At 42.4% G+C, this 911377-nt stretch overlaps 3 protein-coding genes, 2 long non-coding RNA genes and 1 other non-coding gene across 11 annotated transcripts; 3 read left to right on the forward strand and 3 right to left on the reverse strand.

The window, feature by feature from the left end:
* The first annotated feature begins 57635 nt into the window (after positions 1-57635).
* Positions 57636-365060, forward strand: JARID2 (jumonji and AT-rich interaction domain containing 2). The gene is made up of 18 exons (XM_077810603.1): positions 57636-58310; positions 184888-185023; positions 230874-231015; positions 276883-277052; positions 298521-298697; positions 309991-310220; positions 317022-318039; positions 322463-322956; positions 328458-328550; positions 329111-329229; positions 329424-329494; positions 338334-338448; positions 348114-348219; positions 352246-352428; positions 357828-357958; positions 360053-360236; positions 362943-363050; positions 364253-365060. The coding sequence occupies exons 1-18, from the start codon at positions 58266-58268 to the stop codon at positions 364424-364426; spliced, it is 3696 nt and encodes a 1231-aa protein (XP_077666729.1). The 5' UTR covers positions 57636-58265; the 3' UTR covers positions 364427-365060.
* LOC144261252 (uncharacterized) lies at positions 87656-106951 on the reverse strand. Its single transcript, XR_013345191.1, has 3 exons — positions 106805-106951; positions 92239-92397; positions 87656-92118 (listed from the first exon to the last, which is right to left on the reverse strand). It is a non-coding gene; the product is annotated as an uncharacterized LOC144261252 (long non-coding RNA).
* Positions 356529-548048, reverse strand: DTNBP1 (dystrobrevin binding protein 1). 5 transcript variants are annotated; one of them, XM_077810604.1, is made up of 11 exons: positions 547857-548048; positions 544485-544535; positions 538128-538178; positions 512094-512154; positions 506889-507021; positions 472793-472925; positions 456465-456487; positions 377714-377869; positions 375099-375242; positions 367352-367561; positions 356529-356758 (listed from the first exon to the last, which is right to left on the reverse strand). In XM_077810604.1, exons 1-11 carry the CDS (start codon positions 547910-547912, stop codon positions 356694-356696), a joined length of 1083 nt encoding a protein of 360 aa, XP_077666730.1. In that variant the 5' UTR covers positions 547913-548048; the 3' UTR covers positions 356529-356693. The 5 variants fall into 5 exon arrangements, with proteins under 5 accessions (XP_077666730.1, XP_077666733.1, XP_077666732.1 ...); XM_077810607.1 differs by lacking the exon at positions 356529-356758 and adding an exon at positions 360232-363241 and having other exon boundaries at positions 547857-548045; XM_077810606.1 differs by lacking the exon at positions 356529-356758 and adding an exon at positions 363524-363558 and having other exon boundaries at positions 547857-548046.
* Positions 548049-809503: 261455 nt separating this feature from the next.
* On the forward strand, positions 809504-830471 carry MYLIP (myosin regulatory light chain interacting protein). 2 transcript variants are annotated; one of them, XM_077810611.1, is made up of 7 exons: positions 809504-809789; positions 811480-811670; positions 825482-825667; positions 826520-826717; positions 827224-827388; positions 828025-828445; positions 828989-830471. In XM_077810611.1, the coding sequence occupies exons 1-7, from the start codon at positions 809688-809690 to the stop codon at positions 829076-829078; spliced, it is 1353 nt and encodes a 450-aa protein (XP_077666737.1). In that variant the 5' UTR covers positions 809504-809687; the 3' UTR covers positions 829079-830471. The 2 variants fall into 2 exon arrangements, with proteins under 2 accessions (XP_077666737.1, XP_077666738.1); XM_077810612.1 differs by lacking the exon at positions 809504-809789 and adding an exon at positions 811296-811334.
* On the reverse strand, positions 817051-828025 carry LOC144261258 (uncharacterized). The gene is made up of 2 exons (XR_013345193.1): positions 827424-828025; positions 817051-822097 (listed from the first exon to the last, which is right to left on the reverse strand). It is a non-coding gene; the product is annotated as an uncharacterized LOC144261258 (long non-coding RNA).
* A 5032-nt stretch (positions 830472-835503) lies between the features above and the next one.
* Positions 835504-835585, forward strand: TRNAS-AGA (transfer RNA serine (anticodon AGA)). The gene has a single exon. It is a non-coding gene; the product is annotated as a tRNA-Ser (tRNA).
* The last annotated feature ends 75792 nt before the right edge of the window (positions 835586-911377 follow it).

Consider the following 911377-nt stretch of genomic DNA (forward strand, 5'->3'; position numbering starts at 1 on the left):
CTGTAAATGACAGTGCACTAAAAGTAAAGGAACACCAGGAATTTCTCAGGCTGCCATAAAAATGATCCAGATACTGAAAGAACACAATACTGACTCTTCCAACACCGGAAAACTGAGAAGTCTTAAAAAAATAGGTCCTGATGTTCTGTTATACAAATTGACTTCCTGATTTTAAAATATTAAGATAAAGTTCAGTTCTTAGGCAGGTATTCAAGGGCATGACATGAACAATTTAAAGGTATTTCAGTTCTAATTTCTTTGTGTGTCATTGTGCTGTTTCCAATTCTAGATATTCTATCTGAGTGTGACAAAATAGGAAAGTGACATTTTTGCTCTGATTATCCGTGACATGTGTCTCCTACTTCTGATTTACATAGGCCCTATTCATAAGACATGATTAATAGCCAACTAGTACTGTCAAAAAGCACATAAATCTGGACATCTATGTAACTGACACACTGCTCGTCTCACAGACACATGCAGCTCTGTCTTATACATCTGATCCCAAATGGGCGTATGCTGGAGCTGATTATGCAATACAGCTGCTGACTGGGACAATCTGGAGGTTAGGTTACTGATGGCACACTGTTAGATGGTGCAGGAAGCAGTGTCCTTCCCAGCCTGTCTGAGACAGGCATGATTAAGTGTTAAATACCTTCTAAATTAACACGCACCACCACAGATGAGCCCTTAGTAACTTAACAGGATAGGAAACCAGCTCCCCAGTTTACTGTATTCTCATTTACAACTACCTTCTTGAACAGAACTGGGAAGCTTCTTAAAAGCAATACCATAGACAGGTCTATTCACTATGGCCTGATGCAGCAAAGCACTTAAGCCCATGCTTAATTTACATCGATGGGGCTTAACTTGCTTGAAATTTATGCACTGTGCCACACGAAATTCTCCTTCCATTTTCATCATTCACAAGAGGCATGAGTTTTTACCTCAAAACACAGAACATGGGTAGATGTGTGCACTACCACTTGGAATATTCAAATGGCATTGAATTAAATGGCAAAAAACAGTTTGTTAATGCAGAGTTAAGACTGCCTGGCGATAGTTTGTGCCCTTCCAGAATCTTGAATTCAGCAAAACTGGAGTAACTAGGAAGAGATGTGATTGTGATGTGAGGAGATCTGGCAATGACTTTGAGGAGCATCATAGATCTCTGATATAAAGACACCTCGAAGGTCAACCTCAAAACAAGCAAAACAGACATTAAAACCTAGGAACTCGTTGCACTGGACAAACCCAGATGGAGAGGTCTGTCCCATGAGTCTGTGTCTGCTTTTGAGGAGTGGCATGTGAGGTCTCTGCAGAAGAAGAGAGCATGTTATAAGGCCAGTGCCTCAAACCCTCCCCCCAACAATGACTCCACTTGCAAGACATGCAACTGCATTTGCAAATCCAGCATTGGATTTGCTTCCCATGTGTGAAGCCATAAAAACAAATAAACCCAGAGCCAGGGGTGAAAGTAACTTAAAGGACTTACCGGTACGCCAGAGTCCTGAGCCGGGGGGCAGGGTCTTGACCGGAAGGTGCATGGCCTCAATCGGAAGAGGTTTTCAATCTCAATCAAGGTTTAAAGGGCCCAGGCTCGATTTAAAGGGCCCGGGGCTCCAGCTGCGGTAGCGGCGGCTGGGAGCCCCAGGCCCTTTAAATCACTGTGGGAGCTACCAGCAGCAGAGGTGGCTGGGAGCCCCAGAGCTCATGGCTACCGCAGTGGAGCCTTGGACCCTTTAAATCACCACCGGAACCCCACCGCCACTACCCCAGGGCTCCCACAGCAGGGCTTGGGCTGCGATTTAAAGGGCCCAGTGCTCCGGCCACTGCCGGGAGCCCCAAGCCCTTTAAATCGCCGGCCTGGGGAAGCTGGTCTGGTACAGCACACCAGCTCTTGCCGGTATGCCATACTGGCCCGTACCAGCTTACTTTCACCTCTGCCCAGAGCTCAAGTCAATACTTGAAAGCAAGAGAAGAGATTCTAGTTCTCACCTGTGTGCAGTTGATATACTACTCTAGCTAGATAGAAATAAAATAATAATAATAATAGACCTAGGCTGTGACCATCTCTGCACTACAAAGTTTGATCAACACCAGTTGTACCGGCATACAGCCAACAACTTTTGTGTATTGCTCAGACGCATGCAGATTTAGGTGCTGGCATCAGCACGGCACATACTCACAAGTAGTTATGTTGATGGAAAGTGCGGTCTACCATGGGTAGGTATCCAAGTGTGCCCTGTGCTGCCAGCAGGTTCAATGTCTTGTGGGACATTTTCATAATGCTTTATGGGATACCAGCAATTCGCCCAGGGATGTCCCACATATACCACTTTTCAGTCTGTGCAATTTCTCTGGGGGAAGCATTGACCTCAGAGCCATATTCTAATGCCCATTGCACAGTTCGCCTGTATTTGCACAACTTGAATGAATACTATTACAACTGGGCGTGTGAGGAGGAAGAAGAGATGTTCAAGCATGATAACTGGATGCTGATGGACAAAAACAAAAATGCCAGATTGCTGCGGGCATTCATGGAGCAGCTCCACACGGTGGAACGCTACTTCTATGTCCGAGAAACGAGTATCGATTGGTGAAATTGCACTGTAATGAAGGTGAGGGATGACGAACAGTGGCTACAGAACTTTCGGATGCAAAAGGCCACATTCCTGGATCTATGTGTTGAGCTCACTCAGCACTCCAGCATGGGGACACCAGAATGAGGGCTCCATTGGCAGTAAAGAAGCAAATGGCAATCATGCTCTGGAAGCGTGCATCACCAGATTGCTATCAGTCAGTGGCTAATCAGTCTGGAGTTTGAAAATCCAGTGGGGAACACTGCATCCAAGTGTATAAGGCCATTAAGCATATCCTGTTCCACAGGACTGAGACTCTCAGCAATGTGCAGGAAATAGTAGATGGATTTACAGCAGTGGGGTTCCCAAACTGCAGTGGCGGTGATAGACAGGCTGAATGTCCCTGTTCTGGCACCATCCCACCTTGCCCGTGAGTACATAAACCAAAAGGGGTAACCTTCCATCCTTATGCAAGCCCTATTGGATCACCGTGAAACTTCACTGATATTAATGTGGGTTGGTCAGGGAAGGTGTATGGCGCTTACGTCTTTAAGAACAGAGGACTTTTCCAAAAACTGCATGCAGGGACATTCTTCTCTGACAGGTACATTACCCCATTAGCAATGTTGAAATGCCAAGAGTAATTCTGGGGAACCCAGCCTATTGCTTGCTCGTGAAACTATATACCTGCCACCTCAACAGCACCAGAGAAAGATTAAACTACTTGCTCAGCAGGTGTATTAGGACTGTTGAATGTGTTTTTGATAGATTAAAGAGTTGCTGGTGGTGTTTATAGATCAGACTGGATCTCAGCAAGGCAAACATCTCCATCATTAGAGCTGCATATTTTGTATTGCATAATATCTGTGAAGGGGGAAAGGCTACAGGCAGGGTGGAGGGGTTAGGAGGACTGGCTTTCTGCTGAGTGTGAACAGCCAGACACAAGGGCTATCATTACAGCCTCTCTGCCCCCACTTTCGATCTGACCAAGGAATACTGGCAGAACCTCCCACTCCTTAATCCTGGGAAAAGACCATCATCCATACACCCATGGGTAAAGTTAGTGTAGAGCATCTACAGCTACTACCTATGGGTCAGATATTCTGGCTGGTGACTGACCATGCATCCCTAGGATGGCTACAGTCCATGAAAGACCACAACTCCTGAATCATGTGGTGGTACTTGTCTCTGCACTTATACTGCTTTGAAGTATTACATAAAACCAGCAGAGATCATAAAAATGCAGACTTCTTTTCATGAGACCAGGGGAGGGACCTGTCATCACAACTCTTCCCAGCAACTCTGGAGCTGAGGGGGTGGGTGTGTGATAGGGTTTGTAGACTCCACCACACTAAACCAGAGCAAGACACGGAGCAGTACTTGGCCAGAGAGATCCCACCCTGCAACAGCTGCAGCGCATGTCCTAGATGGCAGGACAGTTTAAAAAGGGCATTGGTAGCCCAGTAAGAGGGGAAAAGGAGTTACAGGCTGCACCAGGAAGGGAGGCGGATGCCTGGAACTGTGGGCAGAGTGACTGACGCCTTGGTAAAGCCATTCTGGGAGCAGTGATGCATAGCCCCCCACAACCCACTTTGAAGCGGAGAAGACAGGAGATGCCCCAAAGAATGATACTTTGTCAACTAAAACTGTGACTACGCCCCAAATGGGGGCGGCCCAGTCTCCAGTGACCTGGGAAGGCGGGGGGGGAGTGTAAATAGGGGTGTACCAATGAGTGGTTTGGAAAGTGTAACACTCCTTTAGGGCTCTGGGTCAGGACCTGGTGGAATGGGTGGGCCTGTGTCCCCATCCTGTAATCCCTCTCCCCTCTGTTGTGAAAGAACCCCAACGAGGGAAGAGGGGACACACAGGTGAGTCTGAGGCCTGCCTGTACAACCCAGACAGGCCCCTTCCAGCGCAACCAGACTGTAAAGAACTGTTAAGCCACTGCCTGACCACTAGACCAGCTGGCTATCGGACTGACCTGCTACAGAGCATTTGAGACCTGGTGCGATGATCTGAGCCCTCATTTGAGCTCTATCCATATGTGGGGAAATTTTTTTGCCAGAATGTGTCAAGTTCAAGAAAAGCTGTTTTTCCCCCTGGCGCTATAGCTCAGGAATGCCTTGGTCAAATGGCTCCACATTTTGGATCACTGACCACACCCCAGACCGCCATGAAGCACACCAAATTTCAAGGCACTCTAACTAACCACACGGATTTTAGCACACTTAGAACATTTGAGCTTTAAAGAAAGCTTATTTTAAGCCTAACAGAATAAATCTCAAACATGCTTTTCAGGAACCGTATCGCTAAATACTTTGCATGCATTATTTTGTCCCCCATGCAGCCTAATGAAAAATTGTTTCTAAGTAAAAGTTTATTTTTCTAAGTTGAAAGAGCAAGGTTCAACAACTGTTAATTCCATGAGCCTTACACCTATTTTCACTACTGCATAAAAACAAATTGATTTTAGTGATAAACTTAATATTAATTAAGAGAGTTTTGAAAGTAAAAGTTACACATGTTCCTCAATGGAATCAAGGCACATTCCATTATTTATTTAGTATGAACAGTTTTATTATAAAGAAATGGGTATACCCCTGTTCTGTATATTTTTGTAATACTTGGGGGTTAATCTTTTAGTGTTTATGAGACTAAGAGTACTCACAGCAGCCTGTGTGGGTAGAAGCTGTTCTCATTTGCTCAGGAAGGATTGCCAGTGCACCTCATTCCTGACCAGCATTCCCTGATACATAATCTTTAGACTTCTCCTGATTAAAAATTATGAACTGTGTAAAAAATTGCTGTTTTTTTTAAAAGGAGACTAGGCTGAGACCCAACAAATGTATGCTACTTGTGACCTAGAGTCATATTTAAATCCTAACGTCCAGCTTTGTCTAGTTTTTAAACCATTTTTCCACATAGCTTTTGATCTTAAAAAGTCTCTCTTCCAAAAAAATACAAACCAAAACCCTCTGTTACAGTAATCATTAGTTGTGTAAGGCCTATCTGCGATGCCTTGTTTGTTACATACAATTAATACAGCATGTAAGTAAATGTAATTCAAATCCAATAATTGGATAGGGCACCAGAGTGGGAGGCACGAGATCTAGGTTCTAATCCCAGTTTTGTCATCGACTTGCTGTGCTCTGGGCAAATCGCTTCATCTCTCTGTATGTCAGTTTCCCAATCTACAAAATGGCGATAATAATCTTTACTCACCTTTGTAAAGCTCGTTGAGATCTACGGGTGATAATAATATGTATGTGCTAATTATTACTGCTGTTAATATAAATACACTATTCTTTGGCAAGTCATAAAAAGACATATGGAGAAAACTTATTAGACAAATATTTCCATCAACTCATAACAACAACGTGAATGGTGTTTATTTCAGAGTGGTGGAAGGTATATTTTCTCATCCTTTTAAAAACAACATGTATATAAAAATAGATTACAGTAAGTCCCCAGTGAAGCAATTCATTGCATTTATTACTATTTTACAAGATAGTGTGCTTCTCCTGGCAGGATATTGATTGAGCTACCTAAAATGTCATTTACAGCAGGCTATTTATCTGATGATGTTTCTATCACACTGAAATTCCTATCTCTAAGCCCTTTTTCTTCTCCAAGTAGAAAAATTATTTTGCAGACAAAACTGGAAGTTTCTCAGTGTTTTAAGGAAAGGGATTTGACATGTCTTTCCTTTAATGTAAAATTATTATTTTTTTAGCATTTGATTGCCTATGTTAACACTAGGTTTCAGAGTAACAGCCGTCTTAGTCTGTATTCGCAAAAAGAAAAGGAGTATTTGTGGCACCTTAGAGACTAACCAATTTATTTGAGCATAAGCTTTCGTGAGCTACAGCTCACTTCATCGGATGCATTGAGCAATGAAGATAAAATATTGAAGAGCTGCTAACTAAGTGAGCACTGTCCATCCTGTATTGAATGAGGCGGGGTCCTGTGGAAAAAACATTTGTGAACATGTTATTAAAGACTGTATCATTATGCATATGCACAAGGAGACCGAATTAAGGTTGCATGGGCAACCTTAGGCAATCCTAATTTTTGAATGCTTGACTGCATCCGATGCATCCGATGAAGTGAGCTGTAGCTCACGAAAGCTTATGCTCAAATAAATTGGTTAGTCTCTAAGGTGCCACAAGTACTCCTTTTCTTTTTATGTTAACACTAGAGAGAGATCTAACTAATTCTATATAGTATATTACCTGAAAAAATACATTGAAAACATTAAGGTTGCAAAGTCAAGCATTCAAAAATTAGGATTGCCTAAGGTTGCCCATGCAACCTTAATTTGGTCTCCTTGTGCATATGCATAATGATACAGTCTTTAATAACATGTTCACAAATGTTTTTTCCACAGGACCCCTGCCTCATTCAATACAGGATGGACAGTACTCACTTAGTTAGCAGCTCTTCGATATTTTATCTTCATTGCTCAATGTGTAGCCGCATATCTTATTTACTGCACACTATTCAAACTCTGCTCTGAGATGTAATTATTCATTTCCTCATGGGTTTTTTTATGGTGCTCATCATTATAGTATCTGAGAGCTTCACAAACACTGATTAATTAATCTTCACATCATCCCTGTGAGACTGGGCGGGGGGGGGGGAGTATATCCCCATTTTACAGTTGCGGAATAGAGGCACACAGAAATTAGGTTAAAAAGTGTCCTTTAATGTTGAGTGCAAAATTTGAGGCTTAGGACCTGATTTTTCAGAGTACTTAGCATTAAAGAGCACTTTGTATGTTCAACACACAGCTCCCAATGACTTCAAGTGCAGCTGTGAGTGCTAAGAACTTCTGCAAATGCTAGGGTCTCAAGTTGGACACCTAGAAAAGTAGGAACACACAACTCGTGAAAAGTTTGGTTTGGGACAGGAACTCTGTTGCAGAGGCAGGTATAGAATTCAGTTCTCCAGAGCAATATTAATCTTCCTTAACCCTGAGACCATTCTTTCTCTTCCTGCAATCCTTTGCTTTGTTCACCACACACTTTACAACTTCTGCAAAAATTTGAGCAATGGGTCCTACAGACAGCCTCCTTCACTACATAACCTTGATTCATCCTCAACATACAGACCATTTTCTGCACTGAATGTGGCAGGGGCCCTATGGAAAAAACAGTATGTGATTGTGCAATTTAAAACTGTATCATAATGCATATACTTAAGGAGACTGAATTAAAGTTGCAAGGCAGCCACTGGGATATACACTTTGACAGTGGGTTTACAGATATTTTTTGACAGCGAAGGAATGGTGAAACTCAGAAGTCTTGCTCACCATTCCAGGTTCTGGAAGGGAGAGTGCTCTCATGGGCACAGAAGCTTCTGCCCCATCCCTCCAGCCTGTGCCAGTCCATTCCCCTGCCCCATACTTACTCATTGTCCCAGTCTCTGCCCTCCTTGGCTCTTCATTCCATTTCCAGTCTCCTCACCCAGCCAGTCCTAGTCTCCCTGCCCTTCCCTCCCATGTTTCTCAGCCGGTCTCAGTCATCCCAGACACAATGGCTCCTACTCCTCTCACTCTCTCCTGTTTCCATCCCTATGCTCTCATGCCCAGTCTCCTTGCCTTACAAGTTCCAGTCTCTCCCGCCGCCAGCTCGCAGTTCCACTCAGACTCCCCCACAAGCTCCTGGTCCCAAGCTACTCAGTCTACTTCCACCAGCCCACATCCAGCTCATTTCCGCTGCATTTGAGTCAACCAGCTTCCTCCTCCATGCTGTCTGGGAGCTGGTATGAGGAGCACTGAGAATACAGGAGAGGCAGACATCCTTCCTACTCTCAGTTCCTGTGCCTAGGGCCACAGTGGCCCTCAGCATCCAGAAGGAGCAATTGCAGGGAAAGTCCTGCTCAAACTCAGCATCCCTGTGATGGAGTATGCTCAGTACAGATGGAATATTTGGACAATTTAGCTGCTAAATTCCAACAAGTCTCTACTGAACATGTGTGAATTGAGACTTTTCAAAGGCTCATAACTTGGCCAAATTTATGGGTAGTTTTTCACAAAAATGGCAAAAGGCATATCCCTGACACCAGGGCAATCCCCCTGCCAGTTTCAAATTTCAGCTCCAAAGCATGGAGTTGCTAGAGCTTCTCAGTGAAACAGCTGTAAAAAATTCTTAAATGCAAGCAAAACCATGTATTTTTTTTCCTAACTTTGTTCTCAAAAATAGCAAAGCCATATCTGCTGAAACGTTGCCAAAAAATTCAGCCGGAGGCAGACTACTGGCATGGAAACTTGCAGCCTAAATGGTATGTGTTTGGCAAAGTTATAAGCAACTGAAGAGAGAATCCTATAATGAGAAATGTCGGACAACCTTAACCATAGATGGCACCACGAGCTCCACCTCTAATTAATACCTCCTGTTACAGGACTGTCTGTTGCTCAGGATGAGGGTAGCCAGTGCAACAATGCTGTGGCTACATACCACAAAGTAGCCAGTCTGCACAACATTAAGGGGCCCCATTCAAGTCCAAGGCCTTTGATGATGTGAAACAAACCATAGAATAAGTGTTCAAAACCAAAGCAGCATACCTAATGCAGCACAGAAACAAAAATAAGAAGTCTAACAGCTAAAGGAAATAAAACAGATCAATAACATTTTCCGTTCCACAAAAAGAAAAGGAGTACTTGTGGCACCTTAGAGACTAACAAATTCATCTGAGCATAAGCTCACTTCCTTTCCACAATCCTGCATATGGACAGCCAAGCCAAAGTGAGCAAGCATATGGAAGACAGAAATGGGAACCTCACTTGTAAATGATTCCTTCCTTTTGTCTGGCTTGCTAGCCCAAATGAACCTTGTTGCAGAGCTGAAAGTAAGAGCCGGTACGCCCCTTACCGGGACCGGCTTTCCCAGAGGGCAATTTAAAGCCCTGGGGTAGCGGCGGCGGGGCTGCGGTGGGGATTTAAAGGGCCCCGGAGGTCCAGCTGCCGCTACTGCCCCGGGGCCCTTTAAATCCCCGATGGAGTCCGGCCACCGCTACCCCAGGGCTCAGGCAGCAGGGCTCAGGCGGGGATTTAAAGGGCTCGGGGCTCTAGCAGCTGCTACCACAGCGGAGCCCCAGGCCCTTTAAAGCTCTGCCAGAGCCCAGAGCCCCCCAGGGTAGCGGAGGCAGCCGGGAGCCCCCAGGGCTCCTTAGTGATTTAAAGGGCCCGGGGCTCCGCTGCGGTAGCGGCAGCTGGAGCCCTGGGCCCTTTAAATCACCCCCAAGCCCCGGGGCTCCCAGCCGTCTCTGCAGCTGGTAGCTCAGGGGTGATTTAAAGGGCCCTGGGCTCCCAGCCGCCTCTACCGCCTCTGCAGCTGGACCCCTGGCCCTTTAAATCAAGATGTAAAGGGCCTGGGGATTTAAGGTCCTGCCTCTTCCGGCTGAGGCCACGCCCCCTGCTCAGGACTCCGGCATACTGGTAAGTCCTCTAACTTACTTTCACCCCTGCCTTGTTGTGACCATAAAACAGCCTCCTGTCGCCTCGGCAAGTGGTTGCTAGATATATCCCTATATGATCGCCAGCACTCACTCCCAAACACATCTTCCAGTGGCTGCTGTTGGTTGGGTGGCCACACAACAATCTCTCCTTCACAGGAGGACCATGCAGTTGTCCATGCTATGTGTGACACATAAAGAACATGACTGCTATATGCACATTTCTCTTCCCGCAAACCATGTCCCCCCCTTTCTCACAGTGCTGACACTGACAGCTGACTTCTCTCAACATTAGCCTCATTATCTGTCTTTGAACTATATGTGTAAATTAATGTTCCACCCCAGTGCGTTTATTCAATAAATTAGAATGTAATACAGTGTCACAAAGTTCTAAAAAATTCTAGAGGCTTTGAAAGACTGTGTAATATATTTTTGCACTTAGCAGGACTATAAAAAATACATTTGTTAATAATTATTTTATTTTTCCCAGTAGTAATTGGGGGAAGCACATAAACAATTAAGTATTGTTATAGAAATTCAAACCAAAAGATTCAACTTCTTAGGGTTTCTCCTGCCCTCACTCCCCTCCCCCTCCCAGCTCCTTTTTAAACCAGAAAAATATATTTTGGCACTCATTTATGTTTTCAACATTGCCCTGACAACTGTTCTTAAAAAGCACAGTGAAAGGGATGCTTTTAATTACAAACACTAATAAAATACGGTAACACTCTATTTTTCTGTGCTAGGGAACTGCTAAGTAATAGGAATTTGCATGACAACGTTCTATTATGCTGGCACATGCAAAACTTAGGAACAATCATTCTTTCTAGTTTGACAACACTTAAAAGAGAAACACTGCTTCTGCCTTTCTCTAGGCTAGGATACTTTAGGTCTCACACAAGATGAACACTATCATTCAGCCGTGTCAATTGGAAAACAGGTATTTAATGTTGGGTTCTCTTAAACAGAGACATTTGGGTAGCAGCTTTAGTATGTGAACAAAAGGTCACTGAGGCCTTGACTACAGGTTTCAGATATATTTCACTTGAGATGCCTCTACCAGTAAGTTGCCATAGCATTTTGAATCCTCATTTTTATATCTAAATGTCTATTAGCCTATCAAATAATTTACAAAAGTCCCGAATCCCATACCCATATATCTGATTGAAAATAACACCTAACTTGGGTGCCTAAGGATAGGCTTGTAAACCATTAACTAGTAGTGACCTAATTTTCACAGAGGCTGAACACCAGCAGCTCCCATTGACTCCAAAAAATGGTGGGGGCTCAGCTTCAACAGAGAATCAGGCCACATTTGTTTAAGTACCTAAATATGGATTTAAGTGTCTAATTTTAGGCATTCAAGTTTCAAAATGCCATTTCACTCTATACTTACCTTAAAACATGATAAAAGGAAATTTCCCTATGTTCATTTCATGTAAGATATTCCATATTACACTGCACTGTACTTTCAATCTAGATTTCACAGTAAAATATAAATAAAATATTACCACTTTAGTGCTAAGCATAGAACGAGTGGTCAGGAGGGTTAAGTTCTAGTGTCAGCTCTTCTGTAAACTTGCTTTGTGAATGCCGGTAAACCACTTACTCTCTCTGTTCCACGGTTTCTGCATCTGCAAAATGATTGTTACAAGGCTTAATTAATATTTGCAATGTTTATTAAGTGCTCTGAGATCCTCTCATTCGGGTTACAAAGAGCTACAAAATATTATTACCAAGGTTACTTTGATTGTAAGCTTTTTGGAGCAGAGATTACCTTTCTGTTCTGTGTTTACACAGCACTTAGCACAACGGTGCTGGGCCCATGACTGAGGTGCTTAGGCACTATCACAATACAAATAATAATAATTCAGAAATATTTCAACCAACGTACATTACCAACATTCACTTAATCAGGAAGGCTCTCTGACTAGCCCTGGTGGATTAGATATTCTAAAAGAATCCTGAATTAAATGATTACAAAAGTTATAGATGAATACTTTTGTACCAGATATAATGCCAAACACAGAGTAAAATTCCTCACACAGCTCAACTAGTGAACTTTTCAGACCTGGCCTGCAGCGTCCTACAACATTAGGGCCAAATTTTGGCCTGGATGGAAGTTTTGGGCTTCCCTTGAACACAGATGGACACCTACACCAAAAGTGTGTGGTAATTTCAAGAAGAGAGCAGAGATGAACTCCTTTTCACTTGTGACCCAATTCTGAAGTTGAACTTAGGTCTCCATTTTTAAAAGTCAATGTACTAAACTTCCCATCCTTAGTCACTGCAGCTGTTCTCAATTATAAATTTAGATAATGCACTTCCATCTTCCTCAGCTGTTTATCTGCTGCTCCTTCTTTAAAGTGTACTTCTATTGTGGAAAGTAATGACAGGTTTCAGAGTAACAGCCGAGTTAGTCTGTATTTGCAAAAAGAAAAGGAGTACTTATGGCACCTTAGAGACTAACCAATTTATTTGAGCATAAGCTTTTGTGAGCTACAGCTCACTTCATCGGATGCTTGCATACTTGAATCCGATGAAGTGAGCTGTAGCTCACGAAAGCTTATGCTCAAATAAATTGGTTAGTCTCTAAGGTGCCACAAGTACTCCTTTTCTTTTTGTGGAAAGTAACTATATAAAAAGAGCACCTTGTAACTCGATAGACATGATTCCTTGTCTGTATTTGGAGTCATATTGGCTTATTTTACTGACTAAAATGCTGACTACTATGAGTACTGCACAGCTAATACAGCTATGGGAAACGGAACTAGATTCTCTTCTGCCTCATCCACTGTCAGTCGAATTGTTAGGTAAATTGCGACTGCAGAACCTCTATTGCTGATGACATGTAAACAAGAAAAATCCCAGTTTGATTTCAAGATTCCAGGTTGAGTTGGCAGGACTAGCGTTAGGAAAAAAAAAAACTTTACTCGTCATTTGAGTAGATTTGATCTGGAAGTCATTAAGACAGAGTCCAACAATGCCATTTGTACAAAATCACTTTTCAGAGTCAAATAACACATTTGAAAGTGTCTGTCAGTTCTCTGTGTTCAATAACACATGGACACCCTCCCTAAAGTGCTGCAGGTGTTGTTGTTTTGGTGTTCTTTTGTGCAATGTACAGTCTGGGGCATAAGAGCAGCTTTCCCTTGCATGGATACATTATCTGGAAGATTAAAGTGCTTGGCTGCTCACTGACAGCTGAGAGTGCTCCATTCAACTGAAATGAAGGTAAATTTTGTTTTATTTTGATTTCATATTCTCTATGTTCTGAATCCAGCATTGCCTGAGGTACCCACCTGCCAGAAGCACCATTAGTGTTTTAGTAAGATAGCGTAAAATTATTGAAATAAGAGATGGAAAAGACCTATAAAATCATCCTGGCCGCTCCCTGGCAATGCAGATTATTCCTTATAGTGTATTTTCAGCCTTTGTCCAGTCTAGTTTTAAAGGACTCAAGTGATGGCATTTCCTCCACTTCCTTTGGATGATTATTCTAGTTTAGCAGCTCTCAATGGAAAGTCATTTTTCCTGATACTCTGTTTAAATTTTCTTTAGTTCATGTTTATACAGTAGAAACCTCAGAGGTACGAACACCTCGGGGATGGAGTTTGTTCGTAACTCTGAAATGTTCCATAACTCTGAACAAAACGTTATGATTGTTCTGTCAAAAGTTTACAACTGACCATTGACTTTGCTTTCAAACTTTACTATGCAGAAGAAAAATGCTGGTTTTAACCAACTTAACTAAAATGAAACAAGCACAGAAAGCTTCCTTACCTTGTCAAATTTTTTTTTTTAAACTTTCCCCCTTTTTTTTTTTTTTTTTAGTAGTTTACATTTCATACAGCATTGTACTATATTTACTCTTTTTTTGTGAGGGGGCGGGGTGTCTCTTCTGTTACCTGATTGTGTACTTCTGGTTCCAAATGAGGTATGTGGTTGACCAGTCAGTTAGTAACTCTGGTGTTCATAAAAAGAAGTTTATTTGTTAGTCTCTAAGGTACCACAAGTCCTCCTTTTCTTTTTGTGGATAGACTAACACGGCTGCTACTCTGGTATTCATGACTCTGAGGTTCTACTGTATTGTGTTGGTTGCTGATTTAAATCCTGCCACAGACATATGGCTCACAAATTAACACTTCTTGCAATAAAAGAAGAATTATATAGTCTCAGAGTGAAGAGATGGACAAAATACTGTGTCGTAATTCAGAGGTTTAGATTTGTTACCATACAGTGCATGTAACAGATGTCCCTGGAGCAGCTTACTTTTCTGCTCTGTCTAGTTTGGGTTGCACCATAATTGACTTGGGCGGGTATGCAATGTTTTATGCTTCTCAGCTGCAGACACCAAACCTTGGGGCAGGGAGCTAGGAAACATAATACATATCTTGCTATCCGGTGTTGTGTAAAACTGGATTGACAGAACAAACAGTTTTAACGTTTGACTTTCAGAAAGGGTGGAAGAAGAGACTTACTGTAACAAATTGATAGCTATGACATTAGCAATGAAAGTTTCTGGTTTTTAGGACCAAATGGCTTGGAGGTTTCCTTAAAGAGATAATGGATATTTTTCATTTGAGAAATGAAAAATAAATCTATTTATCTGCTTTAAATTGTAGCAGTCACAATCCTGTATTTCCCATTTTCTATTTGTACAGTATTTGGAGGCAGGTAGTTACTGCACCAAGATGTCATATGCTTGTTACAATTCCCCACACAAAAAACACATGTGGCTATGAATTTGGCCCCACATCTCTCTTACCAATTTAAAATTTGTATTACTGTAGTATCTAGGCTCTACATTAAGAAATTAACAAACATATGTATCCTAATAGTTAATAATAAAACAAATGTTTTTCACTGATAATACTTATAACCAACTGCAAAAAGTTGGGCAATGTACTGTCAGCATGCAACTAGCATGCCAGCTTTTATCATCACTGTGTAATACCACAGAGAAGGTGGATAGCTGATGGTCGTATATAAGGAGCATTTGCAGTCTTAGGTAAAGCCTGCCTCTGCAGCTACGTAATAAAGGGAATTCATATTTATTCCTGGATTAACTCTGCTGAAGTCCATGGTACCCCAGGAATTAATCTGGGCAAATGAGAGACTACGTAAAGCAGGTTACCCAGTTAACAATCGATGATGACAACAATATCACCCAAATACATGAAAAGGGCTCAGAGAAATGAATTAATTTCCTATCTGTTAAAAAAAAGTATTATCTTTATTTTCCTACTAGAACCATAAATATGCAAGTCAAACTCCACCTATTATTGGAGGTTAATGAATGGGTTAATGCAAGGTGATATGGTGTGGTTTTGTTGTGGATAAAGCATGTAGAGTGTCAGAACCCGTTGTTATTGTGATCAGACCTGCAGAGAACTCGATGTCTGTCCTGTTGAGAAAGGCCTGTGACAAATCTGCTACTAATATGTTATTACTCTGTTAAATTCATTATATTTGCCGATATCAAGTTATATGCTTACGGTCAGCCTGGATTCACAGCAGTCATGCACTGCCACATCATGTAGGAGTAGGAGACTTGAGTTTGGGAACATTTTCAGGACTCCTGCTCTCAAAATTTGAAATATAGGAACGCTAACAACATTGCTGCTCCTCGAGCTAAGTGAAATTCAGAATTTCCATCCGGTGGGAAATTCCAATATTTCAACATTCGTTTTTGTCCAAAATTGGCAGTTGACTCAACATTAAACTGCATTACTGTAACGTGGTGCATTACCTCTTGAGAGTTATAGTTTGGGAGTCTGATGCCCACATTCTCACCTGTGGGCAGAGCCCCCTGGCCCTACTATACCTCCCATGATGCATCCGTAGCCATGAGACTCCCATGATGCACTGTGCAGGTTGATCAGAGGGGTGTTGGCATTGCATCTAGGAAGACGCAGTTCTCCAGGGAGCCCAGTCTGTAGGAAAGACGGGAGGCCAGAATTATAACTCCCATGAGGGAATGTGACATCACAGGGAAATATAGTTTAATGTTGAACTGACTTGAAACTACATGTTTCAGGTCAGTTCAACAAAATGAAATATTCCGATTCAGGTCAAACCACCCCAAAATGAAATACTTAATTTAAATTTTCCCAACATCAAAATCAAATCTTTTTGGCAAAATTTAAGTTTTCCTGTGGATTTTGCAGAAACAATTGGAAAGTCATTCTGACAAACATTCTTGACCTGCTCTAGCTCCTACAACTACACTTGCAGGAAAAATCCATGGAAGAATATCGGTAATTGCGATCTTGATGAAGGCTGTAGGGTATTTCTCCACTAGCCCTTTTTGGGAAATCTCCACTGATGCAAATGAAAGGGAGCACAAAAAGGGGCCAGGAGTCCTCCTTTCCAGACACTGAACAAATGGTGCCCAGGAGCAGTTGCCATCAGTAGAGAGATAAGAGGTTAGAAGTGAAGGAAAAAAGCTGCTAGAATAAGAAGGTAAACTCATAGGTGACTCCTCAAAAAAATTACTATTGTTGAATATGCGGATCCAGGATTATTTTAAGTTTCCCTTTTCTGCAGCACATTGAGCGTTGCCCTGGTGCTGAGAAGTAAGAATTTTACTTAAACCTTATCAACAATCAGAAAAAGTGATCGTCCACTATTCAGGTGGATCCTTTCCTCAAAAAGGACATATGCTATTATCCCCATGGCAATAAGTGGTCCAATTATCAGTGTAGTTTGTATTGGCCCTTAGTCCTGAGAAATTCAGAGGCATGCCCATGAAGAAATCAAATGTACAAGAAAGGAACCTTCCTATGGCTTAATGGCTTGGTAACATTCTCTCTTACAAATTAAGATTTTCTAATCATTTGTGAGTGTTGCAGTGTAGCAGTCTTTTGATTCTCCTACTAGGAACACAGGTTGGGGGTGGGGAAGGTACTTATGCTCAAGATCCCATTATCTTATCCATACTGGGAAGACTAAATTCAAGTAGTTCCTTCCACAGCTTCCTACTACTGAATGCAGATGCTACTGTGAAGCTGTTTAGCCTGTTTATATTTGATGTGTGTTCTCATGCTCTTGCAACACCGGACATACAGTGAATGAACCCAGGCTTGTAAAACTCAGTGACTCACTGTTCATCATTTAAGAAATAGTCTCGCCAGTTCAGAAATTCAAGGTAGGACTGTATTTTTGGAAAAGTGAACGTATGCCCTATTTTTTCTGCTTTATGATATTTATATTGCAGGTGAGCTTGAGCCACAAAGTTTGGATTATGATTCTGTCTCCAAAAGTTTGGGGCGTAGTCTGAATTAATTTTTAAGTTATATAGGCATTGTGTGCACATGTGAACCTGTGTGTATTATCAAAGTGTCAGCAGAGGTTGCATTCAGATTATCACATAAAAACTAACATCCCTCTGTCTCTCTCATTCTAATGACTGAATTCAATCTCCAAATGTGGCACAATAACATTTCATGGGTCAGTCGCATTTTATTTGCGCCTTTTTTGATTAAAATATTTCCTGGCTATTGCAAAGGAAACGTTTTAAAAGGCTTCCTTTTTGAAAATTTGCCAGTTGCCTCACATACCTGTGGACTTCTATGTCAAAAACTCAGTCCCCCAAACTCCGTACTTCACATGCACATTGTGATACCATCTCAGGCATAAGCCACTTTTGTCATTTTATTGCGTTTAGTTAGGAGAACTGGCTGAACTATGCAAAGCTTAGCTGATGGAACTGCTCAGACTCACCAGCTACTGCCATTTTCTGAAACTGCCAACCTACTTCCCGGTCTCACCAGCTCTGCTCAACACAAGGAGCCTACGGAACCAGGAAGACAGGCTGCAGAGTGTGGGCTCTGGGGGATCTCTTAAGTCGCGCTGAGGATTGTGGGATGAGCAGGTATATGGATGGGGCAGTTCTGTAATCTATTGCTTATCTTCTTTACTCATTGTATGTGGCACCAAAGACATAGCATAAAAATACTCAGCAAACTTTGAAAATCTTTAAAACTTAACTCTTCCTCCTGATTCATTACATTACATTAACAAAATCAGGAAATCTCGTTAGTCAGTTAAAAGGCAGAGCTTTTTCTTACTGTAGGAGTTCCTGTATTGGTTTTGGTACAGATCCAACAGGTTAAGGAATAGAATATTGGCCTAGTATAAATTGGATCCACTCCAGCATCAGCTCTGGCAATGCTGAATAACATGCAGTATCCCAGACAAAGAATCCTTGCAAGGCAATGACTGTAGTTCTTTTGACTCCATCCACACTGAATTTTCTGTTTAAAACTCATTTCTCAAAGAAAGTACTAATAGTTGAAAAATCTAATGTAGATGGGGGCCTTAAATAATAGGTTATGACACAGCAGACCAAGGAGACTATGCTTACAGGAGGTGACATGTTTATAGTTTGACCAATTACTCCCACAGGAGTGCCTGATCATTCTGGAAATATAACCAACAGGGGGAAAAAAGGTATGTTGTGTAAGACTGTAATTGTATGTCTACGCAGCAATTAAACACCTGTGGCTGGCCTGTGCCAGCTGACTCAGACTCATGGGGCTCAGGCTTTGAGGCTGTAAAACTGCTGTGTAGACATTAAGGCTGTAGCCCAAACGTCTACACTGCAATTTTACAGACCTGTAGCCCAATTCAGCTGACATGGGGCCATTTTCAGGTGTTTAATAGCAGTATAGATGGGTCTAAATGACATGTTAGATGGGTTCATTGAGAAATGCTTTCAGAAGCAAACAGCAATAGGAATCTACAAACCAAACATTTTTGACTTCTACTTCTAATTCTGTATTCTTCTGTGTCTCTGATGAAAGCTCAGTTCTGAGTAGAGTAAGAAAAGTCTATTGATAAATCTAATGCATCTTTTGGAGTATGATGCTCTTGAATTTTCAGACTAAGGCAGTTCTGCTCAAACTCTAAAGTTCCCCTTCACAAGTCAGCTCTTTCTAATCTTAGACAAGCAGATTGTTTAGAGCAGTGGTTCTAAACCTGGGGTATCAGAGTAGCAGCTGTGTTAGTCTCTAAGGCGCCACAAGTCCTCCTTTTCTTTTTGGGGATACAGACTAACATTTATTTGAGCATAAGCTTTCGTGAGCTACAGCTCACTTCATCGGATGCAACTGATGAAGTGGGCTGCATCTCACAAAAGCTTTTGCTCAAATAAATGTGTTCATCTCTAAGGTGCCACAAGTACTCCTGTTCTTTTAACCACGTCTTCCAGGGGTACATCAACTCATCTAGATATTTGCCTAGTTTTACAACAGGCTACATAAAAAGCACTAGCAAACTCAGTACAAACTAAAATTTCATACAGACAAGGAATTGTTTATATTGCTCTCTATACTATACACTGAAATGTAAGTACAATATTTATATTCCAATTGATTTATTTTATAATTATATGGTAAAAATGAGAAAGCAAGGAATTTTTCAGTAATAGTGTGCTGTGATACAAAATCAGACATAAAAATACGAAGGTAAGCAAGTAGTTTTTAAATGAGGTAAAACCTGGGGTTACAAAGACAAATCAGACTCCTGAAAGGGGTACAGCAGTCTGGAAAAGTTGAGAACCACTGGTTTAGAGCACTATCTGGGTCTCTAGGTTAACTTTTGTTTGTTTTTTGTTTTACAGGATTCCTAGGCATCCTGGGTGTATGGTTTCCCTTCTCCACTTAGCTCTAAGCAGCACTTATGCCAAGAGAGTTATTAACCTCTTCTCTGAGGATCTAAACAGGGTTAAACAGCACTGTGGTAAACATGTCTGTGCCAGGTCTACACAAACACTCCAGCTGTTGCTAGCCCAGGTGGAGTTGCACTGGTGTTACAGCAAAAGTAGGAGAATTCCCTAAAATCCTCAGTGTGAAGGCAACCCTAGAAGAATGGTCATTTTTACACTGAGGAAAAATGATATCCCAGACCCTATTCAGACTCTTCTCTTACCGGATTTACTATGGAGCAAGATTGGAGTGAGTGCTCCTTTGGCATGTTCCCCAACAGGAAGCAGCATAAAAGGAAGAATTCTTATTAATAAAATGCCACTTATTGTGTCTTTCAGATAAAAATACAAGAGAACTCTTCACCTAATTAGTCTATACATGCAATACTCCAGAGGTGGACAATCCCATCTACATACCAGCTCTTTCTCCAGCTATATAGGCTGAAATCCTTGCCCCATTGAAGTCAGTGGGATCCAGGATTACATCCATTGTGTTTTCATGCAGACAGGAGCCCTGAGGCCTCACTTGCCATCAGCCCAATCTCTTAAGAGCCACACTACTGGTAGAGTTCACCAACTATCTCTTTTCCCACCAGCTTTTCTGGGGGGGCCTACTAATTTTCTCTTTCAGTAGGTCTTCCAAGTTTCTATTAGTAGTATCTTATTATAGACAGCATTACTGAAGGGCGTAGCCTTTTACAGTCAGGTAAGGACAGTGTTCATGCCCCAAGGAGTTTACATGTAAGTTAGACACATCACACAGGGTATGCCTACACTGCAACCAAAGGTGAGACTGCAGCTCGGGTAGGCATATCCATGCTAGCTTTAATTTAGCTACCACGGCAGTGCAGTGCAGTGAAGAAGCAATGGCACAGACCTCGGCATGGGCTAACAATGATAGCATGTAACCAGGGTTCTGTGCTGAAGCCCGTGGCAGTGCTCCTGTGTCTTCACTGCCATTTTTAGCAAATAGATTAAAGCTAGCATGGGTATGCCTACCTCAGCTGCAATCACACCTGCGAATACCTCCAGCAAAGGGAATGGGGTTAAAGGAGGAATGAAGTTTACACAAAATGAGGTTTTGGGTTACCCATTTTTGAAGGGTAGATAACATGTTCAATTACTATCCAACATCTTAACTCTCCCACTTCTGTCCCTTCCTGTGCTTTTTCCCCTGCCCCAGCTTGCACCTCTTTTCTTCTGCTTTCCTTTAGCTTTTCCTCTTGCCCTTTCCAGTTCCCCTCTTTCTCGCAAGAAAGACTGAATCTGGAGCCAGATTCACCTCTGCAAGTGCAGAGAGATGCAGTGTGTCTCTCTCTGCATATTTACTGAATCTCCCTGCACCAAAATCTGAAAAGAACACCTTTCCTACTTATCTGTTTCATCCATTCCTGTGGGTCTTATATCACCACATGCAAAGTTTCTGTTATGTCAGAGTTAAACACACAGGAAAAACTGCAGGATATAGCATTCTCTGTGTTCTAACAACAACGTAAAACTTTGTCAAGTGGCTACAAAAGTTCTTATAAACTCTCAGGAACTGTGTTCCAATGCAATACTGATAGATTGAAAATACTGAGCCAAAAAATCAGTGCTGGCATGAGCACACGCAACTCCATTGAAGTCAAAGGAATTGTACCCATTCACACGAGGTCTGAACTTGGCTCAGTTTTAAAAAAAGATACTTTCAGTTAACTTACATCGTGTGAACTCCTGAAGGAACTCCCTTGGTTCTCTTCACATTTTAAAGTAATTTACAGGTTAGATTTAGGTCCAATCTACTACTGGAAATTCACACTAGTGTAACCACACTGATGCTGTTTCACCAACACAGACCCTAAATGAGATGTACTGCAATAGTGCAAAGTGGAGTTTACCTCAATGCAGTATACTTCAGTCATTTTAAGCCACACCCCTGCAACCCCGACCTGGGGTATTCTATCTGCTACCCAAGATCCATAAACCTGGAAATCCTGGACGCCCCATCATCTCAGGCATTGGCACCCTGACAGCAGGATTGTCTGGCTATGTAGACTCCCTCCTCAGGCCCTACGCTACCAGCACTCCCAGCTATCTTCAAGACACCACTGACTTCCTGAGGAAACTACAATCCATTGGTGGTCTTCCTGAAAACACCATCCTGGCCACTATGGATGCAGAAGCCCTCTACACCAACATTACACACAAAGATGGACTACAAGCCGTCAAGAACACTATCCCCGATAATGTCACGGCTAACCTGGTGGCTGAACTTTGTGACTTTGTCCTCATGCATAACTATTTCACATTTGGGAACAATGTATACCTTCAAATGAGCGGCACTGCTATGGGTACCCACATGGCCCCAGAGCATGCCAACATTTTTATGGCTGACTTAGAACAACGCTTCCTTAGCTTTTGTCCCCTAATGCCCCTACCCTACTTGCGCTACATTGATGATATCTTCATCATCTGGACCCATGGAAAAGAAGCCCTTGAGGAATTCCACCATGATTTCAACAATTTCCATCCCACCATCAACCTCAGCCTGGACCAGTCCACACAAGAGATCCACTTCCTGGACACTACAGTGCTAATAAGCAATGGTCACATAACCACCCTGGAAACCTACTGACCGCTATTCCTACCTACATGCCTCCAGCTTTCACCCTGACCACACCACACGATCCATAGTCTACAGCCAAGCTCTATGATACAACTCCAACCCCTCAGACAGAGACAAACACCTACAAGATCTCTAAAAAAGAAAAGGAGTACTTGTGGCACCTTAGAGACTAACCAATTTATTTGAGCATGAGCTTTCGTGAGCTACAGCTCACTTCATCAGATGCATAGCGTGGAAACTGCAGCAGACTTTATATATACACAGAGAATATGAAACAATACCTCCTCCCACCCCACTGTCCTGCTGGTAATAGCTTATCTAAAGTAATCATCAGGTTAGGCCATTTCCAGCACAAATCCAGGTTTTCTCACCCTCCAGCCCCCGACACAAATTCACTCTCCTGCTGGTGATAGCCCATCCAAAGTGACAACTCTTTACACAATGTGCATGATAATGAAGTTAGGCCATTTCCTGCACAAATCCAGGTTCTCTCACTCCCTCACCCCCCTCCAAAAACCCACCCCCATACACACACAGACTCACTCTCCTGCTGGTAATAGCTCATCCAAACTGACCACTCTCCAAGTTTAAATCCAAGTTAAACCAGAACATCTGGGGGGGGGGGTAGGAAAAAACAAGAGGAAATAGGCTACCTTGCATAATGACTTAGCCACTCCCAGTCTCTATTTAAGCCTAAATTAATAGTATCCAATTTGCAAATGAATTCCAATTCAGCAGTTTCTCGCTGGAGTCTGGATTTGAAGTTTTTTTGTTTTAAGATAGCGACCTTCATGTCTGTGATTGCGTGACCAGAGAGATTATAACATTCATAAACCAGTCGGAGAACACTTCAATCTCTCTGGTCACGCAATCACAGACATGAAAGTCGCTATCTTAAAACAAAAAAACTTCAAATCCAGACTCCAGCGAGAAACTGCTGAATTGGAATTCATTTGCAAATTGGATACTATTAATTTAGGCTTAAATAGAGACTGGGAGTGGCTAAGTCATTATGCAAGGTAGCCTATTTCCTCTTGTTTTTTCCTACCCCCACCCCCAGATGTTCTGGTTTAACTTGGATTTAAACTTGGAGAGTGGTCAGTTTGGATGAGCTATTACCAGCAGGAGAGTGAGTCTGTGTGTGTATGGGGGTGGGTTTTTGGAGGGGGGTGAGGGAGTGAGAGAACCTGAATTTGTGCAGGAAATGGCCTAACTTCATTATCATGCACATTGTGTAAAGAGTTGTCACTTTGGATGGGCTATCACCAGCAGGAGAGTGAATTTGTGTGGGGGGGTGGAGGGTGAGAAAACCTGGATTTGTGCTGGAAATGGCCTAACCTGATGATTACTTTAGATAAACTATTACCAGCAGGACAGTGGGGTGGGAGGAGGTATTGTTTCATATTCTCTGTGTATATATAAAGTCTGCTGCAGTTTCCACGGTATGCATCTGATGAAGTGAGCTGTAGCTCACGAAAGCTCATGCTCAAATAAATTGGTTAGTCTCTAAGGTGCCACAAGTACTCCTTTTCTTTTTGCGAATACAGACTAACACGGCTGTTACTCTGAAACCTACAAGATCTCTATCAAGCATTCTTACAACTACAATACCCGCCTGCTGAAGTGAAGAAACAAATGGACAGAGCCAGAAGAGTACCCAGAAGTCACCTGCTACAGGACAGGCCCAACAAAGAAAATAACAGAATGCCCCTAGCCATCACCTTCAGGCCCCAACTAAAACCCCTCCAACACATCAAGGATCTACAACCTATCCTGAAGGACGACCCATCACTCTCACAGATCTTGGGAGACAGGCCAGTCCCTGCTTACAGACAGCCCCCCAACCTGAAGCAAATACTCACCAGCAACCACACAACAGAACCACTAACCCAGGAACCTATCCTTGCAACAAAGCCCGTTACTAACTGTGTCCACATACCTCTTCAGGGAACACCATAATAGGGCCTAATCACATCAGCCACACTATCAGAGGCTCGTTCACCTGCACATCTACCAATGTGATATATGCCATCATGTGCCAGCAATGCCCCTCTGCCATGTACATTGGTCAAACTGGACAGTCTCTACATAAAAGAATAAATGGACACAAATCAGATGTCAAGAATTATAACATTCATAAACCAGTCGGAGAACACTTCAATCTCTTTGGTCACTCGATTACAGACCTCAGAGTTGCAATTCTTCAACAAAAAAACTTCAAAAAACACAGACTCCAAGGAGAGAGACTGCTGAATTGGAATTAATTTGCAAACTGGATACAATTAACTTAGGCTTGAATAGAGATTGGGAGTGGATGTTTATTCCCCCCCTTCACCCCTCAATGTTCTTCAGATGTTCTTGTCAACTGCTGGAAATGGCCCACCTTGATTATCACTACAAAAGGTCCGTCCCCATCCCGCCAGTAATAGCTCACCTTAAGTGATCACTCTCTTGTTACAGTGTGTATGGTAACACCCATTGTTTCTCTATGTATATAAATCTCCCCACTTGTATTTTCCACTGAATGCATCCGATTAAGTGAGCTGTAGCTCACGAAAGCTTATGCTCAAATAGATTTGTTAGTCTCTAAGGTGCCACAAGTACTCCTTTTCTTTTTACCTATAGGAGACATGCTTTGGGCCAATGCAGTACATCTACGTTAGAGGTTTGCATTCATGTAACATTTGCTTTGTCTCCATTTCCCAAAAAGTTGTTTTTACTGTGAAATAATTTACAACAGGATAGCTAATGTGTTAAATCTTACAAGGCACTGTAATTTTCGCCAAACTACACCATGGAAATTCAGCTACTGGCAGTGTTGACCTCACCTAGTTAAAAACTCCAGGTACTTTGTCTTCACTAGGATTTTAAAGTGAGATTGCTAACATTCATTATCCCATTGTAAAAATAAACCACATTTCTGCAATGAAGACAAAGCCACTGATGTAGTGGTGATAATTTCCCTAACATAGTTTCTTATCTGAGCACCTGGAATGTGCACTTCTAGCTCTAGAGGGAAAAAGCATTGGGACTCCATAATTCACTGAATGATCCTTAATCAGCCACCAATATTAGGTGTTAATAACGCTAATCAAGGGGCTACTTAACCTGACTACTAACACAAAGATATATCTGCCACAGCTACTGAACAATACATTTGCCAATTACACTAATTAAAACTAATCCCTTGTAGGCCAAGGAGAACAGAGCAAATCCATGTGGAAAACCAAGTGTCTATACTCCACCACCCAGAATCACATTAAAGAAGGGGTGGGCAGTAAAATGATCCTAAACCAGTGAATTTTTGTCAGAAAGTAAACTCTCCTAAAAATTCTGGAACTTTGAAATCTTGAATTTGTTAGTGTGTACATTTGGATCTAATCGATCCTGTCACTGCATTCTAAATAGTACAATACTATAGTAAAACAGATGCGAACACAAAATACTAGGGCCACTGAGCCTTATTAAAGACACTGAACATGACAATTATTTATTTAGTTGACATTCAAACTATTATTGTCCAAGATTAAAATGTTTTAACTGAAAGCAGAATAGTTGGTAAATCTCCTACATGGGCTAGAGGGATTTTTTTCTCTCTCGCTTTAAAAGAGCTTAAAGAAATCTCATCTATAAATTTTTTAGGCGCTAAAGGGGTAAATTTTTAATGAGCAGCAAAGTTTTCAGCCACACAACTCCTACCTAGTTTAATTGGAGGAAACTGGTTAAAACTACATACCCTGATTTAAAAGGTGAACCTTTCACATTCTAGAGTTAACAATAGAATGTTTAGCTCTTGCCTTGCAAATGCTCCCTAACACACTACAAAATAAAATAAAATAAGAACACAATTTGTATCTACTTTAAGTACAAAATGGTTCACCCCCATAAGTGTTTTATTTAACAGACTTGCTATTTCCAGATTAACTCTCCACTGCACTCTTTTCTGGAGGTTGGGGATGGAGTGGAAGTCATCTACCAAAAACATCAGCACCACTAGGGACAGGAACTTAGACCCTGATCCTGTACTAAGATCTGATAGCATAGACCCCTGTGTCAATCTCTATTTTGGTCAGACCCTATGGGCATGCCTACATGGCAGTAAAACACCTGCAGCTGGCCCATGTCAATTGATGCAGACTCCCAGGGCTTTAGCTGCAGAGCTATAAAATTGCAATGTAGATGTCTGGGCTTGCGCTGGAATCCAGGCTCTCGGACCCTCCCCCCTTGCAAGGTGTTTTATTGCAGTGTAGATACACCCTATGGGCCTCAGGCCCTTGGTCTGTGGAACGGAAGGATACAGCAGTGTTGAGAAGTGACCAAGTTCAGCCTGAGGGGAGGGAGCAAGGGTGTATAACCCCCAATTACCCTTCCATGGATGGAGGGACATTAAACAAGCTTCGAAGGTTGCTATGTTAAGGCCTGTTTGCCAGAGGGAGAGCTACAGTCAAATATCTCTTTTAGGGAGGGGAGGAATCAAATGGAAATAAAATGGAAGGTATTTTAGATGTTCATCTCCCCATATACACACACACACACACAAATACCTTGTAGGGATCCCACAAACTCACTAAAGGAAATACTCAAAACACTTAAGGTTTAAACCTATGTTTAACTGCATGGAGCACTTTCCTTCAAGCTACATACCAGAACCTGGTTGTGTCTACATATATAGTAAAGACTTTGGAGCCAAACTGTGTAACTAGTGAAATTGATGTAAGTATTAATGTTACTGAGTTGGATCCACCTACACTAAGTCTGAATCTGAACCATAAATTTAGTTGGGAATGTGGGAAATCTTTCTTTTGTGGGTTTAATGCAGACCTTTAACATTCTCTTAATGTAGTTTTGTTAGGTAAATTATTTATTAACCAGGTTTCAGAGTAGCAGCCGTGTTAGTCTGTATTCGCAAAAAGAAAAGGAGTACTTGTGGCACTTTAGAGACTAACCAATTTATTTGAGCATAAGCTTTTGTGAGCTACAGCTCACTTCATTGGATGCATTAACCAGATACTCCCATTGATCAACACACGGAATTCCCACTGACGTCGATGGAACTTTTGAGTGCAAATCAATAGCAGGATTTAAAGGGATATTCTTCCTTTGATGCATGTATGTAACTCCCATTAAGAAGTAATATTCTAGAAAAGAGATGGCATAATTTGGGGGAGACGGGAGACTATTTAAAATAGGTTAGGGAATTTAAGACCGTTTCTTTCTTGTAGTTAAGCCAGCTCCTTTGCGTTTGCACTGGGTAACAAAAAGGAGATGCTTTGCAGTATAAGCCTCTGAATCCTTTACTTAATCATGACATTTCATGAAGAAACTATTGGGGGGGAAAAATCTGCTTCTTCGTAAGACTGATAAAAAAAAAGATGGAATCTTCCTTACTAATTCCTAACATTCCCCATCTGCTTGTGCACATCACAACATTGAATTGTGCATTGGAAATCAATTAGATAGGGTTAGAAATAAAAGCATGTGTCCTTTCATAGACACTTATATACACGAAAAAGAGACTAAGGTCTGGTCTATACTACTAAGTCAGGTAGACATAAACTGCATTGTGTTGACCCAGTTGTGTATGTGTCTACACTTAAATATGTCTCCCACTGATATAAGTGTCCCATTACAGCAACACAGTAACATCTCCTCCCTGAATGTTGTAGAGCCATGGCTGATATACTAGGTGCCACGTTACCTATGTCAGCCCTAACAGTCCTCCAGCAGTTGTCCCACCATGCCTAACACTGACCAACGTGGTCACATTTGTGAGCGCCACTGCCCAGCGGTTATGGAGACCAGAAGTCCCCCACTATTTAAAATCCTGAGAATTTTTGAACTGCAATTTCCTGATTGCACAGCTTGGCAAACACATCTAGCAGCTCTCCATTGTTGCATGCAACTGTCCAGCTGACTATGCCAACTACATGCTCCAGATGCTCTCTGGCTTGAAGTAGACAAGAGATATAGGATCTGGGCCTTGGGGGAAAAGAGGCTGTGCCGCTATGGACCAGCCACAGAAAAGTGGACATCTACAAGCAGATGGCATGAGGGTTGCAGGAGAGGGGGTATGACAGAGATCGGCAGCAGTTAGGCATGGAAGCAAAGGAACAGTGGCAGGAACATCAGTGGCAGGGAGACCAACAGTCAATCGGGTGCTGAGACACAGATCTGCTGCTTTTACAAAGAGACACCGCCACCATGGATACTTCTCAGGAATCAGAGAAACAGACCCCTGCCATGAATGCCCGGGAGGGTGAAAGCAGCCCCCTGCCCGTGTCCCCACTCCTGGGCCTCTTGCCCAGGACAGGTGGAGGGACCCAGGCTCTGCATGCATCTCTCCCCAACCTGGCTCCAACCGGGGGGCGGGGCCTCGGAGCCGCAGCCTAGCCATGATAAGAGCGGGCAGGAAGCTGTAGGGAGCCGGTGCAGACCCTCCACATGCCTGAGGTGCGTCCGACGAGAGCAGCCCCGACCCCACACCCACTGCAGGTGGAGGGTCCGCGTGGCTACCCACAGCTCCCTGTGCAGCTCTTACCATGGCTGGGCTGTGGCTCCGAAGTGCCCCCCTTCAGCCAGAGCCAGGTCAGGGAGAGCCACAAGGGCAGCTGTGGGGAGCAGGCATGGACGCTCCACCTCCACCTGCCCTGAGCCGGGCGGGGAGCCCAGCAGGCTCGGGCCGGAGACTTGTGGACCTACAGGTTCAACAGTCATGGGCTCACCTCCCTTTGCAGGCCATGAAGAACTCCATTTTAGCACCTTCCTACACCCCTGCCCTTGACATTCCACATGGCGTCAGAGGTCACATCCCTACCACTACCACTCCACACTAGGGGGCATTAAGGACAACCACAGTTTCATGTACATTGACCTGTGAGAGCTACAGTTGTACATGTAGCCAAAATGGATATGAATGCTCTTTCCCTTTGTTAAGTTCTGTTCTGTTCATTAAGTTTTTAATGAATTTGCTTTTAAATTGCCCAGATTTTTCTTTGCACTGGTTTTGTTACTCTCTAAAAAAAAAATCTATTCTTTGGAAAATAATCTAGTTCACAACACATCTAGTAGAATGCTTAGTGGTACTGAAAGCAACCCCTTCCTTGTTATTGTACAATGTGACAACTCCTAGGATCAGTGACAATCTGTAAATTATTATAAGATGTTCAGCAAGCACCACTAAAGTAATAGGTGCATTGACAGTATTATATTCATAGATGTAAACCAAGCACCACACAATTCCTAACATTCCCCAAAACTGCAGAAAGAAGGTGGAGCAGTTCATCACAATGTATTACTGTGGCTTGCTGTTAAAGTGCTTTTTCAAGGCCTCCTTCAGCTGTACAGCTCCGCTTTGAACACTTCTACTAGTCCTTGAGTCTGGCTCTTCAAACTTAGCAGACAGCTGCTCCATCTCTGCCCTCCCCGGAGGTGGCACTTTTTCCCCCACAGAGATTATGCAGGACACAGCAGGCAGCTATAACCATTATGATATTTTTCTCACAGACCCAATTTTGTGAGCAAACTAATGCCACTGTCCCATCTGTCTACCAAAGCACATTAAACAGCCATTCTGTACCTCCTTGGTGCTCTCAAGGTGTCTGGTGTACGGCTTCATGAGCCAGGGGAGCAAAGGGTAGTCCCCCAAGATCACTATTGGCATTTCAACATCACCAATGATAATTTGCTCCTCTGGAAAGAAAGTCCCTGCTTGTAGCTTTCTGAACAGTCCAGTGTTCTTAAAGATATGAGCGTCATACACCTTCCCTAATCAGACAACACTGATGTCGGTGAAGCATCCCTGAAGAGCCACCAACACTTGCATAATCATAGAAAAGAAGCCCTTCCTGTTGATATACTTTGGGGCAAGTTGGGCTGGTGTCTGGCAAACCCGCAGCCAGACCAAGGCTGCTCACTGTGCTGCCATGACTCACCCCTCCAACACAACCTGCAGTGACTCAGCCCTCAGGCATGCTGCAGCATCCTATCCCTGAGCAGGGTCTGGGTCAGATGACCACCAGGCACAGGTATTTCACTGACCCTGCATCTGCAAGTTAGTCTGTGTAACAACACTACTTAGCCAGAAACGCCTCCTGCTGCTGCAGTGTCAGACTCCCTAGGCTTCCAGCCTGCCCTTGATCTGGTTTCTGTTCCAGCCCCATCCTTGCCAGAGCCTTGTCCATACCCAGCTCTGACCCACTCTAGCCCTGCATCCACCTCCTGACCCTCAGACTGACTCCAACCTGGCTTTAACCTTTGGCCTGCATCTGGACTCCGACTACTGTAGTGTTTTGGCTTGCCTACAAACTCCGATATTGGTTCTTACCCACAGCCTGTCCCTGGGCCCCAGTTTCAGCACTGCCCTTGACCCAGTCCCCACCCCACATCCAGTTTTGACCACTGCTCCAACCACCAGACCTGACTGCCTGGAACCAGAGCCTGACAGCTGGTGCCAAAATAGGGATATGCGCGCCATTTATCACTCCACAGCAGTTTGGGAACCTCACTGCTGCAAATCGTTCCAATACGTTCTGCACATTGCCGAGAATCGCAGTCTATGTAGCAGGCGATGATCAATTGCCCTGCACGCTTACATGACAACGGCTTCCACAGTGGATTTTCAACTCCGAACTGATTTCATGCTGACAGGTAGCTATCCAGCATTGCAAGTTTCCACAGTGCAATTGCTACTTGCTTCTCCACTGTCAGTGCAGCTCTCATTTTGGGGTCCATGTGCTGGAGGGCTGGAGCAAAAATTAGGCGTTATGAATGACATTATGGGATGGGGACAGTTGCATGCTGGGAACTTGACCTTTTCTTCCCAGTCACTCCTGCACAACTTGTTTCTGCCCTACGATATACTGCCAAAACTTCTGAAAAGTTAGTGCACTGAACGGTGACAAGATGCACACTGGGATACCTTCCCATGGTGCACTGCACTGTGCATCTGCACTAGCACTCCTGGTGACTATACACAGCATCGACACAAGGAACCAAGCGTGCATGCACAATATAGTAACTGCGGCAGTTTTATGCTGATGTAACTTGTGTTGGTGTAGTGTAGACATTGCCTATGAAAGTTTGTTGGTTTGAGCTGGATGTTACATGTTATTTAATAAGGGAAAAATACCATGGTGACAGTTGCAGGGCTAGCTGCACCTCTGTCCTCTTTCTGGTCTCTCAGAGTTCATTCGCATGTCTGGCTTTGTAACTTTACCTTACCCAGCATGGAATTCTGCAATTCTCTCAACTTTTAGATCAGGTGCTGGGTTGCAGTAGTGCCCTGTATATCAGCTGGGTTTTTCCAGCAGGTCTGTCTGAGTTCAGGTACCTAAGGTTCCTCTCTTCTGGAGTCTGTGACCAGTGCTGTATAGTACAGCTGGCCAGGAATTTTCTGTCAGAATGATTTTCCTTCAGACAATTATTCTGAGCTCCACAGCTCCCCTGCAGCCTGTCAGGCAGGTTGCTGCACAGCCAGGGCTACCAGAGTCCCCAACTCCTTGGCAGCCATCGAGGTGGGCAGCTGAGAATTCTGGGCAATGTATTTAAACTTGGAAACATCAAGATGTTCCCCACTGCAGGAACATTTTCATGTTTCCAAAATAAATTATTGCATCATTTCAGTTCCATGACAAATTCAGTTGTTGGTTTTCCTGAAAACTTTAATTTTTTTTGTGGGAATGAAATTTTGTTTTCCTGACAGCTCTAGGATACAGTGACGAGAAAGCATTTTTAAGAAGAAAAGCATTGTTTTCAATAGTTGGAACAAAGCAGTTAGAGAAAAAATATTTTAAAATAACAAACATGACTATCTTACAGAAAAGCTTACTATCCCCTATGGTAAGCTAGACAGGCCAAACTTCTTCAGACACTCCAGTGAACGCCTGCCTCAGTCTGGTTCCCCCAAACAACTCCCCCCACCTCTTGAGAGAGGATCCCTTTTAATCCTGCCAGAGTTCCTTTATTCTTGTGAATTGTCAGGCTTTCACCCTTCTCTTCCAAACTAGTCTTTTAGGCTCGGAAGGAGATCAAGACAGCATCCTCAGAGCCAAGGGTCCAGGCACTGTCTCTTAACAACTCTCAAGTGTTTGCTAAGGTGTGGCATATCTTGAGCCATTATTTTCCATTTTGCTTGTTTGTCCTGACAGCCCCCTAATAAATGAAACCATTATATTCATAGAGCAAACATTCCCCTAGCCAGGTCAACATGCAATGTTCGTAAATTATTACAGAGCCATTTCTGTCACAACCTCATATGTCAAAAAAATATTAAATCACAAGGGAATTGCGAAGGTTTTCTTACTCCCATATTAGCTAGAATAATGTCAGACAGGGCCAAGTCTAGTTTGACATTTTTATGTCTTTAAAGAAAGCATTACTTGGAGGCTGGTTAGATTCCAACTAGCGTTAATGTCAATGACTGGTCCGAGTAACAAAAATAAGAAATGTATGTGCTAAGTTGAAACTCTATTGTTCACCTACCAAGTGAATATTACCCACGTATGGCAGTACATATGGTATGCAAGATGATCTGAAATGTGACTACTTCCCCTATCCAGACACAGTGGAGTTGGTTAAGAAGAACATTTCATCTTTTAATATTGAATTGTCTTGCTTTTGTAGGCTAAAGTCAGACCCCTGCAGTTATAGAACATGGAGGTGATGGTTTCATGATTTAAGAGCACTGGAACTATAAGTTCAAACATGGAACGGCTAATTCAGCTACTTAAGATTTCTAAGATAAAATGTATTGCAGTTTGAGTCTTTTGGCTTAGATATTAAGAACTGAGGTTTTACCTGCTCCGCTTGGATGCGGAAGACTTGATTTTCATAAAGCTGAAGCCTTAACTTTATGCACAACGACAATATTTACAAAAGAAAGTCATTTTCATAAAGCTCTTATGGTACTTTTCATAAGGTTGCTCCAGTGACCTAGGCCAAAAATTTCCCCTCCCCAGCATCAGAGGTACCGAAAGGTAGCTGCATTTTTGTGGAGCTGAATGTATATTGTTTGTGAAATGCTTTGGAACCCTAACCTGTGTTGTGCCATGTTTTGATTATTAAATTTCTTCAGTGAAAGAGAGGTGTGTATGACTAACTTGGCAAAGCAAAAGTAATCTAAAGCATTAAAACAAAAATTATATATTTCCTGACATTGTATGGGTATCTCAGGCTTATAATAAGAAACATCTGATTTTTAATCTGAATTTTAATCAATTTGGTATCAGATCATGTGTTATTTCCAACTAAGTTTTGTGTTGCTGTTGATAGCAATATATATACAATTTAGGAATATGCTGACAAAACCTTATTATATCTTATAATAGCATTTACTTTATTACAAGATCAACAAAGAAAGAAAATATTGATATTTCAATGTAAATTTAGATTTATCCATATTCAGGAATAACTATTTTAGCATTTTCTTCTTTCTGAGATATTGGATTTTCATGAGAGCTTTGCAAAATTTGGATGTATGTCTCTTTTATCTCTATGATTGTTTCACACAAAGTGATATTTTTATGCTATCAGGTAGTATGTTTATGGAAAATTCATCCTAACTTGACAAGTACTGTCAAGTATATTTCTCTTGGAAATTGCCTACAGTGGGGTTTTGTTTTTTTTTGGTCAAGGATCATTTCACTTTGACAAATTGTAATCACTTCCCGCTATATTGTGGCATCTACCTTTGGTTTGTCTGTTTGCCAGTATTTTACTAGTGATGGTGTTGTTTTTAAATCTAAATATAATATATTTTTTAAAATCCTGTTTTTAAAAACAAAAGCTCAAACTTCTGGTACTGTGGTTAAACTTTGTATACACAATTTTAGCCCTGAGTGAATTTGTATAGCTGTGTTTAATCCCTTTGAGAAAGAGGATGAGTCTATTGCACAGGTGCTACCAGACCACATTACATAATGGACATAAACTGTGTGATGATTTGCATAAATGCAGTTCTCAGCTGAACTGGTTCCTGCTTAGATTTTAGGCAGGGAAAACAAGGATGCTGCAGAACACAATAAAGAATCTTACAAACAGTCCTTACAACAACAACCAGGGCAGTGGCAGCTTAAAAGATCAGCCTGGTCTGGCCAGATGCCCATGATGCCATGACACCACTGAACCACTGCAATAGGAGTATTTTATGGCCTGCCACTAAGGAGACTGACTGGTTTCTTTCTGAATATTAATTGTTTTATTATAATGTTAAACTTTTTTTTTAAATCTGTGATTAAATTCCTGTACAGTACCGTGCCACCACGTTTAAGTAAACTACATTTTCAACTGTTCAGAGAGTTTCTCTATCATGTGTCTAAGAAGGGCCTAGGAGACTTCTTAGTAAGAGATTAAAACTTCCCTCATCCACCATGCTATGGCAATGACACCATGTCACCTATGGAAACTATTGGGAGCCTCTTGGTGTGACTGGTAAGAGAGGCCACTAATAGGGGCTTCTCCATGTCCATCAGTTGGGTTAAACTGGGGAGCTGTCAGGTCAAGAATACCCAAGTATGCCACTCTAAAGGAAGTCCAGTAGTTAGGGCACAAGTCTAGGGCTTGGGAGACCTGGATTAAATTCCTTGCTCTGCTACAGACTTCATGTGAGAGGTTGGTCTCATAGATGCTTAGTATCACTATGCCTCAGTTACCCATCTGTAAACCTTGCAGGATGTTGTTAGGATAAATACAGTGAAGAGCGTGAGGTGCTCAGATACTAGAGTAATGGAGGCTTGATAACGTGTCTAAGATAGACACTGACAGACCTGATCACAGCTGCCAGGAGCAGATGGGACAGACCAGATCCATCTGGACAGACATTTGAGTTTGTGGGGGAAAAGGGGAGACCCCTCTTTAAGAGACCAACCTTGAGCTGTTTTATAAAATAACATTCATGCAGGAAGGTAAGTTGAGTCTGTACTCAAACTACTTCTTATTGTGACATTCGAGTGACAACACTATCCTCCTGAACAACCTGCAGGTCCAGAGGAAGGGACTGCGAAATTTGATGGGGCGGGGGGAACAGTATTGATGAAGACAATTAAAATTCCAAAATGGCATAAAGCAGGGGTATTTAAGTGATTAGAAACTATGAGTGCTATTGAAACACAGACATGTAAGATAGGAAGTGTAAAAGAAAGACAGACATTTCGTGGTGGAGAATGGAGTAGGAGAGGCAGATATGAGGAAAAAATATAATCTCCGCTTCTGAAGCTTGGGGTCATGTGAGGTTTTTGGAGTCACAAGAAGGTATCAGTTTGAAGAGTATAAGGCCAAAAGGTTTAGGATACGTCTGGAGAACAAGTAGCAGCATTAGTACTGCCATCTACAATGTTTTCCTTTCAAATAAAACTTTTTGGCTTATTGCCAAACAGCCCATTGTTTATTACCAATTATTTTATTTTACTTTATTGCCAAACATCTGTGGTTATAGCTGAAGTGGCTGGAGGGTTAACACCAATTGCTCTGTGCAGGGGGTAATCAAGTGGCCAACACACAGTCCCTTCATTTACAATATAGCAGAAAAATCATGTAACATTATAAAAAGGGATGTTCTATGATGTACACACACTTCTCCCAAGAGCATTATCTGACTGTTTTGAGGAAGCTAAAGGCCTTTCCCATACTAAAATTAATTCATTTCTGCTTTTACACTGATTCTCAAGAATAATTATAAAGACAGCCTCCCAATGCCAGTTTCAAATGTGTTAAGTTTTCAGAAGTATTTTTTTTTTTAATTGAATCATGATTAATAGCAGCCACAGGCTAGTCATACCAAAAAGGCAAGTTCTCACATTCTGTGATGATAAAGCATTTCATCAGTTTGGAAGAAAGAAAAGAACTACTACCCACAGAGTTGCCACATCACATTATCTGTGCGTTGCTGAACGTTCAAAATCCCACAGCATCCCCAACAGTGATGCGTTACACAAAACAACATTAGAAGTCATTGAAGTGTCAGACAGTGATTTCATCGTGTGTCAGGCCTCCTACTAAAAAAAGTGATTCATCTTTTCAGTGCTGACACCTCAAAGAGTTATTAAGGAAGAAAAGAAATTCATAAACTTTAAATTGAGAAGTGTACTGATATTTTACTCCCAGATAAAGAAAGGGTTATGCAGGTAGTGAGAATGTAGTGGATTCCTCATAGTATTAACCCTTTGTTCTTTTAAAGTATAGTTCTAACTTTGAAAAGTGACTCTAAAAAAGCAGCATCAAGGGGTTTATTGAGATGTTTATTACATCTCAGTGGCTTTCAGATCAATTGTGCTCAATTTACAAGTAAAGATATAGTGTTTTGTGTTTTTTTTTTAAACCACCAGCCTTGAAACTCAAATTGGAATGGGAGAGTCAGGCTGTGTTTTCTGGTTTGTGTACTACCACCAGTAATAAAGATTATGTAGGTCAAAGTCAGCCCTTACAATCTATTCATTGATTACAATCCAACCCCCACTGAAGGCAATAGGAGCCTTACCACTGATTTTAATGGAAACTGGATTGGGAGAGAATTTGACCTCCTAATATGAATTACATAACCTTTCTTTGGTGTTGCATGAGCCAGAACAGAATGCATCTCACCTCCATCTCCCATTTAATACTCACTCTGCAGTGTTAACAGGACTAAAAAATAAGTCAAACTTATTTTTGTCGGGAGAAAGGAGCCTGGATATACACAGAGGAAAGTTTTTAACAGGAGTTTAAAAAGGAGTTTAACAGGATGGTACCATTTTTACCTAGTCACTTTTTCTTATCGTAACTGCACTTTACAGCTAAACTGACTCATTTATAAAATTCTTTTAAAATTTAAATTAGGTCAAGCTATAATGTTATCATCTTTGGGCCTAAAAGTGACACACATCAAGACAAGAATTTTATCCCAACTATTCCTTTTGCTGGAGGGAGAAGAATCAGGTTAGAATGGTAAACTGCCTCTAACACTAGTCATGCTATCAGTAGACTAGATTGGGCTGGCCTGAAAACTGTAGCAAATGCAAGGCCCAAACCCACAGGGTCCAATTCAGGTATTTATCTTGCTGGTGCCTTGATCCGAATGTGAATTCCAGAGATAATACTGTGTTGAATTTAATAGTTGAAGAAAATAAAGTATAAAAGATAATTACCTAAGTTCATATAATAAACCTGTCTGTCCATATTGCATTCCCCCACACAATTTCAATAGTATTAATTGGGCCATCTTGAGTATAAATGAGGTCCAGTCTCTCCATCATTTCTGATTTAGCATGACCTCTTCACTTGGAGCAGTGGAATGTAAGATGTAATATAAGCCAATGAGGATTTGTATTTAGGAACATTTGCATGGCTTTAGGGTAGAATGAAAGGATGATCAAAAAGAAAATAGCTAATGCTTAAAACATTTTACCATAAAATCATATTCTCTTTCCCCCATGTTAAATCAGGTAGAAAGTATGATAACATTAAAGCCTGATCTAATTTAAATAGATTATTTTCTTGCAAATGTTACAACAATTATATCCATCATTTGCCCCCTCTTCTGCACACAGTCTTAATACTCCATTATATCTAGGTACAAAAAAACATTAAAAGGTAAAATGTTATTTTGCAACAGTTGGTAAAAATTGCTCTGAAATCATTATGGGAGTTTGCACAGCAAACAAAATTCTCATGAATGAGTGGGGTTCCATCCACCGCCTCCACTGCCAGCCTAGGGTTCCGTCCACCGGTCCCGCTGCCTATCTAAGGTTCCGTCCACGTAAACATAAAATGTATCAGTGGCACATGAAACCTTAAATTACAGTGAATAAATGAAGACTTAGCACACCACTTCTGAAAGGTTGCCAACCCCTGGTGTAGAGAATTCCAATATTTAACACGTCTCCACATTCACACATTTCCCTACAGGAGTACTAATCCCTTTTGGAGGGGATAGTTCAAGATTTATTATTTGTATTGTAGTGGTGAAAAATAAGCAGGACCTCACTGTGGTAGGCACCGTACAAACATAGAACAAAGAGATGGTCCCTGACCTGGAAGCCTTACAATCTAAAATTAGCTGATCTGAATTTTAAAAACCATTCTCTATGGTATGCAAGCGGAGTCATTTCATGGCACAGATAGGTAAACTGACATATTATTTTTACGATCACATATCTTATTACTGGATATATAACTAGGTTACAAGGACAGGTATTTTTAAAATTTACAGGTCATAGTGGAAAGTAGGGTTTTTAATCCGAGTTTCAAGATGACTTTTTAAATTAAATAGAACACAAATATTTGTTCTAAAAACATGGCTATGGAGCAAATGCTGTGTCATCCTGCTCTCTCAGTTGCAGAGGGCTGTGACTATAGCAGAACTGATGCAGTTCCACTGAACAGAGGAAGAGGCAGAATGCCAGAAGTCTGCACATGGGCCTGCAGAGCTGCGCATTTAAAAGCGACCCCAAATCAAGAATAATCTGATCAGTATGCTACACTCATCTCTTCATGCTAAGACGACTTGAAAAAACAAGTTTCTATTGTGAATGGTTATCCATCTACAGACTTAAAACAAAACAATTTTAAAAAATGGGGTTACTCTTATGCTGCATTCCCCATAAGACAATAGTAGAGAACCATTGTCACAGGCATCAGAGAGAGAGAGAGCACACACGCAAACGATCTAGTCTAGTGGCCAAAGTAAAGAGGAGGAATGGAGTTTGCTGTTGGGCAGAAAGGAGCTGGAACCACCGTGGCCTTGAAAGAAAGCAAACAGCATCTTTCAAAGATAACTATTTGTTCACAGATTGCACAGCAGAAGACATTATGTAATCTGGCTGGCTAGCATCCTTTACCAAGTGTGACAAAGTTCCTGCTCTACCTTGGCGGGTCTTGCACTTATTGGCAGATTTGCTTGCCTTGGAGCTTCACAGCAGCCCTCAGCTTGGCCATTTTTCTGAATCCACAGTCAAAGTTGACTCCTCTTGTGTCGGACCAGAGGTTGGGAGGTTTGCAGGGGGAACCCAGGCACACCCTCTACTCCGGGTTCCTGCCCAGGGCCCTGTGGAATGCAGTTGTCTAGAGTGCTTCCTAGAACAGCTGTGCAACAGCTGCAACTCCCTAGGCTACTTCCCCATGGCCTCCTCCCAACACCTTCTTTATCCTCACCATAGGACCTTCCTCCTGGTGTCTGATAATGCTTGTACATGTCAGTCCTCCAACAGTCCATGTTCTCACTCCTAGTACCTCTTACTCCCAGCTCCTACTTCTCTCTCACACACACCACAAACTGAAGTGAGCTCCTTTTTAAAATCCAGGTGCCCTGATTAGCCTGCCTTCATTGATTCTAGCAACTTCTTGATTGGCTGCAGGTGTTCTAATCAGCCTGTCTTAATTGGCTCCAGAAGGTTCCTGATTGTTGTGAAACCTTCCCTGTTATCTTAGCCAGGGAAAAGGGACCTGGTTAATCAGGGACCAATAACTCTCCCTTTAATTGCTCTCCTGCAGGCCTCTGGCTTGGAGGGAGAGAGCTGCTTCTCCTGCTCCTGCAGGCTCTCCCAGCTGCTCCCCTGGCTGGGTCAGACACCATCCCCGTTCTCTACTACCTGGTTGCTGACCAGCTGCTAGACCCCTCCACCTTTGGGTGTTGCTACTGCTCCAACTGCAGCCCCTTGGGGGGGGGGGGGAGGTGCCTGCTGGCCTGAAGGGGGGAGTGAGGGGCCCCAGCTGTTGCTGTTGTGGATACCACCACCTGAGAGGGGTCCTTTCTGCCTGCCTGGACCACCACCTGAAGTTCCTGGAGCTGCTGCTGTGGAGGTTACTGCCTGGAGCTGCTGAAGCCCTGAGGAGGAGAAGAAGAGGACCATCTACCGGTAGGGGAGCACCAAGAGACTTTGCAGACCACTGTGGAGGGGGCCTTAAGACTGAGTATCTTTCAAACTGTGATCTTGTGGTGGGGGTCTTGACTGTGTTTGTAGGGACACAGTTTGTGGTGTGGAGCTGCCCCCCGATCCATCTGTATATCCTCCCCAACCCCTATCACTACCACCACCGCTGCCCCCTCCACCACCCTCACTGGCTGTTTACTATCTGCCTCAGCTCCTGCTTGTGGACTCAGCTGCTTGCTTGGCTTGCCACGCCCTGATTCCACCTTTTAGGCCAGAAGCAGCAGCCAGCCTAAACAGACTCTTTATGCAAGCGCATGTGCCCCCCCCCCCCCCCCCGGACTGCCCACCTCACAGCTTTTTCCCCTTGCTACCTGCCCCCTTTGCCCCAGCCCCCTTACTAGCTTCAGTTTGTTTGCCCTGCCCATATTTCCTCTACAGCCTTTGTTTGCTCCGCCCCAGCCTTTGAAGCTAGCCCCTTGGTTTCCCTGCCCTAACTCCAGCCCGCTCAGCCCCTTGCTCCGTGTGCCCATGCGCCCTCCCATGCGCTTGTGCCACTCCCCATTTTAGTTTAAACCCTCTTCACTGCACCCCCAATGCTGTTGTATCCCCCCCCCCTTAGTGCAGCTAGAGGAGCCGGAATTCCACCCCGTGTCGGCGACTGACCCCTAACCCCTGTTTTGTCCCCTCATCCAGCCCACCCCTTTTGTTGCCATCCTCCCCTGCCCGCAGCCTAGTGGGGAGGAGTGGTCAACCTGCTTTCCCTTTCCCCTTCTGGTGTCTCCCCTTCCCTCCCCACTCACGATGGCAGTGGACGAGACGGGTGGGGCCCCTCCATCAGCCCCAGGTACCCCTCCCCCGCCTGCCCCTCCGTCACCCCCCCAAGCCTCTACCTCCGCTGCTGAACCACCTGCCACCGCACCCACGGTGACCTCTGCTGCTGCCACGTCCCTCCCCCCCTCAGATTCTGGGGGAGCCCCCCCAGCTGGTGGAAAAGGCCAGGGGAAGAAGATGGGGAAGGGCCCCGCTAAAAAGACCAGGCCCTCCATGGCAGGGGCTGCTCCCACTGCCGCGGCCCTACCACCGGCCGCGGCGTCCCTCCCTGCTGTTCCCTCCACTAGCTCTGTGGGTGTCCCTCCCCCGGCTCCCAGGGCGTACGCCCAGGTGGCAGCAGCCCCCCCGCCTGCCGCTACGTTATCTCTCCCGCCCACTGCTGCCGCTACCATCTATAGCGGCCGGGGCCCCTTTCCCACCATGACCAGAAAGCACGGCGTCCGTTGCCTCCTGGTGCCCGCCTCGCCCCACTTGGAGACGTACGTGCTGGCGTTGGCGACGGCGGTGGGGCCCACGGCCATTGTGGCGACCTCCAAAATGTACGGAAAGTTCGTCTTATTCTTAGCATCGGAGGCCGCCGTCCAGGAGGTGGTGGAGAAGGGCCTGGCAGAGGGGGTGGTGTTCGTTTCCCTGGAGCCGCTAGAGGACCTGGGCGTCCGCCTGGTCCTGACCTCCATCCCTCCCTTTCTTCCCAATGCCGCCCTGTTACCCGCCCCCTCTACCCTGCGGAAACCCATCTCTGTCCTGAGCCCTCTCCCATTGGGCTGCAAAGACCCCGCACTCCATCACATCCTCTCGTTCTGCCAGCAAGTGCAGCTTCAACTGCTGCTGGCGGCACGTGATGGAGAGGCGCTCGAGGGGTCCTTCCTGGTTCCCTACCAGGGGGCCCATTACCGGGTGCATTACTCTACAGGGGAGGCCCGGTGCTACCTCTGCCAGGCAATGGGGCACATCCGGAGGGACTGCCCCTTGGCCCGGCAAGGAGGGGCATCCGGGACCCCCGAGCACCGGCAGGGCACCGGCCCTGTCATTGCCTGCACCCCTAGCTGCCCGGCCCCCGTAGCCACCCCTCCTCCTTCCCAGTCTACCACTACTCCCGCTCGGGCCCAAGGGACACCTCCCCCACTATGCCCAGACAAGCCGGAGAGCCCCGCCCCCGCTGCTTGCAATCTGGTGGGGCCTGTGGAGGAGGGTGCAGCAGGGACACCGCTGGGCATGGGAGAGGGCCCGCCCCAGGGGGAATCCTCCCTCCCTCATGCTGCCTCACCGTTACCCCCCCCGAGTCCCTGAGCCATCGCCTCTGCCCCCTGACACGACCCCTGCTAGCCAGCCCCCGGATGATGCCATGGAGGGGTGGGCCCTAGTCCAGGGAAAGTGGGGCAAGCGGAAGGCTCGAGCTCCACTCCTCCCATCTGATGCAGAGGCCCTCTGGAAGACCAGGAAGGGCGGCACCGATGCCGAGCCTTCCGCCTTGCCCTCGAGTGTATTCCATCCACTGGTGCCGGCTGGGGAAGACGTGGCAGCACCGGGAAGGTCGTATCTCCCCTTCACGGGAGTCCCTCCCCTCCGAGACCCCCGAGGGAGCCCCTTCTGCCCTGGTACCATCCGAAGCCCCTGTGAGCCCTGAGGCAACCGTCAGGTGCCAGCGGGAAGAACTCCGGGGTGGCAGAAAGCGATCTCCCCTCCATATACGAGGAGATCGAGGCCCTGGGTCTGACCCCGGTCACCCAGGGGAAGGACGACCCTATGCCAGCAGGCCTCGATCTGGGTGACCTCACTCCAGCCCCCCTTTTCCCATGCTCACTCCCCCTAACCATTGCTTCCGCTCCCACCTCCGAGGAGCCCCTGGACTCCTCCATCAACCCGGCTGCAGACCATCGAGCCTGTTAAGGCGACAGCCAGTGCCACGGGGCCAGGACCCGAGCCACCAGGGGCACCCCTCGTGGGTGTGGAGCAAGCGACTTCCTTCCCGGGCAGGGGCCCTACAGAAGATAGTCCACCTCCTGATGCCGTGGACCCACACAAATGAGGGGTCATTCTTGTCAGTTGCCAGCTTGTGCAGATCAAGGAGCCTTATTGCCGAAGAAGGGGGACCTCTGCGATTTACGAAATTGTTGTCCCATCTCACTCCTCAGCACGGTCTACAAAAGTCGTGGCAAAAGCAATCTTGCTGCGGCTAGGGTCCGTGCTGGTGGACGTGGTCCACCCAGACCAGACCTATGCTGTCCCAGGCCGCAGCATTTTTGACAACCTATATCTGGTCCGGGACCTTTTGGAACTCGGGTGTAGGGATGGTCTGTCGTTCGCTCCCTTGGATCAAGAGAAGGCATTCGACATGGTGGATCATGGGTATCTCCTGAACACTCTGCGAGCGTTTGCCTTCAAACCCCAGTTTATGGGTTTTCTCCGGGAGCTGTACACCTCCGCAGAGTGTCTGGTCAGGCTCAACTGGACCCTGACCGAACCGGTCAGCTTTGGGTGAGGAGTATGGCAGGGGGGCCCCCTCTCAGGCCAGCTGTATGCTCTGGCGATCGAGCCCTTCCTCTGTCTCCTCCACAGGAGGTTGGCGGGGTTGGTGCTGTGGGAGCCGGAGCTGTGGCTGGTCCTGTCGGCGTACGCCATGCTTCTCGTGGTCCAGGACCTGGGCGACTTGGCCATCTATTCGGCAGCCTCCTCCGCCCAGGTCAACTGGGTCAAGAGCTCTGGCCTGGTGGTCGGGGACGGCTGGCAGGCGAGCTCCCTCCCACCTGCGCTTCAGGCAATCTGGTAGAGCGCGGGTCCACTGCTCTATCTTGGCGTTTACCTTTCTGCCACGCATCCCTCTCCGCCAGAGAACTTTTAGATTTAGAGGGTGGGGTGATAGAGCGGCTCTGGAAATGGACAGGACTACTCCAGTGCCTCTCCCTTCAAGGGAGAGCGCTGGTGCTTAATCAACTAGTCCTGTCCATGTTCTGGTACCGGCTCAACACTCTGGTCCCAGCCCTGGGTTTCCTGGCCAACATCTGGACATCGATTCTGGAGTTCTTTTGGTCAGGACTGCACTGGGTCCCTGCAGGGGTTCTCCATCTACCCCTGGAGGAGGGAGGGCAGGGCCTGAGATGTCTGCACATTCAGGTCCATGTCTTCCGCCTCCAGGCCCTGCAGAGGCTCCTTTATGGTGCAGGTTGTCCGGCGTGGAGCATATTGGCGCACGCCTTCCTGCGCCGCTTCCGAGGGCTCCGGATACGACCGGCAGCTCCTTTATCTCCATCCAAGAGGTCTTCCGCGAGACCTCTGTGCTGCCGGTCTTCTACCAGGACCTCCTCCGGACCTGGAAACTGCTTTCAACGACCAGGTCCGTGGCGGCCACTGTGGGAGCAGATCTCCTCACAGAGCCCCTGCTACACAATCCCCAACTCCGTGTGCAGGTGGCGGAGTCCCGCTCGGTGCACCAGAGGTTGGTCCTGGCGGAAGTCACGAGGGTTGGAGACCTCCTGGACTACGACCGGAGAGACTGGCTGGATCCCCTGACGCTTGCTCGGCGCATGGGGCTCTCTAGCCCTCGTACCCCCGGCGCGTACTTCAGGAGGTTAAGGCCGCCTTGACCCCCGCTGCTCGGGCTTATGTCAACCGAGCCTTGCGCGAGGGTGTACCCCACCCATCCTCTACCCCAGGCCCACCGGACCTTTCCATTGAGCCCCTACCCTGCCGATCCAAACAAACCCCTCACCCTTTCACTGCAAGCTGGCTGCATGAACTGCAGCCGGTCAGTCTTCAAATCACACCACGGAATTATTTATAAACACTCACACTTCACACCCTTCACGCCCACACCCTGGTGTCCCACCCCGATACAAAGTGGCGGGACCTCCTGCCACCCTTGGAGGGTGAGCAACCTCGGTGGGCCAGCCTGTATTCCACCTTGGTCCCGAGGCCCATCAGGGACATGAGTTGGCGGCTCCTTCACGGAGCTGTGAGCACAGGTGTGTTTCTGACACGGTTTACCCCCATCCCGGATACTTGCCCTTTTTGTAATGTGAGGGAAACCCTGGCGCGCGTATATCTAGAGTGTGCCAGATTGCAGCCCCTTTTCCGGCTCCTCACCTATACTTTATTACACTTTTGGTTGCACTTTTCCCCTCCCCTTCTTATTTATACGCTCCCTCTCCACGGCCCCACAAAGTCACGGGATCTCCTGGTCAACCTCCTCCTGGCCCTAGCTAAAATGGCCATCTATAAAACCAGAGTGAGGAAGCTGGTCGATGGAGTCTCCTGTGACTGTGGGGCGTATTTCCGATCCTCTGTCCATTCACGTATCTGGGCAGAGTTCCTCTGGGCAGTGTCCACTGACTCCCTTGACGCCATTGAGGAGCAGTGGGCGCTGTCTGGGGTTCTCTGCTCTGAGTCCCCATCCGGTTCCCTTCGTTTGACCCTTTGACCACATGTTCCTGTTATTTCATTAGTTGTCCCCCGTATTTATTTGGTGTCCAGGTCCTGTGGATCCCCCTCTTAGGCTGGGGGGGATCCTTTAGCACTTCCCAGATCCCAATAGGATTACTCTCCTATAGCCATCTGGCCCAACCCTGTCACACAAAGTACTGAGTAGAGTGCCTTTTTGGCACATTGTGTCTGCACCAGTGAAGGAGGCAAGTCTGAAACTATACCCAAATCCCTCAAAGCGTTATAATTGTTCTGCTGTGACTTTGCTGGGCTGGCCTTCTCTCTTTTGTTTTAATTTTCATTTGGCTTTCATTGCTACCTTCTTATGCCCAATATCCTAGTCTACACCACTTGATAGTGAAGATTCAAATTTATTTTAAAGAGGATCTCTGTGCCAGCCTATATTTTACAATCAGTGAACAAGCTCAAGGAAGCAAGGTTCCTAAAATATCCAGACTTTTTTATATTTTCACCCTTTCTTCAGTAAAGCATTTCAGAGAATAAGTCTTACCGATTCTCGTAAAACTTGAAAGTGCTAACCTGAATATCTTGATAGCAGCAGATAATGTCCTCAGAAGCAGCTGGACTCTCACCTTAGCCTCTGACACTGAGGCACTGCACCAGCATCAACTGTTTTAATACCTTAACGTGACAGAAGAAATAACATGAGCTGAACAAAAATTATAGTATGATTTCTAGCAAAATAAATTTGAGTGCATTATCAACAGACATTTTAAAAGCCATACATACAAGTGGATAGCAATCACAAAGGCTCTTAAGCAAAGTAAACAGTCATGGGATAAGAGGGAAGGTTCTCTCAGGGACTGGTAACTGGTTAAAAGATAGGAAACAAAGGGTAGAAATAAATGGCCAGTTTTCAGAATGGAGAGAGGTAAATAATGGTGTTCCCCAGGTGTCCGTACTGGGCCCAGTCCTATATGTCATATTCATAAATGATCTGGTAAAAGAGGTAAACAATGAGGTGGCAAAATATATAGACGATACAAAATTACTGGGGATAGTTATGTCCCAGGCAGACTGCGAAGAGCTACAAAAGGATCTCTCAAAACTGGGTGACTGGGCAACAAAATGGCAGATGAAATTCAGTGTTGATAAATGCAACGTAATGCTCATTGGAAAGCATAATCCCAACTATACATATAAAATCATGGCGTCTAAATTAGCTGTTACCACTCAAGAAAGAGATCTTGGAGTCATTGTGGATAGTTCTCTGAAAAATCTACTCAATGTGTAGTGGCGGTCAAAAAAGCGAACAGAATGTTGGGAATCATTAAGAAAGGGATAGATAATAAGACAGAAAATATCATATTGCCTCTATATAATCCATGGTACGCCCACATCTTGAATACTGTGTGCAGATGTGGTCCCTTCATCTCAAAAGAGATATATTGGAAAAGGTTCAGAAAAGGGCAACAAAAATTATTAGGGGTATGGAATGGCTGCCGTATAAGGAGAAATTAATAAAACTGGGACTTTTCAGGTTGGAAAAGAGACTACTTTCAGGGGATATGATAGAGGTCTATAAAATCATGACTGGTGTGGAGAAAGTAAATAAGGAAGTATTTATTTCTTCTCATAACACAAGAACTAGAGGCCACCAAATGAAATTAATAGGCAGCAGGTTTAAAACAAACAAAAGGAAGTATTTTTTCATACAACGCACAGTCAACCTGTGGAACTCGTAGCCAGAGGATGTTGTGAAGGCCAAAACTATAACAGGGTTCAAAAACAAACTAGATAAATTCATGGAGGATAGGTCCATCAATGGCTATTAGCCAGGACGGGCAGGGATGGTGTGCCTAGCCTCTGTTTGCCAGAAGCTGAGAATGGGCGACAGGGGATGGATCACTTGATGATTACCTGTTCTGTTCATTCTTTCTGGGGCACATGGCATTGGCCCCTGTTGGAAGACAGAATACTGGGCTAGATGGAGTTTTGGTCTGATTCAGTATGGCTGTTCTTATGTAAGCCAGTACATTTAAGAGTTTGGTTAATGTAATGGAAACTGCCATTGGTATGTATTATAATCAGGTACCAGCGGCAAAAGTTAAACTTACACCCAAGTTTACAGACCACAGGAGCTAAGTACATATTAACAAGATCAATGCTTTCCTTACATCATTTACATATAGACCCTGATCCCTACCTATCAATTCCCAACTTAATGTCTTGATCCTGCTAGGTGTTGAACTCCCTCAATTCCCAATGAAGTTAATGGGAGCTGAGGGTGTTCAGCACTTGGCAGCATCAGGCCTTAAATGAGCAGCTGACACAAACAATTCCTTGTTTGGCAAACCTCATGATGACTAAAACAGCCATTTGTTCCATTTGGTCTTTTCAACAGAAGCCCCCACAATCTGAGTGTACAGGCTTATATTTGTGTATAAAATTGATCGTTTATTAAAACATTTCATAGCCTCCACTGCACTAGGTATGTATTACACCCTATTGCACATAAGCTTGTCCTTCAAAATTTCTTAACTTTATCTTTAGATACAACATAAAGGCATTATGAAGGCTAACTGTAGGCTAGCACCCGTGGACGCAATGCTAGTAGATGCAATGCTAGTAAAAGTACCCGCAGCAGTTCCAAGTAGACTTTATTTCAGCAAAGAAGTCTCCCTCATTTTAAATTGAACAATTATTATTCTGTTGCATGTGAACTACTATCCCTAGATGAATTATCTAATCATAAGGTAGAAAATGAAAGGTTGAGGGCTTCATTGCATAGCATACACTACTGTATCTTGGAAAACATGACTACTGCTATAACCCCTTAGGCATGAGAGAAGTAGAACTTCCTTGCATCAGTTCTTATAAGAATATCAGATATATGAATAACAAGTTGTAGTTTAGCAGCTTTCCCCATAACTTTTTTTGCTTTATAGTTTGTAAAATATATGTAGTACAGTTATAAATCTCATGTAACATAATAAACTTTATATGTATACATATTACACACAGAAAACTATATTGAAAGAATGTTAAGGTTGCAAAGTCAGGCACTCAAAAATTAGGAAATGACAGAATTTAGATTGCCTGGGCAACCTTAATTTGCCTCCTTTGTGCATATGTATTATGACACAGTCTTTAATTGCATGATCACATACTATTTTTTTCCCTTCTTGTGCTCATTCACTGCACAAGAAGGCCCTGCTCTGGAGAGGAATCAGGGTTCTAAAGTGAAAGAGGCTGTAGTCTCCAGGGCAACATTCACCTGTTTTAACCATGAGATCATGCTATTCTTTCTGTAGTCCTCAGCAAGTTTGTGTGTAGATAAAGCCCAAATGGAGAATTTCCTGTCCTCAAAGGTCCTTCATTCTCCCCTTTTGAAGTCTCCTCAAAGGTCTTTCTTTCTCTACTTTTTGAAGTCTGAACAGTTAGTTGCCTTTCTGAAACTGTAGTTCTACCTTTATCCTTTCTTGATTCCTCAAGACAGAAGGCCATCAGGGACAAAACATACAGTGAGGTTATGCCCACAGTCTAGACAACAAACTCGAATGAGATCTTAAAGTAACTGAGAAAATGTTGACGTTATAGAAGCCTGAATACAAAGATGGCTGCCAAAAGGGCTGTTAAACTATTAGTCTCAAAGAAGAAATTGTCTCTGCTTGTTGCCTAGCAAAGTTCTGTCCTCCCGAACACGAAACAAAAATGTATGAATCATGAATGGTGTGGTATAAAGGTTTTACCAGCATGAGTTTGGGATGTTAGAGTTACTCACAGGTGAGTTATGCTGGCCACCCCACACAAGTGCTATTAAAACACTTATCCCACAGCATGCCATCATGTACTCTGTATGTCATGTTACAGAAAAACTACGATAGGAATATTTTAGAGTTTAAAAAAAGTTGGGGCTTTATTTCTTAAACCCTATACCTGTAAACCTAGTTGCCTTAGTTATAATGAATTCAGCTACACAGAACTGAGAGAAAGCCATTAAAACCTCTAAAAATGACCAAAAATAGTTTTTCTAAGCCTAAAAAGTCACAATTTTCATATCTGGTGTTTTGGGACCTCCCAGGGTTAGAAGTGAATGTACCCCAGTGGGAATCTGGAAAACCACCTTTTCCAATTATCTAAAGTTCTTGTCTCTAGCCTTACAGGAGCTTGAGATATCAGACTTTAAAGTTACATCTATTTTAGGTATAGAAAACCCATTCATTTTGGGCAGCCATAATTTGGGGAAAATATGCTACATTTTGGGGATAGGTATCCAGAAGTCATTTGTATGAAGTGGTAATCGGCCATCTGTTCACAAACAATCACAGATTACCCTGGATACAAGGTTCCTTTTATGGCTAGGAAAATCTGGCATCAGGCCCTTTGTTTCAAGGCTGGTGAGTTATCACATGAATTCAGCCCATGTTCTTTCTGCCTCTCCTGTACTGGTTATACCAGTTTTATATTGTAGGAGAAACCAGAAAATGACTGCTTGGGTTTGTAGCTCATCTGACTGTGTTGCTATATATACCATGACCCTATCCATTGGCTCACTGAAAAATCGTGCCCCAGAACTTTAAGGGCACCAGTAAATATTTTGCCTATTTGCCTTCCAAGTTCAAAGACACATCAGAGCACATGACCCAGGCTGAAAAATGAAATGAAGCACTTCCATAGATGAGGTGGACAAGGCTTTCTTCAGGCAACTAACAAAAGTTACTAGATCACAAACCCTGGTTCTCATGGGGGACTTCAATCACCCTGATATCTACTAGGAGAGCTATACAGCAGTGCACAGACAATCCAGGAAGTTTTTGGAAAGTGTAGGGGACAATTTCCTGATGAAAGTCCTGGATGAACCAACTGGGGCAGAGTTCTTCTTGACCTGCTGCTCACAAACAGGGAAGAATTAGTAGGGGAAGCAAAAGTGGATGGGAACCTGGGAGGGAGTGACCATGAGATGGCCGAGTTCAGGATCCTGACACAAGGAAGAAAGGAGAACAGCAGAATACGGACCCTGGACTTCAGAAAAGCAGATTTTTGACTCCCTCAGGGAACCGATGGGCAGGATCCCCTGGGAGAATAACATGGGGGGAAGGAGTCCGGGAGAGCTGGCTGTATTTTAAAGAATCCTTATCGAGGTTGCAGGAACAAATCATCCCGATGCGTAGAAAGAACAGTAAATATGGTAGGCGACCAGCTTGGCTTAACAGTGAAATCCTTGGTGATCTTAAACACAAAAAAGAAGCTTACAAGAAGTGGAAGATTGGACAAATGACCAGAGAGGAGTATAAAAATATTGCTCAGGCATGCAGGAGTGAAATCAGGAAGGCCAAATCACATGTGGCGTTGCAGCTAGCAAGGGGTGTTAAGAGTAACAAGAAAGGTTTCTGCAGGTACTGTGTGTTACCAACAAGGAGGTGGTCAAGGAAAATGTGGGCCCCTTACTGAATGGGGGAGGCAACCTAGTGACAGAAGATGTGGAAAAAGCTAATGTACTCAATGCTTTTTTGCCTCTGTCTTCACGAACAAGGTCCGCTCCCAGACTACTGCACTGGGCAGCACAGTAAGGGAAGGAGGTGACCAGGCCTCTGTGGAGAAAGAAGTAGCTCAGGACTATTTAGAAAAGCTGGATGAGCACAAGTCCATGGGGCCGGATACACTGCGTCCGAGGGTGCTAAAGGAGTTGGCAGATGTGATTGCAGAGCCATTGGCCATTATCTTTGAAAACTCATGGTGAGCGGGAGAGGACCTGGATGACTGGAAAAAGGCTAATATAGTGCCCATCTTTAAAAAAGGGAAGGAGGAGGATCCAGGGGACTACAGGCCAGTCAGCCTCACCTCAGTCCCTGGAAAAATCATGGAGCAGGTCTTCAAGGGATCAATTTTGAAGCACTTAGAGGAGAGAAAAGTGATCAGGAACAGTCAGCATGGATTCACCAAGGGCAAGTCATGCCTGATTAACCTAATTGCCTTCTATAATGAGATAACTGGCTCTGTGGATGAGGAGAAAGTGGTGGACATGTTATTCCTTGACTTTAGCAAAGCTTTTGATACAGTCTCCCACAATATTCTTGCCAGCAAGTTAAAGAAGTATGGGCTGGATGAATGGACTATAAGGTGGATAGAAAGTTGGCTAGATCATCGGGCTCAACGGGTAGTGATCAACGGCTCCATGTCTAGTTGGTGGCTGGTATAAAGCGCAGTGCCCCCAGGATCGGTCCTGGGAATGGTTTTGTTCAATATCTTCATTAATGATGTGGAGGATGGCATAGGTTGAACCCTCAGCAAGTTTACAGATGATACTAAACTAGGAGGAGTGGTAGATATGCTGAAGGGTAGGGATAGGATACAGAGGGACCTAGACAAATTAGAGATTGGGCCAAAAGAAATCTGATGAGGTTCAACAAGGACAAGTACAGAGTCCTGCACTTAGGATGGAAGAATCCCATGCACTGCTACAGATTAGGAACCGAGTGGATAGGCAGCAATTCTGCAGAAAAAGACCTAGGAGTTACGGTGGACGAGAAGCTGGATATGAGTCAACAGGGTACTCTTGTTGCCAAGAAGGCTAATGGCATTTGGGGCTGTATAAGTAGGAGCATTGCCAGCAGATCAAGGGACGTGATCGTTCCCCTCTATTTGGCATTGGTGAGGCCTCATCTGGAGTACTGTGTCCAGTTTTGGGCCCCACACTACAAGAAGGATGTGGAAAAATTGGAAAGAGTCCAGTGGTGGGCAACAAAAATGATTAGGGGGCTGAAGCACATGATTTATGAGGAGAGGCTGAGGGAACTGGGATTATTTCATCTGCAGACTGAGGGGGGATTTGATAGCTGCTTTCAGCTACCTGAAAGGGAGTTCCAAAGAGGATGGATGTAGACTGTTCTCATTGTTATCAGATGACAGAACAAGGAATAATGGTCTCAAGTTGCAGTGGGGGAGGTTTAGGTTGGATATTAGGAAAAACTTTTTCACAAGGAGGGTGGTGAAGCACGGGAATGGGTTACCTAGGGTGGTGGTGGAATCTCCTTCCTTAGAGGTTTTTAGGGTCTGGCTTGACAAAACCCTGGCTGGGATAATTTAGTTGGGAATTGGTCCTGCTTTTAGCAGGGGGTTGGACTAGATGACTCCTGAGGTCCCTTCCAACCCTGATATTCTATGTCAGCTATGAATAATTCTCTTTTGTAAAGAGGCCATGGATCTTTTTCTAGAGTCTTTGAAATAGATTCTGTCCATGCCAGGGCTGCCCTCCTGCATCAATTGGCTGTAGAGGTACCATTGAAGTTTCTGCTTAGTGAAGAATCGACTCACCTCTCAACAGGATCCTTGGATATAAAACTGTTCTATGCGGAAATAATCCTATTTCACTATGGAAGAAAGAGCTACATCTGCCTCAAAGGTAACCAGATAATATTGGTTTTGCTTTACATTATAAAAATGTGTTGCCTGCCTACTCAAGCACTTAGATTTTGTGGGAAATTCCCATTTAGATCTCGTTGGATTCTCCCATATCAAGTAGAGAGGAGTATCTGGACCTAGTTTTGACCCAGAGAGAAAATATTTTGTTGTTTTCCTCTCTTGCTCTGGGGACTGAAAGCCTCATGTAAGCACTGTCTCAAAACAGCCTAGAGCAAAGAGCTCATCTCGTACCTGCCTCCCTCAGGCCTCTGGCTCCAGTTCAGAAAGCTGTCCTTCCAACAGAGGACTTCAAGACTCACATTGCTTACTATATTTGACATGCTCTCTTTTTTTCTCTCAAAGCTACTGTGCCTGGAATTATCAGGTACAGAAGAGTCCAAGGAGCATAAGGGTCTTCTCCTTTTGTATCTTGTCTTTCAAGAGACTAGTGCCATTTAAAGGTCACATCCTTCAGAGAGTGGAGCTTATGCCCTGCCAGTGATTGACAGATCTGGTTCTGCCACCAAGGTTGCAAGCAATAGTTGAAACCCAGTGTAGAACATACTGATCTTGCTGAAGAAGAAACTCAACTTTCAGATTTCTGCATAATTGGAAGTCATAAAAATAGCTTATGAAAAATAGATTTGATCTAGAAATCAATGAGACACAAACATGGGACTCCACAATGCCATTTTTTGTCACTTTTCAAACACCTCCAAGGCAGAATAATTTGATGGTAGCTAGGACTAAGCTCACTATCAAGTTAAGGCATCCATGGGAGCCCCTGATCAAATTGCGTGGCAGCCACTAATGTCAATAGCAGTTCAAACCAACTGCATGATATTGACTACACAGTCACTGTATCAGTGTTTAATAAATCATTTTTGTAAAACAATCTACTTTAAGTATTTATAGCAAGTCAGTCAGCACAGTACTGAGGTGGTGAAACACAGTGGGATAAGAAGGGCAGGATTCCAGGACCACAAGGGGTGAGTTCTTGTGTGACTTCCCCCACAACAAATCGTGAGAACACAAGCAAGGATCTTCAGCAACAACAGCCCAATCTCTACTAACTGATCTAAAAGAGAAACAGCAATAGCATGCTCTTATCTGTTATGTGGAATAGCCACTAGCAGGAAACATGACACCTTGAGCCAAAGTGAAACATCTGCCCAAAAAGCATTCTGAAGGTGGAAAAAAGGGTTTTTGCTAATTTCTATTGTACAAAAAAAGGCCTGATATGTTTGTTTCAAAAATGTTTTACTTCTCGTTAACTTAAAAATATCAGGAATGTCAAGCCTGATTTTACTGGATGTCTCCTTGGAGGATACAGGGACAGGGAAGAAGAGCTTTTATAGTCCTTAACTGCAGAGGCAGGATAGTGGATTTTTGATAAGTGTTTTTTCTTAAGTATTTCTTAGGCACTTGAGTTAAATAAAAAATTAAACCGTTCTGAGAGAAATCACTAGTATATCAGTTAATCAGATTGTACTTGCTTGTTCCTGGTAATGCAACAATTCTACTATTTTTCCAGTCATCATTAGAGCCTTCCAAGAAAAACACAGTAGGTGAGACCAGAATTTGTGAAGTAAAGCACAAGCAGAAAAAAACATTTATTTAAAAAACAACAAACAAAAAAAAACATTGCAGGCCTGCTGTATACATAATGAAGAACCAAAAGCAGGAGTTTTAGCCCACCTCCAACATAAAAACAAATGATATTCAAGTGATGAGTAACTAGCCAGCTGATGAGTGTATTTCCAATTTAGGATGAAGCGTGGTAAAATGAAGCTATCACTCCATTTGTGTATATGAATACTATAAATAATTCTATGATAAATAATTCCCAAGACTATAACAGGGCTCAAAAAAGAACTAGATAAATTCATGGAGGATAGATCCATCAATGGCTATTAGCCAGGATGGGCAGGGATGGTGTCCCTAACCTCTGTTTGCAGAAGCTATGACTGGATGACAGGGGATGGATCACTTGATTACCTGTTCTGTTCATTCCCTCTGGGGCACCTGGCATTGGCCACTGTCAGAAGATAGGATACTGGGCTAGATGGACCTTTGGTCTGACCCAATGTGGTCGTTCTTATGTGGTTTTCTACAGCTCTTCACAATGGGACTTAAAAATGTAATTTTATTATTATTACAGCTTTTATCACAGAGTTGATGTTTCATAAATATATAAGTAATCACTTTAGTAATTTTAATAAATTTGATATTTTACAAAGTTGAGAACCAAAACTTAAAAAAAAAGTTTAAAATGTGTCAGATTAGAGAAACCCTGAAATAAATAGCAACAAAATATGGAAAAACATGAAGGGAAGATTAGGATATTAAAAAGTAACTTTGCTTTTCATTTAATATTTTAAATGCAGTTTGTGCACTAATTCTACAGGATGTGAGCACAATGTTCTCTCTTTAAGAGAGGAAGGATGGTTTTGTGGGTAAAGCATATGACTAGGAGTCATAAGATCGGGGTTCTATTCCTAGCTCTCCCATAGCCTTTATATGACATTGAGCAAAAAAGTCATTTAACCTCTTTGTACTGATGTTTCCATATCTTTAAGGTGAAGATATTACCTCAGAGGAATGATGTAAGACTAAATTACAATTTGGGAAGTGTGCCAATATCTTCATTTGGAAGATGTTATAAATGTAAAGTATATTATTTGGTTGCATGGAAATGGAGAAACAGCCACTGGTTTGAATACAGAATTAGTAATGGGAAACATCATCCAAAGTCCTCCACAGTCTTATGACATCAGGAAATGTCACTCAAATTTCTCTATCTCCCCGATTTTCATATGAAAACTGAAATAATTCTCTGTGACTGAGGTGTTATATTTGAAAATGTAAGCTCTCTTATCACTGTTTTCCTCCCCCTTCCCTTTTATAAAGAAATTAAGCTATTTGAGCAACGCCAACCACACACACACACTTAAATGTGGTTTTAGTAATTTCCTAGCTTGTATACATTACCATGTCCATTTATTTTTATAATTAAATCAGCTGACCATTTGATTATTGTGTATAAACAAGGGAAAAACACCAAAACATTTTGGAAAAAGCAAAAGGCACAATAATTGAATGCAGACTGAGGAGATTAAAACATCACATACAATGATCTACAGTAAATGTTGCATTTATGAGAGTGTTTGTTTTCATTACTGGGAAATATTTTACCTTGATCAAACATTACAAATTGCAATGGCAAGCAAATCCTCATCTTTGCAGCACACATTGGCACCAGCAAAAGTAGGGCGGTTTTAAAAATCTATCAAGCTATAGGATTATGGTGTGTGTTATTTTACTAGTCCTGCTGTCGCTGCCTAGGAGTTTCAGCTCTTCAGACTAATCCAGTGCAGAAGCAGGGATTTTGCAGCATTATGGGGGGAGGGAAGGGGAGTGACCTTAGAATACCTTGGAGACATATTGAGTAAGTTTTATATAAACCAGGCACGTTGTCCTGAGGTGACACTCACTGAAAAGCTAAGCAGGCTCCCAATAACTAGATGGAAAGCAAGAGGTCCCTTTACACCACAAGATAATTTAAGTAAATTTCATTTCTTACTGCAGTATCCTAACCCAGTCCAGGCACCTTAATCCTCATTCTTCCCTCAGAATGCCTCCCTCTCCCCCCTGTGCCTCTTTCCTCCCCCTAATTTGTAGCCTCCCATTTTCCACCCAATATCATATGGCTCCCCTGTCAGCCATAGCCTACCAAGGAAAAGTGGGCGGGACCTGTCTCGCCCTTCTTTTCCCCCCATCTCCACGAAAGACATCCCCCTCCCACTGCCTCTTAACCAAACATGCTCCCCATCCGTTTCCTCCTCCCTTCCAAGGTCTCCCACTTAAAGGGTATTTTGGAGTCTTCCCACTGCTCCACCCCGACTTTCCAATGACAAGCGCGCCCCTGGCACCACTGCAATCCCCCAGTAAAAGCTGCCCGGCACCTTCTCCCCACAGCCTCCCACTAGGACGGGTCCTGGCTTCCCCCAACCTGTGTCACTCCTTCCCGCCGCACGCTCTCCGAGTATTGCAGCTTCCTCCGCCATACACGGGACCCCGCCCCCTGGCCAGCCCCAGCCGCTGGAGCCCCCCCCCCGTGCGAGGCGCGAGGCCCGAGCATCCTTCCCCCGCAGCAGCCCCAGCTCCTGCGCCGGCCAACGTTCCACGGCTCGCGCCCCTCTCTCCGCGCTCCAGCCTCTATCGAACCCCCGTCCGCCGAGAGCGGGGGAGGAGGGAGAGAGGGGCCTGGCGGACAATCTCCGCCCCGCAGGCAACCAACCAAACAGCCCCGGCGCCCAAGGCGAGGGGCGGAGCAGCTGATGGCACTCGACGGCAGCGTCAGGTCCCTGCCGCGCGGGGCAGGCTGGGAATTGTAGTTTCTCCTCTCCCAGCCGTAGCCATTTTGTGGTGGAGGGAACTACAACTTTCCCAGAGCCCAAGGGATCATTCCAAGGGGGCACGCGGAGTCCCCGCGGCGCGTTGGCCGGCGAGGCCCGGTGCTGATCGCCCGGCGCGTGGGATGTGAGGGGACGAGCGGCTCGCGGGGCAGGAGGATAATTCAAGAGCTTTGCAGACAGGGCAAGGGGGGGGGGGCGAGTGAGCGTGCCGCACGCTAGGGATCATCACCCAATTCACCCTCTCCGCTCCCTCTCAGGGGACGGCGGCCGCGGCTCGCCAGAGGCCGGGTTTGAATGCGAAAGGGAGGCCGAGGTGTCTGACATTTGCCCTGCACGAGGCACTCCGCTGGGCGGGCTGCGGCTGCTGAATGCAGCTCGGTGGGGGCTTGCGGCCGGGGGCCCGGGTGCGAATTGAGGCCAAGCCCTAACCGAGAGATTTAAAAAAAAAAAAAAAAAAATTCAGGTCCATTTAAAGTTGCTGCCGGAGCGCGGCTCTCATTGGTTAGGGGAGAGCTGGAGGAGCAGGGACACACACAGTGCGTGCAGCCTTCACTGCTGCTGCGCTGCTGCTAGAGAAGCTGCTGCTGCTGCTGGAGTTGTCTCTGCTGCTTTCCCTTGCTGCAGCAGCACAAACGTGACTTCCAACATTTTTATTTATCTTCTCCTTTCAGTCCCTTTCCTTTTGCAAGATGTAACTACAGCTCAGACACTAAGGACGTACAGATCGCTTAGGTGGCTTGGGAAAGAGAAAAGGGGATATCAAGGGCGTCGTTTTCTGTGTTAGGGAGAAAATTTCCATTATGAATGTTTCTGCAAAGTGATTTTTTTTTGTTTGCTTCGCATTCGTCCTTCTTTTTTTTTCCATTCCCCATATCTCGGATTTATTGGAAAGAAAATCACGTTGTGAGGAAAGAAAGTCGGATTACAAGATACTACTACAAACAAAAACTGGATTTTGGGGGGGTATTTTAACAAAAAATTGTTGCGGCTTTACTTCATGAAGCAATTGTCCCCTTTTGCAATCAGAATTTGGATACCAGAATGAGTAAAGAAAGACCCAAGAGGAATATAATTCAAAAGAAATACGTAAGTGGTTATAACATATATCATTTAACTCCCAGTTTTAGGAAATGGCAGTGAATGTCAAGTTTATAGCTAATCCTGCAGCTATAAAGGTTTGAAACAAATGACTAGTAATACTGATTTTTATTTTCCTTAGGTGTGGGGGAGTTTCAAAAACCCTTTTAAATTCTAAAACCTTCTGCCCAGTTTAGTTATAAAGCCAGATTTGTGTAGCGATACCTCAAGTGAATAAATGTATTGACCTCAAATGACACAATCATAATCTAGTTTTAGATGAAAGGCAGGGAGCTCAAGGGGGGGCTGCTGCGATAATGTTACTAAACTGCTTTTTCATTTGGATTTATGAATAATGCACTTTACATGCAAAATAACATGTTTTATATGTGTGTATTTATAGTCCTGTTTGGTGAAGACACTATGGTTGTTGAAAGCCTTTTAAGTTGAAATCGAATGTCTGGTTATGGCGAGCTTGTTTCTTGCACTACCACATCAAATGTAATATATGTGATCGTTTGCTTATCTGGCTTGCAATAGAAACCAAACCAGTCGGGGATCATGTTACAGGGAATGCGTTTGTTAGGATTGACTTTAATAACAGGAAAATGGCTTGGTTTAGTTTAAAAATGCATGATGGTGTCTCGAAATGCTTGAAGAATATGGTATAGTTCAGGCTGTACACCTATTTTATACAACTGCTTAACCAGACGCTTGAAATAGTCAAACCCTTTAAACATATACGTTTGCAGGGATAGTTGATTTTTGGTCCTGCTTCAGCTATATTTTGATTGGCATAAGGCGAGTCTTTAAGTTTGGAAAAACGGAGGGGATTCGTCAGATATGCAGCAGAACTAATAATTATTTTTATCTGCATGTTAAAAATAAAATATTTCATTTTGTTCAGAAAATGCTTACTTCAAGATATGAGATGCAACACTTTTAAAGAAAAAAGTTGTAGAATATGCTGTATTATCATTTCTGGCTTTTTTCCGTGAGGGGTGTATATATGTATTTTTTTTGGGGGGGGGGTGACCTTCGGGACCCTTTTTGCCTTGTTTTAAAATAGATTTAATAAAAGGTAAATTGACTTAAGATGCCTATTTCTATCGATGTTTGTCTCTTCTCTTTAAAATATAATTTAGAGAAACGAGGGGTTAGGAAAAAATTAAAAACTTAAAGGTATTCTGCACCGAATTTACGAATTAAAAATACATCCGCATTGCAGAGGAATTGGGAGTCTGAAGCGGACTAGTTTAAAGTATTGCATCGAAACAGGAACATTGTCTAGAAAGTCTAACGAAACATGTAAGACGTGCACGTTTCCCAGGCAGTGAAACAAAGCAGAATGGGGGAAGAATTTGTAGTGTTTAATTAAAATAAAATAACCTATATTTTAAAGCCACACCACGTCTGTACGAGTGAACAATAGAATCTTCCTCTGGTTTTGCCTATCGTGCTTGTTAAAGAATTAATAAAACTACTGTCACCCCCACTCTTGCCCAACAGGCAAGGTATGAAAGAGACCTGTGAGCATGGTAGGGAGACAATGTATCCTGTGTTCACAAGTTTAACTTCGGAATGGAGGGAAATAGCTTTTGGGGAGGGGGCAAGGGAGTGCAGGTTACTGTGTTCCTCTGTGTGGGGAGCGGGGAATGTGTGGGTTGCTGCACTATTGCAGTGAGTAGCAGGCACAGACACAAGCATGGCTGCGGCGGCGGCGGCTGCTGCTGCTGCTTTGGGCTGGCCTGGTCGATTTCCCATGCATCCTCTCGAGCAGCGGCAACAGGTTAAGCGGAATGTCATTACGAGACCCCGGGTTCCCGGCCACTCAGCCCAGTCAGTGCCAGGTTCTTGTTGTTGTTCTGTGACGTCACAAAGGGAAGGGCCTGGGCTCGGTGGAATCTTCGTCTCATCAATGTTCTGATTTCCCCCTCCCCCTCCTCTGTGACGTCAAATGTGAGGCGGGCCGCTTAGGCTGGGGAAGAGGGGGAGTCACGAGGGCACTGGCTGCTGCTACTGGGGAGGATGTAGCTCTGGCACCCAGCACTGTTCTCTCCTCTTACCAGGTGAGCAGGTGTAGCAAGCATTGCATACACAGCAACTTCTATCAACCTCTTTCTCCCTTCCTATTAAGTGGAGTCTGAGCCTGTTTAATTTGGTTCAGAGGAGGGAGCTAATCTACCTCATCTTTAGGTAGGAGGTACACTTCCCTGATGCCCTTTAAGAAGAAAGGGTTAGTCATTCTATTTTTCCTACGTGGTATAACTTGATATGGTAAAGTAGAGGCACTCCTGTGTGGGTTGGTGGCACAGGGGGTGAAGTTGTACCAACAGAGCATGGCACCTTTCTTTTTTTTCTGAAACCTCTTCAAGTATTGCAGTGTCATAGTAGAGCATCCTGGGCAGCATCTTTCCTTTAATACACACACATGTGCACCCACTCAAGTCTTTTGTCTGCATGTTTCAGTCCCAGGCATGGTCACTCACACCCCAGATTTGAACCACAGCTCTCAGAAAGGGCCTCCAGTTCCTGGCATTTTGTAAAGACTTTATTTAAAAATATAAAAAAGTGAGTTTTGCCTTTGATAGTGCGCACTCTATCTTTTTTCCATTTAGCTAATCTCACACAGCTTGTCCACCTGAACTCCCTCCCTCAGAGGGACACAGTTGGTTTTATTTCATGTAAAACCGTTCAGGCACTTCACAAAAATTTTAAGTCTGATCCACATGCTAATTGCTTTGGAGGTTTTGCTATTTTAGGGACACTGGAACATTTGTGTTTTCAGCTCATAGTTACTCAAATAAATCAATCACTATGCTAAGCAATCTCTGATCTGTCTATGGAGGAGCTGGCTTGTAAGGGATTATGTGACGTTCCCATAGTGGAGTATAATGATGGTCTTCCTAGTGTCATAAATTGCCTATATTGCTGGCTACATATGATGTTTTACTGCAAGGATGAATTTGAAGTAAGATATGATGTTCCTACACTCGTCGGTGACACAAGGAGACAGGTCAACTAATTGTCCAGTCCAAAAAAAAAATAAAGTACTGTTTTGTAGGCTACTTAGCTCTGGTCTTCAGATAACCACAAAGACTGCCACAATGTAACTAGAGTCTGTTGCTGAATGCTGAAAAGTAATTGTCTGAAATGTACCCTAAAAACAAAGACTCACACAGCACAGTGTTAAGGCTATTGCCTTGAGGCTTAACTTGCTGTTACGCAAATAATCATCATAACCAAAAGTTTATTTAAACCTCTGATGTATTACACTGGGAGGTGTTAATCCAAGAAAAAGGAAACTTGTGTGTCTTATTTTTAAAATGTTTTCACTTAATTTTTAAAAACCATACTGATTCATACAAATTTATCTATCATCTCTTCACCCTCCTCCCCCTCAAACATCTTTAAATATCAAATATTACTTTTTGGCTCAAACCTCAGAAAACTGACAGCATTGTAAAGTATCAGCTGTGAAGCCAGATTCTGTTCAGTGTGCACTGGGAATTAATAGTTCTTAAATCAGAAGCTTTGAAGTCTTAAATATAATTTCATAAGTTCATTTTTCTATCCTTTTTTGTGATGTCTTATAGTAAATCCAGTGGTCATCGTGGTTTAGTTTTTGAAGTAACAGACCTTTATTACTGTAACGAAATACCTGTGTAGTTCTGCCATGGTAACAGATGGTGAAATATAATTAAGTAGTAATGACACCACTGTCTCCTTGTGTGATTTGTGTGTCTGTCCTTGCAGGGGTAAAAGTGACACACTCCACATAAGGACAGCCTAGGTTTGTCAAATCAGGGGTTCAAAGCCTAAAGAAAATTAGTAGATTCTAGAGGTCTGAAAAGACATTGATGTTTTTGAGTAATGCTTTGGACTGTGTAATCATACAATATCCTTGTGACATCAATAGGAAAAAAAATTGCTTCATACATCCTTGAAACGTAGCCTTCTCTGGGATGGAACGTGGCAACTGCATCATAATGCACAACAACAGTATATAGTAGTTTCGGAAGCACGATATACCAGAGCCAACGGAAACTGCACTGGGGAATTTATTTAGGAAAAATGTATCTCTGGTGGATTTTGGTAACGCCTGTTGCCGTTGCCCTTGCCATCCTTGCACTCAAGTGCTATCAGTTTTCTAATTTTCAAAATTAGATGGGGCCTCTGTGTCCTCTTGGAAGAGATACAGTGCTTGATTTGGCACTGATGAGGAGGAAGACAGTGCTACTTTCTGAATTACTGACACCATAATCTTCCAATGAAAGGAGGGGCAGAGCTGCTCTGTCCTGGTTGAGCCATGTAGTCCTGGGGGATAGCTTTAACAAATAAGGGGAGTTCAGTTCTTATGTTGTCTTAGCTCTTATTTTAGGGGTGAGGAATAAGCTCCTCCATCAGTCTACTACAGATAGTGCTTTTACATGCCTGGCTGGGATTCTGATTTATTTATTTATTAAATATTTCTTTCAAGGGCTAGATATAATCTTGTAAGGACTCTGTTGTCAGCCCTAAGGGCCCTTGGCTAGCATTGTGGAGAAACTGCTGTTAAGTACCCTGTGCTACAGGTATTCCACTTTCCCTGCTGGGCTCTCTTTGTCTCAAGGCCTCTTAAGTTTGGTCAGGACAAAGATTTATTACAGCATCTTTCTCCACAAAATAACACACACTTTTCTTGTGAAGATTTGTAGCTAAAGCTTGAAGGGTGCAACTCCATGGAAAAACTTTCACTATTCAGATGATCTGGTTAAGTCTGGGCTCCTTCCTGAGCTCTGTTAGTTCCCTTGAAATGCTTAATGCAAACCTCTGCTTCATGGCCACACCACAGCTCTTCTAGGTCTGCAGGCTTTGGGGCCTTTATTCCTTACTGGCCAGGTGAGTAGGCTGCTGGTATTGCATATGAGAAAGGGGAAGGCAGAGCTGAAGAACTACTTGGGATCTCTGGATAAGGCCAGGAGGTGATCTAGGCTTTTCCTTGGGCTGAGTTTACATCAACAAATGTCAGATAAAATAATGTAATTATTCAGCATTGTGTGAAAATTGGCTACAACATGTGTAATTCAGAGAGCTAAGGATCTAGTGGTGTACCTAACAAGCATATGACTTATCAGTGCTTACCTTTTCTTGTTGCTGTGAATAATGTCTAGAAGAGTTGTCTATTATTGATGGGAGGGATGGGGGGAGTGGCCTCTTACTTCAACCAGCTTCATGGGCTAGAAACAAAAAGTGTATAATTTTATACAATATGTTCCAGAATTACTGATACTAAATTAAGACAATAGCAAATGGTTCCTAATTGTTTTAGTGTTCATTGGGTGCTTTCACTGTTGTAGTGAGGCTTAACAGGCCTACTAAGCTAGCATTCTAGGTATAACCTCCATTTTTTTCTAAAAGGAACAGAATAATACTTAGCACTCTGGATGTTAAAGCTTGGTACAAACATTAACTGATCCTTGCAATGAGAGAGGTAAGATTTGTCCCCATTTTATTGTTGCAAGACCTAGGTCTAAATGACTCAACTAAAACAGCACAGCCCTCAAGAGAACAGACTAAACTAATATCCAGTGTTTCTGGATTCTAGTACCATACTCATTCTGCTTGATTACAATGTCTAACTATGGTAGACAGCATCAGCTGTAAAAGAAGTACAGGTACTTCACATCATTTAGAGTTGCAGCCCCATTGCACTGTATGTTAGAGGAACACTTTTTCAGCATAATCTAAAGAAATAATGAAGTCTGTATTTAAGAATTTGCACTCTTTCTGTGTTTATTTGAATAGAGATCTGATATCTTGCAGATGATGGAGATAATTTCTTATGTTGATTACTCAATGGAGGGAGTACTTAATTAAGCAGATCTCTCTCATACCGAAGAGCAAAAGGGACTCTGCAAGATTAAAATTCGGATTTTGGCGTTCTGTTTGCACATGTTGCTAATACGGTCCAATTTATATGAAACTGAGAGTGGTGGGAGGGAAATCTATTCAGTGTTTGTTGTTGTAAGGCTTCTTTTTATTTCATTTGGCTTGGACACTGAAGAGATTCTAGTCATTTTCGGCTTTTCTTATGCACTAGAACAGTATTACAGTATTTGGTTTGCAATAATGCAGAGGAAGGCTAAGATGAAACTGCAAACAGAGAGAGAAACATGTTTTGCTTCTCTATGATCAGGAGCCAGTGTTTTGTGCAGATGTGGAGAATAAATGCATTGCAGCAGAATCTAATTTTGCATTTAAAACAAGTATTTAATTTTTTTGAGGCCTGATGGTTGTGAAAAAACCTATCCAAATGTAAACAAAGTTTAACTGATACGCTGTCTGAATGAGAGTGCAGACAGCCAGAAACAATAGCTCTGGTGGATTTGATTGACTTTCTTAATCTAAAGGGGATGTTAACTTTCAAGTCTAGTAATACAAATTTCTGTGTTGTCAAACCTGAACAGCCTCCATATATTCCGAGGTATCAAGAGCCCCAAATATCCCTAGCCAACTGCCCAAACCTTCAGCTTTTCTGAAAATGTTTGATTCATCTATTTGTTTTCAACACAATTCTGTAGCACATAACACTTAAAATTTAGAGACCGTGTAAAATAAATTGAACTTAATATCAAATGATTAAATACCAGGGAATAATGTACTTATCACTCACTTTCATATTTAATTTGATTAAAAACCACAATTAAAAAATGATGTGACGCTCCCACAGTATCTGCAAAGTGTTCAGAATGTTTTCTGTAACACTTAGGTCCAGTTTGCTATGGAGTACATGGTGCTTAATTTAAGGTATATAAAGAAGGTACATAAAATATCTAGGGTTCCCTTAGATCTTTTCTGAGGTGTTGCTGATTTGTCACCTTTAGGGGTATTGAGTATAGTCTTCCCTGTTTTTGCTACAGAGAACTAGAGAATATTATTGGGAGCTTTCTTGGTTCTCATTTGAGCAGGCAGATGTATTTCAATCTTTCATAAAAATGTCTCTTTTTAAACATTTGTAGGTTCAAATAAGTTTTAAACCATCTGATTGAAAAGCTCTTCTTTCAGTTGCTCAGGTTTCACTCTTTCCTCTCTTGTAATGATGTTCTGCTAGTTCATGTTGAGGGTTTTCATCTAAAAATAGAGCAGTTGACACCTGGTATTTCCCGGTGTGGAGGTGGCAGTAGGGGAGGGGAATGGAATAAAACTTCTTTTAAAACAGGAGTGAACATTCACATATTTATTTTCAGGATGCTTATGCTAAAAGCTTGGACACGTTTTCCTCTTGTTCTTCACTTTAATATGCAGATGAAGAGTCTGATCCTCTGAACACTTATGCTTAAAGTTCCTTATGTGTGTTGACTTGATGTAAATCGAACTATTCACAAGTAAAATGAATCATGCACATAAGTGTCGGCAGGATTGGGACCCAAGGATTGGAGCCAAACGTGCTCTGAAACCACCACATTTCCCATTGACTTCAGTGGGGAACTTGGATGGTCAGAAACTCTTAAGATCAGGCCTACAAACATTTTTAAAAATCTTTTTAAATAGTTCCTGAAAAAATTCTAGCTAGTATTAGGAGCTTGGCTTTTGAAAAGCTAAATGTAGTACCTAAATGTACTGCTTGCATGTGCATAAGAAGCACAGATGTACCATTTAGCCAAGAACTGCATTTGGAAAAGCTCTGCTACTCTTTCCACCCTAAAAATAAGGAATTAGCTCCTGTACTTTGATTTCTCTCTGGTCATCCTTCCCGTTCTCCTCCTGAAATTTTATTGATTCACTTTCTTTCCTCTTCTTTCTTAATCCTGTGCTCAACCTTTCTTTCAACTCTCCACTAGAGATCAGGCCTGTAGAATGAAACCAATATCTAGTCAGTTCCAGTTTAGTGCCTGATGGATCACAAACTGGGTGTGCAGTCAGATTGTTTGGCAGTGATAAATATTGCATGGGGAAGTGTGGGAGTACCACAGATAATTTTTTTAATTTCCTTATTAGACTGGTGACTTGAGTGACTCTAACTTACTATATTTTTAACCTTCCAAAATGCGTCTCTTCATAATGTTTCTGGTCTTTTCTGCCTGGATTCTTGTGATCCTTTCTGGCAGATACTCTTTTTCCTCAAATTGTTCTGTAAAAGGGTAGCTTTGAATGTGAGATCATTAATGAAGTGGTGTTGTATCTGTGTGTCTCAGGCTAGTAGAGAGACAACAAGGTGGATGAGGTAATATCTTTTATTGGACCAACTTTTGTTGGTGAGAGAGGCGAGCTTAAAAGACACAGATACAACACCACTTCATTAATGATCTCGCATCCAAAGCTACCTTTGGATGTGAGATCTGAGACTATTACCTCTGAGAGACAGATTACCTCTATCTCTCAGACCATTAATGGGTCATTTCTACTTTCTAATAATAAAATAAATCTCACTGGAAAGTCATGTCATGTTGCAAAGCCCTAACAATGTTGTGCTTTACCATGTCCCTAATTTCTGCTTTTTATTCTTCAAATATGTCTTGCTAGTCTGACCTCTTTTGGATGGTGTGATGGTTGCAGAAGATGGAATATTTAGTTCAAACAAATCGATGATACAATTATTTTTGCATACAGAAAAATCCATGGGCGTTCTCATCCTGCAGTAATCTACTAAATTTAGAATAACTATACAAACTTTCATTTTTATCTTTTGTTGCAGATCAGTTTTCCAATCCTATCATTCTTTCTTAATTTGAGAATACAGGCTTTCAAACTAATCAACTGTTTTAACTGACCTCTGGAAAGATGTATCTATGCATGAGCATTGTTTTACTATACAGGTTTTCAGTGAAAATCATTTTAACTTTGTTCTTTTACACAAATTGGTATGTGTAGAATAAATACGCACTTGCTGGTATTTCTATTTAATCCAGAACAGAGTGCTGTGCACACCTTTTATTTATGTATTTATTTTTTAATAGCCTACTCTTCTCTGGCCAACACCCAGACTATTTGAAGAGGTGGGGGACAGGGATCCAGGGAGGTACAAGAGAATCCCCCCTTTTGAGAATCTGAGCTTCCCTAGCACCTCCATGGGCACTGATATGGTATGCTGTTCTGCTCCTGGATTTTGCTGAGGAGCTGACTTTTTTGTACTGGCCTTTCGACCTGGCTTTTCTCCCCTAAAGCTGACTGTGGGAAGGGAAGGGCTGTCTTCTCTCCCCTTCCTATTTTTCTGCGTGTGTGTTTTTTCTTCTTCCCCTCCCATGGAATCATGCCTTGCAAGCTCTGGTATGGCTCAGTTTTGGGTAAATTCTACTTTTGTGCTGGGTGAACTTGACTCTGTCAGCAGGAATCTTGCCAGTTTCACTGTGATGTTATGGGCCCTACTGCAAGTGTGTGCTCACTATTTGCAGGCATTAAATTCCTTCCTTCCCCTTTTCAGAGAATTAAGATATGTGAAAAAACAGAAGTGTATTGCCAATCTAGGGCCATGTCAGCATACAGCCACCACAGTTACTAAACCGCTTGTGTGTGTGTGTGCGCGTGCATTCTTGTCATGGTGCGCGTCCTCATCAAGAGCGCTTGTATTGATTGTATTATCAGCATGGGGTGTTGTGGAACGGCTCCTGAAAGCCAGTAACAGTTAACTTAAGCAATACTGTGTCTAGATTCTAGACATACACTGCGTTGAGCTAGTTACATCGACCATGACTCTATGGCACTTGGAGAGGTGCTGTTACTAAATCGACGTAGAGAGGCACTCGTGGGTGGGAGCCAAATTTAAGTGAAGAGGCTTCCACAGCTAGATCAAAGCAGGGCAGTTTATGTTGACGTAACCATGTGGTGTAGACCAGGCCTGAGTAATTAAGAGTTTGTACCTGAGTGTGGTGGCAGCCTATCTTAAGAATACAGAAGGGAACCTGAGAGAGTTGAAGTGCAGCACTGTAATGAATCCCACACAACATTGAATTATTTTTGACAACACGACTGCTAAAATTTAAAAGGTGTCTGTGAATCTTGGACACGCGTTTGCTCAATGTTTAACCCTATTAAATGATTGTACTTTTTATTGGTTTTCATACCTGCTGTCTTAACTCTAAATGTGCTTTTCTGAAACTAGTAACCCATAGTCCCAAGAAGTTTTTACTCTAGAAGTAGCATTTAGGTTTCAAAGATGATGTGACTTAAACCAGCTTATATATTAGTGTCTCTTTATAAGATGGTTGATTTGGCAAAGTGTATGTTTTAAAATGCATTACTTTCAGTTTGTCCCAACATTCCTCCCGCTGTCCCGACACATCAAATTGTAAGCCAAATTTCTCAGCTCTGGAGAGTCAAGATTGCACACACACCTCATAATACAAGTTTCCAGGTCTGCTTGTATGCCAGATCAATTAACTCTTCTTAGCACAACTAGAAGTGGAATAGAATTGCATATGCTTCCGTTTCAAGGGTACAAAACTCAGGCCAAACTTTGAGTTTGGAAAACTCCAAGCCAAATGAAAAGAGAGCATTTTCTGATATTGGTTGTAAAGCTGTCCACTGGTCTGGCACATACCTCTTAACTGCAGTTCCTTTTTGGTAGAGGAACGATACCAAACTAAGGGACTTGAAGTGAATTTTCACCAGATAAATGTGAGTTGAAAGGGTTGCAGTGGGGAGGAAAGACTAAGTGTGTGTGTGTGTGTGTGTCTGTCTGTCTGTCTGTCTGTCTCTCCCTCTCTCTCCAGGTATAGTGATGGTGATAAAACTCTCATGGCTCATTAGACATCTGGAATTTCTATTGGATGACTAAAATATAAAGCAGAAGTTAACCTGTTCAGTTAGTAGTGCTTTTAATAAATGATTGGAAGAAATAAGAGTCTGTCTACTACTGAGACTGTTTCTTAGATTTGAAAATTTTTCACTGTGCATTGTTTGCTTATAGTTATTAAACATAGTGGGTACGTGGTATATATGTAAGAGAAAAGGCTTTGTACTACTTTAAACCTGGAGAAAACCCCTATAGATGGGATGTCCCCTTATCTGACTGACTAACATTTATTTCTTTCATGTAACAAATCATATATTGATTGTCATAGCTGGCAAGTCATTCCGAACTTGGCTTTTCCTTCTTTCAAAGATTTACCGTTAATACTGTATCTTGATTAAAGCCACAGCTAAATAAATGAGGAAAGGCAGACTTTGTTTAAAAATAAAAAAAGAATTTTAAATAGATGGAGAAAGACATGATGTCAGACAGTGCATGGCTTTAGGAATTTTCCTGCCCGTGGTGGGTTTCAGTATGTGAGCCTCCGGGTATGTCTACACTGCAGTGAAACATCCTTGGATGGCCCATGTCAGCTGACTTGGGCTCAGGCTGCAGGGCTGTGAAATTGCAGTGTTGACGTTTGGGCTTGGACTGGAGCCTGTGTGTGTGTGAGAGAGAGAGAGCGAAATAGTTATTGTAACAATTTCAGTATCAAGATTTCTGAGGGAGGGAGGATGGCCTTGTGGCTTCTTTAGTCTGGCTGGTGTAGAGCAGCAACTACAATTTCACGTGAAGGTGATCGAGCCAAATGGCTACATCAGGAGTAGCAGATTTTATTGCAGTAATGCCTCCTTCATATTTATAAACTGGGCAGTAGGTAGTGGTGATAAGTTTGCAAAGGCCCAGAAATAGGAGTTGGGAAAATGATTTCCATTTTCTGTCCTACCAGATCTTCTGCTGATCATGTTTTACATTGGTTATTTGCCTTGATTTCAACTATTTTACCTATGCTAGTGCTATTTTGGAGGGAAGTAGCTCTTATGCAGCCTCCTTGGTCCACAGTACCCTCTCCAAGGGAGGAAGAGGGGCTACTGCAAGAGCACCTGCTTCCTTTTTTTCTCCAAGCCTGAAAGGAAAGCAAGGAGCAGTGGCTGCAACTCACTTTTGGGGGCAGTGGCACTGGGAAAAAGCATAGCTGAAGGAGAAAAAAGAGTACATTTGTGTTCATTCCCATCCTTCAAGTGTGGCTCAAGAATTGTAAGGTGGTAATATAATCCCCCCCGCTTCCCCAGTTTGCATCTTTGCATGATACCATGTAGAATTAGGCAAATACTGCTAAATTTTTTTGGTCAATCCTTGTTCACTTTATTTAAAAGTATGGATTTGCTGTGGCCATGTTCACCCTTTTCATGTTCATTTTGTGAACATTTGTGCAGTTTAGTTCCTTTGATATGAATGATCAGGGAAAGTGGATTTCATAGCCACGTAACTAAGGATTCACAGAAATCATGTTTTAGATACACATGTCCAAACATTAATTTATGCATTCATCCAGTCAGGAAACAAACAAACAAAAAATCATGTGAATTTACCTGACTATTCCAAGTGCATGGATAGTTATGATTAATGGGCTTGGAACACTCAGTCCATCAACAGAGGAAATTTAAAATTCACAAAAATTTGAACATGGTTTTTAAGGACAAACTTAAGGAAATTGCAGTCTGCTCATGGATATTCTACAAGTAGAAAGAGGCTAAATTATTAGTGACAAATAGAGCGCCAGAGCGGAATGAACACTTTTAATTAGAAGTGTTAATATTTGATGCATACATTCTGTGTACCTGTCCTATTCTGCCCGCATATTGGTATTTAGAAACACCTATCTCTTCAGACAGAAGTCTCCATTTTGGTGCTTTTTCTGTTGAAAGACATCTTTTGGCGAAAACATGGCAGTTTGCCAGAAGACTGAATATTTGTAAGAGAAAAGGTACAATTGTTACTGGGTTTTTTGTTTATGCCCTTAGCCAAAGGAATATACTACAACATATGTATTTAATCTTTTTAATTTTAATGAAATTTTAAACTGAAACTAGAAAATGTATTATGTAACAAACTTAAGTCCAGTTTTATCTGTCTTAAACCCATGATGGGGTGTGTATTAAAGTGGTCTTTTTCCATGTCAAATAGTTTCTATATCATTACTGCTGACAGGTCTAATTGTGATACGCACAGTTCAAACGTAAAGCATAAAGAGAGTATGCTCTAAATAGAAAAGACAGAGGACAAGGTACAGGAATTGATTGACCTCGTCCAGGGTCACATAGGATATGTCTGTGCTGCATTACAAAACCTGCGCAGGGAGTCTCAGAGACTGGGACTGCAGACTCCGGCTTGCAGGATAGCGCTAAAAACAGTTGCGTAAACGTTCAGACTCAGGCTCAGAATCCCACCCCTCTCCCCAGGTTTCAAAGCCTGAACTCCCCCCTGAGTCCAAATTTCTACACAGCTGTTTTTAGAGCTGTAGCATGAGCCCGAGTCTGTAGACCCAGGCTCTGACACTTGCTGGTGTGGTTTTAAAATACAGTGTAAGCGTACCCATCGAAGATCATTTGGCTGAGATGTGAATAAAACCAAGGTTTGCAATGCTCAGTCCAGTGTCCCCTCTCCTAGGCCATGCTGGCTGTCAGTGAATTTATTTTACATGATTCTCCTGTCTGGTACTTCATGATGTGTTTAGTATGAAAGTAAACAATAACTGCATGCAATTCTAGTGCAGAAAATTCTATTCTTTTTGAGTGTTTTTTTTAAAGTATATTAAACGTTTATTCAGTTTAATTTATGTTATGTTATGGAACTTGGCTTAATGCTTTGAAAATGGGATGACAGTTGATTTCTGGTTTTCATGTGAGGATATAAGAACATCTGTTAGTTCAGTTTCTGAACCTTCTTTGCTCCTCCACATGTGCACCTCAAATTTCAGGTTGTGTCACTAGTGTCCTCTTGTTTTCCATGGAACCTTCCAGAACTTTGGGCATCTGTGAGTCTTAAGTGTACTTTATCAAAAAACTTATGTATTAACTTTTTGATAGTTTTATTATATAGTACACAAAGGAAATTACAGGTGATATTTCCTTTGTTACAGATAGTGAACTGAATTATTTCTGTTCATCATGTCCTTTTTAGAGCAAATAGATCTCATCCTCTCATGCCTAGCTTTTATTAATAGGTTGGAAGAAGAACAAGCTTTCCTGCTTTTTCAACTCCTGATTGGCTTCTTAAGTTTTAATAAACTAGTCATTGAATTGAATTGCTTGAATACACTGAGATATTCTCTCTGCACCTGTGGAAGAAGCTACTGCTGTCAAAAGATGGTTTAGCAGTTCAACAAACTTTGGTTCCAGATTCTTAGCCGGACTTCCACCAGTTTGACTTTTTTAAAAATGTGGCAGCAAACAAGTACTGCTGAATATTATTTTTTGTTTAACTTTAAATGATTTTAATAGCTTAGCCCTTAATATAAATTATATACCAATTTAAAATTAAGTGTTAAATTGACATTTTAAAATCTGTATTTTAATTTAAAAAATAAATAAGATTTTTATCTACCCAGCTGTTGGGATCTGCTTGCTCATTCCAACAGCACTAACAGCAGCTTTGTTGAATTCTTGTATTTTTGTGTCCTGCTCCCCCTTCTGGAATATTGTGGAATTGACTACATGGATCACGGGTTCAGCGCCTCTGCTGTAGAGATCAGGAGCTTGCTTTCTTTGTTTGGAGAGCTTTTTTTCCTATAATCATATTCCTTTCTCTTGGCTCTCTGGCTGCATGTACTTGTGCAATATCGTATCCTGGTTCAATGTGTGAACTAAAGGGTCTCCTACGGGAACTAAAGTCCCTGTGGGGGTAATTAATGCAAATCACCAGGGCAAATAACAGGTCTGTGGAAGTTCCACCCCCTGGGGAAATAGAATATACTAGTTTGACCTGGTTCAAGAGACCTGGCAAACAGAGAACTTGAAATGGTATCAAGGGACTGCCCTGACAGAGAGAGAGAAATTGCTCACACTCAATCAAAGAACTGACATGAAACTGTGACCGAGAGAGAGGTGTGTGAAGGTCCTGAAGTACTTTAATCCTATCAGGGTTGGTGGGTGACAGTTGGTAAGCTATACATCTGCAGTATGTTGCTTATTGCTTTGATGTTTTCTCTGTAATGCTTTTGGTGTGAATAAATAGTTCTTTACTCAATGAAATGATCACTAGTTAGCTCTGTCACTTGACCCTCTTAGACTTATTATCAGGGCTTCTGAAACTGTTCACAATAAATAAAAGCTCCCTCAAATGTGGCTTTGAATCTTTCCATCTGTCTCAGTGCTACTATGATTTGCATGGTTATGGCTCTTGCTGCACTTTGCCCAGCCTGTTTCGCCATTTCTTCATGCAAGGAGGTCTCTGTAGAGAGCTAGTGAATGTTTCCATAGTGGTATGACCTTTACAATCTTGACGGTATAGGTCTCCACCTTCTTGAGATAAAAACCCCCAAACTAGAGCTGTTTTCTGCATTTACATGCTTTGAGTTTACTTCAAGCTATAGCACACAAGTCCTTCAGTCACACAAGTGGAGCCTGAACGTAATGCTACAAGGCCTGGTCACCCTTTCAACCCTTGGCTAATGCCTCTTCTATTTAAAGGTAAGCTTTCTTTTATCAAGTATCTTTATGAGGAGATTAAATTGCTTAGAAATGGTTTCACTACAACATGTACATTTACAGTTCTTTCTGGATAAAGTAGTACAAAGACCTACTCTACTCCATACCAGAAAAGAACACCAGGTTTCACCCAAACCATTCCATTTCCTTGACATCATTTTTTCCTAGTTGTAAATGTCCCCTGGAAATACTAAATGCTCTGCACGTGGAACTTAATCATCTATCTTTGACCATGGAAAAGACTGAATGTTTCTTTCCTTCTTTATGGCAGTCACAAGAACGGAATATAATAAGGTCGGTTGCTCATTGGCTTATTTCAGAGTAGCCACCGTGTTAGTCTGTATTTGCAAAAAGAAAAGGAGGACTTGTGGCACCTTAGAGACTAACCAATTTATTTGAGCATAAGCTTTCGTGAGCTACAGCTCACTTCAAAGGGCTTATGTCAGCCATCTTTTGGGTAAACCCTCTGAAGGGCACCCTACCATCTCCTGCAAGAGATGCTTCCACATCCAATGTGGAATTACAGCTTCTGTAAAATTGGTTTTACTGAGCAGTACTGGGTTGTCCATTCACTTGATCACCAACTGTTATAAAATTGACAATTTACCATGGGAGGGGCCAGTACCCAATCTGCTCTTATTTCATGGTAGCCAAGCAAAGTGTGTGGTCGGAGTGGGGGAGGGGAGAAGTCCAAAATCTATTTTATATATTTTTGATTGTTTTGTTTTTCCTTTCAGACCCATCCACTTTCACACACACAGCCCAGCCCCCAGTTTTTGGTACTTCTAGAAGCAATGGCCTGTGAGCCAAAATGTCATGTTTGAAAGGAATTTTAAAAAGCCTTTCCTGTAACTTTGGTTTCTCCTAATGTGACATTCACTTTTCTGGCCAGACCCTGCATTGAGGGGAAATATGAAAAATGCAAGACTTTTTTACTTTCCCTTTCTTTATTTCTGCTAGACATGTTTCTATCTCCTGAATTAATTGCCTGTTTCCAGATTGTCCCTTTTGGGTTTTTTCCCCCATGGTTTTTCATCAGTTGTCTATATAGGTCTTCTAATTCCTCATCCTTGCAAGCCATCATCTGGAGGATCCATGTGATCAGTTCAGTAACATGCCAGGGGTGAGGGAAATAAGGGAAAGAGGGAGGGAGACAGATAACTAAGAAAAGCTGCCTTTGTACAGTGTGAAATGGGTAAGCACATCATAGCTGTAATGCCAAGAACAATGGTTGCCTTACAATTGGAAAGCACGATTATGTGTTTAAAAAAAAAAATCCAAGAACTAATTTTGAGCATCAGTGTGACAGCACGTTGAATTCTTCTTGCAGTTTTACCCAACCCATCTTTTTTAGCATAGTTGGGTGTTCATGCACAATTACATATTTGCATAGCTCTTTCAGTCCTTGAAAACCTGTACACATACTAAACCTCATAGTGCTCCTGTAAGCTAGCTAAATATCCTCAGTTATAGATGGAGAAATACATGCAAAGGTAAATTGAGTTGCACAAGGTCACAGTGAGTCCCTGGCAGAACCACAAGTAGAATGTGAAATTCCTGGCTCCCAGGCAGATGGTCCATCTAATAGAACACTGTGTGGACAGCTTCCTTTGGATCTCTCGAACTTCATTTTTAAGAGTGGTATTTGGTAAGATGGAAGAATAGGATACTCTCTTACTTGAGTTGCTGTAAATTTCTAAAACAATAAATATTTTGTGTGAGAACTTGTTCTTCCACATAATTCACAACCCTTCTCTCATCACACACGTACACTATCTACTGGTCGACTGTGAAAAATCTACGTCAGTCAATATCTTGCTGATTGTTACTATTTAATGCTGTAAGCCCTCTGGCTTAATGCCAAAAGAATCTCTTAACGATGGTGTTAATCATGGGGCTCCCATACTTTTGATTACTTACAAGAGTCTCCATTCCAAACTGCCTCTGATCTCAAGGTCAGTAACTCTGAGGGTCCTGACAGACAATTATATTAAACGTTTTGTTTTCTTTGTGAACTTGTTTCGTGAATTTTGTTTTTTCTCAGCATTTTAATAGGGGATATTTTTAAACTTTTTTTTCAGTAAAACCGTGTATGGCTATTATCCTTTTACCTAAGAACCGTCAATTAAAATCAATATGGGATCCATATTTTTAAATGTTATATTATTTTAAATGTGTTAACATTGCTTTTTAGAGCTAATTTTATAAGACATTTCTATCTCAATTTTTAATGTAATGCAGAATATTTCACAATAATACCTAGGTTAACAATGATAGTCTTGCTGTATTGTGCAAAAAAGGCTTCTGTTCAGACCCAGCTGGGTTTCAGGCTTAATTCATTGCTCTATGGTGGGATCACCACAGCTGCTGTGGGGCCTTTACAAATGCAAAAAAGCTGTCAGTGTTTGTTTCATCAGATGCATAAGTGATGAGGCCAAGTTGAGGAATCCATTCCAGTGTGCAGTGTGCATGTTTTAGACATTGTTTTCAGAATTAGTGTTTTAGAGTTCTTTAAAATATTTGGCACATACTATGCTTTAAAGCAAACAAATCTTAGGAATAGGACCAGTTTAAGGTTAGTCTACTTCAGACTTTCAACAACACTTAACTTGAGTTTATAAAAATGTTATGGTGTACCTGACTTTTGCTCCCAAGCAATACAATTGCCCCCATTCTCCCCCCCCCCCCCAAGGTGTTTGTTTGGATTTTAATTGTTGCAAAGAAGCAAAAGTTTAAAATATTTTAAAAGCTTTAATTTTTATATTTATATATATTTTTAACCATAGTATGGACAAGATGCTCTATAAGTCATATTACCAGTCTCTCTTGGGTCTCCACAAGTCACTGCCACCTTTTTTCCTTTGGCAGACAGAGACTGAACAGAGCTCCTTCTAGCCAGTTAAGGAGTAATGTTGGTTAATTGGCTTCAGAGGTTGCTGTTTAACATGGCAAGCCATGCCCCCGTACCTAGGGGCTTACCGTACTGCCCCTGCACCACTTCCATTTCCATTTGGTTGAGACAGTGGGAATATATTCCAGACTAGACTTCAAGCTTCCTCGCATTCAGCACTCACAGGAACATATACAACAGGTCTCCCCATCCTAACGTTGCCAAGCCTCCAGGATTCTCCTGGAGTTTCCAATAATTAAAGATTAATCTTTAATTAAAGACTGTTGTGATGAAACCTGTAGGAATACATCCAACCCAAATTGGCAACCCTGTCCCATCCTGGAACTAGTACAGTCCCTTCTTTAGAGAACTGTGGTAAATGCAAATGGGCAAAGGCAAGTAGGGAGATAAGGGGAGACCCAGTGAGGGGGAAGGGGAGGAAAAGATGCACAGTAAGGCCTCGTCTATGCTACAAAGTTCTGTGGACGTGAGCTGCTTTGTGTTGACCCTAGTGGTGCATATGTCTATCCTTAAATTTGTCTCCCACCAATGTAAGTGCCCTGCTACGGTGACTCAGTAATACCACTTTTCCAAGTGGCATTCATTTATGGTCAAAGTGCTGAGGTTGATACATCTTGAGCAAAGACACTGTGTAATTAGGTCAATCCTAACAGTGCTCCAGCAGCTGTCCCACAGTGCCTGATGCTGACTGCTCTGGTTACAGTTGTGAACTCCGTTGGTCTCCATGACCCCTAGGCAGAAGGCTCCCCTCCCCTGTAAACTCCATGATTTTTTGAAATGTCTCTTCCTGATGGCTGTGCTTGGCAAGTACACCGAGCAGCTCTCCCTTGTTGTGTGTAGCTGCCCAGCTGACCATACCAGCTACATGCTCCAAATGCTCTCTGGCTTGGATTAGACAGACAATATTGGATCTCGTGGGCCTGTGGGGGGAAGAGTCTGTGCAAGCACAGCTACAGACCAACTGTAGAAACATGGACATCAATGAGCAGATTGCACAGGAGATGGAGGAGGAGGAGGAGGAGGAGGGGTATGGCGGGCCAGCCGCAGTGCCGTGTGACGGGGAAGGAACTGTGTCAGGCATGCGAGAAGGCCAGGGAAGCCAACAGTTGATCTGGCGCTGATGTAAAAGAGGCCTTTCATACTTGGCGGAGACACCATCACCGCACCACAGACCATCTTGGATACTTCTGAGGAGCCCAAGCCACAGGCCCCTGGCGTGACCAGCAAGGGATGAGATGGAGGAGGAAGAGGAGTCGGGTGGGAGACGTGTGACTGGGCGGTTCAGCTGTGTCATGAGCCAGGATCTGTTTGAGGCGCCACTGCAGTCCTGTCAGTCCCAGCAGGAGCCCCGATGCAGGGAAAGGAAACTCGGGTGAGTGTTTTTAAATTTATTTCCCATTAAAATGATGTAGCAATGGTGCCCCTCTCCCAGTTTAACAGGGTACAGCTATCGACTTTTTCATTAATGTACATGTACTAGAAGAGGCAGCAGTACAACAAAGAGAGGTAGTGTTCTGATCTGCTTTTCACTCCTCTGTAGAGTTAGGTAAGGAGAGGCTATGCCGAGAAATTTATTTATGTACACAGGGATGTTCCTCGAATTCTCTTGAGAGATCTCCATTAAAACTTTCTTGGAGGTTTACTCTGCAATCCTCTCCTGAGGGTTTCTGGGAATGGCAGCCTTATTTTTTCCTTCACTATAGACACTTTCCCATGCCAGTCTGTAATTACTGTAATTGTGCTGGCCAAAGTTCCACAGGCTAGCAGCCTACGGGCCCAGGAGGCTTCGGGATGGCAGCAGCAGCTATGCTCTCTGTGCTCTTGTTACCCTCAGGAGTGAGAGAGTGGCTAAAATCACCACTGCTTGTAGAAAATGGTCCCAGTGCCCGGTGTTGATAGTTTCTTGCAACTGAGCAATTCCTTTCTCATTTCCCACACCCTTGGTGGGCCATACTCACTCTGGCTGGAGCTGTGAGTGGCGCTGTCCACAAGCACTCTGATGCAGAAGTGCCAATACGCCTGTCTTTTTAAAAAACTTTAGGGAAGCAAGGGAAGGGAGTTCTGAATCTTAACTTTTACTTGCCACTGTGACTATACTGAGAATGATACCTCTCTGTTTTATCTGCAGCTGCTGCTATGACAGCCTTGAGGATCTCTCCCTCCACACCCGCGGATCGCCTGAGCCAGATAAGGAGGAGAAAGAAGAGGACTTGGGATGACATGTTTGATGACATCCTGCAAAAGACAGTGCTGCATAGACTGTGAGCACAGGGCCTGGAGGGTGTACTTTGCGGTCTTCCTGAAGAAGGAAAGAGCAGACAGGAGAGAGGCCCAGGAGTCCCAGCAGGAAAAGTAGAGGGAGACGTAGCAGAATATAATTGGGCACATCTGTCAGCAAAAACAGATGCTGGAGACTCTTGCGGATCTACAGGCTCAACAGTCATGAGCTCCCCTCCCTTTCTAATCCACGGAAGACTTCATTACAGAACCTCCCTGCATCCACCCCACCCCATTCCATGTGGCATCGGGGCTGCATCGTTGCCCCTATCCCTAACCCTGCACACCAGGGGACATTTAAGAACAGCCACAGCTTCTCGCACACTGACCTGTGAAAACCACAGTTACTGTATGTGTAGCTAAAAAGGACATAAATGTTCTTTCCCCTTATTAAGCTCTATTCCATTAGTTTATTTTTTTAATGTATTTGCTTTTAAATTGCACAGATTAGTTTTTTCACTGATTTTTTTTTACTCAAAAATCGATTTGGAAAATAATTCATCTTTATTAATTCATGACATACAGATTCATAGACTTTAAGGTCAGAAGGCATTTAGTCTGACCTCTTGCATGTTGCAGGCCACACAACCTCACCCATTCCTGTAATAGACCTCTAACCTCTGGCTGAGTTAATGAAATCCTCAAATCATGGTTTAAAGACTTCAAGATACAGAGGATTCACCATTTACACTAGTTTTAAACGGCAAGTGGCCCGTACCCCGTGCTGCAGATGTAGACGAAAAACACCCAGGCTCTGCAGAGTGCCTAGCAATTCTGAAAGGTCCCACTTCTTTGTTACTGTACAGTGTGACACAACTCAAAGATGTACATCGAGCACCACTCAATTTCTAACAGGCCCCAAAACAGAAGGGCCAGACAGAGCACAGAACTCTGCAGTTCATTTCTGTGGCTCACTGTTAAAGTGCTCTTTCAAAGCCTCCCTGAGCTGTATAGTTCTGCATTGAGCTTTTCTAATATCCCTTGTGTCTGGCTCTTTGCATTCATCAGACAGCCACTCCACCTCTGCTTTCCACCCAGATGGCACTTTTCTCCCTCTTTCTTTCACAGATATTATGCAGGATGCAGCAGGTAGCTATAACTATTGAGTCTTTTTTTTTTTTTTCCACTGAGAGCCAATCTTGTGAGTAAACAACGTCATCATCCCTTCAATCTACCAAAGTGCTTTTAAATGTCATTCTGCACCTGCTAGGTCAGTAGCTGAATCTTTCTTTGGTGCTTTCGAAGTGGCTAGTGTACAGATGCTGCATTCCTCAGGATCACTGTTGGCATTTTAACATTGCCAATGGTAATTCACTGGCCAGGAAATAAATTCCCTGCTTGTAGCTTTCTGAACAGTCTTGTGTTCTTAAAGATGTAAATGTCATGAACTTTCCCTGATCAGGCAATACTGATGTTGGTGAAGCATTCCCAGTGATCAACCAACTCTTGCATAACCCTAGAAAAATATCCCTTTGTGGTGATGTACTTCGTGACAAGGTGGTCTGATGCCAAAATAAGGATATGCTTCACCGCAGTTTGGGAACCCCACTGCTGCAAATCAATCCACTATGTCCTGCATGTTGCTAAGAGTCACAGTCCTGCCTAGCAGGAGACGATTAATGGTGCTGTACGTTTGCATTACAGTGGCCCCCACAGTGGATGTTCCAACTCCAGAACGATTTTCCACTAACAGTAGCAATCTGGTGTTGCAGCTTTCCGCAGTGCAATCACTGCTCACCTCTCCACTGTCAGTGCAGCTTCCATTTTGGTTTCCCCACGCTGGAGGGTTGGGGTTTGCTCAGCACACAGATCCAGGAATGTGGCCTTGCGCGTCCAAAAATTCTACAGCCACTGCTTGTCATCCCAGTCCTACATTACGATGCAGTTCCCACCAGTCAGTGCCCATTTCTCATGCCTGGAAGTGGTGCTCCAGAATCTGCAGGTGCTCTGTGAATGCCACCGACAACCTTGAATTGATTCCTGCCATGTCCCACAGCGGTCTGTTCTCCATGATATTGTCATGTTCCTTGCTGATTTGGTGGTTCTTGTGGCTCTGTAAATACCAGAAGATCATACATGCTGGGCTGGCAAGGCTGATAAGAATAGTGCAGAGCTGTACAGGCTCCGTGCTGCTGTCAGAGATGGCAAACAGTGAGATGGCCACATGAGAGTGGAATTTTTAAAAAGTCACTAAAATTGTGGGATATAGATGACATTATGCGATGGAGACAGTTTCATGCTGGAAAGTTGACCCCCTCGCTCCCAGTCACCCATGAGCAACTTGTTTCTGCCCACTATGCATTGCCAAAAGTTCCCAAGAGACCGTGCACTGAATAGTGATGGGTTGCGCACTGGGATACTTACCCATGGTGCACTGCACTGTGTGTCGACACAAGCACTCCTGGTAAGTAAGTGCAGCGCCAATGCAAGAAGCCGCTTATGCACTTGCATAAGCAATATACTAACTGCAGCGGCTTTATGGCGACCTAACTTGTCGACCAAAGTTTATAGTATAGTTGTGGCCTGAGGATTGGGTTTTCAAAAGAACCTGAGAGTCATGCATCATAATCCTTTTGATATTGAGTGGTTATCAAACTGCCTTAGACTCCAACCAAAACCGCAGCCAAAAAGTAGTAAGGCTTATTAATATTATGTATTTTAAATGTGTCTACATTTCAGTTGATGTCTTAAGGGCTGTTTTCTACGGATGGAATTCATACAAACTTTTGACAAAAAATGACTCTTCTCGCAGGGGAAAAAGTGCAAATGAAGCTGGCAGTAAATATTTGGAATTTTGGGCCTTCTCACTATCTTCAGGTAACACACTCTAAGTCTTATGAGGCATTGGTATTACCTACAGTGCACATGAATTTAACTTCATTGTGTAGAAATATGGGGCGAGATGCCATACTTATGCTGCTACTATTAATGCCATTGTTAGTGACATGGCTAAAACCAAGCACATGAATAGACTATTTTTAAAAAACAAAGGTTCCCATGATTTATTGTTTTCAGTGGCTCAGAACATTATTTCTAAATGTAGAGTTTGTTTAAAAAGATTCTAGTAAGAGTCTCACAAGACTGTGGCTATATATAACAAAATAAATCCAATATATGTATGGAACCGTTTGCATCTGTTTTTTGTATCAGGAAGCTTAAAACAAAAGTCTCAGAATATGTTACCAGGACATAGAGCTGAATTGTTCTGTTTACTAATAAACTAATTTACAAAAAAACCCAACCCGTGCTTGGGGCACTCTACAAGATAATACAAACAAATTAAAATAACAGCAAATGACTACATCAAAATGTAAACAAATAAAAGCTAACAAGTTTCATATGAACAAAAAAAAAGGAGAGGGGGGTGGGCAGTGAAAGAGAGGAATGATAAGGAAGAGTAATAAATATTTGTCTAAATCTTGCTTCTTGCAAAAAGCTTACTGTGATAGAATCTGAGATGACTGATGCACTAAGCTGCGTGGCTAATAATACACAGAGGGGGACAGGAGGAGACCAAAAGACAAGAAATCAGACTTGAAATTCCAGGGTCTTTTGTATTTCACAGTACCATTGAAGGACCAGGGTTATTGTAATGGGGGTGTGGGGCAGGGAAAGCAGGTGCTAGCTGTCCACCATAGTACTACTTTGCTGAGCATCAAAAGAGGACTTCCTAGTGTATTGTCCTTCTGAAACTGATTTAAATAAAGTTGATATTTAACACTGTTTCAAATGTTTTTTAAAATTAAAAATGGTGTATCTGGGAAATGTGTTAACTTTCCTGACATTAATTTACTTGAAATGCTGTCTTTAAGGGATCTGTTCAGTGATATCAGACTTGATCTAAAATCCCAGCTGGATGCAAATGTACCCTGTAATATTTATAATAAGTTACATAAGTGGATCTCTCTGGATATTTATTTCATGCTCATCACTTTAGGATAGTATTTGATGGCTGCTGTTGCTCACAATATCTAAAAACCTGGTGAAATCCTGGCTCTATTGCAGTAAATAGCTAACCTCCAGTTGATTTCTGTGCAGAGCCTGGATTTCATCCCTGAAGCTTTATAACAGATTTTCCACCTAGGGCCTGATCCACAGTCTATTAAAGTCAATGGACAGATGCCCCGTAACTTCAGAGGGCTTTGGATCAGGCCCTTAGAACTGTGGTATAGCTTAATAAAGGCCTACATAGATTTTCCTTCTGGTGTCTTAGAACATTACCAGTGTTAAAGCAGAAAAATGTATCTGTCAGAGCAACCGATGGCTCCATGCAAACTCTCACTTAAAGCTGTAAAATAGTTTTGTGGTCATTAGCTTTCTAAACTATGTAAATACTTAATTATTGCAGTTTTTAATATAGTGTTGACAGTTATGAAACTGAAATTGAGAATGGCCATAACATTTCGGGATAGAGTGGGTAAAGTACAGAGACTGATCACACTGCTTTGGCAGTGTAACAGAATCAAGAGGCTTGGTTGTTTCACCCACCTTAGAAAAGTACAATAAAATAAAAATGATAATATACTTAACTGTTTAATTTTTCTTCAGACAAATTGTTCTCAGTTGATTGGCTTCTCTAATTGTTGATCTTTTGATAGGGCTCAAAAGTGATAAAGTAGGTCAGTTACCGGCTGAGGTTCACTTAACCCTTCCTACACCAGAGAATTAAAAACTGGTACTCGTACTACCATAGTTTTAACTAATAGTGGTAAAAATGCTGGAAGGTGCTGGAGCTGTGCCTACTCTAGGGCTCCAGCCCATGAGAATATATATATGGGGTGAAACCCCCTTTTGACTTGAATGGGGTAAGATTTCATTTACACAATATTATTTTGTAAGTTTCACTGATGAACACAGTTGAATCTTCTCACAGGGCTCTTCCTTACAGATTTCTCGGAATCCAGATGAAACTCTGTTTATCACTCTTGGGTTAAATCTTCATGTTATAATTCCTTGTTACAACCAACCTTCAATGATAGGTTTTTAGATTTTTCTTTTAGCTTTAAATCAATCTGTTTACTGTTACCACATCAAAATTGAGCATATGGGCAAAGAAAATAGACTGGTCACTCTGTTTCTGTTTCCCATGCACTTACATAATGCTGCAATATTTGAGTTACATTTTCCACACAGGAGTATTAAAAAAGACCAAATTATTTTCTGAGAATTACTTTAAAACTTCATGGCTTTGTATAACCTTGTTTTTATAAAACATAAATTATTAGCCCAAATCAATCAGAGAGTTTCCTTATTAGCCCTTAAACTGCCAGCGCTTTGCAGAATGATGCTGATGAGGAAAACACTTACAGATTGCATATAGTCCTTGATGTAAATTATATTAAGAACTGTTTAATAACAATGTTCCAGCCATAAGCAACTATTATGATTAATACCTTATAACAAATATAAAGTGTTTAAACTCTGAATGAGAAAGAGCCTTTGTTTCTATTAAGAAGTCAGCTTTAGATTTGTAAATACTTGCAGGGCTTGTCTTCATGGGGGTATCCAGTAATGTTAATCCAAATTCATTTTGGAAGTGAATTAAACTAAACCAAATTAAAACTGTGTTAATTGTGAATGAGGGTGTTCACATGAGAGTTATATGCAATTTAATCATCTTCAAATACATGTCCTTAATTAATTTGGATTAATTTTCCTGGTTGACCCATTGTAGACAAGCCCTCATTCTCTATTTAACACTTCTGTCAACATCAAACACTGAAGCGTGTTAAGAAATACAGTGTCACGAATACACTGGTGTTTTACCTTGTATGAAGTGTCACTTAATAAACGAGATGGCCACTGCTTAACAGAAGAGTCAGAAAAGCCAATTTTAATTTAATTTGACAATATAGCTCAGTTTCAATCAGAGAGAGGTGTGCTACTTAATCGCTGGACCTCTAGCAGTGGTGGAGCAAAATGGTTGGAGTCATCCTTTTAAGCTTACTTCATCAGTCCTGCTAGGATAAATAGGGGGTAGTAGTGGGGGGCGAGGGGGGGGGGGGGAACTGCAGTATATTTTGTATATGGAATTGAAAAAACTTTGCTCTGAAAAGCAGGTGGCTAGTAATTAATATTATATTGCAAAGTTCTGTTGGAAGGATGGATTCTGGTCTATGGATGCTATGGTAATGAGGTACCAATATAAGAAATTTAAATAAGGAAGTGGAGGCAACATAGCGAGATTAGAAGGTGACGGCGGCACGAAGCATGTGAAACATCTTGGACTCCTTTCCTTGGCACACATTTGCCTTTTCTTTCTCCCACCCTCATCTGCTTGCTTAATTCTCCATTACGTAATTTTAACATAGGAGAGCTGCTTCCTGTGCTTTAGCTGGCAGAAAGTTCATTCACATGCAGCTGCAAAGTTGGTGTTTCCTTTTCACAGTTTTCTCACTTTAAAGACCTTGAGAACCACAAAACATTCTGTTGCCTCCACCTCCTTATTTAATTGAAGCATAGTTTAATTAAAGGAAGTTGGAGTTGGAGCCTCTTTGTTAGCTGGGTCATCTTACTTAAACAGGTAACTTAACCAGTTGGACTGCAAAGTGGAAAATGCAAGTGATTGTGTAGCTACATTAAGAAAATTTTAATTTGGTTTTTCATCTGTATTTATTCTCAAGGCATATCCTCCAGGCTATCTTAATGAACTCAATCTAGAGGTGGGCAGAAGCACATCTTATCACTTGACAGCCAGGAAGATGGCATGCTATGACTGGCAGACATATCTTGAGCTTGTGTAATTGTCTGATCTTGTCATATGATGACAAATGAAGTGATGATTGTATTCAACAACAAAAAAGTTCAAAGTAGCAGGAAGGCTCTGAATAAATCCACTTGACAGTTTGTCAGCATGGGTTTTTGTTTTTTAGTTTGAATAAATGCAATTTTAGGAAAAAAAACAAAAGTACAACTGTGTAAATTTATAGACAGACTGTCAGTCAGAATTTTTAGCCTAACTTGGAATTTACTTACAGTTGTGGGAGCCAAGTCCCTTCAACAGTAGGTTTAAAAAAAACCCAAACCAAACTTCAGTTCTTAACATCATCCAGGTGAGTACGTCCCAAAAGTTTGGTAACTAAAGCTTTGTACACTGGCAAGTGAAAGAGAGAACTTTTGTTGTTCAGAGGTGTTAAAAAACACCTCCACAAAAGACAAAAGTTTTGTCGATGACAAGCACTGGTGTGAACAACGCTAACACCACTCATTGGGGGTGGAAGTTTTTTGCTCTCCTGCCAACAAATAGAGGCTACGCTGCGTGCCTTTTAGCAGCACAGCTGTAGTGGCACAGCTGTGTCGTTAAAAGCTGCGTTGTGTAGACATAGCCTGACTTTTGTATGTTAGCAGTCAAAGTCTGATTTGCACAATGAGCTTATTTAAAGAGAGATATAACAAGGAAGAGGGTATGCAGAAAAATGAAAACCGGGCTGAACATAGTCTTGATTTCAGGCAAATCTGTCTGAAAAAAAAATTCCCTTTTTTCTTCCATTCATCTGTCCACTTTACTGCCTGCTCATATAGATAAATTCCATAAAAGTTTTACTCTTAGCTTTATTTTATTCAAATGGTAAAATGGGGCAGGTTGAGTAAGAGAAGTTTTATGAAAGAGATTGCATTTCTCTTCCTGATCTAATAATGAAAAACAAGTAGTGTATATAAAGGGAAATAATTTATTTTTAACTTTTGTGTATATTGAACTGTTGCCAAAGAGAATTCCTTTTCTGAAATTGTGAGGTATAGGAAAACTGTTTTTCATGTAGTGTCTGGAACTATATGCAGTACAATGATATTTTGGAGGTTTACTTCAGCATTGTGTTGCATCAAAACAGCTGCAAAGTGTAGGGCCAGAAGCTGAATTTTTCAGAGGAAGTGAGGCAACTCATGAGTGTGGTTACCAGTTAACCATGGAAAAAAGAATCTAAAATTCCTTCCCACCTTTTGCTGCTTAAAGTACCACAAATCTGCATTCGGTCATTTTGGGGCACTTACTGTAAAGAAATAGCTGTGAAAGATGCTGATGACAGTGTTAATTAAAACTTGCATCCTTTGCAATTTTTATATCTTGATATAGGAGAAAAGATTTTCAGCACATAATCACAATCTGTGCTATAGCAGGGAGACAATACAGAATCCCTTCCTTCGCACTTTTCATCCATATTCTCTCTGGATAATTGGTTCAATCCTGGGTTCTCCTATTGGCTTTCTAGGCTCTACACTTTAAATGCCAATGGTGTATTCTGAACAAAAGATAACACGTCTAGGGCAGCTGCCCTGGAGCTCAGAAATGCATTGGGGTGTGTGGTGTTTGTTTTTGTTTTTGCAATAAGCAAACACAGTTGGACTTTTAGAATTCACATTTCAAAAGTTAGTTAACACTATTGTTACGATTGACTCCTAATTGTGACTTTTCTTTTCCTAATGCCGAAGCACTCCTCCTCTCAGGGTTCCCTGCCCACTCTGAACTCTAGGGTACAGATGTGGGGACCTGCATGAAAGACCCCCTAAGCATATTTCTACCATCTTAGGTTCAAACTTCCCCAAGGCACAAAGTCTTTGCCCTTGGATTAAGTAAATGCTGCAACCACCAAGTGATTTAACAACCAATCAGGGAAAGGACCACTTGGAGTTCCTATTTCCCCAAAATATCCCCCCAAGCCCTTACACCCCCTTTCCTGGGGGGCTTGAGAATAAACAAGATGAGCACAGACCAGCTTTGGATTTTTAAGACCCAAAAAATGCAATCCAATTCTTAAAAAACAGAACTTTATTAGGAGAACAAAAAAAGATAAGAGAACAACTCTGTAAGATCAGAATGGAAGATAATCTTACAGGCAGTCAGATTCAAAACATAGAGAATCTCTCTAGGCAAAACCTTAAGTTACAAAAAGACACAAAAACAGGAATACACATTTCTTCCAGCACAGTGAATTTCACAAGCCAAAACAAAGAAAACCGAACGCATTTTCTAGCTAGATTACTTTCCAGCTTTACAGGAGTTGGAGGGCTTGCATCCTTGTTCTTTCCCCGGCAAAGGTATCACACAGACAGACAAAAGCCTTTTCCCCCCCGCCTCCAGATTTGAAAGTATCTTGTCCCCTCATTGTTCATTTTGGCACAGGTGCCAGCCAGGTTACCTGAGCTTCTTAACCCTTTACAGATAAAAGGACTTTGCTTCTGGCCAGGAGGGATTTTTATAGCACTGTATACAGAAAGGTGATTACCCTTCCCTTTATATTTATGACACCTCCTGTTACTGGTTTCTTTTTTTCTTTTTCCTGGTGTGTGATATGAAATGCCAAAAGAGTTGCTAGTAATTTTAGTCTCCGATTTAAAAAATATATATTTTATTTTAAGGCAGTTGGGTTTTTCAGTTTGAATTGTGACAGTGGTTTTGTCATTGGTTTAACTGGTGGAAAAATTGCATTTTGCATGGGTCCCTTTCATTAGGTGGGTACAGCTGGGACTCTGATTTTCAGTGAAAATGCATTCACTTGAAATTATAGTCAGAGGTGTGACTAAGAATGGCACTGGTGTATTACCTAAACCTCAGCCTGTACTTTATCGTTTGAGTATCATTTGATTACTCTTTTATTCCTCTTGGCACTTTGAAGCAGCACAACTAAGGCCATGCCTACACTGGAAAGTGTTAGCAAACTTGTTAACTATCATGTTAAATATGGCTTAGTTCCTGTCCACACTAGGTGCTATGACCAGCCATCATGTTTTTGAATATGACCGTGTTTGTCCATAACAAGGGTGAAACCATGTCTGACATTTTAAAATGTGTTAACATGATACTTTCCCAGGGAAGATGTAGTGCGAGGGAGCTGGGTTCCGTTTTGGATAACATCATTTTTGTTAGAACGATTAACTAACTTCAGTTGCAGAACTGACACTGCAGAAAAACCAGCATGACTTGAAGATTCTAGACCAAGTTAGCAGTGTTGGCAGCTATGAAAAACATCTTGTTATTTTCCAAATTGAACATGGTTTTCATCTGGAAGTCCTTGGAGAACCAATAAACATGGAGCTCGAAAGCGTTTGTCACTTTTCAGAATAGAAAAGTACTTCGAGGAATACAGATTGCGTTTCCCCTCCCTTCTTTCCACCCTTCCCCCAAAATAATAATTTAGTAATAAAAGGATTGAGGATAGTTGTATGCCAAAATGCAGTGAGTGACTGCAATCTCGGACATTAGTTGTTGGGGTTTTTTGTAACTGTTTTGCATCTTAGTTGTAGCAGAAAACTTACTATCCAATTCTATTTAAAATGATTTGGTAACTATATCAGGGCACAAAGGAAGGGAAACATTTTAAAGTACATAGCTGTTGCCAGTGGTAGAAAAGCCTAATATAACACTACTTCATCTCCTTGTGGTGTTAGTCTGTCAGAATGGGATGACAGTAGTTGGTCTTGATAGATGGTTTGTTTTTTTTAAAGGTGTGAAGAAAGAGCCTCTTATTTTACAAATGGAAAACTCAAGATCTGTGCTAATGGCCCATCTCTACTAGGGCGATCTGTATAAGAGTAATATCTGTCAGTTACACTACCAGGCTGGTCTACATGAGAAAGTTGCACTGGTAGAGCTTAACATATGAATTGAAAGCAGTGCAAAATGGTGTGTGAACAGTCTTCTTTTGGTATTAGGCCTGGTCTACATTTGAAATGTAGATCAGCTTAGTTTTGGCACATGGGGGTGTGAAAAGTACACATTCCTGAGCACTGTAGCTATGCGGACCTAATTCCTGATGTAGACATGGCTAGGTCGATGGAAGAATGTTTCTGTCAGCCTAGCTACTGATGTGTGGGGAGGTGGAGCTCCTTCAGTGACTGAAAACCCCCTTCCGTTGCTGTACGAAGCATGTCTGCTGCAGTGCTATATCACCATAGCTGTGCTTCTGTACCACCCGCAGTGCAGACAAGCATGTCTGCTGCAGTGCTATATCGCCATAGCTGTGCTTCTGTACCACCCGTAGTGCAGACATGGCCTAAGAGTGACTTACTCAAGTCTAGTTAAACTTGTTGCTAATCAATTTAAGATAATCCAAAGTAAACCAAGTTTATGCCAGAATAAGAGCATCCACTCTGCACCTTGTAGGGGTTTAACTAGATCTGTTTTAAAGTTAATACATGTTATCAGTACAACTCTGCTGTATAAACAGGCCCCAAACATCCCCCCTCATTTATTGTGATAAGGTAACTTCTCAGGTTTAAGTGCTTCATTTGTTAATGACAAATACCTTTTCTAGATGGTAAAGGCATTAAAGGTGCCTGGTAAATTTCTAAGATTGTATTGATTTAAAGATTATTGAAATAATCCATTTGCCTTGCTTTAAGATTTGTGTTCCCACATGCTCAGTTTTCAAAATTTAAAACTAAAAAGTCTAATCCAGAAACTTTAGCAAAATGTGGACTTAAACACCAAAAGCCTAATAACCCCATTAATTGAATGTAAGTAGTTGCCATTGAAGCTGATGGCTATGATTGCGACCCAGAGGGCTAGTTTAAATTACTCCTTTTTCATTAACGTGGTGAGACACTGAGAAACAAAGATAAACTGAATTTTTCTCTTTTTCCCCTTCCAAGAAAAGAGTACACTATTGGTTTAATCTTGTGTCATATTACTATTACTGCAGTAGGACCCCTAGTCATGGATCAGGATCCCATTGTGCTAGGTGCCGTACAAACAGAGAACAATAAGATGGTCCCTGCCTCAAAGAGCTTAAAATCTAAGTATAAGGCAAGAGATGACAATTGGGTATAAACACGGGAGCACAAGGAACCAATGAGACAATGGAAGGATTCAAAGAGAGGGTGACATAATCAAAGGGATGGGCTAGGAAAAGGATCTTGCAATCTGGGCTACGTCTAAGTCTTCCCAATTCTTTCAATGTGAAATCTCTGTAAATATGGCCTATCTTATCAATCCACACAGCTATCTTCTCTAAGCTCTCATCTTACAGAGTCTCAGTTTTTGTAACGTCCTTTCCTCAGGCCTTAACAAATGAAGTCTTTCTCCACACGTACCCATTCAGAATGTTTCTGCAAAGATAGGTTTCAGAGTGGTAGCTGTGTTAGTCTGTATCAGCAAAAAGAACGAGGAGCACTTGTGGCACCTTAGAGTCTAACAAATTTATTTGAGCATAAGCTTTCGGGGGCTAAAACCCACTTTATCGGATGCATGCAGTGGAAAGTACAGTAGGAAGATATATACGTATATACACAGAGAACATGGAAAAAATGGGTGTTGTCATACACTCTATAACAAGAGTGATCAATTAAGGTGAGCTGTTATCAGCAGGAGAAAAAACCTTTTGTAGTAATAATCAGGATAGCCCATTTCCAACAGTTGATAAGAAGGTGAGAGTAACAGTGGCTGGGGGGGAGAAATAAGCATGGGGAAATAGTTTTACTTTGTGTAATGACCCATCCACTCTGTCTTTATTCAAGCCTACTATAATGGTGTCCAGTTTGCAAATTAATTCCAATTCAGCAGTCTCTCATTGGAGTCTGTTTTTTGAAGTTTTTGTTGTTATAATATTGCGATTTTTAGGTCTGTAATCGAGTGACCAGAGAGATTGAAATGTTCTCCGACTTGTTTTTGAATGTTATAATTCTTGACATCTGATTTGTGTCCGTTCATTTTTTTTACGTAGAGACTGTCCGGTTTGGTCAATGTACATGGCAAAGGCGCATTGCTGGCACATGATGGCATATATCACATCATTAGACCCCGGACCTTGCACATCCCATGCTTCTGTGGCTTCAGAATGTGCTGTAGGAGTTCTGGAATCGCAGTTTTAAAAAAAACCACCTGTTTCTAACCCATATAGTTGGAAAAATGAGCAGAGTGCAAACAAGTGGATTGGTGCCTTCCTGAATCTGCAGACATGATGCTATGTGCACAATAGCCTTCCATCAGGTGCCAATAGAAGAGCAATAAACTCAAGTATGGAAATATTAGAAGAGCAGTGGTGGCAATCCTAGAATTACTCCTATACCCAGATCAGTTCTCCTCTGTCTCAGCCATTGGGCCTCTGTATGGTAGCAGAATGACTCTTGACAGGACATAATCTTTCAGAACTTGACTTGGTAGAGAGGTAAACCACTTCTTTGGTATTCATTCCTTATAGAATGCTGTAGCTTCAAAGTGACTTGTATGTATCAACAAAGCTTCTTAATGCCTACTTTGCTATGTTACTGATGGACCTGGAAAATTAGAGACCAAGCGTAAGTGGGTTGCCCTAGATCTCAAAGTAACTATATAGCAGAGACAAATTAGACCGTGGGAGTTCTTGGCTGTGTGCTAAAGCCATTAGAAAGAATTACCTGTATTTGTAATTAAGGCAGTGTCTTCTATTAGAAAGTGATTGCATGTGTGACTCCATTTATGCTAGTTTCACAGCATATTCCAAGAGTATGTCTAGACAGCTGCTGGGAGGTGTGATTCACAGCTCTGCCATGTACATTGGCCAAACTGGACAGTCTCTACGCAAAAGAATAAATGAACACAAATCAGACGTCAAGAATTATAACATTCAAAAACCAGTGGGAGAACATTTAAACTTTCCTGGACACTCAATTACAGAGTGGCAATTCTTCAGCAAAAAAACTTCAAAAACAGACTCCAATGAAAGACTGCTGAATTGGAATTAATTTGCAAACTGGACACCATTAAATTAGGCTTGAATAAAGACTGGGAGTGGAGGAATCATTACACTAACTAAAACTATTTCCTCATACTAATTTTCCCCCTACTGTTACTCACACCTTCTTGTCAACTGTTTGAAATGGGCCATCCTGATTATCATTACAAAAGTTTTTTTTTTTTTCTCTCTTGCTGATGATAGCCCACCTTAATCGATTGGTCTCGTTAAGAGTTGGTATGGCAACCCCCATTTTTTCTGTGTGTGTGTGTGTGTGTGTGTATACATCTTCCTACTGTATTTTCCATTGCATGCATCTGATGAAGTGGGCTTTAGCCCACAAAAGCTTATGCTCAAATAAAATTGTTAGTCTCTAACGTGCCACAAGTACTTCTCGTTCTTACAGCTCACATAGGCATTCAAGCACTAGCTCTGCTCGAGTTAGTGCACTAAAAATAGCAGCGTAGCTGAGGTGGAATAGGCTGTTGCTTGGGCTAGTCATCTGAGTAAACTCCTGCTCAACCCATGGGTGCATACTCAAGCAGCTATCCTAAGCCACCGCCTGTGCTGTCATGGCCACACTACTATTTTTAGCATGCTCTTCCCCTGAACCTGGGTCCACCTACATGTGTCCAAAGTAGTGTAGGTATGACTTGTTGCTCCTCGGCATAGTTCTCCACATTGGGGGTGCAAGCTGTACTCCTGGATCAAAACACCACTTAATGGCTGATAAGTAGAACCATCACTGGTATTTTTCTCTAGTTTAACCTCAGAATGCTGGATTGAGTGACTAGGGGGAATAAACTGGAATGTGTCTTTTGCAGAGCTGCTCCCTCAAATGTGTATGTATTACTTTTTCTAGTACAGTGTGTAAAGTTTTACGTTGCAAGGAAGAATGAAGTGAGCACAAACATACGGTTGTTCATTTGCAGAACTTTAATAGCATTAAAGAGAAGTGAGGGGCAGGGGACTTCAGTGATTCTGACTATAGTCTGCCAGAGAAAATGTTGGCTCAGTATCCGTTGTGGTAATACAGTGTTTCCCTAATTTTGTTTTGAGTTAAACTAAAGCAGGGCCAAGATGAGAACTTTAATTTCTCTCTTTCTACCTCCAGTTCCAAAACACTTCAGCTTCCCCCAGTTTTCCGCTCCCCCTACTAATATTGAAAAACAGTGAGCTGTAAAAAACAGTGGGCTGGTAGAAACTATCGAGGCTTCATCAAACACTCTTGTGGCAATCCGATTTCTAGTCAGTTTGTCAGTGGTGTAGATAGTGGTGCCTGAGCAGAAGGATTTTGCAGTTGTATATGGGACCTGCTAATATTGTGGTAAGGTATCAGTTTAATGCATATTATTTGGTGTGAAGAATGTGCTGGCATTAGTATCTGCCTCGCTGATATTTCACATCTGGATTTACTTCTGGATTTGCAGGAATGAATTCAGAATGTCTGAATTTATGGCTTGGAGGCTCCACTTTTTTTAAAAAAAAAATATAAATATGGAAACTGTTACTAGGAAGCTTCTGATATACATTGGGCAACTGAATTAATGAAGATGCTTCACTCCAAAATGTGTGAACGTGCATGCATAAGTTTAAAATATCTAATTCCCTTTGTCAGTTTTGAAATTGGAGGGAGAAGTATCTCTTCACTAAATAAAAGGAATTCCAGGATTTTAGAGGGAAATTCTTACTGCTGAGGATGGTAGGTTGTTTTTTTGTTTTTGTTTTTTTTAAGGCTACCAGCCTCTACCTTAAAACATCAGCTCTATTCCTGCTCCCCTCCTCTTCAGCCAATTTAAAACCGTGATTAGAGTGAGTGGCTTGACAAATTCTGACAATCCTGTTCCAGTATCATTTTCACAGCTCATTGTGGCTAAGTTGGGTGTTGGAGGGATTTTGGTGTAGGGAGAAAGGAAGAGAGTGAACACAAAATGTTTCAGATCTGGGAGCAGAGGGGAGATGGAGAAGAGAAAATAGAAAAGCAACTGCTTGATCTTAGGGTAAGAATTATAGTTGGTTTTTAGTTAACAATCCAATTAACTATACTCATTTAATTAGATTGGAACCCCAAACATAGAAACACACTTTTGAATTCCCTCTTTCACACTGTGTGGCAGGAGCGAGGATGAAGACATATTTGATGCATATACTAGAGTAGCAGGTATGCCTTTGAAAATGAAAACCCTAGTTCAGGTGTCTAAATATGGATTTAGGAGCACAGTTTTAGGTGTCCACATTTGAAAATATTGGCCGTGGTCCTTTTAAAGAAAGCTTTTTGTAAAAATAGGACTTTTTTAAAAACCTGGTGGTCTTGTAATTACCAGTTCCGGTAATTACACTTACTTACCTAAGTTTTCTCTAATTTCAGTTGGTTTTAGGGCCAGATCCTCAGCTAGTGTAAATTGGCATTTGGACTCTAACACTGACATGCCATATTACATCCTCTGAGGGTCTGCCTCATGATATTCTTCACTTTCAGTCCTTAACATATCAAGTAGTGTCACTATGCAGCTAAAAAGCTGCTACATTGTAGAGATCTGAGTGATTTATGGGTGTGTAAAAAAGTTTATGAAGCACTTTTGGGATCATTTATGATGAAGGATAATATATAAATTAAATTTACCAAAACTTTTAGCTTAGCATCAGTAAAATTTTACTGTTTAAAAATCAATTAAGTGTAGCAGAAAGGATTAATAGTTGGGTTTTCTCTTCTGTAGTGTTGGTTAATTTATATGCTCCTTCCCAGTAAAGCATGCCCATTCTACGTCTGTTAGTTTGGTCTTCTGCCTCTCTTTAAGAATTTTGTTTGGAGACAGTATTAGTCATGGGAACCTCTGTTTTCCACATGTCTATACACCACTTATGAAAAGGCAATCACTGCAACTCATAAATATGTGCTCTGTACCTCGAAAGACATGTAAAACGTATTTAAGCTATAAGGCTATATAAACATCAAGCAGTTCTGATGACGACATGCAAACCACCAGGGAGGAGGTTGGCCTGATCTCTTCAGAACCTAGAAATATTTGCATAGTCTTGTTGTTCAGCTATTTTTTTAAAATGTAATTTAATTTAATGAAAAAATTAAACAAGAGAATCGCTTTCTTGAGTTGTGTAATAAAGTAGCATCCTGCCTTGTGGTCTCTCTCGGTGGGATAAGAGACCCTCTGTCCAGTTTCTTGGGTTAGGGTCTGATTCTCCACTCCTTTTCAGCTGGTGTGATCATTTTCACCTGTGCAAAGTGGGTGTAAATGATGACTAAGGGTGCAAGGAACAGAGAATCGGGTCCTCCATCTGCTGCAAATGCCTTCCTGTGAATTTTAGCTCCCTTGAGTCTGTTTCTAGAATTGGAGCTTGGTTCTGCTGGAACTAAAAATTGACTTGTTTTGTGGTATTTGTATTTGCTTTGGAATGCAAGTAGTTAAACCCTTTTTTGTAAAAGGGACTGTATCACTAAAAATAGCAGCCATTATACTCTGCAGTGCACCTCTCTCTGAGCAGCGTGCACCAATGAACCTGTGCACTGGAACTGGTTTTGGGAGGAAGAGCAATGTTGGACAGCATAGGGAATGAAAGGTGGACACTGTTAGGCTAAAATAAATTATTTGTGGTACAAACAAGACCAAAGATTATTAAAAGAAAAATGTTAAAAATCTAACTTCTCATCCTTTTATGATTGTTTTGCTGAGCTTGGACAACAATGATGGACAGATGAGTTGCACCTGTGTTTCTAATCTTCTTCAGGTTTTTGTACACGAACGCAATGCTGTATTATTTGCATTGCAAACAGCACAGTGGATTTTTTTTTTTTTTTTTTTTTGGTAAACTTCAACAGAAGCAGGGCAAATCCTCTTCCCTGATCCCCATTCTGATCATCATGGGAACATCAGCATTGTCCACTCCAAATATATTTTTTTAAAAGGCAGCCTCCAAATAATTATAAGATTAGTTTTAAAAATCCATGATTTTGAAGTTCTTCATATTTACTTTCTGACTCTTGAGGCTTTGGGTACATTCGGGTCACGTTTTCAAGCTTTTCAAGCAACCATGAGGGCTAGAAATGTATGTGTTTATCTGTATGCACGTATCAGATATTTTAAACAGAAGAGGTTCTCATGTATTTACAGGACTCTAGGAACTGAGGCTTTAAAGAAAACACAAATATCATGACTCTCAAAAAAGTCACGAGCTGATAACACTTGGAACATGGCTATTTGCTTGCGGTTATACAAAGGCATATTCTCTCACAATGTGAATTTGGGGCAATGTTTGGCCTGACTATCCCTCTCTGAGCCTTCTTGTGCTGAAAAGTGCAACTGAATATTTAATTTTCCCCTGACCACAACTACCAGAGACCTGCAAAGTTATTTCAACAACATTTCACCCAAAAATTGTCCTTCTAACCTAATTCTGCACATTATCAGACTATGGTGAGAGTGATGTTTCTGTTTTTTTTTTTTTTTTTTTAAGTTAATTAAATTGGACTGCATTTGAACCGCATTGACTTTAGCCTTCCTCCAGATCATTGCAAGAGTCTGGTTGGACGATTTTCAACTATTGTATTGTATTGTGTTTTGAGGAATATTAAGTCAAAGTTCAAATCTCCTCTACTGTTTAGAATAGGATCTGCCCTTTGAAGATAGCTGCTTAGTTCATCACTTGACAAACATAGCTTAAATGGGTTGCATATTCCTGCTTTTAAAAGTGTCCTCTCTTGTGTGTACCACAAATGGTTGATCTGTTAGCTGATAGTAATGACTATTGGTGACTTCTAATTTGTGGAATTGGGGGTGCAGTGCATACAATCAAATAGTAGTGGAAAATCAGCAAACTAGGAAACTTACAGTCTAGCAGGAGTTGTAAAGGAGAAGTTGTAGTGAAAGTCTGTTGTAACACTTTTTGGGTTGGCTATCTCCCGAGTAGAGTCTGACCCCTTTGCGACCTTTCTGGGGGTTCTGAGTGTACATTTCTTTCCAGGTTGCATGAGTAAGGCAGGATCTTTCCTTCTGTGAGTGTTCTACCTTAATAAAATCTTTCCATTGTTGTCTAGCCCTGCTGAGTGTGTTTCCTTGCTGATCTAAGATCTGCTTTTAAAAAGACTTTAGAGCTTGCCAGAATAAAACCTCCGTAAGCAGAAGTTGGGGAAATAGTCGATCTTGTAAAACTAGCTTTGGGCAAAAGAGGCTGTTTTACAGTGACTTCCTTCCCACCACCTTTAACTTAAAACTTCAATTATGAAAGTTTTTAAACCATAATTTGCTAAAAGAAAAACCTGCTTCCAAATACAGTAATCTGGGTCAAAAATTGTATGTATGTATTTATTTCCTTCCTATTTGTAACCATGTTTTTTCTCCAATGAAATGTAAACAAATCCTAGATGTAAAATTCTTTGGGAGTAAATGTTGCTGAGTATCATACTCCATAAATCCTGTCTACAGAGAAAAGGAGTTAAAGCAAAGGGTGACTATAATAGCCCTAAGGAACTAAAAACAGTGAGTACCTTCCAATGGAAGTTTTTTATCTTGTAATACAAAGGACAAATTACCATCCATCCCCTAAATAGAAGCAAAGCTTTTTTGGTTTTGGCATTAAATGAAGATAGTGCAATCAAGAGGAAGTGGCTACAGAAAGATGAGTTGTGAATCTGCTGAAGGTGGCTAGCTATACAGCTATTTTCAGCTAATTCTTTGCACTTAGTTTTCATTTTTATTAAACACTAAAGGTATATTTAGTGATCACTAAGGTGGTTCTTTATAAAAAGGCTGTTCCATGCTTAAGTAATAGGGTTTGGTGATGAAAAATGAGTGCTATCCATCTAAACATTATTGTGTTCTTTCCCCCTAGCCAGAACACATAGGGGACCTCTGGTCTTCTGAGGGTTTAATTTCTATTTTTGGAATACATACCCAACATGGCAAAGCCACATCAGTCTGGCTTTTGATTTTTGTTAGGTGGGGTTGTTTTTTGGGGGAACCATGAGTGAGTAAAAGTGTGAGTGAATTTAATACTTATGAAGGGAAAAGACTTGTAGAGAATGGCTTGAGGCAAATTTATTGTAGCCAGGTGTTGAGCAAGCTTCACTACAGGTGCACACACCTTCTTACCTCTAACCTTCAGCATTCCACATGAGCTTGTACTAGGTATCTTTTTGATTAGAGATTGCTGATCATGTCCCATTTCTCCCCCATCTATTCCAAAGTACTTGCAAATATCATCTGAAAGTCTATTGGGAGAACAGTTTAATGACTACAGTCTGGACCTGCAGAGTAACTTCGGACACTTAACCTTTAAAGTTTTTTGTGTGAAATTTACTGCAATGTTTATCTTCCCTCGCTGAGTCCTATCCCCGTGGCAAGGTAAAGAGTAAATTACCAAGGTAAATTAACATAGGCTGGCAAGCAGGAAGTAATGGGTTGGGGGATCACATGGCCAATTAGAATGATATGTGGGAATCATTTGGATTTTAATAAAAGAAAAACAAACTCAGGCACAGAAACTATTTGCAATAGTTTTATTTAACTTAAAAAACCAAGAAACCCACTACATTCGATTGTCATCACTAGAATAACTTTGCTTGTATGCAGTATTGCAGTCTCCCACCTTTCCTCTATTTTTGTCGTCTTAGATTTTAATCTCTTCAAGACAGAGATTCTCTTCCTCCTTTGTTTGTTTGGAAAGCATCTGGCATATTTTGGGCACTTTTTGTATTTCTAAACAATTAATAGTAAGATTATTTCAAAGAACAACTAATAAAACACTTTTTTTTTTTTTAAACTACTACTTAAAATGTCAGAGAATGTCCTTTTCCTGCTTAAGTAAAGGTACAACCAAACTCCATAAGCTGATTTGTCTGTTGGAGCAGATGAGGTTATTCATGGAACCCTAATCCTCCATAAGTAAGTAATATACTTTTGATGATGTCCTCAAAAGGCTCCTGCTCTTGTGCATAAAATGGAACGTCTGCAGTTTAGCAGCTGAATGTGTTTGACTCTGTTCCCACAATTTCATGTCAAAAAGCGAAACCAATCCCCATAACACACAACCCCAAAGGAGTAGTAAAGCATTACATTAAAATGCATTAGGAAACCTTCAGTGTGCACCAGAAGGATCTACGTGGCCCAATTAATGTCCAACATGTTTGTGCGCTGTGGAAATTGTACGCCCATAGTGCACATTACCCTGCTGTGTAGACAAATCTTTAGCTGTGTTTCCTTCTGAAGGCTTATCCCACAGTTTTGAGAACAGGTCCCAGACTGACTCTGGGAGATTCTGAAAGGCCACCTGTGCAGGGTTGGAGAATAGTGGAAGGACTGTTTGAACCATTAGTGCTATTACACAAGTGACCTCCATGCACACTGGCAACTAAATGGAGTTTGGCATGCACCCATATAGCTTGGAGCCCTTTTGTGTGTGGATTGGATGCATTTTACAAGCCTGTTAGGAGGCTATTCTTAGAAGAAGCTAAAGTGCCATTACTTCATTGAGTAAGAGATGTTGTTTTTAAAAAAAAAAAAAAAAAAAAAAGCTGTCCTACATTGTTCACACGAAAGCAGTGGTTCTCAACCGGGGTACGTAAAAGTCTTCCAGGGGGTATATCAGCTCATCTAGATATTTGCCTAGTTTTACAAAAGGCTACATAAAAAGTGCCAGTGAAGTCAGTACAAACGGAAATTTGATACAGACAATGACTTGTTTATACTGCTGTGTATGCTATACACTCTTAAATGTAAGTACAATATTTTATATTTCAACTGATTTATATCTATATGGTAAAAATGAGAAAGTAAGCAATTTTTCAGTAATAGTGTGTTGTGACACTTCTGTATTTTTATGTCTGATTTTGTAAGCAAGTAGTTTTTAAATTATGTGAAACTTAGGGGTACGCAAAACAAATCTGAAAGGGGTACAGTAGTGTGGAAAGGTTGAGAGCCACTGTACTAGAGCTCAGTTTGTTACACAGTTTGGCCTTCTCCAATGCTGGTTAGCAAAGTCACTCTTTTTCCTTTGAAGCATCTCCCCCCACCCCCTCCAAAAAAACAACAAACAACCCCAAAACAAAAACAACTTTCTGTTGGATAGCCTTCTGTTTGCTTGGTTTATGTTCTAGTGGGACAAAATAGCTGTAGGTATTTTCTTGAAACGTCTGCTTAGTGGATTGTAATCTGTTCTCCTGAAGTTGCTTCCTGGGCCTAAAGCTGGAAAGAATAAAAATAACAAAACTACTTTCAACCTGAACTGTACTGACTCTGTGGGCAAGCACATAGCCACAGCAAGTTTATATGTAAGAAATGTACTACTTATTCTCTTAGGAAGCACATGAATGAAATGACTGGATGTGACTAGGCTGGCTTTCTTCTTGAGCTTCCAACTTGAACTGGAATTCTGCAGTTCAGGGTGAAACTGAAGCTTGTCTGAAAGCTACTTCAGGGCCTTTAAAATCTGAAGTGTCTCTAAACTTTAAAAAAAAAACCCTTGTCCCTGTGAACAGACTATTAGTCCGTCATGTGTGTTGGTCTGTCTTGTCTGTATGTGTACAAATATTTAAATACTTTTACTTTGTTGTCTTCAAAACTGGATTTTCTTGGACCTGTGCTATAATTGTGTGTGGATTGTACTACTTTCCCTCCTCCCTATGCCTTCATTCCTCTGTGGGTAGGGGGGTGTAGAGGTGAAATCTTGATTTTGATGCCTTTGTCAATTTAATTTGTAAAACCTGCTGCTTAAGTGGGGATTTTATTAGTTGTTTAAATTAGTCTAAAACTCTTGAACAATAAATAATAATTTGAATGTCCAGTATGTCATTTAAAAATATATATGAAGCCTTGCTCTGAAATGCAATTTGCTTTTTTTACACATTTGCCCTGTGCCCACTTTGGAATGAATTTGACAACTGTGGTCGGAAGTATTTGTTGCTTTTTACTAATATTCAGTTACAACACGAAAAGAAATGCAAAGAAATTCTAATCCTCTAGGAACATTTTATCCTTCTGCATCTGCCATTTGGTCAATAGATCAACTATGTAGCTTAAATTTTTTTAAAAAATGTTTGTCTATGTGACTATATACAATCTTTTTGGCTTCCCATTCCTTCCATCCCTGCTCTATTTTCTTTCTAATATTGAAGCTTCTATTCAGTGTTCTGAAGACAAGGCATGTCATGGAATTCCTTTTAATGATACTGCTGTAGTATAGTCAATGCCTGTGAGATAGCTGCTCCCAATCGGCTCAGCAAGAATTTGTGTGAGGAGGCTTTTATGGGAGGGGCATGGCTTACCATAGTGACTTAAATCCAGGGCTGGCTTCACCTTCTGACAGTTTTGATTAATTGATGATTGATCAAGGAATCCTGGGTTTGAAAATCCTATTTGGAGAGGTTCTGGTTGTACTTGGCTCCATGTGAGCCATAAACTATGCCACTAATTCAGTCACAACACAAGGTTCTTTTTAACTGCTTACAGACAGGAGAGTAATGACAACATTTGAAAATACAGATAGTTCATTTCAAGTTATGAATGAAATTTATGAGCCAATTATGGAGTAGCGGAGTGTTTGAAAGACTAAGCAGCCACGTGTTCTCACTGCCAGTTTGTTTTTGTGCTGTGGAATCAATCCTCCCTGAAGCTCTTGTTAATACAGGATCCCATAACCATATCGGAGTCCGACAGTACCTCCTGTAACTAACATAACAAAGTCCACATGCTCAGCTTCGGACTGTTTTGAAGAAAGACTGATGCTACCCAGGCCTACAAACTCATTGCTAAAGGACCGTTCACAGTAACGGGGCAAGTAGCGTGTGTGTCATAAATATAAAGGGAAGGGTAAACACCTTTAAATCCCTCCTGGCCAGAGGAAAAACCCTTTCACCTGTAAAGGGTTAAGAAGCTAAGATAACCTTGCTGGCACCTGACCAAAATGACCAATGAGGAGACAAGATACTTTCAAATCGGGACGGGGGGGAAAAAAGGGTTCTCTCTGTCTGTGTGATGCTTTTGCCAGGACCAGAGCAGGAATGCAGGTCAGAACTCCTGTAAAGAGTTAGTAAGCAATCTAGTTAGATATGCGTTAGATTCTGTTTTGTTTAAATGGCTGATAAAATAAGTTGTGCTGAATGGAATATATATTCCTGTTTTTGTGTCTTTTTGTAACTTAAGGTTTTGCCTAGAGGGATTCTCTATGTTTTGAATCTGATTACCCTGTAAGGTATTTACCATCCTGATTTTACAGAGGTGATTCTTTTACTTTTTCTTTAACTAAAATTCTTCTTTTAAGAATCTGATTGCTTTTTCCTTGTTCTTAAGATCCAAGGGTTTGGGTCTGTGTTCACCTATGCAAATTGGTGAGGATTTTTATCAAGCCTTCCCCAGGAAAGGGGGTGTAGGGCTTGGGGGGATATTTTGGGCGGGAGACATTTCCGAGTGGGCACTTCCCCTGTTCTTCGTGTAACACTTTGGTGGTGGAAGTGTTTAATCTAAGCTGGTAAGAATAAGCTTGGGGGGTCTTTCATGCAGGTCCCCACATCTGTACACTAGAGTTCAGAGTGGGGAAGGAACCTTGACTGTGTGTAACAAACAAAATAGGGTAGAAGTCTTTACATCTGTAATATCAATTGACTTGTCTCATGAGCTGTAGCTGTGACATGAATCTTGAAGACTGGAATAAGGTGTGAGTTTGATATTAGACTAGTCTTCAAACGTAGATTGAACATTGAATTCTAATTTCGCTATCCCAAATCAGAATGTTACCTTCTTTTTAAAAAAATTAAAAGCATGGGGTGTTTTTGTTGTGAGGCGCAAGAACAGAAATATATTGTAATGCTGGTAAATCCCTCCTGTTGAGGAGTCTGACAAGCTATTGAGATATTAAGTGAGAGGGACTTCACAGTGGACATTTTGGGCTTCTGTGAGTTTACATTTGTAGTTAGAAATTTCTCATTTAAATCTTTATAAGATGGATCATTATCAAGTGTTATGTTTTCGCATGTTAAGAATCTTGATTTAAAGGATGAGAGTTGATAAAATTTTCTCTACTGGTGCCATTAAAACTTATTTCTGTGATATGTACAAATAGCCATCTAAAATTAATGCCTTCATCTTGCTCGTCACTTGTCCTTCAGGGCTGTATTTTTCCACACAACATTAGTGTGTGAATTTGGATAGGAAAGGGAAAACCCCAAAACCCAATTAATGCAACATTAAAGTTCTGACTTTCACTTGGTCATGAATCCGGAATTCAGCAGTACTGCTTCTAGAGCAACCTTACCTATGTCCCATTGAGTGTAAGCTGAGTAGTAAACCATGTTGCAGTTTCTTTTAAGCTTGTAATGAAAAACGCCACTGTAATGCATCTGATGATTGTAGTGGGCCAGAAATACTTTAGAAATACTTACTGTTACCTTCCTGACTCCTCTGCACTTTAAAAATTTCTATTATAAGAGCCCATTTTACATAATTCTTATTAAATAAAAAATACCGGCAGGTTAAGAAATGCTATTCAGCCAACTGGAAGAGGTTTCATAGAAGACAAAATAGCAGCTGAAGTCTTGTGCATCAAATAAGGTTGACCTTGTGATTTCTGTAAGATTTGAGGCAGGGGAATGGAATTGGGTTGATCCACATGCTATGTGTTACTAGAGGTAATTACCCCTCAGTTGCACCACATCCCATATTCTGTAATTCTCTCTCACAGTGAATCTCCATAAGCACGGAGCCCAAAGCGGTTGTGTTTGTGTCAAAGATGGTTAAACTTGATCAAGTGGATGGAGATTGTCAGTTTGGTAAAAATAGTTTCAGTGCAGTGAGAATAAAATCCACTTTCCAATGGTTTTAAAAAAATAATTAGAGGATAAACAGCAAACAGCTTAATCCAGGAGTTAAAAGGGAGGAGGAGAAACCAGGATTGTGAAGTATGGATTAAAGCAGGGGTGGGCAAACTGTTTGGCCCGAGGGCCACATATGGGAATAGAAATTGTAGAGCGGGCCATGAATGCTCACAAAATTGGGGTTGGGGTGCAGGAGGGGGTGAGGGCTCTGGGGTGGGGCCAGAAATGAGGAGTTTAGGGTATGGGAGGGGGGCTCTAGGCTGGGGGGGGTGAGGGCTTCAGTTGGGGGGGGTTCTGGGATGGGGCTGAGGATGAGGAGTTTAGGGTGTAGGAGGGTGCTCTGGGCTGGGACTGAGGGGTTTGGAGGGCAAGAAGGGAATCAAGGCTGGGGAAGGGGGTTGGGGAGTGGCTCAGGTACCTCAGGCGGCTCCCAGAAGCAGTGGCCAAGGCCCCCTACTGGCTCCTATGTGGAACTGCGGCCAGGCGGCTGAGTGCTGCCCCGTCTGCGGGTGCCACAACTGCAGCTCCCATAGGCCGCAGTTCCCAGCCAGTTGAAGCTGCGGGGGCAACATTTGGGTCAGGGGCAGCATGCAGAGTGGAGCCCCCTGGCTGCCCCTTCGCATAGGAGCCAGAGTGGGGCCATGCTGCTGCTTCTGGGAGCCCTGTGGAGCGGCCCCCAACCCTGCTCCCCGGCTAGAGCACTGGACTGGGGCAAGCCCCAGACCCCACTCCTCAGAAGGAGCTTGAGGGCCGGATTGAAACGGCTGGAGGGCCAGATCCGGCCCAGGGGCTGTACTTTGCTCACCCCTAGATTAAAGGATACTTTTTTGGCTAGGTGCAACAAAAGTGCACGTGAAAATTGAAGGAAGGTAGCCTGTGGACAGCAAGGCAGAGGATAAAGGAGAAGAAACTGAGGGATTGGGTCTGAAGAGAGACACTCTGGATGCCAGAGTAGAGCTGGTCAAATAGTGGGACAGAATTTGTATGAAAACCTAGTCCCTTGTTTTGTCAGAATTCAAAACCTGGACATTTAATTTCAGAATTTTAATTACCTGCTTGTGTGCGCTGTCCTGTATGTCACCTTCCCTAAACCATTAGACAGTGGTTTGAGAGGGAGGAAAAGTTCCTGTCATATAGCAACCTATGTGTTTTCCCCACACCCTTTCTTGGAGAGATTAGAGGCAAAGAACTTGCATAGCATGAAATGGGGCTAAAATAAGTGAGAGAATTGCAGAATTCTGGGGGGTATGGTAGGATTGAGGGATAGTTATGTCTAGTGAGAGAGAAGATTAAGACTGTGGGCACTTTTTAGGTTTTTAGAAATTATCACACTGTGGCTTGGTCTTCACTGCTAAAAAAGGTAGGTATGTTTTTACCTTGGGGTAACTAATGCATGTGGAGCTTTTTGTGAGGTAAAAACACAGCTAAAACCAGTTTAGTTTAGTTTTACCATGAGGTAAACTCACTGAGATCAACCCTGGGAGGGCGAATAGAACTGTTTGCCTCGCAGTGAAACTAAATGCTTGGTCTTCACTGCATCTGCACCTCAGGATAGCTCTTTGTGGTTAGTTACCATGAGGTAAATGACATCGACATAGTATCGAGTTCTCCTGAGTGTTTCATTTGAGGCTTACTCAGAACTTCATTTATAAGGTCAGGTAATTCCTGGTTTAAAATGAGGGCATTTAAAAAAACAAAACATGCAACTGAAATTCTGTAGCCCTATGGTATTCTAATAGCAGATGGGTTGACTGATTACTAACTGGATTTCCCCTCTGTTCTTTACAGCACTTTATAAATGCTGAATTTTTTGCAAGGTGGAATTTGTTTTATAACTTGAATTTTTTTTGTGTATTTTTGAATTCTTAAAATTGTGACATTCCTCCTACTCTAGTTTACAGTACGGAAGAATGTCACCCTCATCAGATGCAATATTTTCAACAGTGTGCACATAATACTCAAAAAGGATATTAAAAGCTCAAATGGGAGTCTTCAGACAAAGGTTTAATATACTGTATCTGCTTGATCATAAGCCGGTTCATTTATAATCCAACCCCCCCCCCACAAAAGATGGATAAGTAAAAATTGGCAAATTTTTATGGCCTATTCATAAGCCAACCTTATAATTCAGGGGGTGGCAAACTTTGGATCCCAGCCCATCGAGATAAGTTGCTGACGGGCCGAGACAGTTTGTTTACCTCAAACATCCGCAGGCACGGAGGTAAACCTAAGTAAACAAAATGTCCTGGCCCGCCAGCGGCTTACCCTGACAGGCTGGGACAGCAACTGGTGGGGAAATTTGCAGGGGGAGAAGCTGGGGGTCAGGGGAGTAACCCCTGTGACCACCCCCGCCACATGACCCCTCCCCACCCCACCCCATCCCTAGCCCGGGACCCCCACTCTCTCCCCATTCCATCCCTTGCCACCTTACCTAGGGCAGGCCAGGGTGGATGTCTCTGGCCTGGCCGGAGCTGCTCCAGCAGGCTGGGCAGTGCAGCCGCAGCCTGCCAGCCCCGGAGCTGCTGCAGCTGCTTTGGAGGCTGTGGGGAGAGCAGCGTGGCCAGAAGCGGAGAGACTCTGGCCCCGCCTCTTCACTTCTGGCTCTGCTGGCTGTGCTGCCTCTCCTTGCCCTCTCTATTTGGGGGAGGGGAAGGGGCTGTGTCCCACCTCTCCCCCTCTCTGTACCCATTCATAAGCCCACCCCCTTTTCTGATGCTTCCCTTTTTTTACTAAACAAATTCGGCTTATGAACGAGTATATATGGTAAATGTTCTTGCCAGGTTATTCTGTCATTAGTTCTTTATGAATCTTGGTCAGTTCAGTCTTCCATGCAAATACTTGTTTGGGCTTCGTTAGGCTGAGTGAAAACTAGAAAGCACTTGCAGGCCAGTCTCAGAACACAAAGCATGCCTGCTGGTTCTGCTTGACAAATCCCAACTGAGTATCCATCAGTTGAGAGGGATAGACCTGGGAACAACAAAATGGTCATTCCTTTCTTCGCTCACCTTGTGACCACTTCTGGGGACTCTTTGCTGCTTGTCTGTCTGGATGTGTTCTTGTAGAACTCTTCTTTCCACAGAGAGTCATTGTGTTTCTGGAATTAGTCTCCCCTGCTCACCCAAATGTCTTTGAAAAATTAATCTAATCTAGTTACAATATGAGTAGTCCCTTTTGTTTCCATATTGGTTGGTTCTCTGGAATTGAAATTACAGGTTCAGAAATCTCTTCCCTTGGAAAACATACTTCTGATGCATCCTAGTTTCTCTAAGCACTGGGTCTCCACTAACAGCTTTTTGCTAATATTATTCAATGTTGTCCCCTTTTTCTTTTAAAAATATGAAATTTTACCATTTTAGGTCTTGTATAAAAATACTTGTGAATTTTAGACTTTCAGAGTTTGCTGAAAATCTTTGTTTTTATGTTCTTGAACAAAATTCTTTACTTACTGTTTTACCAATATGTCCTTTCTATTATCCTAATTTTATTCCCCTTCTCCCCACCCCATCTTCTTTCCCAGTTTCGCCTGATATGTTACTGATTTTACCTGTTTGTAGACAAGTATCTGATTTCTAATTGTTGTTAGTGTTGATGCTCATTTTTGCACTCTGCAGAAAAGCATCAGTTTAGAAGCACCCTCTCTTTCTTGCACTTCTCTTAAATTTCCCTTCAATCAGGGAAAGACTGGTCTCTCTTCACCAATGTAATTGATGACAATACCTGATACTGAAGTAGTATTCCTGAGTGTCTTTGGCTTCAGTTTGGGTACTTTGTGGTTCTGGTCTAGAAACATTTATTATAATTGTAATTTGTATATTCTCTGTGGTGCCTACCCACAGCCTCAACCGTTTAGCTCCAGATTAGGCCATCTCCGTTCCTTTTGGGCTTTAGCCAGCTCTTTGGTGTATGATAGTAAAGCTCGTTGTGACCTACACTGAGACCACTCCCTGGTCCTAGGTCCCAGTCCTTAGATCAGACTCTGGGACTGCAGTGTCCATGCAGTAGCAGCACGCATCCCTCTTCCTGAAGCTCACACTGTGCCGTTTCCTCTTGAGTGGCATCCCCATCTGTCAGTGGCAGGAGGGCTGGTGGCAGGGAGTCAGGGCTGGGAATTTCTGTCAGCCCTCTAGCCAGTTAGGGCTTTTTGGGAGGCCAAAAGATCAACTCTTCTCCTCTGCTTGCCCCCTAACTGATCAGTGTTCACGGTGCAGGGCTGGCCCTTTCACAGCACTGCTGCTTACGTATGAATTGGCAGGGTAGATGGAGGGGTGCCATAAGGAGACTAGTTTTCTCCAGTTGTTAGCAGCAGAGGGTGAGCAGATCAAAGGTGAAGGGAGGGAAAAGTAAGCTTCTCTTGTGTGCCCACATGAAAAGGTATTAAAGGTAGTAATAATACCTAGCTTTTACATGATGCTTTTCATCAGCAGATCTCAAAGGAACTCAGTATTCATTAGCCCCACTTTACAGATGAGGAGACTGAGGCACAGAGAGAAGTGATTTGCCTAAGGCCGTCCAGAAGAGCAGCAGTAGAACCAGAAATAAAACCCAGGTCTCCCGAGACCCAATCCAGTGCTCTGTTCACTAGACCTTGTCATGTATCCCTGTGTGTGAATTTAAATTTGTTAAGCCAACTGATTGGTGACAGTAAAACAGTTTTCCCCAGTCTTCGTTTAGTAACTGGCAGAAGGAAGAAAGTAGTTGTTGACTAAGAATAAACAAATTTCAAGCATTCCTAGACTGGGAAACCTGCTTAGCTTTCCAAAATCGTTCTCCTTGGTGCTCCGCTAAAAGCGTAATTGGCTGACATTTTGCATGTGAGAGATTTACTCTACTGGCCCACATTCAGTTATTTTGTGTAAATGTTTTTGTGGGATTTATAAAATACCTCTCCAGACCATGTATATGTGTGTAAACTCTGGACCATTTCTTTTGAGAGAGTAATAACTAGTATTAGCTGTTGTGGCTTTGGCATGGAGGAAGATTTAATGAGGAATTCAGTTTACACTTTTAGTTAACCTCATGAGGATTTTGTTGGTTAAAAACTAAATATCTGCTTTTTCTGTCATACAGCTGTAACAAGGAGCTTGGCTTTCCTATGATTCTGAAAGAGGATGCATGCTTTAATATTAAATGTTTGAAATAATTAATGTAACTTTTCTTAACGATTGCAGAAGTGTTCAGATTCTATGCTAGATCTTGCATGAGTAGTCAGCTTTAGTTGAAAAGAAAATTTAGCCAATATCTGTTCTAGATTATATTTACCTTGATAGATAAATAGTAGCAAGAGGCATTTTGAAATATAGTTATTTTAAAATTCATGCTATTACTACACATCCCTGCTATACCCAGATGAAACATTTTGCAGATGGATATTGCAAGTAAATAAAATATTGCTGATTCCAAGTGTCATTGATCTTTATTTTTGTGCCAGTGAGCTGGGATGATGTGGTAGATTAGATTAGTTTTGGGGAGGAAGAACAATAATCTCAGCGAGAGTAACTTTTTTTCTTAAGCTTTTTGGTTACTTTCAGAAGCACATCCATTGATAATCAGTGTTTAATAGAAAGGAAGATCCGAACTGAAGTATCAATGGAATGCAGATAATTTCCGTTGTGGTTCTCCAAAGTGCACTTCCTTGTTCTGTTCTTAGTGTATGGCAATTCGCATTTTCATTCAAGGTTTAATATTCTTTGGAGCTTTTCCTTGGAAAGGACTGTGCACATTTAACCCAGCTGGTGCAAAAAGATCCACATCATATTAACCGTGAAATCTGCAGGTCAGTTTTGGAATTTCAGAATTGTGTGTAACTTGTACCTTGCTAACCAGTTTGGATTCTTTTGCTCGGTGTAAGTTTCCCTTCCTCAGGCTCCTTCTGGAAATTGCCATATGCTTTCAGATGAGAATCAGTTTTGTACCACTACATGACTTCATGTAATAATGTGAACAGGTATCAGTTTTTTTTAAGGTGGACTCTCTTGTTGCTGATTAAATAGGATATATTTTCTTGAAAATTTGGGCCTCTCAGTGACTTCATATGAGATTATATTGTTCCGACTTCTGGATTCAAGATCCTTAATCAAAACTGGCATTTTATTTGAGTAATGTAGTCTTAAACTCAAAACTCAAATGATTGGAAGAATGCTTAAAACCAGCAAGTGTTTTCCAGTATTCACTGTAGCACTCAGTCTCTTGGGCTCACCTGTTGCTAACAGAAGGAGAGAGAACAAAATTATGTGATTCCAGGATGCATTCTGATGTCTGGTCGTTGTAAATGTTTTGTTTTTTAAATCTTTCTTCTCCTACTTTTTCCCTGACTCTCAAGATGGGGATAAGTTTAGAAGTTATTTTAATTCTGAATTATCTATTTCAGACAAATAAGTCTCAAATTTTGTAATGACTACATTTGCTATCTACAATGGTGCATGATTTGGGTGGCTCTGAATTGAGCAATGGATTGACTTTTTTAGGTTCCTCTAGTTTTTACTATTTTAATGTTCAATTTTGGATGAGTTGCCAGCTGGACTTTCCATGGTGTTTTATCTTCTGTGTCACCAAACTCTTCTTCTTTTATGTTGGTTATATTCACAGACTTGCTATATCGTTTTCTGTACTGCTTTGTCTTCTGCCCTGTTGCTGAAATCTTTATAATGTTTCTGAGAAGATTTTTTTTTTTAATTTTTTTTCCTCCTTTTTGTCTATCTTGCAGAATATAGTGGCTTATTAAATGTTTCCTGTATCTTAAAGGGAACTAAGGTTAAAGCTGTCTGTAAAATTTTGGGGCTGTTTCTTTATCTATTTGCATAAAGCATTATAAAAACAAATGTATGCAACTGTTAATATCCCATTTATGATGTCAGTGCAAAGAAAACTTATTAAGTTACACTACTTGTTTTTTAAAAACTTCAGAATCAAACAAGTGTCAATATAGAAAGAATCCAGTATCCTGTAACCCCAAATATTCTAATCCCTGTTATGAATTTTGGCTTTTGGACAAATTTATGAACTTTTACACAATTTTACAAAAATGCAGTGTTCCCCATAATCTCAGCAATAAGGGTTTAACCATGCTAAAGGTTCTTATCAAGGTGGATCAGGAACGTGAAATTATATGTAGTTGTGGAGAGTGGCTGTCTCCTGTTTTACCAGATGCAAAAGCCGATTCCATCCAAATAATGACAACTTCCTTGGCAGAGAGATTTCAGAGTAGCAGCCGTGTTAGTCTGTGTTTGCAGAAAGAAAAGGAGTACTAGTGGCACCTTAGAGACTAACCAATTTATTTGAGCATAAGCATAGCTCATGAAAGCTCATGCGTAAATAAACTGGTTAGTCTCTGAGGTGCCACCAGTACTCCTTTTCTTTTGGCAGAGAGAGGGGAAGCTGCAGAATTCTGCTACTCAGGGTGGCGCTCTGATCACCTTTGTATGGTTTCTTTAAAGACTACTTTTTTTTAAACACTGTATTTCACCAGCGCTTCCCTGTGGTGGTAGTGCAATGCAAGTACTGTGTAAAGCCTTGAACTACTAGACAGCCATCAATCCTAAATCTGTGTATTGGAAATGCAGGAATAATTTGTTTGGGGTAGGGTTTTTTGCATCTTAGTACATTAATTCATGGCGGCTCTCCTGTTAAATCATGATTAAATGTTTATTCAGGGGTCTTAATCAGTTAGATTAAAAGTTAATGGTTTATGCTGCATGCCAGTAGTATATGTCAAAGATTCAAATTCTATTCCAAGACTAGAAAAAAAGCTTTTTTCTTTTTCTTTTCGTTTTTTGGCCTTCCTCTACAGCATGGGGCACAGGACACTTGCAGGTTTAAACTAGTGTAAATGGTGGATTCTCTATAATTTGAAGTCTTTAAACCATGATTTGAGGACTTCAGTAGCTCAACCAGGGGTTAAGGGTCTATTACAGGAGTGGGTGTGTGAGGTTCTGTGGCCTACAATGTGCAAGAAGGTCAGACTACATGATCATGATAGTCCCGTCTAGCCTTAAAGTCTGAGAGTCTACAATGGTAATGTTTCCTGAATTAGTTTAATGTGGTGGTGCTGCAAGAATGTTAGCCAGGAAAGGAATCAACTGAGGAAAGTGAAGTCTCAGTAGGAGAGATGGCAGAAGAAGACTCTATCCTTGCTCATGATTAAGGCTACATTTTAGTCACGGGTATTTTTAGGAAAAGTCATGGACAGATCACGGGCAGTAAACAAAAATTCATGGCTGGTAACCTGTCCTTACCCCTGACTAAGTATTGGGGAGGGGTATGGCCCGGAGGGTGCCGCGGGTGCTCGGGGGGTGGGGGGGCGTTGGGGCTGGCAGGCTCACTACCCGGCTCCACAGCTCCCCGGAAGCGGCTATGTCCCTTGGCTCCTAGGTAGAGGTGTGGCTGGGCAGCTCTGTACGCTTCCTCCTCCCCGGAACTGTGGCCAATGGGAGCTGTGGGGGTGGTGCCTGCAGGCGGTGGCAGTGTGCAGAGCCCCCTGGCTGCACCTTTCCCTAGGAGCTGAGGGATGTCATTGCTTCTGGGGAGCCCCCCTGAGGTAAGCATCACCTAGAGCCCTCAGCCCCTTCTGCGATCCAGTCCTGAGCCCCCCCACCCAAACTCCTCCTGCTGCTGGGGGCGGGGTGGTGGCTGGCTGCTGCAGAAGTCACCTCTGTGACAAACTTGCAGCCTTACTTGTGATAGACTTTGCTGCCTGTCAGTTGAAGAGGAAAGAAGAAAGCTGTCAGTCAAAAATAGATCAGCTGAAATGTAGCAAAACCAATTAACAAATGTGTCTTTCTGTCTTAGCAAGATGGCCACTGCAAGCACTAGGCATAAATGCCAGTTATAATTAGTCATCCAGTTCTCCATGTGCCTGTCTGTCTGTGGCCTAGCTCTGCATGCTACTCCGCCATACCTTCAGTGGCTTTTCAGCCTCGGAGCAGTCCAACTATACCGTCAGCCAACCTATGCCAGTAGATGATGCAAATAGTTGCAATATGCAGAAAAAGCTAAGCCTAAATTTTGTTCCTGTTTGTTAGAGTATGATTAAAATCTGACTCTGTAGAGCACCCTTTTTCCTCTTATATCTCTGATCCCAAAGGATACTGAAGTTCTCAATAGGGTCCCTTAATGTGCCATTGGAATGGAACTGACAGATGTTTACATTAGAGATCAGCAGCACTGCGCAACAGTTTAGCTCAGAAAATTAATGTATCTGAGGCTGTATTTACATTAGAGAATTGAACCATTGTCAACTGAAACTGTGGAGGAAATTAGGTAGACGGAATGTAACTATAACAGTTTTTAAAAATCCACCCAGAAAATGGGTTAATTCCCCTCTACTTTTTAAAAATACCATTGGATCTTTGATGACAAGAAAACAAAGCTGCCATTTTTACATGTGGTATGAAAGGATAGCACGATGTCCCCAAGAGAGAATGTTGAGATGCTGGTTCAATTCTGACTCGCAGGGAAGAATGCCACCTATGGAAAGTACTGCACACTCCTGCAGCACCTACAGTCTGTTTTTTCCATTCCAGAACTGATCAGGCCTGACCCTGCTCATGAGCTGTGTCAAGATCACAGCCCAAGAGGGTGGCAATATCTGCAAGCTGTATATAAGTGACCCTTCAAAATTAGAGCCCATCTCTACGTCTTCTCTGAATATGGGTAATATGGTCTATAGGCATTATTGGAGGAGTGTGTGTGCACGCATGGGGTAATATAGAATATGATCTTGGAGAAACCCAGAAGGGTTGCACTGAATATTATGGAATAACATGCTGTGAACCAACAATATCTAGGAGAAGGAAAACTGATTTCAAACGAGGGCACACGGAGCTCTCTTAGCCTCTTCAGGCAAGTCTTTCTAGCAGAAAGAAAACCTGATTTCAAACTCGAGTGGTCCAAGCTTGTGAGTCTTAGAAGGAAAGTTGACTAGGGTGGACCCACTGATACCTGTTGCCAGCAGTATTACTTTGTGGTCTCGAAGTAGCTGTATTAAATGAAACTGACATCAAAAAGCTGGAGGCAGTCGAGCGAAAGTTCCTCGAAAGAGGGTGGGTGTAAAGTGGAATGATCTTAAAACAATTAGGAAGTTAGAAGGAGAGTAGGATGTGAAATCAGGGTATGGGGTTGGCTACAGTTAAAAAGATTGTGATGCTGGGGACGCTGCAGAAGACAGATGATAGGATGCCAAAGAAGAAAATGCAAACACAATCAAGTCCAACCTAGAGGCTGACCATTGACTAGAAGATGATGGGACGTTATATGGAGGAACATGACTAGACTAGACTTAATGGAGGAGCAAGCCATAGACAGGAACAAACAGTGATGCTGTACTGCTCCCCATGTCTGCAAAGATGTTCCAGGCTGAAAAGAAGTGTGACAACTGGAGAACCTTTCCTAAAGGCCTAATGGAGAGATTCAGCTGGAAATAGAGTGGGAGAGCAAGAGTCCTGATTTCCTTCTGCACTTCTGTTTGCTGAGCATTAGACTAGAATGTATCTGTACTGAAGATGTGCTTGTTTTGTCCCTACCTGTTGCAGAGCAGTGTTTACCCCAGTCTGGAAATGTGACATTGAGGACTTAATAATTTTCTAAATTTATTTGATGCTACCCTGAACAAACATTTACATCGGGTTTTGTTTTTTAGATTTCAGCAAGAGACTCAAAGTCTAAGTATTTCAAATTGAGTAGTGTAATAGCTGAGGACTATACTTCTTCACTACAGTTGAGCAAATGGTCTGAACAGTTCTGCCTGCTGGGGGTGTGTGCGCGCGTACGTGTGTGAGAGAGAGAGAGAGAGAGAGAGCGAGCGAATGCACATGTAGGCATGTTATACTAGGAATTTCTGTTAACACTCTCCATGAATGGATCTGAATGTGTTTTGCAAAGATGAATTAATTCTTACAACATTCTAGTCAGGCAGGGAAGACTGTGATCTTATTTTTATAGATAATGAATCAGGCACAGAGTGTATTGCCCCAAGTCCTACACAGTCTGTGGAAGAGCTGGGGAGTACACTTTAGGGCTCCTGATTCTCTGGTTCTGAGCTTTCACTACAAGATCCTCTTTCCAGAGGTAGGTTTAGCCCTGTCAAACATATTCCTCATTCAGTAATGTCATTTCAGCCACACAGTAATGTTGTGGAAAGCTGTGTGATGGGATAATCAGTTGATCTTTTGTTCTGTGATATATGGTAAAGTTAGGATGGGGAGTTATGTAAAACACACAATGGCTTTCTGCATGGTTGGCAGGTAACATTGCAAATAGCAAATCTGTCACTATAGAAAATAAAATTTGCTATTCCCACCCTTTTTTTCCCCCCCCCAATATGTATCTATAAAAGGGAGTGAGGTGAACAATGTTTTTGCCTGAATAAATTCCAGCATTTCACACAGGGTGCTAATTGTTGACCATGGCACTTGTTACAGTTAGCAAATTTGTTTGTGTCTGTGTTCTCGTTCTCGTTCTCTCTCTCTCTCTCTCTCTCTCTCACCCCCCGCCCTTGCCCACTTCCACTCCAAAGGTTCCTGAAATACACTGTGAACAGTGTCTTGTCTTGGATTATGGTGACTCAGCACTGAACAAAAAGTATTAGCAGTAAAAGTAAAAGCAGGCCTAGGGAAGCAATAAAACATTGCATGGCTTCACGTTTATAATATTCTTGCAGAACTTTTTTAAAAAATAAATAATTAAAAGCTGTAAAGAGAGTGACATCCTCTTTTAAAATCTGCTGTCAAAACAGAAATGAAACATACAATCAAACAAAACCAAACTCTATATATGTAACAATGACCGAAGTTGTCCACAGTGTGTGGTCCATGGAGTTGAAGTAGCTTCTGTTTAATTTATAATATGCACAAACTCTGCAGAGTGCACTTTTTAAAGGGGAAACAGAAAGAAAAGCTCTGTTGAAGGAAGAGGATAAGAAGCAAATTGACAGTGTGTTTATTACACAGTGTGTAACTTAACAAACCGCTTCATTTTTCTTAGTGGTCCAGACTTGTCACTTCCATTTGGCAAAGTCTGAAAGCAGTTGTTACTGGCTTCCCCCCAACCCCTGCTCAACTTTTACATACATTTGGTGTCAGATCTTTGTTATTGAGAGACAAATAAATATTGTTTTAATTGACTGGCCGTATTTGGTCTTTCTCTGAAATGTGAAGAGTGTAGTGCAGGATTTCCAGGAGATAGAGGGTGGGTGGGTGAGAGAGAGAGAACCCACCTAATTGTACCTCAGATGTTTAAAGCACTTTTCTTATTCAATACCTCTCTTTATTCCACAGAAAGGACTGCAACAACTAATGGGTTACCAGTCATGTAGATGGAAACGACGGTTAGAACCTTTTCAGTTAAGAGTCTGAAAAATTGAGTGTAATGGTGTTGGGAATGAGCGAGAGAAATAAAACATGAATTAAGTTCTGGTACTTTCCTGATTAGGACCATCACTCCAGGGAGTAGTTAAATTCATGTTATCATATTTTCATAGTTGGATATTGCTTGTTAGGGACCCTTCACAGCTGGTGTAATTCTGGGAAACAGCCTCCTTTCCTTTCTGCTTACAGGCATAATTATTTGGTGCTCACTTGGCAGCAGGCTGGGCACCCTGTCATTTTAAAACTTTTTTCAGTGCTGTGCACTGAGCAGCACCAGTTGAGCAGCCTGAGGGAAACCTGCTGCTTACCTGCTTCAGGACATCTGCTCCAATGTTGTCCTGAATGGCCTTTCACAGTCTGCCTTCAGAGCTGAATCTCCTAACCAAAAGCATTGTAGTGTAAACTGCCAGTCTTGCTTGACCCCTGCATTTCTCTTAGAAATATTGCAAGGGATGTATGTGGGGAAGAGAGGCAGACACCAAGACCCACTTGGGATCAGCACATTGTATCCTGATGGTAGGCTCCTTTTTCCTTCATGTATCCATCTGCCCCCAAGAATCCCCTGTGCCCTTCGGGGCTTTGGAGCTGTGCTCCAGCTCCACTCCAGCTCCAGGCAAAAACCTGCAGCTCCACTGCTCTGGATTTGCTGTGCGCTCCAGCTCCAGGCTCTGCTCCAAAGCTCTGTTTCCCTTCACCCCTGCATAAGGGTACTCTCCCCATTAACAGGGTTGCAATCCCATGCTCTGGATATCCCTAAACCTCAAATTGTCAGAAGCTGACACTGGATGACAGGAGATGGATCACTCATAGTTGTTCTCTTCTGAAGCACCTGGCGTCGGCCACTGTTGGAAGACAGGATACTGGGCTAGATGGACCATTGGTCTGTATGGACCAAGATGGACCAGTATAGCCATTCTTATGTTCCCTTTTAAGCATCTGAGACAAAAGTTTCCAAATATGCCAGTGGCTAAGTGTCAGCCATGTGGGTTCTGGAAGCCGTTAAGCTGTCTTTTTTTTTTTTTTTTTTTTTTTATTTTTTAAATCTGTTTGAACTTTTCTATTTGATTCTAAGAGAGTTCAGATTTACACTTCCACCCTATCCCATTCTGGGATTTGCTTTGATACTAAACTCCCTGTATCAGTGGTGATTTGCGCTGGTGCCTTGCATAATTCCTTAATTAAGAGTTCAAGTTTTCTGCTGCATATGCTGTACCCTCCGGCCTGGAAGACCGATGACCTTTCTTTTCCTATGGAAAGAGTTGAAGATGTATATTCTTTGCCTCCCTTCCTTTTACTAGCAAGGCAGTTAGGAAGATCAGAGTGTACAATATATCTGTGACTTACCATTCCTTTCTTTTAGCCATTGGTTCCCTGATTTTACTAGTGTCCATTTGGAACCCCTTGCCTCTTCCAGTACTCAAAGATCTCTGCAAGGTCTTTAGTTCCCCTGGGAGCTTCAGACATTTCATTTAATGGCTTAGAACCTGAGATCATGAGCCTCTTCAGCTGGCAAATATACTGAAGTCTAGGAAAGCCTCTTCTTAAAGAATGTAGTGAAAAACATTGAAAGGCTGGTTCTTTTGGTGTGTAGGCATAGACTTAAATTCATGTGGATGACATTAAACTTTATAATTTGCCTTGGCAGCCTTCTCTGAGGCCTGATTTATTCAAACATATTGGCACTGTATGTTGTTAACCTGTGACTTTTCTTTATCCATCTTGCTACTTCATTCTCCTGTTTCCTAGTTTTTTTAATCTAAACAGCAGAATAAATTTAAAAAATTGGGTTTGTGCCCGGTTTGCTTCATGATTGTGAAGAGACTTGTACCTATTTCCGCCCCCTCCCCCCAATTTTCCCCAGCACCTTTATTCTTGGGTGTTATACTTGTTTTTGCCTTTTTTTTTTTTTTTTTTAATCTTCAGAAATATCAGGAATATCAAGCTGATTCTTCATCAGTTTTGCTGCAGGGTCCCTTGGAAGGGATTCAATGACGGAGAGTGCCATACTTTTATTGAAAGAGTCATGGTGCTTCATCTTTAACAAAGACCTCTTTATTCCCAAGTGTTCATTAAATATTGCAGTTAAATAAGTGTACAAAAAGGAAGCATGTAGAGTTTTCAACAGTCTAACTAAAACCCTTTGCCTTCTATTATTCAATTTTTAGTCTCTCTCTTGTGACGGTATTTTAATAAATATTTGATCACTTTTCCAGGGTAAAGACCTGAAATTCTGATATGAAACCCTCCCCTCCCAATCCAGAATGTTTTGTAACCAGATTTCTTTCTAGACCATAAAGAAATGAAGGGCACAAACCCAACTCAGCTGTCCAGAAGAGCCCTTCTGGGAAAGGATCTGTTCCTTCAATTACTTCAGGGCAAAATGGTTTTCTGAACAGCTCCTGGATTTGTCCCTACAAGAACATGGACTTTCATCCAGACCCACAACAATTCTTCCATCTCTGCCCTAGTTCTAAGCAAGCTGTCTGCCTCTGTAAAGCAGGGCTTATTGCGGGCTGCATGCGCCTCATGGGGTTATTTCCTGTGGCCTGCCATGCTCCCCCTGCGCGCGCCCCCCCCAAGTTATTTTTTGCGGGCAGCCAAGCTCCCCCTCTTCACAGAGCGCTGCATCCCCGCTCCTCTGCCTATCTCCAGGTGCTTCCCGCTGCCAAACAGCTGTTTGGCAGCACTTAGCGCTTTCCAGGAGTGGGGGGAGGAGCGGGGAGCCACATGCTCAGGGGAGGAGGCAGGGTGGGGATTTGGGGAAGGGATTGGAATGGGGGCGGGGAAGGGGTGGGAAGAGGCGGGGAAGGGGGGTAGGGCCTCATGGAAAGGGTGGAGTGGGGTCAGGGCCGGAGGCAGGGAGGCCTGTTAGTGATGCAGCCCTCCTCATGTGGCCCTCGTGGTGATTTGAGTTTGAGATCCCTGGTTTATATAATCTGAATATTAAAAGGACTGTTCCACTCTATTTGCATAACTTCAGATAATGGGAAGAGTACTGTTCTTTGCACTATTTTGGGACTGAAAATTGTATATTTATAGAAGCTGTACTAATTATTCGAATACACTTCTAGTTTGTTTTGTGGGTATCTGGTCTATTTACCATTGGTGTGTGGTTCTTCAATGCTTGCTCCTCCCCGCAGAGAAGTTCCCAAAAGAGTGGATGGTGTATGAGAGAGTGAGGTTTCAGTGTGAAGAAGAGGAAGATGTGGTGCAGGGGGAGAATGGTTTTTAATTTCTTACCTTTTTTAGTTTTGGTTTCTCCTAGTGATAACGCTTATTGATATGGACACACTCGTAAGTTGTACTGTGACTAAGGGCTTGTCTACACTACAGGCTATGTTAGTATAACTTATGTCGCCAACCCCCCGAGCGATGTAAGTTGAACTGACTTAAGCGCTGGTGTAGCCAGTGCAATGTCAGCAGGAGAATGACAGGTAAGAAATTCTAAAATTATTTTTTCAGTGTGCGACGCCTGTGGCTCATGTAGCAGGATAAGGACTCCTCTTCTACAGAGGTACTCACGTTCCAGCTCACCCAGACCATACAATGGACATACCAATTCTTTGAACCTGTAGAAATACAAAAACTGAAGTGGTGCAGTAGTCTAATTTAGGGCCAAATTCTACTGTTAGACTGATGCAAATCTGTAATAAAGCCTTGTAAGTTAATGGAGTTACTTCACTTTTAAGCTGCTGTAACAGAGAGGAGAAATTAGTCCGGAGAGTGTTCAGCACGATATGAAACGGGAGTGCCATGAAAGAAATGTGATATCAGTTGCATTGTTAGCCACCTGATCAGGCATCCCTCTACTATTGACGCTAGAGAAGTTGACTTTTTTATAAAGCTGATAAATATAGGCCTTCTATGAAAGCAACTTTTCCAGTCACATCATCCAAACCCGATTTTAACTCTTGCTGTGGGAACAATAAGGCTAGATCTTGTGATCATGTCCTAATAAGTATAAATTGTAGGTTCACTTAGAAGTGATTGTACACTTCATTTTCTGACCAATGAAGTAATATTTGTCTCAGATAAAATGCCCAACCTCTTTGTATCCTCAGCCCAACTTCTATAAGAGTACAGTAATATACCCAAGTAGCCAATTAATTAGATATCTTCAGTTTAATTTTCTAAAACCACATATGTGAATGAGACCAGAAAAATCTAGACCTACGAAGTCAATGGGTGATATATTGGGGATGAACACAGGTCAGTATGCTTGTGGGCTTCCTTCATTTTGGTGAAACATTAACTCTTTATTGAAGTAAATTACAAAGTTTTTTGAATTAAGATTTTACAAGAGGCAAGAGTGGAAAGAATGTGAGTGTTGATAAAATTTACAGTAGCATTGTATGCCTCACACTATGATAAAATCAGTCACTTCCTCTGATTGTGAGGCGTCTGAGCGGCCGAATTACTGGTTCCATATTGGTGGCGATGTTGCTTATGGCTTCAGCAGGATGTAGTATCTGAAGGGTCATTCAAATGAAATGTGTTTTCATTGCCTTGTGAGTTTTTTTAAATATTTTATTTCTGTGAATGAAGTTATCCATAACCTCATCCCAAAATGGAATTTTGTTTTTGCTTTGCTTTTAGAAAGCTTTCAGACCCGTTGGTGGGGTTGGAGATGGGAGGTTATTTCAAATTTGACAGGCAAGTCTGGTGTCCTAGACATGCTAGTCTTGAATAAATTAGAATAATTTATTTAAAAAAAACAAAACAAAACAACCCCGAAAATGAAAAAAGGAATATCAACTTTGCATGGCTAGCATGTAATTTTTGAGTTTCTAATTTTAGAAGATGTGTGGTTTACAATTTTAATGATACTTGAGGTTAGTTAAAATTTGTCATTTTGAAATTTTTTTTACAAAAAAATTTCCTCTTAAAAAAAAAAATCACAAAAATGTATAACTTTTGTTTCAATTCTTTTGCAGAAAATACTTGCCATTTTCTGACCAGCTCCCTTTAGCACATCTTCAAATCTTCAGAATGATTTACAAACTTCCATTTCTTAATCTGCCCTTGTGAGCTATGAAAATAGTGTTAATCTTTTTCGCTGTTGTTGAGATGGAGAAGTGATTTCCCCAAGGCCATTCAGTAAATCAGTGGCAGAATCAAGATTAAACCTCTACAGTTTCTGCCTTTCTGTCTTGTGTGCAACCCCAGGATGCCTCTTTTCCAATAGGAAACTCCATTCTGGTCATGCTCAGCACATCATCATGATTACAGCTGGTGGAAAAATGGGGGTGGGGGAATCCAAGATATTTCCTGTGGAAAATATCTGTATCAAAATATCAATATGTTCAATCATTTATACTCTGGATTTTTAGTTTTCATTTTCAGTTGTTTATAACAACTTGTTTAATATATCTGAAGGAATTTGTTTGACATTCTTTCTTCCTTGAAGAGTAAATCAATGGCAAGTTTAAAGACAAGACCAGTCTTTTAAAAATTGAGTTATGCACATGCAAAGAAGACTTCCTCCATTTTAAAAATAGGCATACAAAATGGTTTTCACATTCAGACAGTTGCTAACTTCAACACTGACAGAAACCTCATCCTGAAAGGAAAGCTTTTTATAGTCACCATGTGAGAGAATATAAATAGGGCTTTAGGTTGGAGACCTCTTTCATCCTGTGTCTGGAATGATTGGGACGACATTTATGCATGTCGTGGAATTGCTGAGTTTGTGGCGTAGGTTCTTTTGGATTTGAGAGAGCCAATTAACTGAAACATAGTTAGTAGTTTAAAATACAGTGATGCAATTTACATTTTTATTTAGATACATTTTTTATCCTTTTTTGGGGTATTAAACCAACAAGGCCCTAAGTTTAAACGTAATTATTGCTATTCATCTTTTTAAACTGTGCTCCAGAAAATATTTCACATTAGTATTATTAGAATTGGAAAAAGTTATATTTTTTTCCAGCACTCTAGTTGGTTTAAAAACTTTTCCTACTGTGAAAAACTTATCTCTCTAGTGAGGGATAAAATATGACATTTGTGATGAAAGCACAAGCTTTACAAGTCCATGTAACCATATTTTGTTTTTAATTGAATTAAAATAATTGTGTGGCTTCTAATTTTATTTACTTTTAAACATCAAAGCACAAAACTTACTCAGTAATATCTAATGGCTTGGGTTCATAATATTACTCTCCGAGTTAGAAAGGGAAGTTACAGGAAGAAATTACTGTAGCAAAAATGAAAATACTTTTTGTTTTGTTAGTGTCTAGGTATTGACAATAGACTTAATGGCACAAATAAGGGTTACTGTGCAGGTAGGACCTTGTGGAAGCCCCAGAATCTAGGGACCAATGTTTACAAAAACCTGATGTTGAATGTAAGCTATACTGGCCTGGTATGCGCTAGAAATGTTATACTGGTATAACTGTGCCCATGTCTACACTGTGGGCACTACAGTCTCATAATATTCTGGTGTAACCCCCTAGTGTAGACACAACTAGAGCAACGGAAGGATCCACCTCCCTGAGCAACAGTAGGTATGTCAACGTAAGCATTCTAACTGCGTCTACACTGGGGGTTAGGTCAGCATTGCTGCGTGCTGAGGGGTATGGATCTTTCACACCCCTGAGTGCTATAGCTGTGTCAACCTAGGTTTTAGGTCTAGACCAGGTCTGTCAGTTAGGAGTGTGTGGGGGTTTTTTTGTTTTGTTTTTTAAACTGATATAAGTCCTAGTGTGGATGAAGTTTTATACTGGGGTTAAGCTGCTTTATACTGGTATAGTTTATTTTGCTTTCCAAACCAGAATATGCTAAACCAGTCAGTATAAATTTATGCTGGTATAACAGTCCACCCATTATGGTGTAGAGCAGTGGTTCTCAAAACCGGTCCGCTGCTTGTTCAGGGAAAGCTCCTAGCGGGCCAGACCGGTTTGTTTACCTGCCGCATCCTCAGGTTCAGCCGATCGCGGCTCCCATTGGCCGCGGTTCGCTGCTCCAGGCCAATGGGGGCTGCGGGAAAGGGGCCAGCACATTCTTTGGCCCGTGCCGCTTCCCACAGGCCCCGTTGACCTGGAGCTGCGAACCGCGGCCAGTGGGAGCCGCGATCGGCTGAACCTGCGGATGCGGCAGGTAAACAAACCGGTCCGGCCTGCCAGGGGCTTTCCCTGAACAAGTGGCAGACTGGCTTTGAGAACTGCTGGTGTAGAGGCTAGAGAGACAAAACACATGCAGAGCAGGTTCTTGGAACATCCTGTGTATTTACCAAGAGCTTTCATTAAAGTTCCTCGCCCCCACCCCCACCCCTCCCTTTAAATGCCAAAGTGACTTAAAGTGAGAGTGCTGCTTCAGTAGTTATGCACCATCAAGGTACAGATGCTGTTGCTGGGAAATGAAGACGTACTGAGAAACGACACTATCATGAATCTTTCATATTTGTAATTTAAAAACACAAAACAAATTTTATATATATATATTTTTTTTTCTTTTTCCTGCAATGTTTCACATGTAATAACTTTAATGGGAAGAAGGTTGACCTTATTTCTCTTTAAAGCATCCTGTAGCAAGCCAGTCTCATGATGATTATAAAGTCATAAACTGTAGCAGCTTCATTAGAAACAATCTGTTTTAAAAGGGAATCGGGCAGGAGGTAGGAAGCAATGCCTAGTGAGATTCCTAAATTGCTCAGGATGTTGTAAACACAAGTACCTTCTTTTGATCTTGTGAAGGGTCGTTGAGATGTAGTAGTTTGACCCAAGGATGTTAGAGGGAAGTGGCAAAAATCATAGTTTCCGTCCTACCTCCCATTTCACCCGCATTTCCATTTATTTTTGCCTGCGGCTGGCATTAAGAAGGTGTAGGGAAGCAGCCCAGACAAGCTTTCCTTTTGGCTCTTATCAGTAGTGAATTAGAAAATTTGTTTGTACTTTTGGTCTGTTTCACCAGATGACATGGCGTCGTCTTGTTAAGCTAGCAAGCAAACTCTCTTTAAATACAACATGTCATAGCTGAGGAAGGAAAAAACACACGAATAACAGGAGAAGCTGAAAAAGGAGATAATACTACAAGATTGACATTTTTTGTGTGTGTTATGAAGAAATGTATTCTAGCTATTTTATCAGTATAGCTGAGATAGGCAAACCTGACATCTCAGAGGGGTGTGTGTGTGTGTAACTAAAGATAAAGATATAACACATGTATATTCAACATTTCTTTAAAATTTGTGTGTTGACTCCCTGCTCTTTCTTCTCTTTCTTGCAAACGCTTTGAGAAGACAAGCATTTGAAGGGTTTAAATTAGGCTGAAACAGGAGAGAGAGAAAGAGGGACTTCTTAGCTTCAGTTGTGCTGTTGATTTTTGCTGAAGCTTTTCAACCTGATAACTACTTCCATTAATTCACACCACCCAAAACCTAAACATATTGTTAGTCTCTGCAGGCCCTCAGTAAAGAAACCATTGGTCTTAGTATTTCCCAAAATCAACATAGTGGTAACTGTCCATAGGTGAGAGCGTGAAAACTCATTCATTGGAGGAGTTCTTAGTTTGTTTTCAGGGAAGCGGGGTAGTCAAATCGAGTAGTGTTTTGGGAATATGCCTTAATGCAATGTATCCTGTGACTGTTACGGCTATTTTCTGTCAGACCTTAAGAAACTGTCTCCACTCGTTAAAACTATTGTTCTCTTTGCTTTAAAGAGTTTGCATTTATGATTTAATGCATAATGCATGGAAAGAAGTCCTTCCTGCAATAGGACTACTGATATTGTGTCTAATATCAGTAGCATTTTATATACCTGCTAGGCAATATACATCATCTTCAAAGATACTGTTGGTCCTTCATTGTATCCTACTGAATTTGAGGTTCTGGTGATGCAACCAAGAGGAGTAACTACCTTTTTGTTAGCGATCTTTCATGCTAATTCTGCTTGCTAGACCTTTGCACTGGCCCAGTGCTTGCTTGCTTTAGGTCTTACAGCATTCAGCATGATTCAGGACACAATACACAAAGGAGAAATGTCTTGTGTGGGAACTTGGTGCCTGTTAACATCTTGCAGAAACAATGCTGATGGCATTCATTTTTCTTTTCATGCAGAAAGCCCATGGAACTCCTCTGATTCAATACTTAGATTAGTGGCTTCAGAGTTATCCTGTGAAGAGGGCCCAGTTCCATTTTGAACTTTAACTGTGGACCTGGGTATAAATTTAGGATGACCTGCTCTTTGAAGTCCCCAGGAAAGCATTCAGTGATGTCAATGGGAAGCTTGCATAGAAATCTAGGGTGGAATATGGTTTTAAGTAGTGGTTAAACTTTTAGTTGTTCAGTATCTTATTGTCACATTGTGTCATTTGGTGAGGAAAATATGCTCCCTTTTTTTCGGTCCATCACTGTTTCTGTTTTTATTTATTTATTTTTCTCCATCCTCTGCTCTGCTTCTTTCCTTTCCCCTCTCCTTTGTGAGTCTCATCTGTTCTTTCCTATGCAATTCCTTCCCTACAGGAACTCTCATTTCCTTCCTGGGAGATTCAGTTCCACTCCCTTCCCCATTTCATTTACTAAAGTAATCAGCAAATGCTCACATTTAGCATGTCATCATTTGGTTTAATTCACAAATTAAATTAATTGGGGGGAGATGTGGCATAATGGTCCAGGAAACTGAAACTTCGCAGTCAGTTTCAGGCTGTCTGCAGACTTGAAGAGACCTCTGCATCATTTGCACTCAAGTTTTCAAGGTTATCTTGACTTGGCAACTTGCAAGGGGTAGAAATTTCTTTCTCTCTTTTAATAATTAAAGAAGAAAACCACTTCTGAATTTCTGTGCTCCGAGGAGAATGTGGGACTAAACAGAATGCATGGATAGATCAAACAGATGGAGTGTTAGATGGGTCTGGTTTAGAGACTATGATGACAGGTAGTATTAAAAGGGTCACTCCATGTGTCAGTGGCAGAACCTGGATTAAAACTTGGAACTTCCCACCCCGGTGCTCATTTCTCCAGTCATGCTGTCTCACAGCGACGGAAGATTTGGGGGTTTGCATATTAAGGATTTGCAGACTAACTTTTCCCCCTTGTGTTAACAGTATTGGATGGCCTCCCCACTAGTGGGGCAAACTGCGATGTTTGAGCCGTTCATTTTGCAAATATATACACTGATCACAGGCCATTCATATAGAATTATTCTGTGCAAAAATCATGTGTTCCTACTTACTTATCTTCTTAGCGTGTGCACAACGTGCCTGAGGTAGCACATGACCAAGATTCATCACCAAATTTGGTCCCTGGTTGGATCATTCGCTTCCCTGGCCCATATGGATGTTATAAATACATATGAATCTATGCCTGTAATGATCCATAGGTATTTATAGCAAACATGGGAAGTACCATTCACACATTCATGCCTATCTACCATGGAAATATTTTCACATTTTCTTAGGTTTGTAAACTCTAAAAAAAATTGACATTAGCTTAATCTGTGTGCATAAAAGAATGGGAGCAAAGGCTAGGAAAACGCTCTTGATAATTTACTAGAAAAATATATATAATGTGATATGGAGGCAATGTTTTGAAGAAAGTTTGATTTTGAAAGCTACTGTACTTTTACCCGTCTGGTGTGCATTATGATGTGGCTGCTAAACAACATGAAACTATGTAGCTAATGACATGAAATGTTTCCTACTTTGATCTAATCAGAAGTCTGTCTTGAGCTGCTGGTTTAGATCTTCATCAGAAAAGAATATAGGAAACAAGTACTTAGTATTTCTCTGGCAGTTAGCCTCATAAGCTCCATTATTGCTTTTTACATGGATCAAATGAGGTCAGTGGAATGAGCTTCCTGCATGAAGTCTTAGAAGTCAAAGTTAACATCTCAGTTTATAGATCTCTAATTTGAAAATTAACATGGAAAGTAATCTAGAACCTGGGTAGAAAGGTGAATATGAAAAGCAATAGAATAGTTGCTTTAAGATTGTGGTATTAAATAAAACAGTTGTCTGGATTGCTTTGAACTAAAATAATTATTAGTGGCATTTTCAAGATTTGAGATTATGATAGACTATTAGAACTAGAGACGTATGAGCTGATGTTCTGTTTGCTGCCACTTTTATCATTTTGAAATTATCTCAAATTTGACCTAGTTTGTATTGTCATATTTTGAGGATAAGAGAGATCAGTTCAGCCTTGATCAGAAGAAATGTATAACGTGTGGGGGGGGGCGGGGTGTGTGTGTGTGAGAGAGAGAGAAAATTGCATCTCTCTCTCTCTCTCTGTTTACATAAATCTATACCTTTTTAAAGCCTAACAATGCAAGGTATGTTGTAGGAGACCATAGGATTCTCTACTGTTTTGCATCTTTAAAAATAGCTACATTCCTAATCAGCTAAACGTGATCATACAGTTCAGTTGCAAAGCTGCAGGGGTACAGTATTAGAATGATGGAATTAAGATATTTTATAGGTTTTAGTTAGTTTTGAGTTCACAGTCACTTCAGAGCACGTGACCATCTTCCAAGAAACCTGATGAACTTGAATCCACTATACAAAAAAGTGTTTGAGAAAACCTGATGATGTGTTTTTGTCACTGTAGTATTTATACATCAAAGTTAGGGAAGAAGTCAAGCTAGCTGAAGAGAAGGACGCAGGTAAAGTGGGAGGGGGGGAAGCATCTGTGTTCTCTAGCTGGCAGATAGAAGGGACTGTCTCTGTGTAGAAGAGAGTTGCTGTAATATGAGGTCTTTTGTGTGAAGAGGTGGGAGGAAGGACTGTAAGAAATAAGTATGACAGTGTTGCCAACTCCCACGATATTAGGTGGTTTTCTTATCGCCCTAGCTGGAATTATGTTGTTTATGTGAAAATCTCAGCTTTCATTTTTGAAAAAGTAGGCTTCTAATCTTTGTGGTTGTGAAGAAGAAAGCTCGGAAATGCTCAAAAACCAGATGGCAAATAAGAAGACATCACCCTATTTTTTCTCTCTCTGTGACTTTTAAGCAAATCTCATTGGCAGGAGGGGGTGGGGGGGAAGCTCGTGCTTTTGGTATGCTTTGAGTTGGCAAAACTGGTGTAAATAGCATAAAATCCAAATCGGAAAGAGACACAACAGAAAAGAGAAACACTCTCTATATACTATAGTGGTGTGGGAATAAAAATGGTTTCAGTCTCTTATTTCCTTACCTAAAGATAGCCTAGCACTTGCTGCTGAGGATTGTGGTTTTCTGATGAGCGATTTTTAAGAAACAAGGACATGAAAAACTGAGAGGATATTGTCTTCTGTCTCTGAATGGAGAGATACTATCACTTTCATTTACACTAGTTTAAATTTTAATTAAACTCAAGCGAAAAAGCACTGTTGACTAGACTAGAGCAAAATCCAGGCAGAGGCAGGAGTGGGAGGGAATGGTACGTGTAGAAGATAAGGAAACAATATTTAATTCTATTCAAGTCTGTGGTTTAAATGTTTATATTCTGAAATTCTTCAATGAAACCCAGTTTCAACTGGAGTGTATTTCTCAATGATTTACAACGTCAATAAGTCAAAACGGAGAAAGGAAATAAAATTAAAATGGTGAGGAAAATATCCAGTAATGAAGGGAAGGAGAATTATAACCACTCGTATCATTCCGTATTTTCTCTGCACTAGTTTGGATGACTGGGTTAGGAGACATGTGCAAGCAAATGTTCTTTAATTTTTGTTTTGGTAATTCCTTCTCTACACCCCTGACTTTCTGTCATATGTGGCTCCAACCTCTGATTTATATGCATGGCTGCTTGCAATTATTGCTGCAGGGGGCCTAGGGAAGTCTCCGGGAGGCACATCAGCTGGCAGTGACCATGCACAATACAGCAAATGATGTAGTGTGGGAGCTTGTCTGAGGCTTGATGCGTCTGCAGATATGGTTTAGAGGGATAATTGACAGCATGCCTTATTCAATACAAAGAACAATGTTTAAGCATGATTGCAGTGATGTGCTGAAATAAACTCTTGTTATGATTATGCTGCTACATTCTTGGCAGACTTATTGTAAACCACAGTGTGTGTTTTGGTGTGTACGTGGCTTTCTTTTCTTTTTCTTTCGGGTAAGCAGATTAGTTAATGTCTGCCTTTCGTGAGCAGAAGCTTTCACCCTTAATATTAGTGTAAAACTGTATTCAAGCTGTCTATATTCTGTGAAGGTCAAACTACCATTTTGATTTCATTGTATTGCATTAGGAGTTTGTACCGGAGTTCTGCAATAGCAGTGTGGCTAAAACTCCTTTGCAGAGAGTGAATGTGTTTTCCTCTTACTTTGTTTCAGTCAAAGCTATTGTAATGTTTGTGGCGTTTCTGAGAGAGGGCTTGGCATTGCCCCATTACCCCCCATTTAGAAGTGTTAATGCTTATGTGCATCTTATTACATATTCAACTCTGAAAGCAGCAAAGGAGAAGTAGAATGTGCACCTCTCTCCTGTCCCTCATTAGGATACTGTGCCTCCATTTTAATGGGTAATGAAATCTTGCCTATCAGACCTTAGCGAAATGGGATGTAGTGAAATTTAATCTCCAATAGCCTCTTACCTGAGGCCTGATGTTCTAAAGGAGAATTCTAATCAGTGTTCCAAGAATTAAATATATGGTGTGACAAATAGACAACAGTTTTTCTTTTCTGCCCCGTCTCCCACCCTCTTTAATAGGGCTACTTTCATGTTATCCACTAAATGAACCTTTCTCAGACTGCTTTAACATTCACCATATGGTTCCAAAACCAAATTAGAACAGTACATTGTTTTAATTATTTTCCACTTGTGTGGTCAGGAGGTTATTTGGTCTGGTGAGCTATATACTTCAGGCCCTTTTTCTCATTAATACCGCCTTGTGCACATCCTGCACAAGTACAGGAATGGGTAGGTTATCCACTTGGGTGGCCAGCTCTTGATATGACATAGTGGCCAGTATTTACAGTTACAAGAGGAAACTTCTGTGACTTACTCTGTATTTTTTCCAGTAATGTTAATTATTTTAATAAATTTCAGCTCCACTCTAAGAATAAAGTTTTGCTAAAATGTATGTTGAAAGATTCTGTTATAAAAAACTAAATTTTGGTCACTTTAAGTTTATAAGTGGTATTTATTAAGGAGCCTGTTTTCTCATTCCAAGGAACCCCAAGGCAACTCTTCTGGTTCTGAAAACTGATAAGCTTACAAAAAATGCAAAACTTGATGTGGGTAAAATCTACATAGATGAAATGGGACATTGCCTTATCAATTTTTGAGGGTGGAGAACCAGTTTTCATTGTAACACAATGCAAATACTTGGAGTTGAAAAATGGAAGCTGGAGATATCGTAACTAAACATTTCATGTGACTTTAAGTTTAATGCATCTTTCCACAGGAGCACTGATGAGGTAAACAAATCAACTAATGACATGCAGTCGGAGCCCCTACTAATCTAACTGAATATATTGCAGCTTTAAAAATACTGTCCTTCATGTTAACTAGTGATGTCTTTTCTAATTGTTGACATGCTCTTCATTTCAAAAACCAGCCAGCAGTCACCAGTGGGGCTGGCCGCTGGGCAGTACAGAAACGTGGACAGGACATTATTTTGTTGCAGACTTATTCCTCCCCTGACCTTCAAAATTACAGAAAACAAACCCGAGGGGAAATATTAATACTAGAAGAAACAGACGGTAATTAAGGACACAGCATTTTGAACTTTGACTGGGATTTTGAAGCTGTGTCTGCTTCAAGATACTGCTGTAGAAGTAGCAGTCACCTTAAAGAGCTTGTCTGTAGCTTTAGAGATACAGCATAACTGAAATGTTGACAGGAACATTTTAAGAGGATGAAAGGAATTCACGTCGGGGCTTAGGGAGAGACCTGTTGCACCTGAGAGCAAGAATAGCAGGTCTTGGCATTATATCAACTTGACTTGCCTCCAAGTCACTACAGAACAGTAAATATACGGTGGCAGTAATTTGAAAATTTCATAATTCCTTCAAGTATGTCTGTAGAACTTATTTTATCTAGGTGCCGAATGTAGTAATAAAGCACAGAATTTTGTATGTCTGTAAACCAGGCGACGCCAATTATGGGACATGTTACTAAAGATGAGATCTTGACTCTAATTAATAGGTGTATTCCTAGGAAGGTGGTATTATTTGCTTATATTACAGTAGCGCCTAGGAGACCTAGGCGTGAACTGGACCTAGTTGTGCTAGGTGCTATATGACCACAGAACACAGTCCCTGTCCCAAGGAGCTTACAATCTTAACTGCAGCTCCTAAGCATTATCCGTGTTGGAAATATGGAAGAAAAAAGACACAATCAGTAGCACAGAGTAATATGAAAAAACTGAGTAACTTCTGTGTCTTGGACAAGTGTCTGAGTCCTTTAAGGGCCTAGATTATTGACATGTGTAACGGTTAGCAGCCCAAGAAAGGGGTTCAGGCTTCTATATATTTGGTTCCTGGTCAAGGCTGTGCAGTTTGGTAGATTTCAGAGTAACAGCCATGTTAGTCTGTATTCGCAAAAAGAAAAGGAGTACTTGTGGCACCTTAGAGACTAACCAATTTATTTGAGCATGAGCTTTCGTGAGCTACAGCTCACTTCATCTGATGAAGTGAGCTGTAGCTCACGAAAGCTCATGCTCAAATAAATTGGTTAGTCTCTAAGGTGCCACAAGTACTCCTTTTCAGTTTGGTAGAGTAGTTCTACTTTCTACTCAGGTATGAGGGAGTGTATAACACACAGTGATCTTCTTAAAACTGAAATTCTTCTTGAATTTTTTTGTAGCTTTGAGGGGTTTTTTAATAATTCTGTATACTCTTAAAAACATGGATAGCTTTCCCAAATTATTTTGTGTTTGTTTTCTCTTCACTGACTTTTTCTCTCTTCTCTTTTTTCTGGCAGTTACTGTTGAAATGGGCCAGTGTCATAGTGCAGGCTGCCCCAGCATGAACTCCTTGCGGTTAGGCAGGGTGCCACTGTTGAAGTCTGCCTTGATTTCTCTTCACCTGGTATATAAAGAATTCCATGCAGCCTTCAAGTGTGAAGGACCATGGTCTTTGGCAGGTCTCATTTATTTGACCGACAATCCACCACAAAGCACAAAAAAAACCTTCATCCCAGCTTCCTAGACGAGAGACTGACTTGATCCCAGGATACCCGTTTCCTTTTGTGTCCACTATTTGCTGTCCTCTTTCAGAGGCAGGGGAGCTCTGTCAAGGGCAGAGTTTGTGGTTTGTGGAGCTCTGTCAAGGGCAGCTCTTCCTTGGGATAGCTTGTAGTTCCTGGCAGGCTGGGCTTCCTGCCACTGTTTGGGGACTCTCCCTGCTGAGGCCTGGCGCTGTTGGGCGTCTTCCAACTAACTGAATGTCAGCTCTCCGTCTAGAATTCTCTTATCTCTAAGAGCTGCCCATGCATTTATCTCATGTGATTCAATGATAAAATTCTTCTGGGAAGTTTTGACAAGTCATAAGTTTCGTGCTTTCCTAGGTGACCAGGTCAGCAGGACATACACTCTCAACGATGGCCTACTATAAAAATCCAGTTTTGGAACAGATTCTGTTTGGTATCCACACCAACGAGTTTCCCTGAATATACAGATGGAAATTTGTCTATGCAGATGACATTGTTCTGACAACCGAGCCACGTGACCTATTGACCATAGAACGAATCCTGACCAAGGACCTTAAAACCATGGAAGAATATTTCTTACGTTCACAGCTAAAACCAAACCCCACCATAGACGTGGGCAGACTGAGATCCTGATTCCCCATAAAAGGCCAGTTGTCCTGTGACATCCAGATTTTGAGTTTTTATTGTTATTAATTATTTATTTTTTTTGCTTGCAAAATATACACTACCTTGCCAAGAAAAAGGCCATAGCTAGGAGGGAGGTTGATATACATATCTGTATTAGACTGTAAAGCTTGATTTGCTGTTTAAGTTGTGGATTCACATGGAATCCTTCAGATAACTACTTTGAAGGGTTTCTGTTTTCTTTGGATCTGTTTGAGACATATCTACATGTTCCTATTACTTCGTCCAACCAATATTCTAATTTTGCTTCTTGAACGAACAGTGCCAATACTAAGATTTCCCACCGAGTTTAGCTGTGGTTGTGAGAGCTTTTAATGAGTTGGTTCATCCTTGCAGCAGCACACAGGAGTGAAGTATTTATCCATCCCTATCTCAATAACTGGCAGTGCCAGAAAGTCTAGAAATGCACAGTGAACGTTTCCAGCCATTCCCCCCCTCCCACTGTTATGTAGTAACTGACCATTCACAATCACTCTAAACTATTTTCTGCTGGCATCTCAACCTTGACTTGGCCTATCTGCCTGGTAGGTTGTTCCAATTATACTGTTGGTTGCATAGTTGTGACTCTGTGAGCCATTTGTAAGATGCATAGTGTAGGTTTTAAAAGTAGTAGGATATTTGAGTCCTGGTGCTGCACTCCTCTAGGCAGTCATGAAACTCATTCACCTCATTGTGAGCAGGATCAGGTCCATAATGTTCAGTACATTAATTCTTGTAGCGGTTGAGGGAAAAACTATTCGTGTATAAGGCACTGGAATATTTGAAGTTTTTATACAAGACTGTGAGTGTGCATTAGTCTGTTGCATTTATGATTTCTATGCAGTAAACCAGTGGCTCTCAACCTTTCCAGACTACTGTACCTCTTTCAGGAGTCTGATTTGTTGTGTGTACCCCCCAAGTTTCACCTCACTTAAAAACTACTTGCTTCTAAAATCTGACCTAAAAATAAGTGTCACAGCACACAATTACTGAAAAATTGCTTACTTTCTCATTTTTATCATATAATTATAAAATCAATTTGAATATAAATATTGTACTTACATTTCCGTGTTTAGTATATAGAACAGTATAAACAAGTCACTGTATGAAATTTTAGTTTATACTGACTTCACTAATGCTTTTTATGTAGCCTGTTGTAAAACTAGGCAAATATCTACATGAGTTGATGTACCCCCTGGAAGACCTCTGCATATCCCCAGGAGTACATGTACCTCTGGTTGAGAACCACTGTAGGTAAACAACTAATATATTGTTTGATAATGAAGTATAGAGTGTGAGTGTGTGTGTGTGTGTATAACATATAAATTACTTTTATTTTCAATCCTCTGTGCTACTTTGCTCAGGTTAGCTAATAAATCAGCATTACAGATCATGACCTGTGCTTTCAGTTTTAAGGTATTAAAAAATATATATAATATAATTGGCCACACTACAAGTAACTCAGAATACTAAACCAGAACACTTGAAAAATATTTGTTTACTACTTGCTGTATTTCTGGTTACTTTCTATGTTTCATTTAGGTGGACAATGAAATAGTCTGTTTCATTTCTTCACCAGGTTCTCTTTCATGTAGTCACACACCAGGACAATCTCACTATATTTGGTCAGAAAACATAGCACCGGAATGTTTTTCAATTAAAAACAAACAAAAAGAACCCCAACTTTTATTGGTTTTAAATTCTGTAAAATATTAATTTTCCCTAGAACTCAGTTTTGAGGTCAAATTTGAACTGAACTTTCAAAATCCAGATTAAAAATTTAACTACAAAATTTTGACATTTTTGAAACCAATATAGTTAAAGATTATGAACTTTTAAGTATTCAAAAAAATTAAACTACAAATATTTTTGTTCTTGTAGGTGTGACGTGAGCAAAACAGCAGCTTAGTTTTGCTTTTGGCCTGAAATACTATGTGACAAGTTCAGCCTAAACATTCCCCTTCACCCTCAGTGGAGATCATAAAGCCTTGAAAATACAATTTCTTATGAGGAAACTCTGGCACAATGTTCACTTTATTGCTACTACTAGTCACTCTGCTGTAATATTTAAAAATCCTGGTTGCCCTGTTGCTTTGTTTGCTTTGTAAATACAGCTTTGCTTAGTTTGCTTGAAGATTGACCCTTTGTGCCCTCTGCAATTGGGTTCTTAAGAGTAGAAGCACACATCTTGTTCTGGCTTTTTTATTGTATGCAAAAGAATAGGAACAGGTGCCTTCGTTTAAGGTTTTAAATGAGAGAGATTGTTTTTGTCTGCATAGTTTTCCATTGCCTAAATCTTTGGAGATTTTTGGTTATGTAGTAAAATTTGTTTTGAGCTTTTGTAGTGTTTGCAGTCAATAGCATTTTTTAAAATATTTCTTGATAGATTACTTGGAAGCTAAAACATCTCATGAACGTGCTTTATTTTTTGTTTTTAAATTAGTGAAACTTTCAAAAGGAGGAGATTTTATTAAGTGGCACAGACAAGAAATATATATTTTTGGCAGGTTGAGAAATGGATTGATTGTTGCACACACAACTGAATGGGTTTCTAGATTCCCCCCCCCCCCCCGACTGGGTAGCTGTTACAGCAAAACATCTTACAAATACATAAATTGACAAGACAGATTCAGAGTGTGTCTTATTTTTTTCCTAACAAGACTCCTTTCACAGTTGTGCAGTTGTTGTGAAGTCTTTTACGGTACTCGGTAAAAACAGAAGAGTTTTAAAATAAATTAAAATATTTTCTTTTCTTTCTAAGCATGTGGGTGTGTGAAACACTGCATGCGTGATGTTGATCAGAGTGAGGTTTCAAGATTTTTGGGCTCCTTCCCTCCCTCCCTGCTCAGATACAAGTGTGTTCTGTTATAGGATCCATTCAGTCTGAGATCAAGCCTAGATCTTATCTTTTAAGTCTGTTACCCTTTCCCTTCAGGGCAAAGCCAATCATTCACCTTACAAATCCTCTAAATCTTCTGAGGTGTTTTCTTTGTCTGAGTTTCTTAAAGAGTTTGAGTAATCTCAGTAAGAGATGTCTGATAACCCAGAGAGCCTCCTTTTGTTTGTATTTTTATTTGGTTAAACTCTTTCCTCTTTCTTGAGGGCTTAGCCTTGGTAGGTTCAGGAACCTATTGTTTTAGTTTTATTTGTTCACTCGTTTAAAGAAAAACATGGTGAATTTTATGTACTAGAATGTAAAACCGATATAATAGCTTTCTCCACATGAATGCTGAGGTACAGTGGCTGAGTGTTTAAGGTGCTCGGCTACAATCCTGAAGATTGTGTGTTTTGAGTCTTGATCTCGCACTGAAGGACAACCTGAAGGCAGAGATTCACCTAGCTGCAGAAATGGTACCTGATCCATCGGGGTAGGGCAGCCAAAAGTGATAGTATGTGATGCTGGCCACATCACTCCCTTGGGTACCGTTGGTTGTGAAAGTGACTTGCCTTAACTGCATCTGTTGCCTGAGCTATTGGCTTGGGGAAACTTTGACTTCAAGTGAATAAAAAAATTGTTTTGGCAGACCATTTTAACAATATTGATAAAGCTGCCTAGAAAATGTCAGTTATGTTTCATTGTTTTGAGAGGGGCAATCTATCTCTCACTCCCCTCCCCCCGTTATTTTTTAAAAAACTCTCCTCAAAGCACTTATATAACTAGTGTATGGTCTTATAATTCTTATTGCTCTTTATGTTTAATTCTCGCATTGAGTCTCATTCTAAAAAAAAAGTTGAAATATCTGTTTAAACGTCCATTGCTATGCTGATTTGCCACTCCACTCCAACCCTCTCCCACCGTATCCCTGCTTGTCTTTCTGCTCTCTCATTGGATGTCTTAACATCTAGCTTTGAAACTTATGATCCAGACTTCAGAGTAACAGCCGTGTTAGTCTGTATTCACACAAAGAAAAGGAGTACTTGTGGCACCTTAGAGACTAACCAATTTATTTGAGCATAAGCTTTTGTGATCTACAGCTCACTTCATCAGATGCATACTGTGGAAAGTACAGAAGATCTTTTTATACACACAATCCATGAAAAAATGGGTGTTTACCACTACAAAAGGTTTTCTCTCCCCCCACCCCACTCTCCTGCTGGTAATAGCTTATCTAAAGCAATCACTCTCCTTACAATGTGTATGATAATCAAGTTGGGCCATTTCCAGCACAAATCTGAGTCTGAGGCCCTAGGTACACTACAACTTGGTGCTCCCTGTGGCTCAGGTGCTGCTCCCCCCCCCCCATTTTGAATGGTATTACAGAAATGCCTCCCCCCCCTCCTCCGAGAGAAGCAAGGGTTATGGAATTAGGACCCCTTTCCCCTCCCCTCCCCTCCCTTTGGGTTGTAGGAGCCACCCAGAGTAGTTGGTCTTGGAGTTAACACCCCTTGGATGCACGAGGCGGTTCACACTTCTCAGACTTCTTTTCTCAGTGTGTCTGCAGACTCAGGCAGACATAACTACGGATTATGCTGGCTTTATGTTCAGAAGTTTTTCTTCACAACCATGACGGCTCAAAACTTTATTTTAAATGAAAACTGAGACTCTCTGGTGTCATTATGTGATGCCAGGAACTCCGGCAGTAGGTATAGGCCTATAGTACCTATGGCTTAATTGGCCCCTGACCCCTACTCTCTGATCCTCCGAAGACACTGGCTGTCAAACATCAGTACATCAAATCTTACTACAAAACTTCTAGTGCATGGTAGCAGTATTCACATAGCCACCAAAGGCGGAAGCTGGTGCACTATAAATTATTCTAGTGGTTAATTACCCTCAATGTTAAAAATTTAAGCCATATTTCCAGTCTGAATTTGTCTAGCTTCAGCTTGCATCCATTGGATCATTTTATATCTTGCTCTGCTAAACTGAAAAGCCCATTGTTAAATATTTGTTCCCCATGTTGATACATATAGGCTGTAATCAAGTCACCCCTTAACCTTTTCTTTGTTAGATTCCGAAAGCTCAGTCTATTTAGCTTATCACTACAAGGCATATTTTCATGGCTCTCCTCTGAACCCTCTCCAATTTATCAACATCCTTCTTCAGTTGTGGGCACCAGAGCTGGATAAAGTATTCCAGCTGTGGCTGCACTAGTGCCAAACATAGAGGTGAAATAACCTCTCTTCTCCTACTCAACATCCCCCTGTTTATACACCCCAGGGTCACATTTGCTATTTTGGCTGCAACATCACATTGGGAGCTCATGTTCAGCTGATTATCCACCACAACCCCCACATTTTTTCAGTCACTGCTTCCTAGGATAAAGTCCCCCACCGTGTAAGTATGGACTAAAGTCTTCATTCCTAACTTGGACTGTAAGTTCTTTGGGGTAAGGACTCTTTCTTTCTGCATGTTCATACAGTACCCAGCATAATAGGCTCCAGTTCTCATTTGGGTTCTGGGCTGTACTGTAATGAGAACATATCTCTAATAGTGATCAGGGATAAATACTGACCAGGTAGACATTTTGTTAAGTGAAGATGAATTTTATTCTTTTGCTTCTAAGCAAGAATACATTCATTTTGCTGACTGGATATGATCTCATAAGTTTCCAAGTATTTCTGTAATAAGTCGGTGTCTAAGAAGCTTGTCAAAGTATGAGACTCATTTCCTTAAATGTGGGATTAAAATGACACTTTCACCACTCTGATGTGTGTTGGAGAGTTCTGTAGTGTTTGAAAGAGGTGCTCAGCCTGTATGTAGAGAGAAACAACTTTAGTGACCACCAACTCTACTGATGTTTTAAATTACAGTTGCAGTAGTATTTACATTAAAACTGTTTTCAATGGCATATAACTTCTCTCAAAACGTACCTTTTTGAGGCTCAAGTTTTTTCTTCAGAGTTTAGTCCCAAAGGAAGTCAGTTCAGTAATTTTTAATCTTGACGTGTGAAAAAAGTGATTTACATACTAAGAGAATTGTTCACACTTTCTCTGTTCATAGCTCACTGAGTTTGTGCTTAAAATCTTAAGCTTGTCAGGAGGTAAATATTCAATGAGGAATTTGTACTTTAAGCTTGGAAAAATTTGCCAAGAGATGTTACGAATGACTGAAAATTTTACACTGTTACTGTATTTGCCCTTAATATCAAGTGTTCATGGAGAGCAGGTGTGTGTGTGTGTGTGTGTGTGAGGATATGTGCACAGAAATCTTCATCTTAAGGACTCTCCCAACATCCATTCAATCATGCTGATCCTTACACAGTCTCCTTAATCTTGTCTCTTCTCCTGACACGCTATCTTAGAAGCTGAGGAGGAACTGTGTCCATTTTGAATAGGTTGGAATTTCTGGTTCCCCGTTGGTTCCTCCAGTCTGAACAGGTGTAAGAACTACCAGATAAGCTTATCTTTAGTGTTTCGTGGTCACCTGAGGCAGTCTTTCCAAAAGTAGGTAGTAAGTGACTTGATTCAGAGCAACAGTTGAAAACAGCAAACCCCACTTCCTTCCCCTGAAATATTGCACAGGGGTAAAATAAGAATTTTCTTGGGTCTTCTGTCCCAGAACTCTACGTTGTAGTCTGAACTGGTAAGCGTTAGAGCTAGTATAAGGCTACTGATGCAAAATGTTTTAGTCATCAGAAGACTTCTGAGCGAGCCATGGAAGCATAACAAAGTGCCCTGACCTTGTCAGTATTGCAGCTCTGAAGCTATACAACTCATCCTCATGATATATGGACTGAATATAGTAATGTACCTTGGGACATCATGCTGTAATTGTTCTTGTGATTCTCCCTCAGTTTGATGCTCTTCTTCCTCGAGCCAGGTTCTCCTCACTGCTTGGGGAGAAAAGATTTTGGGGGTTCTGAGGGCAGAGGAGCTCATAGTGATGCCTTGTTGCTACTCCGGTTTGTTCGTTTTGCTCCTGATGATTTTGTGTGGATAGAAGCAATATAAGGCACGTTGTTTTTGCTCTTCCTGAGATGAATGAAGAACAAGGATGAGCAACAGGATCTGTGGATCCTGGTGAGTGAGCGAGTGGTTTGAGAGCTGTGAATTGAGCACCATAGGTGTAGCCTGTCAGAAACACTACCATGCCCACTCTTCTTGTGCCAGCCCCCCAAATTGAGATGCATAGAATTCTCTCTGCTATAAACTCAATCATGAGCAAGGATATCTTGCTGTGAGTGAAAATTCTGAAAATGTCTTGTTTTCAACTTTTGTTAGCATGCTATGACATCCATTGGGCTATATATGTCTATGTAATAGCGTCTAGTATTAAGCAGAGATCCGTTTAGTAATATCTTGTTTGTTTCTCCTTTTACACGTTTAGTGGGGTAAATTCAATTTTAAGTGTTGGTAGTGGATTATAGGCACAGTGAGCTAATGTTCTATCCGCACTGTATGTATGAGATTGGTAACTTTCAAATGTGCCTCCTTCAAGAATGCGAATGGATAGTGTTTTTGGTCAACTTGAACGCAAGTTGTGCGTAGGCTACCAACATTTTCCTTTTGCGGCCTGATAATTATTTGTTTCCAATCAGTGCAGAGTGCCTGCTAGAATCTCTGTAAGTGAGTAAACAAATTTAAAATGATGCACAACAATCTAATTTTCATGATGTCAGAATATATTGCATCAAAAACTACCCATCTCAAATAAAATCCTCCCTCCTCAATCCATCCCCAGAATATTCTGGATAAAAAGATGTGCATTGCAAAATGTTCAGAAAACCAACAATATCTGACTGAAATTTGCTTCCTTCAATTAGTGGGGTAGAGTCAAGGACTTTGCATGGAAAATGTTTTTCACCCAGAGTCAGATGTGGAAGCCTAGGTAAAGATTCTCAGCTTGAGTAGTTGATGAAGATTGGCATTTTCAGGACCCAAGCCATGAAGAGCCTTTAAATTAAAACCAGCATTGTGGATTGCACCTGGCATGAGATGGAAGTCAGTGCGATTTATTCAGCACATGGTTAGCATGTTTTCTGTACCAATAACTCAAAATAAGCAGGTAGTTCATTCCTTTTTACACAAGCTGAGGGTTTCAGAGTTCAGTTTTTCCCTTCAGCCTCCATTATATGAGCACTTGTAAAACATTGTTGCAAACAATGAATAAATGTGTTGTGTCCCGATCCCTGTTAAATTTACTCGTGAGTATTTGGGAATGTGTATGTGCCCAGCTAAATCAGCTATTTGGACTAATGTTAACATGGCTAAAAGAACAAAGCTTTTATGTTAGAAAAGTATCTCCAAGATGGCTTGTTTGTTTTCAAATTGCAGTCAACTGAGTGTTTTATGTCAGATCATGTTATCTGGAGGTCCAGCTGATAGAGAGAGAGCGAGAGAGAGCTATAGGCTTTGTGTAAGTAACCTACTAGCTGGTGAGATCCCTTGTGATTGTTTGTTTAATGTGGTGTTGGGAGGCAAAATGTGGTTACTTTTGTATATTAGTCTTGCAATAAGTAATGTTCTATTGTCATTTTAAATACTGACATTTTGGAATTTAACTTTATGCCTTGTCATTTGGCCCTCCAATATTTAGCAGACGTTTCTCTGAGTTAATGTTGCTCCTCAGTTATCTTTGACAGTAGCAGAGTCTGTTTAACATCAGAGGGTTTAGACTAATGTTCATTGATCTTGCCAGGGAGGACATGGACTTCCTGAGCTTACTAGGCAACACAGGCCTGCAAATTGTTGCATTAACAAACCAATTAATTAATAAGTAGGAAATTGATGCAAGCCCTGAGGCAGTATGCAGGATACTGTATTCTTATGTTTTAAAAATAGATGCTGCTTTTATACATAACATGAGGTATTCTGCATATGGACAAAGTCTGAATCCAGAAACTATTTTTACTCTTGTGATACATAATCAGGGCATTTGAGCTAATTATCACTGATAAAGATGGGCCGGGGAGAGCTGTTCTGGGCAAGTACCCATAGTGTTTCTTTCATAATTATTGCAGGATTTTCAAAGGCAATAGTTTAACAGATAGGGAAATTTGTACTGGCTCAAGAGAAACTGAATTGTTGCATTTTTTTTCTGCAGTTTAACTGGTTGCAAAGCTGCTGTCACTTTTAATTTGCTTTCTTATGTTAAATCATGACTTTAAAAACACGGCAGATAACTATCATACAAAAGTGGATAGATATTTGGGAGAGACGGCATCAGTGACGGGCAGCATCTTATGAAGTCTAGAGTGGTTCTCTCTCTCTCCGAAAGGTTCTGGGAGAGAAGTGGCTCTTGGATTCCAATCAGGGTGCTGTCTTTGGACCTTCGTTGGTGGCTGAATTTTTCATATCCTGCCTGTGGCTGATAAAGCAACTACCGTCACTCACTCCTCGCCCCCAGCTGCTAGAGGGAAATCAAACTCTCTGTCTCACTGTGTATCTTCACTCAGTCTTCTGATTTTGGAGGTAGAGAGTATTTGGGTGGGAAAGGAGGCATAGTATCAGTCACAGGTTCAATATCAAATTTGGTGCTCTGATGTTGTTTTTGCAACTCTTAAGTGTTTGGGATTGGACCTTTATTCTGTGACCCAGAACACCTAAATATCCCATGTCCTTTTATGACGTACGGACATCATGCCTCCTTGAAAATTGGAAAAACAGATGGAGACCCTTGGAATAACAAATAGTTCTTAATTGGTTGTTAGCATGACTTGACGAAACTTCCGCTGCAATATTAAGGAACCTGTGGTTTCTTTCCACAGAGAAAATGTCTAACTGATAAGAATCTTTCAACGGTGGGAGATAAACCAGCTAAGTTTATAGTCTACTTTCCTTTCCCACATCCCTGACACTTATTTTATTTGTAATAGCTACATACAGCTCAGTGGTTGACTTCTTCTGCTTACTGTTTATATTTTTTTTTCCAGTTATGCTAGCATTTGTTTGTAATTAATGGAGAATTCTGAGACACTTCTGTAGTGCTAAAGCTCTTCCACCCCCCAGTTAACTCAATTATTAAGTCAGATATTACACCTTAAAAGAGAGACTGTTCAGATTATGGATCTGGATGCATACTTACATTTTTTCCCTTTTATATAACCTGAACTGGAAGGATAGAAGTGTTGGAGGAAGAAGAATACAAAGGTTGTTTGCTGCTAGAGCAATGTCATGACCATGAGTACAGATGTGTATGTTTGCAGAATAAATTTCTCAGCTGAGATTAAATTCAGGAGCCCCTGGTGCCTGTGTGTTTGAGCTGTTGCTAGAACTTTTTGCATTTAGGAAACATTGCAAAACCTTCTTACGAAGTAAAGGCCTTTTTGAAGAATGACAACTGCAAAAAGGAAGCTCCCCCCCCCCACTCTAACCAGTCAAATCACTACCTAAACACCCATTTAAAAAAAAAAACAAAAACAAAAGACCCTATCCCAAGCAGAGCTTTTATTCCAAAAAGAGAGAAGTGCAAGAGATTCCATAAAATCCTCTAGGGACCTCATTATTGCTAATGAGTTTGTGGAAGGTATTCTGATATTATGGTGATGGGTGGCAGTTTAAAACCCTTAGCTAGAACCGTTTGCAATACAATTAAGTTTTGGTGTGTCACTTGCAACTACATTAGAAAAGTCTGGGTGATGGGGAGGAAAGATCTTGAGGGGAAAAATGTATGAGTCCTGTGGGTGTACTGAGAAAGACAATAAGTGAATACTGAAAGCTGTTGCGGGAGACAGGGGGAGCTGGAATGGGGAAATGCCTTCTTTACTCTTCCCTTTTCCTCCACTCTTCCCCACACCATTTCCAATTGTGTCTGTAATTGATCACTTAGCACTGGGCTAGGAGAGCTTTGCCTTAGGCAACTAGCATCTGAGAGGGAAAGTCAGTAGTGTGTGTGTGTGTATATATATACAAATTACAACAGAAACATTTAAAATATGAGGAGGCTTGCAGAACTTAATTTAGAAATGTCCTGGGCAAAGTTAGAATAGGATTTCCTACTTTTTCTAAATAAGGGGGCCACTTTACAGTTAACACTACTAGTGATAAATGTTAGACTGGTCTGTATTAATGCTCTAATCTGATTTTGCCCCATTAATTTTTAAACTAGCAGCGGAGGTCATTAAATCACAAGTCTCCCTTTTTGTTCTAAATGCTTGCATCTCCATGTTCTTTTAGCTTTCTGAGATTCTGGCTCTAATTAGAGTGGTGATGTGGTTCATGGCTTGTCAAGCAGATTAACGTGCATTTAAAATTTTTTTTCTTCTTCCCCCTCGGCCCTTTGCTTGTCTTCCTGGCTTTTTTGGTTGTTGCTGCACCTGTATACAAAGTGGTGTGAAAAGGTTTTAGCTCCCACTGTGCAGGCTTGGGAGAAGTGTAAAGAGGGGTACAAGAGGGAATCTAACACAAATCTTTCTTCACAGAATGTCACATAAATTCCAGCTTCCCTCTGAATTTGCATCAGTTGAGTGACAGATACATGCTTTTCTTGCTGTCTTTTTAGCCATTTTGGAAATGAAAGGTTTTAAAAACTAATGATTTAAAAAATCATCTCTGTATTTTTCTGATTAAATTAGAATTTGCTAATTCTTATTGCAGTGGTGCATAACTTTTGCAGAACCAGGGGCTGGATTGGCAAGTTGCCAGGAAGCCTGTGGGCTTCTATTTGCATGTAAATTTACATAGGATTTTAATTGGAGATAAATGAACATTTTTTTTAAATTTTATAGAACACTTCAAGTGTACACAGTGCTTTTTACACACACACATCCACATCCACACCCATCTTTCTCTCATTTTGAGCAGTGTCTTAGTCCGGATCCGGTCCAAACAAAGGACCCCAACAAACCAGTTGTGTTCTCCTCACTTTGAGTCCATGAGTATCCTGCTGGCCCAGGTATATAGATGCTATCTTAATTCATCCCTGCTCGTGAGGGGCTGTAGTGGAAGAACTATCTATAGCAACAGTTCTCAGACTTCATTGCATAGCGACCTCCCTTCTGACAACAAAAATTACTACCCGAACCCAGAAGTGGGGACCGAAGTCTAAGCTTGTTGCCCTGCCCTGCGCTGCGGTGCCAAAGCACAAGCCCCACTGCCCTGGGTTGGGGGGGCCAAAGCCAAAGCCCAAGGGCTTCAGTCCCGGGCAGGGGTCGTGTAACCTGATCCCTGCTGCCCAGGGCTGAAGGTGTTGGGCTTTGGTTTCGTCCTGAGGCGGTAGGGCTCGGGCTTTAGCCCTGGGCCCCAGCAAGTCTGGTTTGCAACCCACTTTGGGGTCCAGACCCATAGTTTGAGAACCCCTTCTATAGGAAGAATCTACTGCTTCTCAGAAACCAGTTTCACATTGAGGTGGCCACACATATCAACTGTTTTTGTTGTTGTCCATCAACATTTTTTAGCACCCACCCTTGAGCTCTCTACTTCCCATCTATACACAGCTTTCACCACGAATGGGCTGCTTCAGTGAGATTCTGAAGCTGAGGACTACATGTTGTAGACCAACTAAATTTTTTCTTGACTGTCTTCTGTGATCCACAGCCATAAAGAGCTGGATGGGCAGCACTTTGGAAGATAAAATGAATTGTTGAGTAATGTAAGGTAATGCCTGTTAGAAGCAATAATCTGAGCAAGGCATACAGACTGCTGGTTTATAAGTTAACTGTAACCACTCAGAAAACAGAGATGGGCATCACTGAGCTCAGCTCACTGAAAACCTCTGTGCATCAGCAGTCAAAAAAAAAAAAAAAATGTTAGATGTATGCAGAAGGGAATAGAGAACAATTTTGAAGATATTCTGATGCAATTTTATAAATCAGTGGTATGCCCTCATTTGTAAAACTCTGTTCAGTTTTGTTCAGTTAGTCTCAAAAAGGATTTTGTTGAAATAAAGGGGGGCCCAGAAATGATGAAAATGAGTAGATGGCTGGAAACCCTTCCATGTGAAAACTGACCGAACAGATTGGGATGGGATTTTTAAAAGCACCTAAATTACATAAGTATATATATCACCGCTCATATGCTGCTGTTAGTCTGAGCTAGAGCATATACTGCATATACTATATATCTATATGTCACACACACCTTCTCCTTCTCTTCAGGCAGAAATAATAACGTTCTTCCATGTACATGGAAAAAGAAAACGTGGTGTGGTACAAAAGTATCATCATGCTGGAGACGGATATGTGTGAAACCCGTTATAAAACAAACACCCTCTGGTTCACATTTTCTATGCCAACTGCACCCTGTGAATATATAATATTTGGTCTAAATTTTAGATGCTTAACGCTGCAGCCTTCTTGTATCCTTTTGAAACTCTTCTAACTTTTCTTCAGCATGTATCTAAGGCCTGGCCTATTTCTGGAAGAGGTCTCAGATCCTACAGAAGCTTTATGAACTGGCCATATTCAACACAACTTCTACACTCTTGCTGGTTATGTCAGAATTAATAGCCAACCTGAAAAACCGGTAACATTGTGATGGAATGTGCTAGTGTTCCTATTTCAGAAGTGAATAAATACTGAAATAGGATGACTTATGTCTTTAAAAAAGGCAAACTTAAGCTAGTGGCTGCTGAGATCTAATGAGCAAACATCCAACAAAGCCTCACTGTTGTGGAGAAAAATATTAAACATTTACCAGCAAGGGAAATTGCTTTACCTTTTATTCTAACATCTCCAAAGCATCTTGGTCAGTTCACCCCAAATATGTCACCATACATCTCCCTGTTTTGCTAGCTAATTTGTAGCCCTCCAAAATACTTTTTCTGAAGACTTCAGTGGGGAAGCAAAACGTCTCTTTATTACAGAAAGGCTGTTTGGAACATGAAGTACAGAAAAACTTTTGTCTGTCTCAAGTACCATAGATTGAAAGGTTACTGACCATAGTAAAGTAACATGAGTGTGTGGGGGGCAGTATGTTTATCACTTATAATCCAACCTTGCTCCCATGAAGATATTGGAAAACGGCTGTTAGCTTCAGCAGGTATATAGGATCGAGACCGTAGAATGACTTCAGCCTTCACTGGAAATCGACTTAAGAACCTAATTATACAGATAATGAAGATTTGTTTCCTTCCTTTTGACCTTTTTGGGCAGAGTGAGACAAACCCAGTCCTTCTAACATGGATACGAGGGCTGTAATATTTTAATATGGGATAAGAACAGCCATTCTGGGTCAGACCAAAGGTCCCTCTAGCCCAGTATCCTGTCTTCTGACAGTGGTCAATGCCAGCTGCCCCATAGGGAATGAACAGAACTGGTAATCATCAAGTGATCCATTCCTTGTCACCCATTCCCAGCTTCTGGCAAACAGAGGCTAGGGACACCATCCCTGTCATGGACCTATCCTCCATTAATTTATCTAATTCTTTTTTGAGCCCTGTTATAGTCTTGGCCTTCACAACATCCTCTGGCAAGGAGTTTCACAGGTTGACTGTATGTTGTATGGAAATAATACTTCCTTTTGTTTGTTTTAAACCTGCTGCCTATTAATTTCATTTGGTGACCCCTGATTCTTTTGTTATGAGAAGGAGTAAATAATACTTCCTTATTTACTTTCTCCACACCAGTGATGATTTTATAGACCTATATCATATCTCCCCTTACTTGTCTTTTTTCCAAGCTGAAAAGCTCCAGTCTTATTAATCTCTCCTTATATGGCAGCCATTCCATACCCCTAATCATTTTTGGTGCCCTTTTCTGAACCTTCATTAAATGGTCTCTTTCCATCTGTCACTTGGAATACATTCTAATAAACTTGCTTTAGCACTAAAGAAAGTAACTTCAGTGTATTAATTTTAATTTGACTTCATTCTTTAATTTGATTTTGATTTCGGTCTTTGATTCTATATATAACCTTATTCTCAGCAATCATTTTACTGAAAATTGCCTTTAATTCTTATAGTACTGAGTAATATTTGACTTTTTTTTCTTTTCAAGGCTGGTGGATTAGCAAATAGCTACTCATCAACATGCAGCTTGTAGAACACAGTGTACCTTTTTGTTTTCAGAGATCTTTCTTCTCCCACTAGTGTAATACTTTTGTTTGCTAGCACTGTGAGATGTCCATGTGCTATCAGATTTCTTTTTGTTCTGTTTAGTGAAATATTGACAGTTTTTTGGTTTTAGCTTTTATTATTATTATTATTATTATTATTATTAATTATTTATTCTTCATAGAAGATATGGTTGATTAAAGATTAGTCACATGTTGCTCATCTGTGTGTGTTCTTTTTCTGTATTGTATTGGTTCCATGCTGGGCTAGGCCGTGCTACATATCTGAAAGGACTTCTAGTTAGTGAGAGTGAAGAGCTTCTCCCCCCCCCCCCCCCGACTCTCTTGAAAATGTGTGTGGTTTCTTTAATGTAGTTATTTTATTGAACAGTTTTATATACAGTTCATACATGTGTATTATGTGTTTACTTATGAAAAATTTTTTTGTAATGCATTCCAGAAGGGGAAAGAAATAGCTAGAAATGCATTCAAGTTGAAATATTCTTTTCCCTGGGGACTTTCATTGCCACTGATGTAATTCTTTCTCTGTGTTTTGCCACTATTACATGTTTGTCTTTTTTAAAAGCAGATTGTTTCCATTATGTTCTGCATTTTTAAAGACCAATCCCAAAATGTTTGTTTTAAGCTGAATGCTAAGTGTCCCAAACCTTCTGAAACCTAATCAAGATTGTTTCAACAATCTCAGGTTTTTTTCAGTCTTTTTTACCAAACTTGTGTGTGTGTGTGTTTTTTAAAACTTCTTGCTGTACTTTAGCAACTTAGTATGGGCTGTGGTAAATTTTCCATCAGGTGAAGTCTTTAAATTGAGATTGGATGATTTTCTCAAAGTTATGCTGTAGTTTAGACATGAGTTTATTCAGCATGGGGCAGGAATTACTGGGTGAAATTCTATGGCCTACTATGTTATGCCAGGAGGTCAGATTAGAAAGTCTTTTCTGGACTTAAAAGTGTATGAAAGTATGAACATCTGTGGAGCAAACTGCGGTACTTCAGCCTGAATCCGCTTTTGGGAAGAATAATAAAAACATCAAACCTGGCAGATTCTTTATCCTTTTTATTTAAATTTAAAAAAAAAAAATCCTGAGCTCTTCCAGATTTCAGCATCATGTTGCAGCTCTGAAGAAAGTGCAACTGGGTAGAGATGAGAAGCAGCTGTAGTAGAAGTGGGTTGGAAAGTCTAGCCTAGCTAATCATAGTATATTCCCCATTGAGTTCTAGCTTTAAAGTATGTTTACTACTGCTTTCAAGTTAAATGTAAACATAATGTATGTTGTATGCATCTTTGGGGAAGATAATACTCCATAGTTGACAAATATGGGATGCAAATGTTAATTATTGCTTTAAAAAGTAATTTTTATCTATTTAGAAATTTTTTATTTTCTTGCCTCTTTCTAATAGCTTAGAATATTAAAACTGAAAAATAAAAATATTTATCTCCTCCTTTTTTTACTTCTTCATTTCCCTGCATTTGGACAATGAAAATAGATTAATTAGGTCCTTTTCAGTTCTCATTTAGGGCACAATGCTGTAAGATCTTATTTAAAAATACTGGAGGAGAATATTTTTAAAGCCATCTCACCATAGCATCCTATATTTCCTTGAACAAAAAGTTTCATGAAAATGTTTTGGGGCAGTTTGCAAAACATCTTTAAAACCTAAGATTTGAGTGTAAACTATCATCAGGGTATGTTTACCATGAGCCAGTGAAAGAAACCATGGGGAGATGTATTGTATGGAGGCATTTACAATTTAATCCAGACTTACTAATTAATAGGTCTTCTTTTTAGGAGAGAGAGAACATTTAATGGGATTTCCCTCATGTCTTGCTGTAACCTGATTTAGGAGGTTTACTACAATTTTACTTTTCTGGTTTGACCTTGCAGTTAGTGTTTCAACATTAACATTCCAAGAAACTACCCTCATGTTAGGATTTTTGGCTTTCTGGCTTAGAGACACTGCAGTATGATTGGCCCAGTTGATTTGTTGACCGGAAAGTTTGAAATGGGAGTCTCTGGTGACCCCAACATCAGGCCATTGCAGAAGAAGGAAGATAGAAGGTGAAGAAATTTAAGGATTGGCTTTTAGTGCTTTTTATAAAGTGGCATCTGAAGGTGTACTAAACCAGAAAAAAAGTGCTAAATACAGCTCATTTTGAGAAGAAAGTTAGCACTAACTCCAGATGGCTGTACTTTTAACTTTCTTGTGCCCAGTCAAGTAAGCCAGATTTTTCTGCTTAATTCCTTGTGAAAGCAGAACAGTTGGGTCAACTAGAGGGTTGGTGCAGGGGAACTGGGAGATGAATAATTTTATTTGTTGGAAAATATTCCTTTTCTATTTCTAGCAAGCTATTCAGCCTAGTGGTAAAGCAAAAATGTAAAAGCTCTCATTAAAAAAGCAAGGCTGGATTTTGGCATTGTGAGCTTTAAAAATGTAGTTTTGGCTAAAGTTAGTTTATATGTTCTGGCTTGCTGACATGAGAGTAGCTCCTGGAAAACAGCTGAATGAAAGGAAGGATACCATAAAGGGAAATTAAACTTGTGAAGAAAATGCCAACATTTTATTCTTTAAACTGCAGCTCTGTATCAACTAAACAATGAAAAAATACAAGTGTCTCAAAAAGCAATTTTCAACTTCCATCTCTGGTTTTAATCTTATGCATCCTTCTGTGTTTTTTGCCAACAGCTAGAGAACTGCAAAGTACTAAAGTGTGTGCAGGCTTTCCAGGGATTGTAATAATATTTTAACAGAGCTCTACTGACAGGATGATGATATTCACCAAGACAAAAAACATAAAGGGGTTCCTTCTACTGAACCCCCCTTTCCCCTTTTTTCCCTCTCCCGTGCACTTCCCAAGGGACTAGAGGAAATGCTACTTTTGGATGTGAAAATGTGATGTCATGGCATAGCTATATGTAATGCTACTGAGCATCAGTGGGAGCAATTAAGATACAATATGTTGTGAGCAGTGAATCTTTACAGATGCATTCGCAACACCTGTTCCTTGCTTCGCCCTCCTGTGGGTAGTCATGCATCTGGTTATAAAACAAAAGTGTCATCTCTAAAATGTGATTATAGTTCTCTAACTTCATACTTCTGTCATTTTGAAAAAAAATCAGTAGTACTGAGCAGCAAAAGTATTAGAAATAAGAAAAAAAAATATTATTCTGAACCTACTCTGCTCTTTTCTGCTTCCTTGTAGAGCTTTTACCAAGAATCTTCCCCAACTACTTCTAATCTGCTTCCTGCTAAAGTATTGAAGAAGCAGAGCACAGTATTGCAAACATCAAACATTCAAAAATCATGTCAGGACTCCAAAATTGCTTTAATATCATGGGGAAAAATCTGCCCCTATTGAAATCAATGGGAGTTTTGCCATGGACCTTAAAAAAATATTAAATACATTTTAAAAGTGGTAGAATTTTTTTTATTTGTCTTCTAATTTTTGAGTCTTTTAGGATTCCGGTTTTACATTTTTTTTTCTCTGCAACTGGGATGACAAGAACTTTTTTTTTTAAATGTAAGCTGAGATTTGCATGTGATTGCACGATTTCAGGAGCTGAATCTGTAAAAAAAATCATTATTTGGGATTAAAATTGTGAGAGTTGGCAATTCTGTACATGTGTTATTATAAATAATTGTGCAGTGATGCAAGAAAACTTTCAGTTAAGGCTATACATGAATTTCTCTACATGACTCCTCTTGCTTTCAGGTATATTTTTACAATTAAATGCCTACGGGCTGCTTGAAAATTGTACTCCTAGAATACAGGTGGCAGAAGTAGTATCTGGCCACATGAGCTCCAATTTTTTTCCCTAATCATGCTGTCAAATAGTCCAGTATTTGGGTTAAAAATCGCTTTAAACTAAAAGTATAGTGTCTACCTACTAGCGCAAACAGTAACATCAATCACATTTGCAGACACACTCTCTGTAACTTTTCTCACTGCTTACTCAACTCTGACTCCTCTTGTACATTTTGGCCTACTCCTACTCCATTTAGTCACTTTGATGACATAGGCCCGTAGACTCAGGTGAGAACCAATCTACGTTTTATTTACAGCCAAGGTAGAGGATTTGGGAGACAACCATGTTGTAACCTATCCCGCACAACATAGTTCCAATCTGTATTGTAGACATGACCTTAAATGTGTGCTCTAAATTTGAGGTTTGTTACAGGACATGACTAAGATCCCATCTACACTACAGATTGTGTTGTGTTACAGATAGTAAAAGAAAGGATGTTGAGTGAAAGGCTAAGCTCAGCCAGTCAGCAATATCAAGACTGCTTGAAAGATCTCCTGGGGCGTGAATTGGTCTTGTTTTTTGCCTAGAAGTGGTTCTGGTTTCTTTCAGAACCAGGAGAAGCTGGTTTATTCATGGCCTAGATAGTCAGTAAAAGGTGACTTAGAATCATAGAATATCAGGGTTGGAAGGGACGTCAGGAGGTCATCTAGTCCAACCCCCTGCTCAAAGCAGGGCCAATCCCCAATTAAATCATCCCAGCCAGGGCTTTGTCAAGCCTGACCTTAAAAACTTCTAAGGAAGGAGATTCTACCACCTCCCTAGGTAATGCATTCCAGTGTTTCACCACCCTCCTAGTGAAAAAGTTTTTCCTAATATCCAACCTAAACCTCCCACACTGCAACTTGAGACCATTACTCCTTGTCCTGTCCTCTTCTACTACTGAGAATAGTCTAGAACCATCATCTTTGGAACCACCTCTCAGGTAGTTGAAAGCAGCTATCAAATCCCCCCTCATTCTTCTCTTCTGCAGACTAAACAATCTCAGTTCCCTCAGCCTCTCCTCATAAGTCATGTGTTCCAGACCCCTAATCATTTTTGTTGCCCTTCGCTGGACTCTCTCCAATTTATCCACATCCTTCTTGTAGTGTGGGGCCCAAAACTGCTCACAGTACTCCAGATGAGGCCTCCCCAATGTCGAATAGAGGGGAACGATCACGTCCCTCGATCTGCTGGCTATGCCCCTACTTATACATCCCAAAATGCCATTGGCCTTCTTGGCAACAAGGGCACACTGTTGACTCATATCCAGCTTCTCGTCCACTGTAACCCCTAGGTCCTTTTCCGCAGAACTGCTGCCTAGCCATTCGGTCCCTAGTCTGTAGCGGTGCATTGGGTTCTTCCGTCCTAAGTGCAGGACCCTGCACTTATCCTTGTTGAACCTCATCAGATTTCTTTTGGCCCAATCCTCCAATTTGTCTAGGCCCCTCTGTATCCTATCCCTGCCCTCCAGCATATCTACCACTCCTCCTAGTTTAGTATCATCCGCAAATTTGCTGAGAGTGCAATCCACACCATCCTCCAGATCATTTATGAAGATATTGAACAAAACCGGCCCCAGGACCGACCCTTGGGGCACTCCACTTGATACCGGCTGCCAACTAGACATGCAGCCATTGCTCACTACCCGTTGAGCCCGACAATCTAGCCAACTTTCTACCCACCTTATAGTGCATTCATCCAGCCCATACTTCTTTAACTTGCTGACAAGAATACTGTGGGAGACCGTGTCAAAAGCTTTGCTAAAGTCAAGAAACAATTCATCCGCTGCTTTCCCTTCATCCACAGAACCAGTAATCTCATCATAGAAGGCAATTAGATTAGTCAGGCATGACCTTCCCTTGGTGAATCCATGCTGACTGTTCCTGATCACTTTCCTCTCGTGTAAGTGCTTCAGGATTGATTCCTTGAGGACCTGCTCCATGATTTTCCAGGGACTGAGGTGAGGCTGACTGGCCTGTAGTTCCCAGGATCCTCCTTCTTCCCTTTTTTAAAGATGGGCACTACATTAGCCTTTTTCCAGTCATCCGGGACTTCCCCCGTTCGCCACAGGTTTTCAAAGATAATGGCCAATGGCTCTGCAATCACAGCCGCCAATTCCTTTAGCACTCTCGGATGCAACGCGTCCGGCCCCATGGACTTATGCACGTCCAGCTTTTCTAAATAGTCCCTAACCACCTCTTTCTGCACAGAGGGCTGGCCACCTACTCCTCATGCTGTGATGCCCAGCGCAGCAGTCTGGGAGCTGACCTTGTTAGTGAAGACAGAGGCAAAAAAAGCATTGAGTACATTAGCTTTTTCCACATCCTCTGTCACTAGGTTGCTTCCCTCATTCAGTAAGGGGCCCACATTTTCCTTGGCTTTCTTCTTGTTGCCAACATACCTGAAGAAACCCTTCTTGTTACTCTTAACGTCTCTTGCTAGCTGCAACTCCAGGTGTGATTTGGCCCTCCTGATTTCATTCCTACATGCCTGAGCAATATTTTTATACTCTTCCCTGGTCATTTGTCCAATCTTCCACTTCTTGTAAGCTTCTTTTTTGTGTTTAAGATCCTCAAGGATTTCACTGTTAAGCCAAGCTGGTTGCCTGCCATATTTACTATTCTTTCAACACATCGGGATGGTTTGTCCCTGTAACCTCAATAGGGATTCCTTGAAATACAGCCAGCTCTCCTGGACTCCTTTCCCCTTCATGTTATTCCCCCAGGGGATCCTACCCATCAGTTCCCTGAGGGAGTCGAAGTCTGCTTTCCTGAAGTCCAGGGTCCGTATTCTGCTGCTTACCTTTCTTCCCTGTGTCAGGATCCTGAACTCAACCAACTCATGGTCACTGCCTCCCAGGTTCCCATCCACTTTTGCTTCCCCCACTAATTCTTCCCGGTTTGTGAGCAACAGGTCAAGAAAAGCTCCCCCCAGTTGGCTCCTCTAGCACTTGCACCAGGAAATTGTCCCCTACATTTTCCGAAAACTTCCTGGATTGTCTATGCACCGCTGTAGTGCTCTCCCAGCAGATATCAGGAAGATTAAAGTCGCCCATGAGAACCAGGGTGTGTGATCTAGTTGCTTCTGTGAGTTGCCGGAAGAAAGCCTCATCCGCCTCATTCCCCTGGTCCGGTGGTCTATAGCAGACTCCCACCACTACATTACTCTTGTTGCTCACACTTCTAAACTTAATCCAGAGACACTCGGATTTTTCTGCAGTTTCATACTGGAGCTCTGAGCAGTCATACTTCTCCCTTACATACAGTGCTACTCCCCCACTTTTTCTGCCCTGCCTGTCCTTCCTGAACAGTTTATAGCCATCCATGACAGTACTCCAGTCATGTGAGTTATCCCACCAAGTCTCTTATTCCAATCACGTCATAATTCCTTGACATCACCAGGACCTCCAGTTCTCCCTGCTTGTTTCCCAGGCTTTGTGCATTTGTATATAGGCACTTGAGATAACCTGCTGATCGCCCCTCATCCTCAGTATGAGGCAGGAGCCCTCCCCTCAAAGACGTTCCTGCCTGTGCTTCCTCCCGTTATCCCGCTTTCCCACTTACCTCAGGGCTTTGGTCTTCTTCCCCCAGTGAACCTAGTTTAAAGCCCTCCTTACTAGGTTAGCCAGCCTGCTCGCAAAGATGCTCTTCCCTCTCTTCATTAGGTGGACCTCGTCTCTGCCCAGCACTCCTCCTTCATGGAACGCCATCCCATGGTCAAAGAATCCAAAGCCTTCTCTCTGACATCACCTGCGTAGCCATTCGTTGACTTCCACGATTCTACAGTCCCTACCCTGGCCTTTTCCTTCCACAGGGAGGATGGATGAGGACACCACTTGCACCTCAAACTCCTTTATCCTTCTTCCTAGAGCCACGTAGTCCGCAGTGATCCGCTCAAGGTCATTCTTGGCAGTATCATTGGTGCCCACGTGGAGAAGCAGGAAGGGGTAGCGATCCGAGGGCTTGATGAGTCTCGGCAGTCTCTCCGTCACATCGCGAATCTTAAACCCTGGCAAGCAGCAGACTTCTCTGTTTTTCCGGTCAGGGTGGCAGATAGATGACTCAGTCCCCCTGAGGAGAGAGTCCCCGACCACCACCACCACCCACCTCCCTCTCTTGGGAGTGGTGGTCGTGGAACCCCCCAACCTCAGGACAGTGCATCTCATGCCTTCCAACCAGTGGAGTCTCCTTCTGCTTTCTCCCCCCAGACGTATCATCTGGTCCACTCTCCACAATGGTACCTGTGGAGAGAACATGAAAAATGTTACTTACCTGTGTCCGCGTTGCTGGTACCCGGGCATTCCCCCTTCTTCTTCTGGAGGTCACATGTTGCCAAGCTTCTTCACTGGCCTCTTGGCTCTGCTGTGCAACCTGCTCTAAATCTTTAGAGCTTTGTGCCCGTAGAAGCATATCCTGACTTTTATCCAGAAAATCCTCAGATTCTCGTATGCAACGCAGGGTTGATATCTGTTGCTCCAGACCTTTGATCTTCTCTTCCAATATGGATACTAGCTTGCACTTTGTACAGACAAAGTCACTTCTGTCCTGTGGAAGAAAGACAAACATGGCACATCCAGTGCAGGTCACAATAGCTGAACACCCCCCCCCCCTTCCATATCACCTTCCTACTATGAGCTTCCTCAGAGAAGTTGGCAAGATGTAAGCCTCACTGGGCTCACTCCAGGCGAACTCCCAGGCAAACTCCTGCTGTGTGCTGCTCTGCTGTTCCCCGCTGCTCAGCTGATTCACGGAGCTCTGGCTATTTTTAAACAGCCAGGCTTCCCTGAAACAGACAGCCCCAATACCCGCCCCCTGCAGGCTACCACCCAATCAGGCACTCGCTCAGGCTTTCAAACTGCCCTCCCAGCAGACACACGCTCGGATACTCACTCAGCAAACACGCACTAGGATACTCACCAATCCCAGGCAAACTCGTGCTGTGTGCTGCTCTTCCCCAACCATTTGTTTGGTCTAGTCGTACCTGTGAATTTGATTCTTTAATGTCATTAGGCAAGTTGCTGAACACCTTACCTTTTTTCTGTCTGTGTTTGTGTTTACTCCACTGTGTCCGTGTCTACATCTTGGGAAGAATGGGATAATGGCTGCAATGTGGCCTTTTGGATTGTCAGCTGTGACCTTTTTCAAAAAATATAAGATGGATCTACCTGCCGTGTGTAGGCAGAGTGTGCCTTTACATTAGTCAGTGCCAATAGATAGGAATCCCTTCAATATGGACTCTTTTGAATGTATTTGGAGGAATTACTTTGATGGTGGTTCTACCTCTGATTCTGGTTTCTGTCCTTCATCTGTAACAGTTTGCAAAGCCTTCCAATTCAGCTTGAGGGTTTGGATCAGGGCTCTGAACATTTCCTAACTAGCTGTTTTTAGGCCATATTCTGAAAGTGATGAGACTCTCTCTCCTTAATGAGTGTTTTTTTTCATTGGAGTCATTCTTTCGGTCTTATTTCTTAATTTTCCTTCTCTTTTATTTTTCATGAAGTGACAGCAAGATCTCCTAGATTAAGGTAAACAGTGGAAGTAGAGATCACCACCAGTGCTTCAAATTACGTTGGTGACAATGCCTTCCTGCATTAAATTTACAGGGCAAAGATTAGGTAGAATGGTAGAATATTCCTTTAATCTAGATTGGTATGGGTGAGGTACAGGAAACATCATCACTGCTAGGAACAAGAGTTTTTTCAGTTTGTTTTTATTACTTTAGAAACAGGTTGTCTGTATATTGCTGTGTAACTATAGGGACACTTTTTTTTTTTTTTTTTTTTTTAGGGTGGCAAATCTGTTTTAGGTCTTTGTATGTATTAATCAATACAAATAAAGTGGTCCTATGTCTTTCAGAAATTTACTCAATTTCCCCCCCTTAGTTTGCACAGCTTCCTTGCAGTAAGCAGCAGCCAAACACCAATTTTGGCAGTTGTTAGTTGGATTTAAATGCTGGTTCTCCTTGAATGTCCCTTTACTTTCCCTTCAGTTTTGAAAATCTTCGGGAGGACAGTCCTGCAAGGAAGGAATCTCCTGTATTACTATCTCAGGAATTGTCCAAGAGGCAGTAACGCTAATGCTAATCCTTGCTTGTTCAGTTCTGCTTCTGCATATGGAACTCCGGTCGGAACAGCAGAGTAAAACCAGACAGTATCATGCTGGTTTCACTTTACAGCTGCTTGGGAAACTTTATGGACAGGAGTGAAAGATGGTGAGAAGAGGGTAATGGGAAGGAACGAGCATGATCTTTAAATAAAAGGTGCGAGATGAAAAACGCGTACCTTTTCTTTAGAATTCAGCCTGTCTGAGTTTCCTCTTGGCCACTATTTTGAAGTCCTAATTAATTGGTTTGGTAACGAGAAATTCAAATATCCCTTTGCTAAATGTGAAATAGGTGCAGAGTAAAAAAACAAGGACATGTTCATTAAACCCCTGCAATAATACACTTTCTAGTCTACTTTTATGTAGTGGATAGTAAGAAAAATTTTGTGGTCAAAACAGTGGTGAATTGTCTCTCCCTACTTTATTTCAGTATAGCTTTCAATTAGAGTTGGTTGGAAAACGAAAACCTACTTTTGAACCAAAAAAAAATATATATTTTTTTCATTTTGAAGTGTTTGAAACTCTTCAGGTTCTGTTTTTATAAAATGTATTGCAATATTAAAAACTATTTAGGAATGTATGTAAAGTTATTTTGATGATGTTTTTGATAATGCTTTTGAAAACAATTTGGCTCAGGAGAAGTAAAAGCACAGCACTTCTCGGCAAAAAAAAATCCGTTATTTCCATAAAAGTCTCATTTTCAAAACAGGTCATTTTTTAATAACCAAATAATTTTTTGTAGAGAAATTTCAACCAATTTTGCTTTCAGTGCTGCAACTGGAGGTATGAAATTCTGTAAGTCAGTACAGGGAAGGGAAGTCCCACTGTTTTGAATAGGTTCTAAGTTATTTGGAAAACTGCTATGTTTTGAGACTGGGTGTGTAAATGTATCCACCACCCCTACACTTTCTAAGCTATTCTTCCAACTGTGTGTCTATGATCAATAGAATTCAGCTTCTGCTATAGGGACCCACACTAAGAGAGACCTGTTAAAATGAGCCTACAAGTTGCTTGGGGGAAGGCTATAAAAATGAGATCCACCACCTTCTCTAAAGCCTTGAGATATATTTGTAAATGGGCAATAATACTTCTATTGCCTTTCAACAAAGAGCTGTATAGTAAACAGGCCTGTGTGTCTGATCATTGCTAAATCTTGCCACTACTTCCTGTATGATGTTTCTAAGCTCTGGCCTTTCTTCTTTGTCCACACTTATAAAACTCTGTTCAGGGCCTTCATGATTTTACACTGTGACTACTGCTGTCTCCTTTCTGGCCTTGACAAATGCCATCTTGCTCCATTTAAAGCAATTCAAAACACAGCTACAAAGATAATTGTCCTGACTCATTTCTCCAACTATGCTATCCCGTCATATTCCTCCATTTGCCACTATCCACTTTATCAAACATGAACTGTCTTCATTTATAAAGCCCTTCACTCAGATCCCCATTCTGCCTATCACTTACATGCTATCAAGCTGTAGCCCTGCCTCCCCTGCTTCACTGCGGATGCTAGCATTTATCAGCTGTTGATCCAGTTTTTCGAGAAAAAGATTTTCTCCCATATTACTCCTTATGCCTGAGAGGAGCTCCCTGTGAGAATCTGCAAAGCCACCATGTTATCCTCCTTTTAAATTGCCTCTTAAAACTCACCTTTGTTGTGATGCCCATAAAACACTTGGAGTGCAGTGAACACTGCTTATTATGCTAATCATAATTGTTTCTATTGGTACGTGGTGCTCCCGCACTTCTCCTACCTGTCTGTTGTATCGGCCTCTTATCTCACATCTATTTCAGTTGTACACAGTTTGGGGAAGGGACCATTTCCCCCACTGTTTGCCTTGTGAAGGGCTAAGTTTTAAGCCTAACCTAGACTCAGACCCATTGGACTAGAGCCCAAGAGGATCAAGTCATTTTCTGACCCAACCTCCCCCTCCTCCCCAAGAGAGTCATCACCGCTGTCTCCTGCCATTGGCATCTCCTCTCCTCTTCTTGCCCTCCTAAAATGCTACCCCTGGACGTTGTTTTGTATTGTTATAGTAAAAAGAAAAGGAGTACTCGTGGCACCTTAGAGACCAACAAATTTATTTGAGCATAAGCTTTTGTGAGCTACAGCTCACTTCATCGGATGCTGTAGCTCAGGAAAGCTTATGCTCAAATAAATTTGTTAGTCTCTAAGGTGCCACAAGTACTCCTTTTCTTTTTGCGAATACAGACTAACACTGCTGCTACTCTGAAACCTATTGTTATAGTGTGTATTCTGGGTATGCTTGAAGACAGGAAAATATTTTCAAGATGGGAAATGTTTATTTTAAAGTAACTAGCTTGTTGGTTTGTGTCTGCAGTAAATTGTCTGAAATCGAACAACATAACACTGCAAGTCTGTCAACGTGTCAGTCTGACTTTTTGAGAAATCCCTCCCATTTCTTATGTCAACAAAACGTCTGTTTAGACACTGTAAACTGAGAGAAACGTTTTCTAAAAACATGAAATCCTGGTTGTGTTATGAAGGCTTTCAAAATTTCCATAATGCGGCGAAGCTTCCTGTAAATATAAATGACTTTCATTGTGCCTCTGAGAGCAGGAGACGAGTTCTGATCTACAAATCCTACTCCCACTTGCCATTTCTTTTGTTCAGTACATTGAAATTGAACTAGTGCCTCCATCCCTTCCCTAGTGAAAACTGAGTTTAAAGAAAATTGGTTGATAAGATTTCTTTAGTCTCCCTGACACCATAGGTATTTTTGTGTGTGGTATTGTGCAATTTGCAGTTTTGTGTTAATTGAGCTATATGGGAAAGCCGCCATTAAAAGAGCATGCCTTAATAGCAATTATGAAATCCTCCTGGACAACAGCATTTAAGAGGAAACTTGTTGTAATGGTTCTTGTGTTCTACAAGTGTCAAGCTAATCTTACTCCTGTATTCTGTTTATATGCACTATCATTCTGGCTTTATGACACATTGTTTTAATTTTCTATTTCTATCAGGACTTCAGAGCAATATGCAAAACCTATTTCTTTGAGCTTTAATCCCTCCTGCCCACTTCCTCCCCCACCCCCAAAACTCCAGATTTTAATTTTTTTTTCTTTAAAAAAACAAAACATGTAAAATGCACTCCAGCAGTCACTGTTGACAGTGAGGGGGGAGAAGAAAGAGATGAGTATATCTTTGTGTGCTCTTCATAATTTTGGGGTGTGTTCAGACACAGTGGCGATTGTGTCTTATAGGAAACCTAGATAAAGGGACTATTTGACACAAGTTTTGCACAAAGAAAAGGAGTACTTGTGGCACCTTACTAACAAATTTATTTGAGCATAAGCTTTCGTGAGCTACAGCTCACTTCATCGGATGCGTGCAGTGCAAAATACAGTGGGGAGATTTTATATACACAAAGAACATGAAACAATGGGTGTTATCATGCACACTGTAACCAGAGTGATCAGGTAAGGTGAGCTATTACCAGCAGGAGAGAAATAAAACCTTTTGTAGTGATGATCAAGGTGGGCCATTTCCAGCAGTTGACAAGAACGTGTGAGGAACAGTGGGGGGTAGGAGGGTGGGTAGTTTTACTTTGTGTAATGACCCATCCACTCCCAGTCTTTATTCAAGCCTAAGTTAATGGTGTCCAGTTTGCAAATTAATTTCAATTCAGCAGGCTCTCGTTGGAGTCTGTGTTTGAAGTTTTTTTGTTGAAGAATTGCCACTTTTAGGTCTGTAATTGAGTGACCAAAGAGATTGAAGTGTTCTCCCACTGGTTTTTGAATGTTATAATTCTTGACGTCTGATTTGTGTCCATTTATTCTTTTACGTAGAGATTTTGTACAGTAAACAAATACCTGTATGGTGGAAGGAAGGGAGAGAAACTTAAGATGTGTAAAATACATGTTTCGAGAAGCAAAGTTTTGAAACTACTCAGGCATTTGGATTCTATGGTGATGAACATGATACAAACTTAGCTGTGCTCTTTCTATTCTGTGTGAGGGAGAAAACCCTGGACCAGGGTAGTCTGTGGGCCAAATCCAGACTGCCAGATGCTTTTGAACAGACCCTGAAAATCTTTTTATTTACTTATTATCATTATTGTTGTTTATTTTCTCTGGAGTCTGGACCTTGACCAACAAGTTTGGACCTAGACAAAAATAATGGACTTAATTATTAATAATTAAGGCATTTTGCCCAGGACAAGGTTTTTAGTAATGTTTGCAGCAAAAATGGCTGGTGCAGATTTGGGGTTGCATATAGGGAGTTATCAAATCACAAGAGTAGGTTTGCAAATATTTATAACTGTTTCTAAGTACCATATTTGAGAGGTCAAAATGTCAAGGCAAGAGAATTATTTAGAACGGTGCAGGCAGGTATCGCTAAAACTGAAAAGATGAAATGAAAAGGGAAAATTCTGAATGAGTGTTGGAAAAATGTTCAGAATTTAGATTGATCAGGATGTTGCATGGTTTCCCAAAGGGAAACAGAGGAAGCCCCTGCATCTGGGGTATTTAAAACTATACTGGATAAAACACAAGAACATGTACTATAGAGAACAATTTTATGTTGGCAGGGGATGAACGAAATGACTTAATGCCCTCTCTCATCTCTAATTTCTGTGATTGATTCTACAAACAAAGGTGTACTCTCCGGACACGTTCCCCCTCTGCCGGACATGTGCAACATTTATGTAAGCATGCTGTTGTGCATTTGTGTAGCAAGAACAATTATGAATGCTGCCATTGGCAAGGATGCTCAAATAAATTTGTTAGTCTCTAAGGTGCCACAAGTACTCCTTTTCTTTTTGTGGGGAGTGAGATACTTGCGGCTGCTCTAGAGCTTGATTTATGTTGCATTCGTAACTGGACCCTTTGTGCTCTGTTGAGGAGGGAAAAAGTTGGTCAAGTGCCCTGAGATATGGGGGCTGAGATGAGAGGATTTAACCTGTGCTCATGGTAATCAGGGAGAGTAGGAGTAAGGCAACTATTGAGAAGCGGAGAGAAGGGGGATAATTGGCTGCTTCTGAATGCAGTGTATAAGATTAAAGTGTTACAACACATGATATTTAATACCTTTTTTTATTAGGTCATAATATATGAACTCTGTGTAAAATACATCTTTTATTAGTCTCTCACTTGGTGATATAGCAACCACAGAAACCATTACCAATTCTTCATATATATTGAATGCTATTTCTTTTAGCGAGTGGAAGGAAAAAAGTACACGTAATTTTCCAGGGGGAATTCATGAGCCTGGTTCTGGTAAACCAGTAAGTAAACAAATGGCCTCCATTTTTATTGCTCCAATACAGCAGCTAGCCACCAATGAAATAACTAGCATAAATGGAGGGGGGGGGGAGAGACTTATTTGATTGGTTAAAACAGTGGCTCTCAGCCTTTCCAGACTACTGTACCCCTTTCAGGAGTCTGATTTGTCTTGCTAACCCCCAAGTTTTAAAAACTACTTGCTTACAAAATCGGACATAAAAATACAAAAGTTTCACAGCACATTTTGTTACTGAAAAATTACTGACTTTCTCATTTTTACCATATAATTATAAAATAAATCAACTGGAATATAAATATTGTACTTCTATTTCAATGTATACTATGTAGAGCACTATAAATAAATCCATAGTTTGTATGAAATTTTAGTTTGTACTGACTTCACTAGTGCTTTTTATGTAGCCTATTGTAAAACTAGGCAAATATCTAGATGAGCTTATGTACCCCCGGAAAACTCCTGCGTACCCCTGGTTGCTAACCACTGTTTTAGGGAGACAAAGCAGCGTCAGAGGGAATCCTATTGTATCATAGCTGAGTGGAGATGTTCTTACCTAGGCAGTTTGGGGCTAATGCTGAGGGTTTTCTTTGTCCCTTAGGACTTAATGCTTATTCCACCAGGAGGCTTCTAAAATAATGTGTGTGCTGTTCTTTAAAAGATAGCATGGTAGAAGCCTACTAGTCGCAGCTCTTCAGTATGTGTCCACCTCCTCACCCTTCCAGAAAACCAACACTTTGGTGACAAAATGGTTACTTTGTGGATTATATTAGGTCAAATGTTGTGTAGACTTCTGCAAATCTGCTTGTTGGCATCTTCTACGTGGCTTTTATTAAGCACTACAAATTAAATGTTTTGGTATCTGTGAAAGCTTCACTTGGTAGGGAGATGTACTGCAGGCTCTAATGCTTGAACCAGTTTCCCTATGTCAGTGGTTCCCAAACTTTAACAGCCCGCGAATCCCTTTCACTAAATTGAGAAATCTCGTGAACCCCCTTCCAAAAATGAATATTTCCAGGGATTTAAGTTTAAATTTCCTCCGCACTCCCCGGGGCTCCTGCTGCTGGACCCAGTTGACTGCCCTGGTCAACTGAGCTTGGGCTGCAGGGCCCGCTCTCTCTGGGGTTTGGGCTGCCAGCCCCGCACGGAGTGCTGCGGTTTGGACGGACGGCTTCCCTGCTCACAGGGGCAGGGCTTGGGCTGCCAGCCCCAACTGCCCTGCCCCGCTCTCCCTGGGGCTCGGGCTGTCTGCCCTGCCACTGGGTCCCACCTGCTGCCTCCAATGCCCAGGGTCCTCTGGCCGCCATTAGTGAAATTTTTCTGGTGAACCCCCCTGTAAGGTTCTGTGAACCCCCAGGGGTTCGCGAACCCCAGTTTGGGAACCACTGCCCTAGAGCCTCTCTAGCTGTTCTCTTTGCTTCTCTTTGCTAATCTTGTCATCTGTTCCTTGCTCCAGACCCTTTCCTCACTCTGTGTGTTTACATCTTCCTACTTAACCATACTGTGTACTCTCTGAGGGCAATATCAATACGGTAATGTTCAAAGATAAAAGTAGTTCCTGAGATTGTGGTATTTTTGCCTAAAGCAAAAGGCTCACAGCAGACATTTCCCCCTTCTTTGCTATTTTCCTCAGATGCGTTCAATTTTTGTCTGATTTGGAGATGTTTTTGTTCTTTCCTTACCTGTTTGAGGCAAGACATGCTTTTTTCACATTATTAGCAATTTTCAAGGGAGAGAGAGGACATGCTCTAGGACCCCACTTAGTGCATCCAGCCTTTGTGGGTGTGGGGCTTTCTTTTGACCCCTGTTTTTCCTTTTATTATTTCTTTTGCTCATCCCCCAAGCAGAAGCAGCTTTCAGAATGACCAAGGTCAGGAGCTCTCTGTAACATGAATAGCAGCAGGCTCTGAGACCTCTTTCCTTCTTGTGGGGTGGACTCTGAGATGTTGCAGTTTTGTACTTGGGTATTTTTGAGCTGTCCAAAAGTGGGCAGATATGATAAGAAACTTGAGAGGAAAAAGATTACAGCACTTCTTCAGTAAGCTTTCTGTGGGGATTGGTAGTTCTTCTGGCTATATAGTACAGCCTGGAGAAGCTCTGAGAGAGTAAACGTCCAGGGAAGGAAGTAACCAATATGCTATTAAAAAATTAATTCCTGGGAAGTAACATTTACTAATGGGAAATATAGATTAAGTTTTGTGGTGGCAGAGTGCTTGCTGTCATTCAAGGCTTTTATTGTATATACATCTAAATTATTAATGCATTGGTAAACTTAAAAGAGAGGGGTGACGGGTTACAGAGTGAGACACAATGCTGTCTTGAGAGAGTGCTATTCTGAGGCTTGATCCTGCAAGTTGCTCCACGTGATCAGACCTCTCTGGCTGTTCAGAGCTCCATTGATTTTTTCAGTGAGACCATGTGTGGAGTAAGAGACTGCAAGCGGCATTATATTAATGAAAGCTGGATTAAAGGTCATGCAGAAGTGCCCTATATTGTCCAGTCTCAGTTTCCTTGAAAGTTTCAGATGGCTGTCAAAGGCTAAATACAAATTTTGCTTTTCTTTTTGGGTTGAGGGGAAAGGAGCGTATGTTGCTTTGGAACAGAAATGTCAGATATCCTTGGTGAGCAAGATTTTTGTAGTAACAAATACAGAATATTTGTAGGTGCTTTTTATTTTCTGGTATAATACTATTCAGATTTATAATCAGAGGGATCTTCTGGCTAACTTCTATTTGTACTTTGTTTTCCAACTTCCCAAACATTTAAAAAACTAGTCAAGCTATAAATTGGTAAGTAAGCTTAAAATCTTGTTTCCAAATGAGGAGGATGTCTGTGAAAGGAAAAATGTTTAATCTGCTTTCACCCTTACCATTTTCTAAACTTAAAGTAAACATGAAGAAGTTAAGTGAATTTCTGTTAAGCAGTTTACTTTGCTTTCTTATCACATACTGAGCAGACAATCAATGGCATATTTCCAACTGGCAGGGCTGTTGAAAGGTAGCATGCAACTTCAGCTCTTTTTTTCTTTTCAAACTTACGATTGTGCAAGTCTAAACTCACTGGAGAGTAAATATTCATTCAGTACACAAAATGAAGAGTAAATCTGCAAATTGGATTGAGAGAGTAAACAGTATCACACTACAGTTTTTTTTGTTTTTTGTTTTTTTTAAACAGCAGGTGCAGTAGGCATACAGATTTTCAAAGCTGATGCGTTACTCGCATAGGTATTGACTGTCTGTTTGTTGGAGTTCCTTTTCACCTTTTTCATTTTAGCTCAGTAGGTGCTGCTGATCGATTTTTCTGACATGCAGATGGAAAAATATTTAACTTCAATTTGATTGCATTCATTTGTATAAGAAGGGGGAAACCGTATTTACTGCCTGTTAGTGGTTTATTTTTAGTTTTCATGTAAAATATTTTTAAGGTGTTTGCGTCTGATGATGATTCTTTGTGCTTTCACAGCACTTTAAATCTTGATACTGCATGTACAAAAATTAGCTACTTCTCACAATATTCCTCTGAGATAGGTAAGGAAATATTGACCGCTTAATCTAACCCCAGTGAAGTCATTGGCAAAACTCTAGTTGATTGTCAGTAGAGACAGGATTTCATGCAGTCCCCCTTAAATTAGGGCTGAATTCTGCCCCTAGTTATATCAATGGAACTCCATTCTGCTCGGTGGGAATGCCCAGATGTAACTGGGAATAGAATTCGGTCTATAAGGGATAGGCGAACAACCATTAATTGAATTGTTCAAGTCTATGCTACAAGTTTAGCTTTAGAACTTGAAAGTTCCTGGCTTTCCCATCCTATGATGTACCACTGGGAACATCCTACATTGCCTGCAGTCCTTTGACATACTGGGAATGCTCAAGAGGGGTAAAACAAAGGTAAAATAATAGAGCATTGGTAGCACAATGGAGTCAGTCATGTCATTTGAGCCTAAATTATGGCATTGCTAATTATAGGCTCAGGCACTTGTCTTGTAACTGACTCTGCATGGGCGGATACGTTTCCATGTGGAGCCCCATTTAAGTTAATGGAGCTCCATGCAGAATCAATTGCAGGATCAGGACCTAAAGAGCTACTTTTTAAAGATGTAAGATTGCATACATTGCTCATTTGGCTTGTGAACTGTTGTTGTTCATGTTCAAGTGCACTAGTAACTTCTTGCAAAGTATGCCACTATGTACCCCTATATATCCAAAAGGAACACTTAAAGGGACAATGACAACTTCAAAAGTGCCTTTCATCAGAAAATTTTGTATATGCTATACTCTTGGTGGGTAAAAGTATGTGGGACAGAGCAGGAAAGATCCATCTCAGAGGTATGGCTGTATATACAGTTCACAGAGGTGATGCAACTGTTTGAATTTGATTAATGGAAGAGGAGGAGGTGCTTGCTGAGATATGATGCAGTCTTAATGATATTTGTGCAAGGTTTGGGAGCAAACAGTCTTGATATGAGCTAGCAGTTTTATGATTATGCACTGTGCTTTTATGATTATAATCTGACATTGAACTCATGCTTAAGGAGTAGAAAGGCTTTGAGGAATACAGGAGCATGGGCATACCAGTAAATCTCCTTTTGAGTAGTGTGCTAGTTAATTTGAATTATATACATCTTGGATGGTTCACTGACATTGTTGGATTCACTTGTAGGGAAGCAATCTATTTTCAGTTCACATTGTCACAGAGCAGAACTAATATTTAATCTTCATTATGGTATTTGAAGCATAGAGGGGAAACATTCCATACAACTTCAGCAGAAAAAGTGATTTGTCTGTTAAAAGGGTGTGGGGAATGGAAGTTTGAACTATAGAGAATAAACCTACAGTACATAGTATGAAATCACTGCCTGGATCCTAAAAATCCATCTCTGTATTTCCACTGTAAATCCCAGCTACAAAAACCTACTGGTTTTGTTTGTTTTTCTGTTAGGTTTTGCTAGTCCATAATTTAATAGAACAACTTTCTGTGACAGTGTACCGGGCATTTGCTGCCCCCTAGTTTTAGACCTCCAGTATCTACCTACAAAGGCCACTCAGGATCAGTGGCTGGGGAAACCAAGGAGAATTGGTCCTCCAGCAGTAGGAGGACTGGAAGCAGGCCAAAGCTAGTCAGGACCCAGCAGGCAAAATAAAAAAGGTGGAACTGGGACAGGAGGAAGGATCTCTTATCTTAACCTGCCTGGTCTGATCAAGGACCTACCTCTGAACTGCACCTTTTTGGTTGAGCCAGCAAAGGATTGTTTTATGTTATAGAATTTAACTCTCTGGGGGCCAACCTGAGTTAAATATTAGTTTGCTGCTATAAAATGAAGGCAAGTTGGCTTTGTGAGAGATTCCACTGGCTCAAGTGAACTCGTGACACCTTCATCATCCTAAATACTAGAACCTGAATGATCAAATAATGAATGGTCTCTTTCCTGTGGCCCTGCATAGACTTTTTTTTTTTTTTTTGGGGGGGGGGGTCCTGAGATTTGATCAGGATTGGGTTAGGTATTTCTTAGTTGATGGTTCCTGGCTGCAGAAATTTCCCCAGCAGAAGGCCAATCAAAATCCCTCAGTGGCTTCCGTTAGCCTATGATGAGAGTCCTACTTTATTTAAGTTGGCCTTTATATTTTTTTTTATAATGCCCACTACCACTATACTGTCTTAGAGCTTACTAGATGGGAATGCATCCCTGTGTATGGAGGAGGGGGGAATTTTCAGGGGTACTGGGTTTGCCATGTTTAATACTTTTCATTACTGTCTGCTGTGTATTGTATTTGGCTGTTGCTTCTTGGATTTGTAATGTTTTATATTTGATTTCTGCCGTACGGGGTATAAACAAACCTGTTCAAAAGGCATCTTTTGCGCTGCGATTCTGTGGGGATGGGAGGCATTATAAAACCCTAAAATAGATCCAAAAATGAATTAAATAGTTAAAACCCTGATATTTAGTGCACTGAGAAAATTAAAATTAATATCAGGATTGAATGTGGATTGCTCTAACAGAAAAAGAATACAACTGTGCAAATATCTAATTGTAATGGAGTAAATGGATCCAATCCTGCAATCCTTACTCACTTGAGGAGCTCCTCTGAAATTGGAGGGATTAGTTGGGTGATTTATGGCTGGAATTGGGCCCTCATAGATTATGTACTACACATCAGTATCCAAAGAGTGGAATTTTATATAGCTGATATAACCGAGCACATTAAGGTTATTGTGACAACAGTAATGTGGATCCTGTGATGATGGGCACTATAGGAAAACCTGAAATAAACTAACTCAGTTTTTCTTGTGTTTTATTTTGACTTAGAAAGCCTAACACAAAAACTAGCCAACCAAAAACAAACACACACCTGTAAGGTCTTTAACATGTTGTTCTTTCACTTTGCACCATGTGGTTCATAATATATTTGTGGATTTTTAAATGCCTGTAGCTTGAAAATAGCAATGCTTAGACTGCAGTTTGACTTTTGACAGCAGTTGCATAATTCATTAAATCTTAGAAGCTTGAGAGTTATAGCTGTGATGCCATTTACAACTTTTATGGAAAAGCTCTTAAGTTTGTGAAATGTTTAAATATTTGAAGTGCATTATGTTTGTAGTTTGATATAATCTGAAGCCCTCTCTATGGGAAAAAAAAAAAAGACTTTGAAAATCACCCCCCTTTAAAATGTGGGGAATTCCAACAGGAGTTGAAGCAAGTCTCATCTTCATCTTTGTGCTTTACTGCTCAATTTAAGGTAAAAGTATTTGTAAGTGCTAAAATGTCAGTTAGTGCACTTGAAAGCATAATGGTTATCTTTGATGTGCCTCTGATAACTTTGGTAAAGTTTAAAAGTTTCCATTGATCAGCTAGAGATGGAGAAAGGAGAGTAGAAGAATGATAAACAAACCAGTTCTTGTAAAGCTGAGAAATTTGTTTTGCATTTTGTGGTCTTTATAGACACTTAACTCACTCCAAAAGCAGGGTTGGAAATAATAATTTTTTTTAGACATTTTGTATTAGGTTTACTTCTCAATATTCTGAAAGAGCAGAGTTGGTTAAAAAATGCAGCAAAAAGTTCATGCATTTTTAAAAAAATTTTCATTGACATTTGAAATTTTCCAAAAGGCATGCCTAGTCCATAATAAGCTGGTTGAAAAATCTTCATGGAGATGTCTTTTTATTTTTTTTACCAACTCTACCAAATAGCTACATTTTGTGAACTATCTGTGCACTAAAATGTCTTTCCATGCAGATAGAAGAACCTGTTCCCTTCAGAAAGCTCCACGCTTTTTCTAATTTTTCTTTTTAAAAAAGGTGTCATCACTGATTTCATCACTTCAGCTGCCTCAGTGATACCTGTGGCTTTCAGCTACTCCTGCTTCCATTGTTTTAAAATATATTGATCACTGCAGATCACATATGGCAATGCCTAGTAAGAGGAGCTGCATATGCATTTGTCAGCTTTTTAAACATCTAATAGCATGACTCTGTACCTTAGTATATTTTGAAGTACTTAGCTTTAGCATACCTAGTAAGGTGCCGTGAATGCAGTACTCGGTATGTGCCTTTATAACTTTTTAGCCTGAATTAATTGGGGTAGATGCTCTGCTGTACTTCTGGAAGTTATTGGACAGATACACTGAATAGTCGCTAGGTGACAAACTGTGGAGCAGATGCCTTTTTATTTAGTTATGAGTTTTCCTGGAACACTGCATGACAGTGTCTTGCCTATTGGAAAGTTATTGAAAGTCAGAACACAAATTTGAAAGTAGAGACCATACCTCTTTGCTGTTGGTGTGTGCAAGCCCTTATCTCCTGAAAGACTGTAAGGGTATGTCTATACAGTGCAAAAAAAGTGGCAGTGAGTTGCAGAACCTGGGTCAACTGGCTTGGGCTCATGGTGCTTGAACTACAGGGCTGTAAAAAGCAGTATTAAACGTTCAGGTTCGGGCTGGAGCCTGGGCTCGGAGCCTGGTCTCTGAGCCCTCCCCGTCACTAGGTTTCAGAGTCCAGGATCAGCCATCGTGTTCACACAGTTGTTTGTAGTCCTGCAGTTCAAGCTCCTCAAGCCGAAGTCAGTTGACCAAGGCTCCACCTTGTTGGTTTTTTTGTTTGTTTGTTTTCTTTGCTGTGTAGACACATCCTTAGCCTCCTCCAGACATAAGGCCTGGTCTTCACACAGAGAGTGCACTAACCTAAGCAGTTCAGTTAAGTATGTATGTTAAATTAGTGTGAGTGGTTCATGTTGATTTAACTTAATTGGGTTTATTACCAGCCCTATGTTAAGCCGTTTAGTCCTGTTTTAAAGACTGTTCAGCTACCTGGGAACATGTACAAGGAACTAAGTTGCCCACAAGAACTCCGTTGGTTACCAAATTAACTAATTAAATATTAACACTCTTAAACCAGTGTAAGAATGTCCACACAAGGAGGTTGCATCAGTTTAACTGCATCAGTTTAGAAAACAGTTTAGTTAAATTGGTGAAAATTTGAAGTGTAGACAGGCCTAAAAGTCTTGAGAGGGGAAGATGTATCCGAAGTAGTCTCAGAATGGTTTAGTTCACCCCTGTAATTATCTATAGTAGGAGCAAAAGTAGGGGGGAGGGATAGCTCAGTGGTTTGAGCATTAGCCTGCTAAACCCAGGGTTGTGAGTTCAATCCTTGAGGGGGCCATTTAGGGATCTGGGGCAAAAATTGGGGATTAGTCCTGCTTTGAGCAGGGGGTTGGACTAGATGACCTCCTGAGGTCCCTTCCAACCCTGATATTCTATGATAAGAAGGCTTTTACCTCATCTTAATCCTGGTGACTTCCTGAATGAGAGAGATCCTGTGGACTAATTGGAAGGCGAGAAGCCTAAGCCTAGAAATGTTTGACAAGGGAAGGGATTTCTTGTGGCTGAGTTAGGCTGACTCTGCAAAAGTTTCGTTGGCATAGCTGTGTTGGTTAGGGGTGTGGGGAAAAAAAAATCATACCCCTAACCAACATAGCTGGGCTGGCAAAAGCCCTAGTGTAGACACAATTATCACGGCAAAAAAGTCCTTTTGCCTATTTAACATGTTGTATTTGGGGACCTGATATAACCTGTACTGGCTTTTTTGGTATAGACAAAGCCTTAGTTTTCTTGTTCATGTTCCTACATAGTTGAATGTCCTTAAAAACAGAGAGAAATTATTAACCATAGGGCTGGTCTACTCTAGAAGTGTTGTACTTGTGAATAGATTTAGTTTCACTGGTGCAACTTCTCTAATGTTGCCCAGCCCTCGAAGATGTCCAATATCCCTGATCTGATCCGCAGTGGCCTTACAGGCGCTGTGAAGTGCCTAGTGCATCTTTAGGTCCCTTTAAAATAATGACTAGCAAGAACAGTGGAGAAGATGCATTTAAATGGACTTCCAAGCCATTTTAATTTTTGTTGTGGTCTGTTATTGCTGTAATTATACTGCTGCTTTTGGCACATGACAAAGGTTACAACTTCATGAGTTAAGGGTCAGGCATTCTATTCTGAGGGTTCTTCAGTCTGACGGTAATTGCATGCAGCAAGTTTGGGTTGAGTTCAGGAAAGCTCACACCTACGATTTGTAAAACCTCTGAAATGTAAAGATCACTTTTTATTGTGGTTGTTAGCATAGTTGCATACTGTGTGTGTGGCTTGAAAACTATAAGAAATCAGAGCTGAATCCAAATGAAATTCATTAGGAACAAGATGCTTGAGCTTAATTATCTGGAGCTACTTTATACGCTTTCCCGCTGCATTCTATGTACTGTGTGCAGAGATGTGCTCAGTGAAGAGCTTTAATTAGAGCACAAAGGCCGAGAGAATATGTAGAATGTGGAATCTCCCAGTTCCAAGCAGCAGTTTTTAACTGGAGAGGCAAAGCATTCTTGATCTTTCCTTCCTTCCTGCTTTATTCGTGGGCTGTACCATTTAACCACAAGGGTGGAGGGCTATGGATGTCACAGCACATGTGGCTGCCTTGACTGCTGGCTCAGATGTCCCACCTTCCCCAAGTGCAAAGAGCTGAATTGGCAGCTCCCCAGCAGATTTTTATAAAGACTCTGTTGGTGGCCAGAGAGTCACACTGTCAGAGTTGTTACATAATAAATGATTTTTCAACAGGTCACAATCCGATTTCAGCTGTAGTATTTTAATAGTCTGTAATCAAAGACCAGTCCGCATTATTTTATGGTGTTTCATAGAAGTCATATTTGCTGTGTATGAGTGTGTGCTGTCAGTTTCATTTTAATTTGATTACTCTCTCTATTTTGGAACTGTTGCTTTTCATTTCATTATTTTGCTTCAGTACTGGGAGGGAGGGAGAAGAGAAATGTATGTGTGTGCAGGACCCACATTTGCAGATAAAGTGACTGACCATCCTGTATTTTAGGGGACATTCTTGATTTAAAGACAAATGTCCTGTAACCCAAATCCAATAAGCTTTTGATCAGATATAAACTGGTTTCAAGCAATAATCCTGTAAAAGACTGACACTGTGCTAAAAGTGATTTTTTTTCATATGAATAGTATTGTGGGGTGGTATCCTTAAAAAAAATAAAAAAATAAAGAAGCTCTCATTTATATTTATCGTACAGCTTTATTTCCTGACATGTAGGTCATTCTAGGTTTTGGTGGGTGGTTATCCTTTAGTATTGTGGTGGAATTAAGAATATAAAAAGGAGTATTTTTCCATCTGAATACAATGATGTATACAGGGTTTAAAGGCAGTTTGAATGAAAACAGCCATACTGTTTTGAAATTTTATTTTTTAAAGTATTAGACATCAGAGTGACTTTAATCTCTTGAATTCCTTCTGTACTGCTTTCACTGCCATTAAGGTTACAGTAATGTTGTCATCCTATCTTGCTTTTCTGTCTCTCCCTCCCATCTACTGGCCACTGGAAAAAAAAACCCAAAAACTTCTTTTGAGACTCGTTTGTGTGTGTTGCTTTGTTTAAGTTGAAGTCTGAACTCCTTCCTTCTGGGTGCAAAATGATCATTAAATTGTAAATGCATTTTTAGTATGTCATAGCATCCAGGCAAACTATGGCCAGATGAAAGACACATCTGAAGTTCTGTTCTAATTTGATAAATGAAAACTTCAAAACTGATGTTAGTGTAAATTAATTTGGGTTTACTATTTCTTCAAATATTTACCTTGGTAGACCAACAAGAACAACAGTTATAGAATCATAGAATATCAGGGTTGGAAGGGACCTTAGGAGGTCATCTAGTCCAACCCCCTGCTCAAAGCAGGACCAATCTTCCATTTTTATCCCAGATCCCTAAATGGCCCCCTCAAGGATTGAACTCACAACCCTGGGTTTAGCAGGCCAATGCTCAAACCACTGAGCTATTCCCCCCCCCCCCCCACATGTTTTTGTATACTTTCCTAGATGTTCTACTTTCCTAGATTTGCAAAACCATTGCTGAGGGCACTGAATGTTTATAAAAGAATGAGTTACCCATGGAGCCAGTACTAAATGGATTTTTAACATTTTAAGGCCAAAATTTTTTAAAATGTCTAATGATTTTGGGTACCTCAGTTTTGGGGTGCCTATTTTGAGAAACTTTTTTTTCTTTTTTTAAAAGAGAGGTCTGACTTTTATATGAAATGCAACTGGAGTTGCCCCCTGAAAACGGGGCTGCTTCAAGGTATTTCAGGGTAGGCACCCAAAAATTTGATGTGCCCAAAATCACTAGTAACTTGTACTTAGAAAAAGGTTTTCAAATATATTATTCCCCTCCATCACTGTATGGTTATGTGCACAAGATTAAGTAAATCAGACTCAAACCTTCTTAAGTTCTTTCGTTACACAAAACCATGTGGCGTTTTATCTGCCATGCAGCTCATGTGTGAGACCTGAGAGAGAGAGATGTACTTTGAAGCACCTATATATTCTCTGGGGCCATGTTTACACTACCATGGCACTGCTATGATGCTGCAGCTGAGCAGTTGTAACACTAGTGTAGATGCTTCTTACATCGGTGGAAGGGGCCTTTCCGTCGATGTAGTTAATCCACCTTTTCAAGAGCTGATAGCTAGTTTGACAGAAGACTCTGGTGTGTCGACATCAGAGGCTAGATCAACTTAACTACAGCCTTCCAGCCACAACGTTTTTCACAGTCCTGAGCGACCAAGTTAGGTCAATCTTAATTTTTAAGTGTAGAGCAGGACCAAGAGTGTAGGTTGCCAGGAATGGGAAATTGTAGTAGAAAAGATGTGAAGTAGTGTTCCCTCTTAGTAGCCTTGTGTGGGCAGACAGAAGGGAAGATTTTTGTTTTCCCTTTTTCCCCCTCTTCACCAATCATGAAAAGAGGGTTCTCCTCCAAATTAACCCCATACCTAGTCTACAAGAGCTGCCTCGTACCAGAAGGTCTTAAAGGAAAAATTGACAGGAAATTTTCTAGGGTGGGGGAGGGGGAATCTAAATACCTAAAGCACTAAATGCTAATCATACTACTAATAGAGAGAATTCCCTCCATGCTAGCCAACACATATTACACCTGATGTAAACACAGTTTAAAACCTTTTAAACCAGAGGTGGGCAAGCTACAGCCCGCGGGTTGGATCCAGCCCGCAAGCCTTTTTAAGCCAACCAGTGAGCTGCAGCTGGGGCACTGGTTCGGGAGCTGCTCCATGTGGCTCAGCCCCACTCTGGCGCTCCAGCTGGGGTGCTCAGTCGGGGTCCGCTCCAGATGGCTCCTGGAAGCCGCGACATGGCCCCGCTCTGGCTCCTGGGCTCTCCAATGGGAGCTGCGGCGGTAGTGCCTGCGGACTGGGCAGCGTGCAGAGTTGCCTGACTGTACCTCCGCATAGGAGCTGGAGAAGGGACATGCTTCTGCTTCCAGGAGCTGCTTGAGGTAAACGCTACTCGGAGCCTGCACCCCTGAGCCTCTCCCCATGCCCCTGCCCTGATTTCCTCCCCTCCCCCCCCACTCTCCAAACCCCTTGATCCTAGCCCGGAGCACCCTCCTGCACCCCTAACTCCTCATCCCCAGCCCCACCCCGAAACTTGCACCCCCAACGAGAGCCCCCACCCTCTCCTGCACCCCAACCCCAATTTTGTGAGCCTTCGTGGCCCGCCATACAATTTCTATTCGCAGATGTGGCCCTGAGGCCAAAAAGTTTGCCCCTGTTTTAAACAATGGCAGTTGGCCATGAATGACTGTAGCTGCTTGTCATAGAATACATAAGCCATTTTTAATGTTAGACTGTCTGTTAGGTGCAAAGTCATATTTGACAATGTGCTAGGTCACAATAAAAAATGTTAGCTATTTTCCTACATTAGACAGGATGTTAGGTTTCTGAGCAGGCAGAAATCTGTATTCATAAAGCCTTATCAATCTTCATCAATTTAACTCTTTCAGAAGGCTTTACTTTTTTGCACTGTATTTCTATAAAAAGTTTGTTTTAAATGAGCAACCCTTGCATCCTCTGGATAGTTAAACTTGCTAAAAATAAGTTAAATATTCAGTATGAGTTTTATTCAGAGAGTTTGGTAGAAACTAGTAAACAATAAAAATTAGGGATAACGCCTTGCAAACTGAATATAGCTCTATTTAAGCATAATATATAGCACTTAACTATAGAAAATCTAGACTGAATGATTGCTACTAGAATGTGTTGAAAGTTTCACTTTAAATAGCTGTGTTGTAGAATAATGAAAAGCTCTAAAAAGCCTGGCTTCACATACCTGTGCTGTAGATGTAACTTCTCTTGCTAGTCTGAGCTGAGCACAGTGGTTTATTGGGCGTGAGGACGGAACTAAGCTTTCATGTCCAGAAGTTGTTACTCCAGAAGAGGGTTTAGGGACATTGGTTGGACAGTAAGGGGAGTTTTATGCTGTACATGGAGGATTGATCTCCAGGGTTGTCAATTTGCAATATTTCACAAACCCCGATCTTACAATAAAAATGAAAGAGTAAAATTATATACTTTTTATATATGTATTGCAAATATATATAAAAACTGAAAACAGTGAAGGCCTCTAACTTGAATTAAGCAGAGAAACAGGGCATGTAAAGTAGCAGACTTTCCCATGACAATCTCTGTGCTGTATGAACGTTACCGAATTCACTCACAACACACCTGAACAAAAGCGTTATAGTCCGATTACACACATGGAAAATCTGAAGCACAGTGAAGTTATATAACTTGCCCAAAGTTGCACAGAAACTTAGTGGCAGAGTTGGGAATAGAAGCAAAGTTTAACTCTTAGACCATCCTTCCCCTTTTGTTTTTCAAATGTGTAATTGCTGTCCTCGCTGCGTCTTTGTTAAAATTTGTCACAGGGTTCCATTTATTTAGTAAACAAATACTTCAGTTTCAGTCCCCTAATGAGGGGGAAAAAGTGTGTTGGCATCCAGTCGTTCTCCCAAAAAATTCACTCTACTATTCATGCCGAAGGCAGATTCTTTCATATTTTAGCCAGCAAGAAAACCATCTTTTAAATAGATCTCGTTCAAAAATATCTCTGAGGAAAGGACCGAAACTTGTGGCGTATTTTTCCCATTACTTCAGACTGACCTTCTTATCTTTGGGAGGACCCCCTTGGGACTACCATACTATGAAAGCATATTCATTTAATGCAGTGGGTGCCATGGTAATCTTTACCAACTTCTGGGTCCTGCGCTAGGCTTTTTTTGTTTGATTGGATTTGTTTATTGTTTTGCTGATTGCCACTTGGCATGAAAAATGGGGTCAAGAAGTGCTTGCTGGGGAAAGACCCAAGAGAACTGGAAATATGCCAGACATACTGAGTCATAACCTACGTGTCTATAACTATCCTTGTACCTTACAAAGTCCTGACTCTTTAAATAAAGCCATCCTTGCAGTTAAACTATTTCTGTAAAGTAAAACAAATAGCCTTCTGTGTTGTGTGCATTTGCCCTTGCTTCAGCTGCTTTTTTACCATATGAACTATTTACTAAAGGCTAGGCCGAGCCTGAGAATGTGGTATCTGTTGAATGAATACAGAAGCAAAAGTAATAGTGCTTTTGGTGCTTGTAAAGTAGTAGCATTCAAAAGCGTGAAACTCAACCCTGTACTGAGGGCCTGTGCACCACTTCAGTTCTCAAAATGGAGCTTAAGTGGTGCATAGTCCTTGTGCAGGACCTCTGCACAGGGTTGAGTTTCACCCACAGTGAACAAATTGTAAGCTCTGGTTGCATAGTGAGGTGCAGAGTGGCACAGGTAAAGAATTTAAAATAAAACCACTTTAAAATGATTTGTATATGACAATAGTTTGTCACTTAGCTTCAAAAACAGTGAGTATGAAATTTTACAAATAAAGAAAAATTTACAAACTAGTTACCTTGGAACAGGGTTGTCCTTGGTACATTTAGCAGAGCTCAGAGTTCTACAGAAGCTTGCTACTTATCTCTGGCTGGTAGAGGGTTGTGTGCCAAATCATAGGGAATGATGTATTTTCTTCTTCCATATTGTATTCAGCAATCTGCCACTAGCAGGCACTTTGGTATCTGATGTTTAGATACTACATGTGTGATGCCAAGCCTCCCGAAACTGTTTAACAGATGAGGAAAATAAATTAATTTTTTTGTAACAATTTAAAAGAAATTCTGCAATTAGCATTTTAACTCTGTGATCTGTTGGGACTTGAACTACTTCAGTTATAAATAAAATTAACTATATATTATAAGGTCAGAAGCACTGTTCCCTTTAAGCTGTGCATGTGTGCGCACGCACAGATCCTAAACCCCGCACACATGGTGAAACACCGTGCACACAAAAATTTGCACAGAAGAAATTTTTTGTGCATGCGTGCTGTCAAAAATTAGAGGAACATTGGTCAGAAGGAAACATTGTGATCATCTAGCCTGACCTCCTGATTAACACGAGCCATAGGATTTGCACCTATTTAATTTTTGTTTGAAACAGAGCATTTTTTTTTTTAACATCATCATCCAAACTTCATTATTGGAAATTTTAAAATCGAGGATCCAGCACAATCCTTGGTACATTGTTCCAATGGTTGGCTACCCTCCATGTTAAAACATTTACACCTTATTTCTAGTCTAAATTTGACTAGGTTCAGCTTCCAGCCATTACATCTTGAACATTTTTGTCTGCTAGATCTCTTATCACATTTCTGTTTCTGTTACTTTTAGACTCTGATCAAGTCAACCTTTAGCCATAGCTTTGACAAGATAACTAAATTGAGCTCCTTGAGTCTTTCACTATAAGGCATTCCAAAATGGTTTTTAATGCACATGTACGCTATTTTGTCAGGTGAGTTTAACTAACCCAATTAACTGGTAGCATACAAAGTGAGACATTCGGCAAGTCTTTCTTCACTGATGTTATGAGGCAAAGTTCTGACCTGTGCAATTATAACTAAATGTGTCAAGAGTTGGAATTTGCTAGCTGAAAGAATGCAGTTGGGTTCCAGGTCAGCTGCTTTCTCCCTCCGGTCTGCTTTTATATTGGATGCCTGAGGGGAAATGTAGCTTATGATGATGATATATTTTTATTGCTTTTTTAGGATATGGAGATGTGCAACCATGATTATTGGCAATGGCTTGGTCTCTTATTTTGCTGTTCTTGGAGGATACTGTATTGGTGAAATTGAAGTCTTTACTGAAGTGGGGTGGCTGCTTTGTTGTGGCCTTCTCATATTGCAGTGTGGGTAGGACTCTGGGTGGGTGGAAGTTCTGGTTGTGGAGACATCCTCCTTCTGGGGCATATAAATAGCAAGTGCCACTATTGTGGTGTGAAGATTAAGCCAGCATGATTCGTCTTGGTTCTACAGTTACACAAAGGAGAAGATTGCTCTGTAATAATGTGAAATGTAATCTTACAGCTTTAAGAAAAGGAGTACTTGTGGCACCTTAGAGACTAACGAATTGATTTGAGCATGAGCTTTCGTGAGCTACACCTCACTTCATCGGATGCATCCGATGAAGTGAGCTGTAGTTCACGAAAGCTCATGCTCAAATCAATTGGTTAGTCTCTAAGGTGGCACGAGTACTCCTTTTCTTTTTGCAAATACAGACTAACACGGCTGCTACTCTGAAACTTACAGCTTTAGTGGTTGCAGAGAGCTATAGTTGTTGCTAATTTTTGGGACCCCTTTGTTCTCTGATGGAACTACTGCTCATCAGGTCCTTCAACAGGTGTGAGGTTCCCAGAGAATGTTCTGTGGTAAGGCTGTGGCTGCCAACTTAAAAACAATAACAAACAAATTTCACTGTGCGATGGCACTATGTCTTGGTGAAAATTCTACCAGGGCCTCTTTTGGGTCTATAGTACTTTGTAGGAGGAGAAGGATAAAACCGTTGATCTACATGTTTTAGTAGCTTTAAAAAAGTGAATTGTTTAAACCTAAGTAAAGTAGGTTAGACATGCCTCTCTCTTCAGATTTTCCTTTACTACCTCCTCTTGAATTGTGTCTGTAACTGAGATGTTCCGGAGAATATACTGTACATTTCATAGGTCACTCACTCAGTTGCACTCTGCTCTCTGATCAGTGTGTGCCAGGAATATTTTAAAGGTCACTGTCAGCAAATTTCACTTTGCGGGTGTCAAGGTTCCTCCCCCACTCTGAACTCTAGGGTACAGATGTGGGGACCTGCATGAAAAACCTCCTAAGCTTATCTTTACCAGCTTAGGTCAAAACTTCCCCAAGGTACAAAGTATTCCACCCGTGGTCCTTGGAATGGCCGCTACCACCACCAAACTAATACTGGTTACTGGGGAAGAGCTGTTTGGACGCGTCTTTCCCCCCAAAATACTTCCCAAAACCCTGCACCCCACTTCCTGGACAAGGTTTGGTAAAAAGCCTCACCAATTTGCCTAGGTGACTACAGACCCAGACCCTTGGATCTTAAGAACAATGAACAATCCTCCCAACACTTGCACACCCCCTTTCCTGGGAAATGTTGGATAAAAAGCCTCACCAATTTGCATAGGTGACCACAGACCCAAACCCTTGGATCTGAGAACAATGAAAAAACATTCAGTTTTTTACAAGAAGACTTTTAATAGAAAATAGAAGTAAATAGAAATGAAGAAATCCCCCCTGTAAAATCAGGATGGTAGATATCTTACAGGGTAATTAGATTCAAAAACATAGAGAACCCCTCTAGGCAAAACCTTAAGTTACAAAAAAGATACACAGACAGAAATAGTTATTCTATTCAGCACAATTCTTTTCTCAGCCATTTAAAGAAATCATAATCTAACACATACCTAGCTAGATTACTTACTAAAAGTTCTAAGACTCCATTCCTGGTCTATCCCTGGCCAAGCACAGCATACAGACAGACACAGACCCTTTGTTTCTCTCCCTCCTCCCAGCTTTTGAAAGTATCTTGTCCCCTCATTGGTCATTTTGGTCAGGTGCCAGCGAGGTTACCTTTAGCTTCTTAACCCTTTACAGGTGAGAGGAGCTTTCCCCTGGCCAGGAGGGATTTCAAAGGGGTTTACCCTTCCCTTTATATTTATGACAGCGGGTATTGGAACAAAATATGCTGCCATGTTCTTTCAGTGGTAGTCAGTTTCCATATCATGGTTAAGTGGATTTCAGTAGGATTTCTTGAATTTAGAAAAGCTGCATTTGTAACTGCCAGGATCAGTACAGGCCCTTGCTGTAGTTTCCAAGTGAATTTCAGGACTCCAGGGGCATTACAATTGCTGGGGTGGGGGTAGGAGGGAGAAGTGGAAGCCAAGCAGTTTTTACCAGTGGTTTCTCCATTACGGTCGGTGGATCTAAGAAAAAGGCACCAGGGAGTTCCTTGACTTATTTATGAATTCTTATTTGTTTCGTATCTGTAGTTTAAACAAAATATATAACCGTGTAGGGTGATAAAGTTTTTGTTGTTTCTTGTTTGGATGACCCATGTAACTCGACCATGGCATCACAACTCATAGGTAATGTCCTCAGGCCATATTTGAAGTACCATTTTAGAGCACATCACATTTTTCCTTGCCCCAGTCATCTGTGTAGCCTCATGTACAAATACCAATTTAACATTTTTAAGGAAACAGTAGACTCTTCATGTTATAAACACTAAATTGATAAACTCAGACAAATGCATTAGATGTTTGTTGTCAACATTGTTCTATATCAGAAGCGGTCCCTACTGTAGTTTACTTTCAGTATGTGTTGGTGTGTCAGAAAAATACAACTGACAATCCTGCTAATCTTTATTAAAATTACGTATAGCGTGGAAACCTCCAATTTGATTACTGTCTTCACTCTGCCAGTTCTGGTCATGCCTAGTAGGGGAGAGGAGAAAAGTGTGGACTGAATTTGTATTGGTAGGAAAATGGCAAACTGAAATTCAATTTATGTAAACATCTGTTGTCGGGGCAATTGAGATCACCATTCTCTTTAAAGTACTTGCCTAGAGAATTTTTCCATAAATGTTTCAGTTCAATTACAAAGTCCTGCTTTCTTGGCTTGAAGTTCCATATATTCCAAAAGCTATCTGGGCATAGTTCTGTGTTTGTTTGTAGTATAGTAGCATGTCCCTAGTGTGAGAGGAACATCCTGCTGTCAGGATGCTAACTTTTTTCACTGTAGTCATTGTTTGGCCTTCATATATGTATATTTTGGTCAAGTAATCAGTCAGGCAATTGGGAGGAAAAGATGTATGCTTAGCATTCAACAGGCTCCTCCCAGCCTCAAATAACTCACTGGTGTAGCTAAGAAAAGGTGTTGATAGTCCCCCTAAAATAAGTTTATTTTAAAAAAGTTAATGCTGTTGGCCGCTTCTCTCACACAATGTAAACCCTATTGCCCTCTGGAGTGGATCATTGATAGTGGTGTTTTGGTTTCTCAGTGAAGTGTGGCAGTGCAGTGGGGTATGCTTGCGTAAACAAGGGCTCTCCAGAAAACTCTAATCTTCCCACTTGGCAGGGACACAGCCCTTGAGGAATTCTAGGGCTAGAAACCATAAATTATGATTGTAAAAATCCTGAGACCACAACAGGGAAGCTAGAGCGTAAGAAAATGAGATGCAGCAAGACTTACCTTACTTCTACATATGCCCTTAGAACAATTTTCTAACTACACTGATTAGAATGCTAAAAGCTTAAGGGAAATAATTTTGCAGGGCACTAATCTTTTTAACTAAAGCAGCTATCAAATATTACATACGCCAGTATTCCTTTTTGTAATACAGTATTTGTCTCCTAAAAGTCACTTAGAAAGCAATATGCTCCACAGGCCAAATTCCACGTTGCTCTACTCTAATATTAAACCACAGTAACTTCATTGTAGTCAAATGTATTGTACGACTATAATCCAGATACACTGCTATGCCAGTGAGCAGTTGATATTGCATCAGTATATAAAATATTGAAGCACATAAATGACAACATGTTACGTTGGTACACTGTATTTACTTAAATGTTTTCTGCAGCTCAGTTCAGTGTTGTTTCTACTTTTACCGGTCTCTGAGAATGGGGGAATATTTCCTGACTGTGATAAATTTCTCTGTGCAGTAGGGTTCATTATAGGGATTTAAAAATAAATTGTACTTCTTCTATAGTACTTGATATTGGCTATTGCTAGGAGCAGAATAATGGATTAGATGGACTAATGGTTTGATTTCCATGTTCCTGTCATGTGTTAATGCCTCTGATGTTCAAATTATATGGGGTTTGCATGCTACACAGTTTATTCTTTATAATTTCTTTGTCTAGATCAGGGGCGGGCAAACTTTTTGGCTCGAGGGCCACATCGGGGTTGTGAAATGGTATGGAGGGCCAGGTAGAGAAGGCTGTGCCTCCGCAAACAGCCTGGCCCCCGCCCCCTATCCACTTCCCGCCCCCTGACTGCCCCCCTCAGAACCTCCGACCCATCCAACCCCACCCCCTATGCAACCCCCCCCCGTCCCTTGACTACCTCAACCCCTATCCAACCCCCCCTGCTCCCTGACAGGCCCCCTGGGACCCCCAACCCATTCAACAACCCCCCCATCCACTCCTTGTCCCGACCGCCCCCTCCCGGGACCCCCAACCCCCCCGCTCCCTGTTGCCCCCCCCACCCCAGGACCCCTCGGGATTCCAGCACCTATCCAACCCCCTGCCTGAACCTCCGCTCCATCCAACCGCCCCATGCCCCCTGGGACCTCCTGCCCCATATCCAACCCCCCCCGCCCCCTTACCATGCTGTTCAGAGCAGCAGGACCGGCTTATTGGAAAGCCTGGGAGGTGGGCGGGCGCAAGCCACGCTGCCCGTGTGGTGGTGTACCTGCGGGGGAGAGGGGCCGGGGGCTAGCCTCCCTGACTGGGAGCTCAGGGGCCGGGCAAGATGGTCCCGTGGGCCGGATGTGGCCTGCGGGCCATAGTTTGCCCACCTCTGGTCTAGATAGAGGATATCTTTTGAATGCATTTGTTTAGATCCTTCCAGTAAATGTTTCCTTTCCATTATTATTTTCTCTAGGATGACAGTGATGGGATTCCATGGTCAGAAGAGAGGGTGGTACGAAAGGTCCTTTACTTATCTCTAAAGGAATTCAAAAATGCACAGAAGAGGCAACATGGTGACGGCATCAATGGGAGTCTCAAGACTGTGAATGGTAAGTCTCTTCTCTTTGGTTCAACTGGAAGAGTTCTGTCATTTTAAGTGTAATGCTAGTTTTTGGAAGCAAGATGACAATACACAGGTTGGCAAACACATTGTCCTTTTGATCTGCACAGTTCAGGAGAACTTGGTTTTTGAATGCTTAAGGGGTTCACTTTACCTCTACAACAAACGGTGTAGACCCAGGGCGCCATAAAAGCGGGATACTGAGGCCATGTCTATGCTACAAACTTTGGTCAACACAAGTTGTGTCTGCATACGGCTGCCAAAGTTAGCATATTTCTCATGCGCGTGCTTTCTTGGCTGCTTGTGTCAGTGCTGCACGTACTCACAGAAATGCTTGTCAATGCCAGGTGTGGTGCACCATGGGCACTGTGCCATGTGCCACCATCTGACACAATGCCTCTTGGAAATGTTCACAAATTGTTGTGGGGCAGAAATGAGTTGCACAGGGATCTTTGGGGGCTATGGGTCAAGTTCCCATCATGCAACTGTCTTCACCCCATAATGGAGGCAGGTGGGCAGAAGTGGGAGGGGAGGTGAAAATAAAGAAAAGTTGCTGAGATTGGTAAGAGTTTATTTTTCATCTTTTTTGTTAAGCCCTTTGGCCACTGAAGGAATGATTTCAGTCTTTCAGTACTCTTGCTCTCTCTACTTGAGTATGAAAGATGTGATGCCTTCAGAGGAGAGTATAAAATTTGGCTTTTCTGGGCTCATTCAGTGATACACGATCCTTCCTTAAATAGGCTTTATCATGCTGGGTTGAAAATGGAAAATGACTGACAGTGTTCAAGTTTCTGGGCAAGTTTGTGTTTCTCTCTTCACTGACAAAAGCTGGTGGGTTTCTTTGTAGAGGCGAAGTGCAGATGCTTGTCAGCATATGAATAACTGTACATGCGCTAATACATTAAAGCAGCAACTGGGTGCTTACTTGGTGGATTATTCATATTTGAACGCAGCTTCCATTTGTAAGGCACAAGGCAGATACTAGTGGAATGCCTAGATGGATGGATAGATACAGTCTGTGTATGTTTAAGTTATTGCGTCAGATAAACAACTATAGCCTCTCCAGGCGACTAAGGAATACCTTCTGACTGCTGAGGTCAGTAATAATATCAAATACTAATCTGAAGGGAAGGGTCACTCTAGCTTTAGCCACAAGCCACTAATAAGCTTGAAGGTGTATGCAAAACAGCGTTGGCTTTCTTTTTTCTCCAGCACCTCTGCTACATTGATCTTCTGTCAAGCATGATTTTTTTTTTTTTTGAAAAGTTTCTTATTCCATTGTGGGGGTTTTCTTTAGTCAAAGCAAAAAAAAAAAAAAAAAAAACCACTCTAGGCGTGAAGCACAGTAATTGTGCATTAGAACGCTTTGATGGTGTGCCAGGTTACAGGATGACTGGGGGTTGTATGGTGTCTGGTTTCTCCAAAGACAGCCGAGATGAAAACTGAGTTGTCTGGGAATGCTCTTTCAATGCAGGTACCAGACATGGAGTATGCCATCGGCTATGTCATTGCCAGAGAGGACTAGGTCTTCAGAATATCCCTCACTACTCTGGTATTCTATAATGTAATCCCCCTCTCCACACACATGGGTGACTAAAGGTATGTCTACACTGCAGCTGGAGTGATCCTTTCCAGCTCAGATAGACATATGCAACCGAGCTTTGATTGAGCTTGCATGCTTAAAAGAGCAGTGTAGCTACAGTAGCGCCGGTGGTAGCAGGAGCTAGCCACACAAGTACGTACCTAGGGTCTTGGACAGCATGGTACTCTGGTGGCTAGCCCATGCTCCCACCCATGTCATTGTGGTTATGGTGCTATTTCTAGTGTTCTAGTTTGATGAAACCTGGTGGATGTTCATCTGCTGGAGCTGGAAATTGAAACTTCAGGTGAAGTATAGATATGCTCTACTTTTTTTCTGAGCCAGAAGGGCTTCCTTTCTAATTCCTTTCTGTAAATGAAATGTTTCACTAGGTGTCCAGTTGCAGAGCTGTTGCATTTAAGGAAGACCACTGACCTTCACTGGATCTGTTTAACCCTCATTTAAAAGAAGGGTGAGGTTTTGTGAAAGGGAGAAATGGTCTGATATGGAGGAAAAGACCATTAAGAAATGTTCATCACTCTCCGTTTTTTTTTAAAAAAACGGCTACGTACATTAATTTTAGATTTAAAACTTACTATGTGGGGAATAAGGAAATAAGAACATGAGAATGGCCATACTGGGTCAGACCAAAGGTCCAACCAGCCCAGTATTCTGTCTATTGACAGTGGCCAATGCCAGGTGCCCCAGAGGGAGTGAACCTAACAGGTAATGATCAGGTGATCTCCTCCTGCCATCCGTCTCCACCCTCTGACAAACAGAGGCTAGGGACACTATTCCTTATCCATCCTGGCTAATAGCCATTAATGGACTTAACCTCCATGAATTTATCTAGTTCTCTTTTAAACCCTGTTATAGTCCTAGCCTTCACAACCTCCTCAGGCAAGGAGTTCCACAGGTTGACTGTGCACTGAGTGAAGAAGAACTTCCTTTTATTTGTTTTAAACCTGCTATCATTAATTTCACTTAGTGGCCCCTAGTTCTTATATTATGGGAACAAGTAAATAACTTTTCCTTACTCACTTTCTCCACACCACTCATGATTTTATATACCTCTATCATATCCCCCCTTAGACTCCTCTTTTCCAAGCTGAAAAGTCCTAGCCTCTTTAATCTCTCCTCATATGGGACCCATTCCAAACCCCTATTTTTTTTTTTTTTGTTGCCCTTTTCTGAACCTTTTCTAATGCCAGTATATCTTTTTTGAGATGAGGGAACCACATCTGTATGCAGTATTCAAGATGTGCGTGTACTATGGATTTATATAAGGGCTATAAGATATTCTCCATCTTATTCTCTATCCCTTTTTTAATGATTCCTAACATCCTGTTTGCTTTTTTGACTGCAGATCATACTTAATTTTCACCAGGTTACTATTCAGTGGTGAGAAAATGTTGTGACTGTGTTGGAAAGAAATGTTGTGATAGGGATAAACCTTGGAACCCCTTTTGAGAGTTGATTGGGCTTGCTCAAGAGTTGTGTGGCATAGGTCCTATATGGGACAGAATTTGGTGGTACTACTTTTTATATGCATGAGACAGAATTTTCAATCTTGGGGACCATAAGTCAGGGACCTAAACGAGGTCTTGATTTTACAGAGGTGTTGAACACTGTCTGCTCCTGATGACTTCAATGGGAACCTTTCTTCAATGGGAGCTACACGTATTCAACATTCATAGAAAGGAGGCCCCTTATTAAGTGCCTGAATGTTGTTTTATATACTTAAATTCGAGAGAGACTGTCCTCACTCCATGGTATTGCTCTTACCATGTGTTGCAGGCAGTGGAGATCATCCTCCAGCAAACTGCAAAGTCAGGTAGGTATCTGGAAGCAGAAAAAGGCTCTGATACCATGAGATCAAGGTCTACGCTCATTACAGAGCAACTGATTGTCATCAAGGACTTCTAGGTATTCAGAATTCCATCACAGGTAGATGAGAGGACCCCAAGTTAGATTATCGTATCCATGGTGCCAATGTCCAGATTGGCAGGAGATTTCCCATTATCTCCCCTGCTTTTTAGAAATATGATGGGATGGCAACCTGTAGTGTATTTTTATGCCTAGTAAGTTCTGTATGATGGAAGAAGGGGCAAATGAAACATTCAATAACCTCATGCAGCCACTGTTTCTAAAACTTTTTTTTATGGATTACAAATAGTCACAAACAAGCCCTCAAAAAGAATTAAAATGAGCGTGAGCTGTAGTATATGTACTGTTTTGGCAGCTGGAACCATTTACAGCACCATTTTAGCTGACTGTGTGAAAAGCAGATCCAGTAGAAATGGCCCCATCTATGGGAGCCTATATCTGCAGTAAGGCTTGTATTGGTTCTACCTAGAGGAGACTGACACACAATTAACTGGGCTATGTATGTATAATAGAAGACTCTCTCTTAAATGAAAACATTGACGTAATTATTTTTGTTTAAAATAGTCTTTAAAATACTGAAAGCTGAATTGTATTAACTCCTCTACCCTGTCCCTATATCACTGATAAAGAAATCATAGTGGATAGTTATTTCTAAAACAGACCTTGCTTTTTAAATTTATTGCAGAATCTCTGGTGTTTGTCTGGTCCTGGTTAGTGTTCAGTAGTTTCCTTAAGGACTGCCTAACTCTTCATACCTTTTTCTTTAGCTCATTTTTTTGTCCCTGTTAGTAATTAGTTTCAAAAATTATTTTGTACACTTAGCGTTTGCCTTCGTGCCCAACACTCCCCTCCACCAATACTTAACCAGTGGGCTTTTTAGAGGGAAGGATGTAGGAAGCTGATGAAATATACTGTATCAGTATGTTTACACTGACTCTAAATATTCAGAGTATAGAATGACCCACTATCCTTTTGGTATAATATGCCTTTTGTTCACTAGGTTCTCTTCCAACATGTGGGAACAAAAAATCAGAAGAGGATGTTTCTATAAGTTGTCAGGAAACCCTTTGTAGAACTAAATGGGATACTTTATCTCAGATTATAGTAATGAGTTTGCACACTGGAAAACCCAAAGGAGACCTGTACTGTGATTTTGATTTATTATTGCCTGTCATTTGAATTAAGATTTTAATAATAGAGACTGGTGTGTTTGGGATTGAGATACCAGTTTTTAGTAGTCGTCTTTTAAGAGGAAAACTAGTTCTCATTGAAATAGTTTTCTTACATAGCTTTAAATGTGAAATATGGCTATAAAAGAAAAAAAGATTTAACTATTGCTTGCATTGTGTTTACAAGAGTAAATCCGGAACCCTTAAGAGTAGCTCATGAACCAAGTTTTGATGACCTTTTACAATCCTATTTTTAGATTTTTTTTTTTGTTTTGTTTTGTTTATGGTAGCATTACCTTCAAAAACGATAAAAATGCAAAGAATTTTTTTCTGTTAAGACTATCAGTAATAATATACTATAAAGATGATGAGGTAGTCATTTTGCAGACAGCAGAAATACTCCAATGTTCATAAAATTGTCAGTAACCTTAGGTTTGTCCCATAAAGCTGATGAATGAAATCGACTACAAATATGCTAGCCCAATATATTCTCCCAAACTTGTGTAGAAACCTGACCTAGCTGATGAATTTGTAAGCATGAGGATAAGTTCTAGTTAGTGTTGGGCTGGGGGATTCAAAACTTTCATATATTTTTCTCTTTAAATCTTCAGTCTGCTTCTTGATTTACTGAATGTACTATGCCTGCTGTTCCGGTGGATTATTCATTTTTCTCCTCTTTACATATGTGGTTGTTAAACGAGCTCTGCCCCAAAGAGCTTACTTTTTGTGCATGTGTGCATTTGTACAGCACCTAACACAAAGAGGTCCTGGTCCAGTCGGGTTCCTAGTTGCTACAGTAATACAAATAGTAACAATCAATATTTAAATTTAAATGAAAATACAACATAATACATAATACAACACACTTAAGAACGATAAGGCCATTGCGGAGAAACTAAATGAATTTTTCACGTCAGTCTTTATGGTGGAGGATGTGAGGAAGATTCCCAAGCCTGAGCCATTCTTTTTAGGTGACAAATCTGAGGAACTGTCCCAGATCGAGGTGTCATTAGTGGAGGTTTTAGAAAAATTGGTAAACTAAACAGCAATAAGTCACCAGATGGTATTCACCCAAGAGTTCTGAAGGAACTCAAATGTGAAATTGCAGGACTGTAACCTATCATTTAAATCTGTAACCTATCATTTAAATCAGCTTCTGTACCAAATGACTGGAGGATAGCTAATGTGATGCCGGTTTTTAAAAAGGGCTCCAGCGCTAACCCCGGCAATTACAGGCCATTAAGCCTGACTTCAGTACCAGGCAAGCTGGTTGAACCTACGGGAAAGAACAAAATTGTCAGATGCATAGATGAAGATAATTTGTTGGGGAATAGTCAACATGATTTTTGTAAAGGGAAATAGTTTCTCACCAAGCTACTAGAATTCTTTGAGGGGGTCAACAAGGGAGATCCAGTGGATATAGTGTATTTAGATTTTCTGAAAGCCTTTGACAAGGTCCCTCACCAAAGGCTCTTAAGCAAAGTAAGCAATCATGGGATAAGAGGAAACGTTCTCTAATGAATTGGTAACTGGTTTAAAAGATAGGAAACAGTTTACAGAATGGAGAGAGGTAAATAGTGGTGTCCCCCAGGGGTCTGTAATGGGTCCAGTCCTATTTAGCATATTCATAAATGATCTGGAAAAGGGGGTAAAGAGTGAAGTGGCAAAATTTGGAGATGATACAAAACTACTCAGGATAGTTAAGTCCCAAGAAGACTGCAAAGAACTACAGAAGGATCTCTCAAAACTGGGTGACTGGGCAACAAAATGGCAGATGAACTTTAATGTTGATAAATGCAAAGTAATGCACATTTGAAAACATAATCCCAACTATACATATAAAATGATGGTGTCTAAATTAGCTGTTACCACTCAAGAAAGAGATCTTGGAGTCACTGAGTCAGATAGTTCTCTGAAAACATCCACTCAGTGTGCAGCGGCAGTCAAAAAAGCAAACAGAATGTTGGGAATCATTAAGAAAGGGATAGATAATAAGACAGAAAATATCATATTGCCTCTATATAATCCATGGTCCGCCCACATCTTGAATACTGCGTGCAGATGTGGTCGCCCCATCTCAAAAAAGGTATATTGGACTTGGAAAAGGTTCAGAAAAGGGCAACAAGAATGATTAGGGGCATGGAACGGCTGCCATATGAGGAGAGATTAATAAGACTCAGACTTTTCAGCTTGGAAAAAGGGACGACTTAAGGGAGGATATGATATAGGTCTATAAAATCATGATTGGTGTGGAGAAAGTAAATAAGGAAGTGTTATTTTCTCCTTCTCATAATAAAAGAACTAGGGGCCACCAAATAAAATTAACAGGCAGCAGGTTTAAAACAAAAAAAAAGGAAGTATTTTTTTCACACAACACACAGTCGACCTGTGGAACTCCTTGCCAGAGGATGTTGTGAAGGCCAAGACTATAGCAGGTTTCAAAAAAGAAATAGATAAATTCATGGAGGATAGGTCCCTCAATGGCTATTAGCCAGGACAGGCAGGGATGGTGTCCCTAGCCTCTGTTTGCCAGAAGCTGGGAATGGGCTACAGAGGATGGATCATTTGATGATTACCTGTTCTGTTCGTTCCCTCTGAGGCACTTGGCATTGGCCACTGTTGGAAAACAGGATACTGGGCTAGATGGAGCATCGGTCTGACCCAGTATGGCCATTCTTATAATTAATGCCCAAACCTAACTGAAGTGCATTGGTACTTCAGTATAACTCACTATCAGCCAATTAGACAATGAAGTATATCAGTCTAGAATATTATGTGTTTTCTACCTCCATATCTGTCCAACTGCCAGGTCCAAAAAACAGGATACGTAAATAGTTTAGAGTTACAAATCATTTGGGATGCACTTATTTCTGACAGATATCTTTTATGTAGAATCTGTGTGTACTACCTCTGCAAACACAACAAAGGTATTATGATAAAGGTGAAGTAGAATCCTACTCTGTATGTATTAGGATTCTTTGGGGGCAGTCTCTTAAGACATTATGCTGCCCAATAAGGGTTACTTCTTTTACTGGTTTCTAAATTAACTATGCATGTTCAAAGAGAGAATATTTACCAAGGCTGTCAAGTGATTAAAAAAATTAATTGCACTGTTAAACAATAATAGAATACCATTTATTTAAATATTTTTGGATGTTTTCTACTTTTTTCAAATATATTGAGTTCAATTACAACACAGAATACAAAGTGTACAGTGCTCACTTAATATTTATTTTTTTATTACAAATATTTGCACTGTAACCAACATAAGAAATTGTATTTTCAGTTCACCTTGTACAAGTATTGTAGTGCAATCTCTTTCATCGTGAAAGTTGAATTCATAAATATAGAATTAAGTAAAAAACAAACAAACCTGCATTCAGGAATAAAACCATGTCAAACTTCAGAGCCTACAAGTCCACTCAGTCCTACTTCTGGTTCAGCCAATGCTTAGAGAAACGAGTTTGTTTACATTTACGGGAGATAATGCTGCCAGTCTTATTTACAGTGTCATCTGAAAGTGAGAACAGGTGTTCGCATGGCACTGTTGTAGCCGGCGTTTCAAGATATTTACGTGCCAGATGCACTAAAGATTCATATGTCCCTTCGTGCTTCAATCACTATTCCAGAGGACATGCTTCCATGCTGATAATGTGTTGTGCTCGATAACTATCCAAAGCAGTTCGGACCGATGCAGGTTCATTTTCATCATCTGAGTCAGATGCCACCAGCAGAAGGTTGATATTTTCTTTTTTTGGTTGGGCGGGTTCTGTAATTTCCACATTGGAGTGTTGCTCTTTCAAGACTTCTGAAAGCATACTCCACACTTCGTCCCTCTCAGATTTTGGAAGGCACTTCAGATTCTTAAACCTTGGGTCGAGTGCTGTAGCTATCTTTAGAAATCTCACATTGGTACCTTCTTTGCATTTTGTCAAATCTGCAGTGAAAGTGTTCTTAAAACGAACAACAGCATGTGCTGGGTCATCATCCGAGACTGCTATAACATGAACTATATGGCAGAATGCAGGGAAAACAGAGCAGGAGACATACAGTTCTCCCCCAAGGAGTTGTCACAAATTTAATTAACACAATTTTTTTTTTAACGAGCATGATCAGCATGGAAGCGTCCTCTGGAATGGTGGCCAAAGCATGATGGGGCATAGGAATGTTTAGCAGATCTGGACTGTAAATACCTTGCAATGCCAGATACAAAAGTGCCATGTGAATGCCTGGTCTCACTTTCAGATGACATTGTAAATAAGAAGCCAGCAGCACTATCTGCCGTAAAAGTAAACAAACTTGTTTCTCTTGGCATTGGCTGAACAAGAAGTAGGACTGAGTGGACTTGTAGGCTCTAAAGTTTTACATTGTTTTATTCTTGAATGCAGGTTTATTTGTTTTTTACAAAATTCTATATTTGTAAGTTCAACTTTTCACGATGAAGAGATTGCACTACAATACTTGTATTAGGTGAACTGAAAATACGATTTCTTTTGTTCGTTACAATGCAAATATTTGAAATCAAAAATAAATATGCACTTTAGACTTTTTGTATTTTTAAAGTAAGCACTTTAGACTTTTACTTTTATTTTATTTTTATTACTTTTATTTTTACTTTACTTTACTCTTTTTACTGACTTTTACTTTTATTTTACTTTACTTTTATTTTACTTTACTTTTACTTTTATTTTAAAGTAAGCACTTTGGACTTTTTGTATTTTGTGTTCTAATTGAAATCAATATATTTGAAAATTTAGAAAAATATCCAAAATATTTAATAAATTTAAATTGGTATTCCATTGTTTAACAATGCAATTAAAACGGATTAATAACTATTCATTTTTTTAATTGCTACACCTCTACCCCGATATAACGCAGTCCTTGGGAGCCAAAAAACTTACTGCATTATAGGTGAAACCGTGTTATATTGAACTTGCTTTGGCCTCGAGCATTCCTGTTATTAATGGTCACTTTCCGCCCCCTGACTGACCCCCTCAGAACCCCCGAACCATCCAACCTCGCCCTGCTCCTTGTCCCCGACTGCTCCCTCCAGAGACATCCCCTCCATCCCTAATCACCCCCAGGACCCCACCCCCCACCCAACCTCTGTGTCCCCTGACTGCCCTGACCCCTATCCACACCCCTGCCCCCTGACAGGCGCCCCGGGACTCCCATCCCCTATCCAATGCCCCTGTTCCCCGTCCCCTGACCGCCCCGCCCCCAGAACCTCCGAACCATCCAACCCCCCTGTCCCTTTACTGCCCCCCGAGACCCTCTGCCCCACATCCAACCCCCCAGCCTGGCACCCTTAACACACCGCTCAGAACAGTTTGTCAGAGCCAGACACGCTGACGTGCTGATCTGCCGGAGCGCGCAGCCCCTCTCTCCAGAGCGCTGCTTTACTGCGTTATATCTGAATTAGTGTTATATTGGGTCACGTTATATCGGGGTAGAGGTGTATTAATTTTTTAATCACGATTAATTTTTTGTTAATCATGTGAGTCAACTGTGATTAATAGACAGCTCTAATATTTACCATTAGGAAATTCATTACAGTAACAATATTTCAAGATCCTAATCTAATGAATAATAGTTAACAGTGCAGTTCTACTCTGAACCGTGTTTTTGTTTTTATTTTTAAGAAATTATGCTGGTTCCCATTTTTCTCTCACTGACTGATATATCACACCTTTTCAGTTTAAATATGCAATTATTTTTCTAACTGACAATCTCTGAACACTTAGACTGGGCTCTGAGAATCAAGATGGTTTTTTTTCTACTTTATCCATCATCACCAGTTTTATAAAGATCCTACAGGCCAAACTATGCCCTCAGAGACACCTGCACAATGTCACTGTGTGCAAATGATGCCCTCTTTGCAACTTCATTTTTGTGTGGTGACAGTACAAGGAAATGAGAGGAACTTTTTTTTTTTTTTTTTTAAGACCACCAATCCCCCAGTTCACCCCCCCAACACACACACGCATCTAAAAGATATAGAAAACACTGTGACTCATTGCCTTGTTGCATCTCTTTCTAACTTTGAAACATTGTACAGACCTTTGAAAATAGCTGCTCAGTATGTTAAATAAAAATAAAAAATAACCTCAGTATGTTTATAGTCAGTGACTCTAAAAATATCACTTTGCTGCAATTATCCACTGCCAACTATGGAAGATGGAGGGTGGGGAAGATGATGTATAAATTGTAAAGTTCTAAGATCTTGAAGTAAAGGGTAACCAGAAACAATCAGTGCAGTTCACTGCATATAGATAATACTTCCTTTGTTTATTAAATCAATTTAGTTTGAAATGCAAAACATATTTTGATAAACTCTTTTTTCCTTCTGTACTGAGCACATCTAAGGTAGTTTTATTTAACCATTTTAAAATGCTGGGTTGTGCATTGTTAACTGAATTTTAAGTTTCATTCAGATAGAGCTTGACAAATCTCAAGTAAAAAATTAATCATTTCGTAAAATAAGAAATGCATCATTAACCATTTTCTAACATAGTAAAAATTTAAAAATTAAGGAACTGTTCAATGTAAATTAAGCTACATAATTGCTAAAATAAAAGTGTGTAGATCTAGTGTATCCTCCTCGTTAGTAAAAGGAAGCACCAAAGGTGATCTCTAGGTACAAATCAACATGTTTTAATGATTACCAATCAACGAGATTCAACCTTTCTTTAGGAAAATAACAGGAAAGTACAAATGCAAAACAAGATTAAAATGGACAATTTAAATCAAGGTTTCCTGCTTGTTGGTTTAAATCAGGATTAAAACCGGTGGTTTAAATTGCTTGGATTTAAATCAATCAATCCACCGTTGCCCACAACAGAAAACAAAAGTGTATTCCAGATTCAGGGTAATATCTGCTTCAGTTTACTGCCTAAAACATTTTTGTTGGATGCTTTCAGCAGCACAGGCCTCTGTAGTCTAGGGAAGAGCAAATAATATTATGTTCTGCCTCCTGTAGCAATAAAATTGCCAGCTAAATTCAGCCTGTGGAATCTTTTTATAGCTGATGTGTGTAGCAGAAATAACACAACTTACATTTTCAGCTATGTGGTAGAGCTTGGAGTACTGTCGGAAATCTTATTCTCCATCAATTTCTGTATTTTATGTGCTTGTTTTAGAAATCAAAACAAGATTTTACTACTTCTGTAGATTTGCTTTTCTGACTACTGTCATACTGTCCATTCAGTTCTGTATCTAAATATGGACAGGTTTAGCGTACCTTGAATTAATCCTACAAAGATGTTTGACAGCATATATATAATTGCTAGATAATCTGACTAGGTACTCTTCTTGTTATAAAACTCAACACCTTGGTCTGAAAAATGCTCGTTCCTTTGGTGGGCGGATAGGTCTGTTTTATACAGATTGTAGGTGGCCAGATTTCCTCAGGATATTGAAAATCAGAAAGATCTGCTTAGAGCAGCAGTCTTCAAAATATGACAACTTGGGATCTACGGAATGCTTTCTGATGTAGTGTAGAGAACTGGCTGGTCCCATGGTGCTGGCTGCTTTTCCTTATTCCCAGGTGCTAAATTGCGTTAAAAGAAGCCAAAATTACAGTTAATGCTTAATAAAGTAAACAATTGCCGTAGGGGTGTTACGGGATTGCTAATGGGAGAGGAGGTGGTCCACAACAGACTCTATTTAGTAAGCTGCAGTTCACACTATGAAAAAGGTTTGACGACCCCTGCTTTAGTATATGGGGAAAATGTGGGGATCAGGGCAGCAAGATAGGAGGAGTATGTTACGTTGAACAAATATGTGGAAACTCCTTTTCTTTAAAAAATAATAATAAAAAAAGGGCCGGGGGGGGGGCGGGCGCCATGGGGGATTTTAGTCTCTTTTGTTCCCCTGATAAATTGACAAGCCCAAGAGACTGATTAGAGCCAGCTGAATACTAATTTTTAGTAATCTTTATTAAAATCTTCATATAACAGAGAAAAGGTTTTGGGCTGGCACAATGGAATTCTATTCGGGCTGTTGATTAATCGCAGTTAACGTGTGCGATTAACTCAGTTTTTTTAATCGCAATTAAAAAAACTATCTCGATTAATCACAGGTTTAATTGCACTGTTAAACAGAATACCAATTGAAATTTATTAAATATTTTGGATGTTTCTACATTTTCATATATATCTTGTATTCTGTATTGTAATTGAAATCCGTGTATATTTTGATTACAAATATTTGCACTGTAAAAATGATAAACAGAAGAAATAGTATTTTTCAATTCACTTAATACAAGTACTGTAGTGCAATCTTTGTCCTGAAAGTGCAACTTACAAATGTAGATTATTTTTGTTACATAACTGCACTCAAAAACAAAACTATATAAAACTTCAGAGCCTACGAGTCCACTCAGTCCTACTTCTTGCTCAGCCAATCGCTAAAACAAACAAGTTTGTTTACATTTAGGGAAGATAATGCTGCCTGCTCTGTACTTACAGTGTCACCAGAAAGTGAGAACAGGCATTTGCATGGCACTTTTGTAGCCAGCATTGCAAGGTATTTATGTGCCAGATATGCTAAACATTCACATGCCACTTCATGCTTCAGCCACCATTCTAGAGGACATGCTTCCATGAAGTTTGTTAAAAAAATAATGCGTTAATTAAATTTGTGACTGAACTTTTTGGGGAAGGATTGTACATCCCCTGCTCTGTTTTACCCACATTCTGCCATATATTGCAAGTTATTGCAGTCTTGGATGATGACCCAGCACATGTTGTTCGTTTTAAGAACACTTTTTCACTGCAGATTTGACAAAATGCACCAATGTGAGATTTCTAAAGATAGCCACAGCACTCGACCCAAGATTTAAGAATCTGAAGTGCCTTCCAAAATCTGAGAGGGACGAGATGTGGAGCATGCTTTCAGAAGAGCAACACTCCGATGAGGAAACTACAGAACCCGAACCACCAAAAAGGAAAATCAACCTTCTGCTGGTGGCATCTGACTCAGGTAATGAAAATGAACATGCGTCGGTCTGCACTGCTGTGGATGGTTTTCGAGGAGAACCCGTCATCACCATGGACACATGTCCCCTGAAATGGTGGTTGAAGCAAGAAGGGACATATGAATCTTTAGCGCATCTGGCACATAAATATCTTGCAATGCCGGCTACAACAGTGCCATGCGAACGGCTGTTCTCACTTTCAGGTGACACTGTAAATAAGAAGCTGGCAGCATTATCTCCTGTAAATGTAAACAAACTTGTTTCTCTAAGGATTGACTGAACAAGAAGTAGGACTGAGTGAACTTGCAGGCTCTAAAATTTTTACATTGTTTTATTTTTGAATGCAGTTTTTTTTGTAAGTTCAACTTTCATGATAAAGAGATTGCAAAACAGTACTTGTATGAGGTGAATTGAAAAATACTATTTCTTTTGTCTTTTTATAGAGCAAAAACAAATATAAAATGAGCACTGTATACTTTGTACTCTGTGTTGTAATTGAAATCAATATATTTGAAAATGTAGAAAACATGCACAAATATTTAAATAAATGGTATTCTCTTGTTTAACACTGTGATTAATTGCGGTTAATTTTTTTAATCACTTGACAACTCTAAATTATATACCAAATTTTATGTCAATTTTGTACTCCAACCTTTGACAAGAGTACTGTTGATACCCTACTGGCCATCCAAGTGCTCCAGTGCCAATGCTCTAATCTGCAGGACACAAAACAAAGGACATAATGGATAAGAGAATAGGATGAAAGATGGGCAGGAAAATAGAGTACATTCTTTTACTAGGGTAAACACAACAAAACACAAAATAAAATAAACCTAGCAAGTAAATTCAAATATTTTGAGTCTGATTATACCTGAGCTTGTTTGATACAATTTTAGAAAGTACCTTAGACAGTCTAAAGGAAAATGTATTTTGTGAAACTGTGTGTACCAAAATGTAAACATTTTACACACACATATGCACTCCTTATATACATGATTAACTATGATTGAGCTTTTTTTATTGTGAGATTAGGTTTTTTTCCCCCTCTTCCCTTCTCTCTCTCCCTAGCGTTTTTGCACATGCTACACTTCATGCAGTATTTCCAGGCTATGGAAAAATAAATAAATTTTCAACCTAAAAAGTTCTTAAATTCCAGGCTTCTCCCCGTCTGCTCCCACCCCCTTTTAAATGGAGTATTTTAGAAATGGATGACTATATACGAGTGTTAAAATAGTCTGTTGATTGAACAGAATATTCTCAGTCATTAGGCTGTGTTTAATCAGTGCAGATGTCATGTATGCTATAAACCTGTGCAAGTCCAACACATGTAGTAAGGTGGTTTTATAAAAAAAGTACAATTTAGTGACAGATGGTTATAGCTCTACAGATGGGCACAATGAGGATTATTGCAAGTTTCCTGACACAACTACCAACACACTTTATTCCTGACCTTGAAGTTCCCTTTACTACCTGTACTCCCTATTTTTGAGCTTCTTTGGAGCAGAGATTGCCAATCAACAAAGACTATGTGATGCTTTCTGTGACATGAACTAAAGTCTGAGTACTACAGTAGATTGATACTGCTAAACTCAATTCAGCAACTAATCCACATTTGAAGCTTGGATTTCTGTTGTGACAGGCTGGAGAATTAGTAACACTGTGAATGGCCGGCTACCTGCTGGAGTAACTGGTTGTGTAAGGAATAGTAATTTTCATTTTACTATTCACTAAATAATTAATCCACATTCTGAACTAATTACTCCATTTTTAAAAACTATTCAAAATAGTCATTTTAGATTAATTCATTTTGGCCCTTTGTGATAATGAGACCTTATTTTCCCAGTGCTTGGGAGTGAGTACTATATAGCCAAGTTCTAAATGCGAGAAAATAAACATGGAATAGGAGATGTTTAATCTTAGTGTTATGAACTACACCAGTATAATACACGTGCATGCAGTTTTGTCTTTATTGTATGGCTCAGATCCCAGATCAAAGACCAATGAGGTGTCCATTTCAAGGATTTGTTGATCAGGCTATCATTTTTGGCATTCTTAATTATCTACATTTTCATATTTTTTTCATTTTAAGTGAATTTAGTATTTGTGAAAGGTATCTAGTTAATAGCACTGTACACTAAAGTCTTTCATTTATGCACACAACAGGATACAGTATTGGTGGGGCAGTGCAAGATCCAGCACACTGTCTTGTCCATGTGTCCCAGATATGTCTGGAGTGACTGATTTCTAGGCCTTGAGAGTAGTTGAATTTCCCTGGTTATCAATTCTTTTGCTTCCATGTCAAGATTGTCATTAAAGGTCTAATCGCAGTTAGGGCTGTGTGATGTTGAGACCTGTCTACTAAGAAGATAGTTCATTCCACGTAAGCCAATGAATGGACAACGTTCATTTCTTACTTTGCTCAGAATTTCCCATGCTTTGTTCAGTATCAGTTTATGAAAGACTCCACTTCTTAAGTAGGTTTTTTTCTTGTGTTCTCTAGTCTGGCTACGTGCTAAATGGAAAAAGTGGAGAGTTGGAAGAAGCTCAGCAGGAACATTCCTCTTAGAATCCCACAGAGGAAGGAGCTGGCAAAGATGGACCCTGTGCCTATTATGATTGGGAAGCCAGGAGCTGAAAGCCAGTCATTCAGGTTCCGGCTTTCTCCCAAAGGATTTGGCCCAATCATCCTTTCTAACTTATGCCCTTTCTGATGCTGGGACCACACCACCTATTCTGTCAGTTATTCCCACACCTTTCTTCCATCACTGAGCTTTAGTCACAGCTGGCCTTTTGAATCCTCTAAGTCTTTCGGCCCCCGGGGTCTCCACACAAGCAGAAGGCAGAGAGGTAAATCCAAGCATGACTTGCTTCAACTCATCCAGTTCCCTTCAAAAGTAGACCTTTTAATAGGCTGCCTCAGAGACAGACGATGTCTTCCAGATGTCTTAAATGGAGAGACATTCATTTCCTGAGTCTCAGTCTAGTACTCTATCCCCTAGGCCTCACTGCCTAATAATAAGTCTTCTGTTCCAGTCTTCTGTCTAGGAGTAACTGCTCCTAATTCATGATTGCTCAGCCCATCTCCTCGGTCCTCTCTGCCCCAAAAGTAAGAGCCCTCTATCTGGAGCTTGCTTTCTCTCTTTGTGTTTTCACTCCAGCCCTTCCGATAGGATATTGCTGGCAGGTGTTACAAAGTGGGTCCATTGAATACCTTCCTTCCTGGTGGGGTATGGCTTGTTTACCCTATCACATCTGACTTAGATTAAAAACAAAACAAAACTCTCTCTCTGCCTATTACACATACAAAATGCTATTTTTTTATTTTTTTTTGCGCAAAGTCAAGCATTCAGAAGTTGGGAAATGCCACAATGAAGTTTGTCTATCCGTTCAAACTTCTTTTGGCACCTTTATGTGCATGCTAATGAAAAAGTTTTTAAATACAGGATCACATACTCTCTCCCCCCTGAGGATCCTTGCCTTATTCAGAGTGGACGGTGCTCACTTAATGAGCAGCTATTTATGATTTGGTTTTCTCCTTGTTCAGTGCATGCCCCTGGGCCTTATTTACTGCACACTGTTCAAGCCCTGCTCCAAAGACCGAATTACTTCCTCATGGGCTTTTCTGTAGTGCTCATCTCTGTAGTATCTGAGTGCCTCACAAATAAGTGAATTTATTTTCAGAACACTCTTGTGAGATGAGGGGGGTATTATTATTTCCATTTTACAGATGGGGAACTGAGGCGCAGAGAAATGATGGTCAAAGTAACTATTAATTGTGGATGCCCAGTGTGAGATTCTGAGGACCAGATTTTTTCAGCGTATTTATCGTTATATAGCACTTTATATGTTCAAAGCACAGCTCCTATTTCATTTAGTTACAGCTGGAGTGCTCAAGGTTTCACGTCAGACACCCAATAAATGAGGAATACACAATTAGTTACCATTTGAAAAGTTTGGTTTAAGTGACCTGCCCAGCATCACATAGGAACTCTTTCTCTTCCTACCATCCCCAGCCTCATTCACTGCACATCTCCTTCACAACCCTGATTCATCCCCAGAGCAGGTCCATCTTGTGCGCTGCATGAGGCAGGGGTCCTGTAGAAAAAATAGTATGTGATCATGTAATTGGATTAGATCATATTGCACATTCACAAAGGAGTGGAGTTAAATTTGCACAGCTAGTCCCAACCTCTGCTCTTGGCTCCCAGTCTCCTTGCCATGCCAAATGCCAGTCCCTCCTCATTTCCCGAAGGGTTTATGAAAGTGCTGGTAGCGTAAATAGCAGCTCTGAGACAGGAAAGGGTCTGTATCTGTGCCTTCTTGGGTGACCTCCTTATCCAATTCTCTTCATAGACAGCATTGCCAGTAAAGGTGCTGCAGAACCACAGTATTGTGACAGTCAGTTAATGCCACTGACCCTGCCTTCATACCAAAGATTAACTTCAGCCTCCATAAAGCATAAACTAAATGGTCCTTCCATCCTTCTGCATTACTGATTGCACCCAAAGTGAAGTGGTGGCATACTTGGATGTACACAGAGCTGTTAAAAGTATATAGTCACCCCACAGCTCAGTTTAGAAAGACGCATGCTTTTTTTTGTGCTTTATCATCCAGCGTCAAAGGGAAAGAAGTCTTCAAAATCTTCCACTTCCAGGTGGCTAACCTATTGTATCTCAGCAGTGTAAAAATCAAAAAATATAAATCCAGCCTCCAAAATCAGAGCTTACTCCCTCAGAATTATGGCAGCTTCCTGAGGAAAAGATCATATGCCTCATACAAGGAAAGTTGTAAAGCAGCCACCTGCTCCTCTGTTCCTACTTCTTCTAAATTCTACAAGCTGGACATTGTCGTCATCATCTGATGTTGCCTTCATTAGATGGGTGTTCCTTGCAGTAGTGTCCCAGTAACTGTTAGGAAAGGATTATCTCTTTTCACGTCTGTAGGTAACTCTCTATAGTTACCCTCCCAAGTGGATATAGCTATGAAAATCGCAATGTCCTGGATCTATAGACTGAATTGTAAGAAAGAATAGGGAAATATATCCATGTGTTACCTGAAAAATTCTTTTCTAGTAGTAACGAGATCCACAGATCCTATCCACCCTGAATGAGCAGTTAATGAGGGAAAAATGTGGGATTATTTATTGGCACTCCATTTGTTATCATTGAATTCTTTGCTCTGCAGGAATATTGTTCTACTTCTCCTTATCAGTATAGAGTGGTTAGATATTTCCTGAGTTGTGGAAAGGCCTCAACTGACAGTTTCTCCAAGATGGAGCCACGCCTCCCCTCCAGCCACTGATTGGTGGGTTTGGTTTGCCACCAAGGCTACACAGAGCAGAGATCTAATGTTGTGCATCTATGGAAATTTTCAGATTAAGGAACAGTTAAAATTTCCTGTTCCACACAACCGAGGCACAGCAGGATGGTCATGGAGAGCTTAGGACAGTTTCTCTCTCTCTATCTGTGTTCACAGTTCAGGTGACTGGACCTGGATCCAGAACAATCTGCAGCAGCCCAGCAGTTGTAAGGAAAGTCTTGCACAGCCTTGCTAAAATCTAAAGTCTCCAGTGTGAGCATTTGCAAATTGTGATTTTTTTTTGGTTGGTTGCTCTTCAAAGTGATTTGGCCAAATGGTTTCCAGTCAGCTTATGTCAGTATTCTAAGTAGTCAAAGTAATTATTACAGTAAATTTAGAGAACTTCAAGGAAATGGTGCAAATACTGAGGTAACAGTATCTGTTTATTTGGGTAAAACTGACAGTTTTTTGAGTACCACCGTGCTGTCTGTGTCTGTCTGTCTGTCTGTGTCTCTCCCCTCCCCCTCCCGCCCCCTTTCCAGGCATTGGTACCACAGTTTGTTCTATTTCTGACTCTGCATGAAAAAATAGAATTATACACTATGCTTGACTAAGAAAATAAGAGCTGGTACATTCCTCCCTTTCTCCAGCACTGCAACTGGTCTGAAAATTCTCCACCCTCTCATTTTAATTTCAGCTCCCTTTTCTGCCATGGAAATGCAGTTAAAAACAGGATCATGGGGTACTGAAATAAAATGTACTCACCCTTAAGGGTTGCCTTCCTTCGTTGTCGTCCCACTCTTTCTCCCACCCCCCTCCATTCCCAAATTTCTTTTTTTATTTCTTGTTTCATCATTTTCAGTCCCTCACTGAAACTGGAGATTGTACATTGTGGCACGGTCAGGTGAGCCCTCTCTCCTGCTGAAGAAGATAAAGTTTCATGCAGTTCATCAGCTGGGGACCAGTCGTCTGGTGGAAACCTTTTTCGCAGCCCTGGTAGAACTCCCCCTGCTGTGTTTGAATCCTGCACACTTGACCTGTGTTCTCTTAAGCTTGCTTTGACCTGAGTAGACTGCCTCAGTGTCTCTCTTTGGCATACGTCCTGGGCAGAGAGACTGTTATCCTTTCATGGAAGTGGGACCAGGCCCCCAAGACCAGTGCTCACCCCTAAAGACACCCCAGTTGCTCGAGACACTTTCCCAGAACATCAACCTTGTTGGCAATATGATTTACCACTTACCTCTCCAGGCACATGTGGTAGTTGAAACACTGTAACACATCAGCTTTGCAAACGTTTTTAACAAAATTAATCTTTACTTTAGCTACAGCAAGTAATATAATAAAAGACCTATACATGTTTCTCTGCCAGTTTCCTCACGAGAGATAAGTGGTCTTTAGGATCAGGTCAGAGTCTTTTAAGAAACCCAAGATCCTTCCTATTTCCCTTCGCTCCTGCACATCGTGTCTCTTCCAGTACATTGAGTCTCTTCTCATTCCTGCAGCCAGCCTTCTACTTTTCTTCCCTCCCATTCTGTTTAAATTGCCTGGTGAGAGATCTTTTCCTTCCTAACCTCCAGTTCCCATTGTCAGCTGACCCCTGTAAGCATCATCAGGTGACTAAAGTGATCTTTTAATTACCTAAAGAACTACTTTTCTTGATCTGATCACCTCCTTTGTCTGAGGGGCTTCCATTTAAATAGATGACGATCAGGGTTTAATAACCTTCTATTGCTAGCCCTGTGTCACCACGTTGTGGAATTTTTGTCCAACATTGAGGTAAAAAGATAAGAGGAGGCAAATAAGTCCCTCATTCAAAATGGAGTTTGTAGCCACAGATACAGAGTCCCCACTGTCAGAGTCCACGAGTTGAACAGACAGATTCCCCAAATCGTCACACCTTAAACTGTGCATCAGTGTTTCTGTCCATAGGACATCCATGTATACACTGAAGAATTTTAGGAAAAACCGATCAGGTCTAACTAACCTGCACAGTGGTCAATATACTGAAAGTTGCTGGAGCTTTGGTACAATAGGTCTCCCACTGCTGCTAACACCAGTTTAGCTGAACTCATTGGTGAGCTACCAGACTTCCTCTCTCCCCTCCACCCCCCCCTAAAATTCCCTAATGAAGTCAAGGACTGTATTTGAGACTGTCAGTTACAACTGTGTTGAAGCACTAGGACTACCCCCCACTGCTGATGTGCAACAGATGCTGCTGAATCAGTTCTGAATACATTCAGAGCTGTTTCAGAAACTGCCTAAAACAGGCGTGGGCAAACTTTTTGGCTCGAGGGCCACATCAGGGTTGCGAAACAGTATGGAGGGCTGAGTAGGGAAGGCTGTGCCTCAGCAAACAGCCTGCTCCAACGCGCCCCCCCCCCCCCTTTGTCACTTGACCGCCCCCTCCTGGGACCCTCGTGACTAACTGCCCCCCCCCCGGACCCCACCCCCTATCCAACCCCGCTGCTCCCTGTCTCCTGACCGCTGCCCTCCCCCCGAACCTCCGCACCATTCAACCACCTCCTGTCCTCTGACTGCCCCCCGGGACCTCCTGCTCCTTATCCAAGCCCCACCCCTTACCATGCAGCTCAGAGCAGCAGGACAGGCTTATTGGAAAGCCTCGGGAGGTGGGCGGGCGCAAGCTGTGCTGCCTGCGCGGTGGCGTGGCTGCGGGGAGGGGCTGGGAGCTCAGGGCCTGGGCAAGACGGTCCCGCAGGCCGGATGTGGCCCACGGGCCATAGTTTGCCCACCTCTGGCCTAAAGCCTGTTTGAGTTTCAGAAACATCAGAGCAGAGCTTGGTTCTGACTTGGAAATAAGTTTTCAGCACCAATTTAGCTGCACCTGTTGCTGACAATGGACATCAGCAACAACATTTATATCCCTTAGGGCTGTTTTCCTGTTAAATATATTAAGGAATTTCATCTTAAAATTGTTTATAAGACTGATGATGTGTAAAATAGTTCTAAGAAAAATTCCCTTTCTATGCTACAAAATTATGATTAACACCCTCTTTCTGTGTGCTTCTTTTTCCCATGGATTTTACCCCTTCTCATTTTCTGTTATTGATGTCATCTTTTCTTTTCATCAGAAATGGGTGGATTCATTCTCACTTCTGTTTTTTTGCCTTTTCCCATTTCCTAGTATTCCTGTTCAATCTCTCTTTCTAAGTTTTGGCATGTCTCCTCTCTTCGTGTGTTGACTGTTCTCCCTTCCCCCCTTAAATATACGGTCTGCTTACGTAATTTTACCAAACTTCATGGGGCGTTCCATGCTATCTGGGACACACTGTTACAGCCTTGCAGATTGTAGGCTTTATGCAAATTTCTGAATCATCCTACCTAAGTGAGAACAGGCTGGTCTTAAAATTTGGAGAGAGTCTATAATAAGCACACGTAACATGTTGGCAAGAAGCATCAGCTTGTTTTACCAGCTCAGTTGGAGCACTGACTGTACATTAATTCTCTAATTTACAATTAACTGTATTAGTTCCTTACAGAAAAATGAAATTTATTATCAAATACTGCTTATTTTTGAAATCTCAAAGAAACATAAGGGCGTAAAAGCTTAGTTCTATTATGCTTTTTCCCTTCAGAAGCAATCCCTATCTCAACAATCTAACCTACATTCTCTTTTTACCCTTTCCAAGAGACTGGGTGTGGATTTAAAGTCCCAGAAGGGAGGTTATTTATTTATTTGCATGTATTAACACATGAAGTTTGGCGAAAAGGTAGTGCAGCCTTCATGTCTTCAGTAATTATACACTTTCTTCCTTGTAGGTTGTAGAAATAGTTAATACCAAGAAAAAATGAAATTGAAAAAGTGATGTGCACCCTCATTCCTGTGCAAATTTACTACTTTCACGTAGTCATCTGCTGCCAAATTCTGCTGCTGGTCCTGCATTTCAGAAAAAGAAAACATAATAGTCCCTCCTGAATTCCCTTCCCGTTTACATCCTGCTTTCCAGTTGGGATCCGGTAATTCTTTTTATTTTTTCTCTTTAGTGGCAGGCATTTGGCACTCTTGAGTGTTTGCCTTTTTGTGTGTGTGGTTTTTTTTTTAAAGTTGGTGTTCACATTCATTTTTGCACTTTTTGTAACTATATTTTTCATAAGCTCCTTTACACATATGGAGTTAAGTCTTGGCCTTTGCTGCATGGTACACAGGGGACAGGTGAAGAAAATATCTTCTCTTCCCCACCCCCCATTCCCTGTCCTCAGCCTTTGCCACTAGAGCTCTCAAATTACAGGATCCTGAGGGACTGGAGGCACTTCAGCTGACTCAGGCTATCTATTCCACTAAATCCCTCGGTCAGGCAGTGTTCCACCGGAGGTGGGGACATAGAGAGAGAGACAGAATGACTCCCCATGCAGATACCGTGTAGCCTAGGGAGGATTCACTGATCTGTTTGAGGATCAGAAAAACATGCTGGGGACCTGAAGGTCCAAGGCTTAAACCTTGCTGGTCACCCATGTGGGGAATGATTGTGACTGCACACACTGGAATTTTTTTTTCCAGATTTTTAAAAATAAAACTGGTTTAGTTACTTCACACTGGAAGAAAACCTACATTAAAAATGTTTGATATTTAAAAATCAATTGTAATCAGTCACTTTTATGGCACAATATAGAACAAACTACCACCGTTCCACAGCTGTCATTTACTTGCTTGTGTTACACACTGCCTGGTTTAAAGGTTGAGAGGTTTGCTTTAAATTCTAACCTAACGCTCAAGGATTAATTTACCATGCTGACTGGTACCACCACTGCACTTATGGGTTATGACCCGGTTTCCGACCACTTTGCATCGACTCTGAGGGTATTTAGCACGTGCTGGCCATGGAAATATGTTGTTGTTTTTTCAAAACGTATTGTGGCCCAGGAATGGTGTGGCTTCCAACGTGATCCATCCACTCCTGTGCCCAAAGAATGGCTCTTGTATCCACTGCATGTCCAGCACCCCTCTTTCCTCCTCATCCTGCCACATGTGGGTTCCACTGATAAGAACAGAGTTTTCTCCTACCTGGGTGATACTCACATTACTCAGTGACTTTAACCATATATTTATGTACACAGAACTTTAACTAATTCCTCTTCTGTAGGATGACTGGCTCAGTAGGTCTGCATAACATTTTGAATATGTGAAGTGGTATACATGGTAAGCGCTCAGTATTAACATGTAAGCAATCTTTCACCTGGTCTGTATTACGGGGTTGGGGATCGATCTAAGTTAAGTAACTTCAGCTACATGAATAACGTAGCTGAAGTCGATGTACTTAGATCTACTTACCGTGGTGTCTTCACTGCAGTAAGTCGACGGGAGAGTGCTCGGCAGTTGATTTATCACGTCCTGACTAGATGCGATAAATTGACCCCTGCTGGATCGATTGCTGCCTGTTGATCCAGTGGGTAATGTAGACAAGCCCTTTGTAACTCCGTTTGGGTCACTGGGGTAGTGCTTTGAGGCTACACAGTGATTGCATTGTGATAGATTAAAATGGGACTGTGTGGAGTCCAAACGCAGTTTGCCTTGACTGATTGTTCCCCCTACCCCCCATATCCCGCTGCCCTGGTTTCCTTAGCAGTTTTAAAATGTACAGATGTACAGAAAACCTCCAGTTTTTGTTTCTCGATTTTTCCTTTAGTGTCTTGTAATTTGCTAGAACAGTTGGGTTTTATAGATTTATTTGAATACCAACTACACACATTTGAGCCTAAATCCATTGTTTCAAAAGCAATAATAAAAAGGCAAAATTTAACATACACACACACGTTTTAATGTTTCATTTATTGTTTGCATCCTGCATTTCCACTCTGTAACCATATGCGCAAAAAAATCACTTACGCTGTTGCTATCCACAAACGTGAAGTGAACTAAGTGTAACAGGCTGTAATTTACAGTGTTTTGCATGAATGGGAGGTGAATTCCGCTGAAAGTCCTTTTATGGAAACCTTGCTATTTTCAGGTTTTTTGGTTTTAGGAAAATAATCACCAGTTTTTAAATGACAACTGATAGTATGTTATCTGTCTTGTTTGTTTAATCAAAAAGCCAGAATCCTTAAATACACACTACTGGCTCTACTGACAAGTTATGCCCATGGCATCTATTAAGTAAGCAAGCATTTTAATTTAATGTATTTTACCTCCCCATCTCTCCTGAAAACAAACACAAAAACGCTTTTTAACATCAGTGGAATATTTTAGGTCAGTGGGATTTCTTTAAATCCTTGGGGGAGAGGAGGAGGAAATCTCTTCAGGACTACTTTCTCTAGTGTCCGATTTTCAAATTGTTGGCCCCCTACCCCGAACCCTAATCTGGTTCATCTGTGGAGATCTCGCTAAAGGAGAGGTGAGAGTTAGATTAAGCAGTTGGCCACAATTCCTACAAATAGAGATGAAAATTGCTTGGCAAATGAGGAACGCTTCCTTTAAAAGCTGTAACATCAATGGCAGTGTGTATGCATGTACTTCAGAGGATTTTATTAATCTATATAAGGATAAGTTGGATCCACTAAGGAAAATCGGAGCACTCTGTACACACATTCCTTCTTCAAATCTTTGGCAATCAGTTGCAGTTTATATTTATATTATCCAAAACCTTTGCCTTTAAGCATGTCACTCTTGGTTCGACCTATACCTGTTTCCCATGATGAGATTCTCAAAGATTAACTGCCACTGAGCTTTGGCTTCTCTTGCTTTGTTTCCTCGTCTGCTCTCAAGTCACTGATCACATTATTATCAAATGACACTGCAGTGCTGAAGCCAATCTCGGAGAACACTGGACCTCCCAGCTATAAATTTCTTTTCTGGTGTGTTCTTTGAATTGCACGTGCCCAGCAGGTAGACAACTGCAGTGCATTAAAAAGACATCAGACACAAGCCCCTCCCACTACTGTCAGAATCAAGTATGAGATGTACAAGGATTCTCACCTTAGGCAAAGGCTTAACTCTAAAATAGAGGTAACATCTCTCAACACTTGTGAGTGTGTGTGTGTGTGGTAGCACAATTCTTTATCTTGTCAGGCTTTCATATTGTAGTTGTGATTTCAGTACATCGTGGCTGGCTGAAAACACTTCAGTCTCAAAGTCATGTGTCATGTATATTGATTTCCCCCCCCCCCCCCGATCATTCTCCAAATAAATTACACGGGGGGGCGGGGGGGCTGAGGGAAAACTAGCATGAGAACTTACCAGCCCAGACCTGAAATCTACTTGTGTGACCTTTAACCATGATGATAAGAAATTTATATATATTTTACTGGACTATCTTTATTAAAAAAACAAACAACCCCCCACCCCAAACAGTTGTTCACAGTAGAAAAGAAAGTGAACACAATTTTGCAAGGCTACATGATCAGATTGATAATTTTCAGGATGCTCTTAAGCATGTCCTTTCCTATGACATCAAAAATCTACTAAACCCTATGTTGCATGATTATATAATGATGTAAGAACAAATGCTGTGCAAAAACCCATTGTCAACTTGGCAAAGGTATATATGAAACCAGTGATGTGGGAGAAAATTCCAAAAGTTTGGATGAACATCCTGAATTTTGGATGGTTATGTGGTGTTTCCAATCACCCCTTGTTTGACCAGCCCTGCCTGCCTTCTACCTGCTGTCACCTTGTGGGAAGCCTTGATGGTTGGATGAAGACATTATCTAAAATAGTATTAAGAAATTATTGAGGAAAACAAGAGAGAAAGGTTGTCTGGGTTTTGCAGAGGAAAGCGAAGGTGCCTGGTGGAAAAAAAATTGGGAGACTTCTACATAGAAAGCAGTATAAAAGAAGGCTTAAAACAAATCAGTAAAGAAGGATATCCAAAAAGAGATGATGAAAATGCAAGACTGGACAGGAGATGATAGGTTTGGGAATCATTCTCATCGAGCTGGTGGCTGAAATTATTGCGTTGACTACATATGCCTAAATATGTATATCTATAGGTGGCACGGGGTTAAAAAGGGGAGGAGAGGAAGATGAAAGGTCACTCTCTATTGAGAGGTTAGGAGGAGGAGATGTTAAATGGAGTAGTCAGCTAATTAGGAGGCCATAGAAAGTGGAGGAGAGTGATCAAGTATGTCAAAGAGCGAATAACTTACGGGAAAAACTTCAGTCCCTTCAACTGCAATTTTGTGGTTTTGGTTGAGTGGAGAGGGAGAACCAGTGTTGTAGGGATTCTAGTAGAGAGTTGGAAGATGGTAAGTATAGACAACAGGAGACAAGCTAAGATACTCAGCATTTAGCTGTGAATCTATGGAGTTTTATGTATGTTAACCACCATAGTAAATACACTTCTATCGGTTTACTTTTTGTAACTTGTGAGATAAGGGTATGCTTGAATGGTTCTGTTATTTTTACTGATGCCCTTTTTAAAAATTAAGGATAGTCTTTATTTTGGAAGATGGAGGCAAGCTGCAAAAAGAAAAGGAGTACTAGTGGCACCTTAAAGACTAACCAATTTGTTTGAGCATAAGCTTTCATGAGCTACAGCTCACTTCATCGGATGCAAATAGTGCAGTTGCAGGTAATTCAGTTAAGTCTACTGTTTGATTTCCAGCACTGGCATTGTCTACAAAGCAGTTCTTCTGTAGTTGAGGAGCAGTTGCTGCCTCTGAAGGAGGGAAATTAATGCCTCTGCTCTGGATAGTTGTTTCTGCCAAGTGAAATACTCGCTGTGAAGGAGTGGCTGTTACATTCGTCCTGAGAAAAGTTGCCTTTACAACCTAGGAAGATAGAATAAATGTGGCATTATAGACAAAAGGCTGGCTTCATGCTTCAGGAAATCAATGACTAAAAAAACTTTATTGAGAAACACACGAAACACTCACAACATGCCTCCTTTCTTTACTCCTGTTTGTTAGGAGAGTTTAGCATGCTGGCCTGCTTGTCGAGTGGCAACACAGAATTGGGGTTCAAAACTGATTTGTAAGCGCCCCCTCTGGCAGGGAATTAGAAACTTTACACTGTGCAAAATATACTCATCCCTTGATGTATGTAGGCGGGAGCCATGTGTCTGGCAATGAGCCATTCTTCCTCCCAGCCAGTGCAAGCAGTTATGTTTATAGTTCAGTTCGAGGGAGCCACATCCAACTCTCCTTAGAGAGAAGGGTGGGGTCATTACATAGCCTTCAAGGACTTTGCAAAGGAGGTTAACCAGGCTCGGAGGCCCTTTCCAGGTGGAGAGGGAAGGGGAATTCTCGTATCTAGAAAAGTTTTTGTGCATCCCCTGTTTTCTCTCCCTCTTTTTCACCGTTTATTTTGAAGATAATTATTTAGAAATAAATATAGCTCAATTTCTAAGATTAGTGAGAAATCGAATGAAAAATAATAATTGTTCTAAAGTTAGAGCAATAAACCTCATGGGTTCATAATTCAAACATTTGGTAGAAAGTAGTACGTCAAGAAAAATAACACACCACATGTTTCCACTAAATGCTACAATTAACCATAAAGGTTTGCTGAATACACTTTTAGGGTATGTCTACACTACGGAATAAGGTCGAATTTATAGAAGTCGGTTTTTTAGAAATCGGTTTTATATATTCGAGTGTGTGTGTCCCCACAGAAAATGCTCTAAGTGCATTAAGTGCATTAACTCGGCGGAGCGCTTCCACAGTACCGAGGCTAGAGTCGACTTCCGGAGCGTTGCACTGTGGGTAGGTATCCCACAGTTCCCGCAGTCTCCGCTGCCCATTGGAATTCTGGGTTGAGATCCCAATGCCTGATGGGGCTAAAACATTGTCGCGGGTGGTTCTGGGTACATATCGTCAGGCCCCCGTTCCCTCCCTCTCTCCGTGAAAACAAGGGCAGACAATCGTTTCGTGCCTTTTTTCCTGAGTTACCTGTGCAGACGCCATACCACGGCAAGCATGGAGCCCGCTCATGTAACCGTCACCCTATGACTCCTGGGTGCTGGCAGACGCGGTACGGCATTGCTACACAGTAGCAGCAACCCCTTGCCTTGTGGCAGCAGACAGTACAGTACGACTGGTAGCCATCATCGTCATGTCCGAGGTGCTCCTGGCCACGTCGGCTGGGAGCGCCTGGGCAGACATGGGCGCAGGGACTAAATTTGGAGTGACTTGACCAGGTCATTCTCTTTAGTCCTGCAGTCAGTCCTATTGAACCGTCTTATGGTGAGCGGGCAGGCGATACGGACTGCTAGCAGTCGTACTGTACCATCTTCTGCCAGGCAGGAAAGAGATGAGGATGGCTAGCAGTCGTACTGTACCATCTTCTGCTAGGCAGGCAAGAGATGAGGATGGCTAGCAGTCCTTCTGCACCGTCTGCTGCCAGCCAAAGATGTAAAAGATAGATGGAGTGGATCAAAACAAGAAATAGACCAGATTTGTTCTGTATTCATTTGCTTCCCCCTCTCCCCCGTCTAGGGGACTCATTCTTCTAGGTCACACTGCAGTCACTCACAGAGAAGGTGCAGCGAGATAAATCTAGCCATGTATCAATCAGAGGCCAGGCTAACCTTCCTGTTCCAATAAGAACGATAACTTAGGTGCACCATTTCCTATTGGAACCCTCCGTGAAGTCCTACCTGAAATACTCCTTGATGTAAAGACACCCCCTTTGTTGATTTTAGCTCCCTGAAGCCAACCCTGCAAGCCGTGTCCTCAGTCGCCCCTCCCTGCATCAGAGCAACGGCAAACAATTGGGCATCTGAGAGTGCTGTCCAGAGCAGTCATAATGGAGCACTCTGATGGGGCTAAAACATTGTCACAGGTTGTTCTGGGTACATATCATCAGGCCCCCGTTTCCTCCCTCCCTCCATGAAAGCAAGGGCAGACAATCGTTTTGCGCCTTTTTTCCTGAGTTACCTGTGCAGACGCCATACCATGGTAAGCATGGAGCCCGCTCATGTAACCGTCACCCTATGTCTCCTGGGTGCTGGCAGACGCGGTACGGCTTTGCTACACAGTAGCAGCAACCCATTGCCTTCTGGCAGCAGACGATGCAATATGACAGGTAGTCGTCCTCGTCATGTCCAAGGTGCTCCTGGCCACGTCGTCTGGGAGCGCCTGGGCAGACATGGGCGCAGGGACTAAATTTGGAGTGACTTGACCAGGTCATTCTCTTTAGTCCTGCAGTCAGTCCTATTGAACCGTCTTATGGTGAGCAGACAGGCGATACGGACTGCTAGCAGTCGTACTGTACCATCTTCTGCCAGGCAGGCAGGAGATGAGGATTGCTAGCAGTCGTATTGTACCATCTTCTGCCAGGCAGGCAAGAGATGAGGATGGCTAGCAGTCGTACTGTACCATCTTCTGCCGAGCAGCAATGAGATGTGGATGGCATGCAGTCCTTCTGCACCGTCTGCTGCCAGCCAAAGATGTAAAAGATAGATGGAGTGGATCAAAACAAGAAATAGACCAGATTTGTTCTGTATTCATTTGCTTCCCCCTCTCCCCCGTCTAGAGGACTCATTCTTCTAGGTCACACTGCAGTCACTCACAGAGAAGGTGCAGCGAGGTAAATCTAGCCATGTATCAATCAGAGGCCAGGCTAACCTTCTTGTTCCAATAAGAACAATAACTTAGGTGCACCATTTCTTATTGGAACCCTCCGTGAAGTCCTGCCTGAAATACTCCTTGATGTAAAGACACCCCCTTTGTTGATTTTAGCTCCCTGAAGCCAACCCTGTAAGCCATGTCGTCAGTCGCCCCTCCCTCCGTCAGAGCAACGGTAGACAATCATTCCGCGCCTTTTTTCTGTGCGGACACCATACCAAGGCAAGCATGGAGGCCACTCAGCTCACTTTGGCAATTAGGAGCACATTAAACACCACACGCATTATCCAGCAGTATATGCAGCACCAGAACTTGGCAAAGCGATACCGGGCGAGGCGGCAATGTCAGCGCGGTCACGTGAGTGATCAGGACATGGACACAAATTTCTCTGAAAGCATGGGCCCTGCTAATGCATGCATCATGGTGCTAATGGGGCAGGTTCATGCTGTGGAACGCCGATTCTGGGCTCGGGAAACAAGCACAGACTGGTGGGACCGCATAGTGTTGCAGGTGTGGGACGATTCCCAGTGGCTGCGAAACTTTCGCATGCGTAAGGGCACTTTCATTGAACTTTGTGACTTGCTTTCCGCTGCCCTGAGGCACATGAATACCAAGATAAGAGCAGCCCTCACAGTTGAGAAGTGAGTGGCGATAGCCCTGTGGAAGCTTGCAACGCCAGACAGCTACCGGTCAGTTGGGAATCAATTTGGAGGGGGCAAATCTACTGTGGGGGCTGCTGTGATGCAAGTAGCCCACACAATCAAAGATCTGCTGATATCAAGGGTAGTAACCCTGGGAAATGTGCAGGTCATAGTGGATGGCTTTGCTGCAATGGGATTCCCTAACTGTGGTGGGGCCATAGACGGAACCCATATCCCTATCTTGGCACCGGAGCACCAAGCCAGCGAGTACATAAACCGCAAGGGGTACTTTTCGATAGTGCTGCAAGCTCTGGTGGATCACAAGGGACGTTTCACCAACATCAGCGTGGGATGGCCGGGAAAGGTACATGACGCTCGCATCTTCAGGAACTGTGGTCTGTTTCAAAAGCTGCAGGAAGGGACTTTATTCCCAGACCAGAAAATAACTGTTGGGGATGTTGAAATGCCTATAGTTATCCTTGGGGACCCAGCCTACCCCTTAATGCCATGGCTCATGAAGCCGTACACAGGCAGCCTGGACAGTAGTCAGGAGCTGTTCAACTACAGGCTGAGCAAGTGCAGAATGGTGGTAGAATGTGCATTTGGACATTTAAAGGCGCGCTGGCGCAGTTTACTGACTCGCTTAGACCTCAGCAAAACCAATATTCCCACTGTTATTACTGCTTGCTGTGTGCTCCACAATATCTGTGAGAGTAAGGGGGAGACGTTTATGGCGGGTTGGGAGGTTGAGGCAAATCGCCTGGCTGCTGGTTACGCGCAGCCAGACACCAGGGTGGTTAGAAGAGCACAGGAGGGCGCGGTACGCATCAGAGAAGCTTTGAAAACCAGTTTCATGACTGGCCAGGCTACGGTGTGAAAGTTCTGTTTGTTTCTCCTTGATGAAACCCTCCGCCCCTTGGTTCACTCTACTTCCCTGTAAGCTAACCACCCGCCCCTCCTCCCTTCAATCACCGCTTGCAGAGGCAATAAAGTCATTGTTGCTTCACATTCATGCATTCTTTATTCATTCATCACACAAATAGGGGGATGACTACCAAGGTAGCCAAGGAGGGGTGGTGGAGGAGGGAAGGAAAATGCCACACAGCACTGTAAAAGTTTACAACTTTAAAATTTATTCAATGACAGCCTTCTTTTTTTTTTGGGCAATCCTCTGTGGGGGAGTGGCTGGTTGGCCGGAGGCCCCCCCACCGCGTTCTCGGGCGTCTGGGTGTGGAGGCTATGGAACTTGGGGAGGAGGGTGGTTGGTTACACAGGGGCTGTAGTGGCAGTCTGTGCTCCAGCTGCCTTTGCTGCAGCTCAACCATGCACTGGAGCATACTGGTTTGGTCCTCCCAGCAGCCTCAGCATTGAATCCTGCCTCCTCTCATCACGCTGCCGCCACATTTGAGCTTCAGCCCTCTCTTCAGCCCGCCACCTCTCCTCCCGGTCATTTTGTGCTTTCCTGCACTCTGACATTATTTGCCTCCACGCATTCGTCTGTGCTCTGTCAGTGTGGGAGGACAGCATGAGCTCAGAGAACATTTCATTGCGAGTGCGTTTTTTTTTCTTTCTAAGCTTCACTAGCCTCTGGGAAGGAGAAGATCCTGTGCTTATTGAAACACATGCAGCTGGTGGAGAAAAAAAAAGGGACAGCGGTATTTAAAAAGACACATTTTATAAAACAGTGGCTACACTCTTTCAGGGTAAACCTTGCTGTTAACATTACATACATAGCACATGTGCTTTTGTTACAAGGTCACATTCCCTCCCCCCCCCCCCACTGCGTGGCTACCCCTTCAACCTTCCCCCCTCCCTGTGGCTAACAGCGGGGAACATTTCTGTTTAGCCATAGGCAAACAGCCCAGCAGGAATGGGCTCCTCTGAGTGTCCCCTGAAGAAAAGCACTCTATTTCAACCAGGTGACCATGAATTATATCTCACTCTCCTGAGGATAACACAGAGAGATAAAGAACGGATGTTGTTTGAATGCCAGCAAACATACACTGCAATGCTTTGTTCTACAATGATTCCCGAGTACGTGTTACTGGCCTGGAGTGGTAAAGTGTCTTACCATGAAGGACGCAATAAGGCTGCCCTCCCCAGAAACCTTTTGCAAAGGCTTTAGGAGTACATCTAGGAGAACCGCGAATGCCAGGGCAAAGTAATCCTTTCACATGCTTGCTTTTAAACCATGTATAGTATTTTAAAAGGTACACTCACCGGAGGTCCCTTCTCCGCCTGCTGGGTCCAGGAGGCAGCGTTGGGTGGGTTCGGGGGGTACTGGCTCCAGGTCCAGGGTGAGAAACAGTTCCTGGCTGTCGGGAAAACCGGTTTGTCCGCTTGCTTGCTGTGAGCTATCTACAACCTCCTCCTCATCATCATCTTCTTCGTCCCCAAAACCTGCTTCCATATTGCCTCCATCTCCATTGAAGGAGTCAAACAACATGGCTGGGGTAGTGGTGGCTGAACCCCGTAAAATGGCATGCAGCTCATCATAGAAGCGGCATGTTTGGGGCTCTGACCCGGAGCGGCCGTTCGCTTCTCTGGTTTTCTGGTAGGCTTGCCTCAGCTCCTTCAGTTTCATGCGGCACTGCTTCGGGTCCCTGTTATGGCCTCTGTCCTTCATGCCCTGGGAGATTTTGACAAAGGTTTTGGCATTTCGAAAACTGGAACGGAGTTCTGATAGCACGGATTCCTCTCCCTAAACAGCGATCAGATCCCGTACCTCCTGTTCGGTCCATGCTGGAGCTCTTTTGCGATTCTGGGACTCCATCATGGTCACCTGTGCTGATGAGCTCTGCATGGTCACCTGCAGCTTGCCACGCTGGCCAAACAGGAAATGAGATTTAAAAGTTTGTGGTTCTTTTCCTGTCTTCCTGGCCAGTGCATCTGAGTTGAGAGCGCTGTCCAGAGCGGTCACAATGGAGCACTCTGGGATAGCTCCCGGAGGCCAATACCATCGAATTGTGTCCACAGTACCCCAAATTCGAGCCGGCAAGGTCGATTTAAGCGCTAATCCACTTGTCAGGGGTGGAGTAAGGAAATCGATTTTAGGAGCCCTTTAAGTCGAAATAAAGGGCTTCATTGTGTGGACAGGTGCAGGTTTACATCGATTTAACACTGCTAAATTCGACCTAAAGTCCTAGTGTAGACCAGGGCTCACTTTGTCAACAGATTACCTGAAGAAGTTTTAAAATTAATTAGAACTGTTCCCCTCAAATGTCAGTTGCATTGGCAGCAATTTGAGTCCTCTTGTGTGGAACATTTAACCCACCACTTTCTAGGACAGAGTAGAATTTCTATGCAAGCCTTTTATTTTTTGGTCTTCAACTGAAAACTCATATAACAAAATATCTGCAATTAAGAGGCTTTTAAATCGATATTCATACATTCATTGTGGGGGAGGGTCAGCACTACATTACTGGGTCATGTGTTACTACAGTAAGGGTGATCTTCAAAGCATGTGTCACATTGGAAAAACATCTCTTCAGTCTGTCTGGAGAGCTGCCCATGCTCTTGGCAAAAAAAAAAAAAAAAAAAAATAAAAACCATGAAAGACAAATCCTCAATGAAACACATTACAATATCAAATGAGGCTATACAATTGGAAATATGTCATTCAGCATTTGCCTGTCATGGCTTCTTTGTTTTGTCTCACACAGGCAGAATTACAGATAATTAAATGGAGAATAACCTCCCCAAAAGGTCTTTCTGACACCTTTGCCCTCTTTTTCAAAGTGTATTCTGTTGCTAGGGTTCTTTGTTTCTGATCCTGAGCTAATGCTTTGCTAGCTTTCTTCCTTCTCCCCTAATATATATTTGTGTCTATATCTATATCCTTTTGTTTTGAGTCTTCTGTTATTAATTTAACCTGGCATACTTCTTGAAATATATAATTTTGGATACCTTCTCTTGCTACAGATGATTCTCTTACACATCATATTAACTTGTATTGCTGAACTGGTCTGCTGCAGTCTTTCTGCTGTGCTAAATCTGCACTTCTTGGTGCCAATTCTGCACAGCCAGAGCAGAGAATTGCAAGTAGCTTTACCCTTGCAGAGATACAGCTCTGAGGAGGACTATTCCAGTGGCCTTTCAGATGAAAGCTCTTGGCCTTCTCTGAAATGCCAAGGACACATTTTTCTAATCTATGAAGATGGTTCTTGTTGGAGAAATTGGCCTTTTTGATTTTTGTCTGTTGAGATAAGTGTAGCCCTATTTGTAGAACCCATCATCACTTATCTATAAGAAATGTTTGAGACTGCTACTTTGTTGTAGCTCCCCAGGTTGGTACAGCTATGCTGTTTGGAAATGATAGGGCCTGTAAATGGTCCTTAGAAATCTGCCACTACTAAGAAATGCCCCCCCGTAACCGTTATGCATTTGGGTTTCATCTGTAGCATAAGGGTTTTGATGTGTTCAGGCATTTTCTTCTCAAGGCTATAAAATATTCATCCCTAGTGGTTAGGCATTGTGTACCCTATTTTTTTACCTGCTCATTCATTTGCTTGCTTCCTCTAGTCGTTAGACTCCTGCTTACTTTGTAGTGTGTCTTCTACTGACTTCCCAAGTCCCTTACTTTGTAGTGTGTCTTCTACTGACTTCCCAAGTCCCTTTTCACTGCCACTTATGGAGAAGCATTTAGTTACTTTGTCCCCATGGAATAGCAGTTGTCCAGAGATACATTTTATTTATAGGCTCTACTATTCCACATGGCACCTAAAAACAGCCATGATGTCTTAGATTTTGCTGATCTGTTTTAGTTCCTCCATCAGGGGATGGATATTTGAGAATCAGATGTGTTCTGCCGTTGGCTACCAGTCCTTAATGGTAACTTATTCTGTTACATCAGTAGTTTTCAACCTTTTTTTCTTTTGCAGACCCCTAAAATTTTTTTGAATACGGGTCCCTTTGGAAATCTTACACGTGGTCTGCGGACCCCTAGGGGTTTGTGGACCACAGGTGGAAAACCACTGTGTTACAATGTTAAGCTAGTTCAGGTGAGGCTAAAAGCAACTTTTAAGGAACCAGTGTGTAAAATAACTGACTAAACCCCGAGACTGCTAGTAAATGATAACCAGTTGGCAAGTATGAGTTATAGATTAAATGGAACTGTAAAAGTAACCTGCAAAGGGGAAAATTTGTCCTTATTTGTGCTACTTCATGATGTATAAAGAAGGTCTGAAATACTTTTTTACTTTAGATGTATTGGGATATCAGGTCCTCTCTGCCAGCTCATGTCTGCTTCCTGTTCTGTAAATTGGAAGCTCTCTCAGCCCTTGACTTTAAGGATTTGGGGTGCTGAATCAACAACACATACCTTTTCCCTGAAACGTTGGTTAGGAGTTTGAGTTAAAATGTTGAAGAAATATTAAACACTATGGGTAAAAATGCCTTTCCCTCTCAGTGGTCTTACTCGCCTGTTACTTGTGATGCCATCCTACTAGTCCTCCAGTCATCCACAAAATTGTCCAGCAAAATCAGGCTAAAGAGGAGCTGGTGTTTCTAATTTAAAAAACAAGCAGAATTTATTTTTCAAAAAAGAAAAAAACCTCATTCAGGCCTCTGAGTATTTTTGTTTCTTTATCAGATGTTAAAACCACTTATTTTTCTGTTGCATATATACCTTAACTGCAAGGGATAAAACCTACGTGTCTACTGTGACCTGGCTTTTTGTATGCGTTCATGTGCGCGTGAATAGTTATGAATAAAATATGCATTTAACGCAATTGCCAGTTTGTTTGTTTGTTATAAATAGGAGGTGTAGCAAGAGTTGTCTTCATTGGAGGACAGATGTTCTTGGGCATAGCTACAAATCAAAAAGACATTTGTTGATTCTGGGCAATGTAATACCATTCTGTCCAGCCAGAAGACCAACGTGAGATACAAACCAGTTAGGTATTTTCAGACTTGGAGATTCAAAGTTCCTTGCCCTTCCTCCCACCACCAAAGCGGGGGGTAGACATTTGTAATGAGTAGCTGCTACCTTTCCTTTAGAGGCCTCACTGTTCTCTGAAGCTTACTGGCTGGTGTAGGCCTCGGCCCAAAAGAAAGATGGGGTACTCGCCATTCCAGGATGAAATGTGGGTGTAGGCTAATCACAACAACTAAGATGTATTTCAACAGTGGCAATAAGAAGTATTGGGCGCATTTCCCCACCAATATATATATTAAAAAAAATCAGTGTTTTAATCATTTATGATACTGTAAAAATGCGCTGTGGTTCCACGTGGCCTGTGAGCCTGTTAAAGGTTTATGAAGGTTTGAAGGGTATATCTCCACTTCAGTTAGACACCCGTGGCTAGTCTGTGCCAGCTGACTCAGGCTCGTGGGGTTGGGTTGTGGGGCTGTTTCACTGCAGAGTAGACTTCTGGGCTCAGGTTGAAGCTTGGCTGTAGGACCCTGTGAGATGATGGGCTGGAATCAGAGCTCTGGGATTCTATCACCTCACAGGGTCCTACAGCCAGGCTCCAACCTGAGCCCAGAAGTCAGCTGGTGCGAGCCAGCCACAGGCGTCTAATTGCAGCATAGACATACCCTAAATGGCCTGGTACCTGCTTGTCACAAAAGCTGCCCCCATCCTGATTCCGTGTGGCCACGGTTGCAGTCAGTGGAGGCACTGTAGTTGGAGCTTCCTGCGTCTAAAAGAGAGGGAACAGCTGGCAGGGTTTTCTCTGTGAGTTCCTATTAGCTTTGGGTCTTGCATCCCTCTATCCTACTTGATTCGCAAGAGCCCAAGATTACTCTAGATCTTCCAGACTTGCTGCAGGGCTCTTTTCTTTGCCCCTACCTGTGAGGAAATGGGAAGGCTCTGTTGTGAGATCCTAAATATCTTGATCATGTTTTTTTGCTGCTGCCTTATTGCCAGCTGTTGTGGGTTTGTTGGTTAAAGGTTGGAAGAAGTTATTGGAGTGGTCTATTTTATGATTGTGTGCCTAAGAATTGTTGAGGAGTGCCTATGCCAAGGGATAGGTGCCCCTTTTAATAGGTTTGTGTATAAATCTAATGAAATAAAACTATGGATTTAGGGAAGAGAGTTTCTGGATGCCGAACTACAGCTATTGGGGTGGTAGAATGTGTTTTTCTTCAAATGTTGTTCTGTTCTCTCACCCCTACCCCACAGCCAGACTCCCGCCGCTCCCCCTTTCACCCAGTAAGGCTCAGGCCTACCATGCATACTAGGAGGCTGGAATATTTTTCCTTACCTTTGGTTGCAGAGGTCCATGGATTACTGATACTAATACTTCTCAGATGCTGATCAATTTAACGCGCAAAAAATTCTAAACAAATGTTTAATCTTGATGTTGAAACAAAGAAATTATTTAATTTCACTTACTCCAACCCACCTATTGGCACCCTCTGTGTTCATGTACAAAATGTAACACATAATATATACAACCTATATAATGAAATCACAAGAATGTCTTTGTTGGGTTGCTCAATCCTATAACAGTCTTGGCTGGGGGTAAACAGCTTCCCTCAACCTGCTTTATTAACCTAATTGTCTTTGGTGAGCTCTTCTTTTGACAGGCTGACAAAAACATCTTATGCTGTAATGTCATTCATGCTTGGCTTCCATAGTAATGATGTATATCTACATATAAAAGCACTGTTCTTTTCATTTATGAAAACTGTAAAGGTTATTTGCTAACAGTTTTTGGCATAACAATACTACTGCATGCATACGCATATCATATGCATATGCGTGCCATAATCAACTTAATGTCCAGTGGCTTGTCATCTGAAAAGTCTGGGTACCATTCGGTACTCTTATGGTGGCAACACGGAGCCTGGGGGTGGCATAGATGTTGACTTTAAACAAAAACCTTCAGAATGAGGCATAATTGCAGGATACTGTTGTAGCTTTCGATTATCACCGGAGGCTAGGAGAGCATTTTGTTCACTGTGAAGTCGATGATAAATACACTAGACACAAGGACAGGATTTTATCCCAGAGAAAAATGTGTTTTTTAAAATGGTTATTTCTTTGAAAGCATAGTTTTTCAGTCTCTAAGACAATCATGGGCCTTCTTTTTTTAAGCTTGTTTGTTTAATACATAATGTGATACCGTGTCATGGTGTCACAAGGCAACTGATGGCATTTGCTTAATAAAACTAAATTATCATTTGTTCATAGATATGCAACAGCTAAATACAGTAGCTCTCTGTACAATACACTTATTAGTGAAGACTATAATAAATATTTTAGAGAGCTTGGAATATTTTCACTTGGCATTAAAGGGTTCATGATTTTTTAACCTGCCTACCAGATCTATGGTAATAAATGGTCACGTGCACATAAGGGCTATTTGTTTTTGGTAGCTGTGGGCCTTTAGAGTAAGGGAGAATGAGATCCTTATTCTGATCACATTTCAGTTACATCTGTTTGTCTTACACTAATGGAAAAGAGAAGAGATCTGTTCAATAAAGATAATTTACAGCAAGTAAACTTGTGGGTGAAACTAGCTCATAGTAAGCTGATAAGTGAAGTGTGTCTCAGGCTGAAAAAACAAAGCCAAATAATTTAGACTCCCAAATTTTTTGACTGGTCTTTAATTTTTTTTTGAGGGAAATATCAACTTAATGTAAATATAGAGTCTATTATATAAAATATGTATTTTTAATCCTCAGTAGTTTACTAATAGGTTATAGTTTCATAATAACTGTTTCTCCAAATTGTATATCTGGGACTCATTTTTGGCCTCATACAATGCAATTCACATGTGAGTCAGTTTTAGTTGTATGTACCTACAGTAATCTGAGGTCAGAAATGGGCCCCTTGGGGTACACTTAAGAGTTTAACTTGAGTATATTCTATGTTCAGATGGACGTAGTTATGTGATAACAGTAATTTGTTTGTTTATTGACTTGAATATTCACATTTGTAGCATTACTGTCATACTAAGCTTTTTATATGCAGTTTTCCTGTAAGTGATGATGAAAAGAGAATGAAGTAAATTTGACTCTTCTTCTTTCCAGGTGACTTACGGTACACTTCTCAAACCGCACAGCTAAAATCCTGGACAGCTATTGTATCCGACAGATCAATAGGGCCCTGAGCTGTGCCTTCAAAATCTGTTGTGTATTTAGAATTACAATACTATTATATGACTGTGGAATAATGTACTGTGGTTAGAAAGTTTCATTGTATCTAAACTCTCCCCTCCCCCAATACTTGTAACTCTGATATTTAATTAAAAAAAAAAAAATCCTACGCTGGAGACGAGGCCTCACGACCAGCCTCGGTTATTTTCAGTTTGTATTGTTCAGTTATGAATGCACAAAAAGGGCTTAAAATGTCTTTACAAGAGAGAGTATGTGTGCTTGTGTGAGCAAGAAATATGAGGATACTATTTTATAATTTTTCATATTCTAGAGCCGAGCCAGACAGCAGGACTGTAATCTCCTCTTTCCAGAGTGTTAACTGTTCACCCCATATTGAAGATTATGAATATAATTGTGGCAAAATTTCCCCATGTCACAATTGTCTAGGTCAATTTATGCTCTTAATATATTTGGCATGCATTCTATGTTGTTGACTGTTGTTAATGCTATATCACAATCGCTCTTGTCAGCTGCTTGTGACCGCAGGCACTGGGCTGGAAACACACATGCATCTATTTCAGCCTTCCAAGCTTTCTCAGTGCAATGAAGTGAAGTGTGCAGAAATCTTTACTATGTCACTGTCCTGTTGTGTGAGAGAATGGGAAACTTTACTTCCAGATGCCTTATTTGAAGTAGGATGAGAGAGGCATGTAGAGTGTTTTGGAAACATTATAAAAATCCCTTCTCAAAAGCACTTTTTAGGCTAGCATTCTGCCACTACGAACTATTTGGATGTGTCCATGCCTGCTTCAGTGCCCAGTCACTTTAGTGATGAAAAATATGTGAAAGATTATAATCTTAAATGCATTTTAAAAACAAAATCCAAATTCTTCCGATACTTTTCCCCATTTCACATTGGTTTGTCACTGAACTGATTTCACCCCTACTCCTCAACCCTTCTGATCTGAAATGCTTATTTGTGGTCTCTATATAAATTAGGCCTTATCTATTACTAGAAAAGCACAATGGTTTAACTAGATTGATTTCTGAAACGAATCCAGTTAAAATGTTGCAAATCCCTCGTGTAGACTCACTTAAGCTGCTTTAACCCTTGCTTATACTGAGCACTAAGAAAGGGTCTGGCGGTCACTGTAGACAGCTTGATGAAGACCTCCACTCAATGTGGCATTGCAAAATAATTGTGGCAGGCTCGAACATCAAGACCAGCCACATTCAAAAGAATGGATAGATGTGCCAAGTCCCTCCTGAGGACTTTGAGGATTTCTAATCACATCCTGTGCTAGCATCACTCATGATAGATATGCTTGAGGGGCAACTGATTGCTTAAACTTTCATGCAGGTTGCATCTGACACTGCTGCATGCTCCCTGGCCATGTCTGTGGTGATGCGAAGCTCCTCCAGGCTCCAGTCATTGGGGTTACTGAGGGATGTTCAAACAGTTATGGAGGATCTTCCCTTCAAGCTCTGTGACCTCTTCAACTCTAAGACGAATGAGGCCCTTGGTTTGTTAAAAGACTCTCTGGCTATCATGGGCTTTTTGGACTTGTACACTTCAGCCCCAAGGAAAAAGCAAGCCAGGCCTCATAGTTGCTTCAGACAGTGCCCTCTGCCCTCAGTACTGTAAGCCATAGGGGGAACTGGAACCAGAAAGGAATTTGAGCTGGTGATCCTCCTGCCACTTCCTCAGCTGCTATGCACTCCGGATCTTCCTCTTAGCAGCAGGTTTAACACCACTGAGAGTCTGGCAAAACCTATAGAGGGTCTATGCCCATTCTCCCTCACCCCCTTTTTTTTGGCAACTCTTTTTTGGTCTTTTTTTAAGAGGCCTGGGTGGGAATCAACAAGAACCAATGCATCTTACTTTGTCAGCAAACGGTATTGCATACAGCTTTAGGTCCTTTCTAACCCCCCCTCCCCCAATCCCCCTTTCCCCATCGCTCCTCAGGAACTCTTCTGACATGATACTGTTGAAATAGGAGCCCCTTTTGTAACTCGGAGCAGTGGAAAAAGTGCCCTTGGAGTTCAGGGGCAAGGGGTTCTACTCTCATAATTTTCTAATCTTGAAGAAGAAAGGGTATTGGTGCCTTCAGGGCTTCAACAAGTTCATCTGTCATTTCAGATTCAGGATCATGAGTCAGGTCTCTGTAATCCCCTCAACTCTGGTTTGTGGCACTCAACCTTGAAGAGGCCTATTTCCACCTGTTTGTACGCTCAGCATACCTGAAATACCTCAGATTCCTGGTAGGAGAGACTCACTACCAAGACAGGGTCCTGCCCTTTGGTCTTTAAGTGTGTGGCTGTTGTGGTAGCATAAGTGGGATGGCAAGGCATCCAGGTCTACCTGTACCTTGACAGTTGGCTCATCTGAGGGAAATAATCATAGCAAGTGACTAGCTCCATTCACATAATTCACAAGGCTCTTTGCTATTCTGGGCCTCAAATAAACAGAAAAATCCACCTTTGCTCCAACTCACAGCATAAATTTAATAGAGGATGGATTAAGTTTGAGGTCAGTGAAAACTTATCTCCCAGAAAAAAAGATTCCAGACTATAGTGGACCTTGTCAATCAGCCACCTGCAGGCTCGTCCAAAGACCTTGAGTGTGCCTCGTGCAGGCTTGGCTCTGAGATTGCAAGAACAGAAATTAGAAGAGGAGAAAAAAGTGCATCCTTTTTGTGTAAACTGATACAGAAATCACCAAGAGGCAATGAACTCCACAATACCACCGTTAAAGCAATTTTTCAAACAGAACTGTATTTGAGTGTTTTCCTTCTGCACTTTGCTAGGAGTATATTATCTTTTCCTGACAGTTGTGGACCGTGCCACAGTCCTCTATGCCTTTTGTCACTTTCAGACCGGATCACTGTATATTTAAGGAGATGCAGAATGTGATGGTCAGTTTACTTAGCAGTTTTATACTTCAGCTATAGCTGCTCTGGCTTTGATTCATTTCCGGTTTTAATTCAAGGTGTTTTGTTTACATTCACGAACATTGGGTTTTTTTTTTAATGATAAAGAACATTGTATAAATGGGGTTTGTTGGAATAATAGGAGAACTAATTTTTTTTTTTTCTAGTAGGGAAACATATAGTCACCTTCCAAATACAATAATGGTTTGGCAGGGTGGGAGGATGAATGGAAAGCACCTTCCAAATGCAAGTGAGTTGACAGCCCAGGAGGTGATTTTCTTGACTCCAACACTTCAGGTTGCTGGTATTGACATACGGCATCTCTCCAGAATAAATATTACTTTTGGAAAAACTAGCTGAATTCTTTCGTAATGGTTAACTTACTGAAAATAGGGCCCCAAATGATATGTTTAGTTTAGACTTCTCTGGAGTTTACAGACTGTAAATTTTATCATTCGCATTTTAAAAGTTAAAATGCAAAGCAAAAACTGAAACTGAGTTAAAGCCACACTTCTGTGCTGAATGTCTCCAGTGAGGATATTGTGCATGTAAATAACATCTAATTAAGGTTTTAAAATATTTTCTCCTCCATGTGACATCCTCTTGAATCTTCCTGAAGGGAGCCCAAAATGCATCATTTTTTGACATCACAAATGCTATAGAAGTTTCATGCCAGAAATCTCATTGCAACTCATTTGTTGATGTCCTTCAGTTTGAGACCTTCAGTGACTCAGGAAACATTTAAGGGGATTTATTAACAAAAGGGAAGTGAAAACTTAAACACAGTTGTTTAACTTATTTCTGTGTTGTGTCTGCAGTGCAGACTAGTTAGTGAGGGTATTAAACACATCTTAAGCTTAACTCTATTAAATTTTTTCTGGTACTCTGTTTTTTTTTCTTTTTTTAATCTTACTTTATTTTTCCCTACAGTGAAATTCAGGCTTCTGTTTTTATAAGGGATGTTAAAAAGTAGTGTTTAAAAATAACACACACACCTACCTACCTGCAGCTCTCCAACTGTAGCCACCATGTATTTGCTTTTGACTCCAAGTCAAGAGAAATGTAGTGCAATCTAAAAAAGTAATGACTAAGTACAGACTTTGAAGACAAGGCAGGTGGTGGTATAAGGGAGCCCTTGAATTAGGTTGTTTTGAAAGGGCCAGCTAGAGCTGCTAGAGTGGAGTCAAAAGAAAAGGAGTACTTGTGGCACCTTAGAGACTAAAGTCCCAAAATGTTTGAGAATGTAATAAGAGATGATGTGTCGTACCAGCTCACAGTGTCAATGGGAGCACTGAATAAATGGGCAGAAGAGAACTGAGGGCCTTTTCCCATCTCAGTACCTGTTGGTATACAGCAGGCTGTGTGGGGATGAAAGTTCCTTTCTGATAGTCTATTTACTTTCAGAAGCTGCTTTGTAGATGTGCATAGTTGAACACTAGGGAGTGTGATCACTGTATTGATAGTGCTGCACAATGCTTTCCCGGCAATGGCAGTGTCAAATGGACTATGATCATACAATGTTTGTGATTGGTTTTGAACTGTTGTTACTAGGTAACCATTAGTGCTGCTACACGGTATGCAGATTGCTGCTGCTTGGCATGCCTTGGAGGGAGACAAACAGAGATTCAAGCAGGAGGCTAAAATGAAATTGGGGAAAGGGTGGTTAGAGAGACTGAGGGAAGAGAGTGCAACTAGCAGTTGCCTGGTGGAGACACATCTCTGACACAAAACTGCTCATGCCATCTGCAGGAGTATTTCGTTGGCTTGGAAAAAGCAGTGGTATTCTCACAGTCAAAACTGGAATTTCTGCAGTGATCAATTCTTAAAGCCTTACCTAAATATTGAAAAAATAGCTGTCGCTAGTTTAATAACCCAAAGCGTGAATGGTTGTAGTGTGCTGCTGTGCTACTGGTGCTTCTCAGCCTCACGTCTTAGGTTAAATCATGTTGTCCTTATGTGAGTAAGATGAGCAAAATTTGGTTATTAGTCTATATATGTAGGGCTAAATGCCCTTTTCCACCTATGTTGCTCTGCTGCCTAGGGTGCTCCTCAAGTGGAGATAGGAAGTCACAGAGGGGGAAGGTGGTTGTGGTATATTCACTCCTATTTTGTGTAGCTTTGTCTCATCACCCGCAGCCACTGTAGCTGAGTGGGACTTGGCTAGGCAAATAGGAGAGTCAAGGGAAACAGACCTTATGTTATCACACCTTTGGGACTTACAATGGTTAACACATCATAAATTGCAATGGTTGGAAGCAGCAGAATGAAGAGGAGAAATAGAAATTGTCCACATAATTTATTTTTATATTGATGCAGAGCTTTATGCAAATGACCCCTATTAATGCCAGATACAGTAACTTATATAAATTCTGTAACACAGAGATGAAATTATGCTGATAAAATTATGCCATTTTTAAGGGATGGGAAAAGATTTTCAGTGTGACCCCCAAGCACTTTTCTTGACCCTTTGTACGCTGATTTGTAATGGACGTTTGCAGTTCTCCACTAAGCTAAATATCTGCAGATTCATCAGTTTCTAACTGGAATACGTGTTCTGTTCATTCCTTCTGGGGCATCTGGCACTGTCCACTGTTGGAAGACAGGATACTGGGCTAGATGGACCTTTAGTCTGACCCAGTAGTGCCGTTCTTATTACCAGGGATGCTCATTTTTGCAAGGAAAGAGTTTTGGAGCCTTGTATTTGCTCTTGGTATCCTGTGTGAACTTTCTCCTGGCCTGTTCAGTATTATTAATGCATATTTTGAACATTCTGTACTGTTTGTCTCACCCTTACAGGACTTCTCACTAATGGCCCATCGAAGGGATTAGGACCAGGATCAGAACAGTCAGAGAACGAGAAGGACGATGCATCGCAAGTGTCCTCAACTAGCAATGATGTTAGTTCTTCAGATTTTGAAGAAGGACCGTCAAGGAAAAGGTTAGTGGCGTTCACAGTTGCCAACTTTCACACAGTAAGTAAGCACCCCGATTTTCACAAGAAGCCAAAAATCAAGCTAATCCCATTTCAAAACAAGGCCAAAACAATCCAATCCCTAAGAACTCCAACACTCTGACTAGATCCCCCCGGCATGCAGTCTGGGACTGTGGTGGGCTCAGTATGCACCCCTGACTTTTTCTTTCTTCCCTCCCCAACCCCCGCCCGCCCTGCCAGGAGCGGATCCCCCCCCCCCCCCTCCAAAAAAAAGCTACAAGCCAAAAACTAACCAAAAAGCAACTCCCAAGCCAATTAAGCCAAAACCAAGCCCAATTTCTGTGTTTTTTTCAAGATGTTTGGCATGTCTGGTGGTGGTTAAGAACTCAAATAATTTTTTAAGAGTAGCATTGAACGTATGCCAAAATCTCCCATACCATAAACAGATTTTCGGGCGTAGAGTGTTTCATACAGCTATAGGGATAAGTTTGCATTTTGGGTTCATTGTCCTGCATCCTTTACAAAGTGGGTGTTCTGTAGTTTAGCAGCGGAAAACATGGGAATGTCGCTGTCATTTTACTGCAGTTGTGTGATTGTTAAATGAAATCTTTACTCGGTATTTTTGGGTCTGTCAATGTAAATGTCTGTGTATTAGTTTACTGGATCCAGATAATGTAATTTCAACAAACAAGATACATTTGTGTCATTAAATTAGAATTACCTTTAGATTTGCTTTGAAAGTTAAAATGGTTACATGTTAAAGAGGTTTAAAATAAATGAGGCCTCAGAATACTAGCTGTATAGTGAGCCTCACTATAAAGATGTAGGTTATTGTCTGTAAATATTACTCTGGGCTAATGCTCTGGCAATCTGGCTCCTATTCCTTAGAAATCAGTTATGAAGTCTCTGTTGAACTCTCATTATGCTACAATCTTGGCCAATTCCTAAACGTGTAAAATGTAGGTTAAAATTGCAGGGTTTAAGCCAATTTTTTGTAGAAAATATGCTGAAAGTGCAGGCAGAGGTCAGGGTTTTTTCCCCCTCTTGTATAAAGAAAGAAATAAAATTGTCTGACTGAAAAATGTCTTATAAATAAGGTTTTGGCAAAATTTGACTTCTATTTTTTGTAATTTCAATGGATAGTACCAATTTTTATTTTTAAACGTATTTTATCGGTTTTATTTTTCTCAGTTGTGTGTAATTATGGGTTTTAAGCATTTTATTTTTATTGATTTGAATTTTCACCGTTTTGGGAAACAAAAGGGGATCGGGTTAGGGCAACACTGACTGCGTGTTCCCAGCGCTGTCAAGGGGCGCAAGTCACCTGGGTGCAAGATGAGTGGGTGGGTCGCTGTGGTCCTGGTCTGGCAAAGCAGAGACTCCCAGCTAGGGCCACAAGGAGCAGGATGATCCCTGAATGCAGGTGAGGTCGTCCCTCTGCTGAATGGCTCCTGCCCAGGGATGGCTCCCAGCCATTGAGTGAGAGAGCAGGACTGTAACAGCAGGCTGCAGAGAGCTCCCTGGGTGACAGTGGGGCTGTTGACCCTGGATCCCTGCAGCCAGTAGGTGCAGGGGAGGCTGCACTTGATGACTGTCGTTGATAGATATTTTTTTTTCATATTTCTGCATGTCAAGTGAAATCAACATTTACTGAGGGCTAACTATTTAAATGTATAAGCCTTCTTATAAATCCCCTGCTCCCCCCTGCAAAAAAACCACACCAGAATAACCCCCCCCAAAGCAAAATGGATTTAAAAATAAATATCTACTTAAAACACAAAACAGACTTTTTCACATTTCTGTTTCCTAGGTAACCTCAAAATTAGTTTGGGAATTTCTGGGGAAGTCCGAGAAAGGGGGTAAAGAGAATGGTCCCCCCAAAATTAAATGAGCAAAGTTTGCCTTTGGATATGCATGCGTGCTCCTGTATATGTCTCAGGACAAAATCTGCATTTAGTATTTTGTATAGATAGAAATGTTGCAAGGGCAAGTTGCACCATAGAAGTGTGGAAGGTAACCTGCAAAGGAGAAACGAATTAGCTATGTTCCGTTTTCCCTTTTTTATGTGAGGTATAAAGAAGGCTTGAAAGTCTTTCTGCTTAGAAATTTAAGTATTGTTTATCATATTTTTCCTGGGAGACTCAGCGTGTGATTCAGGAACTAGTGGAATTGTGACATCACAGGGACTGAGGAAGTAAAACTGGACGGGTGGGTGGTAATGGGGTTTTTAGAAATAGCATTCAAAACTTTTTTTTTTTAAAATACCTATTTAATTCAAACACGAGATAGATATACTGGGAGGAGGTCTTTGTTAATGGTGCAACACCACCACTGTTAAGGGATGTGAAAGTCCCCACTCCAATTTTTTGGGCCTCCAAGGAACAAAAATAAGTAACTTGATACTTTTGAGATTAAAAAAAAAAAAAGCCAAGCTGAAAAATCCCTAATTTTTGGGCTTTTGTGGAAGTGGGAGAAACATTTCAGTTTTACTTCACTTATCATAGAGAAGCATGAGAACAAAAAAAAAAACCACCACCACCAATCCTTTTTGCCTGTGGAATTCCCCTTTATATAGAACCTTCCTGTTTTATGTATTTCTCACACACTTTTTTTTTTTTGGTCTACTTTCCGACTCCCTCTCTGTGCGTTTGTCTGCCTTCTGATTTTGCCCTTCTGTTCTGTGCTGCTTTTTCTCTGTATTCTCCCTTCCCCCAACTACCACATTCTTTGCCCTCTTTTCTATTTCTCTATCCCCTTTTCTCCATTTAATATTTTATATTATATCTGGTACCATTTTGTTCCTCTGCTTCTGAGCTGATGACATTTAGGAAATTATACCCCCCAGTGGCCAAACTTCTCAGTGTTCCTTTTCAGCTTTGAACAAGACTGATGGCCTGTTGCCAGCTGAGATATGCATTTAAACGATGAACATGCCAAAGTCAGACTATCCACAATTTTCTCACTCCCATAATTAGAATGTGCATTGTTCTTCGTCTTTGAGAAATGCCACACGTTATGACGAGCAGCATACACAATGGAACAAATTTAAATGTTTGCATAGATAGAGAAGTATACACCCTTGGGACCTGTGCTATTTAATAAAGTAGGCTTAGTGTCTGGTAGCACTGTTTTGAACTATGTATATATGTAAATCACTATTTATCGTGTGTGTGTGTGTTGCAAGGGGAGGGAGGTTTTGGGAAACTTGAACCCATCTTCTATACAGTGAAAGATAACTTGTATAGCCTGTTCTCTTGTCTTATTTAATGATATATAGAGAAGAGGAATTTGGATGGCTATTCAAAATAAATACGGACAGATATAAGATTTCGTGGTTATGTAGTTTAGTAAGCGAAGAAGTCTAACTGAATTTCAATTCAAATTTATCTGTTAAAGGATTCTTCTTTTCCCATCACACCCCAATCCGAATGCTTTTACAACTCTTTATTGTTTATTTTGCATTTCTTACTGAAGTTGAAATAGTCTTTGTTACCTGAACCTGCACTGGGCTTGTTGATAGTTCAGGCTATATTTGGCAATGCTTTGTATTCCAGCCAGTGTTTATACATAAGGTATACAAGGGAGAGTAACTGTTTAGAAAATGGAGCACTGCTTCACTTGGCTAACCTCAGGCTTTTGGCCAAATTTTTCTGAGGACTTCTTCAGAAATGTCAGGCCTGGGCTGTGCTGAAACTGCAGTCATGAAAGCATGACATGAAATGGAATAGAAAAGTGCAGTTGATCCTTTTAATTTAGGCTACCAAGAAGACAGTTGTAGAGATGCACTACTGTTTGGATTTGATTGATGATCGTAGGGGTAATTGAAATGAAGGTTTGGAAGTAATTTTTGGATTTCTTCTAGTCAGTCCCCTGGCTGATGCAGGACCAAGTTCATCTCTGACAGGTGTTTGTCTCACTTGTTCTTAAAAATCTTTAATGATGAGAATTCCACAACCTCCTTTGGAAATCTATTCCAATACTTAACAATTCTGATAGAACATTTTCCCTAATATCTAAACTAAATTTCCTTTGCTGGGGATTACTTCTTGTCCTACCTTCAGTGGACATGTAGAACAATTGATCACTGTCCTTTTTATAACCGCCTTTAACATATTTGAGGACTGTTATCAAGTCCCTCCTCAGTCATCTTTTCTCGAGACTAATCAGGCCCAGTTTTTTAAACTTGCCTAATAGGTCAGGTTTTCTAAACCTTTTATCTTTTTTTTTTTTTTTTTTTTTTTTTTAAATCTGCTCTCCTGTGGACTCTCCAATTTGTCTATATTTTTCCTTAAGTGTGGCACCCAGAATTGGACACAGTACTCCGGCTGAGGCCTCACCAGTGCTGAGTAGAATGGTACAGTTATTAGCCTTTTCACAACTGCATCACTCGGAATGTCCAAGACTCTGAGTTACCTTGTTATGAGGGAGTCTTTCTTGTGGAGCTGGGTGTCAGCGTCTGTACACCACTGGCCTTTCAACTGCTTAAGCATTCTCCTCAGGACTCTGCTGGTCCTGCTTTGCTTTGCAGGTTTACATGAGGTGCATCCCAATCCCTGATCCCTCCTAAAGAGTGTTTCCCTGTAGAGTCCAGGCCCTGTCAGTGGGCGCACTCAGAAATGATCAGGGAAGCTGTCTCCCAAACAGACAGTGTACATGCGACTGGAAGGTTACAACTCAGGTTTCCAGCTTTGCTTAATCTGACAGCACTGAGATGTATTCATAATATTACAAGAATGTTGTAAGCTCATTAACAAAGGTAGAGATTTAAGAGCGAATGAGTAAAGATAATGGAAACAGAAATGGTTACAAATAAAACAAAAGTATAACACACTCTCCAGAGACTAAAACTTAACAGGTTACAATCCTTGTCTAAAGCAGCCTGATCTCACCCAAACCTTTTCTTGCGGTGTTTCAAATTAAATTGGTTGAGATCCCTGTTTTCATTGGCAAAACTGCACTGCCTGGTTACCCCTTCAACTACAAGATAAAAGAGGAGTTCTGGTACCTTGTTCTTATCCCCCAAAGTCCATTCTTTTTGCCTCCAGAGTCAGGATGCTTTTCCCTGTTGAGTTCAGATCCCTCTGTCAACCTGTTTTTCCTGTGGACATTACTTACAAATGGGACTTACTTTGTGTTGGTTTTACAATGTTTAATATGCATGGGAGACAAGGCCGATAGGTGATTTCCCCATCCCTTTTGTCTGGCAAAACCTGCTTGTCTACCTTGCCAGGGACACAGATTCTAAATGTATTTTCAATACATACATACAACTTCTTAAACATCACCCATACACACATCCCACAGTGATTAGGTGCATCAACTTCCACTAGAAGTAAGCTTCCACTAGACACCTTATACAACCCTTTGTGCATAAATTATTGAAAGCAGTGTTTTAAGTGTAGTGAGTTTGTCAGGCTGGATATGAGTTGGTGTAACAACAGTGAACCCTTTGTCATTTGGCATGGAGGGTTTTTTAGGATTACAATCACATTGTTGAGTGATATTTAATTTGTGATCCACTGTAACCCCCAGATCCTTTTCAGCAGTACTATCGTCTAGCCAGTTATTCCCCATTTTGTAGTTGTGCATTTGATTTTTCCTTCCCAAGTATAGTAATTTGCACTTGTCTTTATTTAATTTCATCTTGTTGATTTCAGACCAGTTCTCCAATTCGTCAGGGTTATTTTGAATTCTAATCCTGTCCTCTAAAGTACTTGCAACCCCTCCCGGTTTGGTGTCATCAGCAAATTTATAAGCATACTCTCTCCTCTACCCAAGTCATTAATGAAAATACTGAATAGTACCTGACTCAGGACAGACCCCTGCAGGATCCCTCTAGATGCACCCTCCCATTTCCACAGCAAATCATTGATAACTACTCTTTCAGTTTTGTCCAACCAGTTGTGCACCCACATTATAGTAATTTAATCTAGTCCGTATCTTTCTAGTTTGCTTATGAGAATGTCACGTGGGATTGTGTGAAAACATTTGCTAAAATGAAGATAAATCCCTTCTACAACTTCTTCCCTATCCACTAAGCCAGTAACACTGTCAAAGAAATTATGTTGGTTTGACATGATTTGTTCTTGACAAAATCACGCTGGCTAGTATTTATCACCTTGTTGTCCTCTAGGTGTTTACAAACTGGTTGGATAATAATTTGTTCCAGTATCTGTCCATGTCATCAAGTTAGGATTGGGGTCCTCTTTGTTCCCCCTTTTAAAGGTAGGTACCATATTTGCCATTTTCCATTCCTCTGAGACCTTAACTGTTCTCTGAGTTCTTGAAGATAATTGCTAATGGTTACAAGATTGGTTCAGCTAGTTCCTTACGTATCATACGGTGAATTTCATCAGGCCCTGCCGACTTAAATACATCTAACTTGTCTAAATATTCTTTAACCTGTTCTTTCCCTATTTTGGCTTGTTTTCCTTCCCCGTTGTTGTTAATATTGTTTTAAGCATCTGGTCACCGTTAACTTTTTTAGTGAAGACTGAAGCAAAATAGGCATTAAATACATCAGCCTTCTTGATATCATCCTTTTTTAGCTCTTCTACCAGCTAAGTAATGGACATACATTTTTCTTCACCTTTCTCTTGTTCCTAATATTTTTCTAAAACCTCTTTTTATTGTCTTCTGTGTCCCTTGCTAGGTATAACTCACTTTGTACCTTAGCTTTTGTAATTTCACCCTTACATGCATGTGCTAGTCTTTTGCACTCATCCTTAGGAATTTGTCCACATTTCCACTTTTTGTAGGATTTCTTTTTATTTGTTTGGGGTTATTAAAGATCTCCTAATGGAACCATATTGATCTCTTACTATTTTTTCCTTCGCATTGGGATGGTAGGCTGTTGTGCCATAAATATTGTTTTTGAGAAACTACTAGCTCTCATGGACTCCTTTTCTCAGATTTTCTACCTATGGAACCTAAGCTGTTAGTTTTCAAAGTTTGTCTCCTTTTTTTGAAGTCCATTGTTCTTATTCTTCTGCTCTCACTCCTTCCTTTCCTTAGAATCAGGAAGCCTAACATTTCATGATGACTTTCATTTAAAAATTTTACGTGTGTGTATGTATGTGAGTATGAGTATACACACACACACACACACACATACACTCACACTCCATATTTTTCATATGGCAGAGAGAAACTCCATGTGTATGTGTGTGAGCTCTGCTTTTCATTTTCCAGTTGTAAGTGGGCATGAGCATTTCCCAGATGATGTTGTTACACTGTGTTCATATAGTGGAAATTGTTTCTGCTAAAATTTATTTTGGAAAGATTAGGAAATGGATTTTTCCTGCAAGGATGAATAGGAGAGAAGGCCAATCACATTGCTGCTAAGAAATGAAAATGAAAACAGAAATCCTGCTTGAAAGAGCTACTGAGTCGAGCTTACCCTACGACAAAATGAAAGAGGGACATCATGAAGGCTATCATCTAAAACAGTAAAATGACTCCAACTGAGCATTTTTTAGGACTTATCTACACAGTAAAGTTTCACAAGTTATATTAGTGTAACACTGCTCTCTGCGCCGTCCCTCCCTGCTCCCCATGTGGACACTGATTCTTGCATAAGGGAGACTCTCTTCCTCCCCCGCACCCAACCCCAGCTTATTTTAAACACTTTTCCAAGCAACATAAACAAAAAAGCCACATTGGGGGTGGGAGTGGAGGTCGAGTTTACCAGTATAACTACCTCGATTTAAACTTGATTGATTTTCCTCAACAATATTAACCCAACTAGCCTTTGAAGTTGCTGCCTCAGTAAGGTAGCTAACATCTTGGCTGCAGATTGGTTGGAGAGTTTTCTACAAAACCAAGTTAACAGGGAAGCAGAGAAAATTGTCTTTACAATAAACCAGCAGAGGGCCCCCCCCACCCCAACGTGTGTCTTCTGTAGTAAAAATAGCAAAACTTGTGGAAAAGCACTAAAAATGCACAACTTCTAATTTTTTTAAGATACACTTTTTCAATGTCCCAGCTTGATGGTGGTAGGAAGGGAAGGAAATATTTGTAATACGGGATTTATTCTTTAAATCAGATTTCTTTTTTCAATTGACTTTTTAATTTACATTACATATGGTGTATCTTTTAAAAATCTATTTAAAATTAAATTTCAAATGTTAAGGCCTAAAATTATTTTAATTGCATAAAATAATTTAAAATAAATACAAAAATTATATTAAACAGTACGTTTGTTGCCAAGTTCAAACCACTGAATTGGTGGAAGTCACTGGCTAGGGACCTGAAACTAGAGATTGTTAAAGTAATAAACCAGTTTTTGACAGTAGTAGCCTTTTCTGCCAGTTCAGGGAGAATATTTTCTTCATTTCACTTTATTCAACTTATTCACTTCAGTAACTAGTTCACTCAAAGTTAATAAATGAATTGTGAGTTGAAAAAGCAGGAAAGCCTTTTTTCCCCTCTTCCAATCTTTGAATAAAAACTAGATATGAGAGGATCAGATCTATTAGTTCTAAAATCTTGACAAACATGATAACCAGAAACAATCAGTTCAATACACTAATTACAGATAACACCGCCCTTGTTTAGTAATTCAATTAGTTATAATGCAAAAATTCCCCACCTATGTATCTAGCACATTTAAGGTAGGTTTAGTTAATTAAAAAATTTAAAATGCTGTTTTTGTGTATTTTTATTGAATTTTAGTTCCAATCTATATAGCGCTTAACTCGTATCACAAGTAAAAAATTAATAATCATCTAGTAAATAAGAAATACATCTTTCACCATTTTCTCATAAAAATGTAAAAACTAAAAATCTGGATAAATGTAAGTTAAGCTGTATAATTTCTTAAATAAATGTCTATTGATGTAGTGTATCCTCCTGATTAGTGAAAAGAAGCACCACATTTAGTATATGGGCTACATTTAGTTACAAAACAACATATTTTAGTGGTTACCAGCGGATGAGAATCAACCTTTCTTTAGGAAAATAACTAAAAAGTACAAATGCTAAACACAATTAAGATGGATTATTTAAATCAAGGTTTCCTTCTTGCTGATTTAAATAATGTTTTAAAACCAATGATTTAAATCAACTTGATTTTAAATCAGTTCACCTTGGTAAAGCTTTACTCATAAGGTTTCTGGATCAGTCCAACCACTGGAAATCTAATTTATAGAAGAATAAGAACATGGGACCATGCTTTCAAAATATGGTCACTTTTGCATGTGGTGATCACTTCAGTTTACTTGAGAATGTTTGTGTGTTTGTTTATTAAATTTGCTAAATTTCCACATGTAAACGTCGTCATTTTTGTCTCAAAATGCAGACAAGCAACTGAATTGTGTGTGCCAAGAGAGGCTGGGTTGAGGCCGTTTTGAAAAACTTGGCCCGTATTGTATTTTATTTTAAAGTAATCTCTAAGTACTTAGAAGTCTTTATGATCTTCATTATTATGACATCTGGCTTAACTTGCATAGTTTTTGTTGGTCTTGCCAGCAAATATATGTTTGGTTTCTTGTGTATGTTATTAAAGGGACCACTTGCATGAGGATATTTCAGTTTACTTCTAGTAATAGCAGTGTCACTTTCCAAATGTATATGAATAAATAGGTGCCAAAATTTTTCTACCATTTTGGAAGCAAAAATATGGCCATAAAGTATTGCTTTTGTTCTTGTATTTGCTAGGATTTTTGTTAAATGTTTTAAAATGCTGTGTTAAAAACACCAAATCTGTTGTTTACTGGGTTGCATTCCAGTACCCATGTGAGCAGAAGCAATCTTAGCCTGTTTCAGACCATCTCCACCAATAAAATGAAACCCTGGCAAATGACTAAAAGACAGTAAAATTTTGAGACCATCCATCTGTTGTGGTGGACAGTGCTTGCAGATTGAAGACCTAGAAGTCCTAAAAAAGCTACTCATTAAAGGATAATCACTGCTTTTTTTATCACCAAAGGAGAAGAAAATAACTTGCATCAGGTTTTGAATGCTCTTACATGGATGAGTGTCTAATTTCAGGCAATGCTGTGATCCTCAGTTGAGGAGGTTAACAGTATTGTTCAAAGTAGTGTGAGCCATCATGCTGGATGTCTTCAGATTGTTTAAAGATAGCTTTAGGAATTTGTCTGCTGTCAGTGAATAGCAGTGCACAGCGATGACTGTACACTTTCTAGGAACAGTAGCTCTACTTCATTCAGAAAGGCTGCATGCAGAGCAAGTTTGGTATAAACAGCACATTTATCCTCTGGTTTTTGGAGTTAGCATCTTGCTTGTTCTATGTTAGTAATCAGGTGGCTGTTCATTTATTTGGCCCAAGTAAAACATATTTGTAGAAAATTTTCAAATGTATAAATGCATTTATTTTTTATTGTGCAGCACTATTAATAAAACATATTTTTTGAATTCGCAAATTCTAGTTGTAACAAAATTAATCCACATTTAGTAGGCATTTTTAAGATTTTAGTTCTTCTTTCAAATACTTACATAATTGAGATTCTTTCTCTTTCTTTCATTATGAACAAGTAAATTCTTGTTTGTGGGGAGTGGGAAGAAATTAGAAGTATGGTTGGGAAACTTGAACCTGAGGTCCTGGGGAGGATAGCTAAACGTGACAGCAGTCTCAACTTTCACGCCCCATTGCATTTCCAGTAGGGAATATTTTTTTGTATATTAAGTTCTGCAAGTTGCACTCTCCAATCCGTGCTTGTAATTTCAGTTGGTTGACATGGCAGCGATGATTGTGCATGCTGGTTTATGAGACAATCTTGACTAGTCACCATATTGAATGTTAAAATGAATCACAGGAAGAGTAGAGCGGCTAGGGCACCGGACCCTACTTGTGTGTGCGCTTAGTTTCTCATATACAGATGTGATCTCATGACACTGGCCTCGTTGTAGTTAATGGTCTGTATGCACACTCTCTAAGGGCATGGATACACTGGAAACTTCAAAGCACTGTCACAGGAGCGCTCCCGCAGCAGCACTTTGAAGTGCGAGTGTGGTCGTGTGCGAACGCTGAGAGTGCGCTCTTCCAGCGCTCCTGGTAATCCAGCTCCACTAGCACTTTAAAGCGCTCTGACTTGCTGCGCTCGGGAGGGGGGTGATTTTTCACACCCCCGAGCCAGGAAGTTAGAACGCTATAAAATGTAAGTATAGCCAAGCCCTTAAGCAGACTTCACTGGAGAAGTGAAATGAAATTGTGGTTTGAGGGATCAGGAGGGGAGGGGTTTATGTGTGTAATGCAAGTGCGCAAGGAGTCAACCTGGTTTTCTTCATTTCTTTGTGACTTACAAAGCTTTTCATTTACATAGCACCTTTCCTCTGATAATCTCAAAGCACTTCAGTCAATTGAGCCTGTAAGAGTAGGTAAGTATGTATGCATTGTTCTCCTTGTTTAGAAGGTTTTATTTTCTCTTAACAGCTGATGGGTTTGTATTTAAATACTTAGCTTGTTATAAGAAACAATTCAATTTGTCAGAGTAATATGGATGAGCTTTTGGGATAAACTGTGTTCGTAGTTAAGGAGGAACAGCTTCTTTAGTGCATGGCTATTAACACCATACACACAAACCATAAATGAGGGTTAATCCTGTTCAAGTGTCTGTCATAATTGATGTGGAATGTAGAGAATAATAAATAACGGGCAGTGATGTAATAGGGCTCAGTTACAGAAGGGAGGGAATATTCATAATACCGCAGACGTTCCCCTTTTTCTGTATAATGAATAATTTATTCACTAGTGGAAACAAAGTACAATGTATTTTTGTTCACCTGTTGCTCACTGCCATGTACTGTAATCCTGTTTATAGACCAGGTGCTTCAGTTACCCACCTCTAATTTTGAGAGGGTTATGCAAAGTTGCATTAGTTGTTTGCTTAGTGAGGGAACAACTGCATTTATCCATGCTAGAAAGGGGAATGGAGACTAGAGTGTTTAGATACAAATAGTTTTTTTTTTTTCCCCTGGAAATCCTGAAATAGATAGAATTTATTTAATGTAGTGCATATATATTAAAATAACAAATTGTGTAAATAAAACAATTGGCTATTGGGCTGGATTTGCACTAGGATGATTAAAGGAGAGGAGAATATGCCTTACAGTGATAGACTCAAGGAGCTCAATCTGTTTATTCACAAAGAGAAAGTTAAGGGGTGGCTTGATTTCTCAGGAGAAAAATATTTGATAATAGATAGTTCTTCAATGTAAGACAAAGACATAATAAGATCTAATAGTTGGGAATTGAAACTAGACAAATTCAGACTAGAAATAAGGCTAAATTTTTGTTTAACAGTGAGGATAATAACCATTGGAACAATTTAAGGCTTATGGTGAATTCTCTATCACTGGCATTTATTTTTAAAATTAAGATTGGGTGTTTTTACAAGAGACATGCTCTAGTTCAAACAAATAAATTAAGGAAAGTTGTGTGATATGTTATGCAGGAGGTCAGACTAAATGATCACAGTGGTCTCTTCTGGATTAAAAATCTATGGATTTGTGAATCATAGGATATAAGAACTATAACTGTTGTCTTCTTTGAACTTGCTTACCTCTCCCCAGTCCATTTTCTGTGCAAAAGCCTGAGAGAGCACAGATATATTTTGCAGCGTGCCTGCAATGTTGCCATCTTACGCTCAGTCAGATCAAACTTAGGTTGGTGGTTGAGAAAAGGAGCCAAAGGTGTTCCTTCAAGTATGTGTCGGTGTGGATCCCACTGCAGAAGTGTGCGCACCTCATGCTCTTGAGATCAGAATCTTTTGAATAGCTGTGTATGTTGCCCTTTGCCAGAGCATAAAGAGCAGACCCTCTTTCAGTTCTTTCTTACTGCCTATGGCAGCTAGATGCAACCTAGAGTATATCTGACTTGCTTCTTGAGTGCTTCAACAACTGTTTTCACAAAAACTAGTGAAGAACTTTATCATCTCCACCCTTTTGAATTGGATGCTCCCCCCAAAAAGAGAGAAGAATAACTCTTTGGCATTACCCTTTCCTCTCTCTCTCCCCGCCCCCCCAATATCTCCCGTACAATGGGGTGAGGCAGTTTGCAGAAACCCCCGTGCTTCACGGTGGACTCTGTGGCGGGTTCGGTAACAGAGACCCCCCGGGACTGTTACCTGACGTGCTGGAACTACCTCTGAGCCTGTTTTCCCTGCTAGCTTGGGACTCCAGAACCCTGCCTTGTTTAGCCAGACACACTAACCTGCTGCAACACAGACCCAGGTCTGGTCCACGCCCCCAAAGCTGCAGACTTTAACCAAAAACTGCTCAGCAGGTCACTTATCTCCAGCACCCGGACACCCAGTTCCTAATTGGATCCAAACCCCAAATAAATCCATTTTACTCTCTATAAAGTTTATACAGGGTAAACTCATAAATTGTCCGCCCCCTACAACACTGATAGATAGATTTGCACAGCTGTTTGCTCCCCCCAGGTATTAATCACTTACTCTGGGTTTACTAATAAACAAAAATGATTTTATGAAGTGTAAAAAGTAGGATTTAAGTGGTTTCAAGTAATAACAGACAGAACAAAGTAAGTCACCAAGCAAAACCACGCAAGCCCAAGCCTAATACATTAAGAAACTGATTGCAGGTAAAATCTCAGCCCCAGAGATGCCCCAGTAAGCTTCTTTCACACACTAGACTCCTTCCTAGTCTGGGCCCAATCCTTTCCCCGGTACAGTCCTTGTTAGTTTCAGTAGATGTCTTAGGGGAAAAACAGGGGTGTTCTCATGACTGGCAGCCCCCTTTGTTCCACCCCCTTTTATAGCTTTGGCACAAGGCGGGAATCTTTTCTCTTTGGATCCCCACCCTTCCTTCTAAATGGAAAAGCACCAGGTTTAAGATGGGTTCCAATATCTTGTGACATGTTCACATGTCTTGTGAGACCCCAGCCTCCACTCTTCCAGGGCTGGCCCGCAAGTACCCAGGAAGGTTTGCAAGTAAACAGAGCCATTTACAGGTCATTGATTCTGAAGCACTCTTAATGGCTTCCACTTGATATGTTTACGTCAGTAATACAGGTTTAGATCTTATTCTCCTAACTCCAGACGTAGAAATAATGCATGCAAACAAATGGGATGAACACCTTCAGTAGATCATAAGCTTTGTAATGATACCTTACAAGAGACCTTTTGCATAAAGCATATTCCAGTTACATCATATTCACACTCATAAGCATATTTCCATAAAACATTATGGAGTGCAAGGTCACAGACACTTCAGCTGTTAGGGGTCAAACCCTGCCTGTCCTGTAGTTGTCTCATTCCCCTTACAGATGGAAATAACTGAAGTCTTTTCTGAGTGGAGAAAGCCACATCCCAGACAGGTGCTCTGTGCATTGATCTTTCCTTCTTGAAGGCTTGTGGGTCCAGGGACACTTGGCACAAGTTACATCTCCTAGTGCAGTCCATGTGGGTTACTTCCGACCCTGGTACATGCCAACAGCCTGATTAGAGCCAAAGAAATTGTCATTGGCCAACGTTTCTTTGAGCAGACACCATACTCTGGAGTTCAGAGAGAAGAAGGCATTGAAGAATGTGCCAAAAACATCAGTGCCAACAACCTCAACGCCATGGGCTTCATTGCGGACTACCTTGGCACTAGTTATCTTGGTAATGACCCCAACAGATCTGGCATTGCACCCCCAACACCAAAGGATAACTCGGTCTCCAAAAGACAAGGCTGGATGAAACACAAACATGGCTCTGAGAACCGTGTGACCACCCCACAAAGAGTACTCCAAAAGGCATTCCTCCAAGGGCAAAACCTTCAAACTACTATATGTGAAAGAAAACATAGAATCAAATGAAGTAAAAATCTTAAATGAATCCACATGTTCCATAGAATCTTTAGGGATAGTAATTCCATGCTCTAATAAGAATATAACAGTAGTGATCTATTATCGACCACCTGACCAGGACAGTGATAGTGATGATTAGAGCGGCTATCAAAATAAAGAACTCAATAATAGTGGGGGATTTCAATTATCCCCATATTGACTGGGTACATGTCACCTCAGGATGAAATGCAGAGACAAAATTTCTTGATACTTTAAATGACTGCTTCTCAGAGAGCTAGTACAGAAACCCACAAGGGGAGAGACCAGTTCTCGATCTAGTCCTGAGTAGAGCTCAGGATCTGGTCCAAGAGGTAACTATAACAGGACTGCTTGGAAATAGTGACCATAATGTAACAACATTTAACATTCCCGTGGTGGGAAGAACACCTCAGCAGCCCAACACTGTGGCATTTAATTTCAGAAAGGGGAACTATGTAAAAATGAGGAGGTTAGTTAAACAGAAATTAAAAGGTACAGTGACTAGAGTGAAATCCCTGCAAGCTGCATGGACACTTTTCAAAGACACTATAATAGAGGCCCAACTTAAATGTATACCCCAAATTAAAAAAAACAGTAAAAGAACTAAAAAAGAGCCACTGTGGCTTGACAACCATGTAAAAGAAGCAGTGAGAGATAAAAAGGCATCTTTTAAAAAGTGGAAGTCAGTTTCTAGTGAGGGAAATAGAAAGGAGCATAAACACTGCCAAATTAAGTGTAAAAATTTAATGAGAAAAGCCAAAAAGGAGTTTGAAGAACAGCTAGCCAAAAACTCAAAAGATAACAAAAGAATGTTTAAGTACATCAGAAGCAGGAAGCCTGCTAAACAACCAGTGGGGCCCCTGGACAATCGAGATAGAAAAGGAGCACTTAAAGACGACAAAGTCATTGGGAAGAAACCAAATGAATTCTTTGCTTCAGTCTTCACGGCTGAGGATGTTAGGGAGATTCCCAAACCTGAGCCGTCCTTTGTAGGTGACAAATCAGAGGAATTGTCACAGATTGAAGTGTCATTAGAGGTGGTTTTGGAATTAATTGATAAACTTAACAGTAACTAGTCACCGGGACCAGATGGCATTCACCCAAGAGTTCTGAAAGAACTCAAATGTGAAATTGCGGAACTATTAACTATGATTTGTAACCTGTCCTTTAAATCAGCTTCTGTACCTAATGACTGAAAGATAGCTAATGTAACGCCAGTATTTAAAAAGGGCTCTAGAGGTGATCCCGGCAATTACAAACGGGTAAGTCTAACGTCAGTACCGGGCAAATTAATTGAAACAAAAGTAAAGAATAAAATTGTCAGACACACAGAAGAACATAAATTGTTGGGCAAAAGTCAATATGGCTTCTGTAGAGGGAAATCATGTCTTACTAATGTTAGAGTTCTTTGAAGGGGTCAACAAACGTGGACAAGGGGGATCCAGTGGACATAGTATACTTAGAGGTCCAGAAAGCCTTCGACAAGGTAACTCACCCAAGGCTCTTACGTAAATTAAGTTGTCATAGGATAAGAGAGAAGATCCTTTCATCGATTGAGAACTGGTTAAAAGACAGGGAACACAGGGTAGGAATAAATGGTAAATTTTCAGAATGGAGAGGGGTAACTAGTCGTGTTCCTCAAGGGTCAGTCCTATGACCAATCCTATTCAACTTATTCATAAATGATCTGGAGAAAGGGGTAAATAGTGAGGTGGCAAAGTTTGCAGACAATACTGAACTGCTCAAGATAGTTAAGACCAAAGCAGACTGTGAAGAACTTCAAGAAGATCTCACAAAACTAAGTTATTGGGCAACAAAATGGCAAATGAAATTTAATGTGGATAAATGTAAAGTAATGCACATTGGAAAAAATAACCCCAAGTGTACATAAAATATGATGGGGGCTAATTTAGCTACAACTAATCAGGAAAAAGATCTTGGAGTCATCGTGTATAGTTCTCTGAAGACGTCCACACAGTGCACAGTGGCAGTCAAAAAAGCAAACAGGATGTTAGGAATCATTAAAAAAAGGATAGAGAATAAGATGGAGAATATCTTATTGCCCTTATATAAATCCATGGTACGCCCACATCTTGAATACTGAGTACAGATGTGGTTCCCTCATCTCAAAAAAGATTTACTGGCATTAGAAAAGGTTCAGAGAAGGGCCACTAAAATGATTAGGGGCTTGGAACAGGTCCCATATGAGGAAAGATTAAAGAGGCTAGAACTTTTCAGCTTGAAAAAGAGGAGTCTAAGGGGGGATATGATAGAGGTATATAAAATCATGAGTGGTGTGGAGATAGTGAGTAAGGAAAAGTTATTTACTTGTTCCCATAATATAAGAACTAGGGGCCACCAACTGAAATTAATGGGCAGCAGGTTTAAAACAAATAAAAGGAAGCTCTTCTTCACTCCAGTGCACAGTCAACCTGTGGAACTCCTTGCCTAAGGCGGTTGTGAAGGCTAGGACTATAACAGGGTTTAAAAGAGAACTGGATAAATTAATGGAGGTTAAGTCCATTAAGGGCTATTAGCCAGGATGGGTAAGGAATGGTGTCCCTAGCTTCTGTTTGTCAGAGGGTGGAGATGGATGGCAGGAGAGAGATCACTTGATCATTACCATCACTCCCACTGGGGCACCTGGCATTGGCCACTGTCGGCAGACAGGATACTGGGCTGGATGGACCTTTGGTCTGACCCAATATGGTCATTCTTATGTTCTTTCTTATGGCTCAAAAATTGAAAGAGATGAGCTGATCCCTTGGTGTGGTGCACGGGGCTGAAGGCCTGTGCTGACCTTGATACTGACACCAGCACTGGTAGCCAAGCCTGTCAAGAGTCTGAGTTATGCCTCGAGGGAAGAATTAGAGATGTCCTCTACACCAGGGGTGGGCAAACTATGGCCTATGGGCCGGATCCAGCACCACCTCCCTGGGGCCCCGGTGGGCGGGGGGAAGGAGAAAAGAGGGGTCTGTGCGTTGCCCTTGCTTCCAGGCACTCCCCCTGCAACACCCGCCGCACAGCTCCCATTGGCCGGGAACGGGAGCTTTGGGGAAGGTACCTGGAGATGTGGCAAGGTTGCATATAATATAATTTTCACTGTAATTTCACTAGGGGGCCCCATCATGGATCCAGGAGCCCATTGTGCTAGGCACAATATACCTACTCAGTGGAAAAAAGGATCTCAGCTCTAAAGAGTTCCAAGCTCCTGCTTGGTTTTAAAAATTATTTGAAGATCATCTTTTTATAGTGTATATTAGTCGAAGACTATTGATTTTTTATTTTTTTGTGTCTGGGGTGGAAGCTACTTGGTGTTTGTGCGAACAATACGTAGTTGGCATGTACTTTCCATTTGGAAGAGGGGACATGAACTTTTGCTGATTCACGAAAAATCATTTTAGTGAGTTAGGCTTTTGGTATCAGAGAACAATTGTGCAGTAACGTTGCAAAAGCTTTTAATGAAAGGAGGTTGAAACTATGGGAACTGCTCTTAAGTGACTGGGCTGATAATGAAGTTAAGAGCGGGAAAGGGCCCTGGCTAGATTAGAGATTTAGAATCTATCCACACCAATGACTTTATAGCTTACAGGGAAAGATTATTTTTATTTATTTTTTTAAACTCTGATTCAGAGCCAGAATGATAATGTAAACGTCCGTCATGGAATCTCATCAGGTTTTAAATCCCTAGTGTCTGGTATTAATATAAACATCTGTCAAGGTTCCTCCCCCACTCTGAACTCTAGGGTACAGATGTGGGGACCTGCATGAAAAACCTCCTAAGCTTATCTTTACCAGCTTAGGTCAAAACTTCCCCAAGGTACAAAATATTCCACCCGTTGTCCTTGGACTGGCCGCTACCACCACCAAACTAATACTGGTTACTGGGGAAGAGCTGTTTGGACGCGTCCTTCCCCCCAAAATACTTCCCAAAACCTTGCACCCCACTTCCTGGACAAGGTTTGGTAAAAAGCCTGACCAATTTGCCTAGGTGACTACAGACCCAGACCCTTGGATCTTAAGAACAATGAACAATCCTCCCAACACTTGCACCCCCCCTTTCCTGGGAAATGTTGGATAAAAAGCCTCACCAATTTGCATAGGTGACCACAGACCCAAACCCTTGGATCTGAGAACAATGAAAAAGCATTCAGTTTCTTACAAGAAGACTTTTAATAAAAAATAGAAGTAAATAGAAATAAAGAAATCCCCCCTGTAAAATCAGGATGGTAGATATCTTACAGGGTAATTAGATTCAAAAACATAGAGAACCCCTCTAGGCAAAACCTTAAGTTACAAAAAAGATACACAGACAGAAATAGTTATTCTATTCAGCACAATTCTTTTCTCAGCCATTTAAAGAAATCATAATCTAACACATACCTAGCTAGATTACTTACTAAAAGTTCTAAGACTCCATTCCTGGTCTATCCCTGGCAAAGACCAGCATACAGACAGACACAGACCCTTTGTTTCTCTCCCTCCTCCCAGCTTTTGAAAGTATCTTGTCTCCTCATTGGTCATTTTGGTCAGGTGCCAGCGAGGTTACCTTTAGCTTCTTAACCCTTTACAGGTGAGAGGAGCTTTCCCCTGGCCAGGAGGGATTTCAAAGGGGTTTACCCTTCCCTTTATATTTATGACAACATCATTTTGGAGTTGAAAATAAATGGCCCAATCTCAGCTGGTATAATGCTTCAGTTCTCAGTTTTGTTGAGAGAGTCTGGCTAATGGTTTATGTCTAAGAACACTATTTCCTAATGGAAGCTTAGTGAAGTTTTTGTCATTTTACTGTGAACGCCTTTCCCTACTTTATGGTATGTTTATTGATAAATCATTTATACCATCAGTGGTCATGCTTTGTATTGTTTTTACTGTGTGTTCTACTTCACCTTCTTCTCTCCATGTATTTTTTACTTTGATTTAAATAAGCTGAGACTTTGGGGAATCATCACCTGTGTGGCCTCCAGTTCACCACCCTCTGTTGGTATTTTATGTTATGGATCAGCATCTGCTGATAGCATCCTTACTTCTATCTCCCCTGCAAGTTCTGCCTTGTATCCTTCGCTGTTACCATGGAGACTGCTAGCTACTATTCTTGCTCCTCCTTCTCCTCTTCTCCCTGCTACCAGAGCTCCTGCAGCAGTTATCTTCCTTTTCATTAATGTCGTCATTTTTGTAGAAATCTTGTTTTCCAGCGTCCTTACAATTGAAAAATGTTGTTACATGGCCACAGTTTACTCTGTTTATATTTCTGAAATGGTATAGATACGCATTTTTGTAGCACACAGAATTTTTGGTTATGAGGTGGAGGTCCTTAGGTGGAGGGATATTTTCTTAACTATTAGCTGATTTTGATATGTGTTAATGGCTGAGTTACTTACTAGAGTTATATTTTTTGTAATGTGAATTGACTGGTATATTTACCAAAAGAAAAAAAATGTCAGTGTGTTAAAACCCAAGATAGCCCCTAGAATTGAGATTTGTTTTAAAATGACAACGTTTGGAATTTGGTTTAAAGATGCCCTTGTGCAAATTAAATTTTTCATATGAAGAGAAGAAAAAAGAGCCAACTCTGTTTTATCCTTTTAAGTTTGAGAATGCTTGTTGCACAATGCATCACCATTTAGATAGCTCTTTGTACACGGCTTTGTATTTTCAAACTTTTTGGCATGTGGACACTGTCTTCTTTGCCTGCTTTCCTGACCTGAATAGGGTAGTTTAATTTGTGTGGGTACACAGATCATGTGTGCTTATTTTATGTCCATACTCCCTAGTCTTGGGCAATGGTGTTGCACTTGACGAAGTCAGCACTTGGTCTACTGACATTTTGAGGGAAGGCTGTAGAAGCTTGCTCAGGGTATCCACACTAGCCATCTCCCAGTAAAATGGTCTACCATTGTCATCACTACAATAAATGCTGATGATATGATAGCTATGAAGTTGGTGGATGCTGGCACCTTGTTTCACTAGCAGCTTCATACGGGTGCAGTTGCACTGTTACTGTAATATAAGTACTGGGGTTTCTAGTGTGGATAAACCTTGGCAATGTGAATGTGGGTTCCCCATTGTGAGCTGGAACTTTTGCCCACTAAAAGCCGTAATGAAGTATCTGCCCAATGATGTGGCACCCAAGTCCTCTGCCACATGTTTCCATTAAAATCTGTCTCATGTCTGGTTTTTACCTTCATTGATGCTGGCTAATAATATTGGGAGAAGGCAAGTCTGGCTACAAGTAGGTCTCTCAGGATTCTTGGTAGCTGTTGCATTGCCATTGCAATTGAGACCTATTCCTCAGATGCACAATTGCTTGTCTAAAACAGCTTGCATAAAGTCTTTGCTTCTCTACAAAAGAAAAAGGACACTAAACTATCACACACACCTTGCATAAAGTGTGTCAGTCTTTTCCAAATTTAGATTGTGTTCCAGATTGTGTTATCCTTACTGAAGCTGTGCCTTACTGAAGGTCCTGCTCAGCCTGAGTTAGGGTAGCAGAATCTGTCCTTTTGTTCTTTACTCAGTGCTACCGTGTGATTCTATCAGTTTAACTTTCTGAAGGGTAGTAGTAGATCTCAGGAGTGATTGCAAGTTATGTTGGGTTTCTGTTTCCATTATTAGAACTACACTGTGGAACTTTTTCTTCATCTCTTGGTTCATTTCTTTTGCTTTTTGCTCTTTACTCATCTCATTGTGTTTTGTATGTTTTTCTCTTAATCTGCTCATTTTAAGAAATTTAACTGCTCTCTTGTTATTTCTAGCTTCTCTTTCTCTGTATCTCTCTCCGTTGTGCATGATCTTCAGACTTCAAACCTTCGGACTGACTGCTACCATAGCTTATCTGTTTGGGTTGTTACATACTGCTTCAAGGCAAAAAGAGTTCAGCCCAGTCTCCCTGCTTGGGTATGCAGCTGCATGCTAATCACCCAACCTTCACAAAACATTCCAAGGTGACTAGCCCAAAGATTCATCTTACTTACTACAAGGGAGGGAGTGTGCTGGGCTTGGGAAGAGGGGGCAGGGTAGTAGATGGCTTGTTACTGTGGTTCTTCTGAGCTCTGGTTCACCTCCATCCTCTTTTTCCCCCAGGGCTGAGCTGTGATGTTTGAAAACTGCTCTGTCACAACACTCACTCCCTCTGATTTTTAACTCGCAAAATTCCAGTTTGCAAGTGGATTTGTCATGTATTGCTGATTCTTTCAGCCTGCTAGTAGAATGTAAAAAGAAAAGGAGTATTTGTGGCACCTTAGAGACCAACAAATTTATTCTATTGAGCTACAGCTCACAAAAGCTTATGCTCAAATAAATTCGTTAGTCTCTAAGGTGCCACAAGTACTCCTTTTCTTTTTGCGAATACAGACTAATACAGCTGCTGCTCTGAAACCTAGTAGAAAGTGTTAATATAATACAGTCTATCTTCATAAACCATGTGTTTATATGCTGACATTTAAAGGCATTTTCAGGTTTTAGGCGAGGCCTTACAGTAGGGCAGGCAGCTACACTTCAGGATATGGGCAAGTTTACAGAACTTGGTGCGTGCTTGGTATTGTGATCTTCTCTGCCCCCAGCGAGTGCTTTCTTACAAGACCCTTATGATTTCTGCTCCTTTGCTCAGTAACATGTCTTCTAGATTTGTTAGATGGAGTCCTGGAGCAGCATAATTATTGAAGTGGTGGTTGGAGGAGGCATGTCTCATCCACAATGATCTCTTTTCAGGAAGTGGAATGTTTGATCAACTGAGGCAACTTTCTGTGTGGGAGCTCAGGGGAAGTGTTTCTATCAATATATTTGCCAGAGGATAAATCCATTCATCCGCCCAACAGGTGTTGGGATTATTTTGTGTTCGAGGAAGGTAGCCATCTCAAAGGGATTTATTACAGAATGAAATTTCCCCACAGTTGCGTGCCCTCCCTCCACCTCTTCCCCCCTCCCCCCCCCCCCCAAAAAGGTGCGGGGGAGGTGTCAAGAAAACATTCCCTTGTACTGGGTTCTGGATTTTTCTCAGTATTGGCTGAGACAGGGAGAAAACTTTTATCTCCTTTTTCTCCCCCTCTCTGGGTGAGCACCCTATGGGTTCAGATTTCCACTGTTAGTATGCTGGGAATGGTGGTAGAAAGATACCCCTAGGATTATATCCTCTAATGGTTCACTTCCTTGGGGCTGTAATTTGGCGTTTATTTGTTTTGTTTCTTGGGTCATGTTGTTGTGGCTCTAGACCATCCCATCTATCATACTTGAGTTTTTTGTCTGGGCTCCACTGGGAAGTATCTGTTTGGTTTCCCAATATTTGCCTTAATTCATCCAATCAAAACTAGAACTTGTGGCATTTCTTGCGATTCAGATCAGCTCTTCAGTTTTGGTTAGAAAGGACTTGAGGTGAGGGAAAGGGAGAAGATAGAAGAAGAAATCCACTTGTCTTACCTGTCTGATGCTATTGCCAGTGAAGGATTCTAAAACTATATTTAGCTTGGTGAATTTGGTGCTCTACATTTTTGAGACATACGGGAGTTCTTTATCCTCGGAAGGCTGTACTTTATTCCATCAATTTAAAAAAAAAAAATCACAGATTTCCTTATCCCTCTCACTGTCTAATAAATAGCTACTAACCCGATACCTGAAGTACTAATTTAGAAGGTTCTGCAGTTGTAAATCATATATACCGTAGAACCCTTTAAAAGGTGGGGGTGGGGAAACCCACACACAAAAAATCCCTAAGCTAACTTGAGCCCCCTAACTATTTTAATGATTATGAAAATAAAAAGCTCCAAACGCTGCTGGGAAAAGCACCATGCCACAGTGGTTACTCTTAAAATTTGAAAAAAAGAAGGATTTATGTGAATATTTCAAATACATTAGAAAGGTTGATGAGACATGAAGTAGGAGTCCCAAGTACTGGTGGTGGTCAACAACAACAAATCTCACCAGCTGTAACATCTGAAATGCTCTTGGGAATTCTTCACTGGGGTGAGATGGCTCTTTATTGGCAATTGCTAGTATCAGTAGTCTTTTCAGGATATCTAAATCAGCTGCACTGTGCTGATGCAGTAAAAAAAAAAATCTGTAATTACAATTTTCAGCTGCACTTCACCAGCTTAATAGGCTGATGTTTGAGTTGCATATCATGGGTCAGCACAAATGCTTATCCGGGGAATGGATTATGCATTGACGCTCATGAGGATTTTAGCAGGTACTGAGGTGCCAGGAAGTGCCAACCTTTCCGAATGTATGTAGTATTCTGACCATCATTGATTCTTTCTATTATACACTCACAAGTTAGTTGGCCCTGTTCTACAGTCACTGTAAAAGATACTGCTGAATGCGTAGTGACAGCTTGCATGTTATCATTGCATTACAGAAATGTAATCTGCTCATTGCTCTGGAAATGTCATTATGCAATACAGCGTGGTATTTCACATTCTCTGTACAGGTAGCATCACGCTGAAAGAGTGTATAGCACCAAGTTGGGTATTTTAGAATAAACTTTGCATTACTTAATGATACATGATAAATTCAGTAAGATGTGTTCCATCACTTCAGATGTTTAGCTTTTCTGGCCTCATACAATGAACATCTCCAGGGATGAGTTTCATTCTTCAGAACCCATTATTATAAACAGCTATAAGCATACACAATATTAAGAAGAACAGGATATTTAAGCTTGAGAAATGCCATGCAGTAAAAGTTAGGATTTTTGCATATTGCAGGAAATAATGAGCACACAAAAACTGGTGATGCTCCTGTCAGATTGTAGCATTAAATAAAACCATATGTCCTACTAATATCTGTGCCCATGGTAAACCAATCACCAACTGGAGATATGCCAGGTCTTCATACTGCACATGGTAGGCAGCATTTTTGGTCCTCAGATTCCTCTTTCTATTAAAATTCTGACCACTCTTCTTCAGGCTCTCTTATAGACAGTTGCAATTTGTGTGGAGAATTTCCTTATGTTAAAAGGAATAAAAAAAATGACTGGCTCTTTTTATGGGACTGGTGATACAAAGCCCTGGACAATTATACTGTATGAGTGAAGAGTTCTGTTCTAAGCAGTGAACGCCTGATTGTCCATTACATTCCAGCCCTATGCATTGCTTTGGAACCCCATGGGCTGTAGAGGCTCTATATGTATATGTAAGTTATTCCAATGTCCCAAGCCATATACTTTGGTATAATTGTCTGTTCCAGTTATTCTCTGTGTTTTGGGCTGGGACAATTGAAATGGTGGAAAAAATCATCCCTCAACCCAACATATGTCACATTCATGGAAAGGAATAACGGGAGGTTTTGGGCACTTGGGTTACATGATGATATGAGGAGGTATGATGGTAGATTTAGGATAGGTCGGGGGAGTGGTGGCTGGAAGCTGGAGCTGGATTGAAAGACTAGGTAATAGAGTAGAGGGAGTCTCTGATGGCGACTGGGAACAGGGCTGTGTTTGGTGCTGGTGGTAGGGGCTGGCTGGTGGGGTTGCTTCTCTTCTCTATCCTCCCTTCCTCACTGAATGCTCTGTAAGCAGAAGGATATGAGGAGAGTGAACGCTTCACTGTGTGTTTGGGTTGGGGCAGGAGAGAGGAAAGAAGGGGCAGGGCATCTGCAGGAGTAGAGCCAAATTGCAGCGCGGTGGAACCCTATGTTCTGTTTAAATCAGTGTGTCCCGTCCACCCACCTTCACTCAAATTTGGATTAGCCGACCCTCTGTCATGACAGAGGCCAGATCTGAGTGGTGCCGCTACCCCACATGCTCATATCCAATGGCTGGGAGCCCCCTGGAGAGGGATGTGCTATGCAAGTGCACCGAGTGCAGATTGGTTAATCTGGGCCTGAGCAGGAGTGAAGACAGAATGAGTTGTTGCTTCCTTTCTCTCCCCTAGCTCTTGCTAACAAACACAGGATTATGCAGGATTTTTTTTGCTTGGTGGAGGCGATGTGACCCACTGAGAGCATCCTAGCACCCCACCTGAGCATCTCATTCCATGAGCTGAGAAACACTGGGTCTGTTCCTTTGATTGGCTATTCTTAGTATTATGAAACTTTACCTTATGTCTAGCCTACATTTTCTTTATTTAGCTCGTACCTTTGTTCAGCTGTGTTCTGAGACTCCATTTGTATTGTTATCTTAAAGGTAATTATAGACTGATAATCTCTCCCTTAGTCTTCTTTTCTAGAGTCTGTAAATTTAGTTCCCTTAGTTTCTCTTCACATGTCTTGTCTAGGAATGTGACAAATCTGAGGGGTGGGACGGAGGTTAAGAGGGAGGAAGGTGGTACTGTCTACTAGATTTTCCTCCCTGTTTTTGCTGAATGGAAGATATTAAACGGGGATCATTTTAATACTGGTGGACCCCAGTTTTTTATACCCAGGCCCCTTCTACAAAGCAGCTATCTAGAACAATCTGATGTACAAACAGAATGATGCTTTGCTCTAGTGTTGATCCAAAGAGAGAATGTTCTGCCCGATTGATTTACATCTGACAGGGTAGAGAGCCCTGGTGCTGCTGTACCTTGCTAAAGGGCCTTGAGAATTTCCTACTCTCAGCTGTGGATGGGAGATTTGAGTACTGAGAACCAGCCCAGATTGTCTGACCACAGAGTGTTGAAAAATTTGACACCTAGTAGCATAAGGGTGAATTCCAATATCTAGAGGTAGGTACAGAAACAAGGATGGGGACCCTGTACCAGTGAGGTCCAGGGATGATGACTTGGTGAGATGCAGGTTGTGTTCCCTCACCCCGCAACATCCTCAGCTGCTGGTAAGAAGAGGGCTTGAATTTCTGCCACGTTGCAGTTCGTGGACCCTGCTTGCGTTTTTTGGCGGGAGGAACATCAGACTTATCTATTTGCCAGAGAGGGCCAGTGTGTTGTCTTTATAAATGTGAAGGTCAACAGGGAAAAAGCTTTGTGTTAGAGCCCCCTGACCTCTGTGAAGCTGGGGAGACTGACCATTCTCTTTCTAATTCACTCTTCTGCTGCCTGACAAAGCTATGAGCAACAAGAGACTTGTTGCTGTCAGTCTGCAGACTTAGGACAATGCCACTGCATCAGATAAGCACTGGTTCATATCTGGACAGTTTTCTTTACAGCAAAGAGCTAAACCTTAAATTAAGAAAAGAAACCTCACATTCCACGGATGTGAGGGTGTCTGATCCTCTTCCTGTACTAACTATGGGTGGAGGAGCGGTTGTGTGTTGTTTTTTTAAACTTGCTGGTGTGTGTGTGTACGAGAGAGAGAGAGAGACATAACTGTGGTATTATTTCACTTAATACTCAAATGAGTACTTCAGGATTTATTTCTGTATTCCTGTTCAAATCAGCTATTTACTCTCTCTTTTTGCACTATTAGCTTCTGTTCCTTATGTATTGTCAAATTTTTCCCTATCCTTCTGAAACTCTGGGGACCAGAACTGTACACCCTGTTCTAACTGTGATTGCAATATGACTGTAAAGAGCATCACTGTTACTGTCCTAGTTCTTTCCAGTGCATCTTGTCTGGACTTGTAGATTTATGTAAGAAGGCCATCTCACTGTTGCAGAATGTAGCTGCCTACCTCATAAGTGGGGAAAAGGCAATGATGAGGACATACAATTATCGATGAGTGTCATCTGCAAAATTCAGGGCTAGATATTGAACCCTTCACAAAGTTGATACAGGTTTTTAATATAGATCTTTAGGGGCCAAAGGTATATTTGTATTCAGGTTTGAACTCTGAATCACCACCTTCTCCAGAGTACAGGAGTGTTCATATCTGGAGTTTTGGTTCAGGCCCATATCTAACTTAAAACTGGTGTTCAAGTCTCTGCCCTGAAAGAGCAGTCATCTGAGAGACCACTGTTAACTGCTACAGTGGCTGTAGAGGAAATCTGGGATGCAAGATGTTTTTGCAGTTAATTCTGGACTTAATGACTCAGGATCTTGGGCGGCCGGGGTTTCTCAGGGCTTGTTTACACACAGTTGCATAAGTTAAGATGTGATTTTTTTTTTTTAAAGCAACTTAATTAAACCAATGCTAAAGGCTGTGTGGACATTTTATTTTGGTTTAGTTTAAGTTGACGAACACAGGTTTTAGCTAAACCAAAATGCATCACTCTTCAAACAAAATAAGAGTATCCACACAGGCATTTCCACTGGTTTAACTAATTTATGGAATTAAATTGGTGCAAGTTTGTTTTCGTGTAGACAAGGCCTCGAGAAAAGCCTTTCCTGCTCTGGCTTTTGACACTTTCTTTCCTTGGCAATGGCAGGATGAAAGATGATTTATTTTTTTTAATTGGCTTTGTTTACTGTATTCATCTCCTCTAGTTATTAACATCTCGGTGCAAACTAACAGCTGTCAGTTATGTTGTCCACTGTGGTTGTCTTTGTAGTTTGATAATTTTTTGTACTGCATTCCTAGTAGCTAAGCCTATAGATAATGTTATATAAATCATATGCAGTATAGACAGTACTCATTTTTTTCATGAGATACTCACCATTTTTACTTACCCTTTGCCCAGTGGTTGGCTAATCTGCCTAATTCCTTAACGAGACTTTTGTATTGTCTCAATATTATCTTTTCTCATTGGAAAATGGTGTAAAACTGTCAGCCATTTTGGAATCCCACACTTAGCTTGCTTGCTATTCTGGTTCCTGTAGTGCTTCTGGTTTTTTTTCTTGAGCCTCTTCTCTTTTTCTGATTATATTTATAGAACTTTCTTTGATTTCCCTAGTGAGCATTACTTCACTTTACCTTTTTGCCCCGATCTTTGGCAGCCGGCTTTCCACTGTTCATTTCAATCTCCTCTGTTTTGCATTTTCGCTCTCCGGTTTTTTGCTGTATTGGGTTTTCACAAACTTTTGTCTTCTAGCTGCATGGGTTTTTAAGCGTGGACTAAACTAAGATTAATTTAAAGCCCCAATCCTCTTTCTGTGGATGAAAATGAAAACACTTGAACTTCTGCACATAGTTTAGAGAGACTGTTCTATCGCTACCATAGCCTTACTAGTGTTAGCTACTTACTTAACATGAGTAACATTACTTAATTGTAACATTACTTAATTGTCTGTACTGTTACAAGCGATGGTGTCACATTTGTGTGGGATCAAGCTGAACATAACACTAGCAGTTATAGAACACCTTTTATATTCAAAACACTGTACAAACACTAACTAATTAAGCCACAAAACATCACTCTGAGAGAGATTGGTATGTGTTATCATTTTACAGATGAGGAAACAGAGACAAAAAGGTGAAATGACTTGCTCAAAGAGACACAGCAAGTCAGTGCAAATTAGAACTGAGGCCTTCCTGGTTCTCAGCCTTGGCTTATTGCTTCAGACCTCGCACTCAAAACTGTCTGTGTATTGGGAAGAAGCAAACAGTGTGAATTAAACAGAAGATACCAAAGGGTCATTGGACCCCTTTAGAAACTGGGTTTTTCTGTTGAGATCTTCCCCCATGTTAGTAGCATAAAGCTGCTGAGTAAATTTTGCTGACTGCCTATCGCAGGTGCAGGTTGTTAACTCCACCTGGATTTCAGAGATGGACATGACCATCTGGTCAGAAAGTACTATGGGCTGGGCAGAAACCGCAAACTCCTGTAAGGAAACTGGTTAAATATACAAGCTTGTAGAGAAAGCTTAAGCTGGGCTTTATATTCTGTTATTAAGTGAGTTACCCCCATCCTTCTGGTTTTGTTTTATTGGTAGATTTGACCAATGTATGTAGTAGACTGTTTGGATGAAGATGGTCATAGGGCCTTAATGTAGTCCTTTAGTGGAATATCCTCTTGTGGGAACATAATAGATGTCTGGAGCAGTGTGAGCAGCAGCGTGTATACAGATCACATGCCAGATTGATTTACAAATGGCTGTGGGGTAAGAAGATAGGGACACTTTGCTGATCTGATCTAGTGCTGGGAGTATGTTGTTTCTGAGCATCCTGAAGATGGATTTCTCTTTAAACTAAATGAAGCCATTAGAATATGTTTAGACAAGTGGAGTCACTGTAAGTGACCCTAACTTTGCCACATGTCCTTGAAAATTAGAAATGCCATTGTTGCTGTTGCTCAGCTGAGCTGGTGAAATTGATAGGCTAGCTGAGCACAGCTGTATCTGATGGACCACTCCAAATGGGCCTGTTGGTACCCTGTCTTCTTCCACCTAGTGAGTCCCTTCTGGTGGACATAGAACCCATTCTGATTCCTAACAGGGTGGTGAGTGGCAGGCTTACAGGCAGCAGCTCAGCTGCATGTTTCATTGTCTGTAGGAAGTACCTGGACCAGCAGCCATACTTTTCCTCTTTCTTCTTGCACTAGAGATAAAAATTTATTTGACAGAACACAGTATATAAGGGAACCTGTTTCTGGGGAAGGAGAGCAGAAACCAAGGACTAAGCCTTTGTCTTCACTGCCAAAAAAGGTGTTTGTGTTGCCTTGGGATAACTAAAGCACATTAGTTATCCGGCTGTTAAATCCTAGTGGAGACAAGGCATATTAATTTTCCCGCTGTTAAAAACCCACTTTTTGCAGTGATTATATAGGCTAAGAGTAAATAGTGGGAAGGTGAATCAGTGATTCTTTACCCCAGCTGACATAACCTTCCTGTGCATAGATCTTCACAAAGACACAAACTTTCTCCATCTGCCTGACGAGCATATTGGTTTTTACTTTGAAAAATCTGGTCACCATAAGCACTCAAAAAGTGCTTTACACACACATTTCAGTATTTTGCCGGTATTTCTGCATAAGAAGCAGAATGGAGACTTGCTTCAAGGAAGAAACAAGCATCCAATTGTTACTATTGCAGGTAAGGAATGAAAGTCTACAAGATGACTGTGGATGGTGATGGCATAGGATAGATTGCCGTAGTTTCCATACATATCATTAGTTTCTGACTACTTTATCCACCAGTGAGGGAGAACAGGAGAGCCTGTTCAGTCAGCCTAGCCATCCTCATAGAGCAGGGGTGGCCAACCTGTGGCTCCGGAGCCACCTGCGGCTCTTCAGAAGTTAATATACAGCTCCTTGTACCGGCACCGACTCCGGGGCTGGAGCTACAGGCGCCAACTTTACAATGTGCCGGGGGGTGCTCACTGCTCTACCCCTGGCTCTGCCCCAGGCCCTGCCCCCACTCTACCCCTTCCCGCCCCCTCCCCTGAGCCTTCTATGCCCTTGCTTCCCCCCCCCTCCCCCCGCCTCCTGCATGCCACAAAACAGCTGATCGGGAGGGAGGGGGAGGCCCTGATTGGCGGGGCTGCCGGTGGGTAGGAGGCACTGGGAGCTTGTGGGGGGTGGGGGAGCTGAGGGGGGGCTGCTGATGTATTACTGTGGCTCTTTGGCAATGTACACTGTTAAATTCTGTCTCCTCAGGCTCAGGTTGGCCACCCCTGTCCTAGAGCTTAATGTGTTTCAAAGGGAAAGTGCAGGGGAAATGGCCTCTTTTCTTTCCAGGATAGCTTGGCTGGTGGTGGGATGTGTCATAGCTTGAAAAGAGGCATAAAAAGAGTTAATTTGACAACTGACTGCATCTGCCCCGATTGACTTGCAAGAATGGGCTGTTCCAGTCTGAGGGATGAAATGGGGAAAAGGGTAGCAATCCCAAGAAAAGATTTAATAAAAGTGACTACTCTGGCGTAAGAGAAGAAGGGTGACCAACCATAGAAGGTGACGTGCTAAAATTTGGCTTTCGGTATCAGATTTGTACAAGGATAATATTGGTTTATTTGTTGATGCTGATTTCATAGCCCACTTCTGTTTTTTTTCGTTTGTTTATAATCTTCTTTGGCAAGATTGTGAATGTGATTGGTGGGTCTTTGCTGCTTATCAGAATAAAAAATATGCAGCCGATACAATGTGTATTGTGTCTGTCTTTAGTTTTCTTTTACTGCGGCATTAGCCATTTTAGCTTCATAAAGGAATGTTTTAAAAAAAAAAAAAAAAAGTACTGGTAGCCAGATGGTAGTAAAGATTTCAAAAGGCGCAATGTACGATGCAGGTTTCTGGTTTCTCGTGTGCTTAGACTGCAAGCAGCCACCTTCACAAGAGGTTAAAGTGCCCTGAACCAGACTGACCTTGTGACTCTTATCACTTCCTGCAGGGAAAAAAGGAAAATTTACTCAAAACAGTTGGGATTAATTAATGAAGAATGTAATTAAACAGGAAATATTTCAACCCTTCAGATGGTGGATGAAATGAACTGTCCACATGATTATCTCTGGCAGCCTGGCTTATATTTGTTGATTTTGGGGAATGTGGTAAAAGAGGTGTTTGGGATTAGCTACTGAAGAAGAAAGAAAGTAGTCATCTGTATGGAGGGAAAAGTCTGTTCAGGGAATATAAGAAATTGGTTTTACAAGCTCCAGTGTTCTGATCATGTACCCTCTGCTTTGTTAGCAGGCCAAATTGTTAGGGCATGATAGATATTGCACTAACGTTGGGCGCTTCTGATATCTTCTGTATTATCTAGCATCTCGTTCACTCCACAGCTTGAATCTCTGGTACAACTATTCTGGAGAGGAAATGTGATCCCAGGATGGTATTGAATCTGTACTGAGAATTCACATTCCAGGGAGAATGCTGAAGCATTGATATGCTTGAGAATGTCATGAGAGCATCTGACAGCCCAGACCATTTAGTTTTGTTTAATTTCTTCTGGTTAAGAGGAACCTGCTTTCAGCATGCAGGCTTTCCAAGCATCCATCACGCATGTGAGAGTGCTGAAAATGACAATAGAAGAGTAGCTCAGTTAGAAGTGTTTGTTGTGCTAAGATTAGCATGTTGGCCTTGGAGTAATTAAATGGAAAAAATCAGTGAAGTAATTTTCATAAAGGTTGATAGCAGTGCTTTGATTGACTGAAACATTCTTTACTGAGTGATCAATTAATTTCTTAATTCCTCCTCCTCCTCCTATACCAGTGCATACAGTAGGCCATTGACAATACCTTGCCAGTAGCTGGAGACTGGGCAAGTGAGCTTCTGAGTTAAAACTTCCTTCTCAGATAGAAGGGACTTGCCAGTTCAGAATCCTCCATTGTTTGTCTCCAGCAGGTGGAATGATGCTGTTGTCCGAAAAAGAAATATATACCTCTCACTTTTTTACAGAAGAAGGGTGTCCACAATTTTAAAATTCATTGAGGTACCTGTCAGTGATTATTTAAAAAAAAACCAAAAACAAAAAACCAAACAAAAGCAAAACCGTGCAGGTTTTTTCCCCCTGGACAGGTGTTTTCCAAAGAGAAACCTCACATTCTGTGGATGTGACAGCGTCTGATCCTCCTGCTGTACTAACCCTGGGTGAATGAGTGATTGTGTTATTTTTTTAAACGTACGTGTGTGTGTGTGTGTGTGAGAGAGAGAGAGAGAGAGAATGTAGGGAGACATGACTGTAGTATTATTTCACTTAATGCTGAAATGCGTACTTCAGGGTTTCTGGTATTCCTGTGCAAATCAGCTATTTATCTCTTTTTGCATTCTGTTAGCTACTGTTCTTTATGTATTACGTTTTTCTCTGTCCTTCTGAAACTCTGGGGACTAGAACTGTACACCCTGTTCTAACTGTGATTGCACTATGGCTATAAAGAGCATCACTGTTACTGGCCTAGTTTCTTTTCAGTGCATCTTGTCTGGACTTGTAGATTTATGTAAGAAGGCCATCTCGCTGTTGCAGAATGTAGCTGCCTGCCTCATAAGTGAGGAAGGTGATGAATATGTACAATTATAGATGGGTATCATCTGCAAAATGCAGATCTAGATATTGAACCTAGGTGAATCTTTAGCAGCTCTAGAGCTTCCATTCCTGAGTGGTATGAGACTGTTGTAGTTGGTGCCCCAACATGGCAGACCCAACAGGCCTAAGACAACTTCCAGAAGATGTGCCCACTGCACAACCCTCAACTCAGACGAGCAGGGCAGGGTTGGTTTACCTAAATTGAGAAGGGGATGCAGACAGACATATTTTCTCAATTTAGGTACATATATGGGGGTGGGGGGGAAGGGAAGAAGAGTATCATAGAATTTCAGGGTTGGAAGGGACCTCAGGAGGTCATCTAGTCCAACCCCCTGCTCAAAGCAGGACCAATCTCCAACTAAATCATCCCAGCCAGGTTCATTTAGGGAGTGCAAAGAAGTGGACCAGTGCAGTAACTCCTATTGTAGCTTTGTCTCAGCTTTCTTGGATTGTATAGTCAGCCCTGTGCCTTCCTTGATTTCACAAGCTATTTCTAAGGCCCCCTGTGGTAGACACATGATAAACTTCTTGATATGCACATGACAGCAGATGCTTACCATGCACTTAGAGCCCTCTCCAGAACAGCCCTGCCACATAAATCCTTAAATATGCAATTAAAAACAAAAACAACCTCTTGGCCCGTCTCTCTGGGTTACAACTCATAACTAAGGTCAGTGTTAGTTACACTATCAGATTCAAAATGAGGCTACTCCAAAGTGAGAGAATTCCAGGATTTGTCACAGGACAAGGAAGGCTTTGCCCCACCGGCCTATGACATTTCGAAGGATCTCTTCTGCCATCTGTTGTTGTTTACAGGTCACCACAGGGCCTTATGGAGGAGAGGGAATTACTGTCTAACTCCATGTTTTTGTTACATGACAGCTCTTGAACAAAGGTGTTTCTGATCTGTCTTGTCAAGCATGCTTTACATTTACCCTGTTTTATATATTGCTGAATGTTAATCCAGCAATCTCCAGTGAGATCTGATACTGGATAAATCAGTGTAGTTCGGGTGCTGTAGCCTCTACTTTTTTGTGGTCAGAAAATTTGCTCAGAAGTTTTTAATTTAATTCTAGGAGTCATGGGAGTCGCATTTAGTGTTGAGTACGTATGTACAACAAATCAGTTGTGGTTTTAACTAGAGCCATTTATCAGATGGGGTAAGATCATTTACCCTTCATTTGATCACATTTTCAGACACCTTTTTCCATCATTTTATTCCTGAAGACATTTTTAAAGACTTGTGATAGTAATTATTTCCCTTTAAAAAGTAAAATAAAACATGGCCCTTTTGTGCTGTAAGGTTTAGAGCAAAAAATAGAATTCAGTAAGCCTTTTTTGTTGATATTCAGGTACTAACGGGAGGTAGTCAGAATACTTCACTTTGGAGCATTAATTTAAAACTGAAGGGTGTTTAAATTGTGCAACCAATTGTTAGGCTATGTGGACTAGCTTAAAAAAAAGGGTTTAGGGCAAAGTAGGGGAAGGATACTTGTGGGGAAAAAGCTACAGGGATATGTGGAAAACAAAAGGTAAGAATTTCTAAATTGGTTACCTGTTAAAATTTACTTTTAAGGTTTTATATACTTTAAATCATTGTAAACTTATGCTCCAAAATACAACAAAAAATCTTCTTCTCAGTAAATAAATATATGTTGTAAATACTATGTCTTCTTTTACATAGATATTATGGGGCTAGATTGTGATTCCAGGTTACATGCTTTTGCAAGTCAATAACAAAGAGTAACAGCCCCATATTTTTCTCTACGTGGGCTATCTGCACCTTGGATGTGCAGGTGGATAGGATTGAGCTGGGTTCATGCCTTCTTACTTCCTCTCCTAAGCAAGTAGTGGGGAGGGACAGGAAATGGTTGGAACTTTGGTTTTATCACCATCTACTTGCTGGCCAGAACTGCCGAGTCAAGATGGTGATGGTGGAAAAGGGTGTAGTAGTTTACTGCTGGTAATTAATTGCTATCCCTTGGGAGCAAGAAGGAAGCAGGACAGGAAATGTGACTCAAAGGAAGGCCTCAGGGCTTGTGTTCACTGCTTTAAAAAAAAAAGCTGTGTTTTACCTCAGTGCACGAGTTATCACAAGGTAAAAAACACAGCAAAGACCAAACATTTGAGTTTTAGCAAGAGAGAAAACTTGCTGAGGTTGTGCCTTTTCCCCTGCCTAGTGACGACCTCTGTGAATTTACTCACATAAAACTGAAGTGCATTGTCTTCACTATGTTTTTACCTCAGGATGGCTCATGCACATTAGTTATCCTGAGGTTAAAAACAGCTTTTTTTTAGCCGTGAAGACAAGCCCTCAAGTCATCCTGCCAGCCGCAGTTATTCTTAGGCAGGAATGCACAGGTCTGTGACTAAAGTTAAAATCTAGTCCAGTGGTTGTCAAACTGTGGGTCGTGACCCCATTTTAGACTTAGACTTGCTGGGGTCTGGGTCCGAGCCCAATTGCCCAGGGCCGAAGCAGTGACGGGGCTTATATTACAGGCCCTGCCTGGGTTTGAAGCCTAAGTTCCCTCTAAGCTGGGCGGCTGCGCAGCAGTCTGTCAAGGGCTGTGCAGGCGGAGAGAGGTTCGTCTCCCCCTGGCCCTGGAGCTGCTGCGGTGAGAGAGGGCTGGGGCGAATCCTCTCTCCTCCCTGCAGCCCCGGGGCAGCCTGCACCGCAAACGCCTCATCCCTAACCCTACCCCAGAGCCTGCACCCCCAGCCAGAGCCCGAACCCCACCCATACCCCACCTCTCTGCCCCAGCCCTGAGCCTTCTCCCACACCCCAAACCCCTCGTTCCCAGCCCTACCCCAGAGCCTGCACCCCTGCCTGAGCCCCCTACCATACTCCAAACCCCTCGGCCCCACCCCATCACACATCACCTCCATATTGGTGCACATAACAAAATTCATTCCGCACATGGATATAAAAAATTAGAGGGAACATTGGCTGAATCCTGTGGGTGCTTCAGCTCCCCCCCACCTTCCACCCCTGGCCCAGGGAAGTGGGTCTTGGGCTTTGCCCCCAACCCCCCGGGTCATGTAGTAATTTTTGTTGTCATAAGAGGGTTGCGATGCAATGAAGTTTTGAGAACCCCTGATTAGCCCACAGTGATTGGAGTTCTATAACAAACTAAGATACATGTAGCTAGAACATTGTTTAGATAGTGTTATTAAGCTAAGTAAAATTGTACAAATGTGCTTTCACAAGAAAAGCAGACCAAGCTGTCTTGTATGCATGTTAAATAGCATTTTTTGTTTTTTCAGATAGTCTTAAAACATAAGATCTAACCTCATGGATTAATTAGAGTGAAAGTATGTCTCTTCCATGATCATTGGCAGTAGTGAAGATTGTTTTGTGGCAGAGGATTCACTGCCAGTGTAAGTCCCTGCTTTCCTGTGCTGCTAACGCTCTGAAAAAATGACCCTTTGTGCTGAGTGTCTCATGCTTGTTCTCAGACAGGGGGTGAGTCTTTTTGGAAAATGTATAAAATTCCATTTGGCCACTTGTGTGTGTGAAAGGCCGTAAGAAATTTTCTAGTTGTCTTATGAAGAATGATACCTCCACCAGCACGTTTATTGCACTTGCCATGGACTTTGCCCACCATATGCACAAGTACATTTAAAATGCTTGATTTAATTTAAGATAGCATATGATTTTCAAGTACTTAATTTCTGTGTGGTAGATTTGAAACTATTTTAAACCGCATACAGAGGTTCAAGGTTCTAGATACATTCAGGCTTCATTATAAAGTATCTGAAGAATCTCACTGGCAGGTGCACGTACTCTTAGGTACACAGGGTCACTTGCTAAAGTATCTTTGCATAAATGAATGTTCTGCACTAGTTTGACTCTCACATTGTATGCTGAAACAAACTTAAGGGTGTCATTTGTGTCTCACTTGATGGGTGTGAAGGACAGTGCAATTCCGGTCTGAACTGGAGCAACAGCAGGTAAAGATCACAGAAGACTCTTTTGCTAAATGAGCAAAAGGTCAGATTAAGGAATGAAATAGAAACAGGCACATAGACAAACACAGAAATTATAAGTGTCTTTATATAATATGATAAACTCAAAAACAGGTGAACTAGAATGTCTAGCTGTGGAAGGGACCCTTGATATAATAAACATTACTGAAACTTGTTGGAATAATAAAAATCAATGGGATATTTTAATGCCTGACTATAAATTATACAGGAATGTCAGATTAGGATGAAGAGGTGGAGAGGCAGTGCTAGACTTAAAAGATTCCATAGAATCTAGTGAGGTGACACAGTTGGATCTGTATGGCTGCAAATCCCAAGCTGTAATAATACAAGTATGCTGCTAGGTCTCCAGACTACTACCCTCCAGATCAAGAAAAGAATATTGAGTGTGTAATACTGAGAGAGATCAAAGAGGCAGCCAAGTCTAACAAAGCAGTAATGACAGGGGACCTCAACTATCTACACATAAACTTGTCAAGTATCACAATGGAACAAAGTGTGGGGAAGCAATTTCTTGACACCTTAAATGATTGCTTCTTGTAACAGCTAGACTAAGAGCACACAAGAGGAGAGGCTATTCTTTATTTAATCCTAAATAACAGCACAGAAGTTAGTTCAAGAGGTAAAGGCAGCTGACCCACTAAGCAATAGTTACTATAATGTAATAAAATTCAAAATTCAGTGTTCACAATAATATAGTAATGGTCCCAGGAGGGAGGAAAGGTAACAAAAACTAACACAGTGACAGTATACTTCAGAAAGCCAGAGAAGTAAAATCCTTATATTTGCCATGGTTGTTACTTACACACAACCTTGGAAGGCAAGTATGCCCCCGAACAGAAAGGGAAGTAGGAAAACAAGAATTAAACCAGTGTGGTTAAATGGGATAGTTCAAGAGGTTATTTGAGACAAAGAAGGAACCTTCAAAATTTGGAACTCTAACCCTAGCGAAGCTAATAATAAGGAGCATAAACTACAGTGGACAATAGGCAAGAAGGAAATTAGGAAGGCTAAAATGGAATTCAAAGAAGAAGTAGCTAAGGGTATAAAACAAACAGCAAGAGACTATTTAAGTGTGTGTATCACAGACTTCCTGCTTCTGAAAGAATAGGTGAGTCTTCTGGATCACCATAGGTTAAAGAAAGCAATTAAGGGAGACAAGGATTTTGCTGGGAAACTAAATCATTTCTTTACATCACTGTTCGCCCTAGAGGATGTTAGAGATATATCTATCCTTGCCCTGACCGACTATTTTCTGGTATTAAAAAATTAAGTAAGATTGAACATTTGTATGGATTTGAAACTATTTATTTTTGAAGGGCTATAAAACCTCATGCTTCCAGGCTCAAGGACTGACCGTAACTGTTAGGGGTCATGAGAAGACTCTCCTGGGGAGCACATTTTTACATATCTGCCTACTTTGGGCTTTCTTGTGTCGTCTTATGGAACAGCAAGCCACTGTTGGTGCCAGGATACTGGACTAAATGGACCACAGGTCTGGTCCAATATGACAATTTCTCTCTTCCTGTGAACTATCTTACAAGGGTTAGTTCCTGTGTTGAAGCATAGTGGTGCTAATTATACTCCAGTGTCTGATTCCTTTAAAATTATTGTTTGGGCTTCAGCCCACCAAACCTCTTTGGTCTTGAGATGTCCATGTGTGACGGTAATCTTTTTCAGTCTCTGAATGTTCTGTCAATTTGAATATAATCCAGTATAGTAATGGCAACCCCGTTCTCCAGCCTAAGCATTATGCGGTATCTACACTTTGCTTTCTAGTAGGAGTTAAGGAGTGGTAAACTGAATGCAGGATAAGTCTCTCTGAAAAATGTGGAACTAAAAGTAACCTACTGATAATTTAAGTAACTTCCTGACAAAAGCGTTTTGCATGGTAGTCCACTATTGAGAGCTTACTGTTTGTATTAAGTTTTGGTTTTATTTTCTTATATTTGTGAAGTAATTTTTAAGGTATCTTAAACAACTTGTTTTCTAGGTAACCGAGTGCATGGGGTAATCTAGAATACTAAAATTAACAGAGTTGTATTAATAACTTGGACCTTACTTGGCAGAGAAAGTAAGCGTCTTGTTTAGTGAGTGTCGTCTTACTCGATTGAGAGTAGCAGCCGTGTTAGTCTGTATTCGCAAAAAGAAAAGGTGTACTTGTGGCACCTTAGAGACTAACCAATTTATTTGAGCATAAGCTTTCGTGAGCTACAGCTCACTTCATCGGATGCTGTTTCTCACAAAAGCTTATGCTTAAATAAATTGGTTAGTCTCTAAGGGGCCACAAGTACTCCTTTTCGTCTTGTCTACACTACCAAAAAAATGGCGCTAGGAGACCCTATTGGGGAAAAAAGAAAGTTTTAAAAGTACCTTTAGCTAGTTCAGTCTTGGAACTGTAGTGCGCATGGGTTATAATTTGCTTAAAAGGCTTATTTATAGAATAATTCTAGACTAGAACAGTTTTTCATAAAATTTTTTACCACAAACCAGGACCGCACTTGATAAGAAAACCATGTCAACTAAATTAATTTTTTTAAAATATTTTCCTAACATGGCCTTCTTTTGTAGCATAGATGCAGTCTTAAAGAAAAAAAACATCTGGGTGTTTTGTAATTGTTACTTTTCATTTTTCTATTTACATAAATTTTACACAGTGCTTATTATTATTATTATTATTTATTATTTTATTTTGAGGATTTTCCCTTTTTTCACCCACCGAAGCCCTTTTTGTAGGAGTATTTGCCAACGCTGTAGTGTGTCTATTTTGGGCTAGAGTGGAGAGGGTAATTATTTTGGAAATAGAAACAGCATTTTTTCTTTTCTTTTTTTAAATAGGCTTTTCAGTTAGTTGGCAAACCAACAAGAGCTTGTTCCTCTAACCATTCAAAGAGGGCAACCATGTTGGTCACTTGGTATTTGCCAGATACAAAATGTCTTGCTCTGGAGTGAACAGACCACCCATTCTGTCTTTGTTTAGAATTGGTATGTAATCTAAATAATTGGATTTACTACTTTAAGGTTTTTCATATTAGAAAGTTAAGTTAATAAGATTAAATAAATTAATAAAATTAAAATTAAGTCAATAAGGGAACAGCTGCATGTTACCAGTACTTTGAATTATATAGCACATTTTGGTTTTCCCTGGGCCATGTTCTGAGACTTTGTCCTTCGGTAAACTGTGAAACTGAGGCAGAAATCTGATTTTAAACATCGAATCAAAAATTTAACCTAGAAACTGCAATTGTACAGTACTAAAACTGCATGATAGACTAAACATCTAGTTATTAGTCACTATGTTGCACACATTGGCTAGTTGTATACTTCCACATATCACAACTGAAGCCTGTGGAATTAGTGCCAGTCCATCTACTATCGGCAGTTACTTCGGAAGCCCCACAGAGGAAAAAAGCTGGGGGGGTGGGTTTTTTTTTTTTTTATTCACTTCATTGAAGTGAATTGGCCAGGCTTTTAGTTAATAAAACTTGACATTTCAGACACTGAGAGTCTGGTTCCCTGGCCAAGAGGTAGTGCACTGCAGGTGTGAGAACAAAGCAAGAGAGAACAGGGAATACATCAGAAGTGGTGCTAAATCATTTATATCAAGAAGGGAGAGAATGAAGGAAGAGCAGTTGTTGAGACTTTTTGTCATTGTATGATCAAGTGTGCCATCTCACCTCCTCTGGTAATAATAAAGTCATGGTGTGTCTTGAAGGTGGACTGGAGGAAGATTTTTCTGTCGTAAATTTCATAACTAGATTGGAATACCTCTGCTGAGGTTGGACTGTTGTGGGGTGGAGAGACATTTTTACTACCCGGTGGCTGGGTGAGGTTGGAAAAATGTAGCATTGAAGGGGTGGTCAGAATATGAGGAAAGTGTGTGCACTGGAGTGGAACAGGTGGGAAAGGAATGGTGCAAAATATACATGTCAAGACATTTTGAAAAGTACTTTTAATTTACTAATTCAATAGACATTCGTATTTAGGCTAAATATACTGGTTATTGCCCACTCCCTTTTCAGCACCCCATGGACTGAGAACATTACTTTGCTCCTGGGATGTGATGGACTGAGTAGGGACACACTCTGACTCAAACCTCATGTGATGGTACAGTGTGTTGCAAATAACCAGATGTTTACCCTTTATATTCAGGATTGTCCATTAAATCTTACGATAGGCTTCAAATGTGCATTTCTTGGATTTCTGTTCAGTTACCCGTAGTATTACATCTTATCTAAATCTTTTTGGTTGGGGTAGACTTAAACAGGTAAATTCAACAAGAATTTGCCCAATTTGGTGTATAGAGTATTTCCAACAGCATGGTTGGGAGATTATGAAGTACATTTTTGGGGGAAATCACTCTGCTACAGCAGCAAGCAAGGTTCTTTTCCCTATTAAATTTAATGGTCTGCTTTTTGGATACATTTTGTGCAGAAGAGAATCCATAACAAAGCATTACTTGTGGCTGCATATGTGCTTTTGGTGATAGAAACGTAACTAGTTGAAATTAAAATCCCATTTATCCTGTGCAAGAGCTCTCTAGTCTGCATGAATGCAGAGGGGATGGCATTCTGCATTTACAAACTGAATGAATTTTTGGGACAGGTGTATTGGTGTACAGAAGCGCTTTCTTTTTAAAGGACCATTGTTCCTAGATACAAGGAATATGAATGTTCAATTAGTCTGTTTCAGTTCAAGAATCATAAGCACGGTTGTAATAATAAGCAGTATATGAGCCCCTGAGGAGGTGGAAATAAGCAAGCAGTATATGTCTATCAGGAATTTAGCAGAGTCTTTTGGTCACGATGAAGTATAATTTTCTTTATGGGCAATTGTGTGAGACTATAGGGACAACAAATTTAGAGGAATTGTTAACAATTCATTTTCTGTCATTATTAGAGGGTATATATAACACTGTTATTTTTTCAGTGTTTTAGCTAGGCAATTGGCCCTTCGCTTGAGAGAACACACATTGTGCATAGTATCCATCACAAAGCTTTTGATGGTAAAACGATGAAGTATGTGGATGATACTTCTACTGCTCTTTTGGTGTTAATATACATGTATGTTTGGAGAACAGCTTAAGCCTGGCAAGGTATTTTAACTCTGAAATTTCTAGGCTTTGTAGATTTAAGGCAGATCTTGAAGTTCTTGGGAGGAAAAAATCCTGCTTTCCTCCAATCCCATGTATAGCTTTTCTATGCAGACAGATTTCAGAGTCTCTCTCGACTATGCTACCTGTAAGTCCCTAACAGTTCTCCTAAGGTATTGTTTACTAGATATTTTTAGGATCACATATATAAATGCTGCTCTTTGGCACTTAGTTCTGTGATATGGTTTCTAAATGCCATCTCTTTCCTTAGCAAAAACTTGGTACAGGTTTGAATGGCTGGATGGCAGAGTTTTAATAGTTGTGAAAATGGAGAAGGTTGCAGATTACTGGTTTTACCCTCACTAATTGATTGTCTTTTACATCTAAATTTTTGTCATCGTTGTACTTCAATGTGTATAATTTGATCAGAGAATCACAATGATTGTTGGCAATACAATGACAAACCTGGATTATTCTGTGGCAGTATTTGTTACAGATCTCAAATTCATATTAGATAAATATTGTATTAGTAGAACTAGTAATCAATGTAAAGTTGCCTTCTCTCTCCTCTAAAAATTGATATTTTAGGTCTTTTTATCATCTTTTTCCAGCCATGCCACTAACAGCCATCTATAGGTTAGCTGGCTTTTTTTTCTTTTTTATTTGAAGACAGGAATTTTAAACTAGCTTTTATAAAGTTATAAATTATAAAGATTGTGAGTTGTTAATGTCTAACTATCCGAATAACATTTGGATTTTTGACTTCTATGAAGCCCTTTTATTCTGTACTGTGTTCTCTCTGTCAAGCTCTTGGAATGCTTGGAAATCTGGGTTGACGGGGGCTCAGTTCAGGAAAGAACTTAATTCCCACTCACTTCCATAAGACTTGAGTGCTGTGCAGTATCAGGGTCAAAGTGAGGCACACAATTGTTCCCCTCCAGTTAACTGCCCTGCACAGGGGTATTTTTCCTAGAACAAATTTCTGCTCTAAATTATTTATTATTATTGCAAGTGAGTACCCATGAGAATCATTGAATCAGTGAGTTTTCTCATTTGTGATATGAGTCCCAAGTCCACTTCGCTTGTCTTCAGTCATCTCAGCCAAATTAGATGATTAGGGCCCTACCAAATTCACAGCCATGAAAAATGCATCATGGACCGTGAAATCTGGTTTCCCCCTGTGAAATCTGGTCTTGTGCTTTTACCATATACTATGCAGATTTCATGGGGGAGACTAGTATTTCTCAAATTGGGGGTCCTGACCAGAAAGGGGATTGTGCGGGGGTGGGGGGTGTGAGGGAGAGGGAGGTTATTTTAGCGGGGGTCGCAGTATTGCCACCCTTATCTCTATGCTACCTTCAGAGCTGGGCGCCCAGTGAGCTGGGGGCTGTTGGCTGGGCACCCAGCTTTGAAGGCAGTGTTCTGCAGGCAGCAATGCAGAAGTAAGGATGGCAATAACATACCATGCCATCCTTACTTCTGCGCTGGTGCTGGCAGTGGCTCTGCCTTCAGAGCTGGGCTCCCGGCCATCAGCCACCGCTCTTCAGCTGCCCAGCTCTGAAGGCAGTGTCACTGCCAGCAGAAGCGCTGAAGTAAGGGTAGCAGGACTACAAACCCCCCTACAATACCGTTGTGACCACTGCACAACTCCTTTTTGGGTCAGGACCCGTACTGTAGCTCACGAAAGCTCATGCTCAAATAAATTGGTTAGTCTCTAAGGTGCCACAAGTCCTCCTTTTCTTTTTGCAAATACAGACTAACACGGCTGTTACTCTGAAACAATTCCAACACTGAAATTTCAGATTTAAATAGCTGAAATCATGAAATTTATTATTTTTGAAATCCTATGACTGTGAAATTGACCAAAATAGATCGTGAATTTGGTAGAGCCCTATAGATGACACATACCCAAGATTAATCCAGGAAGTACAGCTAGTTACAGAGGGCAAGCAACAAGATAACCTTGTTCTGCCTTTCCCTGTTCTTCGTTCTTGCTAATGCAGACTTGCAAAATTGTCCTTGAATATTTACAGCCCAAGTACAAAATCTACTTGCTTGCTCTTTACCAGGCTGCTGACAGTTGGAAATAAAACTTGATATTTTACTTGCCGGTCAAAAATAAAATGCTTTCCTTGAGGCTTTGCAAAACTGCAATTATGGATGTTCAACAATACAACTGAAGTATGTGTTGATGCTCCTGGATTAAACTTTTGTGATTTCTGTCACTCTCCATTTTGTGCAGTGTAGTTGTAGCCATGTCTGCCCCAGGATAATATCTTTTATTGGACCAACTTCTACACAGAGCTCTTCTTCAGGTCTGGGAAAGGTATTCCCAGCATCACAGCAAAATGCAAGGTGTAGTGGACTGCAGCTCACTAACCCTCTCTTTTTGTCCTATGACTGCAGAGGTGTTAACAGGCCACTCCACATGAATGATCCCTTAGAATATGTGCTAACTAGTTATGCTAAACAATCTGTTCCACCTTGCATTTTGCTGTGACATGGGGAGTATCTTTCCCAGACCTGAAGAAGAGCTCTGTGTCTCAAAAGCTTGTCTCTCTCCAAAAGATATTGGATCTATTTTGGACCTCACCCACTTTATCTCTAATAGTCAGTTTTAGTGAATTGGAATAAGTTAAGAAACTTTAATTTAAAAATGTTCAGTGATAAATTAAGCAAAATGTTAACTAGGGTAGAACCAAAGTAACAAAAGTATTTGTACCTTTTTAAGAAAGGTTTTCATGAAGGAAAAATAGCAGATATTAGTTGGTGTAATTTAATGATAAGGAAGTGGGTGAAAATGTTTGGAAAATATAGTATGCTTGTCACGCTTATGGGTGAAAAATTCCTGGTTTGCTACAGTGACTTAGTGTAAGCTAGGTAAAAATCACCTGGAAATTCTTAATTAGCCTTACTTACAGTTTGCATGGCAACTTCCACCTTCTCTGTTAGTGTATATATCTATATCTATATCTTCTTACTCTGTTCCATTCTATGCATCTGATGAAGTGGGCTACAACCCACAAAAGCTTATGTTCTAATAAATTTGTTAATCTCTAAGGTGCCACAAGTACTCCTGTTCTTTTTTTAAGATTGCAACAGATACTTTAAAATAACTGCGGTAAAACAAACTTTCTCTCAAACTCAATAAATCCTAATTGTTACACTCCAAAAATGTGGACTAAACACAACTAAGGAAGATGTTATTGGTAATAGATTGATTTATTCTGCTCTTTTCACAGTGAATTGTTAAATTTAAGTCTGTATTCTCGGTTCTGCCTAATACGCATGTGGTGTTCTCTTGTTTTCACAGGCCAAGGCTGCAAGCACAAAGGAAGTTTGCCCAATCCCAGCCAAACAGTCCCAGCACAACTCCAGTAAAGATAGTGGAACCGTTGTTACCCCCTCCAGCTACTCAGATTTCTGACCTCTCCAAAAGGAAGCCCAAGACAGAAGATTTCCTTACATTTCTCTGCCTTCGAGGTAGGAATTTTACAGCAGCCTAAGGGAACAACCTGTAGTTCGGAGAACAAGCTGCAGTATCACACAGTACAGTCTATCTGAACGCAGTGGTGCTGCACTTGAACATATTGCACACATTTCCACCCAGTAGTCTAACTGTAGATACAGTAGAGTAGCGTTTTACTTCATCAATATAAAGATTATAGAATTAGGCCAATGATAGAGCTAATGGAAATTACTTTTATGCTTAGCACTCTTTCTCCTTGTCCTTCCCTATCTCTCAATTATATCTGATTGTATAAACTGAGGCCCTGCTTAACCCTCACAAGTACCTCTTTATTTCCACTAGGAGTGGAAATCTAGCTGGTTATTCCCTTTCTCTACATATGGAGTGTTCATTAACTGCTTTTCACCCTACCAGCTAAATCCCAGAGCAACAAGCTTTATCTGACTAGAAGAAAAGGTTGATTTTGGTTTTGGCTTTGAATAAGAAAAATCTGTTTATTCAGTGGGATAACTGATCCATGTTCACTATCTCACTGTAAAACCATAGTGGAAACTCATCGGTAGGTCTAACCATGAGGTAGGTAGATATGGTGAACCTCCTAGCTAGCCTCACTGAAAAAACACAGTTTTTTGACAGTGAAAAGAGAACCTTTGAATGACATACTGATAATTCTGTCTTGATAAAACCAGAGACTCGCTTTGAGTGCTGTACCTCACTGCTAGGTCACACTTAGGCTTCCCCCAGGGTGGGATTTTTCATCCCCTCTTCCTCCCCCCAGCAGAAGCCTCCTGTTCAATATCTTGATTGTGGCATTAGACCTGCATTATAGCCATTATTCCTTCATCTGAGAGTGCTTGGACTGCCATAGGTCCCTTTATAGCTAGATGGTGCTCATATTTAATGTGCCAGAGGGGTTGCTGTTGCCATTGCCCCGTGCTCTTCACTACTTTTGAAGTAGGGGCCACTTTGGCAAAAAGCCTTAAATGTAAGAGCCACATGGGGTGGGGCCGAGGGGTTCGGAGTGTGAGAGGTGGTCCAGGGTAGAGTGCGGGGGTGAGGGGTTCAGGGTAAAGGAGGGCGCTCAGGGCTGGGGCAGAGGGTTGGGGTGCAGGGGCGAGGGCTCTGGGGTGGGGCTGGTGATGAGGGGCTAGGTGTGCAGGAGGGGCTCAGGGCTGGGATACGGAGGGGGGTGAGGGCTGCAGGGTGGGGTCGGGGGTGAGGGGTTTAGGGTGCAGGAAGGGGCTCAGGGCATGGGAAGAGGGCTGGGATGCGGAGGGGGGTGAGGGCTCTGGCTGGGGGTGCAGGCTCTGGGGTGGGGCTGAGGATGAGGAGTTTGGGGTCCAGGCAGGCTGCCCCAGGGCTGGGGCCAGAGGACTTCCACCAGCCCTCTCCCTGCCGGCAGCAGCTAGCTCTGGGAAAGGGGCCTCTCTCCCCGCTGCCGGTAGGCATCACGGGAGATCCGGGGCGGGGGAGAGGCCCACAGCAGCCCTGCAAGCCCCATCTTGCTCCCCTCCACAGTTCCCTCCCACCCCAAACTCTCTCTTCTCCAGGTCCCTACTTCACGATTGTTCATACCTTGCTGTGTGGCCACGCAGCTTAGAGGGAATTTAGGGAGCCGCACTTAGGGTCGAGGGGGACACCACTGTCTCGCGGGACTTGCAGTGAAGAACACTGCCATTGCCTTTTCCTTCCTGTAGCCTGGTTGAAGGCCTTCATTACAGATAGTGCCGGCCCTGCTGGCAGAATCCTAACGCAATGGACTTAATCCCCTGAGGTTTGCTACATTTGCCTCGTTTCTCAGTTACTACTACCACTTTGCAGATTCCTATTGCTTCTCTTACAGCACAGTTCTCTTGGAATACAACTGCTCAGCATCAATCATAGCTGCCTGCCTTGGTTTTTCTCCTCCTAGTTCAGCATGGTTGAATTTTCCTACGCTTATGTATTCTGCTGCTAATGGCTTGAAACCAGGCTGCCAAGTTGTCTATCTTGACTCTCTCATCCAGTATGTAGAGTTCTCTTGTAATCCAGGATAGGGATGGAAGGTTATTTATTTTTATATATATGGATTGTGAAAAGTAGCATCCAGTGGAGACTAAAATGCAGACTCAATCCCTTTCTACATTTCTGTGGATTAGATCTAATTTGCTGTGTGGTAATTTGCTCTGTCTGTTGGCAGCATGCTGCTGAAGTGCTCAGGGCCAATTGACGCATTCTGTTTGTGGGAAAGTTCAGCTAATAAGTGTGTGCACATGGGTGCATTTGTACATATATATTTTCTTCTCTTTATTAAATATGTATTGTTAAATCTCTTAAGGCCCTCACACCTATGGAGAGGCGACTTGAAAAGGGGGGAGACTTTACCCCCAGCAATCTGACTTGAATAATGCAATATGAGATACAGGTATCTTCTCCTGATCCAATGCTTCATGCAGCAAGATTTTTCTCTTAATAGTGAACATTTGGATCTGGTATCTGTAATTTTCTTCTAATAGATGTTCTTCTGTAAAGTAATAGAAGTTTTATAAAGTTGTTGAAAGTCTGCGGTCAGTTCCAGATTTCTTCAAGATCCAGAAATATGGATGTTTTTCAAACAATATGTGCATGTTAACAAAAGGTTATATGTAGATTCCCTCCCCCAGGAAGTAATAGATAAAAATAAAGTATTAGGATAAAAAATAAACAGTACACAGTTCCATTGTCACTGTATAGGGTCTGAGAACAACACACAGGGACTCTGGGGGAAGGCACTGCATTGGATTGCCTTAAACAGGGACATGTTGGGGGAAGGAGCCTAGGGCAGGAGAGGGTGGGCCATAGTGCGTGTCAGTATGTCCATTCTGGCTTGTGCTTCGAGCCACAGGGAGCACTGGGGAGTATGCCATAATTTAGAGGAGCCAAGCTCCTCTGAATTATGCTGGGGCCATTGCAGTAGGGTACAAATTCTGTGCTGTGCCTGCAGGAGACAACAGACTCCTGGAGGCAGAGCATCAAATGTGGCCCTTAATGCATATTTTACACCTTAATTTTCACCAGACTTTTATATATATATTTATTTTGTATTTATTTTTCACACCTATAATATAAAAAGTTACAGGGAGAAGAGATTGGACAAAGTTTATACAAAGGAACTTCACCCAATATGTGCAAGTAGCAGTGGTGGAGAAACTTTAAAGATTCCCCCCAGATTAAGCCTTTGTTTCCAAAGAAAACACCGTTGACCTCCAGTGGGAAGTCGGGAAACTTAGACTAGTTGGTGATTGTACTTTTTATATTTTTTTCCTAATAAAATCTTTCCTAAAATGACACTGATGGTTAAAATTCTTGCATTTAAAAAAAAAGAAATCTTACCTGTTACACTAATAACCAGAGTTTTCTGTGATTAAAAAAACCCCAAATTATCCAATTAACCCCGTCCCCCCAATAAAAAAGTGTTTTTCTGCGATTGAAATGAAAGTTTGAACTCTAGTTTCCCTAGCCATAATATATATAGATTTCAGTTGAACATAATGTTTTATTGATATATTTACAATTTTTAAGCAAGTTTGAAGCCTGCCACTGCCATCAATCATTATAATAAAATAAAATTAATAGAATGGTCCAATCACAGTGCATTGGTTCTTTACTGTTGTCAGTGGCCTTGCTGTTTCTGCCTCTTGTTTTCGTTCCTTTTCATCCAGTTTGTTTGGAGCTTTGCATGTGTTCTACAATTGTCTGCCTTCAAACATAATCTTCAGGACAGCGCGTTACCATCAACATGAAATTTGTCCACGCCAAACTCAGTGACATGGTCTTTAGGGGTGATAAAGTTTTCGGCATCTCTTCATAACTTTAATTACTCACAGCTGGAGTCTGAAGTGAACTTTGAGATGCATTAAAACACAAATCCGTACACGCTGTTGAGTAACCTCTCTATATATATGCCCAAAGCAGTTTATTGGAGTATGTTTAGCTGTGCAAGTTTAAAGCCCATTAAAAAATCAACCACAAGAGGGGTAGGTCGCATTCATTGAATAAGTGACACCCTATACTTTCAGTAAAATTTAGCTAATAGTTAAGATATGTACTTATTTTTTTCGCAGAATATAGAAACTAAAGATTCTCTGTAAAAATGCAAATTCTGCATTTTTTTTACATTTTTCAGAGTTGCAAATGGATTGCAAGGATCTCTGCTACTAACACAAGGATTATTGAATCTAAAATTTAAAAAATTATATCAATTCCTCACCTTTCTCATTTTATGCAATCTTACTTATTACATTTTGCTCAACATGGGCAATAATGACAGAATGGAAATAAAATTGAAGTCCATCTGTCAGTTTCTGATTAGTTTAAGTTTGTTGGATCTCAAACTCCAGGCTGCAGTATTCTGCAAATGAATAAGGTTCTGCAAGAGAACATTGTTTGTTTAAAAATAACTTCCTTTATTGTTTTTAAAAAAAATGTTGATAGCCAGCCTTAGTTAAAAGCATGGTGTAGAAAACGTCATTCTTAAGCCTTAATGGAGAAGAGAATGTCCCTTTAACATCTGGTAACCACAGTTTAAAAAAAATTTAAAAACTGACATTTTCTTCACATCTTGCATTGTGATCCACAATTTCCTCCCCCCCCCCATCTCTTTCCATCCCCAGCTCTCTTTAACACAGTCCATCCCCATCCTTCAGCACATGCAACATTTTAAGATGGATTTTTATTCTGGTGATTGTTAAGCAGTAAAGAACATTTGAAGTTGATTTTAAACTGCTGGCTAGAACCATGAGACACAGAAGAATAAAAAGCCTGTCTTGTCTATGTTTGAAGCAACTTTCTCTCTTCTAATGTTAATCTGATTTAATCATGTTGTTAGAGTTGAAAAGTGGGTAAAAACTATAGGTGGTGAACCCAATACCCTTTATAAATGGAGGAAAAATTCCAGTCAGATCTTCAGATCAGTTTGATTCGGTCTTTCTCTTGCTTGCACCCGATCGCTCACACTAAGCAAGCATAACAAGACTTTTTTCTTTATCAGTGCAATCACTTATTAAACACCAAGAGGCAAATTTTCAAAAATTTTCATGTGGGGTTTCAAGTCTGTAGCTTCAGTTGTTACTAAGAGCTGTGCTGCTAAATCCCCACCCAATTCTTTTACAGTTTACCCTAGTATTGTAAAACACTGAAATTCATGGCAATTTATAGGTTTAGCAGTGATGTAATTGTTGGTAACATAGTATCACGAGGCACATATAGAACATTTGTTCAGGTCTTTGAAAACTGTGCAGCGGGTCAGTTAATGAGACAGTCCTGCAGGGTGATCCACTCGTGCAGTGCCCTGTTGATTTCAGTGGGACTCTGTCACTTTGCAGGATTGGGAACTAGTTTGGCTGATAAGTCAGTAGTATGAGCTTTGATATCTGCTCAGTGATGGTATCTGCTCAGTGACAGCTTGAAAACTACAATGTGATACTATGTGGAGAGTAAATTTTTTCCTAAATCTTCTTGTTGAAAACAGAGTATAAATGTATGGCACTGTATAAATGTTTGATACGTATGTTACAACAATCACTCATTCTGAGAAAGGTACCACGTGGGCTAATTAGGCCAGTTTCACAGCAGTGGAGTTTTACACACTTCTGGTGGGCCTCAAAGTGTTGCTGTTCTGTTGGCTGTAGAGCATATTTGGAATAAATTGTACACTATGTCTCGTGTATTTCATAAAGCAGTGGGGAAATGAAGGGACTCTATTGGGTGTCCTGCTCAAATTCCTTTTTCAGATGGTATACAAAATATCAGACCTTGATGATAAAGTCCATGAGGACCTAGAGATTTGTATCCCTTCATAAAAGTGTTACAGTCTTTTAAAGTATTGAACAAATGCTCATATAAAGTGAATCTTCCCTGCCAATAGCAGCTAATGAACTAGCTTTGTTTCTCTGTAGGTGACTTCAGGGAGATACACTGAGCTTTGTAAACTTACAGCTAATACAGACTAACACGGCTGCTACTCTGAAACCTGTCATCTGTACTTTGTGAAACGAACATTTATACCACGCTTTCCCCTGAAAGTACAGTAATTTAAAAATTCCACTAAGAGCAAGATCTTCACTCTTCCCTTGAGGAGGGAAGGTTTTCTTTATGGCTTTTAACATCCAAAAATGTAGCTGGAAAGTCTAATTTAATTCCAGGAACATAGAATATTATATACAGGCTGTTGGTGGAAGACAGTGAGACTCCACAAAGGGCGAAGAGGCCCATGCTTAGAGATCCCTTTGTAGGACTGGGATCTATATTACTTTGGGTTCTTCTTTATTTCTCTGAAAGTTTGTGATCCTAATTATTCTTTTTAAACATGCTCTAATTTAAGTGAGGAGAGAATTTATTAATTCCTGCTCGTTTTCGTTAGCACAAATTGTGAGGGCTGTGGACACTTCTGAAATTACTATTCATTGATTTTTCAAACTCTTCACTTCAAAATGGGTATTAATGGGCATTTTAAATTTTGTTTTGTTTTAAAAAAGTCATCTAACTAAGACAAAAAACTTTAACAATTAATAGTATTTTCAAAGTATTTAGAATACAACATTGACCAGGCTTGGCAGAATTCCCATTCCTTTATTATTTTTAGTTTTTAACTCATGCCCCAGAATTTCCAACATGAGAAGGAATCGAATAGTGCAAATACATCTGAAGTGTTTGCCTGCAGTGTTCTTATCTTTAAATAGCTTCTTTGAAGGAGCGCATGTGCCCTTTGCCAGAGGCATAATTAGTATCTTTCAGTAGTTCATGTGGAGAGGAACGTGTCATCTTTATGCTGTAGTACAATAGCCTGTACTTTTACTGTATTTTCTGTGACTGAGATCACATTATTCCTAATAGCTTCTGTTTTTAAGTGGCCTTTACCCACCTACAATTATTTACAGGTTAAAAATGTTAATGGAGCAATAGAAGTTAGGGAGTTGGTTCTCTTTCTACTCCACCTCCATCCTTCAGGGGTGATGAGTTCTTCAGGGGAGGTGGGAGTAGCAAAGATGATGATTAGTAGCCAACATTAGAAAGCTTTCCTAGGGTCAGTTTGCAAAATAAGCTGGAGATCTGGGAACTAGGTTTTTATTGATTTTTAGGGATTCCTAAATAGAGGCATCTCAGTAATTAAGGCCTCAAAATACAGCTTTCAGTCTGTGCTAACAGAACTTCTGCCCTCTCATAACCCAAAACACACAATTCTTCACTCTTTCAAGTGATTTAACAATTTCATCAACTTTAAAATGCTGCAGTGTTGCGAAAACATGTGCAAACAGCAAACTCCACTGTCACTGCAGCAAAGATATGCATATTTTTCCAAACTTTGGCACCTTTCACCATTCCAGTGACCCTGTCCTCCAGAGACAACCCGTACCTGCTGATGGGGGTGGCGGAGGGAGAACATAATTCAAAGACACAGCTCAAGTCCACACCCCCACCTCCTTACCCTCAGTCTCCCTTCCCAGAAAGCAGCAGCATCTCCATGGAGCTCCCAGCTGTTGCTTCTACCTCTGCCCACGGGGAGCAGCTCACCAGCTCCGGTAGCTATCCCACAGGGAGGGGCCCCAGCCACATCATGTGACCTGGCAGAAGTCTGGGGGCACACATGACCCCGGGTGCCTCCCCCGGCCATGTGTTGCCTCTGCTGTCCTCGCACAATCATCCCACCCTTAAATAGGCTATGGGGCAGGTGTCACGTTTTGGGGTGCAATTGAGACCAGTAAGAGGTTGTGTCACTGTTAGTGCTTGAACATTGAGTGCCACTATGCTGTTGTAGCTCCCTGTGTGGACACTCCAGCCAGCATACACGTGTGCACTGGGTGTCTGTGTGTTAAGCAGCCTTGGTTCAGCAACTCTTGACTCCATCAGTCTGCCTGTCACATCACAGCCATGCTCTGGTCTCCTCCACCCTTGCTTGCTAGTAGCCAAGTGTCCCAAACACACCCAGAGTCCTGAATTTCCGCAAAATAGTCTGCCGTGAAATGTTCAGTAATAAGACCCGTTGCTCCTTTAAAGAGACAAAAGCACAGCAGCGTGTGGCTTTAACTGGAGTTTTTAATAATCACTGCAATTCAAATACAGCACTTGGTTGATTTAGAATAGAAGCAAAACCAGTGTATTTAATCAAAAAGAGAGATTTTAAGTAAATTCAGATTTAAGGGTTAAAGTCAAATGATTACAAACAAAAGTGAAAAAATGAATCTAACGGTCTAAAACTTAATCTAGCAAGATAGTCTTCGTTCAAGATGGTTTCTCTCTCTCTCCCACAGTCTTCTTTCCAGCTTTTTAATGATCAGGACCCAACACACAGCTCAAATAGCTTGGTCTCTTTGTCCCCTTAAGGTGAAGGGTGACTTCGGGTTCTTTACCCCTCCCTTTGACAATTGAATAAGCCTTTGAAATGTATTCTTCTGAAGGTTACCCCCAGATAAAGTTCATTAGTTCATGCTGCGTAAAGGAGCCACAAGGTTTGGAAGATCAGGCTTCTTGATTGTTCCTCTCCTGCTGTTGGTTTTTACTATGCAAATTGTCTCTTCCTGCTGCAATCTCCAATATGAATGAATAGCCCATTGAATCTGGGCCACACCTGGTTTGAGGTATTGGCCTCTTTCCACTGTCTGGAGAAAACTTAGCAATTGCCCATCTTTTAGTCACAGATTTTAAAGCATAACATTAGTAAATATCCATAATTTCACATACAGCATTGTTACATATATTTTACAATAGTATTATTGATCAGTGTGGAGTTAGTTTTCAAATGATATCTCACAAGGCGTATTTTGTACAAAAATTATTCCAGTAGTATGTAGGGTGTGAACACAAGGGTGCCTAAGGTCACAACTGGGTGGATTGATTTAAATCAAGGTGGTTTAAATCAGCAACTTAAATTGTGATTTAAATCAAGTGGAAAGTCTCAGTTTAAATAATTGATTTTCATAAACTTTCCATTTGTTTCTTGGTTACTTTCTAAAGAAAGGTGCATTCTCATTAATTGATATATAGCCATTAAAACCTGTTAATTTACAATTAAACAGAGCCTTTACATTAGATTTGGTACCATCTGTTTGTTACCTAGGAGGGTACACTATAACTATGTACATATATTTAAGCAATTATATTGCTTCATATTTTCAGATGCTGATTGTACATTTTTAGTATGTTCAGGTAGGGAGAAGCTTTAAAACAAGAGTATGAGACCAGGGAGATGGGAGGGGGAAGGGTTTATGGATGATCCTCATGAGATACATGATAGTATTTCCTGGAGTCAGAGGCTGGGTCCCAACAGCTGTGATGACTTGGACAGTCTCTTTTACCTGGGTACACAGCCCCTGGGTCTCCCACAGGATCAAGCCCTTAATACAGTAGATTACCTATTGTGCCATATTTATAAAGATTGACCTCAAAAGTTAGATGTTTTCCCCCGATTCTTTCTTTATGTAGAAAAGCAACCTTTAAAACCAGATTTTTAATAGAAGCTCTGGGATTCAGCATATTCATTTTTTTATTTAAGTGTTTGAAGAGATTATAGTACATTTTTAGAGCTTAACATAGTTTATATTAAATTCAGATTTCATTTAAAACAAGCTTAGGTTAAAAAAAGAAAAACTTATCTAAATAAAACAAAAGATGATTAACAATTAAATTTTTTTTGAAGAAATTTTTTTTATTCACTCTGCTGTGGCATACCCCTTTAACTGTTGTCATTTTCCTGGGTAGAAAATGTGGTGGCCTGCTGTCTCTATCCTCTGCTATCTTAACAGGGCATATCTTCTCTTTGTGTGTCATAACATTTTTAAACTACCCCCCTCATAGACTTTAAGGTCAGAAGGGACCATCATGATAATCTAGTCTGACCTCCTGCACAATGCAGGCCACAGAACCTCGCCACTTCTGAAATAGATCCCTAACCTCTGGCTGAGTTACTAAAGTCTCCAGGTCATGGTTTAAAGACTACAAGTTACAGAGAATTTGCCATTTACACTACTTTAAACCTGCAAGTGACCCATGCCCCAGGCTGCAGAGGAAAGCGAAAACCCCCCAGAGTCTCTGCCAATCTGACCTGGGGGCACATTCATTCCCGACCCCAAATATGGCGATCAGTTAGACCCTGAGGGCAAGATCTCCAGCCAGACACTTGAGAAAATAATTCTCTGTAGTAACTCCGAGCCCTCCCCATATAGTGTCCCATCACCAGCTATTAGATATATTTGCTGCTAGCAGTTGCGGATCGGCTACTTGCCATTGTAAGCAGTCTCATCATACCATCCTCTCCATAAACATATCCAGCTCAGTCTTGAAGCTAGTCGGGTTTTTTTTGCCCCCACTGCTCCCCTTGGAAGGCTGTTCCAGTACTTCGCTCCTCTGATTAGAGACCTTCATCTAATTTTGAGCCTAAACTTGTTGATGGCCTGTTTATATACATTTGTTCTTGTGTCCACACTGGCTCTTAACTTAAATAACGCTTCTCCTTCCCTGGTATTTATCCCTGATATATTTATAGAGAGCAATCCTATCTCCCCTCAGCCTTCTTTTGGTTAGGCTAAACAAGCCAAGCTCTTTGAGTCTCCTCTAATAATAAGGTAGGTTTTCCATTCCTTGGATCATCCTAGCAGCGCTTCTCTGCACCTGTTCTAGTTTGAATTAATCTTTCTTAAACATGGGAGTCCAGAACTGCACACAGTATTCCAGATGAGGTTTCACCATATCTTACGTAATGGTACTAACACTTCCCTGTCTCTTCTGAAAATACTTGGCCTGATGCATTCTAGGACTGCATTAGTCTTTTTCACAGCTGCATCACATTGGTGGTTCATAGTCATCCTGTGATCAACCCACATACCGAGGTCTTTCTCCTCCTCTGTCACTTCCAACTTCAGTCTCTTACGAACTACATAAGAACTATACAAACAGGTTAAAGAAAGCCAAACAAGATAATTCCAATCAAATAGCAGATTTATCAATATAGTTATGAAAGGAGGGCATTAAAATGCTGACACTTTGGGAGGAGAAGTTTAATTGCTTCATAACCTTGATTAGTTTAATTCTAAAATACAAGAAATTGCAACATGAAGACTTGAGGTAGTTTTACAAAAAACTGGAAGGCAATTTTCATAGCTGGTTTTCAGTACTAAATGATTTGGGCATTTGAAGTTGAGCTTTTGGCATGACAAGAAATCATAAGACTTAATCCCATATCTTTTGTGCAAGCTTTGAAGTGAACATATTTTAATTGCTTGAACCATTCCATTAATGATATTACATTTGTATATAACACCTTTCATCCCAGTGAATCCTAAAGCCCTTTTCAAAATTAAGACTAATACACAGTGCTCTGCCATAGATAGAGCTTTTCTCTTATGTAGTATGAAAAATAAATATATGTTGTATATGGGATCACTTCACCCACCGGTAAAATATGGTGCTGTGCATTAACAGTGGTTTAGGACAGGAATTGAAGAATAAAGCATTAATTTATGCTGTAATGGTAGAGGTTTAAAAACTTACAAAGCACACACTAGCCAAAAGAGCATATACAAGATAATGGAGGAAACCATAGTAGTGAGGTATGAGTGATGAAAGTCTTCTGACCTCCCTCCTTCCGCAGTCGATAGGTCTTCTGCTAGGATGCTGTCCTTGAACCTGGTGTGCGGACCTCTATCTTTCATACCAACTTCTGGCTAGAAGATGTTTGATAAATTGGAAATGCAGCTAGAAGGCAGAAGGAACTTTCTATTTTTTTTCTCTACTCTGTAGCCTCCGGAGTGCTGCAGAGGAATCAAGATTCTTCTCCCTTATGCTGCCCCCCTGACCTCCACTCACAGGAATGACTCCAGTGCCTGCTTCTGCTGCTGTTCCTATATTGCTGCAGCAGCGTGAAATTGACTTGATTCTGGTAAAGCGGCGACTGGTCTTCCGGGTTCTCCTCGTGTCTGTACCACTGACTCACTGCAGGACTATAGGCAAGCCAATTAGATTTTCGAGACCGATTTGTAAAATGGGGATAACATTTCAGTACTTTATACAGGTATTGATGTCACTGTGGTTTTGGCCTTTGTAAGCAAATATCGGTGAGCCCTCTGATTTTTGTAATTCTAGAAATGTTATGGCTATTTTTTACTTTAATTTTAAAGAAACAAAAAATCTGTCCCGTCATGTGATGACAAACCTGAAAATGCAAACCAGGTTCTCGGGTTTGATGTCTATTGTCAATGTGAAAATGTTAGGAACTATAGCAATTATTCACAACCCCCATTCCATGTCCATCCTTCCACATGCCATATGTGCTGCTACTAATGGAGCTAGGGCTAGTGCAAACTCCCTCCTGGCTGCCAGCCTGCAGCTGGAGATCGCTCTTCTGCAGAGCAGCAAAAGTAACCTCTGACCACAAAGAGGAATAGCTTAGTAGTGTAAGAAGCATGGTCTGGTGGAATAAGTACAAGAATGAGTTCTAATTCTAAACTAATCGTAGTTCTGAGACTAGTTCCCTCTATTGCTTTTGATACGGTAAAGTCAATTTATTCATTCTGCCTTAGCTTCCCTATTTTTAAAATGGGAGGTAATGTACCTGCATGGGTTCTGTGATGAGTAGCTAGTTAATGTTCATATAAGTGCTGAATGCTAGAGTGGGGAGGAAGAACTATGGAAAGACCGGGGGACTTGTAGAAGAGAATGCGGGAAGTAAAGGAATACAGGAACGGAGAGCAAAGAAAAAGACAAGGTATGAAGGGGAGAGCAAGGGGAAGATCTAACAGCCGGTAGGGTGAGTTGTTTTATCTCCACCACTGAAGAGTGGGAATGCTAGTGTATACAAGGAGCTGACAGCATTTTAACCATGTGTTGTAAAAGGGAAACAATAGGAGGAAATTTGATGCTATTTTTCAAAGAGAAGGAGGAGAACAATAAATAGAAACGAGGATGGTAGGTTATACTAGCAAGGGTCTTGCATACGTGTGGCATGGGTTAGAACATTTCAATGTATGTTCCTCTCTTATTGTATTTCCTTGGTTGACATTGTATAACCTGAGTTTTGAGAACATACATACTACTAAGATAACCAACAAAGGATTTTATTGAAAATTGAGCCTGTGCCCTCCCTATTTCCTTTGTTATATAGTAAAGGCATACAGATTAGACAACATATGGTTAAAATGCTGTCAGCTTACAGTTGCCAGGTGTCCAGTTTTCGACTGGAAAGTCAAGTCGAAAAGGCAACCTAGCAGTGTCCGGTCAGGCACTAAAAGTCTGGTTACCTGCAGTAACCAGTCTCTGCCACGGGGGTGTGTGGAAGAGCAGGAGCTGCTGCTGCAGCCTGGAGGAGCAGTGGAGCACTCAGGAACAGCTCCAGCGGAGAGAGGTACCGGCGGCTCCCTTGTTCTGCCCCAAGCATGGCTCTCCTTGCCGCACTCATCCCCACCCCCAGAGCGTGGCTCTCCCTTTCCCGCCCTGCCCCAGTTACTCATCCCCGGAGACCAGCTCTCTCTCTCTCTCTCCCTCTCTCTCTCTCTCCAACATCCTGCCCCAGACACCCCTACACCTGTAGAGCCCTGCTCAGCTGGCAGGGGGACAGGGGTGGAGACGGCAGCAAGCGATGGGGGGGGGGCCCTCCTCGGAAGGGGCAGAACAGGTTCCAGCACTCAGTGCCCATGAGGACATTGGCCCGCACTATGTCTGCTCCTTGCATGCACTAGCATTTCTACTCTTCAGTGGTGGAGCTGAAACAATGGTAGCAATGATGGGAAGTTTTTAGGGGTTGGGGAAAAGCTAGTGTAGACAAGTCTGCATCGTCTTGCAGGGCAGACAAAATCTGAAAAGCTCTTTTTAAAAAGAAAAAAAAAAAAGCTTCCTTCCTATGTTATAACAAAGAAAAAGATAACACAAGCTTCATTTTTGTTTTGTTGGTAAGTCACCTGTATTGCTGGCTACTCTGGAGTCACTAGTTAAATAACCTACAGTTCATGAGAAAGTAAAATCTTCTGGCAGCCAAGGATCTAGTAAATTATCAGAATCCCAACATTTCTGTTGAGTTGTCCCTTGGAGGGAAAAATGCTGGCAACTGTGCATGCTTTTGAACCAGGCACAAGCAGCTGCTCTGCACGTCTGCCATGAGAGAGGCTGATGATGGAACAAAGATTCCTCCTGTATAAAATAGCCAGTTAGTATTTGTGGAAGGGTCAGGGAGAGCAGTCTTGGTGGCACTCCAGCTGAAGTCCAAATCCTGTTCATAGTGATCTGATCACAATGGAAGGAGTGTTCCGTTTTTGTGTGCGTGCGTGAAAGAGAGAGAGAGAAATTGCTCAACTCTAGGTGTTGGAGCAAAATTGCTCAATTGCTTTGAGATCGTCAGATAAGAAATCTTGTATAAGTCCCCCTATTTATTTTTTGCCATCCACTATCCTGCTACCTACCTTGTCTCTGTGTTTGTCTCATCTACCAGAAAGATGAAAATTATTTTTGTTCTGAAAATTCCCATTGATCTCCAGCTTTCCCTTTCCCCTTCCCCCCAAAGGATAAACAATTGTCCCATGCTCCACTACCTTCACAAGCTGCTTTAAAAGGAAAAAAGGAGAAATTGGGCTGTATGTCATAGCTATAACACCAGGCAGTTCATGGTCCAGTGATGATGGAGGGAGTATGATTTGAAGGGCAGTGTGTATATGTGCTCCTTGCCTCGCTTGCACACTTTGGATATACGCTTCTCCAAGCTATTCAGGCACCAGAGAACTCTCTGTCCCACTTGATTATTCCTGCATGTGGAATTAAATAAATGAAATATAGTTGCTCTCCCCATTAGAGGTTACATATCTGATTTCTCAGTAAGGCTCCATTATGCCACCCTCACAGTATAAAAGGGCCATAAAATGTGGGTATAAATTAAGTTTACTCCTCCTTTAAGGACCATTTACGCTGCCTGCCAGAGCAGCATAAAGGGGCCTTATTATAAATGAGAATTTGGCCCTCTGTATTTAGCACAGAGGTGCAGGCATGTCAGCCCTATTCAGAAGGCAAGATTTTCCACCTGTATGCCGCCCCAAAATGGGGCCTTATGTCAAAGGCAGGAAAAAACCAAACCTTCACAAAAGGCCAGTAGTGTAGTATTTGGCATGCCACATATTTATTGGGTCAGGCTTAAGGCGCACATACCTTGACCTGCCTCATTCTTAAATCACTGTGACGGCTTAAATTGTTTTACTGTTTTTCAAAAGCACAGCTGGGCTATGTTTAATTATTCGAAGAAATAAGAGAAGGGGGCTTAGGGGGAGTCTGTGTAAATAATTGAGGAAGAAGAATCCAATTTTACAAAAACCGCAGCCCAAATTAGAGAGAAGGTTGTTGGATTGAAATGATTTCTGTTGTGGTTGTAACATATCACAATCTGATTTCTGTCCAGATGAAAACATTTGGTTTGCACTTCAGTAAACATTGCAGAAACACTGCCAGCTAATTTTGAAGAGTAACAAAATACTGCTTTTGGCAAAACAGAGACTCTTTCCATACTCCTGAGTCCGTAGCTCTGACCCAAATTCATGGGGTTTTTTTCCAACTTTGTTAATGCTCTTATATAATCTGAGACAAAAATGCCTGTAATTTCACAGGGAACAGTATCTTTTATTTTGAGGGGAGGGGAATTGAACATTTGACAAATCAGAAATGTTAATACTCACATTTGTCTTTTAAACTTGCCAGAAAGAGAGTATCATTTGTTCTATTGCATCAGCCACTTTCTTCTGAAAGGTAGGTGTGTGCAAGTAGTGTAGGTAGCTGCCAGAGTTCAAAACCCCCTACTTACATATGCACATTGAATTATATGCAAGTCGAAGGGTATGTCTTCACTAGCAACAGTAAAGCACTGGTGTGCGCTTTAACGTGGCTGTGTAGTCGCGGCACCAGTGCTGGGTCTCCCGGTACTGTAAAAAAAACCCCACCCCCACGAGGGGAGTAACTACCAGCGCAGGGAGCGCGGCTCCCAGCACTGGTGCACTGTCTACACTGCCACTTCACAGCTCTGAAACTTGCAGCGGGTGGGGTGGGAGGGGTTCACACCCCTGAGCGAGAAAGTTGCAGCGCTGTAAAGTGGCAGTGTAGACGAGGCCTAAGTTTTGCACATGAAAAAATGTGCACATTGTTTTGAACATTTTGCTCTGCAGATTATTAAAGGAAATCCTTCAATTTAAAAATCCCACTTCCATCTGACTTTTTTTATTCCTGTTATACAAATAACACTTATGACTCTAATTGAAAGAGATTAAACAACAATTAGCTTCTTTACTTGTGTATTAGGCAACACTTTGTGTATAGTCAGTTTCCTTGTTTCCCCTATATAGTCAGTTTCCTTTGTGTAGATCTTTCACAGAACATCGGAGAAGAGGAAAACACTTACAAGAAAGAGAGAAACGTAATTGTGAAACCACAGATGTTGGCAGATTACCTGAAAATACATTTAGCGCATTTTTAATAAAAGAACCGGAAGAGATGAGTTCAAAATTAGCTGTTACCACTGAAGAAAGAGACCTTGGAGTCACTGTGAAAACTTCACCTCAATGCACAGTAGTGGTCAAAAAGGCTGACAAAATGCTAGGAACTATTGGGGAAGGGATAGAAAATAAGACTGAAAATATCATAATGCCACTATATAAATCCATGGTGTGCGCACACTTTGAATACTGTGTCCAGTTCTGTTCACCCCATCTCTGAAAGGATATAGTGGACCTGGAAAAGGTTCAGAGAAGGACAACAAAGATGATCAAGGATACGGACCAACTTCCATCTAAGGAAAGACTAAAAAGTTAAGGGCTGATCATCTTAGAAAGGAATGACTACGTAGGAATATGATAGAGGTCTATAAAATCATGAATGGTGTAAAAAGTGAATAGAGAAATGTTATTTTTTCCTCACCAAACAAAAACCAGGGGTCACCCAATGAAGGTAATAGGCAGTAGGTTTAATACAAAGAAGAGAGAGTAATTTTTCACACAATGCACAATTAATGTGAGGAGCTCGTTGCCATGGGGTGTTGTGATGGCCAAAAGTATAAATAGGCTAAAAAAAGAACTAGATAAATTAATAGAGGATAGGTTCACTGGTGGCTCTTAGGCCAAAATGGTCAAGGATTCAGACCCATGCTTGGAGCAACCCTAAATCTCTGATTGTCAGAAGCCGAGAAGAGAAGATGGGTGGATCACTCCAATTGCCTCTTGTGGATGAGACATTTTGAAAGATACATTTTAGTCATTTAAGTTTCTGTCACGCATATTGTTCCAGTGGAAACCTGAAAACAGCAAACCCATGGCTCATCTTCACAAGGACAAAAGGTGTGTTCTGAACTCAAGTTAGTTAACGCAAGGTGAAATCCTAGTGAAGACAAGGCAATTGTTATTTTCCCAGTAATTAGCAGATTGAATTAAAGACAGCTCTCCCACAAAGGAAGATTATGTCTGCAGGACTCCATATTTGGCCAGGCAGAGAGATTGTGCAGCAGAGTTTAGTACTGGGAAATATTTTGGTTTAAGAGTGGTTTATCTCTTTGAACTGATTCCTGATATACTCAACTGAAGTAACCTGATTTAAATTGGAATAAGAGGGGTCACATAGCCTTTTGTACATGTTTAACTACACTGATTTTAAATCACACCTTTAAGTCAAACCAGGACAACCTTAGGTGTAGAAAAGTCCATGTTTCCTCGGCTATACAGAACCTGAATGTTTAATGTAAACTGGAAGCAGGAAAAAACCCCAACCCTTCCTAAATTAAAAATAAAAATCCTTCTCCAGCCTTCTCTATACATAAAAAAAAAAATCTAAAAAGTGCATAATTTCTTTTATTTGCAGGTTACCTTAATAAATCTCTGGTGAAAGGTGGGAGAGAACACTAGGTTTTCTGTGATGCATTATACTTCAGACTTGCTAGATTAGTGAAGTGAGAATTAGTGCAATTCTACTGTATCATTGGAAACTGCTAGTCTAATTTCCCTGGGCTTGAAATATACTCCCCAACCAGTCCCAGCTGTCAGAGGAATGTGGTTTAACCCTTGTTGTTCACAGTTTGCAACAGAAAATAATTTAAAAAGTATTCCAACTAGAGATGGCATGTTTATGGAATGAATGGGGCCAAGAAAGATGGCTATAGCTATGCTCTCAACTGGGTTAACCCTTCCCTCCCTTTTAGAGCAAATTCATACTCTACTGTAATGGGCTTTGAGCTGAAGTGGGGTATTATTGCTGTTATGTTATCAACACTGCTAGGTGCTGTCCTTGCATATAGTTAGACTTAATTTCTTCCCCGAAGAAGAGTTTGCCTGTTCTGCAGTCAGAGGGAGAAAACGCACAGTAAATGTGGGACTGATCCATAACCTATGGCTCCAGATCCAAAATTGCTAAAAGCTTGAGGTGCATGTGGATATGGGTATTCATATTCAGCCACCCGTGTGGGGTTGTTGGTTTTTTTTTTAAATATGCATTATTTATTTATTTTTGTTGGTATCAGTTAATTTTTTTTTTTTTTAAATTTAAAAGCTGTCTTTGCTAATTGACTTTCTTTAAGTATTCTCCTTCTTCTGAAATTTTACAGGCTTCATAGCTTGGTGTGTTTTGAGCATTAAATTGAATCAATGAAGGCAACAGCTATCAAATTTTTGAAAACTGGCATCTTAGAATGTAGAGTAACTTTGTTTTCCTGCCAGGTTTTGTGTAGCATTGACATAGTGATGGCATCAGGCTAGTGGTCCTAGAAACTGATTCATAGAGTGAGTTACCACAACATGCAGAGCCAATAATTTTTGGATCCACATTGCAGACTGGTGTGAAGGGAAGAGAAAGGGAAATGTCTCTTTCATTCAGAACTATCCTAGGGTTATTGCTTTCTTGAGACAGTTACTGCAGAAGAGTTGGGCCAGTCCAAAAGGAATTGTTTATTTCCCTCCCAGCACCTCTTATCTTCTTCAGATGATTGTTTATGGTGTGACAGAAAGTTCCTGTCTTGCAGAAAAATGCCCTATTAATTTTTTGTTACCTGCTTCAATTTTCATGCCTTCCAACACATCTGGAATCCTGTTTTTGCTGATCCTCATTCTGTAGAAATGTGATGGTTAGCGTGTGCAATAGACCAGTTGTGTGTGTGTGTGTAACATATTATAATCTCTTTGCAGAGAAAAGCACCATCCTGTGCTGGGTGTTGCTGGTCCTACCTACCCCATGCTGATGGCCCAGTAAGTGGTATCAGGAGACACACTGGCTGCCACCAGGCAGGGCTTTGGCTCTTGCTTCTAATGGCATCCTCAGATGTAAGGAAGAGATGGCATCATCTGTGCTGTCTCCAGTCTAGCAGATATCTATGAGCAAATCACCATGCCCACCAGAATAGATGGGGAGCCGCATGTATATAGTGATGAAGTGGAGAGGAGATGTTTGGGTGGGAGGTGAGGAGACAGGTGTATAGGGGGAGTGAGGGCAAGCTGAAGTGAGCAGCTCAACCCACATAACTGCTTCCGTCTGTATGGTCCTATGTAGCAGCCTTTGACCTCAGGCTCTTCCCCTGGCTACAGGTCTTGATCCACTGCCAAGAGGATACCCTAGCTGTGCCTCACCCTCTCACCCCCTTTTTCTCATGTTAGGGGTAAGGGTGCTGGGGAGGGAGAGAGGTAGCTGCTTGGTGCCCTCCCACAGCAGATCCAAGGGTTGCTAAATAAGTTGAGGACAGAGACTGCTACGTGTGTTCAAAGCCCCGGTGTCTTCAGTGCGGTCAGTCCTGGCATCTTGACAGCCACACTCACCTGCTCCACCTTTCCCCCACATGAGCAGCTACTCCCTGCCTCTCAGCCTCTCGTCTGTTTTGGGGAGAGGGGTGATTCTTCTTTGGCTTCTGCCAGAAATGTTTGTGGCGGATACAGGTGGCAGGCCCCCTACAGCTCCTCTTAGGGCTACTGGTGCTGGTAGTAGCAGGTGTTTCTTGCTGCTGTTCCAACCCTGATGATGACATAGTTAGGTGAGGCCCAGCAGGGGAAATAGGGTTTCTTCCTAGAAAACAAGTTGTCTTCATGACCGCAGAGCAGCCAAACCTCAAAATATATTTTTACTTCTGAGAGACCAAGGTTGTAGTGCTAATCACTGTGATCCTCAGCATGAGGTTGATGTTTCCAGCCACTCTTTCCAAGGCGTGTCAGATACTTTGTATAGGTTTGTTATCCCCTTCCAGTATAATATGTGTAGTGAGAAACACTTTCCTGATGTCCAGTTGAACCAGGAATCATTAAACCCAAGGATTAACTTGAATGAACTGTAGGTCTTTATAACAATGCATCATTTAGATAGTACAGAAACTGTACGTGGCATCTTACAGCAAGTCACAACAAATGAACAACAAGGCACCAAAAATATTAAACAGCATAATAGCGGCTCCAAAGCGTTTACAGTCAAAAGGGTTTGCAAAGGGGCTCTGACCAAATGGTGAACTACTTTTTGCAGCTCTGCAGAACTTCCCACTCTTATTTAGCAGTAGGACAATAGTGCATTAATGAGCTCCATTTCCATGGAGATTTCTTCTTTTTGGAACACCAATAAACCTTTGTGTGCATAACTGCATAGAATAGTCCTTGGGCATCTGTCCCTGCTGGGGACTCTCTCATCTCAAGGTCACACCTCTAACATGTGAGATGGGAGGTTGTTCTTTAGGTGTCAGTAGTATTTAGTAGCTAGTTTATAATACAAAGAGGGAGACAATCCTGTATCCTTGAGTAGTGCAGGAAAACCCATGCACTCACATTACAGATAGAAAGGAAATGCTGTGACAGGGTATTCATTTAAAATCTAATCTTGGCTTGTTATTCACTGCACTTTTTATTTCTCATATGTCTCTAACTGAATGGCACATTTAAAAATATTTGTCCTTTTGTGTGCAAGTCAAATGAGATGGCACATCTTATGACATAAAGGAGATCTGGGACGGAGCATAGCCAGAGAACTGGGCAATGGGCAGAGAATCAGGACATCTTGATTCTATTCCAGCCTCTACCATTGACTTGCTGGGTGAACTTAGGCCAGTTACTTGGACCTCTTTGTGCCTTGTTTCTTTTCTATCTGTAGAATGGAGACAATAACCCATCAGTGCAAAGTGCTTTGAGATCTATAGCTGGAAAGCACTATAGATACTAAGTAGTATTACTTTAAAGTGTTCCTGGGCTATAGATTAGTTTATCCATACTGTCTTTGGCCCCAGTTCAGCAAAGCATTTAAGCACATGCTTTTAGGAAGATTTATTTATTTATTTATTTATTTTATTTTTATTTTTTGGTGGTTTAACTTAATAATGGAGTCTGGAAGTGTGGCCTTTGTATACATCCCTTTTGTAATAGCATTACCAAAACTGAAGGCATGCATTAGTCTGACCGCCTCTCTTTCCGCTATGTTTAACACTAAATTAGGTTGTGAATAATGCTGGTAGCTCAGAGGAATAATGGAATGACATTAATGAGCCTTTTCTTCATAATGATCAGGTTCTCCAGCCCTGCCCAGCAACATGGTTTATTTTGGAAGCTCTCAGGACGAGGAGGAGGATGAAGAAGAGGACGAGGAGACAGAGGATACAAAGGCAGCCACAAACAATGCTTCATCTTCATGCCAGTCAACCCCCAGGAAAGGAAAAACACATAAGCACGTTCCAAATGGGCATGGTAGGTCCTAAATCATTCTGTCTGTCTTCCTGCAGCGTACAGTTGAGAAGAGAAGGTGGGGGTTGCGGGGGACGCTGCTTTGTAAAGAATTCTAAGAACTGAATTATACTCTCAGCCCTGCAGTGACTTCACATCTGGGAGAAAACTGATACTGTCCATACCATGAAAATGGTTCGCATCTTCCCTTTTATCCAGCTTCTGTCTAGAGGCTGCAATTCTGTCTGTCTGTGGGAGAAATACAAATGAGCAGCCAGGGAGCTGGTTAGAGCTACATGGTGAAAACAGTTTTGCTAATCCCTGATGCTGTTATTTGGCATTTCCTCGGTGCCTTTACTTAGATATTTAGTCTGGAATAATTTAATGTTGTTGAAATTAAATATAAAAACCAAAATCAATAAATGCTACCAAAATATATCCAAGAGATAGCATTTTAATTTCGGATGTGTTGGCTAGCACATTTGCCGCTGAGTTTCTAAGCTGCAGTGTTAGCCTTGTCAGTAACATAGGACTTCACCTCTACACACTTCATTTTTTTTTGCATGTCATCAGAGTTGCATTAGTTGCAACCTAATTTCTTCATATGGTTGTCAGTCATATCCAGATAAACTAATCAGCGTGTGTCTCCACAACATGTACTCAACACCTACTAACCTCAGGACTAAGCCTACTAGCCAGGGTGAAAAGAACCTGAGGTGTCATGTCCCACTACTACTAAAGCCCACATGGTCCAATTGACATCAGCATCACCCTATATTAAAGGCTGTTCACCACAATAAACAAAATTCTGTATTCCCCATTCCCTTCCACAATATCTCTTCGCTATGAAGAGTTGGTCTGCAACGTCTGCCGGATCCTTTCCCCTCCTCTCTGCAGAAGGGCACAGACTCCTTGTCATAGCCGGCTTTCCAGGGAAGATAGAAGTGGCCATTGCTGGGTTCTTTGCTCTTTCTTCCTTCCGAGGAAAACACTAGGAGATCCAGGCTTCCCCCACTTCCTGCTGCCTCATTCCCATTTTACACAAGAGTTTTCTTTATGAGGAACAGTTTGTAGGATCAAAGGTATTATTATTGCCCCTTTTTGACCCAAGCAGATAGTCAAAGTTCAGGGGATTGGGGATGTTCCAGCTGGAAGTAGAAATTGATGCAATCTGATTTATAAGGAATGTACAGAATTTTGCTTCTCCAAAAGCAGGAGGAATCAAGAACAAAAGGAACAATTTTGTAGCTTGCCACCCAAGCCTCTTTAGCTCGCATCAGACCCAAAAATCTTCTTTCTAGCTGTTTTCCAGGGTCACACGATGCTTACAGGCTGATTCTTGGTTTTCTTGCTTTTTGCCTTTCTGTCTGTCTGTCTCTCCTCCTGTGTGTTCTCAGTTTCTGCGTTTTCTGCCTTCCTTCATGCATACATCCACCCACCTGGTCACAAAATCAGAGGAAACTCTCCTCTCCTCTCTTGTTTCTGCCCGCTGCCCCGCACTAGTTTCTGGGTATACTCTATTAGGCCTTTTTTTAGGTGTGGCACTTTGTTTCTTACCCTTCACTTAAAATGGTTATAAGTTTATTTCTCTGTTTTGGGGCCAGTTGCACAGAAATAGAAGGAAAGAGGATACCTGGCAATACTACAATTCACAAGTTTTTAGCAACAATTTTAGTGTTGTAAAAGGCCTGAACCTTTGATTGTAGGATCCAAACTTTATATCTTGCATCAAAGTCCAGTATTAACAAGTACAGAATTGTGCATAGCGCAAATGAGACTCTCAGCTCTGTAAGATGCAGGGCTTTAAATGCATGGTGCATATGTTGTGCCAAAAGGGTTCCTGTATGTTAGCACATTTTCTTTGAGAATGCCCTGAAGTGCAGCCACTTTGAAATTAGCTTGAAACCAGACACACCTGAACCCTCAGTTGGGGGTAAAGTGTTAATTATTTTCACCCTTAATAATGACTTGATACTCTTCATCACTAATCAGAGTCAGTATAAGTGAGGCTTATGCATTAATAGTTATGCTGAAGACCTTTGTATAGTACATGAGGGATTATGTGAAATGTTTTGTCAAAGGTGATGAAACATAATCTTCCCCCAGAAGGTACTTTGTGTATTAAAAGCTACCTTGTTTGAGAGTACCTTAAGTTTTCAGTGTCTGTCATATTTGTTGCTGGTTTGTGTATGTCTGTTTCAAATGAGACCACAGGCAAAAGCAGATGGGAATGGCTGCCCCAATTGAGGTTAATCTGGCGCGAGAGTCAATTTTTAATGGATTTAAGTCTTTTGTTTTTACAGTACTATGTGTAGACAAACACTGTAGGCCTCAAAAATGTTAAACATTTGCTATGACATAAAGCAGAAAAGGTTCAAAGATTGATTAGTGTCATTAGATAGTGTCAGATAATTGCTTCCTAATAAATACAGGAGGCACATTAAATTTCCAGGATGACATGATCATTTACCCTATGATTGTACTGGCCTGTAGCAGTTATATGATGTGTTGCTGGAGTACTCGGTTCTTACAAACTATTTGTACATGTTTTTGTAAGCTGTGGAGTCTTTTGTTCAGTGGTGTTGCCTAAGTAGAAAATACACACATTAAAAACTTTTATACATGTGAATTAGCTTCTCTCCTCCTACCTTGCTGCAGTATTACATATATTGTTATATTCCCACTTGCTTGGTATTTCCAGCACACTCTGAATTTCTAGCTATGATATAGAGTAGGAAAATGTATAGGGAGACAAGTGTTCTACCCCCCCACGCCCCTCCCCAAAAAACCCCCAAACAAACAAAAAAGCAAAAACAAAACAAAAAAAACCCCTTCATGCTAGAGTGGAGAGAGAAATATGCAGTAGTGTGATGGGCATTGTCCCTGACGCAATATCAAAGTGCAGGCAGCAATAATTTTGTGGTTAAACTGTTTTCTGAGAGATTGGTGCAGTTGCCACAAGGGAAAATGGTGGAGCTGTGCTTTTAAATATTGGTACCACTTTACTGCTACATTGCAACTGGTTAGGGGAGAGTCTAGCAGATGTTAAAATGAGTTTTCAGCAGCCCCTGTTAAAGACTTGGATGATGATAGTGGAGTTTTTTTCAGGCTTTTTGTCTTGGTCAGACGTTAATATTTGGTTGAAGGGAGTTGATATCTTCTGTCCTTTGTACAGTTTCAGATGTATTTTGTGGAGTAATTTGTCACCATACACACCAGATTTAGTTTGTCTACTAAAGAACTGTTAGTATTGTTTATGGGAACTTCAAATACTTTTGCTTTTTAAATTATTTTCGAATGTGGAGCAAGCAAGACGAGCCAGACAAGAGAGCAGATTGGTCAAAATGAGCATAGCAGCATTTCCTCTAAAGGAGCGAATTTGTAGTTGCTTGTGAACAGTAACATAGAATAAAAGTGATAATTCTTGTAAATAGCATGTTCATGGACTACAGCACAAACAAGTGTTACGTGTAATTTGTGAAATTTCTACCAAATTGAACAACAAAAATACCCATGACTTTCCCCTCTCCATTGTGTGGATCTTTGTGGGGAGAAGATGTTTTGAGTAAGCCCTAAAGTTAAATGTGGCATTGAGCTCCCAGTCAGAGTGATTTTAATTGCTTTAGGATTCATACGAAGGTTAAAATGGTGAAAGCTAGAAACTAATCAGTTGAATCACTTGGTTTCCACTCTGCAGCTGACTTCAAAGACTATCTTACCAGCTAAGAGACTGTATGAATCTTTACTGAGAATAAAAAAATCTTTGCTGTTATAGTATTTTAAAATGGTTAAAATAGATGTATGGAATGTGCATCAATGGTCTCTCTATTCTTTTAAAATCATGTGGTTGCCTTTTAACTTCAAGCTTCCTGATACATATTATAGAATTTTGTGGTGAATTTCAGCATTAATTTATGGAAAACAGAAGAGTCTCTGTGTTGCAGTGGTTAGAACAGAAGTTTTGGAGACTGGATTTTAATCTCAGCTCAACCATTCACTCATTTTGACCTTGAGCACATACCTCCGTAATTGCCAATGCCTAGATGTGCAGTGTGTTTAAAATGTCTGCAAACTTCCCAAAATGGGAGAATCACAATAATTATCTTGTAGCAGACTAAGAAGCTTAAAGTGATGATTGGCTAATTTCTTCAGATGTGAAGATTTCAGGATTCCGTATTTCTGACATCAACTAAAAAAATTGTCAAAACCAGAGAATTGTGAATGTGGAGCTACCTTACCTGAGACGGTCACTTTTGCTCTCAATATGCTTTAGTCGTCCAAACTCGACTTTTCTCCATTAAAAACTGTTTCCTTGGCCAGTGTAAACTGGGCCTAACTGTATCTGAAATAGTTATAAGCCATGTTCTGAAATGTATCTAGAACATCATTTGTAAAACTTTTACTATAGGGCTTTTGCCTTTGTTGGGCAGAGGAGGAAAAACCCATTCTTGGAAGGGCCACATTTAAAAACCTTTCTGGAAAATACGTTTTTACTCTTAACGTAGATTGGGCCTTCAGATAAAGCAAGGAGACAGTACTACAAAGACTATGTTGGATTTTACTGCATCCTGCTTCTTTTAAAAAAAAAAAAAAAAAAAGGAAAGAAAAACACTTCAGTTCTCAATTTGCAATGGGTAATTTAGCAAAATGATTCTCAGTACATATATAGTCTTGTAGTAACAAATTCCCTATAAGAGATCAGGGGGTGCTTAATACTCTTCATTTCAATGAATCACTCAGTGTATTGTTCATGTGAGCTATGCCATAAGTAGCATCTCTTATGAATGTCAGTGTTTTTGAATGTTTGCATGGGAAGGAATCCTGAATGTGTGGTTGAATGCAAATTTTATGCTACTCAGTTTTGTTTGCATTGAATTTGATATTTCGGGGTATATGCATGAGCTACAACTTCTATCACATCCAACTGGATTTGTCTTGGCAAGGAAAAAAAAAAACATAGAAGCATATCTGTTGTCCCCTGCTACAGTATAGAACAAGAATATTTTAGAGGCACGGTGCTAGCCTAGAAAGTGAGTTGCCAATTATTTGTGAGATTTGCAGCCTTTTGTTGAAATATCATAGAACCACTAATTGTTGCAATAAACATTTTTGCACATGTAATTTTTCTGCAAAAATATTTGTAACATGAAAATTACCAGTTCTGCAGTTATTTGCATATCTAAATATGCAAATTAGACAACCCATTTTGGGACTCTTGAGGCTTTTCAGTAGCTGAGATACATGACCTGAAGAAAAGAATAGGGGAGCCTGAAACTGAAAAAGAACGGACTTGAAATCTGAGTGAAAGACTTGTTACCTCAAATGGGGTAGTGTTATATGGACTAACTGCTCAGTGAGAGACTCTTTTGACGTCTGTTGGTCATGATAGATAGGTGAGTTGAATAGCGAGATAGGTGCTAGAATAGGATAAAACTCTGCATTTTAGCTTGAAGATTTGAAAAACAAAAATATTTTACATTGATAACATTCCTCCCTCTCCCCCACCTCATACTTGTTTACACATAGTTTTGAACTACATAATTGGCTGCAAGAAACTTCCAGCATAATCCACTACAGCTGCCTTTTAACCTGTAGAATACAGCAAGAAATCTTACCATGGAGTTGTGCACCTACAATTTAGATAAAGTTGAACTAGGGTTGAGGTACATGTACAACAATGCCATCCTATTTTATTCAGTTTAGTACCCGATGATGTAATACCCCATCAAACCGAAATAGAAGAATTTGTGGGGTCAGAAAGTGAGTTTGTGAGAAATGCTCAGTACAACTTTGAACATATATGGCACCTAAAGAGAACTGGTGAAAAAAATTTAAAATATTCAGATTTGGGTGAATATCCCACATCTCTAGTTCATGCGGGAGGGAAAAACCTTTTACAATTGTTTGGGTCCTTTAAGGCTGTTTGGGAGCCAAATGAATGTTTTCAGACACACTGACTTAAAAATAAATTGCTGCAAGAGAAAGAGATGTCTTTGTATAATAATGCAGAGTTAATACGAGGCAGTCAATTGATATTTATTAGCATTATGTTTGGGGAGAGATGTATGTAACGACATGAGATGTGCATCTGAATATCTAGCTCAAGTTCAGGAAATTGCTGAGGTTCCCTTTTCCTCTCCAAAATAAAACTTCTCCTTTTTACCCCTCTTCCCCTCCTGATTTTATACATATAATTATTATTTATTAAATACAGTTTTATTAATGTGTAGATTAATTTTATTAATGCAGCACAGGCTTTGCTGTAGCTTGCCTTATCGTCAAAATACCAGTGCATAGGAAAATCTGCCACATGTAGGTTTCCCACCAATCATCCCAATACATTCATACAGTATCTCAAGTGTAAAAATAGGGTAGGATAAGCCCAAGGAGTGTTTGTGAGGGAAAGCTCTATACGCAGAGCCAGCTGCAGCATGAACCTAACTAGTTAGTGTTTTAAATATTTATAAGACTGAGTTTAGCTATCATCATATACAGTACAAAACAGTTCTTGGACTGGTGGTTGGATATGGCTTAGCAAACTTGGGTATGTGTTAGTTTTTAAGGACTTTTCTTACAAAAAGTGTTGCAAAAAATGCAGTAAATTTTTAAAATTCAATAAGGGGCAATTTCTTCCTCTAATGTAATTTATCTCTAGTACTGAGAAGAACCGAGGCCTTGTCTGTAATGGGGTTTTGAGCCACCATTGTCTTGGTGCCAGTCAAACCCCAAGTGTGGACACAGTTTACACCAGTGCAGGGCAATTTGTAGTGGGGCAGGTTATCCTAGTTTCAAACACAACAGCCAAAAGTCGTCATTATCTGAACTTTTCTGTGATTACCTATGCTCAGAATACCAACATGAGAGCTAAACCAGGGGAAGCTGTGCTGGTACAAATCATGCTTCACCTGTGAAAATCATGTCTACCCTAAGGGTCTTCACCGCTGCTGCTATAAAGGTTTTTAATATTGCTTGGGGGTAGTTCTCTCTCGTACTTGCCTTTTAACTAAAGTCTCTTTTAGGAGTACAGACCTGCTTGCTTATAGTAGTATAATAATTAAAGACTCCAAAAGGTTTTTCCTTTAATTGTGTTTTTTAGAAAATAACTTCAAGACTGAAACCTTTTTCTTCTGTCCTTTCAGTCGGGAGTACACTTAGTAAGAAAACTGCTATAAGAAAAGCAGAAATTTGGCTAGCATGAAGATGAGAGTATTTCTGGAAAGACAGACACTGTCACTGTAATGAATAAATATGTATATTCAGTTTTGTTTAGATAAGCTATAAAGGTGTGAAATTCCAACTTTCTCAAAACAGCCAGCCAGCTACCAGGAATTAGTAGCTGGTTTGTTTTAAATCAGAATTAGTCTCAGTAGTATTTCAGTTTTCTTTTTCTTAGGCAAGTGCATGTTGCTTTCTTCTAGTCAAAGACACTTTGGCGATATGATTTTTCCCTTTCTTAATTATTTTTCTCATCTGGTGATACTTTTATAATTTCATAGAAATGACCTTTTGTCAGCACTCCAGGCCTGAGTCTAATTTCATTTGTGCTGATTTAAACTGGTGTAACTGCATTAACTTGAATGGATTTACTTCTCACTTTCACTTGGATGAGATCAGAATGAGGATTTTTATGATTATTATAAATGCTTGATTTTCTGTAGCGTTAAAACCTAATTTAACTTTGAGAAGTTTGTATACAAATATGTATATTTACTTGTACTCATTATTAGAGTAGTGTTTTATATATGGGCACAATACCAGTTCTAAGTGTTGTTCAAAGATATGAATAGTGATCTTTAAAGAGGCTGATACCAATTATTGTTTTAATTAGGGACGGTATGATGAACTGCGTTGCATCCAGTTTTCTCTTTTTTCTATTATGGTTTCAGGGTTTAAGCTTTTCCTGTGAGAATGAATATATTTTTCCTCTCTCCTACTTCTCCCTCTCCTGCTTTCAAGAATCTTACAAATTAAGACAAAAGATAATTACTCAGAAGGATAAAACTGGCAAGGTTCCCATGACACTTAAAATTAATGATCTGTTGAGTACAAAATATACTTTCTCTTGTTCACACTTTATATGTATGTATGTGTGTGTGTATATATATATAAAAGCACACAATTTGATTTTTTTGGCTATGTTTTTTGTTTAGTAATTTGCAGATATAAAATGGCAACAGGATACAGAAAATTTATCCTTTGACTTACGGTTCTGTCTGTGCAGAACCATTTATACAGTAAACCCAATTTGTTCCCACTGAGTAAAAATGCACTTACATCCAGCGAGGAAATACATTTTTAACAAAGTTAAAAATTCATCATTTGTATGTAGTGCATCTTATTAAAAAACCCCAGTATTTTTGCAAAATTCTCTTCAGTTAATTATATGTTTTTATAGTGCCTTCCATCTGATCTTAGAGCTCTTTACAAGTAAGAATAAATTTATCCTCCTAACACCTCCTAAGAGATAAGGATGTATTTTCACCCCTGTTTAACAAATTGGGACATTAAGGCACAGAGTCTGGGGGACTCGCCCAAAATCACACAGGAAGTTCAAGGCAGGAAGTTCTTGGCTCTGTCGAAGTCCGTGACAAAACTTGCAGTGACTTCAGTGGCAGCAGGATTTCATCTCAGATCTTGTGTGTCTCAGTCTGATGCTGCTAATCCTGAGATCATCCTTTCTATATTTTTTGGCATAACAGTAGCTTCCACTTGCTCTGTGCCTCAGGAAATGGGAGGTGCAGAGGATGTAAGAATGAAGTTACCTAGCTGACTTCAAACTTTTACGTTCATCTTCTTAAATGTTATCACCACAACCCAATTGGTAAATAATCCAAATAACCACTTCATTCGTGACATATTGAACATGTGCTGGGGGCAAAGGGAGAGCAGTCAGTATTGAGGCAGTCTAGATCTAGAAGCACATCATTCTGTCCACTAAGGGTGTGTTTTTGTTGTTTCTTTAAAGTAACAGAAAACATGAGTAGGTGGATCTGAAATCTCCGTCCTGGATCTAATGGAAAGCATGGCAAGCGTGCATCATGTTTACTGAGGAGAAAATGCTGGTAGTGCAGCTTTCAATTTGAGGAGAAGCATTTCATTTAATTCACACAGGCAACTGTTTCAAACAGATAACACTAGTAGGTAGGGGTGTGCGCCCAGAATCTCTTATCAAATATGTTCAAAATAGTGTCTTTGTGTTAAAGCAATTAATTTTCTCATCTCATTAGTACCTTTTCTTTCTTAATCAAGGAAACTTTTTTTATTTGCAGCATGTTTGCTCTAAGAAAACACCTTAAAGGGAAATTGTTGAGTCAGTTTGGCTCAATAGACTTTTTTGTTGTTTGGTTACTAGAATATTCTCCAAAGGAACACTTCCATAATTTTTAAAAATTCCACTAAAAACACCATTCTCCTGTAGTGTTTGTAATCCCAACAGTGTAACTCCAGAAAACTAATTAGAAACTGACTATAAATAGGGTGACCATATTTCTCTATGCTGAATACCGGACACCTGGTAAAATTACTCGTATACAAGCGAGTTCAACGGCAATCAATCAGAACTATGCAGTACAGATGTTCAAATTAACATCAAGTTGACTGAGCCCCTGTTAAAAAAGAAATACTGCACAGTTGGATTGTTTTTATTTACCTTATCTTTAAGGCTATAGGGGTCACACAGGGACTGGTGACACCCCCCCCCCCCCCGCCCACACACACCCCCCACACGCAGTGGGAGAGGTGACACACACCCATACTCCTCTGTCAAAGGGGTGTGTGTGTCCGACTGACCCTCCCCTTTCTGCCTGGTGCTCTCTGACCTCCATGCCTGGCTGGGCCCCCAGGACGGACCTGTCTCTCCTGGTACCTGGTGTTGCGTTTTCCTGAAGCAACATGTGTGGGGGCACACAGGGTCATATGCCCCCCTTCCCAGATTTCTGCCAGGGCTCACACCAGAATGTGGCCAGTAGCCCCCCCCCCCCCCCGCCGCTGCCCCCGGAAGCTTGTCACTTCCTGCCCACACAGTGATGAAAGGCAGCTAATACCTCCAGGCTGCTGCTGGCCACTGACATAACCCAGCCGCAGTGCAGGGAGGAAGGGGTTAAACCCTAAGAATTAGGGTTGCCAGCCCTCCAGGATTGCCCTGAAGTCTCCAGGAATTAAAGATTAATCTTTAATTAAAGATCATGTCATGTGATGAAACCTCCAGGAATACATCCAACCAAAATTGGCAATCCTACTAAGAATGCATTGTTCAGCAGGGCCCAGGGAGCCTGACTGCAGGGGCTTCAGTAAACCCAGCCACAGAATTGATGCAGCAGGGAGGGTGTCTAGGGGACTGAGCAGTCCCACGCTCCATGGGGGCAGGACGCAGGGTGGATGTGTGTGTGAAGAGGGTGCTAAGCCTCTGCCCCAGGAGCTGCTGTGGAACCTGCAGGTTCAGTGTATGAACAGGCTGGAAATCACTATCGCTCCCCCCGCCCTCTCCCTGGCACTCCCGAGCTTAGCTGATGGGCTGAGAGGCTTCCCTGTGCCAGCACTTTGTGGGGCTTTGGCACATGCAGGGCTTGGCTCCTCCTAGCCAGCGCCCCAGGCTGGAGGGTCTTGGGCTTTCCCAAGTGCTGGCCGTGAATGGGATAGGGGGTGGGGCCTTGGTGGCTGAGAGCCAGCAAGCAGTGGGGGCTGCACTGATGGACCAGCAGGGGGAGCGGCCAGCTCCACGCGCTGCATGATTACCCTGCCACCAGCCTTGCACATCCACCCCCTTGGTCAGTCACTGGACTTACCGCTGGTGGGCAGGGTTCCGGCCAGCAGCAGGACCCATCAGTCCTGATGTGGGGGAGGAGCAGAAAATACAGGACAATTTGCCCATTTTTAAGAAAAAGTTAGGACACCTGCAGGAGGGCTTAAATATGGGACTGTCCCTTTAAAAACGGGACGTCTGGTCACCCTAACTATAAACAAATGTGAAATTTGCTGGTCTGTGTTTGTTCAGACAATGAAAACAGGAACATACCTGGTGACTGTTAATTTAAATGTTAAATTCTGTCTGTTTTTGATAATTTAAGGTCCTGGCTATTTTCAGGAAATCTGTTTTTATAGGTACACAGAATATAACCTGGCAGTCCCTCTAGTTTTCTATTTGTCTTTATTTTGATTTGTATATAACGAGGCACCTACTAAACATCTAATGCTGACAATAGCTTGTTTTCTTTTACATCTTTTTAAACGAAGAAGCTGGTTTCAAATATATTTTGTCTTTTTTTCCCCCTCACACCCAACCCCCATCTCTCCACTACTTTCCCTTCTCACTTCCCAGTCTTCAGTGGGTCCAGCAAATCAACGAAGGAAAAAGAAACTACCCATAAACACAAAAGCAAAGAGACCACACCGGGGAAGGAGAGGAACAGTGAACACAAGGCTGAGAGCAGAAAAGACCAGGCTGCTGCTAATCACCATCCTACTACAAATACTGGCTCCTCAACAAAAGGGTTCACTGCTAACAACCACCACACTCTTCATAGATCGGCTCAGGACTTAAGGAAACAGGTAATGTGTTGTACTCTCATTTGGGCACATGCAATGCATGTGCTCATAAAGTGCTAACCCTAGTACGCCACCCCCCCACTGAGGTAACTTTGGAATCTTTAACATGTGGTATGAAGAAAAACAGGGAGTTGACTTTGAGTGTGAGAGAAGTGAGAGAGAGGAAAAAAACATTACATAAATGGACAGACCCCCATTGCAATACAATACACATTATTACCACACCTTCACATTACATGAGGGCATACGTAGGTTATTCACATTTGTTTTTTATGAAAACTGTCCGGCACCCTTGTTGGTCTCTCTGCTGATATTGCCAAGGTTGGCTGAACACAGAGAATGACCTTTTATTTCTACAGGTGATCCTCAAACAGGTTATGTTTGAGAGTCATTGGCATTGCAGGGAAGCTCGTATTATCACTGTTTGTTGTATTTTACTTGGCCAATAGAAACTCAGGAGTCTACTGAGAGACTACTTGGAGCTCTTGGAAACTTATCTTCCCCTTACGTGCATCCTAATATGATATTCCAAACTGTCCCCGCTCTCAGTGGCAGTACCGCCGAAGTCTTCATATGGCAGCAGGTTTGTTGACTTTCACTCTGCTGGAGAAGTTTTAAAGGACCAATGGCCTCGTGGTTGTGGCTTGCCACTGACTGGCATTCAAAGAGGAAGTGTTTCCATCCGTTTTTTGGCAGTTGGGGCAGGAACTCCTAAAACAGCAATTTTCAAGTAATGTTTCTTAAATTATTTAAAAACCCAGCTCAGTGCCCTGTTAAATCCTTCCACTGGTTGCCGTATGTAAATTAATCCAGTCTAAGGCTTGTTGAAGGTGGTGCATGGGATGAGAGGAGTGCAGCAGGGGGAATTTGCTGCTCTTTTGGCTTAGTTTCTCTTTTCTTAATGGTTAGTTCTGCAACATGCCATTTCAGAGAGAGTTTGTTGGAGCATACAGGCTTTCCCTCTGGATAGGCTGGCCTCCCATAGAGCTACAGTCTGGATTTTGCATGGCCCTTCAGGCCTTGGATGGGCACCTGCTAGGTTGGGCCATTAGATATTGAAAACAGCAGAAGGCAAAACACTGTATCCCGTGCCAAGAAAATACCTGCTTAGTGCAATGCTATGATAAGGTTCCAGTCCCTCTTAAATTGCCTCCACTGGCTCCCTTTTGCCTCCTGAATCAAATTCAAGTTCTTCATTATTGCTTTTAAGGCTCTCCACAATGTATATCCCTCCTACCTTTGCTCCTGTTCCTCCCCATCACACTTTTTGCTCATTCTTGACTGAATGCCCCCTTCTGTCCTTTGCCTTCTTCCATGTGGCTCTCTATAACCTCTCTGTACTCCTCTCCACCTAAGTCCCTTTTCAAAGCTCACTGCTTTGAGGCGTAAGCTATAGTGTTTATATGTATTAAAACGAAACATGTGCCTTTGTAACCCTTAAGATGCTTGAGCTAGGCTGCAAGCCAACTGTATGATCATTTTGTGTTCACCCTTGTCTTCCAGCTCTGACACTCGTATTGCCTTCCCCCCCACACATACACCACCCCTGTGCTGTCATATTTTGTTATTTTTACATTAATTTAGCTTATAATTTCTTTGGGGCAGGCTTAGTCTTTATCTTTTTGCATAGCACCATGCATATCTAATGCTATATACAAGTAATAAAAGAAAAGCTAAGGGATGATCTGTAAATGTGCTGCATAAGATACATATTTCAATTTGGAATATGCTTTTAAGCTTTGATCTTACTTGCTATGAATGAACACTTGAATACTTACACTTATTATCAAAATTGGATAATAGCAGTACGAACTAGATACATAGTGACAGATTATTTAATCTTTGTACAATACAAACATCTAGTTAATATTTTGTGGTTATAGTAAACCTTTTGTAATACATGAATAGCATTTGTTTTTGAACCACAATAATCATAGCTAAAATCAGATTTGTATAGTACAGAATTTGAGCACTATAGGATTCTGACCAGGAAATCCTTTTTCTGTCTTTCTCTAATAGGGATTTTGGCATATGTAACCTTTAGCAGTATAAAACGAAATTAGCAATAGTGTCAGCTATTCCTAAAGTACACTGTTGTTACTGGGGAAAGTAACTCTGATTCTGAGATTGCCAAACAGCAGATTATGTGCACAGATACATTTGTATTTCACTTTTTACTATCTATCCTATGCTATTTAGCGGATATAAGTGAAATAACTTCCTCCAGAATTCCAATTTAAATTTAAATTGGGCAGTTGTGTGCATTCACAATATTAGAGTCTTTGTCATGCTACAATAAGAAAGACACAGATACTAAAAATGATCCTCCTGTATTCCTCTACTGTTCATAGTGCTATGCAAACATAAAGTAATCTGCCTCAAATATAGTGATCATCTTAAAACTCAAGAAAATAAAAAGGGCTCAAAGTGGAGACAGTTTTTGTAAGCTTAAAATTAAATCGGTAAAAAAACCCTTAATTTTCATTCCACAACCCAATACTAGGAAAAAAAACCTGGCTCCCTATTTTTATGGATCTGCTGATAACTTGACTGTTACTAACTGAGCTATTGTAAAAGGGCTAGTTACTCATATATGGTGATTTAACCTGTTGCAAAACACTAACCTTGCCAGTTAGTGGGGACACCATTAAATTTCTGATTCTGATAAGTCTTTGTTGAATTCTTTAGTGTTCTCCAAAAAGAGGAGAGTTGTTTCATTAGGATGCCAGCCACAGGACCATTCTATTTTTGGCATGTTTTTGCTGGTGGTGACGGCAAGGGATGCTGAGGGGGTTAGTTGTCCTACAGGAAACAAAGGTAGAGAGCATCATAGACCCACAAATGTTTCTCTTTCTCTCTCTTTCTCTCTGGTGTGCAGTTGCTCTTGTCAACTGCACTCTCTCTGCCTTGCTGTCTTCCCCCAACCTCCCCCACAACTCCAAAGGAATTGTAGGGAGAGGAAATCTAGTTCAATAGGGCCCTCTGTTGGTCTAATAGGATAATTTAGCTCCGCAAAACTCCAACTCTGTACCAATGCAAATGAATGAATAAACAAATGAGAAAGCTTGAAGTCTTATGGGGCTCAAACAATTACAATTATGTATTTTTTCTAATAAGCTATGTTTTGTTTTTAGAGAAAGAGAGAGAGTGTGTGTGAGGATTGATCCTAGGTGCTGTGTAGCGGCATGTGTACACCAATGTACATCTAACAAACAGTCTTGAAGGAATACTTAAACTCTTTAATTAAAAAAAAAAGTGAGGAGAGACACTATGGCAGTGGTTCTCAAACTTTTGTGCTGGTGACCCCTTTCACATAGCACGCCTCTGAGTGCGGACCGCCTCCCGCCCTTGTTTTTAATCTGTAAATTAAAAACACTTTTTATATATTTAACACCATTATAAATGCTGGAGGCACGGAAGGGTTTGGGGTGGAGGCTGACCGCTTGTGACCCGCCATGTAATAACCTCGTAACACCCCTAAAGGGTCCCGACTCCCAATTTGAGACCCCCTGCACTATGGAATCCATTGGATTCTGCATCCGTTGATGGCTCCTCTGTGAAGACCAGAAGATATTGCTGCAAGACTGTGGGATGGCCCCATACAGTTTAACATTAAAAGAGCCAGCAAAATTCCATGTGGTAGGAGAGTACTTTGGTTGGTACCATGAATAAGAGTGGTGTGAAGACAAATAAATAAATAAATATCAACTAAAACCGAGAGGGTAGCTGAAAACTAGAGACAAGTGTATTTGTATGCCTGATTTCACTGTTAGCACACAACTTTAACGAGTGATAAAGGCTATTGTCAATCACTTTGTTACTACCTGAATTAAATTGACTTCTTTCTTATGTGCTCAGTATAAGCACTGCTGCGGGATGGAGCTGTGTCACTAGACCCCATGTGGTGAACCTGAGCAGCTGGGAGTGCGGTCAATTTATTAGGCTGACTCTCTGTGTGTGTATGTTTGGTTTGGCGGTTATTGGGGGGAGACATATCAACTGTAGAAAGGTAAGAAAATGCCTACCACAATTATTTTGTTTTCTTTGGTACCAAACATCTGTTGGATCCTGAGAGACAAATACAGGCAAAGGAAGCTTAGGTGGGTGCTAGCCAGACAGAATTTCACGTTTGCCAATGTGAAACCCTGAATCCACCAAACACTTTGTTAATGGCTATGACCACGTTCTTTGTTTCATTTGTTTCCAGTTGAAGAAGCTTGTTGCAGCCTAATACAGTTTGAAGCATGGTCTATTCTGGACCATAAATATTTCTGTATGTAAATACGCCAGGTGCATGCTCTTTCTACATATGGGAGGTAGCTGTGGGCTTCTTGGGAGGGAGGACAGAAGAGTAAATGAAGCATCTCAAAACCATAATGTTGTAGCTAATCTAAAAAAACGACAGGTCGGAGGAAATTCTCAAGTTCTCTTTAGCCTTATAGGGTTGTCTTACTGCTGGGGAATCTAGAAGAGAAATATATATTCAAATGTAGAATACACTGGTACAGGTATAATGTTGAAAGCATACTGAACCATCTTTGAAATAACTTTGTAGGGAGAACCGGGATTTAAAACATTATGCTCATAAGGTACGGTGGAAGGTTAGTTAGCATTAGTCAGATGAACCCCTTCAGCTTCATAACTGGCTCTGAGAGATCTATGTTCTTGCCATGCCGAAGCATTATAATGGCACTAACTGGTTACAGTAAGTTGCAGTTTTCATAATAAATGCAATTTTCCGGGGATTTATATCTTGGCAGTTTTAATTCTGGCCTAAAACTCGTAAAGGAGTTCAATGTTTTTTTGCCTTTGGGAAGGGAAATGTTTTAGGTGTCTTATCAAAGTTGTCAGGATCCCTCCATTCTCCCTCCATCTGTTTTTCTGAGGCCATGTGTCACAGTTACCCTCCTACATGATTGCCTGGGATTTCCTTTGAAGCCTCTACTAAGTAAAAAAAAAAAAAAAAAAAAAAAAAAAAAGGCCAGAAGGGGATGCTCAGGGTACACCCTGACCGTCAGGGGCTGCCCCTATAGCTCTCCCAGTCACAGCTCATCCAGGGAGCGAGAAACCAAAAAGACTCTTACCCAGGTCTCATGTTCAGCACTTCCCAGGTCGTGGGGCAGGCTCGCAAATGCATTTTTAATTTTAATTGTAAATTAAATGGTTAATTTTTAATATACAATATAAACCCCCATTTATCTAGAACGCTCACAGGGAAACCTGAAACCATCAGGTAAACAGGTCTTCCTTAGAAGAGTCTGGCTTTGGTTTCTCTAACTGTTGGAACCATGTGCAGAGGAGAATGCTGGCTAGTTTTAAAAGGGCACCATTCAAGCTCCCAACCTGGAGAACAGCGGAGAAACTGTGTGAAGAGTGTGTGTATATATATGTGTGTGTGTGTGTGTGTGTATATATATGTGTGTATATATATGTACAGTACAATCCAGGGTACATAACTAAGAGGGAGGGCTTGTCTTCTAGAGGCTAGAGCAGCAGAATGGGAGTCAGAACTCCTAGGTTCTCCTTACCATTCTGCTGATTTCACTGTGTGACCTCAGCAGGTCATTTAACCTTTTCTGTGTCTCAGTATATCCAGTAGTAAAATGTGAATAATAATACTTGTCTTTATTGCAGTGGGATTATGAAGTTTAATTACTTGAAAATGGTTTTGAAATACTTGGAAGGGCATTTATAGAGGTGCAAGGTATTAACTGAGTTTGGGTTAAGCATGGTTATACAGTATGAATACCCATTGTCAGTACGTATATAGAAGGTCTGGACTTTGGATATTTGGGGTGGGTTTTGCATTCTCATAAACTGCTGATGCCCAGTTAATGATAAGAATTTAAGTCTGCAGTGTTTAAACTTGGCTTCCTAAACTTAGTTACTTAAATAGAAGTGACCTGGTTTTCAGAAGTTCCCTTGGAAGCCAGCGATCACTGTCCATGCTCAGCACTTCTGATGATTAGGCTGTTACTTTTAGTTTCCTAACTGGGTTTAGATGCATAACTTAAAGCACTTGAGTTGGATAATATGATGTAATAAAATATACTGTATAGAAGTAAAACTGCCCAGATATAAAACTTAAACAAGTATCTGCATGTATCAGAACTACTGTACAAACTCCTATTCTGTATTCACAACTTTAATAGAGTGCCTCCCGAAACTCAGTATACATGATAGACTGGATCCTTCATGGCCATCCTGATCTGTCGGGTACATAGTGTTTCAGAAATACAGACAAACAGATGTTTGTGTTTTGAATATAAATTTCAGATTTGTAGATTTATAAATTTCATATCCGTGAAGGAGAGGAGTGGGTGGGTATTCTGTGCACCTTCCATTGATGTTAACCAGCCATGTACATCTCAGTAGTTATAGTAGATACAGTAGAGTGGTTAGTTCTTTTTAGTTATAGACTTAAGCATCCATCCTCATGATGTTATCTGGGACTTTACAGTAGATAAGGAATGGGGTAGTGTTCTTAACTAGAGCTGCATGAGTCGGTGATCCTCTCCTTAAGGCAGAGGTACCTGCCTCATACTCTGTGACAGCGGGCTTGACTTTATTTGTTTTCAGTTCTGGTTTTATTTTAAAAAGTGTCCAGATCCTGCCCTTCTCTGGATGAAACCTGTGATATGCAGATTGCCCTAAGGGGGCCATATCTTGCAGACCTCACTTAGGAGTCAGGTGTGCATGATTTGGTTCTCTGTGGGTGTCTCCATTCAAATAGTCTTTTATTAATTAGTTTTTGTTTTCTCTTTTCTTCCTTCTGCTTCCTCCACAATACTTCTGGCTTCCCAGGTTTCTAAGGTCAACGGAATCACTCGAATGTCATCTCCAGGTGCAAATGCAGCCAGTGCCAAAAAGATGAGAGAAGTCAGACCTTCACCATCCAAAACTGTGAAGTACACTGCAACAGTGACAAAGGGAACCGTCACATACACCAAAGCCAAGAAAGAACTGGTCAAGGAAACCAAACTAAATCACCACAAACCCAGTTCACCTGTTCACCATACAATCTCAGGGAAAACAGAAAGTAGCAATGCAAAAACCCGCAAACAGGTGCTATCCCTTGGAGCGTCCAAGTCTAATAATATCGCTGTTAATGGTGTCAAGGTCAATGGCAAGTTGAACCAAAAGGCATGCACTAAGGAGGTGGGGAGACAGTTGAGGGAGGGGCTGCGCAATTCTAAGAGGAGGCTGGAAGAGACAAATCACATAGAGAAAATACAGTCACCCACCAAGAAAATGAAAGGGGCGGTCAGCTTGACAGAAGCTGCGAGCAAAAAGGCAGCTGTGGAAAAGCCCTTGCTGAATGGACATGTGAAAAAGGAAATGCCAGAGAAGATTCTGGAAAGAAATAGGCCGAAAAGAGCCACTGCTGGAAAGAATACTCCAGGGAAACAAGCACATGGTAAAACTGAAAATGCCTCCTGTGAAAATCATTCTACCTCTGAAACTGAGTCCTTGCACAAGCCACACGACTCAACAGGAAAGCACGAAAAGGGTAGTAGCAAGTCTGGGTGGGCAATGATGGATGAGATTCCCATCCTTCGGCCCTCCACAAAGGAGTTCCATGACCCGTTGATATACATTGAGTCAGTCCGAGCTCAGGTAGAGAAGTATGGGATGTGTAGGGTGATTCCTCCTGCAGACTGGAGACCTGAGTGCAAGCTGAATGATGAGATGAGGTTTGTGACACAGATTCAGCACATACACAAGCTCAGCAGGCGCTGGGGACCCAACGTGCAGCGGCTGGCCTGCATCAAGAAGCACCTCAAATCTCAGGGCATTACCATGGATGAGCTCCCACTCATCGGTAAGGGCTGTGGCTCCTGCTGGTCTTTTGCTTCAGTTTATAAGCCTTGTGTAGTAAATTTTGTGCTTCATTTGATTTTGTGATTAATTGAATCCCTGTGAAACTGCAGGATGCTGGATTTTCCTCTGTTTATTCATAGACCAGGTGCCGTGCAGGTGGGTATAGTGCAGGCTTCTCCATGCTGATTCACTTAAGCACGTTAATACTGCCTAATTCTTCATTGATTTTATCTAGGGCAAAAGGCTACATAGGTCTCTCTATTCAAATTTCAAGACCCTCTCTTTTCTCCCCACTTACTTATAAAACTAATAAATATAAATATTAAGATTCTTGATCTAAAGTTACACTGGAAGTTTTTAGGAGTCTTCTGTTTACAGTTTATGGAGTGCTGCTAAACTAGAAAATGAATCTGACTTTTCCCATCTCCAGAATTCCTTTCAAAAGCTTTTAACAAAAAACAAACAAACACAAAACAAAACAAAAAAATCAACCAACCCAACCAAAAAAAAAGGTCGTTTGAACTGACTTCTGTTTGGTTATCCAGACACTTAAGATCACAAATTTCTAGTGACCTGCAGACATTTAACAACCATTAAGTGTCAAGAATAGGCAGTAAAATGTGGTTCATTGCAAAATGGCGGTTTCATTATTTCTCCCAGCAGGTAGCTGCCATGGCTAATGCCTGAGTGAGAATTGTTTATTTAAACGAATTCTTGGTTTATAGTCTGCTGTCAGATATGACATAAGTAATAGAAAGGTGACAATGGCTTGTAAAGAACATATATGCTAGTTAAGGAAAACATTTTAATCTTTAGGAAAATTATCTTTAAATCTGCTTTTTCTAAGCAGCCTAGAAAATATAATAAATTTATCTTGGTTGCTTCAAATTTTTATTTAACATTTCATTTTTAGTAACTTCTAACCAAGTTATAATTCGGAGACCTTTAACAGTACAACTTCAGGCACTGCTTTTGTGGCTGAGGCATTATTCCCTGGGAGGCAGCTATGCACATTACTTTGTTTAAAGACCTCTCCTTTCTTTCTACCTCAAGTGTACACAACATTTTTTTCTCTGTTAAAACTTTATTTCAGTTTTCACAACATAAATACGTGAAAAAGCAAGAAAACAAAAGAATTCAGACATTGCAAGATTATAATATTAACCAAGAACACCTCTGTAATGTGCAGTACAATATATCAGCAGGATTTAAGAAAAAGGAGAAAAGATTAGTATTCTACAGTACAATCCCTGAAGAAAAGTAGGATTGCTGTAATATTAGGTTGTGAGATCAAATGCTCGAAAGTTCAGGGAATTCCAAAAGTTAAGATTACTCTAGCAGCATTAAATTGATCCTTTGGCATGTCTGATATCTGTAATGGTTGTATGTTAATAACAAGGAGTATTAAATTCACGTTAGATTGGCAAGGGAAAGAGGAAAATACAACATGTGCAGTATGGCAGTGTTAACACTCCTGATGCAACATTAACTTTTTGATTATATTTCCTGGCTCTTGTGTACCTGATCTCACAGCTTTATGATTATGTTATTATTAATCTTTTCACATTTAATTTCCTATGTATTTTAAGTTTCAAATTAAAACAAAACGTTGAGGAGAAGGGGAAGAGAAATCTGAAGGTAATCAGAGCACACAGATTAAAAATATATTGGCTTCAGCAGTAGAGACTTTAAATTCTTTGAGATAACAAGTGTGCGCACACGCATATTCCTGCTGTAAGGACCAAATCCCATTTCCACTGAAGATCATTGAGTTTTGCCATTGACTTCAGTGGGGCCAGGATTTGGCTGTAAATGCACGCCTGAAAATTTGTTTACATTTTTTTCCACTGAGCTTGCTCAGTATTGCAGTTTTCAAATAATCCCAACATTGTCAAATCAAAACAATTTTTTAAAAAACAGTCAGAGGAGAGTCCTTAGTAACCCGTGCCAAGTTTCCAATTTCAGCCATTTGCGATGAGCCCTTTTAAAAAGAAAAAAGGGGTTAAATTTTTTTCCATCAAACTTAAAATATATATTAACCCGCAGGCAGAGGCCAGCCTCTTTGGAAGTTTCACCCTAAAAATGAATGTTTCAGAAAGTTATGGCCCTGTGAAATGGAATTGTAACTGAAACCATTTAACAATCTTTAATGAGGGCAGGTGTTATGAAGCACCCACAGCAGTACAGCATACGTACTCAGTGAGAGAACTCCAGCTCTGACATTCTAAAGTAGCTTCCATCTTGTTGTGCTTGAGAACATTACATTTTTAAGCAGGTGATGAAGTGTTTTGAGATTGGTGATTTAAACAGAGCGTGCAGATATTTATGTTGTATTACAAAACCATTTAATATGAAACTGAGCCACTCATCTTTTAGAACTGAAGGGATGTTACTCAGCTTCATACAGGCCATATACCTTCCATTAGTTTGTCAACGGTGTGCATGAGCAAAAAAGCTGTGTGTTGCTTGAGTGCTATTTTTTGTGAAGGATTAAATGTAACAGAACAAAAACCTCTCAAATTTGTTTCCTTTCTCCTGTGGTGTTGCTCTCACCACCCCTCTCCTTGTAGGTGGAAGTTGCACTACTTTAACTAGGAATGGTTGCTAGATAGGACATACTTTTTCTGCCCTTTGACCTACCGTAGAGCTTTGTCACATATTTGGAAAGTCGTTGCCTATTGTTTCAGCACCAGTACTGAAAGCATACTCCTGGGGTCTAGCCACGGGCATTCTGGTCATCTAACCAGTGATGCGCTATCAACATTTTAATAAGGGACTCTCCCAAAAATGGTCTGCCTCCGTTGCAGCACTGTTTAAAAACTGCACAAAAATTTTCCATGTGTCTCCAGGCTTCTCAGCCTCGTCACTGAATTTGCCTCGAAGGAAGGAGCTGAAGGGTAGGGAAAAACTGTCAAGGAAGAGAATGGAGGAGATAAGAAATCTGAGGACAGCTATGAAATACTGTAAGACAGTATAGCTAATTTGCGGGAGATGCACGCATACAGCTCAGATGCTATACTAAAGGGCATAGTAGAAGAATCTGAACAGGACAGACGGTTGACTGGGCTTGAGAGGAGGTAGCTATCATCACAGCAGTGGAGGAGTCATTTAGAATGATGATACTTCTTTCTGTTTTACAGTACTGTTTCCAAGCCATATTAAATTCACATTAGAGACTGCTAATCCTTAATGTTTCTCAGGATGGAAAGAGGAGATAAGGATGACTTGGGAGCAATGTTGATGACAGTAATGTTGTGGTTTTAGTTTTTCCTATAGCAGTTGTCCTTATTTATGGGCAGTTTTTGGTCAGTTTGTGAACCTTTTTCTGTTGATGATTAATTCTGTCCTTTGACTAAATGTGATACTGAGGTTTTCTTTAAAATTTTTACTTTTGGATGGAAAGTTTATCATTAATTTGACTGTCTTTATGCTAGAATTTAAAAGCTTTTGTATAGTCTGTTTTTTTTCTTTGATTGAAGTTTCCCAGAAAGTAATGAATAATTCTCCTGATGATCTTCCAGTTTCCAAAAACTAATACACAGTGTAAAATGCAAATGACCATCTTCACTAAATTACTAGAGGATGCCACTCCGTGGACCCATCTGGAGCTTTTTACTTTAGATCAGTCACATTTCGTCTGTTTGAGTTGACAGAAACATGTTTGTGATGCTTATGGAGATGTGAATCTCCATTTTCCTCAGTTTGTTGTCCTGGTTTTTCCCTTGTTTTTGTTTACTTATGTACAAAAATGGTTTGTTAATGTTTGTCTTATATAATGCTTCATATTTTGAAAATGTTGTACAGATGTTAAAAACTCTGCACTACACCTATATAAAGCTGGTTGGGAATTTTTTTTGCCAGAAATGCTGATTCACCGAAACCAAAACTTTTTGTGGAAACTCAGTTTTGACTAGAAGTTCACTGGGAAGGTTTCTGAGTGGATTAAATTTCAGGGAGGGCTGGGGGTGGGGTGGGATAGAGATTGGGAGGCATGACCTCAGAATAGCTTGGTATCATTAGGGTATTCACCTTTAATATGGGAGACCTATATTCAAGTCCCTGCTCTTAATCAGGCAGAGTTGGAGCTTGATTTTGTCAGGTGGCAACTGAACCCAAAAGGGAGGCCAAAAGTAGCTGTGGGGAAGGTTAGTGAAAATATGATCCACTTAATAATCTTGGCAATCCGAGTATCTTAGTCAGAACTTGGGCACTTTAAAAATGGAAACACTGACTGTTTGACTGTTCTATTCTGTTTTGGTATCTGCATTACTGAGGATTTTGAGAAAATAGAGTGTCCCACCTGAACAGAATCTGATATTATATAAGTAGTAAAGAAATGTTGAATGCAGTCTGCCAAAATTTTTCCTAACTGTTTCCTGTGTTTCCCTCTTCCCTCCCCACCACCCCACACACACGGACTCCAGGAGGCTGTGAGCTAGATTTGGCCTGCTTTTTCCAGCTGATCAATGAAATGGGCGGCATGCAGCAAGTGACTGACCTCAAGAAATGGAACAAGCTGGCAGATATGCTACGAATCCCCAGAACTGCGCAGGACAGGCTAGCAAAGCTGCAGGAAGCCTATTGCCAGTACTTGCTCTCCTATGACTCCCTCTCCTCTGAGGAGCACAAGAAACTAGAGAAGGAAGTCCTGCTGGAAAAGGAGATCTTAGAGAAGAGGAAAGGTCCTTTGGAGGGACACTCAGAAAATGCCTATAAGTTCCATTCCTTGCCCCGGTTCGAGCCCAAAAATGGACTCATCAATGGCGTGGTTCACAAAAACGGCTTCCGTAACAAGTTGAAAGAAGTTGATATCCCATTGAAAACAGGCAGGCGGCGACTCTTCGCTCAGGAAAAGGAGATCGAGAAGGAGGAGGAGGAGAAGGGAGTTCTTAGCGACTTACATAAGTGTATATATAAGGTAGTAAAGACCACTTCTGTTGATTTTCTTCAGTGAAAGCATTGACACGGATGTTCTCTGTGCTGCACTGTGGTGAGACCCAGCTGGAGTCAGCCAGTGGGCCACAGTGTTTTTCCAGCGTCAATGGCTGGATTATTAATTGCTGCAGGCAGTTTGATGAGGGGGTATTAACTCCATCCTGATTTTACTGCAGCTTGACAAACTAGAAAATGTTATTTTTGTGGATGTGCTACATAGAACACTAGTCCCCCTCCATCTATGGAGTTGGCTCTTTGTAAGAAATACTCTAAGCAATTATCCTAGCAGACACAACATTTATTTTCATTTTTTAGTGACGTTTAAAGTAACGTTCTGCTCTCTCACGCCTGTTTCTTGCCAGTTGCTCAATGAGCAGAGTACCACTCCCTTGATAGAGCCATCAAAACTAATGTAGCTAAAAATACACACGATTTAGAAAGTGCAAATTGAAATGCAAACAATATTTTCAACCATGATGCCAAATTTTGCTAAGCACAAATGGTCATAATGCTTGTTCCTCCAGCACATTTAAAATCCGTTTACAAAGGATTGTTGTCTCTTTCATTGTATTTTATTGGCAGCCTTCCACTATTGAGCAAGAATTGGCATCACAACTTGCAGTGTACTTTTTAGTTCGATTGAATTATTTAGCAGTGCTGAGAGTGAGATATACAGTACTTACTGTCTGCGGCCAATAAGCTGCTATACCACTCCTCCCTCCCCAGTCTCTCTCCTGTCACTATGAAATGAAAACAGATAGCATTCCCAGTGTTACTGTCCGAAGTAGTTTTTGTTAAGCTATTTAGAGACTGACTAAGCTCATGAATTGCATTTAAGAAAGTTCATTCACATTTCTTCTGCACAGCAATGCATTAGAATTTGTCAGATGAAGAGCGTACTATTCTGGGGCTCCCTTGTCACTCCCGTGTTAAAACAAACTGTTAATGATGTTTCTATCACATTAAAAGATACAAGCCTTATCTAATGGCAGCTACATTAATGATATTCCCTGTGCATAGTTAAAAGGCCTTTTTTGTACTTAATATCTTGAATTTAATAATAAATGAAACATACTGATCTTCACATACAAAACACCACCCCACTGCTTGCCAGTATAAAGTCCCCAAGTTACATTTTAGAGGGAGATGAGAGATCATACACAAAAAGAGTGAGTCTGTGCAGAGAAATATCTTAATCAGCCATTACCTGAACACTGTAATAATAAGCCTGAACCTGCTAAGTTCTGATTGCCTCATGCAAAGTGCTAAACGCTCTTAAACTCTCATTGACATGCTTTCAGAACGTTGTGGAAGGCTCTCAGGACTTCGCAATGTCAGACCCAGTATAGAATCATAGAAATGTAGGACTGGAAGGGAGCTTGAGAAGGCATTAAGTCCTTCCCCCAGCACTGTGCCATGACCAATTATAGGTTTAATAAATGTACTTTTAAAATGTACATGTGATTTAGCACGTAAACAATTAAATATTAGTGAACTTCAGGGCTGACATGATTCATGCTACCCCCATCTACCAAAAGCAGTCAAGATACAAGAACCAAACCAGACCATGAAGTCTTGAATTACAGAGTGGTACTATAGAGAACATTGCAACGTGTTTTCTGCTTACAGCCAAACTTGCAATCCTCCTGAAAACCACACACACAGTCAGACTCAAACCTGTTTGAAAATTGGTATGGGCCAGGGTAGAATATATGATACACATTTGAGAATGTTTGCTCAAGGGGTTCCAGAGACACAGCCCCCCAAAATATGACCTCCTAGCCTTAAACTCTGGCTCTGTTACTAAAATCACAACACGTCTTGTATCTTTCTGTACAGAGGTAGGGGAAAAAACATGCAGTGAGAACTGGTGTCTAGCATCGAGAACAAGCTCTAAAAGTTAACTCTCATTTTTGTTTTTAAGATTATATTTTGCTCTTGACTCTGCAGAATGAACAGCTGCCCTGCTGTGAGTCAAGTGTGGCTCCGAGCCACAGTGTGCAGATTCCTTAGCTGAGCTGTACTATTTATGGATTAGAGCTAAGGTTGTGTGGTTTCATTATGAATGAAACAGCACTTTAACTGCAGATCCCCTGGCTTGCATAAGTGTGTTTTCTGGGGGGGGAAGGGGGGTGGCATTTCTTATCACACTAACATTCTTTTGGGGATATGTGAGAAGACCTTAAGTGAATATTTCCTAATATTTGAGTTTTGAAGCCTTATGTTCCAGAAGGGTATAGGGATAGGAAGGTCCTATTGTGTGACAGCAACCTTAGCTCAACTTTAAGAAAGGTTTTTGTAAATGAATAGATTAGGGCTGGAAAGGACCATTGTGTTCATTGGTCATTGCCTACATTACACAGGTCATAGAATTTTACCCGGTAATTCCTGCATCAAGTCTAATATCTTGTGGTTGTATTGGGGCATATTTTTAGGAAGAGACCACCAGTTTTCCAGTACAGTTCTCACCAATGCCATATACAGAAGTACTAAAATATTTTGATAAAATACTTGAATAGTCATTGGGCCAGAGAGAGAGAGAGGGTGTGACTCTGTTGCCTGGTGACTTGAGAGGTGGGAGAACCCAGGGTTTGAGTCCCTGCTCTAATGACTAATTATTTATACAAAGTGAAACTGCTTCAGCAGGAGATATTGATACCCCCATCCCAGAATAGCCAACAGTCTGGTGGTTAGGGCACTCACCTGGGAGGAAGAGACTGGGTTCCAGTCCCTGCTCTAGAGCTGGGATCAAACTTGGGTTTCCCAAACCACCACTACCTCTTCCTTCGCATGCCTAACTCCCCTGGCGAGTCTAGCAGGAAAAAAATCTGGGTTTGGATGTTTTGTTTGGATAATGACAAAACAATTAGTTTAAACTAAAACAATTAATTAAAAATGGCACAAACTCATGAAATGTTTGGTTGACCTGAATTTGGGTTTTTCAGCAAAAAAAAAAAATGTCTGAAAAATTTCATCTAGCCGTAGTCTGGGCACTCCTGACCTGAGTTCATTTTCAGGACTCTTACCTTTCTCTTTTCTCTCCTTAATAGTAATGTAGGTAGAATGAAGTATCACAATATAATTTTGCCATTCAGCTATTCTTCTGTTAAGGCTCTTTACTGCTTCAAAGATTTTGCTTAATACTTCTAAGTTCCTAGAGGATCCTTAGTATCAACTGTTCAGATCTTCTCAGGGGCCTCAAAAGGTGTTTTGCACTTCAGTAATAATTTTGTATTGTGAGTCTATTTTCAGCCAGCTCCATTTTAGAGTGCAAAGCCTTAAAATATTTTCTCTTAATGATCCTCAAGAAAATATTGTCATATTTTTCATGTAGAAAGCTCATCAGCCTTTATATATTTTGTGACTTTTGGGCCGAGGTGGAGGATATGAAATTTTTTGATTGAGAAAATCAAGAACTTCAATCTTTTTAATAATTCTGTCCACTATTGTATGTAGGTTTCTTCCCTATGATAGGGCAGCCGCCCATCTCAGAATTTGGAGGACATAGTTAATTTTGGAGGATCAGTCCTGAATCCTATTCTCTTTTGTATGACAAAGTGGCAGGCAAACCATCTTAAACCTAAAAAGCTTCTATAGAGCATTCATTAGCAGCTTGTCATCAGGGAAGTATATGTACAAGTTTGAAGACTGTAGGAGCAGAGTGATTTGAGGATTTGTTTTCAAAGCCTGCCTCAATAAAAGATTCACAAGGGCAGTAAAAGATGAAGGAAATTGCTCATTGTATCACAGACCATCCAACTTAGAGGTTTATGAGAGTCTGGGGCCCTGGGCATTTTACAGACTTCTTGTAGCAGCTAATTGCCCTGCATTCAGTTTAAAACCAAACAAAAACAAAATGTTAGGACCATTGATGTTTTAGCAACAGACTTAGTCTCTTATAGGAAAAAGAAAACAACAACAAACTTCTGTGTAATTGTCCCTGGTTTACTCTTGGGTAGAGTTCTTGCTCAAAGTAAGCAGAAATACAGTCTTAGCAATTTAGCAGATCATGTTTCACCATTTAAAAAAATAAAAACAAAATAATCCAACTAATTAAATGTTCATTTACCAGAAGTTTAGATCTAGAGGGGGTGTGGGGTTGGTTCTTAGGTTTTCCTTTATTTTTTGAGAGGAAGAGGGTTGGCAAATGGTGAGGGAAGGTAATTTGGTGTCAGAGGAAAGAGAGAGGTAGATATGGGGACAAGGGATAGACTTCATGTTTGTAAAGCAGGAATTCCTTTTTAACTTCCTTTTTAACATTTCTCTTGTACATAGCCTGGCCTAGTACAACTGGTACATATCACAGTGGCTAGACCAAAATATTGCAAGGTTTGGTGGCAGGGTGCTGTCATCCTTCACATCCCTTAGCTTTCAAAGTTATTTTCTTAGTTTAGAGTGATGGAAGAACTTGAAACCTAAATAGAGGCTGCATTTTCACCAGAGGGTATAGGCAGGTTCCAATATCCCCAAGCCTTAAAGGGGGGGCATGTTTCCTGTCTCCACACGGTCTCTTTTCTTGTAAGCCTTTAACTTGGTCTCAGATAATACTAACATAAAAACACTTTTAAGGCTTATTTTACACATTTCCAAATTTTAAACTTTGGATCATACACTGAGAACTTGACCACCGTATTTTACTGAGATCTTTGGCAACCTGGTTGCAGATATACAAAGGGCTGGTGCTATGTCTTCCTTATGGATCTCTCTTAGATTGAAAATGTGTTTATTATTATATGTGTGTGTGAGCATCTAATATATAAGAATAATATACATGTAAAAGAATATTCAGAAGTTTGCTAAGTGTTGTATAGAACAAAAATAAGACAGTTCCTTGTCCCAACCAGCTTACAATCTAAAGGACATCATGCAGACAAAGTAGTGGAGGAAGGAAGCAATACACATTTTATTATTTTGCTTTTGTAAACCCCCTGCCCCTCCATACCAATCCCTGGTCTTCATAATATTGTTATTGAACCATGCCTTGCTGCCTTGTCGTTGTTGTTGTTGTACATGCAATTACTGAATATAAAGTGTAACTTAGCTCCGAGTCATCCTTTTTGTGTCCTCCTGTTCTCCATATAGTGCATGTTCTATCATGAACAGCATCTGTTTGCACAGAAAAATAGGTTAAATGAGGTTAAAACACTTTTCCTAAAAAGAGAGACCTTAAAAATGGAAACTGACTTGGTGGAAGTTTTAAAATGACATCTGCATAGGCTCACTTGCTGTATCAGCTGCTGCTTGCCATGATAAAAGCTGGAGTTCCCTACTGCTTTTAATGGCATTTGAGATACTTGCTTCAGGAAGAAATGTATATTAGATCAATGGACTCTGTTGTACCTATTCTTAGAGAACATTCTGTCCCTTCCCCTCTCCTGGTCTTGGGCTGAGGAAGGTAAGGTTTGCACAGTAAATAACACTGGAGGTGGGGGGCGAAGGTACCATTTTTATTTTCACTTTTAATCGTGCTCTCTTGATTCACAGGGTAGGTCTGTTTCTTTAACAACCTTTTACCGGACGGCAAGAAACATCATGAACATGTGCTTCAGCAAGGAGCCTTCGGTAGCTGAAATAGAGGTGAGGGGCAAGAGAGCACTTAGGGATGGGAAATCTTTCCCTATGGAGGATTTAGGGATGGCTCTGCAAAGTTAAATCACAAAGTGGCACAGTAGCCTGCTTGAAGGTGTCTGATGCAGGAAGAGAATGAAGATGTTGTCTCTGCTCTTCCTTTTGACATTACTTAATATCTTCAATAAAGGCACTGACAAGTTAAAGACAGGCAGGAGGGCTGGCTGGTTTTGTGGTTGAAGCACCAGCATGGGAGTCAGGGGATTGGAGTTCTGTTCTTGTCTCTGCGAAAGTCTTCCTGTGTGAGTTTGCACAAGTCACTTAACCGCTCTGTGTCTCAGTTTTCCCCATCTGTAAAATGGAAATAAACAGTCTTCAAAAGGGATGTTAAGTCTTAATTCATTGTTATTTTTAAAGTTCTGTATATCTGTCTCTAAGAGGAGATGTTTTGTTGGAGCAACACTGAGTGTATCAGTGGACTGTAACCTTCTGTTGATTGGTGAACATTTAAAGGAATTTTCTCACTGTCCGTTGGACTAAAAATTTACTACTGCCTTCTTCTGCTATAGCAAGAGTACTGGAGGTTAGTGGAACAGAAGGATTGCCATGTAGCAGTGCACTGTGGGAAAGTGGATACCAACACACATGGGAGCGGCTTTCCTGTTGGAAAATCTGAACCATTCTCAAGGTAAAGTTAGATAAATAATCTGGATTTTTATGGTATTTTGCCTCTTATGCTACAGTTATTCTATTCAGCACAGAATCCATATAAGACTATAGGTCAAAACAATTACTACAAATGTTTGAGATGAGGAGCAACTTTAAGACCAGTTTGTTTTTAATGCGGACGCATAATAATGTGTGTATCACTTCATTCAACAGGCATGGGTGGAACCTTACAGTCCTTCCTAATAATACAGGATCCATCCTGCGACATCTTGGTGCTGTGCCTGGTAAGTAGATCCCCCCCCAGCGTTCTGTGTGGTATTAGGAGTCAACAATTTTGGCAGTATCTGGAGTGGGCAGAATCAATTCTGTTTTGCTTTTTGTTCTGTGCAATTTTTACTGGAGAAGGCCACGTGTGTATCCACTGTTTAAAATTACAGAGGTGCAAGTGGTATTGTACATTTTAATGATTGGCATTGTCATGGCTACTGGGCGAACTGTGCCTTAGACCCCATTCTGTCTCTCTCGAGTGCCCACCTTACATGGTAAGCCTGGCTTTCTGCACCTCACTCTGGGTGGAATCATGCAGCCCAACCACTCTTAGATTGGCTTTGTGGGCTGCAGCCCCTTGGTTTCTAACCATGTTAATGACAGAGGCCCAATTTGGTTTTGACATGTGAGAGTTTCACTTGGGGGAGCCTGTCACAGCATATGTTTCCAGTGACACAGAAACAGCGTCTGCAAAACAAAGTATTATTTATTCATTCCTCAAAGGTACAAAGCATGTAGAGCAGAGAGTAAAACAATAAAAGGCCTACACTTATGCCTTAAACTTTCCTTGGCTGCTTGTGTAGGTACCTCTCAGCCCAGCTAATTCCCTCTGTAGCAGGGAGAAGCACACTGCCCTGTTGTAGCATGTTCCCCGTCTCTGTGCCTCAATCTGTCTGTCAGCTTTCCCCGACATATCTTGAAGAGCAACCTCTCTTGGCTCAGCAATCCCCTTCTCCCATCCCTTTTCTAGGGTCTCTGAGATTTAGGACTCTCTAGGGTTCCAATCTTTTCGCCTTGGGAAGAGCAACCCATTCCAGCCAGGAGGGAGCCAGACAAGGGGTATTCTGCAATTGATAGATTCCGCGCTTCAGAGCCGTCTCTTTGCCATTGTTTTGCTTCCTGGTTGTTTTCCCCTTTACAACTGCCTTTGATTTAACTCCTGGCCTTCAGGCAGGATAGTGTCACCCAGATAAACTGAGGGTCATATGATATCTATAAAAAACAATGCAAATGTGTCCCAGTTCTCCACAGGGATACCCAAAAAGCCTCCACTTGTTGCAGTATTTATAAGCATATTGGGTGGGGACATGATTTCCAATTTATCCTCAATCTGTTCTTTGAAATGGGCACTTTTCCTAGATCTAGAAAGGTGCTGATTTGTTTTCTAACCCATATGGATGGACATTGCCTTGGAGTATTTTGTGTTTCAAGGCATAAAAAGCGATCTGTACGTTTAGAATTGATGAACAGTTGGGGTGATATACCTGTGGGCATTTACTTCTCCTTGTAATGTCCCTTTTAGTTATTACTTGTACATCTGTGTCAACGTTTTGCCTCAGAGTGATGAATGATTGAGATATTGCTTCCGTATTTATAGAATCTAGAACGCAGTGCTGGGTAAAATAATGACAAAATTTACTGTGAATATTCATTAGGACTTCATTCAAGTTTTAGTGGTTTAAAAAAAAGTGCACTGAAAGCAGAATTCACAATCACATATACAAATATCCGTGTTGGAGTACTATCACAGTCAGAGAACAAATACAGTTTCAAGTGACTTATTTGACCTATCAAAACTAACCTTGAATTTTGGGTATTGATGATCAATCCATAAAGTAGAAAATTAAAAAAGATATTTGAGTAACTAATAAATTCAAGGCCATTGCTATCGCCTGGTAGATATTTTATGAGCTGAAAGAGTCTAAATTTGTTTAATCTATTATTCTTTGTGAATTATTCACTCTGCTCTGGTAGAGACAGAAAATTTTTCTTCAAGATGCGTTGTCCATATATATTCCGCTCTTGGTGCACATGTGCCCAGTACTCAAGTCTGGATTCTCTTGGCCAGCAGTGTCTATTGAGGTCGTGCTTCTGATGGAGGATGTAAAGAGTAGGACAGCCCCAGCTGCCTCTTGCTTCCTTCTTACCTCCTTTGGCTATGAATTGGAACTTAGTGTCCAAGTCTCTTTGCTCCACTGTGAACTATGTAAATAGTTAATGATTAGCTTTAGTGTTAGTATTTGATCTCATTTCTTTTCTTCCCTTTTTGTAAGGAAACTGGTTTCTGCTTGCCTGGGAGGGTAAGGGGGATCACTCTCTCTGGGTCTGGCTACACTGCACCGAGAGGTGTTATTGCAGCAGGGGTGGCATGCCCATGCTAGCTTTACTCTTGCTAGCACAGCTAAAAATAGCAGTGAAGGTATGGCGACATGGGCTGCAGCATGAGCTAGCAATCCAAGTATGGTCCCCAGTGGGCTTGTACAGCTCATGTTGCCACATCTCCACTGTTATTTTTAGCGGCCTAGATTTAAGGGTATGCCTATGTGTGCTGCAGTCACCCCTCGGACTGCAGTGTAGACATACACTATGACTGAACAATCCAGCCTTCAAAAGCTGCCCTTTGTGCAAGGCTGTCATGCCCCTAATTGATGGGCACACCAGATGAATATTGTGTCTGGTAAGGGGCACATTACAGAGAGATGTGCCATCTGTAGATCCTTTTCAAAGAGAACCCAGAGAGCTAGGGAGTCTTGCTTAATAAAGACATTTCTTTTGGAGAAATCTGTGTTCCTTCTCAGGCTCCAGGATGCTCAGGGCGGAAACCTCTGAGCAGTCATCAGCTACTCATGGGGCTGAAGTTCCTGTTTCTAAAGGTTATTTCTCCTTGTCTGGTAAAATGTCAGGTGATGGAAGAAAGACCACAAGGTTCATAAAGAAAAGAGATAGAGATTGCTCCTCACCAGGTCCTTCACATTAAGAGCCACAAATTGTTTCTAGTCTCAGAGGTCAAGGGTGACACAGGCCCCAAAACGGTCCCACTGGCACCCATTCAGGCACAAGTCTACATGCCCCAGGAATGTCTTTTGTCGTACTGCATAAATGCCTGGTTCTGACTCCTCAGCATCAAGGCTCCTGGTTCCAATGCAGTCTACTTAATTTGACTTCAGTGCTAACATATGCACTACCAAAATCCAATACAGCGTCTAAAGACGTGTTGGTCTCCTTGACACCAAATTCCCCACTACTAGTGGTGGGGAAGGTGCCTCCTCCAAGAACCAACAGCTGTCCTGACACTGGTGCTGCATACATCTACAGTACCAGCCAAAGCACGTTCCGTGGGGGCTTCCAGCACACCAGTTGGTACAGCTCCTGTTCTGGAGGAATATGCTGCATTTTCCTACTCTGAAACCACTAGGGGACGTTTCACGAGGTTGTTCCTTTTCTAGGTATTCAGAATAGTTCACACCTGAGAGAATGTCACGGGTTGCTTCCTATTACCACAGACACAGAAGTTCAAGAAGGGATATTATTCTTTGATACCCTATCCCTTGATTATCTGCCACTTTTGCCTACCAGCACTGTTGGCCTTATAGGGCTCCAAGGGAAATGCATCATGCTAAAAGGCCTGCGTCAACATGGGGCATTACAACTAGACCAACTGCTCCACTACCTGCAGAACAGACTGGTCAAGGCTCAGATGAGGAGACCCAGACAGAAGACCATCCTGCCCTAGTCCATATATCCTCATCATCACTGGATGAGGTGGAAGTTACTGAGTGATTAGCTTCCACCCCAGATGTCTACAAGACATTCCACGACCAACAATGAAGAGAGCAGACCATTGCTACTAAGTTCCCGTCCAGGGACTTGAACAATTTTTGACAAATCCTACATCGGGTTCATTAGCGGTTACAAAAGGTCTCGGGAATCAGCAAAAATCAACACCAATGACCGGTAACCCAAAAAATTAGATGTATTTGAAGAAAAGAATTCTTCAACATTTAGCCTCCAAATGAGAATCATCATCATCCCAAAGCTTGTTGGGATTCTATGACCAAATTTATAGACAAGTTTCCCCAAGACCACGTATTATCATAGTTGAGAGTCAGCTCATGGCATGTATATCCCTACAGGCAGCCCTGCATGCTGCAGATACAGCCTCTAGAGCAGGGGTTCTGAACCTTTTTCTTTCTGAGGCCCCCCTCAACATGCTAGAAAAACTCTGGGGCCCAGCAGGGGGCCATCCGGACCAGAGGTGGGACCCTGGGGCATAGGCGTAGTTTGACTTCTATTTGGGGGATGGTGGGGAAGGGCCAGCAGGGCTTGGGCCATCTCTGCCCAGCAGGGTCCAGGGAGGGAGTGCCACGTCCAGCCCCCTGACTCACCTTATCAGGCCACTCACCTGTTCGGGGCTGTGTGCCGGTAGCTACTGCCCGAGGGATCTGCTGGGTCCGGAGCTGCCTGGGCAGCTCTGACTGGCTGCATGAGCAGTCAAAGGAGGCTGGGAGCTGAGGAGCAGACGCAACCCCAGGCACCAGCAGCAGATGGGGAAAAGCCGTGGCTGCCCACTCCATGGCACCATCAGTCAGAGGAGCAGTTGCCCCTCATTGCCTGGCTCTGTCTTCCTGCCTCGGATCTGGCCAGAGGGTGGGGCATGAGGGAGAGGAGGAGGTTTAGGGGCTGGGAGGGTGGAGCTGCCCCCAGGACTACCCCACTCTGGTTCAGGCACTGCAGCTTGGGGGACAACACTCTTGTGCCCCTCAACTCCGCCCATCGGCTCAAAATTTCTGTCCATGGCAGCGGGGCTTCAGCCCTGCCGCTCCTGGCTTCAGGGGGATGGAGGAGCTCGGGGTTTCAGCCCCACACTGCTCCTGGCTGCAGGAGAGTTGTGGGGCTTGGGGTTTCAGCCCTGCACTGCTCCCGGCTTCGGCCCCACGAGGGGTGCTGGGGCTGGGGCTCATGGCTTCAGCCCCACGCTGCTCCCGGCTGCAGGGGACGTTAGAGGGCTCGGGGTTTCAGCCCTGCGCTGTTCCTGGCTTCAGCCCCACGGGGGGTGTTGGAACTCTGGGCTTCAGCCCTGTGCTGCTCCCCTCTTCAGCCCCATGGGGGGCACTGGATTTCAGTGGTGGGGCTCTGCAGCCCCCCTGAAAGGGCTCGTGGACCCCTGGTTGAGAACTGCTGCTCTAGATTATAGCCACCTCAATTGCTATAAGGAGATTCTCCTGGCGCCACAATTCAGGGATCCTTAAAGAAGCTCAAATAGCAGTTGAGGATCTCCCCTTTGAGGAATTTGAACTTGTTAGTGTGAAAACAGATGAGACCTAAAGGCCTCGTATGCCACACTGAGATTTTAATGCTAACCATGATAGAGGCAATCCTTTTACCCTTAATACAGGCAGCCTGGAAACACCTAGGAAATGTCTGAAATTTCCCAGAAGGAAGTCATCAGGATCCACATCACCCTCTCTGCTGATCAACCTCAGTCGACATGAAGGCAGAAGATTTGACTTCTTGATCTAAAGCAAACCCCTTTGGCTCTTCCAATTATATCCCCTTCATTTGGGAATAATTTATTTCATGAATGGGTCCTGGAGCACCAGCAAAATCGACCGCTGGGGTCTTGGAAACTGAAACGTTATTCCATCCAGTTCCAGACCCTCCCCAACCCGCCTTTCTCATCCCTATTCAGGGACCCCTCTCATTGAAAGCGTGCTATATCAGAAGGTGCAGTCACTTCTCAGTCTTGGAGCAATGGAAGAAATTCATCAAGAACACAAGGGAAAGGGATTTTACTCTCATTATTGTCTGATTCCCAAAAAGAAAGGCAGTGGGCAACCCATTCTGAACCTCAGACAGTTGAACACCTTCATCTGCAAGCTCAAGTTCAGGATGGTGACTCTGGCCTCTGTAATTCCATGCTTAGATCAGAATAACCGGTACATAGCTCTCGACTTCCCGGACGCTTACTTTCATATAGCTATCCCACCTGCCCACAGAAGATATCTCAGGTTTCACGTGGGCAATTGCCACTAGTAGCAAAGGTCATCACCATTCAGCCTACCAACAGCATGAAGGATATTCATAAAATGGTTGCTGGTGGTGGCCACTTACCTCAGGAGACAGGTAGTCCAAGTTTCCCATATTTTGATGACTAGCTCATTCATGAGAAGGTGCGCCAGCAAGTAATAGACTTCATTTAACAGACTCTGCAACTGTTCGCCTCTCTAGGCCTTAAAGTAAACAAAAAGAAGTCAATACGGACTCCAACACAAAAAATAGAATTTATTGCAGTCATGCTGGTCTCCCTAACGGTGATGGCTTGTCTACCACCAGAGAGTCCAAGTCATATTAGACCTATCTGTCGACCTTCATGTTTACCACAGGATATCAGTGAGAACTTTTTTGACTGCTGGGACACATGACCCTTGCAACTTTGTAATTCAGCCTGCCAGACTTCTGTTGCATGCAAGGGTGTTTGAGATCTGTATTATGTATCAGCTAAGCTAACATTACCTGTCCATCCTAATACATGTTCCACCAGAAGTCCTGTCATTAAATTGGTGGAAGGGGCCCTTCAAAGTCTGCAATGGGACAACCATTCTCCCCTTCACTACCATCAAAAACATTGGTGACAGATTCCTTTACTTTAGCATGGAAAGCCCATTTAGACGATCACAAACACAAGCCACATGGACTCCTCAGGAAGCAAGTCTCCACACAAATGTCCTGGAGTTAATAGCCATTTTATGTAAACAAGCATTGGGGCATAAGGTCTACTCCTTCATATTAAGAGGGTGTACATCTTTGGAACTTTTGTATCCATCATGAAATTACTCTGAAGGCTGTTCCTCTCCCAGAAATACAGAATGTGCTGGCAGATCACCTTAGTGAGCAGTTTTCAGACACCCGTTACAGGTTGATAGATTACACTTGAGAGAGAGGTCTTATGTTGTCGTCATTCCAGCATACACCTCTTTGCCAAAAGAGCAAAAAGGAAATGTCAAAATTTCTGGTTTGGACGGTGACTAAGTCAGGGGTCATTGCCTGATGCATCTCTAATTTCACGGTCATCAGGTCTCCTATGTGCTTACCCTCCAATTCTGTTCATCCCCAATGCTTTCAGGAAGCTCAGATGGGACTCTGCCATAATGATCATGGTAGCTCCAGCATGACCAAGACAGTTCTGGTATCAGGCCTGAAGAATCTCTCCATTCAACCGTCAATACACATAGCCCTCCAACCAGAGGTCATAATATGGAGGCACAGCCAAGTCCATCATCCCATATTCCCTACACTTCACAGCATAAATACTGGCTGACTGACTTCAGTAGATATAAGCTGCTCATCTGCAGTACAAAGTGTCCCTGTCCACAGCAGAAAAGACTCTACCAGACATACTTATGCTGCTAAATTGAAGAGATTCATGATCTGGTCATAACACCACCAGTTATCACCATCTCAAGCAAAGATTCTAGACAGACTGGAATTTATCTCCTGAATTTAAAGAACTCTGGACTATCTGTGAACTTGTTAAGGGGTCATCTAGCAACCATCTCAGCTCTCCACTGTCCATTGCAAGTGGCTTCTACATTCTCACACCCCACAGTGGCCAGATTCTTGTGAAAGTTAGAGAACCACCCCCTTCTTGGGATCTAATTGTTCTCAGAGGGTTAATAGGCCCACCTCTTGGACCTTTCAACACAAGTTCTTTTTCATCTTTCCATAAAACCAGCCTTCCTGGTAGTGATAACATCAGCCAGAAGAGAGGGGGAGATACAGGCATTGATGTCAGGGCCCCCATATCTATCTGCCTTTCATTTAAATCACGTTATTCTCCTGCCTCTATTTTTCTCTCTCCAAAATACATTAAAATAAAGCAAAAATAACGAGGAATCCTTGTGGCACCATAGAGACTAACAAATTTATTTGGGCATAAGCTTTCATGGGCTGGAACCCACTTCATCAGATGCATGGAGTGAAAATACAGGAGCAGGTATTAATACATGAAAGGATGGAGGTTGCTTTACTAAGTGTACCTGCTCCTGTATTTTCACTCCATGCATCTGATGAAGTGGGTTCTAGCCCACGAAAGCTTATGTCCAGATAAATTTATTAGTCTCTAAGGTGCCACAAGGACTAATCGTTATTTTTGCTGATACAGACTAACATGGCTACCACTCTGAAACCTATTGAAATAAAGTGAGGCGAAGCTGCACACTCTAGATGTCCGAAGGGAGTTTTAATTCTCTATAGACAGAACTAAGCCATTTAGAGTATCCCCTTGATTTTTCATAATCTGTGGAGAGAGGATTAAAGGACAAGCTATTTCAAACAAAGACTTTGATACAAACTTCTATAGACTGGTAAATATAGCTCTATCAAGGAAGGTCACAGGTCACTCAAGTAGAGTGCAAGCAACCTCAGTTGCTTCTTTGAGAAACATTCCCATCCTAGACGTTTGTAGGGCAGCTGTTTGGGAGTTCAGTGTGTACATTTACCCAGCATTAATCTATCATGGAAGTGAGAATTTTGGCTATCATACACTCATTTTTTAGGTAGACTGCAGCACCCATCTCCACAGATCTAGATCACTTTTTGTGAGTTATCAACAGTGCAATATATATGGAAAAGCAGTTGGCTTACTTATAGTAACTGCTTCTTTGAGATGTTCTCCATATATAATTTCACAACCTGTCCTTGTTTCCTGCTACTACAAAGTCTGATAATATCTGGATCCTGTATTGATGAAGGAACTGAGGGGTGGGTAGGGCTGACCTTGGTGGGAGGCACAAAGACATTCAGGGTGCAGGCATGGCCCCAACAAACACTGCTGGTCAGGATAATTCAGACTCAAGTGCATTGGATGCATGCGCACCAAGAGTAGACTCTATATGGACAACATATCTCAAAGAACCACAGTTACTGTAATGTTAGTGACCATTTCATTTAAAACTCCTGAGTCAACTCAATGGAGAAGCAGGCTTTTCAGCTGAAATGCGCTCCAAAACTGTCTTTTATTTATTTTTAATTGACATTCTAATCCATTAAAGTTTATTTTTAATTCCTGTATTTTAGGAGTGACAATTCCTTGGCTAAGTATTGGCATGGTCTTTTCTACCTCATGCTGGTCTCGAGACCAAAATCACCTTCCATACATTGACTACTTACACACTGGTGCTGATTGCATTTGGTGAGTATCCCTGCGGTTTGTCCCATTACTTGGAGCCCCAATGGCTCTCGGTAGGAAGATTAGAAGCTACTGCAGTACGGCTACTGCATTTTGCCTGAATAATTCACATCAGGAAATGAAGTTTCTGTGATTACAAATTTAATGGGAAAGTCTATCAAATTTCTTGAGAAATGGTATGGTATAAACTAAGTGAAAAACCCCTTCTAAAGGAAAGGGGTTTAATATTTCTTCTATTCTCTGTTTTAGGCTATTTAGCAGCAACCCATTTCTGCCTTGTGTAGATTTCACTCTGCAGAATGTTTCTGAGTACCTGGAATCTAAATGACAGCTAGTCAAGGCAGGATTTCCTTAAACTGATGTGTAGAGAGAGTTATTCAAGCCAGCTATATATTCTCATTTTTAAGGTGATTGATCCCATCTTTCTGCTAAACTGTCCCCATTCTTCAACTTAACAAGATAACTTGAGACTCTGTAGGTACCAAACCACATATACCATATATACTCGATCATAAGCCAGTTTGTTTATAAGCTGACCCCTCCAAGATGGATAAGTACAAATGGTAGAAACTGTATGACCCTTTCATAAGCCGACCCTATATTTCAGGGGTTGGCAAGCTTCGGCTCCCGGCCCGTCAGGGTAAGCCGCTGGTGGGTAAGGACATTTTGTTAACCTGGAGCATTCGCAGGCACGGAGCCCCTCAGCTCCCAGTGGCTGCAGTTTGCCATTCCCAGCCAATGGGAGCTGCGGGAAATGGTGCTATTTCTCGCAGCTCCCATTGGCTGGGAACAGCAAACCGCAGCCACAGGGAACTGAGGGGCTCCATGCCTGCAGATGCTCCAGGTAAACAAAACAACAATGTATTAGATATTCAATTCAGTGATTTCATAGAGTTTAAAATCATCAGATTTTGGTGTAGACCCATTTATAAGCCGACCCCCGCTCTTTGATGCTTCACTTTTTTACCAAAAATATTCGGCTTATGAACGAGTATATACGGTATATTTTTAATTTGTACCCAGTGATACCTGCCTTTGAAGCCACATCCTTCTAACATTTTGATGTGGATGGTTGCGAGTCTGTAACTTCTTATAGCCACATTTTGTGTTTTGTGGACACCTGTTGCAAATAGGTTTAAAACATGCTCACACATCTGCTTGGAGGTGACTGCTGCTTACTGTAGTCATTACACAATATTGCTCAGATTGTAATGGAAATACAACAGCTGATAGTGAAATCACTGGAAGCAGATGGTGCCAGAATTTAATATACTTACCTGTGTCATTCCTGTAGTACGATCTTATCCTGAAAGGATCTGCTCTACAATAAGAACAGTATAAGCAGCTAAGCTTGTAGACCTTGAGTAAACAAAAATATCATAAAGTAATTAAGAAACCCCTTGATTATAACACTTTAATGCATGGAGGCTGAATTATAATGGCTAATGATGCCTGGCACATACCACACACAGTACTTTAAAATGCTTTATAAGATTTCAAGAAAACCAAACATACAGAGATGTTTAGTTACCCTCTTAATTACTAATTAAAATTATTTAAACTCTTATCAGTATTAATGATGCTAAGCTTGAGTTGTGGTTCTGTGCCAAGTTGTGTGAATACAGGTAAATGCCTTATGTCACAGCTAAATTCCCTAACAGGATTTGGTCCCCATTGTCCTAGGAACAAACTTAGAATAAGAGGCTGTCCATGTGATGAAGAGCTTACAGTCAGTCTAAGACAAGACAGATCCATAACTGGGGAAAGAGACAATATACAATCAGAGTGAATTGTAATGGCTTGCAAATGTCATGTGAATTCTATTAATTTTATAAAAATATTTTTTGGGGGGAGGGGAGATGGGAGAGGAGGTTGGTTTTCACATTTTATTATAGGCAGAGCTGGAGGGGCACACTCTACAGTTAAGGTTGCCTAAGACACTGTTTTTGGTTGTGTATAACTTTACCAGACTTTAACTGTTTGGCCTGATATTTTCCATGCTAGCTGTCAGCCCCAAGCTAAATTTCTTTGGAAAGTTTCAGCAATAGCAATGAAGGTGCTTCCAAGAATCAGATTAGGGAAAAGTACATTGTTTTGCAAGCGTTAAAAAAAAAAAAAAAAAAAGAAAAGAACAAAAATCTTACATTCTCCTATTTTTTCTAGAAGCTCTAGCACCTCCATGCTTTTAGCAGTGATTTCATATTTGGCAGGGCGTGACCCTAGTGTCAGGGATGTGCCTGTTGCTGTTCCCATGAAAATCCACCCACCTTTCGCTGAGTTGTAAGCCTCTGAAAATTGCCATTTGTACATGCTCAGTAGAGAGATGGAGACTGACAATTTAAATTCCATCCACACTGAACGTGCTCCAGGCCTAGGCTGAGGACTTTACCTGCAATTGCTGCTCCTAGCCACCAGGGGCTGTTGTGGCACCAGATATAAAAACTGAGAGCAGAGGTGTGTCTCTCCTGTGCTCTCAGTTCACCTCCTTCTACCATGGTCCCCAAATTTTTTTCAATGGTGTCTTTCCCCCTCCCCGGTCTGCGTCCCCTCACCCCCGCAGCCAGGTGGGGGAATGAGTCTGGTCAGGGAGAGGGAGCTGTGCTCTGGGGGAGGGGTGCTGCTGGTAGATCTCTTGCCGGAGCCGTCCTTGCCGGAGCCGTCTCCAGGCTCCTGCAGCTCTTCCCGCTCCCTCCCCTGATGGCGGAGGCCAGTTACTGTGGGTAACTGGGCTTTTAGTGTCTGGTCAGCAATGTTGACCGGTCACTGCCGTCCCTTCTGGTCGAAAGCCAGACACCTGGCAACCCTAAGCCAGGGCCACAGCTGGGAGCCAAGACCAGGAGGGGAGCCGTGGCTGGGACTGAGCCTAGGGCCAGAGCAGGGCTGGGTGGCACTCCCTCCCCACCTCCTGGGGAGCTGGCCCAGGTCCACCTCAATCCCCCACCCTGGATGTTCCTCTGTGCCACTTTGGGGGGGGGGTGTACCCCACAGTTTGGGAACCACTGTCCTACTGGCACCCAGCTAGTATTGAGGAGAAGGGAGTACCCTAACTCAGATGCTGAGTGGTGAAGAACAGAGTTGGGGTGGTGAAAACTGGCTGTGGGGGTGGATAGAAGCCAGGGCCAGCCCCTCAGTGTTTTGCCATGAGGGGGAAAAAACCCTTTTGGTGCTCTCCCTCTGTTACCAGATGTGCCCCTTACTTTGGCATATGCGCATTTATTAGGGTTACTCTTCTGGGGGAAGGGGGTGTCTGTAATTCCATTAATGTACTGCTTATGTCACTTGTGTGTTCATATGGAGCTCCACTCTTTCCTTCTGCAAGTCCCCTCCCAGTGGAGCTATACTGCAGGACCTAGGTTCATCAGGACTGGGCTCCTCCAGCCCTAGAACCAGATGAACACACACACACATTAACAGAGCAAGTCTGAGCAGACCAGGTCAATCAGCACTCTCAAGCCAACCCCCATATATGTCCCTGTACTCAATGGGCTGGGTCAAGCAGCACTGTCAAGCTGTCACCCTTATGTGCCCCTGGTCTCAATAGGCTGGGTCAAACAGCACTTTCAGCTGCCCCCCCTTTATATGCCACAGGTTTAACATGTCCCTATCCCCACTTTCACATCACAATTGTACTAGTAGTAACCCACTTGATGAGCAAACCCCACAGTATTTTTGGGTGCTATAGGAATCTTTAGCTTAGGTAAAAGAAGCATTGCTGCAGAGTAAATGAGGGAAGCTAAAACCACAAAAGAGTAAAGTTCAGAGAGAGAGAGAGAGAGAAGCAACCAGCTTAACCATAAAAGTTATTTATTGAATAATAGGGATAACTACACAAGGAGAGCTAAACCAACATAACATATATTATTAAAGGTTAATACCTGAGGTAGAAAGGAAAACAGAGAGAGAGCAAGAGATCAAGGGGGGAGGGATAGCTCAATGGTTTGAGCATTGGCCTGCTAAACCCAGGGTTGTGAGTTCAGTCCTTGAGGGGGTCACTTAGGGATCTGGGGCAGAAATTGGGGACTGGCCCTGCTTTGAGCAGGGGGTTGGACTAGATGACTTCCTGAGGTCCCTTCCAACCCTGATATTCTATGATTCTATGAAAGAAAAGGATCTCACCACTCCCTGAAGCATGAACTGGTCAGGGTTCCGGTGATGGTGGTAGCTCAGGGTCCTGAGTGCAGGAGACAGGCAGAGCCCCCAGCACGATCAGTGAGGAGATTGGAGTCCCAGTGGAACGGATGCTGTGTTTGGGTTCATGCATCAGAGCACTGACTGGTGGGTGAGTAGGGATTTTTGTAGAGAAAATACAATGGAGAACACTAGATTTGTTTATAGGTAAACTGATGACTCTTGGGTTTTCTTTAGGATAGACAATAGGAGCTAATCACTCTTGGCCATGGGTGGTGTTCTTCCAGGGAGCCCACAGTGCAGCTAGGCTGCTTCAGTATTTTGGGTATCAATCAAGGATTTATTAGTAGAATTGGTTTGATAATTGCTGAGCTGGGTGTGTGCAGACATAGGTTCATTAACATCTGGAGCAGAGATCCCCCATGATGCAATGCTTCCCTGCTTTTCTGGTCCCAGAGTTCAGTGCAGTTCTGTTCACCATTCTGAATGCAAATGGGGATGTCTCCCTGTCCCATCTTTCATGCAGATGAGGCGAGGGGAGTTGTCTCTGTTCTTCATTCTGTATGCTAATAGAGATGTCTTAATCTCCTCACCCTTGTGAGGAGGGGTCTAGGTGTGTCTACCAACGCCCTTCACTGCTTTCTACAAGCCTTTTCTCTGATCGGTTTTGGTTCAAGCAGACACTGAGGGTGGTGGTGTGTGTCTTTCATCAGTCAGACAGGCTAGATATTGTGCCCTAGTTCCCCCAAACAACCCAACTGACTGGTATCACCCCTCTTCCCCAATAAAAAAAATAGCCATGTGGATCAATGGAGCGAAAAAAAGTGTTAGGAGCAGTGGGAACGGAGACAGAAGGGGACAGGCTTTGTGTATGTGTGTGTGTGGTGGGGGCGGGAAAGAGGGAATATTGTAGGGAACACAGACAAAAGGGGACAGGGGAAGGCTGGGACAGATGGTTTGGTTGCTCCTAAACCATGCTTCCCTCAACAGTCTGGTAGGGAACCCAAGATTCCTCTGTCCCACCATTCCTCTGCTACCAGCAAATATCTGTGAAACCCACTGGCAAAGTGCTCTCCTCCTGTGCTGGTCCAAATAAAGGATAATAGTCTCCAACTGCTCTGAGTTACTCTGTTAGGCCAAGGGACAAAGGTCTGTGCAGTGGATCTAAAGGTTCCAACCCTGCTGATGAATCATGTGATGGAATTAGGTTTTTTTCAGGGCTTTTTTTTTTTTTTTTTTTAAGTAGAATATTGAACTGTGATGCTTCCCAAGGTTGCTGGGAGGCAAATTAAGGTTGCACGGATAACTAAATTTTGGCACTTCCTAATTTTTGAGTGTTTAACTTTGAAATCTTAACACTCTTTTACTTTAGTATTTTTTATTTAATCTTACATGTATGTTTATATCTGTGTATTATAGGGCATGGGTGGGTGACGAAAGGCACGAAGGATTAGCGAAAAGGAAAAACACAGGGAAAAAGAATGGTGGGGGAAGAGGTATGGGGGATAGGTGGGATGGATAGAGAGGAGCATGAAGGGCAGTTGGAGTGAGGCTGAACTGAAGAGACTGTGAGGGAGTGAGTGGGAAGAGGTTGGAAGCAGCAGCCTATTGTTGGCAGGGAAATCTTTTCAGAATAAAGTCTATAGAAAGCGGTCTGACATAATCAGTATCCAAAGGTTCCTACTGAAACTGCTTTGGTAGCAGCTCTTGCTAGCGTGTTTCTGGCTGCCTACACCCTGGAGTTTTCTTTCCTTTCTTGAGCCTACATGGTCGAGAGCAGGGTTGGGTTGTATGGGGCTTAATGTCCCATGCACGGTTCTGGGTCCAGAAGCAGTGATGGGGAAGTGTATAGTCTCAGGTGGGTCTCATCTTTCTCTCTCCTTTCCAACATGGTGCTGCAGTTGAAATATGGCCCCTAGCTGACTACAGTATGTTTCTAAACACATTCCAGGTAAGATTGGGTCAGTTCAGAAATCTGGTGACAGAAATTTGGAACCCAAGCTTGATTCCTTTTGCACCCTGGCTAGCTCTCTAAAGATCCTTCTGTCTTCTGAACTAGTGTCACTGAACAACTATGAAAGCTGTGACTAGAGGAATGGCTGCAAAAGACACAGGACCTCTGACAGTTAAAAGAAGAAAAGGGGAGGAACAGTGTTTGAGCGAGAGAGAATAAGAACATGTTCTCCTTTAGACTGACTTGGAAGATGGGGGTAGAAGTAAACAGCACATACAAAATGAGAGATGCACACGAGATCCCAAATCAGTAAGAGAATATACACGTAGGCTCCATTTTACTGAAACATGAGTTCAAGATTTTGTTTTCAACCACGAAACAGTTGCCCATTTCACAAACACCTAGTGTCACAAGGGAAACAAGAAATGTCAGTAGGAAAATTACTCCTTTAAAAATAAACATCTAGCTGAAGAGAAGACAAGAGCTGAATGATTTTAAAAACCCTCTCTTCCCCTCAACTCATGTGCACCGTAGCCCACTCCAGCTTACTCTAAACAGCAGTACCTGGGTTTACTATGGAAAACACTCTGACACTCTAGGCCTTCCATTTCATAGAAGGAATCGAGGTGTTGCAGATACATATTTGTATTCGCGTCCACAAATGAATTCCTACTGAGCTCTTTATAAAGCAGCTCCAAGCAATAGTGGTGGATCACAGGGATGAGACTGCTTTTTGTCCTGCACACCTTCCCTTGCCGAGAGTTGCATGATAAAATATTGGCAAATTTCACATTTTCAAAGGAAACTAATGTCATCTGTTAGTGACCCTAAAATCAGTATTGCTCAGCATTCCTCAGATGCTGAGAACATAATTATCAGATAGAAAACATAGCGTTGTCCCACCGGGATCTGTACTGAGACCAGTACTGTTCAATGTATTCATAAGTGATCTCAAAGATGGGATAAACAGTGAGGTGGCAAAATTTGAAGATGATACAAAATTACTCAAGATCGTTAAGTCCAAAGCAGATGTTACAAAGGGATGTCACAAAACTGGGTGACTGGGCAACAAAATAGCAGATGAAATTCAATGTTGATAAATTCAAAGTAATGCTTATTGGAAAACCTAACCCAACTGTACATACAAAATGATGGGGTCTAAAAAAGCTGTTACCACTCAAGAAAGAGATCTTGGAGTCGTGAATACTTCTCTGAAAAGATCCACTCATTGTACAGTGGCAGTCAAAAAAAAGCTAACAATGTTAGGAAAGGGATAGATAATCAGACAGTAACTATCATGATGCCACTATATAAATCCATAGTATGCCCTCACCCTGAATACAGCGTGCAGTTCTGGTTGCCCCATCTCAAAAAAAGATACATTAGAAATGGAAAAGGTGCAGAGAAGGACAAATCAGCTGATTAAGGATGGGGAACAGCTTCCATGTGAGGAGAGATTAAAAAGACTGGGACTGTTCAGCTCAGAAAAGAGACAGTTAAGAGGGGGATATGTTATGGGGTCTATAAAATTATGAATGGTGTGAAGAAAGTGAATGAGAAAGTGTTATTTACCCCTTCACATAACACAAGAACCAGCAATCACCCAATGAAACTAACAGGCAACAGGTTTGAAACAAACATAAGGAAGTACTTCTTCTCAAACACAGTCAACCTGTGGAACTCTCTGCCAGGGGATGTTGTGAAGGCCAAAATTATAACAGAGTTCAAAAAAGATCAGTTCATAGAGGATAGGTCCATCAATGGCTATTAGCGAGGATGGTCAGGGATGCCTCCCCATATTCTGGGTATCTCTAAACCTCTGATTGTCAGATGCTGTGAGTGGGTGACGGGATGGATCACTAGATGATTGCTCTGTTCTGTTCATTCCCTTTGAAGCATCTGGCATTGGCTGCTGTCAGAAGACAGGGTACTGGGCTAGATGGACTATTGGTCTGATCCCATATAGCCATTCTTATAGGAAACAAACCCTGCACCAAGGGCTTTTTTGCCCAGAAGAAATTGGAGAGCATATAGCTGAAATCTCATAGTTGAATGGTAAACCCGCACGGACTTTGCTCTCCTCCCCCCCGACCCCCGTTTAAGGCACTGCAGTGAAGGAAAATTGGATCTTTTAAAAATCATCCATTTTTGAGCTTGTCTCCTTCACCACAGGTGTTTCAACTTTCATGCATTTAATTTCATTGATCACATTTCCTGCATCTCTCTCACAGCTTTAATTTCAGTTTTGCCTGGGAGTTTTTGTGGGTGGGGAGATTGGGTATTCCTAATACTCTTTTAAATGGCAGGAAAGCCATGCTTCTTTGGAAGGAGAGGGAAGGAGAGGTTGTGGTAGGCATGCCTTGGTAAATTTCTATAGTGGTGCGCCAAGACAGCTGTCTGTTATACCAAACATAATTTTCACTATTATCTTGTCCATCTCCCTGTTTGTTTTCCACCTGTTCTTTTTTGTGTTACACTAAGATTGTAAACTCCTTGAAGTAGGAGCTGGCCTTTTATTACATGTATATGGTGCATAGCATGAGGGGGCATTGATTGTGAACCCTGGGTGCTACTGCAATATAATGATCATGATAATACTGATAAGTGTTTCTCTTCTACATTTCTTTCCCCTCTCCCCATGCAGTGTATGTGTCTCTACTTCTACTTCCCTTCCAGTCTTTATTCATAAGCCAGATCACACCTATACAGCCTGCACAGTGGCAGTTCCCCAGCTGCATAAAACTTAGCTAAGATATCCCTAGAGTGTTTCATGCCACTTCTGCTTGGGAAAGCGCTAATGGCCATGAGCACAGATGGGACTGTGCGTAATTTTTCCACTTTGGTGGCTAGCAAAATATGGGAGGAGCTGAGAGAATATGGGATGCCTGTAATTCAGCACCCAGTTTAAACCTCTCTTCCTGTGCTGCCTGCTGTGTTTTAGGCATTTGATGGCTTCTGTTGCAGGGAAAAGGAGGAAAGGTGAACTTGAGACTTGTCAAGTAAGTGAAGGAAGATGATCTTGGAATATTTTGCTTTTATTAATCCAATATTTCTAATGTAAGTTCCAATATCTGTATTCTGTTACTGATTTGGGACCATGAACGTTTGTTTTTATTAAAGAAAAAAAATGTGGCTTACATTGTAAGTTGGTTTAAGCATATGTAACAAATATAGTCATTCAAAGTAAGGCTTAGTGTGACTGTATGCAGTGTAGGTGCTGAGTAGATGACAACCTGATCGCTGATATCCTGGCTACTGTAGATGTCAGGATGTTACTGATTCTCTCCTCTCTGATTTTGTAGAGTAATGAGTTGTCACATGTTCTGCTTTGGGGATAGTTGGTAATCATTTCAACCTTTTCTTTTCCTTTGACTATAGTAAATACTATAGGGTTGAGTCCAAATAAATAACTTCCCATGAATCTGAAGTATCTTGCCAAAACAGCTGGGGGGGCTGTTTTAATTTTTTTCCACTTGCTTTTCACTTTGGAGTGGATTTGGTCAATCCTTCCCTTTACTGAACAAGTTGGGGAATACCATTTACTACATAGTAAATGCTCTTTCTATTTTCTCTTTTAAACAAACAGGTATTGCATTCCTGCTGCGGAAGAGAACAAACTTGATGATGTGGTACATACCCTGCTGCAAGCCAATGGCACTCCAGGGCTGGAAATGCTTGAAAGCAATGTAATGGTAAGTTGAATTTTGTTTTGTATCTGTGAGAATCCAATGCTAATCAGAAGGGTGGTTTTTTTAATTCACAAATGTTATTGCTTTTGATTTTAAAAAGAAAAACGTTGCCAGTAAAGTCTGGACCCTTGCCACCTGCAGCAGCATTTACCACACAATATTTCCAGTATTTTCCAATTCTACAGAATGCTGAAATAAAGGTTAACCGTGCATGGCAGTAAATGCCCGTTCTTTTCAAAAGTACCCACAATCCATGTAAACATGTAAAATATACATATTTCCAACATTTTTATGAATGACGTCTCCGTCATGGCAGATGAGTCCCTGTTGTCTTTTGTCCCTGATGTCCGTCATGGATATGAGATGATTAGGGGTACTTACAGTTCAGCTCCTTTGTTTACTTCCTGTTTTCTGTATGCAGTGGTGCAGTAGCTGTGTCGATCCCAGGATAAGAGAGAGACAAGGTGGGACCAACTTCTGTTGATGAGCGAGACAAGCTTTTGAATTTACAAGCTTGTCTCTCTCACTTACAGAAGTTGATCCAATAAAATATATAACCTCCGTTGTCTCTCTAACTTCCTATTTTAAGCATTTAAAAATGAAAATTTAATAGGCTTTTTTTCCTGGGTGCTTTGTCAAAAAAGCAGTTAAAAAAAAAAAAAAAGCGAACCATCTTTATGGATAGAAATTCCGTGCTTGACTAATAAGATTAGAGGAGTAGGGATATACGATCGACCGCCTGACCAGAATAACGACTATGAAATGCTCAGGGAGATTAGAGAGGCTACAAAAATGTTAAAAACCCAGTAAAAATGGGGGATTTCAACTGTCCCTATATTGACTGGGTACATGTCACCTCAGGACGGGATGCAGATGAAATTTCTTGACACCTTAAATAACTGCTTCTTGGAATCCACAAGAGGAGAAGCAATTCTTGATTTAGTCCTAAGTGGCACACAGGATCTGGTTCAAGGGGTGAATATAGCTGAACCGCTGGTTAACAGCGACTATAATATAAATAAATTTGACATCCCCGGAGGTGGGGGGGGTTATACCCAAGAAGCCCACCACAGTAGCATTTAATTTCAGAAAGGGGAACTACACAAAAATAAAGAAGCTAGTTAACCAGAAATTAAAAGGTACAGTCCCAAAAGTGAAGTGTCTGCAAGATGCATGGAAACTTTTTGAAAACACCATAATAGAGGCTCAAATTAAATGCATACCCCAAATTAAAAAACATAAAGGACAAAAAAAGTGCTACCATGGCTAAACAGAGGAAAATAAGTGGTTAGAGGCAAAAAAGCATCCCTTAAAAATTGGAAGTTAAATCGTATTGAGGAAAATAGAAAGGCGCATAGTCCAGTGTAAAAGTATAATTAGGCAGGCCAAAAAAGAATTTGAAGAGCAACTAGCCAAAGAGTAAGAGGAAAAAAATGTTTTAAGTACCTCAGAAGCAGGAAGTCTGCTAAACAATCAGTGTGGCCACTGGACAATTAAGGTGCTAAAGGAGTACTCAAGGACGATAAGGCCATTGCAGGGAAACTAAATTAATTCTTTGCATCAATCTCCTCTACAGAGGATGTGAGGGAGATTCCCACATCCGAGTCATTCTTTTTAGGTGACAAATCTGAGGAACTGTCTCAGATTGAGGTGTCATTAGAGGAGGTTTTCAAAGAAACTGATAAATTAAACAGTGATAAGTCATCAGGAGCAGATGGTATTCACCCAAAAGTTCAGAAGGAACTCAAATATGAAATTGCAGAACTACTAATTGTGGTGTGTAACCTATCGGTTAAATCAGCTTCTGATCCAGTGGATATAGTGTACGCAGGCTTTCAGAAAGCCTTTCACAAGGTCCTGCACAAAGGCTCTTAAGCAAAAGAAGCAGTCATGGGATAAGAGGGAAGGTCCTCTCATGGATCAGTAAGTGGTTAAAAGGAAGGAAACAAAGGGTACGAATAAATGGTCAGTTTTCAGAGTGGAGAGAGGTAAATAATGGTGGTGGTAAATACTGGAACCAGACCTGTTCAACATACTCAGAAATGATCTGGAAAAAGGGGTAAACAGTGAGGTGACAAAATTTGCAGCTGATACAAAATTACTCAAGATAGTTAAATCCCAGGCAGACTGCGAAAAGCTACGAAGGGATCTCACAAATCTGGGTGACTGAGCAACAAAGTGGCAGATGAAATTCAATGTTGATAGAAGCAAAGTAATTCTTATTAGAAAACATAATCCCAACTGTACATACAAAATGATGGGGTCTAAATTAGCTGTTACCACTCAGTAAAGAGATCTTGGAGTCAGTGTTGATAGTTCTCTGCAAACATCTACTCAGTGTGCAGGGGCAGTCAAAAAAAGATGATAATGTTAGGAACCATTAGAAAAGGGATAGATAACAAGACAGAAAATATAATGCCTCTATATAAATCCATGGTACACCTACACTTAGAATATGCCGTGCAGATCCAGACACCCCATCTCAAAAAATATATATTGGAATTGGAAAATGTACAGAGAAGGGCAAGTAAAATGATTAGGGGTGTGGAACAGGTTCCATATGAGGAGAGATTAAAAAGACTGGGACTTTCTAGCTCGGAAAAGAGATAATTAAGGGATATGATAGAGGTCTATAAATTCTTGACTGGTGTGGAAAAAGTGAATAAAGAAATGCTATTTACTCCTTCACATAACACAAGAACCAGGAGGTCACCCAATGAAATCAGTAGGCAACAGGTTTAAAACAAACAAAAGGAAGTACTACTTCAAACAATGCACAGTCAACCAGTAGTACTCTCTGCCAGGGATGTTGTGAAGGCCAAAAGTATAACAGGGTTCAAAAAAGGTTTCAGAGTAACAGCCGTGTTAGTCTGTATTCGCAAAAAGAAAAGGAGTACTTGTGGCACCTTACAGACTAACCAATTTATTTGAGCATAAGCTTTCGTGAGCTACAGCTCACTTCATCGGATGCATCGAAAGCTTATGCTCAAATAAATTGGTTAGTCTCTAGGGTTCAAAAAAGAATTAGGTAAGTTCATGGAGGATAGGTCCATCAACGGCCATTAACCAGGATGGTCAGGAAGGCAACCCCATGCCCTAGGTATCCATAGCTTCTGACTGCCAGAAGTTGGGAGTGGATGATGGGGATGGATCACTCAATGATTACCTGTTCTGTTCATTCTCTCCGAGACATCTGGCATTGGCCACTGTCAGAAGACAGGATACTTGGCTATGTGGACCACTGGTCTGACCTAGTGTGGCCATTCTTATGTTGTATTAAAAAGCTACGTTTTTGAGGATGTAAGTTACGCTGACCTGGAGCTCTGTGCCAATCTTAAATTTTTGGCCATTCATTAATAGGGAACTTTGATGTTGTAAAACTGGGAAAACACAGGTGAGGAGTAGTAGGTTAATTTTTGGTGTTTTTCAGGTGTGTTGATATTTTCTAGGCCTTGTTTATTGAAACCAGGAATTCTGTGTAATAGTAAATTCCTTAAACTGTTCTTAGCTTTCAGTGTTTAACATGTCTTACCTACCATGCATGTAATATAATATGCTTTTAGATGCTAAATATATTTTATATATAAAATAGATCTGCTTAGACCTTGAACTGCAGATTTATTCTGTGACCGTCTTTAGAATGGCTTAGTTACTTTAACAAAGGGAACTGTATTTCTGTAAAGAAAAACTAGTGGCACGAAGTACCAAACCTGCTAGTTATTTGTTTTAAATCACACCATGTTTTCATGTAATGCGGATGAAGGTGTTGGCAATTGACATTTTAAAAGCGGTACTTTCAGATAAAGCCCTCACTGTTGGAACTGTACCCTCACCCCCAGTACTTGACATTCTGGACACTGGAAATTCCGTGTTTCATATTGGGCATGGTGGAGAAGGTAAAATTAATGAGATGTCAGTATTACATGTGATCACCCTTCCACAGCAAGCAATGCATGGTGGTGCCCAATGAAGAGGGGATCTAACTGTAAGAAGGATTCAAACTTTTCCTCATATTTTTATTCTCTCTAGATCTCCCCAGAGGTCTTATGCAAAGAGGGGATCAAGGTGCATCGTACTGTACAGCAGAGTGGGCAGTTTGTGGTCTGTTTTCCAGGATCCTTTGTGTCTAAAGTGTGTTGTGGCTACAGTGTTTCTGAAACAGTGCACTTTGCTACCACCCAGTGGACAAGTATGGGTTTTAAAACTGCCAAGGTAAGGTGAAATATGGGAGTTTAAAATGGGTTCATAACCCTGTCGATATCTTTAAAAAGTCAGCAAATCAAGCATTCCGGCATGCGTAGTACACAGTGATGTAACTCCAGAGGATTTGCAGATTATTTTAAAATATCTATTTCTGACATTTGTGGGACACTAAAATTATATCTTCACTCCAGAAAAGAATCCTAAATTAATATGTGGTAACCAAAGACTGTGTAGGTCTGAAAATGGCATAAGTTTAGTTTGGAGTTAGAGTTGTAGTCATTCACAAGGACACTTTGGAAAATTCCTAATGAGCTGTCAACAATATATTATATTATGCTTACTAGATTTGTTTCAGGCAACTTGTCCAAGGACAATTTGAATCTCAAATATAAAGATCTGATTAAAATATGGCTAATTTGGGGGATGAGGAGTAGGCAAAATCAATTAGTTTTTACAGCTACATTATGTCTGTCTGTCTGTCTGAGCGACCCTTTGTCAGCAACTAGCTGCTGATCTGATTTGACTTGAATTTAAAATTCTTAGGCAGACTGACCAACCCATCTGACCTGAAGCTGAAAGTAAAACTAGCTTCCTGCATCCTTTTCATACCTCTGAGTGACATGCCATTGAACTGCGGAAACAAATAGCTGACGTGCACGCCCAGCATGCTGCTTAGCTAAATTTCTCCTTGGCCTCCATGCAGTCAGTTTTGGGGGGCAAGAATGTTTTTTACTAATTACCTCCTTCCCTGAAATGCAACATCAGCTGCACATGTACTTTGGTGGCATTTACAGATAAGCCAGGACAGATTTTCATTTTCAGCCTCAAGTCAAATGGTCAGTACGCTCAGCATTTTTAATTTGAGAACAGCAGCATGACGATCAGACAGTAAGTTTCATTTGTCCAGACCAGGTTTGAGTTCTTTTGTGTTCTCGGTAAGTAGTATTCTTCCAAGTCTGTTTTACATTAAACAGATTTTTAAAGTAACATAGTGGTAAGATCAAAGCCGTGTTGCATTTTTTTGATGTGGATGGAATAGGATCCTGATTTTACCCTTTATATCCTTTAGTGACTGTTATAAACTCTACATACAAAGAGTCTTCCTAAGCGTGCGTTTGACTGTCAGTTGTGAAAGAGCCAGTGTCCTAAAGGATAGGGATTCTTACTTAGGGATGACTGAAAATCTCTGCTTGGTGTCCCAGAATCTGAAGAACAGTTTCTTTTGATTAACGAGATTGGCACTGGATGAATATAACTTGATTGAAAATTCAACAGATTCTAACTGTGATAACCTACCTTGGATTCTGATGTTATATCTTTCACAAGCTTTAAAAGAATCTAGATATATAGTTATATCAAAATATAACCTTGGCAACCTCTATTCCTCTTCTCTCTCCCCTCCCCCCCCCTTCAAACCATGCTACCTTCTCAACTCCCCTTTAAGCCCTGGAAATTCCTCCTTGGTTCCTTCACTTTGAGGAAAGATACTTTCAAAGACCGACTTTGTGCTTTTTAGAGCTCTGTTATGTAGGCATCCAAATTCCTCCTTCAGGTAGTTAATGATTTGACTGACAGCCATATGCATGTCTAGTCTTCTTACAATTCTGGACAATAACATTGATAGTTTGTCATCTGCTTTGATTACATGTTGACTTTGCTCTAATTATTAGCTGTTGTGATTTTATTTTATATGTATTGCACTGTATAGTGTTGCTCGCTTGTTCCATGTTATATTTTGGCTTGACTCCTCAGAGATTTCTTTTCTAAGGAAATCTGAAATTCCAGATTAGGAATTGGATTGTCATGTTTGACTAATCTGACTGCTGTTGTGAACCTGAGATAACAATCAGTGTCCTTCTCTGAACTAGCAGATTGCATTTAAGGAAATTTTGGCACAGACAGAGAAGAGTCTATTAGAAATTTTTGTCAGATGGGCTGACGAAGTATTTAAAGTCCAGCCCTTCATCTTGTAACATTCCTGTGTTGCAAACCACGCATTTTTGGGCTGATACTTCAGCAACGATCTGTGGAACTGTCATTCCATCAGACGCAGATCAATTACAACTTCTGATGGTTCTATCTTATCGTTCTCCTCTTTCCAATTTAAATGTAGCCTCCCAGACTGAGGCTACTGCAGTCTTACCCTTGAACCTGCCATTTTGAACCAACTACTACCTTTCCACTCAAATATGTTTCACAGGGTGAACAGATATTGCCAGTAGCTAAATAACAAAACATTTAATACTTTCTCCTCCAATGTCCAGCAGAGAAAAATCTGTCAGCTTCTCTGTCACCACAGAGAGGAACTCAATCAGCTCACGAAGGGTATGTCTACACTACAAGTGCCACAGTGGCACAGCTGCAGCATAACAGCTATGTCACTGTAGCCCAGACCCTTAGTGCTGGAAGGGGTTCTTCAGTCACTCAAGCAAATCCACCTACTTGAGAGGCAGTAGCTAGGTTGATGGAAGAATTCTTCTGTTGACTTAGCTGTGTTTACAGTGGGGTCAGCCTAGCTGCATCACAGAGGACGCAACATTTTTCACAGCCATGAGCTATGTGAATAGGCCTAAGAAAATCCAAGATGCATCTGAACGACCTATATGCCATTCCTACCCACCCACTCATCCCAACTGCACTTTGACTCCAGCACAGAGAACCTGGTTTAACAAACATTTTTCTCTTCACTTGCATTGTGTGACCATTTTGGCGTTTCCATGTTCACTTAAGATATCCCAGATAGTAAGTCTTACTTTAACCAGGCAATCTGCGATATTTGATCTGTCACAGAATGGTGCATTGTGGGGTACTTTCAGTGAGAGAGAAAGTACCAAGAGCATTTGCTTAGGAGGGTAGGACAGAGAAGGATAATTTTCAAAATGAAATTAACCTGTATTTTCTTATTGCCCCATAGATTGGCTAGTGATGACATTCAGAGAACAGGGTTTAATTCTAACAGGTTTTTTTTGACATTCAGCTAACAGGGTTTTAATTCTAACAGGTATTTTTGACATTCAGCTAACAGGGTTTAATTCTCTTTCCATTTTTGTTTTGCAGTCTCCTTTAAGCTATGCCTTCTTGGCCTAGATCATGCCAACTTTGTTACGGTATATCTTAAAAATGTTGTTCTGTCACTCTCTGTTTATGAAAGAGATTCTCTGAAGACAGTGAAAAACCCCCAAACATTCCCTTATTGCAAAATGGAAAAGGAAATTTGCCTGTACTGAGATACGGAAAAGATTTAGCCATCAAATGGCAACTTCCAATTAGCCTTCTGATCACAGATTCATCACAAGACATTCTCATACTCAGTAACATTAGAACTCCTGTCAACTTTGTGATTTGATATAGCACTCCTCTTCTACTTCTGGGGCAATTCTGCGCCCCCAAAAAATAAATAAATAAAAAATCTGCGCACAATACTTTCAAATTCTGCATATTTTATTTCTCAAAATAATCCCACCCGTTTCAATTCTTTTTGGTCATTTATTTCAAAATACCTTCAACTAGTATGTCTGTAACAATACAGACAATGAAAAAGATTCAAAAAATGTTTTTTGAGACATAGATTCTTTACTAGGCAAATTAATACAGAACTCTGGAGTAATGATTCATTTAAACTACAATACGGAACCATATTTCCTGCACCTCTCAGAAGCAAAGGCTTGGGGGAGTGAGATGTAAGGGAGAAGTTGAGGGAGAGGGAAGTATATTGCTGGGAAGGAGCCTGGGTGTGAAAAGTATGGAACAGGTTTTTTATCAGGGCAGAGAACGACTGTTAAGGAGCTTCCTGCATTCAGACCTTGGCTGAGGCCTCTCCCATTGGCTGAGGCACATCTGCCCCTGCATGCCCATATGTCTGTGCTCCCCATCCATGTGTCCCTCCACCCCCACTCAGACACCCATTCCCCCATCCCCATGTGTCCCTTCACCCCTTCCCCCTGTCCCCAAGTGTCTTTGTGCCCCCATTCAGCCACCCTCTTCCCCCTGTAGCTCTGCACCTCCCTCCCACTTTGCCCATGTGGCCCTGCACCTCCATTCCCATTCAGCCCCTGTCCCAGTCTGTCCTACCCCACTAGCTCCTATGAGCCCCCGTCTGACCCCCATCCCCATAGCCCCTGTCTCCTGGCCAGGCTGGCACTGCAAAGAAGGCAGGCTCTTTCTCTTCCCTAGCTGGTTGGGAGCTGCTGCTGTGCTCTACCACCACAGTGCCCTCTGGTGGGAAAAAGGCGGAACTGCAGAGCTTACTATCTGCTGGGAGCAGCTGCTGTGTTCTAGTGCCATAGTGTCCTCTGGTGGGCAAAAGGGGGAACAGCAGCAACATTCCAGAAGCTTCTTTCTGTGCAAAAAATTAAAAATATGCACAGCTCATTAATATATGCATGTGCAATGGTGGTACTCTTTGTTCATCATTCTGCTACCTACCTGACTTCCTATTCATTATTTTGTATTTATTATTTCTTAAATGCCAACAATATGTTTGATGCTGTAAGAGACTCAAAACTAAGCCAGACCCTGCCCAAAAAGACAGAAATGGGGAATACTGACCGTCCTGGGGAGCTCAAAGGAAGGAATATTTAAGTGATTGGTTTGGTTCACTTCTAGTCGACATTGCAGAACAAATGAGTCTTTAGGAGGGAATACAGAGAGGTTGTTGGCTTGATGAACCAATATGGATTATGCATTATTCTGTCATAGGGGTCCCAATCCAGATCCTAGTGAGGTCAATAAAAAGACTCCCATTGATTTCAGGAGGTAGTATTGTGATTTGTTTCTCTGTCTTTCTTTTCCTCAGTTTCTTGACATCTATACCTACTGTCCTTCCTGCTAATTGAATATGATTGTCTGTCTCTAAAAAGATGTGTGCTTGAAATATGGGGAAAGCCAGTTGGCACTGGAGTATCTGCCAAATATTTATTAAATATTTTATTTATCTGAATGAATTTGTCCTAGATGGACTTTGTCTGACGTACTTGTTTCAGTATTAGATTTCACAATAAAGTACTCATAAATTTAAGGAAAAAATCAGTAACAAAAGATCTTAGAAGACTGACTTCTTAGCTGTAAAGAGCATTATGTTTTACTGAGACTTTTCTTGTCTCAATGGCTTGTATTGGTGAGCATTAATTTGAAGGTATATAAAACTCTCTCTGTAGGGAACACACTCCATGGCACCTTTGTAGCACGTTTGTTTCTCTGCCTTAGCCAGGTTTAGGCTTCAGTGTTTTGTTCTGTCACATTGCTTAACCTAGATCAGATGCAGGAAGTCATAATTCACAGCTCTTTAACAGGAAACATATAGCTTTAAAAAAAGATAAAAATCTAACTTTGTTCTGCATTAAATTTATCCAAATTATTTTTTTCATTTAATTTTACTCAAGAACTAACTTGGAAATCTGTTAACTCAGGAAATGAAGCGACGACGTATAGCCAAACCGTTTTCAATGGAAAAGTTGCTGTATCAGATTGCAACGGCAGAAGCAAAAAAGGAAAATGGACCGACTCTCACTACAATATCAGCACTTCTTGGAGAGCTCAGGTAACAGAACAAGGAGTCTGTTTCACGTACCCTGTGTTTCACAGAGAAACTCTGAAGATGACACAGTTTAAGTAACAATCTGAGTCAAATCTAGCAGTCACTGACCCAGCAAACCTGCTTGAGTACAGCCAGGTGTAGAAGAAACTTCCTTGGCTGTATTTGATGCCAGAGTGCCAGTGGTTAGGATAACTTGCTGTAAAATAACATGCCTTTTGTAGCATCAAAGGGTTTCTATAGTACAGCTATAGAGTATTTTTACATAGGGCAAACCAAGAGCTTCTGTACTGGTGGCAATGTGTCATGCACTAGCAGTTGGATGGGAATAACTTCAAACTCCTTTTTTCTCCCGACAGTGATTAAGGAACCATACTTAGGGTTTCTCTTGAGGTAGGAAGGTTTACGAAGGGGGGAAAAGGAAACGTGATACCATGTCAGCTGGCTTCCGATGTAATGATCTTCTCTTTTGTTCCCTACCATGTAGCATCGCTACCTATCTTTCAAGTTTGTGACAACTGGGTAGTGCTGGTCGTAGTACATCGAGTAATCAAGATGTCTGGAATCTACAAATTGTATTTAACAAACTAATATTAATATGTCACTGGAAATTTTCCAGATTAAGGGGGAAAAAAAACCCCATACACAATTATTTGTATTAGTGTTCAGAGTGAATTACAAGAGGAAAATTTATTTTCAGGTGTGCTAGAACACGCTACCTGAAGCCAGTTCCCCAGTGGGACTAATAGCATCCACATGCATTTTTTTTTCCTTGAAGGGAAGAAAGTCTGCAATTGTGCAATGAGGAACAAAAATGTTAGTGCTTGCTGTTGAAATGCCATGTTGACTGTTATCAGAGTGGTTCTCAAACTTGTTCATATTCTGGATAACTTCTTGAGGTCGGGATCCTCTGGAGGATCTTGGTCATTCCTGTGCCTGCTTATGTGAAAAACAAAACAAAACTCTCGCAGCTCTGTTTAATCTGCAGCTGCGAGCAAGTTTCCCAGCCTGCGTAGACAGAGTAGCCCTACTTCTGCTTGAGCTAGCATGCTAAAGACAGCAGTGTGGATGTTGTGGCTCAGGCAGCAGCTTGGGCTCTCAAACCCACTTGATCCCCTGGGGCTGAGCTTGGGTTACTAGCCCGAGTCTCCGCTGGAGTTGCAACGTTCACAGTACTAGTCACAGCATGCCAGTTCAAGTGAAGCTAGCACAAATCTGTCTATCCAGCTGGGAGGCATGTTCCTAGCTCCAGTGTAGAAAAACCTAGCGTCTCCTGTTTGTCCTGGTTCTGGGCCTCTTGCTGCCTCCTCTGATTGCTCAATCTTCCCATTTGTTTAGCTTGGCCTCTGCCCCTTCCCCACCCCAATATCTTAGCTCTCTCTGAACCTGTGCTTAGTGTCTTCTCCCTCCCAGCTGCTAAGCTCATTCCAGACCTCCTCTCCTCACTCAAGCACAGCTCAGACCCACCCTCTGCTGTCTTCTAATGCCGCACAGCTCAGCGTAGGAGGTGTTGCACGCCTTCTTTTACACACAGTCTTCATTCCAAATGCGGTCTCCCTTCTCTTTCCCCTGGATGTACAGCAAGATCTTTGTCTTTCAGCACAAGAACTGGGCCTGCTCCCCCTTTCCTTCCTGAAGGGCTGGAGCTCCCTGGGTCATCTCCACCTCCTGGTGAAGGTAGCTATGCTGCTCCTCCTGGCAGTAGTGGCTCTTTCCTCATGGTGGCTCTTGGCAACTTCAGGAAGGGCAGGCATGTTAGCTGCTACTCCTGGCTCTTCACATGAGCCAGCAGCTCCCTTCTAGACTTTCAGGCAGTGCTCTGCTGTCTCAAGGATCTATGTATCGGTTTGAGAACCACTGGTTTGATACAATGGTTGCTGTTAAAATCTCTGACTGCAAAAGCACCTCCAGTCTTACTGTGATGTTGGCTGCATTTCCCGTACCAGGTCTAGGGAATAGCACCAACACTGAGATGACGCAAACGGTTTGGCTTTGTGTGATTAAGGTTTCAATGGCGATCATTGTATGAGATCTCCTGAGCATAGCTTTGCAGTGTTGCATGGGAGGTGCCAGCTTGCTAACTTCATAAAATATTCACAGGGACACAGAACTGAGGCAGCGGCGGCAGCTTTATGAGGCAGGCCTCCATTCTTCAGCCCGCTATGGGAGCCACGACAGCAGTAGCTCGGGGGTGGATGGAAAGAAAAAGCCTCGAAAGTGGTTGCAGTTAGAGACGTCGGAGAGGAGGTGTCAGATTTGCCAGCACCTATGTTACCTTTCTATGGTGAGGAAAACCCTTAGTATGCCTATAGCACTACTGACTCAGTAAACATTGCTTCAGCCTGGTTTCTATTAAACTGTAAGCGTTAGACAAACAGACACAATGGGCTTCTCTTCATGGTACATTAGTTTGCACTAGAGGGGTGCAAATTTTAGTGCACACTAGCATGTTGCATGCTAACTGGCCCATGTGGACCCTGCTGGTATGCGCTGAAAGTTCCCGACTGCACATTACTATAGTCCTGTTTCAAACACTACTGTGTTAACATGCATTATGGAACTTTTTGTCACTCCATCAGATTTGCCATGTACAAGTTAATGCACAACATGCCAGTGCGCCCTAGAATTTATATCGCTTGTGTGTGGACTAACACACAATGTAGCCCAGCAGCTGCAAAATCATACACTACAATACCAAGAGTCACACTCAAAAAAAGGTCTAGATTTCATTTTCCTAGAAAGAATTTGAATTGGGGGTTGCTAACTAATCCCTGGTGAACAAAGGGTAAACCTCAGCTCGGCTTCCTCCTCCTTGACTGAGTCAGCAAGAGAGGTTGACTATCTGTGTTAGGATAAAACTCAGTATTGCCAAGCAAGTATTCAAAAATCATGTGATTGGCTAAAAAAAACGAGGTTTTTAAAAAATAAATGTAGGGGTTTGGAGCCCTTAGGGTGCATTCATGTCACATTCTCAAGTTTTTCTCCGCAACTCCGAGAGCGATAAACTTAAGGTGGTGATGATGGTTTTTAAATTAAGCTGTGTTTCTCATGTAATCACCTGATTCCAGGAGGTAGGACTTAAAGAAAATCACTAAATAGTGCCAAACGTCCACACTATGGGTCCTAGGACTGGGCTGAACCCCAGATCTGAGCAAGTTTTCTGTTTCTCCTCCTTCCTTGTTTGGATTGGTTTCTTTGAAGGAAATTAAACAGCCTGTTGCTGTTAAAAATGAGCTTTCCTAGGCTGAACATGTTGGATTTTTAAACTCCCTCTGGACAAGGACTGGTTATGTCTGGTGGGCTAAACCGTGTTAAGCAGAGTTAGCCTGAACTGGCTTTATTCTGCTCTGAAAAATTACCATGCAAAAAATTACTCTCTCAGCAGATCTCCCATATTCCACCTCAGTAGCTCAGTTGAACAACAGAAATATATATTCTTTGGGTAGCACCTGTATAGCCAGTAATTCTGAGAGAGAGCGCGACTGATTAAACTCTTAATTCAGGGGTCAGCAACAGAATCTTTGTGAACTAAGTTCCAATTACAGGGCCAGAGTCTTGACTCATTTAAGCCAGTGAGGTTGTGTAAGTAAGGGAAGAGTTTGTCTTGCAGAATCTTTATTAATTTAATTAAGAACCCAGCTGATTTTCAGATGCCAGCAGGGCTAGCAGTTGTACAGTGATAGTTTTATTTTCAAACTGAGCAACTTCTATCTGAACTTGGAGAGAGACAGCAAATAGGGAACCCTAGGGTGCTGTTTTTTAGTTATTTTTCAGAGTAGAACCACAGTGTTTAAAAGCAGTCCCCAATTTTATCCCCATTCAAGACATGGTTTGAATTAATGGTAGAACTACTGTTCAAAGGAATTGCCTTGCAAGAAATTGTGACAATTAAATGTAAGATGCTGACAGAGCTGTGTACTCACAGTATATAGCTTGTGTCTGTTCATTATTACTGCTGGTTTTTTCTTATGTATATTATTTAGACTGCTAGTAGTATGCAAAATGCAGTAGGTACTTTTTCCTTCATCTTTAGCTCATCCCATCCTTCATATTAATCTCTTGCTTATCCTTCTGCCTCTGGCATGCAATATAGTAACGAAGGGCTGTGCTGCCCTCAGAGCCTTGTCAAGGCAGCTCAGCTCCTAACAGTATCTTAAAATTCTGTGGCACCTTTCATCCAGAGAGATTCCATAGAAACTTGCAACAATATCCTGTATTCAGCAATACCTCTGCCACCCCTGGGCAGAATACATCTGTAGTTTAACACCACAAAGCATTAGTATCCTAGGGTTTAAGATAGGACATGAACATTGCTGTATCCTGTTGGAACTGCAAGGGGAATTTAAGTAGCTTCAATGTAAACACACACTGGAATTTGTAAAGAATTTCATGGCAGCCCCCTCTTGGGAGAAGGGCTCTAGTGTAGCTAAACCCCTCAGATGGCCAGGTCTTCTGTTATGCTTCATCTCAAAGACTGGCACCTGCCACGGACCAGTATCCGTTAATGCTGAAATGGGGCACTGGGTGAGCAGGGCAGTTGAAGTGGAGGGGTCTCATTCAAACGCTGAGCAGGCCTTGGGTTATGATGAGCTCATATCTCAAGGTGGTTTAGCACCAGGTGCACCTGTGAACATTTTTTTTCTCAGCAGTGGATGCAGCAAATCACTCGGACTTGTATTCTTTCCCTGGAACCAGGGAGATTCATTAACCTCCTCGTCTTCTTACAGACCTGGTATTTGTCCACGATGATGGCTAAATACTCAAATAAATACTTAGTTGGGAAGGGAAGAGAAGAAAGTCAGCACAGACTTTGTCCTTGTATTAATTCGGCTATCCCACCTACTCCAGTCACTTAGCACAAGTTCTTCTAGTCTCCCTCTCTCCTCCTGCTCGCCACCCCAGAAAAAAACCCTATTTTGGGTATACCACGTGTGTGAGATGTGACTGTGATTTGAATCATATTAATGTTTTCTATCTGTATTTTTGTTAGGTCGTACAGGAGAATGAAAATGTTGTCTTCTGCCTGGAATGTGCCCTCCGGCATGTGGAAAAACAGAAGACGTGTCGGGGACTGAAAATGATGTATCGTTATGACGAGGTCTGTACAATATAGTTTGCATTCTTGAGGTTGGTGATGCCAGATGACCTCCAGAGTTGGATATTTGAGCCTAGACTTATTTCCTGGCTCCTGCCTAGTCTGACAGAGGCTCCAAGTACTCAGGAGAACTTGCATGCAATTTCTGGTACAGCAGGAATATGCTTATTGTTGGCATTTTGGCCATCAAAACACTATAAGTAAAAAGAGAAAATACAAGATCACATCAGTTAGGAGAGCTGTAAGTCGTCACCTATAAAGGCAGAGAGTATTCGGGGGCAGGTGTTTATTGGGTTGGGAACCTTGTAAATTATAATGTACTTTTGTTTGTCAGTTTACAGTAACTTCAATACAAGCTCTCACTAAATTAAAGTAAATTTTGACTTACCATGAGGCCAGCCTGAAACTTTACTGGTAATCTTGTAGTGTTGGTGGATGGAGTCACAGTAGTGATTTGAGGCAAATTAGAAACCAAATCAGCACAATGCGATTCAGTAGTTTAGGTGTGATCCTGGAGAACAGAAGATTAACAATGGCAGCAGCAGAGCAGAGAGGCTGCTGGACGGGGGGTGTGGGGGGTGTGTGTTTTGGGAGCTGTACTTGTTCACACATCAAGAAGTAGTAGTTTGTTGTTAGCAGGACCTGTGGGTGGCAGGAGCAGCTCTGTGTAATCAGTCTTTCAGTGTCTGAAGCATTTTGAGACTCTGACCTTTCAGCTGTTTCTAACACATGGCTAGGGCTGCAGATTCAGCACTGTGATGAAAATATCATGGGGTAGCGTAACTTCAAATATGAGTGAGTAATCCTGTCCCAATGAGGGGACTGGAGAGTGAGCCTGCTGTGGTGGTTCCTGACCTGTGGGTCTGGCCTCAGCTCCCCATTCCAGGCATTGCACCCTGGGGCGCAGTGCTACTCATGTCTCTTTCTTTAGTCTTGTTGCCAGATGCTCGACAAACTACTGTATTTATAGTTTGGCATTTTGTGCAGTGTCTCCTTTTTCATTTTCAGACTATTGTCTTTAAATTTGGTGAGCAGCTGAGCAGCCACTAGGATCATTTGAGAACCTTCTCAACCCTTACAGTTCTACGACTACTGAACAGAACATCCCTGCCAGGATTCTGTTAATAGGGTTGCTTTTAAAACTGGTATCTTAGGCAGCTGGGAAAAAAGATACTAACTCTGTTGTTTTTTCCCTCTCTGAACAGGAACAAATAATCAGTCTAGTCAATCTCTGTGGGAAAGTCTCTGGTAAAAATGGCAACATCGAGAACTGTATCAGCAAGCCTACACCAAAAAGAGGACCTCGTAAGAGAGCAACAGTCGACGTGCCATCATCTAGGCTTTCATCCTCCAGTTCATCCAAAAGTGCTTCAAGTTAATCCTGAAGATGCCAACACTCATTTTGTCGATTTATATATATTTTTTTGTAATTATTATACCATAGTTTGGAGTACTTGCTGTAGAATACAAGCTGTCTTTGCACTAGCTCTAAAGAAGATTTTCTTCTGGTTTTAGAGAACTAATTTTGTTTTAGCATTAAACTGTTGAATTTTTTTTGTACTTAGGATAGTTATATACAGCAGTCAAATTTTTTTAAACTGCTGTATGTTCACTGTTTTAAAACCGGCAAGGGGGCTGATAAAATATTAATTTGTACTGTCCCTATGGCTGAAAAAAGCCTTTTTTGGTAACTGTGAAAAAAGGCTTTTAACCCATTTTTGAATAGGTTAAAGTTTGATGTGTTTTATAATTTGTTCTCCAGTCATGTGAGCAGATTTTCTAGAGAGAAAAGGGATAGGAACAAAACTTGAAAGAAATTGCTTTACTTTTGGCTGTCTTTTATTCTGTCACAGGCAAGATGAGTTTTGTAATTTTTTAAATTGGAGAATACACACTTTCTTTGGGAGGTTATGGCAGCTGAAGATGGACTTTGTTTCCTAACCATAAGCAAAATGAGGAGATTCGGAGTAAATATGTTCTCTTTTACCAGCACATCACTATGCATCTGTTTGAGGGAGGGAGGGAGGGTGGGGGGGTGGGTGTGGGGGAGAGATGGAAAAAAAGACTGCCTGCCTTGAGGGAGTCAAATGAGGGAAAACTGTGCCTGATTTCATTAGGAAATCCATTCTGTTATTTTTTGGTGCTGTTGGCTACTTTATCAAAAACCCTTCAATAGCATCCTTTAAAAAATAAAAGTGATTGAAGCCATAAGTGCTTCTTTGTCATAGATGTGCAATCTTTCTAACATTCCATTTCCATTCCACTGCTGTTTTCCCCATCTCTACACAGTCAGCATTAATTTTTTGTTTTGAATTTTTCATTATATGATCACATTTAGAGCCACTAGCAGGTCTGCATATTTCTTTTGAATGTGAAAATGCATTTGCTCTCATCTTGTCTATTTTTTCTCTTCATAGTGTAACAAAAAAAAAATCACATCTTTTGTATATATGCCTGTAAATTGTTTTAAATACTTGAGCCTTTTCTTGGGGTGGGGGGTGGGGTGGTATAGAGACAAGATGAAGAAAAGCCTTACGTTTCACTTTCTTCATCGGTTGGATTGGATGCTTACAGGGTTTTTCTTGTAACATTTATAAGTGCTGCTTACATCACTGAACAACAACAAAAAATAATAATGGAGTAGCTGTTGCCCTTTTCTGGTTGTGTGTACAGTATGTGTGGAATAAAAAAGGGAAAATGTTTTCACAAACTGTTTTGTTTCATAATTGAATTCAACAATACCGTAGCTACCCATATTGCACTGAGCTTGCCAGTGGTGACTGTCAGGAAAGTCCTATAATACAATTTGTTGGTTGTTGTTGCAGAAGACTGAACTGTTTTGGAATATTTAACAATAACATAAACAGAGTCAAGTGTTTTTTAAATGTGGTTGTCTGGTTTTTATGGCCTTGCTGTGTACTTTTCCCTCTTGACAGTAAACTTCTGACAATGGCTTACAGTTTGACATTTAATTTATTAGCGCTGCTCTGCTCTCTTTCCTTGTAAGGAAAGACTTCATGTTGTTTATTGCCAGTTTTTGTTTACTTTTCAGGTTTGTACTACAAGGTTTAATAAAAACAAAACTTTTTTTGGACACTTTGTCTGTCTTCTGGGAGGTGAGTGAGTGAAATGAGCTATTTCTTTAAGAAGGGGTTAAACTTTTATTCTCATATTCATTAAATTGAAATAAGTTAACTTATCATGCAGAAGATTGTTTCCAGATTTAATTTCCACAGTGCTAAGACAGGAAACACTCTACCAAAAAGCAAGCAAAACAGCTGAATCCTTAGGAAACTGGCCAGTTCCCAGTGGGCTGGATGTGGGGACTACCTCTTTCCAAGCCACTAACTACCAGGAAGGAGAGTCTTTTGGAAGGTAATATCTGTCTGTTGCCAGTCACCTTTTATTTTTAGCTTCCTCAGGCTAGATTTCCCTGTCCCTCAGTGCAGGAGCAGCTTCATATTGATATGAGGCTTCTTAGGCCTCAAGGAGGGCAGATACACCCAGCTGTTTATGTGGACCTCATACAAACTTTGAGTTAAGTTACAGTGCAGTCATTTTTTTCCCCCTGTTATCAAGATGTGGTCAAACTGAAGTTACTGTAGAACAGCAGATTTAGCAAAAAAGCAAAAGCTGCATGCTTAGGTTTTCTAATCATTAAATGATTCTCCCAAAATACCCATTATAAAATGAACTTGCAGAAAAGGTTTTGGTATAAGTAGGAAGACAAGGCTGGGATAGAAATACTTTATTTAAAAAAAGGAGCATGCTTATAACAATGCTAAGATGGCTGCTCCAGCAGAAGGGTAAGATTTCAATGTGCAACTCCCATCCCTTGGTAAGTATTTATTTCATTTGTAGCTAAAGTTATCCTCAAATTCAAAACAGTGGGGGTGCGGATGCTGCCGCATCAATGTTTTAGGCAGTATGTAAGGTGAATCTTCTATATTCAGCTACATAGCTCAAACATGCAGATAAGGAACATTGTGAGATCAGTGTTAAGGAATTTAAAGATTAGTCAAAGTATGCAATCTCCCTGTTAGTTCTATATACAGTATATACAAAGCTTGACTGCTCCAAAAACCCTCAAAACTGTAATAAAGTGAGTGGTTTAGGCAATTAAAAAAAATATCCACGACTGGCAATATTATAGACTAATAATGATCTGGCTTTCATGATTAGTTAACTAATTTCTACACCATGGGTGAGTGCTTTGTTCATGTAAAAGTCAAACATTCTTAGAGGATATGGTGCTAGGATTCAAACAGTCTGAGAGTCACTTTCATCACTGACGTCTGAAGTACCTTTTCTTTCACTATTTACAGCAGCAAGGGCAGTATCCACTTGAACTTCCTCCTCATCAGACTGGATAACAGGAGACTCTCCTACTTCACTGGTATCCTGGCTGGCAGAGTCAGTCCAGATTGATGATGATGAAGACAATTTTTGCCTTAATTCAGACTGTCTTGGAACCTGAAGGCTTATTTCATTCTGACAGGTTTTGGATTCAGGCCCTTCAAAAAGTAAGGAAAGGAAAAAAAACAAACCCATTAAATCCATCTATTGAGCCGTAGTCTGTATGATATTGACGGGGGCTGATTATGCTGTTCTTAATGTTAAAATGGATCACTGTTCAGCAGGGTGGTTAACATGTCAGCCTGGATGTACTAGCACAGAGCCATTAATGCAATGACTGACAAGCCAACTGGTGGTCCACAACTGAGGCATTTTACACATCCACTCTATGGACTGCACTTCTCCATTTGTTTCCAGTGTACTTTAAGATAGAGAGTTTGGTCTGTAAAGCTCAAAGTGGTTTGAGTCCTAGCACCTTTAGAAATTAATTCTCCCCGTCTAAATCATGCAGATAATTTAGATCAAGTAGGGAGACTAAGCAAGAGTCACAGCTGAACTTTGTGCTGGTTGCTGGTGATGACCCTTCAATTCTCCCTGTAACGGTTAGTGATTCTGATATTTGCTTTGGTATATGTGACCAAAGCCAATTCAGATTTCTGCTTCTACTGCAAAACAATTTACTCACTGTTTGTATTGCATTAGCAGGAAGAGGCCACAACCAAGGGTTTATCTACACTGGAACACTAATTCTGAATAGCTTTGAAATGAATTAAAAGGGGCCTTAATTTGGTTTGAATGTCAAAACAGGAGTTTAATGCAGTTTATATTCACAGCTTTAGTTCATTCAGATTAGCTTTTTTGAGTATTCCTGTGTAGCCCAAACCTAGGATGAGAGCCTCCTTATACTAAAGACAGTCTCTGCCCCAAAATGCTCATAAGACAAAGGATGAAAGAAAGACCGTAGTATTCACACATAGGGAATTAAGATTCATCCACGGTGTCAGAGGAAGTCTTTGAGATCTGGGTTTGATTACCAGCTTTGCCAGTCTCATGCTTAACAAAGCTATCCTTCCTCTCCACCCCTTCCTACAGAGAGGGGTTTTTTGAGCTGACAATTTTTAAAGTCTGCAGCAGAATTTCACCATTTAATACTTCAAGCTCCCCAAGGTAAAGCCTTAGCTGCAGTTATCTGTAAGTCTCCAGTAGATGGTTAAGGACAACTCAGTAAGTTAAATAAGAAAAGAGGGATAGAACAAGGAAGGTTGACAGATAGTTATTGTGGAAGAGCTCTCTTCCAAGGGGCAAGAGGAGGGTTGTAGGATGGGAAGTGTTGCTTGGGGGCTAAAGTACATGATTAGGCTCTCCAAATTTTAATGTAATAGTGTATGTTGGTCCCAAGCAACACTCTAAAGGGAGGTGGAAGAGAGAGAGGAGAAGTGCTGTTAATTGTTTTGTCACATGTCTGAGTCAATCTCCCATTGTCCTCAAATAATGCTCTGTGTTTTACGGGAACGTTTTAGTATAACCCACTTAACAGTAACTGAACTGCAAACCCATGAGTTTGTTTTACTTTTTGGAATGAAGTGGACTAGTACAGCAAAACTAATCTTCTAAAGCAGGAGTTCTCCAACTTCATGGCACCGCCCCTTCTGACAACAAAAATTACTACATGAACCTGAGCCCTGCCACCTTGCATGGGGGGCCAAAGTGGAAACCCAAGGGCTACAGCCCTGGGCAGAGGCAGAGAGCCTGTAACCTGAGCCCTGCTACCCAAGGCTTTGGCTTTGACCACAGGCCCCAGCAACTCTAACACCAGCCCTGCTGACCCTATTAAAATGGAGCTGGGGGCCCCTGAGACCTGCTGTTCTAAAGCTGTACACAAATGCACTTTCCTCCTGTACATAGCCAAATTTCCCATAGCTGTAACTCAAATCAGAGGTAGCAAGGACCAAAAAAGTAATGAAAACATGTTAACCAAGACAAAATCATCCAGTTAGTACATGTGTATTTTGTAGTAGAAGAGGGGAAAAATTCAGTGTCCAACTAGTTCAAATACAAAAGCAAAACACACCCCCACCCCCTACATGTAAAATTCCATACAGACAGACAATTCTGGAAGGAAGGAAGGAATTAATTATAGGAGATGGTAGAATGAGGACTTTAGTTTAAAATGGTGCAGTGTGCTCACATTCCAAGGCTAGAAAGTGTCCTTCCACATATTGCTCAAGCTCAGTAGGCACTAAACTGCTCTAAGGTTGATTCTTGCTGTCTCAGCTAGTCTCACAGAATTAAGTTAACACAACCAAAGAATAAGAAAATACATTACATAACAGTAGCACGAGGAGGCTGCAACAGAGAAGTGGAGTCTATTTTGCTAGGCACTAGGGCAGAGACTGTCTCTCTGTACAAAAAGCTTGCACTCCAGACAAAGGGTGGGAAGGGAAATGGTGGCACAAAGAGGGGAAGTGACTTATCACAAAGCAGGTCAATGGCAGACCCAAGAATAGAACCCAGATCTCTATAGTCCCAGGCCAATATCCTATCCCTTAGACCACGCTGCCTCTCCATGCAATATAATTTTGCTTATTTGTCTGTGCACAAGCTGACTTAGGAAGCTAATAACTGAATATGTAAAGAAAAACTGGAAAAATTTGCACTCAGTATGCACTAAGTTCTGGAACAGGCTCCTAACAGAACTCGTGCGGGCAAACAATTTAGTTTTAAGAGAGCATGTAGCCCATCAAGCTAGCTTTAGCATTTTAGTTTGCTTATCAGTAACACAAAGAACCTACAGGTTGCATCCTATAAGGCATTAGCTGAGGCCTATGAACTCTGGCACAGATATGTGGCCAAAAGGTCAGCTTGAGTTTTGGGGAATTGGGAATAGTGTGCTTAAGGGGGAGATTCTGTACAAAACAATACCAGGTAACTACAGGAACAATGAACTTGGCTATTTTATTATAGATACCTTGGCAGATGCTTAACCACAAACTTGCCTTGGTAACAAATTGATGTATATGTCAATAAGCTAAAATCATTAATATACTAACTAACCTATAGGATAAGGCAGGTGAGGAAGTTAAACATTAACAAGGAAGATGGACATTTGTATGAATATTTATGACAGACCTTAGGCCCTCTAATAGGCCAGACTACGCTGTCAGGCAGAATCTGTACCATGGGACTCATTTGCCATGCCAGGGACACAGCAGGACCACCAAATCCCCAAGAAAGGGGGTGAGTATATGCGAGGAATGGTACAAGATACTAGTTTAACTCTATTTTTGCCACCTTTTATGTGGTTTGGAGCATGCATGTCTTTCCTAATTGTGTTAAAATAAGTGGTTAAAGCTTTGCGTTGCCCTCCACGTGAGTGTCATCATTGTTCACACAGATTCCCAACCAGCTATTGAATTTGATAAACTTGATTCTGGGACTAGAGTTCTACCACCCCCAGCTCTTCTAATTGGAAACCAATAATAGAATCAGTAACCCCTAAAGACAAATGTATGAGTGCAATTGTAGGACAGGGTAGTTTGGGATGATGGGGGGCAGGGCTCAGCAGCCCTGAGGGTTCCTTTGCTTCTGGTTTGTCTGATGTTGGGTGTCTGGTTCTTGCTCCTATGCTCAGAATCTAACTGATCGCTCTATGTGGGAGTCAAGAAGGAATTTCTGCACCTTCCAGGGATACAAAATGTGTTAGTGGATCATCTCAGCAGATCCTTCTCCAACCACAAATGGTCCATTTGCCTGGATATTGTGAGAGACTTTTTCCAGAGGAGGGGAACTCTACAGATAGACCTATGTGCGACAAAGTACAATAGGAAGTGTCCACAGTTCTGCTCTTTTCACAGTCATCAGCTGGGCTTACTCACAGATACGTTCCTTCTTCCCTGGAAGGACCATCTTTTCTATGCATTTCCACCCATTCTGCTCGCGCACAAGGTCCGATATGGCAACAGGGTGAATATCCTGGCCTAGGCAGATGATCTGGCCCTCATTTCAGACAGAGAGTCTCCAACAAACACTCGATGTCACCAGCTGGGCTGCCAACTGGATGGGGCTCCACTTCAATGCTAGGAAATGTGCATCCCGCATATTGACAGCAGTAGAAGGGACTCAGTCCAGGCGACGCCGTTCCAGATCCAAGGTGAACCCATGATCTTCCTGGATGATGGGCACGCCCACAGGTTTCCGCATCCAGCAGACACCTGAGGATACCATTGCTGAGATCCTGCCAAGATCAACTGTTCCCGACTGGCACCATGATGGCAGATTAGTGCCTTGAACACCTTCCTAATCCCCCATATTTCATTTGTTCTGAGGGGATCTGCCATGGTGAAGGTACCTCTGAACAAGGTGGACAACACCATCAGGCAGCTAGTGAAGAAGTGGATGTTTCTTCCCCAGAGCAACAGCAATGAACTGGTGTACATGTCACACAGGAAGGGCCATGCCAACGTCCCTCGAGTGCTCTGCATGATGTCATCTGGAAGCGAATCATCACAAACCTGAGTGGCTCCCTGGCAGTTGAATTTGGGAGAGACTTTGCTTCGCTCTGGACTTATCCCTGCAATGCTACGCAATGATTGGAGAAACATATCGGCTGCCACTGGACTTGGTGCGAGGAACGCCAGGAGCTGGGAGTCCTGGTGCCACAAGTGAAAAATGCAGAGCACACAATCATCACTCTGACAGCTAGAACCATGCTGGAGAGGACCCTGAAGGATGCCATCCCCTGGCAGTACATGGAAAACCTGAAATGGAAGCCAGACCAGGGGAAGGCCTTCAAGGTAACATGCAAGTGGGACACCAGCAACCACTTCCTCCTCGGGGGCAGCTTCACCCAATTTGCCGACTCGAAGTTCATCTACAGGCCCAGCTCAACTGTGTCCCGCTGAACTGAGCCATCTGCCATGGGAATCAGGACAAGTGATACAGGAAGTGCGGCTATGCTAATGAGACGCTACCCCACATCTTTGTGTAGTGGCAAGCCCCATTCCAGAGCCCGGCAGCTGCACCACAATGCCATCCAAGATCGCCTTGTTAGAGCCATCCCACCACCTGTAGGGAAGGTGGCTGTGACCCCTGCCATCCCCGGAACAGATAACCAACTGTGACCGGACATCACCAACAAGGACTAGAAGAAGATAGTCATGGCGGATGTCATAGTTCCCCTTGAAAACAGGACCCCGGCCTTCCACGATGTCTGATCTCGAAAGCTGGGACACCTTGAGAGCTAGGGGTTATGAGGTTCAAACTCACATGCTCATCATCGGAGCCCTGGGCCCATGGGAACCCAGTAACGAGCGAATGTTGCAAGAATGCAGAATTGGTCAGCACTGTGCTCGACTGATGTGGCAACTCATGGTGTCAGACACCATCAGGTGGTCGAGGGACAACTATCTATAACACATCACCGGACATCAGCAATAACAAGAGAGATGAGCTCGAGTGCCATTGAGAAACAAAGTCAGGAAAGTAACTGACATACTTCCCTGATGGATTGTATTTTCTAAGGGTCAACCTATCCTAAATTCTCGAATACTGAAGGGCAATCTTCACTCATTGCTATATTTGCATTCCACAAGCTATTCTTAGTATAACCTTTCTGAGTGAGGTACCTGTCAATTGGATGCTAATACTTTAACTGTATCACTGAATTTATTAACCTTAACTTGGGATACTGCAGATTATGTACTCTATGTATCTTATGACTTTCAAACCAACCTTTTTACTTTTGAATAATCTAAGCACTGTATCCAGATGTACAGACACCCTTTCTTTACCCTGCGTATTAGAGAATGTTAGTTAGCTTTAACTTTTTTTTAAATCTGTAAGTAATTCCAATTCCAACTGTGACAAAATGTTAATAAATGCACAGACTAGATGACACTTTAAAACACAACCCTCTGAATTAAGTTTCAGCAATAAGAATTTAGACACTTCATGCTAACCAAAGGAAGTAACAGTCTTATGGGAGTAAGTGTTTTTCATATCCAGGGAATACAACTAATCTTGACAGGAGAATTAACTCCAGGAAATTTCACACACACCCCCTTCCTCCAATACATTTGTGACAAACTTACTCTAAAGTAGAGGGTGGTTTCAGACCATCTTTTACTTTCACTATCAATACATTAAGTAAAACACTTTCTTTCCTCTGAAAATGCAGGTTGAATAGCATTAGGTTTAAAGTCAGTTATTTTTGACACCACTTTTCCTAAAAACTTCTGGCTTTGATTTTTTTTTTTCTTTTTTTTGGAGGAAGGAATTTTGGTGAGAACAAAAATTTTGCAGCCTGTAGGACAAAATTTTAATGTACAGCAACTACTTGAGGTGACCAAGTATCTATAATCTCCTGCAACCAACAGCTAGACTGCTCAGGCATGCTACAGTAAGAGGTCCCCGTACATCTCCATATATCAAGGTATGTTAAATCACACTATCTTAATATATTTAAAAAATTCACAAAGGATATAAAATAATGTAATTGCTTTAGAACAGGGATTCTCAAATTTCATTGCACCACGACCCCCTTCTGACAACAAAAATTATTACATGGGGTTGGGGAGGGAGAAACAAAGCCTGAGCCTACCCGAGCCCTGCCGCCTCTAGCAGGGGAGCCACAGCCCAAGCCCCACCACCCAGGGCAGTGGGGCTCAGGCTTCAACTTTGGCCCCGAGCCTCAGCAAGTCTAACATGAGCCCTGGTGACCCCATTAAAACAGGGTCGTGACCCACAGTTTGAGAACCGCTGCTTTGGAATACCAAGTCAGTACCTGAAAGCGAAGAGAAACTGAGTGAGTTTTGATTTAAGGGGAGGAATGGCAGCATTCCTCAGTTTTTAAGAGAAAAAAGTTTACAGCACTACCTGTAACATGGCTCAGATAAACATGAATCAAAGAAATATATTTTATAAGCTACTTACTCTCTGAATAAATAAAACCAGAGTACAAGTTGAACAGAGTACCAGGTCATATAAAGTAATTCTGAATGTCTCAGTCCTACTGTAAGTTATTCTCTTCAAATTAGTAAAGTAACATACCTGAATACACCAGTGCACAGAAACTCCAGAAAAGCAATCATTTAATGCTGAGTTCCAGCCCAAATATCTCCCTGTGAGCCTTGACAGAGACTACATCTTTGAGCAACTTTTGTGATGAAAGTGGTCATGGCTTGCTTCAAAATGACAAAATTCAAGACTAATTATGGGAAAAGTATTCTACTTAAAAAAAAAAAAAAAAAAAAAGCTTAATTACCACAAAGAAATTCAACAATAACAGCTTTTAACAGCTTTAAGTTCAATGGGTTTATATATATATAATTAAAATGCCAATTGACCACTTTTTATATATATATATATATATATATATATATGTGTGTATATATATATATATATAAAGTCAAAGATCCTGTAAAGTAGATTCTTTTCTCACCCTAAAAAACAAAAATGTACAAGTCATCTAACCCCAAGACACACAGAGGGATGTCTAGGGCCAGAGGAAAAAAAAGGTCTCCTGGAAAATCAAGCAGCTTTGCAGTAAGCTCTTATGTATTTCTGTAGGAAATACTAACCTTTAGAGAACAGATACAGTATGAAACACTATACATTCTAGATTAGAGTCCTAGTGATTTATTAGTGCAAGCACAACTAGATAATTTACAAGGCATGCCCTAACTGTTCATTTCATACCCAACATGGGAGATAGTATGCTATCGTCCTCTCCTCCTGAGTTCAAGAAGACATCCAGTGCTTCTTGGTCAGACATGTCCATCAGGTCCATCTGTTCTAGCATGTCCACATTCACCTCCATGGAAGACATACTTCCTATTGGCTCTGCAGCAACAAACAATATAAGTGAATTGACAATGCAGCGCATGTTCTACGCAAAGACCATCAGCTTTGTAATGTTTCAGAGTAACAGCCGTGTTAGTCTGTATTCGCAAAAAGAAAAGGAGGACTTGTGGCACCTTAGAGACTAACCAATTTATTTGAGCATAAGCTTTTGTGAGCTACAGCTCCGGACGCATTCAGTGGAAAATACAGTGAGGAGATTTATATGCACACAGAACATGAAAAAATGGGTGTTATCATACACATTGTAAGGAGAGTGATCACCCAAGATGTTATTACAAAGGCTTCCACAATTGCCACATTACTGTACTGCATCCTTGACTATTAAACAGCTATTCTCAAAACGTAAATATTGACATACATTGACAAACAAGGAAACTTGATTATTGACAGGAAACAGCTTTGGTAATCACTTAGAAAGACAAAACAACAAGGTATGATCTTGGTAACAATACAGGTTACTGTATTTATAGCTTTTTGATATGAATTATAAATAGCTTCTCAGAGGCAGTCTCGGAACCTACAAAAGCAGGATAGACTTCTTTGTTTCTTGCTCTCATTGTTTTAGAACAGGCTGCCCTCATTATCTTTGCAAAAAGGTATTTTATTAGTATTAATATTTGTATTACTAGCACCCAGAAGCTGGGGGGACAACGCAGCATGGATCAGCATTCATATCACACTCCCCCTCAGTACCCGGCCCAAACTGGGGAAGCTAATGATCCAACCAATGGACCAAACTCTGTGATGAATCCTGGTCAAATGCCACCTGAGGCACGTTGCGCATATGCTGAGAAGAAGAAAAAAAAAAGACAACTCAGAAGCCACAATAAGGATCAGTGTCCTGTCATGCAGGTGCTATAGGAATGCCTGTGAAGAGACAGACCTGCCCAAAGGTGCTTACTAATCCAACCCTTTTCTTCTTCCGGTGTCACAACTCTATTCCCCAGCTGCACGTTTAACAAAAACCTCTCAAGAAAGAAAAAGTACAAGACTGGACAAAGTATTAACACACAGGAGTTGTGAAAATGCAAGGAAGAGTTGTAATTCTCAAAAGGCAGGTGTTCTTTCTTCCCATTTAACCCACCCGTGTGATCAGTGGTAGCAGACAGTAGTGCAGAGCCTAAACCAAGGTTGGCGATACTTACTGACTCTCCGAGCTGCATATAACAATCTTCAGAAGTTCAAGAGCTGGGGCAAGCCTGCCGGGGCTCGGGGCTTCAGCCCTGTGGGTAAGGGGGGTCTCAGGGCTTCAGCCCTGCGCGAGGTGTCTGCCCAGGCTTGGGGACTTCAAACCCACTCCTACTGAAGCCCTGAGACCCAACAGGTGTGCCCCACAGATTTTTGCCAGGATTTGCTGACCTAGCTCAGTCACATGGTGCTGCTGAGCCCACTCCCTGCACAGAAGCTGCTGGAGCCAGCAAGCTGGGAGCTGCAGAGAGCCACTCCTTTTGCTGCTGCCTCTCTCCACGGAGCTAAAGCAGCAGCCCCTCCCTGCAGCTCCCATTCCATGCAGCACTCACAGGGAGGGCGTGACTCAAGCTGTTGGGGGGGGGGGGGGGGACCTTTAAATTGTGTGTCCCCCCCAACTCCGCCCCACTGTCAGGAGGAACCAGTCATCTCTGGCAGAAATCCCTAGCCCCACCACCCCGCTGGAGGGCAAAAGCCTCACTTTCCTCCCATCCAGTCTGGTAGGTGGAGAAAAGGGGGGTGGGGCTCTGCAAGCCACATTTTAACTGTGAAAGAGCCACATGCAGCTTGCAAACTGTTGTTTGGCCACCCCAACCTAGACAAATGTCCAATGTATTGTCCCATATGGAGACTTCACACCATTAAAGACAAATGCAAACTTCCGATTAGTAATAAACATATTTAAAAATGTACAAGTACTTTCAGTTGCCCCCAAAAGAAGCTTGTTTTGACTCTGCCACAATTATAGTACTTCAAATATCAAAGATTAGTAATGACTAAAATGATCATTTTATAGCTTTCATATGAACTCTTATTTACCTTTTGTTTTGCAGTAAAACTGACTATATAACAGGTAAGCCAAAGAAATACCTTAAGTATGCATATTACTAAAAGTCTCAAACAATGCTAATGTCAGTGTGCAAATGGAGATGCAACCCTACTCCTTCCTCTGATTACTTTATTTTCCAAGTACAGGATATATCCCTGTCTTTCACACCTGCAGCATAGTAAAATACTGTACTCAGCAATAATTATGTTCTTCCTTGACTAGCGCTGGTACTGCATTATAAAACAAAGATAAACATAAAAAGATATACCCATTTCTCTCCGATAACATACTGCATTGCTGTGTTTACTTACTGTGCACTTTACTAATAAAAGTGTCAAAATAAAACCAAGTGCAAAAGGAAACCAAAACAATCCTCTCACTAGCCTTCTAGTTGTGGGTCTATGGATTAAGTGGGGGATATTTCAAAACTTGCCTCTTCTCTCCGCTATCTGCAGGTATCCTGTAGAAAGGTATTGCTCCATATCCTGCTGGAAGGCTTCTTCAAAGAACTTCTGACGCTCCTTTAGCTTCATCTGCTGGGTATGTTCCATATCCAAAACCTTCTGGGCATGCTCAGCATCTAGCTCAGCTGAGGACCAACAATAAAAAAGAGTATACACCATTAAAAATATAGAAACATCTGTAAGTTTGCTTTTAACATGACTTATCAGAATCACACCAACAAATTATGTTAGTATATCTTCTCAATCATACACACTTGTATTTAATATAGTGTGAATACACAAAAAAGAGACCTCCTCTCCTTGACACATTATGTCTCACTTTTAGGCTATTTGTAAAGAAAAGTACACATTTCTCATTCAACCCAACAGTTCAAATTCTATGTACCTCATCTGACACACAACTGATCACTCATCACAGTGACTGAATTCTAAGACCCATGGATAAATTAAGATTGGATTACACAGGTCTGAATCTCTATGTACAGTAATGTATAAGGGCAATAATGATAAGATGTTATAGCATCATTTCTGCACTTCCTGAGTATTGGAGATAGTCTGCTTTCAAAATCATACCTCATCACTCCCATAAGGCAAATATGGTATACTATGAGATAATATAACCGGATGCCCCAATATTAAATGGATATAACTCCGTATTTCTTGGAATGAATAAACTGAAACACTTATTGATATAGACTTCAAATAATGACAGTGTCAGAATATTGCTGAGTAAAATTAGCAATGATGATGTTATTATGCATATTTAATAAATAAACTCAAGATTCTAGTCTTCATTTTTGTGTCTGTAGAGCACAGTTGAAACAAAGTTTCGCACTTTGAAACTTCAAGGTAATGATACCACATCAAATAAACTGTCAGCTATTCCCCATTCTAACAGGATAAGAAAGTACACTTCTTATAATTCTCAACAAAAACTTAGTTCAGATACTCATGGTTGAGATAATACATCATCATATTAGTAATGTAATTGAAAAGAAAAATTAAAGGTTTAAAGGCTGGACACTCAAAGTCAGATTCCTGCACCAACCTTGGAGAAATCATATAGGAGATCCAGAAAATTAATCCTACTTGTCACCAGTGCTCTAAGTGTGCTCAAGATTTGGAACAAATGGAAGAGGAATGCTTGAAACCTCCCAAGTTTTCAGACATATAGCTGCTTTGAAGGATACATCTAAGAAAGATACATGAGACACGCCATGAACAAAGGCAGTTTAACATGCCTTTCTGTGCAACCATGGAGAACCTTCATGTAGCAAAACCCCTGTGGTTCCACTAAACACAGAGTGGGTCAGAATATGAAGAACCTATGAAGATGTACAGATCCTGTGTACTATGGAGCCAAACTACATGAAGGCTCCCTGTGTGCCACAGTGCATTGTGTATCTGTAGGAGAGGGCAATGGACTACATTGCACGGAGCAATTCCCTTGGGCATGCTGTGAGTGCAAGTGGTGCATAGTCCATCATATGGCTGAAGTAGCGATTACAGAGTGCAACTGCTGCCACTGAACGGTCAACTGCGGAAAAAGTTTGTGATTCTGGCTGTGTACAGCAGCCAGGATTTAAGTATTTGAGAATTCATACCTCAATTGTTTCAGGTTACACTTCTGCAGTATGGGTTCAGGTGAACAAAATGGAACATTGTCGACAACATTTGAGAGGTTATTCACAACCATAAGGGTTGGAAATGTAATTTGTTTTTTAAATAAAAAACAGATTCTGCAGAAACTGTTGGATGAGCTCCCTACACTCCAGGAAATTTTTCTGTTTATTAGTGCATGAATTTGTCAAGTCCGAGCTATCAGGATAGCAGAAAGCATGGGGGTAGAGTGGTGTCTAGCATCTGTTAGGAGGGTGCTTAGAGTACAGTGGGATGGCTGTCTTGCAGTATGATGGTGGATGAGGAAAAGGTGCTCCCCGGGACTGTGTACAGAACCAAAACCAGAAATTTGTAATTTTCCTAACATTAGTAAGAAGGATCTAGCGAAGGGTCAAATATTAGTCCCAGATGCATTAGATTTGGTTTGGTTTGTAACAGAAGTTTGTAAGCTAGTATGTAAAGTTTTAGCAGGGCAGTTAGTGTCTGATCTGCTTTAAAAGTAAAAGAGGATGAGGTTGTAAAGGAAATATTTTAAATTACAGGTAAAGATGTGAGGAGATACAAGGGCAGAGTTAAAGTACATGCAGGAAAACTATAAGATAGCTTTGATTTAACTGAAGTGTTTTTTTTTAAAATAACATTCTATTGTCTTTATGACAAATATAACATAATTAAGCTAGAATGTCAAGGTTCTTTGTCTTGAAATTTCCTCTCTCTTAAATAGAAAATTTCATAAATGTGGAAAGTGCTGTGCCAGCTCTTGCCCAGTCTGTAGGTGTCATCTGAGCACTTACAAACTCATAGCTGGAAACTAAACCAGCTCTTCTGTACATTAGATTTGTTCAAAACAGGTATTAGTCTTATAAGAATGTATCAAGTGTTTAGACTCTGAAATGCTTGTAAATTGCTCCAGGCATTAATCTCCCTGGTCATGCCTGTATTCCATGCTATAAAGAAATATTAAAATTTTGCTTTATAACTTTGAAAAGTTTGCTCTGAACCTGTGAACTCAGGCATGAAAATTGTCCCTCCTCCCCATTCAGGGGATTAAAGATTAAACGGCCTGTTAAGGAACATCACAATACAAAGGATTGGTGAATGGCCCTATCAATACCTTGGAAATGCTACATGCAAGGGAGCTCATGTACTGGACGGCTAAATAAAACAGATAAAATAGGGTCACAAGAAAAATTTTCATCTCTTTGCTGTTTGAACTCACAGGGCCAGAGACACTAAACTAAGGCAGAGTTCCCCAGGGGTTACCCCTGGGTCTGCCATGAAAGACATTTTCGAACAACACATTACTACATCTCTGTCATCTTGCTGGCGTTAACCTGTAAATAACTCTCTCACTTCTTATTCCTAATTAATAAACTTTTATTTAGTTTATTACAGGACTGGCTACACGCATTGTCTTCGGTGTGAGATGTAAGATACAAATTGATCTGGGGCAAGTGACTGGTCTCTTGGGACTGGGAACAACCTGAATATTTTGTTATTTTTGGTGCAACCTGAATATTGCATGACCATTTATCACTAAGACCAGCTTGTCTGGGTGGCAAGATAGACTGGAGAGCCTAAGGGAACTGTCTGTGACTCTATACTGGATTGGTGAAATCTAATTATAGAACATACCGCCAGTTTGGGGTGTTTGCTGTTTTTGACAGCTTGCCCTGAGGTAGGCACTCACGGTCATGAGCCAGTCCAGACAGCATGACAAGCACATTGAAAGTGCTAAATTTTTCCATTCTTTAGGATTATTTACCTATGCCCATCAATATTAGGACTTTAGTGAGGACTTCAGCTATTTTAGGCAGAGTTTATAACTTCTTTGAGGGTGCTCTAGCCATTTTAATGGTAATTATAGAGACCACTACAACATACACACTGTGTAATACTTATCATACCCCTTGGTATCAGCATTCACTGTTCTAGAGTGTTAGCAATACATTTAGTAACTGAAAATGCAAACATCTGGATCAAGGTGATTAACTGATACTAATGACTGTGAGAAGCACCACAACAGAATTCAGGGATCTTACACATCTTATTGGAGAAAATGTCAGGAGACGGATGCGGACTTTTCTAATATATAATCAGTTGACTGTTTCAGGGTAGCTATAATCAGCTACTTTAATATTTAAAGCTACAAAACCAGAGCTCTGGTTCACTTACTAAAAGCCTTCTAAAGATGCATTTCCTTCTATGATGGAAGTAGTAAATCAACAAAAATTTCTCCCCTACAGAATCCTGCATATTCCCTCCTTTGTGTTTCCCAATCTTCTGGCAACCATCTTAGAGGATACTTATCTTAAAGTAACTGGAGGTGTTTGAGATGCCTTGGTCTACACCGTAGGTGTGTGTGCCCCACACACAGACCCAGAATCTTTGAGCCAGCAGTGTCTATTGGGACTGTGCATTCAGCCTGAATGCCCCCAAATCCCATCCAATGGGCAGAGCAGCAGCAACTGCCACTCAGATCCTTCACAAATACAGATATCCAGGTAAAGAACTTTGTACTGAGAACAGGTCATAGGATCCATGTGGACAAAGGCATCTTGAGAAAAAAAAAACATGTTACTTGACTGCATAGTAACCGTTGTTCTTCAAGGTGTGTTGTGAACATATATATTCCATTGCAGGTGTAGTGCACCCAATGCATATGAATGAGACACTTGTCAGCACTATCATTAGGCAGCACATGTGCCCATGCTCTCCTCGTGCAACTGTTTGAGGGCATAAAAGGGATGTGTCTGCCATTTCCCTCTCCATTCCTTTGCATCACTATCTAATGTCTGAAGTAGTGGGGAGGTGGAAGAGTAATGGAATGCGTATGTGCACAAAATCTCAAAGAACCACCATTACTGTATAGGTAAGTAACAGGTTTTATTCCTTTGCATGATGGTGTATATAAATTGCACTCCAGGTGTTAGGGATGAGGGGTTCAAGGTGTGGGAGGGGTCTCAGGGTTAGTGATGAGGGTTGGGTGCAGGGGCTGAGGGCTCCATCAGGGGGTGAAGGCTCTGGAGTGGGGCTGGGGATGAGAGGTTTGGGGTGCAGGCTCTGGAGTGGGGAGAAAGGACTCCCCCCAGCCCCCTCACCACAGCAGCCTGGGACCAGGAGAGAGGCACCTCTCCCCGACAACTTCAGTGGGGCTGGGCTAGGCCGAGGGAGGGGTTCCTCTCCCCCAGGTGTGGCAAATCTGGGACAGGTCCGTGTTGGGACCAGGGGAGGGGGACCTCTCCCTGCCCCAGCCCTGAGCCCCTGCATGGGGCTTAATACGCGGCCACACAGTTTAGAGGGAATTTAGCTGTGTGTGAGAGAGAGACACGGACAGTGTGTGCGCACGCTGGCTGCTGGGGAAAGCCATACACTCTCTTCCAGACACTCACTGAAAGCACTCCTGCTCTGTTCTGAGGCCTATTGTCTCCCCTTCCCCACTTTGCAGAGATAGGGTACATGGGCGGGGGAGGGGACTGACTGTGTGAGCTGGTTGCTGGGGAAATCTGAGAAACAGTGAGAAAAGAAAGGCATTCAGCCACACACCAGTCAGACCTCAGCAGCTCTGAGTCCTCCTGAGCCAGGCTGTCCCCTCTGCCCTGCTCTGTGAAGATGGGGCACAGGGGTGGGGGGACGAGGACACCCTGACATCAGCACCCTCCTCCCTCCCTGCTCTGCACAGCCAGCAGGAGGGTCCTGGTTTCCGGAAGCAGCTGCAGGACGGAGCAACATGTGGGAAGGAGCACCTGAACACGCACTGCCGGCTGGGCGTGCTCGAATCTCTCCTGCGTGGCCACCCAAGCGCGTAGCTTACAGGGACCACAGGTTACCACCACCATGCACTTGATGAAAAACCCTTGGGGCTGACGACAGCCTAAAGGGAAAAACTGTGTAGTCATAATGCATGTTGCCTCCCATGAAACAAAGGTACTTCCTGTGGTCTGAATGTACAGCCACATTGAAATACATGAGCAAATTGAGGGCAGCATACCTACCTCCAATCTCCAAGGAAGGGATAACAGAAGCAAAGATGAACATCTTGAACTTGATTCTCTTGATGAAATCATTCAACTTTCTTAGATCTAAAATTGGACATCTACATGATTTCTTTAGGACCAGGAAGTAAACCTTCCCCACCCCCCTCCGTGTTGATAAAGAACCTCTTCTATTGTTCCCCATTACAGGGGAGAGAGTATACTTTTTGAAGCAATACAGTCTTGTGAGATGGGTCTCTGGAAGGGGACGGGGAAGGTGGATTTGGAAAAGGAAGGGAAGTGAACTGGTAACGTATTCCGTCATTATTGTGCTGAATGCCCACTTATCTGATGTGATTTTATTTTTTCCAAGCACAGCAAAAGAGTGATAGGTATCTTCGAAAGGGAGGAGATAATGGTCAGTGTGCTATCCTCGAATGAGCAGTCAAAAATGACTGCTTGGAAATTGAAGTAGTTTGGTGAGAAAGGTCTGTTGTAGATTAAGTCAACTGGTGACAGCGAGATCTACTGTCGGATGGGGGGGAGGGATGAATGACCCTCAGCTAGCAGGTGGTAGGCAAAAACAGTGGTCAAATGTACCTTAGTAGAACTGACTGAAAGTCCTGAATGTTTTAGAGGCAAACAACATAGAGAAGCAAATAGAAGGCTCTGAGAGTTGAATATGCCTCTGAGTAGATCACAAAAGTCCATTTAGCCTTATATGTCTATCTTGCAGAGCAGGGGTCGGCAACCTATGGCACGCGAGCCAATTTTTAATGGCACGCTGCTGTCTGCCAGACCCCGGCAGACAGCAGCGTGCTGTTAAAATTCCTGCCCGGCCTGGCCCGTTCTTCCCCCCCTGCCCACCGCTCTCTCCTTGCAGGACAGGCAAGCTTCCCCCTCCCCCCGCCTCTTCCCCCAGTGTGCTAGATTCCTGGCCCTCCTTCTCTCCCTCCCTGCAGCCAATCAGCTGATGGCCCTTGCTATGGAGGGGGAGAGGGAAAAGCGGAACTGCAGCACGCTCTCTGCTCTGGGGACCTTGGGGAGGGGGGTGGAATCAGGGTATATCCCCTCTAGCTTCCTGCCGTGAGGCCGCTCAGGGCAGGGGGCTAGGAGCACCCCCACGACCCCAGCCCACACCCCCAGCCCTCTGCCCTGACTCCTGAACCCCCACACCCCCAGCTCAGATAGTTGGTAACTATCTCTGAGGTGTTCTAGACTATTGCCATTTTTGATGCATGCTTTGTCCTCAATAAAACAAGGATTTTTGAGTGGAAGCACTCGTGTGTTCCAATCATTTAACAGATGGAGGTGCTGTGTCCCCCACTGATTTATTTCCTGACACTGCTGTGAAAACAGATTAGTTACCACATCTTTGGGTTCAGATAACCCTGGGTAATACAACTGCTACCATAAAGCTTCCATGAACAGAATTTAAGAACTAATCTCCCTGCCATCAGATATAGGTACGCTGGGTCTGGCTGTAACACTGCACCTTGGTTCTGTGAAATGATGTTTGGAAGTGGAAGACATGCAGACTGAAAAGTGCAGCAGGTTGGAGAACCAAAAGTGATGCCCCATCACTACCCGAGCCTTGTCCTGACATGTCTTCTTGAGGACTCTGAGAATTACTGGAGTGAGGGGGAAAAGTATGTAAGCAGCACCTTTTCCCACTGAAACCAGAAATATAGCTGCCAGAGAGCCCAGACTCACTCCTCCTTGGTAGCAAAATACAGGGAACCTCTTGTTCAGATCACTGGCAAGCAGATATCTTAAAGGTAACCCCCATTCCAGAAAACTTGATCTAAAACAGAGTCCTTCAGTTCTCACTCATGGGTGATGGAAGCCTTTCTATTTAGGTGATCTGCCAAATTGTTCTGGGCTATTAAGTTGATACAATGAAGAATACACAATTTCCATAAATTGCTTCTTGACGTAAGGGGGAAGATCTTGCACCCCCCTCAGTTTATATAGTGCATCACCACTGTATTATTATTAAAATCTGGGTATTGGTGTCCCAAAGCAAGGCTGGAATGCCTTGCAGACTCAACAAACAGCTCTCAGTTCAAACATATCTATGTATAAGCAAGGCCCTGAATCCGGACATTTTCTAAATGAGCACCAGAGCCTTACTTGGATTTGTCTGTTACAAGAGTCCTTCTGGGTAGTGGTGGTGGGTGAAAGAACACTGACAGACCTGAAAGGGGTTTGTCCACCAACACAGAGATGTCAGCACCCTTAGAAGATCAGGGAATCCATGCTTTGTCTGACTGGTTGATAAACCAAACAATCATTGTCGAGAGGACAGAGATGCTGTTGTGTATGCAGTTATGCAAGTACAAGCTGTCATATGATCCAGAAAGCTAGGGCGGATTTTCATTGAAGTTTTGGTTGGTAGCAGAGGTTAGAAGTGATGATGAGTCATCATGAAAAACTTCTCCAGAGGAAGATATGCTTTTGCCAATAAAGAGTCCTATCTTGCACTTATAAATTATCAGTTCAGTAGGGGGTGAGTAAATTTTTCTTGATTTATCTTGAGACTCAGGCAGGACAAAAATTGAATGTGTGTGTGAACATCTGACAACTTGGTGATAAGTGTTTTCCCAAATCAAGTAGTCATTGAGACAGGGATTTACATGAAGACCTTGTCTTCTCAGGTGAGCAACCACCACTGAAAGGCATTTGGTAAATACCCTCATGGCTGTTGAGACTGAAAGGTAGGACTCTGAATTAGTAAGGATGTTCACTGATCATGAAATGTAAAAAACTTCCTGTGAGCTGGACGGATTGCCACATGGAAGTAAGGGTCCTGCAAGTCAAGAGTTGCAAACCACTTCATGCGGAATTTGTTGATTATGTCTGAGGGCCAATATAGGATGCTGACCTTTATTTTTTTTGAATGAGGAAGTAGTGGGAATAGAACTCCTTGCCACACAATTCTGGAGGTACCATCTCAATCACACCCTACTGAAGAAGAAAATCTATTTCCACCTGCAGCAGACTATTGTGAGAAGGGTCCCTGAGGGAGCTGTGATATCTCATCACATTGGGGAAATTGTACTTATCCAGAAAAGTCTTATAATTAACTATCTGAATTCACAGACTAGCTGAAGAATATACTTTTCTTCCTTGATGCCCCTTTGGGGGTCTACTCGGGAGGACTAGCCTACTTAAGATTTTTCATGGGCAGCTGCTACTACTAAAGACCCAGTAACAGGGCTGAAAAGAAATGTTTTAACTCCTTAGGATGAACTTAGTAATTACAGTCCGCTTTTTTAGTTGTGGCTGCAATAGGTACAGAGGTTTGCCACAAATCTTAAGATGAATTGACGATACCCTCAATGACTGATATGGCCAAGTGGCCTTGGCACCCTGGATCCAGAATGTCGAATAGTTTGAGACCTTGCCTGAATGACTTGGAGGGGTATCTCTGAGGTCTCCACCGTAATTTTGAGAGATACTGAAAGCCCTTAAAATTAATTGTGGAAGGAGCAGATGGTTTTACAGCTTCACATGGATAAAGAAGAAATAGCCAAGGGAATGCATTGATCCTCATATTCCTCTATCAACATCTTTCTCTTCAGTATGAGACTCATGCTAGAATTCTCCTGGATCAGACACTGGTAAGATGATTGCATTGTTTCAGATAGTTCCTTAGGAGGATGAGATCTATTCCTACCTGTGGACCTAGAGGAATAAGAAGCAGGAAAATGATAAGGGTACTACAATACCCAATATTTCAGGAATAGCAAAGCCACAGGGTAGAAACCAAAGGGCCTGAAACCTTTCAGAAGTGTGGGACCTATCACCAGAAAGGCTCCTTCTTAGGAACTAGACTAGGACAATGGCTTCTACTGTCATGAGCCGATGAATATGCAGAAAAGTAGAACTCCTACAATGGTGGTGCAACTATCTCAGGGATGCAACAGACTGAGGAGAGCCAGATTCTAGTCTCTGAAAAACAGACATTGGTATCACAGATGATGCATGCAGAGCAATTTTCTTAACAAAAGAAACTTGGAACCTGTAGATATTTGAGAAACATTCAAGAGAGCAGACTCTGGTTTGAAAATGATCATCATGTCCACAGATGCTCTCCTGTGTTGAGAGAAACCTCATTACTGAAGTGGACAATACCAAAATCAACCGTACTGATATGGTCGTCTCAGAAGTATAGGTCTTCTTACCACTACACCATACCAAAGTATCTGTAGCAGTACTCATGTCATCGGTATTGAAAAAGTGGTCTGATCACCAAAGATCATCTATGTGGTACTGCAGCAGAACAAGCTTCCATAGCTTCTGAAGACACTGTGATAAATTGGGGCGGGGGGAAATGGCTTGGAGACAGAGTGATGAGTCTTACATCTCTTTTTAGACTACTTGATTTGGGAAAACACTTATCACCAAGTTGTCAGATGTTCACAACTGGGACGGTGACCAGTGCTAAGTGCCATCAGAAGATCTCTGTTCCTTCCTACTGCAGGCAGCAGGAATTGCTGACTAACTCAAGGATGACTGAAGAGAAGGGTCAGCATATTTTTGAGACGCGTAAGGTCTCAGAGCCAGAAGACCTGGTAGCTTCCAGAGTAAACTTGCTTTAAGACAGAAGACTGGTTTTGAGAAGGGACTGGAGAATCATTCATAGTCTTTTCCATCAGAAACATTTTAAAATGAGCATCACAAGCTCTTGACACATGCTTTGAAAAGGATTTGCAGACTCAGGGGTTAGTTTTTTGTTGTTGCCACTGCCAATGGGCACTAAATAAAATTTATAATTACTAAAAATAGTAACACTATCTTAACACTATATAGGAAACTACAGAGAAGCAGATGTATACTGTAGTCTGTCACACTGCGTTGGGTGGTAAAAAGGAACCAATTGGGGCTGCTCTACCCTTTATACTCTCAGGAGGGAGCATTCACAGCCCCAACGGACACTGCTGACTAAAAGACTCTGGGTTTACACACAGGGGGTGCACACATCTGCAGTGGAATCTGTGTGGACACAGCTCGAAGAAGAATACAAACTTTTATAGGGTGCCAAGCTCAGTATAAGTCCCTAATGAAAACCATTACTTGAGAGTTTAAGGTCAGAAGGGACCACCAGATATCTCGTCTGACCTCCTGTTATATAAAGTAAAGAATCAACTGACAGCAGCAATTTTTTTTTTTTTTTAAAGTAGTCCCCCTTTACATAAGGCTACTATCCAAACAAAATAGAGGTCGTCTTTTAGCCAGGCAGAGATATCAGAGTGCAGTGCCTTGTGTCAAGGTCATGATGTGTATACTGAAACAACCAAGTTATGACAGCAGCTGACAGTTATAAAAATGGAATGAAATGCCACCTATCCACAAAAATGTCTGTCAATAAGCTGAAACCATTTTTTTAGAATGAGACTCAGGAGTAAAATATTAAAGTTTTCATTTAAATCACCATCTCTTCGTTGCCAGTAGGGTATAGTCATCAGATACTTCCAGTACAAATTTCTTACTCTTATCCTGAGTTATAAGCAATTACTAATTCTGTTGTGCATGATGCAGAAATGTCACTGAATTGTAATTCTGAAGGCATTTGGGCATGAGCTTTCATGGGCTAAAAACCATTTCATCGGATGAAGTAGGTTTTAGCCCACAAAAGCTTATGCCCAAATAAATTTGTTAGTCTCTAAGGTGCCACAAGTACTCCTTGTTTTTTTTGCTGATACAGACTAAGACAGCTACCACTCTGAAACCTATAATAAGTCTGATCTCTAAGCACAATTACTGAGAGTTTACATGAAAAACCTTCTGACATGATTTCACGCTTCTGCCAGTTACAATAAAAATCACCTAGGCTAAGCAAAAGGAAACTGCTGCACCAAAGATTTCTGTTTGTTTTCAATAACACTAGCGATGCATGAAAACACTCAGCAAATCTGAAGCAACAGAAAACAAATGCATTGTTCCTTTCCAAAGACATTTTGAGTCACATTTTGCATCTTCTGACTATGTGTTATATAAAGGCAATTTATAACAGAGTTGAGTACAGCTGACATCCACCTTTCAAAGTCTTATAAAGAGAAAAATATAGGCCACATATTGCCATAGATGAATTCCCAATGATGTTTGACACATGCTTCTTAAGGCATTATGGTTTTTTTTCCTCCACTCTAAAAGAAAAGAGTGCTTTAGAATTAGAATTCCCCAGCAATACTTCTATGTACAGAGAAACAAGATGGTACAAAATGCGAATTCATAATTAGATCCAGGCCTATAGGAATCATCAGTTTAGAAGAGAGGCACACGATTAACAGTGCGATTTTATTATCTAGTATGACACTCATGTTTATGGTTCTTTTTTAATTTGCATTTCTAATATCCTTTAGCATTCAGAACATATGGTTGCACTTCCACTACAAGTTGAATTTTTTTTGTAGCCAAGGCTTTCAGGATTGTTTTCTGTTTCATACTTTCCTTACAACTGAGCGCCATTCCTAAAAATTACAATCCATATCCCAGTGCTTTGAAGAGTTCAAGCTTGAAATGAGTAGGAAGCACAAACATACCATACAGCTACTTATCCATTTACTGGGAGATCAAATGCATCTTTTTTTATGATACCGTAAGTCTGATTACTAAAAGTTATTCCTATATCCATATCTGCAACATGGCAGCCCAGTGCTCTATGAAACCAATAAATGTCCTTAACATTTCTGACTTCAATTTGTAAAAAAAATCCCTATGTGAACAACAATGACCAGAAAAACAGACTAAAAGTGTTGACTTCAGAGAGTGTAGCAACTGAAAATTCACTAAAAGATATGTTGCTGAGGTTGCCAATATGCCTCCTCTTATCCCTAACAGGGAAGTGAAAAAGGTCAAGCTATCAAAATGGTAGAATTACCCATAATAATGCAGAAAAGGCAGAAGTGTTTAATAAATATCTGTTCTGTATTGGGGGGGAAACAGATGATATAGTTTCATCATAACACACTTTCCATTCCACTAGTATCTCTGGAAGATGCATTTCACTGACTCTTGCAGAAGTTATAGCAATCAAAAGGTGTCTTTTAGGAAAGAAGAGAAAATGAGCAAGTTGCTAATGTCTCAGACTGAGAACCCAGGAAAGCAGCCAGGACAGTACTGAGGTCCCATAATGGGACCAGCTCCTTTACTGCTGGAAACAGAAAGACATCACCTTTCAGAAATCTTGCTACCCTGGAATCTGGGAAGACCGACCTCCCTTGGATTGGGAAGGTGGAATGCCAAGATTGTCACCAAGTAAACCCTCAATGAGCTAAAAGCGAGACCGGAGGACTTCAAATGTAGCAAATAGTCCAAGATGTCCTGAACCTGAGTCAACATGGGTCTAAGTCCCTTCCATGTTGCCCAAATTGAAAAACACTTCCACTTAGCCAAATTAGTAGACCTAGTAGACCAGGGTGGATAAAAATTGATTTTTTTAAAGCAGATTTTAAAAAAATCTTATAATTAATTAAATAAAAAAATCCAATTTATTTTTTTCTTTTAAAAAATAAACCTTTTTAAAATGAAATCTGAATTTAATACAAAATACATTAAGGCTTAAACTTATTGTAACCTCTTAAAACAGTTAAATAAAAAAGAAATATATTGAATCCATGAGCCTCTATCAAAACTTCAAGTTAAAGTTGGAGGCTGCTTTTTTAAATAAAGAATCAGTGGAAAAACATCAACTTTCGAGGTCAAGCATTATAAATATGGCTTAATAGGTTGGAGAACCAACACGGTCTTGACCAAACCAAGGCAATGAGAATTAGTTTGGCATGGTTCAACTTCAGCTTGAGGATTATCTGAGGAATGAGGAGAATGATGGGAATGCATACATCTGGGCCCCTCCCCAGTTCAGATGGAAAGCATCAGTTAGAGACCCTGGACTGAGTCCTGCTTGAGAACAAAATTGATGGTATTTCCTGTTGTCCTTTGTTGCAAATAGGTCAACTGACAGGATGCCCCATTCCATGAAGATGGACCTGACTATAATATTCTTCAGAGACCATTGGTGGTTCTCAGAGAAAGCCTGCTGAGATGATCGGCCAACTGAGAGCCCAGTGAGTGAGAGGCTGGGGACAGGATGTCCTCTTTAATGCAAAAGTGCCAAAACCTCATCACTTCCTGGCAGAGCTTGCTGGAGTGAGCTCTGCTTGTCATGTTCACAAAATACATTGCAGTGGTGTTGCTGGCAGGAATATGAACCCATTCCCTCAATCTAGTCCTGAAAGAGCATTTTCAGTATCTGTTGAGCCTAAGCTCCAGGAGATTGATACAAAAGGATGCTTTGTATTCCAAAGACAAACCCTGAACCTTTAACCTCGCTTGATGTGCTCCCAAACCTATTGTGGAGGCATCAATGACTACACGCCTGGTTGGCAGAGAGTGAACAACTGGAACATCCTGACATACATTGTTCTGTTCCACTCACTGCACAAGGGAGTCAAATATCTCTAGTGGCACTTGAACAACACTGCCTACTGACTGGCAACTCAGGTGATAAACTAACTTCAATCATGACAGAAGAGGACGAAGACACGTCGCATGCTGGACCACATACATGAATGAAGTCATATGACCTAGCAACTTCTGGCGTATCTGGACCAGGGTCAAAGATTTAGACCGAAGGTACAGACAAGCATCAAATAGTCTAGAATCATTCATGTGGAAGAGAAGCTCTAGAACTCAGAGTCTAGTAGAGCACCAGTGAACTTGATTTTTTGCACAGGAATCAGTGTTGTCTTTGTATTGTTTCAAATCAACCCTAGACAATGAAAGGGTTGCAATGTGAAAACTGAACTTGTTTTTTAGCTGTGCTCCTCACTAGGTACTGGAAAACAAATTCCCTTCCTCCTGAGTTAAGCTGCTACCACCATCATGCATTTGGTAAAGACATGTGGGGTAATGACATACTGAAGGGGAAAACTGTATATGATAATGCTGATTGCTGACTAATAGTCTCAAACTTCCCATGGCATGGGAGAATCATCCCATAGAAGCAGGCACCTTGGAGATTAAAGACACCAGTTTCATTATGATTTAAGGTAGAAAGAATCGTAGCTAGGACGATTGTTCAGAATCTCATCTATTTGATGTATGTGATGAGGCTGCAAAGACTGAGAATAGGTCTGACACCGCCCTTGGACTTGGGGACCAGGGAGTGCTGAGAGTAGAATCCCTTTCCCCAGTGCTGTAGGGGAACTTCTTACGGCTTACTTGAGGAACTACAGAGGGACTGCAGAAGAACCAGTGACTCAGAGGAGGGGCCCCAGAAAAGGGATGGGATATGGAGTGTATGGCCTAATTCAATCTCACAATATTTAAGAACAACTTGACTGAGGATATCAAACCCCAAACGTTGTAGAAGTCAGACAGCTTGTCCCCAAACAGAGGGGAAATGGTGTGAATGCTGATGAGGGTCAAACTCATTGCTTTCCAGCAGCTTATGAAGGATGAGCTGGCTGATTAAAGCTAGACTCTGAAGGCCTTCTCCTATAAGACTTATGCCTTCTTTTGGAGAAGTCTTGCTGCCTTGTAGAGTAACAAGGTTAACTGAAGTACCGTTGGAAATACTGAAGGGACTGCTGCTGATTTTTTTGCCTCCAATGATGGCATATTTTAATTACTGGGGTATAAAGCCCTAAGAACTGTAATGTGACCCTGAACTCCTCAAATGAATGTAAAGTCTCATCTGCCTTTTCAGAGAACAGAGCATCCACCAAACAGCAAGTCCTCTACAGCTGCTATATATCTGGAGCAATACCAGAATTCTGCAGCCAATATACCCTCATCATCACCATCGTTGAGGCCATGAGCCTTGACAATATGTCCACTGCATCCAAGTGCTGACTGGAGCCACAATGTGGCCTTCTGCCAGAAAAACCTTAAACTCTGCCCTTTTAATACATCTAGGACCAAAGAACGTAGGCCATGCTTAAAGGATGAGGGGAGGGTGTCTCTCCTGGAAAGTAGTGACTATGAAACAAGATTATGGTGGATAATCAACTGAATGTAAACTCCCAGCGTGATGCTATGGACAGAAGAGCTAATGTGATCCTGGGATGTATAAACAGGGAAATCCTGAATAGGAGTAGAGAGGTTATTTCACTTGTGTATTTGGCACTGGCGCAACTGCTGCTGGAATACTGTGTCCAGTTCTGGTGTCCACAATGCAAGAAGGCTGTTGATTAACTGGGGAGGATTCAGAGAAGAGCTAGGAGAATGATTAAAGGATTGGAAGCCATGCCTTACAGTGATAGACTCAAGGGGCTTTTAACAAAGAGAAGGTTAAGGGAGACTTGATTACAGTCGAAGGGTATGTCTACACAGCAAAGAAAAATCCATGCCTGGCCTTGACTGAGCTAAGTCCCTCCCCCAAATATTTAGAAGATGGGATCAACATTCGAAAAGAGAATGCCATTGTTTAGGACTAGAAGGAGATTTTTATAGGACAAATACTCATTCTCTTTACATTTCCATACTCTGAAGAAATTGAAAAATGGAAAACAAATTCACAGAAAACAACTACATAGAAATCACTGTTCACACATGTCTCTGTTCCTCTCCGATAATGTGGATAAAATATTTCTCGCATTCATCAAGGAAGTTAGATCCTGTTTCCTTGAAACAATGTGTTTAAAAACAGCATGATTTTTCTCCCACCACACTGGTTCCTACCACAGCAAAACACTGAACATGAAAATTCACAGGCGGATTCAGTAATCCAGCTGTGAAACATCAACATACACTGTAATGGTTCATATACTGAGAAATAACATCAGACACAAATACTAATTTAATCTTCTTTCAATACACTTATAGACCTGTAACTAATTCAATTCATAGCACATTCCCTTTGCAACACCGAACTATTTGAGAGTTTTGAACCCACAGTTCAAAAGCTACAAGTAAGTGCTCCATCCCTTCAGCACAGCTAAACAAAATCATATAAAGTGTTCAAGAACCAGCTGTTTCATTAAAACATCTTGCTCTGAAATGAAATGACATGGTAACAGTCATGTAGAACAGTGGAAATTTTCCCATTCACAACACTTTTCAAGGAGACTTTGGAATATGTCTTTCTCCCAGTCCTGTTCTGTTCTGCAGTACAATGGCCATAATGTAGTATGAGAAAAGAACTTGCAATATGTTTTAAGTTGTTCATCTTCCAGTGGGCACAAACATCTACCTGTGGCTTTTTCCACCTGAAAGTGGAACACACAAAAATAAAGGGAGAAAGATGATCATTCACAGAAAGTCTATAAAATGTTGCAGAGGAATCAACGTGGCCTGAACAACTGGCACCAAGTAGTTAAGCAGTGTTTAATCAGATTGTAAGTCAGTGTTAAATTTTAAACTCTGACAGAAGCTACCAAATAAGAATGTGATTCTGTATGCCAAAAAGTGCATGCACCAAAAGGAAATGCATGGGCCAATAAGAAAGCTGGTCCTGATCAAGCCTAACCATCATCTGTATTGTATAGCTTTCACCACACAGATCCACAGAAGTGGATCATGAACTGCAATAGCTTTGTGTTGGGGGAACTTACTTCTGAAGATACATGGAGAACCCTCCTCCTGATTTACTTGGAAAGCAATCCACAGTATCTGGTCACTCTTATACCCCTTCCACGTGAGCAGCCTTCACACTGCTTTTCCTATTTCACACTGGAACTAGCCTCAAGAGGGTATGGCTTGATAAAGGGAACACAAGAAAGGCTACATAGAACAAGGTTTAAAGTTTTAGTGGCAGTCCTACCTAAGATGGGCCAGTGCACAGCTTCGAAGCTATTAATATATATCAAACGGTCACTGATTTTTTTCCTTATTAAAAAATCAACAGAGGCCCCCAAATTAAAGCGATTCCCTGACAAAAGTCACTAAACTGAAGTTAAGAACGTAAATATATATTTAATGGAATATAATTTGAAAACCATAATAGATTTAAAAAACATGACTAAAATGTATCTGGAACACAGGTAATCACAGTTAAGATTATATTAACAAAATTCAGCAGTAATGAAATACAAATTTACTATACCCCAAAACACCGTAACTCTCCTCTTAAAATGTGAAGGATTTATACCTATTTTTATATTTGTAAATTAACTACAACATCACCTTTTAAACTGACTAAAACATCTTTCATTTATGACAGCCTCAGTTGGGTCATGGAGTCTATCATAGTTGGAAACAAATCACTGGCAAGTGTCTCAGAGAAACAATTCTGATGTCACAGAAGGCATATTCAGAAATGGGTAATTTCTTTAGTACATGATCACAGTTAGAGGGGCACTGACAACAGCCAGTATGAGAACAGTGAGAGATGACTGACTTGAAAGGAGTAGTTGCAGTTACAGATCGTAAGGCCTGGTCTATACCTACAACATAGGTCAACCTATCTACATTGGTTTGGGATGTGAAAAATTCTCACCCCCGAGACACACAGTTAAGCCAACCAAATCCACAGCATAGACACCGCATGTTCGAAAGAAGAATTTTTCCGTCATCCTAGCTATCGCCTCTCAAGGGGAATGGATTAAGGACAGAGATGGAACCTTCTGTTGCTGTAGCAAGTGTCTACCGGCATAGCTGTAGTGCTACATAGTCACAGACTATGTTTACACTTACAAACGCTGCTGCAGCTGCGCTGCTGTAGCCCTTCAGTGCAGACACTCAACTACTGCCCTGGGAGGGGTTCTCCCATTGCTGTAGTTAATCCACCTTCCCCAAAGGTGGTAGCTAGGTCAATAGAAGCTATCTGGGTTTGAGTAAAACTTTTCTTCCACACAAGTCAGCTTTCAAATACAACAGAATCATGGCATGAAATCACAAATCAGTGTTCATATCAACCAGCTATTATAGCACCTATTGAGTCACACATATAAGAATGATTACTTCGCTATAAGATTAAATAAAAGAACCAAGAAATTCTCTTCCCAATAGTCTCTTCTTAGATACAGTAAAACCTCACAAATTTGTACTCATGATTGGAAGATGCATGGATCACCCAAGTAAAACAATCTAGGAAAGTACGTCTGAAAATGTTTTATAACAAGTATACATTTAGTCTCATTTATTTATACTTGGTAGTATACTACAGTAAAAGCTGTTTTATCCGGCACTTCACCAACCAAAAGCTATATAAATCAGTATTTCTGATCTTCATTGAAATGCTGGTTTATAGTCCGGTTCGTGCAGGGCAGGCAGGGGGTCAGGGCACAGCAGATGATGTTGAGCCTGGGGCTCTGGGAGGGAGTTTGGGTGCGGGAGGGGGGCTTGTGACACAGGAGGAGGTGCGGGGTGCCTGATCCAGGGGCCGCTCACCTCCAGCAGCTCCCTGTAAGCGGTGACCTGTTCTGGCTGCTCCTAGGCAGAGGTATGGCAGGTGGCTCTGCACCCTGCCCAGAGAACTAGCAATGCAGCTCCCATTGGCTGGAATTACCTATTATACCTTTGTGAGAAGTGGAATGAGAAAAATGGTTTGTGTCAGAGCTTTATTGGGTTTGTGGATTAGTGCCCAAAGGTTCTCCTGTACTGAGTATAAGTGGTAACAAATAAACAAGTGAAAGATACATGATTAAATTACAAGGAGCTGTAAAATAAAATATAGTTTAAAATTTATGTTCAAATGTTTAAAATCTGGTATTCTTCTCTTCTCAAATATCAGCCTCCTTGCCAAAGGAAAAACACTAAGGAAGGGCATACCCATTTGTACTGGAAAAAACGATATGCAAATTAGAGATATACTGAACACTTTCAAAAGGCCTCAAATTCACTTCCAGGTGAAGAAATATTCTACCATTTCACAAGCAAATCTCAATTATTGATTGCCTAAAGTTCTTTAAAAACAGTTTAAAATGTAAATTCCTACACGTAAAACTAGAGTTTCTATATTTACTTCTCGTCTTCAGAGATGCTTATTAGTGCAGAATTATGCCAGATAATCTCCTTCCCATTCTTCCCAATAAGTTAGTATCCAGAGCAATAATTCTTAACATCTTCTTACTAGACAAGCTGTCAGAAATTATCATCTTGCGATTGTGCTGTTATTAACATGTGCAAAACAAAAGGGAAAACAAAACAAAAGAGGAACAGGACAGTGCAGTAAAGGTACTGATCAGCTGCATAGAGAGTCTCTCTAAATTACCAGGCAAGCAACACTAAGAAATTCACTTACCTTGAGAACTTGAAAGAAACAGACTGTTCATTGGAGATGTTTGCTAGTCACCAGAATGAGTCTAACCAAGTCCCAGAACACACACCTCAAAACAACTGCCTTTGTGTACCAAGATTTCAAATTTTTAAAAGCAGCTGGAGGAAAAGCAACTTCCTAATACACCACAGGAAATACTACTTTAGAGTCACATGAAAGTCTATAGTCTGGCTTTTTCTGTTGACTTCCAGGAAGTTATTAGAATTTAGAGACACGAATGATATGCTCTGCAGAACAGCAAACATCTGAACCTGGTTTTAAAAGACTGAAATAACTAGTCTAATACACAATCAGACAAGCCTAAAAAAACCCTACATTCCCTCGCACAATTTTAAAGCACTAACAGTTTACAGACAATTTTATGTTGTTTGTAAGCCAATTAAAGAAGCATGCTGTATTCAGATTTGCTTTTGTTGCAGAAACTTTCCTGATTTTTTCCTTCCTTGCATTTAGAGGGTCAGGATAAAAAAAAAAAAAGACCTTGCTGAGGTAGAGCACACTAGCCTCCTACTGTACATGATAGGAAAACACCTAGGCTGTGGATTGATGTTTAGCAGCTGCTGTCTGCTCCCAGAACCTTATGGACACTTTTGATGGTTAATACAAAAGCTATACAGCAATTACACACAGACGATCTGTCACAAACCAACAGTACCCAGTCTTGAGATTTCCTTCCCCTGCATAAAAAGACTACTTCCTGTCTTGTCCAAATGCAGTTTGTTGTTTACTGCAAAAAATCAGACAAAAATATTACAGAAAAATACCATTAACGTGGCACATATTCTTTACTTTGTTTTCCGCAAGTCCAAAAGTATACGTGGCTGGAGGCTCATCTCTAGAAGCATGACTTTAGAAATCCCATGTTTCAGAAAGCAGTAAAAACATTTTTGGTTATTTTAGTTACCACTAAGGCAGTCTCAACTTTGAATACATTTGTCTTCACCTTGAATTAAGAGAGTTAATCAAGAAGAGCAGACAATTTTTCATTTGTCTGCAAACCCGTTGCTAATGTGAAACTGTGCTTAAGAATGGGCACTAGCTTACTATAGTTAATATAGCTACTGTACCATACCATAAATACAGATATTACTTCAAGATGTAGCTAGGCACCTGCTTTACTACTTTAGTATGTATAGCATACTATATGTCCTTCACAAGATATATTAACATCATACAAGCACCAGCAGAAGCATCCCCTCTCCCCAGCCTACATTAGGCTTGTTCCAGAGTACCAAGCCCCAACAAAAATACCCACCTTCCTCTCTGAGGCTAGGAATCTACTGTGGGTAGCTTTTAGCTTCCTAAGAGGGAAATCAGAAATACACTGGACCCTTGCTAGAACACACTTCTATATACCGTGAATTCACATATAATGTGGTCGTGGCCATGGATCCCAAATTTAATTACTTTAATTGTAATTCATTTTAACGCAGTACCGCGCATGGATCCCTAATCCCGCGTTCTCGTAAGGGTCTGGTGTAGTAGTAATGACTTCATTAGGAGCTGAGGCGCACTGGGCACACTCCAGGCCCCCACTTCTGCCCCACTAAATGAACAAACCCATTCCAGGTCACCTTGCCTCTGCTGACTCATTACCTTCAGACCCTTTTATATATGATGTTATTAGCAATTTTAACTGAAAATTGCACAGTATATCACCACTTTGTTCAATTCCAGCCATACCCCAACCGCAGCATTTGCCATACACCTCTTCATGTGAGCTTTTCTTCCACTCTTCACCTATTACTTTACCACAACTATGCCATCTCTCCCTTCCCTCCTGCTTTAAACTCTTCTTCAACCACCTCATCTTGCCCAACTCCCCACAAAAATATATTGCTTCCTACCATTGTGGGTGATAAGAGCTAGCTACTCATTATTATCATTTATACAGAACCAGTGCACACACCATTAAACAAGACAGATAAGGAGAAAGTAAAAGTGTTATGCAATTTAATTCCTTGGGGGCAGGGACAGTTATTTGTTCAGCACTTGGCACACTTTGGGCACTGGATAAATTAATGGATAGTACTAGATATATGGCTCTTTGGATGTACTCTGTGCACTTTGCTACTCTTTACAAAATGAAAAGGAGAGGTTCAATACCAGATAGCAGAAAATACCGATACAGTATGAAATTACAGACATTTAGAATTATTTAGGAAGACAGTATGGAACAGGGGAATGAGAATGCTGTTGAGAAATAGGAACACCTGAATTCTAATTCCAGATCTGCTACTGGCTCACTGTGAGGCCCTGGGGAAGTCACTTTCCTCTGCTTCCATTTCCCAGCTTTAAATTAGGGATAATACTTACTTCAAAAGTCGCTTTGAGTATTAAGGTTTATTCAGCACTTTGCATATTCAAAGTGTTAAGTACCATCACTTTTGAATTCACCAACAGCTATCCTCAGACTCCTATTAAAAAAAGACAACTAGAGATCATAAGAAGGAATTCTGCAGTAGAATTTCTGTTCACTGAAAACTAGGAGTCTGTTTCCCAGAATGGCAGATGCTGGAGACACCACAATAGAGAAATCCTGACCTTAACCTCTCTCCTGAGATTAGAGAATTTATTTTTGTGAACCTAAAATCACAGCTGCTTCAGGTGTGCCGCTAGACACCAGGCAAAAGGCTGTGATTTTGAGGGGAAGGGAGAAAGCGAAAGTTTATAAAAACTGATCATTTTCACTTCCCCCTGCCACCTGTGTCCTTTTCCAATTTCTGGAAAGCTGAGAAAAGGTGGCAAGGGAAAACCTAATAATGACTGAGATCTCTCCAGTAAAAGCAAGTAACTTGAAAACAGAAAGTCAAGCATCTGAAATATCAGGTTTATTTACTGGCTCACAACAAATGTATTAATCTAGCTACTATATTATAGCAATGTTAATTCTGTCAGAAAACTGAAAATCATTTATTCTTATGAACAATATGAACAAGTCTGGCAACTTTAAGAATAAATTTTATACCCAGTCCATTTACAAGGACAATCTGGCTGTAAAATCTGTCCATGCAGACATACAGTACTCTAATATTATAAAGCAATATAAAACAACAATCAGCATTTTCCATCCTTATAAGTTGAATTTTTGCTCAATAACTTTTTGTTTTTCCTGCTCTGGAATTGGAATATACTGAAATGGAGATTGCTGTTATGGGGTGATGCAAATCTTAAAGTTGATAAAGCTCAGAGATCATCAGATAAAAGGCATTATTTATATTAGAAATCATTAAAATTCAATATTTGTTGGCCACTTCCTTTCTGTTACCACAGATGATAGCTTCTATTCAAAGTATATGTTTAAATATGTAATTGTCAGGAGCACTATTTGGTGAACTGTTGGCAAATGCTAACTTTTGTTACCACTGTATGAACAAGAAATAAACATGGCCTTTCTTGCCTTATTCTGTATTTTCTCCCAAACCACATCTGTACGTCCTCTTGCAATTACTGTCGTAAAGAACGCACAGCAGAACCAGGCCACTCAATATTGGGCTAAGTTTTCTCTCTTCTGAAGGATAATACTCCCAAAAGCTGTGTCAATACTAGTGAGATATATTCATTTTTAATACCATTTATCTAATATTATTCTGTATATACACAGCAAGGTATTTAAGGAGAATTATCAAAAATAAATTTGATTTGAATTAACAAATGGTCAGAAAATTTGCAGGTGTAACAGATACATTCTTTGTCTATTAGCTTCTAAAGAAAGTTTTCTCCCTCCACACGTATCCTATATTACCCATGTCTTCCATTACATAAGTGGAATATGAATCACAATAAATGTCCAAAGGAGGAATAATTTCCTGAATTTAAAAAATATATATATCATCATATGCAGCATAACCTTTATGGTCCATGAGGTAGCCTCAGATCTGGTCAGAAGTCTTTTAGGGCATTTGAGGACTAATTTGATCAAATGTTTAATTCTGCTGAAGCTGAACTTAAAGCAACCATGGAGAAGACACCACTGTAATTTGTTTCTACTATTTCCTGTTGATTATCTCAAAGCATGCAGTGCAACAGTTTTTCCAAATACAAAAAAACCTCCACTAAAAAGGAATTTTATTTTCCAATCACATTTGCCAATTTTTTCTGTTATGTAAGTATCAACATCTCTGGAAAAAAAAAAAGTTTTGTTTGCAGAATAACCCAAAATGATAACCAAAGCAGAGAAACTCCTGGTGAGTATCTACCTAGTGGGGTAGATGGTAGATGCACTCCAATGGCTTGCTACAGGATGAATACTGAGAAAGCACTCTTCGGGGTCTGTTGCACAGTCTTTTCTAAGCCTTGGTCTACACTAGGAGTTGAGGTTGAATTAGCAGCATTAAATAGATTTAACCCTGCACCCGTCCACACAGCGAAGCCCTTTTTTTTGACTTAAAGGGCTCTTAAAATTGATTTCTTTACTCCACCCCCGACAAGGGGATTAGCACTGAAATCGGCCTTGCTGGGTCGAATTTGGGGGTACCGTGGACACAATTAGACGGTATTGGCTGCCGGGAGCTATCCCAGAATGCTCCATTGTGACCACTCTGGACAGCAGTCTCAACTCAGATGCACTGGCCAGGTAGACAGGAAAAGGGCCGCAAACTTTTGAATTTCAATTTCCTGTTTGGCCAGCGTGGCAAGCTGCAGGTGACCATGCAGAGCTCATCAGCAGAGGTGACCATGATGGAGTCCCAGAATCACAAAAGAGCTCCAGCATGGACCAAACAGGAGGTACAGGATCTGATCGCTGTATGGGGAGAGGAATCCGTGCTATCAGAACTCCGTTCCAGTTTTCGAAATGCCAAAACCTTTGTCAAAATCTCCCAGGGGATGAAGGACAGAGGCCCGAAGCAGTGCCACATGAAACTTAAAGAGCTGAGGCAAGCCTACCAGAAAACCAGAGGGGCGAACGGCTGCTCCAGGTCAGAGCCCAAAACATGCCACTTCTATGATGAGCTGCATGCCATTTTAGGGGGTTCAGCCACCACTACCCCAACCGTGTTGTTTGACTCCTTCAACGGAAATGGAGGCAACACGGAAGCAGGTTTTGGGGATGAGGAAGACGATGATGATGAGGTTGTAGATAGCTCACAGCAAGCAAGCGGAGAAACCGGTTTTCCCGACAGCCAGGAACTGTTTCTCATCCTGGACCTGGAGCCAGTACCCCCCCGAACCAACCCAAGGCTGCCTCCCAGACCCGCCAGGTGGAGAAGGGACCTCTGGTGAGTGTACCTTTTAAAATACTATGCACAGTTTAAAAGCAAGAATGTTTAATGACTAATTTGCCCTGGCATTCGCAGCTCTCCTGGATGTACTCCCAAACCCTTTGCAAAAGGTTTCTGTGGAGGGCAGCCTTACTCCATCCACCACGGTAGGACACTTTACCACTCCAGGCCAGTAGCACGTACTCGGGAACCACTGTAGAACAAAGCATTGCAGTGTATGTTTGCTGGCATTCAAACAACATCCGTTTTTTCTCTCTTTGTGTTATCCTCAGGAGAGTGATATCATTCATGGTCACCTGGTTGAAATAGGGTGCTTTTCTTAAGGGGACATTCAGAGGTGCCCATTCCTGCTGGGCTGTTTGCCTGTAGCTGAACAGAAATGTTCCCCGCTGTTAGCCCCGGGGAGTGGGGAGGGTGGAGGGGCTAGCCACGCAGTGGGGGGAGGCAAAATGTGAACTTGGAATGAAAGCATGTGCTATGTATGTAATGTTAACAGCAAGGCTTACCATGAAAGAGCGTACCCGCTGTTCTATAAAATGTGTCTTTTTAAATACCACTATCCCTTTTTTTTCCTCCACCAGCTGCATGTGTTTCAAGGATCACAGGATCTTCTCCTTCCCAGAGGCTAGCGAAGATTAGAAGGCGAAAAAAATGCACTCGCGATGAAATGTTCTCTGAGCTCATGTTGTCCTCCCGCACTGACAAAGCACAGACGAATGCGTGGAGGCAGACAACGTCAGAGTGCAGGAAAACACAAAATGACCGGGAGGAGAGGTGGCGGGCTGAAGAGAGTAAGTGGTGGGCTGAAGAGAGAGCTGAAACTGAAAGGTGGCGGCAGCGTGATAAGAGGAGGCAGGATTCAATGCTGAGGCTGCTGGAGGATCAAACTAATATGCTCCAGCGTATGGTTGAGCTGCAGGAAAGGCAGCAGGAGTACAGACCGCCTCTACAGCCCCTGTGTAACCAACCGCCCTCCTCCCCAAGTTCCATAGCCTCCTCACCCAGACGCCCAAGAATGCAGCGGCCACCTAGCCACTCCACTCCAGAGGATTGCCCAAGCAACAGAAGGCTGGCATTCAATAAGTTTTAAACTTTTAAAGTGCTGTGTGGCCTTGTCCTTCCCTCCTCCACCACCCCTCCTGAGCTACCTTGGTAGCTATCCCCCTATTTGTGTGACGAATTAATGAAGAATGCATGAATGTGAAGCAACAATGACTTTATTGCCTCTGCAAGCGGTGATCGAAGGGAGGAGGGGAGGGTGGTTAGCTTACCGGAAAGTAGGGTGAACCAAGGGGCAGGGGGTTTCATCAAGGAGAAACTAACAGAACTTTCATACTGTAGCCTGGCCAGTCATGAAACTGGTTTTCAAAGCTTCTCTGATGCGCACCGCGCCCTCCTGTGCTCTTCTAATCGCCCTGGTGTCTGGGTGCACGTAACCAGCAGCCAGGCGATTTGCCTCAACCTCCCACCCTGCCACAAATGTCTCCCCCTTACTCTCACAGGTATTGTGGAGCGCACAGCAAGCAGTAATAACAGTGAGAATATTGGTTTCACTAAGGTCTAACTGAGTCAGTAAACTGCGCCAGCGCGCCTTTAAACGTCCAAATGCACATTCTACCACCATTCTGCACTTGCTCAGCCTGTAGTTGAACAGCTCCTGACTACTGTCCAGGCTGCCTGTGTATGGCTTCATGAGCCATGGCATTAAGGGGTAGGCTGGGTCCCCAAGGATAACTATAGGCATTTCAACATCCCCAACAGTTATTTTCTGGTCTGGGAATAAAGTCCCTTCCTGCAGCTTTTGAAACAGACCAGAGTTCCTGAAGATGCGAGCGTCATGTACCTTTCCTGGGCATCCCACATTGATGTTGGTGAAATGTCCCTTGTGATAAACCAGTGCCTGCAGCACTATTGAAAAGTACCCCTTGTGGTTTATGTACTTGCCAGCTTGGTGCTCCGGTGCCAAGATAGGGATACGGGTTCCCTCTATTGCCTCACCACAGTTAGGGAATCCCACTGCAGCAAAGCCATCCACTGTGACCTGCACATTTCCCAGCGTCACTACCCTTGATATCAGCAGATCTTTGATTGCGTTGACTACTTGCATCACAGCAGCCCCCACAGTAGATTTGCCCACTCCAAATTGATTCCTGACTGACCGGTAGCTGTCTGGCGTTGCAAGCTTCCACAGGGCTATTGCCACTTGCTTCTCAACTGTGAGGGCTGCTCTCATCTTGGTATTCTTGCGCCTCAGGGCAGAGGAAAGCAAGTCACAAAGATCCATGAAAGTGCCCTTACACATGCAAAAGTTTCGCAGCCACCGGGAATCGTCCCACACCTGCAACACTATGAAGTCCCACCAGTCTGTGCTTGTTTCCCGCGCCCAGAATCAGCATTCCACCGCATGAACCTGCCCCATTAGCACCATGATGCCCACATTGCCAGGGACTGTGCTTTGAGAGAAGTCTGTGTCCATGTCCTCATCGCTCTCGTCACCACGCTGACGTAGCCTACCTCGCCCAGTTTCGCTTTGCCAGGTTCTGGTGCTGCATATACTGCTGGATAATGCGTGTTGTGTTTAATATGCTCCTAATCGCCAAAGTGATCTGAGTGGGCTCCATGCTTGCCGTGGTATGGCATCTGCACAGAAAAAAGGAGCGGAACGATTGTCTGCCGTTGCCCTGACAGAGGGAGGGGCGACTGACGACATGGCTTACAGGCTTGGCTTACAGGGAATTAAAAAATCAACAAAGGGGGTGGCTTTGCGAGAAACAGAATGGCCCCCTCAAGGACATAACTCAAAACCTCAAGGATAGAACTCAAAACTGGGTTTAGCAGGCCGTTGATTTCACGGAGGAAATCATAGTCATCTCCTGGGTGCTCGGCAGAAGACGGTGCAGTATGACTGCTGACCATCGTCTTCTGCTGGCTGCTGATTAAAAGACAGTGCACTGCCGATAGGACTCAATTGCCATGAGACGAAACTTAAAAGGGAAATGACCTGGCTGAGTCACTCCCATGTTTGCCCAGGCGCCCCTGACCTCATCGAGGTTGGTTAAAAGAGCACCCAGGACTACATCGACGACGGCTACCAGTCATACTGCACTGTCTGCTGCCAAAAGGCAATTAACTGCTGCTGTGTAGCAATGCAGTACCACGTCTGCCAGCACCCAGGAGACATACGGTGACGGTTAGCTGAGCGGGCTCCATGCTTGCCGTGGTATGGCGTCTGCACAGGTAACTCAAGAAAAAAGGCGCAAAACAATTGTCTGCCCTTGCTTTCACGGAAGGGGGGAGGGAAGGAGGGCCTGACGATATGTACCCAGAACCACCCGCAACAATGTTTTAGCCCCATCAGACACTGGGATTTCTACCCAAAATTCAAATAGGTGGCGGAGACTGCGGGAATTGTGGGATAGCTACCCACAGTGCAACGCTCCGGAAGTTGACGGTTGCCTCGGTACTGTGGACACACTCCACTGACTACATGCACTTAGAGCATTTGTGTGGGGGGACACACAATCAACTGTATAAAAACGCTTTCTACAAAACCAACTTCTATAAATTTGACCTAATTTTGTAGTGTAGACATAGCCTCAGGAGAGATATTAACAAAACTTTGGCTTCAAGCACACAATTCTTGTGTGACTAATTACAAACTGTGGGAGTGATCAAGGGTTATAAAAACAGCCCAAGACATAATGAATACATACACAAATATTTTGACCAATAAAGAAAGCCACCAAGATCTTTCAAGCTCCTCTTTCCTCTAGTACTAATTCAAACTCACAGTTATCAGGGCTACAGCTGTATATAGACATAAGCACCTACTACCTCATTATTTACTTAGCCTAAACTTTACTGTCCAAAGAGACTTCTTCCAGAGTCTCAATGCTGCAAAATTTGTATTCCAAACGCTATAGTGGAGCATTTATGTTTGAAGTTTTAAAAGTTGCCACTGGAATTTAAAAAATAAAATCAACAAACATTTCAATTGATCTTAAGTACTGAAAATTAGTTGCCAAACTTAAATCAACTTTAAGTTCTTGGCATAGGACTCACGATTTCATGTATGTTTGGACAGCGTCTAGAACAGTGTCCTGATGCTAACTGAACACTACCACAATACAATTAGTTATTTTTAAAAATGGAAAGAGGAGAGAAGGAAAAAAAACAAAAAACTATGAGCTCTCTAGGACAGAGATAGTTCAGACACCCATGCTTGAGGCAAAGGATAAAAACCTGTTAACTATTGTGTCCATTCCATATTTAATATAGTGAAACAAAACAGAAAATGTATATTCTATTTGGTTCTAAACTGGAAACTACATTTTGATAACTTAAAACCAGTAGATTTCAGTGATTTTTTTGAGACAGACTGCCTTCTAAAACTTGTTTCTTCTAAACAGAATTATTATTAATATAATTAAGCAAGCGAGTTATGATGCATAGTGGTACTTATGAGTTGAGCCACTGAGGTGATATTTTGGTGTTTAAGGTGAACACCTGGGTTCAGAAAGGGATTGACAGTTTTTTAATGACCCAGTATGCACATTCTAATACAAATCAAAACACAACACAATCAAAACAGTCAGCAACAAGAATTCCCAAATCCTCATTTACCAAGAAAATTATACAATAGTTGAAAGATGAAACATAAATGCACAATGAAATTTTTGCTTATCCCCTTCATGTGATATGAAATAGAGTATGTACAATGTAGTCTCCATTTTAATAACAGCCCCAAATTTGTAAATCTGCAGAACAGCATACAATAATGAATGAACCTTCTATATCTTTCAGCACCTTGCAAATGCACATTTTAAACAGCAAGGGAAACTATTAGGAAAGTCCACAATGCACAATCAGTATTTGACAGCAGAGGTTGTTTCCAACCATCTTTTCTGCTTCATTTGAATAGCAGTACTAAAGTAATCATGAAGCCATTTCACAAACTTGTTTTTAACTGTCTAAAGATGGAAAGCATGGAATCTTCAATAGCTGTGGCAATTAACCACAAGATCGCTTTCGTGGTTGTCAGTAGCGGCTTCCAGGTACAAGTTAAGACCAGTAGGGCACGGATTTCACTCTGGAAGTCAATGGGAGTTTTACCACTGACTTCAACAGAGCCTGAATTTCTTCCCTAGAAAATATGTTTGGTGTACACAACATGTTGAGACTAAATAAAACAAGTTCTACATCCAGGGCTGTGTAGGGGCTGCTATTGTCAAGTGCATATTGGTTGCTATGTTTGCCTACTCTGCCCATGCACTACTAATATGAAATTTACTGCTTTATAAAGAACTTTGGAATAACTTAAGTATGAAAGGTGCTACATAAAACTAAATTTTGTTCTTATTTAATTTCTTTCTGCTTTAGGTAAGTATGCAGGCACTGAAATATGACAGGGAACTGCTTCTATAAATCAAGCCTGAGAATAAACAAAAACATGCTTTTCTTCAGTTTCAGGAAACGGGTTCTTTGGTATAACTATCAAGTGGCCAGTGCCACATGGCCTGTGATGAAAAAAGGGAATGTAGATTACTACTCTGTTTCAACAGATACAAGTCTCATATTGTTTGCTTAATTTAGGTTTTCATGTACAGTAACACTTTACAGGAACTGTCACATGCAGTACAATTTTGTAAACAGAACAAGTGATGTAGAATATCTCTGAAACAGATAAGTATTTTTTCCTGAAGAGATTAGTCAGTCAGTTTCCTCTTTCACTCTTGTCAAGGCATAAGATTTTGACAAATATAGGTGATAATTTTTGATTTATTTGAAATAAGATCCTATGGTATAACTGTGGTTGCTAATTTTATTGATATTTCTAGGAAGATATTGAGGAGACACAAGATCTTCCATCTCTAGGTCACTAATTCAAATCTAGCCAATGTCAAGAGTGTTCAGTTACTGCTAACAGCCAAGAGCTTACTTTTAGAATTAGCTTCACAAGGTCCTATAGTGATATCAGGCACAGCCAAACAACAGTATGTACTATGATTACCAAGTAACAACTCAAGTGACATTTAGTCTTCTACAGGAAGACCCAAGAGTGTCAGAACATAACCTGCAAAAGGAGTAAGCTATTCACCTCTCTATGGCACTAGCACAGACAACCATGAATCATTCAACAATCTAGAAGTGTACACAATCCCACCCTCATCATACACAGCATATCCATTACAATAAACCTAGTTATGAAAAAAATCCACATTTATTTCCAAATAGAGGGTAAGTAGTACAGGAAAAAGCTTTGTTATCCAGTATGTTGGGGGAATGGGAGGTGCCGGTTAGTAAAAAATTCCGGTTAATTAAGAGTTATACTTACCAATGGAGGGAGTTTGGGTGCAGGAGAGGGCTCAGGGCTGGAGTGCGAGAGGGGGTGTGGGGCACTGGCTCTGGGAGGGAGTTTGGGTGCGGGATAGGGCTCGTGGCAGGGAGTTGGGGTGCGGGAGGGGTGTTGGATCCGGGTGGCTCCCCACGAGCGGCGACATCTCTCTATTGCTCCTAGGCGGAGGCGCAGCCAAGCGTCTCTGCACACTGCCTCCACCCAGAGGAGCTGCCCTGCAGCTCCCACTAGCTGTGGTTCCCGTCCAATGGGAGCTGCTGAGCAAGCTCTCAGGGCCGGGCAGGGGCAGCGCAAGGAGCCCCCGTGGCCATTCATCCACCTAGGACAGAGGTGGGCAAACTACAGCCCATGGGACTGTCCTGCCCGGCCCTTGAGCTCCTGGCCAGGGAGGCTACCCCCCAGCCCCACCCCTACTGTCACCCCTGCCCCACAGTTATGCCGTCGCATGGGCAGCACAGCTGGCTCTGTCAGAGCAGCAGGGCTGCGAGCTCCTTCCACTCTGAGTGACATGGTAAGGGGTGGGGGCAGCGGGTAAGGAGTCCGGGGCGGGGGGGCAGTCAGGGGACAGTTGGATGGGGGTGGAGGTTCTGGGGCAGTCAGGGGTCGGGGAACAGGGGCGTTGGATAGGGCGTGGGAGTCCCAGGGGGCTGTCAGGGGGCAGGGGTGTGAACAGGGAGGGTTGGATGGGGCTGGGGTCCTGGGGGCGTGTCAGGGGTTGGGGGTGTGGATAGGGGTCAGGGCCGTCAGGAGAGAGGGAGCGGGGGGGTGTCCCGGGGGGGCAGTTAGGGGCAGGGGGTGCCGGGAGGGGGCAGTCAGGGGACAAGGAGTGGGGAAGGGGGTGTTGGATGGGTCAGAGGTTCTGAGGGGGACAGTCAGGGGGTGGGAAGTGGGTTAGGGCGGATAGGGGGTGGGGGCCAGGCCATTTCAGGGGGCACAGCCTTCCCTACCCGGCCCTCCATACAGTTTCACTCCCCGATGTGGCCCTCAGGCCAAAAAGTTTGCCCACCCCTGGCCTAGGAGCAGCAGGGACATGTTGCCGCTTCCAGGGAGCCACGCAGAGCCAGCCAGGGAGCCTGCCAGCCCCGCGCCAACCGGACTTTTAATGGCCTGGTCAGCAGTGCTGACAGGAGCCGCCAGGATCCCTTTTTGACCAGGCATTCAGCTAAAAAAAACGGACACCTGGCAATCCCACTGAAGATTTGTACTGGGAGATATCAGAAAAGCCGGTTTCTAGAGCTTTACAGTTGGTAAAGTGCCAGATAACACAGCTTTTACTGTACATGGAAATTCCCCCATTCTTTTCTGCAGTAAAATGTGAACAGTTCCTATTTGCTAGTATAATTAACTACCTTATGACAGCAATCTCAGTAAGGGGTGTTAAGTGTGGAACTCACTTGTTCTTCCATATTCCAGATTAGGTGATCTTCAGAATATGCTGCAAGATGCATCTGTTTTCCCAGGCTTTTCACAAGGCTGGGGGGAGAGCTGACTGAGTTTTAGAGATGGAGAAAAAGTGTTGTGTAGGCTACAGATCCTTTATCGTCTTTGATCTTTTGAGTCATTTTAACTTTTGTGATAAAATTTGTGGGGGAAAACACACTATAATCTAATGTTAAAGATACAATGAAGTCACTAAATATAATAATGAAATTAAAGATCTTCACGATATCTGAAGTAAAAGATTAATCATTTTTATTTCCACAGCAATTTCTCATTTTCCACTATGAAATGATATTCTAGCCACACAGAGTAACAAAAGTTAGATGAAAAAAGGCACTGTTTAGACAGGATGCAAATATGCAGTACTTGTGGTTTCTTTATTGCATAGTTGTAAGGGATATATGACCCTTTACATAGTTTTCAAAACACAAGCAGAGTCTGTGCAAAACAAATGTAGTAACACAAAGTGAGATATAAAAATTATTTATAGCTGCATGGCAATTTTATTTTATGTAGTTCTAAGAGATGATGAGGTTAAATTAGTGGTCCACAATTTAAATTTTGCCTACCATGTCATTAAAAAGATTCTGTCATGGGCCAGATCCCTTAGTAACACCCCAATCCCACTCTCCTGGGTTTTCTGATTTATCTTGTTAAGCAGTCATGGACAGGTCAGTGAACTACAGTTTGAGAACAACTGGCCTTAATCATTTAAAATTAATCAAGATTGGAAACCTACATAATGCTATATGTCATTAGTTAATTTTAACTTCTCCAAAAGTGCCTTGGATGAACAGGAAGAACCTATTTAGGGAGAAATATTTGTGGAAGTTCTTTTAAAGAAGAGTACTTTGAAAGATAAGCAATTTTGGCATTGGAAGACAGTTATCTCTGGAGTTCTGAACTACAATGTGGAAAAAAGCAGGTTTATAATTGTAAATGTTAGAGATGGCAGAAACATTCATTATTACATAATCAAATCCATCCTAATGCCCATTCAACAGTATTCTGTTCCCAACAGTATAATTCTCCATTATTTTGTCTAGTCTAGTATTAAGTGTCTTCAAGAACAGACTTTGAAAGACAATCTACAAAACGGAAGAAAAAAAAACAGAGCGTGTGCCCTTTACTTTCTTCAGTGTATAAATTAAGCCAGAAAAGGATTTATTTTGCTTCTAAAACAAACATTTTTTCCTGCCATTTTTTTTATTAGATGTAACAGGACTATTAGGACCTTTTTTGAAGCAGAACCCAGAGATCTCAGATATACCTGGTAAACTTTCTTGGTCCTTCACCAAAGATGTGATGAGGGTATTGAGTCTAGCAAAGATATCTTTTCTCTGAAGTGTTTCTCATGTATTCATATTAACCATGGAAAAAACATAAATGAGCATTTTTTAAACTATTAATAAAAATCACTTCTTACCTCCAAATCAGGGTTCACTTGCATGCATGGAATCTCTAATGATAAAACTCTACCAGTGTTCTAGTGTTCATATTATCTTCAAGGAAAGAAGGTAGCTAAGAGTGAATTTCTAATAGGAAAAAGAACTGAGGACAGATACCTATCATTTTTCAGGACTGCTTTTTAAATCATAAAAAGAAGCAGAGGTCAAAATCTTTTCCCTGTAGCAGGTCACCTGTAACAGAATTATGTAACAACTTTTCAAATCTTCATTCAGAAAAGTTGCACCAGTTTAACTAAATCTATTTTTTAATTAGAGACTGGCTTAACCAGTACAAAGCACTCATGTGGACACACTTTAAATCATTTTAACCCTGTCTTAAATTGGTTTAGCTTGTGTCAGTAGTGAATTAAGATTAAACCAATTTAGCCAGTCAAACTGCTTTAAGTATGTCTACAGTACTTAGTCTGTACCAGTTTAACTAAATGGATTTAAATTCGATTTAGCTAAAACCATGCACGTTTTCTAACGTAAACAAGCCTCGGCTTTTGACAGCTTGAGAAAACAGCACTGAAACAACTAAATCTGTTATTAGGTCATGTGAATCCCTTTATTTAATATCTGCCCCTTATTGAGGCGAATCTTGCGTGGTTTAATGCCAATAATCTTGTCTGTACTCCTGCAAAATAACATGTTCCCCTATTGCATTAAAAGCAATGTGAAATTCACTAGGAACTATCACAGTCCGAATGAATTTCACACTGCTGGCAGAACCGTGGAACAATTACTACTGTGAAAAAATATGGGGGATTGTATAGACAACATATTTCTCTCAAGTTGCTGGTGTATGGCCAGAACAAGAAATGAACAAGATGATATAAAGGGAAAAGAAATGGAAACAGAGGAGAGACCTTGAATGCTTCAAAAAAGAGGTGGGAGTGAATCAGGGGTAGAAATTTAGGAAGCTGAGAATTTTTTAGTATTGCATACTGGAGATCATGTAAATTAGGAATGTGGATCTATTAGGTTATTCTTTCAACTGACCATTGAAAACTTATTATTTTTAAAATTTTGTCTTCATAACATTAGATTGGAAGACCTGTTTTGGGGCTATATTTAAGCGCTCTCTCTGGAGAATCAACCTGAAGGGTACCTGTGTTCTGATGCTACCTACTTCTTAAGGATCCCACTTTCATACCTTAGGTCAGCAGCCAATCATGGTTTTTGTGGTGTATTCTGGGATGTAGAATTCACTCGTCCCCCCGACATCTGTGTAAGTCAATTTCAACCCATTTTTAAACAGTTAAAACAAAATTTCTCCTCAAAGTATTTTTAGTTGGATTAATGTTAAGTCCATGTATAATCTTTTCCTTATTCCTCTCATGGTTTTTAGGTCCCTCTAATTTTCTCCTTTAGATTTTACCTTTTAAAGTATATTACTGTTAAGTATTTTGACATTAAGTAGTCCAAAGTATCAAACCGCACAATATCCATTTGGCTTTACTGGCTGTAAGAAAGAGGGTATAAAACAAATCTCAGTTAAGCAACTGCTTAGCTGAGTGCTCATACCACCTTTCTTAGGGTTCTTTTAATTTTGATTGCTTAACTAAAGAGAAGGACTTAAGAGATGAGATTTGTTTTATAACATTTTATTAAATATCCTTAACAGCAGCAACTATAGGATATAAGAGAGGAAGAAAACAGTACTGGACTATGATTTGGCTAACAAACTAGGAAATTTGTCAATATCTTGCAGAATCAAATCACACAACCAGAACAGAAAATAATACTTATCTGCAATCAGTACCTTGGGAAAGTGACTTTGTTTAGATTTTTGACTAAAAGTCTCTCAGAATAGGGCCTAACTTGTGCCAAATCATTATCAACTCCAGTGTTGCTCACACAACAGAGGGGGGGAAAATAAAGCTAAAGCATAAGACAATTTGGTCAATTACTTACATGCCAATTCTCCAAGGCCTTCTTCCCAATGGATGTATAATAGTCAACCTTTTTAACCTACTTCCCCACAAATTACGTTAGCCGAGGATCAGACTAAACACTCCCATCTAACAAACTCCTGTTACAGACTGTATAGATTTAGTGCAGTTCAAGGCTTGTACACTTGGTCTGTTTTGCCTATATGCATATAGAACTTGAAACACAGCACGAAGCCATTTACTATGGCACATACATGTACTGTTCTACAATCTTAGCTAACAGTAACTTGTTCAAAGCTACTTTACAACAATCTTGATCAGCACCTGTTACAAAACAAGAACACACACTGTAACTTTGTGACAATCTTTAAAGCCCATACACAAGCAAGTACATTTCCTTTCTAATTAGGTGTCAAACCAACCAGATAGCATTCTTTGACAGAGTAACAAGCCTTGTGGATAGAGGAAAAATGGTAGATGTGGTATATCTTGACTTTTGTAAGGCTTTTGATACTGTCTCTCATGACTGTCTCAAACAAATTAGGGAAATACAAACCCAGATGGAATTACTATAAGGTGGGTGTGTAACTGGTTAGAAAACCATTCCCAGAGAGCAGTTATCAGTGGTTCACAGTCAAGCTGGAAGGGCACTGAGTGGGGTCCCACAGGGATGTGTTCTGGGTCCAGTTCTGGTCAATCTTCATCAGTGATTTAGATAATGGCACAGAGAGTACACTTGTAAAGTCTGTGGACAATACCAAGCTGGGAAGGAATCGCACATTCGAAAAAAGGAATTTGGTTGCACATTCGAAAAAACTTTCCTGTGAGGGTAGTTAAGCACTAGAATAAATTGCCTAGGGAGATTGTGGAATCTCCATCATTGAAGATTTTTAAGAGCAGATTAGACAAACACCTGTCAGGGATGGTCTAGATCATACTTAGTCCTGCCATGAGTGCAGGGGACTGGACTAGATGACCTCTCAAGGTCCCTTCCAGTCCTAGAATTCTATGATTAGCTGTCCCCACCTTAAAGTAAGTCTACCCTGCATACTCCTTTCAGCAGTATGTAGCGTATATACAATACATGACCCCCCAGGATGGGTACAGACAGCAGTGCAGTGAGGCACGGGTTAGGCAAATAAAGACACACCTGAACCCTGTGGGTACATACCCCACATGGCTCTCTACTCGCTCAAGCAGTGCCTCCCTTGTCCACAATGTTATTTTTAGCAGCATATGTCCCACTGATTCCCTGCTGCTGGAGTCTCTCCCCACTGCACAGAAAGGCTTTGGCAGGGGGGAGGCAGCGGGGAAAAGCTCCAGCTGCTCCCGGCCACCAGAGCCTTCTCCCACTACCTCCCTCTGCCAGAGCCTTTCACTGACACATGTAGCTATACACGGCAGCATGGATGCAGCCTGCTTTTCACTACAGCACGTAACTGCACATATCCTAGACAGCACCAGAAGTGGTGTGCAGTGTAGATGTAGCCTAAGTGGGACCAGGCAGTAGGGGGCTCAGGGCAGTCCTATTTGCTCCAAAATGTATTCTTTCATAATACTACAGAAACTTGTAAGAACTTTTCAACTAATCATTATGAATAGCAACTACGTACATGAGGCATTACATAAACAAACAGATTCTTCATGTAAGCTTCTCAATAGTTTGACATCAAATGTATGAACAATGACACACAAAATATACTTCTATCACCATACTGCTGTCCCAAACAGATTCATGAAAATCAGATCAGCAGATATGTCCCTCAGAAAAAAGGAATTATGTGGTATGACAAATGTTTTCTCCAAGTCAGGCAGGTCCACTTACGCTATATACGTGGATGGTAAGCCAGCAGCAAAAAGACTAAAGAAAGGTATGTGAGGAAATTATTAATTTAAAAATTACATAGGTTATAAAGAACAAATAAAATAAACAGCTTCCATTGAGTTGGCGATTTTTCTGCCAAAGGTTTAATTAGCAAATGCATGGAAGGTGAACTCATTTTTTTTTGAAAATTTGAAGTACTGAAGATAAGCCAGCTTGCACAACTCATCTACCAAGGCCTATGATCTATAAAAATTATGTGAAATTCTTGCAGGAATTCCATGTGCCATATGCGCTTCCCATGGAGAGTAAGGATGGTTTTGTGACTGACGCTGGACTGGAACCTGGAAGATCTGGTTTCTAACACAACTATGACACATTCGCCTGTGTAACCTTCAAGGAATCTCTGTAACTTATCTATAAAATGAGGATACTATTTTCCTACTCAGGGGTGTTGAAAAGATAAAAAATGTTGACAATCATTCTTTAGTGAAAGGTTGCAAATAAAAACTTGTTCATGATGTGGCCATGTTTTCATAAGGACCGTCTCATGACCATCCCAGCTTCTATTCATGAGCTCATATCCCCACCATGGCAACTAGAGCAACAGCTTATATGGAAGAATATAAAGAATAAGAAAAGTATTTTTTTATGTTATTGGCTTTAGGTGCAAAACACTTTTTTTAAAAGAATTACTCACACCATCCACTGCTGCTCTGAATTTAAATTTCTCCCTTATCTATCTTCTCTCAGCTGGAACCCCCACTATCAAGAACCATAAGGCTAGTTAACTTTATGCAGATCACTGGGAAGTGGTCCAAGAATTACATGTGGGAACCTCTGTTAGATTACTCTGCTGCATGGGTAGGTTGAGAACTGCCAATTGGTTAGCCTACTCTAGTGTCTGCACAGAGAGCCAAAGGAGGTGGGGGAAAAAAGTCAGGCTACAGGTCTTCTGATTTATCTCTTCCTACATGATTCCAGTTATTTGGATGGTTCATTGATACTGGAAGGTTGGTGATATAATATATATATAATATATAGACTAGAGAACTCTGCTGTGTTGCTGTGAAAAAGCCAGTGTTCGATGTGGTGAAAGGCAAGTTTGACTAGGGTTAGGGAAAATATCAGAAGGCATGCAGATTTGACTTGCCAGATACTCAGGCACCCCTAAAAAGGAGATCTAATGACTGAAAATCTAATTTATTTAAAGTTCCCAGCAGTTTATAAGAGAAAATCATCACTCCCAAGCTTCCTGTTTTGGAGAACAGCAAACCTAACACTACCCTCTAATAGAGGCAGTGAACTGGAGTCAGAGTGTGGTGGTATAACTGTACACCAAGGAGAGTCTCATCTAAAAACCCTACAGCCTCAGTTGTTTCCATTGCCGTGAGATGGGCAACAGTTAGATGACCTGACCAACAGAATTAAAAATTAGCCTAATAACTAGTCCTCAGTTAGTGGCCTGTGGTTAAATGAGCTGGTGAAAGTGGATAGATGCCCACATTAAAAAACCCACAGTAGTAGGAAGAGAGCCTGAGACATAAGCCCTTGTATCAGAGGCCTAGTATGAGGCAGGACCTGCTCACAGAACCTGGCAAGAACAGGGCTGAATGCATAAATACACATTCCTAAGAAGTGTTAAGCACAGAGTACTCATGCAAACACATCCTGACATCAAGTGGTACCGGAACACACCAATATCAAGGATGGTACAAAAACATTCCCCAAGGATAACAGGAACACACTGACCCCTCTTAAAAGATAAAGTCAGGATGACAGTACGTAATAGAGATGTTCTTAACAGACCAACACATACAAGGTGATGGGTAATAACTAGCCACATCAGGGGGTAGTAACTATGTCAGAGGCAGTACTAATTTGTTTGTATCCAGGTATAAAGATGTATCTCAGAGGGAGTATGTTTGTCCATCCGAGGGGGGAATGGAAAGTCCCGCCATTCATTGAGCTGCATCCATTGTCACAGGCATACATGTTTTAGTATCCTCGTAGAGTCTGCCAGATGCTATGACCATGCTTTGTCAACAATAAACCTGGCCGGGTGCCTTTGTACCTTAACAGATCTTGTGGCTATTGGGCAGTTTGCTCAAGGTCTGCTGTTGTCGCAGACGTGGGGCAGCACACAGAGAGAACACACACACAGCCAAACATCTAACCACATCCACCACTATAACTGGCATGTTTGCAGTCACTATCAGTAGAGAAGACAAGGAATGAGTGAGCATGGGGACTGAACTGCCCCCTCATTAGAGCTGATATCTCCAGGTCAGAGCTGGGGCTTATTGATGAGGCAGTACACACATTTCATTTGCACTTTCACTGTCCATATTGGGATTATTCTGTTAATAAATATAGGACTCATTCCCCAGACTGTTAACCTGCACAAAATTCTTAAGTCAGGGACAAAATAACAAAAAAAAAAACCACACAACAAACCAAGATGGTCATTCTTTAGTTATTGTATAGATCGGATTTATAGGGTTTTTGTTAAAGACCAACAAGTAGCTAAAGCCTAAATGACCTACTGTAAAAAAAAAAAAAAAACCTGTTACATGGAAAATATTCCTTTGGTTATAACACACTCTTTTCTTATTTATAAAACTTAGCATTGTGAATGAGAAACTGAGGCTTCCCCAAAGCACAATCAGCACTGTTAGGAAAAAACATACTTGTCAATGTGCAATCAAAATATGGTTTCCAGCCAGCCAGAGTCTAAAGCTGACCTTCTGAGGGCTTGGCTACACTTGTGAGTTACAGCGCAATAAAGGCGCCCCGGGAGCACTAGCTCACTACCCGTCCACACTGGCAAGGCACGTAGAGTGTTCTGACCCCACAGCTAGAGCGCAGCTGGTACTGCACCTCGGCAAGTTGAACAACATTTGCTGTGCCGCAGCACCAGTGTGAACGAGGTGTTGCTTTACAGCGCTCTGATCAGCCTCCGGAAAAGTCCCATAATCCCCTTAAGTCAAGTGTCAGAGTAACAGCCGTGTTAGTCTGTATTCGCAAAAAGAAAAGGAGTACTTGTGGCACCTTAGAGACTAACCAATTTATTTGAGCATGAGCTTTCGTGAGCTACAGCTCACTTCATCAGATACATCTGATGAAGTGAGCTGTAGCTCACGAAAGCTCATGCTCAAATAAATTGGTTAGTCTCTAAGGTGCCACAAGTACTCCTTTTCTTTTTAAGTCAAGTGGCCACTCTTATCATTGTTTGGAATCGGCTGTAGGAATGCGGAAATGCCCGTTGAAAGCTGTTTCTGACAGCCGGCTGGCTGCTTATCTCCTCCGAGACAAAGCAACCATCACTGTGGAATGCTGGGGAGGGGGGAGGGGGTCTGCTGCTGTCTGAACTTAAAAGACAGCATGCTGACATGCTCTCAGCCCCGCCCTGCCCCCAGAAACACACTCTCTCCCCCCACATAAACACAACACACTGTCACACTCCACCCCACCCCCTATTTGAAAAGCACATTGCAGCCACTTGCATGCTACGATAGCTTCCCATAACGTGTCGCTCCCAATGCCACTGCAAGTACCACAAATGTGGCCACACCAGTGTGCTTGAAGCTGTCAGCATGGACAGACTGCAGCGCTTTCCCTACTGCGCTCTACGAAGGCTGGTTTAACTCAAAGCGCTCTACATCTGCAAGTGTAGCCGTGCCGTGAGTTTTTAAATTACAGGCGTGCAAAGTGAAGCGTATTATGTTGTCACACCAAATCTGTCTCCATTCCTTTGGAGATGTTAGCTCAGTCACCCTCATGTAATTCTACCTCACTGACCGGGAAGGGCAGTGATAGATAACTTACAGTACCACTGCTTATGGGCTTTAATGCAATGTTCTGGCACTCCTCCAAGACTGTGGAATGAGAGGGAGACAGCACTAAAGATTTCCTTACAGCTGGTGACATCAGAGATCACAAGGATCTTCACTGACCTTTTTTACAAGTGCTTATAGACATTGACAACTTTCACTTACAGTTAAAAAAAAAAAAAGCATTTCCACAAAACAAGACTGCATTCTACATAATTTTTATACTTACCTCAGTTGTCTATGCACTCTTTTCAGATCCAGTGAATAGTGTAAAACAAATCTACCTTTTACTTATTTATTATCTATATTACAGGGGTGCCCAGAGAGCATAAAGAAAATCACGGCCCCTAGGCATTAAGATTTCTATGATTTGTTTAAAAGAAAAAAGAAAAGCATTTGAGAATAATTATTAAATGTCAAAATATTGTAGGTATAGTTGAGTATTAATAAAGAACAGAGAGTGAGAAATCAAACCATTGAGGAACAAGAAGAGAAAAAAGGCACTACCACTGGAATGGTCATGTCACATATTGCTGCAGTTCCCAGTGCATAACTGAAGTATAATGAGCTGGACAGGATACAGGGCATGGTCACAATTTATAAAGAACATGTTAGAAACCAGTTAAGGATACCAGAGGAACTTTAAATTTTCTTTTAAAAAAATGCAGCATAACATTGTGATTACATAAATGCAATTTGCATTAAATATACATCCTATATAAACACAAAATATTACACAATACACGTAAAAAGAGCAATAAAGAAGATATACACAACAGCAATGTCTGCCTTTCGAATCTAATGGGAACTGGGATTTAGATTCAATGCCCTATGTATTCTATGACAAGGTGAATTTAAAATTCTGTGGCAAGACCATTTGTTTGTGTGGCATACCAGTATTGCATCCAGATAACCTAACAGAGAGAATTTCAAAAAATAAGGTATTAACTGAATTAAATATGAAAATTAACATTCAGTAGAATAGTCATTTTTTAGATTAAATTCAACTTTATACTATCCCCAAATCTTTATTTAAAAAAAATTCCTGCAGAATTTCATATTTAAAATGCATTATAGAAGTTGTTAGTGGGGAAGCTAGATCTTTTGACAGCTGGGAAAAGGGCATTTGTTACCTAGGTTTCTAGCCCTCAGAAGGGTGAGGAACAGCTTCCCAATAGGAGTTCTGGAGGCAAACAACTTAATTAAGAGACAGAGTTAGACAAATTTATAAGTGCATTTGTATGACATGCTGCTTGTGATGGTAGGGGGGCTCACTTCAGTTCCTAAAAGTTCATACTTCAGAGTTTCATCTGGTCACCTGCAGGAATCAGGAAGGGATTCCACCCCCTTCCCCAAACATATTCTCGTTTGTTTTTCATCTCCTTCTGAAGCATCAGGGATGGCCATGGCTGGAGATGAAATGGAAGCATTCTCTTTCAGGTGCTTTGCTGGCTGGTTCTCTCTCACATGCTCAGCGTCTAACTGATCATCATAAGTGGGGTTGGAAAAAGAATTTTTCCCCAGGCAGACTGGCTGTGACTTTGGGTTTCTTCGCCTTCATCTGCAGCACCTGGGTGTGGTCACTTGACAGGATCACCTGGTTATCTCTCACTTAAATCATACTCTTTCATTGTGGGGGCCACAGACACAGGTATGGTATTGCTAACCCTGTATACCTAAAGCAGCAGTGTGGACACGTATATCTGTGGACACCGTGTTATACCCATGTCCAGCACAGCATATTATATACTCTTGGGCACAGGTATGGGAAGCACAAGGGAGCATAAACTCCATCCAGTTCTAAGGTACATGCCCCAGTGTAGACATAGCCTGTAAGGGACGCATCTATCACTACAGTCGTAGATAGGAACAGGGGAGTAAACGTGACTCCACAACACACATTGGGGGGGGGTTCTACTAATTTAAAGAGTCTAGAACCTCTTAAGGGATCAATACTAATTTGCCGAGACGTGGAGGTGTAAACATTTCTCAGCCAAGCCTGGAAGCAATGAAGGTCAACCTGGCATACAGTGTTACGAAGATACAGGCTGTCTTAAGACCCAGGAGCTGCAAATACATTCCGTTGTTTGTGGGCTCATTTGAACCTGAGAAATTAGAGTTTATCAATATGATAAATCTGTCCATGGGTAAGTGAGCCTTACATGTCATGGTTTCTATGATGGCTCCCATAAACTCTATGTGTTGGACTGGCATCAAAGTGGACTTCTCTGTTGTGTTCAAGTCCTATCATTCTGAACAGAGCTATGGCTTTTCTGACTGCAGAGTGACCTTTGATGTGAGAGGGAGCCTTGAGAAGCCAATCATTGAAGTAGGGGAGATGACTATTCATCATTCACACAGTTGAACAGCTACCAGTGTCAGAACCGTCAAAGACTCTAGGGGTGGTACAGAGTCCAAAGGGGAGCAGTCATTATTAGAAGAGTTTCTGACAGACTATGAAATGTAGAAATCTCTCATAAACTGGTGCTTTGTGATATAAAAAATACACATGAACCAGCCCTCTGGATCTGGAAATGGTATTAAAGATGTCAGTGTCACCATCCTGAACTTTTGTGTTTTGACTAAAGTATTTAACATCTTGAGACCCAAGACTGGTCTCCCTCCACGCTTCTTTATGGGAACCAGAAAGCAATTGGAATAGAGCCCCTTCCCTCTGTATTGGGTAGGTACAGGTTCTATGGCTTCTATACAGAAAAGAACAGAACTTACTGACTCAGCAGATGTTCATAAGATGGGTCCCTGAAATGGGATGGGGAAGGAGGTGAAATTGATGGAGTAGCCCAACGTTATGACCTTCAAACCCATTTGTCAGAAATAACTTGTTCCCAGGACCATCAAAAACATGAGAGAGAGTCCCCAAAAGCCAGGAGAGGGAGGCAGGAAAACACTGCTTTGGGTCTGGCTAGAGGGATTGTCCTCAAACAAGACATTCAAACAGATGCTTGGCTGAAGATCAAGTTTGTGTAGTTGCTGCAGTGGAAGTGAAATGTCTCTTCTTTTTGGAACTTGGGTTTCTTCTTTAGAGGTTCTGGTAACCTATGGTAGACGGGGAACTCAACAACTTGATCCCTCTGTGCTTTGTGACCTGCTGAATTTCTTTTTGTTTGCCAGGGTATAAATACTGAGAGATAAAAGGATAAAACTTGAATCCTTCTGAGTGTGTAAGAACTCATCAGTGGACTTGCTAAATACTTTGGATCTGTCAAAGGGACATCCCTCAACAGCATTCTGAACCTTTCTTGGGACTCCTGATGATCATAGCCAAGACATATGACCCATAATTAAGGCTATGATTTTGTCACAGAGACCTCTGTGACTTCAGCCATGACGGCTAGGAGCTGTAGGGTCCTGCCGCCTCCCACAGAGACAGGGAGTTGCAGGGTACCCCTGCCACCTGAGCTACCGCCGGCGGCAGAGGGATCCCCGCAGCTGCCTGGTGGGCGGCAGAGGGATCCCCACAGCTCCCTGGCCCTGGTGAACAGTAGGGGGATGCCCGCAGCTCTCCGGCCCCAGTGGGCAGCAGGGGGATTCCCGCAGCCCCCCGCCTCTGGCGGGTGTCAGGGGATCCCCTGCAGCGCCAAGCCATGGGTGGAATGGGACCCTGGAACTCCAAGCTAGCCCATGCAGCTGCCCAGCAGCTTCCCATTTTGTCATGGATATTTTTAGTAAGAGTCAGGGACAGGTCATGGGCTTCTGTGATTTTTTCTTTATTGCCTGTGACTTTTACTAAACATATCCGTGACAAAATCTTATCCTTACCCATTATAATCGCTGCTCACAGAGAGTAATGCTAAGTCAGCTGCATCCAGGGATGCTTGCAGCAAAATCCTTGCTAACAATTGCTCCTTGTTGCTCTCATTGTTCTTCAGGCAAATGATTAACTTCCCATAATTAGGTAGTTATTTTTACCATTAGAGCTTGATAATTGGTGATTCTAAATTACAGTAATGCAGAAAAAGAATTCTCTGAAGCTAAACAAGTCTAATCATGTCATCTAGTCATTTCTAGTCATCATGAGGGGTGGATCTAGAAGGTGCAGCCTGTTTTGTTTGTTGACCACATCAATGACCAAGGAGGCTAGGTGTACATACAGGAACTCTGAGCCTTAGAAGGAATGTAGTACTTCTTATCCACTCTCTTGCAGGCAGGGTATGGTAGCTGGAGTTTGCCAAATTGCCTTTGCAGGTTCAAGTAGAGCCTCATCGATAGGCAGGGTTAACCTCCCAGAGGCTGCAACATAAGTAACATCAATCAATTTGTATTGAGTCACATGAATCTCTTCCAAGAGGAATTTGAAGGGCTATCTGCAATTCTTTTCATGAGATCCAGAAATTTGTTTAAAATTGTTCATTTATGAGGAGAGAGGAGTTTAGCTTTCTCATCAGCCCTTCTTTCTCCTGATCCTTGAAAGACTCCTCCTGAGAGGTTACGGATGTGAACAAGCTGGAGAAGTAAGAGGTTGTTTTATTTCACACTTGCCCTGGATGTAGCTCAGAGCTCTGAAGAAGTGCTCTCTATAGGCAGCCCATGATCCCAGAATGACCAGTCTGGCGGGTCATAAGGATAAGAGGGGGCACCCATGAATGCTTAGACCAGAAGAAGTGTAGAATGACCCATGTATGTCTATGCCATGATGATTCCCTTATGGAAAGGTTTTGATAAAGGCAGCTCTGGACTCATAACTGAGCAAGCCTTGAACACAGATTTAAGTCAGAGAAGCACCTTCATCATAGTTGGGGGGAGAGGGGGAGATGATGGTGGAGCTGAGCTAGGGAGTCTGCCCATTTGAGTGGGTACCCAAGAGCATGTCTGCACTGGGAAATCACATTACAGATTAGAACCAAGTTTCCACTATTATCAGTCTTTCAGTATCCATCAGTAAGAGGTGACTCTGGCTCCTCCAAAACAATCAAGTCTTTCCAAAGTCTAAGCTCCTCCAGTATCAGGGGAAGTTGAGCAGGAACCTGGTGAGGTTCAAGACTTGGAAGGTGGTGGTACAGCGATTGACCCTGACTTTGACAGTACCGGTCTGACAGGTTGTGGTATAGTTTTGGGTATTGCCGGTAGTGCAGGATCCACTGGCGTTGAAGACAGTACCAGTCTAGTTAATACAGAGTGCTTAGAATTTCTAGCTGTGTAGGTGGTACTGAGACTAGCTTAGGTACAAGTGATGGTGGGTACTGTGAGCCTTAGAGGCACGTGGTGCTTTCACAAGACTTTTAGTTCAGGGAGACCTTGGACCCTCAGCTGTACTCTTTTTAGGATGTGACTTCTCAGCACTAACTTCTTTTTGAGGGGATCCAGAACTCATCTTTCTAGAATTCTTAGAATTGTCCCCCACAGACTTATTGGTGAGTAGGCTTATTAGAGGAGTGGGCTGCAGAGGTGGTCAACTGGGTTCTCTGGTTATCAGAAAGTCCCAATGTATGCGTGGAGGTACCTGGGCCTGAAAGACTGAGGGAGTGCTCCATCGTAAGAGTCTCAACTTTATCTCCTCGTTCCTTCTAGATCTACTCTTCAACCTGGAGCAAATCCTACACTTAGAACGGACATTGGTGCCCCCTAAAGAATGGAGACAGTGACCATCATTAAACTGGAATAGGCTCCCAACAAGCTGGGCAACCCTTAAACTCCGAGGATCTAGGCATAGCCTAAAGGAGAAAAAAATTAATTCCTTCAAATAAAAGTAGAAACCCTCCATGAAAGGAAGAAGGGAAGACAAAAAGTCTCCCAAAGAAATCCCTAAAAACTAACAAAAACAAAGGGAAGCTAAATAAAAACCTAACTAAACTACTAAAACTACAGAAAATCTAACTCTAAAGCAGACTAGTTAAAGAAGCAGACAGTACAAGTCACTGTCTCAGGCTGAGGAAGTTGAGAAGGAATTAAGGGAGGTCTGTCAGACACTGCCCTATATAACCTCAGTATGGGGCTCAAGGATACCTAGGAAAGGTGGGTGGACGCAACAGGTACCATTATCAGAAGTCTCAGATCAAAGGCGCATGCACTCTGGAAGTGGAGCATCTAGAAGGACAGTACTCAAAAAAGAATGTATGGTCCTCCGCTTTCTTTTCATTGCTTCCTGTTGCACTTCAGATAAGGTTCAGAACTCAATGTTCACACTTTTCAACTGCGTGATGAGGAGGATGGCATGTTAGCAATTTCAGACAACGTTCGAACGTGTCACACACCAATTTTACATTTGCCACCAAAATGCAGGATACAGAAATGGCCCGTTTACAAAGATTTCCATTGGTCATTTTTGCCTCAGTGGCAGAGGAACTCAACTGTTTCAGCTACACGGACAATTGACCAGACTGTTGAAGGTGGCTGGCTTCAGTTTAAATACTCTCACAGTGTATAGACTGACCCTGGAGGGTAATTTTGCGCTGTTTGTGGGGGAAGGCAGCACCAGCTTGTCTAGTAAAGAACTGAAATGGCAGCATCAGCCAGAGTCTGCAAAATCAGTTGCATAAATGGGAAGATCATTTCAAGATGCGCCTCAACCATTTGTCACCCGCAATCCCTCCTCTGCTCAAACAAGGACAGGAAGTTCCAGCAGAGACACCTTCCTTCAATCAAGAAGAGATCTGGATCGTAGACCATAATGTTAAAGTCTGGGAAGACACCCTGGTTTGTACTATCCAAGAGATGCTGAAGATAGGTGAGAGTATTGTTGTCTCCCATAGCTGCATAGGCGTCTCCAAATAATCTGGCACACAAATTATATCCTTGATGACTGGAATAAGGGTGTTATTCTGCTTCTGTTCAAAAAAGGGTGATAAAGCTGAATGTAGTAACTATAGGGGCATTACATTATTGTTGGTCCTAAGAAAAGTCATCACTTCCACATTAATGTCTTGAATCAACAATGCACTTTATGGCAAAGGCTGGGATATTCAGTTTTAGATCTGATCATTCCGCTCTCAGCCTGAGAGGATGGTTGAATTTAGTAAATGGATGCACCACTTTTATAGACTTCCTATCAGGCCTTTGATTCAGTGCATCAAGAAAGTTTTGGGGATCTGATGAGACTACTCAGCATCCTTGGGAAGACAGTGTCATTGACAGAAGAGCTCTATAATGGAACAGAAAGCTGTGCTTGAGTCAGTGGTAGACACATGGCCTGGTTCTCTATTTCCATGGGAGTTTCGTGAGTTGGTGTTGTGTCACCACTGTTACTAACCATTAGCATTGATTGTTTAATGGATAAGCTTGAGAAGGCAGCTACTGGTAAAGTTGACGTGAATACCATTCTACTTCGAGATCTCAAGAATGCTGATGACATTGTCTTATTGGTGAACGATCTAAATTTGGTGAATCACTGCAACTGATGGCAGGTCTGGTCAGGCAAAAAGCAGCACATATGGGCTGGTTATTAATCTGAATACAACTAAGATCCTGGCCATTACCATCAAGTAGCCTATAGCCCTGTCCAGACATGACACGTAGCACAATGGCAACTATCAAATACTTTGGAAGCTTCATAATAGTGCTGCAGAATGCTTGAAAGACAAGGAGACTCTCAGCAGCAGGTGTTATGTTTTAGGATCTTCAGTGACCTCTGTGGGGATGTTGGGACATCAAGCCTGTTATGAAACTGAGGATCTACAGAACCATATTTATGTGAGTGCTGAGATAAGCTGAAGAACAACAGACTGACATTTTTGATTCTCATCACCTCTGTCAGCTGCTCCATATTAAGTCGTAGGACAAGATCAGATATGAGAATACTGAAAGCTGAACCGGGCAACCACCTACATCAGCACTGGTTCAGTTTTGGCAGCATGTTTACCAAGGAATGCCACTACAGAGCTGGTATTCATTTGGTCGCCAAAAGCTTAGGTGTCATATCGTCATTGATGGACATAAACTAAATATTTAGCCAGACCACCTTAAGGATCCACCTAGAGATCGATCCAGGTGGCACTCAATCTGCAAAGAGGCTGCATTCCTTTGGGATGTGCCATAATGATGATGATGACAAAAACCCTTAAATCTATAAAACATTTTAAGGCGATGTTTTGCTGCTTAATGTTTGTAATAATGTATACTTCTTTTCCATTTGAAAACTTCAGCTTTCACATTAGTAGCACGTACACCCAAAATTTTGCTTTTCAGAAGTTTCTTCTCATAGCACTTTTACTAGTACATTTAACATACTTTTAAACTATAGGCGGGTCTTTTTCAATCTGCCATACAAACCCATTAGTTGGTCTTCACGGAGTTTGGTATTTTCTATGACAGCTTATGCATGCCCTTTTTATCCCACTCCTTGTGGGACTGAACCCCTGTGACAAAAAAGTGCACATCCAGAATAAAAACACTGGGCCCGATTCTTCAGTTCATCAAAGTTCACTTTGCACCATAAACATAAAGCACCCAGACAATTCCTTTGAAGAATCCCCACCATACAAGAGGAATCTCTGCCATCTCTTGTGACAGAACTCTACCGGCTGGTGCAGTTGGGACAGGAGAGGGAAGGGTGAGGAGAATGTCAGTCAAGGATAGGCACAGACATCGTCTCATGAGTCTTTCTACAGTCAATTCCTCACTGGTGTGTCAGTCCCTCAGGGGCATGAGAACCAGGGAGCCACAATCAGCTCCCTGTCAGTTACCACTATTCACTATACCTGACTTATATTTGGGTATAGTGGAAGACCATGCCCTATATGTGTAGTGACAAACATCATACCTAACCATGTACTAACTATAATAAATTTAAAAAAAAAATCAAAAATGCAGCAAGCACTCTGGATATGGATAGGAGGTCCCCAACCCACATCGGCCTCTGGAAAGGAAGGAACTGAGCCATTTGGTACCCCACAGACCTTTTGTAACCCCACTCAGACAGTCCCAAGGGGCACTGCTTTCCACAAATGTCATCAAACTAAGCAGCACCAGAAGACCGAAGCACACGAAAAATGGAGCTATGCAATTACCAACTCTAAAAACGGCTGATTCTAAAACTTACAGCTGTATTGTATATCTCCATCAATAAAACGGAAGGTTTATGTTACAATAAATGCGAGATCGAGTCTTAGCCAGGGGTTTGCAAACTGTAATTCATAGGCCACCGGTGGTCCATAATAAGCTTATCACATATTGTAGACCCCTCTTCTTTTCCACCTATTTCACTGAAAAGACAACTAAAGATACAATATAACTTTGTATATAATTGCTGTAGTTTCCACATGGATGTTATTTGATTGACACAGAGGGGATATATCTACAAAGCTCTCTGTTAAGATGTGGTCCATGCGATGAACACATTGCCTACGTCTGAATGATGTTTTTAGCACTGGCTGTCAACAGCTCTATCATCATCCAAACATCATCACTTCTATTTTATTTAAATCGAGACTAGACAGCTAGTTCTTGATCAACTCCCAATCTGAATTACACACTGGGAAAGTCAAAACAGCAATATGTAAAAATAAACCATAGAGCTGAGTGTCATTTTGTCTTAATGTAGTGTAGATGACAATCTACTGAACTCCTCAAGTTTTTTTAAACAAAGAACAGACATAATAGAAGCAAGGACTTCAACTAGTCAAAATTATCATTGGTTGTTCTTAACTTTGTTCAACATTTATCTCCCACTATAATATTTACATATAATACAGTAAAAACCATGTAATTCAGACATGTCTACAATGCTACAGTCATGCACATTATGGGGTGAAATTTCTAAAGCGTACTAACTTGAGGCACATTAATCGATCTATGTAGACCCAGCTGGTACACACTACAATTCTCTGGTGCACTTTAACATTGTACTGTTTTTTAAAGCATTATGTTAACACACACTAGAGAATTTGTGTGTGCACCAGCAGGGTCTACACAGCCCAATTAGTGCGCAACATGATAGTGTGCTTTAGAAATCACACCCCATTATGGGTGAAGGTGCGCTATGTAGGCAAGTTCTCAGAAAGATTAATATTAGGGCAGTTAATTGCAGTTAACTCATGCGATTAACTCAAAAAAATAATTGCGATAAAATTAATGGCAATTAATCGCAGTTTTAATCGCACTGTTAAACAATAGAATACCAATTAAAATTTATTAAATATTTTGGACGTTTTTCTACATTTTCATATATGTAGTATTCTGTGTTGTAACTGAAATCAAAGTGTATATTATTTTTTATTACAAATATTTTCACTGTAACAACGACAAACAAAAGACATAGTATTTTTCAATTCACCTCATATAACTACTGTAGTGCAATCTCTTTATTGTGAAAGTGTAACTCACCAATGTAGATTTATTTATTGTTACATAACTTCACTCAAAAACAAAATGTAAAACTTCAGAGCCTGCAAGTCCACTCAGTCCTACTTCTTGTTCAGCCAATTCCTAAGAGAAACAAGGTTGTTTACATTTACAGGAGATAATACTGCCCTCTTCTTATTTACAATGTCACCTGAAACTGAAAACAGGTATTCGCATGGCACTTTTGTAGCCAGCGTTGCAAGGTATTTACATGCCAGATATGCTAAATATTCGGCTACCATTTCAGAGGACATACTTCCATGCTGATGACGCTCTTAAAAAAAATATTGCATTAATTAAATTTATGACTGAACTCCTTCGGGGAGAATAGTATGTCCCCTGCTCTGTTTTACCAGCATTCTGCCATATATTTCATGTTGTAGCAGTCTAGGATGATGACCCAGCGCATGTTGTTCATTTTAAGAATACTTTCACAGCAGATTTGACAAAACGCGAAGAAAGTACCAATGAGAGATTTCTAAAAATATCTACAGCACTCAACCCAACGTTTAAGAATCTGAAGTGCCTTCCAAAATCTGAGAGGGATGAGGTGTGGAGCATGCTTTCAGAAGTCTTAAAAGAGCAACACCCTGATGCGGAAACTACAGAACCCAAACCATCAAAAAAGAAAATCAACCTTCTGTTGGTGGCATCTGACTCAGATGATGAAAATGAACATGCATCAGTCTGCACTGCTTTGGATTGTTATCAAGCAGAACCCACCATCAGCATGGGTGCATATCCCCTGGAACGGTGGTTGAAGCATGAAGGGACATATGAATCTTTAGCACATCTGGCACGTAAACATCTTGCAACGCTGACTACAACAGTGCCATGAGAATGCCTGTTCTCACTTTCAGGTGACATTGCAAACAAGAAGTGGGCAGCATTATCTCCTAAAAATGTAAACAAACTTGTTTATCTGAGTGATTGGCTGAACAAGAAGTAGGACTGAGTGGACTTGGAGGCTCTAAAATTTTACATTGTTTTATTTTTGAATGCAGGTTTTTTTGTACATAATTCTACATTTGTAAGTTCACCTTTCATGATAAAGAGATTGCACTACAGTACTTGTATTAGGTGAACTGAAAAATACTATTTTTTTTTTTTTTTTTTTACAGTACAAATACTTGTAATTGAAAATAAGTATAAAGTGAGCACTGTACACTTCGTATTCTGTGTTGTAACTGAAATCAGTATATTCGAAAATGTAGAAAACATCCAATATATTTAAATAAATGGTATTCTATTAGTGTTCAACAGTATGATTAATCACAATTTACTTTTTTATCATGCAATTGATGTGTTTTTAAAAACACATCAATAGTTTTTATTTAAGTATTTCATTTTTAAAGGCATCCATATTCACTTCTGGAAACTATGCTTTCACTGTGTTCATTTGTGTAACTATTCAGTACAGATTAATAAACAGTAAAATGTAGTATTCTAACCAAACACCTATGGATAGGGACTGTATTTGTACATATATGGAGCTTAAATAAGTAGTAACATCTGGACATTTAAGACTATATATGTGATAAGACATGTAACTGAAAAACTCTCTACCAGAAATATGCATTTAATTCTATTTAGTGAATATTACAATACCTATAAGTAAATTAAAATCAGAATTAAATTAAAATAAAATCAGAATTCCCACACACCTCAACGGTCTCTCCTTTAATCCACATAAATGGACATAGATAAGAACAAGTAGTTAACTAACAGATGGGAACCATGGATCATGATGACTAAGGCTATGATTTGGTTGCGGAAGTCACGGAATCCATGACTTCAGCCCACAGCAGCTGGGAACTGCAGGCTACTCCCACCTCCCATGGTGACTGGGAGCTTCATGGTACCCCTGCTGCCTGGAGTGGTGGGGGTCCCCCACAGCTCCCCAGTCCACGCAGGCAGCAGAGGATCCCAGGCAGCTCCTCACCTGCTGCCGATGGTGGAATCCCCCACAGCTCCCCAGCCGCCATAGGCGGGGGTCCCTCCCAGCTCCCAGCCACAGCAGGGTAGAGTGCTGGACTCTCCTCCCACCCCTTTTTTGTCATGGACATTTTTAGTAAAAGTCAGGGACAGGACACGGCTTCCCTAAATTTTTGTAAATTGCCCGTGACCTCTCCGTGACTTTTACTAAAAATGTCCATAACAAAATCGTAGCCTTAATCATGACGACCTATTTTGAGATCATGCTGAAAGGAATATATGAAAGGAATAGTTCATGTTTAAGAACTACTACTGCAGCATTTAACATAAACACACAGTACTTCTATCTCAGTGTGATGTAGGCATAAGAACTGTTCTGTACTTTTACAGTGCCACTATAAACATATCAGGCACCACCCTGGGGCTCATACAGATAAATGTATATTTTAATTGTTAGGTACACTGTTGCTCTGGAGCTCCATATCAGACTGAACAAACATGCACTCACAGGTTTAATTTTCTAAAAACAAAAGTAAGCAAACCAATACAAAGAATATTGCATTAGTTAATTATAATGGTTAAAAATGAATTTTAAATATTCATTTTACCATGATGCGTTCACATAGTCAGTTACAATAACCTACAATTTAATGTATTTCAGCCTTGCAAAATGTTACTTGCAATCTTACCACAGGCAAATAGTTTAACAGATAGATAAAAATATTCCTTTTACCCCCTATTAACTTCAATCATCATAAAAGGTGGGCTAGTAGTTTTTTATGAAAATGTAACAGCCCAATCAGAGTTTTGCAAGGGTCGTGTATTTGTACTTCACCTCTTACTACCAATAGGTTTTGGAACATAACGTGAGAAAAAACAAACAAGCACCCCTTAGAGACCACAGGGTGCTTAAACGTCATTTCCAAAATAAATACAATACTGCCATAAAGGGGTTTCTATTTCCTTTTCCAAGAGGGTTGTGGAGGAATTTGATAATGCTTGGGACTGCATGTCAGTAATGCATTGAGATTTCATATTCTAGTCCTTGGAGAATCTTCAATTTAGTTTTCAATTGTTTAGCCCAAGTAGGTACAAAGATAGCAATCCTGAGTTTCAGGATAATATTATCTAGGAAGGAAGGAATTGCAGGAAGATTGAAATTGGAATTTTGATTTCAATTACAACACAAAATACAAAGTGTACAGTGCTCACTTTATATTGTTATTTTTTATTACAAATACTTGCACTGTAAAAAACAATCAAAATTTCCAATTCATCTCAGACAAGTACTGAATGCAATCTTTTTATCGAGAAAGTGTAACTTACAAATTCAGATGTTTTTTTTTTTACATAACTGCACTCCGAAATAAAACAATGTAAAACTTTAGAGTCTACAAATCCACCCAGTCCTACTTCTTCGTTAGCCAATCACTCAGACAAACAAGGTTGGTTACAATTTGCAGGAGATAATGATGTCCGCTTCTTGTTTACAATGTCACCTGAAAGCGAGAACTGGCATTCGCATGGCACTGTTGTAGCTGACATTGAAAGATATTTATGTGCCAGATGCGCTGAAGATTCATATGTCCCTTCACACTTCAACCACCATTCCAGAGGACATGCTTCCATGCTGATGATGGGTTCTACTTGATAACAATCCAAAGCAGTGCAGACTGATTCATGTTCATTTTCATCATCTGAGTCAGATGCCACCAGCAGAAGGTTGATTTTCTTTTTTGGTGGTTTGGGTTCTGTAGTTTCTGAGAGTGCTGTTCTTTTAAGACTTCTGAAAGAATACTCCACACCTCATCCCTCAGATTTTGGAAGACACTTCAGATTCTTAAACCTTGGGTTGAGTGCTGTAGCTATTTTTAGAAACCTCACATTGGTACCTTCTTTGCATTTTGTCAAATCTGCTGTGAAAGTGTTCTTAAAATGAACATGTGCTGGGTTATCATCAGAGACAGCTATAATATGAAATATATGCAGAACGCGGGTAAAACAGAACAGGACCCATACAATTCTCCCCCCAAGGAGTACAGTCACAAATTTAATTAATGCAATTTTTTTAACGAGCATCATCAACATGGAAGCATGTCCTCTGGAATGGTAGCTGAAGCATGGAAAGGGCATACGAATGTTTAGCATATCTGGCATGTAAATATCTTGCAACACCAGCTACAGAAGTGCCATGTGAACGTCTGTCTGCAGTTTCAGGTGATACTGTAAATAAGAAGCAGGCAGCAGTATCTCCCGTTAATATAAAGAAACTTGTTTGTCTTAGTGATGGCAGAATAAGAAGTAGGACTGAGTGAACTTGTAGGCTCTAAAGCTTTACAGTGTTTTGTTTTTGAGTGCAGTTATGTAACCAAAAAAAATCTGAATTTGTAAGTTACACTTTCACAATAAAGAGATTGCACTTCAGTACCTGTGTGAGGTAAACTGAAAAATACCATCTTTTGTTTATCACTTTTACAATGCATATATTTGTAATAAAAAATAATATAAAGTGAGCATTGTGCACTTTGTATTCTTTGTTGTAATTGAAATCTCTCCTCAGGGGGACTGAGTCATCTATCTGCCACCCCAACCGGGAAAACTGAGAAGTCTGCTACTTGCCAGGAGCTACAGTTCGCGATGTGACGGAAAGACTGCCGAGACTCATCAAGCCCTCAGATCGCTACCCCTTCCTGCTTCTTCACATGGGCACCAATGATACTGCCAAGAATGACCTTGAGCGGATCACTGAGGACTATGTGGCTCTGGGAAGAAGGATAAAGGAGTTTGAGGGGCAAGTGGTCTTCTCGTCCATCCTCCCCATGGAAGGAAAAGGCCTGGGTAGAGACCGTCGAATCGTGGAAGTCAACGAATGGCAACGCAGATGGTGTTGGAGAGAAGGCTTTGGATTCTTTGACCATGGGATGGTGTTCCAAGAAGGAGTGCTAGGCAGAGACGGGCTCCACCTAACGAAGAGAGGGAAGGGCATCTTTGCAAGCAGGCTGGCTAACCTAGTGAGGAGGGCTTTAAACTAGGTTCACCGGGCGAAGGAGACCAAAGCCCTGACGTAAGTGGGGACGTGGGATACTGGGAGGAAGCACGAGCAGGAGTGCGTGAGAGGGGAGGGCTCCAGCCTCTTACTGAGAAAGAGAGGTGATCAGCAGGTTACCTCAAGTGCCTATATACAAATGCACGAAGCCTGGGAAACAAGCAGGGAGAACTGGAAGTCCTGGCACAGTCAAGGAATTATGATGTGATTGGAATAACAGACTTGGTGGGATAACTCACATGACTGGAGTACTGTCATGGATGGATATAAGCTGTTCAGGAAGGACAGGAAGGGCAGAAAAGGTGGGGGAGTTGCACTGTATGTAAGGGAGCAGTATGACTGCTCAGAGCTCAGAGTATGAAACTGCAGAAAAACCTGACAGTCTCTGGATTAAGTTTAGAAGTGTGAGCAACAAGGGTGATGTCGTGGTGGGAGTCTACTATAGACCACAAGACCAGAAGGATGAGGTGGACGACGCTTTCTTCCGGCAACTCGCAGAAGTTACTAGATCGCAGGCCCTGGTTCTCATGGGAGACTTCAATCACCCTGATATCTGCTGGGAGAGCAATACAGCAGTGCACAGGCAATCCAGGAAGTTTTTGGAAAATGTAGGGGACAATTTCCTGGTGCAAGTGCTGGAGGAACCAACTAGGGGCAGAGCTCTTCTTGACCTGCTGCTCACAAACAGGGAAGAATTAGTAGGGGAAGCAAAAGTGGATGGGAACCTGGGAGGCAGTGACCATGATATGGTCGAGTTCAGGATCCTAACACAAGGAAGAAAGGAGAGCAGCAGAATAAAGATCCTGGACTTCAGAAAACCAGACTTTGACTCCCTTAGGGAACTGATGGACAGGATCCCCTGGGAGAATAACATGAGGGGGAAAGGAGTCCAGGAGAGCCGGCTGTATTTTAAAGAATCCTTATTGACGTTACAGGGACGAACCATCCCGATGTGTAAAAAGAATAGTAAATAGGGCAGGTGACCAGGTTGGCTTAACAGTGAAATCCTTGCTGCTCTTAAATACAAAAAAGAAGTTTACAAGAAGTGGAAGATTGGACAAATGACCAGGGAGGAGTATAAAAATATTGCTCGGGCTTGCAGGAGTGAAATCAGGAAGGCCAAATCACACCGGGAGTTGCAGCTAGCAAGAGATGTTAAGAGTAACAAGAAGGGTTTCTTCAGGTATGTTAGCAACAAGAAGAAAGTCAAGGAAAGTGTGAATGAGAACGAATGAGAAAGGCAACCTCGTGACAGAGGATGTGGAAAAAGCTAATGTACTCAATGCTTTTTTTGCCTCTGTCTTCATGAACAAGGTCAGCTCCCAGACTACTGCACTTAGCAGCAGAGCATGGGGAGGAGGTGACCAGCCCTCTGTGGAGAAAGAAGTGGTTCGGGACTATTTAGAAAAGCTGGACGTGCACAAGTCCATCGGGCCGGATGCGTTGCATCCGAGAGTGCTAAAGGAGTTGGCGGATGTGATTGCAGAGCCATTGGCCATTATCTTTGAAAACTCATGGCGATCGGGGGAGGTCCCAGATGACTGGAAAAAGACTAATGTAGTGCCCATCTTTAAAAAAGGGAAGAAGGAGGATCCTGGGAACTATAGGCCAGTCAGCCTTACCTCAGTCCCCGGAAAAATCATGGAGCAGGTCCTCAAGGAATCAATCCTGAAGCACTTACATGAGAGGAAAGAGATCAGGAACAGTCAGCATGGATTCACCAAGGGCAAGTCATGCCTGACTAATCTAATTGCCTTCTATGACGAGATAACTGGCTCTGCAGATGAAGGCAAAGCAGTGGACATGTTGTTCCTTGACTTTAGCAAAGCTTTCGACACGGTCTCCCACAGTATTCTTGCCAGCAAGTTAAAGAAGTATGGGCTGGATGAATGCACTATAAGGTGGATAGAAAGCTGGCTAGATTGTCGGGCTCAACGGGTAGTGATCAATGGCTCCATGTCTAGTTGGCAGCCGGTATCAAGTGGAGTGCCCCAAGGGTCGGTCCTCGGGCCAGTTTTGTTCAATATCTTCATTAATGATCTGGAGGATGGTGTGGATTGCATCCTCAGCAAGTTTGCAGATGACACTAAACTGGGAGGAGTGGTAGATATGTTGGAGGGTAGGGATAGGATACAGAGGGACCTAGACAAATTAGAGGATTGGGCCAAAAGAAATCTGATGAGGTTCAACAAGGACAAGTGCAGAGTCCTGCACTTAGGATGGAAGAATCCAGTGCACCGCTACAGACTAGGGACCGAATGGCTCGGCAACAGTTCTGCAGAAAAGGACCTAGGGGTTACAGTGGACGAGAAGCTGGGTATGAGTCAACAGTGTGCCCTTGTTGCCAAAAAGGGCAATGGCATTTTGGGATGTATAAGTAGGGGCATTGCCAGCAGATCGAGGGACGTGATCGTTCCCCTCTATTCAACATTGGTGAGGCCTCATCTGGAGTACTGTGTCTAGTTTTGGGCCCCACACTACAAGAAGGATGTGGAAAAATTGGAAAACATCCAGCACAGGGCAACAAAAATGATTAGGGGACTGGAACACATGACTTACGAAGAGAGGCTGAGGGAACTGGGGATGTTTAGTCTTCAGAAAAGAAGAATGAGGAGGGATTTGATAGCTGCTTTCAACTACCTGAAAGGGGGTTCCAAAGAGGATGGCTCTAGACTGTTCTCAGTGGTAGCACATGACAGAACAAGGAGTAGCATATGACAGGACAACAACAATGGTCTCAAGTTGCAGTGGGGGAGATTTAGGTTGGATATTAGGAAAAACTTTTTCACTAGGAGGGTGGTGAAACACTGGAATGTGTTACCTAGGGAGGTGGTGGAATCTCCTTCCCTAGAAGTTTTTAAGGTCAGACTTGACAAAGCCCTGGCTGGGATGATTTAGTCGGGGATCGGTCCTGCTTTGAGCAGGGGGTTGGACTAGATGACCTCCTGAGGTCCCTTCCAACCCTGATATTCTATGATTCTATGAAATCAATATTGAAAATGTAGAAAAACATACACAAATATTTAATAAATTTCAATTGATATTCTATTGTTGTAAGTGTGATTAATAGCCATTAATGTTTTTAATAGCGATTAATTTCTTTGAGTTAATCGCATAAGTTAACTGCGATTAATTGACAGCCCTATATAATGCATATGCTTTTGTTAACCTGGCACCATTATGAATGCATAGCTGCTATGATAAGCAGTTCATGTAATGACACATGGGGTAAATTCTGCCATCTTGAAATGAGTGAACAGTCAACTGTCATCTTTAAGTTTAGAGAAAAGCAATGTATCCCAAAGAGCAAAATATTTCCTGTCAACCTGAATTTGAATAAATTTACCATTGCCACATTAGCAGTTTAAGAACAAATAATTTTCTGCAATAAGGCTAAACATCAAGTTTAGCATTCATGTAGCATACGTATCAAGCCAATTCTACTGGTTATATTTACAATCCATCGAGATAGGAGTCTGATAAAAGCATTGCCTTTTGTCTAACAGGTGTTATTTTTAAAAAATATCAGTTTGATGCCTAGGGCTGAAAGACATTGGCGAACTAATGCAAAAATGCAAAATATTCCAGTTGAACAAAATAAATCCAGTCAACAGCAGATTAAAAGAATCAATAACGTAAAAATAACCAGTGCTGATATCTGGTTTGTTTTGATTTTCAAATCACTAATTTACAAATCCCAATTTAGTTAAAACTATTCACCAGCATAAAATGACTCGTCGTGATTTACAATGTTATTTCATATGGCACACAAACAGCTCACATTAAACTGCTTTATGTTAAAAAAATGCAACTGAACTAAAGGTTAGCATTTGAACTAAGTGTTAGCATTACAAAGCTGCATCTAGGGAAATTGATTCATTACTACTACACTTGGCAGTCTATCTTCTCTCTAATATTAATGCATTCCTAGAAAAAGGTCTATGTGATGAATTTAAACCACTGAGTGGTAATACAGACTTTGATAACAGTGAAACCCCTTACATATCCATGCATTTGTGCTCTTTCATTAATCTTGATTCATGCATGCTGCCTCATGAATATTACTTTGTTAATAATACAAAGGAACAGACGACATTCCTGTGAAAATAGACATTCTTTACGACCCCATTTCATTCTGTTTTGCCAAATCAAGTTGATATCTAACCCTTCATTCACAGCAGAAGCATTATAAGACAAGCTATGGTACTGCAATACAATTTATTAACTGATCTAACTTTAATTTTGTTTTGTATCTGAATTAGCTTTGAACACGAGCTTGACTGATGATAAAAATTAAAATAAAAGCTGCACCTACAGGAACTCCTTTGATTATTCTCGGTGGCTCCTGGAGATGACATGGCAGTGAAAAATTAGCAAGTAAACAGAAGCACAGTGCTGGTCAAGTGAAACATCCAGTTATGAAGCAGCTCCACTGATGTGCATCTTCAATGATGCAGAACAAAGCGATGTTAGAAGCCTGTTTTTCCCAAAGAATAGTATCGAGCCTGACAATTTTCAGTTTGGTCACTCATACACAGATACACATACATCGACACTTTAACTCACTGCCTTTCCAAAACCTTAATGCAAGCTGTCAGGAGCCGTGGTGTACCAGGATGCGAGCATGTATTTGGGAACATACCACATGCTGTTAAAGAAAGGGGTAGTAAGAACAGTGTGACACTACAGATTTTTTCAATCCAACAACATATAATTTACACTGTGCATTTTTTTGATCGAGATAATCACATTTTGAAGCAAGACAGTGCTTAAAAGGATTTCTGCTATGTTTTGTATCAAACATTTATGTAGCCCTCCCCTCCAAATTTTTGCTAAATGTGTCAGCTCAAAAATCTTACACACCAGATTCTATACTATAGTCTTAGTTCAGATCTAAAATATTTAAAATGATTTGTGAACTTTAACATGATTTGTGAACAAATGAGAACGAGACTTCTGCAATGAAAAAGGTACTTATGCATTACAAATCCAAGTTACCATTAGATTGCATGTGTACTAAATATAAAGCTAACGTTTCTCCTTATTCTTAAGTACACAAACAACAAATTTACAATAAAATGAACCTTTTCCCTCCCCCAAATGTTGTATCAGTGAAGCCTACAATTTTCAGGATTTTTAAAAAATCAAATCTAAAAGGTTTGTTTAAAAAAAGGTTTTTACTGTAAACAAACATTTCTTTTAAAATTATTCCATTCTTTATTTTGAATACAGGCATATAATTACTTCCTCAGTTTAAGAGCCCCGGAATACTTAATGACGCCATGAATCAAAACAGGAATAACCACTTAAAAAGTCCCTAAATATACTGTAGGTTTAGATAAAAGAACTCTGATGTTTTCTAAAAGTCACAATTTAAAAAGAAAAGTATATATTTTTAAAATACTGTATATTTGTAAAAGCCTCTTGATGAACACTTGTGTAACTCCCTTTTTGCCTATGAGTCTATATTTTTAATTTTTTTCAAAACCATTATTAAATGAAAATCAAGCCTATGAAAAAACCCTAGTTTTCTCTCACTGAGAGGCTGAAGATAATATATACAATCATTTTTTGGAAGACTCAAAATTACTGAGAGTGATCTTACAGGATATTCAGTTTGGACTTTAATATGTAAAAGGGAGAAGTTAAGGACAGAGTTGCAGACTTAAGTGAAATTCCATTTTTGTCTCCATTTCAGCTATCCAAGTTTAACATTTTTAAAATATTAACATTTTTGAAATGTTACGTTTTCTGTAATAATTCCATAAGATTAGACTTACATCGCCAGGACAATATTCCAGCTTGGAATTTAAAAATTGACTAGTTTTCCCTGACAAATATTATTAATATTTTACCCATCAGTCCAAACAAAATGAACCCTGACAAGATTAGAACACTGCAAGGCTGATTGACACGGAGGGCCAAATTCTGCCCAAAGTTACTTCTGTGCAATCCTCTGAAGTCAATGGGAGTTGCAAATGCATATCCAAAAACTATCTGGCCCTTAGCAATGACACTACTAGTCTTGAATTTGCTGCAATATGTGTACAGATGTGAACTTTGACAGAACAAGACTGGACTACATGGAATTAGTTGCAAATATAGGAAGACTACCCACTGAATGCCTTTAACAAAAACAACAAAAATCCAACTGCTGGGAGAATCAGTTAGTCCCAAAAACCACATTGTAACATATAACATAGCATCAAAAAGTAGAACAAAAAGTTTATTGCACGAAAACAAAGTTCTCTAGCAAAATTTAAATGAAGCAAAGCTTAAAAAATGAATACAAGCCTGTTTTGAGTCCGAGATAACTAAAGAAACTTCTTCAAGCTAAGGTCTCCAATGCCTAAGCTTTCCAATAATCTCCAAACTACTAAAACTGATTACTTGCATACAAATTTCATGTGGCAGCCACCACATAATACTGCTGAAATAAAATCACAATAGACGGAACACTGATGAAATAAAGCTGTATGTTCAGATAACACCTACACAAGCAGAAGCATCATAAATCACAAATATTAAATTATACTGAAGCCAACCAGCATTATACCAAAGTATCTAAGTGTTTAAACTTGAATATGATAAGAGAGGCTTGGCAAAAAAATACCTTTCAGTAATTTTTTAAACTGAAATTTGCACAAGTATTAATCCCAAGGAAGTCTGACAATTCAGTATGTCCCAGATGACTGGAAAAAGGCTAACGTAGTGCCAATCTTTAAAAAAGGGAAGGAGGAGGATCCTGGGAACTACAGGCCAGTCAGCCTCACCTCAGTCCCTGGAAAAATCATGGAGCAGGTCCTCAAGGAATCAATCCTGAAGCACTTACATGAGAGGAAAGTGATCACGAACAGTCAGCATGGATTCACCAAGGGAAGGTCATGCCTGACTAATTGCCTTCTATGACGAGATTACTGGTTCTGTGGATGAACGGAAAGCAGTGGATGTATTGTTTCTTGACTTTAGCAAAGCTTTCGACACTGTCTCCCACAGTATTCTTGTCAGCAAGTTAAAGAAGTATGGGCTGGATGAATGCACTATAAGGTGGGTAGAAAGTTGGCTAGATTGTTGGGCTCAACGGGTAGTGATCAATGGCTCCATGTCTAGGTGGCAGCCGGTGTCAAGTGGAGTGCCCCAAGGGTCGGTCATGGGGCCGGTTTTGTTCAATATCTTCATAAATGATCTGGAGGATGGTGTGGATTGCACTCTCAGCAAATTTGCTGATGATACTAAACTGGGAGGAGTGGTAGATACGCTGGAGGGTAGGGATAGGATACAGAGGGACCTAGACAAATTGGAGGATTGGGCCAAAAGAAATCTGATGAGGTTCAATAAGGATAAGTGCAGGGTCCTGCACTTAGGACGGAAGAACCCAATGCACAGCTACAGACTAGGGACTGAATGGCTAGGCAGCAGTTCTGCGGAAAAGGACCTAGGGGTGACAGTGGATGAGAAGCTGGATATGAGTTAGCAGTGTGCCCTTGTTGCCAAGAAGGCCAATGGCATTTTGGGATGTATAAGTAAGGGCATAGTGAGCAGATCGAGGGACGTGATCGTTCCCCTCTATTCAACATTGGTGAGGCCTCATCTGGAGTACTGTGTCTAGTTTTGGGCCCCACATTACAAGAAGGATGTGGATAAATTGGAGAGAGTCCAGTGGAGGGGAACAAAAATGATTAGGGATCTGGAACACATGACTTATGAGGAGAGGCTGAGGGAACTGGGATTGTTTAGTCTGCAGGAGAGAAGAATGAGGGGGGATTTGATAGCTGCTTTCAACTACTTGAGAGGTGGTTCCAGAGAGGATGGTTCTAGACTATTCTCAGTGGTAGAAGAGGACAGGACAAGGAGTAATGGTCTCAAGTTGCAGTGGGGGAGGTTTAGGTTGGATATTAGGAAAAACTTTTTCACTAGGAGGGTGGTGAAACACTGGAATGCGGTACCTAGGGAGGTGGTAGAATCTCCTTCCTTAGAAGTTTTTAAGGTCAGGCTTGACAAAGCCCTGGCTGGGATGATTTAATTGAGGATTGGTCCTGCTTTGAGCAGGGGGTTGGACTAGATGACCTCCTGAGGTCCCTTCCAACCCTGATAGTCTATGATTCTATGTGTCCCTGACTTCTATGAAATCTCCCATTGTATCCCTTTCCATCTCTAAAATTTCATTTTTCCTTGAAACACTGAAACTCACATTTACAACTATCAAAATAAGATCTGTAAATGCTTTAAGACAAAATAACTGCAAATGCAAAAAAGTATTTCTAAAGGCAGAAAACCTTTGTTTAGCAAAATGGAAATGTAGTGCAAGAAAATATACACAGCAAGAAAATATACACAGCAGTTCCTTCAACGCTGTCAGATGTAAACAGCGTTCTATTCATCATGTAAACAGACATATAATTTGGAAATTCTAGTCATGCACCAATTAAACAAATCTATGTCTAGCTGTCTTGAAGATCTTGAAAATAAAAGTATCCTCATGTGACATCTGACACTGAGCTTGGGGGGAGAGGTAGATACGCTGGAGGGGATAGGGTCCAGAATGACAGACAAATTGAAGGATTGGTCCAAAAGAAATCTGATGAGGTTCAACAACGACAAGTGCAGAGTCCTGCACTTAGGACGGAACAACCCCATGCACTGCTACAGGCTGGGGAGCGACTGGCTAAGCAGCAGTTCTGCGGAAAAGGTCCCGGGGATTACAGTGGATGAGAAGCTGGATATGAGTTAACAGTGTGCCCTTGTTGCCAAGAAGGCTAACAGCATATTGGGCTGCATTAGTAGGAGCACTGTCAGCAGATTGAGGGAAGTGCTTATTCTCCTCTAGTTGGCACTGGTGAGGCCACATCTGGAGTACTGCATCCAGTTTTGGGCCCCCCACTACAGAAAGGATGTGGATAAATTGGAGAGAGTCCAGCAGAGGGCAATAAAAATTATTAGGGGGCTAGGGCACGGCACATGACTTATGAGGAGAGGCTGAGGGAACTCGGCTTATTCAGTCTGAAGAAGAGAAGAGATTTGATAGCAACCTTCAACTACCCGAAGGGGTGCCAAACAGGATGGAGCTAGGGGGTTCTCAGTGGTGGCAGATGACAGAACAAGGAGCAATAGTCTCAAGTTGCAGTGGGGAAGGTCTAGGTTGGATATTAGGAAACAGTGTTTCACTAGGAGGGTGAAACACTGGAATGGGTTACCTAGGGATGTGGTGGTGGAATCTCCATCCTTAGAGGTTTTTAAGGCCTGTCTTGACAAAGCCCTAGCTGGGATGATTTAGTTGGGGTTGGACTAGATGACCTCCTAAGGTCTCTTCCAACCCTAATCTTCTATGATTCTATGTGACTGATTATATATTTACTGTTGTAATCTTCCCCACAGTTATAGTATTTGATCTACCACATACTCTTTTGATATTGCCTCAAGCCTTAAGCTTGTTCCTGGACTACAACAAATCTTTTATACAAAACACATTTTCATGCCATCTTAGCTTTTATTTAAGCAATATCAGTTTCCCAACTCTACTCTGTGAGATGCCAGACTAAGATGCCTTCTTAGATCTGTACTATAAGGTTCAAAAGGACAAATCCATTTGCTGGATCTCACTTCCTTAAAGCATTTAAATAAAAATTGTTCAGAAAACTCAAGTAGTACTAATGGCTGAATAAATTACAACTGCAGACCAAAAACTAGTAAAGAATTAGAAAAAAAACTAAATTTGAAGCTCATTACAGAATCTATGTGAGATCTATGTATAATACATGGACACATTTATGCTATCACACTATCTAACTTTATTAGATTTACTATTAATAGCGTGACTTACACCCATAAGGTGAACTACAAGTTTACTGAACTTCAGAGTTAGGTACTGAATTCCAGAACACTTGGTAAACTAAATTTCAGGACTCTAAATTTAAAATATTTGTAGTTTTTCAGATCTCCAAATGTACAAAAGTGATCACTGGTTACTCTGTTAGAGCACCATACAGCAGGGGTAGGTAGGTCCATTACATAGTCAGTCAGTGACATCACAACCACTACTGAACATCACTACAGTTTGAAGACTAATTTATTTGGGATAAAGAAAATATGGTTCCACGATAGATTTTTTTTAAAAAAGAACCTAGGAACTTAAATACTAAAATTTAAGAACATTAAAGTTGCAAACTAAAGTACTCAAAAGAGAAAAAGCCAGAATTAAGGTGGACCTTAATTTTACCCACTTGTATGCATGAACTATGATGCAGTCTTTAATTAAACAACTACATATTTGTTCCACAGAAAGAACAGTTACTTTGCAGTAACTGTGGTTCTCCAAGATGTGGTCCACAGGTTTTCCATTTTGGGGGCACATACACCTCATGAGCTCAAGGCTGGAATTGTTTAAAGTATCAGCATCTGTTGGGTCCATGCCCATGCACTTTCCAGTGCCCAATAGCCAAATGTATAAAAGGCAGAGCAGCTGCAACCACTCTCCAGAATTCAAACTGGCAAGGGCTCCAAAATAGTGGCTAAGGAGGAGGGCTCATGAAATACATGTAGACAACAAGAACCACAGTTACAACAGGGTAAGTAACTATTCTCTCTTTTTCTAGAGATATCCCATACACATTCCACTCCCGGTGACTCTCAAGCAATAACTCGTACTGGATGGTGGGTGCTCTGATCTATTGGATTAGTAACTGCAGGATAGTTCTAGCACAGCAGGTGTCAGATTTGCAACCCTCTATGAATGAATACTGCTAAGCAAAGGTGTGAACTAAACGCCAAGGACCAGCTTTACAAACCTCTGAAATTGGGACACCTTAGAGAGATGCAGCAGAGGCTGCCTGGGCTCTCATGGAATGAGCCCTAACTTGCCCAGGCAGGTCAAAGTGAGCCAGCTCATAGAATGTCTTAATACAGTCAGACACTCATTTTGATGGTCTCTGAATAGAAATAAGTTGCCCCCTCATTCTGTTAGCAAATTTTAGGAACAGCCTAGGAGAATGCCAGCTTCTTTCCGTTCAGATAGTACGAGAGGCACGTAACTAGACCCAGGGTATGAAGCCTAGCTTCTCTCTGAGTAGTGAGAGGCTTAGAGAAGGAAACAGGTAGGTGAATCATCTGATTAAGAAAGTCAGGAACCTCGAGGGAGGTCTCAGTCATTTTGGCTTTCTGCAATACTGTGTAGGGAATAGAACTAAATAAATATTAGACAAAAAAATAGTGTTTTGGTCAAACCATGAGTAAATTTCTCTTGAGTTCACCAACAGTTTCAACTAAACCGAAAAATCAAAATGTTTAGCAAATACTGATTCTGAACAGTTTGATTCAACATTTCCAAAACAATTCAATTTTTTGAACTACATTCACAAAACAGCTAGGGCGGAAGTGGTACTCACTTTCCTTATATCATTTAACTCACTGGCACTCTCCTGAAATGTGAGACCTGGGTTCTATACCCCCATCACCTAATGCGGAGAAGGAATCGATATGAAATTGGATCTCCCCCATTGCAGGAGTGTGCCCTGGACCCTGGCTATGGGATAATCTGGCCTGGGTCTTAATAGCTCCTGCTGAAGCTGTTCCATTATATTTGTTTATAAATAAATTGTCACCGGAGTCAGGGACTTGAATTTGGGTCTCCCAAATCCTAGCTGAGTACTCTAACCACCAGGCCAGAAAGTCATCTTCCCTCTCCCTGGCCTAATGACTATTCATTGTCATTCATAGAGGAAATTCATAATCATTAGGAGTGGCATATGTTCAGTACCTCTGAAAGTTATGCCTTTAATAGCTGAAGAAAGCATTTTATAAAATGATGTGAATCGTATTTCGAGGTGGTACAACAACCAAATATTTTGCAACATCTGATCTTCATGAATCAGAACTGTTAAGAATTAGCCCATATAAAACAGTTAGACTTTTGCCTCTTCTTTTCCTGAGTGCTATCTGCTTCACTTTGTGATGTGCACTCTTCCCTGTCACCCTTTTGTTTCTTACTTACAAGCAGATGGGCCACATTATTATGTAAACAATGTGTCTTATTAAACATATATCCTACTATCTGAGAAACTGAGGCCTTAGCTCCATTAGATCTACCAGTAATGGGATCCTGGATTATGAAAGGATCATTGTAGTTAAGTTAGCCAGTGTGCCTTACACCCACACACACCCTTGGCAGCAGAGACACAGTAGGTTGAGAGACCTGAAGTTACGTATTAATACATGGAGGCACGTGGGTGCTTTGTTAAAAGCTTTTAAAAGCAAACAAACACCACCTATTAATTATTTCCTACTGCCACAGAAGACTCAATGAATACCAGGTTTCAGTGCAGCTGAATGATGCAAAAAGCCATTGGCAATGACTATAATGGATTTGTGCTTTATAGAGCAATGATTACTTTCCCCACATTCCCTCAAGTCAATATCAGTAACAATGCTTCTGTGTCTCAGAAATGGCTGCAAACATGTTCTAGTCAAAATATAAAAATATATAGCTAACCTGAATGAATTAGTTTAAAAGATTTATTAACCTTAATGCTTGGAATCTTTTTGAGCCCTTTTAGTGACTAGCAGGGGCTGCTGTCACACAGAGTCTGGGAGGGTTGAAAGAGGAAAGCTAGAATGTGTTTTAGGGACAGTACACAGGAATCCCCAGAAATAAAGGGAACAAAGCCACTCTTCCAGCCAAATCAATATACACTGTTTAATACCAGTAAGAATAAAGAGAAGGAAAAACTCAGTGTTTCAGTTGGGTTCAAACTTTAAAAGGCAATTATGTAAGGTGATGAGTCCACCTCATGATAGATTCCAGCCAATTCACAAGCCAGGAACTGATCTGGTGACTCTCAGGACCGGTATATAAGCACCACAGGAGGAACAGCAACTCAGTCTGCTCAATATCATTCCAGGGGTTGGAACTCTCTCCTGCTTGACATTGGCAACAGACTCCCAACCTTGCTCTTGCTCCCTCCCTGTTCTTGGTCATGCTCCAATTCTGCTCTGGACTCCTGATTCTGGCTCTGACCCCTAGGCCCAGCTGCCACAGCTCCAACCACAAGGCACAATCACTCCATCACAGTTTCTGACAAATTATATGGTATTACTGTAACTCGCTTCATTTATTTGAAGGTAATACCTTCAATAAGTTGGAAATGCTAGTGGATTCATTGACTTATCAATATTGCAAAAAATATGATCAAAACTTAGTTCAAGTCCCTTTGTTATGACATCTGGTAAACTATGGAAAATCTCTATTATAGATTTATTAATTGTTGCTCCGTACTTTGATGAAAAATAAGAATTTGTTGTTCTGATTAAACTCTTTATCTTGGCTATAAGAATGTTTACTGATTAGGACTTTCATAACATTTATATTCTTCTTTAATGACCTTAACAGAAGGGCATTTAGAAATAGGTTCCTGAGCATAAGCATGTGGAGAGTCACTGCTTTCAAGTGCTCACCTCCAGAGCTGTATGCAAATGCTGTGGTTGTCTAGAAGGGTGCAGTTTTAAAAACAGATTTGAGACAGCAGTGAGGCTTGTTCCATCTGTTGCTTCATGAACTGGATCCCTGTTCTCTTATTCTTGCCAACAACTAGTGTTTTCTTCTTCTTAAACATGCAGTCACCTTAGTTTATACATTGAATTCATATTTCCTGTGCTTGGGTGTTTTGACCCTCTGAATACAGCTTACCTGAATTCCTAGAGGCACAAGTTTGCTTTGTGTAAAAACCGATCAATTCTGTACAATTCATACAGGCTTCAGGAACTGATTACCTGTCGTGAACTTTTGGTAGGCAAGTTAGTTCGAGTATCGGCAGAAAAATTAGGCCCCAGTTTTAGTACAAACTTTAAGGAAGCCATCAGCATTTACAATGAATTGTGTCGAGTATTTTCATTATTTCTTTTACCAGTTTATTTTCTAAGGAAAATTAAATCTTGTTTTTAAATATAAATTTTATTTATAGGTATCAGAAGCACACACAAAAACAAGAGCAACATGTTACTAAAAAGCATAAACACAGAGCTTAAAAACCTTTTAAATTACTGTGTTCTTTTTCAACAATTATCTCTCCACTCTTGGACACTCCATGAGCTTGGAATCTTTAGCAAGCAGTATCAATCTGTGTAGGCATGCACTTTTACCCATACATAATATGCTCTAGACAGGAGTATAGCTCACAACTGCTCTTCAATTCTTTGACTGCTAAAATAAAAACCTTGGATATACTAGTGGTGCCCCTTATCAACTTCTGTTAGTTTTTGGTCTTTGTTTACCTAGCTTAAAATTTTTACCATTTGACACCCTCCCACACCACCCAATGAACAAAAAACAAACTGTCTTGTACCTCGCATAGTTACAATTGAGTTCTGACAACTGACACCCCGTTGGGATGTTCCTCTCTTTCTTCATAACCCACTAATGCAGATACATTTTGTCTTCTTCTGGATTATTTTGGTCTGAAAATAGCAAACAATGGGTATGTCTACACTGGAAACTTCAAAGCACTGCTGCAGGAACACTCCCGTGGCAGCACTTTGAAGTGTGAGTGTGGTCGCGCGTGAGTGCTGGGAGAGAGCTCTCCCAGTGCTCCTGGTAATCCACTTCTACGAGGGGATTAGCTCCAAGCGCTCGGAGCCTGTCTACACTAACAGTTTCAACCGCTCAGACTTGCTGCACTCAGGGGGGTGATTTTTCACACCCCTGAGCCAGCAAATTAGAGCGCTATAAAATGTAAATGAAGACATACCCAATGTCAGAAAGCTTTTAAACCCCTGTAAATTGTGGCCACACTGCCCATTTAAAATAAAAAAAATACAGTTCACTCCTTTTATAAGAATCACATTTGTCCTAGATTATTTGATTCTTATAAGTGGCTGATTCTTACAAGTGCAGCATAGGTTACTATAGGAATGATTTTGTCCCAGTGGTTTTGATCACTATAGGCAGTTGATTCTTACAATCAGTGATTCTTATAAATGGAGTGGACTGCACAAAGTGTATGTGTGAAGGGCACAGTATGGAGAGATAGTCTATACCTCTTTCCTTCACTGCCATGACCCAGAGAAAAACCTGAGAGAGCTGCCTCAAATTCCTGTACATTGAAGAGGACTATTAGTGCCCAGTCAACCAATTCAATCATCAAGTATCTGGGGCCATCAATATAAAAGTGTGCAGTGATGCTCAAAGTCAATGGTAAGCACCCAAAGTAGTACATCAAAAGCTTATTAGAGGCTTTAGTGGAAAAGCAATGTACAAAGCTTGGTCCCAGGCCCTGCTAGGAATGCACAGGGCACATTCAGCATGGTCTTCTCAGCATCAAGATGGTCTCCAAAGGAGACCTGTCAATATAATAAAGCAGAGTCCTAGATATACCTATTGTGTGTATAATTTATTTTCTCCCAATACCAAATGTGGTTTTGGGAAGTCAAGTAGGTTAATGGTTTGGTTCAGATGAATTACTGGAACCATTTTGCGGATGAATTTTGGGTGCGGTCTTGGCACCACCTTGGTCCTATGGATTGTTGATTATGGAGGTTTGGCCAAAAGCACCTGAAGCTCACCCACTCATTCTTCCGGCTGAAGCGACCATGACTAGTGGCTTGTCAACACAGAGCACGGCAAGCAGGGTGTGAATCTACAGCCACTAGCTTGCCGTACACTAATTGCCTGTGTGGACCCTACTACCATGCACTAGAAGTTCCACAGCACACTTTGACATACTCGCAGTACAGAACTTTTAGCATGCAGCAGCATGTCCACATGGCCAGTTTGTGCACCACAAGCTAGTGTGCTGTAGATTCACACCCTTGCTTGTCACGCACTAATTCTCTGTGTAGAAAAGCTCTAGGAAGTTTGTCTTCAGAGTGAAGTGGTTCAAGGAGATTTCTGAAAGAGGGGCTTGATGAATCTCAGAAGGACTCTATTGAGGTCCATGGCAGGAAGAGACTTGTGGGTAAATATGTAGGAACCCTCTAAGAAACATCTATACCATACAGTGAGAAAAGACTGAGCAGGACTACAAAGACAGGTAACTAGGTGAAATTGCTGGAGACATATTTTGATTTAGAGCTGAGCAAAAAAACTGGCCCGTTTGAAGTGCTGTAGTTTGTCCAGAATCTTTGATATCGAGGCTTGGACTGGACCACAGCCCTTAGTGGGCTGCCCATATTGAAAGCTATTTACACTCTGTAAAGAAAGAGTGCATTCTCTGGTAGATATTTTCCTGCTTTGTATCAGAATTTTCTAGAGCTGTACGGAACAGTTCTTGTCCACTGCACTTAGCCACCCAACAGCTACACTAAAAGGTGGAGTGACTTTGGATCTGCATGGAGTATCTGGTAGTGATGCTGAGATCACATCCAATCAGACTGGGAACTGGATGGGTGGCTAAATAGACCTCTATAGTACATCCATCAGCCACAGTGCTCTCTGCCATTACAAAGCTACCAGAATGACCATGGCTTTGTCTCTATTTATTTTGGAAATCATCCTGGGAAACGGGAATTGGCGGGAAGGCATACAGCAAACTTTTGTTCCATTGTAGGAAGAAAGCATTTGGTAGCAACCGTGGACTCAGACCTCCTCTGGAACAAAAGTTTGACATTTTTGGATTGTTCTCAATGCCAAATAAGTCTACTGAGGGGGATTCACCCTGATGGAATGTGACTTTCATGATGGATCTGTGCAAGGACCATTTGTGACTGGTCATTGACTGTCTGCTCAGGAAGTCTGCTAAATTGTTGCTTACTCCAGTGAGGTGAAGGGCCATCAATGTCACCCCATTCTGATGGCACCAAATTCCAGAATGATTCCCAGGCAGAGGGGTAAGGAACAGACATTCCCTTTCTTATGTAGCGCATGACTGTCGTGTAGTCCAGGAACATCTACATTATCAAGTTTTGGAGAACAGGTAGGAACAACATACTGGTAACTCTGATGGCTACAAGCTCTTGGACATTAATTTGTAGCTTCACGTAGCTTGGAGACCAGGTTCCTTGGATCTGTAGATAGTCCAAGGGATCTCTCCAACTTGTCCCTGACACATCTATGATTAGTGTCTTTGTCAGGAAGGGAAGTGAAAAAAGGGAATGCCTTTATGCATGGTTGGGAGTTCTAACCACCAAATCAGTTCAGCAGTGATGTGACTTAGTACTAGGATCTTCTGTCTACTGGGTGTTTACCAGAGAATTGATTCTGAGCCAAAGTTTGAAGGGGCCACAGATAAAGTCTACCAAGTGACATGTATGTATATGCCAACACATTAGGTCATGCTAGACTGCAAAGTATGTTCATACCATTATAGGTAGCTCTGATGTCAACTGAAGTAAGAGTCCTTGTACCTGGAATCTGTCGTTAGGAAAATATGCTCCTTTTGATTTGGAGTCAATCCAAATTCTTCTGAACTTCACCATCTGAAATGGGGTGAGTACATTTTTATAGTTCACTGAGAGGGCTAGTCAGATAAATAGAAACAGAGTGCTGCCCTAGCTCACCAATATCGCCATTGTGACCTGTCTCCGATCAGCCAGTCACTCAAGTAGAGGTAGATGTGAATGCTTTATCTCCTCAGGTGCAGTACTATCCTGTGTGGCTTTTCATGGAGACCCTCGGTGCCATGGAGAAGCCGAATGGCAACACCTTGTACTGAAAGTGATTGGATCCCACCACAAATTGCAAATACTTCCCATGGGCTATGTGGACCACTATATGAAAATATGCCTCCTGGAACTCGAGAGCCACAAACCAGTCTTGAGCCTGAAGAGATGGAATGATGGAGACAAGAGCTGCCATCCTGAATCTGAAGGGTGCATATATTTGTTTAGTCTCCTCTGGTCTAGGATAGGAAGAAGACCCCCTTTTTTCTTTGGGATAAGGAAGTACCATGAAGAAATCTCTTCACCTGTACTCCTGTGGAACCCTTTACAACTCTTAGATGAAACAATGAAGCCACTTCTTTTCATAACAGACTTTTGTGTAAGAAGAGTACCTGAACAGGGACAGGGAAGGGATAATGATAGGTGATTATATCCAACATCCATTTGTCCAAGGTGACAACAGATCACATCCAACAGAACAGGACATGGTGGCTTCCAATGGTAGGTGCTGGCTCCTGATCGGCTCGGATGTGGCTCCTGCAATTCCTGTCAAATCTGCCATCTGGCTGATGGGGCAGTGTTTGTGACAGAGGAGGTGGATGAAAGACATCTCCTCTGATACTATAACATTGTTGGTAAGCCAGTTGTTTGCCCTGGGAGTAATGATGTACCCATTAGCTTTGTTGGGGCTGATATTTATAGCACTTCTTGTAGGACAGTGTATAGATTCCTAGGGATCTCAGGGTGGCCCTCAAGTCCTTTATGGAATAGTGTGCTTCATCAGCCCTTGAGCTGAATAGCTCCAACCCCTTGAATGGGAGGTACATTGTGCCTCCCTTGGTTTCCTCAAAGTACCCTCAATTTTGATGCGGTTTTCTTCCCTGCCTTCCTCTCTCATTGGACTCCACTGGTGTCTGCCTAAAGGAACACTTGCTAAAGAATACTCCTGGGTTCCTTGGAGGTTGATCTTGATGTCTCCTCCAAGTCTGAAATGATGCACATTGGCTGCTCGAGCAGGTGTAGTTTGATCTGTATGTCCCATGCCTTGAGAGTTCTTGATGAGACGGTTTATGCATCTCACACTTATCATGGAAATGACTTTCCCTAGATAGAAAAAGCATCAACTATGCCCCTTGACCAGGGGGATGAGCATGTTGCATGTCAGGCAGGCCTTAAACCTGGAAGGCAAGGGGGGGAAGAAGGTGGAAGGGAGTCTTACCTGTTGTCTCTTGCCCCCCCCCACCCTTTTTTTTTGAATGCCCAAATTAAAAAATTGGCACAAATAAGTCAGTAAAGAAAGATTTCTTAAAAAAAAAACAAAACAAAACAAAAAAACCTAGTGTGGAAAGTAAGTTTGAAGCTCAAGAAAAATATCAGTTGAACACCTGTCAGGTTGCATATCAATTCGATAAGAGGAAACTGAGAGAAGGCTGCAGCCACTCCATCCTTTATGCCCTCACATAAGAGGGCACAAGAAGGTACAGAACATATGCATAGTTCAACAGACACTTACCCAAAACAAATCCAATTCTGCACACTACGCACACATCCACCTACTGTGGGATTGACACTGACACATATTTGAAGAAAAATGTTTCACCCAACACTGGCACATATTCGAAGAAAAATATTTCATCCCTGGTTATATTTGAGTTAGTTCAGGGTTTATTTTACTATTGAAAAATATCATTTACATCATTTATGACATTTATATACCACCACTTTCAAAATATAAAAAGTTTGTTTTACAAACTGATCGTCAAAGTAACTCTGTTTTACAGATGGGAAAGCAAAGTAGTAAAGTGATGTATCCAGGGCTGCACAGCAAGTCACTGGAAAAAAGCTTAGAATCTTCCGGAACTCAGAATTCTTTCCTCCATGGTATTCTGTTTTACATGGGCATGTTAGCATTGGTTTGAAAATAAATTCTTACCCCTTGCCTAGAACAAACTATATACTGATGAAAATCATTATACAAAGGATAAAAAGTACAATACCACTCGTACTGCTTGTATGCCTCAAAATAAAACGAGGGAATAATACATATACTGATATAGACAGCAAGATTACATAAAGTTTGCCAAAAGGCATTTACAGCTGTTGAAGACATAACAGAAGCTGATCTTGCCTGGCTTCCATAGCATGAATGAGGATTCACAGAAACAGGGATAAAGACACTTTTTGCTATTTCAATGACCAAATCAAAATTAATCTAGCTGTACTAGCTATTCAAGTAAAAGTTTGTTTTTCCTTATCTACAGTAAACATTAACTAAGAAAAATATTTAAGAATCATGCCTCTTTGTATCAAAATGAAAAATTATTCAAAGTTCATTTGTTGTGCCTGCATCTGCCTTTTCATTAGGCCCATATGGCAAACTAGTCTGAAGAGTAATGTAATAAATGCAACTGCAAATATGAATGTCTCTCAATTCAGTCAGTTAAATCATTTGCACTCTATGCACCTGAAAGCACCAGAGACCTCCAGAGACCACATGGCCAAGCTAAGCAAGCAGCTACAGGCAACTCTTGAGTTTCACAGACTGACTCCAGAAGTCACTAAGGCAGGGGTCCCCAATGCAATGGTGCCCGCCAGGCAGTTGTGTGCACCTGCAGGACACCGCACCACCAAAGAACCGCCTGCCGAAATGACACCGAGAAGCATTGCCGTTTCTCGGCAGCATTTCGGTGGGGACACTTCTTGCCGCTGCCGCTTCTCGGAGGCATTTCGGCGGCAGGGTGTCTGGCACCTGCCACAGTCGTCTGGGAATAGGAATATGCTATTCCCACAGAAAGGTTGGGGACCACTGCACTAAGGTATCAACACAAATAAGGAGGATTGCATTTTTCAGCCTATAAAGGAACACTTAGTACCATAAAACTAACTGCACTACCTTGGAACAGAATCAACTTTGCATTGTCTGGCTATCTACTCAGTCTTTCTGTCAAACCAATTAAAAGAATTGTACTACAGAGCTGCAGACACAGGTGACACTGCATCTGATGAAGTGGGTTTTAGACCACGAAAGCTTATGCCCAAATAAACTGGTTAGCCTCTAAGGTGCCATAAGTACTCCTCGTTGTTTTTGCTGATACAGACTAACACGGCTACCACTCTGAAACCTTTACATAATCTGTCACTTACTGTCTGGTAATGTTAACTTGATTGTTTTTCTTTTTTTAGCATTATATAATAATAAAATAAGCTAATGAACCAAACAGGCAAATACAGTAAATTCTGTAGAAATTTTCAGCTATATTTTAAATTGCACAAGCTAACATGCATGAATCAAACTTCACTAACCTTTGTAATATACATGAGATGAAAAATCTCAACTCACACTTGTGTTTTACCTAGATCAAAAGGGTACAGCTAACTTTTAAACTGACCTCACATTGAAAATTCTTAAGTAGCAAATTATAAATTTAAATATAAGGTTTATTAAAACCATGAACACCAAAATCCTCTGCCAACCCACTACCGTGGCAAAGCACTGTCACACTACATAAAATTCCCAACCCCTTTGTATTATGTTGGACTGACATATAGTACATTCTTGCTTTAAAACAAACCCAAATGGGAGTAAGGAAGAAAAAATAAGCTGTCTAAAAAACCCACATATTCCTCTCTCTGAGATAGTATAATACAGTGCAAACTATTAGACTTCTGCATAGCTGTTTCTAGATAGTGCCCATGGCACATGTCAAAAACCAATACAAGCTGAAAACGACATAATGACTACCCTATGACCTGATGTCTTTCACTTCTAGATAATCTTTCAGGAGAGAGTTAGACCAGGTATGGGATCTTTGAAATTTAGCATTTCCCTCACAATACCCATAGAAGAAAGTCCCATCTGTATTTCTATAGCATTTACTACTATCCTAAAGATGTCAGTAGCAGAAACAGATAGTGACAGAGTAACAAAACACTGTTTGTGACATAAGATGAACAACATTATCCAATGTAAAATATTGAGAAAATCGCAGCAACTTTAAAGTGTAGAATTAAAAAGAGAAGTTACCTTTGAAGGTTTCAAGTTCTTTCCTGTAGAAGAGAGAAAGCAGAATAGAACGTCTCAGATTAAAAACAGATATGTTGCATAAATTCAAACTGCAACTGGGATTATCTATGATGATTTGCAATGGTTTAAAATGTATGAAAAGGTGAACTGAAGGATTTGATTATTGTGACATTTTTAGAAACTTGGTTAATGGAAACTTCTAGCTGCATGTACAGAGCTTGAAGAATTGCTTTCCTGGAGCAAGTAACTGATATCAACTTCTTTAGAACTGAGCTATCACATATTTCAAATATATATTACATATTTATATCTATTCTCACTGTTTCTAGATCATCTGGTTGCAAAGATAACATGAATATGAACTGAGCATTATCAATTAATAAATGAAGGCTTTTTAAATCCACTGACAGACACTAAGACATCCCTGCTGCCTCTCAGAGCTTTGTCAAGCTGTAGCAGAGTGAAAACTGACCACTGTCTTGTCAGTTTTCAGGACTGACATTCAAAACCCTATGGTTAGCAGTGAAAGACAAAAATCTGGTAAATTTTACTGTGCTACTTGAGCAAACTCCAGATGTAGCACAGCTTGATTTGGAGTTATTTACCAGAGGAGGAGGATTCATATATGTGGAAGGAATAGTGACACCACAAAACTCTGCAACCTGAAAGAAGGAAGACAGGTAGAGCAGCAGACACACCCACTCACCCCTTCGTACACATGCACTTTCCTTTCTGCCTGAAGGCATTACAGTGAGGTGAGCAAGAATAATTTAACATTTTTTCTTCCTTCTAGCACCTAGGGGAGAATTAAAGGGGTTGTGTCTTGGAATTATTATTTATGTAGGGTATTACAACACTAATTTAACCATAAATTCCTTTATTACATTCAAAGGCCAAATGGTATTTATACAATTGTTCTAAACATTCCTAAAAAAATCTAAATAATAAGCAATTTACTACATCCAAACAGTAACAAAACATTTTTTAAGCATTTGATCAAGATACTTACATATGGGCTAAGCCCCAGGGTGCTTAGACTCATATTAGTCGGCTCCAACATGGTCAGGCATATATTAGCAATGAATCCTTTAAGAGTTTACTTTTTTATACCCTTTAACAAACAAGTGATGTCATTGACAATTACTGATTTCAGCTAAAAACCAATTTGAAACAGTTCATGCTTATTTCCAGTCTCAATCTAGGTAAGATTTATAATCTCCTTTCTCCCCACAGCCATTTTTCCTTATCTTTTCCACTCCTTCTTGCTGACCAATATTTTCCTCTTTGCACCTTGGTTCACATAGGCCCTAATTTTTGAGATAACATTGCTATGTGGGATGGGAAGAGCCATAATGGCTCATTTTAAGACAGATTCTCTTGTCATAATGAAAGCCCTCTGCAGTTACCCCTATTGGTCAGAGGCCTTCCTTTTAGAAACTTCCTTTTATTTCACTACTTATTCTTTGAACCAGACATCCACCCTACTTCATTCCCTCCAGCCTTACAAAGTCATTACTTTCAGGGCCTTTCTTTACAATACATTTCTTTAACCAAACTTAAGACACCTTTAATTCTTTAATTTTATATTTACTCTACAGAGTGAGTACTCAATTTGTCCATATCCAGCTCCACGTAATAGGTATATGATAAATTTGGAGACCGAAGCCAAGTCACGGTAGTAAGCTTATGTGGGGAAGGGGAAAGTTGAAGTTGTCACATGTGGTTTGTTATATCAAAGTTCTTTTCTGTGGCCAGTCACTTTTATTGTTCACCTATTTTTGCAGTTTAAGCCAAGATTCTGTTAAGACACTTGTAGATTATTATTTTTTAAATATTGGGCAATGTATAAGGCCCTTCTTAATTTGTGATACTGCAGAAATTGTGGATCCCGCAACATTCGGCTTCCACCACAATTCTGATTAGCTTCCTATGCACAGTCCATAATTTTGCATACATTTTGAGGTTCGCAACACACACATTTCCGCCCCCCCCAATTAGTAGAGTAGAACCCTATTTATATGAGCGGATAGCAGCTTCAGCTCCTGCTGTCAGCCCCACACACGGCAGGGCTCCTGCTGTCAGCCTCATGCATTAATGATTTTAAAACAGTTGCAGCAAAATGTCTGGTTATCAAAAAAAATTAGCAGGCATAACACAATACTTGAGTGTTTATATTGTTCCAGCAAATTTTTCTTAAAAACAAATTCCACCATTAATAAAGGTCCATTATTAATTTTCTGCAATTTTCCACCTCTTGTCCGCAACTCAGCCGCAATTAGACAATCATCCTGCAATTCAAGTAGAGCCTTAGCCATGTACTTATTCTTATTTAACTCTATAGTTCGACACTTTTCCAGAATTTACAGTTGTGATCTCAATTTCAACTCTAGTTCATCGATAACTTCTATTGTATACGTCACAGGATGCAGAAAAGAGAGCATTTGATTCTTTATCCATCCCTCATGACAACTAATTAACTCAAATACCTACCTGTAAGATATGACACATTGAGAGATGGAGGTTTGCTTTAATCTCAAGGTCTCTTTCCCCTTGGATGGATTCCTGAAGCACAGCTCATCTTGCCTGTCTAGGGAAACCTGGAAAGTGGCAGTAGCGTAAGCTTGACATACTCCTGATTAAGGCTGTGAGTATGTCACAGAGGTCACGGATTCTGAGAGTTTCCGGGACCTTCGCAGAAGCTGGTGTGGCTGGCCTGGGGGCCGACCGAGCAGCTTGGTCACCCTGGGCCAGCCGCACCAGCCACTGCCCCAACCCCAGCAGCAGCAGGAGATTGGGTGTGGGAGGAGGTTCAGGGCTGGGGCAAGGGCTTGGGCAGGAGGGGGGTGGTGGCTCTGGGTGGCACTTACCTGGGGGTCTCCCCAAAAGTGGTGACATGTCCCTTGGCTCCTAGGTGGAGATGTGGCCAGGTGGTTCTGCGCACTGCCTCCGCCCGCAGGCACCGCCACCGCAGCTCCCATTGGCCGTGGTTCCAATGGGCAATGGGCAGAGGCATCACGCAGAACCCCCTGGCTGCACTTCTGTCTAGGAGTTAAAGGACATGTTGCCACTTCCAGAGAGCCTCACAGGTAAGGAGCCTGCCAGCCCCACATACACACCCCGCAGCAGCAGTGGTCCTAGGCAGCACGCCACCCCATCTACCCTCCCAGAGCACCCAAGATTTAGTCAGAGGTATATAGTACAAGTCATGGACAGGTCACGGGCCGTGAATTTTTGTTTACTGCCCAAGACCTGTCCATTACTTTTACTAAAAATACCTGTGACTAAAATGTAGCCTTACTTCTGATAAGCACTCAGTAGGCTTTATTTTTTTTTTAATTTAAAATATAGATAAAATGTTCATAGGCTAAATGCACACTTAAAATAGTATATTTGAGATGTGTAATTTTTGGCAATGCAACTCAAATATCCTTTTTAAAGTTATGCAGTAGCTTTTAACTCAGATTCCAAAAGTAATAAAAATAATTACTTTCTTACATTTGATGTAAGAGCTCAGTGTGAAATGGTATATAGCTGCAGCATTAAAACATTGCGAGCAAGCATAAATTTTATTATTCAAGAACTACGTTGCTAGGAAGCAAGACTGTATTGGTAGGACCTATCAAACTGATATTCTTGAGCTAAATTTCCAAAGATTTTCTTTATAGATAAGCTTATTATGTACATTAGGCAAGAGAACAGCTCACATCTTTAATGGGATTCATAGATTCATAGATTCATAGATATTTAGGTCAGAAGGGACCATTATGATCATCTAGTCTGACCTCCTGCACAACGCAGGCCACAGAATTTCACCCACCACTCCTACAAAAAAAAAACCTCACACCTATATCTGTGCTATTGAAGTCCTCAAATTGTAGTTTAAAGACCTCAAGGAGCAGAGAATCCTCCAGCAAGTGACCCGTGCCCCATGCTACAGAGGAAGGCGAAAAACCTCCAGGGCCTCTTCCAATCTGCCCTGGAGGAAAATTCCTTCCTGACCCCAAATATGGCGATCAGCTAAACCCTGAGCATATGGGCAAGATTCATCAGCCAGATACTACAGAAAATTCTTTCCCAGGTAACTTGGATCTTACCCCATCTAAAACCCATCACAGGCCATTGGGCCTATTTACCATGAATATTTAATTACCAAAACCATGTTATCCCATCATACCATCTCCTCCATAAACTTATCGAGTTTAATCTTAAAGCAAGATAGATCTTTTGCCCCCACTACTTCCCTCGGAAGGCTATTCCAAAACTTCACTCCTCTGATGGTTAGAAACCTTCGTCTAATTTCTAATCTAAATTTCCTAGTGGCCAGTTTATATCCATTTGTTCTTGTGTCCACATTGGTACTGAGTTTAAATAATTCCTCTCCCTCTCTGGTATTTATCCCTCTGATATATTTATAGAGAGCAATCATATCTCCCCTCAGCCTTCTTTTAGTTAGGCTAAACAAGCCAAGCTCCCTGAGTCTCCTTTCATAAGACAAGTTTTCCATTCCTTGGATCATCCTAGTAGCCCTTCTCTGTACCTGTTCCAGTTTGAATTCATCCTTCTTAAACATGGGAGACCAGAACTGCACACAGTACTCCAGGTGAGGTCTCACCAGTGCCTTATATAACGGTACTAAAACCTCCTTATCCCTACTGGAAATACCTCTCCTGATGCATCCCAAGACGACATTAGCTTTTTTCACAGCCATATCACATTGGCAGCTCATAGTCATCCTATGATCAACCAATACTCCAAGGTCCTTTTCCTCCTCCGTTACTTCTAGTTGATGCGTCCCTAGCTTATAACTAAAATTCTTGTTATTAATCCCTAAATGCATGACCTTACACTTCTCACTATTAAATTTCATCCTATTCCTATTACTCCAGTTTACAAGGTCATCCAGATCCTCCTGTACGGTATCCCTGTCCTTCTCTAAATTAGCAATACCTCCCAGCTTTGTATCATCTGCAAACTTTATTAGCACACTCCCACTTTTTGTGCCCAGGTCAGTAATAAAAAGATTAAATAAGATTGGTCCCAAAACCGATCCCTGAGGAACTCCACTGGTAACCTCCCTCCAACTTGACAGTTCACCTTTCAGTAGGACCCGTTGTAGTCTCCCCTTTAACCAATTCCCTATCCACCTTTCAATATTCCTATTGATGCCCATCTTATCCAATTTAACTAATAATTCCCCATGTGGCACCGTATCAAACGCCTTACTAAAATCTAAGTAAATTAGATCCACTGCGTTTCCTTTATCTAAAAAATCTGTTACTTTCTCAAAGAAGGAGATCAGGTTGGTTTGGCACGATCTACCTTTTGTAAAACCATGTTGTATTTTGTCCCATTTACCATTGACTTCAATGTCCTTAACTACCTTCTCCTTCAAAATTTTTTCCAAGACCTTGCATACTACAGATGTCAAACTAACAGGCCTATAATTACTTGGATCACTTTTTTTCCCTTTCTTAAAAATAGGAACTATGTTAGCAATCCTCCAATCATACGGTACAACCCCTGAGTTTACAGATTCATTAAAAATTCTTGCTAATGGGCTTGCAATTTCTTGTGCCAATTCTTTTAATATTCTTGGATGAAGATTATCTGGGCCCCCCGATTTAGTCCCATTAAGCTGTTTGAGTTTCGCTTCTACCTCTGATATGGTGATGTCTACCTCCATATCCTCATTCCCATTTATCATGCTACCATTATCCCTAAGATCCTCTTTAGTCTTATTAAAGACTGAGGCAAAGTATTTGTTTAGATATTGGGCCATGCCTAGATTATCCTTGACCTCCACTCCATCCTCAGTTTTTAGCGGTCCCACTTCTTCTTTCTTTGTTTTCTTCCTATTTATATGACTATAGAACCTTTTACTATTGGTTTTAATTCCCTTTGCAAGGTCCAACTCTACTTGACTTTTAGCCTGTCTCACTTTATCCCTACATATTCTGACCTCAATAAGGTAGCTTGCCTTACTGATCCCTCCCTTCTTCCACTCCCTATATGCTTTCTGCTTTTTCTTAATTACCTCTCTAAGATGCTTGCTCATCCAGCTTGGTCTACAACTCCTGCCTATGAATTTTTTCCCCTTTCTTGGGATGCAGGCTTCCGATAGCTTCTGCAGCTTTAATTTAAAATAATCCCAGGCCTCCTCTACCTTTAAACCCATAAATTCTTCAGTCCAATCCACTTCCCTAACTAATTTCCTTAATTTTTGAAAGTCAGCCCTTTTGAAATCAAAAACCTTAGTTGCAGATTTATTTTTGTTAATCCTTCCATTCAGTTTGAACTGAATTAGCTCATGATCACTTGAGCCAAGATTATCCCCTACAACCATTTCCTCTATGAGGTCCTCATTACTCACCAAGACCAAATCTAAAGGGATATATCAGGCATCAGGGGAATAATGTTAAAACAATATTAAAACAGATTGCAGAAACACAATCTAATATTCTGCTCACATCACAAAGATGGCACAAACATTAGAAAGTTATGGAAAACTTTGGAGAACCTCTGGGTCTATTTTTAGTTCACAAGTCAAAACTGATTTCTCCAAACTGAAAAAATCCACTTACTTTTCCTCCCCCACACCCCAAACACTAGAAAAATATTTTGGAAAAATCCCAGTAAGTTTTATGAGGATGTGATTCACTTTATATTTATTGCTTCAAAGGTGCACATATATTGTTCTAAACAAAAAGCTTGCAGTTTTGTAAGTAAAACAGATCACCAATTGAGTCCCCAGTCTACTAACTTGCTAGACCTACTACTCTTTTGTATGCGCCTTTGGTAAATGTATCACTAATCTGTTTGCTTTCTTAGGAACTATGCTATTATGAAATTTCAACCAAACAAATTTGAATGTGCTGAATCCTACTCATGTTGAGTGGGCTGGACAGAAATGCAGATCTCTTAAAAATGGACAAAATTCTGAATTAATCTGTCCTGCTTTCAATGATTTTACTTCCACAATTTTTCTGTCACTTTGATGCAGTGAAATGTGATGCAGTCTCCATAATTTTCTCTGTGTTCTTGAATGACAATATTTGCAGCATGGATCATAGCATTCTGCAGGGTTTTTTCCACATCCAGAAGCAATAGAACTGAGTAGAAATACTTTTTTCCCCCTGTATCTGTACTTGTAACCTTTCTTAGGTAAACTTCCATGTTGAACTGACAATCTTGCATTCATATCAATATGGTTTCTTTTAGTTCTTGTTTTAATTCGCCCCTCTCCTGCAGCTGCAACCTATAGTTTAAATCTGTAGGAATACATGGAGGGCAAAATGCTTCTATCATTTTCTTTAAATTGCCAAGTTGAGGGCAGTATTATAATAGTAGCAGTTTTCATTTGTTTTTAATAGATTGATTACCAGTTGATCTTTGCCATCTTTGTGTGTAGAGAAACAAAAATTGCTCCTTAATTAACTGATGTGACAAGCTGCTGAAAAGACTGGTATAGGGAGTTTTGAATTATTTTTATGGATACGTTTTAAATACAGCCATCAAACATGTCTCCTCCCTTGCAGAACCATTAATCTCCTATCTTCTACTTCACTAGACAAAAAAATTTATATTTGACTTGAAGAATCAAAACAACTATTTTCTGTACCTTGTGGGAGAATAGATTAACATGAATCCTTTTCTGCTACATACATCTTAATGATATGTAAAATTTACTTTAGAGAGTTGTTTTAATTACTTCAGTCCATTCCATCTCGCTTATTAATGTAAGCACTTCAAAGTGAAATTTGAGCTAAAAAGAAAATAAGACCCCCTGGGGAAAAAAAACAAGAGCCCACTGTGTTCTTCTTGGAGAAAAAAACAAAATGGGTTTTCACAATCCTGTCTAATATTCTTCATAATTACATAAATACATAATTTAGTGACTCTGTCCCAATAAGGCATCACAAAAGTGATCTGAAAGGCTGTATATCTGACAACATATGAGATGGAGCCCTCTCTATTGCAATTGATATCACTAGGACCTGACTCAGGGAATGCAGTTCCCTGCACTACATAAGCTGTTAACTTTTCCTGCCACAGCAGGAAAGATGCAGCATCTTCAGAATTTTATCTTGGATCGCGATAAGCAAGTGACGGAAAATATTTTTAAAATAAAACTGCAGAGAAGGAATCTATAACTTGTCTAAACACACGTGTGTTATGAATTTCGAGTTGCAAACAATATTTTGTATATACTTGCTTGTAAACACTTCAGCTTAGCTTTCAACTTAATGGCAATATGATGAACTGTGACTTTTTACTTGTCACAGGAGCATTTGTTCATTGGTTCCCACTTACTAGTTACACAGTTCACACAGAGTTAATTCATTCTTACCATTCATGTGTGACTCGTAATTTCTCTCTCTTTTTTTTTTTAATTACTCTTTCATTGCTACCTACTCTTTCCCCGAAGACAAAATAGTGAAATGTCAGTTGTGCCTGCTGGCACTATAGTATAGAACTTGATGTTCTTCTTTAAGTATGTGTCCCTCTATAGATACGCACGCATCTCATGCGTGAGAGATCAGGCTATTTTGAATAGCAGTGTCTGTCAGGTCCACAAATGCACCACGTGCCTCCTTGTGTTTCCACATAAGCATATAGAGGGTGGAGTGGTCACATCTCTCCCTCAGTTTCCTCTTACTGCCTGTGGCAGTGAGAAGGAACCTGGTGTGTGGGTGCGCACAAGCTACTTCATACACATGCACCCTGAGTGTCCTTGTGTCCTGCACCAAACACATAAAAGGGTAGATTGGGCCACCTGCCACTCAGTTTCCTCCCCACTGAAGAATCCTGGGTGGTAAAGGACTTTTAGGTAGGAGGGGTGGAGGGTGGATCATGGAATCTGCATACAGAAAATATCTGAAAGAACTACAGTTACTAAACAGGTAAGAAACTTTCCTTTCTCCTTTGAGTGATTGTCCATATGCACATTCCATTTATGGTGACTCCCAAGCAGTGGACCATTCTAATGGAGGTGGAAGCTCAAGAAAACAGAGAATGCAGAATAGCCTTCCTAAATACAGCATCTGATCTGGAGGCTTCAATAATAGCACAATGCTTTGTAAATGTGTGGATAGCTAGAACTCCACTTGACTGCTTTACATATGTCCATAACAAATGTTTTTCAACAATGCTGCTGAGGCTGCCTGAGCTCTGGTGGAGTGAGCTCAGAGAAATAAGAGGATCCACCTTAGCCAACTCAAAGCAGGCTCTCACACAGTTAGATATCCATCTCAACAGTCTCCAAGGTGAGTTGGGTTTGCCTTTCATCCTCTCCAGGATGGAAAAGTCTGGGTGAAGATCAAAGTTATTCATCTGAAATGTACTGGGAGGGACCACAGCTTTGTCAGGGGATAACTAGGACAGTAGAACCCAATACATTAACTGAATGAGATAGGATATCCCTGGTAAATCCTCAGGTTGGAGGGAAATCTAAGCTGGCTGTTGCTCAGAAGCAGCCTGGGTGACTGAGTGTGACATTACACAGGGTATACAATCGCCACATCAGCGAACTCCCAGTCCCAGACTTTCCCCCAGACATGTGCACCTTGTACTGCCCAGTACCCTCCTGGACAATACAAGCTCATATAAAATCCGTCATTTATTAACAGAAAATGATATGCACAAATCTTATCTTGTTTGCCCAAACACTTCAATCCAAACACACAAGGTTAGATAAAACACAACAAATTTATTAACTACAGAAAGATATATTTTTAAGTGACTACAAGTAATGAGGCATATAATTCAGAACTGGTTACCAAGAAATAAAAGGTAAAATGCAATTAACACCTAATTTAACAAGTCAAGTCAATCAAAGCAAAGGTCTCTCTCACCACATGTTCCAGCAGTCTTACTAGCTGAACCTCTTTTAGTCAATCACTCCCCCCACCTTCCAACTACCCCAGTGCAACACTGCTTCCTTTCTTCTTCAGGTGTTGATAATGCCATGGGTAGAGAGCAAGGCAGAGACTATCTGGGACATCTGTCCTCTCCTCGTATAGCCCTTTCTCTTGCACAAGAATCATCTCCAGATGATGTTCAGGAAGTCTGTGGGGCCAGGAAACCTTAAGTTGCTTCTTTGTCAAAATGTAGCTTTTTTTTTGCCCCCACCCTCTCTCTTGCCGAAGAGTGGCCACTTACTCAGGCATTGGTCCATTTGAACTTGTTGACACCTGGCTGAGGCATTGGCTAGCCTTTTGTCTCCGTGGAACTTGTTTGTGACTGCCTTCCAGAACATGTTGGAACATGTGTTGGTAATATTATACAGTGGAATCTTATCTTTACCTACAATGTTGCCACACATTTTATCAGGACAATAATGATCAGCAAATCACAGTATGCTTTGTACAATATTTAATATGGTCTTGTAAAAGGGGTGGACAGAGGGGTACAGACGGTCACACTGAGCTATACATCAAGAAGCTCTAGAAGGCACAGGTCTGTCCAGGTAATCTTCCCTTCCATGAGGTCAATGGCCCCCAACAAGGCTATACAGGTATTGAGGGGTAAATGCCTGGTGGCCATGGACCAGAACCAAGGTCTATGCCCAGCTTAGTGAACACCACATCTGTTGAGAGACCAGTCTCTAGATCCACTACCTAAGACAGAAGAAAGTGGAGAAGACGTGGATGGGGAGTACATGTGGGAGCATCCCTTTTCTTACTACGATTCGATGCTGCTGGAAGATGACAAAGAGAAGGAGCACTCCAACTTGACTGGTGGGGAAGTAGATATAGGCATGGACTGTAGAGCCGTGGAGATACTTGGTACTGCAGTGAGAGTGATCTGGTGCCATAAGAGACACCACATGTGAACAACAATGGCAATGCTGTTTCCTTGCAAGACACTGAGATCTGTCAGTGCCATGAACATCACTGCTATAGAGGGCTCACCAGCTGGGTGAATCCTCTGCTAACTGTGCTGATTTGACCAGTGGTGGAGGCAGTACCAACATAGCAAAGTGGGAAGACGAAGATACTGCACTTGAAGATTTCTCAGCATTTTGTTTTGGTGTCAAGGACTCAGTACGGTGAAGGGGTCGAGCTTCAGAAGTCAAAACCCAGGGCCACAAAGTCTCAGAGGCAGAATGGTGCAGGGAAGCCATTTTTATTTTTGAGGATACCTTAATCCAGGGATTTACCTCTAGAAGAGTGGTTCTCAAACTTTTGTAGTGGTGACCCCTTTCACACAGCAAGCCTCTGAGTGTGACCCCCGTTATAAATTAAAAACAGGTTTTTTTAAAAAAAATATTTAACATTATAATAAATGCTGGAGGTGAAGCGGGGTTTGGGGTGGAGGCTGACAGCTCGCAACCCCCAGATAATAACCTTGCAACCCCCTGAGGGGTCATGACCCCCAGTTTGAGAACCCCTTCTCTAGAACTACCTAATCCCTGTACCTTCCTTCTCAACAGCTTTTTGACTGACCTACTAGAGCCTGAAGTAGGGGAATCATGTCTGGGGATGTGTAGTGGTGGCTCGGGCAGGAGGCCAGGCAGGGGGAGCAGCAGGATTGTCATATGCCCCAGAGCCTGAAGCAGGCCTCACCGGATTTGCTACTGAGCTTCTCTACCTTTGCGGTCCTGGCAGTGAAAGACTTATAAATGGCACATTTCCCAGGAACGTACGATTCCCCCAAGCAAAATCAGAATTTTAAATATCCATCATTAAGTTTTAAATAGCACAATCACAAGGTGAAAATAATAAAACAATCCTAATAAAAACTATCAAAATGCCAATAGGCAACAATTACTACTATTCTATTTGCAACTTGAGAAAAAATGCCAACAGTTCATTGACAGCAAGCCACTCTGCCTTGAAGCCAAGCGGTGATGAGAGAAACAGAGGATGTTTCACCCTGCTTCACCCTTTTGGCTAAAAGACTCAGAATGTTGGTGCATGACGCACGCACACACCATAAGACGAATGTGTATATGGACAATCACTTGAAGAACTAGCCGTTACCATAACCACCATGCACCACATACCACAAAACATATCTCTAAACGTTAAAGTTAAGGTTAACGGCCTTCTATCACAACCCCCCCTTTACCAAACTTCTCATTCCCAACTCATATCCCAACTTCAGTAAAGGGATATGCGGAGAAGGGCAGATTAAGGGGGGACCGAGTTACGTTTTCCTTGACTACAATTACCATGTACCAGGAAGGATGAGATGATTTAACTTTTCATCTCCTTATTTTTGTGGGTTTATGTCAGATATGGTATGTGTGTAGCAACTTGAACGGCTTCACAGCTAAGTTTTTATATATCAGTTATAATGGTAATGCTATATTAACAGACTTCTGATCAGAAAAAGGATAATGTGTATACCATATTGAAAGAGATTAGAGAAACAATTAAGCCTAATAACAGCAACAAAGCTCACGAGTGAGCAAATTAAAAATCAGACTCTGCATAGTGGCTATTTAAGCATATTATGGTTACAGAAAATATGCCTAGCTATAAAACAAAGAATAAAGCAGGAAAATGAGAAAAAAACAGAATGGTTAAATAGCAAGATAAAAAAGTTATTCAAGCCAAAAGAGATCCTTCAGAAAATGAAAATCCAACCCTCATGAAGCCAAAAAAGTATAATCTACAGCACAAAATATAAGATGGCTATTAGGAAGTAGAGGATGGAAACTGATGTACAAATAGCCAAAGTCAAAAACAAACAAGAAATTCTTTAAGTATATCAGAAACAAGAAGCCTGTGAGAGAATTAGAAATCTACCTTGGAAACAAATTTCACTTTTCAAGTCTATTATGTTTAAAAACAATTTACATCTTAGTTAAATGGAGCTGTTTCTTTAAAATATCCCCAGACAGAGGAGAAATAGTCCTTCCAAAGATTACAGTAATATTAAATGCTCAGCTCCCAAAAAAGATTACCCTACCAACAATAAACGCAGAATTTTAGATTTGTACTAATCAAGAATACCTTCCTTCCTTCAGCTTTCTGCTGGCTCTGTTCTTAAAGCATGTATTGACATTAGAGAACAAGAAGCCTACCTGTTTTTCAAAGGACTTCAAGAGCAACAGTCCTGTCAATTTCAAACCCCAGACAATTAATATCTTTGAAACCAAATATGGAACAGCACAACACGCATACGTTCTCAACTGCAGGAAATTTAGAGACGGCTCCAAATTTTGTTGTTCATCGGTCACTCAGCCTAGCAGCTGTGACACGATGTTTAATTGTACGTGTTATATTAGCCCCACCTGATTTTGGAAAAACAGGCTAGTGAACTATCGAACAAAATTTTTTTTTAAATAAAAATGTGCAAATCAACAAAGTGTGTGGTTGTTAGACTACCACTATCTGGAACCAGTAATACAAGATTAATGTGAGCAAAACCTTTGAAGCTTTCTTATTCCTGACACTGTTACCTCCTTGTCATCTGAAATTTACCTACTGATTTCTTTTAGGTTTTTCTATATGGTTATTTCTGGTTGTTTTATTGCATTATTATTCATTTTGCACCAGGATCCAATTGTACAAAGGGCTGTACAAACACAGACCGTTCCTGTCCTCTCTTAGGCCTTGAACCTACAGCTTGTTGCATGCAGGTATATTCCTGTGCCCACATGGAATCAACTGGAGGACCAGGGCCTAAACAGACAAAACAGTTATAATTTAAAATCAAAACTTCAGAGGGCAATGCTCTGATTAATTTATCAGGCTCTGAAATGCATTATAATTAAGGCTACGTTTAAGTCACGGAGGTCATGGAAGTCACGAGACCTCCGTGATATTCTCTGCTTCAGCCCCAGGGGCTGCAGGACTCAAGCTGGCAGCCAGCAGGGTCCTGGCAGGGTTCCAGAGACAGCAGTGACAGGGGGCCCCCTGCAAGGTTCCAGCGACAGGTGACAGACTCCTCAGCGTCCCGCGGGGGGTGGGGAGATGCCTTGGGCAAGTGGCTGGGGGAAATATGGTCACCCTGCAGCTTCTAGCTGCCCTGGGCAGAGGGAGAACCCCACAGGTCCCAGCCAGGGGAAATCATGGAACCGCAGCAGCAAAAGTCACAGACAAGTCAGGGCTTCTGTGAATTTTTGTTTATTGCCCGTGACCTGTCTGTGACTTTTACTAAAAATAACCATGACAAAATCTTAGCCATAATTACAATCAAACATTTAAGCATCTTGTTGGAGTAGTAAACTTCGAAACAGTGACTCAACACACAATGGCAAAACATAAGTCATCTGACATGGACTAGATAAAGAAGTCTATTTCTGAGAGACAGTTCTCCCATAACTACTGTGAAATGAATTTTAATGGTTTAATGTTGACCTAAAGCATTATTTCTTTCCATTCTAAATTTTATAACAGGGTGGGATCTTCCAAAACACTACACTATGCATAAGGCAACTAATCATTTAAAAATGGCATACATTATTCATCGGGCATAATCTATTATTTTTTATTTTTTTTGGCTTTGACTACACCTGACCAAATAACTAACATCATTCAATCAATTTAGTATTAGTATGCCAAGCTAGTTAAGCTATTTATAGAACTGACAACTGCTTAGCAAACTTAATAGATATTTTGACACTTAGCAAAATAAATTACTTCCACCAAAGAGATTTCTTTGAAAAATACCTGCATGCCTCAACACATATACTGAATAAAATCCTCTCAGAATGCTTCAGAAGGATTAATACACTTAACTGGATTCAATAATCTACTTCTTTACATACAAGATTTTAAATAGTTGTGTGGCAAATTAACTAGTATCTAGGAATTGGTAGACTGCCATTGTACAGCACTATACTTGCACCAAGCAGGGTGGTGATAAAAACTGAGTCCACTATTGGGTAATAATATCCCAGCAGAGAAAAATATAGGGTTGTCAATGAATTGCAGTTAACTCAAGCAATTAACGCAACACAAATTAACTAGATTTAAAAAAATCAGTCATAATTAATCGCACTGTTTAATAACAGAATACCAATTTAGAACTATAAATATTTTTGAAAGTTTTCCAAATTTCTCAAAATCAAAACAATGTAAAATTTTAGAGCCTACAAGTCCACTCAGTTCTACTTCTTGTTTAGCCAATCGCTCAGAGAAAACAAGTTTGTTTACATTTATGGGAGATCATGCTTTCTGCTTCTTATTTATAATGTCACCTGAAAGTGAGAACAGGTATTTGCATGACACTGTTGTAGCTGAGGTTGCAAGGTATTTATGTGCCAGATATGTTAAACATTCATATTCCCCTTCACGCTTCAACCACCATTCCATTTGTGACTGAACTCCTTGGGGGAGAATTGTATGTCTCCTGCTCCGTGGTTTTACCCACATTCTGCCATATATTTCACGTTATGGCAGTCTTGGATGACGAGCCAGCATATGCTGTTCAATTTAAGAACACTTCCACTACAGATTTGAAAAAAGGCAAAGAAGGTACCAATATGAGATTTCTAAAGATAGCTACGGCACTCGACCCGAGATTTAGGAATCTGAAGTGCCTTGAAAATCTGAGATGGATGAGGTGTGGAACATGCTCTCATAAGTCTTAAAATAGCAACACTCCAACGTGGAAAGTACAGCACCCAAACCACCAAAAAAGAAAATCAACTGTCTGTTGGTGGTTTCTGACTCAAATGATGAAAATGAACATGCATCGGTGTGCACTGCTTTTGGTCGTTATTGAGCAGAACCCTCATCAGCATGGAAACATGTCCTCTGGAATGGTGGTCGAAGTTTTACATTGTTTTGTTTTTGAGCGCTGTTAAGTAAAAAAAAAATATCTACATTTGTAAGTTGCACTTTCACAATAAAGAGATTGTACTACAGTAATTGTAGGAGGTGAAATGAAATATATTATCTTTTTTACAGTGAAAATATTTGTAATTAAAAATAATATAAAGGAAGCACTGTACACTTTGTATTATGTTGTAACTGAAATCAATATACTTTAAAATGTAGAAAACATTCAAAAATATTTAAATAAATGGTATTCCATTATTAACTGCATTTAAAATTGCAATTAATCACAACTATTTTTTAAATCTCACGATTGTGATTAATGATTTTAATCATTTGACAGCCCTAGAAAAATGATGCTCTTGTTCTTCAGGCACGGGTCTGGGAATCAGAAGATCTGGGCTCAGTTCCTGAGTAGATCACATCAACTCTCACAGATAACCCTGACGTTTACAAATTATTTGACAACAAAATGGACCACATTCTATGAAGCGGAAAAGCACCAAGATCATTTTACATTGAGAATTAAAGGTTTATAAACTAATGGCTTGATAGTTATTTTTATGTTACTATTCATAGCATTTGTAGTTTAGTTACCTTTTTGTTTTCCTGTAGTTTTCCAGCTGTAGTGTCTGCATATGTTTGTACCTTTCCAACTCACACTGTCCACATAGGTCTTCAAGCAGCAACAGATGATTTTCCATTTCCTTAAAGTTCACCTCTAGCTGGGCTGCAAGAAAAAACAAGTAAATATTAGCCAAGCTTCATATATACGAAAGATATACAACGTCTTTTTCCCAGAAACAGTGAGCCAGAGGCAAGTATTAAAATTGCTTAATATGGTAAAATTATGCACACATTTGCATTTATCCTCTTTTTTTGGGTCAAATTCCAGTTCAGGTAAACAAGAGAGGCACAATAGGTATTATAACCATGGTTCAGTTGCCCCTTGTGGTCAGACACCAGGCTGCTGTACTGGATTCAACCTTTGGATTCCATGTACTTTTAAGCCTACTGAGTCTTAGCAGCATCTACACACTGCCTTAGTCCAGCCTCTCAGGCATGCTCCGAGGGTCCAGATTCTTGGGATGTGGTACCCCACAGCCCACATGAACATGCCCCAAGACCATGCTACCCCTCCAAAGACTCCCCAGTAGTTTAATCATGCCCTATCAGAGCTCCACCGCATAGGCACTCCTATTTACAGTTTAATTTATTGTGGACCTTGTGACAGCTAAACCAAATGGAATACACACAGACTTTGCAAAGAAACTTCTAAACCAGAATTTATTTATTAGACAAAGCACAAAAGTTACAAATCCCACTCCATGTACTCAGTATTCTTTTCTTGTTCAACAGATGGCCCACAACAGCCTCAGACTTGAGAAGATCTGGCGCTTGAAGTTCTGGCCTCTTGTCAGGTGATCTCAAATCTGCCAGTTCAGCCTTGGGTTCCAAAGTGAGAAAACTAATTCCTCTGGATTCCAGCAAACCTAACATACTAGGATGGACACATTTGAATGAAGGACTATCAAAGTTGAAGACTCTTGCTGGCTTTCCCATTGCTAGCCCCTCTGTGAGGTGAAAGGATTTATTCTAACACCTCCAGGATGAAGGCTACACTGCAGAAGTGAAGATACAGTATACGTTACAATCAAAATGAAGCTCACAGAACAGAATGGAGTTTGTAGATAGCATGTTTCTGTATCAATTTGCCACAATGGGTAAACTGGCTGCTGACCAGTCCTCCCAATCCTGGAGACAAAGAAACCTGTATGTGACGGGAGATGAGGACAGAGACAACTAAAGCAGCATTGAACTCCAGCAACCTAATGTAGATCCTAATCATTTTTCCCCTTTACTCTGGGATCTCTGAGGGCTGCAGTAACCCTCATGCAACAACAAGCAGCAAGGAAGAGCGCAGAGAAGTGGTTCAAAGGTGAAATCTGCCTGTGTTTTGGATGCTCAGGAGAAAGGCTCATCAGGCTGAAAAAGCATCCCTGTCATCTTGTCTAGCTGACAGCTTCATTTTGGCTGTGTTGAGCTGGGAACTATCTTGGGCTATACAAGCTTTTCAATTTTCTAAGCTGTCACTCAATCAGAAATTTCAAATCCCAATGCCCACTAAGAGAGCAGGGAACTATCATTTCACAAACAACTCACAAGCTTACCAATATGGTAGCCAGACTCTGTGGAATTCAGCATGGTTTCTGCCCTGACCAGGGAGCATGGGAGGGCAGCCACTGGCTCTACACAGCAGTCTTAAAGAAGGAATCTCAGGATTCATCTAGGCACCTTTCAAGCTCAGAAGCATTGCTGAGCTACTGAAGTTTTCCACACTGCTGATGTTATGAGGACCAGGAATTGATAACTTTGTAAAGAAAACTGCTTTCTTTCAATTACTTGTTTGTATGTACGTACATTAGTTTTTGAATCTTGCTTGATTAGGAAGACAATTAAAAACTTTAAACGTGTTTTCTGGAAAAATGTTTTCACTCTTCGTCCTAAAAGATTAATATTGTTGAATATTTGTCTACCACACTCTACGCTAATACATCTCTATGCTTCACAAATCTTGGTGTATGCTTTTAAATTAAAGTAGTTTGAAACTGTATTTCTGTGCATCTGTAGGCTCCATCAATGAGCTTTGACAGTAATACACCTCAAAATTAAAAGAAACTAGAAATAAAAAACAGTATTTATGAAGGGCAGTGTTTTGTGAAGCATGCAGTGTACCACCCTGCAGCAGCGTACCACCCTGCAGCAGCACCCCTGGGAACAGGGGTGAAGGAGTGGACTGCATACAGGCCTCTCCGTTGTTCTCTGGAGCCTCAGCTTTCCTTTCACAAAGAAGTTAGTCTCTAGTTATGGTTGCAAAGAAAACCATGAAAACATGACCCAAGTGTCATTGATGCCTGTCTCACTTTGCAAAGCGCCTCAAACAATAGCTCTGAAGTGTCAACTGCTCCATTCCTTTCCATGGCTTCTAATGACAGTACTTTAAAGGTCACTATGGTTAAATCATTCACTGCTCTAAGCATGGAAGAAAGCCGAGTATTAAGAGGATCTACATAATCTTCTCTTAGGCCATGTTTAACCATACAAAATTATGTTAACCTAACTTTCATCAGCATACAGCCCCCAGTTATAAAAATCACACTTGTGTCAGCAGCATGTGTCTTCACCAGGAGCACTTGTACTGATTGTGTTGTCAGTGTGGCGCATTGTGGGACAGCTCCTGAAGACCAGTAACAGTTGACATAAGCAACACAATGTCTACACTGACACTGCATAAACCTAATTACATCAACTATGACTCTACACCGCTTGGGGATGTGGTGTTACTAAATCAGCGTAGAGAGGCACTTACATTGGTGAGAGCCAAATTTAAGTGGAGACACTTCCACAGATAGGTCAATGCAAAGCTGTTTACGTCAACCTAACCCTGTAGTGCAGACTAGGCCTGAGTGACTGATCATTTTGGTTTAACACCATGTGGCAGGAATGAAGGGGGAGATGCAGTTAGTTTCATTTTCTTGGAGAGATTCAGCTTTCCAAAGTTTGGTAAACGTTAGTGTGGGGTGTTGAAAGTTTTCTGCTGCTTGTTTGGAAAGTGCTGCAAAATAATTATTTCCAGCTCTGTCATCGTTCAAAATAACATCCTGAATTTATGGCAAGGTTAACTTTATGATACTTCACATCATAACATGATCTTTTGTTTGCACAGCATGACGCTATGCTACGTTTAAGGCTGGGATAGCACATCCATTCTTAACCGCCATTTTTAGTAATTTAATTTCTCCAGAGGTTTTAGACTGATTTGTTTAGTTTGTTGTCACAGCTCAGAATCTCTTTTGTTTGGAAAGTCTGATAAAAATCTGTTGAGCCATTTGCGTGCATAATACACAGAGCCTATTTGGTATACATTATGACTCACACCTAAGTGTTGTTATGACTAATCCATATTAGTCCAAATTATGTTAGGTTTTCAAAATTCTAAAATTTTCATTTTTTATAACGTGATATATTTATACAAATCACACCAACATTTAGAGCTTTGCAAAGGACTACTTTTAAAAATAAATTAAAGTACTACCCCTTTACGCAGATTAAGATGTACTGATATTACTAAAGTATTTATACAACAATACCAACAAAACCTGGCTATAAAGGTCTAGAAAAGCCACTATCACTTGGCAATAGCAAAGATATTTTTAAAAATGGCTACTTACCTGTACAGTAAATTTGAGATGTCTTACACTTATATGATTCCGCTGTAGGTGTGCGCACGCATGTCCAATGCACTCGAGTTGGAGACTTTTGCCAGCAGTGCCAGCAGGTGGCACACATGCCCCACCACTCTTGTGCACAGAGCCTAGAGTATAAAGGGGTATTGCCTACACCTCTCTGTTTCTTCACAGCACCCTCCAACAAATATCAAAAGTAGCGGGAAAGGTAGGAGGGACACAGAATGTACATGTACGAAACATCTCAAAGAATAGTTACTGTAGAGGTAAGTAACCACTCTTCTCCTTCAGCTGACTATGCACAAATACATTCTATGTTAGGTGACTCACCAACAGTTTCCTTGCAGGTAGTGGGACTTCAAATTATTTGAAGGACTGCAACACAGACTTGCCAAAGATCACTTCTTCCCAGGACGCTTTATTAATTGCATAGCATTTGGAAAAGGTTTGCACCATGCTGATGCTTTGCAAAGGTCTACAATAGGTATGTTGCTCAAAAAGGCTGCCCAGGTGGAATGGGCAGTCATCCTGGGGTAAAGACAGACCTTTGCTACATCATAGCTAAGCTTGATACAGTCAGAAATCCAACGGGATAATATGCTGAGCTGTAATAGGCTGCCCTTTAATCCTTTCTGCATAGGCTAAAATAAAGTCCAGGAGAAGAGCTAAAAGACTTTGTGCAGTCTAGGTGAAAGGATAGAGCCCTCCAGACACCCAAGGTATGACGCTTTTCTTCAGCCTTGCTAGAAAGAACACTGGAAGATGGATGGTTTAATTGAGGTGGAATACCAAAACAACTTTAGGCATAAAGTAAGGGTGCGGCCTAAGAGAGACCTTGTCTTTATAGAAAATCATGAAGGGAGGTGGGGGCGGGGGGGGGGCAAGGGGGGGAGGCCAGCTAGTACTGCTAGTACTTCAGCTACTCTGAAGCTCTAACACCCTCCTTGCAGAGGTAATTGCTAGTAGAAATGCTATTTTCATTGATAGCAATAATAAGGATTCTGTTGCCAAAGATTCAAAAGGGGGAACCCATTAAAAGTTGCAATACTAAATTCAGATTCCAGGGATCTACTGAATCAGACATAGAAAGGTAAACATGAGTAAGTCCCTTTACAAATCTTGATACCAAGGAATGTGAAAAAAAAAAACCCATTCCTCAGTGGGTGTAACACATCCAAAAATGGCTGCTAGATGGACTCTCGAACTGATGGAAAGACCAGATTTCTAATGCAGCAAGTAGTCCAATATGTCTGACCTCTGTGCAATTTGGTGATGAGTGATGAGATTCAGCCCAGACTGAAAACCTTTCCCATTTTGCTACATAAGTAACTCAGGTGAAGACCTTTGTGCTGTTAATCAAAATGGCCCAGAAATCTTGAGGGCAGACTTTTTTCCACATTCCTCAACCAGAGATCATCCAAGCCATGAGGTGAAGAAACTGTCAACTGGCGTGCAGTGACTAGCTCTGGCTTTGAGACAAGAGATCCTCAACCAAAGGCAGAGCTATAGCTGGTCAAACAGAGCTGATGTAGTACTGTTTTGGCCAGTCAAACTACGAGGATTAAGATTGCCTCGTCTCTTCTTAGCCTCCTGATTACCCTCACAAGTAAGAGAACTAGAGGGAATGCAGCAGATTACTCAACCAGGGAAGAAGCAAGCACCTATCATGGAGTCAGGGCTGTGACTAAGTTTAGAAGTGTGAGCACCAAGAGTGATGTCGTGGTGGGAGTCTGCTATAGACCACCGGACCAGGGGGATGAGGTGGACGAGGCTTTCTTCCGGCAAGTCGCAGAAGCTACTAGATTGCACGCCCTGGTTCTCATGGGAGACTTCAATCACCCTGATATCTGCTGGGAGAGCAATACAGCGGTGCACAGACAATCCAGGAAGTTTTTGGAAAATGTAGGGGACAATTTCCTGGTGCAAGTGCTGGAGGAACCAACTAGAGGCAGAGCTCTTCTTGACCTGCTGCTCACAAACAGGGAAGAATTAGTAAGGGAAGCTAAAGTGGATGGGAACCATGAGATGGTCAAGTTCAGGATCCTGACACAAGGAGGAAAGGAAAGCAGCAGAATACGGACCCTGGACTTCAGAAAAGCAGACTTTGACTCCCTCAGGGAACTGATGGACAGGATCCCCTGGGAGAATAACATGAGGGGGAAAGGAGTCCAGGAGAGCTGGCTGTATTTTAAAGAATCTTTATTGACGTTACAGGGAAAAACCATCCCGATGTGTAGAAAGAATAGTAAATATGGCAGGGGGCCAGCTTGGCTTCACAGTGAAATCCTAGCTGATCTTAAACACAAAAAAGAAGCTTACAAGAAGTGGAAGATTGGACAAATGACCAGGGAGGAGTATAAAAATATTGCTCAGGCATGCAGGAGTGAAATCAGGAAGACCAAATCACACCTGGAGTTGCAGCTAGCAAGAGATGTTAAGAGTAACAAGAAGGGTTTCTTCAGGTATGTTAGCAACAAGAAGAAAGTCCAGGAAAGTGTGGGCCCCTTACTGAATGAGGGAGGCAACCTAGTGACAGAGGATGTGGAAAAAGCTAATGTACTCAATGCTTTTTTTGCCTCTGTCTTCATGAACAAGGTCAGCTCCCAGACTACTGCACTGGGCAGCACAGCATAGGGAGGAGGTGACCAGCCCTCTGTGGAGAAAGAAGTGGTTCGGGACTATTTAGAAAAGCTGGACGTGCACAAGCCCATGGGGCCGGATGCGTTGCATCCGAGAGTACTAAAGGAGTTGGCGGATGTGATTGCAGAGCCATTGGCCATTATCTTTGAAAACTCATAGCGATCGGGGGAGGTCCTGGACAACTGGAAAAAGGCTAATGTAGTGCCCATCTTTAAAAAAAGGGAAGAAGGAGGATCCTGGGAACTATAGGCCAGTCAGCCTCACCTCAGTTCCCGGAAAAATCATGGAGCCGGTCCTCAAGGAATCAATTTGGAAGCACTTAGAGGAGAGAAAAGTGATCAGGAACAGTCAGCATGGATTCACCAAGGGCAAGTCATGCCTGACTAATCTAATTGCCTTCTATGACGAGATAACTGGCTCTGTGGATGAGGGGAAAGCCGTGGATGTGGTGTTCCTTGACTTTAGCAAAGCTTTTGACACAGTCTCCTATACTAAACTTGCTGACAAGAAAAAAGTAGAGGCTGGATGAATCAACTATAAGGTGGGTAGAAAACTGGCTAGATTGTCGGGCTCAACGGGTAGCGATCAATGGCTCCATGTCTAATTGGCAGCCGGTATCAAGTGGAGTGCCCCAAGGGTCGGTCCTGGGGCCGGTTTTGTTCAATATCTTCATTAATGATCTGGAGGATGGTGTGGATTGCACCCTCAGCAAGTTTTCCGATGACACTAAACTGGGAGGAGAGGTAGATACGCTGGAGGGTAGGGATAGGATACAGAGGGACCTAGACAAATTGGAGGATTGGGCCAAAAGAAGTCTGATGAAGTTCAACAAGGACAAGTGCAGAGTCCTGCACTTAGGACGGAAGAATCCCATGCACTGCTACAGACTAGGAACTGAATGGCTAGGCAGCAGTTCTGCAGAAAAGGACCTAGGGGTTACAGTGGACGAGAAGCTGGATATGAGTCAACAGTGTGCCCTTGTTGCCAAGAAGGCCAATGGCATTTTGGGATGTATAAATAGGGGCACTGCCAGCAGATCGAGGGATGTGATCGTTCCCCTCTATTCGACATTGGTGAGGCCTCATCTGGAGTACTGTGTCCAGTTTTGGGCCCCACACTACAAGAAGGATGTGGAAAAATTGGAAAACATCCAGCAGAGGGCAACAAAAATTATTAGGGGACTGGAACACATGACTTACGAGGAGAGGCTGAGGGAACTGGGATTGTTTAATCTACAGAAGAGAAGAATGAGGGGAGATTTGATAGCTGCTTTCAATTACATGAAAGGGGGTTCCAAAGAGGATGGATCTAGACTGTTCTCAGTGGTAGCGGAGGACAGGACAAGGAGTAATGGTCTCAAGTTGCAGGGCGGGGGAGAGTTACGTTGGATATTAGGAAAAACTTTTTCACTAGGAGGGTGGTGAAACACTGGAATGTGTTACCTAGGGAGGTGGTGGAATCTCCTTCCTTAGAAGTTTTTAAGATCAGGCTTGACAAAGCCCTGGCTGGGATGATTTAATTGGGGATCAGTCCTGCTTTGAGCAGGGGGTTGGACTAGATGACCTCCTGAGGTCCCTTCCAACCCTGATAGTTTATAATTCTATGACTTGCCCTGAAGCAGAACTGTGAACATATGTTGTTCAGGATGGTTGCAAAAGAGGGCTACTACCAGGTACCCTCACAGACAAAAAATCTCTTGCAGCATCTCCTCCTTTCCTGACCACTCATCATGATCTACAAAGTGTCTGCTTAGGGATTCCACTATACTGTTTATCGCTCCTGGGAGGTAAAATTCCTTTAGTGATATGTCGTTCTTTCATGCAAAAGTTCAACCAACTAATTTTTGCCATGAAGTGATCCACTTGCAGATCTTGCACCTCCCTGCTTGTTCAGATAAAACACAGCAGCGTGTTGTAAGAAAGAACTTGAAATCACCTGATTCCTGATGATGGTAATGAAATCTCACAGGCACAAACAATGCTTCAAAGCTTCAATACATTTATATGGAGGGAAGACTCTTGTGATGTCCATAGTCCGTGAGCCTAAAAAGTTGCCACAGATGGGCAGCCTAGCTCATGATGGATGCATCTGTTACAAGAGTCATTGTTGGCTCTGGTGGTAAGAGCCCATTTGCAGATGTTCCCAGGATCTATCCATCAATTCAGGTGCACCTGAAGCACCTGTGCAGGTGAGCAAATCAGCATGTCCAGAGAGCATGTGCTTGGACGGTATACTGAGTGAAGCCAGGCCTGCAGACATCTGAGGTGAAGTCTGGCATGCTGAACACATGGACGCCTCAGGCCATATGCCCCAAAAGCTGAAGGCAAGAATGCACTGCTGTCCATGGGTCAGATTTGGGGTTTTCACACAGGAAGACTGAAACCTGTCCATTGGAAGGAAAACCCTCATGGGCACGGTGTCCAGTTCTGTTCCTACAAAATTAATTTGTTGTATTGACAGTAATGTCAGTTTCTCTACATTCAACTTTAGCCCCAGATGAGAACAGATCTCTAATAGGGATGCTGGTTTGTACACTTCTGTTTGACATTCCTTGCACTAATCAATGATCCAGGCAGGAAAATATGTGCACTCCAAAATGATGCATATGGGCCGTTCCTACTGTCATAAGCTTGAACGCCCTCAGTGCTGAGGACAGACCGATGGGTAGCACGGTGTATTGGCAGTGCATGTTCCTAACTATAAATCAAACACTTCCTGTGGCTTGAATGTACTATCACATAAGTCACTGAAGAAAAACTAGGTGAGGTAACCTTGCCTTTACTGTGCTGAGCACCCACTGGTCAGACTCTACCTCTGTAAAAGAGAAATGCCATAACAATTTGGGGTTCACCTAGACCAATAAAGGATTGTACCACTGCCTGTCATGTAACCCCAGGTGCTTCTGTGGAGTGCAGCTTTGGCTCAGAGCCCTGACACAAGCAGCATGTTCACAGTACAATGGCATCACCCTGACTTCACCAGCTTGGTTACTTCTTGCAGGGTGACACCAACAGCCCTTCCCATCCCCCTTGTAGTCTCCAGTCCCTCTCACTGGATCCTCACAAAAGTCATCAAGTTCGCTGCCTTCGAAAAGACAGAATGCACACCAGCATGTTCGTTTACTCAGGATTTTATCCTGTAGTTCAATATACAGCAGTGAAATGGTTTTGTAAAACTAAAAGAAGTTTATCAACAGAAAAAACGGTTACTCACCTTCTCCTTACCACTGTTCTTCGAGATGTGTTGTTAATGTCCATTCCAATTAGGCGTGTGCGTGCGCGCACAGCAACTGAAATTTTTTTCCCACAGCAGCATTCATCAGGTTAGCGTGGGCGCCCATTTGAGTTGCGCCTTCATGACTCTCAATCTAGAGCCCTGCCGACTCCGACACTGCCCCAGTTCCTTCTTGCCAGCTACTCCAACAGGGGTAGGAGGATGGGTATTGGAATGGACACAAACAACACATCTCGAAGAACAAAAAAGTTATGAGAAGGTGAGTAACCATTTTTTCTGAGAGTGCTTGTTTGTGTCCATTCCAATTAGGGGACTCCCAAGCCTAAAGTTCTGGAGGCAGGGTCGGAGTTGACTACTGATAGGAATACTGCTCTAGTGAAGGTCACATTGTCTTTGGCCTGCCGGGTGATCGCATAATGCGCAGTGAACATGTGTATGAAGGGCCACGACGCCACCCTGCATATTTCCTGGGTGGGAACCTGTGCCAAGAATGCCATTGAGGAAGCCTGCGCTCTGGTGGAGTGCCCTGTGAGAGGAGCACACTCAGATGCAGGACGTGAGCTACGATGAAATTCGTTGGGAGGAGACTTGGAGACCTTTCATCCTGTCTGCCACAGTTACAAAGAGTTTAATAGACTTCCGGAACAGCTTCGTTCTCTCAACGTAGAAAGCTAGTGCTCTGTGAACATCCAATGAGTCCAGCCTGTGCTCCCTGCTCCTTGAATGTAGTTTAGGATTGAACACTGGGAGGAAAACATCCTGGTTGATATGGAATTGAGAAACTCCTTCAAGAGAAAAGCTGGATGTGGTCTGAGTTGAACCCTGTCCTAATAGAACACTGTGTAGGAAGGCTCTGATGTCAGGACCTTGAGCTCAGACACCCTCCTGGCTGAGGTTATCGCCATCAGAAATGCCACCTTGTACGAGATATAGAGCAGGGAACATGTCACGAGTGGGAGAGAAGGAACTGCTGGAAGTCTTCAGGGTATCCTTCACCTGAGGAGACAAAGAAACCACAAACTTTGGGTTCTGTGATGGACCCTGTCTAAAAAAAATTCCTGCATCTTGACAGGAGGTTAGACTAGATGACCCTTGTGGTCCCTTGTAGCCCTATGATTCTAAAGACTGGTCAGCCATGCTGGAAGAATGGCTGTGGTTAGACTACTTTGAACAAAAGACTAGTTTAAATTGGATTTTAGTCTTAGAATCCTGTTTTTACTTTTGCTTGTAACCATTTCTAGCCCTATTCTTTCTACTTGGTATCACTGAAATCTAGGTGGTTCTTAGAGTGCTTGTTCATGTGCATTCCAATTAGGGGTGTGTGCTCGCGTGTGCATGCATGGAAGCTGGAAATTTTTTTAACATAGCAGCATCCGTCAGGTCGGCCCGGATGCCCCTGGAGTCGTGCCCTCACGGCACTCTAATATAGAGGCTTGCCGCCTCCCCTCCCACCATTCCTTCTTTCTGCCAGTGATGGTTAGCTGGAACATCCCATAGCCCTTGCTTTAGTAAGTGCCTTTTTCTGTTACCCATTTATCTTTAGTTATTAGTTGTTATAGTTAGTTTGTTGGGGTTCCCTCCCTTCAGATCTCTGGAGCCGTGGTATGCTGCGGTCCCTGGGGTTCAAAAAGTGTAAGGTCTGTACTAAGCGCATGCCAAAAAGTGACCAACACACTGCATGTTTATGGTGCCTAGGTGAGGGTCACCAAAAGGACCGTTGCAGAATTCGCGACAAGTACCATCCCAGAACTTTGAAAGAGAGGGAACAGCGGCTCAAAGTTCTGCTCGTGGAGGCAGCTCTTTGTCCCCATTCAGACCCGGGACCTGTGGAGCCCACGCCCAGCACCTCCTTGTTGGTGCAGAGCACCCCGGCGCCATCATCCAGGGAACTGGTGCCGAGAAATGACTCTCTTCCTGAGACTCTTGGCACCTTCATGGCTCCTCCCGCATCCATTCGGCAGCAAGGCACTGATCTCAATCACTGGTGCCTCAGAGGAAAAAGAAGCCAGAGACAGATTGTTCTCCCATGGCTAAATCTAAGGAGCCGGCAACTGAGAGACCCCAGCTGGGCCACAGCTCCATGTCGCCTGTGAGGGCCATGTTGACTCCTGCCCCAGAAGGGCAGTTGAGTCCGGCCCCACCCCGCTCACCAGACCTCAGGAGTCAGCAGCTTCAGCTCCCATCAACTCTGGAGGCGTTTAATACGGCTCAGGACTTGTTGCGCCTCTCAGTGCTGTTCTCACCTCCAAGGAGGGATGCACTACCGGCGTCAATAGCACCGGTCCGCCCTGCAGTACAGTCAAGAGGAAAACCAGCTATGCTGTCCCGGCGCTCACCTTCCCCACAGTGCCCTCTGATACCGGTCATTCGGAAACGAGAGCCCAGTCGGTCCCCTAGCTCCCAATGCTCAGTGTCTTGCAGTGCAGCGCCTCTGTGGTCTTCCTTTTTGGAGACCTTGGAGTCGGAATCCAACTCCTATCACGCCAGCTCAACCAGGAGCAAGAGGTCCAGGTCACGGCAGGAGAGACTAGTTTACCTGGCACCGTGGCCCCTGCAGTGGTAGAACTTGGCGTAGTGGCCTTTCTAGAGGCCCTGGGCCTTCCGTCAGAACCAGGGATGGAGCCAAGGGTCGCACTGGGCAGCAACATAGGTAGCCTCAGCTACTTTTGTTCCGCCTTCCGCCCCTCAGGGTCCTGCAGCCCTGGCGATCTCCCAGCCACCACAGCCAGCTATTGAGGCACCACCGCCAGCTCAATTGGCACCAGAACCGATGACACCGATAGTGCTGACATCTGCACCAATGCCTACAGCCCCAACATGGGTGTCCTCTGTCCCGGCACCTATGGGAACAACACCGTGTGGGTCGGCTCCAGCCTGGGATCCCCAGGAGTCGTGGAACCCTTTGGGTGCCGAGGGGAGGGAACAGCCACCCTTTTTGGGCGCCTTCTTCCTCTTCCTCGCCAGATGAGGCACTAGCAGGCACTGCTATAGCCTCAGCTCTGGAGCATAACAGGGTGTTGCAGCAGTTGATAATCGAAGACACAGATCCCATGGTGGACATCCTAGCGCCCTCCGGAACCGCACGCATTGGCCTCGCTCTCATCAAAACTATATCTGTCACAACCAAAACTTTATGGCAGACCCCAGCCTCATTGTCCCGCACAGCTAAGCGCAATGAAAGTTGCTACTTTGTACCATCGAGCATCTGTATTCGCACCCACTGTCTGATTCTCTGGTCGTGGACGCAGCTAACCAGCGCGAGCAGCAGGGCTATCAAGGACCCTCCCCTAAGAACAGGGAAGTGAAAAGACTCAACCTTCTTGGTAAAAAGGTCTATTCTATGGGCAGGTTGCAGCGCCACATTTCAAACCAGCAGGCCCTTGTTAGCAGGTACTGCTATAATACATGTGGAGCAATGGAAAATTTGCAAAGCTGCAGCCATAACACTTCCGTGCCGAGTTCTCGGCCTTGGTTGAGGAGGGCAAGCTCATCTCCTGAGCTTCCCTGCAGGCAGAGCTAGACAGAGCTGATGCTGCCTCCAGGGTGATGGCTACAGGGGTGGGCAGGAGAAGGGGCTCTTGGCTCCAAGTTTCACGTCTGCCATGTGAGGTCCAGCAGACTATACAGGACCTCCCCTTTGAGGGTGTGACTGATTTCTGAAAAGATGGATAAAAGGCTTCATAGCTTAAAAGACTCAAGAGCCACCCTCAAATCGCTGGGCCTCCATACTCCCGCCACACAGCGGAAACATGTCAAACCACAACCTCCTCTGTGGTTCTACCAACAATGGAACCAGCAGGCCAGTTCCCGGAGGAGGAATAGGAGCAGCAGGAAAAGGCCGCACCCGTCCTCAGGCCAGGGCTCTAGCCAATCCAAACAAGCTCCCTGGCCCCAAACTGACCTTTTGAAAGTGCAGTCGAGGACGGCGCACCAGAACAAAAACTGGATCTACCCTGCCTTATCTTTTCATCCCGACTATCTCCTTTCTACCGTGCATGGTCTCCTATCACTTCGTACCGCTGGATGCTCCGCACGGTAGAGAGGGGATACTCCATCCAATTCTGTGCCCTCCTGCTCTTCCACCCCCCCTTCCCCGCCCCTCTTCAGGTACCCCTCTCATGAGCAACTCCTTATATAAGAGGTGCACTCGCTACTTTTGCTAGGGGCAGTGGAAGAGGTTTCTGAGGAGCAGAAGGGCAAGGGTTTCTATTTCCGGTATTCCCATGCCCTGAGAACTCAACAAGTTCATGAAGAAGCTCAAGTTCTGCATTGTGTCTTTGGCCTCCATCATCCCTTCACTGGATCCAGGAGACTGGTATGCCGCCCTTTACTTGAAGGACATGTATTTTCCCATAGCAATAACTCTGCCCCACAGAAAATACCTCAGGTTTATGGTGAACAACCACCACTATCAGTTCACAGTCCTCCCATTCGGCCTGTCAGCGGAACCTAGAGTGTTTACCAAGTGCATGGCGGTCATGGCCACATTCCTGCGCAGGTGGAAGGTGCAGGTGTTCCCGTACCTTGACGACTGGCTCATCAAGGGCCACTCCAGGGCTCAAGTGGAGGCACAGGTCGACTTCATAAGAGTGACGTTGGACAATCTGGACCGTCTTCTGAACATGGGGAAATTGACGTTGTCTCCAGTTCAGCAGATAGAATTTATAGGGGCGGTGTCGGACTCGACCCAGGCCAGGGTGTACCTCCAAGCCCTCAGCAACATCATTCGAAGTCTCAGGCAGTTCCCCACCACTATAGCAAGGAACTGCCTGAAACTTCTAGGACACATGGCAGCCTGTACCTATGTGGTGCAACATGCCAGGCTCAGACTTCAGCCTCTTCAGCTGTGGCTAGTGTCAGTGTATCGGCCAGCTTGGGACAAGTTGGACAGGGTCGTAACCCTGCCCCACCAGGTTCTCAACTCCCGCCTGTGGTGGCTCGACCTACAGGTAGTATTTGCAGGGGTCTCCTTCTCCAGCCATCAGCCGTCTCCATCCCTAGTGATGGCTGCATCAGCACCGGGCTGGGGAGCACATCTGGGGGCCCTCAGGACTCAAGGCCTCTGGTCTGGGGCAGAGCTCGCTCTCCACATCAATCTCAGAAAGCTGAGCGCGTTGCACCTGGCATGCCAGACTTTCCGTACCCACTTATCAGGGAAACATGTATTGGTAATGATAGACAACACCACGGCGATGTTCTATATTAACAAACAGCGGTGCACGCTCCTCTGCCCTGTGCCAGGAAGCCCTCGTGTCGTGGGACTTCTGCGTAAAGCATTCAATACACCTTCAAGCATTGTACCTCCCAGGGGTACAGAACAAGTCGGTGGACTATCTCAGCAGGTCGTTCCATGGCCACGAGTAGTCCTTACGTCTGGTTGTCGCAAACTCCATCTTCCATCAGTGGGGTTTTCCCCAGATAGTCTTGTTTGCCACACAGGAAGTGTTAGCAGTTTTTCTCCTTCCTGAGTCCCAGTCTGGGTTCCATCGCAAATGCATTCCTCCTCCCATGGGGAGACTACCTCCTTTACGCGTTCCCACCCATTCCGCTCGTTCACAAGGTACTCCTCAAGATACGGAGAGAACAAGCTTCGGTGATATTGACAGCTCCAACCTGGCCCCACCAGTACTGGTACACATCACTCCTGCAAACGTCCGTGGAAGCTCCAGTCACCTTGGCCCTCTTCCCGGACCTGTTGACCCAGCACCACGGTCATCTCCAGCAGCCGAACCTCAAGTCACTACACCCAGTCAGACAAGTCCTTCTTGGCAGTAGAAAGCCCTCCACCAGGGTTACCTACCTAGCCAAGTGGAAGAGATTCTCAATCTGGTCAACATAACATGGTTCGTCACCCACTCTTGCCTCTATACCGTGTATATTGGACTACATTCTCCACCTTAAGCAGCAAGGGCTGTCCATGTCTTCAGTAAGGGTTCGCTATCTCGGCCTTCCATCCAGGTGCTGAGAACTGGTTGGTCTTTGCCAACCCTATGGTTAGCTGTTTCCTCAAGGGTCTTGACAGGCTATACCCATGTCCGACAGCCAGTCCCAGTCTGGGACATCAATCTGGTCCTTTCCAGGTTGACGGGGCCACCCTTTGAACCACTCACGACATGCTCCGTGCTCGCTCTCTCTCTCTCTCTCTCTCTCTCACATACAAGGTGGCATTTCTGGCGGCAATAACCTCAGCCAAGAGGGTGTCTGAGCTCAAGGCCCTGACATCAGAGCCTTCCTACACAGTATTCTATTTGGACAGGGTTCAACTCAGAACCATGGCCATGTCTACACTACAAACGCATGTCGAAACAAGTTCTAACTGCGGTGTTGTATGCTGATGTAACATTGCTTGTGCATATCTATATTTGGCTCCGCGTGCCGGCGGTACACAAGCTCACCAGGAGTGCTTGTATCAATGCAGAGCGCAGTGCCCCATGAGTAGGTATCTTACTGTGCTACTCACCCCCATCCAGTACGCTGTCTTTTGGGGAATTTTGACAATGCACAATATGGCTGAAACGAGTCATGGAGGGGTGACTGGGAGCATGGAGTCAATTCCCAGTTTGCAATTGTCTCCATCCCATAATGTTATCTGCATCCCGTCATTTTTGCATTCTTTTTCAAAATCCCACAAACCTGCACAGCCATCCTCGCTCTCCACCATCTCCAACAGAAGCATGCACAGCTCCGCACTATTGTCATGAGCACTGCAAGCACAGGAGCATTTGCAGATCCACAAGAACCACCAAATAAGTGGGGAAACATGATGATTCCTTGGAGGACAGACTGCTGTGGGACATGAGTACCAATTCAAGGCTGTTGGTGGTATTCATGGAGCAGCTGCAGATGGAGCACCACTTCTGGCCCAAGAAACAAGCACTGACTGGTGGGATTGCATCATAATGCAGCTTTGGGATGACAAGCAGTGGCTGCAGAGCTTTCAGATGTGCAAAGCCACATTCTTGAATCTGTGTGCTAAGCTCACCCCAGCCCTCCAATGAAGGGACACCAAAATGAAAGCTGCACTGACAGTGGAGAAGCAAGTGGCAATTACACTGTGGAAATCTGCAATGCCAGATTGCTACTAGTCAGTTAGGAATCAATTTGGGAGTCAGGAAATCCAGTGCAGGGGCCACTGTAATGAAAGTGTACAGGGCTCTCAATCATCTCCTGCTATGCAGAACTGAGACTCTTGGCAATATGCAGGACATAGCAGATGGATTTGCAGCAATGGGGTTCCCAAACTGCAGAGAAGCTAATGACGACTCACATCTCTCTATTTTGGCACAAGACCACCTTGCCACTAAGTACATCAACAGAAATGGCTACTTTTTCTATGGTATGCAAGTACTGATGGATCATTGGGGATGCTTACTGACATCAATGTGCGCTGGTCAGGGAAGGTGCATGGTAAATGCATCTTTAAGAACACAGGACTGTTTAGAAAGCTGCTAGCAAGGACTTTCCTTCCCAACTGGCAGATTACCATGGGAAATGCTAAAATGCCAATAGTGATCATGGGCGACCCAGCCTACCAGTTTCACTCATTTTGGTAATTTATTTCAAAATACCTGTCAGTAAGTAGATTATGGACTGCACAGAAGCCTTACGTTTAAGGAGCACTCAAAATCCTAAATATTATTTTTAAAGGTATTCATTATTAAACCAAGCATTTGTACAAATATTTGGGAGTCAGGATCTCTCTCACTCACTCCCACACACCCTTTTTGATCCAGGAGAAAAAAATCTTGCACCGTTCCGTTTGGTGTGCGTCCTCCAGACACCTGGGACAAGAGCTATGGGGACTGCACATTGGCATGGGCTTGTAGCAGATTCTGCAAGGTTTAAAGTCTTGGGATCGAGACATGCCACAAACTCCAAGGTGGAACAGGAATGCTGCGGTGGGGGAGGAAAAACCCCACCTCTACACCACTAACTTTTAAACTATACAACTGTTAAACTATATACACAAAGCTACTAGGAGAACTAGGGGAGAACTTGCAAGAGCAAGCCACCGCAGTTCTAACGACCGTCACTGGTGCTAAGAAGGAACTGAAGAGGCGCCGGGACAGCAGGATCATATATTCACCACCATGGAAGAGCTAAGCCAGGGGGCTCCACAGCTGACCAGACGGGTGCTGCTAAGGAAACAACTTTCCAACGACTGTGCACAGAGTGTGCACACACCTAACTGGAATCGACATGAGCAATCACTCGAAGAAGTAGTTAAAATTCATGGGAATGATGTACATGAAGTGCCTAGCTTGAGTGTTTGTATGTGACCTGAACATACAATTTCGAACTTCACATACCAATACAAAATTGTATAACAGTAAAACCTCATTAATCCACACATTTTATAATACTGTAATAAGTGACCAACCATACCACCTAGCAAAAATTTCACAGAGACGTGATTAAAATATTCTTCTATTTCTAGAAAATCTTTAATATTTTGTGAAAATAAGCATTTACAGTACTAGCTCATGAAGTATAATGAACCATAATTCTCAAAATAAATCACAGAAAACTGATGTACTAACTTGCTTTTTAAATAACTGTTCACTTACTAATTTGCAAAATTCACCAACACACAACAGGTCTCCCACAGTGTAATCTAGAGTGAGGTACTATTTTACTAGTATTCTTCCTATTTTAAAAGAGGAGGAAATCATGTAATAAAATCAAGCAATTTAAAAAAGAGAAAGGGTGAAAACTAGAGTTCAGCAAAAGCCAACCGTTTCTGAGCAGCAGTATTTGAGTAGCCTCTAGTGGGAGCCTGGGAAAACACAACTTGTTTACTTGCTTGAAGAACAGGGATATATGTTTTAATCCTAATTAGAGCTCTGTAGAGGACAACAATTCAGTTTTACAGCAACTTTCAAGGTTTTGAAATTTGTATACATTCCACATTGTAAGAAAAGCAAAACCTTTTGACTATTTTCACAAAAACATAATTGAGAGAAGAACTCTATAGCTGAGTGGTTAGGTCGCTGGTCTGGGATTAGAGCTTGCTGGGAATTTTTCAACACCACTCTACCTTTCTGATGAGACAAGCTTCAGAGGAGAGAGAATAGGTGAACTTTTAACAGGGCCAGAAACTCCAAGAACAGGTCTGCGGGATCACTAACTCTTGCCTTGCCAATTCTTCAATACCTTGAAAGCCAGAAGAATTTGAAGGAAGGCATGAAGGAGCTTTTTCTTCAGTGTAAATGAAGTTATTTACCACCTTCTTAGAATGAGCAGCAGTATTTAGGCAGCACTGAATACTGGTTCAGGATAGGTTCCTGTGGCACTATGGTGTGTGTTGGGAGTTTGAAAGGAGGTTCTTGTTACATTTAAATCAGTCTAAGAACCAAGACTTCAAGGTTAACGAGGAGGTGATTATTGCCATGGCCTAATCCTTCACAATCTTTTTTGCCATCTTTACTCTCATGTGGGAAAGGCATAAAGGCATTTTAGCCCATGTCTGAGATAAATGAAACATACCCTGTGTTTTCAAGCATCTCTTCATGTAGTACCTATTTTGGTTTTCCAACTGGACTCGGATGCAAATATGTTCATCAGTTGACTTCCAATATGACCTTTGATGCAGTAAAAGGCTAGGGGAACAAAACTACATTTCCAGTCATAAGCATGTCATACTGACTCAGTTAACTGTGAATTTCCTTTTTGGTGTAGAGCATTGAAGAGTAAAGTGAAAGCTTCTGCCCAGAAAATGAATACGGCTATTTCCCAAAGCAGTGCTGATGGTTTTCTGCCTTCCTAGCAGCTATGTACATACCAAGTTTCTGAAAAAGAATTTGTTAGAAATGTATAAGTGAGCCTGATGGTCCACAGGATGAGACAGGTTATAATTAAGGCTAAGATTGTGTCATGAATATTTTTACTAAAAGTCAGGGACAGGTCACAGGCTTCATGAGTTTTCCTTTATTGCCCAAGATCTGTCCATGACTTTTACTAAAAATATCCATGATAAAATAGGATGGGACTGGGCAGCTGAGCACTCTGGGGCCCTCATCACCTGTGGGGGCTCAGAGCTCCAGGGTCCCCCTGTCCCCCCCCAGCAGCAGGGAGCTGTGGGAATCCCCCTGCTATGGTGGCCAGGGACCCCTTCCCACCAACCCATGGTGCCAGGGAACTGCGGCATACCCTACCCCTGTGGTGGCTGGGAGCTGCTGGATACCCCCACTGTCCTTTGCAACTGGGAGCTTGGGGGCCTGCTGCCTCAGGCAGCGGGGGTACCTCACAGCTCCCTGCCACTACAGCTCTCAGCCGCCGAGGCTGAAGTCACAGAGGTCTTTGGAAGTCATGGATTCCATGACTTCCAGAACCTCCATGACAAAATCATAGCCTTCATTAAAATCCATGTGTCCTCTCCAAGTCCCATTGCTCTGTATTGACTGACAAGCTTCTCTGAACTCATCAGGTAGCTGTTAAACATTCAGAACAAATTCACCAAGATGCTAGTACAAGATCTGGATCAAGATCTCTATCTACTGATTCGCTGCAATTGCTGGCAGGAACCAAACAAAGAATTGTGCTGGGTATCCACACAAGACCCATTAGCCCAGGAGTAGAATCCGGTTTTATATCTTAGCAGAGGTGTTCTATCACTTGACAAATCAGACACTATCTTCTTCCCTCTCTCTTCTGAGATAAAGAATGTCTTGAATGCCAATTTAAATGCAGAGTTTTCAGAGGGCTGTAATTAGCTCATCCTCTTGTTTGCCCAAAGCCTTGTTTCTGACAGCTGTTAGTGTTGGCTGCTGGGCCCTGTATAATATGATGAAAGGAATACACTCTCCCCTTGTCTGATAACTTTTTCATTTGCAGGGGAGAGGTGATATGTCATTTGTGAATACCCAAGTAGAAGATACAAGTCCAAATGTGGAGTACTCTTGGGGGGCAGGCAGGGGAAGAGAGACAGAAAAATAAATGTAGGGTTGGAAAGGACCTTGAGAAGTCATCCAGTGCAGCCCCCTGTGCTGAAGCAGGACCAAGTAGAGCAAGACTATATTTGACTGGTGTTCATCCAGCCTGTTCTTAAAAGCTTCCATTAATAGGGATTCCACAGCTCTCTTGGAGACCTACTTCAGAGCTTAACTACCCCTACAGTTAGAAAGCTTTCCCTAATATCTAACCAAATCAGCAGCAGGGGAGATTTAAGCAAATTTCTTCTTGTCCTACCTTTACTGGACATGGAGAACAATTGATCACCATTCTCTTTGTAACACTCCTTAACATATTTGAAGACTTATGTCCCCTCTCGGTCTTCTTTCTGAAGATAAACATGTCCTGTTTTTCTCTCTTTCCTCATAGCACAGTTGTTCTAAATCTTTTATCATTTTTGTTGCTCTCCTCTGGACTCTCTTCCATTTGTCCTCATCTTTAATAATGTGCGGCACTCAGAACTGGACAAAGTACTCCAACTGAGGCCTCACCACTTCCAAGTAGAGAGGGACAATTATCTCCTGTATCTTACATGACACTCCTGTTAATATACCCCAAAATATTAGCTTTTTTGCAACTGAAATCATTCCTTACTCATTCAAAATGTGATTCACTGTAACCTTCAGATTCTTTTCAGCAGTACTAATGTCTAGTGAATTATTCCCTATTTTGTAATTGTGCATTTGATTTTTCCTTCCCAACTGAAGAACTCTGCAGTTGTCATTATTGAATTTCATCTTGTTGATTTCAGACCAAATTCTCCAATTTGTCAAGGTTGTTTTGAATTCTAATCCTGTCCTCTAAAGTCCTTGCAAGCTCAGAGTCACCTGAAAATTTTATGAGCATATTCTCCACTCCATTATCCAAGTCATTAATGAAAATATTGACTAGTACTGGATGCAGGACTGATCTCTGTGGATATCATTAGATATATCCTCTCAGTTGGACAGCGAACCATTGATAACTGCTCTTTGAGAACAATCTTTCATAGAATCATAGAATATCAGGGTTGGAAGGGACCTCAGGAGGTCATCTAGTCCAACCCCCTGCTCAAAGCAGGTCGAATCCCCAACTAAATCATCCCAGCCAGGGCTTTGTCAAGCCTGACCTTAAAAACTTCTAAGGAAGGAGATTCCACCATCTCCCTAGGTAAAGCATTCCAGTGTTTCACCACCCTCCTAGTGAAATAGTGTTTCCTAATATCCAACCTAAACCTCCCCCACTGCAACTTGAGACCATTACTCCTTGTCCTGTCCTCTTCTACCACTGAGAACAGTCTAGAGCCATCCTCTCTGGAACCCCCTTTCAGGTAGCTGAAAGCAGCTATCAAATCCCCCCTCATTCTTCTCTTCTGAAGAATAAACATCCCCAGTTCCCTCAGCCTCTCCTCATAACTCATGTGTTCCAGTCCCTTAATCATTTTTGTTGCCCTCCGCTGGACTCTTTCCAATTTTTCCACATCCTTCTTGTAGCATGGGGCCCAAAACTGGACACAGTACTCCAGATGAGGCCTCACCAATGTCAAATAGAGGGGAACGATCACGTCCCTTGATCTGCTAGCAATGCCCCTACTTATACATCCCAAAATTGGCCATTGGCCTTCTTGGCAATAAGGGCACACTGTTGACTCATATCCAGCTTCTCGTCCACTGTAACCCCTAGGTCCTTTTCTGCAGAACTGCTGCCTAGCCATTCGGTCCCTAGTCTGTAACGGAGCATGGGATTCTTCCGTTCTAAGTGCAGGACTCTGCACTTGTCCTTGTTGAACCTCATCAGATTTCTTTTGGCCCAATCCTCTAATTTGTCTAGGTCCCTCTGTATCCTATCCCTACCCTCCAGGGTATCTACCACTCCTCCCAGGTTAGTGTCATCTGCAAACTTGCTGAAGGTGCAATCCACACCATCCTCCAGATCATTAATGAAGATATTGAACAAAACCATTCCCAGGACCGACCCTTGGGGTACTCCGCTTGATACCGGCTGCCAACTAGACATGGAGCCATTGATCGCTACCCGTTGAGCCCGACAATCTAGCCAGTTTTCTATTCACCTTATCATCCATTTATCCAGCCCATACTACTTTAACTTACTGGCAAGAATACTGTGGGAGACTGTGTCAAAAGCTTTGCTTAAGTCAAGGAACAACACGTCCATGGTTTTCCCCTCATCCGCAGAGCCAATTATCTCGTCATAGAAGGCAATTAGATTAGTCAGGCATGACTTGCCCTTGGTGAATCCATGCTGACTGTTCCTGATCACTTTCCTCTCCTCTAACTGCTTCCAAATTGATTCCTTGAGGACCTGCTCCATGATTTTTCCAGGGACTGAGGTGAGACTGACTGGCCTATAGTTCCCAGGATCCTCCTTCTTCCCTTTTTTAAAGATAGGCACTACATTAACCTTTTTCCAGTCGTCCAGGACCTCCCCCGATCGCTATGAGTTTTCAAAGATAATGGCCAATGGCTCTGCAATCACATCCGCCAACTCCTTTAGCACTCTTGGATACAACGCATCCGGCCCGATGGACTTGTGCACGTCCAGCTTTTCTAAATAGTCCCGAACCACTTCTTTCTCCACAGAGGGCTGGTCACCTCCTCCCCATGCTCTGCTGCCCAGTGCAGCAGTCTGGGAGCTGACCTTGTTCATGAAGACAGAGGCAAAAAAAGCATTGAGTACATTAGCTTTTTCCATGTCCTCTGTCACTAGGTTGCCTCCCTCGTTCAGTAAGGGGCCCACACTTTCCTGGACTTTCTTCTTGTTGCTAACATACCTGAAGAAACCCTTCTTGTTACTCTTAACATCTCTTGCTAGCTGCAACTCCAGGTGTGATTTGGCCTTCCTGATTTCACTCCTGCATGCCTGAGCAATATATTTGTACTCATCCCTGGTCATTTGTCCAATCTTCTACTTCTTGTAAGCTTCTTTTTTGTGTTCAAGATCAGCAAGGATTTCACTGTGAAGCCAAGCTGGCTCCCTGCCATATTTACTATTCTTTCTACACATCGGGATGGTTTTTCCCTGTAACGTCAATAAGGATTCTTTAAAATACAGCCAGCTCTCCTGGACTCCTTTCCCCTTCATGTTATTCTCCCAGGGGATCCTGTCCATCAGATCCCTGAGGTTGTCAAAGTCTGCTTTTCTGAAATCCAGGGTCTGTATTCTGCTGCTCTCCTTTCTTCCCTATGTCAGGATCCTGAACTCAACCATCTCATGGTCACTGCCTCCCAGGTTCCCATCCACTTTTGCTTCCGCTACTAATTCTTCCCTGTTTGTGAGCAGCAGGTCAAGAAGAGCTCTGCCTCTAGTTGGCTCCTCCAGCACCTGCACCAGAAAATTGTCCCCTACACTTTCCAAAAACTTCCTGGATTGTCTGTGCACCGCTGTATTGCTCTCCCAGCAGATATCAGGGTGATTGAAGTCTCCCATGAGAACCAGGGCCTGCGATCTAGTAGCTTCTGCGACTTGCCGGAAGAAAGCCTCGTCTGCCTCATCCCCCTGGTCCGGTGGTCTATAGCAGACTCCCACCACGACATCACCCTTGTTGCTCACGCTTCTAAACTTAATCCAGAAACACTCAGGTTTTTCTGCAGTTTCATTCCGGAGCTCTGAGCAGTCATACTGCTCTTACATACAATGCAACTCCCCCATCTTTTCTGCCCTGCCTGAACAGTTTATATCCATCCATGACAGTACTCTGGTCATGTGAGTTATCCCACCAAGTCTCTGTTATTCCAATCACATCATAATTCCTTGACTGTGCCAGGACTTCTAGTTCTCCCTGCTTGTTTCCCAGGCTTCGTGCATTTGTGTATAGGCACTTGAAATAACTTGCTGTTTGTCCTGTTTTCTTAGTATGAGGCAGGAGCCCTCCCCTTTTGCGTTCTCCTGCTCGTGCTTCCTCCCAGTATCCCACGTCCCCACTTACATCAGGGCATTGGTCTCCTTCCCCCAGTGAACCTAGTTGAAAGCCCTCCTCACTAGGTTAGCCAGCCTGCATGCGAAGATGCCCTTCCCTCTCTTCGTTAGGTGGAGCCCGTCTCTGCCTAGCACTCCTCCTTCTTAGAACATCATCCCATGGTCAAAGAATCCAAAGCCTTCGCTCCGACACCACCTGCGTTGCCATTCGTTGACTTCCACGATTCGACAGTCTCTACCCAGGCCTTTTCCTTCCATGGGGAGGAAGGACAAAAACACCACTTGTGCCTCAAATGCCTTTATCCTTCTTCCCAGAGCCACGTAGTCTGCAGTGATCCGCTCAAGGTCATTCTTGGCAGTATCATTGGTGCCCACGTGGAGAAGCAGGAAGGGGTAGCGATCCGAGGGGCTTGATGAGTCTTGGCAGTCTCTCCGTCACATCATGAATCCTAGCTCCTGGCAAGCAGCAGACTTCTCACTTTTCCCAGTTGGGGCGGCATATAGATGACTCAGTCCCCCTGAGCAGAGAGTCCCCGACCACCACCACTCGCCGCCTCCTCTTCTTCTTTCAAACAGTTGTGCACCTTCCTTACAGTAATTTTACCTAGATTGCATTTTCCTAAATTGCTGAGGAGAATGTCATGTGGGACTGTGCCAAAAGTATTACTAAAAATCAAGATAGATCACATCTACTGCTTCCCTGATTTACTAGGCCAGTAACCCTGCCAAAGGAGGAAATCAGGTTGATTTGGCATCATTTGTTCTTGACAAATCCATGCTGGCTATTCTTTATAACTAAGGATACGATTTAGTCATGGATTCCATGACTTTACTAGACCTCTGACTTCAGCTTCAGCTATCAGGAATGGGGGCGGAGCTGCGGCTGTGCATCCCCAACCCATGCGTTCTGCTGGGGCTGTGTGCCCCCAACCCACAGCTTTGGCCAGAGCCTAGGCTGTGCAAACCCTCACCTGGCGGTGGGGCTCCCAGTCCCCTCCATGGGGCTCCAGTTGTTATTCGTTCCCCACATCCTCTCTCCCCCCATTATTTTTAGTAAAAGTCAGACAGATCACGGCTCCCATGTATTTTTATTACCTGCAACCTGTTCGTGACTTTTACTAAAAATAACCATGACAAAATCTTAACCTTACTTATAACCCTATTGTCCTTTAGGTACTTACAAAATAATTTGTTCCTCTATCTTTCCAAAGGTCAAATATCAAAGTTAAACTGACTGACCTATAATTTCCCAGGTCCTCTTCGTTGCCCTTTTTAAAGATAAGTGCTATGTTTGTCCTTCTCCAGTCCTCTAGGACCTTACCCATCCTCCACGAATTACCAAAAATAATTGCTAGTGGTTCCAAGTTTGCTTCAACTTGTTCCTTAAGTACCCTAGGATGAATTTCATCAGGCCCTGAAAAAATGAATACATCTAAACTTATCTAAACATTCTTTAACCTGTTCTTTTCCTATTTTGACTAGTGTTCCTTCCTCCTTATTAATGTTGTATTGTATATCCGGTCACCATTAACCCTCTTTTGGGAAAACTGATGCAAAATAGGCATTGAACACCTCATCCTTCTTGATGTCACCAGTTATTAGCTCTCTTTCCCCACTACACTTTCCTTCATCTTCCTCTTGCTCCTCATGTATTTGTAGAACCTCTTCTTATTGTGTTCATGGCCCTTGCTAGGTATAAATCATTTTATCGTTTAGCTTTTCTGATTTTGTCCTTACATGCTTGTGCTATTCTTTTGTAATTAGCCTTAGCAATTCATCTGTGTTTCCACTTTTTGATTTTCAGGTCATTAAAGAGCTCCTGGTAGAACCTGTGACGCTGTGCATAAGAAAGATGACCATTTGTATCATTGTTGCTACCACTGTTATACAATGAAACAAAACTTGTACAATGTCATGTAAGGTGTCAATTGAAAAGTTTCAGAGTAACAGCCGTGTTAGCCTGTATTTGCAAAAAGAAAAGGAGGACTTGTGGCACCTTAGAGACTAACCAATTTATTTGAGCACAAGCTTTCGTGAGCTACAGCTCTCTTCATCGGATGCAAGTGAGCTGTAGCTCACCAAAGCTTATGCTCAAATAAATTGGTTAGTCTCTAAGGTGCCAAAGTACTCCTTTTCTAATTGAAAAGTTATGATTTGCTAAGTATGATTATCCTGTTTATATGCATGTATCATCTCTGTACCTGAAGATATGAATATTGGCTATGTACATGTATCTTAAAAATGTGTTGTATTCCTGGGTGACAACCCCAGGCAGAATTTACATTAGGGCTAGACAGCTACCTGTTGATGGCCTATCAAGGACACTCCACTCTCACAATGGACCGTTGAAGAAACTCATCCTGTTCAGCTAGCTCTTCCTGAGGATGTCTCAGTCAGCAAGCAAGCAATGACCACCCCGTGATTCAGCAAAACATGTAAGGGCATGTGATGTGCTCATGTGACCATGGACTCCATCTTGGGCCAGTAACTTTCCACATACAGGAGCTGTGGGCTTTGCTTGGGACAATAAATTTCCATGCACATGGCCAAGGATATAAAAAGACCTCTGAGACACCTCCATGTTGCTTCTTCCCTGCTCTAATTCTCTGGACTGAATTTACAACAAAAAGGAGAATCTTGAACTACGGACTGAGGTCCTTTCAATCTTTTGGAAGTTACCAGAGAGACTTTTGCAAGCCAGCAGTCTATTCCACCACTGCTGCAAACCTGATATAAGGACTTTGTAATCATTTGTATGTATATGATCTATCATTTATAACTTTTATATTATTAATAAATCTTTAGTTAGTTACTAAGAATTGACTGACAGTTTGATATTTGGATAAAATCTGAGATCTGGGGATGTGTGTCTGATCCTTTGGGATTAGAAAGAACACCACATATAGTGAAACAGATTTATAATAACCTCTCACTATATTAGATTTGGTTGTCGGATCAGAGCCAAGGGCTGGAATACCAAACGGGACTGTTTGGCTTCAGGTTAACTAGTGCGCTGGAGAAGCTCTTTTGTTATTTGCTTGGTGAATCAACTTATAGAGTAAATCACCAGCTTTGGGGATGGTCTGCCCTATTACTTGCAATCTGCCCTGAGTGTAGCATTCTCAGTATGGCCCATCCGAGGCACCTGGTCACAGAGCCATACTGGCCTCCTACAATTCTTCCTTTAGTTCCTTTGCATTGGAATAGGTTGCAGTTGTATGTTTAATACAGTCTCCTTGAAAAATTGGCAGCTCTCCTGAATTCCTTCATCCCTTCAATTTTCTTCACAGGGGACTTGATCTGCTAAGTCCCTCAGTTTGTTTAAATCTGCTTTTTTGAAGTGCATTTTCCTTACTCTACTGCTCTCACGCCTTCCTTTCCTTACAATTATGAAATCCACATAATGTCATAATCACTTTTACCCAAATGCTTATTGTAGCAGAAGCTAAGGACTCAATGGGTGACACGTCCTGATTACATTTTCAGCGAATCTCCAGGACATTATTTGTATACTTTGAAGTTTTGGAAGTTAATGCTGTAATGGACTGCATTTGCACCAAGAATACCGATTTCATTATGGGCTGCCTGCCATTGTTTCTCTCTGCATTACAAAAAAAATCTTGTGCCCTTATCAAAATCTGTCTCTCCACAGAACTGGTTCCATAATTCTCACAGGTAGGATATGGATTATTTTACCCTTTGTCTTCTGATGCTACCAAGATCTTGCTGATGTGTTGGTTTATTTTAGTTTATTTTGAGGAAAGGGTAAACTTGTACCTAAGACAATGAGTGAGTTCAATAGTACATCTAAGCTTGCCAGAATTCTATTTTTTTAAATAATTCTGATGGATAGTATTGATGTTTCTTTAAGCATATTTTCCAACTTTTAACCATTTACAACTGCACAAAGTTATGGCTTTTAAGGATTTTTTCCCTATTTTCATCTATTTACATTTTCACAGTTGTAGGAAATTATGGGGGGGAGGAATCAGACAATTTAATGACTGTAAATGTTGAGATTTAAAAAGGTAGAAGATTGATAACTGTTCACACACACATTGTCAACACATCAAAATATACCAAATAAATATCTTTAAACTTTAATAAGTTCCCAATCAGCATTCTTTCTTCGCCTATATGTAAATTTAGACTATCATTGGAAATATTTTGTCAGTTTGTGTGTATGGTGAAATGAACATTTACTGCCATTTACCAACAAAAATCTAATCCTTCAAAGCCTAACATAGACTTCCTTGATTACCTCAACCACCCATTTGCTGAGGTGGTTCACTCTCAGATGGGGGTGCACCCTGAAACACCTCTCAGAGGGATGGAATCAGCCTAGAACTGAGAAACTAAAAACAAAAACACAAGTTGGAGTTGGATTGTTTTCTAAAGAATCCCAACCTTGGTCTTCCAACTCTCAAAACAGAATGGCCTCCTCCTAATTTGTGATCTCAATACTGGAACCTGGATGATTAAATTCTTCAAAGGGAACATCTGCTGATATAAGATAATTTGAAGAGTCTCTCTCCCTAGAATGAGGGAGGGACTTATTCTAATCTAAAGATTCAATGACTGCTTTGTCTGTATGCTCACCTTACCAAAAAAGTACACCTCAGGCACATCTTTGAAAGTTATGAATAATAGCAAATCAGTCAGATGCAGCATTAGCCCTGAAAAAGCTGCTAGGAAAATCTAGTTTAAAATGGATTTTATGTATTTTTTAATTTTTGAGCACTCTCACAATTGTCTCCTAGATGAGGACAGACCTGCACAATAAGAGATTGCAGCCAATACTCAGCACTGAGGCTGCTGTATCCAAGTTTAGTCTGTTCAATGATTTCACTCTCTTGTCCATGTGTTTGGCAGGAATACTCCCTCAGCTGGTATGATTAGGCCTTTTACTAATGAAGCTGCAGGCTTCACCTTAGCCAGAGTAATGAAGACCTTTTAGTCCTTAGGTACCAATATGTCTTCATAGGGATTTCCCACTCCCCCTTAATTACACCCTAATAAACCAGGTAAGGAAGAATTAGATAGCATTCCTTCAACTTTTCAGGATATTTTATTAATGCTTCATTTTCTAAAAACATAAGCACGTATGAAGTTAGTCGTAGATTGTGCTTAATTCTGAGAAGCTTAATTAAGAGTCTCAGGTATCTCACTCAAAATCCCAGCTCTAGAGATTCAACCTTCTCTTTAGAAGATCTAGAGGGGAGACTCACATGAGAGGTTTTAAGATATTGCGCTGCCCCTTTAAGAGCAAAATGTGAGCAACTGCCTTCACCAGTCCTTGTGACAAATCCTTGAGAGCAGAGGGAAAGCACATTACCAGGGAGATCAAAAAAGAATCTGCAGAAACATCCTGCATGTCTGCCCCCTAAGGAAAACAGTAGTCACACTGGGCTAGATCCACAAAGGGACTAGGGAGACAAGGCGGGTGAGATAGGATCAGGTGCCCTGCCACCCAGTGGAATCAATCCTCAGCCCCACATTAGGTGCCCAGGCTTCCTATACAATGCATAGGCAGTTAGGCACCTAAAAAACAAGAGAGTCATAAAAGCCTGCACACAGAGCAAGGACGTGCCCAAGCTGGCCAGTAGGAAGTGTCAAGGAAAGGGGTGCAAACAAAGCCCTGCCCCTGAAACTCAGTTAGGTGCTTATCCCCGCTTGGAATTCACAGCTGTGAACCCTCCCCTGGAATTAGGCACCTACACCAGGTTAGCCCTTTTGCAAAGAGGGGTGGTGGCGGTGCGCCCTTCCCACCCCCCACCCCCCCATACCTAATAGTTCAGTGGTTAAAGCACTCACCCGGGTGGTGGGGGATATCCCCACTCGGCCTAATTTGGAGCAAAGACTTGAACTCATGTTTCCTAGGTAATTTCCCTAACCACTGGACTGTAAAGCAGTTCTGGGGTGGGTATCTCAGTCTCCCCTTTTGAAGCTATTTTACTTTGCATGAAATACTTAAATACTCCTTGGAGCAAGGACTGCAACCTGGGTATCCTGAGAAAGTGTGCTAATCACTAGGCTATAGAATCACTCTCTCTCTCACCCAATGAATATTTAAATATTTTATACAGAGAGGAGGTAGATCCATCTCACAGAGAAGGAGGTCTGAATCACTTCACCTCATGCTACCGGCTGCTGGGTCCAGGCTGAGTGGGGCGTGACAACACAAAATGAGGAGGGAGCCGGAGCCAGAGGAAACAAATGACTCACTAGTATTAGAAAGGTTGTGGGAGTTGGCACCTTTTATGGCAACTACGGCTTTGTAAGAAAGACAGTTTGTGAGAAGGGGGATATTTTGTAGCCTTTTCAACCATCTCAGCACAGAACTTGCTTATGTGCTGGCTGGAAGCAGGAATTTCTTTCTCCAAGTGTGTCTGTTGAGTTTTGAGGAGAAAACCCTTGAAGACAATGAAGAAAAAGTTAAAGTTAATCTTTTACAAATCCTGTAAAGGCTCTGCTACAAAGGGAGACATTTCATCTGTGTGCCATTTGGAGGCAAAGAATTCTGAAGCGTTCTTCCTGAGAAACAGTCCTATGCTCAGAGCACAGATACGGTCAGCCTGCCCCTGGAGATGGGGAATGCCCACTGTGAAGACTGACATGGAGGCTACTGAGAATGATTCAGTTCTAAATACCCATAAACTCTGAAATACAAGACAGTGATAAGTGATACTTGCTCTAATTTACAAGATGAAAGAAATATATAGTATAAACCTCTAGGAGGCAGAAGAGTTAGCCTACAGAGTGCAGTTCATAAGTGTATAATTTTAAAGCTTTCAGCTATATATTCTAAAGCAAAATATACAAGAAAGCTGTGATAGAACTAAATTTAGTACATTTTAAAGAGTAAAGAATACTGTCGGTATTGTAACATTTACTAAGACCCTCTAATTCTCCCTCTACTGAAAGCAGCCTATCAGATGTTCTTAATATGGCACTGATTTGAAAGCTGAAGCAAACAGTTTACAACAGTGATTCTACTTTTCAAAAACACTGAAAATCATAATTCTCTCAAATACAAATACAAACAGCATATATTCTAGTATACAGTTCTCCTAATTCATAGAATATGTGAGTGTGCTCCAGTGGGCACAGTATTCTGCCCCCCCTTCTGTCCTGTGCCATCCAATCCGTCCCTGTCCCACTCCTGACCCATGGATTCTCATCCCAATCCCATTTTCTTCATTTAGCCAATCCCAGTTTCCACTCCCCAGGTTTCCCATTCCGGTCCCAGCCTCCTTGCCCAGCAGTCCTAAATTTCACTCATCCAGACTACAGTAACTCCTCGCTTAATATTGTAGTTATGTTCTTGAAAAATGCGACTTTAAATGAAATGATGTTAAGCGAATCCAATTTTCCCATAAGAATTAATGTAAATAGGGGAGGTTAGGTTCCACGCACATTTTTTTCACCAGACAAAAGACATTATATACATATTGTGACAGGGTCGGGCCAGATGGCTACAGGAGAGTGACAGAAGGCAGATACAATTAGCCCCAGATTAAGCAGGTCCCTTTTCCCTTGGTAAAGTAACAGGGGCAGTTCCAGAACAATCAGGAGCTGGTTGGAACCAATGAAGGCAGGCAGGCTAATTAGGACACCTGGAGCCAATTAAGAAGCTGCTAGAATCAATTAAGACAGGCAGGCTAATCAGGGCACCTGGTTTAAAAAGGACCTCACTTCAGTCAGTGAGGAGTGCGCAAGTAGCTGAGAGTGAGAGGACATGCTGTTGGAGGTCTGAGGAATACAAACACTACCTGGCATCAGGAGGAAGGTCCTGTGGTGAGGATAAAGAAGGTGTTGGGAGGAGGCCATGGGGAAGTAGCCCAGAGAGTTGTAACAGTCACACAGCTGTTACAAGAAACACAGTAGACAGCTGTGATCCACAGGGCCCTGGATTGGAACCTGGAGTACAGGGAGGTTCCGGGTTCCCGCCATCCCCCTCCCCCATATTGGATATAAGAGGAGTTGACCTGGACCATGAGTCCCACCAGAGGGGAAGGTCCCTGGTCTGTCCTCTGACCCACTAGGTGGATCAGCAGAGACCGCGGGGATTGTTCTACTTCCTTTTCCCCATGCTGGCCAGTGATGAGGTTAGCTGAGCGAATGGCAGGTTTGAGCCACTAGCAAAACTACTGGGCTGCCATGAACCTCTGAGGTGAGCAAATCCACCAATAAGCGCAGGACCTACCAAGGCAAAGGAGGAACTTTGTCACAATATACAGTATAAGTTTTAAACAAGTTCTAATCAGAGGATTGTCTGGGGACCTGCTCATGAGCTCCCTGAGCTTCACTAAAGCAACCGTGTTGATATCGGGTGGGATATTTCCCAGGGAATGCCTTGCTGCTAAATGATGAACTAGCACTCAGCTGAGCCCTCAAGGGTTAACACATTGATGTTAATGTAACCTCACACTCTACAAGGCAGCACCAAGGGAGGAGATACAATAGAACAGCAGCTGCAAACACTTCCCTGGGGAAACAGAACAGGATGATGAACCCACGTTATACACGCACCACTCCCTCCTCCGGACAGTGCATGCATGGCTGCACAGGTGTTGACTTACCGAAGTGCACGGGGGGTGGTGGGGGGGCGGGAGGGAGTGCGCTCAACCCTCAGATCTGCCCCAGGCCCGCCCCCACTCCACCCCCTCCCCCAAGCACATCCTCTCTCCTCCCCCCAGCCTCCTGACCACCCGTGAAACAGCTGATTGCTGCAGAGAGGAGGTGTGGGGAGGGAGGGGGAGGTGCTGATCCAAGGGGCCGCCGGAGGGGCGGAAAGCACTGGAGTGTGGTGGAGGGGAGCTGATGGGGAATGTGGGGGCTGCCAGCCCACCCTGCTTCCAAGCCCTCACAGCCAAACAATGTTATAAGGAAACAGTGCGAAACTTTAAATGAGTATATTCTCTCATCGATCAGGGACGTAACAATGAAACAACGTTAACCAGGACGACATTAAGTGAGGAGTTACTGTACTTGTCCCAGTTCCCCACCCCAATCCCATTGTCCAAACCACCCCAAATCTCCTTCCCCATCTCCTTAACCAAGTTGTGTTTCCCCCACCATTACACCATGTTCTCTATACCCACTGGCTTCCAATCCTAATCTCCCACCCCAGGCTCCCTTGCATCTCAGTTCCAATCCCCATGTGTCCCCCCTAGCTACTTGTCCCAGTCTCTTTGCCCAGCCAGTCTCAGTTCATCCCACACCCCAGCTTCTCGTCAGATGTGTTTCCCCTCGCCTCCACAGGTCCTCAGTACCAATCTCTCTTCCCACCCCCAGTTCCTCAGCCAATCTCTCAGTCTCCACCCCTCCCACACACACACACCTATTGGGTCCTAGTTCCCACCTCCACCCTATTTCTCTCTCTGGCTCCCAGTCCCATTCTCCTTGCCAGATTAGGCGATTCTCTCGCAGAAATGCAATTTACAGATAAATTATCTAGGAGTGTTCAATAATTGAATACACTCATATTATGTATGATAACCAGCTAGTTTTCAGGCAACTGTTACGAACATGTAAGCATTTAAGCAACAGAGACAGACATTCTATAAAACAGAGAAATCATCTACTAGAGTAAAAATAGCTTTATAATTATATAAATATAATTCACAGAACAGCTGAATTATTGTCAGTCCTATGCCCTTTACAATGCCCTTTACACCTGTTAAAAAACACATCACACAACTTACCCAGATTTGCTGTCATAGACTCCAGATCTCCTAAAAACCCTGGAATTTGCTGAAGTTGTTCCTGCAGCTCTATTAGACTACTCCTCTTCTTCTCCCAGTGTGCAGAAAGCATCACAACTTCGCTATCCACGAGCTGTAATATTTACAACCAATGACAAAACTTAGTTTGTATTTACTTGCAAAATAGTGATTATTAATTCATGAACTTCAGCTTTTGAGCATCTTGATTGATTTTTATAATCCATGCATCCACAAAGCCTATGACTAGAGCAATGAACTTTCACTGCTGAGAGAGATGGTCACAGTATGCTTTTGTACAGATTGAGGGGGGGTGGGGTTAAAAATGTTTAAGTTCAATATGCACTAAAAGGAAGTCTCCATAAAATGTAGCCTTTGCTATTCATGATCAAGTATTTATTTCTATTTATTTCAGGAGTAAATATTTATAAAAAACAGCTTCTCTGTGAAGATTCTGGCCCTCCTCTCCCCCAAGTTTAAGGTCTTAAGTATCTGAATACCCTGTCCTTCAAGGCAGAGTGATTTAAATCAGCAAGCAGGAAACTGTTTTAAATCATCTTTTGTCATCTTTTTATGTTTGTACATTTTAGTTATTTTTGATCCTCAATGATTGGTAAACATTAAAACATGTTGATCTGTTACTAAATACAGCCTTTACACTAAATTATGCTTCATTTTTCTTAACCAGGAAAATTGCTTAAATCAATCTGTATAGATTAAGTATACTATAGAGCTTTACATACATTTATTCAGATGCTTAATTTTTTAAATTTTTATGACGTTAGGAAAAGGTGAATGATGCATTTCTTATTTACTAGATAAATGAAAAAACAAACAATATCAACGTCTACTTGGATGGAAATTAAAATTAAATTAAAATGGACAAAAACAGCTTTTAAAAATTTTGTTTATTAGTTTACTCCTAGCAAATTCTGCGCCACTGTAGGCATACAGAAACATGTCCCCCCGCAGACTCTCTTTCACACAGAAAACTGGTTTTTGTGGGGAAACAAAGAAAAGCTGCACTTGTGCTCACTCACCTATCCCCAGCAGTGGGGATGCATGTGTTTGGGTACCCAGAGCAGCTGGGGGAGAGGTAAGTCACTGCAGGAGTGTGGTCTGGGGATGCCCCGACTGCCCAGGGACATTAGTCCCAGCTGGGCAGGGTGAAGAAGGGGAGAAGGATGACAGAGAGAGAGTTCCCCCCCTCTGCCTGGATCAGCCGGGGCTGGGTCAGATCAACCCCCCCGCAGAAACCTCCCACAGCTACAGGAAGCTCTGCAAAGTGGGATGGGGGCAGGGCTTGGCAGGAGGTATCTGGGTGTAGGGGGTGAGGCTCGGCTGGGGGTGGGTCCAGATGCACAAAGGTTAGACAGAGGGAGCAGCTCCCTGTACAATGACCCCTTCCCCCCACCTCCTGGCCCCATCGCTCCTCAGCCATAGGTAAAGGAATCACTGTGCAGGGAGCTGCTCCCCTATTCACCCAATGCCCATGCATCTGCTCTCCCCCCCGCCAAGCCTCCCCCCTCCACAAACCTGGAACCCCTCCCCTGCATCGGAAACCTCTGCACCCAGAACCCCAGACCCCCCCCAGCCTCACCCCCTGCATCAGGAACCCCCTGCACCCCACTGAGCCCCAACCAGCTACACCCTGGCCCACACCCCACCAAGCCCCAATCCCCCAGCACCTAGACACCCCGCTGAGCCCTAACCACTGCCCCTGGACACTTCAGTCCCATTCCCCCTGCACCTAAAACCCCCAACAAGCCACTGTGCCTCCAGATCCCCCCCCCAGAGTTGCCAGCACACAGACTCCACCACACAGAAACCCAATACTCGAGGGACTTCAGTGCCAAAAAATTAAAAATTTTAAAATTCTGCAGACCATTTTCAATTATTTGGTAATTTATTTCAATATACTTGTCAGGAAATAATTGAAAATGGTATGATTATATTGTGTTATTTTGACAAATGAAGTATGCAGAATTTGAAAATATTGTGTGTAGAATTTTTATTTCTTGGTGCACAATTCCCTCAGGAGTATTAAGTTAAATAAAACTACCCTAAATGTGCTTAATACATAAGAAAAGGTTTATCAAAACATGTTCTGCTTTTAAAACTGAATTATTAAGCAAAGGGAGAATTATCTATATTAAGTGAATTGAACAGAATGTTTCTGGTCACCACATCCTTCAAAATTTTAGGACTAGTTGATCTCATTCTCCCTCACCTAGTTTTTATATATAGATTGGAATTTTCCCTGCTTTTTCAACTCCAACTGGTTTCTTAACTCTGAATGAACTAGACGAGTAAACCAAAAGGAGGAGAATATTCTTCTACAGGTGTAGAGACAAGCTACTGCTATCAAAAGCTGTTTTAGCTCTTAAACTCGGATTAGCCAGTGATTTTACCTAGTGCAGTAGTAAACTTTCTTTAAAAACTTAGCAAACGTGCTATTTAGTATTATTTTTATTTACTCTACATTTAAATAGATTATAAATTTAGGCCTTAACAACTGTCAAAATTTCAGGTTTATTTTTTAAAAATAAACCTGTATTTAATTTAAACTTTAAAAATCTGATATTTGTTTATTTTTTTAAAACATTAATTTTTATCTGCCCTGCTGCCCTTACAATTAAGGACGGAGAGCTCTCAATTCACATCTCTGGGTCCTCTGAAGAAGCCCTCAAGGAAAGAAACATGAAATTCCAGACATTTTTACGGTTAAAAAAATATGCAGCTCTAAAGTGGTGGGGTTTTGTTTGTTTTTTTTTTTAAGTCCTTCAGACCTCTTTAAACATTGTAAAGGAAAAGAGGGCACAAAATAATATCCAACTGCTATCACATCATCTTTAAAATATAAACAATATAATTCTCTGTGAACACAACTGTTGGAATTAATATTTGAAATGAATATGGGAAACCACCAAACACTAATTTAATCATAAGTTCCTTTATTACATTCAGAGGCCAAATGGTACTTATGCAATAACGCTAAACATGCCTAAAAAGCCTAAATAATATGCAACGTACTACATCCAAACAGTAAGCAAACACGTTTAAGTATCTTGATCAAGATACTTACAAACTCAGGCTAAACTCAGGGTGCTTAAACCCATATTGATTGGCTCCAACATGGTCAGGCAGATATAAGCAATGAACCCTTTAAGACTTTACTTTTTATACCGTTACCAAACAAGTGATGTCACTGCCAATTACTGACTTCAGCTAAAAAACAATTTGAAACAGTTCACCCTTATTTCCAGTCTTAATCCAGATAAGCTTTACAACCTCCTTTCTTCCCAAGGCCTTTCCTCCCCTCCTTTTTGCCATGCAACAGTTTCCCATTGCAACTGGGTTCACAAAGGCTTTAACACTGGTGTGTGGGTTGGGGAAGGGCCGTGTTGGCTCATGTTAAGATTCTCTTTGTTTGATTTAAAACCATCTTCAGTCACCCCTATTGATCAGAGGCTCTCTTTTTAGAAACTTCCCCTTATCTTATTATTCTTTGAACCAGACATCCTCCCTATTTTATTCCTGCTGGCCTTGTAGTTCATTGTTTTCAAGGCCTTCCTTCTACCTGCTAGTCAGGACTTTTCTTTACAACACATATATATTTCCTTAACCAACCTTAAGCTAACTTTAATTTTATACTTCTCCTACAAAAGGATTCTCAGTACTGGATACAGGGTTTTATCTAGAGGGGAAAATATCATTTAAATATGAAGTTGTAAGCTGGAAATGTAACCTAAATTAATAAAACACTCTTCCAGCACTCTATACTTAAGGAAAATAAATACAATAAAGCAACAAATCTTTCTTCACATATTACAGTCATGTGGAAAAATGTGAAAAACTTCAGGCATGACAGCTCAAAAATGGTCAAAGCAATTTTACAGAGCAGTGGGGGTAAACCTTTGACAGTAGATGATTGGACTCTAAGACCAAAGAGGTTCCTTCCAGTCTTATATTCTAAATATCAACATTTATAACGATCTTAACCATTTTGCAACAATTTAATCTTATAATGTTACAAGCCTGATTTAGTCTTTACTAATTGTAAGATATTTATAATTTCACATACATGATGCTTGGAGAATAATAGCTCATATTTAAGTTTGTAGATGCTTGTTTTATTAAATTAAGTGTTTAGCCTAATTAAATAAATTCCTAGGCGAAAACTGTTTCCCCCCCAAAAATGAGTGACAAGGAGAAAAGCTCCAAAAATACCTTCCCCTTTGTTAAGGGATAGGAAGATCATCTTCTTCTAGGATTTCAAAGAGAAGCAGTGAATAGCAACAGATTTATCAAGGCTACATACCTTTGTCTACACATACAGCAGCACGTAGAATACAGGGACAACAAGTGTAGCTACACGCTGCAGTGAAAGGCTCTGGCAGCAGGAAGACAACAGGGCACTACACTGCCAAAAATATCAGTGTATATGCGTGAGGCACTGCTTAGAAATGTCGAGAGCTCGTGAACGGTATATATCGTGGGGGATCAGGCATGTATGGCACTCTATTTCATAAGGCACGCCTCACTGTATATACTGCAATTATACCCCAGCTAGCTGGGCATGCAGTGTCTGTACATTACATGCTGCCACAAGTGAAGATGTACCTTAAGTCACCCATCTGGTATAGTGAGGAGTTTTTAAATCTGAAGCAACAGACTTTGTAGGAATTTTGGAAATTCTGCTTCAACAACTACCACCTGCTAAATACAACAGAACCTCAAAGTTACGAACACCAGAGTTACAAACTGACCAGTCAACCACACACCTCATTTGGAACTGGAAGCACACAATCAGGCACCAGCAGAGACCCAAAAAAAGCAAATACAGCACAATACTATGTTAAATGTAAATTACTAGAAAGAAAGGGAAAGCAGCATTTTTCTTCTGCATAGTAAAGTTTCAAAGCTGTATTAAGTCAATATTCAGTTGTAAACTTTTGAAAGAACCACCCTAATGTTTTGTTCAGAGCTACAAACAACCTCCATTCCTGAGGTCTTCGTAACTGAGGTTCTACTGTACAGGATTAATCAAGTAAAAACAGTCAAGTCCAATTTAACAATTATCCAACTGTAATGTAATTTGAATCATTTATCAAATTTGATTAGAATTTTTTTTAAAAAGTTTCACAGCTCTTCAGATATTTTAACAGATGTAATTTTTTTTCTTACCTCTCCAGCTTTTGCACATTCCTTAGCTCCTTTGTGAAGGGCTGCCCAAGTGTCTTCATACCTGAACAGAATAAAAATTAAAACTTTGGTGGTTATGCTTACCATAAATTCAGTCCCAACTCAAAACAAACATTATGAATGTTGGTGTTTCATCTTATCTGTGTATTTCTAAATGCAAGTTTCACATTAGTAGCGTATTTGTCCCAGTTGAAAACTTTGCATTTGCTGCTTAGTGCTCCATGGATTTCCTAAACTGCTAATTAACCTGCTAATTAACACAGCCAAGTAATATCTTCAAAACTGTACAGAAAACGAGACAACTAAAAACACTAGTCCCATGAGGAAAGCAATAAAATACTTAACATTAAAGATCTTATAATTGCATATAACAAAAATAGCATTCTGAATAGGATATTTATTTTCTTAAAAAGTATATTTGCCTATGGAATCTGCACTCAGAATACATACATCCATGTAAACTTTTACTGGAACACCGAGTAAGACCATTGACCCCAGAGTTATCTAAGAAGCTTTTCATCCATACAGTGACTGTTTATTACAATGCCAGGTGCACTTCCAGATGCTGCAAATATAAACTATTATTTTGATTATTTACAGTAGCACCTAAAGGATTGAGGCCCCACTATAAGAAGTTATTTTGGGCTGATACATCTAAGATATACAAGTATGTGTAAAATACATCAGAATGAATTATGGAAGTGCAATATGCGTTTGCATAGGCCAGGGTGGATTGATTTATATGGGGCAGGCAAACTTTTTGGCCTGAGGGCCACATCGGGTTTCGGAAATTGTATGGAGGGCCGGTTAGGGGAGGCTGTGCCCCAACCCCCTATCCTCCTCCCCTTGCTTCTCTCCGGCCCCGACCCCCCCCCCCCCCCCCGGGACTCCAGCCCCATCCAAACCCCCCCACTGCCTGTCCCCTGACTGCCCCCAGAATCCCTGCCCCTGAGTGCCCCCCACCACCCCATCCAACCCCCCTCCTTCCGACTGCCCCCCGGGACCCCTGCCCCCATTCAACCCCCCCCGTTCCCCGACCCCATCCACACCCCCGTTCCCTGACCAACACCCTGAACTCCCCTGCCCTCTATCCAACCCCCCTGCTCCCTGCCCCCTTCCCGCGCAGCACAGAGCACCGGTGGTTGGCAGCGCTACAGCCGCATCGCCCAGAGCATTGCCCAGCCACCCAGAGCATTGCACTGGTGTAGCTGGACCATATGAATTGGAACCATAAACTCACTGAACATTAAATCCCACCAAATGAGGGTAAATCCATCCTCATCATCATATCCACTCATTATACTGCACACCTGAACATAGCCATTATATGAACAACATAACTCCATATCTCAATGTCTGTACTTTGACCGTTAAACTTTAACCCCCAATCGGGGACATTGCAGATTAGGTATTCCTTACACCACCCGTTCCTAAACCGAATTTCGCACCCCTTGATAATCTGTACCTTATTCCCTAATAACCAGAAACTTCTATGCTTAAACTCTGTACCGTTTTCTTTTTACTTCAACATCTTAATAACATTATTAAATTACTCTCCGTAACTGCTACCAGTAGCACATTCCTACGCAGAGCAGTTTAATACACTACACCGCCAGCATGTCGTGCCGAGGCTCCGGGGGAGGGGCCGGGGGCTAGCCTCCTGGGCCAGGAGCTGGGCAAGAGGGTCCCGTGGGCCGGATGTGGCCCATGGGCCGTAGTTTGCCCATCTCTGATTTAAATCCAAGTGATTTAAATCACCAACTTTAATCATGATTTAAATCACACAGCAAGAAATCTTGATTTGTATTTTAGTTATTTACTCAAGAGGTCAATTCTCATTGGTTGGTAACCATTAAGCCGTGTTGATTTGCAGCAAAATATACCCTTTACACTAAATTTGGTTCTTTTTGCTAACCAGGAGGAGACACTATAGCTATACACTTATTTAAGCTGTTAATATACCTCATTTATTCAGATTCCTAATTTTTTACACTTTTTTATTATTGTAAGTGGTGAATTATGCACATTTCTTATTAACTCTTTGGAATTTTCCTCTCCATACACACACTTGTGATTTGTGTCAAGCTGCAACACGATGAAGATTAGAATTCAATTAAAATGCATAAACACAGCATTTTTTAATGATTTAACAAAAGTAATTTAGATATGCTGGACACCTAAGAAAAAAGTTTAACACATTTTGCATTTAAAACTAATCAGTGTATTAAACAAAGGAAGTATTTGTAATAGTGAACTGAGCTGACAGTGACTAGAAACAAGGGCCCAAAGGCACAAACACACTTAGGCACCTCAGTCTGGGTTTAGGCACCACTGTGATTCATAAAACTTCCACATACCCCTGTAGGTGCCTAAACTCACAATGTCTAAATTTTCAGGGGAAGAAAGTTCCAAGCTTCCACTGCCTCGCTCTAGGTACCCAGATGCCTAACTCCTGCCTAAGCCCCAGAGCAATGCATGAATGGGGGAAGAGAGGCATTTGCCTGCCTATCTCACATGGGAAACCTCATCCAGTAGGTGATCTCAAAGGCCATTACTAGATCAGGTCCCATTCAAAACCTGGTTGGAGAACGACTAGTTCCAGAAGAATCTATGCGTAAGGTTGGCATGGAAGAAAGAAAGAAAGTGTTTTTGGAAGAAGTGAACATATAGGCAAAACAACTAGCATAATTGGTGAGGCATAGCAGGGGACATGAAAAAGTACAAAAGCAGGTCAGTAAGAAGGACCTACATTACAAAGGAACTTGAAATGGTAAGTACCAGAAGCCTGTACACAGTCTACTGGAGAAGGGAAATCCAGCAGAACTCTATATTGCAGGGGTGGCCAAACTGTGGCTCACGAACCATATGTGGCTCTTTTACAGTTAAAATGTGGCTCGCAGAGCCTTCCACATTCTCCCATTCTCCACCTACCAGAGCTCAGCACCTCTGCCTGCCAGATAAGGGTGGTGGGATAAGGGCTTCTGCCCAGAAGGGAGAGGGGGTCTTGAGGCTTCAGCAGCAGTAGGGCTGAAGCCCTGAGCCCCAGCTCTCGAACTTCTGAAGATTGTCGTGTGCAACTTGGAGGGTCAGTAAATTTGGCCACCCCTGATATATTGCAATGTGGTTTTGGCACTAAGCATTAGAAATTGTCACCCTGACACATACCAATGTTTTTGAAAGATGCCCGTTTCAGACTTATACATTCAGAAACGAAAGCGTACAAAGATTAACCACTTTTCATACACTAGCCACTACTTCTATTTCAATAGAGAAAATGTTGTCACACTGGGCCCTGGTCTACACTACAAGTTTAGGTTGAATTTAGCAGCATTAGATCGATTTAACCCTCCACGTGTCCACACGACAAATTTGGGGTAGTGTGGACGCAATTCGACGGTACTGCCTACGGGAGCTATCCCGGAGTGCTCCATTGTGACCTCTCTGGACATCACTTTCAACTCAGATGCACTAGCCAGATACACAGGAACTTTTGAATTTCATTTCCTGTTTGGCCAGCGTGGCAAGCTCATCAGCACAGGTGACCATGCAGTCCCAGAATCGCAAAAGAGCTCCAGCATGGACTGAACAGGAGGTACTGGATCTGATCACTGTATGGGGAGACGGATCCGTTCTATCAGAACTCCGTTCCAAAAGACAAAATGCCAATTTATTTGCCAAAATCTCCAAGGGCATGATGGGACAGAGGCTACAACAGGGACCTGCAGCACTGCCTTGTGAAAATTAAGGAGCTCAGGAAAGCCTACCAAAAAACCAAAGAGGCAAACAGCCGCTCCGGTCAGAGGCCCAGACATGCCGCTTCTATGATGAGCTGCATGCAATTCTAGGGAGCGCCCCTACTACTACCCCACCCCTGTCAGTGGACACCTGCAAGGGGGGAGTCTCACGCAACAGGCATGAGGATTCTGGGGATGAGGAGAAGGATAGCACACAGCAGGCAATAGGAGAAACCATTCTCCCCAACAGCAAGGAACTGTTTATGACCCTGGAGCCAATACCCTCACAACCCTCCCAAAGCAGGCTCTCGGACCATGAAGCCAGAGAAGGCACCTCTGGTGAGTGTACCTTTGTAACTATAATACATGGTATAAAAGCAAGCATGTTTAATGATTAATTTGTCCTGAAGACTTGGGATGCATTCACAGCCAATGTAGCCCCTCCTTTTAAATGGCTAACCCAACAGGTGCTTGGTATGTGAAAGGAGGGTGCTGCTGTTTGAAACCATTTCCACACATTATGAAGGTTGAAAAAGCCAAAAGACTGCGGCTTACCATGGCTGCCTGCAAGCCGAATTCTGTTGCCCAGCCCTGTATGTGTGATCTCACACCAAACCAGCAGGCCTTCAATGTAAGGAACAAAATGCGACCTTGTACCAAAAGTACATGTGCTGTGTAACGTTAACAGCTTGATTCACCATGAAAGAGTCTACCCATTGTTCTCTAAAATGTGTCTCTTTAAATACTACTCACTTTTTTCCTCCCACAGCTGCAAATGTTTCAACTCTCCCTCTATTATCTCCATCCTAGAGGCTAGCGCAGATAAGGTGGTGAAAAAAAACACACTTGCGATGAAGTGTTCTCAGCTCATGCAGTCCTCCCACACTGAAAGAGCTCAGCAGAATGCTTGGAGGCAAACAATGTCAGAGTCCAGGAAAGCAGAAAATGAACGCAAGGACACAAGGGACGAGCAAGATGAGAGGAGGCAGAATGCAATGCTGAGGCTACTGGGGGATCAAACTGATATGCTCCAGTGTCTGGTGGAGCTGCAGGAGCACAGACAGCCCCTGCAGCCCGTGTAACCGCCCACCCTTCTCCCCAAGTTCCATAGCCTCCTCACCCAGATGCCCAAGAACATACGGGGGGGAGGGGAGGCGGCAGGCGGGTGCCTCTGGGCACCCTACCACTCCACCCCAGAGGACTGCTCAAGCAACAGAAGGCTGGCATTAAATAAGTTCTGAAGTGCAGTGTGGCCTTGTCCTTCCCTCCTCCCCTCATCCACCACCCCACCCGGTGCTTCCCTCCTCACCCACCCCTCCCAGGCTACCTTGGCAGTTATCCCCCTATTTGTGTGATGAATTAATAAAGAATGCATGATTTCAAAACAATGACTTTATTGCCTCTGCAAGCAGTGATCGAAGAGGGGAGGGCAGTTGGCTTACAGGGAAGTAGAGTGAACCAAGGGGCGGGTTTTCATCAAGGAGAAAAACAGAACTGTCACACTGTAGATTCGCCAGTCACAAAACTGATTTTCAAAGTTTCTCTGATGCGCAGGGTGCCCTGGGGTGCTCTTCTAATTGCCCTGGTGTCTGGCTGTATGTAATCAGCGGCCAGACCATTTGCCTCAACCTCCCACCCCGCCATAAACGTCTCCCCCTTACTCTCACAGAGATTGTGGAGCACACAGCAAGCAGCAATAACAATGGGAATATTAGTTTTGCTGAGGTCTAGCCAAGTCAGTAAACTGCGCCAGCGCGCTTTTAAACGTCCAAATGCACATTCTACCACCATTCTGCACTTGCTCAGCCTATAGTTGAACAGCTCCAGGGTGTTCAACTATACTGTCCAGGGTGCCAGTGTATGGCTTCATGAGCCAGGGCATTAAGGGGTAGGCTGGGTCCCCAAGGATACCTATAGGCATTTCAACATTCCCCATCAATTATTTTCTGGTCTGGGAAGTAAGTCCCTTCCTGCAGCTGTTCAAACAGACCAGAGTTCTTGAAGATGCGAGCGTCATGTACCTTTCCCGGCCATCCCACACTGAGGTCATTTAAACGCCCCTTGTGATCCAACAGTGCCTGCAGCACCATTGAAAAGTACCCCTTGTGGTTTACGTACTGGCTGCCAAGGTGGCCCGGTCCCAAGATAGGGATCTGCGTTCCGTCTATCGCCCCACCACAGTTAGGGAATCCCATTGCAACAAAGCCATCCACTATGACCTGCACATTTCCCAGAGTCATTACCCTTGACAGCAGCAGCTCAGTGATTGCGTTGGCTACTTGGATCACAGCAGCTCCCACAGTAGATTTGCCCACTCCAAATTGATTCCCGACTGACCGGTAGCTGTCTGGCATTGCAAGCTTCCAGAGGGCTATCGCCACTCGCTTCTCAACTATGAGGGCTGCTCTCATCTTGGTATTCTTGCACTTCAGGGCAGGGGAAAGCAAGTCACAAAGTTCCATGAAAGTGCCCTTACGCATGCAAAAGTTTCACAGCCACTGGAAATCATCCCAGATCTGCAACACTATGCGGTCCCACCAGGCTGTGCTTGTTTCCTGGACCCAGAATTGGCATTCCACAGCATGAGCCTGCCCCATTGCCAGCAGGATGTCCAAATGGCCAGGGCCCGTGCTTTGAGAGAAGTCCTCATCACTCTCGTCACCGCGCTGCCATCGCCTTCTCGCCTGCTTTTGCAGTTTCTGGTTCTGCACATATTGCAGGATAATACGCAAGGTGTTTACAATGCTCATAACTGCCGCAGTGATCTGAGCGGGCTCCATGCTTGTCATGGTATGGCGTCTGCAGGAGAGGAGAGTTGCAGCAGAAGCAGTGGCTAAAGATGGATGCCATGAGAATAGATATTTACAGAGAACGACGAGCGGACCTGTGAGATGGATTCAGGAGAGCAAGAGAGCAGAGTTGCAGCAGAAGTGGTGGAGGACGAGTTAGCACCGCGCACATTTCCCGAGGAAGAACACACATACCCGGGAGCCCATGGCAGACAACATTGAGAAATTCACTATTGAGACAATAGCAGCAGAGCCGAGTTGCAGTGGAAGCGGTGCATGACAACGGTTAGCAGCACCCAGGAGGACCAGAATGGATCCCGCGAGCTGCAGCAGAAGCAGTGGATGACGATGGCCAGCAGACCTACTGCACCGTCTGCTGCCAGCAGCACCCAGGACACAACAGCAGCAGTGTCAGTGAGCTGGGCTGAGAGGGCTGCACGCTTGTCATGGTATGGCGTCTGCATGGAAAAAAGGCGCGAAACGATTGTCTGCCGTTGCTTTCACGGAGAGAGAGGCGACTGACTACATGTACCCAAAACCATCCCCGACAATGTTTTTGCCCCATCAGGCATTGGGAGCTTAACCCAAAATTCCAATGGGCAGCGGAGACTGTGGGAACTGTGGGATAGCTACCCACAGTGTACTGCTCCATAAGTCTATGCTAGTCACGACAGTGAGGACGCACTCTGCTGACTTAATACGCTTAGTGTGGACATACGCAATCAACTGTATAAAATCAATTTCCAAAAATCATCTTCTATAATATTGACCTAATTTCATAGTGTGGACATATCCTTGGACTACTTAAACATAGGCCAGATGAATGCAATGTCGTTTTCACTCCCATTTCAGAAACTGTGCAGACCAATGTTGACATACATTTTGTGTCTGGCATGTACTAGACACAAACTCAGCCATCAAACAATATCAAAACAAAGCTTTGAAAAATAAAACAGTTGAACAAAGACCACTAGCAATTTATGAATTTGGCAAAAGCTTCCAAGAAAATACATGAGCGAGGGGGAAAAAAAGGCAATAAAAAGCTTCTAGAAACATTATGTGAATAAAACAGGAAAGCCTTATGAAACTGTAACAAAATACTTTAACACCCTTTCATATGGAGACCACTTGACCCTCCAGCAGGAAGACAGATTAATTGGTTAGAGGTAATAAACTCCAGAGGTTACAAAGTGGTAAAATATAAATGGCACCTAAATTAAATAAAGGCCACTCACCAGAAACTGTAGTTCTTAGAATATTGCTTCTGCATACTCACACAAGATATGTTTCTCCATTACCAATGAACTTATGGTACTTTAGAGTGCACACTAGGTACGTACACACACACACACACACACGTGTCCCCTCTCAAGTCTGAACATGCAGATCCAAAGCTATAAGAGGAATGAAGGTCATTCTGCTAGGGCTAAGGTGGTTTCAATGGTGTGTTTCCATAACTTCCCTAATTTGGAGATTTGTACTTTTTCTAGCTGGAGTTCTATGCATATATTTTATTCAGTACTAATCTCAATTTGGAATCTGGATCTGATCCTCATTTTGGCATTGCAGTTGTGCAAGTACTGCACATACCTTCCTAAGGGTCTTACTCTTTGGTGAACTTGTATAAGCAAGATTATGCTTATGCAGCAGCAATTCAGGTAATTTACCGGTAACTGAATGCTGAACAGAAATAGTAGTCCCTCTATTTTTATCCTGCAGTGTTACAAAAAGTTTGAGGAACTTTTTAAATCCCCTGGCTTAGTCAAGGGAAAAAAAAAAAAACAAAAACACTAGAAGGGTTTGGTATTCTCCCACCCAAACACACACATATAGGAAGTATGGAGCCTATCTTCTCCCAAGACAGATTCTGGGGAAAAGGGTAGGAAATTAATGGCCTGTTTAATGACAAACTCAGTTACCACTAACTGGAACCAGGTTTCAGAATACCACTTCAGACCTAGAGGAAGAGAAGAGACTCAAGAGACACTGTAGGCTAATTTAAAGCTTTCACAAAAAGCTTTTTATTTTTAAAGCAAAGTAGTTTTTACAGGGATTTGTAAAGCAACTTCTAATAAGTTTCTTAAAGTAGTTTTGAAAGATGGCATGAGCGCCTTATGAAAAAAGGGTCACTTATATAACGGGGACCAAAGAAACTAGATTAAAGAGATATCAACTTGAAAAATCACATCCAACATTTTTCTACCTATTCTTACAAGCACCACCTAATGTAAACAGGACAGAAAAATAACTATAACAAAAACAAATGAACTGCATTTTAGCTGGTTCGCTTTCATAAGTTTTTATAAACGCCCCAATTAATAAGTAAAAAGAAAGCAATCATTCCATTTTAATTTCTCAGATATTGGTATTAATTTTATTCAGAAGTTCATTAATTTAGTGAAATGGATTTTGACCAATTTCATTATGATTGGACAGTAATGGAAATACAGCATGGAGGTAGTAACTAGGAAGGATTGGACAAACAAGCAGAGAATTTTAAATGGCAGTATAAATATGTGTGTGTGTCTTTCCTTGAGTTATGGCTTGATTCAGTAGATTTCAACTGTAATTATTCAGGATTATTAAACTCATGATCAATGGATGAGAACATTTATATTTTAAATTTGAGAAATCTTAGTCTGAATAAGAATACATCATACCCTTTTAAATGGCTTCAACATATAAAGCAAAAAATAAGCAGTAGTATGCAAAAAGGCAATTTTAAGTGGTTGAGTGTCAAGTAATTCTATTCTAAAAATAACTACAAGTTTATACTATAGACTCCAGAAACAAGAAATGACAGAGCAGACCTCACTGCCAATGTAGGGATGTGACTGCTATTTCAGTCACATGGGGTACTTCCTATGCCTTAGGGCAGGGGTGGCCAACCTGTGGCTCCGGAGCCACCTGCGGCTCTTCAGAAGTCAATATGCGACTCCTTGTATCGGCACCGACTCTGGGACTGGAGCTACAGGCGCCAACTTTCCAATGTGCCGGGGGGGAAGGCGGGGCTCACTGCTCTACCCCTGGCTCTGTCACAGGCCCTGCCCCCACTCCACCCCTTCTTGCCCCCTCCCCTCAGCCTGCAGTGCCCTCGCTCCCCCCCCCTCCCTCCCCCACCGAGCCTCCTGCACACCACGAAATAACTACTCTGCGGGGCTGCCGGTGGGCGGGAGGAGCTGGGAGGGAGGAGCTGATGGGGGCTGCTGACGTATTACCGTGGCTCTTTGGCAATGTACATTGGTAAACTCTGGCTCCTTCTCAGGCGCAGGTTCACCACCCCTGCCTTAGGGGACATCATCATAACCAATGATGAGCTGCCAAAATCTTAACTGGTTCCCTCCTCACCCCACAAGGGGGTCGTGGCCCACCCCTGCCCCCCGGGACTCCTGCCCCATCCAACCCCCCACGTTCCTTGACGTGCGCCCCCGCCCCATCTACCCCCCTCCCCTGTCTGCTCCCAGAACCGGGCAGGAGGGTCTCGTGGGCCACTGCAGTGGGTGTCTGCCCCGCCCCTAAGAGCCAGAGGGACCTGCCGAGGGCCAGGTGGGGAGTCCCGGTGGTGCTTACCTGGGGCAGCTCCCAGGAAGCATCTAGCAGCTCCCTCTGGTTTCTCAGGGCGGGGTAGCATAGCTAGGGAGGGAGCAGGGGGAGCGGCAGCTCCCCCCACTGATCACATCAAAAATGGCGCCTTAGGCACTGACTTCATGGGTGCTCTGGGGCTGGAGCAACCACAGGGAAAATTTGGTGGGTGCAGAGCACGCATCGGCAGCTCCCTGCCCCGTGCCCGGCCCCAGCTCACCTCTGCTCCGCCTCCACAAGCGGTGGCTTCACGCTCAGGCCCAGGGAGGCGGAGTTGAGCTGGGGAGGGGAGCCGTTCCCCTGCGTGCCACCCCCCCCCCCCGGTTACCTGCTGTGGTCCAGGCGGCCTCCTCGCGCCCTCCCACCCCAGCTCCCCTCCGGCTCCCTGGGCCTGAGCACGAAGCACCGCTTGCTTCTCAGCCCTCCCAGGCTTCCTGCGCGAACAGCTGAAGCTCCAGCTCACCACTGATAACTAATTATTAGAGAAAGGAAAAGAAAAAGTTACAATACCTCAACAGAACAAAAACAATGATTGTTTCAGTTGCAATCCCTTCCATATGTCTCTCTGTGGAGACCTTTCAACAGAAATTATATCTTTGAGTGTGGGTCCACCTCTGACAGGGACTCTCTTCGAGGAAAGTTAAAACCAAAGTCTATTATTCCCAAAACCAGTAGAGAGCTCTGTCTAGTGAATCATAAATAATAAACTTTATAGATGGGTAAAAAGAACTTTCAGAAAGCCTTTGAGAAAGTCCCTCACCAAAGGCTCTTAAGCAAAGTAAGGGATAAGAGGGAAGGTCCTCTCATTGATCAGTAACCGGTTAAAAGATAGTAAACAAAAAGAGTAGAAATAAATGGTCAGTTTCAGAATGGATAGAGCTTAATAGCGGGGTCCCCCAAGGATCTGTTCTGGAACCAGTGCTGTTAAACATATTCATAAATGATCTGGAAAAAGGGTTAAACAGTGAGGTAGCAAAGTTTGTACAATGCAAAATTATTTCTGATAGTTAAGTCCAAAACTGACCGTGAAGAGTTACAAAGATGTGACAAATGGGCACAATCCAGACTAAAAGGGGGCTGCATCACCCCTCCCCTACAACCCTGGATACCTTACAATGCCTCACTTTAGTGGCTCCCATCTGAGCCACTCACAGCCTTCAAGCATGTAAGCCACACCCTGAGTGTCTATGTGTAACTGCACCTTGTTAGCTAAACCCTGGCTCTCACTAGACTTGGTTGTACTATAGGGTGACCCAACACTCCAGTCCCAGACCTTCCCAAGAAGCATATATCCTGTACTGCCCACCCCTTTCCTGGAAAGTACAAATATAGTAAGTCTGTTATTCCTTTACGGGAATAATATGGCAATTTATTACCTTAAATAGTCACCCAGACACTTCAACTTAAACACACTGTATTAGATCAAACAGTAAAACACAGGCCTGTATAGAAAACTGCAAGCAGGGACTTTCTTTCCAGACCAGAAGATTCCATGTAGAAATGCCCATAGTGATCCTGAGACCCAGCCTACCCCTTACTCCCATGGCTCATGAAGCCTTACCCCATAATCCTTGACAGCAGCAAGGAGCACTGCAACAGGATCAGCCAGTGCAGAATGACCACTGAATGTGCTTCTGGCAGATTAAAGGGTCACTGGCACTGCCTTTTTGACAGGTTAGACCTCAATGAGGAAAATATTCCTATGGTCACAGCAACATGCTGTGATCTGCATAACATTTGTGAAGCTGGGGGGGGGGCGGGCGGAGTTTCTACAGGGTTGGAGCATTGTGGTGGATCATCTGGCAGCTGATTTTGAGCAGCCAGATACCAAGGCTATTAGAGGAGTTCAACATGGCGGGGGTGGACCTATTTGAATAAGGTAGGCTTTGAAGCAGCATTTTGACAGCCCCAGTAATGTGTTTTTCGTTAATATATTCAGTCAGGCATTGTTTACTTGCTACTTTGAATGACCCTTATAATGATTGCTGCCTGAGCGTTAACTGTACTCTGCAAATGTGCCAATTGCCATGGTGTATGGATTTCAGCAGCAACCACGATATGTAGGACATAAATAAAGAATCATATTTCTAAGACTAAATATTTATTAAACAGTAATACACAGATTTCCATTTTTTACAAAGGACATGACATTGAGGAGCACTCTCAAATGAGGCTCTCACAGCTATGTGCAAGTCAAGCTGGCATTATGAAACATCTCCCTAGGGGTGGAGTGCAAAGGGTACTGCGACAGGCTGGAAACATAGGGGAAATTTTGGAAGGGCACGGAATGCAGTTCTGTATGGGCTGCTGCGGGAGTCGAGCATGGTTGTGTTCTGACTGCAGTGAAATCAGGGACCTCAGCATCTCTGTTTGGTCCTCCATCAGATTTATCATCCACTCCTGCCTGCCCAGTCTCCTCTCCTGGCTATCAACTCCGAGTTTTTACACTGATTGTCTCTCTCCATGCTCTGTGCTCACTATCTGCAGTATCAGATGATAGCAGCATTTCTCTAACCATGACCACCTTACTCCTCCTCATTTGCCTCCTTTATCTGACAGAGGTGCTCTGATGGTATATATGCGGCGGCCTTCAAGGCCACATCTGCAAAAGAAACAATACACTGAGGCAGGTTTCAGAGTAACAGCCGTGTTAGTCTGTATTGGCAAAAAGAAAAGAAGACTAACCAATTTATTTAAGCATAAGCTTTCATGAGCTACAGCTCACTTCATCGGATGCATACTGTGGAAAGTATAGAAGATCTTTTATACACACAAAGCATGAACAAATACCTCCCCCCACCCCACTCTCCTGCTGGCAATAACTTATCTAAAGTGATCACTCTCCTTACAATGTGTATGATAATCAAGGTGGGCCATTTCCAGCGCAAATCCAGGTTTTCTCACCCCCCCCCCCCCCCCAACACACACACAAACCCACTCTCCTGCTGGTAATAGCTTATCTAAAGTGACCACACTCCTTACAATGTGTATGATAATCAAGGTGGGCCATTTCCAGCACAAATCCAGGGTTTAACAAGAACGTCGGGGGGGGGGGGTAGGAAAAAACAAGGGGAAATAGGTTACCTTGCATAATGACTTAGCCACTCCCAGTCTCTATTCAAGCCTAAGTTAACTAGACAAGCTATTTACAACACACATTTCGCTTCTCTACAAAAGAAAAAGGACACTAAACTTTCTAAACTCTACATGCCACAAGGGGCCACAGCAGTGGTTCCCTCAACCCACCCAGCAATATTGTTAACCTATCCAACTATACTCTCAGCCCAGCAGAAGCAGCTGTCCTATCTCGGGGCCTCTCCTTCTGCCCCTCCACCCCCACGAATATGATACAGTTCTGTGGTGACCTAGAATCCTATTTTCGACATCTCTGACTCAAGGAATATTTCCAACACACCTCTGAACAACATACTAATCCACAGAGACCTCCCTACCAACACTACAAACAGAAGGATTCTAGATGGACTCCTCCTGAAGGTCGAAACAGCAGACTGGACTTCTACATAGCCCTGGTCTATACTAGAACTTTAGGTCGAATTTAGCAGCGTTAAATCGATGTAAACCTGCACCCGTCCACACGATGAAGTCCTTTAGTTTGACTTAAAGGGGTCTTAAAATCGATTTCTTTACTCCACCCCGACAAGTGGATTAGCGCTTAAATCGGCCTTGCCGGGTTGAATTTGGGGTACTATGGACACAATTTGACGGTATTGGCCTCCAGGAGCTATCCCAGAGTGCTCCATTGTGACCACTCTGGACAGCGCTCTCAACTCAGATGCACTGGCCAGGTAGACAGGAAAAGAACTGCGAACTTTTGAATCTCATTTCCTGTTTGGCCAGCGTGGCAAGCTGCAGGTGACCATGCAGAGCTCATCAGCACAGGTGACCATGATGGAGTCCCAGAATCGCAAAAGAGCTCCAGCATGGACTGAACGGGAGGTATGGGATCTGATCGCTGTATGGGGAGAGGAATCCGTGCTATCAGAACTCCGTTCCAGTTTTCGAAATGCCAAAACCTTTGTCAAAATCTCCCAGGGCATGAAGGACAGAGGCCATAACAGGGACCAGAAGCAGTGCCGCGTGAAACTTAAGGAGCTGAGGCAAGCCTACCAGAAAACCAAAGGGGCGAACGGCCACTCCAGGTCAGAGCCCCAAACATGCCGCTTCTATGATGAGCTGCATGCCATTTTAGGGGGTTCAGCCACCACTACCCCAGCCGTGTTGTTTGACTCCTTCAACGGAGATGGAGGCAACACGGAAGCAGGTTTTGGGGACGAAGAAGAAGAAGAAGAAGAGGAGGAGGTTGTAGATAGCTCACAGCAAGCAAGCGGAGAAACCAGTTTTCCTGACAGCCAGGAACTGTTTCTCACCCTGGACCTGGAGCCAGTACCCCCCAAACCCACCCAAGGCTGCCTCCTAGACCCAGCAGGCGGAGACGGGACCTTCGGTGAGTGTACCTTTTAAAATACTATACATGGTTTAAAAGCAAGCATGTGAAAGGATTACTTTGCCCTGGCATTCGCGGCTCTCCTGGATGTACTCCCAAAGCCTTTGCAAAAGGTTTCTGGGGAGGGCAGCCTTATTGCGTCCTTCATGGTAGGACACTTTACCACTCCAGGCTAGTAACACGCACTTGGGAATCATTGTACAACAAAGCATTGCAGTGTATGTTTGCTGGCGTTCAAACAACATCCGTTCTTTATCTCTCTGTGTTATCCTCAGGAGAGTGAGATATCATTCATGGTCTCCTGGTTGAATCAGGGTGCTTTTCTTCAGGGGACACTCAGAGGAGCTCGTTCCTGCTGAGCTGTTTGCCTGTGGCTGAACAGAAATGTTCCCCGCTGTTAGCCACAGGGAGGGGGGAGGGTTGAGGGGGTAGCCACACAGTGGCGGGAGGCAAAATGCAACCTTGTAACGAAAGCACATGTCCTATGTATGTAATGTTAAAAGCAAGGTTTACCCTGAAAGACTGTAGCCACTATTTTATAAAATGTGTCTTTTTAAATACCGCTGTCCCTTTTTTTTCCTCCACCAGCTGCATGTGTTTCAATGATCACAGGATCTTCTCCTTCCCAGAGGCTAGTGAAGATTAGAAAGAAAAAAAACCGCACTCGTGATGAAATGTTCTCTGAGCTCATGCTGTCCTCCCACACTGATGGAGCACAGACAAATGCGTGGATGCAAATAATGTCAGAGTGCAGGAAAGCACAAAATGACCGGGAGGAGAGGTGGCGGGCTGAAGAGAGGGCTGAAGCTCAAATGTGGTGGCAGCATGATGAGAGGAGGCAGGATTCAATGCTGAGGCTGCTGGAGGATCAAACCAGTATGCTCCAGTGTATGGTTGAGCGGCAGCAAAGGCAGCTGCAGCACAGACTGCCACTACAGCCCCTGTGTAACCAACCACCCTCCTCCCCAAGTTCCATAGCCTCCACACCCAGACGCCCAAGAATGCGGTGGGGGGGGCCACCGGCCAACCAGCCACTCCGCCACAGAGGATTGCCCAAAAAAAAGAAGGCTGGCATTCAATAAATTTTAAAGTTGCAAACTTTTAAAGTGCTGTGTGGCATTTTCCTTCCCTCCTCCACCACCCCTCCTGGGCTACCTTGGTAGTCATCCCCCTATTTGTGTGATGAATGAATAAAGAATGCATGAATGTGAAGCAACAATGACTTTATTGCCTCTGCAAGCGGTGATCGAAGGGAGGAGGGGAGGGTGGTTAGCTTACAGGGAAGTAGAGTGAACCAAGGGGCGGGGGGTTTCATCAAGGAGAAACAAACAGAACTTTCACACTGTAGCCTGGCCAGTCATGAAACTGGTTTACAAAGCTTCTCTGATGCGTACCGCGCCCTCCTGTGCTCTTCTAACCGCCCTGGTGTCTGGCTGCGCGTAACCAGCAGCCAGGCGATTTGCCTCAACCTCCCACCCCGCCATAAAAACGTCTCCCCCTTACTCTCACAGAGATTGTGGAGCACACAGCAAGCAGTAATAACAGTGGGAATATTGGTTTCGCTGAGGTCTAAGTGAGTCAGTAAACTGCGCCAGCGCGCCTTTAAACATCCAAATGCACATTCTACCACCATTCTGCACTTGCTCAGCCTGTAGTTGAACAGCTCCTGACTACTGTCCAGGCTGCCTGTGTACGGCTTCATGAGCCATGGCATTAAGGGGTAGGCTGGGTCCCCAAGGATAACTATAGGCATTTCAACATCCCCAACAGTTATTTTCTGGACTGGGAATAAAGTCCCTTCCTGCAGCTTTTGAAACAGACCACAGTTCCTGAAGATGCGAGCATCATGCACCTTTCCCAGCCATCCCACGTTGATGTTGGTAAAATGTCCCTTGTGATCCACCAGGGCTTGCAGCACTATTGAAAAGTACCCCTTGCGGTTTATGTACTCGCTGGCTTGGTGCTCCGGTGCCAAGATAGGGATATGGGTTCCGTCTATGGCCCCACCACAGTTAGGGAATCCCATTGCAGCAAAGCCATCCACTATGACCTGCACATTTCCCAGGGTCACTACCCTTGATATCAGCAGATCTTTGATTGCGTGGGCTGCTTGCATCACAGCAGCCCCAACAGTAGACTTGCCCACTCCAAATTGATTCCCGACTGACCGGTAGCTGTCTGGCGTTGCAAGCTTCCACAGGGCTATTGCCACTCGCTTCTCAACTGTGAGGGCTGCTCTTATCTTGGTATTCATGCGCTTCAGGGCATGGGAAAGGAAGTCACAAAGTTCCATGAAAGTGCCCTTACGCATGCGAAAGTTTCGCAGCCACTGGGAATCGTCCCACACCTGCAACACTATGCGGTCCCACCAGTCTGTGCTTGTTTCCCGAGCCCAGAATCGGCGTTCCACAGCATGAACCTGCCCCATTAGCACCATGATGCATGCATTGGCAGGGCCCATGCTTTCAGAGAAATCTGTGTACATGTCCTGATCACTCACGTGACCGCGCTGATGTCGCCTCCTCACCCGGTATCTCTCTGCCAGGTTCTGGTGCTGCATATACTGCTGGATAATGCGTGTGGTGTTTAATGTGCTCCTAATTGCCAAAGTGAGCTGAGCGGCCTCCATGCTTGCCTTGGTATGGCGTCCACACAGAAAAAAGTTGTGGAACGATTGTCTGCCGTTGCTCTGACGGAGGGAGGGGCGACTGACGACATGGCTTACAGGGTTGGCTTCAGGGAGCTAAAATCAACAAAGGGGGTGGCTTTACATCAAGGAGTATTTCAGGCAGGACTTCACGGAGGGTTCCAATAAGAAATGGTGCACCTAAGTAATTGTTCTTATTGGAACAAGGAGGTTAGTCTGGCCTCTGATTGATACATGGCTAGATTTACCTTGCTGCACCTTCTCTGTGAGTGATTGCTCATTCTAGAGGAATGAGCCCCCTAAACGGGGGGGGGGGGGAAAGCAAATGAGTACAAAACAAATCTGGTCTATTTCTTGTTTTGATCCACTCCATCTATCTTTTATATCTTTGGGTGGCAGCAGACGGTGCAGAAGGACTGCATGCCATCCACATCTCATGGCTGCCCAGCAGAAGATGATGCAATAGGACTGCTAGCAATCCATATCGCCTGCCTGCTCACCATAAGATGGTTCAATAGGACTGACTGCAGGACTAAAGAGAATGACCTGGTCAAGTCACTCCAAATTTAGTCCCCGCGCCCATGTCTGCCCAGGCGCTCCTGGCCAATGTGGCCAGGAGCACCTCGGACATGACGATGACGGCTACCAGTCATATTGCACCGTCAGCTGTCAGAAGGCAAGGGGTTGCTGCTACTGTGTAGCAATGCAGTACCGCATCTGCCAGCACCCAGGAGACATAGAGTGACGGTTACCTGAGCGGGCTACATGCTTGCCATGGTATGGCGTCTGCACAGATAACTCAGGAAAAAAGGCGCGAAACGATTGTCTGCCCTTGCTTTCACGGAGGGAGGGAGGGAACGGGGGCCTGATGATATGTACCCAGAACCACCCGCGACAATGTTTTAGCCCCATCAGGCATTGGGATCTCAACCCAGAATTCCAATGGGCAGCGGAGACTGCGGGATAGCTACCCACAGTGCAACACTCCAGAAGTCGACGCTTGCCTCAGTACTGTGGAAGCACTCCGCCAAGTTAATGCACTTAATGCACTTACAGCATTTTCTGTGGGGACACACACACTCGAATATATAAAACAAGTTTCTAAAAAAACTACTTCTATAAATACGACCTTATTCTGTAGTGTAGACATACCCATAGAGTGCTTCCGCCAACATGCACGGGCTGAAATTTTGGAAAAGCAGCATCACTTGCCCCATAACCTCAGCTGTGCAAAACACAATGCCATCCACAGCCTCAGAAACAACTCTGACATCATAATCAAAAAGGCTGACAAAGGAGGTGCTGTTGTCATCATGAATAGGTCGGAATATGAACAAGAGGCTGCTCGGCAGCTCTCCAACACCACTTTCTACAAGCCATTACCCTATGATCCCGCTGAGAGTTACCAAAAGAAACTACAGCATTTGCTCAAGAAACTCCCTGAAAAAGCACAAGATCAAATCCGCACAGACACACCCCTGGAACCCCGACCTGGGATATTCAATCTACTACCCAAGATCCATAAACCTGGAAATCCTGGGTGCCCCATCATCTCAGGCATTGGCATCCTGACAGCAGGACTGTCTGGCTATGTAGACTCCCTCTTCAGGCCCTAGGCTACCAGCACTCCCAGCTACCTTCGAGACACCACTGACTTCCTGAGGAAACTACAATCCATTGGTGATCTTTCTGATAACACCATCCTGGCCACTGTGGATGTAGAAGCCCTCTACACCAACATTCCACACAAAGATGGACTACAAGCCGTCAAGAACACTATCCCCAATAATGTCACGGCTAACCTGGTGGCTGAACTTTGTGACTTTGTCCTCACCCATAACTATTTCACATTTGGGGACAACGTATACCTTCAGATCAGCGGCACTGCTATGGGTACCCGCATGGCCCCACAGTATGCCAACATTTTTATGGCTGAATTAGAACAACGCTTCCTCAGCTCTCGTCCCCTAACGCCCCTACTCTACTTGTGCTATATTGATGACATCTTCATCATCTGGACCCATGGAAAAGAAGCCCTTGAGGAATTCCACCATGATTTCAACAATTTCCATCCCACCATCAACCTCAGCCTGGTCCAGTCCACACAAGAGATCCACTTCCTGGACACTACAGTGCTAATAAACAATGGTCACATAAACACCACCCTATACCGGAAACCTACTGACCGCTATTCCTACCTACATGCCTCCAGCTTTCACCCTGACCACACCACACGATCCATCGTCTACAGCCAAGCTCTGCAATACAACCGCATTTGCTCCAACCCCTCAGACAGAGACAAACACCTACAAGATCTCTATCAAGCATTCTTACAACTACAATACCCACCTGCTGAAGTGAAGAAACAGATTGATAGAGCCAAAAGAGTTCCCAGAAGTCACCTACTACAGGACAGGCCTAACAAAGAAAATAACAGAACGCCTCTAGCCGTCACCTTCAGCCCCCAACTAAAACCCCTCCAACACATTGTTAAGGATCTACAACCTATCCTGAAGGATGACCCAACACTCTCACAAATCCTGGGAGACAGGCCAGTCCTTGCCTACAGACAGCCCCCCAACCTGAAGCAAATACTCACCAGCAACCACATACCACACAACAGAACCACTAACCCAGGAACCTATCCTTGCAACAAAGCCCGTTGCCAACTGTGCCCACATATCTATTCAGGGGACACCATCACAGGGCCTAAGAACATCAGCCACACTATCAGAGGCTCGTTCACCTGCACATCCACCAATGTGATATATGCCATCATGTGCCAGCAATGCCCCTCTGCCATGTTGGTCAAACTGGACAGTCTCTACGTAAAAGAATAAATGGACACAAATCAGATGTCAAGAATTATAACATTCTTAAACCAGTCGGAGAACACTTCAATCTCTCTGGTCACGCGATTACAGACATGAAAGTTGCAATTCTTCAACGAAAAAACTTCAAATCCAGACTTCAGCGAGATACTGTTGAATTGGAATTCATTTGCAAATTGGATACAATTAACTTAGGCTTGAATAGAGACTGGGAGTGGCTAAGTCATTATGCAAGGTAACCTATTTCCCCTTGTTTTTTCCTACCCCCCTCTTCCCCCAGACGTTCTTGTTAAACCCTGGATTTGTGCTGGAAATGGCCCACCTTGATTTTCATACGCATTGTAAGGAGAGTAATCACTTTAGATAAGCTATTATCAGCAGGAGAGTGGGTTTGGGTGTGTGGTTGGGGGTGGGGGGTGAGAAAACCTGGATTTGCGCTGGAAATGGCCCAACTTGATTGTCATACTCATTGTAAGGAGAGTGATCACTTTAGATAAGCTATTGCCAGCAGGAGAGTGGGGTGGGGGGAGGTATTTGTTCATGCTTTGTGTGTATAAAAGATCTTCTACACTTTCCACACTGTGCATCCGATGAAGTGAGCTGTAGCTCACGAAAGCTTATACACAGAGGCAGTATTGTGAGTGCACTCAGTCTTGAATCATAAAAGTTACATACTCCTTGTCATGAATATAGGGGGAAGGGTAGCAACCTTTATATATCCTTGGCAACTGTACTGTATTTCTTTATCTGTAAAGGGTTAAGCAGTTCAAATAACCAAGTTGGCACCTGACCGGAAGGACCAATGTGAAAAGAAGATACTTTCAAATCTGGAGAGGAAGGATTTGTTGTTTGTTCTGTGGGTTGTTCCCTCTCCGAACAGAGGGAGAAGCCAAGCAGGTACAATATCTCCTGAAAATATACCTGGAATAATCCATCTAAAACTACAGAAACTGTGAGTAGGGAAAGGAAATGCGTTCGGTTATCTTTTGTTTTGGCTTGTGAATTTTCCTATGCTACAGGGGTAGTTTCATTCCTGTTTTTGTAACTGTGAAGCTGAGCTCAAAGGGGAATCCTCCGTTTTAAATCTTATTACCCTGTAAAGTTGCCTTCCATCCTGATTCTGCAGGTGTGATTCTTTTACTTTTTTCTTTATAAATAAAATTCTTCTTTTAAAAACCTGATTGATTTCAGTGTCCTGAAGACAAAGGGTCTCATCTGAGCTCACATTGCTAAGGCAATTGGTTGGTAGTTTATTCTCAAGCCTCCCCAGGAAAGGGGGTGAAGGAGTTTGGGGGGACAGGGATTCCAAGTCACCCTTCCCTGAATATTTTGTGTAAATCACTTGGTAGTGGCAGCAATATCAGCCTAAGGAATTAGTGCCTTAGAGAAGTTTTAACCTAAGCTGGTAAAATATAAGCTTATGGGGTCTTTCATGTGGGTCCCCACATCTGTACCCCAGAGTTCAGAGTGTGGGATGGTGAACCCTGACACTCCTCTTTCTCACTTTCCCTTGGCAAGCACACAGCACGGCGAGAGCCCTTAACATACTGAGTTCAGCCTGTGGGGGAAGAGGCAAGCTTGGACCAAGGGTCTGGGTCAGAAGGGGATCTCTACAAGCACGTAGGGACACTATTCTGAATACACCATTTTCCACAGGCAGGGGTGATTGAAGCGGATATCTCACAACTGAGGTATCAGACGATGCAAAGGTACATCTCCTGTATGCGTCCAGCTTCAGACCAGGCTGTGCTGCTTTGGTTCCTGCAGAAATAATTGCTGACTGGCACAGCAAACTTTCCTACAATGGGAAAAGAAACACAACAGCTCTGTCAAGGAACCTTCAGCAGAGGATTGCTGAGTACCTCCAGGAAAGTTTCACAGAGTTCTCTATGGAGGATTCCTGGGACATCCCGGTGTGCATTAAACTGTGTAGCTGTACAGGGGACTTAGAAGCAGATGCAAACCATCCTAGGGTTATTTTCTATCCATTATCCCGCTTCTACCATATAACAAAATAAAGGAGAGCTCCACCTCATGTCACCATGCAGTATAAAATCAAAATGAATACTTACCGGAAATCCCCTCTCCTGCTTCAGGCATGCTACAGCCAGAGTGCTGGGATTGGACAGACCCCTCCAGAGTCAAAAAGAGGCCCTGGCTCGCCATGCCACCGGATGACCCTGTCCAACACCCTCCTCCATTTCCTCTTCCATCACTTCATCCTCAGAGTTGACTTCGCTGGCCACAGCCTCCAGTCCCCCGAAAGCATCCATAAGGTTCTTGGTGATGGAGTAGTGGTCACCACCGAGGATGGCATGCAGCTCCTTGTAAAAGTGGCATGTCTTCCACACTGCACCAGAGCAACATTTGGCCTCCCTTGCCTTCTAAAACACCTGCCTTAGCTCCTTAATCTTAACACACTATCTCCATGTCCTTTTCGTGTCCCTTCTGCCCCTGTCATTAGCAATCTGCTTGTACATATCAAAGTTCTTGCAGCTGAAGAAGCACTGCGACTGCACAGCCTCTTCACCCCACAGACCCAGCAGATCCAACTACTCCTATGTACTCCAGGTGGGAGTGTGTTTCCTGCAGAAAGCCGCCATGATCAGATAGGAAGATGCTATGTGAGCTCTCCATGCTGAACAAACAGTAAGTGAATTTTCAGAAATACCCAGGGCTGTAAAGGGTAGAGTGCAAGCCTATTTACATGACTGCAGGGCAGCGGAGCTGAAACTGCTGACCAGAGCGGTGATGATGGGCATTACGGGACACCTCCTGGAGGCCACTTATGGAGACATAAGCAAGCACAGTATCTACACTAACACTATCGCACTAACTTCATCATTAAAAGCTCTATGCCACTCATCAAGGTGGTTTTATTATGTCTGTGTAGCAGGAAAATTAAATAGGCGGGGGGAGGAACGTTGCAGTATGTACACCTCCACTGTTTCACTGACAAAAGCTGACTTTTGTCAACAGAACTGTATAGTGTAGACAAGGCCTTATCTGCAAAGCAAACTCTCTCACCACAAGATCCAGCAGATTACTGACCAAACTTTCAGGTCAGGACCTCAGTTGCCAACTTTCATGTGGTAAATGAGAACCTGACTTTCACAATAAGCCAAAAATCAAGTTAACCCCATTTCAAAACAAGGCCAAAACAAGCCAATCCCTAAAAACCCCACCACGCTATGTAACTAGATCCCCCAGCTTGCAATCTGGGACTGTGGTGGGCCCGCTGTGCACCCCTGATGCTCTCCCACATTTTGCCAGGAGCCAATCAAAAAAAAGAAGCAACAAGCCAAAAAACTATCCAACAAGCAACTCACAAGCCAATTAAGACAAAAACAAGCCCAACTTCTATTACCAACATGTGAATTATTCAGTTTACCAACACTCTTATATTTGACCCAACTTACCACAAACTTTTAGACATATATGACTGAAATGGAATTAGATGTTACCTAACGGATTTCCACAGGAACATGTTTTGCAATTGACAGAAACAGATTTTCAATTTTGGAAGTAGAATCACAAGTGACTTAATTAGCACAGCTGGAGCAGGGCGGGGGGGAACAAACCACTAATTCATATAGCCAGGGGCCGAATCATGTATTCCTTGTGCAGCTTACCTTCTATTGCCATAGGACAATGCATTAGGTAATAGTACCATCTGCTTAACTACCTGCTCCAGAACTCAACTTATTAAACCTGGCATAAACACATACTGATACACGCAAAAATAGTTTAGGTATTTCATATGCTTCTTCTGCACATATTTCTTTGGACTAAATCAGTTTGATCTCCAAGAAAAACAGTTATGTATATAAGGACTTCTTTTTTATATTACCTACCTCACAGAAGAAATATCCATTCATATAATTCAATTTTTTATATGTAACATTTCAAATCATTTTTATAAGATTCTTTCATTATCATCTCAAGAAGAAAACCAGTGCTAAATCAGTGCCAACACAATAGTTATACAACAAAGTATTTATAATCATGGGTCATCTCAACAGTCAGTAAGGGAAAATATGAGCTCCAGAGAGATCCAAGTCAAAGGAATGAGTACTCAATACAAGCCAAAAAATATTCAAAGCAAAACCTGCCTAAAGCAACTATAGAAAAAGAAGCCTAACAGGAAGACCAGAGACTGGGAAATAATGTGGACAATGGGAGTCTGAGATTTCATCTGAAGTTAAAGCACACTTTGGAGGCATCCATACCAGAATTACAGCTTTAAAAGCAAAATATGAAATCCTAGACTTGTGAATGATAGTTTGTTTTGCAGGGAAAAACCCCTCTACAGACACACAAAAAGGTAGAGACTCCACATGTGTTCTCTTATGAAGCCTATGTTGCTAAACAAAGATTATGGGAAACCAAAGAAGAGTTAGTATCAGATTATCTCCTCGCAATGCCTGGAGCTACTGTGGTCTTAGAGAGAAGCTGGTCGTGAATTGGATGCAGCAGACAACCCAGATAACTGAGAGTCGCAGGTACAAATTCTATAAAAAATTCTAAATAAATATATGTTGAAGTTCAATATTCTTGTACGCCTTAAGTCCAGAAAAGGGAAGGAAAGTTTAACAGTCAAGCAGTCAGTGCTTGTAGGAGAGTCTAAAGCAACTTCAAATTTACATAACAAAAAAGCATAAGCAGCTCCGGCAGGCTGTTTTACGAATCAAGAGAACATCTGACTGCAGCTGCAAATGCCATAGATCTTAATGAGACAAAGTGGATGAGGTAATATCCTTCATTGGACCAGCTTCTGTTGGTGACAAAGACAAGCTTACAAAGCTCTTCTTCAGGTCAGCAAAAATAACCTGAAGAAGAACTCTGTGTAGACCTGAAAGCTTGTATTTGTCACCAACAGAAGCTAGTCCAATGAAAGATATTACCTCACCCACCTTGCCTCTCTAATATCTTGGGACCAACACAGCTACAACACTGCATAGATCTGAATGACGTTCAACGGAATCAACTAAGAACACATCAAGAAACATCCAAGTGAAGTCATTTTGCAAGATTTATGCTCCAATATTGTGGTGTGTCAAAAGAGCAGACCACATGATATTTTAGAAAATGAATGTGAGTACATCAAAGAAAACAAACTAGATAGCACAATAACTCGATGTAATGTTGATTGTTTTTCTGGAAGCAAGAGGGTTTGGGGACAACAGAACAGTGTTCTTATTGCACTTGATCAAATTAAAAAAATCAACATCGATCCATTCTTTCCTCCAATCCAATAAGCAAATAAAAGAGTAATATTTTCTTTAACATTTAAGTTTAAAAATCTCTTCAAAATTAGCGAGTACCACCACAGGTGGGAGGTGAGTTTATTATACTATGAAGCCAGATGACCCTAATCTACTTAAATGCAAGCTGGGTGGCTTTTGTATTAATCAAGTATAGCCTGCCCCAGCACAGAGATCAGTTGGGCTTCAGCGGCATGAAAAACTGGATAGTTGTATAATTATCACACTCTAAGTATATAATATTCTATGGATAACTATATAATATATGCAAAGATATACATTAGAACAACTGCAGGATTCGGAATGTAGTAGAAATAAAGGTTGCAAAATCAAACTCTCAATAATTAGGAAATGCTAAAATTAAGGTTGTCTGGGCAGCCTAATTTTAGAAGATTATTTTATAACATTATGTAACCTAATTACATGATCACATACTATATTCCCCCACCCCACAGTATTCCTGCCTCACTCAGTGCACAGGATGAACAGTGCTCTGGGTTTGAGGCAGCTGTTCAATGTATCTATCCTCATCATTAAATTAATAGCCCCTGACTTCTTTACTGCACACCATTCAAAACCTGCAATCAATACAGAGTTTTCATTTTCTTATGATCTTATTTACTACTTGTTCCCCCTATAATATTTTGATTAGAGAAACAAACCATGGGGAAAAGAAATATTAGTATGAAAATGGAAGGACATACCTGCTGAGCAATTCCAATCCAGCAGAAAACTTTGGCAAATACTGAACAGCCCTGTAAACAGAATAATAAAACCACAGAAGTTAAAAATGGAAGAGAATAAGGTCAACCAATCCATCTCCTTGTCAGTACAGAATTATTCACTGCCATCTCCATTTGCTACCATTTTGTCTGGTCTCGTTCAAAACATATGACGCAATCTACTTTACAAGAATATAAAAATACAAAACCACTACATTTCACTGTCAAGCTGATATCCACCTACGTTTTCCCTTTTTCGCTTATTATTGCATTAGACCCCTTAACTTTGCTTTATTCTTGGTGTTCATTAGAAACAGACAGACAATGTACAAGGCAATTTTTTGCAGATGCATTGGCAAGAAAGACATTGCATCTAATACTAACTTTAAGAGTAGATTATGAAATCATGATTACAATGATGTTTAACTACTTTTGAATTAATATGCTGACACTAATCATTAAAGCCCAAAGGTTTTGCATTTAATGCACTCTACATTAAAACTGTGGTAGCTACAAAATTGAAAGAATCTTTGCCAGCCCATAATCTAATATTTCCTATGTTGGTCAGAGCTAATATACATACACACCAATAGGTATTACATGCACAATATTAACATTTGTGTGTGTGTGCATGGGGAGGGGAATCATGCTAAACTGTACTATGCTTATTCTTGCTCACTTATGCCAAGACATGTATCCCACAATGCGCTGGGACAAATCTCTCTCAGCACATGGCTCAGGCAAATACAAAAACTGCCAAAAACTAGGTGAATGAGTTTTATGAAACAAAGGTATAATGCGGTACATTATTTCCTTGTAAGGTGTATGAATGCTTTGCATTAAGGAGTATTTTCATACCCCTCAATGTTTGGAAGGTAATAAACAAAACAAAAGACGGGAAAGTACAGGAATGCACCAATGACAAAGCTGGCACAAGATGGTTAGTTAAACTTTAAGTGACATGAACAGTGAGTGCTGCGCAGCTTATAAACAGCTATCCTATAAAAAGATGGCTAGCTTAAGTGGCATTTGGGAAGCACATCTTCTGTGGAAGGTGAACTGAACAAGCTGCAAGACTGAGCTTCCTGGGAAAAACCAATGTACTCTCTCTTTCCTTCCTGTACTGCATTGCTTTGTCTTTAAATGATAAATCTGGCTTAGCTTGGTTATTTGGTTTCTTGAATATTTTTAATATTGAACTGCAAGTACAGTCAATTAGTCGGCTATAACTCTTAGTCAATAAGTATAATTTATGAGCAAGAATAAACTTAAATATAAAAACAATGTTAGTTAAAATGCTTCTACCACATATTAAATATTAGTAAGACTTTATAAATATATTGTACTACATCTAGGGCTGTCAAGCAATTAAAAAAATTCATCATGATTAACTGCACTTTTAAATAGCATATCATTTTTTAAAAATATTTATGGAGGTTTTCTACATTTTCAAATATAATCATTTGAATTACAACACAGAATGCAAAGTATACCGTGCTCACTTTATATTTATTTTGATTACAAATATTTGCACTGTAAAAAACAAAAATAGTATTTTCAGTTCACCTAATACAAGTACTGTAGTGCAATCTCTTGATCATGAAAGTTGAACTTACAAATGTAGAATTATGTATAAAAAAACCTGCCTTCAAAAATAAAACAATGTAAAACTTTAGACCCTACAAGTCCACTCAGTCCTGCTGCTTGTTCAGCCTATCGCTAAGAGAAAGAAGTTTGTTTACCTTTGCGGAAGATAATGCTTCCTGCCTCTTGTTTACAATGTCACCTGAAAATGAGAACAGGCATTTGCATAGCACTGTTGTAGTCAGCATCGCAAGGTATTTACGTGCCAGATGTGCTAAAGAGTCATATGTGCCTTCATGCTTCAGCCACCATTCCAGAGGACATGCTGATGACGGGTTCTGCTCGAAAACCATACAAAGCAGTGTGGACCGATGCATGTTCATTTTCATCATCTGAGTCAGATGCTACCTGCAGAAGGTTGATTTTCTTTTTTGGTGGTTTGGGTTCTGTAGTTTCCGCATCAGAGTGTTGCTCTTTTAAGACTTCTGAAAGCACGCTCTATACCTCATCCCTCTCACATTTTGGAAGGCACTTCAGATTCTTAAATCTTGGGTCGAGTGCTGTAGCTATCTTTAGAAATTTCACTTTGGTATCTTCTTTGCGTTTTGTCAAATTTGTAGTGAAAGTGTTCTTAAAATAAACGTGTGCTGGGTCATCATCTAAGACTGCTATAACATGAAATATATGGCAGAACGTGGGTAAAACAGAGCAGGAGACATACAATTCTCCCCCAAGGAGTTCAGTCACAAATTTAATTAATGCTTTTTCTTTTTTTTTTTTTTTTAAACAAGCAGCATCAGCATGGAAGCATGTCCTCTAGAACGATGGCCGAAGCATGAAGAGGCATATAAATTTTTAACGCATATGGCACGTAAATATCTTGCAATGTCAGCTACAACAGTGCCATGCAAACACCTGTTCTCACTATGCATCCGATGAAGTGAGCTGTAGCTCACGAAAGATTATGCTCAAATAAATTGGTTAGTCTCTAAGGTGTGCCACAACCTTTTCTTTTTTCAGTTGACACTGTAATTAAGAAGTGGGCAGCATTATCTCCCGTAAATGTAAACAAATTTGTTTGTCTTAGCGATTGGCTGAACAAGCAGTAGGACTGAGTGGACTTGTAGGCTCTAACGTTTTACATTATTTTGTTTTTGAGTGCAGTTATGCAACAAAAAAACTACATTTGTAAACTGCACTTTCATGATAAAGAGATTGCACTGCAGTACTTGTATAAGGTGAACTGAAAAATACTATTTCTTTTATCAGTTTTACAGTGCAAATATTTGTAATAAAAAATAACATGAGCATTGTACACTTGGTATTCTGTGTTGTAATTGAAATCAATATATTTTAAAATTTAGAAAAAATCCAAAAATAGTTAATAAATTTCCATTGGTATTCTATTATTTATCATTAAGATTAATCACAATTTATTTTTTTATTCACTATTAATTTTTTTGAGTTAATCAAGTGAGTTAACTGCAATTAAATCGACAGCCCTAACCACACCAAGACTTTCCTCACTTCAGACTCCTGAAAGACCCTCAGAACGGAGTGAAACTGCAATTATATCAACTGTTTGAATGATGGTGTATGTGATATAAATAATATGACTCAACAGTTGTTCATTAGTCAGACTCACAGATTAGGCTAAGTTATGTTTGGTTCAGAACCTGGTCAGTGGAGAGGAAGCAAATGTGGTTTAAAGCCACCTTTGTGTTCACCTAGTCTGAGGCTAGAGGCGAAACTAACCCAGTGTTTCCCAAAAAGTGGGTCCTGACCTCATGTCACAGGAAGGATCTAGCAGGAAGCAGTGTGGGAAGTGGAATCTGAGCAGCAGCAGCACAGAGGAAATGGGCGGAGCCAACGAGTTGTCAATGAGCAGCCTCGTAGTGACACAGGCTCAGCAGCAGAAAGAGAGGGGCCAGCTGGGGCTGCAGGAGGGGGCAGGGCTGGGATAGCCAGAATAAGGGAGCTAGGGGAAGCTGAGCACCAGACTTGGACTAAGAAGAAGGCTGAAGAGTGAAAGGGAGAGCACACTGTGTTGCAGGGCTGGGAAGGGAGAAGACAGCAGGGGCTGGAGGGCTGAGAAGAGGAGGAACAGAGGGGTAGGATGGCAAGGGGTGGCAAAGGGGTAATGGTAGGTCCCCAAAAAAAGAAAAAATGCAGGTGCTGGGTCACCTTAGTAAAAAGTTTGGGAAGCAGTGCTCTAACCTATTGCTCGCTGCAACAGCCCTCTAACATATTCTGTCAGCCAAGAATCACTAGCACACAAGGATCTCCGGTCACACCTCCACAATCTCAATAATTAAAGGCCTGTGTTTTTCACAAAGGCAAAACAACATGAAATAAAACAAAAATCAAAGTAAAAAAAGGAAAAAAAATGGAAAAAAAGCATTGCGCAAGTTTGGCCTGCCCACCCTATCATGACAGGAGCCACTACCCCACCTCACTGCCCTCCACCCAACGGCTCCCAGCCTTCCAGGAAGCAGAACCTGCCACCCCCTACCAACGGCCATCCAGCCCCCACTTCCCATCAAGGGACTTCCGCCCGCTGATGCAGGGCAGGACTCTACCCTGCCACCATCCCAAGGGCTTCCCACCCACCCCCAGGGGGACAGAACCCAACTGCTGCCCTCCCTCAAGGGTCTCTCACTAAGACCTAACTGTCACACCTCCCAAGGGCCTCTCACCCACCCTGGAGCAGAGCTATATAAGCAGAGATAGGGGAAGGGTTCCTGGTACTAATTGGGAAGCTGGAGCTCAGTGGGGAAGGGGAAGTAGAAGAGGGGTGTCTGGGGCTAATGGAGACTAGGGGGTTTGACATTCAATGGGAGAGAGAGACTATATAAGGGGAAATGGGAGCACCCCAGGGAAGAGGACGGGGGAAGGAAGCAGGAGGGGTTGGGAAGATCTCATGGGGTTTGAGACATTGAGTGAGGATGGACATGGGGAGGTTATCAGGAGGCTTCAGCACAGGGTACATCTAGGTAAAATGACGCGGTGTAGATAAACTCGGATTTATGGCCACTGTTTTTATTTATAGTTATCTGGGGTAATTTATTAATGTAAATGTAATAAAGAAATAAAACATTTTAATAGATAAACAAAATAAGAAATTTCTGAAAAATAAAAAGAATTTCACAGGACTCTACCAATAATTCCGTATCACTGCAACACAAACTCTACAAAGCAGGACTAGAAAGGAATAAAAGAGAGCCAGTTATGCCATTCAGGCAACTTATGCAATATAGCTATGCAAGGGGACTCATCAGCTGCCCTTTCAAAGCAGTTCTCTGTCCCCCCCAACCTTTGACACACAGGAGCAGCACAAACAGGATGGAGGATTCAGACCCTAGTCTTCATGAACTTTCGCTGTACAGAGTTCATGTTAGCATATCAACAACAGAGCCTACAGAATCAATGGCATTACTTCAATATGCCACCTGCATTAAAACATTATTTATTTGTATTACTACAGCACCTATGAGCAATACATATGCACAGCAGGGAGTTTCCTAAAATTACTAATTCAGCCTTCTCTCAATAAAATATTTTAGCCTTGGCCTACATTATGGGCAATTGCAACTTTTTAGTTATAAAAGACTGATCTTCCAAAAGTTAACAACTTCTGAATTGCAAAAATGTAGTGATCAGTTTAATTTATTTAAAATTGCTCTGGATTTTTTGTTTGGGTTTTTCTGTTATTTTAAAAAGGAAATAAATGTCTGTAACACCACTTTCTGGATGAAAGCACATATACAATGCTTCACAGCAAATCATATTTGAGACATTGTATATAACTATAGCAAAATTAACAAGAGTACTTGTGGCACCTTAGAGATTAACAAATTTATTAGTCTCTAAGGTGCCACAAGTACTCTTGTTCTTTTTGCGGATACAAAATAACACAGCTGCTACTCTGAAACCTATAGCAAAACTGTACTTTTCTACAGTTGAATATTGTACAAAGATGACATTTATTCATGTTGAAAACAGAACGACATTTTACAATGCTGACTTCAGAAACATTATAACCAATGCCATTTTCAGCTATGCTGCAGAATGATTTAAGATTTCTCTTCTGAAGTTACCATCCCTTTATCACCGATATTTTTTAAGCAAAGAAAGGCTCTTATTTCTGTTCTTACACTTAAAAAATACCTCATAACATAGGAAGAACGATTGTAGTACACCTCTACCCAGCTATAACGCTGTCCTTGGGAGCCAACAAATCTTACTGCATTATAGGTGAAACCGCATTATATCGAACTTGCTTTGATCCACCGGAGTGTGCAGCTCCCCGTCCTGCCATCCGGAGCACTGCTTTACTGCGTTATATCCAAATTCATGTTATGTCGGGTCGCGTTATATCGGGGTAGAGGTGTACTTAAGAGTCACATGGAGAAAGATAATAAATTCAAGTGTCATATAAATGTTTTGGGCAGTGATACTGTTTAATTTACTATATTATAAAGGACAATATACTTTAGTTACAGCAAACATCAAACTTTAAACTGAGTGCTGAGCACCAAAAAACGGCTAATTTTAAAAAGTGGGAACTAGAGTGTTCTATTAAACCATAAGTTTCAGGTACTCCGATCAATAGAGCAGCATATTCTTCATCAAAATTTCAGTGTTATGTAAAATACTATGTAAATAGTTTTGCCAAAGTATATTAGCTATGTTTAAACAATGTTTTCATAAGTAAAGACATAAGACAAAACTGTATATTTGAGCATACAGAAGTACCTCTGCTTGCTTATTTTTGCTTCTCTTGATTTGTCACCCAAAGTCTTCAACCTAGAATTCAAAACAAAAGCATCAGGCCTTTGCTAACTACCACAATAGAAAAAATGCTTGACACAATAGGTGCCTAGGGTGCATCTTAAGGATTATAAATGTCAATTTTGCTTTAGTTTATTTGGAAGCGAGATCCGTTTCCCCATTTATTGTATTTTTCAAGACTATTACATTAAGTGATTTTTCCATGAACTGTATTCCACCTTTCTTCTCTCACACAGTACTGTACAGACAGCTGCATATTGGATTTTCAAATGTACCTAATATGATTTAGGAGTACAAGCCCCATGTACGCATCTACACAGTGACTTCCGCTCCTGAATCACTTGCATCTTGTCTACACAGGAATGTTTTATCAGTTACACAGGTATAAAACCCTGTGTGGAAACTCTTATAGGACTAAGTGTGACTATTTTTTGGTTTAGCTTAAACCCTTCCCAAGCAACATATGTAAAACCAAAGAAACCCATTTATTCTGGTATAAGAGTTTCCACAGAGGATCTTATATCAGGATAAAAATTTCTGCACCAGGGCAGGGAGTTTATACCGGTTCAACTCTATCAATTTATACTTCAGAAGTTATATCATAAAAACTTTCTTATGCAGCCAAGGTCTTAGGCGTGTTTGAAAATTCCCACTCCCCCATGTCAACAAAACTTCTTTGGGAAATTTCCCACCATTGCATTACCACTAGTACAACTGCATCATTGTTTTTGGTAGTAAAATCCCTCAGGCGCTTCAACTGCAAGTAAAGCAATACCTACAGACCAAAAAGATAGGGACTTCTCACCCTTCCAACAATGGTGCAAATTTATAATCCTCTAAATCAGTGGTTCTCAAGGGTTGCAATCCCATTTTAATAGGATTGCAAGGGCTGGCATTAGACTTACTGGGGCCAAAGCCCTTGGGCTTCTGCTTTACCCTCCCTCCCACACACACACTGGGCGGTGGGACTCATGCAGACTCAGGCTTCAGTCCCCCATCCTGGAGTCATGTACTAATTTTTCCTTGTCAGAAGGGGGTCGCGATGCAACGAAGTTTGAGAACCCCTCCTCTAAATTCAAGTGTCAGTATAAGAACAAAGGATAACATTTTTCAAACACACCTGGATCCATTTTCAAAAGAGACTGAGGGTAAGACTACGCCTGGTCTACACTACACGGCTAGCGCAACGTAAGCTGCCTTGCATCAATCTAGCTATAGAACTGTCCTCACTTAAATTTGGCTCCCACTGACTTAAGTGCCTCTATATGCCAATTTACTAACTCCACCTCCCCAAGCATCATAGAGTCATGGTCAATGTAATTAGGCCGATGCAGTGTCAATGTAGACACTGCATTGCTTATGTCGACTGATAACTGGCTTTCAAGACCTGTTCCACAATGCCCCACACTGACAATACAATCAATACAAATACTCCTGGTGAGTACATGCACCACCTACACAAGTTTCAGAGTAACAGCCGTGTCAGTCTGTATTCGCAAAAAGAAAAGGAATACTTGTGGCACCTTAGAGACTAACCAATTTATTTGAGCATAAGCTTTCGTGAGCTACAGCTCACTTCATTGGATGCATCAATGAAGTGAGCTGTAGCTCACGAAAGCTTATGCTCAAATAAATTGGTTAGTCTCTAAGGTGCCACAAGTACTCCTTTTCTTTTTGCACCTACACAAGGAGGGAAGTCTGCACATAGACAAGCAATTTAATAATTGCGGGGGCTGTCTGCCAGCGTAAGTTAGGTTAACATAATTTTGTACCTTAGACATGACCTATGCTACGGAGACCATACCACCAGAGCTATGCCGGCATAGCCCCATAGTGAAAATGCAGAAGAGCTTTTTTTCCCTATCAGTGTAGGAACACCACCTCTCCAACAGAGGACAGAAGCCCCCTTCTGTTGACATAGCTGCATCTACATGTGGTGTTACCTCAGTGCAGCTATGTCATCAGGTTGTATAGTGTAAATCAAGCCTTAGGCTCCTACATCCCACTGACTTTCAATGAGATTTATTTATCAGATCCCTAAGTGGCTGGACAAGTCCACAGGAAGCAGCCATAAGTCAGAAACCACTGCAAATAATAAAGTTCTAGAAAGTGGGTGGGGGAACATTATCTTTTGGTAAGTGGGATCTTTCTCCTGTAAATACAAGGATGTGGGGCAAATTAAACTGAAGCTCAGATTTCTACTTTTGGTTTTCCCTTCCCACTCCTAAAGTGTGGGTGGAGCCATTCCTTCCTTCCCGCCTCCTCCCCTCACATGACAGTTACCCCTTCTACAGGCAGCGACGCTAACGAGCTTTTAGCGAGGTGTGTAAACTCCAGGGCCGCCAATCAAATCGCTACTTTGGTCCAGGAAGTTTTGCTGGTCAGTTCTTTCAAACCATGTTTACCACACGCCAACACGTCTCCATTCCCGTTTCCCCCACTCCCTACAACGCGAACACGACCAAACGCCAGAGTTACCCCGCGCCCGCTCCCCCGGCGCCTCCAACCACTTCTCACCGCCTCCCGTTTCAGTCTATTAGCGTTGCAAGCCCCGTGCCCGTGGGCGGCGGTCGGGGGTTATGAAGGGCCGGGGGCGCCCCAGGTGACAGGTCTGCATCAGCGCCTTGGGGCGGTGCCGGGGAGGCACAGCCCGGAACTAGGGGCGCTGGGGCCCCTTCCCTTGGGCCCTACCGCTCTCCAGGAAGCGGCCTTTTCCGAGAGCAGCGGTTCCCAACCGGAGCCTCCGCAGCTGCCCGGAAGTTTCCCGAGGCTGCAACCGGTGCCGCAAGGCAGGGGCGGCTCTACCAATTTCGCCGCCCCAAGCAGCCGCCGGAGGACACGGCCGGCCGCCCCCCGTTCTCAATGCCGCCCCACGCACCTGCTTGGAAAGCGGGTGCCTGGAGCCGGCCCTGGCCGCAGGGATAGCCACAGCCAGCGCCCTCTCCCCCACACAGCGCGGGGAGGGGGGGGGCTCCGCGGCCGCCCCGGGTCACAGCCTGGGCATGGGACACTGGCTCCCCCCGGGGTCTGGGCGGGCCCCTAGGAGCAGTGGGGCAGAGACCGGGACATGGGGCTAACGATGGCTGAAACTTTCGGTTTTGAGCCACTGTCCGGATTTCAGCCTGTAACCGCCCGGGGGGGGGGGGGGGGGGGCTGCGACCCTGCCGGACGGGGCAACGTGCCCCCGAGTCCCGCCCGGCCTCACGCGCGCCCCCCCCCCCCCCCCCGACCTCACGCGCGCCCCCGAGTACCGTTCTCCCCGGCGGGGACTTGGAAGAACTTTCTCCCTCCGGGGCTCCGCGCGCGGAGGGGAGGGGCCAGGCCGGCGCGACTCACCCCGAGGTGAGGTCTTGCTGCACGCTCAGCAGCCGCTCGCGCAGAGTCTCAAACATCTTTCCCTCGCCTGCCGGCCGCCCCACCTCCGCGCGCGCGCGCGCCTCCTCCCTGCCGCCCCTCACTCTGCAGCACGAGCGCCGCACGGAGCGGAGCGGGGGTGGAGCCTCCTACCTCCGCGCGCAGAGGGGGAGGGGAAAAAGGCGTCTCTCGTGCGGCTATTGTTACCGCCCCATTCCGGCGACGGAGGCCCCGCCCCGGAGCCGTTGATGTTCCCTCCCCTTCCGCCGCCGCGCAGTGATGTCATGACGTAGGTCAAGGACCGCGACGAGGCTGCTGCCTTCTGCTTTTCCCCGCCGACCTGTGCGCGCGGTCTCCCTCTCGCGGGCGGGAACTCGAGGCCTCCGCGCCTGTACGGGGCGCCTCGCGCGGGAGCGCAGTCGCTGGGATGGACGCGGGCGGTGGGTGGAGCCGTGGTGTTGGCGGCCTGTGATACCCCGGAGGCCCCTGGGTGATCTGGTGGTCCCAAGTTCTGGCCTTAGACTCTGTTCCTCTGTGGCCCCTGCCATGGTGTCCCACCGTTACCACAGCCGCGCGAGCCCTTTGGAAGTGCTGGGTCTGTGGTAATGCCGTTCTACCTGCTCCCGGTGCTCTCCGCGGTCATCCGGGATGTGTCTGGTGCTGCCTGGTTGGGAAACAGCTAACTACAGTGCAGCCTGAGGAGGCTGGAGTCCCAGCATGTTATGCTCCATCTGGATGCAGCATGTTGGGACACGTGATCTCTCTGTAGTACATCGCTCTTAATGAAGATGGGAACAGGCTGCGTTTTAAAGTACCATGGGCCATAAATGGGGTACAGATTGCACTTTGGGTGTGTCCTTCAAAACAGACTGAGGAGCTGGCTGGACTCCTTTTTGAAGGAGCAAGAGAAAATGGCAGTGGGGAACTGTGACAGATGGTACAGCCTGGGACTGCTGTGCTGCCTTAACTCTCCAATTGAGGCTGTCTCTTACAATGCTGTGCTAGTGACAAGCAGCAAAACTCTCCAGGTGCTGTGATCCCTCAGCCAACAACATGCAGGGACACACCCAGCTAAATTGTATGAATGCATGACAAGCCACTTGTGAACTATTCAGAAGGAGACACCAGCAAATCTCCCCAGCCTTGCACCCCAGAAATGTACTATCTTACACTGATCGAGACCTTCTCTTGAACAATGCAAGTTCATTAATTAGTTCACTACTTCGTGAAAGGATAGTGGCCATACATTGGCTTTTGTAATCTGAGTGGATTCCTCAAGCACTTTAGACAAACTCACTTGTAAGGATAAAACATTCAAATAAGTTTATTAACTACAGATAGATTTTAAGTGATTATAAGTGGTAGGCATAGAGGTCAAAGATGATTACATAAATAAAAAAATAGCAGTCTAAACTCTACACCTTCAGACTAAATAAGATTTGAATCAAGCAGTTTCTCACCCTGCTACGTGTTGTAAGTAGTTCACAGTTCTTAATACACTGGCTGAATTCCTTGCTCAGCCTGTGCCCCGTCTCTCCACTGCAAGGTCTTTTTTTCCAAACATTCTTGTCTTTGGAGTATGTGGGAGAGGAGAGAGGCCCTGGGCTGATGTCACAGACTCCAATTTATACTGCCTTATCCATGTGCATGGAAAAATACTGTCTTAAACATAGTCAGGTGTCATATGTTGTATGTGCCCTGCTGAGACTCTGGGCCTCCATTGTTCATGTCTTTTGGAGGGGTCCCTTGGGAGAGTGGATTTTACCTAATGGGCCATCAACCTTGGCTAGTCCTAATGTAAATCTGTCTTGGGGGGGTTAGTTGCTTAGTTGCTCCTTTGTTGCCCCTGAAAGGCCAGCTCTGGGCATACCCCAGAATCACAACATTTCAGCAACACACATATAGCAAAACTTCATAACTTCACATAGAATGATAACACAACAGGATAGTAATGTTCAACAGATCATGACTTCTCAAATGATATCTCACTAGGCATACTTTCTATAAAACATATCATAACCATATCACAGTGGTGAATATTCGGGTTCCAGGGTGGTATTTTGAGATACAGTGTCACTGGAATGATACATTGTTTTCTTGCTGAAGATGATTTTGTTCACCCATCCTTTTTAAAAATGGGCAGTACTAAAGAAGCAGTGGGATTGGTGTATTCAGCAGCCAGTTACCCAAACAATTACAAAATAAAGATCCCCACACATTGGCAGAATGCCATCTTCCCCTTCAAATCAAACCACCAAAGAAAATAATATCAACTATCATTTTTATCATTTATATATAGCACAATAGTATGCCAATACTGCAAACATTTATGCACATATGTCACTTTACTACCCTGAGTAGTTGGACTACTCACAAAATAATTAAGCATATGCATAAGGATCAGGGCCTAGATAATCCTAGCACAGAAAGAATAAAAAAAGTCTGTTCCCTGAGACATTTATAACCTACATTAAAAAAAAAAATCCACTGTAAAAATACCAACTGGCCAGGAAATAGTGACATTAATGAGACTCAATGTTTATGACGAGATAACTCGCTCTGTGGATGAGGGGAAAGCGGTGGATGTGTTGTTCCTTGACTTTAGCAAAGCTTTTGACACAGTATTCTTGCCAGCAAGTTAAAGAAGTATGGGCTGGATGAATGGACTATAAGGTGGATAGAAAGCTGGCTAGATTGTCGGGCTCAACGGGTAGTGATTAATGGCTCCATGTCTAGTTGGCAGCCGGTATCAAGTGGAGTGCCCCAAGGGTCGGTCCTTGGGCCAGTTTTGTTCAATATCTTCATAAATGATCTGGAGGATGGTGTGGATTGCACCCTCAGCAAGTTTGCAGATGACACTAAACTGGGAGGAGAGGTAGATAGGCTGGAGGGTAGGGATAGGATACAGAGGGACCTAGACAAATTGGAGGATTGGGCCAAAAGGAATCTGATGAGGTTCAACAAGGACAAGTGCAGAGTCCTGCACTTAGGACGGAAGAATCCCATGCACCGCTACAGACTAGGGTCCGAATGGCTCGGCAGCAGTTCTGCAGAAAAGGACCTAGGGGTTACAGTGGACGAGAAGCTGGATATGAGTCAACAGTGTGCCCTTATTGCCAAGAAGGCCAATGGCATTTTGGGATGTATAAGTAGGGGCATTGCCAGCAGATCGAGGGACGTGATCGTTCCCCTCTATTCAACATTGGTGAGGCCTCATCTGGAGTACTGTGTCCAGTTTTGGGCCCCACACTACAAGAAGGATGTGGAAAAATTGGAAAGAGTCCAGCGGAGGGCAACAAAAATGATTAGGGATCTGGAACACATGACTTGTGAGGAGAGGCTGAGGGAACTGGGATTGTTTAGTCTGCGGAAGAGAAGAATGAGGGGGGATTTGATAGCTGCTTTCAACTACCTGAAAGGGGGTTCCAAAGAGGATGGCTCTAGACTGTTCTCAGTGGTAGCTGATGACAGAACAAGGAGTAATGGTCTCAAGTTGCAGTGGGGGAGGTTTAGGTTGGATATTAGGAAAAACTTTTTCACTAGGAGGGTGGTGAAACACTGGAATGCGTTACCTAGGGAGGTGGTGGAATCTCCTTCCTTAGATATTTTTAAGGTCAGGCTTGACAAAGCCCTGGCTGGGATGATTTAGTTGGGGATTGGTCCTGCTTTGAGCAGGGGGTTGGACTAGATGACCTCCTGCAGTCCCTTCCAACCTTGATATTCTATGGCTCAGTATTTTTTTAGCAGTTGTGAATCGAAGATATGACATAGGGCCTGAACTTATAAAACCTGTGAAGTGCAAAGGGCTGCCAGAAGTTCACAGAATTTATAACTTGTGTTGGCCTGTCTGTTTAGAATGTAGCCAAATAGATTTCTGCCATTGTGCCATATTCAATTTAGTGTTTATGGATGACAGAACAATGTCTCAGCTTGGTTGCAGAAATTGTTGGCAACCTGAGGCAAGCAGGGCATTACCTTGCTCTGGTTTAAACACAAGCTCTCATTTTACAATGAAGGCTTAATTTTAAATCTTAAAGTCCAAAAATGTTTTAATTTAGGGAAATAAGGTTAGAAATCTAAATAGATATTTGGTCACATATAAATGTGATTTGATTGTCAGAGATGCAGAGCACCTACAGTACCCACTGATTTCAGAAATTATTTGGGGAAAGCAATCAGTATGTGCTTATCTCTACATTCAACTGTGGTGAGATGCCCACTTGCATGTTACACTAACCAGTCACCTGCAAGTTTCTGACATCAGTCTTTGAAGCTGTTATGAAATCTTTGGTACTTGGGTGTACCTTAGGCAAGTCACTTCACCTCCTGCTGTCTCACTTTCCCCATCCTTAAAATAGAGATGATGATATTGACCTCTTTTGTAAAGTGCTTGAGATCTGCAAAAGAAAAATGCTACATAAGAGCTAGATGTTATTATTAATAGACTTCTGATATATGCTTACTAAATATTGTGTATGACTTCTGCATGAACTTCCCTTTTCTTTATATTGTCTATGAATACTAGAGAATTATGGCTAGGATTTTGAAAAGGGCCTAACGGATTTGAGTGTTTACCTCCTTTAGGCTCTTTTCAAAATTGTAGCCTAAACCATAGGTAATTGAACAGGTGGAATAATACCAGCTTTAGGAGCGACAGTATTATGTCTCCGACCGTATTATGTCTCCACACTGCCCGTGCTCATTCAGTTTAAGTTTTGCTTCTTGTTCTAGAAGGACTATGATTCCATATAACATGACAGCCCCACATTCACACAGTTCAAGGCTGGACTTCCGTAGTCGGTGCTGTTGTCATAGTAATATGTACTGTGCTGCAGGGATTTGTGAACTGGATGGCCAATGTGTCATAGATTGAGGGATTTGGGATAGTGGGATTTCCAGACTAAGCAGGAGTGATAGATGGAACGCATGACTCCCAACAAGACTAGGTGTACATTGTGCCAATTTCCTAGACATTTGCATAGGCTGGCCAGGTAAATTTCATGATGCAGAATGTAGACTAGACAGGCAATCAAAGCAGTGACTGGGACATTGTGGAAAGATAATGAAAGGATTATTTGCGCTGGTAGGGCTATTATGCCAGCAGTCTCCATTCACAACAGAATTGTGTGGGGGAGACTGACATGTTGGAGGATCTCACAATGGTTAGCCTTTCTCAAAGCAAGCCTAATACAAATGGTAGTTGTAACTGCTGTGCACCATTGGGAGTACTTCTGTGTATGGATGCATTACAGGTATGTTGGAGGGACTGTATGGTGCAAAGCACCCCTAATTTCTTTAATGTAGACAAGGCATATGAGCCTGATTGGCCAGTGCCTTGCACTGTGTGTAGTCAGACCCCTATTCAAAGGGCTTGAGAAATACTACCATTCTGACTTGGTAGCATTTTACCCCCACTTTGCACAGATGGCAGTATCTACTCAAGATTCAAGGTGATGGGAAATCAGGTTATATATCCATTGGTTGTTACAGGTTACTGTATAATAGAAGGAGATATTTTAACTCGGTTATCAGGTTGTCTACTAAATTAACAACTGTTTTCAGTTATAGGTAAGTCTACAATTTAGTCATGGGTATTTTTAGTAAAAATCACAGACAGGTCACAAGCAATAACCAGAAAGTCACGGGCAATGACCTCTCTGTGACTTTTACTAAAAATACCGCTAATTAATTCTTAGGTGCTGAGGGTGGCCGGGTGCTCCAGCGAATGCTGCTGCTCCTCAGGGTGCAGGGCAGCCCGGGGCCCTGCCGCCGCTGCTGCTCCTGGGATGCGTGGGGGGCAGCCCAGGGCCCCACTGCTGCTGCTTCTTCTGGGTGGGGGGGCAACCCATGGCCTCACTGCTGCTGCTGCTGCTCCAGGCGGGGGCGGCCCAGAGTCCCACCACCACTGCTGCTCCTGCAGGCTGGGAGTGGCATGGGTTGTCGCTGCTGCTCCAGGGCAGCGCCCAGGACCAGTTGCCTGGGGTCGCCAGAGCAGTGGCCAGTGCAGCTGGCCCCGGGGCCGCCCCAGCTGCTTGGGCGGTCCTGGGGTCAGTTGCACCAGCTGCTGCACCTGCGGAAGTCCCAGAAGGCCACAGAATCCGTGACCTCCATGAAAGACTCGCAGCCTTAATTATAAGTGATTAAACTAATCTTTCAGACAGTTTAATTTAAATGGAATCAATCCTTTTCAGGACAATAGGTCACTCTTTCTGGATGACTATGATCAGGGTGGCAATTTCATAAAGTAAATGTTATCTTTTACCCATGTGTTTTCAATTAATATGTACCAGTATTACTTTGGGCGTGATTCTGCAACTGCTATGAGCATACAACTTTCATTGTATTCAGTTGGAGCTATCCACAATGAGGTGCTGTAGAATTTGGATCTTAAAGTTGTTAAATAACCTTTCTAATCCTGTTCTGGCACAAGTATATTGTTTCTGTTCACATTTTGTAAATAGGTATGTCATTCTGGTATGATATGATTATAAAATTTTCTTTTGTGGAATAACTCTAGTATCAGTAAAGCACCATAATCCAAGTGCAATAGTATTGACTATTACAGAGATTCTCAAACTTCATTGCACTGTGACCCTCTTCTGATAACAAAGTTACTACATGACCCCAGGAGGGGTGCGGAGCCCGAGCCCCACCATCCTAGGTGTGGGAGAGAGGGGGCCGCCGCCCCAGCCCCACTGCCCCAGGTGGGATGGAGAGGGTGTCACAGCCTGAGCCATGCAACCCTAGGTGGGGCTGGAGCTAGGGCTTTAGCTTCAGCCCTGGGTCCCAGCAACTCTAATGCTGGCCCTGGTAACCCCATTAAAATCGGGTTGCAACCTACTTTGGGGTCCTTGCTGCTTTGAGAACTACTGAACTATTCAAGATATCTAGTGGCAAGGAGACAGCAGAGGAATAACAATACCACTGAACAAGTGTTTCTCAGCATTTTGAGGTTGGCTACTCTTTATTCAAAGTCAAACATTTTTGCAAACTCCTTACATTTGCTGTAAAAGTAAATAATGTGTCAGTGATACAATGACAATCCTATATAATTTATTTGTGTTTGTGTTTCAAGAGGTTGACAGAGAATACTTGGCCTTAAGAGGTGAGGGGAGTGGAAGAATGAGATTTTGCTTCAGATTGTAATACAATTTCAACACCTTGTGACCCTATAATCCCTCTGGGTGTGGCAATCCACCAAGTGAGAAATACTGAACTAAATCCAGAAATAAAGGTCTAGATTCTGGGTGCTGGTCTAGCAGTGAGAAAGCGGCTGTAAAGCCAATAAAACTGGCCCCTTTGGATTGGTTGGATGATATAGAGACATGCTCATGGGGCTCCTGTGCCACCCTCATTCCAGGCCCTCAAGTGAAGGGGATACAGCAATAAGAAAGGCAAATTTCCAGCTGCTGGAATAGCCTGCTAGGGTCATGAGCAGCCAGATAGGGACCAGATAGATTCCCACTCAGCTCTAGGATAGGAGTGGCATAAAAGGTGGTTAAAAGATACCACTGCCCCAACAGTCTGGTGGCAAATGTAGTTTGCCCATATCAGATGATCTGGCCCAACGTGTATCATCACCGTTACATCTGCATGATCTGAATCCAGTTTGTAAATTTTGTCTTTCCAAATTAGATCCTGCTTGGCAAAATGGTAAATAAAAAATTCAAAGGCAAGCTTAAAAAAAGCAAAGCAACTGAGTTTAAAAGGACACTGTCAGGTAAAATCTGCCCTGTACTTCTGGAAGCAGAAGGGAACTGAAACAATTGGGTTTCTGTTGTGTGGATACAGAAGGGTGGAGATTCAACTCCACAAACTCTCCCCCAGGCCAGAAACTCCTCCACTGGATTTCTGTGGACTTTGTTCTCCGTAGGGTTTTGGGAGGAAGCAGACCAGCCAATCTGCATGGCATGCTCCCTGTCGATTTCCGAGCAGAAATCCAGATGAGTAATAATGCTCGTTGGGGAAACATGAATGCTCAGACATCTCTCTATAGCTGCTACAGTATAACTGGAGGAGGAGTGAGCCAATGGCAGCACAGTTCCTGTATGAGTCTTATGGCAAAGCCAGCGGGATGCCTGTTTGAAGGCACAAAGCTTCCATAAACCATCTGAGAGATCTACTACTTTAGGGGATTGTTTTTGCTGTCTTATTTTTTTTTGCAGCAGTAAGGGAAACTCGGCTTCCACAATGGAATGGTGATCAGTGAATTCAGAATATCTTGTCCCTGCCTGGGGAAAACCTTCAGTGTTGCAAATTTATAGTGAGTGATGCAACGTTGGCCCCTGCAGCAAGCAGTCTTGCAATGATGTGAAAAGTTCCAGCCTGCATGTGATTTTGGAGAAGCAAAATCAGAAAGCAGCCCATCCCATACATGCACCCACAGAGAGCCCTGCAGCTTAGGAGAAGGTCTGCTAAACTGCAAGATGAGAGACCTTGTGTTCTAGTCCCATTTTTTCCATGATTGCTGTTAGTGTTTTTTGGTGTGCTTCATCATTATTAGCTGGGGGTTAGTCCTATACTCACGGGTGGGAAATAACTGTCATTCATCCATTTCACAGATAAGACAACTGAGAGTTTAGGAACTAAGAATGTAGGCCATACTTACAGGATGGGGGACTTTATCCTGGGAAGCAGTAACTCTGAAGAAGAGTTGGGGGTCATGGTGAATAATCAGCTGAACATGAGCTCCCAGTGCAATGCTGCAGCCAAAAAGGCTCATGCAATCCTTGCATGCATAAGCAGGGGAATCTCGAATAGGAGTAGAGAGGTTATTGTATTTGGCACTGATGTGACTGCTTCTGGAACAGTATGTCCAGTTCTGGTGTCCACGGTTCAAGAAGGATGTTAATAAATTGGAGGGGGTTCAGAGAAGAGCCTCAAGAATGATTAAAGGATTAGAAAACATGCCTTAAAGCAATAGACTCAAGGAGATTTAGCTTAACAAATAGAAGATTAAGGGGTGACCTGATCACATTCTATAAGTACCTGAATGGGGAACAGACATTTGATAATGGGCTCTTCAATCTAGCAGACAGATAGAAGATGATCCAGTGACTAGAAGTTGAAGCTAGACAAATTCAGACTGGAAATAACGCATACATTTTTAACCGTGAGGGAATTAAGCATTTGAAAAATTTACCAATAATTGTGGCAGATTCTCCATCACTGGCAATGTTTAAAGCAAAACTGGATGTTTTTGTAAGAGATACACACTCGGAATTATTTTGGGGGAGTTCTGTGTAATATAAGAGATTAGACTAGATGATCACAATGGTCCCTTCTGGCCTTGGACTCTATACACAGTGTCAGTTCGGAGTAGAATCCAGGCCATTAACATAATAGCTAAGACTCATGCACTTTGCCACACATGCTTTCAGAAGGAACATGCCAAATTAGGTGCTTTTGTTACCCACACTAACACAGTGTAACTGTGTCAACACCAAGCAACTACACCACTTATAGAGGTTTATGACTCTCCTAGTACTTCTCTGCTAAGAGGTGTGGTTCTTTATTTGATGTGATAGAGGCCTATGCTTTTGTGCCCAGAGATTGAACAAGGTTCAGTCCCCACAGGTTATCCAGAAAGGGGTGGTATTATATTTAACTCTACTGTCTGTAACTACTATTCTGCAATCTGGTTCCAGAGCTATCAGTAGAAACCAAAAATCATGATGCCCAGCATTCCACTACTCTCTCACAAATGATTATATTTGGCAAAGTGCTTGTTGTGTCTCCCTGCATGTGCTGATCGACAGAGGATAATAGCATGCTTTCTCTCCTCTCCTCCCACCCCCATACATCTTTTTTGTTCTAATGGAAGAGGTCTACAATCTTTCAGTCAGAATGATCGCTATTAACTCGTGCTGCTTTTCCTACACCTAGAAGTAGCACAGCCACACCCAGGGGACCCTCTAAAAGTACAGCTGGCGAGACCTAATAGCAAAATAGAGACAAGTGGCATTGCACCTACACAGAGGCCCTTTACCTCCTATAGCTCCTGAGAGAGGAATGATGTTAGGATGCTAGCCTAGGACTCAAGAGATTTGGCTTCAAGTTCTTGGTGTCCCAGACTTCTTGTATGACCTTGGGTAAGTCACTTAGTTTGTCTGTGCCTCAATTCCCTGCTGACTCTGTAAAATCAGATAATAGTACTTCCTATCTGACAAGAGGATGTGAGGATAGTACTTTAAAAGCTTTTGAGGTGCTGTGAAATTTTGAGGATCACCCAGACCAGTAAGGGGTTCTGTCACCATCTGCCCTGTAACCTTGGGTGCCTTAATGCTATGCTGCTATGGCTCAGAGCCAGGAAACCAGTAGCCAGCCCAAAAGAATAAAAGTCTTACCCTGGATGACACCAGCCTAGTTACTCCTTGCAGGGTGACACCAACAGCCCTTCCAATCTTGACGCTTCCCAAATCTGCCTCCCCTGAGTTCTAAACTCTTAGACACTTGGATTTTTCCCCTCTGGTTCATCACCCCCAAAGGAATGAAACCTATTCCCCAGGTTATCAGTTCACTTTGGGACACACATTCCACACTGTTTGCACAGCAACCTGTTTGGGGTAAAGATAAACAAAAAGTTTATTTAATAAAAAAATAATAGATTCAAAAATAAAATAGTAAGGAAAAACAAACACAAGTTACACAGAAAATAGAGAAAGACGCAATCTCAGGCTTTAAACTTCTATATTAGCTAAATTCGTTTTTCTGATACCAGTTACTTTTTGCCTTGGAACAGTTTCCCCCAGCATACCCTCATGCTCTCATAGAGGGACCCCAGTGTTTCACGGATGGCACCCCACTTAGATGCTGGACCTTTGTTTCTGGATAAAAAAACCTGTTTTGCCTCCTTGGTCTGTTTACAGTCTCCAAAACGTAATATCAGAAAGTATCCATAATTTCACAGACAGCATCAGTACATACATTTCACAGTGATTAATGACCAGCATGTTGTTACTTTTCAAGTAATATATTACAAGACACATTTCAAATAAATGTCACAGTATGTTAGGTGTATTGAACGGGTCAGACCAGCTGAGTTTTACTGTTATATTCCAGGGCGCTCCTTGTTGTCTGACTGGGTTACTCTCAGGTCACAATTCAGATTCCAGTAATGTGTGGGCCATGTAAGCACTTATGATAGACAAAGATGTTCAAAGATGTAGGTAAAGATGTTCAGGGTTCCCCCAAGTTAAAGGAGGTGCTTTTGCAACAGTAGGGCAAACATCTCATATGCATCCAATGGAAGGGTGCAATTTGAAATTCACAGAATTGCCTCTGTTCTGATCAGGAGCTATGGCAATAGTGTATTGTACTATTAGGGAGAGCATTTTGAGCGTTTTTAATGGCTTTCCATTTTGTATTTCTGAGTTTTCAACTCCAAGGACTATTTCAGAGTTACAAACCTGAATCTGTCGTAGCCTGATTAAATTTTTAATAGCAGCACAAACCTCACCTAGTGCTGACAAATCTTGTAGTTTAATCCCGTGTCACAATTTAGTGGTGTTTTTTCTTAAACCCTTAGCTCTCAAAGTCAGAAAATTGCATCAAAATCTTGGCTTTAATATTTTAAAAATGTAAATATCTAGCTTTCAGGGTTGCAGAGAAAAACTTGAAAGTTTTAAGCCTAATCATTCCAAAACTAGAAAGCAAATGAAAAGAACCCATTTTTTTAAAATATAATTTAAATCAGCCTCATGATTTTTTGGGGCCTGACTCTGATTTTTCAATGTTTGGAATTACCACTGGTGCACTCCCCCAAAAGTTTTTAGTTTTAGAGAAGCATGCTATACATTTTAACTTCCCTTCAGAATTACAATTTTTTCAGCATTTTTAGGTGGTATAATTTCCGTGGATGGTAGCTTTATAGGTGTGTGAGTAAATCTATCTGAATTTTATATTGCATTTCAGATTTCAGGCCATAGCACCGCTTTTGGTACAGAATAAACAAATGTTATATATTGACAAACTTATCAGGTGCTGTTATGATGTTGAGCACTTTCTCACATTTATCATTAAAACTAATGTGTTTTTCTTAAACAGTGCCTTTTTTGTAAATTGCTCTAATAATTCTTTTCTTTACAGATTATGAAATAACATTAATTGTATTTCTATTGGGTTTTTTATTTTCTCTAATATTTCCTCCTAGTTTCATTTTCTCTTTCCCTGGGAATAATTCTTCGGGTGAAAATATCTTAGACATAATGTAGATATGAGAGGTGAGATTCATATATATGCTTACCTTTTTAATCCTATTCCACACTCTGAGGACTAAATTTTCAGAGGTGTTGACTATTTGCATGTCCCACTGATATTGACCTAGTGGTTGAATTATGATTTTTCTTTCTGGTAAGCAACCTAAATTAAATTGCTTAATGTAGTTAGGTGATAAACACTTTATTCTTGTCAAACAGCTAAGGCCACTAGGGGGCAGTGTGAGGGAAAAAAAACAAAAGAATACTTATCAGAAAAAAACACAATGTATTGTGATAAACTCAGGACAGAGGGCTGCATGGGGGGGTGAGGGGGGAGGGTAGAAAACAGTCCCAGAAGGTTAAAAGGCCCTCCTCCCTATCAACTGAGGAGGGGTGACTACAGGTCAATCAAGATCAGCTGAGAAGGGGTTACCAGAGATCAATTAGGATCTGCTGAGAGGGAGTTACCTGAGATCAATTAAGATCATCTGATTCCAACTAAGGGCTGCCTGAGACCTTTTTAAACCTTCCCCTAATGGGAGAAAAGGGAGAGAGAAGGAGTCAAGCTGCTTGTAGGCAAGTAACAGTAAGAGAGCAAGCCTCACCAAGAGGGGGGGAGGCATTCCGTCCCATAAGGAAGAAAAACAAGCCCAAAAGACTGTCTGAGAGAAGGATGGACTACCCCTGTGCAGCCAAGAGGGACTGTTTTACCCCAAGCCCATCTCACCCAGGCTAAAAACAGCTGTGGCTGGTGAGACCGAGAAGGTGCCTTGTCCCAATATCTGGAAGCAGCTAAAGGTTACTTGCAATATATCAAGTGCTATTCTTGCAGTATTGCACCAGAAAACCACATTGAAGAACTCCCTTTTATTTCAATCATTGTGGTACTGGGTGCCTCGTATATAGAATAAAGAGTGTAATAGCCACACCATCCTTAAGTCAGTCTTGAGCCAGAGCATCCCTTCTATACATTCATGCAGTATTCCTTCCATAAGCAGCTCTCCCTTGCTTGTGTAGAAGAAAGAAACCGCTGTAGAACCATTCCCCACCAACTTCTTGGTACCACAGATACCTTTCCATTGATGCCATAGAGGAAAGGGGCTCCATGAGTTTTCGGTGAGAGGGAGATGATTTCTAGTGTTAGCAGAGTCAGGATGAGCTCCACCCTGACATCTGGTGGTGAGTTGTAGCAAGTTGTGGAAAAGAACTTCAGGGGCTGATCTCATTTGCATAGGCACACCCACCCCGCCTAGAATGAGCCCATAGCTGGCCAAATGGTCACTTTGGCTGCTGTGGGATCCCCAGTTTCTCTGTTATTGGGGCAGGAAGAATAAATTATTATCCTGATTATATGAATCAAGGACAGTGGAACTGTACTTGGCCTTTTGTTATGATGGAGGGACTCGCCATCAACTAAGTAGCACTCGCTAGGCAAGGGACCTGGGTTCCAAAACTCAGCGAATTGAGAGAGGCTGGGGACAGGTGTAACTTAGATAATATTTTTACTTCACAGTCCAAGAGACACAGACAAGGTTTTCATCTTGAGGCCAAAAGAACAAAAGCATCAAGACACTTGATCATGGCCTTTGATAGGCCAAGAGACTACCAACAATTGATCTTAGCCTTACATGCTAATTGCACTTCCTCCTCTCTTCACTGTGGAATATCAGAGCTAATTTTGATTCCATTAGGAGTCTAGTTACAGGCTGCTGAGCTGAATTCGTTTTGGGCCAATGGTGCATCAGCACTGAGGCTCCCCTACTACAAGCTGAAATCACAAAAGAGCTAAACTTACTGAGAGCTGAAATCACTAAGTGTTGTGTTAAGTAGTGGGGGAGCCTGAAGATATATTGTGGAGCAGTTTGCGGGATGGCTGGAGTGGGTCATGGGGGAGGCTGGCAGAGCAGAGCGATTCGTGGGCCAGCTGGTGGAGCGGAGCCAAGCCCCGCCCCATGGAGAGGTGGGGCAATCGACTTTGGACCACATAAGGTGCCCCTTAACCCCCTCCCCGCATCTCCACCCAGGTTGGAAGGTAAAACTCTGCAATTAAACTTTCGAACTCTAGTGCTGCACTGACCAGGGGCAGAGACTTTTGGGTTGTTGGACTCAAGAACCAAAGGGAAAGGACACGCCCCAGTTTGCTTGGGTTGGGTTTTTTGCTCATGGGTTGTGTTATGAATTCTGTTGGTGGTGTTTCCCCAACATAATGCCACATTGTTTCTCTCTGTTATTAAAAGGCTTTTGCTACACTCAGATGCTGTGCTTGCAATAGGGGAAGTATTGCCTCTTAGAGGCGCCCAGCGGGGGTGGTATATATTTGTCCCAGGTCACTGGGTGGGGGCTCGAGCCGGTTTGCATTGTGTTATTGGAATGGATCCCCTAGATACTGAACCCAGCCCTTGTTGCTGCCACCTCTGACGGGCAGAAGGGTTACATTTTTGGGGGCTCGTCCGGGATCCCTGGATCAGTACCCCTCACAAGCACCTGTTGAGTGATCCACTACATTGGGAAACAATTTATATTTTGTTTTGTTTGTGTTTATATTTAGAGGAAAGTACTGTTTGTATAATGGCTAATATGTCAGGTTTGTTGGGCCTCGGCTCAGCAGCTTCTAGTTTAGAGACTGCAGCCTTTGCCGATGATTGGACAAAAGCACTGAGGCAAACCCTGGAAAAGGTTGTGCTGTCCTATGCTGCGTCAAACTCTTGTCATAAATTAAGGTTATTTGCTGGGGAGGAGGAGTTTGAACGCTAGTTAGAGCATACCACTGAAATGCTGCAAGAGTGGGCCGTACCAGATGCAGAAAAACAAAGATGCCTAATAGAGAGCCTTGGCAGCCCAGCACTGGATGTGATTCGCACCCTGAAGCTCATTGACCCTGGGGTCAGTGTGAAGGACTGCCTAGAGGCCCTTGAACACACCTTTGGGAGCGTAGAGGGCCCTGAAGACAGCTACTGTAAGTTCCTTAATTCCCGACAGCAAAGGGGTGAGAAGGCTTCAGCCTATATACAGAGGCTGGAGAGACTGCTTCAGAGAGCTGTCATGAGGGGAGCAGTGACTGCTGAGCAGATGGATCGGACCAGACTGGCTCAAATTGTAAGAGGAACTCAGTATCAGAACCCGATTCTACTTCATCTCCGGCTAAGAGAACAACAGGAACATCCCCCAAGTTACTCCCAGCTGATAAAAGAGGTCACAGAGGAGGAAGAAAGGCAGGCTGCCAGTGAGTTTTGGGAAGCCCAAACATCGGAGCCAGCCAGCACCACACCACTGCAAATGGCCAGTGTACTGATGGTGAGCACCAGAGAGGAACTTGCCCAACAAATGCAGGTCCTAACAGAACGGATAGCTGAGCTGCAAAGCACCATTGACCGAGTTAAGACTTCCATGAATAAGGAGCCTCAAACTGTGGCGATGGAGAAGTCAACATTTAGAGCCACCGTCCCACCCAGGCGAAGGGGGAAAGGACAATTCTTCTGCTACCGATGTGGTCAGGATGGACACAGTGCTGCCAAGTGCCGTAATGAAGAAAATCCCTCCTTAGCGTATGGAAAGCTGAGGATCAGTTGGGAGAGATCCGGTAGCTGCCAGAGGGTCTGAGGATGGGGACCACCTGCAGGATTTGAAGATTCCCCCAGAAAAGACTGTCCAGCTGGGATCCCCGCAGGACTGATAGGGCCTTGAGCAGAGGTCACGGTGATAATTGAAGGGGTGGAGTGTAAAGCAGTGCTTGATACTGGATCTCAAGTGACTATTATATTTCAGTCATTCTACCAACAGATGCTTAGGCACCTGCCTATACAGCCACTGACTAGCCTTGGTCTATGTGGGCTCAGCATGGATGAATTCCCCCTACCAAGGGTATGTCATAGTGCACCTGGAATTCCCAGAGGAGGTGGCTACGGTAAGAGAAGAGGTAGACACAGCTGCCTTAATATGCCCTGATCCTAAAGGGACCTTTGATGTGTCTGTGCTGATAGGGACCAACTCCAGTCTCTTCAAGGTATGCGTGGATTACTGCAGAAGACGGGCTGGGGACCAGTACCTGAATACCCTGATGATCCATACGCTTTGTGCTGAAGCCTATAGGAAAATTGAGAGTGCTAAAAGGGAGACATCTGAGCTACAGATTGGGGCATTGAAGTACGCAGGCGCAACCCCCTTAGTAGCGCCTGCAAGGACGGAGCAAGAAGTGCTTGTCATGAGTACCTGGCTGAAAGGCAGTAAACGGACGTTAGCAATGATAGAGCAGCTGATGGGAGGATAGCTCCCTGAAGGAGTGCTGGTCCCCAGTGGAGTCATAACCCTACCTGCTGAAGCCCAAGAAAGGGTGACTATACTGACTGCTAATGAAAGGAGTCGTGCTGTTGCTGTGAAGCGAGGACAAAAGATAGCAGACCTCTTTGAGCCTGAGTCGATTATAAAACCCCAGTGTGCAACTCAAGTTCCGGCAATAGACCCAGCAAAGTTTGACTTTGGAGATTCACCAGAGTCCGGGGAGTAGAAAGATCGCCTGAGGAAGAAACTTTGTGAAAGATCCAAAGTGTTCTCACTGCATGAGTGGGATGTGGGATGTGCAAAAGGAGTAGAGCACAACATCAGACTACATGACTCTCGTCCTTTCAGGGAGAGATCCAGGAAGACTGCTCTCTCTGAGATGGAAGATGTGCGACATCATCTTCAGGAGCTGGCTGTGAATGGCATCATTACAGAGTCCCGCAGCCCATACGCCTCGCCCATTGTGGTGGTCCGTAAAAAGAATGGGAAAATCCGGATGTGTATTGACTACTGCACCCTAAACAGCCGTACTGTGGTTGTCCAGGATGCCTTATTTCAGAGTAACAGCCGTGTTAGTCTGTATTCGCAAAAAGAAAAGGAGTACTTGTGGCACCTTAGAGACTAACCAATTTATTTGACCATAAGCTTTCGTGAGCTACAGCTCACTTCATCGGATGATCTGATGAAGTGAGCTGTAGCTCACAAAAGCTTATGCTCAAATAAATTGGTTAGTCTCTAAGGTGCCACAAGTACTCCTTTTCTTTTTTCAGGATGCCTTGGACTGTTTGTTGGGAAGCCAGTGGCTCTCTGTGTTGGGTCTTCGAAGTGGATACTACCAGATCCCTCTGGGAGAAGAAGATAAGGAGAAGACAGCCTTCATCTGCCCATTAGCGTTTTATCAGTTTGAATGCATGCCTCAAGGGATTTCTGGAGCACCTGCCACATTTCAACGTCTCATGGAGAAAGTTGTGGGAGACATGAATTTACTACAAGCGTTAGTTTATTTGGATGACCTGATTGTGTTTGGAAGAACCTTAGAGGAGCATGAAGAAAGACTTCTTAAAGTGCTTGACAGGTTGGAGGATTATGGTCTGAAGCTTTCAATTGACAAATGCCAGTTCTGCAGAACCTCAGTGAAGTATGTGGGTCACATCGTGTCCCAAGAGGGTGTGAGTACTGATCCCGATAAAATAGAAGCACTCACTACAGGGCCATGTTCAAGTAACTACGGAGAACTCAAGACATTTCTTGGATTTAGTGGCTACTACCACAGATTTGTGAAAAACTATGCTACGATTGTAAAGCCTCTGAATGATCTTACCAGGGGATACCAGTCCAGCAAGAACAAATCTAAGACCCAGAATAAGGGGAGGTCCCCAAAGCCTCCTGTGCAGAGACACTATGGCCCCTTCGAACCATTTGGGCCATGGTGGGATGAGAGATGTGAAAGGGCTTTTCGAGAAATCATTACTTGCCTAACTCATGCTCCAGTCCCAGTCTTTGCTGACCCAAGCAAACTGTTTATCCTGCATACTGATGCCAGTTTGGAGGGTCTGGGAGCAGTCCTGTACCAGGAAGTAGAAGGCAAATGTAAACCTGTAGCCTTTGCCAGCCTAGGATTGTCTGATAGTGAAACTCGCTATCCCACCCACAAGCTGGAATTCTTGGCCTTGAAATGGGCCATCACCGAGAAGTTTTGAGACTACTTGTATGGTGCTCAGTTCCAGGTGTGGACAGACAACAATCCACTGATTTATGTGTTAACAAGTGCTAAGGTGGATGCTACAGGGCAGAGATGGGTGGCCACCTTGGCTTGCTATGAGTTCAGCATTCAATACCCATCAGGGAGAAGCAATGTAGATGCAGGTGCATTGTCCAGGCGTCTGCAGGCACCAGAAGTTGCTGTGATATCCACAGATGGAGTGAGAACTATTTGCAGTGAGAGTCACCGAGAGCCAGAGGCCCATGAGAGCCTTCATGGATGTGTTGCAGAAGCTTTGGGCCTGCCCCCTGAAAGCGTGCCTTCTGCTTCAGTCAACTATATTGCATTGGACCAATCTCCCTTGCCCATGCTCAATGCAGCTGACTGGCAAGAAGCCCAGCTGCAAGATATTGACATTCGTGATACACTACTTGCCAAAAGGGAGGGGCGAAGCCCAGATGTGGTTGTCCCACCTAACTCAGAGGGTAAACTACTATTAAGAGAATGGATCAAACTAAAACTGATTCAGGGAGTGCTACACTGAATGACCATCGACCCTTTACAAAAGCAACAAGCACTGCCAAAAAGAGTACAGAGCCCTGACCATGAGGGCCCTGCATGATGACTTTGGACATTTAGGGATGGAGAGGACCCTGGAACTTATTTGTAGTAGGTTCTATTGGCCCTGGATGGCTGAAGATGTTCTCAAGAAATGTGAGTCTTGCGCTCGATGTATTCAAAGGATAACTCTGCCCACAAGGGCTGCATATCTCAAGAACATCACCAGCAACAAACCTTTGGAACTGGTATGCATTGATTTCTTGTCTTTAGAGGTAGACAGGAGGAATGTTGGGAACGTTCTAGTAGTGACTGACCATTTTACACAGTATGCGCAGGCATATCCCACACATGATCAGAGGGCCACCACTGTTGCTCGGGTATTGTGGGACAAATATTTCTCAGTCTATGGATTCCCAGCCCGGATACACTTGGATCAGAGGCGGGACTTTGAGAGTCACCTTCTGAAGGAGGTGCTGAGGGTAGCGGGAATTAAAAAGTCTAGGACAACGCCTTATCACCCGCAAGGTGATCCTCAGCCAGAGAGGTTCAACTGAACCCTATTAGATATGTTGGGGACTTTGCGACCAGAGTAGAAGGCAACCTGGAGCCAACATGTCACATTTCTGGTGCATGCCTACAATGCCATGCTCCGGGACGAGAGAACGATGCTCCGGGAGTCACCCCATATCTCTTGATGTTTGGGCGAGAACCAAGATTACCCATAGACTTGTGCTTTGGGGTATCAGAGGATGGAGATAGCTATGAAACTCATCAGCAATATATATCCCGACTATGGGAAAAGCTACGGGATGCTTATCACTTAGCTTCATCTGTGGCTCGGAAGAATGCAGACCGCAAGAAACATCGATATGATGCTAGGGTACGTTTGTAGGAGCTCCAGCCGGGGGACAGAGTTCTGCTGCAAAATTTGGGTATTGCTGGCAAACACAAGATAGCTGACAGATGGAAGGCAATACCTTACTTGGTGATGGAAAAGCTGGGAGACCTGCCGGTCTACAAGATCAAACCTGAAGAGGGTCCAGGGCCAATAAAGACAGTGCACAGAAACCTTTTGCTCCCTGTGGGGGAATTGGTAGGCACCCCTTATGAGATGGGCCGCAACAGGGCAACCGGGCAGGATAAAGGTGCTAGACCAAAGCCACCATCCAACATGGACAGCCGGCCCCTATGCAGCACATCTGTGAGTGAGTCTGAGGAGGAAGACACAACCATGGTGTATCCTGGAATGGAGACAAGATTTCAGTCTCCATCAGCTGAAACTAAAGAGAGTTCCCCCTCTTCCGCCCTAAACCCCATGGCGGAATTATTTAGGCCCATTTCTAACACCCCTGTGCCGCTGATGGGACCCCCATGTGATGACACACACAGGTTGGACAGTGGAGACACACAGGTAGAGGATGTCTTGGACCCTCCAGTGTTAGAACTAGCAGTGCAGGGGCCTACGCCAGTAGCCGAGGGACCCTCGAAAGAAACCTCTCCATCCGTCGCTCAAGAGGATGTCCCTCCTACCACAGCAACAGAGATTCTCAATAGATGAGATAGGGCGATAAGAGCAGTAAAACGGTTAACTTATGATGCACCTGGGGTGACTAGTGAGGAGCCAATACATTTAGCACACAGGCTTGTGGAAGCTAAAGTGGGCTTCCTGAGGCCCTTTGGAGGAAACCAATGAGTTGGTATAAAGGGAGTGTGATTTGTCGGGATGACAAATTCTCGGCTGGGAGGAGAATGTAAGCAGAGTCAGGATGAGCTCCACCCCGACATCTGGTGGTGAGTTGTGGCAAGTTGTGGAAAAGAACTTCAGGGACTGATCTCATTTGCATAGGCACGTCCACCCCGCCTAGCATGAGCCCATAGCTGCCCAAATGAGCACTAGTGAGCAGCCATAGGAGGACTCAACCTGTGGCAGTATGACTTCAACTGGAGCCAAGCTGCCACAGATAGGGAGGACAAAAATCACAGTGTTGCAGGGAGCAGGTGTCCAGACAGCTTCTGCCTCTGTTCCTCTTGAAATGTCCTTCAACTTGGATCCCCAGGGCACCTGTAGGTGATCTCTTCTCATCAGCAGGCTGCACAAATCCAAAAGAGAGTGAAGGGGGGGAGAATGTTGTCATAAGAAAATCAGGGAAATGTATTAAATGAGTGGGTACTGAACAGTAATAACTAAACTGGTAGTAATTCATGAATTTGTCTCTGCATCTGTCAGTTCTGTTGTTTATATTATAAAGTGTAATCACTTAAGTGAATGTTACATCATTTGGCTTTTATGGCATCCTAGACTACAAACATCTTCCATAAATGCCCTGGGACTGTTACCAGAGTAGAAGACATGCCGTGAAGAACAGGGTGTTCTGCGTAGAGTAAAATACATATTTTCCCCAGCACTTAATGATTTATCTTAAACTGTTCTATTTTACTTTAACCTTCTCCCACCCCTCCTTCCGCCACCAATAACAGCCCAAGTCCTGCTCCCATGGAATTCAGAAACATGGTTCAATGGGAGCAGGCCCACAGCTTTTGAAGGATAAATGAAAACTGAGTCAGTTTTACTGTTCAGAGACAATTATTGCAACCAATTAGATCAATTTTAGTTTTATGTACAGAGATGTTTGTTATCCAAGTGAATTCTAAAGGGGATCATGATAGAAGAAAGTAACTTCCCCCTTCACTGTTAACATAGCATTTTTCTAGGTTTGTGTTTGGTATTAAGCTGCTAATTGGCTGACTTCATCTTACATTAGCTCAGGGTCTTGTTTTTAAAAACAAGATCTCAGTCATCCGTCAGTGTCTTTTTTGTGACAAATATCCTCTCATGAGTGAATTTTAATTGCCGTTTTTGCCATGAAACCCTCCCCGTCTTTGCTATTTTCTTACTTAAGGGAATTTCTATTGAGCTATTGTGGTGGACTGCCTAGCATTTGATTATTATTGTTGATTGTGGAGTTGTGAGCTTTGCACTGTTTAGCTTTTTAAAATAGAATTCTGGGTCCTCAGTTTGTACAGGTCTGCTGCTTACCACTCCATTATGCAGGGAATCTAATCCACTTATGCTGTAAGAAGCTTGGAGACTTTATTTCATATCATTCAAACGGAATTATGCTCAATAAATAAAGCAACACGATCAAAAAATAGTCAGCAACTCTCATATTGTAGCAGGACTTGATCACAATGTTTGTCAATTTAATCTTTCTTGCAACAATTCAGAATTACATTACTAGCTCTTGTGAAAGTAAACTTGTCCTCTTGAAAAGCACTCAGTATTCCAAGTTACAGAGTCAACTTGAAGAGGAACATGGGGAGTTATACATACAAGTGATTTAAAGAGATCTCTGCTCCATTTTTTTTAAAAGTAAATTTTATTTATATGTCACCTCTCATTCCAGGCCCTCAGAGTGCTTTGCATAGATCAGTAAGCATTGTACAGAAGGAAAAAAAAAAAGAGATACAAAGAAGGTCAGGCTAAACTGTTCAAATTTGAGTGCCTATATTTAAGGCACCTAAATAAATGGCCTGATTTGAAGTCAATGGGAGCTGTGGGAGTCTAGCATCTCTGAAAATTGGGCCATTTTATTTAGGTGCCTACTTTTGGATTTAAGTGCCTAACTCTAGGCACTTAAGTTTGAACATTTTGGCCTAAATGTCCAAAGTGTCACAGTGAAAGTGTGAAGTAGGAATGGGCCAGTCCTTGTGATGAAATACTGCAGTGAACTCTAGTGTCATCAGCTCTGGTTGTGTAGGTTTCCTGTATGGTTTCTGCTTTCCAAATAGGAGGCAGAATGGGTTAGTGGTATTCAGGCAAAAGCTCTGCCAAGAAAGGCATGGTAACTAATGAACAGTTTCAAATTCATTCCTGAACTCAGTATCAGAGAAATAGCAGCTGATGGTACATTAATGACAGAGGAGGGTAACAGATGGTAGCTTACCTTGAGAACAAAAAAACCTGAAAAACCACTTAAAAATGTCCTCCAGATCTTACTCACAATTAATACGTAGACTTTTCTAATTCAGTCAACAGCCTTTCAACAGCTCCAGGGGTGTCATACATCCTTTTTAATGTGAAAAAGTGATAAAAATAATACTAGACCAGAGTTACTATATTCCCAGTAAATGAAGAGTTTGGATTCTTTAGAAAGCATTGTCCAAGTTTCCCAGGTATCACTCACTCACTGGCAGTATGCTTCAGCCAAGTTACACAAATGCATTTACCTCCATCTTCTTGTTTATTTTTCATCATAACTCTTATTGTATATATATATAGCAATATTATTATATAGCAGGAATATTGGTGTGTGCTGGTCACTTAATCCATCTGTTTGTAGTGCAGCCACTTGTCATCTTTCAAGCACCTTATCAAGAACTGCACTGATATGACAATGTTTTTAATGCTGTTCTATAGGACAACTCCAACAAGGTGGTAGGGAGATATGAGGTCACTACTCAGCCCTATGGACTGCTGTCAGATCATCATGCCAGAGTGGAATTTTTCTGTCATGAAGGTTTCTAGCTGAGATAGATTTAAACTGTGCCATTCTTTATTTTTACTGTGGATGGCTGGGCTGAAAATTAGGTCCTTAGTTTTTTAGACATTCTTGTTATGGCATTGTTTATGTCAGGCACGGTTTTCTTGCTTCCTAAAAACCTACGATCTCTGGTAGCACTTTGAATTGATCTCATTCAGTATCAGTCTTGAGATTTTCAAAAGAATTCTGAATATTAGTGAATGAAGATTAAATACAAATGAACATGAAGAGTTTTAGCTAAAAGTTCATCAATAACTCAGGTTTATTGCATAATTAGAGACACTATTTTGACAAAGTTTCTAACCTTGAACATTCATATTGGTCCAAATGACCACCACCTATTCAGGTGTCAGTGCTTTACAAAAGATGGAAGCACTCTTTACATAAATATTTTTATCAAACAGGTTGTGAAATCTAGCCCCATTTAAAAACAAACAGTTTGAATTTTCCTTTCTGTCTGGGAGATGCACAGTTTAGTTTCTCTGACTAGCAACTGATATAATTACATTCTTTCTGATATTTGGCATCTATACTGAAGAGAAGGAAAAAATCCTACTCAGCTAATTTATACTGGAAACACTAATTGAGCTTATCACAAAATATACTTAGTGTTGTTGCTTGATCTATTGGTTGTGTGTTAATTATATTGATTACTTAAGAATTCCCAATTAACAGTCTGAGATTTGGTAGGTTCTCATCCAAGATCAGGCCCAGTGTTAAAATTACTGTTAAGAGGAGAACCCTGACGGGCATGGCTGCAATGCTCACACTTCGGAAGAGCCTTCTGCATTTGCATTAGTTTTATTAATACAGTTAGTAAAGTTACAAACACTTTAACCCAGCAAGGAAGGTGGAGATAATAGAACATGAGCATCTTAGCATCCATATACTCAAATCATCCCTTGCAGAAAAACCTTAAGTGTTAGTCATCATCCTCATCACCGGTGGCCATCATCCTGGCATCTTTCAAGGCACAGAGGCCAGGATACAACATTTATGTTGTGTTACACTGATGCCACTATGCCTAATGCATATTCAGTAGGGGTTTCAGCCCCTTTTCCTTATTTGAACTTCCACACCTCACTAATGTTAGGGTGCCCTTTTCCCATAGGTTACTAGGCCTTTTACCTCAAGCTTATTAGCATATACATTAGTTAGTTAACATGGCACTCTTGTGGTAGGAATATCAACAGATGTCCAAACTTAATATCTCATACTGATATAAACTATCATCTTGTGGTTACCTGTCAGAAGTTTCAGTATTACAGCATTCTATCTTGTGATCTCTTATGATCTAGGGTTACTCTTGGTTAGCTGAGTATACTAAGGCTTTTTAGGCCTTACTTAATTTAGCTACACTATTGTTTTACAGGCTGAGGGTTGTGGGGCTCCTTGCCTAAGTTAAGGCAGTAATATCTATGATTTACTTAGCAAATACTTACATCTATAGGCTGTACTTTTCAGCTATTGTAAGATTGGTAGCTAAATCTTTCTCTCTTCCAGCTTGTAAGTAAGTATCCATTATGTTTTCCTTTTCTTTTTATGGCTATGACGACACATTCACCTTATATAGTATATCACTGAACCTGCAGTCCTATCTCAGGCAAAACTCCCACTGACACTGATCTCAATGGGAGCTGTGACAGTGTAAAGACAGGGCCGTGTCTATCTAGAAGCTTTCAAGAAAGCCAAAATTAGAACTGATAATAGAGCACAAACTATAAGAAATACTAACACAAACCAGCTTCTTGGTGTTCTCTGCTATAGTGGTTTGACTATCACAGCTAAACTGGAGATATGAAATATACTAGCTTTAATGTAGCTTGGCTGATGGACAAGTAATGCTGAAAGTTGTAGCCTGCTATCAGTTTCTATATTCAGAGGGGAAAGCATTTTGAAGACAAGCTGGTTGAATGAACAAAAATATCTAATGGGCTGACTCAACACATTGGGCCAGATCCTGAGCTAGTAGTTTACTGTCATAGCTCCACTGAAGTCAATGGAATTACAGTAATGTACCCCAGCTGCAATCTGGCCCATTATTTCCACTTACCTGTAGTTCCTCATACTGCATGTTCTCAGAAGTGGTGTCTCCGTTGCTGACATCTCATTAAATCATGCAATTTAATTTAATTATATTAAGACTAAGAGGGCTCCTAGTGATTGGGTTAAAGTCACATTCTTGCTAGCATCCAAAACTAAGCAAATCTGGTCTCCCCATGGAAACCAGATAATTTGTAATGCTTATTTTATGTTTTTTAATCAAACTCATCTCCCTTAATAAGATCTATAATTATTAAGCAGGAAGGCATAACGAGATTGGTTGATTAGAATGCAAGGAGCATAGTCAAGTACTTTTAATTCCCCAGGGAGGAAGCTCTCCGATGATGGCCAGAGTCGTCTTAGAGCGGCTATACTGCTATTTTTAAACACCTTTATTTTGAAAGAATTGTGTTTATGGGAGATAAAATTTTTAGTTTGGAATGCTTAATAGCTTTTTGTCATTGCTTTTGCATTCTTTTGGTATTAATGTTTGCCTCCAGAATTAAAAGAATGAAAATCTTCTTGTAAATATCCCATGTTAATTGGATCAATGTCTCCGATGTTTCTGACTGCAGTTTATGGGCCCAATCCTGCAAATCTTTACTGAGATGATTATTCTCACTGACTTCAATGGCTCTGTTTACATGAATATGGTTTGGAATATCAGATCCCAAATTCCTTTCATCCCCTTCTCAATTTTTGCATGAAGGGCTACTTTTTATCATGCAAACCCGGGTGGTACTTTATTACTGACTTCAGGAACTTAGTCTGAAATTTAGATCCCATGAGGAGTTTGCAGCATTGGCAGTTAAAACTAATACATTTGTGTGAACTGAGCAAATTGCCACAATAGAAATAAGAAAAGGAGTACTTGTGGCACCTTAGAGACTAACCTATTTATTTGAGCATAAGCTTTCGTGAGCTACAGCTCACTTCATCAGATGCAGCCGATGAAGTGAGCTGTAGCTCACGAAAGCTTATGCTCAATCCGATGAAGTGAGCTGTAGTTCACGAAAGCTTATGCTCAAATTAACAGGTTAGTCTCTAAGGTGCCACAAGTACTCCTTTTCTTTTTGCAAATACAGACTAACACGGCTGTTACTCTGAAACCTGTCACAATAGAAATAGAACCTCAACTGTCATCATGACAGAGGGCCTGGCATCTATCAATAATTGTTATTTAATGGAATAAAATTAATGTGAAAATTGCATTATGGATATCCATCATCTTTATGTCCAAATACAAAGAGACATTGAAGAGATCTAAGCTAGCAAGCCAGGGTCTGTCTGCTCAGTCAAGCAATGAAACGTGAAAGGAGGTTAATTAGCATCCTCTCACCTCAAGGATGTAAAACATTTAAATGCATCTATTGTGTCTATCAAGGGAGGGTTAACAGACACCTAGGCATTGCATACCACCTTGAATGGATTAGGAAACATCACTTTGTGGGGGAAAGAAAGGCTGTCTGATTGGATAATGAACCAGAACAAGTGGATAAACATGTTTAGTGAAAGATGCTATTTACAATAAACTGTATGAACTCCCTTGATCATCAATGGACTTCTCATTTACCACATGTGGAAGGACTGATGTGGGTGGGGGGAGATGAGTGATATGGGACAGCGGATATGTCTACACTGCAATTAGAAGTGTGATTTGCAGCTTGCGTAGGCCTACCTGCACTAGCTTTAATCTAGCTAGCTCACTAAATAGCAGGAAAGATGTAAGGGTGTGGGCTTAGAAACAGAAATATGCACCCAGAATTCCAGGCAGGCTTGTACAGCCTGTGCGGCAGTCATGCCACCTCTTCTTCAGTGCTATTTTTCGGTTAAACTTCATGCGGGTATTTCTACCCACGTTGAAATCACATCTCTCAGCTGCAGTGTTGACATGCACTCTCTCCTGTGTCCTAGGGTGTCTTGGACAGTCTGGCCAAAAGAAACAGTGAAGAATTGATTTCTAGGAATATAATGCACTCTTTTACTTTAGCTGTAACTAAACCTATTTTAAGGAGACTGCTTCCTTAAGTAACTTCTTGCAGGCAGTACCAAGATAGCAAAACCCCTCTAAGGAGAGCTAATGACTGGAACCTCACCCCACTCAGGGTATTCAAACTGAAAGGCACAAACTAAAAGAATCCTCTCTTCCCAGCAAGTGTGTTGTGAGCAGAGGTATGGTTCTGGTGGGCATAGTGGGGAAGATGTCAAGGGATGAATTCCTGTAGTATCCATTGTGCTGGGCACTGTACAAATGCAGAGTACTAGACAGTCCCAGCCCTGAAGAGTTAAGAGTCTAAAGACAAGACAGACAGTGGTTAGGGGGAAGGGACATGACACCAGCAGAATGACTGTTACAATGGGAATGTTAGTGCCATGCTTCTGCCCTCCCCTCACCACCACCCCAGGGTTTGGTTTTGTTTATATAAATTCAAGTGGGGTTATGTTAGGAGGGGATTAGTTAAATAGAAGGACAAAGGAAGGTGAGAGAAGATGGAGGGTTAGAGAAGAGGGGGCAGGTAGAATAAGGCTGAAGTGAAGAGACTTCAAGTGAGGAGCAAGAGCAAATTTGCAGCAGTCAGTCACCACAGAGGACAGACTGTCCAGATACAAACTTTAGACAGCAGCCTAATGAACATCATCATCAGGGTCCCTGCTGCTGAGATTGCTCCTGCCATCTTGAACCAGGCCCAAGAGCATGGGTGGTGGGTGAACCCCACATTCAGGGAAGTTAGCCTGCTGCTCCTCCCTTCCACCTGAGGCCCTGTCCCCCAAGTCTCTCCTCCTCCCCATGGCCTGAGCCCCGAACCCCGCACAGCCTGAGCTGTACTGGCCTGAGCCTCCCCAGCTGGCCCAACCCCGGCCGGAACAACTCCCACGGGCTGTCCCGGCAAGCCCCTGACTGATCTGAGTCCTTGCCGGCTTCGGGGTAGGGGGATGGAACATGGGTACGGCCCAAGGCTAAGCCTTCCCTGGCCTAGGATACGCGCCACCCCTGCCCAAGAGAACCGAGTTTGAGGGGTGAAGTCTGTGGTCAGTGATGAGTATGCAAGGAGAAAGCGCACACAACAAGAGGAAAAAAAAATCTGTTTATTTTCTGATTAGAAGAAGACTATCACTTGGTCTACGCTACAGAGTTAAATCGACGTAAGGCAGCTTACATCAACCTAACTATGGAGGCATCTACGCTACATTGTTCCTCCTGCCACTTTAACTTGGCAAGAGGCATAACGCTTAGATCAATGCAGTTAGGGCAATGCTGTGTCAGTGTAGACACTGTATTGCTTACATTGACCTAAGTGGCCTCCAGGAGAAGTCCCACAATGCTCTGGTCACTGTTTTGAACTCCGCTGTCTGGCAGCCAGGTACACGCCCCTCCCCTTTTAAAGGGCTTGGAATTTTTTTAATTGCTCTTCCTGTTTCCTTGGCATGGAGAGCTAACATAGCAACTGCCCAGCTGACTGTGCTGGCTCCATGCAGCAAACGTGCTCCTGCCTGGAGTACATGGGAGGAGGGGGATCTCCTGGTTCTGTGGGGAGAGGAAGCTGTGCAGGCACAGCTTGGACCCAGCCATAGGATCGTCGACATCTAGGGCCAGATCCCTCAGGGCATGGAGAAGGGGCACGACAGGGACATGCAGCAGTGCCATGTGAAAAATCAAGGCGCTCCGGTAGGTGTACCACAAGGCAAGAGGCAAATAGTCGCCCTAGACATGCCAGTTTTACAAGGAGCTGCAACCTCACCTCCATTGCCAAGTGCTCGGTGGATCCTTTGGGGTAGCTGGAGTCACATGCCACCACAGTGAACCCTGAGGACAAGGTGCTGGACAAGGAAGAGAAGAAGTAGGAGTATGTGGGACAGCAGATCAGGGAATCCAGTGGTGTGGCAAGCCAGGACCTGTTTTTGACTGCTGAGCAGTTGAGCCACACCCAGGAGACCAGCACTGATGAGTCTGATGCACAGAAGGAACTTGAGACAAGTATTGAGATTGCTTCAGTACTGCAGGGACACATCTATTGTACTTTTTTAAATCAGGCCAGAAGTAATGGTGAAATAACCAATAGAGGTACAGTTGCTCTCTGCTTCTCATTCCCCTGAACAGCTAGGCAGAGGGGGCCCTGCAGAACAGTTTGTTTACATGCACTGGGATATCCCAGGAATCCTCAGTAGAGATATCTAGAGGCTTGTCTATACCATGCAGCTTTTAGCAACAAAGCTGTGTCAACACAGCCTTGTCGGTAAAAGTCAGCGTGTGTAAACACTCTTTGGTGGCACTTTTGCCAAGAAAATACTTCCAGCCCCGTGAACGGCATTAGCTTTGTCGGCAGGAGAGTGCTGCCACTTGTGTCGGCAAAACTTTTGTCTTTTGCGAGGACGCTTTAAGTACCCGTGAAAGACAAAAGATTTGTTGACAACTTTGCAGCATAGACATACCCTAGGAAGGTTTCCTGGATGTAGTCTGCAATCTTCTGCCAACGGTTTCTGGGGAGAGTTGCCTTGTTTCTTCCGCTATGGTAGGACACTTTGCCACACCACTCAGCACTTCAGCAGGCAGACAACTGGTGCCTCCCACTACGGCGGGGGGGTGGGGGTGGGCACAACACCAGCTAAAGGGGAGGACATGTGACCTCCCCACGTGATTCCACCCCGCCCCCAGCCTGGGGCCCCTGCACTCTCCCTGTCCCCTCCCCATCCCACATTACCTGGGGAGGTGTGCTGTCATGTTCAGCTGCTCTCCCTAGCAGCTAGGCCCTGGAGCCACTCCTGGATGCATCTTGGTATCAGCAGCTGCCTGGGAGAGTGCCTGGCTGCGGCGGCAGCAAGCTGCCTCCCTCCTGGGCTTGGCTTCCAGGACAGTGGCTGAGTGAGTCGAAGCCCCCCCACCCCAGCATGCTCAGGATCTGCTCCTGTCCCCAGAAGCTGAGCCTGGGCCGCGGGGGGGGGGGGGGGGGGGCAGCCTGCTGAGAGAGCAGCACTCACTACCCAGGCTAGACTTCTGGGGACAGGAGCTGACTTTGAGCATGCGAGGGGTGGGGGCTCTGGCTCACTTTGCACCTGTCCTGGAAGCCCAGGACAGGAGGGAGGCAGCTTGCTGCTGCCACACCCAGGCACTCTCCCAATCAGCTGCTGCTCTGCACCAGGCAGCATGGCTCTAGCCCCACCTCTTCCCTTATGGCTCTTTGCAGGTTCTGTTATTGTTTTTGCTTTTTTGGTTGCCTTTTTTTTTAAAAAAAAAAAAGAGAGACTTGCTAGCTACTAAGTCTGCTGTTGTGGAAAGTATCAGTTTTCACAGCCTCCCAGCTAGCTGCAGGGTGTAGGGAGAGGCTGAGAGCAGTGAGTGGGGGCATGGCCTTGGCTCAAAGAGGCAGGACAGGGGGCTAGTCTCCCCAAGGGGAAGCTTCACCCTCCGCCCATGAGCATAGCGATTGGTTTCACCCACATTGTTATTGTGGCATTTAGTGCACTGGATGAGGTAGACCACATGCTGTGGTAGAAATGTGTAGGATCCATGCATCTTGAAAGGTGTGTTGGAGGGTGAGACGATTGTGATCGTTGTAGCAGTGGAGATGTCTGCAGGTTTTGCATCTGTTGTTCTGGCAAGGTCTGGTGGCAGCTTACATTACCTTTCCTAGACTCAAAGAGCCCTGTGTGTCTTAAAAGTTTGTTTCTCTCACCAAACGAAGCTGGTCCAGTAAAAGATTCTTACTCACCTTGTCCCACATCAATATCCTAGATGTTTGACTTCCTCCTCTGCCTGCTGCTATGTCCCCCTTCCTTTTGCTATCCACCACCCCTATTTATATCACCTCTTTTTCCGGCATGGTGTCCTGATTTTTATTCAATTGTCTTCAGAAGGTATTGTTAATAATCAAAGGTATCTCGCTATCATTTACATATATTACACACTGCCTTAAAAAACAGTGCTGAAGCAGGTAGCACAAAGAATTCTAAGGTGTCAGACCCAAAGGGGCTTGTTGTACATGAATTAGTGGAAACATCTTGTGGAAGGGATCCATTAAGTACACATGCATCCACCAGGGAAGACCAATTTGGGAAGTTGCCATGACAATCCTGGGATTATTTTGACACTCTCAGAAGCCTCCTTTTTATAGTCTGCCTATATTTCAAAAATAATTTTATCAATAAATCCCTGAAAGGGTCTTTGAAACTGAAATACAGTACTCTAATTACTGCATCATAGAAAAGGAATGTACAGATCCCTTAAAGTACTCCTTTATGTTCCAATATTTCTGCTGATGGAAGCCCGTGAATTCAGTCTCCTCCTGTAGGTTACAACTGTTTGCCAGCAGTCACATTTGCACCAGATCAACCTTCGTAAAAATGCATATTGTCAGGGATAAAATCCCCTACTCAGAGGATGTAATAATTCACTGGCAACTGTGATTAATTCTGCTTGTTACTTTAGAAAACATCTATTTCTTCTATGGTAAAAAAAGTAAAAATCCTTCTCTTAAGTTTTATTACATTTTGCAATAAGCAAATCTTCTGGATGATATAAGTTAACATACTGTGCATCTTTTTCTGCATGATCCAATTCTATTTAACTGGCTTTGACTCTGCTCAGGACTTTTGTAAAATTGGAAGATTATTTAATGTCAAAGATTTCAAAAATTCAGTGGCTAGGATGCTTTGTAATCTCTTCATGCACAGAAAATGCATTTGATAAAATCAAATAGAGCTACTTTCTTAAACAAAAATCTTTTTAGCCCGGATAAACATTTCCACCATGTTACATTTTCATATGATTCTCTTAAAGTGATAACAAATGGTCTTATCTACATAAGAGACTTATGGCTGCCCTTTCTGTATTTTTCTTTTTGCAGCCAGTGAACTAATTTCTAGACCTACTGGAGAAAAAAAATGACAATACAGTGAAAATTCAAAATTTTTAGAGTAGATGTGGGGTTTTTTTTTAGTTTTAGCAAGGCTTTAGTCTTGAAAATAGAATGTTTCTATTTAGCAATAGATGTTTTTAAGCCATTTACAGAGGATTTTTTTAAACTAATTATACACTAATATTGTTAGGATGATCAAGTTTTATGTAGACTTCTAGCTTCCGGTAAATATTTGATTGACATGATTGGTGTCAATTATGCAGTGGAATGATAAATCAATGCAGTACAGTGATTCCTAGCTACAAGCTATACAGGAACATTAAGCTGCAGGTGAATATCTAAGAATAGCTTATTATCTTCAAAAGAGACCATAGATGCTACCCAACGAACATTATAGTAGAAGTGACCACAGGAATGACAACTGAAGAGTTAGGTTTAATTTCCTAAATAATAATGATCCTTTAGAGCAAACTAATTATTTTAAAAGAAAATATTTTAAAAACCAAGCAAGTGATCAACAGTCAACTGAAGGGTAAATAAAAAAACAAAAACAAAAAACCCACCTAAACACCTCAGAGTGCCAATTTCTGATCTCAGATATTTCAGTGTAAATCCAGACTAACTCCTTTTAAGGTATTAAAGTTACTTCAGATTTACATTGCTTTAACCTAGGAGTGGACAAACTATGGCCTGTGGGCTGGATTCAGCCCACCAGCCATTTTAATCTAGCCCTCGAGCTCCCGCTGGGGAGCAGGGTTGGGGGCCGCTCCACAGCTCCCAGAAGCAGCGGTATGACCCTCCTCTGGCTCCTATGCCTAGGGGCAGCCAGGGGGCTCTGCTCTGCACACTGCCCCCACCCCAAGCACCGCCCCCACATCTCCCATTGGTCAGGAGCTGCAGGGGCTGTGCCTCTGGATGGGGCAGCGTGTAGGAGCCAGAGAAGGGACATGCCGCTGCTTCCGGGAGCCACTTGAGGTAAGTGCTGCGCAGAGCCTGAACCCCTGAGCCTCCCCCCATGCCCCAACCCCAGCCCTGATCCCCCTCCCACCCTCCAAACCCATCAGCCTGGAGCACCCTCCTGTACCCCAAACCTCTCATCCCCAGCCCACACACCCAGAGCCCTCATGCCCCAAACCCCTGCCTCAGCCCTGATCCCCCTTCTGTCCACCAAATCCCTCAGTCCCAGCCCGGAGCACCCTCCTACATTCCAAACTCCTTGTCCCCAGCCCCACCCCAGAGCCTGCACCCCCAGCCAGAGTCATCACCCCCTCCTGCACCCCAACCCCAATTTTGTGAGTATTCATGGCCTCCTATACAATTTCTATTCCCAGATGTGGCCCTTGGGCCAAAAAGTTTGCCCACCCCTGCTATAACCAGCATTTTATCTGGAGGCTTGTGAGGGGGTTGGGCCTCACCACCACAGTGCCTCCCACTGGCACATCTGGGAATTAGCTCTGTACCTTGCAGAGTGCCCTCTGCCGGTGGTGTCCTGTCTGTCGTCTGCTTTGCCGGTATCCAGACTCATGTTGCTCCCTGCTCAACAATGTCCACTTCAGGACACTGCCCTCCGGCAGTGCCCCCAGTCCATCTTTACCCCCTTCCAGAGCAGGGGGTTAACAGCAGTCTTCCAACTCATCCCTTCTGCAGTGGCCAACCAGAGCCCCCAAAGTCTAGCCCCTCTGCTCAAGGACTGGTTGCAGTCTGTCACAGCCACTCCTCCACAGCCAGGTGCAGTACAAGGGGGAAGGACCCAGGCCTGCCCACTGCTCTAGGTCCCAACCCAGGGACCCTCTAGTGGCAGCCTCTCCACCCTCCTTCTCTCCCCTCATCTGTCAGTCCTCCCTGCAACACTTCCCCTCTGACCCCTTGCACCCTCTAGGCCCTTCTGGTCAGGGCCCTCAGTCTGACAGGTGTCAGGCTGGAGCTCTCCTCTACTCCCCTGAGCCTGCGCTGTCTGAGGTGCTGGTCTCCTTAGGTCAGGAGACAGACCTTCCCCTATGAAAAGTTGAGAGAGACTCCCTGCATTGCTCCTGGACAGCCTTTATATAGGGCCCAGCCTGGCCCTGATTGGCTGCCCTCTGCTTGGCACCGATTGGTTCCCCCACAGGCCCTCTCTGATTGGCTGCCATTCCACGCAGCCGCTCTGGCCTGTTGTAGCCCAATCTTGCCTGGGGGTGGGGCATTGCCCCACCACAAGGCTATTTAATGAACTGTGTTAGAGTCAGAAGGTGTGTTATTTGTAGCAAAATAAAGCTAAAAACATAATAGAAGAACACCACTTATTCTCTGTAGAGTCAGTGCAAAGTGCTAAGCGCTGCGGGGAAGAAGAGTCAGACCTATAGAGTGCAAACATGGACTGTTGAAATGTGCACACTGTAGAAGTTTATTTATGTAATTCATACCCAATTTCCCCCTCCCACTGAAACTCTAAGGCCAGGTCTATACTAAAACTGTTGCCAGGAAAAGAATATTATTTCTATCCTAGCAAAAGCCCAAGGATAGACTCGGTTATATCAGCATAAAAGTGCTTTTGCAAGTATAACTTATTTTGTTCAGGAAACAGACATATGCTATACTAGGTAAATCAGTCTTGCTGGGATAAGCTACAACAGGAGGGTTTGGCGGTACAGCTGTACTAGCGTAGATATACTGGCAAAGTTACTGCATGTACCCCATCTATGCTGAAGCAAGTTTTTTTAATGGCATCATTATATCTTTGTTGTCCATCCTTAAAATCACCATATGGTGTCAATAAATAATTTCATGGAGTGCTTGCTATCCCCTACAGCATAAATAAGCCCAGAATTAACTAAGGATAATTAAGCCAATCACAAGCATATTGGAAACACATGTTTAACAATTAGAACATGAGCTGCAAGCCAAGTATCTGGCAGTTGCCTGATTGCTGACAAGAGCTGGGATATTTCATAAATGCATTGCTAATAATTCTAGCATCACAAAGCTGCATAGTCTTATTGTGAAAAATGACTCATGAGTGTATATCTGTTTGAAATGCATTATGGGAAAGGTTTCTCCTTATAAAGGAATGTAGCAAGATATTTCACTTCATTATATGGAGGATAATAGTATTAGGTGTAAAGTGGACTGTTTTATTGAGTTACAATGCAATATTGGATGGTAACATTTCTTTCTGTAAGGATTACATAGAAGAGAAAAGGCAAGAGAAGAGGTAGCTCCAGACTGTCTGTGTAAAAATCTACATCCCTTATTCTCTCAGACCCCATTTGTCCTATTAAACTTGGTCTGTTACCTGTGTATTCCTATGCTGCCACCAACAGAGACCAACGATGCAAAACACTTATAGCTCAGTTAAGGAAATAACATTCAAATCCCTTCTGCACCTTCTAGAAGAAATTCAGAGATGTGTAAGGAGTGTAAGTTACATGTTGATGAATGGTCTTAAACTGGTCTCAGGTGATATTTAAATTACACATTGAGGTACCAGAAGTATTATACCATCTTAGACTCTTCTCTGAATTTGCCCCAACACTGGTATGTGGAGGCGTGGGAAGTTTTAGGACTGTCTAAAGTACATAGCAGATGGTATTCAAGAAACGCATAAGGCATCTGGATCCCAATACCAGACTCATCTCTGAGAGACTTTACTAGCTACTGGAAAATCTCCGTACTATCAAAGAGGCATGGGGGCGGGAATTGCTGTTGCCTAGAGAATACACCAAAGATCTGCCTTGGCTCTTCTGTCCAGATGGAAGCACTAGATGTGTGTGTGTTATTTACCCTTTATGCAATTAGCCTTTAACCTAGCCCTTTGTTGCACTTGCTTTACTGCTTTTGTTCATTAATATGATATACTGAAATCAGTGGAATTTTAGAGAGTAGCACCTAATATGGTACATTAAAACAACGAGGAGTCCAGTGGCACCTTAATGCTGAAGAAGCGGTTTTTTACCCACAAAAGCTTATGTACAAATAAATCTGTTAGTCTTTAAGGTGCCACCGGACTCCTCATTGGTTTTGTGGATACAGACTAACACAGCTACCCCTCTGATACTTGAATATGGTACACTGAGCACCATAATGGATGCATTCTGGTTGAATTACTTAGAACGTTCACCAGAAGTCATACAATTAAAGGTAATCTTTGTTTACTTTATTTCTTCTCATCCTGAACACAAAAAGAATCTTGGGTGCTAGAGTTATGTGAAAAAATACATATAATTGGCCAGACCAATGAAAATTCACATTTTTGCTAGCAACAGAGCTATGGAGAAAGGGAGTTTGTTTTTCACTAGGGAATTGACCATTCTACCCAGCCAGAATGCTAGCCAATGCCCAAAATTTGCAGTTCCCATAGTCAGAGGCTTGAAAGACTTTACTTGGGAGCCTCACACCTGGATATTATTGTCTACTTAAACACTATTAAAACAAAAACTGAATTCTTCAACAATCTGACTTTCATGAGCATCACCAATGAAAATCTGCCCAAAATAGATACCCTGCTGTGCAAATGAACAGAGGATTGCTACATCAGCATGGCAGCTTCCCCCCATGGTGTATGAGGTCATGCAGGGAATCCATACATAAAACTGTTCAAATAGATAAAGGGCACATGGGCAAAGATGCATTCCTTCAGATGAGAACCTGGCTGGGGAGTGTAAGAGATTAAGAAACATGGTCTCTGAATGAAAAGGACACAAAAATCTTTCCAAATCTAGATCGAAGAAACTATGCAGTGCACATGGGAGGACAAACAGAAGTCTAGCAAGAGATAAAATACTCCTTTCTGGTCGCCAAAGAATGGAGAATAGCAGCAAAAATTAGATGACCTGGCAAGCAGGTCACTCTAGAATTGCACATCTATGGAATTCTAAAAAACTACATGCCTGGCTCAGATACTATGATGAGGACAGTATAAGAACCTGTATATAGACTAGACTAGAAATGGCTTCATAATCTGCATGGGGAGTTTCGGATTTCAATTATTTCTGGACATGCCGGAGCTAAATGTTTGCAGAATGTTAGTACATTTCAAACAGTTATTAACACAGCTCATTCTCTCATAATGCCATTTCAAAGAGGCTTGACTAATCACTCTATGGAGAAAAGAGCCTCTAATGACCAGTGTGACCAAAAACCAACAGTGATTCATGGTGTTGCAGGGCACTCCCCATTATCATATCATTAGTGACACTATGTCAACAAAACATGAAGTGGTCTCAATGAACACTAGAACAGGGTTACACTTCCCTTTTTGATTTTGCTCCTTTCATTCTTGTTGTTGCAAGTAAGTAGTGAATTGTGGTATGGATTTAACTTTTTCTCTCAGACACCAACGATTTCAGTATTTTGCTGTCAACCAGTAGTTCACTGAATCATTTAGTTACAGTCAACTATTTTGTTAAGTTTCTTTTTGTAATGTAATATTGCAATAATCTTGCAACATGAGCTCCCTTTGGCATGTTTGCATATAGACTAATAATGTTTATGTACAATCATCTGCTATTGACAGCTATAATAATAATGATCTCTCAATTATGAGAAAATGGAGGGAGAAAATCAAAGGCTAAGCCAGCTTTACACCATTCCTGCTCCACCCACCCTGCATGAAATAATGTGTTTTTCCTTTCTCAGTACGAGTAGTCAGAATTTGTGGAATTCTATGGCTTTTATAGCCCAGATTCTGCATCAAACATTTCCAGGGTTTTGTGGCTCTATTTTTCAGTCTAATTTGTTTGCCAAATCTTGGCTAAAGTAATGCTTAATGTTTCAGCAATCTAAGCATGCATGCATTATGCTGACTAGAGATGAGCCAAGAGCAAACTTCACATCTAAACGCTCCTGAGCTTTAAGAAAATTTGGTTTTGTATTCAAGCTTCATGGGCCTGATTCTCCTCTCTTCAACAGAGTTACTCCTGATTTGAACAAAGAAGAGAGTCAGGTCCTTGTTGGAGCTCAGGACCATCTCTAAGGTCTTGTCTACAGTACAGAGTTTTGAAGACAAAAGTCAGCTTTCGTTGACAAAATAGTGGAGGTGTACACACTACAATGCTTCTTCCGCCAACAAAACTCTCAAGTTTTGCCGACAAAATAAAATCACCTCAACTGGAGGTATAGAGCTTTTTTGGAAAAGTTATATTAACAAAGTGTCAGTGTAGACACCGCACTTGGTTATGTTGCTATAAATGGCCTCCAGATGTCCCACGATGCCCATCCTGACCGTTCTAGTCAGCAGTTCGGACTCCTCTGCCCCTCACCCAGGTACACAGGCTTCTGCCCCTCCCCCTTTAAAGGCCTGAGAATTTTTGAAATTCCACTTCCTGTTTGCTCAGCATGGACAACTCCCATCTCATCTTCCCAGCTGACAGTGGCTCCATGCAGCAAACAGTCTCCCAGTTGGAGCACATCTGAGTTGTTGACTCTGCTGGCACTGTGGGGAAAGGAGGCTGTACAGTCCCAGCTCTGCTGCAGCCATAGGAACTTCGATACCTACGGTCAAATTTCTCATGGGATGTTGGATAGGGCTACAAACGGAACACGCATCAGTGTGGTTCAAAGATACGAATGGGACACACATTCGTGCCATGCAAAGAAAGAAGTTGAGGCAATCTGGTGTTGCATTGAAGACCTGTCGGTTATATAAGGAGCTGGACGCCATCCTCGGGAGCGACCTGACCTTCCCTGTCAAGAGCCCTGTGGATACTTCAGCAGGGCTGGAGACAGCTGACAGTGGACTGAACCCTGAGGACGAAGTCATGGACAAAGATCAAGTTGAGGACGATGTGGAGCCCACAGCAGAGTCGTCTGGTGGTGCAATGAGTCAGGACCTCTTTTCCGCTCTGGAGGGGTCTAGCCCATCCCAGCAGTCCATCTCTGGTGTGCATGATTCAGGAGAGGAAGCTCTCATAAGTGTACTTTTTGAGTTGATGCTGCTCAGTTATATGAGGTAGGGCTGTCCTTCTAGAAGTAGGTGAAGGGACAGAAATGCACATGCAAACACAGCTCGTCTTGTACTTCACATTCCCCTGTGCAGCTAAGCAGTGTGGTGGAACAGTGTGTTAATGCACACCGAGATTTCACGGAAATCCTCCAGAGATATCTCTAGGGGAAAAAGAAAAACAAATCCCTTTCCTGGAGGTACTCACCAATCCTCTACCACAGGTTCCTTGGCAGAGCTGCGTTGTTCCTTCCCCCATTGTAGAAACTTTTCCATGCCACTCTGCAATCACCTGTGCAGGGACAAAAACAGCATGCAGGCGAGCAGCATAGGGACCTTGTCTGAAGCTGCACACATGTAGGAAATGCACCCTTGCATCCTCATTTACCCTCAGGAGTGAGATATTGGCTTCAACGACCCCTGCCTGTGGAAACTGGTGGGAGAATTTATAATATTGTCCCTAGTTGCCTACAGTGATTTCCTTAAAAAAACACTGATATCCTTTGCCTAATCTTGAGTGCCCACCCTGCGTTAAACTCACCATGTTTAGAATGTTCACTGAGCTCTGTGCTTGCCAAGGGACAGTGAGAAACTGATTTGTATTTTTAAAAAGGTGCATTTTACTATAATGATTCGATACTGTGCATGCACTAACAATCATGGCTATCTATTGTTTCTTCTGCTTCTCTGGATGTGGCCTTCAGGGGAACCACCTACATGCTGGCGGAGTGCCTCTGCCAGTTAAGGAAGCGACCAAGGAGGAGCAAGGAGGGCAAGTTTCAAGAGGTGCTCCAATCTTCAGAGGTCGAAAGACAAGTACACAGGGTGTGCAGAGCGACTTTAAAGGAAAATTATAAATTAGAAGGCAGGACAGAAAGGAGAGCCAGGAGTGAATTTTAATGGGCCAGGAGCGGATAAAAGCAATGGAGAAGCAAGAAGAGATGTTGAAGTCCCTAATCACACTGCAGGCTGAATTCATGCGTGCTCGGCCCCCCGTGCAGCCAATACAGAACTGCTTTCCATGCCCTGCCCAAACTCCTCCCACAGATTCCTTGTAACTTCCCAGCCTGTCTCGGTACTCCCTTCACTCCACCCCTTTGGACAGCTTCCAAAATGATAGCTGGACTTACATACAGCTATGAGAGCCTACGCTGCCCTTCATTATTTCCCTTCCCACCAAGCTTTTTGTGTATGTTGTTAATAGGTATTTAATTAAAAAAGCACTCTGAAAGATAACCAATATTTGTCTTTGTCTCTTGTCTGTGGTTGCTGCTAGAATTAATACACAGTGGTAATCTGAACATTCGCTGAGTACAAATCACAGTCAGGAATCAAAGTTTTCATGCAAGGTGGCAAGTTAAAGCATGCCAGAGTGCTGTATAGAAAGACATTACTGGAGTTCATTGTCAGAATGGTGCCTCAAAGCTTCCCTAATTTGAATAGTCCTCCCATTGTGCCCCTCTAATAGCCCTGGTATCTGGCTGCTCAAAATCAAGCACCAGGTGATCTGCTTCTGCGCTCCACCTGGGGGGAAACTTTTCACCCTTAGCCTCACAAATATTATGGAGTGCACAGCAGGCTGCTATAACCACGGTAATATTTTCTTAATTTAGGTCTAACCTACCATAAAGGCAGCGCCAGTGTGCTTTTAATCTGCCACAAGCACATTCTACAGTCATTCTGCACCTGCTCAGCCTATTGTTGCAGCGCTCCTTGCTGCTGTCCAGGTTTCCCATGTAAGGCTTCATGAGCCATGGAATTAAGGGGTACGCCAGATCTCCTAGGATGACTATGGGTATTTCAACATTCCCCACTAGAATCTTCTGGTCTGCAAAGAAAGTCCCTGCTTGCAGCTTTCTGTACAGGCCAGTGTTCCTGAAGATGTGCGAGTCATACACCCTCTTGGACCACCCTCCGTTGGGGTCAGTGAAACGGCCACAGTGATCCACAAGTACCTGCAATATCATAGAGAAATATCCCCTTCCTATTGATGTACTCCCTCACAAGATGGTCGGGGCCCAAAATTGGAATATGCACCACCTATCGCCCCACTGCAGTTAGGGAATCGTATTGCCACAAAGCCATCCACTAGTTCATGCACATTGCCATTGTCAGTCCTTTGTAGCAGGATGCAATTAATGGCTCTGCACACTTGCGTTAATGCAGCCCCTTCGGTGGACTTCCTGACTCCAAACTGATTTGCGACTGAACAGTAGCTGTCTGGGGTTACCAGCTTCCACACAGCAATCACCATGAGCTTCTCTTCTGAGAAGGCAGTTCTCCTTTTGGTGTCCTTGCGCTGCAGGTCTGGGTCGAGCTCAGCACACAGGAAGGTGGCTTTCCACATCCAAAAGTTCTGCAGCCACTGCTTGTCATCCCAGACCTGCATAATGGTACAATCCCACCACTGAGTGCCCAGTAGTGACGGTCCATGGTGTGCAGCTACTCCATGAATGCCAAAAGTAATCTGGTGTTGTTTCCTTCTCTAGCACAGAGGAAGGTCAGGCAACTCTGATTCCTGTTCAGCTTGGGTGCTCATGATATACTGCACAATCAACCACGATGTGTTCATAACAATGACCACAACAGTAGAGAGCAGTGCAGGATCCATTCTTTCAGACAGAGATGGCAGGTGCACAGTAAACAGGGGTTGTTGAAAAATACCAAGAAATGCAGTTGGAAACCCATGGAATGATGGGACAGAAAAAACTGCATCATGGGACATTGGGCCCACACCCAGGATGCACTGCAATCCATTCCACCTTCCCACAACTCCTAGCAACAGAAGGTGGTAACACAGTAAAAGCTACCCACAGTGCACTGCTCTCACTATTAATGCTCGAGCACCAACAGGAGTGTTTTGTGAACACACACATGTGATATTATTATACCGGTTTTTGATTGTCGGCGTAACTTGCCTTGACAAAACTCTGTAATGCAGACAAGACATCAGTCTGATGGTCTTATTCTGTCATGGATGTAAGAGAAGTATTTCTCTAGCACGCAGAAAGTATTCCACCACAATACTGAAGTTTCAGGGCATTACAGCATTACAACATAGGATAAAGGGAAGGAATTTGCATCCTTTCTTGTTCTATCAGTTGACCCTCCCTTTTTTTGTTCTAGGATCAAATGTGAAAGGGTTCTTAGTGTAAATGAGAATTAAATGTGTGTATAAAATCAGTGTGCATATACTGATTTGTTCACCTTCTTCTGACGTATGGATTCTGAGACAAAAATCAATAAATTAGATATTGGGTAAGTGATATAGTCACAGCATCATCATCCCAAGACATCAAGTGCATCCACCCACCATTGATATGATAAACAGGGCAGATGGCATGTTGTTTGTTCTTGAGCCCCACAGGGGCATGATGGGGGAGCTCAAGAAGCCCCTGTTTTATGCATATAAATTAGATAGGCTCACACATGTTGTGGCTGTAATTAAGGAGCCTGTTGAAAATTAAGCCCACTCATCTGTAGCAAAAACTAGATCATTTTGTTCTTAAGGAAAAGGCATATGGTGGAATTCTTAATATTTGAAATTATTAATATTGATATGGGAAACCACCAAACATTAATTTAACCTTTACTAAATCCAAAGACCAAATGGTGTTTAAACAATTGCTCTAGACATGCCTAAAAAGCCTAAATAATAAGCAATTTACTTCAGCAAATACAGTAGCAAAACATTTATAAGCATTTGATCAACTTACTTACAAATGGGCTAAATGCAGGGGTGCTGAGACCCATATTGGTCAGCTCCAGTGAAGTCAAGCATATATTAGCAATGAACCCTTTACTTTGTATACCCTTTAATAAACAAGTGATGTCATTGCCAATTACTGACTTCAGCTAAAAGCCAATTTGAGACAGTTCACCCTTATTTCCAGTCTTAATCCAGGTAAGCTTTTACAACCGCCTTTCTTCCCAAAATACTTCCTCCCCTCCTTCTTGTTGCTCAGCAGTTTTTCCATGGTACCTGGGTTCACATGGGATTTAACACTAGTGGGGGTGGTTGGGAAGGGCCATGTTGGCTTATTTTAAGACAGTATTTAAAAAGAAGGCCTCTGACGGTTATGGGTGACTGCAAATGGTTTTTAATAAAACAAAGAGAAACTTCCCCTTATTTCATTAGTTATTTTTGAACCAGACAGCCTTCCTACTTTATTCCATCTAGCCTTATAACTTATTTTCAAGGCCTTCATTCTACTTTCAGTCAGGGCCTTTCTTTACAACACATATTTTTCTTCAGCTAACACTAATTCTTTAATTTCATGTTTATCCTACAGCATACTTTTAAAGTTATCCTCACTTGACTTAATTTTGATTGGTTCTTTATATAGCTTGTAACTCTTCTTTGGTCCTGTAAAGGATTGGGGCCCATCTTATCATGTCCTTCTCCTGCCAGACCAGGTTTTGCTGTTGCTGAGCCAGCTCACTCCCTGAGGCAATTCTGTCTGAGCTCTCTTAAGGAATCCAGGGGAGCAGCATCCAGCAGGGCTAGTTGATTTTTTAAAGCCTTTTTAACAAAAGGAATTGAAGACTCACAGACTCTTCCTTCAAAGGCTGTGTAGGCCAAGTAGTCCTTTGCCCAAATCTGCCCCTCATACCAGTAACTTCAGCAACCCTACCTTTCTTGGCTCAAGCCTCAGCAGTGAAGGACTTCACACAACCTCCCATGCTATCAGAGGCTCGTTCACCTGCACATCTACCAATGTGATATATGCCATCATGTGCCAGCAATGCCCCTCTGCCAAGTACATTGGCCAAACTGGACAGTCTCTACGTAAAAGAATAAATGGACACAAATCAGACATCAAGAATTATAACATTCAAAAACCAGTTGGAGAACACTTCAATCTCTTTGGTCACTCGATTACAGACCTAAAAGTTGCTATTCTTCAACAAAAAAACTTCAAAAACAGAATCCAACGAGAGACTGCTGAATTGGAATTAATTTGCAAACTGGATACAATTAATTTAGGCTTGAATAAAGACTGGGAGTGGATGGGTCATTACACAAAGTAAAATTATTTCCCCATGTTTATTCCCCCCCCCCATTCCTCAGACATTCTTGTCAACTGCTGGAAATGGCCCACCTTGATTATCACTACAAAAGGTCATCCCCCCCACCGCTCTCCTGCTGGTAATAGCTCACCTTAAGTGATCACTCTCGTTACAGTGTGTATGGTAACACCCATTGTTTCACGTTCTCTATGTATATAAATCTCCCCACTGTATTGTTCACTTAATGCATCCGATGAAGTGAGCTGTAGCTCACAAAAGCTTATGCTCAAATACATTTGTTAGTCTCTAAGGTGCCACAAGTACTCCTTTTCTTTTTCCGAATACAGACTAACACGGCTGCTACTCTGAAACCTCCCTTCTGTCTATTTGGTTTCTGTAGCATTCCTCATTGCAGTAGCAGACCATTAGGAGCACAGCACACCTTAGCCTCTGGAGGGTGTTGCAATCTCCCCCCCTCCATCTCCTGTTGTCCTCTTTTATAAGGGTCAGCTAATTAATGTCCAGCTCTTTCTCAGGTACAGCAGGTGGGGCTAACCAGCCAGCCAGCTTCAGGCTCCTGACCCCAGAGGAATGGTATCCTTTACACCTTCATAGCTCTGTTCTATATTTCTGCCACTTCAGATCAATTTTTCCTGATTCTAAGACATGAATCTCTAGTCCTGATAAGAAAACACTGGAACTGCCTTAGCCGTTTCATGGCTAGATGATTATGAATCAGTACAGAGATGTCTGGCAGCAGCAGTAACTACAAACTGGTGCATTCAAAGGACTATTTAGCATGAACTGCTTCATGCAGCTACTAAAATACAAATGATCTACAGTCCAGAAATAATCTACAAACCGGTGCATTCAAAGGACTATTTAGCATGAACTGCTTCATGCAGCTACTAAAATACAAATGATCTACAGTCTCTGAATAATATGAGAGAAACTTTCAGAACTGTGCACTTTTACAGGGTTGCCAAGTGTCACAAATACAACATGACATACATTTGGCAGCCCTGTCTCACCTCCTTACAGATCCCCTTGGATATCACACTTCTACCAGGACTTCAAGGTTTGCTCTGCATTATTTCCTTTACCCTCTAGCCTCTCTCTCTGTGGCATCTGTTCTGAGGTTGCAAGAGGGTTTCTCTGCCTCCACTCTTGTCCTTTGCCCCCCACCCTACCCCAGCTGGCTTCTGGCCAGATGAGCAGCTGGCAAGAGCATGAAAGAGTTGATTGCATCAGTGGCACAGCAGGACAACAGCCCAGAGCAGGCTCAGAAAAAGCACCAGGAGTCCCCTATTCTCCCACTGTATGGAGTAGATATCATTGTTATGTACGGATGTGGGGTGTGGCTGCAGAAAGCGTCCTTCCTTTTCGGAAGACAGAGATTGGAGGGCGCAGAACAGACTGGCAGGCTGCAGTTTACAGCAGGCTTTTGCTGTGTTATTTAATGTTTACATTTTGAAAATATAGTTTAAATACAAACTCTCCAGGTCTTAATAAGACCAGCACATGCTCCATCTGCCCCAGGCACCCTCCACCAAGCCCCTCACTCAGCTGTCCAAGGTGACCGCTCCCTAGCACACTGACCCCTCAACTGTTGCAGATACCTTCCTCCACCCATGAATCCCTGTAACTCCCCAACCAGCCAACTGTCCTTGACCTCTCCACCCATCCAGCTTCCTCAGGAAACCCATCCCCTTTTCCTATGTAGCCCAACACAAGCCTCACATTCAGCCTGCTGCCCCAGTCACCTTTCTCCAGCCAGCCCATACCAACCAACCCTTATCCAGCCAGTTGTCTCAGACAGCTGTTACAAAGTCCTCCCTCTTCTTTCTGGAGATGGGGTCCCTGTGTGTATAGGTGAACAGTCTCATCACTTTTTTCTGGGGAGTGCCTCGGATCCCATTGCTCAGCGACTTTCATCTATGAAAAATATCATACATGAAGCTGCTCAAAACTTAGCAGTTATGTTACAATATGACATACTATATGCCAAATGGCTTAGAGCGCAGTAAGCTGCAGCTTCACTGTCAATGCTAATGTATTGTTACAAAATAAAAAGCACACTATGGTAAAAATATTCTCTCAGGAGTGATATGTATCTGATGCCTGGTACAGGGCCAAAACATGCACATCTGTTATTGCAAAGCAGGATACCAGCTCTGGGAAAACATCATTTAAGATAAAATATGATAAACCTATGAAGATCCCTCAATAATTCTTTGTGCTGTGGGGTTGCAAACAACCTGAGTATCAATAATGCAAGATACAGAGGGGAAATTGCCAGGTGACTGATCAAACCAGGACTTCAAGTTCAGCTTCTTCCAATGGCAATAAACAAATATGGGAATGAGCATTACTTTAGAATGGGATATCTTGTTTCTGATCCCATGACTATAGACATTATCGCCTTTTGCTACAAATGGAAATAGAAAATGAAGACAGTAGCAGTATCAACCTCTTCTGACAAACAGTACAGAGAACCTTTAATTGCTGTGGATGTGTTCCAGTGAGGGCGGACCAGGTAGCAGGCTTGGGGTTCAACTTTATTTCATGCAATTCACTTAAAACCAAATCATAGAATCATAGAATCATAGAATATCAGGGTTGGAAGGGACCCCTGAAGGTCATCTAGTCCAACCCCCTGCTCGAAGCAGGACCAATTCCCAGTTAAATCATCCCAGCCAGGGCTTTGTCAAGCCTGACCTTAAAAACTTCTAAGGAAGGAGATTCCACCACCTCCCTAGGCAACGCATTCCAGTGTTTCACCACCCTCTTAGTGAAAAAGTTTTTCCTAATATCCAATCTAAACCTCCCCCACTGCAACTTGAGGCCATTACTCCTCGTTCTGTCATCTGCTACCATTGAGAACAGTCTAGAGCCATCCTCTTTGGAACCCCCTTTCAGGTAGTTGAAAGCAGCTATCAAATCCCCCCTCATTCTTCTCTTCTGCAGGCTAAACAATCCCAGCTCCCTCAGCCTCTCCTCATAAGTCATGTGTTCTAGACCCCTAATCATTTTTGTTGCCCTTCGCTGGACTCTCTCCAATTTATCCACATCCTTCTTGTAGTGTGGGGCCCAAAACTGGACACAGTACTCCAGATGAGGCCTCACCAATGTCGAATAGAGGGGGACGATCACGTCCCTCGATCTGCTCGCTATGCCCCTACGTATACATCCCAAAATGCCATTGGCCTTCTTGGCAACAAGGGCACACTGCTGACTCATATCCAGCTTCTCGTCCACTGTCACCCCTAGGTCCTTTTCCGCAGAACTGCTGCCTAGCCATTCGGTCCCTAGTCTGTAGCGGTGCATTGGATTCTTCCGTCCTAAGTGCAGGACCCTGCACTTATCCTTATTGAACCTCATCAGATTTCTTTTGGCCCAATCCTCCAATTTGTCTAGGTCCTTCTGTATCCTATCCCTCCCCTCCAGCGTATCTACCACTCCTCCCAGTTTAGTATCGTCCGCAAATTTGCTGAGAGTGCAATCCACACCATCCTCCAGATCATTTATGAAGATATTGAACAAAACCGGCCCCAGGACCGACCCCTGGGGCACTCCACTTGACACCGGCTGCCAACTAGACATGGAGCCATTGATCACTACCCACTACAAATGACTGAACAGGACACAGATAACCTTTGCCTAAACTAGATGCTGTCCAGTCCTGAGTGGGAAAGCATCCAAAGAACTGTTTTGTGATGCTATGATGTAAATACGGTCACAGTTTCCTCATACAAGCCCCAAAGCCATATGGTCTGACACGCAGTGCTGCCAACTCTCATAATTTTATTGAAACTCTTTATATACAGTGTTTTCCTTAAAGCTCCAGCTCCTGGAGTAAAATGACTATGGCAGAATCTCAACTTTCTTTTTTTTTTTTCTTTCTTTTTTTTTTAATAAAAGACAATTTCTAGCCCTCATGGTTAGATAGAAAAATTTGAAAACATGCCCCAAGTGCACCCTAAAGGCTCAGAAGCCAGAAGGCAAAGGAAAAGAGCCTAAATTTATTTAAAGAAACATAATTTTTAAAGCCAATCTCATGATTTTTGAGCCTTTTTCATAATTTTTGAGCGCTTAGGTTAGCAATATGCCACTATATTCTACTAAACCCTTTACCATACCTCATATTTGAGCCATCCTGCAGGAAAATCTCCATCTGTGCTTGGTCAAATTTATCCTTTGCTCTTTAAGAATTATTTGTTCTGACTGTCTCTCTTCCCCATGTCCTCTGTATCTTTGAAGGTTTAAATCTCCCGCTCCCAGGCAATTCTGGACAATTCCACTAAAACCATGATTGAGGAAAGTAGGTAATTGTGTGATACAGGAAAGAAATGGGATTTTTAAAAAAAAGTGCGCAAAACTAATCATAATCCACTGAACCAGCATATAGTTAGCAAGGTGGAAAACATCACTTCTGGGCCACAGTTTCAGAGATGAAAAAGATTCTTCCTATACTTGTGGCTCCTATAAAGCTTCCCATGTCCCAAGCTAATTGCAGGGAATTAGGCCTATCTGTGAAACAAACCAAATGCTAATTCCTTTGATGAGTACTCACTCCTCCTAGCCCATGGCCAATCCTATCTCCTAATGACTCCAGCAAATAGATTCCTGCCAGAGGGCTAGAAAATGTTCTCTCCTCTCCAGTTGCAGAGCCAAATATCTCTTACTGATGTCTGTAACTGATCAACCAGAGCTGCTCTCACCAGCAATCCAACAGTTCACTTATGAGAGGAATCCTAGGTAGCACTCCTGCCAGTGGATAAAATTCTGTTATCAGTGTCATGAGTTCAATAGGACTTGTGCTCCTAAATCACTTAAGTGCTTTTGAAATCACCACCACGTGTGCAACTTCACTGTTGCTTATATTACATATTGAATTATGTGTAGTTGCCATTTTGGGACGTCACTGAGGGTGATGCTAGTTCCAATAGGACATAGTGACTCACAGGAGATGTGTTGAATATAGACTATTTACAGTATTATTAGGTATTTAAAAGGCACCTATCACCAAGGTATCTAAGAAGGCTACATCATAGCCAAGATGAACTACATCTTAGCCAAGTTGGATGTCTGCGTATGCTGCACTGTGGTTGCTGGCTCCTTATAAAAAAGTAGTTTAAAGGGTGTGAAATTAACATGTAGAAACAGTTGACTGCAGACTATAAGTTCTTTGAGAGAATGTAACTTTAGCAACCTTCTTTACTCCACTGTCCCTTTCTCTAACTGCTGTGAGTGCTGGATGGGATGAGTTCAGGAGAGTTTCCTTCACCATCACACCACAGCTCTCTAGATCCCATTGATCATTCTCAAATAGGTCTCTGTGGGTTTTTTTAAAGAGTGATGGTTATGTAGTATCGCTCAACGGTGATCAGAGTATCAGGCATACCTGTGTAGATACGATTATTGATATTATGATTATTCATATTAGTGTAGACTAATTCATACAAGTTTTATTTGTCTGATTTTGTTTTTGTTTTTTTCTTTATGCTCTCAGTAAATCATTTATGTAAACCATGTGCATTTGACCTATTAGGGTTCTTCCTCCTGTGGTTAGGGATGCAGTTAACAGTGTCTCAGATTTTGCTGTCAGTTATTGTTTGCATTGGTAACATACAAACACTTCTTCATATATCCAGACCAGACATGGGGCGTCTTTTCCAAAAAGTTCCAGCTTGTCTATTTACAGTGTAAACCCATCCTCTTGTCTCATGAACAATAGTCCTTTCTGAATTTCATTTTTATGCTTTCTTCTGGTTTTCTGCTCCTGAGAAGAGAGACACAAAAGGCAAGGTGAGCAAACCATGCCAAGATCCCTATTCAGTCAATGTGTGACATGAAGGCCCATGGTTACTGTGATGCTGGCAGACCACTGAATACTGACCAATGCATAACCGGAAACCAGTATGGCTCACCTGTGCATTGGTATTGTTAAATTAGATGTTAAGTTTATAAGAATGTGTTTACTGTTTAAACTTTATGAAATGCTTGTAGGATGCTGCATGTGTCACGCTGTCAGGAGTGGCTCTTGACTGTGAGTGCCTACCTCCTGGCAGACACCCCCAACTGGTGGTGTGTTCTATAATTAGATTTCACCAAGCCAGTAATAAATGTGAACTCCTGATTCACTATAACAGTCTTACCATGGAGTCACCGACAGCCCCTTAGATTCTCCAAGCTATCTTGCCACCCAGACAAACTGACCTTAGTGATAAATGGTCACTTGCACCAAAAATCACACCACATTTGGGTTGCTTCCTGTCCCAAGAGACCAGTCACTTACCACCAGATCAATTGGCACCCTAGAGCTTACACCAAAGATGTAGTGTATTAAATTGCTCCCCGTAGAAATCTGCTACTTACGGTGTAGTACTTACGGCTGCCAGTCCTGGTGCTCCATAAGTAGCACATTCCTACGGGGAGCAATTTAATACACTACACCCTGCGGCTCTCGCAGCGGCGCTGCCAGCAGGAGTTCGCAGCCCTGCTGCCCAGAGCGCTGGCGGCATGGCAAGCTGAGGCTACGGTGGAGGCGTCGGGGGCTCAAGGGCCGGGCAGGATGGGCCCATGGGCCAGATGTGGCCCACAGGCCATAGTTTGCCCACCTCTGATCTAAATCCTAAGAGTGACAGAGTTGTAGTGATCTGTCAATTTAAAGTGTCTTTCAGGGCAGACACAGGAGGCTGTCCCTGGGGATCTCTGACTTCAGTTTAGAGTCTCTGGCCCTTCAGAGTTCAAACAGCCGAAAAAGATGGAACATTGTCCTATGACTTTGTTTTATTTCCTTCATTCAGCTTCCAAGCCTACAGGACAAGCTTCTTGATGTTTCTTGATGGCCCATCTGATTTTGATAGTCCATCCAGATGGACGGGGATGGGGAGAGGGAAGGACAATTCTCCTGCCTGGATTCACAAGTTCAGAGCAAACATTTTTAAAGTTATAAAGCAAAACTTACCTATTTTCTTATAGCATGGAATACCGACATTATAAGTGAGATTAATCCATGCAGCAATTTATGAGCATTTCTGAGCATTAGCAGTAGCAATTTATGAGCATTAGTATTTTTAAAATAGTAATACCTATTTTGAACATAACTAACATACAGGTGACCTGGTCTGGTCTCCAGCTACGAGTTTGTCAATTCTTAGCTAATGTCTGCAGCCTTGGCAAGAGGTGACATCTGGCCTGCCACTGTTACACCAGGTATCTGAACTGAGAGCAGAGAGCCTGTCTCTCCTGCGCTCTCAGTGACCCACCCCTCCATCCTGCTGGGCCCAGATGAGGAAGTACCTGATTTAAATGTAGAGACTAGGGGGCAGGGGTGAGTAGATTGAAAGAAAGAGGCTAAGGGGTCCTGGAAGCTGGGAGGAGGTGAAAGAAAATGGCATTTGGAGTTGAGGTGAGGGCAGAGACTGGGCCCGGCTGGGCAAGGAGACTTGCAGCCAAAGAGGAGACTGGGACTGAGAACCTGTGGGGTGGGTGGAAGTAGGGTGATCAGATGTCCCTATTTTATAGGGACAGTCCTGATATTTGGGGCTTTTTCTTATATAGGCACCTATTACCCTCCTCCCCCGTCCCGATTTTTCATACTTGCTGTCTGGTCACCCTAGGTGGAAGGAGGTGAAGGGGAATGGGGGACAGATCTGATGAAGAGCTGTGGTTCAGAAGGAGAACTGAGACTAGCTGGAGAGACTGAAAGAAGGAGCCAGGACTGGAGATATAGGCGCATTGAGATTGGTTGAAGAGCCTGGGGAGTTATATTAGTACAGGAGGCCAGGATGTGGGAGAGAGACAAATCAGTTGAGGAAATGGGAGGGGAACAACTGGGACTGACTGGGCTAGGAGACTGACCCCAAAGCCAGTGCTGAGACCTCCCAAGCCTCTGTAGCCGCTTTGCACATTTCCCCAGATTCCCCCTTCACGTGTGCTCTCTTCCCTTTCTGGTTTAGCCCCTCTGGGATCACAGAACCAGTAAAGTGAGGAACCACAGACTTTGCAAAGGAACTTCTTAAACACACACACACTTTACTTTTGGACAGCACAAGAGAGTCACACATCTGTGCAAAACAATAAACACTTGACCTCAATCCCCTCTCCAAACCCTCAGTATTCCTGAGAACCATTGGATTTTGGTCAGTGTCCTGGGATTCTTGGGGTACCTAGCATAGGAGAGGTTTCAAAGGAGCAGCCGTGTTAGTCTGTATCCGCAAAAAGAAAAGGAGTACTTGTGGCACCTTAGAGACTAACAAATTTATTTGAGCAAAAGCTTTTGTGACCTACAGTGAAGTGAGCATGATACTTTAAAAAGCAGTCTGTGATACCTTTTCTTTGAGGCCTAGGACAGTTGGATTGTGAAGTTCTACACTCCCAGGAAGGGAGCCAGATAAGAAGTCTGTGTCTGGGAGCCCCGCAGCTTGAAGCAGTGGCTGGACTCTGCACAGACCCCACATGTCTTGGATGTATGTTGGATTCAGAGGTTAGGTCCATTTAACGCAGTCTGGTGACTGTCCACTAGAGGGACTCAGTCTGTGACAACATCCACATGTATGCAGTATAGATGTAGCTCTGTCTGCCCCAGGATATTAGAGACACAAGGTGGGTGAGGTAATATCGTTTATTGGAACGACTTCTGTTGATGAGAGAGAGAAGCTTTCAAGCTGCACAGAGCTCTTCTTCAGGTCCGGGAAAGGTACTCCTTGGGTCACAGTGAAATGCAAGGTGGAAGATTTCGGAATAACCGCCGTGTTAGTCTGTATTCGCAAAAAGAAAAGGAGTACTTGTGGCACCTTAGAAACTAACCAATTTATTTGAGCATAAGCTTTCGTGAGCTACAGCTCACTTCATCGGATGATGGAAGATTGTTTAGCATAAAGTAGTTAGCACATATATATGATAAGCAATCTGTTCCACCTTGCATTTTGCTGTGATGCTGGGAGTACCTTTCCCAGACCTGAAGAAGAGCTTCATGCATCTTGAAAGCTTCTCTCTCTCATCAACAGAAGTCGTTCCAATAAAAAATATTACCTCATCCACCTTATCTCTGTAATATCTGCATGTGTTAGAGTCAGCTGGGTGACAGACAATCCTTCCTCTCTAGGGAGGTGGAGCTAAGGGAAATGGAGAAAAAGGAAAAGCTTCTAGTAGGATTGTGCCTGAACTTAGAACAGAGAGGTAAGGAATATAAGGGGCTGGGGCCAGGTCTGGGAACCAACACAGAAAACTGAGCCTGTCGACACTAGCTGTGCAGTGAGTTTGTTAGCAGGTGACTCCCACATGTGATTCATAACCTCATGACTGACACTGCTATTAAGCATGTTTTTTTACCCCAAATGAGAGTCAGGCTGGATGCCTTTTTCCTCTTCTGCAGAAGGGAGTAGGTGTGCTGTGCCTGGGGGCTGAACAAACTCCCAGCCACTAACTGTCTTCAGCATTTTCACCAACGATCTGGAAGTCAATATCAAATCACAGCTGGTGACATCTGCAGTGGGCACAAAGATTGATATTGTGGTAAATAATGATGGGGACAGTACAGCCCATTCAAACAAAACACATTTAAAGCAAATGAACTGTCATATTCTAGGCACAAAGAATATAGGCCAGACTGACCGAATAGAGGACTCTATCCTGGAAAGCAGTGACTCTGGAAACGATCTGAGGCTATAGAGGACATGGAACTTCACATGAGCTCCCAGTGTGATGCTGTGTCACAAAGGGCTAGTGCAATCCTTGGATGTATAAAGAGGGGTGTAGTGAGGAGTAGAAGGGACGTAATTTCTCTTCTGTATATAGCACTGGTGAGATGGCTACTGGAATACTCTGTACGGTTCTGGTGTCCACGTTTTAAAAGAGATGTTGAAAAATTGTAGAGCGTGCATAAAAGAACCATAAGAATCATTTGAGAGCCCGAGAATGTGGCTTAAAGTGAGATATTTAAGGAGCTCAATCTTATGTAGCTATAGAAGAAGATTGAGAGGTGATTTGATTACAGTGTAGAAGTACCTTTATGGAGAGAAAATAACAAGTACCAAAGTGCTCTTCAGTCTAGCTGAGAAAGACATAACAAGAACCAACGGCTGTCAGCTGAAGCCAGAGAAATTCAAATTAGAAGCAAGGAACCAATTTTTAGCAGTGAGAGTGATTAATCACCGGAACAAGTTACCAAGGGAAGTGGTGGATTCTCTGTTTCCTCATGTCCTCACCTCACAACTGGATGTCTTTCAGGAAGGTGTGTTTTAGTGAAACACAAGCTGTTGGGTTTAATATGGGAGTAAGAGTGTGAAACTTCATGGCCTGTGAGATAGAGGCCGGATTAGGAGATCTAATGGCCTAAAAATCTATGAATCTATGAAAAACTCATTGTGAGATGAGGAACATCTGCTGTTTTACTGTTTAGCCTGCTTGCTCCCCAGAATTAATAGTGAGCAAGTGGGGAGATTTGGGGGAGCAGCTGAGCCATCCAAAGGGGCTGGCCAGGGGCAGATATCAGCCCTGCAAGGGAGGGGTGGGTGTGGCAGTGACTTCACAAGGGCCTTTGAAAGGAACTCAGCCTATTGGGCAAAGGTGGTGAGCAGGCTGTGACCTCACAGAGCTCCCTTGACATCAGACATGCAGTACAGGGGGGCAGGGCAGGGGGAACCTCAGAGACCCCTATAGCCTTGCTGCAGCAAGCCTCCTTCTCACGGTCTCTCCTGGAGGACTAAGAGATGATTTGTGTTCATGCACCTGAGTGCTAAGGAGGAGCTTCTCTGGGAGTTTTCTCCTTGCTGTCTTGATTTTGTAGAAAGCAGACATCCCCTGTGTAGAAGGTAAGATTATCAGTGAGGGTTGGAACATGTTCAGTCTGATCCAAACATTGCCAGCCGAGTACTAGGCTCAGAAAACACAAGGTAAGTTGGCAGAAAAATGTCCCACCTAGGAATCCACCCCTTAATAACTGGTTAACTAATAGGTCTCAAAATGTAATTGTAAATGAGGTATCATTATCGAGCAGGTGTCTTTCTAGCAGGGTCGTGCAGGGATCGGGTCTTGGCCCTGTGCTATGTAACATTTTGATCAGTGACTTGGAAGCAAATATACAATCATCACTGTAAAATCTGCAGATGACAGAAAGATTGGGGGAGTGGTAAATAACAAACAGGACATGTCACTGACACAGAGCCATCTGGACTGCTTGGTAAGCTGAGCACAAGCAAACAACATGCATTTTAGTATGTCCAAATGTAAAGTTATACCTCTCGGAACAAAAAATATAGGCTATATGTACAAGATGGGGGACTCTATCCTGGGAGACAGTAACCCTGAAAAAGACTTGGGGTCATGTTTGCTAATCAGCTGAGCATGAGCTCCCAGTGGGACACTGTGGCCAAAAGGGCAAATGTGATCCTTGGACCCATACATAGCAAAATCACAGGTAGAATTAGACAGGTTATATATCTTTGTATTTGGTACTGATGCAACCACTACTGGAATATTGTGTCCAGTTCTGGTATCTACAATTTTAGACGGATGCCAATAAATTTGAGAGAGTTCAGAGAAGAGCCACAAAAATGATTAAAGGATTAGAAAACATGCCTTATATTGATAGACTCAAGGAGCTCAATCTATTGATCTTAACAAAGAGAAGGTTAAGGGATGAGCATAAGGGAACAAATATGTGTTATGGGCTCTTCACTTTAGCAAACACAGGTATAAGAAGATCTAATGGCTGCAAGTTGAAGCTAGACAAATTCAGACTGGAAATAAGGTGAACATTTTTAACTGACAGGGTTTGGAACAATTTACCCAGGGTTGTGATGGATCCTCTATAATTGGCATTTTTAAAATCAAGATGAGATGTTTTTCTAAAAAATCTGCTCTAATTCAAGCAGGAATTATTTTGAGTGAAGTTCTATGGCCCATGTAATACAGAAGGGCAGACTAGATGATCAGAGCAGATCTTTCTGGCCTTGGAATCTATGATTCACTGGGGTGTTTGGAATTTGTCCCTTTTTGCTTGCCTTTACTTTTCTTTTCTCTTTTCTTGTTCCATTTCTCTCTGCTGCTCTTCTTCCTGAGCAGGGTGGGGCTGTTTTCTAGTTGTCATTGTAAGAGGCCCTCACAAAGAGATGGGGCTAGAATTTTGTGCTGATAGTGATCTCCCCCAAAATGACCTCCTGTGGTGACTAAGGCTGTCTTTTGCCCATCTGTTCAATTGCTCAGCTTCCAGCCCTTGAGAGTCTCCATGCTGATTGGTTGAGCTTGGGGTTCTTACTGAGTTAATAGGGAGGAGACCCAGGTCACTGCTGGCTGAGTGCAGTGAGGCCTAACGCTCAGTTCAATGGCATTTCTTTGTCTGTCTGTAACATGATAATTTTTGAAGACTCCGTTAAATTGATTCCAAAATTTCTAGGCATCAGTGGGAAGAACCTTGTTGATTTTGGTGACAATTGGAAAACAGCAACACCAGAAAAGCCTGATTTCCACACCGTGCCCATTAAATTGGTGCTGTAGGCAGAGGCGCTTTGTGACACCAGAGTTAACTCAGCCAGTCAGTGCTAACTTTCTCCAGTTGATTTGCATAATTCAACCCCATTGGTTAAAATGAGTCAGCAAATGAACCTGCAGGTTTCAATGGGAGAGATGACCAACGCAGGCAGCAGGGTTAGGATTTAAGATCAAGGTTATTGGAGTGAATGAGTGATGGGTGGGTTGCTGAGTCACAATGCTACTGCTCAGGCTTCTCTGCCTGCAGAGCCACATGGGCAGTGACTGTCAAGGGGAAGTTTTTGTTGATCTGAAACATATAAAACGCGAAGAACAGAAGAGGAATGGCTTAGATGATTTGACAATAAAATGTAGGGGTTTTTGGTATTATCAGGTCCAACTGCTACTGGTTCAGGGATGGAAACTGGGCCTACATAAACAAACAAGTGTCCAACCCTCTAGTTAGCCTCTTTTAAGATCGAGTAAATAATTTTCAACAAATTATTGATATGATGAATTTTGCTGTCTTCTCTCCTATAATTGAATATGAGCAGTTTATGATTCTCTTGAAAGTAGTAGTTCTTCTAAAATCAGGGTGAATAAAAATGATTTTAAAAAAAAAGCCACAAAAAGGATTTTAAAAAAATTTCAATTATTTTTATTTAAATTAAAAACAGGGTTTTTTTTAAAAACCAGACTATCAGGGATTAAATTTGAAATTATGACAGCCTGTGTTAGTGTTTAAACTTGCTATAGTTTAGTCCATGTTTGCTGTGCAGTTTTAATGGAGGTCAAACCACTGAATTTGTGGAAGTCATTGGCTAAGCACCGGGAACCAGAGTTTGTTGAAATGGTAAAACCAGCTTTTGACAGCAGTAGCCTCTTCTGCAGGCACAGAAAGAATATTTTCTTCATTTCATTGTATTCAGCTAATTGAGTTCAAGGACAAGTTCATTCAAATTTCAGATACTGATTGGGAATTGAGAAAGCAGGAAAGCTACTTTTCCTCTTCCAATCTATGAATAAATACTACATGTTGGGGGAATCAGATCTACTAGTTCCAAAATCTGAGAGATACAATACCCAGAAACAATCAGTTCAATTCACTAACTGCAAATACCTCCTTACATCAGTTAGATTTAAATGAAAAACACGTTTCAGAAAACTTTTTTGTTATTCTCTATTCAGCAAATTTAAGGTAGTTTCATTTAATTAATAAACATATTGAAAATGCTCTCTCTGTGCATTTTTGAGAGTATTTGAATTTCCATCCAAACAGAGCTTGGACAAATCAGAAGTAAAAAAAATCATCATAATCTAGGAAATAAATGCATCATTTGCCATTTTCCAACATAATAAAAATGTAAAAATTAGACTGAAGAAATGTAAATTACTCCATATAACTGCTTAAATAAATGTGCTTAGATATAGTTTACCATCATAGTTAGCAAAAGAAAAAGCACCAAATTTAGTGTAAAGATGATATTTAGTTGCAAATCAACATTTTTAATAGTTATCAACTAATGAGAATCAACCTATCATTAGGAAAATAACTGAAAAGTATAACTGTAAAACATGATTAAAATAAATGGTTTAAATCAATGCACCCTGATGTCTAGTTCTGGGATTCTGAATTTTGGAGGCCAGACTGAGACCCTCATTCACTAGGAACAACCAAGAACTAAGTAACACATTCTAGTGCTGTTAGCAGCCAAGCCTCTAAAGCCAAGTAACAATTGAGGGCAGTAGGAGACTGAGGGACACTGAGAATTTCCAACCGTTGATTCCAAACCCAAAGATGTGACATTGGCTTTGGATGGGGGAGAAGCAGGAAATCACTAGGGATTCTTGCCCCAAACAACAATCACCCATTGTCCTTTTGAGCTCAAATGTGTTTAATACTCCTGACCTACTTAAATCACACTACTTCTAAGAGTTAGAGAAGTGTCTCTATCCTGAACAGAGGAGGTGAAAATAGAGGTAAGAAGCAAGAGGTGGTTACACAGCAACGCCGTGGCAGAGCCAGAAAGAAAAGCATAAGAAAAAACATTTATCAAAACTGAGTTCTTAAACAAAGGAAATATTGTCTGTTGTTAGTGAACTGAATTGATACATTCTGGTCACCATGTCCTTCAAGAGGTATGAACTGGTAGATCTCATCCCCTCACACCTCATTTTTATTCATAGATTGAAGGAAGAAAACAAGTTTGCCTGCTTGGTCAATTCCCCATGGATTTCTGAAATTCACTGAATTTGTCATTGAACTGAACTAGTTGAATAAACTGAAATGAAGAAAATATTCTTTCTGCACTTTCAAAGGAGGCTACTGCTGTCTGAAGCTGTTTTAGCACTTCAAGTAATTCTGGTTCTAGGTGCTTCAGTGGTTTGACTGTCCTTAAAACTTGGCAGTAAACATGTACTACTTAATAATGGTTTTTTTCCCCTATTCTCTTTACATTATTTTAGGAGATTAAAATAAGATTAGGGTTTAACATAGGTTGTCAATTTCAAATTTAATTTTAAGCAGGTTTAGTTTAACAAACAAACCTGTGGTTAATTTAATTTAAAAAATCCAGTTCATATTTTAAAAATAATCTATTTTTAATCCATCTGCCTAGGGATTGAAAAGCCTCCTAGCTCATCTCCCAATCCAGGAAGGGCTGATCCTCCTCAACCTAAGGTCTAAGGCTGGGTTCCTCACTCTGTACTGGGCTGAACTGAAAGCCCAGATCTAAATTCTAGGAATTTGGATCTGACCTTTAATGGTCCAATGCTGCATAGCACTTACAGACCGGCTTTTTCTGGTTAAATCTCACAGCGCTTTACAATATTGGGTAAGTATTATGTACCCATTTTACTGATGGGGACTGAAACATAGAGAGGGGGAATGGCTCGGCCAAGGTCTCATAATCAATAGGAAAACTACCAGTGAAAGCCAGGAGTCCTGACTCCCAATACCCATCCTCATGTACTGCAGCAGGCCACACTCCCTGTCAAAGCCAGGGAGACTGGGAATAGGGTCCTGCTTGCAATTGTCAGCTCTGGAAGGGAGTCTTCCTCTAGTGGTTAGTTCAGGAGCCTGGACACAGGACTCCTGGATTCCATCCCTGGTTCTGTCACTGACTCCCAGTGCGACCCTGAGGCAGTGACTTCCCCTGCCCAGGCCAGTTTTCGGTCAGTGGCGTTGGGGTCCCTCCCCTACAGCCCAGGGCTTGTCAGGCTTCAGGAATGTGTGTAAAGTGCTAGGAGACCTTGAGATGAGAGGCATCCTACGCCTGCAGTAGGTCAGTGTTTTGGACCCCCGGCTGTTGACATGAGTTTATCCATCCCTTGGCAATAAAACATCATCTTGTTTTCACAGCCACTATCGGTCTCTCGGTTTCTACACCCTGCCCTGCCGGCAGGGAATTGTGCTGCCCAGTGCAGCACCTTTTCCAGCTCCAAGGAGCGAGGAAGAGGGCAAGGGAGAGACCTTGCCCTGAGCATCTGCCACCGAGCTCTACGCCGTCCAGAGCAAGTGAGTGGCACACATAGTTTGTCCTCAGAGGCTTCCCTGTTCTGCTTGGGGAGGGGCAGAAATGGGAGTTGGGGGGAAATCTCCTCCAATGAAACGAGATTTCCTAACACAGCCCCCTGCAGTTCTGGACCTGGGCAGCATGTTTCCTGCAGGGTGTTCTTCAGAATCATCTCTAGTATGGTGGAAATAGCCCAGCAATAGGGCTCCCAGCCCTTCCCTTGTATGAAACTGTTCCCCAGGCTGAGAGTCTCTGGGGGAGCCAGACCCTGCCAGCTGCTGAACACCCACAACCCCAATCAATGAAATCAGTGGGAACTTGGTGGGGGGAGGATTATGCCTCATATGACTGGGACTTGGTGAACTTTAGCTGGGGAACAGTCCCCAGGGCAGGCTCAGACTCCTTCCCGGGTTCTGTTCTTTCTCTAGCCTGGCAGGGAGTGTGGCCTGGGGTGGAGGTTAGCAGGGCGGAGCTGCTTGTCCAAACTAATTGAAAACCCCACTGCTCTGAAAGGATGAGGCTCCCCGGATGCAACAGTGCCTCAGTGGTGAGGGGGAACTTTGGGAGCAGCCTGTTCTGTGAGCTCCTGCCCGTGTGTAGATTGCAGTCCCTGTACCCCATGGTGGGGTGTGTGGTGAGGGGGAGTTGTCCCAGCGGAGGAGAGGTGGAGGGGAGCAGGAAGGCCTGTTAGTGAGAGGCTGTCTTGAACCCAGACTCAAGGCTGCTCCCCACTCAGTTCCCGGATGGAGAGGCTCAGGCAGATGCTGGGGAAGAAGGCTGTGAAGGTGGCTCCAGGGCCAGTGGGAAGCTGCTGCCGGCTGCCCCAGGAGGAGAGTGGCCCCTCTGTCCCCACTGGCGGGGAGGCAGGTTCTGGCCTGTCCAAGAGGTGGAAGTGCCTGGTGTTCTGGAGGAGGAAGACACCAGCTCCGAGAGCAGGCCCTGAGGCACCTTCTGGGCCAACATGGAGGTGGCCCAGGGTGCAGCTGTGCGGGAGGGACCCAGTACAGGGCGGGAGCCGGGCAAAGCGGCTCTGGGGCTTCCTCTCCAGGAAGCAGAGGAGCCAGGAGCCCAGCCCCAGGGCCCAGCAGGAGCCATTCCCCTGCCTGGCCACTGGAGAGCCCGCAGCCTCCCCAGAGCAGGAGATGGGCGACCCCGGCTCTAGCACCAGCAGCTCCGCCTACTCCCAAGGGGCCAGCAGCACCTCATAGGAGTGTGAGAGGGCTGAGGCTGAAGGCTCCCCCATGGCAGGTGAGGGGAGAGCCAGGGGAAGGGAGGAGGATGGGGGGGATGGACTAGTAACACCCAGACCCCATTGGTTCACCAAGGCATCAGCCCTGAGCCACGTGAGACTCACTGACACCAGTGGGAGTGGCACAGCCACGCCCTGTGCAGGGCATTCAGGGCGGAGTTGGGGAAGCTTCAGTTTCCCGGGCCCCTGATGATGATGGGGCATGGCCTGACTGCTATGGGGTCCTGAGGCAGATGGGGCTAAGGGCGTCTCTGTGGGGGGTGGGAGGGCCCTCTCTGCCATGGGGCTCCTTACAGAGGAGGACAGAACATTTAAGCCTTCTCTCTTCACTGCACCCCTCAGCAACACCAGGAGTCGTCCTCTCTCCTTCTTTCCCTGGTGCAGGGAACCCCTGTGTCCAGCTGGAGGGGGATGAGGATGAGGACATGCCCCCAGAAGAAGCTGCCATCAGGGTCATCCAGAAACATCTGCAGGGCAGAGAAGAGGTACAAAAATCCCCCTGCGGAGCTGGCGCCGAGTCTGTCCTGCCCCTTGCACCATCCCCACCCCAGAAAACCCATAACCCCCTTATGGGGGCACTTCTCCCATGTTATCTGGGACCTCCAAGAGGGTGTGTTTGTCCCACAAAGGCCAGGGTCTCCTCCCGCCACAGACACTGCCAGTTACAATCCCTGCCTGTGCGGGAGGACACTGTGGTTTTGTTGACCAACACAGGAGCTAGAATTAACAATGGCCAGGAGTCTCAGTCTCAGGTTCGCCTCCCTTCCTGTATCTATCACTGGGGGTTTGTGTTCCCAGATATGAGTCAGACAGGATAAAGGTACAACCAGATTTATTAATGGGGTGGCAAGGATTCCCCAGGTAACAAGGTGAGACGGATAATAAAACAAGGCAGGCTGCATCAATAGGGATCTATATACGAGGATTAAAATGAGAATGACACTACCATCTCTGGCAGCTTGATCTGATGGTGTCTTCTCCTTTTCAGGATGGCTGCTGTCGTCAGACGTCACCGGTATGGTGCTCTGCTCTTGTTCAATGTTGATAACAGTCGGCTGCGTACTTGTGTTCTCTCTATGTGCTGCCCCGGCTCTGCAGATTGCTGGCACAGCAGACCATGAGAGAACCCCCGATGACCACAGACTCCGATAAGGTACAAAGGCACCCGGCCAGGTTTATTGTCAAACGAAGCACAGTAACAGTTTCCCGCAGACTCTACAGGACATACTACGAATATGTGCCCCCTGACAATGGACACAGCTCAGTCAGTGGCGGGACATTCCACTGCCCCCTAGGCTGGACCAAGACACCGCCCCAGGGATACATTCTTATACACAGATACAAACCAGTTACACATCACTCCTGACTTATCGAGGTATAACCCCTCTGCGTATTGGGGTGCTGCCTCTCTTGGGGTACATGTTGGTTCGAAGAAACAAGTCTATCCATCATATTATTCTTTTGACCCTGTCTTTTGGGATGGGTCAGCCTGTTCCTCATTATTTCTGTGGATTGTGTTTGTACCGGACTGTTCTGGTGCCATCCTTATCCATGTTTATCCTATTAGTGCTTGATACCCTTTAGATATGGGTATCTAATTTAGATACCAATTAGCAGCCTTCCTCTTGCCAACTTTTGTGAGCAGGGCCTCCTTCTGGCTCACAGCTTAACTTTGCTTTATGTTAGAAAAGTCTTGACCATTCCTTTGGTTCAGGCCTCAGGCCTCATACCAGGCCTCTGATACCAAGGGTTTATGTTTCAGGGCCTCATTTTACTACAGATGCAGCGCGACAGGACGGCTGGATTCCTCAGATGGAGACAGGACCTCCAGGCAGAACCAGATGAATGTCTTCTCAGGTAAGATGGAAGTATTCAGGTAATTAAATCCCTCCCCTTCCTGCGTTGTCGTGCGTGGGACAAGTGATCACTATAGGAGATGGATCAGGTGCGTGCAGGTAAGTATACTCCCTACTTAAGATGACCCTTGTGGAGTGAATGGCCTACCCTATTAACCCTCAGCCACTTGCTCTGCCCCAAACAGACAGCAACAAGACTCTGCCACTCAGGTGGGCAGCCCCGATCTAATCTGAGCACCGCCCTTATATAGACATAGGGTTGCTAGGCAGATTAGCCAATGACAGTAACCATCTTTTCCCACCTAAACATAAAAAGGCGCCAAATTCAGAGAGAGCAGGGGACCAGAAGGGCTTACAAAATGGATGTCTAGTTGTCCTTTAGAGGATCCAAGATGGCCTTAGGATTTTTAACTCTACAGTTTTGGGAAGGGGGGGGCTTTTCCTGTTCTCCCCCACGGAGGACTTGAGCCCTGGAGCTGGTTTGGGTGGGGCGGGGAGGCCCCTAGCTAACCGGCTCTCTCTCCCCCAGCCCCACTCCTAGTGGGTGCGGGACAGGGCCAAGCAGCTCCGCTTCCTGCACGCTATCCCCACTCTGTGCTTCTCCACACAAAAGCAGGGGCAGGACACCCTGGAGCTGCACTGCTCCAGAGTGGCCCTTGTGGAGAGCACTGCGGTGAGTGAGACCCGGTGCCCGGGCCCGTGCCGGGAGGGAACTGGACATGGGCCAGTGGGGGGAGATAGTGGGGCTGGAGGGGGCAGCAGAGGGCAGGGATTCCTGGGGCTGAGGACTGGGGAGCAGGGAAGGGGGAAATTCTGGCACTGATCCGGAACTGGCAGCGGGGGGGATGGTAGGGCCGGAGGGGTGCCTGAGGAGAGGGAGGAATGTGGGGGTTGAGCTGGAGAGGGGGACAGAGGGGTTAGTTTGATGGGAGGGAGGAAAGGGGAGTCAAGGTGGGGGGGGAGGGGTTATGCTGGCTGTGTCTGCTGCACAGTTTGGCCTCCTCGCTGGGAAGTGCCTGTGGGGCCTGAATCTCACCCGCTGCTTTGTCCCCTTTGGGTCTCCCAGGAGTTGATTGAAGACCTCCCCCTGGAGTCTGAGCCAAGCTCCATCCTCTCCAGCTCTGTGGCTGCAGTTTGCAACCTCAGGTACCAGAACCCTCCTGCCCAGCTGCCCTGTCCCTGGTGCTGTTCAGGCCCAGAGCCGGGAGTCACAGATCCTCCCCCTCCTAGGTCACCCCAATTGTGGCCGAAGGGGTGGGAATGTTCACTCTTTCCTGGCTGGGTGGTTGATTTCACTCCAGTAACTTTATAGGGGCCCTAGGGAGAGGATCACTGGGGTACGGGGTTATATAAGAGGGGCAGCCAGGTCCAGTGGTGAGATCAGGGGAACGGGCCCTGTTCTAGCCCTCCCACTGACTGGCTGTATGACTTCAGCTAGCTCACTGCGCTTCTTGGCACCCCTGTTTCTGTTTTTGCTGGCCTGTGCCTATTTCCCTGACATTTCACGTCCCATGGTAGTTCCAGCGCCACTCTCGTGCTCTAAAGTCTAAGACAGGCTCCTCTCTCCTGCCAGCAAACTGAAGCCGCCTCTTGAGCTGGAATCACACCTCCTGCAGGCTGTCCTGTACAGCGTTTTTACCATGGGCACAGGGAAGGACACCGCTCACTTCCAGGTAGGTCATCATCCTACTTCTCTATCCCAGGAGCCTGTGGTCCCTGCTCCCTTGGTTTGGTGGAGCTGCTGAGAATAGAGGAGGGGTGAGCAGAGCTGGGAACAGGCCTGGGCTTAACAAAATGGCAAGGAGGGCCCCTTCCCTCCAGAGGGGATTGCGTTACCCTCTGTGGCTGATCCTGGCCTTCCCTCCTCATTCTCAGCTCTGCTGCCTGGACTCTGCCCGGGCCCCTAGCTCCCATCCATAGCAGTGTGGCTGTTCCATACCCTGCTGCATACCAAGCCCTCTGCAGAGAACTGCTAAGGGCAAAGACTGAAGAGCCAGATGTCTGTGGTGTTTAGGCCGAGGGAGAGCTATTGAAGGGGCAGCAGCAGCTTGGAAAAGAGGTTTCCACTATAAAAAATAAAGTCCTGTTGAAGTTTGTTAGTACCTTGCCTGGCTACTACAACAGTGTCATCCTGCCATGAACTCTTGCTAAGTGTCTCTGGAGTGATAGGAATGGAAGAGGCCAGGATGCATCTTTGGGGTCTTGCCAGGGCTCCCCAGAGAACCCTCCTAATCATCTCCTGAATGCTGTAGCCCCAGATCCCATGACTGTCCGGCACTCCCTCCTCTTGCAGGCTCTTCACAAGGCCTATGCAGACAGCCTGGACATTATGCTGAGGAGCCTGCTCACAGAAACCCTTACCACGGACAAGCTGCAGCACCTCTTGGAGGTGAGCACAAGAGAAGGGTCTGGGTGGAATTTCATCTTAACTCCATGGGAGGGCTGCAAAGGAGAGACTGGAAGAGCCACATGTCCATTGTGTCCTCCCAGGTGGGACCCAGCGGGCCAGACTTTGCCAGAACTGTCAGTGCAGTGCAATGTCGGGGCCCTTCCGCCTTTGCGGGGACAGAGGGAAGGAGCTGGGACTGTAAGCCAGAGCTCTGCATGGTTCTGTTAAGCACTAACAGTGGGCACCAGGCCTGGTTGGGGACTGAGAGCCTCAAACCACTGTGAGACCCAGGACATGGGCCTCTCAGAAAAGTCACTGGCTCCTTTCTACTGAGACCCTGAGATACAGAAGGATTCTTAGGACAGAACAGCTGATTCCCTATGGACACGACAATTCCTGGAGGGATTCTCCTCACAGTCACCCCCTCTATCGTACCAATGCCATTGCAGCTGGGGAGGAGCTAGAGCATGTGACTTGATCGTGATGTGCTATTCATGGATCAGGGGTTCAGAGAGGGTGGGACCAGCCCCAAGACCGAACATTGTCCCAATCTGGAGAGACAATGACAGCTTGTGACCAGCAGGACATGGACAGCGTCCTGGATGCAAGAACCCCCTTTTAAAGCTCTGTGATGAACACAATGTCTCAGCCCCATGGGGAGGGGAAGCTCATTTGTAGAGGCTGTGCATCTGCCCACTGACCCTCACCTGCCTCCTTCTCCCACAGCACATCAATTTCTGGATGCACTCCAGAGTGACACAAGAGAGAGCCAGGTCCATACGGAGCAGCGCTGCCCTACTCTGATACACCACCTGCCTCCCAGGATTTGATGTAAGTGACCTTTGACCCCCCTGCATAGGCAGGGCTGGCCTCTGACAAACTGGGAGATTTGCAGCTGCAGGGGTTCTAGATTGAGAGGGCCCCTGTGGGGAGGCAGAGTCAAAACTGAGAATCAACTATGCTTCAGTCAAGTTCCTTTTCTCCTGGCTAACTGGTTCCCCTAGGTCCGTAAGGGGCTGTTCTCCATAGCCCACGGGCTGGCAGATTTGTGCCTGGCCTCAGGGCCTTTGTTATTCTGGAGCTGCTGGCGAGTGAGTCCTCATAGAGAGCCCCTCCCCTGGTCCCTTTGCTCAAAGCTCCTTTGGGGGCAGAGAGAATGAGGGCTGTAGCTCTAGTTCCTGTCCCCCAGCACTTCCTATAGAAGGAGTGGGAGGAGAGAGACTCCTGGCCCAGGGGAGATGAAGAGCCGAAGGTAGAATATTGTGAATTCCCCTCTCCTCCTCCTTCCATCAGAGCTCATCTGACTTCTCCAAGGTGGGGTATCTTGTGGCACAGCTGGGTCTCTATATCACTGACCCAGCATGTAACATCATCTGCAATCCAAGGAGGGGATTTACAGGCTCTACCAGCTACGGCTGCAGAAGAGGGGTAAGAAACCCAGCTGGGAAATGGGACGCTGTAGAAACAAGCCCCTAGGAGACTAACTCCAGTGGGCCATTGGGACCCCTGTAGAACTAAGAGTTCTCCTTTTAGACCAATCCTAGCTGGGCAGAGGGATGCCAATAGAAACAAGGTCCCTCCTTTGAGACTGACCCCAGCTGGGCAATGGGACCTGTATGGAAAAGTAGCGCTCCTTGGAGACTCACTCCACTGGGCAATGGAACTCTATAGAAGAAGCCCCCTCCTCTGAGGCCGACCCCAGTTTAAATGATGAATTCATAAGCGATGAGTGTGAAAGTGCCAAGGAAATTGGCTCTTTTATCTCACAGGGCACAGCTGAGCTGCCATGGGGCTGCCAGCTGGTGAGGGAGCAGGAATGGAGGTATTGAGACACATGGAAAGTAAGAGCCCAGACTGAGGGCAGGGGCAGGAGTGGGGACCACAGAGGAAGGATAGAAAGCTTTGCAGGATTTCACCAGCTGGGTACCTAGGGCCAGATCCTGACTTCAGTGGATGTGGCGGGTTCTCAGCATTAGACACCTTCATTAGCAGGGACCCACTCCCAGAGCCCAAAGACTGTAATGGTCACATGATTTCTGTGATGAATGGAACAAATCCCCCTCCAGATACTAAACCACCTGATGGGGACCCTACTATTCCATTGGGGCATAGATACTGCGAAGGCCCCAGTCAGTGTGCACCCAGCAATGGGAACAAAAGGAATCAAGCACTGAAACCAGAATGCCAACCTCACAAATGTGTCTTTCTCTCCCAGGGCTGAACATCAGAGATGCCAAAGAGCTGTGGTATTGGGATGGGCTCCAGGACACCAAGCACCTTGGCTATAGAAATATGGCCAGAGTGGGGGAGGTAAGGTCTCTCAGCTGATACATTACAGCAGCTCAGGTGTGGAACTGTCTCCCCCTGCAGTGTGACAAGAGGCTGTGACAAGAGCCTGCTGTGTGTTTCCAGCTGACAGAGTTCAGCTGGGAGAGACTGAGGATCCTGGTTCGGAGCCTTCCTAACGGCCCTGGTTTGGGGTGATACATGGATCCATTTCTACGTGGCATAAAAGGAATCCCCTGGGGCATTGAGTTAATGCAGGATTGTATCTCGAGGGATCTGGCTCCACTCACTGTCTCCCTGGCTGACACCCGAATGTCTGAGAGGGGAGCCACTGGGTCAGTGAGTTGGGAAGCTCACACCCAGTTATTGCCAGACCAGACCCTTGTTGGATTCCCTGCTCCTTGTGGAAGCACGGGAAGGTGTGGGATTTGCCCAGCACCATTGCAAATCAGGAAGCAGAACCTGCCCCTGCCCAGGGAGTTTGGTCAGGGACACTGAGCTCCTACCCTGGCCTGCATTACTGCACCATACGTAAGGCTCGTGGGAATGTTGGTGGCATGGGGAATGGGACATGAGTGAGCTCGGAAAGCCCCATCCCTCTAGCTTGTGAGCTCCAGGAGATATCGCTGCTGGAAGCAGTAGCGGGTCCTGTGTAGTCTTTGTGAGCTACATTCCAGACTGCACCAGGCTTGTGCACATTGACACATTCCCAGCATATCATGGCTCCTGAGGTGAATCCTGAGCTATTAGAGGCCTCAGTGCCTGCGACCTCTTACTAAAGGGGAATCCCTGGGCCATGGGACCCCAAAGGTCCTCCAGGGAAATTAGCTGCCTTGGCTGCAGCAGGACTCTTACCTTCCACGTGAGCCACTAAGGGATTTGGGCAATCTACCAAGAGCTCAGGTGCTGTTGGTTTTAGGTCTTCGGTGAGATCTTCTCAGAAGACCAGAGAAGATCCTTGCTGCAGGCGGTGCTGCTGGCCATCCACGACCCCCGGCTACGTGTCAGCCAGGCTGGGCTGGTTCTAGCCTTCTCCATTGTGGGGGAAGCTGGGCAGCTGATAGGGGATGAGGTAACCACAGAAGGATTAATCTAGCTTCGGGGAAGGACCCAGGGCCTTTCACCTCTCGGCCAGGAAAAGTCACTCCCGTCCCATCCCCATTTGCTGGCCAGGGAGCAAGGAGGTGAATGAGTCATTGCAGGTGCCATTCTTAGAGATGAATTCAACTCCATGCACAGGGTAGAGCCAGCTTGTCCCCTGAGCAGCTCAAAGCAGTTCAGACCCAGCTCTCCAGCCAGGCTATTTATTTACAGGCATCACATCAACAGGACAAGCTGCCATCGCTCATGCTAGGGTTGGGAAACTCCCCTGGAAACCAGGGCCATCCCTAGCCATTTTGGTGCCCTATGCAGCCCCCCTGCAGGGTGTGTGTGTGGCCCCAGGCCTCCGTGGCGGGGGGCAGGCGCAGGCTTGGGGGGCAAGGGGGAACCACCCCCCAGCATGAGCCGGCGGAGCAGGGTGGAGCAGAGCGGGCTGGGGCCGGGTCGGTCCAATTCCCACCTCCTGGTGAGTGCAGGGTGGGCCCGACCCTGCACTCATGGGGCGGTGGGAAGTGGAGTGACCCAGCCCCAGCCCACTCAGCTCTGCTTCCCTGGCTCCCAGCTTTGGGGCTTGGGAGGCAGGGGGGAACTGGCCCCCAGCACTCACTGGCAGTGTGGCTGGGAGCCGGCGGTGTGGAGCAGGCTGGGGCTGGGTCACTGCACTTACCACCGCCCAGTGAGTGTGGGTTGCCTGACCCCTGCTGCAGTCCTCAGGGGAAGGGGTGGAGTGGGGACAGGGCTGGGGCGCAGCTTCACTCTACAAGGGTGGCAGTGGGGTTGGAGGTCACTAGAGAGGAGACAAGAATCCATCTGGGGATTGGGTGGGGGAATCCGTCCCTCAGACATGGGGTGGGGCTGGGCGGAAATTTTGGTGACCTCAGGTGCCATTAATACCCCTGAAGCTGGAGTGCGCGCGGTGTTTTGACATGTGCCCGGGGTTTAAGATCTGTGTGCTCGCGTACACACACACACAGCTTAGAGGGAACAGTGCTCCCCATCCTCCTTTTCCTTGGCCTTACTCTCTCTGCCATGGCTCTACGCTCTCCCTGCCTGGCCTGACACAGAAGGGCCTGCATGTTAGTACCAGGGCCCATGTCCCCCCCTGGAGCTCAGAAAGCTCCACACTACAGCAGGGGAATGGTTGTGTGCCCCATCTGCACCACTGTCTGACCTGGGGCTGCTGTGGCTGGGCCCTCACCAAGTATCCTGAGAGAGAGCCACACCCACCAATCCAGCTGCAGGTGAGGGGAGGGGCTCCCTCCCAGCTGCTCTGGGCTCATGCCTGCCCCTGGTTGCTGTGGGTTGGAGCTGCTAATGAGGAGACTTTCTGGACACAAGCTGGGAGAGGGAACTGCAGCTCCCTGGGAGAGGGAACTGCAGGCCTTTTCTGCTGCTCATTGGAGCCTCCACTCCCTCACAAGGGGCAGGGAAGGACCCCCCCCACAACACTTTTACCACTCCTAAGAGCTAGGGCAATGACTCCCTCTCCCCAGAGCAAGGGCAAAGGTCTCCCACCCCGCCCATCAGTCCATCCCCCATGCCAAGGGATCAGAGGATGAGTCCGACCTCAGGGAGCCAGAGCTAGAATGCCACCTCCCTCTCACCACCAAACCCCGCCCCCACCCCGTGGGGCTATGGCCTGTCTGGTTACTGTCCCTGCCCCATGTCTAGAGGCCAGTTTAGGAAGCCTCTGGCTGTCAGGGCCCAGCCCAGGACAACAGGCTTGGTTTATTACAGTGAGAACATCTGTAGAACCAGAGTTTCTCATCAGTAATCATTGCAGTCTGGGAGAGGTGGCCTGACGTGGAGCCCCTCCCCTGTGGTCACTGCTCAGACAATCCCATGGCCCATGTCACCCATGAAATTGTGAATGTCTGAGCCTCCCACCACCCACATGGTATCTGAACCCCTCCCAGCCAGGAACGTAACTCCCCCCAAGCACCCTGGGGCAGGAAATGATCCTCCCCATCGGACAGGGGAGGACTAAGACCCAGAGGAAGGGCTGTGACCCAGGTCACATAAACCTGGGTGTAGATATAGGAATTCGACTGGGTCCCAGGCTAGTGCCTTCCCCCCAGGGGCAGCTTCACTTTCTGCCCTTTATTCTCCCCTCCTTCTAGGGGCTCTCTGAGTGTGAAATGAACAGGAGCTAGGGATGGAGGTGTGGTCCCTGGCACATAGCCTGGGTGGGAGCTCCCCCAGCCCTGGATCCCAGCCCAGGGACAAAGACATTTTGTCATCATGCTGTCCTTCTTTTATTCCTAGGAAGAGAGTCTCCAGGTGAGGATTTGTGGGACTGGAACCCAGATCTGCAGGTCTCCCTCCATGTGGGCACTGCTTGGAAGTACCAGGAAGTTATCTGGGCAACAAGGCAGATCCCTGCCCGTCTGCTGAGCCAGTCCCCACCTTGATCCTGGTTCATGCCTCCGTGCACCACTCTGCCCTGCCCTCCAGTTCCTGGCTATTGACTTTGGCTTGACCCTCGGCTGCGGTCTCTGGCTACTGACCTTGGCATGACCCTTGGCTCTAGATGTTGGCTGTGAACTCTTGCTCTGTATTGTCCTTGCCGCCCTCTAGCCTCACTCCAGCCCCACCACCAACTCACTCCAGCCTTGTCTCCTACTCCTGATCCTCATCAGTCCCTTGGACTCTGACTACCTGGCTTTGAATTTCTGCCTGTGTCTGGACTCTGGCTTGATATCAGCTTGGTTTATCTTTGGACTCTAACCACCCAGCTTTGACCACTGGCCTGCACCTGGACTCGGGCTCCAGTTCTGATTCTGGTTTGTCTATGGACTCTGATCTTGATTTTGACTTTGCCCTGTCCCTGGATCTTGATTCCTGCACCATCCTTCACCCAGGTCCGAACCTATGCCTAGCTGGGACTTTTGCTTGAAGCAGTAGGCCTAATTATAGGAAGCAGAGCCTGACACCAGGTGGTGCAACTTTTTGCAGAAAACAGGCCCTTCGCTAGTAAGTGGCCCGTACACAAAAGGGGACACATCACACCAGGTGTGAACGAAGGCCTTGCTAACTGAGCTTGGCCCTGGGGTTCCCCTACCTGAGTGGTTTGATGGAAATGACTGAAAATGTGGGGGTTTCTTAACTAGCCTCTGCCCCTGGACCTACCCCACCCATCAGGCTAAGGGGGGATTGGTAACTAGTGTATTGACCAGTGAGGTGCTAGACTGGGCCTCACCTCTACTCAAACTGAATTTGCTGGCACTAATATGCTGGAGCACCTTCCTGTGTTTGGCTGAAGCTCTCCTGCCAAAATTCTTGCAGGCACATAGGCCAGCCGTCTCCTATACCATGCACTTTTGATGGCTTGTGGCCAATGCCGAGTGGACCCAGATGGCCCAGTTTTATCATTTCCGCTGGGCACTCAGTGAAGAGGTCAAGGAGGAGTTAGCCTGACTAGAAGCCCTCTTGGGCCTGTACAGCTTCATTGACCTGGTCAACCACATTGAGAACTGCCATCGCGAGCGCAGGGAGGAAGAGAAGAGGGTGCTACAGAGCCGCCTTGGCCTGGCTCTGCACTAACACCCTTGAGCTCATCCCCTGAACCTGAAGTCAGCGCAATAACTTGTTCTTCTACTATGATAAGTCAGGGCACGCACTCACTTGCTGCCTGTCATGGACCCCAGCCCGAAAAGTATCAGGAAATGAACAAGGCCAAGTCTTCATGGAAATCCAGGTCCATCAGGGCCCTCATTGCATCTTCAAGTTCCAATTCAGTTGTGCATCTCCAGAGAAACACAACAAGTGGCATTGCAGTGGGCACTTATTGATTCTGGGGCTGCGGACAATTTCATAAATTTCGAGACAGCCCAAGATCTGCAAATCCTTGTCCTGCAGAAGTCACATCAGATGTTGTGGGAACCATTGACAAGACCCTCCTGTCCTCAGGACTGGTGACTCAGGTAATGGTGCCCCTGCAAGCAGTAACCCAGGTACACAAAGAAGTGCTAACGTTCACTGTGATGTGTTCCCCACATTTTGGTGGGCTCACCTGATTAGCATGACAGGACCCCCATGTTCTCTGGCAAACCCAGAAGACCAGCTTTTCCTCCAAGCAGGCCTATCTCCATAGCAACAGCAACAAGTTCCTTGTCCAAGAGACCCATTGCCAGACAGTGGTGAGTCCACCCCTGTGTGTACCAGGGCTCACAGCAACTGGCTGCAGTGATCCATTCTTGGGTCTGACACCCCACATTCCTGGTAAGTACCAGGATTATTTGGACATATTCAAAAATAAAATGTGGACACATTGTCTCTGCACTGAGACCATGACTGCCCTATTGATCTACAATTTTGGGCAACAGTTCCCTTTGGCCATATTTACGCAATGTCCGAACCAGAACTGGTGGCTCTCTCTGCATGTACTCAAGAGAAACAGTCCAAAGGGTTTATTCGCCATTCAGCGTTTCCCACAGGGCCTCCGGCCCTCTTTGAAAAGAAGGAAGTGGGACTCTTACTCTGTGTAGACTACCAGGCTCTGACCAAAATGGCAGTTTGGAACCATGGATTTCATTGTAGAACTCCCTGAATCAAATGGTCACACGGTACAACTGATTATCATAGATCAACTGACCAAGATGGCAGGCTTCAACCGCTGTGACCGCGTACCTTTGGCTGAAAGCACAGATCAGCTCCAAATTTGAAAACCAGAATGCCAACCTCAACTCTTTTTGCTAACGATAGATTAACCCCTGATTTCGGCCCACACTACCAATGACCTCTCCGAACTTGCCGGACAACAACCTGGTTCTATGAATTCACCACATTCAAGAAGAACTAAGGGAGCACCTCGAGGACACTAGGAAGGACTTCAAATAGTATGCAGACTGCCATGACAGGAGCGGTCTTCTCAATAGAGAAACTCTTTGCTGAATGGAGGTACTGAGCCCTTGGCACTGACCGAATCCCTAAGCCCTCTCTGTGGCACTAGTTCCTGCCCCATTCCCCTTCCTTGACCTTCTGATCCCATCCTCCTCCACTGGCTATAGGGAGCAAACTCTCGGTCCTTTTCCTCACCCTGGCACAGTCCACCCCCAGCTTGTCCGAGCCGAGCTCCTCGCTGACAATGGGAATGTCCTCCCCTCACTCCCTGGGAGGGAGGAAACTGTTATCCCTATTTTACAGGCAGGGAATGAAGGTGATGAAGTGACCCCCTCCGAGGCCACACTTACAAACATGAGGTAGCTCCAGTAGCGTAGCCAGGGTGGGAGCGGGGGGAGCAGTTGCTCCCCCTCTGAGCACAAGTGGCGCCTTTTTAATTTAAAGGCGCCTTTTTAAATTTTTACCCACCCGGTGGCGCTCCGGGTCTTCGGCAGCAGGGGCCTTCATGCGCTCCGGGTCCTCGGCGGCATTTTGGCAGCGGGGGCCTTCAGCGGGGGCCTTCAGTGAGTACAAGCGGGTGGCACTTTTATGTCCACTGCCCCTGTTCGCTCCACCTAGCTACACCACTGGGTAGATCTGGGAACTGGATTGTGTTCCACTCTAGTGCCTTCTTCATAGGGGCAGGTTCACTTCCTGCCCTTCATTTTCCCTTCCCCTCTGGGATCTTCTTCTATGGGGTCTCCAAACAGGAAATGAACAGGAGCTTCCTCCCCTCTCTGTCTTCCAGGCTAAGGGATCTGTCCCTGCCTCCTACATCAATCAATGTAGCTTGCAGCTGGCCCAGCTTGGGGACCAATGACCTCATCCTGTCAAACCAAGAAGAGCCAGCTCTCAGTGATGCTTAGGTAGAAAACCCTACTCCCCTCATGGAGGTAGGAACCACTCACTCATCTGGGTAATTGCAGCTCTTGGGACAAAGATCAAGTTCCTGTTACATAGCCTGGCTTACAGCATCCCTTATCCCTGGATCCCAGCCCTGGGACTCAGACGTTGTTCTCATTGTGCTATGTTGATTTTATTCCTAGGAAAAGCATCTCCGAAGGAGGTATATAAGGATCCTGGACTCTATTGCCTGCAAGAAGCTGCAGTCACCTTCACAGGTAGAGGTCACTGTCATTCATACAATTTCAGCACTGCCCTTTCTGCTCTCCAGCTCTGCTCCCTCCAGCAGGACAGAGACACCCCTTAACTCCAAGAGTCCTGATTTCCTGCTATTCCAGAGGCTGAGGGCTTGTATTGCCCGCACTCCCACCATCAGATACTTTTCCTATGGGAATCTCACTAGAGCAGAGAAGCAATCTCCTCTTCTCTTAGAACCAGTCTGCTCAGTAAATCCATCCACACTGGCCTCATCTTAGCTGCTTTGTTTATCCAAGATGAGGAGTATCTTTTGAAAACCCTTACTGTGGGGTGGAGCAGGGGAGACTGGAGCTCCAGCAGATTCCCCTGAAGAACACCACCCTGTCTTTCTGTGGTCAGGGCAGGACTCACCGTCCGTCATGAAGGTTAAGACCGGATGGGAGTTGATGGATTGACCTTGATATGTCATGTCCTTGGGTGGATGAGGGACCTACATCACAGAGGTGGACAGCAGCAGATGTTCCACACATGGCCAGGAATGGGCTAAACAACCTACAATGATAGGTAAGTAAAACCATGGCCACATATAGACACCACGGGCATTGGTGGGGATTGAACCAGGGCCCTTCAGCACAAGCCCCTCTCACTCAAGCTAAAGGGGTCACTCTAGGAGTGTAGAAGAGCTACAGGGTCTGTCTGATGGAATGAATAGAAAGGGGAGCCTGAGCTGAGATTGCTGGGCCCTTCCCGGTAGCAGGGGATGCTGTGGGACAAAGTGACAGTAAGATGGGAGTGGGATGGGAGGAGGGGATGACTGAGGTGGAGATGTTGGCACAGGGAGGTGTTTGCACAGGGGGCTTTGGAGGTGCGAAGGAGAAGTCTGAACTGGACATGGAAAAAGGGCAGCCAGAGCCAGACTTGGGGAAGTGGGAAAGACAGCATCAGGAGAGGAAGATCATGTCAGCAGCTGCAGTTTGGATGGCTGGGAGAGGGAAACTGGGGAAGTCACCAGAACATGATCTGGAGTCTTGTCAGTAGGAAGAGCCTGGATACACATCAAAGAAATCAGCCCCGTTTTAACAGAGGGACAGACAGAGATGGAGCAGTGGAGAGTTCCCCTAGAAAGGAGGCTGATTACGACTCTGTTCTGGTTCTAAGTCCTGTGCTTGGACCACACTCCAGTGCAACAGTCCGTAAATTAATGTCCCACCTGAACAACAACCAGCCAGTGCTTCAGCATCCTGGCCTGGAGAAGAAAACTGACAATCTTGCAGGAGATTCCTCAGGTCAGTGTGAACCAAGGCTGGTGGCCTGTTGGAGAGTCTGTCTGACACATTTGGGAAGCAGCCTCTTAGAAATGGCTGCTCCACGTAAGGGCATGGGGATTGCAAAACCCCTCCAATGCACAGAGCTCTGACTAACAAGACTTGTATTCTGTCACTAGAGTACTGATGGCAGAGACCAGCCTGCTTCCCCTGTGGTCTGGGCCACGGTGTTCTGCACGGAGGAACTGCTTCTTTCTCTGCAGGCTGCAGGGATCTGAAATTGTTTGCAGCCCCTGCTGTTGCTGTACCCTGGAGAAGGTGTATTTGTCTGGCACTGTATTTGGGGTACCAGGGCTAGATACTGCTGACCTTATTCGCTGTTGTGACAGCGGTCAATGGCAGTTCCTCTGGAATCTTATGGATCCCACACAGTCTCTCAAAGGTGGACAGGGACTTTTCTATGCAGCCAGTCTCTTGATAAATTGGGCAGGCTTTCTCCTGCTCCCTGCTGTTAAGAAGGGATGTACTCAGAGTCTGAAAGTGCTGCTTCAGTACTTTGAGCTGCAATGCATGAGTTCTCTCCTCAGTTGCGCTGCTCTATGCATTTTTTGTTAGGCTTCCTCCTCCATTTCACTGTTGGCTTTGACTGCTGCCATACATTCCATGCATCGTTGCTGGGCACTTGCCTCAGTTTCCCTGATCTGCAACTCCACCATCATTATTATATCATGTTCATGTTCTTTCTGGGCTTCCAGGTGTTGTAGCCTGGCCAGTTTCCCTGAAATGTTCAGGGATGCAGGACCCTTGGATGCCTGGTCATAGCTCATGAGCAAAGTTCTCAGTTCCTGATCTGAGGCTTTCCTCTTAAATGATAATTCCCTTTGCGAGCACAAATGCTCAAGGTCTTTTGTCCCAAGACCCTCATAGGACTGTGATTCACTCATTGTGACTAATCTTTAACCCTTAAACACTCTCAGTATCAAATTAAAACTTTTGAAAAGCATTGGGTTTTGATCTTTAAAACCAATTGACCTGTTGCATGCGAATCCTGCCAAGACTATGCCAATTGCTACACAGTCTGCAGTGGCTCATGACTGTGAATGCCTACCTCAGGGCAGACACCCCCAACTGGTGTTATGTTCTATAATTAGATTTCACCAAGCCAGTAACAAATGTGAACTCCTGGTTTACTATAATAGTCTTACTGTGGAGTCACCGACAGCCCCTTAGATTCTCCAAGCTATCTTGCCAAACAAACTGGGCTTAATGATAAATGGTCACTTGCACCAAAAATCATACCACATTTGGGTTGCTTCCAGTCCCAAGAGACAAGTCTCTTTCCCCCAGATTAATTGGCACCCTAGATTTTACACCAAAGACAATGCCTGTAGCCAATCCTGCAATAAACCATCTAAAGGTTTATTAACTAGGAAAAAGGACTAAGAGTTATTTATAGGTCAAAGCAAGCAAACATATACACACAAATGAGTTACCATCTAAATCCTAAAAGTGACAGAGCTGTAGTGATCTGTCAGTTCAAAGTGTCTTTCAAGGCAGACACAGGAGGCTGTCCCTGGGGATCTCTGACTGCAGTTTAGAGTCTCTGGCCCTTCAGAGTTCAAACAGCCAAAAAGATGGAAAATTTTCCTATGGCTTTGTTTTATTTCCTTCATTCAGCTTCCAAGCCTACAGGACAAGATTCCTGATGTTTCTTGATGGCCCATCTGATTTTGATAGTCCATCTGGATGGGTGGGGAGGGGGAGAGGGAAGGACAAGTCTCCTGCCTGGATTCACAAGTTCAGAGCAAACATTTTTAAAGTTATAAAGCAAAATTTACATATTTTCTTATAGCATGGAATACCGACATTACAAGTGAGATTAATTTATGAGCATTTCATAGAGTCTAATTGCTAAATATATTCTTATAAGACTAATACCTATTTTGAGCAAAACTAACATACAGGTGACCCGATCTGGTCTCCTGCTATGAGTTTATCAGTTCCTAGCTAATGGCTGCAGCCTGGGCAAGAGCTGGTATCTGATCTGAGAGTGTCACAGAGCATATTAATCTTACTTATTTTGTCTGTATCCCAAGTTATAAGGTAATATTTAAGTGTTTGGTAATGATAAAATTATTTGCTCTGAAACTGTAAACCGAGTCAGGAGAGAAGCATTATTAAGTGTGAAATGCTAGTTTACCACAAGATATGTCATCTCTCTCCAAAAAAAGAAGGCCCATAGACACCAGACAAGCCATTGTGGAACATGGACCAAAGACATTGATTGCTTCCCCCCCACCCCCACCATACCCATGAAGAGAAATCCAATGCAGTCATCCCATGAGCTTGAACTCTGGGAGGATGGGAATAGAAATCTTGTCAAGAAGAAATTGTTATCTCTATGCTGCTTGAACACTGAGGGACAAAGATTTCTAAGCATAAGGAAGAGTTCCCCAGCTGTTTAGCCTGGGTCAGCCCTAAACGGCATATAGAGCTTCCACATTACAGCAGCTTCTATTTTGTTTTTGGGACCTAAGGCTGTAGCTGATTTGTGTGTGTATGTTTACCTGCTTTAACCTGTAAACAACGCTCTTATTTCCCCCCTAGTTAATACATCTTTTGTTCGTTTATTATTGGATTGACTACAAGTGTTGTCTTTGGTGACAGATCTAGGGTGCAATTGACCTGGGGTAAGTGACGGGGAGTAACCTGAATATTTTGATTTTTTGGTATAAGGGACCATCTATCACAAAGGCAAGCTTGCCTGGGTGGCAAGATAGATCAGAGTACAAAAGGGGACTGTCTGTGACTCCATGTTAAGGCTGTTGTAGTGCGTAAGGAGTTCACACTTGACACTTGGCTGGCGAAATCTAAGTATAGAATTCACAACCAGTTTGGGGTTTGTGCCCTGATTCTTCACAGTCTGCCCTGAGCTTGGTACTCCCGCTCATGCGCCATTCTAGATAGCTTGACAGTTATTGAGAGAGTGTTGTGTTGACATGACATTGTGATTGACATCTGCCCAGAATCTCCAAGACACCTGGCAATGGCTGGGGAATAGCAAATTCATAATAGATATACATATTCTTGGCAAGATCTTCACAGTATGATCCTCTCTCTCCTTCCTTATATCCTTTAATGAGTAGGAAATGGTCAATGTAGACAGGATTAAATCATCATCACTGGGCATCAGCATTAGAATTCCTTTGAGATGAATGGAACTATTCATCTTCCCAGAGCTATTGTTTCAGGCTCTCTGCCAAGTCAGGAGGATAGGACACCATTAGTTGCTCTCTGTTCACATTCTGAAGGTATGTTTTTGTTGTTTGTTTGCTCACTTTTTGTTTTTTTGTTTGTAACCATAAAGACTAGAGACTTACCTTTTTGGTTTTTACTGAAAGCTGAGCTTTTGGAGAATGAGATGGCAGCTCAGAGAAGGTGAGAACATGTTGTACCCCTGCATTCTTTCTTCCCCAGGCTCAATCCCTAGTTTGTTCTGGTCAAGATGGCCTTGAGAGAGGCTCATCCCAAACTCTTGACATGAATCTTCTTTCCATGACAAATAAAATTCAACTGTAAAAACAAGGCTAGTTGGGACAGGCCCCTCTCAGTTGCCAAATGGATTCTGTTTATACTCCCTGGGCCTTTTTCTGTCAGCTCACATCTGTCACTTGTACTTCTGTGTACAGCACTGTGTGTACTCTGAGCTGTGCACTTTGCTGTATTTTATTAATGAGAAAAATTGCTGAGGGCACAGGATGTTTTCCTTTCTGATGGACAATAACATATATCAGAATTTTGGTCCAGTTTCATGTATGATTTTGTGTTACCTTGGTGACCCAGGGCAAAGGCAGCATAAAATGATCTGTGATCAAAAGATGAAATATTCTCCCAGAAGGTTCAACATCTTTATCCAATAGACCACATCTCATTCAGTTCTAACTGACATATTACATTGTTATGTAATATTTGGCTCTGTTTCAATAGTGCTTTTTGTTTCAATAGTTAATACACTATTAAAAATGACAAGACGTATTGTTCCAGTGGTTGCAGGAAACAGCTTTCAAGTGAACAGCACAACTGGTCTGGGGACCAGACCTGCCTGTCTTGTTCAAGTTGCACAGAACTCTTTTTGTTTTACAGGCAAAGACAGCCTTTACCTGACAATGAGGAAGTAACAAACAAGAAGATATGCATTAGGCATGGAGTTCTCTCACATTTTCAAGGTATGGACCATATCTTAATAGAGAGATTGCCTTCCATTCACAGTCACACAACATCCATGTGACAACTACAGCAGTGGCTTACATGGAAAAGTAGTTTTTTGATGTATGCAGGTGTATTTATCTGTCAGCATGATATGGTTTTTCCCCCCTTTTTGAAAAATATCAATCAGCTGTTCTTCTTTTGATCTTCATTTAATCTCCTTCTCCGATCCATCCTTTCCCCCGTCTCCTCTGCACATATTTCAATGTCCAGTCCTCCTCTCACGCTGAGCGTGCTCCTCGATCACAAAGTCTATTAGGCACACTGATTTCAAAGGTTGTTTGAAACTTTCATTACACAATCTAATTCAATGTACCCTATGGAAGTTGGTTTATCAGGAGTTTACTGTAAGCACACGATGTACAAACTTTATTTTCGAGCTGTGTCTTTGTTATAAATATGTTGTTATATGCTGATTTATAGGAAGATCAAAACAATACAATGCAACTATATTTTATACTGAATCTGTCATGCAGGGCATATCCCAAAATGCCTCTTGGAGCTACATAGTGCAAGACAGTATTGGGTATACATTACAGAACGCAGTGATGTAAAGACATTCTATGGTGAATGAATTAAAGTATTCAAGCATAAGGCCAATAACAGATGGAAGATGGAAATTAAGAGTTATAAGCCGGGAAGAAAATATATATTTTCAACTGAGATTTGAAAAGAGATGGAGAATTGATGAGGTGGAAAGATGGAGACAGTCTGTTCCACATGGCAGGAACTTAAGATGAGAAGGTGCTTGCACTATTAGTGGCAAGAAATAACAAGGAGGCTCGTGCTAGACCACAGAGGGAGGGAACAGAAAGAGGAGAGGAATCAGACCCATATGGAATGCTAGAGACAGTCCATGGAGAATGGTTTGCAAAGCCAGGAGGACGAGAGAACAGCTCTGAGTTGGATCCTGAATTGCATGGCAAGCTAATGGAGCATTCTGAGGATAGAAAGTCTGCAACACTTTGCAGTTACTGGAGTCTGGAGAGCTGAGCTTAGGGAGGTTATTGAGAAAGGACCCGCAATAGTTAAGCAGAGAGGAGATTAAGATGTGGATGAATATTTCAGCAGAGGTGGTGCTAAAGAAATGGCATGCACAGGTGATGTTGCAGGAGTGATGATACACAGGTTTTTCGAATTTGGGATTAGATCCTGTCCTCTACTTTACTACTGCACAACAGGAGGAAAAAGAGCATAGAGAGACTTGTGCCCCACCCCCTTGCAAACAGCAAGACAGGATCTCTCCCTATTGCTAAAAGAACATTAGGTGGGGAGACTGGCTACTATACTGGCCTGTTCAGTGTGGCCCTAAGATGGAATTGTCTGCTGGCTCAGAAACTATATCCAGGCCTCCAGCTAGCTAGCACCTAGGTTGTAGACAGCAACATTTGCTTGCCAGTGGCACATAATCCTCCTTTTCAGATAGCCAAGTTCTCCCTACCATGTGTCCCTCTGGAGCCACACTCTGGAATCCTTTCCTGCTCAGTACAATTGCTTAGGAGGGAATGCAAGTGCCAGCATCTTTGCTATCCCTTGCAGCACTAGCCAGGCTAGAATTTGGACTAGTAGAAGTGTGAGTTCAGGGTCAAGGATAATGCTAAATTTCTAGACAGTGAAGGCAAATGGGTGAGCTGAGTTTCACAGAGAGGTCGAGAATATATTGTTTGAAGATGCTTCTCTTGTAACTGATGTAGTCTGTATGGAACTTCAGAGTAATGACAAATATATGAAGTGAGCTAAGCTGAGTAATTTCCTTTTAAATAATGCCTAAGGAAATACACACAATAGTATTTTTTTAAAATAGTTTTGATGAAAGTTAAAAAAAAAAGCATTGTTTTTATACAGTCAGAAAAATATCTTTAACAGAGCCGTGTAGAATGCAGGCACTTAAATGGGAGTATATTGTTTGTGAATGATAGTACAGTATCTTTGAATAGGATATTGGAATATAATATGTAGGATTTTACTCTTTTAGCCAAGTGAATGTTCTGTGTGTTTGCATTGCACCTAGCACAATGGGGTCATGGCCTATGACTGGCACTACAATAATACAAATAATAAATAAGAATAAGAATAATAGAGTAAAAAGGAGCAACTGGTGAATATTGAGTGAACCATGATGAGAGGTGGATAGAAGTGTAATGGAATAAGGGAGATCTAGCACTACTGATTGTCCCTTAGTTACTAATAAAAGAAAAGTGGATTTTTAAAATGTGGATCTTGCTCTTGGCATCAGTTTATGTAAATAGCTGTTGTGGGAAAATTTAAGCTTGACATAAATTCAGCCATTGTGTGTGTCCAGCCATTGCTAGCTGAAAACCAAATACCACATAGTTAGAAATAATTCGTTAGGACTCTGAGAGGCAAGGCCGTATAGCTGCGTGATTGCAGTTTTACTAATCAGAATGGGAGGATGGGACAGAAAGGTAATGTGCCATAAAAATGGAAGGGAGTGTGGAGATAGGTGACCTTGGTTTAACTGTCCCTGACATATATGCTTTATTGTTGTTATGACTAGAAATACTAGAAATGCTTTGCTGATAAGGAATAATGAGCAATTTGCTGAAACTAGGAGAACTGTTGTCCCACGAGGGCAATGATCCCCAAACTTTTTCCATCATGCCCCCCCTTACCCAAAATGGAACCTGTCTGCCCCCACCCATGGGAACTGGCTTGGGAGTGGGGCTGTGGTCGGGGGCTGGGAACCGGGCTGGGAGCTTGGGGCCACTGGGGCTGAAGGCTAGGCCAGAGCAGAGCTGGGGGCAGAGCAGGGGTGGGGAGGATTAGGGCCCAACTGTTTGGGGACCACTGCACTACAGGATACTACGAGTGACTTCTAGTGAGTCACATGAGTTACCTGCTTTATTTAAGTTAGCTATAAAAGATGAGGTAAAAGAATACACTTTGGAACAGTCGGAGGGAACTTTTCTTCAGGCAAGGAGCTGACACCTAAACTCCCCAGAAGCTGGATGGAAGGAGGGTCCCCAGAAGCTTGGCTGTTGATCAGTCAAAACCATCTCAGACTTGGGTAACTATAGTTTGGGGTGCTCTGAATCTATTGCTATAGCACATATGTGTGTGTGCTTGTGACCTAATAAAAAGTAGTTTTAGGTAAAAGCAGTCTGGTTTGTATCAATCATTTATTAGATGGAGGAGCTGTGTCCCCATTAATTTATTCCTGATGCCCCCTGGAAAAAAACCCGTTAAGTTATCACTGCTTTGGGCTCTGAAACCCCTGGGTAACATAGCCACTGATTCATTGTGTAATGAGTGTCCAGGTGAGCACAAGTGACATTTTTTTTCACAATTTGGCCTTTATCTCACTGTGTTCTCTTGCCTATGAATTTGTATCTGGTGTACAGTAATCCAGGGTAAATTACAGCAGGGTCAGATTTGGACAAGGTTAATTGCTGAGTCACTGAATTTTTCTAAACCTGAGTTAAGTTCTGAAGCTGAGCTGGGGCTAACAAGCTCTTCTGGACTCAGCCAGCACTAACCAGGTACAGCTGTAAGGCTTGCTCTCCCTGGAGTGGGGATGGAGGTGGGGAGCTTAATAAGGGAAAGCCTGCCATAGGAAGGGGTGATAAACAGGAAGAAGACTGCTGTACCTCAGGGTATATCTACACTTAAAATGCTACAGTGGCACAGCTGCGCTGCATTTGAGTTTCAATGTAGACACTTCCTACGCGGATGGGAGGGATTCTCCTGTTGGTGTAGGTTATCCACCTTCCCTGAGAGGTGGTAACTAGGTCGATGGAATTCTTTTGTCAACCTAGTGCTATCTATGCTGGGGGTTAGGTCATCTTACCTATGCTGCCCAGGGGTGTGGATTTTTCAGGCTCCTGAGCAATGTAGTTAAGCCAACTTTTCTAGTGTAGACCAGGCCACAGAGCCTGCTGACTGCAGAGGCAGATCAGCAAAGAGGGAGGCAGTCGCAGACCTCACCCCCCTGAGATTGTGCAGAGCAGGTATAAAGTAGAGTGACCCAAGAGGAGGGGCTGGAGGCAGACCCTAATCCTGATTAGAGACACTGTACCTGCTGACAGGCCAAGCCCCAAAGGGGCGACCCAAAAGACTGCCTAAGAGACAGACCACCTTTGCCTTTCTTTACTTTTACTCTGATTTCTGCCCCCACCCCCAGGGAAAGAGAGAAAGAGAAGACTTCTATTTTTTGCTTGTTTGTTTGGAGAGTCCCTTGTGTGCTACAAACATAAGGCTGGAACTAGGGGTGCTGGGGGTGGTGCTGCACTCCCTGGCTGGACATGGTTGCCATTATATACAGGATTTACAGTTTGATTCAGTGGATCTCAGCACCCCCACTATAAAAATTGTTCCATCACGCCTGGCTACAGATGGGGGAAGGACCTTGTAAACAACTCAAATTGTAGTTTGGTTGGAGCTCTGGGGAGCCCCCAATCCCCTACAATCATATTTCAGTCAGTGGTGATTTCATTTCTTCCAAAAAAAAAGATCAGGACAGCAAAAGTTTACAGCTCATGTGTGTTGTCAGCATGGCCTATGCTTAAAACATAGGTTGACAAAGCTACGGTGCTCAGGGGTGCGAAAAATCCAGCGTAGATGAATCGAGATCAACGTAACAATGCTTCCATTGGTATAGCTACCATCGCTCAGGAAGATGGAGTTCCAACAGCGATGGTAAAACTGCTTCGGTAGCTGTAGGTGTCTCTACACAATGAGATTACAACGGCATAGTTATGGGGCTGTAGCGCCCGTAGTGTAGACATGGTCAGTGACCCTCATACTGGGTATGAGCAGCCAAGAGGGAGTGAGATGGGGAACTTACCACCGTCAGGATCTTGCTTGTAACTTCACAACTCCAAGCAGCAATAAGAAATGCAAATCAAATGTATTCCATTCATCCTCTCTCACTCAGGTGCCTCTTTTTTTGCCTTGAAAGAGCACCCAATTCACCCAACTGCTTTCACTTTCCTGCAAGGCAACAGCATTCTTTTGTCTAGGTTTGCATAGTAAATTTTAATGCATTCATGCTCTTACCGGCTGGCTCCTATATCCGCAGGCCCTGGTTAGCTAGGCAATCAGTCTTCTTCATTTACTTCCTTTTCTTAGAAGAAATGGCTTGCAGATTGGCAGGTGAGTAATTGTGGCCTCTATCAACCTGGCACATTGTTAAGCTAGTGGCTAACAAATAGAACTGTAAAGCTATCATCCTACCCATTGTGAACCTCTCAGTGAAAGTGGTTTGCATGACAGCTTATACTCCTCAGTGATTATCCTATTCATGGGAAGATATTCAGATAATATCAATCATCTTCAAAGGGAACAATTTACTTTTAAAATGTGTCAGTGCCTTAGGGGGGAAAAACTTTTCTCCATTGATATTAGCAAACAGCATTTCTATATGCTCAGAATGTTTTTTCTGCCAAAAGGCAAATAGATTGAAGAGACCGTGTATGTAACTTCTTAAAATGGCCTTTAATTGTCAATCTTTCTTTTGTTGAACTCAGTGGTAATTACTTTTGGGGGGAAAATCTTGAACTTAATGAAACAGTGATAGGATTGCTCAGGTTTCAGAGTAGCAGCTGTGTTAGTCTGAATCCACAAAAAGAACAGGAGTACTTGTGGCACCTTAGAGATTAACAAATTTATTTGAGCATAAGCTTTCGTGAGCTACAGCTCACTTCATTGTTTTTTCATGAAGTTGATAGATTTCTACTCCATACGGCTAAATTCAGTGCCTTGCATAATGACAGGTTTCAGAGTAGCAGCCATGTTAGTCTGTATCCTCAAAAAGAACAGGAGTGCTTATGGCACCTTAGAGACTAACAAATTTATTTGAGCATAAGCTTTTGTGAGCTACAGCGCAGGTTACTGTGCATCTTTCTGGGTCACAGAGATGCTTTTTTTAAAGCCCATGAATACTAGCATTATTTAGATCCACTATTCAACACAGAAGGATGTCTTGATAGCTATAATTTTAGTCTTTTTTGTCTGGATTAATTGTATATTTTTTACTCAGAATATATTAATCCATGGAATGATAGAAGACCCTATTCAATCCTAAATCTATCCATCTGCTAGGGAAGAATTGTTCCTTACAATATGTTCTCACCTTCTTTTATCCAGTCTCTTTTAAAATGTCCCAAAATATTAGGTTTCCCCACTCACCTTTGGAGACTATTCCACAGACTAAAGCTCTGATCCTGAAAACACTTATCACATCCTTGATTTTTATGCACACATGTAGACCCATTGAAATCAACAAAACTACTCACATGTATAAAGCTAAGTATGTCTCCCTGACCTTGAAGATCTTAGAATCTAATGGCCAAATCCTGCAAGATGTTGAGCATCTCCTGAGAGGTGCTCAGAACCCTCAGGAATTTTCTGGGATCTGAGGGTATGGACAGAGTTTGGGAAATGGGATGTGATCAAAAGTGAGTGAATGAACAGTGTAGTGTGGGGTATATCACAGTAGTTCCATGATCATCTTCTATTCTGTTGGGGGTGTTTTAGTCATTAAAGGCTTGATCAAACATTCACTGAAGTCAATGAGTGTTGGACTGAATTCTAATTAGTTAACACTCTTAAAGGGGGCATTTGTATGGCATTTCGAAGAAGTATGCTTCTCGGGAAGGATGGAAGCGGGAGAAGGCTGGGAAACAGTGCACTGGGTCAGCGAAGAGGATCCAGGACTAGTATTTACATATAGGAAGGCCTGTAGGCCCTAGGGATTCATATGTGAAAAGTCGAGACGAGAGTGAGAAAGAGAGACACAAAAAAGACTTAGTCATGTAGTTTGAGCTGAGTCCAAGGGTTGAATTATGTTGCGCAGTGCTGAGCACTCTGTGGATTCTCATCAAATAATAAGCCATTGTTTGGATGAGATCTGGCTGTATATATTTATATATGTATGTTAACTATTGTCTAATTTTTATCTTGTGCTTTAAGCTGTCATTAGAATGGGACGGAATCTGCTGTGTGAATAAGAAATGTGATTGTGATTTCATACAGGCTGCCTCTCTGCAGCAGAAAAAAGAAAAAATTAGCTTGAATTTTAATAACTATTTGAAGGCTTTCTTTAAGTGGACAGAGTCCCCTGCTGAGCAAATCACATTGTGATTGCATTCCCAGAAACCTGAAAGATGATCATGGAGTCAAAGAAAACCTACACGGGGAAAAAAATAATCACTGGTATTATCGGAACTCCAGCTGCCAGGATCAATTAAGGAGACTTACCTTGAGAAGCAGAGAAAGCTGCAGGAGGGAAAGATCAGATTTGTAAAATGTAAAGGTTTTGAGGAGCAAATACAAAGTATGTATACTGTAGTAGGGCTACTTGCCAATGTAGGGCCAACTTATGTTTAGTCCTGACCAGATAAACAGGGGATTCCAGGAAGCCTTCCCCCTCTCGAACCCCTGCACAGGAACCAAGCACAGTCTGGCTGTGGAATGCAGGTACCATGCTGTGTTAGTGCCGCCAAAGGCATCGGCCGCTCTGAAGGAAGTGGAGAGAGCTGAGTCGTGGGGGGTCCATGCTCCCCAGGTCCTGCATCTATTAGCTGGTTGGGGGCAAAGTTATGGTGAGGGGGCTCAGCTATTTAAAGCGTGGTTGAGCTACTACTGCAGCCTATGCTCTCCTGGAGCCCCAGGAGGTAGCATTGCCACTTGCCAGGTGTCCAGTTTTCAACTGAACACCCGGTCAAAAAGGGACCCTCTGCAGCCCTCCCCAGCCTGGTGAAAATGAGCAAGTGAGTGAGGGTGGAGAGAGCGAGCGACAGAGGGAGGGGGGAAGGTGGAGTGAGTGGGTAGGGCCTCGGACGTTTTTGGCGGGGCAAGGGTGTTCGGTTTTGTTCAGTCAGAAAGTTGGCATTCCTACCAGGAGGAATTGTGAGTAGCTTTCACTGCAGGAACTTCCCTCCCTCAGTGAAGAGCTGTGCCTTGAAAGCTCAGTCTAGCCTTGTTGTTCTCACAAAGGCACAGCTCTGCACTGTGTGTGTCTGATGGGCAGGATGGGACAGGAGAGGCCAGGAAGTGAGTTGACTTAGCCAGAATTCCACCTGAGGCTCTCAGGGAGCACACATTGGATTCCATACAGTTTCTGAAGGAAAGAGGATGGGGGCAGAGATGGGCCCTGTTACACTTACCTTTACACTTACAAAGTCATAACAATAATAGAGATAGTAATGAAATCATTCTGGGTCAGGGCTTAATGTGCATATATGTTTCAGATGCATGCTAGTGATCTTATTAGAGCTTTAAAAGTCTGTAAAAGACTTTACCTCAGCAAGTTCCATGCTCATTTAAACCCCTGGTTTATCATTATAAAGTGTATTAACTTTCCCATGTTTAATGCTTATTTCTGTCCTGAGAGAGAGCAACAAACAATACATCACAAATGGGTTCCCTGGGAAATATGGATAAGTGGAAGCAGGACACCATTTACACTTGCAGCTGATTGTTTTTAAAAAAGCTGTTCTGAAGTTCAAAAGGTGAAAGGCCATATTTGGTAATCTTCTGCCTTTTATCATAGGGTTTTTTTTTCTTTATTCTGAACAAAATGGAATTACTGAGATCTTTTGACCATCATTAGGCAGTTTCACCCTCTAGAAGAGTCAAATAGGAAAGTAAAAGGCAGCAATACTTACCCAGAATCATCTTTGTTTACTAGTTCCTTGGAATAGCTTCAAGAATGCTAGCCCAGTGCAGGCATCTAATGAATGCTGCCTACTGTATATACCGTATAGGTGATTCACCCATCTATGACACTGAATCACATTGCTGTAACAAAATGTTTCTTCCTGCTTTTTAAGAAATGGGCTAATGGCAATAGTTAGTGGCAAGACAGGCAGTTGCTGTGCACTGTTCTTTCCCCACAGATACTTTTCCCACAAAACACATGGTATTCCAGACTTGGGCATCTCCTGATCATATGCTAACCATATTCCATTTTGGAATAATAAATATTGATTTTTCTGATGTTGACAAATGCCTGCAGAGGACTGGAATTAATGTTAATTTCTGCGATCTAATCCAGATTTGAACCCAAGGGAAAAACTAGTGTATGTATAGTGCTACAGTACCTAGCCTTTTTCACTAAATTATTCTCAGATAAACTTTTTCAATTAGCTTTGACTTAATTCAGTCCTTAACTATTCATATTTGGGTGCCTAGAGTACAGGAGCCATATAAAAGTGGTGTGGTTTTTCAGGCTGTTGAGCAGTTGCATGTCCCTTTGGCCTAATGAGCACACCCTCTATGACAATAACACAGCACAGCTTCTCTATAAATCTAGTCCCAGCATCCATGGAATTTGCTTGTTACAGAAATGTGTCATGGCAGGGGGCAGGGAAAGGTTGTAATGAAATGTAGTATATCTAGGACTCTGAGCCAGGGTGGTGTGTGCTATACTAAAATTGCCTTGCAGGAGGTACAGCAATTCTGTGCAGAGAATTGGAGCAATTTCTGAGTTAAAAGTTTTACTTTACAGCACTTTCTCCATGTGAAATTAAGCTCTTAACAAAAAAAAAAGCAGGCATGCTGTAAAGTTAACACTTATGACTGATGCATGATTAATGATCCCCTAAAGGCACTGAGAGAGAAAATTACCTCCTTCCTTCATTTAAGGACATTATTAGAAGACTCAGTGAGTTCAAAGCTCATGAAAGAATGTTAAGAGACTGAATCAGGCTTTAAAAAAAAATCAAGATAAATTATTTGCTCAGCATTTCAAGGGCAAGTTTCCTTTAATGTACTGGCAGAAGAAAACTTCTCCACACACTGTTACACACTATTCATTTTTTTACTCTATCTTATCAATTATGATTTACTTGCCTATGTAACGTTCTCACTGTGTACCAAATGGGCCATAATTTTGAATAGATGGGAACTAAATCTGCATTTTAGTATTATATCTTGGGACCTTAAGTGTGAGAACCACCATGTCCTGCTGACACTTGCAAAGATAACACAACATGCTGGAAAAATATTGTGTAAGGTAAGCACTATTTGCAATATCAATATCTTCTCCCCCCCCCCCCCAGCAGTTCACAGAATAATAGAATCCACATCAGATAGTGACTTAAATGTTTTGCAGAGAGAGGGAGAAAAGGAAAATAACTTTAAATGCGGCTAATTATATTTCCTTTGTCTTACCTTTGTAGGGCTTAACAGCAGCTTTGCCATGAGTCCTCGGTATGGGACAGGGTCGTGTTTCACTGCTTCAGAAGCAGATCAGGAAACCAAAGAGTCTTAATCTGCCTCTGGATCCCTATGCTCTGTGAGGTACATTGCCTATGCTGACACTATCCCTGGCACTGCATACGTCCCTTGAGTTGTGTGGAGTGGGGCAGAGGGTCTGTTCAGTCTCCACCCCTTCCTGCCCACATGTGTGCAGTAGATGTAGCACCCCCATCCCCCTGTCCACAAAACTATCCAAGAGATAGGGTAGCAGGTTTGGTTGTCATTTTACAGTATAATTGTCAGCCTGGCTTGATTTTTGCAAAACCAACTGGTTCAGAACAGTGTCATATTTTATCAGAACATTTAAAGTTTGGGGCATTAAGACAAATGATCCCAACTATTCTGCATCTCTGCCTCAGATCAAAAACTCAGAACCTTTAGAATGAAACATTGTAAAGTCCCAAGAGATCTATTCTCATCTCAGTTGCAGTAATTTACAAGTTTAACTTCCATCAGCATTAACAGGAGCTATGAGCACAAAACCTCACATGCTGAGATGACAAACAATATGCCCTTTTATCTGTGGTTGGCCACAATGGACTTCCAGCATGTCTCTGCCACACCATAGTGACTTGACTTTTGTAAAGATAAATCTGTGAGCTACTTTGAAGAGTTAGAGTAACACATTTGCACTCGCTGCCCGAGTTTCCCATTTAATTGCGTTTAAAAAAAAATTTCTACCAGCAAAATAGCATTAGTAATTTATGTTCCATTAAATCCCTCCAAAAAAACTCTTAGGCTCTGTCTTCACTGCTTAAAAAAAAAAACAAAAAAAAAACCCCTGAGTTCTTTACCATGGAATAACTAACAAGCATTAGCTATTCTGCTGTAAAATCTCAAAGTAAGTTGGGCGAGATCAATCATGGGCAGGACAGAGAGAGTGCTGACCTTGCCTAGCTACCTCATGGTAGAAACTGCTAGTGCTATTTAGAATTAAGCAGCAAGGTAATTAACATGTGAAAATTATCTATGTACAACCCCCCGCCCCTTTGTGACAATGAAGACAAAAATGTAGTGATTCATTAATGCTCCCAGGTAGGGTGACCAGATGTCCTGATTTTACAGGGACAGTCCCAATACTCGGGGCTTTGTCTTATGTAGGCACCTATTATCCCCCACCCTCTATCCTGATTTTTCACGCTCGCTATCTGGTCACCTACTCCCAGGTTACATTTAAAGCCATTTTAAGAAAGAAGTGTCATACTTCACAAGGAAAACTGTCACATGGTAGCTTGTGACCCACCTCCCAAGGTACAGTGTAAACTATGATGGTATGAATCATTCATCTGAGGCTGACACTGAAGTAAGATTAAAAAAAAACATGTATTAGAAGTTAGTTGAGGGAAATTGCTGGTTCAGGGGATTGACAGTGCAATAGTGAGATATAGAACCGTACAGCTTTAACTTTTCAGTCTGTGGTTAAAACAGCTCCATAGCTGCTGCAGAGAGATGCTTCACATTAGAGGCCTTGCCTACACCAAAGGTTTGTATACATTTACCAATTTACCAAAAGAGCTATTCTGGAATCATTATTCAGCTTGTTCTACTTTGGAGCCAGACAAATACTTATTTGTGAGCATGCATTTTGAGAAGTTGATCGAGAATACTTGACCTTGAAGGGAAAGGGTGAGTGAAGGAGTGAGATTTTTCTTGACTTCACATTGTAATAATATTTTCAATACCTCACAACCCCCTGATTGCCTTTTGTGGCCACCCAGTCGAGAAACACTGAGCTAAATTGCTCCTATTTTAAAAATAAGCGAGGCTTACAGACACAGACATGGGATTTTGAGCCGTAATGCACAATGATAATTCCCTATTCCACCTGTCCTTAAGACTTCAGATGAGGATACCTTTTCCCATTAGTTTTTGAAATGTGCACACACCGTTTGTGAGGGCCTCCATTTTGTGTGCAGAAACATAGGCTTTGGCACCTGGGAACTGTTAATGTTTTCCATACACCTTCAGTCTGATTGACTTATTTTAGATTTAGGGAAATAGCAAATCAAGAGAGAACAAAATTTAAAGTGCATGAGAGAGCACAGTAGATGTCTCCTCTGTAACCATGCTGCAGCAACTCTCCTTCACAAAATAGCAGCTGCCTCAAAGTTACCTCTGCAATAGGCAGGAAGACTCCTCTCTGTTTAAAAGTGTAGCATGCAGCGGAATGACCGTATCTACCTTCAGTCACATAGCTGCCTTCACCATGCAGAAGGGACGCACTTGTAGATGGAGGGACCCACTTATAATTTAGCTCAAAGTGTTTAATGTGTATCGCTAGAGTGATTGCCTTATCACCACTAAAAGCTATATCAGATCCCATCTTTGTTTCATTACAAACAGAGCCTCTTGTAGGATGACCAGATGTCCCAATTTTATAGGGACAGTCCCGATATTCTGGACTTTGTCTGAAATAGGCGCCTATTACCTCCCCTCGCCTGTCCTGATTTTTCCCACTTCCTATCTGGTCACCCTTGCTTCTTGTTTATATAAAAAGTAATCATTAGTTTATTTAAATGTTGTTAGTGATGGACTTCATAGGGTTATTTTTTAGAGTTGTACACATACTCCATGCAGAGTCTGTGAAAGGGCTAACCTCTCTCTCTCTCTCTCTCTCTCTCCTCTGTGGGTATTAAGGCTGTCAGAGCAGCTGAGAATAGCCATGTTTTTGGCCATGTTCCTGGTGAAAGATGTGAGGGTAGACTGGCATAGAGCCATTCTGGCAGCTCCCCTTATGGCAGGAGTATTCACTAGAGGCCATTACTGCTGCCTTTGTGCTACAACAATGGTGTAAAAAGTCTGGGGCAGAATGGAGAATCAGAGCCAGTGGGGAGGGGCGCGGGGGGAGGGGAGAGAGGCAGGTCCACATTGAAGATGAGAAGGTGTTCTTTTTTTTCACAAGGAGATCATATGAATAACATTCAGTTCAGCAAGTATTACCCACCCTTTTCCCTAGTATATCTGTGGTCCGATTGATTCATATAAAAGAACTATTTGACATAATTCTTTGGGTTAAATTATAGGAAAGATGCAGAGGTGGATTAGAGGTTTGCGGGGCCCTGGGCCAGAGCAAGTGGGGGCCCCTCTCCACCCCTTCTGCCTGCAGTCTCCCCCTCGCGCCCCCCGCCCCCAGTGTTCCTGCTGGGGAAATGGGGTCGGGGCACGGTTGCTTGCCCCACTCCATCCAACCTATGCTCCTGCAAGGGAGTGGGGCAATCCTCTGTGCCCCGACCCCACTCCCCAGCAGGAGTGCCAGGCAGGTGGAGCAGGTCGGGCTGCGGGAGCGCTCCTTTTTCCGGGGCCTGTCAATTGGCCAGGGTCCCTGGGCATGAGCCCCATTGGCCAGTTGCTAATCCACCACTGAAGATGCAGAGTGTATGACTGGCATGAGAAAAAGGCCCATACAGTATCAGATTCTTAGTTCCCAGTGTTGTTTAATGTATTACCATTAGCTATATATAATGGGGAATGCTTGGCACAAAAAATTAACACATTAGCCTTTCACCCCAGAGACCTGCTAGATTCAAGACCCGAGCCACTTGTAAGTGAGAAGAGTTTGGTGGCTTCATCTTATTCTCCTCTTGACATTTGTCCACCTTACAAAATAGCTACACAATTTTACCTGCCTGACTGGTAAAGAGGGTCAGAGGACAGATTATGGGGTATTGGCCGCGCAGCGTGGACAGCATCTGTGCATGGTATGCCTGGCTCTAGTCAGTTCTGTTAGTCCCTCAATTTCCTGAGTGCTAAATTCAGATCCTTAGCTGGCATAAATCAGTGTAGCTCAATTGAAATTAATGGTGCCTGTCAAGGTTCCTTCCCCACTCTGAACGCTAGGGTACAGATGTGGGGACCTGCATGAAAAACCTCCTAAGCTTATCTTTACCAGCTTAGGTCAAAACTTCCCCAAGGTACAAAATATTTCACCCTTTGTCCTTGGATTGGCCGCTACCACCACCAAACAAATACTGGTTACTGGGGAAGAGCTGTTTGGAAATGTCTTTCCCCCCAAAATACTTCCCAAAACCTTGCACCCCACTTCCTGGACAAGGTTTGGTAAAAAGCCTCACCAATTTGCCTAGGTGACTACAGACCCAGACCCTTGGATCTTAAGAACAATGAACAATCCTCCCAACACTTGCACACACACCCCTTTCCTGGGGAATGTTGGATGAAAAGCCTCACCAATTTGCATAGGTGACCACAGACCCAAACCCTTGGATCTGAGAACAATGAAAAAGCATTCAGTTTTCTTACAAGAAGACTTTTAATAGAGATAGAAGTAAATAGAAGTAAAGAAATCCCCCCTGTAACATCAGGATGGTAGATACCTTACAGGGTAATTAGATTCAAAACATAGAGAACCCCTCTAGGCAAAACCTTAAGTTATAAAAAGATACACAGACAGAAATAGTTATTCTATTCAGCACAATTCTTTTCTCAGCCATTTAAAGAAATCATAATCTAACACATACCTAGCTAGATTACTTACTAAAAGTTCTAAGACTCCATTCCTGGTCTATCCCCGGCAAAGCAGCCTATAGACAGACAGACCAGACCCCTTGTTTCTCTCCCTCCTCCCAGCTTTTGAAAGTATCTTGTCTCCTCATTGGTCATTTTGGTCAGGTGCCAGTGAGGTTACCTTTAGCTTCTTAACCCTTTACAGGTGAGAGGATTTTTTTCTCTGGCCAATAGGGATTTTAAAGGGGTTTACCCTTCCCTTTATATTTATGACAGTGCCAATTTGCACCAGCTGAGGATTTGGCCCTATGATTTTAAGATGTAATAGCATTAACATCATCATCTATTACTTAGATGTACATTTAATTGTGCCAAAAGAACAATATTCCTCTAAGGACTAACCATTTTGAAAGCATGTTTTCAGAGATGGAGAGGCATCTCTTCCCATCTGCTAGGAAGAAAATAAGCTAAATTGTGTAAATTTGCATCCATTATTAGAGGTACTATTTTTCATAATCGTGCTCTATTATATTATATAAAGAACAAATTACATTAATCTGGCAGGGCACTGTACTGCATTGACTCTCATTCAGGGCTTTACAAAGACTGCACACAATTATGTGTGTTGTAGATGGTACTTAAATATTAACAGTCTACAAAATCCATTTGGAAGTATTTTAAAGATGAGCCTTTGAGATGTTCTTTTTCAAGCTTTTGACAGCAAAAGGAAGCCAAAATGTGGAGATGTGGAGATGGGACTCTTGACACAAATAGGGCCCAATACCTCCACAGCACTGAGTATGGTAAAGTCTACAAAAATGCAATGCAAGGAGCTCCTGCAGGAGCAGGCCTTCAGAACTAGATTAAATTTTTAAAATCACAAACATGAGCATTTTAATTTGCAGGATAGCAGTAAGTATTCAGACATTCCTAAACCAGGGATATGCAGTATCTCTGCTTTTCGTTTATAACCTGTCAATGGTGTTTATGCACATGGAGGATTGTTACAGGGAAAAGGAAGGTTGTGGGTTGTTTTTTCTCCCAGCTTTGATATTTGCATGATTGTCAGAGCTGAGTGGATCCTAGATCTCCTCTAAAGCAGAATTAGGAGCATGTTTTTCTTACAATAATGCTCCCTTGTTTTTTTGTTTTGTTTTTCGCTTCTGAGGTTCTGATTCACTGACTCCACACAGAAAACATTTGAAACTGCTGCTGAGCTAGCCCTAGTTGTAGCTATTCATTATATACCGGTATGCCTGTAGATTTGTTTTGGAAGGAAAGAGGGAGAACTGAAGCACATACTATCTCTTGCATGTAGTGCATAATCATAAATTAACCTAGGGGAAATATCATCCAAGGTCTAACATTAACATACTTCAGTGCCTAGGATTAAAACAACTAGCCTGAGAAGAAATTAAAATGATCAACTTGAAATGAGAAATACCATTACCTAAAGCTAAAAGAGATGGGGGGGGGGGTGTTTCATTCTCCTCTTGTGTACCAGTGTAAATCATGAATAACTTTATGGGAGTTACTGGTATAAATTGTAATGGAGAGGAGAATCAGGCCCATACTATTCAATACTGTCCTGAGTAGTCAATGAGAATTTTGTCAAAGACATCATGGGAGCAGGATTGGGGCCACACTATGGATTAAATTTTCCAAGGTTGTGTGCCACTAAATTGGGGGAAGGGGGGAATCAGTCCTACACTTCAGACTATGGAGGAGCTGCAAAGCTTCTCTGCATAGCCTACACCAGCCCAGTGGCTGAAGTTACCTCTGAGCTATTACCCACCTCCTACACCATGAAGGAGAATATGTATAACTGTGGATTCTCCAGCTCATCCCAGTATCCTCTTTGGCCTGTCCTTGCCAGACACCCCTTCCATCCTCTCCCACTGCTATGCAGGGAGCTTGTGTACTGCAGGGCCATACATCCATGCCATACAGATAGTACGTGTTGCCTATGTGCGCCTCCCCACCGATTGTTCCTCTTTTGCAAAGTCCTGTTTCCCTCTGGGCCTGTTGGTGGAAGTGGGTGGATTTGCCCCTTAGAATTAGACCACAGCTTTGGTCTGCACAGCAGTGTACAGGGCATGCCAGTCTAGTTCTGGACACATTCTACTTTCATCTGTGAGGAAGGCAGTCTTTTTCAGTATCCTTTGTTTGTTCTAAAATGCCCAAACATCTGTGATTAGATGAAACATCCTCCCATGAAACATCTTCCTCTGAACCATGGCATTTGGCTACTTCACACTTTAATTATTCTAGACTGACAAACACAACAGGAGGATTCCGGAGGCTACTCAGTGGAATTAACAATGAGCTCTATGAATTCATAAAAGAAACAACCAGGCTGATAAGAGCTGGGGTATTAATCAGTTTAAATGGCATTTAGCACATGATCCTTTAACTGAAATGATGCATTGTGGCATAACATATTCCATTCCTGACTTTCCGTTAACTTTCATATGACCTATTTCTTTACTTCCTGAGAGGTTCATCTCTCTGAGAACCTCACAGGACAAAATAATATTTTCTTTATCTCTCTGCAAAACTGATATTTGAATCAGGTGACTCACTTCGTGTTAAAAGCAATATGCTAAAGGTGTTAATACCGCTTCATTTCCCCCCCCATCCCATTTCTCTTAAATTTTCTTCTATTTTTCTGTCTTCCTTTCTCAGCCCTCCTTCTTTTGAAGCCTTGCATCTCTCACAAGGGAGGAAAAGCTGTGCAGTTGTCATTCTTCACAGTGCTTCCCTGTTTGGCTGATTAGAATAGGAGAGTTAACTTGCACTTGTTAATTTGGAGAAACAATAGAAAGCAAGTAACACATATAACACAGTTTTTGGTAGGTCTTAAAAAGGATACAATACCTTAAAAAATGTTTAGCATACTCCAGTCATTATAACCAACAGCTGTCAGGACCACAAAAATAAAAGTATCTTGCCTTTGTCCTTGATTCCTATTTTAAATCCAGTGGGATTACAATTTGCTGTCTTTAAGTAAATATTTTTAGATTAATTTCACAATGCTTTGCTAGTCTAATCATCCTTAAGTGAATGGGAACTCTGCCTGAGAAACCCTACAGGAAGTTCCTGTTGAAACATCTCATCTGGTTCCTACAGTTTCCGGTTAACAATGAGTGGTCACCATGTGCCGTCAGTTTTAAAGCGGAACTCCCAGAGTCCTGCATAAAAAATAATGATAGCCATAGGATTTGGAGCAGACTAATGGATTTTTCTGCTGGTTCCTGGGGCTATTGGTATCCCTCCGAAATCAGTAGAGATCAGTAGAAACCAGTGTAGACCAGCTTGAAGCGGTCTAATGGAGGATGTATATTTCCACTAGGAAAGGCCTGGAAAGCTGGGCCTACCCTACAGCTCTTCAAGGCAAGAACATATTCAAGGCAAGGACCTGGTTGTTTTGTTATGTAACACAATGTGTACATCTATGACACTATTGTAATTAACAATAATTTAGTACATTGATATGTTCGTCTGTATTTCTTAAAGAAAAGAAGCCAGTCTGGCTCTTTTATTTGCCACATAGATTATGCACTGTTGCCATCAATGAGGCAGTGACTCTGAGATTAGAGTTTGCAGATACCTTTCTGATTAATTTACTGAGTCTGCAGTAGAGTCCGAAAGCTAATATGATAGGTCCTACATAAAAACTGTCATTTAAAAAAATGAGGGTTTTTTTCCCCCCTCAGAATAATATTTAAAGTGACAGGACATTTCCCAACAGTTTACCTCAGTTTTAAGGTAGGCCATGTTCAAATGTGAAAGTGTTTCTTTGAAAAGAAACAAATATTTGTTTAGTCAGGTTGACTTTAGATTGGTTTAAGGTTACAGAAAAAAATTATGTTATACTTCCAAAATGAAAATCAAGCTGTATGCAGTAATAGTACAGTGTCTGTTATACTATTGAGATCTGTGCTTGAACAAATAAATGTAGATGAGGCTCAGTAGAAAATCATGTATAGTGTGACAGGAACAAGGAAAGGGCCAATGGATTATGCAGAACTCATTTGATTTATTTCATAGTTCACTGGGTTTTCTTTCCTTTCACTAAACTACACTTAAATCTGCTGTATTGCCCCCGTCCTGGGAATATAGCTTACCATACCTTAAACAGCACACCTTTCGCACACATTTTGTCACTGTAAATTGTTATCTAATGTCTCATTAAGAGAAAAGCTGGCTGATTACCCTTGGTTGTGATGGTTTTTATGAGCTAATGGAAAGATGACATTGCTATGTCAAATATTGTACTGTGTATTCCAGTCCTCCCAACGTGTTTCAGAAGAAGGATTAATTGTATCCTCTGTAACCTTTCCCCCATCTGCTGCCCAGGAAGCAATCAATTTAAATCCCCAAATTTAAGTAAAACAAAGAATAGTGGTCTGTGGTTGCTAGCAGATTTTCTTTATCATGGCCTTCATTTTCTAGTATTCCTTCCTTCCGCCAGTAATCTCACAGACACTGAGATAGAAGGAGTGTCCTTCATTTCCTCCCTCCATCATCTCTACTGTATTTTACTGTACCATAGACTCCGTCATAGTATCTCACAAGACTGGAATATAGCTGAGTGCTGCTGTTTTAATTTTGCACACCCAAGCTGAGGAGGCTCTATGGGTTAGTTTCTATCCTCTTCTCTACTAGTGCACAAAGTGTAGGAAGCCCTTTCCCTATGTACAAACAGCAGAGCAGCATCTCTCCTCAGTGGTTAGAACTGCTAGGAGAGCAAGCCAACTGCTGCACTCCCAGGAGGAGATGGTTTGTCCATAAGGGGAGTGCCACACCCGTATGTATTTGTGTGCCATGGCAATTGCTGGGAGTAGATGGGTGGTGAGACAGGTATGGTAATTTCCTGCAATATCCTGGATCTTATTGAATTAAGTTTAAGTGTCGTGGGAGTTCATTGTATTAAAAATGCAAATGTGTATTATGGGATTTAATGTAATGTTTCTAGGGAGCTGACTAATTAAGCCTTTGGAAATGTTTTGAACTTCAAAGGACTATTTGAAACATTGTGAAACTTTTAAAATTAATTGGGTTTCCCAGGAATTCCCGGGATGGGTATGCAAATGGGACTCAGGTTATGCAAGAACTCAGCCTTTCGAAGCTCTTCCCTGGGGAGGGGAACTTTTGTCTGGCTGTATTTCTGTTTAGGGTCACTTCAAAGTACCAGACTGGTTAAAGGAGTGACTCACTGTGTCATGAGAGTGTGTGTGTGTGTGTGTGTGTGTGTGTGTGTTCCGAGTGAAAGCTGTTATGATCCTGTGACCACACAAACATCTCCAGGTGGGGTTTGAAGGATTATTCACTGGCCAGAGCCCTTAGTGGAGAGGGCATGATCTCTGGTAAACTGATTAGCAGGCATGTAGGTTCTTTATTGCCTTAGTCTGTTTTCTCTGTAATGTTTTCCCTTAAAGATTAAATGTGCTTGCTTGGGAGGAGCTGCGTGGTAACTTAACTGTGGGAATTACACTGTCTACTGTGTCTGAGGAGAAAAGCAAAGCAGGCCTGCTTAGGCAATCTGACTTTGCTGGTGGATTCACAGTGGAGGCAGCCAGCTGTGCTGCTTGGAGTTACCCTGGTCAGGAGGGAGAGAAATGTGGGTCTCAGCCCAAGAGAGGTGACCACTAAGGAACCTTGGGCCTAGAGTGGGTGACCTTGCTGGACTTTAGAGGGGGAATATAGGTGCAGTTATCCTGGACTGTGACTGGTGGGATTAAGGACAGTGTGTGAAGAAACAAGCACTTCATGGAGATGCTATGGGCTTTGTATCTTTTTGGCCAAAATTCCCCATGGATCCTCAAGCTTGAGACGTTCCTGTGGATCTTTTGCTCCCCACAAGGGAAAAAAATCCTTCCTTCTGGGAGAAATGTGTCAGAACTTTGTGAGCTAAAACTGAACCAGTATTGCTACTCTCCACCCCCTTCCAGGCATTTGGTTTGAAAGGGATCAGTTTAAGCTTAGGGTAATGTTATCCATATTATTCTGTAATTGAATACATCAACACATTCAGAAGATGTATATCCTTTTACTGCTTTAGGCCCCACATATCCCATTAACTAATCACTCTTACCATTTTGCCATGAGTCCAGTAGAATTAAAACAATTTTTTGATGGATTATTCTCAAAATCCAAGGTGGGAGATGAACACAAGCGCATACGGCATCTGATTTCCCATTGAGGCATTCATTTTAATTTCCCTTCTCCGTGCTATCAGTCTACAATGGGTCCTGAGCAAAGGAAATTATATACTAAAGCCACAATAGATGTCACAAGACCCAGGATTGCTATATATTTCAAAATTAGTGGCTCTTCTAGTATTACCTGCTGGTTTAGACCCATAGTTAAGAAAATGCAATCCTTAATTGCAGAAACTTACACCAATGTGAACAGTTCAACATGTACTGAAGCACAGCAACAGTGACATTCTGCGAGGACTCTACGATGGCCTACATTCCAAAGAGCCCCTTTGTATCCAGTCCTTCCAACAAATCACTCATCTATTTTTAGAACAGGATTTGTTTCTTCTGGCAATCAGGGAATTGGTAAATGCTTCATTTTCAATGCTTTGCTTAACAGATCTAGACTTCTCTTGCATGTTTAAATGTACTTGATTGAGATTAAGTGAAAAGATAGTTTCTTCTCACGTGTGCCACAAGGAGATGAGATACAGAGTGGCCGGTGAAAAAAGGGGCAGATCACAAGAGCAAATTTTGCTTGTTGGTAGTTTTCATTTTTTTAAGTGTAGCTGTATATGTATTATATATCATATGTACATAGGAAGGTACAGGGTGGGTATTTGGTACAACAGAGGTGTAGTGTATAACTGTCTGTTGCCCATCCCTACACCGCTGCTTGCATAATTTTGCAGAGGAAATACTACATTCGGGGAAAAGAAGGAATGTTCTTGTAGTGGGATTGGTTAAAAAAATTATAGAAGCTGCTTAGAGAGCTGGAATGTTAGGCTGAATGAAAGGGCAGGAGGGTGCTTTGTGGTTGTGAAACTTTGTGAGGAGCTGATTTCCTTTGTGTGACATAACTAGGGTGACCATATTTCTCTATGCTGAATATGGGACACCTGGTAAAATTACTCATATTCAAGCGAGTTCAACTGCAATCAATCAGTGATGGACCCGCCTCTCCTGGTACCTAGCGCCATGTCTTCCCGAGCCAACCCAGTTTTCTGCCAAGGTTCACATCAGAATGTGGCCAGCAGCAGCCTTTCGGCACTGTGCGGGAGGGAAGGGATGGGAGCTGCTTCCAGCCGCAGGGGAGGAGGAGGTCGGGAAGGGATGACCTGGCCTGTGTCTTGGCAGAGCTCATCTCTTCCCCTGCTCCCCCATGGCAGGAAGCAGCTTGTCTTTTCCTGCCTGCACAGTAACGAAAGGCAGCTAACACCTCCAGGCTGCTGCTGGCCACAAACATAACCCAGCCCCCTCCTGTCTCCTGGCTACAGCACGGGCAGGAAGGGGTTAAGCCCTAAGGATGCATTGTGCACCAGGGCCCAGGGAACCTGACTGCAGGGGCTTCCACAAACCCAGCCAGAGAGGTGGCTCAGCAGGGGAGGGTACCAAGGGGACAGAGCAGCCCCGTGTTCCTTGGACCAGGATTCAGGGCAGGGGTGGTGGTGAAGAGGGTGCAAAGCCCCTGCCTGGGGGTCTGCTGTGGAGCCTGCAGGTCAAGGCATGAACAGGCTGGAAATTGCTTCCCCCCTGCCACTCCAGAGCTTAGCTGAGGGGCAGAGAGGATTCCTCATGCCAGCGCAGTGCGGGTCTTTGGCACACACAGAGCTTGGCTCCTCCTGGCCAGTGCCCCGGTCTGGAAGTTCTTGGGCTTTCCTGGAGTGCCGGCCCAGCCAGAGGCAGTGGGGGAAGGAAGGAGTCTGCCAGCCAGTCTGTTTGGTGAGCTGAGCGCTCCGACCAGGGGCTGGTTCACTGCACAGCATTGGGAGCAGGACACGCCCCCCCGGGGGGATATGGAGGAGCAGCTGGGCTGCAGCAGGGGTGAAGGGACAAAACAGGGAGAGGAGAGTGAGAGGGGGAGCATGTAAAGGGCCAATGGGTGGGCAGCAGAGGCGACACATAACGGAACGCTACCTGATGCCTGCCAGCACTCACCGGCTGCCTTAGCTCACAGCCACTGCCAGCCGGAAACAGGACGGGGGAAAGGCCCTGCTGGCCGAGAGCCAGCACGCAGTGGGGTCTGTGCTGACAGACCAGCAGGGGGAACGGCCGGACCCGTGCCCTGCAGCTTTGCCCTGCCGCCAGCCTTGCACATCCACCCCCATTGTTGGCCACTGAACACCCCTCCCACTCACCGCTGGTGGGCAGGCAGCTAGCGAGCAGGGATCTGACCAGCAGCACGACCTGCCAGTACTGATGGCAGAGAGGGTGATGGTAGGGAGAGACAGAAAATAAGGGACAATTTGTCCATTTTTAAGAAAAAGTCGAGAAACCTGCAGGAGGGCTTAAATACGGGACTGTCCCTTTAAAAAGGGGACATCTGGTCACGCTAAACAAAGTACTTTCATTTATTTTACTTTTTGGCTCAACTGGTTGACAGTGTCCCATTTAACGCGTGAATTTCCATTATAAACAGTACACTATAAACTCCACTAAATTTTTTAGTCTACCATGTAAAATGTAATTAGGTACTTTAAGTCTCACCTTTCTCACTGAGAGCTCTTGGGTTAGTATGGAGAAATATCTTCTCTGCCCCAAAGGTTCTCTAATATTGGTTTCCACAGGGTTCTGTTCTGTCACACCTCCTGCCAATGTGTTATATGGGGCCATTGTTCTCATTAAGTTGTGAGGATAGGACAAGAAGCAATGGGTTTAAATTGCAGCAAGGGAGGTTGAGGTTGGACACTAGGAAACACTGTCTGGGTGGTTAAGCACTGGAACAAATTGCCTAAGGGGATTGTGGATTCTCTGTCTTTGGAGTTTTTTTAAGAACAGGTTAGACAAACACCTGTCAGAGATGGTCTGGTTATTACCTACTCCTGTCTTGAGTGCAGGAGCCTGGACTAGATGACCTCTCGAGGTCCCTTCTAGTCCTACATTTCTATAATTAAGAAGAGGAGTGAGAAGAAAAGGAGTACTTGTGGCACCTTAGAGACTAACCAATTTATTTGAGCATCAGCTTTCATGAGCTACAGCTCACTTCATCGGATGCATAAAGTGGAAAATACAATGAAGATGTTTTTATACGTACAGACCATGAAAAAAAGTGAGGATGTTTTTATACACACATGAAAAAATGGGTGTTTATCACTACAGAAGGTTTTCTCTCCCTCCCCCCCACTCTCCTGCTGGTAATAGCTTATATTGGTTAGTCTCTAAGGTGCCACAAGTACTCCTTTTCTTCTGCAATGCAGTTGAATTACTTGCCCAGTTTCTGACAGAGATGGGATGTAGATGGGGGCTGAGACTCACTCCTGATAAGGGTGAGATGCTGCTTATGTGGTAGTGGAAGCATACGTTGGCGATAGCAGTCCCCTGAATGCAGAATTATGCCAACTGGTTTTTACTCAGGTTTTCTGCCTGCAGGTCTTGTTTGATCCTTAGTTGCTGCAGGATGTAAGGTAACAATGGCTGACATCCTTTCATCCTTTGTAGCCAGAAAGAAGATGGCAGCCTTTTCTTTCCAATTCAGAGCTCATAACAATCATTCGTGTTTTTGGTGGTCATAAAGCTAGCTTACTGAGTGTGCTCTACCAATCGAAAACATCTTATTCATTGTAATCCCAGAAAAATTGACGTGGAGTCATTGAGACAAACAAGGACCCCTGAATGCAATTTTTCCAGTCTCTTTTGAGACTAGTCTATCCAGTGTTGTACAAATAACAGACCTTTAATATTAACTGTTTCCTTGTCCCTGGCTGATATGTTATGTTGTTTAGAATCTAACTTCTCAGCTGGTGTGAGCTCACCTCATTAAGGGTGCTTGTTATTTTAATCTTTACTTATACTATTAATGTCTGTTTAAATTGTGAGAAAAAATGGAAGAAGTGAAAAGGTTTTACTGAGCTGTGCATTTGAAGACAGGAGAGCTACTGAAGATTTAGGCCGGGTTTGCACTTAAAATTTAGGTGAACATAGCTACTTTGGTTAGGGGTGTGAAAAATCCATATCCCTGAGTGATGTAGCTATATCAAACTAGCTCCCAGTGTAGATGTACCCAGATTGATGAAAGAATGCTTGTATGGACCTATGTTTGGGGAAGTGGTGTTTCTACAGTGATGGAAAAACCTCCTCCATTGGGTAAGCTGAGTTTATGCTCCTGGTTTATGTCAGCACAGCTATGGTGCCTTAGTTAAGCCTGTATGGTCCTAGTAGTATAGACAAGGCCATCGTCTTACCATAAAATTATACCCAGAGCAGTGCAATTAAGTTCTAGACTAATGCCTAAATAACTACTAAATCACCACCCACGACCATCTGCCTCCCCATAATTATCAACAGAAGCTACAGCTACCACCATCTTTGGTAGACTGCTAGATTTTCATCCTCGTGTCTTTAAAACCACCTTTGAAAACCAAATTTTCATCTTCAAAGCGGTCCTGCAAATTTCTGTATTTCATCCCTATATCTCATGCATTTCCTGCCTCTGTAGCCATTCAGATATTGCTCCTCCTCATCAGCTTGCCCCTTTTGCCAGGTGCAAAGAGCATTGCTATTCAATGTTCTTTATCTTCTTAATTGCATCTTGCACTTTCAGCTTTTCTGCCTCAGATATCTTAAGTATTAATCACTTCATAGTCACTTGTGCTAATCTGAACTTCTCTATCTTCTTATCTCTGTCATCAACAAAGCAACATGCAATGATTTAAATATCTGAATGCAGGCAGGTCTGCTGCTTTTTTTTTACTGTATCAGAATCTTTCTCCAAAGTCCACCACCCCACTCTCAATGTTCTGTTCATTTCTTCTATACAGCTGTCCTTCGTTGTGCTAAGTTGCTGTGAAAGTAGAATGAATTATATTGAAATTATAATTCATTAAAGAAATGCTACTTGAAGGGTTTGGTGAAATATAGTTGTCAGGAAGAGAAACATTAAGGAATGTGAGACAATGGGTCCTCAAACTAATTAACTTAGAGCTCCTACTGAGCTAGGAGATTGGTAAATGTTAGTATGCTAATCAGATATGTATGTATATTTGTCAGTTTCTGCTTCCTTTTGTCTCTCATGTTAAATTGGCTTTGGCTTATTTGTATAAATAAGTTAACTTGAGCCTCAGAGAGGGGCTCACATATCTGGGTGCATTGGCAAAGCACTTTGCTAATAAACAGAGTGGTCTGACAAATTATGTGAGTCCTGAATCTGACTTTGACAATTTGGAGGTCCCACTGAGATGGCAACCGTCTTCACTGGGGCCGTGTGACTCCTGACTGTTCTTAGGACGGCCGTGGCAAGCCGGCACTTGGGCATTTGGCCCGAGCGGTCCTCCTCCAGAACGGAAGGGTGCATGACCACAGTGAAGTCAACGCCATCGAACCTATTGGTTCTCGCTCTGTTCTGGTAGGGATCCCGGGATCTGACATCAGGAATCTGGTCAGGTAATTATTTCTGTGTTTTGTCCGGACTGAGGACTGTCTTGTCTCTGTGTCTATCCGTCCTCCCTGTGGTGTGTTTGAGTCTGGGCGCAGTCTCCGTCCGGGGATCAGCTGACCAAAGGGTTCCTGTCCCCACGGTCTGAGTGAGTGAAATCTGCACAATCGCAGCCGCATCACGCCTTGGGTAAAACCCTTGGTGTGAAAGCAAGGGCGATTGAGGCAGTAGCCTGTGGGCTCCTTTTGTGTGTTGCACCGGGCATCGCTCTGATGAACCTGACTTTCCTTCTTGTGTGATTAGTGTGTAAAGTCCTCCTGTATGGGTAACCAGACGTCTAAGTCGGGACAGTTCCCTAAAGGAACGCCGGCTCATTTTATGTATTTTAGGAAAGGTCCGGACTCCTGTAAATTTCTGGAAAAATGGTCTAGGCTAACTCAGGAGAATCCCAAAATTCAGTGAAAATAAATAAATTCAGTGAAAATAAAAATTCAGTGGCCACTGTTAGGATCTTGGGACAAAGACCGAGTAGATAAGACAAACTCGGCCAACCTAAAACTAAATTGGCTAAAGGAGAGGTTAATTGTTTCATGCAGTGGTGGGAAGAGGTAAATCATAGGTGGACAGAATCAAAACTTGCCTCTATCAAAGATTCTGGCTTCTGTCCCACCAGATGCAACTCATTTTACTATTGTTGATTTGTGCTCTGCTTTCTTTTCTGTCCTGGTTCACCCTGACTCCCAGTTCCTGTTTGCCTTTTCTTACAAGGGGCAAAAGTACACATGGACCACACTGCCCCAGGGGTATACTGAAAGCCCGTCATATTTTTCCCAAGCATTAGCATGAGACCTTGCTGACCTTGTTTTCCTGTCCAGGTCCACACTAGTCCAATATGTAGATGATCTACTCCTCTGTTCCCCTTCATTGTCTGCCTGTGAAACTGACTCTTCAGTGCTCCTTACTGCCCTAGCAAATAAGGGTCACAAAGCTTCTCGCTCTAAACTACAACTCTGTCAAGCTTCTGTCACATACCTTGGTTTTCTCCTCTCCCAGGGTTCCCGTGCACTTTATCCCACCTGCGTCCAAGCTATCCTTAGCTTTCCCCGACCCCGCTCCCCACGCCAGGTCCGGAAGTTTTTAGGCATGGCTGGATTTTGCAGACAATGGATTCCCCAGTATGCCTCCCTTGCAAAATCTCTCCAGGAACTCACTCGATTCTCTGTGCCTGACCCTATGCCGTGGCCCCTGAGGCCAATTCTGCCTTTGTTTCCCTCAAACAGGGTTTGGCTTCTGCCCCTGCTTTAGGGCTGCCTGACTATTCTAAGCCTTTTAGTGCACGGTGGTTTGTGGCAGAAAAGGGTATCTTTTCTGCCACAAACAATCTGGGTGTGCACTTGGAGTTCTCACTCAGATGCATAGAGAAAAGAACCGCCCAGTGGCTTATTTCTCTGCCACTTTAGACCCTGTTGCCCAAGCCTTACCCTCCTGCCTGCAAGCTGTGGCTGCTGCAGCACGCCTAGTCAAAATGTCTGATTTCCTTGTTCTCCACTCTCCTCTTACCCTCCTGGTCCCTCACTGACCTCACCCTGCTCCAAGACTCTGCCCCAGAAACCGAGAAAGAATCCTGGGTTGCCCAAGGTTGCTCTCTACATCCCTATTCTTTTTGGCGCTCGCCTACTGGCGCCTTTGTAGCCCCCTTTTCACTCCACCCGTCTCTGGCCGCCCTGCTACATGGTGTTTTGCATGTCGGAAAGGAGGGGATGTTCTCTACTGTAACTAAAACAGAATGGTGGGCCCCCCATTTTAGCCCTTTTGCAGCCCGCCACTGGGCAGCCTGTACCATTTGCCAAAGCCATAATATTGGTAAACCTGTAAAAGTGGCCCAGGGGTTCTGGGGTCTGCCTCAAGCACCGTTCTTGCATTGGCAACTTGATTTTGTACAAATGCCTAAGTGTCAACAATATGAATTTATATTGGTTATGGTATGTTTATTCTCTGGTTGGATTGAAGCCTTTCCTTGTCGCAAGGCTGACTCACTGTCTGTTGCCAAATGTTTGTTAAATCATATTATGCCTGCCAAGGGAATTCCTGCTACTCTGTCCAGTGATCGGGGTACACATTTTACTGGACAACTTGTCAACACCTGGACCGTATATTGCATATCAAACACCTGTTGCACTGTCCCTACCACCCACAGAGTGCAGGTGCAGTTGAAAGACGAAATGGTGTACTTAAGAATAAGCTTGCTAAAATTTGTGACTCTACAGGATTAAGCTGGCCAGTAGCCTTACCATTAGCCCTTATGGACATGAGATCCACTCCATCCCAAAGGCATAAATTAAGTCCCTTTGAAATTGTTATGGGACGCCCTATGCGAGCTATGACTACCATTACTCCTGTTCCAGATTTGAACTTGACTCACAGTGCGCTCCTTCAGTATTGCAAGGGACTAATGCAAGCTGTAAGTCACTTCCATTCACAGGTTCGAGCTGCCTGGCCCACGGAATCCACCTCCGACACTTGCCACAACCTCGAGCCAGGTGATTGGGTCTACGTACGGCGCCATCATCGAAAGCACACCTTGGAGCCCCGGTGGAAGGGTCCTCATCAGGTACTGCTTACTACACAGACGGCTGTTAAACTATCTGGCATCACAGCATGGATACATGCTTCACGGTGTAAGAAGGCACCATCCCCAGAGAACCAGTCATCACCTCAGGACAACGCAGAGTCAATTTTGACTCCAGAAGAAGATGTAGAGGAACAGTCTGCAATACCTTACAATCTACGCTCTCGTAAGGGTTGCTAGAAGCAGACGCTGTTCCTTGGCTGCTGGTATCTTATGGTCTGGGGAGACCATGATGACAATTCTTTTATCCAGCAGCAGGTGTGGATAGCTCAGACCCTTAATATTTCTAATTGCTGAGTCTGCAGCCACATCCCAGCCCACTCTCAAACTGGTGTTCCTGTCCTGGCTATCCCACTCAAGTCCCCAGACCTCACTGGAGGGCCTCGTCCATTTAACAAAATATGGAACAGCAATGACACTTGAGAAGCGGTGGGAATAAATGCATCTAAATGGATAAGTGTGGTGGAGGGAAAAGGTCATTGGTGTTGGGTGTGTAATGGGACAGGGCTGGATCTGGGGAAAAGCCGTTGCCTTCAGCATATTGTGGCCAATGGTGTGTGGGATTATTCAAACAAAACTAAAAAGTGGCGGGCCGGGTATGGAGATATGAATTTTTTTTTCTCAACCTGAGATCAAACAGAGAAATCAATCTCATGTTCCCCCTATAGTAACCTTAGTGAAAACAATACAATCTTTCAATGTCATGCAAATAACACCACTCCTCATAAGGAGAATTACCCTGTACCCTTTGGGGGATACTACTCCTCCTTTGCAAACACCTATATGACAAATGGATGCAACCGACCCTTCCTGGGCTTAATAGGCCATCACTGGGTGTGTGGGACCAGAGCTTATACCGCACTACCAGCTAATTGGTCAGGAATCTGTTATCCCGCCCGACTCTTCCCACAATTCCGAGTGCTAGGAACCTTCCCTCGAGAACGCCTCTGCAAATTCAGGCAAAAAAGAAGGGACTTAACAGATGCCCAATGGTATGTAAATAACATAAGCCCCTTAACCTGGGAAGAGGCCATTGGCAGTTCCTTCATACCATTAGGGGGAGTAATACACCATGCAAAAAGGCTCCTAAGGTTACAAGCAGTAGTTGAAATAATGGCAAATGAAACCGGAGAAAGTTTAAGAGCCCTGGCCAAAGGAACAGGGGCAATCCGACAGATGGCCCTCCAAAACCATCAGGCATTGGACATAGTTCTGGCAGCAAAAAGAGGGACTTGTGCTCTCATTGGAAAAGACTGCTGTGTGTATATACCAGACAACACCAATGAGGTAATAGATCATGCTAGCCACTTAGAACAGATCGCATATCTTCCCCACGAAGAGCCAAGTTCTTTATGGAAGTGGCTAAGTAACCTTTTCAATTTCTCTGGCATAGGAAACTGGTTGTTTCAGGGAGCCCTAACTCTCCTGTTTGGAATCCTAATAATTTTTGTATGTTTTCAGTTACTTTCCTGTTGTATCCAAAATTGTGTCAGGCATGCTACACAGATAGCTGCCCCAAACCAGAGTGCTAATTTGATGATTTTAAATATCACTGATGAACAAAGAGATAAAGAACGATTAATATGTGGAACCCAGTCATTGCTGGTCATTGCGTAGCTTGACCAAAAGGAGGGATTGTGAAAGTAGAATGAATTATATTGAAATTATAATTCATTAAAGAAATGCTACTTGAAGGGTTTGGTGAAATATAGTTGTCAGGAAGAGAAACATTGAGGAGTGTGAGACAATGGGTCCTCAAACTAATTAACTTAGAGCTCCTACTGAGCTAGGAGATTGGTAAATGTTAGTATGCAAATAAGATATGTATGTATATTTGTCAGTTTCTGCTTCCTTTTGTCTCTTATGTTAAATTGGCTTTGGCTTATTTGTATAAATAAGTTAACTTGAGCCTCAGAGAGGGGCTCACATATCTGGGTGCATTGGCAAAACGCTTTGCTAATAAACAGAGTGGTCTGACAAATTATGTGAGTCCTGAATCTGACTTTGACATTGCCCCAGAAGGACATATTCATCAACATTTTTCATGGAATTACCAACAACCTCTAAATTAATGTGTATCAACGCTCTATAAGGCCTTCTGATATCTTGTTAATCTTATTTTCATGTTCCTGTCTCTCCTGAAACAGTTATCATCTCCTGCCCTATTCACTTAAATATTTGTTAGCAAAAATTCAGTTTGTGTTTTTTCTTTATGACACATGGTTTCTAAGCCAACCACATAGCAAAAAGAGCAACTTTAGCTGTTATCGGCAGCTCTGGCTGGAGTGGCAGCTTGCTGGATGGGTCTGCTCTAACTTTTATGTAGCTATTGAAAAGGTTAGAATTGTCAGATCAGAAATGTGAGTGAGACTGGAATGAGCATAGTACGGTGCTGTAGTAGCCTTTGGAGAAACAGACTTGCAGACTGCATTAAAAAGATCAGAAAGACTCCTGGAAGTTATTAAGATTATGACTGTACAGACTAATAAATTGGCTAGTCTACATGTTTACCATTGCCGTATATATACTGGGTAGAATGAGAACTGCTTAACTATGTCTTAGGTCCTTGGCTACCAGCAGATACCAGATTTTCTTTTAGCTCAGGTGGCAGGAGGCTGTGTTTTTGGAGCAGGAAGATCTGAGCTTTATCTCCACGGTCACCAGGAAGTTCTAAATGCTCATGGTATGCAGAACATTAATAACTGAACTCTTAGGTAACCATGGTCTTCTTATAATATTAACACTAACACACGCAGGCATAGATTCACATGCCTTCAGATGACTGGTGAAGGTTCTTTACATTGAAAAGGAATTTTGCCCTGCCTCCAACTTTTGCTTAGTTACTTGGTACTTTTCAACATGATTCATGTGGAACCAACTTCACAGATGTCTTCTGCTTGACACCTTATGTATTCAGTGTTCCTATTGGTATGTTCCAGGTCAACTACAGCATTGTTTTGACAGAGCCTATTCTATGGAATTTAGGCTGAAACCTCAAAGGCCATTCTTGAAACCTATGACAAAGCTATTCCTGTAGCTGACATAAGGGGGCATGTCTTCATTTTGCCCTTCCCCCCCTCCCCTCCTTGAAATGCTAGTGGTCAACCAGTTCTAATGGTATGTCTAAAAAGTGCTTGGTGTCAGAGTTATATCATAACCAAAATGTGATGTCTAAATACTTGGTGACCAAATGGCTTAAGGACATGGAATCTGGAGCTTTTCCTCTCTCAGTCAAACAGATTCAATGAGAGTAGGTCAGCAGTGCCTGAAAGTGATCTTCTAACTGTTCAGTTACCTCTATCTGAAATTAGTTGGTGATTTCAGTCCCTTTCCTAATGAACAGGTGTTCACAAAAAGCACCATCGCAGCTGGCACTAACTGGTGTCCTTGAATGAGCTTTGAGGCTGAAAAACACTCTCACCCCTTAAAATGATCTAATCAGTACAGGGCTGAAGCACATTGGTGGGGCAGTGTGAGGAAGCTTGTGCTGCTCATGCTGTAGCTATTTTATGGATAAACAAATGGCTTCATTCTCAGTGACTCTCATGTTGGTACTTTTCAAGAGCCCTATAATACATGAAAAAACCCTCACCTGGAAATGTAATAGTGCAGTATAATGCAAGAGGCACTCATGTAAATACGCACAAATTATTATGCATCCTGCTCTTAAAAGATCAATAGATAACCCACTGCTACCTTATGGCTTTTATACTCTGCTCCTACATTACTACAGTGCCTTTCTAGGCTGCACAGCATGACATAGACAGCATTGTCTGGCTACACTTGAAAAGCAAAATATGATGTGCATGTTTATATGCCTCACACACATACCATATATACACATATAAAAGGAGACATTCCGAAATACATTAACCCAGAATGATTATAAAAATCTGGGCCTGATTGTGACTTTAGTGTAAGCTGCACTGCCACAGGAGTAGCCCTGGGAGGCATTGTGCCTCAAAGATACACCTCTGAATCACATTGCCCTTCTTGTTTCTTCCTTGCTGCTGAGGGGTAGAGAGTTACTGCTTCCCTATACCTAACATTGGGATAGGCCAGCAGTAAATTACTACCCATCCCATGCTGGCTCAGCTATTCTAGCTGGTAAGAGGTTCGGAGCCAAGGCTCACTCAGTCATCCACGAAGTACATTATTATTGTTTAGTGTTTATATTACAATAGCATCCTGTGATCTTATTCAGAATTGTGGCCCCCATCATGAAAGCTGCTGTGCAAACACAAAAACAGTCCCTGTCCCGAAGAGCTGGCCAAGAAACCATGCAAACTATTATCATGAATTATTTGTATTGCAGTGACACTTAAAGGTTCCAGTCAGGGATTTGGCCCCATTGTGTTAGGTGCTGTACACACACAATAAATCACAAAAAGAATATCCATTCTCACTTATTACATAGGAAAAAGGCCCCTGCCTTTGTGACAGCAGGTAACAAGAGTTGTTCAGGTATTCAACCCAGGCAGGCACTGCTAATGATATGGAGTTGTGTGGTCAAAAACTGTTGATCCCATTTCAGTTATTTTTCTTCCAATAATGTTAGTAATTTTACTTTGCTGCAGTAATGTATCATGCTTCATGTGTCAGCCCTGTTCAAAAGATAGATCTAATTGCATTACTAATGTTGTGTGAGAACGCATATCCAGTCTGTTCTGGCTCAATGTGGAAAGATGCAAAACTTGAAACTGTGGTGAACCACTTATTAGTTCAGTAACGATAGCACTGATCCTGATGTGGTATTTGTTTACTTATTTTCATAGTGAGTCTGGGGCATTCATCTGAAATATGACTCACACTTGGATTTCCTAAATAGCAGAAGAGACTAAAGGGGGTCAATGGTATCTACTTAATATCCAAGTAAATGCTTCTGTTTTTCCTGAATTAAGGAGATAAGGGTACTAAATTGATGAGTGGATGAGGCTAAGAAGTGTGTTTGCTAAATTCCTGAGCAAAAGAACTCCAGAGTAGTAATAACCATTGTTCAAAGGTGGGTTTTTAATTAATTATACTTTCATTTTATGTAGAGTGTCTGATCTGAGGCTCTGAAACTGCTGTACAAAAACTAAACCACAGTACCCATGTGAGGTAGGTGAGTATCACAGAATGCCCCATATTATGAATGGGTGAATTAAGTGAGGTTAAGGACAATTAGCCTCACAGTGAGGTTAAGGACAATTTATTTCAATGGCGGTTGCCTAAAATTAGGCACCTAAATCTATATTTAGGCATCTAAATAAAATAAGTGGCCTCCTTATTAGAAGCTTGTGCTAATGTCAGTTGGGAGCTGTGAATGTTGGCACCTCTGAACACCAAGCCACTTTTATTTAGGGATCTACACAAAGACTGAAGTACATAATGTTTAGGCACCCTAAGTTTGGCGATTTTGGCTTTGGAGTCCTGCACAGAGTGCACCAGAAGCTGATGACAGAATTTGAATCAAACTCAAAGAGTCATCACACCTGTTCTAACCACTAGATAATACAGCCTCCCTTGAGCAAAATGTTCACACGGTCTTTACTCCTTTTGGATGCTGGAGTTCTTATGGTCCCACATTAGCTCTCATATAGATGCCTGCAACTCCTTCTGAAGTCTGAGACTAGAGCTGGGCCATGTTTATAAAGTAAAGCAGTTCTTATCTGCAACATGTCAAAGAGGATTTATGAGTAACTGTAGAATTATGTGCAAGAAGAACTATGCAAATACAATAATGGCACTTCAACTATTTTTAATGCTTTGAGAGAAATTATCAGTCCTACTGGCATTCCCCATTTTAAGCATAAGGAACATCTCTTAAACAGGTACAATCTTTCAAAAGGGAGGGAACTCGATAAATATGACTACTGTATGGTATGTTTCCTATGAACAGAAGAGCAACAATAAAAGTAGCACATTCTGAAAAGTTCTGTATTAGAAAAGACAGAAAAGCCCTTTTCCTATTGAATTAAATTTCTCACACAAATATTCTTTCTGTGGCAGATGGTAGTGTTATCTAAAGAAATACTCCTGCTTAACCAATATATATGCCTGGAAGAGACAAACTGCTTCATACTCCCCTGTGGCGGGTGTTTTAGAATTGGTTTTAAGACTACCCATGTAAGATGCAAATGTATTTAAATTTTTTGCAAACTCTCAAAAATATGGGTCATATTTACAGAATGTATGCTCTGTACAAAAGGTTATGTGAAAAAAATAGCCTGCCTGTCTCATTTCTAAAGGAGGACACATCTCAGTTGTGAATCTCTTCTTATATAACTGATGTTCAAACTCACATGTCACAGCCAGTGCTGAGACAGAGATACACGCCATCTGCTTCCTAGTATTGTATCCACTTTGTTCTGTTTATCTGGAGTCAGTGGTTTCACCCTTAGTAGAAATCTACAGATGTACATAGTGGATCTGATCCTGCCGTTCTTGCTTGGACAAAGCACTCTATTGAAGTGAGTGGGGGGAGGGGGGTTGTACCAGAGTGGGGTTATTTAGCACCTGGCCCCATATTTCATGAGAAGATGGCCAAATCTGCCAAACTTGCATGTCTAAATTTAGGCTTGTATATAACACCATATTTAACCACCTATGTAAATGGCTTGGTTTTTTTTTTTTCCTAAAGAACTGAGCACCTGCAGCTCCCGCTGAAATCAATGGGCTATGTAGAGGCTTTAGATGTAGAGGAACACAGGAATTGCCATCCATGTAGTCCAGAATCCTGTCTTTGACAGTTGTCAGTGCCCGATGCATCAGAGGAAGTGACATGAAACCTTGCGTTAGGGAGGCATGCCTCCCTGTGTTAGGTCTCCTCCTAATCTCTATTAGTTAGACATTCTCTTAAACACTGAAGCATGAGGTTTAATCTTTCTCTGGAATGACTATTATAACTCTGGGTATTCTTGTTACCCATAGACATGTTCAATCACTTTTTGATTCTCATTATGTTTTTGGCATCAACAGTATCCTGTGGCCAGGAGTTCCACAATCTAATTCCCTTGTGTGAAAAAGTGAACTCCCTCTAATTTTGCAATATGCTTTTCTGAGCTAGGGTGAGCAACAGAGCTGCTTGGAATTTTTTTTGATGGAATTTTTTTTTGTCAAAAAATACCATTTTGCCAAAACCTAAATGTTTTGTGGAAACCACTGTTTCAATAATTTTTTTTTCTCATTTCCATGCTATAAGAGTGGGAACCCAGAATACCCAACAGAGATAGAGATCTCAGAATAGCCAATGGGCTGGTGGCTAGGGTGTTCCTCTAAGATGTGGAAGACTCAGCATTTAGTCCCTGCTCTGAATCCCCCACATCCCAGGTGAATGCCCTAATCACCAGGCTATTAACTATTCTGGGGTGCCATGTCTCTCTTAAATTTCAAAAGGTCTAATTTTCATCCCACTTTGAGGTTTCGAAATTTGTGTTTATTCCAGTGTTTTATCAAGCTTAATGGTTATTTTTCTGGCCAGTCCTAGTGAGGAGTACTGTATACAGTATTCCAGATGTTGTCACCTCATTGAGTAATAGAACGGCATTGTAATAAGTTCTATACTAATCTCCACCGCTTTCCTTAGGCATCCAATCTTTTGTTTGTTTATTTTTACCACAGCTGCACATTGTAGATAGTTCAAGGAAGAGCTTGGTTTAGTGAGGCCCTTGTCCCTTCCCTGAGTTGACACAGTTAATTTAGAACCTTGTAAAGTGTATGAGCAGTTTATCTTTTTCACGCCAATGTGCATTACTTTGACATTATGTTGTCCCTCATGATACCCAGGTTTGAAGAACTTGGCCTTAGTTTTCCTCATACCTGAATATGAGAACAGAGGGCTTTAGTCACCAGTGAAGAAAAGTACAGAAACTGCATAGAGATTGAAACTCCCCATCTCTCTTCTCAGAACAAGTGCATAAATAGATTTTAAAATACAATATTAAATACCACTACTTTGCTCTTTTGAGACACTAGTAGGAGCAGAATTCTGTAATATGTGATCATTTGACATGTAGACACACTATATATCTGGAAGATATGAGGGTGGATTTTTCAAGTGCTCAGCACTCACCCGTAGGGCTAGCACCCAACATGTACCCAGTGTGTTAGAGCTCTTCATATAGTCTTGCCACTTCTAAATGGGGGCTCTGCCTGTTTGAAAATCTGACCTCAGCAGTGGGGGCCAAGACCTTCTGAAAATTCCAGCCATACAACTTTGAAAAACAATCTTGTTCTCTTAAATTCCACATCTTTAGGCAAAGACGTTATGGGGCATCATATCCAATAAACCATTTTATAGAAGCTTAGTTCTGCTTTCAAAAAACACTGGTTTCAACCTCAAAGCTGTCTTGTGCCTGCCTGCCTGCATTCCTATGCAAGTATCAGATGCCATAGAAAAATCAATTTGCATGATAAAAAATAGTTCTCCTCAGCAGAACAAATTTGTTTGGTCCAAACATATGAGAGATGCTATAGCAACCCCATATATCCCATATTATTGGCTGTCCTTTGCAGGAATCATGTGGTTCATGCCACCATACCATCTAACCCAAGAGTTCAAAAGCACCCTTTGTCATTTTGTAAGACATTAACATAAGCCTATTAAAATGCAAAAGTGTTACATTAACATCAGGTATATGCCCTTGTGTAGTGCTTTTAAGGCAGCTGGTAAACTATTCAATATTATGTTTGCAGTTGTGGTGTAGCTGTGTTGGCCCCAGGATATTAGACAGACAAGGTGGGTGAGGTAATGTGTTTTATTGGACCAACTTCTGTTTGTGAAAGAGACAAGTTTTTGAGCTACACTGAGCTCTTCTTCAGAACAGAAGTTGGCCCAGTAAATGATGTTACCTCAGCCACACTGTCTATTCAGTACTATGATAGACATAGTCCACCTAGCACACCAAGCCTCTGATTAGCTCTGGAATATATTTTGAGACGTCATCAAGATCAACACATGGCTTTAAAGGCACCATTTTAATTTTTTTTAGTGAAAAGGTAGAAAAATCAATGAGCTCACATTCCTAGAGCTCATAATAGAGCATAGTCAATACCAGGTCCAGATGGCATGGCCTAGAGGCAAAAGCGTGTGCCATGCAGTCGTGCTTACAGCAACAATTAGCAGAACAGAATTTCCAGTAAGAGATTCCAGCATAAGGCCCTATACCTGAGTGTCAGACATTATTTGTCAGTCACTGAATTAATAAAAACATGTAGTCCAGAGGAGCTCCTAGAATTGAAGTGACAAATAATCACAATCTCTGCAATATCTAGTAATCATTAAGGCATACCCCGTCGCCTTTTAGTGACTTTATAAAAAACACCTTGGGAGTTGTGCAGTCATTTTATATCTTCTACAATAAACTGCCATCAGGTAACACTGCTCAGCCTGGTAATTAGAAACACTACCTACTGGACCTGCTGTGCTGACCTGCTCATCTGAACAGAAGGTACATTAGCATTAATTTTGCCTACATACCAACCAGACTGATTGTCCCAGCATGGAAACAAGTGTTTCACATACAACAGTGCTTAATGAGTGATTTCCCAGTACAAATCATGTCTAGACACTTCTTGTTGCAGTGGACCCAAAAATTATAATTCTTTCCTGCTGTTGGAGATTCTGTGGGAGCAGGCAAATGAGCATCATGTCTAAAGTCCTCCTTAGCATACGTATCCATGCCCACCTGCACTTTAAACAGAGACAAAGGGATGGCCTCCGGCCTATCAAATGTTTCTATAATGTCCCCATCGCTATGGTTTCAGAATATCTTACAAAATGTAAATACGCTATGTGAGTAGTCTACACAGAGAATTGATTTTCCCCTTTCCAGGCCACATGTCTGGAGGCAGATAGGGTTCTTTAGATAAAAATTGTACACCTTATTTCCAGTCTTAATTTGTCTAGCTTCATCTTTCAGTCATTGGATCATGTTATTCCTTTCTCTGCTAGACTGAAGAGCCCATTATTGAATATTTGTTCCCTGGGTAGCGACTGTAGACTGCAATCAAGTCACATTTTTCCTTCTCTTTGTTAAACTAAGCAGATTGAGCTCCCTGGAGTCTATTGCTGTAAGGCATTCTTTCCAAGCCTTTAATCATTCTCGTGGCTCTTTTGTAAACCCTCTCCAATTTATCAAGATCTTTCTTGAACTGCAAACTCCAGAACTGGGCACAGTATTCCAGCAGCAGTTGCACCAGTGCCAAATAAAGAAGTAAAATAGTGTCTCTAATCCTACTCAGGATTCCTCTGTTTATGTATCCAAGGATTGCATTAGCCCTTTCGGCCACACTTTTGCTCATTTTCAGCTGACTACCCAACACAAACTCCAAATCTTTTTTGGAGTCATTTTCTAAGATAAAATACCCCATCCGTAAGTATGGCTACATTCTTTGCTCCTGGAGGTATACTATTTCACATTTGGGGACAACGTATACCTTCAAATCAGCAGCACTGCTATGGGTACGCGCATGGCCCCACAGTATGCCAACATTTTTATGGCTGGCTTAGAACAACGCTTCCTCAGCTCTCGTCCCCTAAAGCCCCTACTCTACTTGCGCTACATTGATGACATCTTGAAAAAGAAGCCCTTGAGGAATTCCACCATGATTTCAACAATTTCCATCCCACCATCAATCTCAGCCTGGACCAGTCCACACAAGAGATCCAGTTCTTGGACAATATGGTGCTAATAAGCGATGGTCACATAAACACCACCCTATACCGGAAACTTACTGACCGCTATTCCTACCTACATGCCTCCAGCTTTCATCCAGACCACACCACACAATCCATTGTCTACAGCCAAGCTCTACAATTCAACTGTATTTGCTCCAACTCCTCAGAGAGAGACAAACACCTACAAGATCTCTATCAAGCATTCTTACAACTACAATACCCACCTGATGAAGTGAAGAAACAGATTGACAGAAGAGTACCCAGAAGTCACCTATTACAGGACAGGCCCAACAAAGAAAATAACAGAATGCCACTCGCCATCACCTTCAGCCCCCAACTAAAACGCATCATCAAGGATCTACAACCTATCCTGAAGGACGACCTATCACACTCACAGATCTTGGGAGACAGGCCAGTCCTTGCTTACAGACAGCCCCCCAACCTGAAGCAAATACTCACCAGCAACCACACACCACACAACAGAACCACTAACCCAGGAACCTATCCTTGCAACAAAGCCCGTTGCCAACTGTGTCCACATATCTATTCAGGGGACACCATCATAGGGCCTAATCACATCAGCCACACTATCAGAGGCTCATTCACATGCACATCTACCAATGTATTATATGCCATCATGTGCCAGCAATGCCCCTCTGCCATGTACATTGGTCAAACTGGACAGTCTCTATGTAAAAGAATAAATGGACACAAATCAGACGTCAAGAATTATAACATTCAAAAACCAGTCGGAGAACACTTCAATCTCTTTGGTCACTGGATTACAGACCTAAAAGTTGCAATTCTTCAGCAAAAAAACTTGAAAAACAGACTCCAACGAGAGACTGCTGAATTGGAATTAATTTGCAAACTGGATACAATTAACTTAGGCTTGAATAGAGACTGAGAGTGGATGGGTCATTACACAAAGTAAAACGATTTCCCCTTGTTTATTCCACCCCCTAACCCCCACTGTTCCTCAGACATTCTTGTCAACTGCTGGAAATGGCCCACCTTGATTATCACTACAAAAGGTTCCCCCCCCAGCTCTCCTGCTGGTAATAGCTCACCTGAGGTGATCACTCTCGTTACAGTGTGTATGGGAACACCCATTGTTTCATGTTCTCTATGTATATAGATCTCCCCACTGTATTTTCCACTGAATGCATCCGATGAAGTGAGCTGTAGCTCACGAAAGCTTATACTCAAATAAATTTGTTAGCCTCTAAGGTGCACAAGTACTCCTTTTCTATTTACATTTAGCTGTATTAAAATGCATAGTTTGCTTGTGGCCAGCTTACTAAGCTATCTAGATTGTTCTGTATTAATCATGTGTCCTTTTCATTATTACCACTCCAATTTTTGTGTCATCTGCAAACATTATATGTGATGATTTTATGTTTTCTCCTGGGTCACAGATAAAAATGTTAAATATCATAGGGCCAAGAACAGATACCTGCAGGAACCCCACCAGAAACACACCCACTCAGTGATGAATCCGAAGACCTGTGTCTCATACATCTTTCCATTCCTTTGGACCAGCTGGATACCTTGAGAGATGTCTTACAGTTTCCACATTGAGGACCTAGTATTGATTGGAAACTTCTAGATGAGTAGAATTCCTCCTGGTCTTTTTCCCTCTGGTGGCTACAGCCTGCCCATCCTTGTCCATTTATAGCTGTGAAACATACTGCAGTGACCTCTTGCCTCTCATGGTTATGCCTTGCCTGGCCACCTCAGTGACTTCTTCTCTCTCCTACTCCTTTGTGGCCATCTCCTGTTTTCCTTGAACCTGGGACTGATTGTTTCCCAAACCTGGTTGACTAAGAACTCCTCAGCTTCCTTGATTCTCATTAACATCTCTACTTGCCCTTCCAATCCAAGAATCTTTTCCTCCAACACAGCCACCAACTTGCACTTCATGCACAGGAAGTCCTTTCTTACACATGGGAATGCTTAAACTAACACTTGCTTTAGAATGTCATCCACCCTTCTTGGTGCATCTTGCCTGCTCTCAGATCAGTGCATGTGGAGGAGGCCATGCTACTGCTTCCTTCCTGTACTCTCCTCCCCAACCCACAGTCACCTTTGGGAGGATGTGTACCCTTGAGGGTGAAGAGAAGGAGCAATTCCTCGTTTTAATTGTTAAATTCTCAGTGGGCTGTACGGATGGCGAGGGGGTCTTATGGAAGGATTGAGGTCATTGTCCGATGTAGTTGACAATGTATCTCTTGCTTGGTGTTTTTGTCGAGTGGTTCTTTTGTGCTCTCCACTAATTTGGAGGCAATGGAGTTGGGCCGTACTTTCGAGGTACGATATTCCATTGGATTAGTGGCTCTCAGATGTTGTAGTTAGGCCCACGCATGGCGATTAGAGTGTGTGAAGTTCAGACCTTCAACAGACTCAATCCACTGCTGGCGTCTGGCTGAGTCTAGAGACTCTAATAGAGGCTTTGCAACCTGTGGTCTGCCCGACTAGTTGTACTGCTGGTGCAGATCCTGGATCTCTTTTGTCCAGTGGGGCATGTATTTTTCCCAGAAGCTCTGGGGATACTTTTCTTGGTGGCGGCAGTAAGAAGGCCAACGAAGTGGTTGAATGTCACATGATGTTGTTGCAGGGATTCAGATCACCATTACCATGACCCCACTTCAACCTTTCTCAGAGTGGAGCTGGATCGCACACTAACCTTCCATCACCATCTGAAGAAGGGAGCTGCCAAGATGAAGACAAAAGTCTATCTGGTCCAGAAACTGGCAAGCACAAGCTGGGGAGCATCAGCAGCAGGGTTACAGACATCAGCGATGGCCCTTGTGTACTCCATAGCTGAGTACTGTGCACTGGTATGGGCCAGAAGTAGCTATGTTCAACTTGTTGATGTTCAACTGAACACTGCAATGTGGTGCATCACTGGAACCCTCAAGTCGATCCCAACACCTTGACTGCCAGTACTGTCGCACATTGCTCCCCCATCCATTTGCCACGATGCCACAACCCTTCAGGAATTCCAGAGGATCATGGAAAATGAACATCTTTCCAGCCATCAGGACCTGAGCAATGTCTCTCACCACCGCGTGAAGTCGTGTAAGCCCTTTTGGACCCACGCATTTAACCTTCAACAATGCAACTTCAACCTTCATGAAGTTTGGAAAGCCAAATGGAGTTCACAAGAAGTCACAAATAAACACTTTGTGAAAGACCTGATGCAGAAGATCCCTGGCTTCAATCTCCCACGAAGTTCATGGGCAACCCTAAATCGCATCCACACAAACCATGGCAGATGTGGATACTTGCTGCACAAATGGAAAATTAAAGACTCTCCAGAGCGTGACGGTGGTCACCAGAACAGACCATGGAACATATAACAACTCAATGCCCAATTCACAAATATGAAGGAGGCATCGCAGCGATACGCTCTGCTACTCCAGATGGAATTATCTGACTTAGCCATCTGAATGTAAAATTATAGTTGTTGCTATATCTACGTCAGCCACGTGAAGAATAATAATGAACTGTGTAGTGTATAGGAACTGGATAACATCCTTTTAAATAGTTTAGTAGCCGTCTAATAGGCCTCCCTGTCTTCTATTACAGAAGCAACCAGAACCAGTTAAAAACATGGTTATTTGCTGTGCTAATTTGGTTTCCTCATATTTTTAATGTTGTGTAAAGAGCTGGTGTAATCCATGTGCCTAATAGGGAGATATCTCTTTAAGAGACTCATTGTGGGGAGGTAAGAGCGAGTTGTGTCTGAGTCATTGTTGCTAGGCAGATATAGCACTCCACATCAAGAAGCTTCTGGAATTGGACGTGGTAGTTTTGGGTATGCTCCAATAGGTTCCCTGTTGCTGAGGTCAGACTCCATGAGGGCAAGCAGTCAGGGTAGCTGCTTTACGAAGGGCCATGTGTCCTGTGTGAGTTGGGAGAAGCTGAGCCCTGGAGCAGAAAGCAGGCTATTGTCTCCACCTCTGAAGCATTTTTCAGCAGTTTTCTTTAAATTTATACACCTGTGACTTAACTGAGTAGTTGGTTAATTAGTTAACTGACTGGCTAGCAGTGATTTCAGCAGAGGAAGAGTCTGCATGGATTCCAACTGAAGATTCCTACAAGCAAGTGGAGGGAAGATGTTGTTTTAGACTCAGCAAACTGTATAGATTTGGTGATCAAAGACTCTAACTGAGACTTACGTGAACTAAACGTAAGCTTTTGGGGACTAAGTTTCTTCTCACTGTGTTTCACTGGGGACTGAACTGTTCAGATTTTAATTTGTTTTCTTTATTTATGTTTATGTATAACTGTGAAGATAATGTCTGTGGATTATAAAATAGCCATGTCATGCTGTAAAAATTAGATTATTATTTGTTTCTTTATCATATGATTTTATAAAGTTATTTAATTAAATTAATTTCTTTAGTTCCTTTTGGGACTTGAATGTGGGGAAGTTGACCCTGTACAGTCTTTACTGAAAATCCTTAGAGACTGAACTCTGGGTCTCCAACTACTTTTCTATGGGAGTTGTGGGGTTTTTTAGGCACTGGAGAAGGGCAATGAAGTGAACTCTAGCCCACCCAAAGATTACCCTAGTACACAACAGGCTGGGACTGAGCTATATGTCAAAGACCACTTATTACTCTGTGATCCAAACTTCCTGAGAAAGCTTCAGTACTCAGGGACAATGAAACTTTCAATGAATAGGGGAAGCCTAATGCAAGCAGGAGACAGAGCCTTCTCACTGGCTGGCCCACAACTGTGGAACTTTTAGCCAGAAGAGCTGAGGATGACAATGAACCTGTTTATAGAACAAATTCCACAACTTACTATTTTGACATATCCTTCCCATAATGAACCGATTCACCTACTCCATCACAACCATTGTCATGCCCCCATTCTACCTGCTCTGAGGGCTATTGTGACACCCTGTACTCCATGTGACACCCTGTACCCCACATTCATCACTTTTATATGATTATGATATATTTAGTACAATGTATGCCTTGCATGGTATCATTTGAAAACTCATAATCTGCTGAACATTATTATCCTGGTAAAATGTGCGTGGCAACTTTGTATGTAAAGTTATGAGACCCTAAAGTATGACAATGATTTTACTGTAGCATGTTACAAAGTTAGAAGAACAGGCTCAAATGAGTTTTTCAGAGACAAAGACAGACTTGCACGCTAGCAGGCTGCTAAAGAGTCATTACTTCTTTAATCAGAGATTAACCAGTAGGGGAGTTGTAAACAAAATATTTACAATTCACCCAAAGGACAGCTGGCAGAACATGTATGCAATGGAACTGCTGACTCCATGTTCCAGCAAATATATTTCCAGTACAAAGGTCAGAGTATAAGAAGGAGAGACAGTGACCTACTCCCCACCTCTCCTCCCTCAGCTCTACTCACAGATATGAGATCGCTTGAAAGACAATAGGAGCATCATTGGATTGGGGGGAGTTGTCGTCACTGAAAGGCTTTCCAGTTAGTATGGACTGCTGAAAATTTTGGGGTAAGAGAAATCTATTTGCTTTTAAATCTTATTTAGCTTAGTAAAGTTTAGGAAATAGTTTTGTGGTTTTATCCTTTTATTTCTTGTGTAACCAATTCTGACTTTTATGCCTTTATCACTCATAATCACTTAAAATCTTTCTTTCTCTAGTTCATAAACTTGTTATATTCCTTTATCTAATCCAGGGTGTATTTGGATTGAATGGGACTTGGGGACTCCACTTGAGACAACAAGGCTGGTCCATATAAACATTACTCTTTGTTGGAATGTTGGACTAGTATGAGCTTATACTGCACAGGGTTTTACTGAGCAGTAAAAGGTGCCCATTTCTGGGGTACAAGGCTGATGTTGGGGAATTTGTTAGTGTTACCCTTTATATAGTTCATGAGTGGCTGGGAGAGCATTTGTGTAACTTTGCTAGGAGTGACTTTCCATGCTAATGGCTGTGTGTGAGCAGAGCCTAGAGAGGCTGCATGTTACTAACAAAGCAGGATAAAAGTCATCCTGAGCTGGAGAATTAACACAGCCGTTCAACAGTCCAGATTGTACCCTGGAGAATGTCACAGCTATACTGGGACAGACTGTTCAAAAAAAGCTCAGCACCCAATGTGCTGTTCTCTTCTGATAATCTTGCCATAAGTGTCACAAATGGAGTCGAGCAATTTGGTGCTCAACTTATACCTTCCTCTGAAAATGCTCTGCTGGCATGAGCCCACTTGCACCTGTTACTGCAGTGGCAAGTGCCTGATATTGTGGGCACAAAATCTTTGAAAATGTGGTCCTCTGAAGGCCAGTCCAAAAGGTACACAGATAATTTCTAATTGTGCTCCTGAGGCAATGGGACAAGATAACTGGGGTTTTATGGACTACGTTACAGAAGTGATGATAAAAACAGATGAGTTTATTAAGACAGAGTGAATCCCTGATGACATCTAAGTCTAATTAAGCCAGGGTACTCAGCTTAATGATTTTGTTGTAGAAGAGGTAACTGTTTTGGAATTGAATACATTTAGGGCAGCTCTTTTGGAAGAGGATATTGTACTTAGGGGTGCTATTTCCAGGGCCTATAATAACAAACACTTTCATTTAAAAGACTATGCTATTTTAAACCATTCTGAAATCCCTCCAGCTGTTCAATGTTGCTATCCTGAAAGGTTTTGAAGGAGCAAGATAAGCTAAGGAAAACAAGGGTCTTCATAACGGCCAAGGGAGTCTGTTTGTAGCTTGGAATAAATATGCAATTCTAACAGTAATCATCCTGACCAGTGAGAATGGGCAACACTCATAAGAGTTCCATGCTTAAAAATAAGTAAATAACAGAAACCTTTCTCTTAGTCTCGTTGAGAATCGGTGACAGAAGTGCTCTAAGGTTATTGCACTAGGGTGACAGCTTTTATGTACTTCTTTTTGATGTAGCCCATGCATTTTAAAATCGAAAATATTGCAACTGGTACTTTCCACTGAAGTCTGGCGCTTTTCTTTTGGATTCAGAGTTGATTTTCTCACCTCTCTCATCGGGGTGCAGTGTTCCTCTTTGCATGCAACTATGATGAGCCATATTTGAGGTTTATTTGATGTACTTTCTCTGAACAGAGCTTAGTAGTCCAAGGGATATATTGTTTTGTCAATTAAACATTGCTCCTCTGACTTAACTGACACCACACAAACAACCTTCCTTACACTCTTTCCTTCAGCACTGCAGTGATCGGTTGCTTGCTGCTCGAAACTCATGTATTGGTAATATCTTACTACCCAGTTCTTCACCACAATCTATTCAGGTAAGTCTGTAGTCAGAGGTGGCAAGAAAAAAACCTTGAAATTCTCAGTGAGTCACATTCAGAATTAGCATTAAAGGGTGCAGCTTCAATGACTGTTTGATGTCATTCAGTATAATTTAAATCAGCCCAAACTATTTAGGATTGGTGCACATGAAAACGTAAAATAGAAACCTGAGGCAGGGGGGATGATGGAAACCATATTATTAAATGTTTACTTTCATTAACTGGGAATACAGAGTGCTAGGTGTCAGCACTTGAAAGTAGGCTGGCAAAGGGAGGACGCTGGAGCCCCTTCCCCCAGTTCTGACTGGTAGGACAGAGGTAAGGGGAGCCACAGAGCTCCTTGGTTGGAATGTCCTATATGCAACAGCTACTTGTCTGGGCATGGGCAGTGGTTGGCACAACTTTGCATGTGCATGGCTCATGGAAGTTTCTTCCTGGAATCCCTTCCTAGAAAGGTGTTGGCAGCAGGAGCCCAGCGCATTTTAAAAGTCAGATTTTTCAGAACTGCAGACGTACAACTACATGGACAAATACATGCAGAGTTGTGCTCTTAACTGGCATTTTCACTTTTGTTGTTTTTATTCTGGTTTCACAGTGTGTATTTTCCAATTAAACTACAAACATGTATGCATTTTTACATCCAGAAGAGTCTGAGCACAGGACTGGAAATCTGACCCTTAATGGTGAAAGAGAGGTAAATATATGAAGCAGACAGCTGATAATGAAACCTCCTGGGCCCTACTTAAACATTAATGCCGCCTTTTAAAAAATAAATATACAAAATTAATAACTGGCTTTGCTTTAGCCAAGTCCTATTTACTACATTTGCCGTATAACTGTATATCCATCACTTTATAGTTTCCAGTGCATCAATGGAAAAGTGGCATCTTTCTATCACATTCTTTGCTTCACTATAAGATTGCATTGGATATGCCAGATCACAGATGCAATCTTAAACACCACAAGCAGACTTTGTGGAATCATATATACAACAATAACATAATCAAGATTCTATGAACAGCAAGCAAATACCTTATCTGGTACAACCCTTTTTTCCAAACCATCAGGGCATCTCTAAGTGGACCATGTACAAGGGAATGAATATTTAATTGCAGTGCATGATATTTACATATTCTGTTACCTATAAATGTCACACACACAAAGTTATTGGAAAGGGGCATAATCATATTTCAAAAGTTTGGCCTATCTTAGAAGAGAGACGTAACCATAACTACGTCATAAAGAAATAGTCAAACTTATTAACTCAGAGGGTCATATTGGCCGCTTGCCAGAAGCCCAACGACTGCACCTGATTTGCATATATATTTGCAAAATTTTATAATCTAATTTTTTTCTCAGATTAGTGTCTTGTTTGCTAGATGAATAGAAATTCCATGTTCAACAGCATCAGAAAGCTGCAGTTGGTCAATTTTGCCCTCATCCTGCAGCTACAGTGCGGGGATAGCCCCAGGCTGTATTTTAGGAACCCATAACTATATTTCCTCTGTCCCCTGCAGCATGATGGTCACAGTATTACCTGACTCTATTGCTATCAATCATAACCAGAACATTTTTCCAGATCAGGATGGATTGTGTGGCAAAGATTTGTTCAGACATTCAGTAAGTGTGTGCAGGATAGTCATTTCAATACCAGTTCTAATCCAGTGTTCTCATTACTTTAAAACACAATGAAGAGAAGAAAGCCATGGCAAATCTCTGAGCTACTCAGTGACACAGGGGATGGAATGGTTGTGTTATTTCATTATCTGTTTTCTCAGACAACATCCACTGGAAACCTGTCCAAAACCATTTTCCTTATGGGTGACACCTCAGGATGTCTCATAGTGTTTGAAGCACTCATTAAGTCAGAGGTTCTATTCCACCCTCTCAAATGATTTTTCTGTATTATAGATTACTAAGGCTGTATCTAGGGGCAGAGCTTTCATTAACAATGGACACAGCCCTTCTAACTTTGAATTTGTTGCAGGACTGGTGCAGGAATATTTTTGTCTGGATGCCAGACCGAGTGGAACACCATCTCCAATGAATGCCACAACTTTTGCTACTGCTTGCAATCTGCACTGTGAAGAGAATGAAGGTAATCAAATTTACAAATGGTGCAATCCATTTCCTCTTTGAGACACAATCTTTGAGCAAAGAGGGCAGTAGAAAGCCCTCCTTTAAGGTCTGAGGAAACATCTTTTTCAAAGACGTTGACAGAATCTCTTAAAAACAAATAACCCCTTTTTGGAAATCTATCGGTCCAGCTGCCTCCCAAGTATTTTCTATGTGGTTGCACCATTGCCTACAAATTACAAATTGTGACATCCCCCCACTCCCACTTTAAATGCAGAAAAGAAAGAGAGAGAGAGAGACGTTACTGGGGAGATGCGTCATTATGTTTCTTTCTGCCCTGGGAAACTGGTGCGATAGACTCCATTGTCTTACATACCAAACCCTGAGGAGGACACTAAAGCCCATATCCTCAAATTTCAATGGGCGCTAGCCCCCTAAATGCCTTTAAGGATCTGGGCCTACGTGACTTGTGTTACTTATTGCAGTATGCTGAAGAAATTTGAAAACTCATCACCTGCTTTTCATCAACATATTTATATCATTTTGGGCACATGCTTATAGCAATTGCTATGAACTACATTAAATATGACTCTTTATCTTTCTCTGATATCAGCTCCATCTGCTTGACCTCATCTCATCCATATTCATTGTTGCCTTTAAATGCTTCTCAATAGCCTTTAGGTAGAAGGCACAGATAAAAAAGTTCTCCATGATCATGAAATGCATGATAAGGTATTGCATAGTTAATTGTTGTTTCTTAAGGACTCTCCAGGAAGGAAAAGCAGTGAATTGTACATTCCTGAGTAGAGAAAGAACAGCTGCAAAAACTTGAAGAGAAGCTGATTCCCCTTGCTGTCTGCTTTTACTACTGCATTTTTTAAGAAGCAGCATTAATTTGACATTCAAGGACCGATGTCTTTTTTGAGTATAAAGCATCTGTGTGACCCATGGATATAGCAAGAAGAATTATATAGTGTAATGAAATGATATAATCATTATAATATCGTACTTAATTTTATAGCACTTATGCTCTTCAAAGTGTAACCTTGGCGCCCTTGAGGGAACAAACTCAGGATATGGGGTGCGCATTACCTACCGAGGGCCCAGGTCATCCTGCTAGTCTGGATCTCCCTGCTGTACTCATGACTCCTCCCACTAGTTATCTGGATTATTCAAAATGATACTCCAATGGCAGTGCTTCCTGGGAAATAATGGGTAATCCATCCTACCACGGCATACTGTGCTCATGTCATAACTAAGTACAGAGTTCTCAAATTACCAAGTAACTCCAATAAACTATATAGAAACAACAGAAATTATAAACACAAAAATTGTAAAGAACAAGTTATACTAAATAAATATATATGAATGTGGCTAGGTTGCTTTAAGTACAGATATATATATATATATATATATATATAGGGGGCGGGGTACCATAAACTTTTTTTCTCTCTCTTTTGGTCATCTAACACAACCACCGCAAAGTCTCCCTGACTCTAATTGTTAACTCAGCCCTCTAACATGTCTGTCCCCACTCGAGGTCCCTGTTGGTGGTGCACTTGTGGATGCTGCAGGCACTGTGGTCTGGTGTCTGTCTTATCTGAGGGATCTGATGATCCATGGACCAGTCTGCTTCTCAGAAGTAGCTTTTCAGCTCCAAGGGAACACTCCTCACACTGGGGTAACAAGCTTAGATATAAGCTTTCCGCTTTTCCTCCTGGTTGAGGTAACTGTTGGTGATCAGGCTGCAGGCTGAGGCAGCTGAAGTAGCTGGCTGAACTGTCCTTCGGGCAGTCACTTCCTTCTCCCTGGCATCTGGTCTCTGGGGTAAAGAACCCAACAGATCTCCCCTCTTTGGGGACATCTGGGGCTGCTACATTAGTTACCTGTCTCCAGTCTCTTTTCTTGCAGGAGGGTTGACTGTCAACAGGGCAGCAGCTCTGTTGGGATGCAGTCTTTGGCCCTGGCAGGGCCCACATAAGTTTCACAGCTCCACTTAGGGTAAGAGGTGTTGGGGAGGTTACAAAAGCAATTTAATGCTATTTATTAATGCTCACCATAATGTTATGAGGAAGAGAGAGAGTTACAAACAGGGAAAATGAGGCAGAGTGATTTGCCCAAGGATACAAAGGAAGTCACTTTCAGAGCTGGAACTAGAAATGAAGAATTCCTTGCCACTAGACCTATTTTTAGACAAATAGAAAAGCAATGCCTTCCTCTGATAGTCTGCAGATGTTGTGGATCGCTGGCTAGCTATGATGGTTTCAAAGAGCAAGAGGGAAGGATGAAATGAGGGCACATAGCAATCCCTTCTAAAATATGGAAGCCTACATCTATTTGCCCATATCAAGCAAAGCATTTAAGTACACAATTAACTTTAAGCTTGCGAGTAGTCCTATTGACAAGATTTTTGTAAGTCCCTGAATTAAGTTTAAACTAAGTTCTATCATATAGGCATGCAGCTTGTACTTTAAAATATATATGTTTCTCGTGTGAAAGGTGAACTGGTCATGTGACAGTGGGGCCTTTCCATTAATTTTTACTAGTTATTGAATATTAGAATATGCTGCAGATGCTGCTCTGGAATATCAGTTTAAACTTACACTCACATCTAATCATACTTCACAAACACATTATCATTGCATTCTAGTGCGGTATAGCTGCTCTCTGACAGAAGTTGTGGGTCAAATCCCATGTCTGCATTTAGGCTCATAACAATGCTGACAAGAAACTTTCACCACTTGAAGTGCTATCCTGTGGAAGAGATGATAACTCATGGTCTCTGGAAGTGGCAGATACAAGTTAAGGACCAAATTCTGCTCTGACTTGTCCTTGGCTTCCAGAACACCATTGAAATCATACTCTGACCCTAATGCTCTCCAGCCAATCATATGATGTCCCCAGTCTTGGGCCCAGGCCTGAGAGTCCCCAGGTAGCTGCCACATCCTGGCCACCATGAGCTAAGAAGCTACTAGGGCTATAGCCCTTGCCAAGACACCACCCACAGCAGCTCTGATTGGAGGATTGCCCAGCTCCATGATTGGTCGAACTACACTATTTAAGCCCGAAAGAGGCAGTTTGTTTGAGCAACAAGGTAATTTCATGTTGTGGCTGCTCTGGACCCTGCTTGTGCCTGCCTCCTGCACCCAATCCTGCTCTGCTCTGGCCTTAACCCTGCCTTTGCTCCTGTTCCCACCTGTGCCTGCTCCATGCTTGATCTTTGCCTCTCCTCCTGCCTTTATGCCTTGCATCCAATCCTCAGTGACCAGGCCTGGCTCTGACCTCAGCCTCTGACTTCTGATCCTGACTCTGGCTTGACCCCTGGCTCTGGCATTTGGCATCTGACCACTGCTCTGACCTTAAGCTTTGATTCCTGGTTCTGACTCTGGCTTGGCTCCTGGCTCTGGTAACTGGCAGCTGACTCTGGAGCTGACCCTTGGCTTTGTTCTGCAACCTGGATGCCTGCTCTGCTCCCTAGACCTGACTCCTACTCTATTAGGCCAGATCACCTACATTCCAGTCCATAACAATTCCCTTGCCTGTGCTATTGTCCTATATTAGGTCTTTGATCTTGTCTAACTCTTCAGGATGTGGAACATGTTTCACTCCGAGTCTGATCTTGCTGCCGTTGAAGTCAGTGGAACAACTCCTGGTGACTACAGTGGGAGCAAGATTGGGCCCTATGTAAGTTACCAGACCAGTACAGATGACTGATAATAAACAGAGATATAATTAACAACAGTGGTACTTTTCAGAATGAAAAGGGGATAATTATGGTGCTCTGGCTAGGATAACTGCACTCCATAAAAACAATTCTAATATCTTGGGCAGAGGGTGTGAGAGCTACTGTGAGTGTATAATGGTAGCTGTGTTTTCCTGTGCAGTCATTGCATTATTATGGCCAGATTCTAGAACTAGAACTCCATAATTCTGTGCCACTAGTCTGTTGCACTGCAGTAAATACAGAGGAGCCCAACTGCCAAAAGTGGAGTTCCTTGGGATTTGCACTGGAGCAGATAAGGTCAGAATCTGGCCCCTAGTATTTATCCCTTTGAGGTCTCTCCATTTATCATGGGCTTTCTATAGAACCCATCACCTTAGTACCCAAGTGTACAGGCCCTGAATGTGCTACAGCTCAGAGCTTTATGATAAGCATGGCATTTATTTAATTATGATCAATAAAAAAGAAATACATCCTGCAGAAAAGTCCAGAGGGCAGTGGTAGCTGCCCATCTACTGGGCTTGCAAAATTGTTTGTTTTAAGCTATACGTAAAATAGCATATAAGAGAAAAAAATGTCCTATTTTTTTCCTTTGAGCTAGCATGGTTGCTGGATTCCACATTAGCAGGCATCAGCCAAGGTAGCATCAGTTATGTGCTGTACTGTGCTGTACCTCTAGGAAGCATTTTGGATTGTAAAACAATGATTGAACTTGTCTGTTGATTGTGCCTAATGCTGGTGCTCAGCCATTCAAAATAAGTGATGCCTCTTGTAACAAGCTGCAAAGTGGAAAGGAATGGTTTAATCATGCTGCCATGCCTCTCAGCAAGGATGCCATAATGAAACATTGACTTTATCCCTCTTTCAGTGTAAATAAAACTCATCAGACTGCATTACTTATTTTTTTCTGAATTGCTCCCAAAATAACATTCTTTTCCTCCTCCTCCTCCTCCTCCTCCTCCAAAAGTATGAGAACCTTTGTGACTGGGCAGCCTCTCTGCTTCACTCAGGAACTGACAGAAAAAACAAATGTCTGCTTTAAGGACAGGTCTACACTAGAAGCCCTACCTCAGAGCAGCTGTGCCGCTGTAGCGCGTCTGGTGAAGGCGCTCTATGCCCACAGGAGAGCGCTCTCCCCTCAGCATAATGACTCCACCTCCATGAGAGGTGGCAGCTATGTTGGTGGGAGAGCATCTCCCGCCAACATTGCGCTGGTGTGGACAGCGCTTATGTCTCTGTAACTTGCATCACTCAGGGGGCATCTTTTTCACTCAGCAACTGCTCCCTTTCTGACTGACAAGATTCCATCTTCATGATCACTCTCCTTCCCTCTTTCTGCAAAGCTTACTGTCCCTTGCCTCTGCCCCATCCATCCACTCACACCTGCCATGGCCTTCAAACTATCAACACCTCTTGCGTCTCTGCAGATCTGAGCCCCCTCATTCCCGCTTGCTCCTCCTTGGCTGCCGAAGATTCCCAGGTTGATTCTCTCAGTTCCACTTTCTCCTCCACCCTTATTCACCACACTGTCCATTTCACTAGCTTCCAAACTCAGCTCATGCCTTGCTCCTGCTTCCTGTCCTCTTACTTCTGTGCCCCTGAATGCCTGCAGAAAAGGGAACTGAGGGGCCAGGCAGACTTTCTGCACTAAACATCTTTGTCTTTTCAAATCTTCCTCATGCAACAGTCCTCCTATTCCCAGCAAGTCCCAGGCCAGCTACTCACAATGACTGTTTGTGACCTTTAGTTCCCTCCTCAATCCTTCTCGCTCGCCATTCTCTTTCCTAGTCTGTCGTAGCATTTACTGACTTCAAGTGGAAGGTTGAAATGAACTAGTCTGAGCTTCTAGCAATTTACGTTCTTCCTTCCATGGCTCTCTCTCTTCCCCATAGCCTTTGTTCCCAGACTCTGATTCCACTTGGCCCTTGACCACCATGTCCTCTCAGCTACTAAGTAGCTGTGCACTTACCCTTCCCAGAAAGGTCAGCATGATTAAACCATTCCCTTCTTCTCCCTCTTCTCTCACTACTGCCTCCTTCTATTCAGTTCACAAGCATGCTATAGCAATCCCCATCCTTAAATAAATAAAATAAAAACAACAGCCAAAAAGCCTCAAACCCAGTGACTCCCTTGCGACTATCCTATCTTCCTTTCCTCTCTAAGTTCCTTTAATGGGCCACAGCTGCTGTAACCTCCTTCCCTCTGGCTTCCTAGATGCCCACATTATTCCCCACAGGCCCATCAAAAATGCAGCTGCCAAAATGTTCTTCCTTGACCGCCAATCAGATCATGTCACTCCTCTCATTAAATCCACAGTCTATGAAGATTAAGTGTCTCAACCTAACATGTCATCCAGCCTATATCGCTGATCCTGTGTCCTGACAGCAATGCAACCCCACCGACCTATTCACTTCTTTCTCCCACTCCCATTGCTGGATCTTCTTACATGCTGCCTCATGACTACCCAACCACAGTGCACCTCTGTCGTCTCATTCAAATTCATCCTCTGCACTCACTGCCTCAGGGCCCTCAAACACTAGGCCATATCAGTCCTCTGCCCTCCCCACCCTGTTATTAGTTACAGGGGAGTGAAAGATGGAGGAAAAAGTGGATGTTTAAAGGAAAATGGGTAACAAATTTTACCTTGCCACCTTCTCTGGGTCTCCACAGAGTCTTTCAGTTTGTATGCTCCTTAGGGTATACGTGTGTTTACATGTCTTGTGCAGCGCCAAACACATTGTTAGTGTTTAACAAATGATTAATGGTAATAAAAATAAAAGGCTCTGTTCCCTCCACTTGGTTAATGGGAATTGCTCATATACAGTGGCTGTGTAATCAGGCTCCCATCTCAGCAGTCTGTTGTCAGAGCGACTCTCCCCTGTGAGCAGCAGTGAATGACTATGTATTAATAATGAGCTACGAGATGCTTGAGATTTTCATCTCCTAATTAATTAGAAAAAGCCAAAGGAAATTAATGTAAGTAATTCTTGTCTGAAGTGTGGCTAAGCTGGCAGTTTGGTGCACTCTCTATTCTTTTTGCTTAACCTTGTGCTGTGTAGTATACATGGTTAGTAGTGCAAGGAGCGGGGGATGGAGGTGTAGATGACATGGGAAACTTAGTGCAATTCCTGGGAGATGCTGATGATGTTACTGAGAGTTCGGTGCTCAGTAGGTGCCTGAACCTGCACCTTCGATGTTAGTGGGAGTTTTGCCATTTGCTTCAATGGAAGCAAGCCCTGAGCTCTGCACCTCTCGGGATTTGACCCTCAGGTTCTGAACCTGTGAGGTACTTGGCACCCTCAGCAGTTGACGTCCATGGGAACGGGGAAACTTAGCAACTTGCAGGACTGCGCCTCTAATGAACAATTCCGTCTCCAATAGTTTTGGTAAGATGGTTTGCAAAAGACTCTGTTTGAGTGAAATGAACATGTTGCTTCTCAGAAACAAATCATTCCAAGTAGAGGTAGGCCAGAACTTCGTAACCTCACTCCTTTCGATTTCAGGGCACAGTGGGAATTGCCTTAAGGTCAGATCCAAAGACAGAAGGTGCTTATTTTCCACCTGTGGATTTTAACACAAGATTACAGAACAAGATAGCAGAAGTATCATATAATAGCAGATCGGATGAGATTTCCATCATTCTTCCTCATGAGACCATCTTGCAAGCTTAAGATACTACCAAACTGAAACCTTAGTGTGAACATTTTTAGTTCCAATACAGTGATCTTTAGTGGGCTTTCATCAATCACAGCTTGCTCTGCCATCTCTTTGGGCAATAGCTAATTTCCCCTGCATTTCTGAAGGACACTGGGAGTTATTCATAATACAAGAAGGGAGAACGACTCGTCTGAAATGGCCACAGAGATTGGTCTGATTCTTCATTGTCATGCACCTTGTGTAGCCTTTTACACCAGTTTAAAGTCAGTGCAAAGCACTCACATTCTGTTCTTCTAGTTCTTTTAGGGTTCAGTTTGTTAATGCCATCTGCAGTGTTCACGTGTTGACTGAGCTCACATCAGCATCAGAGAGGGTCTGATATCTGAAAGTGATTTCCGTTAGCTTTGATCATGTTGTATGGTATCTCACTCCAATGAGAGGGGCAAAAACAAATTAGGGAATAATGTCTAATTGTAAAACCTATTACACTATCAAAGGGAGAGTGAAAGCCTTTTTTCTGCTGCAGCTCTTTTCAAAAATCAAAAGCTGATACGTTGTTACTTAGGCTGGTGAGTGAATTTTCTACAATCTCTCACATATGAACTCCCCCTGAGATGCTGAACATGTACTTTTACTGATAGATATTAGCATGTTTTGCTTCCCACTCACAGGGCCTATTGGGGATAGTTGCATAACACTGCAGGCAAACTGAAGAGAATGAGAGAGAGCAGTACTTGGAGAGCACAGGCTGTTTACAACCTTACAACGGGCAGAGGTAAAGCAAAGGAACTCTAAACTAGTTACAGGAAAAGAGTTTTAAGATGATCAGGGTGCTGAAATGGAACTGATAATAAAAGTTGCCTATCTGTACCCTGTGAGCTGATTAGCTCAGTCAGAGTATACTGTGTTACAATTAGCATCTGAAGTTTATTCATCTGTAAACAGGCAAAGACAATGGTCTCCGTGGGAGGCTTAACTGGAAGAATCATCCTTCTTCTGTCCAGTTTATAACTTAGTTGCCTATTAAAGGGTCTGATCCTGTGAGAGAGCTGAGCCTTTCCTGCAACGTGCTGAAGCCACTGAAAGTTGAGGGTACTCAGCACCTGATAGGAGTGAGAGCTACTGTTATAGTGTTCTCTGCTGAGTGTGGCATTCTGCAGTGCAAGGAAATCATTTCCTGATGACTAGAGCTGGTTGGGAATTTTTCATCAAAAGGTTTTGGTTCTTTTTGACAGAAGATGCCAGTTCATTGAAACTGAAACTTTTCATGGAAATGTAACTGCTTTGATGGGAAAGTTTCTTTCTCAGTTCCAGGATGGAACTGGGGGTGGAAAGATCAACCTATCCCAGAATAGCCATTAGCTTGAGGGCCTGGGCACTCACCTGGTATGTGAAAGACGGAGGTTGAAGTACCAGCTCTGCCTGATTCAGAGCAGGGGCTTGAGCCTGGGTCTCCCCTATCCCAGGTGAGTTCCCCGACACACACAGTCATTCTCATTTTCTCTCTCTGGCCCACTGAATGGGATGTGGGAAACAGGTTCAAGTCCCTGCTCTGAATCAGGCAGAGCAATGGCTTGAGCCTTTGGGTCTCCCACATGCCAGGCGAATGGTCTAACTACTAGGCTATTGACTATTCAGGTGGGTGTGTTTGGGGGAGGGGAATACCTCTCTCTGGCTATTATGGAAAACGTGTGTTTCTCTCTCATTTTTTTGTGAAAAATTTCAAAATGTTTTGTTCCAATGCAGAGCAAAAACATCTCTAAACCTTGACATTTTTTTGTGTGAAATGGAATTCTTGTTTTCTGGCTAGCCCTATTGATAACCAACTTAAAATCATGTTATTGGGCAGGATTCAATAACTACTGAAGCGATAAAATTGGTATTAAATGCAGACTGTTAATGCAGTTCTAAGATTATCAATTTAAACACACCCAAGTCAGGAAATGAATACATTAAAGACCTATACTAATAGTAATGTGCCCATATAGCATATGCAGTGTTGATCACGTTTAGAGATATGTCTAACTAGTAAGCGAAAATAAAATGAATGGTGGTGAATTACTCAAACCTTTCTCACATATATGCATTTAAATTTATAATCTTAATATTGCTCTTACATAATGTTTTTGCATTTAATTTCCTCTTCTGAAAAATGAAAACCTGAGTGTAACTCTGACTTTACTGTATGTCTTATTGCTAGGGAAAGCATTCATAAAGCTGAGGAGGAGTACTTGTGGCACCTTAGAGACTAACAAATTTATCTGAGCGTAAGCTTTCGTGAGCTACAGCTCATGAAAGCTTATGCTCAAATAAATTTGTTAGTCTCTAAAGTGTCACAAGTACTCCTGTTCTTTTTGTGGATATAGACTAACACGGCTGCTACTCTGAAATAAAGCTGAGGGATACCCAAATTTTCCCCCATTGAAGGCTGCACTAACAATTTGCCAGGAGTCAAAAAACAAAACAAAAAGCAACCCCACTCCCCAACGAATATGCATAAAATGAACAGATGCAGCCACCTTTATCTTTCAGTCTGTGGGATGGCTTAGGGGACTGCAGGTCCCAGCATGCTGTGTTCCATTCTGAATGCTTAGAGTGTGCATTCTAGGATCTGTAGCATTCAGGGACAGCATCTCCATATCAGAGCTGAGGGTAGCCATGGTCAACATTGTAGAACTCATTGAGCTTCTCCTTAACAAAGTGAACAACTAAGGGCTAGATACCTTCATGTCGAAGGGGATGACTGAGGACAAGATTCTGTTCTGACTTTTTATTCTTCAGAAACATACCGTGAAATTTAGCCTATTTTTTTCCTTCCTTAGTTTGCTTCCTTGTTCCAGCATCTACTGAGACTAATGAATTCCCTTCATGCATTTATACTTATATCTTTAAGGTATTATATACTGCAGTTATGGCCCCTTGAGTTTTCTCTTCTCTAGATTATGTAAATATAGCGCCCATAGTCATCCCTCTGGTTGTATAGTTTATTTTCCAATACTGGTACGCTCTTTGTTAGACATTACTTTGTCTCTGGTTTTTCTTTTACCTTCCCACATACTATCCCATGGGCAGTGTTGTCAGGGCTTATGTCATTGTTACCGCCTTAATTGTATATGTGACCATCCAATATATATGGTACATTGGATAATAGCACTTTAAAAATTTGGCAATGGCATCACATTGAATGCTTGCTTTGAGTTGCCTAGCATTAGCCCTGAATAAGATACATTACAAAATAAGTAGACCACCACTTTTTAATCTTTTGGAAGCTCTCTAATGAATTTGTTAAAAATTCTTCACTTCTACCACCCTCTGTCTCTCTTTTCTATTTAGACAGTAAGTCCTGTCACTTACTACGTGTTTACACACCTGCCAGCACAATGAGCTCCCAGTCATTGTTGGGGTCTGTCATAGGGTGTACAGCCCTCGTGCTATCCCAACCACTAAAGGGTTAAGAGAGAGAGAGCTACCACCTCAGCTGGGGCTGATTGGTGGCCCTGCAGCAGCTGAGGAGATAAAAAGGCTTTCAAGAAGACTGAGGAACACCTGAGAGCAGCAGCCTCCAGCAATGGGCTGGCAGGAAGCCCTTGAAGGACAAAGTAGTCTGAGCCTAAGTTCTCTCTAAGCTGCACAGCTGGGCAACCATGCAGCAGGCTATCAAGGGCCATGCTGACAGGGAGAGGCACCTCTTCCCCAGCCCCGGGCTGCTGCTGTGAGAAAGGGCTAAGGGGAGCCTTATATCGCTGCTGCAGCCCCGGGGCAGCCTGCACCCCAACCCCATCATCCCTAGCCCCACCCCAGAGCCTGCACCCCCAGCCAGAGCCCTCACCCCCCACACACCTCAACCCTCTGCCACAGCCCTGAGCCCCCTCCCACACTCCGAACCCCTTGGCCCTACCCCTGCCACACATCTCCTCCATATTGGCGCACAGAACAAAATTAATTCGGTACATGGATGTAAACAATTAGAGGGAACATTGAGCCCCAAGAGGCTGGAGACTGTTGACTTTTCAGTAGGGTTACCGGCCTCCAGACTCTGTACCACTCCAAGAGGGGAGAGGCTATTAATGATCCAGCTGAGGTTGGAGTCTTAGCATGGAACTCCTGGACCCAGGGCTAAAAATGGTGATTTGCTGAATAAAGGGAACACTAAAGCAGACTGTCCCTGATACTCTGTGCAACTGTGAAGGGGAGACAGATACTGAACGCAGCCCTAGGCAGAGTCTGTAGGTGCTGCTTTAATACAAATATATAATAATATGTGAAGGTAGAGATACCTGAAAATCAAAGCCAGGTGAAAAACATCAGAGTGTCGGAGAAATGGGTGAAAGACCAAAATCTCATCCATTTTCTTTGTGGGTAACTCATTTTTTACAGCTGTACATTCCCAACCTGCTGTTGCTATAACAGAGTGAGAACTGAAGGTGCTAATGATCTGAACTGGTGCTGATTTCCCTGAGCCATATGTGAGAGCAGCAATGCAGGTTCATCAATCTGCTGCAGTAGCTATGAAAGCTCATTTTAATTATTTAATCCACTCACCCAATGAGATCTCAGAATTATTAAACGTTTGCCCAGATACCTTCTTAGAATATTTTTTCCAGACCAAGTTTTCCCTTCTGTGCAATTGGCATTTCTCACACATACACGTGTTCCCTAATCTCTCCATCCACTAGTACATTTCCCTTTCTTCTAGAACCTCTTGCAAATCACAAGTCCCCCACAAATATCAAGTGCAGCCTTTTCAAGGCTGAACACAGATGCCTCTTAATGCCCTAACTGATATCTACCCTGGCCTTAAATGCTCCTGGATTTATAGGGATGTCCCTTAATTTTCCAAAGTTATCTATGCTGTGATACAAACTGTTTAATGAAACAGAAGAATATCACATATTTCAGCTATCTGTTCATTTTTCTTTTAGAATTACACTTTTAAAAGCTATTTTTTATCAGTTTTGGCATATCCCCAGCTCCGATTCTCCTCTATTTGGACTTTTCCCTCCCGTAAACATACCATATCAAGGAAAGGATATACAAATCTTAGGGCTCTGGAAGTGGAGGACCACGGCTATAATCTCAAGTCTTTATGAAAATCCACCAGTCACTCACATTCCTTTTTAATCACTCCTTTCTCTCACCAGTCATGTGAAACATTCAGACTAACAGGTCAATTTCCTTGTCCTTCTAGCTAAACCATGCTCAGATCCCACATCTCATATGCAATCAGGTGATCTCCCAGCCCATAATGCATTGTGGATGGAAGCACCAGACTCCTTTGGATCTGTGCTCACAAATGGGAAAGACTCATGAAACCAAACCTCTATAAGGAGTGTTAGCTCCAGGACGTTCTCAGTCCCAACCTCTCTGAAGGACTGCATTTCATCATATTGATCTCAGATCCTCTGAATAGCCATACTAGACTATTGATCTCTGCTTCCAAAATGGGAAACTTGTGACCATTGGGATAGTCACTATAGAATTTTACATCTTTCTTTCTTTCTTTTTTATTTTTCTAGTGCACTGGGCTCTCGTACTTTTCGAGAAAGCTGAGAGATAGAGAGATCCTTCTAGCACCCAGCCTTGGCAATGTGTATATAATTCCAGTGTGAATTTTTCAAAAGAACATTTAGACATGTACCAAGTCGATCCAACTCTAAATTTTTCAATAAAGACCGAAGTAGGTGCATGCTAATTAAGGGTTAGGCCCTTATCTATTAAAGTCTTTTGTACCCAAAAATATACTCACAAATACGTGTTTCTCACACATGAACAGAACAAATTGACGAGACATACGCTGACATGCAATGAGGCTGTTATCTCATTGAAGGACACAATAAAATCACTGGAGCACTCTAGGGGTTAATGCTGGCACATGAGCTCTGCGACTTCCATGTGGCACGAGGGCTCTGGTTACTACCACCAGTGTCGGGTCTGTGTTGGGTAAGGTGGGAAAGCAACTGGCCCCTCTCTTTGGGCTCTCCTTCTCCTGGCCAGGGGGGTGGTGCAAGGGCAGCTGCATGCTCTGCTCCTGCCAGCTGCCTCCACCCTTGCAATGCTGTCTGTGCTGAGGTCTGGAGTACCAAGGAATCGCAGCACCTCTCACTCCCCAGTGCCACCACCACAACTCCACGGCCAGGAGGCAGAGAGCCGACCTCCAGGGCAAGAGGTGGCAGTGGGAGCTCAGTTTCAGAGGCAAGGGTCGGGTTGGAAAATGTCTTGAATCGCTTAGGCTCATGTTAGATGGGCTTGGGTCTGGATCAAGCCTAAAGATTAGGCCCGAGCAGACCTCTACTGAGTGGGAGGAGGGGGTCTCCTCTGTTCCTTCCCAGAGTGAGTGTGGCAAAGAGGGATGGGAGCTGCAGAGCTGCTGTCCTGTTACTCCCAGCAGGGGAGAAGGGAGGGAGCAGAGCTGCCACGAAAAAAGCTTCTGGGCTTTTCCTGCTATCCCCACCCCTCCTGTAGGAATAGTGTCTGTGCCTAAGGGGAGGGTGGGAACCTCTGCCAGCCTCCTGCAGCAGCCCTGATAGCCTGCTCTTCCCTAGGAAGCAGGGCAAGTGGGGAAAGCATCCAACCAGAGGGGCTTTCCACAGGTGGTATTAATATGTGCACCCCTCAGTGACCTGGCTCACTGCTTAGATATGTTATTTTCCAGGTCTGCAGCCCCTTGCCACCTGGTGCAGTTCAAGCACTGTGTTAGCAGCACTGGAAATACCATAGGGCCATTGTTACTTTCTTCAGACGAAGAGGAAAACCTCCTGTGTATCTGTTTCTGAGAAGAAAGTGAAGTCTGAAATGTGGAATAAAGAGTGCCACCCACATAGGGCTTCCCAGAACTAGTGACTCCAAAAGCTGCATGTTGCAGAGATGGCAAAATTCTTCTGAAGGGAGAGCCAAATTCCCCTTGTTTGTGCTGTTACAGACTTCGGCTGGTCCTCCCTGGGGAAGTTTGCTTCTACAATGCATTACTTCTGGCACTTAAACGCCTTCTGGATTCAGTGAAATTGAGGCATGGACTCCCATTTCTGGAAAGAAGAGGGTAGTGTTAAAAGACACTTAATTCAACAATCCATATTCTTAAGGTAACCCTAGAATTTGATGGTTTACTTAGCATTACAGTCATGGTGTGGGTATCTCTTGAAAATAGTCCTCTCTAAAGCCATCTGTATAGCTGAACCAGCACTCCCACTAATAAACTGTTTCATTTTTAGTTGTGTATTATATATCCCATGTACAGAGATACTGTGTCATATTATTGAGCAGCTGGAGGCAAGAAAAAACAGTCTGGGATTTTTCTGCTGAAATCTGCTAGTAGTTCTGCCTATTTACAAACAGACAGGCTTGACAAGACTGATTGACACATCAAAAATTAAATATCACAACTTGGATAATGTTTAGGTCCTCCTACAGTTCCCATCAATTGTTCCAGTTACTATGATTACATTACAGTAATGCTCATGAAGAGCTATACTTAGAAATATTGGGTGAAATTGAGCAAAAGAACACCTAGGATCAATATCAGGACAAATTCTCAGCCATGAGGCCTATTAAACTGTATAGAAAAGTAGTTGGCAGCCTTATTACTTGTGTTATTTGAAATGACTGGAGAGAGCACTTGAGCACTGTTGTAGGGAATAATCTTCTGCTGCCAGCTGGGAAAGACTATATGGTGTAACTTCTATGTCCTAAATCCTCCGACTTCCTTCTTCAGCAAGCTTGGGTAGCCAGGCTTGAGGCAAGTGGGCTTTGTGAGAAATGGCAGAGGACCCTCCCTCCCCAAGTCACTGAATGGCAGTGGAAATGCTTCACGGCTGTTAGAAGCCACAGAAGCTTCCACTACTTCTGCCTCCTTGCAGTGCAAGAGACAAGGCCCATTGGCTCCATTTCTGCTCATCAACTTACGGCCTCTTCTCCCTCAAACCATGCTGCACAGACTAGACATCGGGGCTATGCAGGCCCCAGAAATCCGGATATGGTACATGCAGTGGTGTTACATCAGTTGTGTGGTTCTGTTGCGTGTGAACTGTCCTCAGCCTCAGAGGAGGGGGCAGGACTTGTTCATGCGATTCTGTAATTCATTGCTTTGCCCAGTTCCATTTTAAATGACTTGAGCACTGAGGCTTCCACTGCTTCCCTTAGGAAATTATTTTGCAGTGTAACAGACGGCTAGGACATTTTGCCTGATATTATCTGGCTTTAATTTTCCTTTGGTCAACTTCATCCTATTAATTCTAGTTATAACAATTCCTTTGTCTCTTTGGATTTTACATCCTCTAAATACTTTTTGATGGTTATTGTAGCCTCCACTTAGTTGCAATGTGTCATTATATAGTTCTTTCTTCTTGCAAACTATATGTTGCTATTAATATTGGGTGTAATTGTACATTTGCACTTTGAAAATAATAAAATTATATTTAATGTAGCCGGTAGTAAATTGGGAATTGATTGAAAACTAGAACAACACTCCTAAAGATAAGACAAGAACCCCATGCTTGCCATAAATGACAGGCATCTCCTTACATTTACACTGGTCTTACATTAGTGTAACTCCAGTAACTGTGGCATTAATTCAGATTTACAATGGTGTAGACAAGAGGAGAATAAAACCCTGATCCTTCAAATACTTACACATGTTCTTAAGGTCAAGCAGATGAGTAATTCCACTGCATGTTCTTTGGGTGCGTGTTCTTTCAAATGTGGATGTATAGCATGGTACCTTCCACTGATGAGCTTGACTGCTTCATGGCTACTACACAGATTGTAAATTGTAGCTGTTATTAGACAGCAGTGGTAGCTATGTTGACTAATTTTTTTTAAATTTCCTCCTTTCCCTCTAATGTATGTGTTTGATATGGAAAAAAATAACAGAAAAATTACACACAAACAAAAATTAGTCTTGCTTGGACATAGTTGAAATTGCGGGGAAGGGAATTCACAGCTCAAGAAAATGGGTTTCTCTGCTATATGGCTACTTGAGCCATCCCTGCCTTCAAAACATCACCGTACATTTTCATCACTTCTGCATGCTTTCCCTGCCTCCCCCACCCCCTTCCGTCTTTTATGGCCAAAGAGCTGTGTGTGTGTTGTGCTCGAGAATGACTTCTGCCTTTCAATTAGTTAGTGGCAAAAACTTGACTTCCCTTTTGCCATGGCATGGGTGCTAGTGAAGGTAAAATGTCTTCAGCAATTTCTCTATGTCAGGGCTACCCCCAGAATTTTCCCAGCCAAGGACCCCACTGGGGTCCTGTCTGTAACACTAAGCTTCTTAGTTCAAAAGGGGGCATTGATATTTGGAGTCCATACAGGTGGCAACTCTGATTTAAAACTGAAAGAGGCTGCACTGTAGAATTCACTGAGCTGCCTTTGGTCAGACCTGCACCCTGACCATAGAATCTCAGGGTTGGAAGGGACCTCAGGAGGTCATCTATCATGCAATCGATGGGATTTAAGCATATACTCAAAGTTAAACATGTGTAAGTGCTGACCTGAGTCAGGGCCTTTGTTTGCAATTAATGTCTCTGAACCTGTCCAGCTCAGTACAAATACAAATACTAATCTTTGTCTCTGTGGTTTTCGTTTGTCAGAGGCATATAAGAAGAAAAATGAACAAGAACTGGCAAGAGCCAGCAGGATTTGTGCTCAGAGTTACAGGACAGTACATTTACCAAGGATTGGAATAGAAGAGTACAGCTTGCTCAGGAGGGACAGGCAGGGAAAAAAGAGAGGAGGTGTTGCCTTATATATTAAAAATGTATACACTTGGACTGAGACTGAGATGTAAATAAGAGACAGACGTGTTGAAAGTCTCTTGGTAAGGCTAAAAGGGTAAAAACAAGGGTGATGTCATGGTAGGGGGTCTACTAGATACCACCTAACCAGGAAGAGGTGGCGTGGAGGAGGCTTTTTTTAAACAACTAACACAATCATCCAAAGCACAGGACTTGGTGGTCCTGGGGGACTTCAACTACCCAGGCATCTGCTGGGAAAATAACACAGCCGGGCACAGATTATCCAACAAGTTTTTAGAATGTATTGGTGACAATTTTTTTATTTCAGAAGGTGGAGAAAGCTACTAAGGGAGAGGCTGTTCTCAATTTGATTTTGACAAATATGGAAGAGCTGGTTGAGAATTTGGACATCGAAGGCAGCTTAGGTGAAAGTGATCATGAAATGGTAAAGTTCATGATTCTAAGGAATGGTAGCAGGGAAAACAGCACAATAAAGATAATGGATGTCAAGAAGGCAGACTTTAGCAAACTCAAGGAGTTGGTAGGTAAGATCCCATGGGAAGCAAGTCTAAGGGGGAAAAGAGTTCAAGAGAGTTGGCAGTTTTTCAAAGAGACATTATTAAGGAAATGCATAGGAAAGATAGGAAGTATGGCAAGAGACCAGCCTGGGTTAACCAGGAGATCTTCAATGGCCTGAAACTCAAAAAAGTGTCCTACAAAAAGTGGAAACTAGGTCAAATTACAAAGGATGAATATAAACATATAACATAAGCATGTAAGCACAAAATTAGAAAGGCCAAGGCACAAAATGAGATTAAACTAGCTAGAGACATAAAGGTGTTGGTCCCAAGGGGGCGAGGGCATGGGTGGGCTCAGGTACACTCAGTGAAGCCACTCCAGGTGCATAAGTATAACCGGTTTTATTACCAAAGTATAATAGATAATATAATAATATAATATAATATAATAATATAAAAGACTGGGAACCCTCCCAGTCTTCATGCATTACTAAATACGTGCTTTCCAGCAACCAAGCAAGCAAGCCAGCAAGAATCAATGCTTACACCCCTTCTGCTACGGACTGTCCCGGACCCTTCTGCCTTGTCCTTGAGGGCTCGTAGTGTAGGGACAGGATTTTATAATTGTACTATAAGAATAGAGGTACTAATGTGTGTCTTGATTTCATTTTACCAGCCACCCTTTTTGAATAGCAGAAAGGAATAACCCTCTGGGACATTGGTAGGAATGCATCTGACAGACTGCCAGTGTCTGTGCTGATGTTAAGGCAGGGACAGACCAAAACAATCCTTATGACTGTTTATGGTCACCCTTTTGTTTTAGGATAAGTTATAATGTCTATTATGGTTTCCTATATGTATTACAAATTAGGCACTCTAGTTAAATATACATTTCTTTGTTTTAAGGTTTAGTGAGTAAAAGACAGGATCTTGTATTGTGTCTATGTTAATTAGATTAAAGGAATGTTAAAGGCCTGAGCCACAATGTAAACTGTTTTGACCACAAGATATTAGTGAAATTTAATTTACAATGTATTCTGCTGAATATAAATACTACTGTCCTCTCTGTGAGAGATTGTTTGTGTGAATGAGGAATGCATGCATCAGGAAAAGGTAAGGTGTAAAACTCATCACAAATGTCCAGATGGTCAAGAAAAAGTGACAGGTTTCAGAGTAACAGCCGTGTTAGTCTGTATTCGCAAAAAGAAAAGGAGTACTTGTGGCACCTTAGAGACTAACCAATTTATTTGAGCATAAGCTTTCGTGAGCTACAGCTCACTTCATCGGATGCATACTGTGGAAAGTGTAGAAGATCTTTTTATACACACAAAGCATGAAAAAATACATCCCCCCACCCCACTCTCCTGCTGGTAATAGCTTATCTAAAGTGACCACTCTCCTTACAATGTGTATAATAATCAAGGTGGGCCATTTCCAGCACAAATCCATTCACCTGCACAACCACCAATGTGATATATGCCATCATGTGCCAGCAATGCCCCTCTGCCATGTACATTGGTCAAACTGGACAGTCTCTACGTAAAAGAATAAATGGACACAAATCAGATGTCAAGAATTATAACATTCATAAACCAGTCGGAGAACACTTCAGTCTCTCTGGTCACACGATTACAGACATGAAAGTTGCGATATTACAACAGAAAAACTTCAAATCCAGACTCCAGCGAGAGACTGCTGAATTGGAATTCATTTGCAAATTGGATACAATTAACTTAGGCTTGAATAGAGACTGGGAGTGGCTAAGTCATTATGCAAGGTAACCTATTTCCCCTTGTTTTCCAACCCCCCCCCCCTCCTTCCTCAGACGTTCTTGTTAAACCCTGGATTTGTGCTGGAAATGGCCCACCTTGATTATCATACACATTGTAAGGAGAGTGGTCACTTTAGATAAGCTATTACCAGCAGGAGAGTGGGTTTGTGTGGGGAGGAGGTGGGGGGGGGGAGAAAACCTGGATTTGTGCTGGAAACGGCCCAACTTGATTATCATACACATTGTAAGGAGAGTGATCACTTTAGATAAGCTGTTACCAGCAGGAGAGTGGGGTGGGGGGATGTATTTTTTCATGCTTTGTGTGTATAAAAAGATCTTCTACACTTTCCACAGTATGCATCTGATGAAGTGAGCTGTAGCTCACGAAAGCTTGTGCTCAAATAAATTGGTTAGTCTCTAAGGTGCCACAAGTCCTCCTTTTCTTTTTAAGAAAAAGTGAGAGACTTGGAAACAGCAGGAGACAATCAGAAAATATCCATTGTATCCATGCTAAACATGTTAGCAGCATTGATGACCTCAGAGGTGAGGCAGGCACCCCCGAAGGCGAGACAACAAATAGGAGATAACGATAGGAAGCCCAACAATAACCAAATGATAACAGCAGAAAACCCCAAGATTAACACCACTTAAGGACTAATGATTACAGAATGACATTGAAAAATGCATGGACTCAAATGGGAATTTACAACTATAAAGATGGGGTGTTTTGCCATGGAACTCTGGGTTCAGTCCTGCAAAGCCTCGGAGCATCGGATTGCGACCGACAGAACCCAGCTCCTCACTTGTGTTCAACCTAACTGGCCATTAGATTGACTCGAGCTACAACAGACTGGTAACTATAAAAACATCAACTGGCAGGACTGTGTGCATGGTGTGTATGTGTGTGTGACTGAAAAGCATATGCTAACTGTTGTATTTTCAATAAATATGGCGTATTTGCCTTCTCTCTTATAAAAGATCCCGTGTGCTTTGTATAGCATAACAGTAGCAGGCGCTGCTCCAGCCTGGGGAATTTCCTGGGAACCAACAAGGCCAGGGTCCGCAGGTGAGACTGTTCGTCTAAAGCAATTCTCATAGCTGCTTTTAATCATCACCTTCTTCTAAGGGCGGGGGGCATATTCACCCACAAGCAGGCTCTGGCAGGAAACACTGCTGTTTTCTATTCCCACACTTCAGTCTCAGGCCTTCCTTATCTCTTCACTTGTTTATCCAGCCAAGTGGCTGCAAGCCAGCTTGGTCGATCAAAGCCAGTTCACTACTAGCTGTCCCCAAACCATGCTGTAACAACAGCCCAAGGTAACTTGCGGTCAGCCCCAACAAAAGAGTAACAAGAAGAGATGCTACAAATACATTAGAATCAAGAGGAAGACCAAGGACAGGGTAGGCCCAATACTCAATGAGGAGACAAAAACAGAAAATGTGGAAATGGCAGAAATGCTAAATGACTTTTCTGTTTCAGTTTTCACCAGAAAGGTTAGTAACAATTAGACACCCAACATAGTGAATGCCAGTGAAATTAGGTAGGATCAGAAGCTAAAATAGGGAAAGAACAAGTTAAAAATTACTTAGACAAATTAGATATCTTCAAATCACCAGGGCCTGATGAAATACATCCTAGAATACTCAAGGAGCTGACTCAGGAGATATATGAGTCATTAGCGATTATCTTTGAAAAGTCATGGAAGAAGGGAGAGATTCCAGAGGATTGAAAATGGCACTATTTTTGTCCATATATAAAAAAGAGGAAATAAGGACAACCCTGGGAATTACAGACCAGTCTGCTTAACTTCAGTACCCGGAAAGATAATGAAGCAAATAATTAAGCAATCAATTTGCAAACACCTAGAAGATAATAAGGTGATAAGTAACAGTCAGCATGGATTTGTCAAGAACAAATTGTGTCAAACCAACCGAATAGCTTTCTTTGACAGTGTAACAAGCCTTGTGCATTGCGGGGAAGCATAGATGTGGTATATCTTGACTTTAGTAAGGCTTTTAATGCTGTCTCACATGACCTCATAAACTAGGGAAATACAACATCCTAGATGGAGCTACTATAAGGTGAGTGCATAACTGATTGGAAAACCATTCCCAGAAAGTAGTTATCAGAGGTTCACAGTCAAGCTGGAAGGACATATTGAGTGGGTCCCACAGGGATCTGTTCTGGGTCCAGTTCAGTTCAATATCTTCATCAGTGATTTAGATAATGGCATAGAGAGTATACTTATGAAGTTTACAGATTATACCAAGCTGGGAGGGGTTGCAAGTTCTTTGGAGGATAGGATTATAATTCAAAATTATCTGGACAAACTGGAGAAGTGGCCCAAAGTAAATAGGATGAAATTCAATAAGAACAAATTCAAAGTACTCCACTTAGGAAGGAACAACTTAGGAAGCACACATACAAAATGGGAAATGACTATCTAGGAAGAAGTATTGCAGAAAGGGATCTGGGGGTCATAGTGGATCACAAGCTAAAGATGAGTCAACAGTGTAACGCTACTGCAAAAACAAACAAACATCACTTTGTTTGTATTAGCAGGAGTGTTGTAGGCAACACACGAGAAGTCATTCTTCTGCTCTACTGTGCACTGATTAGGCCTCAACAGGAGTATTGTGTCCAGTTGTGGGCGCCACATATCAGGAAGGATGTGGACAAATCTTTCAAAGATGTGGCAAAATACAGAGAAGAGCAACAAAAATGATTAAAGGTCTGGAAAACATGATCTATGAGGGAAGATTGAAAAAAAGTGGGTTTGTTTAATCTGGAGAAGAGAAGACTGAGAGGGGATTTGATAACAGTTTTCAAGTACATAAAAGGTTGTTACAAGGAGGAGGGAGAAAAATTGTTCTCCTTAATCTCTGAGGATAGGACAAGAAGCAATGGGTTTAAATTGCAGAAAGGGCAATTTATGTTGGACATTAGGAAGAGCTTCCTAACTGTCAGGGTGGTTAAGCACTGGAATAAATTGCCTAGGGAGGTTGTGGAATCTCCATCACTGGAGATTTTTAGGAGCAGGTTAGACAAACACCTGTCAGGGATGGGCTATATAATACTTAGTCCTGCCATGAGTCCAGGGCATCTGACTGGATGACCTCTCAAGGTCCCTGCCAGTCCTATGATTCTATTAGGGGATTTTCAAACTCCTCTCTGGAAGACTTCTTTCCATCCCAGTCATTGGCTGTCTTCCTCCTTGCTCTCATCTTCCTTCCACTCCTGAAATCTTGTTCTATCTGCAAACTGAAGGTATGCCGTGAACCATGGTGTCCTGTTAGTCACTGCTCCACTCAGGCCTTCTCAAGCCATTGAACATGGATCCCCAAAATGCTGCCTTCAGCCGCATGTGGCTGCATATGTCCTTTTCGTTACATTTTATTTAATCAAATGCTTTGGATAAAGAATGATTTTCTTTGCTCACTGTTTATTACTATTTCACCTTCCTTGAAATGAGAACTCACTAGAAGCACCTTGGGAAGGGGAAAGTTCTTTAGTTTTGCTGGAGCTGACCCAGCCAGGCTGTGCAATGTACCTTAGAGCAGCATTTGACCCAAGGTCTGTAAATAGCTCTGTATTATTGGCTGAAATGCTAGTTTGTAACATGGAACAACAAATGCTCTGCAGTGAACCACAGCTGAGAGTCTATTCCCTGCAGCACGAGAAGTACACTGCAGGGACTACTATTCCTGTTATATGCCGTGGTGGAAGCATAGGAGCGTCATAAGGTTTTGCTATGTCAGGGCATCAGCCCTCTTGACTTTGAAAGGACCTAAAAATAGGTGCATTTCATCAGCACCAGCTCTTCAGACTGAAAGAGGCAGAAGCTAATTTGATATTTTTTTCTATTCTACTGAGACTTTCCAAAGCCATTAACCTTCTTGGTTTTTTTCGTTAGTTGTTGCTGTGTTCTATATTTGCAGCACTGCTTTTGTTAGTGTTACAGTTCTTAGTTTCTGTATCCTGTGTCTGAATTTATATGAAATGTCTCCCAGTCCTTCTCCATTTCCTGGGTGAGGGCCTCATCTTGCCCCCCCTTGAAGTCAAAGGAAATAGTCTTATTTATTTCAATGATGCATGATTAAGCCCTTAATATGAATGGACCTATAAACCCTTTCTCATCCATTCCTGAGCCTTGAAATATGAAATATCACTTCAGTCTCAGAAAGAATTTTGATAACACTGATACTAATAATATTTACCAACCTTTTCACATAGGGTGTGTGTTTGTGTTTATAAACACTGTCATTCTGAAAAGCTATGCACACATAAACTGTAGGACTATGCATAATATGCATCCCCTGCATGACTGTTAGGCCACTCTTAAGCAAGTGTACAGATATGGTCATTCTTCATATCTGTCCTCCTAAATGTAGGGTTAATGTGCTCCAGGTTCCCGGGTCAATGTTGATGACACTACAAGAACTATTTGATTGACTCCTGTCTTTGAGATGTTGAATATGGAAATCTTTCAATCTCAGTCACAGGTTTGGTAATATTTGCAGTTGATACGTGCACACATAACACTTCAGTTCATTTTAATAACATTTTATTGGCAGAACACATTAAGCAAAAGTGGCCAAAGTGTAAAAAGAAACACAATGTTTGGGTCTTGGCCAGAGGTAGATACAATATATGAAACATCTACCCAGGACAGAACTTCCCAGTTTGTAGGAGTTAACACACACATGAGTTGTTTACGGTGACCAAGTTTTGTTGTAAATATTAACACAAAAGACCTAAAATCCCTGATGATTGCCTGAGATGCTCTCAGCTCACTCTTATTCATTCTCTGTGTCTTTAGATATAATTTTAACAGAGGTCTCCTTATTGGAGATGTGCATTTCCTATTGTCCCAGGGTTTCATTAGCAAACCCCAAAGACCACTCCTTCCAGATTTCACTGCAGTGGGGCCCCTCTCCTCTCCTGGTTCCCAAAAACAGCTTTCAGAGTGCCCAACTTGAGACACTTTAAAAGGGTGAGGGTGGTTGCTCAGCTCTCTCTGAAAATCAGACCCCTTCAAGGCATATCAAGTTGGACACCCTGAATTACTAGTCGCTTTTGGAATTCTTGACCTAAAACCTTTTGACTGATAAATATTATAAGATTATATATGATGAGCCCTGTTCTTTCATGCCTGCATCATTAGACACATCTGTGGAATTCCTCCAAGACTGAGCAGTGTTGTGCAGGTGGAATACTTTACGATAGGCCTCCATATTCAAAGACAAAATTTAGCAGCAGAACTGAAAAGTGCACGTCTTGTAGCTGTTCTAATTCACAATGTAAAAGGAAAGACTCCAACTACAGCAATCTGACATGACTGTAGTACATTTCTCGGAGGCTTTTCTCTGACTTCAGAAGAAAAGGTCTTCTGTAATTACAGTATGAACACATGGGAAAACCACTCGATTGTAGCATTGCAAGTCTGGCATATAAACTATTCCACCAGCAGCAAAAGTGCTTCATAATTTTTTGTTACAGGGACAAAGCTGAGGTGGTTTGGCTCAGTCTAATTCTTCCTGGAGAGTGAAGGCCAAAAGCCATATTATAGAGAGAGGCAACTAGAACATTAAAACTCAAGAGAACAATTTTACAGCCATTTGGCTTCTGCTCTCAGATAACAGCCAGTTGGCTTTCTGCAACAACCTTTGGATCATAAACAAAGACAGTAAGAGTAAGTCAACATATCATTACATGAATGTAATTTCTTCCACAAACCTCTCCATCCCTTCATAAAAAATGCCCTTAGGTCTGGAAAACACTTCCTGAACTGATTCTTGAGGCTACTGTCTTGTTCATATATCATCTCAAGACAAATTGACAGAAATTGAATGAAATTCAATAGTACCAAGTGCAAACTCATGTAATTAAGTAATAAGAATTTCGTCTACAAACTGCGGGGGGCTCATAAGATGGAAGTGAGATAGCAGAAAGAGACCTGGGTGTGTGGATCACAGGATGACAGGATGACTATGAGCCACCAGTATGATCTGGCTGTGAAAAAGGCAAATGCAATCCTAGGATGTAGTAGGAGATGCATTTCCAGTAGAGACAGAGAAGTACTGTATTAATGACATTGTACAAGGCATTGGTGACACCTCACTTGGAATATTGTGTACAATTCTGGTCACCCATGTTCAAGTAGTATTAATTTAAACTTGAACAGGTGCAGAGAGCTACTAGGAGGATTGGGGGAATGGAGAGGAGAGTGGAAGAACTTGTCTTGATTAGTCTTGCAAAAAGAAGTCTGAGAAGGAACATGATTACGCTGTATAAATGCATTAGGAGGATAAATACCAGGAAGGGTGAAGAACTATTTAAGCTAAAGAACAATGTTTGTACAAGAATAAATGGATATAAACTGTCCATGAACAAATTGAGGCTGGAAATTAGAAGGTTTCTAACCACCAGAAGGGTAAGGTTATGGAACAGCTTCCCAACAAGGGTTGTGAGGACAAATAACAATTAATTTTAAGAGCGAGCCGGACAAACATCTGAGTGCAATTGTATGATGTGGTTGTTTTGGGGGCGGGGGCGGGGGGGGGAGGCTGAAGTGGCGTTCAACAGCCCTGGTTTATATCTCATGTTATGGTTCATAGCTTATGTTCCTAAAACTTCCATTTTAGAGTTTCACCTAGCCACTGGCAGGGGTCAGGATTTTTTCCTCCCAGTGTATGATGGGAGGTTGATTTGTTCTTTCCCCCCTTCCTCTGAAGGATGAGGAACGGCCACAACTGGAGATGGGCTGCTAGGTGGGGTGGGCCAGGGTTCTGAGGTGGCACTGAGTAGTCTCTCTCTCAGGTTGGCCAGCCGGCTGTTCTTGCTCACGTGCTCATGGTCTAACTGATTGCCATACACGGTATGGGAAGGAATTTCCCCCCAGGTCAAATTGGCAGTGACCTTGAGGGTTTTTGTCTTCCTATGCAGTGTTTACATGCAGGTCACTTGCTAAGATTATTTGGGTATGTCTCACATGATCATTTCCCTCTCATTGCTGTGGCCTTAAGCCCTGGCCCACCTTTGTCCCTTCTGTGCTCTGCCTGTGGCACATAATAGTCTAGTTTCCTGTGCATCTCATTTCAGTTGTTAGGTTTAGTGTGAGGTTGTTGGTGGCCTGTGATAAATAGAGGGTCAGACTGGATGATCTAGTGGTCTCTTCTGGCCTTAGACTCTATGACACCTATAAGAAATTAACCAATTAGTGATGGTGAAGTTCAGGGGCTGGTTGGTAATAACCACTTGTCTTCTTAGGCTCAAGTCTTCTAAGACTTTGTGCATATACACACTGTGGGTGGGTCCATTGGCTTCAAATGAGAAATAACAATTAAAACTATAAACTTCCCTGTTGGGAGAAGGCTGCAGGTTCCACGCAGCTTCTCCTCTTTAGGGAGATGGTCCAGTCTGAGGAGCTGCTAGACCAGGTAACAGATGGTGCTTTCACAAGCCTTTTTCTCATATGAACATCTTATGGTCCCAATTGCTGGGGCCAGTGGCTACAGTGCTGGGCATGTGAACACCACATTCCGAGGATACTCTCCTTCCCACATAAGACATAATTCTCCCTGTCGAAGGACAAAGGTGGAGAAGGGAGAAATGCTTGCACCTTCAAGCACAGTCCTGATTTGGGAAAGATGAGTCTGATAAATCAAAATACCATCTTGTGTAACTGCACTGGTGAGTATGCATTACAAGTTCCCCTCTGTGTCGGATGTGCAGGGGATGTGAGGCCTAGCTCTGCAGAGGTATTTAGGCACCTAACTACTAATGATTTCAATGGGAGTTAGGCACCTAAATACCGTTGAGGTTCTGGGCTTCAGTCTATTGCAGCCCCAGCATGAGCGCTTTCACTCTTTCACTCTAGCTGGAGGATATATCTTTAGTTCTGGAGGCCTGTGAATCAATGCCTAGTGTGTTGGCCAATATGGTGGCCATCACACCTGCATCATCTGTCAATTTCAATATTTGTGTGATCATGAGTAAAGCATAGGATGACGGGACTCCTTACTACCAGAGATTAAATTGAGAGAAATGTATAGGGTAAGATGAGCCCATTAGCGTTTTCTCCTGCAGAAAGTAGGCTGAAACAGTTCTGAAACATTCTTAGCAGAATAATGTATCTGAAGAGCTGCTTATTGCAAGGTATTACTCAAATCCTCTTTTGCTGAGACACAGAATGAAAAGAAAGTGAGAAGAAAAATCAACAAAGTGGGCTGTCTTTGAGTTGAAGTGGAAAAGATATACAGGAATGGGGCAGGGGGTAAAAATAACCCCATTTATTTTGCAACCCGTAGAAACAGCTACAGCTAAGTAGAGAAAACTAGATTGAAAGGTGGGTACTCTTGTTGGGAATCTAGACCTGTGCTGCTCTGTCTTTGGCCATGGTCCAGAAGCGTACATGGTCTGGCTGAAATGATACAATGCACATTATTGTTGTTTATCTAGCATCATAGGTGACACATACTGTCAGAAGATGAGGTCTATGATCTGAGAAGCTTACACTCTAAGTTAGACAGGTACAACACAGCGTTTAATGGTAAGGCCGAACAAAGGAGCAGATAGCTTTCCACTGCTAATCCCTAATTCAGTGCTACCTGAAAGAAGCCAGTGTTGAACAGGAACCCAAAGATGGCAGGAAGAAAGACAGTGGGAGGAGTCAAAGGAAGGGCTGTGGCACAGGGAGAGAGTAGAAAGGACGAGAGGGAAGGGGAAGGAATGAGAGCTGAGTTTCGGCAGAGCTGTGTACTGCCTTGGTGAAATCAGACCGTGAGCTTCACGTGGAAGATGTCAGGAAGCCACTAAAGGGATTCAGTGGTTGGAGAAGGTGGACTGCAGAATTTAAGCAGCAGGATTTTCTGTTCCACTGGATGTTTTCTTATGAAACACTATTTTCAAAGCACACAGACTGGAAGGGGCAGGAAGCGGGAAAAAGTAGTCGGTCTGTATTCACCCAGCCCCAACAGAAAGCAGGCGATAGGGCCTCAGAGATGGAAGGATTGCCTGGAAGAGGGTGCGGGGAATGGCTCAGTGGCATAAGCTGCCTGCAAACCCCCACTCCACAAAGGGGCCCTAGAACTGGTTGGTGCTGCCCACAAAGTGGATGAGGTCAGCTTGGCGTGAGCCGAGTCAAGCTGCTCAGTAGGGGATTTGATTCAGAACGTCTCTTATGGAGATCCAGAAGGTTCCCTGCCTAGGTGCCAAGGAGGGCAGCAGTGCTGAATCCCCACTGTGCACAGCTGCTACTCAGTGCACAGAGAGGGGTTGTATAATGTTTGCCCTCTGCACTGGGGGAGGTGCCTCTGGCCCATTTGTTTCAAAAGTAGTAGGACAACAGAATCTGCTTAGTAGCACTGGGCCAAAATTTGTCTGTGTTGAACTGAGTTAAATGTAATTACTCCTGGGGAGCATTTGGCCCATTAGGCAGCTCTCTGAGAGATTGTGTCATAATTAAGCAAACTTCCTGTCCGTGCACATCCCGAGGTACATGAAATGCACCATCCCTGAGAAAGAGCATACTACACGGTCTATAAGGGACAAGGAGAAAACCATCTGTCTTTGATTGCGGGGTGGGGAGGCTCAGTTAGAGTAGCCTTGCTTCACCTACCCCCTACACTGTATTGTTCTTCAATCTATGGTTACAAACACCTCAGGTGATTTTCTTGTTGGATACAACCTCATAAGAACACTTTGAACAAGTCCCGAATATTGTGCACAGGTGATCACTTGTCTATTCACATATAGTTTCCTTTGCAGGTGAACAGAAGAAGTAGGGCCAGGTTTTTATGTGGCATCAGGGAAACCTTTCGGTTTACACTTCATGGATGGACAGTACAAACTGGCAGAACAAAACGCATAGAACAGAGGCTTTGAGATGGCAACACTGACACTCCATGTGGACTGAGTTTACCGATTAATTAAACAGGAGCTTTACTTCTAAATTGGCTGCAGCTGGAGGACATAAGGCGTGCTAAGAAAAGGGAAGCATTACCACAGAGGCAGGGCTTGAAACAGACCAGGATGGAAATGGTAGGCTGACTTGCTCCCTGCTGTATTGTTTGCTGGGCATGTGGGAAATTTTTGGTTTGCTGTTCTGGAAGTTCATCAGCAGGACACAGAGTGACAATCTGTAGGTGCTCCCAGAACTGTGAGTTACTGCATTACCCCTCTCAGCTGCAGCAAGGGAAAATTTTACTACTGCTAAGCTGTGTGACAGCTCCCTGATGCACCAGCTTGTCTGCCTTCCTATCAAACCCTTCAGGACTCTGCCAGTCCAAACCTTGCCTTGAAGCTAACAAAGAGTGAACCTCAACTTCCAAGTACCCCAGAAACCTCTCCCTGCAGTGTCCAGCCCCCTTACTAGACATTCACAGCAGTTAAGTTGGTTGCTTAATGAGACATGCAGTGCAACCTGTTAGCTTAACTGAGGTAAATACCCCTTCTCTTCAGTTAGCGCACTGAAGCGGTTTATAATAAAACCAGTTTATTTAACAAAGGGCCATAGGATTAAGTGATGGCAAATATAAGGAGTAAAGATAGAAAGGGTTGCAAGCATCTGAAGAAGTGGTGTGTTTTTTTTACCGATGAAAGCTTATACCCAAATAAATCTGTCAGTCTTTAAGCGGCCACCAGACTCCTCGTTAGTCATAACCATGGCCACACTCTTCTGCACAGGACAAATCTGTGACAGAGTGATGCCTGCCCTGTTCAGTTAACTTTCCTGGGTTTTTCTGCCCTTTCCTATTTGCTTTACAAGCCCTTTACCTAAGACCAAATAGGTCCTAAGAGACAGGTATCCAGTAGCAAGCCATTGCTGGACATCATCAGCTTAGGGACGCTTGGGGTTTATTCCAGAGAGTGCAAGTCACAGGCCCTTTAAAGGGCACGGTCTTATGTGGAATCAGATGGCCAAACTCCAAGCCTTGGCTGGGGAAGATGTGTTGATAAGATGGTTCATCTAATAACAGATATGAGGAGCACTAGGCAGAGAGAGCGAGCTGTATTTGACTTACAATTATATAGGAGAAGGGAGTCAGTAGCAGCAGCTAGTGGCATAATATATTTATCTTCCTCAAGAACAATGCCTTCTAAAGCTGTCAGGGTTCCCTCCCCACTCTGAACTCTAGGGTATCAATGTGGAGACCTGCATGAAAGACCCCCAAGCTTATTTCTACCAGCTCAGGTTAAAAGCTTTCCCAAGGCACAAATTCTTCCTGTTTCCTTGGACGGGATTGCTGCCACCACCAAGTGAGTTAGACAAAGATTCATGAAAAGGACCACTTGGAGTTCCTGTTTCCCCCAAAATATCCCCCCAAGCCCCTTCATGCCCTTTCCTGGGAAGGCTTGAGAATAATATACCAACCAAATAGGTAAACAAGATGAGCACAGACAAGGCCCTTGAATTTTTAGGACACTAAAAACCAATCAGGTTTTTAAAAACAGAACTTTATTATAAAGAAAAAGTAAAAGAAGCACCTCTGTAAAATCAGGATGGAAGATAATTTTACAGGGTAATAAGATTTAAGACACAGAGGATTCCCCTCTAGGCAAAACTTTAAAGTTACAGAAAACAGGAATAAACCTCCCTCTTAGCATAGGGAAAATTCACAAGCTAAAATAAAAGGTAATCTAATGCATTTCCTTGCTTTACTTACAACTTTTGTAATCTAGATGCTTATTTCAGGTAGGGTTTTAGGAGAGGCTTTTTTTTTTCTGCCCTGGTCTCTCTCTGTCCTGGAGAGAACAACAAAAGACACAAACAAAAAACCTCCCCCCACAGATTTGAAAGGATCTTCTTCCCTTATTGGTCCTTTTGGTCAGGTGCTAACCAGGTTATTTGAGCTTCTTAACCGCTTACAGGTAAAGGAGGCATTTTATGCTACCCTTAGCTGTATGTTTATGACAAAAGCCCAGTTTTTTTTTGTTGTTTCCTTTTCTGCTCTTCTTCTCTTTCCTCTGTCTTGGCCTGGAGGATCAGCTGTTGATACTTCATCTGGGAAACTGACACCTAAAACCTTCCTCCTCACCAAAGAACCCAACTCTATCTGAGTAATTTTGAATTGGCAGTAGCAATTTGTAAAATCGCATCCCATTAGTGAATCATAACTCATTTTGGGGATCTACTGTATTTTCTACAAACCTTCTCTTGCTGGGAACAGATAGGTAATTTACACCCTTTTCCTCAGTGTTCACAGCTGCCAAAGGAAATACTGCTGCTTCTGGAAAGGAAGTATGGACATACACAAAATACCCACATACGTTCCCTCTGCATCCCCTGCTCATGATGAAAGCCCTTCCAGTCTGGGTTGATCAAAAGTTTGGAATGTGGAAAGCATTTAGAGAGAATCTCTTCCTTCCAGGGCCTTTGGCGCTCACTGCTCACAAGTTCAAATCCAGCTGGGTTGACAGTCACCATCTGAAGATGATTTGGTGTTTTATGTCAAATGAATTTGGTGGGACCTATCCATTTCTCAATGGACAGCTATTCCCCAATCACCACCACTACCGGCATTAAATGGCACAGAAGGTGACAGTTTCAGCAGAGAGTCTAAGGAGGGGATAGGTCCTTCATATAGTTCCTCCAGGTCTCCTTGAGGTACATTGACTGTTGCCTGTATGGTACCTATTCTATGGATAAATGGAAGGCTTTTGTTTCCAGTGCTGTCATTCCTAGTACCTGTCATCAGAACTAAATTTACTTCTGTTTTCAGGTATGTTTTGGAAACCGTTTACATCTTTCACTGCACTCATGATCATATTAGAACAGGTATTAATTCTTTGGGTAGAGTGTTGGATCTTTCTTTCATTCGTTTGTTTTCCATTCAGTCTGACATGGTGATATAGCATTCTTCTAATGTAGCAACCAGCAGATGAAATAAGTTTCTCCCTTTGGAGACTACTGTTGTTTAAGTGGTTCATCCTAAGCATTTATTTGTCTGGCTCTGAATAAGGGATGGAGAATCTGGCCCTGAATAAATGTTACATTGTAAGGAAATAGGAATATGTAAGTAAAGCATGTGGCTGTACTGTTGTTTACAATGTACTTTCACAAAAAGTTCAGAATGTCTTTTAGTCTCGGATTACTGCATGAATGACCAGCATTATTTGAACAGTTTTGGATTTAAGCGTTTTAAAAATCAGGATAAAACCATCCATCCACCAACATAATCCTATTTACAGCATTAAGAACCTACTGCATGCAGGAGAACAAATTTCAGCTGACAAAATCTTCAAACATAAGGAAATGGCTTTAACATTTTGTGCATTAGAAAGGGAAGAGAAAAGAGATTATGGCAGCTAAATTATAACACTTGCATTTTGAATCATTTAAACCGCTTTAGGCATGTGGCTGTATTTTTCAGGAGTTTGTTTGTTTTTCTTTTTTTGTACCCACTGGAATAAAACTTTAAAACAGTTACAGTAAAACAGCCCTAATTAAACTATCAGGATGGTTTTGTTAAAGGTTAATGGCATAGTGTGGCTCATGTTAAAGGCCTAAATTACTATATGGGGACCAGTGATTTTGGGACCCCCAACGTGAGACACCTTAATGGGGCTTGATTGTCAGAGGTGATCAGCTCAAGTTGCACCCCAAATTAACTAGTTACGTTCAATAATGTGTAGACCATCATGTCTAATAATAACCAAAAACATGCACTGCATCTATTGTGTGCTTCATTCTCTTATTGGTAAATAAGACAACAAAATTAGAACATTTAGAAATGTTTTAAAAATTAATGAATAAACATAGGATAATTTCACTATTTTTGAATTTGTCAGTTACTATTAGAGTACTAAATATGAGCATGAAAGTGTTACTGAAGACCAAATCCGGGTCATTTGCCCAGAACTTTTATGTAAATAAAGAAAGGTTTCAGAGTAGCAGCCGTGTTAGTCTGTATCCGCAAAAAGAACAGGAGGACTTGTGGCACCTTAGAGACTAACCAATTTATTAGAGCATAAGCTTTTGTGTAGCCCACGAAAGCTTATGCTCTAATAAATTTGTTAGTCTCTAAGGTGCCGCAAGTCCTCCTGTTCTTTTTATGTAAATAAAGAGTTCCACAGCTAAAAACTTCCCTTGACTTTACTACCCATTCTCCTCTTCAACTCACTATGTGGCTTATATGCCTCCATCACCATAATGTCCATGTGCCTTATAATATTTATCCTTACAGCATCCTGTGAGGTAGGGAAATGCTATAATTGCTATTCTACAGAGGGGGAAACTGAGGGGTAGAGAAATTAAGTGATTTGTTCAAGTTCACACAGGAAGCCTGTAGTGGAGCAAGGAACTGAACCCAAGTCTCTAGCGTCCCAAGGTAGTGCCCTAACCACTGGACCACCCTAACCTTCCCTATTAGGGAAATCTTGGGGAAGCCACTGAAATAGGGAATAAAGGGGTTTTAGGGCTCTGGAAGGAGAAGCAGAAAGTATCTGTGCCAGTCAGAGAGGTACAAATGGGATTCCTCCAACTCCCAGTTATGGGCATAAGTCACAGGGGCGGTGCCTCAACTGATGTATGTGAGTTATGGCAGTTTAAACCAGCTAAGGATTTGCCTCAGGGAGTTCAGATTAAGATCTGACCGTTCAAGTCTGGTGGGGAAGTTTGAGTTCTGAATCAGCTCAAGAAGTTTGGGTTTAAATCCAAATTAGAGCTTCTCAAAAGCTTGGAGGTGAGCGTTAGGTCTGAAGTGGAATGACAGATCCAGTCTGCAGGGGTTTTGGTCTCACAGTTACATGGGTTGGTTGGGGGTAGGGCAGGGACATAATCCAAATCCTATCTAATCTAATCTAATCTATCCAGGTTTGTGCAATGACACCCATCACCAGAGTGGCTGAGCACCTTCCAAAGACTTACCTACAATATTTGTTTTTGGAGTTTAAGTCCTTCACTGTGGAATAACTGTTAAGATAGGTCAATATGCAGGCCAAATGACCTTCAGGAAGTATGTCTTAAATTTGGAATTTGGTTGTATCAGTATGTTAAAGTAGTCTTTAGGCTTGCACAGCATCTCCAGGTGTTCTGACCAGTTCTCACTAGAACCATTAGCCCTTACCTCCAGTTGGCAGAATTGGTATAAGTATCTGAATAGAAGGGAAAAATGTAGGGTGAGAAGAAAGTAAGTTTCCCATGTGCTTGTGTTTAAAGTGAAATCATTTAAGCACGAGAAATGCCCTCAGATTCCTTCCTCTAGCCTTTTCCTTTCCTCTGAGATTAATAAATAAAACAAAGGCTACAGAGGAACATTTGTATTTTCCAGGTTAATTTTTATTTTGTTTTATCCAGGGAGGCAGATGCACATAGTCTGACAGGAGGCATTAAGCTCAATTAACTTTTTTCACTTCACAGACTTCTTCCCCTTGAAGTGAAAGACTTTAAAAGGGGGCAGGGAGAGGGAGTGAGTCTTTTATGGCAATCCTAGTAAACACTTGTGCTCAGGGCACTTCCTGTGTTTCACATCAAAGGAAAGAGTCACCCTTCATTAAAGGTAAAAGACAGATTATTACAGGATCTAATTTATCTTTTGATTCCAGCAGATAACACACTTATGTTACCATGCTTAGCTGCTGTGCAGCTCCCCAGGGCAAAGAAAGAGAGACCACAGGGTGGTTAATAGTAATGCAGAAATCCCAATCAGTTGAAAAGTCTGTCAAGCAAGCATCCAAAAATTCAGAAGCTCTTTAGACTGGAAGTTGCACAAGAAGAGGCTCCCCTGGGAGATATTTGGAACTTCCCACTTTTCATCTGAGGCAAAACCAGAAAGCTCAGGAAAAATGTAAACAAACAGATTCTAAGCAAACTTTTTTGAAACATGAAAAAGGTCCAAGTTCATCCATTTAGTGTAAAATGAACCTTATTTATTACAGACCAGTTCTTTCATTTGTAATGGTAACACAAGAGTTTTGATGGGAGCAGAAAGGGAAAGTTTACTCCTATGAAAGAACTCCCATTTAGGTCCCGATCCTACCAACTGAAGTCAGTTAGGAAGACTGGGTTTGTAACAGGTGTGAAGGGAAAATAATGGACTGTTTCCAACCTTCAAGCACCTTCTTGAAGAGGTATCTTCTGATTAAAAAGGAAGATTATTTCTGGGGAAGTTGGTATGTTACTTAATCCAGATTCAGATGGTCCTATTCTGTCCTCAATCATATGTATTGAACCTCAGTGCCTTCAGTGTTGAGGCATATGTGTGTAACTGTGTGTAGCATGAATGGCTGGAAGATCTCATAATTGAGGCATTGGAGTGTGACTCAGGAGCTCTGGGTTCATTTCCCTGATCTGACACAGATGTTCTGTTTGACCTTAGGCAAGTTACCTAATTCCTTGGTGTGTCAGTTCCCTATCTTTAAAATGGGGATACTACTACTTCCCTATCTTATAGGAGTGATGTAGGATAACTTCAGCGTTTGTGTGGTGCTCAAAAGCTGTAGAGATTGGTCTGTAGAAAAGCCTGTAAAATGAATATATCACAACCCAGTCACAGTAAGGCTAGATAAACAGAAGAATACCTTCAAGTCTTGTATGTCTTATATAAAGAATGGAAGGCTGAGGAGTATGCTATTAATTTAAATTTGAATTATCCCAACCAAAATTGCATTGGAGAGTGTCTCTTTGCCACAGATCAAATTAATGTTGCCATGGGAACCAAGATGTAATCTCTATTATAGGGCATAGTGCAGATTCTAGGGTGAAAATGTTGGCTCTTGAAGTCTACTGAATGCTGAAGACGAGGCAAGAAAATACATTTTATTTATGACCCCAGGGGGGCACTCAAAATTCTGCAAAAATATTTTTGCATACAGTTTGCATTTTTGTAATGGAAAAACCTAGGGTCTCTATAAATAAGTCCAGGATACCAAGACCTTTCATGTTTCAGGTCAGGCAGGGTTACTTTTAGAAATGTATTTGGAAACTGAAGCATTTTTTTAAAAAAATCAGCTTATAAGTCTAGTGAATTGACCATACTGTTCTACTGAGGTCTTTTTTTTCTACTTTAATGATTTTTTTTCATGTTTAACAGGCTCTCCACATTTTAGTTCATGCACCATTAATGTAATCAAATAATTACACTGATTTTAAAAATCCACTCCAAGCAGCCAATAGTCTGTGACAACTACTAACTGAAGTTTCAAGGTTGTTGTAAAAATCATAGACTTATAGAAATGTGAGTCTGGAAGGGATCTCAAGAGGTCATCAAATCCAGCGCCCTGTGTTAAGGCAGGACCAAGTATACCTCAGACAATCCCTGACAGGTGTTTGTGTAACCTGTTCTTTAAAATCTCCAATGACAGAGATTCCACAACCTCCCTTGGAAGCATAGTCCAATGCTTAACTATCCTTATGGTTAAAAGGTTGTTCCTAATATCTAACCCAAATCTCCCTTGCTGCAAATTAAGCCCGTTACTTCTTGTCCTACCTTCAGTGGACATGGAGAACAATTGATCATTGTCCTGTTTATAACAGCCCTTAACATGTTTGAAGACTGTCAGGATCTCCCCTTGGTCGTCTTTTCTCAAATCTACACATGCCCAATTTTTAAAAATCTTTTCCTCATAAGCTCAGATTTTCCTGAACCTTTTGTCATTTTTGTTGCTCTCCTCTGGACTCACTCCAATTTGTCCACATATTTTTTTAAAGTGTGGTGCCCACAGTACTCCAGCTGAGGCCTCACCAGCGCCAGGCAGAACGGGACAATTACCTACTTTATCTTACATACAACACTCCTGTTAATACACCTCAGAATGAGATTAGCCTTTTTTCACAACTGTATCACATTTTTAGCTACTTCAGTTTTGTGATCCCTTATAATCCTCAGGGCCTTTACAGTAGTACTACTGCCTACCAGTTATTCCACAGTTTGTAGTAGTTCATTTAATCCCCTCCCTCCCGTGAAGACCTTTGCAATTGTCTTTATTGAATTTAACCTTGTTCATTTCAGATCATTTCTCCAATTTGTCAAGGTTGTTTTGAATTCTAATCCTGCCCTCCAGAGTGCTTGCAACCCCTTGCAGCATGGTGTCATCGGTAAATTTTTTAAGCATACATCTCCATTCCGTTATCCAAGTCATTAATGAAAATATTGAATAGTACTGGAGGCAGAACTGACCCCCCTGTGGGGCCCCACTAGATACTTCCTCCCAGTTTGACAGTGAGCCATTGATAACTACTCTTTGAGTATGGTCTTTCAAACAGTTTCGCATCCACCTTATAGTAAATTCGTCTGGATCACATTTCCCTAGTTTCATAGGCGCCAACTCTGTGGGTGCTCCAGGGCTAGAGCACCCACAGGGAAAAATTAGTGGGTGCTCTGCACCCACTGGCAGCCAAGCTCCTCTCCTCACCCCCCCTCACCTCCTCCTCCACCTCCTCCCCTGAGTGCACTGCATCCCAGCTCCTCTGCCTACCTCCTAGCGCTTGCCACTGCCAAACAGCTGTAGCAAGCTCCGGGAGGGAGCGGGGAGAGGCGGGAACATGGCACGCTCAGGGGAGGAGATGGGGAAGAGGTGGGGCGGGGATTTGGGGAAGGAGTCCAATAGGGGCAGGGAGGGGGTGGAATTGGGGCAGGGACTTTGGGGAAGGGGTTGAAATGGGGGCGGGGCAGGGGTGGAGTTGGGGTGGGGCCAAGGGGAGTGGGGGTTAAGCACCCACCGATGCCATTAGAAGCCGGTGCCTATGCCTAGTTTGCTTATGAGAATGTCATGTTGGGTTGTTAGCCTTGTTAAAAGCAAGATATATCAGCTATACAGCTTCTCCCCTATCCATTAGGCCAGTAATCCTATCAGAAAAGGAAATTAGGTTGGTTTGGTATGATTTGTTCTTGATAAATCCATGCTGGCTATGTTTTATACTCTATCATCCTCCAGGTGCTTACAAATTGGTTGTTTGTTAATTTGTTGCAGTATCTTTCCAGGTAGCGAACGTAGGCTCAGTGGTCTATAATTCCCTGGGTCCTCTCTGTTTCCCTTTTTAAAGATAGGTACTATATTTGCCCTTTTCCAGTCCTCTGGAACCTCATCCATCCTCCATGAGTTCTCAAAGGTAATCGCTAATGCTTCCAAGATTGCTTCACCTTGTTCTGTAAGTACCCTAGGGAATTCCATCAAGCCCCTCCAACCTGAATACATCTAACTTATCTAAATATTCTTCAACCTGTTCTTTTCCTGTTTTAGCTTGTGTTCCTTCCCCTTTGTTATTAATATTAAGTCTGGTCACAATTTACCTTTTTAGTGAAGACTGAAGCAAAATAGGCATTAAACATGTCAGTTTTCTTGACGTAGTCTGTTGTTAGCTCTCCTTTCTCGCTAAACAGTGGACCTACACTTTTCAACATTTTTCTCTTGCTTGTAACGTATTTAAAGAACCTCCTCTAATTGCCTTTTATGTCTCTTGCTAGGTGTAACTTGTTTTGTGCCTTAGCGTTTCTGATTTTGTCCCTAGATGCTTTGCTATTCTTCTGTGCTCATCCTTAGCAATTTGTCTCTGTTTCCAATTTTTGTAGGATTCCTTTTTGATTTTCAGGTCATTGAAGACCACCTGATAGAGTCCTATTGTCTCTTACTATTCTTCCTATCTTTCCTTCACTTTGGGATAGTTTCCTGTTCCACCTTTAATAGCGTCACTTTGAGAAACTACCCACTCTTCTGTTTCCTTTTTCCCTTTGATTTTCTTCCCACAGGACCTTGCCTACCAGTTCTCTCAATTTGTTAAAGTCTGCTCTTTTTAAGCCCATTGTCCTTATTCTGCTGCTTTCACTTCTTTCCTTCTTTTTCTCTTTTGAATGATAGAATCTATCATTTCATGATCACTTTCACCAAAATTGCCTTCCACTTTCAGATTCGCAACCAATTCCTCCCTGTTAGTCAGAATTAAGTCTAAAATGGCTGTCCCTCTCTGATTACTTCCTTCCCCTTCTGATACAAACAGTTGTTTTCAATACATTCTAAGAATTGATTGGACATTTTGTGTTTTGACATATTATTCTTCCAACAGATGTCTTGGTAGTTAGAGTCCCCTATTACTACCAGGTCTTGTGATTTGGATATTTCATTACATTGCCTGGGTTCAATGGGTCCTGCTGTTCATCCTGTGATCTTGCCTTCTTTGAAGCATCTTCAGATGCCAGCCATCCCTGCTATCCAGTTGGAATTCTCTTCTTTCTCCTGTTATTGCCCCAGTTTTGACCTGATCCTGTGTCCCTGTTCATCTGCCCACCCAGGAGGACCTCTGGCATCTATGTCCTCCAGGTTGAAGAGTGATGTTCCACAGATTCCTTTGTGCCTAATCCACTGCTCCCACAGCACTTTTGAAGTTCTGTGTCAACAATTGTTTAGATACCAGAGGTTCTGGAAGTATGAGAGTATTTGGACTGGAAGGTAGTCTAAACCTAAGACAAGAATGCCAACTATAGCTGGGATTCAGGATAGATACAGGAACTGAACTGGTAGGATGGGAACATACTTCACCTGTGGAGGAACAGATGAATGATGAAAACTCAGCAAAGAGGGAAGGATTATTGACTTAAATGAAGTCCGGGACACCAGGAAATCCCAATAAACTTGGCTGTGGGGTCTCCAGAAGTGACTAAGATACCTTCTGTCCTATAGGTGGTGTCAAGTAATCTAATAAAGGCAATTCAAGCTGGGGGGAAAGTCCATAAATAGCCCTTCAAATGCTGTTTTGTGATCTTGACATTCCATCTGAACCTTCTTTAATGAGGCCAAGTTAGGAACTTTTGATTCAATGTCTGAGCTGGAATGCCTTGAATAAAATTGTTTTTTTTTCTCTCCACAGCCTCATACAAGCCTGATTATTCCACTAGAGATGATGTGAGACCAGTCCCGGAAATATGTTTTGAGCTTATTGAAAGGCTTTCTTAAAACTGGCACATACAAGCAATGATCAATGAGTGCCTGGCACCAGTACACTGAACCACATTGTGCCAGGCATAATAATTATTGTTGACTGAATACTTATAGCATTAAGCAATGGTTCATTTAATTAAAAAAAAAAAAGGGGGCTTTGGAAAATACTTTAAAGCGGAGGTGGTAAGTAAAATACTGTACAACAAATATCATCTAAGCTTTGACTTAACATAAATCTGTCATTTCAAAAGGATGAGAGCCAGTGATAAAAGGCAGTTAATTAGGTATGGGACTTGTATGAAGAGTTCTGTACGGAATTGGCAAATAAACCCAATGGGTTTCGCTCGTGTAATCTTGTACATTTTTTTTCCTTAAGAAAGAGGAAAGTTTCAGTAGCCAGAGTGGTTCAGAATTGCATCAAATAACTGTGCATGAATGTGCCTGACATTGGCCCTTGCATACTACAGTGGTGGGTGCATTAGGAATATATCGATAAACAGACACCTTTTGCATTTGTTCCAGGAGCTCAGATAATTAAGTAGCAATAGTACAGTATTCTTTCACTGCAGGAGGTCTCCATTTTACTAACATTTCTGCTAACCATTCTTAGTTTTTGCTATTTTTTTTGCTGATGCATTCTTTTCTAATTCCATTTGAGAACCTGTTGTTGATGAGATTAATGGTTCAGCATCTCTGAGACACTTGTTTAAGATGTGGACAGAATTATATATCAGCCATGCACATCTGTGCTCTACAGTTTAAAATCACCCTTTGTTGAGAGACACAGAAGGAGAAAGAACTGCCTGGAATACACTTTAAGATGCTAGTGAGCAGCTTTGTAACCTTCCCCCTGGCATTTAGTAGTTGTCATTTAAAAAGCAGCTTTTACTGATTTGCACGATTTGAGTGTATTGTGGTATTGTCCTTTCTAAGTGTAGCTGTCAAACAGTGTATGGCAATAAGAAGTACATTTTAATGACCATCATGCACAGAAAGATAGATTTTAAGTGATTACAAGAAATAAAGTATAAAAGTCAGAATTGGTTACAAGAAAACAAAAGTAAAATGCAACTAATGCCTAACTTAACAAAACTAAGTGAATTCAAGTCAAAGGTCTCTCTCACCACATGTCTCATCATCTTACTGGCTGATCTTTCAGGATCTCTTCCCCCAGTCCAATGCTGCTTCCTTTGTTCTTCAGGTGGTGTTGATGATGTGGGTAGAGAGAAAGGGAGAGATGATTTGAGGCACCTCCTCTCTCTGTACAGTTCTCTTTGTGAGTCCTCTACAGCCAAGGTTCAGGAGACAGATGGTAGGCTGAAGGGGTTTGGGCTCTTGGGTGGGTGTGATAGTCTGTACCCCCATATTCACCTGTTTCATACCGACTATGATAAATCTTATACACAGTATGCCTTGTGAGGTATCACCACAATTTGCTGATCATTACTGTCCTGGTAAAATATGTGCGGCAACATTGTATGTATAGTAGAATCCTATAACCATATGGTATTTCTAGACATAATGGAGGGGCTGGGGGAGGAAGCCACAGACCAGTTCCTCAGACAAAAGGCTAGTCAGTGCCTCAGCCAGGTGTCAACAAGATCAAATGAGCCATCACTTACTTAAGTGGCTATTCTTTGGCAGGAAAGAGGGTGTGGGAGAAAAATCTACATCTTGACAAAGGAACAGCTTTGTACAAGATTTATCATAGTCAGTATGAAACAGGTGAATATGGGGGTACAGACTATCACACCCACCCAAAAGCCCAAACCCCTGTAGCCTACTATCTCCTCAACCCTCCTCTTCTTTTTATCTGCAACCCACAAAATGGCTTGAAACCTATCCAATAACCCAAATTTCACAATATTCTACACCTGCAAGGGATTGTGGGACATGGGAGCCACAGGATAATTTTTCAGCCACTCTGTGAGTTGCAGACTAAATCAAGTTGAGAATCCCTGTTGAAAGCTAAACATAGAATTGAGACAACCATAGCCTAGTCCCTGTTGACTGCTTGAAGAAGATTTCCTTTCTGCTCAAATAGCAAAGCTGACTATAGATTATAAGAGTTCCTTCCAGTTCAATTCCTATTTGTGATAATGTGTATATAGTTTGTCCAGTTACCAGATTGGACTGAGTCTGCTGAATGGGTAGATTTGGCCTACTGTCTGTCCATAAATTAGCAAGTGCAATTTATTGTATTTGACTGAAAGCTATACAGGCAACAAGTTTTCAATGGAAAAAAGCTACAGCAATAAACATATGCTACCTGGCCACTGCTCAGTTACAAATTACTGGGAGTCTTTAATACATTCAGTAGACTGACATGTTTTTCTTCTATTAATAAGGTCATAACACATGTTTTGCTGTGGAGAGGGGAGTCACCTCCCTAACCAGATCAGTGTAATTGAGTTGTCTGGTCTTCCTTTCTCTCTGTTCTGTATACGGTAAAACATCCCAAAGCACACTGGCATGTGTGTTACTGTTGCTGCTGAGTGTGCATGTCCTCCAGGTACTCTGCTCTGTTGGTTAAGGCAGCGGCTGCCTAGATTTTCCCAGAATTCACTGACTAAAAACATGGTTAGACAGCATGACAGGTGTTTGGCGGATGGTTGTGTTGTGAAATAAGCTCCACTACATTTGTTTTAATTTAATCAGAGGATGTCACGGATGGTTTATAAATATGGTTGTTATGACTTAGGCGCAAAATGACAGCTGCACTGATAGTTCTTGATTTGTGTCACACACACACACCAGTTTTATACCAATCCCTATTGACTTCAACGGAATTAATTCTGAATTAAATCTGTATAGGGCCACAAAAATTGCATGACTTTAACTATATAATTTTCTAAATCAATTTTGTTAAATTAGTGGAACTCCTCCCTTCTGTTAAATTGGTTTAAGAATGGCTCGTATTGATGTAGCTTGATTCATTAAAATAATTTGAGTGTCCACACTAAACGAGTTGCATCAATTTAACTAAATTGATTTAGAATATGATTTGCTTATAACGGTGCAATTACCGAGTGTAGACCAGCCTTAAGTGAGTGGAGAATTGGGCCCATGTTGTTGATGAGGCCTTAATCAATGAGCATGTAGCCTGACTGCAGGATCTGGGCCTGGGATATTTTTGGCATATTCTTTTGTTATTGTTTTGCACATTTTCATATTTTTATATAGAAGATATGAGTAGGAGGAATGATCTAGGAACAGTAGTACAGTAACAGTAGTAGTAATTTTAATTGATTAAAATAGATATGATTTTTCAACATTTGTTTTCATCCCAAATTGGGACAAAAAGTCAAAATATAAACATTCGTAACAAACTGCGTTTTTTCCCCCAAAAAATTATTTGGAAACATTGAAATGAAACATTTCATTCTGGTTTATTGAACTGAATTAAAACATTTAGTTTTTGAGTTAGTTTGATATTAAACTCCATCTGCCTCTGTGCCTCATGGGAGTTGTAGTTTGGGTGCTTCATGCTCCTACTCTCCCCTATGGACCAGGCTCCCTGGCTGGACTACATGATGCACCCTCTGTCATGTGGCCCCCCACCCCCACATAATATGGCATGTAGCTTGGTCAGAGGTGAGACCACAGTACATCACTGGAGATTGTGGTCTGATGAAGAAGCGCAAATCAAGAGCAGAGAGAGGATGACGTTATGGAGGAGAGAAAGTTTACAACCTGATAACCTTACAGTAAATCCCACTAGCAGATGTTCAGTTCCATAACATGTAAGACCAGAACCCTTAGGTAACAAGAAGCCCAGCCAAGGAGGTGCAAATTGAAATAGTCAAAGAGACAAGCAGCAGCCTAATATCTGTTCCATCTCCCTAAAAACGGAGGTGAAAGGGAGATGGCTCAGCAGCCCTATAGGAAAGCCCGGAAGTAGACAAACAGCCCATGTAGCCCAGCCCAGCCCTAGTCCCTCCAAAACAAAGCATCACTTCGCCCTCTGTGACACAATCATCATTAATTATCATTATTTGTATGTGGTTTATTGGGACAAATCACACACTCTGCCAGTATTTCTGGGTACATTCATCCAGTTATGGAATGCTGCATGGCAGCATGTGACCTTGCTCAGTCCCCAGTCACCGAGTGACAAGTAGCGAAGAAGTGGAAGAGAGAGAAACCTTTTTTGATTAAAATAATTCACGCATTTACATTTGTAATACAATGGTGGTAATTGGATGGCTACTCTATCTCAGTGCAGGGATTGGATCATTACTGAGGAAAAATAAACTACAAGCTTTGGGCCTCATAGTTAGTCCCCTTGGAAACTAGATTATTGCCTTGTGAAATAGAGCACTCCCATTATCCGCTAAATAGTTTCAATTATTGTGCTTAACAACTTAGCAACAAAAGATGTATTGTCCACAATGCCACGTATGATTTAGCTTGATCATTTAAAGGGGACACACACACTTTTTTTTTTTAAATTTCAGTCAATAGCCTACACTCCAGCAATACATTTAGATAAGACCCCAAAAATGAGGAGAAGGGCATTCAGCATGTTATTACTATAACCTGTGTATAGTATATGTGTATATGTAACCTGTGTATTAGTATAACCTGTGTTTTAGACCATTTTTTTAAAGTACTCACTGCCCTAAGTGATCACCCCATAGTATCCCCAGGCAGCATCAGATTTCCTGTATTAAAGATTTGGTTCAAAGCTCACTGAAGTCAATGAAATGGCACATGGATTTCAGTGGGCTTTGGATCAGGCCATCTCTCCAACATGATCAGAGATCACTGAATTGTCCAGATACAGCATCACTCTATACCAGGAGACCAGAGTTGGATTTCAGTGTTCATAAAGCACAGGTATACACACAGCTGGTACACAGGGAACTTCATGCACTGCATCTATCTGGAAATTTATTTTCAGATTTTATATTAAAACACCAGACAGCAGTTAAAAAGAATAAACTTCCCATTTTTGTCTCACCTCCCTCCAGGGTAACTGGTGTGGTGAGCAATTATTTTCAACACAAATGACCTTGTATTTAGTTTTTAAAAGTAAGTATGTGTATTTCAAGCATTTGATAACAGTAAAAGCATTTCAGTTATCACTAGGGTTATTTGTCATTTCTATTGCTGTGGTGCTTAAAGGCTCCCATCAGGATTGGGGGCCCCTTGTGTTAGACATTGTACAAACACAGAGGAAGACACAATCCTTGCCCCCAAAGAGCTCCAATCTAATTTCTAAGTGTTTTTAAAACCATAGCATAAATTTTGTTATCACGTAAGTACAATTCAACCTTTTGTGGAATACCCTTCAGCTTTTCAAGTAAAATTCAGCTTTGTTACGGATCTCTCCCTTAAGAGCTGTCAGTCTCCCAAGTTTAACTTTAGTTAAAAACATAAGAAGAAAAGCCAAGTATGTTTAAAAGCTTAGAATACATTGCATTCACCTGTTAGACTGCCTTTTAAGGGGGATTGAGTTCACATCGCTACAGCTGAGGGAATACTGTATTGAAAAGCCACCATTTCTGTGTTAAATAGCAGCAACACATTATATACTCCTGTGGGAATTCTGCATCACTACACATACACAGAATTCATGGCTCCTGCATATTTTTTTGCTTACCTGCAGAAAAATGACTTTTGATGGGGAAGCAAAGGGAAGCCACAAGAGTGGCCATGCACCCACTCCCAGGCAGTGAAGACAGGTCAGTCTGGGTACCCAGAGCAGCCAGTAAAGATGTAAATCACCACCTTGTGGAAGGGGGATGGGTAGTCATGTGTGTGAGAGAGACACTCTGTCCCTCTCACTTGCTATTGCAGCACGCTTAGTGTGGAGGGAAAGGGCTTTGGGGCATTTCTGAAGAAGTATGCTTGGGGCAGGCTCTGTTCCCTCTGGCAGAGGAGAATGTAGCAGCCTGCCTGCTTAGTGAATTGTTCCCATTATTCTTAGTGAATTTCCCCAGGAGTATAAAACAGGTGTGTAAATTTTAAGGCTCCTTTACATTGCCAGGCTGGTGTAAAGGAGCCTAATCGTAAAGGACAGTATGCCTTATAAATGCTTATAGTGCTTTAATGGCTAGAACTGGTCTAAATTTTTGGACTGAAAAAATCTCCTGTCAGAATGTGCTCCATGAACTGTTGCTACTGACCTTTTTGGAGATGGTCAGCAGCCAGTATAAACTGTGAGTTTGAGTCCCCTGTCCTCACTTGCTCTTCAGGTGCCTATGATGTAACACGGAGAATCTGGCTGCATATATTGGTTGACTAATAATTAGAAGTAAAGGGTCAATACTAGCTACATTACTATTAGATAGAGGGGGTTTGGTGCTTTCCTCCAATGCTCCCCACTCCCATTTTCCATCATTGTATTGTAGTTTAAATAAATTATCAAAATAATTGAAACTAGCTGGATTAGGTTGCATTATTTTGACAAAAAATGCAGAATTTTGCAGAATTTTTAATTTTTTGGTGCAGAATCAGGGTGGATTTGATTTAAATCAAATTGATTTAAATCACTACTCAGGAAGTATCAATTAATCATGGATTTCTACATAAAAGTGCATTCTTGTTGGTTGTCATAACCTTAATACATATTCTTCACAACTCAGAGATAGACGTAGGTTTCATTTTTAGAAGGTACACACTATACATAGTTAAATGAAATATTAAAAAAAAAAACAACCAAAATTAAGTCCACTATGTCAGCCAGGTGAACATGAGAAATTTGAGTTAGCTGCAGAAGCCAATATTTTAGTGGTCTTCACCTTCATTTTCCTGTTTGTTAATAATCTGGAAAAGAAAAATAAGCTTTCCTGCTTTTTCAGGTCCCAAACGATTTCTCAATTTGGAATGAATTAATCCAAAGGAAGAAAATATTCTTTTTACATAGGCAGAAGAAGCTACTGTTGTTAAAAGTGAGATTATCACTTCAACAGTCTCTGAATCCAAGTGCTTAAGTGACTTCCACCAGTTTCATTGGTGTGACTTTCTTTAAAACATCTGCAGCAAACATATTTCTTGAATGGTTCTTATTCCCAAACTTGGTCTCTTTTATGGCCTGCTGCCATTATAGGTTTTCCTTTCTATTGAGAGAATGGTATGGTAGATCTCAAATCAATGAAGGCTACACTCAGAAAGACCTCAAGACTTCTGGAATATGCTGCTCAAACAGTTTCACTTTTGTTTCTACTGCCTGTCCCTCCCTTCTCACATTTGTCTCCAGACTTCTTCTCCTTGTCCAGATCTATTCCACCCCCAACAATCTTCTATTCATTGAACATTTTGAAACTTTGCATTTTTAGAGAGAGGTAAGGGATTGACTCTGTACACAAATTTGCAGAGGGACAATAGGGTTGAGGTCTGTTATTTCTCATCTCTATATATTATTTATTTTAAAATATTTTTGTTGTTAACAAGCATGTTATCTCTGGAGACACAAATCCACAGTTTGAGAACTGCAAAACTAAGCATCTCTGATGGTACCTTCTAGACTGAGCACTGAGTCCCATTGGGTAGATAGAAAGATTAACCTAAATAATCTATACAGAAGCCCCTGGAACCCCATAAAATTGGGTCCCTAATCCATGATCTATTGGAACTCATTTACAAAACTTTTCTTAACATTACATGAATATATTGTCTCATAGTATAGAATTAGAATTTATAATCCCTATTCCATGATGAGATATCTTTGAGCTATAATGTATCTTTATCTTTAGATAGGTTTTTTCCTCAAAAATCCCATTTAAATGTAAAAAATCCAATTTTTTTTATTTTTTAAAAAAAATCATTGATTTTTATCCACCCTGCACAGAATTCCCCCAGGATTAATTATATCTGTACCACCTTGCAAAATCTGTTGTGTGATTCAACATTTCTACTACTTCCCTTTCCATTTCCAGCTGCGCTTGTAAAATGTTGACAGTTACTTCATCTGAGGTGTGGCTTGTCTCCCCTCACTGTCCTATCTCACCTTCTTCCTTTGGAGTTGTGGTGTGAATGAGCTAGGTTTGGGAATGGGGAAGAGGAAGGTTGATGTATGTTTTGGTTACTATAATCTGTCTTCTGAGCAGCTTTCACCCAGAACTGATAGATCTCTCCTACAGATGGAGAGAAGACATTGTGGGTGTAGCTTTCAACATATCCAGAGATATCAACAAATGATAAGTCTTTTTCTTCAATTTACTCATCTTTGGTAAGATCTAATTACACAGCTCTGACCACCATCAACAATAAAGCACCCAAGTGCAGCCCAGAAAAGCTTTGAACTATTGACTTTCCAAGATGAATGTAGTTCATTTAGCTGCTTTGAGAGAAGCTTTTGTTTGGTTTGTACAGGATACATCAACTCCCCATTAAGTCATCTTCTCTTTAGTGGATTGACTAACTTGTCTGGATGCTTGTCCAATCCTGCCCTTCCCTACCCATCCAGATGGGATGCTGTGGCTACCAGAATTCATGAGTTAAACTGGGCCAAAAGAGTTCAGTTGGAGAAATGCTGACCTGGCAAGATACTTCTCTTGGATAGCTCAATCTAGTGCAAGAATCAGTGTGTGTATATAAAATATTGTAATATCAGGGATGTCCAAATGAATAATACAAGACCAGATTGTTTAAAAATATAACAAACTTTTTAATGCATCCAGGGTCTTACCACTGCAGTGCCTGCCTTCCAGAACTGGTGACGGGCAGCACCAACCATCAGTTTATTTGAATTCAATTCTCCCAGACTCTCTCTCAATTTACAGCCACCTGTAACCCAGCTAACTGGAGAAGGAGTAGCTCAATACAATATGATGGAGTATCTCAAACACCTGGTCTTACTTTAACTGAATAGTGGCACCCATTTTTGTCTTTCTCTTAACGCAAATATTCCTGAAAGAGCAATTGTAGTGTCTGAACATTAAGCAATTACATTTTCCCTTGGCTCTATTATTTTACCACTGTTTTGTTAAATTGTTCCTATAGAGGCTGAAAGTGTTCCCCAGGATAATCATGACATGCCCAGGAGTAAGGACGGTTGGGTTACTTCTCTGTTGATTATCTTTGAAAATTCTTGGCTATATTTCTGAAACTGATGTTCCCCATTCACTAGAATCCACTACAGGTGACATAAAAATTTTCCATTAAAATGCAGATAGTGCATGTTGCCTTCCACAGCTGAGTTCTTTGTAGCAAGTATATTTCTTGGTGCATAAAAATCTACCTTTACAGATTAAATCATCTTTTAATGATGCGGATGACAGAGTAATATTAGGAAGAAGAATATGATATGGAGAAGAATTAATCTGGTATAATATTCACCTAACAATCCTGATCTTCAGTTATTTTGGTTTTATGGTGGTGTTGTTTTAAGCAGAATACTTTCCCCTTCTAAGTTCTCACATAGGGAAACATTATTTTGGGTGAAGATTTTAGTTGTGTCTTAGATGCTCATTTGGATCAGTTTGCCCATCTTTACATCAAAGAAGGCTATCTGAGAAGTTTGGTAATAGCCCTTTCTCTGGTTGATGGCTAGGACATTATTACAACCTAAGGATCAAACTACATTTACTTTTTCTACATCCCGCAATTCAGATTCCACGGTATTTTTTCTTAACTACATCATTAGTAGAACATGTTTTATCAGCTCATATCATTTGGGCCCTACCCATTTCAGTCCTTACTATAGTTGTCAGAATACTTTCCATGGTTTTAGCTACACATTTGAAGTCTCTTTGCCCATTCAGAGAAAACTGATACATTGGATTTGTCTTGGGTAGTTTTGATCACAGAGAAGGTCTTTTGATATTGTGGAGTGGGGCTATAATATTATTTACTAGTCTGTCATCTTAGGGCACAAATGTTTAAGTGATTCTACATCTTTTATGTATCCCCAAAGCTGCAGTACTAACTTATGTTGTGCACTGAGTATTTTACACTGGGAAGAGAAATAACGTGGGGATACGCTCTTTCCTCCCTTCTGTTTGTCTTGGTTCTCAATTCTCTTGTTGAAGTCATAGTTTTATCTTTGTCTCTGAAGTGGCAGAATGTATGCATTGGAGGTGGATGGTAAGTTAGTTTAGTTTTCTTTTGTCAAACCCAAAGAGACTACTAACTCTGTCTAATTTATTTTACTGAATGTTTTGGTTTTTTCTCTGGGTTCAAGATTAATTTTGAGAAGTCTGCAGTTCTTCCTCTTGGGCTGTTTAAACTCACCCGATGGTAATCAGGGAGACCACATAGTTCAGTGGATAGGACATTAGGAGAGCTGGATAGTATTCCTGGTTTTCCCACTGAACTACTGTGTGACCTTAGATTGGTTACTTTGACCCAGATCCATTAAGGTACTTATGCACCTAAATCTCAGACTTAAGTACCCAAGTCCCAGTTTTAGCCTAAACTGTGATCCACAAAATCTCCACTTGGCTGAAGCCTAACCATGTAACCTAAACTCACTCAGTGCCTAATTTTCCAGGGTGAAAGTTCCCTACATGTTTCTGCCTCTGAGCATGCACACTGCTGACTCCCTTAGGTGTCTGGCCACCTATCTCCCACCCAAGCTCCAGAGAAATTCATAAACCCTGGGAAGATAGATGCTCCACCACCTTAAAGAGTCGTTGGGCCAAAGAGAGAATGACTCTGCAGCCTGGTGGTTAGGGCACCCACCTGGGAAGTGGGAGATCCAAGGTCCAGTGCTCCAGTGGCTCTTTTTAATTATTTATACACAGTGGAACAGCTTCAACAGGAGAGACTGAGGAAATCCCACCTCAGAATGTCCCATAGTCAGTGGCTACAGCACCCTTCTGAGAGCTGAGAGACCCCTGCTCAAATCCTTTCAAATTCCCACTAAGGCGGAGGTGGGAATTAAACCTGGGTCTCCCACATCCCAGGGGAGTGCTGTAACCACTGGGCTAAAAGTTATAAGTTGGGTGGTGGTGGCAGCATCACCACCGCTGCCTCCTCTAGCTGTTTTGTGTGGAGTGAGGCAGGTACCTAATTCCTTCTCACAAGAAATGGCCTAAGTGCCTAAGCTGCCTGACTCCAGCAGAGGAGTTCCTAGTTGTGGATCACTAATCAGAGATAGGTGCCTCCCTGCAGCCTAGCTTTGGGTGCCCAGCTCCCTGAGAGGAATGGGGCTCAGGACATTCTCTGGTTGGCATCTCCTATTCACTAGTTCCGGCAGCTTGCTGCCTAGCGTGCTAACGTTTGTGGATCACATTCTCTCAGGTACTTGTCTTTCCCCATCTCATTGTGTAGGGAGCTGACGTGCCTAACTCAGGCTGTGAGAGTTGCAGTGTTGTTCCAGTGATTTTTGCAGCACCTATAAGTTAGGTCTTTCAACACGTAAGTCCCTTTGTAGCTCTGGGTCTTCACCTCTGTGTGCCTCTATTTCCCCATCTATAAAATGGGGATAATGACACTTAAATTCTTTTGTGAAGTGCCTTGACATTTATGGTTAGAAAGTGCTATAACTTATTAGCCGATGTACAGGAATACCAGTTATCTTGGTGACTGGATGCCTAATGGAATCTCTGATCTGTATGAGAGAAACATTCTTCCTTCAGTTAACAAAATCAGGGTTCGCTGGTCCAGACAATTGCAGCTCCCTTACACTGATGTCTCACTAACAGTTATATCCCATATACTATATATTTCATAAATGTTTCCAGTCATGCCGTTCAAATTCATGATACTCAAATTTCATTTAAAAGGCCAAAACAGCATGTACAAGGTTGTCCACCCAGTGCAAATGGGATCTGGGAATCCCTGCCATGAATCAGCATAATTTAGTTTGTCAGGTGCAAATCATTTGGGATATTTTGATGTAGAGAATTATTCCTTGGCAAGATCAAAAAGTGTTTTTCTCTTTTAATATGGCAAATACTCTTGATTCTTTGGATGTTGCCTTCAAAGTAACTGTTGGGGAAGAGAATAAGACATTTATTGTACATTACTTCGCTGCTCAGAAGCAAACTTAGTTCCAAGGGTTTACCCAAGCCTGTGAATTTTGACACACCAGAACAGTTGCTAGTGGTTGATCTCAGGGATGGTTTCATATTGGGAAACTTTACTGTCCATCTTGTGCAGTTGTTTTAGTGTGTAAATCCCCTTTGGACCCCATGGAACTTCTGGCTGGCCATTTATAATTTACAAAGTTTGTTTCCTGAGAGTCTCATTTTCTGTGGCACAGAAAACAACCCTGATAAACTGGATAAAGATATCTCAAAACATTGTTCCCATGCTGAAAATCAATGTTTTGGGAATTCTGTACATGGAAAAGAAAAACAAGCAAGAATGAAAAATTAAATCAACACTTCCTGGGCTCTGCAGGACCATTTCTGAACTTTCTGCCTGGAAGAACTCAAAAGATGGTGGATTCAGGCATGACTGAATTAGCCTTTGAATTATCGCACCCCACATAATCCATAGCAAGTTTCCAGGAACATAGAGAGAGGTTTCTGACTCCTGAAGGAGACAGGATGGAAATGAAATTTTCTCTTTTTAAAATTGCTTTTGGGTGAGGGGGATTAGAAACACTCACACTGTATCACATGAGAGTTTCTCTGCTTACAATGATAAAAAGAGTGTTTTGTTTGACAGGTTACCTTGCTGTTTTACATGTATGTCCTTGATCCTTTCGCTACTCAAAGTGAATCTTGAATATGTTTGTTACATGTACTAATTTATACCAATGAAATAGTGTTTAAAAAATCCCCATTTGTGGATGCAAATAAGCATGTGCAAATGTAGTCTTGAACTTGATATAGACCTAATCTGCAAAGTTTGAATCCAAAGCTCTCCAGAGTTTGGGAATCTTGAATCTGAAGTTATGGTTCAGATCCCTCTCCATTTTTTACACACAGACTGATGTATTTACAACATTTGCTGGGGCAATTAGAGAAGCCTGCTGAGAATTTGGTCTGGTGTATTCCCCAGCCTTTACTGAACTATGAAAAGAAATAGAGTTCTTGCAATCAAACACCTCCTGAAGCCAATTTGGACTCCACTCTTAGAGAAGCATGACAGAACATTTCTAGTGATCAGTCAGAAGATTCTAAAAAGTAATAATGCGGAGGATATGCCCTCTTACACTTTTCACAAATTAGCAGAAAACTGGCAGAAACTTTGGTCTCATAATTCCAGAAGGACACAAGCACACAGAATGTCTCTTGGAGTGAACGGGCTAAGTTAATTCTATGGAAGTTCAAGGTCTAACTAGTTCACCTGTAGACATTAACATTTCGCAGGACATAAGTGTATTGCTTCAATTCCTGGGTTAAAGAGGGTGCTTTCTCCTGATTTATTTGGTTTGTGTTTAAACATTGGCTTCTTTCCACAGACTTGCAAGTAGCTCTCTGAGTTGCAGGAAATCAGGATTAACTGCTTCACTGCTGCCCAGAATGCCAGGTAGTGCTTGGGCCAACGCATGGAATAGCTGTAGAAAATAGCTGCACAATGTACAGTGGAACACCAGATATAAGTAGTTAAAAGTCCTGGAAACCAGACACCAGTTTCACATGGGTGACAGTTCTGCTGATTCTTTGTAAGATCCTACTGTTCTCTCTTGTACCATTCCAAAGCTAATAACCTGTGATTTATTGTATACCAGCTCAGCTCCCGGGGTGCAGCCTGGCTGCCTTTCATCAAATTGCTAATGAATACTGCCCTTAAAGTTATTGGAGATCATTCTAGTGTAGGGGGATTCTCTGCTGATCTAAACCTGGCAATCACCACTACCACTCTGTTTATTTTGCAGGGAGCATGGTCAGCACTTCCCAAGGCTGTGCAGGTACTAGCTGTTACATCAGTCCCCGGGGGTGTTGGCAGATGGCGTAACTCACAGCAGCCTTCAGACTGCTCTGTATTTGGCTGTGGAACTAGCTTTGCAGGCAGCTCACCCAGGATTGGGAGAGCTCAAAAGCCACCCATATGCTTGCCCTCCTAAACTGCGCTATTTGCCTCTTGTCCACAGTCAAGAAACCAGGTCACTAGGTCAATTCACATTGAAGAACGTTTTCCAGTGACTCATTTCCACAGCAAATTAAAAATATACAGATTAGGCTGAACATTTATAAAATATAGAGGGGTGCTTGAACAATTTGTATAGCGGGGGTGCTGAGAGCCATTGAACCAAACTGTAAATCCTGTATATGATGGAAACCATTTCAAACTAGGGGGTGCGGCAGCACCATTCATTCCAGCACCCATGAAAATATATTGCTTTTAGTTTGTTTATATAGATTCAAGAGGTCAATATGCCTCTATGACAAGATTGATGTGTCTCTGAGCTCCCAATCTGACTCCTACAAAAGTCAATACTTTCACTGATGTCAATGGAATAAGGACCAGCTTCTCACTTTAGTAAACACAATAAATACATGGAGGGGTCGATTTCTGCCTTCCTGTTCAGGTGCTCAATTCTTGTTGATTTCAGAGACTGTTGCATGCCTGTATCTGAGGGCAGAATTCTGCCCTATAATGTAGGGAAACCTTACAATATTTTGGCTTGCAAAGCCCAGGGCAACAAGAGCAGCCTGTTCATGCAATCACCCACACTGGAACAACTTCATACTCTGAGCCCGCTTGTGGCTGCGCTGAGCACTTCTTGCTTATCTGTTAATTGCTTTGACCTTTTTGTTTACTTCATAGTCAGGAATTTCAGAATTTGCTACACTAAATTGACCTTAAGATTGAAGCATTATACAAACATTGACTTAACCTTTTCTGTTACTGTCAATATTTCCAGTCTATACATATGCATGTCCTATCACACTGGCAAAACCTGAGTTATGCTTGAAACTAATGCCCTTTATTTGGTTCGGTTATGTAGTGCAGATTCAAAAGCACCCACTTGAATGTCTTTAATAAAATGCCTAACTCCTATTAAAAAGGAGTGTTTCCAGAGGATGACAGACCAAAAGTCTGTCCTATTTTAGAAGAACCTTCCCTTCTCTTACAGCATTTTTCTCACCTCAGCTTTCTCTCTCATTCTTAAAAAATCTATTAGTATGCAGGTACAAACGGTAACACCATTTGAACAGTGTACAACTCTGTTTGATCCCAGCTACTGCTATCCACTAAACAGGAGTCACTAGATGTTCTAATTAACCCATGTTTAGCCTTTTAGTTGCAGAATTAATATAGTGCTCAAAGTGCATCTCTAACAGATATAGTTGGACGCTATACAGACATTTACATGCTAGAGTGGAGCATATTGTAGAAACTAAGACTGCTAGATGGTTCACGGTATGCATAGCTGCATTCTGTAACAACCCACTGATTAGTGGGTACAGGGGAGGAAGAAAATAATTGAGAAACCCTAGAATAAATATCTTTGAAAGACCTAATTTTATAACTGAAATGACAAAACCATTATTTTATAACTGCTCTTTATGGTTTCTATTTATTCCACCAAGGTCTGAATTTCTACCTTATTCCCTGTGGATTTTGTTATACCAGTTACTACTTATAGGTATTATTTGTAAAGTGCTTTGGGGTCCCTGGAGTTTGAAAGGTGCTGTGTAAAACAAAATTTGAGTCTACTTGTTTGGTCTGGAGAGCAATCCAGCAAGGTGATGGCTAAAGAGCTGTTTACGTACCGACTCCACTTAATATCATTTTTGGACTCACTTCAGGTTCAGCATAGTTCCAGAGTACTCTGTGCCTAATTTTTGTCGTGGGAAACAATTGAAAAACTTTCCCATCTATAATTTACATAATTTCTCCCTGTATTAAAGAGAACATTTTCAAAGGCATTTGGATCAAAATTTGACTTACTACTCCATGCAGTTCTTGAAACCTGTTGTTTCCCCCGTAAAACCTGAATGTTTCATTTTTTAAAATGCTTGCAGCCTAGCATGAGCAAACATGGGTGTGTGCGCACATGATGGAAGGGGGAAAATATCAGTAAAGAAAAAATACTTTGGTTTCAGACTTCCAAGTTTATAAGGAATGAAACGAAGGCTTGATGAAGATTGGTAGAGAACAGTTTTACTTTCCCATAGTTATGATGATCCCCTTTTCCCCACCTGACTTTCAAGAGCCAGGAAGGCCCATGGAGTTTCTGGGCTTAAAATAGATTTAGCTGGAAAGTTTGCTTCGCTTCCTACTCTTCTAACATCATGCCTGTCTTGGAAGGGACTATGCCTTCTTATGTGGTTGGAGCTCATTATAAGTGCTTTTGCAATACAGATAATATCCAGACATTGTGACATGGTCCATACCTGCCTGCAGGAGTTGAAATGAAAAAGGACCCAATGACTTAGATCAGTAGTTGTTAACGCACCTCACTTCTTAACATGGGAAATTATTTTAACTTTACTTGCCAGCAAATATTGTTTTCTTTGTTTTATTTTCTCACAGGCTGCCAGGGAGAAGGACTGCTGTCCCCTGCAAATTCCTTTTATGGTTCGTAGCCTAAAATATTTAATTCTGTGTGCCATTTCTGTGTACGTTGAAACAAAATGGGAGAATTTGGATCTGAAAGTGAAACTCCGTTGGTCAGTTCCAAGTTCCATTCAGACACAGTAGAGACTCTGGTCTTGTCTTCACTGCTACACAAGGTGTATATTTTACAACAGGGTAACTATGCCTGTGAACTATCTTGATGTGACAACACTGCAAAGACTTACCATGAGGTAAACTCACCAGGGTCAACTATTGGAAGGGATATAGGGCTTACAGTAAAACTACAGTGCCTGGTCTTCAGTGTGTTTTTACCTCAGGATAGTTCATGCATGTTAGTTTCCCTGAGGTAAAAAACACAGCTTTTTTTAAGCAGTGAAGACAAGTCCTGAAGCTCAGTTTGTGAGGTAAAGGGGGCCGGGAACACTGTAAAGAGAACAAGTCCCTCATATTGTTCTGCAGCCTCTTAGCTGAGGAGGAAGCAGCTTTCATGGGCTCTAAACAAATCCCCATCCAGCTGTCTTCAGGCAAGGAAGAGCTTGGGCCCTTGAGAGAGGAAAACTCCTCTGATGAGGATGAGGGACTTGGGGAGGGAAGCTCTCCAATAAAGAGAAACATGCACAAAAATGATGTCCATGCTAATCTGTATAGTAGAGGAAGTTTAAGTGCTGCCACTTTGTTTAAAAAAATAAAATAAAATAAAAAAGCCATGAATCAACCCTTTTAACTTAAATCTTCTAGATTTTTCTCAAAAAAATAATGTCCCTTTCACTGAAGCTCCAAACCTTCCCATTTGATTCAGTTTGATGCATTCGGTCTCTATAGAAACAGCAGCTTAGGCAGGTGTTTTTTCACACCCCTGAGCGAGAAAGTTGAAAAGTCATTTTAACCCTTTAGAATATTTTTACTTGACTTTCAATAAGCTTTGAAACCAAGTTGATCTTGAAGAGCCACTTTTAAAAACAATAAAAATCCAGACCAAATCAAAACTCAAATAGGTATTCCCAGAAAGTATGTTTTTTCCTTCAAGCTCTTGGTTAAATTTTTCTTATAAAGTAATGGTACCCTTGCCTGATGTAGCTCCAACCCTCCGGGCATCCCACATATAAGCCATTCTTCTATGCGTCGTGTGGATAATATGCATTCTGACTCACATATAAAAGATTAATGACAGAATTAGTTCTGTCTGTATGAGGATTTTATAAGGAATCGGGCCTTTCCCGTATAAACTGTGGAAATTGTATACCAACAGCGAGCCACTGAGATCCATTAGTTGCTAAGATGAATGAACAGTAGTAAGAAGACAATAGCATGCTGGGGACCAGGTCTTATGGGAGGCAGTTCTAACTAATGCAGTTCTTCAGCTTCCATTACATTACCTGCCAGCTATCTCGATGGTGTCATGCTAAGCCCAGCTCATGGTTTTCTACCCAATCTATATGCAGAGGGATGACAACAGTGGCTGAGGTCTGTTTGCAATTTACATCTTTTTACAAGCTGTTTCCTAAACAAGCCTGTGGCTGCTATGTGTATTCATCCAAAACTTTGCTAAACTACATGCGTTTGCCTTTGCTGTGAAAGAACATGATCGCTTCTGGAAAAAGTTTGGCAGGGGCATGATAATCTCTGCACTAGTATAAATATTTTTAAACATTTAGCAAACTTGAGAAGGCAGCATGGAGCAGTGGGTAGAATGCTGCACTAGGCCTCAGAAGATCTGGGTGCTATTCCCATTTCTGCCACTGATTTGCTGTATGACCTTGGGCAAATCATTTCACCTTTCTGCGCCTTTGTTTCCCCTCCCATCCTTTGTGCCAATTTAGATTGTAAGATCTTCAGGGCAGATTGCTGATTTAGAGTGTAAGGTCTTCAGGGCAGAAACAACTGTCTCTTGCTATAAGTTTGTACAGTACCTAGGCACCTCTAGGCACTAATAAAATACACATAATAACAGCAACCTGTTAGTCAAAGCAATACAGAATGACTTCAAAACTGGACTTGGCAAAGCACTAGAAAACATACCAGGCCCAATTCTGTGTTTGCTGTTCCTAATAACTTTAATGGGAGCTGAGTGTGCCTCTCCGGGGCAGAATTTAGCTCACTGTATGAAACAAGTCTGCATTCTGCAGTCGTAGTTAATCTTCTACATGTGAGTCAGAGTATAAAGTGGCATCTTTTGATAAGCCTGTATTGTATCTATTTGAATCTAGTATTTCCCAGTAGGGAGTAAAGGTATGCCAAACACTTCTAGGAAGCATCAGACTAATCTGAATCTGTGCCAATCCCCCTTTCTCATTCAATGCTACTTTTGCTTTTTTAGGGGAAGCACAAGAATTGCCCTAGAAGGAAGGGTGCCATGCCTCATTCAATCCTCACCATTCCAGTACAGCTCCCATCATTCCTAGGCCCACAAACGGGTTCCCAGTACTCCTTTCCCTCCTCATGAGACTACTACTGCTTTAACCGTTTCCATCTTTTTCCTATTAAAAAAAAACGTGTTATTGCTATTGCTCCTGGTCCCAGTCTACAGTCAGTGAATTGGTGCACAGGCAAAGGGATGTGATGTGCAACCCCTCAAACTACAGCTCCATATTACCAGCTCTGTTCTCGCTTGTCTTCAGAAGACATAGTTTCCTTCTAGAGGTGGTGGGTTGGGGGAATAACTTACTATTAAATGGAATAGGGTTTCAATCTCTGATAGGATGATGATTCTCCTAGGACTCAGACATGTTGAGCAACAGTCCCAAATGTATCCTGAAAAGGGTCATAGATAACCCTGCCACTAGAAATATGTTCCAGTTTAGTAACATTTTATGTCTTTCCATTTGAGGAGCTCCCTGTCTTGGAGGCTGGGAAATAAATAAGATTTTCCTCTGCTAAAGGATTTAGTGAAAAAAAACAGGTCAATGAAAGTTCATTAATACCCATTTCTGCTCACCATGCCCACAAGATATTGACCAAAGTGTTCAGAGTCTGTAATAAGTGTTCAACCTTTTCCAAATTCTATTGGGATAAGTGAGCCCTCAAAAATGTCAACACCTGTCAGACCAACGCTGCAATAGATGAACCAAGTGAATGAGGAGTTTATAGCAAACCACCCATATGGAAATCTCAGTTAGGATGCCCTTTCATTAGAATATGAGGCAATGGACATAACTACCTTTCTCTGCAGTGCAGAATGTAATGCTAGAGGAATTCTTGATAAAAACTAGAGCCAAAATTGCTAATGAATTCTATTTTAAACTGAGATTAGTTCTGGTGGGAGGTAGTATTTCAGTGAGGCAGGTTTTAGCAAAACATGTTGAACTAACAAGAAATAACTTGGAAACATGGCACTGATGTTGCTATCATATAGCCTGGTTGTATATTCAGTCTTGCTTGTTGCAACTGGTTCCTGTCTTTGTGTGGCAGAGAGTCTGTGGGAGCAAACAGGACATGTGGCATTGTGACCTTCAGGATATTATGGTGACTTTTAAACAGCCTACAAAAGCTTAATCCTTTACAGCACAGTAGGAAGGATCCTATTTTGCTCTAGTGGGGAGAGGTGACGCAAAACGAGCTGGCTTGACAGCCCTGGAGACTGAAATACTCTGTGTAGTCACTGAAGAAATATGGCATATTTAATAGCAGTAGAAGCTGCCTCACGTTGTACCCTGCCAACATGTCTTAGTTCTGTTCTGCAGAGAATGCCTCCAGAGATGAGAGGATAATTCCAATCCTATTTAGCCATTCACCTTGTTGTCAGACGCTACCAGTGTGGTGCTCTGCTCGTGTTCGGTGATAACAGTCGGCTGCGTGTGTGTTTCCTCTGTGTGCTGTCCCAGCTCTGCGCAGATAGCTAACACAGCAGACCCTGAGAGAACCCCCAATGACCACAGACTCTAGTAAGGTACAAAGGCACGTCGGCCAGGTTTATTGCTCAAACGAAGCACAGTGATAGTTCCCTATAGACTCTACAGGGCATACAATGAATTTGTGCTCCCCTGGCAATGGACTCAGTTCAGTCAGTGGCAGGACTTTCCACTGCCCCCTAGGCCGGCCAAAGACACCACGCCAGGGATGCGTTCTTATACACAGGTACAAACAAGTTACATAACGCTCCTGACGTATTGAGGTGCAACCCCTTTACGTAACTATGCACCACCCTTCTACGTAGCGAGGCGCTGCCTCTCACCTTGTACGTGTTGGTTTGAACAAAACAACTCTATCCGTCATACTAGCCTCTTGACCCTGTCCTTGTTATCTATGTGGACGGTATAAGAATGTTCTTGTACCATTTGTATACAGTTCTGGTATCCAATACGCTTTAGATATATGTTTGTGCAACAGCATATGTTTATGCAACATCAGCCTTTTCCTTGCCAGCTTCTGTGAGCAGGGCCTGCCTCTGGCTCGCAGCTTAACTTTGCTTTATGTTAGCAAAATCTTGACCATTACTTTAGCTTGGGCCTTAGGTCTCCTACTGGGCCTCTGATACCAGGATTTATGTTTCAGGGCTTCATCTTACTAAACACCTCTGTGCTGACTCTTTTACTCTGATGCCAATTAGTGCCAATTATGCAGGTGGATTGGTGATGTGGACAGCTGGTCACTAACAACTGAACTGGGGTCATCAACTCATTTCATATGGGACACCAATAATAAAGGCCCAGCAGGAAATCCCTGCCCTATAAATGATGCTAAGAAGAAAAATTTAAGAAGAAGCTTGGCTAAAAGCAAAGCCCAGGAAATATAGTGTCAAGCAGGCTATTCAGGGAAAGTGTCTGAGATCTGTGTAAAAATGCAGGAAAGACTCAACCAAAATCTAGAATGGTTTGAGAAATGTGTCCTAATTATAATCTGAATACAGAGAAATTTTGTGGATGTTCAACATCCAAACCCAGAGCAGGACCTGAATTTTGAAAATGGCTTCTAAAGGGCCAGATTCAACTATTGCCACATTTTTGTCAAGTGGTAAAGCTTCATCTGAGTCTTGAGTTTATAACTCAAGCTCAGCAAGACAATAGTATATTTTCTCTGTGTGTTTTAAACAGTTTTGAAGGAACAAACACTTTTAAATTCTTCAAGCTGATCAGCTATTTTTGACTTCCAGTAGAAATAGTACAGCCACTTTTCAAATGTAGAATTCTTTTGGTTGGTTTATTTGTTACTAGTGCATATAATGGATATTTTATCCTTCTCTTGACACACACGAAAAGCAACGTCTGTATTCAGATCATTCTTGTGATCTAAGTAAACCCATAAAAGCAAGAAATTAAGGCTTCAGCCCCCTCTTTAAGGTCCAGGCCAACAAAGAATTTAATATTTAACTTTAAGCACATGAATAGTCCTGTATAGTTCAAAGGGAATGATCTTCTGCTTAAAAATAAGCACATGCTTAAGTGTTTCTCTCAGTCTGGGTCTAACTCACTCCACTTCACTCACTGTTTATTACAAAACACACAGCGCACGCTTGTGTCTGGTCCTGTATGAGTGTGAAAGAGAAGGAGGGGAACCTTCCCTCCAAATCCATTCCACCTTTGCACAAGGACCACAAGCCATCAGTCTTTTCACTTTCCTAAGTGAAAAGATTGCTCCGCACTAGTGCTGCCGGGGTCTGTAACCAAAAGGGGTGAATGGGGAACACCATCCCCATGCAAGAAGGCAAGGGGGTCACTGGTATCTGATAGTGAGTTTCAGCTGGCCTGACCATTCAACATTCCCCAACTCACTACTGTCATAACCTGTATCTAAAAAGTGCCAAGTAAGGTGTCAATAGAAAGCTAATACCATACTGATCATTAATATTATTGCATGGTGTATGTATGCAGGACAAAATCAAAATTACAAACTACACAGCTTATCACTTTAACTGGAGTTAACTAACACTTTAATTCAAACACAGCCTGGGTTGGTTTAGATTAAAAATACACTTGTTTTACTAACAAAAGGAGATAGGATTTTAGGTGGGTTCAAGTATGAAGGATAGAGTTAGAAATGGTTACATGCAAATAAAAGCGAAAAACACATTCTAGAGGCTAAGACTTAACAAAACTACAGTCTTGGTCCAAGGTAAGATTTTTTTACCACACTACCTTCCAGCAAGATGGCTGACCACCCCTTTGTGTTCTTAGGTGAAAGATCTCTGGGGGGGTTCTTTGCTCCTCTCTTCTATAGTCCAGTGAACCTTTAAAATGGATTCTTCCGAAGGCCAGGGTGAACTGCATTCAAGCTGTGAGGAAGGAGACCTGGTGAAGGAAGTTCTATGCTGGTGTTTGCTAAAATGCAAATGGATCTGTTGCTGCAATCTCCTCCTCCTGCTGTGATGCTGAGTTATCTCCTCCCCTTGTTAGCTTGATGATTTTGTTTACCTCTTCTGTAAAGGCATCCCCATTGTCTCTTAGTGTACAATGAAATTACCTTCAAGGTGCACAGTTCAAGAGGACACCCAGGGTATATAATGTTACACTGTGCAGATAAACAACATTTGTCCTTAATTTGACCCAATGCATTATATTGCAGGAGAGTTGTACAATTAGTCTTATGTCTAGGGACCCCTGCTATACCTACAATAGGGCTAATTATCCAATACAGCTGCAATAGACTACAGCGGGTCAAATTAGGGAAAGAATTTCAGACAAAAGTTTGAGTTTAATATAATCAGACCCTGAGTTTAATTTTTTTCCCACAAATAAAACAAAATACAAATACTCCATTGATACGCCCTGGGGAGCCCATGATTTTGACATCATGTCAATCACCTCATTTGCATTTTGTTGAATCCTGTGAATTATTTTTATTAACATTCACTTCTGGTTTCTTCAGAGTCAGTGTTTACTCTGAATGCTTTTTACTAATAGCACTGAAATCAGTATTCAGAATTCATAATAGGCAATGAATTAACTGGGTTTGTGTGCTTATATCATTCAGTGTAAAATTGCTGAAGAAGATGTTAGAATGAATTGTGTCAATATGTATACACAATAGCATGCATTTAGCAAAATGGTTAGTAAAACTCTTTATGGAAAATACACACTGCAAATATATTGTAAATACTGTTTGATCTCCAATACACTAAACACTCTAGTGATCTTTGGAGTCTTTCTAGAAAAGACTTTTTAAATAATACACTTTCTTCAACCTTTAGTTTGTCATGATGTCCTGGACCCTGATTTTGCAAATGTTTAAGCACATGCTTAACTTTAAACATCTGACTAGTCCCAGATAAGTCAATGGGACTGATCACATGCTTAGAGGTATGCACATGCTTAAGCATCTGCATGATTGATCCCTGATCCTGCAAAAATTGCATCATAAACTCCTAAAAGGAAAAAGAAAGGAGGATTATAATGAAAATATTGATTCTTAACTCTGGCAGTGCTATAATAAAATGATTTGTGACAGATTTGGTCTTCAGATAATTGTTGCAGGTCCTTCTGAAATGAATGGCAGCAATGCTCGTGCATCAGAGGGCAGAGTCTTTCTGTTGTTCATTCCTACTGTGCTTGTGTTTAGATATATTTTGATCAATAATCCTTGTGAACGTGAGTCCTGGATGCAGAAATGATTGTCTAGTTAAGATTAAATTTAAATCTAATTTGTCTGCCTTCCACATTGTAAAATTACCTGGATGCTTCTTGTTTTTGTTCCTGTGTAATCAGATTATTATTTGAAGTTCATTCCGTCACAATTGATTTGCCCTATATTGTATTAAATTAGTGTGATGTACAAGCTTCTAATGTCTTATGATGCTTTTTCCCCAGTGCTACCCTCAATCATTAAGTCAGTATCTTGATGTGAAAATGTTATACAAAGTCACACTTGGAATTGCTGCTGGTTGTATGCAAATAAAGAGAGCATCCTATGGTGTAAATGGACAAATCAGACACAGTTTTAGTCAGTGTTCGAAATGATGCTATAGCATATTTTATTTCTCATTATAGCTGCAGCTTTGAATAGCTCTTTAAAAAAATAAGCCTTCTCCAACACCTCATCTCTCATCAGCAGCGCTAGGATCCCTTCTGCAGATGCTGTGAACCTAGGATTGATTTTCATCATCAATATTCCAATGCAAAATAAAAATCAATGCATAACATAAATCCTGGATTTGGTGCATTATGCGAGGAATCCCATTCTAGTGATGCTAAAGGGAGATCAGGTGCTGGACCTGAAATTTTCTATTTAAATAGTAATTCAGTATCAAGCCCTGATGACGGTTGGATTGGTCAAAACATCAGCTACAATGATTAATGAAACAGTGTGAAGCAGTAAATGTAAGAAAACCTTCTCCTAACTATGCTTTGAATTTGCGAGGTTCATTCTAGTTATTGGAATGGAGTGCTGGAGCTGCAGATGCTAAATAGAATGCTTTATGATTTGTATAACTGATTTGTCTATAGAGCCCCAGGCCATCTTTCATTGCACCCTATTATAGATTTTTAAATGGCCGTATTAGAAGTATTTGGAAGTGGATGACTCAGGGACCTGAAAATGACATAATGTGCTTTTATCTCTAGGTCACTGATCTCGAGCCAGCGAGCAGCTGGCAGGGCAACTGATGCCAGAGGAAGCACTTGGACATCAGAGTGAGCAAAGTGCCCCCACCCCCTGCAGGGTGGGAGGTGAACTCATGCAGATGCACCTCTGAACTCTGGGTCTTCACTGACCAAGGACAACAGCTGTGAATGGGGTGCGGTGGAGGGAGAAGGGAAGGGCATGTTAAAGGAACTTTTGGTTGATGGACATCAAAACCCTGAGGCAAAATGACACTGCCCAACGTACTCTGGGGTGGGTCTTTTGCTCATGGCTTTATGTTTATGAATCCTGCTTACGGCATTTTCCCAAATTAACGAAGGGTGACTTCCCTCCTTTCATTAAAAGTTTATTTTCTACACTCAGACTCTGTGCTTGTGAGAGGGGAAGTATTGCCTTTCAGAGGCACCCAGGGGGTGATGTGTAATTGTCCCAGATTACTGGGTAGGGGCTCAAGCTGGTTCTGTGTTGTATTGTTGAAAAGAAACCCTAGATATTGAACCTGGCCTTTGTTGCTGCCAACTCCAACCAGCAGAAGGATTGCATTTCATTAGCTGTAATAGTTTGTTTTATGTCAAGAGCACACAAAGCGTGTAGTAAACTCCAGTGGCCTGCTCTGAAGTGAGGCTAATTGTTTAGCCTCAGCTCTCCTTTGGACTCTGTGCTGACACTTAAAAAATTGCTACAGCATATAACAGTAATGGTGCAAAAACCTGGAGTAAATCCAGTATAAGGAGTATTGTTTTCCCCATTACTGAAGATTTCACTATATGTTATTATTGGGGGGGAAAGTATTTTCTGTGAGAAATTTAGAAAGGAGCAACGGGGGGGAAAATGCTGAAGTTTCCCAATAAAAAAGAATGGTCACATACCTTCCAGTAACTGAGATGTGGTGTCCACCTGAATTCCACTCTTGGTGTGCATGCACCCCATGAGTACAAGATCAAAATCTTTTGGCCAATAGAAACAACTGGACCACGTCTGCACCCTGGATGCCTTGCGCCTCTCACAACGGCCATGTAGGGCAGAGTAGGCCCAACCATCCCTCATTTCCTTCACCAGGACAGAATCCAGGTGGTATAGAACCCCAGAGTAGCTGGGAACCTTGGGGAAAAAAATTGTGGGTTATAGTCATATGTGGAGGGTCTTTGTCTACAGTGGCTTTGTGACTGGTCTGATTTCTCTTAGGGGCTGGCCTATAGATTCCCAAATAACAAACAGTGGCTCCTGAACCTTTCAGAGAGTGCACGATTTCATTGGGTCTTACATTAAATAGGTCACAACCTTAGAATTGGAGGTCCTCACTTGTTCTCTGGACCTCCTCCAGTATTCCTGATGACTGTAGCCATGGAGTCGTGTGCATGGTGAGTGAGGTGACCACTGGGCATGCTGCAGTATCCGATGCATCGAATGTAGCCTGTAGAGAAGAGAAGGCGTAAGGAGCCTTCTTCCACTGTGCCCCTCTGCAGGAACCAGCCACAGAATAACTGGCAAGCACAGGAACTGTGCGTGGCAATGGCTCCCAGCATTGTTAGCCTCCCCAGAAGAGAGAGAGCTAGTCAGTGAGCCCCTGGTTCTGCCCCAGCTGAACCTGGCCAAGCACAGAGGAGAGCACTTGGTACTCCCCAGGAATCCCCAGAAGGAATGATGTCTGAAACATAAGCACCGACGCTGTGGGTGCTCAGGGGCTGGAACACCCACAGGGAAAAAATAGTGGGTGCTGAGCAGCCACCGGTGGCCCTGCTGTTCAGCTCCTCCCCCTCCCACCCACTGGTGGGCCCCACCGATCAGCTTCTCTCCTCCACCCCAGTGCCTTGCCAATCAGCTCCTCCCCCTCCCCCCAGCACCTCCTGCCCACTGATGATCAGCTGTTCGCAGTGTACAGGAGGCGCTGGGAGGAGCAGGGGCAGTAAGAGGTGAAGCAAGGGCTGGATGGGCTCAGGGAAGAGAGCAGAATGGGGTGGGAAGAGGCAGGGAGCAGGAAGAGGCAGGGAGGGGATGGGGTCTTGGGGGAAGGGGTGGAATGGGGACAGGGACTGTGGCAGAGCGGGGCTTAGCACCCATGGGAAAACCAGGAAATTGGCACCTCTGATCTGAGATCCCCAGAATTCTTCCACCAAGCTCCCTCAGCACTAGGGCAGCCCTCTGCACCTGCCTCCAGTGCAGCCTGTGGCTTTCAGTTACCGTCCAGCTCCATACTATTAAATTAGTGGAAGTGGCTTGAAAGCATGAGGCCAGGATAGCGGTAATTTTCTCTGGCTTCCTTACATCACAAGAAAAAATATAAGTGATTGCTGTTCCTTATTTCACTCCACTGCTCTTTGTGGATTTTTCTTTTTTTCAAGTCTCTGCTGAAAATGGTCTTTGAAGAAGTTTATTATATCTCTTATAATCAGTATTGTACTGAAGTCTTCCTGGAACTACAAAGCGTAGGTGCTTGAACTGAAAAACATTCAGGCAGTGTAATAATGATTTTCTTTGCTTTTGTGTACTGGAGGGTGAGAGGTCCTTGCTATTTACCCCTGGGCTGAGGTTTCTCCTATTTATTTGCTTTCCAAATGGCAAGGATGCATGCACTACATCAGCAGGGTCTTATGCATGCTAAATATGAATTATTTTTGTTTTAAAATGCCTCCAGTTGTCTTTGTGTTAGCAGCAGACAGTTCAAATGAATGTATTCCTTGCTGAATGGAAAAATGAACTTAATTCTCCTAAAAGTATGTATTTACATGAGTGGTTTGAAGATTTTATTTGTAATTGGGAGTTTATTTCCATGGATAAACCAACTTCTTCACTGAAGGATAAATAGTGGGATTATGTGGCTATTCTTCTAATAAATTGACAAGTGTCAATCATTAGTAAAAAAAGTCAAGTGTCGTTGTCCCTCTCACACACATATATCTAGCAGATGTTTTGATATGTCTAAACAGCACTATTCTATATGAATTGCATGGCTCCATTTATGGGCACTTGCACTGTTCCCCTCTGTCTGGTCTCCCCAGTAAGTTTTGAAATACAATGAGCTTCACCATGCCCTGAGACCATATTTCCAACACTCTGCTGTGTACCCAAATAACCGGGCTAGGCATATCTGTCCGTAAGGCACGCATTCTCTAAAGGTTATAATGTCTCCAAGGGTGCTCCTTAAACATGACACAGACCAAAGGTTCTTTCTTTATAGCATTTATTATATAGTTACAGTTTGTATAAGGCAAGATCAGGCAACAGAGAACATTAAAAGAAAAGCAAAATAGATACAGTAAGCAATCTCTTTGGTTCATGTGATGAATAGGATGGATGGAATTACAAGTAGCAAATAACTCTTAAAAGAATCCCATTACCATCATGGTCTTTCTGAGTATGTGACTATGGTTTCCCTTTGTTTTCTCTGATCAGCTTGGGCCGTTTCCATTGTTGCCTTTGAGGACTTATGTATTAGAGTTCTTTGAAGGGGTCAACAAACATGTGGACAAGGGGGATCCAATGGACATAGTGTACTTAGATTTCCAGAAAGCCTTTGACAAGGCTTTTACGTACATTAAGTTGTCATGTCATGGGATAAGAGGGAAGATCCTTTCATGGACTGAGAACTGGTTAAAAGACAGGGAACAAAGGGTAGGAATAAATGGTAAATTTTCAGAATGGAGAGGGGTAACTAGTGGTGCTCCCCAAGGGTCAGTCCTATGACCAGTCCTATTCAACTTATTCATAAATGATCTGGAGAAAGGGGTAAACAGTGAGGTGGCAAAGTTTGCAGATGATACTAAACTGCTCAAGATCGTTAAGACCAAAGCAGACTGTGAAGAACTTCAAAAAGATCTCACAAAACTAAGTGACTGGGCAACAAACTGGCACATGAAATTTAATGTGGATAAATGTAAAGTAATGACCTTGGAAAAAATAACCCCAAGTGTACATACAATATGATGGGGGCTAATTTAGCTACAACTAATCAGGAAAGAGATCTTGTAGTCATCATGGATAGTTCTCTGAAGATGTCCACGCAGTGTGCAGCGGCATTCAAAAAAGCAAACAGGATGTTAGGAATCATTAAAAAAGGACAGAGAATAAGACAGAGAATATCTTATTGCCCTTATATAAATCCATGGTACGTCCACATCTTGAATACTGAGTACGGATGTGGTCCCCTCATCTCAAAAAAGATATACTGGTATTTGAAAAGATTCAGAAAAGGACAACCAAAATGATTAGGGGTTTGGAACGGGTCCCATATGAGGAGAGATTAAAGAGGCTAAGACTTTTCAGCTTGGAAAAGAGGAGACTAAGGGGGGATATGATAGAGGTATATAAAATCATGAGTAGTGTGGAGAAAGTGAATAAGGAAAAGTTATTTACTTGTTCCCATAATATAAGAACTAGGGGCCACCAAATGAAATTAATGGGCAGCAGGTTTAAAACAAATAAAAGGAAGTTCTTCTTTACACAGCTCACAGTCAACCTGTGGAACTCATTGCCTGAGGTGGTTGTGAAGTCTAGGACTATAATAGGTTTAAAAGAGAACTGGATAAATTCATGGAGGTTAAGTCCATTAATGGCTATTAGCCAGGATGGGTAAGGAATGGTGTCCCTAGCCTCTGTTTGTCAGAGGGTGGAGATGGATGGCAGGAGAGAGATCACATGATCATTACCTGTTAAGTTCATTCCCTCTGGGGCACCTGGCATTGGCCACTGTCAGTAGACAGGATACTGGGCTGAAAGGGCCTTTGGTCTGACCCCGTATGGCCGTTCTTATGAGGGCTCAAGGCTGCAAAGACATTGTCACCCTGATCCAGCAAAGCACTTAAGTACATGCTTAACTTTGAGCACAGGCGTAGTCCTTCTGAAGTCCCAATGGGACTGATCATGTGCTAGAGTATTTTTCTGGACTGGGGCCTGAGTGCTCAGCTCCTTGCAGGACCAAGCGCTTAACCTCTCTGTGCTTCAGTTTCTTCACCTGTAAAACATTTCACAGGGGTGTTGTGAGGCTAAAGTCATGAACATTTGTGAAGCACTTTGAGATGGTAGCACTATAGATCTGCAATGTATTCTTATTATTTATTAGTAAGGATCAAATTCGTACCTAGGGCCTCTTCAATGGCTCACTTCAAGATTGGGTGAGAAGGCCCAACTGACAAGGTCATGTGCATAGTAGCGGTCCCATCATGAGAGCACTTTCTTCACTCTTCTCAGACACTTGGGTGCTATTAAAGGTTTTCTTAGACAATTTTCAGTAGAGGTTCTGGGCAATTATAACCTGGTTATAGGCTTTCCTTGCGGTTCAGTTTGTTGTCAAATTCTATTACAATGAAAACCCTTTGAACCAGCAATTCAGGTGAGTCAAGCAGAAACCACCATGCAACTAAATTTCCCCTAGTTTACTGAAGCAAATAGGTTTAAAATTTCATTTCTCATCTCCAAATCTAAAATATCATCTGAAGAAGAGGAAACCCAATAATAATACTGGCTGAATCTGATTCTCAGCCTATTTCCCTATTCCTACTGTAGCTATCCAAAATAATTTTCTGCTCCCACAAAATGTGGGAGAGGAGGCATTTTAAAGGATTCCTGTCAATTTTGTTGGTCAGTGTGGCAGTGTATTGAATGCAGGGCCAATCAGAGGGGGCCCAGGAGGGCCATTTGGCCTGGGTCTCAAGCTCAAAGTGGGCCTCAAATTCAGACACATGTTAATTTTTTGGCATTTGATAAGTTTTGCAACTTGTTTTTATGTGCATCCCTATCGGACCAAAGTGTGACACACACTCTCAGCTTAGAGCTACAAATTTAAGCAAATAAGAGATGTGATTTGGTAAAAGCCTTAATTTTTTTGCACAGAAAAAGGCTAGAAAAGCATTTGTTAAATAAAAAAATATTCAAATTATGTCTCGCTCTTTTTTGGTGCCTTATTTCGTTTTCATGTGTTGTTTTTTATTTTTATTATGGCTAGGGGCCTCAAAAGCTGGAAGTGGCCCGAGCCTCTCTGGACCTCTGAGAGGGACTGATTGCATGTAGGGTCTTATAGGCATTAATGCAATAAAATGTTAATGTTTTTATATCTTTAGTTTTGATTGTTTTTATAGGTTGTATCCAGAAGATAAGAAAGTGGTAATTACGATTAAGGAAGTTTATTATACTTTCTTATTTTGTTAGATGGCTCTGATTCAGCAGTCATCTATATGTCTGATCTATGCAATAGAAATACAGGGCCAAATTCTGCATGCATTGAAGTGCATGGGAGTGTTTTTGCCATTGACTTTGGGAGGAGCAGAAATGGGCCCCAAATGGTTTATTTTAAAGAAGTTGTTAACCTATATTTAAAAACCTGAGCTTTATTCAAACTTGTAAATCACTTTGCTTTAACTTCTGCATAAAATAGATTAGAGTTAATGAAGTCTGATCCCCCTTATGGATTAGCATGAGTAACATAATTACACATTAACAGAGAAGTATGTATGGTCCTAGAGTTACTGGCTATCATTAAGGACAAGTAGTACAGGGAGATTCAGGAAATAGCAGCAGGTTTTATAAATGCATTAGAGAACTTATACTTTTGAGCTTTTTCCCCAAGATTTTTCTGGAAAGGCCTCTAAATGCAAATAGCCAATATTGTATTAAAATGTGTGGGCCATGCTTAGCTTAGCAGTTATACATATTCAGAAAAAGAAGCTTAAGGAAATTGACCTGACAAAAGTGAATGTTGATCTAGTCTAAATGATGACTTGTTATAGAAAAACAGCAGCCAAAGCTGTGATCTGAATGGTACTTTTTAGAAATGCTCTTTAATTGTGTTGGGTCTTTGACCTGGTTCAAAAGGGGAATAGAAAAACATCTTGCTTACATCTTCCCAAATATTTTGATAATTTTTCAAAAGCTTATGCTATCTACCAGGCCCTCTACCTGTTCCAATTGCAATCCATAGCAAAAGTCCCATTGGCTTCAACTGAAGAAGGATCAGATGCTAAAAATGGATGACGTTGTGAGGGGTTTGGTCACAGAGACCCCCTTGGGACTGTCACCTGACGTGCTGGAATTACCTCTCAGCCCATTTTCCCTGCCAGCTTGGGACTTCCAGAACCCTGCCTTGTTGAGCCAGACATTCTAGCCTGCTGCAACACAGACCCAGGTCTGATCCACACCCCCAAAGCTGCAGGCTTTAAGTGAAAACAGCTCGGCAGGGCACCTAGCTCCAGCACCCAGACACCCAGCTCCCAATGGGATTCAAACCCCAACTAAATCCGTTTTACTCTGTATAAAGCTTATACAGGGTAAACTCATAAATTGTTTGCCCTCTGATAGAGAGATATGCACAGCTGTTTGCTCCCACAGGTATTAATCACTTACTCTGGGTTTAATAAGAACCAAAAGCGGCAAAGAGTCCTGTGGCACCTTATAGACTAACATGCTCCAATACGTCTAAGCTTTCGTGGGTGAATATCCACTTCGTCGGATGCATCCAACAAAGTGGGTATTCACCCATGAAATCTTATACTCCAATAATCTGTTAGTCTATAAGGTGCCACAGGACTCTTTGCCGCTTTTACAGATCCAGACTAACACGGCTACCCCTCTGATACTTAATAAACAAAAGTGATTTTATTAAGTAGAAAAAGTAGGATTTAAGTGGTTTCAAGTGATAACAGACAGAACAAAATAAGTCACCAAGCAAAATAAAGCAAAAACACGCAAGCCTAAGCCTAATACATTAAGAAACTGATTGATTGCAGGTAAAATCTCACCCTCAGAAATGTTCCAATAAGCTTCTTTCACAGTCTAGACTCCTTCCTAGTCTGGGTGCAATCCTTTCCCCTGGTACAGTCCTTGTTAGTTACAGCAGACATCTTAGATGGAAAGCAGGGGTGTTCTCATGACTGGCCACCCCCTTTGTTCCACTCCCTTTTATAGCTTTGGCACAAGGTGGGAATCTTTTGTCTCTCTGTGTCCCCACCCCTCTTTCTAAATGGAAAAGTACCAGATTTAAGATGGATTCCAGTATCATGTGACATGGTCACATGTCCTGTGAGACCTCATTCTTTATTACCCACAGGCTGGCCCACATGTACACAGGAAGGCTTGCAGGTAAATAAACCATCTACAACCAATTGTCCTAGCCAATGGGAGCCATCAAGATTCTAAACCACAATCCCAGTTCCCTCAGCCTCTCCTCATAAGTCATGTGTTCCAGTCCCCTAATCATTTTTGTTGCCCTCCGCTGGACTCTTTCCAATTTTTCCACATCCTTCTTGTAGTGTGGGGCCCAAAATTGGACACAGTACTCCAGATGAGGCCTCGCCAATGTCGAATAGAGGGGAATGATCATGTCCCTCGATCTGCTGGCAATGCCCCTACTTATACAGCCCAAAATGCCATTAGCCTTCTTGGCATCAAGGGCACACTGTTGACTCATACCCAGCTTCTCGTCCACTGTAACCCCGAGGTCCTTTTCTGCAGAATTGCTGCCTAGCCATTCGGTCCCTAGTCTGTAGCAGTGCATGAGATTCTTCCATCCTAAGTGCAGGATTCTGCACTTGTCTTTGCTGAACCTCATCAGATTTCTTTTGGCCCAATCCTCTAATTTGTCTAGGTCCCTCTGTATCCTATCCCTACCCTCCAGCGTATCTACCACTCCTCCCAGTTTAGTGTCATCTGCAAACTTGCTGAGGGCCATCCTCCAGATCATTAATATGTTTCCATAAAACATATGGAGTGCAATGTCACAGATGTATTATAATGTAAACTGCAAATAGCAGTGGACAAGATTAACTGAGGTGAAAGTATATAAAAGAAAATCCAGTAACAACATTCAAGCATCATAGATGTGAAGATTTTGGCTAAACATCCTTTTTTAGGAGCTAGGATAAAACCCAAATACATTGAGGTTTACATGAACCACTCACTCTTCAAAGGACAGACTTCACACCAACTTCTAATGCTAATGAATTTTTCTCTGCAGCTATTTCCTACCAACCCATATTTGAGCTGGCTGGCCTTCATGTGAAATAGAAATCCCTTGAAATTTCAATGCTTTTCACAGCCATATGACAGTTCCATTTCTGCTTGACCCCTCAGGGCTATTTGGGGGCTTTAATTAGAAAGATTTCCTACTGTTGTAGTGCTCTTTTTCTTTTTAAAATGATTATCGCAGGAAAAGTGGCTGGCTTACACAATTCATAAGATTGCTGACAGCTTGTTCATCTCAGAACGTTCCTGGGAAAGGGTCACTTTCCAAACAGATACTTGGGGAAATGGAGAAAGAGACAGGGGCTCAGATTATCTGATGATGGTAAACAGTGTGTATATATAGCCCAGTATATACACTGTCCCTTTGTTCTGCAATATACCATTCTTCCTCCTAAACATTCTGGGCCAAATCCTGATCTCATTTACCAAGTGGAGATTTACACTATCTCCTTAATCTTCAGTGAAATTTACTCCAGATTTATGTTGGTGCAACTGAAATCAGAATCTGGCCCATTGATTTGTCTGTCAATTGTGCTCGTCTACAGATAGAAAGATTTTTTTTCTAGCTGCCAGATCAGCAAATTCAAACTGGGTTCTGAGGACAAAGTTGGGTCCTTTACTTCCCATGCATCATTAGCTACAGTAAAGATTTGGCAGGCCAGTATTTTATGTCAATGACACCTGTGCAACTCCAATGGGTTGGAACATAATGGAACATAATAAGCCACTCTTATTAAAGACCTGGGCATCATTTTAGACAGCTCAATGAAAAACTACGGCTCAATGTGCAGCTATGGTCGCAAAGCAATCAAGATATTGGGATCCATGAGGAATAGGATGGAGAATAAGATGTCTTCCAATTTTTCCCCACACTGTTTGCCCACCCTAGAAATTCCACTAAACAATTTGCCGTGAGCAGAGATAACAGTAAGGTGCTCTTTGGTTCTTTGTGAGCCTCACTTTGGCTAGTACAGAATTCCTGCATTTCAGTCCCTGCAAACGGTCTCTCACCGCCTGTTTGGGGGTACAATTTAAAGGAAGTCTCATTTTAGGAAACTGTAGTATAATTTTACCACTTGACTGCTGATAAATGAATGCTCTAGGTATACATGGCAGCAAATCTTTTGTGCTGCTGCACTTAGCAGGTATGGCCCTGCATGTCATTGATTTTGTATCAGCAGTACAGTCAAGGAGTTACAAGATAGGACCTGCTGTAAAGGGTCTATTGATATGAGATGATAATTTATACAAGTCCATTGCTTCAGAGAACTTGGATAACTTGGGTTAGCAACACAGATTTCTCTCACTCCTGCTTTCTCTCTCTCTGTCCCACACTCAGATGTTGGTGATCTTATTGATCAGCATTAATTCAGACAGTCTGCATAGTGGAGTTGTTTTCATGTCCGGGATTGGTCATGTGAGGATCTGAGTTAGGGGCAAAGACTGGGCATCAATTCCCTTCTCCCACCAGGCATAATTAACAAGGAGAATTAAAAAACCTGGACCAGAAGTTAATCAATCAGGTCTCTAACACAGAAAGGTAATCAATCACCTAAAAGCCTTTGAAAAATGAGGCAGATTTACATCCAGCTCCTTTCAAGCTGACACCTACCATATCACTTGACTGACAGCTGAGAGTCCGCATCCGTCTAATTTGTGTCTAGCCAGAGGTATAGGACTTGCAGCCTGGTTCTTCTCTGGAAAGTTGTCTCTTACCCCCAGTTCAGCACTCCTGGGCATTCAGGCCCTGCAGCATTCAGTCACTAAAAGGCTGGAAAAACACCGTAAGTGGTTGTTTTATATATTTCAGCTCTCATGGAGATAATTGTGACATCTTGTGGACTGTATCTTTTAAAATTCCTTCTCAATAGCACAAGAAGCAGCCTTATCATTTTGATAATCTGAGCATTGTGGTGTATTGAGGATGGTGTTGGAAGCGAAGGGGGGTGCTTCTTCCCTGTCTCTGCTCCTAGGCTACAGGGCTCTAGTAGCAAAACATGGGAGCAGAGCCAGCTTGAAAAGAGCCAGCTTAAAGCAAGGTGAGATGAATTGTGCCTCTCTGGTTCAGGCAGCAGCCTGTTTGGGAGTTCTTCTGTGTTTCTGAATCATCAGAAATTTAGTGTTATGTTGCAACATTCTAGTAAGAGTATTTTATGTTTCTATCTGTTTGCATCGTGTGATACATAACCGTCATTAAGGGACATTGTTTCAGGGCAGAGCATAACGCTTGAGTGATGGCTGCTACCTCAGCCTATGCACCAGGGATTGAACCATGGACCCTCAAAGTCTGAGGATCTCCAGTTGAAGCTAGAGAGGTGGGCTCTGTAGGAGTGGTCTACAACAGAGGTTCTCAACCTTTTTCTTTCGGAGCCTCCCCCGTGCTATAAAAATTCCATGGCCCAGCTGTGCTATAACAACTGTTTCTCTGCATATAAAAGCCAGGGATGGAGTTAGGGGGTAGCAAGCAGGGCAATTGCCCAGGGCTCCACATCACAGGGGGACCCATGAAGCTAAAGTTGCTCAGGCTTTGGCTTCAGCCCCAGGTGGTGGGGCTTGGGGCCCCAGGGTTCAGCCCCGTGCAGTGGGGCTTCGGCTTTTCTGACCTGGACCCTAGAGAGTCTTATGCTGGCATACTTGGCAGACCCCCTGAAACCTGCTTGCGGTCCCCGAGGAGGCTCTACATCCCTGATTGAGAATCACTGGTCTACAACAGCCTCCCATGGCATATGTAACATGGTGACCAGTAGCTTTAGGGTTGCCAACCCTCCAGGATTGTCCTGGAATCTCTAGGAATTTAATATTAATCTTTAATTAAAGATTATGTTGTGATAAAACCTCCAGGAATATATGCAACCAAAACTGGCATCCCTATGCTTTAAACCTGCAGGTCCCCTATTACTGTTTGGAGAGTGTTAAATCTATCTTTTTCTGTGCCACGTTGAAAGTTTCCCCTATTTGTATTTTCTCCTGTTCTGAAATTATTCACAATAATAATAATAATAATAAATTAATAATTAAAAGACTCTTCTTTGGCAAAGCAGAAATGTTTAATATGTGAAACACATTTTAATTATCCTGCAGCAGACAAATGCCAAAACATGACCTGCTTAATAATGAGGAGGGAAATCGGATAAGTGATGTTCTGTGTGATCTGCATGTTACATTTGTTCATGTGATAAGAGCTAGAGCTGACTTACATTGTCAGGGCCAGCTATGTAAATATAAGACTGCAATGGCCAAGGGAGCCAAGATACAAGCGGTGGGGAAAAGCAAGAGCGAGAACACAATGTGTTCTGGATGCTACAGGGTAAGATGGAGCTGTGCAATGAATCAAAAAAGCTTGTGCTGTTAAACCACCCTAATCCTGCTTTTGTGGAATATCTTTTTGTTACATGAGACTGAAATTAAATATTCATAATTAAAGATGGTCATATGATTCTTGGAAAAAACAGTTGATTTACCCTCTGTGCAAACCTAGCCAATCACATCATCTCTGGAGAATACCTACAGGAGGGCAGGGAAACTCAGTGGCGTTGGCTCAATGACATTTGTACATCTGACAGATGGGGTTTGCTCCGTCCCTCCCCATCCAGAGTGGGAAGAGGACATGATCTAGGCAAGCTATAGAAGAGATAGCAGAGGCATGCAGCAGTGCCAGGGACTCTATTGAGGTAGATCTAACATATCTGCTGGGTTTAGAGAGGGCAGGAGGGAAGAAAAGAAAAGGTTACTCCTTGTCTGCCATTCCCATCTCCCATGGCAGCACAGCTCAAACCTTTGAAATAAGGCTGGTGTCGGTGTTTCCCCAAAAGGATTAATGGTGGTGTCCGCACAACCTCTTGCATTTGTAAGTAAGTTTGGCCTGGGTCAGTTCTCTGAATTTTTTTTTGTGTCTGGCACATCAGCAGAGAGCTCTTGAGCATAGCTCTTGTAGTAGATCTGATCAGTAAATAACCCTGGATTTGCAAACACTTTTCTTATACGGTCATCCATAGAGAGAGCCTAGTTGTGTTGAGACCAAACCCGGGCAATAGGTGTGACACAGGAAGTGTGCCAACTGCACCTCTTACCCCTCCTGGTGAGCGCACACCCTTCCAGGTCTCAGTCCTTGAGCTGTCACCTGGATCAGGGCAGAATCATACAATTTCCCCATTCTCAGACAGGGCTCTGGATGGCAGTCTCCTCCTTCAAGGAAAGTACTATCTATTGAAACAAGAGCATCTCAGAGAAAACATATCTTAAAAACAATAAAACACCCTGTATGCAATGCCTGCTTTTCCTGAAGGCTTACTGTTTTCTGGATCTAGAAAGGCAGAACTCCTTCAGACTCCTTCATAGAGCATGTCGGTCAGCTTGACTTCTGGACAAAACTCATTGACAATTGACCCCCTCATCTTTTCTTGAGAAGCTCTTTTAAACTATATACTTTCTTTTTGTTCTCTAGTTGCCAGCATGGCAAAACTGCTGTTACTTCAGCCTGAAGCCTGGAAGGATATCATTGTCTTGTAATTGTCACCCCAAGTGTTTTGTTGGGGGTTGCTTATCTGTGGAGCAATTGTATTGCCTTCCTGTTTTATCTTCTCACAGAGCCCTGTTATAAACGCATAGACTTAAAGGCCAAAAAGGACCATGATGATCATCTAGTTTGACCTCCTACACATTGCAGGCCACAGAACCTCACCCACACATATTCTTGTAATAGACTCATCACCTCTGACTGAGTTACTGAAGTCCTCAAATCATGATTTAAAGATTTCATGTTACTAAGAATCCATCATTAAGGCAGACCAATATACTCATACCAATATGTAATAACTTGCCCACACTGACTGGATCATATACAAGGTTCATAAAATGGTTACATCTCAATATTCTTAGATTGTTGCATGGGAACTCCTACTGTATTCATAGCATTATTACATATCTCCACTTATGATATAAGGTTTCTGTCACCTCATTACTTAAACTACAGACGAGCTTGACATTGAGTGTCATTTAACCCATTCACAATGTTCAGCCACAGATCATGAAATCATTTCTCCCTCTTTTTCACTTTCTTTTATGAAGCTAGAATTTTTCACTGATGTGGTTCTGGAGCAAAATATGACTGAAGTACTTGCAGAAGTTCCTGGTCTGTGTAAAAAGTTTTGCTCATCATCAGGAGCATGTGTACAATCTGGTTTTCCTGGTGTGACATTTGTGTCTATAAAACTATGATTGAGGATATTCACTGCTCATTCAAATGACCTATAGGGACCTGTCATATCTGCCATTCTAGTGTTTCTTATTTAAGTCACTACTGCTAGAGGGGAACTCATCCATAGCCAGTGTAAAGAGTATAGGATCCCTTACTGAAAGAGTCAATTTCCCTTCTGAGAGTGGAAGTTAGAAGCTTCTCCTTTCTGGTGCTAAACCTCTTTGCATCCCTTTCCAGCAAGCAAAACTCTTGGGAAGAAATTGTTGGTGCCCCAGGAGAAAGAAAGGTTTGAATGGAATCTTTATTAGTTTGCACATACGATGTATTAAAGTGGTTGCTATTTCATTTGTTATTTCTAAATAAAATGTATGTAAACAGGTTTATTTTTGTTTAATCTATCCTGTACTTATGGAGAATTTGTCGTTACTCAAACTAGTCACCATAACTTATACAGTGCAGCAAGAAGAGTGAAACTTTCAAAGGTTAATCAGTCAGTAGGACTGAGCAGATCTCTGATCTCCTCTTACTATGTCCTTCACAGCAATGTTGCAGTGGAGAGCTACTTGCGCTACGTGGCCTTTCTTCTCCCCATCCCAGAGATACCTAGCAACCAGCCCCCACCCATTACCTTGTACTTAGTTTCATGCCCTGAATAAACAGAGCTAGTCTAGACTTTCTCCCTTCAACTCCTTTGCCTGTCTCTGAATCAGAACCAGACAATAATTACTTGGTAGAAAAGTGAACTATCATTACTGTGTTTCTTCATTAGTTAGGACAGTATTTCTAGTGACACTCCCTCATTAGCTGTCTGAACAGAGATGGAACAAGGCATTTCTATCTTAAATTTAGAAAAAATGTGTTATGTGACGCGATCCATAGCGTGCCTTTAAACTCAGTTCTTAGGGCCTGATCCTGATCCTAGTTTCCTGAGACTGGCTTCAACAGGAGCAAAAATAGAAGGCAAAGTGGGCCCTAGACCAAGATTTACAAAAATAGCATTGTAATTTGGGGTGCCTCAGTTTTTGGGTGCCTGAGCAGAAACATCTTAAAAGTTGAGGCATCTTTGCAGAAGTTGGGTGCTCAGGACTTTCTGCAAATCAACCCCCTTTAAGGCATCTCAAGCGGGGCACACAAATAATCATGAATCACTTTTAAAAATCTTAGCCATAGTCTTTGTTTTAAGTCATATTTATTTTCAGTTGCTGATTATGCTTTAAGTTTCACATCAGACTATGCAAAGAATTTTTCCTTATTGGTATATGGTAACCGTACCTACATGGAACGGAAACTAATATACATGATAAGTTGTAGCTACACAGAGTTTTGGTTTAATAAATACCATATGAATAAAAAGGGCCAGAGACAATCTTTGATCTTTGTGCAGAGTTCTCTTTGCTAGTTGGAGGTCCATACTAACCAGTTGCTCTTTCAGGTTATTTGGTAGGTCCTATAGTAATTACTGTGAAGCCTAGTGTATGTTCTGCTGAAGAACACATACAAAATAAAACTTTAAAAAATGTTTTGTTTAGTGTACAACATAAAATGTACTTACCCTGCCACAGCAGAGGTCTATTATGTACTTAACTAGATAACCATTACCACGTCAAAAAGAAAAGGAGGACTTGTGGCACCTTAGAGACTAATAAATTTATTCAGTGGAAATGAAATTCACTGAATGCATCCGATGAAGTAAGCTGTAGCTCACGAAAGCTTATGCTCAGATAAATTTGTTAGTCTCTAAGGTGCCACAAGTCCTCCTTTTCTTTTTGTGGATACAGACTAACATGGCTGCTACTCTGAAACCTGTCATTACCAGGTCAGTTAGATGTTCTTACAAGATATTTGTGACCTGTAGGATGATAATACTTCGCACTTCCACAGAGCTTTTCATCTAAGGAGCTCAAAGTGCTTTATATGCATGAAGTAAGTTATCCTCACAACAGCCCTGAGTAAAGTATTATTTCTCTGTAGATGGAGAAACTGAGGTACAGAGCGGGTCAGGATCCATACCTAACATCAGGCAGCTACTAATTGGCAGATTCAAAAATACAACTTAGGGTTCCTCACTGCAGGCCCCTTCCCGAATAACTGAATACATCTTACTGTTAACCTCTAAGAAAAGGTTGAAATGTTTTTCTTTGTCTCTTGTCTTTTTCCTGTCTGCTGATCAGTACCACTGAGCTGGAAAAAATGTGAATGCTACTGGACAGCATGAATGAACTAACTTGTCCCTGGTGTGGTGAGCACATTTCCTAGTGAGATAGATTCTGCAAAGCTTTCCTGAGCTTCCAGTACCATTTCTCCCAGCTGCAACCTACTTGAACACTTGATTGCATGCAGCTTTTTTTTCACTGTTTCTGTTTGGAGGAGTACAAAGAATTCTTGTTGTTTTTAGCACGACTGCCAGAGGCTGGGGGATTTGCAATACAGGCCTCTAGAGTTTAAATAAGAATGCACCAAAATAACAGGGATGGTTTTAGAGTTTCTGGAGAGCTGTCCACAAGCAGAAAGAGTCTTTGACAGTTTACACTGTTAATGTGTCTTGATTTGCTGTGCAAATCCAATGAAACTGTTAGTGAGTATAAACTGTAAAGAAAATACTCAAAGGAAAGTGCAGATGAAATCAGTGTCTGCCTGTTGGGACTGCTGCCACCTCTGCATCTGACCACTATTTACTTAGTTCTTTTAAAAAAAAAAAATCTGAATCCTTTCCAGCCCTACCATTTCAAAATAACTCAGCTTTATGCACAGTAATCGGGGCACCAGACAAGGATCCTGTGAATCTTGCTCTGCTTTCAGACAGCCCCAGGAATACAAATACACTCCTCACTCTCTAGCTACATTTTGGTTGACATGAAACAGAGATGGCCCGATTCCCTTCTGGTGCCTGTCAATAACCATTGTTGGTGCAGAAAGATCTTCTTAGGTTCTCAAGCCGTACTCTGAGCTGATGCGCTGAAGGAGAGAAGCTGACAGTTTGACAGGGGACAGCTTTATTTACAGAATGCTGCCCGGCTAAAATGGTTGAACTGCACTATATGATGTGCACTTTGTTTGGACAAAAAGATGAAAAGTTATAACAGGCTGCGCATACTGATTGCTATTTTACGGACTTTTCTATGCTACTCATCATCCTAGTAACTGGCCGTCACCTATATATTAAGGAATTTCTCAATTCTTGCTGCACTTCTGTGCAGTAGAGAAATATAATTAATCCCTACTTTACACATGGAGAATTAGGCACAGAGCAAGTACATGACTTTTGTAAGGCCACATAGAATATTTGGGGCCAAGCCCAGATTTTATAAGTCCAGTCCTTAAGCACAAGACTGTCCTGCCTCCTAAACTGATCTGTTAGAACATATGTTCTCTGTCTACTGACTTCAGTGAGAACAAGATCAGATCCTAAATAGGCTCTTATTTTGCCCCTCCTACTTCAGCTATCTGGGGCTCAGTTAGCACTGCTGCCCGGGTCGTTATTTGGTTGTTGTTCCCATGTACATGGCACCAGTCATTTGGATGTGGTGAAAACCATTTGTCCTGACTTTTTTGCACTGTTTTTTGTTATTGTTAATGAATTTTCCAGAATGTGAATTTTGCCATTTTTCCCCTCATAAGCGAGAGCAAACTTCTCTGAAAACTAATCGATACATGGCCCCATTTAGAGAGAGAGCAGGTCTGGATGTCCATTCTAAGCTCAGAGTTCTGTGAATGCGGTATGAGTACAGGCTGCTTAGAATTCTGGCTCTGCAGAGCTAACCTAGGTAGCAGCATTAAAAAGGGACATTGGGTACAGGGATAACCTTGAAAAAAAAAAAAAGAGAGAGAATATTTATATCAAAGCAATTGACTTTGTTTTCCTCAGATCCACAGCATTCAGATCCAGATCCAAACTTTCTCAAAGTTAAGGCTAGTCAGAGCCAAAGTTTTGCCATAGGTCTTTATAGCACTACCAGTCCGTGATGTCTTTTGGATTAATTTTGGATTTGGTCTCAAATTTCCCCACAGTTTAGGAGTGTTCTGATCTTGGCTTTTGGTTTGGGACCATGTCTTCCCACAGCTGACCATATTGTCATGCTGCATACTGAATTAAGATTTTTCCCTTACGGTGCCCAGTTTTTCATTTTGCATTTTCCCACAATGAAAATTGCGGTCCTCTATGATTTCACACTTTAATATCATGGAACTTAGTGGGGTGCTTTAAAAACAGCAGTATATAATCAAAAGGGAGGAGATTGTGATCTGTGTGAAAGGTGGGGAAATGAAGCCTTGTTTAAACAAAAATATTTTTCATCATTTTTCTAACCGCTTTGTATAATTAATACAATTATACAAAAGAAAACAGATGGAATTTTTATCCCTTTTGAAAATAATTCTTGGGGAGGGAGGCACTCTGGGAGAAAAGGAGAGGCCTGTGGATGTTGGCTAATGGGCCTAAGGAAGGAATGCCCTGTTGGGAACCCTTTTTCCTCTTTTGATTTGCACACTCAGTGTCCACAACTTTTTCTTTGCTGTTGCTTTCTGCTATTTCCAGGGGCAATTGGTTAACAGTGACAGTAGAGACCAGGACTGAGAAGTTTGTGGCACAAAGCCAGATCAGCTCTATGCAGGCCAGCTATGGGTAGGTAAATGTGGACAGATGAGGAGGGTAAGGTTGTCTGATTGCTCGGCAAGAAAGCTAGGGACAGCTTTGGAAGCTTTGGAAGACCAAGAGGGAACACGGGCATGAGGGGAGGTACTGAAGATGAGCATACGTATATCTGCTATCTTGATACAGCATGCAGATGGTGACATCTTAGTGTTCCAAGGGTTAAGTGTGAGATAACTGAACCATTTGCTCAGTATGGAAACCGAGTTCAGTGGCATGTTTACTGGGATTAAACTAAACTGATATGGTAAAAGATTATTAAATCATGTAGCAGTTCATCATAGAAGGAACCCCAATAAACAGTATTTTTAAAGTGCTTTAAATCATATTGTTGTAGCCTGGTCATATTTATGAACCAGAAGAGACTCTTGCTGGTACTGCTTGGCTGTTAAACATGTGAAAGAACAGCCTGTTTCTGTCCAGTTGAGTAATGCCTTTGCACTGGAAACAATACAATACTAAGCCTGAGCACAAATTCCAGATTCGCTTGCTTTCTAATTGCCATCTGAAATTTTACAGAGAGTAGCAGCAATAAAATATTTAAGGGACTATCTTGACACCTTGCTTTCATTCACAAGTTCGCATTTTCCTTAGTCATATATCTCCAGTGTATCTTTTCCCACCCCTTCAGGCAAAGCATCAAACACTGTCTTTCTTATGCTTTCGATTCACTCCCATGTTTCACCAGCCTCTGCCAGCAGAAATCCAAAGCTGCAGGACCCTGGTGGCTTACATTATACACATACCACAGTGGAAGTTCACAGTGGAACAACCCTGCTTCGTTAAGAGGTCTTCAGATGGAAAGCACAACTCCAAAACTGGATGGTACTCACTGGGGAGGGGAATGGCCAGAGCACCAAAGAACGATTTTCATTCAGGGCATCTGCCGGGCATTGCTCCTATGCATCCCAAATCACTTTAAGGCTGCCTTCCCTTGGCAGAACTCCAGGGTGCATGTACCACTGTCTTTGCCCAGGAATGAATCGCCTTCCTCTTTTGGGCACAGCTGAGTCTGCTGGCACGGGGGGATGCAGTTTGTATTCCCTCTGTCATCAGCGTTGACTCAACTCCAGCAGTCTATTCAGCAAATTATCTCCAGCATATGCTGGAAGTGTCACCATCGACTTTAGCTTAAAAGACTAACATTGAGCTCCTCCCAAATCCTCTTCACTTCCAAATTTTTTCCATTACTGTCTCCAAGCCTCACAACCCATGTATCATTTTTAATTTCACGCCTTCTCCCTGCACACACACACACACACCTACTTCTGGCTTCCAAAATATGTATGAGCATGCACACAACTGGAATTGTGTGTGCACGCAGCTTTCTGGGCTTGCAGTACCTTTGTGTACATGTCTGTGCACATTTTATGGGGGCAACTAAGGTGCTTATGTTAGAAAATATGGCCCACAGTGTTCTGTGGCCATTGGACTCACTGATATAATAATAGAAAGCTTGCTTTCTTCCTTGAAGTCAATTACCTAGTTCATTAGTGAAGAAACAAAAAATCTGAAGGTTCACCGTTTCTCCCAATGAGGAAAAAAGATTATTGCCAAGAAAAACTCACATACAAATCAGACTGTATGTTATAATGTTACAAGCAACATAAGGTTGGATCTATTTAAATCAATGGAGATTGCGGGTGTTCAGTTCCTTCAAGATCAGGCCATGAAAAGCAAGATTTGGAAACTATCATAATTTAACATTTGACATCATGGCCCAATCATGTCAATATGATAAAGTTGACACATTTTCTGTCCATCCTACTTACAGCTCTGTCTTTTTAAAGCCAAATATAGTAATTGTTTCCCCTCTTTGAGATAGCATATCATTTTAAAATAAATTTCTAACTTGCAAATTTTAAATTCCCGTTTTAGCTATTTATTAATAAGATAGTGTCAAGACATTTAGACCCCAAATGTAACTGCAGCTTGAAAAATCTTATTGAAGCTAGAAACGTGTTTCTTATTATAGATTTATAAACAGAGATCTGTATACACAAATTAATTTGTTCATGTGGCCTCTGAGTGCATATGTATATAGATACATATACAAATACATACATATCCATATCTATAGATAGATGTAGAAAAACACGACATTAAAAGAATATGAAGGTTGCAAAGACAAGCACTCAGAAGTCAGAAAATGTTTATTGTCACAAAGGACTAGATTACGGCATTTATGCCACAACCGTGTATCAAGGTCAAAGCAGAGCTGCACTGCCCCAGGACAAGTCTGGGGGAGATTATGGCTCAGGCATGACACAGTCTCTCCAAGGATTTCTTCGTGTGTACAAGGGGATGTGTAATCTGTTCCATCCATAGACTGTTGCCTTGTGTGCCAGTCCCATTCCGTGGACTGGTGCAGTGGGAAGTAAGGCCATGATCCCCTCCTTTCCATCCTATTTTCAGCTTCTTGCCCCCTAGCCCGATAGCAAGAGGGAGCCATCCTTGTGCTCTCTGGAGTGCGGGGACTGCTATTATGGGTGGTCCTCACACAATTGTGCAAAGGCTGGGGCGAGGCTCATTGCATGCTCTTGCACACCCACACAAGGGCAGATGACAACCCTGGGCCCTAGCAGAGATGTCTCTCTCTTCCCCTGCATTTCTGTGCAAAGGAGATATAAAAGACATATGGTAACCGTCAAACCTGAGCTTGAATTCTTGTTGCCTTTTACACTCTGAAAGGTTTTAACCAGCTCTGCCCATTCTCCCTTTGCTAATAAATGACTCCTACAGCTCTGCTGTTCTGCTGCAATTCATCAGTTCCATGGAGTGTAGCCTGAAAGCATCCCTTCGTTGTCATCCTAAATCTGCAGTGCAGTTTGGCCTTCTGTGTGTGATGTTCTCTGGGATACCTGCAAGAGCATTCCTAAATCATGATCTACAAGCATAAAATAGCTTTGAGGGCCTGCTCGAACCATGCTGCACTTGGTTGCATAATTGTGGATCAGTGTTTTTCTAGAATATGCAGCTCTACCTAAGCACCTTTCCCACTAGCAGCTGTAATTAATGATCAGTGCGCCTGTAGGTAATGTTGTCTAGAAGAGATGCAACATGTGTTTTGTAACGTGAGATCCAGGTTGGTTAGTGCTGTTCAAATCAATACCATCTACAGTGTATACACCTTTTAAAGAAGGACTGTTTGGCATTTGTCACTTCTTCACAGCAAATCATCTCTTGGAGTCAGGTTAGAACAGGGAGTAAAGGCAGAAGCAGTCCTGGCTCTGCTACTGACTTGCAGTTTGAGCTTGTCTATGCCTCAGGTTTGCCATCCTTAAAATGGGTATAATAACTAAGTGCAAAGATAGAAGTGCAGTACGGCTTTATTGGCACCTTTGCTTAGAGTTCTATGCTCTAGTGGTGTAGCAGCTTCCCCAGCTGGACCAAGGAAGAAAAGCCAGGTGAATCTTTGCTTTTGGCAAAACATGCTGGTCTTTTCCTTTTGTGTCCTTGAGTTTTTTGTGGGAGACAAGCTTGGTACATTCTAATGAGTTGAGCAATACTTTGAGCATTTTGCACTAACAGTTGCCTCCAGTGGTATCAAAAATCGAAAATTACTTACCTTGTGCCTCTGCTTCTGTGAAGCTATCATCTTGTGGGATACTCACTCCAGGGTCTTAAATCCTTAGCACAAAAGCGGAAGAAGTCCCTAGTTCTTTTGGGTTTTTTTTGTTTTTTACCCTTGAGACCAGTGGTATTAGGGTGAAATGCTACCAAACGTTTAGCTATGTTCCTCTTAATAACAGCATTGCCCTGAGAACTGGTGTGAAAAGAAAAAAGTCCCTGGTGGGACTTTCTAAGGGCCACAGTGTGCTGTAGTATCTTAAGGTCTTTTTGACATTAAGCATATGGAGAAGGGCCTTGCAGGAAGGGCAAGTAGGTCTGAGAAGAATTTTGGCAGGATAGTAAGTTTATTGAAGTAGAACGCTGATACCGTCATAGAGAACCATCCCAAATGTGCACAAAGGCAGTATGGCTGATGGAAATAAGTGTCTAGAAATGGAAATTACCTAAGGTGGAAGAAAAACTTAGAGCTTAATGTGCTCAAATCAGGAGGACAGGCTAATTTCCATATCAGAATTCTGACATATGAGATTGCTAGTCCGGTATCAAGGATTTTTAATGTATCTATCTATTTGTGGATAGTACCATATGACTGCTAACATTGTACCTGCATTTAAGAAAAGGAAAAAAAGTAATCTGGGCAAATACATATCTGTTAGCCTGACCTCAGTAGTATGGAAGGCTTTAGAACAAATTGTGAAGGAAAGAGTAATTAAATTTATGGAGGTAAATGGGATGGAATATAATACGGGTTTACCAAAGATAGATCATGCCAGCCTAACTTGATTTCCTTTTTTGAGAAAATAACTGATTTTTTAGATAAGGGAAGTGCAGTAGATCTAACAAACTTGGACTTCAGTAAAGCATTTGACATGGTACCACATGTGAAATTATTAGCTAAATTAGGGAAGATGGAGATCAGTACAAGAATTGTTTCAGAGTAGCAGCCCGTGTTAGTCTGTATTCGCATTTTTTCATGGTCTGTGTGTATAAAACATCCTCACTGCATTTTCCACTTTATGCATCCGATGAAGTGAGCTGTAGCTCACAAAAGCTTATGCTCAAATAAATTGGTTAGTCTCTAAGGTGCCACAAGTACAAGAATTGTAAGGTGGATAAGGGACTGGCTAAAAGGGAGAAGCCAACGGTTGTGCTGAAAGGTAAATAATTGGACTTGAGGGAGGTTACTAGCGGAGTTCCTCGAGGATCGGTCTTGGGATATTTACTAATGACCTTGGCACAAACAGTAGGAGTGTGCCAATGAAATGTATTGATGATACAAAGTTGGGAGGTATCATCTCTACAGAGGAGGATCGGAATATTACACAGGAAGATCTGGATGACCCTGAAGCCCATAATGACAGAAATGGGATAAAATTCAATGGTACAAAATGCAAGGTCAGGCACTTAGGGTCTAATAAGAATTTCTGCTACTAGCTGAGGATTCAGCAGCTGGAAACGACAGAAGAGGAGAGAGACCTTGGTGTGTGGGTCGATCACAGGATGACTATGTGATGTGGCTGTGAAAAAGGCAAATAAGATTCTAGGATGTATCAGGCAAGGCATTCTCAGTAGCAGCCCACGAGTAAAAATATACAGAGGACGCTCAAAGAGGCACAATCAGTTTAATAATTTTTTTATTTCTGTTGTCCATGACTTTCAACCAGAAGTGAGGGGACAACAAATTTGTATGGAATATAAGTAACTTTGGCCCAGAATTCAAAGGATTTTAGGGTCCTAACTTTCATTGATTTCACTGGATGTTAGGAACCTAAATACCTTTGGAGATCTGGGCCTTTGGGACTAAAATGACATCCCTACAAATGAAGTACTGAGTGGGTATGCTGTGAAGTGAAGACAATATCACCAGAAAAATTATTTTCTCTGTTGGAAACCTAATCTCATAGAGATTAAGTGGTTCAGAAGGAGCTTTCATTAGCTCTATCAAGACCCCCATTAATATTCCAAGACATAGGTTTCTTAATGGGAATGTCCAGAAGGGTCTAGCTGTGCATGAACCTGGCAATAAGAGGCTGCAGAATCTACTGGTCTGCTTTCAACTAATTCGTGCTAGGCCGAGAGAGCTGCCAAATATACCTGGCATTAGTCTTTACATAAGACTCAAACCAATGAAAAAAGTAGTCATTGTGGACTACTTTGGAATGGACAATGCTTTGCAGTGCTGAGAGAAGCCTATCTGTAGTCATTCCATTCTTCTAATCTGGTGAGAGCCTACCTAGTCCTTTGGTTGGAATAGTTTCACTCCAAAGAGCACTCATCCTGGAATTTAGCCCATAAGGTGCCTTTCACTAAGGCACAAGATTTTAACAGAGAGGGTAATTAACATTTAGAACAACTTACCAAGGGTTGTGGTGGATTCTCCATCACTGGTAATCTTTAAATCAAGGTTGGATTTTTTTTTCTAAAAGAGATGCTCTAGTTCAACCACAGCTAATGGACTTGAAGCAGGAATTAAGTCAGGGAAGTCCTAGGGTGTATGTTATACAGCAGGTCAGACTAGATGATCATAGTGCTGTCTTCTAACTTTGGAATCTACACATCTCTGACATTTATGAAAGAAAGCTTGAAGCGAGCCTGTGCTTTCCTTTGGGCCAAGGCATGAAGCACATCTGAATGGAGCACTGAACCAGGGAATGGCCATTTCCTAGACAGATGAAGCAGCAAATATGGTCATCTGATTTCAGCTTCTAGGGAGGCAGGATGCACACTGTTTAAAGGTGGATTTCTTATCTGGATCAATCATTATGCTTTCAATGTCATGGCCCAACATCCAACTATGGACAAAGAATCCTCCTTGCAAATTACTAAGGCAGATTGCATCCTATTAAAATCTGTTGGCACTCAAAGTGTATCCAAATGTATGAACTTTAAGTCAATAATGTCTTTTTCTTAACTAGAAAAGGAGTACTTGTGGCACCTTAGAGACTAACAAATTTATTTGAGCATAAGCTTTTGTGAGTTACAGCTCACTTCATCGGATGCATTCAGTGGAAAATACAGTGGGGAGATTTATATACATAGAGAACATGAAACAATGGGTGTTACCATACACACTGTAACCAGGGTGATCACTTAAGGTGAGCTATTACCAGCAGGAGAGCCGGGGGGGGGAGCGGGGGGGACCTTTTTTGGTGATAATCAAGGTGGGCCATTTCCAGCAGTTGATAAGAACGTCTGAGGAACAGTGTGGGGGGGAAATAGTTTTACTTTGTGTAATGACCCATCCATTCCCAGACTCTATTCAAGCCTAAGTTAATTGTACCCAGTTTGCAAATTAATTCCAATTCAGCAGTCTCTCTTTGGAGCCTGTTTTTGAAGATTTTTTGTTGAAGTATTGCCACAAGGTATACATTGTCCCCAAATGTGAAATAGTTAGGGGTGAGGACAAAGTTCAGCCACCAGGTTTGCCGTGACATTATCGGGGATATTGTTCCTGACGGCTTGTAGTCCATCTTTATGTGGAATGTTGGTGTAGAGGGCTTCTACATCCATAGTGGTCAGGATGGTGTTTTCAGGAAGATCACCGATGGATTGTAGTTTCCTCAGGAAGACAGTGGTGTCTCGAAGATAGCTGGGAGTGCTGGTAGCGTAGGACCTGAGGAGGAAGTCTACATAGCCAGACAATCCTGCTGTCAGGGTGCCAATGCCTGAGATGATGGGGCATCCAGGATTTGCAGGTTTATGGAACTTGGGTAGCAGATAGAATACCCCAGGTCGGGGTTCCAGGGGTGTGTCTGTGCGGATTTGTTCTTGTGCTTTTTCAGGGAGTTTCTTGAGCAAATGATGTAGTTTCTTTTGGTAACCCTCTGGGGGATCAGAGGGTAATGGCTTGTAGAAAGTGGTGCTGGAGAGCTGCCAAGCAGCCTCTTGTTCATGTTCCAACTTATTCATGATGACGACAGCACCTCCTTTGTCAGCCTTTTTGATTATGTCAGAGTTGTTTCTGAGGCTGTGGATGGCATTGTGTTCTGCACAGCTGAGGTTAGGGGGCAAGTGATGCTGCTATTCCACAATTTCAGCCCGTGCACGTCAGTGGAAGCACTCTATGTAGAAGTCCAGTCTGTTGTTTCGACCTTCAGGAGGAGTCCACCCGGAATCCTTCTTTTTGTAGTCTTGGCAGGAAGCTCTCTGTGGGTTAGTATGTTGTTCAGAGGTGTGTTGGAAATATTCCTTGCGTCGGATGCATCAAAAATAGGATTCTAGGTCACCACAGAACTGTATCATGTTCGTGGGGGTGGAGGGATAGAAGGAGAGAACCCGAGATAGGACAGATTCTTCTGCTGGGCTAAGAGTGTAGTTGGATAGATGAACAATATTGCTGGGTGGGTTAAGGGAACCACTGTTGTGGCCCTTTGTGGCATGTAGTAGTTTAGATAGTTTAGTGTCCTTTTTCTTTTGTAGAGAAGCAAAACGTGTGTTGTAAATGGCTTGTCTAGTTTTTGTAAAGTCCAGCCACGAGGAAGTTTGTGTGGAAGGTTGTTTTTTTATGAGAGTATCCAGTTTTGAGAGCTCATTCTTAATCTTTCCCTGTTTGCTGTAGAGGATGTTGATCAGGTGGTTCCTCAGTTTCCACATAAAGATGGACTACAAGCCGTCAGGAACAGTATTCCTGATAATGTCAAGGCAAACCTGGTGGCTGAACTTTGTGACTTTGTCCTCACCCATAACTATTTCACATTTGGGGACAATGTATACCTTCAAATCAGCGGCACTGCTATGGGTATCCACATGGCCCCACAGTATGCCAACTTCAAAAACAGGCTCCAAAGAGAGACTGCTGAATTGGAATTAATTTGCAAACTGGATACAATTAACTTAGGCTTGAAGAGACTGGGAGTGGATGGGTCATTACACAAAGTAAAACTATTTCCCCATGTTTATTCCACCCCATCCCCCACTGTTCCTCAGACGTTCTTGTCAACTGCTGGAAATGGCCCCTACCTTGATTATCACTACAAAAGGTTCTCCACACCCCCCCCCCCCGTTCTCCTGCTGGTAATAGCTCACCTTAAGTGATCACTCTCCTTACAGTGTGTATGGTAACACCCATTGTTTCATGTTCTCTATGTATATAAATCTCCCCACTGTATTTTCCACTAAATGCATCAGATGTAGTGAGCTGTAGCTCACGAAAGCTTATGCTCAGATAAATTTGTTAGTCTCTAAGGTGCCACAAGTCCTCCTTTTCTTTTTGCGAATACAGACTAACATGGCTGCTACTCTGAAACCTACAATTTTTCCTTAACTAGTTTACAATAATCTGAAGAGATATTTGCACATAGTGAAAAAAGAAAATATATCCCTTCTGTGTTTTTTCAAAAAGTATATGTCAGAACAGGGCACTTACGTCCTTTCAGTACCCTTCAGTCTTTTATTGTTTTCTTTTTCAGTACAAACAAAAGGGTTTGTTTTATGGGGAAGCAAGGAACTGAACCTGCTTCTACAGCGTCGCAGGCTAGTTCCCTAACCAAGGGAAGTCATTTAATCTTTCTGTGCCTTAGTTTCCCATCTGTGCAGTAGGGATCATAGTGTCATGCTGTCTGGAGTGGTTCATGACTGTGAGTGCCTACCTCAGGGCAGACTGTCAAAAAGTAGGGCAGACACCCCAAACTGGTGGTCTGTTCTATAATTAGATTTCATCAAACCAGTAACAAATATGAACTCCTGAAGCACTATACCAGTCTTACCATAGAGTCACAGACAGTCACCTTGGGCACTCCAGTCTATCTGGCCACCCAGGCAAGCTGGACTTAGTGATGAATGGCCACTTACACCAAAAATCACAAAATATTCAGGTTGCTTCCAGTCCAAAGAGACCTATCACTCACCCTAGATCAATTTGATCTCATACCGGAAACAATGCTGGTAGCCAATCCCATAGTAAACTAACTAAGGATTTATTAATTAGGATAAAGAAATGAGTTATTTACAGGTGAAAGCAGGCAACATATAAGTACGAACGAGTTACAGTCTATGGTTCCAAAAGGTGACAGAGATGTATTAATCTCTCCACTGAATGTCTTTTAGGGCTAACCCTAGCTTGACCTTGGGGATCTCTGCTTTAGTTTCTTAGCTCCAGCCCTTGTGAGTCCAAACAGCAAAGATATAACTATTTCTTCTTGTGAACATCTTTATAAGCCCTTCCCCCAGAGTTCAAATCGATGGGATGAGCAGGAGCATACGTAATTTCTTCATGGCTGGATGGGGCAATCAACAAAGTTTTTGTCTTACAAAGGCCCATTTAGTTTTGATAGCCCTTCTTGATGGGTGTGGGGAACCACCCCTTCTATCTGAGTTCACAAGCTTAGAGCAGGCATTTTTACAATTCTAAAGCAAAACTTTCATATTACCTTACAGCGCGGGATACAAACATAACAAGTAAGAATAATGCATGCAGCAACTTACAAGCATTTTATAGCGTCTAAGCACTAAACGTATCCTTACAAGTCTAACACCTATCTCGAACAATACTAACAGACAGGTGAGCTGGTCTGGTTTCCAGCTATGAATTTGTCTGTGCTCAGCTGACACCTACAGACTTGGCAAGAGCTTGCTCCTGGTCTGCCAGCATCACATATAGTACTTACCATCGTCACAGAGATGTTTTGATGAGAAATACATTACAGATTGTAAGGCACTCAGGTACTGTGATAATGGGGACCATATAAGAACCTTAGATAGACAGATGGTTGTTATATATGAAAACTGAAGATATTAAAGGTTTTCATGCCTTGCTTTGGAGTTCACACACACCTTTTTATATATATTTTCACATGTAAAGCCCAACAGTACTTCAAGTTCTGTTTACCGGTGATCTTACATCAATTGTGATTTAAAGCTGTACTTCCATAAAGATTTAAAGAAAGAAATCCAAAAGCTGATATAGACCGTATCTTATACATAGTTTACAGTGTCTGTAAGCCAGGCCTCTGATCCTCGCCGCAGTGTTAGGATCCCACAGTCTCTAAAATAAACACATGTAAGGAAAAATCTTGACAGGCTGTCCAAAGCCTCTGTGCCACAGGAATACTTTAGAGTACAGTGGGCAGGAGAGGGGGTGTTGTGGTTTGTCATTCATTTTGATGGACTGCCGAGCAATGGAGCAGTCAACAATTCAGCACTCCAAGTATCAAAAAGTTCTTTGTGATCCAACTGTTTCCATTGTGGTTCTCATCCTTTGGTGACTCTAAGGAAGAGGGGTGAGGGGGAAAGGAAATCAAGAACTGAATGGCATCCTCTGACTATGCATTATTATAAATCCCACATATGGCCTGGAGTGTGGTGGATAGGGGGCAGGTCTTGCTAGATTCCTTTCTCATCTCTAATAATATCTTATCTGATAGGAGAGAAAATGCAAGTAATATTATGTGAGGCACAGTTTTGGGAAAGGGCTTGATGAATTTTTAGTTACCATAATCTTTAAGCAAAGTGGCAGCTGAATTTCTAACTGCTCTGTGGTACGTTCTCTCTCTTTCTGTCTCTGTGGTTAAAGTATATGGGAAACCTTTAAACTGCTATGCTTAGTAAGACATGTTCTAAAGGTAAGCAATCTTGACATGTTATTCTTTTGAGCTAGGTGCAGTTTTCTATCTACCCTACTATGAACTCTTGCTTGTGAGCATTAGCGCAAAGTCTGTTGTCGTGATCGGGTTGAGGCTCAAACCTGACCTTTGGGCAATTGCTTAGCAGGTTTCTACATTGCTCTTTCCTCCCCTGCATGAAAATTACAGCAGCCCTTGAAGTGATGCCTTTCACATCACTGCTAGCAAAGCTAGTCAACTACAAATTTTCCTTCTTTACAAAAATATTCAAAAATAATGAATTCTAATGTAGGGTATCAGTGCTAAACAAAGAAACAGACTTCCCAAAACAGCTGGGTAAATAATGGTGGAGTTTTGTTGTTGTTGTTTGTTTTGGGTTTTTTTTGTTCATTGGCAATTTCAAAAAATTAAAAGAAATGCTTTGGACTGAAAACAAATTTTTTTGACAAATTGAAAAGTTAAAAACAATTGTTTCAGGTCAAACTAAATATTTTGTTTTGACAAAATGTAAGCCTTTCATTTCAATTTTGATCATTCTTACACTTTAAAAATTATAACATTAAAGAAAATTTGGAAACAAAGTTGTCAACAAAAAGAATTGTTTTGAAAATGTCAAAATAAAATATTCAGATTTTTTTTTTTCAAAACGAACAATTAGGGAAAGTAACACAAATTCACAAACCACGGTAGCAGAGGTGATTCTGCATTTTTTGCCAAAAAAGTTTCAGCCAAAAAATGTCACCCAGTTCCACTCCCTAATCCGTTGTATTATACTATTATGTTGATTACCAGTTGAAGGCAGGTTTCAAGGGTGGTCTAGTTCATGGCTGTATATTTAAGAATTGTCAGTTAGCTCTTAGAATACGGGATGGGAACTTCATTCTGATGGAAGTGTGTCTAAATCAGAATAATTAGATACTAGGAATCCTAGGTTTAAAAACTTTCATTAAAATAAGTAACCAAGAGACCACTTACATAACCACATACAATAATGCAGATTTATTACTCTAAGGCCAAATCAGATGAAATCAGTGGGACTTGCATCTGTCTGAGAATAGAATTGCCCATAAGGTTTAGGTTTGAGGATGAAATCCTGGCTCTAGTGAAATCAGTGGCAGACTTCCTTTTGACTTCAGTAGTGCTCAGATTTCACCATAGGTCTTGAATGAGATCTGTGAAATTCATTTTGGTTTGCCAGATTCCATGTGATTCATTTTTCTCCTGTTCACTTCCCGTAGACTTTGCCCCCATCCAAGTTTCACTTTGAGTTTCAGATCTGGATGAACAAAAACAAAACAAAACTCAGCCAAAACTGCCACGTATTTCCTGGTTTGGGAAAAACAATGTGAAGCTCTGATGTTTCATATGTTTTCAATCCCAAATCAAAACCATGGCTCAAGGTTTGCTTGATATTTTCCCCCATACTTTTAATTGAACCACCAAGATGTGCACATGTTTAAAATAAGTAATATCGGGACTTTATTTCTGTAACACTTCCTTCCCTAGAGTTTGTTACCCCCTCTCATTTTGTAAAGTCTAAAAATCAGATAGTAGGGGGAGATTTTCAAAGGAAATTTAGGTGACCAACTTTCAATATGAGTTAAGCATCTAATTCCTCTCTGTGCCTTTGAAAATCTCCCCCATAATCCTTCAAAACAGGTCATGTATCTGTTTTTGTTTGGGCTGTGAAGCACCTAACACAGTATCAGGCTGTAAAATAGCAATAGAAGAATGAATAACTTGTATTTTGATCACCCCAAAGTTCAGTGCTCCTGGATTTCTGGGCTTTGGTAATTGTTTGTATTCCCCACACGGTGTGCTAAATGCTATACAGACAAATATGGAGACAAGGTTCCTGACCCATCACTGCATCCCTCACCCTGCACCCTCATCCCCCCATCACTGCATACCTCCCCATCCCATCCCCCCTGCATCCCCATCCCCCTGTTATTGCATCCCTCCGCACCCACTCCCATCCCCCCATCACTGCATCCCTCCCCATCCGAACCTCCCCGCACTCCCATTCCCCCATCATTGCATCACTCCTGGTCCTATCCCCCATCCCCCCGTCACTGCATCCCTCCCCATCCCAACCCCCCCCCCGCACCTCCATCCTCCCATCACTTCATCCCTCCCCATCCAACCCCCCTGCACCCCCATCCCCCTGTCACTGCATCCCTCCCTGTCCCAACCCCCCCACACCTCCATCCCTCTATCATTGCATCCCTCCCTGTCCCACCCCCCACACCCCCATTATTGCATCTCTCCCCGTCCCAACCCACCCGCACCCCCATCCCCCTCACTGCTTTCCTCCCTGTCCCACCCCCCAACCCCCATCCCCCGTCACTGCATCCCTCCTTGTCCCAACTCCCCTGAACCCCCTTCCCCCATCATTGTATCCCTCCCCATCCCACCCCCCACCCTCCTCACTGCATCCCTCCCCGCCCCAACCCCCCCCATCCCTCCGTCATTTGGAAGACTCAGAAATATCTGACAACTTAAAAACATGTCCCTCAAGACAAAACTGAACGTGTACAAAGCAATTGTTATCGCCATCACAACATATAACAGTGAGTCATGGCAATTTACCAAGAAAGATACACAAAAGCTGGATGCATTTCATCACAAATGTCTGAGAAGAATATTGGGAATAACCTATAGAGATAGGAAGACAAATGAAGAAATCAGAAAAATTTCTGGACAAGGCGCCCTCTCACAAATAATCTACAAAAGAAGAGATCAGTGGCTGGGACATGCTGAGAATGGAAAAAGAACACTTACCAAATACCACCCTTGAATGGAAGCCAGAAAATGCAAGAAGAAAGAGAGGAAGACTGCGAATAACATGGAAATGAACAGTTCTGAACAACATCAAGCGCCTCAACATGAAATGGGAAGATTTGCAGAGAAGGGCAGTGGACAGGCAAGGATGGCAAATGTGGGTAGCCCAATGTGCAGCAAAGCATGGGATAGACTAAGGTCTAAGGTTAGGACTGGACAAAGTGTCTTCATGCTTGATTTTTTTTCTTCAGCCCACTATAAAGATGGGGGCATTTGTAAAAACTCAGATCTGGATTCAGACTTTGACTGCCCTGAATGTTTGGGGGTGTAAGTGTAACCCACACACCTGCTGCGTGTGGTGTTCTGTCCCATCCAGTGAGACCACTGAGAGAGAGATAAAATGAGTCTGCTCTACAGCCTTAGCTAACAGGCAGTTGGCTTTTAGCTCATGCAGTAGAGGCTCATGCACTAAGCTCCAGAGGTCCCGAGTTTGATCCCACCCGCCACTGACCAGGGTCTGTCGGTGTTACATAGCATCTGGCAGTTGAGGCCCTGATCCTGCAGGGAGCTTCTTACATATGAACTCTTCTATCTGCAATGAGTTCATTTGCAGGATCCGATATGCAGATTGGCCCCATCTTTAGCATTGGGTTTCATCACAAAAGATTTGCACAGTTTCCCCTGGTCACCACAAAAGTCTAATCCTCCTGCTTTTTACCTTGTGGAAACTAATTGCGATTTAAAAAAAAAATTCTGATCAATTTTTAAAGCTAGAGAAGTAGTCTGTCATCTTAGCCTTGAGAGTGTGAATAGACAGAAAATAGCTTCAGACCCGCTAGATCACAAAAGCAAAATGAAAAATTACTTCCGCTAACATTTCCTGTTGTGAACCTAACTGAAGGGATATTTCATTTTTTATTCCCCATAAAAACATATATTTTAAAAAATATTAAAATCAGCTTATTTTGTAAGACTTCTTTTTCAGATTCATACCTTTCATATTTCAACAATAAATCTTTAACTTTCTATACAGTATTTTATTATCCTAAATTATTCACCTAATAAACTATTGCCACTGTAGTTCAGAGGATGATCAATGCTTTGATAAGGCATCGCTACTTTTTCATATTGTTTAGAAATATAAGTGATGAAAATTAATCTGTACTTGATGCCATAAATACAAGTCTTTTAAGTGAAAAATCAGCTCCAGCATGACATGAACCGACAGTTCTCTCTACACCAGTCACGTTCACCTATATCTTCTTTAGGGTCCGTAACCAAGCAAAACCAAACAAATAAGAGGGGTACACAATGCTGTCCCATGAATGGAATTAAATTGGGTTAAAGATAAATACAAAGTCTTCAGAATTCAAACATGGTGTTCCCTAATTCGTACCAGGATATAAGCGCATACTTATTGTCATGAAATTCACACTCAGTTTGTTACAGTATGTTTAGCTACACCACAATGAGCGTTCATCAAGCATTTTGCAATCTGATTCTACAGACCTCTTGTGCACACAAAAATTCCATTGAGCTCCAAGTGGACAACAATGGTAAGATTGGATTTTTTGGCAACTGTACATTCAAGTGTGTTGGAATAATAAACATAATTATGTAGCAATAATTTATTAACAAAAATCAGGCAAATTAATGAATATTACTTAAGTATAGGAAAAGGAAAAAAGCCAGGGATTTTATCACTGTGTTGTTCCACCTCCTCTCTCCTCCTGGATGAGCCTTAAAACCGTAGTTCTCAGCACCTGTGGGAATTAAAGATCCTATAGTATTTTTTGTGAGAGTAGTGGTGTTAACTCTGCTATATTGGCCAAGTTCCAATTCTACCAATTACATTTGACCTATCTAAATTTCCTTTATAGTTTCTATTGGGGAAAAAATGTGTTTAGTTTCTAAACTCATCTGATATGGTATGGAGTGTTGTAAAGCAGTGTAAAACAGTTGCACACTTCATCCAGAGGTGACTGAATTTCAGAGGTGGGTAAAAATACCTGAAGTATGTATAGTTTGTACAACAATTTAAATGTGCAATGTAATATCATGATTTCCCCTTATCCAGCACACCAAGTAAAGTGATACTTTTCTTCTATGTGATCCTGAGAGGGATGAGATTTGTACAAATCATAATGGCTCAAATCCTCTCTTCTAAGTGTCAAAAATGCATGTAGATGAGAGATCAGTAGAACCTTCTTCTTCTGGCCCCAAAGTGGCAGGTACCCTGGTGATTTGCTACCCAGATAAAACTCCCCTATCTACCTCCTTAGTGCTGAGGAAGCTGAGCCTTCTGAAGAAGAGGGATAGGTTGCATAAGAGGGGCTGGAGCTGCAAAGTAAGCTTTATATATTGTTTTAGCCAGTGATACAGGGCAGCAAGCCCTGTCCACATCTCACTGGCTTTCTCACTGTGGGTTTTTCCACTAACTGCAGCCATGAAAATGACATGCTTCTACCAATGTGGCCTTGGAGGCTTTGTGATCCAAGAAATCAGATTCTCTCTTGATTTGTTAAATTCAATCTATTTGGCAGCCTTTAATTCTGTGTCTCACTTTTCACCACTTATCAGGTTCAATATTCTTTTGTATATGTGAAACACTTAGGTGGCAGTTGAGATGAAGAATAATTGCAGCCATCCAATGTGACAGCACAATAGAGATATGCCAGATAGTTATCCAGTGGTTATCCATATAGAAATTTGATTTAAAGATCACACTTATTTAAAAAGTACAATGTTATTGCTTTAATTAGAGTTCACAGCAGACATAAAGTGTCACTGCTGCAACAGCAATTACTGTAGCTAGTTGGCTATTCTAGGTATTTAGAGGAAATATGGTTTACTAGCAAGAGCGAGCATTTTCTCTGGGATAAAGCACAGGCCTAACAAAGAAGATATCCGGGTTTTACTTGCAGTTTTGCCACTGACTTGCCTTGTGAACTTGCGTAAATCAGGTAGCCTCTCTGTGTCTCAGTTTCCCCATCAGTAAAATGAGGTTAATAGTACATTCCCTACTTCATAGGGATGTTCTAAGTCTGTATATAAACCTCTTAGAGATTGTTAGGGTGTGAGATGCTATAGAAGTACAAAATATTAATACACAATATGAGTAATCCTCTTCTCTGCCTCTTCAACTGCTGCTGCTGCCTTTTGAACAGCTCATGTTGAGGAATAGGATTGTGACATTCTTATTTCTTTTTTCCCTTGTCATCTTCTTGGGTTTGCTATCCTTGGGAACTGAATGGCAAATTGTTACCATTTCAAAGGTATCATGCCTCCATTTCTTCTTCTGACCTCCATCTTCCTCCATGTCATTGTCCTCAATTCATTTGCATTGTGGTTGAAATGAAATTACTAGACACATGATGTTATGTCTGCCATTTGCAGACAGAGCACCTGGCTATAGCAATTACATAAGGCAGAGTGTACAGATTTTAAGTAGTTATTTTAGAAACTGACTTTTTAAAAATATGATTCATTCTCTTCAAATTGTGGTTATTTTCCAGATAGTAATCATAACTGACTATGGATAAGAGATGTTTGATCCCAAAAATGTTTTCATTTAGACCTATCATAGAATCATAGAATAACAGAGTTGGAAGGGATCTCTGGAGGCCATCTAGTCCAACCCCCTGCCCAGAGCAGGACCATCCCAACTAAATCATCCCAGCCAGGGCTTTGTCAAGCCTGACCTTAAAAACTTCTAAGGAAGGGGATTCTACCACCTCCCTAGGTAACGCATTCCAGTGTTTTACCACCTTCCTAGTGAAAAAGTTTTTCCTAATATCCAACCTAAACCTCCCCCACTGCAACTTGAGACCATTACTCCTTGTCCTGTCATCTGCTATCACTGAGAATAGTCTAGATCCATCCTCTTTGGATCCACCTTTCAGGTAGTTAAAAGCAGCTATCAAATCCCCCCGCATTCTTCTCTTCCGTAGACTAAACAATCCCAGTTCCCTCAGCCTCTCCTCATAACTCATGTGTTCCAGTCCCCTAATCATTTTTGTTGCCCTTCGCTGGACTCTCTCCAATTTCTCCACATCCTTCTTGTAGTGTGGGGCCCAAAACTGGACACAGTACTCCAGTTGAGGTGTCAAATAGAGGGGAACGATCACGTCCCTCGATCTGCTGGCAATGCCCCTTCTTATACTCCCCAAAATGCCATTGGCCTTCTTGGCAAGAAGGGCACACTGTTGACTCATATCCAGCTTCTCGTCCACTGTCAGCCCTAGGTCCTTCTCTGAAGAACTGCTGCCTAGCCATTCGGTCCCTAGTCTGTAGCGGTGCATTGGATTCTTCCGTCCTAAGTGCAGGACTCTGCACTTGTCCTTGTTGAACCTCATCAGATTTCTTTTGGCCCAATCCTCCAATTTGTCTAGGTCCCTCTGTATCCTATCCCTACCCACCAGCATATCTACCACTCCTCCCAGTTTAGTGTCATCCGCAAACTTGCTGAGGGTGCAATCCACACCATCCTCCAGATCATTAATGAAGATATTGAACAAAACCGGCCCCAGGTCCGACCCTTGGGGCACTCCGCTAGATACCGGCTGCCAACTAGACATGGAGCCATTGATCACTACCCGTTGAGCCCAACAATCTAGCCAACTTTCTACCCACCTTGTAGTGCATCCATCCAGCCCATACTTCTTTGACTTGCTGACAAGAATACTGTGGGACACTGTGTCAAAAGCTTTGCTAAAGTCAAGGAATAACATGTCCACTGCTTTCCCTTCATCCACAGAACCAGTTATCTCATCATAGAAGGCAATTAGATTAGTCAGGCATGACTTTCCCTTGGTGAATCCATACTGACTGTTCCTGATCACTTTCCTCTCGTCTAAGTGCTTCAGAACTGATTCCTTGAGGACATGCTCCATGATTTTTCAGGGGACTGAGGTGAGGCTGACCGGCCTGTAGTTCCCAGGATCATCCTTCTTCCCTTTTTTAAAGATGCGCACTACATTAGCCTTTTTCTAATCCTCCGGGACTTCCCCCGATCACCATGAGTTTTCAAAGATAATGGCCAATGGCTCTGCAATCACATCCGCCAATTCCTTTAGCACTCTCAGATGCAACGTATCCAGCCCCATGGACTTGTGCACGTCCAGTTTTTCTAAATAGTCCCGAACCACTTCTTCCTTCACAGAGGGCTGGCCACCTCCTCCCCATGCTGTGCTGCCCAGTGCAGTAGTCTGGGAGCTGACCTTGCTCGTGAAGACAGAGGCAAAAAAAGCATTGAGTACATTAGCTTTTTCCACATCCTCTGTCACTAGGTTGCCTCCCTCATTTAGTAAGGGGCCACACTTTCCTTGGCTTTCTTCTTATTGCCAACATACGTGAAAAAAGAAAAGGAGTACTTGTGGCACCTTAGAGACTAACCAATTTATTTGAGCATAAGCTTTCGTGAGCTACAGCTCACTTTATCGGATGCATACTGTGGAAACTATAGAAGATCTTTTTATACACACAAAGCATGAAAAAATGGATGTTTACCACTACAAAAGGTTTTCTCTCCCCCCACCCCACTCTCCTGCTGGTAATAGCTTATCTAAAGTGATCACTCTCCTTACAATGTGTATGATAATCAAGGTGGGCCATTTCCAGCACAAATCCAGGATTTAATAAGAACGTCGGGGGGGGGGGTAGAGGGGGTTGGAAAAAACAAGGGGAAATAGGTTACCTTGCATAATGACTTAGCCACTCCCAGTCTCTATTCAAGCCTAAGTTAATTGTATCCAATTTGCAAACGAATTCCAATTCAACAGTCTCTCACTGGAGTCTGGTTTTGAAGTTTTTTTGTTGTAATATCACAACTTTCATGTCTGTAATCGCGTGGCCAGAGAGATTGAAGTGTTCTCCGACTGGTTTATGAATGTTATAATTCTTGACATCTGATTTGTGTCCATTTATTCTTTTACGTAGAGACTGTCCAGTTTGACCAATGTACATGGCAGAGGGGCATTGCTGGCACATGATGACATATATCACACTGGTGGATGTGCAGGTGAACAAGCCTCTGATAGTGTGGCTGATGTTATTAGGCCCTGTGATGGTGTCCCCTGAATAGATATGTGGGCACAGTTGGCAACGGGCTTTGTTGCAAGGATAGGTTCCTGGTGGTTCTGTTGTGTGGTATGTGGTTGCTGGTGAGTATTTGCTTCAGGTTGGGGGGCTGTCTGTAGGCAAGGATTGGCCTGTCTCCCAAGATTTGTGAGAGTGTTGAGTCATCCTTCAGGATAGGTTGTAGATCCTTAATAATGCGTTGGAGGGGTTTTAGTTGGGGGCTGAAGGTGACGGCTAGTGGCGTTCTGTTATTTTCTTTGTTAGGCCTGTCCTGTAGTGGGTGACTTCTGGGAACTCTTCTGGCTCTATCAATCTGTTTCTTCACTTCCGCAGGTGGGTATTGTAGTTGTAAGAATGCTTGATAGAGATCTTGTAGGTGTTTGTCTCTGTCTGAGGGGTTGGAGCAAATGCGAAGCAGAGCTTGGCTGTAGACGATGGATCATGTGGTGTGGTCAGGGTGAAAGCTGGAGGCACGTAGGTAGGAATAGTGGTCAGTAGGTTTCCGGTATAGGGTGGTGTTTATGTGACCATCGTTTATTAGCACTGTAGTGTCCAGGAAGTGGATCTCTTGTGTGGACTGGTCCAGGCTGAGGTTGATGGTGGGATGGAAATTGTTGAAATCATGATGGAATTCCTCAAGGGCTTCTTTTCCATGGGTCTAGATGATGAAGATGTCATCAATATAGCGTAAGTAGACTAGGGGCGTTAGGGGATGAGAGCTGATTGGATACAATTAACTTAGGCTTGAATAGAGACTGGGAGTGACTAAGTCATTATGCAAAGTAACCTATTTCCCCTTGTTTTTTCCTCCCCCCGACGTTCTTGTTAAACCCTGGATTTGTGCTGGAAATGGCCCACCTTGATTATCATACACATTGTAAGGAGAGTGATCACTTTAGATAAGCTATTACCAGCAGGAGAGTGGGGTGGGGGGAGAGAAAACCTTTTGTAGTGGTAAACACCCATTTTTTCATGCTTTGTGTATATAAAAAGATCTTCTATACTTTCCACAGTATGCATCCGATGAAGTGAGCTGTAGCTCACGAAAGCTTATGCTCAAATAAATTGGTTAGTCTCTAAGGTGCCACAAGTACTCCTTTTCTTTTTGCGAATACAGACTAACACGGCTGTTACATTGAAACATACCTGAAGAAACCCTTCTTGTTACTCTTAACATCCCTCGCTAGCTGCAACTCCAGGTGTGATTTAGCCTTCCTGATTCCATTCCTATATGCCCGAGCAATATTTATATACTCATCCCTGGTCATTTGTCCAATCTTCCACTTCTTGTAAGCCTCTTTTTTGTCTTTATGATCAGCAAGGATTTCACTGTTAAGCCAAGCTGGTCGCCTGCCATATTTACTATTCTTTCTACACATCGGGATGGTTTGTCCCTGTAACCTCAATAAGGATTCTTTAAAATACAGCCAGCTCTCCTGAACTCCTTTCCCCCTCATGTTATTCTCCCAGGGGATCTTGCCCATCAGTTCCCTGAGGGAGTCAAAGTCTGCTTTTCTGAAGTCCAGGGTCCATATTCTGCTGCTTTCCTTTCTTCCTTGTGTCAGGATCCTGAACTCGACCATCTCATGGTCACTGCCTCCCAGGTTCCCATCCACTTTTGCTTCACCTACTAATTCTTCCCGGTTTATGAGCAGCAGGTCAAGAAGAGCTCCGCCCCTAGTTGGTTCCTCCAGCACTTACACCAGGAAATTGTCCCCTACAGTTTCCAAAAACTTCCTGGATTGTCTGTGCACCGCTGTATTGCTCTCCCAGCAGATATCAGGATGATTGAAGTCGCCCATGAGAACCAGGGCGTGCGATCTAGTAGCTTCTGCGACTTGCCGGAAGAAAGCCTCGTCCACCTCATCCCCCTGGTCCGGTGGTCTATAGCAGACTCCCACCACGACATCACCCTTGTTGCTCAGGCTTCTAAACTTAATCCAGAGACTCCCTGGTTTTTCTGCAGTTTCATACTTGAGCTCTGAGCAGTCATACTGCTTCCATACATACAGTGCAACTCCCCCACCTTTTCTGGCCTCCCTGTCCTTCCTGAACAGTTTATACCCATCCATGACAGTACTCCAGTCATGCGAGTTATCCCACCAAGTCTCCGTTATTCCAATCACATCAAAATTCCCTGACTTTGCCAGGACCTCCAGTTCTCCCTGCTTGTTTCCCAGGCTTTGTGCATTTGTATATAGGCACTTGAGATAACCCGCTGATCGCCCCTTGTTCTCAGTATGAGGCAGGAGCCCTCCCCTCTCACACGCTCCTGCTCGTGCTTCCTCCCGATATCCCGCTTCCCCACTTACCTCAGGGCTTTGGTCTCCTTCCCCCAGTGAACCTAGTTTAAAGCCCTCCTCACTAGGTTAGCCAGCCTGCTCGCGTGGGGTTTTATCATTTCATTTTTGATTACTTCATGGTACACTGCACCCTCCATAATATGAAATACTGTACTCTAAAGCCTGAATTTTATTTTATAAAACAAAACCAGTGATGTTACGTGACATAACTAATATTAATGCAGTGTTAAGGTTGATAAATTAAGCACTGCAAAGTCAAGAAATTCCAAAATTTATTTCTACCCCAATGTTAAGTTGACCACATTGCATATTCTGTATATTTTATATACAATAGTTTTAATAATAAAGGATAATATGTGAAAATTTACATCTAACAAACATAGCATTGTTTATTGCACATGTGAAGGAACTCTTTGGTGCTGTTAATAATCCACTAGGGTTTTTCCACTCTGATAACAATCACACCCAAGTTATTCATAAGAATATCTTGGTAACATAATCCAACAAATTCTTCCTTACAAATTCTTCCTTATAATGAGACATTATCACTAGAGAGCATTTAAAACATTATGGGCCAGACTTCGATCTCAGTTACAGCATTGTATATCATTGGAGATACTCCAGAAGTAGATTGTCATAGCTGAGATTAAAATATGGTTTACTGCACGTCTCTACAGTTGCACAAGGAAAACAGTAATAGAAAATATATATATTACACACTCACTCTCCCCCATATATGGTTGAAATACCATTCCAATAGAATTCTCCGTTTTTGAATTATTTTACTATGAATGGATTTCTCAACATGAACACTGCACTAACATTAGTTTTTTGCATTTATTTTCCCCTTGGTTTCTTTTAAAAACAAACAACATTAAGAAAAATCACTACTAAATTGCTTTGAAGATGCCCCAATGAGGTTGAAACATTTTGGATTAAATCCTCGTTAGCTAAAATTGACATTGTTTCATTTATGCCACTGACTTCAGTGAAGATCTACTAATTTACACTAGCTGAAGTTCTAGAGAATGATTAATAATAAGAATACTTTGTACTTTGGTAGTGTCTTCTATCTTAAGATCCCAAATTGGTTGTCAAGCATTCTCTGTCTGGAATCACTGAATTAACTGGGGAACTCACAAACAACTGTAGTTCAAGACAATTAAAATCATATTCAGGTGTGGAGGACATAAATCTCATGATACACTTTTCCACAAATGCAGTGTAAAGGTGACAGATGACCAGATGTCTCAAACCACGTGTCTCTGAACAATGCCCTCAACCCATGTAAGTCATATTGGAATTGAAAAGCAACTGGTATACACAACACTCTGGCTCATTGAAGAGAAATTGAGAACTATGTGGAAAGTGGAAACTGTTGTCAAGATACAATATTCCTATGGGACACACACCAGATGTTTCGTACTCCTGATGTCCAAGCTCCCGATTTGGACTGATAGGTTAGTAAAAAGAAGACAATCACGAATATTTTCCCCATTTATCATGTCATTCTCCGTTTTCATGCAGCATATGAACTGTCCTTTCAATCCCTAACTCTCTGCAGGATGTTTATATGGTTATATCTCTTATCTCTTTTCATGTCATATTGTTCTATCTTTTTCCCCCTGTCATAATCCATAACAATTTCTCTGTCTCAGATATTTCCCTTCTTTTTCTCCCCCATATTGTTTGATATCTCCCACTATAACACCAAAATTATTTTTCTTCTGAATATTACACTCCTTCCAGTTTGCTGCACAGTCTGAAAACAGAATTTGACCCCAAACCTTACTTTTCTCAAGTAGCATTTTACTTATCCAGTGTAGTTGTTATTATTCAGCTCTTTGGCCTTCACATCAGTTTAACTCCTCTGTCTTCATATGCATGACTTGCACTGTATTATGGACTCAAATTCAAGCCAGCACTAGTGACTCATCTTTTAATTTATGTTTTAAATGGATATTTTGAGAGGAGAGTTTAAGGAGCTTTCTTCACCAATAAGCCCCAGGGCCAGGATTGAATATAATCACAGTCCTGATGACTGCATGCAAAGACTTAGGGCTAGATTCACAAAGACGACCCTCCCCACCCCATCATAGTTAATAGCCCAGTGGTGAGTGTACTCACCTGAGATCAAATTCCTGTTTACGGGCAGAGACTTGAACCTAGGTGTCCCACACTCCAGGTTGGTGCCTGAACTTCCGGACTCTTGGGTATTCTAGGGCTTTCTCCATCTCGCCAGTTGAAGCGGCTCCACCTTGTATTATTATATATTAATTGGGTCACAGAGAAAGCATGAGTGAGAAGAACTCTCTAACGTGGAGGTTCGGGCACTCACGCAGGGTGGGGGAGGATCAGGTTCAAGTCCCTGCTCCAATTGAGATTGTTGTCCTTTTTTTTTGACCTGAGCAGCTAATCAAAGTTTGGGGCCCTGGAGATGTTCCAGCTGGAAGTAGAAGTTGATGGAGTCTGGTATTTTCTTGGATGCCATCTTGTTTATTTACAATGATTGTACAAAGTCCTGCTTCTCCAAATGCAGGAGGAACCAAAAACAAAAGAAGCAGCTTCTTAGCTTATACCCCAAGCCTATTTAGCTAACAGACTCCAAAGCTACTGCTTGGCTTTCTTGCTTTTTGCTTCTGCTTGTCTGTGTCCTCTGCTTCTGTGTGTTCTTTTATCCATTCACACACGCAGACTACTCAGCATAAGCCCTTCACCCACACAGTCCAGTCTCCTGAGTGGGTTTTCAACCCCCTTTTGTCTTAGGAGGGGAGCTTGTGATAACTCATCTGGACAGTTATGTTAGCTGAAGGTTCTTCACATGCAGTCTTAAGGAGGTTTGTGATCCATGCACTCACCAGTACCTTTCAGCACAATGATACTTCATTATTTACACAAAGTGGAGCAGCTCCAATGGAGAGATTGAGAGCAACCGACCCCAGAAAGCTCAATAGCCTGGTGGTTAGAGCATTCACCTAGAATATAGAAAATCTGGCTTCCAGTCCCTCCTTCAAATCAGGTAGAGTGGGGTTTCGAACATGCCAGGAGAGGAGAGAAGAGGCACCTGCAGCCATTTGCACTGTGCATACCATTGGCAGGGCATATCATTGCCAAGTTATAAGTGTTGGGCTCTCCCAAAGGCAGTGACGAGGAGAAGCAACATTAGCTGTCCCACTGCCCACAGGTTTGGCCTCCACAGCCCCTCCATCATGACAAGGGAGGATATGGGGCTGAAATTGAGTGAGTGGTGTTGTGACCTGTTGCACAGAGGTCACAGTCCTGGGGAGCCTTGGGGATACCATGGGAAAAATTGCTGGGGGTGTCCCCCTCCCCCAGGATATTGCCCAAACCACAGGACTGTTGGGTTTTCTGGGGCATGCGCACCAACCAGATTCCTCACCTGCTAGCCCCCAGCTGTTCTGTGCAGAGTAGGCATGTTCAGAGTTCTTCTACCAGGGGAATGCCTACTTTGAGAATCCCACAGGGGCTGAAGTGTGAGCGAGGGCTCCAAGCGACTCGTTAGCTGCAGGGGTGGCATGGGGACTTAGGTGGCTTTTGCAGGCCTACCTGCAGAAACTTGGATACATATGAGGCTTCCCAGTACAGATATAATTGGGGCCATATAGGCTATACCTTCCAATGATGCACCAGAGATAGTACAGATATTTCGGTCTGGGGACAGAAATGGGTAACAGTGACATCTCTTTCCAGAATGTTAAACAAAAGACTCTCAACTTGTTTAAGTCCCAAGTTCTGGTAGATGAGTTTTGTATATATATTGAGTAAAATTACCACCATTAAAGTTTTAATGAAGAAAAAAAAAAGAGTGGCAACATCTGTATTTGTAAAGCACCTAGAATATTGGGGTCCTGGTCCATGACTAGAGTTCCTAGACATTACATTAAAAAATTATTTATTATTTGTATTAAAGGCTGGCAGTTTAGTATCAAGCATTTTATAATCTGTAGGTTGCTCTGCTTGGCAGGAAATAGAGTAGGAGACAGGATGGGAGGAATGCAACACCCTCTGGAAGTCTGAGGGGCCAGGTACGGTTGCCAACTTTCTACTTGCAAAAAAATGAACACCCTTGCCCCCTGCCACGCCCCTTCTCTGAGGCCCCGCCCCTCCACTCCATCCCCTTCACTCCCTCTGTAGCTTGCTCTCCCCACCCTCACTCACTCGCTCATTTTCACCGGGCTGGGGCAGGGGGTTAGGGTCCAGGGGGGCTGAGGGCTCCGGCTGGGGGTGCGGGCTCTGGTGTGGGGCCAGGGATGAGGGATTTGGGGAGCAGGAGGGGGCTCTGGGCTGGGACTGAGGGATTCAGAGTGCAGGAGGGGGCTCTCAGCTGGGGCAGGGTGTTGGGGTGTGGGTGGGGGTGTGGGCTCTGGGGTGGGGCTGGGGATGAGAGGTATGGGGTGCTCTGGGTTTGGACTGAGAGTTTTGGAGGGCGGGAGGGTGACTGAACATAAGAACAGCCATACTGGGTCAGACCAAAGGTCCATCTAGCCCAGTATCCTGTCTTCTGACAGTGGCCAATGCCAGGTGCCCCAGAAGGAATGAACAGAACAGGTAATCATCAAGTGATCCATCCCCTCTCACCCATTCCCAGCTTCTGGCAAACAGAGGCTAGGGACACCATCCCTGCCCATCCTGGCTAATAGTCATTGATGGACCTACCCTCCATGAATTTATCTAGTTCTTTTTTTAACCTTGCTATAGTCTTGGCCTTCACAACATCCTCTGGCAAGGAGTTCCACAGGTTGAATGTGCATTGTGTGAAAAAATACTTCCGTTTGTTTGTTTTAAACCTGCTACCTATTAATTTTATTTGGTGACCCTTAGTTCTTGTGTTATGAGAAGGAGTAAATAACACTTCCTTATTTATTTTCTCCACACCACTCATAATGTTATAGACCTCTATCAGATCCACTCTTAGTCATCTTTTTTCCTAGCCGAAAAGTCCCAGTCTTATTAATCTCTCCTCATGTGGCAGCCATTCCATACCCCTAACTTTTTGTTGCCCTTTCTGAACCTTTTTCCAATTCCAATATATCTTTTTTGAAATGAGGTGACCACATCTGTACGCAGTATTCAAGATGTGGGCATACCATGGATTTATATAGAGGCAATATGATATTTTCTGTCTTATTATCTATCCCTTTCTTAATGATTCCCAACATTCTGTTTGCTTTTTAGACTTCGCTGCACATTGAGTGGATGTTTTCAGAGAACAATCCACAATGACTCCAAGATCTCTTTCTTGAGTGGTAACAGCTAATTTAGACACCATCATTTTATATGTATAGTTGGGATTATGCTTTCCAATGTGCATTATGTTGCATTTATCAACATTGAATTTCATCTACTATTTTGTTGCCCAGTCACCCAGTTTTGAGAGATCCTTTTGTAGCTCTTCGCAGTCTGCCTGGGACTTGACTATCTTGAGTAGTTTTGTATCATCTGCAAATTTTGCCACCTCATTGTTTACTGCTTTTTCCAGATCATTTATGAATATGTTAAATAGGACTGGGCCCAGTACAGATCCCTGGGGGACGCCACTATTTACCCCTCTCCATTCTGAAAGCTGACCATTTATTCCTACCCTTTGTTTCTTATCTTTTAACCAGTTACCAATCCATGGGAGGACCTTCCCTCTTATTCCACTTTGGTGAGGGACCTTGTCAAAGGCTCTCTGAAAATCTAAATACACTATATCCACTGGATCCCCCTTGTCCACATGCTTGTTGACCCCCTCAAAGAATTCTAGTAGATTGGTGAGGCATGATTTCCCTTTACAAAAACCATGTTGACTATTCCCCAACAAATTATGTTAATCTATGTGTCTGACAATTTTGGTCTTTACTATAGTTTCAACCAGTTTGCCTGGTACTGAAGTCATGCTTACCAGCCTCTAATTGCTGGGGTCACCTCTGGAGCCCTTTTGAAAAATTGGCATCACATTAGCTATCCTCCAGTCATTTTGTAAAGAAACTGATTTAAATGATAGGTTACCGATTATAATTAGTAGTCCTGCAATTTCATATTTAAGTTCCTTCAGAACTCTTGGGTGAATGCCATCTGGTCCTGGTGACTTATTACTGTTTAGTTTTATCAATTTATTCCAAAAACCTCCTCGAATGACACCTCAGTCTGGGACAGTTCCTCAGATTTGTCACTAAAAAAAATGCCTCAGGTTTGGGAATCTCCCTCACATCCTCAGCCGTAAAGACCGATGCAAAGAATTCACTTAGTTTCTCTGCAATGGCCTTATCGTCTTTAAGTGCTCCTTTAGCATCTGAATCGTCCAGTGGCCCCACTGGTTGTTTAGCAGGCTTCCTGCTTCTGATGTACTTAAAAAAATTTTTGCTATTACTTTTTGAGACTTTGGCTAGCTGTTCTTCAAATTCTTTTTTGGCCTTCCTAATTATATTTTTACACTTCACTTGCCAGAGTTTGTGCTCCTTTTTATTTTCCTCACTAAGATTTAACTTCCACTTTTTAAAGGATGCCTTTTTACCTCTCACATCTTCTCTTACTTTGTTGTTTAGTCCCGGAGGCTCTTTTTTGGTTCTCTTACTATTTTTTTTTAATTTGGGGTATGCATTTAAATTGAGCCTCTATTATGGTGTCTTTAAAAAGTTTCCATGCAGTTTGCAGGGGATTTTACTTTTGGTGCTGTACCTTTTGATTTCTTTCAGAGTTACAGCCGTGTTAGTCTGTATTTGCAAAAGGAAAAGGAGTACTTGTGGCACCTTAGAGACTAACAAATTTATTTGAGCATAAGCTTTCGTGAGCTACAGCTCACTTCATTGGATGCATTCAGTGGAAAATACCGTGGGGAGATTTATATACATAGAGAACATGAAACAATGGGTGTCTCCATACACAGTGTAAGGAGAGTGATTACTTAAGATGAGCTATTACCAGCAGGAGAGCGGGGGAGGAGGGGAACGTTTTGTAGTGATAATCAAGGTGGGCCATTTCCAGCAGTTGACAAGAACGTCTGAGGAATGGTGGGGAGTGGGGGAATAAACATGGGGAAATAGTTTTACTTTGTGTAATGACCCATCCACTCCCAGTCTCTATTCAAGCCAAAATTAATTGTATCCAGTTTGCAAATTAATTCCAATTCAGCAGTCTCTTGGCCACTATGGATGTAGAAGCTCTCTACACCAACATTCCACACAAAGATGGACTACAAGCCATCAGGAACAGTATCCCCGATAATGTCACGGCAAACCTGGTGGCTGAACTTTGTCCTCACCCATAACTGTTTCACATTTCGGGACAATGTATACCTTCAAATCAGCGGCACTGCTATGGGTACCCGCATGGCCCCACAGTATGCCAACATTTTTATGGCAGACTTAAAACAACGGTTCCTCAGCTCTCGTCCCCTAATGCCCCTACTCTACTTGCGCTACATTGATGACATCTTCATCATCTGGACCCATGGAAAAGAAGCCCTTGAGGAATTCCACCATGATTTCAACAATTTCCATCCCATCATCAACCTCAGCCTGGACCAGTCCACACAAGAGATCCACTTCCTGGACACTACAGTGCTAATAAGCGATGGTCACATAAGCACCACCCCATACCGGAAACCTACTGACCGCTATTCCTACCTACATGCCTCCAGCTTTCACCCTGACCACACCACACAATCCATTGTCTACAACCAAGCTCTAGGATACAACCGCATTTGCTCCAACCCCTCAGACAGAGACAAACACCTACAAGATCTCTATCAAGCATTCTTACAACTACAATACCCACCTGCTGAAGTGAAGAAACAGATTGACAGAGCCAGAAGAGTACACAGAAGTCATCTACTACAGGACAGGCCCAACAAAGAAAATAACAGAACGCCACTAGCCATCACCTTCAGCCCCCAACTAAAACCTCTCCAACGCATCATCAAGGATCTACAACCTATCCTGAAGGACGACCCATCACTCTCACAGATCTTGGGAGACAGGCCAGTCCTTGTTTACAGACAGTCCCCCAGCCTGAAGCAAATACTCACCAGCAACCACACAACCGAACCACTAACCCAGGAATCTATCCTTGCAATAAAGCCCGTTACCAACTGTGTCCACATATCTATTCAGGGGACACCGTCATAGGGCCTAATCACATCAGCCACACGATCAGAGGCTCGTTCACATGCACATCTACCAATGTGATATATGCCATCATGTGCCAGCAATGCCCCTCTGCCATGTGCATTGGTCAAACTGGACAGTCTCTACGTAAAAGAATAAATGGACACAAATCAGACATCAAGAATTATAACATTCAAAAACCAGTCGGACAACACTTCAATCTCTTTGGTCACTCGATTACAGACCTAAAAGTTGCAATTCTTCAACAAAAAAACTTCAAAAACAGACTCCAGTGAGAGACCGCTAAATTGGAATTAATTTGCAAACTGGATACAATTAACTTAGGCTTGAAGAGACTGGGAGTGGATGGGTCATTACACAAAGTAAAACTATTTCCCCATGTTTATTCCCCCCCATCCTCCACTGTTCCTCAGACGTTCTTGTCAACTGCTGGAAATGGCCCCTACCTTGATTATCACTACAAAAGGTTCCCCACCCACCCCCGCTCTCCTGCTGGTAATAGCTCACCTTAAGCGATCACTCTCCTTACAGTGTGTATAGTAACACCCATTGTTTCATGGTCTTTATGTATATAAATCTCTCCACTGTATTTTCCACTGAATTCATCCGATGAAGTGAGCTGTAGCTCACGAAAGCATGTGCTCAGATAAATTTGTTAGTCTCTGAGGTGCCACAAGTACTCCTTTTCCTTTTGCGAATACAGACAAACACGGCTGCTACTCTGAAACCTGTCTCTTCCTAATAACTGGAGTTCCCTCCCCTGGAGAGGTATCCTCAGTGTGAGAAGATACCACAATATCAGGGCTGGGGCAGAGTGTTGGGGTGCTGGGTGGGGGGGATGAGGGCTCTGGTTGGGGGTGCAGGCTCTGGGGTGGGGCTGGGAATGAAGGGTTTGGGGTGCAGGAGGGTGCTCCAGGCTGGGATAGAGGGGTTTGAAGGGTGGGAGGGGGATCAGGGCTGGGGCAGGGGGTTGGGACACAGGGAGGGGTGCAGGCTCCAGGTGGCACTTACCTCAAGCAGCTCCTGGAAGCAGCGGCATGTCCCCCCTCTGGCTCCTATGCAGAGGCGCGGGCAGGTGGCTCTGCGCGCTGCTCCATCTGCAGGCACCGCCCCCACAGCTCCCATTGGCCAGAGTTCCCAGCCAATGGGAGCTGCAGAGCCGGCACTTGCTGCGGGGGCATCATGTGGAGCCCCCTGGCTGCCCCTATGTATAGGAGCTGGATGTGGGACATACTGCTGCTTCCTGGAGCCAAATGGAGCCACGACAGGTAGGGAGCCTGCCTTAGCCTTGCTGACTGGACTTTAGCAGCCTGGTCAGCTGTGCTGACCAGAGTTCCCGAGGTCCCTTTTCAACCGGGTATTATGGTCGAAAACCGGACACCTGGCAACCCTAGGGCCAGGGGCTGTGCTCCCAATGGACTGCTCCTTGAGCTACTGCAGAGAGGAATTGTTCCAGAAACCAAATGGACAGAAGAGAGACTGTGCGAAGTCCTTGATTGCTCAGGCTGTGAGGTAAGAGCCAAGAAATTTTTGGTTGCTGAAGTTACTGGTTTGAGGGGCAAACTTGGAAGGGACTACTTGGCCTGTGAGGTTTTTATTTGTTTTGTGAAAAAGGCCTAAAATAAAGCTCCATCTGGAAACTGCTTCCCTGGATTCCTTGAGAGAGCTCAGGCAGAATTGTCTCAGGGAGTGAGCTGGCTAAGCAACAGCAAAACCTGATCTGGCAGAGGATCCTATAAAATAGGCCCCAAATCCTTTCCAGTATGGTTTTTAGCAGTTCAATAATGATCAAATAATATTGTACTTTAATTCTTTATTGCTATCGTTTGTGTTAATGCACAGAAGTTTGCCAATGAAAAGAGAGTCTCTAGGTATGTTTTTTTATATTTTTTTCATGGTTCCAGTTTTCTATCATTTCATGTACAAAATAATGTATTTGAAGTTGTTTTTTTTCCAAAGGCTTTTAGAGGGTTTCTTATACTTAGCTGTTCCAGTAAGTTTCCTGTTTTAGATTTTCTTGTCTGGGGAGGAAATAAATAATAAAAGAGTCTGTCACATTCCCCTCTCCTCGGATCCTTCCTGTCACCACCAAAAAAAAAAAAAAGAAAGAAAGAAAAATTCAGGCTCCTTATCTTTGCTTTCAAGGTCATGTGTAATCTTGTCCTCACCTACATCTCCACTCCCATTTTCTCCTAATCCTTCTAATCCACCAAAGGATAAAATTCATCCATGGTACTGAAGAGCCAGTGCCAGGCCCTTTGCACCATTCAAGCCAGAACTGTGAGCAAAGAAGCCATGCAGGGGTGCCTCAGTGACCTCTGAAAACTGTTGAAACTGTTTTTGCACAAGCCCCTTGGAGGGCAGCAATAGGTCTCAGCTATGGGACCTGGCACCACCACACAATACAAGTGGCATGGAGGGGCTGGAGCTGCAACTCCAGCCTATAGGCTGAAGCAGTGGCCATATGGCTCACTATGCACACATGCTCCTAAATGGCTCTCTTGGGATTTTGGATGTCTAACCATGATGGCATAATCTAGGGACACATCACGTTTTTTCTCTCAGTTCATTAACTGGTTAACAGACATGTACAATAAATACAGCACAGTTCAACTAACCATTGGTTTTTTTTAATAGATATGATATTTGCCCTAAAATCATTAGCAAATGTTTGCAATAAACACGCTATATCTCACCTCAGAAAGGTGTTCACTGATTTCATGAAATGTTACTCCTTTTTTATTGAGTTCATGAGTCCAAAGGGCTTGCCAGTGTTGCAAGTCAGAAAGATGTGTGAAGATAAATTCACAAATTTCCTAAACCACTGTCATTTTCCTGAGCCATATGTGAACGTAACAAATTTGAGAAACTGATAAGTATCTATTTCATTGACTTGTATAAAATTGAGACAAATGGTTCAGAAAATCAATAACACTTTACTGGATTCATGAAACCAGCAATCTTTTCATTGATTTCATGCAACAATTAATTTGATCCATCGATTGTATCACTTACATTATGAATCAACTAACCCTTCCCTGTCCGAGAATGATATTATGCAAAGCACATATTTTAAAATAAACTTTACCTAAGTGATAAAATAAATATTATAGTTGAACTTTTTTTGCTAAATATGCTGCCTGTACCATAACCCAGTTTGAGCAGCGAGACTCTGTGCTGTGGAGTTGCTCAAGGGATACGAGGGAAGAAGCCCTTGCCTGATTATGCCACAGCAGAAGAGCTACTCTGTGCCTCCAGAGTGGAGTAGCCCCTTTATCACTTGCACCTTCCCCTTCAGTGGATAATAATGGTTGGTGGAACTGCATAGTGACAGAACCACTGGCTCTGCCACAAAATACTCACTACACAGTGGCATGTAGGGAGAACCCTTGACTTGACTCCCCTATATTAACTCCCCAAATCCTGCATCCCTGTACAGCCAATCTGCAGCAGTTCTGCTACAAGAGGGCATCCTTAACCACAGAGGAGGAAGCAAGATTTCATCTGAGAGGTCTGAACTATATCTGCTCGTTTCACTGAGACTCAGAGCTGTATCTGAACTATTTTAATTTTACCCCTTGATTTATATGATGTTTCCAAGCTTCATTAACTGCCCCTCTCTCACCTACCTCATACTTTATGCATACTTTGAGCACTAGTGATCAGTAGAATCAATCTTCTGGCTAGTAACCAACTAGGAAATTTGTCAGGGGTTAATTGTGTTAATTTTAACTTTTTTTAAAAAATGCAAATTATAAAAACAAACAAACAAAATCCACAAATAAATTTACCACCTAGTATTACCATAGTATCTGAGCACTTTCCATAAAAACTGGGAGTCTGATTCTTCTTTGACTTACCAGTCTAAATCAGAAGTGTTCACAGTGAATTCATCGGCATTAGAATGAGACTTATAGAAATGTAGAGCTGGAAGAGACCTTGAGAAGCTATTAAGTCCTGCCCCCTGCGCTGTGGCAGGACCAAGTAAACCTAGAAAGTTACATCATCCTGAAACTGGTGTAAGGAAGAGTAAATCAAGCCCTTTGTTTTTTGTAAAAATCTATTCACAGAAAAGATTAATGACAGTAGGTTATTCTGGTACTGCATGGAACCGACTTTGTTACACTTTTTTTTTTTTTTGCAGTCTTATTAGCTAAGGCTGAGAATAATCCACTCCAATGTCTTGACTGCAGATAACTTCAGTAGTATGGTAGTAGTGTATCAGAATGCCTTTGTGCAAAATACTCTAATAACAAAGGCAGGCAGATCAGTAATTTGCTTGTCTTTCATTTGCTAAATACTGGGATATTAATTCCTAAAGTCTTTTAGAGCAGTGGTTCTCAAAGCCGGTCCGCTGCTTGTTCAGGGAAAGCCCCTGGCGGGTCAGACGGGTTTGTTTACCTGTCGCGTCTGCAGGTTCGGCTGATCGCGGCTCCCACTGGCCGCGGTTCGCCGCTCACTCCAGGCCAATGGGGCCTGTGGGAAATGGCACGGGCCAAGGGACGTGCTGGCCGCCCTTCCCGCAGCCCCCATTGGCCTGGAGCAGCAAACTGCGGCCACTGGGAGCCACAATCGGCCGAACCTGCGAACACGGCAAGTAAACAAACCAGTCCGGCCCGCCAGGGGCTTTCCCTGAACAAGCGGTGGACCGGCTTTGAGAACCACTGTTTTAGAGCGTACATAACTAACAGGCTTTCAGGGCTGACCTCGCACCAGGAGTGACATACTCATTGCCCCAATTCACTGTTGTCATAATCTGTATCTAAAACATGTTACGTGTGATCGGTTTGCATATGACATCTTATACTGTCACTAACGTTATTACATGATGTATGTACAGGTGGTGTATAAAGAATTCTAGATGTGTGCTGGAAATATGTTCTTAAAATGTGTTAGGCTGGGTTATGAACTGCTTGCCAATCCCAGACAAAGAAATGTTGTTTCGCTGCTTGACTGTGTCTCCAATGTAAATTGAGTAAGCTGAGTCCAGAAACAATAGATGTACATTTACACAGAAGGTAAACAAAGCCAACAAACTAGCAAATGGGGGAGATGTCCACTTAATGATCATGACGGGGGATGGGGGCTGGATCCGCAGGAAGCCTTCCTGGCTCTTGAAATAGAGACAATGGACTTTGGGAAATATAAGCAGAAACAAAGTCATTTTGGCATCCATTGTCTGAGGGACACAAGAGGCCATAGCTCTTAAAATCTGAAAAAGGTGGATCTTTCTGGGAATTGACTGTAGGTGAGAAACCTGCTTAGACAAAGATTGTAACTTGCTGAAGTTAAGTTTTAGTCACTAAATATGTGTTTTGTTTGTAACCTTTCATGTCTTTCACTCTAACTTGAAATCACTTAAACCTATGTTCTGTATTAATAAAACAAGAATTAATTGATTACAAAACCATCTCAGTGCTGTTTTATTTAAGTGAAGTGTGGTTCCACAGCTAATCTAACAGGCTGATGAGTGCTCTGTCTCTTTGAAGGAAGTGAACTGACCTTCTGTGAGTGTCCAGTGAGAGGGACAGACATTGCAGAAAGATGTCTCTGGAGAACTTGGGAATTGAGGTTCACTGATTGTTACTTGCAAGGCAAAGTTTGGACCGGTAGAGTCCTGAAGAGTTTGCTGGTAAGGCAGAGAAGCTGGTGTGTAGGGGAGCTGACACATAGCTTAGCAGCAGCAAAGCTCATTCTTGCTGAGGCAAAGCAGGAACACAATGGCTCACAATTCTGGGTGACCTGACCAGGATGGCACAGCTGTGTCTTCTCAAACACTATTAATAGCCCTAAAGTGAATCTGACATGCAGCAAACAATAGTGCTTAGTGCACATTTGATAACTACAGAGATGCATTAACCAGGTAAAAAGAACAGGAGTACTTGTGGCACCTTAAAGACTAACAAATTTATTTGAGCATAAGCTTTAATTATTAACTTATTATTTAATTATTAAATTAACCAGGTAGTTTTCTCTATTTTGTTTTGGATCATGCTGGTACATCAGTTGATGTACTCAGCACTGACTAAGAATAGTATAAGTTAACTTTTTAACTGGGTTTTAAGTTATATATTATCAAAGAAATATTATAGATTTGACATTAGATATAATACAAATAAATGTCTTATGCTCCACTTTGATAACTTGAGGAAACAACTCTTGATAAAACATCTCATGTGTGACCATATGTTACACAGGAAATGACAGGCAAAGTAAAAAAGAGGAAAATGGCATAATTTGGATATTCATAATTTATTCTCACAACTAACTTTTAAAAAAAGAAGTCAAGGGAATTCCTGCTATTGAATTCAGTGGCAGAAGACAACCATTTCTTTTCATGAGTAGTTCACTCTGTGTGACATAAAATATTATTTGATTTGAAGAGTTTGACCTAAAAGTGTATTTCTGAAAGCTTGTAAGTGGCTCTTAGAACTCTCATGTCAGTCGAATAGAATGCTATTGCAGGATAAGGAAATTATTATAATATAAATGGATCCTTTCATCCAATCAAAATGCAAGATAAAAATCAGATGACTTTTTGATTCCTGTCTTTGTGTCCACTGTTCAGATAATGCCATGCCAATTATTTAACTGAGTAGTCTCAAAGCCTGCAAGTTCCAAACACAAAAGAAAAATTCTCCTTCTTGTTTCAACAATGATCAGATTGTCTTGTAAATCAAGGAGGTGACAGTATTTGTTGCTCAAAGTCTGATTATACACTGAAAAGGAACTTTAGAAAAAACACATATTGGTTCCACATTTGTACCTCACCAGCTGCCATAACAAATTCACTTAGTATACAAGGAACAGAAGGTTGTCTGTGCAACCTCCATTCTGTTCCCTTAATCCTGGTATTTCCTAATTGTAGAGGGGTGGTCACCTGCTCTGGCCTTAAAGGGCTTAAAACACCACAGGAGAAGGCTGTGGCTGGGAGCAAGTAATTCCCAGGCTGACGGGGGGGAAGCAGCCTCAGCTGTGACCACACTCCAATCAGGCTCAGCTGGCCCTTATAAGAGGGCAGTGGGCCAAGAGCAGAGAGTCTCCTCTAGCTGTGGTGGGAGATAGACCTGGCTGCTGGGGAGCTTGAAAAAGTACCTGGTGTGGAACATGCTGGGGGAAGGCCAGAGAAGCTGGGGAGCTCTGGCCTAGAAACCCCCAGGCTGCAGGCCTAGTGGAAGGCCAAAAAGTGTACTGGAGTTGCAGGGGACAGCCTGTGGGTAGGCAGAGGCAGCAGGTCCAAACCCCCCCCCCCCCCCTTGCCTGTGATGAGTGGCTTATATACTGCAGTCTGCCCCAGTGAATGGGGTCCAGTGGTGACTGGGCAGTAGCCATATACTGAGGTGAGGTGGGGATAGTGGGTGGGGGTTTCCTGGGGAACAGAGATCCAGAAACCTGTGGGGGTACTGCCAGGGGAAGACACCCTGACCTGAAACGGGCACTGGGGTCCAGGAGGGACTTGGGCCCAGCGGCAAGTGGGACACCAGCCTGCAGAGGGTGCTCTGGAGGCTAGAAGAGCTAATTCCCCTGAGAGACCAGCAGGCGGCGCCGCAGGGGTGAGTCTCGCACCATGACACTAGTCTTTGAGCAAATAACTCTACAACCCTAAAATCATGTATTTTAGCATAGGTCCTTTTTATTTGTGAGAGAGAAACTTTTATCAGGGAATTAATGATCATCTGCTCACCCATCGGATTAATAAAATGTGATTGCCTATCTGCAAATATGACTGCAACAATATCACCTTGCTCAATAATGTCTCTGGGTGTCATAGCTGCTCACTTTAGTGACAAATATGATTTCATTACTTATTGGCCAGTCAGAAGCTAATTTATCCATACAAGTACAGCATAGTCGCTATAAACTACATTTATGGTTTAAATGGTTTCTGATTGGCTGAAGCATTTATGTTATGTAATCCAATCAAAAAGCAGTAAGTTAACATTTAGGAGGAGTGAGGAGGTAACACAGACTTTATGAGGAGCCTGGGGAATGATATTTGGACTGTGAGCCGGTGGAGACCGTGAATGTTGGCAGCAGGGTGTGATGTGTGGAATTGGAGGCCAGGATGGAGGAGAGAGCCTGATGAGACGAGGATCTGCAAAGGCTTGGCAAAGAAATTGGGATGAAGAGCTTCAGCGGGCACTGACACTAGGTGAGAAGCCTGAGGAGGGGGTATTTGGACTAGGAGCCAGTGAAGAAAGGGAACATGGGTGGGGGAAGCAGGTAGAGGAAATAAAGGGGGACTGGAGTCGGGGGAGAGGAAGGGGTGACTAGAGGCCAGAGGAGAGAGACAGATTGGATGGGGGGCTGGAATTGGCTAGGCAAGGAGACTGGGGACAAAGAGATGGTGGGGAGAAAAGGGGAACTGGGAATGATGGTACAAGGAGACTGGAATTGGGGTGAGGAACTGGACACCTGAGAAGTGGAGACTGGGACTGACAAAGTAAGGAGAATGGGACTGGGATGAGGAGCCACAGATAGGGAAGAGGCAGGACTAAGACAGTGACAGGTTGTTGGAGACAGTGCAGAAGGGGTCACACTCAGGAGGAATGAGCAGATGAGCCTTCCATAGTCTGGAATGGAACCCCAGATTCCTGAGTCTCATCATTCCTTTGCCGTCAGCAAATATCTGTGAAACCTACTGGCAAAATGTCTCAGCCCTCTCTAGTGCTGGTCCACAGAGAGGATTACAACCTACTACTGCTATCAATTACTCCATTAATGCTGTTAGCAGCAGATTATGTGGTTAAATTCCAATCCTGATGACCCATATGGATGTCCATATGATGCACATGATGGAATTTGTGTTTCAGATTTTTAAAAAAAACTAGAAAATGATACGCACAAACCTACATTAAAGGAATATTATTAAGGTTGCAAAGTCAAGCACTCTGAAGTTAGGAAATGCTAGAAGTAAGGTTGTCTTTACAACCTAAATTTGCCCCCTTGTTTTTGATTACATGATCACATTAGTGGTCTTCCCACAGGACCTATGCCTCATTCATTGCATAGGATGGACCCGCTATGGGGATGAATCAGGGTTGTGTAGTGAAGGAAACTGTTATCTGTAGGACCCTTGCCTTATTTGTTGCAGAAGTTGGAAGGTGTACAGTGAATGATGTAGGGGATTTCTGAAAAAGTGAGGATGGTCTCTGACTAAGGTAAGTGAGTGAAGAACTGCTATGTATCCCTGCCTGTGCCACAGAGTTCCTATGTGATGCTAATCTAGTCACTTAAACCAAACTTTTAACAGATGGTTACAAATTGCATTGCTCATTTTCTAGATGCCTGACATGAGGCCTTGGGGTCTGATTTGCAGAAGCCATGAGCACCCACAGCAGCAACTGAAATCACTGGGTGTTATGCTTTGAACATATCAAGTGCTATATAATGTTTATTACTCTGAAAAATAAGGTCCTAGGCATCTTAAATTTGGCACCCAAAATCATAGACTTTTGACCTTAATCTCTCAGGGGAAAAAATAATATTCCCTAATCTCACAAGAGTCTTGTGAAAATAAATTCATTAATATCTGTGAAGCTCTTTGACACCATAACAATAAGCACTATAAAAAAGCCTGTGGGGAAATTGATAATTCTATCTTCAGAGCAAGGTTTGAAGTAGGCAGTAAACAAGACCTGGAGCCACACATTGAACAATCAAGAAAAAATGATCTATTGAACAGTTGCTCACTCATTGAGCACCATCCATTCTATGCCCCTGAATGAGGTAGGGGTCGTAGGTGATAGGAAAAAAATAGCGTGAGATCATGTAGTTAGACTGTATCCTAATTCACGCACACAAAGGGGCCGAATTGGGGTTGCACAGGCAATATTAATTCTGGCATTTCCTAACTTCTGAGTGCTTGACTTTTCAGCCTTAATGAAGTTTTTAACCTAGTTTTTGCATGTGTAAGTTGAACTTTGCATCATACCCATAAAACCAACAGCAAAGAGTAATAAAACTGTAGTTAAACCATAAAACAAAACAACTAGCAGTACTATTCTGGCTAATAATAATCTGGCTGTAATAGTATTACATAAAATGAGGCTGAAAGCCACATTACTTTACTGACCTGGATAGTGAAGTTACCACCTTAAAACTCATGTCTTGGTTTGTATTGTTGCTAGAATATGGAACTATATAAGAAAGGAAAATAGATCCATGAATTTAATCGACATGATATAAATATACATTAAGTTAGCAGAATTATTTATTAGCAGAAAATTAAGATGCTCCAATACTTGGCATGATATCTTTACAATGTCGTTTAATAAGCTGATATCTGGGCTTTATAAAGTAGGTAATGAATCAAATAACAATGTTCTTTGGAAAATTGTTCTTTAGCAGTGCACAAACAGCATTGAAATATCAAGTCAATATATATCAGCATTATAATAGAAACTAGGTCACTGAAATGGGACATCCGGCTCTGCTTTACTGGAAAGTTTAGGTGCACAATTTCATACTGAAAGTGGATCCCAGGATATTTAACAACTGTAGGTGTCTTTCCATTTTCAGTTAACTGATACCGTGAAAGCACAACTGCAGCCTAAAGCCTTCCCTTCTGCCTCACCATTAGAAAAAGACACAATCAAAAGCAACATTGCAAAAACACAGCAAAAGGAGAGTAGAATGTAAGAATGGCCAAACTAGGTCAGACCAGAGTTCCATCTAGACTAGTATTCAACAATGGCTAGTGCCAGATGCTTCAAAGGGAATGAACAGAACAGGGCAATTATCAAGTGATCCATCTCCTGTGGTCCAGTCCCAGCTTCTGGCAGTCAGAGATTATGGGACACCCAGAACATGGGTTTGCATTACTGTCTTGGCTAATAGCCACTGATGGACCTATCTTTCTTTATGAACTTGTCTAATTCTTTTTTAAACTCAGTTATACTTTTTGGCCTTCACAGCATCCCCTGGCCATGAGTTCCAGAGGTTGACTGTGCATTGTTTGAAGAAGTACTTCCTTATGTATGTTTTTAAACCTGATGCCTGTTAATTTCATTGGGTGACCCCTGGTTCTTGTGTTATGCGAAAGGGTAAATACTTTCTCCACACCATTCATGATTTTACAGACCTCTCTCATATCTCCCCTTTGTTCACCTTAGAAAAGAGATGACTGTCTCAGTCTTCTTAATTGACATGTTCCTGAAAACACCTCTTACATTACCACACCAATCCACTATGAAACCTGCTCTGCCACCAGATTTTTGCACTTTTAAATTTTAACAGTGAGTGTAAAAAGAAAAGGAGTACTTGTGGCACCTTAGACTAACCAATTTATTTGAGCATGAGCTTTCGTGAGCTATAGCTCACTTCCACGGTATGCATCCGATGAAGTGAGCTATAGCTCACGAAAGCTCATGCTCAAATAAATTGGTTAGTCTCTAAGGTGCCACAAGTACTCCTTTTCTTTTTGCGAATACAGACTAACACGGCTGTTACTCTGAAACAGTGAGTGTGATTTTTATTCAAACAAACAAAAGGGAAAGATGACTAATTAATAGACTTCACAGGAGAAACAGTGAAAATGATTATAGACAAGTGGAATAAAATGCACCAAGTAATACTTATATTCTCTAATCTCTTTATTGGGTGTTATTTGTAATAGTGCATTAAAAAGATTATGCTGATTGTGTCCCTTTAAAAATTTAAGAGATACAGGAGAAGTAATTATAAAATCAATATGTGGTAGCTGGCCATACAGTTAGCACAGGTATTTTCTATTCTAAATATGGGAGGAAACTAGTCATCTCAGCTACTGTGTGGTAAATGTCAAATGTTGACTGTGTCAGAATCAGGTCTATTGTTCATTACATATTGGTCAGTCATGATCACAGAAAGCTTTTAACAGCTACCTGCTTGTTTTGTGTGTCCTACTTTTATTATTTTGGCAATTTAATGCCCTCAGTCCTGATTTTTCTAAACAGTGTTTGTTAGTTTCCCAGGAAGATGAAAGATAAATGCTGTGTTATGCCTAAAAATAAATTTTGGTGTCCTTTAAGTATCAACATATTGTTCCCAAAATTCCAGCAGTCATGTATTGAGGGTTAGAGATTTGATTTATCAAATTATGTTAGACATACAATAGTGAGGACTAATGTTAAAGATTTTTGTCATCTGGGTGGTAATGGCTACTGATGTGAAATCTGAAAGCTTTGGCTCAGCATTGCTAAAGCATGAAAGAACATTTTAAAGACATGAAAATAATAAATGACTCTATTTTGAGAACACTAAAGAATGTGAAATGCTCAAATTAAATTGGTGACCTGGAAAACAAGCTCAGATTAAAAGGTGGCATGCTGCTAAGAATTCCTGAAGGTGCAGAGAGAGGGGGAGAATATATTTTTCTGCAAGGAATCTTTAAAAGGTTGAAGATGACATAAGAGGAGCAGATCCTACACGTAGCAGCAGATTGTATGTCACTGCATCTGCATAGAATTTTGCAGTGATCAATAACTGGCATGTTAACCTGAGCATCAGAACTGCATAAATTATTGAATGCTCATGAAAAATGTTTGGCTTTTATAGATGGAAGCAAATACAAAAAGTATGGGTGAACGTCTAATCGCAGTATTTAGAGAAGGGGACTGAGTGTCAGCACTTGTATGTGCTATTCCTGACTCTGCACCTGACCCTTGTATAGCTTTTTGCATGTCACTTAACATCTCTAGGCCAAGGATGTTGCATCTGATATGTTCATATAAATCTGTGTAAATTGGTGCATTTTACATGCTGGTGTCAGAAGGGAGGGGTTTCAGCAGGAAAAGTAACAGGTGTAAGAACATATACAATAAAGAACCTCCTAGGGCTTTCTTCTATCCACCTACTGCAACCTCCTCTTCCCACTCCCATGTAAATTACTCTAACTTGTACACACTTAGACCAACTTACTGACATGTAGCACTATGTATATCACTCCTGAATTTGACCCTCATTTCTGGGTCCCCATCTTCAGACACATACAGAGGTCCCAATTTTCAGAGGCTGGTTGCTCAGAACTTACTTTAAAGAGGATTAATCTTCAGTATCTCAAGTTGGGCATCCTAAAATTGAGCTATACAAAGTCACTAGTCACATCTGCCAATCTTGGTGAAGAGGTATCTCTGATAGTGCTTGGTAGAAAAGAAAGGTGACAACCAAATAACTGCAGAGAACATCTCATCATAAGATGTTATGTGCTGTTCTGATTTCAATACAGAGCAATGATTATGTTTTGGTTATGGCAAATCTGCACTGGTGGAAGAAGCAACATCTTCCACTCATTGACATTCACTTTCCCAGAGAACACTATTTAGCACAACAGGCCTGGGAGTTTTTTTAAGTTAAGAAAGATATCTGAGAATATTAGGACCTTTTATTTGCAAAAGAGTATTTGTGTCTATATGGATAGATAAGTGTGCCCCTCAAAGCATCAGGTCAATATTTTCATTAATGACTTGGATAATAGAGCAGAGAGTATACTTATACAAGTTGTAGATGACACCAAGCTGGGAGGAGTTGCAAGCGACTTGGAGGATAGGGTTAGAATTTCAAAACGTTCTTGACAAATTGGAGAACTGATCTAAATTCAACAAGATGAAATTCAATAGACATATGCATAGTACTTCACTTAAGAAGGAAAAAACCCAAATGCACAACTACACAGTGGGGGGAGACTGTTTAGGGGATAACATTGCTGACAAGGATCTGAGGGTTATAGAGGATCACAAACTGAATGAGTCAACAATGTCATGCAGTTGTGGAAAAGACTAATATCGGTCTGGGGTGTATTATGTAAGACATGGAAAATATTTGTTCTGCTCTACTCAGCACCAGTTAGGCTTCAGCTGGAGTACAGTTTCCAGGTCTGGATGCCATACTTCAAGAAAGAAGATAAATTGGAGAGATTCCAGGGAACAGCAACAAAACAATAAAAAGGTTTAGAAAACCTGATCTATGAGAAGTTTACAATAATTGGGCATGTTTAGACTTGAGACAAGAAGGCTTAGGGGGACCTGATAAGTCTTCAGATATGTTAAGGGCTCTTATAAAGAGCTGTGTGATCTATTGTTCTCCACATCCACTGAAGGTAGGACAAGAAGTATTGGGCTTAATCTGTGGCAAGGGAGATTTAGGTTAGATATTAGGAAAAACTTTCTACCTATAAGGCTAGTGTCAAGGTTCCTTCCCCACTCTGAACTCTAGGGTACAGATGTGAGGACCTGCATGAAAACCCCCTAAGCTTTTTTTTTTTTTTTTTTTAACCAGCTTAGGTTAAAACTTCCCCAGGCTACAAACTATTTTACCTTTTGCCCTTGGACTTTATTAAAGCAATCAGGTTCTTAGAAGAATTTTAATTGAAGAAAAAGTAAAAGAATCACCTCTGCAAAATCAGGATGGTAAATACCTTACAGCGTAAACAGATTCAAAACATAGGCAAAACTCTAGGCAAAACCTTAAGTTACAAAAAGACACGCAAACCGGAATATACATTCCATTCAGCATAGCTTATTTTATCAGCCATTTAAACAAAACAGAATCTAACACATATCTAGCTAGATGACTTACTAAGTTCTAAGACTCCATTCCTTTTCTGTTCCCAGCAAAAGCATCACACAGACAGAGAACTTTTGTTTCTCCCCCCCTGCTTTGAAAGTATCTTGTACCTCATTGGTCACTGTGGTCAGGTGCTAGCGAGGTTATCCTAGCTTCTTAACCCTTTACAGGTGAAAGGGTTTTTCCTCTGGCCAGGAGGGATTTTAAAGGTGTTTACCCTTCCCTTTATATTTATGACAGCTAGTTAGGCTCTGGAATAGTCTTCCAAGGGTAGCTGTGGAACCCTTGTCACTGGCCGTTTTTAAGAACAGGCTGGACAAGCACCTGTCAGGAATGGTCTAGGTTTACTTGGTCCTGCCTCAGTGCAGGGGATTGAATTTGATAACTTCTCAAAGACCCTTCCAGCCCTACATTTCTATGATTGTGTTGGACTAGCTTCTCATTCTAAGCCACCCTCCATGTGTCTCCATTCATACACCACCTTCCACATGAGTGATGTGCACTAGCAATCAAGACAATTCCAAGAAACAGCCTTGCTCTATGACTGTTCTCACACACACAGAAGTTTTACCCCAGGAGAAGCTGCCAAAAGGAACGGACTGGAATCATGTGATCCTGGTCAGTTTCATTCCACCTCACATCTGGCAGTAAAGTTTATTTCTTGGCTGCTGCTGGTAGTTTGACCCAGAATAAGAAGAGACAGACACAGGAAATAAACAGGAGCAAAAGAAAGAGTTAAAGTAGTAATGATGGTACAGTGTACTTCTGTAGTGCTTTTCTTTTAGGGATCTCAATGCACTTTAAAGGCATTGCCAAAGTGAGAAAGCAAGGAATAAGAACAGGAGAGACAGAGTGGGGGAGAGACAGGAAAAAATATAGGACAAGAGAGGGACGCATAATACAGAAACCTTCATTGTTCTGATCAGTGGACAAGTTAAAAAAAACAAACCCACACAACTATGCAAAAAACATTGTATGTCACATGCATGTGACTGTCCTTCCCAAATGGATCGTAAATTGCATCATGTATAACCAGTATTGGTAGGAACCAGTTGGTGCTCAACCTGCCCATCAAAGGGTATGCTTCTGTTTGTTACAGAGATGCAGAAATTGACAAGGTGTCTGTGATTACCAGAGCCTGCTTGGCAGCCTTCCTAGAGCAGCATCCCCCACCAATAGCTAGGATAGCACAGCAGCTTGGAAATTGTTCTGCTCATGTCTCTTGTGTGGCTGCCACCAAATCAGGAATGGACAATACAGGGGGACCTGTTCGAGAGTAGCATCCAGGAGTTACTGTTATACTAATTAATAATAGTGGTCAAATGCTATGCTGATGGATGCAGAACAAATACCCAGAGAGACAGAAGCAGATGTGCCATACAGAATTAACTGCAGCGAGAACATTAATGTCCATCCATGTGGTGACATTCCACTAGTTAGTTCTCTACTCTTTTTTTTCCATTTAGTCTCAAGAAGTTTTTCCAGAACCCTATTTTATTCTTGACAGACTGCCTATTCCTATTCGCTCTGTGATGCCTATTATTCACTTGGACTGCTACCTCTTTCTGGGACCTCCCCTGTCTGCTGACGTGTTCTTTACTTTCATACTGGCTTATATTATTCCCTACGTAGGTTAAAGCAGCTAGAGCAGTGGTGGGCAACCTGCGGCCCACAGACTGCACGTGGCCAATCAGGGTAATCCGCTGGCGGGCCACGAGACAGTTTGTTTATATTGACAGGCTGCAGGCATGTCCGCCCACAGCTCCCAGTGGCCGTGGCCCGCCTGCAGATTACCCTGATTGGCCACAAGTTGCCCACCACTCAGCTAGAAGCTATTTTACTTCACACATGTTCTGTGCCTTTGTCAAATGCATACTTTTAGGTAATTATCTAGTGCAGGTGTTTTTCCTCTAGCCAGCCCACACTGTCTATTACAATAGTTCATATCTACTGAGTTCTGTATACAAGGACAGCCTATCATCCTTTGTGCCCAGATGCAGCATCACAGTGCATGGAGGTTGGTGAACTTTAGTCTGTGGCCACTTTGCACAGTTTGCCCCATCTCCTGTGCCTTGTGCACGATGAAATAAATGGTATACTCAGGAACAAAGATAGACATAGCAGAGATAATAGTGTTAATCTTAATATTGGTATCTCAAATTATTTTCCAGTCACAGAATCAGATGCATCATTTTAGCCTAGAAATAAGATACCAAAATAATTTTTATAATTGTATATTGTACTCTGAAATGAATAATTCTGAGACAGTCCTTGTTGTTGCCTTTTACCTCAACCTCCTCCATCACTGCCACACAGTGCTGACAGAAGGGAAGGGGGAACAGTTGTACCAGGGCCCCAAGCTCACAGGATCCCCCAAATGTTGTAGCATCTGTGTAAATAAAGTGAAACGAAAGGGGATGGGGCTACAGCAAACATGATGTACTACAGCCCAGACGTTCTCTCATGGGACCTGCCACCACATCCAGCCTGGTCACTTTACACAGCATAACTGTGGCCAGACACCGACCGCCAGTGCAGACACATCCCCAGACCCACCAGCAGAGACTCCAGACAGAACTCTAAAGCGGACTGGACTAATTTGGGAAAAATCCCTCTTATTTCAGAATAGAAGTGTCCACAAAGGCCATTATTCATGAATAGCTATTTCGGAACAACGCCATGGGAAGACTAGCTTTTAGGCTATGTCTATGCTACGGACCCTATGCCAGCCCAGTTATGTCAGCACAGCCCGGTAGAGTAGAGGCAGCCTATGCTGCCAGAAGGGGGTTTTCTGTTGGCGTAGGAAGGCCACCACCCTGAGCACCATTCAGTCTGGCAAGAACCGCACGCATCCATTGAGCCAGCTGCATCCACACCAGGGGGTTGGGGGCATAGCTCAGTGAACTGGGGTGTGAGTAAACTGCTAATACAAGGAGATATAATGCTGAAGTGCAGCCCAAGCCTCAGCGTGGCTGGCTCCCTGCTTGAAGAGGTTTAGGACAGCCTGGCTCTGTGCAGCCCCAGAGACCTCCAGGGCCTGTCAGGGGTGGGGCCAGGCGGCTGCTTCTCCTGCATCCTGGGGACAGAGAGGCCCGTTGGAAGCAGCAGGCCCCACCCCACCGTAGCCCAGCAGGGGGAGTCAGGGAGCAGCAACAACAAACCGCCCCTGGGGTCGCAAGAGAGCCTCGCTCTGATTGGCGAGAGCGACCGTCTGCCGTGATGAGAGACGCGTTGGGATTGGCCGGCTTTTGCCGGTCGGCGGTGGAGGCGGGGAGGCGGAGCGGATATATGGGGGGGGGCGCCAGCGCCGGCGGCCGGTCAGAGAGCGGCGGCAGGAGCGCAGGGCAGAGGCGACACCGGAGGCGGGCGGGCGAGCGCGCACGAGTGGCCGCGGGACTGGGAGGGGACACGCCGCGGCGGCGGCGCGCCGGGCAGGGTGTGTGGCTGGGTCGGCGACGGCAGCGGCTCCGGCTCCGGTGTCCGAGGCGGGGGCCGCGCTGGCGGTGGATGTCTGCCCCAGCCATGCTGTGCTATGTGACCAGGCCGGACGCGGTGGTGATGGAGGTGGAGGTGGAGCCCAAAGCCAACGGCGAGGACTGCCTCAACCAGGTGAGGCGCCGCCCCGGGGGCTCCCAGCCGCGCGGCTCCCCAACGGCCCTGGAAGCCGCCGCCGCCGCCGTTGCGGAGATCGCGACCGACCCCCCCACTCCCCGCGGCTCCTCCCGTCACGCGGCGGCGGCAGCCCCGCGCGGGGCTCGCGCGCGCACCTAGCTAACGCGCCCACCGCCCTCCGCGGGCCGGTTGCTGCGCGGGAGCGGGGGGGTGTCTGCACGGGAAGGGGTCGGGGGCCAGGAGGAGCGGCTGGTGCTTCCCTGAGGCGAGTCTCCCCAGTCCTCCTCCATGTTGGCCGCAGAGGCTGCTGCGCTCTCGGGTGCTCGGTCTGCCCCCGGGTGGGGACCCCGCGGGGTGGGGTGGGGAGAGGCCTCAGCGTCTCTCCTCCCATCCCCTCCCCTTGCGGCGAGTTCGCCCTTCCCAGGCTTAGGGGGCGGGGAGGGACCCCCCCTGCGCCTGGAGACACCCCGAGGCAGGACCCCGGCTTGTGCTCGGGGGTTCTCTCGCGTGGCACCGCAAACATTCACCTAAACATTAGACACGTGGCCGGGAGGGGGGCTACCCTGCTGCCTCTGATCTGTCCGTCCTCTCTGCCTCCGTTGAACCGTGCTGCCTGCTCAGTTGACTCCACGGTGGCCAAAATAGTCAGACCTGGGTCGCTCCGCCTGTGTTAGGCACCTAAACAAGTAGCCTGGTTTTCAGAAGTGTCCTTGGCTTCCTTGGGCGTTGCTGATGCTCAGAAGAAGGGTTGTGTTGGGTCGGACCAACGGTCCATCTAGCCCAGTACCCTAGTCTGCAGGCAGTGACCAGCGCCAGGTGCTGCGGATGGCATGAACAGGGCAGTTATCCAGTGAGCCGGTCACTGTGGGTTCCCTGTTCTCCAGCTCAAGCATCTGGCAGTCAGAGGCTAGGGACACCTAGGCTCTGAGCATGGGATCGCTTCCCTGACCATCTTGGCTAATAGCCATTGATAGAGCTATCCTTGGTGAACTTAACTAATTCTTTGCTGAACCCTGTTGGCTCTCACAATATCCCCTGGCAATGACTTTCACAGGTTGACTGTGCCTTGTGTGAAGAAATACGTTATTTTGTTTGTTTTTAAACCTGCTGCCTATTAATTTATTTGGGTAACCTGGTTCTTCGGTGTGTGTGTGGGGGGGTAAATAACACTTACTTATTTACTTTCTCTTCATCATTCATGATTCTATAGATCTCTGTCATACTTCCCCTTAGTCATCTAATTTCCACACTCCGCATCATGGAGAATCAGGTCACTCACTCTTGCTTAGATGCCCAGGTTTGAGGGGGGAAATAGCGATAACTCTTGTGATATGTGTTGTGGACCAACAGAGGTGCCTCCTGTTTTTTTTGCCATTTCATATTTATATACATATATATCTGTAGGTTGCCATCTGGACAGCTTCTTTAATGCTTTGCTTAGTTTTGATGAGTACTTATGCTATGAGCAGGGGATTGGACTAGATGAGATCCTGAGGTCTCTTCCAACCCTAATATTCTATGATTCTACTGAAAAGTGATTCAGTAAGATAAATTTATTATTTGAGTGTTGAGATTTTGTAACGTGTGAGAGCCGTTTTTAAAAAGTTAAACTTCTGTGTTTGGGTAATGGGTTTGGTATTAGCTATGTTGTAGAGCCACTTGTACAAAACTTCAATTTTTGTTATAGGTATGCAGAAGGTTGGGGATTATAGAAGTTGATTACTTTGGACTGCAGTTCACGGGCAGCAAAGGAGAGAGTTTATGGCTGAATTTGAGAAATAGGATCTCCCAGCAGATGGATGGACTAGCTCCTTACCGATTTAAACTGCGTGTCAAGTTTTTTGTAGAACCACATCTTATTTTGCAAGAACAGACAAGGTAAGATGAATCCAATCTTGAGTGAACTTCATTTCACATTTTCATGTTCTGTAATTTAATACTGTAAAGTAGCTGTACGTTGTCTATATCAATCATTTAGTACCTCTTATATTCAACTTACTTGCTTTTGAGCTGTATATATAGCTTGCTGTGAAAACCTAACATGACTTTAAATGTATTGTTCTGTCTTTTTTGGAGCTTGAAGAGGAAGGGTAACTTATTCATAATATGTAGCTAAGTATGAGAGCTAAGAACAGCATAGTTAATTCTATACATATTTATTGCTACAAGTGAAAGAAAAATACAGGAGGTAGCATGTGATATTTATACTGAGTTTGCATGCCCGATAGTAACCTCTCTTCCAGCATGTTACTGCAGGTCATTCTGAACTGCTTGTGTAGGAAGTGGCTTCTCACACAATGCTTAAACTTGCTAAACTCCTTAGTCTAGTGTCATATTACAATAATTTTCAAACAGCTATAGGTCCTCTCTCAAGCTACAAAAGGAACAGCTGTTTTATTTCTCCTGTAGAAGACATACACCTCTACCCCGTTATAATGCGGTCCTCGTGAAACAAAAAATCTCAGTGTTATAGGTGAGACCGTGTTATATCGAACTTGCTTTGGCCCCCCTGTTCCTTGTTTCCTGACCGCCCCCTCCAGAGACTCCCCGCATCCCTAATCACCCCCAGGACCCCACTCCCTACTTAACCCCCCTGCTCCGACCCCTATCCACACACCCCGCACCCTGACAGGCACTCACCAGCAGCGGCGGGAACCGGAGCAATGCGGCCCCAGCCCGCTCCACTCTGCCACCTCCCAGCCGTGGTGCTCCACTTCCGCCGCTGGTGATTGTGGGGAGGTTGGGGAAAGGATGCCCCCCCATACTCACTGGTGGTGGGAAGCAGAGCGATTCAGCCCCAGCCCGCTCCACTTTCCTTGTCCCAGCTGTGTCGCTGTGGGGTGGGGTGGTGTGTTGGGGAAAGGTCCCGCACTCACCTGCAGCGGGAAGTGGAGTGCCGTGGCTGGGAGCGGGCTGGGGCTGGGCTGCTCTGCTGCCGGTGAGTGCGGGGGGGAATCCTTTCCTGCAAGCCCCCTCCCCCAAGCGACATGGCTGGGGCTGGGGTGAGGGAAGTGGAGTGGGTTGCTTCCGGCCCCCCACTAATCACCCGGGCCACTCTGGGACTGCGGGGCCTCCAAAAGTGCCCCCCCACAGCTCCTGCCTCCCAGACCCTGGGGGTGGGAGGGAGCCCCTGACCACCCCCGAGACCCTCTGCCCCTTATCCAATGCCCCGGCCTGGCATCCTTAACATGCTACTCAGAGCAGCGTGTCAGAGCTTTACGGCGTTGTATGTGCACCCGTGTTATATCGGGTCGCGTTATATCGGGTAGAGGTGTACTAACAAAGCGCAATAACTAAATTGACGATACATTACATTTCAGAAAAATGCATCGTTACCAATCTTTTGAGTTCCAAACTCCAGCAAAAATAGTAATGAAGCCTTATTGATTTTAATTTACACGAGAAAATGTCTCACATCTTCATTGGAGGGGTCAATAACTTTCTTCCTTTTGAACTAGCAACATAAAGCATTTGTATATTTAATTTCTGTCAGCCATTAGGTTCTAGTGTTAGATGGGGGCCATAAACTGATGAACTCTACTGTCTGAAAACAAATAGCACAAAATATGATGATCCACTATCTTAATGTGAAACTCAAGTTTATTATGAACATGCATATACCAGGATTGTCGGGTATTTCACTCTTCATTTTACCAGAAATTTTCAGCTAATTCATTTGTGCGGTGTGGCTGATGGTCTGATCTGAATGCTTATTACACAGGAGGATTACATATTAGATGTGTCCTTTTTCCCCTCTTTATGATGTATGAAGATCTGAATTTTTTTAATTTGTTTTATAATATAAATTCAGATCCTTTCTATCTTGGAAATTCTTGGTCATCCAGAGATTTAGTGAAACTGCCTTGACAACTTTATGCAAGTACAGCAGTTGAGAGGGGAAGGAGTTTGAGTGGTACTTTTACATATTGAATTCCAATGAACATTTGAGAGCGAGAGAATCCTTTTATAAAGATAGAATACTCCTGAGTATTCAGTTAAGGTGTCAGAGCTCACGGTCTAAAGCCCGAGAACTTCCAAAAAGTCCTGTATAACAAGGGAAGAACTGGCTTGACATTCTTGATATTTCTCTGGTTGAAAAAGTCAGAGAAAATGAAAAGACTTCCCTTATAATAAAAAAGGACAAACTTAGTTTTAACTGAGGGCTTGTCTATACTCCAAACGTTATAGTGCCCCAGCTACGGCGCTGCAGCTGTGTGCCTATACAGTACTGTAGACGCTTGCTACAGTGATGGAAGGGATTTTTCTGTTTTATTGTTAATTCATCCCCACGAGAGGTGGTGGCTAGGTTAACAGAAGACTTCTTGCATTGAAGTCATAGCATCTATACTAGAACTTAGGTTGTCTTAACTGCATCTCTCGGGGTAGCTAAGTCAGCCTAAATTTTAGGTTTAGACCAGGCTTGAGACCACCTAACTTTGTTGTGTAAATTACACAAACATAAACCTTTTTGCACTCACATTGATGTAAGTAGGTCTTTTAGGTTTCACCTGTGTTAGATAATTAAACTATTAACTGAACTGGTGGGGTTACAATGGTGCAAGTTGCAACTGGAGAGGCTGCACTAAGCAATCCTCTTTTGGATGTACACAGCACTCTGGAACTGCATAATGTCTGTTTTTCTTGTGGTCACATTTCTGGTTTAATTCAGTTGGTTCCAGTATTTCTGTCCTGTAGAAAGTACTACATGTGGTCCCTGAAGGCCAGGAGCTACAGCCTGGTACGCATTCTCTCACACTCACTGCAGATGCCATGGCATTCTCAGGCCTGTGTAAGGGGAAGACATTGAGGAGGGAGAGCAGGCCAGAAGCTTGTCTGAGCTGTCACTGAATAATGAGCAGATGCACTGGCATGTTTGGAGGGTCATTTGTACCACTACAGCTGCAATACCTTGTATTCTTCATTGACATTGCAACCATGCAGATAACACAGGGATGGATGACGTGATAGTCAGCTTTATTCAAAGCAGTTGTGCAAATGCCTGTGCATTGTTGATGAAAATTTTGTATGTAAAAATATGTTGGCTGTCAAGTGGTCTTGAACGGTAGTTAACATGACAATTTCTTCAGTGTAGATAAGGCCAGGAGGTCTAGCTTGTACCACATTAAATATTGCCTCTGAAGTTAGCTTATGTTTTTCACACCTTGATACCATGACGTATGCAGATCACAGCCCTGGATTTTCCTTAAATTAACTAAATACCACACTTGTTTTTAAATTACAAAAGCATGTTAGCTGTGAATTACTAGATACTACAATACTGAAGAGCTGGAGTGACAGTTGTCAAACACTGTTTTTTGCCCCTTTTTGAATGGTTTTAAAGTTAGAACACAAATAGGCAATTTTACCATTTCATTAGAAAGAACTCTGTATGCTAACACTTATTATTCAACTCAGAGGCCTGGTCTATGCACAGAAGTTAGATTGACCTTGCTACATTGCTCAGGTCCATGAAAAATTTGATGCTCTGAGCACCATAGTTAGGTCAACCTAACCCCTGGTGTAGATTTAGTAAGGTTGACAGAAGAAGAATTCTTCCATTGACCTAGCTATCGCTTCTCAGACAGGTGGATTAAGTACATCAAGAAAAGCCTTTCATCGATGTAGGAAGTGCCTCCACTGTGGCTTTACATCTGTAGTGTAGTCATGGCCTGAGTGTACAGTTTACAATGTTGTCTACAATTCTTATGTCAGTTACGTATTCAAAACAACTTCTATCAAATAGATGTCAGAAAGCTGTTTTGACTTAATAGTACCCTCTCTTTCTTGCCTACATGGAAAATAGTGGAAAATAAAAGTTTAAACTCTTAAGTATTTTCTATGGTCTTTATTTTTCTTTGCATTGCTAGGCTTTCCAGGGTATAGCAGATTAATTTGTCTAACCTTTATGGCCATGAAACAGCTGCCATTAGTTAAGTAAATGGAGGTGTGCATGAAGTATCTTATGCCTACTAAATTTTTCTTCCTTTTAAAGAGTGGGGAAACAGTTGCTTTTATTGGTGCTCTAATCTGGGTTTCAGTTTATTGGCTGGCTGCTGGTTTTTTTTAAAATCTAAATCCTTTATTGTGGTGAACTCTGGCTGCAAAGTTCACAAATTTAGACTGGTTTCCATTGAAATAAAAGGTAAAATGGTCAATGCAGGCATAGATCTATTGAAATAATATGCTGTGGCAGCTCAAATTTCCCAAGCAAGCTTTCTCAGACATGTAGAAAAGAGCAGGCCTATTTCAAGGACATATGTTGTATACTTTTTCAGTCTTTGAGGTTTCTGTTATTCTTTGAGTAGGAAATAAATTCCTTTGAGAAAGAATATACTTTTTCATTTTATCTGAAACATTACCAGTTTATGTTCTAACACAGTTTAAAAGACATTTCCATCTTTCATGGTTTTCAAAATATTTTTTTGCATTTGTAAATAGACGTTTTAATAGATGGTCCAGGCTTGGTTAAAGTAGTTTGTTCATTAGAATAACCTATACTGTCAAGTGATCACTGTAGCAGGGTTCTTGCTCCATTGAATTCGAAGGAATCAGGGTTTAAGAGGTGGTGTTTGCTGTATCAAAGAACTTGCTATAAAACAATTCTCTAACAGAAGGCAAATGGGATTTTAGAGTTGGGAAGCAAATAGGTTTGAAGTTGTGATCCAAGATGATTGGCAGACTTCAGAAGCAGTTTTAGCTTATACTTTCAGATGAGTTTGTTAAACTTTAAAACCTCAGAAGTGACTAGGAGTGGCTCTTTTGTACTTGTTTTAGCAATGAGGCTCCAGAGGAGGATGTATGGCTCCCTATGGTAAAGTGATGGTAATGTAACTTTAGGTCATTGACTGCGAGTAACCCCTGACTAATAGCTACTAGGCATGTCTAACAAATCACTGACTGTTGCATTGGAACGCAGCCCAGGATCTGAAGACATTCAATTCCTGATTGGCTTAGAACTCTTGTCTCGAGGCAGAAAGTTCTGCTTTTGTGGTTAAAAGATTTCTTTGTGAAACAAGTAGCAAAGAAGTCTTGGAACTTGTCACCTTTTTATAACAATAAGCAATGTTTGCCAAACTGTATGAAGGGACAAATTGCAGTTAATAGTAGTACTTTTGAAATGTATTGCTTTATTATTTTGTATGTTAAGATAAAGTCTCAGCTTGAGCCCATATGTACAAAATGTGCATTGTTTATGAAGTATAGCATTGAAATTAATTTTAAAGTAAAGATTATTCTAAGTAAAATAAAACAAGCTTCATTTTTATTTTTTAACTCTTTATTTAGGAATGTTTAAACAAGCTTACGAATCCTTGCCTGGTAAATAGCAGAAACCAAACTATCATTACAACAGTTAGCTTTTGTACAAAAAGACATTATACAGGAATTTAATCATCAAATCTTTCTATTAAACAGGGTGTTACCATATTACAGAGTAAGCATTATCACAACACTTGTATTGTTTCTAGTGATTTTAATAAATTAAATGAAATCTCTATATACACCTATTTAAGTAAGACAAGGCATGTCTATCAAATGTTAATATTTTTTAAAAAAGGGATGGGTGTATTTTGTCTAAGTATCAGTCTGCCTTCTGTTTGTTCGGTTAATATGGTGTTTTCCATAACCACAACCTCCCATATTTTTTTGAACCATTCCTCTGTGGTTGTCAGTTTTTCTTTTTCCAGTATGAGGTGATCAGTAGTGGAGCGGCTATTAGCAGATGAGACCAATTCTTCTTTTCCTTTTGTGTGACCATTTCAACTAGAAAAGAAGTACTTGTGGCACCTTAGAGACTAACAATTTGTGATATTTGGTTATGGATTGCATCGCAATACTCTAATGACTGGACGTGACCGTTGGATAATCATAAAATCCCCTCTTTCACCATAATTTCTCCAGCATTTATTTCCTTTTTATATTTTTAACCTGACTGATGTGAGATACCCTTTGAACAGTATCTTAAAGAAATTTTATTTTATTGTATTAGACTGAGGTTGATAGGTTGATGGTTTTCCAAATCAAACCTCATACCTCTGGGGTAATTTGTCTGTCCACATCTTTTTTCCAGTATGTGATATATGGACACTTTATTTTGTTAAGAAAGCTTTCTGCAAAGATTGATGCCAATTAGTTATATTTTGTTTCCTAATTGACCAGAGGCCATCACTTCTATTAAAGTTAGCTTTCTATTTAAAACAGGTTTTCTAGAAAGCTGAGAAACATAATGCCTGACTAAAACAAGCTTTATTAAAGTTATTTCAGTAACCTGACACTGAGACAAAGTAGGTTATATAACTTACTTGTGTGACTGGGTTGAAAATCAGATACTCATATATAGCTCTTGGCACCTTTTTGTCACTGACATATTACACTGAAAAGTCTAATGAACTAGCATTTAAAATAGCTCTGTTTTACTTGCTTTGAAAATAGTTTTGCTCAAAAATATGGCATTGCCATATTCCATTGAGGACTGTTTTGTTTACGTGTGTATTTTTGAAATACACATATAGTGACTCAGTAAGAAAAATGCAAAATAAGCATTCTGGTTTAAAGACTAGTACAGTGAACTGCTTCATTACCACATTACCTAGTTGCTCTTACGGGCCAATGTTAGTAAGAATGGCTGGTTTGTTTATGTAAATTTATAGCTAGTTTAGACATTTGATTATATGGGGGATAGAGTGAGGAAATGGCCTGTTTCTCGCTTATTTTACATAGTAACACTGGCTGCGCATGGAATTGAATTAGATATGGTGCCCTCTTATTTTAAGAGCAAATAAAAGCTAACTGCTACCATTGAAACTAGCGTGTGTTTGAATGCATCTAATTGTTTATCTGAAGCAGAGTTGAATAGTGTTAGTAACTTTTCACTTACTTTTACAGAGAGCAAACTAGGATAGAGATACTGGGAAATATAATAGGAGTACACCAGTGCAGAGTTTTAGATTCTCATATCAGGTAACTAACTTACATTGGGTCATCTTGTTGGGGTAGGTGGGCCTTATTTTTCAGCTTTTCAGATGGTGGTTTTTCAACAGTGTAACTCCATTTTGAGAGAATTATACTTCATAGTTCAAATTCACCTCATGCAAGGAGCTGCAAATTACATTTCAGTATCAGTGAGAGGACCCCCAAGTACTAGAGGGGTTTAGCCCCCAAAGGACCAGCAGTATTTCTACCAGGAGCACAGTAACTGGAGGTTCCAAGAGATGTATGTTCCTGGTTGTGCCACCTAGTTTTTGAGAAACACTGGCCACCTATTGCCTCTCCCACCACAAGCAGAGAGGAGATTGCAGCTCTTTTTTGCTACCTCAGCGTCATTCCCTTGTAGGCACCATTCAGCTGGAGCGTGGAACAAGAAAGGGATTAAGACAGCTCTGTTGGACTGTTCCCATATTTACCTTACTAGACTAAAAAGATTTTTAATTACCTTTATGGATACAAAAGGAATATTTTGATATCAGAACTTGCATATTAAGTGTGAACTTTTTTCTTGAAGGGGAAGTAGAATTTCAAGTCTGACTTAAAATCTGGAATATGTACAATTATGCTTTCTGTGGGCTGTTGAATTTTGCCCCTGTCTAAATTTCATTATGGCTCCTAAGTACCTGTTTCTGTTTGCAACAGCTGTCACTCCAGGGACTCTGCATAAATCATGTATGAAGAGAGGAACAGTAGGCACAACATGTAGATTTGTGTTAGTGATTAGGGTTGGTAGTTTTCAGTACCCCTAAAATTATTTTCATACCGTTGACCATTTAGACAAAAATCCTTATGTTGACCACCTTTTCTGCATCACTAGCATTGCTTTTTAATTTTGGGAAAAAAAGTACTATCAAAAAGAAAAATAAATCTAAGCCACTATGCATTTGATTCTGAAAATTTTTTCTGAGGGTTTGTGTATGCTGCTAAAACATCAGTAAAATTTGTATGAGAAAGATTAGGGCAGTATAAAAGACAAGATTAAAATAAACTAATTTTAATGTTGTAGGTGCTTGGCCAGAAGCCTCTTGGTACTGTTGTTCCAACTGCCTTAAATGCTTTATTTCAAAAAGCCTTGGGACTCCTGAGTCCTGTTATGGGCTACAATTAGCTAGAAATGTCAAATTGAAGACTAAGGGCTTGTCTACGTGGGAGTTGCCATACTAACTAAAGGTGTGAGGTTAATGCACATATATTAGTGCATTAAATCCCTGTGTGGATCCTTGCATTGAGAAGTAAAGTGGCCTTAATTCCAAGGATCAAGCTACAGCAAACTAAGGCCATTTTACTTCTGAATGAGAAGATCCACTTTGGGGTGCAATGCACTTTAATGTATGCACCCTAACTTCACCTTTAGTTAATTATCTTAACTTTGGTGAGTTATCCTGTATGGGCAAACCTTTAGCTACTTTGCAATTCTGACAGTAATTCTGTAGATTATATTTTGAGGTAGTCTGCTTTATATCCAGAAATATTCTGGAGCACCTGGCTTCATTCTCAAACAAAAATATTCATACTCAAACAGAAGACAAGTTTTAATATCCTAATGCTATACGATCTTGGGTGCATTACACTGGAGGCAAGAAATTTTGAATGATTGTCATGCAGGAATACTACAGTTAAACTTGAGAGGAGGATTTGTCCTGCATTGCAGAGTAGTAAAATTAAACTCTTAATTTCAATTTTTTCCTATTAGTGTTACAATGTTATGTGAATCTGATTGAAGGTCTTCAAGGGAGGTATGGGTGACTTTCTATTACTACACTGGAAAGCAGTTTTTCTGTATACAATTGATTTCAGAGTTTATTTTTTTCACAGGCTTAGTAATGTCAGAAGTGTGCCAAAGTCTGGGAGATATTAAGATTAACACAAACCATGGTTAAAACTTAAATTAAGAGTGAAAATTTGCATTATGAAGATTTGCTTTGTATTTTAAAGAGGTTTTAAGGTTGAAGTGATACTGTACAACTGGTTTGGAAAAATAAATTAAAGAACTACTTGTTTGAATCAGTCACATGATATAAGAGAAGGTGGAATCTTAGAACTGGTGAAGTACTAACTTTTGTAGCAATTCTAATGAGACTAAAGTAGTGTTTTTTCCAGCATGTTTCTAAGGGTTAAAAATGTATCCTTGTATAACTAAAACGATAAATAATGTAGCCATGAAACTTGGTCAGTGACTGTTTAATTCAGTTTTAATAAACTTGTTGAACTGAAATAGTTTATAGCAACCGGTGCAGTTTGTTTAAAAAAATTAAATAGAAACCAACTTAAAGGCGGCTTCAGTTTTTGAATTAGTGAACTGTTACAGGAATGCTTCTTGGGACCACCACTTCATTTTTATCTTGACTTTCCAGTCAGTTTTCTGAATGTGCTGAATCTCTCTGCCTTGTTGAACAGAATGTCGTAGAAATGAATGCATAGATCTGAAGAATTGAGCACCTTTTGCCTTAGAGATCCACCTGAGTCTGTCCTGGCTTTTGGAGATCCAATAAAAGCTTTGTACTCAAGCCCCAAAACTAGTTTGCAGAAATTTGGTTTAATGCCTCCTGGCTCAAGAATGCTACAGGTAGTCCATTCAGCCCTGCAGATGAACTTTGCAGAATTAGGAGTCTAGTTCACAACTCTTCATGTTAAGTAACACACCATTATTTTAATTTGGTGATCTGCCCTGGGTAGTATCAGCTGACTTCACCAGATTCTGAGGTTCTGGTTGTTGCACGTGTATCAGGCAACTGGAACCTAGATATTCATTAAAATTGACTGATTAAAATGATTTTGGGGAGTGTGAACTGAAACAGGTTGTATGAAGAGGGAACACTGGTCAAAATAAGCATTTTAAATGTTGAGCGCTCTGTAATCAATGATTAAAGCCTTCAGAAATTTTTCCATCCCAGTTTTGCTTTGTCTGCTCCATTCAAGTGTCCTTTTATAAAAATAAAGGTGAAAAAGCTACAGTGGGCGTCCGTCTGAACTATTTATCTGGCCCCCATTACCATGATATCTGAACACCTCACAACACCTCTGTAAGCTAGGGAAGTACTGTTATCTCCATTTTATAGTTGATGAACTGAGGCACAGAGAGGCTAAGTGACTTGCCCAAGGTCACACTGGAATTCTGTATCTTCTCTGCATCTTCAGTTTTTAGGCTTGATAGGTCTTTAGCAAGAGACGGTGGAAGTGGTTCTAGAACAGTTGTCTCTATTGTAGTTTCTTCTCTAATGCATTTCTATCTGCTGGAGAAATCTTTAGCTTTTTCACAGCTCCCTGTTGATGTCTGTAGGGCCTTCTCAGTAATGGTAGAGATTGTCTTGCTGTTTCTCCTGTATAATCAAAGTGCTGTCAACTGCACAAAGCACACTGAAATTTTTTTTTGCTTTTTTTTCAGTTGTAATCTTGTCACTTGCAACTATAGTAGGAGTAAATTTTTCAGGCAGAGAATGTTTTCAAGTTTGCTATATTCCTTTAAATGTCACTGTTACATAAATCATAAGTACTTTCAAAGAGCAGTAGTATGCAGAAATGTATAAACAGACTTTTCATATTTCTAATCTTGGGGGGAGGCAAAGTTGAACAAATGATTACTGTTAGACAGCTCTCTTGGCCAGAGCAAGTCTGAGTAGTTTAATTTAGATAACCTGCATTAATTGCTCTTAAAAAGTTAAATATATTGTCAGATTGCATGCATGTGGCTAAAATTTCAATTTGATATAAACCCTAGAGTTAAACGTGTTGCAATTTTTTAATAATGCTTCAGGTTTTTTTAGAGGTAAACTGCAAAGCAAAAATAAAATGAATTTTTTTTCATGATGCATAAGGATTGCTTTATAAAACAATTATTTTGGTTAGTTTTTATATTTGGTATATCAGTTCTCTCTTGTGTGTATTGGTATGTAGTCAGATTGTCTTCCCCTCCTCCCTGGAGGGTGGCGGGGGAAGAGAGCTGCAACTCAGGTTCAACTCATCACCACTCAGGCCTGGGCTAGCTTTCGTTATTTTTAGTCTTTACAATATTTTATTCATTAGATAACTTTCTCATTCTAACTGTAGCAAATGTGAAATCTGCCGCTCAGTGCATCAAATTGGTTGGCAAATGCGTAAGGATTACAAAATGTAAGAACTTACCTGACTCAGCATGTCTAAAGTTAAAAAGGTAGGGAACTGGTGAACAAGTTAGCTGAAGAAATGAAAATGGATAGTTCTAAAATAAATGGTCTAAAATAAACATGGTCAAAAATTGATTAGCAAGATTAGATAGGTTTTATGTTCACCTCAAAATGCAGAAAATACATTTATTTTAATTCAAGATCAAATATGCCATTGCATAAAACTTCCACTATTGAAATGGAAGGGCAGAATATTGATTCCCAAATAAGGTCTGGTCTAAACTGTAAAATTAAATTGACGCAGCTACGTCGCTCAGGGGTGTGCAGACCATGCTAGATGGGTGGAAGAATTCTTCAATTCACCTAGCTACCCCCTCTCAGTGAAGTAGATTAACTACAGCACCACGAAATCCCCTTATGTTGCTGTAGCGAGTATATACACTGAAGTGCTACAGTGGCATAATGTTGTAAGTGTAGACGTAGCTTAAGGCCTGGCCTACGCTGAAAAGTTAGATCGACCCAACTACATTGCTCAGGAGTGTGAAAAATCCACACCCCTCAGCAACATCGTTACACCAGGGGCTAGATCAGTTTACACAGGCTGTTAGAATTCTTCCATTGTCCTAGCTACTGCCTCTTGGGGAGTTGGATTACATACCCTGACAGGAGAACTCCTGTTGGCATAGTAGTGTCTACACTGAAGCGCTACAGTGGGTAGCGTTTCAAGTGTAGACAAGCCCTTAAGTCCCTGTTCCAGACCTTGGAGTAGCTCAGCATCTTGCTTCAGGATGAGTCTCTGCTTTAACACCCGAAATATGGCAATTAGTCTGTGATCACATTGATTTCCATCACCAGGTTTAACTGATTTAAATTGGCAAGCAGGAAACCATGACTTTTAATCTTGTTTTGCATTTGTACTCTGTAGTTAGTTTCCTGAAGTATGTAAGGTTGATTCTCATTGGTTGGTAACCCTTAAAACATGTTGATTTGAAACAAAATGAGGCCTTTATACTAAATTTGGTGGTACTCTTGCTAACCAGAAGGATACAGCGTATCTACACATTTAAGCAGTTACAGAGCTTAACATTCATTTGTTCAGGTTCTTAATTTTTACATTTTATGTTAGAAAATGATGAGTGAAGCATTTTCATATTTACTAAATTAATTTTTTACATGAGACTTGTTTCAAGCTGTATGTGGATGGAAAAATTAAATGTACAGAACCAATATTTTTCTAAGTTTGGTTTTATTAATTCTATAAAACTACCTTCAGTGTGCTGGATACATAAGAAAAAGTTGATCATGTTTTGCATTTAAAACTGTTTTATTAAACAAAGGAAGTATTAGTAGTTACTGAATTGAGCTGGTGGTTTCTGGTCATCAGGCCCTTCCAAGATTTTAGAACTAGAACATCTCATCTTCATACCTAATTTTTATTTATAATTTGGAATATTAAAACAGGCTTTCCTGCTTTTTTCAATTCTCCTTCGGTTTCTCACCTTTGAATAAACTAGTCATTGATCTGAACTAGTTGAAGAAAGTGACTTGAAGAAAGTATTCTCTGCATCTGCGGAAGAGACTACTTCTGTCAAAAGCTGTTTTAGCATTTCAGACTCGGATTCCGGGTGCTTAGTGAGTGACTGCCACCAGTTCAGTGATTTGACTTCTTTTAAAACAGCTGAAAATACATACTGCTTGAAGTCTATTTTTATGTAATGTAAATTATTTTTATAGCTTATAATAAGTTTAGGTCTAAATATAGGTTGTCAAATTTTAAATTGGTTTAATTTAAATTGATTTAATAAGTCTGAATTTTTCAAATTGATTTTTATCCATCCTGTTTTTTCAACTGTTTAGCCAACATGACAGATCCAAATATAAAGGTCCGAGGCTAAACCCAGAACGGCAATAAATGGCTGAATAAATATGCTTATAAAGTAAACATAGCATATATATGTTTTCACAGCACTTTTTTAGGTTTTTCAAGTATTTTTCACTGGATTCTTTTGGGCTGGGGAAAATCACACCACCTCTATAAGAGTACTATTGGAGAGCTGTTTTGAATAAACAGAAAAATCTCCCACAGATTTCTCAACTGTAATATTTCACAGAACTGCATGTGCTGATTTATGCTTAGTATTTTATAATATTCGCTTCACTTAACTACGAATGATAGTGCACACTGAAGTAATGCATCATTATTTAGAAATGACAGTGGAACAACGTAACTACATGGGTAGCCTTTTACATGCAATATGAGTGCTTTCTTTGTTTAATCTGTAATTCTCACTTGGTGAGTTTAACATTTCAGATATTCACTGATGGTGAGGATTTTTTTTAATGGCCTTAAGATATTTGATCTTTTTGGACTTGCTGGACAATTCAGTATTTAAATGAAGCTACTGAAAGAAACTCATCTTTTAATGTAGGCTGGCTTTTGAAAAGATAGCATAAGCGTTAACAAAATCAAGTCAGTTTTCTAACTCTGATGCCAGAACTATTCGTTATTTAATATGCTCAGTGACCAGTCTAGAGTCTCAAACAATTATTGACTTCTATGCTAGTCAAACTTCTTAAAAATAAAAAGTAATTCTCTTGCAGGCATATGTTTTTCTTGCATATAAGGGAGGATCTTTTGGCTGGTAATCTTCAATGTTCTTCAGAGCATGCCATTGAACTTAGTGCATTGTTGGCTCACATGAAGTTTGGGGATTATAACCAGAATACTGCCAAGTACAGTTACGAAGAGATGTGTGCAAAGGAGCTCACTACTGCCACCTTAGACAGGTAAGTAACTGCTGTAACCACTCTAACCAGTGACAAAAATTGTTTAAGAATTTAAATTAGTAAATGATAATGTCTGGCTATTTGGTGCTAAAACGTAAGTGTAAGTGATGTTGCAAAAAAATCAAAGCTAGTGTTAGTCAGCTATTCTTTGAAAGGAAACCAAACTCTAACCAGAATGTTTTTAATGAAAGTGGCCCTACATAACTGCTGCATTTGTAGACTGCAGTTTACATTTCCTTTTTCGAAATAGAAGTGGTAACTATTTAAATATTCCTTGATTAGGAAGTAAAAGTAGCCTAAATAGTCTTTCATATATTTGTCTAAAGGTACAATTTTAGGACTTTAGATACCTAGACTCTCCATAATTTTAATACCCTTAGATTGTGTTGTAAACAAGCCTGAGTCTACTTCTTGCGCACACGCCCATATTTTTCTAGTGTAAAACCTGAACGTCAAGGAGAAAAATTCTAAATGTTGTATTTGCATGCATGTGAATTTTTTACTGCTAGGAACTTTGCGATCTGAAAGCCTTTCTACACAAGGGACAGTTTCTAAAATAGCATGCAGCTTTTTCTTTATATTTATATAAAGAAAGGATCTCTCTTTCTACACACACACACTCAATCAATCAATATATGGATCCTTTAAATAGTCCAAGAATATTTAATTAGTTCTGTCACTTTAATGATCAGAAACATATAGCCAGCTATAACTAAACAGACCAACTAATTTAGTACTTTTATATAAGGACCACCTAACTTGATCATTTAAAACTTTGTTAAAATGAGATGTTGCTGTAAATTACTGCATATGGCTGAATGGTTCACCTGTCAGTCTTTTTTTTATCCACAGTATTACTGCAAAGCACAAGGAACTAGAAGGGCTGAGCCAGGCTTCAGCAGAGTACCAGGTTCTGCAGATTGTGTCAATACTGGAGAACTATGGGGTAGAGTGGCACTCAGTGAGAGACAGTGAAGGGCAGAAACTTCTTATTGGTGTTGGGCCTGACGGCATCTCCATCTGTAAAGAGGACTTCAGCCCCATTAACAGGTAAGTTCTTGGGGCGAAAATCTCATCTTCTGACTTTTCTGTGAGCTATAGTTTGGTTCTATACCTATATAATCAAAACTGTGGTGTTCTAAAGGAAGTGTGTTTAAAATCTTTTGTATCTTTGTGTTCTGGTTGGACCATGCAAGAAGCTGCCAAAGCATGCAGTGCCTGGGGATTTATCCACTTCTGATAGCCTTTTCATCAGGAGACCATTGATTTAAAATGCTGTGTTTGGGGCTATACAGATAAATTTTGTGCTTCCATGGGGACTGTATTAGTGGTATAGCTGTCCTGTACTTGTTCAGTGTAGCATTTTCAATCTAGCATTATAGAAGATTGGGAAGGCCTCTTTGTTTGCAAATGTAGCTGTTAATTTCTTCTGGGTAGTCTTAGAGGACGTTTCTCATAGTACAATATGTGAGTGGCTGTAGAAATTGTCTTAATTTTTAGAAGGAGAATAATCCCCCCGACGCGCACACTACTCATCATTTTCTATTCACATTTAGGATTGCTTATCCTGTGGTTCAAATGGCAACCCAGTCTGGGAAGAATGTGTATCTGACAGTCACCAAGGAGTCTGGTAATAGCATAGTTCTCTTGTTTAAGATGATCAGTACCAGAGCAGCAAGTGGACTGTACAGAGCAATAACAGAGACACATGCATTTTACAGGTTTGTATTACTAGTGGGTAAACCACTCTTCCTACCTTTTCAGCAGCAGTTGAGTCAGGATTTAAACTTGGCACAGGATTGTAGGTATTTGACACTTCCTCAGACTACCTTGCATTTTAGATATTCCCCTGCAGAATTCCATCATATCTTTGCTGCTACTCCTGCGCACACAACACCAGGAATGGTATGAAACAAAATTCAAGCATAGTCCTACTTTGCTTCTGTTACATCCAAGAGCTGGATAGATTCTTATTGTTGAGGTTTTCTGGGGTGAGAATATACAAAATATTTCTCTGCACTACTACAATATACATAGCACTTTCTCAGAATGAGAACTAAATCGGTTTCTAATAGATACCTCAGTAAGCAGTAGACACTAATATATGCTAGAAATGAAAACAAGTTTATAATTTATGGAAAACATCAAAATAATCTATAGCTTCATTCCTCTAATCCTGTTTTTAAAAATCCTTGCAAATACAGCTGTCATATATAGAAACAAAATTATGTAGGCTAACCATGCTGTGGATCTTCCATCCTTCGCGGGTGTCTGAGCTCAGGGAACAAATAAGATACATTGAGGCTTCAGTATTAACTAATCAAGTTTTTCACTTGTCTCATGGGTTTGTCTTGTAGGTGTGACACTGTTACTAGCGCTGTCATGATGCAGTACAGTCGAGATTTAAAGGGTCACCTAGCATCCTTGTTCCTGAATGAAAACATTAACCTTGGCAAAAAGTATGTCTTTGACATTAAACGAACATCAAAGGAGGTTTATGATCATGCGAGGAGGACTCTTTACAATGCTGGTATTGTGGATCTTGTTTCAAGAAGTGACCAAACGCCACCAAATTCTCCCCTTAAGTCTTCAGAAAGTAATATGAACTGTGACAGCTGTGAGGGTCTCAGCTGCCAGCAAACAAAAGCTCTTCAAGAGAAGTTGCGGAAGCTGAAGGAGTCTATGCTATGTATGGTGTGTTGTGAGGAAGAAATAAATTCAACCTTTTGTCCCTGTGGCCACACAGTATGCTGTGAGACCTGCGCTGCCCAATTGCAGGTAATTGCAGTGTCACTTGGGACATTCCACATTAATGTGTTAAACAATTGATTTCACTTTACAGTTCATTTTTTACTAGTATAATTAACTGATCTTGACCAATATACTCAGCAAAGTTTGATTTGGTATTTAAACTCAGTTTGCATAATGTCTTAGTTCACAATGTTATGTTTAGATGATAAACTAAATAGGTGAGGCTGTATTGTGAGGAAAGACAACGTAGGTGAGGTAATTTATTGGACTAGCTTCTGTTGGTGAAAGACAAGTTTTTTGAGCTTGCACAGAGCTCTTCTTCAGGTCTGGTATAGTATGTAGTCATTACTTTTGATGTAAATTAAGGCATTTTTTGCGGAGAAGTTAGGAATCAGTGGCATGGAAGTTTCTTGTGGTATCATGTTGGAAATATAGAGACAGACCTGAATACTTCAGTCTCACCAACAATGTTTATTCATTAAGGTGATGACTTTGTGCTCATGAGACATATAGGGTCTCTGAAAATTGTGGTGAAGGAGTGTTCCCTAATACTTTCTGTCTTCTCTCCAGTCATGCCCAGTTTGCAGGTCTCGGGTAGAGCATGTCCAGCACGTGTATTTGCCAACCCACACCAGTCTTCTCAATCTGACAGTGATATGATCAACATGTACACTTCTAAAGCATCATGTACTTTTTACAAACTGCACTAAGATGAACTACAGCCATTGATTGTGAAGAAGGCAATCACTCCAGCTCCTGCCTACAATGAGAAGCAAAACCCCACTACACCTTTGGGTCATAGAGGGGTCAATATTCTCTGTTCAGCATGCCTAAGAAGATGGTTTGGGGACATCTTGTGAAAACAGAACTCTAAATAAATTCATGTCATCTAAAGGATGAAAAAGTTCTTCTTGATGCATGAGCTTGCAATGTGGCAATATTGCCAAAAGCTAGGTAATTCTGGGGAATGTGGTGTAAAGTCAATTTGATATACCCAGCAGGGATATTTCAATATGTAGTTTTACACATTTTATAATTGGTTTTAAGTTTCTTTTTATTTTGTTCCTTTAGTGTGATCACTCCATTATTTTAATAGCAAAACTAGTTTTTTACAAATGTATACATCAGTTTTAGTGTTATGTTCATAGTTTGTGTTTAGTAAATTGTTCTGAAGTGAGGGGAAACTATTTTAAAAATCAGGTATTTTTAAAAACCTGAGGTTGCAAGGCTTTAAGCAAGCAGTTGTATTTAAATCAGCAATCTAATCAAAGCTTAATTCAAATCAGTGATAATTTTGGAAGTGTTCTTTACAGCAAATTTTAATTTCTGGATGTTGAGGGGTTAGTCAGGAAAGTCTCTCCTGCTTAGTAATGATGCTCCACTGAGGAAATGTTCTGGGGCTTTGCTTGCAAATCAAAAGGGGAAACCATTTCCACTTGGGAAGGATTTAAGTTAGCCAACCCTAGAGATGTGTCCAGGTTGCCACAAATTCATCTGTCATCCTATAAATCTGCCATACCTGTGGAGGCTGATTTTGCTTGAACTATCAAAAATCCATTTTGGCCTAAATAGTGTAAATGTTGTATAATTTAAGTGCTTTCATAAGTTTACTTTTTGAGTTGTTTGGTTATCTATCTTGCTAAAACTCTTTATATTCCACCCCCCATTTGGGCATTTTGGACTTCAGTCAACTAGTGTATCCTCCATGATTTAGAGGAAACTAGAAGACCATATTTGGGTGCAATACTAGCTAAATTAAAGCTAGAAAACTACACTGTCACTTTACTGAGATTTTCTGAGTATACTTTTCATATTGCCTTAATGTAGCAGTAATGTGTGTTTATGCATTTGTTTCTTTGCACAGACATTTTGTCAAAATATTAAAACTCTACTTTTTTATCGCACATATTAGCATATAAACCTTACTCCAAGAGGTATTTATTTTTTCACTTTGTAAAGAAATTTTGTTTCCACATGAAGCAAGAACTCTGTCCTATATTGTAGACAACTTCTGTCTTTTTATATTCAGGTTAATAAAGGACTTTAAATCAGATGTCTTTCTACATTATTGATAGTATTTGGAAGTCTGCTTATTAGCTTTGTGAGAAATCCTGCCATGTCAGACATAATTTAATCCATTCCTTTGCAGTTATCATATTGTCCATTCTTTTTCATAAACCTGCATATTTTGGGACTGATCTAAGAGGTACTGACCATTTGTAACTGCCATTCAGGTTAATAGTGCTTAAAATCTTTCTGGATCAGACCCTTCTCTTTTGTGTTCCTCTCTTGAGCTAACTGGAGGAGGAAGCTTTTTTCATGTTGTAGCTACCTTTTGCTTTCAAGTGATATGGCCTAAAACACCTCACTAGTTGGAGGGTCCTTAATTTTTCTTATAGAAACATTCAGAGGAAATACAAGGCTTTTGTGAGTAGAAACTAAAAATACTGTTTGACCTAAACAAGCTTCTTACAAGATTTAGAATTTAAATGTAGAGTTTCATCAGTCCAACTGAAGCATTTAACATAAATCCTTTTTTATACTAGTGTGTAGACATTTAGAAATTTTTTTAAAGTTGAGCCCACTAATCATCACTATATCACCCTTCAGTTTTGAAGGCTTCATTAGCATCACTTATCCTATTGAAGCTAAAATCTTTCCACATTTGGCCTCTACCTGAACACAGTTTAAATTGACAATGCCAGAAACCTTATTACTTGAACCTATTAACGTCACCTTAGAGCAAATGAAACAATGGTATTTCAACTCAAAATAGTGTAGTAGGTGAATGTAATTTCATGGAATTTTAATATGTATAGCAAATCATAGTGGCCACTTCTAAGTACTTTGGAATGGCTAAGCCTGAACCAAGCACTGTACGTACTTATGCTTGCTTTTATTTTAAGCAGTTACATCTCCAAAAGACCACCATGGTTAAGGTGGATAGGAGAACTACAGTCCCTCCTGAAAGCTGAGGCAGAACTTAAGAGACTTCTCTGAAGAGTTGTTCAGGGCTGCCTCTACCTCTTATGCTACTTAAGATGAAGTAGCAGTTGTCGCTGGTTGAAGATACTGAACAAATTATTGCTGGCCAGAGACTAGCTGTCAGACTTCAGCCCGCCTTGCTGCAGACTAGTATATCTTCTTCTGTTGCCAGATATACTATTAGCAGGGTATGTCTTTGTACTGTTGTCAGTCTCAGCTGTGAGGGGAGTGAATCAGGTTCAGACTACAGTGATGAGTATGATGTAAATGCTTGGAGCTAGATCTATGGGACTGAATCAGTAATGCACAGATCACTTCTCCAAAGATAGGTTCACATTTCTTTTCAAGGAAAATTCTTTTTGTTGAATTCAAAAAGCTTCATCAGTTCCTGGCAAATATATTCCAGACCTTGGTATCTGATGATTTCCTTTTAATACTTGGAGTTTTGAGGACCAAGGAGTGCAGAGTAACTCTCCTATCCTTAAGAGTGTGGAGTGCTTTATCTGTATTCAAGCTTAAGAGCTCACAATACTTGAATAGTAAACCTGTGATGGTTCTCTGACCATGAGAACTGTAATCAGGTTCTGTGCATTGTAATGTCTGTGGCCACCAAATAAGCTGCCATGTCAGGCATCTAAAATAGCCTACAAGATTGTCTTTGCCATTTGTTGCCCTTCTGACATGATCTCTCAAGTTCTGCTCTGGTATTTTGTGGCAGTTTATCCAGAAAGGGTGGTGGTCTGTCTTACGTTAAATTGTATTTTGCCAAGCAAACTTGAAAATGCATGTCTGTAGTGTCACAGAATAGGATTTTCTGATTAGCAGATTCCCTTGTCATGGTGTGTGTGTTTAGGTGTCTAGCATTTGGGAGTCCAAACTTTTTTCCCCCTACACTGGAGAGAAAAGTTACTAGTTTGTATGGGGTGGGAGTAGACATACTTCAGGGTCTTGTATGGAACTTGGTTCCTTTTAGCTGGCCACTTGCAAGTTGTTCCTTTTTCTTTCTGGAGAAAATGTAACTCGTGATGAATGGTTGGAGTGGGTAATTCACCCTTTTAGTTTTATGGGAACTAGTAACTGCAGCCTATCCACTTCTTAACATGATACTGTAACTACAGGCAGTTTTTTAGAAACTTAAAAGAATTCGCACTGGAGAGAGAGCTATATACTTGTTAACACTGTTCAGAAACTAGAGCTTGGCCAATACCTAACTTTTCAGTTAACTGGCAGTTCCCATAAAGTTGGTGTGATCCAAAAAATTCTTGGTGAATTGTTTGACTTCAAGTAAAAGTTGTCAGCTTTTCCAGTGTTTCATCTCCACACATTAACCTTTTTTAATAAAAGCAAAGGAAATGAAGGATTTGATGTACAAAACCAGAGTTGGAAGTGCTACTGTTGTGCTCAGTCGTTGGGGCACTCACCTGGAGCAGGGACTCAAAAAGGTTGTGAGTGCCCTAACCTGCAGGTTATTGGCTATTCTGGGGTGGGTCTCCACTATTGAAGCTGTTCCAGTGTGTATAAATAATCATTGGCACAAAGACTGAGGGCCCTAAGAACTAGGTTGTAAATATTCTCTCTTGACCTGTGCCTATTTAAGTATTTGTATAAAATACTTCTCAGCTTCTAGGCAGAAGTCTTTTACTAATAGATTTACAAAAGTATCCAAAGATCAGGTTTTATGCAGCGACAACCATTTAACATAAGCGTCTTCCCCTGTTAAGAGCTTGGTGCACAGGTACCTGAAGTGAAAGTACTGTCATCCCTGAACTAGAAGGTAATCTTTCCTACTCTTAACATTGAAACATTTGCATTTATAAAACATGATCACTACCACAGCTTGTGTATTCGCATAAACAAATATACAACACAAGCTATCCTCTTCATTGCCTTTAGTTACATCTTTGAGGTGAAAGAATAGTATACCGCACCAGCCTGAAGTCCAAAACAAAACTTGCCACCTGAGTAGGTATCCTAAAGTAGCTAGTTGATTCAGTGGACAACAGTGTCTCAGTGATAGAATCTAAATCCCTGTATCACAAGAAAGCTGGCTAAAACTGATAACCAAATTGTAAATTAACATCAGGCTGGATTGTTTTAAGTCAAGGTGGTTTGTTTAATTGGTAATCTTTTTCCATTTTTATATTTTCTTTTCTAAAGGTGCATTTTCATTAGTCCATATACTAATTGATTTACAACTAAATAAGCCTTTATACTAGATTTTGTATATCTGGTGAGCTAGGAAGGTACAACTAATTTAAGCAATATTTAAGCTTAATATTCATTTTAATTTCATTTTTAGTATTCGCAATAGCTGATTCACCATTTTCTTAGTTACTAGACAATTAACGTTTTGCTCATGATTTGTCAACCTGCATTAGGATGGTAAGTGGACTTTAAACTAGGGCTGTCAAATGATTAAAAAAATCACGATTAATTGCACTGATAATAATAGAATACCATTTATTTAAATATTTTTGGATGTTTTCTACATTTTCAAATATTCATTTCAGTTACAACACAATACAAATTGTACAGTGTTCACTTTATATTTTTTATTACAAATATTTGCACTGTAAAAAACAAATAGTATTTCAATTCACCTACTGTAAATACTGTAGTGCAATCTCTTTATCATGAAAATTCTACTTACAAATGTAGAATTGTGTACAAAATAACTTTGTTTTATTTTTAAAATGATGTAAAACAAGTCCACTTCAGCTGATCACTCAGACAGACAAGTTTGTTTACATTGATGGGAGATGCTTCTAATCACTGCTTATTTACAATGTCACCTGAAAGTGAGAACGGGCATTTGCATGGCACTTTTGTAGCCAGCTTGCAAGGTATTTACGGGCCAGATATGTTACATTCCTATGCCCCTTCAGGCTTTGGCCACCATTCCAGAGGACGCTTCCATGCTGATGATGCTTGCTTAAAAAAACAAAAGTGTTAACTAAATTTGTGACTGAACTCCTTGGGAGAGAATTGTCTCCCCTGTTCTGTTTTACCCACATTCTGCCATATTTCATGTTATTTCAAGTAGGACTAAGTGGACTTGTAGGCTCTAAAGTTTTGCATTATTTTGAGTGCAGTTATGTAACAAAAAAAATCTACATTTGTAAGTTATGCTTTCATGATAGAGATTTGTATGAAGTGAATTGAAAAATATCATTTTTACAGTGCAAATATTTGTAATAAAAAATAACATAAAGTGAGCACTGTACACTTTGTATTCTGTGTTGTACTAGAAATCAATATATTTGAAAATGTAGAAAAACATCCAAAATGTTTAAATTTCAATTGGCATTCTATTTAACAGTGCGATTAATCACAATTTTTATCAGTTAATTTTTTTGTTAATCATGTGAGTTAACTGCAATTAATCGACAGCCCTACTTTAAACATAACCGCATGTAACTTTTTAATTAAACAAAACTGCCTTAAATGTTTTAGATACACACTTCTTTTCAAAAATTGTTTCCCATTTACAACTAAATGATTTATTAAAGGAACAGCAGGAGTAACTGTAGTCAGTGAATGATTTTAGGTCAGCCTGCAGAAGTTTTCAAAAACACTAGAATTTTGTTCAGTTATAGCTTTTCTGCTACATTTAAGTATTCTGCTGTATGGGCATTTCCTGATGTATCAATTGTTTCTATAAGACAACCCCATCTTCCGTTGTCACACAAGCACATATTAGTGGATCATTGGCTCCACCTATCAAGAGAGATTAATGAATTTACTGTCAATGTTTTTTGCATGCTGTTTGACTTCCTTCTCATATACTGTCAGCAACCTTCCTGCAATGCCTGCTCAGCCAGATGGAGCATAGCTTCATCATAAGGATTGAACCATGTTATTGAAATGTTTGTTCTGAACAAAATGAAAGGGAGAATTTGTTGCACAAATTAACTGAACAGTCTCTTCATCCGAGTCCTAAAATATCAGGGTTGGAAGGGACCTCAGGAGGTCATCTAGTCCAAGCAGGACCAATCCCCAATTTTTGCCCCAGATCCCTAAATGGCCCCCTCAGGGATTGAACTCACAACCCTGGGTTTAACAGGCCAATGCTCAAACCACTGAGCTATCCCTCCCCTCAAGTAGTTGTGGCCAAGTGGTTAAGGTGAAGGACTAGAAATCCATTGGGGTCTCCTTGCACAGGTTTGAATCCTGTCAACTACAGAGGAGTCTTGCTGGAATTTGTTGATCCTGGTTATGAACTCATCCATTGATTTCCTGGATGAAGTCTCTTTTTGATACTGGTATTTTATTATCTGATGTATACCTTGTTGCACCACTTCTGGTGGTAACCAGCAGATGATGCCGAAGTTGCAAGTGATGGACATTCATAACCTCTTGTGTCTAAGTTGGACCAAACAAAATGGTAAAAAAATCACTCTTACTGAATTACCCAGTGCACTGCTTTAAAAATAAAATTGTAAATGAAAGATTCTTCCTGCTGCAGCTGTTTGTACCACTGTCTAAATGGTGTAACTTATTCTAAACCTAGTTTTATAGGGAAGATGAAAAATCATAATGGTTACCTAAATCTTTTTAAATACTTATCTCTAGCAACATACCTAGTAACTGGGGGAGAAGAAGAAATAAATGCTAGAAGAGAGAAATGCCTAATAAAATATTACTTTTAAACAGGAAATCTTCACCTAGGATGTTTAATTATATTGAGCACCAAATCTATCTGTTTTAGAAGTAATAGTAAAAATGTAATTGATAAATACTCCAAATATACCAGGTTTCAGAGTAGCAGCTGTGTTAGTCTGTATTGGCAAAAAGAAAAGGAGGACTTGTGGCACCTTAGACTAACCAATTTATTTGAGCATAAGCTTTTGTGAGCTACAGCTCACTTCATCGGATGCAAATATACCAGTTATACTTTGAACACAGTTTGTTAATAAGTAACCCATCCCAACCACAAATTTTTGATAAACTATAAGTTCTTCCAGTGCTTGTTCATGTCTCTTCCAATCAGGTGTGTGCGTGCGCACCTGCACAATGGCAGGAAGATTTTTCCCTTAGCAGCATCTGTCAGATCAGCCTGGGCACCCCCTGGAGTCACGCCTAATATCTAGCCCTGCCAACTCACCACCCTTTCAGTTCCTTCTTACCACCAGTGATGGTGTCTGGAACTTCCCTTAGCTCTTTCTCAGCAAGTTTTCTTAGTCATTCTGTGTATATAGTTAGTTGTTAGTAGTACCAGTTTAAAGTTTAGTACAGCATAGTCATTGGGGGTCCCCCCCACACTCCGGCCATGGCATGCCACAGTTCCTGGGATTTAAGAACTGTGTGGGTTGCGCCAAGCGCATGCCTAAGAGTGATCTCCACTCATCGTGTCTTAGGTGCCTGGGGGAGACTCATCAGAACGATCATTGCAAGATCTGCCACGAGTTCTGCCCGTGAAAACCTAAAGAACGGGAACAGCGGCTGAAGGTGATCCTCATGGAGGCAGCCTTGCACCCCCACTCCAACCCAGGCTCAAGAAATCTGACCACAACGGCGTCATCCTTGACACGGAGCACCTCGGCAACTTTGGCACCTAGGAAGGACTCCTCCGGGGACACTTGGCACCGCCATGGCTCCTCAGGGGGCCCTTCTGACAGTAGGCACCGCTCCCGTTCGCTGGTGCCTCAAAAGAAGAAAAAGCCAGATGACCTTTCTCCAGCTAAGCCTTGAAGTGCGACCCCAGGCAAGCCACTCCTCGGCTTCTCCTTCCGGGGATGTGTCAACTCCTGTCCAGGCGAGGCAGTTGAGTCTGGCCTCACCTCAATCTCTGCCTACACAGCAGCTTCAGCTTCTGTCCATGCCGGAAGCATACCAGGCCACCAGAGATCTCCTCCACCTGCCAGCACCATTCTCACCTGCCAGGGAGGAACCATCAGCTCCAACGGAGCCCCATCCTCCAGTGCTTTCTAAGGGAAAGCCGGCTATGATGTCGAGGCACTCCCCTTTGCCTTGTCCATCGGCACCTACACGCTCTGACAGAGAGCCTTCCCGCTGCCCGAGCTCTCGCCGTTCGAGACACAAAGGATCGGCTCCTCTGTGGTCTTCGGTGTCCGAGATCTCGGAGTCATTGACTTCTATGCAGGCACCTACAACCCAGGTGCCGATGTCGGCACTGGGCCCCCCAATCCCGGTGGCTCCTGTGAGCATGCCGATGCAGCTCCCTCCTGTGAGACTGACATAGACGCTGGCTACGATGCCTATGGCCCCGGCACCATCATCAGTACCTCCTCCAACGCTGCCCCAGGAGTCATGTGACCCATCTGGGGCAGACGGCAGGGAGCTTCTACCACCAGCGCACGCTTCCTCCTCCTCCTCGTCACTGGACAAAGCATTGACAGGGATGTCCATAGCCCCTGCATTAGAGGACAACAGAGTTTTACAGCAGTTGCTCTGCAGGGCTGCCTTAGGCTTGGGCATAAAGGCTGAGGAGCTGGTTGAGGACATGGATCCCATGGTGGACATCCTAACACCCTCAGTGCCCTCATGGGTAGCATTACCCCTTATAAAGACAGTGGTGGAAACTACCAAAACTCTATGGCAGATGCCAGCATCTCTGCCACTCAATGCCAAACATAATGAGCGCCGGTATTTCGTCCCCTCCAGAGGCTTTGAGCATCTCTATGCCCATCCGCCCTCCCAACTCGGTCATTGATGTGGCTAACCAGTGCGAGAGACAAGGTTTCCAAGTTCCTTCCCCAAAGAATAGGGATGCTAAACGACTGGACCTCGTGGGTATGAAAATCTACTCCATTGGCGGTCTGCAACTCCATATTGCTAACCAGCAGGCCATTGTGAGCAGGTACTTTTATAATATCTGTGCTTCCATGGCTAAGTTCACAGAGCTTGTCCCTTCCGATTCTTGGTCAGAGTTCACTGCCTTGGTGGAAGAAGGGAAATTGGTCTCCCACGTTTCACTGCAGGCAGTTTTTGATGCTGCCACAAGAGTCATGACGACGGATAGCTATGTGACGGGGGGCCTGGTTGCAAGTCTCAGGGTTGCCCTGCGAAGTCCAACAAATGATTCAGGACCTCCCGTTTGAGAGTGAGACTGTTTTTAGAGAAGACGGACAAACGGCTCCACAGCCTAAAAGATTCCCGAGCCACCCTCAGATCCTTGGGCTTGCATACACCGCCCACACACCACACACTTCTGCCCGCAACCTCCTCAAAGATTCCAATAGCAGAACTGCCAGGACAATTCTAGGAGGAGGAACTGGAGCGGTAGGAGAAGGCAACATCCCTCTGCTAATCAGGGCCAGTCCAAACTACACTCTAGCCCTAAACCGGCATTTTGAAGGTGCAGTCAAGGACAGTGCACCAGACCAGAGACTGGATTCACCCTGCCTTACCTTTCCCTCCTAACTATCCCCTTTCTACCGTGCATGGTCTCATATAACTTCAGACAGCTGGGTGCTTCGCATGGTAGAGGGGAGATACTCCATCCAATTCTGTGCCCTCCCCGCTTCCCCGTCCCTCTTCAGGGACCCTTCTCACGAGCAACTTCTCATTCAGGAGGTGCAATCACTCCTAGCGCTAGGGGCTGTGGAGGAGGTTCCACTGGAGCACAGGGACAAGGGTTTCTGTTCCTGCTACTTCCTAATACCGAAGAACTAAGGCCTATCCTGGACCTGCGCAGCCTCAACAAGTTTGTGAGGAAACTCAGGTTCCACATGGTCTCCTTGACCTTCATTATCCCTTCATTGGATCCAGCAGACTGGTATGCCCCCCTCAACTTGAAGGACGCGTACTTTCACATAGCAATAGCGCAAAACCACAGAAAGTACCTCAGGTTTGTGGTCAACTGTTCCCATTACCAATTTACAGTCCTCCCTTTCGGCCTGTCAGCAGCACCTCAAGTCTTCGAGTCCCATGCACTTGGTGTTGCCGCCTTTCTGGGGAAACATCAGGTACAGGTGTTCCCATACCTTGACAACTGGCTGATCAAAGGCCAATCCAGAGCTCAGGTGGCGTTCATCAGAGCCACCTTTTGAGAATCTGGGCCTCCTACTGAATGAGGTGAAATCAACTCTGTCCCCGGTCCAGAGGATAGAGTTCATAGGAGCGGTTCTGGACTCAACCTAAGACAGAGCATTCCTCCCGCAGGCGAGATTCCAGGCCCTCGACACATGATCTAGGGACTCAGGCAGTTCCTCCCCATCACAACTGCGAGAAATTTCCTCAAACTGCTCAGCCATATGGCAGCCTGTACATACACGGTCCAACTTGCCAGACTCAGGCTTCGACCACTTCAGTTGTGGCTTGTGTCAGTGTACAGACCTGTTAGGGACAGCTTGGACAGGATCGTGACCCTGCCTCCCCCCATCCTCGACTCCCTCCTTTGGTAGATGGACGCTCAGCAAGTGTGCTCAGGGGTCCCCTTCGTTGCCCCACAACCATGCCTGACACTAGTAATGGATGCATCAGATTTGGGGTGGGGGGCTCATCTGGGGGACCACAGGACTCGGCCTTTAGTCACAGACAGATCTCAGTCATATATCAATGTCAGGGAGCTCAGGGCGGTACGCCTAGTGTGTCAGTCATTCCACCCATATCTAGCGGGTCAATGTGTATCAGTCATGATGAATAATATGACCGTGATGTTCTATATCAACAAACGGGGGTGCACACTCCTCTCCCCTGTGCCAGGAAGCCCTCAGGTTATGGGACTTTGTATAGAGCGCTCAGTCGATTTACAGGCGTCGTACCTTCTGGGGTCCAAAACAAGCTGGTGGACAGCTTCAGCAGGTCTTTTCACAGCCACGAGCGGTCCCTTCGCCCGGAGGTCGCATCTTTGTTCTTCTAGAGGTGGGGCTCTCCCCTGGTCAACCTCTTTGCCATGAGATGCAACAGGAAGTGTCAGCAGTTCTGCTCCTTTCAGAATCACCATCCGGGCTCCACAGCGGACGCATTCCTCCTCCACTGGGTGGGACCATTTCTGTACGCCTTCCCACCCATACCCCTCATCCATAAGGTCCTGCTTAAAAATCCGCAGAGACTGGGCTTGGCTCATTCTCATAGACCCAGCCTGGCCCCGCCAGCATTGGTACATGTCTCTCCTAGACATGTCAGTGGGAACCCCGATTACCCTGCCGCTTTTCCAGGACCTTCTCATGCAGGATCATGGGCGGCTCCAGCACCCAAACCTGCAGTTGCTGCATCTCACAGCCTGGAGGCTGCATGGCTGAACCCGTTCGAGGTCTCCTGTTCAGAAGAGGTCAGACAGGTTCTCCTGGGCAGTAGGAAACCCTCCACTAGGGCCATGTACCTGGCCAAGTGGAAGAGATTTTCAATCTGGTCAGCTCAGCATGACTTTCCCCCGGCGCCAGCCTCTGTGCCCCAGATTTTGGATTCTTTTCCACCTAAAGCAGGAAGGTCTCTCCTTGTCTTCTATAAAAGTATACCTGGCTGCTATCTCAGCTTTCCACCCGGGGGAACAGGGCTGCTCGGTATTCACTAACCCCCTGGTCAATCGCTTCCTGAAGGGTCTCGACAGGTTGTACCTGCACGTCCGCCAACCGGTTCCTGCTTGGGACCTTAACCTGGTCCTCTCTAGGCTCATGGGGCACTCCTTTGAGCCTCTAGCAACATGATCCCTGCTCTACCTCTCCTACAAGGTTGCGTTCTTGGTGGCAATAATTTCATCCTGGAGGGTGTCTGTGCTTAGGGCTCTAACGTCAGAGCCGCCCTACACTGTGTTTTTAAGGGCAAGGTTCAGCTCAGACCCCATCCAGCCTTCCTCCCAAAGGTGGTATCGCAGGTCCACATCAACCAGGACATTTTCCTCCCGGTGTTCTACCCCAAGCCTCATGCAAGTAGCAGGGAGCAGAGACTCCACACTCATGACATCCGCAGAGTGCTGGCCTTTTACATAGAAAGGACAAAACTGTTCAGGAAGTCAGTACAGCTTTTTGTCGCAGTAGCGGACAGAATGAAGGGCCAGCCTGTTTCGACACAGCACATTTCATCATGGATTGTGGCCTGCATTACCGAGTGCTACAATCTAGCAGGGATCCTAGCGCCCCCCATAACGGTGCACTCTACAAGAGCACAAGCTTCATCAACAGCCTTTCTGGCCCAAGTCCCCACCCAGGAAATCTGCAGAGCAGCGATGTGGTCATCGATACACGCTTTTGCCGCACCCTATGCAATTACTAGACAGGCCAGAGATGCTGCGGCCTTTGGTAGAGCAGTACTCCAGTCAGTGGACAGCTCTGACTCCCACCTCCTAATTTTGCTTGGGAGTCACCTGACTGGAATTGACAAGAACAAGCACTCGAAGAAAAAACGGTTACTCACCTACTTGCAACTGTTCAAGATGTGGTGTTCATGTTCATTCTACTACCCACCCTCCTACCCCTCTGTCGGAGTAGCCGGCAAGAAGGAACTGAAGGGGTGGCGGGTCAGCAGGGCTATATATTAGGCGCCATAAGGTTGCGACTCCAGGGGGTGCCCGTACCAACCCGACGGATGCTGCTAAGGGAAAAATCTTCCGGCCATCATGCACGTGTGTGCACACGCACCTGATTGGAATGGACATGAACAACACATCTCTAAGAACAGTTATGAGAAGGTGAGTAACTGTGTTTTATTTACTGGCACATATGACATGATGGGAAGTCCAAGGGAATGATGCAAAACTAGGTTTATTACCAGTTGATCCAGATTGATATGGACATGGCAACATCTTTAAACTCATTGCCTTCTGAGAAGCGTTGTTCATACTGTTTCATTTTGACAACCGGGCCTTGCATTGCTTTGCTATGTTTACATTTGGCACGTGTTTCTTTTTTACCTAACAATACAGGAATTTCTTGAAAAAATTCTCACATAGGGTCTTTTTTACGACCTGCACCCATGGCAGTTTTTTCTGGCAGTTCCCCATGCTAGAGGCTGCCCTCTGAAGAATATCGTCCCCCCTTTGCACAGTGTCCTGCTTTTACACCAGTGTTGTGCCTTCCTTGTTGCATAACTCCTCCACCTCTAGAAAAAACACAAGAACCAACAACACTGAAAACTTCACCTATGTAACTCACATGCCTTTTACATGGCAGTTCTTTGCTGAAAGACTGAGACAGCTGCTACAAACAGAAATCCATTAATTTATCTTTGTCTGTACACATACAAGGGGGGAGAGAGAGAGAGCAAGATCATCTACTTGAAGTGCCCAGAACCATCCAGAAGCAAGGGCTGGTAGTTACTGGGCTGATCCTTGTTTTTCCATAAGCTGGAGACTAAATTTCCATGGTAGGGTGAGTTGTAAATATTCTTAAATCAAGAACTGAGCCAGAGTTCAGGTAGGGAGAAGCTATAAAAACAGGACTATGAGACCACTAGGGGTCGGGGGTTAGTGGATGATCTTGATGATATACATGATGGTATCCCTTGGAGTCAGAGGCTGGGTCCCAACACCACTGATGACTTTGCCAGTCTCTTCCATCCAGAAGCACAGCCCCTGGCTCCCCCACAGGATCAAGCCCTTAATACAGTATCATGTTAATAAAAATTGACCTCAAGAGTTAGCGGTTTTTCCCCTGACACTTCGTTTATATAGAAATGCAGCCTTTAAATGTCAAGTTTTTGGCTCAGTGCTCATGGATTTAGCATATTTATTTTTTATTTAAATTTTTAAAAGTTAAGTTTAGACCTTTATATTAAATTCAGATTTCTTTTTAGACAGGTTTATTTAAAAAAAATTAGATTAAAATAGATTTTGAATTCATCTTGATTAGCATGGATATGATTACATTGATAAAAAGGGATGAGATAGTGTATATTTTATCAGACCAGCTTCTGTTCGTGAGAGAGACAAGCTTTTGAGCTTACACAGCTGTTAGGCCAAAATATGCACCCATCTTTTGAAAAGTTTGGCTTTCTACAAAAACAGATTTTAAAATAGGTAAGGAAGACTTACACTGCACCTGTACTGAATTGACTAAGCAATTTATTTGTTCTCATGATAATGCAGAGATTATAACTGCTGGAAAAGGGCTTAATGTCTAATTAAGAATTGGGTTTCAGTTGATCTTGTATTGTAACAGACTGAAAGTTCAGTTGCCAGTAAGTTAAAGAAGTATGGGCTAGATGAATGGACTATAAGGTGGACAAAAAGCTGGCTTGATTGTCGGGTTCAACGGGTAGAGATCAATGGCTCCATGTCTAGTTGGCAGCTGGTATCAAGTGGAGTGCCCCAAGGGTCAGTCCTCGGGCTGGTTTTGTTCGATATCTTCATTAATGATCTGGAGGATGATGTGGATTGCACCTTCAGCAAGTTTGCAGATGACACTAAACTGGGAGGAGTGGTAGATACGCTGGAGGGTAGGGATAGGATACAGAGGGCCCTAGATAAATTAGAGGCTTGGGCCAAAAGAAATCTGATGAGGTTCAACAAGGACAAGTGCAGAGTCCTGCACTTAGGATGGAAGAATCACATGCAACGCTACAGACTAGGGACCGAATGGCTCGGCAGCAGTTCTCTAGAAAAGGACCTAGGGCTTACAGTGGACGAGAAGCTGGATATGAGTCAACAGTGTGCTGTTGTTGCCAAGAAGGCCAATGGCATTTTGGGATGTATAAGTAGGGGCATTGCTAGCAGATCGAGAGGAACGATCATGTCCCTCTGTTTGATATTGGTGAGGCCTCATCTGGAGTACTGTGTCCAGTTTTGGGCCCCACACTACAAGAAGGATGTGGAAAAATTGGAAAAGATCCAGCGGAGGGCAACAAACATGACTAGGGGACAGGAACACATGACTTATGAGGAGAGGCTGAGGGAACTGGGATTGTTTAGTCTGCAGAAGAATGAGGCGGGATTTGATAGCTGCTTTCAACTACCTGAAAGGGGGTTCCAAAAAGGATGGCTCTAGACTGTTCTCAGTGGTAGCAGATAACAGAACGAGGAGTAAGGGTCTCAAGTTGCCGTGGGGGAGGTTTAGGTTGGATATTAGGAAACACTATTTCACTAGGAGGGTGGTGAAACACTGGAATGCGTTACCTAGGGAGGTGGTGGAATCTCCTTCCTTAAAAGTTTTTAAGGTCAGACTTGACAAAGCCCTGGCTGGGATGCTTTAGTTGGGGCTTGGTCCTGCTTTGAGCAGGGGGTTGGGACTAGATGACCTCCTGAGGTCCCTTCCAACCCTGATATTCTATGAATGCCATTATTCACTGTAATTCTGTGGCTGCATTCCCTTAGGAGCTGCCTGCATAGCATAGCAGTGACAGTGGAAAATATATCACTCACTGTAGTATGCTACAATTTTAAGTAAAGAACATGTAGCCATCATGTTGAGTGTGAGCTGCAATTAGAAAGCAGAACAAAAACTGCTTGAGTGTGTTTTGCCTACACATATAGAGCAATAAGAAAATCTTCCTTTGCAAGACACACATTGCAGAAATCCCCAAGCCTTTCTTGCCCTGCCCTGACTTCCTCTTTCACAGCACAAAACCCAGCACACTTTCTGTTAACATAGTATGCAACTGAAACTAGCTGGATGTGTATGGCAAATCCTTTGGTTAAAAAGAGTATTTTTTATATCTTGTTGTAAGGGATAAGATTGTTTTAGGAAATTATGCCATATTGTGAAATAAAGCCTCCTCAGGACTTAATTTACAGTCTCCAGTGTTTCTAGGTATCATATTGCCAGAAAGGTGCATAAGCACTAAATAGAAGCTGATTGCTGAAGGGAGTAGATTAGAAGTACATTTAAAATTAGCAAAAAGCTGATGTCCAATCCTTTACTCATTTGGGAGGCACTTAACTCATAACTATTTTGTTTTTCTTTTTAAACACTGCAGATTGAAATCTCATCAGAACTTTAGTAGGTAAAGTAAAAATCAAGCTACAAGGTGCCCCACAAGCTACCTCAGAAAGGCTGAAGGCGTAAGGGTATTTGCTTTGTTCACAGGGCTTTCCCCAAGAGCCCTGCTTAAAATAACACACTTGACCGCACACACAAAAATAATTTCTCTTAGCCACACTTCGCAGAATTCAGGTGGTAGGTTATGTTGGGGATTTCTGACAATAGTATGTATTTTATGAAAGAGCACTATACCCAATCCCCCCAGGAGCAGAGATCTGCTGAAGAAGGCTAAAGAATTTAAAAACAGGAAATAAACCAGCTAACCTCTCAAAATTAAAGTGTGTGCTGCAGTACATATCAATTATTGTTCATGGTGAGAGTCAATCTCTCTTTCCCAAGACAATCTTGATCATTTTTGCCCTCTCTCCTTCCAAATTATTTCCACAATTTAAATATTAGCAGATAGGGAAGTGGTGTTAAATAAACACTACTGTAAATTTGATTGAAATTAGTGAGGTTTATACTATTTGTACCTTTTTTTGCAAGTGTAGAGGGATGGCCTAGTATTTACATTCTTTGGTAGTCATTTTTCTCCTTGCCTCAGGACAAAATTTTTAGTTTTATACAACAATGATCCTGTACCACTTGTGTACCTAAAACTCCCAAAGAAGTCAAGAACACATGCTCCACCTAACTCTATTCCAATGCAAAAAGACTAACTTATAGAAATAATACCTATGTAACACTTTTAATCTCAAAGCACATTACAATGTGTCACTGTCATTATCCCCAGTGTACAGTGGGGAAATTGAGACACAGAACAGTGAAGTGACTCATACAAGATCACTTGGCAGGTCAGTGGCAGAGCGGACTATGCCCCAGGTCTCCTGAGTTCCAGTCCAGTGCTCTATCCATTAAGCCAAATTCTCTACATATACACAATGAACATTGTTTGTGTGAAATATTCAGTGGGCCTAGTGCCATGCAACATCTTACTTTAAAGGCTACAGCCTCTAGTTTTGCTACAAATAAAAATAACTGATTGGAGGAGAAAAGCACCAGCAACAGAGCTAGCATGCTCGCTTATTTGATGGTATGAAAAACAAACCATATTGCGCTGTAGCACCTCTTACCTGACAATTAATAGTATAGCATTAATACTGACCACATGCTCTCCTCTTCTAGTCCTCCCGAAAACATAGCAGTGATCAGCAGGAGAAGTAAGTCCCAGACCAAAAGATAGGGTTGCCAACTACCTGATTGCAGACAATCGAACTCTTGCCCCGCCCCCAGTCCCAAGGTTCTGCCCCCACTCACTCCATTCCCCCATCCCTCCATCATTTGTTCTCCCCCACCCTTGCTCACTAGTTCATTTTCATTGGGCCTGGGCAGGAGATGGGGGGGGGTGGGGCTCCAGCGCTGGTGGGGGCAGGCTCTGGGGTGGGTTTGGGGATGAGGGATTTGGGATAGGAGGGGGTGCAGGCTTTGGGAGGGAGTTTGGGTGTTGGAGGGGGTTCAGGGCTGGAGCAGAGGGTTGGGGTGTGGGAGGAGGCTCAGGGATGGGGCAGGGGGTTGGGGCACAGGAGGGGTTCAGGGTGTGGGCTCCAGGCAGTGCTTACCTCAGGCGGCTCCTGGAAATGGCTGGCATGTTCCTCTGGCTCCTAGGTGGAGGCCTGTCCAGGTGGCTCTGCACACTACCCCTGTCCACAGGCACCGCCCCCGCAACTCCCATTAGCCATGGTTCCCAGGCAATGGGAGCTGTGGAGCCAGCACTTAGAGCCCCCTGGCTGCCCCTATGCCTAGGAGTGGGAGGGACCTGCTGGCTGCTTCCAGGAGCCATGCGGAGCCAGGGCAGACGGGGAACCTGCCTTTGCACTGCCAACTGGACCTTTAATGGCCCAATCAGCAGTGCTGACCGGAGCTGCCAGGGTCCCTTTTCAACCAGGTGTTCCAGTTGAAAACTGGATGCCTGGCAACCCTACTGGAAGAGTTGGATTTGCCCTTAATAAAACTCTTTGGGACTTAAATACAACTGAAAAAGTTGTGCATTTAGCTATAGACGCATTTGTGCTACTAACCCACCTTTTCTCAGGCTAAAAAGGATGGATTGCCCCAGTATTTTCTGGGGCGGGAACAGTTGTGCTGATTGGCCCCAGCCTGGTGGAGGCAGTTGCCCCTGGCCTCAGCTCCCCACATTTTTTGCAGGCAAAGGGAGATCGGCACACAGAGGACCCACCTTGCAAGGTTCTACAGCCTGGCCTAAGAGTTTTTTTTTTCTTTTTTATTCACTTACGAATATCTTAAATATACAAGTTAGGACAAAGTCTTCAGCCTTACTAAGGGTATGTCTACGTTCGAAATGATACAGTGGCACAGCTGCAGTGCTGTAGTGTAAACACTGAGGGATGGATGGGGTTCTTCGATCGCTGTAGTAATGCCATCTCCCCAAGAGGTGGTAGCTAGATCAATGGACAAATTCTTCTGCCAACTAACTGGGACTTAGGCTGTTTAATTACATCACACAGGGCATGAAATTTTTCACAGCCCTAAGTGAGGTAGTTAAGCTGATCTATAAGCTTACCTTTCCCTTGGTTTCTCTCCTGTGCTTTACAAAACCACATTCAAAACAACTGGCCACATGAAAATAGTGGCCATAGGTTTTGAGATTTGTTTTTCTGTGATATATCAGGACTGTTCTATGTTCTCAATAAAACACTCTTAGGGACAATTCTCATCTGTCAACCTGCATTTCCCTTGGGCTGCACCTATTTCTCTCAATTCACAGCCAAGCAATACATGGGCACACTGATCATAGAGAAAGAACGGTCCTATCTCTGCAAAATAGTTACACATATGATTTCTTAAATATAGTTTTAAACCACAAACAAGAAACTCTGTATTTCATTTATGTACACTCCTGGAACTATCTATTGTCAGAGCTTACTTCAAGTAATATGCCGTCAAATACTGTTCTTGAACTTCACTCTCAGTTTTCATTGGTAACATCACAATAGGAAAATAGTGAGGTGTTTAGCTGCGACAGATTTTTACTCTAAAGGATCAGCTAGACTTTGAGTCATTGCTTGTGTGGGTGTTTGCAGGCTGGTATGGGTGGACATTTGCTGGTTCACCTAGGGAAAGGCTAGTGACGTTCCTGTTTTGGAGACCCAGAGGAAGAAAGTGGAGCTCTAGAAGAGGAGAAAGTCACTGGGTCCAGGCTGTGGGTCCAAACTGGGAGAGCAAATTTATGGATCAGATAGAAAAACTGAGGAACAAGATTTAGTTGGGTTGGAAGGCGGGTGGGAAACAGATGGGGAAAAGACAGATGTGCCTCAAGAGATTTGACTAAGCAGCCAAAATTTGAGGCGGGGGGAATCTGTCCTAACCTTCAAACCTCTAGGGAGTCCATCAATTTGCTCCCCAGAATATGTCCTCTTCTGGTGGAAAAGAAGGGCTCTTTTTTGATCACAGAAATTACCTTTCATTGTCTTGATTTAAATTGCCCAATAGTAAAAGAGAAAGCTTAACCATGTTACAAATAGGAATATTAAAAACAAGGAAATGACTCAACGTCACATGAGCACTGAAACAATTAGTGGCCAACATTCCAGTTCAACTCACTGTGAGGTGATTCCTGTTTGTGAACTAGCTCTGGAACCTTTTCAGAATGGTTACCTGAGATCCTTACCACCACCTAGAGGTTGCTGGAATCTATTGCATAAATAGCTACAAGAGGAGAGTATTGGCTGAATTCACCTTACTAGAATTAAAGAATAAAAAAAGATAATTACATGACTATCAGACACATCTTGGGATATATCTATAGACACACACTTTATATACACACACACGATCAGAGGCTTAATTTGCTCAACTAGATTCTTGCCTACATGTGTGGAATTGAACAAGTCATCAAATATGGGGAATTAGGAAGGAGTTTCTTTCCCCCTACACCTTCCTTTGGAACATGGAGCAGGGATACATTTGAAAATGACCATTGGGAAGCCCAAGAAATCTATTGCCCCTGATTGCAAGGGGCTGCCATCGATGGACTTCAATTCTTCCTTTCATATCCTATGATAAGTGTACCAACTTTGGGAACAAGAAAGTAATTTGTATTTCTGACTCTGAAACCAAGGACAAAGCTTCCAGCCTGCCTGGACCTCATTCCAAACAGTATCTCAAAATGAATTGCCCATAACCAGATTTTATTAGATTTTTGAAGTGATACTGAATGATAAAAGCATTCATAGTTACAGTCTGTTTTTCTGTTGAGAAGGCTTGTGTGGGTTATAACAAGATCCAATGGCTGGAAGTTGAAGCTAGACAATTCAGAATAGAAATAAGGTCCACATTTTTAACATGGAGGGTAATCACTCATTGGAACAACTTACCAAGGGTTGTGGTGGATTCTCCATCACTGGAAATTTTAAAATCAAGATTAGATGGTTTTTAAGAGATATGGTCTAGTTCAAACAGGTCTTAATTCAGGAAAGTCTTATGGCACGTGTTATGTGGGTGGTCAGCTTAAATCACACTGGTCCTTTCTGGCTTTATAATCTATGATGTATCCTATGAAGTGGTGTCAGAAGCAGGATTGACTCAAAACATTTCTGCTTCTCAGTTAAAGCAAACACTATAAATTAGACAGACCATTTGGCTTTTTAGAAGGGAGAACTTGGGGGATTGGATAGCTTTGGAGATTGGGATACAATCTTAACTGAATCCATTCCAGGTTGATGAAGACCAAACACTGTTTCTGTTGGCTGACTCTTGGATAGTTTGTCTGCTTTCAAAGAGGCACGTGGCCATATGAGCACTGGGATCCTTGTGGGCAGGCTGAGCTGAAAGGCCAAGAAGGATTGAATGTCATGAGGTCTGCACAGCTTTTCCCCTCTTTGAGCTGGTCCCTCTAGCACACTGCATTGGGTGGACACTGTTAGCAACCTTACCCTACTGCTGCCTGTTCTGTTTTGAAACAGAACTGCCCGTGCTACCACTATGATACATTTCACAAGCATTCACATTCACCCCCCCAATTATAAAACCACCCAGAACATAAAGCAGACAATCTACGAAAGAAGAACAAAAGACATATCAGTTTCCCCATCTCAACATACTGAGCTCTTAACAAAAAGAGATGGAATTACAGAAACAGATCGGACAAGTGTAACTTCAATTTTTTGCCAGCTGAAGTGAAGGATTCCGGGTAGGTGCCCCTGCCAGCTGCTGCCACCAGACCTAATCCAAATTCCCTTTCTTGCCCACCCTACGTGTTGACTCCTGCCTAAGATCCAGATCCTGTTTCTGCCCTCCTGGCCTAGGGTTGCCAGGTGTCCGGTTTTTGATCCCCAGTTGAAAAGGGAACCTGGCGGCTCCGGTCAGCACTGCTTAACAGGCCGTTAAAAGTCCAGTCAGTGGCTCAGCAGGGGCCCAGGGCTAAGGCAGACTCCCTGCAGCTCTCAGAAGTGGCTGCCAGGTCCCTATGGCCCCTAGGCACATGGGAAAGCCAGGGAGACTCTGCACGCTGCCCCCTCCCCGAGTGCTGGCTCCACATCTCCCATTGGCTGGGAAGCACGACCAATGGGAGCTGTGAGGGTGGCACCTGTGAGCATGAGGGCAGCGCACAGAGCCTCCCTGGCCATTCACGCACCTAGGGGCTGCAGGAACCTAGCAGCCGCTTCCTGGGAACCATGGTAAGCGCCACTGGGACCCCACACCCCCCACCTGCACCCCAACCCCCTGCCCCAGCCTGGAAGCCCTTCCTTCACCCCAAATTCCTCATCCCCAGCCCAACCCCAGAGCCCAAACCCCCTTCCGCACTCCAAATCCCCCTGCCCCATCCCGGAGCCCTCTCCCACACCCTGAACCCCCTCATCCCCAGCCCCACCCCAGAGCCTGCACCCCCAGCTGGAGTCCTAACCCCCCTGCACCCAAACTCCAGCCCTGAGCCTGCACCCCGCCCCATAACCCTGCCCCAGTCTGGACCCCACTCCTGCACTCCAACCCCTCATCCCCAGCCCCACCCCAGAGCCTGCACCACCCCAACTGGAACCCTCGCTCCCTCTCACACCCCAACCCCCTGCCCCAGCCCGGTGAAAGTGAGCGAGGGTGGAGGAGAATGAGAGATGGAGGGAGGGGGGGAATGGACTGAGCGGGGGAAAGGGACTGGGCAGGGGCGGGGCCTCATGGTAGGAGGCGGGGAAGGGGTGTTCAGTTGTGTGCCATTAGAATGCTGGCAACCCTATCCTTTCCTGATCTAGCCCTTGCACTGTCTGCTGGCTCCCTTCTAAATCCTGATGGATTCTGATCCACTGCCACTTGCTGGGACCTCTGGAAACAGCAGCAAGATTCTGAAACTAAAATTTAAAAATGTTTAATTACAACTGCTGTTCCACTCCTGCCAGCATCAGTCCTCCTGATCCAGCTGCCATGCTGGGTTGACTCAACTCACCACCCCACATGGCATTTGCTCTCTGAGTGGCAGGAAGCTGTGTGGCAGCAGGTAGATACAGTTTAGCATGGTATGCAGGAGACAGGCTGACCAATGGCATAGGAACAGCACAGCTGTAACACTGGTTTCGAAAAGCATCTTCTCCTCAAGCTACAGGGGAACAAATGACTATAGGAGGAGGCACAGATGAGAGGAAGGTGAAGGGCCAGTTTCCTCAGCAGTCCAATGTATTGGGCTGTGTTTTTATTAAATATGAAGAGAACCTCTTCATACGTTTGTCTTGTACTCGTAGCCATGTAAAAAAACCAACAAACAAGCCAGTCTGCCACAGCCACACCCCGATCCAAACCTCAACCACAAAGGACCTGTGGGTTCAGAGGGTAACCGATGCTGCTTCTTCGAGTGATGGGCCCTAGTTGCATTCCACAGGTGGGGGCACATGTGCACCATGCACCCGAGTCTGGAAGTGTTTCCAAGCAGCGTCCACTGACCCGCACGTGTGTAGTATGTTTTCCCGTGCTCTCAACCGAAGGTATAAGGGGCAGTGCGGGTCAACACGACTCCAGTTCCCTCTTACCACCGCATGGCTGAGTCAGAACCTTTGCTCCTTCTTCGCTCTTAGTACCCTAAGAGTTGTTCCTCGTCTTGCAGATAGTTTATAGAGATAGTATAGACTAGTGTAAAGTAGTATATAAGTTCTCTGGCTGTCATCCCCTCACCACCCAGAGACTATGGCCAGGATCCCAAGCTTCAGAAACGGTGTCTCCTGTCCTCGTTCCTTCTGTATGAGTGCCTCTACTGTCTGGGTGAGGTGCACATCTCGGTGACTTGCGCTATCTGTAAGTCCTTTCCGCCCAGTATTAGAGAGGACCATGAACGCCATCTCTGCAAGTACCTCATGGAGAAGGCAATGAAGCCCTGCGCGCACTTGGATCCTGGCCAGGGACCTCCCCCAGTACAGTGGCCACCGCCAACTGCGAGCACCCCTCCGATCACCACTCATAGTGCGGAACCGCTGGCACCAAAGCCTAAAGACGAGCCCCATCATGACAGTAAGAAACTCTCTCACAGGCACAAGAGCAGGTCACCGCAGTGAACTGCTCATAAGAACAGTGTTTCCTCCCTGAGCTGCGCCCGGTCAGGTGAGATGTTGCATGCAGATCCCACAGGACCAGTGCCAAAGACCCCTTGCCAGTTTGAGGGTAAAGCCAAGAGGAAAAGGGATCCATTGGTATTGATGGTGGGAGCCCAGTATCAAAAAACAGTCTGACTACCCCGACTGCAAGCATGATTCCAACTACTCTGTCGGTACTGTCTCATCACCATCTGGACTGACTGACCCCAATGACTCCACCAAGCCCCTCTGGAGTATCTATGGGCATCCCACAGACCCCTGGCCACATGGAAATGTTCCTTACCTTGCTGGAGGTCATTCTGCCATATCCACAATCTCCACTCCTCTCGGGCCTGTGTCTTCTCTGTGATGTCCCCACACCCAAGGATGCCCCACCCCGTCTCTGAAGCCCCGCCCCCACTCACTCCAGCCCCCCTCCATCTATTGCTTGCACTTCCCCATCCTCACTCACTTTCACTGAGCTAGGGCAGGGGTGTGAGAGGGAGTGAGGGCTTGGGGTGGGGCCAGGGATGCGGGATTTGGGGTGAAGGAGGGGGCTCAGGGCTGGGGTAGGGGGTTGGGTGCAGGGGGTGCAGGTTCTGGGAGGGAGTTTGGGTGCAGGAGGGGACTCTGGGTTGAGGATTGGGGTGCAGGAAGGGTTTTGAGGTGCGGGATCCCAGCAGCGCTTACCGTGGCTCCCAGGAAGCAGCTGCCAGGTCATTACAGCCTCTAGACACATGGGTGACCAGGGAGGCTCCGTGCACAGCCCTCACACCCGCAGGTGCCTCCCCCGCAACTCTCATTGGTCGCAGTTCCTGGCAAATAGGAACTGCAGAGCCAGCAGTCGTGCAGGGGCAATGCGTGGAGTCTCCCTGGCCACCCACACGCCTAGGGGCTGCAAGGACCTTGTAGCAGCTTCCAGAAGCCACACGGAGCTAGGGCAAGCAGGGACCCTGCCTTAGCCCCCAGGCCCCTGCTGTGCTGCCAAGTGGACTTTTAATGGCCTGGTCGGCAGTGCAGACCAGAGCCACCAGGGTTCCTTTTTGACCGGGCATTCTGGTCCAAAACCGGATGCCTGGCAACCCTAACTCTTCCCGTGCTGTGTGTGCACTGAAAAAGAATGTGGTAATGTGGGTTTTTTTCCATTTCCCCAGGGCTTCCTTCTGTATCCCCTGAAAAGCGTTGTGGTCTCCCACGAGAATCTGACCTTTCAAGTTTGAAAAGAGCACGCAGAGTGGGTGAACTGGCTTTGTTTATTTGCTTGCATTTATTTGTTTCTTTGAAACAAAAGCATTTCCTTTAAGAATCTTGCTTGGGGCTAGAACACAGGATTCTTAAACCTTTCCATGGATATTAGTTAGGGTTGGGACAATAAGTTGAGCTGCTTTTGAGCTCTATATTCTACTGTAGAAGTAGAGAAAAATGTGGCCCACAGTGGTTCTGATATTTTACACTAACAGCCTTGATTCTTATTTACACTAAGGGTCCTTTACACTGCTCCAACCATGGAAAAGGGTCTTACAGTGGCTGTTTTATTAATGTCCACTTTGAGGCCCTGTTATACTCTCAGAGCGGTGTAAAGAGGCCATTATGTGAATATATAAGGATCAGGGCCAGACACATCTTTGTATATGTTGGTATCGACCTAGTACAATAGGCCCCACTGGCACAATTCCTGGTTAAATATGTAACAACCAACAACAGTAGCCAAATAACAATATGATTAAGTCTCGGTGGGCTGCATTATGATGAAGTCCCAGCATGCAATGCTCCATCTTGATCTGAGCAGCCAGGCTCTGCAGGCAGCACATCGAGATTCAAATTGAGTACAGATGTAAAATGCTCCATTTTATGAAAATGAGACGTGGTAGCCCTTGAGCTCTGAGCCAGTTGCTAATGTGGCCTTCAGCTGGGCAAAGCTTGAGGGATCCTGGGCTACTGGAATTCACAGCACTCTCGTTCTTTCCCTTTTGGCAGATTTTTGTTAGAATTGGGAGGATGGAATGAGCTGCAACCAGAGCACCACACGCTCCTCCCCTGAGTGGAGGGGAGTACAAAGCAGAAAATGGGGGCGCGCCACCTCCATGGCATACTCCCCTCTGACCCCATGCAAGCACCTTTGCGGGCACACCAGAGGGCCTGGGCTCTAAAGCTGGGAAAGAACAGAGGAAGTGGAGACAGAGGCGTTTTGCTGCACTGTCCCACTCTTTGAATTTGCTTGATGTCCTCGTAGAAGTCAACGCAACCCTTGTTCAAGCGCCTGCCGAGAGCCCCTGGTTTTCAGAAGCGCTGGGCCCCTGTAGCCCTATGTAAAGTCACTTTGGGGGCAGTGAGTGCTCAGCTCCTTTGCAAATCAGCACCATGGAGACTGCTGCCACTAGCAGCCATAGTAACACTAGTTTTGCAAACTAGGAGAGGGCCCATCCTTCCATGCCAGCCCATGGGACAGATTCCACACCGAGGCAAGTACATGCTGTTTTCTTTCCAAAGGTGTAGCGCACTGGCACTCTTGTGTCCTCAGAGGCATTGTACCTGCCTCAAGCACAACGCCTCCCGAAGCAATGTGGCCGTGCTTTAAAGCCACCAGGTTTAGCCCTGTATTGACTATCATCACCGTTCGGCCTCACTTTTCTAATATGTACATTTGTTCTGACATTAGTGTTTAGTGATTATTCATATATCCCTTTCCTTTTAAAAGCAAACTGCTTATGGTCAGTAAATAGACATTTCATATATTCAATCTAAGAGCTTTTCAGTTTTTAACTTATGCTGATTTCCATCCCAAGTCACATATTCCACATATAAGGAAGTTTATATTACATATAAAGCATTTTAGCAACTGCACCAAATAAATGCAAAGCCGTTCATTACTTACAGAAGAGGCCTACACAGAAAATGGAATGGGTACCAAGAAATAAGTGAAATGGAAAGAATCTGCTCCTCCTCAAAGTGCTCTCTTCAACAACAGATGGTCTGTTTGGGAATGTTTGTCTTTGAGAAAATTGGAGGCCTGGCCTAAGAGGAAATGCAAACCACAATTTAACTACTTGCATGTGTTTGGCTTTTGGAGTAGTTTCCAGCCAGATATAATGTGGGACATTACATACTGACCCCTCATTTTTGTTAATGTAGTTTTTTGGTTTGCCCTGTGAACCAATGTGACAGCAAAATGGATGATAGTGCTTTACCAAATGACAGAGAATAAATAAAATGAAAGGACTTCTTACAGAAAGGAAGACTTGGGACCATGGAAGATTTTATATATGAAAGGGGTTCTGAAACTTCATTGCACTGCGACCTCCTTCTGATGACAAAAATTACTGCATGACCCCAGGAGTGGGGACCAAAGCCTGAACCTGTCCAGCCCCACCGCCCTGAGTGGGGGGGCCAAAGCCAAAGACCAAGGGCTTCAGTCCCAAGCAGGTAGCCTGTAATCTCAGCCCCAGCAAATCTAAGCCAGGCCTGATGACCCCATTAAAATGGGGTAGCAACCCACTTTGGGGTCCTGATCCACAGTTTGGGAACCGATGTAAAAGGAATGGAAGTTTAGAGACTAACAAATTTATCTGAGCATAAGCTTTCATGAGCTACAGCTCACTTCATCCGATGAAGTGAGCTGTAGCTCATGAAAGCTTATGCTCAGATAAATTTGTCAGTCTCTAAGGTGCCACAAATACTCCTTTTCTTTTTGCGAATACAGAAAAACATGGCTGATACTCTGAAACTTGTAAAAGGAATGTAGTTTTTCTCTTTTCTTATAGGCAGAGCTGGGACCATTGCCTATTAAAGTTGCTTGACACTTCCCATTATAAGACCCTGTTTTCAAGGTCTTATAACTTTGCCAACTTTAATCATTTGGGCTGAAATATACTATGCTGGGTGTTCTAGGAAATTTCAGCCAAAATGGTTCAACCATTTCTGAGAACAAGGCTAGGGACAAAAACATTGTTATGCCCATGTTAAAAAAATACCTGAGATCTTGTCTTTGAAATGTTCTATTGCCCCTATGCTTTGGAGCAGGGACTTGAAATTTAGCAAGGAGTTGGTTTTTGTCTAAGGGATGGGCCTTTTGCCATCCCTGTGAAAATATGTCCAAATGTGGCTAAGTTATAAGCCTCTGAAAAATTGCAGATTATATATGCTCGGAAGAGACTTGCTAGAGTTTCTCAGCTAAAATCTCTAATGAGTCCATCCTCACTGAATGTGGTCCATCCCCTCATGGATCCTATGTATGACTGCATTGTGCATGCACCATCCCCACAGAGTGACAGACTGGGAAGAGAGCCTGGCACAAGGAGCAGCAAGAGAGGAGAAGACTGACATTGGATGAGGAGCCCAGGGAGGGAAATTGGGACTGGGAGCCAGTGGCGTGGGACAGAGGCAGATCAGACAAGGAGTCAGGAGGGGGGAAACTCTGGTTGGGCAAGACGACTGACATTAGGTGTGGGGAGGAGAAACTGGGAATCATGGGGGTGACTAGGACTTGTACAGCACACCTGGAAGAGGAAGAGTAGCACTGGCTGGGCAAGGAGAATGGAACTGGAACGAGAAGCCCAAGGAATAGAGATTGGGATTGAGTAGGCAAGGAGAAAGAGACAGATAAGCAGAGCGGGAAGGAGACAGCGGTAGGGCAAAGACACATTAAAGGGAACACGGGGAGTAGGTGTCAAGCTAGGAGGAAACCAGCAGAGTGTCTTCCCACAAGGTCACACTCCCATACAGAGTCTGGAATGACAGAGAATAAATAAAATGAAAGGACTTCTTACAGAAAGGAAGACTTGGGACCATGGAAGATTTTATATATGAAAGGGGTTCTGAAACTTCATTGCACTGCAACCTCCTTCTGATGTCATTACACTCCTCCATTTAAGCCTCAGCCCACCCAGCAGCGGTCTTTCCCCACTAGGCCCAGGCAGGACTTTTCCTGCAGGAGGAGTAGATACACCAGGCGCAGACCATCACGTCCTCCCTCTGGTCAGGGCCAGGGCCAGGGCCAGGGCCAGGGCCAGTCCAAGCCCCCTCCGGGCCCTAAGCGCCCATTTTGAAGACAGATTACCAGTCCATATCCCAGTCAGTTATTCTCCCTTCCTGAACCGTCTATCCCGCTTCTACCCTGCATGGTCCCTTATTACATCAGACCAGTGGGTCCTCTGCACAGTGGAGGCAGGCTATTCTATCCACTTCTGTTCCTTCCCACCCCCCTTTGCCCCTCCCTCTTCATGAACCCCTCTTACAAGCAACTCCTGGTCCAGGAGGTCCAGTCCCTCCTTGCTCTAGGAGCAGTGGAGGAGGTACCTCGGGAGCTCAGAGGCAAGGGTTTCTACTCATGCTACTTCCTTGTTCCCAAGGCAAAGGGGGGTCTACAGCCCATTCTGGACCTAAGGGAACTCAACAAGCACATTGTCAACTCAAGTTCCTCATGGTCTCCTTGAGCACGATCATCCTCTCCCTGGATTCGGGAGACTGGTACGCCACCCTCAATATGAAGGACGCTTATTTTCACGTTTCAATCAACCCGTCTCCCAGACGTTTTCTCTGTTTCGTAGTAGACAAGACGCATTATCAGTTCCCGGCTCTCCCGTTCGGCCTGTGCACAGCTCCCCACGTCTTCACCAAATGCATGGCAGTCTTTCTTCGCCGCCATCATGTGCATGTTTACCCGTACCTAGACGATTGGCTCATACAAGGCTGGTCTCGCCAGCAGGTAGAATCACAGGTACAATTGGTCAGGGACACATTCAACCACTTAGGCATTATTCTGAATGTCAACAAGTCTGTTCTCACCCCAACAAGAACAATAGAGTTCATTGGGGCAGTCCTGGATGCAAACCAGGTGAGAGCATTCCTCCCAGAGGCCTGTCGTCTATCCCTTGTGCATGTAATCACCGGCCTTTGCAACTTTCCCACCACCACGGTGAGACAGTGCCTCAAGCTGCTGGGCCACATGACGTCCTGCACCTACATGGTGCAGCATGCCAGGTTATGGCTCAGGTCCCTGCAGGTGTGGCTTGTGTCCATGTATTGCCCGGGCCGCAACAGTCTGGACATGGTGCTGACCATTCCGGGACATACCCTCGATTCCCTACAATGGTGGCTGGACCCCCGAATGGTAAGTGCTGGGGTACCATCCCATACACACACCCCCAGCCTACTCTGACATTGGTAACGGATGCATCGGCCCTCAACTGGGGAGCACATCTTTGGAGCATGATGACTCAGGGCCTATGACAAGTAGAGGAACTGACTCTGCATATCAACATCAAAGAGCTCAGGGCAATCCGCCTCGTGTGCCAGGCGTTCCTGTCTCACTTGCAGGGCCACTGTGTAGCGATACTGACGGACAATACCATGGCTATATCTTACATAAACAAGCAAGGCGGAGTTCGGTTGTCTCCTCTCTGCCAGGAAGCTCTCCTCCTATGGGAATTTTGTTTAGCCAACTCCATCTTCTCCAAGCCTCATACCTGCCAGGCATTCAGAACGTACTGGTGGACAGCTTGAGCAGGCGGTTCCTCACACCTGAATGGTCGATTCGGCCGGACATCATCCACTCCATCTTCTACAGCTGGGGGTTTCTCCGAATTGACCTGTTCACCACGCGGGCCAACAAGAAGTGCCCAATCTTTTGCTCTTTCCGAGCTCACAGCCCAGGCTCGATTACAGATGCCTGCCTGATCCCATAGTCCAGTCAACTACTATACGTCTTTCTGCCATTTCCTCTCATCCACAAGTTACTTCTCAAGGTCTGCAGGGACAAGGCAGATGTCATCCTGGTGGCCCCAGCTTGGCCTCACCAGTGCTGGTACCCCACCCTCATGGACCTATCGATCCGGTCACCAATTCATCTACCTCTCACTTCCAACCTCATCTCGCAGAATCACAGTTGCTTCCTCCACCCGGACCTTCAGTCACTTCACCTCCTGGCCTGGAGGATCTGTGGTTGAACCAAGCAGAGCTTGCCTGTTTGGACCCGGTGAGGCAGGTGCTCCTGGAAAGCCCCAAGCCTTCTACCAGAACCACTTACAAAGCAAAGTGGAAAAGGTTTTCTATCTGGTATGCGCAAAGACAGGTACCTCCATTCCAGGCTTCAATCCTGTGCATCCTGGACTATTTGGTGCACCTGAAAAATCAGCACCTGGCATTCAGTTCTCTTAAGGTTCACCTTGTGGCTATTTCGGCATTTCACCCGGACGTTTCCGGGCATTCAGTGTTTGCGCACCCTATCGTGGGACTTTTCCTAAAAGGACTAGAAAAGATCCATCCCCCGATCAAGCCCCCTGTCCCTGCCTGGGACCTCAATTTAGTCCTATCTCATGGGTCCTCCCTTTGAGCTGCTAGCTTCATGTTCGTTCCTCTACCTCTCCTGGAAGGTTGCCTTCCTAGAGGCCATCACTTCAGCATGACACGTTTCTGCACTATGAACCCTCACACGTGAGCCCCCGTATACCATCTTTCATAAGGACAAAGTGAAGCTTAGGCCTCACCCGGCCTTCCTACCAAAAGTCGTGTCTCGCCTCCATGTCAGCCAGGATATTTTCCTGCTGGTTAGGGTTAGGGTTAGGGTTAGGGTTAGGGTTAGGGTTAGGGATATCCTTTCTGGATCATAGTGTGTATTTGTATTTGTTATGAGTTAGCGAAGGTCTCTCCACCTGTTGTCATGGCTCATTCCACAAGGGCTCAGGCCTTGTCAGCAACCTTCTTGGCACACATACCCCTCCAGGAATTCTGCAGAGCTGCCACATTGGCTTCGGTGCACACCTTCACGTCGCACTACACCATCGTCCACCAATCATGTGACGATGCGGCCTTCGGCAGGGTGATTCTCCAGTCTGCAATTCCTTGACTCCGACCCCACCTCCGAAGTAAGGCTTGGGAGTCACCTAACTGGAACTGACATGAGCAAGCACTCGAAGAAGAAAAAACAGTTACGCACCTTTTTGTAACTGTTGTTCTTCAAGATGTGTTGCTCATATCTATTCCATTCCCCCCCATCTTCCCCTCTGTCGGAGTAGCCAGCAAGAAGGAACTGAAGGGGGGGTCGGGCAGGCAGGGTCATATATAGAGCACCATATCGGCGCCACTCCAGGGGGCTCCACAGCCGGCCCGATGGGTAGCTGCTGGGGAAAAAGTTTCCGACATCCGTGCTCATGGGAGGGCAGCCACAGGCTCACCCCCACACCAGGGCCAGCTCTAGGTTTTTTGCTGCCCCAAGCAAAAAAAAAAAAAAAAAGCTGGAGTGCCACCGAAGCAAATGGCGCCCCAACCGTACATCAGTCGGGACACGGGACAAACAACTAAATATCAGGACGTCTGGTCACCCTAAACACATCTCGAAGAACAACAGTTACAAAAAGGTGAGTAATCATTTCTTTGGGAAGCACTCAGGTTCTATAGTGATGAGCACCATAGTAAAACCCAGGAGGAATTTAATAATTCTCTCCATAGCAGGTTTTGAATAGTGTGCAGTAAATAAGGTCTGGGGGTACACATTGAACACTGAGGATAAAACAAAATAATAAACAGGTGCTCACGAGTTAAGTACCATCCATCTTGTGCACTGTGTGAGCAAGGGGTCCTATGGAATATAAAGTAAGTGATCATGTAATTAAAAAGAGTATCTGTGGAGAATGTGGGAGATATCTGTATTATTTTTTGTTCATATTGTGTGAATTTACTTGTTTGATATTTACTTGTTTGATATTATTATATCTGTCTAATCACCCGGAGTTGAATCAAAAGGAGCTGTTAGAAAGAGCAAACAGGAAATGAAAACCACCACAGATAAGATACCTCTGGCTAAACAACTTCAAGGTTGGTGAGAGACCCATAGCTGGGCCATTAATTGCCGGGATATTATTTCCAGGTACTAGCCAAAGATACACTGCTGGTTTGACAAGGCTGAAGGCCTCAGATCAAAAGGACACTAAATTGCTAAAAACTTTACAGGGGGAAGGGCAGTTCAGTCATCTGGGGCTGTTTGCAGAGTACAGAGACTTTGACACAGCTCTACTGGATGGGTTCGAGGTAGCTAGGTTTGCACAAGCTTTGAGGGAAATGATAAGCTTTAGGTAAGATCCAGGCCTGTAGGCCTTTTGTCGTTTTAACCGTTTTCTCTGGTTGCTGTTTACCTTTAGGTGAATAAACAAATTTATTCCAAAGAAGCTGTTTTGAGTTACTTCAATCAGCAGATGGTCACAGGCTCTGTGAAGGAAGTTTCTTGCTGGTTGCAAATAAAAGTTGGGCCTTTTGAGTTAACATAGTTGGGAAACAAGGGGGCTGTAGCCCAGAGAGCCAGTCTAATAGTGGCCGACCTACAGGTTCTACCCTGACAGAGTTAAAGGAAGCAAACCCTGGCACTTGGGAGGGGCACTCATGAGGGACTGCCAAGAGGTCTAAGGTTCAGCTCACTCTGTAATAGTTACAATATCATAATGCATATGCACAAGCGAGTTGAATTGAGGTTGCATAGGCAACCTTAATTCTGGCATTTTCCAACTTTTGAGTGTTTACCTTTGCAAGCTTAATAATGTTCATTAAAGTAGTTTGTGTGTGTGTGTGTAATATATACCACTTTTCATCTGAGGACTGTAAAAAGCTCTATAAACATTGGTTAATAAAAGTTCACAACAACCCTCAGGGGTAGCTTAGAATTATTGCACAGAAAGGTTAAACAACCTGACTGAGGACACCCGGTATATTAGTGGAAGAGCTGAAACAGAGGCCCCAATTCATCCAGGCACTGTTATCCCTTTTGACCTGAGTGGTTATCCAAATTCAGGGCCTGAAGGTTGTTTTGGTGAGGAAGGTGAAACTGATGTAGTCAGGTATCTTTGTACATTCTTTGTAAATAATTTGGATTGCATCAAAGTCCTGTTTCCTTAGACACAGCAGAAATCAAACAGCAGGAGACAGTGTCTTCGCTCAGAGCTCACCACTTGGCTCCCTTTCTAGCCTTTTCACAGGGCCACACTCCCAGTGTTTGTTCAGGCTGTGTCTGGTGCTTCTTTTTCTCGCAGCTTCTCTGGTCTTTCTGCCTCTCTTTCACAGAAGCAAATTTTCACAAAACAATAGCCAGAGAAACCCCTCTGCTCACATGTGTCTTTGTTTGGCACAGTGACATGTGCCTGTGTTTTGGGTAGAGGCTGCTATTGTTTCAGCTACTGGTTCCATAAGGGAGCTTAATTGTTTCTTATATGTATCCCAAATGAAGGGCAGCTGTTACACCCTCCAGTTTCAACACGGTTTAACCTAACAACCCATAACAGTATTTAAACACATGCTTAACTTTAAGTGTGACACTAGTTCTACTGAAGTCAATGGAACCACTCGTGCTTAATGTAAGGCACATGCTTAAGTACATTGCTGAACCAGGTCCAGAATACAGAAGTTCTGAGTTCCTTTAACTAGTAGAGCATGCTGGCTTCTAACCCCCCTTTGAAGAAAGCAGTTTTTTTTAAAAGGGGGAAATCACAAATACCAATAAGTGTGGGGGACAGTGGAGTTGGCTCCTCCCACCACATCTGGAGCTACCAAGATCTCTCTCCTCTCCTCCCAAGCAATTTATAAAGAAGCCAGCTCCTGCATCTGGAATACACTAGAGTTTGCTCTATCTGGAGAGAAGCAAAATAATTTTTCCTACTGACAGGCTGAGGCTGCTCCTAGCTACTGTGTCACTTGACTGGTCACTCAGATTGCTTGGGAAGGGCTGGGAAATCTCTTCCACGTACTCAGGTGGTAAATGGGTGGATGGGGTAGGGATTAAAGAAAAATAAATGTGTAAAGTTTACTTAAGCATTATGTTTGGGGAAAATTGAAATACATTTTTTGAGGAGGGAAAGGCAGGGTGAAAAAAGAAAGAAAACAGGGAAATAGTTGCTATAGAAGAAGAAAATTAACAGTGTACAGACAAGGCAGTGATGTCTAGTAGTTTGAGCAGGGTGCTGGCACTCTTTGAAGTCCTCATTTCTATTCCTGACTCCACCACTAATTTTGCTCTGTGACTTTGGGCAACCTCTCTGTGCCTCAGTTTACCCATCTGTAAAATGGGAATAATACCTGTCTCAGAGAAGTGTTGTGAAGCATAATTAATTTTTTTGAAGAGACTGAGATGACTGATGCTATATATGACAGCTACAAAGTACACAAGATTTAAGGGAACACCTTTAATTTAGATAACAGCAGCAGTAACATAACCATAATGCTTAGAAGCCACAGTCATGTCCCAGAACCCCACTCTGCTAGGTGCTGTACAAACAGAACACAAAGATGGTCACTTCCGCTTGAACATTTTTGTCACTTTGTAACACCCACTATCATTGAAAGATTATAGGAACTAATATTTTAACTACTTTTTTTGTTTACTTTTTTTTGCGCATGACAGCACTTGGTGGATGGTCAATGTCATGGTTTCCCCTGAACAATCAACGGTTAATGAGTCATTCCCTTCTGTTTATGTGGGTTTTATACATAGCAATAGGCAGAAAGGCAGACATTTAGGACCTGATTTCTTCCATACTTACCTTGCATTGGCTCGGATTACCATTTCTCCAAGTGCAAGGATGGACTAAGAGATAGAGAGGGTTTAAAGTGCCTTTAAGTCACCTTTGCACTCCCTGTATTTTGGGGTGATGCAGCAGCATGCCTAGTCACCAGAGTAAGCTACAGCAACCTCAGGACTGTTCTCTGCTTATGCTCTGCTTTCCACGATCCTCTGTCTTGCCCGACCTCATTACACAGGAGGGCCACGTAAACCTAAGCACAACCTTGTGTGGGCCAAACAGATTCTACGTATTTTAATAAATTTAAAGTCACTTGTATTTTTAAGTTCAGCTTGTTTTGTATGTATTGAGACAGAAACAACCTATGTACAGTGTTGTCTATACACTTGTGTAAACTAAAATGATGTGAACATGATGACACAACACTAATGAATCAGCCGTTAGTATGTTGTGTTGAAGCAGGCTGCGGGCCTTACGAAATGCTGCAGTGGGCTGTTTAAGGCCCAGAGGTTGGGCACCCTTGAGCGGTCCTAGGAAGCTGAGAATAGCTGTATCTTGCCTGCCCCCTGTGCTGAGGGTTAGGAGCAGGGCTAGTTTAGAGTTAGCTATCAGCCTGGAGCCCTTATACTTAGTTATGAGTTCTGTATAGATACACCAGCTCTGTGCTGGCCTGGGAAGCCCCCTGTGGATGGGGTGTTATCGGGGGAGAGGGGGCTATCTCCATGTTTCTAAGTCCCTGTTATGCTGCAAGAGTGGGATAAGGGGACCTTAGTGTAACAGAGAATTAGACCCCTTGAGTAATACACAAATAAGCTCAAATGCAAGTGATTGAGAGGCCAGCAGCTCTCCCTCAGCTTCTCTTCCACAAGGATGCAGACTTCTGGGACTGGTTACAGCTAGTTTTTGCTGTTTGTGTTTTTCCTAGTTCAATGCTTCCTACAGTATTTACCTTGTCTAGAATGCTACAGCATTCTAAAGCCTACTGTTTAAGTCTCCACCCTAGACAGGAGTTGCAACACTATGTCAGAATGCACTGAGTCTAGATATCCCCACTGCCCCATCCCCAAAGCACTCCTAACCTCACAGCCTCCCTTTGTGGTGGGAGGCATCAATTTCGTAATCCAGTGTATACATTGCCAAGCCTAGTTACAGGTATTTGAGACATTTCTTAAAGTGACAACTTGAAACCTAATCAGTATTTTTTAAAAGAAGTTTAAAGTAGTTCCAGGTGCTACACTTGTCACCAAGCCTCCATGCCAATTTTTTAATTTTTAAACAGGACGTGATTGTAAAGGGCTTGATTCTGCCACCCTGAAGCTGAGTAGCATTTTCTGATGCAAATGGTCTCACTGCCAATCCCTTTAAATGGAAATGTCTTTTTGGAGTTTCACCAGACCAAGCACTGCAAGACCTCTATGATGGAAAAGACTCCTTCCTCCCAGTCACAGAAAGACATTTTCCCCATGATACTGGCCTCCTTCGTAAAGCACTCAGATCTCCTGATGAAAAGCACTAGATAAGTGCTAGGTATTATTGTTACCCTTCTTTGATCACTCATTCGGAACAGTTAAACTTTCTCACTTCCTTAACAGCTGTTCTCCTGCCCACTGTGCCTCAGGGATGCAGTCCGGACAGGACAGGAGGGTGCATATCAACCTCCTCAAGCTCAGAGCAGTCAGGGGACTACCCGTACAGCAGTTCAAGGACATGGTCTCCCAGGATGAGGAGACCATGCGGCTACCTGACAATGCCATGGTGGTCTCATATCAATCATTAGCAGGGCACCAGGCAAAGAACTGTATAGCCATTGGGACGAATGCTCTCAGAATGGATGGAGAAGAATTTCACAGCCTTAAAAGTATCACATTTGGCAGGAGCCCCCAGCTTGCAGTCAGACTGGCTGAGTTATCGAGCCATCAGCCCTAGTAAGCAGTCCGTCAACAGGGCAGGTGGGCGGGCGGTCTCTCTCTCTCTCTCTCAATTTGCTCAAACCAGGGGAGACTCAAAATGGATCTCTTTGCCTTGCCACAGAACCACAAGCTACCAAAGCTCTGAAGCAAGGTTAGAGAATCTCAGGCCTGGGCAACAGATTCATTCTCGATCAGATGGTTGCTCATTATGCTGTTATTCCCTTCCCATTCATTCCAATGGTCCTGAGAAAAGCAAAATCTCACAGAGGCTGTCCAGTGGAGCTGGAGCAGGCCTAATCTCTTCCAAGAAGCAAAATTTACTCTTTTTCGCTCCCCAGTTCTTTTCCTTTCCAAACTCCTTCTTGTGCTTTGCACTAGAAATGTCTACTGTACATATTCTGTCTGGTTCATTGGGTCCATAGAGCATTGCTTACTCGTACATTGAAATTGTGCTGAGAGGCATGGTGACACCCATTGTGTGCTTGCCCTCACAAGAGTTGGAGGCACTGTACAAAATCACTGTTAATTTGATTACGTTAACAACAACCCTGGCAGCAGCAACAGCTCTTTCCTAACAAGTAGTATGACAAGTTGAAGGTCAGTAATGGAGTCCCTTCAGACAAATGTCCAAGAGAGCCGTGGCTTTATTTTGCTCACTAGAATCCCACCTGTGATACATCACAGCGTCATGTTATTGATTCATCTCTCAGTGTTAGAGACACTAATGGACAAAATCCTATTCTCGGTTACTTCAATGAGGTTGCACCAGTATAATTTAGTGAAAAATTTGGCTCCGTATGTCACCTGCTGTTACCATCAGAACACAATTTCGAAGGTAAGTTGAATCCCAAAGGTGCTACTGAAGAAAAATAACTGTCTGGTGTTAGGTGATAGATGTGCTATCTTGCTGGGAGGAGAGAAGCCACTACAGTTCAAATATAACTTGAAATTTCACAGTAAGAGTTCTATTGCAAAGAAAGGAAAATATATCTAAGAGGATATTTCCATGTTTTCTAAACAGCTCCCCATCTCCAAGACATCCCTGTGCCACTAACATGCTGACAAAACGAAATATTGTACACCTATGAATGTTTCGCGTTATTCAATAATAGATCACCGAACACTTTACAGAACAGAGTCAGTATCAATTGCTCTATTTTACAGATGGGGAATTGCACAGCAGAATGATTAAGTGACTTGACTAAGGTCACACAAGTCAATACAGATCACATGCCTCTTCACTCAGCCTTGTATACATCCATTGAGGCACAATTCCCTCATCCAGGATTTCCTTCAGACAGCCAGATACAATTTCTACTAGAAAAATTCACCCATGTTGAGTTTTTTTGAACTTTGGTTTGCTGACACCATAAAAAAAAAAAAAGACATCACTTTTCAATGCCTTAGTCAAATCCTAGGATTGACATTTTAATTTTCATTATAATTATACAGGCTTATTTGCTGAGTGAGCACCCATAACCTGGGCTGATGATTTGGAATTTGAAATTAGCATAATAATTATATTTCACAGGCCACTGACTGACTGAAAATTGCATTTCACTTGTAAATTTGCATGCTTTGAAACAGGTCAGCAAAGCAGATGGCTTTCAAAAGAAATGTTGGGGATTGGTTTCTTGTTTTGTTTATTTAATTAAGCTCTTTCTGACAGAGCAAATGTTCAACTCAAGTGATGTGATTCAGTGTAGCTGAATGAATAGCCAAGAGTGTCTTTGGAACTTTCCTGGGGGATATTTTCTGTTTCCAGTGTTATACACATCATGTCAAGAAGTCCTAGCTTATTACTCACATTGGCAGCATCCTCCATTAATGAGGTTTAAAAGAAAACCAAATGAGCCTGACTGACTATCTGAGAGTCCAAAGGGCACAAGGAGGAGCAGTTTTTCCAATCACCATGACTCTGAAACGGTTACTAAATATAGGTGATGCCAGCGGTGAGAAAAGCATTTTGATTGTGCAGACACTTCTCCAGGGAAGTGATTTCAGCTTGCACTATTTTGTGATATTTTCTGTGGACACTTCAAAAATTGTGGACATCCACATTTAGGTTTTTTTGTCACAGCTTCAGTCACAACAATCTGTTTCAGGAACAGCAGACAGAAGCCACTCAAAGAGCAAGAGAGTAAGCCAGCCAAGTTTCTTCATAAAGTATTTGAAAGAACACACATTACAATGTGGTCTATTTTTTCTCTCTAATAACATACTGTGCTGGGCGGATAGAAAACAGTTTTCATGGCCACAGAGAGCATACCTCCCCAAGGGAAGTGTTTAATTTCAGGCTATTGTGTGTGTTTGACTGTATGTCCTTCATTTTTTTCCCATCACACTTACCCTCCTTTCAGCACATACAGAACCTGTCATTTCTGCTGTTGGGCTAATCTCTGAGTCCCAAAAAGAACTCATACAAGACCTTTACAAAATGACTTTATGAATGACCATTTACCCCTTGCAGAAGATAGTGTTACATATGTGAAATCTCTTTACCAGTGAGAATGTCTATGTTACATTTCCATTATAAAAATATATATATTCACAACAACTGTATGGGAACATAGGAATTCACAGCTGTAACCATGCTTCACACCAGGAATATTTAAACGAGAGCATAGTAGAACTCAGAGTATCTATGTCCCACATGCACTGAAGGAGAATCTGTTAGCAACCTTAGCCTTTGAAAACAGGCCATTTGTATTTAGTTGCCTAAATATGGATTTAGGAGTCTAACTTTAGACACCCAGGTTTGAACATTTTCTCTTATTTTAACCTTCTAGGTGTTTGTGTCATATGAGAGCACCGCCCAAGTATCTCAAAAACAAAATCACAACAACCATGCTTGCTTTCTTCCAAGGAGAAAGACTATAGGCTTTTGAATTGCTTGTTTAGGCTTGTAGATATGCATGTGTGAATGAATGGATGTGGCATGTGTGAAGAAATTATTGAGGGGAAGCTGAGTTGCAGAAGTGAGTTTTACATCTCGTTCTGAAGTAGTTAGTTCCATGGTCATTCTTATCTCTTGGGGAAGTGAGTCCCATAATCCAGGCCCAGCTCCTGTGAAAGGTCTGAATTCAGCACTTCAGCCTCTTCCTATCAACATCACCTTAGTCTTGCTTGGATTCAGCTTTGGGCAGCTGTTCTTCGTCCAAGTGTTGATTTCAGCCAGGCACTGAGAAAGCTGGGAGATGGTGCTACATATACTTGACACAAGTTGTAGAACTGTGTGTTATCTGTGTGCTGCTATCACATCACCTTGTGTTGTTTCACCAGCTCTCTCAATAGCTTCATACAGATGTTGACTAAAATGGAGGAGGAGAGGATTGAGCCTTGGAGGACTCCAGAGAGAGAAACAGCAGCCAGTTCCAACCCACTGACAGGGAAGAAGGACCAAAGCCATTTCTGTTCACTTCAGTAACCTTTTCATGATGGCCAAGACTAGCTGGTGATCAATACCGTCAGATGCCGTAGAAGGGTCCAACAAAGAATATGGATGCATTTCCATCACCTGTGGATAGAAAGAAGTAATCCACAAGTGCAGCGTCTGTACTATTCCCTGATCTGAAGCCTGACTGAGAGGGATCCCAGGTCCTGGCAGCTAACAGAGGGCATCAGAGACTGTTTTCTGCAAGCTGGCCAACTATCTTACTTAGGAAAGGAAGGTAACACACTGGGCAATAGTTTGTGAAGTGTCCAGCATCAAGCAGTAGTCTATTTAGTACTGTTCAGACTATTGTATACACTAGATGGTAGGCGCTAGATTCCTTTCATAAAAGGTGTTGATAATCTTGTAGCAATCTAGCCTTGCTTTAGTCTCTCCTTTGCCTGATTATATAGTTTTTGTTTTGTTATTTTAATTGACTTCTGTTTGATTCACACACACACAAAAAATAGATAATCTACCACTCTACAAAGAACATATCTATTTTCAAATGATTAAATTATGAGTTGGATATAAACTGCAAAACAAGAGTGTGTCTGGAGTAATTCAACTTATCACCAACCATGAAAAGTGGGAACAAGTATCTTACAAAATTCACAAGAAAAGTCATCCATAAGAAAGGCACAAAGGACTAATGTTGTCAGCAAAGAACATGTAAAGAAAGCTGCAACAGGAGAAAAATAAGAAAAAATAAATAAAAAGAAGGAAAATATTTACTGCTAAGTTTGGGGTTCTACTGTCTCCCTGTGCACAACAATCAGCTCCACCATCCACTGACTAGATCTACATTTGACTTTCAATGCAAAATGCTTTCATAACACTGACAGAGAAATAAAACAGTAATAATGAACTGACTACACAAACTTACCGATCTTTAAAGTTGTCGATAGACTGGTCAGAAGTCATCACATACCATTGGCATTCATCAGTATTCGCAAATTTGTTGAAAACCAAACAGACATGGTTCAATTTTGATGAAATTCTGATGGGACCCAAGTAGGTCATGAAACCTGCCTATTTTCCTGCCATCTTGCCTGCCCGGCTCCTGAGCAGCGCAGCCTCCCAGAGCTTTCAGGGTCCCTGGCTTCAGGCTAGCCAGGGCTCCATTCCTTTCCACAGAGAATTTTGAAATTGTTGGTTTTCATTCCAAATCCAAAGTAAACCAATTTTTAAAAATCAAAATCTCCTGCAAAACAAAATGACCTTTTATTGTCCTGCTTTAGATGCAGGTTTCTCACTAAGAACTGATACACTGGAACTGTCCATAATACCCAGAGCTGCTTTGGTCATTTGATACATGTGAGACATCCAGATACCTTTCAAAGAGGGCCTCTCATATCCTTGATATATGCCTTCATTACTATATGTCATCCTGAGAACATAATAAATATGGCCTCAACAATTTGTGAAGGTCTTTTATCATTTTATGCTTCTCACATGGTGGTCATTCATGAAAGTACTTCTGATTTTTTTTTTTTTTGCACTAAGATACTTTCTGTTTTTGATTTGGGGTCACGGTTAATGGCAATTTAGATGTTGCACATTATAGCAAAGTGGCAACTTTGCATAGTTAAGATTTAGAGTCACTCCAAAGTCCACATGATGGCTTGTATTATCTTGAAAGTTGCTATGCAACATGGGGCTGGGGGAAGGATTCAAATTTGGGGTCATTTGAACAAAGGGTTCCTGAAATGCAGTCCCCCTAAAAATCATGTTTACAAAATCACTGGGTTCTTCTAACAGTTTTTGTGCATACCTGGGTTTTGAACAATGGCTCTAATCTTCTCCACACTGATTTTACCTGCTCTGGATTTATCTCAACTATTGCATGCTACCCACTGCCTCTTTGGGGAATGCAATATTTCCAAAGCTATTCAGGGTACAGTTTAGAACTTCACCCTGGGTTGAGCCTAACTGACAAGCCAAAGAGTGAAATGCACATGTGCAGCAAGACTAGGGTTCTGTTCATAACAGAAAGTTCGCAGGCAGTCTTATCACAGTGACTGGATGGCTCAAGGTGACATGCTATGGCCACTGAACCTGAGCAATGGCTATGAAAAGTGAATTGGACCTGTACCCTTGGCAGTTTTCAGAGCATCTGTATTATACATTTGAGTTCTCTGCCTGCATTCTGTAGGGGCTCCTTTTGGAAAATTTTGCCCTGGTTTAAGAGCCAATATTTTAAAGTGCTCTAAAATCCACATGCACTCTGGTTTTACTTTAGAAGTATTACCAAGGAAATTAGTATTAAACAGATATCAGATGAAAGATTCTAGTAAAGGTAATGCAATTATGACTCATGAGGCGCAATCATTTCCTGAACAATAGGACTGAATGTTATCAAAGGAAAGCAAGTAAGTTGTTGGGTCCTCTGGTCATGGGGGTTAGTGATAGACAACCCATTAACATGAGCTGCTCATTTTCAGATTTTCATAACTTTTTTGTTTCATAGGAACATGGAGGAATTGGAGAGGTGAGGGAGAAATAGGGGTATATGTTGGAGCAGGGCAGGCAATGCTGGAGTTGGGACTGCAGCTCTGCCCCTTTGCCAACCGGGCACATCTACTGAGAGGCCAGCACACACTTAGACAATGACTTCTATTAATGCAAGGGATTGTACAAGCATTATGTTTCTGAAAACCTAGTTTGATTATTAGAGCTTTGATGAAGAACTAAGTTCCCAAAAAGTATAGTTTTTCTACAATCACTCTATGAATAAGGGATCATCCTCAAAGGGATCTTTGCTCCATGGGAGCTCATAAGTTCTGACAGAACAGTACCATAAGGAGGGGAAAGAAAATGGAGCGAGCTCTGCCTTGCCCTAGGCCCCTTCCAGATACACCCATCACCTCAAAGTTCCTCCCCATGGCTTCTCCACCAGGCCAAGGGAGGGGGCTCAGTGGTTCTCCTTCCCTCCAATGAAACCTGAACGGGGAAGGAACCCAGGACTTTGTCCTTCCCCGTGTTGCCTCCAGGATGCTGGATATTGCTGCTTTTAGGGGGAAAGGGAAGGTCAGAGAAGTGCAGAAGAACGTGGGGAGGAAAGGAGAGGGTCAGAGCTGTGCACTGAGGGAAGCAGGGAGGCTTTAGCATCTCCAAAACCTACCCATGCCCCTCATTTTTGTCCCCCCTTCAAAATATGCCTTTACTACTGTGTCAGTGCCTGTATTATTCCTGAATCTTGTACCCAGATTCTCAGTCTAATGGGCCCCCCACTGATGCCCATTCCTCTGTGGGTAGGAAGGCTGGGAAGGGAGGACCAGGCTATGCTGGACAGGCAGAGAGGTGATTGTGGGGCAGTGAAGGGACCAACATCAGTTCAGTACCTTCTGTGGCCAGGGTAATAGTTGTCAGGGAGCCAGAGGCAGTAGAGATGGAGAGCTGGCCTGTGGAACACGGGGTTCTTAGAATTTTTTTTAAAGGAAATTAAAGGTCCAAAAACTTTGTTAAGGCAGAGTTAAGATTGTCCAATGATGCTTCATCTCAGAATAGGGTGACCAGATGTCCCGATTTTATAGGGACAAGTCCCGATTTTTGGGTCTTTTTCTTATGTAGGCTCCTATTACCACCCCACCCCGTCCCGATTTTTCATGCTTTCTGTCTGGTCACCCTATCTCAGAACATCAAGTTCAGCTACACTTAAACCCCTGAAATCTAGGAAATGAAGAGCTAACGTAATGCAAATTTAACCTTCTGAAAGCCAGGAAATACAGAACTACATGCCACCCCCACAACACAACCTTAACTAGGCCCTCTTTGAGCAGTGTCCCCATATGCCAGCACTGCACATACTTGCATTCTGCCCTTGCAGATTCTACAGAACATTTCAGGAATGGAGTACATGATCACTGTAGAACAGTATCACCTTCTCTCTGCTAAGGCAAAACTAGGGTTTAGGACAGGTATAGTGAACAGGAGCTACCTACACTTGGCCTACCCTCAAACGCATGGCCTACTCCATAGAACCCATTCCAGACTTACCAAATGGTACCATCATCAAGGCCCATTCATCCCCCTAAAGAATGGCACAGCCCACTTCATATGATGGTGCAGAGGAGAAGTTCATTGCCTTGTCCCTCCATGTACGTGTGCCCTGGAGGATGCCCCAAAAATACAGCCCCTGCATGGTCCTGGCATGGATCCTGCAATGGGAGGCAGCTTCTTGTTCACTACCATTACACGCATCACCAGGGTGGATAAAAATCAATGATTTTTTTTATTTAAATCAGATTTTTTTGATAAAATGCTTTTTGAGGAAAAAACCTATCTAAAGATAGTTTTAATTAAGATACGTTATAGCTCAAAGATATCTCATCATGGAATAGGGATTATAAATTCTAATTCTATAGTATGAGACAATATATTCATGTAATGTTTAAGAAAAGTTTTGTAAATGAGTTCCAATAGTTCATGGATTAGGAACCCAATCTTATGGGGTTCCAAGGACTTATGTATAGATTATTTAGGTTAATCTTTCTATCTACCCAATGGGACTCAGTGCTCAGTCTAGAAGATACCATCAGAGATGCTTAGTTTTGCAGTTCTCAAACTGTGGATTTGTGTCTCCAGAGATAACATGCTTGTTAACAGCAAAAAAGTTTTAAAATAAATAAATATATAGAGGTGAGAAATAACAGACCTCAACCCTATTGTCCCTCTGCAAATTTGTGTACACAGAGTCAATCCCTTACCTCTCTCTAAAAGTGCAAAGTTTCAAAAAGTTCAATGAATAGAAGATTGTTGGGGGCAGAGTAGATCTGGACAAGGAGAAGAAGTCTGGACATAAACGTGAGAAGTGAGGGACATATGCTGTTTTGTTAAAATATTATACATTTGCTGTTGAAGAAAAAAATCCAGAATACTTAACGTTGTTGTTTTAGTTAAATAAAACAATTTAAATGTCTGTCTGGTGATGTTCTCCTCCTAATACAGCATGGCAAGAAAATCCTCCAAATATTAATGATTAACTTGTTAAATTGGAGGTAGTTCACCTCCCAATGACTTCATAAATATCTGCTTCAATTACCTTTGGTAAATGAAATAACCATTCATTTTCTGATATAGCTGTAAAACTAATCTGAAAAGTTTTCAAAATAAATCACTTTAAAAATGTATAGTGTGTACAGTACCTTCTAAAAATGAAACCTACATCTATCTCTGTGTTGTGAAGAATATGTATTCAGGTTATAACAACCAACACGAATGCACTTTTATGTAGAAAATCATGATTAAATTGATTCTTCCTGACTAGTGATTTAAATCATGATTTAAATCAAATCCACCCTGCACATCAATGAGAGAGTCTTCCATAACCTGGCCCTAAAAGTTTAGTAGACACTGGCCTGCAAGAAGCATAACAATAATTGGGACTATCAGCCAGGTTACTGCCTTAGTAAACCAATAAGCAGCAGCGTACTGGAGTACCTTGAGGAGTTCCTGAAAAACCTTGTTAAAATTCTACATAGAGGATTGGGGTGATTTCACTGTCTCTTCTAGCATTTAGCCCTTCCTCCCTATCACCCCCCCACAAGTACTGATAGATCATCCTTCCCACAGACAGCCTGGACAGTGGTAAGGGTACAGCCTCCCGATTCAATGGGTGTGCTCACAGTGGCGAGAGAGACACCACCTGGGACGTGGTGGGGGAGTCAGCCCAGCTAGGCATCCATCCCCACGTCCTTACTGCCTGGAGACTGGGACACATGGGGGCATCAAACATCTCCCTCCAGCACCCCACTGCTCCCTCTTGTCCATTTTGTTCTTCAGGCCTTCACAGAGGTGCATGACTCTGACATCATCACACAGTGACATGGCTAGGAGCAGCATCAACATGATGCAGGACCTGAGCTATGCATGGTTTCTTGTGCAAAGGAGTGAATGCAGTTCCCCAATCCTTCCCCCCCTCATGGGGGGGGGTTGCACTCTTGTTTTCATGCTTTCTGTGGGTGCAAATGAACCCACAAAACCCATCTAAAGCTGATCCGATCCCAAGGCTCATAAAATTACTGCTGAAGAGAAAAATTCGTACTTATCGAATAAACCAGATTGCATCAGATGATCGGTACTTTAGAACAATTTCCTGGAGAAAGATCTCCTCATATCTGTCTGTAAGGGTCTTCCTCCCTCTCCACCCTATCTCACTCAGATGATACAGCTTGAGCAAAGTACTCAGTGTAGTTTCAGGATTGCCAACCTTCAGTGTTCAAAATCCATGAGCCAGGCTCCCCAAAACCATGAGACTGTGTTAACAAGCATGAGCTTTTAAATAAAATAATAAAGCTTAGCTTCTTTTTATTTGCCTTTTGGTTTTTGAGCCTTTAGGTTACACATTTTTTAAAATGCACCTGAGATTCTCACATAATCACAGGAATCCAGGGGCTGGGACATTAAGAAAAACACCAAATAGAGCAAGATTCACAATAAAATCATGAGAGCTGGCAACATCGTAGGGGCAATATATACATATATAGCAAATGCACTGAATAGAACAGTGGCATTCCAGTCTTCCCAATTTCTTCTTATGAGACAACATTTTTGTTCAAATTAATCGATTCTCTAGTCCCTCTTGCCACTTGTCTGCAAGCATACATACCCCGGAACAATGCTAAGAAGGAAGTTTTTGTTAAAATATTAAGATATTGGTAGTACATCACTGCCAAATAGTGCCCAGCTACCTATGCCCAAATTTCTGAGCAGCAGTCCACACAGGAGCTGGTCTTTAGGCAGAAATCTTCCCTATCATAGCCCATGGTTTATCTGGCATTTTGCATTCTTACCAGAGCTGGCTGGGAAATGTTTTGTTCCTACAAAAAAAAAAAATTCAAACTAAACCAAAATTTTTCATTTTTGTCAACATTTTTCTTCAACTGTTTTCCAGTTTATGGCAAAAACCAGAACACGTTCAGCAAACTGAAAAAATTTGTCTGGAAACTGAAAAATATTTTGTTTTCAGCAATTAAGACTTAAACATTTTTCAGTTTTTGGCCAAAATATTGTGGGTTTGTTTTTTTGACAACCTTCTTCTCCCCACAAATCCTTTTTGGCAAAATTAGACAGTTTCCTCTGAAATTTTCATTTTGATAAAAAAGCCATACTTAATTTGAACAAACAAACAAACCAAACCAAAACCCCAAAAGACTCAAAACAAAACAAAAAACACCTTTTGAATGAAAAACTCCATCTGTTTCTACCTCTTACAGAGTTCCTATGGAATCACTCTTTATTTGCATTCTTTTCCAGATGGCATGTTATGGGTGATATTTTTTTCTTACTTCACTTTCTCAGCAGTACGTTATTTCCCCTAGTTCTCACAGAAGGTGTTCACATTACCGTTTGTTTTACATTTACTCTCTAGTGGGTGTAATCAGTCTTTGCAATGGAACAATCCACCAATGAGATGAAAAAGCCAAAGGAGAAGAGCTGTTCTCACTGTAACCATATACGAATCCCCAAGAGGCAAGATAAGGAGAAACCAACTGCAAAGAAAGTTTCTTCCTTCCTCTGGCTCTTATATTACAAAAAGACATTCTGACCTCAGAGGAGTGTTTTTCAGAATTCAAGATTTTCTCTGGATCCAAGAGAAGAGCTGTACTTGCTGATGGATGCCATTTTAGATCACATAAAGGAACTGGTGAGTGCTGCTATTTATACCCTTACACAGCACCCTCTGTGCTAAGAATACAGAACTACAGCTTCCTAGTGAAATGAATGGGGAACAGTCAAATACTTACTAGACAAGGTGGGTGAAGTAATGTCTTTTATTGCACCAACTTCTGTGAGAAACTAAAAAGCTATTACCTCACTCACCTTGTCTCTCTTATATCCTGGCATCAACACAGCTACAACAACACTGCAAAATACTAATTAGCTGTTTTTGTTTGATTTGGTCTGGTCTATCATACCAGGTAACTATATTAGTGCTTCTGTTGTTCTGTGTGCTTATGAATGGTTGGTGTTGATGACTGCGGAAGGCTAAGGTGTCAAATTGGTTTTAGTGGTTAACATCCAAACCAGGGGGAAACTATGAAACAAAAATATAACAACAAAAGCCAGCTGAGAGAAAAGAGGGGCTGAAACCAATGGCCTTTAAAATTAGTCTCCAGCACCTAAACAAATCAGGCTCAACACGGCACTCAGACAGGCACATTCTATGGCCTAATCCTGCAATGAGCTCTGTGCACCTCCTGCGGCTGTGGGAATCTCATAGCAGAATCTAGGCATAGGCCCAGATCCTCAAAACCCTGGTCTGCGCTAGGACTTTAGGTCGAATTTAGCAGCGTTAAATCGATGTAAACCTGCACCCGTCCACACGATGAAGCTCTTTTTTTCGACTTAAAGGGCTCTTAAAATCAATTTCCTTCCTCCACCCTTGACAAGTGGATTAGCGCTTAAATCGGCCTTGCCAGCTCGAATTTGGGGTACTGTGGACACAATTCGATGGTATTGGCCTCCGGGAGCTATCCCAGAGGGCTCCATTGTGACCGTTCTGGACAGCACTCTCAACTCAGATGCACTGGCCAGGTAAACAGGAAAAGAACCGCAAACTTTTGAATCTCATTTCCTGTTTGGCCAGCGTGGCAAGCTGCAGGTGACCATGCAAAGCTCATCAGCAGAGGTGACTATGCAGAGCTCATCAGCAGAGGTGACCATGATGGAGTCCCAGAATCGCAAAAGAGCTCCAGCATGGACTGAACGGGAGGTAAGGAATCTGATCGCTGTATGGGGAGAGGAATCCATACTATCAGAACTCCGTTCCAGTTTTCGAAATGCAAAAACCTTTGTCAAAATCTCCCAGGGCATGAAGGACAGAGGCCATAACAGGGACCCGAAGCAGTGCCGCATGAAACTTAAGGAGCTGAGGCAAGCCTACCAGAAAACCAGAGAGGCGAACGGCCGCTCCGGGTCAGAGCCCCAAACATGCTGCTTCTATGATGAGCTGCATGCCATTTTAGGGGGTTCAGCTACCACTACCCCAGCTGTGTTGTTTGACTCCTTCAATGGAGATGGAGGCAACACGGAAGCAGGTTTTGGGGACGAAGATGATGACGATGATGATGATGAGGTTGTAGAGACCTCACAGCAAGCAAGCGGAGAAACCGGTTTTCCCGACAGCCAGGAACTGTTTCTCACCCTGGACCTGGAGCCAGTACCCCCCGAACCCACCCAAGGCTGACTCCTGGACCCGCCAGGCGGAGAAGGGACCTCCGGTGAGTGTACCTTTTAAAATACTATACATGGTTTAAAAGCAAGCATGTGAAAGGATTAATTTGCCCTGGCATTCGCGGCTCTCCTGGATGTACTCCCAAAGCCTTTGCAAAAGGTTTCTGGGCAGGGCAGCCTTATTCCATCCACCATGGTAGGACACTTTACCACTCCAGGCCAGTAACACGTACTCGGGAATCATTGTACAACAAAGCATTGCAGTGTATGTTTGCTGGAGTTCAAACAACATCTGTTCTTTATCTCTCTGTCTTATCCTCAGGAGAGTGAGATATCATTCATGGTCACCTGGTTGAAATAGGGTGCTTTTCTTCAGGGGACACTCAGAGGTGCCCATTCCTGCTGGGCTGTTTGCCTGTGGCTGAACAGAAATGTTCCCCGCTGTTAGCCACGGGGAGGGTTGAGGGGGTAGCCATGCGGTGGGGGGAGGCAAAATGCGACCTTGTAACGAAAGCACATGTGCTATGTATGTAATGTTAACAGCAAGGTTTACCCTGAAAGAGTGTAGCCACTGTTTTATAAAATGTGTCTTTTTAAATACCACTGTCCCTTTTTTTTTCTCCAAAAGCTGCATGTGTTTCAATGATCACAGGATCTTCTCCTTCCCAGATGCTAGTGAAGATTAGAAAGAAAAAAAAACGCACTTGTGATTAAATGTTCTGTGAGCTCATGCTGTCCTCCCATACTGACAGAGCACAGACGAATGCGTGGAGGCAAATAATGTCAGAGTGCAGGAAAGCACAAAATGACTGGGAGGAGAGGTGGCGGGCTGAAGAGAGTAAGTGGCGGGCTGAAGACAGGGCTGAAGCTCAAATGTGGTGGCAGCGTGATGAGAGGAGGCAGGATTCAATGCTGAGGCTGCTGGAGGATCAAACCAGTATGCTCCAGTGTATGGCTGAGCTGCAGCAAAGGCAACTGGAGCACAGACTGCCACTACAGCCCCTTTGTAACCAACCGCCCTCCTCCCCAAGTTCCATAGCCTCCACACCCAGACGCCCGAGAACGCGGTAGGGGGGCCTCCGGCCAACCAGCCACTCCACCACAGAGGATTGCCCAAAAAACAGAAGGCTGGCATTCAATAAATTTTAAAGTTGAAAATTTTTAAAGTGCTGTGTGGCATTTTCCTTCCCTCCTCCACCACCCCTCCTGGGCTACCTTGGTTGTCATCCCCCTATTTGTGTGATGAATGATTAAAGAATGCATGAATGTGAATCAACAATGACTTTATTGCCTCTGCAAGCGGTGATCGAAGGGAGGAGGGGAGGGTGGTTAGCTTACAGGGAAGTAGAGTGAACCAAGGGGCGGAGGGTTTCATCAAGGAGAAACAAACAGAACTTTCACACCGTAGCCTGGCCAGTCATGAAACTGGCTTTCAAAGCTTCTCTGATGCGTACCGCGCCCTCCTGTGCTCTTCTAACCGCCCTGGTGTCTGGCTGCACGTAACCAGCAGCCAGGAGATTTGCCTCAACCTCCCACCCCGCCATAAACGTCTCCCCCTTACTCTCACAGATATTGTGGAGCACACAGCAAGCAGTAATAACAGTGGGAATATTGGTTTCGCTGAGGTCTAAGCGAGTCAGTAAACTGCGCCAGCGCAGCTTTAAATGTCCAAATGCACATTCTACCACCATTCTGCACTTGCTCAGCCTGTAGTTGAACAGCTCCTGACTACTGTCCAGGCTGCCTGTGTACGGCTTCATGAGCCATGGCATTAAGGGGTAGGCTGGGTCCCCAAGGATAACTATAGGCATTTCAACATCCCCAACAGTTATTTTCTGGTCTGGGAATAAAGTCCCTTCCTGCAGCTTTTGAAACAGACCACAGTTCCTGAAGATGCGAGCGTCATGTACCTTTCCCAGCCATCCCATGTTGATGTTGGTGAAATGTCCCTTGTGATCCACCAGAGCTTGCAGCACTATTGAAAAGTACCCCTTGCGGTTTATGTACTCGCAGGCTTGGTGCTCCGGTGCCAAGATAGGGATATGGGTTCCGTCTATGGCCCCACCACAGTTAGGGAATCCCATTGCAGCAAAGCCATCCACTATGACCTGCACATTTCCCAGGGTCACTATCCTTGATAGCAGCAGATCTTTGATTGCGTGGGCTACTTGCATCACAGCAGCCCCCACAGTAGATTTGCCCACTCCAAATTGATTCCCAACTGACCGGTAGCTGTCTGGCGTTGCAAGCTTCCACAGGGCTATCGCCACTCGCTTCTCAACTGTGAGGGTTGCTCTCATCTTGGTATTCATGCGCTTCAGGGCAGGGGAAAGCAAGTCACAAAGTTCCATGAAAGTGCCCTTACGCATGCGAAAGTTTCGCAGCCACTGGGAATCGTCCCACACCTGCAACACTATGCGGTCCCACCAGTCTGTGCTTGTTTCCCGAGCCCAGAATCGGTGTTCCACAGCATGAACCTGCCCCATTAGCACCATGATGCATGCGTTGGCAGGGCCCATGCTTTCAGAGAAATCTGTGTCCATGTCCTGATCACTCACGTGACCGTGCTGACGTCGCCTCCTCGCCCGGTATCGCTCTGCCAGGTTCTGGTGCTGCAAATACTGCTGGATAATGCGTGTGGTGTTTAATGTGCTCCTAATTGCCAAAGTGAGCTGAGCGGCCTCCATGCTTGCCTTGGTATGGTGTCAGCACAGAAAAAAGGCGCGGAACGATTGTCTGCCGTTGCTCTGATGGAGGGAGGGGCGACTGACGACATGGCTTACAGGGTTGGCTTACAGGGAATTAAAATCAACAAAGGGGGTGGCTTTACATCAATGAGTATTTCAGGCAGGACTTCACGGAGGGTTCCAATAAGAAATGGTGCACCTAAGTAATTGTTCTTATTGGAACAAGCAGGTTGGTCTGGCCTCTGATTGATACATGGCTAGATTTACCTCGCTGCACCTTCTCTGTGAGTGAATGCAGTGTGACCTAGAGGAATGAGGGGGGGAAGCAAATGAGTACAAAACAAATCTGGTCTATTTCTTGTTTTGATCCACTCCATCTATCTTTTACATCTTTGGCTGGCAGCAGACGGTGCAGAAGGACTGCAAGCCATCCACATCTCATGGCTGCTCGGCAGAAGATGGTGCAGTAGGACTGCTAGCCATCCTCATCTCTTGCCTGCCTGGCAGAAGATGGTACAGTAGGACTGCTAGCAATCTGTATCGCCTGCCTGCTCACCATAAGATGGTTCAATAGGACTGACTGCAGGACTAAAGAGAATGACCTGGTCAAGTCACTCCAAATTTAGTCCCTGCGGCCATGTCTGCCCAGGCGCTCCTGGCCGACGTGGCCAGGAGCACCTCGGACATGATGGTGACGGCTACCAGTCGTATTGTACCGTCTGCTGCCACAAGGCAATGAGTTGATGCTGCTGTGTAGCAATGCAGTACCACATCTGCCAGCACCCAGGAGACATACGGTGATGGTTACCTGAGCGGGCTCCATGCTTGCCGAGGTATGGCGTCTGCACAGGTAATTCAAGAAAAAAAGGCGTGAAACGATTGTCTGCCCTTGCTTTCACGGAGGGAGGGAGGGAACGGGGGCCTGACGATATGTACCCAGAACCACCCACGACAATGTTTTATCCCCATCAGGCATTGGGATCTCAACCCAGAATTCCAATGGGCAGCAGAGACTGCGGGAACTGCGGGATAGCTACCCACAGTGCAACGCTCCGGAAATCGACTCTAGCCTCGGTACTGTGGAAGCACTCCGCCTAGTTAATGCACTTAATGCACTTAGAGCATTTTCTGTGGGGACACACACACTCGAATATATAAAACCAATTTCTAAAAAACCGACTTCTATAAATTCAACCTAATTTCGTAGTGTAGACATACCCAAAGATATTCAGGCTCCTAAGTCCCATTGAGATCAATGAGCATCAAGGGCTTGGATATCATTGAGGATCTGGGGCCTGGTACTTTTGCTGGGATGACTTTCTGCAGAGAGATCTTTATTTTATCTGACTTTTTCTAAGTCACATTAATTTACTGTTTGTGGGATTTAAAATAAAAATACCCCCTTTATATAGACTACTGACTTCTTTCTGTGCTTCCTCTCCTGCTTTTATCTCTTACATAGTCATTTATACCCACGCAAAGGGAGTGTAATTTGCTGATCCAATTTGATAGCTTTTCACAGCTGCTTTGGACAGGTGTATAGGCATCATGGTCTAGTAGTGGAGGGGGCACTAGACTGGGACTTAAGAGACGTGACTATATTCCTGGCTTTGCCACTAACCTCCTCTGTGACCTTAGGCAAGTTACTTCACCTCTCTGTGTCTGTTTCTCCTTCCATCCCTTGTTTGTCTTACCTTTTTAGACTGTAAGCTTTTCAAGGCCAGGATCATCTCTCATGTGTTTGTACAATATCTAGCACAGTGGGGCCTTGATCTTAGTTAGGGCCTGTTGGAAATAATTTTCCTAAGGTCTAACCATGACTCAGCTTCCACACAAGCATTCCTTTATTAGTCCAAAGGTCACATGGTGCTGATTACATCCAAAATACAAATACAAGCACTTATATTCCATACCTTAACAATACAGTTACATGCATTGTCCAAATACTTACAACAGGATCAGGCTCAGGAGATACCTTCCAATCATGATGTGATTCCATATGAAAAGCTCTGACAAAGAAAATTCTAAAGAACCTTGTTTCTTATACACTATCCTAAAAAAGTGATGTCATTGGTGGTTATCAGACCTTAGCAGTTTAGGGCTGGACACTGTCCTCTGCTCCAGTCAAGACAAGATTAATGACTAGGCATCTTTCTTCAAAGTTTTCTTCTTATCTCATTTTGCCATAAGTCTCCCTAACTATTGGGCACTTGGTGTCCAATTAACTATGTTTTTCTTTGTTTCTATTACCTCATCCCAAACCTTAAATAAGATAATGCTGGTATTTCAAAGGTCACAACAAGTTTAACACAAACATCTTTCTGTCTCATGAGTTCATACGGTCTAGTCACACTCTTTGGGCCTATCACTCATGCCTACATTCAAATGCAAACCCAGGTGTAATGTCAGCCTATATTCTCTACAGGGCCTCTAAGAGCGAGTGCAACACAAATAATGAATAATAATAAAACAGAAATAATTAACACTAAATAATAAGGGCTGAGCCAGTGATGAACCAGGCCCACCGATTTTAAATGCACCTGCAACCCACAGTTTCATGTTGCAGCTCTACTGTGCCAGTCTGCACCTGAACAGCTCTTATGTACAGTTACTGGCACCATTATTTTTAAACTCAGACTGGCTTCAATCTTGCAAAATCACTGCTCCTTAATCCTCAAAGCTTGCCTCAGTGAACAGATTTACTGGCACTGCTTCACTGCTGGGCTGGATGACAGGAACATCTGAAACCCAGTTTTTTGGCTCATAGAAGCCATTCTGTTGCTTTTGTTCTCAGTGCCATTCAACTTTATTTTCTCAATGGAACACTTCACAGAGTTTGGGAATGGACTGTGCCCAGTACTGGATCCTATCCATTTCTCATGAGTGCCACTTTATTTTGGGGCTCTGGCATCTTGTGAATGGCCCTTACCTTTCCAGGATTTGGCATGAAACATTTTCTGCTTAGTCAGTAGATGCCCAGTGAAGCCTACTTCATTCAGCCAGACTTTGTACTTTCTTGCAGTTTCAAGGTTGTTGCTTCTAGCTGCAATGCGAGACTCTGATCTTGCTTCTGCCATGTATTTCTAAACACATATCCAAATGTCACCTCTAGAATTTCCAAACTCTCAGACATTTCTGGGATTCTTACACTGCAGATGAGCTATTAAAGAGAGATCACGTGAATCAACATTATGCTGGACAAAATGTAATGTACAGTACACAGCTTCCAGCATTCCTCCTTTAGCCGTATTTGCCAAAGCCACTGATGTGTAGCCAGTCTAAAAAACAATACAGCATTGTCACTACAGTGTAACATTTTCTGCTCTACACGACAGGTAAAGCTTCCCTTTCATCACGTTTTAAATATCCCAGGACTAGGCAGATTCTGATTTTGTTTAGCTTCACTGATGTTACCATGCTAGTCACCCAATCAGCAGCCTCTCAGGGTACCTGGTAATCACATTTATTATTTTCGTTCTCTCCAATTCAGTTCAGATATTTTTCTGTGTGGATTAAAATAAAACAATACCCAACTTTTCCCATCCAGCAGCCAGAAAGGCATGGGGCACTACTCAGCACAAGTAAATTGGGACTTGTCTTTGAAAATGAAGTCATCAGTCCTGCAACTGGATCTATGTTGGTGGGTCTAAGAGAAGATAAAGGAGTGGATAAAGGGATCTACCTTTGTGGAGCTGATAGCAATGACTCTTCTTCTTTTTTCTTGTCACTTCCCTAATTGGGATCAGTGACTTTTAGAGCCTTCTTCCAAAACTCATGATTGTATGCCAGGCTGTTTTGCAAATAGGTCTCTCTAAGGTCCGCTGATATCCAGTCCATGTACAGAATCTTTGGCCTCCCCCTTGCTCGTCTTCCATCCACAATGATTACAAAGGCCATCCTATCAATATATGTCTCAGGTCTCCACCAGACATGTCCATTCCAAAATAGCCTAGCCTCTCTCAACTTGTCTTCAGTTGGGGCAACCAACAATCGTCCTCTCACAACCTCATTTTGTTTCCTATCACAGCGTGTCCAACCACTTGACCTTGTCAACATCTTCATTTCCATGGTGGTGAACATACAGATTTATTTTCTTGTGACTGGCCAAGTCTCTGTTCCATACATTAGGATGTATCAAATTACAGTTTTATACACACTACCTTTTAACTTTATATGATGCCCCTGTTAGTGCTGAGCCCAAACAGGTCTGTAATGTCAGCCAGGTATTTCTGATATTTGCAGGGCCAGACCCTCAGTTGCACCAGAGCGATAGTCTCAGATTCTACAAGAGCTGAGGATTTGGCCCACAATGTCTTCAGAGTTAGCACTAAGGAAATTTCCAGTATTTAACCATGTTATGCAATCTAGTCTCTCATTTCAGTAGGAGGGCGGTGAAGCACTGGAATGGGTTTCTAGGGAGGTGGTGGAATCTCCATCCTTTGAGGTTTTTAAGGCCCGACTTGACAAAGCCCTGGCTGGGATGATTTAGTTGGTGTTGGTCCTGCTTTGAGCAGGGGATTGGACTAGATGACCTCCTGAGGTCTCTTCCAATCCTAATCTTCTATGATTCTGTAAAAGTCTTCCTCAACTATATAAGAACTATTATAATTATTATTATTCGCAGTGCCTGGGAATGGATGGAAGTTATGCTTCTGGCTTTTTAAATGTACATGTGAATCTCTCTAATGACATAGGTTTATTTAAATTAACATGTAAATTAGTGTAGGTTGCTATCTTGCTTATTCAGCTTCTGTTAAATCCAAGCAGTTATCAAAATATTCTCTCCTCCCATGTCAAATTTAAATGGATCTTACTTACTATAGGCAGCACAGGGTAGTGATGCCTATAGTTAAGGTTGCCTGACACGTTTTATTATAAAATCCTAGTTTCAGATGTTTATAACTTTGCTAAACTTAAACCATTTGGGCTGAAATTTTCCAGGCCATGTGTCTATCTTAGCCTGAATTTAGGCAGAAATGTATCTGCCATTTCTTAGAATCAAGTTAGCAGAAAATATGTTGTTTTTCCTAAGTAAAAAATGTCTGACAAGCTTTTTAATGAGAAGCTTTAGAGCGTCTATGCTTTGGAGCAGGACTTGCAATTTGGCAAAGGGGTGTCACCCTGTTGTCAGGGCTGTGTCTTTTGCCATCCCAATGACAATCCACCCACATTTGGCCAAGTTATACGTTTCTGAAAAATCTCAGTTTGCAGAGGCTCAGTAAAGAGTCTGACAGTAGAGCTGGCTGGAAGATGAGCAATCCCTTCCTGCCAAAAAAAGGTGGTTTTTTTGAAAAAAACTGTCATCATGAATTGAGTTGAAAATACCACATTTTTCATGGGAAGGGATTTCTAGAAAAATTCTGTTTAGAAAGAACTGAAAAGGAATTTTCCAGCTCTCCAGCTGCCTGGCTCAGAGGCTCTCCTCAGTTGTCCCTGCTGCAGAAAGTGAAATTGACAAGAACCTCCCGGCAAACTGCTGAAGGCTGAGCACCCAGTTTCTTTCCCGTCTGGCTCTCCGCCTTCCTCCGGAGAGCTGGGGTGCTCAGCCTCCCCACCTCACCCTAGGGCTGGGACTGGGACTTGGATGAGTTGGTGTTGGGGATTTTGGGACTGAGATGAAGAGCTTAGGGGAAGACTGGGATTGGAACAAGGAGTCCATAGGGTGCGGGCGTCTGTGTGTGTGTAGACTGGGACGAGGAGATGAACGGAATGGGGATGGGGAGACTGGGACTGAGCCAAGAAGCCAACAGGTGGGACTGGGATATGGGCAGGCTGGATGAGCCAGAGACAGAAGGGTCTGTAACCACTAGAGTATTCCTCTCAGAACCTGGAATTAATGCTACCTTTGCGTTCCATATGCCTGGAATGTGCTGTGAAACCCACTCTCAAAATGAGTGCCTTGTCTGCCTCTACTGGACGGCCCACATAGAGGATGACAACCTATTACTACTGTCCTTTACTCTGTCAGCTCAAGCGGAAGAGATATGTGCTGTGGATCTAAAGGTTCTAAACCTGCTGATGACCCATGTTCGTGTCAATATGATGCTACATGATGGATTTACTCTTTTTTCATTTTGCTTGTTGAAAAACCTAGGAAAAACTACACTGTCACGAGTAAGGTCACTACAAATTCTGAGGGGTGAGCTCCTGTGAAGAGCACTTGATTGAGCTTCTACTGTATTTCATTTCTTCATTTTTGCCTTTCTTTTCCCTTTTGGAAACCGCTCCCGGTGGTGCTAGGGAGAGCTATACTTCAGTTAAGGTTCAATTTTACACCTACAGATTCAGGGCCAGATCCTGGATTAAGTCCAAGCTGTGCTCAGCACAGCATAGGTCAGGCATATGGAGAGCAAAGGTAGCAGTAAGCCCACCTTGAGTTCAGTTCTCATTCTGGGGCCATTTTGGTGCTAGTCTAGTTCCTGGCATAACGCAGAGCAGGCTGAGGGCTTCTTTACTTTATCTGTCTGGCAATGGTGCCCCAGAGTCATTTCAACAGCCAGGGCTCACCAAGAAGCCGGAACTCCTTAGCCATACCTCTTTTCCCTTAAATTGTGGGCCAATATGGAGGATACCATATAGGATGCCCCTATTCAGAGGAAATCCTTCTTTTGTCAAGTACATCTGGCTTATGGCGGTTTTTTTTTTCTTCTGGCTGGACCCATGCAAAGCAGGCACAACACAACCTGGAACATGGCCTTCATTCCATACTTTAATTTGGCTTTGACAGACAGCCAAATGTCATTTGCAGTCACAGCTTATTTATTTTGTGATGCATACTTTGGGTGCTGTAGAAATAATACAGAATTTAGCAATGACAAATTAGATCATTAGTGCTCCGAGTTTGTACAGTGCTGAGCACAATGGAGCACAATCCAGATTTAAATCAGTAGGTGAGATCACACTATAATATACATAATAATAACAAATGGATATAATACTGATCTAATGCATGGCAATTCTATAGCAATTTGTTCATTTAATTTTAATTATATGAAAAGCTCCTCTTCTGTTCTCTAGGTACCTGAACATTGTTTATAAAGAAAAAACATCCATATAGGGCTTTCAACATGTAAGCACTTTATAAATATTAGGTAATTAATCCCCTGTGAGGCGGGTAATTAACTCTTATCTCCATTTCACAGACGGGGAAACAAAACAGAGAAATTAAGTGACCTGCACAAGAAACTAGGCCATGTCTTGCACAGAGGGCATCGGTCTCAGAACTGAGATTAGAATAGAGAAATACCAGAGTCTAACCAGACTCAAACTAGTAAGGTACACCGGACTTGGAATTTAGAAATTTTGTGAGTATCAATTCTGTGTCTTTATGAGAAATATACTTTTGGCCTGATAATCCTGAACACTACAGAGAATAAGGCCTTGAATCAGTTACTCAAAAGACTGAACTCATAGGTGCTCAGGATTTCTGAAAATCTGACAACTTATTTATGTGCCTAAATAGAGATTTAGGAGCCTATAGTTAGACTGCTATATTTAAAATCTTGGCTACAACTTTTAAAATAAGTTCTATGGTTGATAGTTCTCACCCTCTTGAGATTTTCGAATGGCTGTAATATCCTTCTTAGATCAAAACTGTTATTTCTAATTCCAAAACAAACACCTTGCCCCAGCTGGGCCCCCATTCATGGGCACTTCAGCCCACCTAAATCTGGCATCCTGTCCTCCACCTCTCTCTATCATCACTAACTTTACCCAGCCCTCCCAAATAAGCCTCCTCCTCTGAGGGTTGGATTGGTAGGTGGTAGTGGTTTGTGTTGTGTGTTTTTAGTGGCTCCAAATATTGTACAATCATTCCCTTAAATTTACCATAACTGTTTGTACAGGACATGCACATGTGTGCACCCCTGCTCCCACCCCATTATGCATTATGTAATGTAAGACATCAAAGCTGAAAAGAATTAATGTGCAACTTTATGGGCCACTCAGAAAATATTCTTTAATTTAGGTGTATTGTAACATTCTGGCATTAAACTTTATTACATTAAAATGACTATATTTAGTATTATTTCCCTAACTTTTATTATTCCTTCTTTCCCCTTTCTATTCCTTCATTCTTTTTTTAATTCATCCACATCTCTGTGATATCTGTTTTTAATTTATCTTTACAGGGTTTCTCTTTTGGGCTAATTCATCTTTCTCTACCCCAGTTCATCACCCTTCCTCCATATTCTTTCATATATTGCTCTCTCCTTCCTTTCCAGTAGTATTTCATCCTGTCTTTCCATCAACTTTCCCACCTCCATCAACGTCTGACTCTCTCTTCCCCCCATCCACAAATTCTCCCTCATTTTCTTCTAACCCCCTTTCAGGCTCTCCCTCCTTGTCTCCATTACCCTCAGTCTTTCCTCTCCAGTCTGCCTCTACACCCTCAGTCATCCTGGCCGTCCTACATCCACCCACCCATTGCCCACTCATTGTCTCCTTCTCACAACTACTCCTTGCTCACTACTTCTCCCTCCATCACTGGTTCCCCTCAATACACTTTACTTCCTTATACCTAACACACCTTACATTCCTCCTCATGCCCTTCATTCCTGGTTGAGCCGCTCTGACACTCACTGCTGTCCCCCCAGCAGTGACGTTTCTCTTACTGTTGGCTTTTCCATTTTTACTATTTGATCATTAGTTGGCTTATGTGACAGGGTGCCTGTGATGGGCCACACTGAGAAGGCCACACTCAGGGCAGACTGCAAGAAATAGGGCAGACAATCCTCAAAACTGGGGGTTTACTCTATAATTAGATTCCACAAGCCAGTAACAAAAGAGCTGCAGTTCCACACTGGTCAACCAAAAGCCAAACACAGTCCCCTTTAAGGATTCCAGTCTTTGGCTCCCATCCAGACAACCAAGTCTAATATAGTGAGAGGTTACTGAAAACCCATTTCACATGTGAGGTTCTTACTGATCCCAAAGGATCAGATGCTTACCCCAGATCAATATATATCTCAGATCTTACCCAAATATCACACTGTCAGCCAACCCTTAGTAAATGAACTAAAGATTTATTAATAAAATAAGGGAGTTACATGGTTAATAGATTATATACATACAAACGATTGCAAAGTCCTTATATCAGGTTTGTAGCAGAGATGGAATAGACTGCTGGCTTGTAAAATCTCTCTGGTAACTTCCAAAAGACTGAAAGGTCCTCAATCCATAGTTCAAGATGTTCCTTTTAGTTGTACATTCAGTCCAGAGAATTAGAGCAGGGAAGAAACAACATGGCAGTGTCTCAGAAGTCTTTTTAAATCCTCTGCTATGTGCATGGAAATTTACCACCTTGAACAAAGCCCACAGCCTCTGTATGTGGAAAGTGACTGGCCTAAGATGGAGCCCAGGGTCACATGAGCACATCACATGCCCTTACACATTTTGCTGAATCACAGGGGGCAGCCATTGGTTCGTTGCTGTCTGAAGCATCCTCAGGAAGAACTAGCTGGACGGGATGAGTTTCTTCAATGGCCCATTGTGAGAGTGGAGTGTCCTTGATAGGCCATCACCACATAGTTGTCTAGCCCCAGTGTAAATTCTGTCTGAGGGTGTCACCCAGGAATATAACACAAGTTTAAGATACAAGTATATAGCCAATATTCATAACTTCAGATACAGAGATGATACATGCATATAAACAGGATAATCATACTTAGCAAATCATAACTTTTTTATTGACACCTTAAATGACACACTTTGTAGAAGGTTTGTTGCAATTGTATAACAGTGGTAGCAACAATGATACAAATTGTCATCTTTCTTATACACAGCATCACAAGCTTGCATGACGCTTTGCTGTAGGTGTGCATGGGGCTTTGCCCTGAGCCTATCCCAGAATTAACAGAAAAACTGAAATAGCTCATCCTGGTTCTGAGGCGTTTAGAACAGAATTAAGGTTAACATAGCAAGACATGAGGATGCATGGGGAAGGAGATTTGCAAAAGTGAAAGATTGTGAAATAAGATTATTGCTAGTCATGGATCTTCATAGATTCATAGACTTTAAAGTCAAAAGGGACTGTTATGATAACCAGAGAACTTTATCCAGGAATTCCAACATTGATGCCAATTCCAGTTGCACTGTAAGTTCTAATGGGCTAAAGAGATTGAGACTGGAAACGTTTATGGTAATTGTCAAGGTATCTGAGCCTACAGACCAAGGAAACTCCATAATAGTAGAGGAAAAAAATCACACAGAGAGAGCTGTGACTGTCTAGATCCACCACACTTGCACAAGGCAATCAAGCAAGAGCATTACTAGATGCCTACATCTGAGGATGAAACAAGTAAATTAGCTAATGCCCAGCTTTTCAGTATCCAGGATGCAAGATCTGGGTATTGGCATATTAAGTGGACAGATTAAATTGGACACTGAAAACTGCATTTAATACTTAGTACAAAATATACAGATCCACCCTTTGGTTTTCATTCAGCCCAAGAAGTGCATGAGGTACTAACAATTACAAATGGTCTGATCTGTAATGATGAAAGACTAGTGGTTCCATGATCAATGAGATTGGAAATGAACAAACATAAACTTGGGACACATGACAGTAGAAAACTACAAATGTGAGAGCAAGAATTTGCTTTTCTGGCCTAGCACTGCCAAAGACAAAATTATACAGCCTGAGAACCTCTTTAGTAGAGAAAAACAACAGGAAAGTGTCTAGACATCAAACTGTAGACATTTGGTCAAGCTGACGGAAGTTAATTTGATGTCTAGACACTTCCCTGTTTTTCTCTACTAAAAAGGTTCTCGGGGTGTATAATTTTGTCTTTGGCAGTGCTAGGCCAGAAAAGCAAATCCTTGCTCTCACATTTGTTGTTTTCTACTGTCATGTGTCCCAAGTTTATGTTTGTTCATTTCCAATCTCGTTGAGTTTTATTTTTGGAGCAGATGACAGTTTTGTTCAATAAGAGAACTTTCCAGCACTTTTGACGTCCCCTAAATCTTTGTTGCACACGGCGAAACCAACACAGACATAGGTGCCGACTCCATGGGTGCTCCGGGGCTGAAGCACCCATGGGGAAAAAATGGTGGGTACTGAGCACCCACCAGCAGGCCCCCTATCAGCACCTTTCCCCGCCCCACAGCTCCTCCTGCCTGCCGGTGAGCCCTGCCAATCAGCACTTACCTCTCCCTCCCCGCGCCTACCCCCGCCGCAATCAGATGTTTTGCAGCATGCAGGAGGCTGGGGGGGAGGGGAGAGAGGACGCAGCACACTCGGGGGAGGGGACGGAAGAGGGTGGGAAGAGGCGGGGTGGGGGTGGAGCGGGCTGGGAAGAGGCAGGGCGGGGAGTGACCTTGATGGAAGGGGTGGAGTGGGGGCGAGGCCTGGGGCAGAGCTGAGGGTCGGGCCCTCCCTCCCTGCCCACACAATGGAAAGTCAGCGCCTGTGAACACAGACACAGACAGTCTTTATGTTGCCTGTGCTGAAAGACAGAAATTACAAATCTTTGTTATGAAGTTACTATTACTACATTTTTCAGAGTAACAGCCGTGTTAGTCTGTATTCGCAAAAAGAAAAGGAGTACTTGTGGCACCTTAGAGACTAACCAATTTATTTGAGCATGAGCTTTCGTGAGCTACAGCTCACTTCATCAGATACATACCGTGGAAACTGCAGCAGACTTTATATATACACAGAGAATATGAAACAATACCTCCTCCCACCCCACTGTCCTGCTGGTAATAGCTTATCTAAAGTAATCGTCAGGTTAGGCCATTTCCAGCACAAATCCAGGTTTTCTCACCCTCCACCCCCCCACACAAATTCACTCTCCTGCTGGTGATAGCCCATCCAAAGTGACAACTCTTTACACAATGTGCATGATAATGAAGTTAGGCCATTTCCTGCACAAATCCAGGTTCTCTCACTCCCTCACCCCCCTCCAAAAACCCACCCCCATACACACACAGACTCACTCTCCTGCTGGTAATAGCTCGTCCAAACTGACCACTCTCCAAGTTTAAATCCAAGTTAAACCAGAACATCTTGGGGGGGGGGGGAAGGAAAAAACAAGAGGAAATAGGCTACCTTGCATAATGACTTAGCCACTCCCAGTCTCTATTTAAGCCTAAATTAATAGTATCCAATTTGCAAATGAATTCCAATTCAGCAGTTTCTCGCTGGAGTCTGGATTTGAAGTTTTTTTGTTTTAAGATAGCGACCTTCATGTCTGTGATTGCGTGACCAGAGAGATTGAAGTGTTCTCCGACTGGTTTATGAATGTTATAATTCTTGACATCTGATTTGTGTCCATTTATTCTTTTACGTAGAGACTGTCCAGTTTGACCAATGTACATGGCAGAGGGGCATTGCTGGCACATGATGGCATAAATCACATTGGTGGATGTGCAGGTGAACGAGCCTCTGATAGTGTGGCTGATGTTATTAGGCCCTGTGATGGTGTCCCCTGAATAGATATGTGGGCACAATTGGCAACGGGCTTTGTTGCAAGGATAAGTTCCTGGGTTAGTGGTTCTGTTGTGTGGTATGTGGTTGTTGGTGAGTATTTGCTTCAGGTTGCGGGGCTGTCTGTAGGCAAGGACTGGCCTGGCTCCCAAGATTTGTGAGAGTGTTGGGTCATCCTTTAGGATAGGTTGTAGATCCTTAATAATGCGTTGGAGGGGTTTTAGTTGGGGGCTGAAGGTGACGGCTAGTGGCGTTCTGTTATTTTCTTTGTTAGGCCTGTCCTGTAGTAGGTAACTTCTGGGAACTCTTCTGGCTCTATCAATCTGTTTCTTTACTTCCGCAGGTGGGTATTGTAGTTGTAAGAAAGCTTGACAGAGATCTTGTAGGTGTTTGTCTCTGTCTGAGGGGTTGGAGCAAATGCGGTTGTATCGCAGAGCTTGGCTGTAGACGATGGATCGTGTGGTGTGGTCAGGGTGAAAGCTGGAGGCATGCAGGTAGGAATAGCGGTCAGTAGGTTTCCGGTATAGGGTGGTGTTTATGTGACCATTGTTTATTAGCACTGTAGTGTCCAGGAAGTGGATCTCTTGTGTGGACTGGACCAGGCTGAGGTTGATGGTGGGATGGAAATTGTTGAAATCATGGTGGAATTCCTCAAGGGCTTCTTTTCCATGGGTCCAGATGATGAAGATGTCATCAATATAGCGCAAGTAGAGTAGGGGCTTTAGGGGACGAGAGCTGAGGAAGCGTTGTTCTAAATCAGCCATAAAAATGTTGGCATACTGTGGGGCCATGCGGGTACCCATAGCAGTGCCGCTGATCTGAAGGTATACATTGTCCCCAAATGTGAAATAGTTATGGGTAAGGACAAAGTCACAAAGTTCAGCCACCAGGTTAGCCGTGACATTATCGGGGATAGTGTTCCTGACGGCTTGTAGTCCATCTTTGTGTGGAATGTTGGTGTAGAGGGCTTCTACATCCATAGTGGCCAGGATGGTGTTATCAGGAAGATCACCGATGGATTGACGTTTCCTCAGGAAGTCAGTGGTGTCTCGAAGGTAGCTGGGAGTGCTGGTAGCGTAGGGCCTGAGGAGGGAGTCTACATAGCCAGACAATCCTGCTGTCAGGGTGCCAATGCCTGAAATGATGGGGCGCCCAGGAGTTCCAGGTTTATGGATCTTGGGTAGTAGATAGAATATCCCAGGTCGGGGTTCCAGGGGTGTGTCTGTGCGGATTTGATCTTGTGCTTTTTCAGGAAGTTTCTTGAGCATATGCTGTAGTTGCTTTTGGTAACTCTCAGTGGGATCATAGGGTAATGGCTTGTAGAAACTCGTGTTGGAGAGCTGCCGAGCAGCCTCTTGTTCATATTCCGACCTATTCATGATGACAACAGCACCTCCTTTGTCAGCCTTTTTGATTATGATGTCAGAGTTGTTTCTGAGGCTGTGGATGGCATTGCGTTCCGCATGGCTGAGGTTATGGGGCAAGTGATGCTGCTTTTCCACAATTTCAGCCCGTGCACGTCGGCGGAAGCACTCTATGTAGAAGTCCAGTCTGCTGTTTCGACCTTCAGGAGGAGTCCACCTAGAATCCTTCTTTCTGTAGTGTTGGTAGGGAGACCTCTGTGGATTAGTATGTTGTTCAGAGGTATTTTGGAAATATTCCTTGAGTCGGAGACGTCGAAAATAGGATTCTACGTCACCACAGAACTGTATCATGTTCATGGGGGTGGAGGGGCATAAGGAGAGGCCCCGAGATAGAACAGCTGCTTCTGCTGGGCTCAGAGTATAGTTGGATAGGTTAACAATATTGCTAGGTGGGTTGAGGGAACCATTGCTGTGGCCCCTTGTAGCATGTAGTAGTTTAGAAAGTTTAGTGTCCTTTTTCTTTTGTAGAGAAGCAAAGTGTGCGTTGTAAATGGCTTGTCTAGTTTTAGTAAAATCCAGCCACGAGGAAGTTTGTGTGGAAGGTTGGTTTTTTATGAGAGTATCCATTTTTGAGAGCTCATTCTTAATCTTTCCCTGTTTGCTGTAGAGGATGTTGATCAGGTGATTCCGCAGTTTCTTTGAGAGCGTGTGGCACAAGCTGTCAGCATAGTCTGTGTGGTATGTAGATTGTAATGGATTTTTTACCTTCAGTCCTTTTGGTACGATGTCCATCTGTTTGCATTTGGAAAGGAAGATGATGTCTGTCTGTATCTGTGCAAGTTTTTTCATGCAGTTGATAGATTTCCACTCCATACGGCTAAATGCAGTGCCTTGCATAATGACAGGTTTCAGAGTAACAGCCGTGTTAGTCTGTATTCGCAAAAAGAAAAGGAGTACTTGTGGCACCTTAGAGACTAACCAATTTATTTGAGCATGAGCTTTCGTGAGCTACAGCTCACTTCATCAGATACATACCGTGGAAACTGCAGCAGACTTTATATATACACAGAGAATATGAAACAATACCTCCTCCCACCCCACTGTCCTGCTGGTAATAGCTTATCTAAAGTAATCGTCAGGTTAGGCCATTTCCAGCACAAATCCAGGTTTTCTCACCCTCCACCCCCCCACACAAATTCACTCTCCTGCTGGTGATAGCCCATCCAAAGTGACAACTCTTTACACAATGTGCATGATAATGAAGTTAGGCCATTTCCTGCACAAATCCAGGTTCTCTCACTCCCTCACCCCCCTCCAAAAACCCACCCCCATACACACACAGACTCACTCTCCTGCTGGTAATAGCTCGTCCAAACTGACCACTCTCCAAGTTTAAATCCAAGTTAAACCAGAACATCTGGGGGGGGGGGGGGGGGAGGAAAAAACAAGAGGAAATAGGCTACCTTGCATAATGACTTAGCCACTCCCAGTCTCTATTTAAGCCTAAATTAATAGTATCCAATTTGATATCTGCATGTGCCCAGCATTTCTGAATATCCAGCCATTTATTTACGTGCTTAAATAAAGATGGCTTTAGCTGTCTAACCGCAGGCACCCAGTTTTGAAAATTTTGCCCTGAATATTTTACCAAATAGGCTATCCCTTAACTACCTCACCAGGTGCTGTGGGGATTAAATGGCTAATGTTTGTAAAGTATATTGAGGTCATCAGATGAATTGCATTATAGAAATGAAATGTATCATCAATTATTGTACATTATTTGATGATAGTTTTTTTTATAGTTGCTGCCAAACATTTGACTGATGGTTACTTTCTAATCTCTATTACCCCCAGGTTTTCTTCTTCATCAGTATCTTCCTGCCACTTGTAATCATGTAGGTGAATCCCTTTTGCCATTTTGAACTCACCGACCCTAATCTTATTCAGCGCTAACTCTAATAGATCACCTGAATTCCTCTGCCACAAGGATGTTTTTATATGCTCCTCTGAGGGAAGGAAGGTGCTATATAAATGCCATTTTGTATTAATTATTATTCTCTCATGCTGGCAAGAAAGCAGCATTGCTGAGTGTCTGATCACACACATTGAAAGGCAGGGCCTTAATAGGAAATGCAAAAGTGCCCTCTGGTGGCTTCCCTATCACAGTAGCTGGTGCCCCATGCAGAACCTAGCGGACAGGAAACAGGAGCAGCAGATTCACTGGGTAATTTAACTATCTCATGTCACATCACAACTTGGCAACTGATTTAAGGGAAGTGGGCAGCTGGCATTTGGATACAGCCTGAGATGCAAAAAGGTTTGCAACACTACTTCCCCTTTTCTTTCCTTTGCAGAGATGAGCAAAAATAAGGCCCCTACCTCTTCTGGCATAGGGACTAATGAGGGCTCTGCACTACTATGTATGTGGTGCCTGTAACTGCTGGTAGCTGCACATTTCAGGACTTCAAACTATATCATCCACTAGTATAGCCTGTGGGGCTTATGGCAATTACCAGCTCTGCCAGCGTGGTGCAAATCGGACTGTACATTTTGTGAGCATAGGAGAAATAATTCTCCAGCTGTGTAACAGTCAGAGCCGAAGGCTCAGGACCAGTAACATAAGCAAGTTTAGTCTGATTTCTGAATCTAGCTGCAGAATTTTGCAGGAGCTGAAGAAAAACTAAAAAATAGGAAGGGAAGAGATACCAATCAGCAGTCAAGTATAACAGTCAAGCCTGGATGACAGCAAGGCGTAAACTAACATCTTCTTATCCTGATAAGATGAAGCCTGGAAGTGTTCCAAATTCTTAAACCGAGGTTATAAGCTTGTCAAGGGCATTTCATACTCAAAATAACACCACAATTTCGAATAAGTATATCTGCCAGGGGACCAAGTTTGACCTATTCAAGGGCAGATTATTAAGTGTGTGTGTATATAAATTTATAAAGGTCCAGATCCTTCAGTGAAGCTACACCAACTGACACCAGCTGATGATCTAGGCTACGTTTCTCAGGAACCAGGGTCCCACGCTTCCTTTCTATGCCTCCCTATTCCTTAGTGAATGAATAAGAACATTGTGGAAGCACTGTTCCAGCCAGTGGCCTTCTGGAATGGGGCTGTCCTCTGTGAATTACACTTCAGAGCAGACAAAACGTTTGCTGTTAGGTCCCATTTCTCTCTCTCTCCTCTTTACGATAGCAGGCAAAATCTGCACTTCCCAATCACCAAAACTTGGTGCACATTTTTCCCCCTAGTTTGGTCAGCAGTACAATTTTTTTTTATCCATACACAGGTCCACATGAAACGTAAGTAATAAACCGTAAGTAAACAAATAATGCTGTCTTCTTGCTCCTGGGATAAGAGGTGCTAGATTTGCAGCTCAAACAGAAAAAATGTAATGAGCAGAGATGAGTTCGAGCCACCAAGATTTGATCCAAGGCAGAACTTTCCCAAAGTTTAAGGGATCTTTGGATCTGGAATTTTGGTTTGGACTCATCTATATTAAACAAGATAACAAAAGTATCATCAGGTTTCAGAGTAGCAGCCGTGTTAGTCTGTATTCACAAAAAGAAAAGGAGGACTTGTGGCACCTTAGAGACTAACCAATTTATTTGAGCATAAGCTTTCGTGAGCTACAGCTCACTTTATCGGATGCATTCAGTGGAAAATATAGTGGGGAGATTTATATACACAGAGAACATGAAACAATGGGTGTTACCATACACACTGTAAGGAGAGTGATCAGGTAAGGTGAGCTATTACCAGCAAGAGAGCCGGGGGGTGATAATCAAGGTGGGCCATTTCCAGCAGTTGACAGTGGGGGATGGGGGTGGGGAATAAACATGGGAAAATAGTTTTACTTTGTGTAATGACCCATCCACTCCCAGTCTTTATTCAAGCCTAAGTTAATAGTGTCCAGTTTGCAAATTAATTCCAATTCAGCAGTCTCTTGTTGGAGTCTGTTTTTGAAGTTTTTTTTTTTTGAAGAATTGCCATTTTTAAGTCTGTAATTGAGTGACCAAAGAGATTGAAGTGTTCTCCGACTGGTTTTTGAATGTTATAATTCTTGATGTCTGATTTCTGTCCATTTATTCTTTTACGTAGAGACTGTCCAGTCATTCATCACATACTATTTTTTTAAAGTCTCAGTTGAAGAAGAGCTAATAAAGAGAATAAGAAACTAGTATCAGTTTTCCATATTGTACCTGAACTGGAGCTGGTAAAGAAATCTCAAACAACCTATTTGCACAACAATTTTGAAGTTGTTTTCATTTCAAAGTGTTTGAAATGGACCCATTTTTTGTTTTTATTTTTTTCACAATTTCTTAAAAATAAAAAGGTCAAAGTGGTTAGATATTATTTTCATTTACCAAAACTTTAGTTTTAATAATCAAAAATTTAGATAACCATTCTGACAATGTTTTCAATAATATTTTTGTAACATTTTGAAAAAAAAATTGAAAAAAGGAAAACATTTTTGCAAAAATAAGTTGACAGTTTTTCATAAAAATAAATATTTTGAAAAAAAAAGACTAATTTTGACAAAAATAACCTTTTCTTTCAAATATTTTGACCAGTTCTAATTGAACTTTTGGAAGAGAAAAGAAAAGCACAGAGAAAATGGTTCTGATTCTCATCTGACCTATATCAGTTTTACACAGGGGTAACTCCACTGGCTTCAACAGAGTTACTCCTGACGTATATTTATGTAAGTTAGGGGAGAAAGAAGCAAATGTCTGGTAACATAATGGACATTACAAGAGTAGGAGAATAATCTACGGTGGAAAGGGTCTTTTTGCTGAATCATGTAATATTTACGATTCATGCACAGATCGATTTGTGACCAGTGAACTAGCCAAATTTTTCAGCCGTCCATGTATTCGCCCCACCACCAGATGTCAGGGAAGGCACAGACATAACGGAAAGATCGCAACTGCACCTTTTCCCAGCAAAGGGCTGTTATAGATCATAGACTCCTGAAAAGCTGTCGTGCTGCTAGCCCATGTATTAACACCTTACAGCAACCTGTGTGGGCGGACAGCAGAAAGGTAACTGAGGCCTGAATAGAAGAGACTCTAGCAGGAATTGAATTCTTATGAAAACAACCAGGTCAGTGTATTTAGGACAGAAGGAATAAAGACCAAGAGAGGTGCTACCCTTGTCCGGTGTTCACCGTTTAAGCCCTCTGAGTGACTAGCACGTCCCAGGCTTCTTAGGATGAAGTGTCTTTTGGACTGGATTGATGCCAGCAGTGGCACTCGACATTCCTTGTAAAAGACCAGGAGGCAGCTCTTGGGATGTGGTTTGGAACAGATCCCCTTTTCAGTTGTGTTTACTACAGTAGTGGCTGCAGCTATAATAAAGTGGGGTCAAAGGAGGGGACTTGGAGGGAAGAAAAGGAGGTGTTGGCTTGGCAGCTAACTGAAGCTAATTATTCTGTTTCCCACAGGGCCGTGCAGAACAGCTCAGGGAAATGATTTGATGTGGCCCCTTTCTGTTTGTGAAGAGAACGAGCTGCTTCTTGGATAGCCAGAAGGAGCTGATTATTTGGTTTCCCACAGTGCTTTGCCTACACAGGACAAGCCTTTCCTCTTCTAATTCAGCAGACGGAAGAAAAGGACTCAGAAGCCTGATGAAGCATCCTCAGTCTGGTCCTTGTTATTTCAGGGGACCAACTCAGGCTGTCCTTCAGCTCAACGTAAAGCCAACATGGCAAGGGGGAAATGGAAGCTGAGCAACATCCAAGGGCTAAGGCTGCACACAGAAAATACAAGGGATGTGGAAGAGAAAGCCAGTAGGTGAATCAATTGTGCGTCTTGAGAATAGCCATGTCTTTATAAGGATTGAGCTAACAGAACTGTGATTATTAGTCTGCCTGGAGCAAAAGTTCAGACTGTTACTGAGACTCTTGACAATTTAATCTGGGGAATGCGAGAAGAAAGCAAAGGATACTAGTGCTGTGTGTACTGGAAAAAGCAAATGAATAATATCTTACATTTATATCACGCCTTTCATCCCAAAAGACCCCAGTGCACTTCACAAACCATACACAGAAATTACTTGAGCCTTCTCTGAAAAACAGCTGGCTGTGGGGTGAAACATGGCTGGCTGGGGGGTGAAACTGTTTAACATCACAGAGCAACACTATTACATAGCAGCTAAGGCCAGGAGAGATATAGATGAGAAGCAATCAATACATAAAATAACAGACACCTTGCCTGGAAACAGAGGAAAAAGAGCACTACAATAAGCTGTGTTTTCTATCGTCCATTACCACCTACTGATAAGATTTGATGCAGCAAATCATTAACAACATACAGCCCAGTGTTTCCACCCAGCTCTTTCAATTCATTTAACTTATTTTTATTGAGATGCATTTATCCATCTACTATTTACATGTATTTTATTTTGCTTAATATTATCCAATTATGACATTTTTATGTAAATAACATAGCTGAAGTCGACGTACTTAGATCTACTTACTGCAATATCTTCACTGCGATAAGCTGATGGCTGACGCTCCCCTGTTGACTCCAACTGTGCCTCTCACTCCAGTGGCATACCGGAGTCGACAGGAGTGCGCTCAGCGGTCGATTTATCGCATCTAGACTAGATGCGATAAATTGACCCCCGCTGGATCAATGCCCGTCAATCCAGTGGGTAAGGTAGACAAGCCCACAGTCTGTGAGTAGACATGGTAACAAGACAGCATGTGGTGGTGTTGTGGTATGTGATTATAAAATGCCGTAGTAGTTATCTACACTCCCTGGAATTTTAAAATGGAACAAGGATACATGCCAGCCTTGTTTTTGATTTTCTCAAGACAAAATGCAACGTAGGTTCTGTAAAAGCAAAACCAATCCTGCTTGGTTCACCGCTAGACATTCTAACACATGTGCAAAAAAGGGCGGAGGTTAAAAGTTTCTGTGAGAAATTTAATTATAAATTGTTTTGGCTTTTGTGGGCGTGAAACCTCATACTTACCTATCAATTAATGTGGGTGGTTGGGGTGGTTTTGTTTCTTAACTGTAATATTTATAAACAGGCATTTGGTACACATTTAACATTTTGTAGAAATAATAATAATACATTTTAAGAACGTGAAATCTGTTGTCAGTAGGTGGGGCTACTGGGCATCCAAATTAACCTCTTTTTATAATGCAGGGTAAAATGTTGATGAAAAACATTAATAGAGATTATTGCACAGACTTCTCTGACAAGATCTTCTTTTTAGTTTTAAACTTGTATTAAGATTTTCACACAAAGCAAAAATATAAAGGAAAAGGCAAAAGATGCAGAAAATGTGCCACTTAGTTCCAGAATTCTTTTATTATTAATGAATTACCATTAATTTATTTTGTTTTGCACTGACAGAGTAGCATGCTCATTTTCACAGAGACTGGGCACATCCATAGAAAAAACAATCCGAGTTAAAAGAGTCTGTGTCCTGAGCCTTATTCACAAACAACCAAATCAAACAGGGATTTTGGATTGGATGGAAACAAGCTTTCAGTATTTTAATCTCTTTTCCCTCAGTGGATTAACCATCATGGCAGTACAGGAAAGCAGATCTCTTTCTCAATGCACTATGAAATCTTGTAACTGCTTTGCGCAGGTAAAACAAAGATTGGACGCTGAATTTACAACTCAATAAAAGACATGAAAGAAAAAGAATTCCACAGGAAATGAATTAATATAAAAGCAGACACCAATCTTGTATAAATAATATATAGTATAAAAGACAGCATGTTATAAATTATAAAAAATTAAAATAATATTAAAAGGCAGACAGCAACATAGCAGAAAAAGAAATTCAGACTTAAGGCTGTTATAGTATCAATAATTAATTTCATATTATAGTATGTTCTGCAGTGGTCTCCAAACTTTTTTGTCCATGGCCTCCCCTTACCTAGTCCGCGCCTCATCTGGGAGGCGCAGTCTGGATCCAGGGCCAGGGGCCACCGTCAGGAGTGGGGCCAGCACTGCAGCTGGGGCCTCAGCAGGGAGCAGGGGCTGCAGTTGGGGCCACAGTCATGGCTGGGAGCCAGGGGCCATCACCAGGAGCTGTGGCCAGGGCTTGGAACAGGGCCGGAGTGGAGCGGGGGGCAGAGCTCCCTCCCTGCCCCCTGTGGGCTCTGGCCCGTGCCCCACCATGTCCCCCTGAACATTCCTCTATTCCCCCCTAGGGGTGCACCCCACAGTTTGGGGGCCACTGATGTACTGTAAAATCACCCACAGATGCAAAATTCCCTCTAGCCTGACAGTGTCCATTGACTCCAATACTACCCTGTCCCAACATGCATATCCCACTGATATAAGTTCCTAGGGGCTTTCTAGGAATGGTTTTAGATGCAAATATACATTCAAATCTGCTGCATTGAACTCAAAAGTTTCTGTGTTTGATTTGGCAGATGTTTCATCTTGTGAAGTTATGATGCAGAATGACCACATTGGGATGTGTTGACACAAAGTCATGCACTTGGAGAGCAAGTGGCAGGAGGAGTTCAGGTTTGCGGAGCTCCATGTTCAGAACCTCAGTTCAAGTCCCTCTGTATTTAAGACCACCACTAGTTTATCTCTGGGACTGAACATTATTCCAACAACCAATCTTTTATTTTATTCTTATTTATTTGAGAATCCAAATTATTACTTGGTGAGAAAGATTTGTTACATAGATTATGCCACATTTCATGAAAATTAATTACTGCATGCTCATCCCCTGAAAGAGGACTAGGAGCCAGGACTCTTGGCTGCTAGTCCCAGCTCTTCCACTGACGTGCTGTGTGACCATGGCCATGTCACACTTAATTTCTCTAGGTCAAATTCCACTCTGGTTTCATGGTTACAATTTCTATTGGTGTAAACAGGAATCTGTGCCTGCTGTATTTGTTGTCCACAGCATGCCAACTTGGTGTAAATAACACTCATTTTGCATACCTACTGAATGCCAAATCACTGCAAATTACACTGCTTTGCCACTTGCATCTGATGAATTTACATGTTGGGGTTGCTTCTCCACCAACTGGTGTAAATCAGGCATAACCCCCTGAAGTCATTAAAGTTCAACTGGTGTAAAACCAGTGTGAGATCATAATCAGGATACCAATGTGTAGCATAGACAATGATTTACTTCATCCTTGCATTTGGCCCTCTGTACCTTTCTCATCTATAAAATGGGTATGAAGCTTCACTGGAGTGCTGTGTAGCTTAATTAATTAAAAATGTTTGTCAGGCCCTTTGAGATCTCAGATGGAAGAAGCGATGTACAGTAATTACAAAGTTAACAAATAAAAATAATATAAATATAATATAATTATTACAACAAACAAAAGGACTTACTCCTCATCATGTCGTCTTGTAAACTTGTAGGTCCAGGTCCTCGCTCCATGACCCCTTTGGACAACTTCACCAGTGCAAAAGGGTTGTAAAGCTGGCTTACCCAGCCATCTGAGGATGGGGGAATCCCCAGGTGCAACCTTTCCAATCTCCATAGCAGGAGGATGGCCAGGGAAGGGATTGGCCAGAGCATTTCTGTGCTCCAGTAATGCCCCTTGGTAAAGACTTGGCTTTGGCTAGCCCCAAGACTGGGTATGCATAATGGTAGTCTAAAGCCGATCACGACCTGTGCTGAGCACAGGTGGTGACCAGACATGTCAAACCTGAGGAAAAAAAAAAAAAAAACGCAGAAATTGGGCTTGTTTCTGGCTAAATTGGCTTGAGAGTTGATTGTTGGCTAGTTTTTGGCTTGTAGCTTGTTCCTTCTCTTTTTTGATTGGCTCCCGGCAAGCAGGGGCAAGGGGCAAGCTGGGGCGAGTGGGGAGAGAGTCAGGGGTTCACAGCAGACCCACCACAGTCCCGGACTGCATTGGCTTGTGTTGGCCTTGTTTTGAAATGAGATTAGCTTGATTTTTGGCTTATTGTGAAAGTCGGGGTGTTTATTTACCATGTGAAAGTTGACAACTGTGGTCCTGACGTGAGGACCAAGTCCACAATTTTACAAATAAATTAAGAGAAGTATCTCAATGCGTCTTTTGTGATGAGCAAGATATGGTTTTCTGTTGACATTCTCATTAGTCATTCAGTCTCAGGAGTCTCCAAAGCTCTGAAGCACTCAGACTTTGCTAGGATTGACATCCCATGCATTTTTCAATATTTTGGAATTGCAACTGGCTGGCAAAGAGTTTTCTCATTTAAAAGCAAACTGAAACTGGATACAAAGGAGTACTTTTTATGCAGTTTCATAAATATAAAGGGAAGAGTAACCACAATTCTGTATATAGAGCTATAAAATCCCTCTGGCCAGAGACAAAATCCTGTCACCTGTAAAGGGTTAAGAAGCTAAGGTAACCTAGCTGGCACCTGACCCAAATGACCAATGAGAGGACAAGATACTTTCAAAACTGGGGGGGAGACAAAGGGTTTTTCTGTCTGTGTGATGCTTTTGCTGGGAACATATCAGGAAGGCAACCTCAGAACTTCTGTTAAGTTAGTAACTAATCTAGCTAGAAATGCGTTAGATTTCCTTTTGTTTAATGGCTGGTAAAATAAGCTGTGCTGGAGGGAATGTATATTCCTGCTTTTGTGTCTTTTTGTAACTTAAGGTTTTGCCTAGAGGGATTCTCTGTGTTTTGAATCTGATTCCCCTGTAAGGTATTTACCATCCTGATTTTACAGAGGTGATTCTTTTACCTTTTCTTTAATTAAAATTCTTCTTTTAAGAACCTGATTGCTTTTTCATTGTTCTTAAGATCCAAGGGTCTGGGTCTGTGTTCACCTGTACAAATTGGTGAGGATTTTTATCAAGCCTGCCCCAGGAAAGGCGGTGTAGGGTTTGGGGGGATATTTTGGGGGAAGACGTCTCCAAGTGGGCTCTTTCCCTGTTCTTTGTTTAAAATGCTTGGTGGTGGCAGCATACGGTTCAAGGACAAGGCAAAGTTTGTACCTTGGGAAAGTTTTAACCTAAGCTGGTAAGAATAAGCTTAGTGGGTCTTGCATGCAGGTCCCCACATCTGTATCCTAGAGTTTCATAGATATTTAGGTCAGAAGGGACCTTTATGATCATCTAGTCTGACCTCCTGCACAACGCAGGCCACACAATTTCACCCACCACTCCTACAAAAAAAACCTCACACCTATATCTGTGCTATTGAAGTCCTCAAATCGTAGTTTAAAGACTTCAAGGAGCAGAGCAAGTGACCCATGCCCCATGCTACAGAAGAAGGCGAAAAACCTCCAGGGCCTCTTCCAATCTGCCCTGGAGGAAAATTCCTTCCCGACCCCAAATATGGCAATCAGCTAAACCCTGAGCATATGGGCAAGATTTATCAGCCAGATACTACAGAAAATTCTTTCCTGGGTAACTCGGATCTCACCCCATCTAATAGCCCATCACAGGCCACTGGGCCTATTTATGAATATTTAATTACCAAAACCATGTTATCCCATCATACCATCTCCTCCACAAACTTATCGAGTTTAATCTTAAAGCCAGACAGATCTTTTGCCCCCACTGCTTCCCTTGGAAGGCTATTCCAAAACTTCACTCCTCTGATGGTTAAAAACCTTCGTCTAATTTCTAGTCTAAATTTCCTAGTGGCCAGTTTATATCCATTTGTTCTTGTGTCCACATTGGTACTGAGCTTAAATAATTCCTCTCCCTCTCTGGTATTTATCCCTCTGATATATTTACAGAGAGCAATCGTATCTACCCTCAACCTTCTTTTAGTTAGGCTAAACAAGCCAAGCTCCCTGAGTCTCCTTTCATAAGACACGTTTTCCATTCCTCGGATCATCCTAGTAGCCCTTCTCTGTACCTGTTCCAGTTTGAATTCATCCTTCTTAAACATGGGAGACCAGAACTGCACACAGTATTCCAGGTGAGGTCTCACCAGTGCCTTGTATAACGGTACTAAAACCTCCTTATCCCTACTGGAAATACCTCTTCTGATGCATCCCAAGACCGCATTAGCTTTTTTCACAGCCATATCACATTGGCGGCTCATAGTCATCCTATGATCAACCAATACTTCATGGTCCTTTTCCTCCTCCGTTACTTCTAATTGATGCGTCCCTAGCTTATAACTAAAATTCTTGTTATTAATCCCTAAATGCATGACCTTACACTTCTCACTATTAAATTTCATGCTATTACTATTACTCCAGTTTACAAGGTTATCCAGATCCTCCTGTAGGGTATCCCTGTCCTTCTCTAAATTGGCAATACCCCCAGCTTTGTATCATCCACAAACTTTATTAGCACACTCCCACTTTTTGTGCCAAGGTCAGTAATAAAAAGATTAAATAAGATTGGTCCCAAAACCGATCCTTGAGGAACTCCACTGGTAACCTCCCTCCAGCGTGACAGTTCACCTTTCAGTAGGACCCGTTGTAGTCTCCCCTTTAACCAATTCCTTATCCACCTTTCAATTTTCCTATTGATCCCCATCTTATCCAATTTAACTAATAATTCCCCATGTGGCACGGTATCAAATGCCTTACTAAAATCCAGGTAAATTAGATCCACTGCGTTTCCTTTGTCTAAAAAATCTGTTCCTTTCTCAAAGAAGGAGATCAGGTTGGTTTGGCATGATCTACCTTTTGTAAAACCATGTTGTATTTTGTCCCATTTACCATTGACTTCAATGTCCTTAACTATCTTCTCCTTCAAAATTTTTTCCAAGACCTTGCATACTACAGATGTCAAACTAACAGGCCTATAATTACCCAGATCACTTTTTTTCCCCTTTCTTAAAAATAGGAACTATGTTAGCAATTCTCCAATCATACGGTACAACCCCTGAGTTTACAGATTCATTAAAAATTCTTGCTAATGGGCTTGCAATTTCTTGTGCCAATTCCTTTAATATTCTTGGATGAAGATTATCTGGGCCCCCCATTTAATCCCATTAAGCTGTTTGAGTTTCACTTCTACCTCAAATATGGTGATGTCTACCTCCATATCCTCATTCCCATTTGTCATGCTACCATTATCCCTAAGATCCTCTTTAGTCTTATTAAAGACTGAGGCAAAGTATTTGTTTAGATATGGGGCCATGCCTAGATTATCCTTGACCTCCATTCCATCCTCAGTGTTTAGCGGTCCCACTTTTTCTTTCTTTGTTTTCCTCTTATTTATATGACTATAGAACCTTTTACTATTGGTTTTAATTCCCTTTGCAAGGTCCAAGTCTGCTTGACTTTTAGCCTGTCTCACTTTATCCCTACATGTTCTGACCTCAATAAGGTAGCTTTTCTTCCACTCCCTATATGCTTTCTGCTTTTTCTTAATCACCTCTCTGAGATGCTTGCTCATCCAGCTTGGTCTACAACTCCTGCCTATGATTTTTTCCCCTTACTTGGGATGCAGGCTTCCGATAGCTTCTGCAGTTTTGATTTAAAATAATCCCAGGCCTCCTCTACCTTTAGATCCACAAATTCTTCAGTTCAATCCACTTCCCTAACTAATTTCCTTAATTTCTGAAAGTCAGCCCTTTTGAAATCAAAAACCCTAGCTGCAGATTTATTTTTATTAATCCTTCCGTTCACTTTGAACTGAATTAGCTCATGATCACTTGAGCCAAGATTATCCCCTACAACCATTTCTTCTATGGAGGTCCTCGCTACTCACCAAAACCAAATCTAAAATGGCATCCCCTCTAGTCGGTTCAGCAACTACTTGCTGAAGGAATCCACCAGCTATCGCAACTAGGAAAATCTGAGCCCTATTATTATTACTAGACTGGAGGATGAGTACTATATCTGGGAAGTTAAAGTCTCCCATGATCACACAGTTTCCATTAGTATTTACTTTATTAAAAACATTAAAAAGGGCTCTATCCATATCCAAATTAGATCCCGGCGGTCTATAGCACACTCCAAGCACTATCCCAGGGGAGGCTCTAATAGTTTTCTTCCCCAATTTAATTTTTGCCCAGATGGACTCAGTCATATCCATTTCATCGCTTCTTATTTCTTTACATTCTACTTCATCACTGATATACAGTGCTACTCCACCACCTTTACCTTTATTTTGGTCTTTCCTAAACAGCACATACCCTTCAATACCTGTAGCCCAGTCATGACTACTATTCCACCATGTTTCTGTTATCCCTATAATATCTGGTTTCACTTCCTGCACCAGTAGCTCTAGTTCCTCCATTTTGTTACCTAGGCTCCTCGCATTAGTGTACAAACATCTTAATTTTTGCTGTTTGGGCTCACTCACATTCTGTACCCTATTAGGCATGGTCATTTTACTACCAGTATAACTTATTAGACTTGTATCTACGCTGCCCTTCCTCCTAGCCACGGAGTATCCACTCTTACTTCATTTTCTTTCCTCTCAATGCTAAATTTTGGCGTGGAGATTACCTGGACATCTCCTAACCATCTCCTCCTAATTCCTAGTTTAAAGCTCTCTTAATCAGTTGTGCCAGCCTCCATCCTAGAAGTCTATTTCCTTCCCTACTCAGATGAAGTCCATCCGAGAGAACTGTCCTCTATCCATGAATGCCTCCCAGTGGCCATACATCCCAAAGCCCTCCTCATAGCACCACTGCCTAAGCCATCTGTTGATAGTCATAATCTTGTCACACCTTTGTTGCCCTTCTCTAGGAACAGGCAGTATCCCACTAAAGATCACCTGAGCCTCAATTTCCTTAAGCGTCTTCCCCAGGCTAGCATAGTCTCCCTTAATACTTTCCAGCGAGAATCTAGCCGTATCATTTGTTCCCACATGAAAGATAATTAGGGGATTCTTTCCCGCTCCATTTAGAATCCTTTTCAACCTCAGGTCTACATCCCATATCTTAGCACCTAGAAGACAGCACATCCTCCTATTCTCCGGATCAGCTCTGGTTACAGGCCTATCTGTAAAGAGTCCCCAATCACATAGACCTGTCTTTTCCTAGTGACGGTGCTATTCTCCAGTCTATTCCCTGTTCCCTCTGGCTGCAAGTTCTTTCCATTCCTATTCTCCCTTGTAATCCTCTTTAACCCATCCTGTATCCTCCTGGGGCTCATATTTGGTGTAATCTCCATTAACTCTTCCCCTTTTCCTATAGGACTAGCCGCTCTTCTCTTCTTCCTTGCCCCTCCACCTTCAGTGACTACCTGCTGAGCCCCTTCTTCATTTTCCAACTCTGCATACCTATTCTTAAGCTCTCTTTCTCCTTCACTAGCCTGTCTTTTCCTCTGCCTGGTTCTTTTAGTCACATGCTTCCACTGACCACTTTCCTCACCCAGTCTCCCCCCAGAATTCCCCAGTCCTGCTTCCATCTGCAAGTCCGAGCTTTTCCCTTCAGATACCTCATGTCTTTGCTCCATAATCTGCTCAAACCCCTTCCTAAACTCTACCAGAGTTTCCACCTGCATCTCCAAACCTAGGATCTTTTCCTCCATCAGCTCTATCAGATGGCACTTCATACAGACAAAACTCTTATCAGGTGCCCCCTCCAGGATCATGTACATACCACAGCTTCCACATCCAGTCATCTTCATTGTGTCTTCCGCTACATGTGTCACTCCCACTGCTACCTCTGTATCTGTCATTGCCTTCCCACCTAAATCCTGTTAATCTGGGAAACACAAACCACACCAAAACACCACCACCCACAGCAAAAATCAAGCACCACAAGACAAACTCCCCTTGCAAACTCCTTGCCGTCTGTGCCGCTGCCTGACTGGCTGCTACCTTTTAGGACCCCTAGTCAGAGAAGCCCCGTCCCCTAATCAGGGCTCAGCTTCTCTCCCAGCACAAAACCCCTACAAGCCTCTCCACATACAAATACTACCACTACAAAACCAAACACAAATACCTTCTCCTCCAACAGAACTCCCACTCAAACTCTGTTCAGAGTGCAGAAGGAACCTTGACAGCAGTATATAATTAACTTGTGAAAATACTTGTCAACAGATATAACTGATGAAAACAGCATAGTAAGATTAAAAAATAAACAGATCTTAATGAAAGTGGCACCTGGACCAACCTCCTAGACCTACACACACCCAGTTTTAGGACAGTTCAGATCAGAACGTTGCAACTGACCAGGTCTATAAAATGGGCCAGATCAAAACCCCAGGCCTGCAACACCT

This window comes from Eretmochelys imbricata, chromosome 2 (genome assembly GCF_965152235.1).
Source record: "Eretmochelys imbricata isolate rEreImb1 chromosome 2, rEreImb1.hap1, whole genome shotgun sequence".
NCBI classification, from domain to species: domain Eukaryota; kingdom Metazoa; phylum Chordata; order Testudines; family Cheloniidae; genus Eretmochelys; species Eretmochelys imbricata.

Excerpts from the sequence above, each read along its gene's own strand:
- JARID2 (XM_077810603.1), top strand. The coding sequence starts at position 58,266 with ATGAGTAAAGAAAGACCCAAGAGGAATATAATTCAAAAGAAATAC. Across the intron at positions 318,040-322,462 it reads GGATGAGCTCCCACTCATCG|GAGGCTGTGAGCTAGATTTG; the intron begins GTAAGGGCTGTG and ends CACGGACTCCAG. Across the intron at positions 329,495-338,333 it reads ACATCTTGGTGCTGTGCCTG|GAGTGACAATTCCTTGGCTA; the intron begins GTAAGTAGATCC and ends CCTGTATTTTAG.
- DTNBP1 (XM_077810604.1), bottom strand. The coding sequence starts at position 547,912 with ATGTTTGAGACTCTGCGCGAGCGGCTGCTGAGCGTGCAGCAAGACCTC. Across the intron at positions 512,155-538,127 it reads GGATTGGAATTGCTCAGCAG|GTATGAAGACACTTGGGCAG; the intron begins GTATGTCCTTCC and ends TATTCTGTTCAG. Across the intron at positions 507,022-512,093 it reads AATGTGCAAAAGCTGGAGAG|CTCGTGGATAGCGAAGTTGT; the intron begins GTAAGAAAAAAA and ends TAAATATTACAG.
- MYLIP (XM_077810611.1), top strand. The coding sequence starts at position 809,688 with ATGTCTGCCCCAGCCATGCTGTGCTATGTGACCAGGCCGGACGCGGTG. Across the intron at positions 811,671-825,481 it reads ATTTTGCAAGAACAGACAAG|GCATATGTTTTTCTTGCATA; the intron begins GTAAGATGAATC and ends ATTCTCTTGCAG. Across the intron at positions 828,446-828,988 it reads CCTGCGCTGCCCAATTGCAG|TCATGCCCAGTTTGCAGGTC; the intron begins GTAATTGCAGTG and ends TCTTCTCTCCAG.